Source organism: Lepus europaeus, chromosome 3 (genome assembly GCF_033115175.1).
Source record: "Lepus europaeus isolate LE1 chromosome 3, mLepTim1.pri, whole genome shotgun sequence".
Lineage (NCBI taxonomy): Eukaryota > Metazoa > Chordata > Mammalia > Lagomorpha > Leporidae > Lepus > Lepus europaeus.
In genome coordinates, this window is record NC_084829.1 from 58,925,952 (window position 1) to 60,079,384 (window position 1,153,433).

General features: G+C 36.9%; 2 protein-coding genes, 2 non-coding genes and 1 pseudogene across 5 annotated transcripts; 1 reads left to right on the forward strand and 4 right to left on the reverse strand.

Moving 5' to 3' along the window:
* Nucleotides 1–71,287: 71,287 nt before the first annotated feature.
* On the reverse strand, nt 71,288–700,488 carry KHDRBS2 (KH RNA binding domain containing, signal transduction associated 2). Its single transcript, XM_062187562.1, has 9 exons — nt 700,331–700,488; nt 590,516–590,643; nt 458,073–458,189; nt 374,351–374,497; nt 286,839–286,966; nt 281,003–281,201; nt 123,188–123,270; nt 94,871–94,929; nt 71,288–71,385 (listed from the first exon to the last, which is right to left on the reverse strand). The coding sequence occupies exons 1-9, from the start codon at nt 700,419–700,421 to the stop codon at nt 71,288–71,290; spliced, it is 1,050 nt and encodes a 349-aa protein (XP_062043546.1). The 5' UTR covers nt 700,422–700,488.
* A 151,410-nt stretch (nt 700,489–851,898) lies between these two features.
* On the forward strand, nt 851,899–852,043 carry LOC133757199 (U4 spliceosomal RNA). Its single transcript, XR_009865577.1, has one exon. It is a non-coding gene; the product is annotated as a U4 spliceosomal RNA (small nuclear RNA).
* Nucleotides 852,044–900,049: 48,006 nt separating this feature from the next.
* LOC133757188 (U2 spliceosomal RNA) lies at nt 900,050–900,205 on the reverse strand (annotated as a pseudogene).
* A 247-nt stretch (nt 900,206–900,452) lies between these two features.
* Nucleotides 900,453–918,273, reverse strand: LOC133756941 (glutathione S-transferase Yc-like). Of its 2 annotated transcripts, XM_062187563.1 has the most exons (7): nt 918,137–918,273; nt 911,303–911,408; nt 908,733–908,784; nt 906,845–906,977; nt 903,933–904,074; nt 901,539–901,670; nt 900,457–900,668 (listed from the first exon to the last, which is right to left on the reverse strand). In XM_062187563.1, the coding sequence occupies exons 2-7, from the start codon at nt 911,387–911,389 to the stop codon at nt 900,549–900,551; spliced, it is 666 nt and encodes a 221-aa protein (XP_062043547.1). In that variant the 5' UTR covers nt 911,390–911,408; nt 918,137–918,273; the 3' UTR covers nt 900,457–900,548. The 2 variants fall into 2 exon arrangements, with proteins under 2 accessions (XP_062043548.1, XP_062043547.1); XM_062187564.1 differs by lacking the exon at nt 918,137–918,273 and having other exon boundaries at nt 900,453–900,668; nt 911,303–911,401.
* A 130,840-nt stretch (nt 918,274–1,049,113) lies between these two features.
* On the reverse strand, nt 1,049,114–1,049,186 carry TRNAK-UUU (transfer RNA lysine (anticodon UUU)). The gene has a single exon. It is a non-coding gene; the product is annotated as a tRNA-Lys (tRNA).
* Nucleotides 1,049,187–1,153,433: the final 104,247 nt, after the last annotated feature.

The following is a 1,153,433-nucleotide window of genomic DNA, read 5'->3' on the forward strand; positions in this document are numbered from 1 at the left end:
TCTTTTTCAAGATCTCTATTTCTTTGATGAATTTCTCATTGACATCATTCATTGTTTCCAAATTTCATTAAACTTTGTCTGTATTTTCTCATATCTCACTGACTTTCCTTATGATCATTCTTTTGAGTTCTTTACCTGGCACCTCATTAATATTTTCTTTGACATCTTGCTACAGAATTATTGCATTCTTTTGGAGGTATTATGTTACCATCTTTTCACACTTTTTGTGTCACTGTGTTGAGGTTTTGTATATCTGGTCAATCAATTGTCATATCTCTTTTATAAGATGGCTTTTGTAATAACTTTCTACTGAAAACGTGTCTTAGGTCAGTCACTTGGTTGGATACATTAACTTTTGTTCCACATGGGTAACTTAGTCTAATATACATTTAGCTGCTTTTTTATTCAATGGATTTGGTGTGTTGTGTGTTTTGGTAGATTATACCCTGGTTATTGAAGCCTCATGGGAGATGGGTTATTCTTGTGGGCCAGGTGCATATGTGTACACAATAATGATGGTGTATACCATGTGATTCCCTAATAATGAGAATGGTGGCAACAGAAATACACAGTGGAATATTCTCAGCAGCCTTAGTGGGAAATGTAGTGAGCATTTTCTACTGCCGAGTTGAGGCAAGGGCTAAGGATGAGCTGGCCATGGTGCAGGGGTTATGTAGCATAGAACATAGGTTCTCAGGCCCAGCAATGGCTTGAGCCAGCACTGGACTGGGTGTACCTTCAACTGTTGTGTTCAGGTCGAATGTAATGTAAGTCCTCAAGTCCAATGGCAACTCACACTGACTATGGGTCAGCTGCTATAGAATAGTCTAAGACCTAGTGGTGGTTTCAGTAACCTGCAGCTATGACTATAAGCTATAGCTTGGAACTTGTGCTCTTGGTCCCAGCAAGAACTGGATTGAGTTTCGGGCTCCTTGCTTTGGTCTGTGCAGCTGTGGCTCTTGTGTTTGGAGAACGAGCCAGTGGATGTAAGTTTGTATCTGTCTCTGTATCTCTGCCTTTTCACACAAAAATAAATAAAAATTTATAAGAAGTAGAAATTCAGTATGTGAATGTACAATATACATGGTGGAATTCATCTAGCTAATGAGTCATATATAAACTTATTTGGTTCTAATGTTGAAAAAAATATAGTTCTATTCTGTGTATTAATGACAAATTTACCACATCAACCATATAGAAGAGAGCTAATGGAATCAGTGCAGGTAAAATGCATGCCTGTGTATAGTGGTAAATGTAAATTATGTACACAAATATACTCATACTTGGAATCTATCCTGTCATGGTCCTGTGCGGGGAAAAAAAAATGAAGAAAAAAAGCCCTAAAAATAGACTGATGATTTTCCATGTGATTCACTTTTCGAAATTTGCTAGAGAGAAACCATTTGACAATGCTATCTTTAAAAAAAAAAAAAGATTTATTTATTTATTTATTTGAAAGTCAGAGTTACACAGAGAGAGCAGAGGAAGAGAGAGAGGGAGAGAGAGAGGGAGAGAGAGAGAGATTTTCCATCCGATAGTTCACTCCCCAATTGGCTACAATGGCCAGAGCTGTGCCTATCTGAAGCTGGGAGCCAGGAGCTTTCTCTGAGTCTCCCACTTGGGTGCAGAGGCCCAAGGACTTGGGCCATCTTCAGCTGGTATCCCAGGCCATAGCAGAGAGCTGGGTTGAAAGAGGAGCAGCTGGGTCTCGAACCGGCGCCCATATGGGATGCCAGCGCTTCAGGCCAGTGTGTTAATGAGCTGCGCTACAGCGCCAGCCGGGACAATGCTTACCAACTATACAAACTCTCTTACCTGTCCTCCTTTTTAGACTAATGAGGATGCTTTTCCTGGACCCTCAAAATTGTGCATTATTTCCTATTTTTTTAGCACTGACTGACCATAAAAAGCTCAAATAACAAGATCTTGTTATCAGACTAAATTTGAAGAACATGAAGCTTAAGCTTTATGGAAGGTTTTTTTTTTTTTTTTTTGGAGAGGAGAGAAACATGGTTGGTTGAAATAAATAGCTTCTGAGTCATTTCCCAACTAGCTTAAGATTGCTGTCTGTGACACTGTAATTTACACTCTACATGACTTAGATTTCTCAAATGTAAAATGGGCAAAATCATGTCTACCTCCAGCAGAGTTGTGGAAGGGCAAATAAGACCATGCCTCTAAATCTTTACCCTAGCATTTGACGTAAGAGTTAATAAATAAGGGGCTGGCGCTGTGGCATAATGGGTAAGGCCGCCGCCTGCAGTGCCAGCATCCCGTATGGGCGCCGGTTCTGGTCCCGGCTGCTCCACTTCCAATCCAGCTCTCTGCTTTGGCCTGGGAAAGCAGTCGAGGATGGCCCAATTCCTTGGGCCTCGGCACCCACATGGGAGACCTGGAACAGGCTCCCAGCTCCTAGCTTCAGATCTGCGCAGCTCCTTCCATTGAGGCCAATTGGAAAGTGAACCAGCAGATGGAGGACTTCTCTCTTTGTTTCTCCCTCTCCTTCTCTCTGTGTAACTCTGACTTTCAAATAAATAAATAAATCTCTTAAAAAAAGAGTTAATAAATATACAATATTTTCTGTTACTTACTGAGCAACTGCTTTGTCATAGGCATTGTGCTAAGCAGTTTATCTATATAATTTTAAAAATTTTATTATACACAAGGCAACTAAGATAAGAAAGTTTAGAACCTTGCTCAAGTCATCAACCAGTAATAAAATATCCCAGCATTCAGACCCAGGAATAGCTGACGTCCAGGTAGTTAGTGCACTTGATTTAGAATACAGTGTCATGCTTATGAAATATTTTTTCCAAAGTTACATAGGTATATTTACAGGTAGATTTAGGGAACATCCCTGAATCCTTTAAAGTTGCCTTGGCTATAAGGATTGGTCAAACTGGATCACAATCTTTTTTAAGAAACATATTTAGTTTTCACTCTCAGGATAAATGATTTATATCTCTATTACCAGCATTGCAATCAAGCTCCAATGAGAGTTCCAATTACAAAGAAAAGGAGCCTTTTGCTGTGTTTCCTTAGTAATTTCTTAAAGGTCTGTTTTGACTCCTCTCAGTAGTCTCTTATCTCTGCATTTTTCTGTTTCTGTCATTGTTTCCTGAACACCTTGAAGACACTCCAAAATGAAGTAGAATGTAGGACAGTATCTGATATGTATCAAGCTCAATCAGTATTATTTGTTTGAATGAATTGATGAATGCATGGATATATTAAGACTCAATGGGGGTAGGGTGAAGGCATAGTAATAAGGTTGAAAGATAATTCTGCTGCAGGTTATGACCCAATCCTGTCCTGTAAATTCATTAATACTGCCTCCAAACCCACTAATTATGGACCCCTCAGATTTGGGTATTTTATGGGTTAATTGATTCACGATAGATTCTGGTAGTAAATACTCACTCGGGCACTCAGTTGTTGATTCACCTGCATTATAATGATCACAATGGATCCAGAATCTATCATTTTCAAATTCCTTGGTAAGAATAACAGTGTGTTCATAGATTTCTTAATGTAGCAACCTCAATTCATTGCAAAATAATGAAATTTTATCTTTACTTCCTCAAATTAAATTTGATAGTTTGATTTATAAAATAATAATAACTTAATTTTTTCAGTGTCTTCTTCATCAGTATTTCAGTGTAGGAAATAAATTATCTTGAATGCTATTCTGGTACTGAGTCCACTAGTATCTTTATTTTAGTTAGAGACATTAAATTGAGTTATATATTTTATTGTTTTCAAGGAATTCAATAGAGTTTACTTTATGTTTTAAAAATGTAAATGGGGATTATGCAACTGTCTTAAATTTCAGGTAGTGGGATATAGGTTTCATTCTTAGCCTTGTGACATAAAAGCTTGAGCAAGTTAATATTGAGGGCTCTCAATTTTCTTCAATATGAGAAAAACAATATAATTCTTATATTTAACATTAAGAGTTACTGAAGATAATGCTGTTAATATAAGGCTCACACTGAGTATTAAGTAAATATAATTTGGTAAACCCAGCAGAGATTACTTAACCTTATCTGTTCATTTTGCTTATATTATTAGTGATGTTACAGGATTTTTTTTCACAATTCAAAGATATGGAAAATCAGAACTAAAAGCAAATGAAGAAGCAAGCAGTAGTATTTATTACCAGAAAGAAAAGTCAAAGATATGGCCCAAATTTTCGCAGCTTTGTTTTTCTATCTTTACAAGCATTTGTAATGTCAGTTGGAGAAAGATCAAAGTTGAGCAATCCATGAAATTCTATGGAAAGGACATTAGGACTGTATCAGGTATATTATAAAGAATAACAGTCCTTTTTCCCTCAAAATGTCACTTTCTATTTCTGTCAAGAGACAGAATCCTGAGTTGGATGGATTGTAGTTCTATCTCAAAATGGCGTTTTTTTCCTGAAAGCAACTGAATATAGATAAATGCTTCTGTTCTCATGACTCTTGAACTAGCAGCAGAAGCATCAGTAAGTGTCAGTGGATAGGATAAGGGTTAAAATTCAAGTGTAAAAAATTTATAACCTAAAAATGCAGCCAAGCTTATTATTTATTTTAAACATTAAGACCTCCCCTATTTAAATGCCTGTGTGAGATTAGAGCATCTGATTTACTATATAAACGTAGTAATTCATCTTTAACTCCATGTTAATGAGGATGGGGCTGTGGAATAGATTTTTGGGGAGTGATTAGCTGGAAAAGTGAAAAGGTATATACCCACAGTAAGAATGTTATAACAAAATTTTTGTTATAAGATGGAGGACTATGTATAAAATGTTCTTGCTTTCTAAACCGTGTATATAAAAAATTATGTTTAAATGGGTAGTTGAACAAGTAATTAAACTTATTTGGTAGATTTATTAGAATAGATCAATGGCATTTGCTGTGACCAAATATGAAGGGTATGTTTATAAATATTGAATATGTAGCATGTCACCTACTGCCATATGTCCTTTTGCTTAATCCTAATAACCCCGTTGAGAAATATATTATTGGTAAGACTAAGACTTAAAGGAATCAAATGTTTTGCAAAGTGCACTAAGTCAAATAATGCAAGCCTGGAATAGACCCAGCTCCCTGAATTTTCCAAACATTCCTCACTGACTTCCCAATTTCAATAAAAACAAACAAACAAACAAACAAAAAACTAAGCAACAACTCTTTTTGTAAGCCTGTATCTGAACAAACTAACACCATCAATGTTAGGATGACAGTTTTAATTCTCAGAGATAACTTACGTTGAGCAGCTGGGTTCTTTTTCATGTATACAGAAAAATAGAATGAGGTCACAACTAAAACTACGTGCCAGTTGAAACCAATTTAAAAACAAGAAAAGTGAGGATGAAGATGAAGAAATTAACACAAAGCAGTTACCTGTACCAGAAATAATTGAACTTTTGTAATTTTAAAAGACACTTAAAAATGTCACTGATATAGTTAGATATATGCACCTATTGGCTTTTAACTTAAATTTAGAAGCATTAAACTTGTTCCATATCACATTCTTAAAAAAAAAAGATTTATTTATTTGTAACACAGAGTTATAGAGAAGAAGAGAGAGAGAGAGAGAAAGAAAGATTATCCATCTTGTCTATCACTCTTCAGATGACCACAACAGCCAGGGCTGAGCCAGCCAAAAGCCAGGAGCCAGGAGCTTCTTCCTGTTCTCCCACATGGGTGACAGGGTCCAAGCATTTGGGCCATCCTCCACAGCTTTCCCAGGTGCTTGAGAAGGGAGCTGGGTTGGAAGTAGAGTAGCTGGCAAACAAATTGGAGTCCACGTGGAATGCTGGCATGGAAAGCCGCAGCTTAACCCACTGCACTGCAATGCAAGTCCACCCATATCACATTTGAAGCTGCATTTTCTCTGGAACTTAAATAGTGATGCATGAAAACCCATTCATCTTAGCCTTCTCAATGATCAGTGTGCTTGACTACATATATTCCGGATATCTATTTTGAAGGATAACTTATTTCTGGATCTAGACTGTCAGTCTCTTTGTCCAGTTATCACATTATTTTGGTTATCTTCTTTTTAAAATATTACTTATTAAATGTAAAGTAATACCTTGTAATTATTTTGTTTCAGTAGTGCTTTATACCATTCCAGTATCTCATAAGCCAGATTTATTTTGACATGTTAGGCAGCTAGTGTATGGGAAAAGAATTAAATAATTACAATACAAATTAGAAACTATGTTAATTTGTTTTCTTCTGAAAGCTTATTAGCTGGAGAAGACTCTGATTTTTTAAAATCTATTTTGAGTATCTCGTGTCAGCAATATCATGTTCATACCACACCTCATTAAGTAAAGTAATTTAACAAAAAAGTGTCCAAATGAATGCTAATAATTTATAAATGCAAAAATAAAATTGAATTTGTAGGAAAAAAGTGTTTGCCTATGTCTGATACTAGATAATCATTAATTTCTACCTATTCCCCAGCAGTAATTAGAGAATTTCATCGTTTGTTTAACCTTTGGATTTTCAACAATACCATACAACATTAACAATTTTTAAATAAGCAATAAATCCCTATTTGCCCACCACAACATTTGTTCCAAGAAAACTAACACTGTGTTAAATTTGTCACTTATTTCCTTATTCTTTTCATTATCCTTATAAAATTTCATATATAATCATTATCCACTTGGCCAGAGTTTAATTGTTTTATTTTTCTTAATTTATTTTCATTTATTTGGAAGGCTTAGAGGGAGACAGAAAGAGCTTCTATTTGCTGCTAATTCCCCAAATGGCTGCCTGCCGTAGCCAGGACTGGGCCAGGCCAAAGCCCTGAGCCTGGAACTCAATCCAGGTCTCCCATGTGAGTGGTAGGGGCCCACTACTTGAGCCACTATCTTATGCCTCTCAGAGTGCACTTCAGTAGGAAACTGGAATTGGAAGTTGTAGAATCCAGTCTACAACTACAAATGGGACATTTATTTTACACTACATGCATTAACATGACTAATTTTCAGGGAGAAGGATGGTTTTAGAAGGAATTTTGAAAATTCTTTTCATATTCCACTTTTCTGTTAGACAATGATTTGTTTCTTTTTTATTGTTGGTTTCTTTTCCTACAGTGTACCATAATATAAACTTTATGAGGGCAGAGGTTTTTGTATGTTTTTTATGATATATTCCTCAGCAGCATATTGAATGAAACATTTTCTGTTTTGGAACTTGTTAATTTTTCTTTATAGTGCTGCAGAATATATGAGCTGCATTTTGTAAAGTTACAAATCAAAATAAATCTGAATCTTAATCAAAGTTAGTAATTTTGTTTTAAGACCTCTAGATTCTTTAATATGAGATTAATTATGCAGAGAGTGCTATGAGAGTCAAAAGTATAAGGGGGTAAAGCCACCTCCTGCGAAGCCAGCATCCCACATGAGCACTGGTTCGTGTCCAGGCTGTTCCACTTCTGGTCTAGCTCCCTGTTAATGGCCTCAGAAAAGCAGCAGAACATGACCCATGTGTGTAGACCCCTGCCACACACATGAGAGATCTGGAAGCTCTGGCTTCGGCCTGTCTTGCTGCTGGCTATTGTGATCACCTGAGGGGTGAACCAGTAAATGGAAGATCTGTGTCTCTCCCTCTGACTCTGTAACTAAAACTTTCAATTAAATAAGTAAAATCTTCATAAAAGAAAAAAGCATAAGGGAATCTTAATAAAGTTAATGTGAATTGTGAAAAATTTATTCATGGATTTCAATTATTTTTCACCAAAATAAACTTATCATTTAATTCCATTTTCCATGAAGTTTTTGAAGTACTGTCATATAATACTTATGGGTCACTTAGAAGAAAGTTTGCCACGTAATGATCATTGCATTGCCGTTAGCTGTATCTTCCAAAATTTTCATTTGTGGTTTTTATTTGCATGAACTATTTTCAATTTTTTAAAACTTTATACTTTTAAAATACACAGTATAGTTATGTGAATCAAAGGGTGAAACTATGGGGGCCAGCGCCCCGGTGCAATAGGTTAATCCTCTACTTGTGGTTCCAGCATCCCATAGGGGTGCCAGTTCTAGTCCCAGCTACTCCACTTCCTATTCAGCTCTCTGCTACGTCCCGGGAAAGCAGTAGAAGATGGCCCAAGTTCTTGGGCACTTGCACCCACATGGGAGACCTAGAAGAGGCTCCTGACTCCTGGCTCTGGATCGGCGCAGCTCCGGCCGTTGCGACCATTTGGGGGTGAAACAACGGAAGGAAGACCTTTCTCTCTGTCTCCCTCTCTCTGTAACTCTACCTCTCAAATAAATATTTTATTTTATTTATTTATTTTTTTGACAGGCAGAGTTAGACAGTGAGAGAGAGAGACAGAGAGAAAGGTCTTCTTTCAGTTGATTCACCCCTCAAATGGCCATTACGGCCAGTGCGCTGCGCAGATCCGAAGCCAGGAGCCAGGTGCTTCCTCCTGGTCTCCCATGCGGGTGCAGGGCCCAAGTACTTGAGCCATCCTCCACTGCCTTCCCAGGCCACAGCAGAGAGCTGGACTGGAAGAGGAGCAACCGGGACAGAATCCAGCGCCCCCACGGAGACTAGAACCCAGGGTGCTGGCACTGCAGGTGGAGGATTAGTCTAGTGAGCCGCGGCACCGGCCATAAGTAAATATTTTTAAAACGGGGTGAAACTGAAAATTTATATCCTGAGAAATTTAATTTCACTCCTGCCTCTTTGATTCATTTCTTCTTATATATGTTGGTAATTTAATCTCATTTAATCTACCATTGATACTTTAAGCACATAGACTCAGAAGACCCATTTCATTAATATTATTGATTAATTGTGATTTTCATATTTATAGTTCATGTATTGAAAACAGTATCTACTCTTTCCTGTGTTTCTCTACTGAGGAGCAGAGGGCACATGGTTAGTCATTGCAGCGTGTTACTGCAGAGGCCTCTTGGCCTTGGCTGGAAACAGCCTCTGCCCCCAGCTGCACGTACACACTCAGCACTCATGCAGAGACCACAGTCTCTCTAACCTATGCCCAGACAATATTTGAAACCAGAAAGGATATCAGAGTGGCGCTACTTCCTCCTGCTGGATCAGTTTCCTGGTTTTGAATCTCCCACAATGATAATCAACACTGCTCTGTGAAGCTCCTGCCACCCATTCCCCCTCCTTTCCTCATTCCTTTCACAGGCATGAGACCTACATTGCCATCTGAAGTCGCTCTTCCGTACTCCCTTATGTCTTTTCCATTCCTAATGCTTATCCCCATAAATCTACGCCAGTCTGACTCTCTTGGCATCTGCTTTTCATAGAACTTGAACTGACCCAGGTGTACGATGTGTTTTGAGAATGAAGTTATCCTATTGGAGGTGAATGCCTTTTTCAGTACCGTGACTCATGCATTTGTAGTATGTGGGAACAACAATACCTATAAGGTGGCTGTAGCCATTTATTCATTACTAATTTGCAATGAGTCCTGGAATGGGAAAGTTAGGCATGCAGAGTGGATAACAAATAGTTGTAGTGAGATGTGAATCAATAGTGCTTATTCGATGCCTTGGAAAGAACCCCTTATCTCCTTCAGTGAAAGAGCTGGCATTTTTAAGTACCAGGCTGAAGATCTGCTAGTTAATAGCTCTCAGCTAAGAGCTCCAGAGACACTGAGATGCTCAGCCAAGGAAAATGTGTTCTAATATGGCAAGACTCCTGATTGGGAAAATCTGGTTCACTGACACATCAGATGGGGATGGGGACATCTGGGTTTTTATACTGTTAAGACATAAAAGGGTATTTAATGATAGACATGTGACTGCACTTTTGAATATCCTTCCAAGACTACTTGCTGCAAGAATAATGCGTCGGTAGCCTTGAGTTGTTGTATTTTGGGTATCCTCCACAGTGGTCATATAAAATCCATGTTCTTCCTGGGATGCCCAGCCCATAGCAATACACCAGAGCTCCTAGAGTCAGGCAACTCCTGCCTGACACAGCAGTCTGCTGGTGACCCGTTTTTGCTTTGCCTATGCATCTCCTCTTACCCTTCTTCTTTCCCCCTCTCCTTTCAAAGATTTCATCTCTCCTTTCTTTATTTTATTTTATTTTTTATTTGACAGGTAGAGTCACAGACAGTAAGAGAAAGAGAGAGAGACAGAGAGAAAGGTCTTCCTTCCATTGGTTCACTCCCCCAATGGCTGCCACGGCCGGTGCTGCACAGATCCCAAGCCAGGAGCCAGGTGCTTCCTCCTGGTCTCCCATGTGGGTGCAGGGCCCAAGCACCTGGGCCATCCTCCACTGCCTTCCAGGGCCACAGTAGAGAGAGAGCTGGACTGGAAGAAGAGCAACCGGGACTAGAACCCGGAACCCACGTGGGATGCCGACACCGCAGGCAGAGGACCAACCAAGTGAGCCATGAGTCGGCCCCTCATCTCTCCTTTCAAAGATATGAGACTTGCATCAGAAACTGAAAGTTTTTCCTGCTCCTGTTCATGACATTTTCCTCTGCAAACATTTTCCCAGTAAATCCCTTGTATGTCTGATTTTGTCTTGGAATCAGCTTCTCATAGGATTCAAACTGACATATAAGAAATACCTCCAGAAGTACTCTTCATTGGGATTAAAAACAAGCACTGTGATATGTTATAGAGATTGTCTATGTCTCAAATCACTCTCAAATTTCCTAACCATGGAGCTGTGAGGGCATAATTTTCTATTATATAATTGTATTTTTTTTTAATTTGAAGTAATAGAAATATAATTCTATACTATTTGCCCAATACAGATAAACTGTTGTAGAAGCATGTAGAAATTCAAATATAGAATAACATATTTTATAATATATTTCCATTATTATAGATCTCATACTTTAAAGAAAAGCATATTTTTTTCTGGAGCCTCTCTGATCATTCAAAAGCTGAAAAGCAAATAATGTAGATGCAAAATATTTTGAATAATTTTCATCTATGCCACTATTGCAGAATAAGATAAAAATATTGTATTTTTAATTTGGAATAAATTATCTTCAAAGCAAATTATATGTAGGTATTGTTAAGTTTTAAAGGGTGAGTTGATTGGTCTTCTTAGCTGACAACTATGGTAGTCTGTGGCAATGAATTGAAATGAGAGCATGTCAAAACAGTAATTACAGACAAGTTCATACTGGTACGCAATGCAGAAAACACAGAGACCATTAATCAAGCTGACCCCATTACATTTGTATGTGTCTAACAAGAATAAGCTAAGTCACTGCTGTGGCAACTTTGAATTTACATAATTTTTAGATGATACTTTGCTTAGTGGTTGTTTCATCATCTTTAAATGATATGTATTTTAGACATCTGGTTAAGATAGAAGAGTTAAAAGTTGTTTCTATTCAAGCTAATGTCTATATGAGAGTTGATTTCTTTAGAAAAAGATGCTGTGTATATTTGTGTAGCTTGTCCCACGCCTATCCCCCCATCAAAAACTCTGTCTTCAACTGGAGCATTTGCTGAGTAGCTACAAACACTGAACTATACTGGACCTTTCGCTTTGTGACAGAAGCCACATCTCTAGTCACTTCTCTTTCTTCAGCCTATTTTAGAGTTTCAGTCATCTCCTTGGGTTTCCACCAGAAACACCTAGAGTTACCCCACATTTATCTGTTGCATAATAATCTGTCTGGTCTTTGTCTCTGGTTCTCGGGAGGTAATTTCTGAACCCTTAGATTGTCCATGCTATAGAAATCACTGTTACTTAGAGTAGTTCCAGTAGGTCACACCAGCGTTTATGACAACAAGATGATTGTTTATGCCAAGGAGATAAATAAGGACTGGGAGTGACCATGCCAGAAACCTTGATCAGGGAGGTGGGGCCTTAAGGAACATATCAGCTGACTATGGGTAGCAGAAAGGAGTGAGGGGTTGGAGATTCTTTTTTAAAAAAAGATTTTATTTATTTGAGAGAGAGAGAGAGAATGAATGAATGAATGAATATGCATGAACAAGAATCAATCAGTCCTCCATCTGCTGGTTCACTCCCCAGTGGCTGCAACAGTTGTCTCTGCCAGACCAAAACCAGCACTCAGGATTTCCATCCTGGTCGCTCATGTGGCTGGCAAGGGTGCAAGCACTTGGGCCATCTTCTGCCCAATTAGCAGAATGAGGATTGAAGAGGGTAGCCAGGATTTGATCCAGCACTCTGATATGGGATGCCATTGTCACAAGTGGCAGCTTGACCTGCTGCTCCACCACAATGGCCCCAGGGCCTGAAGATAGAGCTCGACTTTGTGACCCATATCATTGTAATGAAAACCTCAATGCAAACTCTCAACAACGATGGTCAATTCAGTTTTTTGGTTTGTAAGATACTTCAGTATGCTAAGAGAGTGATATGTCATAGGGACATGGAAGTTTCATATTTGGAAGAAATCCAGATCTTGCCCTGAGTATTTCTTTATAGTGTGGGTATCCTGGAAACCCCAGACTCTGTGGCTCTGAAGCAAGGGAAGTGTTGTGGGGTTGTACCCTTAACCTAAGTTTAACCTTGATGTTTGACCCCTAACTTGAGTTGTTGGCATAAAGTTTGCATTACACATCTTTTAAAACCTAAAGCACAATCCTCTTGTCTGCTGAGCTTTCTGCTTTTCTTACATTATCAGCCACCCAGTTCAGCTGCTGCTTCCTTCATAAACCTCTCATGTGCATGCCCTTCAATTCACGTCTGTTTTCACATATGGTAACTCTTTATGTTGGGATGTTTCAACACTATGTAAACTGTTCTATCTTCATTGAAATTTATTCTGTATGTTTCAGATTTATCTTTTTTACCCTCCCCTCTGTTTTAAATATCTTTTAATATCTTTTCCAGAGATGCCTGTTTTGTCCCCATATAAAATCTCTTAAGTAGCAGATGCTAATTTATTTCTTGAATAAATGTCGCCCTTTTCATACTTCATAGCTCCAAGAACCTCCCCATCCTCTACTGCTCTCCCAACATTGGCCCCTACTCATCTCTCTAACCTTGTTTTCTCTTGCTTCCATAAGTGAATCTTTTGCTAAAAACAAAATTGCTTATTCCTTTTTTAAAATGACAAACAATATGGATCAGTCTCCATTCCATGGAAAAAATGTGCATGTCTAAAATACGGTTTCTTTCTGCACTTGTGTAAACTTTATCTCTTCTGGGAGTCTTTTTGAACTTCCTCATTCCTCAGGAAATGCTTTCACCTCTGTGTTCTTATAGTATGTGTCTTATAGTATGTGTTATTGTTTGTTTTCTATGCATTTTTCCATTGACTCTATTTTTAAAGATTTATTTATTTTAAAGTCAGAGTTAGAGAGAGAGAGATTAGAGATGGAGAGAAAGAGATCTTCCACTCACTGGCTCACTCCCCAAATAGCTGCAATGGCCAAGGTTGGGCCAGGCCAAAGTCAGGAGCCAGGAACTTCTTCCAAGTCTCCCAAGTGAGTGCAGGGGCCCAAGGACTCGGGCCATCTTCCGCTGCTTTCCCAGGCCATTGGTGAGGAGTGGGGTCAGAAGCAGAGCAGCTGGGACTTGAACCCTGTGCACATATGGGATGCTGGCACCACAGACAGCAGTTTAACCCACAACTCCACAGTGCTGGTGCTCCTTTAACTCTCAAAGTACCTACAATTTTACTTATTTTATTGTTTTCAATCCTTCTGAAAACTATGCTATGAACTTTTGAAAATAGGCAAGTGTAATATAATTATTTGTGATCTCAACAGCTAATATATATAAAAGGTGTATAACCTTATGTTTTGTTATGGATGTCCTTTTATTTTGTCTAATCAGAACAACCAGTCAAGTTAGATCACTAAAAATTAAGACAAGGAAAATACCTTAGTTGTTAATTCTGAAGGTATTCTTATCAACCCAATGATTTAATTGTCTTTGAAATTTTGGGGATAGGATTGTTCATATTGTACTGCTTGATACCACAGTTTAGTTTTTTTTTTTTAAGATTTATTTATTTTATTTGAGAGGCAGAGTTACAGAAGAGGAGAGAGAGGAAGAGGCAGAGAGAAAGAGAGACTTTCCATCTGCTAATTCATTCCCCAAGTGGCCACAACAATTGGAGCCGGGCAAGTCTGAAGTCTGCAGTCAGGAGCTTACTCCATGACTCCCACATGGGTGCAGGGGCCCAAGCATTTAGGCCATGTGCTGCTCTCCCAGGCACATCAGCAGGGAGCTGTATTGGAAGTAGGGCAGCTAGGACATGAACCAGCACCTATATGATAGGCTGGCACTACAGGCGACAGCTTTATCCATTAAGTCACGGTGCCAGCCCCCTTGAAGCCACTATTACATAGAAACTGATAGTTACTTGCTGTTCTTAGGGCATGTATGGTTTTTTACATATTTTTTCTTATTCAAATTCTGGTTGCTTGGCTCTCCAAAGATCATGCAGGCTCACACCTCTCACTCCAGAACCAAATAAAAATGGACTGATAAGCATGATGAAGTGACTCTCACTCTTTCCAAACATTACCTGAGCAACATATAATTTTGGAAATTTTTACAATCCTTATGTTGGCCTATTTTCTGTATTATCTATATATCTATATATACATATATATTTGAAGACTAAGCATTGCATCTTAAGTTTCTCGTCTTGTGGCAAAGAAAAGAAAAACAAGAATCCTCTCTTACTAAACAAGAAAGAAACACAATTTAGCATTCATTTAATAGAGATGCCTTGGGCAGCAATGGCCTTTAAGTAAGAAAACAACCTTTTTTTGAAAGATCAAATCCTGGAAGTGAATGAAGGCACTTTATTAATTGTTTGGGGCAAATGGGTTCTGGGACACTATGTCTACATTTGTTTTAAAGAGGTTTGTGTGTTCCAGACCTAAATGATCAATAATAATACAGAAAAACTGGAATTATAATGTTGATTTTTTTTTTTGACAGGCAGAGTGGATAGTGAGAGAGAGAGAGACAGAGAAAAAGGTCTTCCTTTTTGCCGTTGGTTCACCCTCCAATCGCCGCTGCAGCCAGTGCATCATGCTGATCCAAAGCCAGGATCCAGGTGCCTCTCCTGGTCTCCCATGCGGGTGCAGGGCCCAAGGACTTGGGCCATCCTCCACTGCCCTCCCGGGCCACAGCAGAGAGCTGGACTGGAAGAGGAGCAACTGGGACAGAATCTGGCACCCCAACTGGGACTAGAACCCGGTGTGCCAGCACCGCAAGGTGGAGGATTAGCCTGTTAAGCCACGGCGCCAGCCTATAATGTTGAATTTTAAGGTGCAATAGCATCTGTTCTGTGAATAAAGATGAATGTGTCTGAAAATAAAGAGGAAGTGAATAGCGAAAATTTACTTCTCTCTAAAGCTTTATCTGATAAACTTCATATTTCCTTGTAAGAGTCCACATTACTTTTACTTACTGTCAATGGAAATACATTTCTACAGATCTTGCTTTGTCAAATATAATCTTGTAGTTCTATATTCTTACACCAGTGTTAGTGGTTTCATTCAAATAGAATTTTCAATGAATGCTGGTTTGTGAGTCAATACACAATTTTAAATTTCTGTCATAATTTTTTAATTAACTCATCAATTTAAGGGGATAGCAAAATTATATACTGATATTACAGTCTATAAAATAACATGGTAAATGGACAATTCAATGGTTTTTTTTCTTATTCTTGCCTCTTGAATTAGTACACATAATATTGAGTTGATAAGAAATCAGACTAGGAGAGAGAAATATAGATGTGTACATATCTTAAGCACTTGTTTATTTTTAGATTTTACAGATGTCTGATACAGTCTGGTAAGTGAAGGCCATTTGATGTTGAGAGCGAGCCAGTGAACACTTTTTATAGGTAGACAAAATATAGGTTCTGAAATACAGTTCTGAAAACTATCACTTTCTGGTGAATGCTCCACCTCTGACCACTGGAAATTCTACCTTCCATAGTGAACAGGATTATCTTTGGAGGAAAGTACCTGAAAACAAACCAGATGTGCATGGATTGAGAAAGGCCTCTTGGAAAATCTCTCATATAAAATAATTTTGTTATGGCAACAGTGTGGTTCATGCTTACAGAGCATAGTAGATTTTGAAATGAAGAGCCATAGAAGAGTTTCCAGTGGAACAGTGTTTCTGTCTTCTGGGTCCTCAGATATTGGGTCAGGGAAGAGATTGGCCAGGTAATAGTGCCAAAAAATGGTGAGCTGGAATACAGTTCATCCTTTCACCGGGGTGGGGGTGGGGGGTAGTTTGGACTCTAAATATGGAGGTTATAATCTGTCCCAGGATGACATGTTGGTGCGTATTTGTACCTGAGGTGAGGCCTAAACTCTGAGTTAGGTTTCCACTTACTCTTTGTATTTATCCTTTTTGGTTTTGTAGCCTTTTAGACTTCTTAGTGAGAGGTAAGATTGCTTTGGGAGCAAATCGTTTTAGTCTTGGTTTGGGATTCTCAACTTACATCTCTCATTTTCTTCGAAGAACATCTGACCGTCCATCCACCCAGAGGAGTTAAATTTGTTCTATATTTTGGAAATGGATAAAGAAAGAGTAAAGGGAAAGGCGCCATTTCATCTAGAAAGATGAGAAGCATTGTAAATTCTAGCCACAAAAACACTATACCTAATTCCAGATATGTCATTCATTCAACAATCATGTTACACAAATTTATTACATATTAATGTATGTATAATGTTAGATTCAGAAGTATAAAAGTGAACATGACATTTCTGCCATTGGAAAACTATTCTATTGAAGAACACAGACAAAAGAGCAAAAAGTGACAATACAGTGTTTAACATGTGTTTTACTGGAGATACGATGGGTACCAAGGGGAAAGGGTAAGAAAATATTTTCAAAGAAGCAGTTGATGAGGCAAGATTGAATATCAAATATATGTGTCTGTGTAAAGCGTTATGGGGATGTGACAAGTAAGTATATTAGTACTATTCAAAGATAAGTGAATGTTGGTTACTGAATGTCGAAATATGGAATTCTGATTTGATAGAAGGGAAAGATGATTTAAGTTTTTAACATAGGAGCAATGATACAGCAGAAATACTTCTAAAACTTATGTCAATTGCATAACTAGGTGAAGGGGGATGGAGGCAGGGAGGTAAGTTAGTAATTTGTTTTTAATAAAGTAAGCATGGAGCAGTGGAGACTTGAATCTATGAAGGTAGTTATGGGGAAAGCAAAACTTTCCAGAATATAATTCTAGATTCTGTGATTTCTCTGCTTCAAGTAGTTTTCCTCCAGGAATGGTTATTTGATTGAAATTAGAGTGGGAGAATGCTATAAATCAGTCAGCAAGAACACCCAACTGATAGTTCAGATACTTTATATGAACATCTCTTGATGTAAATATAAGTTTTGAAAGAGACATGGAAATAGATGTAAGCAGAGAAGAATGCAAAAGTTGGTTCCCAGATGAAGGTATCGATGTACACTTACATATCTATATATTCCTTTGTGTAACAGTGCTGTTAAAACAGTGTTGTTTTATCTACATTATAAAAATGTTCTAAAATAATATAGGAATGACTCGGATGGATTGGCACCAAATAATCTGAATTTGACTGAGAGAAATTTGAGTTAAAATAAATTTTAATATACCTAAATATTTTAAGTCCAAATGATCTTTATAAGAAAGTGATCCATGTCTCATGTTAAGAATTTAGCCAACTTAGAATAATTTATCATAATAAATGTCATGAGAACATGAGGAACAAAATTCTTAATGAATGTTTATATTCCAGGAACTATAGCTAGGCGCTTAACTAGAACAGAAATACTATTTGAATTAGCATATGCATGTATCATATTTTACTCTTTTAGTTGAGAAGTTTTATAGAATGTCACTAGTTCATCCTAACAAAAGTATGGCATAGACAATTTTGAAAAATAACTTAGAATTCAAAATTAAAGTTCATATAAAATTTAAAACTTTTAGGCAATTGGTTGTGAATGGTATTATTGCTTAGACATATGTTCTACTTTGCATGAAGACTTGTTAGTGCCTATGCATTAGAGGCAGTCCCTATGAAGATGGTAAAATTTGATCTTTTTATTGGTAGAAGCTACTTTCTGTCAGTGATTTGTACATTTTTTCCCAAGAATGGATCACCTCAAATTTATCACTGCCAAGTAATATTAACAAAGCAGATATTCTATAGATTATAGGTCACAATAATTATCTCCATACCTGAAGGGTAGTGTGCAATTGCACAAATATAAATGAAATCCAATGTTCTCCTTAAGCATCCTAATCTGTTTCCTTTTTTGAAGCCTTTGTGATTTGAAGTTTAAAAAAAGAAGAAAAAAAAAAACCTGAGTAATAGTTTACTTATAACAAAATAAATTACCCATTGATATCCAGTACACCAACCTAGTATTTGAGAAAAACAGAATTCTACAAAGACTTAATATATTCAGAATTTGACAAAGTGTGACCCATTTACTGGAGCAGAAAATGTACCACAGATTTTTCAGTGTTTCTTTTTTTTCTTCCCAAAGCAGATAAATCATATTTACCAGCAAAAGAAAAAAAGCCTCTTCTAGACTGATTTAGGGGAAAAACAGGAAAGAAATAGAGGAGGGAACACATAAGAATTTTGTCTCGGAGAGATAGTTCCCCCAAATAACATGTGTCACATTTAAAAAGATTTTATAGGAATGTCAAAATGTGGGAAACATTTGATGAATTTATATAAAAGAAAATAGTTGTTACTGTAGATCTCTTCAGGCCTTTTACATACTGTGGAATAGTTCATAGAAGTCGCATTCACGTTGCCATCTTTCATAGGAAACTTCTAAGGTTTTTGCTGGAGTTTTAAATATACTGGTAAGAGAATAAATAGCATTATAATACCAAATCCCTCTCTCTAGCTTAGGTAGTCTCCTAAGCAATTTATCTCTATAGTAGTACTTTTTATATTTTTCTCAATGTACAAGTTACCTTGAAAAATGGGAACTTTATTTTGCACGTTCTTACATGGGCAGTTCTTTGTATTATATTCAATGTATAATAGTTCTATCAATAAATATTTGTCAAATGCAAGAATTAGGAAGCAGATGCTACAGTCCATGAGCAATCTTTATATAAAAAGAATATTTGGGGGGCCAGCGCTGTGGCACAGTGGGTTAACGCCCTGGCCTGAAGCACCAGCATCCCTTATGGGTGCTGGTTCTAGTCCCGGCTGCTCCACTTCTCATCCAGCTCTCTGCTATGGCCTGGGAAAGTAGTAGAAGATGGCGCAAGTCCTTGGGCCTTTGCGTGGGTCTCTGCATGGGAGACCCGGAAGAAGCTACTGCCTCCTGGCTTTAGATCAGCGCAGCTCCAGCCATTGCGGTCAATTGGGGAGTGAACCAGCGGATGGAAGAGCCCTCCCCTTAGCCTCTGTCCTCTCTATATATAACTCTGATTTTCAAATAAATAAATAAATCTTTTTTTTAAACAAAAGAGTATTTGGAAATGTAAAGATTGAGATACCCTTGTTACTCAAGTGTTTAAAATAGACCAGTAACATTTACTGATTGAATTTTCAAAGTCCTTCCAAAAGGGACTTAGATAAAATAAAACTCATTTATATCTTTTAATAGTTTCATAAAATTCCAAAATAGAATGTCATTGTGACTAATATTGTAATTAATATTACTTTAAAAATTCTAAGTTGTGTACATTCATTGACAAACTAGGAAAATGATGAGTGATTTCACTTCTTAACCACATTTCCAGGTTTCACATTGATCCATGCATTAAGTCAAAGTCAGAGTTGGGGACTTATATGAAGGCTTTTTTTGTTTTTGCTTTTGTTAATGATCTAGGTATTTTGATTTTTATTTATTTTAATATAAACATAAAATTATATAGAAGGAGGAGCTTTCAAATGTAGTTCCTTTAGTTATTAACAATAATTTCCACTGGTCTGGTGGAACAGATAAGATGTGGCTATATTGACTTGTGTCTAAATGCTACACGTCACATCAAGGGAAAAACTTAGAAATAGTTTTTGGAACCCTTGAAAATCACTTTCAGTCTAAAGCCACATGGTAGAAATGATCAATAATAGTGGCAATTTGATTTTGTTCATTTCTTTTTTCTTTTTTTTTTTAAAGAAACCTTTATTTTACTATTTATTCGAAAGGCAGAGACAGAAACAAAGAAGTCTTCCATCTACTGGTTCATTCCCCAAATGGATGCAACGGCCAGGGCTAGGTCAGACCAAAGTCAAGAACCAGGAGCTTCTTCCATGTCTCCCATGTAGGTGCAGGGGCTGAGAAAGAGATCTTCCATCTGCAGGGGCCCAAGCACTTGAGCCATCCTCTGATGGCCATCCTCTGATGCTTTTCCAGACACATTAAAAGAGAGCAGCATAGGAAGTAGAGCAGCTGGGGCTTGAACCCATGCCCATATGGGATGCTGGTGCTGTAGGCGGGAGCTTAACTCCCTGTACCAGAATGCCTGTCCCCTCATTCATTTCTTTTAGTGAACATGTTCATGAGTCACTGAAAGCATTCATGCAGGACCAGGATGGATTTCAGTTCTTAGGTGACCTGCAGAAATAGTCTTTAATAAAACTAAGAGGGGATACACTGCTCTTTACTGCCTTTCTCCTGCCTTTCTGTTTAGACCCTGGCACTGTTTAACTCAGAAAGAATGTCATCTTGGTACAGACCAACAAGCAGTGGATTGGCAGGTATTGGCTTTATTTTCTCATGGTTATTGATGTAATTTATTTTAGGAAAGCACCCCCAATACCACCATGAATCAGTTTCAAATAAGTATAATCTGAAAAAAAAAAGTAATCATAAAAGCCTCAAGAAAAAAAATGGGCCCAGGGTGAATCATTTTATGAATATGCAATAAATTTGTTTTAAATTCTATAGTCACTGCCCTAGTTCAAGTAAATATTAATTTATATCTAATGAAGTGTCACTAATATTATGGATACTTAAAATTGCTTTTGATAAATGAACATCTAGATTATCGCACAGCTTCTTGTCTTTTTCAACTTTCTTCCAATTGTGATTTATTTTATATCTAACTACCAGAAAAAGAAGACCTCTTGATTCTTTTACCATTTGTAACTCCTTAATTATGAAACTAGGTTTTCTAATTTAAAATTAAATTAATTTAAAATTAAATTCCTGTGCCCAACATTAAGTTTTCTCTGTGTATTTCCCTAGGTTTTCATTTACTACTCACTAGGTGAGCTTTTATTGTTTCATTGAACCTGTATTTTTTAAAAAGAGCATTACAATTTTTTGTAATAAGTATAATCTAAGTATAATCTAAATAATACAAGTTTAAGAATTTCTAAAAGAAATATATTAACTCATTGGTAAAAATGGAATAAAAGATTAGAGTTTCAGAAAACACCCCCTTCTTAGATGTAAATTAGGTGACTTGAGCATGAATAGAAAAAGATGTAGGTGTTAAGGAGGAATGATGACCTGAATCTCTTTCTCTCTGATAGTTGCTTGTTTTTTCTCTAATTTTAATACCATTATCATGTTTGTATTAAGATATTTTTGTGTTCAAAGGGATAGTAAATCTCTTCAGATTTACTGAAAAGAACAGTGTGATTACTGACCAAGAGCAAATTTAGTTAAGTATACATTTTAGTTCTTGAAATGGGGTTGCAGGATTCTTGAATTATATAGTATATCACAATAAACTGAATGATATACCGCATGAACATTCCCTGTTGCAAATGGAGAGGTAGAAAGCTTAGGTAGAAACTCTTAAAATGTACAGGACAGATGGAGCAACTTTGAAAGGTCTGTCTGTGTGGCAAGAACCTTCATATGCGGACAAATGTTAGTTTTAGAGATCTTCATTCAGCAAATGAATACCGAGCACCTTTTTGTCTCAGGCCCTGGTATATACATTGAATATTTTTAAACAAGATTATTTAAAAGCTTATATTCATAAGTTCTGTGTCACTGGATAGTTATTTTTGGGAACAATACCATCTTTGGCTTCACCATTCAACAAAATAACTTAAAATTTTCTATTTCATGCAGTCCCAACAAAACTGGGCATATTTGCCAATCAGCTGTATCATGAACTGTCAGCTCCATTAATAATCAACACCTAGGGAGATCAAACAGAAGCAGATGTTTCCATCTTTCCTTTTCTTCTTTTCTTACCATGTGCTGAGAAATACATATCCCATAAGTATGTTCTCTAATTCCTGTGAAATTGTGTCCTTATCTGAATCCCATACCTAAAATGGACTTTCTCATATGGCCAAATCATGCCCAGAATCGACACATTAACATTGGCAAAATGATGCTTTACTCATTTCATTTGCATGTTCAAGTGGCATTTTTACTAAGAAAAGAAATGCCTCTTCTTAATTTTATAATCAAAATTTCTATAATTTGATTGCCCTTTAATCTATCAGATCTTTTAAAAATTTACCACCTCCTAAAGACAAATGTTCTATAACTCCTGAACAAAGTTCATACTTACTTGTTTTTCTATCTTGAGCTCAGCAACTTTCTCAATAGGTTCTCTTCTGAAATGCTTTCTTCTTCTCAACCTAATAACAGCCCTCATAACCTGTGTCGATTTTTCTTGTTTGCCACCATCGGAAGCTGTATTGAATAACAACAATCCATACAAGACGTTCCATTTGTGTAATACAGTGGTTCAAAATTCCAAGTCCCCAGGACACATTTGGCAATATCTGTGGACATCTCATTAGTAGAGGTCAAGGATGCTGCTAAATGTTCTATGATATATAGGGTGGGTTCCTATCATTCAAAATAATCTGACCAGAATGCCAAGAGTGCTGCTGTTGGGGAACCTGAACCCAATCCAGCCTTACACCTCTCTTTCAGTCTGGGCCATAATATTACTTCTCTGTGTAGATCTTCAATTATATGTACTAGAGTAAAAGCATCTGGAATACTAGGATCACATTTTATACACAGTTTTATTCAGTCAAATGCCTAGCACAGAGTTTGACATATTTGGGTACTCAGAAATATTTTTTAAAAAATCTATATGATATGGGATAGTTGGACCACCATTTATCTTTTTTTTTTTTTAAGATTTATCCATTTATTTGAAAGTCAGAGCTATACACAGAGAGGATAGGCACAAAGAGAGAGGTCTTCCATCCGATGGTTCACTCCCAAATGGCTGCAACGGCCGGAGCTGCGCCAATCTGAAGCCTGGAGCCAGGAGCCTCCTCCAGGTCTCCCACGCTGTACAGGGACCCAAGAACTTGGGCCATCCTCTACTGCCCTCCCAGGCCATAGCAGAGAGTTGGATTGGAAATGGTGCAGCAAGGTCTCAAACCGGTGCCATATGGGATGCTGGCGCTACAGGCCAGGGTGTTAACCCACTGCACCACAGCACTGGCCCCAGATCATCATTTATCAAAGCATAAACAAGCAACACAAAAATACTGACAAGCTGCATTAAATTGAATGTATACTTTCTTGATGACCTTGATAATTCAGCTGTCATGTGAGAATGTTTTAATAATGAAAATAAGCATTATTCTGGAAAGGAGAGAATTTATGGGACAATAAATACATATATTTAAAATTGTTAGAATTTGACATAATTAGGATGAATATTTTTAATAGAATCACCTTCTATGTTAAATTTGTTGAGTTGTATTTGCTGTTTTACTCTGTGATATGAAGAATCCTTGTTTTATGAAGGTCTCTCTTCTGTGCTATGTAGAAGAGGTTGGCTAAATTAGCTCTGTATTTTTGCATTCCTCTAAGTGGAGCATCTAGCTATTAGGCAAAACTAAGCATTAAATTATTCCACCAATTTGCTATAAATATTTGAAAATGATAGCTGTTGGAATGCATAAACATTTTAAGTTCCCTTACGAAATTAGATGTGTTTTGCTCACTAATATAATATCTATGATTATGTAACTTCTAATCTTCCATAAGTGGAAAAATTAATAAAGTTCATAGTTCCATGCTCTAGAGGACAATGTTCAAGACATTTAGCCTGATGTTCAAAATCCTCCCAAACATGCTCTCTATTTGTCACTTAGGCATATCTCCTTTACAAAGGTTTGCTACCACTGAATTATTTTTCTACAATCCCTAGAGTCCCTTATAATCCCTTATAACTCTTCTCACTTTCCCCACATCTTAATGTTTATGTCTTGCTTTTCCTCAACTTTTTGAATAACTGAATTAACTGTCCTTTTTACTTGTCTCCCAACCTAGTTGGATCTTAATTTATGGTCACTCTAACCTATCGATACATCCATCTCACCTGCCAACTCTTCAAAAACCACTGCATAATCTTTATATGCATTTGCCTACAATTAAAACTGTAGTATTTTTACCACATAATTAGCTTCTACTGCCATGTGGATACCATCATATGTGGATTTTTATTTTTCTTTTTCCTCTATTTTGTAACATCTTGGAGGTGGGAACCATCTTAGAATTTCAGTCAGTACCTAGTACAGTGTCGTCTACAAAGTAATTGTTCACTATACAGTGGTTGAACAAACATTGAATGAGTTATATTTTTGTTTTACAAGTAAAAGTAGTGTAACAATCTTGATATAAAATATTAAGTAATTTTTTCCAATAAACAAATGTCAAGAAAAAGTGAAAGAAAGAATACTACAGATAAAATAATCAAATAACAAAACCATAATATGTTTTAGACATAGTAACCAAAAATGTTGTGTGGAGTTTGGATCCTGGTTTGGACAAACTATAAAGGGACATCTTTGACAAAGTTGGAGAAATGTATACAAGGAATGTACAGTAGATTAAGGATCTATGGTATGACAAAGACATGCTTATTATGTTCAAATAGTTGTCAATTAGAGTTACATACTGAATTATTTTCAAAATAACATATTTGATACTAGATTTAAAATAGTCCAATAAAGAGTGAGAGTAATAATAAAACACTGGGAACATTTGACAAAATGTTGTTACTTATGTTTTTAAAGATTGATTTATTTACTTGAGAGGCAGAGTTACAGACAAAGAGAGGTGTTCCATCTGTTGGTTCACTCTCCAAATGGTCGAAATGGCCCAAGCTGGGCCGATCAGAAGCCAGGAGCCAGGAGCTTCTTCCAGGTCTCCACATGAGTGCAGGGACCCAAGCACTTGAGCCATCTTCTACTGTTTTCCCAGGCCATCAACAGAGAGCTGGAGCAGAAGTTGCTGGAGCCTCCAGTTGGTGGGCTGTCCAGCAGCCTGGACTCGAACTGGCATTCATAAGGGATGCCGGTGCCTCATGTGGATGCTTAATCTACTTATTAAATCTACTTATTAAATCTACTTAATCTACTTATTAAATCTACTTATTAAAGTAAAGTGAAGGGTATATGGTGTACATTATGCTATATCGTTCTCTCTCAGTGCAGATTTAAATATTTCCATAAAAGGTTAAAGTGTAGAAAATAAAGCGCTATAGGAGAGTACTCAAGAAGTCATTCTAACAGAGAATAAACTTTTAGATATTAACAATAAGGAGGATTCCAAGATGGCTAAATAGGGAAAAGACAAACTGCTTTAGATTCAGGGGAAAAACTAGAAGAAAAGTGTAGAAAGTGCATTTCCAGGGGACAGTTGGAGAGAAATTTTCAGTGGAAATTCTACAGAAGAAAGAGGGACATTGTGAACCAGTGTGGAAGGTGCAGACATGCAGCAACAAACATGGGCACCACACACGACCCTCATAGCTGAGAGCTAAAGGAGACTCCAGTTCTGGAGAGCAGGGTGACAGCAGACTGTGGCAGCCTGTGCCACTGGTGATCTTGCCAGAGGGGGAGCCTTGTGGACCATGCTGTCTTTGAGCCCAGCCTGGAGCTCTAATTGGGGGCAGGTTATGCACCTAATCCAGCAAATGAAAAGCATGTTTCTTTCTCATCATCTCTCCATCAGGGCGCCCAGCAACTGGAGGGGTGAAGGTGTCATTTTGACACCAGTAGTAGCTGCAGTAGCTCTTGTGCACACATGTGATCAGGAGATTTTACCAGAGGGAAAAATCAGCATCGCCACTGACTTTGAGTCTGGCTGTGAGGGTTGAGAGGGGACTATGCACCCATTTAGGACTGTGAGGCTCCCCCATCATCTGAACATATCACAGGTTATGTGGCTCAATCTGCCAAGGCAGAGCACCCACAGGCAGCTGGCTCTGGGAACATCTCTGCTTTCTCTGTGGATGGGATAGGCTAGTGGGGCACAGTGGCACCTCTGTACACCATGACAGTGGGAGCCTTGCATGTTGTGAAAGTGGGAACTCTGACTTCATGATAGGGTACAGGGTGTAGCAGGGTCTATGAGCAATCCCTATGTCTGACACCATGGGGTTAAAACTCCTTTATTGCCTAGGGTGGGTCATTGCAGAAGGTTCTGTTTTCAAACTGAGGGTTGCAAAGCCCTTTGTTTGGTTCATGTGCCAGCATGGGTGAGCATTGCACTCACTGAGGGCTAACCCCAGGCATTGATCACCTTGGAAGACAGGACTTGAGAGTATAATTGTGCTAACAGAGGTGATCATACCCTTCCCCTGCTGACACTAGGGATCCACCACACTCAACTGTGTGTCACCCTGGATACTCATGTCCCCCCTGCCCCCTAGCACTGACCAGAGCTCCCTGGTCACACCCAACACACCCTCTGGGTATTCAATGAAAGACCAGACACTTAACTAAGCCACAGGGACATAGTTCAAAGATAAAAATCTATCAGCAGAGAAAACCAAGTATTTACACAAATGCCTAAAAACAGAGAAATTCAAGGAAAAAGAATAGGGAAGACAATGTGACTCCCCCAAAAGAATACAACACTTCAATATTAGAATGTGAAGATGAAGAGATTGATGAAATGCCTGAAAAGGAATACAAAAGATTGATCAGAGGATTGCACAGCAGCAATGAGAAGCAAATTCAGAAGTTAAAGAAATCCATACATGACAAAGAGGAAATTTTTTCCCATGAGATTGAGATTCTAAAGAGAAATCAAACTGGGATGTTAGAAATAAAGAACTCAGGCTGGCGCTGTGGCTTAACAGGCTAATCCTCCGCCTTGCGGTGCCGGCATACCGGGTTCTAGTCCCGGTCGGGGCGCTGGATTCTATCCCGGTTGCCCCTCTTCCAGGCCAGCTCTCTGCTATGGCCCGGGGAAGGCAGTGGAGGATGGCCCAAGTCCTTGGGGCCCTGCACCTGCATGGGAGACCAGGAGAAGCACCTGGCTTCTAGCTTCAGATCAGCATGATGTGCCAGCCGCAGCGGCCATTGAAGGGTGAACCAACGGCAAAAAGGAAGACCTTTCTCTCTCTCTCTCTCTCTCTCTCTCTCTCTCACTATCCACTCTGCCTGTCAAAAAAATTAAAAAAAAAAAAACAAAAGAAATAAAGAATTCATTATGAAAAATAAAAAAATAAAGTGGAAAGCCTTAAAAGACAGACTAGGTGAGGAAGACAAAAAAATTCTGAGCTGAAGACAAATATTTGGAAGTAAGTCAGACCAAAAGAAATAATAAGAAATTAGAAAAATTAAAAACAATGCTTGAGATTTATGGAATACTATCAAAGGACCCAGCATACGGATCTTAGGAGTTCTTGAAGATGTGGAAAGAGAAAAGATTATAAGGTCTTTTAGTGAAATATTGTAGAACACTTTCCTGATTTGGAGACAGAAAGGGACATCCAATTACACAAGGCACATAGAATTCCTAGTAGACATGACCAGAAAAGATCTGCACCATAACACATTGTAGTCAAACTTTCAACAGTAAAACATACAGAAAAGATTCTAAAACATGTATGGGAGAAATGCCAGATTACTTTCAGAGGATCTCCAATTAGACTCATAGCTGATTTCTCAATTTCTCATCAGAAACTCCACAGACTAGAAGAGAATGGAGAGACAGTCCAAGTCTTAAGAGGAAAAAAAAGAGAAGTCGACTCAGAATACTTTACCCTGTAGAGCTTTCAATTATGAATGAAACTGAAATAAAGACCTTCTATAACAGAAAGAAATTGAAAGAATTTGTCACCACTCATCTAACCTTACAAAAGATGCTTAAAGATATACTACACATAGAAACACAGAGACATGCTCATCATTATAAAAGAATGTGAAGGCATAAAATCTCCCAGTAAAAGTATAAAAGAAATCCAAATCAGACATAGGAATATTTACAGAAAAATGGCAAGCCCAAGTTAATACTTATCAATAGTAACCTTTAACATACATGGCCTAAATTCTCTGATTAAAAGATACAGACTGGCTGAATGGATTAAAAAGCAAGACCCATCTATTTGCTGCCTATAGGAAACAAACTTCACCAACAAAGATAAGAAGACTGAATGTGAAAGGATGGAAAAGATGATAACAGAAAGCAAAAATGAGCAAGTGTAGCCATTCTGATATCAGACAAAATAGACTTTCACACAAAAATGGTTAAGACAAGTTCATTATGTAAAGAATAAAGGATCAATTCAACAGGAAGATGTGACTATAATAAATGTATATGCACCCAATGCCAAGTAATTTGCTATTTAAAACAAATGTTAATTTACCTAAAGAGAGAGAGCCTCCAATACAATAGTAATGAGGGACATCAATACCCCACTTTCATCAATACACAGATCAACCAGACAGAAATCAACAAAGAAACAACAGAGCTAATCTACACTATGGACCAAATGGCCCTAACTGATATCTATAGAACCTTTCATCTCACAATTGTAGAATATATATTATTTTCATCAGCATATGGAACTTTCTCTAGAATATGCTAGGCCATAAAGCAAGTCTCAGCAAATTCAAAAAAATTAAAATCATACCATGAGCATGCCACTTTTATGATCATAATGCAATGAATCTGAAAATGAACAACTCAAGAATCTCAAATGGATGCAACTGGGAACCATTACACTTAGTGAAATAACTAGTCCCAAAAAGATGAATACCATGTGTTTTCCCTGATATGTGTTAAAATAGAGTACCAAAAGTATAATGTATAGAACTGAAATTAATATTTTGAGATCCAAATGATTGACTACAGGCCTTGTCTCTACTGTTGAGAAACAGTGTTTTTTCCTTCATACTATTTGTTGAACTCTTTACATAGTATAGGTTTAATCTTATGAGAATAAAGTAAAAAAAAAGATCATTTTTTAAAAAAGAGGGAATAAGAGGAGGGAGGAGGTTGGGTGGGAGTGTGGCAGGAGGGAATGTAGGGTTGGAAGTTTCAGTGTGATCCTAAATCTCTATATAAAAAATACATGAAATTTGTTTACATTAAAAATTGTTATAAAATTATAAAAGAGACAGTTAATGATAAAGAAAATTTTATTTTATAGTCATGTTCAACACCTATAACCAACTCAACATGTGAAGATATTCCATTTGTTGCATAATGTCCTACTCTTGTATAACACAGAACAATATTGAGACCTTAGGTAGTCTGATTTTTACATTTTTCTTAGGACCCTATTTATTATTCTTACTTATCTGACTTGAAGGAGTATAGAGTCAACACAATAGTTACTCACCCAAAGTGATTTACTCTATCATCTTGAGATTGACCAATAATCTTAAAAAATGTGTTTTTCTTCTTCTCAAGCTGAACTCTATCTACTCATCCACATATTGCAGAAATGATTTGAAGAAAATATTCCTTTAATAGACAAGTCAGGGATCAGATGAGTGGAGATAGGAATTTGTCATGACTCAGTAGAAAACACTGGAGAAAGATGGCAGTCAATATCAGAAAACACAAGAAACGGCAAAGTGAGCTTTACATTAATTATTTTCAAGTCCTTCTCTCATATTCATTTATGTCTTCCTACTTTCGCAAACAAGACCTGTTTATGGCTCATTCAGTTGAGTTAAAGTGTTTAACTTTGGTTATCTCCATTTGCATGCTGAAGCTACTTTACAAAAGTACAAAAATTAAGTTATATTCTTTTTTTTTAATTTTTTTTTATTTTTTTTATTTTTGACAGGCAGAGTGGACAGTGAGAGAGAGAGACAGAGAGAAAGGTCTTCCTTTGCCGTTGGTTCACCCTCTAATGGCCGCCGCGGTAGCGCGCTGCGGCCGGCGCACAGCGCTGTTCCGATGGCAGGAGCCAGGTGCTTCTCCTGGTCTCCCATGGGGTGCAGAGCCCAAACACTTGGGCCATCCTCCACTGCACTCCCTGGCCACAGCAGAGAGCTGGCCTGGAAGAGGGGCAACCGGGACAGGATCGGTGCTCCGACCGGGACTAGAACCCGGTGTGCCGGCGCCGCAAGGCGGAGGATTAGCCTGTTGAGCCACGGCGCCGGCTTAAGTTATATTCTTGTTCTTGATATGGAAACACAAGGTCTGAAGATCATTAAATGGTAAGTTATCATTTAACCTTCTGTCTGCTGGTTCACTTCCCAAATGCTCACAATAGCTGAAGTTGGGGCAAGAAAAAGCCTGGAGCAAGGAATTCAATCTGAGTCTTTATGTGTGGCAGGGACTCAAGTATTTGAGTCCACACTTGCTGCCAACCAGGGTATGCATCAACAGGTTGCTGGAACTGTGACTGAAGGTGGAACTTGAACCTAGACACTCTGATATGGGATGCAGGCATCCCAAGAGGTATCTTAATCCCTATACCAGATGCCTGCCTATTATTCGTCTTTTGCTTCCAATCTTTTCTTTGTCCAAAACAAAGTATGAGGTGATTCCAGGTTAGGTTTCCTGAAATGTACCCATTATCACATCACTTTCACTGGATTACCATTGCCTATCCAGTGTTATTCACTAAGTATTTCAGCCCTCACAAATCTGTTCAGGCTCTGCATTCTAATTATGATTTTCTTTTCACAACAGAAACTGTAAACTAATTGCACTTCCCTGAAAATATTCTGGTTTTGGATATCTTTCCTTTGGTTTATAATATTCATGTCATTTAAACCATTCCTTCTAAACATTCCTCTTGAAACAGTCTCCAATTCTCCCTTCCAGAATCTCTTAACCTGGAGCATTTCTTTGCCCCTTTCAGAATTAGCCTCTATGTAGGGCTCTATAGTTGATGTGTGTCCTTATTGGATACTTTTCTTATGGGTATAATATGGTATTACTTTTATTTCTCCAATGAACCATAAACTGAGAGTATACCATATCTATTTCTTTTTTAAAAAGATTTATTTTTACTTATTTGAAAGAGTTACAGAGAGAGGTAGAGACAGAGAGAGAGGTCTTCCATTCACTGGTTCACTCCCCAGATGGCCGCAACGCCCAGAGCTAAGCAGTTTAGAAGCCAGGAGCTTCTTCCTGGTCTCCCACACGGGTCAGGGGTCCAAGGACTTGGGCCATCTTCTACTGCTTTCTCAGGCCATAGCAGAGAGCTGTATCGGAAGAGGAGCAGCTGGGACTAGAACCAGCACTCATATGGGATGCCGACACTTCAGACCAGGGCATTAACTCGCTGCGCCACAGCGCCGGCCCCAGTATACCATATCTATTTCAACGTTGTTTTCCCTGGTCTCTGCAATAGTAGTCTATACTTAAGATAGATTCAGTACATACTGGTTAGGTTGCTGGTGGAAGGAATTAATAAAAGTTCTGCACAAAGACAGAGATGAACAGTGCTTTCACAAGTTAAAATTTAGAATGTTTAAATTCTAGTTATGAAATAAATCAATACCATTTAATTGGGTTGTGCTACATATTGGGCTAAATGCATTCTTTGCACTGTCACAGTTAATCAATTCTATAATTTTATGGATGGAAAAACTGAAACTTAGACATGTTAAATAACTTTTCAATACATGGCCTTATATTCAAATCCACATTTGATTGAAGTCAAACTGTGTCTATTTTTAAATTATTTAATGTGTGTGGGAAGCCCTAAAGTATGTAGAATATACATCAAGTAACATCTCGTGCGTTTACAAAATATTAAAAGATATGACAATGCCTATCACCATCCTGTCAGTAATAGCAGCCTCATGCTTGTTTGTTTTATGTGATAAATTTTTTGGAGTTTATCTTTACCTTGGATAAGTAGAATATCGAGCATCACTTCCTTATTTGTTTATTTCCCTTATTATCTGCAGTCTTTAACCTGAGGATTTTACATATAAATTATTTGCTTGAATGCATTGAAAGATAGTACTTCTAAAAGTGAATGTAAAGATGGAATTACAAGTTTATTTTGGTACAAAAGGTTTTGACATTTATGTAAAGTATTTTTATAATATGGAATTTTTATGAAATTGTTGATTATCCATTAAATACAAGGATTTCAAATTTTTGCACAAAAAATTTATCTTCTAATGCCTTTCCCCATGAACTTTACACTAAATGTGCCAAGAATACCTTTAAAATAGAAATTATTAGAAGTTATATTTACTTCTCCAAAGTAGGCATATTTACACAAATCCATCATGTTCTACCACACATGTTCTAATCTACTTCTGTAATTGCTCTCAGAACCAACTACTAAGCCTCATATGAAAATCGATTTCAGGGAGGGATATTGTGGCATAGTGCATGAAATTGGAAATTGGGACTCCAGAATCCCATGTTGGACTGCTTGTTTGAGTCCTGGTGCCTCTGCTTCCCACTCAGCTCTCTGCTATGTGCCTGAGAAAGCAGAAGAGGATGGCTCAATTGCCTGAGCCTCTGCTACCCAAATGGGAAACCAGAATTTAGTTACTGCTCCTGACTTTGGCCTGGCCCAGATCTGACTTTTGCGATCATTTGGGGAGTGAACTAGCAGATAGAAGGTACTGTAAACATAGGTACTTTTTTGTACACTGAACATTAAACAAGGCCCTAGAGTACCATGTGCTTTAAAACATTTTGTGTCCAGAGTCCTTAGCTCACAGATCTAGAGGAGTATACAGATGGCTTCCAGGCCACATTGTACAGCAAGTGTCTGTCCCACAGAGGACAACTACTCTGTTTCTTCTGTAGTTATTTTTGTGAGTCTAAAAAGATACATGGACTACTTCTCACATCTAGAGGATATTTTATTATATGTAAGTATAAAAATTATATGCTGATGTTTAAAGTTTATGGAAAATACAGTTATAAGATAAACTTATTTTGGTGCAAAAATCTTAAAATCGATGCATTCAATGGGTCATTGAAAAGCCTTGGCAACTCATGACTAGAGCCTAGGGAGATTAATGACGCCATAATCAAGAGTGTCAAATTGTCAAGTCAACAACAGGAGTCACTGTGTACTTACATCCCATGTGGGATCTGTCCTTAATGTGTTATGCAATGTGAAGTAATGCTATAACTAGTACTGAAACAGTATTTTTACACTTTGTGTTTCTGTGTGGGTGCAAACTGATGAAATCCTTACTTAGTATATACTGAATCAATCTCCCATATATAAAGATAATTGAAAATAAAAAAAACTTGGTTTTAAATTGGAAATTGCATAGAAAATCAATCAATTTTAAAGAATATCATGTAGGATCTCTGTCCTTAATGTGCTGTACATTGTGATTTAATGCTATAACTAGTACTCAAATAGTATTTTTAACTTTGTGTTGCTATGTGGGGGCAAACTGTTGAAATCTTTACAAACTGATCTGTATATAAAGAGAATTGAAAATGAATCTTGAGGCCGGCGCTGTGGCTTAACAGGCTAATCCTCCACCTTGCGGCGCCGGCACACTGGGTTCTAGTCCTGGTCGGGGCACCGATCCTGTCCCGGTTGCCCCTCTTCCAGGCCAGCTCTCTGCTGTGGCCAGGGAGTGCAGTGGAGGATGGCCCAAGTTCTTGGGCCCTGCACCCCATGGGAGACCAGGATAAGCACCTGGCTCCTGCCATCGGAACAGCACGGTGCGCAGGCAGCAGCACGCCTACCGCGGCGGCCATTGGAGGGTGAACCAACGGCAAAAAGGAAGACCTTTCTCTCTGTCTCCCTCTACTGTCCACTCTGCCTGTCAAAAAAAAGAAAAAAAAATGAATCTTGATGTGAATGGAAGGGGAGAGAGAGCGGGGAAAGGGGAGGGCTACAGGTGGGAGGGAAGTTTGGGGGGGGGGGGGAGGATCCATTGTAATCCATAAGCTGTACTTTGGAAATTTATATTCATTAAGTAAAAGTTTAAAAAAAAGTTAATGAAAATGTATATTATCAAAACCATGCATGGATATCAAGTTTATGGCACCAAAATAAATACCTTTAATTCCCATTTTGTATGAGCTTTTTTTGTTTAGGGAGGGTTACAGAGAAGGAAAGAGACATCTTCCATTTGCTGGTTCAGTCCCCAAATGGCCACATGACCGTGGCTGAGCCAGGCCAAAGCCAGGAGCCAACAGCTTCTTCTGGGTCTTCCACGTGGGTGCATTGGCCCAGTGACTTGAGCCATCCTCTGCTGCTTTCCCAGGCACATTAGCAAGGAGCCAGATGGGAAGTGGAGCAGCTGGGACACAAACCCTAGCCCAGATGGGATGCTAACCTAACCCATTGTGTAGATGATAACCTAACCCATTGTGCAATATCACTGGTCCCAGCCCCTTCTATGAGGTTTTAAAAGTTCTCACAAATGGGCCTTATTATGGATATGCAAAAATAATACAATTAAGTAATTATGGAGTGATCATTCCATACATGTTTATTGATCATTATTAGGAAGATGATTATTGTCTCTTGAACTACAGAGTTTGAAGAATTTGACCTTTAGGGTAGGTGATTGGCCAAGCTTATAGCTAATACACACATGAGAGGCAGCAAATGATGGTCCCAGTCACCCATGTGGGAGACCGGGATTGAATTTTGGGCTCATGTCTATGGTTGGCCCTACCCAAGCAGCTGTGGGCATTTGGGGAGTGAAGTGGTGGATGGGATATCTCTCTTTTTCAAATTAATAAAAAAAAAACTTTTAGAAAAACAATATGGCCTTTTGTAATATGGATTTTAAATTATTTAGGAAATCTATAAAGTTCTTTGGCACCTACAGCATTACCTTCACTAACCAGGAATATTCAAGAACCAGTAAAGTTTACTAGATATTTGGGCTCTTCTTTGTCTAAGTTTTCAGCAAGAAAGGACAGATAGGATATGCATACATTTGGTATGCATTGAAATATATTTAATTTCTTCATAAATTTGCCCTTATGACTTTAAGGAATAAGATCCTTAAAGTCATTATGACATGTTTACTTACAGCAACAATAAGTTGGTATGTGGGGATTTCCATATACAAGTTTATAAATTTACTTTTTATATCTCAAAGGAGAGACCAACCTCACTCAGTATTTTCACAAACAGACATCAATGTCAATAAAACATGTTTGTGGAAGTTATTATGTAATTATCTATAATTGTAGATAATTACATAACATAAATGCAGAACTCTAACATTTGTTAACCATTCCTGTCTGCAATATAAATGAGTTCTTTTCAAGTATTAGTTGTGATACAAGATTTTAAAAAATCATTTCTAAGATGCACTTATTTAATTTTAAAATTTGACCTGAGGTGCTTCTCATAATCAATATAAAATTACTGATTATTCATCTTTTTTACTGAATGATTTTCATTAAATAGGTAATGTGTCTTACAACCAGTGTTGGTTCATAGTTAAGGAAACTAACTATGCTGCACCATCCGTTTCTAGAGAGCTTTTGCAGTTTTAAGTTTGTACTCAATTAACACCCATGATATTTTATTCATTTCATTTATTTAGTTTTGCAAGGAAGTATTTATGAACACTTATTCTATCTTAGTCATTACATTCCATAATATAGATGTCATAGACTTCTGTAATGTTAGTTTTTCTCTTTTTCTTTTTAATTGTCACTGTGTGAATTATGAACAAGTATCTTCAAAAAAACATATGGAAACAGTGGTCTAACTCCTAATGTGTTTGGAATAGCCGTGTCCCCCTAAGGAAAATCAAAAGCTAACAGTGCTGTTATCACAAAAAGGAGGTTGTAATTAAGAACAGAAAGTTGTCTCAGAGGCGACTTAAATTCAGGTCTTAGAATTGAATAAAAATACCATTTTTTCTTTGTTTTAAATTTATTCTAGACTAAAGAGGTATAATTAAATTATTATAATGATATGAGATACATTTAAGATTTATTTACTTATTTGAAAGTGTTACAGAGAGACAGAGGCAGAGAGAAAGAGAGAGTTCTTCCATCCACTGGTTCACTCTCAAATGACTGCAACAGCTGGAGCTTGGCCAAACCGAAGCCAGGAGCCAGGAACTTCCTTTGTGTCTCCTAGATAGGTGCAGGCCCAAGGACTCGGGCCATCTTCTGCTTTCCTGGGCCATAGCAGAGAGCCGGATTGGAAAGTGGAGCAGCTGGGACTCAAACCAGCAAGCATATGGGATTCTGGCACTGCAGAGGGCAGCCTTGACTGCTATGCAACAGTGCCGGTCCCATGAGATTAATTTTTTTTTTTTTTTTTTTGACAGGCAGAGTGGACAGTGAGAGAGAGAGACAGAGAGAAAGGTCTTCCTTTTTGCCGTTGGTTCACCCTCCAATGGCCGCCGCAGTAGGCGCGCTGCTGCCTGCGCACCACGCTGAACCGATGGCAGGAGCCAGGTGCTTCTCCTGGTCTCCCATGGGGTGCAGGGCCCAAGGACTTGGGCCATCCTCCACTGCACTCCCGGGCCACAGCAGAGAGCTGGCCTGGAAGAGGGGCAACCGGGAGAGGATCGGTGCCCTGACCGGGACTAGAACCTGGTGTGCCGGCGCCGCAAGGCGGAGGATTAGCCTAGTGAGCCGCGGCGCCGGCCCCATGAGATAAATTTTTAACAAGTCCTCAGTGTTATTCCATCTTGAGGTTTTATGAAACTAGCAGCATTTATAATTGACATATTTTCATATTCTCTTATCTGTATAGTTCCTGTGGTACAATGTATATGAGCCCAATATCCCAATGTTTTTATTTAGGGTAAGAGTACGGTCTAACTTCATTGAAAAGAAGGAATGCACAGTCATAACATCAAGAAAACAAAAATATCCTAACTTTCCCCAACCACCTGAGGTCTTCTATCACCATGTAAACGTAACTACAGTTTTCCATAGTAATCCTAATATGGTCATAATGTCCATTCATGTGTTTGTTTATTCAGTCATTTATAAAATATTTACTTAGCACTCTATCAGGTAATAATATATGGCAAAGCAAAAATATGGAAAAAATGACATAACCGGAGGAGACGGCAGACATTCTAACACAGTTTTTATATCGAAGCAGGAGACAGAGTATAATCCTATCCTAAAATAGCCAGTAGGTAGCCTATGTCACAAATAAATGCATGTGTAAAAATTTGATTTTTTTTCCTCTGGTGGGCTTTTTTTTTTTTTTTAAACAAGTCTCATCTTGCAGAGAAGAAAAATCAACCAAGAGTCCAATACACAGAGGCTATTTTTGATTCATTTATACAGCAACTTCTCATCAGTGTAACCAAATGCCTATTAAATATCTCTATTGAGGTGTCACATAAGTATCATGAAATTAACTTTACCAAGACAGAACTCCTGCTACTTCCTCATTTTTTTTCTTCTCAATAAATAAAATTATTACCCAAAAACATGGTCCCTCCCTTCCAATCCAATGTACTACAAAGTTCTCTTATTTTTTCTCCGAGGCCTCTCTCATATATGATGTCCCATACCTACTTTGTTAACGCTTAAGTTTACACTGCAAGTACCTTTAACTAGAAGTACTCCAATCAGGCTTGCATAATCTTAACTTCATCTATTCTGCTAGGTTATTTATTTTAGTCTTACTACTTCGCACACATTTTCTAAATAGCAACCTTGCTTATCTTTTGAACCATGTATTATTGTCTCATACTAGCTCTTTATTTAAATAATAGTTAAAGGATTAATTTATTTGAAAGGCAGAGTCTCTCCCTCCCTGCAAACACACAGAGGGAGGAAGTGGGGTGGGGGAGAGAGAGAAAGATCTTCCATCCACTGGTTCACTAACCAAATGTCTGCAACAGCCAGGGCTGGTCCAGGTCAAAACCAGGAGCCTGGAATTCCACCCTGGTCTCCCTCCCTCACTGGTGGCAAGAACCCCAGTACTTGGGTCATCTGCTGCTTTCCCAGGTCCATCAGCAGGAAGCTGGATGGGAAGGGAGTAGCTAGAACTCGAATTGCCATGCTGATATGAGATGTTGGCATCCCAAACAGTGGCTGAACCTTCTGTGCCACAAATCCAGCTCAGTAAATACCTTTCCACAGTGCCCTGTTCCACATGGAGAATATCCAGGTCAAAAACACTGAATGACGTGAGAAACACCTGTCCACCCAAGCTCTTCTCATGCCACTTTCCCCATCGTTCTCCAGTGTCCAGCTCCTGACTCAGCGACGTGTATGTGTCCTTTTCTATAGCGCAGCTCCTGCACTGCTGTTCTTTCGGCCTGGGAAGCACTTCTCTTTTTAGAAATCTGAACAGCTTGTTTCTTTGCTTTCTTCATGTGTTCAATGTCACTTCCTCAGAGAGGCCTTCTGTAATTGGCCTAATCTAGCCCTCAGCCTCTCCACCCCTCGCCCCCCATTATTCTGTCTCAAGCTTATTTAAGGCATAAGAATTATCTCAGTTTGTAATTGAAATGTAATGTGTTTACTGTTTCAAATCCTCTCAAAGGTCTAGGCTTCATGAAAACAGAGACTGTCTTGCTCTTGCTCGCTGTCCTTTGTTTGTTTGTTTTTGACAGGCAGAGTGGACAGTGAGAGAGAGAGACAGAGAGAAAGGTCTTCCTTTGCCGTTGGTTCACCCTCCAATGGCCGCCGTGGCTGGCGCACTGTGGCCGATGCACCGCGCTGATCCGAAGCCAGGAGCCAGGTGCTTCTCCTGGTCTCCCATGGGGTGCAGGGCCCAAGCACTTGAGCCATCCTCCACTGCCTTCCCGGGTCATAGCAGAGAGCTGGCCTGGAAGAGGAGCAACCAGGACAGAATCCGGCACCCCGACTGGGACTAGAATCCCGGGTGCCAGCGCCACAGGTGGAGGATAAGCCTAGTGAGCCACGGCGCCGGCCACTCGCTGTCGTTTTTCAATGTTTTGGTTTTTTTCACTGAGTCTCCAGTGTAATGCCTGTACTAGAATATAACTAAATATTTGTTACATATATATATATATATGTATACACACATTCTTAAAGAATAAACAAGTGAGGAAGGGTACAGTAAGGTGGAGGAAGTTGAGCAATATGTAAAATTTAATAATGCTTTTTTAATAATGCTTTTTTAAAACAGGTACTTTCTTTGAAATGCAGAATGACAGAGAGAGAATGAGACAGGGAGATTTTCCTTTGGATCCCTCCCCAAATGGCTGCAACTGCAATGGATGGGACAGGCTGAAGCCAGGAGCCAGGAACTCCATCTGGGTCTGCCACAGGGTTAGCAGGGGCTCAAGTACACTGGCCCCAACTACTGCTTTCCCATGTGCATTAGCAGGGAGCTGGATTTGAAGCAGAGCACCTGGGACTTGAATTGGCACTCTGGTATGGGATGTTGGCATTGCAGACAGCAACTTAATCCAATGCACTACAATGACATCTCCAATAATGCTTTTTCCTTTTTTTTTTTTTTTTTTTTTTTTTTTTTTAGAGAGAGATTTAATTGTTCATTTGAAAGGCAAGTTACAGAGATGGGTAAAGACATATCTTCCATCCCCTGGTTCACTCCCCAGATGGCCTCAATGGTGGGCCTGTGCCAAGCTAAAGCTGGGAGCCAGGAGATTCTTCCGGGTTTCCCACATAGGTGCACAAGCCCAATCACTTGGGCCATCCTACAGTGCTTTCCCAGGTACATTAGCAGGAGCTGGACCAGAAGTGGCACAGTGGGGACAAAAATAGGTGCACATGAGCGATGCTGGATGCTGGTATCACAGGTAGTGGCTTAACCTGCTGTGCCACGATGCTGCCCCCCCCCCCAGTGCTTTTTCTGATAAAGCAAAGGAATTTAAACTATGGAGAATATAAATATCTTTCAGATTAATAATTTTGAAAATCATTGTTAAATCAGTTGAGATTCCTGAGTGAAGCTAGGGGTTATTAAAAATTCCACAAATTTTTGACATGAAAGAAGCTGAATGAACGAGTAATCTTCACTATTAGGTGTTTGAAAGACATACATGGAAATGTTTTCTGTTGGGGCAAAATTAAAGAATACTTGTTTAACAAGAAGACATGGAGTGGGTATTCAGCATGATTAAAATGCTACTTAGGATGCCTACATCCCGTATTGGAGAATAAGAATATGGTGAACATTTAGTTCTGAAGGCAGAACTGTAAATTTCCTGTTAGAGATGCCACCTGCCTTTACCTGGCTAGCTCTCCTCCCAGGCCAGCCAAGTAATGAAAGTCAACAGAGTGCCTTCCCCTAGGAGGTTCACACCTCCCTTAGGATATACCCCAAGTGAAGAGATAGATAGGTCTGGGCCTCTTAACTTACAAGGCCTAAAGCCCACCAGATTATTATCAAGCCCCTTCTATCAGGTTCTATTTGCCTCTCAATCAGAAAACTTAATTGTAGCTTAGACAGCACCTTTCTTAGCTCCTCTAATAATGACTCTGTCCTTTGTTCTAGACCCTGTCTAGTGCACTTGGGCCTCTTTTCTTTGTAATCATAACTTCTACTCTACCACCAATAGCTCTACTCCCAACCTGTGTGTACTGATGGTCCTCTTCCTCACTTAATGCTGTATAATTGTTCAGACCTGGTTAATGCCTCTCTTAGGAGCATTGGTTACTATCCTCACCCTGTCTTTTATGACCTTGTCTAAATATGATCAGAGTCGGCAAACTTGGAGGGCTTCCATAGCCTTGGCAACTCATGACGACAGACTAGGGTGGTTACTGGCACCATAAACTAGAGTGTCAATTTGTTGGGTTAACAACAGGAGTCACTGTGCACTTGCTCCTCATGTGGGATCTCTGTCCATAATGTGCTGTACATTTTGATTTAATGCTATAACTAGTTCTCAAACAGTATGTTTCACTTTGTGTTTCTATGTGGGTGCAAATGTTGAAATCTTTATACTAAATTGATCTTCTGTATATAAAGAGAATTGCAAATGAATCTTGATGCAAATGGAAGAGGAGAGGGAGCGGGAGAGGGGAGGGTTGTGGGTGGGAGGGATTTTATGGGAGGGGGAAGCCATTGTAATCCATAAACTGTACACTGGAAATTTATATTCATTAAATAAAGTTAAAAAAAAAAAGAATATGGTGAACATTTAGTGGGCACTTCCTCTATGCTGGGCAGTGTTCTAAGTGCTTTACATATTTTGATTGATTTAGTCCTAATAAAGAAGCCCTCGGGTGGGTGTTGTGGTACATCCAGTTGAGCTGCCTCCTGGGATCCCTGCCTCTCATACTGGGGTGCCTGGGATGGAGTCCTACCTCTCCTTCCCATTTAGTTTCCTGTGAAAGAACATCCTGGAAGGCAGCAGATGATGGCTGAAGTCCTTGAGTCTCTGCCACCCACATGGGAGACCTTGATGGAGTTTTTAACCTGGCTCAGCCCTGGCTGTTGTGGGCATTGAGAGAGTTAACCAGCAGATTGGAGATGTCTCTCTCTCTCTCTCTCTCTCTCTCTCTCTCTGCATTTCTAATTCTGTTGCTCTGCTTTTTCAAATAACTAATTTTTTTAAAAAAGTCCTGTGGACTAGGTACTATTATAATCTCCATTTTACAAAGGAGACTATAGAAGCAAGTAAGATTTCATAACTTGCACACAGTCTCACAGCTAGAAAACAGTGGAACCAAGACTTGAACCAGACAGTCTGGATCACAGTCCTTGCAATTAACCACCACATCCACGACTAAATCCTGTATTTATGACCCACTTTTTCTTCTTAATCACCAGTATCTTTTATTCAGGTGAAAACTAGTGTGTATGTTATAGATATGTGCTGACAATAACAGGGCTGTGCCGTTAAAAAAAAAAAAAAGAAAGAATTAGGAATTTGCAGTAGTCAATGCAGGAATGTGTAGTCAGTTTAGGTTTTTTGCTGTAAATCCCTGGATTTTTAAAAATAAAATCTTTGTAGTTTTTATTGAGGAATAGTACCAACAGGGGACAATAGAGATTTTTTGGCCTTCCCCTTTCTTCTTTTCAGATAAAAACAGGAATCTGGGAGCTTTTATCTGGAAAGAGACAGATTACAACCCTGATAAACCTATGAAATTTTAGAATAGTGAAAAGAAAATTGATTCGTTTTCCACTCTGCTTCAAATTCTCACCTCTAAACATTTTTTTAAAAAAGATTTACTTATTTGAAAGGCAGAGTTACAGAGAGGGAGGGAGATAGAGAGAGAGAGATCTTGCATCCACTGGTACATTCCCTAAATGACCACAACGGCAGGGGCTAGGCTAGGCTGAAGCCAGGAGCCAGGAGCTTCATCTAGGTCTCCCATGTAGATGCAGGGGCCAAGGTACTTAGACTACCTTACACTGCGTTCTTAGGTGCATTTGGAGGAAGCCGAATTGGAAGTGGAGCAGCCAAAACTGGCACCCATATAAGATGCTAGCATAGCAGGCGGTGGCTTACCCTGCTACCCAAAATGTTAGCCCTCCCATACACTTTTGTTTGGTAATCAAAGAGTAGAAATACTTATTTGTTCTCATAGATTAATTCATTCACTTCTTATTTATTCAACCAATATTTATGAGTACCTACTATGTGCCAGGCTTTCAGAAAGGCTTGCATGTTTAGTGGTGAAGAAAATCTGTGGCGGTGAAGATAAAATGAAAACATAAAAAACACACATATATGCACTTATGCATATGGGTAATTTTGTAGATTTTTGTACATTCATTATACTACATATTTTATACATGGATGCTTTTATTTATTTCTAACTTATTCTGTGCATCCCTTATGTGTATAATTATGAATTATCATGAATACTATGATGAAAATGAACAGATTTTGTGATACAGAATGGATTAGCAATGATAGAAACTGTTAGTAGGGCAACAGTGAGTCCCTGGGGGTGGGGGAAGGCTTAAGGATATTCCTGGTTTTAAAGAAACATGACAGAGGGTCCTGGGGTCCCTGTGCTCCTCAAATAGCTCACAGAATCTCTGATCTGGAATAAAAAATCATCCCAGAGCTATGCCCTGTGTGAGTAATCACATGCGCATGGTTCCCTCTACACAGTGAGAACACCAGTATGTTCATTTGAAAAGGAACTAAAAATACCAGCACAGATATTGGTGAAATGTAGAAGACATTTAGTTCTCAAACCTATGCTGTGAACGTGCTGTGAGAAGATATAAAAGAAAAAGTACCTCTGACCGCAAAGCTCTGAATCTAATTGGGCAGAATAAACAGATGCATGAGAAATGACACCGGAGGCAATGGACCAAAATGTACAAAGAGAGCCATTATAAATGGAATACACAGAGCCCGGCTGAGCTCATCCTTTTGAAAGGAAATGAGTTAGAGACATGGCATTTACTTAATTGATGGTGGAGGCAGTGAGAATACATTTAGATGGACACTGAAAATAAGGGTTTAAATTTAGGAAGACAAACATAGAAGAGGATGCAGCTTTTAGAGAAGAATGGTAAAATGTAAACATTTGAGCAGCTTTGTACTAACCTTGTTAAAGTGCCTGTTTTCCTTAGGTTCACCTTAATGTTGCTCAACAAAGACAGAAATATTTTTATGGGAGTTTTGTGAAATAGCTAGCTGTATTTTTCTTAGCAAAATATTTCTAGTAATAAAGAACTTTAAAACCTCATATTCCATCATTCTAGTACTAATTTTTGTCCAACATGAGAGTTTCGGAATGTTTTGTTGTTCAGAAAGTTTCTCTATCTCTCCACATACATACACACACACACACACACACTCACACACTTATAAGCATTCCTAAATTCCAAGTAAATTACTAGGCACTAGGAATACAGAGATGAAATATAGCACTTTCATTAAGGAGTTTCGAGTCCAATGTGAATCAGAGAAATATAAATGTATCATTTCATATCACACACTGTGAGAGCGTGAATAAGCCCAGGCTGAGTGGGAGAATTGAGGAAGCACTCCTTGAAAGATGTAGTTTTTTTTTTTTTTCTGAGAATTTATAACACAATGAAAAAAATATAAGAAAAAGCATATCATTTCAGGAAGAGGGAGCCATACAATAGGATGGGATGTTTGAAAAAACTTATGGAAAACCATTAAAAAATATTATATTTTTAAACGTAGAAATGTATGTGTCAGTACGCAAAATCCAAAATAGGTTTAAAAAACCCATGGGATGTATAAATCTAGTGCCAAATTTTTTTAGAAGAATATTTATTTTATTTGAAAGGAAAAGTGGCAGAGAGAGAGAGGGATCTTCCGTCTGTTGGTTCACTCTCCAAATGACTGTGGCAGCATGGGCTGGGCTAAGCTGAAGCCAGGAGCCAGGAATTCCATCCTGGTCTCCCACATTGGTGACAGGGGCCCAAGGGCCCAAGTACTTGGGCCATTTTCTGGTGCCTTTCCCAGCATATTAGAGAGCTGAGCCAGAAGCAGATCAGCCAAGACCCAAACCAGCACTCTGAAATAGGATGCTAGTGTTGCAAGTGGTGGCTTAAGTTGTTGCATCACAATGACAGCCCCATACATTTGGATTCAGGATATAAATTGTGTGTGTATGTGTGTGTGTATGTATGTACTTCAAAATTTCATGGAAAATAGAATTAAAAGACAATTATTTTGGTGTAAAAATTTTTTGAAACCCTTGAATAGTCTTCATAATATACATTTTTCCTGAACTTTTTGAAGACTCCTTGCATTTTGAAGCTCATTTAAATTTTTAAGATAGATATGAAGTTGTTTTGTGGACGCAAATATCCTTCTTTGAAAGAAAACAAGAAGGAAGAGCTTTTTAGAATGGCTGTGTTTCATTCCTGTCACTTGCATATGGGAACTAGTTCTTGGAGATGTTTGTTACATAGGAAGTAGGGCTCTGATATTTGATAGACTGACTAGCTGTGAATGAACTCCCTGCAAAGTATTTGAGGAATGGGGCCTGAAGAATAGGTACCATGTGGGTTAATAGTAATGGGTAGTGGTTGAATGTCTTTAAAAATACTCATTGTTAGCAGAAATAAAAATACTTTCTCTCTTGGCCGGCGCCATGGCTCAACAGGCTAATCCTCCGCCTAGCGGTGCCGGCACACCAGGTTCTAGTCCCGGTCGGGGTGCCGGATTCTGTCCTGGTTGCCCCTCTTCCAGGCCAGCTCTCTGCTGTGGCCTGGAGTGCAGTGGAGGATGGCCCAAGTGGTTGGGTCCTGCACCCCATGGGAGACCAGGAGAAGCACCTGGCTCTTGCCTTCGGATCAGCGCGGTGCGCCTGCCGCAGCGCGCCAGCCACGGCGGCCATTGGAGGGTGAACCAACGGCAAAAGGAAGACCTTTCTCTCTGTCTCTCTCTCTCTCACTGTCCACTCTGCCTGTCAAAAGTAAAAAAAAAAACAAACAAACAAAAACAACAACAACAACAACAACAAAAAACCTTTCTCTCTGCTTCCATCTCAAGGCCACGGCACAGAGAACGCTCAAGGTAGAATCATCATTTCACTACAAGAAGAGCTGTGAAGAGAACAGCAGCTGCATGCTCTCGAAGGATTTTTAAGGTAATTACCATGAGTAGTGAAGAGCTAAGCTTCCAACAATGTTGCTTTGCCAAGAATTCATTATGAGGAGGAGGCCTGTGTCAGAGCTTGGCTCCAGAAGGGCCCAGTAAGGAAAACAGAATTCAGTTGAAGTATTTAAATGGAATAATTATAAAACAGACAATTGGTAAAGCAGCAAACAGTTGAGGAAAGAAAGGAAACCAACCAGAGAAAGGTGTGACAGCTCAGAAATCCATAACAGGAGCAGGCCATAACTCCAGGCTGAAAAGACACAGGACAAGGGGATGTGACTTCTAGATAGGAGCCTTGGTTACCTGGTAGGAGCTACACTGTGGCAGGAGTGAGTGGGTTGTGGTACAGGGAACACATAGCGGCTGCCAAAGAAGGTGCAGGAGGCAAAGACAGTGCTGAGAGAACGGCCCTGTCTTCTGCTTTCTTCTGTCTTCAATTACCTGCCAGTGTCTCCAGCCCTGAATCCCTAGGAGCAGAAGCCAGCTACTTGCCAGCTGGAACTGCTCTGGGGAGGAAGCCTCAGGGATCCGATTCCTCTCCTTTCACGGAGCTAGAGGAAGGGCAAGAAATGGTTCAAGGGCAAAGAGGCTCAGAACAAGGACAAAACTCAACTAGGAGAGGCTAAGTTCTAGAAATCACAGGACTCTCTCAGGAACCAAGGAAGTTTGCAACCTGAAGACTGGGTTCTTAGGTCTAAGAAAAATATCTTTAAGACACATGTCCCCATTTCTTTACTTTGGAGGGAAGGTCAATAGGTAATAGGGACATCTACACTTAAAACCAACAATATTAGTTTGAAATTTGGCTAGAAATGCTCACCAAAGAAGACAAACTGACTCTTTTTCTCTAAAAAAAACTACAATCTTAGTATCCTATTTTATAAACCTTAGTTACATGTAAGACTTTCTGTTTGTTGTGCCAGTGCATTTTACATATCAGAAAACACTTGAATTATCAAACAGAGGGTTATTTGCCTAAATTACCATGCTAGCCTGACACTGAGAGGTAGGGTTTGTTTTGATTCTGTGCATTTAGTGACCTGTGGTATTTTGATAAATGCTGTTGCCTAAAACTATTCACTAGGAAGTTTGGGCACCATCTGTGTTTGTTTCTGTGGGAGCAGTAACTGCCTAGAGAAAAATCCGATGCTCATTTCAAAGCTGCAGTATAAAGACAATTCAAGAGGATGCCTTTAACATAATTATTCCACCTTTCATTTACATAGTGTTTTATCCATTTCAAAGTGATTTGATGTGCTTCCACTTAACAAATCTTTAGAAAACCTGTGGAGGTTGAATATAGGCTTCTAAAAGATATAAAAGCTCAAAAAGGAAAATAACACTGAAATTAGGCAAAGTCTTTTAGAAGACTGTAAAAAGTCGTATAGTCTCATATCCTGTTGATATGAACAGGATATATTTAAGGTAACACCTTCAGCACTTCAGGCACTTTTTAAAGTGTATCACTTATATTAATTCCTTTAGTCATCAAAACAAAACTGTGGGGTAGTAGCATTGCATTCTCATTGTGAGGATGAGGGAGGAAGGCACAGTTAATTTCCATTAACTGATAGCTTATAACAGATTTCAGCCTTGACAGTCTAACAAAATACATTGTTTCTTAAGCACTGTATTCTTCAAATATTTACTCAGCAAGAGACAGCCCTAATTATTGTGGCATACATTTATATTGCGTCCCTTTCTCTAGAATGTGCATGTAACTCAGTGGTGTGCTGGTAAACTGGCTCACTGGCTCTCTGCAAAAGGAAAAAGCAAAAAGCTCTGCTTCTCACATTTCCCAAATTCCATGGTATACACAGACTCACTAAAGTTCTCACCTAGTTGAGATTCAGATGTCATGAGCTTGTGTGTGCCAGCCCCAGCAGTGACTACTGTGCTAGAGATGACAATGGCACCATTCGATGTGATGATCCACACTTAAATATCCGTAACAGGTTAATTCATTTTATTATCAGCTTTTTTGTGTATACCACTATGAATTAAACTATATCAGACATGTCCCTATTCAATCATTGCTTATCAAAAATTATTAAATTATTTATTTAGGTATGGTTTACCCTGATACTAATCAGGCTTGTCTGGAGTGAGGCAATCAGCTCCTTAAGAGGGAGGCTCAACAGCCCAGCCACTTATTAGTGGATGAGTAGATATATTCCTTAAACTAGGTACCAGACGTTCTCAAGACTTCAGTTCCCTCGGTTATTTTGCAGCCAATATGATTACTACCGTTTCCACTTAGCAATGTGGAAGTCTTGAGGCCTCATCTCGTTATGAATTCCATGCATCTATTACAAGATGCATGGATTCAAGAGTTCACTGACAGCTCCTTTAAGGTAGCATGTCGCATCAACTAACCACAAGCAATCAATGGAGGTGAGCAACCAGGACTTCTCCAGGTAGCACTTGAGCTTGCAAGCATCCCATTCTGATAGAACAGTTTCTGCTCCAGCTCCATCTTCTAGATCTTTCCTGCTGCTTCCTGATACCAGTTAAGTGCCTGTCTTGGTTATCAAAGCTTTCACACTCAAAATGTTTTACAAGTCCATAACTAGGCACTGTATGATGCCTTCCACTTCCTCCCTTATTATCCAAATCCTGCACACGTCTATGCATGGTACCAAAGCTTTAGAAATTTATATTCATTAAATAAAAGTTTAATAAAAAAAGATTTATTTATTTGAAAGGCAGAGTGAGAGAGAAAAGAAGAAAGAGAAAGAAATGTAGATCTTCCATCTGCTGGTTCACTCCCTGAATGGCCGCACTGGCTGGAATTGGGTCAGGTGCCATGAGATTCATCCAGGTCTTCGACATGGGTCCAGGGGCCCAAGCACTTGGGCTGTTCTCTGCTGCCTTCCCAGGTGCATGATCAGGGAGCTGGATCAGAAGTGGAGCAGCCAGTAATCGAACCAACACCCATATGGGATGCTGGTGTCACAGGCAGTGTCTTTACTTGCTATGCCACAATGTCACCCCCCATTAAAAAAAAAAAAACAAAACACCTTTATTTTATTTAGTTATCAAAGCTTTCGGTCATCAGCACACCATACCCTTTTCCAATCCATGTCATCTTTTCTTTTTATTCTTTCTTCTTTCTATTGTTTTCCCCTATGAAGCTCTAAAAGTAAATTCTATGAAACTCTAAAATAATGCCTTATTGTTCAATGGACACTTATTGTACACATCATAGTTATGAATCCCTCTGCTTAGGAGCTCAGAATCTGAATTTGAATGAAATGTGGATCCTCCCCTTTGGTAGTTTTTATTCCAAATTGCATTTATTAGGTGGGATTAAAGTCTTCTCAAAAGTACTATAAAACTATACTCAAGGATAAACCTCTGACATCTTTTTCTGCAGTAATAACAAAAGCTAAGGAAGCTGACTTGACTGGTCCTGGGGAAACATGATGCAGCATAAGATAAAGATTGTGATCCTTTTGACCAAGGCTTCCTTTATAGTTCTAATAACAACCCAAAGGAAAGCAATGACAAAACAGCTTGGTCTCACACAAAAAGGGAGAGGGTGGTCAGCAGAGAGAGTTTTGGGAAGTTTTGGGAAGCTTTGGGAAGCTCCGGAAGCCTTGCTCCTGGTCTGGCAGCGGTTTGGAGGCTTTGTTGCTCCCTGTGGAGGGACTGTTCTGAGAACAGGGATTGATCAGCTGTTAGGGAACTGCGGAAGAACTCCGCTGTTCAGATGCCTGCAGCTCATTTGTTCCCTCCCCCACTCCCTTCGCTTCCACCTGTCTTTCCTTTCCTTCAATTATTTTTTCCTTAGAAACAAAAAGTCTAAACTCTCACCCTGACACGCTAATGATTCTGAAAGTCTTTACCAGGCCATTGGTTCCAGATCAAGAAACAAATAAATGAACAAACAAACTTTCAAAGCTAAATACTTGATCTGTTGAACAGAGGGCATTGAAATCTGCATCCTGGCCGGCGCCGTGGCTCAACAGGCTAATCCTCCGCCTTGCGGCGCCGGCACACCGGGTTCTAGTCCCGGTCGGGGCACCGATCCTGTCCCGGTTGCCCCTCTTCCAGGCCAGCTCTCTGCTGTGGCCAGGGAGTGCAGTGGAGGATGGCCCAAGTGCTTGGGCTCTGCACCCCATGGGTGACCAGGAGAAGCACCTGGCTCCTGCCATCGGAACAGCGCGGTGCGCCGGCCGCAGCGCGCTACCGTGGCGGCCATTGGAGGGTGAACCAACGGCAAAAAGGAAGACCTTTCTCTCTGTCTCTCTCTCTCACTGTCCACTCTGCCTGTCAAAAAAAAAAAATAAAATAAATAAATAAATAAATAGAAATCTGCATCCCAAGCAAGGTGGACTAAAAAATCCAGATACCTTATGGATTCAGCAAATAATTATTGTGCATATTCTGGACACTAATCCCTGTAAGATCTCAGGATCTAAATTTGAATAAAAACATGGATCCTGCCCTTTGGTAATTTGAAGTCTAAATTGCATTTTTGGGTGGGGATTAAATTTCTTATTATGGGTACTAGTACAAAGTTATAATAATATACTAACTTTTAAGATTTTTAACCTGATTTTCATGTAGCCATATCAAAGGTATATTTAACATAGATATTTTAGAAAATAACACTTCCATGTATTCTTAGAAGTTTTATTATATATTCCATACAAATATAATTAGGAATCTGAAATGCAGAGAAAAACTCCAAAGATAAGATTTTATTTGAAATTACAAAGAAAAATATGTTTCACTTACCTTTGTCCATATCTGACATTGATTGAAATCTCATCTCTTCTAGGAAACCATTTTTAATTTTCTGGTTCAATTAACTTCTTTTTCAGTCTGCAAAATTGACATGTTAATACGTTCTATATGTATTTTAATCCACTGGTTGTCATCCATAGGGCACATGAGAGTCACCTGCAGAGTTTTAAAAATACAAATTTCTAGGATCCAACTGCAGAAATTTATTTTGTCAATGCAGATAGGGTCCTGGCATCTAAGTTTTTAAAAGACACTATACATGACATTGATATGAGTGCCCTGTTCAGAATCACTCTTTAAATCCTACTATATAAGTTGGTATTTTATAATATGGAATCCATATTTGTGCACTTATATTCTTGTATCATCAATGTAATTGTAATTATCTTTTGAGTATAGGCACAAATTTATAATTAACTTGTTCTCTGCAGCACACCAAACTTACTTTGCTCTAGTAAGAATTTCCACATATTTTGTTTGAAAAAAATGACAAGGAATTTCCTTTCAGTGACCCCTATATAATGGTATTATAACTGTTTTTGAATATTTATCATTTTTGAGAACTGGCAAACAGAGAGAGAGAGAGAGAGAGGAGAGAAAGAGAGAGAGAGAGAGAACCTCCCATCTGCTGGTTCATTTCCCAGATGCCTACAGCAGACAGCTTTGAGTAAGACCAAAGCTGTGAACTGGGAAATCCGGGTCTCCCACATGGGTGTAAAGAACCCAATAACCTGAGCCATCATCTGTTTCTCCCAGGGCATGCATTAGTACAAAGCTGGAATCAGGAATGGAGCTGGGACTTGAACACAAGCACTTCTGTATGGGATGCCAGTGTTTCAATTGGTATCTTAACTGCTATGCCAAATGGTGTTTTTATAGCCATATTCTTTATATAGTGGTGAAACAAATTTGAGTATCAGTGAGTATTATGGATTATCTATTTAATATTGATTTTCACAAAAATTTCTAAATTAGGATAATCTATAGTTTCAGAGAAGGATGCTCTCTGTAGCATAGTGGAGTTGAACTTACATTGGTCAAATCCAAATTCTCTTCTTGGCCTGTGATAAGGAGAAAACAAAAGGTTAGCAAGTATATAAAGTATATCCCCTTATTGAGCACTCAATATAAAACAAACAATATAAATAAGAGAGTTAGGGGAGTCTCTTTTACTCCACAAAATTTTCCTTTGCAGTCAGATTCTGTCTTATATTCTAATAATTAGTTACTCGCAGCAACATTTGGCATAGAATTTCAGAGTTGGATAGGGCTACTGAAATGATTCAATTCCATAATCTTCATTTTAAACTTGTGGACCAATTTAGGGCTAATGGCTAAAGCAATTCATATACATTCATGGTGTTCAAATATTCTGACTCATAAGTATTTTAAGGGTCAGTAACGTAACGCAAGAAAAGTCCCAATACAGTTCCATGCATAAATCAGTCATGCAATAAATTATAGATCTCATTAGTAGAATAATATTAACATCATGAATTGCAGCTTAGCTGATTTTTAGTTCAGAACAATTCTTTTTTCCTGTCTCTTAAAACATAGTTATAAATACACATAATTATATAGGTAAGAATAATAAAAAAAATGTTGGTAATATTGTAGTGTATTAAGTAAAAGGAAGCTAATTATATTGATCAGCAAATAAGAAAACAGTTTCCTACGTCATGGAGTATGCAGTTACAGAATCAGACCTTTGTCTGGATCATGTTTGCTCATTCTGAATAGGCCATGCCATTCCACCAGCGGAGACAATAAAATACCTACCTCAGTAGGTTATTATGAAGAATTGATTATATGTGAAATCATCTCAAAGTCTATGACAAATAGTAAACTTTCAATATGGGTTATTTTTATTATTATTTATAAACAGTTACCACTATCTGTTACCCAAGGACAAATGTGAGAGTGAAAAGTAGTGTTAGCAATAATTATATTGGCTCAACAGGTGTGAACTGGGATACACAGTCACTCTATCTATGATAAGCTTTGTGGTCAAAAGCAACCTCCGAAGAGTGTGTTATGTCCTGTAGGAGAATTTACATGGAACTCTTTGGCAAGAGGTTAAGTACAGATCAGATTTAAGAGGGGCACTCTGAGACAACACAGAAGGAGGCATGGTGTTTCTATAGATCTTATAACCTACTTCACATATATGCTAAGGTCTTTGTGAAGGTTGGATCCTGAGAAATGCACTTTCATTTAAAAATTATCTAAGTACTTTTAAAGCAAAAAAGGATTTTGAAACATATTTCACAATTTCCTGTCGCATGGGACACACATATGCCATGTTATATTCATTATTCTCTTTAAGTACAGGTTTTATAAAGAAGAAAATAGAAGCTTCCCTTTTGAATCATCTGTATCACTGACTATACATTAGCCATGCATTTGTATCTCCTTTTGTTTTAGAACAAATTAGAATTTCAAGAGAGCAAAAAAAAAAAAATCATGGTCCCTTTTTATTGTGTTCTGTTTCCATTAATTTTATTCTACAAACATTTAAAGCCCAAATATATCCTAGTTCTGTCAGAAAAAAAAAAAAAAAAAAAAAAACAAAAACAAAAAAAAAACCCTGAACATCTCAAATACAGAAAGGTGCTCTTTGGAAGGATGTCTACAATAACTCTTGAGACAAAGTCTCTATAAAGATCCATCATGTATGGTAGACAACATTTCTTCCTCACAGGAATTTTCTGTCTCTCACCCTACTATCAGAAATGATATGAACATTCATCATATTCTTGAAACAACATATATTTCCTTATTGTTTGGTTTTTGGCTTTGGTATTTGGTTTAGGAATTTATAACTTAAAATTCTAGTCATCCCAGACATACAAATCATGTGCACATTACTGCTATGCTAGAGCAATGTACAGTACAATCAAAAGAATTTCTCACTTGTTTACATTAATTTAATGTCCCACTTAGCTTCCATCTGAAACAAACAGCTGCTTCAATGATTAAACATTTCTGTTTGTGTCCATAATGAGGTGTCTGTACCTGTCTTGTCAACAGAATTCAAAATTGAAATCACAAATGCACAAAGGGACTTACCTCCATTGTTAGAAACATTGAGCCTCCAAACAACCACGTTCAAATTTATTCCAACTTGTTTTTCTATTGTACATCTTCACCTAGGTTCAGATGAGCAGAACAACTTTAAAGGGTTAGATCATCATACATATAGGCATCTAGTGGACATCCTTATTTGGGATATTGATTTGCCTCATGGCAAATTCAACAATAGAAGTTGTCAGATATTTTCTGAACAAAATAAGTTATCTATTCAACTTTTTGTAGGTAACTGCTTTTTCTATTTTGTTTCAGAAAAATAGTTTAAGCAGCATTCTAATTATGATTGGTATCTCCTGAGGAAGCTTTTTTATGAGATTGAATGAAATTATAAAGACAACCATTAGTCATTGCCATTAGCATAAGGCACATGACAACATTTATAAGCAGATAAGACATGGCAATAAAAATATGACTTCCTACGACTTGGGCAAGCTTCTGACTATAGCTGACTGCTGATTTGTAAAGTGAAACTGGTCTAAGTGTGGTAGTATAATATTTAATGACATGTGCATCATAAGGCCTAATTGTTTTTCACCACAGGGTACAAAGCTTTATGTCCTCTATCAACCAAACCAAACAGTCATACTGCTTAATGGCTGTTCAATTAATGTTTATGTGCTACTTTTATACTCTGAATTATTTGATGAATAAACTCTAAGTCATTTGAGAACTAAGTTTAATGGAACCTCAACTATTATTAAAAATTCCCATGATTCTCGTAGAATCTAATGCTATCAGCTAGGGAATACAGAGCATTCATCGCTATTCAGAAGATTTACTGTCTGTATGAATTAAAGGACAATCTAACATTTGCAATGAAATGACCTATGCAACTTGAGGCTTTCATTCTGAAATAGAAAATCAAAATAGGGTTGACTAGGTAAGAGCAACTCAGAGGTGAAGAAAAGTTTGTTTTATTATGCCAGAAAAGCTCAGTGTTTATATTTTAGTTCTTTTTAAATTTGTAACACCACACCTATTGATACTCCTATTTTTCTTCTATAAAACATAGCCTTTTAAAGCATAGTTGGCTGAAAATGTTAATTTAATACCCTTCCTTTTGGTAGAATTTTTATAAAATCACTGAAAACATATTCTAATCAAAAGATTGCCACCTTAAATTTGCAAAAAAATGATTTCTGACTTGTGAGATTATTTGAATTTAGCAGCTTTATATTCATCTGCTGTTTCCCACTCTATTCTAAGAGCCCTGAGTCTCCAACACTGGGGAAATTATTTAATTATATTCCTTAGGATCCTAAATTAGTTGGGCATCATTAGACAGTAGAGAAAGTAAAAGATATGAGGAAAACAGAACATGTTTTCTTTTGGAAATTAAGGATCCTTTCATACCATGCAAGTCATTTATAAATATACATATTTTAATAGAACTGTGGCCATCCTCTTCTTCCCTTTCTGGAATTTAACATATCAATATGAATTTCATAAAGAAGACAAATGAGATGTGAATTTAAGAATTTAAGAAACGTCGAATGTTCTTGACAATGTTCCACTAAGAATACAATTGCAAAATGACAAAGTTATCATCTACTTGGTTGGTTAAAGTTTATAATCGACTACTTTTGATTCTAACGTAATGAGTCTTTCATTTTTACGTCATTTTGCATATCTTAAAAACTTTTAAAACGTATGTAGTTGAATCGACGGGGATTTGATTAGTTTTGTAAAACAGTTTTATTGTTTGTAATAAATAAAGGTAGCTCAACATTTTAAGAGTACTTCAAGAAATATTTAACTAATAAATTGATTTTTTAAGATGCATTTATTTTATTTGAAAGTCAGAATTACAGAGAGGCAGTGGCAGAGAGAGAGAGAGAGAGATCTTCCATCTGCTGGTTCACTCCTCAGATGGCTGCAACAGCTGAAGCTGTGCCGATCCAAAGCCAGGAGCCAGGAACTTCTTCCGGGTCTCCATGTGGGTGTAGCGGCCCAAGGACTTGGGCCATCTTCTATGGCTTTCCCAGATTGTAGCAGAGAGCTGGACCAGAAGTGAAGTAGCCAGGACTCCAACTGGTGTCCATATGGGATGCTGGCACTACAGATGGTGGCTTTACCTGCTGTGCCACAGTGCCAGCCCCCTGATTTTTATTATAATTTTTAAATATGTCACTGTTTCATATTAAGAAAAGTTTATTTTAACCTCTCTGGATATGCTTTTTCTAATTCTACATTTGTTAGCTAATGATTCTAATTCACGGGGTAGGCATTGTGGCTGAGTGGGTTAAAGTACCATGTAGGATGCTGGCATTCCATATCAGCGTGCTGGTTTGAGTCCCAGCTGCTCTGCTTCTGATCCAGCTTGGCTGTTTGTTTCATCTGATTCAGCTCTGGCCATTGCAGCCATCTGAAGGGTGAACTAGCAGATGGAAGATCTGTGTCTCTGTCTGTCACTCTGCCTCCCAAATAATTAAAAACATCCTTAAAAAATTAATTAGAAATAGAATTACTACTACTGAGCCAGTAACAGGAGACATAAAAATTTGAATGTAATAAATAGAAATTCCACAGGTAAATTGAAAAGGAATTAAGTAGTAAATCTTTAAATTTACATTGAATTAAAATTCAATGTAGTATGTTGCCTGTTATTTTATATTCAATTTTTATATGCCAAAACTTAAGTAGGGGGCTGGCACTGTGGCATAGCGGGTAAAGCTAACACCTGCAGTGCCAGTATCCCATATGGGTACCTGTTTGAGTCCCGGCAGCTCCACTTCTGATCCAGCTCTCTGCTATGGCCTAGGAAAGCAATGGGAGACCTGGAAGAAGCTCTAGGCTCCTGTCTTTGGATTGGGGCCATCTGGGAAGTGAACCAATATATGAAAGACATCTCTCCCTCTCCCATCTCTGCCTCTGCCTCTCTGTGACTCTGATATTCAAATAAATAAATCTTTTAAAAAATTAAAGTATGACAGCGCTGAGGCACACAAGGTTAACGCCCTGGCCTGAAGCACCAGCATCCCATATGGGTGCCGGTTTGAGACCTGGCTGCTCCACTTCTGATCAAGCTCTCTGCTATGGCCTGGGAAAGCAGTAGAAGATGGCCCAAGTTCTTGGGCCCCTGCACCCACGTGGGAGACCTGGAAGAAGCTCCTGGCTCCTGGCTTCCGATTGGCGCAGCTCCATCCATTGGGGCCAACTGGGGAGTGAACCAGTGGATGGAAGACCTCTCTCTCTCTCTCTCTCTCTCTCTCTCTCTGCCTCTCCTCTCTCTGTGTAACTCTGGCAGAGTTAGTGAGAGAGAGAGAGAGAGAGAAACAGAGAGAAAGGTCTTCCCTCCATTAGTTCACCCCCCAAATGGCTGCTATAGCCGGCACCTGCACTGATTCAAATCCAGGAGCCAGGTGCCTCCTCCTGGTCTCCCATGCGGGTGCAGGGACCCAAGCAATTGGGCCATCCTCCACTGCCTTCCCGGGCCACAGCAGAGAGCTGGACTGGAAGAGGAGCAACTGGGACAGAATCTGGTGCCCCAACCGGGACTAGAACCCGGGGTGCCGGCGCTGCAGGTGGAGGATTAGCCTAGTGAGCTGCGGTGCTGGCCAAATAAAATAAATCTTTAAAAAAAATTAAAGTAGAAGAAAACACTTAGGAAATAGACTACTGGGAATAAACGTGGATGTTATTATGTTTATAGGAAACAAATTTCTTGTTAAATATAACCAGAATTGAGAAATATTTAATACTTTTTAACATTTTTCTATTAATGCAAATAGAAGGGTATATTTTTAAATAAAAGAGGAATTGCATCACTTATAAGTAATGTTTACATAGTTCACAAAATCAAAGTGGAAGAGACAGCTGACAATTTGTTGGCTGATTTTGTATGTGTTCTATTTTGGATAGATGATCAGTTTCCATCCTCTCTCCTCCTTTCTTTTTTTATTTTAAAATTTGCTGTGCTAAAGTAGAGAACAAAAAAAACCTCCAAATCTGACTAATAAATAAAATTTGAGGCTGGCTAAATATAAGATGTGGAAAGAAACAGAAAATTTATAGAAATAATGTTCCATCAAAATCTGAAGTAAAATAATATTCATATTCTTAAGTTCTGGTAAAATCAGAATATCTATACCTGGAATTAAAGATATTATAAATCAATATTCAATATAAAATGATTTATTTTGTTTTATTTTTAAATGTTTATTTATTTATTTGAAAGGTAGAGTTGAGAGAGAGAGAGAGAGAGAGAGAGAGAGAGAGAGATATCTTCAATCTGCTGGTTCACTCCCCAAATGGCTGTAAATACCAGACCTGAGCCAGGTCAAAGCCAGGGGCCAGGAGGTTCTTCTGGGGCTCCCACATGGGTTCAGGGTCCCAAGCAGTTGGGCCATCTCCATTGCTTTCCCAGCATATTAGGAGGGAGCTGGGTTGGAAGTGGAGCAGTGTGGTGGAATGAGAAGGTCATGCCAAGATGGCCACTGGCAAGTAAGCATCAGTTACTCAGGCATGGCTTCGAAACCCACTTGGCAATGGAGCCTGCCTGGCAATAGGCTGTGATTGGTTAGGGTAAAAATCGCCCCTTGACTGGATTGGCTGCCTCAACTATTTAAGCTGCTGTACCAACTGAAATAAATGAGTCTGTGGGCTACTTGCCTCTCGCCTGCTTTCACCTGACTCCTGGTATCTGTGTGGTGACTCCGCACCTCTTGTCCCCACCGCGCTCTTCCTCTCAGAACAAATCCACAGCAACAGAGCAGCCAGGACTCCAACTGGTACCCATATGGGATGCCTGCATTTCATGCATCATCTTAACCTGTTACACCATGACACTGGTCCCATTGCTTTAATTTTTAATCATAAAGATTATTCATAGATTATTTTTCACCCTAATAATTTGATTTTGAAATTTAATTCCATCATAATATATAGTCACTAACCAAGTAACAGATTGTGCCTGGTCCTCAAATTCTGTTTTGGTATTTGTAAACATAATTAAAATTACAAATATGTAAAATAAATATATAGTAGATAATAATGTGGGAAGTTGCATAATTTATTTTGATGTTATCTATATTACTATTAAGTTAAAATTTGGAAAGTGAAATTGATAGTAAGGGAGCTCCCATTTTCTGGCTCACTCCCTACCTGCTCAGAAAAAGTTGGGACTAGGCAGGGCCAAAGTCAGTAACTGGGAATACAGTGACTCCTCCCATTCAGGTGGAAGGAACCCAACTACTTGAGCTGTCATCTCTGCCTCCCAGGATCTAGAATCAGGAGCTGGAGCCCAGAATCGACTCAGATACTCTGATGTGGGAGAAGGCTTCTCAACCTCCAATCTAAATGCCTGCCCCAGAAGTAAACTAGTAATTAACAAATAATTGAGAACTAGATGGCACATTCCTACGTTGTAAGGCTGTAAAACTGAGTGCAACTGCAGTGCATTAGTATCATCATGAGGATTATTTTGAAAAAAACTTTTATTGCTGGACACTGCAGTCTTAAATAATATTAGATAAGTCTCATTATAATATATATGGGCGCTTTGGCCAGCACTGTGGCTCAATAGGCTAATCCTCCGCCTTGCGGCGCCAGCACACCGGGTTCTAGTCCTGGTCAGGGCGCCGGATTATGTCCCGGTTGCCCCTCTTCCAGGCCAGCTCTCTGCTGTGGCCCAGGAGTGCAGTGGAGGATGGCCCTATGGGAGAGCAGGAGAAGTACCTGGCTCCTGGCTTCAGATCAGCGCAGTGCGCCGGCCGCAGCGGCCATTGGATGGTGAACCAACGGCAAAGGAAGACCTTTCTTTCTGTCTCTCTTTCTCACTGTGCACTCTGGCTGTCAAATATATATATATATATATATATATAATATATATATATATATATATATATATGGGATCTTTAAAAATTCATGGAAAATACTTATAAAAAACATGCATAGATTTCAAAAGTGTTTTGCACCAAAGTAAGCTTATCTTCATTCCATTTTCATGAACTATTTGAAGTCTTCTCATATCTTCACATTTCTAAGAACAAATTCAGCCTCAGAAGAGAAGGAAACAATTTCAAATTAGATATTTTCCAGGCATCATTAAAAGTAATTTATCTTTTTAAGTAAATTTATACAGTAGAAACGCTGTGTATCATGTTAATCTTATTGTTGCTATGGACATTGTCATTCTTTATTTAGATTGTGTTTTTAGAACCTACATTAAAACTTAAGTGTCACCTCTTTGTAATACAAACGTGCTTTCTCTGACCTCAGCAGAAATCAGACAATAGAAACAGAAATCTATGAGGTCCTGAGCACACTAGACCTTGAAGTTTATAGCAGAATGGAGCTACCTAACCACAGGAGTAAAAATTCAGAAACTGGAAATTGAATAAATCTAATACTCTCAGACATGTTAGTTTTATATTGAAAAAAGTGTTATGGTGTTTTCCACACAGTGTAATACAGCAAGATAATTGTAAAACAGTAAAATATGTTTTAATTTACCATGAATTTCTTCAACAGTAGGTTTGTGACAAATAGGAATTTCTAGGTTTCTGCAATGTTCTTTAGTAATAACATTAGACAGAGAGAAATTGGACCAAATAGCAGAACCTTCCAGATGACTACACTCCTATGAAAGAAGCTCAAAGTCTCTAGACTGCTATGTGAAATTGTTTAGTAAATTAAGTTAAAATCAACCATTGATCTATTTAATTTAGACACAAATCTTCTGGGATGTTTTCTCAAAAGCAGAGTCTTGGTTTAAAATTAGGAAGTTGTTTTGAAGTTTTCTAACTTTTGCAGAACAAATCAAAAATCAGACTTTAAAACATTCAGGGCATTTGAGAGTTTCAATTATCCAATTAGCATAAAATTGCTTTTTTTAAAAAAGCTTTTTTAATATATACAGAACTTAAGTATTAAAAGGACTAATATATGTATTTTAAAAAATGACCAAAGTTATGCCAGCTTGTATTCAGTGATAGATTGTAGCATGGCAGATAAAAGCCACTGCCTTCAATGCTGGCATTCCATGTGGGTGCCGGTTTGTGTCCTGGCTGCTCCACTTCCGATTCAGCTTCCTGCTAATGCACCTAGGAAAGCAGTGGAAGGTGATCCAAAGTACTTGAGCCCCTGTACCCATGTGGGAAACCAGAAGAAGCTCCTGGCTCCTGGCTTCAGATCTGGCTATTATACCATTTGGGGAGTGAACCAGCGGGTGGAAGACCTCTCTCTCTCTGTCTCTCCCTCTCTCTGTAACTCTGTCTTTTAAATAAATTAAAGACATGAGAGCATTTCAGGCATGGAAAGCCAAGACACTCTGAAAAAAAAAAAATGACCTAAATGAAAGATCTCCGCGAGTGAGATCCCAGTGGAAAGAACAGGTCATCAAAGAAGGAGGTACCTTTCTCTGAAGGGAGGAGAGAACTTCCACTTTGACTACGACCTTGTCTAAATATGATCAGAGTTGGTGAACTCAAAAGGCTTCCATAGCCTTGGCAACTCATGACAAGAGCCTAGGGTGATTACTGATGCCATAAACAAGAGTGTCAATTTGTTGAGTCAACAACAGGAGTCACTGTGCACTTACTCCTCATGTAGGATCTCTGTCCTTAATGTGCTGTACATTGTGATTTAATGCTATGACTAGTACTCAAGCAGTATTTTTCACTTTGTGTTTCTGTGTGGGTGCAAACTGTTGAAATCTTTACTTAATATATGCTAAACTGATCTTCTGTATATAAAGATAATTGAAAATGAATCTTGATGTGGATGGGAGGGGAGAGGGAGCGGGAGAGGGGAGGGTTGCAGGTGGGAGGGAAGTTATGGAGGGGGGAGCCATTGTAGTCCATAAGCTGTACTTTGGAAATTTATATTCATTAAATAAAAGTTAAAAAAATTAATTAATTAATTAAAGAAATTTTTTAAATTTGAAAATAAATAAATATCCATGATTAAGGATCTGAGTAAATGTTTACATTTAGAAAGAAAAAAAACACATTTTTGTTTGGAATGTGCTTTATTAAAGCATGTTTAATAGTTACAGCACATGAAGAGTTTTCCTTTCATATACTTTTTTTAGAAGATTTATTTATTTTATAATTTGAGAGGCAGAGTTACAGAGAGGGAGATAGAGAGAGAGAGAGAGATCTTCCATCTGCTGGTTCTCTCTTTATGGGCTGCAGCAGCTCCATGGCCTGGAGGCAGGAGCTTTTTCCAGGTCTCCCACATGGGTGCAGGGGCTCCATCACTTGGACCATCTTCCACTGCTCTCCCAGGCTATCAGCAGGGAGCTGGATTGGAAATGGAGCTGCCAGGACTCAAACCAGTGCCCATATGGGATGCCAGTGCTGCAAGCAGAGGGTTAACCTACTATGCCACAGCACTGGCCCCTATGTTTCATTTGACCTTAATTGTTCATTTTTCACCACTGGATATTATCACTGACAGAAATGAGGAAGTTAATTGTCTTAAAGAGCATAATGGGTTTCAAAATTTTATGTATCAAAATAAACTTAATTATTTTAAAGCTCATTTATTTATTGGTTTAAAAGAGCAGAACAATGAGAGACAAAGAACACACACACACACACACACAAAGAATCTTCCATCTACTGGTTCACTTTCCAAATAGCCACGATGGTCATGGCTGGTCCAAGCCGAAGCCAGGAGTCAGGAACTCCATTTTCGTCTCCCATTTGTGTGGCAAGGACTCAAGTATTTGGACCATATTCAGCTGCTTTCCCAGGCATGTTAGCAGGGAGCTGGGACCTGAACGGAGTCTCTGATATGCTGGTGTTGTAAGTGTTGGCTTAATCTGCTGTGCCACATCTCTGGCCCCAGTAAACTTTTCCCAAGAGGTCTCCATTTTCTGCTGTTAGATCAATAGTCTGTCCTTTCCTAAAATCCTTGGTCATCATTAAGCCAAGGTGCTGCACTTGATGCTATTTTTCCTTAAGTGACAACCAGCAATGTATTTAGCTTAGCAGACTGTTTGGCATCCACTTACTATTGTTCCGCTTTGAATTGTGGATAAAACCACTCTCTTTGAGCCTATTTTATGTAATCACAGTGTCATTTTCGGGTCTAAAGCATGTCTTTGAGTGACAGATCGAAATGGTAGAATTAATGATGATAGATATGTAGAATCAGTGAAACATTTATAAATATCTAAATACCTTAGAGTTAAATACCAAGAGAATTATTTAATGGTCCTCTCCTATGTCTGAGGGATCAAATAAAAAAAAAAAGAAAGAAATCAACTTAAAACAAACTTTACTTACCACTAATCAATCTTTGATAGTCTGTTAGATATTTTCTGATAACCTGAATATAACAAATATACAATAAAGTCTCATAGAGAACTTTTAATGCTTCTAACAGTTTATTTTTAGCTTATAATATATAATATGCCATACTTATAGGAATTATAAGGTGAAAAAATGTCTCTCTCAAACAATGATATGATTATAAAGCAGTGTGATAAAAGTACAACAACGCATCTTTGGCATTCATATATTTAAGTGGTTTTTTTTTAAAGTTATCTCTTTTAAAAGCCCAAATTTGAATTAACATACCTGTAGGAGGCTAGTGCAAAATTTTGTTCTTTACTCAACACTGGACGCAGAAAATTTCCAAAGTGATTAAAAAAAAAAAAAAGAAAATTTTGCTAGTGTAAGTGTAGAGAAAATGCTGTAGTCTGAGATTAATTTGCTGAGATAGACACAGAAGTTGCATGTGTATTAGTAGTGCAATGCTCTGTATTTGCTGTGAAAGAAAACCATATTTTAAAGTTCTGAAGTTGCATTTTGTGATGTTACACTATAGAAATTTATAGAGTTTTTAAAATTCTCAGAACATTGTATCTTTTTAAGGATCAGTTGGTAGTCTACCTTTGGCTTTTCATGTTGTGACCTATTTCATCCCAGTACTTCTCTTGCACCACCAGTAGTCTTGCTATATTCCTTTTCTTTCCAAATACATTTCATTTCTTGTTTTCGTGTTCATCTTCTTTTAAGTGTCCTATTATTAAATATAATAAAGCATGAAATATACCATAGTGTGTAATATCTGAAAGCACAAAAATAAAGGATGGAAAACTCCATTTTATTTTTGCTGTCAAACAGATTGGTATAAATCAACATAATATAGAGTGTTCTCTTTATATAAATAAGTAATCATGACTGTTTTTCTAGAAACATAATTTTCCAGTTTATTTTCATTTTTTGATGTCTTATTTTATTATTTGGCTATCTAACCTCCATGAATAAATTTTATATTTAGAATCACAGAGCTTCTATATTGTTTATATAGTTGGACAAATAAATATAGTCAGGTATAACATATGCATAACAGGGTTATAGTGCAAGACTCAATATCTTTTTTTTTTGTATGTCAGCATATTTTTAAAGCCTTCTATTGTGAAATAATTCAAATGAAAAATTTGGGGGAATAAGAAATATTAACATACTCTGTACATTTGATACTTAGTATTATATACTATTTGCTTTTTAAAAAATTTGAATTGATTTACAAATTTCATGTATTTCAAATATACAGATTAAGAAACAGTTTAATTCCTACCCTCATCTCTCCCTCCTTCCTATGCTCCTAGCCTTCTTTCTCCTCTCTGTCCTATTCCCACTCTAAATTTACAAAGATCTATTTTCAGTTTACTTTATACTCATAAGATTAACCCTACACTAAGTAAAGTGTTCAACAAATAGTATGAAGAAAAAAAAACACAATATCTTGATCAATATCAATTTAAATCATGCATAGTGTTGTTAAGAAAGTAAAGTAATTATTAACCAAATCATTTAATACAATGATATATATTATGCACTCCATTATTATAAATACATTTTTCTTCACATTGCATTAAAAACAATTACACCAAATTATAGTCAGTCTCATTTTCATGGTTAGCCCTATTTCAATGTAAATAAATTATCAACAATAATTTACTTTATATTTTTGAAATGGCAGCAGGAAAGTTTAAAGAAACAGTTTAAAATTTCAATATTACTCCATTATAAAGATTATTTTTAAGCAATTTGTATTTATAATCTTCCCTGTTTAAAGGCATTTACAACTGCCTTCATTCCATTCACAGATTTTATGCACTGGTCTTAGTGAATTCCATAAATTTATTTATTTCTAATTTTAAGTGTTATATTTTGCAATGATTAGGGAATTTAGCCAAATTAGAGATGTTTGCTTACTTACTGCATCCCATTATACTCTTATTTTATAGATGAGAGATCATGATGTTGTGCTCAGTAGTTTAACAGTGTGTCATTTCTCTGTTTTCATTAAATGTTCATTAATATTTTTTGTTTTAGTGAACATGTATTGGTTTCATAATTAACCCAAAAACATTGCTCAATGTAGAGACTGGATTGAATATATTAGCCATTGCTTCCTTCTGCACAGCCATCAATTTCATTTCTCTCTCTCTCTCTCTCTCTCTCTCTCTCTCTCTCTCCTCACTTTCCCATGTCTTGTTGGGAAAATTAAACAAGACATTGGGAAGGGAGGAGCCCAGTGGTATCAGAAAATTTGAAAAATTTCCTGATATCAAAACAGGCAGACTATGAAATTTGAAGATAGGGAATGTGGCATGTGTGTGTGAGTGTGGACAGAGAATGAGACAGAGAAGGGAACAAGTCATCCTGAGTGGCAAAGGTGACGGGAAACCTGTGTGTAATGGTAAGACTTGCCTCCAGAGAGGATTCACAAAGAGAATGCAAGTGTCTCTAAAATTTATCTCACGGTAACGTATGAAACACTGTGGAAGAGAAACTAAAATTGTTGTTCTGTAACCAGCTGCTGATTTAAAATGGTTCATTCTGTATTTTGTTGTGCATAGAAAGATAAGCAGCTGTTCTTAAGGCATCCAGTGGTGTATGAGTAAGACAACTTCTCTGCTTTTTCTCTCAGTCTCTCTCATAATCAAATGGAAGAGACTGAAATGTAAAACAACATATCAAATAACTGCCCTTTTCTCCCTACTCTAAGTAATCTTTTGGGTATCAATTAATATATCCTACATAAAGAGATTAGGAAATTAATCTTCATGTTGGATATGGGAAACTGATGCCTGTTAGTCAAGAAAAACAGCGATATTTATTACTGACTCAGATACTTAGGGAGAAACTACAATGTCCAGATAAATGTTACACATTATACTGGCAACAGAAAATGCTTTTTTAAAAAAATGCTCAACATGGAATGGAACCTCCTCTATGTTCTTAACACAGGACTGCATGGTATATACAAAGATATAAACTTGAAATTGACCCTTATTCTTTTAAGCAGAGTTTTGACTTACGGATTGAAGAACACAAGCCTGAAATTGCTTTCATACTTACTTAATCATGTGTTTTTAAACGTCAAAACAGAAGTTAGATTATAAATGGATTCATTTGTTTTACAAAAGACTGTGGTCATGCTTTGTGAAAAATGTCAGATTCTTTCATCTATATTTTTCTATGATGGAAGCAGAACTTTTGAAAAAATGATAAGTTTGAGGAGAGATTAAAGTAGAGTTTCAAGTTAAATATTTATCATAATGTTTTAAGTCACTGTTCATCATAGTGCTAAAGAGTGGAAATTATGTAAGAGTATCTGAGATATTAGAATTTCTTTCCAAATCAAACTTGGGCAAATTTGGAAATCCACATAGACTTTTGGAAAATGGTTGGGGTATCAAACTTAGGTTTAAATATAGCCTTTCCTACATCTTACTAACATGACATTACTATTGTAAAATGAGGTTAATTATACCTTTCTTGCATATATTTTTTAAGGATTGCAGATACCTTGTATTAGTTTTTATGTGGAATTTCTGGTACATTTCCTGGAATGTATGCTTAAAAAACAGAAGGTTCCACTAGTATTTTTATTATTAACATTAATGCTATATCTTCATACCAAATGTATATCATGTAATCAGTTTTTTTTTCTTTATTTATTTGACGGGTGGAGTTATAGGCAGTGAGAAAGAGAGACTGAGAGAAAGGTCTTCCTTCCATTGGGTCACCCCCCAAAATGGCCGTTACGGCCAGCGCTGTGCCGATCCAAAGCCAGGAGCCAGGAGCCAGGAGCTTTTTCCTGGTCTCCCATGCGGGTGCAGGGCCCAAGCACCTGGGCCATCCTCCACTGCCCTCCCGGGCCACAGCAGAGAGCTGGACTGGAAGAGGAGCAATCGGCACTAGAACTGGTACCCATATGGGATGCCAGTGCCGCAGGTGGAGGATTAACCAAGTGAGCCACGGCGCTGGCCATATCATGTAATTAGTTTTATAAAGTAAAATATAATTGGATATTTTCCATCATTTACTGTATTTTTTTTATTGTTTTCCACGGTTAAAAAAATTTTTTTCCACAGAACCATCAAAGTGGCAAATTGGCTAATTTTCTGTTCCTGGCCCCTTAATTCTGAAACATGATACTGGATATGTATGCAACTCAGATTACAGATCACTGCTCTTTATTCTCATTAAAAACAAAGTCTACACATTTCTTACATGAATCAACACACATACATATGCAGAGAGAGAGAATGCTATAGAAAAGCTTTCATTTCTAAAGGACATACGTGATTTCCAAAATTCCATCAATCGTGAGTATACCACTAAGTGAAGAACTCAAAGAGCAATAATAATATTTTAATAATAAATTTCAAAAAATCATTTCCTTTGAAAGAATTGCTGAGAACTTGTCATATGTTACTGGGCCAACTTCATTTCAAAACTGCCAGTGCTTCAATTATTATTAAGCCTTTAATATACCAGAAGTTAACATCATTTAAATATTACAAATAAGACATAAAAGCACTATTTGGGTTATTAAACAGCATCAAATCAATTCTGTTTTAATCATATTTGAGATAGTGAAACTTTTTGAAGGACAAACATAGATAGGCATACTTTCTAACTTACTACTATTGTTATTACTACTTTAACTACTTTTTTTTTAGTGCCCGAGCTTACTACCTGTTTGTGTTTTATTGAGTTCATGGTCACAGTGTTATCTTAAAGAATGAATGAAGCATGCATACAGAATACTTCAAAATACACTTAAAATGGACTGTAATTTACAAAGCTTAATCTGCTATGAGAGTTTGTATAGCTAGCAAAAGGTGGATAGCATAAGGTGGACGTGCCATTGTCTGGGGAGCCATCAGTTTAAGTTTCCTGGTACTGACCAAAGGGGCCATCCCATGTGCACGTGCTTCACTTAGGAACACTTGGTTTCTATTGATAGCACACTAATTTAGAGAAATTCTCATTCTCTATTCATAGACAAACATACTATATACATTTCTGATTATGTTAGTCGTCAAATTATGCTGTAAATGACTGCGCTGTGTATGTATAATTATGTCTTTCTGTACATCAACTTGATTTCAGATTTAGATCCTCATTCTGTTAGGAAGATAAAAATGATTTTTTCCACTCTGTGTTTCCTGGACTGAATTTGAGTTCTGTGAGTTTCAGTGGAAAGGAGCAGCTGGTTTCCTTACCTTTTCATGTTGTATCTGCTGACCAGTCTGCAGCCTGCTCAGCTCGTCTTGTGGCTGTGCTACTGCACCCTCCACACCTTCCCGAAGAGGGTTTGTTTCTGTATGACTCTGCCACACCCGCTTCTCGCTTCCCAACGTGGAGAAACACGCAGCCACTTCTCCCTGAAGGCACCTGACTTGCATAGGTGTGGGGAACTCTGTTGAACTTGCTGCCTTCCAAGGGTCCCCTTGAGACAGTGTCCTCTTTGAGTTCCAAACTTGTGTAAGCCCCTTACAGAATAATTGGCATGGTGTATAGAACCCAAATTTAAAGGCCACACTAAAATCTTATACTGATATTTTAAATGACTGATCTGATACCTCTTCTCAATCTGGACAGTCTTTCTTTTGTAGATGTACAGAGCATCATACTTAGTTATAACCGGGGACTGTCTCGAACCTGCCTTTCCAGACTTCGCTTTTATTTTGTGTCTTCATGGAAATGGCCCACAAGGCTCACTGACCTATTGTTTTCCTCTCAAACTTCGCACTTTGCCAGCTCTGCAAATGCAGGCAGCAACTTCCTTTCCCCAGGACACACTCCCTTCCTCACTGGTGAATTAACTAATTCCATTTCAGTCCACTGTAATGGCTCTCTACTCCCTGTCAGAAGGAGCTCCAGACTCTTCCAGACCTCTTCCAGCACCTCTTCAGTGTCAGCATGTAGATATTTGTTGGAAAAAGGAAAAAAAGAGAAGTAGACCCAGAACATGAAAACTTGGGTTTAAAACCCTATTTCCAACACCGTTCCAGGTCATTTCAGTTCTCCATGGTTAGCCTATGGGCTCCATAACTGTCCTTTGCGTTGTTTTCAGTCTAAGATTCTCAGTTAAGGTTTCTGAACTCTTTACAGAGATCAAGTCTCAATTTGCAATAGTGCAATATACTCAGTAAGATTTTGTTTTTGCCACTATGGGATGGCAGATGACAAAAAAAGGTATTGATCAATCCAGTGAGATTATGAGGAAAAAGGGTAGTGTTTAGTTATTGATACGGAGCAGGCAATTCTACAGGATAGCCTGTCCCTTTTATTGTACCCAGTGATTATGATTTATTTCTCTTAAATCTGCAGAGTCAAAGTTTTCATACCCTTTGTACAATTGACTTTTCCTTTGACAGGATTCTGAATAAACTAACATGCTTGTCATGTAAATATCTTATTTTAAAGAAGGTAAAAATAACTCATTTCTTGACAATCAAAGCATTTGTGTATTTCAACAAGCAGCACTTGGTATTTTAGCTCACTACTATACCTTCATATTACATCATATTTTAATGTTGGTGGAGATTATCTAAGTATTTCAAAGACAAAACTTAAGATTACCTCCAGGTTTCTTAGCCAATCACATCTGCTATTCAATGTGTTCTTTGCTCATGGGTACCTAGAATGGGGATAAAGAATAGAAAAAGAAAGTTCAATATAACTCAAAAGCATTTTATGAAAGGCAAATATGTACAATATAAATTGATGACAGACACACACTTCATAAAACTATTAGCATGCAACTCCAGCTGCGAAAACTGAACAGCAATATGCCTAAGCTGGTTAGCAGCAAAAAAGTAAACCAATACATTGACAAAAAGCCACCATAAACAAAAAAACTGTATTTAAAATATTAACAGTTTTGGCATTCATTCCTACCATCAAGTTTTTCACTTTCTTTTTTTTTCCATCAAAATTTAGCTTACGTTTGATGTTAGCAAGAGTTGCATTACTATTATTGTTAATTTTAGTTCTGTTTATTACCTTGAGGGTTATATATTGTAAAATAATTTTGATGCCTCTAGTTAATGTTAATTAGTTGTTTTAAAAGCCTATAGACCTATTTGTTATGTTTTTGTAGGTTTACTTTTTTAACTATCAGGAACTTAATAACTGAGAATATTTAACATTACTGTTACATAGGCAAAATTACAGAGTTACTGTTAGTGTTACCTGTTTAACGTTTAGTCATCCTTTGAGTCCTGCGACATATTTCCTTAATAATCATCAGCCATCAAGTCTGATAGTCTCAAAAGAAATATCAGCCCTCTAAACTGCCTTCAAGGGCGGTGATATTTAGCACTGAAAATTACAAATAAAGTTTTTGAGGTTGAATAGCAACAACTAGCCAGTGACACTGATGATTTGTTTGTCAAAACAAATTGTTATAAACTACGCAAATGAAGTCCACGCACTCTTTTGAGTGAAAACAATAAAGTGAATCTACGCAATGCTTACATGTTGGATGGGATATTTAATGTGCGGGGAAACTCAAAGGTTGAAGAACTAGGCATTTAGACAGTGGTAAGTGGTAATCTTACCTCTTTATACTCCATTACTCTTTCTCAGGAGAGACAGGCTAATGCAAACAAGTCAATCAGAATTTGTGTTTAGCAAGATAAAGCTTAGAGGATAGTTTAAAATCCATTTATTATTCTAAATCCATTTTTTCCATTAACATGTTATACATTAGTGTTTACTAACCATGATTCATGTAACAGTTTAGTTTGTTAACTTTTAAATTATTTAACAACCATAAGTTATTAATACATTTTTAAGTATTACACAAATATCTTAAAACAGGCTTGGGTTCATTTTTGTAATTTTTAAATAGAAAACATTTTAGGCATCTCTTGAAGAAGAAATAAAGCAGGCATTTAAAGCTAGAAAACAAGTAATTACAAATTTAGTTTTTACAAAAGTTTTCAGCTTTATTGACAAATTATGGCAAACATATTTGACAAATTGTGGTTTCCTATTTAGAGAATCTTACACATGGAACTTTATGTGTGTTTTTTTTTTCTTTTTTAACAAATACAGGTTAAAACACTGAACAAATTCAGTTAGCTACATACATACAGTAGCTGCTTGATTTCAACCCCATTAAAACAGCATTTAAAATTAAATTTACAAACTTAATATCGAACATCTTCATCTAACTAACAGATATTAAAAGACAGGTTAAAACATCTTATCTACAACTTTATTATCAGCTAGTTCAAAAATCGTATTACAGTCTTTTAGCAACCCTAAATAAAGCTTCTGCTAATTGGTTGAGACTCAATGTCTGTTAACAGATTCATGCTCTTTCTTAAAAAATAAAATAAAAAAAGGAAAAAATTACATACAACAATGAAAAACAACCAAGAGAATATCTTCCTACTGACGAGTTTATAGACTATGCTTGCCAATATCTTTTTCAGTCCATTTTGTAAAATAATACTAGTGTCAATGTCACGCCAACAGTATAGAGGGAAGTACAAGAAATATATGAGGGCAATCATGAGCAGTTATTCCTAGAATAGAAAAAACAAACAAAAAAAAGACTATTACTTGTCTTGTTGCTGTTTGTGTGAAGACCACAGGCTATGAATTGTCTTTGAGGTGAGGTCACAGTTGAGGAGGACCTTCAATATCTACCGTAGGGGTGTTCCCTGTATCCCCCTCTGGCTGACCTTGGAGGTGGAGCCTTCAAGCTGGGGCGGGTGGTAGCCCATTCTTCTGGTGCTATGAATAAGAGAAAGCAACATTCACATAATTTCAAAGTTATCAAGAGCTGTCATTTCAGACACAATAGTCAACTGAGAAAAAGAATAAAAGATCTCAATGCTAAAAGCAAAACTTTTACTACATTTTCAAGTGGTAAGGTCATCAAAAAAGTGTGTAGGTATCTGTGTATCTCTCTCTCTGAATATAAAATGCAACCACTTGGAAATAAGTTTACAGGGTAATTTTACTTGTTGAATTCTTTATTTAATGGAGGATTCAGCTTGTGGTAGTTAAGTAAATTGAGAGTATATCTTTTCAAAAATTAAAAGAAAAATAAAGAAGAGTGAGGGCAGGGGCCTGTAAATTATCATAAAATTCTTAAAAATGTATATGGGAAATAAATGAAATCTGTTCCATTTACATAAATGGATAAAAAAAGAACATTTTAAAAAATGTTGAAGAGAAAGTTAATGTCTAAACTGCTGATTTATTGTATGTTAGATTTAAATGCTACAAAACAAAGAGGAATATCCATATAAAACATTTCTAATTTAATCCTTTTATATAGACTTCTAAAAGAAATTGAAATAACAAACAAAAGCTTTTTAGCTCTTGATTTATTTGAAAATCACTTGAAATTATAAACTAAAATGAAGACTAAATTGGTCCCTGAATAACTAATGTGTTTCATTGTCTCCAAAACAACTGATCAGAAAACTATTGGGTGGGAACCAAGGGTTGGTATTTTTCAAATGCTTCCCAGGGAGATTCTTAAGTGATCTTGAGATCCTTTGTGCTAAAATGTACTATGAAACTCTAGTGAGAGATAAGCAGGATGAGGGTCAGAGAAACTTTTAAGTAGCAAAATCAGTTAAAAAAAAATCCCCATATTAGTTTTTCCCAAAGATCAGAAAACAAAGTGATATGAAAATAGGATATAAAGAAATAGAATATAGAATATAAAGAAAGAATCCTCATATCTCTGTTAATCAGATTTCTACTAACCATACTATTTTGGAATCTAACCAAGAAACATGAAACAAATCACAAAACTTTTAAATACTATAAAGAATAGCTATTGCAAAGTCAATGTCCCCAGGAAAGGCATGTAGCCTTTCTTCAAATGGAATTAATACTGTGTTTATAGTGACATTTCACGTTGTTACAGTAACCAGATTGAACAGGTCTTTCAATCTGAATTCAGTTCTTAACAGAGAAGATTTCATGCCTGGGTCTATAATGGAAGGAGGTATGGACATAGGGAAGGAGATTACTAGGAAGAGGAGATATATTGCCATAGGTAGCTGACATAAAGTTGGAAGCAGTAAAAATATCAATTTGAAAATTCCTGTAGACTGAGGGCAGCTGACGAAGGGCATCTGGCTCTGGGTAGTTCAAATGATACTGAGAATTCATACTGAAAGATTACAAAAAAGAATGAGAAAAATTTAAATTGCACTTACTATAATATAAAGCAAAGCAAACAATCTACAAAGTAGAAAAATAAAAATGTTTTATCAATATTGGAAAAGATTGCACTTAAAGGGATAAATATAGGTTTCTGTGGATATCTTTCATCAAGATGTCATTATTAAAATGATACTTAATGATAAGTGAGAAATTGTATCTTTCGTTCCACATGCTTATATTTATTTCAGTATGTGACAAGATGTAGCATAGAATGAGAAACTAAATAAAGATTAGAAATGTTACCATTATTCAGGATACAGGTTTACCCAGGTAAAGGGTAGGCAATCTATGTCCTGTGAGCTTCATTTGGCCCTATGCTTGATTTTGTAAATGAAAGTTTTACTGGAAAACAGACATGCTCATTTATTCACATATTGTCTATGGCTGTTTTCTTTGCTACAAAGGAAGAATTAAGTAATTATGAAAGAACTCACTGTGCTTACAAAGCCTAAACTATTTATAGTCTGGGCTTTTTATAGAACATGTTTACAGACCCCTGCTGAGCTCCATGTTGCCTTTCTTTGGTGGGAGAAAGTGGATACTGATCTTCCTGGTGTGATCTCTTGAGGATGAGTTTACTCCCAACTGCCTGACTTTCTCTGCACAGAAATTTTGGGGAAGAATTCCACGTGTGTAGTTGAGTAGAATTAAATAGAGCTGTGTTGATGTACTAAAGGAATAGCAAACTTTAATGACAAGCTTGAAAGTGCCTTCTCAATCCTTTGTAAAATGCATCTTTATGTCCTATCTACAAGAATATGTCAGTGTTCTTGTACTCTGGAGGTAAATCTATCCCACTTTACTGTTTTTAACAAAAAGAAGGTACTACTGTTGGCTCTAGTTGTCCTAGAGTGTTAGAGATCCAAGATTGTAGCCATGAAATTTTGGAGCTGGGATATTACAGGTTTCAAGTTTTCCTATGTTCCTGGTAAGTGTGCCTTCATACAAATCCTGTGATTTCCATCCTTAGATTTTTTTTCTAGAGTTGTAAACTGGCATAATCTTGGGGACTTAACCCAATGACATAGCTTTACACAGCTTTATCTAAAGCTTTATGGCAGTGGATTAATCTACTAAAACCCTTCATTGCCTAACTGCTGGCCAACATTAGAATTGGTAACATCACTTCTTATTGTTATATCCCCAGTGTCTGAGAAAAAAAAAAAAAAAGTTACCTTGCAAGGACTGAATGCAGTGGAAGATTATATAAAAGACAGGATGAGTGAACAAATAAATGTGGACACTGAATCAAAAGAGCTTCTAGTAACAACCTAAGAACAGCAGTAAAATTGAACTGCATAGATTTAACATTGATTTTAAATCTTGATAACTACAAATCTTATGCATTTGTCATAGTGTTCCATTTTACTTGAAAAGGATAGTTAGCTAAATATAAAAGTATTTTACTGCTGAATTCCATGAAATCATCATTGTATTGCATAAAATATGCTCTTTTGTAATTCTGTGTGAATGAATACTATGCTTTTTCTCCTTGCTCAAGGCTAGAAAAATGGGAAATACTGTTATTTACCATAATCATTAACTATGAGGGTAAGCAGGTGAATTCATCCCAAAATGAATTCCTACCTGGACAATAATCTTACAGTTTTTAATAGTTTGTATAATTAGAAGTGGAAATCAAATATTAATTTCACTTGATTCAGTTGTCGGTTCCATTTCTTACATGTTCTTGATAACAATAGTGAAACAAGATAATAAAAAGGGTTATTTCTGAGTTTGTCAAATTTCTCTTCCCTGGGTTTTTCCTAATATCAGAATGGTTACTTGGAGAGACCCTGAATTATAATTGCAACATGATAATACAAGTCAGTTTCCCTGTTACTTTTTTTTTTTTTTTTTTTGGATTGGGTGTGGAGAGGCTAGGTCAGTGGCATTTATCCTAGTGTATGTTGAACTTTATATGGTCAGCCAGCTCCCTTGTCAACAATGTTTAGGCTTCTGCATTTCTTTACTATAACTTATTTGAGATAAGAAGTGATTCTCAGGAATTTGAAAGTATTCTAATCTGAGACTACCATGGAAAGTTAAACATGAAAAAGACCAAAATACAGAAAGGAATAACACATTATAACATCTCTCATGATGTGGTTTCTTTGAAATATGAAGTTATAAAGGTCCAGGAATGGAGTTAGGATGTATCTGTCCTTTTGGGATTCTATGAATTAACAGGCAAGGTGAATTTAAAATATTTTAGGGCTTCCTATAAATTAGACTTATGATCAGTTGTTTCCAGTCCCATGATGTGGTCCAGGATGTCATTTTTATAAAATCATTGTCGACAATGAAATATAGAAATGTCTTTGTCCTTTTAAAAAATGATGAAGGCAGTAAGATGCTCCCAGTATCAGCATCATCGTCATGTGAGATGCTCTAATAGACTATGAATGTGAATTCAGCAAGTAACAAATTATTCCTCAGAGAAAGTGCTAAGTAACTACCTGCCAAGTTGAAATTTCTAGAATGGTTATAGAATTGTGGATCTGGAAGATAGCATGGCAGGATGTGAGAAACAGAGCTTCAGTAACTTGATCAAATTGCCACTATTTCTTGGCTTCCAAATTTAGATTTGTAAGTACTATATGATATATGAAATATTATATAAATTTATATTATATGAATAATAAAACGTCATTAACTGTTTTTCTTTTAGTCGTTACTGAAGATCTCATATGTTCCATCCAGTCACTGTACTATGCCTTGCAAATGAGGACAGCTTAAGAAACCTAAGGAAATCAATCACAGGGGAAATCTAACATGAAAATTCACATATTATAACACAATAAAATTGATATTTTCTCAAACTATTGGAGAAAACATAGTGGTGGGAGCTAGTACCTGTCACCATTCAATTCAGCTTGGATTGAACTGTAACATTTAATCATTTTATTGAAGTAATTTTTCTGAACAGATACACTATCACAGTGAGAACAAAGATGTTTTTTACCCCATTTAGGAGAATTCATTTTCTTTAAAGACTTTCCTGTTGTAATTATTTTGTGCTGGTTGGCCTTATTTCTAAACTAGATTCCTTTTTTTTTTTTTTAAAAAAAAAATTTGTTTATTTGAAAGAGTTACACAGAAAGAGGCAGAGACACAGAGAGATGTTCCATTCCATTGTTTGCTCCCCAGATGGCCACAAAGGCCAGGATTGGGCGAAGCTGAAGCCACGAGCCAGGAGCTTCATCCAGGTCTCCCACATGGATGGCAGGAACCCAAACACTTGGGCCCTCTTCCCCCTCTTTTCCCAGGCCATTAGCAGGGAGCTAGATCAGAAGTGAAGCACATGGACACGAACCAACACCCACATGGGATGCTGGCATTGCAGGCGACCGCTTTCCTAGCTGTGTGTGCTACAACAGCAGCTCCTAAATTGGATTCTTAAGATCTCTGAGTAGAGAGACTTTCTGCAATGTAGATACAAAGTAAGAACACCATAAATATTTATAAGCTTCACATAAATAAATGTTGCTACTCATTTAAAAAAAGAACTTAAAAATCAATTATGAAACATAAAGCAGAACTATTTAGGAGAGTATTGTTCACAATTGGATATCATGTTGCATGTGTTTAAAATATATGATTTTTTAAAATTTACCTCTTTTTGTTATTAACTCACACTGATTTTTTTTTTTTTTGCTTAGTAAGTCATTTTACACAATGTCTAGAGTGCATCTCCATTACGTGCTAATAAGCATCACTGAGGAACATTTTACTTTGATAGAGGAGTATAAATTACTCAGGTAACCCTTCATGTGCATTAAATATTACTCTGGTGACTTCAAAAGCTTCTGCATCTCAAATACTGTGCTCTCAGCAGAATCCAACCTATTAAGTGGTGTGGTGCGCATTTCTCAATGTGCTCTCATTTCTTCGGTAGAACCAGATACTTTGGGGAGAATACAAAATGGAAAAAAAAAAAAAAAAAGGTCAGGATGATTTTTAAAGTTGCAGAAAAAAAAGGTCAGGATGATTTTTAAAGTTGCAGAAACATGTTTTCTGATTGTTTCTGATACTTTAAACACAAAGAGTATTGGAGAAAACATGAAGCATAAAAACAAAGGGTTAAATTCAGGAAAAAATCAGAATTATTTAAATATCTGGATTAATAAATTTAAATATTTATATCTCAGGAACTAGGGTTAAAATATCACCTTCAGAGTAAATTAATTTTGGAGATCAGTTCAGAAAAGATCTAGGATACCTTGGAGATTATTACTACAAGGCACATGTGATACTCATAGACTGCTGGCTCTAGATAGCTATTTATTTGTATTTCTGAAATCTGAAAAAAAAATCTACAAAAGCTTTTATACCAATAACAACAAAAGAGGGCAGCTAACACTATTCATTTTTGGTATGCTGTGATTTAATCTACAACCCCCCGCCACAACTAATGTAGGAAACCTAAGTTAATCTCCATCATTCCGAACTGCAGATGTCCTTGGTTTTTTGTTTTTAAAAGATTTTTATTTATTTGAAAGGCAGTTACAGAGAGGAAGAGAGACAGTGAGAGAGTCTTCCATCTGCTGGTTCACTCCCTAAATGCCCGCAAAGGCCTAGGCTGGGCCAGGCTGAAGCCAAGAGCCCCAAGTTTCATCGGGGTCTCCCACTTGGGTGCAGAGTCCAAGCACTTGGGCCATCCTATGCTGCCTTCCTAGGTTCAACATCTGGATCAGAAGTGGAGCAGCTGTGCATCGAACTGGCACCCATATGGGATGCTGACATCACAGGTGGAAGCTCAACCCCCTGTGCCACAATGCCTGCCCCATCTTTGGTTTTTTTAATCATGGAAGAACATTACATTGTGGTTGAATAAAATTCACCCTGACTCTGAGCCACTCAGCTTTTGGTCTCCGTTAACTTACCAATCTCTCCAAGAAATATTATTCTATTAAGAAGCATCTTTCAATTATATACTTATGGGTTGTTTTAAGACTACTTACTCCCAAAGAGTGTATGTTAGGTTGAATGTTTTACTGTTGTTGTAACACTACAACAGTAACATCCATCTTTTGATTTAATATTTAGATACCTCCTGTATTTTAAAAAAAGAAATTAATGATCCTCATATGATGGTAGGCATTGTACTACAGTGTTAATATCAAAGACTCAAAATTTACCTAGGGGAGGGTTAGTATCACTTTCTTCTAAAGATGAGGAGACAATAGGCCGGCACCGCGGCTCACTAGGCTAATCCTCCGCCTTGCGGTGCCGGCACACCGGGCTCTAGTCCCGGATGAGGCATCGATCCTGTCCCAGTTGCCCCTCTTCCAGGCCAGCTCTCTGCTGTGGCCCGGAAGGCAGTGGAGGATGGCCCAAGTCCTTGGGCCCTGCACCCTATGGGAGACCAGGAGAAGCGCCTGGCTCCTGCCATCGGATCAGCGTAGTGCGCCGGCCGCAGCGCGCCTACTGCGGCAGCCATTGGAGGGTGAACCAACAGCAAAAGGAAGACCTTTCTCTCTGTCTCTCTCTCTCACTGTCCACTCTGCCTGTCAAAAAAAAAAAAAAAAAAAAAGATGAGGAGACAATAGCCCAGAAAATTTAGTTCCTGGTAACATGAAAAATTTTAATCTATAACTGTCTCACCATCTTTTCATTCCTTTCATCTGAGAGAGTTCTTGACTTCCACTGTTTTTCATCTTCATTTTTTACCTAGAAATCACTATTTAGTTACTTTTTTTTCCTTTTGGGTTATATAATAATTAGTGATTCCAGCAGCAGTTAACTATCTAAATGAGACTGCAGGTTTAATTTTGTTGATAAGAATATGGGCTGCTTCAGCTGAACTTATTGAGGTACAAATCTGGCATTCACTCATTCAAAATGGAAGATGGGATTATCTGCTTAGCTTGAGAACTTTAGCACATTAATGGAATTTTGGAACTGAGTGGCTCAACAATTTCATCTGCATAATTTGCATTCCAACTATTTGTGGTTGCAGAGCTTACTATCTAGGATGCACAGGGTATCCGAATGGTAGGAAGAGAAATAGGATGGCAGCATCTGCTTTCCCAGATGAACACTGAGTTATGTGAGAAAGAAAAGCTGTTAACTTCCAGTTCACCATCAGTAATGCGCTCAGGAAATTCAGTCGGGTTGTAGGATGCATTTTCAGCTTTTATCACTCTTTCAAACTTTTTATTATTTTGTGTTAGGAAAAAGTAGCACTTGGGATAATCCACCTTGAAGGTAACAAAGAATTGGGTCTTTTTTTTTTTTTTTTTTTTTGATAGGCACAGTTGGACAGTGAGAGAGAGAAAAAGGTCTTCCTTCCGTTGGTTCACCCCCAAATGGCTGCTGTGGCCAGCGCACCACGCTGATCTGAAGCCTGGAGCCAGATGCTTCTCCTGGTCCCCCATGCAGGTGCAGGGCCCAAACACCTGGGCCATCCTCCACTACCTTTCCGGGCCACAGCAGAGAGCTGGACTGGAAGAGGAGCAACCCGGACAGAATCCCGTGCCCTAACGGGGACTAGAACCTGGGGTGCTGGTGCCGCAGGCGGAGGATTAGCCAAGTGAACCATGGCACTGGTCTAAGAATTGGGTCTTTGTAAGCACTTAATTCTCAACTCTAGGGTGTTATGATGCACATGGCAGACACACAGTAGGTAATTATTAAGTACATCCATTATATGTAAGTATTTTACATATTCATTTTATACAATGCCTCAGGATTCTCTCAGACAAATCCTTCCACCTTGAATAGCAGTCCCAGGAGTCTTCCAGCCTGGCCGGCTTTTGAATTCTGGTTCTGCCTCCTTCTTGGTGAAAGAATCCTTTGGTGAGTCTTATAATATAGTGATGACACATTTTCATTGTCATAAACAATTCTGAGCTTCCGACGTGAAGATGTGAATATTCAGCTGCCTGTGGGACATCTTCTTGGGTGGCAGAGTCAGTTTTTCCCAAAAATGAACTCATTTCCTGCTGCCCGTTAGCCTATACTGCTTAATCCTTCTCCCATGTTTCCTTTTTTCAGTGAGTCATATTATTACCTACCTTGTTACCCAGCAAAAACCCTTGGCATCTTAACGATCCCCTCTCTCCTTCACCCAGTCACTCTGAGCTATCCCCAGGTTTTGTTTCTTTTCCCTTAAAGTATATTTAATATATCCATTTCTCTCCATACCTATCAACTCTATTTCACAGGAGGTCACTGGCAATTCTGTGTGGTATACTCACCTATCTTGCTGTCTTTTGTTGTGGCTCCATTATATATATATATATATTTATTTAATTTTACTTATTTATATATGTATATTACACAAATCCACATATCCCCTTCTCTTTGTTCTCTTGATTTTGTTGCACACCCAGGATCGTATTCAAATTCCTTAGTAAGAAATTCCACACAAGACCCTTCATGGTCTGAGTTCTGAGTTCACGATAGGCAACTGGAGTGGATGACTTGGTTATTACCTGTAGTGCAAGTATTCTGTGGTATTCAGTGAATTTCTAGGCTCTAGAAGTACAAGGCTTGTTACTGGCAAATTTCAAATTTTAAAATCCTCTTCATGAAAGGACAGTCAATTTATGTTGGCATGGGAATGGACTCAGCCATTAGGAAAAAGAACCAAGAAAACAAACCAGTTTAAAGTGCAAAACACTCAGACTCCACATACCTATTACCTATTTTGGCAAATGAATTATCTGACTTTGCTTAATATGTTGAGAAAAAGCTTACATTTTAATTTAATGATAAGTTAACTTTTATAAAGTAGCTTATTGGGCATGTATTCTGACCTATCTTAAAGTGGTGATAATTGCTAGTAGGAACCCCAGAAACCAGAAATGGGCTGGATCTTTTGGGACTTTCAAAGACTATCGTTTCACTGTTAAGAGACGTGTCCTAATTACCAAAATTGACCTCAGAAGCAGCCACATCCACTTCAGTCTTTGAAGTAAGATTAAAGATTTCAGGAAAGTCCCTAAGTAGTTTTCTAAAATACATGTTTCCAATAGCCACTGAGACCAAGTAACAAATAAATAACAACTTACAACAATCAAACAATATAGTAAAGCTAATACATATTGAAAATATAAATGACCAAATACAGGAGGGCATCTGAAATATACATGAATAAATCATAATAAAGCAAGATATATAAACTTTTGTGGGTAAAATACTAAAATATAATTTGTGGCCCAACTAGTTGGTGCTTGGTATTTCTTTATTAATTTTAAGTGTTATCAACAGAATGTGGGTCTGTGCCCTGGTTAGATTTTGTCATCTGAGAATTAAATTCTTGGTAAGTATTTCTTTTCAATATGGTCATAGGAATCTCAACACTGTTTTCTTCCTCTTCTATATTTTTAAATGTACTTTTTGATATCCTCAAATATACTCAATAAATATATATATATATGTCTGATTTCCAAGTAGTAATCTGATTTTAGTTTTATCAGCTGTGTCTAAACTTAGGTGGTTGAATTACTGCTCTGTTTGTGAGTTCTAAGGATACTAAAAAGTTTGTGCGGAAGCGTCAGGCTGTACCAAGAACAGAACTCCAGGTAGTCTGGCTTGTAGCGGGTGATTTTTGGCAAAGTTCTCTGCTAATAGTTGAGGAACACTAGGATGAATCACTATAATTCAAACCCTTTTTGGTGGTGGTGTTATGAAACTGTCTTATCTGTTTCATTTCTGTCCTATATATATTATTTATTGTCATATTGAATAATAAGCTAATTCATTCTCAATCATTTCATTTATAATGACTATCCATGAATGGATAACAAATTGAATATATATATATATATATATATATATAAATGTATACATTTGAATTTGAATTTGTATCTTGATTCTGCTGTGTAGTATCTTTCAGCTGTGAAATAATACAGGCCAGTGTTCCTATTATTTTAAAGTAAGTATGTGTCTATCTTCTTGCTTTTAGTTAAGATCTCATATAAACAGAAAAAAGAATTCTGGAGAAAGTATTTCTTTTCCATTTCAGAAAAAATATGGGGAATGATAATTGGACACAACATAGACTACTGTGTGATTGAAAATACCTTATTATTCCTAGATAAAATCCAGAATCAATCAGAAGCCTCAAGAATTCAGCCATAGATTTTTTTTTTTTTTTTGACAGGCAGAGTGGACAGTGAGAGAGAGAGAGGTCTTCCTTTTGCCATTGGTTCACCCTCCAATGGCCGCCGCGGCCGGCACACCGCACTGATCCGAAGGCAGGAGCCAGGTGCTTATCCTGGTCTCCCATGGGGTGCAGGGCCCAAGCACTTGGGCCATCCTCCACTGCCTTCCCGGGCCACAGCAGAGAGCTGGCCTGGAAGAGGGGCAACTGGGACAGAATCCGGCGCCCCGACCGGGACTAGAACCCAGTGTGCTGGCGCCGCTTGGTGGAGGATTAGCCTGTTGAGCCACGACGCCGGCTTTCAGCCATAGATTTTTGAAATACACATAAGGACTTTATAGTAGGAAAAATAATAGAAGGAAAAATAAAACTAGATACAAGATAGTATGTTAGAATTCTCAAAGATTTCAATTCTTTCTCTACTTCAGTGATGATGGTAGACTTGGTGACAGAACTTTATAGGAAAGGTTTATAGTTGCTTGTCTTACTTCTCCTAGATCCCTCATTTCTATATCTCATAATAATAGAAATGGGCCCACGGTATGTTCTCAGAATAACACTGAGTTAGGGCAGTTAGAAAATACTGGTTGTAAACTCCAGAAAACGTTAGGTTTGCTGTGTGACTGCCTGTGCTTCTTGTGCTAAAGTGCCTTTGCTTGCCTCCCCATACAGACAAATCAATCTCATCAAGTATGCAGGAAATATTTTAGTTAGTCTTTGTCCCTGGTTACTGGGAGAGAACCTCGCAAACCCTAAAATCTCCTAAGTGATTGGAGTGTCTTTGTTATTTGTGGTGGGCCTCCAGGACAACTGACAATGTATGCTCCCGGGGTAATTCAGGATGGGAGCTGATGTTGTCAGAACAACAACCAGGAGATCAGAGGGTCTGGGCTTTGGCTCATGGGATATCAGTCCAACCTGAGGACGAAAGAATGATGGATATGCAGATGATTCAATCAAATCATGTCTCCATGGTAAAAGCAATAAAACCTCTGGACACTGAAGCCTTTGTGAACTTTCCCGCTTGTTCACACTGTGCATATTATTCATATTATTGCACATCAGTGTGCCAGGAGGATGATGTAGGGCAACAGATGCTGGGAGCTTTTGGTTTGGGAGCCTCCCAGACCTCACCTTGGCCCATGCTCTGTACCCTTTTGCCAGAATGAAACTGTAACTGCAAGTTGAACACTTTCCTTAGTTCTATGACTTTTTCTTGCAAATGAAATTGGGATTCCACCTATTTGTAGCCAGTTGGTTAAACTACTATGGGCCTGGAGACCCAAATTTGTGACTGTTACATACTGTGAAGGTGATTTTGTGGAGAGTGATCTCATATTTTTAGTTGCTCTCTCCAATCTTAGCAGCCTGAATCTTAGGTCTTTCTCAGTGTCTGGATCCTTCTCTACCAGGATTTCTATTTCGCAGTACTGACCCGGGACATCTGTACGTTGTCTACTGCTGCACTCCCTGAACATGAGGCGGCCTCTTCCAGGTTCTGCCTGGACAATCACAGGCCCCAGAGAGGCTCACCCAACCATCCTAGTTTTTTTTCTAAATTTTCAAATTATCCCTGGAATGTCTTCTTACCAGCTAAGCCAAAAGTTTAGCAAGGTACTTGTATAATTAAGTTGTTTGTTTGATACAAAAAGACACCAGTTATAAGTCATCAATAATTATAATTACATTTCAACAGGTATAGTTTTCCATCAATAAATATGTATGTTTCATTGAATTATTCCATACATTATGGCATGCTTGATAAATGATGTATGGCACATTTATTTCAGAATAATGTATCTTAGTTACTGTTTTTATTTAATCCATGCCATCTTTTAATAAATATAAAAATCTTAAACTGGAAATTTTATAAAAATCCCTAAGATGTCACATCCCCTGGATATTTATTTCCTCAGCTAGAATACATCCATGTAGACAAGAAACATTTATATTTTGACTTCTGTGCTTTCAAAACAATTCCTTTTTTTCTGTATTTTATAAATAAACATAAGTCAGATTCAATATGCCTTTTTTATATGTGAGCTATTCATGCCAAGATTTTGATAAGAAATCACTAAGCTCTCCTCTTTTCCTTAGTTAAAAATGATTATGCCATTAACTCTGCAGAAAATAATAAAAGGGCTTTCCTATGGCTTGTTTTATTGTCTCAACAAGAAAGTTGTTAGTTTCATGTACACTATAATTTTTTTGTGAATTATCTGGAGGGTAAATTTTAGAGAAAACCAATTTTGAGATTCAACTATTAAACACACAATTGTTCAAAAGTGAGTAAGTTATATTTTTCATTACTTGAACTTACAATTTTAAAAAGTGGATTTAAAATGGCAAGTTCTCTGCTATACTGCTGATTTGCTTATAAAATACCCATTGTTATAAAAGGAGTCTGTGCATAAATTGTGTGTTACCTTCAAGAGGCAAATGCTTGGCTTGGATTTGACTAATCATTTTCTCAGTACTTAGGAGGAGCAGAGGCTGGTGCCGCGGCTCAATAGGCTAATCCTCTGCCTGTGGCGCCGGCACACTGGGTTCTAGTCCCGGTCGGGGTGCTGGATTCTGTCCTGGTTGCCCCTCTTCCAGGCCAGCTCTCTGCTGTGGCCCAGGAGTGCAGTGGAGGATGCCCCAAGTGCTTGGGCCCTGCACCCCATGGGATACCAGGAGAAGCACCTGGCTCCTGGCTTTGGATCAGCCCAGTGTGCTGGCCACAGTGGCCATTGGAGGGTGAACCAATGGCAAAAGGAAGACCTTTCTCTCTGTCTCTCTCTCTCACTGTCTACTCTGCCTGTCAAAAAAAAAAAAAAAAGAGCAGCAGACACTGACAGGGAAAAGTGCATGCCTTGAGTAACTTGGGCTTATTATTGTGAGAGCTTTTATAAAGATAATTATCAAACGGTGGATGTTACATATTCAGATTAGAGGCTACTTTTCACTGTGCCTTCATGCATATGTCTACCTAAAAATTATTCTCAATATTAGCTTACAGCAGGACCACAAAGCTAACTCTTCAACCATCCTCAGGGCCAGGGTTCATTTCCAATGCCTGATGCAGCCAGCCTGAGGTGAAAAGAGGACACTAGTATTTTTTTTAAAGCTCACCATTAGTTGATTCTAACTGTGTACTCGAGGTTAGGTTAACAATTTCCAAACTATATAAAAACATGTTCCAGTTTTGCCTTAAAATGTTGAGTTCAAGAGTGTGTAACAAAATAAAATTGAAATTGTAAATACACCCACGATAAAATAAGCAAGACATGTAGCAACGTGGTGATGCACTATTTTTGATCGTTTCTTACCTTGGTAGCATGATCTATATTTAGTATCATGTTAACTGGATTAGATATCTTTTTTTTAAGATATTATTTATTTATTTGACAGGTAGAGTTATAGACAGTGAGAGGGAGAGACAGAGAGAGAGGTCTTCCTTCTGTTGGTTTACTCCCCAAATGGCCGTAACAGCCGGAGCTGTGCCCATCCGAAGCCAGAAGCCACGAGCTTCTTCCGGATCTCCCATGCAGGTACAGGGGCCCAAACACTTGGGTCATCTTTTACTGCTTTCTCAGGCCACAGCAGAGAGCTGGACTGGAAGAGGAGTCACCAGGACTAGAACCGGCGCCCATAAGGGAGGATTAACCTAATGCGCCATGGCGCCAGCCCCTAGATAGCCTTTTAATTGAAACCTCTGAAATAGTAGGAGAAAAAAAATTAGCTGATTTTTAAAATTAATTTTACAACTGAATTCTAAGATACTTTAAGAGGGCAATTTCAGTTAGGCCTTCTTACTTTCAATTCAAATAAAGCCAGAAAGAAAAGCAAAGAAGCTTTTGTTCATAACCTCTTGGCTTTGTTTATTTACATTTAAGGAGGGCAGAGTGACACATCAGACTCCATTTTGATTTTGAAAGCTTTCACACATGATCTTTTCAAGTAAACTGAGAATCTCAAATAATGGAAACAATGTTTAAAGTTCTTTATCATGGGGCTGGCATTTGGAGCTGCAGTTAAGCTGCCACTGGGGACTCCATGTCATTTCAGAGTGCCTGGTTGGAGTCCTCACTCTGCTCTCAATTCTAGCTCCCTACTAATGTGCACCATAAGAGGCAGTAGATGATGGTTCAAGTAATGGGATGCCTGCCACCCATGTTTGAGACCTGGATTGAGTACAGGATTTCTGGCTCCCCGCTTTGGTCCAGCCTAGCCCTCGATGTTCCAGGCACTTGTGAAGTAAACCAGCATATGGGATTCACTGCCTCTTTCCCTCTCTCTGCCTTTCAAATAAAATAAATAAAAACATTAAAAGAAAAATTTTATATTAAAAGTTAAATAACTCCAATGATTTTGTTAGTATCCTATTAAGCAATAAATTCAATATTAATAAGTCATAGGAAAAATAAACTGTTTGCATACATTATTTATAAGTGATAAATTCATTAGCAAATTTATTATTAATGAAATTCATTTCCACTTATAAAATCAGTTTTTTCAAGTTTATATTTGTATTTACTACTAAAGATAGATAGACTTTGTCCTTGAATAACAGGCTGGCATGAATACCAGTTGGCTTCATTTCTCTTTGTTATTTTTACAGATTAATCATCGCAGGGCATATTTTCACACTGGGATAATAATCATTCCAGCTCCTCAACACAAAATGAATGTGTTCATGTTCTGCAATTGACTTGAAGTGAGGCACTCAAATGCCCTAAAATGCGGTACAAAAATCTTTTTTTTTTTTTGTAAATGCTTTCATTCACTTCCAGACAGTGTATTAATATTATCCTCCTTGCTTCCACACAGCTGTCAGCTAAAATGCCACAAAAGAATGGACGCATAATTAGCTCTTCAGTTCATACATTAAATACATTCTAATAAACAGCTCTTTTCTCTGAGAATATTGCTGCCCGGTCTTAGCTGCCAATCTTGGATAGAATTTAGAGAATGTTTCTTATGCAAAGCCTTGCTTAGCCAAGCTAATGTATGCACTGTATTTTAAATACACTTTCACTGAATTGTGAGCTATTCAAACTTACCCAAAACAACTTTAGTGACTCTGAAATACAGAAGTTGACTTAGAATTCCTGTAAATAAAATATTTGTGACCTAAAAATGAATTTAAGTGATCAAATATGTAATATTTAAGTACTACCTTAACAAATCTATTTACTATCAATTATATAATGAATGAGTACAGCATATTTAATACTAAATACTGTTTTTAACAGATAAGATTATATGATGATCTTTACAAAATTTAATCATTAGATTTTAATATTTTATTGTTGTTAGAAAATAGTTTACTATGTAATATTAAATTGTTGGAAAATACTTGAATAATTTAATTGTAATGAACCACAAAAGGATAAATGATTTTCTTGAAGTCAACAGTTTGTTATTTCTACAATGAAATATGGGCCCCAAAGACACAACAATTTAAATGTGATGATACAGAAAATATGATACATTAATTTAAGTAAAGTGTCACGCTACCAGACTGGATTTTTATTTCTTCTTGGTTGCTTACATTCATTTCTGTAGGAAGCCTGAATGAGAGATCCTGTCTGAACCTTTCAAATGCAGAGCCATGTTACTTTGGAGAGTGTTTTTTCTCTCTGCCAATCTCTCCACTTGTTTTCCCACAGTTGTTTTTACCAGTTGAGCAGGAGAGGAAGGGGCTTGGGACAATTGATTATGAGTTTCTTCACATAACTGCAAGTCTAGAGTTTGCCAGGAAACTGAGAAATGTGCTATTAAATTTGGAAAAATACATTCTCTTGGGATTTAATGTCTATGCCAATGATACAACCAAAATGTGAGAGAGAGGTTACTAATTAGGAATGGAAACTAATGATAAGTGAAATTCAAGATTTATATTTTGGAAGAAAGTCATTGTCTTTAAAAAGACTGTCCATAGTTAATTAAATATAAGCTATAAATAGATACTAGTTAATATATGAGTTACAGAAAATTAATGAAAATCATTAACCCAAGTGGAACAGCCTCCTTCCTCAAATACATGGCATGACCCATGTACCATTGTTTTGTACAATCTGTACCATAGAAGAGGTCACAATGCATTGTTTTGATCTCTAGTCCTCAACCTCTGGCAGGTCATTGCCTGACCCCAACAAATTAAGCCATTAGATTCTGTCCTGAATAATTTTCCTCTGACAGAAAATCAGGAAGCACTTTCTAGATTAAAATGCATAGAAGGTTGATGTATCAATATGTTCAAACAAAGACAAAAAAAAAAAAAAACTTGAATATGGCTTTTGTGCTTCAATGTATGCCTCCTTAATAATGACAAAGAATGGCAGCAGATCCTGGAAGACAAAAGTTGATGGCCCTAAAGAATAGTCTATTTTTATGCATCTCTGTATGGCCAACTGAACTAAAATATTAGCAAAATAAGTGAGTTAAATGTATTAGGCAAAAATTTCTGGCTAGATGATATCTTCCTAATTCTGTCTAAACAGTTAAATCTCTTTTTACCTTTTCATTACTTTATTACAAAGAATTTACTGGTTACCTTCTCTATGCAGAGAATCACTTGTTGGTAAAATGTAATTTGACTCTAAATAGAATCTAGTGCTTATGAGCAGGTATGACTTCTAAAACAACTGGGAGTTGTTTGTTTCCCTATATTTTGCTGTATCAGATAATTATAAAAGCATAACGTAAGACATGCGGGGCTGCAGAGGTGAGGCATGCTTTCCTGACTACAGCCCTGAATCTCTGCTGGAAATTTGAGAAGCAATAGCTTTTATTCACATGCTTTCCTTCCTTTCCTTATGTAGCATTCACATTTCAAAATGTCAAAATATTAACAATTAAGAAATAAAAATGTCATCTTTCATGAATTCCCCTATCAGGTATCATCAATTTCATTCCTGCCATTGATTTTAGTGCATGTGATTCTGTAAAGTAAAGCTAATAGTGGGGTTTTCCTCATATTGATATACTAAGTGGAAAATTTAAGGATTTCACTTTAAAAATGAAATTTGACTTTGAATGGCTTATTTGAACATAATAATGTCTTGTCATTAAGAGATTCTTCACTGTAGTATCTCCAGATTTGAGAACAATGGGTATGGATGATAGCCATTAAATAAATATTGGTAAATGAATAATGTTCTATGACTTTGTATAGAACTATAACAATTTACAGTGCTTTTTAAAGATCAGGTACTAGGGAGGGAAAATGTCTTTCTTGTACACCATCTTACTCCTGGAGACTAGCAATGCCTATATACAAAATGTTACATGAATTAAGGAAAGGGGTGGACTGTCTCTTATTCTTCTATTATTCTCATTAACTAATTAGACAAGGAATGTGGGTGGATGCCTGTATAAGGAAGAATTAAGAATATGCTTGAAACAATAGAGGTACAATTACTGCTGTGCTGAATTCAGATCCTGCATTGATAGGCGTGGGTGCTCTGGGATGCTGGGCAGCCTCAGATCTCAGACTGACTGGCCTACTCGTGGGGCTTTGGTAGCCCTGGGTTTTAGATGCTGGTATTCTTATTAAACACCATCTTATGTCTTTGACCTCCTCCTTCCAAAGAGTGAAAAATCTGTATGGAACAAAATTAAAGCAGTACTTTCTATGTCACCAAATGAGTGAAACCTGTGCAAATGTGTCTATAATCTATTTTTCTATAAAACAATTTCTGAAAATATGCCTACTTTGTGTGAGAGAATAGCCTTATTTCCTACAGCAGCAAAAGATCAGGTCAGTTTGGTTGCCAAAGAAGCTGCAATGTGGAGGACAGTGAGTGCGCTCACTTTGGATTAATTTTATTTATTGTTTTCCCAGTAAAATAGCATAGATGACCTCCCTTCTATGACAATAATAGAATAAAAGCCGGGAGGATTTAGAGACCTTTCACTGAGATGAACACCTTTTTTTTTTTTTCTCAAAGTGAAACAAAGTAAAGCTTAAGGTACCAGATTTTATTCTTTTTTCCAGGGACTACTGAACTCTGCTCCCATCTCTGAACTAAAAAGAAAAACCAAAAAGATACATTTGAACTCATAGTCTTGCTAATTATCAAACAATGGCAATACTTAATGCTGTGAGTCTTAGTCCCTCATCTGTGAAATGCAGATGACAATATGAATATGTTTCCTATTAAGGGTATTTCAAAAAGTTAATGGAAAATGGGGCCGGCGCCGCGGCTCACTAGGCTAATCCTCCGCCTAGCGGCGCCGGCACACCAGGTTCTAGTCCTGGTCGGGGCACCGATCCTGTCCCGGTGGCCCCTCTTCCAGTCCAGCTCTCTGCTGTGACCAGGGAGTGCAGTGGAGGATGGCCCAAGTGCTTGGGCCCCTGCACCCACATGGGAGACCAGAAGAAGCACCTGGCTCCTGCCAACGGATCAGCGTGGTGTGCCGGCTGCAGCGCGCCGGCCGTGGCGGCCATTGGAGGGTGAACCAACAGCAAAGGAAGACCTTTCTCTCTCTCTCTCTCTCTCTCACTGTCCACTCTGCCTGTCCAAAAAAAAAAAAAAGTTAATGGAAAATGGGATTAAAAGGTAAGAGTATTTTGTTACAAAAAAAATTTTGAAACCCCTGCATAGTTTTTTTTTTCATAACTTCCATTTCTATGAAGTTTTTGAAGATACCTCCTGTAGACATACATATTATTTCTAATAATTGTTATTTCCATATCCCTAATCTTCATTTTAAATTGTTTCATACAGAGCCACAATAGGAACTCAATGTATAGTAGAGCCGTGAATAGCATCCCAGTTAAATTTTAACTGAAAAGTGATCCCTGTTAAATTTAAGAGTGGAAAAAGAGAGGAAGGAGATGTACAATTTGGGACATGCTCAATCGGACTTGACGCAAATGGTGGAGTTAGAAATGTGCCAGGGGATTCCAACACAATCCCATCAAGGTGGCATGTACCAATGCCATCTCACTAGTCCAAGTGATCAATTTCAGCTCACAATTGATGGCTCTGATAGGTCTAAGAGTCAAAGGGATCACACAAACAAGACAAGTGTCTGCTAATACTAACTGATAGAATCAAAAAGGGAGAGAAGGATCCAACATGGGAAGCGGGATACACAGCAGACTCATAGAATGGTAGATGTCCTAAACAACACTCTGGCCTCAGAATCAGCCCTTAAGGCATTTGGATCTGGCTGAAGAGCCCATGAGAGTATTGTAGGCATGGAAAGCCAAGATACCATGGGAAAAAAAAAAAAAAAAAAAGACCTAAATGAAAGATCTCTGTGAGTGAGATCCCAGTGGAAAGAATGGGGCCATCAAAGAAGGAGGTACCTTTCTCCGAAGGGAGGAGAGAACTTCCACTTTGACTATGACCCTGTCGGAATAAGATCAAAGTCAGTGAACTCTAAAGGCTTCCATAGCCCTGACAACTCATGAATAGAGCCTAGGGGAGATTACTGACACCATGAACAGGAGTGTCAAATTGTTAAGTCAGCAACAGGAGTCACTGTGTACTTACACCCCATGTGGGATCTGTCCTTAATGTGTTGTCTAATGTGAAGTGATGCTATAACTAGTACTGAAACAGTATTTTTATACTTTGTGTTTCTGTGTGGGTACAAACTGATGAGGTCTTTACTAATTATATACTGAATTGATCTTCTGTATATAAAGAGAATTGGAAATGAAAAAAAAAAAAACAACAACCTGGTGTTAAATTGGAAATGGCATAGAAAATTAATTAATTTTAAAAAAATATTATGTAGGATCTCTGTCTTTAATGTGCTGTACACTGTTATTTAATGCTATAACTAGTACTCCAACGGTAGTTTTTTCACTTTGTGTTGCTATATGGGGCAAACTGTTGAAATCTTTACCTAATATATACTAAACTGATCTTCTGTATATAAAGAGAATTGAAAATGAATCTTGATGTGAATGGAAGGGGAGAGGGAGCAGGAAAGGGGAGGGTGGCAGGCGGGAGGGAAGTTATGGGAGGGGGGAAGCCATTGTAACCCATAAGCTGTACTTTGGAAATTTATATTCATTAAATAAAAGTTTAATAAATGAAAAAAAAAAGAAAACAAAGAAATTTTATTTAAAGTTACACTTTCATATTGATTTCGCCTATGTTAAATTTCATCATAAAAATAAATATTCAAAGCAAGCCAAAGTAGAACAGGTATGAGAGTCCTTAACACCTGGGACTGCCTGCTCTTGAGAGAGGAAAACGCTCCCCTTCACACACTGTTGTACAGTACTGAGGCTTCTAGGCATACTTCCATTACTTCTAACTGAAATTCATTTTGTATACAGGTCACTGGCATTGTTAGTGCTGTTCTACTTTGTCATACCTGTTCTACTTTGGCTTGCTTTGAATGATTCTTTGTTAGCCTAGTAATGGCCAAGAATACTTGACTTGTGACTGCTCAATAATTAGTTACAAATATAGAATATCCTTGATTTTTGAGATAGAAACAACTTGTAAATGTATGTCTATAAAATTGTATATATTTTTACAGAAAATCTATTTCTTTGTAACATAAAGGGAGGGGGAGTATCGACTTTACATTTTTTTTTCATATTTTTTTGAATTGCATCTTCTCTAGTTAGAAAACTTTCTTAATGGCTTTTCTATCCTAAACTTTGTCCCAGTCAATTCTAGAGTGTATCCAGAACCAACTGATGGAATTGTATGAAACCTGGTTTAGTGGAACAAATCTGATTCATAACTATGCAGCTTTCTAATTTTCCTATCTGATTTTTGGTTTATATTCCTTAGATAGATTTTTCTTTGAAAACCTGGGCTTGAGAGGTTGAGAAATGGAAATAAGTCCTTTCACTTTGTTATAGGTAGGTTTTCAATAATTGAGTCAAAGTGGTTTAAAGTTGTGGGGTGGGGTGGGGCTGGTGACTTAAAAATTATGGGCTCTGATTGGGCACTTCTCATTTGCATTCCTTCCATTTGACCTAATTTAACTGGTGAAATTTAAACTGAGTTCATGAGCTCATCTTTAAGGCTTTTTACTAAAAGGTTTTCAGCTGTTCCAAATGGGACTTATTAGCAGTGTGTGTATAAAAAGATCACATCAGGTGGAGAAGAGACATTTGATCCCTTGTTTACTTAATAAATTGTAAAATGATGGCTTGGAAAAGCAGGCCAGAGTCTCACCATGGTGCTGTTATTAGGCTTGGTTGTTAAACAAGGGCTAAGCCTAGTATGTCAATAAAACAAACACTTGTTTCATTTCAAAAAAAAATAGATAAATATTTTAAAATTTCAATTCATTTTAAAGATATAAACAAGGAGTTATATGTAAGTAGTCAGATTATGATTGCCAGTGGTTGTGTTGATGGCTTATAGTTTCCCGTTACTTTTGTGCTCAGTGGTGTTAGTCAGTTTGTGACTTCTTTTCCAAGAAAGATACACTGACTCCTTTCCTTCTGACACCTGGGACCTGCCCTTCTCCATCCTCATGCAGCACCATGCCTTTGTCATTTGTGGCCCCAAACACACAGACAACATGTGACATCTCCTTTGTTGCTCTCCATCCAGAGGAAGAGAGTACCCTTGGTATAATTTTAATAAAAATTCAATAATGTGAACATTTAAATAACTGTAATTATTCAAGGTTTTCAATGAATGACTCTGCGTATGCATTTTAAAGAGCCAGAAACTGCCTGTCAAATATGATGTACTCTATTCATATGTCATGAGCACTTAATAAATTATTTCAGAATAGACTTATGATTAATTTGAAGTGGTATTTTAAAGAATGTATTTTTGAGATAAATCCATTTTTTAGACTGACATGGTTATTAACTATTAATTCTTATCAGCCAGGTATTATTTGGCACTTTTTTTTTTAATAAAGCAGGGAAGGGGTTAAACAGTGGGGATGCGGTTGCAGTTTTCTTTTTTTAAATTTTTTTTAATTTTTAATTTTTTTTTTGACAGGCAGAGTGGATAGAGAGAGAGACAGGTCTTCCTTTTTGCTGTTGGTTCACCCTCTAATGGCCAACGGAAAAGGAAGACCTTTCTCTCTGTCTCTCTCTCTCTCACTGTCCACTCTGCCTGTCAAAAATTAAAAAAAAAATAAAAAATAAAGATTTATACATGTTGGGACAAGCATTGTTGTACAGTGGTTAATCCACCACCTTCAACGCTGGCTTCCTGTATGAGTCCCTGTTGCTTCACTGCTCTCTGCTATTTCGCCTGGGAAGGCAGCAGAAGGTGTTCCAAGTGCTTGGGCCCCTGCCACTTATATGGGAGACCCAGATGGAGCTGCTGGCTCCTTGCTTTGGCCCATGCCTTTGAGGCTATTTGGGGAGTGAACCAGCAAATGGAAGACTTCTCTCCCTCTCCTCCCTCCCCTCTCTTTTCCTCTCCCTCTCCTTTTCCCCTCACTTCTCCCTTCTCCCTCTCTTCCTCCTCTCTTCCTTTCTCCATCCCTTTCTCCCTGTGTCTCATTTTCTGTCTCTCTGCATTTCAAATAAATACATAATTTTTTAAAAAAAGTTTACATGCTAGAAAAATAACTTGAAAGTTATTTTATAATAACAATTCTCCCCTTAAAAATTTTAAGCTATTTTAAATGTTTATCAATCTGATGATCTTTGTGACATCAGAAAAGATATGGTATCATTGCCATATCAACAAGTCAGGCAGGGGACATGGTGAAACTCGTAAGACACTAGTCAGAATGCTCACTGTTGTGATTGGAAATGATCTGTGATTGTGATTAATTGCTTTTGAAATTTTCATCAAAATTGATCTGTACAATTTTCTGGCACTGGCTCGGTGAGTCAAATCTCATCCTGGAATTACATAAATCAATTTAGTCTGGACTTCTGTAAAAACTGGGGGGAGAAAGATAGAAGTAATTTCTGAGTTGTCAGTGACTGATGGATGTTCTGATTTCAGAGTTTTAGTAAAGCAAAGGTCTTACCATAGCTGTCATAGGCATCCTCAGTTACTCCGTGACCGTAGTCATAGTATTCAGGCACACTGAAACAGATGCAGACAGCAATCAATGTTAGTGAGATTAGGAAGAATCAACCCAGACTCTCATATGGAATTTGAAAGCAAAATGTGAGCTAAAGGAACATCCCAGGAACTGCTAGAAATAAAACACAATCCTAAAGACGTATTCAGTAGGAAAAATACAAGTTATTGACAAGAAGTTCTGTGATTTTTTTTCCAGTCTTTTCAGTATTTTTTTACCTCTATCTTCCAATTTGATAAGTCAAATTTTCCCTAAAACACAAGTGTAATATTTCAAAATTTGTCCAAAGGAAAGTTACCAAAGGTCTGTTGCTACATATAATGACAAGCTGGTCGATTGTCCGTGGTTTTCAATGTTATTACCTTAAGAAAATCCATCTTCAATTTCTAATACTGAAACTATATTTATACTCCATTGTTGCTGCTGCAGCAAGTCTGTAAACTTACCAAATATATATGACATTTCTTTTCCCTCCATAATTCGCTAAGTGCCTCCACTTTTCAGTGTGTGTCAAAAGGTATTTTTCCTCCATGTGTTATTCAAAAGACAATTTATGTGTCTACTCTCACCTACTTTACAACTGTCTTCACTTTATCATTCAGAATCAGTTTACCCCTTTATGACATCATTCCTATTAATATCCAAACACCTTATCTATACCGCCAATCTTTAAAAAACTCTCCCTAACCTATATGTCTCCTTTAGCAACTATTCCTTTCTTGATAAAATCTTTACAGAAAAATTTCATGAAAAGCATTAAATCTACTCATTCTTTCAAATTTTTAAATTTTCACATTTTTTATTTTTTAACTTTTATTTAATGAATATAAATTTCCAATGTACAGCTTATGGATTACAATGGCTTCCCCCTCCCAACTTCCCTCCCACCCGCAACCCTCCCCTCTCCCACTCCCTCTCCCCTTCCATTCACAACATATAATTCTCTTTATATAGAGAAGATCAATTTAGTATATATTAAGTAAAGATTTCAACAGTTTGCACCCACATAGAAACACAAAGTGAAACATACTGTTTGAGTACTAGTTATAGCATTAAATCACAATGGACAGCACATTAAGGACAGAGATCCCACATGAGGAGCAAGTGCACAGTGACTCCTGTTGTTGACCCAACAAATTGACACTCTAGTTTATGGTGCCAGTAACCATCCTAGGCTCTCGTCATGAGTTGCCAAGCCTATGGAAGCCTACCAAGTTTGCCAACTCTGATCATATTTAGACAATGTTTTATTTTCATTTTTATTTGCAAGGTAGAGAGTTACAAAGATGGAGAAAGGTCCTTCATCCATGGGTTCACTTCCTAAATGCCCACAGAAGATGGGTCTGGGCCAGGCCAAAATCAGGAGCCAGGAACCCCACCCAGGTCTTCCACATGGGAAGCAAGGACCCAAATACTTGAACCAACACCTCTTGTGTCCCACGGGGTGGATTAACAGAAAGTTGGATTAGAAGTGGAGGAGCTGGGGCTTGAAACAGGTTCTCTAATATGGGATGTATATATTCCCAACTGTGAGTTAACTACTGCACCAAATTCCCATCCCTCTACTTTTATTTTTACTGACTCTCCCTCTGTGTGCTTTTGAAGACATACAATTCAGCTGTTGTTCCCCTGTACCACTGAAACAGCTTTTGTCAACATCTTGACATTTTCAGCTCCAATGATCAAAGCTTGGTCTTCATTTTACTTTAGTACCATTTGACGCAGTTGATCAAATCCTGCTCCTGCAAATACTTCGCTTGCTCTCAAGTCACCTCATTTCCTTATTTTTCTCCATTTTCCCAAATTTTCCTGACCACTTAACCCTAGAGACCACTGGGCCGCAGGTGTTAGATTTTTTCTCTTTTTCTACCCAGACTCATTTTTAGCCAATCTCCTCTGCTGTGATTTCTTTAATAACACTTGCACTCTGATGACTCTCAAATTATGACCCCACTCTTGACACTTCTCCTCTGTTCTGGATTTACATTTCCTACAATACATTTCCACTTGCATGTCCAACTTAACATTTCAAAATATAAAAATATCTATTTCCTACTCAGACTCATCCCTTTTGCATTTTTCTCATCTTTGTCCATGATAACACCTCAGCATTATACAAAAAATCTTGGAATCCTCTTTTTCTCACATCTAATGTTTAATCAAACAGTAAATTCTTGAACCTCTACTTGCAAAATACATCCAGAACATTAACATGTCTATACATCTCTGCAGAGAGAACTGTGGTAGAAGTAAAGTAATTACCATATCTCACATAAGTGAATTCCATATCCTTCTAACTGGTCTCTGCCCCGCTTGCTCTGTTTCTACTATCTACTTAGCAATCAAAGTTATTCTTATAGAAGTAACTTAGATCCTACGAGTCTTCTACTCAAAATCCATCAGTAGTTCCTCTTTTAGGGTACAAAATTCTTATCTTTCTCACACAAGTTGTCTGTCAAGTGTTTCTTAGACCTTATGCTCCACCATTTTCTCCTTTGCTCATTCTACTGGGCTTCTAGAGGTTCCCTCAATGTGACACACACATGATTGTGTCAAGATCTTTTCATTTGTTGTTCCTGCTACCTGGAACAAGTTTTCCTAAGTGTCCAGTTCTTTGAGAGCTCATCAAAATGACAGGAGATGTTCCCATGATAATCCTGTTTAATATTCACCCACCCTTTACTTTGTTTTGTTCAGCTTAGCATTTATCAATTGCCACTGTAATATTATATAAAGAAATACATTAGCACAATTTGCTTATTTTTTAAGCACAATTTGTTTTTTTAGTGGTTATTTCTCACTTCTGTAATATAAGCTCCTTGATATAGGAACTCAGTCTCTTATTCATTGACTTTCACTGTTGCAGGTTGATTTTCCAGAATACTGTTTGGCACACAAGAGTTTCTCAGTGCATATTCATGGAACAACAGAATGAATTGTTTATAGGAAGATTAGACACTATTTAAATGAGTAGCTTATTATACATAAGTCAGAATTTTTAAAAATGCTATGCAAAAACATATTTTAAATTAGTATTTGGATTATTTTAGTATTGGGATTATTTATGTATTTAAAATATTTTATTTATTGTTTTGTTTGAATGAGAGAGAGAGAGAGAGAGAGAGAGAGAGAGAGAGATTTCATCTACTAGTTCACTACCCAAATGCCCACAGTAGCCAGGGTAGGACTAGACTAAACCAGGATCCAGAAACTCCATCTTCATCTTTCAAATGGGTTGAAGAGGCCCAATTACTGGAGCCATGATCTGCTGTTTCCCAGGGTACACACTGGCAGGAAGCTAGATAAGAAGTGCAGGAACTAGAACTCAAATCAGGTACTCTGATATGGGATGTGGGCATCCTAAGGAGAAGCAACTTACCACTGAGCCAAATTCTTTTTTCATGAATTCATATATTTTAAATATTGCCTAAGCTCCTATATTTACAGTACAATCATTTTTCCCGAAATAAGCTCTTTGGCTTAAAATTAGGTATGAAACATTACTCTGCCTGGATCTCATTTTATAAATTATCTAAATTACTAATTATTTTTAAATATGTAAAAGTGTGGCAAGAAAATTACTTAGTATCAAATACCAAACAGGATAAGGGCTGCAGATGGGGGATTGATGCCAAATGGTTAGGCCACACAAAAAGACCAAAAGGCCTCACGTTATATAGTCTCTGAATGTGGTGTTGATTATTCATCAGAGCAATCAGGTAAGTCTCCTTATTTTAAGTACTTGGGATTTCACTGGTAGTGTGAAATAGAAATAACAAAGAAAACAAAATGATAAAAGAGGTGGAGAAAAGGTTGATCATCTTTATTTTTCTTGGCAGGGGGCAATTTATGATGCACTAGCTTCAGTTTTAAAGAATTTTGGGAAAAAGATTGCCTAGATCTGCTCATATGCTCAGGATATTTATATACAGACTATCTGTTCTTCTCCTCTTCCTACCAAACACTGGAGACTGTAGAGGCTAAAACCAGTGCCCAGTGTTTGGGTGTTTCTTTCTTTCTTACACACTTATATCCATTTGAATGACATAACCCAACTCAGAAACCGCATCCCAATTCAGAATATGCGTAACAAATTCTTGGTTCTTTGGGTGATCAAGAAGTGATGTGAAATGTGAAAATGACTTCCTATTTACAGAAATGGAGAGAAAAATGCTGGCTTCATCAGTAATTTCTGCCTTACTCAATAATTGTTATTTGAGTAGGCCTCTGAATATGTTTCACAAAGTATGCTATATAAAGACTAGTAGCACCCAAAACTATGCAATATCATTTCTGTATTTCTTACTGGATTTCAATTTTAGTTTATAAACATAAGGGAGAGAAAGAGAATAGTAGTGAAAGAGACCATGATAAAGAAGTTATAATTGTGGTCTAGCATAAGTGATACATAAACACTAAGAGGAAAATTTTAGAATAACTTTCTAAATCTAAAAATTGGAAAATGGAGCATACAAGGCAGTTGTCAAATAATAATGGAAAATGATGGCTAAGTATCATAATGGACTTCTCCAGAGCCCCTCCTTTTGCTTATTCAAATAACACTTCTTATTTATGCCACAAAAAAATCTTACTTGGACAAGTAAGTGAGTATGCAAGTAGTTCTGTACTTCCTAGCCAGTCACCATTTCAGCTCATGTGCCCTTGTGATTAAATTAGGAAACATGGGGTGTGTGCAGAAGTGAGGTGGCAACCTAGGTCGTTTTTAATTTAAAAACAATCTTGTCATTTTCACTTGCGCAACTTCATCTTCTTAATTGGTAGAATGCACTCAATGTGGTGACCAAGAATCTACTTTGCAAATGAGTTAGGAAGTGACAGAATGCAACATGGGAGGGACCTGTCACTTTAGATGACCACATGGAGCAGACTTACCCTACTACTTACCTCAGTGATTGTTAAGAGAAAATTTTGTATATTGCGTGGATCGTTGAGTTTTGATTCTGTTACAGTAGCTTAGTTGAACACAAATCAAGATGTAGAAGTATGGAACTCCCATTAAAATTCCAAACTAGGGGGTTTTAGCCAGTGGGGGTACTGAGGGTGCAAAGGAAAAAAATAGTGTAGTGTAGAAAGCTGATGTCCTTTGTTATGTCAGTGACCACTTGGAAGGCAAACTACAGCCCTGGTGTATCCTCTAGTATTTGGGAAAAATATTGGACAAAACCCACTTTAAAAATATTTACTTATTTAAAAGGCAGAGCAGAGAGAGAGAGATCTTGCATCTACTGGTTCCCTCCACAAATGTCTGCAACAGCCAGGGCTGGGCCAGACCAAAGCCAGGCACCAGGAGATTCTTCCAGGTCTCCTACATGGGTGCTGTGGCCTAAGCACTTGGGCCATTTTTGTTTTTTAAATTTTTATTTATTTATTTGAAAGTCAGAGTTACACAGAGAGACGAGAGGCAGAGCGAGAGGTCTTCCATCCCATGGTTCACTCCCCAATTAGCTACAATGGCTGGAGCTGAGCCAATCCGAAGCCAGGAGCCAGGAGCTTCTTCTGGGTCCCCAACATGGGTTCAGAGGCCCAAGGACTTGGGCCATCTTCCAGTGCTTTCACAGGCCATAGCAGAGAGCTGGATTGGAAGTGGAACAGCCAGGTCTCAAACCAGCACCCATATGGGTTGCCAGCACTTCAGGCCAGGGCATTAACCTGCTGCACCACAGCGCCACCCCCTTTGGGCCATCTTGCACAGCTTTCCCAGGTGCTTTAGCAGGGAGTTGGATAGGAGTGGAACAGCTGGGACTCAAACCATATTGAATGCTAGCACTTCAGGAGATGGCTTTATAAGCTATACCACAGTGCCAGACCCAAAGCCCACTTGTTAGTGATACTTGCTGATTTTAGAAAGGTTTACAAAAATAAAAGAATTCAAATTAGACCATTTTGCTAGTAGAAATAAGAATAGGACTTTACTAGCAAGTCTGTTTGCCTGGTTATGTGTTATATCATTTATTTATATTATATATCATTTAAATTGATAATCCCCCAAATTCATAAAATTGGGACTTAACAGTAGTAGAGAAGTGAGTTACTTCTGTAGTCCTATAACTAGAGATAATGAATGTTGCCTGAAGATTTCCTCCCATCATCCTGTTGGACTTTGCATCATTTACGATCCTTAGATCAATCCTCACACACTACCAGCCGGGAGCATGCTGCCAAAATTGTAAATGTCTCAATGAAGACATACTCCACCCAGTTCTGACATGTCTGTTGGTAAGTCCATTTATCCACTAGGATAAGGAAGAATTTTCCAGGAAATCTGGGATAAGTCCTAGATAGAACAAAGGTTGGCAGAGGCAATCAAAAAAACTCCTTATCTGCTCCTGATGGGTGTCTTAGAATCTCTGCTGGGAGGATTTTGTTTCCTCCTGCTTTCCTAATGGCAGTTCCTCCACTAGTCATTCTGTCCAGTTTGACCACTTTATATTTGAGTGTGTTGTATGATGAGGGAGTTGAGAGTGGGCAAGATGATTTGTTCATTATTTTACAGGAGGTCAGACTCCAAGAACTAGATGGATACCTAATATAGAGGTTTGTATATATCTTCAATTTTTGAAATAGTTGCAGTAGTATGAATTAAACTTGGAATTTTCTGGAAAGGAAACAAGTACTTTTGTTTGTATATTTGTTTTTCTAATGGAAATAAGACATTCATGCATATCATCATGACTGAAACGTGCTGTAGAAGACCACAAGTTGTTCCTCTCTGAAATCCACTTATCCCTTTCTTCTATAAAGAGACTAAAAATCCCAAGACTATATTTTCTTTTCTCCCTTACCTTTGAGTGGAGCCATGTGCAGAGTGATGTTATCAATTCATTATGACTTGCATAAAAGTAATTTCACTGGGCTTGACTTCCTTCCAGTTTTCAAGAAACTGGCTAGAAACAGCAATGAGTAGAGCTACATTGGGAACCCGAATCCCTGAAGAACACCATGGGATACAGCTAATGTACCTACCCTTGCATACTATATATAAGAGAAATAAATGTTTCCTTTGTTTGAGTTGCTGATTTGTGGGACTTAGAACAATGCCTTAGAGATTAACAGGTATTCAGTAAATATTTAATGAATGAATGAATAAATGATTGAATAAAAAGAAAAGGAGATCATTGTATTTAGCATGAATCTTAGAACATTTTAGTATAGATATCTTCTTAATAGAATATTTTGTATGCTTCAGATGGTATATCCATTAATATTGACAAGGGAACTGTGAAAAAATATCCACTTATTTTCTGATAAATATGGTATTCAGAGAAAAGTTTAACTAGTTGCTACTGTCTCATTTATTATGAACTAATTTTTACAAATATTTATTAATATCTAAGGTATTGAAGTAAAAAAAGCCAAAAGAGTGTGTAGAATATTACCAAAAATTGAATATTGTTTGAGCAACTGCAGCTTCCACGATGTATTCTGATTTCATATATTTGTCACTTCCTGGGAAAATTATAACTGCTATAACCACCAGAGTAATTAAGTTTCAAATCATGAATAATTATTATAATTTTAATTAACACATCCATAATTGTAACAGTGTGTATAGAAACCTTGCTGTCATCTATATTTTCTAAATTAAAAGATGGAATAACAGCAAATTGAAAATTAAATAACTAGGTTGTGTTTATACAGAATTCATTTGTCCACTTTCATTCATATTTCAACATGATTAAACAACATGATACATGAAACAAATGGAAAAAAATCTAACCCTTTTTGAATTACAAAATGAAAGCTTTAGAGCCAATACCATAGCCTACTATTTCTAGCCAATTTCATATTTGTTTTAATTTTAAATATTTTATTGTATATATTTAAAAGGTACATGATGACTTGAGATTTACATAGTGAATTGGTTACTACAGTCAAGTAAATTAACATATATGTATAAAATTATATAGTGATATAAAAATCACATGTGCTTTGTGTGAATATAAAGCTACCCAACTATTTTTGGCTTTTAAGGGGGTATTCCTAAATTTTGTTCTCTTTAGCATTTACAATGTAACCTTGTTATATTGTGTATTTACATTTTATTGACAGACATATTTGTCAAACAGATAAATTTTTAGCCCAGCCCCATCCTAAAATTACAAATTGGTCATTCCTTCATTCTTACATCTACTAATGTGCTGAGTGAGCCCTTTGGTTAAGTTTCATGGGCTCAGTGAAAGTGCTATTCACTAAGCAGTAAACCTGGTGTATAGATTAATGCATTCAACATACAGGCACATGCGGCAGTTCTTACCCCAAACCCAAATCTCTGTCAGTGTGCTTCAGGGTACTAACCAAACAATGTTGGGAAAGACAAATGGGATATGTTCCCAAACTGGCTCAAAACTCCATAGTTTCCTTCACATCTCATCACTCTTGTGATACTTGCTAGTTCTGATCATTTTCCCTGAGTCTTCCCTTAGAGAGGGAACATGTACCTTTTTTTATTTGCATGCATTTCATAAATACAACATTAGGAACATAGCAATTCTTCTCACTGTGTCTGCCTCTGACCCACCCTCCCACCTCCCTTCCTCTTCTCTCTTCTGTTCCCCCTTTTTTTTTTTTATTGAGATCTATTTTCATTTAACTTTATAGACAGAGGATAAACTGTGTTTTAGGTAAAGAGTTCAATGCTTTGTATGAGAAAGAAAAAAGAAAAAAAAAAAGAAACATGTAATGTTATGTCCAGCACTAAATGAAGGTGAAGTTTACTAACATGGGATCATTTTATTCCTATATTGGAAAATCTATAATATGAAATGCCTGTGTTGAATATCTTAGGAGAATTTGCAAATAAGCTGTTAAAATGATTTTCCCTTACCTATTGCTTCAAGAGCCAATCCTATATTCTCACATAAACTGGATGCATGCATCTCTCCTTTTTCACCTCTCTCAATATCTTCTTTCACTTTCATTATTCTTGGTAATACAACGTATTAGCATAATGACCACAAAATTAAAACCAAAGAACTATACATAGACATATTTAGCCTAGTTTGTAAAATATTAAAAATCAATAAAAGAGCTGAAAAAGCTGTCATGGAAATTAGAGTCTAGTAAAAAAAAAAAAAACAAAAAACAAAAAAAAAAACCAAACAGGTATTAAACAAGTACTAAGCAGTAATACATCTGTTATTTTTTGAAAATTAGTCACCAAATTAGTAGATGAGTATAAATCACCCAAGTTAGATGGAATAAAGGAGCCTTACAATCAGGGGCCAGCACCAGTCAAGGCTCAGAAGCAAGGAAAGGGGCCACATCAGCAACTCCTCCAGAGCAGCCAGAGGCTTAGCACAAAGCAGACAGGGGATCAGTAGGAATCTCAAGAAAAATGGGCAGGGGTAGTGCTGCAGGTAGGTTAAGCTGCCATTTGGACACCTGTGGACAGCACAGAGGGCCAGCAGTTGAGTCCTTCCTCCCTTTCTAATCCAGCTTCCTGCTAATGTACTCTGTGAGGCAGGAGATCATGTCTCAAGCACCTGGGTCCCTGTCACTCCACGTGGCTTTGGCCTGACCCAGCCCTGGTTGTGGCTGGCACAATCAGAGGATGGATGGAGCTACAGACACACACACATACGTATATATCTCACAAACTTTGTAATAAAGGAGCATGCATTGGGCAGTTCTTGAAATACCCTGTCTTATGTCTTAGACATGGTAAGGAGTTTGAGTTTTATCTTAAGAGCTACTGAAGACAATGGTAAATTTAGGAGGGGAACAGACTTGACTATGTTTGCTTTAAACAAATCACTCTGTATGTGGTGTCTTCCTTATCCACTGTTCTATTAGCTATACTGGGGACATCAGCAAACACCCAGTAGAAGCCCAACAAATATTTATTGGATAAATAAAAGAGAATTAATAAATGATTGGAAAATGAACATTTTTATAATTGCTCTCTACCTGTGTTTTTACACCATATTTCCTTTGTATCAATGAACTTGGATTTTTTTTGTTAAAATGAAATGTGTAATAAAATTTGCCTATTAAGATAAATCACTTGTGAACAAAGAACATAATTATTTCATATAATTAGATACTATATTCAGGATCGTCACTTTGTATTGCTAAGTGTAATTTTCATAACTTTGCAGAGATTAAAAAGCAGGAAAAATATAATAGATGGTAATTTTAGGCTAGCTGTAATCAGAAATTCAAAAAAATGAAATTTTTTTGGATATTGAGAACAATACACAAATCATGTGTGATGTTTCAGAGATGCATATATAAAGGATGGATTATAAAACAGCCATGTTTCCTTAATTTCTTTTTTTCTAATATTTAATAACAGCTTCAGTAAACAACAAACCCCATACCTTTTAAATGCTTTTTTAAAAATGTATTTAAATCTTTGTTATTGCTCAAATCTGCTTGCCTACTTCCTTACTACTTGTAACACATGATTTATAGAATTGAGAATTTTTAATAGGAAAGGACCTTAAAGAGGAAATCATATTATTTATTTTTTGGAATTCTCTCTCTCAGAAGAATAATACACACACACACACGTAACACTTCTCTTTTGGCATTTAGTACACAGTCAACACTGCTAGGAGCTTTATATGTCTTATTTAATTGTCCCAACAATTCTTGATTTTGTAGTATTAAGCCAGGTGCAAAAGAGGAAGTTTATTTTAGCTAGATTGAATGAATTGTCCTAACTGCCCAGCTCCTTGATGATGAAACCTGGAATGGCTGATGATACAATCCACCTAATCATCTATGAGTATCCAAAAATAATCTTGATTTTACTTGGGTACGACCGAACCAGAAAAAGGTGAGAAATAAATAAAGTCAATGGAACCTTGGGCTAAGTGTGATTTTAGGATGATGAACTTAAGTTCCCCTCTACATTTACCTGTTCTCCTCCTCCTCAGAAAAATTCCAGCAACAATCAGGAAAGGAGACCTGCTCAAAGCACACATATTTTCCAGCACCCTTTTATCTCCTCCTCAGTTACTTCCTCATCCAAGAAACTCAGATTCCAGATGACTCTAAAAATATCACTGTGATTGTTGCAACTTCATCTTTATTGAAATACTATTATTTACCTGTCTGTCTTACTGATTCGAATATGATCACAGTTATTTGAATATAATGATGATTATATTCCCAGGGAATAATCTAACACCTGTCAAATACTAGGGGCTCATGAAATATTAACCAAATGAATGAACTTAAGTCCAGGAACTGCTGAGCTATATATTAATTCCAACTCTAAACAGCTACCTTTGAACCTGCAAATGTAATCTGATAATTAATTCATTGGATTGATTACCACCCATCCCTTTTACGTATGCCCCCTTCCACTCCTTTTTCTGTTTGGAGGAAATCATGCTATTATATTTAAACAAGTTCCCAGTTTACTTTATCACTTTCCATGACTGTTCCATGACTTAGTTTCAATAATGACTAAATAGAAGAAATGTATAGGATAGCCTTAAGCTTTTGAGATGTTGGTTTCTTGAAAAGTAGATTTGGCTTATCACTAGATAGCTCTTAAGTGGCAGACAAAAAGATGCTAATCATCTACAGAGGAATTGGACCGTGGAATAATAAACCTTGAGGCTATGCTAGGTGGTATGAAGCTTGGCTTTGAAATTATGGAGATTTCAAGTTTATGATTATCCCTTACTAGTTCTCATGGGTCTGAGGATCAAAACATTTTCCTTTCTATGAATACCTTAAGAACTGTGACCACATAAAAATCACTAGGTCAGTCAATAAACATCTATTGAGTACCAGTACTATTCAGGGGATGCAAAGAGGAACAATATATTCACATATTGCTTAGCTATATTAGAATAAAATATATCAGTATTGCAAGGTAAGCATGAATAGATGAATACTATGAAATTTTCAACCTACTTTATCTTTATTTATCTAACACAATTTATTGAGAACTTATTATATACCAAACATAATTCTAAGTCCCAGAGGATACAGCACTGAACAAAATAGACAAAGATACTCTCATGGAATTCACAAATAAAATAAGAAACAAATGAAATTTGAAATAAAATATGGTATAAGTTAAATATTTAAAAATATGAAGGGAAAAGGCTAAAATTAGAAGGGAAAACATGTTTTGGGATTAGGATAAAATTACAGTTAAAGTGGTTGTGAAAGGCTTTACTAATGAGATTACATCAGGAAAAAAAAAAAAAAAAACTTGGGAGAGTTACAGGAAAAATTTTGGAAATTTAGTGGATGAACATTCCTGGGCAAGAGCAATAGAAAATACTAAGGGCCTTGAGGTAGCATTATGATTAGGATATTCAAGGAATTTTAAGATAGCCAGTGCATGAGGGCTCAGGGAGGAGAGGAGAGCTGTAGGAGAAGAGGTTGGGGATGGGGTCCGGTGGCAGATTCTTCTCCATGCCCACCCCTAAGTGCTTTCCTTCTCCAAGCTGGCTCCTTCTCTGTACATTCTTGACCTTTACCATCTAATCCATGCTTAAGGCTTCACTGACCAAAAACTGTATGTTTTACAAATACTTTTCCAGTATCAAAAGAGAAATTGTTAGAATCTTCACATTAAGATGAAACTATTCTGTTTCAAAGCCCAAGTTATAATAACCTAAAGATTTAAAAAGTGCACTTTCCTCCAAATTTTAACAGCTAATTATTTTAGTTAAATGTAAAATACCATTGTAATTTATGAAAGAAATGACTTATTTGAAAGCATCCAAATGTGCTTGAATTTTGATATGTACATTTTTTAAATGATCAGTGGCTTCTGAATTCATTTTCATGATTAATACTATAAGTAGACAGAAGCGAAGACTCATATATAATATTTGTTGGGCTGCTGATGGTTAATTTCAAGGGATTAGAACTGTAAAACTCTGAATCATTAAAACAGAGAAGTATGAAACACAAATATGAACACCCAGTCATAAAAGGAAAATAGCATAGACTACATATGTAATTGCTAATTATAGGTAAAGCCATATAATTTCAAATTCTTAAGCAGTCTCACCTTTTGCATTAAAATCCTGGGTACCAATATCAATGAAATGAATCAAATATTTAAATATGAAAATGTTTAAATTAGTCATTCTGTGTACATATTTTATGCTTTTTCTTTCTAATTCAATTATGTTTCTATTTAGAAATTAGCCTTCATTTTGAGGATCACCAGAGAAATAAACATACAAGTTAATTTTTCTGATTGGAAATTAGGGTTTACATATATGGCCATTTTTTTTTAAATTTATTTGACAGGTAGAGTTATAGACAGTGAGAGAGAGACAGAGAGAAAGGTCTTCCTTCCAGTGGTTCACTCCCTAGATGGCTGCTACGGCCGAAGCTGCACCGATCCGAAGCAGGAGCCAGGAGCTTGTTCCTGGTCTCCCATAGGGTGCAGGGGCCCAAGCACTTGGGCCATCCTCCACTGCCTTCCCAGGCCACAGCAGAGAGCTGGACTGGAAGAGGAGCAACCGGGACAGAATCCGGCGCCCCAACCGGGACTAGAACCCGGGGTGCCGGTGCCGCAGGAGGAGGATTAGCCAAGTCAGCCACGGCGCCGGCCCATGGCCATTTGTTCATTGAGAATTCACTATAACCATATTCACCTTCTTATTGAATAAAGGCTTGTTTTGAAAATAAGCCATAGCAAACACTTAAAAGCTCTCTATAACTTATATTTTACACATTTAGAAATATTTATAATATTAAAATATTTGCGACATAGACCTACTAATAGGCAGAGAGCTCTTATCTACTAGTTCACTCTTTAAGTGCAATCTTTAAGTTTACTCTTTCATTAGTTAAGAAATAATTAAAATAAATTTTAATAAATCGATCATTCAGTATGTTAAAAATATTAAATGAAATGTATTATCTTTTTGCACATATATATATATATATATATATTTCAAACAAAAACTATATACCCTTCTCCATGACTGCATATTAGTTGTTTCTATGGAGTTGTAGTAAGGACAAGATCAATGCTTTATGTACTGTATTTTGGAAATGCTTTTGACATTCCTTCAATGTTACAGAAATAATGTTAAACAGTGTTGTAATTTTATTACTGTGTTATTTATTTAGTAATTCTCTCCAGTGTTATGCTGAAAACATTGTGTTGTAGAGCAGTATTTTTCTATGTAAATAGAACATAAATTTGCATCTTCCAAAATTAATAGTAAAGTAGGTTTGTTACATATAGTGGCTGAAGAGTTATATTCATTAATAGACAGAAAACACAATTATCTCCTCAGTTATTTTTCTAGCCTGTTAGTTTTGAAAAATCAGAGATAAAAATCTGCTCAAAGGGTACTAACTTATTGTGACAAGAGGAAAGTTCACAGTATCAAGGGTGGAGAATAGTGAGGTCTTCATTCTATGACGATCGGGAGGAAGACAATATGCCTTCTAAAAATGATATACAAAGTATTTCTAACTTAAAATTGGTAGCTGTGATTTTCTGTTTGTATTACTGTTTTGTCTTGCACAAATCACTTAATTTCATGGAATTCTAGTGTCCTTACTTTTAATATGAGCAATAATGACATATACCTCAAATATTAAAGAGATAACCTATGACAGCCTCATAATAAGTACTTAGTACACATCAGTAACTCAGTAGCTATTGATAATTGAGATTATCCAATCAAAGAAGGCATAGACATAAATCTCCTCTTTTCAGGGTAGGCATTTTGCCTACTGGTTGAGACACAGGTTAAAATGCTTGCACTTCAAATCAGTGTACCTGGGTATGATTCCTAGCTCTGAGTCCCAATTCCAGGTTCATGCCAATGCAGACCCCGACAGCGACATGTGATGGTTCAGGTGATTGGTTTCTTCTACTCATGTGGGAGACATGAAATGAGTTGCCAGCTTCTGGCTTCTGCCTGGTCAAGTAATGGTTATTGGAGGCACTTGAAGTGTGAATCAGCAGATGAGAGCTCTATCTGCCTTGCAAATAATTTTTTTAAAAAGCATTCCTCTTTTTCACATTGAAAAAGGTTATAGGCCTCACAGAAATTTTACTTTCTTGAAATATTCTGAAACATGAAATAACCATACATGCCCTCTTAAGTTTCAGATGGTGGTATTTAATGTCCACAAGATGAAATATAGGCTGATTATGCATGAGGGAAGTGACATATTTGTTCTGCTCATAGATTAAGGATCATGATAGATGATCTATATAAGGCATCTAGTACAGAATTATGATCAGCTTTGCAATGATCTCCTTTAACAATGGATATTTTGAGGAGTTCATTCTCATGTTCCAAATGAGAGAAAAATATATATACATAAAATAATATATAAATATAAACAAATATATATATAGCTTTCCTTTCTGGATTTAACATTGTGCTTAGATTTCTGCAAATGATCTCTCCTTATAGACATTCTTTAATCATTTATTTTCAATTTAGCTTGTATTTTTTGCTTATTTTGATCCTTTATTATACATAAATGAGGGGTGAGCAATTTTACAACAAAAACATTAATCTTCTGTGCTATTGTGTACAATTATAATTAGAGCACAGCAATTATTTTCTATAAATAAGACATTCTAGTAACTGATTAATTAGGCTCAGTGGTACATGACATTAATAAATGAACTATTACATGCCTTTGGTTCAAACACATAGAAGCTATTGAACCCTAGTTTGAAATGGACATAACTTTAACTGTACACACATATTTCTTTGACTGACTCATAATTCGTATCAGTACAGTTTCAGTGCTGTAAACATCAGTATGATTTCTAATTATTTCAGTACTTTAATCTACTTGACTTGAGACTGAATTCATTGGTGCAAGCTGCACCATGGACATGTGTTAGTACTGATTCATACTCATTGATTCATTCAAGTCACAGATGGAATCTCAACTGTGCTGCATAATGTTTTAAAACCACTTGTAACTTATTAAAGTGTTATTTTCACACACCAGACTTTAGAAATTTAACTGAACATAACAGAGTGGAGAAAGGATATGTGAACTGATGATAATCATTCTATTCTAACAATACTTTTCTTTGTGTGATAAATAAAGACACATTCATCCAGAAACTCTCAATTGTTTTATGTTTAGGAGCATCATAAAATCTCCTCATTACTGAAGATTAGCAGTAATGTCAAATTATTGCAAACAGAAAGATAAATCAAAATTCTAACCTCTTGTTTTTGTGCACCACCACTGTGGCTTGCTTTGATCTGAATTATAATTATGTATCCTCACATGTCCCTTTTCTTCAATCTGTGGGTGATAATTACTGAGTGCAAAGCACAAGTCCCTTTCCTATATTCTAATCTCCTGTCTAACCTTTCCATCACTCCCCTCTTTAATACATTCAGCACCCAGAGATGATGCACCATCTCCCAAAGACATGATCCTATAATTATGGCCATGATGATCTTTGTTTAAATGGAACTTCTTCATCTAAGAAGGTATCTATTAACTTCTTAGAATTCATCTGAGTGTTCAGATTCTTTTTAAGGAATTACTAAACTCCCAGACAAGGTATTGCCACTTATCACTTGTCTTATTTAAGACTTCAGTCACATCTTTTAGAATGGCTCTCACTGTACCAGATCTCTTGTTTTCCTCCAGCACAGTGGTTGTCAATATTAGTGTGCATAATCATTGCAAGGATACTATACTAAAAATGCAGATCCCTGAGCCCAGTGTTTCAGATCGTAATTCAGCTCCCCCCACTAGAGGCCCAGAAATCTTTATTTTCTTTGTAATATTTCAGATGCAGAAGTTCAATCTATAAGTAAATCAAAATCTAGGCTGTGACTCATTTGTTTTTAAAATTATTGTTAATTTGTTTGAAAGGTAGATAGGAATAAAGAGGTGATGGTAGAGGTAGAAAGAGAAAGGGCAGAAAGAGGTCTTCCATCCATTAGTTCACTAACCCAAATGATCATAACAGCCAGGGCTGGACCAGGCTGAAGGCAGGATACCAGAACTAAATCCATATCTCCACACTGGTGACAGGGATCCAAGTACTTGAACCACCACCTGCTGCCTATCAGGATGTGTGTTATCAGAAAGCTGGATAGGAAGTGTAACAGCAGGACTTGAAGCAGGTGTTCTGCTATGGGATGTGGATATCCCATAGAGTGACTTAGCCACTGTACCGTATGCCCTCTCCTGTCTTATTTGGTTCCATATAAATAGATTCAGAATATTGAAATTCAATGAATTTTGTTTTAATAAATGAATAATTTTAAAATACTACATAATTTTATGTGAATAATTTGTAAGCTACCTGCCAGTGCAATCATGTAAATTCATGGCTCTGTTTCTAACTATTCTCATAAAATTTTAATTAGTGGTCAATGTCAATATAAAGTTTGCTACTGAATATTAATCCTTGGCATTTTGTTTTCCAAAAAAAAGTTCTTGAAAATTACTTGAATAAAGAAATAAACATAAGATATACTAGGAAGTATAACTTCTTTGCTTGTTTTAAGAGTTAGTACTCAAAATCAACAAGAAGCCTAAGCAACAGGGTGAAATGTCTCAGAGATAAACATATGTTACTGTCTTTAGGTTAAAAAAATAATTGCAAAGATGCAGGATGATTTTAGAACTGACTTGACAGTAGTTCACTTAGAAAGAACTTAGTTTTCCCATTGAAAACATTTTCAATAAAGCCCAATAATGTGGCATAGTCATTTAAAAAATTGACTGCTCAGAATATATTGAAAGGCTTAGAAGCAAGAAGTACAGGATGTAAAACTGCCATCTCTTTGTGCTAGTCAACTCCCTTCTGATATAAGATATACCTCAAGATCACTGTGCCAAACTGTAAGATGGACACTTGGACTACTGGAATGGTTTTAGAAGAGATCAGTGTAACTGCTGAAATGGGAACCATGATATAAAAAGAAAAGTGGAAGAAAACTAATTCCATGTGATCATTTACCTTGGATACCAGTTCGATGCTGGTACAATAGTTCTGAATAACAACCAACCACAAAGTCTCCATATCATCCAAGAATAAGTAGTTATTTAACTCATATAGTTTGGTTTGGCTGAAGGTTGGTTGATCGATGCTTGGCCAGCAAGGGGCTCTGTCCCAAACTGTGGATAAAGCTAATCTTGGATCTCCCTGGGATTTTGGCTCTACATGTGTATATTCTGGAGCCAAGGCAAAGGAATAAAACAGATACCAGAGGAAGCTCTACTCATGCTAAAGGCAAGAGGCTGGTGGGAAACATATAGACTTCCTATGGCCTAGGTTTAAAAGTGGCATAATTGTGCTAGTCAAAGCAAGATACAAGGTAGTGAAGAGTCAGGAAAACAAACTCTGCCACACATTTTTGAGAGATGGAAAATACCACAGCAGTGGGTGTGAATGGGAGGGATGAAGAACTGCAGCCGGGGATACTCAGACATTCTGGATTGGATACTCCTAGTGGATATTACCTTCTTTAAGAAAAACTGTTGGGAAGGGCATTTGGCATAGCAGTTAAGGTGCTTTGGGTGTCCACATCCCCTGTCAGAATCTCTGGGTTTGAGTCTCAGCTCTGCTACCAATTCCAGCCCCTGCTAATCTGCACCATGGGAGGCAGCAGGTAATGGCTCAAGAACTTAAGTCCCTGCCACCTAAGTGGGAAACCCAGATTGAGTTCTGAAGTTCTGGATTCAGTGTGGCCCATCCCTGGCTGTTGTGGGCATATGGGCAGTAACTACTGGGTGGGAGATCTCTGTCTGACTGTCTCTCAAATTAACTAATTAAGAAAATTAGTATATGGAAGAAACAAGCTAGCTTTATTTACATGTAGCTTCACAGACCAGATGAGACATCATTGCATGTAAACGGAGATTACAAGGTGGTAGCTATTGCATCCTTTTTAGAGCTTCCTAATAAGCTGAGGTATTTAAAAAATCAAATAAAATATTCAAGAAGTAGTATATTATTTACATAAAGGCCTCAATCTTTAGAATTGGAGGAAAATCAGTTCAAAATTTGGACATATTTACTTGTTAAATTAAAAGTCCTAGTCATTGTAAACATTCTGTATTTAAAATACCCAATAGAGACACCTGGGACATAGCAAATACTCTGTTTTGTGGCTATATTATTATTATTATTATTATTATTATTATTGTTATTATTATTAGAAATATAGTATAGCACTCTTTTCCTTGCTTTTTATATTTTTCTTTGGTATATTTCACATATCTTGTACCTATAACTTAATCATTCCTAAATATTATAAAATGCACATTCACAATTACTTATCCTTGAATTACAAATCCAAAAGCTTTGAAAGCAGAAGTTGTTTTCTTTTAAAGTGGGTATCTGAAATAATTAGGTAAAGCATTTCTAACCTGAAGTGGTAAAATTTATGGTTATTTATATCTTGTTTGGTATAGGTACTCATGTAGTGATGTTCATCAAAATGTTTGTGAAAAGTAGAATTGTAAGTTTATTTGGTTCAAAAAATTTGAAATCTATATATAGTTTTTCCCAACACACATAACATACATTTTCCTGAACTTTTTCAAGATACCCTATATACCCCATAAAATTTTTAAATCCTCTCATATTCCAATAAAATTATTTTTGGTTTTAATATCACTGATATTGTTAGAAAGATATAGTATTTACATTACATTGCCTTTTTGAAGTAGAACCTGTATTTTAATGTACCACATTTACTTATATTTCTCTCTAGCACTTATTAAATAGCAAGTCCTTAGTAAATACTACTTTAATGAAACAGCAAAAGAAGATGTTGAAGATATTAGAAAAGGAATTCTAAGTATGGAAAATGAATGATAAAACTCTATCTTTTTTGGCTCTATGTTACATTCACCCCAGATAATTTTTCTTTACTTTTCTGAGATCATACAAGATCTATGGTGAGTCTTGTTTTTGTTTCTCCAACTCTGTGTAAAGACCATCTTTTCTACCTTGATCAGTAGAATACCAGAAGAAATGTTAAAAGAAAAATGCTTCTCCTCTCTTATTCCAGGTGTGCAAATGCAAAGTAGCAAGACGTGGGATTAGCTTTTTAGTGTGATTTTTGTTTATTACATGCAAATTGAGAAACCAATGAAAACACAGAAAGATTGTTCAGGAAAGGAATGGAATATCAGCAAATGGAGAAGATAAGATTTCTTCCTGAGTTCAGATAACCAAATTAGCCTGGTGCAAAATAAAAGATGATCATAATTTTCTCTAAAGATGAGTATGGTTATATCAGTTTCTAGGTTGACGAAAGTCTTAAGTCCTATTCAAATACTAAATTCTTTTCTTTTTTTTTTATTTTTAAAGATTTTATTTATTTATTTGACAGGTAGAGTTACAGAGAGTGAGAGAGAGAGAGAGAGAGAGAGACAGAGAGAAAGGCCTTCCTCCCATTGATTCACTCCCCAAATGGCTGCCACGGCCGGCGCTGCACTGATCTGAAGCCAGGAGCCAAGAGCTTCCTCCTGGTCTCCCATGCGGGTGCAGGGACCAAGCACTTGGGTCATCCTCCACTGCATTCCGGGCCACAGCAGAGAGCTGGACTGGAATAGGGGGAACTGGGACTAGAACCAGCGCCCATATAGGGTGCTGATGCCGCAGGTGGAGGATTAACCAAGTGAGCCACAGCGTCAGCCCCTAAATTCTTTTCTTGTTTCTAAATGCTGTATCCAAGCTTTACAGTGTGTTTCCTGTGGCTAAATACCCTGCCACTCCCAAATACCTTATAATCTGATGTTCCTGAAAGACATTCGGCTTTTTAGTAATGAACTATATGTTCATATTTGTTTTTGTACATAATGATGCCTTTGCCTGGGTACATTTTACCCACCTCTCAGCTTGGCATCAGTTCTTGAAAGCCTTCTGATACTCTCCTAATCAGCCACTAGATGGCCTCCTGCATTCTTTCATAGCCTCTAGCACATCCTTCTAGGCATAGTACTAATTACATGCTAATATTTGAGTGTTTTGCGTCTTCCCTAATTGTAGATTTTCTCCTGAATTTTTGTACAAACTTGACAGGCCATATAGTATCTTTAAATATCCATACTGAATGACTTTGCTCTTCTGCCCTTGGGAGCATTTTCTGTATACTGACCTCTATCCCAATTATTTTGTATACAGAAAGATTTAGAAAATAATGGCCATGGCTTTCTACAGATATATTTTGTTTGGATGTTTGCCAACATCAAAAAATCAGGATATTTTACTGAAAACTGATGTTAATAGGTCGTATTGTACAAAACTATGGGTACAATATTTTCTCTCCCTAAACCATGCCCTCCCCAATTGACTAGTGAGGTCACTATGTCTTCTCTTGAGACTGGCTGGCTAGTGACTTGCCTGTAATTAACCAAATAAGATTAAGTTATAAAGGAAAATGAGATTTTGGTTTGTTCTTTGAAATGCTCATGTCTGATGATCTAAGCAACCATGCTGTGACGAGGCCTAAGTACCATGGATGATAGCACATGAGCATACCCAGTAACGGCCCTAGTTAAGGCATCAGATAAACTACTAGACAGAATATAAATGCACACTGATTCATAAGACTAGGGAAAATGATTTTACTAACTCATCTCATTAGAGTTTCCTTAAGGGAACATTTTAAAGTACAAATAACTGACTAGGCAGATAGCATAATTACAACCAATAGGTATAATCACATTTTTAAGATTAGCTATAATCATACACAATGAATAATTTGAGGAAACACATTGATTCCTTTCTAAAACTAATAGTGGTTTATCTAAATGCCTAAAATAAATCTATCAAATAAGAACTAAAAATGAACAAAAATGTGTTAAGAGTTGGACTTTCATTCTATTAAGATTAAATTCAAACAGTACCAAATCTATTGTTTATGCATACAGAAATCATTAGATGCCATGAAAACACAACTAACACTTAGACTAACTGTAGAAAATATCTCAAATCCAATAACATTTTGTAAATTCAATCTCTTTGTTGACTAACTGTTCAGACATAAGAGAATTGAATTACAAAATCAGATGAGTTACTTTATAGTGAGTGGGGCCACTTAAATGAGTAGAACAAGCTGTTAAAAACAATATTATAAATTTTATTAAGTTGTGGGCAACTTGAGTGTATCACACTAAAGTTTTCAGTAGAAGGGCTTCTGTAAACTCTTAGTATCAAGTATAAGGGCTCACATTTACCTTAGGCCTAAAATAAATGGTTAAACTATTTCATTTTTTTCTGCTTAAAATTATCCTTTGTGGGGCCTGCATTGTGTGGCACAATGGGTTAAGCACTGCCTCCAAACCTGGGATCCCACGTGGGTGCCAGTTCAAGTCCTGGCCACTTAGAAGGCAGTGGAGGATGGCCCAAGTACTTGGGGTGTTCCACCCACATGGGAGATTCAGGTGGAATCAGGCTCCTGGATTCTGCCTCCCTCAACCCCAGCCATTGCAGCCACTTAGGGAGTGAATCAGCAGATGGACTCTGTCTCTCTCCTTCTTTCTGTGTAACTGTGCCGTTCAACTAAATAATTTTTTAAGCATCCTTTGAGGTAGGTTCAATGTTTAAGTCTCCACTTGTGATTGTATCCCATATCAGAGTACTCGGTTCAAGTCCTGCTACTCTGGTTCCTGGTTTCAGCCTGGCCCAACACTGTCTGTTGTGGCCATCTGACGAGGAAGATATCTCTTTTTCTCCCTCTCTCTCCTCTCCCATTCTCTCCTGTCCCTCTCCCAACTCTGACTTTCAAATAAGACAATAAATTTGTAAAAAAAAAAAAAAAAAAAAAAGAGGCCAGCGCCATAGCTCAACACGCTAATCCTCTGCCTTGTGGCGCTGGCACAAAAGGTCGGGGCACCGGATTCTGTCCCGGTTGCCCCTCTTCCAGGCCAGCTCTCTGCTGTGGCCCGGAAGGCAGTGGAGGATGGCCCAAGTCCTTGGGCCCTGCACCCCATGGGAGACCAGGAAAAGCACCTGGCTCCTGCCTTCGGATCAGCGCGGTGTGCCAGCCGCAGCGGCCATTGGAGGGTGAACCAACGGCAAAAAGGAAGACCTTTCTCTCTGTCTCTCTCTCTCACTGTCCACTCTGCCTGTCAAAAATAAAAAAATAAAAATAAAAAATAAAAAAAAAGAAAAGCATGTACATAACTAACTGTACATTCTTAGTATACTGAATGCATATTTTCTCTGGCCTGCTCAAGTTTATAACAAGTCTGCTGAACTAATGAATTGGAATTCAAATTTAGATTTTCTGGAAGTATTTAGTCTTAATGTTAAGATTCTTGAATTAGCAGATATGAATTCAAATGCAACAGTTACTACTTGAATGAGTTTAGGAAAGTCACTTAATATTTTTAAAGATTGCATTTTCTCTATGTAAAATGGAAAGAGCAGTACTGGCCTCATGTATTTCTGAAAAGATTTAATGTGATAAAGTAAACACAAGCATTTAGTGTAGAAGTGAGCACAAAATATTCTTAGCTATTATGAATCATCAGTCCAAGTAACCTTTGAACAACAAAGTAGTGGTTCCCATCCTATGGTGTATGACTCTTGAAGACCTAAGAAACTTTGCAGTAGGGGAGTCTGAGAACCCATTTGTCCACCAAATATGTGTTTGTATCTTCACTGCATATTCTGAATTTTGTGTGTAAATACATGCTTTCTCATAAATACAAGTTCATTTAAAAGTATTGTTTCTGTAGCAATTTCATGTCAGTGTCATACCTTCAAGCGACTGTCACTAATATGTGCAACTACTTGCCAAGTGGGATTAACATTTTTGGATGCTGTGCTGGATATTTTGGTTTTCCATTTCATGCTACCTCCAGTCAGCTGTCTACCCAGGAGATAACTAATGGTGGCTCCATCTACAGGATTTGTTGGACTCTGTAGTGGGTCCAGCCAGTGGAAGAAGTGGTAGGACACTGAAAGGAGGGAACAAAGTGAGATTGAGGTATTAATGCTCTGGACTCCATTCCTGTGGGTTGGCATGCCTGCCATTCTGAAACAAAGTTCTCCGCTCCAGTCAGGTGGCCCCTCCTACAATTTTCTCTTTTTTGGTGGCAGAGCAGCTCATCACAGTGATACTAGCCCAGAGGACTTAATTGTCTCCGTGTATATTCTACCACGGAAAACAGTGCCTCTATTAAACTCTGCTCAAGTTATCCTAATTTAGGAGTTTCATTTTTCTCCTACTATGTAGGATCTGACAGTTACAAATATTCAAAAAAGGATTTCATTCAAGGTCACTTTGACAACTACTCCTTTATATTTCAGAGAGAGCTACATCTTTGCTTTCCTAGCCAATTGCTTCATTAATCCACAGAGGAGAATCTTTATTTTCCTAGGTCGGTCAACTTCTTCACCTGATTCGTCATCTTTCAAAGAAAGAAAGGGTTTCCATTTGGACATTTTGCCTATTACTCCAAACCATAGTTTAAAATGTACAGTGGAAAATTATATGAACTTTATTTTTAAAATACAAATTACTGTTAGAATCAAAGATCAAAACTGGTCTTCTAATGTTCATTTGCTGTATGATCATTTGTATCTAAGTAAATGAAACTGACTGTTTTTCTAGATCTGTGATTTGCTTTGGTATAGATTCTTAAAATTTGGGCATTTGGAAATGTTGGTAAAATGTTGTGAATTTACATGGTTTCAGATGTTTGATCCCTGAAGACATTACTGCCTTTGAGGAATACATAAAAATGGAGTATTAGAACATGAGCTGAATTTAAATGTTTGGTCCAATTAAAGGTGCTAATCACAGCATGTAATTTGTCTCAAGACAAAGACTTCAAGTGAGTGAGTTCCCCTGGAAACCACAACCTGACTCCTGCAATTTAAATCTCACATAATACACTCATCAATCTATTTCTTTACTTCTCCTCAATAAGCCAGAGCAATAGAAAAAGATGGTCAGAAACCTCTCATATCATTGTCATCTCTACCGGTAAGTAACATGTCATTCATGTCAATGCCTCCCAAGTAGTCTTTCTGATCCATTTGAAATTTCCAAAACCTTACAAGGCAATTGGGGATTAATTAAAGTTGTTATAACATCTGAACTCCAGGTGAATCTTTGTAGATTTGTACCTTGTGAACTTCCTCTAGAATCTCTATTGAGGATGATCTAATTATTCCATCTAGGTACCTGCCAATTTCTCCTTTATAATCTTCACAAACTCTGTGTTCACCTGTGCAAACCAGTAAATTAAAGATTTTCTCTAAAGACTTTAATCTTTTATCTCAGTTCTGCTAAGGCACACATTTTATTGTTTTATATTCAAGAATATAAATCTACATTTTTCCTGATTTTGACTGTGAACAACATTCATGTTTTTGCCAAAATACTATTTATATTGTTTGTAACACTGGAGGAGTTTTAAGCTCATGCATTTCTCTTTATACTACTTCTTTGGAAAACTAGGAGTTTTCCATCAATCTAAATCTTATTTTTCAAAGTCCACGGAGTCATTATTTGAAAAAAAATTCTAGATTGAGTCTTATTAAAAAATGACTTTGTCTCACTCCTAATTCATAACAACTGAGTGCTTGCAAATGATTCCTCAAATTACTGAGAAAATAAATATTTAACTAAATTATTATTTTACCTTCTAGTATAGTTGGGATAAGAAATAATCTAATTGGAGTATTTTATATATTAATATAACTCATGTTCTAGTGTTTACCCATTTCTATTACAAATTATCATTATACTGTACCAGTTATGCAAGAATGATTTTGCCCAAATAAAATTATATAATTTTTAACATATAATTTTTTTAGTACAACAACCTTATGATTTTATTTTTTTAACCCTTTTGGTTTAGAATTTAATTATCTGAGAAACACACAAATAATTAGTAAGTATGATACAGGTACATTTGAATTTTATATTCTCTTTGAGGAATGAGGCTGGATTTTCTATTCCAATAGTGTATAAAATGCATTAGGCCTAGCATTTATGGGTTCAACAATCATTCATTCAGCTCACTCCTTGTGAAAAATACAATGTCTGGTATTATGAGGGAGTTGAGGGTATATTAGACAAGGATTCTGAGCAACAGTAGGAGTATTAAGGGACATGTGGACAATCACAATGTAAGACAGAGGGAAAAAAAGTATTGCTAATGCAATTCAGAGCAGAAATAGATAATTTCCAAATAAAGGATTAGGAAAGTTTTTTTGGAACAGTTAGATTTTTGAGCTGGGCCTGGAAGGATGGGAAGACTTCAGCCACAGAAAATTGAATGGATATGAATGTAGAAAAGGAAGACAGCAGAAGTGCATAGAAAATGTTCTTTTACATGTAAATTACATGTCATTAAAATAAGATAAAATATTTCCACTAAAATATTCTATATTAACATTATATATATATATATATGTGTGTGTGTGTGTGTGTGTTCAATGATTTACTGTTAACTTTTCAAATATTCAAAAGTAAATTATACAAATCCTATATTTTTATTCTTGTCTCTTAGGGTAAGTTAAACCCATTTAAATCTCACTGAAAGAAAGTCACAAAGTCCTTTATTTACAGAAAATTATTCCACAATTTATGGAGCTAAATGTAGCTCTGCAGAATTACACCAGGGAATTATTTTAGTCTATTTTAGGTTTTTGTAGTATATGGTAATTACATTTTCTACCAAACGCTTTCTGAAATTAGTTATAGGAACTTTATTATCACTATTTTTATTGCACTAATACATAGTGATGAACAATTTGTTGTAAAATATTTACATGTTCTAAATATGTTGCCAACTTGCATAAAGTATTTGTGATATAATGCAAGGATTTCCCACATACTAAATAATTGAATTATATTCATTAGGTAATTAGGATAATTAAGATATAAGCTTTAATCTTATGATGGATTTTCTATTTAACCTACTACAAATTAACCAATTAATACTTAAGATAGTGGTTTCCATAGTGATATGTTAAGTCAGACTCTCTTGACATGTATCAGTACATACTCATTTTTCACCTACTTGCCTACAGTATTCTTTCTAAACAGATTTTCACCTGGCTCCTTTCATAACGCTGTCCCACAAGCCATGTAAAATCCAAACGTCTATGGTACATGAAGGTTTTATCTGTTCCGTAATGACCTTAACAGTGTTTGCTTCTTTATTCCCTCTCTTCCTCCAAATATTACTCAATAAATGTTAAGAGACATTACTTAATTCTTCAATGCTAATAACATTGATCAGTAAGTGATCAGTGCTATACTAATTATGAACAACCAATTCTATTGTTTTTTTTCATCTCCTGAAGAAGCAGAATCACTTAAATACCACATGGAACCCCTCTATTTTGCTAGGAAATCTGTAACTTTTTTTTAAAGAAAAAAACTTATGTGCCTGAATTTTCTAGGCATGTATATATTTTATACAAATTTTATTCATTAATGCCAAAAAATGGAAATAACCCAAATGTCTTTCAACTGGTGAATGAGGCACAATATGATATTCTGTACAGAGAAACATTGTACGTACAATAATGAAAAGTAGTGAAATACTGATACTCAAAAAATGTCATATGCATTGTGTTGAAAACATTTTAGATTCAAAATTCTATATATTGTATTGCTTCTACTTCTATGACACTCTACAATATCCAGAACTGTAGCATAAACTAAACACATGAGGTTTCCAGAACCTGCGGATGGTGTAGAAACGTTTGTGGGTGATGAAAATGCTTATATCTCAGTTTTGGTGGTAGATACACAGTAGTTTGCATTTGCCAAATTCACACAACTGCACCCAAAATGAGTAAATATGATTGCATAAAAATAACTTCTCACTAAATCTAATCTTAAAGAGATCTATTAAGAAAGGAAAGGAATCTCTGATTCTGTGAGGAGTTTTAAGAATTATCCTCTTTTAAAAGTATCAGTAATATTTCTGGATCTTTGTTTTATAAATGAAAATTATATCCTAGGGAAAAATGCTCTGAGTAAATACCTCGTTTTAATTTTTGTTCTAATTACAAGTTCACATTAAACATGCTTAAAATAACAGTTTTTACTTAAATGCAAGCTTGTTTAATGGGTTGATTGATTATAATAATCATCCAGTCTCAAAACAAACTGCTATTTCATACTTTGCAAGATTATTGCATTTTACCTCTCACACTATACTAAGCAACTTAACAACTCAGAAAGCTAATGGAGAAAAAAAATCTGGGAAATCTCATATAAACTTCTGATGATTCAGATTAAAAAAGCAGAATAGTGGATTTAGAGATAATCCTGAAAAGGATGCTTTAGATATGAAAGACCTTACCTTTGTGTTTGGGTCCCATAGCTGTTATCATAAGCCTCATAGGTCTGGTCATCATAATCACCCCCATAACCGTCATCGTACCCCTGAGTCAGAAAATGGCAAAAAAACCTATTAGTAATCAATTTGATTTACTTTGATCCTATTTTGGTTCATAAGATTATAGTTTAGTTATTATGTTTAGTTTGTGAGTGTTTATCACATTTTAATAGGATAATAATTCTCATATAGCCTTGAATAAAATAAGATTTCACGAATGTAATATTATTAATTAAACTCAGGGTATGATTGAAATAGCAATACCTATTCTAAGCTATATCTATAAGTGATCAAAATTAACAAATGATATTTAGTAGCTTCAAAATATTAAGGGAAAATAAGAATTATTTTGATAACCTAATATAATATACTTGTTACTATCTCACTGGGAACTTTATCCTTTTCCTAATAATCATAATTAAGATAGGAACTAAGGTATATAAGATCCTTAAATCGTGGACAACATTCATTGAAAAAAAAAAAAAAGAGGAAAAATGAAGAAAGGAGTGAAATAAAGGCTTTTTATTTGGTTTCAAATATAAATCTCATAAATAAAATAACATATTGTGGTGAGTTTGATTTCCTGAGTAAATTAAGCTTACAAATTGAATGCATATTTGTCATTGTAGAATGTGCAAGCAAGCTAGCAATTATTCACTTCAGTTATCAATCACTGTGTGAGTGATTTAGTTTTATTTCCCTTTGTGGTCATTGACTTTAAACCCTAGTCATCCATCTTGTAGGCTCTCTACTTCTGGAAAAACCTTTAGCTTCTTTGTCTCTGGATCTTTGCTGATGCGTCTCTTTCTGGGGAATGCACTTCCACCCCACTCTAACAATTCATAGCCTCATTTCAGTCAATAGACTTACAAATCACAGTTTTCAGAAGTTTAAACAGAAAATGTATAGATACAGAAGCTTTCACACTAATCTTAACTACAACTTTTGAGCCAATTTAATCTGCAAATATTTTTATGAACTTAAGTTTAAAAAAAGTCTATTCTTTTTCACCTATATTATCCTTTAATCAAAGTTGTGACTTACATATGAGGTTTTCTGACTCTAACTTCAATTTGTTTTATTTTTTTCACTCATGATTTCTATTTCATCATATTTTTGTTCTAAAGTGTATGGAATAGTTTCTCCATCTGACCTTAGAAACATTCTAATTTGATTACAGTATTTATAAAATAAATGAATTAAGATATTTTAAAATAAAACTAAAGAGTTAGTGTCCAAAAAAAATTATTCCTGTGTTCTTCTCCAACCTCTAGTTCTCGTTAAGTCTTTTTTTAAAATTAATTAATTAATTAATTTTTTTTGACAGGCAGAGAGAGTGAGAGAGAGAGACAGAGAGAGAAAGGTCTTCCTTTGCCGTTGGTTCACCCTCCAATGGTCGCTGCGGCCGGTGCGCTGAGGCTGGCGCACTGCGCTGATCCGAAGGCAGGAGCCAGGTGCTTCTCCTGGTCTCCCATGGGGTGCAGGGCCCAAGCACTTGGGCCATCCTCCACTGCACTCCCGGGCCATAGCAGAGAGCTGGCCTGGAAGAGGGGCAACTGGGACAGAATCTGGCGCCCTGACCAGGACTAGAACCCGGTGTGCCGGCGCCGCAAGCGGAGGATTAGCCTATTGAGCCACGGCGCTGGCCCTCGTTAAGTCTTTTCATCTAATAATTTCACATATATTTTTTGTTGTTATTATTGCTTGACTTATGAATTTTCATCATTTTCTTTACTATCCTTTCAAGTTGTTGAGATTTATTTCTACTATGGATTATTTTCCATATTTCACCATGAATCTATCTTCCTAATATAGTTTCATTAGCATATATACCAATATATCCATATTATGATTAATAATACATAATATATAATATTTATTTTTCACTAATGATCAAAATTAGTAGTTTTATGTTTACTCTAATATACATTTTCGTTCTCCCAAAGCTAGTAATTTCTCATTCATTTTATTATATTGGTTTATTATATTGGTTTTCTATGTTTAGATTTACTTGTCTTTACTTATTCCCAAATTATATTAAATTAGCAGTATTTCCAAATATCAGTTAATGCATCTCTTCCTTTTGTGCAGCAAGGAAACTATTTCCTGTAAAATATATCGTCATGCTGTGGTCCAGACTGATGGATTTCTAAACATGAAGGCAGGGGGGTTTTCCTAAGACCTCTTCCGCACTGTTCAATTTCCCTTAACCAAATTTTATCTTTTCCTTGCTCCCATATTCTCATTCAGTAACCTCATGAAGAGCTATATTGGAAAGAAATATTTTGATTCTCTCTCTCCCTCTTGTTTAGCTTTACCTCTTCCACTTCTCGTTTCAGCTTTATTCTTTTTAGTGTGATTTTTTTCTGGCACAGAGTAAAGTGAGAATAGACAAATGAAAAAATGATCTATACCTCACCTAGATTCACCAATTGTAGACATTTAATCCCTGAATGCTTTATCTCTTGTGTAAAAGGACATTCTTTTACATAAATACAATATAAATAATACTATTTCAAAATTCACAATAATCTCATGATATTGTAATATTTTTTCTGTAATTGCCCCAGGTATTTATGATTTTATAGGTATTTTTGTCTTTTATATCTATTTTTTAATTTCAGTCATGAGCCATGAATTGCATTTGGAGATTGTATCTTTTTAGTAACTGTAGATCTAGCATAGTTTTCCAGTCTTTGTTTCCCATAGTAATGATTTTTTTAATAGTTAAGACAAATTAACATTCTGAATTTGTCTGACTACTCTCATAATTAAATTCAGATTCAATACTTCTAAAGAATAATATATGTTTGTTGAATGTTTACATGGCTGGATACTTTTAAATTTTAGTTTCAATATGGTTGTTTGAGCCTCAGAGTTTAGGTTGACAATGATTTTGAATCAGAATTCCAAGAGCCTTGATCCAATGTTTTCGACCAATGAATCAAGGTTGAGAATTCCTGTTCCAAGATTTGGTTTGTTTGTTTCCTTTCTGGATTCTTTAGAACTTCAATCTCTGGTATTGTGAAATTTCACAATGCAGTGCCTTTTTGTGTGTTCAGAAATTTCTCTGGATCATCAACAAACTCAATCCATAGGCTTCTAATCAAGTCTACGAAATGCCTCTCCATTTTTCTTCACTTTCTAAATCTCTTAATAGTGAGATTATATTTTCTGGATAGGTATATTAATTCGATCTTTTTGTCCTATGTGATATGTCTTACTCTAAATGGGAGAATTCTATAAACTCATCTTCCAATATTTTACATTCAAGGAAATATTTTAACTTCAGCATTCTAGTTACAAACACATACACATACATGCATGTGCACATAGGAATTGGCGATGGAGAGGATGGTTCCGTGTTTTCAGGTATATTATAAGCATTCAATTCTCAGCTCAAGGCCTCTCCTACTCTCTGGTGGAACAAGGATTAACCTCACAGTTGGGATTTTCCAGAACTGCTACAGTTAGGGCAGTCCAGCCCTACACCTTGGGGAATCTACTCCTAACAGTAATGAGGGGAAGAAGGATATTTGCTGTTACAGATGCCTCAGAGGGTGCAAACCTCATTCCCAGCATCCAGGCTCTTGGTCCTCTGGCAAAATTGTAAAAATAAGCCTTCCTCCACCTTCAGTTCTTATTTAGAACTCATGAGCTCCAACTTCCTATGCAGGAGACAGGTGAGTTTTAATATGTACTATTTCATTTTTGTGCTAGTGTCCCCCAGCAAGGGGCTAGAAGAGCCAAAGGTGGGAATAGGCAAAGGTTTTCAGGGCTCAAAGTTCCTTAAATTCCCTGTGTCCCCCATTTTCCATCTGTTAAAATTCTACTTTTGCAGCCAGCTAAGAGGGTAAAGCCACTGTCTGCAGTCTTGGCATCCCATATGGGCACCGGTTCAAGTCCTGGCTACTCCATTTCCGATCCAGCTCTCTGCTATGGCCTGGAAAAAGCATAAGAAGATGGCCCAAGTCCTTGGGCCCCTACACGTGAGTGGGAGACCCGGAGGAAGCTCTTGGCTCCAGGCTTCAGATTAGCATAGCTCCAGCCATTGCAGTCATCTGGGGAGTGAGCTAGAAGATGTAAGACCTTTCTCTCTCTTTCTCTCTCTCTGCCTTTCAAGTAAATAAATAATTTTTTTAAAAAACTGTACTCGTTACACAACATAATTTTACATGATATTATCTTCCTTTCCTTACCAAGCAAATGGCCACCCTTAGTCCTCTACATTTAAATAGCTTTTTGTTTCTCACTGGTACTAGAATATCTAAATATGTACTCTGTTTAGTTAAAATAATTTTCTGTATAAGTTAAACTTTGAAAATCAAAGATATTCAGCATAGTTATCTGTAGGCAGCCTTTGGACAAATCAAGGCCAGTCTTGGCTCGTGGAGTTCTTGGGATAACAAAGTCACATACTCCCATCCTGAAGGAGGATACTAATCAAGAATGCCCTGTTAAAATTATCTGTGCCACCAGAGACCCTGATAAGTTGCTTATGTATGGTATCTTTTGTGCTTCTTTGTGCTGGTTATGTATAAATACCACTGAGACATTGGAATAAATGAGCTTTGATCAGCCTTGTTGTCTTGGCTCCATTCTCTGTGATCTGTTGTCCCTCTTTTCAGTCCCTCTCCCTCCCTTTGGTTCCATTTGACTAGTGTGGCTGGCCCCGCACAGTTATCACTTTTGTGATGCATTGTGGTGCTTATTATTGTGTATCCTATAGAATAATAATTTAATGCTTGTATTGAATTGGTAATGACACAGAGGAATGACTATTCTTATTCTCTACAGATGTGATCTGACTAAAACCAATCACCACTAAAAATATTTTAAATGAAAAGTATCTAGTAGTATTATTTCTGTTTCTAAAAAATAACTTTATCATTTGGTCTAGGAAGATTGTTACAATTTGCTTCTTCATTTATACTTATGTCTATTCTAATTGTCTTTAAAAGAATAACTTTTTTTCTATTAACCCACAATTTCATAAAGCATATATGCAATAGTTCCCTAAAATAATCATTACTCTAAAGAAGATAAATGTGGATATTCATACATAATATTTTTCTAATACCTGATATATTTTAAAAATCAACTTGATGTATTTAAAAAGATGTATATATGTAAATGTTTGAAAATTCATAGTAGTACATAACAATAAACAACCCTTAGCCCACTGTAACAAAACAAAAAGCATTGCAAAGTTTAGGATTCCAATATTTCATTCTAAGCATAAAAAACAAAGCCATCAGTTATCCATGAGTATAACTTAGTGCATACATCAGATAGTTTGCTTAATGCTGAGACTAATGGAGTTGTTGGATTTCTGAAGAAAGCATGAGTATTTGGGACGTAGGGCATGGAGAGATGATAGCACAATCCAAAACGATTGGACTGTGACTGTATTCTTCCAACATTCAAGTTCTTGATCCTAACACAATCTCCAGAAAACAAAGGGAAAACAGGAGACCACATGAAGAACTATTATAAAGAAGGACTAAACCTACTTAGACTAGGGTTCTGCAGATGCTTTGTGAATTATCAGCTTCTCTTTGACTCTCTAAACCTAGATGAAGTACTAATAGTAAAATCCCAGAGCAAAAAGGAAATATACTGAGAAGCAAAGACAGATAATGGCAACTGACCAGATCCAGCAGATGTATTTGAGAACTACCAGTTGGTCCTCATGTACTGATTCAAGTCGCAGAGTTGGCAGAGATTGTAGGACTTCATGAATAATCTCAAAACTTAAGAATTTGGGAAAAATAAAATTGTGCAGGGGATGTTTTGCATAATAGAGTTTTTAAGGCCAACAAAGTTATAGGAAATAGGAAACCAAAGTTCTAGGAAAAAAATCTTGTGTGATTTTCTTAAGTGAAAATATGGATTGTGCTAGTGAAATTACAAGAAAATTCAATAAAGTAGACATACTCCTTAAAAACCTAGACTATAGGCCAGCGCCGTGGCTCAACAGGCTAATCCTCCGCCTTGCGGCGCCGGCACACCGGGTTCTAGTCCCGGTCGGGGCACCGATCCTGTCCCGGTTGCCCCTCTTCCAGGCCAGCTCTCTGCTGTGGCCAGGGAGTGCAGTGGAGGATGACCCAAGTGTTTGGGCTCTGCACCCCATGGGAGACCAGGAGAAGCACCTGGCTCCTGCCATCGGAACAGCGCGGTGCACCGGCCGCAGCGCGCTACCGCGGCGGCCATTGGAGGGTGAACCAACGGCAAAAAGGAAGACCTTTCTCTCTGTCTCTCTCTCACTGTCCACTCTGCCTGTCAAAAAAAAAAAAAGATTAAAAAAAAAAACCTAGACTATAAAAACAAAAAATCCAAAACTCCAAAAGTGAAAGACAAAAATTTCTAATAACTTATTTTCCATTTTTGTTTCATTGTTTCTGCTATTTTCTTTGAAGACATTACAATGGTATCATGTCATTTCCCCTAAAAGAAATTAAATCTACTTTAGATGCTTAAAATAGTGATTTTTAAAATCAGAGTATATATAGGGCCAGCACTGTGGCATAGTAGACTAAGCCTCTGCCTATGGCACCAGCATCCCATATGGGTGCCAGTTTGTGTCCCAGATGCTCCTTTTTCCTATCTAGCTCTCTATAGCCTCAGAAAGCAGTGGAAGATGGCCCAAGTGCTTTGGCCCCTGTACCCATATGGGAGACTCATAAGAAATTCCTGGATCCTGGCTTCAAATGTGGCCATTTGGGGAGCAAACAAGAAGATGGAAGATCTTTCTGTCTCTTTCTATTTCCCTGTAGCTCAACCTCTCAAATAAATAATATATTTAAAAAATCAGAGTCTCAAAGTAGGATTTGATAACATATAAAGAATATAATATTTCTGATGTCCCAGTGATAGAAAAACCTCTTTAAACAATTAGCTAATACTTTCAACTTTATTTTCTCTACTTGTAGAGAGATGAATTGTTATGTCCAACAGAAAATAAAATGTTCAAGTTTGCACAATCAAAAGAATATCTCTTATTTCTAGAATTTCTTTGTTAAGTTATAAACTCTTTGGCTTTCTATTATTTGAGCCATATTAGAAAAGTCCTTATATGATCCTTATGCAACACAATCTTGCCTATTTTGGGGATCTTTGCTAAGTCCTACACAACATTAAGGTACAATCTGAAATGCAGGCCTAAGAAGAAGATCTGAAAAATAATAAAAAAGGATAATTCATTTGTTGTTCCCTATGAATTATGGATCACTTTATAACACAACTGTGTGTTGAGTAATGCAGCATGCAGGACAGTTATATGTTACCACGATACTGTAGAAAACCAGCCCTTTTCAAGTATACTGAGAAAAATCTATTTTTTTAATATGCCTACTAATTTTTCAATGTAAGAAAGTTATTTTGACTTGAACACTCATTCTTGAACTAGGATTCCTATTTGGATTGCAATTAAGTAATATTGGGTGTAAAATAGCTTAAAATAATAGTAATTCATCAGTCTTTATATATAAGACATACAAGAAAAATAAGATGTAAATCCTCTCTTGAGAAATTCTCACCCAGTGTTTTTCTGGCAAATGTTTAAGAATCACCTCTCCAAGGTAATTGAGTACCAAGCCCACTATGGTGAAACTTGCTGAACAGACTCCCAACAGCCCCTGCCTCCAGGGACTGAGCCAAGGCAACCATGGTATAGACAACAGTGATGAGGAAGTCACCCCCCAGTGGGGAGTGGGTACAGAATATGACAATCTGGGGCACATCACCTGATGGGCATGGAAAGAATGGAATGAAGAACATAGCATATGTTCTGTCAAGTTCACCCCTGAACCAAGAGGAATTTCACTCAGCAGTGTATCGAGAGGCACGTGGCAGGTCCCGCCCATGACACTGGAGAACTCTGCAGCTTTACAAACCCCAAGCCCAGTCTGGAGCTTCCTGGTTACCACACCATTGCATTACCTCAGAGCAAGAGCCCATTCAATATTTCATCTTCCCCTAAACAGGCTTGTGCTGTTTCGGAGTCATCCTGAGATGCTGTCTATGCAGGGTCCCATGAATCAGCCCGGCAGCCTGTAAAGGAGTCTGGAGCCCCTCCGCCCCCAATCTGGCCCTTGGAAGAAGCTGGAGGGTGTGTGGGTTGGCTTGCAGGTGTCCCCAGAAAACAGCTGGGTTACTACCCATACTCTTGCTGCTCTGGAAGCAAATGGGCATCCCCACCCACCTCTGATCCTAAGTAGTCAAGCTGCCACTCCCACGTTCCTGCTGCCCAAGAAGTAACTGCATGCCCTATCCATTCACTGAGAGCACCAGGAAGCCGGTTGGTAACTAGCCGTAAATAGCTCAATCCAAAGAAACCCAGAAAATCTAATGAGTGAACTTTCCTGAGTGGCTCATACTAAGAGGAAGCAACTGAGCAACTCTAACCACCCTCGTGTGGCCCAAAGAAGCAGCTTGTGTGCATTCCATTCTCCCAAACTTGACCCAGTGAGGCCCTAAGAAACAGATACTCCTCCTCCCACGCTTGGCCCTGGGAAGTAGCTGACAGCCTTCTCTGAGCAGGTCAGTCCCCATGCAATTATCCAAGCAATTCTCAGCCTATGTTGCACACCCAGCACTGCAGTGGGGCACAGTGGCTTAATTCTGGTTTCACAGGGGTGGCCCTGCCCTCATACAACATGCAGAAACTGACAAGTAGCTCAAACAACCTGCAGAAAGCATCCTGTACTTCATATCCACAATCAGGGGCGCTGTTCCCAGAGCTCTCAGTGAACTCACCATCCCTAGGAAAACTGCATCCAACTGGCATGCAATCTCATCATCCTTGCAGTAAATGCCAATGAAACACCCACAGAAATTGTCAAACATTGACTAAATCTGGAAGAAGATACATGGACACTACAGTAAAGCACCCACATAGAACCAAAGCCAATGAACCAGCACCCTAGAATATATTGCCAATAGAAAATTGTTTGCTTTGAAAGTTATCAAGTTATGGAGACAACTGACACACTAGATGCAGGAAACCAAGGCAGGAACAAGAAAAGAATGAAGACACAGAGTAATACTATGCCTTCAAAGGAACTCAGTGATTCTTCAGCAGCAGACCACAAAGAAATGGAAATCAATAAACTACCTGGCAAAGAATTCAAAATAATTATGTTAAGGAAACTTTGAGATAAAAGACAACACAGACCTACACTCCAATGAAATTAAGATAATTCATGTTATGAGTGAGAAATTCAGAAAAGAGTTAAGAGAATACAAAAAGGAAATGATCAGAAATTTTGGAACTAAAGGAAAAAAATGAAGTAGCCTCCACTGCTGAATTCAGTGTTTTTGAAATAACTCAGACCAAAAAAGAAAATGGAAAGAAAGGAAATAACAACATAGAGAATGTAGAAAATTTTTGAAACTTGAAGGAAACCATTAAATGATCAAACATTTGCATTATGGTGTTCCAGAAAAAGAACAGAATGGAAAAAGGCATAGACAAACTAATTAAATAAATGCCGAAAACTTTGAAAATCTTGGGAAAATGTGCACATCAAGTTCTAGGAAGTCCCCAAATCTCTTATTATATTCAGCCAAGAACCATCCTCTCTAAGGCATATTATAATCAAACTGTCAAAAATATAAGACAAAGAGAATTCTAAAAATCCTAGAGAAATGTGTCAAGCTATTTTAAGGGAATGTTTTTAGGGGATTCCCTTAATAGTAGATGTCTAAGCAGAAACCTTACAAGCCAGGAAAGAATGGGATGAAATTCAAAGCCCTGAATGAAAAAAAGAATGTTGGTTAATTTTTCACTATACTCAACAAACCTAGCCTTCAGAAATTAAGGAAAAATAAAGATTTTTACATGAGAATCAAAAACTGAAGCAAATCCAAAATTTAAAAAGGAAAGAAATGATACCAAAACAGAAATAAATGCAATAGAGATTTTAAAAAATCAGTGAAATGGAAGTTTGGTTTATTTTGAAGGTGAAAAAAAAATTACAAGCTTTGGGCTAAGCTAACCAAGAAAACATGACAGAAGATTTAAGTAATGAAGAGTTTCCCATAGACACTATAGAAATACAAATGATCATTAAGGATTATTCTGAACAATGATAACCAACAAATTGAAAATCCAGAAGTAATGAATAAGCCATTAAAGACATGTATCTTATTAACGTTATACCATGAGCACATAGGAAACCTGAACAGGGCAACAGCAAGTGATAATATTAAATCAGTAATAAAACATCTCCCAACAAAAAAAGTTTGTATGACTACACTGCTGAATTCAACTAACCTTAAAAAAAAAGTTAATACCAATTCTCCCCAAATTATTTCAAAGTATTAAAAGGAAAGCAACCTTCCCAAATTACAAGATAAGCATTATAATGATACTCAAACCAAACAAGGACACACACATACATAATAATGTAGAACCAGATCCCTAATGCCCATTGGGGTAAAAATTCCCAAAAACATTCTAGCAGATTGAATCCAACAGCACAAAAAAAATCATTATCCATTATGATTAAGTGTTGCTTATCCTAGGGATATGTACAGATATCAATAATTATAATAATCATCAACAGAATGATGGATAAAACCACATGATCATCTAAAGGCAGAAAAGACATTTGATAAAATTCAACATTCCATCATGATAACAGTCCTCAAAAATAATTATAGAAGTAATGTTCCTCAACCAAAAGGTCTAAATGACAAATCTGTAGCCTCTAACATAATGAATGGGAAAAGCTGAAATAATTTCCTCTATAATTGGAAACTAAACAAGGATGTCCAATTTGACTTTTTTTAATATAGGAGTGGAAGTCTTAGCACAGAAACTAGACAACAGAAATAGAAAAAGGGCATCCAAATAGGAAAGGAGGAAATTAAATTATCTCTATTTGCAGAAAACTCTACTAAAAATGTTAGAACTGATAAACAAATTCAGTAAGGCCACAGAATGTGAGATAAACATACAAACATCGGTATCATTTTTTCACCAAAAACAAAATTGCTGAGAAAGAAATGAAGAAATCAAGAAAAGCAATCCCATTTGCAAAAACTATAAAATAAAGGAAATAAATTATTCATGAATAACTAAACTAAGAAAATGATTAATACAATGAAAATTGCAAAGCACTACTAAAGGAATTTGGAGAGGACAAAAAAGGGGAAAACTTTACATTTTCATGAACAAAAACAATATCATTATAATGTCTACACTACCCTAAGTGATATAAGATTCAATACATTTTTTTTTTTTTTGACAGGCAGAGTGGATAGTAAGAGAGAGACAGAGAGAAAGGTCTTCCTTTTTGCCGTTGGTTCACCCTCCAATGGCCGCTGTGGCCGGTGCATCTCGCTGATCCGAAGCCAGGAGCCAGGTGCTTCTCCTGGTCTCCCATGTGGGTGCAGGGCCCAAGCACTTGGGCCATCCTCCACTGCCTTCCCGGGCCATAGCAGAGAGCTGGCCTGGAAGAGGGGCAACCGGGATAGAATCCGGCACCCCAACCGGGACTAGAACCCGATGTGCTGGTGCCGCAAGGTGGAGGAATAGCCTGTTAAGCCACAGCGCCGGCCTCAATACATTTTCTATCCAAATACCAGTGACGTCCTTCACAGAACTAGGAAAGAAAAAATTACAAAATTCACTGGGAACCACAGAACGTCAGTCAACAGTCAAAACAATTGTGGGCAAGAACAAAGCTGAAGGCATAAAAATACCTGACTTAAAAACATGCTACAAAGGTCCTTTAACCAAAACAACATGGAACTGGCATAAAAACAGACCCAAAGACCAATGGAACAAAACTGAGAACCTAGAAATGAAAACACATATTTATAGTCAACTGATTTTTGACAGAGGTAGCAAAAGCATGTATTGGCTAAAGCATCTTCAATATCTGGTGTTGGAAAAACTGGTATCCTTATGTGGATGAAAGAAACTAGACCACTGTCTCTCACCATATAAAAATGTCATCTCAAAATGAACTTAAGATTTAAATGTATGCCCCCAAACTATGGAACTACCAGAAGAAAATATAATAGTAACACTTGATGAATTGATCTAGGCAAAGATTTTTGGGATATGATTTCAAATTAGACAAAAAAAAAATTGCAGTGAGATTTTATCAAACTAAAAAGCTTTTATATAGCAAAGCAAATAATCAAGAGTAAACATAAAACCTACCTAATGGGGGAAAATATTAGCACACTCTTTATCAAACAAGGGATTAATTTCCAGAATATATTAGGAGCAAAAACAATTCAATAGCAAAAAAAAATTTGATAAAAATTGATCTTAATATACCTTTTTCAAGAGGATGTCAAATATATGAAAAAATGCTGAGTATTACTAAGAACCAGGGAAACAAATCAAAACCACAATGAAACATCACCACACTCCAGCTTGAACTACTGTTATTAAAAAGACCAAAAAAAAAAAAAGGGGGGGTTGGCAAGGATGTGGGGTTGGCAAGGATGTGGGGAAAGGGAGCCCTTGAGCACTGTTGATAGGGATGTAAATTAGTACAGTCATTACGGAAAATAGCCTGGATGATTTTTAGAAATAGAGATACATATGGCCCAATAATCCTTCAACTGGGTGTATATCCAAAGAAATTGAACCTGTACTCACATGTTCCTTGTAGTACTATTCACAATAGCCACAATATTGCCCATTTACAATTAATTAATTATTAACATTTAATTATTAATCTAAGTGTCCATCTACAGATAAATGGGTAAAGAAAATAGAATACAAAATGGATATTATTCAACCAAAAATAATGATTTTCTGTCATTGGTAAGATAGAACTAGAGCAAATATTTCAGGCACAGAAAGACAAATACTGGGAACGGCACTGTGGCACAGCAGGTAAAGCTGCTGCCTGCAGTGCCAGCATCCCATATGGATGCCTGTTCAAGTCCTGGCAGCTCCACTTCCAATCCAGCTCTCTGCTATGGCCTGGGAAAGCAGTGGAAGATGGCCTAAGCCCTTGGACCCCTGCACCCTGGCTTCAGAGAGGCCCAGCTCCAGCTGTTGTAGCATTATGGGGAGTGAACCAATATCTTCTTGAAGACTTCTCTCTCTTTCTCTCTCTGCCTCCGCCTCTCTGTAACTCTGCCTTTCAAATAAATCTTTAAAAAAAAGACAAATATTGAATGATCTCACTTGGGTATGGAAGCTAAAGTTGATCTCAAATAAGTAGAAAACAGAATAGTGCTTTCCAGAATCTGGAAGGGTGTGGGGAGGATGGGAGGAGATAATTAATGACTTCAAGGTACAGTTGAATGGCAGGAATAATTTATATTCTATAGTAGAGTAGGATAACTATGATTGACATCAATCAATTGAATATTTCAAAATAATTCACACATTGGAATCTGACTGTCCCCAGCACAAAATAATGATGTATATCTGCGGTGATAGATATGCCAATTACTCTGATCTGATTGCTATATAATTTCAATGTGACTTGTTTGTTTGTTTATTTATTTATTATATTTGAGAGGCAGAGAGATAGAGGCAGAAAAACAGTTGGAGAGATTTCCCATATGATAGTTCACTCCTAGAAGAGCCAAAGCCATGAAACAATACAATTCTCCCACATGGGTGATAGGGAGCCAACTACTTGAGCTGTCATTTGTTGCCACCCATGCTGTGCAATGGCAGGAAGCTGGAATCCGGACCAGAGCTGAGACTGAAACCCACACATTCCAATAATGGAATCCAACAGACGTCTTTCTTGTGCTAAATGCTTGCCCTGTGATTTGTCATTTTTTTCAAAGTCCGCTCTAGGTTTCTTTTAGAAGATATATTTATTTGGGCCTGCACTGTAGCTTAGTGGGTAAAGCTGCCACCTGTAGGGCCAGCAACTCATTTGGGTGCCATTGGAGTCTGGGCTGCTTCACTTCCAATCCAGCTTCCTGCTATGGCCTGGGAAAGCAGTAGGAGATGGCTCAAGTCCTTGGGTCCCTGTACCCTTGTGGGAGACCTAAAGAAAGCTCCTTGCTCCTGGCTATGGATCAGCTCAGTTCCAGCTATTGTGACCATTTGGGGAGTGAAAGAGTAGATGGAAGACTTCTCTCTATCTGCCTCTCTGTAACTCTACTTTTCAAATAAATAAATGAATTTTTTTTAAAAAAAGATTTTTTAAAAAATCAGATTTATTTCCTCACCCCAGTTAGAATGGCTCACATACAGAAATCTACCAACAACAGATGCTGGAGAGGATGTGAGGAAAAAGGGACACTAACCTACTGTTGGTGGGAATGCAAACTGGTCAAGCCTCTATGGAAGTCAGTCTGGAGATTCCTCAGTAACCTGAATATAACCCTACCATGCAACCCAGCCATCCCACTCCTTGGAATTTACCCAAAGGAAATTAAATTGGCAAACAAAAAAGCTGTCTGCACCTTAATGTTTATTGCAGCTCAATTCATAACAGCTAAGACCTGGAATCAACCCAAATGCCCATCAACAGTAGACTGGATTAAGAAATTATGGGACATGTACTCTATAGAATACTATACAGCAGTCAAGAACAATGAAACCCAGTCATTTGCAACAAAATGGAGGAACCTGGAAAACATCATGCTGAGTGAATTAAGCCAGTCCCAAAGAGACAAATATCATATGTTCTCCCTGATTGGTGACAACTAACCAACCACAAAAAAGGAAACCTGTTGAAGTGAAATGGACACTACGAGAAACAGTGACTTGATCAGCCCTTGTCCTGACTGTTGATGTATAATTTAATACTTTATCCCTTTTAGTATTTATTTTTGTTCTAGTTAATACTATTGGTTGAACTCTGTAATCAACACACATTTATTCTTAGGTGTTGAAATTTAACTGAAAAGTGATTCCTGTTAAATATAACAGTGGGAAAAAGAGAGGGAGGAGATGTACAATTTGGGACATGCACAATCAGACTTGCCCCAAATGGTGGAGTTAGAAATGTGCCAGGAGATTCCAATACAATCCCATCAAGGTGGCATGTACCAATGCCATCTCACTAGTCCAAGTGATCAATTTCAATTCACAATTGATCACACTGATAGGTCTAAGAGTCAAAGGGATCACACAAACAAGACTAGTGTCTGTGAATACTAACTGATAGAACCAAAAAGGGAGAGAATGATCCAACATGGGAAGTGGGATACACAGCAGACTCATAAAATGGCAGATGTCCTAAACAGCACTCTGGCCTCAGAATCAGCCCTTAAGGCATTCGGGTCTGGCTGAAGAGCCCATGAGAGTATTAAAGGCATGGAAAGCCAAGACACTTTGGAAAAAAAAAAAAAGAGGACCTAAATGAAAGATCTCTGCAAGTGAGATCCCAGTAGAAAGAACAGGTCATCAAAGAAGGAGGTACCTTTCTCTGAAGGGAAGAGAGAACTTCCATTTTGACTATGACCTTGTCTAAATAAGACCAGAGTTGGCGAACTCAAAAGGCTTCCATAGCCTTGGCAACTCATGACAAGAGCCTAAGGAGATTACTGACCCCATAAACAAGAGTGTCAAATTGTTAAGTCAACAACAGGAGTCACTGTATACTTACTCCTTAGGTGGGATCTCTGTCCTTAATGTGTTGTTCAATGTGAATTAATGCTATAACTAGTACTCAAACAGTATTTTACACTTTATGTTCTGTGTGGGTGCAAACTGCTGAAATCTTTACTTAATATATACTAAATTGATCTTCCATATATAAAGATAATTGAAAATGGATCTTGATGTGAATGGAATGGGAGAGGGAGCGGGAGATGGGAGGGGTGCGGGTGGAAGGGAAGTTATGTGGGGGAAAAAGCCATTGTAATCCATAAACTGTACTTTGGAAAACTATATTTACTAAATAAAAGTTAAAAAAAAATCAGATTTATTTGAAAGAGTTACAGATAGAAAGGAAGATACATAGAGAGAGAGGTCTCCCATCTACTGGTTCACTCTACAAGTGGCCACAATGGCCATGGTTGAGCCAGGCCAAAGCTGGACACCATAAGATTGATCTAGGTCTCCCACGTGGGTGGTAGGGGCTTGAGCACTCGAGCCATCTTTTGCTGCTTTTCCCAGGCCATTACCAGGGAGCTAGATTAGAAGTGCAGCAGCCAGGACACAAACTGGACCCATATAGAATGCTGGCATCACTGGAGGCAGCTTTTCCCATTACACCACAATGCCTACCCTTCTTCCCCCATAGGCTTTCTGAACTCTGTTGAATTTGTATTATCCCATTAAATCAGGGAACATATGACTATTTGGTTACACCCAATTTAACACTATTGATGAAGATGTGTGTTTCTCTTGTAAATGTCATTTGAAACTTAGAAAAGGTAATAATCATACAAAATACTTCAGACATTCCTCACTCATATGTTTGGGAAAATACATGTGTCTCCAAATATTATGTCACTGGCAGGTTGGCTAACGTTTTCCTCTTATATTTACTTACTCAAAAAGTTAACTTGGACCATAGGAAATTGCCATTTATATAGGTCAGAAATGGTCAAATGTTGGCAATTTGCTAAAGTTCAACCTAACTCTAATATTAGAAATGATTTTGTCAACTAAAGAAGTAAAATGTCTTGAGATGCTAGTAAGTTATTGAGGTGTCCAGAAAAAAAGCATTTGGAAATCTAAATGATATGAAATGTCATCCTGTCTCTGTTATATTGCCACATTTTCTTCAAGGACTAAAATTTAACAGTCCTTGGTGATAGATTTAGCACTGAGTCATTATCCTCATTTTGGGTTTTATTTTCTGTAAAAGGTCAGCGAGTACTAAACACACACATACACACACATACACACACACGGAAAAAATGGGGAACTTTTTAATATAAGCAAGAATGAAAGAAAATAAAATGAAGCAAGCAATAATAATTAAAAAACTGTAAGACATTCTAAATTAAGTAATTTAATTCTGAGGGTCAAGATAATACATGTGTCACCAAACACTAAAATGCTAGGCATGTAGTCAACTTCTAAAGGCTGCCCTTAAATATTATCGAATATAATTAACAGGTCAGGTAGGAACATGACATTTAACTCTCTTTATTAAGTGTGGTTAATACGTATAAACATGTTCCTGTCTTAATTATTTAAAACATAAAATGCCACAATTTCCACTTATTTTATATTCTATTATTATAAAGGCAGTTCATGGTAATAATTAAAATCTTAAAAGCATTTCATGAAATATTAAAACAGAAACCCAACACAACGTGCCAATATTTTGTTAGTATTTCCTTAGGATATAAACTATCAATGCTTATTATAAGTATCCTCTTGGCTATGGATTATTTATATTTTCATATTTCTTTACTTAAAAGTTTTATATGAATTTTTACCTATTTTTATCATATAGTCTATCCTTGAACAGAAGTGTCTTATAGAGATGAAGTTTTTGTAATATAGAAAGTTTTTTTTTTTTTTTTTTGACAGGCAGAGTGGATAGTGAGAGAGAGAGACAGAGAGAAAGGTCTTCTGTTTGGCTGTTGGTTCACCCTCCAATGGATGCTGCGGTCGGCGCATCGTGCTGATCCGAAGCCAGGAGCCAGGTGCTTCTCCTGGTCTCCCATACGGGTGCAGGGCCCAAGCACTTGGGCCATCCTCCACTGCCTTCCCGGGCCATAGCAGAGAGCTGGCCTGGAAGAGGAGCAACCGGGACAGAATCCGGCGCCCCGACTGGGACTAGAACCTGGTGTGCTGGTGCCGCAAGGCGGAGGATTAGCCTGTTAAGCCACGGTGCCAGCCAGAAAGATTTTAATAGTACTATTATTTCCCCCCTACTTATTATGGGTTATTAGCCACTGTGGTCAATAGATATCCCCAATGTGTAGATTTTGTTACTGGTGCATAGGCCTGGTCTTCCACTGCAGTGAGCCATTATGTGTTCAAAAGCATCCACAAGCATAAGGGTTTGCTCCATCAGTGGTGTGTCACCACACCGAAGAAACACTGCAGGATGCAATAATTAAGTTTTTGCATTTTTCTATGGAAATCAGTGAATAAGTCCCTAATAAGGGGAATTTATTGTATAATATCTTCATCTCTTTTGTAGACTCTAGCTACTAAACAATTACCTAACATATATCTATACGCAATCTGAAGGTTGGATTTTACATATTCCTGAAATGTAATTTCTTTGGAAATTGAAAGTTCCCAAGGAACTACAAGATCATCTGGTTGCATATGCAATTTAGTATTCTACACCAACAAATTAATCTCTAGGGATGCCACTTTTAACTTTTAAACTAATCCAATACAAGCAAACAATAAACCTCAAGATAGACATGCTGAGGTTATATTTATTTAAATATGAAATTAATAATGTTCTATTCAAGTGAACATTTGGATTCATATACAACATGCATACATTATTAGATCTCTGTGGGCCAGTGTATGAGGTTTCATACAGAGAATATTTATTAAAAACCGAAGTGGTGACCACTGCAATCATGCTGTCCTCTTGTGGAGCGGAGTTGACCAGGGCCAACCACAGATTCCCAAGAACACTCAGCTGTGCAAGCTCTGTCAGGCCCACAGTGGAACAAATGGTCTGCACTTTGCTTGCCAAGGGGCAGTGGTAAATGTAGCCTCAGTGAGCTGTGGGCTCCTTTAGGAATTTATACATCTCAGAAGTGTACCATGGAACTAAAGAAGGTGACAACCAACCAAGGGTCACCTGAAATTTGACTGTCCCACTAATGACCCCAGGACCAAGTTGGAGATGACGATTCAAACAGAAGTTTTCCTAAGAATGCTACAGGGATGTTTAATATAAAGGCTTGGACTGAGTACATTATGACTTCCTTACAATAGTAATTTTGGTGCTTTCTCCACTGCTCCTAGCTAGTACAGTCCTCTCCCAGAAATAGACCAAGAGGATTGAAGCCAGGGAGATGCAGCAAACAGAGAAACAAAAACTCCAGAGAATACCATAAATGCTAAGCAACTCAAAAAGAACCAAAGGAACAAATAGATTCTGCAACCAGAGAAGACTAATTTGGAAAATTAAGCAGTTTTGGAAGGACCCACTAAAGTTTCTCTGTACTTGACAGTATTTAGTAAATCAAATCTGAACATAAGGACGAATAATATCGGACTAAAACACTGTATTAATGTTGGCTTGGGTGTAGAAGTGTCTTGGTATCTATCGACAGTTACTATAAATTAGCATCTGTATACAGATCGATTATCCCTGATCTAAAAATCTGAGAAAAATTAAAAATCTGAAATTTCTGAGTGCAGATATGATGCCACAAGTGGAAAATTCCACACCTGAGCTCAGTGACAGAACACAGTTAAACCACAGGCACACTGTATGTATAAAATTACATTCTCTCTAGAAGTATACCATATGTGTAAAACATAAGTAAATTAAATGTTCAGTCTTGGATCCCATACCCAAGATATCTCATTAATGTATATGCAAACATTTCCAAAATCCAAAAGAATCTGAAACACTTCTGGTCCCAATCATTTCAGATGAGCACAATTTTTTTTTTCTTTTTTATAACTGACTTGGTTATTTGCCATTTTGTAGCTATGTACTGAAATGAAAACATCAGGTAGAAAGGAGTGATATTGGCCGGCGCCACGGCTCATTTGGCTAATCCTCCGCCTGCAGCACCGGCACCCTGGGTTCTAGTCCCTGCTGGGGCACCGGATTCTGTCCCGGATGCTCCTCTTCCAGTCCAGCTCTCTGCTGTGGCCCGGGAAGGCAGTGGAGGATGGCCCAAGTGCTTGGGCCCTGCACCCCATGGGAGACCAGGAGCAGCACCTGGCTCCTGGTTTCGGATCGGCGCAGCGATCGGCGCAGCGCATCAGCCGTGGCGGCCATTTGTGGGGTGAACCAACGGAAGGCAACGGAAGGAAGACCTTTCTCTCTCACTTCTAACTCTGCCTGTCATAAAAAAAGAAAAAGAAAAAGAAAGGAGTGACATTAAACTGTGAATTCTTCTCAAGTACTGGTTTAAAATGGACCAATGATATTAAGAATGAAAAAGTCAGGCTTGTTCTCTGAAGTGAAAAGTGTGCTTTGGCTTAAAAGAGATACAATAATTAATCATGTTTTTAGCATTATTACTTATTTCATGGATTAGAATCATTTCTGGCTTTCTGAAAGCAAAAGAGCACTTTCATTTTCTGCATTTTTCTGATTGTACACTTTGAGACAACTGGTAATTATTAACACACTCTGAATTTTATAAAGAATTTTCAATATCTTGACTATAAAACACCACCTACTAGATATAAAAAGTTTTGTACTTATGAGCACTGCCATTTTCTTAAGGAGGAATTGTTGAGACGCCTAACAGTGTGCTTTAAAGCTTGGAGTAACATGCCGAGTGCTATAGAAGCTGGAATCATTTATGAGGAGGTCTCCAGAAAGTTCACAGAAAATGTCTATTAATGAAAAAAACTATGCATGGAATTAAAATATTTTTCACCAAAATAAATTTATCTTTTAATTCTAACTTCTCCATGAACTTTTTGAAGTAACCTTGTATCTTGTACCAACTAAAGCCATGAGATAGTTGAAATGTCAATCAGGTAACTGGCTGGCTGCATAGATTCCCCATTTTAAATTTGATTCCTTAACTCCAATGATAATGATGTCTAGTACCTTTTTATCCGACAGGTTTGAGATGAAAATTAACACTTCATATTTCTTTTAGTGAACTCCTTAGGAGTTAACAGTTAAGTCATTCTTTTCATAAGTAGCAGAAAAGACTTCAAATTTTGAAAAATTTTGTTGAATAGTAATTGATATGAAGAGCATAAATTATTTCAAAATGAGAATGTGCTATAAATTACTAGCAGTATAGAACTAAAGGGTCTTTCAGTTACCTGGGATAGTAAACATTTTACTATGAAACATGGCTTTTATTAATGCCTGATCTGGTAACTATTCGCTGTCAGTATGTAGTAGCTTATTAATGTTTCCTGCACCTCTGATAACAAATTTTTAACTTATAAGAAGTTTCCCACTGTCTCTAATTTAAAAGCAAACTAGATATTGAAATAAATATATATTTTTTATAAAGAAGAAAAAAACTAAATCAGGTATTTGGTGCAGTGGTTGAAACAAACTAGCCATTTTTTGTTTCAGAAGACAAAATCTTGGGTCAGAGACAAGGGATTTACTTGTATTATTTGGCCATAACAGTAATAGCCAGAGCTGTGTATGCCCATATCCCGCAGGGGCTATGCAGGTGAGGTCAGTCTGATGCCTATACAATCAAGTGTGTTGCATCACAGGAAAGAAATAATGAATTTAGGGGACTTTTTCTTCTTGTTACATCAGGTTTACTATCCTATAGATTGTAGTAATAGTACCAGGAATAAAAAAATAAGGAATTTTTAACTTTTAAAAATTTTGTAGCTCACATTTCTTAAATTTTAATACAAAAACTTGAACACAATGCCATTTTGCAGGTGTTTTCTTGTAAATTAACAAGTAAAAATTATCATTGTTAATTACTAACGTTGTACAAATTTTGCTAAAGTTAACAGTAAAAAAAAAACACCTACTGACTTGTGGGTTAAGGAGAATTTATTCTCCCCATTTCCAAACGAAGATGAATGGGCACTGACATGTGGATAGAATAAATATGTTTTGTATGTTTGTGATGTGTGATTTAAATAAATAAGATTGGGTATTTAACTTAGCATATTTGTGAATTTAACAGTGAAAATTTAATACCTTCAAGTGAAAAAAAATCTTGAAATTAATAAAACAAAAGGTAAGCAGAAGCAAACCTATCCTTCATTGGGGATGACTCCTCATTCTTCAGTGCTGCTAGCTGCAAAAAATTACAGTCCTGAGAAATAGCAGAGGTACAGGGTAATCAGCGTCTCATGGTCCTGACATGCAAAGCCAGGAAGCGTAGGAACAATCAGGGGTCACGGCAAATTGTGTATCTCAATGAGAGATGAGAAAAAACGTGAAATCTATGAGCCTTTCAAAGTGATTTACAATATTAAGGAAAGAAGGCAGATTATTACATTTTTTCCTTGTTTATTTAATATCTGAAAGCTAAGTAAGCAAATGATAATATGTGCCTTTAATTTTCTCTCTACAGTAAAATTTAATGTTCTTTTTCCTGCTTGCATTTCTCTTGTCTCTTAGATTTCTATAATGTTTTACCCAAGGGAAGTGCCAGTCAGTAACCTTTTTAAAATAGTAACAATAAGCAGAATATTACCATTTTCCACCATTTCATTTCAAATCTTCTTCCCTATAATGGAAAGAATGGCTGAAAATTTACTTCCAAAGTTTTACAAGTTTCAAGCTATCTTTTTTGATAATTGACACTATTTAATATGATTTATGTGTCCAACTATGGGATTCTCAATCCTGAGCAGTTGCATAGGTTTTCTTTTAAAAAGGAAGTTACAGAGGCCAACATTGTGGCATAGTGGGTTCAGCCTCTACCTGTGATGCTGGTGTTGCCTGTTTTTGCTGGTTCAATCCCAGCTGCTCCACGTCTGATCCAGCTCCCTGCTGATGTGAATAGGAAAGGATCAGAGGATGGCCAGATGTTTAGGCCCCTGCACCCACATGGGAGACCCAGAACAAGCTCCTGGCTTCTGGCATCCACATGGCCCAGTCCCGGCCTTTGTGGCCTTTAGGGGAGTGAACCAGCAGATGGGAGATCTCTCTAGTTCTCCCTCTCTCTCTCTCTGACTATGACTTTCAAGTAAATAAAATTAAAAAAGGGAGCTATATAGTAAATACATATTATAAACATAAAGCTCCATAGTACATCATAAACTCTAGATTAATAAAAATAATATAACTTGGTGGACAGAAGAAAGCTTGATTATTTATAGAATGCTTCCAGCCTATAATTAAAACCATTTCTCCTGGAACATTTTAATTGTTTTTGACTCGTGTGCCATGGGAAGATTTTAACTTTTTATTATTTATAAGAGTTAGTTTTTCACTCTACCTCCATTTTTATAGATGCCTTTTAATACTTTAGAAATCATACAGTGATGTGTTCAATACAGTTAATGAACAGAACTATGACTAATGAAAGTGCACGTTTAGAGCAGTGTAGTGCTGGCTTGCTAATGTATCCATTTAAAATGTGTTAATGCTTTATGTACTTCACATTGGAGACTGTGGCAATAATTGTGCTTAAGAATGGATCCCAAAGCAAATGCTTTAAAGGCAGTCACATAAGTCTCTAAGGCCTTCTATCTCAATCAACAGAAAAAAGACAGATAAAATTGGTAATGCTGTCATGACTAAGAACAGCATCACATTTTAGAAGACAACTTATGTTTTTCACTCGTAAGTACCAAAAGGTTAAAGATGAATAGAAGGGCATTAGCATATATTAATATTTTTCTAATAATAGGAATCCAATAGGCTGGCCTTACAAGAGGAGGGATTTTTTTAAAAGACTTTCAAATCATCTAGATAGTACCCTTGAAGATGCTGCTTTGTAATTTACATAACTATTTTAGGCTGTACAAAAACCAAAGTCCAAATGTTGTTGGGGTTATTGTAGCTGACCCAGTTCAGATGATCTAATTCAATATGTTTATGGCATAGGATTAATATGAAAATATGCAATAAGTAAAACATAAAAAATCAACATCCCATAATGACTCTTGCCATATTTCTTTGTAATGTTATATTGGATGTTGATAAAAAGTATTTTATATCTTATAAAACTAGAGCATGATAGTATGATGTATCCATTTAATAGGTTTCAAATTCCCCTCAAAAATATTTCAGTTCTGATCCTTACTAATATTTTTCCAGTTAGAAAACAATTTAAGAACATAACAGTTAATTAGTAAATGAAACATTTTTGTATTTTGTTTCACACAACTATCATTTCTTAATAATCTATAGATAACAAATGAAATAACTAAACCGGTTACTTATTTTTAGAGTAGCTGTTTTTCTGTCACTTGATGCCAATTACAACTAAAATTCCTTATTACCCTGACAGGAAAGGATTTCTAAGCTTTTGTGGGTCCCTACGATTAGAAACATATTATGTGGCAATGTCCTTGTTCATCTCTAATCTTTTGTATTTATGAGTGAAAAGCATGCATTGTCTTCTAAAACTTTATCCTGTTCTTAGTTGTAAAAGTACTAACAACTTTATTTTCAAGGATTTTTTTTTCTACTTCAGTAATGTTGATTCTTGGAAGATGTAAATGTTCAAGTTAACAGTTTTTAAGCAGAAAGTATTTTGACACTTTGAATAGGGAGGAGCCTCACTTCTAAGTACAGTTTAGTTCTGAACCTAGTATTCTAGATAGATAGCTCTGGCCCTGCCTGGTACTGGTAATTCAAGGATAATGTGGACACCAGTGGGCCTGTTGGCAGAGACCCTCCATCATTATGAACCTGATTAGCTCTACTTAATATATATATATATATATATATATATATTCTATATATATTTAAAGATTTATTTTATTTATTTGAAAGAGAGTTACAGAGAGAGGTAGAGACAGAGAGAGAGAGGTCTTCCATCCGCTGGTTCACTCCCCAGATGGCTGCAACAGACGGAGCTGTGCCGATCCGAAGCCAGGAGCCAGGAGTTTCTTCCTGGTCTCCCACACAGGTGCAGGGGCCCAAGGACTTGGGCCATCTTCTACTGCTTTCCCAGGTCATAGCAGAGAGCTGGATCGGAAGAGGAGCAGGCAGGACTAGAATCCGCACCCATATGGGATGCCAGCACGTCAGGCCAGGGCATAAACCCGCCACATATGGCTACTGGCTACCATAATGGATGTGGAAGCACTAGTGAATGCATATAGAAATATTCAGCTGAACAGTATTTGTTTTAGTGTCTGTTTTCTCATTCAGTTCAAGCTAAACGATAGAAAGAAGAAAAGAAAAAAGGATTTAGAATTCATAAGCGATATCCCTTTGATAGCAAAAGGAATTTTTTTTTAATGTGCTAGCCATTCTGCCTTCATCCTTGTCTCTACCATTGCGGAAATTACCGTTGATTTTATCTTTTTGTGATTTTCAGTATTTTGGCTTCTCGATGAATGGAACTAACTGGGAGCTTGGATAGAATTTCCTATCTAACTCTTGGGATTATTCCAAATAAAATGAAAACAATAATGACACAACAATCTTTGATGGTTCTGATAAAATTTCAATATACAAGTATCTAAACAACAGCAAGAGCAATGAGTTTAGTCAAAGTAGAAAACACTTCTTGACCCTGAACTTATAATCATTTTAAAGATTCTGATCACAGTCCAAATTTTTGATGATTTAAAGACTACTATTTTAAAGTATAATCTTACACTGTCAGTACTGTTAAATTCCTTACGGTTTCTTTATAAAGAAGTGGAATGATATCTGGGTTTTATGTTTGAGGAGGCTTTTAACATTCAAGATGGATAATGAGGAGTTATTTTTAAGAATATATAAGAATATTGGCCGGCGCAGCGGCTCACTAGACTAATCCTCTGCCTGCGGTGCCAGAACTCTGGGTTCTAGTCCTGCTTGGGGCACCAGTTCTGTCCCGGTTGCTCCTCTTCCAGTCCAGCTCTCTGCTGTGGCCTGGGAAGGCAGCGGAGGATGGCCCAAGTGCTTGGGCCCTGCACCTGCATGGGAGACCAGGAAGAGGCACATGGCTCCTGGCTTCAGATCGGCGCAGAGTGCCGGCCATAGCGGCCATTAGGAAGACCTTTCTCTCTGTCTCTCTCTCTCTCTCACTGTCTACTCTGCCTGTCAAAAAATAAATAAATAAAAGAATACTATGTTGGCAAGCATAGAAGACACCAGAAACATTTTATATGTGAATTTTTACCCAGTTTTTAAAGGCAGTAACAACAAAGGAAGATGCCATAGGAGTATCTTAAATATAGAAAGAAGAAAATAGGGATTAAAAAGAGCACTTAAAAGACAGAAGGTTATTTTTAAATGGTATAATATGTTTAAATCTGGGACCAACAAACACAGGCTTCCTTTAATTCTAGTAACTAATTCCAATCAAACTGAATTAAGCCAGAGGATCAAAAATGACTAAGTAGTGTGTAGCCATACTGACTTCAGCTGCTCTGTGCTACAAAAAGAATAAAGACAAGACCACACGTCCAGGAGTCTGACTGACAGAAATTGTCAATGGAGAAGTGACAAAACAATGAAGACTACGGGATGGGAGGAGAGAAGACCGAGACAGTGCTGCATGGAGCAGCCAGCTGCCAGCTGGGAGCCCCCATCCTACAACAAGGTGCAAAGAGCCCCCATCCTACAACAAGGTGCAAAGAAATTGCTGTGCGCTCCACCACTTGCAGTTTTAGCTGAGAGGGAATTCTACACCACCCACTTTTACTTCAGGCTGGGGAGCTGACTGGGGGCTGAGCAACCGCCAGACTTGGAGAAGGGAAGCCACACTGCTGCCCTCCCCACCCCCATCCCTGCAGAACATTGGACTCAGAGAGTCAGGACAACTTGTGGAGCAAAGCACAGATTCATTGCATCTTGCAGCTGTAAGAGTTTTTGGGCATTAGCCTCAAGGCTACGCTCATGCATTCTGCATGAGCCAGGGGGAATTCTTATTTTCTAGGGGCCAGTGCCAGAAACAAACCATAACAAAACTCTGTTTCCACATTGGTAGATCTGAGTTATGGTCTCACTATACTCTGCAATAGTAGGACTGCAACAATTACTTCTAAATTTATCAACACCATTGGAATCTACTTTTTGGACCTCGGGGAGAATCTACCTGCATTCCACCTCTCTAGAATCACACCTGCCAGAGCAAAATCTCCTGTGTGCCTTGTAGTCACCCTGTAGACTACAGCAGGGCTGTTCAGTCCACCTCCCCCAGTCCCAGGTAAAAGCGACAGCATCAGTTGGACTTTCCTACCAGGACATCTGCATCAAGCAGTCCTAGAGCCACAGAAACTGGTACCACAAGCCCCAGCATCACTCAGGCTTGCCAGTGGGATAAGGGGACAGACACCTGTGTCTCCCTCAGCACCAAGAACAAGGCCCTGACTGTTACAAACCCCAGGGAGACTGACACTGAACTCTCTATGTACTGAAGAAACACACCCTAGGAAACCATAATCATCTCAAAGCCACATTTCTATCCCCTCAAACTGTAGCAGACTACACCACTGTGTCACTTATAGATACAACTGACACTGATTATGATAAAATAAATCACCTAGAGACTACACTCCCGGGCACAATTAGAACCAAAGCCAAAGCAAATGATACCCTGCATTCCATCTAAATCATAAACTCTTTTCCAACAATACCTATTCCTTAAAGAAGAAGGGACAATACACCAAATGTGCAGATGTCAATGCAGGGACACAGGAGACATGAAGAAGCAAGGTAAGTTGACAGCTCCAAAACAACACAATAATACTCAAGAATTAGATGCTGAACTGAAGGAAATCTATGAAATTACAGATAGAAAATTCAAAATACTGATTGTGAGAAAACTCAAGGTGATGTAAGAGAATATAAACAGAGCGAAGAAATGAGGACCAATGACTGACATGAATGAAAATATTATTAAGGAGATAGAAGTAACTAAGAAGAACCAAATTGAAATTTTGGAGATGAAATCTTCCATAAGTGAAATAAAAAATAAGATGGAGAGCTTTAACAGCAGAATAGAACAAGTGAAGGAAAAAATTTCTGATCTCAAGTCTAAGAATTTTGAAATAATCCAATCAGAGAAAAATAAAGAGAAGAGAACTGAAGAAAATCTATGTGAAATATAGAATACCATTAAATTACAAAGTATTTGTCTTACAGGTATTCCTGAAGGAGAAGAAAAGGAAAAAAGGTATTTGGAACCTGCTAAATGAAATAATAGTTGATAATTTCTCAAGTCTTGAAAGAGACATGGATATCCAAATACAAGAAGCTCAAAGGACTTCAAGCTGACTCAACCAAAAAAGATCTCCAAGGCATATTATAGTTAAATTGTCCAAAGTTAAGGATAAAAATTCTTAAAGACAGTAAAAGAGTGAAGTTACAAATAGAGGAAATCCAATTAGCTTAATATCAGACTTTCAGCAGAAACCCCACAGGCCAGAACAGAGTGGGATGATATAGTCAAGGTCTTAAAAGAAAAAAAAAAAAAAAACCAACAACAACAACAACAAACTTTCAACCGAGAATCTTATTTCTAGCAATTCTCTGCTTTAAAAATGATGAAGGAATAAGGCATTTTCCAGATAAGCAAAACCAGAATTCTCTAGCACCAGAGCAACCTTATAAGAAATTCTGAATGGGGTCTTGCAGTAGAAGTAAATGTCATGAAAACACATGACACAATAAATTCACTAGCAGGGCAGGTAAAATCAATATCCAATCAACAAAATGATAAATGCTAATTCTTTCTGTAAACACGAACCTTGAAAATAAATGAATTAAAATCTCCAGCCAAAAGACAAGTTCGCTGAATAGATAAAAAATCAAGACCCCACTATCTGTTGCCTACAAGAAACTCCCTACCCAAAAATACAAACAGACTGAAAGTAAAGGACTGGAAAAAGACACACTAGACAAATGGAATCCAAAAATCAGCAGGATTAGCTATTTTGATATCAGATAAAGCAATTTAAATGAGAAACTATAAGAAGAAATAAAAAATATATTTTGATGAAAAGTTTGATTCAGCAAGAAGACATATCATAAATATACATGCACCCAATTAAGCCCACCCAGATATACATAGCAAATACTATTAGACAGACTCTAATACAATAATAGTGGGTGACTTCAGCAACCCACTCTCATCAATGGACAGTTCATCTAGACAGAAAATCAATAAAGATATACTGGAGTTGAAACATACAGTCAAGCAAATAGACCCAACAGACATTTATTGGACATTTCACCCAACACTTACAGAATAAACCTTCTTCTCATCAGCACATAGAACATTTTCTAGGCTAGATCATATATTAGGCCACAAATCAAGTCTCAGTAAATTAAAAAGATTGAATTATACCATATATCTTCCCAGATAATCAAAGAATAAAACTAGAAATCAAGAACAAGAAGAACAACATAATGCTCATAAATATGTGGAAATTAAACAACATGCTACTGAATGATCAGTAGGTCCTTGCAGAAATTAAAAAGGAAGTAAAAACATTCTTGCAATAAATGAAAGTGAAAGTACAACACAGCAAAACCTATGGGATACACCAAAAGCAGTATTACAAAGGAACATTATAGCATTAAGTGCCTACATTAAAAAAGAGAAATGTGTTGAATTAAAGATACTATGCATCACAAAGACAGAACAACAAGAACAAACCAAACCCCCAATCAACAGGTAGTGAGAAATAATAAGGATCAGAGGAGAAATAAATGAAACTGAAACTAAAAAATACAAAATATCAACAAAACAATATGTTGGCTACTTGAGAAGATAACAAAATATTCCTCTAGCAAGACTAACAAAGATAAAAAGAAAAAAGAGCTCAAGTAAATAAAATTAGAGATGAAAAAAGAGACATTACAACTGTATCAAATAGATACCTACACCACAATGTTTATAACAGTACTGTTCACAAAGCCAAAATATGGAACAAGCCAAGGTGTCCATTATCAGATGAATAGATAAAGAAAATATGGTGTATATATATGCATATATATAATTGAATATTATTCAGCTATAAAGAAAATTCTACCACAAGCATCAGGATGTATGCAAATCATGTTGAGTGAAATAAGGCAGACACAGAAAGACAACATGTTCTCCCTTATATGAGGGAGCTAAAATTAAACAAAACAAAACAAACAAACAACAATAAAAAGAATGAAAGGAAAAAAGAAATGCCTGTGTGTATCAGTATTGCTGCAAATGCAATTTTGTGAAACTCTGTTTTACACCATTGCCAAACTAGTGATCAGTGATTAAAATTTAGTGTATATGGGTGAAATGGTCATTTTCCCACTCAATCATTGTTTATAGCTGTTGCCTATATTCTCACTAAACTGTGTCTATTTGCTTTTTACTTATTCAACTTCTTATGTGGGGAATTGTTAAATATTTTTATTGTGATATAAATTTGAAATGTTATCTCAAAAACTAAAGAAAGAGGGAGGGAGGAAGTGTGGGGAGGACTTTGAAAGCTGGAGGGAGAAAGGAAGGGCGTATCATTATATTCCTAAAAATTTGTGTATGAACTATATTGACTCTGTTAAAAGTTAATTAAAAAATTTTAATAAATAAAATTTTAAAAATGAAAAAAGAAGATGATGGTGATGAGGCTTGTACACAGATGGGTAAATGTAGGAACAAAAGTGACAAGCCAGGCTAGTGTATTGTGCTCAAGCTGTTTTTGCCTGGATGCCTGTTCCTTGGTTAAGACTCTTCTAGCCATGTAATTCATAGTAGGCTTTGTGTTGTAAAATTCTCCCATGAATACTTGCATTCTTGACTCTTACCTATACATACTGTCAGTTATGCCCATTCAGTCACTGGAGTCTAGTTCTTGTAGTCTAGTTCTTTTAAAGCAGCCAAGTGCCCCCAAATTTGCCTTCTGATTCTGTGCCTCTGATCTGCTTTAATCTTTTTTCCTTTCTTCCAGATGTTACTGTTCTTCAGAAGTCAAATTCCTATTTCTGATTTTATCTTGAGTATCCCACAAATAATGTTATAATATGTGTCTATCAAGAGCATGGGAAGCAATGATAAGTGATTATTCTATTGATATTATCATATGCCATCTAAAATATAAAAATATAGTTTTATATTTTATTATGTTAGGTAGTCTAGTAGAAGAATTTTGGATGACATTCTAGAACCGGTGCTAAAGACTTCACATATATGGTTCCATTTATCCTTAGGAACCTGCCACTTCTGTCATCTCACTTTTACCGCTTAGAAGAACCTTGTATGATTTCTTTAGTAAAATTATGACTACCTAAATGTCAGTGACTCAGCTACTGACATTCCTTGATATTTTCTGCACTTTTTGTTATTATATTTTTTCAAAAATTATACTCAATTTTTTCAACTGCTGCAACTACCAGTGGCTTCTATATGTTGGTTCCTACACAAGGGATAACAGTATTCATTTTTAATCAACTGAGTTCCAGGGGATGAGATGGCTAGCCAGTCTGGAAGCGGGTCCCTCAATGACAAACAGTAAGAACTAGGTAAGAAATAACCTTCTCATGGGGCCATATACAGAAATATCTGCCCTATTAAGGAGCCCAATCTTCATAATTTGACAGAGAAAAGATGCTCAAAAATTGTTTATGATACAGTTCATCCTTTACAGTCCTCACATTTTTGCTAAATAAACATAACTAAGAGTGAGTGGTATGATATTTCTTTTGGGAAAGCAGGAAGGAACTTCTATTTCAATTCTAGAGATGAACTAAATTGATACACTCTAACTGACAGAGGGAATCTGTTGGTGTATACTTAAGGAAGTGTGTTAGTTTGCTAGAGCTGCCGCAACAAAATACCACAGACTGGGTGGCTCAAACAGGAGAAACTGATTTGCTCAGGGTTCTGGAGGCTAGAAGTCCAAGGTAAAGGGATCAGCGGGTGTGGTTTCTTCGCAGACTTCTCTCCTTGGCTTGCATGTGGTTCTTGTGTATTCAAATCTCTTCTTCTACGGACATAATCATTTTGGATTACAGCCCTCTATGGTGACCTCATTTTACCTCTTCAAAGCTTGTATCCCCAAACTCGGGCACACTCTGAGGTACAGGTGTCAGAGCTTCGACATGGATTTGAGGAATATAACAATTCGGTCCACAATAGCAGGAAAGGGCTGGATGGTCCTGAGACATCACAGGCCTAGAAATGGGGATTAGACCAAGTCTGCTTCGATGGCTGAAGTCAGAGAATGCCAATCACCATTTGAGTGACACTAGGATTGTTCTGTAAGATAATCATTATCTTCTCCATTTTATTACAGGTAAGAAAAATAAGGTTCATAGAGTTTATTTCTTCAAGATCTTACAGATTCATGGGCAGCAGACCCAGGATCGGCTCTAGTGTTACGTGATTCTAAATCCTAGTCTGTTTCCATAGTCATGCTGCTAGCTTTTCTGTAATCTCAGACACCAAATATAACTATAGCTAAAATTTGAAGAGATGTCAAATCTTTATTGAAATGGAATTTTAAAAAATCCATTTTTTGCTACAAAATGTTGAAATCCATGCATATTTTCATAGTATGCATTTCCCTTTCAAAAATAATTTTACCAAAATAAGCTTATCTTTTAATTCCATTTTTCAAAGAAGCCTTGTATTAAAAGACATGATATTCACTTACATTGTTTTAAAACTTGTTCTATACTAGTTTTAAATATTTAATTTTTATTACATATTTTGGCAAAGTTGAAAATCTATTTCACTTGTCAAATGTGTCTTGAGGACCTGGAATGTGCCAGTCACTATTCTAGTGACTGTAATAGACAAATAGATGCAATCAAAATCTGCACTTAGGGAGGTAATATTCTAATTAGTTTAAGAGGGAGACAGAGAATAAGAAATTATTAAACTGAGCATATATTATTCTATATGGAAATAGATATAATAGGAAAATAAAATGGTGGGGATTAGTGTCTTCATTTTTGTTTTTTTTTAATTTTTGACAGGCAGAGTGGACAGTGAGAGAGAGAGACAGAGAGAAAGGTCTTCCTTTTGCCGTTGGTTCACCCTCCAATGGCCGCCACGGCCAAAGATACGCCGATCCGAAGCCAGGAGCCAGGAGCTTCCTTCTGGTCTCCCATGCGGGTGCAGGACCCAAGCACTTGGGCCATCCTCCACTGCACTCCCTGGCCACAGCAGAGAGCTGGCCTGGAAGAGGGGCAACCGGGACAGGATCGGTGCCCCGACCGGGACTAGAACCCGGTGTGCCGGCGCTGCAAGGCGGAGGATTAGCCTAGTGAGCCGCGGCACTGGCCAGTGTCTTCATTTTAATAAGGTAGTTAGGGCAGGCTTTCATGAGAAGCCGGCAGTAAAATCCACAGAAGCATAAGCTCTTTGTCAACATTCATTGGTCGTTTTGTTCATAACCATAACTGTTTTACTCATGATCAGGTATGTGGCAAAAAGCCAACTGGAATTACACTGGACTTGGTAATTTCTAGAATGAGAAGAAGAGAAACAGTAGGGAAAGAGTAAACAGACTGTTAATGTCACTCTTATTCTCTCCTCCCTCTCTTTGCCTCTCTCCTGCATTTCCCATTTCTCATCTCTCTTTGTCTTTTACGCACCACCACTTGGCTGGGAACATAATCGCCTCTGTACCTGTGCTACAGCCAAGTTATTTGCAGCTAACCAAAGGGAGAAAAAAAGCTTCTATCTCAGCTACAGCTTTCAAACTCTGAAAAGTAGACCAGCTTAGGTCACATGCTTTCCTTTGTAGCTACCATTATGGTCAGGGGCCAAAGGCTTATGATTCAACTGGTTTGCCAACTACCCTGCATCCCCTACCCTCTGCAAACATATGAGCAAAAGAGGGTGATCCAGTGAAAAGATAAAAGTGATTATTAGAAAAATGGACATAAATATTTTTCTTCAAGCAGAGAGAGGACTGTAAATCACAGCTGGATCCACAAGCTAATCAGTAGAAATATTATAGAGAATCTTTTCTCAAATGTATGTAGTGTTGGAATTTTTTTTTTTTTTTTTTTGACAGGCAGTGTTAGAGAGAGAGACCTAGAGAAAGGTCTTTCTTCCGTTGGTTCACTCCCCAAATGGCCACTACCGCTGGTGCACTGCGCTGATCCAAAGCCAGGAGCCAGGTGTTTCCTCCTGGTTTCCCATGTGGGTGCAGGGCCCAAGGAACATGGGTGTGGGAGAAGAGTCGGGATGTGGTAACCATGCATAAAAGGCTCCAACTCTGCTAACCCACATTCACAAATAGTTTGCGTTGTTAATGGTGAAGTAGCTTGGTAATGGGTATGGGGCACATGTCCATATCTCAGCCCCAAAAATCCCTAAATGTTACTTTACTGGAGAAGAAAAGGGGAATTTTACTTACAGAGGTAAGTAACTTAAGGATCATGAGCTGAAGGGATCCTCCTGCACTCTCTAGGCACACTAAATGCCATGTTAAGCATCTTTTAAGAAAAAGGCAGACACAGATTAGATAAGCACACACACAACGGAACAGGTGATGTGAAGACCGAGGCAGAAAGCCACAGCCAAGAAATGCTGACAGCCAAGAAATGCTGACAGCTATCAGAAGCTGGAAGAAGCAAGGAAGGATTCTCTCTGAAAGCCTCGACAGAGAACTCAGCCTGCAGACACTTCCAGAACTGTGAGAGAGAAAAATCTGTAATGCACTAAAGGTAAATAAAACAGATGTGGCGAGGTTAAAAGGCAGCAATTTATCTGGAATTCTCAGCGAGCTGAGAAGTTAAATGCTATCTGCATTAAAGCAAAACAACCTTAGCCCCACACCAGGGGTTGCTGGATGGAGGAAGGCACACAAAAAAATGGAGCAATGACTTTTCCCATTATTTATAAGTGAGGCAAGGGAATAATACAGCTTTGAGAACTCACGAATCTTCAGTCCTTTTGTGTACAGTAGGCTTGAGATTCAGTAAGTGAGCAGGTGAACATGTTATTACTTTCTGGAACTTCTGCTTCTCTCTAAATTGAGTCCAAGATCGAGAATCAGGGCTCACACACTTGGACCAAGAGTCACACTAGGGCAGCATTTCATGAACTCATAGAAGTGACTGCATTCAAGGGCATGGGTTGTGTCTTAGGCTTCTTTTCATCAACCTTCCCCTGATGCAGTACCTTACACAGGACTTTCCCAGTGATTTTTACAAATCTTTGTAATTGCTTAGTGGAAGAAAATGTAGTATTGAGTGTGGAGGCTTCTTACTATGGAATGCATGCAAACGAAGGAAGGATTATAACACAAAAAAAGAAACAATGAGAAGTGAAATCAGTAACAAATAAGCACAAATTTAGGGACATATTTCTTAAACTATAACTTTGAAAGCCAGTAAAAGTGATGCTCTGGCGAAATGAAAATAATAGTAATATTTTAAAACCAAGAGAGTTAATGGATGGGACACCATATCCATGGATAGTTTCCACTGGATAGTTTGATTATAATTTTGAGGTTGATAGCAAGTTGATAACAGAACTAAGCATAACATATTTTTGAACTGAAATTATACACTTACATATTTTACATTTAATCAATACAAATGTGAGTTATATTGAGGCATTCTCTAAACAGCTTGACAGGTATGGTTTTAAAGTTTCCTATTATGAGATATTTGAAGTTCAACAGTATATGAAAATAGAATGTCAATAGGTATTCGCTCTGCATGTTTTTTTTTCTTAATACCTTGCAACTTAGGTATCAAAATGAATTGTTTGTTTCATAAAATCTCTTGATATATTGCCTGATTATCATGCCAATATCTGATTTAATTGTTTCATACTACAGCCTGAGCATTGGCAAATTCCTAAAGTTCCCCAGATCACAGAAATGAACAGCCAAGTTGGGAACCACTGCCTCGGAGCTTTATTGGACCTGGATGATTAAGGTAAGTTCACAATGAGGCTAAAAGTTCCCCAAAACTGGTCTACATAAAAAAAAAGCAAAACACCAAAACAGAAGAATAAGAAAATTTAAACTGTTAAGAAAACCTAAGTAACCTGAGATCATCAACTTTACTATATTCATAAAATTCAATAGATTCTTTTTAGAACAATTGACTCTAATACTCAATGAACAACAACAACAACAATAAGATGTATTTGTTTTTAGTCTCCCACTTTTTACTTAAGCAACATCTCTGGTTAGTGTATTACACTTAGGGAGAATGTTGGTAAAAATGACATTAATATCATTAACATAGCAACGTGATTATTGACTAGTGTATTATAGTTGATTTTGGCAGGGAAAGTTTATTCAATGACCCATTGTATAAACCAGAAAAAAATTTTTACAAGTATAATAGATTTACTGATATATTACTTTAATTAAAGACTAATTTTCATTCATTCAATTTGTATGGAGCACTTACTATATGACAAGTACATTATGACTCTTACCTGTTTCAGAGCTGACATAAGACTAGCCCTGGACAGCATTATCATGAAAATAACTAGTGGGTAAAGGCTGACCAGGAAATAAATAGCTATGCATTTTACTGAAATGTAAGACTGTAAAAAATACAGCTTATTCTAGGGGAAACTGCACATTTTTCAAGTGTGCAATCTGACACAGGTATACATATACACCAGTATTCTGACACAAGTATTTGTTAATGAACCTATCATCACATTCAAGAACATGTCACCCCTCCAAACATCTCAGGCTGCTTTGTAATTCCTTTTTTCATTCCCCTCTACTCCTAGCACTCGTCCTCAGGTAATCACCCAGCTGTTCTGTTACTGCAGATTATTTTCCATTTTCTGGAATTTTATATAAATTGAGCAATATAGTATGAATTCATTTTTGGTTACCTCATTTCACTCTGCGTAATTATTTTGAGGTTCAATCATGATTTTTAGGTTTCATGAAATACAATTTTAAAGTTTATTTTATATTTTATTTATTTGAAAGGCAGAGTGACAGAGAGAGACACACAGAGAGAGAGAGAGAGAGAGAGAGAGATCTTCCATCTGCTGGTTCACTTCCCAGATGCCCAGAATAACCAAGGCTGGGCCAGACCAAAGCCACGAACCAGAAACTCATCTCAGGACTCCTACACAGGTGGCAGAGACCCAAGTACATAAACCATCATCTGCTGCCTCCCATGGTATAAATTATCAGAATTGGAATTGAATATTTCCATTATTTCCTCCAAAAGCATATACCAATTAACAGTCACTCTTTATTCTCCCCTCTCCCTATAATTCCTCACTTGGTTTAGACAAAAACTGTTCTGTCTAAATTTGTTTATTCAACACATTTTGTATTATTAGGACCGAACAATATGTATACTGAACTAACTGGCTTCTTTCATTTAGTATAATGTTTCTGGAGATCATGCATATTGTAGCATTTGTCAGTAGTTCACTCTTTCTAAATCCAAATAACATAATATTTCTTATATAAATATCTATAAAATTTTAGTCACTCATCAAGTCATGAGTGTTTGGGTTGCCACTTCTTAGTTATAAATAAAGTTGTCTTGGGTACTTGGGTATACTTTTTTATATGGGCATTTGTTTTCATGTCTCTTGGGTATATTCCAAGGAATGGAATTGTTAGTTATATAGTTAACTGTGTTTATTGTTTCACAGAAATGTCAAAATGTATTCCAAGTGGATAAAACATTTTATATACCAACCAGTAATGTATGAGGGTTTGATTATTTTTATATACTCCCCGAATACTATCTTTTGATTGGCCTCTCCCAAGGCCATGAACTGGAACACTTTTAGAGCTCATCTCTTTTACTTTCTGTCAGATATCACTGTTGTTCATTGATGGATGTTCAGTGTCATTAAACAATGTTTCACATATTTGTTGTGTTCGTCACAGCTCTAGATATAATAATAAATCTAGTTCATGTTTACATTTGGCCAGAAGTGATTGCTATTCGCACTTCCATTTTTTGATTATAGCTTTTGGTCCATATCTTCTACTACATAGTGAGTTTTTGACAGATGGGTTCTTTTTAGGTTTTCATCTTTATATCTAACCTCCTCTCCATGGGTTGATGGTGTTTTGTATATACTAATAACTCAATAAATGTTTCATGATGTTGAACCATTTTTAAAAAAGTGTAAGTTGGGATTTGGGATTTTTTTTCAATATTCTGATAGTTTCCATACTATAGAAACATGGAATGTTGGTTTAGCCCCTCATCTCATTTTATAATCTTATCGAATGTTTCCACAAAAGTGAACTTTTCCAAAATTAGTTATAGTCTAAAATAAAACAGTCCTCTTGATGACCATAAGACAATTAAGAATGTTACTTAATTGATACACACTTTAGCTTTCATTTATATAATGCATGTGACAATACTGGCTCTAACTAAATGATTCTTTTGTTGCTGAAGTGGAAACACAGTTTATGTGAAATATTGCTCTCTCAGTTGCCATCTACAATATAAATGAAAACAATGATTTTGCACATAGAAAGTATAATGTATGAAAGGACTCCAATCCTTTCAAAGAATTCAAATAAAAAAGCATAAAAGAATATTCTACATGTCTTTGCTTATAAAGAAAATATCTCATTTTAATCAGACATCAATTTGTGCACATAGGCTAGCAATTTTACCAACCCATGCCTTATCTACACTGTACACCAAACACACTTACACTCTCACATTGCTTTATTCATGATTTTTTCTCCTTTACCTTTTTTGTGACATTGTCTTTATATACTCCTTAAAAGCATAAAAGTTAAAATGCTATGCCCATTCTCTTGTATAGCATATTTCCAATAGCATATGTAAAACTGTTTTAATAGTAATGCAATCTCATAATCTAAAATATCACGAAAATATTAAAGTGAACATACTCTTAATTATTTTTGGTTTTGAGCTTCAGGAATTTTGTTTTGACTGTTGGGTTTCAGAGGTATCCCCATAATTAACCAGTTTTCACTTAAGATGCAGAAAATTGGGGAGATCCAAGGTGGCTGAATAGGGGATAGCCACACTAACTTCAGCTGGTCTGAGATATGAAAAGAACAAAGGGAAGACCACATTCCCAGGGATCTAGGACCTGATGGATAGAAATTTTCAGAAAAGAACTTTAAAAAAAGCAACAGCTCCATAGAACAGGAGGAGAGAGGACAGGGACACCACTGCAGCCAGCTGTGTGGCACATCAGCTGGCTGAAGTGAGCCCCATAATATCATGACAAGAGTGCAATACTTGGCAGTGAAAAGTCAGGCAATGCTCCTCTCCTCCACTCTTACCAGTATCATAATCAGCATCAGCAGGAGATACCATCTTCTTAAAGAGAAATGAGAGGAGACTGCAGCAGCCATTGTCACGGATGATATTGCCTGAGGGAGAACGTTGTGGAGCACACGAACTTTGAGTGTGGTCTGGTGAACTAGAAGGGGCCAGGATGCCCAACTAAATCCGTGAAGCAAGAGTGCATTACCTGTTTTTCTATCCCTACCTATTCCCAACAAGGACTCCCAGAGAATAGTAAGGAAGAAGTGCCAAATTTAAAAGCAGGTATAAGTTGCCATGGCTCACCTGCACATGACTGGGGTATTTAATCAAGGATAAATCTGTGGTCCCCACTGACTTTGAGTCTTGCCTGGAGGGTTTGCAGGGGATGGGGTACCCACTTAATCCTGTGAGGTGCTCTCCTTCCTTCTATATCACTGGCTCCTTCTGTATCACTCCACCAAGAAGACCACTGACAGGCAGTTGACTCTGGGAATGCCTCAGCTCTCTCTGTGGACACAGCAGCCTTCTGGGGCTCAGAGTGGATCCCCTGTTCTCAGTGACTGTGGGAGCCCTGTGTGCTATGATTGAGAATGCTGTGACTGCATGATACTGCCTGGAGAGTAACTGAGTCAAAGGGTTCTGTGTCCACACTGAAGATTTGTGCTCACAGATTCTTTGTGTGGTCCTTGTGAATACATGGGTAGGGTGTGCAGCCACTGTGGCTCAACCTGGGCATTGATCACCTTGGCAGAGAGGAAGTGAGGCAGTTATCACACAAGCCATCATGAGCATCCCTCCCTGATGCTGCAATTAGAGATCTACTTACCTAACTAGGGTGTCACCCTAGACTTTTTGTACCACACCCAAATACTGACCAGAGCTCCCTGGACCTACTCAGAACACACTCCTGAATAGCTATTAGAAGGAAAAAACACTTTACTGTTATAGAGGCATATATCAAAAATAAAAGCCATCAGAGCAGAAAATCAAGAAGTAGTTCCACAAATGCCTAAAAATAAATGTAGAAACACTAAAATATGAACAAGAAGGATGACATCACTCCCCCAAAGGAACACAACATTCCTGTGTTAAAATGTGAAGATGAAGAGATTGTAGAAATGCTTAAAAAGGAATTCAAAGAATGATCATAGGATTAATCAAAATCAATGAGAAGCAAATTCATGAGTTAAAGAAATCATAGGGGCCGGTGCCATGGCTCACTTGGTTAATTCTCTGCCTGTGGTGCCAGCATCCATATGGGCACCGGATTCTAGTCCCAGTTGCTCCTCTTCCAGTCCAGTTCTCTGCTGTGGCCTGGGAAGGCAGTGGAGGATGGCCCAGGTGCTTGCGCTCCTGCACCCACATGGGAGACCAGGAAGAAGCACCTGGCTGCTGGCTTTGGATTGGTGCAGCATGCTGGCCATGGCGGCCATTTGGGGGGTGAACCCAATGGAAGGAAGACCTTTCTCTCTCTCTCTCTCTCTCTCTCTCTCACTCACTGTCTAACTCTACCTGTAAAATAAAAAAAAAAAGAAATTATAAATGTCATGGATGAAAAATTTTCTCATGAGATATTGAAGAGAAATAAGTCTATTAGAAATGAAGAATTCAATATGGCAAATAAAAAAAAATAACAGTACAAAGCCTTAAGAAAGAATACCTGATTTAGAAGATACATTTTTAGAAGTATCTCAGACTGAATAAATGAAAAAGAAATTATAAAAATTTAAAATAATGTTTGATATTTAGGGTATACTATCAAATGACCCAAGATATAGGTCTTAGGGGTTTCAGAAAGTTTAGAAATAGAGAATAGATTAGAAGGCCTATTCAATTAAATAATAACAGAAAATGTCCTTGTCCTTAATTTGGACATGAAAGGAATATCCCAGTACAGGAAGCACATAGAACTCCTAATAGACAAGAACAGAAAAGATCATCACCATGACACACTGTAGTTGAACTTTCAAAAGTAAAACATAAACAAAAGATTCTAAAATGTGTGTGAGAGAAATACCAGATTACCTTCAGAGGATCTCAAATTAGACAATTAGACTGACAACTGATTTCTTATTAGAAACCCTACAGGCTAGGAAAGGATGGAGAGACCTAGTTCAAGACCTAAAAGAAAAAAAAAATGTCAATCCAGAATACTGTACTCTACAAAGCTGTCTTTTATGAATGAAGGTGAAAAAAAGATCTTCTATACCAAACAGAATTTGAAAGAATTTATCACCACTCATCTAGCCTTATAAATGATTCTTAATGATGTGCTACACACAGAAACACAGAAAAATAGTCATCATTATTAAAGAATGTGAAGGCAGAAAATCTCCTAGTAAAAGTATAAAGCAAATAAAAAGCAAACAATAGGAATTTTTATGGAAAAATGGTAGATCCAAGTCATTACTTATCAATAATGACCTTGAATGTAAATGGGCTAATTCTCCAATTAAAAGATACAGATTGGCTGAATGGATTAAAAAGCAATACCCATCTATTTGCTGCCTACAAGAACCACCCCTCCTCAACAGAGAATGAAAGTGAAAAGATGGAAAAAGGTGTCCCATGCTAACAGAAACTTAAAAAAAGAGCAGGAATAGCCATATCAGACAAAATAGACTTTAACAGAAAAACAGTTAAAATAGACAAAGATGTTATTATATAAACATTAAAGGACCAATTCTACAGGAAATGTAACTAAAAGAAATGTATATGCAACAATTAAAAGCAATGTTAATAGATCTAAATTAAAAGCAATGTTAATAGATCTAAATGGAAATGTAGATTCCAAAAATATAATAATGGGAGACTTCAACACCCCATTTTCATTAATGGAAAGATCAGCTAGACAAAAAAACAAAAACAAAAGAACTAATCTACATTATTTACCATATGGGCCTAATTGATATCTACATAATATTTCATCCCAAATCTGCAGAACACACATTCTTTTCATCAATGCATGCAATTTTATAAAGGATAGACCATATGCTAGACCACAAAGGAAGTCTCAACAAATCAAAGCAGTTGAAATCATACCAAGTATCTTTTCTGATCACAATATAATGAATCTGAAAGCTAACAACTTAAGAAAATCTAGAAAATTTGCAAACACATAGACTGAACAACATGCTGCTGAATGAACAGTAGGTCATATAAGAAGTCAAAAAGGAAATAAAATATTCCTGGAAATGAATGTAGATGATAACACAACATATCAAAACCCGCTGGATATAGAAAAGCAGTGTTAAGAGTGCAGTTTATTGCACTCAGTACATATATCAGGAAATTAGAAAGGTATAAAGTAAATTATATATCAATGCATGCCAAGGACCTAGAAAAACAGCAACCAATCGAACCTCAAATAGTAGGAAGAAAGAAATAATTAAAATTAGACTAGAAATAAACAAAATTGATACCAAATATCGATACAAAATATCAGTGAAATGAAGAGCTGGTTTGTTGAAAAACTAAACAAAATCGATACAGCCCTGGCCCAGCCAACCACAAAAGATAGAAGACCCAAACTGATCAAACCAGAGACGAAAAAGGAAATGTTACAATGGATATCACAGAAGTAAAAGGAATCATTATGAATTACTACAAACATCTATATGCTAACATTGGAAAACCTAAAAGAAATGGATATCTTTCTGGACACATAAAATCTACAAAAATTAAGTCATGAAGACATAGAAAACCTAAATAAACCAATAAAGAAGATAGAGATTGAATCAGTAATAAAGACCTTCCCAACAAAGAAAAGCCTGGGGCAAGACTGTCTCATTGCTGAATTTTAACACAATTTTAAAGAAGAATTAATTCTAATTCTTCTCAAACTATTTAAAACAATTGAAAGAAGGGGGATCTTCCCAAATTCCTTCTGTGAGGCAAGCATCACTTTAATTCCAAAACCATAAAAAGATACAACAAAGAAAGTGAGCTATAGATCAATATCCCTGAAAAACACAGATGCAAAAATCCTCAACAAAATGCCAGCTAATCAAATTCAAAAACACATCACAAAGATTCATTCACCCAGATCAATTGAGATTTATCTTTCGTATGCAGGGATGGTTCAACATTTATGATATATGTCATAATATGATATATCACATTGACAAACTGAAGAACAAAAAGCATATGATTATCTCAATAAATACAGAGAAAGCATTTGATAAAATACAATATCATTTCATAATAAAAGCCTTAATCAAATTGGGTACATAGGGAACATTCCTCAACACAATCAAGGCAATATATAACAGACCACATCATGTTGAATGAGGAAAAGCTGGAAAAATTTCCATCAAGATCCTGAACCAGACCAGGATGCCCATTTTCACCACTGCTATCCACAGTGAGGTTTCACCTCATCCTAGTTAGAATGGCTCTCATAAAAAAAAAAAAAAAGAAAGCAATAAATGGTGACTAGGATATGGGGGAAAACATACCTTCATACACTGTTGGCGAGAATGTAAACTAGTATAGTGATTGTGGAAGACATATGAAGATATCTTAGAATATTGAAAATAGATCTATTGTATGTCCCAGCCATCCCACTCCTAGGAATTTACCCAAACAAAATGAATCAGCATATTAAAGAATTATCTGTTGTCCCTTGTTTATTGCAGCTCAATTCACAAGAGTGAAATAAGCCAGTCTCCAAAATGACAAATCTCATGTTTTCCCTGATTTGTGGTGACAAATAGAGTACAAAAAAATCTAATTTATATGAGCAAAACTGTTATTTTGAGATATGACTATTGTTTAAACCCTTGTCTCTACTATTCAGGCACTGTGGATTTTTTGGTTTGTTTAATTTTACTTCTTATGATTTATTGAGTTCTTTACTTAATTGAGAGCTAATCTTATGATTATAAAATAAACTGAAACTATGTCACTGTAAAACTTAGAGTAAGAAAGGAAGAAGGAGAGAGATGGGCAGGATGGAGGGGAGTGTTGGAAGTATCACTAGATACTAAATATGTACATATAAAATATACGAAATTTGTTCACCTTATGTAAGTAAAAACTTATTTAAAAATTAAAATAAAAAAAAGATGCAGAAAAATCACTAAGCCACTTGTTCTCATATGTAACTTATTTCTTCACATTTGTGAAACACCAAACAAGTTTGGAAGATATGTAAACTAATTTTGTTTATTAATACAATTCAATCTGATGCTATGGTGAACAAGAAGACTCTCTGATTGACACCATAATCGTGGGATTTGAATAGTCATTAAAAATCAGGTGATAACCAGCAAGCTAAAGGAATCAGAATATGGGAAAATTATTGTGTCTTTCCACTTTAATTAATTTTCCTCTTCCCCAAGAATACGCTGTCTGTTAGGCTAAACTTTTGTAAAGGTTTGTTTGGGTAAGTGTTAAGCAGAAAACTTGATTTACTGGAGAAGAATTCAGTTCACTTGTACTTGTTTACTTACTCATAAATTAATCTTGAAAAAGTAAAATGCATTTAAATTAAATTTGATTCCTAATGTTGAAAAAGATGAGCTATTTTAAAGGAATGCTTTATTACTTTAATCGGGTGATTCAATCATACATAGTTCTAAACATCTTGAAGAGGTAGGTGAGAGAAATTCAATAAATTTGTAATTGTTTTTCTAAAATCACTTGTGCTATCCTTAGAGAAGTTTACATACAAGTAAGAGAACAAAACAAAAATGTTTCAAAATATTTTTCAAAGCAATAGATCCAGGAGAGCTCTAGAGAGGAATATTTCTAAAGGAAAAGCCATTACCAACAGGACAGAAACCATATATTTTATGAAAATATTATGATACTCCTGGTTTTCAGTTCCTTTGAAATGGAAATAGGGGCTGGTGTTGTGGCATAGCAGATAAAGTCACTGTTTGCAATAGTTCATTTATGCACTGCTCCACTTCTGGTCCAGCTCCCTGCTAATGACCTGGGAAAGGCAGAGGAAAATAGCACAAGTTTTCGGCCCCGGATACCCACGTGGGAAACTGATGAAGCTCCTGGGTGCATCCTGGCCCACCATATGCAGTGTGAGTCAGTGGATGGAAGACCTTTCACTCTCTCTCTTTCCTTCTCTTTCTCTCCCACTCTGTCTCTCCCTCTCTATATAACTTGACGTTTAAATAAGTAAGTAAATATTTTTTAAAAAAATAAATGGAAATAAAGAATTCATGGAACTTTATAGAAAATATTTTGGCAAAACATCTTCACATTAATTGTATAGTCTCAATATGTTAAAAGGATACCACTGATAGGCTTATTTATAAGGGGACACTTTGGGAAATGTTATGATGAAACACTTGAGTTTTGAAAATTTCCTCAACAACTGACAGGCAATAACTTGTGTCTTTTTATCCCGTGTCATTTAGTATTAATATTAAATATACTACTAAGTGTGAGATTTAGAAAAATACTCACCTTTGAAAGGTATTAAAAGTGAAATTTACAGCAGGTTAGTTTTCAGAATATTTCATGTGCAATAGGGAATAGCTCTTTCTATTGAGTTTTAGGTAACATTTTCTAGAGACACTGTTTTGAAGCTTTAAAATGCATGGTCAGTGAAGAGATGTAATACCTCTAGGATGCAAATCAGGTTGCATATTAGAGAAAGATGTCAATCACAGGTGCTGTCCTCCTTTGGAATTAATCAGGGTGGTTGGGTTTGAATTTAACTGACACTTCTGCCTATTATATATTTTAGAAAATATGTACATGTCTGCTTAGTTATTCTTACAAACACCTCTCTGATTTTGGTCCTGTGAGAAAGTATTTGTTTATATTTTCTATGATAATAATATGCTGGTGACAGCAGTTTATAAAACGGCTCTTCTTAGTGTAGGAGATTTTACACTAACCAATTTTAATATGTCCCTGAATATTTACAAAGTGGGATTGTAGATCATTGCATTAAGGTATTTTTTATATTATTTGCCTGGTAACTTAGACCATAATTATCAAATAAGGATCACCTACCATAAACACTTTAAATCTGTTTACAGAAATTGTATGACATATATACATATGTACCAGATTGAATTGTCATTACAGTGTGAGGTAGTAGAAGATTATGGAATTTAAATCACATTAACCCTTATTTGAATTCTGGCTTCAACATTTTTCTATTTTGTAAAATATTGATACTAATATATGCATTATACTTGGGGTGGTTAAGTTAATATGCATAATTAAATATGGCTGCCCTGTTAACATAAAATTAACATAAGATATGATTTTCCTTACGTTTGTTTTGTCCTATTAGACTTTTAAATTTTTATTTATTTATTTACATTCTATTTGAAAGGCAGAGAAGCATAGAGAAAAGATACACAGTGGCAGAAAGAGAGAGATCTTCCATCTGCAGTTTCATACTTCAAATGCCTACAATAGGAGGACCACGCTGAAGCCAAGAGCCTGGAACTCAGTCCAGATCTTCCACATGGGTGGGAGAGAACCAATACTTGAACCTTAACCAGCTTCCCCATAGGGTGCACATTAGCTAGAAGCTGGATTGGAAGTCAAGGAGCTGGGACTTGAATCAGGCACTCCGGCATAAGACATTAGCATTGCAAGTGGCAAATTAACTTTGTACCAAACACCTGCTCCCCCCACTAGATTTATAAAGCTGTTTCTGTAATATCTGTTAGTACTAACACAATAAAAGTCAGTTATATATAATAGCAAGTAATGGAAATACAATTAAAAAATATGACCTAGCAGGTAAAACATCAGATATGCTGCCTATATCCCACATCAGAATGCCTTGGTTTGATTCCCTGATCTGATTTCCACTCCGGCTTCCCCCTAGAAATCCTGGAGGGTGGCAAGTGGTTACTCAAGTAACTGTGTCCCTGACACCCATATGGGAGACCCGGATTGAGTTCCCACCTCCTGGCTCCAGTTCATAGCCCTGGCCATTGTGAGCCTTTGCAGAGTTAACTATTGGAGGTTGTGTGCTCTCTCTTGTGCGCTCTCTCTCTCTTTCTCTCTGTCTTCCCTTCTCATCTTCTCCCTCCCCGCCTTCTTCCCCTTTAATATATATATATATATATATATATATATATATATATATAGTATTTCCCTTGATCTTAGTGGAAATAAACAAGAATGAAAGTGATGGTGTTCTTCAATCAATGCAAATGAGTACTTTATAGATTCAATATAAAATGACTTAAATTGGAAAAAGGACTATTCTCACTGGTTATGTTTCATATAGTTCAGTGACTAGCTTAGCATAAATTACTAATCAAAATAGCCCATAAGAAAATAAATTGAACAATTTCTGAAGTTTCCTTGATTTCCTTGCTGAAATCCAGTATAATCTGTTCATAATCATTTCTCAGACTTAACTATGACAAAACTAGATGTCTTCTCATCCCCAGAGGTCAAGGTTTTGTGTATCCCAAACAAAACAGGGCTTACTTGGCCAGTAACAGAATGGTGTCACAGAGAAAAAAACACTCAAATCAAATGCCAAAACTCTGGAACAGCAATCAGTATATGAAGCCTTTCAAACAGGTGGAATTGAAGCTATCACAGAGAAATCAGAAAAATTTCCATCCACATCTTATTTACTTCTCTTTTTAAGCCCTTGCCTTTTTTCACTCCTACCTACTCAGACAAGCCAGCAGCAGGAATCAATTGTGGGGAGGAAGCTTTCACTTTTACCTCCTCACTTCCCATCTGCCTTTGGATCTATTGTATTTACTATTCCATGGGTAATTCCATGTTCTCTCCATGTTAATGTAACCAACCCCTAGGTGTACAAATCTCTTCATGATCTGTGACTTCCATCAGGGCCCCCAGAAACTGAGTAGAACAATCAAAGTAACCTTGCAGGAGTGAGGAATGTGAAAGGAAACTGGGCAATCCAAGACAACCAGAGTATTTGTTTTATTCACTAGTATTTTCTCTCACCTCTGGCACATGAAAAGGACTTAATAAATAACATTGAATAAATGATTAAGTGGATAAAATATGTTTATCCATTAATATTTGATCCCTAACACATTTGTATCTTTTATTCTGGGGAAGGAAGAGATATGAGGGCACTTCAAGAAGCTCATAGAAATTATATATATGGACAAACTATCCATTTATTTAAAATCTTATTTCAACCAAAATAAATTTAGATTTTAATTCTAGTTTTCCATGAACTTTTTGACATCACTTGAATGGGTCTCTGTGATTTTATTGTGAACAATATGTTACATGGTCTAAACAGAAACAGAAGAGGGTAAGTAATTTAAGAGGTCAAGAATTGCTAGAGATTTTGTACTGTCATGAATTTCTGATTAGATGAAAAATGATATCAATGGTAAATATGAGATCATCAATGTCCCCTTCAGAGTTGCAAATGGGGCATTACCAAATAAAAAATCAGGAGGTGCCTTTTGTTACACAATGAGAACACATAAAAGTCATACAGTATTGAAATTGTATCAGTAACAATTGAGTATCACAATATTTAAAAAGTATACAAGGACACTTACCACTTCAGACATATATAGGAAACTTAAGACATTTTCTAATTGTCCTTTCAAGATAAGTACAGACTGTGAATATCTATGCAGAATTGGATGGGTAGGGACTATCTTTTGCTTCATATCTCTGTGGCAATGTTAGGTTTACCTTGAAATATTTTTTAATTGAAAAACTATATACATACAATTCATTAAACTTTTAATTCTAGTGTTTGAGACTTCAATGAATATATGCAGTTTTTAAATATGGCTCTAAAATATAGATCAAAAGATAGTTACTAGAGGTAATTGTTTAAATTACAAAAATCATTTACCAGTTGTCAACATGGTATATTTATTGGTTTAAAATTTTTTATTAAATTTACAGGGAAGTTAAAAACAGTGTACCTTCTTTTAACTCAAAATGTATGGGTATCATTTCCCTCTGTAAAGAAAATTATACAGCCAACCCTTTCTGATCCATGCTTTTCTTTTATATGCGTGATGCTTTTTCTCTCTAATGAGGCTAACTATTCATATAAAGAAAAAAAGCTTTGCTATAATTTGAACACAATTTGGCTCCTCAACTCATGTAGATATTTAAACCCCAAAGTTATTGTTAACAGTATAAAAGAGGATGTAGACTTGATATAAATATGATATTTAAGACGTGAGCGCTAAGTAACCAGAGGCATGCCTCTAGCAGGTAGTTCTCAGGAGGATGTTGGTTATATGAGCCTAACCTGCCTGCCTGCCTCTCTCTTTCTCTCGCCTTAAAACTCACCATGTTATTATTTCTCCATACATACTCCATCAGTGCCATCCTCTGGCCTCATCAGACGCCTGAATCAATGAAGCCTGCTTGATCTTGGAATATGAACCCCAAAACTGTAAGCTAAAGCAAACCTCCTTTTATTCATTTGTAGCCTGTTATAGTGAAGACAAGCTGATGAATATACTTTGAAAACTTGTTTTCACAGTATGATATGTTGCATTTTACATGTATACTAAGAGAAAAACACCTAGAAACATTTATAATTTTAAAACTTCACTGGGTTTAACAAAATACGTAAGTGTCCAGTTTTATTTTAAGAACAGAGCCCAAATAAGAGATGAAAAAAGTATAATTTACCACACTGTGCCCTCAATCCCTTGATAAAAGGCAGCAATGTTAGAGGCTGTTGCCAATACAGAAAACAAATAATGAAAGTAGTTTGTTTCTACCTGCAAATAAACACAGAAGCAGAGAATGCCAAGAAACTCCAGGAGTAATAGCAACAAAACCATTATGTTACTCATTTGTGAAAGAGTGGAACTAAACAGTGTCACAACAATGGGAGCCTCTGAAGAGATCCCGTGAAGAGGGCAAACATAATTACCGAAGATGTCTGTGTTCTCTGCTGATAGGAACCTGAAAGAAAATGCCCTCTTTCATTTGGAAAAGAATATAACAATGCACATTTGATATTTTTCCAGGGTTCTAGCACTTCCATCTTAAGGATAAGAACTAAATAATATCATATTTCTATAGAAAGAAAGATTGTAATATTTTAGGTTTATATCAGCCATCATATTATTTAATAAAAAGCATTTAGCAGAGTTTGTTCCTGAATCTGTGTGCAACTAACAAATTATGCAGCTCCACAGTAAAGTCAGTCTTTCAAGAATTTAACTTCAAGAATTAACAGTCGTGGCACTAAAGGCATGTGGTCTTAGTACTACCTAGACCAGAACAGTGCAGAACATATGCTCCTTGTTGAATCAGTGTGTAAAACCTTACTATAACTCAATGAAATGAGTGTGTCTCCTCCAATTACAGCTGAAGAAACTTAAAAGATATGATAATTTACACAAGACCACATGACTGGTTTTTCTCACCACAAATCCAAATACCACAAGGCTGTCCCAATAGAGGACACAATAAATATGGACTACTAGAGGAGTATATGATGGATGAAATAGTTAAAAACATAAAAGATAAAAAGACAAATTCTAAAGATAGAGGTGGTATATGATAACATGAAGGATGGTTTTTAAAATCTCAGAAAGCACAAGTAATTCCTCTTTCTTGACACATTATGCCACCATGAAACAAATTTCTTTTTCTGCATATTCCTTGTTTTTTTCACGCCACCCCAAATGACATATGCCACAGCCTAATGTCAAGAGGCATTAAATTGTACTTTAATACCTTTGTTCATGTAGTTTAAAGGATAAGATGTCAAAAAGAATGGGTTGACTATTGCAAGAATTCAAATACTTCTGCCTTGGTTTCAGATTCTTGTCAATTTGATTTCTCTTAGTCTTGTAACCTTCTTTCCAGTGCTTTGCTGACAATCGACTGCTTATTTCCTGCTGAACTGCTGTTACTGTCAGAGCCATTTCCACACTGACATCTACTTTCCTTTTATTAAGCTTGTTCTCAAGTTGTATTCAAGTTTTTAACTATTTTGTAAAAGGCGAAAGATTTATACAATCTGATGAAGAGAAACCAGAGTATTAAGTTTTTAACTGTTTTGAAGGGACAGGGAGAGTTTATATACTTGAAAATTTAGGATCTTGGTTACATATTTAAATTAAATATGCTTTCATTCCATCCTGCCATCCATCAGGAAGAGCTGAGCAAATTCTTCTATTCATTAATGCTAATTTAAATACATAAGCAATGTAGTATATACCCAACTATTTTATTTTTGTAACAGCGAAAATATTTATACAAATTTCTTTGGACTACTTCCCAGCACCCCACTAATATCAGAGGTTCCCCTGCTCAGACGTCCCTTGCCATGGGTGCCTTAGGAAACATTCCTGTTGGAGTTTCTATATTGTGGTATAGTATAATACTGAAATCTGTATGCTTATCTTAATAAATAGGGCAATAATACAAAGAATAAAGTAGTATTGGAGGGGCTAGCATTTGGTGCTACAGTTAAGATACCATGTGAGATGCGATGCCTGCATCCCATATCGGAGTGCCTGGGTTTGAGTCCTGGCTCTGCTTCCGACCCAGCTTCCTGTTAATGTACACCCAGGGAGGAAGCACGTGATGCGTCAGGTACCTGGGTCTCTGCCACCCATATAGGAAACCCAGATTGTGTTTGAAGCTCTGGTTTCACCCTGGCCCATTTCTGGCTGTTGTGGGCATACTGAGAGTGAACCAATAGATGGAAGATCTCTCTCCATACCCTTTGTGCATGTGTACATGTGGTTGAGCTTATCTCTCTCTCTGCTTTACAAGTAAAATGAAAGTAAATAAATAAAAAAAATGTAAAAAAAAATAATATGAGAAAAGTTTGATTAGGAGGATAGATTTTTTGATGGGCATGTGATTTAAAAAATTAATTAGCAAAAAGTAGAGTGATCTATACGATATGGTGGCAAATACATTCTTTTGAATGAATTGAGAAAGAAATTAATGAGCAACTAAGAATCTGTAATCAGAAAGTGTACAAAATGTTTTATTTTGAAACCACTCAGAGAACAACCAAATTAAAATATATATAACATCACAAAATTTTCACATTATTATTAAATCTTATGTTAATACTAGCAATAGCCAACATTCAACAAGCATGATATTTTAGGCAGTGTATCTTTTTTACATTAATTATTGCCATTCTGATTATAATCTCAGGAGGTAAGTACTATTTTTCTTCATTTTACTTATGATAAAACTAAAGCACAAGGTCTAATTATCACACAACTAGTCTGTGACAATTAAACCCAAATCTGACTCTAAGCTGATTACTTACCACTCAAGGATGTTACTCAATGACAGAATACAGGCTAGCACCACATAAGAAGGTTTTGCTCAAATGATGAACTCTGTAAATGATTGTCACTCAAGAAATTATAAAGGAGCTGAAAAAACTTCTGTTGCCTCTTAAATTATAGAGTAACACATTACTCATGAGTTTATGGTGCGACTAGTCATGTAAAAATACAACATATGCAATTATGTGCAGTAATTAGTACTTAAAAATGACAAATGACTGCTACTGGTTTATATATTTACTATTCTATAATGTTTATCATTAGATTGCATTCAATATAGTTATCTTTCAAAGTTTATCATAAAACAGTATACCACAGCACTGGTCTCACATATCTCATGTTTACTGTCTCCATGTGAAGTGAGCATCTCATATGATCCAGGTTCATGTAAGTGCATTCTCTGATGTTTGCACAATGAGAGAATTGCCTAAAAAAGCATTTCACTGAATCCCCATCAATAATGCACACATGGCTGTTGCCTAAAATCAGAAGAAATTTGCTAAATTGTAGTAATTCATTAGGTTAAATTTCAGTACACCAATTTTCTATGCAACTTATAAACACAGGAAACATGTTAGAGGTATTTCTAACTAATCTCTTTTCACATTTTAATTGGTGAAATAGAGTACTGTATTTAACTGATGGTTTACAGCCATGGTCTGAATAATTACATTCAGTTATATTTAGAATTCTGGTTTTTTCCCATGGCAAAAATGGAAGAAATATATTTTCAGAATCAAAATGCAAAACACCTGTTGATTTTGAAAAATATCTCACACTATATTCTATTACATGTGACTAATATTTCTCTGAAATCACTGAATGTGAAATCATTTTCACCGCCAAAGCAAATCCAGTTATGACTCTAGTTTTTTTTCTTCTAACAAATAAAATTCATTTAAAACTAAGTATGAATCTTCTTTCTGAAACGTCTTTTACTTGCTTAGGAAAAAAGTAAGCCATTAAATAAGTATATACCATTTTCCTTTCACTGTTGCCCATGTGAGAAGCAACCTGCCTACAATCAGTGGCTGTCAGTGTGAGTTTCAGTAGGGCATGCCTGATTGAAAATAGTTTGTGTTCTCCTAATAACATTTTCATGGACACCAGGTAACTGACCCATTTAGCCAGTATACAGGCCTTTCCCTATACCTCATTTTCATTTATTTGAGAATATGATGCTCTTACATTTTGAGATGACTAGTGAAGTCCTTAAAGTAATAATTTTTTAAGCCTATAGCCAGTATTTTAGAACAGAACATCCCAAATATACATTCTAAATTTGAGGAAAATACATGCAATCATTTTACATGGTACAGTAACACAAGGACAGAAATTCAGAATTTAAATTTTATTCATATAGACTGCCTAATATTACATACCATAACATCCTTTTCTTCATATCTTTAGATACCAGGCTGATATTAAGAATTTTATGACATCTGTGAATGAACCTTTTTCTCACAGTAACTTTCAACTCCATGTTCACATGAAATGCTGTTCTAAGTTAGAGTATAAAGTAAAAAAAAAAAAAGGATAAAATGTAGATGTATATGAAATACAAACTGAATTTCCCCTTAAAATAACACAACTTTAAAACATTCAGTCTTAGGGGTACACATCAGGCCTCGCGGTTAAGATGTCAGTTGGGACCCAGACACTCTTTATCAGAGGGTCTAGGCTTAATTCCTCCTGCGCCTGTCTGCAGCTTTCTATTGATGCAGACCCTATAAGCTCAAGTAATTTGGTTCCTGCCACTCACATGGGCGATCTGGATTGAGTTCCTAGCTCTGGGAATCATTTTAGCCCAGCTTCAGCCACTGCAGGGACTTTGGGAGTGGACCTGAAGAAGGGAGCACTCTGTCTCTCTGCCTCTCAAATAAGGGAATAATAATGATGATGATAATGATGATAATAATAATAATACATTTTAGATGAAGGAATATAATCTTTAAAACTCAGGTTAACATTTTTCGATAAATTTGTTTTGAAAATAATATTAAGTGTAGACAAGACTCCTATGCCATCAATAAGATATAGCAAAACAAGCAAATATGTTAAAAACATAAAATGTGCAATGTAGCATTTTCTCGATTAAATATTTACAAGCTTTTTTATTTCTCCAACTTTTAAACCTGGCTTTCTGGCATATAGGTTAGGTCTCCACCTGCGATGCCAGCATCCCATATGGGCCCCGGTTCAAGACCCAGCTGTTCCACTTCCAGCTTCCTCCTGATGTTCCTTGGAAAGCAATAGAAGATGGCCCCGGTACTTGGGCCCCTACAACCACATGGGGTTCCTGACTTTGGCCTGGCCCGGCCCAGCCCCAGACATTGCTGCCATTTTGGGAGTGAACCATCAGACAGATGTCTCTGCCTCACCCTCTCTCGGTAACTCTTTCAAATAAATAAAAATAAATCTTTTTTTAAAAAACCTAGAGAACAGATATAGCTGATGAAATTCAATTATATGACTTTTTTTCCTATTTAGAATCTCACACTGAAACTTGCAAAAATGGAAGAGAAATGAATTATGTCCAGGGAAAACAAACAAGATACTGCTTCCTGTTTGCTTTTATCCCTGTAGGCCAAATTAAGAATTTTGAATAAGTACTGGAAAGGGAAATCTTTAGTTATAATTCCCAAGGAAGGGAAATTTGGAAGTGCTTCTTGAATGAATGGATTTTTGGTTTGTTTTTAGCTCTGTTTTGAGTTAGAGCTGACAATTCAGTCTTTGTCATGTACAAAGAAATCAGTCTGGCCACTACTGAAAGTGCTGATTTGTGATATCTGGGCTGATTGGTTTGGAGATGTTTGGGAAATTAGATGCCTGTCTTTGTGGTTTTTTTTTTTTTTCTTTTTCTAGGAAGTGACATTTTAGTATGAATAACGCATCAGTTATTTTAATGTTTGTTTTATTAGACTTCAGTTTTGTACCAAAGTTTGGGACATATGCCAGAATATATCATTTTATGGGTTTAAGATCAGTCAACTCCTTTCAATTTCTAGGTTTATGCTCCTATCACAACCAGGTAATGCTAACTCTAAGGAACCTACATATAGGGTTTTTGCACTTAAAATCGTTGTGTGTGTGTGTGTGTTTAGTTATAAGGGGATTAAATGAGGTCTTATTATTCTTTATATAAATTTATGTAAATCCGAGTCTCAAAAAGCTATTGCAGAAGAATTACAGTACTTTAAGCAGAAAGTTTGTAATGAATACCAAATTGGCATCCATTGGGTTGCAGATTATATTTATTGTGGGCTTAGTTTGATAACATATGCATGTGTCCCTAGAGGGTTTTAACAACTTAGCTTCATGTTCTGGGGTAAATTTTTCATTAAGAATATGAGAAATATGTACTATTCTAATCATTACAGTAACTGGATATTAAAATTTTGAAATGACTGATATCATTTAATTATTTGGTCAAGAAATGCATTTTTTCATTCAATAATTCTATGAAGAGCATCCCTTTTTAATTATTTTGTTATAAATTTTAGAAATTCAAAAACACTGTATTGTGAGAAATAAAATATGAGCAGGAGTGCTTTTTTTCAAAGGTGTTATTATTTTCATTGCAGATTTAAAAAAACATTTATTATTTTATCTGAAAGTGAAATACAGCCCAATGAACCATATGATAATGACAATATTGAAATGTTTATCTACAGAAGGCAATTTCACATGGTTCTTCTTAATAATAAAGTCTATTGACAGAATATTACATATTCATGTATATTCACACAGTACTGTTAGTTTAATTTTTTAAAATAATTATTTTATTTTGAAAGAGTTACAGAGAGAGGTAGAGCCAGAGAGAGAGGTCTTCCATTCCGCAGGTTTACTCCCAAATGACCACAACGGCCAGAACTGAGCTGATCTGAAGACAGGAGCCAGGAGCTTTTGCTAGGTCTCCTACACAGGTGCAGGAACTCAAGGACTTGGGCCATCTTCTACTGCTTTCCCAGGCCATAGCAGAGAGCTGCATCAGAAGCGGAGCAGCCAGGACTTGAACTGGCACTGTAGGCTGGAGCTTTAACCTGCTGTGCCACAGTGCTGACCTTTGTTTTAATTCTTATCAATATAATGATTTTATGCAAGTACAAATTTTATAAATTAAAAAATATGCATTAATAGAAACTCATAGAAAATGAATAAGATTACAAGACATGCTACCTGGAATTTAATATCTAGAGTAATGTGGATCTTATAATAAAATGGAATATCATTGTTTTGCCCATCACCCCAACAAAATTGCTAGTAACCATTATTAATGGTAACATGAATCTTAACATTTCTATTCCTGGTGGGAATATTATTTGCATAGCTGTTTCTAAAAATAACTGGACAACAGAGTGGCCATTACAATTATGAGTTTGCATTTTACTTTTATTATACATAAACTACAGAACTGTTAAATTATAAAGTAGAATATTTAATTATTATGAAGGGTTGTTAAGGATTACTTGATACTGTAAAGTATCACCCTTTTCATCATTTTAATTACCATAAATTTGTATATGTATGCAAATCTAGTAATATATTAAGATTCTATCCCACCAATATACTAAGATGAAAATGAAACTGAAAAGTGGACTCTTTTTTGCAAACTGAAATTTGTCACGGTGTGTTCATGCAGAATTTAGAAAGACTAAAACATTGCAAAAAAAAAAAAAACTGTGCACAGAATTTTTCCCACAGTAGTGAGATTTTCTCTTTTAAGTTTCATATTCCAACCAGAATAAAAAGCAAAAGTATTAGAATTAGATTCTTAGTTTTAAAAATTTATATTTAAAAACATTGAAAATGTATTACTATTTTAGAATAAAAAAGAAGTGTTATCCATTCCTCACCTCTACATCCTAAAAAAAGAACAAGTTGTATAAATTTTGTTATTATATATAGTAATAGTAATAGTAGGAATGATGTTACATCATCTAATATGGTGAAATTCTAGTTACTTTTTCCTATCTCAATTTTATTCAATTGCATTTATAAGGTAAATATAGTTACTCATTACTTAAATCTGTTTTTCTGCTGAGTACAGCCTTGGCTAAAATCAACTAAGGTACACACACACACACATACACACACCCCACTCAAATACACAAGCTTTTTCTTTCTCCCTTCCTCCTTTCCCCACCCGGCACTCACTTACCCTCTCACACATACATACAGATACACACAAAGTCTCTCCTTCCCTCCTTCGTGTCCTCACACACAGACACACACAGAGTTCCCAATCTGTCATGAAATAGACAGCAAGTGTTCTTTTAATCCAGTTTGAAAGGTATGACCAGTACTAGCCTTGCAATTGCATTCATTTGTTCCAGTAATCTGGTGATGGAAGAGGGAATGTAGGAAGAAAAATGGAGTGAAAAAATTGCTATAAAGTTAATTGAAATCTATCTGGAAAAATATTCCATACCTCCCAATCATATGCATTCATTTAAATGCATCTTATTAGGAGTCAACTGTAATCACCATAGCATTTTATTTGCTTATTTGCTTAATAAATAGTTTTGGTAAAATTAGTACATTGGAGATAATAAACTGAAAAGATTTGGAAAATATTTCTGAAGATCAAAATCAACATAATTCTGTCATGAGACTGTTGGAAAAACACAGATGAAACAGTCTGCTAAATCAAGCAAAACAAGATTTATCATTGACTCTGGAGAATCAGAACCTGGTAGGTATAGCATTATTTAACATGGATTGTTTGCCTACAACTAAGCCTGTAATGAGTTGTAGAGGTGGTTCTTACAACCGAGGTCATTAATAGGGGTAGGGCAGAATCCATGACATAGTATCTCTAGATTTGTAAGTACAAAAAGGCAGAACTTCTGAACTCTATTTTTGAAATTGAGCAGTTAATTCTGGTAAGTGACTTGTTTAATTGGTCCAGCCATAGTTTCCAAGAGATGGCAGAGTATTAGTTTAGATTATTTTACTCATTTTCAGTATTGCTTAGTAAATACACAAAGACATACACAGAGGAAAAACACATCTAAGGAATCTATGTTTTGTTACAGAAGTATTTATCACACGAATAGGAAATTATTTTATTTTGCCTTTATCAAAAAATCCAAATCTAAAAATCTAAAAATCTAAAAAATCTTTATCAAAAATCTAAAAATAACTCCCAAATTTTTGTTTTGATTTTCATTTATCATATTTTCTTTAAATATTGTGTACATATTTATGATTTTCAATATTTAGAATACAATTGCTATATACATATATAATATGTGAGTGTCTTAAGCAAGCTATTTTTCTTGTTCTTAAATATTTCTCAAATTGTGCTATTTTGGTACAGGGAATTATGGTCGAGTTAGCAATGCACAATGATGTGCTTTACGAAGTTCCTTATATTAGATATTTAGTTAGTTTTCAACATTTGGCTAAGATAAATAATTCTGTAATGAACATCTGCACACATAAATCTTTGACCACATCTCACACTATCTCCTTTGTACAGATTCTAGAAATAAAAATAATTTCCAAGGAGTGTCATCTCTATTTAATATAAAATTATGAGTGACATTATTTATGACTTTGCCATGATCGCATTTGCAAACTTCTTGTGATTTTTGAGGATATTCTATGACAAATACTATTCCAGACTATTCATAATTGACACATTTTAACTCTTGTGGTTTTTTTCATTACAGATGAAAAACAGAGTCATTTTTCTTTAGAATGTTGTTTTCCAGCTTTAACTATGCCACTCATTTAAAAATGTCACAGGTTTTACATCAAGTATTCCATCCTTCCTTTCAAGGAATTTTTCTTACGTTTTGATGTGATTTATTTATCTTTGTACATTGCTCTGCTGCACTATGAATCCAGAAAGCCCTCATATTCTTCAACAATGTCAAGCTCTTAACCTGTGTTCTGGTCCGATGCCAATTTGAGTAATTGCACATTTACTGCTTCCTTCCAATCAGATACATTTGGGAAATTTATCTTTTCTTTGGATAACTAAGTCATATTACTGGTACAGATGATTATTTTTTAATTCTGTGGATATTAACACTAAAACTTTGCCATGATTTTATGTCATCTTAGCTCAGTACAAGAGATCAGCAAAGTAATTCTGCTCCCTAAAACTGTATGGTCCTTAAATGTTATGTTGTGCATAAAGCTCACTATATCAAGTCACATATATAGCATAATCACCATAATGTATCAGTATAATATATCATAATTATTGATATTCTAATCTATCAGTTAAGAATGCCATAGTGAAATTACATGAATATCTTTGTTGGAAACAATCTTTTCCAAGAACATCCCGAATAAATGTTGTTAAACAATTTGAATAGGTTTCTACTCAGACATATGGGCAAAATAGTGATATCAAATATTATTACAAAATAAAGTCCTCTACTAGATATTGTTAGTAAAGACAACCATATTCATCCACTTTAATGGCTTGAAATATTGTTGTGTTTTTAAACTGATCTATATCGCCTATGGCTAAAAAAATCAGGGGACATAAATTACTGAAAATTCCTACTACTTAGAGCTGTTAGATAAAATAATTCACCTAATACTACTGCATTTTCCTGAGAATGGGAGAGTAGTTTTTGTTCAGTTGGAGCCCAAATGTTGTTCTATTTTATCATATAAAATATCAATTTGAGAATAATTTGTTAGTACATATTTAACATTCAACTGCGAGGTATTTATGCAGTATCTCACAATAATTCCCATCTGACTTTTATAAAAGGATTTTGTATGTTTTATGCAAATATAATATCCCTTTGTTCTCAATGATAGTTAACATATATAATTAAGCAAACTCTTATACAGTAAATTTAGATAGGCTAGCTTAGCTTATAATGAAAACTCTCGTTTGTTTTTCTTAGGTTAGTGTACTGATTCTAGAATAATTTTCAGTTACAAGTTTTAATGAAAAAAGTTTATAACAATGATGCCGTTCCTAGGAATTGAAATGTTCATAGATTACATGAAGAAAGCATTGTGTAAAGAGACAAAGGAGAACATTATGCAATGATTAATGGATCAATTCAACAGGAAAATGTGACTACAATAAATGTATACACACCCAATTCCAAAGCACCTGGCTATTTTTTTTTTTTTTTTTTGACAGGCAGAGTGGACAGTGAGAGAGAGAGAGACAAAGAGAAAGGTCTTCCTTTTCCGTTTGTTCACCCCCCAATGGCTGCTGCGGCTGGCGCACGGCACTGATCCAAAGCCAGGAGCCAGGTGCTTCTCCTGGTCTCCCATGCAGGTGCAGGGCCCAAGGACTTGGGCCACCCTCCACTGCACTCCCGGGCCACAGCAGAGAGCTGGACTGGAAGGGGGCAACCGGGACAGAATCTGGCGCCCCAACCGGGACTAGAACCCAGCGCCGCAGGCGGAAGATTAGCCTAGTGAGCCGGGGCGCCGGCCAGCTATTTACAACAAATATTAATGGATCTATAGGGAGATATAAGCTGTAATACAGTAATAATAGACACTTGAACACCCCAATTTTGTCAATGCCCAGATTCACTAGATAAAAAATTAATAAACAACAAAGCTAATCTATAATATGCACCAAAAGATTTCGATATCTACAGAACATTCCATATCAAGCTGCAGGAAACACATTCTTTTCATTAGTGCATGGATCTTTTTCTAGGATAGACCATATGATAGGACATAAAGCAAGTTTCAAAAAAATTTCAAAAAATTGAACTCATACCATGTATCTTTTCTAACAATAATGGAATGAAGCTGGAAATGAACAACTTAAGAAACTCTGGAACATATGCAAACATATAGAGACTGAACAGCATGCTCCTGAACGAACATTGGGTCACAGGAGAAATCAAAATGGAAATTAAAAAATCCTAGAAACAAATGAAGATGACAACACAACACATCAAAACTCAGGGGATATAGCAAAAGCAGTATTAGGAGGAAAGTTTATAGCAATTAATACCTACATCAAGAAATTAGTAAGGCATCAAATTGGTTTATTTCTGGACACATACAATCTATAAAAATTGAGTCATGTCTAAATATGATCAGAGTCGGCAAACTTGGAAGGCTTCCATAGCCTTGGCAACTCATGACGACAGCCTAGGATGGTTACTGGCGCCATAAACTAGAGTGTCAATTTGTTGGGTCAACAACAGGAGCCACTGTGCACTTGCTCCTCATGTGGGATCTCTGTCCTTAATGTGCTGTACATTGTGATTTAATGCTATAACTAGTACTCAAACAGTATGTTTCACTTTGTGTTTCTATGTGGGTGCAAACTGTTGAAATCTTTATACTAAATTGATCTTATGTATATAAAGAGAATTGAAAATGAATCTTAATGTGAATGGAAGGGGAGAGGGAGCGGGAGAGGGGAGGGTTGCGGGTGGGAGGGAAGTTATGGGGGGGGGAAGCCATTGTAATCCATAAGCTGTACACTGGAAATTTATATTCATTAAATAAAAGTTAAAAAAAAAATTGAGTCATGAAGACTTAGAATACCTAAACGAATCAGTTGCTGAATTCTACCCAACTTTTAAAGAACTAATTCCAATTCTTCTCAAACTAATCAAAACAATTGAAAGGGAGGGGGAATTCTTCCAAACTCCATCTATGAGGCCAGCAAAACATTAATTCCAAAACCAGAAAAAGATTCAAGAAAGAAAACCATATACCAATATCCCTGATGAAAATAGATGCAAAAATCAACAAAATGCTTGCTAATTGAATCCAACAAAATGTCAGAAAGATCATTCCCCCAGACCAATTGGGATTTATCTGTGCTATGCAGGCAGGGATGGTTCAACATACATAAATCAATAAATGTGATACATCACATTAACAAATTGAAGAATAAAAAACCTTATGATTATCTCAATAGGTACAGAGAAAGTTTTTGATAAAACACAACATCATTTCATGATAAAAACCTTAAACAAATTTGGTATAGAAGGAGCTTTTTCTTTTTTAAGATTGGTTTATTTATTTGAAAGGCAGAGTTACAAAGAGGCAGAAGCAGGGGCAGACAGAGAGAGAAAGGTCTTTCATCCACTGGGTCACTCCCCAGATGCATGTAATGCCCAGAGATGGGCTGATCAGAAGCCAGGAGCCTGGAGCCTGGAGCTTCTTCCAGGTCTCCCTCGAGGGTGCTGGGTCCCAAGGACTTCAGCCAAATTCCACTGCTTTCCAATGTGTATTGCCAGGGAGCTGGATAGGAAGTGGAGCAGCCAGGACTCAAACCAGCACCTACATGGGATGGGAGCACTGCAGGCGGCAGCTTTTCCCACCACACCACAGCACCAGCCCCAAATTGCAGCTTTTGAATATCAGATGTGGGCATCCCAAAAAGCTGTTTAACTCACTGTGCACAATGCCCACCACATATGCTTATTTTATTGTTAAGAAAACAAACATTTCCTTCAAGTGTTTATTGACCTACAGCTCATAAGTGGCAAAGGAAATTATCTGATGTTCTGCCTAAATTCTAAATTCATCCTTTTTGTCTTGAAAACACTGTTGATAAAACTCAGAACAGAGATATTAAAACACAGAAATCAATGGAATTAAAAATGGATGAGGGCTGGTGCAAAGTGTGTAGCAGGTAAAGCCATTGCTTGTAGTACCAGCATTTCATATGGGTGCCAACTGGTTCCCAGCTGTTCCATTTCTGATCCAGGTCCCTGGTAATGCACCTGGGAAAGCAGTAGAAGATGGCCCAAGTTCTTGGGCCCCAGCACCCATGCGGGAGACCTGGAAGAAGCTCCTGGCTCCTGGCTTTGGATTGGCTCAGCTCCAGCTATTACGGCCCTTTGTGGAGTGAACCAGTGGATGGAAGATCAACATCTCTCTCTTTCTCTCTAAAATTCTGAGTTTCTCATAATATAAAATAAATCTTTAAAAATAATTGAATAAAACAAGGAATGCACTGAAAATCTTAAAATGCTATGTATTTGAAAAAAGCATATTAGTATTCAAAAGCAAGTAATGAAGTACATTTGTTTCCAAGCTCTGAGGAGAGAGGAGTGTGCTAAAGCAAAAACATGCAGTCAACAGGATACTTTCATAAGTATCTGCTTTCATGCAACAAAGGGCTATGTTACATTAATTAGGAATCATAAAATTCCATGAAGTTATTATGAAATTAATTAAATTCTGGGGACACAAGTTTTATAAAGGTGTAGTATAATTATCTATGAATTATGTTGGCTTGGGAGTAACTGAATTGATTCAAGCATATAACATCTTGTAAAATCAATGACATTTTATATCCACAACAAAATTATGAATTGTATGGACAAAAATGTGAGCATACTCTATTATAGGGTGCTTTTCAAGATGTATTTATTAGAAATAAAGTAGAAATCCCTATAGAAGTTAAATACTAGCAAAATTTCCTCACTGAAAGCTCACCACAGTGTTGTTTTAGTTTTTCTTCTACATATTTTGAATTATTTGCCATTTAGTATCTCAAGATTTCTAATCCATTATATTTGAAAGATTCTTAAGTGAGTGCTGTTTAAAGCAGCAATTTTAAGGAAGTTAATTATAGCACTCAAAATACACCTTACTTAGATTTTTTGAAAAAAAAAAGAAAAGAAAAGAAAAGAAAAGAAAAGAAAAGAAAAGAAAAGAAAAGAAAAGAAAAGAAAAGAAAAGAAAAAGCGGCCAAGGCAAATAACAGTAACCTGAACAAGGAATAATTCTTTAACAGCAGTTCAACGTACAAACCTCTTTACCTACATTGTTCTACTTGGTGCTCAAAATAACTGCAAGTTAATGAAAGACTACTTTCTCATTTAATTCATTCTTATGATGAGTTAATTCACTGATTTTTAAAGTGTGCTACCCAATAGAAGATGGCACAAGTGCTTGGGTGTGGGGGATCTGGAAGAAGCTCCTGGCTCCTGGTTTCAGATCGGCACAGCTCTAGCCATTGAGGCCAACTGGGGAGTGAAGCAGCAGATGGAAGACCTCTCTCTGTCTCTGTCTCTTTCTCTCTCTCTTTTTCTCTTTCTCTTTGCCTCTCCTTCTCTCTCTGTGTAACTCTTTCAAGTAAAATAAATAAATCTTTTAAAAAATAATAAAGTGTGCTACCTGTGTTCTGGGATAAAGATAGCTTTCCATGATGTAATTTATTTTGTTAAATTATTATTATTCATTGCACAATAAGGTTTGGTAGTATTTCGCTTGGAGAATTTTTCATCTGTGTTTATGATAGATAGTATTCAGTAATTTACTCAGGGATTCCTACTCAGGTTCTGATACCCAACTTATGTAGCTTCAAAACAAATTCTTGAATGGTCTCCCTTTTCTGTATTCTAGAATAGTGTCTGTAAACACTGGCATTTGTTCCTTGAATGTTTCACAGAATGTACTGGTAAATTCCCTATGATTGACATTCTTTTTCAGTAGAAAAGATTGGAGATAATTTCTCTGTGTTTAAATGCTATAGGATCACTTACATTTTTCGTTCTTCTTTGGTCAGTTTTGTCTGTTTATATGTTTCTAGCATGTTGTTAATGTAATCCAAATTTCAATCAGTATGAAGTTGTTTATAATATATTAATTTTAAAGTTCATAGTTTGTGAGTTTTGTTAATTTGTGAGCCTTTTTCTTCTTGATTATTTAAATAAGAGGTTTGCCAAATTTTCTTTTTCTATTTGATTTTTTATTTATTTATTTATTTATTTTCTATTGATTTTTTCTATTTATTTATTTTCTATTATTTTATTTATTTATTTATTTCTATTGATTTTTTCTAAAAAATCAACTTCTGGCTCTTTTTTATTTTAACCTTCACTTTAAAATTTTATACTTTACATATTTCCATTTTTTTCCTTCTAATATTTTCTTCAGGTTTTTTTCACTTTTACTTTTATTGTTTCTAAAATCACTATTTTTAGGCCTATCTTCAATGCTTATACATGTTGTTTATTTCTAAGTATTGCTTTACCTAAATTTTCAAATTTTAATATATAGTATTTCATTATCTTTAAAATATAAATCTTTTCTAATATACATTGTAATTTCTTCCACAAAGCATTGGTTATATAAAACATATTTCTCATTGTTTTATACATAGAATACATTCAAATTAGAAAAGTTACCATATGTTTACAGTTCATTGAAGGGGGATAGATTTTCAGTGGAATCTTGTAATGATCAATTTTCCTGAATCATCTCATTCATTGGAAATTGATTATGCAGTTGTTAAGTGCAAAGTAAGAAATAATTAAAGTCATTACAACATACAAGTGTTCTGGAGCTTTTATCATTATGAAGTTACTCTTTGTCACTATTATTTATTCCCCTTACTGTTAACTCTGGACAGACATTAACATAATTCACCATGTTTTCTTTGTAGTTTTGTCTGATACATATTTCCCTTTACTTTATAACATTTGTTAATTAATTTAGGCCACTTATAATTATTGCAATTTATGATACATTTGGATTTAATTCTTACCATCCTATCTTAACTATTTTTTAAAGATTTTGTTTATTATTTGAGAGGTAGAGTTACAGAGGGAAGGAGGAACAGAGAGAAAGGTCTTCAATCCTCTGGCTCACTTCCCAAATGGCTGCAATGGCTATACTGATCTAATCCTGATCAGAAGCCAGGAGCATGGAGCTTACTCCTGATCTTCCAGGTGCAGGTCTTGCAGGTGTAGGAGCCAAAGGACTTGTGCCATCTTCTAAAGTTTTTCCATGCCATAGCAGAGAGCTGAGTCAGAAGAGGAGCAGAGGGGACAAGAACCAGAGCCCATATGGGATGGTGGCACTGCAGGTGGATGCTTATCCCAACCTACCTTAATTATTGGCTTGTTACTCATCGTTTCATACTTTTTTCTTATATCTGTCAATGTTTCTTTTCTGGTTTTAATTCTTTTCTTTCTACTAGTTTGGGAATTATACCTTCTGTTTCTATTTTGCAGATTGAATTTACTGAAGTCTAAAATTAATATTAGTGCATACTTACTGAAAAGTATAACATTATTCATTTTAATGGCACCTACTTTTCTCCAGATTTGTTACATGTGATACTGGCTTATATATAAAGTTATATTTATATTTGCATTCTACATTATTTTAGTCACATAAGGTGATTATTTTGTCTTAGTCAATATTTATTTAGCTTTTAAAGCATAGGTGAATCTTTTTTAAAAAAAATATTCGATTTCCTATTTCTTAAAATTCCTAATTTCCTTCTGGGAATTACTTTTTCTCTGTATCATTTCAAAATTATCTTTGATGAGGATCTATAGGATATATCAATTAGTTTTCCTTATTAAAGTTTCCTTATTGAGTTTAACATTTTCTATGGTTTGTGTTTGTACCTGTGTGTGTGTGTGTATGTGTGTGTGTTTAGTAAATAGTACTAGACTAACAGTACCTTCCTATCACCTTACTTGTATTATAGCTGTTGAAAAATCAGAATGGCAACTGAGAATTCAAAAATACAAAAAAATTAAAAGCCCTTGAAAATCAAAAAGTTAACTAGGAGTTGAAAAGCAAGAAAAAAATAATGTAGAATATGTTCATAAAGGAATATATCATGTTTCTGAAATCTATCAGAAACAGATTAGGAGTCCTTAAATTAACTGTCAATATAATGCAATTTCAATCAAAATTTTAAAAGGTGTATGGGGACTGTACATGTATGCACCATTCTGAAAATCAAGGAGGTATGAACAGCCAAATATGTTAAAAAAATGAAAGAAGTTAAGTACAACATGTGAGGTTTCTTCTACTCAATATCAAGATAGTACAAAGTCTGTGTGATTTATATAAGTTCCTTTGGGGATAAACATAAATGAAGAGAAAGCTTAGAAATAGATCTATGCATATATGGGGATTTGCTAATATAGCAGTGTAGACAATATAAATGAGTAATAAACCAATGCACTAGTTAGTAACTGGTTTGAAACAGTAAGCCGAATGCATAGAAAAGTAAAATTTGACACCTATCTCACAATATTTATAGATTTCAGACAAAGATATAAATCTAAAAAGAAATATAAATAGTTGGAGAAGTAAATACAAACCTCTATATGTATGTAATTGTGTAGTTTTCTAAAATAAGACATAATATGCTGAAATCATTAAGGAATAAAATGTTTATGGATCCATGTAGATGCAGCAAAAGTATAAGAATATATAAAGAACTAACCAACTTAGGTAAGCCAATTACATCTAAGGATGGAGATCAGGATAAAGATGTGTGGGAAGATGCTTCAAAAGAACTGTTATGTTTTATTTCTTCATCAAATAGCCTAAATTAAATTTTGCAAAATGTTATTATCAGATAATTATGGTTAGTAATTCCATGGAACTATGCTAAATTATTTTTGCTTATCTTTCAATAACTTTAAAAAGTTGATTTATAAATATAATTCTCCTTTGCAAATTGTACCAGATGCCACAAATCAAATCAAATAATTATTTTCAGTGGTTATCTATAGATAATATTTTTGTTCCCAGTATACTCACACTGATTTTTCCAGATACTACCTCATATAAAAGTTTGTGATTGTTAATGACCATAGGGTTATTTTGTTAACCATGAGAGTCTTAATGTCATATATTTTAATTAAAATGTTTCACATGGCGATATGCAATGATAATTTACCTACATGATGATAATTTTAGTACTGCTCTACAGTTTGATTCAGCATGGTATCAAGATAGGAACACGCATTTAGTGTTTCTTTGCTAAAAATGTAAATATATAAAATTCTAACATAAACTTACAAAACAAGAATAATAAAGGATTACAGACTAATTAGTGACAGTTAATATAAACAGAAAATTTTATGCTATTAGAATAAGCTCAATTTGTTGAGTCCTCATTTTATAATGGGCAATGTCAAGAATTCAGTATACATTATGTCATTTGATTATCACAACAACACTGGGAAGTAAAATTATCCATTTCACTGATAAGGAAATGGAAGCTTATTGATCCAACATCATGCCTCACAACATGGAATGGAGGCAGAATCCAGTAGATCTGTTCAACATGCCTCCAAAGCCTTGACCATTAAGAACTTCTTCATAATGATCAAATAATTTGTGTTCTCCGCAAATGAAAATGATGTAGTCAATGCTCAGTTAGCTAGCTGTATTTTAAGTCACTGAAATGTTGAAATATGGATAAGATTTTCTCCTAATTTGATTTATTTTTACTTTACATGAACATAAAGCAAATAAATAAACTTGTAAGGTATTATTCAACCCTTTTCCAACAGTATAAATAACAGAGCTGGCTTTATTTGAATATAATAATGCAAGGTTATGGTATTATTATATGTTTATGAACAACATGCAATAATTTCAATAGATGATCTGCAATGTTCAACATTTATAATTCAGTGTATTATTTATTAAATATATGCTGAATATCCAGTATCTATCAAGCATGATTCAAATGATAAATATTTACTACTAACCATATTCCTGTACTCATAAAGCTTACTTTTGATTCAGTTCTTCTTAAAGGTTACCTTCAAAACTATTAATGAATGGTTTTATATAAAGTAGTTAATTAGATAATTATGTAATTGAAAAAAAAATATAATACATAATGGTAAAAGAACCTACATAGGGGCCGGCACTGTGGTATAGGGGGTAAAGCTGCCACCTGCAATGCTGGCGTCCTAAATGGGTGCAAGTTCAAGTCCTGACAGCTCCACTTCTGATTGAGCTCTCTGCTATGGCCTGGGAAAGCAGTGGAGGATGGCCCAAGTGTTTGTGCTCCTGCACCCATGTGGGAGACCTGGAAGAAGCTCCTGGCTCCTGGCTTCGGATTGGTGCAGTTCCGGCCTTTGCTGCCATCTGGAGAGTGAACCAGAAGGTGGAAGACCTTTCTCTTTCTCTCTCTCTCTCTGTGCCTCTGCCTCTCTGTAACTCTGCCTTTCAGATAAAGTAAAATAAAATATTTTAAAGAAATAGAACCTACACAAATATGTAAGAAATCTGAAACAAAATAATTAACTCCTAGCATAGCTGCAGTTTCGTTTATCCATGAAATTTACTTTATATTTAAAAAAATATTGACTATTTCTAAAAAGGGTCACATAGTTGATTTTCTTAAACTTTCAAAGATGTAACTTAAACCCACATATTGTATTCTGCAGCAATGGTTTATAAGAACAGATGGTCACATTGGAAAACATTTCATGGGATATAAAGACTGCTCATTATTTAATGGGAACTTTTTATTATCCTATAAAATGCTGATAATGTACTTTAATTTCCAAGTTACCTGTATTTGATGTTTCCAGGTAAAATATGTTGAACAAATATCACCTCAATTTTCTTTTTTTCTTTCTTTTTTTTTTTTTTTTTTTTTTTTTTTGACAGGCAGAGTGGACAGTGAGAGAGAGAGACAGAGAGAAAGGTCTTCCTTTTGCCATTGGTTCACCCTCCAATGGCCGTCGCGGTTGGCGCGCTGCGGCTGACGCACCGTGCTGATCCGATGGCAGGAGCCAGGTGCTTCTCCTGGTCTCCCATGGGGTGCAGGGCCCAAGCACTTGGGCCATCCTCCACTACACTCCCTGGCCACAGCAGGGAGCTGGCCTGGAAAAGGGGCAACTGGGACAGAATCCGGTGCCCCGACCGGGACTAGAACCCTGTGTGCCGGCGCCACAAGATGGAGGATTAGTCTAGTGAGCAGGGGCACCAGCCTCACCTCAATTTTCTAAATGAGTCAGTGATGATACAGAATAGAATGGAGAAATCTGTTTTATAAGAGAAATCAGCTTCTACTTTAACATAGCATATTTATATGTATTCTTAAACTATTTCTTTGTAAATAAAGGAAAATGATGAATAACTAAAGAGATGCATAGCTGATCATGTAGTTTATCAAACACATGAAAAGCAGCAAAAATGGGGGTTCTGTTCTTGTTTAGTTGGAAGAAGTAAGGAAAAATTGGGTGTGGATAAAATGGTTTTGAATATGACATGACACATTATGCCAAACATAATGCTATATGGTTTATCATCCTTGCATAATGGCATTCTTATAACTCATTAGATACTTGAGATATATATTTTCTATAGCCCTAGCACTCTGAACACACCCAATCTTATCTGCTCTCAGAAGCAAAGCAAGGTTGGGCCTGGTTAGCACTTGGATAGAAGATATATCTTATTTTAGCTAATTATCATTATAGCTCATTAATATAGATATTCATATACCCAAAGACATTTAGAATCAGAATCTAACTGGCAAGATATGAAAAAAAAAAAAAGAAAATAAGTATGTCTGGCTCCTATAACTGATCTTCAAGACAATCATATTCATTGTATAAACATTAATTTCTTAAGCATTTAGCAGGTACTATCATATTAGTCCTCTTTTTCTTCTGTTCCTGTCCTTGAGGTAATTAGCCCTTTTCTGGGAAATGCCAGAGGCCAAGCTCCAATTTCACTGCTCGTGCCCAACATTCATTAACTAACACTAAGTAAGCATAAAACAAAGCAAACTGGGAATCTTTTGTAGTGTGTCAGTATTATTTAGATGATATAGATAGATGATGGGGAAGAGAGAGAGAAAATTGGATAGATGCATATATCGATCTATGCAAATATGCATACAGATACAGATTTTTTCGGATAAAATATGTGCCATTATTAAACGGGACTTCAGTCTTTTGATTCATGACCATGATTAATGAAAATGTTCGAGCACAATGGTCACTTTTGATAGATTTGCATCATACTTTTATCAGCCTGTGGGCATAGCTCATTTCTGAAAATGAATTCAAATATAAAAATGCAGAAGCAAAGAATCTTCTGTAATGTAAATTACTTCACCTTAATGATCTTAAGCTTGAAGGTGCTTAATTTGTGCTTTTACTGCCAAAGCAGCAAAGATCAAAGGCCATATTCTTTTTGCAAATATTGATGTATTTATTTTATTTGAAGGGCAAAATGACAGAGCAGGAAACAGAGAAATCCTTCCATCCAATATTTCACTTCCTACAGGGACACAAAGGTTGAGTCTCTCACTGGGTAGCAGGGACCCAGGTACTAGGCCCATCCTCCACTGCAATCCCAGACACATTAGTAAGGACTTAGAAGCAGAGCAGTCAGAATTCAAATCGTTGCACAAATACACAATGCCAGCTTTGGATCCTAGAGCTTAATCAGCTACACCACAGCACTGGTCCATGAGACCACATTCTTTACCAATGAAATCTGTTTAAAGCCATGTGACATCATCAGGGAACAGTGATTATAAATGTGATTGAGTTGATTGAAGAATACAATAGTTATTTGTAAGTGTAAAACATACAAGTTTTCCAGTACAAATGCATTTTATACTATCCCAGTAATATTTAAAAAGGTAATTATAATGTTTTAGTTATTCTACATGGCTAACTCAATCACCATAAAAACAAATAATTATATTTTCCTCATAACTAAACCCATGTCTCAGGTAATGAAGTATTTTAGCTTTGGGGTATTTAAAAGAGAAAATTGGAATCCCCTGGCACGTTTCTAACTCTACCATTTGGGGCAAGTCCGATTGAGCATGTCTCAAACTGTACATCTCCTCCCTCTCTTATTCCCACTCTTATATTTAACAGGGATCACTTTTCAGTTAATTTAAACACCTAAGAATAATTGTTGTTAATTAAAGAGTTCAACAAATAGTTTTAAGTAGAACAAGCAAACAAAAATACTAAAAGAGATAAAGTATTAAGTTGTTCCTCGAGGTCAGGACAATGGCTGAAAAGTCAGTTTCTCATAGTGTCCATTTCACTTCAATAGGTTGCCCCAAACAGTAGAGTTAGAAACGTGCCAGGGGATTCCAATTCAATCCCATCAAGGTGGCACGTACCAATGCCATCTCACTAGTCCAAGTGATCAGTTTCAGTTTACAATTGATCATGATAGGATTAAGAGTCAAAGGGATCACATAAACAAGATTAATGTCTGCTAATACTAACTAATAGAATTAAAAAGGAGTGAACAATCCAACATAGGGAGTGGGATACACAGCAGACTCATAGAATGGCAGATGTCCTAAACAGCACTCTGGCCTCAGAATCAGCTCTTAAGGCTTTTGGATATGGCTGAAGAGCCCATGAGAGCATTATAGGCATGGAAAGCCAAGACAATCCGGCAAAACAAACAAACAAACAAACACACACCTAACTGAAAGATCTCTGCGAGTGAGATCCCAGTAGAAAGAACGGGCCATCAAAGAAGGAGGTACCCTTCTCCGAAGGGAGGAGAGAACTTCCACTTTGACTATGACCTTGTCTAAACAAGACCAGAGTTGGCAAACTCAAAAGGCTTCCATAGCCTTGGCAACTCATGACAAGAGCCTATGGAGATTACTGACACCATAAACAAGAGTGTCAAATTGTTAAGTCAACAACAGGAGTCACTGTGCACTTACTCCCCATGTAGGATCTTTGTCCTTAATGTGTTGTCCAATGTGAATTAATGCAATAACTAGTACTCAAACAGTATTTTATACTTTGTGTTTCTGTGTGGGTGCAAACTGTTGAAAACTTTACTTAATATATACCAAATTGATCTTCTGTATATAAAGATAATTGAAAATGAATCTTGATGTGAATGGGATGGGAGAGGGAGTAGGAGATGGGAGGGTTGAGGGTGGGAGGGAAGTTATGGGGGGGAAAAAGCCACTGCAATCCAAAAGCTGTACTTTGGAAATTTATATTTATTAAATAAAAGGTTAAAAAAGAGAAAATTGGAACCGTATATTTATGTATTTTAGTGCTTTTTTTAAATTATAGGTTGTTTTAGCTTTAAAATTTAATAATTTCTTAACATTTTGCCACTTTCACTTCAAATGTAGATATTATATCCATACAAATATATACTATTTTTCTTGATTTTAGCAGTTTTATCCTAAATTCCATATATTTTATAGAATTATATGGGTATGCCTTCAATATATATAAACAAACATATGCTGAAACATATTTGTGGCCAAAAGGCCTAAATCTTAAGTAAATAATTATATTGTTACAATGCTACATGAAAATGAATGAAATGAAAATGAATGAAAAACTAGAAAAATTGATAAAAAGATGAATATCTAGCCTCAGTTTTTTTTGCAATATTTGATATCCATCAAACATGAAGTCTCTCACAGAACAATGGAGTGAATACAGTTCACAGGAATGTATCATATTTCGCATAAATAACTGAAGAAAGCAACTGGAAAGGTTGAAACACAAAGAAAAGCAATGGAAAGGCTAACTGCTTAGTTGATCAACTGACACTGTGCATATGTGTTGAGGTGTTGCACTGAGCCCTGTAAGATGCAGAAATAAAAGAATTTTTAAAAATGAAACACAATCCTTTAATTTTTAAAAAAACATAGAGTCATATATAAGTGAATACTAGACTGGAGTTGAAGCATCTTCTATGAGATCTGTTATTCTTTCACTATGCTGGGCAATATCTATTCACATATAACAGCACAGTATATTTTGAAAGCTTCAGGTTTTTTTTTTTTTTGCCCAATATGTCTGTATAAAAACATCATTACAATGGATTAAATATGTAGTCAGAAATATGAGGCAGAGATATAAACTGTATAAGGGCTTTCTTTCTTTCCTTCTTTTCATCACTTTGAGAAACTTGAGGGGTTTTTTCTGCTGATTCCTGTTTCTCTAACCCCAAAAATAGTCGAGTTATTTCTAGATTGCTAAGTCTTTTCCTCTTACATAGCTCATGATTTTGCCAATAATGTTTATCTTTCATAAAAATAACCAAGAAATATTACCATCATTATGACATATTAATGGAGCAAAGTAATGACTTAGATTTACTCATGTGAAACAAACAAAAAATCTGTAGCTCGTAATCTCAGATCTGCCTCTTTTGGCTGATTACTTCCAGCTAGCTGCCTTTTGGTTAGAATGTCTCAAATAAATCCTTTCATGTATAAAACCGAAACCTTCCATCATCCTGACCCTGATCTTCTAAATATTATTACATCATTCAGGAGTGGACTACAGAAATAGAAAAATGAAATTTAGAAGACAAAAAAATACCAAGGTGGCAGCCAAGAGGAGTTTGAGGGATAATCTTTAATGTATTTGTACTTCTACATCACCATCCTTACCCTTCCAATAATAATTCCACCTTGGTACAATAAGTGCTATGAAAACACTATTGCTTATTTTTACTTTGAAAATTTTATTGATGCTTACTATAAAAATTATGAAGCAGTAAGTTGTGCATTAATCAAAACATATGATATCTAAATTATGTATAATCTATGTATAATTATGCATCATACACACACACACAAGAGTATAAGATTTATTTTAAACCAAGCCTATAAGAAAGATTGCAAATGTATTCATGACATACTAACTTTGAATTCTGAATTGCAATAATATTTGGGCTTGCCCTAGTATTTGTGATGTTCACTAACCTTGGAGGTAAGAATCAGAGTTCTTGGTCTCTAATTTTGGTGCATAGTGTTTACAAAGGTAATGATTAAGAACTTAATTCATATTTTTATAATTCCAATTGCCTATTGTTACATATTCTATTGTTACAATAGAACTGGTCTAAAAAAAGTTATCTTCAAAGCAGTTCTTTTTTCATTAACATAAGGAGCTTTAGTGAAGGATTGCAAATACTTCTTCCTGCATTTTTGCTGTGGTTCTCCCAATTCTCTCCCCATTAGCTATAAAACAAAAACATTGCATAATAATACAAATATAAGCAGTACTAACTTTACTTCTTTTAGCATAAACTAATGTAGAGAAATATTACTGCATTATGTTGTCTTTTAGGATCTCTGACTCTGGACTTTTTAAAAAACTTAGCATCTAGATCCAGTTTTTGCCAATTATGAGCTCTGTCCAGGCTATGAGTAAGGAATATACCCTTCATATGTCCACACTGACATCTGCCCTGGGTGTCTCTATGTTGTAGCCTGGTAAGGAAGCTCAGTTTTCAAACTCGTTCACCTTTGTAGGAGTCCCTCTATTAATTTCCTAACTATAATACTCCACTCTTTAGGATTACGGGACCAGCTTCTATTTGTCCCTCATATTCGGACAGCTGTACCTGCTTCTAAACACCTGTAAGGTCCACTTTCTGATGTAGACTGCTTTTTTATAAGGATTTATTTATTTATTTATTTTATTTGAAAGCCAGCGTTAGAGAGAGCAAGGGAGAGGGAGGAAAGGAAAGACAGAAAGAAACCTTCCATCCTCTGGCACATCCCCCAGATGGCTACGATGGCTACAGTAGGGCCAGGCTGAATCCAGAAGCCAAGAACTTCATCTGGGTCTCCCAAGTAGGTGGCAGGGTCCCAAACACTTGGGCCATTTTACACTCCTTTGCTCAGGTCATTAGCAGGGAACTGAATCAAAGTAGAGCAGCCAGGACACAGACTGGTGCCCACATGGAAGGCCAGTATCTCAGGTGGTAGCCTTACCCACTACACAAGAACACCGCACCCCATGCAGACTATTTTTATAGATACCCAATTATTATCAGCATTTAGATGCTATGGTGCCATAGCCCTCTCATCTGCCTGTCAGGACATGCTAACTACATGCCTACATTAGTAATGAGTATTGATGACAGGAGTAATATCAAGTGTCAATCCAATTATTACCATAATCCTAATTCATATTACACTTCATCAACCATTTTCTCTAATTCTCGACAACGTGTGATATGGGCATTTGGTGCATCAGTTAAGTCACTGTTTGGGAAGCCTGCATCCCATGTGGGAGTGCCTGGTTTTGGTTCTGGCTCCTCCACTCTATATCTGGCTTCTTGCTAATGTGCACCACAGGAGGAAGCAAGTGATGGCTCGAGTCCCTCCAAATTATGTAGGTGACCCAGATTGAGTTCTTGGCTCCTAGCTTCTGCCTGGCCCAGCTTTGGCTGTTGTGGCCATTTGGGGAGTGAACTAGCAGATGGTCTGTCTTTCTGGTCACTCTCTTCCATTTAAATGAATAAATAATTTTAGATAATTTTTTTCAAATATTCATTTTTTTATGTAACAATAATTGCAGAGCACCATTGTTGTGCCAGGGCATTTCATAGGGGTATAGTTATATTAGAGAATAGAACATAGTGAAATAAGTTGATGTTAAAAGAGTATGAGAAATTTTCCTTAATTAGTCTTGGAGAGAGCGAAAAAGTGGTAGCTGAGCTTTATCGAGGGGATACTAGCACCAAAAGAGGACATTAATATTTGAGTAATATTTAAGACAATGCCCAACTAATTTTTAACTGTTTTCACATTTCTCCATTAAATTGGTAATTCACATTTTAGTTGATAATGTAAAAACACCAATCAACAGCACTTTGACTTTATTCCAATTGACTAGATTTCAGCCAAAATACATTAAAGGTGTCATTGCTTCTCCTCTTTTGGCGATTATGGAGATAATGGTCATAATGATGATAGCAAACACTGCCTGAGTGTTTATGTGGTCTAGGAAGTTTGCTACAATGGCTTTACAGCTTTATGCATTTCATCCTCTTTGACTGTCTTCCTAGTTCTTTTTTTTTTTTTTTTTTTGACTGGCAGAGTTAGACAGTGAGAGAGTGAGAGAGAGAGAGAGAGAGAGAAAGGTCTTCCTTTTCCATTGGTTCACCCCCCAAATGGCCACTAAGGCTAGCGTGCTGCGCCGATCCGAAGCCAGGAGCCAGGTGCTTCCTCCTGGTCTCCCATGCGGATGCAGGGCCAAGCACTTGGGCCATCGTCTACTACCTTCCCGGGCCATAGCAGAGAGCTGGACTGGAAGAGGAGCAACTGGGACAGAATCTGGTGCCCCAACCGGGACTAGAACCCGGGGTGCCAGCGCCACAGGCAGAGTATTAGCCTAGTGAGCCGCAGCGCCAGCTATCTTCATAGGTTTAATGCTATGACAGCCCCCAAGATTTCTGGTCACTTGTGTACTTATTACTTCTCCCAGTTAGTCGACCGAACTAATCTACTTACTTTCTTGAAGGGATTTTGCAGAGGTTATTACAGTCTCTCATATCAATTGACTTTAAGACTGCAGCATTATCCAAGTGTGCCTGAACTAATCAGAGAATGTCTTTACATTTGGGACCGTGAGTCAGAGACCCAAAGAATGAAGAGGTTTCAGGGTGTCATTGATGTATTTGAATATGGAAAGGGTGACATGGCAAGGAAACGGGTGGCCTGCAGGTTATGAGAATGATCTATGGATGACAGCCAGCAGGGAAACAGGAGCTTTGAATTGACTGCACTCAGAAAATGAATTCATCCATGGCTTCCTGAGCTTCACCGAGGATCCTGAGCTCCAGTTCACAGGCTGGCCAACACTTTAGTTTTAGTCTTGTGAGATCCTGAGCAGAAAAACAAGTTGAGTCTGCTAGACTTCTTACCTACATACATGTGTGATAATAACTGGATGTTGCAATGGTTTGAACAAGATCTGCTTCCTGAACTCATGTAGATATGTAATCCCCAAAATCTTAAATTGGTAGTTTTGTGAAGACAGAAGTCTCATCCATTCATGCTGTCCAGCAGGTGAGCCTAGTGGGAGGTCTTAGGTCACTGGTGATGTGTCCTCAGAAGGTAGTTCCCACGGAAGGGTTAGTTAGAAAAGCTAAGTTGCACCTGGCCACTCTCTGCTTCCTCATCATTCCTCTGGACAACAGGCATCCTTTCCATCTTGTGATCATGCTGCTGAACCAGGGGGGCCCATGACTTCAGACTGTGGACCCCTAAAATCATAAGCCAAAATAAACCCCTTTCTTTCAAGAGTCGCTAGTCTTAGGTATATAGTTATGACTAAAAAGCTAATACAGATAATATTTTGAGCTACTAAATTCGTAGTAATTTGCCCTGTAACAATAGGAATCTGGAGTGATTCTCTCAACCAATAAAATTGATAATGTTTCTTTAAAATAAGGGAAATGAAATCTATGGATTTTTACCTACTTTTCTCCTTTGTGCTGTTTATCAGAATGGTTTACAACGCAAAAGGGCAGTGTTATCAAAATTATGCTTTTCTATTACAGCACTTTACATTTAATTTTATAACCAAGAAAACTAACCTACTAAGTCTGTGCACAAAAAATAACAATATTTTCATCTAAAATCTATTCCCAAATATATAAAAGAAGCCTCATATATCTCTTGGTCCTTAAATATTCAAGATAATATTTAGAAAATGCTACAAATTCCATTTGAGTTCAAGTAAGGTTACACATTTCCTTTAGTATTTTCCCTATAATTTTACACAAGTTTTCTAGGTACAATTTATAACCTCAGACCTCAGAAGTGCCTTATTCTTGTCTACACATTGGCAAGTATTTCTTTTCAATTAAGATCTGAATGGGTCATGGAAGTAGAGCATAAAAAGGCTCCATCATGTCCCACTCTTTCCATCTTGGAATGGCACAAAGATAGGAGGAGGTGACAGGGTGAATTAAGAAAGTATCTGAGTGTGTGTGGGTGTTTACTTTTGGTAGTTCACAAACTCAAGTTGCATATATCTACAATGTACAGCATTTTTGAGAGGCTAACTCAATATTGACTTATTATCTTTCTTCATATTAAATCTTTTCTTCAGAAAGAAATACATTCCTGCAACATAGCCCCCTCTTTTGTTGAAACATATTGTACTTAATGAGTAAGAAACCATAGAGCAGTATAAATAATCCCACCAGAAGATTGCTCCTGAATAGCAATATTAAAATAATTGTAATGTTGGGAGAAATTTGTAGAAGGCTTAAAACTCCTGTACAATGACTCAAATAAAGCAATCGCAAATGTTCACTCAGTAGGCATCATGTCACCATTCAGTGGGTGCATTATTTAAGAAGGAATCTTCCCACTGGTGAACTGATTTACTTTATGATTTTAAAATGCATATGTAGAGTAAAATGTGGAAATGTGAACTCAACTACTATCAGTAATTTAAATCTATAAAATTTATTCTTTTAAAAAATTATGGGGGGAGTGGTACTGTGGCATAGTGGGTAAAGTCACAGCCTGAGACATCGGCATCTCATATGAGTGCCAGTTCTAGTCCTGACTATTCCACTTCCAATCCAGCTCTCTGATTATGTGCCTTGGAAAACAGCAGAAGATGGCCCAAGTACTTGGGCGCCTGCACTCATGTGAGAGATCCAGAAGAGGCTCCTGGCTTCAGATCAGCCAGCTCTGGCTATTGTGGCCTTTTGGGGAGTGAACTAGCAGATGGAAGACTTCTCTCTCTGCCTCTGGCTCTCTGCAACTTTTCCTTTCAAAAAAATAATAATAAAAAAAAATGGGGGTAAAATTCTTTTCCATAGGACAATTATATTAGGCATGCAGTTTCTATATATGTTCACTAGAAAGATATAGAACTTTGAATATTCAAATACATACCCTAAGTTAAAATATAAAATTTAGAATTCACATGTTAGGTTACAAACATAAAAGTATACCCTGGATTCTAGTTCTTCTACCATTAAGCATACCTTTTACTAGAAGTCAGTGTAATTACAATGAAATTGCCCTTAAGCATTGGGTTTCAGAAGAAGTATTGACCAAAAAACAAATGTGATTTCTCTTAATGATGTGATTCATTTTCTCCTAAATGTAAGTCTATCAAATGGCATCAGAGAAGTCATTCCAAGAGTCATATCTTCTGCGTATGTTCATGAAGGAGAAAACACTGGCAAAAGTAAATAAACAAGGGGCCAGCACTGTGGCGTAGTGGGTAAAGACACTGCCTGCAGTGCTGGCATCCCATATGGGCACCGGTTCGAGACTCGACTGTTCCACTTCTGATCCAGCACTCTGCTATGGCCTGGGAAAGCAATGGAGGATGGCCCAAGTCCTTGGACCCTGCACCCGCGTGGGAGACTGGGAAGAAGCTCCTGGCTCCTGGCTTGGATCAGCGCAGTTCCGGCTGTTGCAGCCAATTGGAGAGTGAACCAGCGGATGGAAGACCTCTGTCTCTCTCTCTCTCTCTCCCTCTCTCTCTTTCTTTGTCTCCTTCTCTCTGTGTAACTCTTTCAAATAAATAAATAAATCTTTAAAAAAAGGTAGATAAATAAGGAATGTATTCTTTATAAGACTTTGGGTATTAGATTTTAATAATAGTCTAAATTTCCATATTTCAATGACTATAACTATAACTAAAGGAACAATTGTACAATTTCAGGATTTGAAATCAGTAAATGAGTTCAGAGTTTATATAAATGTTAAAAATATTTATATTATCATTTCATACATTTTTAACTCTTTTAATTTAAATTAAAAAATTTTCACTAGCTCATACAAGAATTTTAGCAAAATACAAATTTATTGGGAATTAATGAAGGGAGCAAAAAAGAAAATTTAATAAAATGCAACTAAATTTGGCAGAAAATGTGTGTAAAGAAATTTGCTAAATGCAGCATCTATTTTGTCAGTGCCAGGATTTACATAAAATGATCTGTAATAAGGATTTCTTGAATAAAAGTTTCCTATCTAAGTTGTAGGCAGTGGACTCCACTGGGTGGAGGTAGTGAAACTATGAAGTGATAGTGTGACAAGTAAACCCTAGTAACCCTTTACTATATTTGCAGAAGTCAAAATGTACTAATATTTGAATAATGTTTTGTAGTCGCTTCATGTAGATAGTGGCACAGCAAGCATAATAAATCAATAGAACAAATTGTCAGACCAGTAATGTGGCTTCTGTTGTTCTGCTTCTCATTAAAGGCAATGGCAATTGAAGAAAAGCTATTACTGCAGCCAGAATTCTTAATGAGGTTTGCTACCAATTAGTTTACTGCCCAAGTATTTGCTCTGACATTTGGTTAGCTAGAAACTTGGGCAACTTTTCATGCAAAAGGAAATTACCACAAACAAGCTGAAATGCTTCACTATTCTAATGCCTGAGCCAGGTTCTGGAATAGGTGTTTGCAAAATAGCTTAAGAAGATATTGACCTTCAAACTCCAACTTTCCTCTGAGTTGGTGTCAAATCAATAACAATTTTAAAAAACTAAAGCCAGGGTTTTATTGATACTTGAACTAATGTGGTTTGCAAAATCTTTTTATTAAGCTTTCCAAACCAATGTCAGCTTAAGCTATTGTGGCAGGAAATGTCAGCTGCAAAAAATTATCTGACAAATGTGATGGAGCTTCTTTGACACATTCTAATCAAGACTCTACCTGACACCCTCTTCTTTTTAGTTACTTCAAGGCTATGAATAAATATTGCAGGAATTTAGTGCTGTATCTAGGATTTGGCTGCATAAATAATGGAGGGAATCCTCATGCATCAGTTACAGAATATTTTTAGTTCATCACTGTAAAGAAAGATTCATACTATGTAGAAAATTTTGTAAAGTATTAAAGGAGAATGACCTATAGTTTGTGACACAGTATTTTTCAAGAAAATTATTGTAAGCATTTTAACTGGAAAATACAGACTTAACATACTTAACAAGTAAAGGAATGTCAGACAATTTGAAGGGCTTCTTGACTGGGTTTCATTTACATTGCCTCTGGATGCCCTCCAACAAATATATTCCAGGCTTCATATAAGTTGTTCCCAGTTACCCACCATAAAAACATGTTGGTAATAACAGGTGCATTGAAGAACTTTGATAAATGCATTTTAAAATCATATGCGACTAGAATTTTTCTCTAAGAAGGATTTTTAACCATGCTGCTACTATGTTAAATAAATACTTTCATATATATCAAAGTTCATTAGTGAGCCTACTTCACTCCCCTAAATCCAAAGGCTCATTGTTTTGAGATGGAGTAATGCATCTCCCCAATTTCTTATCATTTGCCAGAACAGTAATGGAATTGAACTGAAATAATTACACATAATGCTTACTATAATGTTTACAACATTTAAATATCTGCATAAAATAGTTATTATGGTTTGAATTATTTCCCCTGAAAAGATATGTTTAAGTACTAATCCCTAAACTTTGTGAATGTTATCTTACTTGGAAAGTAGGGTCTACGTGTATGTTAGCAATTTAAGATGAGATCATTAGGATGGAAACTAATCTAATACAGCTGGAATCCTTATTTGAAGAGGTAAGACAGTCGTGTGAACACAGAGACCCATGTGTTGATATAGGGAGAGATTGAAGTGATGCAGCTCAAAGTCAAGGAATGCCAGGGATTGATGGCCAACGCCATCCAGCAAAAAAGGATTCTACCCCAGAGTCTCAGAGAAAGGAGGACCCTGCTGACATCTTTATTTCAGACTTCTAGTCTCTAGAAATGTGAGGAAATGCATTTCTGTTGTTCTAAGCATCCTCGGCTATAGTACTTTGTTACCACAGACCTAGGAAACTAATTCAGCAATGTTTTCTATTCTAAAGATTCAAGTTCCCAAAGAAAGGCTAGTTTATTCCTAAAAAAAAAAAAAAAAAAAAAAAAAAAATCCATTAAAATGTAGAATGCCATGATGTTCTGTAATTTATCTTTTTTATCTTTTTTTTATGTTTTTTTTTTTTTTTTGACAGGCAGAGTGAACAGTGAGAGAGAGAGACAGAGAGAAAGGTCTTCCTTAGCCGTTGGTTCACCCTCCAATGGCCGCCGCGGCTGGCGCTCTGCGGCCAGCGCACCGCGCTGATCTGATGGCAGGAGCCAGGTGCCTATCCTGGTCTCCCATGGGGTGCAGGGCCCAAGCACTTGAGCCATCCTCCACTGCACTCCCTGGCCACAGCAGAGAGCTGGCCTGGAAGAGGGGCAGCCGGGACAGAACCGGCGCCCCGACCGGGACTAGAACCCAGTGTGCCGGCGCCGCAAGGCGGAGGATTAGCCTAGTGAGCTGCGGCGCCGGTCGATGTTCTGTAATTTAAAACAAAATATTCACTTATGGTAACATTTAGGAGCCTCCTACATGAAATTTTTATGTTAATATTTTTGGGTGCAAGCATTTCTCTTAAATCTATGGGAATTGTCCCAATTTAAGCTATATATGCTATTATAAGATGTACAGTAATTGAAAGTTAGTAGACTTGAACATTGGCACTTCTATTTTAGACAATGTACCTGAAGATTTTTCTATCATAGTCTCCAGAAATGAGGACTGTGGTAGTGGCTGCTAAAACATTAAGCAGACACACAAATCTCTACCGATGGATAATGTGTAGTTTTCTGGAAATTTTCTCCAAACACAACCTGATTTCTCTTGTTTTAATACAAAGGATATAAATGTTGTCCCTTCAAGGATGATTATTGCAGCATGATGTTATCATTTGAGGATTATAACTAACAGCAATGAAAAGCAGTATTACCGATCACAGAGTTCAAGGTGGGAAAAGTACTTATTTTAGAAAATAAATTGAAAATCACTGTGATTTGCTTGCACACATGTAGGAGTCTGGAACTACACCAATATTCATTAGTTTTCATTTAATCCCCCATTTGTCACTTATAGTATCAAAATATCACATTAACTGCATTACTATACTATAGAAAATATCAATTATAGAAACAGTCGTACATTAAAAAATCAGTGACTGTGATATACTTTCTGTTCATAAGAAAAAAATAAAAATATCTCATCCAATAGAAAAATGAGAAAATTTAGATGAGAAAAATACAATTCTGTGTTTTTAAAGTGGTTTAATCACATTTGGTTGGAGAAAAATTTTTGTCACAAAACTGCTGTCCATTTTTACCATCTACTGAGGCTGTGGGTATTTATTAGTTATTAGCCACATTAGTATCAAGTCAAAGCTGCGGTTTTGTACACAGTGCCCTGGAATCTCACCCTCGTAACTTTTACATAGACTTACAAGTCACTGGTGCATAATAAGGATAGCCTCTACTTAATGAATCTAGATCTTTATTTTTAACACTCATTTGGAAAACCAATTAACTCTGATTCTATTGAACAAACTGAACAGGAAATAAATCAAGTGTTAAAACATTGGTGAAGGGCCAGACTTTCTGTGATCAGGGTGCTGACATGCTAAAGGCTGTCCATGTGGAGTTCTATATTTTGATTGACAACTTCCACAGACTAAAAGCATCACTATTAGTATTATTATTTTTAGTGCATTCTTACAAGCCTTCATCTCAAAACCAATACACTTAAATCACAGGGAATATCCCTAAAAATGGTTTACAATACAAAATTCACTATTTCATATTCAGCTTGCCAAGACACTATCTATTGGGATAAACAAGATGCAACTCTATTGTTCTTCACACAAGTTCCTGCTAAGATAGGACATTTTCTGTCCACATCAAAAAAATGCATAGAAAATTAATCAATTTTTTAAAAATATCATGTAGGATCTCTGTCCTTAATGTGCTATACATTGTGATTTAATGCTACAACTAGTACTCCAACAGTATTTTTCACTTTGTGTTACTATGTGGAGGCAAACTGTTGAAATCTTAATATATACTAAACTGATCTTCTGTATATAAAGAGAATTGAAAATGAATCAATGTGAATGGAAGGGGAGAGGGAATGGGAAAGGGGAGGGTTGCGGGTGGGAGGGAAGTTATGGGGGGGGAGCCATTGTAGTCCATAAGCTGTACTTTGGAAATTTATATTCATTAAATAAAAGTTAAAAAAAAAAAACAAAAACAACAAAAAAATCTTTAAGCTGTTTAAAATAAGAATACATGTTTGGCAGAGAAAACATCTTGAAGTAAAAGAAAGGGAGAACAGAATATAAGAATCAAGAGGAGGAGAGGATGAAAGAAGATATTAGACTTTAGAAGTTGCTGAAACTTGACATAATAGACTAAGATGTTAAGATGACGGCATGGTTAAAAAGAGATGTGGAGGCTCCAATCATAGTAAGAAATTGGGAATGCTAACTCAGCACTGTCTCTGAGAGGCCACAGAGCTAGCATCTAGTGGATATGGGATTCTGAGTTTTGTGTAAGTGTGTGGTTTTTTTTTGTTTGTTTGTTTGTTTTTTGTTTTTTGTTTTTTTGTTTTTTTGGATCAGAGCAAATTTAAGCAGGCTTACTAGATTCCAGATGCAATGAAAATCAACATTATATTGTTGTTCAATGATCAGTAGTTTACAATGAACAATATAAATGTAAAAAGGTCACTGGAAATGTGTGGGTCCTTTTATAAATTGCTAAATTGACATTTTATTGCCCTTATTAACTTCCTGAGAGTTTGAAAACCATTTCTCTAAAATCAGGTAAGTCTAAAAGGATAGTAAAATTTAGTTTCTAGATCCAAAAAGTGAACAAAATGAACACAGAAGATTTTGCTACTATCTTGTCCCTAACAATGATTATTCTTACTCTTAGCAATTTTTCCTAGTATGACATCCTAGTAGTCTGATTAATAGCTCAAAAAGATACACAACCTACCTATGTTAATATGAATTCTTTCACATAACTTCAAAACGTTTGAGAAAGTCTATAATATGCTCTGTAGTAAATTTAGGGTATAAATGAATTAACCACTTCCTCTACGTTTTTCTTTTCTTTGAATTTTTCCTGATATCTTTTCCTTTTAAAATATTTTTGTATCTGACATTTCTTTTAAATGTTTTATTTATTTGAAAATCAGAGTTACAGAGAAAGAAAGGCAGAGGCAGATAGAGATCTGCTGGTTCGCTCTCCAAACGTCCACAATGCTCAGTGTTGGGCCAGGCTGAAACCAGGAGCCAGCAGGTTCATCTGGGCCTCCCATGTTGGTGAGGAACCCAAGCACTTGGGCTATCTTCCCAGGTGCATTAGCAGGGAGATGGATTGGAAGTGGAGCAGCTGGACTCAAACTGGTACCTAAATGGGATGCCAGTGCTATAGGTGGCAGTCTACATGCTACACTATAGAACCGGCCCCTATCCAACACATTTTAATGCTTTTGACAGTAGGTAAACTTGATTCCCTCTGAAAACAGGCAGTATTCAATTTTTAAAATATAAGCTGATTGGCCAGCGCCATGGCTCACTTGTTTAATACTCTGCCTGCGGTGCCGGCATCCCATATGGGTGCTGGGTTCTAGTCCCGGTTGCTCCTCTTCCAGTCCAACACTCTGCCGTGGCCCGGGAAGGCAGTGGAGGATGGCCCAGGTGCTTGGGCCCCTGCACATGCATGGGAGACTAGGAGGAAGCACCTGGCTCCTGGCTTCGGATTGGCATAGCTCCGGCTGTGGCAGCCATTTGGGGGGTGAACCAACGGAGGGAATACCTTTCTCTCTGTCTCTCTCTCACTGTCTAACTCTCTCAAATAAAAAAAAATAAGATGATTTAATTCATATAAATGATGTTAAGAAAATGAATATTTGAAGGAGGGCAAAGGAAAAATTTAACTGAACAACGAGGTTTTATTTTCCAATTAAATGGATAACTTGAAACATTTTGTATCATCTTTTTTCTGAAATATTGCCTAATACGATATAATTTAAGGACAAAATGGAAATGTTGAAAATCACATTGTCCAAACTGTGATTTTCTTCCACCCTCTCTTTCCTTACTACTATATTTTCAAAATCCTGGAGTTGACTTGTGTCTTCTTTGTTCATATGTTTATGCTGGCTACAGATATATTTATAAATAATATAAACACTTTTTCAAGTTTTTTTTTAAATTGTTTTACTGATTAACAACTGATTCTTTTCTTTCCGTTCCTTCTGAGATTCAATGAGATCTACATATAGTCTTTTTTATCCAAATAGAACCTTGCAACAAATAAGATTTGGAAAAAGCAAAATTTTCATTTTCTTCAAACCAGGGTAAAGAAAATACATGACAGCCTTGTGGCATAGTGGGTTAAGCCATTGCCTGAGATGCTGGCATCCCATATGAGTGCTGGTTCCAGTCCCAGTTGCTCTACTTCTGATCCAGCTCTTACAAATACACCTGAGAAAGCAGCAGAAGATCGCCAGAGTTCTTGGATCCCCTGCCTCCCACTTAGGAGATCCAAATAGAGTTCCAGCCTGGCCCTGGCCCTACCATTTTAGCCATTTGGGGAGTGAACAAGCAACTCAAATTGAAGATCCCCCTCTTTCTCTCTCTTTTCCTTTCTCTTTGTAACTCTGCCTTTCAAATAAAAAAAATATTTTAAAAAAAGGAATACAGGGGTGTTGGCGCTGTGGCACAGCGGGTTATCAACCTGGCCTGAAGTGTTGGCACCCCATATGGGCGCCGGTTCGAGATCTGGCTGCTCTACTTCCAATCCAGCTCTCTGCTATGGCCTGGGAAAGCAGTGGAGGATGGCCCAAGTCCTTGGGCCCCTGCACCCACACGGGAGACCCAGAGGAAGCTCCTGGCTCCTGGCTTCGGATTGGTGCAGCTCCAGCTGTTGCAGCCAATTGGGGAGTGAACCAGCAAATGGAAGACCTCTCTTTCTCTCTGCCTCTCCTATCTCTCTGTAACTCTTTCAAATACATAAATAAATCTTTTAAAAAAGGAATACAGGTACATAAACAAATAAACAAAACAGCTTTTTGACATTGAGATCTGAAGGACTTGGCTGGGAAGATGATGGACGCTATCCCTGCACAGCTGACTTCCAACTGAAGCCAGCTGGTAAAGATGAAATGGCTATGTCAAGGTCTGCAAAGAGTAATCGGAGTAAAGCAACTACAGGTGCCAAAGTCCTAAAGCATGAAGAAATGGGAATGTTTCAACCAAAAGAGAGCACTAGCAAACACTCTCTGACGTATATAATATTTTATCAGTTGTTTTCAGACAAGGCCCAAGTATGTTCATTAAGTTTGCCCAAGCCAGAGAGTTTTAATCACAAGATGTAAGCCCTGAAAACCTATTTCCAGTTTCCTGCACTCAACACACCATATTGCTCCTTGGTGAGCCAGCAAAAGATTTAGTGCATATGTGCTGGGAATGGGAGAAACAGGTTTTGGATTTCTGTGAAGAAAGGAGGTTGTCGTTTTGGGTTTCATTTTTCAAATTGCTATGAGAATATATTTAACAGATGCTGATATTTGAGTTATATCTGATTTATATTTGGGATAACTGTTTCTTGCTACTGGAGGAGCACAGATTATTGGAAATTAAGAGTGAAAGCCATTAAAAAACTTTCATTGGGTTTTAAGCAAGAGATGATGTGACTCAAATCAGACCAGATGGTAGAGAGGACTCCACACGAGTTTTGTAAAGTTAAGCAACAGGATATGGGAAGGGAAAAATGAGGAAACATAAGAAGACTACATTTTTGGCTTAAGCACTGCATAATGCAGGTTCTGGATAAAAGATGAAGAATACTGTAGAGGGGATGGCTTTGACAGTGCATGAAGTTATAGAATAGAAATTCTGCTTTGGCTGTTTTAAACAAGGCATTAGATTAACTAATCTAGAGTTTAATTCTGGAAAATCAATTTAGGATTGATGACAGATAAACTAATTAAAGAGTCAAACTAACCCCTGCTTCCTGTCAAGAATACTTTTGCCCTTCGGTACTTCTGCATGTGCATTTGTAACTGCCTTAATGGAAATTTGTATATTACACACTTATATAATCTATTTGTGCAGAAGGGAGCTCATTTGCTGGCAGATTTCTTACAGCTCTGCTGTGCTAGTGGAACACATTTAGTGAAGCAATTTACTAGGGCTGTGATTTTTAAGAATAGGTTTTCCTGGAGATGAATTGAATGGCAGTAAACATCAGATATAACTAGACGCTAAGTGTTACCTGGATAGTCATATGTGCTGGCTGGAATCCTAATAATTACATTTTATTATTCTTTTAAGGATTTATTTATTTGAAAGGAACAGTTACAGAGAAAGAGATGAGAGAAAGAGAGAGAGGGAGGGAGGGAGGGGGGAGGGGGAGGGGAGGGGGGAGAGAGAGAGAGGTGTTCCATCTGCTAGTTCACTCCCCAAATGGTTGCAATGGACTGGGCTAGGCCAGGCTGAAGCCAGGTGCCACAGTCTTCTTTTGGGTCTCTCATGTGGGTGAAAGGGGATCAGATACTTGGGCCATCTTGGACTGCTTTCCCAGAAACGTTGTTAGGGAGCTGGACAGCAAGTGGAGCAGCTGGGACACAAACAGTGACCCATATGGAATGCTGCAGTCACAAGTGGTGGCTTAATGCGCTATGCCACAACACTGGTCCCAGATTTCCAATGATTTTTGTAGAATTTTACTTAAAATATCCAGTGACTATTTAAGCTGACTGATTTCAGGGTTTAAACCTGTTATTACTTATTTTACTCAGTTCCATAAGATTGAGCATTATTACAAACCTTTATGTTTCTTTATCAACTAAACAAGCTGAATCACATCTGTCTTGGAATATCTGGCTTCCAACTGTCCTCTGTTTTAGAGGTTTTCAATAGTTTATTGACCACCTCAGTCAGAATCACCTGGGTATTATTTTTAAATATATAAGAGGTACAGGCATGTGATAGTAGTTCACTGCTTAGGGTGCCTCGGTTTGAGTCCTAATTTTCCTTCTGATTCCAGCTTCCTGCTAATGTGCACACTGGGAAGCAGCAAGTGAAGGCTGAAGTAACTGGGTCCCTGCCACCCACACAGAAGAAGAACTGGATTGAGTTTTAGGCACCTGGCTTCAGCTGGGTTTAGCCCTGGCTCTTGTGGGCATTTGAGGAGTGAATCAGTAATTGTAACATCTGTATGTCTCTGTTAGTTCACAAAGTGTAGATTTAGGGCTTGGAAATCTCTATTTTTAACAACCTCAAAAGACAATTCTTATTTTTGATAGACTTTTAGAATGGCTTTATTTAATCTTTAGAATTTGTGTAAATGTATTATGCTATTAATAGATACAGGATATGAGTGAGTACTCACCATCTATTTGGAAACTTTTTATTACTAATGGGCAGGTACCAATGACCCATGATGCTGAGAGCATGTAAAAGATAAGATGACACTTCTAAGACCAACTCTCTGAAGTGAAGGTGAAGATTTTATTGGCAAGCTGACTCTTTCCATTTCCATCTGAATTTTTTTCCACTATCTGTGGGCAGGTTCTTGGAGTGATGGCAGCAGAAGCTCATTTTACTGCTATAATGAAAAGTGTTTTTTTCACCCAAATCTGGAAGCCTTAGAACAGTGAATTTCTTTTAGCTGGGTTTCAGGTGTCCTATAAATTATTTCAATTATTGGTGGATATCATATTGCTAAGACTTCTGTTTCTATAAGAGCATTCTCTTCATTGTTATATAACTTCAGAAACATACTCTGCTCAGCTGAGTCCAAGGAAGGGTTGAGAAAGAATTTGGCCTCATATAGTTTAGATTTTACAGATGCCTATAATAGTATAAGGGTGGAAACTGACTACTATCCTCACCACAGATAAAGTTTTCTTAATTTTTGTAGTCAGAAGACAAACTGGCCCATTGAGTCAAATTTTCCAAAGATTTTTCATGAATATCCTTAAACAGTTACATTATTCAAAATTCTTTCCCACTTTTTCATTTCTTAAATTGCTCATCAAACTTAAAATGATATCACCCATTTCAGTGACTTGAGCTACCATCTCAATGGACAAATCCCAGTTGTGTGTTTCCAAACCAACTTTTCTGTTGAATTTTAGGCTTGTATTTCTCTCTGCCAATTAGTCATCCTTACTTGGCTTTTCTACAGGCTCCTTCCAATCAGTCTATCCAAAACTGAGTTACGCTTCTTTCCCCAATTTTGTTCTTATTCAGTGAATGATATTATTTACAAATTTTCCAAGTCCGAAAGCAAGGCATCATTCTTGAACCCCTGTCATCCTCTTTCCACATCTAGTTGAACACTAAGTCTTGTCATTTATCCTCTAAATATCTATGATTCTTTTGATTTCTCTTCATCCCCAGTACAACTGTCCTTTTATCAGTGTTTTCTCTCATTTGGTCAATGCTTCAGGCTCATTGTGATTCCCTATCTCATTTTTCTCTTTTATCACATTAATTCTCCATAAAACTCAGGTATCTTTCTACAATATTTCAAATCACTTAATGGTTTTTAATTACCCTTAGTACAAAATCTGACTTCTTAAAATCATCAAAATGTCCATTCTCCCAAAAGCAATTTATAGGTTCAATGCAATACCAATCAAAATACCAAAGACATTCTTCTCAGATCTGGAAAAAATGATGCTGAAATTCATATGGAGACACAGGAGACCTCGAATAGCTAAAGCAATCTTGTACAACAAAAACAAAGCCGGAGGCATCACACTACCAGATATCAGGGCATACTACAGGGCAATTATAATCAAAACAGCATGGTACTGGTACAGAAACAGATGGATAGACAAGTGAAACAGAATAGAAACACCAGAAATCAATCCAAACATCTACAGCCAACTTATATTTGATCAAGGATCTAAAACCAAATCCTGGAACAAGTACAGTCTATCCAACAAATGGTGCTGGGAAAACTGGATTTGCACATGCAGAAGCATGAAGCAAGACCCCTACCTTACACCTTACACAAAAATCCACTCAACATGGATTAAAGATCTAAATATACGACCCTCTCCATCAAATTATTAGAGAACATCGGAGAAACTCTGCAAGATATTGGCACAGGCAAAGACTTCTTGGAAAAGACCCCATAGACACAGGTAGTCAAAGCCAAAGTTAACAATTGGGATTACATCAAATTGAGAAGTGTCTGTACTACAAAAGAAGCAGTCAGGAAAGTGAAGAGGCAACCAACAGAATGGGAAAAAATATTTTCAAACCATGCAACCAATAAAGGATTAGTAACCAGAATCTACAAAGAGATCAAGAAACTCCACAACAACAAAACAAACAACCCACTTAAGAGATGGACCAAGGACCTCAATAGACATTTTTCAAAAGAGGAAATCCAAATGGCCAACAGGCACATGAAAAAATGTTCAGGATCACTAGCAATCAAGGAAATGCAAATCTAAACCACAATGAGGTTTCACCTAACCCCGGTTAGAATGGCTCACATTCAGAAATCTACCAACAACAGATGCTGGTGAGGATGTGGGGAAAAAGGGACACTAACCCACTGTTGGTGGGAATGCAAACTGGTTAAGCCACTATGGAAGTCAGTTTGGAGATTCTTCAGAAACTTGAATATAACCCTATCATACAACCCAGCCATGCCATTCCTTGGAATTTACCAAAAGGAAATTAAATTGGCAAACAAAAAAGCTGTCTGCACCTTAATATTTATTGCAGCTCAATTCACAATAGCTAAGACATGGAATCAACCTAAATGCCCATCAAAAGAAGACTGGATAAAGAAATTATGGGATATGTACTCTATAAAATACTATACAGCAGTAAAAAAAAAAAAAATGAAACCCAGTCATTAACAACAAAATGGAGGAATCTGGAAAACATCATGCTGAGTGAAATAAGCCAGTCCCAAAGGCACAAATATCATATGTTCTCCCTGATCAGTGACAACTAACTGAGCACCTAAAACATCCTAAGAATTTCCTACTTATGTAGCCCCAGATGAACACTTCAGGATTATCTCTTTCTACCCTGTACTTCCTGATTGTCTGCTGAATCCCTTGAGTGTACCAGGCCAGAAACATGGTTAATCCCAATCAAAATACTAATTATGTTCTTCTCAGATCTAGAATAAATGATGTTAAAAATTATATGGAAACATAAGAAATTCTGAATAGCTAAAGCAATCTTATTCAACAAAAACAAAGCCAGAGTCATCACAATACCAGATTTTAAGACATACTACAGTGCAGTTATAATCAAAAGAGCTTGGTACTCAAAAAATAGACACATAGAACAATGGAAAACAAACTGATTTTCTGTATATAAAGAGAATTGAAAATGAATCTTGATATGAATGGAAGGGGAGGGCGAGAGGGAAAGGGGAGGGTTGCGGGTGGGAGGGAAGTTATGGGGGGGGGGAGCCATTGTAATCCATAAGCTGTACTTTGGAAATTTATATTCATTAAATAAAAGATAAAAAAAAAAGAAAATCCAGAAATCAGTCTACACATCTATAACCAAATCAGCTTTGACAAAGAAGCTAAAATCAATCCCTGGAGCAAGTGCAGTCTCTTCAACAAATGGTTTTGGGAAATCTCCACATAAAGAAATAAGAAATAATACCCCTACCTAATACTTTACTCAAAAATCCACTCAAAATGCATCACAGACCTAAATCTATGACCCAGTACCATCAAATTAATACAGATCATTGGAGACACTCTGCAAGACATTGGAATAGGCAGATTTCTAGGAAAACACCCCAGAAGCACAAGCAATCAAAGCCAAAATTGACAAATGATATTACATCTAGTTGAGAAGTTTCTTCACTGCTAAAGAAACCCTCAGCAAAGTGAAGAGACAACTTACAGAATGGAAGAAAATATTTGCAAACTATGTAACTGATAAAGGATTAATATCCAGAACCTATAAAGAGCTCAAGAAACTCAACAACAAGAAACAAACAATCCAGGTTAGAAATGGGCAAAGGACTTGAACAAGTATTTTTCAAAAAAGGAAATTCAAATGGCCATCAGACACATGAAAAAATGCTCAGGATCACTAGCCATCAGGGAAATGAAAACCAAAACCACAAGGAGGTTTCATCTCACCGCAGTTAGAATGGCTTTCATACAGAAATCAACAAACAACAAATGCTGTCAAGGATGAGGCGGGAAAATGTATTCTAATCCTCTGTTGGTGGGAATGTAATCTGGTACAATCATTGTGGAAGACAATATGGAGATAACTCAGAAAGCTTAAAACAGATCTACTATATTACCCAGAAATCCCATTCTTGGGAATTTTCCCAACCGAAATGAAACAATAATATGAAAAGAGTGATCTGTACCCCCATCTTTATTGCAACTGAATTCACAAAAGCTAAGATATTGAATCAACCCAGATGTCCATCAAATGATCACTGGATAAAGATATAATACAATAATTTCTATGGACTACTACTCAGTGGTTAAAAAAAATGAAATCCTGTCTTTTATAACAAAATGGATACAATTAGAAACAATATACTTAGTGAAGTAAGCTAGTTCCAAAAAGACAAATACAGTATGTTTTTCTTGATCTGTGGTAACTAGTAGAGTATCTAAAAGGTAATGATTGGAGTGAAATTGACATTTTGAGATTTGATAATTATATACAGCCCTTGTTTTGACTGTTGAGGACCAGTGTTTTTTTCCTTCATACTATTTGTTGAAATCTTTACTTAGTGTAGGGTTAATCTCATGAGTATAAAGTAAACTGAAAATAGATCTTTATTAAAATTAAGAGTGAGATAGAAGAGGGAGGAAGAAAAAGGGTTGGAGTGTGGGCAGGAGGGAAGGTAGAGTGAGAAATATCACTGTATACATGAAACTGTATACAAGGAATACATAAAATTTCTATACCTTAAACAAAAATTTTAAAAAGCCTTCTCCAGGGGCCAGCAATGTGGTGTAGTGGGTAAAGCCACTGCCTGTGGTGCCTGCCTTCCATATGGGCTCCTGTTCAACTCCTGGGTGCTCCACTTCTAATCCAGCTCTCTGCTATGAACTGGGAAAGCAGTAGAAGACGGCCCAAGTCCTTGGACCCCTTCATCTGTGTGGGGGACCTGGAAGAGACTCCTTGCTCCTGGCTTTGGACAGGTGCAGCTCTGGCCGTTGCAGTCAATTGGGGAGTGAATCATTGGATGGAAGACCTCTCTCTCTCTCTCTCTCTCTCTCTCTCTCCCCCCACCCCTCTTCTTCTCATTCTCTCTCTTTGCCTCTCCTTATCTCTCTGTGTAACTCTTTCAAATAAATATATATATTTTTTAAATAAAAGGCTTTTTCCAGGGCCGGGGCTGTGGTGCAGTGGGTTAAAACCCTGGCCTGCAGTGATGGCATCATATACGGGTGCTGGTTTGAGACCTGGCTGCTCCATTTCCAATCCTGCTTCCTGCTAATGTGCCTGGGAAAGCAGTGGAGGATGGCCCAAATCGTTGGACCACTGCACCCACATGGGAAACCTGGAGGAAGATCTTCACTCCTGACTTCTGATTGGCCAATAATCAGTTGATGACTGTTACAGCAATTTATGGATTGGACCAGTGGATAGAAGACCTCTCTCTGTGTCTCTACTTCTGTCTTTCAAATAAATAAAATAAATCTTTTTTTTTTAAAGCCTTCTCCCTCTAGTTTATCCTCATGTGACATGGTCTTCAGTCTTAACCAATAATAAATTTTCTTTTTCATCTAGTTACTCAGGTATCAATGCCTCATTTGCTGTATCAACTATTGCTTATATTACTTTCATCACGATCATTGAAACACCTACTATAATTATTCATTTTCCTAACCCTGTATTCCACCAGTTGGCAGTTCCATGAGGACAGACTCTATTCTTATTGAGTTTTCTTTGTTTCTTCAATATTGTATTCAGTGTCATGCAATGTTTATGTAAATTCAACCAGGAATTATATGACCTGATTGAAAGGTATCATTTTACCCTGAGATTAACTCTGTGGAGAAATCCTCCAGAAATAATAGTGGGAAAATATATTGAGGGATTATGTTTACAGAGGACTTCTTTAATGTGTCACATTTCTTAAATGTAAACATATTTTTAATGCATACTTAATATTTAAGAAACTGAGCAAAATTATGATACACTTGCAGTGTTGCGCATGTTGTCAATGACTAAAATAAAACCATTTTGGTGGTGTTGAAAAAAAAAAGAAAGGTATCTTTTGCTAAATTTACTGAGTTGTTATAGATTATAAGCCTCTGAGTAGTCTCAGCAATAAAGGGGCGATGGGGAGGTAAGATTGGTGAGATATGTACCACAGGTATCACTTAAGGTTTCCCATCAGTGTTATTGAGGAGCAATTATTATTTTACGTTGAAACCATTCACAAAAGACAAAAGTTGTATGTGATTTTTGATATTAAATGTATATATATTGAAATACAATTTGTTCTGATAAAGTATGTGGCTTCAGTCTTTTGCAATATATCATTGCTATTCTTCACAAAATTCTTATTTTAAAAAAATTTTCTTTAGGTACAGAACTTATCTGACAGTTAATAACAGTTCAATGTCCTGAGTGAACAAATTCCATCACAACTGTTTTACCATGGGTTATTTCTCTCAGAATGTGACACAAGCTATAAACAAATCAGTTTAGTTTATGATTCTATTCATCAATGGGGCAATTATTTCAAAATGTTTTCTTTTCCATTATTTCTTTTCCTGATTGTTGAGAGGTATCAATGAATTGTTGCTTATAAGATACCATTTGTCACCACAGTTTTTATGTGTTTAAGATTACTTTGTATTGAAAGTTGAAGTTATACAAAAATGTGTACCTACTACAAAATATGTGGAAAGTAGAAAATTAAAACTAAGAAATCAGGACCAATGAAACATGTTTATGAATTTCTTAATTAAGAAATAGTGCCTGAAACAACATGTTCTGAAGTATCAGATCTGTAACTCAAATTAAATCACGTAGGTATGTTGACTATCTGTTTTAATTTAGTGATATGAAAAAAATCTAGCTTTATATTGATTTTTTCAGAAGACATTTTTTCTTATTGTAATAATACAAGAACACATGACTTTAAAAGCTCAAAGAGCATTTTAAGAACATTAAACATTTATGTTTACCAATGGCAAAGTTCTAAATCTAGCAAAGCTTATGCTCTTACTTTTGTTCATCTTGTCATCAAGTTAACATCAAGTGAAGGCACAGGTGTCTGTCCTATAATATTAGAAAACCTGCATTGCATCTTAGAATTTATAATTTCTAATACCTTGGGAAAATTAAAGTACTTTGAAAATTATATGAAACATACACATCCAGGAAGGAAGTTCTTAGTTTTATTAACAAGAAATCATTTTTTTTTTTTAGAATATAGTACTTGCATGATGTGACCTAAATTTGTTAAACAGATTTACCACAAATGCCTGTTTATGACAATTGCCAGACATTTACTGGATGTGTAAGCTTCCTAAAAATCAAAGTTACCAGATACTTTTAAAATCAGAGTAGAGCATTAGTCATAGTCCTGTAATTCAAATGGCTGATTGTCACTTTGCCAAATACTTATCAGTATTAAAACTGATCAGATGTATTATGCTATGGACTTTGAAAATCTGTAATTTCACAGTTCTTGACTGGAAAATTTTGTGGAGACAATCTTTTTTTTACAATTTAATTTAATCATAACTTAAATAATTTTATTTTAATTGAAGTCAAGGGACAAATTATTTCATTAGACAAAAGCATGCATAAAAGTAAATAATTTAAATTCTGAAAATGGAATTTATTTATAGTAAAGATTTTTTTTATAAAATGCCATTGCATTCTGTAAAAATATTTGTCAAAGAATTCTTATCTGACAAATGTGCACATTTTCTTTCCTTTGACACAAAATGAATAATCAGGTTAAGCTAGTGTTTTATGTAGGGGGAAAATCTCTGAGATTTATCATTTCCATGCTGGATTTGCTCATATAAATAGCAGCCATAATTCTTAATCAAGTCATAGTTAATCCTTTAACTTACCTCTAAATCTCTATCTCACTCCAACATATGAGTATTTACTCTGAATTTCAGAGTAAAATTCCCTTGCGTTACTTATGTAGTGAGTTTGATTTTCAGTAGAATATGTACCTTCTCTAAAAGTCTTCAAAATATATTCATACAGTTAAGAAGTTTGTAAAAAGTCACAGGAGAAAAATCATTATCTCTGATCTGTCTACAAAGTGACAGATTAAAATTTAAATGTTCTTGAAATTATGGTCATACAACAAGTCCTTCACAAAACATGTGGCATAATGTACTGACTAGAAATGCCAGCATTGCACCCAGGTGCTTGGGTTCAGAAGGCAACTCCACCACTCACTGGCTTTGTGAAGTAGGGAAGGCTATGTTGCCTCTTTTAGTCTTAGTGTTCTTGAGTATTAAATGGGGTTAATGTGACTAGAACCCACTTCACATTATCACACGAGGATTAAATGTAATAAATGAAAATATCTGTAAAATTTTTATAGTAGTACCATCACACATTAAGCGCTAAAATTATTAAATAAATTATAAGAAACGGTGCTAAATTAGGATGTCACCTAATGATTTCACTTTTTTTCCAAAAATAAAAGACAGGGCATCTTTAACCTGACAATATAGAAGAAAGAATACTGCCAGTTAGCAAATAATCAAAGAAAGTGACTTTTGAAATGTCTATTTTTCCCTTCACTTATTTTCAGACTTTGACCCTGGTCTTCTTATAAAGAATTGTGGCATTTTAAAGAGTTTTTGATGTTTATTTTATGCTTGAATTCCCACAGTCAGTCTCTTACTTTATACACTCTGTTGTATATCCCAGGAGGTGGCCTCCACAAGTTGCATCATCCTGGCTCTCTTGACACTTGGCTTTCTCTTAGGTTAGGCCAAGAAGAGGCACTGATAAGACATTGGAGAAAAGGAAGAAAGACAGATTAGGATATCTAACTTCCATTGTACCCATGGTGTCTTCTGTTGGGCCAAGATTTGACAATGACTTCTCTCATTGTCCCAGAGTGGCTGCTTTCATAAGTACCTTAATGCTATTGCCTCTAGCTTATCTTTCAGAAAAGAATTCTAAAAGTTTCCTGCTTCTACACCATTCCTAGCCAAAATGGTCCCTTCATTGAGTCACCTCTGTGAATGCACCTTCTGGTTACTGATACCAACCCGACTCAGACCAGTCATACTCATTAATTAGTTATAAATCAGACCTTACAGGTCTCTAAAGAAACTCATTTTTAATTTTCAAAATAATAGGACAGTTCACTTTTGTATCTGCCCTTGAAATGCTTATTTGCATAAAACCACATGGTTCTCTGGGGACACATTTTCTACTTGCTTACAAACCCTTAATAGAAAACTTGGCAAGTTTTTTGAAAACAGAATACTTCCATAATTTTTCTGGTGTGAGATGTGGAACCCAAAACAATATTAAAAGTAAATGCTCATAACATGACGTAGAAAAATTAACTGCTAGATAGAAGGCACCAAGACCTGTGCACTTTTCTTTAATTACCCTAAATCTACCAGACCATAATTTCAGCCACTAAATAGCAGAGACAACATAAAATTAAACCAGTTGTTTACTTCATTAGAAAACATAGGACAGGCCAGTGCCACGGCTCACTAGGCTAATCCTCTGCCTGCAGCGCCTGCACCCTGAGTTCTAGTCCTGGTTGGGGCGCCGGATTCTGTCCCAGTTGCTCCTCTTCCAGTCCAGCTCTCTGCTGTGGCCTGGGAGTGCAGTGGAGGATGGCCCAAGTCCTTGGGCCCTGCACCCACATGGGAGACCAGGAGGAAGCACCTGGCTCCTGGCTTCAGATTGGTGCAGCACGCCAGCTATAGTGGCTATTTGGGGGGTGAACCAACGGAAGGAAGACCTTTCTGTCTCTGACTAACTCTGCCTGTCAAAAAAAAAAAAAAATGAAAACATAGGACAGTCAATTCAGTGATGAATGCAATCAACTACTGGAAGTATTTTATACTTGTCGGGGAAGAAATGGAACAAAGAAATATAAGTTACAGCTTTATATAAAACTGAATAAGCATCAATGGTTTACTCATTCTTCCAATAGCTCTGTGCCAGGCAGTGTGTTTAGCACTGTAGTGATTAAAATTGGAGTGGGTTTTTGCTGTCACAGTTAAGATGCAGTTTGGGATATCCACATTCTGTATCAGAATGCCTAGATTTGAATTCAAGCTCTACTTCTAACTGGGTGGCCTCAAGAACACAAATGTATTATCTCAAAGTTATTGGGTTGGAATTCTGGCGTCAGGGTTCCAGGCGTGATTTCATTCTGGTGAGCATTGCATTTGGGGCCAGGAATTGAACATATGAATTCGGGGTGGGAACTATGATTAGGTCAATATTAGGTACGAAGTGGAGGTACTGCGTATTCTAAGTGCTTCCTGTTCTGAGAGATAACTCAGTAGACATTACCTAGAGACATCATTGATCATGCTAAGACTGATACCTCTGATGTGGGAAGGGTAGGCCTGGGAGATGCTTTGATCTCCAGACCTCCCTGTTCTGTCCTCATCCCTTTGGATTTTTTGAGTCCTTGAAATTCTTAGTACAACTTCCTGCTGAGTTCAATCTCTGGCCAATGGATTTGATTTCAATCGTGTTAACTTCTAATGAGGCTGCAGTGCACAAAGAATCACACTCCTATCTAATTATATGTTTGAGAATTACAATAAAGAAAAAGCCATAGCTGTCTTAAGAAAATATAAAGCGAGTGAGATCAGACTGGAAAGAACGGGGCCATCAAAGAAGGAGGTACCTTTCTCTGAAGGGAGGAGAGAACTTCCACTTTGACTATGACCCTGTCGGAATAAGATCGAAGTCGGCAAACCCTAAAGGCTTCCATAGCCTTGGCAACTCATGACTAGAGCCTAGGGAGATTACTGACGCCATAAACAAGAGTGTCAAATTGTTAAGTCAACAACAGGAGTCACTGTGTACTTAGGTCTCATGTGGGATCTGTCCTTAATATGCTGTCCAATGTGAAGTGATGCTATTACTAGTACTGAAACAGTATTTTTACACTTTGTGTTTCTGTGTGGGTGCAAACTGATGAAATCTTTACTTAGTATATACTGAATTGCTCTCCCATATATAAAGATAATTGAAAATGAAAAAAAAAAACTTGGTTTTAAATTGGACATTGCATAGAAAATTAATCAATTTTTTAAAAATATCATGTAGGATCTCTGTCCTTAAAGTGTTGTACAATGTGCTTTAATGCTATAACTAGTACTCCAACAGTATTTTTCACTTTGTGTTGCTATGTGGGTGCAAACTGTTGAAATCTTTACTTAATATATACTAAACTGATCTTCTGTATATAAAGAGAATTGAAAATGAATCTTGATGTGAATGGAAGGGGAGAGGGAATGAGAAAGGGGAGGGTTGCGGGTGGGAGGGAAGTTATCGGGGGGGAAGCCATTGTAACCCCTAAGCTGTACTTTGGAAATTTATATTCATTAAATAAAAGTTTAAAAAAAAAGAAAATATAAAACGAGGACTAAACTTAGATTGAAGGTGACAGAAACTTTCTCTGAAAGGATTAGGATTATGGCCTGAACATTAGCTTCAGATTAGTAAAGAGGGTTATAGAATGGAGATGATTATTCTTGGTATGGTTGGTTTTTATCAAGTCCCCTTTTTTTAAAGATTTATTTATTTATTAAAAAAATCAGAGTTACACAGAGAGAGAAGGAGAGGCAGAGAGAGAGAGAAGTGTTCCATCCGATGGTTCACTCCCCAATTAGCCACAACAGCCCGAGCTGTGCCTATCCGAAGTCAGGAGCCAGGAGCTTCTTCCAAGTTTCCTACATGGGTGCAGGGGCCCAAGGACTTGGGTCATCTTATTCTGTTTTTCCAGGACATAGCAGAGAACTGGATCAGAAGTGGATTAGCCAGTACTCGATCCGGCGCCCACATGGGATGCTGGCACTGCAGGTGGCAGCTTTACCTGTTACGCCACAGTGCTGGCTCTTCAATTATCTTTCATTTTATTATTAACTTAGCATCTTATAATATATCAAGTGTTCACTGTAATTAGTGGTAAAACCAGTGGAAATTGTTTTTATTTTTTAAGCTTTGTTACATGGTTGTCTCCTCTGCATACACTGGCAGCTGGATTGTAACTATTTCCGCATTTCTGTAAGTCCCTTCATCCTGCTCTGCCCCAGCCCTTCCCTGTGATGTGCTTCTGTGTCAATAAGCATGTATCCTATTGCCTGAATATGAGATGGCAATGAAGACTTTTAATTATCTTTGCATACTTTTTCTATCTTTCATTTGCCCTTGAGTAATTTTCTTTTTCTTGGTATACATAGCACATAGGTGATGCTCTACATATGTTAGCCAAATAAATAAATGAGCCTTAGGTTGTAATAACTGAAAGTATGTCTTCACTAGCAAACAAAGGGTCAGGATTGCTAGTTTATCCTGGAAAAATTAAGAACAAGTAAAATGATTGTTAAAGATTGTAGTCTTCAACCTCACATGTGTCTATGGTGTGACCATGTACTCACATCAATTCATACTATCTCTAATATTACATGGATGGACCTGTATGTATGTAGCTGAGATGTGTGAGTGTGAGTGTATGTGCTTGCATGGAGACTGAAAATTTTAAGTAATTTTATTTATTTTTGACTTTAATTATAAAAACTAAGTCAAGAAAAAAATAAAAATAAGCTTAGAATTCAAAAGGATCTAAGAACACAAAATATAGAATTTCATTTGTTAAAACTATCTACAGGTCTATTAATCACTGAGGGAAGCATACATACATAGTTATTAGAGTTAAAGCTAAAAGTAAAGTAGTAAATGATTCCTATAAACTCATGTTCAAAATAATTTTCATAAAAGCCATTAGCAATATATTAATTTAAAACTAGATTCTTGCATGCAGTAACAGTGGACAGGGCAAAGCTTGGGATCCAAAATCTGGGACCTACAGAGGACTCATCCAGAGTGAGAGGACAAAAATACAAGGGCTGAATGAGCCCAGCTGGAAAGAAACCTGGTGATTAGAAATCAAGTCTAAAAAGCTGCTTTGATCTTTTTTCCCTCTCTCTATGTCCATTGACAAAATTACAAGGAAATTACCTAAAAATCCCACTCAAATACTTTAAATCTGTTCTGGAATAAGCTGGGAAAAAAAAAAAAACAGAACAGTTTGTGCTGAGAAGCCCAAAGGAAAAGAAATATGGAATAATTATAATGTGAAACCAAATTCCACACATCCTCTTTAATTAAATTTTTGAAATCGACAATAGAAGAAGATGAAAGGAACACTGATGTGAGGGGAGCCAATGCCCAGGAGAGAGGAGTGTGGCCTCACAATCAGCTCATCAGATGTCTTATTTGATTTTTAAAAATTTTAACTAACATGTAAAAATCACACATATTTATGGGGTATGATGTAATGTTTTGATATATGCATATATTGTATAATCTCCAACCCTGATAACCTATTTACATTTCTTTATGATGAAAACATTCTAAACCATTTCTTGTAGTTTTTTCAAGAAAATTATAGAGCCACTGTCATATTCTACAGTAACCATACTCTCAACAACAGAACTTCTTACTCCTAATCATATGTTAGTACTCATTAAATAACCTTTCCTCATTTCTCCCTTCATATTTCAAGTGGTTTATTTTTGCTGTGTTTTTACTTATATCAAGTCCAGAGTGAATTTTAGGAATGGTATATTAAGAGCTATAAATTCAGGGATACTACCCAACTCTTCTCCAAATTTATCCTTACATAACTCATTGTGAAAGAAAATTGGAATAATCAGTGAACAACAGTTAAAATTTTGGCACCCTATCTTCAATGTTCTCTAAAAAGATAGAGATGAATATTGAAATAGATATTTATTCTTTTTCTTAAAAGATTTATGTATTTATTTAAAAGGAAAAGTGAGTAAGTGAGAGAGAGAAAGGGAAAGAGAGAGAGAAAAGATGCACAGAGACAAAGCACGAGATCTTCCATTTGCTGGTTGACTCCCCAAATGTCTTCAACAGCTGTGGCTCAGCCAGGCAGAGGCCAGAAGTCTGGATTCCATCTGGGTTTCCACTTGGATGGTAGGGGCCCAAGCACTTGGTCTATCATCCACTGCTTTCCTCGGCACGCTGGTAGGAAGAGGGATCTGAAGCAGAACAGCCAGGAATAGAGCTGGCACTCTGATAGGGGAGTTAGACATAGCAAGCGGCAGCTTAATCCACAAGGACCACACCTCCAGTTATTATTCAACTCTGCATCCTTTACAGAGTTTAACTTTTGCAGCTTTTAATTCCTACTCCCCTCTCTTCTCAATCTATATATTTTGAGCCCAATGGTAAAGTGGAAATACTTATATTTACTGACAATAATATACTCTAAAACATGTTATTATTCATGATAATAAAGATTTAAAACTAGGGATACAAATATTTGGCTATTTGGTAACATTTTATTTTGTCAGATCTAAGATTATCATAAAATAGCTGCTTTTTCCCTTTAAAGGAAGAAGAATGTTTTGAAGTAAATTCTTAACTCTAAGATGGGCTTCTTTTTCAGAAATGTTAAAATGTAAAAAATACATATCTGAAAATTTTTGAAAAACGATATAGTTAGATCAAAGGCATTATTTTTCTTAACATACTTCAAAATGTACCGAACACAATGCTAGACCAGAGACTCATTGATTTTCTTCTTTTTCAAGTTAGTAAATTTCTGTTAGTAGCACTGAGGCTCCCTAAGTCTTACAAGTCATGTTCAGTAGTTTCTTTATCAAAGAAACTCATAGCTTCACAGGACATCTAGCAGTATCTTTCTATGTTTTAATTCTGGAAGACTGTCAAGTAGCTAGCTTGCTATTAATACCTTATTACATAATAGACTCCATAGTCACAAATGATAAAAAGTAATATATCTAGTTACCCCTAGTGAATTACCAATTGTATAATTCCTGAAATCCAAAAGGGAGGAAAGGTGTGTATATGTGTGTGTGTGTGCGATTTTTAAGAGGGTTTATGGGGCAGAAACTGTGGCCTGGTTGGTTAAGCCTCTGCCTGGGTTGCCAGCATCCCCTATGGACACCAGTTTGCATCCCGGATGCTCCATTTCTGATCCAGCTTTCTGCTAATGGCCTGGGAAAGCAGTGGAAGATGGGCTTGGGCCCCTATACTCACATGGGAGACCCAAATGAAGCTCCTGGCTCCTGGCTTCAGACTGGGGAGTGAACCAGCTGCTGGAAGACATCTCTTTGTCTTGCCCTCTGTCTATAACTCTCTCAAATAAATAAAATCTTAAAAAAATAAAAATAGAAGAGAGTTTATGACATAACTTTACTTATCATTAATAAAATATATGTTTCTACCAAGTACTATTATTATTTCTTTTTTTACAAGATTTATTTATTTATTTGAAAGGCAAAGTTACAGAGTGAGAGAGAGAGACAGAAAGAAACAGAGATCTTCCACCTGATCATTTACTCCCAAGATGAGCACAATGGCCAGGGCTGGGCCAGGCCAAAGCCAGAAGCCAGGAGCTCCTTCCAGGTCCATTTTCAATCATTTTTCCCAGGCCATTAGCATGTAGCTGGATAGGGAGTGGAGCAGCCAGGACATGAATTGGCACCCATAAAGGACATTGGTATTGCAGGCAGCACTATGCCAAATTGTTATTTCTATATTTCTTTCTTTCATACTATAACTTAGAGGGACTCTTGTAAAGTATCCTGAGATCCTAGTGAACATTTATAAATTATTTTGCTGAGAAAAATTATATTCCAAGCAAATGCCTAATACAATAATCGAATTCCAGTCATGCTTTGACTGCTGACTGTAGACTTATTTGGTGCCTGAAAGATCTCTGGGATCAGAATTTCAAAGCCTTTTGTGTCCAAATGGACCTATTCTATTGAGTAATGACTATTTGTTTTAAGCTGTTTGTTTAAGGCTTCTGTAGATTTAGTCTGCATGTTTGTTACTAAATATGGTAAATCAACTGAAGTTGACTTTCAAAAAAATGTTAATAAGATATAAATATCTTTTCCATCAGGCACATGCAATTTATGCTGATACTGATTTATAAGCACAAGTCATAAATTGATAATTCTTTTCTGTTATAACTTTTCTATAAAATAACATCTCCATTTTAATATTTCTATGAATTTATCAGGACAGATGCTTAAAATACAAAAAAGGGTAAGTTGTTTACATTATATATCTCAGTGTATCTGAAATTACTGTTTGTGGAGCTGTTATTGACATTAGTGTGAATGATGCCCATAGCACAGAGTCAGGACAATTTGTTAGCAATGCTTTCTGGCCTGAGTGACATTTTTCACATTACCTGCATGCTTTGTCCTGGAGTCTTTTCAAAGCCTCTGCTGTTGATTAAATTCCAGACCAGGCAATTGCTAACATCTCCAAAATGTGATATTTTTGAAATAGCTTTGAAAATGCTATTTCATTCACACATTCTGGAAAGGTTTCTTTTCCTATATAATGCCATATGTTCTGCTTCTATCGTATATTCCCAATTCAAAAACCTTCTGTCTTATGATGCATCACATCAATCAACAAGGTGTTTATTTGGAAGACAGTTGGTCGTGAGCTATAAAATTCCTTCCAGATACAAATTAAATGAAACCCCAGCATACAGTTCTCCATCATTCATCATTCGAAGTAGTTGGACAAGAAAGGCTTTAATGACTTGAAAAGCTCTTCCAGTGGTAAGTGCAATTCCAGCCATTTTGGTTTGAAAAATATCATGGTTATACTGAATTTATACCAAGTTCTCTCTAGTAAAGTACATTTTTGAAACTGTAAGAAATTCTGATTAAAGAATATAATATCCTCCCTGAACAACTCTTTCATTTCTTCAAGTTTATATATGTGTGTATATGTATACATACACAGACAAACATATGTGTGTGTGTACTCTCTCCCTCTCTCTGTTCTCCCCCACTCCACACACACTCCTCCCTTCTTCTTTCTATCCTTCATTTTAGCCTTTTTAAAATCATACTGTTACAAGTGTTCCAATACAACAACTAGAGTTAGGGTAAAGATAAGACATGGACATAAAAGAGAAATGGACAAAAGACTGATAAATCCTGATGACTTTACCTATATCTGTGGTTAGATTTTTTAAATGGGAAATTATTGTACTTTAATTTTCTGTGCAAACATAGCCTTTACTTTTATTTCTGTTAATCTCATGAGTATTGTTTTTACTTTTGAACTATACATTAAGAATTTTTTCTTCATATATTACTAAACATTAGCAGCTTCAAAAAAAGAGAAAGAAACGCTCATAATGTAGAATTGTCAAAAAAAAAAAAAAAGAATTATGCCAAATATATTCTCCTTGTTTTTGGAATCTAAAGTCACAAGGGCTTTTTCCTCACTATCTTCAATATTATTATTTAAAAACAAAAATATGAAAGATATAATGAAACTACAAAATGAAGTGAAGATGTAAATATAACCATTAGCATCATAAAATTAATTAACAGCATAAAGGATGACTTCATCCACCTTTAGTAATTGATTCTGGTTTAATTTTCCTTATCATAATTGAAGTAAAGAATACTCTCAAAAGCTCATTCCTTTTGGTTTAAGGGCATCTATTGTATTTGTATGTTTGTTCCACTAAAAGCAATTGCAAAAATATCACTACACCAACATACTTAGCAGACTTGAATCAAAGTAGAAACTTGTTTGTCTTCGCTTAGTTAATACTAGCATCCACCATTTAGTTCTTCCCATTACAAGAAGGGGTTCTCTAAAAATAACTTTCATTTTCTAAGATAGTGATATAAAGTTGATAGAATCTTAATGCAGAGGTGTTTTTAAAATAGGTAATTTAGGGGCTGGTGCTGTGGTGTAGTGGGTAAAGCTGCCACCTGCAATGCTGGCATCCCATATGGGCCGTATGGGTGCCGGTTCATGTCCTGGCTGCTCCACTTGCTATCCAAATCTCTACTATGTCCTGGGAAAGCAGTAGAAGATGACGCAAGTCCATGTGCCCTTGCACCCATATGGGATACCCAGAAGAAGCTCCTGGCTTCAGATTGGCACAGCTCTGGCTGTTGCGGCCGATTGAGGAGTGAACCAGCGGATGGAAGACCTCTCTCTCTCTCTCTGCCTCTTCTTCTTTCTCTGTGTAACTCTGACTTTCAAATAAGTAAATAAATCTTTATAAAAAGTAATTTAATAAAAAAGTACAATTACATTTTATTTTTACTTTTAATTTTGGATGAAGTTACCTATCACAGCTTAATTAAAACTTTAACAATGCAAAGCTTTAAAATATTAATACATAATACAATTTGTTTACTGAAAGTTTGCCTTATGTAAGTCACGTTTTTCCTTCCTTCCTTCTCATCTTTGTTCCTTCTGTTAAAAGAGAAAAACGTGACAAATCTAGTTTTGCAAATATTAATTGGCTTCATTTGTTATTCTTGAATTGGGCAGCAGTCTAAACCAAAAATGGTTCAGAATACCCCACTCCACTACATAAACAACTTATATTTATTGCTGGAAAAAAGAATATAAAGTACAGAAAACCAAGGTTAGGTAGAAACAGCATGAACATTATAGCTTCTATCTGTCTTGTTTGAACATGGTTTGAACAGCTGCCCACTTGTGATTGGCTGAGACTCAGCTACTTGTTTCTTGAGTAGGTTGGAGTCTGTTTATATATAAGAAGTTAGGCTATAGTTCAGTGTGTATGGAGAAACCTTTAGGCCAGAATTCAAATACATATAAAAGCAGATTTAGGCCACATATAAGGCTTCTTTCCTTTCCTTCTTCACCCTCCCTTGGCCCTCCTCAGTTGTTCTTTCTCTTTCTAGCAACTTTCTTTTCTTTCAAGTAATCCATGCCCATAATAAGCACAACAAAGTTATGCAGAGAGTATCTGGCACAGTCTTTAACTGGAATTTTTTCTGCCAGAATGACATCTTCATTTATAATAGATTTTACTTTCATTAGGTTTCTAAGTTTGCCAATTTGATTAGGGAAGTAAGAAAAGCTTGGAGTTCACATTGAATTGTAGATGTTTTAATTCTGTAGAGATGCAGCCAGATTCCACCGCTGACATTTTAACTAATGTAGATGATGATGACAACTTCAGAAGGTATCACTGCAGAAGGATCCTGAGAAACACTCTTCCCGTGCCTGTGTAGCAAGGCTACATCAAATGCTTCTTATTAATGTATTTTAGCTGCAAGGCAGGCAGATATAAAAACAGTCTGTGAGTGTCAAGGGGTCTTTTACTAATCAGTTTTGTTGTGTGATCCCTGGACACAGCTCATTAATCATTGTGTTTCAATTCCCTCTTCTGTAGCACAAAGAGGTTGGTTGCCATCAGCTACAGCTATCTCACAGTGTCATTGCCAAGATTTACTGAGATAAGAGGTATGAGGCAGCTTTGAACAGCACAGGGAACTGTAGAAAAGTAAGGACTTATTATTTCAGCATATTACGTACATGTTTCTCAAACCCTTGAGAGACTTGACTTACGCCCCTAAAATGAAATAATATTTCACTGACATCACTTCTACATTCCAAAAATATAGATATACCTATACTGCATCAGTCACTGCACATTATACACACACACACATATATATTCACATATATATAATTCTGCATAATATCACATCTAAGATAATTTGGGCAGTAGAAGGTAAGGTATTAAGAAAGTCAAGCATAGACTGTTATCTTATTAATGAATTTCCAAATCAGTTTTGCACATATGGTGACGGTGATGCATTTCCCCAGTCTTTGAGGCACATGTGGATAATTTATTATTTATTTTGTTAGTTTTAAATCTAGGGATATTTCTCAGGATGATGAGCATTTAAAGCTACTTAATAAACCACCTATGCTTTTCTCCTTAATGTTTTATGTGATAAATCTGAGGTTCAAATGATGTTAAGTACATCACCAGACTCAGAAGAACCACAGCTGGAATGATAATATTTTATAATTTCCAGTCTAGTTTTCCGTTCATTGTCTACCATGTGGGCTCAGAATTTTTTTTTTTTTTTTTTTTTTTTTGGACAGGCAGAGTGGATAGTGAGAGAGAGAGAGAGAGAGAGAGAGAGAGGTCTTCCTTTTTTTTGCCGTTGGTTCACCCTCCAATGGCCACTGCGGCCGGCGCATCTCGCTGATCCGAAGCCAGGAGCCAGGTGCTTCTCCTGGTCTTCCATGCAGGTGCAGGGCCCAAGGAATTGGGCCATCCTCCACTGCCTTCCCGGGCCATAGCAGAGAGCTGGCCTGGAAGAGGGGCAACCGGGATGGAATCCGGCGCCCCAACAGGGACTAGAACCCGGTGTGCCGGCGCCGCAAGGCGGAGGCTCAGAATTGTTTTATGCATCTGGCCGACAATATCAACTAGCATATTACTTTGACACAAGTGGCTATTCAAACTACTCTGGAACCTTATTTTATGTGTCCATCCTGTCAGCCAATGTAGGAACCTTAGTTCATATATTTCACACATTCACATGTATCCAGATTTCTCTTAGGCAAATTCCATACAAAGCAAGTTTCATAGTTTCTTGATATGACAGATACATGTGCCATTTGATGAATCTGAGAAGCTGACATAAAATCAAGATCAGGCAGGCTACCTTTTTTAACTTTATGAAGTTTTTCATGCTTTATTATTCATCCACACAGGTAAAATTAGTTGGGACACATTTTTAATGCCCCCAATAAATAAGAAAAATGTGCCTGTAGCATGAAATATTCTTTGAACACCTTGTGTTATTTGCAACAGATGAATCTAATTTATATTCAGACATCTGTAATAGAACTAACTAGAGAAATAAAATGGATGTCTATGACCTCTCTTCAATTATTTAGTAACAATGAAGTGTCAATTGGCTAAAACTAATAACAGTCTGTTATACTTACTGATGATAGAGATTCAAGATGGAATATATACACGCACTAATATACACACAAATAAATATGTATACAATAGATTAATAGTGCTAAAGGTTAAACCACTCAAAATCACCATATTACTTTAGGAGATGAAAGCATATATACTTCAATTAGCTGGTGGTGAAAAGAGACTTAAAATTCTATCATATTATGCAGATAGAATGATACATTTTCTTTAAACACATATATCAGAAAGTAAACTATCTGGTATATAAGAATTTATCTGTTCAGCAGTATTAGCATAATTCATTTTTCCATGACATAGACCCTCTACATAAGGAATCTAAGGGGCCATTAAAATATTTTAAATGCATATCAATGTATAATATTTAAGCTTAGATGTCAATGCACATTCTGAGATAGATGATCTTAGGCCAATATCACTGTAACTAAAAAAAGAAAACAAAAACAAGTACATAAAGTTACCCAATCAGAACATATTTCATTGTATCACACACTAAAGGTAAAACACTGCTACTTGAGTTTCATATAGCTATTCAAATTGTGCCTATGAGGCCAACACTGTGGCATAGTGCGTAGAGCTGCTGCCTACAGTACCAGCATCCCATGTGGGTGCCAGTTTGAGTCTCTGCTGCTCCACTTCCGACCCAGCTCTCTGCTATGGCCTGGAAAAGGAGTAGAATTTGGCCCAAGTTCTTGGGCCTCTGCACCCACGTGGGAAAGATGGGAGATGCTCCTGGATCCTGGCTTCAGATTGGCTCAGCTAAGGCCATTGCGGCCATCTGAGTAGTGAACCAGTGGATGGAAGTCCTCTCTCTATCTCTCTGCCTCTGCCTCTCTGTAGCTCTGCCTTTCAAATAAATATGTCTTTAAAAAAAAGTGTGCCTTACTGTTCCATATTTTAATACTTACTAAAATAACAGTGAATGTGTGAAATTCATTTTAAAAAAACATGATTCATCATGCTTTTTCCATCTGTTGTCACAAAACTCTGAATTTTGAGACCATCCCTTCCTTAGGTGACGACAGCTAGACATCAGTCAGCTGTTGTTTTGGTGAAGGGTCCCAGTAAAACACCCTATTAAAAGCAACCAATTTATGCCATGAAATAACAAAATCGCCAGCCTTACAGTAAGAGCATTCAAATATTCACTTTCAGAGTGAAAAATCCTACCTCGCCCCCTCTCTTCCAACAATATAATTATACAACAGTTAATAAAGTTGATGAGGAGTGACCACACCAGCAGTAGTACCTTACTCTAAGACTTCACACATCAACAGACCACTTCCAATTTTCACCAACACTAGATATCACATGGAAACTAAGTTAATGAGCAATTATAACTTATGTTTTTATCTGATTGGGACAATGAATGCATGTGAAAGACTTTATACATATATACACATATATCAGTATATATGAAAACCCATTCTGTTAAACTTCTATGAGAAACCATCATTCAGGAAACCTATATATTTGCCTGCCATCCACACCACAAATAGAGTCAAATAATCTGGACATTTATACCAGTGATATAAAGCAAATTTTTGCTGACTAAATAAAGACAATATTTATATTACTTAAAACTCCAAGTGAAAGCCAGGAGCTAGGAGCTTCTTCTGGGTCTCCCACATGGGTGCAGGGACCCAAGCATTTGGGCCATCCTCTGCTGCTTTCCCAGGCACATTATCAGGGAGCTGAACCTCAGGTGGAACAGTCAGTTTTGAACCAGCACCTACATGGAATGATGTCATTTCAGGCAGTGCCTTAACCCTCTATGTCCACAACACTGGCCCCAGAAGTCAAAGGTCTTTAACTTATATCATTTTTAACTTTTATTTAGTGTAAAATCCAGGGAAGATACAAAAGAGACACTAAAACTTAGAAAGAAGTTTTAATTATCTAAGCCTCAGTGATTGATTATGAATCAAAACATTCTTGAATCTATCTCTTTATAGCCATCCCCAACATCATCACCACTGCAAGTTATCGAATCATACTTGAACCAATAAAATGGATTTATAACTTGTCTCTATTTCTTTACTTCTAATTTATTTTCTATGCTACAAGTAGATATTCTATAAATTCAAATATGTTCCTGACTATTATTTGCTTGTTTAGAAATTTCAGAGCATCAACAGACCATTTTGTAAGGTAGAGAATTACTGAACATGAGCTGAAAATCCTTTCTCACCTCTCCAGGATCATTTCTCACCACTCTCCTCCAGGATTACGGTGTTCTAGCAACTCATTTCCTTTAAATAGAGCTAACACTTTGCTTTCCTTGAAGATATTGTAGGCACCTTTATTTTCTCTTTCTTTCTTTCTTTCTTTTTTTTTTTTTTTTGAAATGCTGTTTCCCTCATTGTAACTGGGCAATTTATTTTACTTCCATCAGATCTTAAACTTTAAAAAGTAGAGGTAACAACTCTTCTGAACCAAGTATTTCTGAGGCTCGTATCTAAAATTGCAGCCTATCTCATATAGTCTCATTGTAATACCCACTTACTTTCCATGGCAAATGTGCTGTAATTTGTTGTTGTGTATTTATTTCTGATTAACTGTGTACTTTCTCCATCACCCGACTCACCACATTCCAACATTGCTTCTTGTTTCTTTGCATTATGCCTAATGAGGAATGGCTAACAACAAGCCAATAAATAATGGATATTTATGAGAGAGAAGAAATTGCTGGAAAATGGATTAAGTACATGAATGGATAAGATCCATGGCTAGTATCCAAGCAGGCAAGAGTGCTTAATAGTCAAATGTAAAGGATCTATTAATGGCTAGGATTAAATCTAGCTTTGCTCCTTACTGTCTGTGTGACCTTGGGCAGTTAATAAATTTTCTTAGTATTTTTGGCTTTGTATTCCTGTTTTTACTGCACTAGCAAAATTGAAATGGTTTGTGGAATAAGAGGAAAGTTATCAAAAAGACAAAAAGTTACAAGAATGTAAGGAAAACTGATGTGTTCTTAAGTTATTACAATTCGGCAAAGATCAAGAATGCAGGTATTTTGATCACCTTAAAATGAATGAAGCAGAAATGCTGCCTAAACCAAGAAATAATATTGTTTAGATACTGAAATAGGGAAGTAAAGAAGGGTGATAAGGAAATCTAGAGGAGAAAACAAGTGTAGAAGTTCCTGACTGATGACTTCTGGTTTTGCAGTTTCTTTATCCATTGGAAGGAATATTTATCTTAGAATGAACATATCCAACTATTTTGCATATTAATGATTAAGGAAAATGTTTAAGTGAAATATATATTTTTGTTTTATTATTTTTGTTTTTTTAAATAATATTTTTCTATATTATAAAGTCAATAAAATCTTTTATGTGAATAAAAATGGTTCATATTCAAAGAATTTTTAAAAGAGTTTCACAACATCATTTATGATTCAAATGGGCAAAGGCATGAAAAATATACTAGGATTTATATAGAAAACTGATGTTAAAATGCTTATGTTGAAAATATGTTTTTATCTGTGCTAAAATAGAAGCAAGGGATCATTTAACATCATTAAAATTAACAGATTTTGACGTTACAAAGACAGAATATATAAATATTATATTACAACATCTCAGCTAATATATCCCAATATTGAACACATCACTTTGCACTTTTAAGTAATGACAATTTTCAGGGCCAGTGTTGTGGCATAGCAGGTAAAGCCACTGCAATGCCAGCATTCTAATATAGAGTCCCAACTGCTCCACTTATGATCCAGCTCCCTGCTTGAAAAAAGCTGCGGGGCCGGCGCCGCGGCTCAATAGGCTAACCCTCCACCTTGCGGTGCCGGCACACCGGGTTCTAGTCCCGGTTGGGGCACCGGATTCTGTCCCGGTTGCCCCTCTTACAGGCCAGCTCTCAGCTGTGGCCAGGGAGTGCAGTGGAGGATGGCCCAAGTGCTTGGGCCCTGCACCCCATGGGAGACCAGGAGAGGCACCTGGCTCCTGCCTTCAGATCAGCGCAGTGCGCCGGCTGTGGCCCGCCAGCTGCAGCAGCCATTGGAGGGTGAACCAATGGCAAAAAGGAAGACCTTTCTCTCTGTCTCTCTCTCTCACTATCCATTCTTTCAAGAAAAAAAAAAAAAAAAAAAGAAAGCTGCGGTAGATGGTCCAAGTATTTGGCCCCCTGCCACCACGTGGGAGACCCAGAAGAAGTTCCTGACTTCCACCTGGTCCAGCCTCAGACCATGCAGTCATCTAGAGAGTGAGCCAGCAGATGGAAGAACTCGCTCTGCCTCTCCCTCTTTTTTCTGTAAATCTTTCAAATAAATAATAAATCTTACAGAAAAGTAATACTAATTTCCTGTTGGTAATCAATATAACCCAAATAACTATTAAAGCTACTTTAGTTCTGTAAACAAGTGCTTTCTAAAAACAAAACCTTCCCACAAAATAAAAAGGGAACTATTTGAAGTATCAAATCCTCCACAATCAAGATATTAATAGATATTAAAGGCCGGCGCCGTGGCTTAACAGGCTAATCCTCCACCTTGCAGCGCTGGCACACCGGGTTCTAGTCCTGGTTGGGGCGCCGGATTCTGTCCCGGTTGCCCCTCTTCCAGGCCAGCTCTCTGCTGTGGCCCGGGAGTGCAGTGGAGGATGGCCCAAGTCCTTGGGCCCTGCACCCGCGTGGGAGACCAGGATAAGCACCTGGCTCCTGGCTTCAGATCAGCGAGATGCGTTGGCTGCAGCGGCCATTGGAGGGTGAACCAACGGCAAAAAGGAAGACCTTTCTGTCTCTCTCTCTCACTATCCACTCTGTCTCTCAAATATATATATATATATATATATATATATATATATATATATATATATTAAGGCAGGCTATATTAAGCTAGATTTCTGTATTCAAGTCAACTGTGGGTGCCCACTGAAACAGAGGGCACGGTCACCTCTTTCATTCAAAGTGGCATGTGTGAGGGCACATGCTGATGCTGGGCAGAGCTGCTGTGTTCTACTCCAGGCGCATTCCATGGTGAACCCTCAGTGTTGGCATCTGATGTGAGTTCATTAAGCACAGAGGTTTGAACCAAAAAGAAAAAAAAAATCAAATTCTTACAGTGTTTCTATACAGGAAGAGAGAAAACAGCTCTGTAACTCCATCTCAGCCCCTCATCATTCATTCCCCAATCACACAGAAAGCAATCCTCCTAAACCAAAACAGAGACATGCAACCCAATAGCAGCCTTGGTGACTGCTGGGAGCCATCTGTTTCATGCATGTCTACTGAATTCTGGAACTGAATTTGTCAGTTAATGTTTTTTTTTTTTTTTTCAAAATAAGTCTGAATTTGTAACCCTTTAGTGACCCTTAAAATAACCTAAAATTCTATAATCTTAGGGCATTTTACTTCTGCTAGTACTAATCCAACTAAAAGAAAGTCACCCGAACTTTTAAAGTAAACCAAGTATCTAACAGGCTTAACTGGAACCAATCAGCTTCAGTCTGAACATTGATTTTCAGCTCAGTCTCCCTCACTGCTATGTGAATACCCTGAAGGGGAAAAAAATGATACAATAATAGCACTAAGCATTGTTGTACGCGGCCTGTGAGATCCCAAACTCTTTGAAGGTAGACTTCATGTCTATCAATGTACCTCCTCGCTTGTATGTATAATTTCCATGGAGAAAATGTTCAGTGGATACTTCTTGATAACATTTGTAATGAAAAGGAATTTGATATTTAACTCTTCTTCATTTTGTTTAAAATAAATCTACAAAGTACATATAGTTAGGAAGTAAGCAACATTCAGAAAATTAATGAAACTTTATAAGTTTAATGTCACCGTCTGGTTTTATATCAACCCCATTAATTGATATTTATCACGTCCTTACCGATGGCATGCCCCCGGTCTGAGTTCTGTCGATTAAACCCTTGATATTCCCACGCACTTTGCTGAGACAGGATTGACTGCATCTTCCCAAATGAGCCCCACAATTGCGTCTTCTTGGGAATGGTATGACTCATTTACAACAGTTAGCATTGAAAAGCACGGTTGATGTGCTAGCATTTATTATAAAAATACTCATTTGAAGCAGTAATTGTTGTGCTACTAGGGCACAGCCCTTTATAACATCCCTTAAAGAGTTTTTTTTATGAAGATGGAACTTTAATTTTTTCAGTAGCTACCAAGTGCAATGCTTGAGTACCTTTCCTCATTTGTTTTTTATCATGTATCACTACCCAGAGGCAATCATTAGCTAATTTGCTGATTTATGGTTGCAGTTTATGAGCTTTAAACAATGCTAAACCATTTTTGTTCCTTCCTTAGTGCACTGACAGATGAAGAATGTCTGTCCTTTATATTCTTAGCTGTGTAAAGAAACAGCACCTCACCCTGTGTTCTTGGCTTCTATGACATCCGAAATTGCTGCCTTATTACTTTCCTGCTGAATCTTAACTGAAAGCAGTGTTTACTGAGCTACCCAATCTGAAAGCTGCTAAGGTTCTTTGTGCTGCCACCTATGACAAAACAAGGTCAGAACACCAGTTTAGCATGGGAATCTAATAGCTATTACTTAAGCAGTCGTCTGGTGACATACATACTGAAGAGCAAAATTGGCTACTGCTGTGCAGGCTGACAAGTCCTGGAATCATGGCTGTGTGAGGCGTGTTTTCACTATACAATGAGACATAAACATCAGATTCAAAACTTGTTTTGAATAATGGCAGTCTATTTTACCTATGCAAGTGTGATCTAAATTTTACGCTAAAGAGGCGGAGATGTCAAGTGCTTCCTGGGGCTAGCCCAGCAGCTAAGTGGAACTTGTGTTTAAAGCACTGAAAAAGCCACAGGGTGCAACAGTCTTACTGTGCTTCTCAATTTTCTGACAAAATACACATATAAGATAGTAACAAGTGTTGGCAAAGATGAAGAGTAACTAGAATCTTTGTACATTTCTGGTGAGGGTACAAAATGATACAGATGCTTTAGAAACAATCTGGCAGTTTCCTCAAATAGTTAAACACAGGTAAGGAGAACCCAACACTTCTACTCCTAGATATATCCCCAATAACTGAGACATATGTCCGCACAAAACTTGTATCCCAGTGTTCATAGGAGCATTTTTCATGGTAATGACAATGTAGAAACAAACCAAATGTCTACCAGTCTGTGAGTGCACAAACAAAAATGTGTTACATCTGTACCATGGAATAGTGTTCAATCACGAAAAGGAATGGAGTTCTGATACATGCTGTATGTGTGCAATGAGCTTGTAAAACCATTATGCTAACTAGAAGAAGGCAGGTGCACAAGCCACAGAGCCACAGTTTGTTTGTAAGACTCTACTTACATGAAATGTCCAGTCTAGGAAAATTCAGAGAGGCAAAATCTATATCAGCACTGACCAAAGACTGCAGGAAAGGAGAAATAACGAATAGGCTGCTAATGTGCACAGGGTTTCTTTCTGAGGTTCTGAAAATGTTCAGAATTAGATTGTCAGGATGGCTAATAGCTTTTGGATATACTAGCAACCACTGAATTTATACTTTAAAAGAGAGGATGGTATGATATGAGAATTATATATTAAAAATCCACATAATATTGATGTCTTCATGTGATATGAATCATTATATTAAACATTACTAAGCCATTGTTCTTTCATATGCGAATTGAAAGCTTATTTGGATTAATGTCTTTTAAGAAGCACTTCAAATATTTTAACCACAATTGTATAATTTTATCAAAAAATCCAAGATTTATTTTATGAAATACAATTTTAGTGTATCTAATTATCATTTGATTTATCACATTTGACATTTGACATTTGTCACCACTTTTTATTCAATGAACCTCTTATTCTCATTGTTTGGATTTATTTAATATGCTTAATATTGCCATCTTTTCTGCTTCAGAAAGTGAGAATTTGGCCATTGCTAAATTCACACCAGATTAAAACCTGTGCTCCTTTTTAATTTATCCTTATTGCCTCTGGGATATAGGGATGAAAGAAGAGGAAGATATGGTTTCTACTTTCTGAGTCTGTTTTTAGACGTTGACTGGAAATACAGTTCTAACTCAGGCAAAAATAAATATATTTAACAGATTCACATCACCATATTTCTCAAATCCTATTATTGTATTTCCCTGGGACTATAAAAATGAGCTTTTAACTGACATCACCTGACCTCTAGCCCCACCTTTCTAATTTACTCTATACTTTTAATCCTTAATAAAGAGCATTCTGTTATAGTGCTTCCCTTCTCAGGAAATACACTTCACTATGCATATTAGTACAATTTTCAGTAATTTTTCCTTTGACTGTTTCACCTATTTAAAAAAATCCATACATGACTTAAATTTCAGGCAATTTTTCCTCATTTCCCCCACGCATTCTTGCTATGATTCTTGTGATATCTCACTGCCCAGATGATTCCACATTTACTATCTCTATTGACATTGATATTCCTTCATATTCTTTCTTTTAAACTTACTTTAAAGGCAGAACAACACACAGAGAGGTATAGACACAGGGAGAAAGATATCTCCCATCTGCTTGCTCTCTGCAAATGGACACAGCAGCTGGGCTATCCCAGTCAAAGCTGGGAGCCTGGAACTCTATCCAAGTTTCCCAAATAGGGAGCAAGGGCCCAGGTACTTGGTCCATCTTCCACTGTTTGTCCAGGCACAATAGAAAAGAGCTGGATCGGTAGCAGAGCAGCAAGAACTCAAACAATTTTTTGATATTGGGTGCCAGTGTCACAGACAATAACTTAACCCACTGTGCTAAAATGCCTGCTCCTATTCTGTCCATTTCTTAGAGTTCATGTCAATCACAGGTAAGAGAAATCTTGTGGAAGTAAGAATTTTGTCTTTTTCCCTAGTTTAACTCTACTGACAAAATCAGTACTTAGTACAAAGAGGAAATTCAACCAATATAAATGAAGGAATAAATATTAACTCATAGTTAAATGAAGGAAGTAATGGCATCTATATATTCTTTGTGATACCCCAATTCTGTTCATATTCATATACTGCTGCACATTTTGGATATTTTAAGTATTTATTTTTATTGAATCTTATTTATTTATTGTTTCCTGAATTTTATAATATAGCACTTTACACTGGGTTTCTGTTCAGCCAACACTGGCCAAATTAGAGTAATCAACAGAACTCAATATGCTTATTTTGCCTACTGTGTCTGATTTTTTTCCTATAGGCTGATTTACATAAATATTATATGTTTAGGAAAACTTAACAAGATAAACTAGGTATTTTAATTACTTCATTTTCATTTAAGTGATATATTGTCATATATTTTTGGAATTTTGGATATTTATTGAATGTGTTTATAAAAATAAGTGTGATTTGATATATGAGCCCATAAAAAATTCATTCAGAAAACCTATGGTTTTTAAAGGCAAACCTATATATATATTGGATTATAGTACTACTTTGCCAATTGTCAGTGATTACAAAGGCTCTTACTATCCAATTCAGATTCCAACTGAGGGTTACAGTTCTTTACTTAACCCTTAAGATCAGAGTTGATGATGTCAATGGAATTTTAGACCATTTCTCACTAGCTGACAATGGGCAGAATGGTGGGTGATGATGGACATGGGGAGACCAAGTCTGAGAAAGCCTCTCTATCATAAATCTTTCAAAGAAACAGTAGTGTTTTACAGAAATTGCACATCTCTCATCTTACTGTTACTATTCTTATAACTAACAAATCCAGGCAAGGTAACAGAGCAAGTTCTAGACAGCCTTATCCATGGAGATTCTTTTTATATGCCAGTTCATAAGTGACTTTCATATAGAACACAACAGAAAACTTAAACTACAATTGTCATCTTCATGTACCTCTACCTGGTTTCAGTTACCATAGAATAAGCCCTGTGAATGTGTTCCATGACCATGTCACTCCCTTCTTGATTGGTTACTTAGTGCATTGTTGGCGTCTGTCTATTGGAAATGAGCTCAGAAAAGTCTGCCACGAGCTAAAATTTGCCATCCAACTCACAGAATGAAAAATATTTCTAATTGTTGAGTGATAAGAATTGGGGGAGATCCAAGGTGACTGAATAGGGTAAAGCCACACTAATTCAGCTGCTCTGGGCTATAAAAGAACAAAGGAAGGACTTCCTTTACAGGTGCTTGACTGGCTGAAATTTTCTGCCAAGAACTAAAAAAGCAATGAAGACTTCCCTAGGTTAAGAGGAGCAAAGACAGACTCAAAGTAGCCAGCTACTTGCTTGAGCCATTAACATAACACCGAAAGGTAGAAGAAACAGCTGCGTGTCCCACTGCTCACTGTTTTAGCTGAAAGGGAATTCCACAGTCACTCACTGAGTTCTACTTCAGCCTGGAGAGCTGAGTGTGGTCTGAGCAACTGCCAGGCTTGGAGCAGGAAAGCTGCCTGGTTTCCTGCCCCTCCCCAACTTTGGCAGCTAAAACTTGGGCAGTACTCCTTATTTTGCTCCTACCAGTATCAGCATCAGGACCAGGAGCAGACATCATCTTCTTAGAAATGAAAGGAGACAGTGGCAGCCCATGTCACTGCTGATGACCTAAGGGAGAACCTTGGGGACCACTGGGGCTTTGAGTCTTGCCTGGAGTGCTAGTGGGAGGCAGGGTGCCCACCGAAACCAGTGAAATGAGAGCACACGGCCTGCTTCCATCACCCCACCCCCAACAAGGGTTTGTGGACAATAGCAGTAAGGAAGAGTCATCTTAATTAGTGAGTACAGGCTGTTGCAGCTTGCATGAGGGTGACCAGGGGATTTTATCTGAGGTATAAACCTGCAGTCCCTGCTGATTTTGAATCTGGCCTGGAGGGTTGTCATGGGCCCCCATTTCAGCCTATGAGGCACTCCCCTCTCCTCTATATCACTGGTGTCTGTACTCAAACTGTCAAGGTGTAACACAGACAGGCTGCTGGCTCAAGGAACACTCAGCTCTCTCCATGGACCCCTGCTCCCTGTGACTTGGGAGCCCTGCGTGCTATGACTGGGAATTCTGAGACTGCACAACAGGGAGCGGAGTGCAGCTGGGTCTCTGGGCAATCAAGAGGTCTGGCTTCAGAGCCTCAGAGTTCCCTAAGTGCCTGGGTTGGAACACTGCAGAGGGTTCAGTGCGCACACTGAGGTTACACAGATCCTTTGTGTGGTTTTGTGAATATGTGAGTGGAACATGTACACTGTGGGCTCACCCTGGGCATTGATCACCTTGGCAGAGAGGTGGAGCAGTGATCCCACCAGCCGACATGATCATATCCTCTCTGATGCTGACAACAGAGATCTACCATGCCCAATGTGGGTGTCACCTTGGACCCCCAATACTGACTGCAGCTCCCCAGCCCCACCCAGCACATGCCTCTGAAAATCCACTGAAGGAGCAGACACTCCACTAAGCTATCTGAGGAGAAAACAAAGAAGTGGTTCCTCAAAAGCCTAAAAATAAACATAAAAACACAAGAAACATGAACAAGGAAGACAATATGACTCCCCAAAGGAACACAACAACATTTCAATATTACAATGCGAAGATGAACAGAGTGAAGAAATGCCTGAAAAGAATTATCACAAGATTATTCAGAAGCAAAGAGAGGGGCTGCCATTGTGGCACAGTGGGCTAAGTCTCCACCTGTGGCACTGGTATCCCAGAAGGATGTGTTGGAGTCCTGGCTGCTCCTCTTCTGATCCAGCTCTCTGCTATGGCCTGGCAAAGCAGAAGATGACTCAAGCACATGTGCCCCTACACCCATGTGGGAGACCTACAAGAAGCTCCTGGCTCCTGGCTTTGGATTGGCTCAGCTCTGGTCATTGTGGCCATTTGCAGAGTGAACCCACTGATGGAAAACCTTTCTCTCTGTCTCTCCCTCCTTCTGTCTATAACTTTACCTCTCAAATAAATAAAAATCTTTAAAAAAAAAAAAGGAATGAGAAGCAAACTGATGACTTACAGAAATCCATACTTGTCATGGATGAACAATTTTGCTGAAAGATAGAGATATTAAAGAAAAATCAGCCTGATATTTTAGAAAAGAAGAATATGTCAGATAAAAAATAAGTGGAAAGCCTTAATAGATTAGGTGATACAGAAGAAAGAACATCTGATCTAGAAGAGAAATCTTTGGAAATATCTCAGTCAGATAAAAAAATGAATGAGAAAAAACTGTAAATAGTGTTGGAGATGTACAGGATACTATTAAATAATCTAATATATATGTCTTAGGAGTTCCTGAAGGCCTGGAAAGAGAATGGATTGGAAGGCCTATTTAGTGAAACATTAGCAGAAAATTTCCTTAATTTGGAGAAAGAAAGAGTCATCTAAGTATAGGAAGCACATAGAATTCCTGATAGACATGCTCAGAAATTATCTGCACTCCAACACATTGTATTCAAATTTTCAACAGTAAAACATAAATAAAAGATTGTAAAATGTGCACAAGAGAAATGCAAGATAACCTTCACAGGACTCCTAATTACACTGATGGCTGATTTCTCATCAGAACCCCTATAGGCTAGGAGAGGAGAGACATACTCCAAATCTTAAGAGAAAAATAACTATCAACCCAGAAACCTGTATCTGAAAGCTCTCATTTAGGAATGAAAGTGAAATAAAGAACGTTCAAACAGAACTTGAAAGAAATTCTCACTACTCATCCAACCTTACAAATGTTTTTTAAGGATGTGCTACACACAGAAACACAGACATGGTCATCACTATGAGAGAACGTAAAGGCAGAAAATCTCCCAAGTAAAAGTACAAACAAAATCTAAAGTAAACACTAGGGATATTTATGGTAAAATGGCAAGGCCAATTCATTACTTGTCACTAAATAACCTTGAATTTATATGGCCTAAATTCTCCAATTAAAAAATACAGACTGACTGAATGGATTAAAAAAAACAACACACATCTATTTGCTGCCTACAAGAAACACACCTCACCAACAGAAATACACTAAGACTGAAAGTAAAAGGGAGGCAAAAGGTATTCCATGATAATGGAAAGCAAAAAAAGAAAAAAAAAAAGAATAAAAGAAAAAAGAAAAAGAAAAAGACCAGGAGTAGCCATCCTGATATCACATAAAATAGACTTTAAAACAAAAAACTGCTGAAAGAGACAAAGGACACTATGTAATCACAAAGGGATTCATTCAACAGGAAGATGTGACTGTAGTAAATGTATCGCACCCAATGCCTGGGTGCCTGGCTATGTAAAAGCAATATTAATGGATTTAAGGAAGACATAGACTCCAATACAGTAATCATGGGGGACTTTGACACCCCTGTTTCATCAACGGACAGATCTACTAGACAGAAAATCGTCAAAGAAACAACAGAGCTAATCTACACTGTGGCCCAAAAGATTATTTTCTTCAGTATATGGACTTTCTCTAGGATACACCACACGCTAGACCATAAGGCAAGTCTCAACATATTCAAAAAAACTGAAATTATACAACATATCATTTATTGACTGCAGTGGAATGAAGCTAGAAATTAACAACTCAAGAAACTCCAGAAAATATGCAAATACATGAAGACTGAACAGCATGCTGCTGAATGACATTGGGTCATAGAAGAAACCAAAAGGAAAATTGAATATTTCCTGGAAATGAATGAAAACAGCAACACAACGTAACAAAACCAATGGGATACAGCAAGAGAAGTGTTAAGAAGGAAGTTAATAACAATTAGTGCATACATAAAGAAATTAGAAAAGCATCATATAAATGATCTAACAATGCATCTCAAAAAATAGAAGAACAAGAACAAACCAAACACCAAATTAGAAGGAGGAAAGAAATAATTAAAATTAGACCAAAAACAAAATTGTGACTAAAAAGGAAACAAAATATCAGTGAACTGAAGAGCTGTCTTTTTGAAAAAAATAAGAAAAATAGATACATCACTGTACAAACTGACAAAAAAATGGGGAACACCCAAATTAACAATATCAGAGATAAAAATTTTTGGAGATGTTACAGTGGACAGCACAGAAATAAAAAGAATCATCACATATTACTACAAACAGCTTTATGCCAACAATTTGGAAAAATCTAGAAGACACAAATAGATTCCTATACAAATACAATCTTCCAAATTTGAGTCATGAAGACATAGAAAACCTAAAGAGACCAATAAGGAAGATGAAGAATTAATCAGTAATAAAAAACATCTCAAGAAGGAAAAGCCCTAGACCGATGGTTCACTGCTGAATTCTATCAAACTTTTAAAGAACTAATTCCAGTTCTTCTCAAATTATTAAAAACAATAGAAATGGAGGGAATACTCCAGAACACTTTTTGTGAGGCCAGAATCATCTTAAGTCCAAAACCAGAGAATGATACAATAAAGAAAGAGAACTATAGACGAATATCCCTGATAAACATGCATGCAAAAATCCTCCATAAAATACTAGCTAATCAAATCCAACAACACATCAGAAAGGTCATTCACCCAAACCAAGATGAACATATCCCTGATATGCATGGATGGCTCAACATGCACAAATTAAAAATTGTGATATATCACATTAACAAATTGAAGAATAAGACCATTTGATTATCTCAATAGATACAGAGAAAGCATATGAATAAATGCAACATCCTTTCATGATAACAACCTTAAGCAAACTGAGTACAGAAAGAACATTCCTTAACACAATCAAGGCAATATATAACACACCGACAGCCAGCATCATTTTGAATGGAGAAAAATTGAAAGCATGTCCACCAGACACTCTCACCATTGCTATTCAATATATTTCTGGAAGTTCTTACCAGAGCTATTAGGAAAGAAAAATAAATCAAAGGGAAACAAGTTGGAAAGGAGACAAATTATCCCTGTTTACAATGACATGATCCTATACAGAGGGAATCCAAAAGATTCCCTTAAGACACTTTTGGAACACATAAGAGATTTTGGTAAAGTTGTGGGGTGGAAAATCAACACACAACATTCAATAGCTATTGTATACACAGACACTAACATGGCTAAGGAAGAAACTGTTAAGATCATAATATTCATAATAGCTATAAAAAATTAAAAACCATGGAATAAATTTCAAAATTTTGAAACAACAAAACAAACCATCCAGTTAAGAAATGGTAAAAGGGCACGAATAGCCATTTTTCAAACAATAAAATACAAATGGCCAAGAGACACTTGGAAAAAATGCTCAGGATCACTAGCCATCAGGGAAACACAAATAAAAAACAAAATGTGTTTTCACCTTACCCCAGTTAGAATGGCTATCATACAGAAATCAAAATACAATAAATGCCTGTGAGGATGTGTGGAAAAAGGTACCTTAATCCACTGTTAGTAGGAATGTAAACTAGTGCAAACATTATGGGAAACAGTATGGAAATTCTTCAATAACCTGAAAATAGATCTACCATATGAAGCAGCCATCTCACTCTTGGGAATCTATCCAAAAACAATGAAATCAGCATATCAAAGATGAAACTATCCTTACGTTAATGCAGCTCAATTCACAATAGCTAAGATAGAGAATCAACCCAGATGTTCATCAACTGATGGCTGGATAAAGAAAGTGTGGTATATATATACTATGGAATATTACCAGCCATAAAAAATGAATGGAATCTGTCTTTATCAACAAAATGGATGTAACAGGAAACAACCAAGCTTGGTGAAGTAAGCCATTTCCAAAAAGACAAATACCATGTTTTCCCTGATTTGTGGTAACTAGTAGAGTACAAAAATACAATGTACATGAGTAAAACTGTAGCCCTTGTCTATACTGTGGAGGAACAGTGTCTTTTTTCTTACTATTTCTTGAATTCTTTATTAGTGGGGGTTAAGCTTATCATTATAATATAAACTGAAAGTATGTCATTATAAAAATTAAAAATCAAAATAAAAAAGGAAGGAGGAGAGTAGGTGGGTGTGTGGGCAGCAGAAAGAGCAGGGTGGGAAGTATCACCATGAACCTAAATCTGTATGTATAAAATACATAAAATTTGTTAACCTTATATAAGAAATTAAAGTTAAAAAACAGAAAATAAAAGAGTTGGTAGCTGTGAGAAAAGTTTTATTAGCTTTTTTCATTCCCATAAAAGTAGTATATCTTTACCATAAGAAAACAATACAATTTGCAAATAAAAACAAAAAATATTCCTAATTGTGCAACTGGAATTATTTTTTTTAAATTACTACTAATAAATCATTTGTAAACATAATTTCTCTATTCATTAAAATGTCCTATAATAACTACAGATTTATAATTTGATTCTTCTCAAAATTAGTAGACTCTCCTCATAGCTCTCAATAGTGATATAATGTAAGAACTTCAAAAGGCAAATACTTTAGAATTTCGTGGTTCTAAAAATAAAAGAGTCATTGGAAAAAAAATGTATGCTTATTGTGTATGGATGTGAAACAAATATAGGCCATTGTAACTTGTTGTAGAAACATATTAGAAATCGTGTTTATAATATCTTTTCATTAAATGTTTTTTGCAAAAAATTATTTATTTGAAAGGCAAAATATAAGAGAAGGAGAGGGATGGAGGGAGAGATACTCTATCATCTACCTGGTTCCCTTCCTAAATGGCTGCAATAGCCAAGTCTGGGCAAGGCTGAAGCCAGGAGCCTGGAGCCCCACATGGGTGCCAGGGACCTGAGTACTTGGGCCATTTTTCTCTGCCTTCCCAGGCATATGAGCAAGAAGCTGTATTGGAACCAGCACAACCTTGTCTCTAACCAGTGCTCCATTATAGGATGCTAGTGTTGCAAGCTGCAACTGACTGGCAACTCTTAGTAACTGCTAAAATCTGAGCTAAACATATGTAACCATATTACCTCCTACAGTTTAATTTGATAAGTAGTTTTTAGGTATCATTATGTGTCAGAATATATTCAGGGGCAAGGGCCACAAGATAAGGCCAAGAGGGCTGGCGCCGTGGCTTAACAGGCTAATCCTCCGCCTTGCGGCACCAGCACACGGGGTTCTAGTCCCGGTTGGGGCGCCGGATTCTATCCCGGTTGCCCCTCTTCCAGGCCAGCTCTCTGCTATGGCCAGGGAAGGCAGTGGAGGATGGCCCAAGTGCTTGGGCCCTACACCCCCATGGGAGACCAGGAGAAGCACCTGGCTCCTGGCTTCAGATCACCTCGATATGCCGGCCGTAGCGGCCATTGGAGGGTGAACCAATGGCAAAGGAAGACCTCTCTCTCTCTCTCTCTCTCTCTCACTATCCACTCTGCCTGTCCAAAAAAAAAAAAAAAAAGGTAAGGCCAAGAATGACTTGGGGAAATGGTTTCAGAAACCTGCTTTCTTAAACAAACCTCCTAATTCTGACACAGGCGGTCTGTGGCTTACAATTTATTAAACTGCACTAACGAAATTTACTACCCTGCCTCTGTTTCCTTTTACACACAAAATGCTAAGGTTTAACCTATCAATAGAAAATTATTTAACATGTATTCAATAATCAAGCAGGTCACAATGTTACAATACCAATATGTTTAAAACTCCCCATTTAGAAATGAAGAGATAAGAAAATGCACCAAAAGATATGTTTTGAGAGGGATGGATATACAGACACATACATACACATACATAATCACTTAATTCCATATTTTATATATGCTACCTATTCTTAAGACAATGTACCTTATAGCTCATGTCATTTCTATGAGACATTTTCATGGTCATCAAAACTTGAAATCCCCAAATTTGAAATACCGCCACCCCTCATTCACGTCTTTTTTATCATGCTTATCATAATAATTTGCACATCTTTTTATTTATTTTTTGCTATAAGTTATTTGAAGACAGAGTATTTACTCTGTTAAGTAGAAAAGCAGATGAAAACTAACATTTTGGGTGGTTAAATCAAGGTGTGTTTATGCCAATTGGAATTTAAACATTTGTTAGAAAAATTATCCAATTCTTTGAAAGAAGGCAAAAAAGAAACCAGCATGATCTTTCCATATTGCACAAGAGCAACAGCTACACATGAGTTTTCTAGAGATGAATTTTGCTGATTTCACTGTTGTCTCTTGATTAAAAAATCCCATACTTTGCTTGCTAACTTGTAGATTTTCCCTAGTAGAGATTCAAACAGTTCCTATGTAGTGGAAGAGATAACCAAAATGATTGATGACTTGTTATAAATTAACTAGTTAATATCTTATCCTCATTTTCCTTTGATAAATTACCTAAAAATAACTTAGGTTCATAAATACCCCTTAAGCTGATCACAGCATCAGTGATTGCTTTATTAATTAATAAGTAAATAGAATCTTTGACAATGGTTCCTGTAATATTTCCCTGAGAGTAATGATTTTACCTCTTTGAAAATTATATTTAATGGTAACATTTTCTTTCCATTAAAAACTATTTTTTCAAACATCACTTAGTATTGCTTATATATACTAAAATCCATGCTATTTTGAAACATCTGCTTTATTTTAAAAAATACTACATACAGACTTAAATCCTATAACAATGGATAATGTCTTTAAAGACCTTGAGATTAAGAAATATAATATCTTGCTTCAGATTATCAATAGTGGATTTATTTTAACTACTAAATTGTTAGGTCTAAGGGAATGTGTCTTTCCTTAATATTAACTTTGGATTTCAATGGCCTGGCAAATAATGTCCCTCAGAGAAAAGAGAATTTTTTTTTCCCTAAACTAAATCTTTCCCAAAGACACAGAAGAAGCTTCCAATGAGATTCATAGAATGCTATTAATATGAATCATAGACCATGATTAAGCCTCTTTCAAATTTTACAGGGGATAAAGATCTCTTAAGATCTCCCTTGTGTTTCAAGCTTTATTAGCACTAATCTTAACCTTATGGTAGGACCAGGGAATAGCATGCCCTATAGCTGTTGCTGTGGAGGAATCCTTTGGCACTGTATATGGGCTAGAGGTGTCAGGATACTGATAATCCTAAAGGAACTGGCTAGCATCTCCGTTGGCTTGATTTTTCCAAACATTGAAAAACAAAGGAATTTCTAGATAAGAAGAACTGGATTCATGAATGCTTTCAAAAAACCAAGCTCATCAGTGTACTAAATTAGGGTTTCCTACCCCTAGACTTCAACTTCATCCAAGCTTTGATGATTCTCCATCCTTGGGTAACCTGTCAGAGCCTCAATCTCCTACCAGGTAAAATAGAGATTTGAATCTGTATTTCAATGGGTCCACAGAGGATAAAATGGGAAAAGTCATTTAAATATCTAGTCCAAATCCTTTTAACAGTGAGTCAGACTTTGAACATATTTAAGCTATCATTTGTACAAGCTCATTTGGCACCTTACCATTTGACCATCCATAAGTCATTATCGTTAACCATTACAAAGTGCAGACACTAGAATTAAGAAAAAATAGTCATTTTTATTGATCACTGGGGAATTCATCTGTATTTATCATGATTAAATGATTTGCTATGCAAAAATTACTCCTAAAAATGAGTTTGTCACAACTTGAAGCCTCTGTTGCTATTTCCAGGTTTATCTAATAATTTGATGTTGATTTAGTATTTGAAGAGGCTATTTTAAATTATTTGTTTATAATTTATATCAATTATACTTCCAGAAAGGATTTTATGCACCTGTTCTCTAAAAAGTTCAAAGTTAATCATCAGGGTCATTTAAGACAAAATTTATTTAAAGCACACTGAAGGGTGACCTCATGAGAATACAGCAAAAATGTACTCGTGGGTTTACCAAAGAGAGACACCTCAGAACAAACCAAATCTGCTGACCTCTTAGCCTTGCATTTCCAGCCTCTAGAACTGCCCATAATGTATTTTAGTACGGAATTCCAGCCAAACTAATACAGATGCGTTAAACAAAGAGTTTGGAAAGTTTAACTAAGTTTTATTCCTTATATAGAACTAAATCAACAAATTGTGGTACACTATGTATTTGACAGATGGGCAAAGGCCATCAATATATAATTTACAGAAAAATTGAAATTAGTATATAAGAAAATGCTTGCCTTCTGCACTAATCAAAGAAATGTTAATCAGGGTAACATTGATTTTAACGCCAATTAAATAAAGTTTTTGAAAAAAATTATCCCTGATAATGCCCAGTATGATTAACATTAAATTCATTACTGGTGGTATCCGATTTGCTACAACCTTTTGGCAAGATAAGTAAAACAAACAAAAATTATAAAGATATTTAACGAGAACTTAAAACACACTTTGGGCCAGCAATTCTACTTTTCTTAAAAGATTCATGAACATATTCTTAAAAGTGTATGTTTATGTGTAGGAGTTATATTTACTTTTCCTTATTGAAGTGTTAGCTATATGATGAAAAATTAAAAACAACCTAGATATTTGATAGTGTATTATGGGTCACATTAACATTATCTCTGCAGATCAACCAAATTATTTAAGAAAGAACAACCTACTGAATTACCATGTTCCTCGTCCCTGATCCTCATACACATACACACTTAAATTTTTGGGATACAGAAATATTGCCATATGATCTTGCCTGAGGCCTCTATTTTTAGCCTATTCATATTTGATTTGTGACATATTTACTTTCCTCGACCTTGGATTCAGTCTTCCTCTATGAATTCAGCTTTAATCTCCTGTTTCATGGAACTAATGTTGATTCAGTGAGTTCTTGCTTACACTACAACTCAACAGCTTATCCCCAAATCTACTCACTGACCTTGTGCCAAACATGTCTATTTTTATTTATCAACTTCATACTTTATAGCCATCAAGTATAATTCCACATAATTTAACAATCTGTAGCCAGTAAAACATTGTAAGACTATGTCATACTGTAGAAAAATGATAATAAAGCACTTTACAAGCATAATTACAATTATGTTTATAGGAAAAAAAGACTAGAAGGACATGAATATTAGAAATGCACTACAATGCATTAAAGAAATGCATGAGGGTTTTTGTCTCCCTGCCTTCTTTCATCTGGCTGACATTGTAGAATACAAACAATGTAAAAATGTCTTCAAAAGCCAAAGTTAATGAAGAAGTATTTTACAACAGTAGAAATATATTTGCTGAATTTTGTCTTTATATCTAGTAGGATTAGGTTCATGGATAGGACACATAAAACCTCAAGTAAAGGTAAATTAAGGAAGATAAGATTTCACTGCTACTTCATGTAAAAAAACATGGATGGTTTAGGTCTCCAGAGCACTTCTAAATTCGAGTTTTTTTTTTTTTTCTTACTGGTCCTCCATCCTGCATGACTGACCTTAAGGTCCCTGGTAGTGGCATCTGCTTTTCAGGCAGTCCAGCTAACAACAAGGAACATATACAAAAAGTCACTGTGTACTGCCCTAAGAGAGTATTTATAAATCACAATATAACATTTTACATTGGCCAGATCTTTGTCACACATCTCCATCTATCTAGTTGCAAGGGAGTCCAGGAAATTCATTCTAAATTTTGACTTCCATGATGATAGATTTGTATTTATTCCTATGAAAAGTATATTGAAGAGTTATGGAAGAGAGGACACACAATTTCTAGTTACAGTCTTAAGAATTTCAAAATTTTTGAAATGTACTTTAAGAATTCAAGTTACGGAATTTTGTTCTCTCTGTGGCAATTTTGCTAAATTCCCTTATGCCTCCTATTTCTGTTAACATGTCCTTTGACTTGCTCAGTATTACTTTAAATTCCTTAATTATTACAGAATTTTATTCATTTTCTTCCTTCGATTTTCAATCCGTCTTTTATAACTTAAATTATTGTGCAGAACTAGATCACAGTCCTTTTTGCATATTCATTTATTGAATATAATTCAGCATATAAATATTTTCATACTTTCTCATAGTTTTCAAATTATTACATTGCCAATAATCTTGAGCATTAATTGGCATGACATCTTAATATTTTGACATTACAAAAAATTTTATAGTGAGCTTAATTTGAGCAAAAAATGAGCTTGATGAAACAAAAATAAGAACTTTTTTAAGCTCATTGTCTTCACACTGTTTGATCCTTGCAAGCTGCTTTAATCTAAACAGTATATTCTCTCTTATAAGAACTGTTAAGTCTTAGTGTTTTATTTAAATATTTATTTATTTGAAGGAGTGACAGAGAGAGACAGAGCAACATCTATCCACTGGTTCACTCCTCCGATGGCCACAACAGCTGGGGCTGGGCTAAGCTGAACCCGAAGTTAAGAGCCAGGAGCTTCTTCCAGGTCTCCAGTATGGGTAGAGGGGCTCAAGCATGTGGGGCATCTTCTGCTGCTTTTCCCGGGCCATCATCAGGGAGCTGGATAAGAACTGCAGTGGCCAGAACTCAAATTGGCACCCTTATGGGATGTTGGCGTCACAGGTAGAGGCTTCACCCACTGTGCCATATCCCAACCCCCTTTTTTTAAAGAAGCCATAGCTTTTTTTAAACAGTCAAATGCCAAAGTTGTTTAAAGAACTGGCTTCCTTTAAAAATGAACCCAGAGTAAAATGAACTAGAATATTTAAAGGAAAAACAAAATTCATCTTGATAAAAGAAAAAGGTAAAATATATTTACCACAATTTTGATTATTATTTTCTTAGAGAAATATGAATAACTGAGTAAGCCTCTGAGGCACATGGTGGGTTTTAGATTGAATGGTACACAACACATTTAAAGGCAATATGTTATCCAGGCTGAAAATTTGAAAGAGAAAGAAATTACAGAAGTAATAGCTTCTAATATTAATAAATACACATTATCATGTAGGACTGACAAATATCCTGACACCAGTAGCAATGAATTTCACCTCCAATAATATTTGAACTATTTAAGAATTAAACTTCATAATTATGAAAAGTTTATACAGTGACAGTCTAAATGTGTCCATGTTAAGGGGTAGATGGCTTCCTCTCCTCTTGTTGCCTGATTCCTCCAATGAATGTTATTAGGAGCCATATTATATCCCTGGGTAAAGGAAAAGCAATCCTTAAATAGTCCCACATTCTGAATATCAAAACATACTGAATCTGTTAAAATTTTAAGAAAATTTTGATTTTTTTTACAAATTTTGGGGGCAATTATCATGCAAAAATTAAGGGACTCTGGAAATCAGGTACACCCCACCTCTTCCAGTTACTAGCTGTTTTACCTTTAGTATTTTAAATATGTGTGTTATCTTCCTCATCTACAAAGTAATGATAATAACAGCATCTACTGTGAAGTATTTGTTTAGAACTGATTTTTTATGGGCCTGTATGCATGTAAAGCTGACATCTGTAGCATTGTAGAGCTACATCCTTTTGGTATACCTAATTTTGGCTAGAACAAAATCAATTCTTATAGGCACATAACCAAGTTCGGCATAAGGTGTGTGCCTAGTTTTCTTTGATTTTGTTTTGTTTTTCTTGTTCTTGTTTTCCTGAGGCCTGAGAAAAATACTCAGTAGACACAGATACAACCCACAGGTTCAAATGCACTCAGTGCCATTGAGGAACCAATTCCATAGATAAATGTCCCAGCCTCTCTTTCCCTTCAATAGACAATTCTGAGGTGCCTTCCACAAGGCTCTTTGCAGAATCCTCACTGAAATCAGTTGCTATTTCTCACAGTAACCAGCTCATTTTTTTTTTTTTTTATTTGACAGATAGTTAGTGAGAGAGAGAGAGACAGAAAGAGAGAAAGGTCTTCCTTCCGTTGGTTCACCCCCCAAATGGCCGTTACAGCTGGAGCTATGCTGATCTGAAGCCAGGAGCCAGGTGCTTCCTCCTGGTTTCCGATGCGGGGGCAGGTGCCCAAGTACTTGGGCCACCCTCCACTGCCTTTCCGGGCCACAGCAGAGAGCTGGACTGAAGAGGAGTAACCGGGACCAGAACCCAGCTCCCACATGGGATGCCGGCGCCATAGGCGGAGGATCAACTGAGGGAGCCGTGGCACAGGCCCCTTAACCAGCTCATTAACATTCTCTGTATTGACTTTTTTCTTTCCTTTACAGAGCCCTCTTCCATTCTTCTATTTGGATAACCTCTTTTAAAAACTACCTGTGCCTGCTCTCTTGGCCTCTCTTGGCTTCTCTCCTCCTCTTGTCTCTCTTCTCCCTCCTCTCTGTCTCTCTCTCTTACAGTCTCATTCTCTTTTTCCTTCACCGCCCCTTCACTACGGTCTGTAGGGTGTTCCCCAATAAACCCTTTCCCTTAAAAAAAAAAAAAAAAAAAACTACCTGTGCCTAAACCCCTGCTTCAGGCTGTCGTTTGTCAACACAAAAACTAACACAGCCAGTGCTCCAATGCTCAGTTTTTGTCACACTCATTAATTCTGTCCACCACCTTCTAGTTTTATTGCCTTTTCCTTTTTGTTATTATGTATAGTTTGTTTTTTTAAAACCAAGTTTTGTTTTTCTTCTCTTCAATGTTTGATGTTGAAACTTCCCTATGTGGTTTCATTCTCCACTTAGTATTTCAGTTTGTGCCTCCTCTTCCCTACCCCTTATTTTATATCCAGTATCAATAATGGATTCCCTGTTTTGTGTTCTCACATTTTAGTATCCAAACTACACTGCTACTGTGATGGAGAATAAATAACACTGACCTATCTGAAACCTGTTGGCTATTGTATTGCCCTAGTAATAACTGAAACAAAACCTGCTTTATTTTACTTCGTTGGAATAGTCTTTTATTTTCTTTTACTCAGAACAGATGGCTGACTCTGAAGAATTTCCCCAAATCTTTATAAACTGTTCAAATGTATCATGTTTTCATTTACCTGAAAATATAAGAAAGCTGTTGGATGTAATTTTTAAAGGCTCATATTACAGTTGATTTATTTTGAAAGCAAACTGGAAGTATTTCTTATTTTCAAATTAAACATTATTTTGAAGAGTTTATTTTGCTTCTTGGGCTTTGAAGGACGATAGATTGTAGAAGGTTGCTGAGTTAGTGTGTTGTTTTTTAAAGCCATTGTATTTTGTTCTCTCTTTTCCCTAGGTGTATAGATATATATTTTTTTCTGCTAAGATTCCAACAACAGTGACTTTTAAGACTTACACACACTTAAAGAGGTCGAAGCACATTCCTGGGATTGCTGGAGGTAGAATGCAGACTGTAATAATGCAGTAGTTCCCATTAATAACTTCTGTTTCTACACACTGTGCTGGTAGAACATCTTGGGGAAAAAAGTAGTTTCACTTTCCAGAATGTGAGAACAATAGTAAGAGGCAAGTCTCTGGCCTTTTTCAAATATTGTGCTGATGAGCACAGCACTAGTGTAAAGAAGGCATATAAAAGAACTATTCTTGCTTTGAGGCACACTTAATCTGGCAATCATATACTCATTCCAAGAATGCAATACTGCCAGGTAGCCTTTCATTAAGCAGGGAGCCTTCCTGGAGGTCCTTTTCTTTCTTTCTTTCTTTTTTTTTTTTCTTAAGACTCATGGAACTTGGGTGTTTCTGAGTTATGCGTTTCAGAAATACATAGGAACACTGTATATTGGATAAGTCTTGGATATAATTATGTACTGTATGATTAGAATATTTCAAAATATAAATTGTATTACAAAAAGCCGAAAGATGATTAAATATCTCTCAGATTTTCATGACTTCATTATAACATTCCCTTTCATATAAGTCATGCATTTAACTCTAAATATAGCTTAAAAATGTTCACAAGTGATCAGGTACATGATACTGAATAGGCATATATTTTGGAGAAATTAAAAACTCATGGCTGGCATTTATTTTTACTTCTTTACTGTGTCTTCTCAAAATAATCTTCTCTGGGTTCTAATGAAACCTATTATCCATCTTTCTATGAACAATGAAAAATGTATTTATGACATAATCAAAAAACAAATATTTAAATTATCATAACTTCTTAAGGTACAGATTATTGAAGCCAGAATGAACCCTGGGAACTTATATTCACAGAGCTTCTCCTTGTAGCTTTTGGAATTGATCAAATAGTAAGGCCTTATAAAGTGCAAAAAGGACAATACTGATGTGATTCTAAGGCATTTGAGACTACGTCTGCTGTCTGTGAGACTATGAAATTCTTGGTATCCAATAACCTCTTTTGTTAAAAACTTCAATAAGATGGTGATTATACACACAGTCAATAGTATACTTCTTTATATGTGGTTATATACTCTTGCTAAGTGTATTATTTAAAGTTTATATTATGACACAGCATATTAGAGCAGACAAGTCACAATGACATATCATAGCATGTTGTATTATATTTGCCATAACATCTGAAAATGCTATTGTTCAAGTGAAAGGGCTCACTGTGAAGAATGAAAGGCGCTGAAGATTGGCATCATGACATGGATTTCTATCAGCTGCGCAGTCAAACAACCAGACTTTGATTTGTTTATCTTTGACAAAAGCTAACGGATACTTCAGAAGCACATTTTCCATTCTAAATCCCATTTTAACAGTTTTTTTATCTTTAGAAATGTGTTGAATTTCTGTCAACCTCATTTTCATTTTTGCTTCATAGACTCTGAAGAGCAGCTTAAGACCCTTTAGTGGTTGTTCCATACCCATCTGGTGGCCTGAGCCGTGGGAGCTGTGGCCCAGTCTTCAGAGGTGGGCTGAGCACTCCTGTCTTCAGAGGGACCTGCTGAGTAGGCACAGAGGGCACGTGCACGCCTCCGGACCAGTCTGAAGCCTCAGGGTGAGTAGCAGTAAACTCAGGAGCTGGGGCAGTCCATTCACCCGAAAATTCCTCCTTGGTTACAGCTTTTTTATAGCAGCAGCCTGCATTCCTTATTCAATCTCTTTGGAATCTCTGTAGAAGTAGAGATTAGCCATGACCCCCTCCATGGGTGTCTAGGGAAGATGGTACCATGCATGTGCAGAACCTCAGGGCCAGCATCCACCACATCTGACCCACTGAGTGGCTCCCTTGTTGTTGCATGGGATAGCAACGTCCACACAGTGCAGAGAAGAGTGTGTTACACAGAGCAATGCTTGGCAAGTTCACGTAAGATGCCTCTGTGAGAGGCTGGTGTTTAGCCCTCAGATCAGTATCCAGCAGAAGACATGGCTGCGCCCAGAAGGCTGCCTGTATCTGCTCAGGGAAAGTTCCAGGAACAAAGTGCTCAATAATAGGGGTAGCTTCAGTGGAAGCAGGGAACCTCAACAGAACCCACTGGCCAATGTCCCTTGAGGATATCACACTGACGTCAACAGGGTTTTGAAGGGCTGCAATGGCATAAACTACCCATAGAAGCTCCCAGGTCTCCTTCAGATTTATGATGTAGGTGCCATCACTTTTCATTTTGTAGCTGCCTGTTACATTTGGAAGTCAGGTTGGTGCTGCGTAGGTAGGTTCCTGCTGCAAATAATCTGAGGATATCTTCCTCCTTCATTTGTAGACATCAAGGGCTCCCGTCATTGTGATAGATTCTAAGTTACACAGGGAATCAAGGGCAATACCATATGGATTCCTTCATTGGATAGCACATGACACAATAGTTATTTGTAACTAAGAGAGTTAATATTTTATTTCCAATAGTCTCTTCTGAGATTTTAAAAAGGAATGCAGGGAAAGTATTTGGCACAGTAGGCCAGATGCCTTGTGGGAGGCTCACGTTCAGTATCAGAGGGCCTGGTTTCAAGTCCTGGCTCTGCTTCCCAGTCCAGCTTTCTGCCAACGTGCACTTTGGGAGGCAACAGGTGATGACTGAAGTATTTGGGTCCCTGCCACACACATGTGGGACAGGAAGATTAGTTCTAGGCTGCCTGCATCAGCATGGCACAACCTCAGCCACTACAGAGTTTGGAGACTGGACAAGAAGACGGGAACTTGTTCTTATTCTCCCTATCTCTCCTTGCCTCCCACCTTTCCATCTCAAATAAAAATAAAATGGATATATCTTCCTGAAAGAGTCTTGTCTCTTATCTTTAAAACAGAAAAGAATATGCCTCCAATTCATAAGTGCTTGGCCTATATTCATATCAACTGACCCAAAGCCCTGCAGAAAATTTTGATTGAAAACTTTCCTGGCAGTGCTACCAGAAGCTAGGGAGATATGAGTATGTATCTTTGGTCTTTAAACATACACATCAATGTAGTTCCAATAACTTTAGCCTGCATTATGATAACCACATGAGAGATAAAGTCATCATGAATATGAATCTACTTAAACATAAAAATGTAGACTAACAGAAAGATTACAGGTGTTTGAAGTAGTGTGGTTCATGTACATTTACTATATCTATATATTTATATAAATAGAAAAAGGAAACTGAAAGAAGGCAGATGAGTGGATAGAATTGGACTGAATTGGAATAAAGAACTTTTAGAAGATATAATAAATCAGAACAAAAAATCCAAATATCAGATTAGAAGGAAACTGGAAAAAATCTGAGAAATTATACAGAACATTGAAAATAAGAAAAAATATGGGCTGATATTTTAAGGGACATAGAGGATACAATGAGAAAGTTAGGGTATTTTAATCAATGTTTGAGAATGAATAATAGACGGATTAAGAAGTAGTTTTGGAATTACAAAACTTTCTAGATTTGAGGGAAAATGCTCATCCACAAATTTAGTAAGTTTTAAAAAGCCAAAGCAGAATACATAATATTTAATACATAATATTAAATTCATGTGAAAATAGTAGAACATCTAAGATGAAGAAAAGGTCTTAAAAGCAGCCAGAGAGAAAAAAATACCATACAGCAGACATGGGACCGCTGGCTAACTTCTTAATAACAATGATGGACACAAGCTGAACATCATCAAGGCAGTGAGAGAAAATATTGGGGGATAAAGAGTTCAATATCCAGTAAAACTATAGTTCAGTAACTCAACAAAGTAAAAATATTTTAGACAAATGAAATCTGAGAGACTTACTATTAAAAGACTAACAAAATCAATTTCTAAAAAACACTCTGAAGGTAGAAGATGTTTGTGTACAAGAAGACATGATACAGTAAGAATATAACAAAAATAATGGGTAAATCTAGGTAACAGTGGCATATAAAATAATAAATTCAACACCTAAATTCAGGAATAAACCAAAAAATTACTGAATATTACTAATACCTCTGCAGGAATTATTAGTATTAAAACAATCTGGCATTCTTGTGTTGTTCAAGCAGAGTTTTAAACTACTGATGATTTCACATTTTGTTAAGTGTAAAGCAAGCAGGTCCAAATCTGCAGGCTGGAAGATTCCTGAAATTGTTAGAATTAGAAAGAAGTTCCAGGATACTGCTTGAAATGACGTTAATATACAAAATCATAATTAAATTGCTATACAACAAAATGAGCATTAGAATAATTGTTAATTTTTAAAAACTTTTCATGTATTAAAGCAACAAAAAATATGACACCTAGGTCTGAAAGATGTAAAAGACAGAGAAATACACACAACTTTAAAAAGCAGTTTAAAGAACTACATGGAGTGATACACCATGTATAAGAATAAGGAACTCAGTATTACAGTCATTTATCCTTTCACAGATAATATAAATTAACTACATATGAAGGAAAATAAAACAAAGGGAAGTGAAAGTAGTTTTAAGGAGGAAGAGAAACCAAGACACATCGCATGACCAGATATCAAGATTCAGTTTAAAATATATGAAAATTAAGTTGGTATGATACTAACTCACAGAAAGAACAACAAAGAGCAGATAGCCTCACATGTAAAACCGCTGGTTTTGCACCAGTATCAAGAAAGACAGTTTTTCAGTCCAATAGTCAGTTTCTGTCTATGATGTTTTTACTTTCCTTGTTACTAAAAGATATTTTCACTGGATATAGAATCCTCAGGACCCCACTATTTCCTCTCATGTATTAATGATATTCAACGTAATAGACGGCACTGATGTAGTTTGTTATCCATGTGGGTGGAAAAATAAAACCTAGGTCTTTGCACATGCCACGTATGAGATATTGTGATAAATTTAAATAAATGTGCTTGAAAGATCTCAACTCTGAACAACCAAGGAAATGGAGTGGGCATTGGCTTCCATGTGCATGGCACAGAGTCCCCTCCAGATAACCCATGCAAGGTTAGTTCAGGAGTCTGGTCACAACTGATTCCAAGGATTTAAAAAGCTACCGGGATGTATTAAATTCTGCATCGCATGCCAGGGCTTCTTCTTTCTTTCTTTTTTAAAAGATTTATTTATTTACTTGAAACTCAGAATTACACACTCCCTAGTCGGCTGCAATGACCAGAGCTGAGCCTATCTGAAGCCAGGAGCCAGGAGCTTCTTCCAGATCTTCCACATAGGTGCAGGGGCCCAAGAACTTGGGCCATCTTCTACTGCATTCCCAGGCCATATCATAGAGCTGGATAGGAAGTGGAGGAGCCAGGTCTCAAACCAGTGCCCAAATGGGATGGCAGCTTTAACCACTATGCACAGCATTGGCCCCCTAGATGTCTTTTTCAACTGACTAGACTGATTATTCATTTAATTGATTTTTAATTGGCCACTCATTTGCAGTACAATATCAAGAATAGACAATAGTACACCTTAGCCTGTCCTCAGTGGAGCTTCAAATCTAGCAGAACAGATGTGTAAGTATGTAACTAATGACATTAAAGACATACTGAGGGACCACTGGGTTAAGCCGCTGCCTGTGACCATAGCATCCCATATGGGCACTGGTTCAAGTCCCAGTTGCTCTGCTTCTGATCCATCTTCCTAATATATCTGGGAAAGCAGGAAAAGACGGCCCAAGTTCTTGAGCCCCTGAAACCACATGGGAGACCTGGAAAAATTTCATGGTTCCTGGCTTAGGTCTGGTCCAGCCCAGGCAATTGCGGCACTTTGGGGAATGAACCAGTGGATGGAAGATTTCTCTGTTTTTCTCCTCTCTCTATGTAACTCCAACTTTTAAATAAATAAATAAATAAATAAATAAGGTCTTATTAAAAAAAAGACCTACTAGATGAAGCATCTCTTTTTAAGGTGTTAGGGAATAGCAGAGTAATTTCTTTCCCTATTTATTTATTTTATTTATTTGAAAGGCAGAAAGGAAGAAAGAGAGAGAGAAAAAAATCTTCCATCTGTTAATTCATGCTCTAAATGCCCACAACAGCTGAAGCTGGGCTAAGCTGAAACCAGAAGGTAGGAGCTTACTCTGGGTCTCCTTCTTGGTTGGCAGGGTGAGCCATCACGTGCTACCTCCAAGGAACACTCTAGCAGGAAGTTAGAATCCTGAGCAGAGCCAGAACTGGAACCCAGGCACTCCGATCTGAGATGTGGGCTTCTTAACTGCTGTGCCAAATGTCCACCTGCAGTGTGAAATCTGATTTGGAGACCACAAAGTTTGAATAAATCCCATTACAGTGTAAATGTGTGCTGGAAGTAGAGGTGGGGTGGGGGGATAAGGAAGAAAGGAAAGAGAGAGAGAGAGAGAGAGAGAGAGAGAGAGAGAGATTGAGGTTGAAAAATATAAACAATTCCATAAAGAGTAAAGGCAGGGAGATATGAAAATATATATAATGTTTCTGGGAGCAGTGTACAGATCAGGCTGTAGCTAAGGTTTATAGAATCAGGATGCAGGGGAAATGGAACAGAAAATCAAGCTTGCCCATGAAAACCCTGTTCCAAAGTAAACAAAAAAGCTTTACAATATAAGCATGATTACTGGTGCACAGGGGCCCATCAATGCCATCCTTTCAATCTAGTTTTGCCTGAAGGTGACGCTCTTCAGAAAATGTACAAACTTTACTGCCAGGACCGATTCAGGCTTAACTCTGAGAAATCTGCTACAACTATATAACTGCCTGTCCTTCACAGCCTGGAGGAAGCCTTGAACAAGGAACTTTCCACATTTCAGCAAAGTAGTTCATCTATCCATATGTTGAATTTTATTGTGAATATAGAACATAGCATTGAAAATCAGCCTCCTAACAGGTTCCTATTAAATTGACAATTATATTTTCTATCTCCATACTATTTACTTCTACATTATTTTATTTCTGAAGTCCACCTAGATTTGACTATAACTCTTATGTTATATTTAATAATAACTTTAATTCATGCTTAAAATTATATTCTTTTATTTTTTAATCAATTTGCTATATGCTTTTGATTTTTTTCCTGCTGATCTTCTGTGAAGTTGGGTGTATTCAGACTCAGGTATATTCTCCTCAGATTAAAAAAAAAGAAGAAGAAGAAGAAACCTGTCAGTGAGGAAGACATTATTTATTTGTTTGTTTGTATATGTGGAGTATCCTGGGGCAGGAGTAGTTGACAAATAAATGACCAACTTGAAAGATTAGGTTTCGCAACGTGTTCCAATTTCTCACTTTACGGCCTCTGAACCATTACCTTGAAATTCGCTTGTTCCTTCTCTGCCTTACTGATTGCTGAAGTCTCTAAGTGGCCTTAATGTCAAATCTAAGGTGCTAAATTTTATAACAAGATCAATTTCCACAACATTTTTACTGCCAAATACATTTTTTAAAGGATGCATTAAATTTGAGTCTGTCTAAAGCCTGATGGCTAACAGGTTCTTTCAGAAGAAAACAAGTAGTGCACTTGTGTGAATATTTATCTGACAGTAGCTTACAATACTAGATTATTACAAATGGCAGGGACATAGCACTACCAGCGAGGTGACACAGGAGAATTTATCATCAGAAGTAGGTAGCTTTATAGAATATTGGTATTACTGTACCTACATTCTTCTAAAAAATATGAGGATGCAAGCTCATTTATCATTTAGCAAGACACTCACCTGCACTGTGCCTCCATCACCTAGCCTTCAGAAGCTCTGCTGGAAATGAGATTTTTTTTTTCTTTAATGGTATTCTGTTGTTGCAGTGAGTAATTTGGCAGTGTGCGGCAGCACATACATATCTTTAAATTAAAAGGGCAGGAGGGATTTGAAATGAAAATAATTCTATGCAAACTGTCACCTTTGAGAACTGATGGAAGAAATTTGACATGATTTAATATAATGTTTTGTCCCTCTTCTTTGACATGTAGCTCCTATGAGAAAAGGAAATAAGTAGCCTCAGGTAATTCAGTAAAGTTAAAATTCCAGGGCTACCTTTTGTCACCATTAGAGAAATATGTTCCTTGTACAATTGGTTCTGATCATCTGTTATGAGACCAAAATACTGTCGACACTATACATTAGACCAGAGATTACCAAACAATGGCCTATGGGCCTAAGCTGACCCTGCCACTTTGTTTTAGAAAGCTTTCTTAGAAAATAGTCACTCTCAATCATTCACATATTACGTTTGTGTTACGATGGCCAAGTAGTGATGGGAGACTGTGTTACCCTGAAAGGCAAACAGGCTTATAGCCTGGGTCCTTACAGGCAAAGACTGCCTGCCTCCACATGGACCGCCCACCTCTCCAGCTGTCCGGATGTCCTGGTTCTGGTCTAAGGAATAGAAAGAATGGTAGGAAACCGAAGAGGCTGAAAACATTTAGAAAATAGTTTGGGAAAGAGACAATTCCATAATTCCTAGAGTGTCTTTTAAATGTTTTCCTGAGAGGAAGCAGAAAACTCTGCAGAGGATGTATGAAAGAAGGGGATCTTTCTCAGGAGCCAGGAATCCGGGCTGTTCTTCCTCTCTGCCTTAGCCACTTTGCCTGTGGGCCCTGTGTTCTTCACTGATAGCCTGTGTTCATTGCTACCAGGGGTTAAGGCACACACGGATCCACACTGCTCCCTTGAGGAGCTGCAGAGGTTCTGCAAACCAAAAAGTGATTTGCAACAAATAACAAAATTGTAAACTATTTTACAAGAACACAAACCTTGTTCCTCACTATTATGCAACTGGAGCAAGGGCTAAAATTGCCTTTGACAGATGGATGCCTCTAAAAAAAGTAGTGTAAAAACCTCTGTGTTATAGTGACATTATGTTTTAAACACCTCTTTAGAAAGTGGTTCAAGAATTTGGTTGAAAAGAAATCTGTAGGCATTATATAATTACAACACATTATTTTCCTTGTCATAAAATATGAATATTATTTTTTCTTCTAAATTTTATTTCCAAAATCTCATTACAGAATGTGATTTTCACAATTATTTAAAGTATTTCCTAACTGAAGCCTTGATCATGTTATAGATGAATTGAGACAAAAGATTTATAGTAAAAATATGTCATAATCATATACAATAGAATTTTTATTTTTGGATTACCTAAAATGTCTTGCACAATAGCCAAAATTCTAGAGTTAGTTCCAGAATTCAGTCCGAATAATTTACTTTCTTCCATAAGATTTACCATGGTTCTCTCTCTTCTACTTGTCTTCTGTTTCTGTTTCTAATCTCTTGTGTCTCCCTATTCCAGTCTTGTGCAATTCCAGTCCTGCATAAGCTCTTTACTCTTCATAAGGTACTGATTTTTTAAAAAATATATTTATTTATTTTACTTGAAAGGTAGAGTTACAGGGGTGGGATGAGGGAGGTGGTGCAGAGAGAGAGATCTTTCATTTGTGGGTTCACTGCCCAAATGGCCACAATGCCCAGGGTTGGGCCAGACTGAAGCCAGAAGCCAGAATCTCCTATGTGGGTGCAGAGGCCCCAGTACTTGGGCTGTCTTCTACTGCTTTCTCGGGTACATTAGCAAGGAGCTGCATCAGAAGTGGAATAGCCAGCACTCAAACTGGGGCCCACATGGTTTGCTGGTGCCACATGCACAGCTTTACCCACTGCACTACACACCAGCCCAGATGTACTGATTTTCTAGATTTCTCAGAAATTTTTAATCTGTCCCCAAGAGCAATCAACTTAATAACCAAATTTTCTCCCAAGAACTTTTTTCCAAACAATTTTATTATTTAATTACTTTTGCCCCACCTAATCTTTCAAGCTCCCCCGTACACAAGACCTTGCTTTTTTGTTTGTTTGTTTGTTTGTTTGTTTGTTTTTTTAAGAAAGCTTTTATTGAACGAATACAAGTTTTAGGTTTCATAGGTATAGCTTTAGGAATATAGCGTTTCTTCTCCCCACAACCACTGCTCCCACTCCTTGTCCCACCTCCTACTCCCTCTCTCATCCCATTCTTCATTAAGATTAATTTTTAATTATCTTTATATAAAGAAGATCAACTCTATACTAAGTAAAGATTTCAAGAATTTGCACCCACACACACATACAAAGTATAAAGTACTGTTTGAAAGCAAGTTTTACAGTTAATTCTCATAGTATGATTCATTAAGGACAGAGGTCCTACATAGGGAGTAAGTGCACAGTGACTCCTGTTGTTGATTTAACAATTGACACTCTTATTTATGATGTCAGTGATCAACCTAGGCTCTTGGCATGAGCTGCCAAAGCTATGGAATAATTTTGAGCCCACAAACTCTGTCAGTATTTATACAGAGCCATAAGCAAAGAGGAAGTTCTCTCCTCCCTTCAGAGAAAAGTACATTCTTCTTTGATGGCCCCTTCTTTCTGCCAGTACCTCACTCACAAAGATCCTTCATGTAGATCATTTTTTTGCCACAGTGTCTTGGATTTCCATGCCTGAAATGCTCTCATGGGCTTTTCAGCCAGTTCTGAATGCCTTAAGGGCTGATTCTGAGGTCAGAGTGCTGCTTAAGGCATTTGTCATTCTGAGTCTGCTATGTGGACTGTTTCCCATGTTGCAACATTCTCCTTTTTTAATTTTATCTATTGTTATTACCAGACACTTGGTCTTATTTATGTGATACTTTGACACTTAACTATCTATATGATCATTTTTCACACTTAATATGATCACTTTAACACATTAGATGGTATTAGTACCATATTTGTTCATCGCACCCTAGGTAAAATTAAGAGGTAGTGCTTTCAAATATGGCTCTTTATTTATTTTCTTTTAGTGTCATGTGCAACCAAATGTTGCAGGAATGCATTCACTGACTTCCCCAGGACTGGAGTTTGCTTGGTTTGAAATCCCAACTGTGCTACTGGTTACCTGGATGATATTGGCTAAGCTACTCAACCTCTCTGTGTGTAAGTTTTTCTATCAAAGGCAGTGATCATATTTAACTCACACAGGTGCCAAGAAAATGACTTGAGCCTGTATGTGTAAAGCACATAGACAAGCACTTTAGCTTTCTGAGTGGAAACAAAATAATACAGGTAACGTTTAGTTTAGAGATTTCCAGTTTGTGCCATAACTGTTTCATTGTTACAGCTCAGAGACTGTAAGCACATTCTGGGAATCAAACTTATGAAACACTTATGGTCACTTACTGGTTGGGAAATGTTGGGGCTACTAATTAACCATAAACCTCAGTTTCCCCAGTTATAAAATGGGACTGATACATTGTAAACTTAAATGCTGAATGTACAGAAGTTTATAGAATGTGTGGGTCATAAGGAATAGTTAACTATACCAGTGCTTCTATCATTATTACCTTTGTAATTTTTGTTGCAACTGCTAATATTCTGGATTTCCAAAGAAGTAGAATATAAAGCTAACTACCCTAGTCTTTTTCTTTGACACTATAAAGTTGAAGATTAGTGAGTTGCCTTTTCTCCAAATTTCTACATGTTCTCAATATCAAGTAGATAGCACTAGACCTAATCAGTTCTTTGACTTTTTTGACTGAAAACAAAGAAAATAAAAACAACACAGGTTTAGTTTAAAGGCTGGTGCTATAATTATTTTATACCTAACTTAAGAGGTAGGTCAAGAAAATATCAGCACATATCTATTAACAAGGTCTGGAGTTCACGCTTCACAAATTATACTTTGTCCTATGCATGTGAGTTTTGTTTTATGTCCAAGTATATTATCTAGTGCCCTTTTAAAGCCATGGCCTTTGCCTTTACATCTTTATATCTAACAAGGTGTTAGCTTTGAAGACAGATCTGTCTGGCTCTGCTACCAGACAGGCTACAATTTTCTCTCTATCGGATTCTCAAACTCCTTAATAGAAGAACAAGGACTGTATCTCTCACCTTTTATTATTGTTGTGAGATCATACATGTCAAAGTCCTAATATATAATAGACATCCAGTAAAGATGGCCATGCTTTTATCCCTCATTGTCTCTGCCTCTGAAAATTAAAATAATATACAATGGGTATTCAATAATAATTTAAATCAAAGCAAATCAATTCACATAGCAATTTGTAATAAGAACCACAAAGTTGCCCCAACCTTATTTCCTACATAAATTTAGGATTTTTTTCTCCTGCATATTCATATAATTTATTTTTATTCCTGATACTATATTTCTTGATGTCACAAGTGTGAGCAGCTCAAACCATAACCACAAGAGGTTGTGGTACAGTGAACCCATTTGGTTTAGATAACTATCCAAAAGGATTAGTTAAAGAGTGCTCCTCATCTCTAAATTTAATTGACTTATCTATTTGGGAAAATCTGCTATGCTGTATATATATACATATATATGTATACATACATACATACATACATACACACACATATATATGTATATATATATATACACATATATATATGCTAAAATTTCACCAGTATGCATATATGCTAAAATTTCACCAGTATGCAAGTGGTGCAAGAGTTAATAAATAGTACGGCTCAGGTACCAACAAATCAGATCTGGGGTATGACCAAACAGATTGGTCAGCAACTGTCACTTTGTTCTATGCAAATCAGCTGAATACATCATCCCAGAACTCAACTTAGGTCTAAGAAATCTCAGGCAGAAGAGTTCAACCATGCCCTCACCATGTGCTTGCTCTGTCAGACTGATCTATGCTATGGTTTCATAGAATGAGAAGGTACAGTTTTCCATCTTCAACATGCAGGAAAATTTTAATTCAAATATTGAGAATATTAAAAGTTTTGGAAAGAATATTTGCAGCTTCCCTGGTAAAAGCTTTTGGCTCACATTATACAAAGTAATCACAGAGATCTGCGTCTGAGGGAAATGTATAGCAGCTCCACTTTCCCCTGAATCAGGAATCCATAATAAAAGAATCAACAAGTGAAAAAGGACTCGAATGTAACCATTCCTGCTCAGCTCTCTGCCAAGAAAGTGAGAACCTCTTTAGACAATTGGGATTTAATTCAGTTTTCTTTGCCAGAAAATTGCAATGGTGGTGTTGTTAAAGCAAGTTGAACAATGCTTTTAACCAGAAAAGAAGAAAAAAAAAAAAAACCACCAAAGTTTAGGATTCTTATGTATGGTTTCTTACCCTAAATATGGTAGTAATTTTTTCATTGAGGATACAATTGTCAAAATGATAATCAATTCAGAAGAAAAAATGATATAAAATGTATTCATTTGTACCCAGCACAACCTTTTAGGAACACACTTATAGAAATAAAGTAAGCCTCAACTCACTTTCATTTATAAACCTTGAGCTACATGTATGAACAAAAGAATAGAAGCTAAAATATACTAATAATGTTACAGAAAAAAAAAAAAAACCCAGAATTCCCTTAGGCAAGACAGAAGTCCTGTGTTTTGGGCGCCATTCTGCTCCCCTTGTCTATAGGAGATACCATAAAAGATCATGGAATTTTCTTCCCAACAGAGTCTAGAGGAAACTTTAAAATATTTTAAGATACAATTCTTTTAGAAGCTAACAACCATCTCAGAAAAGCACAGAGAGGAAACCTATTTTCTTCTTTGTATAACAGAAAACATTAGTCATCATGGTAATCATTAGGTGTAGGTTTGAATGCAATCCTGAGTGTGTAGCCAAGAAAAGAATTTGCATCTTTTCCAAAATATCTTAAACATCTAGACCATAAGGCTGGAAGAAGGATGGCTTGCTCAAACTTTAACTGCACAAGAAGAATGTGCACAACTTTTAAAAATGACACTTTGCATTTGTTGGGGGAAATAATTTAGTATTTAATAGTACTTAAATGCCTCTAACTTTCAATGAACATTTGAACCACAGTAGTATTCTGTCCACTCTATAGTTTCACAATGCATTTCATTAACCTTGCATGTTTCGGTTATTTTAAATATTAGCTACATTTCAAGAAACAAAACGCTGCAATGCATTCTGGTAAATTAGTCTCTAATAAGAGGAGCCTAGAGCATGAAGCACAAACAAGAATGCTTAATGGAATACAAATATCCAATCTAGAAACTCTAATAAAAACTCCCGTCTTTGGATGAAGGCTCTTGGCTATTGCACAGAAAACCACCAGTCGTGGCTCCCCTCAAAATGCATTATAGATCAGTCTCATAATCTTTCCTTCCACAAAAATGGCACAAGAATTGATTTCAATTATCATTTAATACTTATTTCCCTCTCCTGTCAAAAAATGTTCCATACACATGAAACTGAAGGTTGGTAGCCTGAACTCATTTGTGGAACTTTTAAGGACTATTGATTTCTCAGTGAATTTTCTAGTTCTCTCATTGTTACTGGTAGGCTGCCTCAGAGGCTGAATTAGATGACAGAATGGGCTGGAATGCCAATAGGCTTAGTTAAGACTGATGAAAAGAGAAACATCTCAAAAATTTGTCAAAATGCATTTTATGAATTGAGTTAACATGATTGATTATACTGGGTCAAAATTCCTCAGGTAGCATTGAACTGAATTTTAATTAAAAATCCTCTTGCTTTGTTGTACCCTGTTAAACTTCCTGAATGTCTTGGTATTAACCATTGGAGAAAAACATGAAGTAATTTAAAAATAAATCAAACTGCTTTGAAACTAGAAACTGTTTTGTGTACTTGTGATGTTTTTGTTTTGCTTATTTTCATAGGTTTCTAAAAGCTTCACCAACATATGACTTACAAGAGTATGTATTTAGAAAATATGTGTTATCAGTGTGTTTTCAGAGGGTGTGACGTTCTGACAGCGCTTCCAGCAACTGTGAGCCGTTCTCAGCACACGCAATTCTCTCTCACAGCCTTTTTGTTAAAAGGACAGCATTTCCACAGGAAGAACACATGTTTCAACAGCGTCAGAACAGACTTTTCGTCCTAGAAACGAAGATTGTGCCATCAATTTTTTCTGTAAACAAACTCTCCCTGCTTAGTGTCCAGGTACATTTTCTTATATTTGCTTCCATTATTTTTATCTACAGACCCCAGAGTTTGTGGGCCCTGAAAATTATACAAATTTGTACTAATCCTTTAAAGTAAACATCATAAAATTATGAATACAAAGAGCATGAAAGTGAATATGTTGAGTGATAAAAGTAACCACAACCAACCATATATTTTTAAAAGCTGAAATACTATAAACATCACAAAATCTAGAAAACAACATAGAATTTTTGTTTCATTAGTTAACATACCTCTATACTTTTGGCCTACTTTTTATAGGCATCATCTTTGATCAATTTCAATATTTTCTATATAGCAGAAAGAAAATCAGGGTCTTATATTTAGCATGCTAGACAGAAAAAAAAATGTTGTCATTGATAGCTTTGAAAAGTTTCTTTCCATTTCACACTTTATTGCTAGTTATTTATAGACTATTAGAATTTCCATAAAATTTGGAAAAAACACCATCAAGTCTTTTATATGGCTCTGCAAATGATAATGAAATTTTCCATAGAATGGATCCCGGTCTGACAATTCAAACTTTGTTTCTCTTCCAATAACCATATCGTCCATTCATCAGTGCTAGGATTCACAATCAAATACTAGTGAGACCTCTGTCCATGAATACTTGTATCACAACACCAAGTGAGACGGTGAAAGCATTTATGGAATCATTTTTACAACAAAATAATAGCAATACTTAAATCACAAAAATAGAAATATTCCACTAAGCATGAACTTAATAGAATTCCACCACAAACTACTTAGCAAAATCTCATAAATAACAACGTTGCACCTACCAGCACCTGATGCAGAGCAAGTGTGACAGGTGGGGACATAATCTCAAGTAATTGCAGGTAAAAAACCCTTTTTCCACCAAGAAGAGATGACCATGTGGGCACATGTATTAGGAACCTGCCTGAGCTTTGGAAGGGAGCTTCTTTAGGTTAAAATAAGTCTTTCCCTGCTCACCCGTCCCCCAGACAGTGCTGCCTCTTGTTCCTCTTCCCTAACCCACCTTTCCATATACAAACATACCTGAGCCTTCCCACACCCACTTGCCATCACACCCTTTTGTTTTCATCATTAACTTTATCTTTTGCATTGACTCCTTTAATCCTGTTCCTATTCTCACAGCTAAGGCCACATCTTAGTAACTCTCACTACTAGTTCCCTAAATCATCTCCTCTTGCTTTGTTCTCTCCTCCTATCCATCTTAAACAATTGAGAATTGTAAAAATTCTCCCAAACTTTCCTTTAACATCTGCTCAGAAACTGTAAGTTGGCTTTTTATTATAAGTGAAGTTACAACCATAACCTATGAGGTCATTTGTAATCCCATTTATTTTCTTCTACAATTTTCCCACTGTTTTTTTTTTTTTTTTAATGAATGTTGTGTTTCACCAAATTCTTCTAGATTCTTTAAATTTGCAGGCATATGATGCAGTGGTTAGGTTGTTCGCTTGGACTGTCATATCCCACCCTGAAGTAACTGGTTTGAGTCCCAGCTCTGCACTCCTGATTCAACTTCTTGCCTATGTGCACCCTAGGTAGTACTTCATGTCCTGTCACCCATATAGGAGACCCAGATAGAGTTCTGGGCTCCTGGCTTCCACCTGACCCAGCCCTGGCTATTGTGGGCATCTGGGGAGTGAACCAGCGAGTAAAGTATCTCTTTCTTTCTCTCTCTTTCACTCTATATGTCTGCCCTTCAAATTAAATCTTTTTTAAAAACAAATGTTTTTAAAATTTATTTTCATTTTATTTGAAAGGTGGAGTTATAAAGAGAGAGGGAGAGAGGGAAAGCAGGAGAAAGAGAGAGAGAGAGAGAGAGAGAGAGAGAGAGAGAGAGAGAGATATCTTCCATCTGCTGGTTCACTCCCCAAATGGCTGCAACAGCCAGTGCTGGGCCAGGCTGAAGCCAGGAGCCTGGAACTCCATCCTGTTCTCCATCCATGTTCTCCCCCATGGGTGACAGGAACCTAAGTACTTGGACCATCTTCTGCTGTTTTCCCAGGTATATTACCATGGAGGTAGATTGGAAGTGGAGCAGCCAGGACTTGAACTGCTACCCACATAAAATGCCAGCATTGCAGGCAGTAGCTTTACCTGCTATGCCACAATGCAGACTCCATGAAAATGAATTTTGCTTTTTAAAAAGTGATGTTCTTTAAAAGGTCTCCTGTCAGGTTTTGCCTCACCATTTCCTTTACATGCAGCATCTGCACTTTTCTCTTCATTTCTCAGAGTTACAGCTATTCTACTGGTCTGTGTGATTGTTTTCTTCACCATCTTAGAGGTTTTCTAAAACATCCATAGCCATCAGTGATAATTCCCTTTACTGGAGCATGTACAGTTTCTGTTTGGCACTCCATAAATGCTATATTCCATTACTGCTCATTTAATATTTAAATAAAATGTGTACAAGTGTATTTCAAAAAGTTTGTGGAAAATGGAATTAAAATATGTTTATTTTGGTGTAAAACATTTTTGAAATGCTTACACAGATTTTTCATAATATGCTTCTTCCCTGAGCTTTTTTTAGAAAACAAATGTGCATGATTTTTAAAAAAAAGTACACCAAAATAAACTTAAAATTCCATTTCCATGAACTTTTTGAAGTAGCCTTGTATAACATTATTCCAAAAATATAACTACATTCCTATCATCAAATCAACTCAATTCCTATCATCAAAACCTAGAGCTGCAAAGATAAGCTATATTAAGAAGCAGTCTCTGACTTTAGCATGTATGAAATCTTGTAAATAGCAGAAGGTAAGAGCATAATGACTTTTCTGATAGAAGAGTAACCTAAGAGCCCTAAATAGCAAACGTATAGTATATGTTAATTGGTGGTTTAACCTTGTCTCTCCCACTAGATGGCGTGCTTTTTATAGTAGATTCGGTGTCCTGTACCGCAATCTGTATGCCCCTGAAATCCCTGTAATTGGAACTGTTTGTGCAGGACTAGTGAGATGTACAGGACATTGCTGAGATGACTCAAACACAGATTGGTCTTGATAAGACTATGGAGTGCAAAGGATTGTAGGTGTGTGTGGGGTTCTTTACTGAAGGGAAACACAAAATAAAGTGCTGAGGCTGTGGAAGGAGAACACGAATGCAAGCTTCAATTCCAAGCTCAGTTTCCCCATCTACTAAAATAGTAAAATCAGTAACTAGTTGATGGTGCTATCATGCGATTAAGTGAATCATGTATTTGAAATTTTTGGTTGACTCTTCCACTGGTGGATTGATAAGCTTAATATTTGGATGCATGGGACTTTTTGTTGAAATTCACTTTCAATTCTACAAATCAACTTCAATCAGGATGATGGATCTGTAAAATGTAAATGTGTTTTTAGCAGACAGTCTGTAAAAAGAAGCTTTACAATATTTAAATTCTGAGTTAAAGTGCATAACAATTAAACTAAAATTCATTTTTTTAAGACTCAGCTAACACCAATGATGGCTTTAAAGAGAAATCTCAATTACAGTCAGGCCAGCTGCAAGGAGTGGATTTGATTACCTATATATATTCCATGTGGTCAGAATGTTAATGCTGAGCCTCAGCAGGGCAGAAAGAACTCTGAAGAGTGAACTGACTCTTAGTGTGATTTATAACAAAGGGAACCTTTTCTAAGAAATTTTACCTGAGAGTTAAGAACTTCTTTGAGATTTCCACCATCAACTCAGCAGGGCGCTATTATTTTGTTATTGGAACACTTAAACTTTTGTTTTTCTTACCCTTTACAGAGGAATCAATGTTCTAAAATTAGAACAAGGAGTAGCAGCTCTTGAGTGCTAATCTGGGCTTGGTACTATGTACTTCAATGACTGCTGACAGCAGCTTATCAGCCGTACAATAAAGACTGTATGCACTTGTTAAATACTTTTTAGGAAAAAAAAATAAGTAAAACATGCATGGCAGGCTTTAATAAAGTATAACAAAGTTTTTAAAAAATAATATCTATACACTTTTAACTATTATTAATGATATGTGATCATCAATACATTTTGAGATGTCTGCCAAGATCATAATTTCTCATGTTAGAAAACTGGTGCCCTCCTACAATTATCTTTCAGCTGGGTTGAAATCGGACAAGACCCCCTAAAATTCACACTAAAATGTGGCTCCTTAAAGTTCCACAGAAACGCTAGCCGGGGTGCCACATGTACTACCAGAATTTGGGGTGCCTTACGATTTCACCACGGGCTTATTACTAAATCCCCGATATTAATAAGCCCAAGAGGGTTCTTGCCTAATATTTAGAGAAGAATTCTAAATACCGGCACAGATAAACAAGTCAGCATGGTACGTTTTAAGCTTTTATTTAGTAAGAAAGGTGCATAGGAGAGTAAGAGCTTTATTTAGGAGAGAGAAGCGAATGGGGGTTCATATCGAGCACCAGGAACCAGCCACGTGGAAGAGCATCTAGGCCAGGAAGCCTGGAGCACATGGCCGGAAGGCCATGCGCCCTGGAGGCGTGGGGCTACAGCAAGCCCCTTCCTAGCAAGACACCAGGGAAAAAGAACATGCTGGGCACACTGTGCCCCAGGCTTTTAACCCACTCCAAAGGGGAGTGGTCAATTAACCTGATGGGCTGGTGGGCAGCCCCCGTATGGCCAGGTAGGGGAATGAGGCCACACAAGGGCATGGCAAAGGCATCAGGTAGGAGCATGAGGTCACACAGGGGCGTGGTCTTCCAGTTCACAAATCCGATCAACTCCAACCTGTATGCCTGCCTACTTCAGGGTTACCCAGTATCCAGGTTTATATTGTGGGAGCTTCATATCCTACTTGTGGTTGATGCTGATTGTGTGGTGGATCCAGACCTGATTGTTAATGACTTCCTCCTTATAGTCATAGGTGCCTGATTAGTCCTAGACACCTGCCAAGCCTGGCTGTACATGACTCTCCTACTGCAGATTTGGATCAAGACTGGGAGACACCCTGAGAGAGAGTTTCTGCTGGTGACTAGAGCTAGACATTGAAATGTGGCAGCCCTACTGTGGCCATATTTTATTATGCGTTGAGTCTCACTGATCATACAGATCAAAAACTCAAGTCTATAGATAGGAATGGAACAGGAACACATAATAGGAACAAACAGAGTCAAAGTAAGAGATGAGACTCCTTATAGCTTTCTGGTACCTTGGTCCAGACTTTTCTCAATGTTTCATAGCACTTCTATTACTATATTTATGAACTTATATTCATGTAACACTCCTGCCTCTGCCAGTTATTTTTCTTTCCTAAAATAAGCTCAAAGTGCTTCTCCTATTTGTACTCAATAATGCCCATCTGATTCACAAAATCTAGGTAAATGTCTATGACATTACACGTAACACATCTTACTGAACACCAATATTATTATGGGTACTTAGAAATGTTTCAGTGCTTATAAACATTTATATCTGATCTTCAGGACAGTCTAGCAGGGCTGAACTGACCATCCCCATTACATAGAAGAGAAATCCCAGCCTCAAAGTATCTATAAAGTCATACACCTGGTGACCCAGCTGGAATTCAAATCTTAGGAGAGGCTGTCTGTTTTGAAACACTATTCCTGTCCATTCAGAAATGCTACAGACTGTGCTGAATACCCTTCAGCAGAATCTCCAACTGAATTTTAACTTCTTGCTTTGAACTCCTCATTTCAATAAATGGTGACTCAATTTAACCCAGTTTTTAGATCAGAAATAGAAAGATCATCTTTTACCCTTGTCTCTTTCATACAACACATACCTGTCCATTCACCAAATCCAACACATCATTTTCACAGTGCACGCAGAATCTGACCTCTTTTTCCCCTCTCCAAGCCCTCATTTCTATCAGTGGCAGAATTTTGCCATGAGTTACTAGTTTCTCTGTTTCTACTGCTGTGCTCACCCCCACTCCTATATTCCATTCTCCATGATGCAGGCAGAATAAACCTTTTAAAATAGAAGACTTGCTCTTGATTTTTTTCCCACTGGTTAAGTTGGAATAAACGTGAAGAGTTACAATTTTGTTTTGTTGATATTGTCCTCTTTCATAGGGCCATATTTCTCATGTAAACTTTTTGATTAATAAAAATGTTCACTACAGAAACCTAAAAAATCTCTCTTTGACAAAAAAAAGTAGATCTGATAGTTCAAGCTTCTATTTGAAGGACAAAAACACCATAGTAGCAATGGACATAAAGATTGTGGTGCTAAAAGGTTATTCAGAGATAAAAAATGATCCCATTATCCCTGTTTTGGAAATGTAGATGTCTCAGACAAGAGTTGGCAGAACCAGAGCTACTCCCTCTGTTTTCTGACTCCTGGACTTGCTCACAATATTGTTATGTTTTCTGATTCTAAGATCTTAAATATCTAAGGTTTTAAATATCAATGCCTGATGCATAAAAGATACTTTAGATGAACCTCAACTATTGCAATGAAAGTAATTTTTGTGGTTGATTTTTCTTCACTTGCAGTTTTTAGGCAATATTTCATAACTTCCCCAAAAATTAACACACACAAAATATTACTATATTCTTCATGACACCTATGAACTGTTTTATTTTAGGACTGAAATCTGATTATTACACCATTCTTAAGGCATTTATATGATTTGAGTGCTCAGCTTGTGATGGTAACCCTCCTAGAAGAGTTATATTTAATGAGCAGTAATTCACAGAAGACATTTAGAGGAAAGAATGTTTGTAATGGTTGAATGAAACAAACTACTAGATTGGCGATAGGCATGCTGGAGTGGTTAAAGGAAAAATGAGTTTGTTTCTTAGGATGATCTGACTTGTATAGATTCAATTTTACATTTACAGTGGACTTTCTATGGCTACACAAATGAATAAGAAACTCATCTATTTACAAGTTTAGAAATCTAGGAAGAGAAATGGTTACAAGGACTGCCATACAGTGCCACAGGTGGAATACAGATGACCTGTACTGAAAGCCAAAGAGTGGATGTACAAAATGATCAAGATATACAGTGGATGGAGGGAGAAGGGTGCTTAGAGATATTGCGATGTTTCTGTTCATTCTAGGCTTTTTGGCCTTCTTTTTGCCCATCTTCTCTCTTTCACATGATGAAAGAAAGATATGTAAGTGAAAGCTCAGTCACATACATGTCCTGGCATTATCTCCAAAGTTTATAATATGATCACATTACATTTATCAACTATTGCTGAGTTTTATGCTAGCCTTTTTTATGTCTCAGGATTATTCTCTGAAAACATGACAGTTCATATCATATTTATAATTATTTTCTGATTAAACATTTTCAAGAACACCTCAAGATAACTTGAATCTTAAAACGCAAGCTATTTAATTGGCATTAACAACAATGATGGTACCTGTAACATGAAAACATTTTTCAAAATGCTCTCATTTAAATGTGCTTCTTATCCTCTGTTGCAAATGACATTGGTTTTCCATAATAAATATTACCTGCTATATTCATAATATGTGACTATTTTTGAGACTTATCTTATTCACTAATCAATTTGATTCTTCCTCACAACCAATTTTATCAGGTACTCACATATTCTTCGTAAGCCTCGTGGGATGGAGGAGGGGGTGCCCTGTATCCTGGCACTGTTGGGGTCCCCCGGGCTCGAGGGGTAGGGACACCTCTCGCTACTGGGGGCACTGGAAGAGCTCCACGAGTCACAGTGGTCCCGCGAGGGGTGAGAACACCTCGACCAGGTGGTGGGGGAGGAGGAATGGCACCCCCACGGCCCCTAGGAGAAACAGATTAGAACAGAAAAGAAACAAGTTATGACACAAGAGACTGTAACAGCTAAAGCTCCTACCTCACAGTTCCCATACAATGGAAGAAATTCAAATTTATCTCCCTCTGCATGTGGGTAGTAGAGATCATTTAGTTGTAAAGTGCTCTGACCTCCATATAAGCACACATTTTATAAAAACTGTGACTTAATTCTCATGAAAATTTTGTAAAATACTTTGATACTATCTACAATATAACTAAAAAACCAAACTAAAATAGAAATCCCACTCTGATTATATTTCATATTTTCCGAGAGGATTCAAACCGCAGAGCATGAACTCACTGGACCATCTATGAAATAGAGCAATTGTATGTCTGTTTCCCCCATACTGGAGGTCACTGAATGTGATGTGCAATGTTGTCATTTACAAAAAACAAAGTCTGTTTGCACGTTCATAAAATGTGGAGCTCTAACCATAATGAAAGCATTCAGAGTATTATATTAGTTTAAGTTTGAGGTCATTTGAAATCACAACTCATTGTCACTAGTTTTTCACCACGCCTGTAAATCCTGAGCTGGTGCAGTCCCCAACATAATGTATTTTCTTATGTTAACTATAGTGCTAGTGCAATACATTAGTGTTCTGCAATAAAAAGAATAGACTGAACACTCTGTACTGCAGTTCTTGACACAAAAGTAACCTGCACTAAAAGTGTAAGATCAAATGGTTGCAGCCAACTTTTATGGTATTTTGGGGCCTTTAGAAAGGTTGAGTGTTTATCTGCAATCTCTGGGCAAATGCACGATTATTTCACTTTTTATTATGTCTGAAAGGTTGGCCTCTAGAAAGCAATGCTTTCAGCAGGAACACTAAAGCTTTGAGAAAAAAAAATGATGATCATTGGGATGTCAACAATCACACTGTTTGGCTGTATCCACATTAGAGGGATGCAGGTTATGCTTTTTGCTATGAATAGAAGTCAGCTGATTCTTTCTTCTGTGCAGAAAGTGAGCTTTTAGGAGTGAAGAGGAAGAATGTTGGTAAAGCTTTTAAAATTTTTAAATAGATTATAGAGATGATGAATAGATAAACGATCAGAGAACTTGTGAACCATATATATATATATATATATATATATATATATATATATATATATAATACTCTTAGATTGTGGCAAGGTGAAACACAAAAGATTCAGAGCCCCAGTGCCTACTTCAAGTACAATGCACCTGGGACTACTATATTCTATGTTATCACGGTAATACAAAAACACATCTATAGAAAAAGGATGTAAAGATCATTTTATCTTCTCTGAACTTCCACACATCTGTCTCCTCATAACCAAAACAAACTTATGTCCAAGTTTTATATCTGCTGTACTAGTTTCCTGTTCAGTTTAGCGTTTTAACAGTCTCAAAAATGTTCGTGTGTGGATAATAAATCATACGGTCACCCTACTGTAAACCATGTTCACAATGCCTGGCTATCTCACAAAGTAATCACAGATTTTTTTCTCTAATGAGTAAACTGTAGATTTCTGAATCTGTAAATATTTCTCTTGCTCTAAAATTATATGATGCTCACATGATGTCTAGCTTCTCATTTCACTTCCTTCATCAGCTGACTCCCAGACACATCCCTCAGCAACCTGTTTCCCAGACGAAACTCTACCTCCCTTTTGCAAGGGCCTTTTCTGTGCACATTAACCCATTGCTCTGTCCTCCAATTCAACTCAAAACTCACATCACCTACTTCAGGATACTGCCCTTGGCTAAATCCACAGACAGTAGCCTTATATATATTTTTTTATTATTCAAAGAACATTTTCCACGTTTAATCCTTTACCTCTTACTCATTCTAACTGTAATAAATCTGGTTCTTATTTTCACCACTCTGATGAAAGTACACTGACAGAGATCACCAGTAGCCTACCAATAGCAAATCTCATTGGACTCTTTTACGGTCCCTATGGCCTGCTATAATTAAGAGAGTGGACTATTATCTGGAGAACATTTCTCTGGACTTTAACAACTCTGCTTTTCTCCTCTTTCCGTTTTCTTATTCCTCAGTCTCCCTTACTGGCTTTTGTTTTTGGGCCCTCCTTGGATTATGGGTGTTCCCAGTTTCCTCCATGGCTGTGTCTTGCAGTCCCTAACTTAAGTAATGACTATGATCTCTTTCCTTCCTAACAAAATGCTGTATCCTGGTTTATATCACTTACATCAGGAGTTCCCTAATTTGCCTCCCTACTAGATTATTTGAGGGTATTTAAAAATTCCAGGTCACACATCAAGTGAATTTAAATCATCATCTCAGGAGACAGGAACCACAATGAGCTCAGTGAATGAGCTACTTTGAGAACTGCTGCCTTATATGCATCACCTAATTTAAACATACTGACTAGCTTGACGTTTATGCAATTCTCAGCTATTTTAGTTTTTGAGAAATCAGGGCACAGAGAGTACAAGTCACCTCCCTTATATTACATTAGTAACTCATAAAGCTATAATTAATAATAGGAACAATTACAGCCTTCACTAAACTTGATACTTTACCTAGTCATAGTTGATGATACCATCAACTTCTTTCCAGACTAGCCCCAGAGAGTTATCCTTGTCTGGGCTACCCTTCTTTTCCAACATCCAATTTGCATTAATACCTATACATTTTAATCCATATTCTGGCTTTATATCTCCATTCTCCAAATTCTATATATTTCTGTCTTAGACAATGGATTTGTTTTCTCATTGACTCCCCTGCCATGAGTCAATCTCTCCCTCTCTATCTCATCTCTGTCTCCTTCCCTCCACGTGTTAGTCTCTCTACAGATCACTGTCTCTTCTCCATAAGCCACAGTTGCTTATTGAGCAGTCTTTCTTTGAAACGCACATGATTACTCCCCTATTTTACAAACTGAATTGGCTCTTGTATTAGTTGACACTGTAACTGTAAACAAAAGCTTTCAAAATCTGCTGCTAATATTTCATTTTAAACTATTGGCTCAGACTACAATATGTACTAATGATGTGTATTAGAGACATCATATGCTTTCATTCTTCAGCTTTGTAAAATAAATTATTGTTATAGCATGTAAATTCAATGATGGGTTCTCCAGTATGTACTACTACTGGAAACTAGCTATAGATATGTTTATTGAGGTATAAATTCCTTTAATTAAAATATATTTTAGCAAGCTATTCTGACTTTAAAAATATTCTAGGCACAGTCATTTTAATGTAAGCATAGTTGAAGAACTTCAAGTAATAATTTCAAAAATATATACAAACTAGTATCCATTAGTTCATATCTTACAAAGCTTTCTGATAAGTATGATTTTCTGTTTTGTGAAGTTATTTCCCTATTCATTTTTAATTGAAGTTACATTTGATTGTGTGTTTGAGATAAAAGATAACAAAGTTATGTTCTTTTCTATTTATTTTCATTAATTTTAATTCCATTAATGATATCAATACAGCTTGGGAAGTAAAGTCTAATTTTCAATGTTAATTTTCTTTTTAAGTATGCTCTGCCAGCTCTGTATGATATACAGGATATTAAAAAGCAAAATATTTCAAGTAATTTCTCTTCTAAGAAGATAATTTAAAAATCTAGGCCATAATGCAGTATTACTTATGCAATTATTAAACTGTTAAAACTTTAGAATAGGACCAGGTATTTGGAAGTTTAGAAGCCATGTCCCACATTTGAGTACCTTGGTTTGATATCCAGTTCCAGCTTCTTACTCCAGTTTTGCACAAATACAGACTGGGAGGCAGTGGTGATGGCTTGTGACTGGGTTTCTGCTACCCATATGGGAAAACTGGATTGAATTCCCAGCTTTCAGCTTCAGCCTGGCCTAGTCCCCCACCACTGCAGGAATGCAGATAGGAACCAGCAAGTAGGAGTTCTTACTTTGTCTATGGCTCTTAATTTTTTTTTAAATTTAGAATAAAACTTTATTGAAATTAAAGTCATATATGTCCAAATGCAATATACATGAGGAACATCAACAAACCAACATCTATTGATTTTATAATATCAAAAAGAGAAAAATGCATTAAAATAATCTCAGTTTCAGGGAATACTGAATAGTAGAAACATGTGCTCTCTTTAAGGCAAACATATTCTTAGGTTACACCATATAAAACTACTACTATGAGTATTTTTGGAACTATGAAAATAGAATTTCGTATCATTTTATCCATGTATATAAATCCATTCAAGATCACCTGCAGTGATGTCACTTTACAGCCTTTATCTGGGCATTTACAAATCTTAAATTTCAACGTGAAACTTTTTGAGGTATTTGTAGGACTTATTCAAAATTATTTATTTGAAAGGCAGAGACAGAAGAGATTTCTCATCTACTGGTTCACTCCCCAAATGCTCCCCAGTAGCTAGTTCTGGGCCTGGCCAAAGCCAGGAGCCAGGAGCTCAATCCAAGTCTCCTACAGGAGAGAGAACTGGAAAGGAACACAATTACTTAAGCCATCACTGCTGTCTCCCAGAGCCTGTATGAGCAGGATGCTGGAATTGGGGCCAAACTGGGAATCAAAATCCAGCACTCCAGGATGGGATATGGCCATTCCAGGAAGTATCTTCACTGTTGTATCAAATGGCTGCCCCATTTGCAACTTAAATGTTAAAAAGTAATATTTTGACAGTCACCATTGAAAACATTCTGAGTATGATTTTAGAAATAAATTGATTCTGCAAAATATCCTTGCATCTTTTAAGATAATTTTTATATTGTGAAGTAATGTTCTAGATCTGTGTTTCAGAGATTTAAAGGTCAACTACAATGCACTGAACACTGACTCACAGTGTGTGTGAAGGCTGTGAGGATTTTTTTACTTCATTTCTCTGCAAACCGATGCTATCTGCTGATAGCTGAACAAATTCATAATTCAAAATATAAATTCTAACAGAGAAAGATACCAATTTCGCTGCACTATGAAAAAAATCAAGTAAAAGTAAAATTTCTGTGACCACCACAAACTTGCAAAATCAGATCAATCTGAACTTTAAGTACCCTTTCACCAGATATGAAGAGGTGTGCTTCTGGCTTTCTGGGATTCTGGCATATATATTATCTATCTATGTCCAGCTCTCTCTTTCTCTCTCTTCCCCTACCCCCAAACCCACTTTCGACATGGCAAGACTATAGCAATTCAAGGACCATTTTAGTCACAGGCAAAATCTATTGTTTTGCTTTCATGCAATATCACCCATGTTCAAAGAAGCAAGTGGTTTTATTATCTGTCTGCTTTAATCCTGGGAATAGACCAAGAAAAGAGGAAGCCTCAGGAATTCTGCCTCATTTTCTAAATGTAGTTGTGAAGAGTTCAAATAGTGAATTCTGAAGTCAGAAGGTCAGCATGACCTTAGGTAACTTTTCTGTACCTTAATTTGTCACCTATAAATAGTAGATATCTCATAGCATGGAGGGTTGATGAGTGATTATACATGACCTTCTTACAGTGGTATGTATAAGCATTCATCATTTATATTTTTGTTGCAATTTGTGGTAGTTGTAACTGATGCTATTTATTACCTCTATACCTATAATCTTGCTATAAATCAAGATAGCAAAGGCCTGCCATCATCCTTTACTGCTAATTTATTTAAAATAAAAAGAAATATACCTTGAGGGAGTCGTGGGAGCTATTCTGATTCCTCTGCCTCTAATACCTCTGCCACGACCAGAGTCCTCGGAGCCATTTAAGTAAGATAATTCACGTAGTTGTTCCTGACGAATTTCATCATTGTAGTCCTAGAAGTAAAGAAAAAAAAATAAATAATAATTTAAAATGGGACCCAGAGTGAAAAAAAATAAGATAAAATATACATACTTTAAATTCCTATTTTTAAAGTTTATTTGATTAATGTAAAATGCAGAGAAGGTGAGAGAGAGAGAGAGAGAAAACTTCCGTCTGTTGTTTACTCTCCAGATGTCCACAATAGCCATGGCTGGGCCAGGCCAAAGCCAGGAGCCAGGAATACCATCTGGGTCTCCTATTTGGTTGGCAAGGACCAAGGCACTCGAGCCATCATCTGCCGTCTCCCAGGTTGCCCGTTAGCAGGAAGCAGGATAAGAAGCAGAGGTGTTGGCCGGCGCCGTGACTCAACAGGCTAATCCTCCGCCTTGTGGCGCTGGCACCCTGGGTTCTAGTCCTGGTTGGGGCACCGGATTCTATCCCTGTTGCCCCTCTTCCAGGCCAGCTCTCTGCTATGGCCTGGGAAGGCAGTGGAGGATGGCCCAAGTGTTTGGGCCCTGCACCCGCATGGGAGACCAGGAGAAGCACCTGGCTCCTGGCTTCAGATCAGCGCGATGCGCCGGCCACAGTGCGCCGGCCAAGGCGGCCATTGGAGGGTGAACCAATGGCAAAAAGGAAGACCTTTCTCTCTGTCTCTCTCTCTCTCACTACCCACTCTGGCTGTCAAAAGAAAAAAAAAAAACTCAATCACAGGCACTCCGATGTGGGATGTGGGCATCCCAAGCAGTGGCTTAACATACTGTGCCTCATTGCCTGCCCCTGCATTCCTACTTATCTATAGAGAAATTGAAGTTTTTTCTTTCATCAAGGATGTATTCAGTATTAGATTGGCTGAGATGTCACTTGATGCATTAGCTAGAAAAGGGAAGATAGTGAAATACAAGAATTAAGAATGTGCCAAGGTTATAATTGTTAACATGAAGACTACTGAAAAAAAAAAAAAACTTCACAGGGATGAATGTATGTAGATTATGAATGACTGCACGCTGTTCAAATAGCTCCAGATGTATCAACTAAAAAGAAGCAATCCTAAACTCTGGAATGTAACTTAAGCATGTATTAAAATCCTAAAGATATGCACCAATGTGGCTCAGCTTCAGAGAACTGGGGCGATGTGCAATCCAACCTCAAGTGTAACATGAAAACAAGTTTTATTTGTGCCATCCTTTTGGGCTTTTGAAAGTGAGAACCACAATAAAAGGCAAATTTCACAATACCATCGAGAGATTAAGTCAAAAGGAAAGAGACTGTCTCTATTTCTCAGTGTGGAAATGTATTAATCAATACAAGAGGACCAAAGAATGGATTTGAGTCATTAAAGGTGAAACTGTCTGATCTGATGCTGGGTGCATGGGTTAAGCTGCAGTCTGTGACTCTGGCACGCCATATATGAAATCCACTTTGAGTCTTGGTTGCTTTACTTTTGATCCAGCTTCCTGCTAATGCACCTGAGAAGGTATTGGAAGATGACCCAAATACTTGGCCTCCTGCCACCCACGAGGGAGATCTGGATGGAGTTCCTGGCTCCTGGCTTCGAGCTGGCCAAGGCCTGGCTGTTGCAGCTTTTTGAAGAGTGAAAGAGTAGACTGAATCTCTCTCTCTCCGTCTATTCTTGTCCCTCTGTCATTCTGCTTTTCAAACAAATAATAGGTAAATCTTTTGATAAAACATGAAACTAGCTTCAAAAAACAAGTGTCAGTATTATTTGTTCCTCAGAGAAGGATCTACTTTTCTCTGAAGGTAGGAGAGAAATTCCACTTTGTGTATGGCCCTGTGTAAACACTGGCAGAGATCAGGGACTCAGAAGGCTTCCATAGCCATGGCAGCTCATGTCAAGAGCCTCGGGTGATCACTGGTGTCACAAATAAGAGTGTTAATTGTTAAATTAACAACTAGAATCACTGTGCACTTACTCCCCATAGAGAACCTCTGTCCATAAGAAGTTGCACTAGGACAATTAACTGTAAAACTTGTTCTCAAAGAGTTCTTTGTACTTTGTGTGTGTGTGTGGGGGGGTGCAAATTGTTGAAATATTTACTTAGTATAGAGTTGGTCTTCTGTATATAAAGTTAATTAAAACGAATCTTAATGACGAATGGGATGGGAGAGGGAGGAGGAGGTGGGATAGGAGTGGGGATGGGAGAGTGGGTATGAAGGGGAAGAACCACTATATTCTGAAAGTTGTACTTATGAAATTTGTATTCATTAAATAAAAGGTTTCTTTAAAAAATGCCACACACACATACCCAACCACACCAACACATACTCCAAAACACACACTGTTAGGCACCAACACATACATACACATGCTAGCACATTACAAATGCCACACATTAATACACATATGTGTGCTAACACATGAATATATCACTACATATTCACCACATAGAATACACACTAACATATTGCACACTCCACACATCAGGCACACCAGCATCTCACACACACATACCTACACACCTGGTTGAACAGTACAAAATTGAATAGTTGACTATTTGTGACAAATGAAAAATCTTATTTAATTTTTTCCCTAAACATATATTTAGGTAAAATCAATTCAGTGGATGTCCTCATGATGAAGATGGGTCTAGGAGTTGAGGCTCAAAATATCTGTAGAGGATAGGCAACATGAATGATGTCTGAGGCCTGCCTATGGGTCTAAAGTCAAATGTATCATCTACACAGCATGAAGCCCACTTACTTGTGCACATGTGTGTTATAGTAATACAAAATCAAGGCTATTTGTAGTCACCTGCACACAGCCTGCAAGGATTCTAATACATAGCTTTACATTATGCTCCAGAAACTGCCTGGCTTACAACTGAAAGTGCCAGTTGCTGCACAGCATTTATTTTCTTATTGTTAACATGTTGTGTTCATGTTTATCCTCTTCAGCACAGGATTATAGTGATAATAGGCTCAGCACAGTTAGCTGACAGAAGAGCCTTACAGTAGAAAATTACAGTTTTTAACAAGTCATATATTATTCAATTTCTACCCCCTAATTTTCACATTCAAACACCAACTAAACTAAAGAAAAAAAGACCACATTTTTAATTTTATTAGGATCAGGGAAGGGGGTGAATTGCTACTCTTCAGTAAACTGACTAGCCACCACTAAAATGAAGCAAACATTAATCCCATAGTTTTCTAGTGCATTAGAACCAATTTTAAAGAACATTTTTGTGGCTTTTCTAGGAAGAGCCTTGGTCACTCAGGATCCTTATGAATTACAGAAGAGATCTATCATCATTTGTTGGCACCTAGAAGGTTGAGATCAAAATTAGCAAACTGCAGAAGAATTCAACATATGTCAAAGTATACCTTAGAGAATACATTTTCATGCCACAATTAGAAAGCATCAGAATGCGGATGTGGTCTCATTTACAGCATAATCATAAAGAACATAAAGGAAGAGACGGAGGAACAAGGTGAGGAAGAGGAGGAAGCAACATATTATAAATCATATAGCAAAACAGAATAATTCCCCATTTCTTCAGGGCTCCCTGTATCCACAACTTAGATAGTTCCCACCAACTAGCCTGACTCTGGAATTTGCCATGTGATTTCCCTTAGCTAACATGACAATAAAAATGAGACAATCAGAGACTAAAAGTGCTTACATATTGAAATTTGGCCATGCTTGTCATTGGAAACCCTTATGCCACCAGGTAAAGAAGCCCATGCTGCCTTTCTGGAGGTTGAAATATTGTATGCAGAGAGACTTTAATCATCCTTGCCCTCCCGTTCAAGCATCCAGAAACATGAGCAACACCTGTCCTCAGCCATCCAGTCCTAGTCAAGCTGATGGAGGTCAGAAAAACCACTAGCCAACCCCAAGAAGAAATCAATAACAAGTTAACACTTTAAGCTTTAAGTGTTGTGATGGCTTGTTTTGTGAAAAAGCCAGCAAATGCAGAGAGGACCGGCTGTCAGCACAGAACATGAAACACATACTTCCAGAGTCTCTTGCTAACACCGTCCAGAGGAACAGTTCATGGGCCTGGATGTGATCTTTGTGTTTCTTGGGCCAACTGTGTGCTTCATTGGAGATTAATGTATCCTAAAGTCATTGGCTGCTACCATTACAATTAGAATTGTCTACTCAAATCTCTTTGCACATAGTTTGTGCTCAGCAATCTCACTGCAGAGGAATGCAGCTCCTAGATAGAAATTTGCTAATATGGAGGAAACCTGATAATTTTATTAATATGAATGTTTGACAATGTAGGTTAAGCTAACTTTTAGTGTAGGCAAAAATAACTATTATTATTATATAATTGAATTTCTTATGAGCTTAGCTAGAGACATTGTTCCAGGAAATAAATCATCACTGAGGATTGTGTTAATCAAGACAATGCAGACCAATAACAAAGGTATCTCTGACCAATTTTTTGTAGCACTTCACCTAAAAAGAAAACATGAAAGGCTCATGAAGTTAGGCAAATGCAATTCTATATTTGATCACAGGTTTAAACAGTTTAGTTGGCAGAGAGAGTGGCCACAAGGAAAAGCCGGTATCTACATGTGTAGAGTGGACAGATAGGACATGAGCAACCACAAGTACTTCGAGTGCTCCAATAGGAAGCCATTTGAATTCTAGCTTTATTTATCCTATAGTGTGTGAAAATTTTCTTTTGCTATTCAAATCAGGCTTTAGAATTTATCATTTGAAATAAGATATTCACAATATTTTTATAAATTCTTTTGCCTAAGGTGAGACAAATTTATCCTATGAAACAATTTCCATGAAATTCGTGAGTACTCTTTTCCCCTTCCTTGACAAGGCCCTCCCACTGTGATGGCATATGGTATAAACAGCATACACAAGAGCTCAGAGCAGGCAGATGTTTGGATATTCCTAGAGAGGACTCATGCTCACCGTCCGGATATTTAATGTATATGCATAATTTCCCAGTTACGTACACACATGGGCATCTGTTGTGATGGCATTTTGCCAAAATACAAATTGGAAAAATTATTTCACTTGAATTTAAATGCCAGGTAATGACAGGTATAGATAGGCTACCTGGGAGTAGAGTGAGGGGCCATTTTCCTGTCAAATTCCCTCCTCTGAGGCTATTATGGGCACTAGTGGTATACAGTTAAAAATGTGATTACAACCACTGGTAACATGAGAAGATATACTGGGCTCTGTCAATGCCAAGGCCATTAAACAACATCGGAGGAAATGAAATGTGGTCTGTAACTCTTCTGGGCCATGACAAGGAGATCTAGGATTTTCTGAGCTCCTGTAGTTAGGTTATGATCCTATAATCAGAGTAATAAACAAGAAAGTGTGGGAGGTCTTAATTCATGCACCAGTATTAGACCTAAATCTGAGTTGGAATGGGTAAGAAACTATTTCAGAAACAACCAGTGCTGTGGTGGACATTACTTAGCAAAATACTCAGGCTATTAGCTAACATCTCTGAGCCAACACAGGGTGAGTTTTAATCATCCCAGGCTTGGGAAAAGAAAAGCTCATTAACAAAATGTAGTCAAAGAACAGTCAATTAAGATTTATTAAGAATCTGCTTGGTGCATGACTCTGCATAAGGTTTACATAAAGGCTTTATAAAACTTATTCATCAAAGGAGATTGAATATCACAAAGTCAAAACATTGTGGACTTTGCATCTTAAACTAATAGTGATGGTAATTTTTCTTCCTGAAGATTTTTTTTCTTTTTCCCATTATTAAAGTTGTACTCCTCACTATGGAAAAGTTATCACAAAATAAGATAATACTGATAAAGATTTTATGTAGATATTTTTGAGGATTATTGGAAAGGTTTATTTTCTATGCTAGTTTATTTTACTTTATTAAATAGTGACCATTGATATCTGAGGTCTAAGAGCCAAGAACTTTGAATGAACCACAAAGACGGAAGCACTTGGTGTTATGCTTTCATTTATTAGTCACTACTTCAATGTAGATTTACAGCCTTTATTCTAAGTAACAAACTTCATTTGTGTAAGTAAAGCCAAAATCACAATATTTTTTCTATCAGATTTTCTTGGCAAATTATCATACACATGAGAGAAAAGCTTTTGCTTTTTTTTTTTTTTACTTTACATCAAAATAGGCACTAAGTTAACATTTTGACAAATTATCTCCTGCAATTTACAAGTACATAGAATGAACTGTTGGTGAATAAAGAATGAACAGTTATTGGTTTACTTATTCAATGGATCCAAATTTTTCCTCACCAATAAGTCATCTTGATAAGGATAAACTGAGTGAAGAATGTGAAAATTTTCTGCCTGAAAAGGGTTAAAAGGCTATGGCTCAGGCAGGTGCTTTTTTATCAATATTCTTGCAACTTCCAGCCTTCCTCTGTACATGGAAATTTTATATCAGTACTCAAGATGCTGATGCATCTAACCAACCAGATATTTTTTAAATGCCAAAAATTATTTTGCCACAATAAACCATATTTTCTTGATTCAATGCATTTCTGAGCAACAAGTAAATGGTAGGTGCTGTGAACAATGTGGAGAAGTCCTATTCAGTGGTGCTGAAGTGCATGTAGTTGACTATTTTCCCATACTTGTTCATGAAATGTAACTGCCAGCAATCACTGAAGCAATGTTTGAATGCAATACCTAGGGAATTGTAAATATCTCCTCAATACTCGGAATCTGTGCATGCTGAAATTGTCTTTGAGCTTTTTATTGGCCTTATGCCCAATAGTAGACTAATGTTTTCAGTGTTTGCTATTTTTTGTGCCTTATTTATAAATGCTGATCTTACATTTCTGTCTTAGAAACAGAGACATTTCAGTATACTGCATGAGAAAACCTCTTCCTGAAGTTCTCATTTTTCCATGAATGAAAACATCATTGTTTTATCCAGAAAGGCAATAAACTACTTAGCCATGGTAACATTTTAAAGCTTTTTGGAGAATATAAAATATTTGGAGAATATGAAATATTTCTATACATGTCTTTTTAAAGTTATCTTTTTATTTTATTTTATTTGGCCTGTGACTTCTCATTCTCTCCAAATTTAATCTTAAAAATCTCTTTGGTCTGGTAGGTAAGCCACCAGTGAGAACACCCACATCCCAAACTATAATGCCTGAATTCTATACATGGCTTCTGCACCTGTTTCCAGCTTCGAGTTAATGTACATCCTGGAATGCAGTGGTAATGGCCGCTGCTACCCACTTTGAATTTCAAGCTCCCTGCTGGGCTGCCATCTCTCACTGCCATCATTGGCATTAGAGGAGTCATTCAGCAATGGGAGATCTCTTTCTATCTGTATTTCATTCTCTGTTTCTCAAATAAGTAAATAAATACATTTTAAAAAATTTTGCATTGGGGTTGGTGCTGTAGCATAGTGAGTAAAGCTGTGGCCTGCAGTGCCTGCATCCCATATGGGCACTAGTTCTAGTCCTGGCTGTTCCACTTCTGATCCAGCTCTGTGCTAATGTGCTAGTGAAAGCAGCAGCAGATGACCCAAGTCCTTGGGCCCACGCACCCAAGTGGGAGACCTGAAAGAAGCTCCTGGCTCCTGGTTCCCCATTGGCCCAGCTCTGGCTGTTTTTGGTCATTTGGTGAGTGAACCAGTGGATGGAAGACCTGTCTCTCTCTCTCTCTCTGCCTCTGCTTCTCTCTAACTCTGCCTTCCAAATAAACAAATCTTTAAAAAAAATTGCATTGTGTTATTTATGAACATTTAGACCTATTAGAATAGAGCAAATCCTCAAAACAATTACAATGGGGGGCCAGCACTGTGGCATAGTGGGTTAAAGCCCTGGCCTGAGGCTTGAACATCCCATATGGGCTCTGGTTCTAGTCCCGGCTGCTCCTCTTCGATCTAACTCTCTGCTATGGCCTGGGATAGCAGTAGAAGGTGGCCCAAGTCCTTGGACCCCTGTACCCACGTGGGAGACCCAGACGAAGCTCTTGGCTCCTGGCTTCGGATTTGCCCAGTTCCAGCCATTGTGGCCATCTGGGAAGTGAACCAACACATGGAAGACCTCTCTCTCTCTCTTTCTCTCTCCCTCTCCCTCTCTCCATAACTCTCTCAAATAAATAAAAAATAAATCTTAAAAAAAATTACAATGGAAAAGGTAAATCTAGCACAGAAAATGAGCAACGATCAGTGGGAGAAATAGTGAAAAATGCTAAGGGAAGAGTTGCAGTTGGTCAACACTCACAAAGGGAAGGGAGAGTTGAAATCCTTTAGTTCCACAATCAGTAGCTAAAGACACCAACTTGTTCAAAGTTGAGTATAAGGCTGTGAAAAAGTATTTCAAAAAGTGGAATGAATGTTTCAAAATAGAATGTGACAGTTCCCATGAACATCATGCAATAAATTACAGTAGCCAAATTTAAAGAATGTAGACTTAGCTTTAGAGGACCTGGGTATGTGTCCTTTATTCCTTCCTTTATTTCTACTGGTTCTAATTCAACAGGAACCATCTGCTAAATTGTTCAACTAAGCCACTCTTGCTCAACTTACCAAGATCCTTCAATGTATTTGCAAATTGTATTTGCCTATTTGTGAAGTGGATTCTCTCAGCTTCCAAATGAGTCTTGTGTCAGAGCCTCTCTCTAGGTAAGGAAGACCTGAATGTTTGCTGACACAACTGGGTTTCTTCTCTGAATGGGGAGATCCACTAATCCCAGAGCCCATCTACATAGCTCTCAAGAGCACCAGAGTCACCTTAATAAGAAGCCAATTTTCTGTGTTCTGCACAAGGGAAATCCCCAGTGGGTAGTCAGAATCAGTCCTACTCTGCATGTTGCAGGATGGACTGATGGTCAGAAGTACCAGACTTCTCAGCAACCACAGGAATGATGGTCCTTTTCTATGGTTCCTTCAGGCTTTGAATCTCATCTCTGTCTGTATGTAAAGAGGAACCATGAGGCCTGATGTCTTGGAATCATTCCCAATACCAGGCACTTTAAGCCCACTCAGCTTTCCTGCCCAGCAGTTTGTGTCTGTCAAGTACCCTCTTCATGGACGTGGTAGAAAACCGTGGTGTTGGGTATTAGCATTCAGGTCACAGCCTCTCCACAACCCCTTTCCCTATTCATTTTAAAAATGCACTCTGCAAATGCTGGGAGAAAGTAACAATTTAATTGGTCTATAGAAGCCATTTAATTGATCTATGCTGTAGGATCCCCCAATATGAATTCCATGTTCCATGATTAATACTGCATTTTGTTTTTATCCCAATAAGACAAATGGTAGGATCTTACAAGATGAAGATCAGCTAAGGAAAGTTTAGTTTTTCTTTATTTCCTATGAAGTGCAGCATCAAACAACATGGGAATACTATTAATTATGTTCCTTTCTTTTGACTAAAGGAGGGATCTTTATATTATTCTAAAGATCTAGAATATAGAGACCTGCCTTGTGGTACAGTGAGTAAAGCCACCATCTACAATGCCAGCATTTCCTAGAGTGCTGGTTCATGTGCTGGCTGCTCCACTTCCAATCCAGCTCCCTAATAATGGCCTGAGAAAAGCAGCAAAGAATGGCCCGAGTGCTTGAGCATTTGCTACCCATGTGGGAGATCTGAATAAAGCTCCTGGCTTCTGTCTGGATCAGCCCTGGCCAATACAACCATTTGCGGAGTGAACATGTGGATGGAAGATACCTCTCTCTCCCTTTCCCTCTCCCTCTCCTTCACTCTTCCTGTCTCTCCCTCTTTCTCTGTAAACTCTGCCTTTCAAATACATAAATAATTTTTTAAAAGATTTATTTATGTATTTGAAAGGCAGGGTTACAGAGAGGCAGAGAGAGAGAGAGAGAGAGAGAGAGAGAGAGAGGTCTTCCATCTGCTGGCTCACTCCCCAGATGACTGCAATGGCCAGAGCTGAGCTGGTCCAAAGCCAGCAACCAGCAGCTGCTTCTGGGTCTCCCACATGGGTGCAGGGGCCCAAGGACTTGTGCCATCTTCTACTGCTTTCCCAGGTCATAGCAGAGAGCTGGATCAGAAGTAGAACAGCCGGGACTCGAACTGGCGCCCACATGGGATGCCGGCACTGCAGGCAGTCACCTCACCCACTACGCCACAGCTCTGGCCCCAGAAATAAATCTTTAAAATGTAATGAAGTGGATGGAATATGAGAATAAGCTCATGCCACTTGGCTCTGAGGGCGGAAAATGGTTTCTGTTGAACCCGTGAATATAACTAGGCATGCATTCCAAAGAAGCATCTGGGATTCTTTAACTAGATTCCCCTGAAGAAATATATTATTATAAAATATATTAACATTGCATATAGTAGGAATCCTCAAAAAGTTCACAGAAGATGGGCATTATAGGTAAACTATGCACAGCTTTCAACATGTTTTACACCAAAATAAACATATCTTTTTCCATTTTCATGAACTCTTTGATGTGCACTCATATACGAACATACGCATAGATGACAAAGCGAATATGCTTGCTTGTTCATGTAGATGTTCCAGGTACTGTAGTACACAGGCAGCCTTCATTGAGTTTACATTCTAATGTGCAAAAAGAGTAAAGTAAACAGAGGAATATGAAAGCTCAGTTCAGATGGCGACACTGCTGTGAATAAAAGGAAAGGGCACCACGACCGAAGACCTGCGAAGCTGCTTCAAGGGCATGTCAGCCATGACCCACTAGAAGAGGTACTGTGTGAACTGGGACCCAAATCAAGATGAATCTGTCATTCAAGGCCCTGGATCAGTAGTCTTTCGCATAGAGGAAACGCAAAGGCAAGAGTCAGGAAGGAGCTGAACCTCTCTTAGAAACAAACACAATGCTGGTGCACAGCTATTAATAATTTAAGATGCAACAGAGAAAAATGGTATTAGGTGGAGATGGACAGGCAAGGGCTAAATAATGACGATTCTTCTTGGCTTTACTTTACATATAACACTAGGCCTAAGGAGTATGGACTGTGAAATGAACCATTTTTTTAAAAAAATTACTTACTTATTTCAAAGGCAGAGCCAGAGAAAGAGAGAGACAAAAGTTTATCTTCTGTCAACTGGTTCCCTTCCCAAATGGTTGCATTTAACTGGGGCTGGACTGGCTTAACTCAGTAGGCTGGAACTGTATCTGGGTCCCCCACATGGGTAGCAAGGGTCCAAGCACATGGGCTATCTTTTGCTGCTGTCCCAAGTGCACTGGTACAGAGCTGGTTCACTCTCCAGAGGAACCATGATTCCAATCATCATTCAAAATGGACACCAACATTGCAGGTGGTGGCTTAATCCGGTGTGCTGCAATGCTGGCCCCAAGTTTTATAACTTAAAGGTAATATCCTGGCTGCATGCACAAAATAAGCTAATACAGGTAAGTACAAGGATGGATACAAGGAGAGTGTTAAGACATCATTGAGGCAGAACAAGCACTAACTACTGCAGTTATATTTATAGCTGTCATGGAGGGCAGAGGAGAGGAACAGTCAGACAAGAGACAACAAAGCCTGGAAGGAGAGCAAAATTCAAGTTGTGCTCTTATCTAATATTGGATGTTCAAACGAGTCATTTCTGGCCACACTTTCATATTTGTCAATAGGAAGCTGGTAGTAATGATCCAAATAAATTTTTCTTAAGTTATTTCCAAAAGGCACTCTCATGAAGAAGGTTTCTCTGGGTGTCAAGAAGAAGGCAGGCAACTGATTCTTTACTTTCCACTTAGACTGGAATACAAACAACTAGGGTGCTGTGTGTGTATAGAAATGCGGTTGTAAGCCTAGGTATTTATACACTAATTTCCTCACAAAACTCTTATTCAAATAACAGCTGCTTTGCAAGCTATCATGTTTTATATTTTTCTTTACTGCAAAGTCAATGCAGGGAACAAAAAGAACATTTTAGAACCCAGATTTTAAAAATTACTATCCAAGAACTGTTTTGAGGAGAAAGAGAATCCTTCAGAAAGGATTTTATGTTTTAGTTTTCTGTACTAGCTTTGCTGCTGGTATAGAGTACGAATTGTGACTGGAGTCTTAGGACTCTGGTGGCAGTAAAGGGCTTTTGTGGTTATTAAACACCTCAACTTTACTCAGGCATTTAGCAAACCGCAAAAACCATTAATTGGCTGTCTTCTGCACTATCACGGATATTGCTTCCAAAACATCACTAAGTGTAGAGCAAATCTATGATCTCTTTCCTTTCTCACCATCCAGATAATTTATAGCTTAGAAATACATACCCATATTTTTATTTTCTAGTGAACAAAAACATTCTCCCAAAAGTTTTGACTTCCACAGGTCTCTGAAACACAACTAATTCTAAACCACGTTTTCCTGATGCTTACAAATCAGCCACGCTGAGGCTTAGATGTAGTTTGGAGGATTTTCAAATGGTCTTGTTCTAAAAACTAAACAGATATTTATAAAATATTGTTGGATTATAAATATTCATTATTTTTAAGTTACTGATTTTTATATAGGTAAAATTATACATGTAAAGGCAAAGAATGCAACTATCACAAAACTGTTCTTGTTGTTCCTCTATATTATTTGTCAAACTATGAGACTTCTAGAATTCCACTTACTGTTTCTAGATACTGCAACATCTGTATTATCCCTATTTAGAATATGGCTGTAGTGTACCTATATGTGCAAATCAGCGTTAAAAGACATCTCCAGTCCTATCTAAACATGGCAAAGGGATTTTTAATGTTCATCACGATCAATACGAATACTGATTTGACAGCTTAAAAACAGACTGAAAAATAATGTAGTATAAATTAAAACCTCATTCAAGATTTCAAGATAATGCAAAGACAAGCCACAGACTTGAGACGAAATATTTGTAAAGGACATATTTGACAAATGGTTGTTATCTCAAATACACAAAGAACCCTTAAAATGCAACAACAAGAAACAAAACAACCCATTTCATAAAGGAACAGAAGATCTACACAGACACTCCACCAAAGAAGATACACAGATGGTAAATAAGCATTTGAAAGATGCCTACCATCATATGCCATTAGGGAATTGTAAATTAAAACAACAATGGGATTCCACTACCTGTTAGAATTTAGAAAATACAGACACAGAGCACAAAAGGCTGGTGAAGTTGTCACTCAGTAGGAAACCACACTTATTACTGCTAGGAATTCACAGTAGTACAGTCACTTTGGAAGATAGTTTGACAACTTCTGATAGAACTAAAATACTCTTAGGATATGATGCAGCAATCATACTCATTGGTAATTACCAAAATGAGTTGAAAATGTATGTTCTGGCCGGTGCCATGGCTCACTTGGCTAATCCTCTGCCTGTGGCACTGGCACCCCGGGTTCTAGTCCCAGTTGGGGCGCTGGGTACTAGTCCTAGTTGCTCCTCTTCCAGTCCAGCTCTCAGCTGAGGGCAGAGGAGGATGGCCCAAGTGCTTGGGCCCTGCACCCACATGGGAGACCAGGAGGAAGCACCCGGCTCCTGGCTTTGCTGGCCGTAGTGGCCATTAGGTGAGTAAACCAACGGAAGGAAGACCTTTCTCTCTGTCTCTCTCTCATTGTCTATAGCTCTCTCTCTCTCTCTCTCTCTCACTGTCTAACTCTGCCTGTCAAAAAAAAAATGTGTGTTCTTACAATAACCTGTGCAGATATTTTTAGTAACTTGATAATTACAACTTGCAAACAACATAGATGTTCTTTAATAGGTCAACAGATAAACTGTAGTATATGAAAACAATTGAATGTTATTCAACACCACAAATGACATGAGATATCAAGGCATGAAATGACATAAAGGAAGCTTAAATGCATGTTACTAAGCTAAAAAATACAGCACAAAAAGGCAACCTATAGTATGATTCCAAATATATGAAATTCAGGTAAAGACAAATTCAGGGAGACAGTAATGAACAAGTTATTGCTAGGGTTACAAGGGTGGGGAACATTTTTTTTTCTGCCATGGGTTATTTTGATATTTATAACATCATTTGCTGCCAAAACAAAATTATTAACTTAAAAATCAGCATAATACAGGAGCCAGCATTGTGGTGAAGCAGGTTAAGCCAATACCTGTGACACTGGCATCCAAGATGGTCACCAGCCCAAGTCCCCAATGCTCCATTTTGATCCAGTTCCCTGCTTATGCTCCTGGAAAGCAGCAGAAGATGGCCCAGTGCGGGCCACCCATGTGGGAGACCCAGAAGCAGCTCCTGGCTCCTGGCCTCAGCCTGACCCAGCCCCAGCCCTAGCAGCTATTTTGGCAGTGAAACAGGACGGAAAACACTCTCCTTCTCTCTCTGTACCTCTGCCTTTCAAATACATAAAAATCAATCTTTTAAAAATATTAACCTAGGAATAAAAATAAAAATACTGTTTAGGTACTAGTCATAGCATCACTTCACATTAGACAACACATTAAGGACAGATCCCACATGGGGTGTAAGTACACAGTGACTCCTGTTGCTGACTTAACAATTTGACACTGTTGTTTATGGCGTCAGTAATCTCCCTAGGCTCTAGTCATGAGTTGCCAGGGCTATGGAAGCCTTTAGAGTTCGCTGACTTTGATCTTATTCCGATAGGGTCATAGTCAAAGTGGAAGTTCTCTCCTCCCTTCGGAGAAATGAAAAATAAACAAACTGGTGTTAAATTGGAAATGGCATAGAAAATTAATCAATTTTAAAAAAAATATTATGTAGGATCTCTGTCTTTAATGTGCTGTACACTGTTATTTAATGCTATAACTAGTACTCCAAAGGTAGTTTTTTCACTTTGTGTTGCTATATGGGGGCAAACTGTTGAAATCTTTACCTAATATATACTAAACTGATCTTCTGTATATAAAGAGAATTGAAAATGAATCTTGATGTGAATGGAAGGGGAGAGGAGCGGGAAAGGGGAGTGTTGCGGGCGGGAGGGAAGTTAGGGAGGGGGGAAGCCATTGTAACCCATAAGCTGTACTTTGGAAATTTATATTCATTAAATAAAAGTTTAATAAATGAAAAAAAATATTAACCTAGGGGTTGGTGCTGTGGTGTAGCAGGTAAAGCCACCACTTGCAGTGACAATATGCTCACCAGTTCAAGTCCCTGCTGCTAGACTTCCAATCCAGCTCTCTGTTATGTCTGGGAAAGCAGCACAAGATGGCCAAAGTCCTTTGTTCCTGCACCTGCGTGGGAAACCCAGAAGAAGCTCCTGGCTCCTGGCTTTGAATCAGCACAGCTCCAGCCATTGTAGCCATTTGGGGGAGTGATCCAATAGATGGAAGTCTTTCTCTCTCTCTCTCTGCCTCTGTCTCTCTATAACTCTGCCTTTCAAAGGAATAAATAAATCTTTTTTAAAAATAAAAATATTAGCCTGATACAGATTTATTGAATTTTGAGTTCCACCTGCTGTTGCCTTGGCAGGGCCAGACCGCATGACTGTGGGTTTTATACTACCCTCAGGCTGGAGGTTCCCCACCCCTGGGAGGATAATGGGATAAAGAGGGGAGAACAGAGAATTTTTAGGTTAGTAAAATGATTCTCTATAATAATAATACTACTGTTATACCTGTCGTAGATTTGATAAAACCCACAAAATGCACAACACCAAGAGTGAAACCTAATGTAAACTATGAACTTTGAATGGTAATATGTTACTGGGGCTCAGGATGTCAAATGGTATGTGGAGGCTATAGATGTGTGGGGGCAGGGGATATACAGGAAATCTCTTTGCCTTTCTCTCAATTTTTCTGTAAACCTGAAACTGTTCTAAAAATAAGGTTTCTTCAAAATCAACCAGGATATGATTTTAATAGCATGATATCATGAAATAAAGACCATTTCATCAAATTAAAAAAAAAGTATGTGATTCCCCAAACAAAAACATGATGCTAAAACCAGATACTTTTTGCTTATTTCAGAAATAGATGGATGCTTCTGAAGCCTCCTCCATATGTACTGCTACTCTCCAAGGAGACCTAAGTGCATGATGAATAGACCAAATCCATCTTTATAGCAACTTGGTGAATGATGAAGGGCTGTGGGAGTAGTGCCCTCATTTAGGGATTCAGCAATTCCATGATGAATGTGAGGTAACTCACAAACAGGAATTTTGTCGTTCAAGACATTGTAGATGCCTTATATTTCCCATCTCTATTCCAGCTAATGTATTCCTTCTTTGTTTTTTTTTTTTGTTTTGTTGTCTAGACATATTCAAAAATTAAGCATACTGGAATCAAAGGAGCACAGATGCCTAAATCAGAGCTCTAACTCTCTTACACTGCACTCAGATAAGTAGCTGTGCTGTGGGGTGAACAGTGGCCCACCAAAATCCATATGTTAAAGCTTTAACCCTCATGTGATAGTATCTGCAGATAGAAACTTTGGGAGAAAATTAGCTTTAGATGTGGTCAAGAGGATGGGACCCTCATGTTGGGACTATTGTTATAATAAAAGGCATCAGAACTAAGTCTATCTCTCTCCTCTCTTTCTCTGCTCCTCTCTTTCCTTCTACCCTTTTCTCCTTTTCCTCTTCTCTCTCCCCTCCTTCTCCCCTCTCTCTCCTTCTCTCCCTCCCTCTTCTCCCCCCCCTCCCTCTCTCCCTCTCTCTCTCCTCCTCTCTCCCTTCCCTTTCTTCTCTTTCTTACACTCATGTGCTTGCTCTGGTTCTTACTCTTGTTTTCACTTTTGCTTTCTTTCCACCATGTGAGAGCACAGTGGGAAGGCAACCACTGAGAAGAGCCCTCAGAAGAAGCTTACCAGACTGGCACCCTGATCTCAGCCTTCCAGCATCGAGAACTTAAGAGAAAAAATGCTGTGGCCCAGGAAGGCAGTGAAGGATGTCCCAAGTGCCTGGGCCCCTGCACCCGCATGGGAGACCAGAGGAAGCACCTGGCTTCTGCTTCAGATCAGCACAGTGCCAGCCGTAGTGGCCATTTGGTGGGGGTGAACCAATGGAAGGAAGACTTTTTTCTCTGTCTCTCTTTCTCACTGTCTAACTCTATCTGTCAAAATAAATTTAAAAAATGTATTTCTGTTTTGAAGCCATCAGTCTATAGTATTTTGTTGTGGCAACCAGAGCCAAGTATAAAGTTATATAAGTGCTGGTCTTGTGAATCAATGTGCTGTTTCTAAGAACAGAAAAATCAAAGAATATTACATTGCCCCTTTTTAAAAATGTTATTGCTGCTACTGATTTTGTATCATACATGTATCATTGGTTTGTGTATACAACACGTGTTTAGCTGCTTGAGTAATCAGTTGAGACTAAGGATGTGAATGATATAGATAAATCAGATTACTTTCTGTGTAGGCACTGAGAAAGGAACTCAGAGCTTTAGTTTGGCTTCTATATTGCTTTAGCAACAATCTTGGGGCCAGTGTTGTTGTTCAGTGGGTTAAGTTACCACCTGTGATGCTGACATCCCATGTGAATGCTAGTTTGAGTCCTGACTGCTCTACTTCTGATCCAGTTACTTGCTAATGTAACTGGGAAAGCATCAGAAGACATTCCCATTTGTCCCCTGCTACCCACATAGGACACCAGGGTGAAGCTCTTGGCTTGTGGCTTCAGCTTGGCCCAGTCCCAGCCAATGCTTCCATCTGGGGAGTGAACCAATGGATGAAAGATCTCTCTCTTTCCCTCTCTGTATCTCTGCTTTTCAAATAAATAATAATAATTTTAAAAGATTTTTAAAAAGAAAGAAAAGTCATCTGTGTTCTCAGTACTGGAGCTTTTCTTAGCTCTCAATGAAGTTAAATAGAACCTGCCCCCACTTCTGTAGATTTGAAGACAATCCAAATTATACAATGAGCATTTAGATAGCCACTTACTATTCTCAAAAATACATATATATGGATACACATAATGGAAAGAATTATAATTGGAAAGAAAAATGAAGCTTGAGGGCAAAGACCTGGGAAGAAGAAATATAGCACACAGCGAACTGAGGGTTATTTGAGATATGTGATTGAGGAAAACATTTTTAAAAATACAGAAGATGTTTTAAGGTATCAGGAAAAGGCTATCAAGAGCAACAGAAATGTGAATGAGGGCTTGAGAGAAATGGGGTTGAGTAGCTCCCATTATAACAAAATGGGCAATAAATGATGGCACAGTCATTTGTCGGCATGTTGCAAATCGACTGTACAGAGCTTGATGAGATCTAAATTCACAGTGTGATTAGATGAAACTGTAATGTCAAAACCATTTGTGTTAACCAGCTGGCTCTTAAGACCATTTTTTCTTTCAGCTCTGATGCACTGGCTGCATAACTTCTATTTGTAGCCACATGGCTGCAAGATGATCTTTCCTTTAGCATATCCCTTTTAAACGATTTTAATTTCTTCATTATGAATTATTTCTATGTTCACTGTGACATGAAATCTAAAAATAAAATTACTACCAAATCATTGCACCTTTAAAAACCACTGTCATACTTACATAATGACAGGTTGCTGTCTCTTTATGGGGAGCTTTTAGATCTGATATTTCATAGGTGGCACTCTAATCACTGGATGTTTCAGAGGCACATGACAGTGAACTATCATTCCAGTAACCATTTTCCCCTTCTTTTACAATTTTAAGAATAGCATGAGAAAAATCTATTTTTATGTATTCTTGAGTTGGAACAAAAATCAATTTCTGCTTAAAAAAATAAAAGGATACCTGGCCCTAGGAGTTTATCTAAACTACATAAACCACATTATCTGTGACCAGGAATGTACAGGTTGTTTAATTTATTGCTAAAAAAAAATTAAGTACTATGCCAATTTTCAGAATGGTTAAGTTTTAAAACTGTGACCTAAAATTTTTGTATTTGCCTCTGAAAAAGTAGTCAGGTAGCAATGATGAATAGGACTGTGTGCTGCTACTGCCTGGGTCTTAGGCATTGACACTTATCTATGTGGCTTAGAGGAACAAGCTAAACCATCCAATCTCTTAATTTCCATTTTGTAAAATGGGATTAATGAAATCAAGCAAAACAGCATGGCTGTTGGGAGGATTAAATAAATAAACTTGTGTAAATTTCTTAGGATGGTGTCTGGCACATACTGGTAAGCACGTGTTATTGTTTTCACTTTGGGTTTTATAGGATACCCTTTTATGATATACCATGTATTTAAAATGATAGGGCAAATCTGTTATGTGCACCTTGTTTTATTTCTTTGAAGATTTTTCACTAAAAAGGGAATATCAACGTTGTTAAATATATGCAGATACATTTTATGCAGTATTTTTGTAAAGTAGTAAAGAACCTTTGGACTACCATAAATTATGAAATTAGCTTTGGTTATTTATCCTTGAAGTGTTAAGGCCTAAGATAAGAATGTACTGCAGACAATGCTGATTTGATGAGTTCAAGAAGATGCACAGCCATGAAGCAGTTTAGGGATGTTTCTTTCACAGCACATTTAACGAACAGTCAAGTATAGAGCTATTCTTGACTGTTTAGCTGGAAAGGACCCAGTTCTAAAAAGGTCCAGTTAGAGCATATTTAGACTTCGTGATCATAATATCATGATGTGAAATGAAGGTCCAAGTAAGAACAACAAAACAAAAAAGTATTGATGTACAAGAAGGTTGCAGAGAATTAGATGGACAAAAGGCAGAGTGAAACACTTATGATGAAAGCAGACTCTTGCAAGCCATCCCATAAAAGAAAAGGTTAATAAAATGGCAACATTGGATCTGGTGCTGTGGTGTAGCAGGTAAAGCCACCGCCTGCAGTGCCAGTATCCCATATGGACACCAGGTCGAGCCCAGGCTGCTCCACTTCGGATCCAGCATTCTGCTATGGCCTGGGAAAGCAGCAGAAGGTGGCCCAAGTCCTTGGGCCCCAGCACCCGCATGGGAGACCAGGAAGAAGCTCCTGGCTCCTGGCTTCAGATCAGCATAGCTCCAACCACTGTGGTCATTTGGGGAGTGAATCAGCAGATGGAAGACCTCTCTCTCTGTCTTTGCCTCTCTTAACTTTGTGTAACTAACTTTCAAGTAAAACAAATAAATCTTTAACAAAAATAAATAAAATGGCAACATAAAAAAAGTTATTCAGGAGGGTAGTATTAATTTTTTTTTCAAATAAAAATACTGAAAGGCAAAGAATAAGTTAAAAACCAGAAATAATCAAGACAAAATTTTTAAATTCAGTTCATTTAGAAGAGTTGCATAAAGGAAAGTGGAAAATGCCAGAGTTCACTACTTCACATCAGGAGTCTCACTCTGAATTGCATAGTAATTTCCTTAAGCAATGAGCAGGTCAAGTCAGAGTCACAGAACATACCAAAGTAGTTGTAAACATGCTTGCCATTTCCAGTGCTTGCTTTCCAGAATAAATGCTAAGTTGTACCAATCAGCAAGTATTGTTGTACCATTCATCTACCATCTTCTCTTGCAATTTTTGATAAACTATGTTCTATTAAGTTCTTGAGTTTCATTACATATATATTAAAGCAATCTTCTTTATTGATTTTCTTTCAATATGTGGATGAATATTTTAGTAAATTATATTAGACTTTGGTTGGCAAAGGAATACCTGCACAATATAACAAGTAACGTGAGACAAAATTTTTTCACTTTCTTTGAAAGGCAGAGCGAGAGAGAGAGGTGGGGGAAAGAAAGAGACACAGTGGGGTCTTCTAATCTCTGGTTCATTTCTCAAATGCCTGCAATCAACTGTAGCTGGGCCAGGTAAAAGCCAGGAGCCCAGACTAAATTTGAGTCTTCCACATGGGTGGCAAGAACCCATCACCTGCTGCATTCAAGGGTGTGTGTTAGCAGTAAGCTGGATCAGAAACCTAGGAACCAGGACTCAGACTAGGACTTCAACCATAGGTATCCCAATCTGGGACATAATACTTACTCAAAATGCCTGAAATTTTTGTTTTTAGTTAGTTTGCTAGTTTGTTTAGTTAGTTTTTAGTTAGTTTGTATTTAAGAAAGGTAGTATCTGGAGCAGGTGTTTGGTCTAGTAGTTGGGCTGTCAGCCAATAGAGCTGCAGCCTCATTGGAGTTCCTGCATTCAGCTCCTGGCTTCGGCTCCTGACTCCAGCTTCCTGCTAAAGTGGACCCTAGACCCTAGGAGGCATCCCTGAGATGACTCAAGTAGCTGACTCCTGCCACCCATGTGGAAAAACTGGATTGAGTTCCTGCTCTCTCCCCTTCTACCCCAAACCCGCTCCCCTCCACCCCGCCAAGGCACATGGTGAGGTCTCTTTCTCAATATCTCTCTCAAATAAACAAATAAAAGTTTGAAAACATACAGTTAATAATCTGCCCTCTCCTAAAAAAATAAGAATACTAGAATACTAGAAGGGTGTTTATCTTTTTGTTTTCTACATTTTTCTTCTTTTTTTTTAACTTTTATTTAATGAATATAAATTTCCAGTGTACACCTTATGGATTACAATGGCTTCCCCCTCCCATAACTTCCCTCCCACCCGCAACCCTCCCCTCTCCCGCTCCCTCTCCCCTTCTATTTGCATCAAGATTCATTTTCAATTCTCTTTATATACAGAAGATCAATTGAGTATAAAGATTTCAACAGTTTGCACCCACATAGAAACACAAAGTGAAACATACTGTTTGAGTACTAGTTATAGCATTAAATCAAAATGTACAGCACATTAAGGACAGAGATCCCACATGAGGAGCAAGTGCACAGTGGCTAAGTATTTGAATATATTGTTCCCATTGCTTGGCAGGTTCTCTTTTTACTGCAAAATCTCTCACTGGGACTCCACCAGGCCAAAGAGACAGAACTTGTTAGTTCTGCTTGTTACTACTTACTTAGCTTTCCACTAATGTTCCCTAGTATACCTAAACCTCATTACCTTATTTAACATTTATTTATACATATTGAGAGTTTTCTACTGCTTTGGGAATATAACACTATGATTATTATTCTGTTTCATGTTATCCTAAGGTTAGATTTGCTAAAAAAAAAATGGTTGTGTAAAGTGATGTGTTATTTTCTTAAAATTTAATACACATTGCTAGATTTTCTAAAATAGTTGTATTATTCACACTATCAATAGGATATTAAAGTACTTATTTCCTTACAACTGTGCCAACAATGGTAAGTCACCATTTTTTAAAAAAAATCCTTCTGTATAGTTAAAACACTATATTTCATGGTGGATATCTTCTTATACTTACTAGCATTGTAGATTTTTCCTTCTGAGCTGCTTATTTGTTTTTCTTTTGAGTTATTTATAAGGTTTTAAAAAATTTCTTTGTAGAAACTTGTGCTACCAACCAGAATGGAGTACTTGGGCAAAAGTAACCACCCCCAAAGCCAACCCTCATATCTATACCTATATCTATATCTATATCTATATCTAGTACTGAAATATATATATTTCAATGCTTTTAAAACTATTATATATAATATATATATTCTCTGTATATATAATATAGTATTGAATTATATTATATATAATATATATTATATATAATTACTGCACAAACAGACAATTCTGGAGATGCATGAAAAGTGCCTTTTGAGTACTCAGCAAAATCCTCTTCAGTGCAGAGAAGAAACTCCTAAGAGCCAGTAAAAGAACCACGGAATAGTCCATTTTCTTCATTTGAAGGAGGGGGGTGGAGGTTGGCCAACAAGATTAGAAAACATCATAGTCCAAGTGGACACTGAGTAAGGAGATCAGAAGGTTCTTGTGTCATTAGTGGGATGAATTATATCTAGATCAAACATCCATCTGATCAAATCTAACAAAATCCTACAAACAAGGAGTTTATAATTAATTTAAGGACATTCCAAAATAAAACTCAAGAATATTTATAGGAATAAAAGTATTCAGTATTTAATAAGGTAAGATTTGCAATGATTGACAAGCAATCTAAAATAAGAAGTCCCTCAAAAAAAGAATAAAATATGATATATAATGAAAGGGAAAATGTGTAAATTGAAATGGATCCAGGACTGCAACACAAATTAAGATTACCCATCAAACATGACATTAAAACAGTTATTATAAGCTGTTTTCCTTTATCCCTTTTAGTATTTTTTTGTTCTAGTTAATACTATTGGTTGAACTCTATAATTAACACACAATTATTCTTAGGTGTTTAAATTTTAACTGAAAAGTGATCCCTGTTAAATATAAGAGTGGGAAGAAGAGAGGGAGGAGATGTACAATTTGGGACAAGCTCAAGCTGACTTGCTCCAAATGGTGGAGTTAGAAATGTGCCAGGGGATTGCAATTCAATCCCATCAAGGTGACATGTACCAATGCCATCTCACTAGTCCAGGTGATCAATTTCAGTTCACAATTGATCATACTGATAGGTCTAAGAGTCAAAGGGATCACACAAACAAGATTAGTGTCTTATAATACTAACTGATAGAATCAAAAAGGGAGAGAACGATCCAACATGGGAAGCAGGATACACAGCAGACTCATAGAATGGCAGATGTCCTAAATAGCACTCTGGCCTCAATCAGCGTTTAAGGCATTCAGATCTGGCTGAAGAGCCCATGAGAGTATTTTAGGCATGGACAGCCAAGACACTCTGCAAAACAAAACAAAACAAAAACCCTAAATAAAAGATCTCTGCAAGTGAGATCCCAATGGAAAGAACCAGCCATCAAAGGAGGTACCTTTCTCTGAAGGGAGGAGAGAACTTCCACTTTGACTACGACCTTGTCTAAATAAGATCAAAGTTGGCGTACTCTAAATGCTTCCAAAGTCTTGGCAACTCATGACAAGAGCCTAGGGAGATTACTGATGCCATAAACAAGAGTGTCAATTTGTTAAGTCAACAACAGGAGTCACTGTGCACTTACTCCTCATGTAGGATCTCTGTCCTTAATGTGTTGTTCAATGTGAATTAATGCTATAACTAGTACTGAAACAGTATTTTACACTTTATGTTCTGTGTGGGTGCAACTTCTGAAATCTTTACTTAATATATACTAAATTGATTTTCTGTATATAAAGATAATTGAAAATGAATCTTGATGTGAATGGAATGGGAGAGGGAGCGGGAGATGGGAGAGGTATGAATGGGAAGGAAGTTATGGGGGGGAAGCCACTGTAATCCATAAGCTGTACTTTGGAAATTTATATTTGCTAAATAAAAGTTAGAAAATAAATAAACTGTTTTCCTTGTAACGAAGTAGTTAAGCAGATGTGAGGATAAAAAAACCTAAAGTGAATTTCTAGTGACAAATCTATAATGTGTGAGATGAAAATCATAAAAATGGAATTATGACAGATTAGAAAATGTAAGGTAAATGACAAATTAGAAGGCCTATCAACAGAAATTATTCAGCTGAACACTAGTAATAAGTAAGTAGGAAAGAAGGACAAAAAATAATAGAACTCAATTTCTAACATCAGAATTGTGTGAGGTAATATCACTACTGATTCTGCAGCCTTAAAATTATAACTTTCATATGGCAACATTGTGACTGACTTTAAGCCAATAACTTTAATAATCTTGATGAAATGAAAATTGTCCAGAACATAAAAATGCTAAAATACATTTCAGAAATATTAGAAAATAAACAATTAAAATACTATTTGTAAATATTTTATTTAATTTTTACAAGTTTCATGTATTTTATAAGTATAGATTTAGGAACATAATGACACTTCCCCCCTACCCTCTCTCCTGCCCATGCTCCTACCCTTCCTTTCCTTCCCTCTCAGATTCCTACTCTTAATATTTACAATGATCAATTTTCAGTATATTTACTGAGCATATAGTTAACCGTCCTCTAAGTAAAAGAGTTCAACAAATAGTATGAAGAGAAAACAAACAAACAAACAAAAAATAAAAAACACTGTTCCTCAACAGAAGAGACGAGAATTATAAACAATCATTGATTCTCAAAATGTCTATTTCATTCCAATAGATTACATTTCAGGTACCCTATTAGTAACCTCAGATCAGAGAAAACATATGATAACTGCTTTTGAGACCGGCTTATTTTACTAAGTATAATGGTTTCTAGTCACGACCATTGTTGCAAAAGACATTATTTCTTTTCTTTTCCTTTCTTTCTTTCTTTCTTTCTTTCTTTCTTTCTTTCTTTCTTTCTTTCTTTCTTTCTTTCTTTCTTTCTCTCTCTCTCTCTCTCTCTCTCTCTCTCTCTCTCTCTCTCTCTCTCTCTCTTTCTTTCTTTCTTTCTTTCTTTCTTTCTTTCTTTCTTTCTTTCTTTCTTTCTTTCTTATAGCTGAGTAGTACTCCATAGTGTATATATCATAATTTCTTTACCCAGTCAACAGCTGATGGACATCTGGATTGATACCATATCTTAGTCATTATGAACTGGGCTACAATGAACATGGGGTCTACCTTTAGACTGACTGATCCTCTACACATCTCAGAAATGAACACTAGGAAAAATTAGAAATTACCCTCAATAATGCTTAAGATATGATGCACAGCACACACAGAACCACTAAGAAAAAAAAGACAGACACTGTTTTAAGGAATTTCTGAAAACTGCTGCCCACTCATTAACTAAAGACTATAACTATGCAAACTGAACAGAAACATCAGTGGGTACCTGTAACAAAGGACACAGATGAGGTCATAAAAGACAGAGTGAGAATAGTAACCAATGATCCTAAGAGTGGCATTAACCAGGTTTGAACAATTATACAGCATTAAGTGGGGAAGAGGACCATCAGTACACACAGGTTGGGAGTAGAGCCATTGGAGGTAGAGTAGAGGTTATGATTACAAAGGAATGAGGCCCAAGTACGCTAGACAGGGTCTAGAACAAAGGACAGAGTCTTTATTAGAGGAGCTAAGAAAGGTGCTGTCTAAGCTACAAGTAATTTTTCTGATTGAGAGGCAAATAGAATCTGATAGAAGGGGCTTGATAATAATCTGTTGGGCTTTAGGCCTTGTAAATTCAGAGGCCCAGACCTATCTATCTCTTCACATGGGGTATATCCTAAGGGAGGTGTGAACCTCCTAGGGGAAGGCACTCTGTTGACTTTCATTACTTGGCTGGCCTGGGAGGAGAGCTGGCCAGGTAAAGGCAGGTGGCAACTCTAACAAGAAATTTACAGTTCTGCCTTTAATGTTGCTGACCCTACTTGACCATCCCCTCAGCTGCAGTGGTCACTTTGGAAGTTGGGCTGAGTGAAGGGCTTTTCAGCTTAGAGCCAATAAGATCTGTGGCTCTGACCTGGGCATCCTTCGACTCCAGGGCAGGTCCTTTTCCAGTGATCCAACTCTTGGCAGAGCTGCCAGGGCTCTTCACAAGCTGACTTCTGCTGAAGCCCAGGCTTACCACATTGAAAGCCACTGCAGTGGACTGGCCTGTTGGGTCTCCTTGAGGGCAGATCACTGTACAGATCAGCCATTAATAGGCCTGCCACCCATTGCTTCTGATGCCTTGTCTAAATATGATCAGAGTCGGGGAACTTGGAAGGCTTCCATAGCCTTGGCAACTCATGACGACAGCCTAGGGTGGTTACTGGTGCCATAAACTAGAGTGTCAATTTGTTGGGTCAACAACAGGAGCCACTGTGCACTTGCTCCTCATGTGGGATCTTTGTCCTTAATGTGCTGTACATTGTGATTTGATGCTATAACTAGTACTCAAACAGTATGTTTCACTTTGTGTTTCTATGTGGGTGCAAACTGTTGAAACCTTTATACTAAATTGATCTTCTGTATATAAAGAGAATTGAAAATGAATCTTGATGTGAATGGAAGGGGAGAGGGAACGGGAGAGGGGAGGGTTGCGGGTGGGAGGGAAGTTATGGGAGGGGAAAGCCACTGTAATCCATAAGCTGTACACTGGAAATTTATATTCATTAAATAAAAGTTTAAAAAAATAAAAATAAAAATAAAAAAAAAAAAAACAAAGGACACAGATGTCACAGGATTTGGAAATGTCACCAAATAAACAGCAACAACATCAAACATAACAACATGGATTTCTTCTCCCACTCCCCAAATGACAGACTGTTTGCTGCCATAGAGTCACTATTGAGTAGAAATGGGAAAACACAGAAATAGATACTTATTTTAAACCTTATAGCAGAATTTTTAAATCAGTTACAAATAGGTTCGTGGGAGTTACATAGGCTGTGGGAGCAGATAATTATTGGAGTTTATTTTAGAGGAGCAGGGAGTGACACACTGACCTTTCCTAACTGTCCAATCTGGGGTATTCTCTGCATTTAAAGTATTTCTGGTATCAGAGGAAACAATAGTTACATTCTACTCTGTTTGCTTTAGTGAGAAAATTATGCTCTTCTTTAAAAACTCTCATGTATATTTAATATGTGCATCATGTTCATGTTACCCAGTAATTTAACCATGTGAACCGTATGCAGTGGACATAAATAACATTTCTAAAGGCAAATTCGGTTTTTTAATGTAAACTGGATATAAAATATGTCAATATGGTATTAGTATAAATTTCAATTGATTTTTTTCATTAATTTTTAAATGTTTGATTAACATAAAGTATTCATACATTTTTAAATGAATAGAGCAATATTTCCACACACATACAGTATAAAGCAATTAAACCTGGTAACTATCCTTTCCAGCAATTAAAAAAATGTTAAATCATTTATTTGAGAGGTGAGTGGCAGGGGGTAGGAAGAGGGAATAGAATGTGAGCTCTCATTCTCTAGTTTATTTCTCAAATGCCTGCTTCAGTAGGGAAGGCCTGGGGGTCTAAGCTGGGAACTCAATCCAAGTCTCCCACATGGATGGCATGAACTTACGTGAGCCATCACCACTGCTTCTCATGGTTCACATAAGCCGGAAGCTGGAATAAGGAGCTGCCTGGGAACTGAAGCCATGCACTTCTCTGTGGGACACAGGCATTCTAAACAGTGTCTAAACCACTACCCAAATACTCACCCTTCCTTATATTTTCTGTGTGCAAATCACGTCCTTGTGTTTGCCTCATTATATTAAATGTTAAGAACTTCCTCAGGACAAATGGAAGTGTCCTGTGCAAAACACCATGTTGTCATCAATTCACATTTTGATTGCCTATTCAAATTCAATATATATAATTCAGCAATTCCTTTTGGCTTCTACATTCACATGTATAGTTTTTTGTGTGTGTGTGTGTGTTTTTTTTTTTTTTTGAGTTATTGTAGTCCCTGGAACTCATTTAGTGTAAACTGCTAAGCAAAGCTGAATGGATTCAAGAAGAAATCACTGCTTCTTCCTCCTCATTTCCAACTTCAAGTCTCAGAGTAGAAAAACACTATGTTCATGAGAAAATTATAAAATCACTCTGTGGAAACAGGTTAGCGAAGAGGAAATATAAATCTGTTATTTGTATGTTGTCACTCTGTTGAGGCACGAGTATTTTAGGTCTTAAATAATTCCTTTTGTTATTCATAATGATCAAATATCTTCCACAATTACATTATTCATTTTGTTTAACCTGACTCTATTTACATATACTTTCCAGAATAGAGGGAGGTTGGGTAATGGGAACCAAAATATAATTAGAAATAACAAATAAACTCTAATGTTCTATACCAATCATATGACCTTGGTTTACAACAACCTTTCACATATTTTATAGATGTATTAAATGGCCACACTGTGTCCTATACATGTGTAAAATTTTATTTATCAGTAATCAATATTTAAAAAAAATAAGTAGATAAATGAAGATCCGAACGGTGCCAGAAGTACAATATTGATTTATAGGAAAGTTGAGCATTGTGCAATTTTGCTCCCATGTGGTTATCAACATTGTCAGGAAACAGAATGGAATAAGGTCTAAAGTAGGAAGCAATGAAATAAATAGTCACAGGGGATTAGACATTAGAACGCAGAAGTTTATCACTTTACAGAATCACACACCTGTGCTCCTGTGTGTAACAACTGTCATCGAATTAGAGCTTAATGAATGGTAATGTTTTATTGAAGGCAGTTGTAATAACTCTGCTTAGGCACTCAGTCTAAAGGAGGCGGCCAGCATCATTCTCTTATATTTAACACAAATTTTTGTCAGGTATTTATTTTCAAGATATTCTAGAATAATATTATTCTGTCCATCCTTGCAAATCAAACTTTTAGAGAGTGGATACAAATTCTGCTGGTGGCCTTTATGAATGTTTGGATGCTTTACACATATTTTGCATATTTTGCAATGCTTACTTGTGTTTAGCTTCAAAAGTGATAAAGCTAAGTTTTGAAAGTAATTTTAACATAACAGAAACGTACCTGCTAACAGATTGACTATGTGCTCTCAAAATTTATACTGGATGCTGATCCACTATGTGATGGTCTTTGAAGGTCAGGGTGACTTTGGAGGTTAATTAGGTTTAGATGAGGCCATGAGAATGGAGGCCACATGAAGGCTTCATTAGCCTTAAAAGAAACTGAGGAAAACTGACCCTGCCTCACTCAAGGTAAGGCCACGTGACTACATAACCGAGGAAAAGGAACTTCACAAGGACCCCTACCATGGGCAGCAGCTCATTGTGACTTCCAGCCTCCAGGACCATGAGAAATAAATGTTTCCTTTTTAAGTCATCCCATATACAGCATTTCACTATATACTCTATACCCAACTTAACTGAAGCAGTATTCAGTTGATGTTTTATTCTACCCGATTCAGGTGGTTGTGAAGTCTCTTTTATATCAACTATTATAAGAAAAAATAACTTTGAAACAAGATTCTAATTTTACTGATAATTGTACCATAAAAACAAAATCCTCAAACTGATTTCTCATAGCTGTCTTTAACATCTATGGTATAGGCCCAAACCAAAAGTGAACATTAGTTTTTCTACCTGAATGAATTTGGCTTAAGGTACATTTTATTACAGTAACTAAATTATATCACATATTCACCTCAATAGCAATATAATATAAACCTTCCCAAAGGCCATTTTCTACCATCTGTGTACTTATGCGTTATTAAACACCCCCTAGTCATTCACGTTCAACATTCTTAAGAGTAGGAAAGGAATCCAGAGATAAAAGGTAGATTTTTGAAAACGCAATGTATCACAACAGGAGATAAACCTGCTTACTCAAAATGGATGAATTTAGCAAGAATACCTGATGTTATAAAATTGCTGAACATTATAAAATATATAACAAAAACCACAGTACAAATAAAGATTCTATGACAAGTAAAATAAGGAGCTAAAAGAATAAAATTTTCCTATCAAAAATGTTTATTAACAAAGGAAAGTCAATGTAGATTTACTTTACAGAGATATATGGTATCATCAAAATAGTTGAATGAAGCCGCTGTTTGATTCACTTTTTGCTTGAGCTTAAATGTGTTATCCCTGGGTTTCTTCAGTCTCCTCATCCATTAAAGGTAACATCAATCTTTTTAACCTCCCCCTTTTCTATGGTCTGAATATTTCCCCCAAAGTTCATACGTTGAAACTTAATTTTCCAGGTGATAGAATTATGAGCTGAGGCCTTGAGGGGTGATTAGGTCAAGTGGACAGAGCTTTCAATGATGGGATTAGGGCCCTTATTAAAGGCTTTGAGGGAGTGGGTTCACCCCTTTGGCCATGTGGGGCAGCATTCATCACCCCCGGAGGATGCAACATTGAGGCACTGTTTTAGACTTCCCACTGATTTGTGTGTGTGTGTGTACAGCAGCACAGATGGACCAAGACACTCCTCCAAATCTAATATTCTATAATTTTCCATTTCTATTTGTAAAGCAGTCAAAACAAAGGTATTAAGAAAGGGCTAGTCAGATTGTGCATGTCCCAAATTGTACATCTCCTCCCTCTCTTATTCCCACTCTTATATTTAACAGGGATCACTTTTCAGTTAAAATTTAAACACCTAAGAATAATTGTGTGTTAATTACAGAGTTCAACCACTAGTACTAGAACAACAAGAACAACAACAACAACAAATACTAAAAAGGATAAAGTATTACATTGTACATCTAGAGCCAGGACAAGAGCTGATCAGGTCATAGTTTCTTATATTGTCCATTTCACTTCCACAGGTTTCCCCTTTGGTGCTCAGTTGTCGCCGATCAGGGAAAACAAATGAAATTTGTCTCTTTGGGACTGGCTTAATTCACTCAGCATGATGTTTTCCAGATTGCTCCATCTTGTTGCAAATGACTGGGTTTCATTGTTTCTTACTGCTGTATAGTACTCTATGGAGTATATGTCCCATGCACAATCTGACTTGCCGCAAATGATGGAGTTAGAAATGTACCAGGGGATTCCAATACAATCCCATCAAGGTGGCATGTACCAATGCCATCTCACTAGTCCAAGTGATTAAATTCAGTTCACAACCGATGGCTCTGATAGGTCTAAGAATCAAAGGGATCACACAAACAAGTGTCTGCTAATACTAACTGATAGAATCAAAAAGGGAGAGAAGGATCCAACATGGGAAATGGGATACACAGCAGACTCATAGAATGGCAGGCGTCCTAAACAACACTCTGGCCTCAGAATCAGCCCTTAAGGCATTCGGATCTGGCTGAAGAGCCCATGAGAGTATTGTAGGCATGGAAAGCCAAGACACCATGGAAAAGGAAAAAAAAAAAAAAAAGAAGACGACCTAAATGAAAGATCTCTGCGAGTGAGATCCCGGTGGAAAGAACGGGGCCATCAAAGAAGGAAGTACCTTTCTCTGAAGGGAGGAGAGAACTTCCACTTTGACTATGACCCTATCGGAATAAGATCAAAGTCAGCGAACTCTAAAGGCTTCCATAGCCCTGGCAACTCATGACTAGAGCCTAGGGAGATTACTGACGCCATGAACAGGAGTGTCAAATTGTTAAGTCAGCAACAGGAGTCACTGTGTACTTACATCCCATGTGGGATCTGTCCTTAATGTGTTATCTAATGTGAAGTGATACTATAACTAGTACTGAAACAGTATTTTTACACTTTGTGTTTCTGCGTGAGTACAAACTGATGTGATCTTTACTAATTATATACTGAATCGATCTTCTGTATATAAAGATAATTGGAAATGAAAAAAAAAAAACCTGGTGTTAAATTGGAAATGGCATAGAAAATTAATTATTTTTTTTAAAAAATATCATGTAGGATCTCTGTCTTTAATGTGCTGTACACTCTTATTTAATGCTATAACTAGTACTCCAACAGTATTTTTTTTTCACTATGTGTTGCTATATGGCGGCAAACTGTTGAAATCGTTACCTAATATATACTAAACTGATCTTCTGTATATAAAGAGAATTGAAAATGAATCATGATGTGATTGGAAGGGGAGAGGGAGCGGGAAATGGGAGGGTTGTGGGTGGGAGGGAAGTTTTGGGAGGGGGAAGCCATTGTAACCCATAAGCAGTACTTTGGAAATTTATAGTCATTAAATAAAAGTTTAATTAAAAAAAAAAAGAAAGGGCTAACTCCTCACAATGGGAAATTCTTTTTTTTTTATTTTTTAAAGATTATTTATTTTGAAAATCAGACTTACAGGGAGAGAGAAAAAATCTTCTATCTGCCCCCACAGAGAGCCACAATGGCCAGAGCTGAACCAAGGCCAAAACAGCATCAGAAGCCTCATCCTGATCTCCCATGTGAGTGGCAAAAGCCCAAGCACCTGGACTATCTTCCACTGCTTCTCCCAGGATATCAACAGGGAGCTGGATCAGCAGTGGAGCGGCTAGGACACAAATCAGTGCCCACATGGGATTTGAGCATCACAGGCAGTGGATTCATCTGATCTACCACAGCTGGCCTCACAGTTGGAAATTCTTAAAAGAAAAGCTCAATAGATTAATTTCTAATTATTGTGTGTAAATTATGGATTTTCTGAATGTATGGGCAGTTGATAATGTACTTCATACAAGCCTTAAGGAAAGACACATAGTGACTGAAAGTCTATGACTATGGAATATAAATATATATATATATATATACTTAAGTGTATATAAATAACTATATATATATATATATATATATAAAACAGCTGAGAGGTATCCAGCTGTGAAGGGGTGAATCAGTGGAGGTCAGCAACAATCAGAAGGGAGAGCAAACTCAGAGTTCTTCAGAACAAGTTACTCAGTGCACAACACTGTGCATTAGAGAAGGTCAGAATACGTAAAAATGCTTAACATTTTACTACCTAGAATATTACAGTCACACAGTTTATTATCTGAGGTTTACAATACTGTAATGGAAATTAAGCACATTATTCTGCAAATGGGAACAAATTCCCCTGAGTGAAATTGTTTTGCTCAATGCTGCTGAATTTCAGTATTATTTATATTCTGCACAATGGATTAAGATTGAATGAGCCTTGGGAGACAACTTAGTGCAACCTACTCATTTTAAAGGTAATGAAATTTGAGGACATTAAGGTAAAAAGCCATTTGCCTCAGGTCAAAGATGGAACAATAATGTATGGCTCCTCACCTCATCTTTATTTTTGGAAACAAAATTTAATTACAGAAAACCTCAGAGAATAGTGTTTTTTTTGTCATATTGATTTCAGTATAATTTATACAATAATATTGTTAACACAGAAATACTATTTTTGTGTCTTCCTTTTCCAGATGTAAGTTGGGTTCACAGCCTTTTAATTCAAGCTTATAAAAATTTAATTCATCTCTCATCAATCAAAAATTGTGCATGTACTCTCACTGATCTCTTGGCAAGTTGCTCTTTTCAGTGTTTATTCAACGTTTTTCTTCAACATATATCTATTTTGACAGATAATCATGGTATGTATGTACATTTTACCTTTTATTCTTTGGTTCCTCCCTCTATCTCATTATTTTTGTCTTCTATACAATTGATCACTGGTTATTATTGCTTTTCTTCCATTTCTTTTCTCCTGGAGCAACTTAGAAACTATATGTTCTAAGATATAGTTTAAGCAAGAAAACTGGCAGCAAAATAGTCTAACAAATACAACACTAGTATCTTTTTTTAAAATATTTATTTATTTATTTGAAAGTCAGAGTTACACAGAGAGAAGGAGAGGTCTTCCACCCACTGTTTCACTCCCCAATCGGATGCAACAGCCAGAGTTGCGCCAATACGAAGTCAGGAACTTCTTCCGGGTCTCCTACACAGGTACTGGGGCCCAAGTTTGGGCCGTCATCCACTGCTTTCCCAGGCCATAGCAGAGAGCTGGCTCAGAAGAGGAGCACTGGGTCTTGAATCAGCACCCATATGGAATGCCAGCACTTCAGGCCAAGGCGTTAACCCACTGTGCCACAGAGCCAGCCCCACAACGTTAGTATCTTTAGCCTGCTATAGTGACTAAAACCATCATATGAGTGTACTTTAGTTTTATTTTAAATTTTTGATTTAACTGTTGTAAAAACATTTGGGTTCACATTGTTTTAACGATCCACTTCCCCAACAGATTTTTATGTTTTTTTTTCTTTTTTTTAACTTTTATTTAATGAATATAAATTTCCAATGTACAGCTTATTGATTACAATGGCTTCCCCCACCCATAACTTCCCTCCCACCCGCAACCCTCCCCTCTCCCGCTCCCTCTCCCCTTCCATTCACATCAAGATTCATTTTCAATTCTCTTTATATACAGAAGATCAATTTAGTATACATTAAGTAAAGATTTCAACAGTTTGCACCCACATAGAAACACAAAGTGAAACATACTGTTTGAGTACTAGTTATAGCATTAAATCACAATGTACAGCACATTAAGGACAGAGATCCCACATGAGGAGCAAGTGCACAGTGGCACCTGTTGTTGACCCAACAAATTGACTCTCTAGTTTATGGTGCCAGTAACCACCCTAGGCTCGTGTCATTAGTTGCCAAGGCTATGGAAGCCTTCCAAGTTTGCCAACTCTGATAATATTTAGACAAGGTCATAAAGCACAGGGTGAGGATAGTAACCAATGATCCTAAGAGTGGCATTTACCAGGTCTGAACAATTGTACAGCATTAAGTGGGGAAGAGGACCATCAATACACACAGGTTGGGAGTAGAGCCATTGGTGGTAGAGTAGAGGTTAAGATTACAAAGGAATGAGGCCCAAGTGCGCTAGACAGGGTCTAGAACAAAGGACAGAGTCATTATTAGAGGAGCTAAGAAAGGTGCTATCTAAGCTACAATTAAATTTTCTGATTGAGAGGCAAATAGAACCTGACAGAAGGGGCTTGTTAATAATCTGGTGGGCTTTAGGCCTTGTAAGTTAAGAGGCCCAGACCTATCTATCTCTTCACATAGGGTATATCCTAAGGGAGGTGTGAACCTCCTAGGGGAAGGCACTCTGTTGACTTTCATTACTTGGCTGGCCTGGGAGGAGAGCTGGCCAGGTAAAGGCAGGTGGCATCTATAACAAGAAATTTATAGTTCTGCCTGCAGTGTTGCTGACCCTACTTGGCTGTCCCCTCAGCTGCAGTGGTCACTTTGGAAGTTGGGCTGAGTGAAGGGCTTTTCAGCTTAGGGCCAATAAGATCTGTGGCTCTGATCTGGGCATCCTTCGACTTCAGGGCAGGTCCATTTCCAGTGATCCAACTCTTGGCAGATCTGCCAGGGCTCTTCACAAGCTGACTTCTGCTGAAGCCCAGGCTTACCACATTGAAAGCCACTGCAGTGGACTGGCCTGTTGGGTCTCCTTGAGGGCAGATCACTGTACAGATCAGCCATTAATAGGCCTGCCACCCATTGCTTCTGATGCCTAGCTTTCTTTTCCTCCTGGTTTGTGTTAAAGCAGACCAGAGGATGCAAGTCAAGGGAGTGCCCGTTTCCCATCTCTAATCTTCGGTGGCCTAAACTAGAAGTCTGTAGTCACAGGCATGTTCTGTAGCAGTTTTTCTAAGGTAGACAATGCCCATGAGGAAAATTACTTTCAAAGATTTTTATGTTTATTTTTCAATTCAGTAATTATGTAGATTTAGCCATCATGCTTTCTCAATTTTGTACACATGCTTGTGTCTTGCATTCCATTGTTTAATTTTATAGTTATTTTCCTTTATTGCTTTTTCAAAGAAAAAATCTTGCTGTTTGGAGGTATGAAAAGTATCAAATATTATTATTGTTTCCTACTTTTGAATGATCAATTTGTCATGGCATGGAACTGAAAGTTGATTATTATTTTCTGTAAGTACTTTGAAACTCTTATTCCACTTGTCTTCTTTATGTAGTACTGCTAATCAGAGGTTCATCAATGGGAAACTTGTCAAACTTTTATTTCTTTGTGAATTTTTTTTCTTAAAATCGTTAAAATCATTTTTTGTGGGGTAGCGTGAGGTTAGCATTGTGATACACTAATTTAAGCAGTTGTTTTGATGTCTGCATACTCTGTCAGGGAGGTTTTATGAGTTGTGGCTACTCCGCTTCTTTTCAGCTTTCAGCTAATGTACTTCGGAGAAAGCAGATAATGGGACAAATACTTAAGGTCCCTGATACCCATGGGAAATACCTGGATGGAGCTCGTGGCTCTTTTTTGGCCTATCCTAGTTCTGGGTATTTTAGCCATTTAGGGGGAATGAATCAGTAGATAGAAAATGTTCATTTGTGTTATTTCTTTCTCAAATAAATAAATATTTTTTTAAAGTTTATTTAAAAAGTTTTTTTTTTCCTTTGGTGTTATAAAGTATGACAATCATGTCTAAATCATCCTTTTCAGGATTTTATATTTAGCACTCAATGTGTTTTCAGTTTTGAAAAAAAATGTATATAATACATTTTACATAACACATTTGCCCAATTTTCCTAAATCTCTCCTTGAACATGCATAGAAATTTCTCATTCTTTCCTTAGTAATTTCATCTTCATCTTGTGAGGTTAAATTCCTATCATTTCCTCAGGTCTATCTGTAGGCTCATTAATAGTTTCCTCAGTTATATCTGGTTCACTTTTTTACCCCTCCCATTGAGTTTATTATAATCAATTTATTTTATTCTCAACAATTTATATTTGTATCTTTGGCAAGGCCTTTTTATTGTGTTCTCTTGCCTTGTGAATCATATTTCTTTTATTTGACCATTTCAGCCACTCTTACTGTAAAGTTTAAGATTCTTCTAGTACTTATGGTTATTCAGTATGATGTTTCTTATTTCCATGAGTGTTTTATAATATTTAGTTCTTGACTTAGCTCTGGTATGATGAACTTTATGCTCCTTGAATATATTGTGTACTTTTAATAATTTACTCTTTAGGATTTTTCTAATATATGTGTACATTGGAAGAATTTACCTCATACATTATTTGTATTATAGACTTAGAAATATCAATTTTCCCATTTGTGTCCTCACTCTTAACCAGGGGTGGATAGACTGCAATTTTCCATTGGTATTTCCTTTATCCTGTAACTAGATTTAAAAAGGAAGCTCAATCTCAGTAACTTTTGGGTTCAAGAACTCTGTGATCTTTATTCCAATCTCTAAACAGAATTAAATTATATATTTCAAGGCTTTTTAGAAAGATTTATTTATTTGAAAGGCAGAGTGGCAGAGAAGGAGGGAGGGAGGGAGGGATCGATCTTCTATCTGCTGGTTTACTACACAAATGGTCACAACAGCCAGGTTTGGACCAGACCTAAGCCAGGAGCCAGGAACTCCATCCTGGTCTGCCACCTAGGTGGCAGAAGCCCACGTACTTAGGCCATCTTTGCTGCCTTCCAAGGCACATTAACAGGAAACTAGATCTGAAGCAGAGCAGCTGGGATTCTCTGATATGAGATACCAGCATAGTAGGTGGCTGCTACACTTGCCTTGTCACAAGGCCAGCCTGCATTCAAGGCTATATATGTAGGAATAGCTTTATATTCATGAACTTCATCAGTCCATATCCTAACTACTGCTGAAAATTTCCTCTTAACCTATTGCAACTCAAAATTTCATTTTCTCACTTTCGATTTTTATTAACTCTGATAACAACGTAGCATTTGCATGTGAATAGAGTCATGTGGGTTATTCCCCAGTCCTATGTCAGCTAATTTCACTATCTTGACCAGAAGCTTAAATTCTCAGCTATCAGTTTAAATCACCAATAATTTATTTGACACCTATGTATTTATAGCACTCTGATATAGGGTGTCAACATTAAAAGAGGCAGCTTAACCCACTGCACTACAATGCCAGCCCCCTCACCCACCCCAGAGTCATTTTCATAGTTACTCTGAGAGTGGAAGGCTGTGCTACTGGCACCTAGCAGCCAGCGGTGATGGAAGCCACAGGATAGTCGCACAATAAACAATTACACAGTCCAGAATGTCACCAGGAAATTCTGATTTACATTCATGTTATGGACTGTGTTCCCACAACTGCTTCTAAAGGAAACAGAAAGTAGGGTTGATCTGGTTATATTGTGTGGAAACATTCATATATTCAATGAATTTGAAACTTTAAAATCGTATAACTCAGAGTTCTATGAGAAGCACACATAATCTGCCATAACATACTATTTTCCCAACTATATTTGCCAAAATCTGCTGTACTTACTGTCATTTCAAATTCTAAATTACTTATTTTTATGCTTTTTACAAATTTTCTCTTCCCTGCCTACATCCCTCTACTTGCTCAAAAGTAAGCTCAGTCAGTTCAAGAAACTTCCCAAGTTTTATTCACTGATACCTCTCACCGACAGAGAGTAAAATTTTAACACTTTTTGTATGAAAAAAAATGAATGGTTGGCAAAAGTGCACAGATTTCTAGTGGTTTAATTAACATCACACAAGGTTAGAAATTAAGAAACTTAGAGGAATGGAGACTAGGCGGCTATGACCATAATTCATCTTCCTCCAACACGATTTCCTTCCTTTATACTTTTAAATGAAGCTAAACTTTAAATTCCAAGAACAGACTTCCAGAATCATTGTGATGGAATACCATAATGTTGATTATAAAAGTCCAGGCAGAAATCATAGCATATACTAGTTCGTTAGAGATGGGAAGGAAGACAAAAGTATTTAAAGCCTACAGAGCTATAAAATAATAGGCTTACTATCAATTAAGAAGTATTCTACCATAGATTGAACAGATGTAAATCTGAAAATCTGATTACTGAAATGTTCCACAATCCAAAGTTTTGAATGCCAACAATGGACAATTCCATAAATCATATCTTGTGACATGTGAGATTCAAATAACAGGCACATAAAATACGCTACACAAAATTATCTTCAGGCTCTATATATCAGGTATATCTAAACATAGATGAGTCTTTTGTCTCAACTGGGATCCCATTGCCAACATATCTCATTACGCTTAAACAGAAGTTTTGTTAAAATATAAAACAATTTGAAATCCAAAAACATTTCCTGCTTCAAGCTTTTCAACATAAGGGATATTCAACCTGTACTTTTCCATGAAGAAAAATTATCACAGAATATTTTATTCCTAAAATGTTCAACTCAGAATAAGATCTAACATTTTGCAACTTTCTCTTTATCCACATTTTGAATCATAAATGATGAAGTTGATGATGATGATGTTAACTCAATCAACAAGCACAGAAAATTACAAATTTACATTATTGCAAAGAAAAACATATACTCACATATTCAAATTTATAAACCTTTAGGGTAAATAATATTTACTTCATTTTTTTTCAAATATGAAGAGAACTATTACTTAAAATATTTTCAATAGACCAACAAAATGTCTAATATTAGATACATAAGAATTCTAGCACAAAGTTCTTTTATAATATTATAGTGATAAATAAATGTTCCAAAAAGTGACTGAATTGCCCATAGTTAAACATAACTACTTAAAACAATGTAAATAATGCAAATGCACTGTGGAAGTCCTGTCTTGTCAAAGTGTGCTCTCATATATCGTTTTATTATTTTAGAGAAATCTTCAATACATATATATTTCCTGAAATAAAATAGTATTGTCTTATTTCTAAGACCATGTGTTAAATTCTATATGAGCTTAATATGTCACAAAGAAATAATTTTGTCCTGATATATATTATACTAAAAATGTACTAAGCAAAGGCAGAGTGTTTTATCTATTCTCTAATTTTAGAAGCTTCTCCATTTTTATAAGCTTCATTGACACTTTATGAAAAGATACAGAAACATACTTGAAACACATCTATATCCTTGAATGAATGTAATAGCAAAGTGTACATAGATCATATGCAAATACATGGATACTGAACAAAATGTTTCTGACAGTGGTTCATAGAAAAAATCAAAAGAGAAAACAAGAAATTCTGGCAATGAATGAAGATGACAATATATCATATCAAAACTTATGGGATACAGCAAAAGCAGTGTTAAGAGGGAAGTTTATGCCAATCCATGCCTACGTGAGGAAATTGGAAAGCTACCAAATAAAAGAGCTATCACTGCATCTCAAGGACCTAGAAAAATAACAACAAACAAAATCCAAATTTAGTATAAGGAAAGAAATAATTAAAATTAAATGATAAACAAAATTAAAACCAAAGAAAATACAAAAGATCAGTGAAATGAAGAGCTGTTTTTTGAAAAAATAAACAAAATTGATACACCATTGTTTGAACTAATAAACTAAGAAAAAAAACCCAAATCAATAAAATCAGAGATGAAAAGGGAAATATAACAACAGATACCACAGAAATAATAAGAATCATCAGGAATTAGTATAAAGTGCTGTTTGTCAACAAAATGGAAAACCTAGAAGAAAAGGATAGATTTCTGGACACATACAATCCAACAAAATTGAGTCATGAAGATATAGAAAACCTAAACAGATATAAAAAAAAAAAGACAGAAACTGAATCAGTAATAAAGACTCTCCCAACACAGAAAAGCCCAGGACTGGATGAGTTTACAGCTGAATTCTACCAGACATTTAAAAAACTAATTCCAATTCTTCTCAAGCTATTCAAAACAATTGAAGGGGAAGGAATCCTCCCAAATTTCTTCAATGTAGCCTGCATCACCTCAATTTCTAAGCCATAAAATGATACAACAGTGAAAGAGAACTATAAACCAATAACCCTGATAAACAGAGATGCAAAGATCCTCAACAAAATGCTAGCTAATCAAATCCAACAACACATCAGAAAGATCATTCACCCTGAGTGATAGGATTTATCCCTGGTATACAGGGATGGTTCAACATTTGCAAATCAATCAATTTGATACATCACATTTACAAACTAAAAAAAAAAAAGAACCATTTGATTTTCTCAATAGATGCAGAGAAAACATTTGATAAAATACCATATCTTTTCATGATGAAAATCTTAAGCAAACTGGGTATAGAAGGAACTTTCCTCAACACAATCAAGGCAATTTATGACAAACCCAGTCATATGCACAGTCTGCATAATATTGAATGGGGAAAAACTGGAAACATTCCACCTAAGATCCAGAACCAGACAAGAATGCCCATTCTCACCCCTGCTATTCAATATAGTGCTGGAAGTTTTAGCCAAAGCCCAATTAGGCACAAAAAATAAATTAAAAGATACAAATTGGGAAGGGGGAACTCAAACTATCCATATTAGCAGATGATATGATTCTATATATTTAGAGAGGATCCAAGACACCATTGAGACACTATTGGAATTCATAAAAGAGTTTGGTAAAGTAGCAGGATATAAAATTCACACACAAAAATCAATTGCCTTTGTATACACAGACAATGTGATGACTGAGAAAGAACTTTTAAGATCAGTCCCATTTATAATAGCTACAAAAAGAGTTAAATACCTTGAAATGAATATAACCAAGGATGTCAAAGATCTCTATAATGAAAGTCACAAAACAATAAAGAAAGAAAAGAAATTAGAAAATGGAAAAATTTTCCATGTTCATGGATTGGAAGAATCAATATAATCAAAATGACCAGACTACCAAAACTAATGTACAGATTCAATGTGATCTCAATCAAAATACCAATGACATTCTTCACAGGTCTAGAAAAAATGATGCTAAAATTGATATGGAAACACAGGAAACCGCAAATAGCTAAAGCAATATTATACAATAAAAACAAAGCTGAAGGTACCAAAATACCAAATTTAAAGACATAATATATCATGGTTATAATAAAAATAGCCTAGTACTGGCACAAAAACAAATGTCTAGACCAAACGGACAGAATAGAAACTCTGGAAATCAATCCACATATCTACAATCAACTTACCTTTGACAAGGAACTAAAATCAAAATCCCTGGAGCAAGGACAGGATCTTTACAAATTATGCTAAGAAAACTGGATTTCCATGTGCAGAAGTATGAGACTAGACCCCTACTTTACACCTTGCCCAAAAATTAAAATGAGATTTTTTAAACTTTTATTTAGTAAATATGAATTTCCAAAGTACAGTTTATGGATTACAATGGCTTCCCCCCCCCATAACTTCCCTCCCACTCACACCCCTCCCATCTCCCGCTCCCTCTCCCATTCCATTCAACTCAAGATTCATTTTCAATTATCTTTATATACAGAAAATCAATTTAGTATATATTAAGTAAAGATTTCAGAAGTTTGCACCCACACAGAACATAAGTGTAAAATAATGTTTGAGTAGTAGATATCACATTAATTCACATTGGACAACACATTAAGGACAGAGATCCCACATGAGGTGTAAGTATACAGTGACTACTGTTGTTGACTTAACAATTTGACACTCTTGTTTATGGCATCAGTAATCTCCCTAGGCTCTAGTCATGAGTTGGCAAGACTTTGGAAGCATTTAGAGTATGCCAACTTTGATCTTATTTAGACAAGGTCATAGTCAAAGTGGAAGTTCTCTCCTCCCTTCAGAGAAAGGTACCTCCTTCTTTGATGGCCCCATTCTTTCTACTCTACTGGGATCTCATTTGCAGAGATTTTTTATTTAGGGTTTTTTTTTTTTTTTTTTTTTTTTTTTTTTTTTTTTGCCAGAATGTCTTGGGTTTCCATGCCTAAAATACACTCATGGGATCTTCAGCCAGATCCAAATGCCTTAAGGGCTGGATCTGAGGCCAGAGTGCTGTTTAGGACATCTGCCATTCTATGAGTCTGCTGTGTATCCCGCTTCCCATGTTGGATCCTTCTCTCCCTTTTTTATTCTCTCAGTATTAGCAGACACTAATCTTGTTTGTGTGATCCCTTAGACTCTTAGACCTATCAGTGTTATCAATTTTGAACTGAAGTTGATCACCTGGACTAGTGAGATGGCATTGGTACATGCCATTTGATGGGATGGAATTAGAATCCCCTGGCACATTTCTAACTCTACCATTTGGGGCAAGTCCAATTGAGCATGTCCCAAATTGTACATCTCCTCCCTCTCTTCTTCCCACTCTTATATTTAACAGGGATCACTTTTCAGTTAAATTTAAACACCTAAGAATAATTCCCACTGTTGGTGGGAATATAAACTGATGTAGCCACTGTGGAAGACAGTATGGAGATAACTCACAAATCTGAATATATACCTATTATATGCTCTGGCCATCACACTCCTAGGAATTTACCCAAATCAAAAGAAGTCAGCATGTGAAAGAGTTATCTGTACCACCATGTTCTTTGCAGCACAATTCACAATAGCTAAAATATTGAATCAACTCAGTTGTCCATCAATTATTGAGTTGATAAAGAAATAATGGTATATATACACTATGGAGTACTACTCATTTATTAAAAAAAAGAAATCCTGTCTTTTGCAACAAGGTGGATGCAACTGGAAACCATTATACTTAGTGAAATAAGCCTGTCACAAAAAGACAGATAACATATGTTTTCCCCAATCTGAGGTAACCTCTAGAGAACCTAAAATGTAATGTATTGGAGTGAACTGGAGATTTTGAGATTTCATGATTTTTTACAGTGCTTGTCTCTTCTGTTGAGGAGCAGTTTTCTTTTCTTCATACTATTTGTTTAACTCTTTTACTTGCTGTAGGGTTAACTTTACTATCATTAAGTAAATTGAAAATAGATCTTCTTAAAAATTAAGAGTGATAATCAGAGAGGAAGGAGAAAGAATCATTGGGTGGGAAGAAGGCTGGGTGTGAAATATTATATTCCTAAATCTGTAAACATGCAATACATGAAACTTGTATAACTTGAATAAAATTTAAAACATAAAAAAATGAATGTTAAGTTTTATTTATTTAAACACAATGACAATTCTTTGTAGCATGTTTTCCTATTTGATCTGGATATCATATTCATTGATTTAATAATTAAATATCTTTTCTTGATTTTAATTTTTTCCATATAAAACTAACACAAATAATAATCCCTAGATTTGTTAGATATAAATAAAAATAGTTGGGTTATCAATGATAAACCATGAAAAATGACATAAAATATAATTCCTAGAATAGGGGCAACAACGCAGGAAATCTATTTATGACTCATTAATGACAAACACTGATTCCTACACAAATGATTGCCCACTTACAAAAAAGCACAAACATTACACACAGAATGCCTTAGAACATAAAATATAAATCACATGTATATTTATGTATGTTTATGCATTCATATGCATTGAAAATCAGAGGAGAGATGATACAGGCTTCATCTCTGTTACACATGTGTGTTACTTTCTACACAGGTATGTGCACATAAATTGGGTAGGGGTAAGATGTCATTCAGTATTATGGTTGGTGGTGAAGTAAGCTTGCGATTATAGAGTGGATTGAAATTATGTCTTTGGGGAAAATAAAAATAAAGGATAGAAAGAAGAGGATTGAGGGAGGGAGTAGGGGAAGGAAAGAAATATGGTTATTTTCTAGAATTGTACCTATGAAATACAAGAAATCTGTTCCTTTAAAAAAAAAGATTTACTTATTTGTTTGAAAGGCAGAGTTACAGAGAGGCAGAGGAAATGAGGGATAGCTTCCATCTGCTAGTTCACTCCTCAAATAGCATCAACAGCCAGAGCTAGGCCTATTTGAAGTTAGGAGCCTGGAGCTTCTTCGGGGTTTCCCACACAGGTACAGGGGCCCAAGCACTTGAGACATCTTCCACTGCTTTCCTAGGCCATAGCAGAGAGCTAGATCAGAAGTGGGATAGCCAGGACTTGAACCAATGCCCATATGGGATGCTGGTTCTATAGGTAGCGGCTTTACCCACTAAGCCACAGAACCAGCCCTATATGTTCTCTATATTAATAAAAATTTTAAAGAAAACGCCATCCAGAAACCTACTCATAGATCACAGATGTTCTCTTCCACATTTTTAACAACTGGACATTATCAACATATTTATGTAGTACCTCTGTAATTCTCTCCTGACTTAGCTCCACACTGATGCCCACAAAATTAATCACTCAAGTTAGATTCCTTTGTCAATATCATAATGAAAGGGTATCACATATAAAAATGCACTCAAACCACCTCTTTGAAAATTACCTCTTCCCTCTCACCTTTCAAGGCTTAGGTTAAAAACAGTAAAGAGAAAAACATCTTCTTGAAACCTGACTGATTTAAGCCCAAGATCTTCCAGGCTGTTGTCCAACTTGACACTAGACCTGTGTGTTCTTTCTCAATTGATTTCAAATATTGCAGATGTACATACTAGAGTCAAGCCTATTCTAAGATACTTCTAACCTCATTCTTTTAAGTTAAAGACAAAAAGTACTGTGCCTGCCAAATATTAGCAAGAATAAAATATTCCATTGATGGGTCATGTGAAAATATTTTAATAAACAGGCTATTTGGAAAACTGAGGGGCAAAAAGTCAAGGCTTTTGATCATCTCTGGTGTGAGGTGATGAAGGAAGGAAAAAACCACTGGATTGCTGAAAGCATAGAGGAAGGACCCTCAAGCGAAGTTTAATACTAGGATGTTCTAGGTAGTGATAGAGACAGCTCCTCTGAAGCAAGGAGGATACCTGGATGAAATATACACATTTCTTGTCTCCTCCTCCCTCTCTCTCTCTCTATCCCTCTCTCTCTCTCTCTCTCTCTCTCTCTCTCTCTCTCTCTCTCTCCCCTTTCCAACCTCTGTACTCCTGATCTTGCTATCCAGTCACCAAAAACATGCATTCCACCTAAGCCAACAGGGTAGGAAGTGGGGGAGTGCAAGACTCATGGGTAAGCTTTCCTAATCTTATGATAAACAGGAAAAAAAAAAACAAAGGAAAATGGAAGAAAATGTCTGAGCAAATGGATAAAGCCCAACATATTTTAAAATTGTATTTTTCTTTTCACTCTAGAATCATATATTAAACCAGATTAAAGGGATAAAAAGTTAGAGATTTGAGAAAGCTTCTATCTAAATCTGTACGTCAGTTTTGTCTTTTACATTTTATCCGCTGACTTGAGACAACTGGCAATTGTCCATTTCCTTTCATTAACCACTATCTACTGCACGATACATGCACAATGGAAGCAGGTGCTTATTAGTGAGTTAATGTGAATTGCAGAAAGAAAATCTCAAGACAGCTCCCAAGTATAATTTGAAAAGATTGTAAAAGATGATCCAATTTAACTATTAAATACCACCCTCTGAGCCAAGGCATGGGCATTGACATTAATTTTGATAGACCCCGTTTCTGCATAGTTGTTCTTCCCAGCGCCCAGATGAAAAGCCCACTAAGTATTTGTTGAATTGGATTCTGTAGATGAGACAGAATGTTTAGTAATGAAGAGATGAGTTCTTTGATGAAGGAGCACCAAATGGGAGTGGAAAGGGTAAGGGAAAACGTACCATCTGGCTTTGCAGAAAAGCATCCCAGGCAGAGGAATTAAAAATTATGCCCTAGAACACTGTGGATCATGTCTCAATTAGTGGGTCACAATATCTGAGGCTTTTTCAAATATTTTAAAGAAATGAAAGGGGAGAAGAATTTTTAAATACAAGAGTATAGTGAATCACAACACGAAAGCACATCACAATATGGCTCTCAGGTAAAAATTTTGAAAACTACTGACACATGGCAGCTAGTCAAACACCATATTGAGTTCAATTGGACACAAAAACTAGAGGCACAGAGCTGGTATTGTGGTGTAGCAGGTTAAGCCACTGCTTGTGATGCCAGCATCCTATACCAGAGTGCTCTAGCTACTCTGCCTCTGATCCAGGTTTCTGCTAATGCACCTAAGAAGGTAGCCAATCATGGCCCAAGGGCTTGGGCCCTTCACACCATGTGGGAGGCCAGAAAGGAGTTCCCAGCTCCTTCCTTCCTTTGACCTGTCCTGACCTGGTTGTTGCAAACCTTTGGAGAATGAGTCAGTGGTTAAAAGATCTTTCTCCATCTCCTCCTCTCCCACTCTGCATTTTAAACAAATAAACAAATCTTTTAAAAAGAAGAAAAAGAAAAAAAGAAAAACAGAGGCATGACAAAAGAGGCAGAACACAAAATAAAACAAAACAGAGGACTGGCAAACCAAGAGAAAGTGGGGTTCAAGATGGCTGAAGAAAGAATATCACTATCTTTACAGTCTATGAGGGTAAAGCATTTGGCTAATTCACTTAACACAACATTTGATGCAACTGGAAACCCTGAAAAGCATTATGCTTAGTGAAATAAGCCAGTTCCAAAAAGACAAATACCATAGGTACTCCTTGATCTTTGGTAACTAACAGAGTACCTAAAAAGTAATCTATAGAAGTGAAATTGACACTTTTAGATGTGATGCTTTTGAACAGTGTTTTTTAATTTCCTTGTCATACTATTTGTTGAACTGTTAGTGTAGGGTTAAACTTATGAGTATCAAGTTAACTAAAAATAGACATTTGTAAAACATAAGAATGAGAATAGAAGAAAGAAGAGGAAGAAGTATAGGGGTACTATGATCCTAAATTTGCATATAGGAAATGCATGAAGTTTGCATAGTTTAAATAAAAGGTTTTTAGGCAAAAAGAAATGACAATATTTGAGAAACCTAAGCCTATGAAGGGGGATATTTTGGTTAAATTTTAAACTGCAAAGATTTTTTAGAAAGAAACTACTATTTTGGGTAGCTAGATTCCTGTAAGAAATGTAAATTTTATAACATTCAAGCAAATATCACAACATTTGTACAGACAAGTGATTATACATGTAGCTAATGCAATGACCATTGTATCTTTACTCCCATTTATTTCAGTATGTGTTCATTATTTATCTGTTTGATTTTTATAACTATGAAACCCCTAATGATTAAATTGATAAGGCTAATTGAATTATCTTTTTTAGATGAAGAAGTACTTAATCAACATTTTATGTATATACATATACACACACACGTTATACATAAACATACATTTGCCATTGATTGTCATTTCTTTAAGTTACAAAACTGTGTCCTGGTCATTCAAGAATGAAAGGAATGTGTCTGATATATGCAACTGTCTCCACATCTCTGTTACCTAAACTTTCTGCCACACAATTTCCTATTTTCATAGCAAAGAGATTATGATCCTTGTTATAAAGTGTTACGGTGATAAGAAGTTTATATCTTACATCTTTCAGGTTCTTACAAATCAGTGGCTCTGGTGGTAGTTTTGATGGTGGTGGTATGAATATTCATGGTATTATTACATCATAGTAATATATCTGTAGTTTTTGTGTTACATCTTACAGATTTTTAAGTGAAGACAAACAGAATGACCTTTCCCTATAAAGGGATACAGTCTCAAATATGAAAGTAGAAAATGTGACTTTCCATATGAAATTTGAAATGAGTCTGATATGAAGCCATATGGCGTATTTTACAATTACTCATACATATATTCTATACATATTTTATCACTTGAATGTCATTCATTCCTGTTTACTAATATATATTATCACTTAAGTTGTAATACTTTTTTAAAAAGTTATTTTATTTGGGAGATAAAGATACACACACACACTGAGAAAGAGAGAGAGAGAGGGGGAGAGGGAGAGAGAAAGAGAGAGCGAAACATTCCCATCTTCTAGTTCACTCCCCAAATACTTAACAATGGCTTGAGCTACATCTGAGAACTCATCCAGATCTCCCAGAAGGTTTGTAGAAACCCGATTATTTGAGCCATCATCTACTGACTTCAAGGATGTGCATTAGTAGGAAGTGAGATTCAACAGAGCTGGCACTCTGATATGAGAAGTAGCTATCCTAACTGGCAGCTTACTTGCTTGACCAAACAGCCATCCTTGACTTGTTCTATTTTTGTTTTGTTGTTCAAAAATCTCTCCTTCTTCTTGTGTATTGATAAAGTCTTTTTAAATGGCTTTATTCATATATTTACAGAAAAGATAGATCATTCTTAAGATCAAAATGTTAAAAGATAAATGTTCTCCCAACAATTTATTTATATTCCCAAGTATAATTTTTTGCAAGTTTAAATATATGTTCCCATAAGCAAAAACACCCATAAACTATCTCATCTTCCATTATCTTACCTCATATTTTAAACCTGAAATTGGCAATATTAGTTCATTTTTAAGTGAAATATTTTTCTTCTGTCAGCGTAGAGTTTACTGTCATAACATTCAAAAACCAAACTGTGGCATTCTATTACACCTGAAAGCTGATTGTTTTTACTTCTTTCAAAAAAGTCCAATAAAAGAATCAACAGGAAGGTGAGTGAATGAACGACTGAAAATTCCTGTATGTTGGGGAATGGCTGTCTTTGGCAAGCTTATTAGGTGACAGCTGATATACCGTTGGAGAAAAAAACTGTGTGAAAATGCTATTTTGTTGCATCTTAATTCTCTTTCCTTGGATACAGTACAGCATCAAGACTTGAATAGCTTGCTATTTAACAGTAAGTGCTGATGTTGAAAATTCAATATATTACTTTGGTGTAAATGATCGTATAGTAATCACTACTGATATCACCAATTTCCTTCTGAAAACAGATGCTAGGAAATGAATTTTCTGAATTAAGGTAGTAGAGTGTTGAAATGCTCACTAAAAGTTAACATTCCAGATGTTCCAAGACACTTTTAATTTCAGGCTTTTTTTCCATACAGCAAGAGATACCTTCTGTTTCCTCAATCAATGATGTTGATGTGATTTTGGGTTCTGTGTTAATATACTTTGCATTGAGTGCTATGAAAATGTATATTTGTATGTAATTCTCTTTTTGTGATGTATTTATTTCTGCTATAGTATTTTTTTTTCCTCCCTGGAATAAAATTATTTTTCTTGACAAGCCTTAGGATGTATAAGACAAAGTATTCCTAAGGATGTTAAGTGGTATTTCTTTAAAGCTGATTTTCTTTGAGGTGATGCCAAGTCTCAAATCAGAGAAGAGAAAGGATGTGAATTCCATTGCCACTTTGCATGACTAATACTTTGTTCATTCATACACAACAAGCTTTTATATGCCAGGAATTCAAATTGATTATAGTGATGTTTATAGGAATGAAAGTCTGACTAACTTCATTTTCAGGATTAGGAAATATTTACAGGGTACCATAAATTCTAGGTGATTGAGGTAACATGTATCACATAACAAGTACCATCTTGGCATACATAACTGCTAAGAAGTAAGTTGTCCACTTCTTTTGGGTGTTTCCCAGATGAGACTGAGGCATGATGTGGCATGGAGACTGCTTGCAAATTTCATGTTATCTGTGATATGTTCTATTACTCTTGTCTCTAAAAGCAGTAAACAGTGGGAATCACTCAAAAATGGGCAAAAATGAGTAAAAGAAGATCTTTGCTCTGTATCAGTGAACCTGAATTAGGAGCAGTTTTATCATAGCAAGACACATAGCATAGACAAGGTGTCTTTGCTGCTCTAAAAAGTCTGACTTGAAATTGACAAATGGTACCATATGCCAATGGAATAAATTGTCTTTGGTGAAAAGATCCTTCAGTGACTTTAAAGTAGCTCTCAAATATATTGGGAATGACAGAATGACTGGACAATTTAGTTATCAATCTCTCAATAATTTCTACTTGCTATGCAAAACATTACATTTTAAATTTTAAAAACTAAACTTTTTTTCCTGTACTGTATTGTCCTCAAGCTATTTTAATTTTGTTGCTAACTTTTTTATCCATAGAATTCCTTAAGAAGATGCTTGAACATTTACCTCCTTTGTGTTCAAGAATGTATACAACATTCTGCCATACTAATACATTTGGATTGCTCACTCATCCATTTCCCTTAAATGCATCAGCCTGACAGTAAAGAAACTTCAAGCCATTCAGAGCTAGGATTAGAAAAATCAGTAGACAGTATAAATTACTCAACACTTTCATAGGAAGCACCAATCTTAGGTTACTGGCCATAAAGTGGCCTTGACAGAGCTATTTACAGGCATGTTTAAAATGCACAATTGAACCTGAAGTGAATAAAAGGTGTTTACCACATCAGTGTCACCATGAAGAATCCCTCACTCCCTTCTTTAGATTTTTTTTGTTGTTGCATGCTGTTAGAGAAGTTCAAAAAGCACATTAAAGAGGCTTTGTAATTATAGTTTTTGCAGTTCAAATAACCTCACCAAAGTGAAATAGACATTATCTGCACAATCAAAGACAACCACTCCTTATACCAAGAGCTAAATTGTCAACCAAGATTCTGTAATGATGTCCAGACACATTGCATTGAAGAATAATGGATCCATTAGTGCCACTGTGCATATCTGATGATTAGCATTCCTAAGGTTCCCAACACACTTTCTATTTCATTTCATTCCATGTCCTTTACAACTAAGCGTAAGAACACATGTCAGAACACTGTTCCATTTCTCACTTCTGAGTGAAGATTTTAAAGCAATTATTTTAAAAGATGAATTAGGAGAGGTTTTGGTTAAAAAAGTCTATAGGAAAGGTCAATTTGGAGGTTCAAGATCAGAAGCATCACAATTAGGATGGCAGGGATTTGGACAATGACTTTGATGTCAGCGTATAACTGACTCATGCTGATGACTGGGATAACAAAACATTGTTGGTGTTCTAAGTAATCATTTTTCTATAATTTTGCCATGATAATCTTATATATATATATATATATATATATATATATATATACTTGTCTAGGATTTTAAAAGCATTTTCATATATATTAGGTAAATAGAGATTCACAATGACACAGCAGCAAAGGGTAGAGCGCATCTTATTGTGTTTCCTGCTGCTATAAAAACACCAGAGATCACATAATTTATTTATATAGTTATTTTAACTTTTATTTAATAAATATAAATTTCCAAAGTACAACTTTTGGATAATAGCGGCTTTTTCCCTCCTCATAACCTCCCTCCCACACACAACCATCCCATCTCCTGCTCCCTCTCCCAACCCATTCACATCAAGATTCATTTTCAATTATCTTTACATACAGAAGATAAATTTAGTATATACTAAGTAAAGATTTCTGCAGTTTGTACCCACACAGAAACACAAAGTGTAAAGTACTGTTTGAGTACTAGTTATACTGTTAATTCACATAGTACAACATATTAAGGATGGAGATCCTACATGGAAAGTAAGTGCACAGTGACTCCTGTTGTTGACTTAACAATTGACACTCTTGTTTATGGTGTCAGTAATCACCCTAGGCTCTTGTCATGAGTTGCCAAGGCTATGGAAGTCTCTTGAGTTTGCCAACTCTGCTCTTATTTAGACAAGGTCATAGTCAAAGTGGAAGTTCTCTCCTCCCTTCAGAGAAAGGTACCTCCTTCTTTGACGGCCCCGTTCTTTCCACTGGGATCTCCCTCACAGAGATCTTTCATTGACGTCATTTTTTTTTTGCCAGAGTGTCTTGGCTTTCCATGCCTGGAATACTCTCATGGGCTTTTTAGCTGGACCCAAATGCCTTAAAGGCTGATTCTGAGGCCAGAGTGCTGTTTAGGACATTTGCCGTTCTCTGAGTCTGCTGACCACATAATTTATTAAGAATAGAAATGCAGTGGGCCAGTATCATGGCACAGTGTATTAAACACTGCACCCTTCCAATGCACCTGGGAAAGCAGCAGCAGATGGCATAGGTTTTGGGGCCTTGTCATCTGAGTGGGAGATGCAGATGAAGTTCCGGGCTCCTGGCTTCAGCCTGGCCCATTCTTGGTAGCCATATGGGAAGTGAACCAACAGTTAGAAGATTTTCTCTCTTTCTCTGTTCTTCTGCCTTTCAAATACATAAAATAAATCTTTCTTTTTAAAAAAAAAAGAGTAGAAGCTTTTTTGTTCATCATTCTGGAGGCATGGAGATTCAAGTGCATAGTGCTGGCTTCTCCTCAGCATCTGGCGAAGACCTTCTTGTTGAATCACAGTTAGGCAGAGGCCACCAGAAGGTGAGACAGAGCGAGCCTCCCAGTTCGGTCTCTCTTCCTCTTCTTACAAAGCCAATGAGACCATTGCAGGGGCTCCTGTCTGGTGACCACATCTAATCCTAGCCACTTCCCAATGTCCCTGCCCCCAAACGTCACTAACATGTGAACCTGGGGATGAGATTCCCAACACATGAACTTCATGGGGACACATTTGAAACATAGCAGGAAAGTACTTTTATTTCCACTTTAACTAATGAAGACACTGTGGCTTAACTAATAGCATCTTGGACCCTATTTATGAGAGTACTGCAAAAAAACTCATGAAAAGTAGATATAAAAGATGCATTTATTTTGGTACAATAATTTTTAAAAATATATGAGAAATGCAAATTGTGAGAAAAGCTACATGGATTCTGAAAATATTTTACACCAAATTAAACTTAGCTTTTATTTTTCCACAAACTTTTTAAAGTGCCTTCATATTCTTACTTCACATAGTTCAGTGTAAATTTTCAAATAATCATGGGGATTTAAAACATCATTCTAAGTCCTCCGTGTATAAATTGATAAGCATGAGAGAAATAAATATAGAGTAGTAAGTATTATTCTAATTGCTTCCATCCCTGTCCCATACATGCACTAAAATACATGCCATTTATAACTATTTCAACAAATAGTAAATGGAAATTTCTGAAACACATTATGATTTTTTAAAAAGATCTACTTATCTACTTGAAAGTCAGAGTTAGAGAGAAGGACATACACACACACACACACAGAGAGAGAGAGAGAGAGAGAGAGAGATTTTCCATCTGCTGGTTCATACTCCAAATGATTGCAATGACCTGGGCTGGACAGACCGAAGCCAGGAGCCATGAACTTCAGCTGGTTCTCTCACATGGGTAGCAGGGTCTCAGGGACCTGGACAATACTCTCTGACCTCATAGGCACATTAGCAGGGAGCTGGAACAGAAGTGGAGCAGCTGGGACCCAGATTGGTGCCCAAAGCAGATGCTGGGCCACAGCTCAACCCACTGTGCCACAGCACTGGCCTGGACCCCAGTATAATTCTTAAAATTATCTGAGGATAACTTTTATGCTGCCAGCTCAGCTTTGACAGACAGTGCAGAGTTTTACTTATTATTGATCACATTTTGACATAGCTATTTCCTGTCTGGAGACAATGATGCCCTTCAGCCACAACCTGAAAAATCAGGCTAGTAAATTTAAGTACTTATCTCCACCACAACGTTGAAAATGAAGCTCTCTTTTTTGTTCATGAAATTCAATCTTCAGTAGGAAAACAAAAGGCATATGACTCACCCCTGCTCCAGAAATCAAAACAATTTGCTGATATTGTTGGAAAGATGTAGTGCCATGACCTCTCTGCCAACTTAGAGGATACAAGTGTAGTTAAAGGGAGAACAAATTTGGAGGTTGACTCAGAAAGACTGAGAGAAGGGCACAGGCCACATACAAATAAAACTCAAGCAAGATATCACTTAACTTTGCAGCTCGCATCAGAAAAAAGCAACTTATGAAGAACTATGACAAGTTTCTAGCCTAAAAAAAGGAAAAAAGGAAGGAAGAAAGGGAAGGAGAGAGGGGAGGAGGAGGGAGAGAGATAGGGAGAGAGGCAGGGAGGCAGGGGGAGGGAGAGGGAGAGAGGGAGGGAGGAAGGGAAGATAGGCAAGGCAAGGAAACAGATGGCAACAGAAACACCACAAGTGAATAAACAAGACGCCAAGACAACATTGCCACAAAATCAAGCTTTGTCATATAGTAACAAAAATATTTGGCAGAGAGAGGCTCCACAGGCATCTGAGAATATCACCAGGCATAACCCTGAAAAGCATGCTTCAGTGGTATGTCATCGTGTCTGGAGACACCTGCCAAATTCTGGCACTGTCTTGAGTGACTCAGCCCACTCGGGTAAGTGTGTCTGTGAATGTCTCTGTGTACCCATACTTGCACATATGTGGACAGATATGAGAGATTATAGAGAGAAGTATAGTATCGGTAATAATTACTGCTATCATTGACTGAGTACTTGATAGTGTTTGTAGCCTTTCTAAATGTTCAGAAATAGTCTAAGATTAAGTATTATAATGATGTTCTTATTAATTATAGATGATGAGGCTGAGTCACAGAATGGCTAGGTTTGCTCATAGTCATAGACAGTGGGCATGGACTTGAGTTAAGGCTGTATATGTCATGTTCTTCATAAACTTTTATTTTTTTTTTGACAGGCAGAGTGGACAGTGAGAGAAAGAGACAGAGAGAAAGGTCTTCCTTTACTGTTGGATCACCCTCCAATGGCCGCCTCAGCCAGTGCACCATGCTGATCCAAAGGCAGGAGACAGTGCCTCTCCTGGTCTCTCATGCGGGTGCAGGACCCAAGGACTTGGGCCATCCTCCACTGCACTCCTGGGCCATAGCAGAGAGCTGGCCTGGAAGAGGGGCAACCGGGATAGAATCCAGTGCCCCAACCAGGACTAGAACCCAGTGTGCCGGCGTCGCAGGCAGAGGATTAGCCTAGTGAGCCATGACGCCGGCCATAAACTCTTATTCTATGTTGAAAGCATAGTGCACCCATATATGCAGTTTTTCCAGTGCATGTAATTCTTACTCTCACAAACCAATGTTAATGACTTTGGCTGTGTATCATTAACTGGTATGTTTAGAAAACATTGTAGGATGTTAGCAGTGTTGTTACTTAGTAATCCCAAATGGTTTAATCAGAAAATTTTTGGTTGCTCTTAGAGCCACAATGAGTGTCCAGGGAACAGATCACAGAAGTCTCACAAGCTCTCCCAATCCTCTTCACCCATACACAGAGAAAAGACCACCAGTGATTAATTGTAAGTTAGTATTCTGTGACCAGTCTAATGGTAATCTTCTTAATTTTGCATTGCCTGGAACCACTTTGCCTCGAATATTCCACTTAAGCACCAGAAGCCTGGTTTACAACTTTGTTTCAACTTTAGAATTCTTACACAGAACTTAATCTTTTTTTTCTTTTTCTTTTTTTTTTTTATAGCTAGAGTTAGAGAGAGACAGAGAGACAGAAAGGTCTTCCTTCTGTTGGTTCACCCCCCAAATGGCTGCTACGGAGCTACGTCGATCCGAAGCCAGGAGCCACGTGCTTCCTCCTGGTCTCCCATGCGGGTGCAGGGCCCAAGCACTTGGTCCATCCTCCACTGCCTTCCTGGGCCACAGCAGAGAGCTGGACTGGAAGAGGAGCAACCGGGACTAGAACTCAATGCTGCATGGGATGCCGGCACCGCAGGCGGAGGATTAACGAAGTGAGTCACGGCGTCGGTCCCAGCACCTAATCTTTTTTCTTGTGTTTACTGTGGCCATTCTGTCCTCTGCTTTTACTCTCTGGCGTGTGAATTTTGACCCCATGATCTCTAATTCAAACTAGGCTCTTGACAATGTCTCTCTTTCGCTTGGCTTCTTGTGCTCCATCAAGGTGAACTGACACAAACCCAGCTGTTGGTCCATACAAATCTCTGCCTTGCAGTATCTATACTTAGGCTGCTGTGCACAGCCACAGAGGCAGACAATGCTGCAGAGCAACGCTCTCCAGGACCAAGTTGGCACCACAACCACAACTGCTACCACTACAACATGCCCTTTACACACTTTTGGAATTCTTTTCTGGTTACTATTGTGGTTTCCAGGTTTCTGACCCAGTTCTCCCACCTTCCCACTTAGCTGGTAATACTACCTTCTATTTCACAGGGAGTTATTACATGAGGCCACTAAGAATGGAAAATATTGGGGCCAGCTGTGGCATAGTAGGCTAAGCCTCCATCTGGGACACTGGCATCCCATATGGGTGCCAGTTCATGTCCTGGATGCCCCTCTTCTTATTCAGCTCTCTGCTAATGGCCTGGGAAAGCAGAGGAAGATGGCCTTAGTGCTTGGACCCCCACACCCAAGTGGGAGACCGAGAACAAGCTCTTGGCTCCTGGCTTTGGATCGTACCAGCTCAAGCCATTGAGGCCATTTAGGTAGTGAACTAGTAGATGGAAGACCTCTCTCTTTCTCTCTGTTTCCCTCTCTCTCTGTCTGTAAAGCCACCTCTCAAATAAATAAAATCTTAAAAAATTGGAAAATGTTGATTTACGTTAAAAATATGAGGGTATGTTCTTAGTTATCACATCACTTACCACCTGTTTTTATGGTTACAAATTGCCTGTTGAAAAGAATACTTAAAGCTATATTTAAAGTTATCAGTAGTTTCTTTAAATTTTAATCTTAGTCATCATGAAATTTCACTCAATGCAAATGGGAAACATTGGTTTGTGAAACTTCTTGAATTTAAATTTTATGGATACATCAAACACAAGTAAATCAAGTCTGGTAGCTCTTAATAAACTCAGAGAATAAATTAAATGGAAAAACACAAACATTTCAGCCAGATTTCTTTGGCATTAACAGGCAGTAAAATGATCCACCACACACTGCCAAACTGCAGAGTTTTGTAGACCAATTCTGAAATGTACTATGTAGTTTGTGGCAACCATCTGCTGAAATCTCTTTACTTCCTGTCATTCAGCTCACATGAAATTAAAATATCGATAGAAACAATTTCTGCAGGGAAATTGGAAAACTTAATAGGAAAGTCAATTAAGGGCTTCATGAAATTATACAGTCTGATTTCTTGATACTTCTACAATTCTTAATTATGTAACAGAATTAAGAATAAAATATAAAGTGCAGTAGAATGTAGGCTCTGCTAAGTGTAAGCAAAAAGATGAACACAGCTACAAGTTTGATAAAAATGCAGTGCAATGTTAGATCCACCACCAAAGTCACATCTACGTTCAATGGCAAACACATTAGTAGGAAAATTCTAATAAAGACTTTAGCTCTATAGTAAAATATTAAATGTTTGTAAATGCCACCGCCAGAAATTCTTGGCTTACTGCCTTTGTGTCCTTATATTCATTGCAGCCAGGTATATATTTTTCTTTTCAACTGTTTCAAGACTTGGTCCTGATTTTCTTTTGCAAAAAAACAGGTAAGTGAATAAGGATCCTTTGTCTCATAAAACACTATGGCAGTATCAGGATAGTTTATTAAGTATATGACTTAAAATTTATGTTTAATTTCTTTGCCCTCGATGATAAATATTTTTCTCCTTTTTCAGGCACCTGGCCCAGTTTCATAGCTTTTTGTGATGATCCCCAGGGCTCAGAAGGCACTCTCCCAAAACCACTTATTAATCCATTTTCTGCCTGAGCTAATCTCCTGTACTGGGCAATCTGTTCTCCCTTCTGGGTTTAATAGTACCTATTCTCTTTCCCTTAGTCTAGTAACCTTTCCTAGTCACAGGTGGTCCTTAGCTTTATAAGCCCTAGATACCTTCCACTTCCTCTGCTCCTGGACTCTCCAGATCAGTCTCTTTCATCTGACACTGAGACTGCTAGCTAAACTACTCAATTCCAGAAGAGATTTATGGTGGCTTCACCTAACAACTGTTCAACAGCCCAGAATAATCAGCAGCACCATCTAAATTCTACATCAGTGTCAACAAAAAGTTTGGAGCTTAGATCGAGTTTTAGTTCACTTTACAAGCCTAAATTTAGGTTGCTTTCTTGTAGTACTGTTAAATTTCCAGAATATTAAAATATTTATAGTTTTTGCATTACACAGATGGTATCTAGTCTCAATCAACATTTCTACTTATGTTAAATAGCAATCCCCAGAACTTTTAAGCGAATGACCCACATAGTCACATTAATATTATTAAGAATAATGGATCCTATTAATTTGATAATTTTCATTTCATGCAACAAATATTAGTTTATAGAGGAAGGCTATATTCATTTATACATTGAACATATAATGTTGGACTGAATTCTTAGAGATTATTTTTATAATGTTGAAAACAGCTTAACATCTTTTATACAAGCCAAGTTCACAGTCTAAACTTCCACTGGATATATGTCTTTGAACAGAAACATTAGGTAGATATTTGATTAAAAGTTAAAATATTTATGACTTATTTTTCTAAAAAAATAAAATAGAACCACTGTAAAAATTGTTATGTCCTAAGAGAATACAGTAGAAAAACAAGTTACGACCTTTGAAATTGCTTATGGTTCATAATTATAAAAATTTTAAAACTTAGATAATTACATTATATTTAAAAATAACAAACATCAATCTCTTCTTCTTGTTTTTGGAACAGTTGCAAATAAGAATATTAAAATGTTTTCCTACCTCATATTTGTGACACAACATAGGGGAAAATTACATCCAGTAAGGGCAGGAAAGTGTTTACGCTCAACTAGCCAATTATTGGCAGTTTCAATTTCATGTATCAAACAATTCTGGGGTTAATAAAGTGAGATAATCCAGAAGCAAAAGATACATTGAGCCTCAGAAAAATAAAAACATGAGTGGCCTGCAATGATGGATTTTACAAAATTAGCACAAAAGGTCCTATCTACAACATCTCAACATGAAGCCATCTCTCTCTCTCTCTCTCTCTCAAGTGAAAACTTATTTACAAATAAATCATGCTAGCATATTAACAAATTTGTTGTATGAAAATGCCCAATTTTCTCCTCTTACATAAATTTATTTTGATAGGAATTATGTACAATTGAGAACAAATTCTGACCCAAAGGTTTAATCTTAATAAATTAAATACAGGGAGAGATTTCAAGTCAGGATAAAATGAAATAAGTACACTCTATGGTATTACTCCCATAGAATGCATGAAGCAGCTTTGTAAGGTCTGTAAAAAGTTCATATCATCATGAAGGCTGGGGAGGAATACAGCAACTTCAACTTAGAATATCACTGAACTGGTATAAGCTCACCAATATTTTTCCTTCCTTTATTCTTTGTCCAGAACTTAAGTCAGTTTATTTTTTAATTTTTATAAAAATATTTTTACAAAGGGATAAAATTTCATGTATTTCATATGTACAAATTTAAAAGCATAATGATACTTTCCACCTTACACTTCCTCCCTTCATTACTGCCACCATCCCTCTTCCTTCCTTTCTTTTTTTAATTTTAACAATGGCATAATTTCTGTTTATTTTATAATTCTACACTTTACCCTCTACTAAATAAAGGATTCAACAAATAATAGGTAGAAAAACCACTGTTCTCAAGAGTAGAGAAAAGGGTTAAAACAATAAGCAAATCTCAAAATGTCAACTTTACTCATATACATTACTTTTTTGTATTTTGTATATTAGTTACCACAAATCAGAGAAAAATATATTTGCCTTTGGGACTGGCTTATTTCAATAAGAAATATGGTCTCCAGTTACACTCATTTTGTTGCAAAAGACAGAGATTCATTCTTTTTTATGGCTGAGTAGTATCCCATAGTGTATATATAGTAAAATTTCTTGATGACTAGATTAAACTATTGTGAGTTAAGCTGCTATAAACATGGGGGGTACAGGTAACTCTTCCATATAGTAATTACATTTACTTTAGCTAAATTCCCAGGAGTGGAATGCTGGGTCATATGGTAGATCCATTTTTATATTTCTGGGGAATTGCCATACTGTTTTCCATAATGGTTGTACTAGTTTACATTCCCACTGACAGTGTACTAGGGTACCTTTTCTGCAACATGCTTTCCAGCCTTTGTTATATTTTGATTTTTGGATAACAAACATTCTACCTGGAAGGAGACAAAAGCTCAATGTGGCTTTTATTTCCATTTCCCTGATGGCTAGTGGCCCTGACTATCTTTTCATGTGTCTTTTGGATGTTTGCATTTAATACTTTGAAAAAAGCCTGTTCATATCCTTAGTCCATTTCTTAACTGCACTGTTTGTTTTGTAACTGTTGGGTTTTATGCTCCTTATATATCCTGGATATTACTACTTTATCAGATGTACAGTTTGAAAATATTGTTTCATTCTGTTGGGTCTTCACTTTGTTGAATGCTTCCTTGGCCATGCAGAAGCTTCTTAGTTTGATGTACTCTCATTTGTCTGCTTCACCTTTATTGCCTGTGCTTCTGGGGTCTCATCCAAGAAGTCTTTGCCTAGGCCAATGCCTTGTAGTGTTTCCTCCATGTTTTTCTCTAGTAATTTGATGGTTTCAGATCTTATATTTAGATCCTTGATCCATTATAAGTTGATTTTTGCATAGGATGTAAGACAGGGTTCTTGTTTCATACTTCTGCATTCAGAGATACAATTTTCCCAGTATCATTCATTGAAGAGATCAAGTCAGTTTAAAACTTGGGAGTGGATAGGCACAGATAAGTAGAAAAATGAGAGAGATTTGCCTGATGGCTTTCCAAGAAGGTTAGCTTTACTTCACACCAAGACAACAGCATTCTACTGCTTGCTCTGATGATTATTTACTGAGTATTCACTATGAACTGGCATTTTTCATATCTCTTGATGATAGTATATGAATAAAACAGACAGAGTTCACTGGATGATTCATTCTAGTAGCACAATTCAGACAATAAATGACACACCCAATAAGAATATAATAATGTGGCTTAGAAGTGCCTAGTATTTCTAAAAGGAATAAGCAGTGGGAACAACAGTGAGGACATGCAATTTTAAGTGGGGTTGGTGGGAATGATTCACAGGAATTTTACAATAGAACCAAAATTTGAGAAAGAGAATGTCTCAGTTCTGAATTGGAGAGATTTCAGGTAGGTGAATGCCAGCATAAAGGCCCAGTGCAGGAAGAAAGAGTGATTTGTTCAAGGTAAAGTAAGGTTGGAGTGCTTGAAGCAGATGGGAAGGAAAAAGAGTCATAGGACATAAGAAGAAGGAACTTGTGGATGGGAAAATCATACAGGACCTTGGAGCCATTATAAATTCTTTAGTTTTTATTCAGTATAAAGTCAAAAGTCATTGTGGAGCTTTGAGCACAAGACTGATATGATCTGGGTTATAATTTAAAAGAGATAATTCTTGCTTTTGAAATAGACTGTGTGGAGGATACACAACAACTATAATAGCAAATTTTATAGGCTTATGTCATAAAAAAGACTAAGCAGGACAGTTTGATCACTTGTAAATATACATGTGTAGATAGTATGTCAGGTAAACAGGGACTCCTAGGTAGGGACCACAAGACCTTCCTCCAGGGGTGAAATCAATGACCCTGCTCTCTGCCTGGAACCACCCAACATGGTCCAATTGATAGTATAACTTCTTCTTAAAGTATGCTGATAAAGTGGGAGGTTAGAAGTCTAGTTTGTAGCCACATGCATAGAGAACCCAAAGGTGCCCATCTTCCTGATATTAACCACAAATTCCAATCATAAGCATGATTGTCAGATCACGAGTCAAGGTTCCCCACACTTTAGGGATAACAGTCCCAAACCAGGAAAAAAGGTTTCCATGTGGACTATTCTTTTCTTGAAATACAGTGAAATAAACTTTTGCTTTACTAGCCTTACTTTCTCTGAATTACAATTCATTACTCCATCAACAAAAAGGAACCAAGGCAAGAATGCCACTTGTAGTGAAACACAGAAAACCTATGGGGACTTGTTTTCTGTGGAAAATACCCTAGGAAATTATACTCCACAAATTCATTCACACTCAAAAGGAAATCCTATCTTACATACAATCTTCAATAAGCATCATGCCCCACAAATAAGCTTTGATAGAAATTTTGGACATCTGAGCATTTGAGTCTATATTCTTTAGCAGGATCTAAAGGACAGTTCTATCGTGTTGTCAATCAAAAGTATAACCATATGCTTTGAAAGTTTATAGTTAAGTTCAAAAAGCTGGACTTTGAGCTCACTGACACAGGGCTAGCTTTTGTTATCACTGATTTACAGAAGGCATAGTGATGATAACTGTAGTAAAATAGATGAGGGAGTCTTCCGAGCTGACTTGATAGATAGAAACAACATAGGTTCTATCAACCTTCTCCTCTCAATCAGCACATTACGAGGCACTACCTACAGGCACATTCAAAACAATTCTCAGGAATTTGTGGCTCTAGCACATGGATGAACTAGCATGTGCGGTCCTCAATTTTGTCTTCCGTTGCAGTGACCCATGGGCCATAAAACCTAAGGACTCAGAATTTTTTTTTTTTGAAAAATGTATTCATTTGAGTAGGAAAGAGACAAAGAGTAAGGGAGAATGACAGAGAGGCAGACCTCTCATCCACTGGTTCACTCTCCAAATGCCTGCAATAGCAGGGGTGGGAGCATACCAAAGATGGGTTCTGCTAACTCGAACTGGCTTTCAAATGTGTGTGGCAGGAATTCAATTACTTGAATTAACTGTTCCATCACTACTTCCTTCCAGGAACCACATTAGGAAGAAGCTGAGGTCAGGAGCTGCAGAGGAGTATGGAACCCCAGTACTTTGAAGTGGGGTACAGGTTTCTTAAGCATCTTAAGAGTCATGTTAAATGCTTATCCCAGGGCACAGATTTTTTTTTGTAGGAGGGGTTAACTTTTTTTAATGGTGTTTGCCTATGTTTGCATGTAAATTTTACCTTTCTGTTAATGAAAAGTAAATTTACTGCATTATAGGAAGCCCATTAAGTTTTCCATCGTTAAACATTTAAACTTTGAGGGACTTATTTTATAGTAAGAAGATGCTCAGATTCAATAAATTATTATAAACAAATTTAGAGAATGTATGTCAAGAATAATCACTTTTATTATTGATATTCATCTTTGCTTTCTCACAAAAATTAAATAGTAATGACCATTTTCTAGGCCAGGTAATTTTGAAGATTGTGCCAATAAAACATAATGCAATCTCCCACATATCATACATAGCAACTGTATCCCACCAGCTGTCAAGGTAGTATGTCAGTGCTAGAAGCCCACATTTTAGTTTATCAAGAAGAGCACACACGACTTAAATGTGATATCGTTTGTGACTGACTCTTATTTTAGAAGCAAGTTTAAAGACAAATAACCCTTTTTAGAAGACTTGTTAATTACCTAACACAATTTGGTCACTGCTTATTGATTAAGTAAAACATAGCAGGTCAGTAATTTTGATTGCAAAGAACACTGGTGTAGTTATGCCATACCAATGTGGTTACAGAAGGCTATCTTCTGGGCATGAGGTGAAGTCATAGTTCCAGGTAATTACAAATTATGGAATTTAGTTTTGTGGAATATGCTATGAAACATGAACAATATATTTTGTTAATTTAAGAGGATACCTGAGGGTACAGAGACTTCAGGATGAAATAAACACCTTTGTTTTAAACCCTCAGTTTCCATAAGCTAAAAGTTTGCTATAACATAACATTTTCTAAAATATATTGAGAAGGAATGAGATTTTCCAAACAAAGAAATACTTTGCCAAATAAGTATTTCAAATAGCATTTAAAAAGTTAATTTGTGTTACTTCACTACAGGACCTCTGAGAGTCTTTATAATAGTAACTTGTTCTATGAATATCTAAGATAGAAACATGAAAAGCAGTATTTTGAAATTATTTTATTTATTAGAGAGACAGAAATAGACAGAGACCTCACTTGCTAATTCACTCTCCAGATGCCTCCAATGACCAGGCCTAGGCCAGGTCAAAGCCAGGAGTTGGAAACTCAGCCCAGGAGTCCCACATGGATGGTAGAGACCAAACTACTTGAATAATCACTTGCTTCTTCCCAGAATGCACATCAGCTAGAAGCCAGAATAACGTGCAGAGCTGGGATTTGAACCTACTCCAATATGCGAGGAGTGTCCCTACTGGCATCTTGACTGCCAGGCCAAGGGCTGTCTCAATTTTTTTTTCTATACAGGCTAGTGTGTGGAATAAATGTTCCACAGAATATTTGGGGGAATTATGCTCTCAAACAATCGAAATTAAAGTTCCTTAACACAGTCTGATTGGGACACAAAGCCTGCCCAATACTACAGGGTTCTCCTTACCCTCACCTTTTGATGATAATGCCTGACAATGGTCCCTGGTAACTCTAAGTGACAGGTTTCTTCTTGATAACTGAAGGAGATAACGTCTGTGATCTATAAATCAGAATAATTTCTTAGCAAATTATTCCTATAATTCTTATAATGCTTAGAAAATTATTTTAGAAAGTAAGTCTGAGGAAAATATTATTCCTTCTTTTAACATATAACTATACAAACTTTTCTATAAAAATAAAAAGGAATTTTAAGACTCTTACCCTGTACCCTATGGAATGGTCAACTTTAATTCTATTTCCAGCTGCTTCATGTAGTATAGTGATACCTACAGATAGACTACTGACCCATAATTGCACTCCTTTCTCTCTGTAAACTGCAATACAAAACTATTGAATCTCTGTTTTTTATCTCATTACTACTTGGGTTAACTTACAGAAAAAATCAAGAGCATAGGTAAAAGATCTATCATGTATTTTTTTTTTTGCATAATTGAGGGACAATACTGCTCTTTAAGAACATAATGTAGGCTGGTGTTGTGGCTCAATAGGCTAATCCTCCGCCTGCGGCGCCGGCACACGGGGTTCTAGCCCAGGTCGGGGCGCCGGATTTTGTCCCGGTTGCCCCTCTTCCAGGCCAGCTCTCTGCTGTGGCCCAGGAGTGCAGTGGAGGATGGCCCAAGTGCTTGGGCCCTGCACCCGCATGGGAGACCAGGAGAAGCACCTGGATCCTGGCTTCGGATCAGCGCGGTGCGCCAGCCAAGGCGGCCATTGCGGGGTGAACCAATGGAAAAGGAAGACCTTTCTCTCTGTCTCTCTCTCCCACTGCCCACTCTGCCTGTCCCAAAAAAAAAAAAAAAAAAAAAAAAAAAAAAAAACGTAATGTATCACATATGCATATGTATATGTTGTAGAAAATATTCCTGCCTACAAAAAATCCACTTAAAGATTTTCCACCTGTTTACATTATAAGAAGCTACTTCCATCAATCAATATTTATTGAGACTGACAGGAGATGTATTAGAATTTGGCAGAATGGGGTTTGTAAACTATAATCTGGCTCAGATATGTGGCTTCAGGGAGCTGGGTTCCATGGAGGAGAGATAGACACATTTGCGAACAGCAAATCCACTATCAATTCACACTGCTCTCCAGCACATTAGATGTGCTTTGCGGATCAACTGCTTTTTATTCCTGAATATACATTGACTGTACATTGAAATTAACAGCCTGTTATTATTTGACTGATTGGATTTTTGGTTTTTTAAAAAGTAACTTAAAAACTAACTAAAAATCAAAATAAAAAGTAACTTGTAAGAATTTAATTAGCTAATGTGATTTACAGATATTGAGTTGTCTAAAAAATAAATTAAAGGATGATTGTCTTGGTATGGATCTTAAGTGATTCTGACATTTGAGTCATAGCATAAATAACAGATGAATGAGCCAGGCAGCAGAGGTAAAAATGAGCTTCAAAAAGAAACAACTTAAGCAGATTTCCACACAGGTGTTTAGGCAAAAAATTGAATCTGTCAACAGGATAAAAAATCTTTAGTTAAATATCTGCACATTTGTCCTACATATGGGCAAACATCTGGGAACCTAGAAATACATAGAGATATTTTGAGGTTTCACATTATATTGCATTACACATTCATCCATGAATCTCAGTGTACACTGTGGAGAATTTATTAATCTTGCACTTAGAAAAGAGTAAGCTAAATGTAGTTGATAACTGGCAAAGAGGAGTTAGGCATTGATTTCCTAGAATTGAATGGGAAAAGTAAAGGGGAAATGCTGAAATCAGTAGCACCGTTTCCTCTTCGCCCCTCTTGAAAGCGTAGGGTTCGCCATGCGCCAGTGGCCAGTTTCAGAGCACCTGCAACGTCTTCCTCTAAAATCTGCCACAGCTTCTGTGGGTCTGGAGGCCTGACGGTCTTGAGCCAAGAGGGCCATGATACCAGACTGCCACAGGGGCAACCACAGATAGGCAGGAGAGGAGGACAGGAGGCCGCTGAGGCTCCCCTCTCCCTCCTGATGTCTAGGTATTCACATCAGAGAGAAAATGTCAAGAAAGTTTGCGGAAATGTTTAGTTTCAGATCAAGATCGTCTCCCTAAGTTGCTTTCTGCTTAAAATCCTATGCTCAATGCAAGCAAACTGAGAGTAAAAAACAAGGGAAGGGGACCAGAACTGTGGCCTATTAGGCTAAGCCTCCACCTGTGGCACCAGCATCCCTTATGGGTGCCGGTTCGTGTCCTGGCTGCTCCTCTTCTGATCTAGCTCTCTGCTTATAGGCTAGGAAAGCAGTGGAAGATGGCCCAAGTGCTTCTCGTGGGAGACCCAGAAGAAGCTCCTAGTTCCTGGCTTCTGATTAGCTCAGCTCTGGCCATTTGCAGCCACTTGGAGAGTGAATCAGCGGACGGAAGACCTATCTTTCTGTCTGTAACCCTACCTCTCAAATAAATAAATAAAATTTTAAAGGAGAGAGAGGGAGAGACAGAGAGAGGGAGGGACAGAGAAAGGGAGAGAGGAAGAGAGGGAGACAGAGAGAGAGAATCAATATTTTCCAATTTGGATGTGGGGCTGTGGAAAATCTCTTATCCTTAAAATAGCCTGGTCACTGATACATGGTAGCATTTCTTCACTATAATATGTTAAACTTACTTTTCATTCCTAAAGAGTTGGAAACAAATAATATGCACAATTTATAGATAAGGATGTTACGAAGTGTGCTAAAGTTTTGCCATTTGAGGGGATAAATTAAAGAACTTTCTTGCAGAAGAGTAGAAAGCAATGGATAAGGTTTAGAGAATCATTTCAATTGGAAATGGCAGTTTGAGTGACTGCAACCAATGAATTTAAAATATAATAGACAACCAATGGTCGAGTTTTTTTCTCTCTTGTGTATATATTTTATAATGAGCTACATTTCCTGATTTTATTACTTAGGTGAGAAGTTTAGGGTCAGCCAGCAATAGATATTAAAGCCTCATATTTATTCAGAGTATACAAACTCATTTCTGCTCCATCAGACCAAGTGTTAGATGGATATTGGGGCAATCTCTGGATGAAATACCTTCTAACTGTACTATAATTTATATAGCATTTGTATCATGCATAAAATGAATTTTGCAAGTGAGAATTATATTGAAAGGTAATGAATTACAATTTGGTGGTAAAATTACCTCATCATAAAATAACATATTCATTCATTAAAGGAGATAACTGTAGGAAACCAACTTTTCTATTATAAGTTTCTTCAGGTAGGTTAAGGCAAAATAACCTGTGCTTTTCAATATAGATCATTTAATTTCTTAATATAGAATAAATTTAGCATTTTAATGCATTTTTGCATGAATTTTTATGCTTCTATCTCCCACACTGAGCCTTTGGTGGTTATAGTATAAAACTCCCTAATCTTGAATGCTTCGATGTGAAAAACCTGGATTTTTGTGTACAATAGTAACATGCACATACATTTTTCTGGCCATAGTATCCACAGGCTTCATATGACTTTCACACTGATCAGTGACTCACTGGATAGTAGAAAATATAACTTACAGAGCTGGTGTTGTGGTGCAGAGTTAAGTCATTGCCTACAACATCAGCATCTCATATCAGACAGCCAGGTTGGATCCCAGCTGTTCTGTTTCTGATCCAGTTTTCTAAGGTAGTTAGTAATGCAGCTGAAGGTGGCCCGTGTAGTTGGGCCCCTATAACCCATGTGGAGGACTCAGAGGGAGTTCTAGGCTCCTAGATTTAGCTTGGTTCATTTTCAGAAGTTGTGGCTATTTGGGGAGTGAACCAGTGGATAGAAGATCTCTTTCTCTGTCTCTTCCTGTTATGTCATTCTACCTTTCAAATGTATAAAAATAAGTCTAAAACAAAAAAGAAAATATGGGTTACACAATATCTTATGAAGCCAATATCCTTGTATTGTCACAAGATGTAACAACCCAATTCTTAACACTATCACCAGCCAAGTGACATTCATTAGTATCCTATACTTATTCTAACCCTGACTTCAGATTATTGAAAGGTTGATTTTGACAGATTTAAGATTCCATAAAACCATTAGAAAAGACTGAATATTGCTGTCTCAGGAATTTCAAGTTTTCTTGACTCTCTATGCCCTGTATTTAAAAAAAAAAAAATCTTCCTAAACAGTAGCACAGTCAGAAATGCTCATTCATTCACGTTTGCTTTTTTTTTTTTTTTTTTTTCCGGACAGGCAGAGTTAGACAGTGAGAGAGAGAGACAAAGAGAAAGGTCTTCCTTATGTTGGTTCACCCCCCAAATGGCTGCTACGTGTGCTGGGCTGATCCAAAGCCAGGAGCCAGGTGCTTCTTCCTGGTCTCCCATGCGGGCGCAGGGCCCAAGCACTTGGGCCATCCTCCACTGCACTCCCTGGCCACAGCAGAGAGCTGGCCTGGTGAAGAGGAGCAACCTGGACAGAATCCGGCGCCCCAGTCAGGACTAGAACCCGGTGTGCTGGCACCGCAGGTGGAGGATTAGCCTAGTGAGCCGTGGCGCTGGCCCATTCAAATGTTTATAATGTCTTCAGATTAAACTAGTTTAAACAACATTAAGGGCATATTTGGTAAATCCATTAAGCAATTTCTTATACAAATTTTGCCTTGCATACTGGGAAAGTATTTTGCACTTTAAAGTTATACATATGATTAATTGAGATAAATTTTGAATGAAAATAGAATTTGTGCTATTTTCCTTTAAAATTTAAAACTATCCTGTTTAATTAAGCAAAAGGTGGGAAAGTCTGACTTGGGAGTTGTGTAAAGACTACAAAATCATTTGATCTGGCCTCATCAAAGTACCTACAGGAAGGATTCAAATATTCAATAAATCATCAATAGCGGATTAATTTTTAAGTTGATAACTCTGTGTGGCCTGCAAATTATGTCATAAATATGCAAATGACCCTTGACAGTAAAAAATGTTCTCCACTCCTGAAAGTCATATGAATGCAGCTAGACACATCAAGTTCCAGCGGAGTGCCATGTTTGGATTACTCAACTTCAGTTGTATTTCTCCTTATGCTTATAAGAAAAATATCTAAATGAGTTCAAAAAGAAGAGGGGAAAGGGTTAAAACAAAGTGAAAAAAGGAATACTTTCTGATAACAGAGAATCCTGTAGTGTAGCTGTGAAATTTGAGGCAGAAAAGAATTAGATTTATTTGAAAGTGCTTTGAAATTCAAGCCAATTTTCTTTGAATCAGTAATCGCAGGTAGATAGGAGATGGAGACAAAGAGGTACAGTGGGAACTGGAACTGAAAAGAGAGATCTAAAGGGCCAGGAGGGAGAGGAGGAGGCAAGAGCTGTTAGAACAAACCTGGTTCAGGGAGTCACAGAGCCTGAGTGGAAGCTGTGAAGTGCAGGGACAGGAGAGTGAATCTGTGAAGCAGGGTGGGAAGAAGTGGAGAAGTGAACTGGCTCACAGACGGGCTGTGTCATCTCACTGTGGAAGAGACCTTTCAGCTTTCCTGCACAGTCTACAACCTGCAGTGCAGTTTTCTGTGAGGCCCTGTATTACTCTTAGTCCTGCTCTTAAGCTTTCCATGAGAGTCTGCTTCTCTCCCCTCTCCCCTCCCTTCTCCCTCTCCCTTTATCTCCTCACACAAATATAAGGATATATGAATAGTTTATACAAAACCGAATTAAAAGATATGCTTCTTTTGGTGCAAAATTTTTGACATATGTGCTTAACGTTTTCATAATATACAATTTAAGATCATAGAAATCAATTATGAAAAACTATGCATATATTTCAAAAATTTTTCCCCAAATAATCATCTTTCATTTCTACTTTCCAGAAACTTTTTCAAGTTTGTTCATATGTACACAAATACTCAAAATATTACTCTCTCCCACTCACCCTCTCCACAGTGAACAGAATGCTAGTTAAATCTATAACTATCTCCAGGTAAGAGGACCTTGAAACTCCAGAATGATAATTTCAGACAGGTAGTATTCTTTTTCATTCCTGATGATAATCAATGACATATACATTATTGTCTCAATCCATCTTTCCATTTTTCAGTCTAGTCTCTAAATGTACTTTAATACATTTTACTATTAAACATTATTGCTAACTGAGAATGACCCCACTGCAGTATAAGAAGGCAAAGCTTGCCTCTAGAGATGACATATTGAGTATTTTGAGATCTGGCAATTTAAAGTCTTAACATATTTGCATGATTCTAAGCTTTCCATAGTTCTGTCACACATTCCTTATCTATATTTAGAACAACTGCAAAGTGCCTTTGCCAAGGTGTATAGAATGCTTCTGTGACATGAAAATAAGAAAGGGAAAACAAAGAAGAGGCCCCCAAAGAGGGCAGAAATACGAAGAAATATTGAAATAATGAGTATCCAAGAATGTGCAGGGAAAACTACCTGCTTTGTCACTAAATATAATACTGGCAGATTCTTACTGAATGATAATAAGTACAGAATTTTCTAAGTAACAAGAAATAGGCATTATGTGATGCTCTAAAAATGGAAGTGCCGGATATTAGTTACATCACCACACCTGTTAATTACTTCTTTAATTTTCTTTCATCTAATATGGGGGACTTACAGCATCTGGGCCTTCAGATTGTGATGATTTCCTAAGAAGGAGGCATCTGTGCATGGATCTTTTGTTACCTGCTCTCAGGAACTTCAGGTAATCATAATGGACTTTTAGTATATTCCTTGGTAGAAGGATGTTTGGGGCTAGTTCTGTGGCAACTGGTCAATGCCTGGCCTACAGTGTTGGCATCCACCATGGGCGCTGAATTGAGTCCTGGCTGTTCCACTTCTGATCCAGCTCCCTGCTAATGTGCCTGGGAAAGCAGCAGAAGATGGCCCAGGTCCTTGGGCCCCTGCACCCATGTGGGAGGCCCAGAAGATGCTCCTGGCTCCTGGCTAAGGATCAGCTCAGCTCCAGCCATTGCGACAATTTGGGGAGTGAACCAGTGAATGGAAGACCTCTCTCTGTCTCCGCCTCTACCTCTCTCTGTAACTGTTTTGCAAATAAATAAAATAAATAATTAAAAAAGGAGATTTGGATTCAAAAAGTTGCTTTCAAACAATCTTCTTTGGAAATCATGGCTCTGAAAAATTCTTTAACGCATTGGCAAAGAATGATGTAATTTCAAGTATTATTTCTCATCCATTGATATTTATTTATTTAAATTATTAATTTCAGAGGTAGATAGAAAGATCTCATCTACCAGTTCATTCTCCAAATGCCTATGGTGATCTTCAGTACTAGGCCAAAGCTAGGTACCAAAAATTCAGTCTAGGTCTCCTACATGGGTGGTTAGGACCCCAATTACTCTAGCCTACATGGAAACCACCTGAATATGCATTAACAAGGAACTGGAGTCAGGAGCCAGAACCCAGGCATCAAACCCAGCTACTCTACAATTGTATAAAAAATGTTCACAGAAGCATAGGGATAACAACTTTTACATAGGAAATGTTTGAAGTGGATTGGACTTAATGCTATGATAACAGAACATTTACATAAAGAAGTCTGGTAACAAGATTATCTGTTCATAGAACCTAAGGAAGATAACATCTGTATCAAGATGATTTATTTTTTTCCATATTTTGGTTAAGACATGTAAATCATAGTAAGAAAGTCACCTTTCTTGTATCACAAAGTTGCTAGTAACAGTGCAAGTTGTTAATCCTAACATTTCAGCGCACTTCAAAATGAAGAATATTGTTGCCACATTGGGTCATTTATCCACTTAATAATGTGTCTGGGTTAAAAAGATGTCTGTACTTTGCTGAGGACTAATTTTAGCAGAAACTTTTTTATCTGTCTATCCATATATTTATTTATGTATATAAAAAGTACAGATTTCATATATTTCATATATACAATTTTAAGCACATAAAGAGACTTCCCGTATTCCCTCTCTCCTTTTTCTTTTAATTTTTGTGATAGCATGCTTTCAATTTATTTTATAATCATAGGTTTAATCCTCTACTAAATAAAGAATTCAACAAGTAGACACTAGGAAGGTCACTGTTTCTCAGCAGTATTGACAAGGGCTATAAATAATAATCAAATCTCAAGATGTCAATTTCACTCATATCCTTTAGAGTTTGTCTGTTCATGGGATTAAGAACAATCTTTATATGCCTTTTACTCGTATGAGGTTCTTTTTTCACTTTTAGAAGTCTGATGTTTATCCTAGCTTATAAATTATCTTTTCAGAGTTCCTCAAATAAAAAATAGTTTTGAAAAAAAAAAAAAAAGAAGCAAAGAGCAGAAGATGCGTAAAAGGTGCTAATAACAGACAATGTTTCCCATCCCTTCAGTGTGCACTGAGTAACAGACAAGACCCAGGAAGCTGGGTAAAATTATTATAATATCTCTGCACTCAAAATCTATTTTAGGGGCCAGCGCTGTTGTTCAGTGTGTTAAAGCCCTTGTCTGAAGTGCTGGCATCCCATATGGGCACTGGTACTAATCCTGGCTGTTCCTCTTCCGATCCAGCTCTCTGCTATGGCCTGGGAAAGCAGTGGAAGATGGCCCAAGTCCTTGGGCCACTGCACCCACGTGGGAGACCTGGAAGAATCTCCTGGCTCCTGGCATCAGCCTGGTCCAGCTCTGGCTGTTACAGCCACTTGGGGAGTGAACCAGCAGATGGAAGACCGCTCTCTCTATCTCTACCTCTCTTTATAACTCTATCTTTCAAATAAACAAAATAAATCTTTAAAAGAATTATTTTGAACTAAACAAAGACAAGTTCTAGCTGGAGAATGTGGAATCCTAGATGAGAGATGTAGTTGAACGAAATCACACAGGGGGCTGACTTTGTGGCGTAGCAGGTCAAGCCACTGCCTGCAGTGTCAGCATCACATATGAGTGCCAGTTCAAGTCCTGGCTGCTCCACTTCTGATCCATTTCTCTGCTATGGACTGGGAAAGTAGCAGAAGATGCCCCAGGTCCTTTGGCCCTTGTACCCACATGGAAGACCTGGAAGAAGCTCAAGGCTCCTGGCCTCAGATCTGCTCTTCTCCGGCCGTTGTGCCCATTTGGGGAATGAACCAGTGGATGGAAGACATTAGTCTCTCACTGCCTCTGCAACTCTGCCTTTCAAACAAATAAACAAATCTTTGAAAAAAGAAAGAAAGAAATCACACAGTCCCTTCAAATGCTATCATTCTTATATGAGAGAAACTAAGGTTTCCATATTACAGCAGATAAGTCTTAAAATTCTACACTCCAGAACAAAGAAAATGAAAAAACTGAACAAGCAAAGCTCATAAGGAATGGCAGGAGTAAACAGGTTTTCTGAAATCACAATTCACTCCCTCTGTAAACAGAGATATTCTAAGCGATCACTTGCCTTATACATATATGGTAGCATATAGGGCTGGTGATTGATTAATCAGAAATGGCATGATTACCCTCATCATACATCAATAATTCATCATTTCTATCTCACATTACTTGATTGGGTCCTCTGGAGCAAACTCTTCTGTGCATAAATAAAGTGAAAAGATGGTTAGTTAAAAATAACTATTTTCAGTCTCTTTCATACTCATTTTAAACAATTTTATCATGTTATATATTCACTTTTTTCAGAACTTAAATACCCATTAAAAGAAGCAACAACAAAAATCAGGTATTTCTGATTCACTTTCAGCCCACTACATGTTTTTACTTTTACTTTCTCTTACACGCCATAATATGTTCTTGATTATTAAATACTTTCATTAATTAAATTATAGATACATTTAATTCCTCCTCTCTTCTTTCTGACATTTCAAATGGAATACTGAAAGGAACAACAAACAAAATAGGAAGGAGATAACCTATAAGGTATGTTGCTGCATAACATCAGGATATGAATACAGACTTTTAAAATCACCATATAACCTCAGCATTCTTACAATGGTAACTATTACTCTCTAGTAATTATAGATATTTTATCACCAAATAGATTAGAAAAATGTTTTTAAAAGTGATATTTGTCATCTTTTATTGAAATCCAGTTTATATCATTATCAACAGCTTTGTCATTACATGAAGATGTTGAAAAAATAAATACAGATGCCTAAAGATATCAATGCTTAGACACTATATTCTTCTTTGCAGAAAACACTCTGCCACTGGAGAAAACCATAGTGTTTTAAAGTTGGGTATGCTTTGCCTTGCCATACTCCACAATCTTGCAATCCCAAAGGCTTGCTGAACTTCAGTCCCCTCATCTATGTAACAAAATTGCCCTGACTTGTAAGTATAACAAAAGATGATATTTACAAGACATCTACCAGAATGCCTAGAGGATCATAGATTCTAAATAAATGATATTGTCTTTTCCCTAAAAATATCTATGAAAAAAAAACAGAGAAGAAATAAGCTATTATTATTTCAATTTTTCTATGAGAAATGGTGACTTGATCAGCTCTTGCCCTGACTGTTGATGAACAACTTAATACTTTATCCCTTTTAGTATTTTTTTGTTTGTTCTACTTAATACTATTGGTTGAATTCTGTAATTCATACACAGTTATTCTTAAGTGTTGAAACTTAACTGAAAAGTGATCCCTGTTACATATGAGTGGGAATAAGAGAGGGAAGAGATGTACAATTTGGGACATGCTCAATCGGACTTGCCCCAAATGGTAGTGTTAGAAATGTGCCAGGGGATTCCAATTCCTAAACAGCACTCTGGCCTCAGAATCAGCCTTTAAAGCATTCAGATCCATCTGAAAAGCCCATGAAAGTATTTCAGGCATGGAAAGTAAAGACACTCTGGCAAAAAAAAAAAAAAATGACCTCAATGAAAGATCTCTGCGAGTGAGATCCCAGTAGAAAGAACAGGTCATCAAAGAAGGAGGTACCTTTCTCTGAAGAGAGGAGAGAACTTCCACTTTGACTATGACCTTGTCTAAATATAATCAGAGTTGGCGAACTCAAAAGCCTTCCATAGCCTTGGAAACTCATGACAAGAGCCTAGGGAGATTATTGACGCCATAAACAAGAGTGTCAATTGTTAAGTCAACAACAGGAGTCACTGTGTACTTACTCCTCATGTAGGATCTCTGTCCTTAATGTGCTGTACATTGTGATTTAATGCTATAACTAGCACTCAAACAGTATTTTTCACTTTGTGTTTCTGTGTGGGTGCAAACTATTGAAATCTTTACTTAATATATACCAAATTGATCTTCTGTAAATAAAGAGAATTGAAAATGAATTTTGATGTGAATGGAAGGGGGGAGGAGCGGGAGATGGGAGGGATGCAGGAGGGAGGGAAGTTATGGTGGGGGAAAAAGCCATTGTAATCCATAAGCTATACTTTGGAAATTTATACTCATTAAATAAAAGTTTTAAAAAAATATTAATGTAATCCTTATAATTGTTTATTAATGCTAATGAACAGTTTTATTGGCATATTTATCACTTAAGTGAATGACTGAATTTGAAAATAAATTTTTCATATTACTGTCATACAGAAGAGGTATTTATTAATATTTGTGGACATTAGCTTCACTATATCTCTACAAAACATGCACAAACAGTTGTATGCCTAGAATTTATATAGGTAGATGTTCGTATATTTTCTTTAAAATATTTAATTTCTTTGACAAAGTATTAATCTGCAGAACATAAAAGGAACTCAATGAATTCAGAAATACAAAAGCAAACCAATCTTTTATGAAATGGGCAGAGGATCTGAGCAGATAGTTCACAGAATAAATGAAAATGGCCAATAAATATGTGAAGACATGTTTATACTAACCTTCAGGGACATGAAGGTTAAAACCACAATGCAATATCCTCTCACTATAGTTAGAATGGCTATTATCAAAAAAGCAAAAAATAACAAATACTGGTGAGGAAATGGAGACCAGAGACTTGTACCCACATTGCTGATGTGAGTGCAAATTACAACAGCAAACATGAACAGTATAGAGGTTCTTCAGAAAATTAAAGTCAGTTCTACTCATTCTGCTATCTGTACTTGATGTTAGAAATATAAAATAAATTAAATTAGCATACCAACAAAATATAGCCACTCCTATGATCACTGCAGCACAATTCACATTAATCAAGATATGAAATGAACACAGGGATCTAACAATATGTAGATGGATGAATAAATAAACTGTGGTATATATCCACAACAGAATGACTGAGAAAGAAATGTTAAGATGAATTCTATTTGCAGTAACTACAAAAAAGTAAATAGCTTTAATACATTTAACCAAGGAGGTGAAAGATCTCTATGACAAAAATTACAAAACATTAAATCAAGTAATAGAAGACACAAAAAAATGGAAAAATATTCAATGTTCATGAATTAGAAGAATTAATATCAACAAAATGTCCATACAACCAAAAGCTATTTATAAATTCAAGGCAATTACTAACAAAATATCAAGGATATTCTTCTAGGACTTAGAACAACTGATGGTAAAATTAATATGGAAACACATGAAAACCCACAAATTTCTAAAGTAACCTTATACAACAAAAACAAAGGCAGAGATAACACAATACCAGATTTAAAGGCATACTACAGGGCAGTTATAATAAAAATAGTCTGGTACTGGAACAAAAACAGATGGATAGACCAACGCAACAGGATAGAAACTCCAGAAATCAATCCATGCATCTATAAACAACTAATTTTTGACAAAGGAGTGAAATTCAATTCCTGGAGAAAGGATAGCTGCTTTCACAAATGGTGTTGGGTAAATTTGATCTGCTCATTTAGAAGCATGAAACAAGACCCTTACACATAAATCAACTCAAAGTGGAACAAGGATCTAAATATATGACCTGAAACCATCAAATTACTAGAGGAGAACATTGCAGAAACTTTAAAAGACAATGACATAGTCAAAAGCTTCTTGGAAAAGACCTCAGAAGCACAGGTAATCAAAGTAAAAATTGACAAACGGTATTACATCAAGCTGAGAAGCTTCTGCATTGCAAAGGAAATACTCAGCAAAGTGAAGAGGCAACCTACAGAATGGGAGAAAATATTTGCTAACTACGCAACGGATAAAGGATTAATATCCAGAATCTATAAAGAGTGCAAGAAACTCAAAAATAACAAAGCAAGTAGTCCAGTTTAGAAATGGGCAAAGGACTTTAACAGTCATTTTATAAAAGAGGAAATTCAAATGGTCTAGAGACACAGAGAAAATGCTCATTATTACTAGCTGTCAGGGAAATAAATGCAAATTGAAACCACAATGAGATTTCACCTCACCCCAGTTAAAATAGCCCCCATATAGAAATCAACAAAAAATAAACACTGTCGAGGATGTGGGGAAAAAATTACCCTAATCCACTGTTGGAAAGCTGAAAATAGATCTACCTATTACCAAACCATTCCACTCCTGATATTTTACCCCTGAGAAATGAAGTCAGCATATGAAAGAATGATCTGTACCCCATTGTTTATAGCAGCTCAATTCACAATAAGTAAGATAAGGAATCAACCCAGGTGAAGAGTGGGTAAAGAAATTATGGTATATATACTTTTTGGAATATTACTCAGCCACAAATGAATGGAATCCCATCTTTTGCAAAGAAATAGATGCAACTGCAAACCATTATACTTAGTGAAATAAGCCAGTCCACAAAAGACAAATGTCATATTTTTTCCTTGATCTGTAGTAACTAATACAGTACTTAAAATGTAACATATAAGAATGAAATTGACATTTTGAGATCCAATAATTATTTACAGCATTTGTTCTGTTGAGGAACGATTTTTTTAAAGATATATATTATTTGTTGAACACTTTACTTAGTGCAGTGTTAATTTTATGAGTATATAGCAAACTGAAATTAGATAATTATAAAAATTAAGGAGGAAGAGGAACGGTGGAAGCATGGACACATGGGAGTATAGTGTGGGAAATATCACAATGTTCCCTAAATTTGTATATATTAAATACAGAAATTTGTTTGCCTCAAATAAAATAAAATATAAAAAGAAATTATAATTAAAATATGTGAGAAATTTTGGTGTTGTTTCTTGAAATTGTGTGTTTGTAAAATACTCAGATACTAATGAATGTAACTGTATGTATATATGAAGGTAATTCAAAAAGTTTGAGGAAAATAGAATCAAATGCTGTTTATTTCTGTGTCAAAATTTTAAAATCCTTGTATATTAGGTGGTCTTTAAAAAGTTCAGGGGTCAGCACCATGACTCACTAGGCTAATTCTCTGCCTGCAGCGCTGGCACCCCGGGTTCTAGTCCCAGTTGGGGTGCCGGATTCTGTCCCAGTTGCTCCTCTTCCAGGCCAGCTCTCTGCTGTGGCCCAGGAGTGCAGTGGAGGATGGCCCAAGTCCTTGGGCCCTGCGCTTGCATGGGAGACCAGGAGGAAGCACCTGGCTCCTGGATTAAGATCAGTGCAGCGCGCCAGCCCATTTGGGGGGTGAACCAATGGAAGGGAAACCTTTCTCTCTGTCTCTCTGTCTCACTGTCTAACTCTGCCTGTCAAAAAAAAAAAAAAAAAACTTCAGGAAAAAACATATAGTATGAAAAAATATATTTTTCTAAGCTCTCGATATATATCTAGTTTAAATACTGTCTAGAATAATGGAATATCTTTTCAACATTGTAGTTTGTTGAAAAGAATTTCAAAGTAGTAAAATTAAAGTAGTTAACGAGGAAGTTAAAATAAGCTTATATTCTATCTTGTTTTGCTATAAATTTAGCTATTTAAAAAGTAAAGAATTGCTAAAACAGAAGTTGAAGACACATTTCTGAAATACATAATTCTGCAAAAAATATTCAGTTTTAGGGGCTGGCGCTATGGCATAGTGGGTAAAGCCACTGCCTGCAGTGCCAGCATTCCATATGGGTGCTAGTTTGAGTCCAGCTGCTCCACTTCGATCCAGCTCTCTGCTATCGCTTGGAAAATCAGTAGAAGATGGCCCAAGTCCTTGGGCTCCTGCACCCGCATGGGAGACCTGGATGAAGTTCCTGGCTCCTGGCTTTTTATATGCACAGCTCCAGCCATTGTGGCCATTTGGGGAGAGAACCAGTGGATGGAAGACCTGTTTGTTTCTCTTTGCCTTCGCCTTTCTGTAACTCTGCCTTTCAAATAAATAAATCAATAAATCTTTAAAAAAATCAGTTTTAGAATATGCTATTAAAGAGAACAGGGTAAGTTTTTATTTTGCAGCTTTGAATTTTCAATGTGTTATAGAACTTATGACTATATATCTTCAAGAAGCTAATCAATTTCTCTCTCTCTCTCTGGCTACCTCCTTCTGTCCCTTCTTCTTCCTCTCCCTCTTATTAGATATCTTATCTTTGTTTCATGTTAGATTTCTTTTTGACATAAATTGATTTTTCTTGACCCTATAGATACCAATTTCTGTTTGGTCAGTGTTGCCTATACCATCATCCCATCAATATTTTTATGCAATCTGATCTGCATTTGCAAAATCTCTTAATTTTTTAATAATTTTTTGCTTTTTTAAAAAATAATATTGATTTATTTTGAAAGTCAGAGTCACAGAGACAGATATATATATAGATATAGATATATATTTATATATTATATATTTATTATTATATTATATATTATATATTTATATATAATATATATTTATATATATTTCTATATGTATATATATATATATATATAGAGAGAGAGAGAGAGAGAATCTTCCATCCACTGGTGAACTCTCCTTATGGCTGCAGTGGCCAGTGTTGGGACAGGGAAAATCCAAGAGCCAGAAGCTTCTTCCAGGTCTCTGATATGAGTGGTAGGGGCCCAAACAATTAGGCCATCTTCTGCTGCTTTTTCCAGGCCATTAGCATGGAGATGGGTAAGAAGTGAAGCAGATGGGACACAAACTGTTGCCCATATGGGGTGCTTTTGCTAAACCACAACACCAGCCTGAATTTTTATCTTTTACACTTTGAAAATTGTTTTCTCTTTCCTAGGTTTTACAAGGTAAGTGGCTGATGCAACACAAAGTCCCAGAATATGTCTGGTATGTATTTGGTGCTCATCTGTTGCATTAGTGTAAATTATTTTTCTTATTTATAATTCTTTACTTAGTTAAAAGGTCTACACTTTAATAGATTTTGATTTCTAATATACTTTTTCTTTTTTTTTAAGATTTTTAAAAAATTATTTATTTGAGTGGTAGAGTTACAGACAGTGAGAGGGAGAAACAGAGAGAAAGGTCTTCTGTCCACTGATTCACTCCCCAAATGGCCGCAATGGCTAGAGCTGTGCTGATCTGAAGCCAGGAGCCAGGAGCTTCTTCCAGGTCTCCCACGCGGGTGCAGGGGCCCAAGGACTTGGGCCATCTTCTACTGTTTTCCCAGGCCACAGCAGAGAGCTTGTTCAGAAGAGGAGCTGCTGGGAGTAGAACTGGGGCCCATTTGTGATGCCGGGGCCACAGGAGGAGAATTAACTTACTATGCCACAGTGCTGGCCCCAGATACTTTTCTTATTGCCTCTTTTGTATCATATTTGTCAGTAATTGTGAATCTTTTTGAGCTACTTCTGTCTATAAAGATAATTTCCAGGTATTTATTATAAACCTATCTACAGAATTAACATTTAGTAAATGCTTTTACAATAAAATAAAATTTGTATCTGATGCTTTAAGACTTCTCTTATACTAAAATTTGAAAAAAGACTTGAGTTCTTATGTTGGAGATCAAAGTTGTATCATTAGCAACCACAGGTCTTTGACCACACAGATCACATTTCTATGAATGCAGCTAACCTTAAGATTAAGGACTACATGGAATTGCAAAAGCCTTCATTTGATTATAATGTCAGTTGATAAGGAAGAAATAACTCATCAAGGCAAAATTAAGATGCTGTTAGAGGGGCCGGCACTGTGGCGCAGCAGGTTAACGCCCTGGCCTGAATTACTAGCATCCCATATGGGCGCTGTTTCTAGTCCTGGTTACTCCTCTTCTGATCCAGCTCTTTGCTATGACCTAGGAAAGCAGTAGAAGTTTGCCCAAGTTCTTGGGCCTCGGCACCCACGTGGGAGACCTACAAGAAGCTCCTGGCTCCTGGCTTCGGATTGGCGTAGTTCTGGCCTTTGCAGTCAATTGGGGAGTGAACCTTCAGATGGTAGACCTCTCTCTGCCTCTCCTCTCGCTGTGTAACTCTGACATTCAAATAAATAAATAACTCTTAAAAAAAAAGAGATGCTGTTAGAATAAGAAAATGATGCTGGTTACCTAAAAAGCAAAGCAAAGCAAAGCAAAACAAAACAAAACAAAAACCCTGATGTCAAGAGTGGCCTTGGAGATGTCAGAAATCTAACATCAAATGAAACTAGTGATAATTAGAGACATATCACTTCTTAAAATTGAAAGCAGATTATCACACCATAATTCTACATTCATAAATTGCCCACATCACAGTGCAGTGAGCCTTTGATTATCTGTATTGACTGGGAGTAAGAATACACTTACATTAGGGTTTGTGTAAAGTCACACTCAAATAGTTATACACTGGTTCTCTTTCAGGTTATGCCAATCAATTAGAAGTAACAAAGTAGTTCTGTATAATAACTAGTCATGCTTTTAATTCTAAATCATGAACCTATATTATTTATTATAACTTATCACACAAAAATACTCAATATTAGATAATTATAAATTTCTCCAGATAAAATCAGACAATGATCATAGTGATAAAGCAATATAGGAAACATTTTTATGGACAATGTGGCTTTGTGCCACTTCCATTAGCTACCACACTATTAAAATATGGTTAATTACAAGAAAGAAGAGGACATTAATAGGTTTTGAATATAGCAATAAGGGGAAACTCTTGAGGACACTTAACAATAAAGGGATGGTATAGAGGTTATGGATTCTGCTTCCCTACAGGCATTGCACTTCCCTTTTTTACCTCTTTTACAGATCATTCTCTAGCTTGTAGGATATCGTTGCTATACTTGTTGAACTAAAAATGTCATCAGCCAGCCAAATGCACTTTCCATTCTGCAGATTTTCAGTTCTGCTTTTTGTTAATGTTACTCAGGCTGGCTGATGAGTTTTTGCTTGATATATTATTTTTCTTACTTTCATAAAAGGCTGATTGAATTTTCACTTTTTTTCTCAAATTATAACATAAATTCAGGAACACATTTTTATATTTATAATCTTTTAAAACTCTAAAATTTTTCAGTGCATTAAAGCCTAGATTTTTTACATTTCCTAGACTAAAAATATCAACTTTCTTTTTCTATTTCCTCACATCTACCTACTTTCCTGTGATACTGCTATTAGTAATCAGAGTCATTTTCCAATTTCAGAGCTAGGATTATAGTCTTTGAAGAAGAGAGAGCAAGAATGTTGTCCATTTGCTTTTACCATAAAGAAGAAAAAATTACTTTAGTCAAATTCTTGGTAATTCCTACATGGGCTTAAAATATCTCACACTTGAAATGAAATTACATGCTTTTATTTCCCTACATCAATAATCAAACACATCACCAAGACACACATCCAATCTTATACTGTAAAGAAATAACCTGAAACGATCCATGTTTTGTTTTCCTGTATTACTGATTTTATGTTTTATATGTGAGACTAGTAAATGGTACACACACACCCCCACACACAAAATTTACAGTATGATACAGAGAAGTAAAATAGGTTTTCTTTAAACTATGCAAACAAATCTTTAGTGGTGATAATTAGACTTGAGTAAGACACAACAAATACTTTTTTTCAGTTCTGCTAATACACTATAATAATATATTATTACTACTATGTGTTGGTACAGTGTTGTGCAGTACAGTTTATCTGGGAAGATTCTGAGATTGTGACAATGCTCAGAGGAAAGGAGTTTTGGGATCTCTTAACTACATAAAGAGAAGGAAAAGAAGTCATCTAATGGGGCCAGCGCTGTGGTGTAGCAGGAAAAACCACACCTGCAACACCTGCAGGTCACTGTGCTTTGCAGAGGAACACGATGTCAGCAGAAAGTCAGGGTCCCTACTCTACATTAGCCCCTTTGTTGTTCTAGCATACCTCTCATTTTCTGTTATTCCTCACCACTTGTAAACGTTAATATCCAGATAGCTTAGTGTTTCTGTGGATTTAATATCAAATGTCAAAAAAATAAATCTGAGTCACCAACTGATTTCATATGATAAAATACTGCCAGTTAATGTTTGCCCCTTGTGGTTTCTGTGATGTTGGAGTAGACGGATACCATCCTTTGCTTGAGACTGAGGAAAGCACAGCAAATAGGGAATATTAGGGAACACTTTCCAAATGGCAGGACTTCGGTTGACAGCAAAATTTACTAATACAACCTGGAGGGAGATATCAGAATAGTCCTTGTGGCATTTATATTTTAGCAGGGAAATCAATAGTAGACAAATAAGTAAAATATCTGTAGTATAAATGAAGGGGATAAGATCTACAAAGACAGTTCATAAGTAAAGAGGGCTAAGACCTAAAGGGAAATGAATTAACTGACAAGGTGGTCAGTGCAATTGTGAAAACATGGAGTAGGCTTCTATGATAGAAAGTAATGGAGAGAGTTTCTTTAGATTGAGTAGTTGAGGAATAATTTCCTACAAAGGTAACATCTGAGCTGATACCTAAATGACAAGGAGACAAACAAGTCAGCATTTTGCAGAAGAATTTTCAAAGGCCTTTAGTGAGCAGTGAGCCTGGAGTGTTGGAAGAACGAAATTCAGCACATCTCAAGAACTGGAATTGAACAGTACAGAGATGAATGTACACATATAGGCAGGAACAGCCCGCACATGTCAAAATAAAATTTCTCCTCTTCATCTGGCTCTGTATGTATGGAGCATCTTATCCGTAGGTTACAGAAATGTACCCCAGGTGGCTATTTTAGCCCTTGACATGACTCCTGATTCCATTTAGTGGGCCACACCACCAGTCAGACCGTTGAACCAAAATGTATCATGTCAGGCATGATGGTAAATGATTGAATATAGTGTTGACTAAGAGTCACTGCCAGCCCTGCCCTGATGCATATATGTTTCACTGGAGAAGACTTAAATGAAATGATTATACATATCATGAATATTTACAAAGTGAGCAGTTGAGATATATTATTGATATTGATAAAAAAGGAAGATCAAGCTAGACTATAGCTTAGACTGAATATATTCGTAGCAATATTTTATCATGTATTGTACTTCACAAAGTCATTCTTAGATCTTTGTATCTACTATAATAAAATAGGTTAAAAGCATTCATTTATATAGTACTTTATAACTGTCTAAGTCCTTTCATATGCACTACTTCATTAAATATTCACAATGGCTGTGATAGAGGTCAGCCAATTATAATTATCCTCATTTTAAAGATGATTAAGCTGAAGCTCCAAGAACGTAAGTGATGTATCTGTAATCACGAAATGAGTCAGCAAAGCAAGCTGTCCTAGCCATGCTCAACCCTATGTGTATCACCAGGGGTCTTGTCTGAGCTAAATAAAGTAAAATCCTTGATCATTTAACACTAGACATTTAGCTTTGGGACAAAAGGAAAAGAGAATATAGCACTATAATTCTTAAGAAATAAGAGGTCTATTTAGGGAGGCTTTCAGTTGAGCACCAGATCATAAATCATAAAGAAATTCTATGTGTATATGAAATTAAGAAATATTCAGAAAGGCAGGGGATTATTGTATAACCTTGTTCTGACAGAAATTATTTTTAAACCGGACATGTGAATACATTGTGGCTACACCTTGATGCCTTTGCATTCTGGATTTTTTTTCTTTCCCCATTCTCAAAATCACTGCAAATCAATGAATCTTACCCACCATTTCCTCAGAGTTTATTGCTTAGTTTAGAAATCCACACCTGCATTTGGTAGATTAATCTTAGCTATTCCCTCTGATTCTGCTAAAAACTTCTGCTCAGAGCCTCCAGAAAACTTAACTCTGCATTCTTTTCTCGTTGTCTTTTTCCAAGCTCTAAACCTGATGCCAAGATTTGTATTTCAACAACCTCTTCATAGAAATGTTAAACTGTCAAATTTGGGAAAGCTTCATTCATTTAACCTTCCTCTATTTCTTAAGAGGTCAGTGGAGAACTCTACTTAATCAGAAACCGTGAATTTACTGCCTTTCTAAGTGAACACTCTCTTGGGGTCACCACTGTGGTGCAATAGGTTAAGCCTCCTCCTGTGGCGCCAGCATCCCATATGGGTACCAGTTCTAGTCCTGGCTGCTTCTCTTCAGATCAAGCTCTCTGCTGTGGCCTGGGAAAGCAGTAGAAGATAACCCAAGTTTTTGGGCCCCTGAACCCGAGTGGAAAACCTAGAAGAAGCTCTGGCTCCTGGCTTTGGATTGGTGCCACTCCAGCCATTGTGGCCATTTGGGGAGTGAACTAGCGGATGGCGGATGAAGACCCTTCTTTCTGTCTCTCCCTCTCACTGTCTGTAACTCTACCTCTCAAATAAATAAAATATTTTTAAAAAGAACACTCTGTTGCTCTCACAGAGTGCAGAACTGTTTGTGTTTTTCTAATTTTCACTTGAAATTCACAAATGCATGTCTGTGGTATAGCCAGTTAAGCTGCCATCTAGGGCTGCCACCATGACTCACTAGGCTAATCCTCCACCTGTGGCACCGGCACCCCAGGTTCTAGTCCTGGTTGGGGCACTGGTTCTGTCCCGATTGCTCCTCTTCCAAGTGCTTGGGCCCTGCACCCGCGTGGGAGACCAGGAGGAAGTGCCTGGCTTTGGATTGGCACAGCACACCAGCCGCAATGCATCAGCCGTAGTGGCCACTTGGAAGGTGAACCAACAGAAAAAGGAAGACCCTTCTCTCTGTCTATCTGTCTGTCTCTTCCTCTCTCTCTCGCGCTAACTCTGCCTGTGCAAAAAAAAAAAAAAAAAAAAAAAAAAAAAAGCTGCCATCTAAGCACCGGCATCCCATATACGCGCCAGTTTGAGTCCTGGCTGCTCCACTTCCCATCTATCTCCCTGCTGATGTGCTTGGGAAAGCAGCAGAAGATGGCCCAAGTGCTTGGGCCACTTGTGCCCATGTGGGAAACCCAGAAGAAGCTCATGGCCCCTTGCTTCAGATCCGCCCAGTTCCGGCCAGTGCAGCCATTTGGGGAGTGAATCAGCGGAAGGAAGACTTCTCTCTCTCTGCCTCTCCCATCTTTCATATAAATAGATAAATGCTTAAAAAATGCAATTGCCTGAATATAAATATTACATATCTAACCTCTCCCCTTTCACCAAACCTGCAAATGCTTTCTCTATTAACTATAATTGCCAATAGCACATGTCAATGATTAAGAAATAAGAACTAATACAACTTCAGTTATATATGTGTGTTTATATGCTTTTTTTGTTCTTAATGGCTATGAACTTGTACCTGGATTGCATGTAGTGTACTAACGAGAAATACAGTACTGCTGTGAGACCATCACTATGTGACCACAGGCAAGGTCTTCTGCTAAGTATTTCTTAAATCCTATTTTATTTTAGCTTTACATAAACACTGTGGATTGATAATTACTTTGCAATATGCTTCCTTCTAAAAAGTTTGGGAAGATCAAAGACACATTTTAAAAAGAAACTTACGACAAATATCTCTGTAAAAAATGAAAAACACTTACAGGCACCAGGAATTTTTTAATCTCTTCCAATGCGTGACTCATACGTGAGTAAGCTTCCCCAGGTGGTGCAAACACTTCAATTAATACATGAAGTTCATCACTCAAGTGGGCATATTTGGCTTCCCCACTCTTCCTTAGTTCTTCTTCCTGTGAAAGAGGTTATTTTTAGAAATACAAATATATTCCTTTTGCATTGATTTGGCATTTACTGGCAATATGACAAAAGGGCATAATCTTAGATAATTTTCCATAAGTAGAAAGAAACCCGTTGAGAAATAAAAATCTGCTACAAGCCATTTAAAGATTTCAAAATCGTTTTTGAGAGATTGAATGATTACAAAAAGAACCTAGTATAATTATCATCTACAACAGATTTTAATCAGCTAAATGAATAATTCTAAGACCCTAAAAATCAGTCACACAAATGCCATTAACTCTTTGTGTACATCAGTACATTCTGGGGAAAGAAAGGATTTATTATGTTATTTTTCTATCTGATATATAGTATTTTACAGATGAGAAGCAAATGATTATCACCACATTGTTTAAGAAATCAGAACTTTCTAGCTGCGTTTTACTGGTTCATGTTGCTTGTTCATGATGAAAAGAAAGCTAGGGTAGGTAAAACCAAAACTTGTCTCCCAGCCTATGTTTTTTTTTTTGTTGTTGTTGTTTTTTTTTTTTTTTTTTTTTTTTTTTTTTTTTTTTTTTTTTTTTTGACAGGCAGCACTGATCCAATGGCAGGAGCCAGGTGCTTATCCTGGTCTCCCATGGGGTGCAGGGCCCAAGCACTTGGGCCATCCTCCACTGCACTCCTGGGCCACAGCAGAGAGCTGGCCTGGAAGAGGGGCAACTGGGACAGAATCCAGTGCCCCGACCGGGACTAGAACCCAGTGTGCTGGCGCCGCAAGGCAGAGGATTAGCCTATTGAGCTGCAGCGCCGGCCCCCAGCCTATGTTTTCATCATTGCAGGTTATCATCAAACTTTATATTCTCAGCATTTCTATAATTTTCTGCTTTATTTTGTTCAACAAGGGTATGTTAAAGGGATGGCAGTGAAGCTTTATGCTGATTTCAATTCTTTTTGAGTTACACAGCTCCTGCTTCACCAACAATGTATTTCTATTGGATGAGATTTTTCATACTACTATGCCCAAGCCGTTATTGAAGCCTGATTAATTCAGTGCAGATGTAGAGCAACTCAGTACAATGGCACATATCTTTTGATCATGTGTGGGAAGTATTTTATACACATCAGTTGCAACCACAACAATATTACACATATTCATATATTTTGAACTTTGACTAAATCAGGTAATTTTTATAATTGTATTTGCATGCTTTAAAATTTCTAGAAAGCAACTTTGGGTTAAGAGGTTAACATAAATGATATTATGTTTACATTCTTGTTCCCAACAGTTGTTAATGAAACAACAGTTATTTCACTGTACTTCAAAGCATAAAAATAAACCAGTGATTTATGGCTCAATGTTGAGATTAAATGGAGAAGTGACATGAATAGATTTAAACTGAGTAAATGAAACCAAAATTTGCTAATGTGTATGTTTACCTGAAGTGTGCAGTGTTTTAAAATGTGAAGAAGACGTGAAAGACATAGGAAGATGTCCTGATTTCCTATCTAGACACCCTCTGTCCACTCAGAGCTCTCTAAGATTAGCCTGGGAATCCAATCTGCACTTCACTTTCCACCTTCAACAAGGACTTGACTTTAAAGGCTTTTCTTAGTGCCCAATTCTGAGGCTGGGGAGAAGCATCGGCATTTGACTGAACTAAAACACACTCAGGAGATATAGTAAGCATTTATTTTCTCTTTGGATCCTCTTGGGATGCAAGCTGCTTGTTAATTCTGAGGCCAGCTTAGTTTAGGAATAAGTGCTGGAGTAGTTAAGAGGTTTCTATTTACTGGCCTTTTCTCGTTACATCCTAAGCTGATTTCCAGCTATTTATTTAGGGCCACTTGCTAGCCAAATTTTACAAAGTATGTGTAACATGTAATATGTGGCCTTAAAGTAAGAAGTGGAAACACTTGAGCCTCCTTAGATATCGCCAACAGTTGAGTCAATAAATTGATATTCATGAATAAATACAACATGCCCTTAAATACATAGTTTCCTCTGTTTCTCCTTCAACATCCTTCCATATAAGCAAATCTGCTTTTTTTTTTTTTTTTTTTTTTTTTTGGACAGGCAGAGTTAGACAGTGAGAGAGAGAGAGAGAGAGAAAGAGAAAGGTCTTCCTTCCATTGGTTCACCTCCCAAATGGCCGCTATGGCCAGCACTACACCAATCAGAAGCCAGGAGCCAAGTGCTTCCTCCTGGTCTCCCATGCAGGTGCATGTGCCCAAGCACTTGGGCCATCCTCCACTGCCTTCCTGGGCCACAGCAGAGAGCTTGCCTGGAAGAGGAGCAACCAGGACAGAACCAGCACCCCAGCCGGGACAAGAACCCCGGGGTACCGGCGCCACAGGTGGAGGATTAGCCTAGTGAGCTGCGGCACCAGCCGCAATTCTGCTCTTATGGTGAGAACCTTAACTAAAAGAAAGCTGCTAACCTGAGAGTTTAAACAGGTCTTCACAAAAACAACCCAGCAAGACAGATTTAAATTTAACATCAGCATATTTTACAATCTAAGATAATAAAATCATACAATATGTTACATTAATGCACTTTACTTCAGAAATATTTTACCTAGGTTGAGGGTATCACAGAGAGGGAAGAGAGGATACAATAGATCAATGGTTGGGGAAGAATGCTCTCATCTCTACACTTGGAAATCTGAGAGCTGTAATGTAGAATGGTTTCTCTATGCTTAATGATCTTAAATATTCATGTGACTGTCACTTTTATATTCTTCAAAGAATACATTGGATTGCTTCTGAGTATTTAGTGAGTTCTCACTCTTAGCTGATAAGGCAAATAAAGTAACTAATCAGCTTCAAGACATATCAATAATTTATTTCTTGCTTAGATAAAGTCCAAACTTGTGTTCTTGATATTTGGATGCCACTTCTCCACACAGATCCAAGCATCTGGGGTCTTGCCATCTTTTGGTTTCTCAGTCTTCATGGTTTTAGCATCAATGACATCAAGAGAATAGCGAACATGGTGGACAACCTCAAAGGTCTCCATGAGATAGCTTATAAGTAGCTTACAACATTCCTCCCTATATTTGCCTGATCATGAGACCAGTGACTGCGGTCTAGATATGAACTTAGAAGATAGCATAGACTGGTATATGGCCACCCAATCTGCCATGTGAACATACACAATACTCTATAATATAACGGTGTTCAAAAATAGTGTGATTAAATGGAAATATGTGAGGCACACACATAATTTAAAACATTTTACTAGGTGCATTCAAAATGCAAAGATGGTCAGGCATTTGGTGCAGCAATTCTGAGGCCCAGTGAAACACTCTTCATCCTTTATCAGAGTGCCTGGTTCAAGTCCACCTCTGCTTCTGATTCAGCTTCCTGCTGATGCAAAGCCAATTTAAATACTTGGATCACTACCACTCATTTGGGAAACCTAGACTGAGTTCTGGTCTTCTAGGTTTGGGGAGAGGATCTCTGTCTGTCTCTGTCCTCTCTCGCTGTTTTTCAATTAAGTAAATTAAAAAAAATTAAAAATACAAATATGCACATACGTATAAACAAGAGAAATTAATTTTAGTAATAGATTTTTAAAAATAACATCAGAAATATTTACATTGTTAATATACAATTAAAATATTTTTCTCTTATACCATCTTTGAATAAGTGTCTATTTCATAAGGATAGCACAGCTCAATTTGGTCTACTCACAGTTCATTGGCATAATAGTCACATGTTGCTAGAGCCCACTGTACTGAACAGCTTTCTTTCTAGACTTTTAGAGGGTACAGATACAATATGATAAAAATATTGTCCTCTAGGTTCTTATATTAAGCTTGAGTGCTTTAAGTAATGAATTTGTTTATTAAAATAATAAGTAGCTAAATATTTTATCTATATCATGAGTAGGAAGCAGTAGGCAGGAAAAACATACCTTTTTTTATTTATTTGACAGATAGACAGTGAGAGAGAGAAAGAGAGAAAGGTCTTCCTTCTGTTGGTTCACCCCCCAAATGGCCGCTACGGCCGGAGCTATGCCAATCAGAAGCCAGGAGCCAGGTGCTTCCTCCTGGTCTCCCATGGGGTGCAGGGCCCAAGCACTTGGGCCATCCTTCACTGCACTCCCGGGCCACAGCAGAGAGCAGGACTAGAAGAGGAGCAACCGGAACTAGAACCTGGTGCCCATATGGGATGGTGACGCCGCAGGTGGAGGATTAACCTAGTGAGCCCCTGGAAAAACATACTTCAGATATTCAGATCAACTATTTTTTAGAGATGATTTAAGCATCAAACATACTTACCCTCTGATGTGGAAATTGAATAGACAATATTCAACTTCCTAGAGATCAGAGTTAGTCAGGATAGAAGACAAGACTCAATGGAATAGGAGATGTCATGAATAAAGATGTTGAGGAAGAAAAGTTAGTCCAGCAGAATCTATCATGAGCAGGGCAAGCATTTGTTGTAGAGGTTAAGGTGTCAGTTCGGATGCTTACAGCTCATATGAGAGTAGCTGAGTTACAGTCGGCTCTGTTTCCACTTCCAGTGTCCTGCTAATGTGCATCTTGGGAGGCAGCAGATGATGGCTCAAGTAGTTGGCTCACTGCTACCCAAGTGGCTGACCCTGATGGAGTTCCTAGCTCCTGGCTTCAGTCTGACCCTGCCTCGGTTGTTGTGGGCACTTAGGGTGTGAATGAACAGGTGGAAGTTTCTCTCTCTCTCTCTCTCTCAAATAATTTCAAATAAATGAAAAAATAAATTTTAAAAACTATTTAAAATATAATCGACTATGAGCTAGTTATTTTCAAAATTAGACTATTATGGGTTATTTTCAAAATTAGACTTTCACATGTTCAAGAGTGTATTGTGTGTTTGAGTTCACCTATTGGGGTAAATCTTGAAAGGGCAAAATTCCCCAGGATTTAGTTCTTTAACCGTGACATTAATAATCTAATACTTAGCCACAGGACTTTTTTTGGGTTTTAAGAAAATTGAAGAACATATTGTAACTAGAAAATTTTATACAAATGTGTTATTATCTTTATTTCCTATATTCTCAAATAGTACTGCTCAAATGTTACTTGGCCTTTTCAACAGACACCACAATAAATGTTATTCAAACAAGCAGAAGAGTTATTTTTCTCTTTAGTGAACATCCAGGCTATAGAAACTACCGTGGCAGGTGTATTTTCTCTGCATTCTTGCCTCAGGACCCAGTCTACTCCTCTTTTTCATTCAAGTGAATCCCTACAATGTTGCCTCCATGTTGTTGGAGGTTGCTGTCCAACATCACTTCTGAATTTTACTTTATGGGAAGGAGAAAGGAAAAGTGGGAGGCAAATGCATCTTTTCAAGGACATATTTCCGACATTGCATGCATCATTTCTTCTCACATCTCTTTAGTGAGGACACAGTGACAGGATGGCCTTGGAGGCAATGGAAGCTGTGAAAATGGCCTCAGACTGAGTGTCCAGGAGCCCATTTGAAATATGGGGCTTCATGTATCATAAGATAAAGAATGAAAATGGTTGACGATAGCTGTTTCTGCTTCATCAGGGCTAACTAAAATAATATGCTACTAAGGTAAAATGTAGGTAAAACATACCAATCTTTATCAGACATTTCATAGGAAAATGAATGACACTAAATAGGGTCTATTGCAGCACACTGCAATATTTAATTTTTAAAGAGATATTGGTATATTTAATTTTTTAAAGAGATACTTGTCTTAGGGATTAAAATATATATTTCATCTTCTATGAAATAATGTTCCTCATATGAAATTAACTGGTAATTAGGTAATTTAACTCTCAGTTCAAAAGTATCACATTTATTGAAAGAAACATGTAAAAGCTCAAAGTACAAATATATTTTTCCAAAAATTCGTAACTATTGGTTGCATCTCTGCTGTACTTTTCTTAGTCTCTTTTTGTAGTAATAATAATAGTAGTAATAGAGTAGGAGCCATAATTTTCTTCTTAGGTGACTAACATGCAAAGTACTACTAATGGATTACCTAATTTTGTCTTCACAACTACACTTTGTGCCATACGTTATTTACTATATTTTACAAAACAAGAACCTACAGCACAGAGAGAAAAATTTGTCCAGTTTCACAGACTCTAAATCTTAGAATTGGATTAGAATCCATATAAACTCATTGCAAAAGTCAAGCTCCTACAGCGGCTTGAGACATCGCCCATGCCAGCGAAGAGTGCCTCGTTGCCCCATGTCAGCACGAAGTAGCTCTAAAGACAGATCATCATCCCTCTGCCCCTCCTGGACTATTGGGTCTAATGTAATCCCATACAACTCCTGCTTTATGAAAAACAAAAGGGGGGGAATGTTAGGAAACTGGCACTGTCTTATCTATGGCACAATCTACACCCTGACACCATCCTAGGCTCTAGCCCCCACTGCCATTGCTGGAAAGTCAGGTGGCCACATGGCACAACCACCGGTGTCAAGCTCCACCCCCATCCTAATGGGATTCGCTGCTTCTGCTTCCCTGTCCACCCTCTGGCAAATTTTTAAAAGGAGCTGTTCCTGAACACATGGCTCTCTCTTGGCGCCTCTCATCTTCTCTCCTCTCTTGCTCCCCTTTCTCACTTGTCTTCTCTTCTCTCTCGTCTTCTCTTTCCTCTCTCTCTTCTCTCTTCTCTCTTCTCTCCTCCCTCCTCTCCTCTCATCTCTTGCTCTCTCTCTCTCGCTTGCTCTCTCTCACTCTCTTGCTCTCTCTCCTTCTCTCTGTCTCCTGCTCTCTCTCTCTCTTAGGCTCTCCTTCTCCCTTTTCTCCTTCCTCACCCCTTCCCTCCAGTCTTCTAGGTGTTCTCCAATAAACCCTTTCCCCTACTCTGGTGTTTGGTGTGTTTTGGGGCGACCTTACAATATTTCTCCTAGAGATGTCTATAAATTGTTCCAAATGTTGTTTTGTCTTGCTGCAATTGTATAAATAGATACATAAATGAGTAAATCTTTCTCCAGAATTTTCATCACTATGTGACAGAAATGCATGATTTTGATAAATATTTTCAGAACTTTTTTTTACCATAAAAAAAAAGTCAAGCTCCTAATCACATGGGTATATTAAGAGTACATTATGGGAAATTAAGGGTAAGTAAATCTGGAATTCTCCCAGAATATATCTAGCTTCTGAAAAACTGTGACCAGTGGTCTCCCACTAATTTCATGGTGTTCAGGACCATGAATCACTGTGATTTCCAGAGTATGGCAAAGAGATTGTCTTAAATACCTAGTAATAGGAGCCATTTTTTCCAGGATCCATGTAACTGGTTTATTGGATCAAATAAATATTTATTCCCCAGTAAGCTATTTAAACTAAAGTCCTGCATAGGCATTTGATCTAGTAGTTACGATGGCCACATGCCATACTGGACTGCCTGGATCTGACACCTGCCTCTGTCTCCTGACTCTAGCTGCCTGACATTACGAACCCAGAGAAGTAACTGGGTCCTTGCCACCCATGTAGCAGACATGCATTGTGTTTCTGGCTCCTGGCTTCAGTATTGGCAAAGCCCTAGACATTGTAGGCCTTTTGGGAGTAACCAGTAGAGGGAGGAGGTCTCTCTCAAATAAATAAATGAATGAATGGATAGATTAGATTCTGTGGTAGCAATACTGTTCAATCTTGTAGACTTCCCTCTGGTATCCTCATATTCTTCAGGTCCCACCAAGTAAACCATAGAAGTAAAAAGCCAGTGGCATTTGTTCCTTAACATATTTACACTGTATTTGTTACTGTTATTATGTATTTTGTTATTATATTTGTATACCTTCTCTTTTGACTTTTTAAGTGTTTCCATATTTCCAGACCAAAAGCATGTAGGTTTTATAATATTCTACTATATTAATACAGAGTTTCTGTAGACACATTAAATACTCCTTCATATGTCCTTTCACAATATTTTGTCCCTATATCAATTACAATATGATAATCCCATTTTGGGATCTTTCTACACCTAAGTCTCACCATGTTCTCATGTCACAAGTTATTATACATACACCCAGTTTATCTTAAAGGACACAGAGAAGAAACTCAGTAAATTCCTATCAAATAATTTTACGTCGAGTGAAAGTCATTCTGCATTTTACTCAATCATCAAAACATATCTTTACCCTCTTGTTTATGATGTTTCTGCAAATGCTCAACCATTTATCTACTAAGACCTTGGAATGGAATGAGCTATTTACTTATATTTTTTAACTCTGGGAGAGAATTAACAAATTATTATCATTCAATATGTATTCATTAAATAAAGAATAAATAATGTATATAACCATATTGTAGGTATTTATTGAGACACTAAAAATTGGTACAAAGATCATTTAAAGGGGAAAGCAATTGAGCTAAAGAATATGCAGAAATAAATCTTCTTTTAAAAGATTTATTTATTTGAAAGGCAAAGTTACAGAGAGAGGGGGAGAGAGAGAGTGGGAGGGAGGGAGATCTTCCATCTGCTGTTTAAATGACCACAATGGACATGCTTAGAAGCCAGGCCAAAACAAGTAGCCTGGAACTCCATCCACATATCCTATGTGGGTATCAGGGTCCCAAACACTTGAACAAGTTTCCCTGCTTTCCCAGGCATATAAGCAGGGAGCTGGATTGGAAGCAGAGCAGAAGGACAACAGGAACCCATATAGGATGTGGGCATTGCAGGCAATGGCTTAACCGAGAGGTCCCAAAGATGTCTCTACTGAACTTTCCTAAAATGACCAGAACAGAGCTTTACTAGAGTCACCAGCACACCCTCTCTCTCCCCTTAACATCTCCATTTCACATCACAGAACCCAGCCCCAGCTAATGAGGCGCGGACTTTGAGCACCAATACATGATATAAAAATTATGTAAACAAGCCTCATCAGAATTTTTCATCCATTGAAGCCACTCCTTTTGTTAAATTTAGTATTTGAACCCATTAACTCTGGTTATTCAGTGATTTGCTAAGCACTGCGTATTTCCCCAGTGCATGTAAGTTAGTCTTGGGGGGCTGTGTTGTTACATAGCTGGTTATATGGTATTCAGCACTGGCATCCCATATGGGAGCTGGTTCATGTCCTGGCTGCTCCACTTCCAATCAAGCTCTCTGCTAATATTCTGGGAAAAGCAGCTGAAGATAGCCCAAGTGTTTGGACCCCTGTACCCAAGGTGGGAGACTAGGAAGAAGCTCTTGGCTCCTGGCTTTGGCATGCTCCAGCCCCCATCATTGTGGCCATTTGGAAGGCCTCTCTGTAGATATCTCTCCCACTCTCTCTAACTTTGCTTTTCAAATAAATAAAATAAATCTTTAAAAAAATTCTGGCTTTTCTCCTATTGTCAGTTAATTTGTAGGTCCCAATCATTGGAGCTAAGACCAAAGAGGAAATATTTTCTTCCCAACAATATGTATGCACATTCAGCGATAACTACCAAATTAAAACTTGCACATATCAAGTATTTCTTCTGTGCTTATCAGTACAAAGACAGTGTGGGGATTTAAGTAAAAAACAATACAACTAGTATCCCAAAAAACTATTGTAGTGATCATAAGCAAGCTAAAAAGATCAATCTTTTTGACAATGGCTCCTCTTGCCTAATCCTTACAATGGCTTGTTAACTTACTGGATAGTGGGGCTGGCAATTACATGAGTTCTTACTAGGCTGTTCCTACTTCAGGAAAAGCAATAGTGTGTAAATAAAGTCCTTAGTTATTGAATACAGGGTTCACACTTAGCAAATTTAAAAAATCTAAATAACTGGAAATTTTATACTAACATATTAGCAATGAGCACCCTATTAAAGACCAAATAGAATTTTATATTATTATTCTCATTGTTATTGTCATTCTATATGTATAGGAACAGCCATTTCAACAATCCTATGAGCAAATATCAACCAGTGCTTTCTCATAGACACATAGATCTAGGACTAAGAATGAGCCTTGGACCAGGATTGAGAAGGTGTCTTAAAGGGATTAACTTTGCAAACTGAAGCCAATATTTTGCTCATGTGGCCCTCAGATCCTTCAAATGCAAAATAAATGGGATAAACAGAGAGAGACTTTTCAGGTCTTGCAATAAAAAACTACAGTGGTCACAGAAAAGTGTCTTTCTATTCAAGTGTGTCAACCAACTTGTTCTAGGTATACAATAAAAATTCTAGGTAAAGTTCAATAAAATAGAAGCATTAGATAACTTTAGACATGATGAAGTCTAAGTCTTCTTATAACTTTAAAATTTCAATTCATCATGTGATTTTTCTCCAGAGGCATCCTGCTACTTAAATATTATTCTCCAAATGGATTATCTTTGATGATATATGACTAGGAATATTACAAATGAATGATCACTTTTCATGTTAATTATTGAGCATTTACAATAGGGCAACTATTGCATATTTTAAACACATTATATCATTTAATATTCATAGTAAGATTTAAGTGGACTATGGAAGCAGCAGAGTATAGTAGAAAGAACAAAAGGATTTTGGAAACAGTGAAGTCTAAATATTAATTAACAGCTCCGATACTTATTATCTATGGAGTTTGAGGACAGTGTCCAAGCTTTGGTTTTTATCTACAAAATAAAACAACTCTAGATGTCCAGAAGAAATTCAACAATGTATAAACCATAGGCATCCAGGCAGGCATTTGGACTAGAAGTTAAGAGGCTGGATTGGAACTCCAGCACGCCATGTAAGAGTTCCTGGGTTTGAGTCCAGGCTCCACTTCCAGTTACAGCTTCTTGCTAACATGCACCCTGAGAGGCAACAGGTATGTCTCAAGTAGCTGGGTCCTGGTTGCCTACTTGGGAAACCTATACTGGGTTCACATCTCCCAACTTTGGCCCTTGGCAGAACTCTAGCCAACACAGGCATTTTGGGAGTTAACCAGGACATGGGAGCACTCTCACTGTTTCTCTCCCTCTCTCTCTAATATAAATAAATAAATTAAAATTACAAGCACAGTGCCAGGCATACTTTAAAGACTCAAAATTTTTTTTAAAGTTTTATCTCAGAGAAACTTAAGGTAACTTGTCACAGTAAGAGGTTTGAATTTTATATTCTTGACTCCAAAGCCATACTCTTACATTAATGGATGTTTATTATGAACATTAAATTCATTTGCAAGAATAGATTACAAAGTTTCTAATTAAATGTTTCTTTGATGTAAGCAAGAATGCCCCAGTTTGATGTTAATTATTAAGCTAAATTTAACAGGTACCTTTAAGGAATGTATATTTGAAAACTGTCCTAAAATCACAAGCTCAAGTGTTTTAGAAAGTCAGGGAAAAATTACCATCCCCATATGTCTTAGCATGCTCAGAAGGATAGAAAAAAAGACCTTAACCTGGGCGACTAAAACAACAGACATGTATTTCTCCCACTTCTTTAAGTCCAAAATCAAGATGCTGGCCAGTTCGCCTCCTGGTAAGGACTCTGCAGAGGCATACTTTCTTACTGAATCCTAACCGGAAAGGAGGAGGCTTTGGTTTCCTCTTTCTAAAAGGGAGCTAATAAGGGGCTTAACCTTCCTGATCCCTCTCAAAGGCTTGGCTTTCCAGTACCATCATGTGATAGATCTGGGCTTCCACATAGGAATGTGGGACAGTGGGGGCTGCAAACATTTATTCCATAGCACTATGCCATGTGTTCTTTACTGAATTTGTGATATTCAAATACACAATACAGTTATTATCTAGAGTGTGTTATAACATTGAAAGGCTACCTATCATGGCAGTTAACCATCCTGCTTCTATTTCCTCATGGCCAGGCTTAAAGATACTAGATCTTTCACTTAATAGCATACAAAATTAGACAAGTGATTTCACTATTTTGTACTTCTAATTATTTACCTGTAAGTGATGAAACTGATAACAACACAGAAAGCAATAAACAAATCTAACTGTTACTAAAGAGTATTATAGTAAATATCTCAGATCCAACAATAAATCAAATTCCATATGAGCCAAAGGACAGTTATTCCAAAATTCCAACTAATCTTTCATGAGTAGCTCTTACATTAAAGGAAACAATAAAAAGTTGGAAATGTATGATATATAGTATATGCAAGTTTTATACTTTGTATTTCACTTAGCAATTATTATTTCCATATTTTATGCTTGGTGTTATAATTTACTTGAGTGCTTTTTGAAGCCTTTTTGTTCTCAAGGCTCAGGGAACTTTCTTTAACATAAATCCTCTTCAGAAATAAAAATGTCTATTGTCTGCACAGCTTTCACTATTAAGAAATTCAAATAAATATACATTTATTATTTATGCCTTGGCCTGAATGGGATTTGTCTAAATCCCCAATTTAAAATCATGTTTGAAAAGGCATATGTGAAAAATCTTTTATGCTACTGCAAATTGCCCCAAACTTAAACCCAAACAAAATGTTTTTATACAAATAAATGACTTACATCTATGATATATAAGAAATGATTAGGTACTAAAGGTGCCTCATTTTCTTGCTGTTTTCACTTCCAAATTTCTATTTTCTTTGAAGGGAATGTGGAAAGAATTCTTCCAGTTTAGAACATCCATCATTCAGATGCTCACCCTTGAGAGAGAGACCTATCTACTCTTACACACCCATTCAAGCACTGACTGATTCACCAAGAGCACAGTACCAGAGGCATCAGTGGAACCATAGGTGACTTTTTTTTAAATGGCCCAAGATTTTGAACACAGAGAAAGAACAGTGTCAATAGAAGTTTACTTTTCTTCATTAGAGGTTGCTGGTTTCCTAAAAGCCATGCACCTTAGTTTAGGAAATCAAATCATATACCCTAGGTTACATCAAGGATACTCTACTTCCTTAAACAATAATATGGTGCTGTCCAAAACAGCAAAAAGAGTATCTCAATACAATAATATCACTACTCAAGGAAAAGAAGGTAATTAATCTTGACCAAATGATATTTGTAGGGTAATTTCTAGGTTTTCCTCCCAAACTAACTTATGAGAGACTTTCACTCTCACATTTTATTTAAAAAGCAGTTGCTTAATAATTAAGATACTCTCAAGTATTTATTTGGTGAAAACAGGATGATTTGGAAGCATAATTATCTAAATATGCTTCTCTAACCACTTCTCAATTGCAACTGGATGCAATTGGGCTTTGTTGGGGTTTAGAATCCAGAATATGGAGATGCTTAAGCACTTAGAGAAGACTGTTGGAACCCAATGAAACACGGAAACAGGGAAGTGGGTCCTGGGAAGAACGTGGAAATCTGAAACCCATGAACTATATAGGGGAAGGGTATTTAAGCGTTCTTATTCTCCCTGACCTCAGAAACTTTGAAGAAACCAAGAACCAGCCTGAGCACAGCTTGCCTTTGAAAATGGGAGAAATCAGAGAAACAAGGAACAGAGATCATCCATCATCAGGCCCACAGGAGTGATAATCTCTCAGCTTTCCACTATTTAAAGCATTCCATCACTATTATAATAGTTTCAACAGCTAGATCTAACCTAGCAAGTAAAAATAACAACCAATACTAGCAGCTGTAAGGACAGAAAGTCTGGACACTTGCCATTTGAACATATGCCAATTGGATTGCAGGACGAGAGATATGAAAACTTGAATTAAAACATTTTTGAAGCAGTTGAGGAGATAGAATGCAGGCAGACATTCGTTCCCATGTAAGGACAATGACAAATCAAAGCTAAGAGGCTAAATTAATAATAAAATAATTATATATATTATATATATATATAATAATTGTCCCTGTAGAAAAATTGGGAAGAGATTTGCTTCTCCTTTTTCTTATACATTTACTTTAGAAAACTTGTAATTATAAGGGCTTTCTCCTCCCTTTGAAATGTATATACATCCTTTTGAAGGCTAGATTGGCCTATTTTAACCTTGAGGACCCAGAACACAGCAACCATCTCTGAAATGTAAACATCAACATAAAAGGGATAGCAGCCCCATCTAGCAAATCCTGTTGAGGGCAGGAGCCCAACTTCCAACCTCCATGGATGTCTGGATCCAAGTTGCAAAACTATCTCCTGTCATTAACCCATGAGAAGTTTGTTTTTCTTCTAGATAAAGCCGATTATCTACTTCAGATGGTCATCCTCATTATTAGGTAAATTTGGTATGAACCATGAGTCACAAATGGTGCTGTCAAGTCCTCTTACCTCGGGACTCGCCAGTTGTTCTTAATCTGGAAACATAGATGTAATCATTGTATCTGGCTGTTCAAAAGGGTGATATTTCTCTGTCTTTGTGATCTCTCACGAGACTGCCTGTGATGTGAATCTGGTTTAATGACCATTCAGTAACAAATGTTTACTTTTCCACCATCTTTGTGGAGGGAATTTGGGGGTTGGAAGAAGACTGTATTTTTAATTACATTTTCCCGACACCCATTGAAACAAATGGTAACAGCTGCAGTTCATACTCAGCTCCTGTCTATCTCCATGCAACCAGCATTTATTTGTATTTTTGCTTGAGGGCTTGTTCTGGCCTGGGGGACTGCTCATCCCAAGCAAACCCCAAAGCTGAAAAACTAGAGAATTAACTCCCTTTGCAACTTGCAACTAGAGACTGGAATATGGGAGGGAGGACTTGCATAAATACAACTTGCTCAACTTTTGGATGAAGTAACATGTGTATTTTACTTTCTTAGAGTTCCCTAGTGGATACTCCAGTTCTAGTTAACTGCTTGAAAATGCAACATGTCTGAGTTTCACTCCTTTTCTCTTTGTAATTTGAAAAAAAATATTTATTTTATTTGTTTGTAAGGCAAAGATACAGAGATACTGACAGAGAATCTCTTGTCTGCTTGTTTGCCTACCCAAAATGGACTTGATAGTTAGGGCTGGCTAGAATAAAGCTAGGAGCTGGGAATTCAATCTTGGCCTCCCACAAGGTGGCTGAAACCAGCTCCTGGAGTCATCACCTCTTGCATCTCAGGGTGCACTTCAGCAGGAAGCTGGAATTAGAAGCAAGTCTGGGACTTGAACTCAGGTACTCTGATATGGGCTGAAAGCATCTCAAGACGCATCTCAGCAACGAGGCCTGCTCCACTTTCATTCATTTTCTCTTCTTTCCTTTTTTTTAATGTTACTTCCTTACTCCTCTACATGGGCTACCAGAAATCTTTTTCCAAACAATTTCACATAAGGAAATCTTGCCATAATGCCTCTTCTGAGGGAATTTACCAACACAATTTAGTAGATAATACGGACAGGATCACGGAAATCAGAATTTTTGTCCAGAAAGGTTAAATGCGAAGGAAAGTCCATCAATAAACGAAGATCAGGAAGAAAATATCAAAGATGTGGAGAAAAGACCCAGGAAAGCTATTATGTAAATAATACCTTTTCCTTCTCCTTAACATAAATTCTACACAGAGAAAGAATACAAAGAAGAATATAAATAAAGAATCTTCAGATTAAAAAGGCTCACTTAACTCCACTTTTTTAATTTCAAAGATTCACACAGTAAAGTTTGTGAACTTTTAAATGAAACAAAAAGAAATAAGCAAACAAATAAAAAAATCCAAAAAATTCCAATTTCCAATGGACTTTATACCTAAAAAAAATCGAATTTAGAAATAAGGAAAATAAATATCATGGACTGAACACTAGACCTCGTGCTGAGTGCTGTGCATACAAAATTGTATTTACTACTCTAGACAGGGTACCTAGCACTCAATAATCCTGCTTCCAGCTCTGAAGTCCTTATGAACCCTGAGTTCCCAGAGCCACGGATGCACATGTTATAATAAAATGATATGTCATTGATTTTAACTGTCCCACTGTAAGTTATGGCATTTATTATACTCTTCTAAGAAATGCAATATTTGAACTACTTGCAAATAAGTCCATTAAAACTGTTCACTAATAGGAACAGACAAAGCCTATTTCCAAGAAGGCACAACAGCTTAGAATTAATGAGTATTTCAAATGCTCTGAGTGTATGTCAACTAAAACAATAATAATAACAAAAGATGTTTATCAAGCACATCAGTAGAGGTGAAAACATTTTGAAATCACTTAAATAGCACACTGATTCTTGAAGTAGGTGAGTCTTCCATTTCCAGAAGAAGCATTCTAGGCAGAAAAGGCTGAATGAAGTTGGAGACAGCCATCTTCTGAATTGGAGTAAGAGCCAGGAAGAAAAGTGTGCTGAACAGAAACCTATGAACCAATTAAGAAGTGAGGCCAGCTACTGAGCTGGATAAAGGAATCGCAGTAAAGTAGTCTTTACCCTGAGAGATATTACCAGAATTGCTCCTGAGCCTTATGATGCCGAAAGGGCAAGTCGTCACTGCCAGCCAATAATGGAAAAGCAAACACCAGTGAATCCCAGTTGGCAGGGAGCAACAGCTCAGATGCTTGGCTCTGAAAGAAAATTTAGAGGTAGAATTTCATTCTAGGGGAGGGCATCTTGTATAACCAGACATGTTTGTGGAGGAGGCAAAAATACGAAACTGAAAAAGCTCTGACCCAGGGTGCTAAAGTAGAATGACTTAGCCAGAGAGGGAAAAAACAAGAGCAACATCAACAAAGGCTACAAAGGCTGCTGAAAAAGTTTTTGCAGAGTTGTATAGATGCTGCCCACTGGGAAGGCAATGGTAACAGAGATCAATTTGACCTTGACGGAGTGACGTGCAATACTTTGAATAAATGCATTATGCTGTTCATCAGGCAACCAGACCGAGAAGAAAACACCATCAGTAGTATCAAGTGGCTAACCACTGACTAGAATATACTCGAAATCAGCGAGAAAAGGCCTCTACTTGATAGCGTGGACATGAGGTCAATAAATACCACAAGAAGATGAATACATACTGTTGCCACTTTCAGATTTCGGAAAATCAAACTTGGTAATATCAGTTCCTGCTCAGAAACCTCTGCTGACATCGCATTTACCTAAAGTTCGATTTGAACATGAGATTCCAGACCTTTTTAATCTCACACTGGCTTAGCACATAGGTTTCATTTTCTACCATCCTCTTTACAGACACCATTTTTCAATCACAAGAAAATCCTCACCTTTCTTGAAATCACCATCCTCTTTCAAACCTCTGTGAACTTCTGTTCTTACAGCTCAAATATATTCAGCTAGACATCACAGACTCGGTAATACAGAAATGATTGCTCCATAAAGTCTTAAGTGCAACATCTTCTAAGTAATACTATGTAGTAAACATATGGATTCATATCACTAATATTGATAATATTTGCATCAGAATATGTGACTGAATGAATACTTGTAAACACTGAGTATTTTTTCTGGAAGCCTCTGGACTTATATTCTGTGTATGTGAAAAAGAGAGAGACCGAGTACAGTTAAGTGATACTTATTAAATCAAAACTCAATGACTAGTAAGATATATAATATCTCTATATATTTAATTATTTTAATTAAATAAATAGTTGAACTTTCTATTGGCTGGATAAGTGCTTTTTGGTGGGAGTTAGGGGCATAGAAATCTGATTTTTTAAATGTTATCTTTTACTGATACTGGGCTGTCTTTTTAGTGGGTTTTCTCTCGGTGCCACAAACATAAAAACTTCTTGGTGTGCTTCCCCATCCTTTTTGTGAAAATTTCTCCAAAGTATGCTTTAATAACACATCTAAGCATATTGTTTAAGTTCCTGCTTTTTAGGACATGACCCTACAGGAGCAGAGGGAAACCAAGGCAGATAACTATTTGTCATGCAATCTAGGCATGCACAAAATAAGGACAATCAAACTGGCACTATGTTTTAGCCACACTAAAACATAGGTACACCTCTCAGAAGAGGAATGTCCCACAAACATGGAAATCCAGAATTAAAAGTCTGCCTGACCATGCTGGCCCAATCCGGAATGTCTCCACTCAAAATCTTGCTGATCATATCTGCCAAACGGCTTTCTCCTACCCAATCTATAAAGCTCTTTCCCCATCCCCTCATCAGGGAGGCAATTTGAGACAGATTTGCTAGCCTCCTTTCTCCTGAACAATAACCATGCAGCTTTTTCTCAAAGGATCAGTCTCAAGGAGAATGGCGGGCATGGACTTTATAACACAGCCATTTCCCCTTTCTGTTCTTTGCTCTGTTTTAGAAAATCTTATGAAACAATGTCTAAGAGAAAAATTTATCTTATATTCTTGACAAAAAGATCAGGTTGTAAATATTTTTACATTTTAAAATAAATCAGTTACTTTGGAAGGACCACAGTTAAGTAATACAAAAACTACAAGTACTATACATTTTTGTCTGATGAGTTTATCTCTCCAAGATTTTCTTTTTAGTCATAAAATATTCTGTCAATACTGAAAAATACAAAATCCTACTCCAGGGGTGCCTGAGAGCCTCTAAGAGAGCACAGGAGAGGAAGGATGTACTTGAGCTTTCTGTAACTATGCTTCAAGTGCCACTGCTTCTTAGAAAACTGACCTTGAACATGAGACACTGGAGCCATTATAAAATTTCTCTTGAACACACAATGACCTTTTTGCAGAAAGTTTTCATAAACAGCTGGTGCTATGGCATAGTGGGTAAAGCTGCTGCCTGCAGTGCCGGCAGCCCATATGGGCACCAGTTCAAGTCTTGACTGCTCCCCTTCCAATCCAGCTCTCTTCTATGGTCTGGGAAAGCAGTAGAAGATGGTACAAGTCTATTTGCCCCTGCACCCTCATGAGAGACCCAGTGGAAGCTCCTGGCTTCTGGCTTTGGATTGGCACAGCTCCTGCTGTTTCTGCCATCTGGGGAGTGAACCAGCAGATGAAAGTCCAATTTCTTTCTTTCTCTCTCTCTTTCTGTCTCTTTCTCTTTGTAACTCTGCCTTTCAAACAAAATCAATAAATCTTTAAAAAATTACAGATCATTAAAAATGTACTAGTATACCATTCCTAACCATTGGTCTTACAAAGCTATAAAACAGTTTTACAAAACTATATTTGCAGAAATATTGATACACACACTTTTTTCTTTTTTTTTTTAATTTTAGCTCCAAATCCTAAGAGAGAACAAGCAGTAATTTTTAAAAGATATTTGCTTATTTGAAAGGCAGAGTTACAGAGAGAAAGGAAACACACAGAGATCTTTAATCCATGGCTTCACTCCCCTAATTGCTGCGAGGGTCAGAGATTGGCCAGGTCGAAGCTATACTCCTTCTGGGACTCCCACACGGGTTTCAGGGGCCCATGTACTTGGGCCATCTTCCACTGCTTTCTCAGGGTCATTATTAGGGAGCTGGATCCAAAGTGGAGTAGCTGGGACTCAAACTGGTGCTTATTCAGGATGCTGGCTTTGCACGTGGTAGTTATACACACTGTGACACTACACCAGCCCCATGAATCTTTTTGAATCCATTTCATATCACCACAAAATATTTATTACCAGCTGCCTAGATTTATATAAGTTTCATTTTTATGCAAATGTTCAAAAATACTTATTTGAAAAAGTTGTGGGAAGGGAGGTGGAGATAGAAAGAAAAAGAGATTTCTCACCCTCTGGTTCACTCCCCAGTTGCTGGTAATAAGCCAGCACTGGGCCAAGCTGCAGCCAGAAGCCAGGAATTCAATCTGGGTCTCTTACAGGGTTTGCAGGGACCCAATAACTTGAGTAATCATTTGTGGTCTCTTAGGGTGTGCATTAGCAGGAATTGGGAATTCGGAGTGGAGCTGGGACTCCAACCCAGGCATTCAGATGTGGGATGCAAGCATCTCAAGATGTATCTTAACCACTATTCCAAATGTTTGCCCCATTTCTTGGAGTTAGAATCAATCTTTTCCTTCAAGGCAGCAAGTATCCTTAGATGCTTCATAAACAGACAACAGAAGAAAATCATAATAGCTTACAGTAAGGGAGTCTGTGCTATAGCTCTAATAATTAGAGAGTGAATACTGAAATAGTGAGAATCTACAACATTTTAATCCAATCTTTTTTCGCATTTCCTCTCTTTACCACAGCCAGTCTTAACAGGTGCATGTCTACAGCACTGTCAGTGAGCAATGATGAAAATATTTGGAGATAAAGGTCAAGGCCAGGAAGGCAACAACCGTTCTCCATGACTTCAAGCCCATTAAACCATATATATGGTTTGTGTGTGTGTGTGTGCATGCTGCTATTGCTGATTAAAGCTCTGAGAAGAACAGCATATTTTGACTATCCACATTGTCAAAAGCTGTCCTAGGACTTTTCTCAGCTATGATCTTATTTAAAACTTATAATAGGTTAAAATTATTTGCATTTGGACTTTTAAGGAAAGGAAGGGTTCTTTGGATAATTCAAAGTTTTAGGAAATGGATTGACTCAGATTTGCAGTTCAATAATAAACAGTAAGGCTATAATTGATAATTACATTTCATCTCACATCACAAAAATGGAGAATAAAGTCAAGCCTGAGGCTGGTTTCTGATCTGCAGGGTATTTTGCAGTTTATCTCAGTGGCAGCTATTCAAAGAATGAGCTGGCAGGGATGCAATGGCTTTTCCTGCACAGGAGCTCTCCTCAGTGAGCCAAACGTGAGGTACCAGGCAGATCACAAGTTTCCTGATCTAAATGGTCACAGGAATTCCAGTAAAGCCATAATTCTCAAGGGATGATTTTGGTCAAGATGAGTAGTCCAAGGGCATAGCCTACTGTTTGGGATATTTAGGATCAGAATAGGCATCAGCCTAGAACTCACCTCTAAAAGAATGTCTTTCAGGGCCAGCGTGAATTGACAGCAGATTTATTTTACTTTTATACCAGAGGCCAACTTTAGTAAAAGAAAATCTGATCACTCTTTCGAGAATCCTGTATTATTCCCATTGGAAACAACTTAAAGCTGCTTAAAAATAAGTATCTGGAAAGGGTTACCTTAATGAATCTGTTCTAAATAGGTTCTAACTTGTATGTTGTTTACAAATGTAATCAATACTTAAAATGCATCATCATGTGAAGACTATGTTATGAGATTTGGGGAAGGATCCTGACCTGAGAAAGTCAGTTGTTTATATGGAGATTGAAGACATCCATACATAATGAATTTTGATACATGATACAAGTAGGAAGAAATATTACAGATGTTTATGCATGGACTAATATGCTCAGCAGTATTTACTGAGATCCTTTGCTGTGATAGAACTGTTCAAACCTGTGGACAACACAATAACTAATTTCTCACTGAATGGCATGAGAAAGAATGTCTTAAGAAAAAAAAAATCGGCATGTCTGAGGAACAGAAAGAAAGCCAGTGTGGCTTGAGTATAGAGAATGAAATGAAGTAGAGGCAATGATTTAGGAAATGGACATAGTTGACTCATATAGGGCTTTGGATGCTGTACTGTAGACCAGAAATAGGAAATATTTTTAGCGGATATGTCTTTTTCGAGGAGCAAAGGAGCTTTGATCCTGAATTCTGCAAAAGGAGCCAAATATAAGCATGTTTAAAAGTTGCAATTAATGTAGAAGAGTAGAATGTTAATAGTTGTTCTGTTTTCAGGTGACAAAATAACTAATACACTATTTCAAACCATTAGGAATAGGATACTCTAGACTAGAAGTAACTGTTGTTGCCTTCCTTTTTAACACCAGTTACACCTTTTTAACACCATTACTTTCCCAATATACAAAGTATTATCAGAGAGGTATAGAATAAGTTGGATTTGAAAAACAGCTGAGATTTGACATTAAGAAGCAATATCACTAGGCTATGTGAGGAGGAATATGTTAATCAGCACTGTGCTTCACAAACAAAACCATCCAGCAGTTTATGAAGTGCTGTGTGTGTCCAGTGTTGAGTTGCTACTGTTTTCTCCACTGATTTATCTGTAAATAGGGAGATACCTTAAATTCACTTCTTTCAAATATCATCCTGTAAGGGACTTTATCAGTTGTTTAACTTAAAAGAAAAAAAAAATACTGTTCATGGAAGGAACTACATTAAAGACTTCGATGAATGCATTCTGGTTTGCAATACTTGGAGCTCATCTAATAATCTTTATTTTTTAAAAAGGATGGGACTGCCATTGTGGCACAAGTTAAGTCACGGCTTGGAATGCCCTTATCCTATATCAGAGTGCCAGTTTAAGTCCAGCTATTCTGTATCTGTTCCAGCTTCCTGCTGAGTTTGATATCATATCATTTGTCTAGTTTTTGCCTTCTCTGCCTGTGCTGTCAAATTCTCACATAAGAAGTTATCATCTACACCAGCATACATGTATTCTGAAGCTAAAGTATTTTCTATGATTCGTTTTTAGGGTCAAACTGTTTTGCATCTGTCAACACTCTGAACTCTCTCATTGTGATTAATTCTTATTTCCAAAATGTGTGACATTTAAACTATGCACAGTGTTTTTAGTATCATTTTATCACAGCAGAGAGAAAATCATTATCATTCTGTTGGGTGAAAAGGTACTAAGATTGTATGTCTCACCCTTGGCTGCCCTTCAACTTGTAGTCAACGAGTCCTCTCAAACTGTCTTACATCTATTACTGAATGTTCACAGGTGACAGAATTGGCATTTTGAAATTAATTTTTAAAATTTTTAATTGAAAGAACTAGTCAAGTGCTGCTCATTGTTCAAGTTTATCTGCAGATGATTGTCCCAAATCTAAGTTATTTCTCTCAAGTTTGCTGAGGTTATTGACATTCCCATGTAAAAGCAGTGAAGAAATTAGCTTGTGAGTCAATTTAAAACTTTTTTTTCCAATTCAAAACCAATCTATTAAATTAGCGCTTTGAGAATTTAACCAGCTATGAATCCACCCAATTTTCAAATGAGTCTTTTCTGGTAAGATGGACGGAATCATGTATCACTGACTCAGAACTCTGCAGAATCCTCTCTCAGGGCTTTCTTCACTAACGCCAACCCAGGTGATGATGTGTTCTTTTGTGAAAATCCAAATGACAATCTTTTGCCATGCTTCAAGGCAAATGACACCCTTCCACAAATAATATGCAATTTTATAGGGAAGATAAATGACTGTGGCATATTCAGAAAGCAATAAGTGTTCCCAAAAAAGACTAAGAATATATATTTTAGCAAAGAATTTGGAGCCTAAAATCTACTGGAATTAATAAATTATGTTTTGCTAATGTTCATCAATGGAACTCAAAAGTTTGATGATACCATAATTATAATTCTAAAACTGAATTATAGGTATAAGTTAACATCAAATAGTAAATTATTGTGCACAGAGTGGCATTAGAAATGAAACATATTTTCTTTTCAATATATTTAGTTATATTTAATATCTGAATGAAGACTTACTGAAAATTTCAAAGGATTCTAATAGACATGAGTGAAATAAAAGCCATTAAGGCAGTTTAATTAAAGTAATTTTAAAGAGTGAAAAGCAAATGAATTAACTCACTGAATAAGTATTTCAATGAACCATCTTGTAATCATACTTCATTGACAAAAATTTTACTCATAATATATTAATTTACTATATCTTAGGCTACTAAAAATTCTCAAGAATTTCTGAAAGGCATTCAATTCTCTATAACAAAATGAGACTTTTTTTTTTTTCTTTTTGGTCAATAAGGAGCCACATTTTTATAGCAAGTAACAATCTTATGCTCTATCTTATGACCAAAACCAAATATATATTCCAAAACCACTGTTTTGGTCTTCCTTTCTGTCATATGTTTTGTGCATCTCATCTTTTGTCTTGTGCTTTCCAAATTTATGCTGAGAATTAAACAGGTCACCTTGGTTATAAATAAAAACACACAAAAAAAACCTGTCCATTTTAATTGATCTGTTAAGACTACAGGACAAAAAGGACACAGTTCTCTTCCTGGCCTTTCCTATTTCCAACTTTCACCTTAAACTCATTCCCAAGACTGTTCCTCTCAGTATAACTTTATATATAATAACAGTATCTAATAAGCTTTAGCATAGCCACATTGGAAAAATTTGTCTTTTTGCCAACATTTTCTCATTTATTTTATTTCTAAATTTCTTTCTTTTAAATTTTACAAGCTGACTATAACTCTTTCTTGAACTGAGGTAAGTACATGTCAACTTGAAAATATTCAGAAAGGAATAAAAATTGAATGAAATTTATAAATTGACTTGGAATGTGACTTGACCCATTTTCATTAGGATGAGTGTTGGGTCACTTGTTTCCCACTTATTTTTTTTTTTTCCTTAACATCAAGATCACCAGCTCCAGCTCTAATAAAAGCATTCTCAAGTGAGTTTACTTAAGTGCATGTAGAAATGCAAAATTTCCTTTCTGTATTGGAGGATAAGGAATTTTATAAAGTAAGTTCTAATTAAATTTTCAAAGTTACTGAAATTGCCTTATGTGTGAAACTTCTATAAATCAACATGTGGTTGAGTATTATTATCGTTAGCAACAATAGTGATATAATTTAAAGATCTTTTCAGTGTGCATCTTTCCTTTATACACTGTAAGCATGGGTTGCTTTTCTGAATTCAAAGAATGGCCCTTTTTAAAATGAAAGAAAACAAATAAGTAGACAGATAAGAAGATGTATCAGGCTGTAATTGGTTCCATGTAAATAACTAAAATGGGGTCTTGTGAAAACAATGTTTGGCTACTCTAGTTAGAAAGACCTTTTGGGCCGGTGCTGTGGCTCAACAGGCTAATCCTTCGCCTTGCGGCGCCGGCACACCAGGTAACAGAAGAAATAGCACTTTTGCTACATATGTAACTGGATCTAAGTGAATGTTTTTTTAGGAGACCAGGATAAGCACCTGGCTCCTGCCTTCAGATCAGCGTGGTGTGCAGGCTGCGGTGCGCTGGCTGCGGCGGCCATTGGAGGGTGAACCAACGGCAAAAGGAAGACCTTTCTCTCTGTCTCTCTCTCTTTCTCACTGTCTACTCTGCCTGTCAGAAAAAAAAAAAAAAAAAAAGAAATTACTAGTCCAAGATTATTGTGATAATACCAGAGCAAACTGAATTTAAAGTCAGTCAAAAACAATATACCATGAACTCATAGTAAGCTATATTTTCTTTTAAGAGTTTTTTTTTTTTTAAGTGTCTTCATCAAATTCACTATGCCAAGTGGGTAAAATTTTACCTATAGAAAAAACATATTTGAACTCCACTGCTAAGAAACTGAATTAAAATCAAAAGCTAGATTTTTTTTTGTTATGGTGGGAATCAAACATTAAACAAGTTATTTTACCATTAATAACAAACAAATAGAAACAGTATAAACAACAGTAAAACTATTGCTTAGTGTGAGTAGACAGCTGAAGCAAGTCTAAGTTTTAATAAAGCAAAATACAAATGAAGGGTAGAAAGAAAATCATACTTAGAATGAAAGCAGCTTTACATTATCATTAAAATAAATGATGTATGATCACTGGGTTCACAATTACTTTGTTTAATATGAACTAATAGTGTATAGCTTTTGTGTAAATTAATTCTTTAAAACTATTTTAATGAATAAATTATAATATGACCTAATGAATTTCAGGATACTTACATTTATAACAGATGTGTTTGCAAAATGAAATATGCAACTTTGAAAGTGCATTTTGATAGGCAGAAATACAAAAATGGAAAAATGTGACATCTTTTTAAGGTTTTTTAATTTTTAAAAGTTTATTTGAAAGGCATAGAGACATTAGATACTGGTCTACACCCCAAATGCCTGCAACAGCCAGGGCTGGATAAAGCAGAAGCCAGGAGCCAGCGACTCCATTCCCACTTCCACATGGGTAGCAGGGACACAAGAACTTGGGCCATTATCTGCTACCTTACACGTGTGCATTGGCAGGACAGTGGAATCAGAAGCAGAGCCAGGACTTGAATCCAAGCACTATAAGCGATGTGGGTGTCTCAAGCAGCATCCTAGCTGCTGTGCCACATGCCTGACCCAGTGTTTTCAAATGTGGCAGAACTCACAGATCTAATATTAAATTCTGATAAATCTAACACTGATACAAAGTCAAATTATAACTTTAAAGCAAATGATTACTCATACATACTAGTTGGTATAGCAATTTATCTGCTGACTTAATTTTTATAACAAAAGATGAAAATAAGAACATAAAGATTTAGACCTATAGCTTTAAAATGCAGGTCTCAAATAATTTACTTGTCAAATTGCAAGTGAAGACCTAACACAGGTAAGTCCTATAACTCTACTGTATTTCAACCGACATTTTCTTTAAAAAAGTGAAATAGAATGAATTATCACAGAATACACCACAAATTAAGGTTAAACACCATTTGATCCAAGCTTTGTTTCAATTACATACTATCGTATTGACTTGTCTGTAGTTGCTGAAGCACGTTACCACAAACTAGAGTGTCTTAAAACAATGCAAATATAATCATTTGGAAACTGCTGAGGTCAGAAGTCTAAGTCAGTGTTTTATCAGGGACATATTCCTGCTAGAGACTTCAGGGGAGGTTAATTTTCTTGCTTTTTGCAGCTTCTAGAGTCCACCTGTATATGTGCCTTGACCTGTGGATCCTCCATTCATAAAGCATATCACTCGGTCCACTGACTCCATCCTCCATCTCTTGATTACACTGATGGGAAGCAGGACATAACTCAATTATGGCATCTTATGTATTTTAAGCTAAAGGGAACTGAGAAAACCACAGAGCAGCCACAGTAAACAGAAGTGTCCTTACACCTATTTCCCCTGAAGCAGGCCCAAACACCCAAAGAGGACATTGTCCGACCCGGTTGCTCCCTTCCCCAGTGAGGAACCTCAGGTGGCAGATGTGCTGCCTCATAGACAAATGGAGGATGTGTCACACAGGGCCTCCAACAACAAACTGAGCAGACAGACCTTGTTAAATTCCCCCAGGTTATTATCATTAAGTTATACCTTTTAGTCTTTGAAAATTACTTCTGCTTGACTGTTCTTAAAAATCTCACAGATTGAGACTTTAACAAATGTATGTAAAAAAATTTTTCACATTGAAATTATACAGACATTTGATAAAATAAAACCTTGTTAGCTTGATATTTTAAGGAACTGAAACCTAGCAATCTTATTTGAGAGAGTTTATTTACAACTGCCTTCGGTAGATTCTGATGAGAGTGGAACAGGAGCCATATACCTGGATGGAATGTGCTGTGTCACACCAAAGAGGGGAGTTTTGCAAACGCATATGTCGCCTAGGTTTCAAATTCTGTATGGCCAGTTTGCTTTTATCAACTGAAATACCCATAGGAGATCCTGGTGACCTAAGCTAAGCTGCACTCAACAGTGTAAAGCTAATGAGGTTCTGTTACAGAGCTTTTTACTTTTGACCTGAAGGGAAATATGTTTAAGGCTTCTCAACACTAAAGAGAAAATTTGGGCTTGGACTAATGTTCAGTCTGGTGCCAAATTTCCAGTGGAATTCAAATTCGCATAATCTATTGAATTTTATTCATGGAGGGTATCCTAATAGTGATCCTTCACTGCTCTATTGAACTGTCTTAAAATTTCCTGTTCCAAACAGCTACGTTACTTGATTAAAACAATTAAAATTAAAAAAAATATATATACAGATTTCTGGGGGCCAGCATCGTGCTGGATTGGGTACAGCTGCTGCTTCTGAGATGCTGGCATCACTTATGCCCCACTTTCAATCCAGCTCCCTGCTAATGTGCCTGGGAAAGCAGTGGAAGATGGCACAATTCCTGTGCCCTCGCGCCCACATAGGAGACCCAGAAGTTCTTGGTTCCTGGCTTCAGACCAGCTTAGTTCAGGTCATTGCTACATTTTGGGGAGTGAACCAGTACGTGGAAGATCTTTCTCTGTGTAATTCTGCCTTTCAAGTAAATAAATAAATCTTAAATAAATATAGATGTCCATGTCTGGGTCTTTATTTCTGAAGCTCCCATGTCATGTAAAACTTATATTGATCATATTTTCTTGGGCTTTTTGCTTATCTGAACTTTGTTGTAAGAATCATAGCCATTAATCTAGCTATGGATAAGGAAAAGATTTGATTTTTTTTGTGCTACACCAATTTCACATCTACTTTTGCTGACTCTGATCCCACTACCTTCTTTTATAGGGGCACTTGTGGTTACACAGGACCCTCCAGGAAATCCAGATTACTTTCATGGCAAAAGTCTTAACATAATCACATCTGCCAATTCACTTTTACTGTGTCAGGCAGTGGCTCGATAGGTTCTGGGATTCGGTTCTGGACTTTTTTGGAGGACTCTTATTCAGCCTGCTGCGTTGGGCGTGTGTCTGCACACGCTCGTGTATGAGTCTGTGCTGCATTGATATAAGACATAAGACATAATTTTACTGTGAATTCTGTTTTTTTTTATTTTTTTTATTTTTTATTTTTTTTTATTTTTGACAGGCAGAGTGGACAGTGAGAGAGAGAGACAGAGAGAAAGGTCTTCCTTTGCCGTTGGTTCACCCTCCAATGGCTGCCGCGGCCGGCGCACCACGGCCTGCACACCACGCTGATCCGAAGGCAGGAGCCAGGTGCTTATCCTGGTCTCCTAAAAAAACATTCACTTAGATCCAGTTACATATGTAGCAAAAGTGCTATCTCTTCTGTTACAAAGCTATGGTAAACATCACTAAATTGATCTAAAATTGTTTTCTTTCTGCTAAACTCAAATGCAACCTCAGAGTCCTTTTCAAGAAGGATTCTAACGAAATACTATTTGATTAGATTTAGAATTTAAGTGGAAAACTTTTTATTACTACTCATGATTATAATGTTGAAAAAACAAAGAACAATGGGCTCCAGAATTAAACTGAAAAACTACTTATTACCAACATGGCATTACTCATTGGAATGATAGAATGGGGGAAGAATCAGTTCAAGCACCATGCACATTTGTAGATAGCATATTTGTAGATGTTTAAGTATTATTCTTAACAATTTCAAATGATTCTAATTAGTTAAGGATAGTTTTCTCTAGCAAAAGTAAAAATTAACTAGACTGTAATGAAAAATGGGTACTGTTAAGTCTGTCTAAAATTTTTCAAAGTCATGTTCAATTGACATAAAAGTACATAAAAAAGGACCAATTTATCAAGAGGAATATAGGTTGCAAAACTCAAAACACCTTTACAAGAGTGAGCACTTGTGCTTGAACAATGATGAACAGTGTGTGAGAAGCAGCTGTCCTCAGCTCTCAGAATATTCTTGAAACAGCTTATTGTTTTCTGCTCACCCTCCTTGAGAAAGACAATTTAAATGATTAGTGAAATGCAAAATTAGATGAGCAACTCAAGAGCTAGGTCCTTAAAGAACATGCAAATTAGGTTTCAGTGTAATTAGTGGAGTTAATGGGTCAGTAATCTCTTGCTTAAAGTTAAAGAAACAGCAAGAATCCCCAGTGTTTCATCTAACAGTCAGTAACACTATATTCTGGAACTGGAGGATCACCAAGGAAATCTATTTCTTAGATTAATGACATAAAATTGAAGACTTTATATTCATTAATTTCTTTCATGTCAGCATTCTTCTTATTGTGACACTATGAGAAAGCATTCAATATATTAAAATTGTAACTATTTTTCAAAATAACAGTGGTATAAAAGTGTTCACTTCTGCCCAGGGCAGAAAAACTTACAGAAAATCAAGACTTGCAACAAGAACTAAGTAAGCTTCAGCCATAGTAGCATGAACCATAGTCTTATTAAAATTAAATTTGTAACAGCTGGTAAATACATTCACAGATCTCGCTGGCATTCCTTTTTGAAAGTGTGGAATACAAGCAGAACACAAAACGCCACCAACATGGTCCTTGCAAACGTCAATGACATTCAGAGAGGAACTAAGTGACACTGGGGTGAATAAATCTGAGGGGAAAACACTGGGTTTTTGTTTCAGTGTTCTCTATGCTTAGGGCTGACCCATCAGTTTCATCTTTAGGTTGGAGAGAGGTAGATGATCTTGCGGAGCTTTTACTGAAAGAAAGCTATTTGAGATATCTAAAAGAAGAAAGTGAACTTGCAAAGCAGATCACAGGGAAAATTAAATTTTAGCACGTTCTGACACTGTACTCACTTCAGATGGAGCACAGGAGGTGTAATGTTCCCTGATCCTTGTAAGGCTTTCACTGAAGAGTTACCGCACTTCACTTGAGTAATCAGAAAGTGAACACTGTTGAAATCATTTATTTTTGCCATTTTAAGGTTCCTTTATAGGCATTAAGAAGCTCATTAACCACAGCAATATTTTTTAAAGTTCAATCAAAGGTATTTGATATTTTCCTTTTGAGTTTCCAAATTTTTTTTCTTATTAAAAATGCAAAATGTGAATACCTTCCTTGGGATATTACTATTTATAGAAATAGCAAATGAAACACAAACTAAGATTTTCTTCTCATCAATATACCTGTTAATCACCTGGCCTTGGGGAACAACTCTGACTAAAAATATGCTTTAAAATATAATTTTAAAAAGTAGTACAGATATTTGTCTTTTCTACTATTTCTGCATTTTTAATTGTTATATTAAAAATTATAAAATCATAATTTCCTCTTTTAAAAATTCCTTGAAACTATCAAATACTACATTATTTTCAATTATCTTTAAATTTAAATTATAATATATATTTAAGTAACAAAAACATTAAAATCATTTAAAATGTGAGGTGATTCAATAAGATTTTAAAAAAAGGTAATATAAATGGCATTATAAAAATCTCATCTAATGTAAGTTGTATTTCTATGATTATATAACAAATGTCATAACACAAAGTGAAAACATACTATAAGTAAATATTATTATAATTTAATTTCCTATTATAATTATTTAAATATCTATGTGGTTAGAAAATGAGGTTCTATAAGCTATTTTTAAGATTATAACTCATGCTAGATAATTCAATTAAAATTTTAAAATTCCTCCATTTTAATAAGACCATTCTGATAATGTAATATATTTCCTTCTTCCTACCATCTACTCATGTATAAAAATTTTGTAGTTAAAATCTAATGCACATAAAATTTTATCCCTTATTTTTGGTTCAATCACACATTTTTCCAACTGATTTTTTGCAATTTATTTTTCGTTGCATGAATACTGTCAAGTAAAACAATATTTTTTGTTACTTTTGATAATAGTATCTCCAAGTAGTTAGGTTCTCTAAATATTTGTGAAATTTTTAAAAGATTTTTTATTTATTTATTTGACAGGTAGAGTTATTGACAGTGAGAGAGAGAGACAGAGAGAAAGGCCTTCCTTCTGTTGGTTCACTCCCCAAATGGCCACCACAGTCGGCACTGCGCTGATCTGAAGCCAGGAGACCGGTGCCTCCTCCTGATCTCTCATGCAGATGCAGGGGCCCAATCACTTGGGCCATCTTCCACTGCCCTCCTGGGCCATAGCAGAGAGCTGGACTGGAAGAGGAGCAACCGGGACAAGAACCCAGTGCCCATATCGGATGCTGGCGCCGCAGGTGGAGGATTAACCAAGTGAGCCACGGCTCTGGCCCCATGTGAAATTTTTAAATCTACCAAATATACTAAAATGTAAATGCCACTGCAACAAAATATATTTAAAAATAAATGCTACATTTCAGAAGGAATAAAACTATCAAGGAAATTAAAATCATAGATCCTGTGATTATTTATTGGTCCTCTAGTCCTCTTTATCATATTAGCATTTTAAAATTGTCTTTGGAAACAAAATCTTGCTTACTTTTATAACAGAAGGCTAATACACAAAATTTAATCTAAATTCAACCCTGGGAAAAACAATTATTTTTCTAGACATTGTTAGTGAACAACATAACAGGCATTTTGGCAGATTTACTGAATGAAAATTTATATTTATTAATAGGGATCATAACAATATCCAAAGCAATAGTTCTCTTCCTCTTGTTCCCTATCATTGCATAACAAACAACATTAAAATTTGTCATGTCACTATGGCAACAGGGATAGTACAGAACATTAATATAATCCAGCAATAAAAAGCAACTCATTATTCAATAAATATGTATTGAATTAACCCTTGCTGAATCTCTTACATTTAAGACAATGTCAACTGTTGTATGTAGCATTTGTTATTAATAAAATATATACCTAATTGTTCTCAAAATACTATCCTTTTGTGTTTTTTGTCTTGTATCAACATTGTCAAAATAGAATCTTTATAAAATCTAGACAAAGTAAAAATACTTCCAACTCAGTTAATAAAATTCATACCCAAATATATTGTATACTGTAGAAAAATTTAAAAAATCTAATTAAAATGTAAATTTGCTAAAACTGAAATAACTTGAGAGTATAATATTCAGTCTAATGATTGAGTTATGATTGTTCTTTAAACAAAGGTGAAATACATTGATTTTTAAAGTTTACTTATGAGATTTGAAGCTCTGACTATAATTTCTGGATATTCTATGTTATTAATGCTCATTAACCAACAGAGTTGTCTGCAAATAATAGTAAATAGTTTTTCAATTCAATCATTTTCCTAATCAACAAAGTAGTATTTTCAAAATGGCTACTTAAAGGAAAAACATCAATTATATATGCAGAAATAATTGTCACGCGACTGCATTCTTATAATTAACCTTGTCATTTTTATTACTATTTCTACTATCAGTTTATGTTTATTTATTTGCAAACAGAGTACACACACATATACACAGAGAGATTGGTATGAGAAGAAAGAGTGAGAGAGATGTTCCATTCTCTGGTGTACCCCTCAATTGCCTACAATAGCCAAGACTAAGCCAGGCTGAAGCCCAGAGACTTGACCTCTTTCCAGTTCTCTCATGTGGGCGGCACGGACCCAAGAACTTGAGCTGTCATCTGCAGCTTCCCAGGGTTTCTACTAGCAGAAAGATGGACTGGAAATGGAGTTAGGACATGAATTCAGGGACTCACTCTAATACAGGATGGGATGTCCTGACCCATATCTTACTGATGCACTAAATGCCTGCCCCTCAATCATCATTTTGAAGCCACTACAATACACTCTGACTTAATAAAAAATCAAAATTTGCTTGTATTATAAGAAAACAAAACCAAATTGTTTCAATACACTTTAGCACTCTAAAGTATTAGGTATTTTGAAGAGCTAGCTCCTAAAACATGAATAGCCCCTATAGAATTATGACAAATATACTTTTCCCTTTTTTTAATAAAATTTATTTATTTGAAAGGCAGACTTACACACACACATACACACAGAGAGAGAGAGAGAGAGAGAGAGAGAGAGAGATCTGCTTGTTCACTCCCCAAATGGCTACAATAGCCAGAGCTGTGCCAGTCCGAAGCATGAATCCAGGAGTTTCCTCCAGCTCAAATTTGTGACTCCAGGGGCCCAACACTTGGCCATCCTCCTCTGCTTTATCATGGAGCTGGATGAGAAGTGCAGCAGGTAGGATTTGAACCAGCGCCCATATGGGATTTTCGGGTGCTGCAGGAGTGGCTTTACCCACTATGCTGCAATGCCATTCCCAACAATACATGTTTTAATACAATAGGGTTAATTAAAAGGGAAAGAAAATATTTAAGAACTAAAAATCAAATTCAATTAAGTATTAATAACATTTAAAAATGAGCTATTGCTAATGAGTTTGAAAAAAAATCAAATACATATAGAAAGCATTTAGATCCTGAAATTGAAATTGTCAATAAGAATATGAACTGTACTCATAAATTTCCAACTGTAAAATATGAAGATAAAAAAGAAACTATCAAATTGGAATGAAAAATAAAGACAAAGATTTTTAAACCACAAAATAGAACTTACAGAAAAGAAAAAAATAATTGGGGCCAGTACTGAGGCTCACTTTGTTAATCCTTTTCCTACAGTGACGGCATCCCATATGGGCACCGCGTTCTAGTCCCAGCTGCTCCTCTTCCAGTCCACCTCTCTGTTGTGGCCCGGGAAGGCAGTGGAGTTTGGCCCAAGTGCTTGGGCCCCTGCACCCACATGGAAGACCAGGAGGAAGCACCTGGCTCCTGGCTTCGGTTTGGCAAATTTCCAACCATAGCGGCCACTTGAGGGGTGAACCAACGGAAGGAAGACCTTTCTCTCTGTCTCTCTCTCACAATGTGTATAACTCTACCTGTCAAATAAATTTTTAAAAAAGTGAAAAAAAAATGATGAAATTAAAACTCAAAAGACAGAACCACCTACAGCAAATACACAGAGACACTAGATAATGAAGAAATTACTTTAAATGTAAAAGAGAGATACAAGGAGATGGAAAATTTAATGTAGGTTAAGAGAAATGATGTATTGAATAAGATTGTCTAGTATGTTCAGTTGCAGCCCTCAAATGTAAAAGTACAGAAAATGAGAAAGACAAAATATTCTAAAGGCTGAGAATCTAAGAAATGTTTCAGGAAGTTAGAATAAATTGCATATGGGATAAATAAAAGGAATTGACCATACTTACAGCTGCTATATTTGTAGAACAACATTTTTTCTCTTAAAATCTGGGAAGTAGCCAGAGAGGGATGACAGATTACCTATGCAGGAAGTACAGTTACAGGACACAGACTTCTTAAAGGTAATAATAGGACAGAGAAAATAAATGTAGTAATAAACTGGAAAGCTGATAATGAATAACTGCCAATCTAAAATTATATACACAACGGTTTATCTTGCAAGGAATGTAAGATTAAACACTCTCAGGTAAATACAAGCTAAGTATCAAATGATTTTATCAAAGAAACTGCTTTAAAAATTTATTTCAAGAAGGAAGAAATAATCTTAAAACAAAGGCTAGAACGTTAGGTAGGAATGCACAAAGAAACCTGAAAATTGTAATCAGAAAATGATTCTACAAAAATAACAACAAGAATAATAGTAACACCTAAAACAGTCTAGAACACAAAGAACTCATAATATTTAGAGTCAGCAGGCAGTGGTGTTATTAATTCCTTCAATTGCTTATGGTTGGAGTTAAATCACTGATCAGCTTCATCCTTTACTTTTGCATAGAAATGTTTTAAAGGTAACCAGTAAAGCATAATATAAAGTGGCTAATTTTAAGACACACACATGGAAAAGTTGAGTACTAAAAAAGACCATTCCACTTGAAGGAAGACAACACAGGAAAGAAGTGCAAAAAAGCAAACAAATCAATGTATCTAAGAATGACAGTCGGGCTTGGTCTGTGGCACAGCAGGTTAAAGCCCCTGCCTGCCCCCTGGCATCCCATAGGGGCACTGGATTGAGTCCCAGCTGCTGAACTTCCAATCCAGCTCCTTGCTAATGTAACTGGGAAGGCAGTGGAAGATGACCCAAAGTGCTTGGGCCCCTGCTCCCACATAGGATACCTGGAAGACACTGTTGACTCCTGGCTTCAGATCAGTCCAGTTCCATCCCTTGAGGATATTTGGGGAGTGAACCAGCAAATGGAAGATCTCTGTCTCTCTGTCTCTCTCTCTCTCTGTTTGTAGCTCTGCCTCTCAAATAAATAAATCTTTTTTTTTTTTAAATAATGATAGTAGAAACATCAAAATATGTCACTGAAAATAAACGATGTAAAATCCTAAATTACAAGTTAGGAGTTGTTGGATTTAATTCTTTTTTTAAACCCAATTTTGTACTATTTACCAAGAAACTCAACAAAAACATAGGATATAATAATGTTGAAAGTAAAAACAGGAGAAATGTTATTATGCACAGTGTTAATCAAAATTAAATTTATGTGTATATCAATATAAGATAGAATAGACATTCCCTCTTAGATAGGCTAGTTTCAAGCTGCAATTATAGCCACGGAAGCTGAGAAGTCTCATTAAACATGAACGCCACAGACAATTCTTTCTCTAGCCATTTGCAGATTTTCACATAATTACTCTCTTGCAGCATCTGCTTACATTTAGAAACTTTGTAGTTCTTTAGTTTTCCTGTTTAAAAATTTTGCCCAGACTTTATTACTGGTATCTGTGGGACAGAACTCAAGACCACATCCCTCTAAAATGATACAACTAGGCTGCTCTGAAGGAAATGATTAGAACTGACCTAACAGGATTTTACCATCTTTTCAGAATCACCATGCTGAACTCCAGGAGTACCTATAATATAGAATAAACCAGGTAAAATTTTGTTTTGTAATCCTTCCTATAATGCTGACAAAACATCATGAAAAATCAATGCCACTACTACAAACATGAATATTATGCTAAGAATCAACACTAGAAAGCAATAACACTGTGCATATGAAAATAAAAATCCAAAGTAAACAATTGTGCAGCTCAGTGACATTCAACCAATGACAAACATTTCATGATGAAAGGAATGAATTTTTAATAATAATTTTAAAATGCATGGACAATGTATTTCAATTCCCATTAAAACTGAATGTTCAGGTAACAATATTTTCAAATAACATTACATTTCTTGACTAACTTACTAAATCTTCCTATTCTTCGTATCAATATTAAAAGTAGATGAAGTAATTGATATTTTACTTTAACATTAAAAGCATTCAACTGTATAAAAAGGATAATGCTGGAGAAGAAAATTACTAATGTTTTTACCCTACTGATACAGAAGGATAATATTTAGAATTAATTATGTGCAAGTCAAGGGGTTCAGCCCAATTAATCTAATCATATGGGTAGTCCCTGCCTTTCAGGGAAAAATGGACACACATGTGACACAATCAGTTACTTACATATGATACAAAGGATTCATCAGTTCTAAGATCCACTTATATGCAGTGTACCACTAAGAAACAAAATGTTGCAATTCAGCTATGAAAAATTGTCTTTTTTCCTCTCACAATTTTTATTTTGTGTTGCCACAGATCGTTTTCAGATTTTTTAAGGCAGATTACAAATTTAAATCTCTCTCTCCTTTGTGCATATGTAAAAAATGAAAATTTTAGCAAAACGAATTTACTCAGGTATTTCTAAAATATTTTCATATACAGAAAACAAATTTTATTAGTCACTTTTTCTAAAAGTGTTAGTTAGCTATTACTAACAGTTGCCCAAAACTCAGTGGCAGAAAACAATAAGCATTTATTGCCTATGCATAGAAAGGTAGCTAGGGTTGATGTACATAGCTTTGCTGATATTCTCCGAGGACTGGCTGGGTTTTGGTCAACAGAGGGTGGTTTTTACCTTGAACCTCATTTCTACATGTTTCTCATGTAGGATGTTGATAGCAATGTCAAAGAGGAGATTCTTTTCAAACCCCTGCTTACATCATGGTTCCTAATTCTCCAATGGCCAAAATAGGGGATCAGTGCTAAGGTATGAGTCAAATCAACACATCTGTCATTGATGTGCATTGCAAAGTCACATTGCAAAGGGAGTGAATACAGAGAAGTGTGAAGAACTGGGATAGTCAATGCAGTTCACAGCACCATACAATATGATTTGTGTGCCATTACAAACACTTGATGTATCAGCATTCCTTTTTTTCCTGTTATTTATTTTCAAAAAATATTTAAGAAATATAAACTTCATGTGTTTCATATATACAAATATAGGAACATAGTGATTCTTTCCACCCAACCTCCCTCCCACCCATACTACCATCCTTCTTCCTCTTCCCTCTCCCATTCCCATTTATTTATTTATTTATTTTTATTTTCAGTTACCTTTATACTCTTAAGATTAATACTCCATTAAGTAGAGGAATTAAAAAATAGTATAATGAAAAATGTAAAAAACAAAACAACAAACAAACAAAAAGCACTGTTCCTCAACAGTCAAGATAAGGGCTGTTCAAAATCATCACATACTGAAGTGTCAATTCCACCCTCATAGATTACTTGTTGCTTACTCTATTAGTTACCACAGATCAGAGAGAACATATGGTATTTGTCTTTTTGGGATTGGCTTATTTCACTAAATATAATGGTTTCTAGTTGCATTCATTTTGCTGCAAATGACAGGATTTCATTTTTTACCATCATATAGTATTCCATAGTGTATATACCATAATTCATTTATCCAGTCTTCAGTTGATGGAAATCTGCGCTGATTCCATATCTTAGCTATTGGAAATGGAGCTACAATAAACATGGGGGGGGGGTACAGATAACTCTTTCATATGCTGATTTCATTTTTTCTTTTTCTTTTTTTTAAATATTTATTTTATTTATTTGAAAGAGTTACAGAGAGAGGCAGAGACAGAGAGAGAGGTCTTTCATCTGCTGGTTCACTCCCTAGATGGCTGCAATAGCCTGAGCTGTGCTGATCCAAAGCCAGGAGATTCTTCCGGGTCTCCCACGTGGGTGCAGGGGCCCAAGGACTTGGACCATCTTCTACTGCTATCCCAGGCCATAGCAGAGAGCAGGATTGGAAGAGGAGCAGCCAGGACTAGAACCTGTGCCCATTTGGGATGCCGGCTCTTCAGGCCAGGGTTTTAACCCTCTGAGCCACAGCGCCGGCCCCTGATTTCATTTCTTTTGGCTAAATTCCCAGGAGTGGAATGGCTGAATCATATGGTAGGTCCATATTCAACTTTCTGAGGTTATCTCCATACTGTCTTCCACAGTTTATGCAACAGTTTACATTCCCACCAACTGTAGAGTAGGGTACCTTTTTCCCCACATCCTTGCCAGCATTTGTTGTTTGTTCATTTTTCTATGTGAGCCATTATAATGGGGTGAGCTGAAACCTGGTTGTGATTTTGATTTCCATTCTCCTGATGGCTACGGATCCTGAACATTTTTTCATATATCTGTTGACCCTTTGAGTTTCCTCTCTTGAAAATATCTGTTCAGATCCTTTGCCCATTTCTTAACTGGATTGTTTTTTTTTGTTGTTGTTGTTGTTGTTGAGTTTCTTGAGCTCTTTATAGACTCTGAAAATTAATCTTTTATCAGTTGCACAGTGTTTTATTACAGCCTCCAGAGCTTTCTTTGACGCCTAAACAGTACCCATGAAGCCCATATTCAGGTCATGACAACTATATCATGATTTCTGGTTGACTTTTCAGTTTTAGTGTTATTTCAAATTCTAGACATGTAGAAATATAAAAATATGTAAACTAAAATTCATGATATTTGAAAATACAGGTTGACTTTGTAACTCAATATTACCTAAATAATAGCCCATATGGGAAACATTTTTTTTTCATAATACTAAGACAATATTTGTCTTCCTTGGAGAACTAATTGTATCTCCTTTTGAGTAACAAGACTTATACCAAACATATTACAGAGAACTTTATTTCATATTGTGTTCAGTAAGAGTGATATCATTAATACTCTGGGCGATAGAAACAGTTCATTTCTTACCATTATGGCTTTGATTTCCTATTTTTATTAGTTACATTTTAGATTGTTGTGATAATTAAACTTGATAACAGACTTTTCAAATAGGTATAGCAATTTCTGACACCTATTAAGTATCCAAACCATGTGAAGCTATGTTCACTATTACTATTTGTTTTAATTTATTATTTGCATTCCATTTATTAAAAACTTTCTGAAATATACTATGGAAAATTGAGCACACTGAATATAGTACAAAGTTATTAAAATTGTTTCTAAGAATAGTACAGATTTTAAGTGACCTAGAAACACTTGCAGGACCATTATTTACATAAATGAGAAAGACGGTAGTAAGTAGTATTCCCACAAAATAAGCAAATGAAAAGTGTCATCTGATAAATGTTTCCTGATCTGAACCCAGTAGCTGGCTTCTTAGATCTTTAAGGTCATACTTAGCAATTCTTTTCTTGAAATGTCCACATGATATCCTGAGGGCACCCAAACAAAGATAAACCTGAACAGCAGAGCACTACCTGACTTTTATTGTTAACATTATTCCCCAGAAACCAGCAGTTATCTTGATTATTTTCTCTGACTATATCACACCTGTCAGCAAATCCTGCAGATTCTGTTTTCAAAACACCCCCAAATACAAGTACTTTCTCTCTCCTAAAGTTTTAGATTCCTAGTTCAAGTACCACGATGTCTTCCTCACCCATTGGAGCAATTTTTAAACCAGTTAACCTGTTTCGACTCTTGTTAACCCACTCTCTATTTTCACTACACAGAGAAAGCTATATTTAAAAAAAAAAATCTAATACAGATTAATCTAAAGTTCCTCCTATTTCACACAATTATTCTAAAGTTCCTTCTATTTCACACACAGTAAAACACAAACTCTGGCTTAACAGGCTGATCCTCCACCTTGCGGCGCCCGCACACCGGGTTCTAGTCCCGGTTGGGGCGCTGGATCCTATCCCAGTTGCCCCCTTCCAGGCCAGCTCTCTGCTATGGCCCAGGAAGGCAGTGGAGGATGGCCCAAGTCCTTGGGCCCTGCCCCCGCATGGGAGACCAGGAGAAACACCTGGCTCCTGGCTTCGGATCAGCGAGATGCACCAGCCGCAGCGGCCATTGGAGGTTGAACCAACGGCAAAAGGAAGACCTTTCTCTCTGTCTCTCTCTCTCACTATCCACTCTGCATGTAAAAAAACAAAAACAAAAACAAAACAACAACAACGAAAAAAAAAAAAACAAAAAAAAACAAAAAAACTCTTCTTCTGGCTAAAGCATCCGTCTTGACCTAAATCCCTGTGAATGCCTTGTGACGTGTTCTCCTTACACAGTGCATTCAAGGAAGGCATATTTAAGTGTCTCAAACATAAGAGCAAATGTCTGTTTTGGTCTGCATGAGCTCTTCCCATTACCTAGAACTCTTTTGACCTTCATGTAGCTGGCTCTGTTTTACTTAGTTCATTGTCTCAGCTTAGCTGCTATTATCTCCAAAAGGTCTTTTTTTTTTTTTTTTTTTTTGACAGGCAGAGTGGACAGTGAGAGAGAGAGAGAGAGAGAGACAGAGAGAAAGGTCTTCCTTTGCCATCGGTTCACCCTCCAATGACCGCCGTGGCTGGCACGCTGTGGCCGGTGCACCATGCTGATCCGAAGCCAGGAGCCAGGTGCTTCTCCTGGTCTCCCATGGGGTGCAGGGCCCAAGCACTTGGGCCATCCTCCACTGCCTTCCCGGGCCACAGCAGAGAGCTGGCCTGGAAGAGGGGCAATCGGGACAGAATCCAGCGCCCCGACTGGGACTAGAACCCAGTGTGCCAGCGCCGCAAGGCGGAGGATTAGCCTGCTGAGCCACAGCACCGGCCCAAAAGGTCTTTCTTTTTTTTTTTATTTTATTTTATTTTATTTTTTTATTTTGGACAGGCAGAGTGGACAGTGAGAGAGAGAGAGAGACAGAGAGAAAGGTCTTCCTTTTGCCGTTGGTTCACCCTCCAATGGCCGCCGCGGTAGCGCGCTGCGGCCTGCGCACCGCGCTGTTCCGATGGCAGGAGCCAGGTGCTTCTCCTGGTCTCCCATGGGGTGCAGAGCCCAAACACTTGGGCCATCCTCCACTGCACTCCCTGGCCACAGCAGAGAGCTGGCCTGGAAGAGGGGCAACCGGGACAGGATCGGTGCCCCGACCGGGACTAGAACCCGGTGTGCTGGCGCCGCAAGGCGGAGGATTAGCCTGTTGAGCCACGGCGCCGGCCCAAAAGGTCTTTCTAACTAGAGTAGCCAAACATTGTTTTCACAAGACCCTATTTTAGTTATTTACATGGAACCAATTACAGCCTGATACATCTTATCTGTCTACTTATTTGTTTCCTTTCATTTCCATTGCATCACCAAGTAGAAATTCAATTCAATGAAAGCAAAGACGTTCGTTCTGTTCAAGTGATCTCTAATGTGACATTCTAGAACATTGGTGGGACACCATAAGTCTTTGATAAATACTGGTTGAGGAAATGAATGGACGGTGTTATGGAAGATCACTTGGTGACTGAGATGACACTAAGAGGGACAGTGTTTTTTTTTTGGTGAATGGCTCTCTTACCATATTAACTTCTTTATTGTAGAAAAGAGTCTGGTTGCAGAACTGGAAAAGACTAATTATTTTGGAATCTGAATGACAGTCTATGGAGCAAAATTAATTAACAAGATTTTTAAGGCCTTTGGGTGGAAGGTTATAAGCATTTTATTCATAGCTCTAGGAAATAGGATAGCCAACTAATTTTAAACTTGAATAGAATTTATATAAAGGTTATTCCTAATGTTGCATCTATTAGAAAATTAACTTTGGTAGTACGATCCAATTATTTCTAATATATTAGATTCTAAATGCATTAACCATAATTTATTGATATAATTTGACCAAACTGCAATGAAAACAAAGTTTTATTTTATATTCTCAACTTTTTAACCTCTTTACTATAATTTAAAATCTCAGATTTCAAATTTATCAAAATTTTAATCACTATTGTGACCCAAAATATTTTGTATGAAATCTGTTTTATCTATATTATTATTATTAAAATTAGGCAGTATAGGACAAAAATCCTAAAGCATACTACCTAGCCTCATAAACACATTCTAGCGTTTTATTGGTTGGTGGTTGTGATTAACTTTCTTAATCTTTTTAGGACACAGTTTTCATATCTACAAAATGGGATATTTCACATAGGATTGTGAGAATTAAAATTTATTAGTATAGTGCCTTGCACACAATATGCAAATAATAAGTGTGAGCTCCTATTATTGTTGACTTTATGAATATCTGTAACATTTCATAACTTATTAATGATACTTCAGAAGGAGTAAAAATTTAAGGTTACAAATGAAACATTCAGAGTAGTAATATGCAGAAAAAGATAACAGAGGTTTATAGATGTAATGATAACCAAAGAATAGTAAGGATGAACTAGGATTGGAATTTAGAATGTGGTCACGTGGCTGGCAGTATGGTGAAGCAGGTAAAGCTCCTGCCTGCAGTGCTGGCATCCCATATGGGCACCAGATTGAGTGCTAGCTTCCAATCCCACTCTCTGCTATGGCCTGGGAAAGCCATAGAAGATGACCCAAGTCCTTGGGCCCCTGCACCCACATGGAAAGACCCGAAGGAATCTCCTGGCTTAGGCGCAGCTCTGGCCATTGCAATCAACTGGGGAATGAACCAGAAGATGGAAGATCTCTCTCACTCTCTCTGCCTCTCCTTCTCTCTCTGTGTAACTCTGATTTTCAAATAAATAAATAAATCTTAAAAAAAATGTGGTCACAGTTTGTTAACATCTTAGGGAAATAATCAGATAAGAAAAGCTGATGGGAAAAATCTCCTTATCATAAAAAATTATTTTCATTTGAAGATTAATTATGAAGTCAAAGGATTTAAATAATTATTTGAATTAAAATTAATTACTTAAGTAATTTTTATTTCTTTTTATTTATTAACTTGAGAGGCAGAGAGAGAAAGGGAGGGAGAGGGCACTCTTATCAACTGGTTCACTTTCCGAATGCCTGAGGCAGTGAAGCTGGTCCAGGGTCAGGAGCTAGGAATGTAATCTAAGTCTCCACAATGGGTGGGCAGGAATCCAATTACTCCAGCCATCATCATTGCTTCCCAGAATCTGCTTTAGCTGGAAGCTGGAGTCAGAAGCTAGATCAAGTATTCCAACTCAGGTACTCAAAATGTAATACATCAGTGTCTTAACAACCAATTTAAATGACTGTTCCCACTGAACAGGATTATGTGAAGGAGATATAAAATCACAACGCAGACATTCATCAGTTTAAATAAGTTTTCTTAACATATCACATTAATCACTCCTCGGCCTTTTGGCTAAGATCAAGTGTAACATATCACATTTAGTATGTTTTGTAGAGGGTTTTAGTTTAAAATTTAATAAAAAAACATCACATATGGTAATTATTAATTATCAAAAGAACTAATTGAAACCATAATGGATTCAGATGTAAAATTTGGCTGCCTATTACTCAACATGTAATGCAAATATCTTTATTTTAAATTGTCAACACAAATATATCTGTACCTATATAAAATAGATGACAAAGATCAGAAATATTGTCAGAATTTCATGTGGCTTACTGACAAAAGGATTCACAGAAGTGGTCATTCAGTGGTTCTCCAAAAGGTTCAGAGACCCAGTGAGGAACGAGTAGCCAGGAACAATATCCAGCCACTCTACAGAACTGTTTTGGTGAAAATATCCAACAGTTAGCCTAAGCACACTCCCAGAGTGCTTCCAGAAGCTCTTCCAAGGCCAAACCCCAAAACCAGATCCATGAACACCACGCTTGTTAGAACATAAAGTGTGTACACACATGGTCACCCTTATGCAGAGTTCTACAGTGTCCAAGGGTTGACCCAGTTACCAGTGCTGCAAGGAAATACATACAGCAGGTTAGCTTTCCAGCCTCCTGAGAATAAGGGGCCTAGCACAGAAGAAGTCTGAGCTGAAATGTGTCGCCTGTCATATTTTCATAATCTTTGGTTTTGGAAAAATGCCTGCATACTAACAAGAAGCTTCTATCTCTAGTTTTGCTTACACATAGACCAATGGGATACCTGAGGTTCCCCCAGGTAAATCAGTTTTCTTACTTCCTAACAAAAATATTTGAGTTTCCAACAGGCACATGCCAATTCTAACAAGTTCTTCTTATTTGTTCAAACTTATCACCCAAGCAGCAGCTGGAAGTCATTGTCACCCAGTGCCTGATGATAGGTATCCTGTGTGCTGCCTCTGTTACCCACGGTGTCCAAATTTCTCAGGATTATGAGAACACCAGCAAAAAAGGCACACTTTTATTAAGCCTGATGTTCAGGCAGACACTATTCTTTGCATTTACACAAACTTCATCTCAGTTGTACCTTACGAAAAACTCAGTGACATTTGGTGATATCTGCTAACAATGCAGTGCCTAAAATTGGGCACCATCCACATAGTATCATCATGCTATTCATACCTTCATTTAATGAATACAAAGATTCAACACCAAAGATCATTGATTTAGAAAAATGCAGGGTGGTGCTGTGGCTCACTTGCCTAATCCTCCGCCTGCACCCCGGATTCTAGTCCTGGTTGCTCCTCTCTCTGCTGTGGCCCAGGAAGGCAGTGGATTTGGGGGGTGAACCAACGGAAGTAAGACCTTTCTCTCTGTCTCTCTCTTACTGTCTATAACTCTCTGTCTCTCTCTCTCTCTCACTGTATAACTCTGCCTAGCAAAAAATAAAAAAAAATTTAAAAAGGCAGAACAGGATTTCAAAACCAAAAGCAGTTGGAAGAGGTGCTAGCAATGACAACAACTATTTTTCACTTTCCAATTCTGCAACATGTTCATTTCCTAGGTTACAAAGCAGCTCTGCACATCAGGACTCTCACTATAGATTTCTTTAAAAAGATTTATTTATATATTTGAAAGGCAGCATTACAGAGAGAGAGGGAGAAACAGAGACAGAGACAGAGGGAGGGAGGGAGGAAGGGAGAGAAAGATAAAAGAGTCTGTCTGCTGGTACAGTCCCCAAATAGCCGCAACAGCTAGGGCTGGGCCAAGTTGGAGCAAGGATCCAGGAGCTTCTTCCAGGTTTCCCATGTGAGTGGCAAGGTCCAAACACTCGGGACAACTTCCTCTGCCTTCCCAGGAACATCAGCAGAGAGCTAGATTTGAAGTGGAGCAGCTGGGACAGGAACCAGCACCCATAAGGGATGCGAACAAGGCTAAAAGTTCTGAAGACTAATTGGGTTATTGTAGTCAAATATGAATGGCATTGATGATTAACAGTTCCAAGAAAATATATTAAAGCAATTAAAACATGAGATTAAGGGCCTACAATTTGACATAGCAGGTAAAGCCTTTGCCTGAAATGCTGGCATCCTGTATGTATGTATTCTATTTGCTGAACTTCTGATCTAGCTCCCTGTTAATGGTCTGGAAAAAGTAGTGGAATATGGCCCAAGTGTTCAAACCCTGCCATGCAACTGGTAGACCCAGATGAAGCACCTGGCTCCTGGCTTCAGTGTGGCCCAGTGGTAGCCACTGTGGCCTCTGGGGAGTTAAACCAGAGAATGGAAGAGTGTCTCTCTCTGTCTCTCTCTCTCTCTCTCTCCCTCTCTTCTTCTTCTTTAAAAAAATTAAAATTAAGAATAGGATTAGGGCTGGCACCATGGCGCACCAGGTTAATCCTCCACCTGTGGCACCGGCATCCCATGTGGGTGCCGGTTCTAGTCCCGGCTGCTCCGCTTCCAATCTAGCTCTCTGCTGTGTCCTGGGAAAGCAGTGGAAGATGGTCCAAGTCCTTGGACCCCTGCACCTGCGTGGGAGACCAGGAAGAAGTCTCTGGCTCCTGGCTTTGGATCAGCGCAGCTATGGCCGTTGTGGCCACTTGCGGAGTGAACCAATGAAAAGATCTTTCTCTCTGTCTCTCCCTTTCACTGTGTGTATGTATGCCTGTCAAATAAATAAATAAAATCTTTAAAAAAAAAGAATGGGATTAAATGCTATAAATAGTAATTCTGAATCTACTTTAACCAAATATTTATTACCTATTTCCCCTTTATTTCTTAGTGGTATATCTACTCACAGTGAGTTTCTGTACTTTTTTCCCAGTTTACAGTATATTAAATGTTTGATAATTTTTTATAATTAAAAATGATTTGTCATAAATAAAGAAAAGATGTTCTGCAAAATCTTTCTCATGTCCACCTCAGGGTTGAAAAAGATTTTATTTTTGGCTTTTTAAGCCCAATCATTTAATTGAGGTTTTAGCTTTATCAAGGGAGTTCTACAATTTGTCAAAGCTCAAGCTTTAAATTGTTCTGTGAATGACTAAATGAGAGTTTCCTAGAAGTCTCAACCTAACAAATTGCTCTGATTCCTCTTGTATAGAGAGAAGTGACAGAATAAAAAATATAAACTATAATTAAATTCATAGGGTAATGAAAGACCTAAAATTATAATTTAAGCCATATGAAGTTCAAATAATTTTACTAGCATAAAATTAGTGAATAGTATTTCATTCTTAAGTAACATACAACACTTGAGTTCCAAAATTCTTCCTTTCCAGAACTAAAAACCATAGATTTTACTTTTGTCTAAATACATGAAATATTTTCATTTGAAACCCAATTATTTTTGACAGCTGTTCTGAAATCTGTCATTTATTAAATTGTATAAATCACATTTCAATAAAACATGAGAATCTAGCTTCATTAACAGCATCCAAAGATGCATCTTCAAACTTATTCCTTCTTAGTTTCCAACTTTGGTTTTCCTATACTCTGTTTTTGGTCTTGGCAAAGCAATCCTAGAATGTATTCAAAAAAAGGTTAGAAACATTTGTGATGACAAATCATAATGATTAATTAGGTTCAGTGTTGGACATGTCAAATGCTAACAAAACAAGGGGCACATCTTAAAGTGATTCTTGTCTGATTTTTTTTTTCTTTTCTAACCTTTCAAACTTATATGATCCGATAATTATTATATTGTTAGTTCAATGATATTTTAAGCTATTATAATCATAAATTAATACACAGAGTTCATTCTTTATGGAAACATTCAGAATTAGAAATTTTCACTTGCGTAATTTTTTTACAGACAAATAACCAAAGAATGATGGTGTAAAAAAGATTGGCCAAAGGTCACATAGCAAGAAATAGCTGGAACCTGGCCTAAAACCTATGTCCTGCTCCACTTGGCTTTGCAACATGTAAGGAAAAAATGTGGGACAAATATACATAGCTTATATCTGCTGTAGTATTGTACACCCTGCAATATTTTACCTTAATTGGTACTATAAAATTTGCATTCCTCAAATGAAAATATCTCATCAAAAGTGGTCAAGTGCATGATCAACCATTCAGCCCAAGGTCCTGTGACCTTTGTAGTACAGTGACCATTTCCAATCACCAGACAACACTGTGGAAACATTTCCCCATTTACACACTCTATGTCCAGTTTTGTGACCTGGTACCCAGAATCACACAAAGAAGCCTACAGAGATAGTATAAACAGTAATCCCATCTAGGTATAAAATGTTTGAAAAGAAAGGGAAAGCCTTTGCATGTTCTGGATCAAAAGACAGTCAAAATTATTTCCACAGATCTAAAACTTGGATGGATATAATTTCAATTCTGCATTTCTCCAAGGGTAGTACAATCAGCAATTTCTCCTAAACCACAAGAGCTAAATTGTTGAGGATTGCCCCCATCTTGTCCTGATGATTTGTAATAATTTCACTGCAGTGTCAATAAAGATAGACAACACCGTTTATGGTTAGAGTCATGAGACTTTCTTCTGAATTCCCACAAGTTGGTTTATTCCTCAGCCAGGTTTAGACTTTCAAATATGTTTCTAAATCCATATTAATAATATCCAGGAAGAGAGAACACACGTTCGGTTAACTAAGGAATCATTCCCAAAAGAGTCTTTGTGTTTTCTTCATTTTTTTTTCTGTGAAGATATTTTGGTTTCTAGTGGCTCTTATACTTGGGAATTATAACTCTCAACCTTGGGATATATTTGATGGTAGAATGTGGCAGGATAGTCAAGTTAAAGTAATCTAAAACATTTTATCAACTGTAAACATTTTGGGATATAATTTGCATTCATGTGTTAATATAGAAAGTTTAGTTCCGGTCATATTAGCAGAAGCACAAGAGCATTCAGCATAAAATAGTAACTGATGACTTCAAAACATAAAGTCCTAAAAAAGTATTCAAAGGGAAATATATATATATATATATATATATATATATATATATATATATAGCGCATGTATATCAGGGAATTACCAAGACGAAGAAGCTGCACTCTAAGCGGCCCTGCAAGAGGAAATTGCCAAACCGCATCACCATAGCTAGGAGACCCCGGGAGGGTGGCGGTTGGGCGGGGTTGACCTTTAGAAACTGTAAATAAGTGGACCCTCAGACTCTGTAAGCAGCGGTTGCTCAGCCTCTCTCCCCGGTCCGTAGTGCCTTGTGCCCGTGGGGACTCTCCTGGTCTGTAGTGCCTTGTGCCCACAGGAGTTTGGCTGAGTAGTCTCTCTCTAGATGGCGTAATAAAGAGCTTTAAGGTGTGTACCTGAGTCTTATCAGTCACCTTTCTTGAACCAGCAGTTGGCTTCCTGGCCAGTTGATCAGGAAGCTGACAATGTACATATACTGTAAATACATATTTATATCAATGTTACATATTACACATAAATATATATGCACACATATGGTATGTATGTAAAATATACTTATATAAATGTATATAATATAGTATATGTAACTACAAATGTGTAATCAAATGTTACATTTATTGTATTTAAAGCCAGGCCACTGATGGGTAATGATGAGTCAGCAATATATAATGACCAAATGGACACTGAGAAATCCAAAGAGATGCCTGACTACAAACAGTGGTTATCAGTGTGTTTCCACTGGATGTCAGCCTTGCTATACCATTACTGCTTCTAAGGCAATGTCTCCAAATCCAACATTACATAAGCTAGCATAAAGCCTTTCTTTCTCTTACTCAAATTTTAACATTTGAAAGAATATACCCTAATAATAAATGTTCTACAAATCACAACAAAACTATCAAATGAAAACAACTGCTATGGTTTCAATATGGTATATCCCTAAAAGTTCAGGTGCTAGAAGCTTGGTCTTTTGTGTGGTGATATAAAATGTGGCAGCAATTTTATTAGGAGAGGCCTTTGAGGAGGTTGTTAGATCATTGGGAGTATTGTCCTATGAGGTTAAGACATTTTTCAAGAGAACAAGATTGGGTGAATGTTTTAAAAAACATTTGCTTGTTTATCTATTTGAAAGACTAATTGTCACAGGTGGCCAGGGAGAGATCTTCCATCTGAGGGTTCACTCCCTAAATGCCCACAAAGTCCATTTGTGTTTCCCACATGGGTGGCAGGGGTCAAAGCATTTGGTCCATCATCCACTGTCTTCTCAAGCCCATTAACTGGAAGGTGAATTGGAAGCAAAGTATCAAGGGCTTGAACTGGCACTCTGATGATGGATGCCAGTGAGTGTTTACCAAAAAAGCAAGATTGGTCCTTCCCTGCTCTCCAGTTTCCTGTCTATCAGTGTGCTCCCACCATGATGCCATGAAGCCAGAAGCCAAGGCAGTTCTTATCAGAGGCTAAGCAGATGACTCTGCCCAATCTTGGATTTCCAGATTCCGAAACTGTGAACCAAATAAACCTTTTTTCTTTATAAGTAATAAGCTTCAGGTATTTTTGTCATAGTAGTAGAAAATGGACTAATACAATAATCATATATTGGTGAGCTCAACTTTCTTTTTTTTTCCTTATTAAGTATATTTTCCTCTCATCTCTTTCCTACCACTAGTTTCCATTTTATAAGATAGGGCAAATGAACCTAACCAACATAGAAAAGGAAAACTCGACAACATAGATAATGTTCTCTCTCCCTAATCTGTAACAGGTTATGCCTAGAGTCTCATGACAATGATAATTTTCAGTAGCCTTGTAGAATTATTGCAGGGAACTAAGAACTGCTGCAGACAGGCATTGATTAGATGACAAAATGGAATAATCAGACTTGCCACCAAATACAATGCAATTCTGTCTGAAGAGCAGTAAGAAGAATATGTCACAAAATGGCAATGACAAATGCAAGCCTTAATGGTTAAAATGTGAATCCAAATGCAGCATTTTTCATCTCTCTGTCAGCAATCCTCAAATTTCAAACTAATGGGAATGTTATATGAGAAAAAAAGAGTGCTGCCTGTTTAATGTCTCTGCATTGCCTTTTCAAAAATTCTGAATTAGAAATTTTTCCTATGAAAAGACATGTCTTAGGAAAATGTTATATTCTGATAAAGTGATATCTGTGTCTGTGAGTGGCAAAAATTGAAAAATGGGATTATGGTTCTTTTTCTCATTTTACAAAAGAAAAATCTAAAGAAGTTAGTCTTGAAATCTGCTTTATATGCTGCACTATTCACAGCTAAACTGCTCTAAACTTAATTTAGAATAGTAATTTTGGTTAACAATTCAAATTGCATCCTCTTTCCCTCTAAAAAGTAAATAAGTGACAAAATAGCAAATACTCCCCATGTGTATGCATGTTCAGAACATTAATTCCGCTTGAATCATATAATTACAGAGGACAAAGTCATAGCTATTTATAATACATCAATTTGCTCCTTACAAATGTGATATAAAAGCTTCATTCCCACTGCAAGTTGTGGAAGAAGCATGATGTTATACCAGTGTTTATTAATACTAAAAATGAACCTATCTGAAATTCTAGTGCTAAGTGCCACAAGAAATATCAGAGTTAGAACTGAAAATAAATGTCATCATGAATTAGTACCTTCAATGACCAAAATATGATTTACATCAAAATGGATTATTTGTTGTTGTCTATTTAACATAAACTAGCCTATTAGGCTTTATTGTTTAAAGTTCAGAGGTGTCAGAGATAAAAATTATTTTCAGTTCTAGGAAAGAAGTTATATATAATTGACTGGTATCATTAGAAAAAATGCACACACAACCAAAAAAACTATAAATCTGCAGACTAACAAATTATATCATTAAGATTATCCTTGCTCAAAGCAATGGATTTTAATATATATTTTCAATCTGTATTATTGAATAGGTAAATTAGTGAATGATATAGAAGTATTTTAATTATTAAAAAGTATATTAATAAGCTGAGAGGCAGTCGGTATCACCCCTATTACAACACTGGTGACATAGCAAGGAATCAGGACTGTTTTGTGACTCAGTGCCAGGCTGACAGAGTCCAGAATTCCATATATTTTAATGGTCACTATACCCTTAGAAGTGTCTGGGAGTGCCTGAAGACATAGCTTCTGGACATAATTCAATGCCCAGCAGGGTTCCCTGGTCCTGGATAAGCAGTCTTATATCTTAGCCAACATCAAAAGTGGATGACAGGTGTGGGATCAAGCAGTAAACCCACCTCCTCAGCAATGGACAGACCATAGCAAGGTGATCTTTGGTCCTACACACAGGCTGTGCTGTTCTCACTGGTTTCATGGTTTCAGGTGTGATCTAGCATTCATGAAACAGGACAAGAAACACAAGCCTACCACATGTCCAGGAAGAGGCTTGTAGGGATGTAATACCCCTTTTCAGGCATTTCATTGGTTCATACTGAACAACATGTTGATGGAAGATTTGGAACAAATTGGAGTTTGGGGAGTATTGTAAGACTGAATCAGTAAGGACATATCAACAGTGGATGTGGGGTAAATCACAAGTAAGGGTGCTATCTAGTGCTGAAACAGCAGAAGAATCCACAGGATTGTAAAAAAAATAAAATAAAATAAGCAGACTGCTTAGAATTTCTAAAGGACAGCTATAATGCAATGCAGATTACTATAACTTACCCTTCTAGACACAGATGATGTTGTACACCAAGAAACATCAAGAATTTCCAGGGGCTGGTGCTGGTAAAGCTGCCACCTGCATTGCCGGCATCCCCTATGGGTGCCAGTTCGAGTCTCAGCTGCTCCACTTCCAATCCAGCTCTCTCAGCTATGGCCTGGGAAAGCAGTAGAAAACGGCACAAGTCCTTGGGCCTCTGGACCCCTGTGGGAGACTTGGAAGAAGCTCTTGGCTCCTGGCTCTGGATTGGTACAGCCCCGGCCATTGTGGCCAATTGGGGAGTAAAAAGCAGATGGAAGCCCTCTCTCTCTCTCTCTGTGCATAACTCTGCTTTTCAAATAAATAAATAATTTTTTTTAAAAAAAGAATTTCCAAAGGAATATGACCTCACCTAAAGAGAAAAATAAGTTGTCAGAATCCAGCCATTTAGAAACTAAAATTTCCAAATGTTCAGTTGAAGATTTCCAAATAGCTACTTAAAGGAAACTCAATGAAATTCAAGAAGACACAGAGATCCCATTCAATATTGTAGTGGAGAGAGCTGATAGGAAGACGGGAGTAACTAAACAAAAATAAGCTGAAATATTTCAACTGAAAAGTACACAAAGTAGAATCAAAAGCACAATAGAAGGCATAAATAGGAGAACAGATCAAACAAAAGAATCAGTGAGTTTCAAGAAAGGCTATCTGAATATACATATATACATAGTTGGAAGGGGAAAAGAACAAAAAATAAAGCTTATGAGAAATATAAGATATATGGAAAAAGAAAATATTTGAGTTATAGGGACTCAAGAAGGATTTGAGAATGACAAAGGGGTAGAAAGCATTTGCAAAGAGATAATAATAGAAAACATCCCAAACCTAGAGAAAGATATCCAAGGTCACCAGTTAGACTGAACCCAACAAGTTCTAGGTAAAGATATAGTAAAGTCAAGCTCTCCAGTGTTAATGATAACAGATAATTTTCAAAACTATAAGAGAAAGCAAATATCACATAAAGGAGTAAGAATTGGTTTCTCAGCAGAAAACTTACAGCTAAGGAAGGAGGGGGGCCAAGACATTGACAGTACTGAGGGAAAAAAAATTGTCATCCAAGAACACTAAATCCAGCAAAACCATCCTACAGACGTGATGGGGAGCTCAGACATTTTGAGACAAATAAAAGCTCAGAGAATTTATCACCAGTGGACCTGTGTTACAAGAAATACTAAAGTAAGTTCTTCAAAGTGAAACTTGAAGGCGATGCTAGCCAGTAAGGAAAACATGTCAGAAGGCACAAAATTCACTGGTAAGAATAACTATATAAACAAATTAAGAAAGCTCTAAAATTGTAAATGTGCTTCTAAACACATATATCTTGACTGTGAAGACTAAATAATTAAACACTAAACTAACATTACATGTTAAGATACAGGCAAAACTGAAATTGAGCAAATTAAACATCAAATATGTGGGAATGAGTGCAGCACAAAGGTAGCGTTCTTCATTAGGCTTTCTGATCTCTTTGATTTATGTCTGTTTCCATATCTTTATAATCAGCAGTATCATTTCAGAGCCAGTGTTATGGTACAGTGGGGTAAGTCACTGCCTACAACAATAGCATCCTGTATCAGAGCACCAGTTCCACACTAAGTTGCTCAGCTTCTGGACCAGCTCCTTGCTAATATCCCTGGGAAAGCAGTGGAAGATGACCCGAGTCCTTGGACACCTACCCATGTGTGAGATCCAGACGGAGTTCCTGGCTCTTGTCTGTGATGGCATTTAAGAAGTGGGCTACTGGATGGAAAGTCTCTCTTTCTCTCTTCTTTCCTTCTGTCACTTTGTCTTTTTTTTTTTTAAGATTTATTTTATTTATTTCAAAGACAGAGTTACAGAGAGAGGTAGAGACAGAGGTCTTCCATCTGCTTGCTCACTCCCCAGATGGCCACAATGGCCAGAGCTGCACCAATCCGAAGCCAGGAACCAGGAGTTTCCTCTAGGTCTCTCACATGTGTGCAGGGGCCCAAGCACTTGGGCCATCTTCTACTGCTACCCCAGGCCATAGCAGAGAGCTGGATTGGAAGTGGAGCAGCCAGAACTCGAACTGGCATCCATACAGAATGCCAGTGCTTCAGGCCAGGGCTTTAATCCACTGTGCAACAGCACTGGCCCCCACTTTGTCTTTCAAATAAATACATAAACAAAGATATTATAAAGTTATCATTTCAAAATAGCTTGTTATAGCAAACAGAATTTTTTTATAAGCCTCCTGGTAACCACAAAGCAAGAATCTATAACTAGGGCCATTATTGTGGTGCAGAAGACTAAGTCACAAATTGTGTCACTGACATCCCACACTGGAGTGCTGGTTCAAGTTCTGGCTACTCTGCTTCCAATGCATCTTCCTACTAGTGCACCTGGGAAAGCAACAGAATATGACCCTTGCCACCCATGCAAGAGATTGAGTTGGAGTTCCTGGCTCCTGACTTTGACCTGGTCCAGTCCCAGCTACTGCAGCCATTTGGGGAAGTAAACCAGCGGATGAAAGGTGTCTGTCTCCCTCTTGCTCATTTCCCCTCTTTCTGTCATTCTGCTTTTCAAACAAATAAATCAATTTTAAAAATCCTATAATAGAGTTACCAATAATAATAAGGAAGCAAAGTATAGCACTGGAAAAAAACATTCACAAATGAATATTGTGAGAAATGGAGAAAGGGAGGGAGGGAGAAAGAGAAAGGAACTACAGTAATTATACAAAACAAGTATCAAAATGATAGTAGGCATACCTTACTAATCATAATTACCTTAAATATCAACAGATTAAAATTTCAAATTAAAAGACAAAGAATGGCAGAATGGATTAAAAAACAGGACCGAACTATACATTGACTACAAGAAAATTGCTTCATTTTAAGAACACACCTACACTGAAAGTGAAAGGATGGAACAAGATCTTCCAGGAAAATAGAACTCCTCCCCTTAAAAATAAAAAAAGCAGGAATAGCCATATTTTTATTAGATAAAAAATATTTTAAATCAAAAACAGTAAAAGAGACTAGTAAAGTAATTATATAATGATAAAGGGCTCAGTCCAGCAGAAGCAAATATTATTTATAAATATATTTTAGCATTTAATATTGGAGTATCCAAATACATAAAGCAAGTATTAGTAGATGTAAAAGAAGAGATAAAACTCAAATACAATTCTGCTAGAGGACTTCAATATGCTATTTTCAGAAAGGGACAGATCATCTGTAGTAATAGAAAATTAACAATGAAACAGTAGAGTTAAATTTCACCTTTGATCAACTGAACCTAACAGGCATCAAAATAACATCCTATCCAGCAGTTGCACAATGTACATTCTTCACAACAGGACATGGAACATTCTTCAAGATAGATCATGTGGTAGGTTACCAAATGAGTCTCAACATATTTAGATAAACAGAAACCAGATAGAGTATCTTTTGTGATTGCATTGCAACAAAACCAGAAATCATTAGCAAGAAAAACATTGGAAAATTCCCAAATATATGGAAATTAAACAATTTACTCCTAAATACTCAAAGTTTCAAGGAATAAATAAGGAAATTAAAAAAAATTGAAATGAATGAAAATGGAAACACAACACACCAAAACCTATGTGACAGATCAGAAGAAGTACTAAGAGCAAAGTTTATAGTAATCTATCCTGCATCAAAAAACTAGAAAAATCTCAAACACAAAATTTATCACTGCAGCACCTCAAAGAACTAGAAAAAAATCAAATCCAAAATTGGTAGGAGGAATGAAACAATAAAACTCAGAGCACAGATAAATAACATGGAGACTAAACAAAATACAAAAAAATAAATCAATGAAATGGAGAGCTGGCTCTCTGAAAAGATAATCAAAGTTGATAATCCCTTAGCAAGACGAACCAAGAAAAAAAGCAAGAGCAAGAGAGAGAGAAAGAGAATTAAGGTACATAAAATTAGAGAAGGAAATGGAGCTATTACAACAGACACAACAGAAATACAAAGGATCATTAAAAATTACTGTGAGCAATTAGATTGCAACAAATTTGATACCCTCTAAGAAATGGACAACTTATTGGATATGCATGCCTTATCAAGATTTAAAGTTGGTATCTTTTAAGGAACTTATTTACTTCATGTATACCATAGAATTTACTGACATGAATTTGCTCATAACTTTTGTTTTCCATTTGATGTGCTGAAATCCATATTAACCTTACCGCTCTCATTCACGATACTGATAATTTTTTTTTCTCAGTCTGGCTAACATTATGTCAAATATGTTTATTTTCTCGAAGAAAAAAGTCTTTCCTTTATTATTTCATTTTATGTATTACTTTCGTTTACTTGGATCTTTATTATTTCCTTTATTTAATTTAGTTTGGTTTTATATATTCTTTTCTATGCTTGAAAACTTAAGGGTCAAAGCTAAGGTCATTAATTTGATATTTCTTATGTTTTAACAGGTTTATAAATTTTTAGTATTTTTTTACTAGGTAATGATGTCACATTGAAATTTTTTATCATCTGATGCATAAGATTATATACATATATTTATAAGATATCATGTGACCTCTTGTTACATGTGTAATGTTCAAACCAAGATAAATATATTTATCTCTCCATTTATGTATTTATAGTGAAAACATGAGAATATTTCTAGTTTTTTTTTCAGAAAAACATACAGCATTATTATCTATAGCCACTGTATTGTGCAACAGAATATGACAAATGCTCTTATGTAACTAACTTAGTGCTTACAAATCAACCTTTCCCAGTCTTCCCTCTTTCCACCCTCCCTATCCTCTGGCATCCAACATTCTACTGTCAACTTCTATGAGACAAACATTTTTAGATTTCATATATTAATGAGATCATGTAGTACCTGTCCTTCTCTGCATGACATATACCATGTGACTCAATGACTTAAGTTCTATCCATGTTTTCCTAATGACAGTAATTTACCCTTTTATGGCTGAATAGCATTCTATTGTATATATCACATATTCACATTCATTCAACAATTTAAGGACACTTTTAAAATATTTATTTATTTGAGAGTCAGAGTTTCAGAAAGAGAGGAAGATGTGAGATGCAGAGTTACAGAAAGGGAGGAAGATGGAGAGATAAGGAGAGATCTTCTCCCATCCACTGGTTTGCTTCCCAAATGGCCTCTACACTGTAGCTGAGCAGAGCCAAAGCCAGAAGCCAGGCATTTCTTCCAGGTCTCCCATGTTAGTGCAGGGGCCCAAGCACTTGAGCCATCTTCCACTGCTTTTGCTGGCGTACACATTAGTGGGGAGCTAGATAGGAAGTGGAGGAGCTAGGACCTGAACCAGTATCCACCTGGGATGTGGGAGCCACATGGTGACCTTAGCCACTACACTAAAGTGCTGGCCGCATATGGACACTTTTTAAGTGTAAGTCTTAGAGCTATAAATTTCCAGCTATCTATTCCGTTAGTAGCATCTGCAGCATTTTGATTTATGTTCATTTTCATTGTTTTCAAAATATTTTCTGAAGTCCTTTTTACTGTCTTCAACCCATTTATTATCTAGCGGCATGTTATTTAATAGCTGAACATGTAGAATATGTGAATATTTTTTCATTATTGATTTTAATTTGGTTCCACTATGATCACATAATAGCTTTTTTTTTTTTTTTTGACAGGCAGAGTAGACAGTGAGAGAGAGACAGAGAGAAAGGTCTTCCTTTGCTGTTTGTTCACCCCCCAGTGGCCACTGCGGCCTGTGCGCTGCGGCCAGCATACCACTCTGATCTGAAGCCAGGAGCCAGGTGCTTCTCCTGGTCTCCCATGCGGGTGCAGGGCCCAAGGACTTGGGCCATCCTCCACTGCACTCCCGGGCCACAGCAGAGAGCTGGACTGGAAGAGGAGCAACCGTGACAGAATCCGGTACCCGGACCGGGACTAGAACCCGGGGTGCTGGTGCCACAGGCGGAGGATTAGACTATTGAGCCACGGCACCAGCCAACATAATAGCTTCTTAATATTTATTTATTTATTTATTTATTTTTATTAAACTTTAATTTAATGAATATAAATTTCCATAGTACAGCTTATGGGTTAATATTTAAACCTTAAACTTATTGATACTTGTTTTATGGCCTGAAATATAGTGTATCTTGGTAAATATTCATTGTGAACTTGAGAAATGCATTCAAATTTTATTGTTATTTGAGGTCCTGAGGATTTTCTTTAAATGTCAATTAGGGCAATTAGGTTAATAATGTTGGACACTTCTATCTACTTACTGATTGCATCATCTCTTAATTGTTGAGAGAAGGTACTCTCAGTAATAATTTCAGATTTGTCCAGTTCTTGCCACAATTGTAGTTTTTGCTTTATGTATTCTGAAGGGGCATTATAGGTATAAAATTTAGAATTGTTATACCTTTTGATGAATTCACCCTTTTACCATAAAAAAAGTCACATTTATAATTAATAATATATTTTATTTGCAATCCAAGTTAGCTGATATTCATAGAGCCATATCAGCTGCATTTACCCCACTGCTAGCATATCTTTTACTTCATTTCCTCTTTGATTATTTGTGTATTATATTTAAGGTATGCTTCTTATAAGCATCATATATTGAATGTAGGGTGTTTATCTAATATCTCTGTCTTTCTATTTGATGTCAAGATCATTTATATTTAGTGTAAATATTCACATACTTAGACTTAAAGTGATCATCTAGTTTTCTTTTTGTCAAACTTGCTATTTCTTCCCTTTCACCTATTTTCTTCCTTTATTTACATCATGTGAATATTTGTTTTGTAATCTATTTTACCTCCTTGGTCAGTCAAGTTATTGGGCCTAAATTAATTTAGTTATTATTGTAGTTTCTTTAATATTTCTGTATACATCTTTCCCATATGAGATTCTACTCCTAAGTTATAGCACTCCATGACTTGCCAGTATGTCGCACAAATATATCCTACGTTTTTATAATGTTGTCTGTTAACTAGGCACATGCAATTTTCATGAAACTGTTTGTAAACTGTTTAAAGTTTTGATTCATTCCTCAGATGTTGTTACAAGGTTTGAAATACTCTGAAGCTGAGTGAGTATACACAATCAGAAGGAAAATTCCTAAAAACTAAAACACTTAAAACTGATGTAATGGAACATCAAGAACTATATTATACTGTACCTTGGCAGAAGTTTTTCTTCACAACTTCTGATCATTTGAATGAAACACTTTATAGAAGGGATATAGTCATCTATATCACTATGCACTTATTATATTTTAGTCATGTCTCAGTAATATATGTAAGCATGACCTTATTAGTCTATTGTCATTTCAAATAAAGATAGAGTTATTCACTCAGATATGATTGAAACTGCAGGCCATGAAAATTTGGATAATTCTAAATTGAGGATAAATTCACTTTTATTTAAATCAGATTTAATGGTTATCTACTATGCATACCAAAGTGGTCACACATATCTTTATATTCCATAAATCTCTTTTTACATTTAGAAGTACTTTTGAACAAATTGTCAGAAGCTGTGCCAAGGTGACTTAGAATTTATTTTATCTTGCTCCTGGAAGGTAATGAGGCACAAGGATCAGTGCCTATTTTAATATTCAATTTAGAACACTACTTATAGTCATAAAATAACCATTTGCTTTTTTCATCTGGCTATTAGTTATATCCTAAAGATGTAATTTGTACCTTATAATTTGCACACATATATGGAAATACAAAAAAATATTTTGATGGCACGTTATAATTTTGATTTATGAACAGAACTGTGAATTTTAAAGGATAATCTTTCATTGCAAATCCACTCTTTTAAAATAAGAAACTTTACATTATATGTTTCCCACTGATTTCTCAGACTAATTGCAATGAAATTCAATTTCTTTTTTTCAATATCAATACATAACCTAGGAATAAATATGCTTAATGTAAAAGCATTAAATGAAACAATAATCCTGGCCATCACTGCGGCTCAATAGGCAAATCCTCCGCCTGCGGCGCCGGCACACCGGGTTCTAGTCCCAGTTGGGGCACCGGATTCTGTCCCGGTTGCCCCTCTTCCAGGCCAGCTCTCTGCTGTGGCCAGGGAGTGTAGTGGAGGATGGCCCAAGTCCTTGGGCCCTGCACCCGCATGGGAGACCAGGATAAGCACCTGGCTCCTGCCTTCGGATCAGTGCGGTGTGCCGGCCGCAGCGGCCATTGGAGGGTGAACCAATGGCAAAGGAAGACCTTTCTCTCTGTCTCTATCTCTCACTCTCCACTCTGCCTGTCAAAAAAAAAAAAAAAAAGTGAAACAATAATCCTACAAAAATACACAACTTACTTCAATATTGCCAATACTTTAAAAGAATCTAACTTGAAAAATAATGATGTGCTTCATCAATGCATAAGCATTAAGAACTATGAAATCTACTTTGTGCTACTATCATAAATCAGCTGTGAAGATGTATTTTACTGCGAACTGAAGAGTTTCTGCTTTACCCTGTATACAGAAAACATTTAAGGTTTTAGCTATATTGCACAGCCATTTTTGACAGGATGACAAGTAGCTACTAATAGCAGACATTTACCTACCAACAAAAAGCATGGTCATAATTATAATGTCTCAGAAATCATGTCACTTTAACTGTATTAATATACTTTACTTGCATTTGCAAGGTTAAAATGTGGATATAAGCAAGCAAAATTCTAAAATAGACAAACACAGCATACCATATAATACCTTCATGGGTCATTTTAGAAAGATAAAAATGTCATATTAACAGTAGAGAAACAAAATTAAGATCTATGGAAATAAAACCAAACTTTTCAAATCTCAAAAGGAAAATGTCAAGAAAATCTTCCTTAGACGGTGTGCAGTCCCTGGAGGAAACCAGCTATATGGTGTTTGGAAGAATTCAGGATACACAGTATTCTTTAGAGAAGCACAGATTTTTTTTCCCATGTACTAGGTCAGGGATTAGGAAAGTTTTTGTCCAATTTTTAGGACAGTTAGGATTTCACCTTAGAAATCAATTGCCCATGGGGTTGAAAACAAAATTTCTCTTCATTAAGTGAAAATATTTAGTTAGCTGATTGCAGTGGAAGTTATAATATCCTAAAGCATCCTCAGCTTTGTCAAACTTTGCACGTCTATTGAGTAATCAACTGGTCTGTGTTAAAATGATTAATCTAAAGAATGTATTTATTTTTCTGTGTGTCAATTTGACAGTATTTGACCATAATAGGTCACATTACTATGCTAAGAAAGTCTTGGGAAATTATTTGTGTGCTATATCTGTAAGAGGCAGTTGACTTTATCAAGAAAATTAAGATAGAACTTCATATATACTTTCTTCATTTTCACTTTTGTTTTCATAGGGTATTTTTGACTATTGTTTATTTTACATTGATGAAAATTTTGATCTTCCACTTTTGTTATTACCTTACCATAAGCAATGTTCAAACTTCAAACTTCAGGATGCTCACTTAAAGAAATTTCTAAATTCTAAACTCATTAACATCATCTTCCCATACTATGTTTGCCACATAAAATTTTCTCTTATAAACTAATATTTGATTAATCATAGAAATCAAGTTATTTGTATTTTATTATTTTCCTGTTAGTTTGCTGTGTCATCTGAAAGCAAAAAGTATATGTTATAGTTCCCAGAAAATTATTAGTAGCTTCCAAATTGAAGTAATTAGAAGTCATCATTAAAATTAAGGTTAGAGAAAGACATTGGATAGCCTGGACAAAAGGACAAACTCATATTGTCTTGGAAAGATTAGAAGATGTTTAACTTCAAATTTGGAAAAGGAAAAATGTACTGCCTTAAAAGAAGAGCACTTTAAACTTCGTCATAGACCAAAGAAGTCTGAGTAAACTGAAATTATTTACTAGCCCATGTACTAGAAAGATCATAAAAGTAGATTTTATTAGAATATGTGTTATACTGTCAAATAACATTGATTTATCAAGCAACTCTGTCTACTTCAAAAAGTAATCTGAGTATGTGCTTATACTCATTATGGATTTATTAGAAAACAATAAGGCCTGCGAGGAAAAACTCATATAAGAGTTTCCAAAGACAAATAGATTTTTGTTAGTGTTGGGCTGTGGCACAGATGCTCTGTAGAGTCTTTGGTAATCATAAAGACATCTTTGATTTCCAATCTTCATTTTTCATACTGAATTAACATTATCTGCATTTTTGTTTCTTATTTAGTATAAAAATGCAATCCAAACCAATACTTGATTTGGAAAATTATATTCTACAAAATTATTAGTTTTGTGACTATACTTTTTATTAAAAATTAAAGGCAGAGTGAGAGATGAAAGGAGACAGATCTTCCATATGCTGATTCACTCCCCAGTGGGTCAAAAGAGCCAGGTCTGGGTCAGGCTGAAGTCAGAAGCCAGGAACCCCATGCACGTCTCCCACATGGGTGGCAGGGGCTAAGCATCAGCAAGGAGCAGGATCAAAAGACTAGTGTTTGGGACTCAAACAGGCAATATGATATGGAATGCCACAAACATCAGCTTGATCTGCTGAGTTACAACAAAAGCCTGTGTCATCCTGCATTTAAATCAATCTATAAAAATGAGTGTTAATTTGTGAATGTAATATGCAAAGAAACAAATCTTACTGTCAAGGCAAAATTAGAACAATAGAATAATTATCATTTAATAATATATCAATACTATATTTAGAACATTTACTTGGAAAATACGTATTTTGGGTTTTAGATTGCTTTCAAGGAGCTGGTGCAGAGGGTTAAGCCGCCACCTACAATGCTGGCATTCCATATGGACATTGGTTGGAGGCCCAGCTGCTTCACTTTTGATCCAACTCTATGCTAATTTGCCTGGGAAAGCAGCAAAAGAGGACCCAAGTGCTAGGGAGCCTTGGAAGAAGCTGCTTGCTCCTGATGGCTGCCTGGCCTAGTCCTGGCTGCTGTGGCCATTTGGGGAATGAATGAGGAGATGGACAATTTCTGTCTCTCTTCTCTCTCTGTAACTGCATTTCAGATAAATAAGTATATCTTTTTTAAAAAAAATATTTCCATTCTATTTTCAAGCATGTATAAACTGAAACACAAATTACAAAAATTCCTTTAAATGATTTTTATAAAATAATGAATTACTTCAATTTTTCCATATCTGAACCTACTTAAAATCATAACTATAAAATTAGACATATATATATTCAAGGGAAAATATATTACAATAACAATTTATCAAAATAAAATAATTTATAGAATTACTAATATTTCTAAAACTGAGATCATTAATCACTCCTGGAGATACTATAAACAAAAATTACTTTGTTTAGTTATCAACTGTGTTTATCATTTTCTTCAATGGTTTATCAAATAACTTAAATCCCTGGGATATAAAAAATTGCCGCTTTGAGTTTTTTAATCACTATTTAATTGTAATCTTGTAATTTAATTTCATGTAAATGACATCTCTATTGTGTCAATGCAAAATTTCCTGAAATAGGAACCCGTTAATGTATATTAAAAATATTTATTATGATCCTCATGACTACCAATTACACAGTAAATGGAAACCTGGGACACACAATGGGTACAAATAATTCATAATATCTGTCTCCATTTGTGTGCATATAAAACAGCAAAAATAATAGCCATTAAACTAAAGATTGAACTGAAATCTTATTTTTATAAAATAAAGTATTAAAATAACCCTTTTATACCTAAAAATCAGAAAAATCAAAGATTAATAGTTTTCCAATATTATCAAATTTATATTCTTAGTACAGCTGAAATATAAATTTTTAAATGTATTTAGAAGAGAGCAGACAGAAAGAGGTAGATGATAGATAGATAGATAGATAGATAGATAGATAGATAGATAGATGAATAGATGGGTGATAGAGTTCCCATCTGCTGACACACTTCCCAAATGTCTGCAATGGTGGGAGCTGGGATCAGGGCTGAAGTTGAGAGCAGCAAACTCAATCTAGGTCACCCACATGGTGTAAGGAACACGATTACTAGAGCCATATCTGCTGCCTACCAGGATGTGCAGTAGTAGGAAATCGGAGACATGTATCAAACCCTGGTACTCTGATATGGGACACAGATGTCTAAACCAGGGCTATATAACTGCCCTGAAATTTTATTTTGATAGGTGGTTATCTCAGTTTCCTTCCCAGAACAAAGAACTGACAATGGCATAAAATTCTTTTAAAAATACTATGCTAATGATGATTTATATCTTACTGTCTTATAACACAAGATTTCAATTATGCACATTTCTACTAGTCACTATATCTCAAATATAATGCTATAATTTATTTACTAGCTTCCTCATCTTAATTTTTAAGCTTTTTGGGCCGGCAGTGTGTGGTGTAGTAGGCTAAGCCTCTGCTGGGGGACTGGCCTCCATATTTATTATGATCCTCATGACTACCAATTACACAGTAAATGGAAACCTGGGACACACAATGGGCGCCAGTTTTAATCCTGGCTGCTCCTCTTCTGATCCAGCTCTCTGCTGTGAGAAAGCAAGGGAAGGTGGCCCAAGTCCTTGGGCCCCTGCACTTTCATGGCTCCTGGCTCCTGGCTTCAGATCTGCCCAGCTCCAGCCATTATGGCCACTGGGGGAGTGAACCAGTGGTGGAAGACTTTTCTGTCTCCTCCTCCTTCTGTCTGTAACTCTACCTCTCAAATAAAATAATCTTTCAAAAAAAATTTTAAGCTTCATTGAAGGACATTTTAAGGCTACTGTTGCCTTCCTACCTGTGAGATGAATATCTAATTATTTTTTAAATTTAGAGATTATCTTATTATCTACCTTTCTAGATAAAAATTGTTCTATATATCTACATTTTTAAATGTGTATCTCTAATTCGATATATATTTTTAAAAAAATAACTCAAGCACCATTATCACATATAATAATTAACAATAATCTTTTAAATTAATTTCAGCAGGTGGCATGCCTGGGGAAGTGATGGATGTTCCATGCCTTTTCATCATACTTTTCTTTAAGTATTTCCTCCATCTCTCCATTCCTAGGTTATATCCTTTTATAACAAATCAGTAATATCACAAGTAAACTTTTTTCCTGAGCTATATGAGCCGTTCTAGCAAATATCATACCTAAAGAGGGGGCTGTAGGAAACTCCAATTTGTAGCCAAGTCTGACAAAGTTCTAAGAAGTCTTGAGGAAAGTATGGATGCTGTTGGGATTCTCTGCTTCTGATTGGGCTCCAGAGTGGGAACCTGTCTTGTGTGATTTAGCCATAAACCTGAAACGTCTGTGCTCCTCCAGGCAATTAGTATTAGAACTGAGCAAATTGCAGGGCATCCAACTGGTATTGGATAATTGGATGGTACAGGGGGAAAAACTCACTTCCGGCGTCAAAGCAAAGTGTTTACAAACAGTATTAGAGTAGAAAAGAAACAGGAATTTTTTTTTCTTTAAAAATGCACTGTGGACTTTATTTTAAAAAAAAATGTACAAAACTAAAGATTTTGAAGAAGATTGAACTGAGCAGGAACCAATCTGCATAAGGCTTAAGGCTATTATAAATTCTTTTATCTAGTGCATTTTAGTGAAAATATTCATGAATCCAGTACTTTAGAATGTCTTCTGTATGCATGTGGACACGTTTGTTGATTGGTTAACACGACAATGAACTACTTGCTTCATATGGAGTCTTTATATATAGAAAGTGTGATATTCTTCTGGCTAGTATATGATGTGTTATGCAAAGCAAAACTCATATTTACTCTAAAGCTACTAGTTTTTATATGCTTACATTCTCCATATATCTTTTGTCAAATCTTCAGTCATGTATTGGTATTTTGTATTTGCTTTTACAACAGAATATATATTTACAGGCTTGTGTATACAATATCATAAACTAGTAATACTGATTAACAGCTTGAATTTTAAAGACATTAGCAAACTATCTACTTAAATAAATTAATGTTCAACTCAACTAATCAATTTGTTAGAATGTGAAAATTTAGTTAGCAACACATAGGATAATTCAACAAAATCGCTTGCCTTAATATATAAACAGTGTATCTTCAAGATAACTAAAATTTGGAAGTGATATCAGTTTTGCTTTTTTATATTGTGTCTTGTAGTCACTTTTGCCAACAAACAACTAGAATTTTGTTAAATTAGTTAGGCAAACAATAACAATGGTAATATTTTTATTTGGAAGAAGTGAATTTGGTAAATTGTATCCTTTCAACAATCAGTTGTAGAATCCTCAAAAAATTCAACTGTGGTCATGAATTATCTCATAATCTAAGTGCATAACAGTTTAATAACCACCCAAACATGACTTTATAGCATGTACTTTAATAATATTAGAATATCAAAACTCAGGTCCAGTATGATGGCATAGTTGGAAAAGCCACTGCCTGCAGTGCCAGAATCCCATGTGAGTGCCAGTATTTACCATGGCTGCTTCACTTCCTATCCCTACCCCTGCTAATATTAGGCCTGGGATAAACAGCAGAACATGAACGAAGCATTTGGGCCCTGAAAACCATGGGAATGACCAGGATGAAGCTCCTGGCTCCCAGCTTTGGCCTGGTCCAGCACCACCTGGGGAGTGAACTCATGGATGGAAGATCCCTCTCTTTCTCTCTTGGTCTCTCCATCTATCTCTGTAGCTCTGACTTTCAAAATAATAAATAAATAAATCTTTAAAGAAAATCAAAAGTCCATTACAAAATTACCAGGCATAATATATAGCAAAACTTATTTGTCAACACCCAGTCGCAACTGACATGATTTGATTGACTTTAGAGGGATTTTTTTTTTTGAAAATACAAATGTTTAATGTAAAAATGTTGTACAAAATTATAGAAAATAGTAAGAAAGGTAGCATAATTGACTCCTTTAATCCTAGTTTAACATGATACAAACCCGTACAATAACTACTAGTAAAATGCCCAGTACAACATGTCCTTCAGGAATATAAATCCCAACATGTTAGAAAATACATTCACAACCCTAATAGCCATGCACACAAAGGATGTACACTATGAGCTAGTTTCATTCTTTAAAGAACCTTAGACTCCCATGTACACAGTTGTAGTATGACTTGCATCTGCTGCACTCTAAAGCCCAATGCCATTTCCTGCAGCCACATTTCTAGTTCCAGAAGTTGGCACCGGTGTGTTCCTCTTTCAAAACATCCTGGATTTCAGACGTGGGCATCTTGGGCACCTTCTTGCTGCGTATCTTGCTCGTGAGGTTCTGTTGGAGAACTGAGTACCCGCAGAGCTGTGCTCAACACCTGCAAGAATATGAGCTCTTCATCACCTTGACGATCTCCAGGCTGCTGCTGGGACAGAGGAAAAGGCACCTTGTTCTCTGCGGTGTTGTGATTCTGCTACATTTGAAGCTGGACCTGGGAGGGCAGCTCCTGCCAGTAATCCGGAGGCTGCTGGGGCTGCTGAGGGTGAGTTCCCCAGCCATTCTGCTGCCATTCTTCACATAGTGGGTAACGAAAACAGCTCTTCTGCTCTGCAGCTGTTGCATCGCTCCCTGAGCACTGGGAACACTGGGTAGCAGGAAAGGCCAATCAGGCTGCATGTCCCTCATCTCAGACCTGGACCTCCCAAAATACTGTGTGTATGAAAAAGAATGAATAAATCTTGCTCCAGGAATGCCACGGGGAAAAGATCCACTGCCTATGTTCCCTTGATGCTCCAGAGCATAGCTTGGTGCCTCTTGAGCACCTCAAACCCCTGAATCCCAGGAGCTGTAGAGCGGGCTGGGAACCTCCCATGTGAGTGGAGCGGAGTAGACAGCTCCGCCCAGCACAGCCGCCTGGGCAGCTTTGGGAGACTGCTCCTGGGCATTCTGCAGGCTTACACCTGGGGGACCTTGGACAGGGAATGCATACGGCATCCTGGCTTCAAGCACTCTGGGTCTCTTCCTGATTTGTAGTTTGGCTCTTTTATTTTGGAACCATTTGTCGATTGTATAAAATGAACAATGGATTTGTTGGGCCAGTTCCTCCTTGGTTGTAAAGTCGGGATAAGGACTCTGTGCAAATGATTGATTCAGTATCTGCAGTTCATCAGGTGTAAATTTATGGCATGCTTTTCCTTGTCTTCTTCCATGTTGTGTTTCTATGTTGTCATGACCATCTCCATTGGTCTGGGAGCCCTCCTGAGACAGTGTTCCTGAGCAGTGAAGTGAGGGATGTTGGCACAGCGTTCATTTAATATAAACCTGAGATGGCTACCCTAGGCACGCCTTAGACCCAGCCGCTCTCCAGCCCCTGCCACACCCTACACACAGCTCCCTCTAGGCACCTAGAGGGAATTTTTATCATTATGTATTTTTAACATGAATGACATTTAATAAGGACAAAATTTCAAACAACTTTTAAGACATGCTCATTTATCTAACATCCTAAGAAACTTTTACAAAAAGCATCAAATATTTCCCACTGAATAAGCAGAATTTACAATTTATTGTAATATGTAAGAAATTTATGGATAAATAGCATGTGAGGGAATTTAGTAACGCTAAGGATTAATTTTCAATTCCAATTAAATAGGCCATGAAAAATAAACATTCTTCAAATTAATGATAGAAGCATGTCTATCCTCCATTACATAATACACTAACACAGAACAAAGGAGATAAAGAAATCTAAGCTGAAAAGACAAAATAAAAATGAGTACGGCATATTGGCTGACTTCATACTAAATGCACCTCTAGGATTTCCACAAGTAAACCAATTATATGAGACATGGAACTCATAGATTACAATGATATACCCCAAATCTATTAACTCTTACATTTACATTACACTTTTGTAGATTTAAGTGAATGTGCACATGTAGTTACCAGCTCTTTTAGTAAATAAACATGTGAGCTAGAGAAAAACCATTATCATCATCTGAAATCAGTCCTCTTTTCTGAGAGTGCCAACAAAAAGACATAGGTTGAAGTTAACAACAGGAGTTTAAACTTAAAGAAGAAAACAGAAAGCTGAATATGTTTACAATAGTCACAAGAAATGTACTACTATCCCAACAGTACTGAGAAACGGGAAATCTGACTTCACATGAGATGTGAAGGAGGACATGAAGGTTTCTAATATTAGAGCTTTAGTGCACCAATAACAAGACAGAGATCCTACAACATCTTTTCAGAATCTGATGTAATTCTTTGGTGAGTACCCCTTAGAAAAATATAATTTTCTAAAATACCAACTCTTGTGTATGTAATTCTTCAGTGAAGGTAAAATTTTCCTCTTGTTATAGAGATTGAAAATGCTACTGCTAATCACATGGAAATATTAGACACTTCATGAATCAATTTGGTAGAACTATTTAAATTGATGCAGATGGCTTCATTTATCTAACAAATCTAGCCTCTCTGATTAGGGAATCACAATCTCAGGGCTTACTTCTGAATTCTGGTATCTTCACTTAGGGCATTGCTACAAAAATGTTGTCCTAAACCTTAATTTCAAGATGGTTATTTGTAGAATGAGAAATGAATAACAAAAAACAGAGGCATTCTTAGACTTCTCAAGTACTGAAAATCAGAGTAAATAATCAATACAAGTATTCTATATTATCCTCATAAATACATTCAATAAATGCAAAAGATGACATAAATATGCACATGCTTTAACTTTTGAAGAGAAAATCCTAAACTCCCTATTGTGAAAACATGCTCACACAGACAAGCATGAACCTTCATAGTGGTCATCAAAAAATTTTCATCAAAAGGGGTCAGCACTGTGATATAGTGGGTAAAGCTGCCCCCTGCAATGCCGGCATCCCATATGGGCACCAGTTCAAGACCCGGCTGCTCCACTTCTGATCTAACTTTCTGCTTTAGCCTGGGAAAGCAGTTGATGATGGCCCAAGTGCTTGGGTCCCTGCATCCACGTGGGAGACCCAGAAGAAGCTTCCGGCTCCTGGCTTCAGATCGGCTCAGCTCTGGCCATTGTGGCCAATTGGGGAGTGAACCAGTGAATGGAAGACCTTTCTCTCTCTCTCTCTCTTGCTCTCTTCTTGCTTCTCTTCTCTCTGTGTAACTCTGACTTTCAAATAAATAAATAAATCTTTAAAAAATCATCATTAGGAAGAATGGATAAACAATATTGGTATATCCATATAATGGAAAACTTCTCACAGATCCATAAGAACAAACAACAGAGATGAACCTCAAAAGCATTATTTTTAGTGAAAGAATGCAGAAATAAATCTATAGGTTGTGTAAGCTCATTTATGAATTCAAGAAAAAGGCCAAATGACAGTAACAGAAAGCAGACAAATATTCTCCCAGGATCAAGCACGAAGGGAGGCCCAAAGGAAATTTTTGAGATGAAAAAATATCCTTTATCTTGATTTAGTGATGCAAACATTACAGTATAAATTTGAATGCTCATAAGTTGTAGATTTATGTGCATGTACATCTTATGTTAATAAGGGTGATGCAAATATGTAATGATGTGGCCCTGGTCACTATAACTAAAATCAACACCTAAAGGGATCCCTGTACAATAAAGTTGCATTTTTGATTTACCATTTAGATAGTAACTTATGGTAATATGAAAAAATAGGTATATTTTCAAATATACCTTGATCACATTTGTAACCTATAAAATAGTATAGAGATTAAGGTGTAAAAGAAGCTCTCTTTTAAGAAAAATTCAGACTCCAAGGGCATGAGACCTTGCTCAAGAGCCTATGCTGCTCGAATGCTTCTCTCATGGATGGAGTTGCAGAGTGGTTATGTAACTTTTCTGTATGTTTATCACAGAATGTAGACTGCTTCCAAACTCCAGTTTATAAGGCACCCCAAGCATGGCTGCTCAGTTCCCCTTTTCAATCCAACATGCACATCCTCTGTCATAAACAGGAGAGAGGATTTTCTGTAATATTTTCATAAATGAGTCATAGCTAAATCATTCAGTTATATAGAGCCACATAATGCCAAAGAACCATGTTCAATTCAACCTTCTACATCTTACTGGTAATTTTATGATATTTAAATCAATTTAGATCCATTTTCAACTTATTATCTTGGGTTGAAATATTTAAGAATCATCAATAGAGAACTTACTAAGGTCTGTTTCTTCCTAAGTTATGGTTCCTTGCTGCTAACATGCTGGTAAAGCCAGCTAATTTCATGAACGTGGATATCATGTTTACATATTTTTCATGACAAATAATTGAATATTTCCTAATAATTGTCAAATAGTCTTAGGCAAATCATTATTTGGCACTAATATATAATGGGTAGAAAAATAAATGAATTAAATTAAAATATTTATATTATTTTCCAACTTAAAGATTGTAAAAACCAATGATATTTTGTGTGTGATGATATGGAAGCACATAATTCATACCACAGAACATACCAACTAATACAACTCCACAGTCATCCCAGTAATATTCTGAAACAAGAGTTACTCAAGTTTACTCCTTATGTTACAAATTACTGTATTGCTAAAGCTAAAGAACTGCTAAGGAACCACAGTTTTTTAGCTTATTCATATTAAGAAACCTTTCTGAAGACAAATGCATCAATCACCCCAAATGTTTCCACATATTTTGTTTTTAGATTATTATTACATGAAATGTGGATAAATTTTTAAATAAAATTACAGAATTAAAATCATGAGAAGATTAACTTGGCCCAGCTAAGATGTGTTTGTTTCTTCCTATTTTCTGCATTGTTTATGATCTTGGATTAGTGGAGGTGGTTGTTGACTTAACCAAGTTTGATTTAAGTAAATATGATGTGGTAGTCCTCTTGAACATGTAAATATTCCCCAGACATTCAATAAAAAAAAACATGGTGTGCATCCTGGAGTGCATGAATCCACTACCTGGCTCCCGTTCTGATACTACAGTCCTTGGGAGGCAAAAGTATGGTTCCAGTATTTGGACCCTTGCTACCCACGTGGGATTCCTAGATTGAGCTCCTGGCTCCCAGTTACAGCTTTGCCTAAGGCTGGCTGTTGAAGGCATTTGAGAATTGAACCAGTACATCAGAGCTGTAGGTCTGTCTCTCAAAAACTAAGTACATATTTAAATAAAACAAAACAACTACAACAAAAGAGTTATCGGTACTTTAAACTGAAAAATGCTGATATTTAAACATTTAATTTTAAAATTATTTTCAGGTAGATATGCAAAAGGAAGAAAATTAAGACTGAGAAAATAGTCCATAAAAATGTCTATTGATAGAAATAAAATATTTCAAACATATGAAAGAAGAGAAAAAAAAGGATCCCAGTCTTGAAGTAGAGAAAGCAGCAAATGCAGGACATTGTAATCATCGAGATGTGAACATTAAAGTTTCTAAATTTTTTAAATCAAGGCCCACATTGTCTTTTGCTACTTTTCAATTTTTGTTATGCCAATGGCAAAGCGAGAACTGTAGATGTTAGTAATTATACACCCAGTCTAAAGAAAATTGCAGGAGAGAATACTTGCAATGCAGCTTACAGTCCACCCCCAACCTCTAATCTAAAAAAAGCAGATAAACTTAGCGTACTTTCCAGTTTAAAACAAAACACTAAATTTGTACAAAAATACACAAAAACTAAACTTCCCTGCCAGATAGCATTTTAAAAGTAAAATATTCATAATGGGTCTCAGTGATATCTTATAATAGATGTTAAGGAGGAAACCATAAATGTCTTTCCCTTATTGGCATTTCATATCCTTGCTCCTGCAACTAGCTCACGTGTCAAATCTTGACAGCTTAGGGACACTGTGCACAGAGAATGCATTGAGAATGGTGTTCCTGGAAGTGTATATAACTTGTCCTGTTGCAAAAAAGTCAAGTGGTGTAATCAATTGTGTTTATGGCAAAATATACAAATTTTCATTTGTATCCTGCTCATTTCACTTTCCTCATTTTTTTTTTTTTTTGTCCCACTCTTGGGAAACCCATATGCATAGAAAACAGAAATGAACTCAATAATACTGCTATCCATTAGATTGAGAAACTGGGAATTTCAACTCTGTGTAGCACCATTAACTACACTGAGAAAGCAGTTTTTTATGTTTTTAGTAACAAAGATTTAAAACGCATGGCAACTCTATTTTAAACTAAGGAACAATTCAGACATCTGTGGCTGATAAAACTGGAATACTACTTAACTTCTTAATGGCTTGTGAAATTTAAAAACTAATAAGGAGTAAAAAGAATACTAAGTCAAATAAACATCATAGCAACTAATGAAATTCAGAGTCTAAATTAGCACTGATGCACTAAAGTTAAATGCAGGATTTTTCTGTTTAGCATTCCCACTCTGGGATCATTATCCTTTTAACTGTACCTGCAAATTCCCCAAGCAGTGCTAGAACAAGTTGTCCAAGTTTCTCTTCAATGAACATGGCTCTTTTGGGGTCAAACTTCAACTCTTTTAAGCAAACATTTAATAGCATCTTTCTAAAAACACACAAAAATAACCACCAGCTTTTCATTAAACTTTTTCTGAAAGATTAGATTATCACTTTAACATTTTAAATAGCTGTTTCTACTTAGGTCACCATTTAAATTAGCCATATAATTTTATTTTATTTTATTTATTTATTTTATTTTATAATGTATTTTATTTTACAATGAGAAAAATAAAACTACTTGACTTTTTTTTTCTTTGTAATATCTAATTATTATGTAAGAATACTGACATGTTCACTGGGGTTATTGCTCAGTATCTGGATTTATGGAAAAAATCAAAGATATGGTTCAATATTAAGATGCAGCAAATGTTTATAGAAGATAAAATGTACAACCTAGAACTTATACATACTCTAGATTTGTTAACTCTACAACCAGGGGGATTTGGATATTACATAATAATAATATTACAAAATACAACACATACATATGTTATGTCTATTTATCTATATCTATACAAAAAGAGATCACTAAAGATAGAAGAGGAAACCTCAAAAAGTTCAAGGAAAATTAAATCAAAAGTTTAAGTATTTTTAGTAGAAAAAATTATTGAAGTCCACATAGTTTTTTCCCATAATACTTATTCTCTATTCTCTATTTTTGAAGTAAACTCATATGTATGTGCTACAAAAAATAATAACAACTAATAAATAAATATATCTCACTAAGCTGAACTGCCTTAGAATTTTATTTGGACATTCTTTTATAGTATGGTAAGTTAGTGCAAAAAATTTCAGTGGGTTTTATATGTGTATATTGTAAGTAACCCTGCTAGCCTATGTATTCTATAAATTGATCCTAAATTTACAACTCATCTTCTATAAGGCAAGTAAGAAATGATGAATGAAGTAACAGTTAATACTTTGAGTACAAAAATACCATATGGACATTGACAAACACACAATCTGTCTTGTTCAACAGGAGGAACTAAGAAAGAAAATCGTTCCAGTCTTGTGTTGCACTTGATTTACCCTCTGGGACCCATCTAGTATCTTTGATAAAATGCTGGAGCACTTGCTTTGTCAAGCTGTAATAAAATTAAGAAGTCTTACAGAGAAATTGGAACTACCTGCCCAATTAACCTTGAGTCTCATGACATTAAGCCAGACATTCTGAAGTAGAAAAACCTTAAACCAACTTTATGAGTAGCCTTATACTATTTAGACAGAAGCTTTCTGCCTTATCTCCCATTTAAAGATTCCTGGGAGTCTTTTCCAATCCTGGCCAATTTGAATTAAATCTTAGAATTAAATCTTTGATACATGCAAGCAGCCAATACACATACGTGTACACACATGCTCACACATGTTCACACACACACACATGCTCCATATAGTGATTGCCTTTAAACAAGCTACAGAAATGCAAAAAGGGAAGAAATCCAATGTTTGGAAACAATGTTGGGAATCTTTTAATATTGTAAATAAAGGAGTTGCCTATTGTTGCATAACTAACGGTGCCAAATCTCAACATAAAATAAGGACAGTTTTGTTATGATTATGATAAACATGGATCCTATGGGTCAGTGATTCAGACAGAGCACAGAATGTACAGGTTAAATCTGCCATTAAATCCAGGCCATTTGGGGTGGTAGATGAGAGGAGGACTTGTGCAGCTGGTGATCACTCAAAGGCTAACAGCTACGATCATCTAGAGTTCTTCCCTCATGTGTATGTACAGAGACGGCTCAAAGGCTTGATTCAGCCGGGACTACCCACTGGTACATGTACATGGCTTCTCCAGGTAGCTTTGTATTTCTTCACAGAAAGTGGCCTCGGGCTTCTCACAATCCTTGTGGGGCATCTTTGATCTCTGAGACAAAGTGTTCCTGCAAATGAAGAAGGTGCACAGCGTCTCCCAGTGTAGCCTCAGGAATCACAAATGTACACTTCCTCTGCCTTCGTTGGTTAGGAACAAGTCACTGAAACTATCCAGATCCCAGGGGAAAAGAATTAAATTCTACTCATTTGTCTCAGAAAGAAATGTTAAAGAAGTTGCACCCATTAAAACTGCTACTAAGTGAGGAATTTAAATACCCCAAAATATATCTGGCCCATTTCTATACTGTTATGTTGAATTTGGATTTTTATTATACTAATATTTCATGATTGCAGTGAAGCTCATGACAAAAAAGTATTGCCTGTCCTCAGGCATATAGAAAACTGCATGGTTATCATTCTGGTTTATAAAATGTGATGCATCCAGAAATTTCTTTGTTTTCATATTTTCTAATTCTTTAAAGGAAGTTTATAGATTAATATTTCTTATAATATGGTGTGAGAAACCTTGATTCTATAATTCTTGCCTTTCACTCTTTTCAGGAAATATGGTACAGTCAAAATAAGAAATTGCAAGTCACACTGGAAGAAAAGCTACAATACTAGCAGCATTAATTTTTTTTTTTCTGGGGCAGGAATTAGATAGAGCGGTTAAGTTGAAGAGTAGAATATAGTAGTAGAATATAGTAGATGCCTGCTTGTATTCCCTATCACAGTGCCTGGTCTCAAGTCCCAGCTCTACGCTTAGTTCCAGGTTCCTGCTAATGCACACCCTGGGAAGCAACAGGTAAGAGCTCAAGTATTTGGGTCCCTGTCACCTGGAGTGTGTTCCAGATTCCTGAATTTGGCCTAGCCTAGCCCGACCATTGTAGGTATTTGAGAATGATTAAGCAGATGGGAGAATCACATATTCATCCATTCTCTTGTTTCTCCGATAAACTAATAAACTTAAAAAAATAAAATCTATTCTGTTAATAAACCATGATTTATGGCTATGATATTAGGTCCATGAGAATTTTCAACAGCAAGTCTTAAAGTGAATGTTGTCTGGTTGTGGAAAAAAAAAAGACTACAGGAACTTATTGATTTATGACAATATATCTTTGATTCACAATGTATGAGACATGGCTCCCTCATATTCTGTCATTGGAGAATATGAGGAAATGAAATCTGAGTAGCTTTTTTTTTTTAACATTCTAATTAGCACACTACTGTTAATGGTAACTTCCCTGGCTGTAAAAAGCATGAAGATGCTAAATGAAAAAAAATATTACACATGTATGTTGATACATCCTATTCTTCAACTCAAATCTAAGTATTTTCAATATTTGATCACTTTGAATCCAAATATATCATAGATTGATATAATCTTTCAATTGAACATTGAAACACAGGCTTCATTGAGCCTCCACATATGTCTATCTGTAAAATAATGTTCCTTATCACACATACTACAATTCAGGAGGCACCTGTTAGTCCATTTCTCTAGCTGTTTAGAATTTGGAGAAACTGGCCGGCGCCGCGGCTCACTAGGCTAATCCTTCGCCTTGCGGCCCCGGCACACCGGGTTCTAATCCCGGTCGGGGCACCGATCCTGTCCCGGTTGCCCCTCTTCCAGGCCAGCTCTCTGCTGTGGCCAGGGAGTGCAGTGGAGGATGGCCCAAGTACTTGGGTCCTGCACCCCATGGGAGACCAGGAGAAGCACCTGGCTCCTGCCATCGGATCAGCGTGGTGCACCGGCCGCAGCGCGCCTACCGCGGCGGCCATTGGAGGGTGAACCAACGGCAAAAGGAAGACCTTTCTCTCTGTCTCTCTCTTATAAAGAATTTGGAGAAACAAAAGGAAGCAGTGATTTTTCTAAAAAAAAAGAAAATTCCACCTATCAATAATTTATGATACTTTCCCAATCCACAAGCTTATGTGATATTTAAGCAAATTATTCTTATTCCTCTATTTTTTCCAGAGTCAAAATGTGTTAGGCATTCTTTTTTGCAAAGGGAAGGTAAAAAAATATTATTGCTTTCCTTTACAGTTTACGAGAAGCAGAGTTAAAATCAGAGTGTTTAGGTTCTTGATTTTGAGGGATTACAAATTGCTTTGGTCTTCAGGATATTAAAGAGTTGAAACAGTAGTCAATGTAACCAACAACATCCTGACTGACAAGCAATGTGCACGACTTTGCCCCTTCAGGATTTGCGAGACTACCGGGCTGTTTGATGTTAGGCAGAGCCCAGAAGCCAGATGAGGGAATGATGGCTGATGCAGGGTTCACACACCCACATTGCCCACCAGGCAGCCACATCTCTTTGAAGATTTTTAGTTGATTTTGTTGATGATGAAAATCAATCTTGCCATGAAATCAGAAGGATTTACTCAAGTAGCCATCACCAAACATAGAAAATATATTCTAAAATAGAAACTGCACAAGTTATTAGCACATCAAAGACAGAAAAGTTTGCCTTGAGTTTTATCACACATTTTCAAATAAAAATCAACCAAACAGTACTTTATGTTATTTTTTCAGTTAATAATACATTTTTAGATATATATATATATATATATATACATATAGAATTGCACATATTTATGGTGTATCATGTTATGTTTAGTACTTTATATACATTAGCATTTTACATTTAACATATAATCCCCAGCATGCATAAGAACATATTCCATAATTTCAACCAAGCTCACTATCAGACATGCCAAAATACCTACCATTACAACGTAATTAATTTACAACATGGTCATTTGTAATTTTCACTTAAAATCAATAGATACATGTAATAAATATTTGGTTCCATGTGTTCATGTTTTCTCACTCCTGTCTGGGTGTATTCAGCCATTGTTGGATTTTTCTCTAACTTGTTTTGGGGAGATATTATCTTTGTTCCTGGCTGTTCAAAGATAAGCCCTTAGAACTACTGCTTCCTCTGTTCTCCCTCACCAATCTTCCCTATCAACACCACTAAAAATAGCAAAGCACTATCTGAAGCTCCAGTGAGTTACCCTGAAGATTGCTCAAAGCAACTGCTAGTGAAGCCAGCAGCTGCATGGTTATTTGGAACCAGCTGGGACATGGTATCTACCATATGGTATATGGAAAACTTAGACTTTAAAGAAATTTCAAAACTACCAGTTAATTTTCTGAGCTATTTTGAAATATTGCGAACATACAAACATTTTACTTTCTAGATTTCTCTTAGAATACTTTTTATCATTACAGATTGAAATTTAGCTTCTATTCAAGCATTCCTGGATGGTTTCAAGAAGAATTTGAATTCACATATTCTGGACTTGACCAATACAGGGAAGAAATCAACACTCTATGTTAGGATACCGCTATTGGTGTTATCTTGGACACTACTACATTGTATTTATTTATTTTTTGTTTCTGTTTTCTTTCTTTGCTCAAATAGTTATTGGCTAGGTATAATTACACTGAAAGGAATATTTCTTCATAATCACCAAAACCAAAATAACACAAATAAAAACATTAAACATGTTGACTCTTACACACACCACAAAAGCTGAAAAAGTCTTATTAGACATGAACAAAATTAAATGAGTTTGTCATTTTATCCACCTACTAATTCAAATGATCAAATACTTTTTCACTTTTATTAAAGAAATTGTTAAGCAGGTCGATATTTAATTAAATTACAAGTTTTGTCAAGGCTTGCATCATTTTGAATACCTTTGATGTAGCATAACAATGAATTTAACCTGGAGAACACGACAGGTATGGGATAAAGATTTTTTTGATTAGCTATTTTTTCCTTAGACAAATATTCAACTATCTCCTTTTCTCCTTTTATCATAAAGTTTACCTAAGGTCAATTTAAGACTACCTTGAAAAGCTCTCCAACAGCATGTTCAATGTGGAAAAACAATCTGTATTATTGATTTATCCAAAGGTAAAGCAAACAAGTTTATTAAATAATATTTTCTATAAAATCTTCTGACTATAGGACTGAAGAAGAGACTACCAAACCAGAATTTATCTGTAAGTGAACAGAGAGCATCTTGTAAAAATTTAGCCACTTTGTTAATTGAATAAAATGTGAAAATAGATGTGCAGTTGCTCGTTGATCTCCCTATCTACTTGTAAAAATTTAAATGAAAAAAACACAACTAACATTTGTACAACCAGGCCTAGTAGAGAATTTGTTGCAGAGGCTTCAGAATAATGTTTGCTCAAGAAGTCTTTGTCAACCAAAACAGAGACACATATATGTGTGTATGTGTATGTTCAAACGTGTTATATTTCAATATTATTAGATAGTAGACATCCACATGGACATGCTGAGTATGTTTGTAAATTTTTTTTTTTATAATTTTGACAGGCAGAGTTAGACAATGAGAGAGAGAAAGACAGAGAGAAAGGTCTTCCTTTTCCATTGGTTCACCCCCAAATGGCCGCCACGGCAGGTGTGCTGTGGCCAGCATGCTGCGCTGATCCGAAGCCAGGAGCCAGGCACTTCCACCCTGTCTCCCATGCAAGTGCAGGGTCTGCCATCCTCCACTGTCTTCCCGGGCCACAGCAGAAAGCTGGACTGGAAGAGGAGCAACCAGGACAGAATCCGGCACCCCAACCGGGAATAGAACCACAGGCAGAGGAGTAGCCTAGTGAGCCGTGGCGCCAACCATGTATGTAAATTTATAAACCTAGAATCTATAAGTTAAGGGAGAGATTTTAGGCTGACATCAATTTTAGCTTTAGAAGCGAAGGAATGGTATGAGCCTATGGCTTTGGGGATCTGAAACAGGAAGTGGATCTAGCCACAGGGAGTGAGAAAACTGCAAATGGAGAGAATCCCATGACTGCAAAGAACTTTTCAGTGAGTTTTAATACCAAGGTGAGCTATGAGATCCAGTAAAATCAAAATGGAATAACTTCTAATGCTCTGTAGCCGAGTAGGATAACACTTAATTAAATGGTTCAAAATAGCTAATAGAGAGGATTTTGAATGTTCTCAATATACAGAAATGATAAATGCCTGCCTGAAATGATGGATATACCAATTAAATACTGTATACATGTATTGAAAAATCACACTGAAACCCACAAACATGTACAATTACTTTATGTCAATTAAAAACAGAAATATATTTTTAAAAAGTATATTTTGGGGGCTGGCACTGTGGCGCAGTGGGTAAAGCCAGTGCCTTCAGTGCCAGCATCCTGTATGGGCGCCTGTTCGAGTCCCACCTGCTCCACTTCCAATCCAGCTCTCTGCTATGGCCTGGGAGAGCAGTGGAGAATGGCTCAAGTCCTTGGGCAACTGTACCCACAAGGGAGACCCAGAAGAAGCTCCTGATTCCTAACTTTGGATCGGCCCAGCTCTGGCCAGTGAGGTCATTTAAGGAGTGAACCAGCGGACGGAAGACCTCCTTCTCTCTCTCACTCTTTCTCTCTCTTTCTCTCTCTCTCTCTCTCTCTCTCTCTCTCTCTCTGCCTCTCTGTAACTCTGCCTTCCAATTAAATAAATAAATCTTAAAAAAATAAATAAAATAAAAAGTATATATCTACTTTAAAAAAAGGGATCACTGGGGCCAGCACTGTGGCATCCCATATGGGTGCCGGTTCTAGTCCCAGCCGCTCCTCTTCCGATCCAGCTCTCTGCTCTGGCCTGGGATAGCAGTGGTAGACGGCTCAAGTCCCTGGGCCCCTTTACCCACGTGGGAGACCTATAAGAAGCTTTTGGCTCCTGGCTTTGGATTGACGCAGCTCCAGCTGTTGCGGCCATCTGGGGAGTTAACCAGCAGATGGTAGACCTCTCTCTGTCTCTACCTCTCTCTGTAACTCTTTCAACAAAATGAAATAAATCTTAAAAAAAAAGGATCACTATCCACTTTTAAAAAGGGAATAAATATACTCTACTATAATTACTAAATAGCAACATGATTCTAATTGTCATAATAGTTAGAGATATTATCATAGATATGAGTACAGATTCTCCATCAATACCTTGTCACATGGTGGTCTCTCTCTTAGCTCTTTCTCTGTTTCACTTCTTCTCATTATCTGGTGTTCTCCTGGATCATGTATCAAAATATTGCTCCCACCACCTGTAACCTCTCCACTTTCCTTGTTTCTTTTCTAATCCATAAAAATTATCAATGCCTGAGAGCATCAAACTTATCCATTTATTATCTGCCAATGTCAAGGCAAAGAAAAAAAAAAAAACCCTAGCCATTTTTATTACTATAAATTAGAACTGCGAGTGACACATAGTATGTTCAATAAATACCTCTTCAATTAATTCATATATATCACATACTCTTTCATCAGAAGGTGAATTTTATTTATTTGTTAGAAAAAATAAAAACAGTTAAAACTGTCCTTTCTGTTCAGGTCAAGTTACTAGAAGCAAAATACAGCAAAGTAATCACTGATTCACTAAGCTTTTATCTTTATGAGTATTCAGTGTTTCCTAAGATGAATTTTTCCATATCCATGTTTGTGGTTTTATTTAGCTAAGAGTAAAGGTCTTCTCTAGATTTGAAAAAAAAAGTCTTACTTTGACAGATTTTATCATTATTAAATACTTTTATGTTATTTTGTAGAGAACAATGAAAACAGTCAAGGGATAGCCAAACATGATGGATCACCCAAAATGTAATAACAGGATTTTAAATAACAGGCAATATCAGTAAATTAAACCTAATGGAGCCTTAATACAAGCAAATTTGCTTGCTATTGGACTTTGAAATACTTATGCTAGCACCTAACATGCAAACAGAGAACAAGGAATCCAATTTGAAATTTTATGAATAGGAAAATGTCTAAATATATGAGAATAAAAAATATGCATCCATCTGTTTTAAAAGATACAGAGAGACTAGCAGAGGTTCTGGGTATACAAAGCTGACTAGGACATTTCTCCAGCTTGTGACGGCTTACAGTGTAATTGGATAATTCAGTAAAATATGCTAAGTGATAAAAAGTGAGTTAGCCTATTATAGGAATTCAGCAAGGGCCTGCTGGGAAGACAATGCCTGACCTCAATCTTACAATATGAGTATAAAAGCACACAATAAGAAAGTTATTGTGTAAGACTATGAGATGTTGGAGAACAAAAAAAATTTTGAAGAATATAAGAAATTACAGATTATTATATGGCAATTATACCTCAAATATAAAGAAAATCAAAATTGATTATAGCAGAGGGGAACAGATTATTGCATTATTAGATGTTCTTAAACACTTGTAATATTTCTTCTAAATTTGGTCAGAGAAACTTCAGGCAGGAGGACTTATAATAATACAATTATTTTAGAAATTACACACATAACAGACCAACCAAATAAATATCCAGAAGAAAGGACTAGTAAAATTATTCTTTTTTCAATTTATAGTACCAACTCTTGAGTCACTAAAAAGCATCCATACAGAGTATCTTGCTTAAAATCCAAATATAAACTTTTTTATGATAAAGATAAAATATTTCCTGCAGGATATACTGTTCAACACTGGTAACATTTCTCATTATAAATTCCTCACCTATCTGGCTGGTTAGCTCAGTTGGTTAGAGCGTGGTGCTAATAAATTCCTCACCTAAGATATCTCCTTAATAGTTTGAAGACAGAACTCTTTTGGTCAGAAACAAATGTTTAATCATTTCCTTTTCCATAATAAAATAATGTATCAAACTATAAAAATATAGGCTGACTAAGTTATACTACATATATACCCACCCTTTCCCAATGAATTTACAAAGATTCTTTTTGAATAAGTCTCTATAAATAGTTATTTCTCCTAAACATTGAACTCTAACACACAGAAAATCATCCATGTATAAAACAGAAAGCTGTGGTGCAGTTCAGATGTGAAAGAAATAATTTCAAATATCAAACTGATAAACACTTTAGTTTATTGTTCTTTAGGAGAGAGGTGAGCTGTTTAATATGGAAACATTTTGAGAAATAATCTGAATTTTAAGTTTTGCAGATGAGTATTTGAAATTGCTTTAGGTAAGAGGATAAAAACGAAATAGAGTAGAGAGATAACATGAAAGAATCATACAGTGGATATGATTAGGTGATATGATTGAAGATAGAAAAGGCATCCAGTCAGGGAGTCAAAAGGAAATCAACGCAGACATACAGAAACTTCCCACAGAGAAAGCAAAAAGGGAAAATGATTTGATGGAAACCTACAAAATGGACTTGTAGAGAATGAAAACATAGAATATACGCTGTCAACGAAGTGGGAGTAATAACTGATTTCTAAGCAGGTAGAGATAATATAATGTGCGACAGGAGGGTCCACAAAGTGAAAATCACAGCCAATGACAGAAACGCAGTGCAGGTGTGCTTGAAAAGCAATCACTGGTGTGATACTTTTCTTGCATTGTACGCAAAATATCAAATTCCAAGTTGGGTACCTTTGCTTTATCTCTCATTGATCCTTTACCCAGGATAGACATTTTAGCACCTGTTTCTTCCTGTAGCCTCTTCAAGGAGTTTCCTCTTGGTCCAAGCAATTTCCCCACAAAATTGAACTACAAAACAAAATCAATAGAACATCTGTTTTAGGGTAGAGTAAAAGGATGATTTATGCCAAGAATAATTGATGAGCTGTGGAGTTTTCAAACTTTACCTTTGAAGATTTATGCCATTCCCTCTCCCCAACCTGAAGCCATTTTAGATCTTTAACTAAGACCCATATTAAAAGGTGTATCTGTTCTTAATGGAATGCCAAGATTAGTACTATGTTAAGCGTATCATTTACTTAGATAAATAAACAGATCACTTACTATGAAAATAAAATTCTTAAGCCTTTTTTCTTCAAGTAGATGATTGAAATAAATTATTCTAATTTGTCTAGGGACCTTAAAAATCATAAAAGTTAATATTTTAAAGTGATTTTAAAAATAAAATGTAATATTCATGTGTTTTAAATATTGCCTATGTCCATATGATTTTATTACAAATTTCATGATTGGGAATAAAACAACTCAATCAATTATTGGGTTTACATTTTCTGTTAGAGTTGATCTCAGAATCAGCAAATTAGAGAAGTGAACACATAAAGGAAAGTTAAAAAAAATTAAAGAGGCCAGCTCTATAGCATAGCAGGATAAAATGCCATCTGCAACACTGGCATCCCATATGGGCTCTGGTTCAAGTCTAGGCTGCTCTATTTCTAATCCAACTCCCTGCTAATGCACCTGGGAAAGCAGTGAATGATGGTCCAAGTTCTTGGGCCCCTGCATCCAATGTGGAAGACCTGGAAGAAGCTCCTGACTCCTGCCTTTGCATTGGCCCAGCTCTAGGCAATGAGGCCATCTGGGTAGTGAACCAGCAAATGGAAGACACCTCTCTCCCTCTCCCTCTCCCTCCCCCTCTCCCTCTCCCTCTCCCTCTCCCTCTCCCTCTCCCTCTCTCTTTGCCTCTGCTTTTCTCTCTTTGCCTTTCAAGTAAATAAATAAATCTTTTAAAAAAGAATGAGATAGCTTTCTTAATTGCCCTCTCAGGAATATCAATACCAGTGTATAAAAATGTATAATAACTACAGGTTATTCCTAAACTTAAAATTACTCCACCTCTTTGTTTTCTATCTTTAATATGCATTGCACAAACCTTATTCTTTGAAAAATATGATTATAACAAAGGGCAAAATAAAAGATATATAGAAAGTCACACAAAATGTATAGTTTAATGCATTATTACAGTACAGAAACTGCTTTACCCCTCAGCTTAAAAAAATAAAACTTTAACACTAATAAGTGTGTATGTTTGTGTGTGTGTGCATGTGAAAACTGTGAAATCTTAGTATAGAGTTGGTCTTCTTTGTACAAAGTTAATTGAAAATGAATCTTAATGGAGAATGAGACTAGCAAGGGAAGGAAGAGGAGAAAGAAGGGTGGGAGTGTGGGGGGGGGGCTAATATGGTAGGAAGAATAACTATATTCCTCAAGTTGTACTTATATAAAATTTGCATTACTTAAAAAATAAATTAAAAAAATTGAACTTTGGGGCGGTGCTGTGGCTTAGTGGGTAAAGCAAGCATCCATATGGGCACCAGTTCAAGTCTTAGCTGCTCCACTTCTGATCCAGCTCTCTGCAATGGGTTGGGAAAGCAGTAGAAGATGACACAACTGCTTGGGTCCCTGCACACATGTGGGAGACCCAGAATAAGCTCCTGGCTCCCAGTTTCAGATCAACCCAGTTCTGGCTTTTGTGACCATCTGGGGAGTGAACCAGCGGATGACAGATCTCTATCTGTCTCTGACTCTCTCTGTCTCTCTATCTGCCTCTGAATCTCGGTAACTCTTCTTGCAAATAAATCTTTTTTAAAAAAACTTATTACAAACACCCCTTTCTATAAAAATGATCTAAAATTAATTGTGATGATGAATAAACAACACTGAACAAACTAATAAACCACTGGACCATATAATTAAAATGGATGTATTATATGATATGTGAATTATATCTCATTAACTGAAAAAATACAAAATTAAAATGTTTTTAGAATAGAGTATGCAATATTTAAGAGTAAATTAAAAGGTAAATGTTTTCCCCTAAGTGTAAAATAAAGTCAAAACTGTCATCTCTTACCATATTACTCAATATTGTACTGGAGAGTAGATTGTTGTATGTGTAGGTAAATGGATAAATAGAACAATAAAATATCCAAACTACATACAGAATATCATTTGGCTTTCTGGAAAAGTGCCAATGCAACAAAATTTGAAAAGTAAAGTCTTTTGAACAAATAGTGTTGAAACAATCTCATATCTATGTGTAGAAAAGTAGGAGAAAATAAAAGCAAACACATACTCATTGACACAACCCATACAGCACCTTTTCCATGGTGAAGAGGGGATGGCATGCAATGAATAAAGACAAAAACAAGTGATTATGGAATAGCAAGGGGCCAGAGGGATTCTTTCCATGTTAGGAGGGGAACATCTTTGCCTGTCCTGGTGGCTTCCAACCCCTTCAGATAACATTCATTCTTGCTGCCTCACGAGTGCCTATTTGCTCACATCAGCACTATTTCCCCTATGTGGAGTTATGCATCAGGCTCTCTCTCATGAGGAAGAGAGGAGCATCTTGTGAGACAAGCAGATCCTTGGCTGTTTGTCTCAGGCTGTATCTCATGAGGAGTAGAGAAACATCTTGTGCAATAAACAGACAGATGCCTCTTTATGCTGGAACAAGATGCCCAAGGCCTCTGTGGCGAGCCTTCCTATCACCTAAGGAACAAGATGGTTGTTCCCAGCATCCTTAGCCTTCCAAAGAATGCAAGCATGATGTTCTTGTCTCTTTCCTCAAGATATTGCCGAGATGATGCCCTGGTGGTCCCTGGCATACAAAGTTTTCTGTACTACCTCACATTGAGGCAAACCTTAATTTGAGATTACTTATGGGTATATGTATAAAAGATAAAATTATAAATATTCTAGAAGGAAAGCATTTAAAAACTTTATGAAATTGGGTGAGGAAAACATTACTTATTAGGAAGGAAAGAATACTTACACAGCCCTCAAAAACTCTGATGCAAAACTCTATTAAAAATTAAATAGACAAGCCTGGACTGCAAGAAAACACTCCCCTTACATTCATCTGAAAAATGAATACTATCTTGAATCTATAAAGAATTCCATTAAATCAATACTAAAATGCACACACCCACAGTGGATGCCTAAATTAGAGCGACAACAATGTCAATAGAATGTGAAATCACTACAGTAAACATTGTTGGAAATTCTATTATTTTAATATTTTTAAAGTTTTATATTATTTAGATTAAAGGCAGAGTTCCAGAGAGTAGGAGAGTGTGACAGAGACAGAAAGCGAAAGAGGTCATTTATCCGCAGGTTCACTCTCAAATAATTGTAAAGGCCAGGGCTGGGTCAGGAGGAAATTGGGAGCCTACACTCGCTCTGGTTCTCCCACATGGGTAGCAGGGGCTGAAGCACTCAGGCCATCATCCTCTGCCCCAGGAACACTAGAAGGAGGCTGGATCAGAAACAGAGCAGCTGGGACTCTAACCTGCACTCCAGTATGGGAAGCCAGTGCAGCTTAACACTTTGTGCCACGTTAGTCTCCTGATGGTTTTAAATGACAAAGCTACATTTGCAAGAAGACTGATATTTATTTATTAAGTTAAATATACAGCTCCACTATGATCTCAAATTTTTATCCAAGAGAAATAAAAATGTACTTTCACAAAACAACTTATGCAATAAAGCTCATGACATTTTGTTTATAGTCATCATTATCCTATTACATCCTATCATCCTATATTTAAGACACCCATAACAACTTAAATTGAGTAGTAAGTATACTACTTACAGTAATTTTGAAATGTATATATCTTTGAGATATTTTCACATTGGAAAACTTGGGTCTTAATGCGTTAAACAAGAAATAAACCAACACCCATTCTTGTAGAGTGGACAGAAGTTGATACATATAAGAACATGAATTAGTTATTGATTGACACATTGACATGGCTGTATGTTTTTGAACATTTCGGTGAAAGAAGCCATAAATAAAAGAATGCATTGTGAGCCTGCACCGCGGCTGACTAGGCTAATCCTCCGCCTTGCGGCGCCGGCACACCGGGTTCTAGTCCCGGTCGGGGCACCGATCCTGTCCCGGTTGCCCCTCTTCCAGGCCAGCTCTCTGCTGTGGCCAGGGAGTGCAGTGGAGGATGGCCCAAGTGCTTGGGCCCTGCACCCCATGGGAGACCAGGAGAAGCACCTGGCTCCTGCCATCGGATCAGCGTGGTGCGCAGGCCGCAGTGCGCCTACCGCGGCGGCCATTGGAGGGTGAACCAACGGCAAAAGGAAGACCTTTCTCTCTGTCTCTCTCTCACTGTCCACTCTGCCTGTCAAAAAATAATTTAAAAAAAGAATAAATAAATAAATAAAAGAATGCATTGTGTTAGATTCCACTATCACAACATTTGAATTATAAAACTAATATTCAAAAGAGTGGCTGCATTTTGAACAGAGAGGGCTGGATTGTCTGAAAAGTATCATAAGGATAACATTTGAGTTCATGGAATTGTTCTATAGTTTGTTTTCAGAATTCATCAAGCTATACACTAAAGATCAGTGAATTTCATTACATATAGAATTTCAGCCAAAATAGAGGAAAAGGAAAATACTGGTCTAAAAAGTCATATTGATATTTTTAAAATTATATCACAATGAAATGTATTATAAAGTGATTGTACAGAGTCTTATTAGATTTTTAGGAAATGTGTCACTACAATTTATGCAGAGTATTTCAGAAAAATAAATGGAGAAATATATCCCTCAACCACTCTATCAAACAAGTGTAGCTTTGATGCCAAAATAAATAGAAATATGAAATTTATAGACTGAGTCCACTGGGTGGGGGAACAAAAAACCAACTCAACAACATAATAACATAATGTTATATATATACACAATAGTCATTATATAGTGTTTAGACTAAGTAGTTTATTGTTTATAACTATTAATTATAATTTACAAACTAATGTAGAAATAGGCCAATATTTCATTTGAATAAAATGATTTGGTAAAATTCAAATTTATTCATTATAAAAACACTTACCTGAAAAATAAGAGAATATTCTCAATCAATAGAAGGTTTAAACTTAAAATGAGTAAGAATAGTAGATATAATAGTAAAACAATATCAGACACAAGGTATAAATTCACATTCTTAATATTCTGTTCAGTACCAAATATTAAAGCCATTGAATAAGATAAATTAAATGTTATAAATATCAGAAAGTAAGAAAAATTTTCCACCTACATAATTATATATATGTATATATGTGTTTGCAGGAAAATTACTATAATTAGTACAAGAGCTTAGCAAGCTGCTTTATTAAAAAGTCAATATAAAATCAATCATATGTTTGTATGCTGGAAACATATCATTAGAAAATACTTTTTTAAAAAGAAATTCCATTTATAACAGTAATATAAAGCAAATTTGTTAGGGAAAAATGATCTATGACTTTGTTGTCATGAATTCATTTCTGGGAGGAGGAGTGTAGTAGGGGCAAGAGGCATGGAGTCACCACACAGACCCCGGGAGTCGGGTGAAAGCAGGCCTGAGGCAAGCAGCCTGCAGACTCGTTTATTTCAGTTGCTACAGCAGCTTATATAGCCAAGGCAGCCAATCTGGTCAAGGGGCGGTCTATACCCTAACCAATCACACCCTGTTGCCAGGCAGTTTCTAAAGCCATCCAGTCACAGCCTGTTGCCAGGCAGACTCTGCTGTCATGTGGTTTCCTGAAACCACCCAATCACAGTCTGTTGCCAGGCAGTTTCTGTTGCCAGCGGTCATCTTGGCATGGCCTTCTCATTCCACAACAACTGTTCAAAATATATATTGCTAAACACACTATATATATACACACACACACACATAATGTTCATAATAGAAAGTCTCAATACCATATATATGTCTAGCTCTCTAAATTTCTTCTATAGATTCAAAGCAATCCCCAGTGAATTACACCATGGTTTAGGATAATTTAAGGGATAGTTCTAAAATTTTTCTGCAAAAGTGAAATTTCAAGATACCCAAAACTGTCAGAAGCAAAAGAGTAAGTTGATGGCTGCTCCCATCACAAAATAAGATTCATTAGAAAACTGTATTATGATAGTGTGCTACATGCAATCCTGAGACAGACAAATAGAGGAATAGGGACCAGTATCCAAAAGGAGACTCATGTGTATGTTAAAATGATATAGGATCTTCGCTGTAAATCACTGATAAGGTAGGCAGAATCGTTTTCCAAAAAAAAAGTCCATGCTCTAATAATCAGAATCTGTAATTCACTACCCTGTAAAAGTGATTACTCATCTTTGTTTAAACTGGTGATCTTGAGATAAGGGGTCTCTTGGATTATCTGGAAACGCCTGGCTTGCCTTACAAATGAGAGAGGCAGCAGAGTCAGAGAGGCAGACATGAAAACAGGAGCCCAGGTTGCAGTGACAGCTTTGAAGATGAAAGATGGCACTGAGCTAAAGGATCAGGTGGTTATGATTGGGTGGAAAAGCTAAGGGCCAAGTTCTCCCACAGAGCCTTGCAAAAGAGTAGAATCTGGCAAACACCATGATTCTAGCCTTTTAAGAACCATTTTGAATTTCTGGTTCTGATAATATAAAATAATAATTTGTTTTAAGGCACTATGTTTAAGCTTGCAGTAACAGTTGCAGAAGCAATAAAGAACAAATAAACTATCGAAAGAAAGCACTAACAAATATTTAGAATTATTGGTTGTTAATAGTAAGAAAATGAATTTACTTCCTATATCATATCAAAAACCACCACCCTGAATTTTAGTTAGTTTACAGGCTTAGGTATAAGTAGCAAAACTTTAGAAGTAGTGGAAAAAATTTGGAAAAATAGTATCTATTATGTTTTAAAACAAGACAAAAATATGCTAACTATAAAATAGTTTGGTTAAAATTAAGAGTATCTTTTCATCAAAATACATTACAAAGAAAGTGAAAATCTAAGAAACAAATTTACCATGCTACCAATAAAAATTTTACAAAAATAAATATAAAATGGTAAGGAAAATAAATAAATCCATGGAAGATAAAATAATGTATATGTCATTGAAGAAGGAACATTAATAGCAAAAAAAGTTGGAGAATTTCAACTTCGTTAGAACTTAACACACTGTGATGATAAAAATGAAGTCAGAGATGCAACATGCGTTAGAATAAGGAGCCATGGGTACCCATTCACCCTTAAGTTTTTATAAGTGGATACAACTCTTTTGGCACTGCCTCATAAATCTGTAAGGTTTTTAACATATGTCGTCAAAATTCTATTCCTAAGTATATCTTTTACAGAAATCTTGGAACATATGCAAGACTATGCAAAGTTTGCTTTGTAAGAGCAAAAGTAATTGGGGAAAAATGAGATTCAGTTCATGAGCAATGTGCCATCTACTGATTTTGAAGGTACATATGAATTAGAGGACATTAGTGTCATGAGTGTCAGACATGGTTACATTGCTGACCTCCATATGACTTCCCACACTATGGATTCAGGAGCCCCATATGAACTGGAAGAAAAAGTTATTGGTTGTGGCCAGATTCACAGGCTCTCCCAAAACTCTTGCTTTGCGTTCACCATGGGTTTTACAGAATTTCCTGGAGCTGTGGTTTCTCTCCAGTGATCTGAGGCTTTGGGCTCAGCTCCTAACTGACCATGAGTGGCAATTTTTCAGAAGTCTCTTCTTCTCTTTCAAAATATATATGAACCATGAATTACAGGCTATGGCAGATCTAAAGTGCTTTGTTTGCGTGTCAGAGCCCTGACTGGTACAAATGAATGAGCAAATCAGGACATATTTACATAACTATGACAGTACAATATTTTATAGCAGTATAACTATGTATTTCTTCTACAAATAAAATTTTGAGGGAAAATTCAATCTCTATATACATGCCACTGTTTTTACATTACTCAAAAACAAAAAAATGCTAAAGACTTTCTTATGAATACATGAAAATATAAGTATATCTATTCCTTAAAAAAACAGGTATAATAAACACAAAAATTAGGATTTAGTTATCCTTTGGGGATGGGGAATAGGGAATGTTGTCAGAGGAAAACATACAATTACATTCAAAACAACAGGTGATGTTTTAGACTTTGCTTTAACTTACAGGTTCACAGGTGTTCACTGTACTTTTTTTACATTTGACATGAAAGTTTTACATACTCTTTTAATATTACATAACTTTCACAAGAAATTAAATAGAACCATTTCAGTTGAGGAAAATCTATTGGAATTTCTCTTTAGTATGCTTATACAAAACTTTTTTTTCCCCTTTATTGATGGTTCTAAACCATCAAAGTCAAAAATACCAAAGCACTCAAAGTGAAGTTTCCACTGGGAATGCTGATGACTGTGAAAAGAGACAGCATTTCACAGGATCCTGACTCAGGACAAGTTACTGACAGAATAAATACAAGGTCTCCACTCAGAATTCTCTGTTGTTTGTCTTGATTTTTGTGACACATTTTCCAGTATTCCTATTTCAACACCATAGTTCTTATTTCTAACAAATGACAATTTAAAATCAAATTGTCTTAAAGCTGTAAAATAAACATCCTCTTTCTTTTACAATGTACCTGTTGAACAGAACACAGACATCTAACAGAATGAAGACATGATCAGCTTTTAATTTAAAATATCTCAAGGATTTAACAGAGGTAAAGTATCTCTTATAAATAATACCCATATACAATGAAGTTTTTAAAATATATTTGTGTATGTGTTTTCAATTTGTAAATATAGAATCTGCCAGTTTTTTTGGTCACAAATATTTATCTATTACAGTTTAGTTGTCTTATCCCTTTTGTAATATCTGGAGTACTGGGAGCAAACATGGAGGAACTGCTCAGAGGATTTCCTTTTAATGAAGGAGTAGATATCATTTCTATTTGGGATCTGATACATCAAAAGTAGCGATGAAGCTGGTTCCCTAATTTTTTTTCATCTTGCTTATTTTTGAAATTTAAGATGAACTCTGAAAGCAGCCAATGCAACATTTGTTCTGAAAATACTTTTTTCTCCTTCTCTCTCAGTGTATATTTAGTCTCTCTTCAAGCAATAATCACAGGTGATTATCAGTTCACTGACAGCTATTAGTTCTAACCTTTTCTTTAAAGCAATTATTCCGTAAAAACAAAGACAAAGACAAAAATCAAATATTACAGAACAGTATCTTCATGGTGTAGTAGTCATAATTTAGTAACGGGGTAATCTCTAATATTCTTTAATACTTAATGAGAGTGAATACAGCTGTGTTTCCAGTATGTTAAATGTTCTCAAATAATTGAAAGCATTTTATTCAGTTGTGTTTTTTAAAAATCGTGTGTTTGTTGAATTCATTTATGCTTTACTCATTGAACAGTTATTTTGCAATAATTTCTATGTTTAAGAAGTTTTTTGGGCAATTTAATTAGCTTTTTGAATTTTTCTAATATCAAATATTTAAATTGTGTTATAAGTAAAATTAACCAACACAACATGTTTCACTGGATTTTTTTTTAAAGATTTATTTATTAATTTAAAAGTCACAGTTACACAGAGAGAAGAAGGAGAGTCAGAGAGAGAGAGAGAGAGAGAGGTCTTCCATCCACTGGTTCACCCCCCAGTTGGCCACGATGGCCTGGGAAAGCAGAAGACGGCCCAAGGACTTGGGCCCGTGCACCAGTGTGGGAAACCCGGAAGAAACTCTGGATTCCTGTCTTCAAATAGGCCAAGCTCTGGCTTTGTGACCATTTGAAGAGTGAAACAGCAGATGGCTTCCACAGCCTTGGCAACTCATGACAAGAGCCTAGGGTGATTACTGATGCCAAAAACAAGAGTGTCCATTGTTAAATCAACAACAGGAGTCACTGTACACTTACTCCTCAAGTAGGATCTCTGTCCTTTCTGTGTTGTACAATGTGAATTAATGCTATAACTAGTACTCCAACAGTACTTTGCACTTTGTGTTTCTGTGTGGGGGCAATCTGTTGAAATCTTTACTTAGTATATACTAAACTGATCTTCTGTATATAAAGAGAATTGAAAATGAAAAAAAAAAGATTCATTTTCAATAGCAACATAGCAACACAAAGTGAAAAAATACTGTTGGAGTACTAGTTATAGCATTAAATAACAGTGTACAGCAAATTAAAGACAGAGATCCTACATGATATTTTTAAAAATTGATTAATTTTGTATGCAATTTCCAATTTAACGCCAGTTTTTTTTTCATTTTCAATTATCTTTATATACAGAAGATCGATTCAGTATATGCTAAGTAAAGATTTCATCAGTTCGCACCCACACAGACACACAAAGTGTAAAAATACTGTTTCAGTACTAGTTATAGCACCACTTCACATTGGACAACATATTCAGGACAGATCCCACATGAGACCTAAGTACACAGTGACTCCTGTTGCTGACTTAACAATTTGACACTCCTATTCATGGCGTCAGTAATCTCCCTCGGCTCTAGTCATGAGTTGCCAAGGCTATGGAAGCCTTTAGGGTTTGCCAACTTTGATCTTATTCCGATAGGGTCATAGTCAAAGTGGAAGTTCTCTCCTCCCTTCAGAGAAAAGTACCTCCTTCTTTGATGGCCCCATTCTTTCCACTGGGATCTCACTTGCAGAGATCTTTCATTTAGGTCATTTGTTTTTTGCCAGAATGTCTTGGCTTTCCATGCCTACAATACTCTCATGGGCTCTTCAGCCAGATCCGAATGCCTTAAGGGCTGATTCTGAGGCCAGAGTGTTGTTTAGGACATCTGCCATTCTATGAGTCTGCTGTGTATCCTGCTTCCCATGTTGGATAATTTTTTCCCTTTATGATTCTCTCAGTTAGTATTAGCAGACACTAGTTTTGTTTGTGTGATCCCTTTGACTCTTAGACCTATCAGTGTGATCAATTGTGAACTGAAATTGATCACTTGGACTAGTGAGATGGCGTTGGACATGCCACCTTGATGGGATTGTATTGGAATCCCCTGGCACGTGAAAATGAATCTTGATGTGAATGGGATGGGAGAGGCAGCGGGGGATAGGAGGGTTGCGGGTGGGAGGGAAGTTATGGGGGGGGGGGGAAGCCACTGTAATCCAAAAGCTGTACTTTGGAAATTTATATTTATTAAATAAAAGTTAAAAAAAGAAATATTAGTTAAGATTAATTCAAAGTTTAAAAAAAGTCAAATTGCTAATATTCAACGTAAATGTTTTTAGCTGCTATATAGTCAGTAATATGTATTTTCCAAGTCAGTCACAGATTCATACATTCTAAGGGCTTGCTGGTTACAAAATTATATATTGCCTCAATATTAGATGGTAGGCTTCCAAACCTTATACCAAGAGTTGAGTGTTCCATTTCCAGCAACAGGGCACACTAGATGGTATTAGACATGTCTCAAACACCTTAGCAATGCTAAGTTGTGGTGTAGTAGGTTAAAGCTGCCATTTGTAACACGGACATCCCATATTGGAACCCTCCTGTGAGTCCTGGCTGCTCTGCTTCTGATTCAGCTCCTTGACAATAAACCTCAGAAATCAGCAGAAGATGGCCCATGTACTTGGGGTCCTGCCAGCCACCTGGGAGACCTGGATAGAGATCTAGGCTCCCGGCTTCCACCTGGCCCAGTCCAGCTTGTTTCAGCCATTTGGGGAGTGAATCAGTGGATAAAAAAATTAAAAAAAAAAACAGTAGATGGAAGAACTCTGTCTCTTCCCCTCTTTCTAACTGTGCCATTAAAATAAATAAACAATGCTTTAAAAGAAAAAGAAATTTATAGAGGACTTTACCAAAGAAAACCATCTCCAACCTAAGATAATAGTAAATGATGAATGTTAAAGAAATTAGGTAAGGAAATCAGATGTTTCAGAATTAACTATTAAATATAAATACAGCACCATGAAATGGCTTTTATTCAATAAATATGTGAAATCCATACACTCACTCACTAACCACATTTGTTTAACATCTACATCTTGTGAAACTTCCATAAGATACAAACTGAACCAAACATAAACACTCTTTCAGAAATTCTACAACGCCACTGAAGGGAAAAGGAGCCTATGTATAAACTATTTTAATTTATGAAGAACATGGTAAGTTCCACAAAAGAAGTAGAGTTGAGGTGCTATGCGAATTCAAAGGAAGGAGAAATGATTTCCATATTTGAAAGTTGGGAAGTGCTATGTTTTTGCCAAGCACTGAACAGGAAAGCAGAACCTAAGCATGGAACAAGAAAGAGCCATAAATAAATTCCAAAAAGGGAGAAATGTTTGAGAAAGGTGCACTGAAGCAGGGGGAGAAATAGCTAAAGAGAGAGGAGCCCATTAGAAGCTGTTTGTTTGTTGTAATCTTGATAAATGATGTTGGGAGTGTAAAGTAGAGTGATGGCCACAGAATACAGAAGAGGGAGTGAGATCAGAGACTGGAGAGATATCCTCAATAAGATTTGCTATTGAATTGGGTGTCTATGAGAAGTGTAAGGTGTCATACTCAGTTTGAGTGTCTGCAAAATGGAGAAGTTCAGTAACCATGTGTGGATAGATATGAAAAGAAAAATTTAAGTTGAGACCATATGTCTAGTAATTTTATACATAGAGATACCGCCTAAAGTAATGCAGTTGCTAACAGAGCGAGAGAAGAAAGGTAAGATGAGAGATACTGAGGAACATTTGTTTATACGAGTAGAAGAGAAAAAAAAGAAGGCCAAAGAACTAATATTCAGAGGGATACGAAAGAATCAGATAAACAGGAGAAGGGAAACTTACGAATTAATCCAAAATATGTAACAATTGACAATGATGTTCTAAGTACAGTGCTTGGAGTCTTTAAAATTCTTTCCCTGAGAAATAGCATTTCAGCTGAGATGTGATGTGTGGGGAGTTGGACCAGGTGCAAGGAAGCAAGGTGTCAATGGAGACCATCCAGAAAGAATGTGTAACATCTGAGAAACCTCCAAGAACATGACAAGTTTGATAAATTAAGACATTCACTTTCAAGGGCTGAGAATTTGGGCTGGGCTGGTATATGGGAAAATATTCAAGTAAATCATAAGTTCTGTTGAGAATTTTTACTGTTAGGTAAAAGCAATATATTGGAGGAATTTGAACTGGACAGAGGGCTGGGGATGAGCTAGAAGTAGACAGTGACATGACCAACACTTTAAAAGTATCTTCTGACTGCCTATGAAGAATGAGTGGCGTGTACAAGAAATGAAGTCAGGCAACAGTAATGATAGCAGAGGCCTAGAGTTTGAGAAAAACTCAACACGTTCATTAAATTTGGCAATTAAGAAGAATCAGGATTCCAGGCTAAAAAAAACAGTGGAATATATTTAATCTAAGAATTTATACATTACAAAATAAAGCAGCTACAGCCATTACACACAGGAACTAAAATAATTGCAATAGAAAGGTCTGTCACAAGTAAACATAAAAAAGACATCACTCTTGCTTGCCACAAGACCCAAAAATCCCCTTTGACACTGCGTTGTTTAGAGCAAAATAGTTGTGTTTCAGTAAAGCATACACAATTAGAGGGTGAGTCCCTGCATACTAAGTATAAAAATGTGTGCCTTAAATGTGTTGATTGGATACATCTCTTGCTTAATCAATACATGCCTCAGAAGTTTCAGAATAGCACAGTTCATGTTAAAATCATATTAAATTGGCTAGCGCCATGGCTCACTTGGCTAATCTTTTGCCTGCAGCGCCGGCACTCCAGGTTCTAGGCCCGGTTGGGGCGCCGGGTATTAGTCCTGGTTGCTCCTCTTCCACTCCAGCTCTCTGCTGTGGCCCGAGAGGGCAGTGGAGGATGGCCCAGGTGTTTGGGTCCCTGCACCCGCATGGGAGACAGGGAGGAAGCACCCAGCTCCTGGTTTCTGATCAGCGCAGCGCTGGCCGCAGCGACCATTAGGGGAGTGAACCAACGGAAGGCAGACCTTTCTCTCTGTCTCTCTCTCACTGTCTATAACTCTCTCTGTGTTTCTCTATGTCACTGTCTAACTCTGCCTGGCAAAAAAATTTTAAAAAAATATCAAATTTTACAGAATAACCGATATTTTAAGGAAATGGCAAAGAGACTTGAGACCATGCTGGACAAAAAAGCTCCAGCATGAATTTTAACACAGTTCAGTGTGCTATAAATAATTCTCGGGGCTGGAGTTTGATGTAGCAGCTAAGACATCACTTAATATGCTTGAAGGGTATGAATCAGTTGAGGCGAGATCTCTCTTTGTCTGGATCTCTCTGTCTCTGTTTCTGTCTCCGTCTGCCTTTCAAGTAAATAAACTTTTTCAAAAGTTTAAAAATAAAAAAGAGAAATCGTTATGCTTTCGCACTTTTCTGGGTTATTCATTTTCCTTTCAAAGGAAGACAACTAAAAAGCCTTTGGTCATGTTTAATGGCCATATTTTCAGTGTTTTTGCCATTTGTGAACCATCCTTAAATGTCTTCTGAGGTACACCTTTGTCACATTTGTACAACACTTGGGGCCTCTTCTCCAGGCTAAAGTTATAATTATTTAAAAGGATTCCTACCAACATTTAAAAATAACTCCAATCTTAAGTATGGCCAAAGCTCAAACCCAAACCCCAATTTGTTTAATTTCTACAATTGTCTGAGTAACATTATTTCTAAAATACTATTCAAATGAGGTTTTCACAATTATTTGTAGAGGTCGCAATTGAATATATACTCAGTACAGTGAAATGCAGCATCATAATTCTGTTTTTCACCACATCATTTTAAATTTAGTAGTTAAAAAATATTTCCTCGATCTCTCCAACTGTTATGAAAATACCTTCATCTCAACTACATTCTTATAGTATAAAATTTTACATTTTTAAAAATAAACCATAATGAAGACAACACATTTTTCATTATTTGTATCAGATGGAATCTTGACTTCTGAAGTAATCTTTCATTTATGTCACATAAAATAAATCACATGTAGGTTATGATTACGTGTGCAAATGAAAGATGCTGATTCCTTGAAAGACTTTTAAATCTCTTACACCATGCCATGAAATAAATACAGTTGCTTATATTGGGTAAGGATAAATAAACCCATCAAAGAATGATACTGAACATACTCTAAGTGCCAGGCATTGTTAAAGGCAAAGAGGATGTAGAAAGAAGTGATATTCTATAGAAATTATATTCTAAATATACATTTATTTCCAATATTTACACATTTAAGTATTAACTTGTTTTCTGTGTCCTATATGTCCCTAAGCTTTACAACTGTTCAGGCTGCTTAACCATCAAGAATTGTGTTGCTTAGTGTTTTATTGTTTACTATATAGATTGTTTCAACCATTGCAAAAAGATTTGCTTAATTTCCTATGATTATATATTATTTCAATAGTGGGCTAACAGAAAGTTAAATTTTTAGGTTAAATTTTATTATTATGTGAGATACTGCCAATCTGTTCTATATTATCTAAAGGACTGAGGTCTATGTGTGGGTTACTCGGGTTGTGCTGCTGCTTTCCACCCATTCCAGATAGTATTCCTATCTGATTTCTGAATCCCCAACTGAAGCCAATATGGATCTCCTAGAGAAGGAGCAGGGAATCCAGATTTCAGCTGCTTCTTTATATCCAGCTAGTGGTATTAGAAAATATCAAAGGTACTTCATATTTGAAAGGAAGCTTCTTGTTCCAGAACTCAATGACTGCTCTGATAATACATGATTCCTTAAAGGAAGTAGACTCTGTACAAACTAAAAACTTTCTTAAGATTTCTGATGATACATTCTAAATTTTAATGTATTTTTATTTATTTGAAAGGCAGAAAGATATTGAGAAGATCTATCTATCTATCTATCTATCTATCTATCTATCTTATAGGGGGTATCTTATTTGCTGCTTCACTTCCCAAATGCCCAACAGTCAGATATAGTAGAGGACAGAGCCAGGAGCCAGGCACTCAATCCCAATCTCCCATGTGGGTAGTAGGATCCAAGTATATGAGCCATCATCTGCTGTCTTTCAGGGTTCACATTAGCATGAAGCTTCAATCAGTAGTGGAGCAAGGACTTGAACCCAGGAACTCTGATATGGGATGCGGGCATTCCAAGAGGCATATTTTGCACTATGTCAAATATCCACCCTTGATAAGTTTTAAATTTCCCTGGCCACTGACTACTCATTATATTACATATTTCCTTTAGAAAGTCTCAACCATTGGTTTGAATATATAAACATACTTAATAAGACATAATTTATATGCCATAAATTTCACCCACTACAATTCATTTTTAACTATATTCACAAGATTATCCAATTGTCAAAATCTAATTTTAAAATGCTTAAATAATCTTTGAGAGAAACTGTGTACTCATTAAGAGTTACTCCACAATCCACCCAGTTATAAACAACCATTAATTCAATTTCACTCTGTACATTTGCTTAGTCTGCACAATTTATATAAATGAGGTCATACATTCAGCAATCTTTAGTAATTTCTTTTTTTTTTTTTGACAGGCAGAGTGGACAGTGAGAGAGAGAGAGACAGAGAGAAAGGTCTACCTTTGCCGTTAGTTCACCCTCCAATGGCCGCCGCGGCCAGCGCGCTGCGGCCGGAGCACCGCACTGATCCGATGGCAGGAGCCAGGTGCTTATCCTGGTCTCCCATGGGGTGCAGGACCCAAGTACTTGGGCCATCCTCCACTGCACTCCCTGGCCACAGCAGAGAGCTGGCCTGGAAGAGGGGCAACCGGGACAGAATCTGGTGCCCTGACTGGGACTAGAACCCGGTGTGCCGGCGCCTCAAGGTGGAGGATTAGCCTAGAGAGCCGCAGCGCTGGCCAGTAATTTCTTTAACTTAATACTACATTTGATGTTATTTGATCTTTTGGTACTTTTTTTTTTAAATTTCTGAACAATATTTCATTGATGGATATACCTAATTTTGTTTACCCATTCAATAGTTTATGGACACTTTAATCATCTTCACATTTTGATTGACACTGCTAGGGACATTCACATACAAATGTTAGTGTGAGTGAATATTTTTATTCCTTTGGGGGATATTTAAGATCTTTCATAGTTTGTTTATTTCTCTGTCAAAGTTTTACATTGAAGTTAGTGGGTTATGTGGTAACTTTAAGATTAACATTTTCAGGAATAGCCATATTGTTTCCCAAACATAGTTGCACCATTTTATATTCTTACCCATAATGCATAAGGATTCTAATTTTTCCACATTCTTGACAATGTTTGCTATTGTTTGAATTTATAGCCATCCTAGTGGAATGGTATCTCCTTGTAGATATGATTTAAAACGTCCTGGTGGATAATGATGCTGAAGACATTTTCATGTATCTATCTAACTTTTATATATCATCCCTCAAGAAATATCTCCATATAATGAATAGTAAATACCAATTTTAAATTGATTCTCCTTATTTATTGGGTAAAGAGAGTTATTTAAGTAGTCTGATTACAAGATGCTCATTAGATACATGATTTGCAAATGTAGTCCTCTATTCTTTGGGTTGTGATTTTTCACTCCCTTGATGATTATTATTAGTAGAATATGATTTTACTGATATAGTCAGGATTTTTTTGTTTATTGTGTTCCTCATATGATATTTAAAACATCTTTGCCTGACAGTCTTTCTCCTGTGTTTTCGTAAAAATGTAGTTTCAACTCATCTAGTAAGTTTCGTAAAAGGTGTGAAATAGGGTTTCAACTTCATTGTATTACATGTGTATAGCTAGTTGTTCCAGTACCATTTACTGAATAAATGATTGTTTATCATGGAATGATTGAGGCATCCTTGTTAAAAATAAACTGATTCAAATTAAAAGCAATGGAGGGACCCAAGATGGTTGAATAGGGAAAAGACAAATGAGTTTTGACCATGGGAAGATACCAAAAGACAAAGGACGGACCATATTCTCAGGTGAAAGTTGGAGAGAAGTTTTCAATGTAAAGTCTACAGAAAGAAGAGAGACTCCATGGAACAATGAAGACTACACAAACCTAGGGCAGCTATCACAATACCACCAGCAACTCCCGTAGCCAGCAGGGACTACATCTTTTCAGACCAAGCTGAGAATCTGTAGTAACCCATGCCCCACTGATGATCTCTTCTGAGGGACAACTACTCAATTCCTACTGACATTGAGTCAGGCCTGAAAATAGCTGGTGAAGGGCAGGGTACCTACCTAACACATGAAGGGAGAGCACATTGATTTTCCCCTTCCCTAGCCAAAGCATCCAAAGACCAGCAGGGACAAAATTCCATCTTCCCAATATAAGGTGAGCAAAGGCTGCTGCAGCCTGTGCAGCAGCAGTGGATTTTGTCTGAGGGAGAAATCTGTGGTCCCCACTGACACTGAGTCTGGCCTGGAGAGTTGGCAGGGTCATTCCCAGAGTCCGTGAAGTCAATCACAGAGTCTGTGAAAGGAGGCCATATTGTTCTCCTTCCCTCACCTGATTGACCTCTGTCAGGCAGGCAGCTAGCTCTGGGAGGAGGATGGCTCTCTGCATGGACATAGAGGCTCAGGGGACTGGGAGAGGATCCCTGTTCCCTGTGACTGTGGAAGCTCTGTACTCTGTGACTGCAGAGAAGGTGTATAAACTGAACAGGGGTATGGAGTGTCTTTGAGCAATCATTGTGTCTGGCTCCAGAATCTCGAATCAGTCTGAATGCCTAGGAGGGTCATTGTGGAGTGCTTCATGCTCATGCTACAGACTACATAGATCCTTTGTATGGCTCATGTGTCATGGGTAGGCTGGACAGCCACTGTAGGCTCACCCTGGGTAGTTCACACTAGCAGATAGGAGGTGGGGTTGTGAACATTCCAGGCAGAGTGAATATACCCTTCCCCTGATGATGATAAAAGAGACCTATCACACCCAACTTGGAAGTCACTCTGGACTCTTGTTCTACCCTTGAGCTTAGGCCAGATCTCTCCAGCACCACACCCCTGACTACCTGCTGGAGGAGCAGGCATTACTCTAAGCCAATTTCAAAGAACAAAGACTTAATGTGTTTTCCCAGACTACCTGCTGGAGAAGCAGGCATTACTCTAAGCCCATTTCAAAGAACAAAGCCTTAATGTGTTTTCCCAGACACATTAAAAGAAAAGTACAAATGTAAGAAACACAAACAAGGACATGACATGACTCCCCAAAAGGAACAAAATAATACTTTAATATTAAACTGTGAAGACAAGGAGATGGATGAAATGCCTGAAAAGAAATTCACTAGAATGAGCATCAGATTACTAAAAAACACAGGGATGCAAGCTCCCAAGCAAGGGAGCTACCCATGGGGAATGGGGTGGGGAGAGGAAAGAAGGACTGCTCTTATTCCTGGTGCACAAAATGAATTTATATTACTTTAAGCACAATGCACTTATTAATGCTGTTTGAAGATTTGTTTGATGAAATGAGAAAAATGTTGATGGGGAAGTAATCAGTACACATGGATGAGAAATCTATGAACATAAAAGCCCATGAATGGATGGCTTTACTGCTGAATTCTACCAGACTTTAAAAGAACTAATATCAGTACTTCTTAATCTATTCAAAACAACTGAAAACAAGGGAATCTTCCCAAAATTTTTCTATGAGGCCAGCATCACCTTAATTCCAAAACCAGAATAAGATACAACACAAAGGAGTACTGTAGACTAAATAAACATATATGTAAAAATCATCAATAAGATACTATCTAACTGATTCAACAACATATCAAAAAGATCATCCAGCAGGAGCAAATGGGATCTATCCTGGGGATGCAAGGGATAGTTCCACATATACAAAACAATTAATGTGATTCAGCCCATTAACAAATTAAAGAATAAAGACTATATGATTATCTCAATAGATTCAGAGAAATCATTTGATAAAATACAACATCCTGGCCGGTGCTGTGGCTTAACAGGCTAATCCTCCGCCTTGCGGCGCTGGCACACCAGGTTCTAGTCCCGGTCAGGGCGCCGGATGATTCTATCCTGGTTGCCCCTCTTCCAGGCCAGCTCTCTGCTATGGCCCGGGAAGGCAGTGGAGGATGGCCCAAGTCCTTGGGCCCTGCACCCGCATGGGAGACCAGGAAAAGCACCTGGCTCCTGGCTTCAGATCAGTGCGATGCGCCAGCCGCTGCAGCCATTGGAGGGTGAACCAACGGCAAAAAGGAAGAACTTCCTCTCTGTCTCTCTCTCACTATCCACTCTGCCTGTCAAAAAAAAAAAAAATACAACATCCTTTCATGATAAAAAGCCTTGAGCAAATTGGGTACAGAAGAACTTACAACAATCCAGTCACGACAATATATGACATACACATAGCCAGCATCATATTTTTTTAAAGATTTATTTATTTATTTGAAAGTCAGAGATATACAGAGCGAGAAAAGGGAGAGAAAGAGGGAAAGGGAGAGGGAGAGAGAGAGGGAGAGGGAGAGGGAGAGGGAGAGAGAGAGAGAGAGAGAGAGAGAGAGGTCTTCCAGCTGATGGTTCATTCCCAAATTGGCCCCAACTGCTGGAGCTGTGCTGATCTGAAGCCAGAAGTCAGGAGCTTCTTCCAGGTCTCCCACATGGGTGCAGGGGCCCAAGGAATTGGGCCATCTTCTATTGCTTTCCCAGGCCATAGCAGAGAGCTGGATAGGAAGTGGAGCAGCTTCTGGCCAGGGTGTTAACCTACTGTGCCACAGTGCTGGCCCCAATCCCCAGCATCATATTGAGTGGAGAAAACCTGGAAGCATTTCCACTAATATCTAAAACCAGACAAGGATGCCCACTTTCACCATTGCTATTCAATATATTCCTGGCCATGAACTGGTGCTCATTTGGAATGCCGGCGATGCAGGCAGAGTGGCTTTACCCTCTACACCAAGCACTGGCCCCACATGGGGATAACTGAGGAAGTGAAAGCTCTGTAGAATGAAATTTATAAAGCATTGAAGAGAGAAGTTAGAAGACACCAAAAAAAAAAAAAAAAAGGAAAAATCTTTCATGTCATGGATTGGAAAAATTAATATCAAATGCTAATACCCAAAGCAATTTATATATTTCATGTGATTACAATCAAAATACCAAGGTCATTCTTCTCAATCTAAAAAATAACAAGCATAAAATGCATATGGAAACACAAGATAGCTTTGATAGCTAAGGCTATCAAAGATAGCCTTAAGATATCTAAGCCTTTAAGATAGCTAAGGCAATCAAACAATAAAAACAGAAGTATCACAATGTCAGATTGTAACACATATTACAATGTATATATAATTAAAACAGCATAGCACTAGCACAAAAATGGACATGTACACCAACAAAACAGATTAGAAGCCCCCAAAATTAATTCAAACATCTACAACCAACTAATATTTGACCAATGTGCTAAAATCACTTCCCTGAGAAAGGATAGTCTCTTCAATAAAATAGTGAGGGGAAAATTGGATCTCCTATGGAATGTATGAAACAAGACCCCTACCTTGCACCCTATACAAAAATCAACTCACAATGGATCAATGATGTAAACCTAAGATCTGAAACTATCAACTTACTAGAACAAACACAGGGAGGACACTGTAAAACCTTTACTATGTAAATATTTCTCGGATAAGATCCCGGAATCTCAGGCAATACTAAGAAGCTTCAGCACAGCAAAGGGAAGAGGCAACCAACAAAATGGGAGAAAATATTTTCAAACTATAAATCTGATAAAGGAATAACATCCAGAATACACAAGAAGCTCAAGAAACTCAAGAAAGACACACACCTGGATCCTGCCATCAGAACAGCGCGGTGCGCCGGCCGCAGCGCGCTACCGCGGCGGCCATTGGAGGGTGAACCAACGGCCAAAAGGAAGACCTTTCTCTCTCTCTCTCACTGTCCACTCTGCCTGTCAAAAATAAAAAAAATAAAAAGAAAAAAATAAAAAAAAAAAAAGAAAGACACACACAATCTGATTAAGAAATTGGAGACCATTATGTTTAGTGAAATAAACAAGTCCCAGGAAGACAAACATGTTCTCCTAATTTGTGGTGACTAATATATAGAGTACAAAAAAAAGTAATGTATATGAATGAAATTGATGTTTTGAGATTAGATTATTGTTTATACTCCTTGCCTATACTCCTGATAAACAGTAGCTATTCTAGTTAATACTTGCTAAATTGCTTAGAGGATGATTAAGCTTGTGATTGTAAACTGCAAGCATGTCACTGTAAAAATTATAAGAAAGTAAGGAGGAGTAAGGCTTTGAGGGGTGGTAGGGTGGGAAGTATAATTATATATGTATACAAGTCTATATATGTATATATATATATATAAAATTAATGATCTTTCTTCCATATATATGAATTTTAAATATTTAGAAGAATGGGCTAAGGATATAAATAGGCATTTGTCAAAAGTTGAAATTAAACTGGCAATATACATAGGAAAAAATACTTAGGATCACTAGCCATTAGGCAAATGCAAATGAAAACCACAATGAGTTTTCACCTCACCCCAGTTGGAATAACCAAAAACCAAAAAATAATAACTGCTGGTAAGGATGTAGAGAAAAAAAGGTACCCTAATACACTGCTGATGGGAATGTAGACTACTACAATCATTATGGATGATGGAGGTTTAAGCTTGTGATTATAAAGTAAAGTGAAATTATGTCACTGTGAAATTAAAAATAGAAATAGGAAGAATGGAGGAGAGTGGGAAGAAGAAAAGGAAGTATCTCTATGTTCTCAAAAACCATATATATGAAATGCCTGAAATCTGCATTTTATGTAAATAAATGAAGCAAAACATCAATTGATTCAAGATGCTGAAGCTTACTGCTAAATATCAATTTTATTTTATTGATCTTTTTTTCTTTATGTTAACATATATCTTGAATACTGCAGCATCATATATGTTTTAAAATTGACAGTATGAGTTATCCAAGTTTGTCTTCATTTTCAAGATTATTTTGGCTATCTTTATTTCAGAATAAATATTAATATCAGCTTGTCAATATCTAGGGGAAAGACACCCACAGTTTCAGGAGAAATTTCAATGAAGCTGTCAAATTAAAAAAATATTAGTAATGTACTACATGAACATGAGTTAAGTTTCTATGTGGCTTTCTGCATATTTAGATCTTTATTTTCTTCCAACAAGGTTTTTTATTTTATTTTACTTAGCTTCCAATATGCAAATCTTATACTTCTCTTGTTGAATTTATTCATAGGCATTTAATCCTTATTATTTACACTATTGTAAATGGGATTATTTTCTTAATTTCATTTTTAAAATATTCATTACTATTTTAGAGAAATGTAAATGTTTTGTGTCCTAATCTAGTGTTCTGCAAAACTGACTAGAAGTTTTTATTAGTCTAACAGTATTTTTAGTTATCCTTTAAATTTTCTATATACAGGATATCATCCAAAAATAGAAACTGGCCCATTTCTTCTATCCTAATCTGGATCCTTTTTTATTTCTTTTCTTGCCTAATTGCTTCAGATAGAATATTCATCTAATGCAAAAGAAAAGGCAAACATTGACTTCCTTGTCATATTCCTAGTCTTAGGGAGAAAGGAGTCAGTCTTTCACCACTGAATGTGCTATGTAATTGTGGATTTTACAGAGCTCTTTTTCTGGTTGGGAACATTTCTTTATAGCCCCAGTTTTTTGATTATTTATATTTTGTTTTATCATGAAAGGGTGTTGGATTTTTTCAGATTCTTTTCCTGCATCTATTGGGTTATACAGATGGTTTCTGTGTGTTTTTTAATTACTATGGGATATTGCATTAATCAGTCTATATAGATGTTGAACCAAATGTGCATTCCTGATATGTCCTTTGTAATGGTTCATAAACCTTTTATATGTGTTGGATCTGGAGTATAGAATTTTCTAAAAATTTGAATCTGTATTTTAATACATTTATTTATACTAAGAGAACGGATTCCATGTGTTCATATTTATAGTTTTAAGGACATAACCATATTTCTCACCCTTCTCTCCTTCCCACTCTATCTCTTCCGTCTTGCTTTTCTTTTAAATTTTTAGGATAACCTACTTTCAGAATATTAACCTGTAGTTTTCTTTTGCTGTCATTTAAATTTGGTATCAGAATAATATTGGCTTAGTAAAATGCATTGAAATGCAGTCTCTCCTCATATTTTGAAGAGTTCTTGAAAAGTTACTCTCCTTTTCTAAAAAAAATTTGGTAGAATTTCTCAACAAACATATCTGAATTTTGGGTATTATTTATGATTTTTTTGGCAATTTTATCTCTATTTTTCATATATTTTCCGGATTTCTATTAATTTTTGAAACAGTTGATAATATGTATCTTTCTAAGTAATTTTCTATGGGCTGGTGTTTTGGTGTGGGAGGTGGGGCTGCTGTCTGTGAAGCTGGAATCCCATCTATCAATATTAACTTTGAATGTAAATTAAATAAATTCGCCAAATATATAGGTTGATAACTAGATGGCAAAAACAAGACCCAATATGCTGTCTATAAGAAATTCACTTCACAAGTAAAGATACACACAGACTGCATATTAAGATCTGGAAAAAGATATAGAATGGAAATATAAACCAAGAACAAACTGGATTAGCCACATTCATAACAGATCATAAACGAAAAGCTAAAAAGATGCACAGTGCATTATATATTGATTAGAGGATCAATAAAACAAGACAAGGGAAGTGGTATGGTAGCACAGCTGGTAAAGTTGCTGTGTATGAAATCAGCATCACATACAGGTGGTGGTTCAGTTCACAGCTACTCTACTTCAGGTCCAGTTCTCTGAAAATGTATAAATACCATTTTGGATTCAGGCAGCATGTGCGGAAGGCTTTGTGTGTGTGCATAGCAACTGGCTGAGACTGGATTCCATCTTCTCAGCAGTACTGGCAGTAATGGCAGGGAGAGGGCAACATTTGGCCAGTGGCTCTTGTATATGTGGTGTGATCCAGAGACTAGCAGAGGGAAAAGGTGCAGTCCCCACTAATTTTAAGCCTCGCTGGGAGGATTGACACGCGAGGTACCCCCAGCCTCCCCATGTAGTATAGGCTCTGGGGCTCAAGCTGCCTGGGCAGAGATGGCTCATAATGCCTAAAAATAAAATGCAGAGATTCAAGAAAGAAGCATAAGGAAGACATTATGAACTCTCCCCAAAAGGAACACAACAACATTCATGGATTGGAAAATCAATATCATCAAAATGTCAATACTACCAAAAGCAATTTAAAGATTCAGTGGGATCCCAATCAAAATATCAATGATATTCTTCTCAGATCTATAAAACATGATGCTGAAATTCATATGGAAACACAGGAGACCCCCTCTAGCTAAAGCAATCTTATACTACAAAAACTCTGCTAGAGGCATCACAATACCAGAATTCAAGATATAGTACAGGGAATTATAATCAAACTAGTCTAGTACTGGCTAAGAAACAGATGGGTAGACAAATGGAATAGAATAGAAACTCCAGAAATCAATCCATTTATCTACAACCAACTTATCCTTGAGAAAGTAGCTAAAATCAATCCCTGGATTTGCCTACTATGCCAGAGTGCCGGCCCTTAATGATTTTTTTTAACCACTGTGTAGTGTTCCATGGTGTACACATACCATAATTTCTTTATTGAACCTTCAGTTGCTGGGAAAACTGGATTTCCACATGCAGAAATGTGAAGCAAGACTTCAACCTTACACCTTACATAAAAACCCACTTAAAATCAATCAAAGATCTAAATCTATGACTCGATACCATTAAATGATTAGAGAACATTGGGGAAACCCTGCAAGACATTGGCATAGGCAAAGAATTCTTAGAAAAGACCCCAGAAGCAAGGTAATCAAAGCCAAACTTGACAAATGGGATTAAACTAATTGACAAGCTTCTGTACTACAAAAGAAACATTGAGCACAGTGAACAAGGAATAGACAGAATGGGAGAAAATATTTGCAAGCTATGCAAATAATAAAGGATTAATATTCAGAATATATAAAGAGCTCAAGACACTCAACAACAACAAAACAAACAAATAGTTGAGAAATGGGAAAAGGATTGGAACATTCATTTTTCAAAGAATGAAATCCAAATGGCATATACACATAAGAAAAAAATACTCAGAATCACTAGCCACCAGTGAAATACAAATCAAAACCACAGTGAGTTTTCACCTCATCACAGTTAGAATGGCTTTTATACAGAAATCAACAAATAGCAAATGCTGGAGAGGATGTGGGTTGGTGGGGATGTAAACTGGTCCAACCACTGTGGAAGACAGTATGGAGATACCTCAAAAATCCGAATATAGACCTAGCATATGACCCAGCAATCTAACTCTGGGTAATTTACCCAAAGTAAATGAAATCAGCTTGGGAAAGACTTTTCTGTACCCTCAATGTTTACTGCAGTTCAATTCACAATAGCTAAGATATGGAATCAACCCAGATGTCTGTCAACTGAAGATTCGATAAAGAAATTATGGTATATGTACACCATGGAGCACTACACAGTGGTTAAAAAAAATCATGAAGGGCCAGCACTCTGGTGTAGTAGGCAAAGCTGCTGCTAGCAGTGCCAGTATCCCATATCCAGAAAAAAATGGGCATCAGTTCAAGACCCGGCTGCTCCTCTTTTGATCCAGTTCTCTGTTGTAGCTGGAAAAGCAGTAGAAGATAGCCCAAGTCCTTGGGCTACTGCACTCGGAAGAAGCTCCTGACTCTTTGGCTTCAGAATGGCCCAGCTCCAGCTGTTACAGCCATTTGGAGAGTGAACCAGTGGATGGAAGTCTGTCTGTTTGTCTCTCTGCCTCTGTCTCTCCATCTCTGTAACTTTGCCTTTCAAATAAAGGCAAAGTTAAAATACAACCATACATGAAATCCTGTCATTTGCAACAAAAAGGATAAAACTGGAAAATATTATACTTAGCAAAATAAATTAGTCCTAAAAAGACAAATACCATATGTTCTTCCTGATCTGTGATAACTATACAGTACCTCAAAGATAATAAATACATAGAAGTGAAATTGACACTTTTAGATGCAATGACTTTGAGTAGCCCTTGTCTCAAAGGTTGAAGAACAGATTTTTGTTTGTTTCCTATTATTTGTTGAACTCTTTACTTAGTGTAGGGTTAATCTTATGTATATGAAGTTAATGCAATGTATTGGAGAGAAATAGACATTTTGAGATTCAATGATTGTATGCAGCCCTTGTCTCTTGAGGAACAGTGGTTTTTTTTCATATTATTTGTTGAACTCTTTTACTTAGTGTAGAGTTACTAAGTGAACTGAAAATAGATCTTTGTAAAAGTTAAGAGTGGGAATGTGAGAGAGAAGAGGAAGGAAAGTTGGAGTGTGTGTGTGGGGGAGTAGGTTGGAAAGTATCACTATGTCCCTAAATCTGTACATATGAAATACATGCTTGCATAACTAAATAAAATTTTTATAAATTCAAGATGAACCAAGAAATGAAATGTAAGACCTAAGACAAGCAAATTGCTAGAAGAAAATTTAGGAGAAACAGTTCAGGACGTGGATGTAGGCACTGATTTGTTGAATAAGACCCCAAAAGTGCAGGCAACAAAAGCAAAGCTATATAAATGTGACTATAACAAGATTATAAACTTATGCATGGGAAGAAAACAATCAGTGGAGTACTGACGTCTGATAGAATGGGAGAAAATATTGGCAAGCTGCTTACCCGACAAAGGATTTATATCCAGAATGTATCTGGAACTCAATTGCAATTTTGTGTTGTGTTTTATCACACAGCCATCAGTCTCTAAATTGCCCTCAAAAATATTTCCTTTATTTTGTTAACACTCTTAGTCATACATTTCTATATTCTCTTTTGTAAACAATCTCTTTTTAAAGTGAGAATTGAAAATCATCTTTCCTCATGGACTGTTGGGTTTGTTCGTTTTTGCATTAAGCACAGTTCTGGTACTACTGCACCTAAACTGGGCACAGGACCATAACACTCTATTCTGTCAACTGACATTGGGATATGAGGATTCAAAAGGTTGTGAAGTTTCACTATGATGAACCCATTCAGAAGTAATCAGCAGAACATGTGCCAGACTTAAAGTCATTCCAGAAACCACGAACAGACTCATAAGCACAGGGCTATCTTTACAGTGACACAAGGCGTTTAAATACATCTCTAAGCAAAGGCTATTTAAATAACAAGCTAGGATCCAGTTAAGTCAAGCCTGGACTTGTGAACTATGGAAACTGTATATAAATTTGCGTTGTGTTAAGCCACCATATATGTGTCAATTTTTTATACAGCAACAGGAAACTAATATATTCTATATATAAATCTTTGCTTATCCCAAATTACTCACCCAATATTAGAATAATAGTTGTTAATATCTCATCAGTATGAGTGCTACAAAACTTTATTTTTTAATCATATGTTCTTCCCTGTGAAGCTCACATTTTGAGATACTTCAGCTCAGGATTAGGTTCCTGTAACGTAACCTACTAAAATTGTAGGCATCCGTTGATGCCAGTGATGTTCCCTCATAGATCTGAGGACAAGGAAAAGTGACAGAAACAGGTTATGCTGCTTGCTATACCAGGGGTAATAAAGTGCTTTCTCTGGGACTCAAGAGCCATGCATATTTCTGTCAGCCTCTATGAAACCATGGCAGACTAACCTAGTAAATAAGTGCAGCAATATGCAGGCCCTTCGCAATTCTTGAAACAGCTCTCTATACCTACATGCCCTTTTTATTTGGATTGTTTGTGGGATTTATTATTTACTGTACTGTAATACTAGATACTTGCTTTTTTTTTTTGAAAAATTTTCTCCAAAAATTTCCTTTTTTTTTGTATCAACAAATATTTTTTTTTAAAAATTGACATTAAAAAGTATACGTATTTATGAGGTCTGCTCTGCTATGATTTTTTTTAAACTTTTATTTAATGAATATAAATTTCCAAAGTACAGCTTAGGGATTACCATGGCTTCCCTCCCCCAAAACTTCTATCCCACCTGCAACCCTCCCCTTTCCCACTCCCTCTCCCCTTCCATTCACATCAAGATTCATTTTCAATTCTCTTTATATACAGAAGATCAGTTTAGTATATATTAAGTAAAGATTTCAACAGTTTGCACCCACATAGTAACACAAAGTGAATAATACTGTTGGAGTACTAGTTATAGCATTAAATCACAATGTACAGCACATTAAGGACAGAGATCTTACATATTTTTAAAAAATTGATTAATTCTCTCTGCAATTTCCAATTTAAAACCAAGGTTTTTTTTTTTTTTCATTTTCAATTATCTTTATATACCAAAGATCAGTTCAATATACACTAAGTAAAGATTTCATCAGTTTGCACCCACACAGAAACACAAGTGTAAAATACTGTTTCAGTACTAGTTATAGCATTACTTCACATTGGACAACCCATTAAGGACACATCCCACATGAGACATAAGTACACAGTGATTCCTGTTGTTGTTTTAACAATTTGACACTCTTGTTTATGGCGTCAGTAATCTCCCTAGGCTCTAGTCATGAGTTGCCAAGGCTATGGAAGCCTTTTGAGTTTGCCGACTTCAATGTTATTCAGACAGGGTCATAGTCAAAGTGGAAGTTCTCTCCTCCCTTCAGAGAAAGGTACCTCCTTCTTTGATGGCCCCGTTCTTTCCACTGGGATCTCACTCACAGAGATCTTTCATTTAGGTCTTCGTTTTTTTTTTTTTTGCCAGAGTGTCTTGGCTTTCCATGCCTACAATACTCTCATGGTCTCTTCAGCCAGATCTGAATGCCTTAAGGGCTGATTCTGAGGCCAGAGTGCTGTTTAGGACATCTGCCATTCTATGAGTCTGCTGTGTATCCCGCTTCCCATGTTGGATTGTTCTCTCCCTTTTTTATTCAATCAGTTATTATTCGCAGACCTAGTCTTGTTTGTGTTATCCCTTTGACTCTTAGACCTATCAGAGTGATCAATTGTGAACTGAAATTGAGCACTTGGACTAGTGAGATGGCATTGGTACATGCAATCTTGATGGGATTGTATTGGAATCCCCTGGCACGTTTCCAACTCCGCCATTAGGGGCGGAGCCAAGATGGTGGAATAGTGAGGGTGCGCACCAATAGTCCAGGAAAAGATAGTTTAATAAAAGTGGAGTTAGTGTAGCATCAGGAAAAATCCTTTTTTTTTAATACCCTCAATTCTTTCTTTCATTTTATTAGGTTAATTTCTGGTCACAAATTTCTTTTTTAGCTCCTACTTTATTTGAATAAATTATATTTTATTAAGACAGATTATTGGTATAATGTGATACCTTATTATTTTCATGTTAAAGTGATATTAATACAAAGGGAACAGGTGCAATGTAGTTCATAGATACATTTCTCTGAATATAATGATGTCTTCTCCCTCCCTCCTTGTCTGTCTGTCTCTCTCTCTTTTTAGTTTTTGGTATACAATATTTTTAGTTTACATTATAGTCAAGACTTATTGTTCCAATAAATAAAGAGTTCAAAAAGTAAAAAAGTATATTGAGCTAAATAATTTTCAAAGATTTTGTTTGTATTTTAAAATGTGTACTAATGACTAACAGTTGTATAACATATTATTTAGTATTATGTATTCAAATATATACTTTCCCATCCTCTGAAATGGTATTAGAAATAAGCTAAAGATTATTATTATATCCTCCTAATCACAATACCATAGCTTCATCATTAGTTATTTCTCTGAGACATATTCTACAGTATTTTCTCAGATTATCCAATTATTTATTTTCAAGTGTGTCAAGTTTGCTCTCTAACTTCATCACTAATTTTTGAATTTCATCTCTAGAATATTTTGAATTTCATATTAGGGAGAATACTTCTAATATTTTACAAAAATTATAATTTTTTTTCAGATGCCCACAATTTATTTTCATGAAATTTCTTAGGCAGAGCTCCTAATCAAGTGGGAAGAGGTTTGAACTCAAGAAAGCCTAGGAAGTCTCTTATTGTACTGTTATATATTCCTTTTCATAGGCATTCTTTTCCTGGAATGAACGTATATACTCAACATATAGATGAAAAGTAACTGACAAACTTTTTGTTAAAAATGTATTTCATCACTTACTAGAGTACTAAGAGAAGGCTAACTTAAAGACTAGGAGACACTTAACAATGAGTCTATATGATTTTTTTAATGCAAAAAAGGAATACTTTATCCCAAAAGAGGCTGAATAAAAATCCCTGCAAAATACACTGCTCCACACTCTCCTTTCAGTGCAGACTACATTGTAGAAACAAAATCTCTCTTAGAGAACTAGTTGTGAGAAATAGTGACTATCCCTAAAGATATTACACTCTTATTTTGTACTATTTAATAAGTCAATATTCCTAAGATTTAGCTTTGGGGGAAAAAAAAATGAGCCTTTCAAATTTTAACCTAGGTCAATGTAGTTGACTGGCATTAAGAACAGAAGGGCTCAAGCATTTATCTATGCTTCTTTTTCTTGTAGGTTGAAAAGTCCTTTCAGTCTGTTCCCAAACTGTAATAGTTTCAAGCCTCTGGGCAGATGTGAAGAAGCCTGGTGATGAAGCACATATTAGGTTCTTCCCTTTACCCATTAATTTTCACTACAAGTTATCTTTCTGTAATTGTATTAATATGTGTATCTATGCAGCATGGTTATTAAAAGCAACAGCAGAATGATGGAGAGAGAGTTCAAGAGAAAGTGGGCATTAGACCAGGATTTTCTGAACATCTTACAGAGTGGTATATTGTTTATATTTGAATGTGTGTGCTATGGTCTGAGTGTTTGTGTCCTCTCCAAATTAATAGGCTGGCATTCTTATCCCCGAGGTGATGGGATTAAGTGATAGGGCATCTGCGAGGTGTATAGATCATAAGTACTCTGCCTTCTTGAAGGAGATTAGTGCCTTTTTGAAAGATGTCTCGGAGAGTTTGTTCATATCTGCCATGCAAGGACACAGCAAAGAAAGTCATTTATGAAGCAGAGAATAAGCCCTTACTAGATACCTGAAAATGAGTCTGCTGGTGCTTTGACTTCCGATTTCCCTGCTATCACAACTGTGAGAAGTCAATTCTAGTTAATTATAAATGATTCAGTCTAAGGTCTCTTTCAGCCTTACTGGACTAAGATTTTGTAGGATGCGAATAATCTTAGATACAAATACTCTTGGTTATATCTTATATTAATTATAATTGCTTGAGATTCATATATCACGTGAAAATATAATGGATTTAGACTGCTTTTGATATAGTACTGACACTTTTTCCTTTATATTAGCTCCTGTCAAGGTTAAAATCTTTGTTTGGATTTCTTTGTACAGTTGGCATAAATTTTCTGATCCTGTTTTCATATATTGGTAGCTCTTCCTGGTCTCAGGCTTTATGCAATAAGTTCAATTTCACTACCTCTAGGTAATAGAGTTCCTATTTTAAGTATCCAGACCTAATAGAATACAAGGGAGCTTTAAAAAGCTTTTAGAAAAATTAAAGGGTAATGCAAAATTTCCATGAATTTTAAGCCCTCTGTGTTTCTAGTTTGACCTCTGTATTATCATGGTGGCAGCTGTCAGTAACATCTTTTGTTCTTTTTAAAATGGAGCCATGGGGCTACTATCTAAAAAATAACTAGAGAGAGAGGGAGAGACAGAAACATATCTTACATCTGCTGATTCACTCCTCAGATGTCAAAATGCCTGGACAACCAAGACTGGGCTATGTTGAATCTGGAAGCTGAGAACTGAGCCATCAACTCCTGCTTTGCAGAGTGTGCACTAGCAAGAAGCTGGGATTAGAACGTAAGGCAAGATTTGAATCAAATATGGGATACAGGTGTCTTATCTGGTGTTTTAACCACTAAGCCAAAGACCTGCTTTAGAGATATATTTTTGGTCAATTTACATGAATATTTTTGCTATTATTACACTTTCATTTTCATAGCTATTTGCAAATATTTTGTACATTTTTTGTGTGTACATGAGTGAGTCTTGTCTATCCATCTTAGTATTTCTTGATGAAACTAACTCTAATAAGTATCTATACCTGTTAATACTTTTGTTAGCCTTAAGGTAGGGCAAACTTGATGTGTATTTTTCATTGTTGTTGTTAAAAAGTTTTCTAGTGCTAAAAATGCATTAGAAAATGATATGGAACTACACAGCTGCCTATTATGTTCTCACTGTGTGCATAGCACACACAGTATTCTGGATGCTACAAAAGAAGAACATCTTCTCTTACCAGAAGTATAATTCCATATGATGATAAGATTAAGCCATAATTGTTACATACCACATTATAATAAGTGAAGCAAGAATTGTATGAAGATGCAGAGATGTCATTAGATGGTGAACTTAGGAAATAGGTAGATGTTCATGGAATATTCAAGGGCACTAACATACAGGAAATGGATATTTGTTTTAGGAGATCAGTACAACAAGTTGGTTGCAATGGGCTGTAGAAGGGGTTCTACCACAGGTGTTCAATAAGAAGCACTTTTGGCTGAAAAGTTAGTTTGGGGTCATAAATTTAAGTGACTTGAAGATCTGGTTAAAGGATCATGACATCAATTGGTAAACAATAGGGTATTTAAAAGCATATACCTGTGGTGTATAATATGCACTACTGCAGCTCCAGGACTTAACATGGTGACAGGTGCTTTTCTACTCACAGCCTTCCCCTTTTTCTCTTATACAGCTCTAACTCCCCTCTAGTCCAAAAAGTCAGAGGCTTTTTTACAGAGCTTCTGGGGAGTGAAACAATTACTTCAACTGTGCTGCAACAATATGATTCTAACTTGGTGTTCACCCGGGAGAAAATTAGCCCATATGACTTTTTTTTTGCCTGTTACAATAAATTACACTACTGTGCATAGTAGGTGAATAAAGGATTGGCTATTACCTTTAGTTTGACTCATTGTCCTGACAATCCTAACACTTCGCAGCTAGACACATAGTAGGTGCTATAGTAATTAAATGGAAGTGATAGATAAATAAACAAGAGACATAACATGTCACAAGGCAATTTACTGTTAGGGCTCTAATGGAATATAACAGAAATGCACAGTGTTGCAGGCACAGTGTCTGCCCTGATTAACAAACACAACATTTATCTTTCTAAGTGGCTTTGCAACATAAAGGGAAAAGGCATTTAGCCATATATCTGAAAATGCACATGTAGCATCATTACAATGCATTTTTGTGGTTTTCAGCAAAGTGACTTAATAAATGCTGCTGACTAAGAATATGTGCATGACACTTTGCTGGCAAAACACCTAGACTCTAGCAATTTTGCAATTCACCCTGAGCATGTAGCACTTTGATATATTTTATTAACGTAAACTGCCCAAGGTGAATTCCAAGGGATTGAGAATTTTAGAGAATTCTGACTGTGCTTTAGAGTTCTATGATTAATATCATAAAATAATATACAAGTAATGGTGAATGTTATAAAATAATGGTTTTATGTATGTGTATGTGTGGTTCCTTATATCAATGTTCTTCCAAAGTAATCAGAGGTACAAAGTTTTATTAGCGAATAAGAATGTATTTATAATACTAAATATGTAAAGTAGTCATGGATATGGAAACTATCAATTTTTAAAACTCAAAATTATTATGACTTCAACTCTAGGTAGCTGAATAATTTGATGACTGTTTTTCCCCCAAACAAAATGAAACTGCTGATTATTTGACTTCTAAAAGCAAGCATTTTAATTTTTAATTCAATCTGTGTTATAGGAATTGAGAAAAACTAATTCTTTGTAATTATTTATACCATAGAAGTTATGAGAGAAATTTAAAGAAAATTTACTAAATTTATAATTGTGTTCATGAAATGCAATAATTATTACATACTTAAGATGGAATATTCTGAAGAAAATCATACCACAGAAAGCACATTTAATGTACTTTAGTTTCAACTTTCATGGAGTTAAAAGGTTTTAAAGTGCTTTGATACAAAATGGCAAATGACAAACATTAGAGACAATCGATTTTTTTTGCAAAGGGATGATTATTTGACAAAACCTACTGGAATAATGAAGCATTGTTTATCTGAAAGAAATTTCTTTACATCATAAACTAAATCCTAATAATAGCTCACCATGATCCATCACTGTCTGCCCATTGTGAATAAGGTAGGGTTTCTTTGTGTAATGAGATGCATTCTATCACATTTTCATTTAGTATGCTATCATTTTGTCTTTCTTACTTTAAATGGAAAGTGTTTTCATTGAATTATTATTTATAGACTAATACAGTAACACTCTCATAAAAACTTGCCATTGAAACAGAATGGTTTTTGGGCTGGCGTGAAACAGTGGGATAAGCTGCCATTTACGACTCCTGCATCCCATATAAGCACTGATTCATTTCGATCCAGTTGCTTGGTAATGCACCTGGGAAAGCAGCAGAAGATAATATGACTGCATGGGCCTTTGCTACCCACATGGGAGATGCAGATGGTGTTCCAGGCTCCTGGCTTCAGCCTAGCCCAGCCCTGGCCATTAAGGCCATGTTGGCAGTGAACCAGAAGACAGAAAATTTCTCTCTCTCACTCTTACTCTCTCTCTCCCTCTCCCTATCTTACTCTGCTATTTAGACAAATAAACAAATCTTAAAATAAAAGAATGGCTTTATGTAAAACAATCAGCAGAACATTCTAAAACATATTTTAATGATATAAGCATAGTTTTAAACAGTATAAGACATTTGTGGAGATTCTTAAATGTACAGGATATAGTTGTTAAATTTCAAACAAGAAAAAAAGGAATTTAAGGAATTTCACAAAGGAAAATTGGAAGACTATTTCAGATTTTTTTTTTCCATCTACATCATTCTGTAAACCTTTAGAAACACAAAAGTAGTGTCCTGGAGAGAGTGATCTAATTCAACTTGAAAAATACTAATTGTATACCTCATGTTCATGCTAAGAATGATGACGATAAGAAAGGCCTCTTCCCAAGTTTGGACATAAATAAAAACCAACGCTCAGGAACATGTACTCATGTACCTGTTTATGAAACTCATAATTCTACAAAAGGAATTTTTACTAATAAAACTGTACAATGAAACATGAAAAATTAGTGCCAGCAGACTTACAAGCATGGAAATTCTACAAAGTTTCTAGGATAGGTGCACATTTTACAATGAGCTTTCTTATGACCAATCTAAAGGAAGAATGATGAGTGGTAAAATTCACATTATTCCTGTTGGAAAAATCTATATATGTCAATCAATAATAATTTTATTTATTTATTTATCTTAAAATTTTATTTAGTAAATATAATTTTCCAAAGTACAGTTTATGAATTACAATGGCTTTCCCCCCATAACTTCCCTCCCATCCGCACCCCTCCCATCTCCCACTCCCTCCCCCATTCCATTCACATCAAGATTCATTTTCAATTCTCTTTATATACAGAAGATCAATTTAGTATATATTAACTAAAGATTTCATCAGTTTGCACCCACACAGAACATAAAGTGTTAAATACTATTTGAGTACTAGTTATAGCATTAATTCACATTAGACAACACATTAAGGACAGAGATCCCACATGAGAAGTAAGTACACAGTGACTCCTGTTGTTGACTTAACAATTTGACACTCTTGTTTATGGCATCAATAATCTCCCTAGGCTCTTGTCATGAGTTGCCAAGGCTATGGAAGCCTTTTGAGTTGCCGACTCTGATCTTATTTAGACAAGGTCATAGTCAAAGTGGAAGTTCTCTCCTCCCTTCAGAGAAAGGTACCTCCTCCTTTGATGGCCCCATTCTTTCCACTGGGATCTCACTCACAGAGATCTTTCATTTAGGTCTTCTTCTTTTTTTTTTCTTTTCCATGGTATCTTGGCTTTCTATGCCTACAATACTCTCATGGGCTCTTCAGCCAGATCTGAATGCCTTGAGGGCTGATTCTGAGACCAGAGTGTTATTTAGTACATCTGCCATTCTATGAGTCTGCTGTGTCTCCCACTTCCCATGTTGGATCGTTCTCTCCCTTTTTGATTCTATCAGTTAGTATTCACAGACACTAGTCTTCTTTGTGTGATCCCTTTGACTCTTAGACCTATCAGTGTGATCAATTGTGAACTGAAATTGATCACTTGGACTAGTGAGATGGCATTGGTACATGCAATCTTGATGGGATTGTATTGGAATCCCCTGGCACATTTGTAATTCCACCATTTGGGGCAAGTCTGCTTGAGCATGTCCCAAATTGTACATCTCCTCCCTCTCTTATTCCCACTCTTATATTTAACAGGGATCACTTTTCAGTTAAATTTCAACACCTAAGTATAAATGTGTGTTAATTACAGAGTTCAACCAATAATATTAACTAGAACAAAAAAATATTAACAGGGATAAAGTATTAAATTGTACATCAACAGTCAGGGCAAGGGCTGATCAAGTCACTGTTTCTCATAGAATAATTTTAAATATACTTTTAAGTATATAGAAAGAACTGAAATAAATTTCTTATAGTTTTACAAACAAATCCTCAACTACTGACAATAATACAAGAGTACTCAAAAAGGACAGGGTAAATGTGGAATAACAGATAAGTTAATTTTGCTGCAAAGCATTTAAAATCCATCCAGAATTTTTTATAAAATGCCTTCTCCATGAATTTTCTGAAGACTGGATGCATAAGATTTCAAAAATTTTGCACCAAAATAAACTCAACTTTTCATTCCATTTTCCAAGAAAGCTTTGAAGGCTCCTTATATATTTATATTTTCATATTTCATATGGCAGTCTTCTTCAAAATAAATGAAGAATATAATGGAAAATATTTAGTAAATATTTGTGATGTGTAAAGATCATACTAAATGTTTATATTCATCATCCTCTAATTCTTCAGCAAAACCTATAAGAGAAGTACTACTTTTGCTTATATAGAAGTGTTCTTAGTTTCTGTTAATACTGAAACACTTCATACATACCTTCTTCATTAATCTCTCAACAATTACCACCTTTAAGCCTATCCTGTTTTCTATTGTGAACCTGACAATTATAGTTAAAAAAACAAATATGATGTTGATGCATTTTTAAAATTAAGATTTGCAAATAAGGTTTTTACCTAATAGATGACTATGTGAGATGTACAGAGAGGTATGCTGAGATACAATTCAGTAATTTCAAAGGTAATACAAAAAGGAGATATTAAATTATATTATATCTAGTTAGGGAAATAAAGAAAGGTGCTATAGATTGAATATTTCATCTCTCCTAAACATCATGTTGAAATTTAATCCTCAATGCAATAGTTTTAAATGACGCGGCCTTTTTGGGAATTGATTAAGTTATGAAAGTTCTACCCTTGTTTGTAGGATTAATGCCCTTATATAGTGTTCAGAGAATTGCTTATTGTTCCTCTCCTCTGCCAAGGAAACACACACACACACACACACACAAGGATAGAGAGATCAATAATCCATCTGCTGTTTCATTCCCCTATGCTCACAACAGCCCAGCACAGGCCAAGCTGAAACTCAATCGGAGTCTCACACTGAGTGGCAAGAACCCAGCTACTTTCCCGTCAGGATGTACATTATCAGGAAGCTGGGATTGGAGTAGAGCCGAGACTTGCCCCAGTCACTCTGATATGGGAAACAGTACCTTAACTGCATATGCCAAACACTCACACTTTTTTGGTATATTGAAGTCATAAATGGAGAGCAAATTTGAAATTTTTAGAAAACACATTCCATCAAAGAGAACTCTTCAACAATACTTTAGAGAAGATGATTATTTAAAACAATGTGCAACCAGAACTGAGGAAGAAAGAAGGACATCTTGGACACTGTTAAAGCAGAGGAAGACAGTCACCTTCCAAAACAGTAAAATGCATTGAATAGTAATACTTCTCAATAAGTTACTCAAGCTAGAAAATATTTTTGTATAAATATCTTCATTATTTATCATGGAAAAGTACACCACTAAATTGTCCCTTTATTTTTCACCCCCCTCCATTTCCAGCTACTTTTAGGGTTTTTTATTTCTCAGATTTTGGTGTTCATTTAGTTTAGTTTCAGATATTCATCTGAAAATTTATTTTAAATAAAATATTGAATGAACAATGGGTATTGATCACTTATCCTCAAAATAACAAATTCAGAAGAAACTGAGCTTCTTTCTTAAAAGGAAGTAATGAAATTCCATAACTGGGGCTGGATTATTGCCTGATTAATCTGACTTTTCAGACTAAGAAAAATAACTAACAAATCAATACATATTATTAAAATCCATCTTCAGACAAAAAAACAGTCAAAACAAAATCCCTTAATATATTGGGAGAGCAAATGCACTACGTGTGTGTGTGTGTGTGTGTGTGAGTATCCATCCATGTGTGCACACTAACTCAACTTTTCTATATATCACAAAAGAATTTCCAGGGGCATTGCCTATATTTATATATAAGAAGTATTTTTTTTTTGCTCTTGTCTCAATTGAGAAAAAGGGAATAAAAGAATAAGCATTAAAAATGTCAAGGGAACACAGCTACCCTCTTTATATATACTTGTCATCTGAGATAACTATTTCATATTCTTTCATTAGCACATGTGTCTTCCCATATTTGAGTGGTACCTAAATAGACACGTGATCCAATCCATGCCAATCGTGGTCCTTTGTTGTGATTTTAAAAATATCTGAGTTGGGCTAAAAAGACTATCATCTGGCACAAACACTGTCTGTCTATGAAACTCAGATCCAGGGGAAGCCATGTTCCTGCCATGTGTAGGAAGCAGGTGTGTCATGGGAGACAAAGAAGCTGAAAGTTACAGAAAACTGAGATTGGAGATGAAGAGCTGGTTTTCCTGCTCCTTGACTCCTGCTTATGAGTTGCTCCTGAAGGGTAGCTGATTTCCTCCATACCACACTATCTGAAAGTTCCAACCTTCCCTTAAGGATGTGAAATATCCACCCAGTCACTTTTATTTCCTCTCTTATCAAGCCAGTTCAAGTTGAATGTCAGTCACTTGGAATCAAAAGAATCCTGACAAATGGGAACTCCATAGTAATCTCTTTGCTACAGAGACTCTTGTATTTTATAGGTCACAGGCTGCCTACCACCAAAGTATTTAATTAGTAGTCTGTCAAGTTTACTATTGTCCCATTGAAAATAAATTGAAAAAAATATAATGGATATCACCAAGGAAGATATGGAAATATCAAAAGTAATCATGGCCCAGAAACCATGTTAAATAGAATGCATTTTCAATGTTCATATATTACGGAAGAATATCAGCCAAACATTTTGTTATTCCTTTCTTGAACTTTTCCAGTGAGTGCAAGATGTTTCTATAGCTAAATTATCCTACAACACGCAAGCCTCAAGAGATAATGAAAAACATGTAATGTATAGGCTTCCTGTTTACTTTTGGCATTTGGCTGAAAAACAAGGAAAGATGATTTGTGGAAAACAGGAGGAAATTCAGGAGTGAGTTTAATGTCTGTCCCAACCCACCTTCATTTTCTGGCATTTACTTTCTAAAGAACAAGAGGCTGTATGCTAAAGACAAAGATAATTTTGGAAACTCAACATTATCCTTGAGGCGGGGGAGCTCTGAGAAAATGCCAACAAAGTTGGTGATAGGCATTTTCCCCATTGTGGATGGAATAAAGAAGAGCTACCTCAGGGGATCAATGAAGAGTTGAAGCCATGGCGTACCTCTGTGTTTATCCAGGAGGGAGAACCCTATGGAATTAGTGATTTTTCACAAAACAATAGGTAACAAGGAAAAGCTGCAGATCTACTCAAGAGTCTGATTCTGGGAATATGGAAGAGGTTGATGAGTTCTGTTCAACATGTGGTTACAATGACAAGAATCAGAAGTTGCATTCACTTAAAGTTTTCTCAATCAATACAATCATTGTGCATTTACAATGAAGCTTAACAAAGATGAATGAAATTACTCATGCTGCAACATTAAAGATGAAAAATATGCTTTTTGAAAATAATCTTAATGTATTGTGTGGATTGATAATCATGGTTTCTCACATTTTCCAATTCTACTTCAGCTGAGAAAAGCATTTCCATTAAATAGCTCATTAAATTTATTTCACTCATTACTAAAATGATTTTCCTGACAAATTAAATTACAATTCATTTCTTTCCTTCAAGAAAAAAAAAAGTGATGTAGAAGTTCTTTTTTTTTTTTTTTGACAGGCAGAGTGGATAGTGAGAGAGAGAGAGACAGAGAGAAAGGTCTTCCTTTTTGCCGTTGCACCCTCCAATGGCCCCTGTGGTCGGCGCATTGCGCTGATCCAAAGCCAGAAGACAGGTGCTTCTCCTGGTCTCCCATGCGGGTGCAGGGCCCAAGGACTTGGGCCATCCTCCACTGCCTTCCCGGGCCACAGCAGAGAGCTGGCCTGGAAGAGGGGCAACCGGGATAGAATACAGCGCCCCAACCGGGACTAGAGCCTGGTGTGCCGGTGCTCACCCTCACTTGATTCTTTAGGCTTCTAAAGGGGTACACTTCTTCAAATTTGTACCAATTTAGGACCCATTATGTTTGAAATATTAAGAATATAAGGTATTTAGGAAGTAGTCATATCAGTTGTTTGAAACACAAAAGTTAGTGAGACATACCACATCAAAATGTTTGCCAGATCAAATTAAGTTCTGAATTAAGGCAATGAAGAATTAATATAGAAAAAGGATGCACCAGAAAGAATATGAAGACTATAAAAACACAGGAAGAAGGCTGAGCATTATCAAAATATCAGGGGAGAGCACTGCAAGCAGTGGAAAAGAAACTCCTTCAAAAGGAACTGAAAAGGACTAGGGAAGAATAGTGCTGGGGGAGCAAAATAGTTTCAACTGAAATGAAAAATCAGTGGGAATACATACTAAAGAAAATGCCTTCTTTTTTATTTAATGCACAATTATATTTACTAAATCTATAAAGAGTTTAATTAATTATCAGAAAAAAATTAATTAATAGAACAAAATTTTGTGTTTAACTTGTGAGGAATCAAGTCTGTGATGCCTAGCACTTTGGAAATTAGGGGTAATACCAGGGATTAAATTTTTGCTAAATGATAAGGAGTAAAGGACTTGTGGCAATCTGTTGAGAAATAAATAGAAAAATAATGGTTAGGGTTAGAGTTAGAGTTAGGGCTATCATGCTATTAGATATTGAAAATGCATGCAAGAGGAGAAATTAAAGGCAGGGATGGCAAAGGAAATTAATTTTTTTGGATGCAATTATGTTTAGAATGGGGAGAATATTTAGTATATAATGGATTTGATTTTCCTTTTTGAGTTTGTGCAAACTGTGATCTGCTAATTGCTGATAGGAGAAATTAGAGGGGTTATGAACACTTGGAACTTATTGTAGAGAGTTTGAAAGGCTGCTAAGTGTAAATAAATAAAAGAATTACCAATTCACATTAAAAACTCAATGTTTGAAAGAGTTTGAAAATTACATCTGTTAATTGTGTTCATTCATCAGTTTTCAATGATGTCAAATACAATTGTAGCAATTTAAATAAAAATATCTTTAACCATCTAGTTATAAGTGACTTGTAAGGAAAAGAAAAATGATATTATCGTCAGCCTTTTCAGAAGAAACACTTTATGCCAGAAGAAAATGTAGTAATATTAAAGAAAGAAAACATGAGGAATTTTTCATCCAGTGGAAGTTCAAGATTATAGGCCCTAAACTGTTATCAACATTTAAGAACTCTGGCAATATTTTGCTCAAGATGACAACATAATGTATCCTCTTCCCTTGCTCCCTTTCTTCCTTTCCTCCCATTCTCCCTCACCTTCTTTTCCTTCCTTCCTTCCTTCCTTCCTTCCTTCCTTCCCTCCCTCCCTCCTTCCTTCTTTCCTTCCTTCCTTCCCTCCCTTCCTCCCTCCTTCCTTCTTTCCTTCCTCTCTCTTTCTCTCCTCCCTCCCTTCCTCCTTCTATCCCTCTTCTGTTCATAGCAATCACAATGATGTATTAGATAAGACTACTGTGTATTTTATTTGGGAAAAAGCACATGAGTAAATATGGAATTATTCATTTTTTAAACAATTTTTTTAGAAAGAGAACAAGGCAGAGAAAAAGAGAAAAGAGAAACAGCTCTCATCTGCTGGTGCATTCTCCAAATGGTACAGGTTGGAGCCAAAGCAGGGAGTCCAGAACTCAACCCCGGTGTCTTACATAAGCAGAAGGGACAGTTACTTGGGCCATCACTGTTACCTCCCAGAACCTTCAGAAGCAGAAAGCTGAAATAGGAGCCAGATAGAGATCTCAGACCCAAACTGTCAGATATGGAGTGTGGGCATCTTAACTGCTGGGGCAAAGCCCATTTCAGGTTGTACTCACTTTCAAATGCTGTATCACAAATTGCTCAAAAATATTGTGGCTTAAAAATAATTCATATTTATTATCTCACACTTTCTATGAGGCATGGCTTGATTGGATTTGCTATTTAGGGTATCACAATCATGCAATTATTGGTTTTCTAAGGGAGGGCATTTGGCGTGGTAATTAAGGTGCTGCTTCAGACAGCTACATTCTTGGGACCTAGTCCCAGCTCTGTTTCAAATTCCAGCTATCTGCTAATGTGTACCTTGTGAGGCAGCAAGTGATGAACTGAGTAGTGGAGTCCCTGCCACCCATGTGGGAGACCCAAGTTGGTTTTGGGCTCCTAACCTCAGCCTGGCTTGGCTCTGACAGAAGGTGGCACTGGGCAGTGAATCGGTGTATAGAGGATCACTCTTTCAGTCTTTTCCTTTCTCTCTGTCACTCTGCCTTTGAAATAAGTAAGTAAGTATGTAAATAACTTCAGCAAAAAAGAAATATCACTATAAAAGTCATAAGAGGGGTTGGCATTGTGGAGCAGCAGGTTAAGGAGCCACCTGCAATGCCAGAAATCCATGTGAGCACCTGCTCAAGTCCCAGCTGTCCCACATGCAACTCTGCTCCCTGTTAATGCACCCAAAAAAGCTCTGGAAGAGGGCCCTACCACCCATGTAAGAAACAGAGATAGAGTTCCTGGCTCCTGGCTTTGGCCTGGCCCAGCCCTGACTATTGTCACCACTGGGGAGTGGAACCAGCAGATGGAAGAGGTCTCTCTCTCTCTCTCCCTCTCTCTCTCTCTGTGTGCAACTATGCCTTTCAAATACATAAATAAATAAATGTTTTATTTAAAAGTCAGACTATTGGTTAATTTTGTTGGAGGAAGCTAGTTTCATTGGAATGGACACATGGAAAGATTTTAGCAAAGTTCTTTTTTTTTTTTAAAGATGTATTTATTTATTCAAAAGGCAGAGTTACAGAGAGGCAGAGCCAGAGATAGACAGAGAGATCTTCCATCTTCTAGTTCACTGCCCAAATATCCACAATGGCTTAGAGCTGGGCCAGTCTGAAGCAAGAAGCCAGGAGCTTTTTCCAGGTCTCCCACGCAAGTACAAGGGCCCAAGCACTTGGGCCATCTTCTACTGCTTTCCCAGCCCATAACACAGAGCTGGATCAGAAGTGGAGCAGTGGCCGGCATGGCGGCTCACTTGGCTATCCTCCTCATGCGGCACCGGCACCCCGGGTTCTAGTGTGGTTGGGGTGCCAGATTCTGTCCCGGTTGCTCCTCTTCCAGTCCAGTTCTCTGCTGTGGCCCGGAAAGGCAGTGGAGGATGGCCCAAGTGCTTGGGCCCTGCACCTACATGGGAGACCAGGAGGAAGCACCTGGCTCCTGGCTTTGGATTGGTGCAGCGCACCAGCTGTAGTGGCCATTTGGGGGGTGAATCAATGGAAGGAAGACCTTTCTCTCTCTCTCTCTCTCTCTCTCTCTCTCACTGCCTAACTTTGCCTGTCCAAAAAAAAAAAAAAAAAAGTGGAGCAGCTGAGACTTGAACCTGTGCATATATGAGAATGCCTGCACTGCAGGTGGCAGCTTTACTCTCTATGCCAGTGCACCAGCCCCAAAGTTCTATTTGTTTTAAGCTGAGTGGAAGAGCAGAATTTATATACTATAATAATTGTTTAAATTTTACATTTATTTATTTATATATTATACATTTATTTTGTGTGGCTTTCTCTCTCTGTTTTATTTTGCCCTTTGTTATAATCACATTTTCAAATAATACAGTTTGTGTAATGCATGTTAAAAATAAAAAAGGAAGAGGTGGAGTAATTTTAAGTTTAGGAAGAGCCTGTAGTTTGTCCACAGATAAGAGTTCTGACGAGTGAATAGCAGAGGTCAAGGATTGAGAAGCTGTGAGTTAAACAGCGTATCCACTGGCTAAAAACGCGTCCTAGATTGATAGCAACAGGACAAAGCTTCTTTAGATAGAAAAAGCCGAAACAAATATGCAGTAGCTGCCTATCATTGCTATATTGTGGTGAAAAAGGTGAAGATGTGGCAGTAGAAAGAAGAAAATAATAAAAGAAAGAGTAATCACAAGTTAAAAAATACTATTGAACTTGAAAGGATATCAGCTAGAACTATTTAAGGAATAATTCCTGGATTATATTTACGAAAAGAGTCTTTTGAAAAAGTTAGTAATTCTTAGTGGGGTCACATATTTCTACTCAGTTGTTAGTTTTAAGGCCCAAAGAGTGACTGTTTCATTTCTCTATCTCTACAAAGCAGGAAAACCCACTATTCATAATCAACTAATAAAGGTTAGTTAACAAGTCTGTGCTTGAACCCGTAAGTTCATTAACTGGCAGATAATTCAATGGCAAAACAAATCCTTCTCTTGGATGTAAATTATCTAGCAGAGCAGTGCCATATCTAAGAGTAACCCTGAGTGGCCAGAGAAAAGTTGTTCCTTAATATTTAAGGAACATAACTAAGCATTAGTCATGCATTGTGCTCCAAAGAAAATAGAAAACAAAATGTGTTTGTACAAGAGGGAATAGAGTACCATTTTTATTATCCAGGAGCCTGATTTTAAAAGAAACAGAATTACTAAAATGAAATATACACTACAAATGTTACTCTGCATATAAATAGAAAATTTTCCTAGAGAGCTCAACATTATGTTACTGCTCTCAATTTTTGTTTCAAACTATCCAAAATGAGGGAAGAAACATAATTATATTATTTAGGTAAATTTTGGTACATCGTTTTAGCAAGTATCACAAGGAATATTGACCAGCAAGCATTTTGTGACCACTCAGCAGGGTTAGAATGGCAGGTCTTATGAAAAATCAAGTTACCGTAGCTATAATATCATCCCTGCAACAATAATCGCAAATGACAGTCGGTCACCTCATTCAGGGCAACCCAGCTGCCGCTCTACTATGAAGAAGAGTTGCAAAACCATCTGAGTGACTCTTTAGGTAACTGGGGAGCATAGCACCCCTTTAGAAGCACCCCTTTAGACCCAGCTTGATCCTACTGGACAGTACGTCTAAATTATCCTATCACAGTGGGGATAATATGCGTACAATTATATGATCTTAGGCTCGAAATGGACCATAATTGTCACCAAGTTCTTAGGCACAGCTGCTAATAATATAATACTCCATATTGCATAGTTATGTTTTATAATAAACATTCAGAATTCTAATTTCCAGTAGTTCTAGAATAAACTAATAATGTTTAGTTAATTACACTGCTGCCATTCATAAGGAATACTGATATTCTAGTAATTGGTTCAAAGCTATAATTCCCTTTGCATTTAACAGAAAGCTGTCTAAGCAATTTACTAAATAAGTCACTCTTTCCACATTAATGTAATTATCTTTTTATTTTGTTTTCAATAAAGTGTATTTTACTGCAATTGTTTAAAAGTCTACACCATAGTTCATGGTTGCAAATCAGCTAACAGCAATTACCAATTAATAATGGACATCAAGGAAAAGTACCAAAAGTTACCACAAACAGTACTAAAATTTACATATCATCTCACGATCTTCAGGAAGTAGAGCATGGAGGTAAAAATTGCAGATATTGGAACCAGATGGCTTGGCCTGGTCCTTGCACTGCTTCTGCAGCTCTTGGACAAATAAAAAATACTGTTGTTTCTTGATTTATAAAGCATGGTTGCTAATAACACCAGTTTGTTATGAAGCTTACAGGTGAAGCATTCAAAACCCTGTGTAAAGATGCCCAAGCATATTAATTGTGAAGTACAATCATCACCCAGGTTCTGGATTAGTGAAACTTTGGTAAATGAAAGAACCTCTTAGTGGGTCTCCAAGTTGGGCTTTCATATAGGGAGCGCACTGTAACAATAGTAAAACATGTCCTACTAGACACCTAGCCTACTGCTGCGTTCTCTAGGGACATCCACCTACACATTACCTGCAGGCATGCCGCATGTGTTCTCCAGGAATTTTTGTCTGCTGCTTTGTGTCTACTCTCTCAGCCATTTATAGTCTCTAGCAGTCAGACGTGAGACTCTTCTTCATTTCTTTCCATGTCAGACTTGGATTTTGCGGTTGGCACCCGCTACCCTACTGCATAACAAACCCCAATGACATTTACAGGGCTACAGAAACCACAAAGAGGTCTATAGAATCATATTCTTGAGAATGCTGTGATGAATATGACATGGATACAGACAATAACATTAAGGAAATAAACATTCACTTCGATGATCAGATTTAATTGTTTTCTCCCAATTCTCATTGACATCAGAAAGCATTGGTCCAATTGAGCCAAATGTGACAAGCAACTTTACCAGATTCCATAAATAGTTCCTATAAAGCTGGAATGGTAAGAACTAATGTATAAGCTATTTCATTTTATTTTCTCTCTGGTTTCTGCTTGTGAGCAAAAAGATAGCTCATGCTGATCAAAATGCTACCTGATTCAAACATAATATTTCATTATAATTCTGCTCTCCATCACGTATTTTCCTGAATCTTTTCCCTGGAATAGATATGAATTTATTAATGACCTTTATTTTCATCATTCTTCTCTGACTCTAATTTATAAGCAAAGTGCAAAAGGCATTGAACAATTAAAGGGCAAAGTAATCATTTAATTTCCAGTGCAGAAAAAGAAATTCTACCTTTAGGATCAATTAGCAACTAATCTGTAAGGCATATGAATCTTGAATAAGGACAAAATAAAGAACATCGATTGATCGTTTTCTAGCTTTAATTGAGGTATTAATTCGGGTAAAACCAGCAGAAGTCATCAGACAGATGAATTTTCAAAGGACTGACAGCAAGGTCTGGAGAGTTCTATACTCCTGGATTAGTTAATACTGGAAAATCAGTGAATGAATAATCCATTTTGTAGCATTTGTCTTGTCTTAGAACCTTTTTATATATTTGTATGCCACTTTGAAGTGAATATTTGGCAAATAAAGTCCTGTATGTTTCATTCAGTTATTAGGCAAAACTCATTCAAATCGCATAAAGCAACCATCAATTACAAACATATATATGTATATATATACATATATATATACACATATATATGCATATATATGTAATAAAATATATACATATATAATATATAACACACACACATATATAAATACTATATATATATATGTAATAAAATAAAACAAAAATAAGGACATCAAAAAACTTTCCTGACTTTTTTAGATAACGAGGGAGAGGAACAGACCTGACATATGATGGCATAAAGAGAAAGAATAAAATGCAAAACTTGAGTCTCGGATGGTTTCACCAAATTCAGGGGTAAAATACAAGGTTGTTACATGAATGGATAAGCTTCAGGCAATTCTCTATAAATACCATTTTTCCCAACTCAAGTTTTGGGAGGTATTAAAAATTAGTAAGTTTGAGGTTATATCATCTGAAAAGTACTTGGAATGGAGTGAGTCTATATGCGAATTAAGGGCAAACACAGAGTTTTACACAGGTCTCATAGCTGAAAACAAGATTTACCTTCCCTTTTTAAAAAGAAAAATGATGAATACTCTGACAAGGACCCAAATCTGCAGAGGGGACTAGCTAACCACCACATAGAAGCAGATGGAATAAGAAAATTATCCAGGCATCTTTCAAAGTTTCTAGGTCCATTTAAAGGTAGAGTGACCAACAACTTAAGTTCAAAGCTATAGATCTGTGGTTTCCTCCAAGGTAATTTGACTATCACCATGGTTGAAAAGGAGACACAATTAACTGGAATAGTTGTGTTAAGATGGATGACACTTTCTGTTAGAAAAGTGGACCAAAATGCCATTGTTTATTAATCTATAATGAATGTGAGAAGAAAGAGTGAGATGGGGTATTGTTCAGTACATCAAAAAGTAAGGTCATATCTTCAAGGTATTAAGATTCAATTCAAAACAAGAAATGCTAAAACACAGTTTTGTTTTGCCTCTTTGGAACATAATTTTATCAGCAGCACCCTCACTCCTTCCTGGCACCAAAACAAAACAATGCAAATGTACTCAGGTATGATGTATATGGAGAAACTAGAAAAGCTGAACCCTATATCAAGTTTACACATCATAGTCAAGCAACAGTTCCTTTTCTTCCTTTCATGGCTTAGGAAACATCATTTAATAATTACCAACAAGCTTATGCTTTTCTTAAAAGATCATGTCTTATGGTTCTCATGAATACTACACCAGTTAATAACAGAACAGGTATGGCCAACATCTGTTCCTCACGTAGGATATTATATTAAAAGTCCAGATTCACAAATTACTGAAAAAAAGTTCACATTTTTAAGCTAACATACAAATGAACACAATAAGTCCCTAACGCAGAAGGACAGTTTCAAGAGCTATCTTTTTAAAAGGGAATAAATAGGGGCCGGTACTGTGCTATAGAAGGTTAAGCCACCATATGCAGTACTGGCATTTCATACAGGTGCCAGTTCAAGTCCTCTTACAATCCAGCTCCTGGCTAATGTTCCTGGGAAAAGTAGTGGAAGATGGCCCAAATACTTGGGCCCCTGCACCCATGTGGGAGACCTGGAAGAAGCTCCTGGCTCCTGGCTTCAGCCTGGCCCAGCCCTGGCTGTTGTCGCCATTTGAGGAGTGAACCAGCATATGGAAGATTCTCTCTCTCTCTCTCTCTCTCCTTCATTCTCTGTATCTCTGCCTTTCAAATAAATAATGAAAAATAAGAATAAATTATAATTATATAATAAATTATAATCTTGACATTTTTATCTTTTTTTCACTCAACAGAATGCGATCTAAGACAATGACTTTAATTATCATATATAGGTTGATCCCAAATTTACATTTCCAACCAATACTTTTTTGAATTACACACACGACCTTCCATTGGCCAATGGCCATCTCCAACTTCCATCTTCAAGGGTCTAAAATTAATATATCTGAACTGGAACTAATAATTCACTGTCAACATTCCCTAATGCAGTCCTATACATACCATATAGTTGTAGAAATAATCTTTGAAATATCTCTTTTGCAGCCATATTCAATTCTGCTGATTTTGACTTTCTAATATATGCAATCTCTGTTAAATATTATTCATCTCCAGTATCACTATCTTAACTCCAGAATATCTATTACCCTGATCACTGGATTGTCCTTCTAACAAAATTTTTAAAAATTTATTTGTTTGAATGTTGGGAGGAGGGATATCTTTTGTTTGCTGGTTCACTCCCAAAATGCCTGCAACAGCTGGAACTAGGCCAAGCTGAAGCCAAAAACTCATTCCAGGTCTCTCATGTGAGTGGAAAGGAATTCTACTGGAGCCATCACATACTGTCTCCTAGGACGTATATTAAAAGGAAGCCAGACTGAAGGGCCCATGAGAGGATTTTAGGCATGGAAAGCCAAGACACTCTGGGAAAACAAAACAAAACAAAACAAAACAAAAAAAAAACCTAAATGAAAGATCTCTGTGAGTGAGTAGAAAGAATGGACCATCAAAGAAGGAGGTACCTTTCTCTGAAGGGAGGAGAGAACTTCCACTTTGACTATGACCCTGTCGGAATAAGATCAAAGTCGGCGAACTCTAAAGGCTTCCATAGCCTTGGCAACTCATGACAAGAGCCTAGGGAGATTACATAAACAAGAGTGTCAAATTGTTAAGTCAACAACGGGAGTCACTGTATACTTACTCCTCATGTAGGATCTATCCTTAATGTGTTGTCCAATGTGAAGTAATGCTATAACTAGTACTGAAACAGTATTTTAAAGTTTGTGTTTCTGTGTGGGTGCAAACTGATGCAATCTTTACTTAATATATACTAAATCGATCTTCTGCATATAAAGATAATTAAAAATGAATCTTGATGTGAAATGAATGGGAGAGGGAGTAGGAGATGGGAGGGGTGCGAGTGGGAGGGAAGTTATGGGGGGAAAGCCATTGTAATTCATAAACTGTACTTTGGAAATTTATATTTACTAAATAAAAAATTTAAAAAAAAAGAAGGAAGCCAGAATATGGAGCAGAGCCAGGACTCCAACCCAGATGTTGTTATATGGGATGTAGATATCTCATCCCATTTTTATCACTGCACCAAACACCTTCCTCAGATCAAATTTTAAAAATACAATTAAGGTAACTATTTGATCCTTTTCTTTACCACCTTTAAGAATGTAAAATAGCTGTAGCATGAATTTTTGTTGTTGTTATTGTTGCTGTTCACCCAGTCTCTGGTTCTGTGCCTGCAAAGAGGTATCTGTAAGACTAAGAAAAGGACGAAGGCTATTGTGTCACAGCTGAAAAATTTTACAGATGAACAAAATGGTGGCTATGAAAACTTAACACTCACATTAGTCCTCTAACAGTTCCACAGGCAGAAAATCTATCCCTAGTGCCTGAAAGAACATGAATGTTAAAATCATTTTGACAGCAGGCCGATAAATTTAGCTCATTCATAATGCGGCCTTGAGTTCAAAATGTCCATGTAATTGCTTTTTATTCATAATGTAGCAAAAATAAAACATAACAGGCATGAAAACCTAGGCATCCACAGTCAAAATACCTAAGTAAGATAACCCTGTCCTAAAATATTTCTTTTTACCTCTATGTAATGGGTAATCTGTCATAAAATGCTGACAATCACATTTTAGCAGCAACAACTTCAAAAGAGGAGAGAATGAGTTTGAAACAAGTTATGTAGGGTTCTCTAAGCAATTTCAGGGTCTTGAGATTTAAAAATGGATTTAGATGTTGTCCTGAGCAGATTTTAAGCAGAGGTAGGAAACACTTCACTTTAACATACCACTTTGATGGCTCTGCTGTGAATAGATGTAGGGTTACAATTAGAGAACCAAGGAGGCGTTAGAAGGTAATTACAACAATCTTGGTAGGAGATGACAGAGAATTACACTAGAGTGTCAGTCATGGAAAAATAGTAAGATTTTGGATATGTACCAAAGGCAACCTAACAGGATGCATGATGTATATGCAGTGTGAGAAATGGAAGAATCTAAGTTGTTTTAGTCTGAGCACATGGAAAAACCCAAAAGTAAAGGAAGAGAACAAGATCAGCAGTTCCATTTTTGACACAGCAACTGCAGGGATGTTATCACATATGAAAGTTCATTACTAAAGGCCCTTTACCATTCAATGGAAAGACTGCACGTCTTGTTTCTGCATCATCCTGTTATTTCATAAATCTTCAAAAAGCAAAACAAGAACACGATCCTATTAACATATCATGGTCTTCTCAGACACTGTAAAGGCCCAAATAAGCATTACAATTCCACCACAAAGTTTATTGGAAAAACTTTTTCCTCAAGGCTATAACATTCGGAATATAAGTTTATACACTAGTATCTAATGTTATTTCAGGTACTCAGCAACAATGTGTAATTAGGATAATTAAGTCCATTTTTTTTTGCCAATGTTTGTTTTTTCAATTATGTGTATACATTAATAGTAATGACTATATTCTGTTAGTAATTACTTAATAGATACTGAAAATGCAGAATCTTTTAGCCTTATGAATTAATAAACTTACCAAATGTGATTAAAATGAGGCATTCTCAGCTATGATATTTAAATATCACAAAAAGGGAGAGAACGATCGAACATGGAAAGTGGGATACACAGCAGACTCATAGAATGGCAGATGTCCTGAACAGCACTCTGGCCTCAGAATCAGCCCTTAAGGCATTCAGATCTGGCTGAAGAGCCCATGAGAGTATTGTAGGCATAGAAAGCCAAGACACCATGGAAAAGAAAAAAAAAAAAAGAAGAAGACCTAAATGAAAGATCTCTGTGAGTGAGATCCCAGTGGAAAGAACGGGGCCATCAAAGGAGGAGGTACCTTTCTCTGAAGGGAGGAGAGAACTTCCACTTTGACTATGACCCTATCAGAATAAGATCAAAGTCGGCGAACTCTAAAGGCTTCCATAGCCTTGGAAACTCATGACTAGAGCCTAGGGAGATTACTGATGCCATAAACAAGACTGTCAAATTGTTAAGTCAGCAACAGGAGTCACTGTGTACTTACATCTCATGTGGGATCTGTCCTTAATGTGTTGTCTAATGTGAAGTGATGCTATAACTATTACTGAAATAGTATTTTTGCACTTTGTGTTTCTTGTGGGTGCAAACTGATGAAATCTCTACTTAGCATATACTGAATCGATCTTCTGTATATAAAGATAATTGAAAATGAAAAAAAATAAAGAACCTGGTGTTAAATTGGAAATGGCATAGAAAATTAATTTTTAAAAAATAACATGTAGGATCTCTGTCTTTAATGTGCTGTACACTGTTATTTAATGCTATAACTAGTATTCCAACAGTATTTTTTCACTTTGTGTTGCTATATGGGGGCAAACTGTTGAAATCTTTACTTAATATATACTGAACTGATCTTCTGTATATAAAGAGAATTGAAAATGAATCTTGATGTGAATGGAAGGGAAGAGGGAGCGGGAAAGGGGAGGATTGTGGGTGGGAGGGAAGTTATGGGAGGGGGGAAGCCAATGTAATCCATAAGCTGTACTTTGGAAATTTATATTCATTAAATGAAAGTTTTTAATAAAAAAAATTGTGTCTAAAAAAAAAAGAAGTACTTGAATGGTTGACATATGTTTCTATTTAACTTTTGGAAATCATATCGTTAAATATTTTTAAAAATATATTAAATATATATTGTTTTGACTCTAAATTTTCCAAAACAATTACAATCAATGAACTAATAATCTAAGGATATGAGTTCATTGAGTAATAATTAGCACAAAGGTCTAAATAGCACAAGTGCAAAATTATGTCTGCCCATTTGAACCAATTTACAGAGCTAATACTTTAAACTTTTCTAATGTAATTTGTTGAGATTGTGCACAGGGATAGAATGATCAGTTTCTGTTTTTCTACAAGTAAAAATGAGACACCCATTGCCTATAGTTGAAAGATAATTTCTATTAAAGATTTATTTTTATTTATTTGAAAGAGTTACAGAGAGAGGTAGAGACAGAGAGAGAGGTATTCCATCCTCTGGTTCACTCCCCAGATGGCCACAACAGCCAGAGCTGTGCTGATCCAAAGCCAGGAGCCAGGAGCCTCTTCCAGGTCTTCCATGTGGGTGCAGAGGCCCAAGGACTTAGGCCATCTTCTAATGCTATCCCAGGCCATAGCAGAGAGCTGGATTGGAAGAGAGGCAGCTGGGACTAGAACCGGTGCCCATTTGGGATGCCGGTGCTTCAGGTCAGGGCATTAACCTGTGGCACCACAGTGCCAGCCCCAGAAATATAATTTTTAGATTTGTCATTGGAGCCAACTTAAACTAATAACACTGCAAAAACACTAAAATGTTACATAAGATACACCAAAAATTGTTAGGCAAATTAAAACTTGAAAATGATACTCATTTTTTGATGTCTCAAATGTAGGTGTTTTTACATATGGAAGAAAACAATGTTACAGCATAAGCCCAATGAAAACTCTGCTAAAGATAGGTGGTTTTTCAGGTTTCAGGCAAAATGAAAAAACTGGCTCTGGATTTACCCTCCTGCTTGAAGCAAATAAAGATAAATCAGAAAGATTATATGAAGGAAATAGTAATTTTCAAGATAAAGCTATTCAGGTGATAAAGAACAGATTATTGAGAGACAGAAAACAAATGAGATGAAGCCCAAGTCTACCTCAGTTTCCTGCTTGACTAGATTTCAAGGCAGTTAGGCAAATCGTGGATTCCCAGGAAGAATGCTGTGAGCTCCCAGAGTTTACAAAAAGAAACTAAGAGTCCAGGGAAACTGGGGCAGCTAGGATTCACCAGAGAAAATTGAAGAGAGAACAGCAGAGATCTGCAGAGGTTTCCCCTTAGATATTAGCACAATACCCCAGTTAGCAGATGCATGTGAGAAAATTATCTAGGCCAGGAAGGAACCTAATGGAAAGAAGTAAAGGGAATGACTAGCACTCAGAGGACTGCAAATAGTCATGAGTCGGTTTGGAAAAACAAAAAAGTTTATCAGAAATGGTAACCAAGATTGTGCTTTACTGGGGAGAATAACTAGACTTAGAGTTTTGTTCTGAAACTGACTAAATTGTCTTTAAGGCAAGACATGACAGAATCAAATTATATATAAATAGGTCAAATGCAATTAGAAGAAACGCCCACATCCCAAATCTGATTGCTCAGGATTGAGGTCCACCTCTGCTCCCAAACCAGCTTCCTGCTATTGCACCTGGAAGGCAGCAGATAAATGACTCAAGTACTTGCATCCCTCTGATCAGCATGGGAGACCAGGATGCTGTGCCTGGCTCTTGGCTTTAGTTTAGCTCAGTTCCAGCTATTGTGGGATTTCAGGGAAATGAATCAGAGGATAGATCTTTCTGTGTCCTCTTCTGCCACCCTCTGCCTTTCAATTAAAAAAATTTCTTTTTGACAGGCAGAGTTAGACAGTGAGAGAGAGAGAGAGAGAAAGGTCTTCCTTCCATTGGTTCACTCCCCAAATGGTCGCTATGGCCGGCGTGCTGCACCAATCCAAAGCCAGGAGCCAGGTGCTTCTTCCTGGTCTCCCATATGGGTGCAGGGCCCAAGCACTTGGGCCATCCTCCACTGCCTCCCGGGCCACAGCAGAGAGCTGGACTGGAAGAGGAGCAACCGGGACAGAATCCAGCACCCCCTCAGGCGGAGGATTAGCCTAGTGAGCTGCGGCGCCAGCCTAAATAAATTTTTTTTAAAAGAAGGTTTATAGCAACACAAAAATGTCCAGTGCCCAACAAGGTTAAATTTATTTGTGATCTAATCAAATATTCAAGTACAGAAAGAAAGTTTCATGTACTATGAAGAGAATTATTAAATAAAACTAACATAAATGACAGAACCAATATACCCAGAGAACAAATATAATATTGCATTCATATGTGAAAAATGTCACACATACAGGGGAAGATGTTGTGGCAAGATGTTGCCACATGCTATTCCAACATACATACTGGAGTGTTTGCGATTGAGTCCCACTCTCCACTTTTTTAAAAAATATATATTTATTTGAAAGGGAGAGTTGCGGGGGAGGTGTGGGAGAGACAGAGAGAGAAAGGTCTTCCATCTTCTGGTTCACTCCCCAAATGGCCTCAACAGCCAGGGCTAGTCCAGGCCAAAGCCAGGAGCTTTATCCAGGTCTCCCACATGGATGGCAGGGTCCCAAGTACTTGGATCACCTTTTGCTGCTTTTCCCAGGCCATTAGCATGGAACTGGATCAGAAGTAGAGCAGCCAGACTCAATCTGGTACCTATATGGTATGCCAGCAATGCAGGCCATGGTTTAACCCACTATGCCACAACACTAACACCCACCTCCACTTCTGACCCAACTTCCTGCTAATGTACTTAGGAAGCAGCAGATGATGGCCCAAGTACTTGGGTTCCTTCCGTCCACGTGAGAAGCCCAGATGGAGTTCCTGGCTCCTGGTTTTGGTCTGGCACAGCCTTAGGTGTTGCAGGCATTTGGGAAGTGAATCAGTGGATCCAAGATCTCTTGCCTGCCCTCTCTCGGTTCCTCTGCTTTTCAAATAAATCACTAAAAGACAAATGTTTAAAAACAATGAGAGACATAGAAGATATTTTTAAAAATCCAAATAACTTCTAAAGATTATTAGGTTAGAGGAGGTGGCTAGCAAAGAAGACTTTATTTTAGGGAGGATAGAATGGGGTGGGGGGTAAAGACAGAGTGGGGATTGAGCCTGCCTGGACAGAGGACAGGGGGTAGGAAACTAGGCTGCACTCCATCTGAGCAGCAGCAGGGTCCCTTCTTAAGCTGCGTGCTGTGGGAGGTGCATAGAGCCACCTGGCCCCTGACAAGGTTGGGGAGGGGGAGAGAGTGGAGAAAGGTTCTTACAGTGCAATGTCTTAGAGGTTTGGAATGTCCCCAGGTGCAGGGCTCTCAGGAGCAATAAACATTCCGCTAGCCTACACATTATCTACATGCACCCAGTTTCATCAGGCCTGGGGATTCAGGCCCACTATTCTCACAAATCCAGCATGTTAATACACGGAAGGAAGGAAGGAAGGAAGGAAGGAAGGAAGGAAGGAAGGAAGGAAGGAAAAAAAAACCTTTTGGTGTTACACAGACTGGGGGAAGGAGAAACAGGGAATGGTGTCTGGAACTGAGCCCCTTTTAACAGGATGTGGTAGACATGGGGTCTAAGTGATGAATTCTGGCCAAGCTCTAGTGCAGAAGAAAATTGACTGTTTTGGCCTCATGTCCCCTCTTAGGCCCAGTGTGCACAGGCTTTTTTTTTTTTTAATAGGCCAGAGGAAAGTCAGGCAAAATGTGAGAAATTTCAGAGCTCATGGATCAGGTAGAATGAAGCCAGAGGTTGGAGGGTCACTCGCGTAGAGCATCCTCTTAAGGAACCTCTTGTGACCGGACTCTTGTCCTGGAGAAGATGAAGAGTGGTCCCGACTTAGAGGGGCTCCCCTGCCTAAAGTGGGACAAGCCTCCCATGTTAGATCTCCCTGAGGTCTCCTCTTGTTCTCAGAACAAAATGGAAAGGGGAACAAGCCCAAAGTCTATCCTAGACCTCCGGGATCAGGAGACAATGGTCAATCTGCCCCAGCATGCCTTGGTGACAACAGGGACACCTGTCAGGTTCTCTTCCTTGGGAATCTCTCTCTCTCCATCCGGAGGGGTGCCCATCTGCTCTGATGGATGCCCTCCTCCATTAAACCTTGCTATCTGGCACTGCTACTCTCCCTACGAGGCTCTCTTTTAGCCAAAGCCTCTTTGAGACACTCATGTAGGAGAAATAACCTGCCAGAGACCAAGGCCAATTTACTCGCTCTCAAACTCTCTATCCAGGCCCTCCTGACCTTGACTTGCTTGAGATCAGAGCTTGTCTAGAGTCTGTTTACTACCCCTTCTCATTCATCTCAAATGTTGAAAGGTTGTGGGGTGGGGTGCTGGGGAAACACTGTATCTGTTCAGCAGCTAAAACCCAGCACCTGGTCTCAGCCATCCCTTTTAATAGATGCCATGTGTCTCATCTACTGAACTCCTAAATCACCATTTAGAAGACACTGACAAGAACAGGGTTCACTTTAAACTACTGTTTTTACTTTCTGCACCTCCCCAAACAAGCAGCTTAAGAAGGGACTGTGCCTGCTACTCACATGGAATGAAGCCTGGTTTCAAACTCTCCGGCCTCCATTCTGGAAGGCTAAACCCCCTGCCCTCTATTTCCCCACCAATTGTGCCCTCCCTAAAATAAAGTCTTCTCTACTTTAAGGAGCCACTTCCTTTCCTTCTTTGAACCATAAAATTCTAAAACCTAACAAAGATCAAAGCTAAAGCATCTGGGTTAAGTTTAGAGCATGATTAACAAGCAATGCAGAGCAAAACATCAATGAACTTAAAGACATAGCAATAGAAACGATCTTAAATGAAATACAAAAATAAAAGGACTTCAAAATAATTGAAAAATAGTATCAGTAAGGCATGGGACAATTTCTCTCTTTTTTAAAAAAATGTATTTAATAAATATAATTTTCCAAAGTACAGTTTATGGATTATATAAGACCCCTGCTAAAAGTAAATATTAAAATAATTCTAGCAAGGGTTAAAAAGTTTGGCTGCTGACAGTAGCCATTCCTTAAGATAACTGTGTCTCCACCTGCCTGCAGAATAACCTTGGGAAACTGCCTTGTGAAGCTGCTCTGTGTCTGTGTAACGGTCTCACGCGATAACACTTGCAGGAGTCCGGAAAAGAGTTACAATAAGGTTCTGTGACTGAAAGGGCTAATCAAGAGACAAGATGGGGGAACTAAGGTTAACACTAACCAAATTTTTACTTCTGTATAATGGCTAAGCTTGTGAAACATGTGTTATTTTTAGAGAACAAAGAAGAACAGAAAGTCTCCAACCCCTTATCTTGTGACATACTAAGGTTTTACTGTTCTACTGCCATCCTCGTCCTTGCTTGCTTCAGCTGATAAGAAGAAACTGCCCGTGACCCTCATCCCAAGCCCCTTACCTAGCAACCATTAACTTACCCAATAAAATGCTAGTAACCTGTAGCTTGCCCAATAGGATTGTAACACAATCAAGTATGCTAATGTTGTGGTTTTTAGCTTTAAATACTCTGTAAAGCTATTGTTCGGGGCCGCTCTCTCTCTCTGCACCCTACCAGAGGGTGCTGCTGAGACGGCCCATTTGCAAATGTAATAAACTTCCCTCTTGCCTTTTGCATCGATTGGAGTGGAGTCTGTGTTTCTGGGGTCCAGTTTGTGGGACGCCTGCTTAAGGGGTCTTACAGATTACAATGGGTTTTCCCCTCCACCCGCAAACCTCCCATCTCCCGCTCCCTCTCCCATTCCATTCACATCAAGATTCATTTTCAATTCTCTTTATATACAGAAGATCGATTTAGTATATATTAAGTAAAGATTGCATCAGTTTGCACCCACACAGAAACACAAACTTTAAAATACTGTTTCAGTAATAGTTATAGCATCACTTCACATTGGACAACACATTAAGGACAGATCCCACATGAGAAGTAAGTACACAGTGACTCCTGTTGTTGACTTAACAATTTGACACTCTTGTTTATGTAATCTCCCTAGGCTCTAGTCATGAGTTGCCAAGGCTATGGAAGCCTTTAGAGTTCGCTGACTTTGATCTTATTCCGACAGGGTCATAGTCAAAGTGGAAGTTCTCTCCTCCCTTCAGAGAAAGGTACCTCCTTCTTTGATGGTCCGTTCTTTCTACTCACTCACAGAGATCTTTCATTTAGGTTTGTTTTGTTTTGTTTTATCAGAGTGTCTTGGCTTTCCATGCCTAAAATACTCTCAGGAGCTCTTCAGCAAATTCCGAATGCCTTAAGGGCTGATTCTGAGGCCAGAGTGCTATTTAGGACATCTGACATTCTATGAGTCTGCTGTGTATCCCGCTTCCCATGTTGGATCGTTATCTCCCTTTTTTATTCTATCAGTTAGTATTCGCAGACCTAGTCTTGTTTGTGTGATCCCTTTGACTCTTAGACCTATCAGTGTGATCAATTGTGAACTGAAATTGATCACTTGGACTAGTGAGATGGCATTGGTACATGCAATCTTGATGGGATTGTATTGGAATCCCCTGGCACGTTTCTAATTCCACCATTTGGGGCAAGTCCAATTGAGTATGTCCCAAATTGTACATCTCCTCCCTATCTTATTCGCACTCTTATATTTACTAGGGATCACTTTTCAGTTAAATTTCAACACCTAAGAATAAATGTGTGTTAATTACAGAGTTCAACCAATAGTATTAACTAGAACAAAAAAAAATATTAAAAGGGATAAAGTACTAAATTGTTCCTTGACAGTCAGGGCAAGGGCTGATCAAGTCACTGTTTCTCATAGTGTCCATTTCACTTCAACAGGTTTCCTTTTTTGTGCTTGGTTAGTTGTCACCAATCAGGGAGAACATATGATATTTGTCCCTCTGTGACTGGCTTATTTCACTCAGCATAATGTTTTCCAGATTCCTCCATTTTGTTGCAAATGACCAGATTTCATTATTTTTGACTGCTGTATAGTAGTCTATAGAGTACATGTCCCACAATTATTTCTTTATCCAGTCTACTGTTGATGGACATTTGGGTTGGTTCCAGGTCTTAGTTATTGTGAATTGAGCTGCAATAAACATTAAGGTGCAGACTGCTTTTTTGTTTGCCAATTTAATTTCCTTTGGGTAAATTTCAAGGAGTGGGATGGCTGGGTTGTATGGTAGGATTATATTCAGGTTTCTGAGGAATCTGCAGACTGACTTACATAGTCATGTTTATTAGGGGTTCTATGAGCTTTCTGTACTAGGATGTCTCTGTCCTTCTCCAAACACGGGAAGTTCTCTGCTAGTATCTCACCAAAAAGGCCTTCTAATCCTTTCTCTCCATGCCTTCAGGAACTCCTAGAACCCAAATGTTGGGTTTTTTAATAGTATCCTGAAGATTCCCAACAATATTGTTTAGATTTCTAATTTACTCTTCTTTTCTTTTGTTTGACTGTATACTTTCCTGTGCTCTGTCTTCTAAGTCCGATATTCTCTCTTCTGCTTCACTGACTCTGTTTTTAAGGCTCTCTAATGTGTTTTTCACTTGATCTATTGAGTTCTTCATTTCATTTTGATTTATCTTCACTATCACACTTTCCTGTTCTACTAGTTTCTATGTTTCATTTTGGTTCCTCCTTAAGATTTCATTTTCACGAGAGATTTTCTATCCTGTCCAGTAGGATTTATGTAGCTCAAGCATTTGTTTTTGAAAACTTCTAAATGTTCTTATAAATTTTTTGAAATCTGTATCTTGCATTTCTTCCATTTCATCATCTTCATAATTTTGGCTTGGGGTGTCTTGTTCATTCGGAGACATCATAATGTCTTCCTTGTTCTTGTTTCCTTGGTTTCTGCATTTGTTGCTTCGCATTGTAGAGATATTCTTTGAATTCTCCTTCCCTTGCTGTGGTGTTTTTTCTTGTTATACTATGAGTGTATTAAGTGGACTGTCTGCTTTTGATGGAGCCTCAGAGGCTTGAGATGGGTGTGGCCAGAGAGCTCTGTTTGGTTCCTCAGGATTAAGGGTGTGCCAAAGGTGATACTCTCAGGTTAAGCGTGGTAAATCTTTCTTTTCTTTTTTTTTTTCTTTTTCTTTTTTTTTTTTGATTCAGAAGGGAAGTAATTCCGCACAGCTGAGCGTAATTGAAGGTAGTCAGCTTCCAATCTCTGGCTGCTGTGGGTATAACATTTGCCTGCTCTTTTCCAAGGACCACACAGGAAATCTGTGCTGCCCTCAGTGTGGGCTCAAATTCTCCTGCAAGTCTCACTGGGTTGCCAAGGTTACCGAATTGTAGCGTCTATGGAGAGTACTCACATGAACTCCGTGTGTTCTCTCACCCACCATCTCTTTTTTGACAGTCCACAAATATTCAAATAATTTAAGCATTCAAAGTGGATAGAAGAAAACATGACTCTACTATAGCTAAAGATATTCGAAATTCTTGAAAACTATAAACCCATAGGAAAGTCAGTATTTCCAACCACCAGAAACATGTAGAAAACTATACCAAACTGTAACATAATCAAATAGTTCAAACCAGTGATAAAGAGAAAATTTTAAAAAACATCAGAAAGGCAAACTAAGACTGTAAAAACACTGCTATCTACCCAGGGGAATGGTTAAAACTAAGAAGAGTGAACATTTTATGGTAGCAGCAATCCCAAATAACTCTGAGAATGGAAATATAAAATGTTATAAGTACTTTGGGAAATATGTAGGCAATTTTAAAGAGGTCTACACACACCTGTCATAAAATCCTGTCATTCACATCACAGTTCAAGAGAAAGAATGTCTATATTCAAAGAAGTATTTGTATGCTAATGTTCACAGGAGTTTTAATTTTAGTAGCAAATCTAGGAAAAACCCAAATGTTCATCAGCAAATGAATGAATAAAGAAACTGATTTGCCATTTAATGGATATCACTACATAATAAAATGATATCACCTACTTTACACAAAGAAGTTGGGTGATACTACAAGTCATTATGTTGAGTGAAAGAAGCCAGACTCTCCCAGATTCCCAACACCCTACCCCCCAAAAAAAAACCCCACATACTTCATGATTCTCTTTATATGAATTTCAAGGTTATGCAAATTATGTACAGCAATTGAAAACAGAGGAATAGTTGTGAGGAGAGGTAGAGACTGTTCAGCAGGGAAGGTTCAGGTGAAGAAAGTATAGGAGTGAGGGATCATAAGAGAATCTTTTGGGTAGAAAAAATAGGCAGTGATGGATTTTGTCATTATCTTGACAGTAGCAATGGCTTCACTGGTGTAAGAATTCACCAAGTTGTACATGTTATACACACACAATTTTATCTCAATAAAGTGGTTCAAAATAAATATAAAAAATAAGGTGGTGTTTTAATGGTCCACTGAACTAATACTCATGTGTTAAAATTCAGAACTTATTTCTAAGTATGGTGAATCTTTGTAGTTATGCCATAAAATATATAATTATTTTATTCTTCTGGAGTAACTAAGGAACTGCAGCAATTGCTTATAACTTGTGACAGTCAAGTTAAAAACTAGGTCATTTGTTGTAATTTAATTCTATTTTTCATAGTATATACTTTGTAGATGTTTAATGCTTCTTTAAGAAGTTAAATTATTCATGCACATCTGGATATCACAGGCTATTGATTTTATTCACATAATAGGAAAAATATTAATATATTATGCTTTCCTTAAGCATATAGTAATTTTCAAGTATGCTGCATATTTGGCTTGTTTAAAAAATCCTGAAAGTATACTTCCACTATAGGGCCTAGGTGAAGTAACTCTGCAAAGAATCCATTTAATCAATCAAATATTTTTAAATGTCTGTTGTATGTGTTGCCTCTCCCAAAGTCTACATTACATGGAATAATTTGGTGGTGATGTCTTGTAGGTATATTATAGAACCAGATATCATATTTAGTTAATTTAGTCACTTCAAATCTCATATTCATTTTTTTTGCTTGGTCTGATGATTTATTACAGTTGTTCTCAAACTTTAGCTTAGTCTGTTAATCTGAGAAGTTTTTTTGTAAACAGATTTCTGGGCCCAACTAGACAGAGTTTCTATTGAGGAGGGCAGAGTTATGTCCTGCTAGCTTTGTGTTTCTATTCAATCTTCACTTGAGGCTGGTATTTCTGGTCCAGGAACTACGCTTTGAGAAGCACTGCATTATTAGAAATCACTTTAACAGCTTTATGAGTTAAACAGGTAGTTTAAACCTAGCAAATTATGGCAATGTGCCTCCATTGAACAAAAGAACTCAATATTACTTATGAAATATATATATATTATAGATGTTAAATATCATCTCATATAATGTACCACAATTACAAGTGAGAAAGAGTGTAATACCAAGTCAGGGTTCCTAAGATTGGTATTTACTCACATAAATTTTCTTTCATAGGATTGGAAGAAATTTCTATAATCCCCAAATCTGACTTATTTCTCCAGTTAGTGGGAATATCACATTAAATCAGTTTGAATGGGCAAAATGATAACTGTATATGTGAGCCTGCTTGTGGCTTGAGTCATCTAAATCTCTACCCTAAGAGCATTCAAATATCACAGTGGAGCAATAGAGCTACAGGAAACCTTTGAGCACAAATCAGCCAACACTGATTTCAGGAGTTACACACCAGCAAATCTGTTCACTGAGTTCCCAAGAGGTGTAGAGTAAAATAGAAGTCTAGAACATGGAGAATTTAATAAAATCAATCACATGTCTTATATGATGATCTTTTCATAAATGAAAGCGGTTATATAATGAAATAGTGCTGGCAAAAGCTAACAGATGCCAAATTATTCTGTAAGTTTTGTGTGACTTCTGCTATTTTGCTGAAATAGAGTGCTCCATGGTTGCCAACAGGAATACTGTATACTAAAGAGTTCAGTGGATTCCATCCATGCCATTAGCAAAAAGGTACAATATAAATATCTTTAGAATAAAAGAGTAGCAGGAGCATCCACTTTATCTTCCCTCAGTGACCTTACTGAGAATTCGCATGTAAATGGGAAGTTTTAACAGAAAACACTCAAATGTGGGCCAAAATTGCAGTAACTTTCTCTAGCTTCATCAATCCACCCATTGGTTCACAGACACACACATTCACACACACATCCTATCTATATAACTAGGTACTTTTATTTTTTTTATTTTTGACAGGCAGAGTGGATAGTGAGAGAGAGAGAGACAGAGAGAAAGGTCATCCTTTTTGCTGTTGGTTCACCCTCCAATGGCCGCTGTGGACGGCGAAGCCAGGAGCCAGGTGCTTCTCCTGGTCTCCCATGCGGGTGCAGGGCCCAAGGACTTGGGCCATCCTCCACTGCCTTCCCGGGCCATAGCAGAGAGCTGGCTTGGAAGAGGGGCAACTGGGACAGAATCCGGCGCCTCGACCGGGACTAGAACCCGGTGTGCCGGCGCCTCTAGGCGAAAGATTAGCCTGTTGAGCCATGGCGCCGGTTATAACTAGGTACTTTTAAAGTAGCATTTAGTACTTAGATGTGGCACACAAGATATTTAGAGGGAATTTTATTGAGCCAATGAAGGTGCCCAGTGTATAGACTGCCTTCAGTATCACTTCAGGAGTTACACCAAGGGAACTGTGCCACTAAGAGTGGAACATTGCATACTGAGGCCCAGAATAATCCTCTCATTAGGAATGCACAACAAGCACACACTGCTTCACCACGTTCAGGTTCCAACTGAACATACATACTCTGTGGAATATTCTAACTTTTATATTAACCCAGGCAATCTTGATTAAAAATTTAAGAAACAAGAACAAAGTAAATTGTTCAGATTTGAATTGCTGCTGACAATTTTCAAGAATTTTTAATGCAATTAAAATATATCTATAATGAAACCCTGAGAAAACCAGAATTACAGAATATTAATTTGTGAAAATTACTTTGGAAACACAGCTAGGCTTAATATAAAAATATAGAAAAATAAAATATATTGCTTTGTTTTGCAGAGAATCACAGCAGGTAACTTTCTGAGGGAGATAACAAACTATATAATCTCTACGATTTCTCTAAAAATTCTTTCAAAAGCAATTGCATGGGGACTAGCACTGTGGCATAGAAGGCTAAGCTTCTACCTGTGGCACTGTCATCTAATTTGGGCGTTGGTTCCTGTCCTGGCTGCTGCTTTTCTTTCTTTTTTTTTTTTTTTTTTTTTTTTTTGACAGGCAGAGTGGACAGTAAGAGAGAGAGACAGAGAGAAAGGTCTTCCTTTTTGCCGTTGGTTCACCCTCCAATGGCTGCTGCGGCCAGCGCATCTCGCTGATCCGAAGCCGGGAGCCAGGTGCTTCTCCTGGTCTCCCATGCGGGTGCAGGGCCCAAGGACTTGGGCCATCCTCCACTGCCTTCCTGGGCCATAGCAGAGAGCTGGCCTGGAAGAGGGGCAACGGGATAGAATCCGGCGCCCCAACCGGGACTAGAACCCGGTGTGCCGGCGCCGCAAGGCAGAGGATTAGCCTGTTAAGCCACGGCGCCGGCATTGGCTGCTGCTTTTCATTCCAGCTCTCTGCTATGGCCTGGGGAAGCAGTGGAAGATGGCCCAAGTGCTTGGGCCCCTGCACCCACATAGGAGACCCAGAAGAAGCTCCTGGCTCTTGGCTTTGAATTGGCCCAGCTCCCACCATTGGGGCCATTTTGGGAATGAAGCAGTGGATGGAAAACCTTTCTCTCTCTCTCTGTAACTCTCTCTCTCAAATAAATGAATAGTTTTTTTTTAAGTCATATGAACTCTATGTTAATAAATGGGTAATAGTGTAGACATTTTACTCTCTGAACTCAAAAATGTGTGAAATATTTTACATATTTGCTATTATCAGTTGAAGAAAGTTACTTGACAGTTTATCTGGAAGATCAGAGATGCAACAAAATATATGCATGAACAGGGAATTTAGAAATCACAGACTCCAATATTATTACAATTTATACAATTAGTGATGATGTTCAGGAGCTGAAAATATGGCATGATTCCAACTCTGTGGATTTATTTTTTCTTTTTTTCAACTTTTATTTAATAAATATAAATTTCCAAAGAACAACTTTTGGGTTATAGCAACTTTTCTCCACATAAATTCCCTACCACCCGCAACCATCCTATCTCCCACTCCCTCTCCCATTCCCATTCTTCATCAAGATTCATTTTCAAATATCTTCATATTCAGAAGATCAACTTAGTATATACTAAGTAAAAATTTCAACAGACTGCACCCACACAGACACACAAAGTATAGAGTACTGTTTGCGTAGTAGTTTTACTGTTAATTCGCATAGTACAACACCTGAAGGACAGAGATCCTACATGGGGAGTAGGTGCACAGTGACTCCAATTGTTGATTTAACAATTGACATCATTGTTTATAACACCAGCAATCACCCAAGATCCTTGTCAGGAGCTGCCAAGGCTATGGAAGCCTTTTAAGTTCACCAACTCTGATTTTATTTAGACAAAGCCATAGTCAAAGTGGAAGTTCTCTCCTCCCTTCAGAGAAAGGTACATCCTTCTTTGATGGTCCGTTCTTTCTGCTGGGATCTCAATCACAGAGATCTTTTATATAGGTCATTTTTTTTTCCATGCCTGAAATATTCTCATAGGCTTTTTAGCCAGATGTAAAAGCCTTAAGGGCTGATTCTGAGGCCAGAGTGTTGCTTAGGACATCTGCCATTCTATGAGTCTGCTGTGTATCCCGATCCCATGTTGGATTGTTCTCTCCTATATAATTCTATCAGTTAGTATTAGCAGACACTAGTCTTGTTTATGTGATCCCTTTGACTCTTAGTCCTATCATTATGATAGAATGATGAACTGAAACTAATCACTTGGACTAGCAAGATAGCATTGGTACATGCCACCATACTGGGATTGAAATGGAATTCCCTGGCATGTTTCTTACTCTGCCATTAGGGGTAAGTCTGATTGAGCATGTGCTGAACTGTACATCTCCTCCCTCTCTTACTCCCTCTCTTATATTTAACAGGGATCACTTTTCAGTTAACTTTCAACACCAAATAATAACGGTGTGTTAATTAAAGAGTTCAACCAATGGTATTAAGTGGAACAAAAAATACTAAAAGGAATAAAATAGTAAGTTGTTCCTTGACAGTCAGGACAAGGGCTGATCAAGTCATTGTTTCTTACAGTGTCCATTTCACTTCAACAGGTTTCCTTTTAGGTGCTCAGTTACTTCTCTCTGATCAGGGAGAATATATGATATTTGTCCCTTTGGGACTGGCTTATTTCACTCAGCATTATGCTTTCAAGATTCCTCCATTTTGTTTCAAATGACCAGATTTCATTTACACTACTGTATATTATTCTTTAGAGTACATATCCTATAATCTCTTTATCCAGTCTTCTGTTGATGGGCATTTGGGTTGGTTCCAGGTCTTAGCTATTGTGAATTGAGGTGCAATAAACATTGAGGTGCAGACAGCTCTTTCATTTGCCAATCGAATTTCTTTTGGGTAAAGGAGTGGGATGGCTGGGTTGTATGGTAGGGTTATATTCAGGTTTCTGAGGAATCTCCAGACTGACTTCCATAGTGGCTTAACCAGTTTGCATTCCCACCAACAGTGGGTTAGTGTCCCTTTTTCCCCATATCCACACCAGCATCTGATGTTGGTAGATTTCTGTATGTGAGCTATTCTAACTGGGGTGAGGTGAAACCTCATTGTGGTTTTGATTTGCATTTCCCTGATTGCTAGTGATCCTGAACATTTTCTCATGTGCATGTTGGCCACTTGGATTTCCTCCTTTGAAAAATGTCCACTGAGGTTCTTGGCCCATCTCTCAAGTGGGTTGTTTGTTTTGTTGTTGTGGAGTTTCTTGATCTCTTTGTAGATTCTTGTTATTAATCCTCTATCTCTAGCATAGTTTGCAAATATTTTTTCCCATTCTATTGGTTGCCTCTTCACTTTTCTGTTTCTTTTGCAGTACAGAAATTTCTCAATTTGATGTAATCCCAATTGTTAATTTTGGCTTTGACTGCCTGTGCTTCTAGGGTCTTTTCCAAGAAGTCTTTGCCTGTGCCTCATCTTGTAGGGTTTCTCCGATGTTCTCTAATAATTTGATGGTGGTGGGTCATAGATTTAGATCTTTAATCCATGTTGAGTGGATTTTTGTGTAAGGTGTAAGGTAGGGGTCTTGCTTCATGCTTCTTCCTTTTGAACCCAGTTCTCCCTGCACCATTTATTGAATAGACTGTCTTTGCTCCAGGTATTGGTTTTAGATCCTTGATCAAATATAAGTTGGATGTAGATGTTTGGGTTGATTTCTGGTGTTTCTATTCTGCTCCACTGGTCTATCCATCTGCTTCTGTACCAACCAGCACCATGCTGTTTTGATTACAACTTTCCTGTAGTATGTCCTGAAATCTGATATTGTGATGCCTCCAGCTTTGTGGTTGTTGTACAAGATTGCTTTAGCTATTCGAGGTCTCCTGTGTCTCCATATGAATTTCAGCATTTTTTCCAGATCTTTGAAGAATGTCTTTGGTATTTTGATTGGTATTGCATTGAATCTATAAATTGCTTTTAGGAGAATGGACATTTTGATGATGTTGATTCTTCCAATCCATGAGCATGGAAGATTTTTCCATCTTTTGGTATCCTCTTCTATTTCTTTAAGATTTTGTAATTTTCATCATAGAGAATTTTGTGAATGGGATTGATCTTAGAAGTTCTTCCTCAGCTGTGGCATTGCCTGTGTATACAAAGGCTATTGATTTTTGTGCATTGATGTTATATCCTGCTCCTTTGCCAACTCTTCTATGAGTTCCAATAGTCTCTTAGTAGAGTTCTTTGGATCCCCTAAATAAAGAATCATATCATCTGCAAAGAGGGATAGTTTGACTTCTTCCTTCCCAATTTGTATCCCTTTAATTTCTTTTTCTTGCCTAATGCTCTGGCTAAGACTTCCAGAACTATATTGAATGGCAGTGGTGAGAGCAGGCATCCCTGTCTGGTACCAGATCTCAGTGGAAATGCTTCCAACTTTTCCCCATTCAATAGGATACTGGCTGTGGGTTTTTCATAAATTGCTTTGATTGTATTGAGGAATGTTCCTTCTATACCCAATTAGCTTAGAGTTTTCATCATGAAAGGGTGTTGAATTTTATCGAATGCTATCTCTGCATCTATTGAGATAAGCATATGGTTTTTCTTCTGCAGTCTGTTAATGTGGTGTCTCACATTGGTTGATTTGTGAACACTGAACTATCCCTGCATATGAGGGATAAATCCCACAAGGTCTGGGTGGATGATCTTTCTTATGTGTTGTTGCATTCTGTTGGCCAGAATTTTGAGGATTTTTGCGTCTATGTTCATCATTGGTCTGTCATTCTCTTTCTCTGCTACATCTTTTTCAAGTTTAGGAATTAAGGTGATACTGGCTTCATAGAATTTGGGAGGATTCTCTCTCTTTCAATTGTTCTGAATAGTTTGAGAAGAATTGGAGTTTTTTTTTTTTTTTTTAGATGTCTGGTAGAATTCAGCAGTGAATCCATCCGGTCCTGGGCTTTTCTTTGTTGAGAGGGCCTTTATTACTGGTCCAATTTCTGACTAGGTTATGGGTCTGTTTAGGTTTTCCATGTGGTTCAATTTAGGTAGGTTGCATGTGTTCAGGAATCTATCCATTTCTGATGGATTTCCCTGTTTGCTGGCATACAACTCTTTGTAATAATTTCTGATGACTTTTTATTTCTGTGGTGTCTGTTGTTACATTCATTTTTTCATCTCTGATTTTATTGATTTGCATATTTTCTCTCTTTTTTTTTTTAGTTAGTTTGGCCTTCTAATCCTTTCTAATCCTTCTAATCCTTTCTCTGTCTCCATGCCTTCAGGAACTCCTAGATTGTTGGATTTTTTAATAGTATCCTGTAGATTCCCAACCATATTTTTAGATTTCTAATTGCCTCTTCTTTTCTTTGGTTTGACTGTATATTTTCCTGTCCTCTGTCTTCTAAGTCTGACATTCTCTCTTCTATCTCACTGATTCTGTTTTTAATGCTCTCAAATGTGTTTTTCATTTGTTCTATTGAATTCTTCATTTCATTTTGATTTCTCTTTACTATCACAATTTCATGTTCTACTAGTTTCTTCATTTCATTTTGATTCCTCCTTAATATTTCATTTTCATGAGAGAGATTTTCTATCCTGTCCAGTAAGGATATCTGTGTTCAAGAATTTGTTTTTGAGAACTTCTAGATGTTCTTTTTATAAATTTTTTGAAGTTTGTATCTTGCATTTCTTCTATCTCATCATCTTCATAATCTTGTATTGGAGTGTCATGTTCTTTTGGGATCATGTTGTCTTTCTTGTTCTTGTTTCCTCAGTTTGTGCGTTTGTTGTTTGGCATTGTGGAGAAGATATTCTTTGGTTTCTTTTTTTTTTTTTTTTTTTTTCACGGTGGCAGCTTTTCTCATTATACCTTGACTCTAGATTAATGGACTGTCTGCTTTTGGTGAATCTCGGTGGGTGTGGCCAGAGAGCTCTGTTCATTTCTTCAAGGTTAAGGGTTTGCAATGGTGACATATCCAGGTTTGGCGTGGTAAATCTCTCTCTCTTTCTTTTTTTTTATTTAGAAAGCAAGTTATTCCACTCAGCTGAGCTCTTCTCCTCGATGGTTATCAGCGCCTGAGTACTAGCCCCAGTGGGTATAATATTCATCTGTTCTGTCCTAAGGACCACATAAAGGATCTGTGCAGTCTTCAGTCTCAGCTCAGATTCCCTTGTAGTGTCTCTCACTGTGTAGCCAAGGCCACCTGAGCTTGTGGCGTCTACCACCAAGACTAGTCACATCTCAGCCACACAGTGAGTTCTCCCACACATCCTCCTTTTTTTTTTTTTTCCACAGTCCCGGTTCATAAGCTCCATACATTCACTAGGTCTTAGTCTCCTATTATTTCTCCCCACCAGAGTCAGGTTTTTCTGCTTCACTGAGGCCAAAGAGGCCTAAATTGGCATCTGCTCTACTGTCCCGCATGCGTTTGTAAGGTGAGTGGAGAGAGAATCGTGCCTGTACTGGCCCTTTTATTTTTTGCTCTCTAGTTAGGCTGGTATATTTTCCCCCACTGGGCATCAAGTCTCGTTCCCTCTAGGCTCTTCCTGCCCCGTTTCTGCCAGTGTCTCGGGCTACTGCAGTTTCGTCTCACCTTTCTATCCAGCACTGGTGCCGAGACTCTCGGCAGCTGGGGTCCTGAGCCATGGTTGCCTGTGCCCACCACACAGATCCACTGTGTCCCTCTAATTCTAGAAGAGTTTCCTCTGCCATTTTTTCCCTAACTCTTCCCTGAAACTACACTATCTACACTTTTATTAAACTACTTTTTCCTGGACTATCAGTGAGCTCTCTCTCTGTTCTCCATCTTGGAACCTCTGCCCCAACTCTGTGGATTTAATTAGTGCCTAACAAAATGTTCCAGTGACCAAATCCAGTGTTACCTGCATGAAAAGTGGACTTACCATAAAAGAAAATACAGAAAATAAATTAGTAGGGTTCTTTCTTAAGATATTCAATGACAAAAAGGAGAAACAAAATATTTTAATGACCACAGTATAACAGTTTTATGATCTTGCACTGGTCTTTAATATTTTTAGGGCATTTGATTTTCTTTATTTGAAAAAATGGGATGGAAATCATATAAATCATGAGAATTATACAGAATAAAATATGTAAAGAATTTAAAAAGACTACTCTGGACAAATGTTATTCATCACCTAATTATTTTATGATCTATATGATGGAAAGTAGAAGACTCAACAATGACAATGATAGCTTACACTTAATATTCATTATTGACTAGGCATTTTTCCAGGCACTTTACATATATTAACTATATTAATTTATTAACAGTTTCATTATTTTCATTTTACAGTCAAGGAATCAGAGGCATTAGACTATGGCATGTTGATTCCAGGATCTGAATTCTCAAACATTAAATCTTGTTTATCTTAACTAAAGAAACAAAAACATTACAATAAATGCACACTGATTACAATGTATATAATATTAACTCTTTTTTTTTTTACTGACTCCATCTTTATTTGAAATTTTGTGGGTTTTTTTGTTTGTTTGTTTTTTCTTTTATTTAATGAATACAAATTTCCAAAGTACAGCTTATGGATTAAAATGGCTTCCCTGCCATAACTTCCCTCTCACCCGCAACCCTCCCCTTTCCCACTCACTCTCCCCTTCCATTCACATCAAGATTCATTTTCGATTCTCTTTATATACAGAAAATCAGTTTAGTATATATTAAGTAAAGATTTCAACAGTTTGCCCTCACATAGCAACACAAGGTGAAAAAATACTGTTGGAGTACTAGTTATAGCATTAAATCACAATGTACAGCACATTAAGGACAGAGATCACACATGATATTTTTTTTAAAAAATTAATTTTCTATGTAATTTCCAATTTAACACCAAGGTTTTTTTTTTTTTTTTCATTTTCAATTATCTTTATATACAGAAGATCGATTCAGTATATACTAAGTAAAGATTTCATCAGTTTGCACCCACATGTAAACACAAAGTGTAAAAATACTGTTTCAGTACTAGCTATAGCATCACTTCACATTGGACAACCCATTAAGGACAGATCCCACATGGGACGTAAGTACACAGTGACTCTTGATGTTGATTTAACAATTTAACACTCTTGTTTATGGCGTCAGTAATCTCCCTAGGCTCCAGTCATGGGTTGCCAAGGCTATGGGAGCCTTTAAGGTTCGCCAACTTCGATCTTATTCTGACAGGGTCATAGTCAAAGTGGAAGTTATCTCCTCCCTTCAGAGAAAGGTACCTCCTACCTTGATGGCCCTGTTCTTTCCACTGGAATTATACTCACTGAGATCCTTCATTTAGGTCTTCTTCTTCTTCTTTTTTTTTTTTTTCCCAGAGTGTCTTGGCTTTCCATGCCTAAAATACTCTCAAAGGCTCTTGAGCCAGATCTTAATGCCTTAAGGGCTGATTCTGAGGCCAGAGTGCTATTTAGGATATCTGACATTCTATGAGTCTGCTGTGTCTCCCCCTTCCCATGTTGGATCCTTCTCTCCTTTTTTGGTTTTATCAGTTAGTATTAGCAGACACTAGTCTTATTTGTGTGATCCCTTTGACTCTTAAATCTATCAGTGTGATCAATTGTGAACTGAAATTGATTACCTGGACTAGTGAGATGGCATTGGTACATGCCACCTTGATGGGATTGTATTGGAATCGCCTGGCACGATTCTAACTCCATCATTTGGGGCAAGTCCGCTTGAGCATGTCCCCAATTGTACATCTCCTACCTCTCTTTTTCTCATTCTTATATTTAACTGGGATCACTTTTCAGTTAAGATTTAAACACCTAAGAATAATTGTGTGTTAATTACAGAGTTCAAGCATTAGTACTAGAACAAAAAAAATACTAATATGGATAAAGTATTACATTGTACATCAACAGTCAGCACAAGATCTGATCAAGTCACTGTTTCTCATAGTGTCCATTTCACTTCCACAGGTTTCCCCTTTGGTGCTCAGTCAGTTGTCACCAATCAGGGAAAACAAATGATATTTGTCTCTTTGGGACTGGCTTAATTCACTCAGCATGATGTTTTCCAGATTGCTCCATCTTGTTGCAAATGACCGGGTTTCATTGTATATATGTTTCAATGTATATAATATTAACTCTTTAAAAACATAAAAATTTGAAAAGGAAACATAGCATTCAATGTTTTTTTAAAGATTATTTATTTGAAAGTCAGATTTACACAGAGAAAGAAGGAGAGAGAGAGAAAGAGAGAAGGAGAGAGAGAGAGAGAGAGAGAGAGAGAGGTCCTCCATCTGCTGGTTCACTCCCCAATTGGCTGCAATGGCTGGAGCTGTACAGATCTGAAGCCAGGAGCTTCTTCTGAGTTTCTCATGCAGGTGCATTGGCCCAAGGACTTGATCCATCTTCTACTGCTTTTCCAGGCTATAGCAGAGAGCTGGATTGGAAATGGAGCAGCTGGGACATGAACTGGTGCTCATATGAGATGCTAGCACTGCAGGCAGTGGCTTTATCTGCTACACCACAGCACCGGCCCCAACATTCAACGTTAAAAGGTAATTTCTGCAACCTATAAATTTTTTCATTGACATGAATATTTAATAGAAGAAATTCATATCTGAGTTATGAAACTCTTTCAGTTGTCAATCTATTTGCAATTATTCTATTTAGAAGAGATTCAATTGAGTGTTTAAATGATTTTGAATTTCCTTTGAAAATATTCACAAAGAAATGTAAATCTCCATTCAAAATTAATGTACTGGTTGCTGTCTCACTTCTTTCAAAAGTCAGTTTTACCCCAAAAGAGAATAGATTTGACTATAAAACATCATTAATTTTGATAATAAGAGTATTCAAAACATAACTCTTTAGAGAGTCAAAGAAGAAAATGTTTATATTCTTTTTTTTTGAAAATGTTTATATTCTGTTCAGCTCCTTACGCATCAACAGTTCAGCTCAGCCTATTAGTGTTGTCAACTTTAGAATGTGCTCTTCAAGTTGCTACCACTATCTCTATTTTACAGATAAAGATTTATTGCAGCTTAAAGAGGTCAACAAACTTCTCCTAGGTCACAAACCTAAATAGCAAAAATAGGATGAAAGCTATTAAGCACCTCAATGGACTTAGTTAACCTTACAATATGAAATGTAAGAGTGCAATGGTAAAATCAATTAATAAGAAAAAAAGTCTGTTTATGTGTGTATTGACTTCTGTTTTCAAAAACAATTCAGGACAGTATACAACTTTCAAAAGTTCAGAAAAATTAAGTATTTTTTTCTGTTCTGCTGTTAAAAAGATTTATTCATTTATTTGAAAGGCTGAGTGAGATGGAGGGAGGGAGGGAAATGAGAAAGAGACAGAGTTCTTCCATCTGCTGGATCACTTCCTATATGGTCACAACAGTTAGGGCTGTGCCAGACTGAAGTCAAGAGCCTGCAATCAAATCTGGGTTTCCCACGTTGGTGGCAGGGCCTGAAGTACATGAGCCATCATCTATTGTTCCCCAGGAGCATTAGATTGGAGCTGGATTGGAGGCAGAACAGCTGGGTCTCAAACCAGCATTCTGATATGGGATGCAGGGCATCCAAGCAGCAGCGTAACCAGCTGCATCAGTATGCTGCCCCAAATTACTTATTTCTAATCAACACAGATTTTATTTTATAGAGCTATTAAGCTATACTCTAATGATATACTTAACCTGTTCTTACTCTTCCTTGTCAAGATCTTTTAAAACACCAGTGTCCACTCAAGTGAATGAGATGCATTTTAAACAAGACCAGTTTCATCAACATTATTAAAGTCCTTTAGAATAAACTCTAATGACCTTTTTATAAAAGATTTTCTAATACATGCTGCATTTATCCTGAATCCTGAAACCTGCACACTCTTTTCTAAATAATATCCCTATGTCTTGGAAATACTGATGTCATAATTTTTTAATAGTGTATGCCACCTAAAGTTCATTTGCTGATAATTTTACCTAATTTTTCAGTGACCAACATGCCTTAGTAAGAAAATGTTTAAGGCTTATCCTTGACAGCATCTTTCAGTGAGATGCACTTTATGTGTTTCTTTTTGGCATGCCAATCCAGTGCTGCGAACTGACAACATCAGATAGATGGGAGCCTGTGCACATTTAAGAACATTGTTCCCTTCATTGTTGTTATGTTCAGTTTTGATGGTTGATCTGCATTTGTAAATTAGAATACAAGCAAATGGCATATGTTTCTTGTACAACAACTGCCCTTTGCAGCCTTGATAACATGCAGGGTGGATAAAACAGTATCATGCTGCTTCATTGATTTTCCCCACTTGTACCTGCCCTTTTCATTGTATATGTTTAAACTGCTTTGGCAAAGGTTACAAGTGACTTCAAAATTGCCAACCCTGATGGACATTTTTTCTCTTCTAATCTGACTTGACGGTTTTGTAAAGACTTGGAGACTCTAATTATCCATATTCCCAGGGATCTGAGCATGGCCTTCTGTTCCTCCCTTAGTGATCTGCTATACCTCCATGGCTTTCCAGGGCCACACAGCAAATGTCTATTGAAAACTTAGTTCTGAGCACCAGTCTCAAGCAACTTAGAAAATTTCTTAAAAATAGATGTTGCCTGAGCACTTTGCATTTTCTAAGAGATTAGAAGTCACACTTTTTAGAGATGGAAAGAGTTCTTATGTGACCTGCTTCTTGTAAATCACTTGTCACATATTCCTCTCAACAGAAATTTCTTTGAATCGTGTTCTGTGGGCTCACAGGAACACTTACAGCTTCTATGGCACAAATCTCTTTTTGTCTTATTTACATAGTTCCTTCCTCATGGAATGTCTTTATCATAAATCAATGAGAATTTGCTCAATTTAAGAATTAGCTCTAATTTTCATGAATTCTCCCCTTCATCACACTTTTGTGCATGCCTCTATAATCACCAAAATTGATTCTATCTGTAAGTTTGCATGCATATTCCTGCCTTCTAAATCTAGGAACTATTTAAGGATAGAGACTGGTCTTTAATTTTTTTTTTCTATCAGAGTGTATAGTTCAGTCTACCATATGGATATTCTGTAATAACAAAAAATGTCCATGGTGGTTAATTTTGGCATTGATTTATGAGTTAAAAACAGTGATATTCATATAAACTGTGATATCCACAAAAGAATGCAGTTTAGTTAAAAAGAATTTCATGTAAGTGTAATCTGTTACCTACGAGTACACTTGTATTAATAAGGTTTATTTTGACTCACTCCTCCTCTTTGATTCAAAAACACCATAATTGTAGCTCAAGAGTATCCATAATTACCTAGTCTGAGAAACAGTCATCAAATGTCCCTGAATATCTTAAGAAATCAAACACTATTTATATATCTGCATCATGCTTTTCAGTTTCCTAAGAAGATTACATCTTCTGGGACTGGCGCTGTGGCTCACTTGCTTAATCCTCTGCCTTGCGGTGCCGGCATCCCATATGGGCGCCGGGTTCTAGTCCCAGTTGCTCCTCTTCCAGTCCAGCTCTCTGCTGCGGCCCGGGAAGGCAGTGGAGGATGGCTCAAGTGTTTGGGCCCTGCACCTGCATGGGAGACCAGAAAGAAGCACCTTGCTTCTGGCTTTGAGTTGGCGCAGCGCCAGCCGTAACGGCCATTTGGGGGGTGAACCAACGGAAGGAAGACCTTTCTCTCTGTCTCTCTCTCTCACTGTCTATAACTCTACCTGTCAAATAAAAAAAAATTAAAAAATTACATCTTCTATGAAAGTCTTATCTTCCCCTACATCTCAGAATTTCCATTTCCTCACCTTTCTAAGTTGGAATCCCTGAAACTACAGTTTTAATGATTCCTCATTCAGAGAAACTTCCAAACTCCATCTTAGCTTTTGAACCACAAGTTCTTTAAATCTGTCCATTGATTTCCCAGGTTAATTAACCAAGAATCATACAGTATTAGTATTTATTATGCATTAATTTTAACATGCATTATTTACCTTGAGTTCTATTCATATTAATTTATCTGTCATATTAGGCTGCTTCTGACTGAATGGGTAAGCCATGAAATATGGATGTAGATTTCTTCTTTTTTTAATTTTAATTTTTAAATTTATTTTAATTTTCATTTTTTTTTAAATATCCTGCTACTTTGCCAAACTCTTCGATGAGTTCCAGTAGTCTCTTAGTAGAGTTCTTTCAGTCCCCTAAATAAAGAATCATATTATCTGCAAAGAGGGATAGTTTTTCTTCCTTCCCAATTTGTATCCCTTTAATTTCTTTTTCTTGCCTAATAGCTCTGGCTAACACTTCCAGAAATATATTGAATAGCAGTGGTGAGAGTGGGCCTCCCTGTCTGGTACCAGATCTCAGTGGAAATGCTTCCAACTTTTCCCCATTCAATAGGATGTTGGCCATGGGTTTTTCATAAATTGCTTTGATTGTATTGATATATGTTTTTTAATTTTTTGACAGGCAGAGTTAGACAGTGAGTGAGAGAGAGAGAGAGAGAGAGAGAGAGAGAGAGAGAAAAGTCTTCCTTTTTCCATTGGTTCACCCCTCAAGTGGCCGCTATGTCTGGCGTGTTGTGGCCGGCACGCTGCACCAATCTGAAGCCAGGAGCCAGGAGCTTCCTCCTGGTCTCCCATGCAGATGCAGGGCCCATGCACTTGGGCAATCCTCCACTGCTCTCCCGGGCCACAGCAGAGAGCTGGACTGGAAGAGGAGCAACCGGGACAGAACTGGCGCCCCAACCGGGACTAGAACCCGGTGTGCCAGCGCCGTAGGCAGAGGATCAGCCTAGTGAGCTGTGGTGCTGGCCCAGCTTCTTTCATAACAAGATAAATACATGGCAATTTAAGACCTATTGTATTATTCTAATAAACTGCTAAATATAAGGATTTAATATGGTGTGATTTAGACTAGGGGCAAGGTAAAGAATCTCTTTTACTTGAAAATATCACATTAATAATATAAGGTAATGAAATGATCAAAAGAAATGCATAAGACTATACATCTAAAAATACTGGAAGAATTTTTACGTTCACAATTTTATATATTATCAATGTGGCTCAATTTAAGTATTGGGCTCTCCTTAGAGACATTGGCTTTCAAAAGAAACAAAAAACAATTTTCAAAATAGTTGAAATAACTCTTTATCACTAAGCATTTAAGAGACAAATGACACATTAAACAATGGTTAATTTTTTCTTGATATTGGTCAAATAAAAGTTTCACTACTATATTAACAGGTTACAAATGGATACATGCAATCTGAAAAGAACTGAAGGTTTTAATTACACTATAGTTTCTTACATTTCATAACAATATACAAATAGGAACATTTACTAGTAAGAAGGTTATCTTTGTATTTCAAGCCTAACATATCCAATTTCCACATAACATTTCTTTTTTTAATTTTTTTATTTCATAAATGTGAATTTACAAAGTGCAACTTTTGTATTGTTGTGGCTTCCGCCCCCAACCTCCCTCCTTCCCGTGGCCCTCCCCTCTCCCTCTCCCATCCCACCCTTTATCGAGTTTCATTTTCAATTACCTTAATATACTGAAGATCAACTTAGTATATACTAAGCAAGGATTTCAACAGGCTGCATTCACACAACCACACAAGGTATAGGGTATTGTTCGACTAGCAGTGTTTTTACGTTTCATAGTAAAACACATTAAGGACAGAGATCCTACGTGGGGAGCATGTACCCAGTGACTCCCGTTGTTGATTTAACAATTGGCACTCTTATTTATGATGTGAGCAATCACCCGAGACTCTTGCTATGAGCTGTCTAGGCTATGGAAGTCCCTTGAGTTCACAGACTCTGAACTTGTTTAGTCAAGGCTGTGTCACAGTGGAGGTTCCTTCCTTCCTTCAGAGAAAGGCGCCTCTCTCCTTGATGGCCTGTTCCTTCTGCTGGGGTCTTGTTCACCAGGGTCTTTCATTTAGTTTGTTTTTTTGCCATCGTGTCATGGCTTTCCATGCCTGTGAGACTCTCATGGACCTTTTAGCCAGATCCGAATGTCCCAAGGGTTGATTCTGAGGCAGGAGTGCTGTTTTGGGCATTTGCCATTCTATGAGTCTGCTGTGTGTCCCGCTTCCCCCCGCAGGATCATTCTCTCCCTCTTAATTCTATCCTTCATTATTTGCTTACACTGGTCTTATTTGTGAAATCTCTTCGACACATACCCTATCTTTTTGATCGGTTGTGTATTTATACTTATCACTTTACCAAGTGCGCTGGCATTGATACCTGCCTCCTTGGTAAGATTGATTTGAAATCCCCTGGCACATTTCTAGTTCTACCATTGGAGGTAAGTCCGAGTAAGCACCACATAACATTTCAAAATGTCTTCAATACTCTTATCATGATTTCTTTAGTCTCTCATTTATTATTCAATCTATTGATTGATTGATTGAATTGGGCAGTTATTATGTGCTGACATTCTGCCAGGAACCATGAGTTATGCTGGGGATTACATGATGATTGTTCATCACTAACTCTTGGACAAATGTGTGTCATATATTTTCCCACCATTTATAGAATTAACAACTTTTTCTTTTATTTTCTTTATGCCAGCTTGCATAAATCTGACACAGAACCAGTGACTTCACTGCATTCAAATGGTTACAAATATATTCCCTCTTATTGTACCACAGTCTCTTGTATGGCAGGAATTTTTAAGTGTTTCTGTGGAGTTTGGTTAATAGCATGGATTTATGAGTCAGAAAAGGTTCAAATTCTAACTCTGTCTCTTACTCCCTAAAGGACTTTGGACAGATGGGTCTCAGCTCATTTCCCTACCTGTAAAATGGGTGATAGTATTAGTAGCTACTGTATGAGACTGCTAGGATACTTCCTGTGTTTGTGTGCTTCCATCTACTTCCATTGGCCATGTAGTTACTGAAAAGATCTCTGGATATTGGAAAAACTGTGCTATCACTCCAAATATTCATCATATGAGCCTTTTCTCTTTAAGGATGTATTTTCAAAGTGATAATTTTTAAGAATTGGAAACTATTTAAACCAAAAGATCCAAATTTCTCTTAATGTTGATTTTCACACTCCTTTCCTTAAATAATCTCTTGTGAAGAATATGGAAATAATACAGTCTCTTAAAATAATAACTACCTTTCAAATCTTTTAGATGAGTCAACAGTACCAAACGTGTATTTCATTCACTTTGACAGATTGGAAATTGATATATTTTAAAATACGTTTTTAATGTAGGTATTGGTATTTATAAACATGTCAGAATACCTTTTTTCCAGACCAAAACAATTAAGTGGAAAATTAAATACATCAAGTTATTAAAATCACATGTAAGCTCATTTATAGAATTACACTCAAAGAAAAAATTTGAAGCAGTTATTTTCTGCTTACTTACCTAACATGAAAAGAACTGCTTGACTTATATAATTCTTATACAACATTATAGAGTTTTAGGAAACAACTTATTCTTTTATACATAAGATAAACTTGTATATGACTAACATAGCATGATAGGATCATTTTGATTCCTGAAGTTAGATTCCAATCCCGACTGAAAAATGCATATTATATTCAATGTATAAATTTAAGGATTGTTAAAATTACTCTATTTTACTGCAGTTGGATAAAATAATAACTATACTCTATGCTTTGTAGATTAAAACAGTATGAAATAATGGCTTTAGAAAACTTGCATGTGGATGGCATTATGGTACAGCAGGTTAAGGTGCCACTTATGAAACTAGCATCCCAGAGAGTTGCCAGTTCAAGTCCCGGATGCTTCATTTCTGATCTAGCTCCCTGCTAATGTGTCTGGGAAAGCAGAAGACAGTAAAATACTTGGGCTTCCTTGCAGAATTCTACCAGACATTAAAGAAGAACTAATTCCAGTTCTTCAAAGCTTTTCAAAAAAATTTAAAAGGAGGTGATCCTCCCAAAATCTTTCGATGAGTCCAATATCAACATAATTCCTAAATCAGAAAAAGATACAACAGAGAAAAAGAACTATAGAGCAATATCCCTGGTGAAATCACATGCAAAAATCCCCAACGAAATGCTAGCCAATCGAATCCAACAACACATCAGAAATTTCAGTCACCTGAACTAAGATTTGTCATGTATAGAAGGATGGTTCAAAACCAATAAATGTGATACATCACATTAACAACTGAAGAACAAAAACATTATGATTATCAATAGATACATAGAAAACATTTGATAAGATACAACTTCCTTTCATGATGAAAAACTTAGGCAAATTGGATATAGAAAGAACTTTCCTCAACACAAGCAATGCAATTCATGACAAACACAAAGCATCTTATTGAATTGGGAAAAGCAGGAAGCACTCCCACTAGGATTCAGAACCAGACAAGGATGCCCACCCTCACCTTTACTATTCTACATAATCTGGCCAAGTTTTAGCCAGAGCCATTAGACAAGAAACAGAAATCAAAGGGATTCAAATTGGGAAGGAGGAAGTCAAATTATCCCCATTTGCAGATGACATGATTCTATTTATAATGGAACCAAAAGACTCCACAAAGAAACAATTGGAATCCATAGAGGAGTTTGGTAAAGTGGCAGGATATAAAATCAACACACAAAAATCAATAACCTTAGTGCACACAAACAATGCCATGGTTGAGGAAGAACTTATATGATCAATCCCATTCAAAATAGCTACAAAACATTTAAATACCTTGGAATAAATTTAACTAAGGATATTAAAAATCTCTATGATGAAAATTACAAAACATTAAAGAAAGAAATAGAAGAAGACACAAAAAATGGAAGAATCTTCCATGTTCTGGATTGGAAGAATCAATATCATATCATCAAAATGTCCATACTTCCAAAAGCAATTTACAGATCAATTTGATCCCAATCAACATACAAGGGACATTCTTCTCAGATCTAGAAAAAACAATACAAAAATTCATATGTAAACAAAAGATACCCTAAATAGCAAAATAAAACTTATACAACGAAAACAATGCTGAAGGCATCACAATACCAGACAAACTACAGGGTAGTTATAATCAAAAGAACTTAGTACTGGCAAAAAAAAAAAAAAAAAGGTATGTAGACCAATGGAACAGATTAGAAATTGCAGAAATCAATCCACACATCGAAATTATCTTAGCTTTGATAATGGAGCTAAAATCAATCCCTGGTGCAAGGTCAGTCTCTTTAACAAATGGTACTGGGAAAACTGTAACTCCAAATGAAGAAGTATGAAACTAGACCTTTACTTTATACCTCATACAAAAATACACTGAAAGTGGGTCAAAGACCTAAATCTATCATGTGGTACTATCAAATTGCTAGAGAATATTGGAGAAACTCTGCAAGACATTGGCATACACAAAGACTGCATGGATAAGACCTCAGAAGCACAGGCATTTAAAGCCAAAACTGACAAATGGGATTACATCAAGCTGAGAAGTTTCTGCTCTACAAAAGAAACACTAAACAAAGTGAACACTAAACAACCAACAGAATGGGAGAAAATATTTGCAAACTACACAACTGATAAAGAACTAATATCTGGAATTTCTAAGGAGCTCAAAAAATTCAACAACAAACAAACCAATTGAGAAATAGGAAAAGGACTTGAACAGGCATTTTTCAGGAGAGGAAATTCAAATGGCAAACAGACACATGAAAAAATGCCCAGGAGATATCAGGGAAATGCAAATCAAAACTACAATGAGGTTTCTCCTCTCCTCAGTTAGAATGGTTCCCATAGAGAAATCAACAAACAGCAAATGGTGGAGAAGATGTGGGAGAAAGGCACCCTAATCCATTGTTGGTCAGAATGTAAGCTGGTGCAGCCACTGTGGAAAACAGTATGGAGATACTTCAGAAATCTGAATACAGAGCTATTATATGATCCAGTCATCCCACTCTTGGGAATTTACCCTAAGGACAAGAAACCAGCATATTAAATAGTGAACTGTACCTTCATATTTAATGTAGCTCAATTCACCAGTGCTAAGATATGGAATTAACCCAGGTGTCAACTGAAAACTGGATAAAAAAGTTATTCTACATATATATTCCATGGAATATTGCACAGCAATAAAAAAAAAAACATGAAATCCTTTCATTTACAACAAAATGGATCCAACTGGACTTTATACTTAGTGAAATAAGCAAGTCCCCAAAAGACAAATACCATATGTTTTCTCTGATCTGTGGTAACTAATAGAGTACCAAGAATGTAATCTAAAAAAAGTGAAATTGACAGTTTGAGATTCAGTAATTTTGAACAGCCCTTGTCTCAACTGTTGAGTAAGGGTGTTTTTTTCTTCATACTATTAGTTGAACTCTTTACTTAGTGCAGAGTTAATCTTGTGACTAGAAATTTAACCGATAATAGATCTTTGCAAAAATTATGAACCGGAATAGGAGATGGAAGAGGAAGGAGTTTGGAAATGTGGGCAGGGGAGAGGGTGGAGTAGAAATAGTCACTATGTCCCTTAATCTGTATATAAGAAATACATAAAATTTACATATCTTAAATAAAATTTAAAATTACAGAAGTAATAGCATTAGTGGTGGTATAGAGACAGGAAACTGTCTTATACTTATAATGGGAATATGAATTGATATAGCTGTTTTGGAAACCAGTACAGAGCTTCTAAAGAAATTAAAATGAAATCACAATATGGCTCAGCAATCCCTCTCTTGGGAATGGGAAGGTGTTTCAAAACTTCTGTGCAAAATGGTATTAAAAGATAAGTTTATTTTGGTGCAAAATGATTTTTTGAAATGCTTTCATAGAGGAGTCTTCAAAATGTTATTGGAGAAAATAGAATATGTAAAAGCATGCATAAATTTCACCATCTTTTACACCAAAAAAAATAAAACTATAGTTCAAAAAAGACTTACTTGAATGGCATAGTTAAAGAGAGAGTAAGGTCTTTCATCTGCTTGTTCACTCTCCAGAATGTCCGTAACAGCAGGGCTGGGCCAGAAGCTCAGAACTCCATTTGAGAATCAAGTATTTGCATCAATATCTGCTGCCTTTGCAGGAACAGCAGTGGGAAGCTGGATCAGAAGCAGAGTAACTGGTTTTGGAACCAGTACTCTGATATGAGAATTAAGTGTCACCAAGTAGTGGTTTAACAACCACTCACCCTTAAACTTATCTTTTAACCCCATTTTCTGTGAAATTTTTGAATACTCTCATACACCCAAAGCTAATAAATCACCAATTCCAAAAGATACATGCACTTCCATGCTAACTGCATCATTATTTACAATAAACAAGTTTGTGTCTGTCAATGGGTGGATAAAGAAGTCATTACATACAAACAGAAGCACAAACACACAGATCTTAGAACATTACCCAACGTTCAGAGATAAACCTAACAGGTATTATGCTAAGTGAAGTAAGCCAAATAGGCAAAGAAAAATATTTCAAACCTCTCTTAAATGTAGAATTAACAATAAAAATAAAGGACTACATGTAAACAGAGTCCAAAGATAACAACCAGAGGTAGGTTGGGAAAAATGGGGAGATGTAGCAAGGAGCCCCAAGAAATTTTTTGGATGTTATTGAAATATTTAATATACTGATTATGGTGATGGTACTGAAAGTGAACATATAGGTTAATAAAATATGCATTTTGTTGTACATAAATTATACCTAAATAAATTGAAACCTCTTTATCTTAAAACAAAGCTACAAATATGCAATTATTTGAAATTAATATCCAGGGGAAATCATTTGGCCTAGCAGTTGAGATAACCATATCCCACATCACAACTCTTGGGCTCAAGTACTGGCTCTGCTCCCATTCCAGTTCCCTGTTAATGTGCACTTTGGAAGGCAGCAGGAATGGCTCAAATGACTGGGTTCTTGACATCCATTTAGGAGAACTGGATTGAATTCTAGCTCCTGGCTTCAGATTGGCCCAGCCCTGTTCAATGCAACTATTTGGGTAGTAAACAAGAAGAAGGGGTTCTCTCTGTCTGTCTCATCCTCTACTTTTGGCTCTGAAATAAATACATTAATAAATGTTACTTTAAAAAATGAATATTAGAGATCTAATATATGGCTGAGGACTATAGTTAATAATATTGCATCAATAGTTGAAATTTGCTAAGAAAGTAGGTCTTAGGTATTCTCACCACAAAACAGAAAAGTAAATAAAATGATTTAGTGATATGATGGATATGTCAATTTATTTTTCTGTAATAGTCAAATCAACATGTATATGTACATCAAAACATCACATTGTATATTTTAAATATAACCAATAATTTATAGATACATGTGTGTATACACATATACAATCACACACATAATAAAAGCTTACCAAATCAGATGACAGAATTTGATTCCTGCTCTGTAATTTGTCAACTTTTGGCCTAAGCAATCTTATATTCTAATAACAAAACTACATTAGAACAATAAAACTAAGACAGGTGAAGGAGCTTGTTAAAATCATAGCTTAATACAAGTTCATTTCACTAAATGATTTGGAATCAGGTGATATATTCCTTAAATAAATATATAGAAGTATTTCAATTTTAGCATAATTGGATTATCATAAATATATTCTTATTCAGATTCATATTTCTTTAAGATTAAGTTTGTATGACTGTTTCCTTAGGAATAATGCTTGTTGTTAGTTGACAGATTTGTTTTATTTGAAATTATGTTTTATAATGTTAATGCTTTGTGTTTTCTTCCCTATAACAAAAACATTTAAAAATTATAATGTAAGACTCTCAGTAATGCTAAAATATCAGTGAATGGTTAGCTTAGCCTTTCCATCACAGCGAACAGCCAGAATCATGTGAGATTCCTGGCATCTGCCTGGCGAAAGCTTGCCAGCCATTTAAAAGCACAGTCATTTAGACAAACAGTCATTTAGCCTGTTACCTGAGGCAAAGCTTGTAGCTCTTTGGTGTGTATATGTAAGAACTCACTAACAGAGGTAACACCTGCAAAATTTGCTCCCTATTTGAAATGGGCTCCCCCCACCATTACCTACTGTTCGGTCTGAAGCCTTGGATGCTAAACCTCGTTTGAGTTTTTTTTTCTTAAATCAACACAATTCTCAGATTCTGTGCCAGACTGTTTCCTCTTAGATTTCTAGCATTTAGAGTAGGCACTTCTGGGAATTCCTCATTTTACACATATAAGTTCAAATCAATTTTATTTATAGAATTGAAAACTCAAGGTCTTCAGAGCAAGGCAAATAACAACAATGAATGTAAATGCCAGGAATAAATAAAACAGCATGGCAAAATGGATAATAAATGATGTTTGGCCTTAGTGTCAGTGAATAATAGGGCGTGGTGCAGTCCTGGTCACTCTGGAGAGGGCATTTCAAACCTAAAGAATCCAACGTCCACCAGCCGATTGACAATCTTTGGCTAGAAAAACCCTGTGTTATCTTCTTTATCAATTACCTTATCCACAGGTTTTAACTATTGTCCACTAATTCCTTCCTTTAAACACTATAAGAACTATAAGAAATGAATATACGATCTTGGGCCTCCCATTTACAAACTCGATTTAAGAGTTAATAAATTATTTTAAATGTCCGAGTCCATATCTTGATATGCCCAAGGTTAAATGAATACAGTTTTTTCCAAATGGCTCATTGTTCCATGAGATTTAGCTGTCCTCTTGAAATCACATTTATAAAGTTCATAATGTGCTGTTTTTCCACATTGGCTGTTTTGTGCTTGTACTCACTTGGAAGTTCCTATTCCCTGCATCTGGCATTACAGCACAGCCACCACCTGCACTGCCAGCATCCCATGTGAGCACCAGTTTGTGTCCTGGTTGGTCCACTTCCAATCCAACTCCCTGATAATGGCCAGGGTAAAGTAGCAGAGGATGACTCAAGGTTTAGGCCCTTTCACCTTGTGGGAGACCTGGATGAAGCCCCTGGCTTTGGCCTAGCCCAGCCCTGGCGATTGTGATCATTTGGGGAGTGAATCAATGGGTGGAAGATCTCTCGCTGTCTCTCTTTCTCTCTCTGTAACTTTTTTTTTTAATATTTATTTATTTTGGAAGTCAAAGTTACAGATTGGCAGAGGCACAGAGAGAGAGGTCTTCCATCTGCTGTTTCACTCCCCAGATAGCCACAACAGCCAGAGCTGCGCCAATTTGAGGCTAGGAGCCAGGAGCTTCCTCTGGGTCTCCCATGTGGGTACAGAGGCCCAAGGACTTGGGCCATCTTCTACTGATTTCCCAGGCCATAGCAGAGAGCTAGATCAGAAGTGGGGCAGACAGGACTAGAACCAGCACCCATATGGGATGCTGGCACTGCAGGCGGTGGCTTTTCCTGCTACACCACAGCATCCAACCCCTGTAACTCTTTCAAAATAAATAAATATCTGTAGAAAACCACTATTCTCTCATTGCCCAAGTCCACAGTTGACAGATGTTCATGAATGACTTGCGGGCTGACTCTACTATGGGGTCAGGTAGAACACAATCACGACCGATCACTGTCTTCTAAATTAGACCTGGAATAGAAGCTATTGCTTGCAAATGATTCTCAATAACTTTATGTCCTCTTGATTGCAAATACTGCTTGCATAAAGGTTATCATATACTCCTTTTCAGCTATCTAGGTTATCTTGACATGCTTCAATTATTCTGTAATTGCTATTGGTTTTCAACAATTGTGCACTTGGAATGCATCACTCTTAGGACAAATCAGATAACTTGAAGATGCACTGCCATTTCTGCAGTAAAAATAATACTGACAAGAGTCATTTGGTATTTTAAAGAATCCATATTTCAGGAGAAAATTATACTATCAACTGTGATTTATGTGAAGTTCTTGCTATTTGTAAAGCAAGTGGGACTCCAAGTTTCTACTTATGAAAAATTTAACCAAACGACTCTTATAACTGTGACCAACTCCAAGACTGATAAAAGTGATTCTTAGTGCACTGTTTATATTGCATTTTTACTTAATCCTAAAATAGCAGTCCATTTTCACACAATAGAAATAACAGAATAACTGAAGCTTGTCAAGACAATCTAGGAGGTTGATTAAACCTAGAAATGGTTCCATGTGAAATTGACTGTGAACTGGAATTTATGAACCCATTATACTTTTCAGATATGACTTATATAGATTACTCCCTCAAGAAAAATGTAGTGCAAATAGAGACATGTCACCAAAAACTGTATGTGTCATCATTACCACAAAGTAAAAGGTTAAATATAATATACTTGCATCCTTCATGCTTTGTCTTAGCAAACTGCATGCCTGTTTTTGCCAGGAAGGATGTAAAATTGGTTATTCAAAATTATTCCAAAGCAGCATGGAAAACAGCCCCTTGCAAGTCATAAGTAATTGTTTTTAATGTACTTTTCTTTTTGCAAATGAAATACTCTTTCTTTTATCCTGAAATAAGTAGTGCTGAAAACAAATTGCTTGATTTTTTTTAAAAAACAGAAAACAACTTAAGAGCATATTTTTAAAATCTTTGTTAAGAATTTATCATTTCTCAAAAAACCACTCAAAATTTTCCACAAAAAAATTTCACTAGATTCCAGAGTAAAAGAGGGGAAATACAGTTTCTTTTACAGATATGACTTTGCTACTTTACATAAAAATTTTTGATTATTCAAATATAATATTCATCTGGACAAGACACACATATATCTTAAAACTGCCATTAATTGCCTCATTTCCTAAAAATTGGTTCAATCTATATAGTTGTCACTTCATAGCACCTTATTCAGTATGACACAATTAATAGTGGTTCTGTGATACCACACAGAACAGTGAGAAGGCCACTGACTTTTAAGCCATTAAAGTAACACAGGATAAGTCAAACCATTCATTAAGTGACCAAGAAGCATGAAGTCTGCTTTTGCAGTAGGTAATTAGCCCAGCCTCTCTACAGGTGGCTTATATTCTGCCACTGCACCCTGATGCCAGGTCCCCTTTCAGCTTTGTAGTATGATATGTTAAGTTCGCAATCAATTACCCTTCTACTAGTCAATCTTACCTTCAAATATGCCTTTAAAATACTTACAATGTCTGAATATAAATAAAAAATAACCCAAACTTTATGGCCTATCAATCTTAATTCACAATTACAAAGCCCCAAACTTTCCAGGAAATCTTTTCCCTCTATGTTACTTTCTTTCCATATTTTCTTTAAGGTCCTCAATTATGTAGCTTCCATTAAGTGTCCAAAATGTCTTAGAAGTATTTTTTAAACTATGCAACGTTTTCAAAACAAAAAAATGAAATAATTGGTACACTGACCCACTGCAAACACTCTGAGCTAACTATTCATATGGTAGAAATGACAAGACATGAGGCAGAAGAGATAGGCAGTGAACAAACCATCAGAAGCAATCTACACCATATGCTGCACCTCAAATTTTTTTTAAGTCATTCATTTTTATTTTATTTGAAAGGGACAGCAACAGAGAAAGATACACAGAGAGAAAGACAGAAAGAAAAAAAACATCCCATACTCTGGATCACTTTCCAAACGCTCACAACAGCCAGGGCTGGGCTAGGCCTAAGTCAGAAGACAGTGACTCCACTCAATTCTTCCACATGGGTGGCAGGGACTTAGTACCTGAGCCATCAGCTGCTACTGCTCTGGACATGCTTTAGCAGAAAGCCTGATCAGAAGCAGAGACAGAGGTGGGACTTTGTCTCAGGCACTCAGTACGGGATGAGGTTGTCCCTAGCTGGGCGTAGCATGCTAAGCCGCAATGCCTGCACCTGAGTCTTATATTCTGAAATCAGTATTCCATATTAGGTAACCAATTCTGAAATTCATATCAAGCATACATTTGTGGAGGGAGAGGCAGGGACAGTTGGGATTCATTTGTAGTAGATACAGAGAGAATGATTACAAACTTGGGGATTAGGAAAATGAATCCAGTTAAAGAGAGTGAGTGATGAGGGATTTGTAATCAAAAGTACATTAGTAGGTTTCAGAGAATTCATAATGTCTCTGAAATATACACACAACTCTCTGAGCTTGTGTGATATACACAGCTCTGCCCATTCATCACCCTTCTTGTACAATAAGACTGTAATTACCAATAGATTCTCAAAGAGAGATACAAAAACATCAAACAAGAATCACTGGTATAAATGAGTGCATGGAGTGAATTGAGAATGTAACACTGAGAAACACTGATAGTTAAGGCACAGATCCAGAAAAAAAAAAGGCAAAGAGAAAAAATAAATTGAAGGCGAAATTGGAGAATGTGCTGCTTTAGAATACATATGCCTTTAAAGGGGAGAATGAGCTTAACTGTACACATTCCAGCATGGAAACCGCACATGTAGACATTCTATCGATGCTTCCAGTTAGAGAGCCCCCGAGGACCTTCGAGAGAGCAGATTTGAAAGAACTGTGATTCACAGTCAGTGATGATTCCATCCCATCAGGGGGCATTTGGAAATATTTGGGGACTTTTCTGATTGTCACAACTAGAGGGGATTAATTCACAGGATTAAGGGATGCTAAACGTTTTCAGAAGTGTGGATCCATCTTGAACAATGAATAAACACATATGAAAGCCAGAATGGCGTGGACATTAATGGGAGTACAGGAGTGAACACAGAAGAGAATGCATCATATAAATTTGGAAATTGAAGAAAAGATGTTACTAATTATTTTATGATAGGGGAGGAGAGAGAGAGAGAGAAAGAGAGAAAAATTGATTGCTCTCCTGTTTGGTTGACTCTCAAATCCCTCCAATTGCCACAACCAGGGCCAGAAGCTGGGAAAAAGGAATTCAATGCATGCCCGTAAAGTGAATGGCAGCAATCAGTCACCTGGGCTATCAGCACTATCTTCAGGTTATGTGTTAGCAGAAAGCTGGAGTGAGGGGCCAGAGCCAGGCATGTAACTCAGCTTTCCAGAGCCTGAATGGCCAGGTCAAATACCCACCCTAAGAAATACTACTAGACAGCAGCTAGATGTACACATGCTTTGCAGAATGTGTAAAAATCTAGAAATATAATTTTATTATGATGAATATTCTTGTAGTAGAAAGTGATATCGATATGTAATATTAATAGAATAATGTTTTAGAGGTAATTGGTGGACAAAATGAGAATTTGGGAGAAAAACAGATGATGTGACCCTAGGTAGGAGAAAAAGAACTTTATCCTACGTGACAGAGGAAAGAAAGATCCTTAGAATTTACTGGGAAGTGTGGATGGTGAATCAGATCTTACATGATGGCCTGAATTTTCTCAACAAAGTAGAACTGAATGTCAGCAAAGCAGATTTTTAATTTTTCTTCTATGTACCATTGTGAATCATGTTTTCTCAAAATATCCTTTTCCTGTGCATAATGTATACAATGTTACATTTTTAGTTTTTTAAAGAATTGTATTATTGGCTCCATAAGAAGTATATTTTACAGTCTTGATATGTACATGAAATCCATCTACACTTTTTAAAAAAGATTTATTTATTTATTTTAAAGGCAGAGTTACAGAGAGAGGAGAGACAGAGCTGTTTTTCATCTGCTTGTTCACTCCCCAATGGCTGCAAGGATTGAGGCTGGGCCAGGAAAGGCCAGGAGCCAAGAGCTTCATCTGGGTCTACCACATGGGTGCAGGGGCCCAAGTCCTTGGGCCATCTTCTGCTGCTTTCCCAGGGCATTAGCAGGGAGCTACATCAGAAGTGGAACAGTTAGGACTTGAACTGATGCCTATACGAGATGCCAATGTGTCAAGCAGAGGCTTAACCCACTATACCACAATACTGGCCCCTACAAATTAAAAAAAAAACAAAACATGTTTTCCCTCTGCTCTCTCCTGTGCATTATTCATGTGTAGAGTATGTGAATTCACTTGGGTACTTTACATAGTCATGTGTGCTAATATCATTCTACCTTTAGATCCTAAGTAAGAAGGAAAGTTGATCTGCAAAGTACTTAAATTTATTGTCTCTAAGAATATTTTCTTGTGTGGTTTTCTTGTACTTAAACAGCTCTTCCTAATGTGACACTATATAGAGGAAAAAAATCCTTGAGTAATTGCTTCTTGTGCTGTAATTTTATCGATTTAATTTAGTTTCAGTTGAAAAACAGAGACACAAAGAAAGAGACAGAGAGATACATAGGAAGAGTTGTGCCATCTGCTGGTTTACATCCAAAAGCCTCCAACACCCACTTCTGGGCCAGACAAAAAGTCAGAAGCCTGGAAATCCACCTACGTCTCCTAGATGGGTGCCAAGTACCCAAGTACTTGAACCATTACCTGCTGTCTCCCAGGATGCACATTAGTTGGGAACTAGAGTTGAATCAGAGTAGCCAGGACTTGAAACAGGCACTCAAATATGGGTTGTGGGTATTCCAAGTGGCTACTTTACTGCAAGGCCAAATGCCCAGTCCTTGAGTAATTTTCAATAGTCCACACATCTTAATTTACTAAAAGTATAGGAAAAAATCCATGACAACCATTAGTCCTAGGGCTATTTACACATACACTTACTGTCTCTCCAATAGAATGTCAACACCTTTCTACTGATTACACGGAATTTGTGGAACTATAGAAAGAAGAGTACAGAAGAGGGCAAGCAAGCTAGATTGATCTAACAAGATATTGGAAGTAGCGAAAGGTAAACTGTAGCCAAGTTTATCAAAGACCCAGCTCTAGACAAAGAAGATCCAAAACTGGAATAGGATGAGAATGTCAACCTTATTCCCACTTAACTTTCTGTGTTAGGTCACCATTTTGTTTTCATGAGGATAAATGTCTTGTAAGGATATTGTATCACAGAAGTTGGCACTTATGATGCCTGCATTCCATATGAGAGTGCTGATTCGAGTCCTGGCTACTTTGCTTTCAATTCAGTTTCCTGGGAATGGATCCTGGGAGACAGGGGATGATGGCTCAAGTGCTTGCACCCTGCCAGCCTCATGAGAGATCCAAAGGAATTCCAATCTTGTTCTGGCTGATGTTGGCATCTGGGGAGTGAACCAGAATAGGGAATGTTATACACACACACACACACACATTCTCTCTCTCTCCCTCTCTCTCTCTCTCTCTCCCCAACCCTTATTCTGTATTTCCAGTAGATAAAAATGAGCATTATGAAAGAGAAAAGTATTGGGGCCAGCACTGTGGCATAGCAGGTAAAGCTGCTGCCTGCAGTGCTGGCATCCCATATGGATGCTGGTTCGAGTCCCAGCAGCTCCACTTCCAATCCAGCTCTCTGCTATGGCCTGGGAAAGCAGTACAAGATGGCCCAAGCTCTTGGGCCCCTGAACCTGCGTGGGAAGACCTGGAGGAAGCTCCTGGCTCCTGGCTCCTGGCTTCAGCCCAGCTCTGGCCGACACGGCCAACTGGGGAGTGAACAAGTAGATGGAAGACCTCTCTCTCTCTCTCTCTCTCTCTCTCTCCGCCTCTCCTTTTCTCTATGTGTAACACTGACTTTCAAGTAAAATAAATAAATCTTAAAAAAAAATAGAAAAGTATCTTACAGCCTGCAATAATGCTGATTAATATTCTGCAAAGGTATAACTGGGCAACCTTATATCTCTTTGAGTAAATTTACATGGATTTTAATGGAAAATTTTGGGCATTCATAAACAAGATTAGCTCTTCTAAGCAAGTAACCGTGCTTTGTTTTCCAAGTAAATACAGGTTTGTTTTCCATCTACAACTGTAACTAATTTAGTTATTCTTAAGTAAATATCAATATCAGTATTTTTAACTCTAAAACTACACAATAGGATAATCAGAAGAGATAACTGAGGAAATTTCACAATAAAGAAGAAGCAGAATTATTCTAAGTCAAGATTAGTTCATGAATTAGGAAAGGTAGATGAATGCTGAACCTTGTATCAACTACATGTTTACTTTGAAAGAAAATTATTTTGAAGTCATATAATTAAATATGTACATATTATGAGTCAGCAAGTGGTAAAATATGTTGGCAACCATATTTAATTAGACAATTATTTAATATAATGACATATACACAGATAAAATATGTGTGTGTGAATGTGTGGCTTATAATAATCTTATATGGCTGCATTTTAAATGATTAAATTTATTTATGCATCAATAATTAGTGATAATTAATTGATTTTGATTCAACTTCACCAACATCCAAATAACAAAGTTATCATTTTTATTCAAAAAACTGGATATTAAATTTGTACAAAACGATATTGGGTTTTAAAATTACTTTTGTTTCTATATCTCAAAAATCTTAAAATCAAAAGTAGAATTATTAAAGCTAATTATCAAATAATTGATTTATTCCAGTTTTAAAATTATGGAAAAAAAGATAAAAACTTTAGTAAAATTTATTCACACATTTGATATTTCAATCTTCTGATAGCAAAATCTATGTGACATCACTATGATATATATTCATTGTAACTAAGTTAATCTGTGTAATTCCCAACTCATCTATACATGTCCCACAAAAGCTCCTCCTATTTTGTATTTCATTTAACTCATAAATGAACAAGGCCTTTTGCTTTTATACTTTAGCAGATGTTATACTAAGGCCAAAGGAAATAATTTTAATGCATACAATTAGTAAAGAGTGATTAACATAAAGCTCATCAATTTAAATCATGCTGAATGCCTCTGAATTTCCTACCCATTGGTATCAAATACACCCTAGCGTTACCTGGAACTTTATGGAGCATATCTATTACATGGCCAGGTATCACCCTCAAGTGTGTGAAAACTTCTGCATTTGTTGTCTTGATAGTCTTTTGTTTCTGGTTCCAGGCACTCTTCTTCACAGGAAATGATTTTCAGCAACTATCTAATCACAACAGTTACTCTCTTCTGACTATTCTCAGAGTACATTTCTTTTTTGATTTTAGAATGTCAAGTTTAGAAAAGACTGCAATATTTAAGATAGTCCATAGTACAAAATAGGATTACTGACTCACCCTAATGAAGAGCATTCTGCTCTTAAATCTGCCTTAAATTATGAATTCATATTAATAGTGCTTGTGACATAAGCAATAGGAAGGATCACATGGTCTTATATGTATCCCTTTCGAAATCTACTTTTTAAGACAACACAAATTACATATCTTAATGCAGTTACGCAACACAACAGCCACTCACTGTAGCTTAAAGCGACAACCATGGTAACAATGCTAATCTCAGTGTCTCATGCAAGACAGCGATAATGTGGTGAATGTATCTCTGTAGCAAAACAATAAGCATGTCTTTTAACACTGACAACTACAGTCATGCACACTGTCTTAACCAGTTACCATCTACTTAATTTTACCTTTGTTCCATGATTTAGAGAACCATGCGAATTACTTGTACTTACATATATTTTCCTACTTTAGATATTAGCAAAATACAAGTATATATTTTTAAAATGAACTCCTTTGAAATTGCACACCGGAGTGGCCTTTTGGCTCAGTGGGCTAAACCACTGCCCAGGATGCCCACATCTCTAATCAGAGAGCCTCGGATTGAGCCCCACCTCCACTTCTGATCCAGCTTCCTGCCCTTGAAGGCAGTAGATGATGCACAAGTTCTTGGGTATCTGCGATCCAAATGAGAGACCTAGGTTGAATTCCTAGTTCCTGGCTAAGGCATAGCTCAGTTCTAGCTGTGGAGGCATTTGGGGAATAAAACAGCAGTTGGGATCTCTCTCTCTTTCTCTCTCTCTCTCTCTTCTCTGTCTTCCTCTTTCAAATAAATAAAAGCAAATAAACTTACAAAACTAAAATTACACTCAACATCACAAATAATCAGAGAAAGGCAAATCAAAGGCACAATGAGATATTACCTTAGATTGACTCGGGGTATATATTCAAGGGGAAATGAATTCTGTTAAAGAGATATCCGCTCTTCAATGTTTACTGCAGCACTATTCACAATAGCCAAAAAATGGACAAAGGTTAAGTGTCCATCCACTGATGAATAAATGAAATGTGATACATATGAACAATTGAATACTAACCCATAAGCAATTAAATTCTGTTTTTTGTAACATGGATGAAATAATAAGTGAAATTAACCAAACACAGAAAGTCAAATACCATATGATCTATTCTATATGTGATTCTAAAATATGGATGGCCTCACAGAACATTCAAAATATAATGGTGGTTAAAGAAATTGGGGAGGAAATGGAGAAAAGGAAATGGAGAAAGGTTGATTGATGGATGATAGGTTCTAGCTAAATAGGATTAAGAACTTCTGGGGCTCTATTGCTCAGTAGGGTGGCTATCAATATTACTAATTTACTATATGTATCCACAGAAAAGCCAAAGGATGGGATTTTGGATGTTTTCTCTATAAAGAAATGTTAGACACTGAAAGACCCTGATTGGACGTTATACAATGTTACATGTAACCAGGCATCACATGGCATACCATATATTTGTAAAATTTTTATGTTTATTGTAATTTTTAAGAATTCATTTCAGGATTGATAGCCAGTCAGCAAGTTAGGAGCTTGTAAACTCTAGTAACGCTGTTTAAAAATTCATAGGCAGATACCTGTACCAAGTTTTTGAAACTCCTCCTAAGATTCATGTTTCTCTTGTATAACACACATTGGCACTATAATTTTGTTAGCAATTTACTTTAATGTCTAGATATGTAATATCCATGGCCTCATGGTTCAGGATTAATGTGTAATAGCTACATATTTTTATAAATTTACTCAAATATGAGTATGTAGATTTTAATTTAATTCCACCAATCAATCATTTACCCTAATTTTTTGAATGATAGGCACTATCTTATTTAATTTTAGAGGATATACAAAATATTTTTTTGCCCAAATAACATTTAATCTGTTATCTCAGGAAAAAGCAGTTTTTACATAGTAAGTATAGGTATAAAGAATATCCCTGCAAGAAGGCACAGATATGTAGAAGCTCTGAGATGAGACTGTGCATGACCAGCGGTGCCATTGATGAAGAATAATAATGTTTGCGGGAGACAGCCACATGCCCACAGAGTTAGGAAGGGAGATCATGTAATAGACTTTGTTGATTAGAGATATTTTCTTAAATGCATTAGGAAGCCACCAAATTGTTTTAAGCGGAATTCATGATTGTGTTAGTGTTTTTAAAGGATCACCCAGACTGCTGGTAAAAACTGGATGAGAATGGGAGACTCAGCTGCAGAATCAGCTGCTGCATCAGTACCACTAAGAACATGGTATCAAGGCAGTTGGTCTGTGCAGTGGTTAAGGTGCAGCTTAAATCGGATGTTTTGAGATTCGATGACTGTTTACAGCCCATGTCTCTTCTGTTGAGCAACAGTGTTTCTTTTTCTTCATACTGTTTGTTGAACTATTTTATCAGTGTAGGGTTAAATTTACAATCATTAAGTAAACTGAAAGTAGATCTTTGTAAAAAGTAAGAATGGGAACAGGAGAGGGAGGAGGAGGAAGGTTGGAGTGTGGGTAGGAGGAAGGGCAGGATGGGAAGTATCCCTATGTTCCTAAATCTGTGTATACATGAAACTTGCATAACTTAAGTAAAAAAAAAAAAAAGATGCAGCTTGGGACACTCACATTTCACATCATGGTGCCTGCCTGGCTCTCTTCTCCATTCTGGCTTCCTGCTACTGTGCACCCTAGGCAGCACCAGGTGATAGCTCATGTAGTTGGGTGTCTGCCACACATGTGCAGTTCCCAAATTCATGAGTTCCAGGCTCCTGACTTTAGCATGGCCCTGTAGAGGCTGTTGCAAGCATTTGGGGAATGAATTTACAGATGGCAGTTCTCTCTGTCACAAGTAAATAATAAGAATATTTTAAAAAGAAGGTGGTATCTCAGAATAAGTGGAGAATAATGGATGAATTCAACTATATCAAGGAAATAGAGTCATTGTGAGTGTTAGGAGACAAGAAATTGTCAAGAACAAACTCCAAATATTTAGAGTAAGCAATCGGGGTATTGAAGAGCCATAATTGTAAACAGGAGTAAATAGAGATTAAGAAATTTGTGTAGTACCTGTTTTACAAACTTTTTTTTTTTTTTTTTGGAAGACAGAGTTACAGAGAGCTTGAGACAGAGAGAGATTGGCCCTCCATCCACTGGTTCACTCCCCAAATGGCCGCAATGTCCAGAGCTGAGCTGATCCTAAGCTGAAAGCCAGGAGCTTCCTCTAAGCCTCCCCTGTGGAGTGGGTGCAGGGGTCCAAGGATCTGGGCCATCCTCCACTGCCCTCCTAGGAATACCATCAGGGAATTGGTTTGGAAGTGGAGCAGCCATGACACGATCTGGCACCCACATGGGATGCTGGTGCTGCAGGCCAGGGCCTTAACCCACTCTGCCACAGAGCCGGCCCCTGTACATACTACTTTTGAAATGACAAAGCAATATCCAAAAATCAATCATAAGAAAACAATGTTATCTTTCCTGTGGCCATAATAGTCTATGTATGCTGGAGAGAAATAAACACAGGGGAGAGAGAGAGAATCTTCCATCTGTTGGTTTACTCCCCAAAAAGTCACAACAGCCAGAGCTTGGCCAGTTCAAAGCCAGGAGACCAGAGCATCTTCCAGCTCCCGAAAATGGGTGCAGGGACCTAAGCACTTCATCCATCTTCCGCTGCTTTTCCAGGTGCATTAGCAAGGAATTGGATTGGAAGTGGAACAGCTGGGTCTTAAAACAGTGCCCATATGGGATGCCGGTATGGGAGACAGAGACTTAACCTACTATGCTACAACAGTGGCCCCCAATTATTTTCTTTTCCCATTAAAAGGCTTCTATATGTATATATCAGAATGGCCTATCAAAAGGTTGTACCTACCAAATTGATTTCTACCATCTATACATAAACATACTATTTATACTTAATTTACAAAGTTTGGAATTTAACTTTTTTACTGTCATTAATATTTCTTAAAACTAAACATTAATTCCTATTTAATTTGTATTACTTTTTCTTAATGAAGGTAAACACTTTTTTCTTATGCTTGTCAGCTGCTCATTTTCTAGTTATTTGTATTGTCATGGAAGTAGTCATTAGAGCATTTAGCAATAGCGTAGGCCTCTTTCTAGGCAATAGGACTGGATACCTAGTACGAGTGAAAAGTTTTCATTGTGTTACCATACATGATTTCAGAGCTATGTATCACTGCAACATATTCTAACATACACTGATTTATGTCTTTCTGTTTTCCATTCTGGACTTTATTTGTCATTACTCTTTCACAAGAGTTCCCGAGATCCCGCTCCTATTTTGTTGATTAATTTTATTTTTATAGTGCTGAAAATTCTCAAATCATTCTTTGTTTTTGTGATGTAGCCTTAAAAATCCTTACTTCCAGAATTTTTTATCTAAAATTACAACATACCCAACTTTTATATTTAAAATTTCAGTATTATATTGGGGTAACACATGAGGAAAAGTAACTAATTTTACTGCAGTAATATCACATATTTAATAAAATATCTTAAATGATTTGGCATACCAAGTTCTTACATCACAAATTTGCAAGAAGAGTTAGTCTGTATTGATCATCTTTCAAGCTCCTTTTTTTTTAATTTAATAAAAATTTACTGAGCTGCCCTTGTATAAAAACAATTGGAAAAAGTGAAGGAAATATTGGGGATAATAATTATCACAGCAAAGTTTCTAAACTCATGGTCCAATGACTACAGTTGACCCTCATGTGAACAATTATTAAAAACACACACAATCAACACAACTATGAAAAACCATCTCCAAACTACATCTTTTTAGCTTTGAGGTATCACTTACCACTAGCAGGCATGGACTGCAAGGATTTTTACATGTACTTGAAAAAAATGCACTTAAATCTTCACAGAATTGTTTTATGGATTTTTTTAGATACAAAAATGGAAAGCAATGTACTTAAAAAACTATTTAGTGTTATTATAAGTTGTGATTCCTCACTTTCTGGTCTTACCCATAAGTGTAGAAAACCAGCACTCTAGGACATAATTATAGATTTGTAGCATTGTTACTGCCAAGTTAGGTGAATTCCCTCTCAATTAACTGCCTGACAACATCTTTTTTCATTTTCAAATGACTTTTAGGATAATTTTCTCCTTGCTAAAAATATTTTGCATAACCCTACATAAATTTATAAATTATATTCTAGAAATAGTAGAAGTTTTCAAACACTGCTTTTTTCTATACAGGAATATGATGTGCTCCTCCAGTAGCTCAAGTTTTTTTTTTTAAATTCCTCCATAAAGTATGCAGTTTGACATACATTTATAAGTATTTCTTATAAAATTCATTCTCAGATAAGATTTTGCAGCTTGCAGTGGAATCATTTATTCACACTATTTATTGCATTATTTCAGAAAAATCGATAGTTGATTCCATCAGGATTTCCAGGTAGACATTCACATGATATAAAAATGGTGATAATTTAATCATATGTTGTTTTTCTTATTTTAAAGTTGGCTAAAATTGTAAGATACATTGTTTCAAGTTTTGCTAAAAAAGAATATTTTATATACCCAAATTGAGTTTTAAGACATTATTGTTTAAAATATGCCCAGTGAAAATATCTAAATATATGAAATGATTTATATTAACTCATAAAACTATTACTGTACAATTAAACAATTAAAAATTTTTGAGCAATTTTGAAGTAAATGTTATCACTTCAGCTTAGCTTAACCCAAAGCTTCATCAAATAATTTAATAATTGTCAGTTTTACGTTGAAGTGCTAATGTATCAAGCCTAATACTCTTAGTTTACCATTAATATGGAATTTCTTGTTAAATGAGGGGACTTTTATCCTTTAATTTTTTGTTATCATGTATTTGGCAGATTTCTCCACTTCACTGAACAAATTTTGCAACTTCACATCATTTCTCTGGTTAAAAAAAAATAAGTAAAACAAAATAGGAATTATTGCTTATAATCTCTTGAATAGGAACCAGCTGTGAACATTTCCTGGCAGGCATGTTTAAGGCAGTACAGTTCTATGGTTAATTATTTATTCAGTTCATGGTTATTGGTCTAATTTAATTTCTCTTTACATCTTAAACATATCTTCCTAGATTGTTGTTTCCCAGAACAAATGGTTCTCAACCTCATAAATTATATTTCAAATTTGTTTGTAAAAACCTGCATAGAATTCTTTATAATTTTGCTTTCAGTTCTCAATAGTTATTTGTTGAAATAATAGTTACATGCATTCCTAAAGCTTTTTTTGGTCTCATGTTTTTGTTAGGTTAAATCTTCTCATAGTTCATTCACGAATTGATTTATTTTTCATTAATTATTTTTGTAAATTATCATTTTAAAATTCATGATCTGTAAGCTTACTTATTATATTTATTTGAATGCATATCAAATATATTTGTTCTCATTCTTATTCAATAAATATAACTTATTACTGAGTTTTATTGAGAAAAATTTGGTCTGTTCCAAATATCATTTTTGTGTGAAGTGTGTTTTCTGTAAAATGATTCTGCAGCCAACAATTCCTATTTTACTTTGCTCTTGGATCAGTGGTGACATTAAAGTATTTTCTTTTAAGTTTTCTTTCCAAGTGTTTGGGCATTGGAATTTTCCTTTAGTAACTAATTAACGGTTCAATCAGACTTTGACACAACAATGTGAATCACATCATATCTACTTCATAGAATTTATTAACTTTTTAATATAATTTAAAATGAAGCTTTATTTGTTTTCACTTTTGGTAAATGTTCTAGGTATGATAAAAAAAAAAAAAAAAGTCTGTAATTTGGGGCTGCCACCTGCAGTGCTGGCATCCCCAAAGGGTACCAGTTTGAGGCCCAGATGCTCCACTTCAATCCAGTTCTCTGTTATGGCCTGGGAAAGCAGTTGCAGATGGCCTGTGAATCCATGTGGGAGACCTGGAAGACACTCCTGGCTCTGACTTAGGATCGGCCCAGCTCTGACCATTGAGGCCATCTAGGGAGTGAACCAATGGTTGGAAGACCTCTCTTTTTCTGCCTCTGCCTCTGTAACTTCACCTTTCAAATAAATAGATAAATCTTAAAAAAAAAAAATCCCTGTACTTTATATTTGTACTGCAGTCACATTTTGCACACACACACATATATTTAGACTATATTTTATTTATTTATATAATGGGCTTAATACATTAAAATACTTAAATAATTATTTAATTTTTTCATATTCTAACAAAATTTAGATGATCAAATACTATCGAACACACATAATTGTCTCATTTATTACTCTGATTATCAGTTTCTATCATTTCTAGGATATCTACTGCATATTTATTATGGGAATATTATCTTAGGTATGTAATTTTATGATAATATATACTTACATTTTCATTTTGAGCCTTATATTTATAGCTCTTATATCATTGAATAATTTCATACTATAATTACAATTTTAATTTTATTTCTGACTTGTTAAGTTCCTATGTTCCCAGGTGTTGAAATTCAGTCTTTCCATACAGGTGTACGTCTTGCACTGAGGCAAATAACCATATTCTAAAATTCTATTTATTTAATGGGTGTATTTCAACTAGTCTTATTTAGAATTTTACTTACAACTTTTTCAAATGGTACATTGAAAGTGTGAATCCACTATTATTCTTCTAGTGGTAATTAAAATGAAAATGAATGTGAGCTTCTGTACCCATAATAAGAATGAAAAAAATACCTACAAATACCTCTCGTGCATTAATTTTATGACATAAATCACATTTTTCCTCTTTGCTCTTTAAACTCTCCTCCTCAAAACCAAGAATAAATTGCTATATCAATCCATATTTTAAATCCTGATTTGTCATTAAATGTAACATTTAAAATTTTTCTTTGATACATAATTTCAAAATTAAGATCAGATTTTTAGTCTTTGTTATATATTTTCCCAAGATTTATTGAGATATACTCATATATCATAATAAATTCCCATTTACATATGTAATTTAAAGATTTCTGTATACTTGTAGATATGTGCAACTACCAATACGTCTTTCCTCCTCTTTCTTTTATGTCATCATTTTACTTCATATTTGGACTTGGGTCTTCTCACGGGCAATTACTTTGCAAAGGACAGACATATGTTTGCTAGAGAAGTCATAGCCCACAGATTGGGTGCTTAAACCTATAGACAGTTATGTCTTCTGAATTCCAGAAGCTAGGAGTACAAAACCCAAGCTTCAGCATGGCAGGTTTCACCTGCAGCCTCCCTTCTTGTCTTGCAGATGATCACGTTCTTGGCAATCTCCCCCAACCATCTCCTGTATTTCTTTGCATGTCTAAACTTCCTCTTCTTCTAAGGATGCCAGTCAGTTTGGATTAGAACACACCTTTATGAACTTGTTTTAAGTTAATCACCTCTTTCATTACTGTGTCTCCATCTAAAGTCACCTCCTGAGGGACTGAGGGTTAATGTTTCAACACAGCAATTTTTAGAAAGACAGAATTCCACCCATATCTATAGATATTACCACATACGAATCAAAGAGTCTCAGCTACCATGCGTCATTGCTGGGGTGTTTGTTTCCCTCCCTCATTTCCCTTCCTGATTCATCCTTTCCTTCTTCACCCTCTGACATCTTGATCTGAAGTTTTCTTCCCATCACACTGCGTTTGCTAAGTGCAGCCCATTGTATATCGTTTCTTCCATTCTATTTAAAAGCTAACTTTCCTTTCAATTTCCATGTTTGTATGTCACTAAAAGACCCTCATGAAACTTGGCAATTGTGTTGATGAAGTAATGAAAGCACTGCCTGTTTAGGCTACATCTGTACCCTGTCTTTTCTCTCAGAGATTAATAGGGGTAATTTTCTCTTTGAAAAGTACCATGTAGCTTCTACCCAGTGGACAAAACTGCTTGGCCATTACCCTCAGAGAATCATTAATGGTTATGAATTAACACCTCTCTAAAACAAGGAAAAAATGTCTCTATAATTTTTAAACTTTCCTCGTGATCTCCCTGTTTTCATGATCTGCCCAAACTAGCATAATGTTCAAGCTATGTCTTATGACCAGTTTCCCAAATCACCCAAACAAATGAATACTTTACAATTCATTAGTTCCTGCCTCTTATCTATGCTATCTCTTATTTCCCTAAATTGTGCTGCTTTGTAAATGGATTTTAAAAGAAAAAAAATATTTTAAAAATTCCCTTACACATTTCAACTTGGAAGTATGGCTTTTACCTGAGTGTCTATAGACTTGATCTTTATCTCACTAATGTACATTTTTCTACTACAATGCTTTTCATCTTACTACCACAGTTTCTTATCCATAGAGTATTAAACTGATTCTCCTGGAAATTAAAATTAAAAATTGACACATGCATAAAACCTCCACTTATGTGCACACATGTGTAAGGTGACCAAACAAGTACCCCTTAAGTAATATTTCTTTCCTAAGTATTTCTACATTGATTGGCATAATTAAGCACAAGACTAATCACAGCACAGTGTCCACAGAGAAGTGAGATTCATCTCTTCTGCTGCTGTCCCAATTCAAGGGCTCAAAAGATGATAACTGTATAAAACTATGGCCACAATAACTTCAGAGATATCAAAAGACACACATGTGAAATATTTCAGTTTAACAATATGAACATAGGCTCTTTCTCCAGTAAAGGGGCCCCTGTGTTTGACCCAGTGAATGTAATCCTGCACACCCTGTAAGGGAAAAGTGCCAAAGTGAACTCAAAAGTTATAGTTACACTCATTTAGATTTATAGCCATTAAAATCCTTATTATATGGAGAAGTCATTTAGCTTAGTGTTTAAGACTGGTTAAGATGCCTGCAACCCATAATGGAGTGCCTGGGTTTCATGCCTGGCTCTGACTCCGGACTCTTATTTCCTGCTAATGCATACCCTGGGACCCAATGGATGATTGTTCAGGTAGTTGGGTTAATACCACCCACATGGCAGACCTGGACTGAGTCCTCCTCTTGACTTCAATCCCGGCTCAGCACCATCCATTGCCAAGCATCTGGGGGAGTTTCCAAGCACATAGAGCTCCCTGTCTGTTCCTCTCAAGTTCTTTATAAGGCTTAAATAGAAGATACAGAAAAGGACAGTCCCATGACAGTATGCACATTAATTGATCACTCAGATTAGTTTCTGTTCAGAAATCTCACTATGGATGTCTGTTAGTTGTTCTTCTATATGGAATAGCCTAATCCCAGGAGTTTAGAAATCTGCACTGTGTTGCTTCAGTTTCCCTGGGATGATCATTCTCAGCAATTCAAGAGCTTTGGAGATGGTCCAAACTGAAAGAATAGAAGGTCTCATTTGTTGGGCATTGCCTAAAATCTCCATTACAATATGGTGACTGTTAGATGGGGGGGGGGGTGTCTGCCCCTGCTGAGGTTAAGCTACATAAGATCAGACTACCAGCAGAGATAGGTCTGCTTTAGTTCCAGACACGTGGACAGTGCATGATCCCTATACCTTACTTAAGGTGCCCCTGTGCTGGCCCACCCGTGCCTGTGTGACCTTTTCTCTGATTGGATGCCCTACTGCGCATGTCCTTCGTAAGCTTTATAAGCCTGTACGCCTCGTCAATAAAGCGGTTCCTGCTTCGACAGAACTCACGGGTGCTTGTGGTGTGTTTACCACCCGTCGACCTTACCCTTCCCATCCGCCTTGTTGGGGAGTGTCTGTACTGGCCTGTGCTGGTCAGGGGCCAGCCTCGGACTTGAGACTCCGACACTCATTTTTTTTTTTTAACTTTCCCCAAAATGCTTTATGATCAGAAGAACTTTATTAAATCTGTCAAATAATAGCAATGTTAGTGAACTGGTATTCTCTTATTTTATAAACTGCATTATCAATATATCTTATAAAGAAGGAGAAAGAGAAGACAAACCAACTGTTATTAGTCACTGGGCATTGCTTAATTTTGCTTGGTTTCAATTTCCCAGGAGTTTCTTCTTTCAGTCCGGATAGGTTACAGCTCTCACTCCTCTTGGATAACCTCGGAGAAGCTGCTACTCAGACGTCCTTTAGAGTAACAATGTGTTATAAGATGGAGGTGGTATAATAATTAATTTAAGCAATTGTTCAGAATCCAAGGATGTCTAATACTTTTGAGATTGTTTCCTGGAAGACTGTTTAATGGCAGTGGATAGAGATGATAAATGGAATCATCCACCCTCTCACAGTGTCTAGTACGAAGGGCTGTGTAAATATGTGGTAATATTGGTAACAATATCTTTTCTCTTTACAACAAAGGTTCTTTGCTCACTTCCACACCTGATACTGGTGTCTGAGGAGGACAAACAGCAACTAAGTAATTCATTTCAGCCCTAAAATATCTGCATATGCATGAATGACACAAACCTCTTAGAAGTGTTACCCATTTTGGAACTAGGAACAAATTCATAAGGACATACGTGCTCCACAGGATGTAGAAAAAATACTAAGTGTTCTGAAGCTATCAAACTTGAAGGACAAATACTACTTGTGATAAATGGGCTAAGACTTATCATTATGTTAACATTTACAGAGCAGATTGACGATGAATAGGCTTCGGAAATTAAATAAAAAGTTGATGTAACTGGATTATCTTTGGTCATATTTTTAAAATGATTATAGTCAATAGATAATATAGCAAATGTCATGGTGTCCTCTTTCTAAACAAAGCTTATCCTCTAACCATAAACAAAACCTCTAGTTTTTATTATTTGTCATTAAAAAGAACAAGATCCATACAATGAACATAAATTACCTAATGTACTTTGACACTTCTGGACTGACATTTATGAGCTTGGAATTCTGCTCAACATTAAGAACAAGGTGATTAGGGGCAAGAGTTTTGGTGCAACAGGTTAAGCCACTGCTTTGGATACCTGCATCTCATGTCTTAGTTCCTGGGATCTCATTCCACTTCTGATTCTGATCCAATTTCCTGCTAATGCACAACCAGGGATGCAGCAGGTGCCATTCACATGGGAGCCGCAGATGGAGTTTTGGGCTTCTGGTTTTATCTCTCCCCAGCCCCCACTGTTTTGGGCATTTGGAGATGAAACTAAGCAGAAGGAAGCACTTGTTTTCACTTACTTGCTCACTCTCTGTCTTTCAAATAAACAAACACACAGAAATAAATTTAAAAGGAGAGTAAGATGATTAAAGGAGACTGTATCCTCAATAAACCAGTGCACCTTAGGGACAAGTACAAGGTATGAACAGAGAATTACAGTTTGATAATCATAGGTAAACACAGGTTTCACCATAACCACTAACAAAAGATCACTAAAAGGAAACACCAAAAACTCTCTGATTTCCAATCAAAGTTGTTTATAACATCATAGCCACAAGATAATGGCATCAAGATATTCACATATAACACTTTGGAAAATCCTATGTCTTCAACATTGCTCTTTTCCCACCCCCCTTTTCCTTTACATGTTAATTTCTTAATGTGCTTTAGGTTCTCTGAGGAGGGTTTCCTTATTCCTGAGTCTAGGACAGGAGCCATCTCATATGGAACAGGGCCACTGTACAGTTCACTACCCAGGACCTCTACCCACTGTACTGTAGTAATCTGCATTTGTCCATTTGCAAAGATAAAACTATCTTTGAAAGAAAGATGAGCACCTAACTAGCAATATTATTAGTACAGGAGCTTGTGATTCCACTGCTTATCACGATGCATGACACAAGTAATCCGCTAAAAATCACTCAATTAAATGTTTATGGAGAATAAATATGAGCTAGTTGATCTAAATACCTTATAAAAATTCAACAAGCATTACTTCTTTTATGGCTAAGTATAATAGGATGCAGTAGTATGTAAGAATATATTAATTCATAGTCCCAAAAATCACAAAATATACTTTAAAATCAGCCTTGGTTATTGGAATACCAGAAACATGGTTCTATTTCATCACCATTTCATGAGTGCAACCTAAGTTAAACAAAGTTGCCTTGCATCCTTATACATCTAACATGAACTAGCAGTGGTTGGTAAGCAAATAACCAAAAGCAACACAATTTGTGTGTGTGTTTGTGTGTGTGTGTGTGTAAGTTTAGTGTCTACATCTTAAACAGTTAATAGAACTGAATGTGATAAAAATGTAAAGCACTTAGCTCTATAACTGGCAGGATATATCTTGAATCCCAATTATTTACCTTCCTTCATTTAGTTGATGACAGAAACAGATCAGCATTGGGGAGCCTTAGAAAATCAGTCAATAGGGAACTATCCAATGCAGTTGTGTTGGGCTGGTAAAGTCATTTCACATTCCAGTTTCATCAGTAATGGCCCTGAAAATATTTTTGCTGCCATCATGTGGTCGGTGGCAGTTGATACATGGATCATGCTTGGGAGATTACTTAAAAAAAAAAAAAAATCTTTTAAAGGGATAGCATACCAGGAGGGTTTGCTTACCATGGTCCAGAAAATGTGCTTGATATGCATTATCTCATTTAATAAAGGAAAGAGGAAGGAAAGGAAAGGAAGAAGAAAGAAAAAGAAAAAAAGAGGAGAAAAGAAAAAAAAAGAGAAAAGAATGAAAGGCCAGCTTGGGTTGTGCTATTTGCATCCTCATTTTGTAGACAGCAAGTGATCACTGATGTAGGTAGAGTACCTTACCAATGTCCACACAGCTACTAAGTGGTAGTCTCATTTCTGAGCCTGAACACAAAACCAATGTGCTATCTTTTCATTATTAATGATGTTCTGAACTCCTAATTATTAATTAAAAATTTGATTCAAATGAATAAGTTTCAAATAAAAAATATGATTCCTCTCTTTTCACTTATTTGGATATTTCACATCAATGTATAGACTGTTTTTCTTTTCCACAAGTAGTTTGTTAGACCTTTATTATCTAGGGATAAATCATAGAATTGTTTATATTCCTGCAACCTAGTGAATATGTATAAAGCAATCATCAAACCCATGTGTTAACAATTTAAGCTTCTGGCTCTGAAAGCGACTGACTGATCTCCATCTTTTATTTACAACACTTTGAGTCAAAGGTGATGGCTTTCTATAATCCATGTTTGATCTTTGATCTAAATTTTTCAGGTCCATCTTACTCCCAGATTCTCTTTGTAGCTAACCTTTGTCTTTCTCCACTCCTGGAGTTTCAGCTGCATCTTTTGTTCCAAGGCATCATGAAAGAAACACATATGGACTCTGGACTCCGCAGCCTCAAATTCTGACTTAGCCACAACAATGGTTTTGTTGATGCAAAGCCAAGACATTTAGTGAATTCCCCAGGCTTCAGTTTCCTCAACTCTAAATTTGATATAAAAACATACTGTACCAGAACTTGCCTTGTTCTGCAGGCAAAAGATATTAGTCTCCCATCCTTTTTCTATCAAAAAAGACAAATTGGATTCACATACTGTTACATAAAACTTATCTGTTCCTACACTTCACAATAATTTTCCTACAATTGATCCTTTCTTCTTTGGGAATATTCTTAAAATGTTGTTCATCTGGAAATGTATTAAATAATAGGGTTGGTTCTATATTTAAGATTTCCTCTTCAGTGTCGATTAGGGCTTCCTTTGAAATTAATCTTCTGTAAGGAAGAAGAAAGTTCGAAGTTTACAGAAAAGAAATGCAATTTCGTCTTCCCCAGGCCTGTGTAATCTATGATAGACAATGACACACCTTCTGCAGACACAAATTAGCCAAAGAAATACTGAAGGAAATGCCATCAGAGGACTGAAATGCCTCACACACACAGTTGGCTGCATATGATTCATGCACAGCAAGCAAACAAAATAAAACGAAATAAAAAAACAGGGAGCATAATCCAGATCTAATATAAACAAATTAATATTTCTGGCCTGTTTCAGACTCTTTCTATTGAATGTTTAGATTCTAAGAACACAGCAGGGTATATATACTGTATCCTGGACCCACATGACAGCATCAGGGCTTTGGCCTATGTGACATGCACTTGTGATTATGTATGTAAATGAAGGGCTTGGAGGAGAAACCTGGATTTTGAAAACATTATTTCACAGTTTATCGCTTGCTCAATGGGATAAACATTAAATTGCTCATTTTAAGGTCATATCTCAAGGATTAGCTTTCCTCTCTTCTTCGACTTAAATTCATTAGCATAAACTATGAATGAACTGAACATTAGGGAATAACCTGCTTAGTATTTTAAATAGAACATGATGCACAAATTCTGAATCCATATCTGTGTCTACAGTACTAATGCTGAGTAAATGATGAAATTTCTTAATGTCTGTTTATCATAAAACAAAATATTAGTACATAAAAATATAAAAGTATAGTGACATTCTTAGAGCCCTTATGGTTTCTATCTGTAGTAGTATAGGGACACTTTCTTGTATTTTACAGATTTGTACTATGATAAAAAAGGTAACACATGACCTTTGACAAGAGGCTTAAGCATTCACATGATTTTTTTAAAAAACCAAATAGTAAAAACTATGCATTTTTAACAGAAATGATATAAAAATGAACTCCAATGTTGTTTTTGCTGATTTTCTTTAAAGGGAGAAGAGAACATAAGAAATGGTCATTGCCTTATGCTGGGACCTTTTACATCAAAGTGAGGTAAACAGTGGCAGGTGCCACTTTTTCTTTGTTCACATGTCCCTGAAGAACAAATTCATATTTTAAAATTATCTGGCAGGAAGTATATTCTGTTCTCCTGAACCAGGAATATAATCTAAGAGACACTATTGTGCTACCCATAAAATCTCCTTATCCAGACTTTGCCTAGAGCATCCACTGTATGTTATAAAGACAACTGTCTCAGATTTGTTAGGAGGCTGTATCAGCACCCTCCTACCTGTCCTGAAGCCACAGAGTAGGCCTTCCTTATGAAGTCTGTTGTATTATAGTCCTGGGTATTTGCTTTCTTCTTTTTCTTCCTTTTTTTTAATCACTGGGTTAATCATCTTGGTATAAAAATGACCCAGTACTTCCTGGACAAGGCAAAACTGGGGAAGCCAAGAAGGGCACTCGCTAATGGCTCAGAGTGAAAGTCTGGGTGAGAAACAATCAGAGAAGGCTTTGAAGATGTTGACACAAGTGAACGTTGGGTCAGGCAAGACAGGTGAGGCAGGCAAAGAGGTAGAACAAACATGTCTAGACAAAACATCATTGAGGTGTCACTGGCATTCTGTCTCGGTACTCTCTTTGTAACTCCCTCCTCTTCCCTAATATCTCCTGCCTTGTTTTGTCTGTTTCATTACTTCATAATCTGGGTTTGTATAGAAGAAAAAAGGGAATGAATGACTTCGAATTATTTTTCTAAAATGATTTCAGAGGACTTCTAATCAACTTCAAATTTTAATATTTTACCAAGGTAAACAATGTAAAATCCTGGTTTTCAGGGGCAGCATAAAGCTGGCATACCACATCAGAGCACACAGTGGAGTATTGGTTGCTTTGCTTCTGATAAAGCTCCCTGAAAAAGTGCTTGGAAAAAGCAGCAGAAGATGGAGCAAGTGCTTACAGGCCACCTCCATGGAATTTCTGGCCCCAGGCTTCAACCTGGCAAAGCCATGACTCTCGCAGCCATTCCGGAGTGAACAAGTGGATAGAAGATTATCTATCTGCCTATCTACCTATCTGTCTATCTAATCTAGCTATCTCCCTCCCTGACTCTTGTTCCCTCTCTGCACTCTGCTTTTCAAATAAATCTTAAATAAATAAATAAATGGAAGCATGATTCTAACAAAAATGGCCTCAATCTCTGTTTATTTTCTCTAGCCAGAAGATGATAAATTCTTAAAATTCTCCTGTTCTTCCTAACCATCATAATGTAGTAGGAAACATGAAGAATGAGATAAAGGACTCATATACAAAGGAGTATAAAAATAACATGATAAAGAAGGATAAAATCCTAAGAGTATCATAAGTGGTGTTGAGTAGAACATTAACTGAAAAGCCACCATATTAAAAGCACTAAACCACATGTATCTATTTTATTTAGACTTTGGTTAACCATGCATACAAAATCTTCAATTCTGAAGATAACTGATGCCATAAAAATACCAAATATATATTAGATGTATATACTATATATATATATATATATATATATATATATACACACACACACACACACACACACCAAAACCTGGAGTAATGAAAGGAACCTAGATGAAATCCACAGGGTTTACACCTCCAGCCTTGTGAGAAGTTCTCAAGACTAGGAGGTCTGGCCCTGCTCCTGACATTGCCTAGGATATAACAAAATAGGTATGCATCATTTCTATTCAGTTTCATTACTAAGCTGATATTGTTTTAACTCATGAATCCTACAGATATAATCTAAAACTATTTTCCACATATTAGTTTTTAAAATATATATTACAAGTTATTTTCATATTTGTCTTCCACAGTTTACAAAATTACACAAGTTCATGTAAGTCATTTGCATGAAGTATGAAAATGAGGTAAAAAAGGAGGGTGTTTCTGCACAATCTTTCAATTTTTATGAAGACTGAAGTGCTCTATCTCACTAGTGTGTGTTGGGGAAAAATACCATCATCATTTCCAAGTACATAATGGGTTCATTCTTCTTCTCATATGTGTGAAGTAGGATTGCAGCAATCTCTGTGTCTAGTTGGACAACTTATTGTTGGCAGCAGAATTTTGTGTGTTAATGTAATTCATTTCCTCATATGCTTCCAAGGGTATTATGAAAAACAATTCCATACGTACTCAAAAGAATTTTAGTAATGCCATCAATCCAATTCTAATGATAGCCCTGGTACAGAATCACTGTGTGTAAAAGAAATTTTAATAATTTCAAACTACCTGTGACTACAAATATAAAATTAATACACATGTGAAAATAATTTCTTATTTGACTAAAGTATGCACTTATTTGTGTATCTTGCTTTATGTATATTTCTCAGTCAAGAAGTTATTTTAAAAAGCCAATTTCAGAGGGAATAAAGCATTCCTTTACTTGAGTAGACTTGGACTGAAATAAACCATGGATGGAATGATACATGGTCCTATGTCAGTAATAAAATTATTTGCATGATGAGTAGCATGAAACTAAATGTAAAACAAAACAAAACAAAACAAAACAAAAAAACACAACTATTTCAAGACTTGACATTAGACCACAGCAGATAATCATAATAGCTGGAAGTGTTCATAAAGCTGAGATTTTTTTTTTTTTTGACAGGCAGAGTTAGACAGTGAGAGAGAGAGACAGAGAGAAAGTCTTCCTTCTGTTGGTTCACCCCTCAAATGGCTGCTATAGCTGGCGCGCTGCACCAATCCAAAACCAGGAGCCAGGTGCTTCCTCCTGGTCTCCCATGCGGGTGCAGGGCCCAAGCACCTGGGCCATTCTCCACTGCCTTCCTGGGCCACAGCAGAGAGCTGGACTGGAAGAGGAGCAACCGGGACAGAACCCCAACTGGGACTAGACCCTGGAGTGCCGGTGCCACAGGCGGAGGATTAGCCTAGTGAGCAGCGTGCCAGCCAAAGCTGAGATTTTAACTTTTATGTATTTTATTTAAAAGGGAGAGGGGAAGGGGGAGGGGGAGAGGGAGGTATTGGGTGCTCTAATTTGCTAATTCACTTGCCAAATACCTGCAACATTCAGGGCTGGACTGGAACAAACGGAAGCCATGAGCGGGGAACTCAATCCAGGTTTCCTAAGTGACTGGCAAGGTTCTCTGCTGCCTCCCAGGGTGTGCATTAGCAGGAACCTTGAATAGGGAGCACAGACTGGACTCATCCTCAGGCACTCCAATATGGGATGTTGGTATCCCAAGCAGCATCTTAACTACTGCACCATATGTCCACCCCAACAGAAGTTTTATTTGAAGAAAGTCGAGGTTTATATTGGCTACTGTAGAAATATTTTTCGTAATGAAACTTTACCTTAAAATGTAAATTCCATTTTCACCCAACTTTAGTACTGTATTTAAATTACAATCAGACACAGCATAGAAAGGGGCCGTTCAAAGCATTTTGTTAGATTCTATTTATAGTTACTGTCATAAAAGTGTTATTTGATTGCTCTGCCCATGAGAGATGCTCTTCTAAGAAATTAATTTTGTAGGCTTTTATGATAGAATGAATAGTTTACCATTAGATTAAATATAATACTGTACTGTAAAAAAAGAAAATAAAGTGTAGCCAACATGGCTATAATTAGTTAAGTTCATATATTCACACCCATCATGTTAATGCATTGAAGTTACCACTGGCACAAGTAACAATAAAGAATTTTATGAACTTTCACAATTTGTTCAATAGCTCTGGAAATCTTTAACAAACACCAGCACAGAAATTTTACTCATATTTAGACTGTGTTATTAAAAATTAACCTGATTCTGGGACAATGAGCAGCAGCATCAATTCTACCTCTGAGATGCGTCTTCTGAGGGAAACAGGAAATAAACAAAATATACTATCATTGTAGGTACTCATATTTTAATATAAAGTAGCATATAACTTTGGGTAAAAGATATAATACTTAGAATATAATAATGGTTTATGTAAACTTTTAACCATTTTGTTTAATATCATATGCAGAATATTCATTTTCCAAACTATGACATTTCACAAATCTCAATCTCAATTTACAAACATGTGAAAAATGAACTAGGGTAAAGAACAATGTTTTAAATTTATATTTAAATAAAAATTGTTGGATACATATTAACTGGTCACCAAAAACCTTTCATTACCACTATCATCATTATCTCCTTTCATTTTTCTATTTTTATTATTGTCTCAATCATCTTGCCATTTAAGAATGACATTATAGAACTCTCAGAGAAATAATTTCAAATATCTGTTTTACATTGTATACCTACGATCTGACACAGTGAAGGTGAGCTTCCAAAAAAGTGTCATTGCATTAAAAATTTAAAAACAGAAGAAATTAATAGTCATTGATTGGTTACACTTGTTGAAACTATTATCATGTACTGACACCATACCAAGCATGTACATATATTCTTAGGTATTCCTGATGAAATCTCATTGCACGTAATTATGCTCACATTGAAGCTCAAAAACACCAAGAATGATGGTGTTTATGGAACTTTCCACTGATAATAATTGGATGAGAGTGCAGCTGTGACTGACATTTTCGATCTACCTGGTTCAAAATTCTATTTATTTTCTGATTATAAGACATTGCTAATCCATAGTGTTATTAAACATCTCAAAACCTCTACATCTTATTGTATTATTTCCATAAAGAAAAAGGCATTTTTGGAAGGGAAAAGGTCATATCTGAAAATTATCAGGATATAGACATCCACGTGAATTGACTGATGTACTCACAAGACTCGAGAGTAAGATAAGCATTACCCTGATAGTGCACCTCTGTTCCTCTCTATATCCCAAATAACACCTTTTTTACCTTTTTCTTCCCTACTCATATTGAAGACCTCGATGGAGTTCCTGGTCCTGGTTTAAGCCTGGTACAGATTGGGCTCCTGTGGCCATTTGGGGTGAGAACCAAGGATAGAGGACTGATATATCTATTTTTCTCCCTTCTATCCCCCACCCCTGAAACTCTTTCAAATAAATAAATAATCTTTAAAAAAAGAAAGAAATTTGTTTAAGCAAAGTGACTGACATTAAAGTCAAATGAAATGTTACTGGTATGGCTTTTCTCTTAGACTTTGCGTTCTCTGACAAAATTGGTACAGCATTGAGGTTCTTATGAAGACAGCCATACATGGTCTCTTTCAGAGTAGCAATGATGGCATGGCTGCATCTGTGATGGATTCCCTGGAAATTTTGTAAATATGAAACCAGGTTGAACACCTGATCCTTCTTTGGGATCTATTCTATGATAACCATGTTTATCCCAGTGAGTGTGTCTTACAGAAGAGATGTAATTATTTTATATCCATTCAGCAAATGTTTATTTACCACCTACTATTTGCTAAACATTGTTCCATGTGATTTAAACACATGGTTGATTGAGAAAGACATTTACCATTCCAGCATGGAGACCCTAACATAACAAATAAGCACATTGCAAGTATGTTAAAAGATGATACATATCACATAAAGGAGAAAATGAGACAGGAGTAAAGAAATTATAGGTACTGGAGTAGGTGTAGATGAAGGCTCTCATGCTAAATACACTATCCAAACTATATCTTTGTGAGTGAGTGCTATTGGAACAAAAGGTTAAATGGTTAGCTTTGTAGATATGAGGAGGGGGGTATATTCTTGAGCGGGGAGGAACTAGTTCAAGCATTCTGCAAATTTAAGACAGCTAGAAAAGAAGAGTTGCTTTACAAAATTCACAAACAAGAAAACTTAGGGGTGAAGTCAGCATACTAATGGACAACCAGACCATGAAAGCCATTGCAGGCAACTACAAGTACTTGCCTTTACTCTGAGTAAAATGGAATATAGTTGGAGATTTTGAGGAGCTGAGGAATTATATGCTATGGATGCTGTTTTTAAGACTGACTATGGCTGCCCAGCTAAAAACAATGTGTAACAGAGCATGTGTAGAAGCAAAGAGATCAGTTAAGAGGCTATTACCATAATCCATTTAGGGAAAGTCAATGACTTAGGCCAGAGAAATAGTGGTAAAAGTTGCAAGTACTATTTTTTTCCAATTCATTAACATTTTAGTAAAATATACATAACAAAAATGTGTCATCTTAACCATTTGTAATTATGCAATTTGGTGGAATTAAATATATTCTTCATATTATGAAAAATCACTATTGTCCTTCCCCATAACCCTTCATCTTATAAAAATGAAGCTCTGAACCCATGAAATAGTCACTTTCCATTCTTCAATCTCCCAAGACTCTGGCAACTATTATCTACTCCACTTTCTATCTCTGTGATTTTTCCTACTTGGAGTATCTCATAACAGTGGAATCACACAGTATTTATTTTTTTATGAGTGGCTTACTACACTTAGCATAGAGCTCTCAGGGCTCATCATGCTGTAGACATAACATGATTCCCTTCCTTTCGATTTTAATCTAAAGTGAATCTCTTACAGACAGCATATAGGTGACTTGTGTGTTTTCACCTATTCACCCAATTTCTTTTGACTGGAGAATTCAAGACATTTACACTGAAAGCTATAATTGAAAAGGAAGGATTTTCTTCTGTTATTTTGCTACTTGGTTTCTATAGGTTTTATAATTTTACTCAACGTCATTCCCTGCATTATTGTCTGCTAGTTTATTTTTTGTGGTAAAATACTTCAACTCCATTCTAATTTCCTTTTGTATATTTATTACTGCTATTTTATGTTTGCTTACTATGGGCATTACATTTAACAACCTGAAATTATAATGGTCTAATTCAAATTTCTATCAGCATCACTTCAATAAGAGAGAAACTCTACTCCACATCTCCATCTACTTCTCTTTCAGTTGTTCATGTTACAAAATTACATATTTATACATTGTGCTCGCAAATAATGCAGTAGCAATTCTTTTCAGTGCATCAGGCTCTTTGAATATTCATAAAACAAATATATGGGGTTATAAAACAAAGTTTTAACAGTAGTAACTTTTGGACTTTTTTTCCCCAGAAACCTTTAATTTAAGGAATATAAACTTCACGCTTTTCATAAATACAACTTTAGAAATGTAGTGATTCTTCCCACCTTACCCATCCTATGCATTTGTCTCTTACATCTTGTGGGAAACAGAAAGTAAAGTTACAAACCATTCTTATAATATACTACATTTTTAACTGCTCATTTGTCTTTACTGATATTTCTATTACTTCATGTGCTTAAAGTTATTGTCTAGTGTCCTTTCATTTAATCTTGCAGAACTCCCTTGAGTATTTTTTTAAAGATTTATTTCTTTGCTTGAAAGGCAGAGTTACAGAGAGGCAGAGGCAGAGGCAGAGGCAGAGAGAGAGAGATAGAGAGAGAGAGAGAGTCTTTCATCCACTGGCTCACTCCTCAAATGGTTTCAATTAGCCAGAGCTGGGCCAATCTGAACCCAGGAGCTTCTCAAATGTCCTTGGCATGGGTGCAGGGGTCCAAGTACCTGCACCATCTTCTACTGCTTTCCTAGGCCATAGCAAAGGGCTGGATGGAAAAGAACAGATGGGACCCAAACCATTGCTATGCCACAGTGCAGGCCCCCTCCCTTGAGTAATTTTGCAGAGACTGTCAATGGTAATATACTCCCTTAGTTTTTGTTTATCTGCGAATGTCTTAATTTCTACATCACTTTTGAAGGAGTGTTTTACTGGATATAGGACTACTGAATGAGGCTTCTTTTATTACTTTGATTTTATCAACAAACTTATTTTATTCTCTATAGATTAATGAGAAATCTCCTGGTGATATTATTATGTTTCCCTTGTATTTGACAGGTTGCTTTTCTCTTACTGCTTTCAGAATTATTTTTCTTTTAATTATAATGTCAGTATAGAGTAAGTCTCTGAGTCCATCTTCCTTGGGGTTCATTGAGTTTCTAGGATATTTATGTTCATGCCTTTCACCAAATTTGGAAAGTTTTAAATTATTATTTATTCAAGTATTATCTCTGTACCTTGTTCTCTCTCTTCTCTGAAAATTCCACAATGTCTATATTTATTTTATTGATTGGGTTCTACAAGTCCCTTACGGTTTATTCACATTCCTTCCATCACTTTTGCTTTGTGTCCTTCAGATTTAAAAATTTCCATTTGGGGGCCAGCATTGTGGCACAGCAGGTTAAGCCTGTGTTAAGCCTGTGATGCCAACATCCCATAATGGAGCACAAGTTCAGGTCCTCCTGGCTTCTCCAATCCTGATCTAGCTTCCTGTTAATGTACTTGGGAATGGAGAGGAAGATGGCCCAAGTACTTGGACCCCTGCCACTGATGTGGGAGAACCATACAAAATTCCTGCCTCTTGTTTTTGGCCTTGCCCAGCCCAGCCATTGCTGGGGAGTGAACCAGTTTTGAAACATCTTTCTCTGTGCCTTTCTAATAAGTAAAATAAATCATAAAACAATTTCCCATCCTTAATTTCACTGATTCTTCCCTCTGGCAGCTTAAATCTGCTTTTGAATCTCTGGTAAATTTTTCTTTTCACTTATTCTACTTTTGAGCTGCAGAATTGCTTTTGGGTATCATTTAGGTTTCCTGTCTATTTACGGACAATTCTATTTCGTTCAAAGATCATCATAGTGACTTGCTCCATGCTTTAATTCACTGCAAAATGTGAAGAGTGTTATTTTAAAGTGTGTACTAGATCTGCCAACAGATCATTTTCAGGGACAGTTTCTGTTGATTTATTTGTTTCCCTTTGAATGGGTCATATTTTACTGTTTCTTTTTTTTTTTTTTTTGGTATACCTTTTGATATGCTTTTGTTTTTTGTTGAAAACTTGATATTTTAACGAAATAACCTTCCAACTTTGGAAATCAGTTTCTCTTACCAGAGTTTGTTGTTCTTTACTATTGATTTTGCTTTTTGTTATGTTTTTTTTCTCATTTATTTTTGCAGATTATTTCTGCTCAAAATGTCAGTGTGAAATGTAAACTGAATTTGTTCTTAGATATTTTCTAGGTCTGTGTATTTACCTAGGCATGTGTGGTCACTTTCTAACTTTCGTTGTTTATGTAGCTGCTTTTGAGAATCATAGCATTTATTATCTAGTTCCCAAAGGAGTAAAAAGGAAAATGAAAAAGACAATTTATATTTAATATTAGATACAGCTGTTTTGTAACATAGCAAACTTCCTTTTAGTCACTAGAGATATTCATAAACAGGCTATTGAGTATCACAGATACTGCATGAATTACTGGTGAATTTAGGGAAATAATTCAAATATCATTTATGAGACACTACAATGAATGGGTTGATTATTTCTGCTTCACTTATCACCAGAGTAGAAATACAGTTGTTGCTACATTTGTGACCTTCTGCAGTCTCAGAAGTTTGTATTCAGGATTACCTTTGTGTTTTATATAAAAGAATAGAATACATATAATGTCTAATGCAAAGAGACTTTGGTATAGACAGTCTTGTGTTCAAATGTCAACTCTATCACTGGTATGTTGTACGATTTCAGGAAAGTTCCTTAGAGATTTTTTGTTTCGTTTTGTTTTTTGTTTTTGTTTTTGTTTTTGTTTTTTTGACAGGCAGAGTGGACAGTAAAAGAGAGAGAGAGACACACACACAGAGAAAGGTCTTCCTTTACCATTGGTTCACCCTCCAATGGCTGCTGCAGCCAGCTCATCGCGCCGGTCCGAAGCCAGGAGCCAGGTACTTCCTCTCAGTCTCCCATGCAGGTGCAGGGCCCAAGGACTTGGGCCATCCTCCACTGCACTCCCGGGCCACAGCAGAGAGCTGGACTGTAAGAAGAGCAACCGGGACAGAATGCGGTGCCCCAACCGGGACTAGAACCCGGAGTGCCTGCGCTGCAGGTGGAGGATTAGCCTATTGAGCCGCAGTGCGGGCCCCTTAGAGGTTTTTTTCATCTTGGTCTCTACAACCCTCACAATAATTTTCAGGAAACAAAACAGTAGTTAACTATATTTTACTCAGTGTCTAATATACAAGTAAGTATATTCACAAAACTTTATTCTCTAAACATGAGTTTGCAAGTGTGATGTTTTGAAGTTTCTTATAAACTTGAATACTAAATAGTAGATTCTTCATTCTAACATTAAAATACTATATTTACTCAGAAATTGGAAATAGAAAGCATATCAATTTTATCATAAAGACAAATTAAACATTATGAAATGAATTTGTCCATGACTAATTCTAGTTTGATTGTTATTTTATTGGCAATAATCTTAGAACCAGTTGGAATTTACATTTGTGCACAAGATATTTAAGGAGCTTGTCTTCTTTTCCTTTTGCCCCTAAATGCCTTACTAGCATTCTCCATACTTAATAAATTTTTCTCCACCATGTTGCTAAATAACTAATTATTTTAATGATATATGTTCATACTTATTTCATGAAGAATGGAAGACTGATTTTTTCAAGTATCTTCATTGATTTAAAAGTTAATTAACTTAGTTTAAGTCTTTTTAACTATGAAAGCAATAATCCATCTCTGAAATAAACCACATATGGGTACAATTCATTAAGCTTATAATGTGCTATTGAAATATATCTGATAATATTCTGCAAGATTTTATTTTTAAAATATATAGTGTATAAAACATGTTTTGGATTTTTAAAATTGTATTATACATTTTCATGTATGTCATAGATACAGATTTAGGAACATAGTTATATCTCTCCCTATACTTTAAACTATTTTTAAGAACATAATTCAGTGTATTAAGGAAATTCACAATGTCAGGGATACATCACCACTATCCATTTTTAGAAATTTCTCATCTTCTCAACAGATACTCTGAACTCATTAAACAATGACCTTTCATTTTGCTCTCCCTAAACTAACTTGTAATCTCTGTTCTAATTCCTCTATCTATGAACTTTTCTATTATAAATAAGTATCTCATAGAAATAGAATCATACATCTGTCAATTTTTGTCTGGCTATTTAGCATGTGTTCAAATTTCATCCATGTTGAAGCATGTGCCAACAAATTTGTTGCTTATTATGGTTGAATAATATTCCACTACATGTATTATAAGTATGTATGGAATTGTATTTATCCATTCACATATTCTGAATAATATACTATATTATATATATATATACTATACTGAATATATACTATACTGAATAATGCTCCTAAGAACACTAGTATACAACCTTTGAGAATATTTTAAAGTTTTTGCATTGATATTCACAAGTGAGATCATTCTAGATTTATAGATTTGTTATTTCCTAGTGAAATTCATATGTTTAAATATTAATAAATTGTATAAATTTAAATATTACATAAATTTCATCCAGAATGACCTGACTATAAAATGAAAATAAAAATAACTAACAATTTTTCTACACAAATGTGAATTTCTCACAATATGCATGAAATCTAGTCCTAACTTAATAATAAAAATAATGAAATCCTCATATCTACCTGTATCTAGGGAAAATGATCAATTTTTATTTCCTTTATTATTTGTAAAGTTTATTGTTCTGATAATCTCAAGGAATATATATTTGATTTTGAATCAAATTCACTTGCTTCCACTTGTTCAAGAAGTCCTTCAAACTCAATAATAAAATGGGCATCTACTCAATTGGTACTGTAGTGACTCTTGATTTTAATAGTGATCTTTCTTCTCTGGTGTCTTAAAGATCTGCATGTATAAAAACACACACACACTGCAACAATAAAATATATAGCAGAAGGATCATCCGTGCTATAACAGTCTTAGAAAAGCTTACTGAGGGCTTACTGAGTTAAACAAGCAAATAAATAAACATACAAGCAAGTAAAGAATGCCAAGACTGTAGGGACAGGAAATGAAAAGTTGTTCGCTTTCACAGGTTCTTTACAGAAAGACATAAGTTCTGGTACATTTCAAATGGTATCTGCATTTAATGATCCTTTGAAACAGAATTCTGTTTTCCAGTGGAGGTTAAATTTTGAAAATAAGAAGTAATCATATCACATCAGGTAGAAAATATTAGCCTGGGGCAGAAGATAGAGAGATGGGAGGGAAATGGGACAGTGTGGCAGATCAGAAACAACTGGTTAAAACAGAAAAGTTCCTGAAACAAAGAAGAGGAGCAGGCATTTGGCTAGATTTTAAGAAACCTTTGTCCCATACCTGAGTGCCTGGGTTCAGTTCTCAGACCTAGCAGTTAATTTCAGCTTCCTACCAATGTGGACCCTGAGAAGTGGTGATCATGGCTCAGATAATTTTGTTCCTGTCACCCATGGGGAGAACAACATAGAGTTCCTGGCTTCTGGCTTTGGCCACAGTTGGAAGTCGGGTCACCATGGGCATTTGAGGAATAAACCAGCAGATGTTAATGTTCTCTTTGTGTATCTCTCTTTCAAAAAAGGGAAAACTATGAAGGAGAGATTGGTATTATTTCAGGAAGTACAAGTATATATTGTGTGAGGGTATGATAAGTCCAGAAGGATGTTGAGAGAAGAAGCCCATATAATTCAGAATTAGGAATGCATGGATCCATGTGACATAAAGGCAAAAACACTGAAATAATTATTACAAAATGGAAAAATAATATTTAAAGTCATGTGAAAGGTAGTTATTAAGAGAGAAGGTCATCAGAAAAGACAAACAATAGACATAATACCACAATAAACATCTAAATTTTTCTAGAATACCATGTTATTTCACGTGAAATACTGGAGAGAATGCAGAACACAGCAATTTATCTTTTTTTTTTTTTTCCACAGGAAATGTGAATCTGAATGTCCTATCCCTTTCTCAGTTGGAATTTAAAATCACAGGTGAGAAAGTCGGGAATTGATACGAACAAAACCAAACGGTAAAGCCCATCAAATCCTCTTCTTCCACTTCCTTCAGAAAAATAAAAAGGAATGCTGAGCAGCAAGTAGTATATGCCTTGTAAAGATAAACTTCAAGACACACAGTGAGTTCTGGAAAATCACATTGCCTAGAAAAAGTGAAGTGTTTGCAAGATTGTGAGAGGTGACACTCAACTTTGAAATGTGGTCATAGCTTCCACATACAGTGATTTTGGATTTCTATTAACTATTCTTAAACGATCTGACAATTACGTAGAAAGTTAGAACAGCAACTATCAAGTAGTTTCATTTGGCTATTTTATCTTTCGAAGTTACAAAAAAAGAAACCCCAGTTCTGCGGGGAAGCACTGCAGGTCGCAACCGTGGATGAGACTACCTCCAACCAGTCCTCTCCCTGGGACTCAGCAGAGTGAGAAATAGAGCAAGTGAGATGTTTTTGAACATACTTTGGAACTTTAATTTTCTGCATTAATCTACATAAGAAATTGATTTGAAAAGCAGCACAGGGGAACATGGCTGTGTTTGATCTTAAAAGGGGCCAAATTTGGGGCAGATCTACACTCTTGGCGTTATATTGCTTTGAAAAGTTGGCAGTAGCTCAAGCTGAGAAATAAAAAGTGGGCCTTGGGGCAAATTTAATTGAAGAAAAGGTCTGATGTATTTCAGAGGATTGTGAAAGCACATCAAAGAGATATTTTTAAAAGGCGTTGAAAGGCTGAATTGCTCAGGTGAACAAATAGGTAGAGTAGCAAGCAATAAGTTAGATGCCCTTTTATAAGTGTAAGCAGCACATCTCTGGTCCTCTAATGCAGTCTCAATTGAGCCAAACTCATGATAGACATTTACAAGTCTAGTTGTAACAAGTTAGCAAAGTTTTAGTCACTTGCATATATTTGTTTCTTAGGACTTATAAAGCACATGTTAGTGGTAGCATAAGAAAATATGAATTTTTTCTCATTTCACCAAGGATGAAACTGTCTTCATTAATATAAAATTTATATCAAAAGTTACGTTTTTATTCATTTTCCATATACGTCATAGATCTAAGTGTCAATGCTAAAGCATGTTATAATCTCACTAAAGACATTTCAAACAGTAACTCAATTCAATATATATAGTTCCAACACAACAAAAAAATCAAGATCAAAAGCAAAGACCAAGTTTATATGTTACAGTCAAAAACTATGGGCTAGGACAACTGCTTGCCTAATACGAACAATAAGATGATTCTGACTATAATATGCACGGAAGTTTGAGGTATTAATTTTTTTAAAAAGTGTGTATTGGACTATTAGATACAGTATATGTGGACTTAGGGGAAAACAGCTAATGTTAAGGATAATGCATGGATCTACAGGGCTTGCACATGAACTTCATAAAGAATACAATATTTATTGCCACCTTAAAAGTTTAACTGCTGAGAATATATAATAATTACTCTAATTCTCAAACATTTGCAAATAGATATACAATTATATTTCTCTAATACTTTTTAATTTTTTTTTAAATTGAGAGGGAGAAAAAGAGCAATAGAGAGGATGTTGGGGCAAAAAAAATGAGAGAGAACGATTATAGGCAAACATTCCCCCATCCACTGGCTCACTCCTAAAGGATGGCTAGGGTGGATCCAGGATGGAATGAGGAACCAGAATGCAACCCAAGTCTCTAACTTGGGAGGAAAAACCTCATTACTTGAGTCATCACCTCTGTCTCCCAGGGTCTGCATCGGCAGTAAACTGGCGTCAGGAACCACAGGTGGGAATACAACTCAAGCACTCTGATTTAAGAGGTGTGCATTGGGACCAGTGCCCTGGCTCAATTAGTTAATTCTCCGCCTGCGGCACCAGCATCCCATATGGGCACCGGATTCTAGTCCCGGTTGCTCCTCTTACAGTCCAGCTCTCTGCTGTGGCCCGGGAAGGCAGTGGAGGATGGCCCAAGTGCTTGGGCCCTGCACCCGCATGGGAGACCAGGAGGAAGCACCTGGCTCCTGGCTTCGGATCAGCATAGTTCTGGCTGAAGTAGTCATTTGGGGGGTGAACCAACGGAAGGGAGACTTCTCTCTCTCTCTCTCTCTCTCTCTCTCTCTCTCTCTCACTGTCTGTCAAATAAATTAAGAAAAAAAGGGGGTGTGCATCTTAATTACTAGGCTAAAGGAATTAATTATATTGTGTATATTCAAACCCATCATCACACAGCTACTTATTTTTTATTTGTGTGGCAAAATGCTAAATCCAGTCATTTAGCATGATACCTAAATATATCTCTATTACCCTTGCTATAAAATATTTAAAAATTGACCACTAAATAATTGAGTAAAATGACATCTTTTCTCGAGATTACATCATTAAACATAAAGCACTAGCACTATATAAATCATTCTTACAGTGCTTGAACAGCATTATTATAGTTTCTATAATTTAACATTTTAAAATTCTTTCAATTCCCTATAGTGTTCAACTAAGTCAGCAAATTAACTAGAAGTTAGAGACTAATTGAAACAAAATCTATCCAAAAAAGGTCATGCAGTAATGTCATGATAAGGTCATTTCCCCAAGAATTCCCAGAATTATTTATTGCCCTTTGTTTGAAAGGACTGTGTCATCATCACATTAATTATGGGTTCAGACAGCAGGCATCAAGGGGAGAGATGGTTCTGAGAGAACGCTGTAGAAAGTTGATCTTTCTTCATTGTACCCCCTTGAGGGATAAATCACTTTTTATTGTACAAGATTAAACTTTAAATCCATAAATATTATTGGGCTCTGCTAGCTCACAGTATCACAACATACCACACATTCTACAGCTCACAAAAGCACATCAAATACAGCTCAAGTCTGTAATCATAATGTCAACTCTTCCTCGCTGATTTAAAAAAATTATTTGAAAAGCAAGAGACAGAGATCAACCTTCCATCTGCTGTTTCATTCCCCAAATGGCTGCAATGGTTGGGGCTGGGCCACTTTGAAACCAGAAGCCAACAACTCCATCTGGGTCTCCCACGTTGGTGACAGGAGCCCAACTACCTGGCTCATCTGCTGCTGCCTTCCCAGGTGCATTAGCGGGGAGCTGGATTGGAAGTGGAGCACCCATGTCATGGACTGGAATTTGTATGGGATGCTGGCATTGCGGTAGTAGTTTAACCCACTGTACTATGAGCACGGACCCCTCACTGTTATCGTTAAGATAAATGGAAGTAAACAGTCAACACTGGAGCTCACGTTGTAATACAGCAGTTTAAGCTGCTGTCTGCTACGCTGGCATCCCATATTGCTGTGCCAGTTCAACTCCCAGCTGCTCTACTTTTCATCAAGCTCCTAGCTAATGCATCTGGGAAGACAGTGAACAATGACAGGTCCTTGGTTCCCTCTGTGGGCCTGACCAATCCCTGGCTTATGCAGCCATTTGGGGAGTGAACTAGTGGATGGTGGATGGGAAATCTTTGTCTCTCACTATCTCTCCCTGGTGCTGTTACTCTGCCTTTCAAATAAATAAATCTTAAAAAATAAAAATAAAAATAAAAAAAGAAACAGCAAGGGAGAATCACCCTTCTTTTGACAAAACACAGTTTGTTTTGAAAATCTTATAGAAGATAATAACATTGGGGTTGGCGCTGTGACATAACAGGTAATGCCACTGCCTGCAGTGCTGGCATCCCATAGGGGCACTGGTTCCAGTCCTGGCAGCTCCACTTCTGATCCAGCTCTCTGCTATGGCCTGAGAGAGCAGTGGAAGATGGCCCAAGTGCTTGGGCCTGGGCACTCATGTGGGAGACCTGGAAGAAGCTCCTGGCTCTTGGCTTCAGATCAGCCCCGCTCCGGCCTCTATGCTGTTTGGGAAGTGAACCAGTGGATGGAAGATGTCTCTCTCTCTGCCTCTGCCTCTAACTCTGCCTTTCAAATAAAAAAAATCTTAAAAAATAAAATAAAAACATAAAATAAAAAGATAAAAACATTAACCATTTTGTTATACTATAAAAATAAACTAACAAAACTAAAATTTTACAATTTATTTTGCTATTTCTCAGTATTTTTCTGTAAAAGGACTCTAGAGCTCTCTTTCATGAATAATTAGATGAAATGGACATTATTTATGGGATCTCTATCCAATAAAGGACTAATATCTAGACTAGCTCAGCATATTAAAAAAACTCAACAAGAAAAAACAAGAAAACAACCAATCCAGTTAAGAAATGGGCAAAGGACCTCATTAGACAATTCTCAAAAGAGGAAATATACATGGCCAGCAAACATGAAAAAGTGCTCAACATCACTAGCCACCAGTGAAATGCAAATCAAAACCACAATAAGATATTACCTCACCCCTGTCAGAATGGATAAAATCCAAAAGACAGAGAGTAACAGATGAGGTGAAGACATGGAGAAAGGGGAACGCTTATACACTGTTGATGAGAATGGAAATTACTTCGGCCACTGTAGAAAACAGTATGAAGATTTATTAGAAAACTAGAAACAGACTTGTCATATGATCCAGAAATCCCACTTCTAGGTATTCACACAAAAGACATGAATGCTTTGTTTCGATGAAATACCTATACCACCATGTCTACAGCAACAATATTCACCAGTCAAAATAAATCAGCCAGGGTATCCACATCAGATGAATGGATAAAGAAGACATGATGTGCCTGTGTGTGTGTGTGTGTAATGGAATATTTTGCAGCTATAAAAGAGAATGAAATTCTACCTACTGCAACAAAATGGAGGACATAATATTGGGTGAGATAAGCCAGATACAGAATGACAAATAATTCATGTGCTTCTTTCTATGTGGGAGCCAAAATTAAAAAAGTAAAAGAAGCAAAAAACAAAATAACAAAAAGAAAGAAGAAAGAAAGAAATGCCAGTTCATCAATATTGCAGCAAATATAGTTTTGTCAATCTTTGTTTTATACCTTTGTCATACCAATGGTTAAGAATGTTATGGTAGGGTGCCAGCATTGTGGTATACTGGGTTAAACCACCACCCACAGTGTCAGCATCCCATATGGGCACTGGTCCGAGTCCTATCTGCTTTACTTCCAATCCAGCTCCCTGATAATGTGTTTCAAAAATCAGTGGAGGATGTCTCAAGTATTTGGGCCCCAGCACCCACATGGGAGACCTAGAAGAAGCTCCTGGCTCCTGGCATTGTTCTGATCTCACCATCCTAGCCATTGTTGCCATTTGGGAAGCAAAATAATGGATGGAAGGTTTCTCTCTGTCTCTCTTCTCACTCTCTCTAATACTGAATTTCAAATAAACAATTAAATAAATATGTAAATAAATACATATTTTTTTAAAAGTATGTTAGCATCTTTTTAATGATATGGCGCTGGCCGTAGCAGCCATTTGGGGGGTGAACCAACGGAAGGAAGACCTTTTTCTCTGTCTCTCTCTCTCACTGTCTAACTCTGCCTGTCAAAAACAAACAAACAAAAAAAAGAATTGTATCTATGAAGTATATTGAATCTATTCAATTTTTTTTAATTGCAGCCAGCATTGGGGTGCAGCAGGTAAAGCTGCCACCTGCAACACCAGCCTCCTATACAGGTTCTAGAGCTGCTCCACTTCCATTCTTATGGCCTGGACAAAGCCGCAGATAATGGTCCAAGTGTTTGGGCCCCTGCCATACACATGGGAGACCCAGATGAAGCTCCCAGTTTTGGCCTGGCCCAACCTGGGCTGTTGTGGTTATCTTAGAAGTCAGTGGCTAGACTCTCTCTCTCCTCCTCTCTTTCTGTAACTCAACCTTTCAAATAAATAAATAAATAAATCTTTTTAAGAAACTAAAGGAAACTAAAAATAAATAAAATAAAATAAAATAAATAATAATATATATTCAATGGATTTGGCAGGCTACTAATCAACTAAATAAATGTTAATTTCCTCAAGAAAGAATGTTATTTGAGAGTACTCCATAAAACTATTAATCATTAGGAGATATCATTTCACATTCTTCCACATTTTATATGAAAAAATACAAATATTTGAGCATGGTCACTTAAATGAACAATGTAATGATTCACAAAAAAATACACTATCTAAAATGACATCAATTGCATTATAGATCTACATCTGTAACAAAGACATGAACTTTACCAAGTCATAGTCTTCCAGTTGCTTCATCTGTAAAATAAAGTTTTGCAAATTCTGATTTCCATGATTATCCCCAGATTAAGTACGGCATGATTCTAACAAAGTTAAGAGGTATAACTTACTAGAGATCCATTCTTTACTTCAATAAGAGTAGACAGCTTTGTTGTTTGAATATTGTTGATATAAATCGTGAAATTAAACTTCATACAAAAAATTCAGAAAGTGGAATAATCTTGTTTGAATACTCATCATTATGAATCAAATAAAGGCTCTTATAAAACTCAGAATAATACCATTCATACTGGAACTTGAAGAGCCATTAGGTTTTTAAATGCCTCCATACCTTGTAAACTTACTTTAATCAGAGACTATAGAGATACATTAAATTAGAAACAGACATTGAACGTATCTTTGGCTTTCTCATATCCAGAGGAGACAAAAGTTATATTCTCAGAAATAGCAAATAGTCAGATTCTTTTAAAATATTTGATTTAGAAAAAAACTTTCTACTCAGGATTGTAATTGGTTAATTTATCAACTTTCCTGAAAAGTATACATTTTAATTATAATGCCCAACATATTTCTATCGTGTTTCATAACTACAGAAAAATTTCAAGTACATTTGTATGAATTCCAATTTAATATTCCTAAGTACATGATTATAAAATAAATGTAGTAAATTTTACCTTAAAAATGTATACCTACCAAGTGTATCTTTCTAGCAATATAGGAAATCTAGCATAAGAAATGAAATAAAAAAAATTCTGTACCCCGAAAATCTTATCTTCAATGTTTAAATATTTGCTGGCTTATAACACTTTTATCCTTGTTTACATTAATTGTAAGCAAAATGCTCTATTACTTATATATTTTAAAGTCTATCATGTTAGAAGATAAACTGCAGCATGTACTTCTGCATATCTTTATTATTAAGATAATTAAATAGCCTTTGCTTCAGATTCATTCTTCAAAAAGTAAATTATTAGGTTAAACCTTTGAGTTTCCAGTATCCTTTTATTTATTCAAAAAAAGGGAAATGAAAATTTTAATTTAATTGATGAAATCATGATACTGAATGCCATATTTTATAATCAATGACTTACCATTTAAAAATAATTAAAGAGGTACATTATACCAATAGCAATCCCATAATTATTTTTGTAAGTGAAACTTACATGGAGAGGCTAGAGATCACAATCCAAGACTCTAATAAAAGACTATGTTGCTCTCCTGGATTTAACAATTTCCTGCTGATTGACTAATGCTATATATTTAATATTCTTAATTCCACTCCACTTTATAATAAGCATATACGTTAATAACATTAACTCAAACATAATCAATTTTGTAAGATTGTATGTTTGAACAAATTGGTGCCTCATATATGTGTTAAACAAATTAATAATATCTAATTATAATTCTTGTATTCAAAGAAATCTATAATGTACTTGTAGGATCAAAATCACCCCACCATGGTACATTGTATTTTCCTTTCTATATACCAGTAATTTGTGTATACAAAGACTTCTATAATGAAGCTTTAACATTAACTTTATAAAAGGCAATGAATAAATGATCTTATTTTTGCCATTTTCTATAATTTTAATATATATACCACAATACCTTTGGATACTGTTTGACAGGAATCAACACTCTTTCTGACAGCTTTATGTTTTTGTTGCTGATGACATCAAGATATTTCTTTTCTTCATCATCCTTTTTTCCATCAGATCCTTGAAATTTTTCAATTTCTGAAAAGCACACAAGAAAAAAGTAAAATGAGAACAGAATTCACCATAAATTAAACCACACTGATTACTCATATTACTTCTCAGCTATGGTTCTGCAGAATCTCGGTAAAATGCCTGAAGCACCATTCTTGTTAGCAGTTATGTGAATGCTGTTACTACTATATGTAAGGTGATCTCTGTCAATTCAAACTAAACAGCAATACTCAAAGCTGTGCCTGTGTCTTGTATGAAACAAATGACACATTTCGCTGTTAACATTTTCGAATAAAATATCAAAGAATCTGCCCTTTGAATACTTAAAATATCTAAAAAAGCATAATTTTCCTCAGAGCAACAACAAAATATATTTTAAGGTTATATGTTTTATTTTCACTCTAAATTATTCCAGATCATTTATATATGAATATATGAACACATATATTCATATGTATATATATTTTTTCTTCCTCAGGCAGAGCCCTGAATGATGAGAAAGCATAAGCCATGAGAAGATTAAGAAATACAAATGTGTAGTCTGAAGGGTACTTGGCTTGCTCTTTGAATTGTAGGAAGGAAGAAAACCTATGAGCTGCGGTTTCAACCTTCACTAAGAAGAAGCCTGACCAATGGTCACAGGACAGATCATGCAAGATTTTGTCAGACAATAGACATTATTTGTTTTATATGTTTTATTATTATATGTTTTATTTATAGAGATAACACGTTACAAAGTTTCATGGGAACCACTGATAGCAGAGAACAAAGAAGGAAACCAACACAGGTTTGTCTAACTGGCAAACAAAACTGGTACTGACAAGGTAATGAGCTTGTGAGAAGAACAGACAGATGCAAATAGTCAGTTCATCGAATCTACTACATAAAATACATTTTTAGAAAATAATTGGAAAATATTTTAGCATTTTTATTTGTTCACTGAATAATTATTATAACCATAGTTATTACATATACATATTTCTTCTTTTTTTCACCAATTTTATGTTGAAAACTAACTAAATGAAGATACAGATGTGACAATTTTTTAGTTTTTCTAGTGATGAACAGAAACATTCTGTTTCAGTTATCTTGTAGTAGAGAAAAGATGATGATAGTTATTAAGTAAGGACATTTTTAACATATTAACTTACATTGTATTTTGTAACAATTTTAAATGTAATTATATTTTAGAGGTAAATAATTATAAAGGTAAGAATACAATTGTATTAGTAAATTCATTTATTAATTGATTTATTAATTAAAATTAAATTTATTAGTTTAAAGGTAAGAATAATATTATTATATAATATTTTTGTTCTATATTGTCTCATTTTTTTAAAAATATTTTTTATTTGAAAGGCAGAGTTAAAGAAACCAGGCAAGGATGGTGGTGGGTAGGGTGAGGAATCTTTTATGGGCTGGTTCACTCCCCAAATGGTTACACAGCCTGGGGTTGGGCCAGACTGAAGCCAGGAATTTCTTCAAGGTCTCCAATTTGGGTGCAGGGACCCAAGCACTTGGGCCATCTTCTGCTGCTTTCGAGGTTCCTAAGTAAGAAGCTGGATTGGAAATGGAGCAACGAGGACTGGAACCTGCACCCACACAAGATACTTGCACTACAGGTGGCAACTGAACATGCTATGTCACTATGCTGCCCCTGTTGATTTTAAATATTTTATTAAATGAGCTACTGGGTGACATTTTGATACATGTATAAAATGTTTACTGATCAAATCAGGATAATTAACATTTCTCCCTCTTTGACATTAGTTTATAATTGGAGCCTGGGTTCACATAGGTTATAAAAATTTCCCTAAAACATTCCAGGTGGCAACTGTTTCATGTACTATATATTTGGTCTGTATGAAATTTAAAACCACCTTTTCCCATGCAATATTAAATTACTTATCCAGACAATACTGGAATGAAAGCTACCCTGGAGGTTATACAAAGTCATTGATAACCATTTTATCAGTAATATACCATAACTTACCTAAAAACAAGTATCTTAAACTGAACTGTTGAATAATAAGTGTGCATAATTTGTATCTAGTTGATGACATCAGATAATCACTTTCATATATCCAACTTTAAGAGTGCAATGATACTTCCCACGGTACCCACCCTCTCTTTTCCTCTCCCCTCCTCCTTATTTTTAGTTTTTATAATGACATATTTTAATTCTTAAAGTTTATATAAGGGAACAAATTTCAAGTATCCCATATATACAGTTTTAATTTAAAAATTCAGAAGATAAAGACATCACATGATACCCCGTAAATACATTTTAAAAATTTTTTTTCAAAATGTATAAAAGTACACTAGATGAATTCTATTTCATGTATCTCATATTTTCTCATATATGATCTGACATTTTCAGCTATATTAATATATTCAGTATTCTTTATGTGCATATTTTTAGTGTGTGTGACAAATATATCATTAAAAAATGAAGGGCAAGAAACAGAATGGAAGAAAATATTCCTAAGTCATACATCTGATAAAGAACCTGTATCAAGAGTATAAAAAGAATGTAAACTCAAAAATGAGACATCTAAAATAAATTTAAAAATCAGCCAAATATTTGAATGCATGTAGACTTAAACAAATGGCTAACAAACAGAAGATAAATTATATTTTATCAACAATTTAATTTCTAGATGTTTTCCAAAGAGAAACAAAGATATATGTCCATTACTAAGACTCATATGGCGGGGGCCAGCGCCATGGCGCAGTAGGTTAATCCTCCGCCTGCAGGTCCGGCATCCCTAGTGGATGCTGCTTCTAGGGTTCGAGTCCCGGCTGCTCCTCTTCCAATCTAGCTCTCTGCTGTGGCGTGGGAAAGCAGTAGAAAACAGCCCAAGTACTTGGGCCCCTGCAACTGCATAGGAGACCAGGAAGAAGCACCTGGCTCCTGGCTTCAGATCGCACAGCTCTGGCCATTGCAGCCATCTGAGAAGTGAAGCACCAGAAGGAAGACCTTCCTCTCTGACTCACTCTCACTGTAACTTTACCTCTCAAATAAATAAATAAAATCTTAAAGAAGATTTGCAAATGCTAATGAGAGTAAAATTTGAAAAACGTCCCATGTTCAAACAATTCAATCCATTTTTGCATGAATGAACAAAATGTTTTATATCCATGTAACAGAAAATCACTTAACCATCCTCTCAAAAAACTGAAACAATAAATAAACAAAATAGATTCACATTCTCCCATTACAGAGTATTAAGTCACATTAGTTGACTGCCCTTTTAAACCATACAATTCTTTATTCAGGCTTTTCAATCCTTTAAATACTTGTTATATCCAGAACTCAGACAACTGACAATAAATAATACTCTTCACATCATCTGATACTGATAATGAACTTCTAATCATTGCCCTTTGGGCTCACAGAACCACAAAATGGCTAAGATAATTAGAGTGGGACACAGTAGAGATGACTCCACTCTTATTGGTATGTATGGCTTTGCCCTTGTCACTCCATCCTAAAAAAGATGGAATATGTCTGATACCATGTGCTCACCAAAAACTACTAACTGAGGCCTTTGTAGATGTTTGCAAATTGATCAGTAGATGATTATTAACTTAATAATACTCCCATAAAAATGGAGCTAAATGAAATAGCATATCTGTTGTTCTGTTAATTTATACAATTTTTTTTTTTAAATTTTAGCTGTCCTTTTCTTTTGGATATTGCACTGAATTATCTTCTCTTCACTGACATCTTTACATAACTAATAATTCTATAATTGCATAATTGCATTTGTCAACTGCACAGTCCACAAAACGGTCGATGAAAAACTCGCCTCATTTTAAAGCCAGAGAAAACCAATTTAAAAGAACTTTCATATTGTAATATTTAATTTCATCCCACAGTTGCAGAACACACACTTTTCACATGTGCATGAGACATTCTATAGGGTAGACCTAATGCCAAAACAAGTCAACAAATTTAAAAATAAATTAATTGTACCATTTATCTTTTCTTAAAACAATGGAGTAGAGATGGAATTTAACAACAGAAAAAAAGTCTAGATAATGTGCAAACAGATGGAGACTGAAGAAAATGCTCCTTAATAAATAGTGTGCCATAGAAAAATCAGAAGAGAAATCAAATAGCTCATAAAAATCAATGAAGATGACAAAAAACATGTCAAAACTACTAGATTACTCCAAAATCAATGTTAAGAGGAAAGTTTTAGCAATCAATGGCTACATCATGAAATTAGAAAGTCAAATAAATGATTTAAAAATGCTTCAAGGACCCAGAAAAATAATAAAAATTAGAGAATAAACAAAATTTTAAAAAGTACAGGGCAAAGAAGAGTGTTTTTTTAAATAATTAAAAATGATAAACCATAGGCCCAACTAACAAAAATGAAACATAAAATCAGAGATGAAAAAGGAGATGTTTTCATTGATACCAGAGAAATGAAAGGAATCATCAGAAATTACTACAAACACCCATATGCCAAAAAACTGGAAAAATCTAGAAGAAATAGATTTCTGGACACATACAGCTTACCAAATTGAGGCAAGAAAACAAATATAATCCAAATAAACCAATAACCAAGACAAAGACTGAATGAGTAACAAAGATACTTTCAATAAAGAAAAGCCTAGAACTGGATGACTTTACTATTGAATTCTACTAATCTTTTAAAGATGAAGTAATCTGAACTCTTCTTAAACTATTCAAAACAACTAAAAGGGAGAAAATCCCCCAAAACTCCTTCTATGAGGACAGCATCACCTTAACTTCAAAACCAGAAAAAATATACAGCAATGGAAAAAAAAAAACAAAAAAACAAAAACAACTATAGGTCAATATTCCAATAAACACAGATGCAAAAGTCTTCAACAAAAAAACTAGCTAATTGAATCAATAAAAACTCAAAAAGATCAACCACCCAGAACAAGTGGGATTTATCCCTAGGATACAGGGATGGTTCATCATATGCAAATCAGTAAATCTGAAACATCATATTAACAAACAGAAGGATAAAAAACTGATAATCTTAATAGATGCAAAGAAAGCATCTGATAAAATATAACATTCCTTCATGATAAAAAAAAAAAACCTTAAACAAAGTGAGTATAGAAGGAACATAATCATAAGACAATCAATGTAACATGTGACAAACCCACAGCCAATATCATATTGAATGGGTATATGCTGGAAACATTTCTCTAAGATCCAGAACCAGACAAGGATGTCCTTTCTCACTACTACCATTCAATATACTTTGGTAAGTTTTGGCCAGAGCCACTAGACAAGAAAAAGAAATCAAAGGATACAAATCAGAAAAGAGGAAATCAAATTATCTCTATTTGAACATGGTGTGATCCTACACACAGAGGAACCACAAGACTCCACCAAGAGACTACTGCAATGCAAAAGAGAGTTTGGCAAAGTTGCAGAACATAAAATCAATATCCAAAAATCAGTAGCATGTCTATACACAAATAATGCCATGGCTGAGAAAGAACTTGTGAGATCAATCCCATTCAGAAAATTATAAAAAAATTCAAATATCTTGGTGGAAATTTTTTTTATTTGACAGGTAGAGTTATAGACAGTGAGGGAGAGAGACAGAGAGAAAGGTCTTCCTTCCCTTGGTTCACCCCCCAAATGGCCGCCAGAAGCAAGGTGCTTCTTCCTGGTCTCCTATAGGGGTGCAGGGGCCCAAGCACTTGGGCCATCCTCCACTGCCCTCCTGGGCCACAGCAGAGAGCTGGACTGGAAGAGGATCAATTGGGACTAGAACCTGGCACCCATATTGGATGCTGGCGTTGCAGTCGGAGGATTAGCCAAGTGAGCCATAGCGCCGGCTCCCTTGGTGTAAATTAAGTCAAGGACCTGAAAGATTTCTACAGTGAAAATTATAAAACATTAAAGAAAGAAAAGGCACAAAAAATGGAAACATCTTTTATGTTCATGGATTGGAATAATTAATATCATGAAAATATAGATACTACAAAAATCAATTTATAGATTGAATGCAAGCACTATCAAAACACCAAGGACATTCTTCTCAGATCAAGAAACAATAACCCTAATATTCATATGGAATCATAATAAATCCTAAGTAAAGTAATCTTAAACAACAAAAACAAAAACAGAGGTATCACAATATAAGATTTTAAGACATATTACAAGCAGTAGTAATCAAAAGTATTTGACAGCAGCGCAAAAAATAGACATGTGGTTAACAAATCAAAAAGCAAATTAAAAATTGACATATGATTTGAAGAGATTATTCCCCAAAGACACTCAGTGGATAAGATATATGAAAAGATGATTAATATCACTAATCATCAGTAAAATGCAAATCAAATTCCCAAATATCACTTTGCACATGTTAGGATGGCTATTATTTTTTAAAACAGAAAAAAAAATTGACAAGGATATAGAGAAAAGGGAACCCTTGCACATTATTGTTGCGAATGTAAACTGGTACAGCTGCAATGGAAAGCTGCATGGTAATTACTCAAAAAATTAGAAACAGAACCACACATGATCAAATTGCTATGGTCTCAAAAATCCACATGTTGAAACACTAGACTTCATGTGGATATTATTAAGATTTTGGGCCTTTGGGAGTAACAGTGGACATTTCACGAATGGAATAAATGTTCTCATAAAAGATGCCTGACTTGGTGAGAACACAGCTAAAAAGCATCATCCCTGAAACAAAGCAGACTCTCATAAGACACTGAATCTGCCAGCACCACAAACTGGAACTTTTTCTAGAACTGTCAGAAATAAATCTGTGGTTTATAGGTTATCTTGTTAATGGAATTTTGTTACATTAGTCCGAAGGGCCCACGATACCAGCTGGCCCTCTTCTGAGTACATATCCAATAAAATTCAAATCAGAATCTCAATGATACATTTGCACTTCCACATATGCTGCAGCACTATTTACAACAGCGGAGACATGGGAGCAGCCCAAATGTCCATTGGCAGATAAACAGATAAAGAAAATGTAGTGCACTCATACAATGGAATGTTACTCTTAAAGAAACGAAATATTGCTATTTGCTATATTATGGCTGAACTTGGAGGACGTTACACTAATGAAATTAACCAGACATAGATGATTCTACTTGCTTGTTCTTAGAGAGTGCATCCTCCAAAAATTCATATGCTGAAATCCTAAGCCTGAAGGATACAGTCTTAAGAAGCAGGGATTTGGGGAGGTGATTAAGTCATCACAGAAAAACCTCTCCAATTGGTATTAGTGAGCTGATGAATGAGGCCCCAAGGAACTGGTTTGTCCCTTTACATGTCCCTTGTAAAGACATGTTGAGAATGTGCTAATGAGCTAGGAAATAGGTTCTCACCAGAAAAAAAAAAAAATCTATGGGTTCCTTGATTTTGGAATTTGCAGTGACCAGAAATGTGAAAAATAAATTTCTGTTGTTATAAGCCAACCAATCTATAGTATTTTGTTTTACCAGCTTGGATGGACTAAAGAGACAGTTATCTGAAGAACAGAAAACAATCAAACTAATAAAAGTAGATGCTAGAATGACAGTTGGCAGGGTCTGGGAACAGTAGGGAATGGGTAATACTGGTCAAAGTGTACACATTTTCAATTATGCAAAATGAAGAAGTCTACCATATACTGCCTGTGTGAGAGAATTCAAAATGTTGGGGGAAAAGTCAGGGGAAATGGAATTAAAAAAATATTTATTTAGCTGCAAAAATTTTGAAACCCATGTATATAAGACGTCTTCAAAAAGTTTATGAAAAATTCATTTTATGAAAAGATTATGCATGGGTTTAATTCTATTTTCTGTGAACATTTTGAAGCAGTCTAATAACATTTTACTGTATACTTAAAATTTTGATAAAACAGATTTTATGTTGTGCTTCTATCAATTTTCCAATCAACATGGTAAAAGAAAACTTTTGGAGATGATTGATATGTTTATTATATATCACACATATAAAATATACATGGCAGAATTACCAATAATTAAACATAGGAGTCATGATTAGCTACTTGCATTGAAAGTTGGTTAACAGAGAGAGAGAGAGAGAGAGAGAGAGAGAGAGAGAGATTGGTTGTTTGGATTATTCTCCAGATCACATTTTTTCATTTCACACTAAAACATTGCTTATGTGTTTAATTTGATTTATTTTAGTCATTTTTTGGTTAGCATTTTTTACCCTGATTGCATACTCCTATCTTCTCTGGGTTCAATCATGGAATCATATAATTAAGCAGTACAGAACTATATACTAAATAATATTGCTTATCTTCTTAACAGAACCAATTGTGTGGAACTGTCTATGTCCAATATCCTTATGGAAGATGAAATATATGCTTTTCTAGGTACTTATCTTTTTAAAGTTCAAAGAAAGGATATACAAAATACATACAAAGTAGAAGTTCTAGCACAGAGAAATTGTAGAAAATGAATAATGAACAATGAACAATGAATAAAGACTGAAAATACTTTTAACACAACATAAAAGAACATTTATATGCAAACTATAATTTCAGAATATACTAAAATGAGTATGAAATTTGAATGGAAAACAAACTTTTATCATTACAATATAAATAATCTTTGAATATAACAACAGGGGGGCCAGTGCCATGGCTCACTTGGTTGGTCTTCCACCTGAGGCCTGTGGGTGCCAGGTTCTAGTCCCAGTTGCTCCTCTTCCAGTCCAGCTCTTTTCTGTGGCCCAGGAGGGCAGTGGAGGATGAACCAACTGCTTGGGTCCCTGCACCCACATGGGAGACCAGGAGGAAGCACCTGGCTCCTGGCTTAGGAACAGCGTAGCTCTGGCCATAGTGGCCATTTGGGGGATGAACCAACGGAAGGAAGACCTTTCTCTCTGTTTCTCTCTTTCACTGACTAACTCTATCTGTTAAATAAATAAATAAATAAATAAATAAAAGAGGGAGTGATGTCAGTATTTAGTGTTTTGGAATTTATTTTCATCTAAAGCTAAAAAGTAAGAGGCTGTTAAGTGCTGTAATAAATTTATGGACATCTTCAGAAGGGACCTTATAATACAAATGTTAAACTGCTTGGTGATTAGCCTTCCTTATTATGAAAGGAACAGAAACAAGTTATATTTACAGAATATAAGCAAGTAAACATTATGTCCTTATTCCACCACCAAGTTATACTATTTCATTTCTAGGTAAAAATGTTTTCTGATTTTTGTAGTTGAATATAGAACCAAAGCTATAATGATTATTGTTATTTGGATGGAAAAGTATAGCGAAAATTTTCTCCCTCTTTTGAAATCCCCCACATGAAATTTCTGAGATCACTACACTATTATTACAGTCAAATTCTATCATTTCATAATCCAAATCTAGAACAAAGAGGCAAATACATGAGGGTACTTCAAAAAGTTTATGGAAATGCATATTATTTTAAAAATGCATGGATTTCAAGCCTGTTTCCATAAAAATAAATTTATCGTTTAACTCAATTCCATAAATTTTTGAAATATTCTCATACTATCACTATTTGTCATGAAAAGAAAGCCTACCATTAGTAAAATAAACATAAATGATTTAGCACAAATTTTATTTCACTGATATTGTTGAAAGAAATTAATTTTTGAATTTCAGTCTCAAGAAGAAACATTACTGGTACTTTAGCATATACTTTAGCATATACTTTTCATTTTTGGCACCACAATTCTGTGGGGTCAGTAACAATTATCCTACTTTTCAGAAAACATAGTTCAAAATCTAATATAAATATATTATAAATACATGAAGGGAAATTCTAAAGATTTAAAAATTTGAGCAGTCCTCAATATAGCCTTATATTTAAACTTATATTTATTTATTTATTTTAGGGTTGGGGAAGAAATATGGAAGAGATATGAGGGGGAGGAGATAGAGGGAAAGAAAACAAGCTATAATACGCTTATTCAATCCAAAACAAATTTGCATAATTAAAACGGAAGATCACTATAGCCAATGTTACTGTATTCCACATGTGTACACCTTGTCGTTAGATACACTGATAATTATTGGTGGCACACCAATAACATGTTTCAATGTCTTTGTCCAGACCAGTATCCGTAAGCATATGTTAAGGATATCATACATATTCATTTAAGTAGCAACTAAAATGAAGAATGAGCAAAAGGAGGTTACAATGATGGTAAAACTAGGATCTGAGATAAATCTGCTGAAATGATCATCAAAAAAGAATACTGAGGAGCAGGAGTCTGGGCTACTGGTTACAGACACCCATGTTCCATACTGGACTGCATAGGTTCAATACCCATCTCTGGCTCTTAATTCCAGGTTCCTTCTGATGCAGACTTTGGGAAGCTGCAGTGATAACTCCAGTAATTGGGCTGCTACAACTCATGTGGGAGACCTGGATTGATTTCCCAGCTCTTGATTTTGGTGTTGGTGTAGCTCAGGCCATTACAGGTATGTGGGGAATGAACAACAGCATATCAAGTGTTTCTCCTCACCTCCTCCTTTCCCTCTCAAAAATATAAAAAGCATTGAAACCTTCTGGATAATTTTGTCATCTAACACTCAGCAGTAACATTTCACAAAAGATTTGAAGTCAAGATTCATTTCTTCACATGTGGTAAGTGATGGAAACAAATTCTCAAGTTTTAAGCTTAATAACTTTAAAGCTTCTTAAAAAAAGAATTTGTTGATATTAATCCTCATAGAATCATATACAGACTCCTTTCTTTGAATTTATTCAATGTTTTCATATCCTACAAAATTAAAAATAAAGTTTCATGCAATAAAGCAAAGCATAACACATATTTGTTTTACGAGTAATTATAATATCATATCAGAAAATATTACAGATTATACATATATATACTACCTAGAGGTTATAGTTTCAAAGTGCATCATTCTGAAAACAAAACTTCATACACTCAAGATACCTTTGTGGTGACTCATCCTGAGTTTCCTGACTTTGTAAGGATTTGTCTAAGTAATTTGTATGCTTTATATCATTCATATCTATCAAACGAGATATACACAATTAATATCTACACCACACAATAGGGAATTCTGCAGATTAATCCCCTGTGATTGTAGCATATGCAAAGTAATAAAGCAGGAGTTTGAATTACAAAGTTCAAGTTCTTATCCATCAATCATTCATCTTCCCATCTATTAATGCCATCTTTCAAACATTCACTTTTTCATTCAATATTTATTAGAGCCAATCACATGCCAGGCAATGTAACAGGAACTAGAAACATTAAGGTGAAACAGACAGACAAAAGTTCTGCCCTCTTGAATCCTGTAGTCTCATTAAGGTAGAAAATAAGTTAATAAGTAAATTATGATTAAAAAGGGATAGTTTTAAAAAATGTATTGAGGGGCTGGTGCCATGGCTCACTTGGTTAATCCTCTGCCTGCAGCGCGGGCATCCCATATGGGCTCCAGGTTCTAGTCCCGGTTGCTCCTCTTCCAATCCAGCACTCTGCTGTGGCCCTGGAGGGCAGTGGAGCATGGCTCAAGTGCTTGAGCCCCTGTACTCACATGAGAGGCCAGGAAGAAGCTCCTGGCTCCTGGCTTTGGATTGGTGCAGCACCGGCCATGGTGATTGGGGGAGTGAACCAACAGAAGGAAGACCTTTCTCTCTGTCTCTCTCTGTCTATAAGTCTACTTATCAAATAAATTTAAAAAAAATTATTGAGAGATTTATTGCACAAATTTAATGTTACATCTCAATGGCTTTTAACATATGAAGGCACCTATGAAACTTTTACCACAATTAAGGTAATAAATATATCCATAGCCACTAAAAACTTTCATGTAGAAGACAGCATTGTGGGATAGTGAGTTAAGCCAGCATCTTGCATCACATATGAGCACAAGTTCGAGTCCTGCCTGCTCCACTTCGGATCCAGCTCTCTGTAAATAGCCTGGGTAAAGCAGTCGAATATGGCTAAAGTGTTTGGGCCCTGACACCCACATTGGAGACTCAAATGAAGCTCCTGGTTCCTAGCTGAAGCCTGGTCCAGCCCTGACAATTGCAGCCATCTGGGAATAAACCAACAAGTGGAAGATCTCTCCTTTCGCCTCCACTTCTCTCTCTGTAACTCTATTAAAAATAAATAAATAAAGCTTTAAAAAACTAAATAAAAATTCGCCATGTGTCTTTGTGTGTGAAAGAGAAAGGAGAAAGAAAGGGGCAGTAAGTAGAAAGAGAGCAGTTTGTTTTTTGTAGTAAAAACACAATGAGATATATTCTCCCACCATATTTATTTATTTATTATTTGAGAAGCAGAAAGACAGAGACAGACTAACAGTCAGAGTGCACCTATTGGCTGGTTCACTCCTAAAATGCCTACAAAACACGGGGCTGAGTTGGGATGATCTTCCAGCATTGGTGGGAGGACCTGAATTACTTGAGCTATCACCTGCTGCATAACAGGGTCTCCATTGGTAAGATGCTTGATTCAGGAGCCAGAGTTAGGTATCAAATCCAAGCATTCCACTGTGTGACATCCATGTCTTGCTATGGTAAACACCTACTCCATTAGGGTATCTTAAAATGCATCATATATATTGTTAATTACAGTACTACACTGTGCAACAGAGCCACAGAACTTGCTCTTATTATATAACAAATTTTTATAGGCACTGGGCAACACGAATTAATTTCCCCCCTCCTGACAGCTCCTACACACCATAATTCTATTTTGTGCTTCTATAAGCATGCTTATTTTTGACACCACATGTAAGTGGAATCATATAGTATTTGTCCTTAGGTGAGCAGCTTACATCACCTAGCATAAGGTGTTCCAAGTCCGGCTACACTGCCACAAATGGGGATAAACGCTTTGAAGAAAAACAGAACAGGGCAATGGCATAGAAAACCATGAGAATGATGTGATTTTTAGGTATGGTTAAGAAAGTAGTCTTTGAGGAGGTAAAATTGGAACTCAGACCTAAAATAATCATGAGGATAAATGCATGAAGGACTGAGGGTATGTGGTTAGAAAGGATTTATCATATTTGATTAAAAAAGCCTGAAAGACATGGAGGCATGAATATGTGTCAACATGTCCAAGGGAAGTCAAATGTCACATCCTGAGGATTCTCCACCAGCACCATGCATAGGTTCTTGTGGTGAGCAACTGAAGCCTTTTGCCAATAGCAATGGGAGGGAGCCAACTAGGAAGTAGTTGCTCTGTTCCCAATAAACTTTACAATTGATTACAACTTCTTCTGAGACCCTGAGCCAGAAGCTGTCAGATAATAAATGTTTGTCATTTTAGGTTATTATTGCTTGAGATAATTTATGATGCAGCAAATAGGCAACTAACACACCATAACAGAAAGTTTTTATTTTCTTCTAATTGTGATGCTGAGGTTCTGAAGAGCGGTACTACTGTTTTCACCTGATTTGTATTTTTAGCAGATTACTCTGTCAGTCTTATGAAGGAGGCCAGCACAGAGGCAAGGAGACCAGTTCTGATGCAGCTTCATTAGGACAGATGAGGCACAGAAAAGCTAAGGAGTTGGAGATGGAGGTCTAAAAATGGTTGTATTATTTTTGAAGGTAGAGATTTGCTGTAGTTCGGAATAGAAGTCAAAGAAAAAGAGAGAAATCAAACATGACTCTCAGGTTTTGTCTTGAACAAGGAGGTGAAGAGTGGCAGTACTTACAGAAACAAAGTGAGTAGCAGAACAGCAGGCATCCAGGGAAAATTTTGAGTTGTACCTTTGTTATATTTGAGTAAGATCATGTGAAAATGAAATATAAAGAGTTAGATATATGATTCTGGAGTCCATCTGAAATGTTAAGAGGTTCAATACAAATTTTTGAGTCATCAGCATATGATTAATGTTTAAATTAATAGGACTGGGTTGGATAGTTAAGGGAAGATTTGCAAGGAATGAGCAGTGGTATTCTGCAATGGAGAACTCAGGAAGAAAAAGACTCAGCCAAAGAAATGAAGGAAGAAGTAAGCTAGCAGAAAGTACCGTAAGAAAGGTAGGAAATAATCAACACATTCTAATGAGAAGTTTAATCAAACACAGGATTTTGATTATTGGACTTGGGAAGGTGACAGATACTAGTTAACTTTATAAGAATTATTTCAGGCATATTTATCATAGAATATGTGTAGAGGATGAGGCTGGAGTATGAACAAGTTTTCTCTTATATCCTGGGATTTCTCTGGTTCATTGCCTTCCTGAATCCAGTTATAAATTCTTGAGACTTACCCACTCTGCAGCTCCTTCAGTCCTTTAACATTTGCACCACTCCTTCAATACTCGCAATTAAATCAATCTGAGGAGGTCACCTAGGTCAAGCACACTTCAGTTGATTTCATCTATTGTCACAATCCACATTCACCATCTTTCACCTTTTCCAAATTCATCCTCAAACTACCTTCCTGAATTTTACATCTTTTTAAATTATTTACTCTACATTTCCTCTCTGAAATTTCTAGAATATATGAAACTCAGTAGTCTTCAAAACAAATGCATCTTAACTCTAAAACCTTTCCATTCCTGTCTTTCCATCTATCACAATCTCCCTTGTCACTCTGAAACGACAAAAACATAAAAGCTGGCCTTTTTTTTGAGAGAGAGACAGAGACAGACAGTTCTCATCTACTTGTTTAGCAATGGCCATGGAGCCTAGAGCTAGGAACTCAACACAGGTCTTCTAAATGGGTGGCGGAAACTCCATTACTTATGTCATCACCACTGCCTACCAGAGCCCACATAGCAAGAAGCTGAACCAGGAACTAGAGCCAGGTATTGAACTGAGCCACTGGGATGTGGGATGCAGGCATTCTGTTCAGTGGCTGAACCATTAAGTCAAACATCCATTCCTGAATATTAGCCATTTAAATACTAATTATTTCCTAGTTATTAGAATTCCCCATGCAGGAGTTAGAGTTCTGTTGATTCTATCCCTAGAATTCTCTCAAATCCAGCTTTTACTCTACATGTTCTATCATTATTTTAATTCAGTTTGCCATTATTTTCAAAACACCAGGAGCATTTTAACTAGCTTTCCTTAAGACACCTATTTAATTGCTTTTTAAGAAGACATATTTGATAATTACATATTCCTGTCTTCAAATGCAATATAGTATTTGTGTTGTGTTTAATCCTAGGCTATACTAAGTATTCGAATCTTAGTGAATGAATATCACTACTTTGACATGTATCTGCATTTCATTTTCTGAAGGTTAAATTGTTAATTTTTCTTGTGTCACAAAAAAATTGATCAGCATTTCTGTCTTGTCTCTTGCCACATGATAGTTTTATTTGTTGCCATTCTGAAGCAGGTACAGTGCAAATGATCCTCACACACACACCCTGAGCAAACCATGTAGTTTTGCTGTTGTTGTTGTTTTCCTTTTTATTTGACAGGTAGAGTTACAGACAGTGAGAGAGAGAGAGAGAAAGAGAGAGAGAGAGTTCTTCCTTCCATTGATTCACTCCCCAGATGGCCGCCATGGCCAGTGCTGCGCCGATCTGAAGCCAGGAGCCAGGTGCTTCCTCCTGGTCTCCCATGTGGGTGCAGGGGCCCAAGCACTTGGGCCATCCTTCACTGCCCTCCTGGGCCACAGCAGAGAGCTGGACTGGAAGAAGAGCAACCAGGACTAGAACCTGGCGCCCATATGGGATGCCAGCACCACATGCAGAGGATTATCCAAGTGAGCCAGGCGCCAGCCCAAACGATGTAATTTTTTTTTGTTTTTGTTTTTGTTTTGACAGGCAGAGTGGACAGTGAGAGAGACAGACAGAGAGAAAGGTCTTCCTTTGCCGTTGGTTCACCCTCCAATGGCCACCACAGCCGGTGCGCTGCGGCCTGCACACCGCACTGATCTGAAGCCAGGAGCCAGGTGCTTCTCCTGGTCTCCCATGGGGTGCAGGGCCCAAGCACTTGGGCCATCCTCCACTGCCCTCTCAGGCCACAGCAGAGAGCTGGCCTGGAAGAGGGGCAACCGGGACAGAATCCAGCGCCCCAACTGGGACTAGAACCCAGTGTGCTGACACCACAGGCGGAGGATTAGCCTATTGAGCCGTGGTGCCGGCCACCATGTAGTTTTAAAGTCCTTAGGCTTTTGCTGGCTATCTTTCCACCCTCCTCTGACCAATAGAGTATTACTTTCCATAAGCAGGTCTAGCTTGAATACTCATTTTGCTTGATTCCTCACTTCCAAGTCCTTTTTAGTAATTTGTACACAAAATACAGCAAGCACTTTAATTACATTGCGACATGCTATTTACAAATGTTTTCATCTTTGGAATGTGATTTCCTTGAATCTGGGGGTCACATCACATTTGTTATTTTTCACTCTTACCAGTAATTACAATAGATGACTTGAAGTATGAACGCAAACTCAAGGCTACTTATCAGGCTTTCTCCTTGAATGAGTTTTTATGGAATGATGTCTCCTGGTTTTCAATACAAACTTGATAAAATATATGTGGCTTTTTTATTAGGATTTATTATTTCAAAGGCAGAGTGAGAGAGACTGAGACACAGATATAGAAAAGTAGACATTTTCAACCCACTGTGTAAGTTCACCCAAATGACTATAATAGCCAGATGTGGGCCAGAATGAATCCAGGAGCCAGAAACTCTATCCAGATCTCTCAAAATAGATAGCAGGGTCTGTGTTCTTGGGTCATCTTCTACTGTTTTTGCAGGCACATTAGCATGGAGTTGGATCACAAAGAGAAAAACCAGTATTGAAAAGGGTAGGATGGAGCCGGGGCCGTGGCTCAATAGGCTAATCCTCCGCCTGCGGTGCCAGCACACCAGGTTATAGTCCCGGTCGGGGTGCCAGATTCTGTCCCAGTTGCCCCTCTTCCAGGCCAGCTCTCTGCTGTGGCCAGGGAGTGCAGTGGAGGATGGCCCAAGTGCTTGGGCCCTGCACCCACATGGGAGACCGGGAGAAGCACCTGGCTCTTGGCTTTGGGTCAGCACGGTGCGCTGGCCACAGCGTGCCAGCTGCGGCGGCCATTGGAGGGTGAACCAATGGCAAAGGAAGACCTTTCTCTCTGTCTCTCTCTCTTAGTGTCCACTCTGCCTGTCAAAAGAAAAGGGGGGGGGGGTGGTAGGACGTTCCCCTTTGCTGCTTTTCTCTTCAAATGTCTGCAAAATGGGCCTGGCTGAAGTCAGGAGTCTAAAATTCCATCCACATATGGGTGGCAAAGACCAAGGACTCAACCACTTGAGCTATCATTAACTGCCTCCCTGGAGCATTACCAGGAAGCTGGGTGGAAAGTGGAGTAGCTGGGACTTGAATCAACATTCTGAAATGGGGATGACGGCACCATAAGTGGCAGCTCAATGTGTGTGCCACAATGCTGGCCCCATAGGTGACTCCTAATACAAAGATTTTTGGATTGTTGTATTTAGGGGAAGACTTACATTTGCTTTCACAAAACTCATTGCTACATTTAAAAATTCATATTTATTTCCACAAGTACAATAAAACACTTTCATAATCTGCTTTAATTTCATGTACATGTTTTAGAAAGCATAAAGAAAGAGTAGCATCTAAGAGATTATATACATTCAAAGCAACATTGTTTTTAAACAACCTTACTGTTCAGGGGTCATAGGTGATATCTTAAGCCAAAAAACTTAACAATAATTGTTACTTACATGTTGATATTTAATTGTAAATTTGGTGATTTTTAAGAAATTGAAAGCTTTGAGTTGGCATCCAATACATGATATTATGAATGTAAAATATTAGAAAATCAGAGCATTTAATCCAATAGATATGACTTTTAAAATGACTTCATAATGTTTATTGGGAACAACCTATACCTATTACTAAGTTATTTCTGACTTTCTGACATTGACATTCAACTGTCTTTGTTTCATGAGCCTGAGTAGACCATATGTCTTCTATGTGCAAAAAAAGAATGGGAGATTTTACTTTTGCAAAAGATACCTTAATATATACTATCTTAATAAAAGAAAATATATGTAAAATCAACAACTTAAGCTATGTTGGCTTGGTTCAGTTTAGAAGGCTTTTTTCTGAGCCTTCTTTTACTATGATAATTACATAAAACAACATTTATTCACCACTTAGACTAAATTTATAGAAAAGCTACAACCAGATGTGCTTGAATTTGTATTATTCAAGATATTCAGAAGCCTAATTACATTAGATATTCTTTGTGTTTAAAAATCAATTTTCCTGAATTGTATAAAGGTGAGCTATTACTCATTTGAGATAAAATTCCTAGTATGCCAATAGCACAGGTATTTAAATAGAACTGGATAAGACCTGCTTCATATTCATCATGCTCAGGGCTTAATTCCTTCACCAAATCCATTCATTTCCACAGCACACAATCTAGAGAGTGTCTGACAACCTGTAACACATCCTAGGTTGGTGGGGGAGAAGATGAATTAGTTGTAATGTGTCTTCAACAGTTATCTACAGAACGTTCATTCCAAGTGTTACATTGAATCTGTCCTTATTTTGTTGTTGCTCATATCATGCCTAATTCTTATCTGTATATTTCAAGAGGCCAAATTTAACTAAGGGAAATTGAGAAGCTCACTGAATATGTTTGCAGTATATATGAATAAATTAAATATGAATCATCAATATTTAGCCAAATATAATAAATGCAAATATTAGCCAAATATGACATTAGTATATAAAGAGATTAGTATATTATTTTTAATATATACATATATAGGTATGTAAGTATATGTTTAATATATGATATCTAGGGGAAAATACTTCACCAGAGATTGTTCCTTTGTCAAATTAAAATTTACTTGAAAACTTACAAAGTCACTTTGAAGTACATAGGCCATCATTTTGAAAATAGACTCTATACCTGGAGACATTAAATATAGAAAGAAACAAGTACAATCTTTGAAGTCAGACTAAGTCCAAACCCATCCTAAATGCTGATATTTTCCACACTGCATGCTTTTTGTACTCTTGCAAAATAAACTAATCAGAAATGTGAGGGTGTATTTCTGGACTTTCAAATCTATTCCGTTGATCTATATGTTTGTTCTTAAGTTAGTACCACAATGTCTTCCTAAAATTTTATCTATAAAATACATGAAACATATTCTCTTTATAGTAATAAAAATTTTAAAAAGAAAAAATATTATCACACTGTCTTAAACACTGTAACTTCACCGTAAATGATGAAATGAGGAAGTGTGAGTGCTCCAAATTTGTTCAGCTTCCTCACAATTGTCTTGGATATTTTATTTCTATTGGGTTTCCATATGTATTGCCATATTAGTGTGTCAGTTTATTTAAGAAAGCAGCTAGGATTATCATAGGGATTTCAATGAACATGGAGATAGGGAACATTTTCATCGTAACATTATTTAGTATTTCAAATTATCAACAATGAGATTAGTTTCCATTCATTTGTGTATTCTTTAAATGTCTTTCAGCAAGGTCTTATAATTTTCATGGTATATATCCTGCACTTATATTGTTAAAGTCATTCCTAGATATTTTCTTCTTTTTGGTACAATTGTAAATGAAACTATTTTCTTAATTTCCTTTTAAGATACTTTGAGTTGGGTATATACATATACAATGTTTTTATCTTCTATTATACAACTTTGCTAAACACAATTGTAAGTTGCACTGTTTTTGGATGGAGTTTTCCATATTTTCTACGACAATTACATTTTGCCATTTACCATCTCTTAACAATTCATCTTGGTTCTTATCACAAATTCTTTAAAAGAAAGTGTTATTATAATATTTTCCCAAATCAACAAATATTTTAATCAAATAAATTCATGGTATAATCATGGCCTGTTCACAAAATCTTAGTCATTCAATAAAATTTCTCTCAGAATAAATACATTTGCTGAAAAGTGTAGTTTAATTTTTTCTAGCAAAATTGAAATTGTGAAATAATGACAGAACTTGAGACTATTTTCTGAGGTAAGTAACAGATAAAAAAATCATTCATCATTGGGGACTCAATAAATCTTCAACGAATGTGTAAAAATGAATGACATATATAAAATATGTAAAGGGTACATTTATATCCAACTGAGAAAAATTACTGATTTCTCATCTCCAGTGAGTGTGAAAATGACAAAAATCCTGGCATTGATTTTTGGCTTAGGCTAGATAGTTAAGGACACTGAAATCCATCTCATATGAATAAATGGCCAAAAATTAACAGGAATAAATATTAGAACTAACTCTGACAACGTAAATTAATCTAACAATTGGAATCATTGCTTCCTAAGTTTCTCAAGCTGTTTGTATCTAAACAAATTAAAATAGAGGCAGAATAAGTATCTGTTATGGATTCTACAGTGATTTTTCATTTTAGTTCAGCAAGTGAACCCAATGACCTCAAAGTTCCCTTTAGTATCATTAATTTTACAAAAAAAGTCCAATTCTCTAATAAAAAGTCAATAGCGCTTTTAGAAAATGAAATTTGAAATCCCTGTCTAGACCAACTCTTAACATTTGCAGTCTGATTTCATATAGCAAATAGAAGTTCATATATATATATATATATATATATATATATATATAGTTCTAAACTAAGTTACCACATTGTTAAATTAAATAAATTCAATTTTTCTACATGACAAATAGACCTTCTTAATTAATATTGGCATTTGTAGTAATTACTTCCTACCTGCTATACTTTCAATTAGATGAACAGTCTGATGTAATTTAGATTTCTGAGTTCTTATGCTGGAACAGAATAATACGGGAAGAACAAGATGCCCTTTCCACTCTGTACAGGGCTGCAAAAGTCCATGCCCTCATGTGTATAATCCATCCCATACCACTCAACTCCCTATACATACTCAGGTCTTGGAATTCTTTAGGGCTGTGGTATTCATGATTCAGATGGCTGCAACAGCCAGAGCTATGCTGATACAAAGCCAGGAGCCAGGAGCTTCCTACAGGTCTCCCAGGTGGGTACAGTGGCCCAAGAACCTGAGCCATCTTCTACTGCTTTCCCAGCCATGGTAGAGAATTGGATTGGAAGTGGAGCAGCAGGGACTCAAATCAGCACCCATGTGAAATGTCAGCACTGCAGGTGGAGGACTAACTTACTGTACCACAGTGCCGGCCCCCACACTACCATACTTTAATCATACACATTGTGCTCAAATCTACTCCTTGGAACCATTCAGAGTTAGCTGTTCATACTTCCACAATGGAGGCTGTTCTCAAAATGATGGAATTCACTATCAGATTTTAAATGCCCTGAACTGGGCTTGGTGCCAGACGGGTGGTGATTTGGAGATTTCAGGTGCTTTTAAATGTTCTAGAGAAAGGTGAGGGTACCATGACTCAACATGGATACAACTTGGCCCTATGAATCTGCTTGCCCCTTGGGGTGGGCATAGCTGGCGGAGAACAACAAGAGCTTTCATAACCACAGAGCTCAGGGCAGCAAGTCCTCTAGTAGAAATCTAATAAAGAGTGTGCTACGTTGGACATTCTATGATCTCCTTTGTCTTCTGGCATCATCACACACAAAATAAAGATTACACTGACAAAAGAAGCTGTGCAATAATTAAAGCAACTACTTAAGTCTTTAAATGTTAGAGGTAAATTTCAGAATAAGAGCTTAGAATGAAGTATTAAATTAAAAGAAACGAAATTTGCCATTTACAGGTAATTTAAAAGTGCCTTGGAAATATATGCAAATTTATCACTCTTAATGTTGTCCCTAATTCCACCACAACATGACACAAATGTGATAAAGATATGTGCTATAATAAGGTAAAGATAGGTGCTATAATAAGATAAAACTCACAAACTCGGTTTTGAATAAAAATCAAGCCACATTTCTGAAACCACATACTTTACTGAGGAAAAATATGTAGCTACAATCAAATCAGCCTGAATTCTAACTGATATCATATACAATGCATCAGCCATCACTTATATAAACTGTTCCTTTAATATTAAACAAAGAATACTGCCTCTAAGGATAATAGGTCCTGATGGAGTTTACTCTTCTTGTAAGACATGCATTTGCCAATTCAAGTATTTATCGCACTAAGCATTAAAAATGAGCTTTCATGAGCCTGTGTTTCAGACTAATAAACATGAAAGTCCTCTAGTGTGTCTAGTAAGTCGAAGTCCATGAATATATAAATACCGATTTTAGAGTGGGGATGAGAATTCTAATGCCTGTATAAACAGAGGAAAGAAGCTTACATAAAAATAGAACAGAAAAGGTACAATTAAAATGTGGCAGACATTTGAAAGGCATTTTGATAGTTCTAAGAAAGGTCTGTGAATTTTTAAACATGGTTAGAACAACAGTGTGTAGTTCATATTAAATGTTCAAAACACTGAGATATCTCATAAATGAAGTTGAACCATATAAATAATACAAGGTAATATGCTACACACTAGAGAATACATGTTTCTGACAAAACTAAATAAATTTGAAAATTCAAAATTTCTCTTTTGCTTTGGCCAACTATTCTGTCTCATAATATTAAAATATATGTAATGATTATAAATTCATTTGAGCACAATAGCTTAAGCTAGTAGGGGAAGGAAAACATTTTAATGAACAATAACTAGTGTTCAGTAATGTAAATGTTTACATATTTTAAAATTCTGCTATTTATAAGATATGCAATTAATCTCTTCAATTTCAGAATATTTTTCTTATGGATATAAAATACTATCTTTACATAGTTGCAAAGGTTAAATATCTATATTAAATTATACAAATACACATACAATGAATGTTTGCTTTTTAAAGATATAGTTCCTATGTTAAAAATGTGAAAATAATCTTACTTAAAGAGAAACTAGAACTAGATATAGGGCTTCTACTTATTTCTACTGCACATTTCAAGCTAGTAGATACATCCTATATTTGTTTCAAATAGTAATTCCGGGCAAATTGCACCATTTCTCAAATTGTGTACTAAATGAATAGGAATTCTGTCATTAGTTCTTTAGAGACTGTGTTGAGACTCCCACACCAACCCTGACTAATAGTTGACTACCAACTCAATTCATTACCTGTTGGTAATCCAAAAACATAGAAACTGTGTAACATCCTTGATCTCTTTTATGTATTCATACTTAGATAGCTAAGACATTACAGAGTTTTTCTAGCTTCCTTTTAAAATATTTCCAGGACAAATCATATAAACACACATGTTTAAATGTGAGACAATAAATATGCTAAATAATACTGAAAGGGTGGGAAGTGTGGAGAAGAGATAGAAAGAGACAGAGAGGTGGTGAGTGTGTTTTCCCTACTGATTGGCTGTCTATCCAAGGTGACTGGGACACAGTGATGAATAAACAACACAACAAAACAAATTCTCAGGTCTTGGGGCATTAGTTTTTATGCAGTATTTTCCATATACCTATGGGATGTAAGGGAAAAGTAACACTGAAATAGTTCCTTAGAGTCTGCTGGGTCAGACAAATATTAATCCATCAATTACACGAATCAATATAAAGTCACAATTACAATAAGTGTCACTAAAAAAATGACATGATTTAAAAGAGTTGATAATGGAATGGATATAGTTTATCATTTCAGAGGAGGCTATGTCAAAGAAGAGATACTTCATCTGAGAAATGAAGGGTGGGAAAGCTGTGTGAACAAGGTACAGCAATCCATGCACAATCAGCTTATGGCAGAATGGACCACTAAAAGAACAAAAGGTTACATTTTAATGTTTTTCCTGGCTTCTATCAATTGAATGCAAGTTCTAAGGACATATGTTTTTGAAAATTGCTTTATCTCCAGCATGTGGAAAGAACTTGGAATAAAGCGATTGTCCATTAAATATTTGTTGAAGAATGAATTAAATATATCTAGAGTAGAGCGGCCAGGAAGAGCAAATAGGAGGGGAGAGCAGAGAAGCAGTCAGAAAAAAGCTTTGCATGTATTTTCAGGTCGTGTTAAGGAGCTTTGTCTTTGTTCACCTGGCAGGGGGAACGTATGCAAGGCTTCTAAGAAGAAATTAACATACACACATTTTCCCAGGCATAATGAAAACATGTGAGGGGAAGGGAGGGAGAAAAGATCAACAGGCAGGAAGTCCCTGGAGTGGTTCAGGTGACACAGCACTTAATAATGGTTTGAATTAGGCTGGCAATAGATAGAAGCAAATAATCCAAGATCTGCTTAGAAGATAAATTTTGAAACACCTCAAAATGGATCAAGGATGTGGGCAGTGAAGAGGGATGGATAACCAAAGATTCCTTTTTCTTTCACAGTTGGTGGCTGTATAACTCCCCCAGAATGGAAACATTATGGGAGCATGGGTGTGTGTGTGTGCAGCATTGGGGGAGGGGAAAGAGGAGGACCAGGAGATTTGTATGAGACATTTTGAGTCCTAGGCATTTGAAGCATCCACAACAGGCTATCCATTGCAGGTCTGGAGTTCAAAATATGTAGGCTATGACTGGATCGCAAAAGTTTTATATAAAAGGTTGTGTTAAGAAGAAACAGTGGGCTGGCACTGTGGCATAGTAGCCTAAGTCTCCGCCTGCATCCCATAAGGGTGCCCATTTCTGTCTGCTCCTCTTCTGATCCAGCTCTCTGCTTGTGGCCCGGAAAAGCAGTGGAAGACGACCCAAGTACTTGGGCCTCTGCACCCACGTGGGAGAACCAGAAGAAGCTCCTGTCTCCTGGCTTTGGATTGCCCCAGCTCCAGCCATTGTGGCCATTTGGGGAGCAAAAAAGCAGGTGGAGGACCTTTCTCTCTGTCTTTCCCTCTCTGTAACTGTACCTTTCAAATAAATAATGTGTTTAAGAACTGGCAGGATCATATTAGTTACTAGAAAACAGGAATAACCATTATTTATTAGGTACCCCCTGCATCCCAGATACAATTAAATATTAAGGAACTTAAAGAGGATAAGGTGATATCATTTTGACACATATTGTAGTAGTTCAATATTAAAACTAAGGCAGTAGCCATGAATTTAGTTAGCTAAGAATTGACTAATGAAATCTCTGGGAAGCAATATTATGTGTTGAGATGAAATGTGGATACTGTCAGGATGCTAGATGGTATTAATTGCAAGATGATTTTTTCATATTTCTTCATATCTTTCAAGAAAAAAATCATTGACTCTCTTGATTTCAGACTTTCCAGAGCTGTTGATAAAGGGATAGCCTAAAGAAACAGTGATATTGTTTGCATTCAGAACAACACACAGGTGTGTTTTTTAACCAATATAAAGAAAATAATATCTCCTTTTGGGGCAAGGCCAAGAAGCTTATTATCTATTATAAAAGATTCAAATTTCCTAAACTTAGGGTTCCTATTCTGTAACACCACCTACTACATGTGCAGGCATCAACTGTCACTTTCCACATCACTCAGTGGGAAATGGGACTCAAGGAATTGACACAAATTCTAATACCTGGCTATTGTAATCGCTAAGAATAATACAGACCTGCATTACACTTTTAAAAAAAATTTATTTGAAATATTTACATAGAGAGAGGGGGAGAGAGAGACAGGAGAAGATAGAGGCAGGAAGAGAGAAGGAAGAGAGAAGGAAGGAGAGAGGGGGGAAGGAGAGAGGGGTAGGAGAGAGGTAGAGGGAGAGAGAGGAAAACAGGGGGCAGAGAGAGGGAGGGGGGAGAGAAGAAGGAGAAAGAGATTGTCCATCTGCTGGTTCACCTCCCAAATGGCCAGCACAGCCAGAACTGGCCAAGACAAAGCCAGGAGGTTCATCCATGTCTCCAACATGGGTGGCAGGGGCCAAGTACTTCGGCCTCTTCCTCTGCTTTCCCAGGTTCATTAACCAAGGAACTACATTAGAAGAAGAGCAGATGGGATTCGAATCAATGCTTGCATATGATGCTGGTGTCACAGGCAGAGGTTTAACCTGCTATGCAACAACACTGGCTCCAAGAGCTTCATTTCTGTTTTAGAAGCTTTACATTTTTGGTCTGTGTCATTAAAAAAAAAAAAAAGGCAGGCTAACTTGTTATCATGCAAGTGGAATTAAATCTGACTCTTAAAATTATTCCGAGTATTAAGTCCAAGGACCTAGAAATACCAGAATGTAACCTTATCTTAACCACCATGTCTTACCTAATATATCTCTAAGGTCATATAATAAAATGATAAAAAGGCCCATTACTATTGAATGTGTTTGCATCTCAAGAAACAACAGGGCATGATGATGAACTAGGATGGAATCATTTTCCCTTTATATTATGGAAGATTTAACTTCAGGCCCAGCTGATTTTTCTTTTGCAGGAAATGGGAGGGATGGTGCCTAGGGATTAAAGAGAAAAACAAAGAAGAATCTAAAACTTAATTTTTAAAAAGGAGATAAGGATAGGCTTTTTTTTAAAGATTTTGTTTATTTGAGAGGTAGCGTTACAGACAGTGAGATGGAGAGACAGAGAGAGAGGTCTTCCCTCCATTGGTTCACTCCCCAATGGCTGCAACTGCTGGAGCTGTGCAAATCCAAAGCCAGGAGCCAGGTGCTTCTTCCTGGTCTCCCATGTGGGTACAAGAGCCCAAGGACTTGGGCTATCTTCTACTGCTTTCCTAGGCCACAGCAGAGAGCTGGATTGGAAGAGGAGCAGCCGGGGCTAGAACTGGTGCCCATATGGGATGGTGGCGCCACAGGCGGAGGATTAACCTACTGTGCCACAATGCCAGCCCTCAGGATAGGCTTTCTTAAAACATTACTCCTCCCATGAATTACATATAATCTGCATAGGATATAGGGAATAACAAAGTAGTATCTGGGATCATATCAGTGTGTCTATCAAGGGACTTGCATTTGGCACAGTAGGTTAAGGTGAGGCTGGCATCCTACATTGGTGCTGGTTCATGTCCTGGTTGCTCTATTTCTGATCCAGCTCCCTGCTAATGCACCTAGGAAAACAGCAGAAGATGGCCAAGTGCTTGGGCCCCTGCCACCCACATCAGAGATCCAAATGGAGTTCCAGGTGCCTGGCTTCAGCCTGGCCCAGATCCAGCCACTGCAGGCATTTGGGGTGTGAACCAGTGTATAGAAGATAGATTGATTTCTTTCTCCCTCTCTCTGTAACTGCCTTTCAAGTAAATCAGTCAATCATTTAAAAAGTTCTCTGATTTGTACTAGTTAATATAGAATTAAAAAATAAGAATGAAATAGACATCTTGTGATTTTTGTGATTTGACTGTCATTTTCAGCCCTTGTTTATATTCCTATGGAACTGTGGTCTTTGTACTTCTTATTGAATATTATGCCTAGTGATTAATTAAGCCTTTGATTATACAATGGATTGAAATTATGCATTTGCAAAAATTAAAGAAAAAAAGAAAGGAAGGAAGGGGATTGAGGGAGGGAAAGAAGGAGGGAGGGAAGTATGGTTATCTTGTTAGAATTGTACCCATGAAATGCATGAAATCAGTTCACTATTAATAAAAATTTCAAAATAAATGAAAGTACCATGGATTACATGAATAGACTGTGATGATACTAACATTGATAGGGAATGAAAGATAAAGAGTATGTCTGGGAGTATTGGGAGAATGACTTAACTATGGGCCCCTTGAGTTTGACACAGTTGTTGAACATTCAGCTAAGGGCATACAATACACCAGGAATAGCTGTTCCCAGATATCATGAAAGGGTAGAATAGCAAGGGATTTGAGAAGAAACATAAATGTGAGTATTTAAGGATTACAATAAAAATACAAAAAAGGTCACTAGCAGAACACTGGGAAAACATGATTTTTAGTTGAAGAAAAGAGACATCATAGTGAAGGAGATCGAGAAGTGATGATCAGAGAGATAAAGTGACATCTTGGAAGTCTGGAGAGAAGACAAACCTCAAAAGGGATTATAGTGATCAAGTAAGAAGGCAAAGATCATTAATGACTTTCAGATCAGATAGCAAAGACCGAGTGATGAGGATGGCAATTATACGGAACTGGATTTGACAGTGAAAGAAAACTAATGGAGAAGAGATGGAAGATAAACTGTAACATGCCTGATGGTAAACATAACAACAAATTACATATTAGAAATAATCTACTAATACAGTTAGTTTAAGATACTTATTAGACAGGATGGGCATTTGACATGGTGGTTAAGATACTGGTTGAGATGTCTGCAACCTATTGGGGAACCTGGGTTTCAGTATTGATTTCACCTCTGACCCCAACTTCCTGGTAACATGCAGTAATGGAGGAAGCAACTTATTATGGCTCACGTGGTTGGGTCTCTGATGGCCATGTGGAAGATTTCAATTGAGTTTCCAGCTTTTGGCTTCAGACCAGCTATTCCCACCTGTTTCAGGCTTTTCAGGTGTGAATCAGTGGATCCATTTAATTCTCTGTTCCTGTCTCTCTACCTCCCAAAATTATATAAATGTATAAAAGTTTTGAAAGATGCTGGATGGACACTGTATATTCTGGATACTGAGACCCAAATTATGAACAGCTTAATTAAAATCTCCATTTTAATTTTTAAATTATGCACATTTTGAAAATCATTAACTCAGCTTAAATAGAATTCATTAGAGCAGCTATAATTAGGTTCTATTTTTTCAATTTAAATCTTTATGTACAAATATGTCACAATACATCAAGTAAAAGCTCGCAAAGAATATCTATGTAACGTTTTTCCACAATATTCTCTCATGAGAAGAAACTTGGACAAACATATTGACTACATCACAAATTGATTGAAAATGGAAGGAATTATCAGATGCCCTGTTCTAATTACAAACCACTTGTGTTTAGAGAATTTTAAATGAGAATATTATGTTGAATCCTATTTCTTAGCAAATAGCCTCACACATTAATGTCTTTTTGATTATTTACCTCTGTTTTTCTGGCTCTCATTTTCACTTCAGTTTGTTCCAGTATGTGTCATTGATGTGTGTGGCAATTGTAACTCACACTTGGAGGGTATGAGGACAAAAGCTGGGGATAGAACTAAAAGAATATTCTAGTTTTTTTTTTTTCAAAGCTTGAGAATAAAGTTTGACATTACTGCAATTCCCATTAGTTTAACCTGAAATGTCAATCCTATGACTCATTCCCAAGAATAAAAATTTTCTTTTCAAATTTAGAAGTACATGTACACCTACATGCTTGAGAGCAGACATATACACAAATGCACACAGAGAAATGTATGAAAGAGGGTAAAGTATTGTGGCAGAACAGGTAAAGCCACCACCTACAATACAGGCATCCCATATCAGTGTCAATTTGAGACCCGGCAGCTTCACTCACAATCTAGCTCCCTACTAAAGCAAATGAGAAAGCAGCAGCAGAGATCCAAGTGCCTGGCCCTTGAACCCATGTGGGAGACCCAGAAGAAGCTCTTGACTCCTGGCTTCAGCCTGGCACAGCCCTGGCCACTGCAGCCATTTGGGAGTGAACGAGTGGATGGAAAAATCTCTCTCTCTCTCTCTCTCTCTCTCTCTCTCTCTCTCTCTCTCTGTAACTCTGCCTTTCAATCATCAGAAATGTATGAAAGGAACAGTAGACATTCATTTTGCAGGCTTTAGTAGCTTTCCTAGTTGTGCCACTTTCCATCTGTGCATTCCTTTTGGTTTTTTTCCAAACATTTGCAAAATCTAAGCCTCTAAGCCATAAGACAGAATCATGCTTATGTTAAGAAAATCAAAGGAGACAAAAACAAAAATATGGACTAGATGATATAATACATCTTTATACATGTACATTAGAAACATACACATGAATAACAATATTATTTTAAAGAATCTAATCTGCTACTAAGGGATATACTTCAATATATACTGCCAATGTCTATTTTATTCATAAACCCATAGACCACTGTGATTTACATGATTACTAGTACTACTGACTCTACCAATTGAAGCTCAGTAACTGTAACAGAAATGGGAGCCAGTATCTTTGTTATAAAACCTATTACTACGCTATGGCATAGTAGGCTGAGCTGCCGTCTATGGCACCGACATTCCATACAGGTTCCATACAGGCACCAGTTAATGTCCCAGCTGCTCCTCTTCCAATCCAGCTCTCTGCTATGGCCTGGGAAGGCAGTAGAAGAGGGTCCATGTGCTTGGGCCCCTGCACCTGCTTGTGAGACCCAAAAGAAGTTCCTGTCTCCTGGCTTTGGATTGGCCCAGCTCTGGCCTTTACTGCCATTTGGGGACTGAATCAGTGGATGGAAGATCTTTCTGTGTTTCTCCCTCTCTCTAACGCTACTTCTCAAATAAATAAAGTCTTAAAAAAAAAAAAAGAAAAACAAAACTATTACCTATTTAGTCCTGCAATGAGTTAATAAAGACTCTACCTAACAGCTAAAAGAGAAAGTGAAAATCCATGTAAAGTTTAAATTCAAAAGAAGCTTTGCAACAGAAAGTACATAATAAAAATCCAAGGAAATTTAAAAGGAATTCACAACGCTCTTTAATGTTATCTAAAGTTTATTACAAGAAAGCAACCTGTCTTTAGCATCTCCCATCACCATTGGCTGTCAAATACCAAAACATATGGCTCTCTTCATATTTTGAGGCACATTCCATGCATAGATTATTTTAAAGGTTATATATGATTTTTTTTAAATTAATTTTGATGGGCCCAGAGTTGTAGCATAGCAAGTTAAGCTGTTGCTTGCAATGCTGGCATCCCATACGGGCACCAGTTCCAGTCCTGGCTGCTCCACTTCCAACCCAGCTTTCTGCTAAGGTACCTGGGAAAAGCAGCAGCAAACAGCCCCTGAATACACATGGGAGACCCAGTAGGAGTCCAAGGCTCCTTACTTTGGTCTGGTCCAGCCCTGGCTATTGTGGCCATTTAGGAAGTGAACCTGCAGATGGAAGATCTCTCTCTGCCTCTCATTCTCTGTTACTCTGCCTTTCAGGTAAGCAAGTAAATAAGTAAATATTAAAAATAATTTTGTTGTATCACTGATATTTAAAACATGATGTTATAGGATATATTTAGATGTATACATAGCAAAATGATTACTATAGGGAAGAATATTAATGTATCTACCATCACACATAGTTAAGATTCTTTTTAGTGATGAGAAACTAAATATACTTATTTAACAGCAATCTCTAATAAGCAATTTTATTAATATAGTCCTCATATTATCATTAGATATATAGACCTATTTATCATTCTTTATATGTATTTGCTATTTTCTATCCTTTGACCTACATCTCACCATTTCTTGCCCCAGGCACTCCCCATATTAATCACCATTATTTTCCTATTTTGACATTTAAAAAAATATTTCAAATGAGAACATATTTTCATTTCTGCATCTGGTGTAACTCACTAGGTATAAATACCCTCCAAATTCATCCATGCTATGGCAAATAGACCTCTTTTAATAAAAAGACTAAATAATATTACACTGGACATATTTATTCCATTGTCTTTATTCATTCACCCATCTATGAAACTTGAGTTGTCTCCATGTCTTGGCTATTGCAAATAATTTCAATTAACATAAGAATGCACAGTATGTTAAGGTGATTTCCTTTCCCTTCTTTTGATTATACACCCAGAAGAGGGATCATTGTGTCATGTGGTAGCTATATTTTTTAATCTGTTCAGGCCCTCCATACTGCTTTCAACAGTGGCTGCAACAATCTGTATTCCCATAAACAATGTTCTGGGGCTGGTGCTGTGGTGTAGACTACTCCTCCTACAGTGCTGGCATCCCTTATGGGCACCGGTTCAAGTCCTGGCTGCTCCACTTCCAATCGAGCTCTCTGCTATGGCTTGGGAAAGCAGTAGATGACCCAACTGCTTGGGCCCCTGCACCCCCAGGTAGGAGGTCCGGAGGAAGCTCCTGGCTCCTGCCTTCAGATTGGTGCAGCTCGGGCCATTGTGGCCATCTGGGGAGTGAACCAGTGGATGCAAGACCTCTTGGTCTCTCTGCCTCTACCTCTCTGTAACTCTGCCTTTCAAATAAATAAATAAATCATTTAAAAATGTACTAATGTTCCCTTTACTCCATATCCTCATAAACATTTGTTATCTTTTGTCTTTTGATAGCAGTCATCCTAAGAAATATGAGGTGATGATTAGTGATGTTGATCATCTTTTCCTGTATCTGTTGGAAGAAATATATCTCTTTGAGGGAAATGTCTATTAAGTTCCTTTGACAATAGAGGAAAAGTTCCTTGACACTGGTCTTGCCAATGATTTTTTTGTACATCACACCAAAAGATCCAGCTACAAAAGAAAAATAAGTCATATAGACTACAATATGGCAAAAAATTTCTGTATAACTAAGGAAGCAATCAACAAGATGAAATAGCAGCCTATGGACTGCAAAATACATTTTAAACCAAATATATGATAAGGATTAAACATCCAAAGTTCATGAAGAACCCTTATAATTCACAGCAGGAAATAAAGTAACCTGATCAACAGAAACTGTATTTTTGATAAGATGGACTTGTGAATAATTCTTTAGAAAAAATCAAGGTAAGAGGAGCAAAAATGTACTTTTCAGCATTTCACATCTTCATTACTTGCTGTCTGGTATGTGAGTAATACATATTAAAGGGAAAGAGATTGAGGAATCAAAAAGTAAAAATACTGAGGCATATATTATTTTGTTAAAATGGACAAGACTAATTTTGTGAACTGTAGCCCAACCCTCTTATATAACCCATAGGTATATAGATGTTTGTGTTCATGTATAAGCAATTATCAAAGAATCTCAAAAATCCTACTATATCGTATAGAGAATATAAACAAATTATGTTGCTAAAATCTCTCTAGCTGAATAATATATTCCTGATAAACCTGACATGTTAGCTGCCATATGAAAATGAAAGGTGTATTGTTGCTATTTTTAAAACACCAGCAAGTAAATTATCTCGTTATTAAAAATGTCATATTTTCCATGTGTTTTCAATTAAGTCATTAATAGGAAAAACTTATAACAAACGTCAAATTGAATGGTTAAATTAACACTTTGATTTAATAACCAATAACATAATCACTGATTGCATTTCAATGATTTTAATGATGAAGCTAAGTTACTCTCTGAGAGTTATTAGTCAAAATAAAGATAAGGAGAAACTAAGGGTAGGTATAGATCACTATGCAAGTAAATATTTTTAGGTATATCCTAATGTACTTTGTTTATATCCATATAATAAATGCTAAAAATGCAAATTTCAAAATCAACCTAAATAATTTCTCTATTTCTCTATCTTTAAAAACATGTACAAACACCAACACAATTCCAAATGATTCTCTTCAATTTATATCCTATATTGAGATTTAATATCAGGAAGAAGTTGTATTATAAATTAAATGTCTGCTCTGAAAATATCAGTAACTAAAATGTATAACACATATACCTTACCAAGTAATATTGTGTGATATTACTCTTTTATATAAATAAAATGATCAAATTTATGGGTTAGAAATTTACAAAAATTAATATTAATATGTAGTAATATGCAGTAGTAGTTGAAGTTGAAACACAACTGGCATATATACTAATAATGTGTTAGTACATATTTAAATGTATAATTATCTGGAAAATAAACATGGTATGTATAATGTACACTACATTTTATTTATTTCCATTTATTTGAAACACAGAGATACAGAAAGAGAGAAAGATGTCCCATCCTCTGGTCCACGCCCTAAATGCCCACAACAGCCAGCATTAGGCCACGCAAAGCCAGGAGACTGGCACTCAAATCATCAGGTCTCCCACATGAGTGGCAGGGACCTGTGTATTTGAGCCATCCCTGCTACCATCCATAGTGTACATTAGCAGGGATCAGAAATCAAATCTCAGACTCCAAGTCAGGCACTCTGATAGGGGCTGCCAGCACCCCCCATGGAATGGTAATGACTGATCCAAATGCCCATGCAACATTTTCTCTGATAACATGATTTCTGGTCGATAAAAGATGAAATGTTTTAGTATACTAAAGTTGAAATTATCTGAATATCTATCTTGGCAGTTGAGTCAGATTACCATTACAGTAGGCTTAATAACTGACAGATATCCTAAACTTGAGATAATTATTATAGGTGACAGTATTTTTGTATACTAGTTCAAATAATGCATTAAACTCTCTCACCGCTTGCTGTTTTTTGTTCTAGACAAAAGTAAGTCAAATACAATATGAAACTTGATGCTGCTGAAGCTTAGAAATCTTGAAATTGCACTAAGCCCTAAAAAGGGCACATTTTTTCATCTTATATACAAAGGCACTTCAAAAAGTTCATGGGAAAACGAGTTAAAAGACATTTATTTTGGTGAAGAAAGTTTCGAAATCCATGCCAAAAAAGGTCTTCAAAAAGTTCACGTAAGATGTGTATAATGAAACTATGCATGCGAGGGAACGTGGGGCAAAACGCAAGGGTTTTGCTGGGTCATTCTGGCCTGTGTGCTGAGCCTGGAGTGGCTGCTCTCCCTCTGTCATCTCTGATCCCCAGCATGACTGTACCTTCTTTTGTCCCTCCAGTCAAGCCAGTGCTGCAGTTTTCAGAACATTTGAGTCCATCATGACAAAAGGGTAAAAATCCATATTTCACAGTTGTACAGAATAAAAGCTTTAGTTAAAATGTTTCAAAAAAAAAGAGGAAAAATTATGCATGGATTTTAAAATTATTTTGCAACAAATGAAACTTATTTTTTATTTCTTTTTTTTTTTTTTTGACAGGCAGAGTGGACAGTGAGAGAGAGAGAGACAGAAAGGTCTATCCTTTTCGGTTGGTTCACACCCCTCCCCACCCCCCCACAATGGCCGCTGCGGCCTGCCCGAGGCAGCTGGCACACTGCGCTGATCCGAAGCCAGGAGCAGGTGCTTCTCCTGGTCTCCCATGTGGGTGCAGGGTCCAAGGACCTGGGCCATCCTCCACTGCCTTCCCAGGCTACAGCAGAGAGCTAGACTGGAAGAGGAGCAACCAGGACAGAATCCGGCGCCCCGACCAGGACTAGAACCTGGGGTGCTGGCGCCACAGGCGGAGGATTAGCCTAGTGAGCCGCAGCGCCAGCCTTAGTTCATTTTTAAAAAACTTTTATTTAGTTGAAAGGCAGACTTAACAGAGCAAGAGAGAGGAAAGATGGGGCAGTGAGGGGAGAGAAACGGATCAGCTGGTGCTGAGGCTGGGCCAGGCTGAAGCCAGGATCCAGGAGTTTCTTCTGGCTCTCCCACATGGGTGCAAATACCCACACACCTGGGCTGTCTTCTGCTGCTTTCCCATTTGCAGGGAATTGGAATTGGATCGGAAGTGCAGCAGCCAGGACTGGAACTGTCACCCACATGGGATGCTGGTGCTGCAAGCAGTGGGTGGCTTTTACCTGACATGCTATAGCACTGGCCCAAATTTACAAGATTTTTTTTTAAAGATTTATTTATTTATTTGAAAGGCAGAGTTACCGAGGGAGGGGAAGAAAAGAGGTCAAATGTTTTAGTTACCCTCTGTAACTGTCATAAAGACAAATAAATAAATTTCCATCATTTTAAGCTACAGGAATGTGCAGACAGTGGTAGAGAGAAACAAGGTTACTTAATATGTAGTAGGAACTGTACAAGAAAAGCAGTTACCAAAAGATTTAAGTATATAAAATGATGAAATATCATAGTAAAATATAAAGATAGAAGAGACTGTAAGAAGTGGTATGTATTCAGAGATTACTCCAGAGAAAAGGACGTGTCTGGCTCAATACAGTAAACTAGCAAGTATGAAGACTCGCAGGATTCCAGAAATAATTAGGAAGCCAATTTATGTACATTAATGATAGAGTGCAGAAAATGTGATTGTAGGATAAGTATCTTATTTCAGTCTCACACTTAAGGAGGATGTTTTCTGGGATAGAAAATTCAAGGGTAGACGTAACTGGAGAAGAATATGCAAAAGTATTTCTAGGATTAGCCTAGTGAGCCAGGGCGCTGGCCCCCACTTAGATTCTTTAGCCAGTGAAGAAGGGGGAAACAGGAAGGTTAATGAAAAGATAAAAGTATTAGAAATCAAAGGAAAATACAGACTTCAAAGGAAGGAAGACTTTTCAGAGGGGCAGAATGCTAGATCTGACTTTGGCGTTTAGTAGAATTACTGGAAAAGATGCCAGATTGCAGTCATTAAAGGACAAAATCTTGTCATTTGCAACAACGTTGATGCAGCTTTTGGAGGTCATCATGTTAAGTTAATGAAGCTAAGCATAGAAAGATGTGATGCGTGGAGTCTCAAAAACGGTGATCTCATAGAAGTTAAAACTATAATGATGGATACGAGAGGCTAGAGAGAGCACGGAAAGGCAGGCATGAGAAAAGGTTGATCAGCAGGTACTAATTTATATGTACACAGAAGAAGTTTTTTGATTCAATAGCACATAGGGTGACTAAATATAATGCTAGTGCACTAATTCTCTATTAAACTTGCAGACAGGATTTTGAATGCTGTTTCCATAATTTTCCATAATTATGTTAAATACTTTAGAGAAAGATATATTTACTCTGATTGGATAGTACACAATGTATGCATGAATGGAAATATTACTTAGTACTCCATAAAAAATTTACACTGTTTTATGTGTTTTGTTTTTAGTTAGAAAAAGAATTCAGATATGAGATGCCTGGGGCATGGTATCTTTAGTAAAACAGAGACTGAAGTACCTTGAGTTATTTTTCTAACACATGTATGTATGTTCTCAAGTAGATTTTGTGGCAAGACAAATAAATTATGACGTATATGCTACTTTGGTACTTAAGGAAATCAGAACATGTACTTTCAGGAGCCAGCACTGTGGACCAGCAGGTTAAACCACTGCTAATGATGCCTGTAGGTCATATTACACAGCCAGTTTGAGTCCTGGTTCCTTCACTTTTGATCTTACTCCCTGGAAGTCAGCAGATGATGGCCCAACTGCTATGGTCACTCCTCCCCATGTGGCAGACCCAAATGGAGTTTCTGGTTCCTGGCTTTGGCCTTGCCCAGCACTGGCTGTTGCAGCCATTTGAGGAGTGAACAAGCACAGATCGAGATTCCGCACAGCCCCTCCTCTCTTCTGACTGTCCCTCTCCCTATCATTCTGACTTTCAAATACATACATATTTTTTAAAAAATAACATGCATAGTGCTTAGGACTAAATTTTGAAATATAACCTTTAACAAATAGCTTATAAAAGTAGACATTGTCTTCAATGAACTGCAATCTAACTCAAACCACAGAAAGTGTAAAGCATTCAAGATTCTCGTGAATTAAAATAGGGCATTTGAAGACAAAGACTTTATGATAGTTTAATATGAAACCAACTATTCCTGAGTTTTAACTCATTCTGAAAAATCATTAAAAGTTTTTATCATATAATTTGAAATTTTTAAAGAAATTTGAACATAATAAATATGTTAAAACATGAGTTCATCATACACCTGCTAGCTTCAACATTTTCACTCTTGCTTAGCCATAAGTTGTATGAATTGATTCTGAGTTGCAAAAAGTTCGATTTAAGACCCTTTTGGATTTTATATTTATAATTTCAATAAACTCATTAAAGTTGTCTTTCATATATTAGAATCACTGTACATAAAAACATTCACATTGCTCCATAAAATATTCAATGGCAATTTATGACCTTTAATGAAATTTTGAATATAATCAAGGATAAGGTTGAATGATACTTCTAAATAAAACTTGTGAAACATTCATTTGTTTGTGGACCATTAAATTATCTTGGCAGACACTAGCACTGTGGCGTAGCGGGTAAAACCACCACCTGCAGTGCTTGCATCCTACATGGGTACTGGTTTGAGTCCAAGCTGCTTGTTCTACTTCCAGTCCAGCTGCTAATGCATCTGGGAAAGCTGCAGTAGATGACCCAAGTCCTTGGGTCCCTGCACCCACGTGCGAGACTGGGAAGAAGCTCCTCACTCCTGGCTTTGGATTGGCCCAGCTCTGGCTTGCCTTTGCAGCAATTTGGGAAGTCAATCAGAAGGTGGAAGATTCTCTCTCTTTCTGTCTCCCACCCCCCATCCCTCCTCGCTTCTTCCCTCCCTCTTCCTCTTCCTCTGCCTTTCTGTAACTCTGCCTTTCAAATAAATAAATAAATAAATCATAAAAATACAATCTTGGCAGAATGCATCTATACTGTTTTAAACATGGAATATAAAAATTCTTATAAAGCACACAGAAATGTTTACTATGCCATAACAGAGATAGCTCACTTAAAGTTTAGAGAACTAAAAGATGTAACCAAATAAGATACCACCTGCATTCTAGACATATTTATTCCAAAGATCTCTGGGAAACTAAAGTCCCAAAGGAGTCATTATAATGATGCATTGAGATAGTGATGGTCTTGGGAAGCAAGGCAAAGAAAATCACACACTAAATAATGTTTGATGCACTTTTTTCAGTGAATTTGAACATATTTATTTTTCCTTCTTTTTCTTTTCTTATTCAGCAACTACAATTTTGCCACAATGGGAAAGAAACAATATTCAAAGTAAAACAGGATAGACATGAGAAAATTTAAAGTCTACACCCTTAAACTTTGGATGGCCGTAAGATGCCTGGAGTTTGCAATTAAAAAAAAAAAAATGTTGCAGACATCTCCGACTTAGGTCTCTGGTATTAATATTAAAATCAGGGGCCCAAAACCCATAACCGTGATATGGTATCAAGAGGTCAGCCATGAGATTACAGAAGTTGCATGGCCTGAATGGATTCCTGTCGTTTTAGAAAAAGATGATCTGATTAAAAAATAAAGTGCCAAAGAACAAAATTTAAGACTATGTTCTTGTTATCACTGACATCTCTACTACATTATTATTTATTCTGACTCTTGAACCAATTCAAAGAGAATAATACATGTACTTAAATAATGCAGAAAGAGAACTGTCTCTATGCCCTTTTCAAAAGCAAGCAGACTCTTTCTTATGAACCCAAAGCACACTGTTATTAAACCAGATTCTTTCTGATCACTCAACCCTTTATTCAAAAGACCAGAAAAAAGCAGAGATTAAGTTGATAAAGGAGCCTTTAGTGATTAGCGTATGATTTTTTTTTTTATTTCACAGTATATATATTCAGTGGCATGTCACTGATTCTTCTCAATTCTGACTTCGAGGTGAGTATGATTTATTTAACCATGGAGGATTAGCTAAATTCTAGGTGCTGGTAGGCTACACAGATGCCAACATTAATGATATTCACATTTTACAACTGAAGAGCTATTTTATAAACATATAATTGGGAATGCAATGCAGTAAAAGTGTAAGAGGCATCAGCAAGGTACTAAGGGTTCAGGGCAAGAAAAATAATTCAGTAGAGTGTTTGTTGATAGGATCATAAGAGAAACAACATTTAGGCTATATTTTCTATAAGAGTCAGCAACTGGTGTCTTGATTAAAACAGTTTATTATGGGCTGGCGCCGTGGCTCACTAGGTTAATCCTCCACCTGCAGTGCCGGCATCCCACATGGGTACCGGGTTCTAGTCCCAGTTGCTCCTCTTCCAGTTCAGCTCTCTGCTGTGGCCCAGGAAAGCTGCGGAGGATGGCCCAAGAGCTTGGGTGCCTGCACCTATGTGGGAGATCAGGAAGAAGCACCTGGCTCCTGGCTTCGGATTGGCGCCTGCTGTAGTGGCCATTTGGGGAGTGAACCAATGGAAGGAAGACCTTTCTCTCTGTCTCTCTCCCTTACTATCTGTCAAATTAAAAAAAAAAAAGGCTAATATAAAACAGTTAATTAACAATGTGCCCAACTGTTCTAAAATGTTAATGCAAAACTTTTTTAAAAAAACTCATGAGAATGGATTTTGAAAGCCAAAGAGCGTGCGCATTTGGCACAGCAGTTGATTCTGCTTGGGACGCCTGTACCCAATTTTGGAGTTCCCTGGTTCAAAGAATAGCTCTACTCCTAATTATGTTTACCTTATAATGCAGGTGATGGTATAAGTAACTGGGTCTCTGCCCCCTGATTGGAAACGTGAATTGAGTTCCTGGCTTCTGATATAGAAAATACGCAACCCCTTTCACAAGCTGTTGCAGGCATTTGGGAATGAATTGGTGAAGTCTCTTTCCCTGCCTCCCTTCCTCTGTCTTTCAACTAAAGGAAGGAATACAGAAAAAGCAAAAGGAAAAACTATATGGCATCATGCATCAAAACAGAGAATTTTTAAAGTTTAAGTGGGATTTTATAATTGATTATTGATTGGTTTTGGGGGAGAGATTCTGCTTTTAAAAATGTCAGACAAGATAATTTTGACCAATTTTGGGAAATGAGTTTAATAGTATCAGATCTCCTTAAAAGCAACAAAAAACTGAAGAGGAAGAGAGAATACTTAGTCAAGACCCAAAAGAAATCTGAAGACACAGGTCTAGCATTATAGGTTTGCTTTTGTCCTCAGAGCACCTGCCCAAACAGAACCAGGCAACAAAGGGCCTGCACAGCATGCTCACTGCCCGTCAAGATACAGGGAGGGACAAAAGATTGGATCCAAGGCTATGCAATGATACAAAAGATGATGCTTTAGCAAAAGTAAGCGGCCCTCAGTGGTAGGAGCCAATTTGATAGTTATCTGAGTAATTCAGAACCATCACAAAACCTTCAGGTGTGATTGAAGTGATTATTGATCACTGAATCTCTAGCCTCATAATCAACAAATAGATGGAAATAATATCCTCTTCGGAATCAGCTATTGTCACCTTAGGCAGATAATTATTTTCTCAAGTAATTTTCTTAACAATATTCAGAACAGAAAGAAAATTGGGTATGCAGATAAAAATAACATGATCTGAGCAGGAACAACACAAACAACAGGAAGTATGTAAAGATAGAAGTAAAAATTAACAGAAAAAAAAAACTGACAAATAAAACTCAGAGATAAAATTTCACACTAAAAATTTAGCTATTTATCCAGGAATCAAGAGTCATTTAAAGAAGTATGTTGAAAAAGAATCAAACATAATATCCAGAATAAAGTACTCAATAAATGAAATGAAAAACCAAATTAACGGACTTTACTGCAGATAAAACATAACTGATAATTAATGAATTTGAAAACATTTTAGAAGTAAGCATGAGAATCAGAAAGGGAAAATCGGAGTGTCAGTACATGAAACAGCAGAAAAGGATCAAATACTAATTTAATTGAAGTGTCAGAAGGTGAGAACAGAGAGAACAGAGGAAAAGTTAAAAAGAATGAAGAAATAACAGTTTAGCAGTTCTAAAACTTCATGTAGTCAATCTTACAGACAATCCTAATAAAGATAAATAATTCAGGCCAGCGCCGCGGCTCACTTGGCTAATCCTCCTCCTGCAGCGCCGGCACCCTGGGTTCTAGTCCTGGTTGGGGCGCCGGATTCTGTCCAAGTTGCTCCTCTTCTATTCCAACTCTCTGCTGTGGCTCGGGAGTGCAGTGAAGGATGGCCCAAGTGCTTGGGCCCTGCACCCGTATGGGAGACCAGGAGGAAGCACCCGGCTCCTGGCTTTGGATCGGTGCAACGCCGGCCATAGTGGCCATTTAGGGGGTGAACCAACAGAAGGAAGACCTTTCTCTCTCTGTCTCTCTCTCTCACTGTCTAACTCTCCCTGTCAAAAAAAACTGAAATAAAATTTAAATATTAAAAAAAGACAAATAATTCAAATCCACATGTCTGACTACCTCAGTATGATGTAGCAAAATAGACAAAGATAAAAATATTTTAAAATTAATTTAAATTAGAAAAAAAGACAAATATAAAAATAAAAAATAAAATCATACAATACTGCTACTCTCAGGAATTCAGTGATCACAGTTATTAAAATTAAAAGTATTGTTGGCTTATTTATTTTGATTTTTCTGAATAATTTAGGGCCCCAATAACTATAGAATCATCAACTCAGATTAATGTGTGATAACAATTGACTGAGTTGTGTGATAGTGAGTACAAAATTCTGTTCTAGGAAATTTAAAATATTTTATTAAAATCATATGAATAAGTTATATGTTGATTTGATTTTAATTATCAAGTTTGAGTTGTTTATGTGCTCATTTAAGCCTTTATGGTTTTTTTTGTTTTTGTTTTTGTTTTTGTTTTTGACAGGTAGAATTAGATAGTGAGAGAGAGAAACAGAGAGAAAGGTCTTCCTTCCGTTGGTTCACTCCCCAAATGGCTGCCATGGCCAGTGCTGCGCCGGCCTGAGGCCCGAAGCCAGGAGCCAGATGGCTCTTCCTGGTCTCCCATGAGGGTGCAGGGGCCCAAGCACTTGGGCCATCCTCCACTGCCCTCCCGGGCCACAGCAGAGAGCTGGACTGGAAGAGGAGCAACCAGGACAGAATCTGGCACCCATATGGGATACCAACACTGCAGGTGGAGGATTAACTAACTGAGCCACAGTGCCGGCCCCAAGCCTTTACATTTTTTAGATTTATTTATTTGAGAGGCAGAGCTATAGACAGTGAGAGCGAGAGACAGAGAGAAAGGTCTTCCATCTGTTGGTTCACTCCCCAAGTGGCCGCTATGGCAGGAACTGGGCCCATCTGAAGCCAAGAGCTTCTTCTAGGTCTCCCATGAGGGTGAAATGGCCCAAGGACATGGGACATCTTCCACTGCTCTCCCAGGCCATAGGCAGAGAGCAGGATGAGAAGTTGAACAGCCAGGGCTCAAAGCAGCACCATATATGGGATGTCAGTGCTGCAAGGAGAAGTTTAACCTACTACGCCACAGTGCCAGCCCTTCATGTAAACCTTTAAATACATAGGCTAGTTAATCATTGTATATCCTGTATATCCATTTAGGGAAGACCACCAAAATGAAGTCTTTAAACTAATATAATGTAGGAATCCTTTGATCTTATGAGTAACTGTCTCACAGTATAACTATTGCTGGAGTTCCAAATGTCAGCACAAATGTAACATTTCTCAGAAATTTCAAAAATGTCAAGATATTCAACAGTGAGAAAAATAAAATCAATAACAGTACTTTGAATCAAGATTAATAAAGTATGTATACCTGGGTGCAGTGAATAACTAATTGGCAAAACTTATAAAGTACAGTTTGCATTACTTTTTAATGTGCAAAGAACATTCTTAATATCTTTCATTTTCCTATTTCTTTTTCTTTCTAAATAATTCACTTGCTCTAGATGCACTCTCAGTGTTTATTAGAGATAAGGTGCAATAAATGATCTAAGTAGTTATGATGTACGACACAAGAAAGCAATCTGAATTGATTGCCTCCTGACAAATTCTTATGAAGCACTGTTAAGATATATCTTATAAACAAGAATTTATCATATTTCATAGAAATGAATTGATACAAAGTTTCCTAGATGAATATGTTTTGACATAATTTGTCTTTCTAATGTGTTCATTTGCTATATTCTATGAGGATAGCATTAAATCTAGTTTATACCACCATTTTCAGTCATGAAGAAGGAAGCTATTGGAACAAATGATTTTGTGAAGAGAGTATTTTGCATCTTAGTTACTGAAAATCAAACTGGTATGAAGAGTACAGATATCATAACACTGTAACATGAAGGATTTTGTGTATATTTGGTCTGTAAATTTCATGAGAAAAAGAACCCTCTCTGTCATATCAAGATTTCCATGCCCAGTGTCAAAATGGTGCTTGGTAAATAATAGTCAATAAATACCTATCAAATGAATAAATATCAGTAAATATGTCTAACTTCTTCTTTCCATGTAATTGAGAGTGATTTTCATCCTACTCTATTCATTGAAAAACAGTTTTTTTTTTATAATCAAGCAATAGCTTAATTATGGAACCAATCTAAATAAGGCAAGGCTCAACAACAAAAAGACGTTAGTCACTAACTAGTCACTTTTCCATTGAAACAAAACATGTATCTGAAACACACACACACACACAGACATACACACACCTGCAAAATACATACCTGAACATACAGATCTGAAAACCAGAGGCTGTACTACACTTAGTATTTTGTTTAAACACACCCCAACAAACAGCCAGGTAAACAGCTTCCTAACTTCTTTCGCTGGGTAACGGAGAACTTGATTCTCCCTGTTCCATCATCCAACCAAACAGAAGCACTTACAGGCATTGGTCCTCATCACATCTTACATGGAAAGAAAGAAATCTCTCTGCACCACAATCAAAAATAATGCTTCCTTTCAGCCTCACTGGATCATATTAGATTGCCCAGATCTGCTAGAAAGAGGTCACAGGTGAGTGATTTAGGCTAAATAGAATGTACCACTGAAGCTAGCAGAAGGGCAGCTTCCTCACAAGCACAGAGCCAGGTGAAGGAAGGAGGCTCAGGTACTAGGGCAGACTGTAGTTTCTGTTGGAAATAAGGAGGGCATATGGGTAAGTAGGCGACATAGGCATCCAACAGTCTCCTTCACCCTTGTACCATATTATTGTCTCAATGTTTCTAGACTCTTGATAGTGTCAGATTTAATAACTTCTTAAAATGTATCAGTATCACTTGCAGTTTACAGAAACTGAAGATTTAACTTTTGAGATCAACCAATAAAGTTTATTTTGGAGTTTTTAATGTGTAAAATAGAGATTTACAATAAGGTATCTTTAAGAATAACAGTATTTTTCTTTGAAAACTAGTCAACAAATGTGACAGGCCTAAAAAAAAAAACTAAGTTTCAGGTTGATAATTACACACACTAATCATGAAATCTAATTCTGTTGGGATCTTAATGGAATCCTCAAGATATAGCACCCCTTTTTTGTCATTGGTAATGATCAAAATGAAAAACTCCCTAAACTAGCACCTATGGTTTGGGGAAGAAAAGCTTCATTTATCTGACTTGAGTTGCATGAACTTGGGCAGGTCATCCAACGTCCCTCTCCCTGTGTGAAATGTAGGTTTATTGTTAATTACAGAACACCATTGTTGTAAAGGTTAAGTAACCCGCGTATGAGCAATAAATTTTAAAACATCAAACAATTTATTCAGTCACAAAATATTTAATAAGCACTTTTGATATGCCAAGTACTGTGGGTACAATGATGAAAAATAACAAGCATCACTGCATTAAATCGAATGACCCTCATCATATGAAAACTTTAAACTTAAAAAGTAAAAACAGGGTTTTAAAATACTATTTTAAAAATATTGCATTAAAGAGAAAAAATGCTAGTTTGCAAAGTTAACTAAGCAGCTGTGGAGTATTCTGGGCAAGTTTGAAAGGGAATAGGCATGAGGGTCATCAAAGGGCCTGGAGCCCTTTGATGCTGACTACCTCGTTCTCTGACTCAGGCAGTGAGAGGCGACCAGTTCACAGCAATGCTGAAAATAAAAATCATCCAACGGAGATTCTGATACCACCACACAATCATCATCCATTACTGTCTCTAATGACTAAGATAGATTTTACAAAGACTAACGCTGGGCAGCCAGGTCAGTGTAAAATCCCCTGATGTTCCCCTTTTACAAGAAAACCAAGCCAAAACAAAATGTTCAATTATAAAAGATGCTCATCTTTTGAATTTAGCTACTTTTTAAGTGATCTGGTTGGTAATTACCAATACCTTATAAAAGATCCCTAAAAGGTTATTCTTGAAATTAGATAACAAATAATTTTACAAACTAAAGATGTTTCCATTTCCTTGAGGCTTTTTTTCTCAGAATGTTCCAAAAACTAAACTAAGTCTTACATGATGTTCCAATTTTAGGTTCTCCGTTTGAAGATGATCAAATACTTGATACATTGGGTGGAAAATTATTCAAGAAAACGCTGTTCTTTTTCTGGTTTCCCATGTCACCCATCTTTGATCTCTGTCTTATATTTATGTCTCCATTATTTTCTGATAGTTTTCATGTTTAGATCTTAAAGTTCAGTTGACTAGTACAACCCTACAAATTCCCTTAGAGATACCCGTCCTTCCGCATGTGTTAACTTTATAAACATCCATTTACGAGCCTGTGCTCTGTATTTTAGCAACCTTGAAACTGGAAGTAACATTGGCTTCTCAGATTTTTCTGAGGATAATAATAATTAGTATTTGTTTTATCTTCCAGCCCCAGAATTATATTTATTTCCCATGGGATCAGATATTATGTGCACTTACGTATGTTTTTTTACTGAATATTCCCAATGACTATTCCAGGAAGGCAATGAAAGGCAGAATATCCCCCTGAGAACCTGATGGAATAATACATTTTCAGTGGTATTCATTTAAAAGATGAAAATAGAAAAACATTCTGAACCCATACAAAATTTAACAACCTAAATGATGAGAGCAGGAAAAGTATGTCCCTCTTTCATCACCACTTACCCTGGCAAAATAAACAATAGATCACAACTCCTACATGGAACAATCTAGAGATTTATAAATTGAGAAAACCATATTAATTACTTTAAAGTAATTCATGAGCCTATAGAAATGATAGAATGAACATTTTAATTTTACATCTACCATTAACACAGTCTCAGGTCAATCACATTATCTATGTGGGCTACCATTGTTTATGCCACAGAAGGAATATTAGTTCATCTTTAAGGTCTTTCTACTGTTGATTTCTGTTCATGGAGTTTACTTAATGGCAATAATCATCAAGATTATCCATTGTCTTGGCACAGACACAAAGTCAGTTTTAGAGAGGAAAAAATATTCAGGTTAATCAATAAACAAAATGTTGCCTGGTAGGGTATTAAAAAAAAAAAGAAATTTAAAAGAATATACCAAGAAATTCTCTATCTCTGATATTTTGAGTTTACAGTCTAATTTGAAAGTAAGATGGCTTTAGGTACAAATGTATGAGTAAAATACTAATGATTTATTATTAGAATAATACATTTTTTTTAAGAATAGGAAGTATTAAGACCTCTATGGAACAGTGTTGCAGTGGATTCATTCTGAGAGGAGGAGCACGGTAGGGGCAAGAGGCACGGAGTTACCACACAGACCCAGGGAGTCAGGTGAAAGCAGGCCTGAGGCAAGCAGCCTGCAGACCTGTTTATTTCAGTTGGTACAGCAGCTTATATAGCCAAGTCAGCCAATCCAGTCAAGGAGCAGTTTATGCCCTAACCAATCACAGCCTGTTGCCAGGCAGGCTCCTTTGCCAGGTGGGTTCCAAAGCCATGCCTGAGTAACTGACGCTCGCTTGCCAGTGGCCATGTTGGCATGGCCTTCTCATTCTACCACAGAACAGATTAAAGTATTTTAAATTATAAGGCAATACCTTTCAAATATATTACAAATATGAGTTTAAAATTGGTCTATTTATCATTCATTAGATTTTCTTTCACTGTCCTTTAGTTTCCTTGAGTTTCCTCATCAATAGTATAGGCAGGGGCTGGCGCCATGGCTCACTTGGTTAATCCTCTGCCTGCGGTGCTGGCATCCCATATGCGCACTGGTCCCGCTTGCTCCTCTTCCAGTCCAGCTCTCTGCTGTGGCCCAGGAAGGCAATGGAGGATGGCCCAAGTGCTTGGGCCCTGCACCCGCATGGGAGACCAGGAGGAAGCACCTGGCTCCTGGCTTCGGATCGGCGTAGCTCTGGCCGTAGTGGCCATTTGTTGGGTGAACCAACAGAAGGAAGACCTTTCTCTCTGTCTCTCTCTCTCACTGTCTAACTCTATCTGTCAAATAAATTAAAAAAAAAAATAGTACAGGCATAATAATAGTACTTTTTAAAAATGGTTACTTTTAAATTTAAAAATGTTGTATGGGTATTGTGGCCAAGCAGGTTAAGCCACCCTTTGGGACATCCACATTTCATTAAAAAAATGCCAGTTGGAGTCCTAGACCAACTGCTTCCAAATCAACTCCTTGCAAATATGGCTAGGAAGGCATTAGATTATGGTACAAGTACTTGAATCTCCCCTACCCATATGGCATACCCAGGTGGAGTTTGCAAATCCTAGCTTTGGTCTGGCCCAGCCCTGGCTGGTATGAGCATTTGTGGAGTAAAGCAGTAGATCAAAGATTTCCCTCTCTGTATCTCCCTCTCCCTCTGACATTTAAATAAAAAATAAATCTTTAATATTGTATTATTAATATAGTACATGCTAAGCACTTAAAAGTTGCCACAGGAAAGTTATCCAATAATTTGTTGCATATATTATTTCACTTACCATGATGGTAAACATATGCTTAATTTATAGTGACAATAGACTTCTGTAAATGTACATTCACATATCTTAATTAAGAATAATTCATTATTTATTTTTATTTTATGTGAAAGGCTGAGAGATAGAGAGAGAGAGAGAGAGATAAGCTCCATCTACTTTTGTTTCACTGCCCAAATACCTGCTACAATCAGGGCTGTGCAAGGCCAAAGCCAGGAACTAGAACTCCATACAGAGTTCCCAGAAGGGAGGTGGCAGGGATGCTAGTACTTGAGCCAGAACCATTTAAAATATCCCACTATCCAAAGAGAGATTGGGGTGCCCAAGTGGCCTGGTGATTAATACAGCAGTTAGCACACCCACGTTTCATCCCTGGATTTGAATCCAGCTCTACTCCTAAATCCTGCTTCCTGTGAACATGGACCCTGATAGTCATCAGGCAATGGCTCCAGTAATTGGGTTCCTGCCACCCACATGGGAGACCTGGGTTTAGCCTGGTCTAGCCCTGACTGTTGCAGGCTTTTACAGAGTGACATCTGCAGAAGCAGCTCACTGTGTCTCCCTCTCTCCCTTTCCCTCCCCAGCCCATACAGATTGTATAATATGATCAAGATCCATCTTTGAATGTCAATAACCATACTGTCAGGCCGGCGCCGTGGCTCAACAGGCTAATCCTCCGCCTTGCGGCGCCGGCACACCGGGTTCTAGTCCCGGTCGGGGCACCGATCCTGTCCCGGTTGCCCCTCTTCCAGGCCAGCTCTCTGCTGTGGCCAGGGAGTGCAGTGGAGGATGGCCCAAGTGCTTGGGCCCTGCACCCCATGGGAGACCAGGAGAAGCACCTGGCTCCTGCCATCGGAACAGCGCGGTGCGCCGGCCGCAGCGCGCTACCGCGGCGGCCATTGGAGGGTGAACCAACGGCAAAGGAAGACCTTTCTCTCTGTCTCTCTCTCACTGTCCACTCTGCCTGTCCAAAAAAAAAAATAAATAAAAAAAAAAAAAATAACCATACTGTCTTAGAGTGCTACACTGGGAGCCTATGGCTTGCATACGTTGGCTGACTTTCTCATAAAACAATGTAAACAGTATTAGTTTTGAGTGTTTTGTATTGATAGATTGTCATTACTCTAAATGTTCTCTACTTTTTATGTGGAAAGGACTCTGAAATCACAACAACACAATTTTTATATGTTAAAAAGACAAAGGCTCTGGGAAATATCCTTTTTTAATTTCCTACCTGCATCTTGTAAAGGAATTTGTAATGGCTACGCATTGGACTTAGTGCATCAAAGCTACAGATTTTGTTAAAGATAGAGAAGTTTGCTGGAAAAAATGGTCTATTTTTAAAACACATAATTTAGACAGATTGGGAAATAAAGCCTGCAAATAAAAGTGCTATCCATAAAAAATAAAAAATAAATAAAAAAGTGCTATCTTGCTCAAGATTCACTGCATAAATGGCTTAGGGGGTTTCAAAAAGGGTTCTGGTCTGGAAATGGTGTTTGCAAATGACATCAAACAGTAGAAATTATGATTAGAAAAAACAATATCTGATTCCTCTGGTAATCAGATATTCTGCTTAAGAATAAAATCATTAATCTAAAAAGTCATTAAAAAAGTTCCTAACATGCACAAGGCAATGAAAGGGAGTGAGAAAATATACCAGTTTTTCTCGCTAGAGGGAAAATTTGGAAATCAACATTCTTTCATCACTGCTTTGTCCCACACCAAGAATAATGTTGGTATAGCTCCTTTGTAAGAGAGCCAAGGCGATACTATTCAAAAATCATCGTGTCAGTTTCTTAGATATAAGTTTAATCTGGTAGACATTAATTTATATAGTCATTTGGTCTGTTATACACTCTAACAGTAGTTCATCAATGCCTATTTATGGAAAAATATACTTTTCTAAGTACAAGGATGTTAGTCAGTGCTGCTAGTTACTCATATTACAAGAGGCCTTGGGAGCAGACAGCTTGTGATTGCTGCAATTACAGTGTGATTACTGGGTATTATGGTAAATATATTTTTAACTTTTATAAGAAACTTCCAAACTACATCTAGGCACAATTTTGTAACCTAATCACTTGTTCATTTTGTTTCATTTTTAGCTGATGAGCTAAAACACATTCACATTATATTTAATAAAACTTTTTGCTTTATAAAATGAAATTTTCTTTTCTAGTTTTGGATGGAAAGAAACACTCTTATTTACAGGAGAATGTAGGTTACTAAACATAGGAAAAAAAACAATTATAAATCAACATATTCACCCCTCAAATTAATAATTCAGAAAATCATCAAAGTAGACTCCAAGATTATTGGGTGAAATATTTTAAGGAAAAGTATACATACAGCTTTAAACTATAGCCACAAGCCACGCAGAATATTTATTAAATGAAAAATTTTTAATTTGTTAAATTGATATATCTGCAAAACCTGAACCAAGTAGACAAACAGTAGAAACAATGACAGCAATTGAAATCATGTATCTTCAAAGGTGATATCATGAAATTCACAGCTCTTCTGTAATATTTTCAAAAAGAGTTGAACCTGAATCTAATCATGGTTAATCTAAAGAATGTAAAATACTATAAGATCATCAGACTAACCTGTTAAAAATTCATTCTTATAAAAAGAAGATGGCAGACTTCTAGAATAAAAGGGGCTAAAGAAAGGCGACAATGGTAAAATGTGAAAGTTGACTCAACTCTGATTTTTTTAGTTATTATTGAATCAATGTTGAATTTCTGGGATTTTATACTGGTACCATTATGTAGGAGCATATCCTTTTTATCAGGAGTATTTGCTGAAGTTCTGGGGCAGAGGTGAAGTGTCTCAGTGACTAATTTACTTTTAAATGTTTTACAAAAACACACACATTTAAGGCAGACATATTCTCCTGCAAAAAATAAAAGTGGCAAACTGTCAATTCATATGACAGGAATATGTTTTCTTAACTTTTTAAATAAACATTTTATTTCAGAACAGAATTAGAAAAATTGTGAAGGCGGCACAGATTCCATATATCATATACCAGTGGCTCATATTAACAATTTACATTTATTTCTATCACAATTAATGAAACACCATTGACATATCACTGTTAACTAAAATCTGTAATTTATTTAAACTTCCTTAATTTTGATTACAGTTCTTTCTCTGTTTAGAATCCTTTCAAGGATGTTACATTGTATTCAGTTGTCAATCTCTTTACCTGTCCCTTGACTGTGATAGATTTTGTCACATTTTCTCTGCATTTAACAACCTTGTCAATTTTAAGGAGTACTTTTTGCCTATTTTTAAAATGTCCCTCAGTTGGGAGTTGCCTGCTATTTTGCTCAGGGTTTGAAGGGATAATATGTTTGAGGGACAAAATGACAGAGTTAAAGATAACATTTTAGTCACATGATTAAAAGGATATGCACCATGAACATGCAGTGTCATGGCTGATACCGACTTTCATCACCTGACCTGAGGTAGCATCTATTGGATTTCTTTAGCATAAAGTTACTTTTTTCTCCTTTTCACATCTGTGCTCTTTGAAAGGAAGTTACAAATGCGAAGGCCAAAATTAAGGAGTAGAAAAAAATGCTTCATTTCCTCTCCCCTTAAGAATGAAGTAGCTACACAAATTATTTGGATTTACATATGACATTTGTTCATTGTTCCCAATTATGTACAGCAATATTTTTTATTAAACTTTTATTTAATGAATATAAATTTCCAAAGTACAGCTTATGGGTTACAATGGCTTCCCCCCTCCCATAACTTCCCTCCCGCCCGCAACCCTCCCCTTTCCCGCTCCCTTTCCCCTTCCATTCATGTAAAGATTCATTTTCAATTCTCTTTGTATACAGAAGATCAGTTTAGTATATATTAGGTAAAGATTTCAACATTTTGCCCATATAGCAACATAAATTGAAAAAAACTACCATTGGATTACTAATTATAGCATTAAATAGCAATATGTACAGCAATATTAACTCATGGATATTTAGTTTACAATTTAGGTTATCTTGAGGTATGGCTTCATTTTTTCCCCACACTGATTGAGAAATGTTATTGAGAGTTATCTGAGCAGGAACCTGTGACTGACATATCACTATCACAGAGTGTTCTATTTGGAGAAGTTCCTTACTTTCCACTAGTACTACAAGATGCTCAGGCTCATTTATATAGATCCTGCTTAGTCTCAATCAGCAATTTCTCCAGACTACAATTTCTTTTTGTGGAGCATTCTAGCTAAAATTATGATCTGGGCACTGGGGACATTTGTTGTTCTTGATGTGTCATTGCTTGTAGGCAACTGGAGATAACAAGGCAAGGAAATCTGAGCATATGGGTACTTATGAATTGCTGTACATACAATACACAAATATAAATCTCTATGTTTTAAATGTAGACATGTATATGTCTATGTACATGCACATAATGTTTTTGCAATGCTTAAGCAATATCTCCATAGGACCTAACTCTAAATAGACTACAAGGCTGACATCCAGTTCCTTTTGCAATTAACCTTAGGCTATACTTATTTCCAGAGACACTTGACCAATAAATTTTATCCTTACATGGATGTTGTCACCATTCTGTTGGTTTCAAATATTTCAGAATTCCAAAAGGTGGAAAGAATAAGATAAAACATATCTTATTTTTAAAAATGTATAAGACCATAAAACCATGAAAATATATTGTTAGGGTCTCTCCTTGTGTTTCTAAGAGGACATGTAAAAAAGAGACTTCACAGCCTAAATTTGACTACCTTCTAGTATCATTTGGTAACTTTGTTAGAAAGACCTGTGAAGAGGCTAGTGAGAAGAGACATAGGGATGCATAAAAAGATCTACAGCAAGAGTAGAAAAATTCAATAACTATATTTTTCTCCTTTTAAAGTGATGAAAGATACTAGCTCAGACATTTGAAGTATGAAACCTAGGATGAATTTTAGGAATACGCTAAAGGCACCAAACAGATCATTTGAAAATACAAGAAAAATATATAAATTAAATACTATGTAAGTCAATTCACTTTGGAAAATAAATTTACATCTACACTAGTCCACAATGTTTATGAGTTTTTTTTTCCAACAAAGCTCAGGTATCCTGAATAAGAGAGTTGAATGTGCAACAAAGCACTGTATATAAATTGAGAACCAGATGGCTTGATTCAGTTCCACCACCATTCCATTCCACCATTTAGAGAATAACCCAAAATACTGCTATGGGCCTAATCCTGTATTTATTTATTTTTAAATTTTCTTTAAGGTATACAAATTTCAATCATTTCAGATATACAGACTTAGGAGCATAATGATTCTTCCCACCATACCCTCTGTCCCTCCCATGGCCCCACACTTCCTCCTCCTCTCTCTCCTATTCTCTCTTAATTTTTACACAGATCTATTTTCAATTTACTTTATACTCATAAAATTAACCCTATAGTAAGTACAAATAGTATGAAAAAAACACTGTTCCCCAAGTGTAGAGACAAGACCTATAAACAAGTATCAAATCTCAAAATGTCAATTTCACTCCTATACATTTTAGATACTCTTAGTCACCACAGATCAGTGAGTACATATGGTAACTGTCTTTTGGGGAGTGACTAATTACATTAAATATAATGGGCTTCCAGTTATATCCACTTTGTTGCAAAAGATAGTATTTCATTTTTTTATCACTGTAGTATTCTATAGTGTATAATATGCCATAATTTCTTTATGCAGTCATCAGTTGATGGCCATCTGGGTTGATTTCATATCTGAGCTATTGCAAATTTAGCTGCAAAGAAAATGGGGGTACAGATAACTCTTTCATATGCTGATTTAATTCCCTTTATAAATTTCTAGGAGTGGGATGGCTGGGTTACATGGTATATCTATTTTCAGTTTTCTGAGGTATCTCCATACTGTTTTTCACAATGGCTGTACCAGTTTACATTCCCACCAACTGTACATCAGGGTACCTTTTCCCCCACATTTTCACCAGCATTTATTATTTGTTTATTTCTGTATAAGAGCCATTCTAAATGAGGTGAGGTGAAACCTCATTATGGTTTTGATTTGCATTTCCCCGATGGCTAGTGATTCTGAGCATTTTTTTCATGTGTCTGTTGGCCATTTGAATTTTTCTCTTTTGAAAAATGCCTTTTCAAGTCCTTTGCCCATTTTTAACTGCATTGTTTGTTTTGTTGTTGTTGAGTTTCTAGAACTCTTTATAGATTCTAGATATAAATCCTTCATCAGCTTCATAGTTTGCAAATATTTTCTTCCAGTCTGTTGGTTTCTGTTGGTTTCCTCTTTACTGAATCTTCCTTTTGCAGTGCAGAAGCTCCTCAGCTTGATGTAATCCCATTTGTCAATTTTGGCTGCTGGGATGTTCTCTAAGATACTTGTTAAAAAATAAAAAAAAACAATAACAATAAAACTTGGCTCATGTTATTAGTATTAAAAAAAAAAACAGCTGGCAATCATCTTCATGATTAAGCAGGATGCCAGATTTGTGAGATAAGGAAACAAAATGCAAAATGGGTATCTTATCCACCTGTCTATCTAGGTGGTCTGGCTCTGAAAACAATGCTATTGATCTTCTGTTCTCCAGGAGCAATGTTATTTTGTCATAAGAGCATCAAAAGCGTTCTCCCAAATGACAGTTTTTAGCATTGCAACATCACAGAGCTTAGACTATGCTAATTTGTAGATTTGACATCATATTTAACAATATTTTGTAGCCTTGATTAAATTATGTTTTCGCTTTCCTAAAAAAAGAAAAAATATATTTTTTAAAACTAAACTATTGAGATTTAGGCATAAACTGGTGATCCAAGAGAATGCCCATCATGGGCAGAAGGAATAAAATAATGTTTATATACTTAAGAACCCAGTGCAAATATTTAAGTCATTCTCCACTAACTGCATGAACTTAAACTTTCAAACACTGTAACCATAACTGTGTGAATCAGTCATATCAAAATATTGATGACATGTTATTTATTTAACTTAATTTCTAGGCTGGCACAATGGCATAGAGAGTAAAGCTGCCATCTGCAATGCCAGCATCCCATATGGGAACCAGTTCGAGTCCCAGCTGTTCTATTTCCGATCCAGCTCTCTGCCATTGCCTGAGAAGGTAGTGGAAGATGGCCCAAGTTCTTCTTGGGAGATCCAGAAGAAGCTCCAGGCTTCTGACTTCAGATTGGCCCATCTCTGGCTGTTGTGGACATTTTTGAAATAACCCAGCAGATGGGAGACCCCCACCCCCTTTATCTATCTATCTTTCTGCCTCTGTCTCTCTGTAACTCTCCCTTCCAAATAAATAAATGAATAAATCTTAAAAAAATAATTTCTTTCTTTCTCTCATTGACTATTAAATAAAAATATATTTTGGGCAAGGTTTCTTGTGACATTTTGAGACACATAATTTTTGTTGTGGTGGTGTTTCCGTCCATTGCAAGATATCCAGCAGGAACTCTGACATCTACCTACTGAATGCCAGTAGCACCCCTCTGTGTGACAAAACAGTTTCAGATATGGCCAGTGTCCCCTGGGGTGACTATCACCCTAGCTAAGAACCAATACTCCAGAGGAATGGCATTGACTGAATTTAAACAGGAAAGCCTTTGATAATACGGCAAAAAATAAAAAAGAGATATTAAAAATAGCTTTTTGCTAAGAGGTAACTAAATTTTATTCCAAACAGAGTCAACCCCAGTAACAATGAAGAACAAATAAAAGTATATTTCTTTATAAATTACATCCTCAGAAATAGAGAACTGGACAATGTCATGTCTTTCAGAACCAATGCATTTCTTGTTACTTTAAAGACATCTATCCTTATGGCATTGACACAATTTAAAATCCAATTCAAAACTGGTTCCACATGTTATGCCTGCAGGACATGCCTCTTAAATATACTTTGTCAGGTGCCACAACCATAACACTCACAGAATGATAAAAGGTATGGAAGAAACAGTGTGTATACTCAAGTCATTTTTTCAGAAGCACTCTCCCAGCTAGTGAACTTTGCATCAGTTTAGCCTGAGTTTTAAGTTAAAGGGAATTGATATAGTAGACTTAATATAGGTATTAGTGATATCTGAGTACAATGCATGTTGCTTTAGCAATACTATACCTATACAGTAGTGGGAATTTTTTTAATGTTAGTATTTTACACACAGCAAACACTGAATGTCTTTGTTTTTTTGCAATGGTCAGAGAATCCCTTGATAGAAACTGAATTGAATCAGCTACATGTGCCTGTAGGTCAATTTCAAATTTATAGTGCAAGTATTATTCCAAAATAGTGGAAACACTAAGACTCCATAGCATCAAAATAGATCAACTGCTGGTAAGGCTTGTAAACCAGTCTCAGATATTTGAAGTGTGGACATGTCCACTGGTAAGGATTTTTAAGACTTCACTTTGAAGTGTGAAGTAAAAGCATGGTATAAACAGATTAGGAAAAGAAAGCATATTACCCACTTGAAAAATAAAATTTACTCTGATTGGTAGAAAAAATTAAATAAACACCTCTCCCCCCTCTCAAGTTTCTGGAATTTCTGGAACTAGTGGGAAAATTACATGGTTCAAATTCAGACTCTAAGAGTTCCGACTCTGGCTGTGAGTCTTCATCTAAGAAGTGAGAAAGCCAACACGACATTTTTCAGAGCTGTTTCGAGGGTGCAGTAGAGGGTGTGCAAAGGCCAGGTTGAGAGCCTGACACAGCAGATGCTCTCCCAGGGTGCAGCATGAATCGTCAACAGATTACATATCCTACGCTCAGCATCCTAAGGATCTATGAGAATTTTCAATGCGTTTTTCATTGTTTTCAAGAGCATCTTATCTTACCCACTTTAATCAATTTGTGTGAAAATTTCATAAATCAAATTTCCAATAATTGAATCAGCTACTATTCCCAGAACCAAACAAAACCAAAATAAAACATTGCCTGCTCCTGTAATCTACAAGTTTAAGCATGATTGCTGAGGGGCAGGGGTCAGAACTGTGCTTTAGAGAGAAAAGCCACCACTTGCAATGCTGGCATCTCATATGGGTGCTGGTTTGAGTGCCGGATGCTCCACTTCTGATCCAGGTCCCTGCTAATGGTCTGAAAAAAGCAGTGGAGGATGGTCCAAGTGCTTGGGCCCCTGCACCCATGTTGGAGACACAGATGAAACTCTTGGCTTCAGCCTGGCCCTAGCCCAGACTTGACCATTGTGGCCATCTTGAGAGTGAACACCCAGATGGAAGATCTCTCTCTCCATGTCTCCCTCTCCCTCTAACTCTGACTTTCAAATAAATATCTTTAAAAGATTTCTGAATTTATTAATAATGCATTTAAAGTTTGTCAAAATTTACATATAAAATAACTTTGTTTTTGCTCTGTTTGCTTTATCAGTTTACTGTGTTGGCCTTTGCTAGCTATCACAAATATAAGTTGAAAGTGCTTGCCTATTTGTAAATAAATCCTTCCAATGTTTAGTAACTGCAATCTCTCAAAAGAAAGTAAAGGAAGTGAAGCCTTTAATGTTTCCCAGTGGTCCCAGTTCTGCCTTAAAAGACAAAGAAAGGGGCCTGCTCCGCGGCTCTCTAGGCTAACCCTCCACCTGTGGCGCTGGCACCCAGGGTTCTAGTCCCGGTTGGGGGGCCAGTTCTGTCCCGGTTGCCCCTCCCCCAGTCTAGCTCTCTGCTGTGGCCCAGGAGTGCAGTGGAAGATGGCCCAAGTGCTTCGGCCCTGCACATGCATGGGAGACCAGGAGGAAGCACCTGGCTCCTGGCTTCGGATAGGCGCAGCGGCCACTTGGGGGGGTGAACCAACGGAAAAAAGAAAACCTTTCTCTCTGTCTCTCTCTCACTGTCTAACTCTGCCTGTCAAAAATAAATAAATAAATAAATAAATAAACAGACAAAGGTTCAAAACAAAGTGAGAGAAGCTTACTTAATAAGCAGCAACATTATGAAGTAATAAAGAAAGCACATGGACATTATCAAATAGCAATTAATAGACTATTTTGAGAATAGAACAATGGGCTGGACTTCTGTGGAAGCACAGCTCATACATAAAGAAGAATGTTTTCTGTTTATTCAGCAACCTCACCTGTATAGGTAGGTAAATTTAGTCACCCCAGTTTCAATTCAGTGTCCCACCACTGGGTGATTATAAACACATTAAACAATAGATTTGGTATCTTTATCACAGATCTCTGAAAAACTTTTTTACCTCCACATCTGATGTCTTTAGCATGCATAAAATGTCTGCATTTGCTTCGCCAGTTGTCAGCACATGCATCTGCAGCAGTTTGTGACCGTTAATTGGAAGAATGGTCAGGGCAAGTCAGCCAAACACCTGGGCTGCACAGCCGCAGGGCTGTGGTCCCCAGGGACCAGCTGCAGCGGCATGCTCAACCAACAAGGGAAAGGTGACTTTCAGCTCAGGAGGAGACGGAAAGGCTAGCATTTGATGAGTTCTGCAGATTATACTCAAGATGCCCATATACTAGAAAACAGAAGACAAAGCCAACATCTTCATCCAGCTGGAAGGATTTTTGGAGACTATTAAATATCTGATGACAAGTTGGAAAGTGGAAATGACCTTCATCCTATGAATGCTAACAGGAAGATATGCTGTGTTCTCTGTTTTTTTTTCCTATTCTTACTTTTGAACACATTTTTATTTGCTTTTCTAGTATTTTAATTTCATAAATATTATCTCTGTTGCTCAGATATCTTAAAAAGGAAACTGTAATTGAAAGTTTAAACTATGGGGAGATTACAGAAACACAAAAAAATTCTTGGCTTCACTATTCCAAGACTATTTTGTTGACTATTGTTAGAGGACTAAGAGGTTTTGCTAAGTTCAGAACAGTGGCAGAAATGTTTTGAAAACTCAACATCAAATTATCATCTTTGATTTTATTTCTACCTACACTTCACAAACTTTCAGTTGAAAGCAAAATTCTGCCCTAAATAAATGCAATCATTAAATTAACTATTGGCAAATATCAGCCTGTTGTTCATTTCCATCTTTTAATGATTCAATCTGTATTATACATACAAAAATAGAAATGATGTACCAATGTCTACCTGCTGAAGAGAGCGTATAGAAATACTGCAATCATTACTTACATATACATATACACATACTACATGGACAGTATGCTCTAACTGAGAGTTTAGGATTCTTAATGTAATTAATAGATCACATATAACTCACTATAATAGTTAATATAATATATAAATCACAATAAGTTAAATATTTATACTGTTTGATCTGTAGAAGAGTCACATGAAGTAGAGCAAAATACATTAAGATAAATGGTTCTTAGGTTCTTATCTTAATGAATTATCTACCAAAGAGGAAAAAGAAAGGTGTAGACAACCGGAGGAGCAGGGCAGAGAGCCACAACCAAGCTGAGAAGCCCCATGGTATGGACAAGATCTTTTTGAATTACTCAGTAGGTTATGTGGGTTAGCTGTAATTACGTAAAATTCCACGTTAGAAAACAGTTTCTTGGCTAAAATAAACCCAAGATGCCTCTAAATAAAAATCTCCACCCTTTCCTGTCTATGCTAACATTTTGTCTTTTAAGTGTGGTTTCCTGGATTTTCTTATCAGCTAAAATGGAAGGGTGTATAACAGGAATTCTGTTCTTGTTCTAGGCAATCTACAGCACACAAACTTCAAATGCTCTGCTTTACAAAATAAAAGAAATCAGAAATATTTCAGTGCATAGGACATTTAATCAAAGTCAGCTTTCAGAAGAAAGATACAGAGCCATTTTCAAATGCTGAAAAAGTAGGAAAAGAAAAATGAACACTCTTATATTTTTAATGAAGCTTTCAGGGAAATTTATCAATATACATCTTAGTGATTTCTGATTTTTGAGATATTTTTTCCTAATTTGGCAAATCAAAATAATATCCTGTCATGGCATCTGCCAATTGATTTCAATTTTAATCACACATATCAAATAGAAAGCACATTTTCTTCTTTTTGTAAAAGAAAGAAACTTGGCAAGCAACTCATGAACAGTGATAATACTTAAGAATCACATGACAGAGAATTACTTTGTTTTTCTGAAGAATTTGTAGACCACTAAATCCTAGGCCAAAAGACCTGAATTAAAGAATTTTATCAGCACTTTGTTATTAAGATGAAGGCTATTTGATCAGTTTCCAAACATATTCATACAAAGTGTTCCTGGGAGAGAATAAAACGAGATTTCCTCTAAAAGCTTAGAGAAACAGCAACTCACTTGGTCTGAGTTGTTGAGGAAATCAGTGGTAATGTGCCTAATTTTCTGTACATTTTTAAAGTAACCCACTAGGGCCACAAGTCTACTATGAAGTTTATTTTACTTCTGTAGATATAATATACAGGTTACACCAAAGGAGTATACTCCTGCACTTGAATTTATGTACACATACATAAAATTTGGCTTTATAAGAGAAGGAAAATATTTTGACAAATTATACTAACAGAATAATGGTGCATCTTAAATAAAGAAACCAACTATCCTACTGTTGAAAATATATTACACATATTGAAGTTATTTGGAAAGCAGGCTTCTGAGATATGGCAGACTTGGATTATGGAGCCTATTGTTCCTATTGGCCTTAGTATCTCTGAATTCCATGTCCACAAGTTCTGTTGTTATGCCCAGTTCAGTTGTCCCCAAAGACCACCAAGGAGCCGATACTGCTGTAAAGCACACAAGAGTTTCATTGCAGGTCCGGGCCTGGACTCTCAATCATCACCAACGCAGCGGGTCTGAACTGAGAGCCCCGACCCTTCAGTCAACAGGGTTTTTATAGGGTTTTCAGAGACATTCTATACATCATGGTACCATTTAGCAAATCATCTCTTCCCATGGGAAATTCAAAAGACATCTCTTAGAATCGATTAGTGCATCCAGTGGTGGGAACGGACCTACTAAAGGTGGTTGGATGGCTTTGGGTTGATGCCTTTTGAATTGATTGGCCGAAGCATAGGGTCCGAGCTGCCGGGGTGTACGTGCCGAACTGCAGGGTCTCGGGTAGCTATCAATCACCTTATCTGCCCTGAGAAGACACCAGGAACTCTAGGTATTTTTCTGTTATTTGCTAATCAGCTGTTGCTAGGAGAGTTTATTGCAAGGGAGTTCATTTATTTACTTTTAGGAGCTTCTGGCTTAGGGTTCAGGGCCTGGTCAGGACCAAGTTACAAGATGGAGGCCTAATTTAAAATAGTTACACCTTGATCCAGGCTCAGGTCTCACACTGCATCCACAGTTTCAGCCAACTGCAGAACAAAAAATGTTTTTAATTTCATCTGCACTGAACATGTACAGACCTCTTATTCTTGTCACTGTCCCAAAACGAACCATATAGTATAATAATTGTTTGCACAGAATTTACATTGTCTTAGATATTTTAAGTAATCTAGACATAAGGTAAAGTTCAGAGGAGAATGTGCAGATAATATACCATTTTATAATTTGCAGATTTTGGAATCTACAGGGGTCTGCAAACAAATATGTGGGTACAGAAGGACAATGGTACCTCATTTCTAATCCCATCTCGGGATTATTTCCCAATAGGAATGCTAACCAGATAATTGGTTAATGATAAATTGACAAATGTTGGCCAATAACAGAGCTTTCAGGATCAATTTCTAGCTAGTCTGCAGACATGAGATAAATTTAATCAGAGATTAGTGCAAGTTACAATTCTGTCTAGCCTTGCTTTCATTACCTTTACATGTGAACGTGGGGGGGGCAGTCACTAGCAAAAGATCATGGGTGATTGAGTTACTTAGATAAAATTAGTAATATTACAAAAATTACTTTAAGGAAATATTGGGCACAATAAAATGTAGGGTCCAGTTTTAATTTTATAGAAGGCACCATATATTCAATTGATTTACCTGATTTTACTTTGAAGAAAAGCTCTAAGGATAAAAGATATATGATGGCATAATTACTAAGAAAACACAGGCACTGTCACTATTGCAAACAAGAAACAATCACAGTAGAACTGAAGTCTACAAAGATTGTGTTAAAAACACCAAGGGGACATTGATTCTTCAGGACCTAGAATGGAGACAGAAGACAGATGAGACTACCTTAAATTCTACCACTCTCAAATATTTGGGATAAAGAAGTCTTCATATTTTGACCATGTGCATTTAGCAAAATGCAGAAAAATGAGTCTCAATCATTTATAACTCAGTGCTGAAGAATCTTTTTAAAACATGCTTGAAGCATGTTCATTCAGCCATTTCTATAGAAATTGCATACAATAATTTATTAGCTAAACATATAAAATTTCTCAGTAAAGGCTTTCCACTATTGCTTAAATGGCATAATTATGTATGTATGTAAATCATTTCACATTTATTTACAGCCCCCATGGTGGGGGCAGAAAATCAGTATATCCTTAAGAAATTTCTTATTTTGTAGACTTCATCAGATTTCCATAGCATATTGTAAATAATATTTTAAATAATGATGACAAGGGGCCAGCCTTGGCAGTGCTGGCATCCCATATGGGCGCTGGTTCTAGACCTGGCTGCTCCACTTCCCATACAGCTCTCTGCTATGGCCTGGGAAATCAATAGAAGATGGCCCAATCCTTGGACCCCTATACCCCCAGTGGGAGTCCTGGAAGAAGCCCCTAGCTCCTGCCTTCGGATTGGCTCAGTTCTGGCCCTTGCAGCTATTTGGGGAGTGAACCAGTAGATGGAAGACTTCTTTCTCTCTCTCTGCCTCTCAATCACTGTAACTCTGCCTTTCAAATAAATAAATAAATCTTTATAAAAATGACAGAACTTCTGAAGCTGGAAGTTATTTTGAAATATAGGGTTTTTTTAAAAAAACTTTTATTTAATGAATATAAATTTCCAAAGTACAGCTTATGGATTACAATGGCTCCCCCCCAAACTTCCCTCCCACCCGCAACCCTCCCCTTTCCCGCTCCCTCTCCCCTTCCATTCACATCAAGATTCATTTTCAATTCTCTTTATATACAGAAGATCAGTTTAGTATATATTAAGTAAAGATTTCAACAGTTTGCCTCCACATAGTAACACAAAGTGAAAAATACTGTTGGAGTAGTAGTTATAGCATTAAATAACAGTGTACAGCACATTAAGGACAGAGATCCTACATGATATTTTTAAAAAATTGATTAATTTTGTATGCAATTTCCAATTTAACACCAAGTTGTTTTTTTTTTTCATTTTCAATTATCTTTATATACGGAAGATCGATTCAGTATATACTAAGTAAGGATTTCATCAGTTATAGTTTTTTAAAGAAGTGTACTAAACACTCAAAGCTATTTGTCATAAATCACACATATTAATGCACCAGTCTTATAATGATATTTTTATATACTTAAAATATTTTGAAAGACATGATATTGAGAAGATATCAATTTATCTATTTCTCTCTTCATTTAACTTAAATAATATTACTTAATGTAGGAAATATACAAAATGAAAGAAAATAAAAATGATGTTGACTTCTGACATTCACCTTCTATAATTTATGAAATGCAAGTGGTCACTTAACTATAATGTGAATATAAACTTCATGTGAATACTAACCCATTGCCTTTGTTCTCTTTCATCATAAAGGGCCTATTTCTATGCAGAATAATTCAGAAAAGTGGCTTTCATATATATGAAAAGAACGCACTCTTTCCCTCTCAACTAATGCTTAAGACAATGAAGTAGATTTCTATTTTTAAAAGCCTTATTTCTATTAACTAATATTTAATTAAAATTCACATTTAAAAATGCAGCTTTCTCAGTAGTTCAGAAGTTCCACCGAGGTGCCAATTTTCCCTCCGTGTTGTTTATTTTTATCTTCTTTACTGTAGTACCCTGTCCTTACACCGAGGGCTAGAATTAAGACAGAAAAAAAATACTTTAGAATAGTTTAAGGCTGTAATTGAAACAGTTACAAGAGTAATGGTCTGAAGTCCAGAAAAGCTTCAAAAGTCAACCCCAGGGAGCACAAAACTCACAGACTATCCTAGCAGATAAATAAAGTTTCCATTATAAAACAGGACAAATGACTTCCTCTAGATCACCTATTGTTAATGAAATACTGTAATTATAAATCATTGTTTAGACAAGTTTGGGCATGTACATAATTATCTGTCTTGATAATATTTATTGTAAATGATGACACAAAATGCAAACTTCAGCATACAAGGACTCTTGATGGATCTAAGTGTAATTACACAACTTTACAATGCTAACTTACTTTCTATCTGTTTGTTATTCTTAGATGATTTTTAGGGAGGAATTCTATCACCTAATTTATAATATATAATATATATAAGTATTTTTTATTTCAAATGTGAGAAAATAGAGCTGCTGTCAAAACAAAGAAAGGCAAGAAGGAATAGAGGCAGGCAACCTGCAGACAGGCAGGAAAAAAGCAAGGGATGGACAAAGGAGAGCTCTGGCTTTCAGGAAAAGCCGGAAGCTTGTGGCTGTATGTGGAGGTAACACTGGTACTGGAAAACTATCATGCTTTAATTACCACAGTAACAACTAAACCAGGCATGAATTATGAATGCATCTTAAAGCTGAGATGTAGTAGTTACATAGTCTGAAAAACATATTATCATAGATTCATCATTTGTAATAGAATATTAATTATATAATAAATATGAAGGATTTTTAAAGGGGGGTTTTATTGTTATGTCAGCAATCAAACAAAATGACAGACTATGGAAATGTCCCAGATCAGGGGGCTAACGAGACATAATTCGTCAATAAAACATTTGATCCCATGCTGGATCCTGCACTGGAAAAGGAAATGATAAAAAAGGCATTATTAAGTCAATAGCACAATGATATTAAAAGTGGTGGATCATCAGGATACTGCCTGCATCCCTGGAGGGTGCTGCTCCACTTCTGATCTAGCTCTCTAATGGCCTGGGAAAAACAGCAGAAGATGGCCCACGTACTTGGGCCCCCTCCACCCATGTTGGAAACAGGATGAAGCTCCTGGCTTCAGCATGGCTCCACCCTGGTCATTGTGAGCACTTGGAAGAATGAAGCTATGTATGGAAAACCTCCGTTTCTCTCTTTCTTTCTCTCTCCCTTTCAAATAGATAAATTTTTAAAAACTTTTTAAAAAGAGTGGTGAATCAAAGTATTACATCAATGTTAAGTTACTGAAGTTGACAACTGTAATTATGAAAGATAAAGTCCCTATTCTCAAATGAAACACATTGAGCTACTTAAGTATAAAAAGTGAAAGTATATGTAATTTATCAAATAAATGGTTCACAAAAAGTAAATGTTAAAATGTGAATCTTAGTAAAAGGCATATGGTGGTCTTCTTTGTACTAGTTTTATTCTTACAATTTCCCTGTAAATTTGCAATTATTTTAGAAAAAAAAAATTACAATTTAGTGAGGGAGCTAGCATTTTTAGCATCTTTGAGCATCTTTTGTGTATTTAACAAGCACACAAGGCATTTATTGTGTGCTGTATCAAAACCTATATAACTATTAGCTCTTTTTACAATGCACCTTTGAGATAGAGCCAATTTATAACAAGTGAGAAAATTAAGACACAGAGAGGTTAACAAGTGGCTCCATACCACCCAGCTTAGAGCCAGCAGAGGTGAGATTTAAAGCTAAGCAATTTGAGTCTAAAGTCCCTATCAGGAAAACTCTGTTTCATAACTTAATAGGACATTAGGTTGGTGTAAACGCAATGAGTGCTAAGGAATTTTAACAAAGATGACACTGAGGTAGTACAATTACCCCTGCAGATGACTTAGAGGATGCTTACTTAATAAAGACTCTAGGTACTAAAATTCTCACCTATGCCTAATGCTTCACATTTGATGTAATCACACATTACGGAAATCGTTTTCAAAATCAACTAAATATAGATGTTTGCTGCAGATTTTTACTTGCACCAGAGCTTTACTTACAATTCACAATGAACAAAGCAGTAGATGTAGTTTTAAATATAAAATGGTAATATTTATGCTTGTGAGAATATGAATACCATAGAACACTGAGAGTGATAAATAACTTAATATCCAATGTACAAACATTCACAGTATCTCCAAGTGGGACATTTGTGAACATGAATGAATAGCTTGCCTGTTGCTGAGAAGGAGGACACTCTCAGCACAGCACTACACATAATATTTATTGACTGAATTCATTAAGAGGTGAGGTGCAATAAATTTTTTTGAAATGTGTTCTTTCCCTCAGGTTTTGATATTTTTAATAGGCTTTGACAAACAATAAAGATAATACTCATTGCTTCATGATGGGACTCAATATTAACATCAGATTTACCTGAGAAGAACAATTCGCAGTCATCTCGGTGTAGCACAACTTTACAACTTGGAGGACTCTTTGCTGCTACCTTACCCCTGCACCACCCAGCATAGCATTGCTGCTCTTATCTGTTCATCCATTCAGATCAATTTTATCTCACCTCTTTGAATAAGACCTCTGCTGACTCTTTCAGACACGATGTATTCATTCACTTTGCAATAAACATCATCTTCTAGTATGCCTTCATGCTATTACCTTGAACAGTGAATTTTTTAAACCAGTTCCAACATTTCCAACCAGATTATATACTCCCTGAAATAAGAAACTATTCCATATTCTCTTTGCACTAGTCATCATGCCTAACAAGCTCTGGATGAATCAGTTCAGTATATATTTATGGATTTTATTTTTATTTATCTCAAAGTCTTACAAAGATAGTTAAAAATAACTTTAAATATTTAGATAGGGCTTTTCATTATTTAAAAGAATGGGGAAAGGGCAGTATGAAGGCCCTTCCTCTTTTCTTCCCATAGAACATTCTGTTTCTCGAAACTCAATTCAAATGAAAGCTCCCCCACAGAATTCTCCTATTCCTCTGCTTACCTGGGTCTATTGATAGCTTGAACCTGAATCACAGACTTGTGCTTAAAATATTAAGTGAAACCAACAAAACAAAACCAGCATATATAATATGAACATGGCTATTAAAAAACACATTATACTATAAAGAAACTGGATTGGCTTAGGCAAACATACTCATCTTGTCAGTAACAGCCTCAGAGTGAAACACTGGGTGGCTTTTCTTTTGTTTAAATTGAAGCATTGTTTTCTCCCCCACGAAATACTTTGTAAAGTGCATATATCACATTGTGCTATTTATAAAAGGGAGAATGGGCTTGATACCTGTTGTTTGTTTTATATATCCAGAACCTCATAACAGGATTTTTGAGGCCAGTGATTATCTTCCACTTTTACTCACACAAAACCATTTTTAGGATTGTGTTCGACACATGGTACTACTGCCAAATATTAAGATTGGCTTCATATTTTAACCAAGGGAGATTTTTTGGCTTTATGGTTGCTTATTTATATATGAATTATACATAACAGATGCAAAGTCACACAAAGGAAGGAGGGGCATTACTCTATTAGGAATGATTTCTATACATACAGTATTCTGTAATAATGTAATAATAGCAACAGACTATACCCCTAGAGTCCATATGTTCACCTGTCCTGAGGCTCAAATGCCATCTCACCTTTCCTTAAATTATCTTCATGGACTGGAATGTTGCATGTACAACCCACTATAATTAGCATTCTTCTGAAATACTCAAACCTTGCTATTTCTGGTATACTGTAGGGAATTTTTTTCTTCCACTCACATAGCCCTGAGGACCAGAAGCCAGAGTTGTACTTTTATTTGGAAAATTCTCCCATTATTCAGAAGCCATTCAGAATAGCACAGGCAAGAATTCTAACTTTTAAACAAAGACTGACTGACCCAGAACATCACTGTTGACAGAAATTCATTCACCTGGGAAGTAAAATTGCAATAGGAAGTAAAATGTGGTATTTTACTTCTTGAAGAAAGGTTGACAAAATAAAACAAATGCCAAAATGCTATTACATCATAACTTCTGTTTCACAGGTTTCAGGTGCTGCTCATGCATTTTATATATCCCACCACCATACAGAACAGCAGCCTCTAGATTCAAGTATTACTGAGTCCTGTCATGCTTTTAGCTGTAAAATGATGGACACATTTTTTAACCTTTCTAAACTGCATTCACTCATTCATTCAATAAATACCTGAATCCTTAATACACGTCAAGTACTTTTGTAGGCACAGTGAACCAGAGGACAAAGGATCCTGCTGTCCCAGGATGTACAATTTGATGAAAAGGAGACAATAAGGATATGCCGAAGTTAATATTTAAGTTAGTGGCAAATGTTTCTGATAAATTAAAAGATAATAATGGGCCATAAAGAGATGAGGGGCCTACTTGATGTACATTGGTCACGGAAGTCCACCTCTGGGTTGAGGCAAGAATGATGACATGGAGCCAGCCAGGTAGAGATCTGGAGGTGGTGCTTCCTCGGAAAAGCAAATGGGTTGGAACATACACCAGAGCACCGTCAACACTACTAGAACAAAAGGAGCAGTGGAATGAAATGGTATGAAATCACAAGACAGAAAAGTGGCCAGATGGGGGAGCTGTGCAGGCCATGATGTAGATACTGCATTTCATGCTCATGACAGTGCACAGTTAGAGCCTGAAAGCTGATAGTATGTTCCAGCTTCTGAAACTTCTGAAAGTAACAGAAGGAACTGACTATGGAGAGGTAACAATACTGCACAAAATAATTATTCAGTTAAATTGATAATTTATAGAAAGTGTTAATACAGTGTGTGGAACATCGTGTGTCCAGTGTAAATGTTAGTGATAACAATTTATTATTGTTTTTGTCTCATGAGTTTTGGAGGCAAGACCTTATCCTGAGAATCAAACTAAAAAAAATTATGCTCAATGTTACACAAATAAAATCTTTGCCAGTGGTACCAATTTATAACATAAAAGAAACAAATAGTTTCCAATTTACAAGTGGATGGTTTTCTAAAACTCCCCTCTACTTACATCAATGGAAATCCAGAGCACATTTTCTCATTAAAACACTGAATTTTGATTAGTTCACCATAATATTAGTCTTGGTTTGGGAATCAGAATTCCACATGGTATATAAAAGGAACATAATAACAGCCACTATTGGTTGATAGATGAGTTCCAGCATTATTCTAAACCTTGAATAATTTAAGCGTGTGGCAACATCATGAGGCAAATTCTATTGCTGTCTCCATATTACAATTCAAACACTAAGAAACACAAGTTAACAACCAACTTATGCAGCCAATAGCTACAGAGTAAGGAATCAAACCCAGGCAGTTCAAAACAAGTGTCCATTATTTTAAATCCTCTGAACAATTGTACAATATTGTGTTCCTTTCAACACACTAAATATCTGTTGTTTGTGAATGCATTCCAACTGACTTTAGTAATCTCAATCCTATCACATGATGTTCCTTCTCAGACTCCTGAGTATCCTACTAAACTATCCCATATAAAACTATCCCACACTTGTGTATGATATAAGTTGATAAAATGAAACTTTAATAACATTCTACAAATTTAAAAAGGAACTCAAAGCAATAATCCTCAACCCAGGGCTAAGGGAAGATTTATAATTTTAAGCACTAGCAGCCTCTGCCTTAGTATCAGACAACAGACTGGATAAACACAAGGAAACTTTTAGCCTGTTACTCTTTTGTCTAGTATTTTACTTGTCTCTTCTTTTGAATAATTTAAATTATTCTCAAAATATGGCAGCAAGGCAGCAGTGATAACCCAGCAGTGAGGGAAGGGACACAGAGTAATTTCTGGGAAAGCAGTGTGCACAGGGAGAGAAACAAGAGGGAGTATGTGCACAAGTCTCTTTGATTCCTATAAACTATGTGACTTTGAGCTAGTTACCTATATTTAATTCTCAGTTTCCCAGTATAGGGCTAAAAATGTATCTGTCCCATGAGGTGGTTGTGTAAGTGCATAATGGCAATGGAGAAGAGACAGAGAAGCAGCTACAGCTACCTCGTTAAGCCCTACCATATGTCATGTACCCTATTAGTGCTTCATATGGACCAGTCCTCAAAACTGGCATACACTTCAGGGCAAATATAATTTCCATTTCACACAAGAGGAAACTGACATCTTCAGAATAAGACATTTTCTAAGGTAAGAGAGAGCTTAATAATCACATTGGATTTCTACCACTGTTACTGTTGATCCCCCATTCTAATTTGAACCAGAAAGTCAAGAATTCCTCTAGATGTATAGTTAGCAATGATTACATAGTGTTATGATAATGCCACATTTATCATCACTATATACTGTGTTCTCAGATGGATTAAATGAACTGAAAAGAACTGGAACACTAACACAAGCCAATGCTTCATACACCAATTCCTTACTCCTTTATATAAATTGTGTATTATCCGATTGACTTTATTAAAACTATCAAACACGAGAACATTTGAAATAGTTGAGAAAACAGATTCTTCTTTATAGCAATGTAAAGCAATTAAGCCTCTCACAACAAATTTGAATGATTAATAATTCTTGTTTTCCCTTTAATAACTCATCTTTATTTTGAAAAGTCATTGTATGGGTCAGCATTCTGGCATAGCAGATAAAGCTGCCGCCTGCTGTGCTGGCATCCCATATGTGTGTCCATTCAAGTCCCAGTTGCTCTACCTCCAATCCCGCTCTCTGCTATGGCTTGGGAAAGATGGCCTAAATCCTTAGGACCCTGCATTCTTGTGGGAGACCCAGAAGAAGCTCCTGTCATGTGGGAGACCCAGAAGAAGCTCCTGGCTCATGGCTTTGGATAGGCACAGTGCTGGCCATTGCGGCCATTTGGTGAGTGAACAAATGGATAGAAGACCTCTCCCTCCCTCTATTCCTCCTCTACTCCCTTCCTCCCTCCCTCTCTCTGCCTCTGCCTCTCTGTAACTCTATTTTTCAAATAAATAAATAAATAAATCTTTAAAAAAAAAGAAATACAGACTCATTAAAAAAAAAAAGTCAATGTAAATACTAAATTTATTCCAGAATAACTTCAGGCAGTTTATGTTCTTCAACTCTTGGCTTATTGCCCCTTACTGAGAAAGAGAATGTCCATATTTTGATTGATTTGGAACTGAAGTGTTACCATTTGGAACTGAAGTGTTACTGACCTCTTTTCCTGACCTATTTCAAGAGGTGTTTTTTTTTGTTTTTTTGTTTTTTTGTTTTTTGTTTTTTTTTTTTTTTTTTTTGGACAGGCAAAGTGGACAGTGAGAGAGAGAGACAGAGAGAAAGGTCTTCCTTTGCCATTGGTTCACCCTCCAATGGCCGCTGCGGCCGGCGCACCGCGTTGATCCGAAGGCAGGAGCCAGGTGCTTATCCTGGTCTCCCATGGGGTGCAGGGCCCAAGGACTTGGGCCACAGCAGAGTGCTGGCCTGGAAGAGGGGCAACCGGGACAGAATCCGACACCCCGACTGGGACTAGAACCTGATGTGCCAGCACCACAGGCGGAGGATTAGCCTAGTAAGCCACGGTGCCGGCCTCAAAAGTTTCAAACCTCTTATTTAAACTTCTTCCTAATAAGGGCTTCTTTGTGAAACAAAGACATCATTGATCAAGTACCTTGATTTTTCCCCCAGAACCATAAACTCACTTTCAACTTACCATCTTTACCCAATTACTGGAAAATATTTTGCCCTATGTTCCCTGGGATGACCCCAAGGCAGGTTTAACTAGTTAGGAATATGCAGAATTAAGGGTGTTACTGGTTCCATTGTCAGGTGGTTCCAACTCTGCCCATGTTCCTATCTGTGAAACCTCTCAAATGTGACAACACTATGAACCCTGCCTAATGTTAGCACAGAAAAGGACTTCGGGTGATTAGTATATTCCTTCGTATCAGAGAGAAGATGCCGAAAAGAGAAACCAATCCTCTCCCAAGATCCCTATTACCAAGGCACAGCCTAGAAGAAAATGTATGTGAAGAATTTTAAAAGGATAGGCTTCTAAAGACAAAGAATCATTCCTAGTTGAGAAAACAATCATACAAAATTAGGGTTTCCTTTCAATAATATTTATCTGAGTCTAAACATAATATAGTAGATAGTGTGTAAATGACTAAAACTACAATGAAAATAATCATGAAAACTTTCAAATCCAGAGAAAGCTTATACTGACGCCATAAACAAGAATGTCTAATTGTTAAGTCAACAACAGAAGTCACTGTGTACTTACTTCTCATGTAGGATCTGTCCTTAATGTGTTGTCCAATGTGAAGTAATGCTATAACTAGTACTGAAACAGTATTTTACACTTCGTGTTTCTGTGTGGGTGCAAACTGATGAGATCTTTACTTAATATATACTAAATCGATCTTCTGTACATAAAGATAATTGAAAATGAATCTTGATGTGAATGGAATGGGAGAGGGAGCGGGAGATGGGAGGGGTGTGAGTGGGAGGGAAATTATGGGGAGGGGAGCCATTGTAATCCATAAACTGTACTTTGGAAATTTATATATTTACTAAATAAAAAATAAATTTAAAAAAGAATATAGAATATATATTTATGTAATTATTCTTTGATTATTGCATATATAATTTTACTCTGATTTTACTTATCACTTATTCTTTAAATATTGTTCATATATTTCATATTCTATATCCTATTTCATTAAAATATGAAAATATGAAAAATATGACAAGTGAATGTGCATCTTGTTTATAATTTTTCACTTATTGCTCCATTTCATAAATCCATCATTCCTTTAACAATTTCACCGTTCAATACTACATTATATACTACTACGATGAACAAACACCCATGCACACATCTTATAGTATTTTATTACTATTTTCCTTTGTTACCATCATCAAGAAAACAAAGTAAAATGGTTTAGATGATTTAAAGTAAAAATTAGAATGTAGAAAGCTTTCCCTTGTATTCTGAATACTAAGCAACTCAAAAACTGGATGAAAATTCTGAAAGAGCTAAGTAGCAGTGAGATTTTTTTCACTCCAAAATCCCTACAAACATCGATTGTGAAAATGCATGAGCATATTCTAAATGTTTTCATTTGAGCCTTTGGTATATTTATGTTAAAAATGATTCTACTAAAGTTCTATACTACTTTTTTTTTTTTTTACAATTTTAAGACAGAGATAATTCCCATGAGTTATTTCCTGGATTTAGGTTTATGTAGAATATAAAGTGTGTGAGAAATTAAGGTCCTCTGTCTTGTGCTGTGGATTGAGTGCAATGGTATTCCACATGGTGCAGAACCCCTTAAATCTCTGTATTCCTCTCTTCCCTCTGAAACTCTCAATATTTATTTTAGTTACCCTATTAAGAAATGGCAGGTGTATATCAATATGAGGATTTAAATATCTGAATAACTATAGAAATATAACACTCAGTGCAAACCTCAGAAATGAAGACTAGGTAATCTATTGTAGATTTCTAGGACTTAATCTTGTCAGTCATGTTAAAACAGATTCCAGTTTTGTAAACAATCATGAGAAATTAAGCTCAAGGGAAACTACATTAAAACAAATCTGTGAGCCAAACCATTTGCAATTATGGCACAGAATAATTTCTGTCACTGTCAGCAAAATCAAACAATTTTACATTAACCAACACCTCAAAATAATGAGTAGAAATAAAGTTGAATATCAAAATAGATACCTCAAGAATCTGAAACACAAGTTATAACAAATGAAAACACTGAAACTCACCAAATCTTAATTGGTATGTAACCCAATACTATAGGAATTCTAATAAAGACTTTGGCAGTTGAGACACTTATTTTTAGCAAATATTGCTTGATCATCTTTGTTTCCTAGACTCGAACACAGTGTTTGAAACATTGCACACCCAAAAAAATCTGCCAATTTTAATTATTAGGGTATGTTTAATACTCAAAAGTGTCTACAAGTATAGGCACATCACTTTCTAAATAAACCACTTTTCATACAAAATATGTTAGATATACAGAAATATATTCTTAGATTTTTCCCTAGAGATAAAGCATTCCCCCTAAAACTAAATATACATATACTTAGTGCCTTGTTCAGTTTTGGCTGTGTCACAATGATGTCCAGTCATGTCCACATTTAGAACTCAGAGGTAAGTAAGCAAAAGCATGGTACCAAAGTTTTACTATGAATAAAAAAATAAAAATTCCATGACCCAAACCTGATAGTCATACACCATACACTGTATTTCCCAAGACCATTTTAAAAAGCTCTCATTAGTAATTCAGAAGTTTACATTGGTGTTTCTTCAGCCACTTGCAGTAAGTGTACTTTGGTCTACCTATTTTTAAAAAGCAAATTCAGTGCAAAAAAACATTTCCATGAGAGAAGGAGGGAGGGGGAATCCTATTAACTTTCTTACGTAATTTTATAAATTATTTCTTATAATTGTATAATTCAGCAAAAAGATCTCTATGTTTTTAATACTTAAAATCCCAGAATCTTTTTCTAGCAGTTTTAGGATTCAGAAATTACTGTTTTCTGAAAACGTATTTTTAAAAACTAGAGTGGGGGTCTGGCATTGTGGTGTAATGGGCGAGGCCACTAACTGGGACACCTGCATATGGGTGCCAGTTCAAGTCCCAGCTGCTTCACTTCAGATCCAGCTCCCTGTTAATGCACCTGGGAAGGCAGTGAAAGATAACCCAAGTCCTTGTGTTCCTACATTCATGTGGGAGACCTGGAAGAAGCTCCTGGATTTGGCCTGGCACGGCTCTAGCCATTTTGACCATATATGCAATAGACCAGCAGATGAAACATCACTCTTTCTCTCTGTCTCCCCCTCACTCTCTGTGACTCTGACTTCCAAATAAATAAATAAATAAATCTTCAAAGATACAAGATGCGATGTAATTAAAAAAAAAAAGAGTTGATGCATATTGTCACAATCAAATATTACTGGTATATTATTGGTCTACCTCAATGAAAACAGTATACTGTCTTCTTCAGAATGATGGTCTGTTAATTTTAATTAGAATAATTAAAATCCACCTCTCACATCAATATATGCGTATTTTTCTCAACTGTATTTTATAACATGAAAAAAAGCTGGGAATCTCTTTACAAGTACACAAAACAAAATTAATGGTTCTTTTTACTTAGGAAATTTAGTTTATTTAAACACTAGTAGCTATCTAACAAGTTCTCTTAATTACTATCTTATACTCCACAATTTACAAAAATATTCATCAAGCTTTTAGTGAAACAACCTTTACTCACTAATTGAATACCCTTGACTATAGAGTTAACATTTTACAATTAATTCTTGCAAATAGATGTCTTGTTCACATTTTTGTGACAGTTGAAAGTGCTTCATTTCTGAAGTAGCATCTTACCTTTGAGATGAAAACCTTAGGGCATCACTGTACCTACTATGAGCAAACAAAAGTACTCAAGGAAGCTTTCACTCTTAAAAAGTAGTATTGGATATCTAGTTACACAAAGAATGTATCACAAATATCAGGAAGATGCTATTTCTTATTAAAGCCATCCTTTTACAACTAAAGTGGATATCCACCTGAAGAAGTGGAAAAATAAATAAATAATAAACATATATATTATTTATAGCTATGTAAAATTAGGTGTTAAAAATCAGGAAATATAAGAAATGATTGAGTCACATAAAAAAGACTAGCTGATAACTTCACTATGCTTCTTCTATGTCCCATATTTTAATGTTAGTTTAAAAATAATAATCAGATTTTCAGTGATCTAACTAAAGGCTTTACTTATAATGACATATCACATTAAATATTCTTATTAATCATTGTCTATATAAAAATTAAGACTTCAAGAAATAAACCTATAGTTTTTATTATTTGCACTCTAACACAGAAGTTGCAGTCTTATTTCAGCAGAAGTAAAATTCATTTGTTTTCATAGTGAATTTAGAATTAAACATTGTGAGTGGTTTTGTTTTGTTTTATTTTACGCTACTCAAGAGTATGTGTTGAGTATTCTCGTTTCCCTCACTGCAGTCTTTATTGCCTTCTATTCCTACAAGCTTCTATTTTTATAAGAACTCACATAACACTGTTGATAGTTTCAAATCATTTTAATCTTATTGTAAAAACTGATAGTTAATTAGCTTTTGCACTTACTGAGGTATTTATAGTAGATATTCATCATCACAGAGTTCCTGCTTCTCAGATTATTTATCTTGCCATTTCCTTTTTGACATACACATTTTGGATCATTACTTCTTTGAATATCCAGTTTACTGAGAGTTTTTCCTATCCCTTACTAGATTAACAGAATCAAAAATTTGAGAAAAAAAAAGATTAAGTGCATTCATGTTTACAGTCTCTTCTCAGTAGAGCCCAACTATACTTCATGAAAGCACTGACTTAGTGCTCCATTGCATGCTCCTATTGCAATCTACTGAGGTGCATCAGATGAACAATTCCAACTAATTAAAAAAAATTCTAAAACAAATAGATCCAGAGCAGGTAATAAGAAAATTGCACTTTGGATAATATCAGCTAGCATTTTAAAAACAACCTTAGGTTTACAAACTATCAGAGTACTACTAAGCCAAGAGTTTGAGTAAAAACTTAACAGAGAGGCAATAGGACCCCCAAAAGTGTTGGTGATGCAATATCTTCTACAATATTAATACAGAATATGAAATCATTTGACCTTGTCCATATATACAATAAATTATTAATTGATGGAAAAAGGATGAAACAGATCACAGGGAAGAAAATTTCTTGCATACCACACTTGCTGAAATAGCAGCTATGTTCTCTGAACTACAAGGCAAATTCTCCAATTCATTAACTTCCACCTTATGAGAAGAAATAACAGGATTAATGTCAAAGACATAGGATGTGTTTATGTTTGACACACAATATTAGTAGCTGAATTTAATGGACTCCTCGCATTTTAACACATAAAAAAGGATTCTAAAATATGGGGTATAGTTTCAAAAAGATAAGAAGTTAAATGAAGAAAGATTAAGAAAAAGAATGAGAGGGGCCGGCACTGTGGCATAGTGGGTAAATCCGCCAGCATCCCATATGGGCACCAATTGGAGTCCCAGCTGCTCCAGTTCCAATCCAGCTCTCTGCTATAGCCTGGGAAAGCAGTAGAAGATGGCCCATGTCCTTGGGCGCTTGTACCTGCATCGGAAACCTGGAAAAAGCTCCTGGCTCCAGATTGGCACAGTTCCAGCCATTGAGGCCAATCTGGGAGCAAACCAAGGGATAGAAGACCTCTCCCTCTCTCTCTCCCTCCCTCCCTCCCTCTCTGCCTCTCTTCCTCTCTTTGTAACTCTTTCAAATAAATAAATATTTATAAAAAAAGTAAATAGCTAAGTGTTTTATTTTCAATTACATTTAGTTTAACCAAACCCTAAAGTCTATAAAATCACAATAGTAAAATGAGCAACCTTGTGACTATTTCAGAAAAATTCTTATTTTCTTTCTCAATTAGAAATATCTTCTATTCACTGTTCACTGCAGGCTTTCAGTTTCCCACAGCAATTGGGAAGGCAAAGCATGGCAAAGGGCCTTTAGAAATCCAAATAAAAGACCACCACTCCCAAACTACCACCTGTTTCCCTTTTGAATACAAACATAATATTTGAAGTAATTCATTTAGCTCTTTCTAAAGGCACTTTGTGTAACCTTGCAAGTAGTGATTTGTAATGTGGCAGGCTGTTATCAGGCAGCTACAATATTTTGCCTCAACTCAATAAAGAGCAGCATTATTCTAAAGTTCAAATTCAGACAGAAACATTTCAGGGGAGGTAATTTCCAAACCTAGTTCTCGTTTATCCATTTGTTGTTCTAAGGGACAGGAGGAGGCTGGGTAGACAAACCAGTTTCCTCTTTACTTAGTGGAAACATTTCTAACTCACAAAAGGCTCTCCTATGTTTTATCTGTATCACACACACACAAGAAAGGATTAAAAGTATCTGTGCACCTAGCATCTTAACATCTTGCAGAGTCCACACTTCACTACCTAGTCCCTTCAGCTTCAGCGTACATCTGCTCACCTTCCAACAGCCAGAGCATGTACATTTCTTGCCTGAGGATTTTTCTAGCTATCACAGACTGCTTTTCTGTCCCCAGTGACAAGCATGAGATATCAGAGAATTAATGCCCGAAAGGAGTTTCCCTGAAACTATGATTATTGAAATTTGGTAAAACACCCTAGCTCCTTGAACCCTCACAAAATTTCCCAATGTGATTAAGCATAATGTAGTAACTTGTTTGATATCAATCTTTTGTTGGATTGGTTTTCCTTCAGGTCTAGCGTCCCCATTTCTTGAGATCACATGCAAAATAAATTACTTGCATTTCAAGTAATTTCCTTAAAATCATCTTTTGGAGAATATTTTAGGACATTCTAAGCCTCTTGCTAGGTAATTTAAGAAGTAACTTCAAACTCTTCTATGAGTTCCAATAGTCTCTTAGTAGAGTTCTTTGGGTCCCCTAAATAAAGAATCATATCATCTGCAAATAAAGGATAGTTTGAGTTTTTCCTTCCCAATTTGTATCCCTTTAATTTCTTTTTCTTGCCTAATAGCTCTGGCTAAGACTTCCAGAACTATATTGAATAGCAGTGGTGAGAGTGGGCATCCCTGTCTGGTACCAGATCTCAGCGGAAATGCTTCCAACTTTTCCCCATTCAATAGGATACTGGCCATGGGTTTTTTTTCATAAATTGCTTTGATTGTATTGAGGAATGTTCCTTGTATACCCAGTTTGCTTAGGGTTTTCATCATGAAAGGGTGTTGTATTTTATTAAAAGCTTTCTCTGCGACTAAGAGACTAATGGAACTCATAAAACAGTTTGGCAAAGTAGCAGGATATAAAATCAATGCACAAAAATCAACACCCTTTGCATACACAGGCAAAGCCACGGCTGAGGAAGAACTTCTAAGATCAATCCCATTCACAATAGCTACAAAAACAATCAAATACCTTGGAATAAACTTAACCAAGGACGTTAAAGATCTCTATGATGAAAACTACAAAACCTTAAAGAAAGAAATAGAAGAGGATACCAAAAAATGGAAAAATCTTCCATGCTCATGGATTGGAAGAATCAATATCATCAAAATGTCCATTCTCCCAAAAGCAATTTATAGATTCAATGCAATACCAATCAAAATACCAAAGACATTCCTCTCATATCTGGAAAAAATGATGCTGAAATTCATATGGAGACACAGGAGACCTCGAATAGCTAAAGCAATCTTGTACAACAAAAACAAAGCCAGAGGCATCACAATACCAGATTTCAGGACATACTACAGGGCAGTAATTATCAAAACAGCATGGTACTGGTACAGAAACAGATGGATAGACCAATGGAACAGAATAGAAACAGCAGAAACATCTACAGCCAACTTATATTTGATCAAAGATAAAACCAATCCGTGGAGTAAGGACAGTCTATTTAATAAATGGTGCTGGGAAAATTGGATTTCCACGTGCAGAATCATGAAGCAAGATCCCTACCTTTAACCTTACACAAAAATCCACTCAACATGGATTAAAGACTTAAATCTACGACCTGACACCATCAAATTATTAGAGAGCACTGGAGAAACCCTGCAAGATATAGGTACTGGCAAAGACTTCTTAGAAAATACCCCAGAAGCACAGGCAGTCAAAACCAAAATTAACTATTGGGATTGCATCAAATTGAGAAGTTTCTGTACTTCAAAAGAAACAGTCAGGAAAGTGAAGAGGCAACCGACAGAATGGGAAAAAATATTTGCAAACTATGCAACAGATAAAGGGTTGATAACCAGAATCTACAAATAAATCAACTTACAAGGCCTAAAGCCCAACAGATTATTATCAAGCCCCTTCTATCAGGTTCTATTTGCCTCTCAATCAGAAAACTTAATTGTAGCTTAGACAGCACCTTTCTTAGCTCCTCTAATAATGATTCTGTCCTTTGTTCTAGACCCTGTCTAGTGTACTTGGGCCTCATTCCTTTGTAATCATAACCTCTACTCTACCACCAATGGCTCTACTCCCAACCTGTGTGTACTGATGGTCCTCTTCCCCACTTAATGCTGTATAATTGTTCAAACCTGGTAAATGCCACTCTTAGGATCATTGGTTACTATCCTCAACCTGTCTTTTATGACCTTGTCTAAATATGATCAGAGTCGGGGAACTTTTAAGGCTTCCATAGCCTTGGCAACTCCTGACGACAGCTTAGGGTGGCTACTGGTGCCATAAACTAGAGTGTCAATTTGTTGGGTCAACAACAGGAGCCACTGTTCACTTGCTCCTCATGTGGGATCTCTGTCCTTAATGTGCTGTACATTTTGATTTAATGCTATAACTAGTACTCAAAAAGTATGTTTCACTTTGTGTTTCTATGTGGGTGCAAACTGTTGAAATCTTTATACTAAGTTGATCTCCTGTGTATAAAGAGAATTGAAAATGAATCTTGATGCAAATGGAAGGGGAGAGGGAGCGGGAGAGGGGAGGGTTGCGAGTGGGAGGGAAGTTATGGGAGGGGGAGGCCATTGTAATCCATAGGCTGTGCACTGGAAATTTATATTCATTAAATAAAAGTTTAAAAAAATAAAAATTAAAAAAAAGAAATCAAGAAACTCCACAACATCAAAACAAACAACCCACTTAAGAGATGGGCCAAGGACCTCAATAGACTTTTTTCAATAGAGGATATCCAAATGGCCAACAGACACATGAAAAAATGTTCAAGATCACTAGCAATCAGGGAAATGCAAATCAAAACCACAATGAGGTTCCACCTCACCCCAGTTAGAATGGCTCACATGCAGAAATCTACCAACAATAGATGCTGGCGAGCATGTGGGGAAAAAGGGACACTAACCCACTGTTGGTGGGAATGCAAACTGGTTAAGCCACTATGGAAGTCAGTCTGGAGATTCCTCAGAAACCTGAACATAACCCTACCATACAACCCAGCCATCCCACTCCTTGGAATTTACCCAAAGGAAATTAATTTGGCAAATAAAAAAGCCATCTGCACGTTACTGTTTATTGCAGCTCAATTCACAATAGCTAAGACCTGGAACCAACCCAAATGCCCATCAACAGTAGACTGGATAAAGAAATTATGGGATATGTACTCTATAGAATACTATACAGCAATCAAAAACAATGAAATCTGGTCATTTGCAACAAGATGGAGGAATCTGGAAAACATCATGCTGAGTGAATTAAGCCAGTCCCAAAGAGACAAATATCATATGTTTTCCCTGATCAGCGACAACTAACTGAGCACCAAAGGGGAAACCTGTTGAAGTGAAATGGGCACTATGAGAAACAGTGACTTGATCAGCTCTTGTCCTGACTGTTGATGTACAATGTAAATCTTTATGCATTTTAGTATTTTTTTTGTTCTAGTACTAGTGGTTGAACTCAGTAATTAACACACAATTATTCTTATGTGTTCAAATTTTAACTGAAAAGTGATCCCTGTTAAATATAAGAGTGGGAAAAAGAGAGGGAGGAGATGTACAATTTGGGGCATGCTCAATCGGACTTGCCCCAAATGGTGGAATTAGAAACATGCCAGGGGATTCCAATACAATCCCATCAAGGTGGCATGTACCAATGCCATCTCACTAGTCCAAATGATCATCTTCAGTTCACAATTGATCACACTGATAGGTCTAAGAGTCAAAGGGATCACACAAGCAAGACTAGTGTCTGCTAATACTAACTGATAGAACCCAAAAGGGAGAGAACGATCCAACATGGGAAGCGGGATACACAGCAGACTCATAGAATGTCAGATGTCCTAAACAGCACTCTGGCCTCAGAATCAGCCCTTAAGGCATTCACATATGACTGAAAAGCCCATGAGAGTACTTCAGGCATGGAAAGCCAAGACACTCTTGGAAAAAAAAAAAAAAAGACCTAAATGAAAGATCTCTGTGAGGGAGATCCCAGTGGAAAGAACGGGGCCATCAAAGAAGGAGGTACCTTTCTCTGAAGGGAGGAGAGAACTTCTACTTTGACTATGACCTTGTCTAAATAAGATCGAAGTCGGTGAACCCTAAAGGCTTCCATAGCCTCGGCAACTCATGACTAGAGCCTAGGGAGATTACTGACGCCACGAACAGGAGTGTCAAATTGTTAAATCAAAACAGGAGTCACTGTGTACTTACGTCTCATATGGGATCTGTCCTTAATGCGTTGTCCAATGTGAAGTAATGCTATAACTAGTACTGAAACAGTATTTTTACACTTTGTGTTTCTGTGTGGGTGCAAACTGATTAAATCTTTACTTAGTATATACTGATTCGATCTTTGGTATAAAAAGATAATTGAAAATGAAAAAAACAAAACTTGGTGTTAAATTGGAAATTGCATAGAAAATTAATCAATTCTTAAATATCATGTAGGATCTCTGTCCTTAATGTGCTGTACATTGTGATTTAATGCTATAACTAGTACTCCAACAGTATTTTTCACTTGGTGTTGCTATGTGAGGGCAAACTGTTGAAATCTTTACTTAATATATAATAAACTGATCTTCTGTATATAAAGAGAATTGAAAATTAATCTTGATATGAATGGAAGGGGAGAGGGAGCGGGAAAGGGGAGGGTTGCGGGTGGGAGGGAAGTTATGGGGGGGAAAGCCATTTTAATCCATAAGCTGTATTTTGGAAATTTATATTCATTAAATGAAAGTTTTTTTTTTTAAACAAAGAAATAACTTCAGACAAAATGAATAGAGGGCAAATCTAAGATTGGATTTTTACCCTAGCATACCAGCAAGAGCAAAGGTGTCAACACAACACAACTTGTCTTTCCCACTTAAATCACCTAGGATTAAGAGAGTCTGAAGAGGAAGCATTTTAAATAATGTTGTACCTTATATAAAGAGTGTTTGATTTATACCAATTATCAGTAGACCCACAAATATTCAAAGAAAAATGTCTACTTTTTAGAAATTAATGTTCCTATGACATTTTAGTTTCACTGCTGGCAATTAGAGGTGGTATGTTTCCAAGTTCAAGACAGCTTTCAGAAGAACTAAACTAAAACATTATAAAATTCTTCATCTAAGATAAGTTTTGTTTTCTCTAATCACTGGGTTGATTTATTTGCTTGTTTGCCCAGTTCAAACTGCCATAAGCCAATTGGAGCTATCTTGGAGATATTGTGGGGTGTCTCAAGAGGCCACAACTGAGTCCCTCAAAAACCTTTCTTGAAAGGTGACAGGAGACCAAATGAAATCCTCTTATCTATGCTTCCTTCTATACATTTGTTTTGTTTTGTCTGAAGATAAAATCTACAGTTCCACCTTTCACATTTCTTTTGTGTGTAGGAGACATAGATCCTCTCTACTCCCCTTAGTTGTTTTTTTTGTTTGTTTGTTTGTTTGTTTGTTTTTGCCAGGCAGATTCAGACAGTGAGAGGGAGAGAGAGAGAGAGAGAGTTATAAACAGTGAGAGAGACAGACAGACAGAAAGGTCTTCCTTCTGTTGGTTCACTCCCCAAATGGCCACTACGGCCGGCGGGCTGCACAGATCCGAAGCCAGGAGCTTCCTCCTGTTCTCCTATGCGGGTGCAGGGCCCAAGCATTTGGGCCATCTTCCACTGCCCTCTCAGGCCACAGCAGAGAGCTAGACTGGAAAAGGAGCAACTGGGACAGAATCCGGCTCCCAGACTGGGACTAGAACCTGGGGTGCCGGCGCCGCAGCCGCAGGATTAGTCTAGTGAGCCACGGCACCGGCCATCCCCTTAGTTCTTATCTAACCTTTTCTTATACATCTAGAATTAAGGAGAGAAACATATGAGAATTTCATTAAGTTTATAGGTATATGAGATTTTCACAAAAGAATGAAGCCTAAAGAAATGACAAAAGCATCATGTTTTAATACTTCATAAACAAAGAACAACAATTTTGTGAAAGAATAATAGGACAAATAAATTATGGACAAGCTTATGAATTTCTGAAGGCATTACTAAAGGGTCTTCAAGAACTTCTTGGAAAGTGAGTATTATGGAAATAACATGCTTGAATTTCATTACTTTTTCACCAAAGTAAAGTTATCTTTCAATTCTGCTTTTCTATGAACTTTTTAAAGTACTCTTATACATGGGGAGTAGGGGGATGGTGAAATTAGCTGAAGATAAATACCTCAGAGTTTATTTTGTTTAGGTTCACTGCAGTCCCTTCCAATTATCAATGTCAGGTGACCAAGACTATTTTTTTTTTTTTTAAATCTTGGTATGGGAAATGCATCCTTCCCAAAAGAATCTTTATGGCCCGCTATGTTTGAAAAGAACAGGCCAAATGGTCCTCTCTGAAGTTACATATCCTTACGGGATTTTAGCTTGAAACAATCAGTATACCAAGTTGGCATATTTTTTGAGATGGCACATGGTTATTAACTCCTTCTTTATTAGGAATCTGTCAAATGTGATATGTTTCATCAATTTTAATGCCAAATTCTCACCAGCAAGAATATAATTGTCCTGATCCATTTGTCTAAAACAAGATAAGTACTCAAAGGATTTGGAGAGCAAAAAGGTGTCCAAAAAACTCACAAAATTCCTTAATAATTCACTAAAATACCAATTATATAATGATATCAGTCATTACGGACTAGCAGGTAGATTGCATTGAAGAAAATTTTATCTTTTTTTTTTTAATTTATAACTGATAGTAGTCAAAATGAAATACTTAAGATAAAACTAAATGCACCAGAGAGCTTATCATGTCTTATTCTCCTATATATATATATATATATATATTTTTTTTAAAAGATTTTATTTTATTTATTTGAAAGAGTTACAGAGACAGGTAGAGACAGAGAGGTCTTCCATCCACTGATTCACACCCCAGATGGCCGCCAACCACCAGAGCTGCACTGATCCAAAGCCAGAAGCTTCTTCTGGGTTTCCCACGTGGGTGCATGGGCCCCAGGCCTTAGGCCATCTTCTACTGCTTTCCCAGGCCATAGCAGAGACCTGGATCGGAAGAGAGCAGCCAGGACAAGAACCGGCACCCATATGGGATGCCGGCGCTTGCTTTAACCTGCCGTGCTACAGCGCCAGACTCTCCTATATGGTTTTTAAACTATTGCATAAGCTTGACTCCTTTTACAATAAACACTTTCAACTGTATAAATTCTCTATTGACTACTACATAATAGATCACATATTTTATATTTGTGTTTAAATTTGAAAATTGTTTTCCATTATGTCAACATATGTTATTACCCTTATCTAAGAGTATGAGATTACAAAAATGTATAAAATACATCCTCATGAGTTATCTAATCAAAACTTTGATTTCCAAGAAAGTGTCAGTATATAGCATTTGAAGCAAACAAAATATTTGTCATTCTCTCATGACTTTCTACAGGAGGCTGTAAATACCCCCATGGGAACACACCTCTGTGTCACAATTCTGTACCATCTGATGGCCTATAAATCCAGTTTTCTTCTTGTCCTAAATGAATACAAAAATTTTCCACTGCAGTCCTATTTCTAAAGCCCATAACACAGATTCGCTTTATTTCAGGGTAGTAGCCTCCCTGCCCACACAGATACTTCTCTGAGAATTACGTTGTCAGATTCCAGCACTGATGCAGTCTGACACCTGGATCACTGCTAAGTCTTATTTCTGGTTATCAGTGAAGACACGATCAGTACCTATGTGTTTGCTAACTGATAGCTGTGTGGTACCTGTGCTGTAGGGGTAAGTGTAAAATCACCAGTCACTTATGCCCTTCGGCAATTTCAAAACCTTTGCCACTTTTCAGGTGATAGAAATGCTGGTGGTTAATATGTCACTGAAGTGCAACAGATAAAGATGGGATGGGCTATCACTGTGGTTGCAGATGTAGGTCTCTACTGTCCATCTTTTCTTCACCAAGGATGGAGATGTCAATTCTTTTCCTGTACAATGTATTTTTTCTTATATGTAGCTCTGTGAAGTTATATGGTCTTTTCTAACAGAAATGTTTAATATATATATATACATACCATTTCCTGCTATTATTTGATACCAAAACCTACTCTGTGACTCAGGACAGTGAAATGTTTAGGTTTTAATAGTTATAACCACTGATCATTATCAGCAAATACCTTATTTCTTTATTGACAGAATGCTATAGTTGTCATTCAGTGAACACCAAGGCCTCTCAGATGTCTAGCATTTTTTCAGTTATAATAAGTAGATTGTATTTATATTTATATGTCCTACAAGGATTGTGTTAATTCAGAGGAAAAGGCAACTTTTCATATAACTGTATATAAGTTTGAAGAACAGTATAAACACATGTCATGCTTAATAACTTGGTATTTCCTCTAGCATTGAAAGAGACATAAGCAGGGTTAATATTGGAGGGGATTCACATATGATTAAACAGTAATATATATATATTCTATATTTCCAGATCTACACATATACCCTCATTAGATTTACACTGTATCTTTTAACACTTTAAACACAACACTGAAAAACAGTCTTTTCAGCCAAGGATGTTGGTACAACTGGGTATCAAAGCTTTTGGAGGGAGGGATGACAAAGGATGTTTATTCAGGCTTGGTCTCTTGATACAGCCACATGTGTAAAAACATATACTTTAGTCAGGAAAATAACAAGCAGGTCGGTGTGGTCTCTCTTCTTCCCCTTTGGCACAGGCCCCCTTCCTAGTTTTTCTCCTTTACAACCTTCAGGTATGGGAGGCCAGGGTCACTTCTTGGCAGCGTCTGCCTGAGCAGCCAGGAAGGCAGCTGGCTCCCTCTGGAAAGCCGCCAGCTCTGCAGCACTGAGGTCCTTCACCGTGCAATCTTGACATCACATCCACAAATCTGTTACTAGATGGGACATAAACCGAAACTTAAAAGCTAAGACCATAACACTTAGAAGGAAACATTAAGAATTATCTTTGAGGGGCCGGTGCTGTGGTGCAGGCTGTTAATGCTCTGCCTGTGGTGCCAGCACCCCATATGGGCGCTGGTTCTAGTCCCGGTTACTCCTTTTCCAGTCCAGCTCTCTGCTATGGCCTGGGAAAGCAGTGGAGGATGGTCCAGGTCCTTGGGCCCCTGCACCTGCATGGGAGACCAGGAGGAAGCACCTGGCTCCTGATCAGTGCAGCGCCGGCCATTGCGGTCATCTGGGGAGTGAACCAACAGAAGGAAGACCTTTCTCTCTGTTTCTCCCTCTCATGGTCTGTAACTCTACCTCTCAAATAAATAAATAAAATTAAAAGAAAAAAATTATCTTTGAGACCCTGAGATATGCAAAGATTTCCTAGAGGTAACATAATGCATATAGAAGAAAAATGATAAATTAGACTTCAGCAAAGCTAACAACTTCTGCTTTTCCAAAAACACTTAAGAAAATTAAAGGTTAGGCCACATATTGTGGGAAATACTTTTGGTACTTTATATTTACTTAACAAAGGATGCAAATGCAGAGCATACAAATTACTCCTCCAATATAAAAGCCCAACAATCCAATTAAAAATTTTTCAACACTCTATGCAATCATTGAAAATAACAATATATACAAAATGGCCAAAAATGTATATAAAAATATACTTAACATTAACAACCATCAAGGAAATGCAAACTAAAACTAAAAGAACAGCTTCAAATCACTAGAATAGCTATTGTTAAAAGATTAAAAACTTCAAATGTTGGCAAAGAAATGCAACAGCCAGAATTTTCACACACCACCAGAGAATGATACAGTATAATCATTTTAGAAAACTTCAGCAATACAATATAATATTAGGTTAAGCTATGCTTTAAGATTTAGTAGTTCCAGTCTACATAAAGAAAACTATGTCCACATCTTGTATGTCCAAATCTTGTATATGAATATTCATAGCAGGTTATCAATAATAAACTAACATTGAAAACAGCTCAAATATCCATCCTTAAGATACTGGATAGACTGCGACACACAGTGGAATATTACTCTCAAATAAAAATAAACTACTGATGCACACAGCAACATGGACGTTGGTCAAAGATATACTGAACTCAAGAAGAAGGAAGAGGATGTACCATATTATCCCATTTATATAAAATTGACCAGTCAAATGATCTGTTAATGTACGCATCAGAGTAGCAGTTGCTAAAAGAAATGAAAGGGGGAGGTCTCTGAGCTGTTGGAAACATTTTGTATCTTTGGTTTGGTTTGGTTTTTAAAGATCCATAGCCTTGGCAACTCATGACTAGAGCCTAGGGAGATTACTGACGCCATAAACAAGAGTGTCAAATTGTTAAGTCAACATCAAGAGTCACTGTGTACTTACGTCCCATGTGGGATCTGTCCTTAATGGGTTGTCCAATGTGAAGTAGTGATATAACTAGTACTGAAACAGTATTTTTACACTTTGTGTTTCTGTGTGGGTGCAAACTGATGAAATCTTTACTTAGTATATACTGAATCGATCTTTGGTATGAAAAGATAATTGAAAATGAAAAAAAACAACTTGGTGTTAAATTGGAAATTACATAGAAAATTAATCAATTTTTAAAAAAAATATCATGCAGGATCTGTCATTAATGTGCTGTACACTGTTATTTAATGCTATAACTAGTACTCCAACAGTATTTTTTCACTTTGTGTTGCTATGTGAGGGCAAACTGCTGAAATCTTTATATATACTAAACTGATTTTCTGTATATAAAGAGATTTGAAAATGAATCTTGATGTGAATGGAAGGGAAGAGCGAGTGGGAAAGGGGAGGGTTGCGGGTGGGAGGGAAGTTATGGGGGGGAAGCCATTGTAATCCATAAGCTGTACTTTGGAAATTTGTATTTATTAAATAAAAAATAAAAAAAAGAAACAGAAACTTGTAAAATAACTTTCTGATTTACTGATGAGACTTATTCCCACAATAAAATGTAAAAAAAGGGAAAAAAAAAGATCTATTTATTTGAAAGGCAGAGTAACACACATACATGGGGGTGGGGTGGAGAGAGAGAGAAAGAAATAGAGAAAGAGATCTTCCAACTGTTTGTTCTCTCTGGAATGACTCCAACATCCAGGGCTGAGTCCCACCGAAGCCAGAAGCTGAAACTCCATCCAGGGCTTCAACATAGGAGGAAGAGGCCTATGGACTCAAGACATCCTCTGATGCTTTCCCAGGCACATTAGCAAGGAGCTGGATTGGAAGCAGAGCAGCCACGACATGAACCAGTGCAGAGATATAAGATACCAGTGTTGCAAGTGGTGGCTTAAACTACAGAGCCACAGTGCCAGCCCCAGTGTTTTGTACCTTGCCAAAGGGTACTGCCCACACAAGTTTATACAATTGTCAAAATATAAAAATTTATACCAAGGGGCCAGCTCTGTGGTGCAGAAGTTTAAGCCTCTGCATGCAGTGCTAGTGACTCAAATGGATGCAAGTTTGAGTCCCAACTGCTCTACTTCCAATCTAGCTCCCTGCTAATGACATAGGAATGTTGTGGGTAGATGGCCCAAGTGCTTGGGACCCTGCAACCAAGTTGGAGACCGGATTGAGTACATGGCTTCTGGCTTCAGTGTAGCCCAGGACTTCCCATTGCAACCAATTAGGGAATGAACCAGCAGATGGAAGATCTCTCTCGACCTCTTCCTTTCAAATAAATAAATATTTTTTAAAAAATTATACCAAAAAACTGCATTTTGCTGTTCATAAATTTTACCTCAGTTCTTTTTAAAGTAAGATGAGACAATGAATACAGAAAAAGAATTTTTATTACTTTCTGCCATTGGATAAATGTTGCAGATGCATTAGCATAGGATTACTCAGATAACTGATCTATGAGATACTTGGTAAGACACCAATTCATAGATAAGGAAACAGATGCTCAAAGATATGCAGAAATTTGCCTACAGGAACAAAGCAATCAAGAAGCAAATCTGGGATTCAAATACTAGCATTTCAGTTTCATCCAGCATATTCTTTCCACTGTAACAGTGGCTTTCAAAGACTTTTTTTTGAACCACATTCCACAGTAAGAAATGAGTGTTTCATGATTACCTGGCAAATCTACAAACAAATCCCATATGAACTACAACAGATGGGTTCATAATATTTTCTTATAAAAATATTTTTTGACTGGCAGATAAACAGAAAGTAAGGAAGAGTTCCCATATACTGGTTCATATCTCAAATACCTGCTATTGGGATGGGCAAAAACAGAGATTCTGAAACTCAATCTAAATCACCCACATGGGTGGCAGGAACCCAATTAAGTGACCCATCCCCATTGTCTCTGATGGTCCACATTAGCAGAGGTCTGGAGTCAGGAGTTGGAGGTGGGTATCAAACCAAGACACACCAATGTGGGAACATGGGTATCCTAATTGGTAGGCTAAATGCCTACCCCCATAAAGTTATGTTATACTGTATCTAATATACTTAAGGGCACTTAAAAATTTCTCAGAAAATATTAGAAGATGGCATACATCTCCATGAACTTTTTGAGGCACCCTTACATATCTATATCTATATGTCTACATGCTTAAAATGATACATAAGCCCATCCTTTCTCTTAAGTCTGACATAGTCAATATTTTCCACAGGACTAGAACAGACCAACGTTGAGGGGTATACTGAAAGGTAGTACAGACATTTTTCCACACCATAATATTGAGTAAGAAGCATTCATACTGTAAGAAGTGTTTGGACCTAAGGGCATAGCATACCTCATTCTCATCACAGGAAAGAGCTTGAACAACAAAAAGGAAGACAGTTATTTCTACTTTGGTTATAGAATCACAAATTGAAGTGACAGTGGGTCAGTAAGGTAACTTATGCCAATAAATCAATGGAACTGCCAAAGGAAAAATTAGGTGCAAATAGTAGACTTGAGAGAAAAATTCAGAATTTTAAGGATGGTCCTAGAAAGGAGTATGGATGAATTTTATGACATGAGATGTAGTTTTTAAAAAGATGTTCAAAGTTAAACTGAGAAAGGTAATAAGTTCAAAGCAGAGAAAAATGGAGAATGGGGTGAAAGTGTTAGGTAGGAAGTCAGTTATGAGCTTATGTGTGTGTGACAGGCCTAAAGAGAAGACATCTGTGCCCAGCATATGCATCTGCATCTCAAAGTCATCCTAACAATGTTTCAGGGGAAGCCCAGATTTCGCATCCTGCCTGCCCTGCCCCCTTCTACCTGATAACCTGCCAGGTGGAGGCCCTCACCCCTCCTGCTAAATCTTCCACAATCTCCCAGGTGCAGCTCAGTATCTGCATCTCAAACACCCTGCCCCTTCCCCAGGTCTGATAACATTTGCATCCATAAAGTCCTTTGTTTCAGACCTTCAAGAGAAGTTTTTCTATTTACATCCAAAAAGCCCTTTGTTCCAAGAGGAGCAGAGGTGGGGAAGCAAGACCCGTCTCCTTAAAACCCCCAGCCTCAACTGGACTGCGCGCTCAGCTCTCCATCTTTGCTGAGCCGCCCGCCTGGCCTGGCCGGGTGTACTCTCCACTCACCCATGCAGCCCCGCTCTCCCCCAGTCTGAGGGACTGGGCACTCTCTCTCAGGCCCTGTCTGGAGAGGTGCCCATCCGTCCTTACAGATGTTCCTTCTTAATAAACCTTGCTATTTTACCTGCCACTACTCTCTGTCTCACGCCTGAATTCTTTCTTGCGCGAAGACAAGAACCCTGCAATTTCTCCGGTAACATTTTTGGCGAGCCAGCCAGGAGTTTGAGAAGACATCGGAGGTCAGTATTCCTTCCCTCAAGCGGGACCGGATCTGTGGAAGTGACCGTTGAGTGTCCGGCACCCCACAGCTCTCCGAGAACGCGGAGTCCCCCCGGCCACGGCTTAGCTACGGCCGAAACTCCAGAGGGATTGTAAGGAACGGGAGGGCGATTAGGAAGGGCAGTTGCCTGAGAGCGTGGAGACCCCCTGAGCTCGCTTAGGCTTCCCGGCGGCCGGACCGCGACCCGAGGACCTGGTCTCTCTCTTGGAGGGACGCCTGGTCACGCTGCCTACTGCTACGCGAGCAGGGCTTAGCCTCAGTCGAGGCTAATATTGGCCCTCCAGGTAAACTCAGACAACTAGGTAGTGGGCACTCTTGAGCGATAGGAGATTTCGAACCCCACTCAGCCCCCAGACACCAGGGCCTTTTCCCTTTGCTCTCCTCCAGCTGAGATTCATAGGGGAAGGTGAGGGCAGCCGCTCACATCTTGTCCACCTAGGGATAAGCTGTTACCAGTTAACCCTTTCCAACCTGGTAGAAGGCTTTCCGTCTTTCAGCTTCGGGTAGCTTTGGTGCGTCTTGAAGTTTTTGTGAGCTATTACTGTTGCTAAGCTTTGATTGTCTGAGGACTGAATCTGGAAAGGAGCTAAAGTTAACTATCTGTTTTAATTGACTGAGTGTTTGCAGTAGTCCTGATTGATCTGGCTTTGGCTAAATTATAGGAGGTTCCCAGCACTCTTGGTGAAATGGTGCACCTACCCGACCCCACGGCCAGTCCTGCAAGGCCCCGGTGTGCGCAGTCTTCCCTGTAAATGGGGGACCACAGCCTTTCTCTGCACTCTATTCCAGTCCACGTGGCCTGCTGCACCCAGGCAGGCATAGCCAGATATCCCTATGGAAAGCGCCCCCCCCCAGGGCTGCCTTTTTTTCCTCTCCTGGAGGAATTTCCAATTCAATACTACTGCTGGCCTTACCTAAGGGAGCCAGAACCTTAAGCCATTAACCCTTTCCAACCTGATGGGTTTTTCTCTTTGCAGTTAATGGAAACCTAAGCAATGGTTCATATGCTGATGTCTAGTTCTTTTCTGTGCTGCTGTCCCTGACTTATCTGAGAGTGTTCGTTCACGCGCCTTGAAGGTTTCGCGTTTTTCTATTGCCATTATGAGTCTTGATTGGAAAAACTACAACGCGAAGTTGTCTATGTTGTTTATCTGTTTCCAGTGTTTAAGTGATTACCCAACTGATCAGAAATGTACTAATTGTTGGCTAAACCGCTTGACTCTGACAGCTTAAATTCTAAACCGAGTCTTCCAACTTTGGGCTTCCAGTCGGATCCCTGAAACTCTCAAAGGATGAGACTCTAAAATTTGTTAAAGTAACAGCTGCTTGAGTCAATTCAGATTATGTAAAATGTATTAAAATGTTGTAAATGGTGTCAGACCTATGCTGTATTCATGTTTTTGCTTTCCAGCTAGAGTGGTCTTATAAAAATAAGAGTAAATTCTGTGTATACAAGCCTTTATGTTGTTAACATTGGTTCAGAGAATTAAGTCAATGCCAAAGCCCTTCGGTTTGCTTGGTAGCTCACTTGCTCGGTTTTACATGTCTTTGATATGCTTTAAACGTGTTTCTCTTAACGATTAAGATCTTTTCAAAGTTGTGTCCATGTTTGCTGTCCAGGAGGAGTTATTCTTATGTTACTTAAAAGCATGGAAATGTAATTTTGACTTTTAATTCAGATAATGGTGTGGTATTCAGTAATAACTCAGTGTCTTAAGCCATCTAGGCATCAATGCTAAACAAAATGTGGGAAAATGTATTGTATAGTTTTCACATCTTAAATTCGATAAGAGAGACTGTTTGAGTTTGTTAGCATGTATTCTCATAGATTGTCCATACATGACAATTCAAGATTATGTAAAAGTAACTACAGGTATAAAGTTTCAGAAGGTGTGAGCAAGTCATGAAAAGTTTTAAAAGGTTTACAACTTTAAATTGTTCACAGAGTTTTCTTTAAGTTAAGTGCTAATGCCAAAATTACATTAACCTAGAGTTAAAGTCTGATCTTCTGTTACAACAATGAGGTTTTTAAAAATGTGCACTAATGTTAGTAAATATCTGGAAATGGTCTAAGTCGTAAATCTTGGAATCTGTTTTTGCAAAAACTGTAACGTCTATTTTAACAGTGTCTGCTGAATCAGTTACTCTGCCATTTCTAAAGTTAGGTCGTGTAAGCTCTTTTTGACTCTGTTAAATAGTTCTGAACTATGTGAACCCTTATGTTCAAGGTTTTTTATTTCTGGTTTATTCGACAAGAGATATAAAATTCATGTTCTGCCAAAGTAATCTATTGTGTACTCTACTGTCTCTGTTAAGTTCAGATTGATAAAAAGCATTGTTAAGTATTATGATCAGATCTGGTTTAAAAGTGTAAAAATCACCCTGACTAATAAATGGCTATCATTTCAGGATGTTACAGAATTCTATTTTGACCAGGTACTTTAAGTTCTCTTGGCACCTTTAACAGACTTTCTGAAAATCAAAGTTCTAAATTATCCGGACTTTTGACATCCCCAGAGGGCCCCTGGAGATGTCAAAAGAGATATCTCTCATCTTGCAGAGATAATAACCAATCGGCTGTTTAGATTAAAAGTGGTGCCAAGATGTGAAATGATGCTAAACTTCAGCTATAAATGTGTTTCTTTCTAGCTGCTCCAGTCTCTGGCTCAGAAGCCAGATCCTTTAAAGAGGGACTGACGAAGTCTCTGTCCAGCTAATGCTGAACAACCAGGCATTGCTAGTTCAAATGTATTACTAGTTCAAATGTGGATCAAACGGGAGGTCTAGCCAAAAGGGAGAAAGTGTTCCAGAAGAGACTTAGAGACGATGGGAGATGGTTATGCGGCAGGTGCTAGAGAACCAGGTTCCAGGAGCCCAAGAAAACTCTAGTGTCCACAGGCTACACGGTGAAAGCCCGGAAGCCCAAAAACTTATGGGTTACACGGTAAGACTAGTTAAATCCGGAAACCCAGGCCCATAGCCCACTGGCTACACGGTAAATAGTCCGGAAGCCAAAGGGTGGCAGAGACGTCTGCCACAATTTCTCCTCTAAGTCAGGCTACGCAGTAAGCACTGGTTAAACGCCAGTTAAATCTGAAAGCCCAGGAAGTCAGTCTAGAGACCCGACTCGTTGCCTCACTTCTCCTCTTTTCTCTTCCAGAAGGGAAGTTACTACAGTTCTGCAGGACTCTCCACTGTGATGTACGGTTTGATCCCCAGACCTTATGTAAGGAATGGTTGACCTTTTCTGTAACAATGCCTGGCCACAGTATGGAGGACCAAACAGCATAGCCAAAATAAGAGGTTAAACTATGAAATAATGTGACAGCTAGATCAATTTTTCAGTGTACGCGGTAAATGGGCAGAACTCCCCTTTTAAACCAAATTGAGGGATAAATAGAAAGTTGTACTGATGACCTCAAAGTATGCAAGCAGGTCACCACAGTTGATCTTACCTAAAAGGTCATAGTTCTCCTCATGGGCATGGTCTTAACTCGCAGAAAAATACTAAGTGTCAGAATTTGCCCATGACCATAGTTTTTTTTAGCTCACCCTGATATTAAAGAAATCAGGGTTGGGTTGAGCACCCCCTTGACTGACATAGAGGCTGCCTCCTTGGTCTACTTTATTAGAGACCAGGAGAACGAGGAGCAAGCTAGCAGCAGGAGCGATATGAGGATAGGCAACAGGCCAATCTATGGCTTTCTGCATGGTGATCTGCCGTCAAGGAGACCCAGCAAGGCCAGTGCACCCCAAACAGCACCTGTTGCTGATATAAGGAGCCAGGGCATTGGGCAAGCAGCTGTCGTGACAGAAACTGCCTTCTGTCAGCTCTGCCAAGAGCATGGCCACTGGACACGGAACTGCCCTGGGTGTCGAAGGACTCCTGGTTCAGAACCGCAGACCCTGTGCCCCCGAGCTAAAAAGCCTTTAGCTCTGCCCAGCCTCTGCCTAGCTTCTAGCTCCAGCCACTGCTATTGAGGGGATGGCCTAGGGTCAGTGAAACGCAAGTTGCCTATTTCTACCAGCCTCCTATTAAAGCTCTCCTCCTAGTCCAGCCAGGTAATGCAAGTCAACAGGGTGCCTCCCTTAAAGGAGATTCGCATCTCTTGCAATTCTCTCCCAGCACCCCCTGGATAGGTCTGGGCCTCACACACCCAGCCAGGCCTTAAACGTCTATCCAATAGTATTAAGCTTAGAGAAAGTCCTCCCTGCCAGTTCCTAAAAACAGGGCTTTCAGTAACAGCTAACTCAGATAGTCCTGCACCTATTTGGACAGGTCCTCACTGAGGACTTAAAGGGCCTATCTCTTGAGGGGGGTGCACAATAATCCATAATGTAGATGATTAAATGTAAACAATTTGTTAGTCTGTCTCCTTTCCCAGCCTGAGACTCTAGTCTTGTACATTGGCTTAACTTGCTAGCAAAACTAGCTACTAGGTATCTGGAGGAAAACAAAGCATTGCTAGTCCATTAAAGTGTTAACTATTTAACACTTATCCTCTCCCCTGGGGAGAGAAAACCAGCCCCAGAGAGGATATGGGCCATGCAGCAAATTCCTACTTCTGCAAACTTCAGGCAGTCCCAGCCTTTCTCTATCAGGTTACAGGTTCCTAGATACAGGGAAATAGCACAGTTCCTAAACCAGGCTCTTAACAGGCAGCCAAAGCAGAGCCCCCTCCTTTGGGGGAAAGAGCAAACCACAGCCTTTGCTCAGCTAAAGGATGCTATGGCTAAAGCCCCTCTGCTAGGACTGCCAAACCCAGAGAAACCCTCCCAGCTGTACATCACTGGGAGGCAGGGAGTCACCTTAGGAGGGTTAACTCAGGATCTGGGACCTGTTAAGCAACCAGTGGGCTACTTTTCTAAAACCTTAGACATGGTTGCACAAGGATGGCCTCAGTGCCTAAAGACAATGGCAGCAGCTGCCTTGCTGACAGAGGAGGTGTCTAGAATTACACTGGGGCAAGATATCGCCCTTTATACCTCACATCAAGTAAATTCTCTATTAGAGCAAAAGGGCTCTCACTGGCTCACAGAAAGTAGGATACTAAAATATCAGGTCCTCCTAAAAAACCCTCAGGTAAAAATAAGACATAAACCCAGTTACTTTAATGCCAGTTCCAGGGAAAAGTGGTCCCCTCCACTCCTGTACTTAGGCTATAGACTTGATCTATGCCAGCAGAAGGGACCTAAAAGACAGCCCCCTGACTAATGCAAATAAAGTTTGGTTCATAGATGAAAGCAGCTTTGTCGGACAGGACCTGCTTCTCAGAGTATGCAACAGTTACAGCATGGCACGTTATTGAAACGTGCTCTGCCCCCAGAAACTTTTGCTCAGCTAGCAGAACTAATTGCCTTAACCAGAGCTCTAGATCACACAAGGGATTTTTAAGGCATCTTCACTCTGCATGGAGACCTTAGTCTTCTGGTAAGGTAAGAAGAGCCAACCAGGCTCTATGAAAAACATCAAGTATAGAAATGTGTGCTTGGTAAAAAAGGTTTAGAGGGAAAGAGTGTTGTTGGTAAGAAGGGCTAAAAAGGAAAGAGCTTTTTAAATAAGGAAAGGACATGGTTTGTAAGAATGACTTTATCCTAATGGCTAGTTTACTCTAGACTGAAATAAAAATGGTAAAATGTTTAAAGTAAGTTGAAGAGGGTGTGTGAAAGTCACAAAAGGTTATAAAAAAAAGAAGTATTAAACATGCTAACTGCTGCTCCAGGGGGTATCTGTGCCATGCTCCAGGAAGAATGTTGTTTCTGGGTCAATCAGACTGGACAGGTACAAACCCAAATTTGTACTTTTCCTGGACAATTCCAAACAGCTCCAGGACCAGGCCAAGCAGGGCTGGGATTTCTGGCCTAACATCCGGTCATGGAAATCTTGGCTATTTCCTCTCCTTGGCCCAATAACTTCTGTAATCTTGCTGCTTCTCTTTGGACCGTGTGTTTTTAATGCCCTTGTTCGTTTTGTCTCTAGCAGACTAAGAGCTGTTAAACTCCAAATTGTCCTCAGACAAGGCTTCCAGCCCATCCCACTGGACGACCTGAGCAGCCCCCTGGACCGAGCAGCACAGTCTTTCTAAGGCTACTGTCACACACCATAAGACAGATAGCAAGAGGTGATACCCAAATCTCCCTCGACGCCCACATGCCAGCTTTGAAGAAGTTACAGAAGACGGAACTTCATCCATAATCCCAAAAAGAATTTTGGGTATTAACCTCTTGAGGGGGGAATGTTAGGTAGGAAGTCAGTTATGAGCTTATGTGTGTGTGACAGGCCTAAAGAGAAGACATCTGTGCCCAGCATATGCATCTGCATCTCAAAGTCATCCTAACAATGTTTCAGGGGAAGCCCAGATTTCGCATCCTGCCTGCCCTGCCCCCTTCTACCTGATAACCTGCCAGGTGGAGGCCCTCACCCCTCCTGCTAAATCTTCCACAATCTCCCAGGTGCAGCTCAGTATCTGCATCTCAAACACCCTGCCCCTTCCCCAGGTCTGATAACATTTGCATCCATAAAGTCCTTTGTTTCAGACCTTCAAGAGAAGTTTTTCTATTTACATCCAAAAAGCCCTTTGTTCCAAGAGGAGCAGAGGTGGGGAAGCAAGACCCGTCTCCTTAAAACCCCCAGCCTCAACTGGACTGCGCGCTCAGCTCTCCATCTTTGCTGAGCCGCCCGCCTGGCCTGGCCGGGTGTACTCTCCACTCACCCATGCAGCCCCGCTCTCCCCCAGTCTGAGGGACTGGGCACTCTCTCTCAGGCCCTGTCTGGAGAGGTGCCCATCCGTCCTTACAGATGTTCCTTCTTAATAAACCTTGCTATTTTACCTCCCACTACTCTCTGTCTCACGCCTGAATTCTTTCTTGCGCGAAGACAAGAACCCTGCAATTTCTCCGGTAACAAAAGTACCTGTCACAAATACTGTGTTGTAATTTCACATGAGAAAATGAAACTATGAAGTTGTCATTATTTTGTTACTCTAGATCTATTACTGTCCCCATTTTACACAGAAGAGAAAAATGTCAGAGAGGTTAAAGTAACTCAATCAAAATTATAGATTTTCAATTATATAATTATAGGATCACAATGAGTTAAAGAACTTCAGCTACAACCTCTATGCTTTTAACTGCAACATTCAAATGTATCTTTCATTCTACTGCCCTGTTCTGTAAGTTAAGTTACACAAAATTTCTATTTTATAGGTCCAAATGATGAAATATTATCAGTTCCATATGGTTCAACATATTAGCTACTCTTAGCTCTCCTCTCTTATGAAGCTGTAGTTCAGGGACAAGTTCCTCTGCCTCATCCTCTCAGAGGTTTATTGTCTATTCCCTCCTTCACCTGCAGGATTGTAGGATCTCCTTCAACAGCTCTCTCAATCTGTTTTGTGTTATCAAATCTATTAGAAATAATTTGGGAAATTCACTTATTTATTTGAAAGGCAGAATGACAGAGAGAGAGGAGAGAGAGACAGAGCCCTTCGATCCACTGGTTTGCTCCCCAAATGCCCAGGGTAGGCCAACAAAGCCAGGAACTAGTAACTCGATCTGCATCTCCCATATGGGTAGCAGGAAACCAAGTATCTGGGTCATGTCTCCTGGTTCCCTGTGTGTGCCTTAGCAAGAGGCTGATCCTAAGACTAGACACTCCAGCTAGATCCTCTGATAGAGTATGCAGGTACACCAAGTAGCAGCTTAATCCTTTCTGTCACAATTCCTGCCTTGAGATTTTTTTAATTCTTTTATTATTTATTTGCAACATTTTCACATGTTAACTACTTCCCTCATTTTTCAAATGCCCTACTTAAATGGATATATTCCTCCACCAGCCCTATGACTGAACTTACTTGATCCTTCCTATCATTTTTGTCAATTTTTGAGACTGCCTTCCTTCTGTCTTTCGCTCAAATGCTGATGTTTTATCCTATGCCACCTTCCTCTGTGCACCCTATGCTATCCCTGGGTGATCTCCCAAAGTCATTTATCACCTGGAGACTAATGAAACTTTGACCATTACTTCAGTCCAGAGAAAGCTCCAGACCCTTATCTCCACTTGCATTTTTACTTCAACATTTCAGAAACCCTTGCAGAACTAACCTCTTCTTAATTAAGAATGTAGAACTTGACATTACATTAAATCAATAAATGGGCAACCTAGATAGAATCCTTTACAATTCTTTTTCATCATCTCTACCTACTATAATCCTTTACAGGTTACTTAAAATTTTGATTACATAGATATACTTTACCCTTTCTGACTCTATTTTATGCTTTCATAATTTCCTTCCTGCTACTTTAGTCTTAAATCCATCTAACCCAGGTCCCCCCAAATGTAGCACATTATTCTTTAAATGAAACTCTGCTATAATTCTTGCCCTCTTTTAAAAGCTTTAAATGATTATTGCTTTTACCATGAAGTCAAAACTTTTAAACATAGTTTACAAAGTATGTATAGTAAACCTCTACCATTATCTTTAGATCTTGGCTCATTCCCTTTTACTGTATCTCCAAGCATACTTGATTTCTACCTGTTTGAATAAGCATTGTATTTCTTGTCAGGCACTGGAAATGTTTGCTATTTCCATGTATAATTCCCCATAGCTTAAAGCTCTGTCACTGAATCATGTGCATAGTCCCCCATCTGTTAGATCTCAACTAACTTGCCCCTTCCTGTTGAAACCTTCTGTGATTCTTGCAAACTTTATTACATGGTTTACTCTGGACTCCTAAAGCATCATCTATTTCTGTTACAATTGTAGTACATTGCATATTTCAGATAAATCACTTATTTAATTGCCTGGATGCTCTGCCTCCTTCTCAGTATACATGTTAAGCTTCAGATAGTAATGAAAAGCATAAATACTAAGAATGGAATAATATTTATCATTGTCCCTTTTCCCCATGTCTTTTATGCTTAACTCTATCTACCTACCTACCTACTTGAATCAGTGTTTATATTCAATAGAAGTACCTATGACTTTAGCCATCTGTCTTTTTCTTAAAATTTAACAAATCTCTTCTCTTGGATTTTCGTTTCTGTTTCTGTCATCGAGGTTCATCTCCTAACTTGCAGTTAGGGTCCATCATTATCTAACACACAATCTATGAAATTGCTAAAAATACCTACCCTCAAGAGAAAACACACTTATTCTGCTCTTCTATAAGAAGGCTAAAATCTAATCTGCAGTGTTTTAAAAGAAATGGACATTGATTGTTCTATTTCTGATAACAGTACAATAATACCAGCCAATTTCTTTCAAAGTTATTAAATCCTAAAGCCTCAGAACCTACAGATAACATTTAAATCAAGCAATATTGTCAAGTTATCTGTGTCTGACCAAATGTGAAATCTCTCACTTGGAAAGGTTAAACAAAAGCCATACTGCCTCAAGACACAAGAGAGGACCTGCAATTGTTTTTCATTTCTAGAAGAAAAAAACCACAACATTATATAGTTCCTCTTGGGTCAAAAGTGTGAAATATGTTTTTGGATTAAAAGCATCTGAAATGTTTCACGTGCTGCACATCACTAATGTCTCTCAAACAATAGTCAATAAAATTGACTATTTTATTGGGTCCTTAACCCAATACTGTACTTGAGTAAATTCTATATATAAATTATACTTATAAATATGACATTTTATGAAACTGTAATAATTCATCCAACGCTTACATTGAGGGACTTATTTCAGAAGTTCATGGCAATAGTAACATTGATCCTCTAGAATAATCTGAGATGTTAATATTTGATCTTCCTTCAAAGCCTGACTAAAGTTGGATTTCTTCAACAGAAGACAGTATGGTGTGATGGTTATGCATGTCCTATGTGTGAGAATGCCTGGTTGTCTATCCTATGGTTTATTTAATGTTTGAACTGAGATCAATTAATTGCTCTAACCCTTAATGTTTTCTCATTCCTAAAACTAATGCTAAAAATCTTTCATAAAATTTATGGGTGGAATAATTGTGTTAATGCATACAAAGTGTCTAGTACAGTGCCTAACAAAGAGTAAATCAAAATAAATGTTGATAGTGACGATAATGACGACGACCACAACCAGCCTCTGACTACCATGGCTAACAGAGATGAACTTTTCTGAATTCCAACCTAGCAGACCTTTCTGCGCAACTGATATATGTTACATTCCTTACAGAGTACAAACCTCCAAAGTAAACCTCTACTATCTCTTAACCTATCAATATAGAAATGTATTTCCATCTATCAATAAATCTATATCAGTATATGGAAGGTATGTGTTAGCAATACACATTCAGGGATGTATAGGACTATACGGTCAGATATATGAGAATCCTAGCCCAACAGAAGTCATTCCCCAAACTATACCTAAACTATAAGGGTATCTATAGAAAATAGTCTCTACTCTTGCCACTCAAGTGTTCTTGAATGTTTTTTCTCTCTCCTTTCGAAAAAATATTTTTTGGAACTTACGTTTATGAGACAGTTTCAATTGGTCATTACTTCTCAATATTTGAGAAACAAAACATGCAATTACTGCAGAATTATTATTCTGAGGAAATGAATCAACCACAACAACGGATATATGGTAACATTAATTTGGGATATCAGATATTACCCAGTACTTTCTCTTTAGAAACATTATTTCCTTTGAGCCAGTGCTGTGGTGCAGTGGGTAAAGCCGCCACCTGCAGTGCCAGCATTTCACATGGGCACTGGTTCGGGTCCTGGCTGCTCTGTTTCCAATCCAGCTGTGGCCTGGGAAAGCAGAAGATGGCCCAAGCACTTGGGCCCCTGCACCCACATGAGACCTGGAAAAAGCTCCTGGCTTCAGATTGGCACAGCTCCAGCTGTTGCGGCCAAATGGGGAGTGAACCAGTAGATGGAAGACTCTCTCTCTCTCTCTCTCTCTCTCTCTCTCTTTGCCACTCCTCTCTTTGTGTAACTATGACTTTCAAATAAATAAATCTTTCAAAAGACATTTCTTATGATAGCTGTATCTATATATATCTAGAGAGAGAGAGACAAAAAAAAGATCAAGTCTGGTGTTCAAACAAATAAGTACATAAGGAAAGATAATGACACTACACAGTTGAAAACTACCTCTAAACCTCACTTCCTTCACTTCTTCAGCTGCGGTGGGAACAAAGAGCTTCAGAGAAACAGGAAAATGGTCAATTTTGATCCATATCTCAAGTACTGTGGTACAAAGGCCTTAAAATGAAATTAATACAGAGAAAAACACTGTGTTCATTTATCACATGGTTTTCACTTAGTCATGCTTATTCATATACAGCTAATTAATCAAATATTAACTCATAAGTCCTAATACACATTCATAAGAAAAGTTTATAAAGAAACAACACACAAATCAATGAATACTGGGTATTAAATATAAACAAACAGAAGCAGACTTCTGTAGGGTAGGGTAAAGGAGGCAGACTGGCATCCTCAAGATCATAAGAACCAGAAATGACACGACAGGGGGCACCCTGGATTTTCTTTATGCATCATATATACCATACAGCATTCCAGAGAAGTAGGTATCCAGAAATGTTAACCGAAGATACATCCTGGATTAAAAATATTTTTTGAAAAGATTCTGACAAAGGATTAGAAAAAGGACAACCTAGCAAGACAGAAAACTACACTATAATTTGTATGTGATAACATTATATTCATGCATTGCTCCAATGTCATTTTCTTGGGTTAGATATTAAACTGTAGTAGCCCAAGATGTGAAAGGGTACAACAGGACCTTTATTCACTCTTTTTACAACTTCTGGCAAATGTGTAATGATTTCAAAACATGATAGAAAAAAAAACTACAGACATTCAACATGTTCCCTGTGGCTTAAATTAAGCAATGACAGAGTTCCTGAAATTTTACTTCTGGAGATACCTGCTAAACACATATTAGGAAAAAGAAATGAGAACAGAGTCATTTAATAAACCTTTATGAAAGCCTCTACTCATGAGAATGAAGGCAGGCACTGAGGATTCAGAGATGTCATAGTTCTGGCCCTCAAGCTTAGAGAGAAGACAAGATCAAACAGAATTGCATGTTGCAGTGTGGTAGATGTGGAAAGTTTGAAGAGAAAAAACAGAAATGCACTTCAATAACAAACAGGTCCAAGGCTTCCTTGGAGAATGAACAGCCAGATTCAGCTTTTTCCAGTGAGTAGGAATAGTAATCAGGGAGAGAAACTAGGGAAGGGCATCCCACAGCAGGTCACACAGCATGAGCAAGACTTTAGATATGGGAGGGAATAGAAGAAAGAGGTGCCCAAGAAGGATTCAGGCACCGAAGAGGTAGCAGAAAGTTCAATAGGAAGCAGTTTCTAAAGTCTGATGGAGAAAAACTTTTCAGATATTCACACCATATGCCAGCCACTGCTATAAGCGTTGCCAATAACACCTGGCTCTGCTCTTCAGGGGCTCACGGTGGAGACAGGCATAACCTGATAATCATAAAATGATGGTAGTTTCAACAATGAGCTAGAGTCGTTCATTGTGAGAAAGAAAAACGGTAACATATTCAGCTCTGTGTGAATAGGCAGGGACAAGGGAAGAGGTGTGGAGTATGAATAAGCAGTTTGCTATACCTGAGCTAAATTAAATAGAAAGGATAAAAATGAGTCCGAAGAGGTAGAAATGTTGTCCAGAATGTTAAAGTGTATGAACTAAACCCCCGAAGGCAGTGGGAATTTTTAAAACACATGATATAGTCAGACTAATCTTGAATGAATCACTCAGACACAACTGTGTGTTGAGGTGGGGTGGGGGATGGAGGTTAGCCAGAGAAGTAAAACCAGCTGTATACAGTGCTTAGAAACCAAAGCAGAAATAAAGGAATTAGAAAAAAAAAGACCAACAGTGGGAACAGTAGCCAAGAGACCCAGTAAGAGGTCAGAAAAAATTTTATCTGACTTAGCAATAAAGACAAGTTTTAGGACAGCAATGAAGACAGAAGCCAGAATGAAGGGTTTTGAAGAAGTTAAGACAGTAGCTAGTAAGATTAATATTAACAGAAGCCTGAAGAAAATGAGGAATGGAATGTATTTTTAATTGTTTTGGGAAGAAAACTATATATACATTTTCTATTTTTATGTTATTTAAATTAGATCCTGTTGATTGGCTCCCACAATGAAAAGGTAGACAGGAGGGAAGACAGTAAATGAACTTTATAGAATAAGTCCACAGAAGATGAAGAGCATAAAGGGTCAAGAACATTGATGGATAAATCAACCTTGAATAAAAAAATTTCATTTTCCAGGAATGAAAGAGCAAGGATGAGCATAGAAAAATGTAAGGTATAGGAGGCTGGGGGCCACCAGAAAAGATGAATTCATTTCTCTTAATAAAAGAAACTGCAAAATCACCTGCTCAGGGTGAAGGGCAATGTGGGCTTAAGGCCTCAGGAGTACAGGAATTATCCTTGAAAGAAAAAGAACCAGGGCTACTCAAGCTGAAGGTAAAGACTGACAAGTGACCATTGACTAATGAAACAATGTTAAAAAAAAAAAACCCTCAGTGGAATAATTGTAATATAATTTATTTCATAATTTGTTTTATGAGTTGAAATTTCAATCAGCAGTGATTCAAAGAACATGACAGTACTTATTTTCCTGATCTTCTAACAAAGGTAGCTTCAGATTGAGGTCAAATCCACATTAGCATTAAAATGTCAAGGAAACCCTTAAAAAGCATGATCTTACATTTCTATAAATTTTGTTTAAAACTGGGTATATTTTCACAATCAAATTTTTATTTAAAAGATCTCATTCTGGTAGTTATAAGTTTTTCAATTTTATACAGTAAGAAATGGGGTATCATACAGGGGAAACAAGGCATAGCTAATATTTCATAGTTGGTAGAAATGTCAATTCTCAAGTAAAATTTTCCAGTATATCATAAACTTGTTTTAACTGTGGAACAAAATAACCACAATATTTTCTTTATATTTGTTTTGTATTTAAGGCACATGAACAAGATTATTTTGAATATATTTCTTAAAAATCAAGGGGCTGGTGCTGTGGCATAATGGGTAAAGCCACCGCCTGCAGTGTTGGTATCCCATATGGATGCCAATTTGAGTCCTGGATGCTCTACTTCTGATCCAGCTCTCTGCTGTGGCCTGAGAGAGCAGTTGAAGATGCTCCAAGTCCTCGGGCCCCTGCACCTGTGTGGGAGACCCAGAGGAAGCTCCTGGCTCCTGGCTTCAGATTGGCACAGCTCCAGCCATTGCGGCCATCTGGGGAGTGAACCATCAGATGGAAGTCTCTCTCTCTCTCTCTGCCTCTCCTTCTGTGTATCTCTGACTTTCAAATAAATAAATTAATCTTTGAAAAAAATCAAAAGAAAAGTCCCATGGATACTATTTTTTATGAGGACCTGGTTTTAGACATCATACCAGTAACTTTCCTTAAGGACAAGAACATATTATTAGTATTTATGGAAAATCCAGTCATCATTGAAAATCCAAGTATAGATAAGTCACTACTAGTCAGAATTTTTGATGATCATGAGTGTTTTACACACGTTCTTAAAAGTTCATTGATATTTACTAACATGAAAGCCAACCTAAATGGCAGGCTAAGCTTTTCACCATAGTTTGAAAATAGCACTGAGCATATTTCAAAGCCACTCTAAATGCTAGAATATTCAGCAGTATTTTATCATATGATGAGTCAACTAAAACAATGATGAATCTGCCAATGGTTATGAAAAAAGCAGTCTACGAAGTCTTGCCCAAAACACCCTCAACTGGATAAGAATTTATTAATATTCTGACAAGTATTGAATCACTGTAATTAGATCTATAAATCTGAACAGATCTGTGTCTGCCAGCAGTCATGCTTGATGCAAACAAGGATATTTTCATGCACATACTCTTATGGCCCTAAGCCTTGATAATAGTTCAATAGACTTAAGAACATAAATCTGTCCCCAGTGCCCAAAATAAAGTGTATGCCTCAAATTACATTATAGTCCAATAAATATATTATTAATCATTAAATGAGGAAAGAATTTTAAAAGTTTCAAAAATGCATAGTCATTGATTTTTGTGTTCTGAATATACCGCATCACTCCATTGCATCTGCAGTAGTTTGAGACTCAATGACACACACACAGCATCTAGTTCCAATCTTTGAGAAACAAGGAAACTAGGCCCAGAGAAGGAAAACTTGCCACAATTCACATTAGGTAAAATTGGAATTAAAATCCTGGTATCTGGATTTACAGTTTAATGTACTGCCCCAGAGTAGCATAGATATAAATAACCTCATAAAATTTCATCTGGAAAGCAAATTCAGAGACTAAGTAGAACTTCAAAGATTGTGCTGAGCTTGCTGTTTTATCATATTCCAAAGCACTTCCCATGACAGATGGATACCTTACAACATTATAGTCATAGAAGCAAAACTCTATTATCTAATCAAACATAAACACTCTTCAAACCACGTTATTCAAAATATCTTCTAAGAAACAACTAAATGCATGAAATGCCTGGGTTACAGTTCTATCAATATATTTCTCAGAATCAGTCTTACGGAAATCAAACACAAACAAGTGAAATCAAACAAAACAAAAACAACCGACAAGCTAGGTTTTTCAACCCATGCCCTTCAATTCTCAATTTTAAATGAAGTGGTGTCTATTGAGCACCGATTTACATCTAACACCAATCAAAAGGGAAAATAAATTATTGGGAGAGCTCATTGGTTTATATGACTGCCCTAATATTTATTAGCTCCTGGAAAATCATTTTGAAGGATGGAATCATCTGGATCATCTTTATTACTCACTCAGTCTTGAGACTGTCTGCACCGTTCTGACTGAAATGTACTTCAGTGTGCACTTGCCTTCCAAATGAATATCTATGTCAAGTTTATTTATAGCTCCTGCCTTCAATCAGTACATTTCCAGGTATGAGAAATAAAAGCATCTCTACTACATGCTTCTACAGATACCAGAAACAAAACCTGGGAATACTGGCAAATGGCCTTTGGACAGATAATGAATGATCTTTAGTGTAAAATTTACCTTCAGATTCATTGACATTGCAAAAAAATACTTTACTCTCATATACGCGTATCAAGAGACCCATGTACAATTTTTGAAAACAGCTTACACTTCATTGCATCTTTTTACATAACTCTTTGGGTACTTCAAGCTTATTATCACCTCCTCCATTCCCTCTTCCTCATGATGATTTGTCGGAAATTTGAGCACCCTCTTTGTTTCTTACTTAGATGCTTGTCTCTCTATGAAGAGGCTTTCAGTCCTAATTCCTTACAAAAGAAGGACATGCTTCCCCCTGCTGGGAAAAAGTTAAATTACAAGGTACATCAGAACATATTCTTAAGTATCAAGAAATCAAGTTCCTGGGAAAGATAAACTGTTCAGGAACCAGGCAGGTGCATAGCCTTCTCTGACTGTTTCACCAGGTGCGGAAATACCTACTCACTCTGTTAAGAGTTTCTCGTATGAATTTCTTTAGTTGGCAGTTTTCAAGTACAATAACTCACATTAATGACTAATGAATTAATCATTGAGCCTGCTGTCCCAAACAGAACTCCAATTAGCAGGTCAGAGAAAATGATCAATTTGTAACTTTTTTTTCCACTGTAAAGACATTATCAGCTAAATAAAGACACATCTGGCAAACACTGATGTAAACTAGCAGAGAAGGCATCTTTGAATTTTTAATCACTTCGAAGAATATTAAGCAGTCATTGGTTTTTACTATTCCTACTATTTTAATGCAATTGTCTTTTTAAAAACAAAGTGAAGTTTAATTTAACTGACTTCACTTTTCTACTCTACTCGTTGTTTGTCCCCTTCAGTAACCAAGAAAGTAGTAGGCATAGTTTTATTTTTACTACAAAAAGAGCTTTTTCCTTGAAAACAGCTATCTCACATGTTCCATATTCTGATTATTAATATTTTTCTGATTGTTTAGCATGCAAATATTGGAATGCACTTTACACTTTATTATAAATTATAATCAACCAATACAATATTAAATTTAACGAATCGCTCATTGAGGGCCAAAATTTTTCCTTCCATGTACAACTAAGTCTTAAATAAAAAAAAAGTCCTTTTAATTCTGAGGGGTTGGAGTAGAAGAACTTTTCACATTTAGTTTCTCTGTAGGTAAGTCCATGACAACCCAAGTTACAAAACTGCATTGTAGCCAATTTGATGATGAAGTGATTCATTATTAATGAAGCATTCATCAAAAAAAAAATCTGCAGTTGTTTTAAAAAGGTATGTGTGGATTACTATAGCCACCATGGATGTCTTTAGTAGTTAGAAGTCATCTTTTCAATATAAATGGTGCCATTTGTTCAACAGTCTGTCATAGGAAGTTTGGGTAAGTGTGTATGTGTGTGCGCGCGTGCTTAAAACAATCTTTCCAAGCATTGCAAAGGCAACACATACACATTCTTCTGCCAATGGAATTTCCATTGCCATCACAGGTGCACAAAAGAAAATGCACACTTGGTAAAACAGTTGATCAATTGTGGCATGTTTCCAGGGACCCACATCTCACAGTCTGTCCAATGATCACACTTGAAATAAATTTATAAGCACTTCAGCTTCTGCTTACCACATTCACATACACGACCAGGCATAGTTATCTAGGTTAATTCTAAGACTTTCCATAGGAAAGACTTCTATTAAAAGGTATCAAAATTATTCCCCAAATACAGCGAGAGGAAAAAAAAAAAAAAAAAAAGCTGATCCATAGGTAAGACGCTTTCAAAAACACTACATCGATCACCATTTACTTTCAAACTGATTTCCTTTCCCTCTGCGAAGTGAAAACACCCCCGTGGACCGCCTGACGCCTCACGTTTTCTCTATCAATAGGATCCTAACAGGTCGCATCACCACTACCATTAGACCTCCGGGCTTTGGTCCTCCCCAAATTAAGCCTTGGCGGGGGAGTGCCGCGAGCCCAGCTCGGAGCGAGCATCTTCAGGGGCACAGTTTCTGCGAAGGCGGAGACAAGCATCCCTCCCCAACTTCACTCCCCTAATCAAGCCGCGGGCGAGATGCGCAAACAGCGGTCTGGGTCTGAGCGCATCCAGGAGGGCAAGTCCTACCTTCAGCCAAAAGGCGCGATGCGTGCACAAAGGATGGATCCAGGCTATCTTTCTCTGCCATCAGCTCAGGCAAATATTTCTCCTCTTCCATAGCGCGGACTTCGGACCGTCCCCGGGCAAAGCGCGAGGTTCCGCTTGCTCGGACGCAGGGTCGCCGAGCAGCGCCTGGCTCCCGCGCTACTCCGCCTCCGCAGCGGCCAGGAGACCTCTGCGCGTCCTCACTGGCCCATGCACCGAGCGCCAGCTACTCCAGCCGTCGGGCAGCGCGCCCCGCGCCCCCACCTGCCTGTCCCTTCTGTCGTCCCTCGCTCGCTCCGAGCCCCGGCTCACACCAGCGGCCTTAACTGGAGAGGCGGGTGCACGGTGCGGCCCACCTCCGCCAACCATTCATTGGTGGAGGTTCCAGGAGGGGCGGGACGCCCGCGCAGACTACGGACAATCATTGGATCATCGTACACGTCGGGACTGCTGACTGGCAGGAGGCAGCTGCAGAGGGGAGGGGAGCTCAGAAGGTGCAAACGCTTTCTTTCTGCAACCCAAGCCTTCCCTTGTTATTAGGCATGCCCAGTTCCGTGGAGCTTTCTGTGTGTCTGCCGAGGTGCGGAGGGTGGAGAGGGCGGGAAAAAAAAAAAAAAAAAAAAACACCAGATAAACAGAGAGGCTCAGGTCCGAGATGCAGGGGAGATGGTGATGAGAAGTGAGCCGCTGAGGGGTGGCAAAGCTTCAGGGAAAGTCTCAGGACGGTAGATGAGACTTCACCTGAGTCCCTAAGGCACAGGTGTCTCCGTCTGCTCGCGCAGCTCAGATGCACTTCAGCTGTGCGGGAATCAGCAGCGCTTCAGGTCTGGAAACATAATGAAGACCACATGGGATCGGCGCCTGCTCTTCCAATGACCTATATCTCAGGGACGTAGGAGGATGGATGTTCATTGATAAACAAATAAAGCGGCTCCGAGGAGGAGATGTTGTTGTACAGCAGCTCGCCTCCGGTGTACACTCATTGGGGTATTGAACTAGTTCTGGTTACCAATCTGTGCCTCCCTAACTGTGAAAGGGGGCCGGTGGTGGTGGGGTGCCGAATTAAAAAGCTGAAAAGCAAGATAATTAGTTGTGAAGGAATTGGGGAGACCTGTGAGAGGAGAGCAGAAAATCGGTGATTACAGTTGCTCTGATTCCCCCCTCTCTGCTTATTTCAGATAGAGAGACTGTCAGGTTCTGTTGCTGAGCTTATTTATATCCACTCGAACTGTATTTAAAAGAGTTAAACCCTCGCGGTATTACCAACAGTGGAGGCAGAGCCCTAAAAGTGTGATCCGTCAATTGAATGCTGAGAAACTATCTTTCCTACAGGCTTGCGTTCTCTTTTTCAGCTTCCAACTCCCCTCTCACCCACCATTTTTTAAAATTTTTTGATGTGGAAGAACAGGGATCACCTTCCATGCAAAAAATGTTGAAACTTTTCCAAATTATATTACTGTATTCAAATCTTTTTCTTATCTGTTTAGATGAAGTCGAAGAATTATCTTGTATTTGCAGAATGTTTATATAAAGTGACCTATATCCATTTTCTCAACTTGTCCTTAAGAAGTCTGAATATTATGGACCAAGACTGTTTTCATTAGGAAATTGAGATATAGACCCCACGTCCTACTGAGTTCATGTTATAATTGAGGTTAAAATTCAAGATGCAGATTGAAAAGTCTAGGAACTATACTTGAAGTAGGAGAAAGTTTGCTGAATGAAATACATACATACATTCCATGTTATCACATAAATGTTTTCTAATGAGGAAAAATAAACAAAATCAAGTACTCTGGAGATAGGGTTAATTGTTGACTGCAATAAAGGCCAAGAAGGAATCAGTCAAGGGGTTAAGAAGGAGAATACAAGGAAAAAAACATTTTTGGAGCCAGAATACATACGCAGCCTTGTTAAAGAATCGACATGTGAGCCAAAACCTAATGGAGAAAATGTGCAGAGAACATTCCAGGCACATTTCCTGTGACAGGAAAGAGGTTGGCCTATTCGTGGAATTGGCTGAAGTCAATGTGACGACAGCGATCTAGGAAAGAACAGGAAAAAGTAGGATGGGGCATGGATGCAACAAACTGATAGAGGAGATTAATATGGATTTCATTCTAATAGTAAAGTAGGTCGATAAACTGTCATTATCTTTGGATATGCCTCTGAAATGATCTCTTTCTGGCTCTTTTATTTCTTTCAAAGAAGAAGTCATAATTTGGAGTTGAGGATATGTACAGAGAGTGCTTGCTATTTCATTTGATTATGTGCAGGGTGTTTAGCAGTTGAAGGATAATGCATATTTTTTTAGAGATTTATTTATTTATTTGAAAGAGTTACACACAGAGAGAAGGAGAGACAGAGAGAGAGGGGTCTTCCATCCACTGGTTCACTCCCCAACTGGCTGCAGTGGCTGGAGCTGCACAGATCTGAAGCCAGGAGCCAGGAGCCTCCTCTGGGTCTCCCAGGCGGGTATAGGGGTCCAAGGACTTGGGCCATCTTCCACTGCTCTCCCAAACCATAGCAGAGAGCTGGATTGGAAGTGGAGCAGCTGGGACCTGAACCAGTGCCTATATGGAATCCCGCCACTGCAGGCGGCAGCTTTACCCTCTACGCCACAGCGACTGCTCCAGGATAATGTATCTTGTACCTAGTTTTCAATAGAGGCATGAAGGGAAAATCATGTAGTGTAGCTTTAGAAAGGTAGCCAGGACATGCCAAAGCAGTGCAGTGGGGAGGGGATGCTATTCACAGCTAATAAATTGCAAACATTGTAGAAAGATTATAAATCAGGAAAAATTATTGTACAGTAATTGCAATCACATCTTTCTTTGCAACATACTGAGTTTAAAAGCATATGGTACTGATGGGATCATGCACAAACCCAGTTTCATTAATCAAAAATATGCAGTAACTTACTTTGTACAGCAATAGCAATTACACTTTTATTCACAGTCCTCTTTTCCATGATTAAAGGTGCAGAAAGAAGATACCACAGAGAACTGTCCAAGTGCTGACTTTATTATACAATTATCCCCCTTGAAATCCAGGTTAGTACAAATATGGTTAGCTGTCTAATTTTATTTTTCCTATTTATTATCAAAACTAAATATTTACTTTTTGTAATTCCTCAGGTAAATCCTCAACAAATACTTAATGTACATTCAACAGAAACAATATATTTGTGTAACTCAAAAAAATTGAAAGGAAATGAATGTTAGTATAACATTTAGAACACATATACTCAGTTTATGACATACATTTAAAATAAAAGCTTACTTTGACTCTATGTCAGTATGTGTCCTCCATTTATTTCACATGTAAATAAACATTTTGTAGTTACTATAATTATTTAGTGAATACTCTCAGATCAACCTTATGAATACAAACATTTTATGAGGAGACTTGTTAATAAATGGAGAAACTTCTATAAATGAGTATTGAGCATAGAGTAGTATCATGTGTCTAAACATAAATAAATTATAACTGCTGGTAAGACCACCTCTTCCTCTAGTTGCATAAATGAAAAAAATCACCACTGAATTTATTTGCTAGCTTAAATAAAGATCTCATTTTAAACATGAGTTCTAATCTTATAAGGTTGTTTTTTGTTTTTTTTTGTTTTTTTAATGAGGCTCCACTTTCTACACTATTATTTCAAAATGGGATTTTACAGAAAATTTTCCTCCAACCAGATTTGAGTGAAAAGGATGTTTAGAGATGTGCTCTGTAATATGCTGTGTAGTTAATGTCTAAACTATGTATTCAATACTTTCACAAACTGTTGTTAGAGGGGCCAAATTAAAGAGCATTTAATTGGTCTTATCTTTGCACTCTAATTAAACATATCCAACCTGCATTATCAAAAGAAATACACACTATTTGTTTCTTTCAGAATTCTCATCAATGTTATAGATACCACACTAGCTTGGTTACTTACTGTAAAGATTCAGTAGAATACATTTACAGTGAGAACCATAGATTAACATAATTGTTGCAGCCCAATAATTTATGTAATGAAAATGGAGACTGATAGTATTAATATTTTATTTTCTTAAAAAAAAAGATTTATTAATTTACTTGAAAGGCGGCATTACAAAGGCAAAGAGATAGAAAGAGACAGGTCTTCCATCTGCTGGCTCACTTCCCAAATGTCCTCAACTGCAGGAGCTGAGTGGATCTGAAGCCAGGAGCTAGGTGCTTGTTTCAGGTCTCCCACGTGGGTACAGGGGCACAAGGACTTGCTTCTCAGGCCACAGCAGAGAGCCAAATTGGAATTGGAGTAGCCAGGACTTGAACCAGCACACCAATGGGATGTCAGCACTACAAGCAGCAGCTTTACCCACTGCATCACAGCTGCTACTGTTATTTTATAAATCTTTAATGTCTTGGTGCCTAGGACAGAGTGTAACAAATGACTAAACTGTTGATTGACTTACTCTCATTTCTTGAGGAATCTGATGGAGCTCTTCGATATTATTTAAATATTTAAACTTCTTTTAGTTTTATTAACTACATATGTTTAAATCAGTTCCAGTTCTTTTAAACTTCAAGACATACTTTAGGTTATAAGAGGGGAATGGGTAATGGCAACATGATTATGCTGACAAACAATAGTAGTAAGGAAAATCTATTCATGTGAAATGTGCTCTCTTCACTTATCACCACAGTACACAACAAATAGTCAACACTAAAAGCTGGAATATGCATGTATGTGTCTTTTCCTGATTAGAAAGCTATAAATTTGGCATGTGAGCTGATGGAAATATATAATTCAAGAATAGCAGAGAAGAATCTGAGAGAGAGTACTGACATCTATAGAGGGTCTGCTGTTGCATTTGGAGCACTGCTGTTGGAATCCTCACAACTGATAAGGGGAAAAGCAGGGCAAGAAAGAAAACTATCCTAATAGCTCAAATAAACCATTTCTGATGCTGAAATTGTGTTGGAAATTGACAGCATTCATATTGGCGTATGTCTATGGACAATCACAGCAATGACACACTTTGGTTGGCACTGATGTCAATTGAGGAGCAGAACTTAAGTATGGAAAGGGAGAATGAAGCAATCATTGCAAGGTAAAAATTATTGATGGTGTTCTTAAAATGAAATCCATGAACTAGTGAATTGTAGCTCAAGTATGAATTATATCTGGAGATCAATATTTTAAGGTAAAAATCATATCAGTAAAATATAATATTTTCACACCTAGCAAATGAAGATCTGATTTCTGTTGTTTGGTATAAAATAAAGAGATAAAAGCTAAGACATGATTTATTTAAAGCAATCTTCACATACTTTAAATTTTTTTAAAGATTTATTTATTTACTTGAAAGTCAGAAATACACAAAGAGAGAAGGAGAGGCAGAGAGAGAAAGAGAGAGAGAGAGCGAGATGGTTCACTCTCCAGATGGCCACAACAGCTGGAGCTGCACCGATCTGAAACTAGGAGTCAGGAGATTCTTCTGGGTCTCCCATGCAGGTGCAGGGGCCTAAGGACTTGGGCCATCTTCTACTGCTTTCCCAGGCCATAGCAGAGAGCTGGATTGCAACTGGAGCAGCCAGAACTTGAACCTGCGCCCATATGGGATGCTGGCACTGCAGGCAGTGGCTTTACCTGCTACGCCACAGCACGGGCCCCCACATACTTTAAATATTTTGCCACAGAGACAGAGATTTAAGCAATTATTTTATAAAACAAGTTATACATGGGTGGACATTGTGGTGCAACAGCTAAGATGCTTCTAGAAGTGCCTGCATTCCATATCCCAGCTCTTCCACTTCAGATCCAGCTTCCTGCTGCTGAAGCACACTCCAGGAGGCAGCAGATGCTGGATCAAGTACCTGCGTCCCTGTCACACATAGAAAAGACTCAAATAAAGTTCCAGAGCCCTCTTACTTGGGCTTGCCTCACCATTGGCTATGGTGGACATTTGAGTGGAGAACCAGTGGATGGAATATCTCTCTCTCTCTCTCTCTCTCTTACTCTCTCTCTCTCTCTTTCTCTCTCTCTCTCTCTCCCCGCCACTCTATCAAATAAAACCAAAAAGAAAGGACTAATACTGGGAAAAATGATTGGATTGCACTGGCCTGAATTTTAAATTAAATTAAAAAATATACTCCTAGAAAGCATTAAATAATATTGAAATAATGTTTTAAAAGGTTATTTTTAAAGATTTATTTTATTTATTTGAAAGAGTTACAGAGAGATGTAGAGACAAAGAGAGAGGTCTTCCATCTGCTGGTTCTAGGTCTCCATAAGGGTGCAGAGGCCCAAGGACTTGGGCCATCCTCCGCTGCCTTCCCAGGAACATCAGCTGGGAACTGGATCAGAAGTGGAGCAGCCACGACTCTAACGGTGCCCATATGGGATGCCAGCACCACGGCTGGGTCTTCGATTTGCTGTGCCACAAGGATCTGTCATAATTTACAAACCTGAATGGGATAGCACCCTCTCAGCATTATTTCAGGGGAGCAGATGCTGTGGCACAGCAAGTCAAAGGGGAGAAGGAACAAACAAGAATCAAGAACATAGATACTGAAAGAGGTGCTGAGTGCTAGTCTATTGTGACCACCAAATCAACATAGTTCATATTATGAAAATCATCTCAGTTTATAACAACTAAGGGCAAAGTAAAATCCCGGGTCGTATTTTGTTTTCACTATTTCCTTTCTAAATAAATTACATTGATGGGATAGCTGGGAAAATGAGAATAATATCTACTATTTTAGGGGCCAACATTGAGGCACAATGGGTTTGGTTGCTGCCTGGGATGTCAGCATTCCCTATGAGTATATTTTGAGTCCCAACTGCTCCACTGCTGCTCCCTTCTAATATGCCTGGGAAAAAAGAAGATGGCCCAAGTGTGTGAGCCCCTGACGCCCATATGGGAGAACAGGATAGAATTCCATGCTCCTGGTTTTCAGTGTGGCCCAGCCAGGGCCATTGTGGCCATCTGGTAAGTGAACCAGCAGAGGGACAATCTCTCTCTCTCTCCTCTGTCTCCTCTCTCTCTGTAACTTTACCTTTCAAATAAAATAGTAGACTTTTTTTTTAAAAGTCTATTATTTTAGTTTACTAACTTTGATGATTTTACTGATCATTAAGTTAATAGCTCTGCTTTGGGAGATATAAAATAAAGTGTTTGAGAAATAAAAGAATGCTATACCTTTTAATTATTTCAAAATGAGAAAAAGTACATATATACACATATATATGTATATACACATAGAGAATCAGAAGGAGAGAGAGAGAATAACAAACTGATATAGTAAATGTAGTAAAATATTAACATGTAGAAATGGGATAGAGTATATTGTCCTGTATTGTATTAGAAATTTTCCTGTAAGTTTGAAATTACTTTGGAATGAGCAAATTTTAAATATTATCCATATATTTACAAAAATAACCACAAAGTATATATACCCAGGTTTAAGTATTAAATTTTAAAAGCCAGCTATGGAGAGCAGAAAATTATGCTTCCATCATATAATTTCCGTTACAGGGTGGGTTTTTTTTCACAAATTGGGCAGCAAAATTGCTAAATTGAAAAGGTTTCTTTAGAACTCTCATTAAAAATAGTAAACACATACATATGAATTACATATCTATCAGTCTTTTTTCCAGGCAATGAATAACATCATAACTGTGTTGGCTCAATTATTCCTTCTAAAATCACAATGGTCTCAGCTTCAAAAATAATCACTTTTTTAAAAATATTAAGTAAACTATAATCAAAAATATGCCTTTTATTTTGGGTAAATGCTGGAAATAACTTTTATAATATTTTTAAAGGTTAATTTATTCATTGTCAATTATTTGAGAGACAGAGAGACACAAAGAGAGAAGAAACAAAAACAGAGTGACAGAGAGAGAGATCTTCCATTTGCTGGTTCACCCCAAAATGCCTGCAGTAACAGGGGTTTGACCAGACAAAGGCCCGGAGCCTACCATGCAATTCGTGCCTCCTGTGTGGATGGCAGAAACTAAAATATCTGAGCCATCACCTGCTACTTCCAAGGGTGTACATTAGCAAGAAACTGAAATTTGAAGAACTGAAACTCAAAACCAAGCACTCTAAAATGGGATGAAAGCATCCCAAGTGACATCTTAACTGCTGCCAAACGCTTGCCTCTGCAGTTCTGTTTCCAGGACAAACGTGAAAATCAGAAGAAATCTTTCGTTTATGTGCTTCTCTTATATGATCTGCGACATTGACTGTGTCACAGTATGCATGCATTTCTGGTATCATTCTGTGTCTTTCAAATGTTTTCATGGAGTTTATTGGGTACTATGGACAAGGAAATATTTCTTTCCATCATAATGTTCCTTTTTTTTTTCTTTTTTTATTTTTACAGGCAGAGTTAGATAGTGAGAGAGAGAGACAGAGACAGAGAGGTCTTCCTTCCGTTCACCCCCCAGATGGCCGCTACAGCCGGCGCACTGAGCCGATCTGAAGCCAGGAGCCAGGTGTTTCCTCCTGGTCTCCCATGTGGGTACAGGGCCCAAGCACTTGGGCCATCCTCCACTGCCTTCCTGGGCCACAGCAGAGAGCAGGACTGAAGAGGAGCAACCGGGACAGAATGGGCGCCCCATCCCAGACTAGAACCCGGAGTGCCGGCGCGGAGGATTACCCTAGTGAGCTGCGGCACCAGCCGCCCATCATAATGTTCTTTGCATGTTCTTGAATTAATTTACTTGGCTGATTTAGAATCTAAGGGAAGAAATAGAAGTAATAGGGCATAGGAATGAAAGCTATTGTCTTATTGTGACAGAAGTTTCCCACTGTGGTAAAAATTCAGAGCAGTAAATGCTGCCATAATATTGTGGCAGAAGCTTTGAGAAAAATAAGCCTTTCATGATTAAATGCACTTGAGAAAATAGGAATTGATAGGAACTTAATTAACATAGTAAAGGACGTTTATGGAAAATACAGCTAATGTCATACTCAAATGTGAAAGACTAAAAATTTTCTGAATACGATCAGGAACATGCCACATCTGCCTACTTTTATCATTATTATTATTATTCAATATGATAATGAAGTTCTAGCCAGAGCATTTCTAATAGAAAAAGAAATGTTTCATTCAAATTTGAAAGGACAGATGAATCAATATCTATTCATAGGTACAATCATCCTAATCCTATAACTAGTAAATTTCAAGTAATTCAGTAAATAAATAAATCCAATAAATATGCAGGCACAAGGGCAGCACACAAAATAATTTGCATTTCTATACACCAGCAATGAGCAATCTCTAAAGGGAAATGGTATTTAAGGAAAAATACCATTAGCAATAGCATCTAAAAGAATAAAAGCACCTAGGAATAAATTTAAGCAAGGAAATGGAAGACTTATACACTGAAAACTGATGAATATCACTGAAGTCAGTTTAAGAAGATGGGAACAGATGACAAGATATCCCATGTTCATGGATTGTAAGACTATATTGTACAGATGGCAATATTTCTGAAAGCAGTTTAAAGACTTAATTCCTGCCAATATCCTGATAATATTTGTTTTAGAAATATAAAAACTGAGCCTCAAAATTCCTTAAATTTGCAAGGGACCCAAAATAGCCCAAGAAATATTGGAAAAGAACATGATCAAAGACTCATAGTTCTTGATTAAAAATTGTATTACAAAGCTACAATCATCAAAATAGGATGCTACTAGCACAGCATAGAAATATAGACCAATGAAAAGGAATTGAGAGTCCATAAGTGAACCTGTGTATCATGGTCAGTTGATTTTTTTAAAGATTTAATTATTTTATTTGAAAGGCAGAGAGCCTGAGGCTGCAAGTGAGAGCGAGAGAGAAAGAGAGAGAGAGAGAGGTCTTCCAACCCCTAGCACACTTCCCAGATTGTAATGGCTGGAGCTGCGCCAGTCCAAAGCCAGGAGCCAGGAACTTCTTCCAAGTCTCCCATGTGGGTGCAGGGACCAAGGACTTGAGCTATATTCACTGCTTTCCCAAGCTATAGCAGAGAGCTGGATTGGAAGTAGAGCAGCTCGGACTCCAATCAGTGACCGTATGGATGCCAGCACTGCAGTTTGTGGCCTTACCCACTATGCCACAACACAGGCCCCTAGGTCAGTTGATTTTCAGCAATGGTGCCAGAACCATTTAATGGGGGAATTAACATTCTCTTCAATACATAGTGATGGAACAAATAGATACTCACATGTTAAATACTGAATATGGATCCCTGCTTAATCGTATATAAAAATTACCTTAAATGGATCAGTACCCTTAGTATAAGATCTAAATCCATACACATCTTAGAAGAAAATATCATTATAGCTTCATGACTGGCAATGGATGCTTGGAGGTTAGGCCAAAGGCACCTTCTTTCAACAATAGAAAGAAAATACACACACACACACACACTTTGATGTTTAATCCAAACCCTAACCTTTGTGCCTCAAAGGACATTATCAAGAAATGAAAATATGACCTACAGAATAGGAGATAATATTTGTAGATTCAATATTCAACAGAAGTTTTATATTCCATAGATGCTCAATATCATTAATCAATAGGAAAATTCTAAGCAAAATCACAAGGAGACATCACTTCATACCTATTAGGATGGCTATAGGGTTTTTTTTTTTTTTAGGGACATAATAGCAAGTTTTTACAGGGATGTGAAGAAATTAATATCCTTGTACATTGTTGATAGGAGGCTATGTAATGTGAGTTTAATTTTAATAAAATTTTAAACATGTATTGAATTAAAAAATACTTAAGAACAGAAAACAATGTGGAAAGACTTCAGTTGAGGCATACAGAACACACCTTTGTCTAGTTCAGTTACTGCAAGTGATTCAGGGCTATTTAGAACCTTATATTCAGTTGTTTTTCTGATTAAACTTTTGTCCTCTATCTTTCATTTGGATTATTTTCTTAAGTAAATAAGCAATAATCTAGAAATTTGTTTATTTGAAAGGTATTTGTACTTTTGCACAAAGACAAATACATACAGAGAGAATAAAAAGCTAACTTTTCATTCATGTTATTACACAACACTTGCCAATTATATGGAAAGGCTTGGAATATAATATAAAAGCAAACAGGATGACAAGGTAAACTGAATAAACTAACCAGAAAATCAATCATTTTAAAGGAACAAGATCAATCTCATACTCATTCTGAATAAGATAAAATTTATAGGAACTATCATCTTTACAGGAAAAATAAGCATAAACAATAAGGCATTCATTTTTTTTCAAATTTAATGTTAATTAGCTCCAAATTATGAATACTTATATATATACTATTTGTTAAACAATGGGTCCTTAGAAATCAAGCTCACCAAAAGTTACTTATTCAACAAATCATCAAAAAGTAATTTTTGAGTTTGCCATAAAAGATACTTCTTGATTTTTTTTTGTAAACTTGGTTTCTTGCTTTATTAATCAGGTCTTTAAATTCATTTACTCTGAATGCCAATCCATAAATACAGTTAGTCACAAAGTGTTGGATCTTTAATGGTGTCACCCACCATATACACATACAAATACATATGCCTCCACCACACACACACTTTAAATCCTTTTGACTTAATTTGAGTTTCCCTGTTGAGTTTTCAATTAGCTAATCTGTCCACTTTCTGACATGCTAAATCTAAACTATTATAGCCTAAATGTAGAGGTCAGTGACTAGGAGGATGGTTCTCACTCTTCTAAGAAGTAAATATGAACTGAAACACACAAGGAAATACTAGAGAAACCAATGAGCCCATATGAACAAGAATGCCTTCTCCCTGGATTGACTAGGTTTGATGGCTCATCTTTTCGTCTCTGAACATACATATTTTCTGAAAGCATATAATACACTTACATACATTTACCTTCAAAATAATAGCAACAACAGTCAGATATATAGTGCTAACTGTATGCCAAGCTTATATCAATACCTGCATTCATTTAATGTTGTTTAACAAGTTACCACAGAAGTCGGTGGCTTACACGAATAAACTTTCAAGATATTACACAATGTCTGAAGGTCAGGAATCTGGATTGACTTAGTGGGGTGCTTCTGACTTAGCATGTTTTTTGAGGTTGCAGTCAAGATTTTGACCAGTTCTCTTGTCATGTGAAGGCTTGCCTGAGATGTGAGACTTGTTTGTCATGTCATAGATCCTTCCTCAGTGCTGTTCTCAACATGACAGCTCACTTTCAGGGCCACACAATGGTGCAAATGTCAGAAGCCAGGCACTATTGGCAGCTGTCTTTGAGGCTGGCTGCCATGATGCATTCATTCTCTTTGGGGTAAGTATAATTTCCATTTTCTCCATTTTACGTTGAGAAAACTTGAGGCTTGAGAAAGTTAAGTTGGCCATAATCTCTAAGCTAATACATTACAGAATTTTTAAAGATTTATTTATTTATTTGCAAGTCAGAGTTACACAGAGAGAGGAGAGGCAGAAAGAGAGGTCTTCCATCTGGTGGTTCACCCAACTGGCTGCAATGGCCGGAGCTGCGCCAATCAGAAGCCAGGAGCCAGGAGACTCCTTCAGGTTTTTCACATGGGTGCAGGGGTGTAAAGACTTGGACCATCCTCCACTGCTTTCTCAGGCCATAGGAGAGAGCTGGATTGGAACTGGAGCAGTCGGGTCTCGAACCAGCGCCTACATGGGATGCATTAACCCGCTGCGTTGACAGTCCAGCCCCATACATTACAGAATTAATACCGACACACAGACACAAGAGTCTGTGCACCGAAGAACAAAATAATGCTAAAAATGCATAACTAAAATTGACTTCTGATAGCACACAAAGATTTCTCCCAGTACTTTGGGAAATACAATTAGCTTTCACATTACCTTTAGTCAATGCTGCTCTGAAGGCCATTTCTTTGAGGACACATATCTTTTAAATAAAGCTTGTTATTCTGGCCACAGGATGTGTTATTCAGTGTTAGTACCAAATATATTCAAAATGTAAAATAAAAATCAAGAAGCATGCCTTTGTGGCTTACAAGCTATTACTTTCATAGAACTTACCTATTTCAGGATATCATTAAATTACAGAAGCATGAATTTTCTTTTCTTTCCAGGGATTTTGATTCCAATTCAAGGATTATGCATTTTTTGTTAAATATACCTAAAAATTATAAAACACATTGAATCTTAAAGTAGTTACTTGTATTTTTCTTGAATGTTAATTAAAGCAATACTCAGGAGTTCTTTATTTAGATGCTATAGCTACCCAAATGGTTTAAGAAAAAGGTGAAGCATTGAACATAGTCTCACTTTGCTCCATGTAAGAACACTTGTCATGATCTGGATTATTATTTAAAATGCATTACAAACTCCATGAAAATAGTCATGAAATTATAGACTAACAAGTTTTCTAAGCTTTTTAAATGAGCACCTGTATTAGTTTTCTGTTGCTGCTCTAACAGATCACCACAAATTTATTACCTCAAACAATGAAAATCTGTTATCTTAGAATTGTGTAGGTCAGAAGTCTCTATAGGCCTCAACAATCAATCAGCACATTCTCTGGTCTGCTTTGGACTACTTTCTGTGGATCTTTTTCAGTTGCTGGAGCCTGTCTGCCTACTAGACTCTAGGATTCCTTTATTCATCTTCAAACTAACAATGACAGGTTTTCCCACATTGTCTCTCTCCAATCGCCTCTTCTTCCTTCCTCTCTACTTTCAAGGAACTGTGATTTCACTACATTCACTTGTATCATCCAGAATGATGTCCCTGTGATAAAATCAGAGAACTAGCAACCCAATTCCATCTTCAACTGCAGTAACCTGTACAGTGCCTCCCCACCATCAAAATGTACACTATCTATCTCCTAGAATTTGCAAAGGAGACTTTGCAGATGTAATTTAGTAAAGGGCTTTTGAATGTAGTACTATCCTAGATTACCCAGGTAGGGGCCCCTTGTCATCGCAGCAGTCCTTGTAATATGGAGTCAGGAAAGTGAGGAGAGACAGAGATGAGGGAGGGGGACAGAGAGACATACAGATGGGCTGTAAGGAGCGGAGAGAGAGAGAGAGAGAGGAAGAGAGGTGAGTCAAGGAGAAAATAAGAACAGAAAATATTACTCTACTAGCTTTGAAGGCGGAAAAAGGAGAGAGCAAGCATGAAATGTAGTGGTATCTAGAAATTAATCATGACAAGGAAACAGTCCCCAACAGCTGTCCGAAAGAATACAGCCACCAAACCATTTTAAACTTCTGAAATCCTAACTGTGCAATAATAAAACAGTGTTGTTTTGAACCACTAAATGTGTGGTAATCACTTAAAGTAGCCATAGGAAATTCATACACTACAACCTCAACATGTTTATAGGATCCTAGGTTTGTAACATTGATATATTTGGATAGAGAGGTAGACATTATTCTGCCTACCACAACCTCCATACTTTCAGGTAAATGAATTCCTGAGTATGTGTTTTTGTAATTGTATTAGTGAATGAGGACCATCGTCCACCCAGGTGAACGTAATTTTCATACATGATGATGAGTATTGGGTCAAAACAAATACTCCAGCTGGTAGAAGGTTAATGGCATTCAAAAGTGTTTTTAGACTTTTGTAAATTCTCTGAAAAGTTTTCTATAAAAACAAAATTATTTCTACAAAGCTGCTAAATGGAAATGTGACTGAGCTCAAAATATATAATATTCTCCCATGAATACTAATACATGCTTTCATTAAAAATAAACTATAGCTCAGCTAAAAGTATTGGCAGTACACTGTTTCATTAATGTTTATGAAGCTGTTTGGGCATACGAGTTTAAAAAGGTACTAAAATTTCAAATATGGGTTATAGAAAGTAAAATGAAGGGGAATTTACATTTTGTATAAAGCTAGCAAAAAGAAGACGTGAAACCAAATTGATGATGGAAACAAAAAGAAAGAAAGGAAATTCTAAATGTTACACCAACATCATATGACAGAAAAATTCTTTAAACAAAACCAACCAAAGTGCATACTGGAATGATTAAGTGCAGAGAATAATCTAATGCTGTTCAAGATGAACATTGGTTTCAGTTAGTTTTTCATAATCATTACTGAAGGTAAACGTGTTATTCAGGGAAAGGCAATGCAAAATATAAACGCTACTATTGATACTTGAATACAAAAAATTAAGAGAGACAATACATTTATGATTGACAATATTTTATCAGGTAGTCAGGGACACTTAATTCAATTGGATTAATTTCTGGAAGAAATAAATAATCTTGTATGCAGTAGAACATCTTTATACTAATTACTATAAAGGCAAGAACACTTTTAAAGTATTTTTACCTCCTTAAAAACAATTGTAGCAGCAAACAAGGCACTTCATAAGGCTCTCATGAATTCAACGCCTGTATTTTTGAGCCTGGGCTTGCAGAGAGGTCTATCAGCCTTTATACAGAAACATTATTCCAAAACTAATTCAAGACATTTTCTTAGACAATCTGAAAATGACTCAAAACGTTTGATTCATAATATTCCCTTTATTCTTGGAGATTTGAACCCAGTGGGTATAGATTTTATAACATCTCAAAACATATATATTAAGGTTAATGCTGATTTTTTAAAATGGAAGTTCAAATTATTCACTCAATGAATGTCTGTTAATTTGCATTGTATGCTTTTCTGAACTATGACTTTGAGGCAAGTAAAGTGGAAAATGTCCAACATTGGAAGGTGAAATTCAAACCATCAACCATTTCATAAAAGATACTGACATCTTTTATATTTTCTACTTTCCCTTCTTTTCCTCCTTTTATTTTTTCTTTCTGCTATTTGTATTTACTTTGTGTAATATTTTTCTGTGATTAAAAATAAAACACTTTCAAAAGCCTTTAAACTAATGGCTGAGGTAGACAAAAATCAAAGAACAAAAATAAATGCATGACACTGTTAATTAGTATTACAAAGGAAAACTGGATTCTCTAAGAGAGATGTTGATAATAGGTGGCAATTTTGATTGGTATATTTGGAAAGATTAATCCAAAGATTTTATATTACAGAAAAACCTAAAAGATAAGGTGTTACTAGGAGTGGAGATATTGGAGTTTGAATGACCTAGGCAGAGAATATAGCATGCACTAATACCATGAAGTGGGAGAAAGCTTAGTATATACTTCGATTTGGGGAGCGTAATGGGAGAATGTAGCAACATTACACAAAGAAGTAGACAACAACCAGATAAAAACAGAAGCTCTACTATTTAGCTGTCACATTGACCTAAAGTTCTTTCCCAGACTCCCTATCCAAAGTAGGTAGGTCATATGACTAATTGTTATCAATGTTATGAAAATAGAAATGTCATATGAGGAGACTTAAAAAGTTCATGAAAGTAGAATTAAAAGGTCAGGTTATTTTTGTGCAAAGCAAATTTTGAAATCCATGTATAATTTTTTTTTCATATTATATACTTGTAGGAATGTTTTGAAGTTAACTCATGTGTACTTTCAGGTGATCATTGTCTAAAACAAGAGAGGACACCCTACACCCTTTTCTTTCACATTACCGCTTGTAATGGCTGGAAATCTTGCACTCATCGTGGGACCACGATATGAATTTGAAAACCATGCACCCATGTGGGAGACCTGGAAGAATCTCTGGCTCCTGGCTTTGGATCGACTCAAGTCCAGCAGTTGCGGCCACTTGGGGAGTGAATGAGTGGATGGAAGACCTCTGTCTCTTCCTCTCTGCAATTTTGCCTTTCAAATAATTAAATACATCTTTAAAAAAGGAATGATATTGCTTTCTTAATTTCCCTCTTAGGAATATTAATGTTGGGGTATAAGAACATTATCTTTTTGTATGTTGATTTTGTATCTGACTTTACTGGATTGGTTTGTCAATTTCAACTCCCTTATAGTGGAATTTTTAGGTTTTTTTTTTTTTTGTATACAAAACATGTCATCTGCAAACATTAGTATTTTGATTTTATGTTGCTGATAAGCAGATTAAGTTACTGTGCAAACATGACATTTCTCTGGTTGTTATGTAAAATGCAAGAAAAAACTACAACAGACTAGCATATATTTAAAGACCATTACCTTCCTTTGAATCTAAGGAGAATAACAATTCTTTGAAGGCTCTGTATGGTCCTTGTGATTTACAGTGTTATCAAATTTGGACCCTAATTGTGGGACTTGTCATCATCATCTTCCAGATGTGTAAGTCACAGGATATACTTAACATCAACAAAGTTACATAGTTATTTAGAAAAAAAAAAAAAAAAGACGTGAAATCTAGATCTACCCAATTTCAAGGCCCGTATTCTTACCACTAAAATTGACTTCGTTATTGTAAATTTTTTTTCTTTTTTTTTAAACTTTTATTTAATGAATATAAATTTCCAGTGTACAGCTTATGGATTACAGTGGCTTCCCCCTCCCATAACTTCCCTCCCACCCGCAACCCTCCTCTCTCCTGCTCCCTCTCCCCTTCCATTTGCGTCAAGATTCATTTTCAATTCTCTTTATATACAGAAGATCAATTTAGTATAAAGATTTCAACAGTTTGCACTCACATAGACACACAAAGTGAAACACACTGTTTGAGTACTAGTTATACCATCAAATCAAAATGTACAGCACATTAAGGACAGAGATCCCACATGAGGAGCAAGTGCACAGTGGCTCCTGTTGTTGACCCAACAAATTGACACTCTAGTTTATGGCGCCAGTAACCACCCTAGGCTGTCGTCATGAGTTGCCAAGGCTATGGAAGCCTTCCAAGTTTGCCGACTCTGATCATATTTAGACAAGGTCATAAAAGACAGGGTGAGGATAGTAACCAATGATCCTAAGAGTGGCATTAACCAGGTTTGAACAATTATACAGCATTAAGTGGGGAAGAGGACCATCAGTACACACAGGTTGGGAGTAGAGCCATTGGTGGTAGAGTAGAGGTTATGATTACAAAGGAATGAGGCCCAAGTGCGCTAGACAGGGTCTAGAACAAAGGACAGAGTAATTATTAGAGGAGCTAAGAAAGGTGCTGTCTAAGCTACAATTAAGTTTTCTGATTGAGAGGCAAATAGAACCTGATAGAAGGGGCTTGATAATATTCTGGTGGGCTTTAGGCCTTGTAAGTTAAGAGGCCCAGACCTACCTATCTCTTCACATGGGGTACATCCTAAGGGAGGTGTGAACCTCCTAGGGGAAGGCACTCTGGTGACTTTCATTACTTGGCTGGCCTGGGAGGAGAGCTGGCCAGGTAAAGGCAGGGGGCATCTCTAACAAGAAATTTACAGTTCTGCCTGCAGTGTTGCTGACCCTACTTGACCACACCCTCAGCTGCAGTGGTCACTTTGGAAGTTGGGCTGAGTGAAGGGCTTTTCAGCTTAGAGCCAATAAGATCTGTGGCTCTGACCTGGGCATCCTTCGACTCCAGGGCAGGTCCATTTCCAGTGATCCAACTCTTGGCAGAGCCACCAGGGCTCTTCACAAGCTGACTTCTGCTGAAGCCCAGGCTTACCACATTGAAAGCCACTGCAGTGGACTGGCCTGTTGGGTCTCCTTGAGGGCAGATCACTGTACAGATCAGCCATTAATAGGCCTGCCACCCATTGCTTCTGATGCCTAGCTTTCTTTTCCTCCTGGAAAAGATTAAGACTTTTCATAGCAAACAGAAACTGAAAGAATTTGTTGCCACTCATCCTGCCCTGCAAAAGATGCTTAAAGATGTGTTACACACAGAAACACAGAAACATGGTCACCAATATGAAAGAAGGTAAAAGAAGGAAACCTCATAGCAAAAGATCACAGGAAGCTCAATTTCTCTTTGACATAGAATTAAAATCTGATGCTCTGTTAAAGCAATGTGTTAAAGTAATCTATTATGTTCTCTTGATGTCTGTTAAATTCTAATTGTTCAAAAAGAGCTGAATTTTTATTAAGAGCTATGGGTTATGTAAATATGTGCTTATTTTCAAAGATTTGAATAATCACCTTGTAACAAGATCAAATTTGGTCTATGAGTTTATAATTTTAAACATGGCGACTTAAAGTCTTTTGTCATCCACAGTTATATATGATTTGCTGCTCATAAAACTAAAGCGTTGTTGGTTCTGTGTGTAGCTGTCCTCCTATAGGTTCCTATGGACTTTTTCCAGCCACTTCCATTGTATTCAGTACTTTGGGATGGCTCTGTAAACAGATGAAGCCAATAATATATTAACAGTACCAACTGAGAGAAAGTAGGGCTAACTGAGGTTACTAAAAAAGCAATTCAAATCAATTGGCAATCTACAAAAAGAGTTAAAGATTTTAAAAGCTATTATTAAAAATGCTATATTGGTCTATTATGCTATGTTATATGTGTGTACATATTGTATGTCCACATGGGGAAATTTTATTAAGAGTTTTATTTTAAATGGCTTATAGATAAGATTGTCCATAAATTTAAGCTGCTAAAATCAATCAAAGATACATTTTAATTTGTGTGACCTGAATCTGTGTATCATATGTTTTAAACTTGTTGGTAGAAAGAAACTAAAAACATTTTATATGGTTGTGCTTAAGTTTACTGGTTAAACAAACTACACCATGTTAGATATTTAAGAGGTGTTTTCAAATACATGATTCTTAAAATTTATAGAAGGCATTGGACCTTCTGGTAAATGTTTTCTTAAGTTGTTATCTAATGGTTGAAAAGGTTTGCTAAGTATTCATGTGATATTGCTATTGTCAGCAAGCGATCTAGGACTTGCTCCCTCATTTCTCTATTCTAAGCCCAACTTGTTCTTTCATTTCTCTATTCTCTTCAAGGTAGGAAACTAATTCTATTATGAAGGAATCTGTAGGCTGCACAATTTAATCTTTAGACCTTATAAAAGAGATGGCTAACATTTTTCTGTAATAGCATAGCCAAAATAAGAACTTAAATAATAATCTCATAGCTAGATTCACTTTGCCATCAGCAAAGTATACAGTAAGTAGAAAAAAACCTCCCTTTCAGACCAAAGGGAAAGAAAGTTTTAAAGTGAGAATATAATTTTCCTCATGGGCATTGTCTACCTTAGAAAAACTACTACAGAACATGCCTGTGACTATAGACTTGTAGTTCAGGCCACCGAAGTTTAGAGATGGGACACAGGCACTCCCTTGACTTGCATCCTCTGGTCTGCGTTATTGTAAATTTTTAATATGAATAAAACCAAAGAAATCCCAAGATGCTATCTTGATACTAATTAGTCATAATGTCAAAAATTACTTTTGCAAATATTTCTACATATTTATCCATAAATATTTATGGATATACAGTGAAACTTTTCCAATAAAGGACAATATACAAAGAGTTCAACTAATAGAACTTTTTGTGAGAAATCTATATCTCTGGGTAGCCTCTGGCATTGATTAAATTGAAGTTTTAAAAAATTATAATTTAGTTCCATCTTCAGACAGTCTATTATCAAAGCATAATGCCTTTTAAATGAGTTGGGGAAAAAAAGCCCATAGGCAGTAAAAAGTAGTAAAATCAAGAATGATAGCCTAGTGCATGATATTTAAATGAGAAGTAAGGGGAGTAAATAAAAGGGCACTGCCAATTTTAGCCAGGAGAAATTACAGTGCATCCACTGGGAAAAGGTTGAAATATATTTTTGTGGAAAAATAATTTAGCAATATAGAATTCTTCCCCCTTGGTACTTTCCTTTTAAAATTTCTTGCTCTTCCTTAGTATATCTTTGCCTAATGTCCCAGAATCCAGTTATTTTGCTATCTACAGAATAACTCACTATGCAAATTGGTTGTCTTTAATATTATTTTTAATGAAAAGGGATTATATAAAAACACAACCTATATCATTGTTATAGTCATTGGAAAGTTGTGCTAGGTGATAGGTGGATACAAAAGAGAAATGAAGTTTCTCACCTAAAGGAGTTGACATCCCACTTAAAGTAGCACATACGTACACAAATAACTGCATTCAACTAAAAGCTATTATTTCATGATGCTATATTTCTTTTATTTCCTTTCTTTTAAAGATTTATTTATTTATTTAAATGCAGAGTTGAGAGAGAGAGAGAGAAAGAGAGAGAGAGAGAGAGAGAGAGAGAGATCTTTCATCCACTGGTTCACTCCCCAAATGGCTGCAAAGGCCAGAGCTGGGCCAATCCAAAGCCAGGAGCTGGGAACTTCCTCTGTGTCTCCTGCATGGGCACAGCAGCTCAAACATTTGGGCCATCTTCCACTGCTTTACCAGGCACATTAGTAGGGAGCTGGATTGGAAATGGAGCATCTGGGATTCAAACTGGTGCTCATATGAGTTCTCAGAGCTTCAGACAGAGGTTTTACCGGCTATGCCACGTGTCAGCCCCTGCTATATTTCTAAGTTAACAAGAACAAGCCGGGGCCAGTGCAGTGCTGTAGTAGGCTAAGCCTCTGCCTGTGGCGCCGGCATCCCATATGGGTGCTGGTTCATGTCATGGCCGCTCCAGGTTTCAGATGGGCCCAGCTCTGGCCATTGTGACCATTTAGAGTGAACTAGTGGATGGAAGAATTTTCTCTCTGTCTCTCCCTCTCTCTGTCTGTGATTCTGGCTCTCAAATAGATAAATAAAATCTTAAAAAGAAAAAGCTGCGCTGCTGATGAAATTGGTTAGCATATAGTTCATTACTAATAGTTATGCTGGTGAATATACAATAATTTCCTACATAAATAACATGCCTTTGTACGTGGTCTTAATTTTATAATGAATAGACTTATTTGGACATATTGTAAAATCAATGATTTTTAATTCTAAATTAAAAATTTCCAGGAGAGCCCCAAACCATGAGAGGAAACTAATTATTTACACTCCCTCTTATTCTGGCCTCTTCTTTTTCAATGATGTTCCTAATGTATTTTGACCTTCCATAATGTCATGTCCTACCTATACTATGCTCCAATTCAATAAATGATACACTTTCTGTGTTGTAAGATACCCTTTTCACCCATAGCTTTTTTTGGTGTGCCTATATCACTCAAAAGGTAAGTTCCTGGCTGGGTTTCCTCTGGTGTTTTTGGAATAAAAGAGGCTAGCCAATGCCTGGACTCGCTGGGTTTGCAATACTTCCTGCATAAACAAAAGATAGCATTCTTCCCCTCTTCTAAATCTAATCATTTCATTTTCCAGGGTTGACCCCAAATCTTCAAGTAGACACTGTATTATTATTGAATATTCATAGTTCATTACATTTGTATCTAATGATTCTATTATATTAAAAAAAATTAAGTGTGACTTAGGGAGCAGGCACTTAGCCTAGTCTTTTAGATCCTGTGGAATGTCTGGGTTCTATTCCTGGCCCAGGCACCTGGCTCCAGCTTCCCACCAATACAGATCCTTCGAGGCAGTGTTAATTGGTAGAGTATTTCTCCCATATGGGAGAAATAGATTGAGTTCCTGCTCATGGCTAGGCCATGCCTCAAAGATTGCAAGTATTTGGGGACTAAGCCAGCAGAGGAAGCTCTGTCTGTTTCTGTCATTCCCATTCAAATAAGTAATACAATTTTTAGAAAAATTTTGTTATTCTTGCAATATTTGATCTTTGGACAGAACTTTTCTCTTTTTCATGTTTTCTTTTAATCATTTCTATTATTAATTTTCCTTAGAAGAAGTATATGTTACTGGAACTTACTACTTTCATCAAAACAGAAATTACATTTCCTTGAATAAATAGAGTGTACTGCTATATTTCATAATATTTAATATACTGGGAAAAGAAACAGACTTCAAGAGACACCTGTTAAAATGGTATTTATGAACATAAGACATGTAAATATATTATCTTTTTAATATTTATAGATGTTTTAAAAAGTAAATTGTCTAAATTGTTTTCACAATTAGATGTATTTCTATTTCAGTGCTAAGGACAATATGCCTGGAAATTTAGAAATGCTTTTTAAAACTGTGTAAAAATCTTACTTTGCAACAGTTATTATAAAGTCAAACTTTTAATACAGTAAGACAACAATAATATTTCCTTATATGTTTTATAGAGAACAAGAGGTAATATTCTTGGGGGCTTGAATTTGAGATGAAAAGTTTGTGAAAAATGGAATTAGAAGATAAGTGTAGGTGTTATGGCACAGTGGGTCAGTCCTCTGTTAGTGAGGCTGACATCCACATAGAAGTACTGGTAGGAGTCTGCTGCTCCACTTGCAATTCAGCTTCCTACTAGTCTGCCTAGGATGGCAGCAGATAATGATCCAAGTACTTAGGCCTCTGCCACTCTTGTGGGAAACCCAGATGAAGTTCCTGGCTCTTGGCTTTGTCCTAGCCAAGCTCTGAGGGTTGGGGCCATCTGGGGAGCAAACCAGCAGACGGAAAATCTCTTGTTGTCTCTCCCTCTTTGCCTGTTGCTCTCTGTGTCATTGAAATGATAAAATAAGTCTTTTTAAAAAAATAAGTGAATTTTAATGCAAATGTGTTTTAGAATTCATGAATTTTTGAAGAACCTTCATGTATAAACTACTCATTTTTACTATACGAAAAGTGAAAACTGTCTTAAAACAGGAAATTCTAGTTTCATATTGAATATTCATTCAAACAATCAAGATCAAATTACAAGTCATATAAAAATCGGTTTAAAAAAGATTGCTTCTAAAATATTAGAAAGCAAATTCTACTTTTTTCAGTTATTGGACTATAGGGCCAGAGAAATTCTACTGGACTTTTTTTTACCAGACTTTGCACAAAAGAGGACAGAATCAGAATCAATAAGTTAAGGAAGAGAATTCAAATGATAGAAAAATAACCTCATAGGATCTTCTTTCTGAATATTGCATGGGTGAGTCGAACTGATCTTTCCTAAGGCAGTCACATTCAATTCTGCACTGTACATTTCAGAGTAAATGGTAAGACACTGACAACATTTTAAGAAACTACTATATGGAGCCAGCGCTGTGGTGTACCGGATAAAGCTACCACCTGTCATACCAACATCCCATATGGGTTCTGATTTGAGTCCCAGCTACTCCACTTCTGATCTAGCTCTCTGCTATGGCCTGGGAAAGCAGGAGAAGATGGCCCAAGTCCTTGGGCCCCTGCACCTGTGTGGGAGACCCAGAAGAAGCTCCTGGTTCCTAGATTTCGGATTGGCACAGCTCCAGCCATTGTGGCCAGTTGAAGAGTGAACCAGCAGATGGAAGACCCCTCTCTCTTTCTCTCTCTCTCTCTGCCTCTCCTCTCTCTGTGTAACTCTTTCAAATAAATAAATAAATAAATAAATAAATAAATCTTTTTTTAAAAAAGAAACTAATATAAGTTAACCAAAACATTATTTTAACTTCTCCAATTTCTCTTACAAATCAAATTGCAAAATTTGTAAGTTAAATATTAAGCAGTTGTTTTTCAGTATATTGAAACAGTTTCTTCTGATCAAGTGAGAATTTTGGGGGCTGTAGATATAGTTTTTAAGATTTTTTTTTTAAGATTCATTTAACTTATATGAAAGACCAGGTTACAGAGAGACAGAGAGAGAGAAAATAAAAATTTGTGTTTTTAGAGAGGCTTTGAAAACTGGCTCAGCTTATATTTTTAGAAATCTCATCAGGTTAATAAAACTTAGCATGCTTCATTTTCTTTTTCCATATTATAGGCTAAAGTTAGCTTCTCAGACAAGTGTTGTGAGATGTATATGGGTAATGGCTTGTTAAGTAGTTACGAAAGTGCTTGATAATTTGGAAGTATTCACTCTTACTAGTAGTGGTATTTATTTTGTAATTATGTGTATTAGAAACATGATTAATAATCCAAAATATTTATATATTATTGGAGAAAATAAAACAGATAAAATAATTTGAAAATAAATTACATAAAACACAGTTCTGGGGTAGCCTATCGGTGCAGTGGGATACAGAGAGAGAGAGAGAGAGGATTCTTCCATCTGCTACTTCATACCCCAGATGGCCACACTGATCAGGCCTGGACCAGGCTAAAGCCAGGAGCCAGGACCTTCCTCCAGGTCTCTCACTTAGGGCATCTTTTGTTGCTTTACCTACGCCATTAGCAAGGAGCTGGATCAGAAGTGAAGAAGCCAGAATATGAACCGGTTCCTATAAGGAATGCCAGTGCCTTAAGAAGTGGCTTTAACCCTGCTGTGTGACAATGTGGGCTCCTCTTGGTTTTCTTATTTTCTTATGGATTTATTTGAGATCTATAAATTCTGGATATGAGTTCTTGGTTAGATATATGCCCTGTTCATATCTTGTCCCTCATTGTTACTTGCCTTTTCACGTTTAATGATGACTTCAGGTGAACAGAAATTCTGAATATCAGTGTGGTGCATTCCATCATTTTCCTCTTTACTATCAGTTTTTTTGTGTCTTATTTAAGATATTTGAGATTTTTTTCATTGGTCTCAAGATGTTCTTTCATTTTTTTTTGAAAAAAATTTTTTTTAGTTTTGTATTTTAAAACTGCATCCTATCTGGAATTTATTTTTCTAAATATGCAGGATGGGATCAAATATATTTTTTTACAAAAGCATTTCTAACAATCAAGCACCATTTATTAAAAATGTCACTTTATTGATACTTTCAGCCTATAAACTCTGTTATCTCCTATTCTTCCATCCATGTAATTTTTGGGTCAATATCACATGTATACTGTATAATGATATAGTATGGCTTTATAGTAGTTTTGATAAATAAACACTTCAATGATATATTACTTAAGATAATCTTGGCTATGTGTGAACATTTTCTCTACTACATTTTAGAAGCAACTTGTTATTCCCATAGAAAAGTCTATTTGAATTTTGATAAGTTTTCCTTTGAATCTATAAATCAATTTGGAAAATTGAAAATATTGAATCTTTAAACTCATGACAATGGTCTACTTAATTATCTAATTAGTTTTGATTTTATCTCAAGGATGATATATACTTTATAGTATAAAGTTCTTGGCTAGCATCGTTATATTTTACTTGAGTTTTGATGACTTTAATATTAAGTATTTTTTACATTTAAGTTCTATTTGTTCTATATACAAATATAATTGATTATTAGCTCTTACTGTATTCATTAAATATTTTTATTATTTTAATTGAACATATTTATGCGGCAAATGTATTCAATATGTGCAGATCAAATTAGTTTCCATTTACATCTCCTTAAATATATTTTTAAAACCTTTGATTAACACCTAATAATTGCTCATATTTACAGAATACAACCTGATATTTCAATGAATATATACGTAGCCTACTGATAAAAATCATTGTAATTAACATTTCCCTCCACTTGTGATTACTTCATGTTTAGAATGTTTGAACTCCTCTCTTCCATTTGCTCATAAAATTAAATGTGATGAATTCACTTGATGATTTTAATAGCCCATCTTTGGATTATTTTTGATTCTATAAATGTAAGTATAGATGTACACACACGTATATATCATTAGTGTATTATGACGATTGTGTTACCTACTTTTTAGTTACTTAGTTTTTTAATTATCTTTCTTCTCTTTCATTGGATAGAATTTCTAGTACCTGATTGAATAGAAGCTTTCCAGCACAATGAGATTTTTAGCTTTCCTCTGTATACTCAGATTGGTAAACAGTAATTTGTTAGTTTTGATATCTTACTGTTCCTTACTTCTACACAGCAAATTGGCCACTACTTCTGTAGATTCTGTTTCCTAATATGTTACATATATGGAAACCGTGTTGTGGGGCAGCCGAAGCTGCTGCCTTCAATGGTGGCTTCCCATATGGGAGTGCCGGTTTGAGGGCTGGTTGCTCCATTTTGGATCCAGCTGTCTGCTAATGTGCACAGGAAGGCAGCAGAGGACGGACAAAGTCTTGGCCTGCTGCCACATGCCACCCATGTGGGAGACCTGGGTAGTTCTCTCGGCTCCTGGCTTTGACCTGGACCAGCGGCAGCTATTGCAGCCATTTGAGGAGTGAACCAGTGTTTAAAGATTCCTCTTCACTCCTCCACACTCCCCGCCTTGCCCCCACTGTTTGAATAAATAAATAAACCTTAAAATATTACGTATTCAGCATTTCCTCTCCAACTGTACTACAATCACTGGCTTCATGCCATCATCATCTTTCTATGTTCTTTGATAGAATCTCTTAAATACTTTCCTGACCTCCCAAATTTCTCGCTCCTTTTCAGTTCTCCCACAGTTTCCCACCTTCATATTCCCTAATTTTTCAAAATTCTCATCACAGACTTCAAGACAACTCAATTTCTGTCTTCTGCAGTTGGTCATCATCTTAAGAATATTAGCCATAAAATACAAGATATAAATCTCATGGTTGTACATAAATATCTTCTGACACTTCGTGGCCTACTAGTTTTTCAAATGTCATCAGTCTTTCGTTAGTTATTACTTCTTTACCTTTTCTACACAATGTTGCACTAGCTTACTATATGCACCAAGTGTTACCTCTTTCATACTCCTCAAACTAAGAATTAGTTCAGAAATTTTTTGTAATCTTCTCTCTTAAGAAGACTGCTTTTTATATAAAGCATTCTCAGAATCAGATTCAGATATGTATTAGTTTTTTCACACTTAAAGTATGTAGGATCAATATTTAATTCACTTTATTGCTGAGTGAACCATCAATTAAATTCAATTTCTAATCCAATATTTATAATGCACATTGAAAAGCTTTATATATTATACTTTAATTTTTTAAATTTGGTTGCAGAGAATGTATTTAAACCATTTTTTGTATCTCAAATAAGTACAAAAACATCAATTAAATGACAAATAACTTATCTAAATAAATCAACAACCATAGAGTCATTGCTGTGTTTAAATTGGTGAACAATATTAAAATGTTTCTTTTTTCTTCACAAGAATTAGATCCTTGTCATCTCTTCCACTATTTTCCTCTTCCTAGAAATCTCACCTTTACAGCAGTATTATGATCTTTTTACTACAGTTCCTCAGAAGTTTAACCATTCTGGGATTGGAGGATTATATCTGTTGTGCAGATTACATGAGTAAGGACAACAAAACAGTTAAGACATTGTTATAATACAGGAAGAAACCCACACATGTCATTCGTTATTATTATTAATTCAAATATCATCATTTATCCTGTCCCTTCTCCTAATTCCAATCAATTAACCTGATTCTCACTATTGCTCCCATCAATTTTTAACACATCAGGGACACTGCATTCTCTTAATTTTCTCACTTTTCTGGATTTTCCACTTCCTCCTTGGCACTGGCTCCTCCTCACCAGTGTTTGATTTTCTGGATACATCACTGAAAACATGCTTCTCCCGGGTCTAACTGACTTATGTTCTCATTCCCTTTAGGTCATTGTTTAAAACTCACCTCTGACTACCTGATGAAAATATGCCATACCGCTCTACATATGACATAATCTATGATTATCTCATGTTTTGCATCCTTATTTATCCCACTCTCCTCCCTCTCCAAGTAAATTTCATGATTTTAAGTCCTTATCTCAATGTTTCAGCTCACAACAGTATCCCTGTTCCTGATACTCAGAAGACAGCGAATACTGATTAGATTAAGTAATGTGGAAGGAAAACTCATAAAATAATCCTTTGAGGGACTAAATATCCTGGATACTGATATCTTTCTTACCCATGCTTCACAATGTAGCATCTCCAAAGAGTTATCTATACTTAATTATTTTCTTTCCCCACTCATTTCTCATATCTCAGCAAGTTGACCTCTATTTCCTCTATTTCACTTAAGTGGTTCTTGTCAATGAAGTTAAATATATGTTGCATCTATTGATGCAATTAAAATGTTGAGCATGCATTTTGCTATTTAATGTTGCTTGTGCATTCTGCTATTTGCTTCAAATAAGACAAGCCTATCCTTGCTAGGAAATTGAATTCTAAGTTATCAAATATTTTCTACATAAATTAGGTATCACACGAAATAATAATATACTTTAAAGATAGAAAAAAAAGTTGTTATTCAAAGAATTCTTTTTGATTCTCTTTGTAGGAAGACAATGGCAATGTGAAAACAATATAGTGGAAAGGTGCATGTGTGGGTAAGTTTTGTTGGCTTACAGGAGAAAAAGAAAACTCTCAATAATATTAAGCACTGTAGATTCAGGCAACCAGAAATACGCAGAGCCTGAGTTGGTGAGTTTTAGGGGGAAGTTGCCTGCTATGTTGTGAATTGTGTGCCCTCACCCTGAAATTCACATGTTGGAGGCCTATCTATCAGTTCTTCAGAATGTTACTGTATTTGGGCAGAGGACCTTTGAAACAGTGATGAAGCTAAAATGAGGCTGTGAGGGTACACCTTCATCTAATCTGACTGCTATCCCTACAAGATTAATTTTGAATATACAAATAGACACAAGCCTGAGTTCACCCAGACTCCATGTGAGGTAGTCTCCTATTAGAATTAGAATGAAATTCAAATTTCTGGCCATGGCTGTAAGATCATACATGAATATTCTCTCATAAATATGTCTGGCCCTTTTTCTCCTTGCCCCAAACTTATTAGCTTACCTTCTCTGCTTAATTAAATGTATTCTTTCCTTGGACATTTGCTTACTAGTTAAGGCCCTTTGCATGGAAGGCTGTGTTCCCTGTCTTTTTTCTTTTCCATCATACCTCACTCAAAGGTTAGACTTTTCTGAGTCATCTAATGTCAGTTAAGCCTGCTTCCCCAAAAGATAAAATTTCTCAAATTACTATTTTCCTTCATTTCTGTCTTTTTACCACAAGTAATAATAAATTTTGTCCTGCAATTGTATCCTTAGAGAACAGAGCACAAAAACTAGACAAAGTTATTTGTAATATTTCAATAGTCAAGAAAGCAAGAAAAAAGAAGTAAAAATGGAGAAGTAGGAGGAAAAGGCTGTAATGGAAATGGTTTAGTCCCAAACGAAAAGGTTTAAGAAAGCCTTCATCTGAAATGGCACCCTTGTCCTTTGCTTGCCTCATCTTTTTATTCTGCTTCTGCACTGGTTCATTTAGTGTTCACCACCTGCCAACTTCCTTATTTAATCATCATGCACAAGTCATTTTTAAAAGATTTACTTATTTGTACATTTAAGGCAGACAAACAGAGAGAGACAGAGAGAGAGTGAAAGCATGTGAGAGAGGGAACTTGCATCTGGTGGTTCACTCCCCTACTACTGCAACAGCCAGAGCTGGGGTAGGTGGAAGCCAAGAGTCAAGAACACCATCCTGGTCTCCCATGTGGGTGGCAGGAGCCCAGCCATTGAAGCCATTATCCATTACTTTGCCAGGCACAGCAGCTAGAAGGTGGACCGGATGTGGAGTAGCCAAGACTTGAACCAACATTCCTATAATGGATGAAGGAGAAACAATAAGCCTTAACCCTCTGTACCACATTCCTGAGCCTTATTTTGCACTAATTCTTTTAAAGGGCATTTTCTGGAGAAAGTGACCTAAGATAAATGCTAAATAGCTAATAGCTGAGTTGTGTTTATCATTAAAAATGACACATAAAAATAAAAATGAGCTACCAAGTTAATTCTTTGCTGATGTTCATATGTTAGTGAGTAAATACTATTAGAGTAAAATCTGGAGAACCAGTAATTTAAAAAAAATCAGACTTAGAGATAGATACAAGTCTGAAATATGCTAGAATTGAAGAAGTACTGTGGTTCTGAGCCAGCCAGTGTTGATAGTCAAGCCTGAAATCAGTTGGTGGTCAAGGATTAGTGTTGAAAATAAGTATTCTAATGAAGAATATAGGAGCACTATCGAAGTGTACTGACGCAGGCTAATACACTGAGTTACCTAATTGGTAGATTGAGGGACCTCCACTGCAAATTTCAGGACTGTCAAAATCTGCTTCCTGGTTTGAGGGGAAATAGAGGGAAACAAGCTTATAATTTTTGCTTTATAATTTTTATCTAATATATTTCAAATTATTCAGAAAAGTATAAAGAGTTGAATGAACACACACAGATTTCACACTTTTGAAAATTTTGTCATATCTTCTTCATATGCAGTATTACTTGTGTGTGTACACACAAATTATTTTCTTAAAAGCAGGGTAGATATGTTAATATCACATAAGTTGGCATTCATGACAAAGATCATAAAGTGAAGAAAGAAGGCTACAATATTATGTAAAGGATATAATTCCATGAAGACAATGTTTATAAATGTACCAAATAATGTGATCTACATGATTTTTTATATAAAACATATGCTAAATGAAAGATCTCTGCGAGTGAGATCCCAGTGGAAAGAACGGGGCCATCAAAGGAGGTACCTTTCTCTGAAGGGAGGAGAGAACTCCCACTTTCACTATGACCCTGTCGGAATAAGATCAAAGTTGGCAAACCCTGAATGCTTCCATCGCCTTGGCAACTCATGACTAGAGCCTAGGGAGATTACTGATGCCATGAACAGGAGTGTCAAATTGTTAAGTCAACAACAGGAGTCACTGTGTACTTTCGTCTCATGTGGGATCTGTCCTTAATGTGTCGTCCAATGTGAAGTAATGGTATAACTAGTACTGAAACAGTATTTTTACACTTTGTGTTTCTGTGTGGGTGCAAACTGATGAATTCCTAGTTAGTATATACTGAATCGATCTTCCGTATATAAAGATAATTGAAAATGAAAAAAAAACCTTGGTTTTAAATTGGAAATTGCATAGAAAATTAATCAATTTTTAAAAAATATCATGTAGTATCTCTGTCCTTAATGTGCTGTACATTGTGATTTAATGCTATAACTAGTACTCCACCAGTATTTTTCACTTTGTGTTACTATGTGGGGGAAAACTATTGAAATCTTTACTTAATATATACTGAACTGATCTGTATATAAAGAGAATTGAAAATGAATCTTGATGTGAACGGAAGGGGAGAGGGAGCGGGAAAGGTTGAGGGTTGTGGGTGGGAGGGAAGTTTGGGGGCGGGGGGAAGCCATTGTAATCCATAAGCTGTTCTTTGGAAATTTATATTCATTAAATAAAAGTTTTTTTTAAAAAAACTATATGCTTTATACAAACTATTATTTTCTCTGTCTCTGTCTCTCTATCACACACACACACACACACACTTAAGCTTCCACATATGAGAGAAAATATGACACTTGTCTTTCTGGTGCTGACTTATTTTCAGTTCGCACAATCATCTCCACTTTCATCCATTTTGTTGAAAATGTCATGGGTAATGCTCCACTGTATGTATGTATCACATTTTCTTTGTCTGTTCACCCATTGATGGGCACCAAGGTTAAAATAGGTTGATTCCATATCTTTACCATTGTGAATTGGGCTGCAATATACATGTGAGTTCTGTTATCTATTTCATATGCTGATCTTATTTCCTTGGGATATAGTCCCAGAAGTGGGAGAGATGGTCTGTATGGTAGATTCATTTTCTTTAAAAAAAAAAAAAAAAAACAAAACTTTTATTTAGTATATATAAATTTCCAAAATACAGTTTATGGGTTACAATGGATTTCCCCCCCATAACTTCCCTCCCACCCGCAACCCTCCCATCTCCCACTCCCTCTCCCATTCCATTCACATCAAGATTCATTTTCAATTATCTTTATATACGGAAGATCAATTTAGTATATATTAAGTAAAGATTTCATCAGTTTGCCTTCACACAGAACACAAAGTGCAAAATACTGTTTGAGCACTAGTCATAGCATTAATTCACATTGAACTACTCATTAAGGACAGAGATCCTCCATGAGGAGTAAGTGCACAGTGACTCCTGTTGTTGACTTAACAATTTGACACTCTTGTTTAAGGCATCAGTAATCTCCCTAGGCTCTAGTCATGAGTTGCCAAGGCTGTGGAAGCCCCCTGAGCTCGCCGACTTTGATCTTATTTCAAGAAGGCCATAGTCAAAGTGGAAGTCCTCTCCTCCCTTCAGAGAAAGATACCTCCTTTTTTGATGGCCTGTTCTTTCTACTGGGATCTCACTCACAGAGATCTTTCATTTTGGGTTTGTTTTTGTTTTTTGTTTTTGTTTTTGTTTTTGCCTGAGTGTCTTGGCTTTCCATGCCTAAAATACTCTCATGGGCTCTTGAGCCATATCCGAATGCCTTAAGGGCTGATTCCGAAGCCAGAGTGCTATTTAGGACATCTGTCATTCTATGAAGTCTGCTGTGAATCCCACTTAATATTATTGGTTGAACTCTGTAATTAACACACAATTATTCTTAGGTGTTTAAAGTTAACTGAAAAGTGATCCCTGTTAAATATAAGAGTGGGAATAAGAGGGAGGAGATGTAGAATTTGGGACACGCTCAAGCTGACTTGCCTCAAGTGGTGGAGTTAGAAATGTGCCAGGGGGTTCCAATACAATCCCATCAAGGTTGCATGTACCAATGCCATCTCACTAGTCCAAGTGATCAATTTCAGGTCAAAATAGATCATACTGATAGGTCTAAGAGTCAAAGGGATCACACAAACAAGACTAGTGTCTGCTAATACTAACTGGTAGATTTATTTTTAGTTCTTGGAGTAATCTGCACATTGTTTTCAAAACGGATGCATTAATTTGCATTTCCATCAACAGACTAAGAGGGTTTCCTTTTCTCCACATCCCCATCAGCTTTGTTATTTTTTGGGTTTTGGGAACTGCCATTCTATCTGGAGTGAGATGATACCTTATTTTTTTATTGGTTTGCATTTCCAATGCTTAGTTATATTGAGCATTATTTCATGTGTTTAGTGCGAGCTGTATTCCTTCTTCTAAAAAATTGTTTCTATAAGGGGAACACATTTATTACATTTCATATACAGATTTAGAAGCATAGTTTTACTTCCCACCTCCACTCCCTCCTGTCCTGGCTCCCTCTCTCCATCGTCCTTCCTTTCTTATTCTTTATTTTAATTTTCACAGTGACATACTTTCAGTTTATTTTGTAATCATAAGCTTAACCCTCCACTAAGTAAAGAATTCAACAAATAGTAAGAAATTAAAAACACTGCTCCTCAATGGTAGAGACAGGGACTATAAATAATAAGATGCCAAGTTATATTGAGCATTTTTTCATGTGTTTGCCATCATTGTTTCTTCTTTTTAGAAATGTCTATTCCAATCCTCTGCCCATTTCCTAACTGTATTGTTTTACTTTTGTTGAATTTCTTGAGCTTCTTATATATTCTGGACATTTATCAGTTACTTAGTTTGCAAATATTTTTCCCATTCTGTTGGTTCTCCCTTGAATCTGTTGATTATTTCCTTTGCCCTGCAGAACTGTCTTAGTTTGATATAATCTAATTTGCGTATTTTTGGTTTTAGTGCCTATTTTTTGGGTATCTTAGCCAAAATGATCATTGCCTATGCCAATATCATGAGATGTTTCCCATGTGTGTCCTACTGGTAATTTCATAGTTTCAAGTCATATATTTAGACCTTTGATTAATTTTCAGTTGCCTTTTACATAGAGTCTAAGGTAAAAATCTTATTTCAAAATTCTGCATTTTGAAATTTAGTTTTCCCAATACCGATTATTTGAGAGACTCTCTTTTCTGCAGGGAATGTTTTTATCCCCCTTTCCAAAGATATGTTTGTTTTAATGCATAGATTTACTTCTAGGATTTCCAATCTGTTCCACTGGCCTGCATCTATTTTTGTGCCAGTACCAGGCTATTTTGGTTACTATAGCCCTGTGGCATGCATGTCTTTAAATATGGTACTATGATGCCTTTGGCATTTCTTTTAAGATTTATTTATTTTATTTGAAAGTCAGAGTGAAACAGAGAGAAGGAGAGGCAGAGAGAGAGAGAGAGAGGGAGAAAGAGAGAGAGTCTTCCACTTGATGGTTCACTCCCTAGTTGGCTGCAATGGCCAGAGCTGCATCCGAAGCCAGGAGCCAGGAGTTTCTCCTGGGTATCCCATGTGGGTGCAGGGGCCAAGGCCTTGGGCCATCTTCTACTGCTTTCCCAGGCCATAGCAAAGAGCTGGATGGGAAGAGGAGCAGCTGGAAGTAGAAACCACCGCCCATATGGGATGGCAGCATTGCAGACGGCGGCTTTACCTGCTATGCCGCAGCACTGGCCCCTAGCATTTTTTTTTTTTTAATTCAAGATTGCTTTGGCTATTTGGGGTCCTTTGTGTTTCTGTATGATATTTGGGGCTGTTTTTCCTAATTCTGTGAAAAATGTCCTTGGTATGGTGATGGGTGTTGTATTGAATCTGTAAATAACTTTGGGTATGGAAAGTTTGATAATATTAACTCCATGAACAAGAGAGATATTTCCATTTTTCTGTGTCTTCCTCAATATCTTTCATTAATGTTTTTTAAATTTGCAGTGTAAAGGTCACATTATTGGTTAAATTTATCAAAAGCTGCTAAATTTTTTGTAGCTATTATGGATAGAATTTCTCTTATGAGTTCTTTCTCAGCCCATTGTTGGAATATAAAATGCTACTGATGTTTGTGTTTCAGTTTTGTATCCTGTAACTTTCCATCTCTCTGCCTTCAAATAAAACAATTAAAAAAGAGAATAAGGGATGAATAAATAAGGTTCATTTCAAATGTAGATATTTATTTGATAGTGAAGAGAATAGCATAATGTTACCTTCTGACTTCAGTTTATAAATATATATATATATATATATATATACACAAGGTTATTAATTAGGAAAAGAGATATAATCATGTCATACAGAAAAAACAATTGTATAAAATAAAGTGCAAACTAAAATCAGAAGATGAACAATCTAGAAGATGAATAAGGGATCCATATTCAAATTAAGATGTTCATCATTAGGATCATTTTTTATCCCAGAAAGATAATATTTAAATGTTATCTTCATAGTCTAAAATATTTGGCTTCATTAAAATCAGTTGCATTTAAATATTACATACAACTACAGAGAGGTAGAGAGGTAAAGAGAGAGAGAGAGAGAGAGAGAGAGAGAGTTTTCCACCCGATGGTTCACTCCCCAGATGGCTACAATGGCCGGAGCTGCGCTGATCTGAAGCCAGGAGCCAGGAGCTTCTTCCGGGTCTCCTACATGGGTTCAGGGGCCCAAGGACTTGGGCCATCTTCTATTGCTATCCCAGGCCATAGCAGAGAGCTGGAATGGAAGAGGAGCAACTGGGACTAGAACTGGCGTCCATATGGGATGCCGGCATTTCAGGCCAGGGCTTTAACTCACTGCTCCACAGCGTGGGCCCCTGTGCTAGATATTTAATTACTAGATTTGTGCATATATTGTGTTTAATAAAAATATACTTTATGTATAAAGCTTAATTAATATATGACATATCTAAAACGTATATGTCTTGTGTTTTTATCTTATTTTCTAAAACAAAGAACTATATGGTACCAAAATTTACTGTGTATATATATATGAGTATGTATGTATACACACGAATGCATACAAACATACATGGCCACATTATCTGTTAAATATCTGTATTCAGGAGTAGGCATTGTGGTACAGAAGATTAACCACTGTTCACAAATTCTACATCTCATATGAGTACTGGTTCAAGTCCTTAGCTGCTCTGCTTCATGTCCAGCTCCCTGACAACGTGCTGAGGGAGCAGCAGATGATGGCTCAAGTACTTAAGTTCATGTCACCCACACAGGAGATGTGGATGAACTTCCTGGCTCCACGCTTTGCATGATTCATCACAGATATTTGTGTCTATTTGCGAAATGAACCAGCAGGTGGGAGATTGATCTCTCTCTCTCTCTCCCCCTCCACCCTTCTCTTCCATTCTATGTTTTTAATTAAATAAATGCATATATCTATATTCAAACATCATCATCATTGGGAAGATGAAAATTAAAACAACAATTAAATGCTATCACACAACTATTAGGCACTATGATGACATCACCAAACAATGGGAAAGATCTGGTGGAACAGAAACTGATTCACTGTGGGAATAAGGAATACTACAGCCACTGTGAAAAACAGTATGGCAGATTTTATGAAAATTAAACATGCCCTTAATGGTATGATACAGGTATCAGTATCCTTGGTATTTATTCAAATGTATTGAAAATTATATCAACACAGAATCTTGCACATGCATTTTTATTTTAATGTTTTATTTAGTCCTATGCATCCAAATATCATTTTAAACATGTGATCATTATAAAATAAATTTTGATGTTTTATGTTATTTTGTTTTGTTGTAAGTGCTTGAAATCCATCACATAGTTTTACAATTACAGCGCATCTCAATTCATGCTAGCCGCATTTTACGTGTTCAAAATGGCCACAAGTGGGCACCTGTATGTTTATAGTAGTTTTATCTGTAATTGCCAAAACTTGAAAGAGAATCAAGATGTCGTTTAGTTAGAATGGATAAGTTGTAACACAACTATACAATGGGATAGTAGTCAGTGCTAAATGAAGTGAACTATGAAGCCATAAGAAAATACAGAGATGCTTTAAATGCTTTTCTAGGTGTAAGAAATAGATCTGAAAGGTTATATACTACATGATTCCAACTACAATTTTATGACATTATGGAAAAGGCAAAACTGTAGTGACAGCAGATACATTAGGGGCTGCCAGGGGATTGGGGAAAAGGAGGGAGGGATGAGGAGGTCGAGCATAGAGGACTTTGAGGAAAGCAAAACTGTTCTGCATGGTGCTGTAATGGTAGGTACATGTCACTACACTTTTGTCAAAACCTATAGAATATGCAATTTTAGTAGTACACCTAATGTAAACTCTGATCTTGGGGGATTACAGTGTATCAAGAGATCTATTGATTGTAACAAATGTACTACTCTGATGTAGATTATTGATAGTAGGAAAAGCTGTATATCTGGTAGGGGGTTGGGGCAGGCATACCTTGTGTGAGTGCCACTCAGTTTCTCTATGAATCTAAAACTATAAAACATTTTAAAACCAACAACTCAACTATATTCAATGTTAATCATATTATATAATTTTGATAATGTTGTACGAGAAATTATTTCTTAATTTCTTGGACATGGATTAAAGTAAGAAAATCATGCTCATTGGGCTCACTAGAATCCATGCTACTTCTCTTTAGCTGGTGTCTTCTTGTTGTAGAGCAATATTTTCATGTACTGTCGTTGGATTCTTGTCTTCTTTCCCATGGTCAACAATTTCTCTTTTTTCTCCAGTCCTAGAAGATGGCTTTATTGCCAGCTTATTTATATAATTGTACCATCCAGTGTGAGTTCCATATATTCCTGTTTTATCCATAAAAGCAACTCTGTCCTAACAGTTTTTATACTGACAAAATATCCTGCAAATTTCACCCACTATTTCCAATTTTCCTCTAGCCTACGTTTGACATTGTTCACAACCCTTTCCCTACAGGGATGCATCTCTGACTTACCCTTTGTATTTGGAGTACATATGACATTTACAAGTTCTTATTCCTTTAAACATTAACACCCCTCCCCCCATTATTTTGTCCTTGCTTCTTTTCCTCCACTGCCTCATTATTTCCTACACTGGACACCTTTCCTTGACATTTCTGACCACAATTCAGCTCAATGTAATATATACTTACTTAGACAATTAATTAATTGCATAAATTAATTAATTAATTAATTGCATAATTAATCAATGCATAAAATGGGTAAGATTAATACAACCAAGTTCTACTGTTAGGAAATTTACTCTGATAAATTGAATGCACCCCTATACTATTAAACTAATATGAGAATTTGAAGAGTTTTTAAGTGTTGTTCAGACCAAATACAATGAGAAACCAAGAAACATAAGGCCCAATGACAAATGCTTGGCCAGGAATATATTTAATCTTAAGACATTATCTTAAGTAATTTTTAAAGACTAAGTATGAAATCAATATGCTATCAATCTGGGTCGAACGAACTACAGGAAGTAAAACCATGGCATCGTAAGAATTATAAGATTTGTTTGCAATTATTGCACAGGAAAAATAGAAGGAACTAATGTGGGAGCTCTAGATTGTGGCTACACATGAAAGTAGAGAGGGAAGTTTTACCCAGTTGTGAATGCAATGAGCAAATCATTGAAAGTTTTATGCGGGGATGAAGTTTTACGTTGCTGCAACAGTTTCCCACCAGCAACATTTAGGATTATTTAGTGTTGAGAGTGATTTTCAATTGGAGGGCAGGTCTCTGACAGGGGGACACTAAAATTATTGTTCTTTAAACTCACAAATACCTTTGTAGAAGGCTGATGAGTGCGTGAATAAAACTTTGTGCTCTGAATATACTGTTGTTGGTTCACGACCTGCTCTTACTTATTAATTCGGTGACTATAATTAAATAATTCTTTGAGGACTATTGCCTCATTTGGAAAATAGTGACTAAAATTTTGCCTCATTTTCATATTTGTTATGAGGAATACATGAAATAGGATATGAAAGATCCTTGAGGCACAAAAGGCACAGTGTTAGCACTCAGCAAATACAGCTATTGCCATCATCCATAATATTAACTAAATCATGGGAGCAGAAGTGAAAAATGGAAAGCAGAATATGGAAGAAAAGGGTAAATGAGGATTTTCCAATGTATCAGGTAGATGTGGGTAGGAATCAAAAATATCTCAGAGGTTTAATTCTGGACAAGTCAGACTGCAAATGTCATTGATTATAATATGCAATCAACAACAGTTGTTGATTTTGGAACCAAATCAATGAACTTGTCTTTATCCATGCTGATTTCATGGTCCAAATAGTTCATCCAGGTAGAGAAACTTTTATGCAACTTGAAATGCCTTTTACAAATAAAGAACTTTAAAGCCCAGAATTTTATGAACAGATTAAACAACAGGAAAAGGAAATAGTCCTCTTACAAATTAAATGCTATTTCCAGGAATAAAGGCCTCTCCACACTTCAACCACCCCTAAGTCTTCTTCTGACATGATATTTCTCACATAGGTTTCATAAGTGGATCTTCTTGGTTTCCCTGTAATGGTGTCACCATTTTCATAAAAACTTTTGTTTATTCTCTCACAACTCATTTTTCTCTTAATGCTAAAAAAGACACCTGTCTCTGAGTGACTGTGTTTGCACAAAACAATTGAAGGAAATGTGAATGTCATTCTCTTTCTTACCTGATGTTGCTGTGTCAGAGAAACAGCTTTTGCAGGGTTTGCTTAATCTCACCCTGATGTTCAGACCAATTTCCAAAGAGTTATAATGGAAAATAATTCACATGGCAACCACTGTTGAAACTTCGTCTCATGATGAATATTTTTTTACGTGATGTTTAAGTCTATATTGTAAGTTTTAATCTATCAATTAAAAGAGCTCCCCTCAGCAGAGTGGAATTTTTCCAGTATTTTCTGTTAATAATTACTTATCTTTCTAGGAATGAGCTCCTAGGTTATTACAAAAAATTTTTTAAATGACAGAAAAGAAAGAAGAGAGAAGGAGAAAAGTATTATTGTATTCTTGGAATTGTATCTATGAAATTAATGAAAACTGTTCTGTATACATTAATAAACAAATAAATGTAACAATCAAAAATTAAATTTTAAAAATGACCACCTATACACTCTCTGGAAAGAGATGTATTTCCACATTTTAACTAGCCAGGTATAAGGAGTTTTATTTTTCTGTCTCCAAAGGTTATATATTTAGCATTTCAGGATGTCCAACATTGCATCCAATCTCCTCTAGTTATCCTGAAACTAAGGTCCTCTTTTAAGTTTGATGATAAAGAAAATGAATCTATGAACTCTACTTAAGACATTTTGTAATTGAGAAACAGAACATAGAGACCAGCTGGGAAAGTATCTTAGTCACTTAGGTTAGATGGAAAAGCCAAAAAAAAAAAAAAAAAAACCAGGAAAAAATGAAAAGGACACAAAAATTTGAAATATTTTGAGATCTTTTCTTTCAAAGATATTTACTATTGAAAATCAATTTCACCAAAAGTCAGAAATTTTACGACTCTTAATGATACCTATTTTTGAGATAGTAAACATTTGTAGTTAAGAACTTCTTTCAACAAATTTGTTGCTCTCTCTCTGTACCACTTCAGAGAGCAATGTGTGGTATGGGACTGTTGATGTACTGACCATCTTTGCTTTCTTCTTTCTGTTCCTCGAGATCGATTTCATTCTTTATATTCTTATCCCTAGAATGCAACATCCAATCAATGGGCAGCGTGAAATAAACCCTCATACTGGACACTGCTGATCTGCCTGAGACAGGGATCAGTCCAAAAATAATGACTCTTTCTCATAGATTCACAAAGAGCCTGCAGCTCCACCAAAGCTTCAGCCTGAAGATGGAAGCACAAAAGAGGAGACAGGACTCACCATTGCTGGTGTTTTGCCGAGTTCCCTTTCATAGAGTGAAAATTCGGTACCTCAGCGTAGGTTTTTCCTTGAACATTCTATTTACTTGTAATGAGATTTGAGAGGGAAGGAAAAAGAAGTAGAACAAAAGAAAATATTTCTAGATTCTGACTAAAGATTGCCCCAGGAATAACAGTGAATCACAGCATGTGACTGGATATGAACAGGAATTCAGAGCTGGAAATTGAAAAAAAATTAATTTGAGTCTTTTTATTTTAATTAGCCAGTTCTGTTAAAAGTGGGTAAAAGAAAAATAGTCTATTTGCATTTTGTGTAGCAAATGTCAAAACATCTGGTCAAATAAGTCTTTTCAGTAATTCCATATGCTTTACTTTAAATTCATTGTAAAATATTACTTTTATTTTGTTCCCTTGTGTTTGATTCAGTTTTCTATACAGAGTGGTGGTCCGATAAATGCAATGGACTGATTTACTTTGATACATACCACCTTGTAAGGTGATATAAACTACAGTACTATAATTTTCAGCAGTGAAAATATTTATTAAGTTCCATTATGAGCCAGATAAATAATGCAAGATTGTGAACAAGTAGTAGTGATAGACAACTATAAATATCTATATAATTGGAGTTGTGGTCTAATGTGCAACACATATTTGCATTTATTCTATAGAATGACCTGTAATGAGAAGTAAATTTTGCTATAAGGAATATAGGACAGGAAAGCTGAATCTGCATCCAAAAATCACTCACGGTTCTCAGTATTAAGAAACTTAGCACAGAGGTGTGTCCCTCCTAATGCACCTGGGAAAGCAGAAGAATATGGCCCAAGTACTTGGGCTTCTGCCACCCACCTGGAAGTCCAGGATGGGGTAGCAGGCTTCTGGCTTCATCTTGGTCAAGCACTGCAGTTGTGGCAATCCGGGGAGTGAACCAGCAGAAGGAAGATCTCTTTTTTCTCTCTGCCTCTCTTCTCTCTCTATCACTGTGCCTTTCAAATAAAATAAACCAGTCTTTTAAAAAAAATAAACTCAGCATCCTAAGTGAAAAGAATAAAGAAAATAAAAATGAGATCTTGATTTCCAGAGGATTTTATAATTTTCAAGGTAGTTGGTTTTGACATTATGATTTCAAGAGAAAGGAAAATATTTGCGCAGATATATAGGTTTATTACACCTATTAATGACTACATATTCACTGATATTATATCCTATTTTATTTTCTTCTAGAGTGCCACAATGCCTGTAATGTAAAATCATACATTTAGCCTTTTGGAGGCAGTAATTCATGATCTTTAATTCAATAGGCTAAATATTTATCCAAAGGTTGCAGTGTGCCACACACGTACTTATATTTTACAAATATATCAAGGACAAGGGTTCCATTTGTAGGTACCAACCATCTAACATGTGCATGGTCTTGTAAATATCTGAAAGTATTTTCATGCAGACAAATAAATATCTGGGTAACTCTATAACATTATGCTAAAATAAATTCAATTTATAATATCCAGTGATTCAGTAAAAATGGCAAATTCATATTCTGTTTTTTTACAATTAGATTTATGGTTAAAGAAAAAAGACATAGTGGTAAATTATTAAATTTTTCTTAAATTAATTTATATAGATATATTAGTAACAGATTTAGGGAATTACTATGGTATTCAAATATATTATCATGTATACATGACTATATCCTAATCAATAATGAAGCCTGAAGATGAGTAAAGAACTTTATACTTATATTTAACCAAAAATAGCAAGAAATTTAAAAACATATGCTATCTTGTGAAACTGTCTCTAAACTTCAGAATATCCCCAATAGTTTCATAATCTCAGTAAATGAATTATAGAGAGCCTATTTTCAATACTGGATTGTGTCATTAAGATTCTATTCTAGTGGTTTAAAGGTGACCATATCTATGACACTTCCAAGTGTTAAACAGGGAATTCCACTGCCTTGGTTATATATCTGGTATCTCTGAGAGTTGCAGCCTAGCTCTCTTCCTTACATCATTGCCATAATACAATCCTTTAAAAAAAAAAAAAACTTTAGTTATTTATTTGAAAGGTGAAGTTACACGGAGGCAGAAGCAGAGAGAGAGAGAGAGAGAGAGAGAGAGAGAGAGAGAGAGAGAGAGAATCGTCTGTCTGCTGGTTCACTCCCCAAATGGCTGCAAAGGCTGAAACTGGATCGATCTGAAGCCAGGAGCCAGGAGCTTCTTCCGGGTCTCCCACATGGATGCTTGGCCCAAGGGCTTGGGCCATCTTCTACTGCTTTCCTAGGGCATAGCAGAGAGCTGGACTGGAAGAGGAGCAGCCAGGTCTCAAACCCACACCCATATGGGATGCTGGCACTGTAGACATGGCTTTAACCACTATGCCCACAGTGCCAGCCCCCATAATACAATCTTAAGATATGAAAGGAGGAAAAACCAGTTGTAGTAAAGCCGTGCAACTTTTAGTAGCCCAGTGATGGATATAGCATCTATCTTCCTCCATTCCCAGTCTACCTGCTCAGGAAACAGTTGTGGCATGATGGACAGAAAAAATGCTGTATACTCATTAAATTCGTTCTTTATTTGCTGAGTAAACTTTGCCATATGAATTATTTTGACTCACAAAAATGTTAAAATAGTGTAATATCTACTTGGCTTATATTACAGGGTTGTTGTGAAGAGCTCAGCTATGTGACTGGTGTGGTAATTTATCAAACGCAATGCAGATGCATGTCATTATTATTCTTTTTCTCAATGAACCCTATCACATAACTTTGAAATTAATGTTGATTCAATATTGCATCATCTGTACTCTCTGTACATGTCTCAAACAAATTGCTGTAGACCTTTTACCAGTAAGCTAATACATTACACTTAGTCTCACTCCTAATATGATGCATACTATTTTTGAAAATAGGAGCCTGGTGATACAGCAAAATCTGACAACTTGTATGCTGAGTCATCTAAAATGTATGCTGGAATCTTCAAGGCTAGGGAAAAAGAGTTAAATATACTTTGGAAAAAGACTTCCGGGCATCCACAACAAATTACCTTTGACAAATGAGCTAAAATCAGTTCCCGGAGAAAAATCTTTTCAACAAATTAGAAAATTGGATCTCTGCATGTAGAAATATGAAACGAGACCCCTATCTTTGACAAAAATCAACTCACAAAGGATCAAGGATCTAATCCTAAAACCTGAAACCATCAACTTACTAGAGTAAAACCTAGGTAAAGCACTGCAAGACATTGGCTTAAGCAAAGACTTTTTGGATAAGATTCCAGAAGCGATAAAATTAATAAAAGCAAAAATAGACAAATGGGGTTCCATCAGAAGCTTCTGAACAGCAAAAAATGCTCAACAAAGTGAAGAGGCAACTGACAAAATGAGAGGAAATATTTGTAAACTATACATGTGATAAAAGTTTAATACATAGAATATTTAAGGCGCTCAAGAAACACAACGATGAAATAAATACCACAGTTATTAAATGAGCTAATGATATGAGCATGTATTTTTCAAAGAATGAAATACAAATTGCCAATAGACACATGAAAATTTGCTTAGGATCGTTAGCCATTAGGGAAAGGCAAATGAAAACCACGATGATGTTTCTCCTCTCCACAGTTAGTATGACTGTCATCCCCAAATTGAAAAATAACAGACACTGGCAGGTTGTGGAAAAAAAGGAACACTAATACATTGTTGGTGGGAATGTAAACTAGTACAAACATTATGGAAGAAAATATGGCAATTCTGCAGAAATCTGAAAATAGATTTACCATATGACCCAGCCACCCCACACCTGGGTTTTTACCCCCACTCTCAAAAAATGAAATGAACACATGAAAGAGTTATCTGTACTTCAGTGTTTATAGCAGTTCTATTTACAATAGTGAAGATATAGAATCAAACCAGGATCCCATCAAAATGATGACTGGATAAAGAAAATGTGGTATACATACCCAATGGAATACTACTCAGAAGCCATTGAAAAAGAATGAAATTCTGTCTTTTGCTACAAAATGCAATGGGAGACCATTATCCTTAGTGAAATAAGCCAGTAACAAAAGATAAATATTGTATGATTTGTAGTAATTAATATAGACTGTACAAAAATGTAATGCATACAAGTGAAATTGACATCTTGATATTTGATTATTGTTTATGGTTCTTATCTATATTCCTGAGAAACAGTGGTCTTTGTACTTATTGCTTTGTGAATTCTTTATTTAGTGGAGAATTAAGCTTAGGTTTTAAAGCAAACTGAAAGTATATAATCACAAAAATTTAAAGGAAAATAAGAAAGGAAGGGGGAGATGGGGTGGCAAGTATCATTATTTTCTTAAAACTGTATATATGAAATACATGAAATCTGTTCCTTTTATATAAATAAATAAAAATTAAAAATAAACAAAGTAGAGGAGAACATATGATATCGGAATGAACTGAACACAAGAATCTATCTTTTTGAAAATAAAATTGGCTTAAATATGATATATAAATAAACACACTCCCTTTCCCTCCCTAGAGTTTGCCACTGTGGAAGAGGCAAATCACATTTATGATTTGCCCTTGGGTACCTTCTGCTCTTTTGGTGCCACCATTATCAGCCCAAAAATATATGGCAGAAGAAAATGCCCTCCAGGTATGCATGTGTATCATCTCTATCTTTTGGAATAAGGAGCTATAGAAATAAGATAGATAGGGATTTTGTTTAAACCTAGTTAGCTGATACAGTAGTACTAAAGTTACTTGAACTTCAGTTTCTCCAAATGCTGTGTCTCACTGATGTTACCTTTCTCTTTGTTAACTTGTTCTTTTCTTTTTAGCCATCATGGAGTTGCTTTTCAAAAATGGATGTTCTTCCCATCATTTCAAATTGATCCAGGGAGCCAGTGTTCATTAGCTTGACTGTCTATTTGTTTCTCCATTGCCCTCTCCTACCCTTCTTCCCTCTAGCCAGCCATCCTTTCATGTTTAATAGCCCATTTCTATCTTTCTGAAGAAAAGCTGGTTGGCCACCCATGTATTGACACTCTCATTTTCCACATCATCAAGCGACACCAACAGAATGTGTCAAATTTCCCTAAGATCAGGGTTGACCATAGATATTTCAGTGTAAGCACTGTGGAGAAACTTCAGCCACTGCCTTAAATATGATATCAGAGCACAAGAGCATTGCGAGTGCCAACTTAACCTGCTGACCCATTACACATGTGCTCTCCTCTCTATGTATTCTCATATGAATGAAATCATGAAATATGCTGTCTTTATCTATTTAAATAAGTTAATTTATTATTTTGTGAGGGTGTGAAAGAGCATATGAGAGAGAGAGAGAGAGAGAGAGAGAGAGAGAGAGATCCTCTGTTATATTTTATTCCCCAAACACACACAATGGGTAGAACCGGGCAGGGCCAAAACCAGGAGCCAGCCATTCAATCCATTTCTCTCAAATGAGTGGCTGAGCCCAACTGAGCCAACACTAGTGCTTCCCAGGATCCGCATTAGCAGGAAGCTGGAATCTGAGGCGGACCTGGGTATTGAGCTCAGGGTGCTACAGTGCAGGGTTTGGGCATCTTACACAGTGTCTTAACCCAGTACATTATCTTCTATGGCTGACTTCTTTCTCAGAATGTTTCTCAAGTTTCATCCATACTACAGCATGTAACACCAGTTTTTATGACCAAATTATATTCCATTGTCAGGATATGCCTTGCTTTGATAACACATTTGTTATTATTAAATATTAAATATGTTTTTGCTTGTTTCTACCTTTTAGCTATTAGAAATAATGCTGATTTGCCACCACCGTGGCTCAACAGGCTAATCCTCCGCCTTGCGGCGCCAGCACACTGGGTTCTAGTCCCGGTCAGGGCGCCGGATTCTGTCCCGGTTGCCCCTCTTCCAGGCCAGCTCTCTGCTGTGGCCAGGGAGTGCAGTGGAGGATGGCCCAAGTGCTTGGGCCCTGCACCCCATGGGAGACCAGGAGAAGCACCTGGCTCCTGGCTTCGGATCAGCGCGGTGCGCCGGCTGCAGCGTGCTGGCCGTGGCGGCCATTGGAGGGTGAACCAACGGCAAAAAAGGAAGACTTTTCTCTCTGTCTCTCTCACTGTCCACTCTGCCTGTCAAAAATAAATAAATAAATAAATAAATAAAAATTTAAAAAAAGAAATAATGCTGCTTTAAATATTTATGTAGGTGTTTTTGTAAGGACATTCATTTCTGTTGAATATGAATATGGGAATGTAATTTCTAGGTCATGTGATAGCAGCATGTTTAATTGTTTTAACATCTATGAATCTAATCTGTTTTCTAAAGAATTTGTAACATTTTATGTTCTCACAAGAAGTATATTATGATTCCAGTCTCTCTACTTCCTCACCAATATTTATTATCTGATCTTCTAATTAGAGCAATCTTTTGTGGTCTGAATATTTGTGTTTCCCCCAGAGCCATATGTTGAAATCGTAGCTACCAAAGTGATAATGTTAGGAAGTGAACTCATCTCTGAATGATTAGATCATGGCAGCCCTGCTCTCCTGAATGGAATCAGTGCCCTTATAAAAGAGAACCCAGATAGATAGATTACCACTTTCAACCTGTGAGGACACAGAAAGAAGGCACTGGCCTTCTCAGGCACTAAATCTGCTTGTACCTTTGTCTTGAGCTTCCTAGCACCCAGCTCTGTGAGATAAATTTCTATTTTTATAACATTTAAATAATATTTTTGTTGCATCCGCAAGCAGAATATGTAAAGTGATAACTCATTGGGGTTTTGATTCATGTTTCCTTGATTACTGATGATGTTAAACATCTTTTGAAGTACTTGCTTGCGAGCCATGTTTTATCTTTGGTGACAAGCTTTATTCAGATCCTTTGCAAATATTAACTGGATTATTTGTATTTTTATTATTGAGTTCTTGCAAATTTTTATATATTCCAGACATAGTCTCTTAATATTATTTGCTGATATTTGATCCCATTTTACATTGTTGATTTTTCACTTTTTTGATGATGTCCTTTAATGCACAATAATTTTTAAACTTTTGGCTTTTTTTTCAATGACTGCCTTAGGGAAGACATGATCTTTTTTAAATTTTTATTTATTTGAAAGAGTTATAGAGAGGTAGAGGCTGAGAGAGAGAGAGAGAGAGAGGGATAAACAGATATCGCCCGTCCATTGATTCACTCCCTAGATGGCTGCAATGGATAGGGCTGAGCCATACCAAAGCCAGGAACCAGGAACTTCATTTAAATCTCCTACATGGGTAGCGGGGCCCAAATACTTGAGACATCTTTAGCTGCTTTTTCCAGGCCGTTAGAAGGGAACCGGATGAGAAGTGGAGCAGGGACTGGAACTGGCACCCATATGGGATGGCGTTGCTGCAGGTGACAGCAGTTACTTGCTACAACACAACACCAACCCCACTAGTTTTTTAATTTTGATGATTATGATTTATCTATTTATTTTTCCTTTGGAGCCATGATATCAGTAGGATTACTGTATATTTCAGCCAGTATTACTGTGTCTAGAACTGCAGTCATTTATCATTGTCTCCTGAAAAATCTTGATTGTGTTTATGGTGTTATTTAGGAATCTTTTTGCAAAATCCAAGATCACAAAAATATATCCTTATGTATTATTTTATTAATTTATTGTCTTATTATTTAAGTGTTACTTCCTGTGCTATGGAAAACTATTTTTAAAAAAGATTTCTTTTCTTATTTTATAAGCAGAGTCAGAGAGAGAGAAAGAGAGAGGGGAAGGGAGGGAGGGAGAGAGAGAGAAAAAAAAGAGCTCCCATCCTTTGGTTCATTCCTTAATGGCTGCAACAGCAAGTTGGTCAGATTGGAACTCTACCCATGCCTCTCATGTGAATGGCAAGGACCCAAATACTTGGGTCACCATCTGTTGTTTCTCCAGGTACATTAGCAGTGAGCTACATCAGTATTGGAACAGTCAACATTTGAACCAGCACCTGTACTGGATACCAGCGTTTCAGGGGGTAACTTAACCCCACTGTGCCACAACACAGACCTCTGCCTGGGATACTCAACTCGGCTTTTGGTATCATTAGCACTTTTATTCAAGTTTTCTCTCAAAATTTATATCTTCAGACAGGTTTCACTGACCATTCCTCTGTAATTTGGGCTCTATCATCTATCATAGTGCATAATTTTGTCATCAAAGCAGGTCCCATGATCAGAAATTGCATCATGCACCTATTTACTTTATACCTACTAGTATAATAACATTCATCATAGGTTCCTAGTACTAACACTTCTTAGATGCCCAATGCGTCACACAGGGATGAGTGTTAGCAAGGAAAAGTCCTAAATGGTACCCAATCAAAAATAAGAAGAAATTCCTGGTGGATCTAACAGTTAGTAGATAAGTCCACACCATGTATGTGATATGCTCATCTATTAATCACATAATTAAAACTTAAATTCTGCCTATATGTAGAGGGTAGGAAAAAGCATTAGAATTGATATCCAAAATACAATTTCAACTAAAAAGGGAAATATCTGAGTAGCAGATATTAAGATATAGCGGATTTTCTTTTTTGACTAGGAATTAAGATACAGCAGATTTTCTTTTTTATTCTAGGAATAATTTCCTAAGCAAAACTAAATGTTTATTTGAAAGCAAAGAGTTGGTATCTAGAAAATGAGACTGATATTTAAAGATTACCTGGAAGCTACTGAAACAGCGACAGAAAACCAACTATTTGACTATACAAAGGATTTATACAAATTAAATACATTGCAAATGTTTTCCAACCTGAAATTGATTCAACATTTAAATGCATATGCTCCTAAATTTCAATTAAAAATATAAGTGATCTTTCCATTCAAAAAGTTGAGAAATATTTTAGCTTTCAGGAATATGATAGTAAGCACTTTTCTTTGATCTTTTGCTACAAAATTATACTATAGCAGAAGGACTATCAATCTCTAGTTTTATCATCCTGGAAATTTTGAAATTATCTTTTATACATCTTGCTTCTATACCACTCTACCCATTATCAGTGTAGCTATTTTATTGTCCTTATATTTCCACTATGGCATTTTTTCAGAAAAATCTTCGTCTTTATTCCAACATTTATGAGCCTGAGCCTTGATGTTGGTTGGATTATTGCATATATCATTCAGTGTTTATGTATCTCGATGTTCTTCACTGCAGTTACGTCTCACTCTCCGCTGGAACATTTTTCAGAAACACTATTCATTTCTTATCCCATCATTGAGGACCTAGCATAGCCATTCCAAATATTTTAGTTTAAATTCCCCACCAGGAAGAAATTTCAAGCTCTTGGTGACCTACGTCCAAGTCTCTCAGCTAGTTAATGTTAATAATTTTACAACTCATTGGACTTACCAGGGCCATTTTTACTTTGCCCATTCATTTCTCTCAATCTGAAATACCCATATCCTTCCTTCTGTTAACTTTAAATCCCATATATTTTGTGGTTATTGTCTGTTTAGGCAGATTATTCTGGCCTCTACTCTTACCAGGTCTACCTAGTGGGGCCCCAGATATCTTATTCTAAAAGCTGAGTCTCCTTCCCAGTACCAATTCAATCATGAAAAGTTAAAAAAAAAAAAGTTCTTAAATAATGTTATTGGTTTTAAAGAACTAAAAAGAACAGAAGACATTTAAGTATGTTTTTATGTGGAAGAGTTGGAACTAAAGGGGAGTGAGGAATTAAGTTTATAGGCAAGAGAAGGATTTACCACAATGTGTAATAGAAGAAAAAGAAGCAGTAAAGAAATAGTGGGTGGTGGTGGTGCTAGTATTTGATAGGAAGACAAAAACACATTTTTTTTCACAGTAGTAAAAAAGAAATTCTGTATTTAAATTAAGGGAGACATTGAGGTTGTGAGGAAGAAAGTTATAAACTGTTGGCAAAGCTGTACTGTTTGAAATACCTAATGTCAGAACTATACAAAGGATCAAAGTAGAGGAGATGTTGTGTGCAAAGCTGAAATAAAAAATAATGCTAGTTCTGTTCCAGCCTCAGCAAGATCTCAGAAAATAGGATTGCCATACTAACTAAGGAGATAGACAAACTTTATTTTACTTTTATAACTGATTCTGCAGTCCTTGATGAATTAGATTACTATTCAAGCCTCAGTATCATCATCTGTTGGCTGGACTTCGGTAAGGACAGCATGAAGTAGCATGCATAAATCACTAAGCACAATGTTTTTTTTTTTTTTTTAAGATTTATTTATTTGAAAGTCAAAGTTACACAGAGAGAGAAGGAGAGGCAGAGAGACAGAGAGAGAGAAGGAGAGAGAGGAGAGAGAGGAAGAGAGGAAGAGAGCGAGAGCGAGAGCAAGAGTAAGAGAGAGAGAGAGAGGTCTTCCATCCGCTGGTTCACTTCCCAGTTGGCCACAATGGCCAGAGTTGCGCTGATCCGAAGCCAGGAGCCAGGAGCTTCTTCTGAGTCTCCCATATAAGTGCAGAGGTCCAAGCACTTGGGCCATCTTCTACTATATTACCAGGCCATAGCAGAGAGCTGGATAGGAAATGGATCAGCCAGCGCCCATATGGGATGCTGACACTGCACGCAGCAGCCTTACCCACTACGCCACAGCACTGGCCCCTAAGCACAATGTTTGACATATGGTAGGCATGCAATAGACTTGTATTGATTAGTCATTGATCCGAAATTCTGACAACTTTCAGGAATTTTGCAATTGTTTTTATTAAACTCAGAGAAATCCGGCAAATATAATTAAACATAAATGAAGGAAATTTTTCCCACTGGAAGAGATAGACAAAAGTACACATTTTAATTTACATTTTTGCGGCAATGTATGAATCTGACTCAAAGAAATTTTTCCTAATCACCATTACATGTTAATCATATATATGGTTACATTAATTTAAACTATTATTGGTAACAGAAAATATAATATTTATTTATGCATTTATTTGATAAGTGGAGGGAGAAAGACAGAAATATCTCATTATCTCCTGTTTCATTTCTCAAATCCCTGTAACAACTGGGACTGCTCTGGTCTGAAGCCAAGAGCCAGAAGCTCAACCTGGGTCTTTTATGTGAGTAACAGGGACCCACCAACTGGAGCCATCAACTGTTACCTCTCAGGGTATGCCTCAGCAGAAAGCTGGGATCAGAAATGGAAGCCAGGAAGTGAACTCAGGCACTGGGACATGGGACGCAAGCATGTCACTACACCAGACATCTGCCTCTGTCAGAAAAAAAAAAAAAAAGTATTTCCAGTCCAGACACATAAAAACAAATAGCATATTTTCTCTCATATGTAATATGAAATGTATGGATGCCACATTGTTTTATATGTATTTATAAATGTCCTCATTGAATTAGTCTCCTTACATAATAATAAATCTGTCTTTCCTCAATTAATAACCTATGTAATGAATCCCACATTGTGTGATAGTATATATCCACCCTTGCCTTCAAGGTAAATAGTATTGTATCTGTATACATACATAATATATAACTTATCAAATAAATATGACAAAATATTTAAAATTGTTAAAAATAAAAAACAAAAGAGTTAAGCATGTTTTTGAATGAAATTTTAAAATTATTGAATTAAATTCTCATCTGCAGGATATATTTGTTACCAATGGTTTATGTGCAAAATGTCAAGTGAAGAAGAATATGGTTTTGAAATTTTAACATTTTGAGATGTTTTGATTCAATATACCATGGTTTCAGCAAAATAAAATTAATTATTTCTGCTTCAGAGAGAGGAACAGTATAAGTTCATAAGTATGTTCTGGACATATTCCAAATGGAGAAAGCAGTGTGCTAAGGCTCAAAATTAGTTCTAACGTTACAAAAACCACAGTAGTAAGATGCATTAATTTGTTCAAAAGAAATGAAATAAAAAGATTTGTTCACAAAGGAATGCAGTTAAGTATTGGATGGGAGAGTCTAGAGTCCGGGAGCCTCAATTAGAAAGCCACATTCCACGGTAAAATGGATCTTCAAAGGTCTAGGAGAAAATTAGTCCACTATTTTAAACATTTGACAAATGGTGCTCTCCAGTCATTCAATATCTGTTCTAGTCCTAAGAGTCTGCTAAAGCCAACAAGGAAATAAATACAATTTTGGTATAATTTTTCTACTGATGTTGGAGTAGGCAATAGGAAGGTTTTATCATCCACGATCATATGTCCTAGGAGGATGTATGGACACCTCTTTTGCACATCCTCACCTCTGCTCTGTGGGCCACCTCTCCAACTACCAATTCCCAGCAGGCTGGGCTAGCTTCTTGCAGGTATAATTTAACGGCCCCTCCCCTGTTCCTGCGCAAGCCTTCTCAAGTTCTGTTCCAGCCTGATGCAGAAGTGGAGATTTTCACATAAATGGAATCTTGTTACGTGGTACCTACCTTAGACCAGTGGGAAATGGAAGTAGATTCTGAGAAGCATTCTTTAAGATTTTCTGAGGGGAAATGTCCATTTCAACACTGGCCACCTCGGTGGATACATGATTTGTTCTTACTTCTGCCTACTTACTCACCAGTCCCTCTCTGCGGCGTCTTAGGCTTCCCTTTCCAAATAGACTGCACACAGTTTCTGTGACAGGTTGTGCTTTGGAAGAACCGGGACTAGCATAAAACAAAACTTCCGCCTTGGGTGTGACATTTGTTCCTTTCTATTCTTTCTCTTTACCAGAAAATAACTGAGGTTAATCTATCCAGGTAATCATACACATCTACATCATCTACATTTTTGATTAATTTATCTGTAATTGTTTAAAAAGGCAAATAACAGGAAATAAGCTTGTTTTAAATTCACTTTAGAAAACAAAAACAAAGCACAGAATTAGCACCAGTGTCTTCCTTTGTGTCAACATAAACTTAATCCATAGCCCATGTGATGGCCAGTTTTATGTGTACCCAGTTACACATGAACACAAATCTAGAAATTGCTGTGGAGATATTTTGTCAATATGGTTAACATCTACAATCAGCTGACTTCAAGTAAATGTATTACCCTTTTCAATGTGAGTGGGCCTCATTCAATGAATTGAAAGGCTGGCTTTCAAAGCAAAAACTCAGGTTTCCCAGGGAAGAAGAAATTAAGCCTCAAAACTGCAACAATCAGTCTTGCTGACAAGCTTCAGACCCACCCCTCTGATCTATTTCATTTTTTCCAACCCCCAAGATTACAAAGTGAATTCCTCAAAATCTTTCTTTCAATATATATTTGTAAATAGACATAAAGGGACACGTGTATATGTGTGTGTATTTTTCACTTCTCTAGCAAAATTTGACTGCTATGCCATGGACTAGTCTAAAGTAATTCTCCAAATTTATCATATTGCATGCTACATTGGATAGAGAATTTTTTTGCCAGCAAAAAGACATTTACTATGAATACATATAGGAGGGGGGAAGAAAATACAAATCTTCATTACAGGAGAATGCTAAATTATACGTATAGTTAAACACAGTACTCTCTAGGATGGTAAGCTAAACTTACTTTAAAAAGTAGAATAGGGAAATGGCAAAAGTAGTAATGCTAGCAAACACTACTTTATCCAAGTGTTAAAACGTAGCATTAGTGATTTCTTATGGATGGCATCTACTGCAATGTGTTGTAATGTGAAAAGCTCTTATTCTCTGTGTTGTTCTTCCTCAAAAACCCACACACTAGACTAAACATAAGAAAAATATCAGGGGGCCAGTGCTGTGGCACAGTGGGTTAACGCCCTGGCCTGAAAAGTTGGCATCCCATATGGGCACCAGTTTAAGACCCGGCTGCTCCTCTTCTGATCCAGCTCACTGTTATGGCCTAGGAAGGCAGTGGAAGATGGCCCAAGTCCTTGAGCCCCTGTACTTGCATGGGACACCGGAAGAAGCTCTTGGCTCCTGGCTTCTGATCGGTGTAGCTCCGGCCGTTGTAGCCAGTTGGGGAGTGAATCATCTGATGGAAGACCTCTCTCTCTCTCTCTGCCTCTCCTCTCTCTGTGTAACTCTGACTTGCAAATAAATAAATAAATCTTAAAAAAAAAAAAAAAGAAAATTGTCAGGGGCAGATGCTGTGGCATAGCTTGTAAAGCTGTTGCCTGAAGCGCCGGCATCCCATATGGGCACTGGTTCAAGTCCCTGCTGTTCCACTTCCAATCCAGCTCCCTGCTAATGTGCCTGGGAGATCAGTGGAAGATGGCCCAAGTCTTTGGGACCCTGACACCCATGTGGGAGACATGAAGTAAGCTCTTGGCTCCTGGCTTGCAACTGGCTCAGCCATGGCCCTTGTGGCCATTTGGGGAGTGAACCAGTGGATGGAAGATTCTCTCTCTTCCTTTCTCTCTATGCTCTCTTAACTCTGCCTTACAAATAGTTAAATAAAAATGGTATTAAAAAAAAGAAAAGTATAAAATAAATGCAGATTGGGAACATTCTACAGGACACACAAATGATCCTTAGTATTGTCAAGAACCATGAAAAGCAAATAAACAAACAAAAAATCCTGAGAAAATGTGGCATGCCAAAAGGGAGTCAGGAGACATAACAATTGAATGCAGAGCAGGCATTGTGACACAAAGGATTAAGCCTCCATTTGCAATGCCGACATTCCATAGTGGCATTGGCTCCATTCCTGGCTGCTCCACTTCCAATCTATCTCCCTGGTAATGCAACTGGGAAAACAACAGAAGATGGCACAAGTCCTTAGGCCCCTGCACCCAGCTGAGAGTTCCAAAAGAAGATCCTGAGTCATGGTTTCGGCCAGGCCTGGCCTAGCCCTGGCCATTGCAGCCATCTGGGAAGTGAACCAGTGAATGGAAGATCTCTCTATCTCTGTCTCAGTCTCTCCCCGCTACTCCTATAACTAAGCCTTTCAACTAAGTAGTAAAATAAATCAAAAAAGAAAAAAAATTAAATCAGCTTTCCAAGTTCAACAACAAAATTTAAATAAAAGAAAAAGAAAAAAGCAAATCACAATTAAATGCAGTATGATACTGATATCAGAAATGACCCCTAAAATATATTAAAATGTGGCCCCTTAAAGAGGCCAGATCCAGGGTACCTGTAGGGTCCAGGTCTGAGGCCACTTTGTACCACAGGTCTGGCCATCCTATCCTCGCCTTGTGACCAGCACCAGGGCTGAAGAAAGTGACGCACCTTCCCCAGCGTTGTCCGTGAGTGCATCTCCACCAGAGCGGGCCCTGTTCCCATGACTGGGTGCGCAGGGAAAGCACCATCCCAGATGGGGCAGGGGAAGGATTCAGGCAGAGAGAGGGTCAGAAGCCACAGGAAGTCCGCTCCCACCATGCTGCCTAGTTTTAAAATCTTAAAAATTCCACGTGTTAGAAGTCTCTTCTTAAAAATTTACATGTTAAATGTCTCATCTGGGTCGCCATATGATATCAGAAATGACCCTAAAATATATATCAAAATGTGGCCCCTGAAAGTTCCCCAGAATTCCCATCTGGGGTATCACATATGTTACCAGAATCTGGGGTGCCATACAATATCACCATATGCTTATTAATAAACCCCCAATATTAATAAGCCTGTGAGGGTTCTTGCCTAATATTTAGAGAAGAATTCTAAATACTGGCATAAATAAACGAGGCAGCATTGTACATTTTAAGCTTTTTTTTTTGTGAGAAAGATGCATAGGAGAGTGAAAGCTTTATCTAAGAGAGGTAAATGTGGGTTCATATTGAGCACCAGGAACCAGCCACGTGGAGGAGCATCTAGGCCAGGAAGCCTAGGGCAGGTGGCCCAAAGGTCACGCACACTGGGGGTACAGGGCTACAGCCAGCCCCCTCCTGACTAGAGGCCAGGACAAAGAAGAGAAGGCCGGGACTCACAGTGTCCTAGGCTTTTAACCTACTTCCCAAGGGGAGTGGTTAATTAACCTGATTGGCTGGTGGGCATCCAGGTGTGGCCAGGTAGGGGCATGAGGTCACACAGGGGTGTGGCAAAGGTATCAGAGCGTGAGGTCACACAGGGCATGGCAAAAAGGTGGTCTTTCAGCTCACAAACCTAATGTATTTTAACCTGTATGCCTGCCTACTTCAATACCATGAATTGAGTCCTGAAAGAGGAAGAGGACATAAGTGAAAAAAAAATTGTGAAATATAAATAAAATCTAGAGTTTATACAGTAGTAATGTGTTAAGGTCATTTTCTTAGTTTTGACAAATGTAATATAATAATGTAAGAATTGAGATACTGGGTATGAGGCATATAGGAATTAGTTTTAGTACATTTTCAACTTTTCTGTAAGCCTAGTGTTCTTCCAGAATAGAAATATGTTTTTAAAATATACTTAGTTACCTTCACTGTTCATTAAGTCATGGTTTAGGAAGTTTTACTGAAGTAAATATATGGGAAAAAAGTCAGCAATCCAAATATTTGTACTTAATTAAAATGCTAGTCCTTTAATGATTGTTATGCACACAGAAAGAAAAAAAAGTTTCGTATAAAAGCTATATTTGGCATTATTTGAGTTGTAATTCAAAAGACATTAAAATTAAAATTACCATATAATACATAGCATGACTTTTATCTAATTTTGTTTCAGTTCACTCTGGAAAGTAAGTTTGAAAGTGGTCTTTTAGGTCGCATTATAAACTGCAATAATACAAAAAAAAAATACAAAAAAAAATCTATAAAAAGATCTCTGATGTTTTCCAGTGTTTGTTATAAATTTTGTTACAAAATATTGTCAATAAATCTTTCTTGATATCAAAAGCAAGCTATCTGAGGGGAATCCAAGATGGCTGAATAGCGGGAAACCACACTGATCTCAGCCACAGAAGGATACCAGAAAAAGAAAGGAATAACCACATTCCAGAGGACTGATGGAGAAACTTTCCTTGAAGAGTGGACAGAACAAAGCCTATGTAGGGCAGTGATGAGAGGACAGACACACTGACATCATTGTGTGCCATCAGCCACTCCTGCATCTAGGTAGCCAACAGCCAGCAGAGAAGTGCCATCCCACCAGGTAAGCTGGAAGGAGGTTGCCACAGCCCCTGCCACAGGCAGTTTTGACAGAAGGAGAATACATAGAAACATAAAAAATGGAATATGTTCAAGGATTAGAATTAACATCATCAAAAATTTCATACTACCCAAAGCAATTTATAGATTTATTGTGATCCCAATCAACATACAAAATACATTCTTACAGATCAAGGAAATAAAATTCCAAAATCCACATGAAAGCAAAAAAGATCCCAAATAGCCAAAGCAATCTTAAACAATAAACATGAAGCCCAAGGCAATACAATAACAGATTTCAAGACATACTACAGGGCTGTTATAATTAACAAAGCCTAGAATTCACATAGAAATTGACAGGTAGAAAAATGGAACAGAATAGAAATCCCAGAAATGAATACATGCATCTACAGCCAACTAATCTTATACAGACAAGCTAAAATAATTTTCTGGAGAACAGCAGTCTATTCAATAAATGGTGCTGAGAAATCTGAAGTTCTTATGCAGAAGTTTGAAACAAGATTCCTTACCTTACACCTTTATAAAAATCAACACACAATGAATTAAAGATCTAAACTTAAACCAGAAACCATCAGATTACTGGAGTAAAATATAGGGCACTGACTGTGAGACATTGGTCTGGGCAAAGACTTCTTAGCTAAGACCCCAGAAGCACAGGAAATAAATGCAGAATAGACAAATAAATAATTAACGAAATGAAGAGGCAGTGACTGGAATGGGAGAACATATTTGGAAACTATATTTCTGATAAAGGAGTAATGTCCAGACTATATAAGGAGCTCAAGAAGCTCAACAATAACAAAACAAATAATTCACTTAGGAAATGGGCAAAGGATATAAACAGGCATTTTTCAAAAGATGAAATACAAATGATTAGCAGACACAGGAAAAAATGCTCAGGATCACTAGCCAATAATGAAATGCAAATAAAAACAACAATGAGGTTTCACCTCACTCCAGTTAGAATGGCTGTCATTTAAAAATCAAAAAATAAGAAATGCTGGTAGGAATGTGTGAAAAAAAAAAAGTGCCCTAATATACTGTTTGAAGGTAAATTGGTACAACCACTATGGAAAACAGTATTGGAATTCCTCAGATAACTAAATATAGATCTACCAGACAACTCAATTATCCCACTTCTGGAAATATATCAAAAGGGAAAAAAATCAGCATATGAAAGAATTACCTGCATTCCCATGTTTATTGCGGGTCAATTCACAATAGCTAAGATATGCAGCAGACCCAGTTGTCCATGAACTGATGACTAGATAAAGAAAATGTGGCATATACACATGATTAGTATTAGCCATAAAAAATAATGAAAGTCTGACATTTGCAACAAAATGGATACAATGATTAGGCTAAGTGAAGTCAACGAGATCCCCCCAAATTTTTTCTCTTATTTGTGGTAAGAAAAATATAAAGAGTGTATAAAACTGGTGTTGATCATATCACTTGGTATATAGTTATAAATATTGCTTAACTGTATCACACCAAGTGAAAGAAAATGTATTCTTATTTCCCATTTTAAATAAATGGAGGGGAGAAGGGAATTGTGAGGACTCTTGTGATATTAGTAGTGTTTTATTCTTAATTTGGGTGTTGGATATTGTGTGATCAGATGACAAAAATTACATTTACCTGTACACATGGCATTTCTGTTGTGTTACTGTATTTTGATAAAATGTCTAAACAGAAAAAAAATTAAAAAATTAAAAAACAAAGCCATTTGAAATCAAGTAAGAATACATACATTTTAATAAAATTAAATCCTACACATTTGACTAATTGATACCTCAACATATACTGTTGGAAATATTTTTCTTTTTACTAATATCTTTATGAAATGGTAGATAAGAAATATTTGTTTATTAAGCTCAGATCATGTCACATTTGATTCACATCATTACTAAAATGGGTGCAAATATTATGGAAAAATTTGACAGACCTTTCTTGTTCTCTATTTAGTATCTTATATGCTGGTTTTATTCAGGACAATGTACCTAAGGAAAATGCTTGCATTTCTAGACTTCTTTGCAGCTGGGGGAAGTTATGTGACCCTATTACATCCAACAAGATGAAGCTGATGTCTATTAAGAAGGAGCTTCTAATAATTCATAGTTTGTATAGTAAGGAGGAAAGTCTAACTAGCACCTGTCTTTTGCTTTTGTCCTTTTTTCCTTTTCATTCTGTCTATCCTAGAGTTAGATCAGTATTTTTGTAACCAATGAGATGGAGATGAAGTACACAAGTTTAGGAAAACAAAGAGGAAGATTGCCTATAACAACATACTTTCTTCCTCAAGAAATTTCATCAGCTTTCTGCAACCTACTTGCATATAATTCTTTTAATTGATAAATGTAACCTATTATTTAGTTAAAACATTATGATACAATTTTAAATGCATGCAAATTTCATCATCATGGGTGTCATCTTATGTGCATAACTGACACAGAAATTGAAACAGTAATAAAGGCCCTCCCAACAAAGAAAAGCCCAGGGCCAGGTGGATTCACTGCTGAGTTCTACCAGACATTTAGAGAAGAACTAACTCCAATTCTTCTCGAACTATTCAGAGCAATCGAAAAAGAGGGAATCCTCCCAAATTCTTTCTATGAAGTGTCATAAATTTTTTCAAAATCATCATATATCTTAAAAGTGTTTATTTCTTGGTGTATGTTACTGCTTTTGATATTTATATTCCATAATTTAACTAATCTAGTGTTTATGTTTTAATTATTTATTTATCTGAAAGGCCTTGATCTATTTTGAGGTTATTTTTGGATAAGGTGTAAGGTAGGGGTCTTGTTTTTATTTCTACATTTAGCGGTCCAATTTTCCCCAGCACCATTTGTTGAAGAGATTGTCCTTTCTCCAGGGATTGATTTTAGCACGTTTGTCAAAGATTAGTTGGTTGTAGATACATAGATTGATTTCAGGAATTTCTATTCCGTTCCATTGGTCTATATATCTATTTTTCTGCCAGTACTAGGCTGTTTTGATTATAAATGGCCTGTGGTATGTATTGAAATCTGATATTGTGATGCTTCTGGCTTTGTTTTTGTTATATAAGATTGTTTAAGCTCTTTGGGGTCTCCTATGTTTCCATATGAATTTCAGCATCATTTTTTTTTCTATATCTGAGAAGAATGTTGTTGGCATTTTGATTAGGATTGCATTGAACCTGTAAATTGCTTTTGGTAATATGAACATTTTAATGATATTGATTTTTCAAATCCACGAATATGGAAGATTTTTCCATTTTTGTCTTTTTCTATTTCTTTCTTTAATTTTTTAAAAAAAATTTCATCATAGAGAACTTTCACCTCCTTGATTAAATGTATTCCGCGGTATTTAATTTTTTGCAACTATTGTGAATGGTACTGACCTTACAAGTTCTTTCTCAGTCATTGCATTGTCTGTGTATACAAAAGCTATTGATTTTCATGTTAATTTTTATATCTTGATACTTTACCAGACTTTTTTATGAGTTTCTTACACCTAAGGGTGGCCTTGGGGACTCCTGAATTTGCAATTTGTGTCAGAAGCGAGAATGTTCTTGTGGACTTGCCAGAGACTCAATCTCACTTTTTGCTCCACCCAATCTATGGCTTCTTCCCTCTAGGTTTCAGTACATAATCTTGAAAGATGCAAAGTCTCTAATGAATAAATTCTGAAAGGTCAAATTCCTAATGTCTAAAATCCAAATAGGTTGAAATCTTGAAAAGGAAATTTTGGTAAAAAAGTAAAATTTTTCAAACAACAATTTTTATACTTAATGGGGAGTTATTGCAGAAACATGAAAATATGACAGAGTACTTTATACAACAAAATAGGCAAAATAACATGCATATATTTGCAAGTATAAACCTTCAGGTATGCTGGTATGAATCATTAGTTTAATAGTTGTGAGCAGAGAGACAATATTCACAAGTAGGTCTCTGTGTTTGGTAATTTCATGCACCCATATTTACAACTGGGGTCCTCTACAATACCTTGACAGATACCCTAAATATTTTGATGAGTAAAATCAAAAATCATAATGGGTCACCACTGCATATTTAGTTTTCCCAGGAACTGAGATCTTGAGGAATTTTATCTTTCACAAAGGCATATGTATAAAAGCATACATTCTTTATTTATTTAGAAAATCTCAACGACTTTACACACATGCACAATCCTTGTGCACAAAACCAATGTTGTAATAGTGCACTTTCAAATTTGTACATAAAACAAAAGTCTATAAATGCCACTATACAATTTATACTTCCATACTGGAAAAGATGGGAAGGGGAATACATAGCATAGCAAATTGTAAAATACAAGCCTGACAATTTTAAATTGTGGAGAAAAAAACTTGAAAACAATTTGAGAAGAAAATTTGGTATTGAAAAAGTATATTACAGGGATAGGTTATGAACAAGTGCATGGAGGCATTCATAAGAGCTGGCTGACTTTCATGTTTGTTAACTATATTGTGAAGTATTGCATCATAATAAATTACTACATTTTTTTTTCTTTTAGGGAATTACTCTCCTTTGAGACTGTATGATGGGCGTATCCTAGATTGCATTGTGATGTTAATTAAATGATTTTTACTGTATGTCCTTCAATCATACTGTTACAATGGGTGCCTCTTACAATATATGAATATTGCCTCACTAAAATCACTTAAAAATAATAAATTATATGAGCTTCCATGGAAGATGTGCTAAGAATTGGCTCTTGCAAACGGAAAACTTTGTAAGAAGTGTTTTACTGCAATAATATGCAATCTTAAGTCTACTTGAGGGCCCTTCTGTATCAGAATGATATACTTGGGGCTGACGCTATGGCATAGTGAGCTAAGCCTCTACTTATGGTGCCAGCAATTCCATATGGGTGTCTATTCGAGTCCTGACTGCTTGTCTTCTGATCCAGCTCTCTGCTATGGCCTGGGAAAGCAATAGACGATGGATCAAGTACTTGGTTCCTTTCACCCACTTGGGAGATCTGGAAGAAGCTCCTGACTCTTGGCTTTGGATCAGCAAAGCTGTGGCCATTGCACACATTTGGAGAGTGAAACAGTGGATAGAAGACCTTTCTCTCTGTGTCTCCCTCTCTCTGTTTGTAACTCTACCTCTCAAATAAATAAATAAATATTTAAAAAATAATGATAAAATGAATTTGCTACAGATAAAGATGCATGCTGCCATCCTAGGTTGCAGCCAGGTTATTTCCATGTTAAAGAGTAATTTAAGTAACTTTTTTTGAGACTAACATGTGAAAACCCTTGGTCAGAAAAGATGGGTAATTTAGGTTAATGACTTAGTACATTGCATATCTGGGATATGGGTACGTGAGGAGTTTGATATTCTTTAGCTCAACTAGGATTTCATTTTAATAGGATGATACCATCATTTATGTAAATTTTTAAAAAATCATAACTTTGTTTATATTAACAGAAGGAAATGACATTCAGATTTTAAAACCAAACCAAAGTCTCTAATATAAACCTATGACATAAATAAAAATAAAGGTCTATGAAGCAAAGATTGAGAAAAGGAAGAAAGGAATAATGGATGGGACTGAATGGGATTTAATTATGACTCATCAAAAGAGATTTATTTGGATTATTGCCCTTGTTCTTCCTTTAAATGTCAGAAATACAATACAAATATTCTGAAGGTTAAAAAAAGTTAAGGATAATCAAAATGAGTGCTAGTTTGAGCTTTGGAGAGAACTATGACACTAGTTAGCTTAAAAAACAAATCTAAAATGACTTAATCAAGATCAAGTAGCCATAGCATTGCTGTTTTGTTAATACTAGATATACCATGTGATTCAAAAAGTAGAAAAAATGTATCCACTTTTTTGAGAGAAACTTGAAGATCAAAGGAAGGAGAATAGATTTTAAAATATAATAATCAGGATCTAATCTTTAGTGATTGAGTAAGCAATGTTAATTTAGAAAATGATTTTAAAAAGTCAGTTGGTGAGTTAAAAAGTTTTGGAGGGCAAAAATAATTATTTCTTAAATAAAATAGGAGACAAATGGGGTTATTTTTCATAGAAAATTCTACATCACTCTGGAGAAGACAAAAAATCCTAAACTACCACTTAGAACAGAGAAATTAACACTTCAAAAGTTCTTGCTTGAAATAGTAATTAGTTAAATTGTTACCTTGAAGTGATACAGGGACACATAAAAAATGATCAGAAAAGGCACCAAAAATTATCTGGATTCTTATACTTGGTAACAGTAAGAACTGGGACAAAGGAACCGGCGCCGTGGCTCACTTGGTTAATCCTCTGCTTGTGGTGCTGGCATCCCATGTGGTGCCAGCATCCCATATGTGCGCCGAGTTCTAGTCCCGGTTGCTCCTTTTCCTGTCCAGCTCTCCGCAGTGGCCCGGGAAGGCAGTGGAGGATGGCCCAAGTGCTTGGGCCCCTGCACCCATATAGGAGACCAGGAGGAAGCACAAGGCTCCTGGCTTTGGATTGGTGCAGCTCAGGCTGTAGCAGCCATTTTGGGTGTGAGCCAACGGAAGGAAGTCCTTTCTGTCTCTCTCTCTCACTGTCTATAACTCTACCTGTCAAATAAATAAAATATAAAAAATGAGCTGGGACAAGTAAGCTTATTTATTTTTATTTGCTCATTCTGCAAAAGGAAGCTGGCAATGCTATTGTCTTCAAGAAATTATGTGAGGATGAGGCTGCATGACAGTTGCAAATTACTGAGTGCACTGTCAAAATATAGACCTTTATCAAAAGTTCATCATTATTATCATACTTACTATGGCTGCTTCACAAGGTCAGATTTTTTGGGAGCCAGTATTGTGGTATAGTGGGTTAAGCTGCCACCTGTAATGTGCACATCTAATATGCATGCTGGTTTATGTTCTGGCTGCTCCACTTCCGATCAAGCTCCCTGCTAATGTGCCTGGGAAAGCAACGGAAGATGGCTCAAATACCTGGGGTCCTTGCCATCCACATGGAAGACCGATGTGAAGCTCCTGGGTTCAGCCTAGCCCAGCTTTGGCATTGCGGCCATCTGTGGAGTGAATCATTGGATGAAAGATATTCTCTCTTTCTCTCTCTTGCCTAGAGGTCGAGACATTTATTCATTGATAAGTTATTTTTATCCACAAAAATTTGAAATAGTATTTAATGGAAGATGTCTATACTGATAAAGGAAACAATGAACAATAATTGAAATAGAGTGGAGATACAAGCAAGTAATTAAACAGAATGCAAGGGAAGAATGAAATAAAACCATAGTATATTGCTTAGTTTTGGAGTCCAGAACATAAAATATTTCCTATGTGTTTGGAAAAGATCAGGAAAAATTTTCTGGAAGAGGTGACATTTTAATATGCCTTTGATAGAACACATTTATAACAGATATAACACATTTGTAAATGGCAAAAGGCCTGTCAGGTCAAGAGAATATCTGCAAAAGTCATACAATTACTATACAATGCATATTTGGGCATTATTTATCTGTAATGTACATGGGAGGAATGTTTATACAGTGTATGTAAAACAGAAACATTCTCCAACCAAGAGAAGTTGACTAGAATCACATATCGGAATACCTTGGAAGACAGGTAAGCAATGTAGGGCAAAGGGAAACCATCAAAAAAATCTTTGAGCAGGTATGGTAACAGCTCAGGTGACTTACAAGGGAAAGAAGTGGATGAAGAAAGAGCAGGTATTACTGTAACTGTCAAGATAAATATATAGGAGTAAGAATTAAGTAATTAACAACATAATTTAAAAGTAGGAGTTGCATGTTTTATATCGCATGACTCCTAAAAAGGTACCCTGCATAAAATCTGTGCTGAGTTTTCACTGATGGACAGTAGAATGCAATGTTAAGGAACTCCTCTTGTTCCAGTTTTTTATTCTCTTTCCATTTGATGATGACTTACTCCTGATGCTATGAATTCACATTTAATCTTTTCATATTTTCAGGGATAAGGATGTATCCCTAGAAAGTATGAATGCATTAACTCATGTACATTGTTGAAAAATGTGGGTTGCCGATATAAATTTGAATACAGAGTTTAGATTGCAGACTCAAAAAGCTTAAAGTATCAGAGAAACAATTTACCCCAGATGTTAGATCTTTTTGAAAGCCAAACAATCCAATGATATTTAAAATATTTTAAAAAATGAAGAATGTCAGCTCATTTCTGCTACTGATTAGAAATCTGGAAATCACACTAACAAATTATTGATCATAAATTTTCCCTGGATATATAATAACCCCATTGTCTTTTCTATTTGTATCCCATCAATTTTTCCCTGTTGTATCCATGATTATTAATTTAATCTGCACCATATGAAAAATGTCTTTATTTCAAACTCCATTTTTAAGACTGTGTTAATTTTCCTCTTAGATGTTTGAATTGAAAGATTATTTTCTGGAATTCAAAAAAATACCTGGAGCAGGTATCCAGACCTCACCTCATGATCTGGATGGCTTCCTTTAACTGTCTCCTTACTGCCAATATCTTCCATTTGTCTATTGTAGATAAGAGCAAATGGGATTTTAGTTTGGATATTGGTGAATAGGAACTGTCAGAAAGAATTTGAACAGCTGAGCACTCCTGAAATGAATTACTTCCTCTTTCTAGTCCTCATTATCTGTATTTCCCACCTCTACACATTGGCATCTATGACCCAGTTTGGAAGTAGGCGGTTTTTGCCTCCTGTGAAGTTTATAACCATGAGAATATCATCTGCAATTCTAGTACTTTTCTTAGCATAATCTCTTCAACCACGAACTCCTAAGAGCTTACTATTTAGGGAAGTGTATAGCTCTACCTTTTATTTATTCTCACCCTTCCATCTAGTCTCAAATTTTATTATATTTCATTCCTGATTTTTGTCAAGGTTGACTCCAAATCATTAAGCTTCTACTACCAGAAGCTCTTTAAGATCAAAGACAGATATGAAAAAGCCCAACAGTGAAGTAACAGTGGGGAACATGAAGTGTTACAATATTAACATAATATGAATGGAAATATTTAATTACATTTAAAATTGAAAGTGGGAAATCCCTTATCAAAAAAACCTGAACTTGCATATTAAGTTCCTGGAAGGTCCAGGATGGTTTTTAATTAGAGAAATGTATTATCAACCTTTCTTTTAGAAAATGATTTTTTTGCTCATTTACCTGAGTACTGGTTCAAGTTGTTGCTAATCTTCCATTCCAGCTTCTTGGGCAGCCTAGGAAGCAGCAGGTGATGGCTCAAACACAAAAATCCCAAAGTCCCTGCCACCTGTGTGGCAGATCCACATGGCATTCCAACTTCAGTCTGGCCCAGCCTCATCATTGTCACTCTGCTTTTCACTCAAATAAATAAACACTGTATGCACTAAAAAAGAACAAAACTCATTTTGAAAACAAAAGGGTTTTGAGAAACTGTAGAAGTAAAGGCAGACTCTAGTTCATCTGCCATCCCTTCTGCTATGTCCATATGAAAGCTGCTTCAAGAGTGAAAGAGGGGATTTGTATTCTGTATTAAAAACCGGAATATCATAAAAGTTACAAAAGAACTAAAGTAATATTATATTTAAAACTTGATACACTGACATACTAAAATACATAGAGCATATTTTATATTCAAACAAAAATTATGAAAATGAAGATGTCATGTTTTGCATATATACATGTTCTGAGTTTTTCTATGATATTTTTCAAGCAGATTCACAAATTGTAAGACCGAATGGTCTCCCAAATTGGACACACTTTAATGTTTTTTCAAAAAAGATTAACTTTGCATTGAGAAATAAAAAATACATGTAAAAGTACACATGTATATTTTATACACAGTGTTGATCTGTACAGGTTGAAAAACTAAAACTAATTCCAGAAACAGCTTAAGGTTTTTACAGTTATTGTCAAAAGTAAGGAATAATGCTATCAAATTCCTCATTAATTGATTTGCTTCTTTAATCAGATTGTAAGCAAAATAATTCTTAAAAATATAGTGGTCACTTGTCTTGCTACATTTCTTTTTCATTTTCCGTTGTATTTAAATACAAATAAAATGATTTAAGTCATTCCAGATCATGAGAAGACTACTAACACGTTTGCTAATTTGGACTCTTAAAATTACTTTAAATTTTCAATAAAATCAGCTTTCATTACTTTAAATTTTCAAGAAATATTGCAGTAAAGTCATTCTAGTCTATGTAAAATAAATAGCTGCTGGACAATATAGAGAATGTTAAATTATTCATCTAAGATTATAACTAAAGACTAAAGTGAAATATCTACTTAGAGTTGGTTTCTTGAGATTAACTGAAACTCACCATTCACATTTAAGTTACTTTAGATAAAAGATGGATGCTATATTATTATGGAACACACATTTTTCCATATGACCTTTTTGGGACATATTTAAAATAAATCATTTTTTTTCTGACACACACACATACACATACATTTGGAAGAAATAGTCTATTAATATTTCATAAAGAATAATAAGTGGTCCTGACAGATAAAGAGACCTGAATAAATTTACCAACAAAAATTATTTTTCATAAATATATGATTTATTGCTTGTGAATATATGGAAAATGCATAATAAATTCAATTATTTTAATTTTATTCATTTTGTGTTTTAAACATTTGAATTTGAAGAATTTTATATACGTAGATTTTGCATAATTGGTATCCTGTGTTATTAGAACATCTATATATTTAAACAATGCTCTTATTTTTGTCTCAATCCTAATTTACAATACTACAATGATTTTTCTTAACTTCCATGTCATTTTTACTACAAAAATTTTAGATAATCATGAAGTTCTATTGAAATATTTTGAATCTTACAATTTCTATTTTCATTCAAACTTGAACCAACTTAAATATAAATATAATTTTAAAATAGATATAAATTAAATATAAACCAATTTAAATGCAATTCAGCTAATTTTCTTATTGATTATTTTAAAGTCCTCCAAATGTACAGCTTTGCACTATAGAATATGAGATGTTTCTAGTTGTACTGTGTCCTAGCTTGCACCTATTTTCCCCGAAATCATAGTGACATTGCATTTTCCATGCTTCTTGAGTTCTGAAAGACTTTCTGTTCCTCTTTGCTTGCTCTCAAACTTTGTTGTTGCTCACAGCCTCCTTTCTACACCTCCTCTGACTGCTCTTTTGAGTTCAAAATTATACAAATCTGGATCTGGTTGAAAAAATCTTTAAAATATAATCAGTTTGCACTGTTTCGTCTGTCTCTCTTTATCATCCTAAACTTCTAGAAAGCATGCTCTGTAAATTCACACATCATGTATTTACATATTTCCTCCTTTAATCTTTAATGTTTATTTTGATCATGCAACTGAGTCTGAACTGCTTTCTTGCCAGTTTTAGTGATTTTGTCTCAGTTTTCACTTTCTCATGTTATCTGACCTATGTGACACTATGTGCTTACAGGCCTCCTATCATGTTTAGAGAAACTTGTCACTTGTCCTTTCTCCTTGTTATAAACTGATACTTGATATTCATATTCTTCAAAAATTAATCTTAATCTATATCTTTTATAAATTTTCTCCACTATGAAATAATTATCCTAGACTCAACACATTTTTTAAACCTGCAAACCTCTTTTTTATATTGTGTCAGTGCTTCAAAATCACTATTGTGTTAGGATGATGCCTTATCAAGTTTTAAACTAATATGTATTGAAGAAAGAATTTGATGAGGTATATATTAACAATGATGGCTTGTTTTCAATAGTGACAACTGTATAGTCATTATAAAGAAAAATAGAAATAAAGGAAACTTCCCTCTTCAGAATCATGTCCACATAGGTCAAATATTTTAATATAAAAATGAATCTAATATTTCTAAAAGAAATCTAGATAAATATGTGACTTTTGGAGTGGCTGTCAAAATCAGAAAAATGATAAGACCATGACAGATAAATCACTAATTGCTTTCATTTACAAAAGTTATTAAAACCAATATTACACAAATCAATAAAATAAAAAGTAGCATGATATATGAACATATATTAAAAGAATTATAAACACAAATACATCATGAAAAATGTTCAACTTCACTTACAACTAAGGAAATAGATACTGATTTCAATCAATCATATGGACTGTCTGGTGCTAAACATGGTATGTGTATAGAAAGCGGAGAATTTTTGTGGATGTGGGGAGGTATAAATCAGTACAAAACTTTGTTGGCAAATTAAGTATATCTATAAAAATTATGCATTTCACTGATATAGTAATTTCACCACCAGGAGTTTAACTGTAAATATAAGGTTAGATACAGATTGGATGAATGGATTCAAAAAACAAGATCCATCTATATGCTTCCTATAAGAAATCCACCTCACTGACAAAGATATACACAGACTGAATGTGAAAAGATGGAAAAAGGTATTCCAAGCAAATGGACAACAAAAGTGAGCAGGAGTAGCCATTCTAATATCAGATCAAAATGACAAATACTGTTAAAAGAGACAAAGAAGGGCATTATGTAATGACTAAGGGATCAAATCAACAGGAAGGTGTGACTAACAGTCAAAGCCAGAGCTCCTGGCTGTTTAAACAAATGTTAATGGGGCCCTGCGTTGTGACTTAGAGGGAGGGCCACTGCCTGAGATGCTGGCACCCATGTGGATGGTCACTCATGTCACAGCTATTCCATTTCTGAGTCAACTCTCTGCTAATGTGCTTGGGAAAGCAGTGGACGATGACCCCAGTGCTTGGGCCCCTGCCACCCATGTGGAAGACCCAGATAAAGCTCCTAACTCCTGGCTCCTCACTTTGGCTTGGCTCTACCTTTTCCATCTTGGCCAATTGAAGAGTGAACCCTCAGATGCAAAACCTCTCTCTCTGTCTCTTATTTTCTCTGTGTATCTAACTCTGACTTTCATAATAATAATTAATAAACATTAAAAAACCAAAATTTTAATGAATCTAAAAGGCGACATATGCTCCAATACAATAATAATGGGAAACTTCAGCATCCCACTTTCATCAATGGAAAGATGAGCTAGGAAAAAAATCAACAAAGAAACAACAGAGCTAAATCAGACTATGGGCCAAATGTGTATAGAACATTATACCTCACAACTACAGAAATCACATTTGTTTCATCGGTGTGTTAAACGTTCTCTAGGATAGACCATTTGCTAGGCCATAAAGAAGTATCAACAAATTAAAAATAAAAACTGAAACCATACCACATATCTTTTCTGGCAACAATGGAATGAAGCTGCAAATTAATAACCTAAAAACTCTAGAAAATATACAAATACCTGGATACTGAACAACATGCACTTGAATGAACAGTGGATCATAGAAGAAATCCAAAGAAACATAAAACAATTCACAGAAACAAGTGAAGATGACAACAGAACATATGAAAATTTATGGGATACCTCAAAAGAAGTGTTAAGAAGAAAGTTTATTTCAATTAATGATTGCATCAATAAATTGGAAAGCTATCTGGTAATTAATCTAACAATACATTTCAAGGACCTAGAAAAACAAGAACAAAACAAACCCCTAATTATTAGAGGAAATAAATAATAAAAATTAGAGAAGAAGTAAACAAAATTAAAATTTAAAAAGCACAAAAATAAATGAAATTAAGAGCTGGCTTTCTCTTTTTTTTCAATAATCACATGTAAAATAATCAAGATAAAACACAAAGCTACTTTTTTATTGTTACACTTTAATTTTTTATATTTTTGGCTTTTTATTTATATAAAGGGAACAGGCCGGCGCCGCGGCTCACTAGGCTAATCCTCCGCCTTGCGGCGCCGGCACACCAGGTTCTAGTCCCGGTCGGGGCACGGATCCTGTCCCGGTTGCCCCTCTTCCAGGCCAGCTCTCTGCTGTGGCCAGGGAGTGCAGTGGAGGATGGCCCAAGTCCTTGGGCCCTGCACCCCATGGGAGACCAGGATAAGCACCTGGCTCCTATCATCGGATCAGCGCGGTGCGCCAGCCGCAGCGCGCTACCGCGGCGGCCATTGGAGGGTGAACCAACGGCAAAAGGAAGACCTTTCTCTCTGTCTCTCTCTCTCACTGTCCACTCTGCCTGTCAAAAATAAAAAAAATAAATAAATAAAAAATAAAAAATAAAAATATATAAAGGGAACAAATTTTATGTATTTCACATATACAGTTTTTTTTGTTTGTTTGTTTGTTTTTTGTTTTTTTTGGCAGGCAGAGTTAGTGAGAGAGAGAGAGAGAGAGAGAGACAGAGAGAAAGGTCTTCCTTTTTCCATTAGTTCACCCCCAAGTGGCCGCTACAGCAGGTGTGTTGAGACTTGTAAACTGCGTCGATCTGAAGCCAGGAGCCTGGTGCTTCCTCCTGGTCTCCCATGAGGGTGCAGGGCCCAAGGATCTGGGCCATCCTCCACTGTCTTCCCAGGCCACAACAGAGAGCAGGACTGGAAGCGGAGCAACCGGGACAGAATCCGGTGCCCCGATTGGTACTAGAACCTGCCGTGCTGGTGCTGCAGGTGGAAGATTAGCCTAGTGAGCCATGGCACTGGCTTCACATATACAGTTTTTTTTTTTTTAATTAAACTTTTATTTAATGAATATAAATTTCCAAAGTATAGCTTATGGGTTACAATGGCTTCCCCCCTCCCATAACTTCCCTCCCGCCCGCAACCCTCCCCTTTCCCGCTCCCTCTCCCCTTCCATTCATGTAAAGATTCATTTTCAATTCTCTTTATATACAGAAGATCAGTTTAGTATAACAGTTTTAAGAGCATAATGATACCTCCTCCCCGTCTCTCCCTCCCACTAATATACAGAGGAAAAAAATTTAATGCATGTGAGTGAAATTGAAATTTGATTATTGTTTATTGATTATTGTTTTTAGACCTGGTCTATACTCTTGAGGAATAGTGGTTTTTCTAAATGATGCTACAATTTTTTAAACTTCCATCCCAGCTCCCACTCCCTCTCCCATCCCATTCACATCAAGATTCATTTTCAATTATCTTTATATACAGAAGATCAATTTAGTATATGCTAAGTAAAGATTTCAACAGTTTGAACCCACACAGAAACACAAAGTATAAAGTACTGTTTGAGTACTAGTTATAATGTTAATTCACATAATATAGCACATTAAAGGCAGAGATTCTACATGGGGAGTTAAGTTTACAGTGCCTTCTGTTGTTGTTTTAACAATTGACACTCTTATTTATGATGTCAGTAATCACCCGAGGCTCTTGTCATGAGTTGCCAAGGCTATGGAAGTCTCTTGAATTCACCAACTCTGATCTTATTTAGATAAAGCCATAGTCAAAATGGAAGTTCTCTCCTCCCTTCAGAGAAAGATACCTCCTTCTTTGATGGCCCGTTCTTTCCACTGGGACCTCATTCACAGAGATCTTACATTTAGGGTGTTTTTTTATTTATTTATTTATTTTTATTTTATTTATTTATTTTTTTTTTATTTTTGACAGGCAGAGTGGACAGTGAGAGAGAGAGACAGAGAGAAAGGTCTTCCTTTTGCCGTTGGTTCACCCTCCAATGGCTGCCGCGGTAGCGCGCTGCGGCCGGCGCACCGCGCTGATCCGATGGCAGGAGCCAGGTGCTTCTCCTGGTCTCCCATGGGGTGCAGGGCCCAAGGACCTGGGCCATCCTCCACTGCACTCCCTGGCCACAGCAGAGAGCTGGCCTGGAAGAGGGGCAACCGGGACAGGATCGGTGCCCCAACCGGGACTAGAACCTGGTGTGCTGGAGCCGCAAGGCGGAGGATTAGCCCGTTGAGCCATGACGCCGGCCTATTTTTATTTTTTAAAGTGTCTTGGCTTTCCATTCCTGAGAAATTCTCATGGACTTTTTATCCAGATCCAAATGCCTTAAAGGCTGATTCTGAGGCCAGAGTGCTATATAGGACATCTGCCATTCTATGAGTCTGCTGTGTATCCTGCTTCCCATGTTGGATTGTGCTGTCCTTTTTAATTCTATTAATTAGTCTTGGCAGACACTAGTCTTGTTTATGTGATCCCTTTGACTCTTAATCCTATCATTATGATCAATTGTGAACTGAAACTGATCACTTTGACTAGTGAGATGGCATTGGTACATGCCATCTTGATGGGATTGAAAAGGAATCCTATGGCACATTTCTAACTCTCCCATTAGGGGTAAATCCAATTGAACATGTGCCGAACTGTACATCTCCTCCTTCTCTTATTTCCACTCTTATATTTAACAGGGATCACTTTTCAGTTAAATTTAAAAGACTAAGAATAATTGTGTGTTAATTAAAGAGTTCAACCAATGGTATTAGAACAAAAAAATACTAAAAGGAATAAAATAGTAAGTTGTTCCTTGACAGTCAGGACAAGGGCTGATCAAGTCATTGTTTCTCATAGTGCCCATTTCACTTCAACATGTTTCCTTTTAGGTGCTCAGTTAGTTGTCACCAATCAGGGAGAACATATGATATTTGTCTCTTTGGGACTGGCTTAATTCACTCAGCATGATGTTTTCCAGATTTCATTTTTTTTTTAACTTCTATATAGTATTCTATAGAGGACATATCCCATAATTTCTTCATCCAGTCTTCAGTTGATGGGCATTTAGGTTGATTCCAGGTCTTAGCTATTGTGAATTGAGCTGCAATAAACATTAATGTGCAGATGGCTTTTTTATTTGCCAATTTAATTTCCTTTGGGTAAATTCCAAGGAGTGGGATGGCTGGGTTGTATGGTAGGGTTATATTCAGATTTCTGAGGAATCTCCAAACTGACTTGCTTAGTGGCTTTACCAGTTTTCATTCTCACCAACAGTGGGTTAGTGTCCCTTTTCCCCCACCTCCTCACCAGCATCTGTTGTTGGTAGATTTCTGTATGTGAGCCATTCTAACCGGGGTAAGGTGAAACCTCATTGTGGTTTTGATTTGCATTTCCCTGATTGCTAGTGATTGTGTACATTTTTTCATGTACCTGTTGGCCATTTGGATTTCCACTTTTTTTTTTTTTTGACAGGCAGAGTGGATAGTGAGAGAGAGAGAGACAGAGAGAAAGGTCTTCCTTTTTGCCGTTGGTTCATCCTCCAATGGCCACTGTGGCCAGCGCATCTCTCTGATCTGAAGCCAGGAGCCAGGTGCTTCTCCTGGTCTCCCATGTGGGTGCAGGGCCCAAGCACTTGGGCCATCCTCCACTGCCTTCCTGGGCCATAGCAGAGAGCTGGCCTGGAAGAGGGGCAACCAGGACAGAATCCGGCATCCCAACTGGAACCAGAACTCGGTGTGCCGGCGCCGCAAGGCAGAGGATTAGCCTGTTAAGCCACGGCACCAGCCTGGGTTTCCTCTTTTGAAAAATGTCTATTTAGGTCCTTGGCCCATCTCTTAAGTGGGCTGTTTGTTTTGTTGTTGTGGAGTTTCTTGATCTCTTTCTAGATTCTGGTTATTAAACCTTTATGAGTTGCAGACTTTGCAAATATTTTTTCCCATTCTGTTGGCTGCCTCTTCACTTTCCTGACTGTTTCTTTTGCAGTACAGAAAGTTCTCAATTTGATGTAATCCCAAATGTTAATTTTGGCTTTGACTGCCTGTGCCTCTGGGGTCTTTTCCAAGAAGTCTTTGCCTGTGCCTATATTTTGCAAGGTTTATCCCATATTCTCTAATAATTTGATGGTGTCAGGTCATAGATTTAGATATTTAATCCATTTTGAGTGAATTTTTGTATAAGGTGTAAGGTTTGGGTCTTGCTTCATGCTTCTGCCTGTGGAGATCCAGTTTTCCCAGCAGCACTTGTTGAATAGATTGTCCTTGCTCTAGGAATTGGTTTTAGATCCTTGATCAAATATAAGTTCGCTGTAGATGTTTGGATTGATTTCTGGTGTTTCTATTCTGTTCCATTGGTCTATTCATCTGTTTCAGTACCAGTACCATGCTGTTTTGATTATAACTGCCCTGTAGTATGTCTTGAAATCTGGTATTGTGATGTCTTCTGCTTTGTTTTTGAGTAAAAGATTGCTTTAGCTATTCGAGCTCTCCTGTCCCTCCATATGAATTTCAGCATCATTTTTTCCAGATCTGAGAAGAATGTCTTTGGTATTTTGATTGGTATCACATGCAATTCATAAATTGCTTTTGGGAGAATGGACATTTTGATGATGTTGATTCTTCCAATCTATGAGCATGGAATATTTTTCCATTTCTTTATATCTTCTTCAATTTCTTTCTTCAAGATTTTGTAATTCTCATCACAGAGATTTTTTTTTTTTTGACAGGTAGAGTGGACAGTGAGAGAGAGAGAGACATAGAGAAAGGTCTTCTTTTTGTTGTTGTTGTTGGTTCACCCCCCAGTGGCCGCTGTGGCCAGCACACTGTGCTGATCTGAAGCCAGGAGTCAGGTGCTTCTCCTGGTCTCCCATGCGGGTGCAGGGCCCAAGGACTTGGGCCATCATCCACTGCACTCCCGGGCCAAAGCAGAGAGCTGGCCTGGAAGAGGGGCAACTGGGACAGAATCTGGCGCCCCGACCAGATCTCAGTGGAAATGCTTCCAACTTTTCCCCATTCAATAGGCTGCTGGGCATGGGTTTTTCATAAATTGCTTTGATTGTATTGAGGAATGTTCCTTCCATACCCAATTTGCTAAGAGTTTTCATCATGAAAGGGTGTTGTATTTTATCAATTGCTTTCTCTGCATCTATTGAGATAGTCATATGATTTTTCTTCTGCAGTTTGTTAATGTGGTGTATCACATTGATTAATTTGCACATGTTGAACCGTCCCTGCATACCAGGGATGAATCCAACTTGGTCTGGGTAGATGATCTTTTTGATGTATTGTTGCATTTTATTGGCCAGAATTTTATTGAGGATTTTTGCATCTATGCTCATCAGGGATATTGGTCTGTAATTCTCTTTCAATGCTGCATCTTTTTAAAGTTCAGGGTTCAAGGTGATGTTAGCTTCATAGAAAGAATTTGGGAGGATTCCCTCTTTTTCGATTCTTCTGAATAGTTTGAGAATAATTAGAGTTAGTTCTTCTTCAAATGTCTGGTAGAATTCAGCAGTGAATCCATCTGGCCCTAGGCTTTTCTTTATTGGGAGAGCCTTTAATATTGATTCAATTTCTATCTCAGTTATGTTTAGGTTTTCTATGTGTTCATGGTTCAGTTTAGGTAGGTTGCATGTTTCCAGGAATCTACCCATTTCTGATAGATTTCCCTGTTTGCTGGCATACAACTTTTTGTAGTAATTTCTGATGACTCTTTTTATTTCTGTGGTGTCTGTTGTTACATTCCCTTTTTAATATCTGATTTTATTGATTTGAGTCTTTTCTCTCCTTTTTTTAGTTGGGCCAATGGTGTTTCAATTTTGTTTATCTTTTCCAAAAACCAGCTCTTCATTTGACTGATCCTTTGTAATTTTTTTATTCAATTCTGTTGATTTCTTCTCTAATTTTAATTATTTCTCTTCTCCTACTAGGTTTGGGTATGGTTTGCTGCAGTTTTTCTAGATCTTTAGAAAGCATTAAAAGCTCATTTATTTGTTGCCTTTCCAATTTCTTGATGTAGGCACCTATTGCTATAAACTTTCCTCTTAACACTGCTTTTGCTGTACCCCATAAGTTTTGGTATGCTGTGTTGTCATCCTCATTTACCTCCAGAAATTTTTTGATTTCTCTTTTGGTTTCTTCTATGACACACTGTTCATTCAGGAGTATGTTGTTCAGTATCCATGTGTTCGCATGTGCTCTAGGGATTCCTGAGTTGCTAATTTCCAGCATCATTCCACTGTGGTCTGAGAAGATGCATGGTATGGTTTCAATTCTTTTGATTTTGTTGAACCTGCTTTATGGCCTAGTGGTCAATCCTAGAATAGGTTCCATGTACTGCTGAAAGAATGTGTATTATTTTCAGTGTAGGATGAAAAGTTCTGTATATATCTGTCAGATCCATTTGGTCTATAGTGTCGATTAAATCTGCTGTTTTCTTGTTGATCTGTCTGGTTGATCTGTCTATTGCTGAAAGTGGAGTATTGAGGCCGGCGCCGTGGCTTAACAGGCTAATCCTCTACCTTGCGGCGCCGGCACACCGGGTTCTAGTCCCGGTCGGGGCGCCGGATCCTGTCCTGGTTGCTCCTCTTCCAGGCCAGCTCTCTGCTGTGGCCCGGGAGTGCAGTGGAGGATGGCCCAAGTCCTTGGGCCCTGCACCCGCATGGGAGACCAGGAGAAGCACCTGGCTCCTGGCTTCGGATCAGCGAGATGCGCTGGCTGCAGCGGCCATTGGAGGGTGAACCAACGGCAAAAAGGAAGACCTTTCTCTCTCACTATCCACTCTGCCTGTCAAAAAAAAAAAAAAAAGAAAGTGGAGTATTGAAGTCCCCCAATACTATTGTATTGGAGTTTAAGTCTCCCTTTAAGTTCCTTAACATATCTTTTAAATAAACCAGTGCCCTGTAATTATGTGCATATATGTTTATAATAGTTATACCTTCCTTATGAATTGATCTCTTAATCATTATATAGTGCCCCTCTTTGTCTCTCTTAACAGTTTTTATGTTAAAACTTATTTTGCCTGATATTAAGATGGCTATTCCAGCTCTTTTTTTGTTTCTTTGGCATGGAATATCTTTTTGAAACCTTTCAATTTCTGTCTATATGCACCATTGTGGAAAGATGTGTTTCTTATAAACAGCAAATAGATGGGTTTTGGTTTTTAATCCATTCAGCCAGTCTGTGTCTTTTAACTGGCGAGTTGAGGCCATTTACATTCAATGTGCCTATTGTTAAGTAGTGACTTTGCCCTGCCATTTTTCCAAAGACGTTTCTAATATACGCTTTGAACTTCCTGTACTGGGAGTTTTTCTTCCATTACCTTCTTTCGTATTGATGGCCGTGTTTCTGTGTTTCTGTGTGGGCTGGATGAGTGGCAACAAATTCTTTCAATTTCTGTTTGCTATGGAATGTCTTTATTTCACCTTCTTTCACAAATGAGAGCTTTTCAGGATATAATATTCTGGGATGGCAGTTTTTTCTCTTAGTACCTGGGCTATATCTCACCATTCCCTCCTAGCCTGTAGGGTTTCTGATGAGAAGTCTACTGTGAGTGTAATTGGAGATCCTCTGAGAATAATCTGACATTTCTCTCTTGCACATTTTAGAATCTTTTCTTTATGTTTCACTGTGCAGAGTTTGATTACAATCTGTCATGGTGAGGATCTTTTTAGTCAAGTTTATTGGGGGTTCTATGTGCTTCCTGTACTTGGATGTCTCTTTTTTTCTGCAAACCCTGGAAGTTTTCTGCTGGTGTCTCAGTAAAAAGGCCTTCTAATCCTTTCTCTCTCCATGCCTTCAGGAACTCCTAGAACCTGAATGTTGGATTTTTAAATAGTATCCTATAGATTCCCAACAATATCTTGCATTTCTTCTATCTCATCATCTTCATAATCTTGTATTGGAGTGTCATGTTCATTTGAGAGCCTCGTGATGTCCTCCTTGTTCTTGTTTCCTCAGTTTCTGCATTTGTTGTTTGGCATTGTGGAGATATTCTTTGGTTTGTTGTTATTGCTGTTGTTGATCTTCTTCTTCTTCTTTCACTGTGATGGCTTTTCTCATTACACTATGACTCTAGATTAAGTGGACTGTTTGCTTTTGATGAATCTCTAGAGGCTTGTGGTGGGTTGGCCAGAGAGCTCTGTTCAGTTCTTCAGGGTTAAGGATGTGCCAATGGTGACACACCCAGGTTTGGCATGGTAAATCTTCTCTCTCTCTCTCTCTCTCTCTCTCTCTCTCTTTATTCAGAAAGGAGTTAATTCTGCTCAGCTGAGCTTTTCTCCTCGATGGCGATCAGTGCTTTAGCGCTAGCCCCAGTGGGTATAATATTTGTCTGCTCTGTCCCAAGTACCACACGAAGGATCCGTGCAGTCTCGGTGTAAGCTCAGATTCCCCTGCAATGTCTCTCACCGGTTATCCAAAGCCACCTGAATTTGTGTCATCTCCCACAGAGACTACTCACATCTCAGCCACACTGTGAGTTCTCCCACACACTCTTAGTTTTTTTTTTTTTTTTTCACAGTCCCAGTTCATAAGCTCCACACATTCACTAGATCTTAGTCTCCTGTTATTTCTCCCTACCAGAGTCAGGTTTTTCTGCTTGTCTGAGGGTAGGTGCAGCCCTGAGCTGGTGCAGCTGTTATGTATGTCCAAAATGGCACCTGCTCTATTGCCTTGCTCACCTTTGTAAGGTGAGTGGAGAGAGAGAATCATGTCGTACCGCATACTGGTCCCCCACCTTTTTTTTTTTCTCTCCTTTAGTTAGGCTGGCATACTTTTCCCCACAGGGCTTCAAGCCTCATTACCTCTAGAGTCTTCCTGCCCCTTTTCTGCCAGTATCTTGGGCTACTGTGGTTTATCCTCACCTCCCTTTCCAGGGGTGGGTAGACTGGGCAGCTGGAGTCCCGTGCCCTCCATGTAGGTCCACTGTGTCCCTCTAATTCCAGAAGAGTTTCCTCTGAAGTTTTTTCCCTAACTCTTCCCTGAGACTACATTATCTCCACTATTATTAAACTATCTTTTCCTGGACTATCAGTAGCTCCCTCCATATTCTGCCATCTTGGAGCCCTCCAATGATGCTACATTTTAAAATAAATCTCAGATTATGTGAGCTGTTGAACTACTTGTGCATTTCCTCAATCTATGAATTCTCTCTGTGGGAGAAAATACACATTCTGAATTTTAGAAAATTTGCAAAATGTCAGTCTTTAAAATATGGACAGCAACAGAATGAGTGACATGAGCACTATCTTTAAATACCCCCAAAATATGTTTAACTGTTAGCCACTGCTTTCTCAGAGCCACACATCTGTTTCAAGTAGGGGCTGGCTTGATTCTATTGTTGTCCTTAGTTGTATGTGTGCAAACCTCAGCTTGTAGAATTTGTTTTCCCAAAACCCTTGACCTTTTAAGCTGTGAAATGAAGAATGTACACAATTCACTCTGATTTCAGAGCCCTCACTTATATCTGATGTTGTATCATATTATTCAATAGATCACTATTGAAGGAATTGAGATGCTACATTGAAAGAAATTGTAAGAGCAAGAAGGCTTTTTAGGAAAATTCAGAAGATGAGACTTGGATTCATTACATTTATGAATATGTGTGCTAGATAGTCATTAGGAAAAAAAAAACTCTCCATAGAAATAGATACCATGATATTGTGCCATTTGTAATATTACCATTTTACTTAAATTATCACAGTGTTCATTCTTTGAACACTAGAAAAGCTTAAATAATTTATTATGTGTTATGGAAAACTCTGGAATGATAGAGTGATCAATACAAACAATGATGAAATGAGGAATTAAGATGAGGGTATGAAAGGTATGAGTGAGAAAATAAACAGAGTTAAAGCAAACATAGATGACAGTGGAACATTCCAGAATTATAAAAGTTGTGGGAAAATTAAAAGAGCTTACACTTTAGCGGGGCCACATGAAAAGATATTTGATATCACTAATCACTAAGGAAAGTAAAAGCATAGTGAGATACAAAATCATACTCATGAAGATAACTATTATCAATCAAACAAGAAATAGCTAGAGAACATGGAGAAATTGGAGCCCTGTGCATTGTTGGTGAGGAGGTAAAACAGCCACTGGGGAAACAGTATGAAAGTTTTTCAGAATATTAAAAGTAGAATTACCACATATCCAGAAATTCTACTCCTGTATATATACTCAAATTAATTGAGGCTGAGTTCGGGTGAAATGTTCAAGATTCCACTTACAATGCTTGAATCCCATACCATGGGGTCTGAGCTTGAGTCCTGGCTATTTCTGATTCCATAACGCTTGTCAATGTGTATCAGGGAAGGCAGTAGGCATGGATTGAGTGGTGGGCTCCTGGCTTCATGATAGCCTAGTCCTGGCTTCTGTAGGCATCTGTGAAGTGAACAAACTGCTGGAAGATCTTTTGCTGTCTGTCTCTGACTCTTTTTCTCTGTTTTCCCGCATTTCTTTCTTTCTTTTTTTTTTTTTTAAGAGGAAAGATGGGAGTTGGGAGAAGGAGGGAAATATGATTGCTTTCTTTTTTTCTTTTTCTTTTTTCTTTTTTTTTCCCCCCACAGGCAGTGTTAGTGACAGAGAGATAGACAGAGAGAAAGGTCTTCCTTTTTCCGTTGGTTCACTCCCCAATGGCCACCGCGGCGGGCGCGCTGCAGCTGGCGCACTGCGCAGATCTGAAGCCAGGAGCCAGGTGCTTCTCCTGGTCTCCCATGCGGGTGCAGGGCCCAAGCACTTGGGCCATCCTCCACTGTACTCCCGGGCCACAGCAGAGAGCTGGCCTAGAAGAGGAGCAACCGGGACAGAATCTGGCGCCCCGACTGGGACTAGAACCCGGGGTGCCAGCAACCACTACAGGTGGAGGATTAGCCTATTGAGCCATGGCATCGGCCTGTTTCCTCACATTTCAACTAAAATAAAATTTAATAATAATATTAATAAACAGTGATAAATAATATTCTTGAAAAAGAATTCCGAGATGAAAAATAATGAACATAGGGTCTCAAAAGAAATTTTATACACATATTGATAGCAGTATTATGAATAAGAGCTAAAAGGTGAAACACACACACACACACACAAACAAATGAATCAGCTACATGTGCAATATTCATGCAATAGAATATTACTGCCTTAAAGTGGATGGAAATTCTAAATCAACTTTCAAGATGGATGGACACTGAATACCTTATGCAACATAACATAACCAAGTCACAAAAATTGTGTGATTCCACTTGCATGATGTGTCTAGAGCAGTCAAACTCACAGCAACAGAAAATAAGATAATGACTGCTGTGGATGAGGGGAGTGAAGAATTGAGAGTTGTTGTTTAAAGGGTATAAAGTTCCAGCTATATAGGCTGCAAAAAATTTTAGTGATGATGAAAGTACTTAATACAAATGCAATTTGTGCACTCACGAATGATTAAAATGTTAAATGTAATGTTATGTGTGTTTCATCACAAAAAATGGAAAAAAAATGTAGTCTGTTCTCAGCCAAAAAATTAAAAGTTGCCATCCACAAAATGTTTCTTACCATATCAAATACTGTCTTTATGAGTCAATTTTTTATTCATTTGAAAAATCAGCTAGAACAGTTTATGTATATAGACCTAGACGTAACTTGTTAATAAAAGTAAGATTATATGATTTTGTAAAAAATAATGAATATCCTGATAGTTTTTTTTTCATTTCTTTAAATTAGCCAAGCAAAATGACTATTTTGAGACTGAACAAACGTTATGTACTTAAAGGGATATATTATCTCCTCTACTTCTTTTATTACAAATTCTAAATGTATTTTTGGAATTTCTTTTATATTTCTCATAAATAGTAACTGCAGTCCTCTTCATGTGCTCTGGTGTATACTGTTCTGAGCTTCTCTGAAATGTAGTTGTGTGGGAGTATTATGACACACATGCATGTACTTCTGGAAAAAATGGCTATTATATGCAAAGACAGAAAACTGGAGAAACTCTAATTATCTTCCTTTTCCTTTCCAGGAACATTCTATCTGATGGCTCATCACTTCAGAAAGAAACAGGAATAAAAGTATATTCACAAAGGCACAAAAGGGCTATAAGGCATGCAAATTTCCATTCATGCTAATAGGTGATTCATACTTTAAAGACATATACTAAAAATTATTTTTATCCACTTTTAATGTCTCCTTTTAAAAATAAAATTCATAGTAAAACGTGAATAATCGCTCATACTTCAAATATTAAAAAAAACTATGTGAAATAGTGCTCTTTAGAATCAATTTCAATGTCATATTTCAAATTCTCAACAACATGCTCCTGGGCCACCTTTCTCACTTCTCCCAGTGTGTATTAAGCAGTATAGGTCAATTTCATTATTAGGATGACATACTGTTGTTATTAGATATATGATACATGACATAGTCAATAAAAACAAGGTTTTTTGATTGTTGTTGTCTCAATTCTGAGTATAATTGAAAGCAGATTGTCATCTGGCAATCATACACTTGTTTATTGAGAGCTTCCAAGAAACTGAACTATATTTTCTGGGCTAAAAGCTTTCATCCCTTTTAAAGAAGCATATGGTTTAATAGGAAAACTATGTTGGAATAGAAACAAAGTATTCCTTACCTACAACATTGCTTTGCACTCTAAGGACTTCCCCCTTTGAATTAGGTATGTATTTTTATGTCATCTATGGAAACGAGAGATAATAGAATGCAGAAAAACATAGTTAATTCTCCTGCATCTCAGTTTCAAAATCAGAACTCACAGGCAGGACTAAACAGACTCATGAGCAGGAACCATAGGTGTGCACAAATACTGCACATAGCAGCAAGATTTCCACCATTGAGGTCCTCTGAGGAAGAAAAAAAATGGAAGAAAGAGAATAGTTAAATGATTCCCTGTCACTGACCACAGGTCCTATCAGAGATAGGACCAAGAGACATGTAAATCTCTCTCAGATTTAGGGATTGGAGAGAGTAGAATCGATTCCTACTTACCCTATAAAGCCTGGGAAGCAGGAATAGTGTGCTGAAGGTCATAACAATTATCCCATGGGCTACTCCCTGGTTCAACATCATGAAATTTTGGCATCTTCACTGAGTTTTTTTTTTTTTTTTTGAAAGATTTATTTATTTATTTATTTGAAAGAGTTATACAGAGAGAGGAGACACACACACACAGAGAGAGAGAGAGAGAGAGAGAGAGAGAGGTCTTCCATCTGATGGTTCACTTCCCAATTGGCCGCAACGGCTGGAGCTGCACCGATCTGAAGCCAGGAGCTTCCTCCAGGTCTCCCACATGGGCGCAGGGGCCCAAGGACTTGGGCCATCTTCTACTGCTTTCCCAGGCCATAGCAGAGAGCTGGATTAGAAGTGGAGCAGCTGTGTCTTGAACAGGTGCCCATATGGGATGCTGACGCCTCAGGCCGGAGTGTTAATCCACTGCCCAACAGCGCTGGCCCTTTTGCTGAGTTCTTGAAGAAAGATCCAGTAGTATTCAAGAGAGAAATCTTCCATTAAAATAAGATAGCTGAAAGGGAAAAACACTGAACTTATTTAAAGCCAAGGATAGAGATAAGAAAGGATTTGTCGAAGGATATAAAAAGTAAGTAATGAAATTCATCAAGTAGTGGCAGACAATACCACCTTGAATTCTTTTACTCTCTCTCTCTTTAAGAATTAAACAAGGAGGTATTTGTTTGGCTTTGTAGGAAAGGTGCTGTTTTTATGCTAACAAGTCCGGCATGGTTCTCAATGATCTGGAGCATCACCGCCATGCCATGGCTAAAAACCCCCTGTGGACAGGATTCAATGGACTGCTTCCTTACTTGCTAGGCCCCATTGCTGGTTTGCTTGTTACACTATCTGTGGGTCCTTGTATTCTTAATAAGCTGATGTGGTTTGTTCGTGAACGCCTTTCAACCGTTCAGGCTCAGAGAGCTAAAAACCGCGGAATCTAGCCTGTAAATTTTAGGATTAAAATTTGTACAAAAACAAAAAGTGGGGATGAAGGACTTCTGAAAATTTACCTGCTAAAAAACTAGGAAGTTTCAAGAAAGGTCAGTTAGTTTCTGGGAAACTGCAACTTAGCAGATAACAGGGAATAGCAGTTTGGAAACCCCCCTTGTGCAATGGTTAAGATAAGTAAAACTGATGTGTACTGAGATAAGCAGGAATGCTGTATACTAAGATAAGTGAAATTACTGTAAACAAAAATCCCCTTCCCCTTTGTATTCACTTGCTTAAGATAACTTTGTGGTTTTTGCCTTTAAATACTGCCTGTAACCCTTGTCCAGGACCTCACTCTCTCAGGAGGGAGGGGTCCGTTTTGCGCAAAACGTAAATAAAGCCACCTCTTGCATTTGCAAAAAAAAAAAAAAAAAAAAGAATTACTAATCGGCCGGCACCGTGGCTAACCCTCCGCCTGCGGCGCCGGCACACCGGGTTCTAGTCCCGGTTGGGGCGCCAGATTCTATCCCGGTTGCCCCTCTTCCAGGCCAGCTCTCTGCTATGGCCCTGGAAGGCAGTGGAGGATGGCCCAAGTGCTTGGGCCCTGCACCCGCATGGGAGACCAGGAGAAGCACCTGGCTCCTGGCTTCGGATCAGCGCAATGCCCCAGACGCAGTAGCCATTGGAGGGTGAACCAACGGCAAAAAGGAAGACCTTTCTCTCTGTCTCTCTCTCTCTCTCTCACTATCCACTCTGCCTGTCAAAAAAAAAAAAAAAAAGAATTACTAATCTATTTGAAAAGCAGAGTTATAGAGAGAGTCAGAGAAAGAGGACTTGCTTCCACTGGTTCACTCCCCAAATGGCTGCAACAGCTGCAGCCGGGCTGATCTGAAGCAAGAAGCTGGGAAATTCTTCCAAGTCTCCCACATGAGTGCAGGGGCCCAAGGACTTGGGCCATCTTCCACTGCTTTTCCAGGCCATAGCAGAGAGCTGGATTGAAAATGGAACAGCTGGAACTCTAAATGGCGCCCATACGGGATGCCAGCACGGCAGACAGTGGCTTTGCCTGCTACGCCACAGCACAGGCCCGTTGATAGTATCTCTGTTTTCTCTCTCTTTTTTTTTTTTTAAGATTTTATTTATTTATTTGAGAGATGGAGTTACAAACAGTGAGAGGGAGAGACAGAGAGAAAGGTCTTCATTCCGTTGGTTCACTCCCCAAATGGCCACCACGACCGGAGCTACTCCGATCCGAAGCCAGGAGCCAGGTGCTTCCTCCTGGTCTCCCATACGGGTGCAGGGCCCAAGCACTTGGGCCATTCTCCACTGCCCTCCCAGGCCACAGCAGAGAGCTGGACCAGAAGAGGAGCAGACAGGACTAGAACTGGTACCCATATGGGATGCCGGTGCCTCAGGTGGAGGATTAACCTACTGCACCATGGCACCAGCCCCAATACTATCTCTTAAAAGTTCTGCAATGCTTTTGCTGCAATTTGAAGACAAAAGGAGGACAATGAATAATTTGCTCAAATTAGGTTTCTTCCCAATGATGAATGGGAGATCCTTAACTTGATAGTAAGTGGTGTTATAGAAAACTCAAGAAAGTTATACATATCTGAGGACTGAGGAGTCTACATGTTTCATATGCATACGCAAAGCAAAAGATAGTTACTTCAAAGAACTTAAAATTAAAACTTATGGGAATTTGCAACCACTATATAATGAGAATTTTGAATAATGCTGATATTTTATTTCAAATGTTCATGTGGTAACAAAACAAAACAAAAGGATCTATAAGAGTTTCCAATGTGCCAGAAACCATGCTAAATGCTGAAATTAAACCATGAGTGAAATGCAGATTTTGTTCTCAAAAAGTTCAAAATGTGGCAGAAACAGAGGACTGTGTTCCAGCAAAGTGGGTTAAGCCGCCACCTATGAGGCTGGCAGCCCACATGAGCACTGGTTAGTGTCCCAGGTGCTCCACTTTCAATGCAGCTCCCTGTTAATGCATCTGGGATAGCAGTGGAAGGTGGTTCAAGTATTTGGGCCCCTGTACCCATGTGGAAGACCCTGATAAAGCTCCTGGCTCCTACCTGGCCCAGATGTGGTCAATGTGGCCATTGGGAAATGGACCAGTGAGTCGAAGACCTCTCTCTGTCTCTCTGCTTCTTCTTATCTCTCTGTAACTGTGCCTGTCAGATAAATAAATAATTCTTTTTAAAAAATCAAGCAGAAACAAAGAGCAATATATTATTATTTCTTTTAAATACATATATTTTCTTTTTTAAAGATTTATTTATTTGCAAGTCAGAATTACACAGAGAGAGGAGAGGCAGAAAGAGAGAGAGAGAAAAAGAGAGAGAGAGAGAGAGAGAGAAAGAGAGAGGTTTTCCATCCGATGGTTCACTCCCCAATTGGCTGCAATGGCCAGAGCTGCGCTGATCTGACGCCAGGAGCCAGAGCTTCTTCTGGGTTTCCCACGTGGGTGCAGGGGCGCAAGGTCTTGGACCATCTTCCACTGCTTTCCCAGGCCATAGCAGAGAGCTAGATTAGAAGTGAAGCAGCCGGGTCTCAATCCGGTGCCCATATGGGATGCTGGCACTTCAAGCCAGGGCGTTAACTCGCTGCACCACAGTGCCAGCCCCAAATTAATAACTTTTCTAATTGGGTTGTCATGGAAAGAATGAAATTCCCACTGGCCATCTCTTGACAGAATCTGAGTAACCACTACCTGGAGAGCTTGTGGATGATGTTCTTTTGCACTGTAAAAGTTTGAGCTAATGACCACTAAGGTTCATCTTTCTATTTTAGATTTATTTATTATTTGAAAGGCACAGTTACAGGTTGGGGGCGGGGAGGGAAGGGGAAAAAAGAAAGAGAGAGAGACCCTCCACCCCCTAGATTACCCCCCAAATGACATATTGGGAACCTGGAACTCCGTCCGGATCTCCCATGTGGGCAGCAGACACCCGATAGTTTCCCAGGTGCATTAGTGGGGAGCTGGATCAGAAGCAACGTATGGGATGCTGGCATCACAGGTGGGTGCTTAACTTGATGAATCACTGAGGTTCATCTTAATGCTGATATTCCGTGTTCTGGTGGTGATGAAATTCTTAAAAATGAGGTCAAAATGCTAGAAAATCTATTGATTGCAGATTGGTATTTAAGTCCCATTTAAAAACAAATTCTTTGGATTACACCTATTGATTCTGAAGACTCATTCTCAATTTTGTGTCTCAAGTTTTTTCACATACATTAGGATGATACATTCTTCTATTGTTTTTATTATGTGAGCTTACAGAATAGGACTCATTCTTGTTTATATTATTTCAATGATTACATCAATCACAGGAACAAACAAATCTCTAGGACTTCTGCTTGTGTAATATAACTTTGCATAGTGCAAAGTTATAGTTTTGAGAGATTACACATGGCCTTTGTCTTTGTGTGAATGGTGAACAAAACTTAGAAAACCAACCATCATTCTCAGAGATTGCAACTCCTAACATTTCATAGCAAAATCTTAAGTAATGGTTCAAAATGTATGCTGATCTTGATGATATATGCAAAAAGGAGTAAAATCAATTTTAGCACTACAGGTGCAGGTCATGGTTTCAGATCATTAGCTGGTATTGTCAGCAGATGTGGCTTTCTGAATATTTTCTGCTCTGAGATTAGCATTTGTGAATTAACTAAGCAGTGTTAGGAGATGTTCACAAAAAGTCCAAAAGGAAACTTTAAGAGATTAAAAAAATATATAGAGATAACATTTGTTCAACAACAACAGCAAAAAGCCATGTGTGGTTTTCAGATACAAAATGCCCATTTTGGGGCATTTTACTCCTTATTTTAGCTTGACTATACAAGGTACACTTACAGCTTTCATCAATATTTCATTTGCTTATTGGTGGTAACTGAGATGAAGTTCTTGTTAAAAACAATATGATGTGATTCAATAAATACTGATAATATTTGTATTTTCAATATATTCTTCTAGGCATGTGAAAAAGAATGCTAGAGTGCCTTCCTTTAGAGTGTTTGTTGTTAAGAATGAAGTAGAATACAGACCCATTTCCACATGTATTCTCTATGTGTGTCTATGAATTTATAAGACAAAGCACAAGGATGAGAAATAAAGTGCAAACCTTACAAAAATTGGTAGGAAGGGAGTCAAATGGGATGGTCTGGATAAAACTCGGCAGTTTTATAGAGTACTTTTGGAAACTTTATACTTTTCATCTTTCTTTTTTTTAGAAGTAGTATATCTTACTGGCTACTGTTTTTTTTGATTATTTTCCCAGTTTTAGTACTTCCACACACAATCCAAATGTTTGAGAACCTTAAGGATGAATCCCATCGCTTCTTTTTTTTTTTTTTTGTTTTGCTTACAATATTTATTTGAAAGGCAGAGAGAGGGAAACACACACACACACACACAAAGAGAGAGACAGAGAGAGAGAGAGAGAGAGAATTTCCTTTTACTGGTTCCCCAAATGGCCACAGTAGCCGGGGATTGCCCAAGGTGGAGTCTGGAGCCAGAAACTCCCTCTTGGTCTCCCACATGGGTGGCTGGGAAGAATTGGGCCACCATACTCTGCCTTCTGAGGAACATTAGCAGCCTGGGAATGGTGCAGTCTGATACAGGGATGCTGGTGTAACAAGTGGCGGTTTAACTCACTGTGCCACAGTGCTGGACTCTCATTGCTTTTTTTCTTTACTTCCCATCCTTGGTTCTGATTGCCATCCGAATTCTAACTATTGAAGTTTGACCTAAATACTTTTCCTCTCCAGTTGCATGCATAGTGGTACATCCTACTATCTAATTGCCATCTTCTTGCGGTTATTAGCATCTCAAGCTTATCAAAAATAACGCTCGAAACCATACCTTTCCTTTCTTAGCAAATATCGTTTCACTTTTATTTTCCTATCACAGTGAATGGTACAAGCAGTCATTATCTCTTGGGTCAAAAATCTTAAGTGACCTTTTTGTGCCTCCAACCTTTCGATGTATTGACACTGATTCATAGAAATCAATTGTTTTAACTATGATAGTAAAAATCAATGTAATTGCTTGTTAAAATACCAAATAGCTATCGCCAAAATAGTCAAGTAATTAATTGACTATTATACAGAATCTGTCAAATTGTTTATTTGCCAAATTTTTAGCTTTTTTTAAAGAAAACTAATTAGCTCAAAGTTAAATTTAAAAAGTCAACTCCTCAGATTCTAATTACAAAAAATGCAAATTTACTCAAAGAACTGTATCTTAAATATATAATCATCAATACAATGTGGCACGTGGATAGCTTCAGGAGGTTTTTCAGTATTTTTCTATTATGTAATTAATTGGTTCACAGTAGTTTTAATACAAAAATATAGTACTTATTCCAAATGTTTTTAAGCGAATTTATTGGAGCTATTTATTCAAATGTCTATTTTAAGAACAACTTTCCCGTTGCTGCGGCTCACTAGGCTAATCCTCCACCTGTGGCGCCGGCACCTGGGTTCTAGTCCTGTTTGGGGTGCCGGATTCTGTCCCGGTTGCTCTTCTTCCAGTCCAGCTCTCTGCTGTGACCCGGGAAGGCAGTGGAGGATGGCCCAAGTGCTTGGACCCTGCACCCGCATGGGAGACCAGGATAAGCACCTGGCTCCTGGCTTTGGATTGGCACAGCGCACCGGCCGCAGCGGCCATTTGGGGGGTGAACCAACGGAAAAGGAAGACCTTTCTCTCTGTCTCTCTCCTTCTCACTGTCTAACTCTGCTGTAAAAAAAAAAAAAAAAAAAGAACCTTCACAGTTCAGACTTTAGGAAATACTCAAATATTAGTTTTTTTTAACTTACTGATGAATATATGACTGAATATATGACTGAAAACTTATTTGAAAGTAGAAACTTTTATTATAAAGTCTCAATAATTAATACATGCTCAAGATTTTCTCCCTGAAAATTCCAAAGACACTGTTTTTGGAAATTTATCTTAGTTGTAATATATTAAAATTTGAGTTGACAGAGTAAAATGTATCACAATAAATTAAAAATAAGCTGAATATAAAAATAGAAAAAATTAAACAACATCTCAGGAATAGTCAGTTTATTAAAACTGCTTTTAATCAAATATATCAAAATTGTGGAAATAAAATGTGTTTTCTTGTAAATTGGTAAATTTGGCAAGTTGGCCATTCAGCATATTGATTATTCCTCATATTTATGAATTCTTTAAACATAGTTAATTTTAAAATTGAAGTATGTTTTCTTTTGGGAGAATTGAACTAAAATCATTCAATCAGAATAGTTTCTTTGAATGTTGTACGTTTTTCTATGCTGTTTCCTTCTTCTCCTTTAGTTCTTGGGTATTATTCCAATGCTCTGTCTAGCTACAAGTCAGAAAAGTAATTTTGAAATGCTGTGGTGATCACGCCACTGCCCTTAGAGAGTCTGTTAGTGGAGTCCACATTCATCCTAAGCGCTGGTATTGGGATGCAGAGGGCTAAGGCGGCACTTGAGATGCTCTCGTCCCACATCAAAATGCTGAGTTGAGTCCTGGCTGCTCTGCTTCTTATACTGCGTTCTGGCAACGTACTAAGGAGAGCAGCAGAAGACGGCTGAAGTACTTAAGCTACTGCCACCCTCGTGAGAGAACCACACCTACCACAGGAAGTTCCTGGCTCCTGGCTTTGATCTGTTCAACAACCAACTATTGCAGTTATTTGGGGGTGAACCAGCATATAGAAGTTCTCTATGTCTCTGCCTCACCTCTTCTGTCCCTGGCACTATGCCTTTCAAATATCAATCAATCAATGGAAAATTTCAAATTTAAACAATGAAACCTGTAGCCCTTCCAGAATCCCGCAGTCTTTTGATGATCTCTGTACTATCTCCAATTTCATCTCATGCTGCAGTGTCTGTTTTCATTGTTTAGTCACCTAGCTTTCTGTCCTACTTCTGTTATTTCCCTTGTTCTTCACTTACCATTTCCTTTTAATCTAAAACAGTACCACCTTAGAAAAACATTGCCTTCCATTTATTCTCTTTCATAGTATGACTACTCTTTTCCTTCCTAATAATGATTCTTGCCAGGTTTCCTGTATTTACATGTTAGGTGATACATTTAATGTTTGTCTACCTTCTGTAAATTGTATGAGAAAAGGGAACTTGACTATTTCAACATGATACTATAGCTGGTCTCAATATATGGTAGATATTTTCTATATAGTTATTCATAATATAAAATAAGTTATTTGAGGCAAGAAAATAAATTAATCAATGAAATTAATGAAAATGGACTTTTAAAAAATGCCTCTATTTATCAATTCAAAAGTCAGAAAGACAGAGAGCTTCAATCCACTTCACTGCACAAATGCCTAAAATGTGGGTCATGAGCTCGAGCTGAAGCAGCTGAAGTAAGGAGCTGGGAACTCTGTCTAGATTTCCCACATAGGTGGCAGAGACGAGTTACCACCTGCTGCCTCACAGGGTACACAGTAGCAGAAAACTGGAATCAGGAGCCAGGATTCAAACCCAGGCATTTGATGTAGAATGTGTGTATAATAACTAGCATCTAACTGCCAAGCCAAAATGCCACCCCTGAAATTGACTTTTGGAAAAAAAAAAAAAAGATTCTAAAATCTATTGTATTATTTCAATATGTTTTATACCAACATAAAATTCTTAAATGGACTATTAAGTTTGCTAAGGTATACAAAATTAGTATCACTAACTACTATCCCTTTAAAAGACATCGTGTAAAATTAGGTTGATTTGATATATACTGATTAGGTCATGAGACCAGTGAATAAAGTGACTGCTTTAAAAATACCATGTTTTTATTTTAGTGTGCATTCAGCAAACTGTCTTGATATAATTATAATAAGATGGAGAAATAGACATTAGATTATAATATAGGTATGTGGATTAATGACTATTTGATCAATTCTCTCAAGAAATTAATTAATGAAAAATTGCCAGTTGGATAAAATCATCTAGGCTTTTGTCTACATAACCTTTTTAAAAATAAACAATGATCCTGGATATATAGAAAGCAATCAGGTCAATGTTATAAAGCAGCAAGGATTGCTAAAATGTGTGAGAATATGCTTGGATAATGAGCTAAAGCAAGGCAGATAAAGTTATTCAGAAAAAAACATAAAAGTTCGTATCTTTGTGTTCAATTTAGAAGCATGTTAAGTAAGAGAAAACAGTCATGCTGTTCTTTGAGGATGCCAGACAGTGTTTCACTAGAATTCAAGCTTAACCAGAAGCCACCCTCTTGTGGTTGTAAGAGAGAAAATAAAAATGAGAAATGAGGATCTATTAATGGAAACAAATGTTCAGACAAAGAGAGACAAAGGGTCTTGAATTTTATTCTAATCATGAGTCCAGCCACTACAAGCAGATTGTATCTGACTCTGGACTCCCCGTTTTGAGCATGAGATTAAGAAACAAATGTTTATACAGAAGGTACGAATATCTGAGAACTATTATTGAAGCTCAAGATATAGGAAGCTAAACCAGAAGAAGAAACAGCTATATCATATGAAACAAAGGTTTGGAGAGTTAGCCTCTAAGTTTTTTTGTAAGAAGCTAAATTTTATGATTTTTGTTGCAGCTAGAAATTAACTTTAAAATGTTAAGCAAAGTAATAAGAATATTAGTAGTGTTTTTCTGGTGAATGGGAGGCTTGTCACAATAAAACCTGTCATTTATGAAACATGTATGTGCAATGCACTCTGCAGGGTGCATGTATTGTCAGTTGTCGCTCACACAGAATACCTTGGAAAAATATACATTATTATGTTTGCCATGTAACTGGCAAATTCAGTATAACAATATTTTCCATAGTTCAGAAAAAGGAAGTAGTATATTGTTATTTAAGCTAAAATCTGTCGGATTCTACAGTACATTCTCTTCCCAACATAATAGGTTATTTTTTTCCCCAGCTTATTTACATTCATTTTACTTGGTTGTCATAATGACTGTGGGTTATAATTCTAAAGAGAAATATGCTTGTTAAAATAACAAAAATTCAAAAAAAGTAGAGAGTTACTTTTAGAATCTAAAGTAAAAGCAGAAAATAGCTTTCAAGTGGAGAGAGGAAAATATTTGACAAAAATGTATTTTCCCTAAAATATTTATATTCATCCATCTCAATTTCATTTGTGTTCTGTAGTGAATAATTAAATATTTCTGAAGTCTAGAGAAAAATATATATGATCTGTGATCTTGCAGAAAACAATTTCAACTTTAGACTATCTGCTATTCTCAGAAACCTCTGTCTGTAAGGCTTAGCAGCTATTAAATCAACAACACCTATTTTTATTACTTTACAGTTTGAATTCTTGATCAGTATCTCCCCCATTTGACTATCACAAAATTGTTTTCTGATTTTACATCTAAACAACTTTAAATCTGAATGATAAAGTGACATATTTGAAGTGCAAAGGAAGCAAGTGGTAGAATAAGACTACAGTCCAACTTCTGACCCCAAATTTAATTTTATTCATCATGTAGCCTCACAATTAGCAAAGGATGGGAGTATGCATGAAATATTACAAATTCTATACATAATAAAAGCAACATTCAATGTGAACAACATCAATGGTGAGATTTTGAATCTAAGAGGTAGATTTGCTAGTGTTCATCTAGTAGAACGTTCTAGTTGAACATCTAGTAGTTCATCTAGTAGAACATTCTTTTTAAAAATTATTGTCTTGTTATATCAAAAGCTTGTACTGTATTGTATTTGCATATTGATTAGAAACCAAATGAAGTAATAGAACATAATATTAAAATCAGGCATAGAATACACAGAAATACAACAGAAGAAATATAAATGACCAATAGCAATGTCTTCAAAGAATCTGCTAGGAGAAGTGCAATTCTTACAATTTTGGGAGCTATTGCACAATTGTTTAGAGAAGCTTACATGAGAGGTAGACGTTTGGTGTAGCAATTATGATGCCACTTGAATATCATTATGTGTTTGGAATTGTATCTACAAATCACATTGGATCTACTAAAAACTCATTAAAAATTAAAATATGAAAGTAAGTAATTACCTCAACCAGTAAAAATAGCTTTAAAAAAGTGCCAGCAAACTTTATCAGAATACCTAGGTTTGAGTCTAGGTTCTGCTTCTAAATCCAGTTTCCTGCTAATGTGCACCTGGGGATGCAGTAGGTGATAGCTCAAGTCATTAAGTCCTGATCATCTCTGTGGGCAATAGGGGAACTGTGGATGGAGCTCCCAGCTCCTGACATTGGGTTGGCCCGATCTCAGTTGTTGCAGGCACTCGAGGAGTGAACCAGAAAGTGGAAGATTCTCTCTCTTCTCTCTCCCACACACTGCCTTTCATTCATAGTTATATTGACCTTATACTTCACTCTCTCTTTTTTTTTTTTTTTGTCTTTTTCTTGTTCCATGTCTCAATTTCTCAATTTCTCAATCTTGTTCTACTTTAGACTCATCGTACAGAGAATGCAGTTTGGGAATTAACAGTTCAGGCTCAGGATGCTCCATTAGTCTGCACATTCTTCAAACCCTATGTGCCAAATTAAGAATCTCTATATCATATTCAAGCTCATTTTTTGTTTTACTAGCTTATTGTTTTACTTTTCTGGGGCGGGGGAGAAAACATGAGCCATATTCCTACTTGGAATAAATTCTGCACCATCCTTTTGTACAGATTGGTTTTGCTAGAGCTGAATTAAACTAATTCCTCACCAAAGTTGTGGTGTAAAATTTATTCCTTATGAAATTTATTTTTAAATGTTGAATGTTAGTATTGTTTTTCATGGCAGATATTCTAATAAATATTATTTTATACCTATAATTCTTCAGAAATTATAATCTCAAGGTTATAAATTGATGATACTTGATAATATTAATGCCAATCATTATTCAAATATTCTAAGGCATCTCTTTGCCTTGAAAAAGGCTTAGATAGAACCTCAAATTTATGATGCCAAGATAAAAATTATATATAATTTAAGTTCTGAACTAATAAATTTGTCAATTTTTTTCATAACTTTTTTCAAGATAATTAACTAGTTAGTTTATAGGTTGTCCCCAAGTTAGCTATGTAAAATATCTAACCTTATATTCATACCTTATTAGCCAATAGTTATATTATACTTTCTAGTCATGATTCAATTCAGTAACATAGGGATTGTTATTTTGTCTGTACACATCTAAAATGAGTCCTGTAAATTTATCTATAGGGCACTCCTCAAGAGAACTGAATATGAATAAGAAAGACATATTTGGGAGAAAAAAATGGCTTAACAGATCACATTTTTAAATTTTAAATGAATTGTGTCAATTATGTGTGCATACATTTGTATAGTATTTTTGTCTTACTATATTAATAATGCCATTGTTTAGCCTGAATTCATTTTCTTCTAAATCCTTGTTTTATTGATTTCACTATTCTCTTCTATAGACAACAGTATCATGTAAAAAACAACTTTGGATAGAAAAAAAATGACTAGTCAAAAAAAGCCCTTTGATTCAAAACTGTAAATCAACATGTCCTTCTTCTCTTTTGATTCTGTATTTTTATTTTGAAGGCTCTCACTTGATGATTTTTATTAATTATAATTCATTGCTGTTAATAATGGTTTTGATTCTAAAGTCTATTGGTATGAGTGAATATATCATAGAATCAGACCTTTATTGGATGTGGAAAAATAAAAAAAAATATTATTGACTTTTACTATTTTGGGAAAATATCATTAAACAGCATGTTTTCCAGGAAATAGAGAATGAAATAAAGAAAGCCAGCATGTTCCTAGGATGGCTAATTTACAAAATATGATACCAACTGAGCAAAATGCTACTAGCCAAGATAATAGCCCATTGAATGGTGGTAGTTTGAAATTTGACTGTGAGGCCTAGATATTCACAGATGCCACTCTGAATTTCAGTACTCACACCATGTCACAGTGAAAAAAAGGTAAGATCTTAGGTGAAACCAACAGCCGGGTCCCCACTGAAACTCAGCTTAGGTAAATAGTGTGTTGTAAATTCATGATGGAATGAAAAAGGATTCAGGGATCATGCCATTTGTTCATCTATGAGCAGAAGGGATACTACAAATTTAGGGTATGCCATGAACCAGACAAAGCCCCATAAATCCTGACCCAACCACATCTTTGGGATACATTCTATTCTGCTACAATCGACATACTCTGTACAAAAGCCTATTACAAAGGTTGCTGCTTTATGCCAAACTGAGGCTAACCAAAGTCACAGTAGAAAAATGAAATTCTATGAGGACATGCCTAAGCATAATTTCAAACAAAAGGCATAGCCAATGACTGCTGGGAAACCATAGCAACAGGCATATCAAGCTGGCATGTTAGTAATCTGAGATAGGATGATTCTTGCAAAGAGAGGACGCTGAGCTATAAGCAGGATCAAAACTGTAAAGATAAAACAAGCATACTTCCGCATTTACAGAAAAGAACGCAGCCTCATTAGTTACAGTGGTCTAATAGATGTCAGCAAAATAGTACCATCACTATCCCAGAATAGCAAAGGAGTATCCAGTCCCTTTAAACCCATATATTAAAATTATTTTATAATAAATTGTTGTTAATTCGGTAATATAATACCCTTGGAAGTCATTTGAAAAGCAAATATTACATTTATATCAAAACAACAAAAACAAAGCTCACAGAAATATAGCTCTAATATACACAAAGTTAAATACTGACGCATTTTACTCAGTAATCTTAATTTTAAAATTAATGGTATAAAATTGCTGTGAGTGACAGTTTTGTTAGATGTCTGAAGCATAGAGATTTAATATGTACTGCAAGTCACTTAAGGATGGTGATGTTTTGAGAAATGTGTTGTTAGGTAATTCCATCATTGTGCAAGTATCATAGGTTGATCCCTTGATGCATGAAATCAAGGGAATACAAGAGATGTATGGGGCTACTGACAGTAAAACACAGAATGCTGACTTAGAGTAAACTGCTTCACATTCAAGGACTATTTTATTTTAAAAAAAATTGAGACATAACAGTTTGTACATATATATGAAATACTGTGTGATGTTTCAATGTATATATCAGGATAAATAGGCTTATCTCAGCAAACATTTAAAATTTCTTTATGTTAAAAACACCCCAAATCATATTTTCTAGTTTTTTAAAATAGAGAAGCACACTTTAAATTAACATTATCTACAGCCATCCTGCTATGTAACAGAACACTAGTAGAAGTTATTTGTATAATGATGGTTACAAGATGCTGAGGGAGGAAGGATGGATAGACGCTGACAACTTTTTTAAGTAGAAGGAGCATACTCTAAAATAATAGCAAAAAGTATAGCATAATGAATACAGAAACTATTCGCATAGTCATTTTGTCATTATTAAGGACATACTTTATATGATTGTATATTTCTTTATATCAGCATCACTGTAAACATGGGAGTAATGCATTGTGCTACAGCATTAAAACTGCTATGGTATCACTAGGCTACAGCTACATTAGGATCTTATGGGTTCATTGTTGCATGTGCCTTCCATCCTTGACCAAAATATTATGTGGTGCATGACTGTATTTAAATAATCCTCTTTCTAAAAAATGGAATATATCATTTCCTCAACATAAATCCAAAGAACGTGAGGAATATATAAATATGTAGAAATGGAAGTACTGGGATTAATTTTATATTTCTACAAAATAAAATACTTTCTTCTTTCCCATGACTACTATAATGTATTTAATCTACAGCCTAATGTGAAAAGAATGACTGACCACTAATGAGATCTAAGATGTTCTCGATATTTCTTCCCATTATTACTGTCTTGAATATTTATAAAGCTGGACTATACATTTTCCTGCATGAATTAGCTGTAAATCTCAAGTCATATTTTAGCCAAGTAAATACATCTTCTAAGAAAGACCTTTAAAAAAAGGAAAAATGGGATTTTAAGACCGAATTTTAAGTACAACTCTCTAGGTAGCATTTTATTTGAGACAATTTGCTGTGCCATCAGTGAAGATTGAAAGTAACATTTGAGTCGAGCATTTTTTATGAACTAAGATTGAAAATAATTAAGTTCATAATTGTTTCCAAGGAGATAAAAGAAATTTCATAAAGTCTAAATATTGATTATAGTCACAATCAGATTAGCTTAAAATCAGTACTATAAAAAGATTCTTAATAACCAGTAATAGTAAATAATTATAAATGGAGATCTAAATTTGACAGTGGGTGATTATATTAATTTTCTTTACTTATACTGAATCCTACAAAACACAACAAATAAATAAAAAATAGATAATCCTCCTATAATGAAGTAGAAAAAAGATCATAACCCCAAGTGCATACATTAAAATTAAAAGCTGTCAAGTACTCTGAAATTCGAAACCAGAAAATGTCAAGAGTTTACTTATATCTTTTTAGACACATGAGTAGGTGGGGGAAGGTCTAAAAACTCTCAAAAATATAGATATGGGTAGTCACACAAGAAATGTGAGACTAGCTTCAATTTGATATATTCTAAAATCCATTGGTATGAGTAAATATATCATAGCTTCAGATTTTCTTGGATGCTTTAGGATATATATTATATATGTTATATATTACATCCTGTGATATTTATATTATAAATGCAGCAGAAATTAGACCTGAATAAAAGATTGTAATAATTATTAGTTTTTGCTATTTAAGTCAGCTTTGAGTGGATGAAAAGCAATTAGCATTATATAAAGATTATATGAATTAAGGAACTTCATTAATAGTCATAGCAATACACTTAATATAAACAACTGATGGAGACTGTCCCCTGGACTATACTGAACAAAAAGCATTTAGTACCCCCAGCAAGAATCCTGAATTAAAACCGTGTTGTCTCCAAAAGCCTCCCTCCACTATTATTCAGCAACTGACTGACTTGAGTCAAACATAAGTAAAAATAAGGAAAGAAACAATACATGTTTCATCTATCAATATGACCAAAAATTAAGAGAAGGGCAATTGTAAATATATAAAATTAAGGTAAAGAATACATTAAATCTGAGTAGGAAGAGGGATGATTTAAATAATAACTTCCCTCAATTAATTTGTAAAAACAAAATATATATCTAATAAGAATGGTTCCATAACAGCAATAGAACAAAATATTAAGAAAATATGCGATTGGCCGGGGCCGCGGCTCACTAGGCTAATCCTCCGCCTTGCGGCGCCGGCACACTGAGTTCTAGTCCCGGTTGGGGCGCCGGATTCTATCCCGGTTGCTCCTCTTCCAGGCCAGCTCTCTGCTATGGCCCGGGAAGGCAGTGGAGGATGGCCCAAGTCCTTGGGCCCTGCACCCACATGGGAGACCAGGAAAAGCACCTGGCTCCTGGCTTCGGATCAGCGCAATGCCCCAGACGCAGTGGCCATTGGAGGGTGAACCAACGGCAAAAAGGAAGACCTTTCTCTCTGTCTCTCTCTCTCACTATCCAGTCTGCCTGTCAAAAAAAAAAAAAAAAAAAAGAAAAAAAAAAGAAAAAGAAAATATGCGATTGGAGCTTGAGATAAAAGGTATTGAATCAAAGTTTAGGAAAGGCAAGAGCTGATGGTGGTTTAGACCAACATAGTAATGTTAGATGTGGTGAGAAGAAGTACTTAGATTTGACATAGATTTTGAAGGAGATGGTAGATCAAAAATGGAGGGAAAGGGGGTACCATGAGTCCTGTCGATCACTCATAGTGTCCTTTTCACTACACCTTCTGAAGTTATAATGCCATGGTGATTTATATATTTATCACTTCCTCAAGTAGCCCAACTCCTTGAAGCTAGCACTGTTTTCATTTTTAGGACTGAGAGTAGTCAATCAATCATGTGAATAGCATCCTACTTGACAGGTACAGGATTCCAGTCTGTATTGCCGTTCTTCAGTTTATTGACATTGGGTCCAGATATGGTCACATGACAAAATTTTACCCAAGTTTAACAAAGAAAACAATATCTCCTTATAAATTCAGAAGCTTATCTTCAAAAGTATGTAAATATTTTGATGTTATTTATGCAGTTTAATAAATGATTATATTTTAATATTTTATTAAACATTTTAAATTAAAAATCAATTGCTTATATATAACTAGTATATTGAATAAGAAAACACATGGGATTTATTTATAAAAGAAGCTTTATTTTATTTCCTGCTATCCTTTTACTTGGATGCTATGACTTTTGTAATCAATAGAGAAGCTTAGAGTTTTAAAAGACCCAACATGATTTCAGTCAAGTATTTGAAAATGTACAGTCTCAATAATCAGAACTCTGAATTCCACTTAATGATAAATCTGTTTCTGTTCTCCTTTTATTTCCTAGCTTATGGACACTTGTTGTAGGAAAGAGGGGTATAATTCTAATTATCTCTTTCTAGGACTGATAACTAGTTTCATAGCTACACAGCACATGCTGAAACTGTTGATGAACTCCATCCTATGCTTGACCATTTGTCTCAATAAGCCTCATTCTGTATAAGTTCTGCAGATGTATCCTGCATATAACAAACTGTAGTGTTTAATGAATGTAGAACAGCATAGAAATGAAATACTACTCTCCAGCAAGCATGTGTGCATTAAATTATATTTACTAACAGTGAAATGGGGGGAAATAATTGTTTTTAGCTTTTCCTGTTGTTTTCAATCTCATATTTTCTTTCTTATTCTGTCAGTTCAGCTTTGCGTAAAGAGAGAGATTGATACATATAGACAGGAAGGTTTATGTGAAATATAAGGCAATGGAGAAGACTCAAAGATATATCAGTAAATAAATAGTATGATTAGGTCACATGGAAAGAAACATTAACACACAAATGTAAACTTGCTGAATTGTTTGGGTAGATGTTGTAGCTGGTCACTCCAGTAAGCTTATAGTTGAGGCTTAAGTGTCTTTAAAAATTCACACAAAAGGTGTTAAGAACCTGTTCTACATTAGACAGGATAATATTTAAAATTAGATGAGTCATGAAAGGAATATTGCAAAAGTAATCACATGTAAGGAGTGTACCAAATATTAAGATCTGAGACAAAGCGACATAACAAAGAAAATGTGTTTGTTTCAGCATGTTATATTTGTTGTCCGAAGGGGACTCTCAGTTCAGTGTATCTAATATGCCATTATGTGTGGAAACATGAAGATTAGAATAATGTAAAGTACAGGCTGGCACTGTGGCTCAACAGGCTAATCATCTGCCTGCGACACTGGCACACCGGGTTCTAGTCCTGGTTGGGGCGCTGGATTCTGTCCTGGTCGCTCCTCTTCCAGTCCAGCTCTCTGCTGTGGCCCGGGAGTGCAGTGGAGGCTGGCCCAAGTGCTTGGGCCCTGCACCCGCATGGGAGACCAGGAGAAGCACCTGGCTCCTGGCTTTGGATCAGCGTGGCGTGCCGGCTGCAGTGCGCTGGCTGGAGCGGCCATTGGGGGGTGAACCAATGGAAAAGGAAGACCTTTCTCTCTGTCTCTCTCTCTCTCTAGCTGTCCACTCTGCCTGTAAAACAAAAACAAAAACAAAAACAAAAACAAAAAAAAACAAATAAACAAACAAACAAACAAAAAACCAGAATAATGTAAAGTACAAATAGAAATAACAGCCAACACTGCCAAGGAAGGTGTGTTAAGCCAGAGTAATGGATTAACGGTACTCACATATGCTGAGTCTGTAATCAACCTTAGGCTCTTCATCTTCTCATCTGCATAGGCTCTGGCAAGGCTACAAGGCTGTGAATACAGCCATCATGGTCACGTGTTTTTGAGAAATTTGTAAAACTAAGGCACTTAGTTTCCTTTCTAAAATCTTTATTGATTTATTTGAAAGTCAGAATTACAGAGTGAAGGAGAAGCAAAGATAGAGATTTTCCGTCTGCTGCTTCAATGGCCCAGATGATCTCAACTGCCAGAGCTGAGCAGGCTAACACCAGGAGCCAGGCTCTGACTTTTGTACGTATTAAGAAGATTGTAAAACATTGTTAACAAATTAAGAGGAAATCATTACTTAGCCAAGTAATGAAAGTCAACAGAGTGCCTTCCCCTAGGAGGTTCACACCTCCCTTAGGATATACCCCATGTGAAGAGATAGATAGGTCTGGGCCTCTGAATTTACAAGGCCTAAAGCCCACCAGATTATTATCAAGCCCCTTCTATCAGGTTCTATTTGCCTCTCAATCAGAAAACTTAATTGTAGCTTAGACAGCACCTTTCTTAGCTCCTCTAATAATGACTCTGTCCTTTGTTCTAGGCCCTGTCTAGTGCACTTGGGCCTCATTCCTTTGTAATCATAACCTCTACTCTACCACCAATGGCTCTACTCCCAACCTGTGTGTACTGATGGTCCTCTTCCCCACTTCATGCTGTATAATTGTTCAAACCTGGCAAATGCCACTCTTAGGATCATTGGTTACTATCCTCACTCTGTCTTTTATGACCTTGCCTAAATATGATCAGAGTCGGCAAACTTGGAAGGCTTCCATAGCCTTGGCAACTCATGACGACAGCCTAGGGTGGTTACTGGCGCCATAAACTAGAGTGTCAATTTGTTGGGTCAACAACAGGAGCCACTGTGCACTTGCTCCTCATGTGGGATCTCTGTCCTTAATGTGCTGTACATTGTGATTTAATGCTATAACTAGTACTCAAACAGTATGTTTCATTTTGTGTTTCTATGTGGGTGCAAACTGTTGAAATCTTTATACTAAATTGATCTTCTGTATATAAAGAGAATTGAAAATGAATCTTGATGCAAATGGAAGGGGAGAGGGAGCAGGAGAGGGGAGGGTTGCGGGTGGGATGGAAGTTATAGGGGGGGGGGAAGCCATTGTAATCCATAAGCTGTACACTGGAAATTTATATTCATTAAATAAAAGTTAAAAAAAAAGAAAAAAAATTAAGAGGAAATCAGAATGTGATAAAAAACAGTAGGTTCTCTTAAGTCACAGAAAATTATTCATTGTAACTCAAGAGCATTGGGAGCTCATGATCAAAGGGAAAAAATAGTGATGTTTGGGGAATCAAGATTCTAAGGATAGGAGAAGTGAGAAAGGTAAAGAAGAAGTTATGGAATTAGGACAATAAAGGCAGTAAGGAAGTCTGTATCTTGACAAGAAACAGCCAACATAGGGCCGGTGCTGTGGCACAGTGGGTTAATGCCCTGACCTGAAGGGCCAGCATCCCATAAAGGCGCCAGTTCTAGTCCCGGCTGCTCCACTTCCAATCCAGCTCTCTGCTATGGCCTGGGAAACAGTAGAAGATAGCCCAAGTGCTTGTGCCCCTGCACCCCTGTGGGAGACCCGGAAGAAGTTCCTGGCTTCAGATTGCACAGCTCTGGCCCTTGTGGCCGATGGGGGAATGATGGATGGAAGGCCTCTTTCTCTTTCTCTGCCTCTCCTCTCTCTGTGTAACTCTGACTTTCAAATAAATAAATAAATCGTTTTAAAAAAAGAGAAACAGACAATAAATCAAAGGCAATAAATCAAGAAGTGAGCTTATAGAGATTGTTTTCAGAGAATTTTAGAATTGGAAATATTGTAAGCAGAATAATTTAAACATCCATAAGCACAGGTGTAGGGAGACCTGAGATTTTCAATATGGAGTGAAAATTTCAATATCAATATAATGACAACATAAAAGTATACTGTGCACTTTATAGACCCTCATATTTCTCAAAGTAATGCACACATGCTCCAACACACATACTTACACATATACAAATTATATTCTGTATGTGAGGAGGCAAAAAATGTGGAACCATAATAATACAGAATTTTAGATTATTATTCTAACAGCAATTGTAATGACTGCTACACTAATCGTTTATCGCCATTAATAAAAGGACAATGATTTACAAAATAACTTCCTCCTAATGTAAATATAATATTTTCAGATTCTCTTACAAAAAAAGTACTAGCATATCAATGACTATGGCTAAATGGGATTGAACTCACATATTATTATTTCGGATTTTCATTTTTCAAAAGATGTATTTATTTATTTTAAAAGTCAGAATTACAGAGAGAAATGGAGAGACACACTGAGAGATATTCCATCCACTGGCTCACTCCCCAAATTTTGGCCACAATGGCCAGAGCTGGGCCAGTCCAAAACCAGGAACTAGGAGTTTCATCCGGGTAGTATCCAATATGGATGGCAGGGACCCAAACACTTGGACCATCTTCTTCTGATTTTCCCAGACCATTAGCAGGGAGCTGGATTGGAAATAGAGAACCTGGGATGTGAACCAGCTCCCATATAGGATGCTGGCATCGCAAGTGGCAGCTTTATCCACTATGCCACAACACTAAACTCTAGCCCACAGATTTTTGAAAAGACCTTGTTAATTTTCTTTTTGTTTTGTCCATACTGATTGTTGACTTTTATAGTTATAAATTCTTCAAAGAGATCTATCACGTTTCTCTTACCTATACACAGTTGCTTTGTGCTTTCAAGTAATGACTTCTCATCTGTTGCAATGACTCCCTTTCAATCTTTGCTACAATCATTTCAATACATTCTCAATGCGTGGTTAATAACTATGTTCTACCTTTTCCCATCAGTTGGAAAATATCAGAAAATTGAAGATGTCTCTAATTTTACTACACAGAATATTTTTCAGTCTATAACTTTGGTCATTTTTCTCATTAGTAGAGAACATTACAGTCAAAGATACATTCACTTCAATGCTTTCCAGTTTTCTCAAAAGATTACTTCAAAGTGTAATTGTTTTACACGAAAGAGTGAACACTCAGAAGTTACCATGGTATTGACTGTTGAAAATCAATATGAATATGCTCTTACTATCTAAATAAGAATACAGAGAAACAGCACATTATACCCCCACATGGGTACCTATTTCAGGATGAATCTGCACCATGGAAGATTAATTTCATGAGAGGAACAGCCTTCTCTGAATTAGTATATGAACCACCAAGCAAGATATTTTTATGGGAATATTTCTTCCATGAACTTTGGACATAAGTTACCAAAATGAAAATCATAATGACATCCATTTTCTTTCACAAGAAAAAGTAGAAAATGAATCTCTTATCATTTAGGGAACATTTTAACAAATGTCTTAAAATTTCTTTTGAAAATTTGTTGAATTCACTCTATTTTCTTTTTCAAATAAGTAGCAAATAAGAAACTGTAGTGAAAGCAAAATATCTTTCAGCTGAGAAATTTAATGGGATGGTCATTGTTTAATGAGTTTGTAAGAAAGAAATTCACCATTCACTTTCTAATACGGCTGTAATTTGAATTCAGTGAAATGACTATTGGTAAAAGGTCCTCATCTAATTAAACACAAACAAATGTATCTTAATTCATGTCCCTAATAGAAGTAACCCCTTTATATCACAGCCAAGTTCAATGCTTCCAAAGGATTTAAAGAACTGAGAAAGGTGCTTAATCAAAAACAACTACTTATTCCAATTAACTTTCTGTTAAACATAAATGATGCTTCATTTCCAATGTTCTATGCTATAAATGGTGACAATTACTTTATTCATTCACTTGTTGATCAGCCAATAAATATTGAATAACCACTACAAGGTGTAGAACTGTTCAAAAGTTTTCAATTAGAAAAAGAATGTTCTAGTAATAAAGGGACATAAACTTTAGAAGAAAACAAAAGACATATGCAGAATTAACTACTTAAATGTTTAGTGTTGAGGCTGTCATTGTGACATAATAAGTAAAGCAGCTGCCTGCAGTGCCTGCATCCCTTATGGGGTTCCGGTTGTTCTGTTGATACAGCTCCCTGCTAATACTCCTGGAAAGGCAGCTGCAGATGGCTCTAGTGCTTGGACCCCTGCCACCCATGTGGGAGATCAGGATGGAGTTTTTGGTTCCTGGCTTCAGCCTGGTCCAGTTCTGGCCATTGCACCATCTGGAGAATGAACCAGCAGATGGAAGTTCTTTCCCTGGCCCTCTCTTTCTCCCTCTTTCTCTCTCTCTCTCTCTCTAACTCTGCCTTTCAAATAAATAATTAAATAATCAATAAAGCATAGTGTTAAACTGATGATTATTTTTAAGCATTTAAAATATTATCTTAATTTTGTCTTTCTTCTATAATCATTATTTTAAAAACTCCTTATTACACCTTTAATTTTAAAATGTTACTTGATCTCTTATTTGACAATATCATGTAAGTCACTGCTCTAAGTAATGGATATGTAATAACTGTAAATTCTCACAATATATTTATGAGGCAGATGCTATTTTATTTGTGGTTAAATGACAGGGAACCTAGAAAACTTGGAGACTCAGAGATCTGACCAAGGCACATACCTAGTATGGGCAGAGCCAGAAAGAAAAACTAGACTATCTGGTTTCAGAGATTACATTACCAGTATTAGCACAATACTATATTATTATATATGTCACAAAATATGCTCTGAACAAGAGAATTCGTATAGATTATTCCTCTAGAGTAGGATTTGACAAGTTTCTCCTGTTAAGAATTGGTATTAAATATTTTAGGTTTTATAGATAATATAATCTGATTCAATTACTCAACATTACGGTAGTAATGCAAAGTAGACATAAACACTGTGCATATGAATGGGTATGATTTTGTTCCAATAAAACCTTATTTAAAAAAAATAGACAGCAGGTTGGATTTTGTCCAACAGTTGCAATTTGCTCACAAAGCATCAAATATTAGAAAATAGTTGATTATGCAATATTTATTTCAAAGTTTAATTGCTGCTGAAACATTTTCTTAAATGAAGGTGATTTATTTAAAAGTAGCAATATGTTAATTGAGCTAAGTATCCCAAAATAAATATACATAAATTTCTTTTTTAAAAAAAGGTGTTCTAACCTCCCATTTCTTCAATTTTCTCATTGTCTTCCTTCTCAGAAACTTTTAAGGTCTTACTTTTATTCTACCTGCTATATATTAAAGACAATAAAGTTTCAAGAATCTAGTAATATTTCCAACCTGTGAAATGAGTTCAATAATATGATTATCCCACCAGCTGAATCCCACGAGACTCACAGGGTCCCAGAAACTTCTCTTTCAGCTCAATATTTTCTAGGAATTGAATTTTCCCCAAATTTCCATTCTTTTGAAGCATAATGAAATATAATGCAATGTACTTATATGAAGTGCAAATGTTGATGAGCTTGGTCATGTTGTACACCAACATAAGTAGTATCACAGTAAATATATAGAATATTTTCATCACTGTACAGTTATTCTGTTTTCTCAATCACTATGCCTATCCTCAGCACCAGACAACTATGGATTTGCTTTCCTTCACTATATATTAGATATTTCCTTGCTATAGTTTCACATACAATGTGACCACTTTTAGTCATTCTGAGTAATTCCAAAGTTTATTAAGTTTGTTGCATATATCAGTATTCATTGTTCTTAAGTAATGTTCCATTGTACAATACACCACATTTTGTTGATGGATGTAGGATTGCTTCCAATTCAGTGCATTTATGGAGAAAAGTAGTATCTTTCAGAAAATTTATATGAACAGTTTCATTCTGAAAACTTACATGAGTGTATATTTTATTTGCCTTGATTAAAACTTGGAATTATATAAAATGTGTGGTTTGAATGTTAAATAAATGCCCAAACTGTTTTTAATGTAGAAAATATTCCTATTAGCTTTATATGAGAGTTCCAACTGGTCTCCTCCTTGTCAATACTTGAGGCATGCCGTCAGTCATTTTTGTTTTAATCATTTCAGTGATTGTGTAGTGTTATCTCACTGTGCCTTTAATTAATTTACATAACCAGAATGGCTAATGAGCATCTTATTATGCATTTAATTGCCATCCAAATACTGAATGCTTTAGAATGCTGAACATACTAATGCTTTTTGATAACTTTGTCTATTTTTCAATTAGATTTTAAAATTTTATTATTGAGTTTTTAAGGGTCTTTATTGAGTCTGGACCATTTGTTTAAATGTTCATTGAGTAGATTCGAGTTTCTGACTCACATTATTTTACTTCTATGTGTAACAATTCCTTTAGCACTTCATGTAATCCAAGCATACTGTAGTATAATCTCTCAGTGTTTCGCTTTTTGAAACAGTATTTTTCTTTCTGAAAGACTTTGAAAGACAATTCTGGTTGTAACTTATTTTTTCTTTCTGTACTTTAAAATACGCCACTAGATTGTTTTCCTGCTTGTATAGTGTCTGGCACAGTGCTGTGTTTCTTAGATTCGTTTATTTGAAATTATGAATATATTTGTACCCCATTTTTATGCCTTCAAAAATTTGTCTTTACTTTTGACTTTTAGCTATTTGCATCTTTGAATATAATGTGTTTAGATGTGTGTGTGTTCATTCTGTGTATATATATATATATATATATATATATATATATATACATAAAAGTTTTGGCCATCATCACTCAGGTATTTCTTTTTCTCTGCTTTCTATCTTCCTGCTGGCAATTGAAACTATATATGTTATAGACTACTTGATCAGATCTTTCAGCTTTTGTATAATCTGTTCTATTTCTCTTTTTTTTCAGTTTTGATGATTTATATCAATCTTCCTGCAATTTCCCCTTTACCATCCATATGTGTGTCATGTGTACTGATGAGATTATTGATGGCATTTATCATCTATGTTACTATGCTTTTCTAGTATTTTATACATTTTTTTTCTTTTGGCTTCCTATTTTCTCTTGACATTGTCTATTTTTTTTTTCTTGAATTACTATACCTTTTCTACCAGAACCTTTAGCACATTTATCTTAGTTATTTTAGATTTCTTGTCTGATAGTTCCCACATCTGGGTTATCTCTGAATCCAGTTTTGCTCATTGCTTAGTATTTTAACCACTTTTTTCATTGCTTAGTATTTTTACAATGGCTTGTCTATTTTTTGGATTTTTATATCTTATATTTCTTACTGAGTTTTAAACATTCTATATATAACAATAATTAAGCAGGTAGATTATTTTATGACCTGGAAACAGCCATACCTCTTCTGCTTGGCACTAAGTGTGAGCAGTAATGTCAATCTAGTCATTTGTTGAGGTAAGTTTGGATTTTGTAGCTGCAGCTACCCTCAGTGCACTTCCAGCTTTTAACATTCTACCATATAGTCAACGTGAGGACTTGGTTGTCAGGGAATTTTGCTCCTACTCCACCCTCATTGTTTCATGACATCTCTCCACGCTTTTGCCTACCTAATGGTGTAAACAAATGAGGTACTATGTTGTCCTCATGCAGTGTCAGTTCTAAGCAACCCCATTGTCTCTCTTGTAGGTAGTGAGGCTTTTGAAATAATATCAACTACTCTCCAGCTATAGAAAATTTCCAATGGTCTTGGGTAAGACTATTTACTATCTACTATTTATCTTTCCCTGCCAACCAGAAAGTAAAAGAAATAGAATTCTACCATAATCCAGGGAATCACCTGTGTGGTTTGCAATTCTCTAGAGATCAAAAGGTGAATGCCATCTTTCCTTCCACATGATACTGGTGATAATGAGAAGTTAGGATGAACAAAGGGAGCAAGATATATATAACTAAAACTTTAATTTCATAATGTTTGGGAATATAAAAACTAAACTCTAATAATGTAAATATGATTCTTGGTAGCTTCTGACAGGGAGAATTAGGTGGAGAGTGTCTTAATATAGGTGAAAGGTAACTTTATTATGCATTAATAATTTCCTTTTATATTAACCTTGATGGTAATTAAAAAGTATGCATTTAAAAAACTAATAATACTGTACTTTTCCTTTGTATTTTATTATATGTAAATTATGCTTCATTAAATTTCAGCTATAACCAGATGAAAGAGAGATGAAATTGAATTCTAAGATTAATAACCTTTTAAATATTGTAAGGTCAATTGGGAACTTTGCTTCTATAATTATAAGTAATATTTTTAATTTTTAAATTACAAAATTGTTACCTCTATCTCCCACATGAGATCGTCTACTTCAAATATGGGTCTAGTGAAACAATTGACTAGCTCATGAGTAAAAATATGATGCAAAATATGAAATAAACATCATGACATTTTACTGTAATCCACAATCACCTGAGAGGCTTGCAACTCCATATGGTGGGGAAAAAAGAGAATGTATTACAAAAGCGATAATGGCGCTTCCTATCTTCATCATAGAAATCTCTACACTAAACCTCTACACTCACCTCTACACTAAACCTCTACACTAAAACAGGGATGGAGAACCATTTTTTGACATGGGCTATTTGGATATTTATAACATCATTCATGGGACATACAAAATTATGAACTTAAAAATTAGCCTGTTATAGAGATACTGAATTTTGAGTCCATTCTGCTATTGCCTTGGTAAGGCCAGTCCAAATAATTTTGGGAGTTTTACATGGCCCATGTAGGTTCCTCAGCTGTGCAACAGAAATTCTGGGGTTGACATTGGGGGCATATTAGGTAAGCCATTGATTGTGATGCTGACATCATCCCAAGTTGTAATGTCAATTGGAGTATGGGGTTCATTGGTTCTGATCCAAATTTTTGCTAATGTACTTGGAAAGGCAGGAGAAGATAGTTGAAGTACTTTGTTACCTGCCACCCACATGGGAGACCAAGATGGAGTTCCTGACTCCTGGTGTTGGCTTGACCCAGATCTGGCAGTTGTCACCATTTGGGGAGTAACCAATGAATCAGAGATCTCACTTTCTCCTGCTCACTGCTCCTCCCCTACCCCACCACTCTGCCTTTCAGGTTAAAAAATAAATAAACCTCTTCCAAAAGATACAGAAAATTTGGGGCTGGTGCTATGACACAGCAGGTTGAAGACCTGGCCTGCTGCACCAGCATCCCATATGGGCGCTTGTTCAAGTCCTAACTGCTTCACTTTCCAATCCAGCTCCCTGTTAGTGTGCCTGGGAAAGCAGCAAAGCATTGCCCAAGTTCCTGGGCCCTTGCACCCATGTTGGAAACCTGGAAGAAGCTCCTGGCTCCTGGCTTTGGATCAGCTCAGCTCCTGCTATTGTGACCATTTGTGAGTTGAATCAGCTGATGGAAGACCTCTGTATCTCTCTCTCCTTTTCTCTCTGTAACTCTGTCTTTCAAATACATAAAATAAATCTTTAAAAAAAAGACACATAAAGTTTATTCTTTAGTAAATGTCTGCAATAAAATGCATTGTTACCATTACCCTCTTGAAATTAACTCACAGGGCAATCCTATTCATACAGTATTTCTAAAACTTCTGTCAAACAATGGATCAATTTTGTTAGAGTATAACTTCAAATCTTTATTTAATTGTTGCTTTGCTTCTTTGCATACACCTATTTCCACAATGTTGGGAATCCTTTAACAGAACTGTTTTCTCCCAAATTTTACTACAAAGGACTTACCTTCTAGTTATCAAAATAAAACATAACAGCAATAAAATAGAAACCATTATCAAATAAATGTGATTATGACACTGGTTAGCCAGTATCTTGCACTAAAGAAAAGCATACTCAATGTATGGTGTATTTAGTTCATAATATGGTCCTTAGTCCTGGATCCTTCATCTTGCCTTTCTATGTTCTCTTAGATGATTCATGTGAAGCACCGGACCTTGTACATCATTTTTAGTTCAGATAGGTAATGGCTTTCCCTTGCACTCTCAAACATATAAGACCACGCCCAAATAGCTGTTATTGAATAGAACACACATTTAATAATGCAAAAGCAGCACTATCACAAAGTATTTCTTATTCAACCCTGTGTAGTAATTCATACAGCTTTGTGCACAGAGGTGCTGCCTAATGATGAAGATGACTAACACTATCACTTGTTGGTTTGGGCTTCAAAGAATGACTCATACTAAGCTGCCTCATGGATGGCCAGATAATTTGGTTCAATGTGAGTGTTCTCATCACCAGTTGCTACAAACACTAGACATGGATCCCTAATGTTATGATTTCCTACTTATTTAGTCAAAACACTTCCTTCTGCCATTTTCTCTTGTTTCTGCCTGCTGGGTTTGTGACTGACTAAAGTGAAGCAATGTCAAGTAGATATGAGGATTTGTTAATGTTAGACACTGATTATGTCTCCGGACATCATTAAGGCAGGATTTCCCTAGCATTTAGTATTTACCGTAGTACCTAGAATCACTGGAAATTATTTTCAGGAGCACCATATGTCTTACTGTCAAAGTAAAGTTTTATACCAAAATTAGAAGATACTCTTTAAAATGACTAAGTAGTTACCAATTTCATCCACTTTTCCTTGTATTTTATCCACTTAAAAACTTTGACTTAACAATCTGTCTGCTAATATGGTCATATAGTGAGAGAGAGAGGAAATAAGAGAATGTGACTCTTGCAACCAAAAATTGGTAGTCTCTCTTTGGTCAAATATCAGATAGTCAAAGTCCATTTAAACATCGAAGTCATTCTTATTTTTTTATATTAGGCAATAGTACTTTAAACAAGAATCACCTCTGTATTGAGTATCTTTGTTCTTTTTTTTGTTCTTCACTAATCAGTGTAGCGGGGAGAGCAACATCAAGATAGTAAATCAACTGATAATGTCTTTTTCTGATCTGTCAGCCTAGGCTGTTAGGAACTCTTAAAAACCTAGTTTTGGCATTCTATAACTTGAATTACTCATTAAATCAAAAGAAACAAAAACCTTATGGCTGTAAGGCAACCTATATTTTCTCTAGATTTAAAAAAATGTATGTTTATTCATTTGAAAGGCAGAGTCATGGACAGAGAGGGAAAGACAGACAGAGAGATTTTACATCTGCTCGTTCACTCCCAAAACAGGCCAAAATAGCTAGGGCTGGGCCAAGCAGAGCCAGGAGTCTAGAACTTCATTTGTATCTTTCACCTGGGTGGCAGGGGTTCAGGTACTTGCGTTATTTTCTGCTACTTTCCCAGGTGAATTATCAGGAAGCTAGATTAGGAGTGGGGTAGCCAGGACTTGAGGCTGCGTTCATATGCTGGTGTTGCAAGTGGTGACTACATGCTGTTCCATAATACCAACTTTTTGATGTTTTTTCTTGAAACATAATAATCATATTCTTCAGGCCACAAGTAGTAAGAGAGACAAGCACTCATCTGAAGCTGACTTTACATTGTGTTTCAGTCTTGGTTCCTGCTTTATAGAATGAATTATAAAAGTGTGTCTAGCATCAACTTCATTGCCCTTATTTTTTCTGGTAAGTTGTTAATATATTTCCTTTTATCAGGAAATCAACATGTGATTTTCAATGTTCTCAAACATCTTGGTTCAAAAGTCAACTTATTATATATATTCCAAAATTCAAGGCCTATATTTGAGTTTCATTGAGATGTTGAGATCTTGAAATGTAATCCCTTGTCTCTATGAGGATATGGGAGTGTTTTAAAAAGTTCACAGACCAATTAGATTGAAAGATTTTAGGAAGTGAGTGTTCAGCCTAGAGATTAAGATTCCCACATACTGCTTCTGAAGAATGAAAATGTATCTGAGTAAGACACACTGCCACCACCTCCCCACAGAGAAACCTATTGAAAGAGATGTTCACACTCTGAATCAACTTCAAAAGAGCCAGAGAAGTCACGTGAGGCACAGTGCTTTGTTTTGGTATAATAATAGGAAGTGTTGCATTGAAGAAAGCAAGAAGGAAATAGCTGCCATGTCACCTCTTCCCCAGCTCCAAGGATTGTGACAAGAAAAGAGATGCCTTCTCATTTCAAGAGATAGAGAGAACTGGATCTTCCTGTCAGGCCCACTGGGAAAAAATACAGACAGATTAAGCCCTGTCACCCATGCCCCAAGGAGCGAACCTATAGACTGAGTATTTGGATCATCCACAGGCAGGCAGCCCCTGTCATCCCTCATCCAGCCTGGCAGCAAATGAAACTCTAGCTTCATGGAGAGGCTTGGCATTTGATGAGCAAACCATCAGATGGTAGATTCTCTCTCTCTCTCTTAGTAAATAAAAATAAATAAATATTAAGAAAAGAGGAATGAACAAAGGTTAGTTGAACATTAGGGTGTCATGAATAGAGCAAATTGCCAAGGTTTTGCAATTCAAGAAAGACAAGAATGAAAAAAGGGTAGAATGTTTACTCACTGAGATAATGACAGAGAACTTCCCAAATAGAGAGAAAGTTATCTAGGTAAAAGAAAAATCAAAGGTCACCACTCAAAATCAACCCAACTAAGTTTACCATTAAGACATAATCAAAATCTCCAAGTTTAAAAACAAAGTAAGGATTTTCAAAACTGCAGGAGAAAAGAAACAAATAGTACATAAAGGAATCTATATTGAAGGCTTGTAAACAGAAAACTTACTCGACAGGATGGGAGGGTGATGTAAAAAATACTGAAATATGTAATATTTTTATATATTTACTTATATATAAATAGACATGTATATATAAAATATATAAAATATTTATTATCACTCAGCTCAACTGAGATAATTTATAATCACTCTGTTCATCCTGTAAGAAATACCAAGAGAGTTCTTCAAATTGAAAGAAAATTTTGCTGAAGAAAACTAAAGAAATTGGAAAGAAAATCAGAAGTCAGAAAAGTCACTGGCAATAGTTACTGCATAAATTCTGAATGCTCTAATATTGTGTGATATGTAAACCATTAATATTTTTAGTGTGTAGGCTAAGGATAATTGTAATTATTACTCTCTAAAGGCAATGTAGGTGCAGATAAAATGGAAAACCAAAATTTCAAAATTGGTGAGTAATGAAGCAAAAATGAAGAGTTCTTTATTAGTATTACTTATTGTTTTGCTTTTCTTGCTTTATATCTTGTAAGTGTATTCAATGTTATGATCATTTCAAGATAGTTTATTGTAAACAAAAGAAAAATTTTGTAAGCATATGGTAACTATGAAGCAAAGCCATATGAAGAATTTATACAAAAATAAAAAGTAAGGAATCAAAATACATCACTAGGAAAATCATTAACCACAACTGAAGATTGTAAAGAGGGAGAAAGAACAAAAGGAACTAAAATAAAATATAAAACAATGTCAAAATAGCAATAGTAGGACCTTAACTATCAATAATTGTATTAAATGCCAGTAGACTGAGTTTTTCATTTCAAAGACAGAGTGACTGAATATGTCAAAAAAGAGGAAGCAACCATGCAGTGCTTATAAGAAATTTGCTTTACCTTTGGAATACAGAAAATGAAGATAAAAGGATGAAACATCATATTCCATAAAATTTAACCAAAACCAAAGAAAGTTTATCTATATTTTTTTAAAATAGGTTTTAAGTTAAAAGTAGTAAAAAAGGATAAGAAGGCCATTGTAAAATTATAATATTTTCAATTCATTAAGAGAAAATAACACACACACATCTATATATATGTTTCCCATATTAGAGCACTCAAATAAATAAATCAAATATTATTACACAAAGGGAGAGATAGACTTCAATATAATAATGCTGGGTGATTTTAACACCCCTGTTTCAGAAATGCACAGATTACCTGAACAGAAATCAGTAAAGAAAGCAGCCAATTGGACCTTACACATATCTACAAAACATTCATCCAACAGCTGGAGGATACCCAATTTTCTCAAGAGCACATGGAAAATTGTGCAGGATAGATCATATGGTAAGTCAACAAGTTAAAAATTTAGAAATCATACTGAGTATCTTTTCTGATCACAAAATAATAAAACTATAAATTAATAACCAAAAAGACTGTGGAAACAACATGAATACATGGAAGTTAAACCACTTATTTCCTAACAATTAATGATCAAAGAAGATATAAGGGAGAAAAATTTCAAAATTTCCTTGAAATGAATTAAAATAGAAACACAAGATATCAAATATCTGGATAATGCAAACACAAAGCTAGCAGTATAATTTAAAGCAACAATTACCTGCAGGAAAAAAAAAAGGAAATATATCAAATAAACAACTTTTTACTTCACCTAAAGCACCAAAATAAATCAAATCCAAAACTGCTAGACTAGAAATAATGAAACATAGCAAAATGAAACAGAGACTTAAAAAATGCTACAAAAATCAATGAATCAAATAGTTGTTTTTGTAAAGATATACAACATTGATAAAACCTTAAGCAGATTTTTTTAAAAAAGAGAGGGATTTCCATTCACAGAATCAGAGAAGAAAATGGAATCACCACAGAAATACAAAGGATTGTTAAAGATTACTATAATGAACTACAAGGAAAACAAATTTGATAACCTAGAATCAATGGACACGTTTTTGGACTCACACATGTTCCTAAGCAATAATGAGTTGCAAGACTGAATGAGTGACAGAAATTCTTACATTTAAGAAAAGCCCAAGAGCATATGGCGTCATTGCTGAATTCTACCCAACATTTTTTTTAAATATTTACTTATTTATTTATTTGAAAGGCAGAGAGAGGGGGAGAGAGAGGTCATCTATCTGCTGGTTCACTCCCCAAGTGGCTAATCTGAAGCCAGGAGTCAGGAGCTCCTTCTGTGTCTCACATGAGGGTGCAGGAAGCCAAGGACTAGGGCCATCTTCCACTGCTTTCCTATGCCATGCTAGAGAGCTGGATCCGAAGTGGAAAATCCAGGATTTGAGCCAGCACCCATATGGGATGCTGGCAAGGAAGGTGGTGGTTTTACCTGTTATGCCACAGGGCTGGCACCCCACACCAAACATTTTAAAAATAAGTACTTTCAACCCTTCTTGAATTACTTCAGACTAATAGAAGGCGAGGGAATTCTTCTAGATTCCTTCTATGAGGTCGGCAATCTCTTGATACAAAATCAGACAAGAACACAACGAAAAGAACAGTCTACCAATAATATTGAATATAGATGCAGAAATTCTCAACAAAATACTGATAAATTGAATCTAACAGCACATTGTTCACCATGGTCAAATGGGATTCACCCCAAGAATGCAAGGATGGTTCAACACATGTAAACCAATAAATGTGTTATGCCAGTCAGCATAATGAAGGACAAAAACATGTCATTGTCTCAATAGATGTAGAAAAGGCATTTGATAAAATTCAGTATCCTGAAGCGGCAAGATGGCGGAATAGGAAGGGAGCACATTTATAGTTCGGCAAGACACAGGTTAATAAAAGTGGAGATACTGCAGGGTCAAGGAAGAGTAGGGGAAGAATCAGCAGAGGAAATTCTTCCAGAACTAGTGATTCACAGTGGACCTGCGTGGAGAGCGTGGAAGCCCAAGTTCGGGACACCAGCGGCAGACTCAACACACCAGCGCTGGAACGCAAGGTGAGCCGAACCACAATAGCCCGAGACACTAGCAGGAAAGCGGAAAGAGACTAGAGGGAATAAGGCTTGAAAATCCTTAGGGGAAAGTTCACCAGGCTAACTAGAAGAGAGAGAGGAAAAAAAAAATGACCAATACAGACACGAGTTTCTCTCTCTCCGCTCACCCCTCAAATGCGAGCAAGACAAAGAGCAGGTGCCATTTTGGACATACGTCATAAGCAGGGCGACCTCAGGTCTGCACCAGCCCTGAGCCTAGCAGAATAACCTGACTCTGGGGGGAGGGGTGAAATAACAGGACATTAGGATCTAACTTGGCAACCCAGTGGGAGACTGCAGGAGAATTGGAGCCCACACTGAGGGCAGCAGAGATTCCCTGTGTGGTCCTTGGGAAAGAGCTTCCAATCTCTGGCTCCTGTGGGTATATCATTCGCCTGCTAACTACCTCCAATTACGTTCAGTACTTCCCTTTTGAATCAAAGAAAGAAAGAAAGAAAGAAAGAAAGAAAGAACGAAAGAAAAAAAGAAAGAAAGATATTTACCATGCCTAACCTGGGAGTGTCATCTTTGACACACCCTCAACCCTGAGGAACCAAACACAGCTCTCAGTCCACACTCATCTCAAGCCTCTAAGGCTCCACCGAAAGCAGACACTCCACTTAATATAGAGCCATATTATAACAAGAAAAAACACCACAGTGAAGAAACCAAATATCTCCAACATGCCATACAACAAACGCAAAAACCGAGGTAACAAGAACAAGGAAGACACTATGAGGCCCCAAATGAAAAAGACACCCCAATTCAAGATTATGAAGATGATGAGACAGAAGAAATGCAAGAAGCGGATCTCAAAAAATTGATAAGAACATTAAGAAGTTCTCAAAAACAAATTCTTGAACTACAGAAATCCTTAATGGACAAGATAGAAAATATCTCTCGTGAAAATGAAATATTAAGGAGGAATCAAAATGAAATGAAACAACTAGTAGAACATGAAACTGTGATAGTAACAAAAAACCACAATGAAATGAAGAATTCAATAGATCAAATGACAAACACATTAGAGAGCCTTAAAAACAGAATGGGCGAAGCAGAAGAGAAAATATCAGACTTAGAAGACAGAGAACAGGAAAGGAAACAGGCAAACCAAAGAAAAGAAGAAGAAATTAGAAATCTAAAAAATATTGTCAGGAATCTACAGGATACTATTAAAAAACCTAACATTCGGGTTCTAGGAGTTCCTGAAGGCATGGAGAGGGAGAAAGGATTAGAAGGCATTTTCAGTGAGATACTAGCAGAAAATTTCCCAGGTTTGGAGAAGGACAGAGGCATCTTAGTACAGGAAGCTTATAGAACCCCTAATAAACATGACCAAAAGAGATCCTCACCACGACATGTTGTAATCAAACTCACCACAGTGAAACATAAAGAAAAGATTCTAAAAGGTGCAAGAGAGAAACGTCAGATTACTCTTAGAGGATCTCCAATTAGACTCACAGCAGACTTCTCATCAGAAACCCTACATGCTAGGAGGGAATGGTGAGATATAGCCCAGGTACTAAGAGAGAAAAACTGCCAGCCCAGAATATTATATCCTGCAAAGCTCTCATTTGTGAATGAAGGTGAAATTAAGACTTTTCATAGCAAACAGAAATTGAAAGAATTTGTTGCAACTTGTTCAGCCCTGCAAAAGATGCTTAAAGATGTGTTACACACAGAAACACAGAAACATGGTCACCAATATGAAAGAAGGTAAAGGAAGGAAACCTCACAGCAAAAGATCACAGGAAGCTCAATTTCTCTTTGACATAGAATTAAACTCTGATGCTCTGTTAAAGCAATGTGTTAAAGTAATCTAGTATGTTCTCTTGATGTCTGTTAAATTCTAATTGCTCAAAAACAGCTGCATTTTTATTTAGAGCTATGGGTTATTTAAATATGTGCTTATTTTCAAAGATTTGAAAAATCACCTTGTAACAATGATCAAATTTGGTCTATGTTATGTCATGATTTTAAGGAATCTTATTTCAACCAGATATTTTGGATTTTGAGCCTTCTTGGCATTCTTGACAGGCATTCAAAAAATCAAAGTTTCAAACAATCTGGTCTCTAAAATTTCCAGTAAATCCTGGACTTTGGTTTTTGCAGTTTGGGTCCAACTGAAAAAAATTGAACGACCTATGTCTCTCATCTTATAGAGACACCAACTAATCAGGCTATTTGGATTATATTAGAAGGACTGTCAAGATGTGATGTGGTACCAAACTTTAAGTTTCCATAATGGAAAATGCTATTAATACAAATGTTTGAGAATTCAAAAGTCTAATGATTTTGTGTTACTAGACATGATAGTTATCTTAATGAGAAAGCCCCAGAGGCCTAAAGGGTTAAATACTTGTAAAATCCTACAGGTGCTTTCAAAAATACTGTGAAGTAAGCAAGTGCCTCTTGTTGGTTGATGAGTTTATAATTTTAAACATGGCGACTTAAAGTCTTTTGTCATCCATAGTTATATATGATTTGCTGCTCATAAAACTAAAGTGTTTTTGGTTCTGTGTTTAGCTGTCCTCCTATAGGTTCCTATGGACTTTTTCCAGCCACCTTTATTGTATTCAGTACTTTGGGATGGCTCTGTAAACAGATGAAGCCAATAATGTATTAACAGTACCAACTGAGAGAAAGTATGGTTGACTGAGGTTACTAAAAACAAAAAGCAATTCAAATCAATTGGCAATCGACAAAAAGAGTTAAAGATTTTAAAAGCTATTATTAAAATTGCTATATTGGTCTATTATGCTATGTTATATGTATGTACATATTGTATGTCCACATGGGGAAATTTTATTAAGAGTTTTATTTTAAATGGCTTATAGATAAGATTGTCCATAAATTTAAGCTGCTAAAAAAATCAAAGATACATTTTAATTTGTGTGACCTGAACCTGTGTATCATATGTTTTAAACTTGTTGGTAGAAAGAAACTAAAACCATTTTATATGGTTGTGCTTAAGTTTACTGGTTAAACAAACTACACCATGTTAGATATTTAAGAGGTGTTTTCAAATACATGATTCTTAAAATTTATAGAAGGCATTGGACCTTCTGGTAAATGTTTTCTTAAGTTGTTATCTAATGGTTGAAACTGTTTGCTAAGTATTCATGTGATATTGCTATTGTCAGCAAGCGATCTAGGACTTGCTCCCTCATTTCTCTATTCGAAGCCCAACTTGTTCTTTCATTTCTCTATTCTCTTCAAGGTAGGAAACTAATTCTATTATGAAGGAATCTGTAGGATGCACAATTTAATATTTAGACCTTATAAAAGAGATGGCTAACATTTTTCTTTAATAGCATAGCCAAAATAAGAACTTGAATAATAATCTCATAGCTAGATTCACTTCGCCATCAGCGAAGTATACAGTAAGTAGAAAAAACTTCCCTTTCAGACCAAAGGGAAAGAAAGTTTTAAAGTGAGAATATAATTTTCCTCATGGGCATTGTCTACCTTAGAAAAACTACTACAGAACATGCCTGTGAATATAGATTTGTAGTTCAGGCACTGAAGATTAGAGATGGGACTTGGGCACTCTGTTGACTTGCATCCTCTGGTCTGCTTTAACACAAACCAGGAGGAAAAGAAAGCTAGGCAACAGAAACAATGGGTGGCAGGCCTATTAATGGCTGATCTGTACAGTGATCTGCCCTCAAGGAGACCCAACAGGCCAGTCCACTGCAGTGGCTTTCAATGTGGTAAGCCTGGGCTTCAGCAGAAGTCAGCTTGTGAAGAGCCCTGGCAGCTCTGCCAAGAGTTGGATCACTGGAAATGGACCTGCCCTGGAGTCGAAGGATGCCCAGGTCAGAGCCACAGATCTTATTGGCTCTAAGCTGAAAAGCCCTTCACTCAGCCCAACTTCCAAAGTGACTACCGCAGCTGAGGGGAGGGCCAAGTAGGGTTAGCAACATTGCAGGCAGAACTGTAAACTTCTTGTTAGAGATGCCCCCTGCCTTTACCTGGCCAGCTCTCCTCCCAGGCCAGCCAAGTAATGAAAGTCAACAGAGTGCCTTCCCCTAGGAGGTTCACACCTCCCTTAGGATATACCCCATGTGAAGAGATAGATAGGTCTGGGCCTCTTAACTCACAAGGCCTAAAGCTCAACAGATTATTATCAAGCCCCTTCTATCAGGTTCTATTTGCCTCTCAATCAGAAAACTTAATTGTAGCTTAGACAGCACCTTTCTTAGCTCCTCTAATAATGACTCTGTCCTTTGTTCTAGACCCTGTCTAGTGCACTTGGGCCTCATTCCTTTGTAATCATAACCTCTACTCTACCACCAATGGCTCTACTCCCAACCTGTGTGTACTGATGGTCCTCTTCCCCACTTAATGCTGTATAATTGTTCAAACCTGGTTAAGGCCACTCTTAGGATCATTGGTTACTATCCTCACTCTGTCTTTTATGACCTTGTCTAAATATGAGCAGAGTCGGCAAACTTGGAAGGCTTCCATAGCCTTGGCAACTCCTGACGACAGCCTAGGGTGGTTACTGGTGCCATAAACTAGAGTGTCAATTTGTTGGGTCAACAACAGGAGCCACTGTGCACTTGCTCCTCATGTGGGATCTCTGTCCTTAATGTACTGTACATTTTGATTTAATGCTATAACTAGTACTCAAACAGTATGTTTCATTTTGTGTTTCTATGTGGGTGCAAACTGTTGAAATCTTTATACTAAATTGATCTTCTGTATATAAAGAGAATTGAAAATGCATCTTGATGTGAATGGAAGGGGAGAGGGAGCAGGAGAGGGGAGGGTTGCGGGAGGGAGGGAAGTTATGGGGGGGGAAGCCATTGTAATCCATAAGCTGTACACTGGAAATTTATATTCATTAAATAAAAGTTAAAAAAAAAAGAAAATGAAAAAAAATCATTATCCTTTCAGAATAAAAATCCCCACCCAAAGAAATTAATCATAAAAAAAAAACCTCAACATAATAGAAGCCATTCATAAGGAGTAAGCAGGTAACATCACACTGAATGGAGGAGAAGTGGGAGGTTTTCTCACTAAGACGTGGAACAGGACAAGGATGCCCACTTTCACCTTTTTTGTTCAACATAGTACTGGTAATTCACCTTAACAATTAGGCAGGAGAAAAATCTCAGGACATTCAAATCAAAAAGGAGGAAGGAAAATTGTCACTTTTTTTTCCAATGACATCATTTTTTATATAGGAAAAACTCAAAGTCTCCACTAAAATGCTGCTAGAACAAATAAACAAATTCAAATGGATTAAATATCTAAATGTGACATCTGATATTTTGAAAATACTAGAAGTTAACACAGGAGAAACATTTCAGGAAATTAGAATGGGCAAGAATTTTCTGGATCAGACCTTAAAGACTCAAGAAAATGGGGCAAAAATAAACTAATGGGATTTGTAAACAGCAAGGGAAACTCCCAACAGAGTGGAGAGATTATCTAATGAATGGGAAAAAATATTTGCAAACTATTCATCTGAATATATAAAATAGAATATATATATATATTTATATATAAAATAGAATATATAAAAAAGCTAATGCAGTTCAATAATAAAATATAATAATAGTCCAGTGAACTATTAGCTATTGAATCTAAATAGTCACTTCCCAAAGAAAGACATAGACAAAAGATAACAAGGATGTGAGGAAAGGGGAAGTCTTCCACACTATTGGTGGGAATCTAAATTAGTACATCCATTGTGGAGCAAAACCTGGAGGTAGCATAGTAATCCCACTGCTTTGTACATTGGAAATGCAATCCATCTTTTGAAGTGGTGTCTGCACTTCCATGTTTATTAAGAACTATTCACAGTAGTTAAGAAGTGGAAATATCCTAAGTTCCATCAACCAATGAATAGATTAAAAAAATTGGTATAGATACACAATGGAATACTATTCAGCCATAACATATTAAATCTTGTTATTTGCAACAACATGCATGGAATGGGAGTTTGTTACATTAAGTGAAATAAGTTAAACACAGATCACACTCACTTTTTGATCAGAAAAATAGGTGATTCCACACAAGCTAAAATATAATGTTTGTTACCAGAGGCTGGGGAGGGAAGGGAAGAGGTGGGAGAAACATTGATTAATAAATATGAGGTTATTGGAAGATAGGAGTAGGGAGTTCTGTGGCTCTATTGCCCATCAGTGTGACTATAGATAATGTTAATGTATCATGTATTTCTCTACAATAACCCTAGAATATATAATTTTATTGTTTTCATTGTGAAGACATGTTAAATGCTTGAAATAAATATATTTATTCTTGTTGGACATTACACAATATATACATGTAATAAAATATCACATTATCCTATAAATATATACACATAAATTCAGTTTATGACTCCAGCTCTTAAGTCCAAATTCCCACCAATGCAGAGCCTGGAAGATGCAGTGATGGCTGAAATAGTAGTATTCCTATCACTCAAATGGTATATCTGAATCCAGTTCCTAGCTCCTGACCTCAGCCCTGGCCCAGTTAAGGCAGCTGTGGGCATTTGAAGAGTGGATGGGAGATTATTTATGTTTGGTCTTTCTCTGCATCTATCTATTTCTGTCTCTCAAAAACAAGTTCTCCTGCAAGTTTTTTTGTAATATGGCTTTTTATGAATCTTTTGAAGATGCTTCATATGCATGGATTTAAAAATAATTGCACAAATCAAACATCTTTTGATTCTATTTTCATGAACTTTTTGAAGAACTGTCATATTGGAAAAGACATTTATACTGAAGTGGACCTAGTTTCAAGTTCAGTTCCTATCAGCTAATGGCCATGTGTTCTGACATAAGGTGAACATTTGTGAGTCTCAATCCTTGTTTGTAGTATGGGAAAATCATTTACCTCACAAGGCTATTTGAGGGATCAAAATATGTAGGACAGCTTGTGGTAATTAGTCATATATTAGGTAATCATAAGGTCATCTGTAATAGAATTCCATTTATAAATAATCCTTTGCAATGAATAATGATATGGAATATGTTATCTAATGATTGATTATATATCTTCCTTTCCATGTAAAAAACAAACTATGGAAATGCCTTTTTTCTTTAGTGTACTGTGGCAGTCAGATGTCGAACACTCCCAGAATTCACAGTGTTGACAAAGATCTCACGTAGTCATCTCCGACTTTGCCTCTCTCAGCAGTGAGCCATCAGTTTGGGCAATAGAACTGATAGTAATTTAAGATGGTGTCACATCCCTGGTGCCATTTTTTGGGAAATTATAGGATGTTATGTTCCATATGTGTCAAATTTGGCATTAAGGGATTGTAGAAATACTACCAGAAAACCAATTTTCTGCTCTGTGACAATGAGAAACCAGCCACGCTCCTTAGAGGAATAGGTGTGGTGATGACATTCTGTCAACCTGAGGAGTTAGGAAAGTGCTACAAAACCAAAATTGATAATTTTTTTCTTTACTTTGATTTAAACTCTGAAGGCTTTTCTTTTACTTAACTGCTGGTGAGATTGATTTAAGAATCACATTAGATGGAATAAACTTTTAAATTTACCACACTTAAGTATTTCTAATTGGATAGTTACAACACTGAACTATTCACATGGAGAGCAATCATTTTAAGAGCCTTCACAGGAAGCAATTGTAAGATGCCTATCTTTTGTGTAATTATATAATCCATTCTTTGTCTTTCTCAAGAGAGTTTTGTATGGGATAATAACTTCAGAAAATGATATTAATATATCTGATGCTAGAGCTATTATCAGTCTTAATTTGTACCTTTCATGTTACTTTGGGTATTTTATTTGTGCTGAAATGTCAGCTATGCAACAGATGATGGCCCAAAAGGAACATTAGCTATCCATCTCTTTGGATACAATATTCCCACATCATACCTCACAATATTAAATGCTCTAAGACTCAGATTTGCATGTATTTTATGCTTAAAGTTGATTGCAAAAGATCAAAAATCTCATAATGTATCTGTACTTATATAAATCTACACAATAAATTTGCTCTTATAAAAGTGACTGAGGACTAACTCAAATAATGCAGTGATCTAAATGGAGATGCAGAAACTTTAAATTTTCCAGAATCATAAGAGTACCTGGTTCTTCATAGAAGATTCTTATGCTCCCTGGTATTAGATGTAAAACTGAGTTTTTTCTTTTTGGTGAACTTTATTATCAAGAGTTACAATAGGTAGACCAAGAGTGAGAAAATGTGACCCTTATAAATATGTGGTTTTATAGCAATAACTATCTCATCTCTTTTCCTTCTGATTTCTACAAAAGAAAGTAGGATATTTCTGTTTTTTTAAGATTTATTTATTTATTGGAAAGTAAAAATTATAGAGAGAGAGGAAGGAAAGAGAGAGAGAGAGAGAGAGAGAGAGAGAGAGAGAGAGAGAGAGAGAATCTTCCATCTGTTGGCTCACTCCCCAAGTGGCTGCAATGGCCAGGGCTGAGCCATGCTGAAATCAGGATCTAGGAGCTTCCTACAGGTCTTCCATGTGGGTGCAGGGTCTGAAGCATTTGGGCTATCCTCCATTGCTCTCCCAGGTGAATTAGCAGGGAGCTGCATGGGAAGTGGAGCAGCTGGGTATGGGACCTGTGCCCAATTGGTATGCCAGCGCTGCAGACGGTGGCTTAACCTGCTACTTAACTAGCACCAGCTCCTCCGATATTTCTGAGTCAGCAAAACAGCTAAGGGAAGTAAGAAATGGAACAGAGGCAAAACTTAGAGTCTAGGTTTCGCCCAGTTAATGTAGCAAAGGAAAATGTCTTCTCAAAGATCCAATGGACATTCTGGACAGTTTTAGGGGCTTAACCTTTTTTGCCAATGCCTCAAATTGGCAATCTGCTGAGCACAGCTCTCTGCACACTTGGCTATGAGTTATGTCTTGTGGCAAGGCTTAGAGTGAGGCAGAGAAGAAAGAAGTTGCTGTTCCCATGCTTCTTCAGAGCCATGGCTTCATGTACAGGAAGGATCCAGTCCTTTGAGAAACCAGCAAATTTATCACCATCAGAGAGACGGCATTAGGTCATGTGAAGTGCAACAACAAAAACCTAGTCAATATTAGGCAGATAAAACAAACAATGGCAATTACCCCACTACAGCTTCCTCACTATTTTGATATATGGAGTATGCAATTATGTACGTTGACCTGCCCGATAGAGCTAAATACAGAGAAAAATGTCTTTGTTGTCAGTTGGAGCTCTCAGACTAACATCTTTGGGAATGGGTACCAAAAATATGTTGAATCTAATGTGAAATTAAAATATTTAAATGAACAAGTCCAAGTCATAATTATTGAAATAAGACTTTTAATACTAACATAGCTAATATGTGTTGGATTGGAGCTAAGATATTAATGGGTATGTCAAACACAGGAAAGACATAATTATAAAAATGTAATATAGCAATTTCTAGAAAAATTAAACATTATTATCATTATTGATGTTTATAAGTTAAGCTAAAAGTTGGTATTTAATATTTCAGTTTGGAATGAAAGATTTTACAAAAGTAATTATTGTGTCTTTGTTGATGAACCTAAATTTTCTGCAAAATAACAATTTTACTATATTTAATCTTAGCACAAAACAGAGTACAGTTTATTTTAAAACTTCATATTAATATATTGTGAGAAAATATAAAATTATTGTTTTAATCCTTATAGTTGAGAATAGTTTACAATGCACAGTATTAGAATATTTTTGCTTTATTTTGAAAATAAAATGAGCCTTTTTCTCTGGCTGACACTTAAGGTGATAGCTGCTAATTCTGATTCCTTTTCAAATGAAACTGAGCTAAAGTTGGAGTGAGTTCTGCAGTCAACACTAAACTTTGATACTTTGCCAATACATGGTACAGGTCTTAGTATTATTTCAGAGAATGGTGTTGGGCAGCAAGATTTCTTTTTTTCCTTAGAGTTGTTCTATTCACTTGAAAAGTAGAGTATCAGAGAGAGGCAGTGGGGAGGTCATCCACTGGTTCACTCCCCAGATGACTGCAATGGCCAGGCCTATGCCAGGCCAAAGCCAGGGCCATGAAACTCCACTCAGGTTTCCCACAAGTGTGGCAGATGCCCAAGTACTTGGACCATTCTCCTGTGACTTCCCAGGTGAATTAGCAAGGAGCTGGTTCAAAAGCAGAGCAGCTGTGACTGGAGCTAGCACTCTGATATGGGATGCCAGCATTTGAGGAGGCAGTTTAATCTATCGTGCCACAATATTACCCCTTTGGGCTTGTTTGAGATATATTTATTCACTTGAGATTTCATCTGTGGCGCATCTCTCATGCTAATGTGAAAACTACGTAAATTCTACTTTTTAGCTTCCTCTGCATGACTTTTTGTATTAGAATCTGAGTGTTTATGTAGGGAAAGTATTGGAGTCTTCCTGATTTTATCCCATTCTACCTGCCTCCTTCTTACCTGTGAACTCATTTGACTTTTATGTGTGCCTACAAAGATTCTGTCTGCAATAGTACTCTCAATTTACCTGTACCAACCCAATTTTCCAACCCAGAAATGAAATTTTTGCCCCTGTTGCTCATCTAATCAAGATTTGTTTCTTTTTGAAATCAGATTTTTCAATGATTTCTTCTGTTTGCTGTTCTTTATTAGCTAGTAAAATAGTATATTTTGCATTTACACATATTTTCATTATTGTAGAAAAATTGTCCTTCAAATTCTTCTACAACATGACTAATAGAAATCTGCACATTTGTAGGGTGAGCTACTGTTAGCTACTTCAGATTTTAATTCTCTTGCAAAAGTAATGTCTAATAAATATAGAGTTAATATTTCTCCTCTGTTCATTCCAAATGTTAAACCACTTAAATTTCTGTATTTTGTATTGCATATTGTTGTAAAATGACACAAAGAAAAACAAAATAAACAAAATGACATTGAAACATCTATACTTGTAATGGTAACACCAGCAGTTTTTTCACCACAAAATATGCCATTGGCTATTAGCTTATGACAGAAAATTTTCATCATGTAATGAAAAGATCCTTTAGTAACCAATACTGAGTCCTTTATCAGAGGTATTTATTAGATTTATTTCACCATTTGAGAGTCTTATATGGTTTCTCTTTTGGGACCTATTGATGTAACAAATTATATGAATAGATTTCCTAAGATATTAACATTGTCTGCCTCATAAGGTAAACACATTTTAAATAGTACTGTAAAATTACACTGCTCTAGCTTTGGAATAGGTTTTGATGATACTTTGTGATATCTCCATGCTAGTTTTAAATAGTTTTACATAGCAAAAATAACAATTATCATCTGTAAAACCCCATGTGTTCATGATAGATGACTTATTTGGTGAAAGCAAACGAGGTTAATGATTCATTATTTACACAATACTTGTCAAAAGCTACTACTAATGAATCAGAGTTGAAATGAAACTGAAACTTATTGTCATTAATCTCTGATTTTGGTGTTTAATGTTCTTATTGGTTTAACGTCAATATTCCCTTATTTTATATTTTACAAGAATCATAACATCTGAGTTTTATATTCCCTGAAAGTTTCAAATAATTTCTTGAAAATCTCTTCCATAGGGATATCTTAGGAAGCAATTATTTAATAATGTTTTCACTCTTTTCTATAACTGTTGATCTTTCCAAGATTTTATTAATTCCTAACTTCTAGTTCTTAGTGGGCTTTACATCCTACACAGTTGAAGTTCTACTTTTCTACTTCAGATATGAAGACAATGAATGAGAAGTACTAATTTTCTAATGTCGTGAAAGCTGAGTTCATAATGCTGTTAAATTTTTATGTATTTATGTTTTCCTATTCTGGCTACATTTTGTGTTTTATATCTATTCCAATGATACTCTGTACTTTTAAAATTACTTTTATTATCTCTCACATATTATTGCAGCATGAACCTTGGAAGTTGAAATTGAGAGCAGCTTTGAAACCAAGGGCTTTGCTATGACATATGGGCATCCCTAGTGACGTCTTAACTGCTAGGCTAAATACTCACTCTTGAAGTTTTTCTTTTTTCTTTTTTACTAATATATGTTCCTGTATATGTCAAATAAGATTAAGGGGAATGAGTTAGTCAACTACAGCACTTGAGAGATCAGACTATTAAAGACCATCCTCATTTGCTATCTTTGGCAGATCCAAGCTACTCACAGTTTTGATAATTTGCTAGGGAAACTTACCAAATTCATTCAATACTGTTATGGTTACAATTTATTACAGGGGAAGGATATAGATAAAATTGTTCAAAAGATGAAATGCATAGAGCAGAGTCCAGGAGGTTTCCAAACATGGAACTTCCAGAACTTCCACATGTTCTCTAGGAAAAAAAAAAAAAAAAAAGATGAAAATACATGGCCACTTCCAAACAGGGTAGCTTACGGTGTCCAGATTTTATTGAGGTTCCATTAAATAAGCCTGGTTGGGGATGATCCCAGTAGTTAGCCTGACTGCTGACAGGCTGCGGGATGCCCAGGCATATTTCTCCCCACCCCCACCTTCTGCCAATCAGGTAAACTGCTCTCAGGGTGTGGCCCAGGACCACCTGGAAAGCTACCTTCAAGCTGATTGGAGAGGCATATTGGCACCAGTGTCAGTTCTGTCCTATAGTTAATGTTGCCCTGAGTTAGTTACGCTCCTTCTCCCTGCCCTTTAAAAGTGTACATGGCTGTGAATAAAGTTGGACATATTCGCCGAAACTTTTCTCCAGTGTTTTTTGTGGGAAGGACACTGTTGCCCTGTTCTCCCCTATAGTATGGTTTTGCAGGACAAGCCGCACCTTGTTGACTGCTGAAGTGGCTGATCTCAGTCTCCAGCCTGTCAAATTTAGAGCATTGAGGGGATACCAAATGACACAAAAGTTAGACCTTATATCATACATTTTTGAAAAATATTTATTTGAAAGGCAGAGTTACACAGAGGCAGAGGCAGAGAGAGAGAGGTCTTTTTTTTTTTAATAAAGATTTTATTTATTTATTTGAGAGGTAGAGTTACAGATAGTGAGGGTTACAGACAAAGAGAAAGGTCTTTATTCCACTGGCCGCAATGGCGCCGATCCAAAGCCAGGAGCCAGGTGCTTCTTCCCGGTCTCCCATGTGGGTGCAAGGGCCCAAGCACTTGAGCCATCTTCTACTGCTTACCCAGGCCACAGCAGAGAGTTGGATTGGAAGAGGGGCAGCTGAGACTAGAACTGGCGGCCATATGGGATGCAGGCACTGCAGGCAGAGGATTAACTCACTGCACCATGGTGCCAGCCCCAAGAGAGAGGTCTTTCATATGTTGGCCCACTCCCCAAATAGCTACAACAGCTGGAGCTGGGCCAGGAGCATGGACTTCCTCTTGGTCTCCCATGGGAGTACAGGGGCTCAAGGACCTCAGCCATCTTCCACTACTTTCCCAGACACATCAGCAGGGAGCTGTTTCAGAAGTAGAGCAGCCAGGATTCGAACCAATGCCCATATAGGATACCAGCACTGCAGGCAGTGCCTTTACCCACTATGCCACAGTGCCAGCCCCACACATTGTTTTTTAAAAGTTGTACTATGTGAATTAACTACTACCCAAACAGTACTCTATACTTTGTGTGTCTTTGTGGGTGCAGTCTGTTGAAATATTTACTTAGTATATACTAAGTTGATCCTTTTTATATAAAGATAATTGAAAATGAATCTTAATGAAGAATGGGATGGGAGAGGGAGTGGGAGATGGGATGGTTGCAGGTGGAAGGGAGGTTATTGGGGAGAAAAGCCGCTATAATTCAAAAGTTGTACTTTGAAAATTTATATTTATTAAATAAAAGTTTAAAAAAATACCAAATATGAGTGGAAAAAAAGATGTATGTATTTATTGAAAGGGAGAGTTACACAGAGAGAGCTAGGGACAGAGAAAGAGATCTTGCATCTACTGGTTGACTCCTCTAAAGTCCAACAAAGGCTGGAGCTGGGCCATACTGATGTCCTTGTCTCCCATGTGGGTAACAGGAATGCAAGTACTCAAATCATTATCTGCTATAGCAAGATGCTGGATCAGAAATGGAGTAGATGAGACTTGAACTGGGGTACAGGCTGGGGATGTCCTGGGAAGTGTCCTAACCTTTTGAACTATATTGCGTTTCCCTTCTCATTTCCTAATTTTGGCTATAATCTCTTATCTAAATCCCACTGATACTGCCTGGCCCCCAGGCAAATACAGTCTTATAATTGATGAAACTCCCAAGACTCAGAGCTATTACCTATCAGCAGCCACAGATAGAAGCCAGATTTCTTTGGGATAAGGTTAAATTCTTTAATAAAGGTATTTTGGCCTTATCATTTCAGTGGAAATTTCCAACAAACTCCACTAAACTGAAATCTCAAAGAAAACAAACTGCACTCTCTCTGTCTAACCCTAACCCTGCGTTCTCTTCTTTCTCATCTCTTTCTGCTCTGAAGGCTATGGGCCAGCCTTTCATACCCTGAACCTTAGACAACAGAAAATGAATTTTGTGCTTAATGCTCATAGTTTTAAAAGTTCAGAACACTCTAGAAGGAGTAAAATATCTAATTCATTTTAATCTATTCTAAGATCCTTATAGTTGGAGTTGTCAGGTATATCAATTAAAAATATGAGCTTTCCATTTAAATTTGAAATTCAAATAAACAACAAAGAATCTATTATGATAAATAAGTCTCAAATATTACATACATAAACATCCTAAAGATACTAATTATCTGAAAATCTAGCCTACTTGAGCATCTTACATTTTATTTATAAATCATATTTCAAGCAATTCTTTCCATTTAATGATAGTATAAACTAATGAATGACATGATCATTTGGACTTGTGAAAACATTTCTACACTGAAAAAAATTCTGGACACTACTGTTTTGAAGAGTAGTATCATTATTTACAATTGTGAAAAGAATAATCTATAAAATGACTTAGTCCCTCAAAGATGCAGATCAACTATTCAAAAGGGTTGATTTGAACATTGATTCATGGTTTCATACTATGATCTCTCAGTGCCTACATAATAGGAAAATTTCAACATGAGTTGAGTTCAAGAGTTAATACTTTACATATAAAAAATATTCTTACTTTTCCTATATTCTAAAAGTACCCAATAAATGATATGTGATTCCTCTGATGACTTGGTGTTTCAGTGTCAAACAGTAGTCATAGCTGTGTCTCTGAGCTAAACTCTAGCATTTCTGAGTTTGATTTAAAATAATGCATAATTAATCAACATATTTGAAAATATTATGCTGTGTTTTGACAACCAAGCAGTGAAAACTTACTGTGTTCAATTTCTGCTTTATTGGAAGCAACAGACAGAAGCCAAAAATAATTGTTACATGCCCTCTGATAGTATTAGTGTGCTAGCATCATAAAGAAATGAATGTAAACAGGAACAATGTTCTATCCCAATTCATGAATTATAAATTTACACATTGATTTTCTTGTGCTTCTCCATTGACTTGAACTGTGGAAACATGCCATTAATTAAATAGGTCCTCTATCATAGATGATAATGAGAAATAAACCTGAAAACACTGAAACAACAAGAACAAAACATAGCAGAACATTCACCTTAACAAGAACTACTGGGGGGAGGGGAATCTACTTAGTCCCCATCTTCCTAAATGATCCAGTTATTGGAACTCTGCAATTATACTAATTCATATTGTATGGCATACTTCAAGAGACTTTTTGAAAGCAGGAAAAATCTTGGTAAACCATACATTTATCTATTTTTGCCTTTGCAGAAATCAGAGCTAAGAGATGATTAGAAATTATCTTTATAAGCATTTATTATAAGAAATGTGACTTTTCAGTGTTTTTTTATACTCATTTAATTTACTCACTTGTTCATATATTTATATTTCAAAGATATAATGACTTTTTTGTACTATATCACACAGAATTCCACGTTCTGACTACTCAGAAATGAATAGGTATCAGTAAGTACTTCTTGAGGAATGTATACGCTTGTGGAGAAAAATATGTTAGAAAATAAATTATTGCAATAGAATGTAAAAATTGATAAAAATAGACACATTCAGAAGAAACAGAAGACAATAACTTTTATGACTATGCATAAATGAAAAGAATGTTCATAAGAAAATGTTTCCACAAGGTCATTGTAAGATAAGTGCAACCTACCCTACAATCTTGCTGAAATAATTTTTCTAATTATCCACTGTGGAAAGGATAATTGGTGGGCACGGTACAGCATGGAATTGGATCAATTGAGGAAAAGGAAAAAGTGTGTGTGTGTGCGTGTGCGTGTGCATGTGTGGGTGTGGGTGTGTGTGTAAGGGAGAGAGAGAGAGAGAGAGGGAGAGAGAGACAAAGAGAGATAAAGAGAGAGAGAGAGAGGCAGAGATATTCCAAGTACCATCTCATGTCTCAAAACATATTATACAAAAAGCAACCTTAGAAGCTGGCTAAAATATTGCCATGAGCTGAAATAACCAAAGCATTATTTTGCATTTCTCAATTGCTGAATCCTGATATAAAAATATTTTTAATTCATTCTTCTTAAATTCTCCTTTATGGCTTATGTCTAGTAATAGTTTTTTGTTTATTGATTTAAAACTTCAAATCAAAGTAAAAGCAAAAACTTTTCCCCCTAAAGTCATCCAAAAAAACTATTCCAAGAATTAATTTTTATACTTTCAAATTCCCCTCAAATTAATTAAAAAATATAATACTCAAAATATGAAAGCAATGACTTTTTAAAAATCTCTTTTGTGTTTTTGTGTTACTTTGTAGTACTACTTAGCCACCTTTATTTTAGCTCATTAATATATTTCAAGTCTGGGCTTTTCAATCTAATACTGCAAGAGGAAGAAGTGCTTATTCCTATAGAAATGTGTTTATTCCTTTCTTAATTTATATCTTTGTCTTTTATTATCTGAGGAGGGACAAATAATATGCAAGGTAGGGAAACTTATGGAAGATATGGAGTACTATGGAGGATACTGTATTTATTTTCAATGTTTAAATATAAAAAATGTAATTCATGGTAAAGATTCATATGGACTTCAGTCTTGGATAGTTTTGTGATAGATATGTTTTAATAGGAAAAATTGAGTCAGTGCAACGGGAATGAGACATAAGATAATTTGATGTGCTGTCTGCTTTGGTAATATATATGAGCAAAATTGACATTTTGAGATTTGATTATTCTTTTTTTTAAGATAATTTATTTCTTTGAAAGTCAGAGTTACACAGAGAGGGGAGAGGCAGAGAGAGACAGAGAGATAGAGAGAGAGAGAGAGAGAGAGAGAGAGAGAGGTCTTCCATCCGTTGGTTCACTCCCCAGTTGGCCGCAACGGCTGGAGCTGTGCAGATCCAAAGCCAGGAGCCAGGAGCCAGGAGCTTCCTCTGGGTCTCCCACGTGGGTACAGGGGCCCAAGGACTTGTGTCATCCTCCACTGCCTTCCCAGACCATAGCAGAGAGCTGGATCAGAAGAGGAGCAGCCAGGATTAGAACCGGTGCCCATATGGGATCCCGGCGCTTTAGGCCAGGGCTTTAACCCACTGCACCACAGTGCTGGCCCCTTGATTATTCTTTATAGATCTTGTCTATATTCTTGAATGTTTTTTCTACTTACTACGTGTTGAATTCTTTATTTGGTGGTAGATTAAGCTTGTGATTATAAAATAAACTGCAAGTATATGTCATTGTAAAAATTAAAAGAAAAAATAAAAAAGAAGGAAGAAGGATGGTGGGTATATGGTGAGGGAGGGTAGGGTAGGAAGTATCATTATGCTCTTAATCTGTATATATGAGATATATGAAATTTGTTCACCTTATGTAAATAAAACCATTTTAAAAAAGAATTATGCTGATCTCTTTTAATTCATTTTCGTAACATTTTAAAGAATGTTCACATTACAAACTAAGATTAATCTTACCTTCTTTTTTCAGGTAATGGCTATTTTTGTACAATTTATTTTATGTAAGATATTCTAAAAGAAATGTATGTTTCTAATATCTATTCTTCAAAATTTAAATATTATATTTGTATAACTAGCAATCAAATATGAAAATTCAATTTTATTTCTTAATTTAGAATTAATCCCAGTTACTCATTTTAGTAGTTTGCCAGAGTTCTAACATCACAATAATATCTGAAAATGAGGCTGCAGCTTTTCAATGACTATCATGGTTTGTAAGTTACTCAACGAAGACTAATAATGTCTTCTTAGAAAGTTTGTAAAGTGAAAGGAATTTTAGACATACTATTTAACTGATTGTTTATTTTACCTATGCATGGGAGTAAATGTGGAATTATGTGTTTATTTTTTGAAAATGAAAGTAATTATTATTATTCTAAATTTTATTTTAATCTATTTGAAAGGTAGAAAGAGAGAGGGAAAGAGAGTGAGAGTGAGAGTGAGAGTGAGAGCAAGATTGAATAAGATCAAAGTCAGTGAACTCAAAAGGCTTCCATAGCCTTGGCAACTCATGACTAGAGCCTAGGGAGATTACTGACGCCATAAACAAGAGTGTCAAATTGTTAAATCAACAACAGGAGTCACTGTGTACTTACTTCTCATGTGGGATCTGTCCTTAATGTGTTGTCTAATGTGAAGTTATGCTATAACTAGTATTGAAACAGTATTTTTACACTTTGTGTGTCTGTGTGGGTACAAACTGATGAAATCTTTACTTAATATATACTATATCGACCTTCTGTATGTAAAGATAATTGAAAATGAATCGATGTGAATGGAATGGAGAGGGAGCGGGAGATGAGGGGATGCGAGTGGGAGGGAAATTATGGGGGGGGGGAAGCCATTGCAATCCATAAACTGTACTTTGGAAATTTATATTTGCTAAATTAAAAAAAAAAAAAGAAAAGAAAAAAAGAGAGTGAGAGCAAGAGAGAGAGAAAGAAAAAGAGAGAGAGAATCTTCCAGTTTCTGGTTCACTTCCCAAATGCCTACTAATACTAAGGCCAGGAGCAGAGAATTTCACATGGGTCTCCCATGTGGGCAGCAGTGTCTTAAGTATTTGAGCCATCATCTGCTGTCTCCCAAAATGCATTAGCAAGAATGGCAGAAAGCTGGATCGGCAGTAAAATAGGACTTATATTGGCACTCTGATGTAGGATGTTGGCATCTCTAGTGGTCATGTGCTATGCCACAGTACCTGTGCTCCAAAAGATTGTCATACAAAGGATTTGTTATTAAATGAGAACATTCGGGATTCATACTTGTCCCTGCTTTATGCTTTGATTAAATAATTATTATTATAATAAATAGACTTTGAGCCCTTGTATCGGGTGCTCTGCTATGCATTTTAAAATTTATACATTTTTTCTTTTTCTTTTTTTTTTTTTTTGACAGGCAGAGTGGACAGTGAGAGAGAGAGAGACAGAGAGAAAGGTCTTCCTTTTTCCGTTGGTTCACCCTCCAATGGCCACTGCGGCTGGCGCGCTGTGGCCGGCGCACCATGCTGATCCGAAGGCAGGAGCCAGGTGCTTCTCCTGGTCTCCCATGGGGTGCAGGGCCCAAGCACTTGGGCCATCCTCCACTGTACTCCCTGGCCACAGCAGAGAGCTGAACTAGAAGAGGAGCAACCGGGACAGAATCTGGCGCCCCGACTGGGACTAGAACTCGGTGTGCTGGTGCCGCAGGTGGAGGATTAGCCTAGTGAGCCGCAGTGCCGGCCAAATTTATACATTTATTATCACAAAGGAAGCAGTAATATAATTTTCCCTGTGCTACATATGATGAAACTTAGATTCGAACAATTTAGGGAACAGTGCTGTGGTGTGTGTGGGGGGGACACCATCCCATATGGTCACAGGATTGAGTCCCTGCTATTCCACTTCCATCCTGATGCCTGATATTGTGCCTGGGAAGGTAGCAAAAGGTGGCCTAAATGCTTGGGACCCTGCACCCACATGGGCCACCCAGAAGAAGCTCCTAGCTCCTGGCTTTGGAATGGCCCAGCTCCAGTCATTGGGGTCATTTGGGGAGTGAACCAGTGAAATGAAGATCTCTCTCTCTCTCTCTCTCTGTCTCTCTCTAACTCTGCCTTTCAAATAAATCAATACATTTTAATAAAAAAATATTTAAATAATGTATCCAAAGTCATGTGAATAATAGATGGCACAATTGAAATCACTGTCTGATTATGCCTTTAGAGCCTATTCTCTGGATTATACTGCAATGTTGCCTTTATGTTTGATGCTCAACTGCAAATTTTCAATGCCTTATGCCCAGAGAAGGAAGGGAGTAACTCTGTATAGTCATCTTGAGGAAAAGTGATAAATACTACTGAATGTTTTTGAAAATTTCTGTCTCATCCTGTTTTTCTCTGTGTCTTTTGTCTGTTTCATTGTGCCTACATCTTTGCCTGTTTCAGTATTTTTCTCCTTCCTTTCCTCCCTGCTAGTAAGAAGAGCTTAACCAGTAGGAACTCATGTTCATATTCTTCACATGGAGAACTGGATGTTTTGGAAAAAAATCAACTGATAAAATTATACCTGAGGCCAGCGCTGAGGCACACTAGGTTAGACCTCCGCTCCACTGCTGGCGTCCCACATGGGCACTGGGTTCGGGTCCTGGTTGCTCCTCTTCCAGTCTGGCTCTCTGCTGTGGCCCGGGGCCCAGGTGCTTGGACCCCTGCACCTGCATGGGAGACCGGGGTGGGGATGGGGCACCTGGCTCCTGGCTTCGGATGGGCGCACCGCCAGCCATGGTGGCCATTTGTGGGGTGAGCCGGCAGAGGGAGGACCTTTCTCTCTCTCTCTCTCTCTCTCTCTCAATGTCTGTAACTCTACCTGTCAAATAAAAAAAAATATACCTGAACATAGAGCTGCTTCTCAAATAAAGACTATTTGTAAAGTTCTGCTTATTTCTTCCTTATTTGCAAATATTCAAAATCCATTTTTAATCAGAACAAGTCAGAATGTATGATTTTGATTTGCCAGTACACATAATTATGTGTCTTACATGGACAAATTAGGAGACATTTGAGATAAATAATAGAATACATGATAATCCAAAATACTTGATATTAAATTACACTTCTCTGAGGCCAGATTTGGGGTGCAATGGGTCAAGCTGCTCACTGTCTATGACCCTGGCATCCAATATGAGCAAGAGTTCCAGCGCTGGCTGTGTTTCTTCTTATCCAACTCTGTGCTAATGCACGTGGAAAAGCAGCAGATGATGGCCTAAATGCTTGGGCCCCTGCCCCTCATGTGTGAGACTCAGATGGAGTTCCAGGCTCGTGAACTCAGCTTGCCCTAGACCCAATCATAGTGGCCATTTAGGGAGTGAACCAGTGGATGGAAGATCTCTCTCTCTCTCTCTCTTTCTCTCCCTATCTCTTTCTCTCATTCTCTCATTTTCTGTTTCTTCTACTCTCTCTATAACTCTACCTTCTAAATATATAAATAAATCTTTGAAAAATGTATTTATTTAAATCAAAATTGAGTTTCAGGGTGCTGTTTAGGACATCTGCCATTCTAAGAGTCTGCTGTGTATCCCGCTTCCCATGTTGGATTGTTCTCTCCCTTTTTAATTCTATCAGTTAGTATTAGCAGACACTAGTCTTGTTTATGTGATCTCTTTGACTCTTAGACCTATCAGTATGATCAATTGTGAACTGAAATTGATCACTTGGACTAATGAGATGGCATTGCTGGCCTCAGAATCAGCCCTTAAGGCATTCAGATCTGGCTGAAGAGCCCATGAGAGTATTATAGGCATGGAAAGCCAAGACACTATGGAAAAAAAAAAAAAAAAACCTAAATCAAAGATCTCTGCGAGTGAGATCCCAATAGAAAGAATGGGCCATCAAAGAAGGAGTTACCTTTCTCTGAAGGGAGGAGAGGACTTCCACTTTTACTATGATCTTGTCTAAATAAGATTGAAGTCAGCGAACTCAAAAGGCTTCCATAGCCTTGGCAACTCATGACAAGAGCCTAGGGAGATTACTGACACCATAAACTAGAGTGTCAATTTGTTAAGTCAACAACAGGAGTCACTGTGCACTTACTCCTCATGTAGGATCTCTGTCCTTAGTGTGCTGTACATTGTGATTTAATGCTATAACTAGTACTCAACCAGTATTTTTCACTTTGTGTTTCAGTGTGGGTGCAAACTGTTGAAATCTTTACTTAATATATACTAAATTGATCTTCTGTATATAAAGATAATTGAAAATGAATCTTGATGCCAATGGAATGGGAGAGGGAGCGGGAGATGGGAGGACTGAGGGTGGGAGGGAAGTTATGGGGTTGAAAAGCCATTGTAATCCATAAACTGTACTTTGGAAATTTATATTTACTGAATAAAAGTTTAAAAAAAGTGAGTTTCATCCTGAAAAAGAAGAAACTTAACCAGTGATCAAATTAAATCAAAACTGTATAAATGCCTATTAATTTCTCATCTTGCTTATCTGTTTGTAAACTACTTTGTAAAAATATCCTAAATTTCCAGAAGTTCAGCTTTGTATTTTTGTGTAAAATGAAAAGTAAGAAAACTTTAAGCAATATGCATTTTTAGGAAGTTTAGAACTCATCTCCTAGAAATAGAATTAGTATACATATATATATATATATATATATATATATTCTCCAAGGACATTCTTTTCAACTGAATATTTATTATTTTGGGTCATGAAAGTACCACCCTGTGAGAATAAATAAAATTATAGTAATTTATGTTCATTGCTTTTATTTCCTCACTTACCAAATTTTTATGTGTATATAGATTTATGGTGAAATTTGAGCCTATTTTTCATGTCTGAATACAAAGTTTGTAATAGTTCATACATATTAGACAAAAAACCACTTATAAGTAAAGAAGACAAGTAGAATTCATGAATGAAATTAATAACAAGCAAAAGAACACTAAATGTTCAGCTATGATTAGTAATAACGGTTATCCATTCATGCTCATCACAAACTGATGTGTCATATTAAACTTTCTGAGTTTTGGTTCCATCTCATTTATGGAAAATTCCAAACCTATCTGAAATCTCCACATTCCATAAATTGTCACTGCTTTCATTATCTTTTCTTTATCAGTATTTATGATTATGTAAAGGATCATAAAACTCAGTCCCAAGGACTTCTTCACTAACATGCAGGATGTGTGTTTCTTGACATCCTGCTTATCCAGTCTGAATATCTCAGACTTCCTCAGCTGGGCAAGCAACTTATCTCTGTACAATGACCTCCTACTTTCAATTGTACATGGTCTTCTCCTTCATACTTTATGTCACATTTCTGCCTAGAAGAGGCCCTCTGATCTTTAAGTTACAAAGTGCATCTTATTAAATATCTCCTTAATGCTAGAAAGTGAATTGTATACTTTGATTAGTGTGATAAAAGGAAACCATGAAATTCAAAGTTCTAGAAAGTGATATTATATCTGCGATTAATTTCAGCTTAAGCTAATAATATAGTATTAATATCTGTTCTTCATTGAAGAATAAAAATATTGAAGAGATTTTGTCTTGAAATTTTATCAAGTGTATATACTAATTAAATGATTCTCTTTGGCTTTAATCTCCCAATACTGTGATTGGTCCAGATCAGAAACAGAGTTAAATAGCAGACTTTTTCAGGATAACTAGAAATATAATAGAAATTTTGAGAGTGCAGAAATCACGATTCTCCAGAAAGAACCATTTGGACACAGAGTAATGATAGATAAATAGATAGATAGGTAGATAGATTAATTGATGATAGGTGAGAGGGGAATTATTAGGGAATGGGCTCGTGGGCTTATAGAGACTAAAAATTCTCATTATAGACTACATGGAAACTGAGGAAGCAGAGAAGCCAGTTGCCAGTTGCAGGACCAGGTACGATTTGCAAGGCTTGAAAAACAAGTAGGCAGTGGTGTATGATATAAACACTCAGTCCAAGGCTGAAAGATTTCATAGAAATCCAGTAGTGCAAGTTTCAGGGTCCAAAGACCAAATACTGTGGGGTTTTAATATCCATGGGCAGGGAGTGCAGTGGAGGATGGCCCAAATCCTTGAGCCCTGGACCCGAATGGGAGACCAGGAGGAAGTACCTGGCTCCTGGCTTCAGATCAACGCAGTGCGCTGGTCACAGCATGCCAGCCGCAGCGGCCATTGGAGGGTGAACCAACGGTAAAGGAAGACCTTTCTCTCTGCCTCTCTCTCTCTCACTGTCCACTCTGTCTGTCAATATATATATATTTTTTGGATATATATGTATATGTATATATATATTTGGATATATATGTACATATATATATATATATATACATATATATCCATGGGCAAAGTGCTTCCTACCTTGGGAGGTAGGGAAAAGAGAGATAGAGATAGAGATAGATAGACAGGGAGAGAGAGAGAGAGAGAGAGAGAGAGAGAGGAATTCTCCCTTATTCTCTCCTTTTGTTCCATCTGGGCTCCAGCCAATTAGATAGTGCCTATTCATTTTGAAGCCTGATCTTTAATTCCATTGATTCACACCCCAATCTCTGAAAACACCCTCATAGATTACTCAGAAAGTGTTTCACCAGCTGCTTAGTCCTCTATGCATTCAAACTGACACATAAAATTAGCCATCATGTGAGGGAGGGAGAAACAAACTCAGAGAGTTTGAGAAATTAAGAGGCTTACATTCTTAGTTCAAGTTTCTATTTGTTTCATTAAACTGAAACCAAATATTAACCCACTTTTACAAAGCAACTTCTTGATGAATGTAGTATTCTGGGAACAGATTTATCTGATTTCAGACAATAAAGGGTTTTTAGACATCAGCAATTTGGGGGAATAGGAAGATCCATCTTTTGTTCTCCCTCAAATATGATTTAAAAATGATCTATGACAGAAAAAGGCCTTGGAGAGCTCTGTAAAATAATAAAGAAGGTGTGGACAAAGCAGAGTTGGTTCTTTCAAAGATAAATAAAATCAATGGAACTTTAGAATAACAACAAAAGGCGCAAATAAACAGAAGACTCAAATGAACCAAATCATAAAGGCAAAGAAGATATTACAAGGGATCCATCAGAGGAAAATGGATCACAAGGAGCCTTTGGAAATAATTATATGCCAAAAAATTAGATTACATGGATGAAATAGATAATATTTATCCTAGATAATAGATAATAATATATCCTAGGAATATATTACCTTCCAAAACTGAATCAATAAAAATAGAAAGCCTGAGCAGACCAATAACAAAAAAGGAAACTGAATTAGCAATGAAAAAGAAGTCTCAATAAATAAAAGCCCAGGGGCTGGTATTGAGGTGCAGTGGGCTAAGTGGCCACCTATGATGCCAACATCCCATACAGGTGATGGTTTTAGTGCCAGCTGCTCCACTTCCTGACCTGCTTTCTGCTATTTATCTGGGAAAGCAACAGAAGACGGCCCATGTGCTTGGACCCCTGTGTGGTGAAATGAGAAGGCCATGCCAAGATGGCCACTGGCAACAGAAACTGCTTGGCAACAGGCCGTGATTGGATGGCGTTGGAAACTGCCTGGCAACAGGGTGTGATTGGTTAGGGCATAGACCACCCCTTGACTGGATTGGCTGCCTTGGCTATATAAGCTGCTGTACCAACTGAAATAAATGAGTCTGCAAGTTGCTCGCTTCTGGCCTGCTTTCACTCGACTCCTGGGGTCTGTGTGGTGACTCCAAACCTCTTGTCCCCACCACACTCCACAGCAACACCTGACACGCCAGCGTGACTGAGAAAGAGACAGCGTGTCTGACTCATCAAGGTCCCTACTGGATTTAGGCAAGTAGGCCCCTTGATGTTTTGTGTGCTGTTCCGTTAAGTGAAGGTGAGCACAAAACCCCCTCGTAAGCCCCTTTCCTTGTCCTTGTCCTTGGTCTAAGTGACCCCAGGTTAGTCACACACCACCCAGAAGCATAATACCGCTTCTTGGCTCCTCCTTTTACTTTTGGTCGCCCAGTGAATTCACATAAGGGACTCATCATCCCAGAATTCGGAACCAAGTCATCTTTCCTCACTCGAGAGAGGTGATGCTCCGGAGACACCGTGTGGGCATACGGCATTGACCTAATGAATCAAGGAAGTCCCCCACTAAGCACAGGACATACTTACGATCTGTTACACCACTGTCTGTTCGTCTAATGTAGGGAACCCCCTGCATAGTGCCATCAGCTGCTGAGGTGCTAGGAATTTGTTTTGTTATATCAATAGTGATGTGCGTGTCTTTCCTTTGACTAGAGTTGGCATGACGTGCTGCTCTTAAACACTCAAACATGGGAAAGCTACCCCCCTCTCAGAAGCCCACACAGATTACCAAACATAATGAATCTGTGAGTGATAAGAGCCTGTCACTCCAGGCCTTTGCCTCACAGGCAACACTAATGACTTAGGAAGAGAGAGTTCCAACAGTGAAAATGACATGACAGCAGACAACACAGCAATGACTAGTCAGCCACCCCCTAAATACCAGTGGAATGAATTTAGATGTCCTTGAGGCAATAACCCATGCAAGGTCATCCCATCTGCACCCAGTGAGGATCCCTACATTTGTGGCAGTCCCCAGGCACCCTAGGTTCTCAAGGCAGCCTCTAGACCTCATCCCACCCACATGTTTGCCGTTAATGTAGGAGTGGATACAGAATTCAGGCCCTGGATTCCAATGCCTGTAAAAAGGCTTATGCTAATGAAACATCAAGGATATGCTTGTGTCTTTCCAGAGAATGTGGGAAAGCCCACTTGGGTACCAGCCAGAAACATCAAGCCTGCAACTGACAGTCAACCAGAACCATCTGAACAAGACTGAGAGTCTGCCTTGTCAGCTGATGCACCTGCCCTATCATCCTACCCTGAGGAACTGCGCATAGCCCCCACTTAGCTCTGGTCAGCCACTCAAATGGCCCACAGCCTGCGTGTTGTCATGCCATTCCTGATTACCATTGTTCCTCATTCCTACCCCCCATCTGAGCAAGCACTCTTGTGGTCTCCCGCTTTGAGTGCTGGTTAGTCAATGATGGGTAAGATCCTCTGTGGGACAACCTAAGACAGGCACAGCTGCATACAGAGACCACATGGAAACGGCATCAACAATGGTATGGCCAAGAATCATGCCTCCCTTTGCTCAAAAATAAGTGAAAAGGGGGAAATGTGGTGGAATGAGAAGGCCATGCCAAGATGGCCAGTGGCAACAGAAATGGCCTGGCAACAAACTGTGATTGGATGGCTTTGGAAACCACAGAAAAATAGAGCCTGACTGACAACAGGCTGTGATTGGATGTTTTCGGAAACCACATGACAACGGAGCCTGACTGGCAACAGGCTGTAATTGGATGGTTTTGGAAACTGCCTGGCAATAGAGCCTTACTGGCAACAGGCCGTGATTGGATGGCGTTGGAAACTGCCTGGCAACGGGGTGTGATTGGTTAGGGCATAGACCACCCCTTGACTGGATTGGCTGCCTTGGCTATATAAGCTGCTGTACCAACTGAAATAAACGAGTCTGCAGTTTGCTCGCCTCTGGCCTTCTTTCACCTGACTCCTGGGGTCTGTGTGGTGACTCTGCAACTCTTGCCCCCACCATACTCCTCCTCTCAGAATGAATCCAAAAAAACAGCAACACCCTTGTACCCATGTGGGTGTCTTACATGAAGCTCTTGGCTTCTGGCATTGACCTGGCCCAGCCCAAGCCATTGAAGACTTTGGAGAATAAAGCAGTAGATGGAAAAATCTCTCTCTCTTTCTCTCTCTCTCTCCCTCTCTCCCTCTCTCTCTCTCTCCTTCTCTCTGTAATTCTGCCTTTAAATAAATAAATATTTAACAATCTTTAAAAAATAAAAGTCCAGGACTAGAAACAACACTATCAAACATTAATAGAAGAGTTAAAACTAATCTTCATTAAATTCTTACAAAAAACTAGAAGGAACACTTCCAAATGCATTTTCTGAGATCAACATCACCTAGATATCAAATTCGAACAAAGCTCCCTTATAAGAAATCTGGAGAAGTCAAATTTTCTGTAATAGTTGAGACACCAATTCGGATTCCTGTATCCCATATCTGAATATCTGGGTTTGAGTCTGGGCTTCACCCTCAATTCTGACTGCCTGTCAATGCACATGATGAGAGACAGCAGGTGATGATTCATGTAGGAGGCCTAGACTGAGTTCATAGCTCCCGGCCTGAATTTAGCCCTGCCATGGTTGATACAGACATTTGAGAAAGTAAACCACTGGATGGGAGATCTCTCTGTCATTCTCTGTCTCTCTGTCTCTTTCTCTGTCTTCTTTATTCTGGCTACTCAATTAAATAATAAGTAAATAAATAAACACATAGGTAGCAAAACTGGTACCAGTTACAGAAAAACAGCTTTTATGTACAGGGTCAACATTTGAGACAATTACATTTGTATAATAAAAGAAAGGCATTTTAAGTATAATATCCCTCATGAACATAGATGCAAATATTTTCCATGGGATACTAGCAAAACAAATTCAACAATATATTCAATGAATTGTGAACCAAGACCAAGTTGGATTTACCTATGTGATGCAGGGACATTTCAAAGTATATAAATCAATATGAAAGGCCATATTAACAGATAAAAAAATAAAATCCATATGTGAGGTTTTTTTTATCTAAAACAGTTATAAGGCAATTTTTTTTAAAAAAAGTTTTGTATATATTATTTGAAAGGCAGAATCACACACACACACAAGCACAGACACACACACACAGAGTAGAATATTTATCTGCTGGTTTATTCCCTAGATGCTTGCAACAGCTGGTGCTGGATCAGACTGAAATGAGGAAAGAGAAACTCCATCTGGGTTTCCCATGTGGGTGGCAGGTACCCAAGTAATTGAACCATCACTTGAACTATTAGGTAATGGGATTAGAAATGGAGGTAAGTATATGCAAAAAAATAAAAAAGAAAAAGAAAGAAGAAAAGAGAAGAGAAGAAATGCAGGTAAACACACGTGGGACAGGGTATCCCACGTGGTGGCTTAGCCACTGTGCTACAATGCCCTGCCCACTCTGCAGTTTTGTTTGAAAGAGTATTATAAATCTTGATCAGATCAGTTAGACAGTTAGATAAAAAAAAGTTTGAAAACATATCACATTCAGGAATGAAGAAATAAGGTTATCTCTATTTGCAGATGACATGACTATATATAGGTATATATAGAAATTCTAAGTGCTTTGAATTGATCATTAGACATTGTCTACATGCATCAAAATATCACTATGTACTCCATGCATAAGTAAAAGAGAGCATCAAGAATTAACATATAATGGATGAAAAATCTAAATAAATGTCCATAAGCCACCAGAAAGAAACAGGAGAAAGCTCATTGACAGTGGTCAGTGTAATAATTTTTTGAATTTGACACCAAAAGCTAAAAAAACAAAAACAATAAGAGATTAGTAAGATTGCATCAAACTAAATAACTTCAGCACAACAGATGAAACAATGAAAAATCAACCTATGGGATGGAATAAAATATTTACAAACCATATTTCTGGTAAGGTTTTAGTATCCAGTATGCATAATGAATTCACACAACTCAATAACAACAACAACAACAACACAAACTTTTAACAATCTAGAAAAGACCCGAGTAGGCTGATGTCAGATGACAAACCATACATGAAATGGTATTCAACTTCAATATTCATCAAAGAAATGCAAATCAAAACCACAATCAGGTATCACCTCAGATCTCTTAGAAAATCTGTGGGCAAAACGACAAAAGATATTATGTGTTGGTAAAGCTGTGGAGAAAAGGGAATATAAATTATTATAGCCATTGTATAGAAGAGTATGGGGGTCTTTCAAAAAGTGGAATTACTATATGATGCAGTAATATATATATATACATATATATATATATATATCCAACAGAAATATAATCAGTGTTTTGAAGAGATATCTGCATTCCCATGTTTATGGAAGTATTATTCACAATATCTTAGGTAGACAAGGATAAAATCTTTTAAAGATAATGAAAAAAATATTTCAGCAGAATGAAGAAAAAGTGATATATGTATATTTACACGTATAGTTACTTTTTGGTATCCATTGTACATTGTTCCATGATCCACAATGGATTTGAAAATCTGCATAAACTCAAATCAATTAAATAGTAAGGTTTATTGTCTGCAAATAACCTGCACATTTCTTCCCTGTACTTTAAATTATCTGTAATTATGTATAATATGTAACACAATACATGTGCCATGTAAATAGCTGTTACACTTTGTTGAACAGATACTAATGACAAAGAAAAAATGTTTACATTCAGGCTACACATAATTATATTATTTATTTATTTATTTGACAGATAGAGTTAGACAGTGAGGGAGAGAGACAAAGGTCTTCCTTCCGTTGGTTCACCCCCGCAATGACCGCCACTGCCAGAACTGTGCCGATCAGAAGCCAGGAGCCAGGTGCTTCCTCCTGGTCTCCCATGGGGGTGCAGGTGCCCAAGCACTTGGCCCATCATCCACTGCCTTCCCAGGCCACAGCAGAGAGTTGGACTGGAAGAGGAGCAACTGGGACTAGAACCCAGTACCCATACAGGATGCAGGCACTGCAAGCGGAGGATTAACCAAGTGAGCCAGGGCGCCAGCCCAACATACAATTATATTTTAATATTTCTATCCATGGTTGATTGAATTCATGGATATAGAATCCGTGGAAATGGAGTGCTGACTGTATATATAAATTATTTACATTAACATCTGTATTCTCATATTATCTAAAATATATTTATAAATTAAGAGTCTCCAGAAAGCTCACAGAAAATGCATATTATGAAAATTCCATGTATGTACTTCAAAACTTTTTGCACCAATATAAACTTACCTTTTGATTCCTTTTTTTCATAATATTCCCACAAATACAGGGATATAGAAATTAATGATATCATTAGCATCAAATAAAATAAAATACTGCCACTGGTAACAACATGGATGAACCTAAAGGACTTTATGTTTAGTGAAATAATTCAGACTCAGAAAAACAAGTATTGAATAACATTATTTAACTATGGATCCCGAAATAATCGGATTTGTAGAAGAGGAGCAGCTCTTGATTCAGCTCTTGATTGACAAGAGATGAAGGGAAGAAAAAAACAGGGAAATGTTGATCAAAAGATACAAAGTTTCAGATATGCAAGATGAATAATTTCTGGAGACCAAATATACAGAATAGTTATCAGAGCTGAGAATACTGTGTTGTATACTTGAAATTTGCCAAGAAGTTAAATCTTAAGTTCTCTTAAGAAAAAAAAATGATAAGATGATGGAAATGTTGATTAGGTGATAAATATATTAATTAGTTTGGAATATGTATATATATATTTCACAATGCATATTTATATTAAAACATCAAGTTGTATACCTTAAATATACATAATTGCTGCTTCTTAATTACTCCTTATTAAGGCTGAGAAAAAGTAGGTATATTACAGATCTTTGATCCTGCCATTTTTACACTATTCTCATAGTACCCTAGAAATAAACTTCCTTTAAATGTAGTGTTTAACCATGAAACAGATCATAGAAAAAAGTAGTGTCTTTTGTCTTAGTTTTTCTGTGCTTCTTTCTTTTTCCTTTGGAGATTTTCCTGTTTTTCTCTCTGTGGATATCTTCAAGATGAAGAAATACATTTGTTACCTTTAGTTCCCATGCTTCCATTCTTCCCTTCCTTTGCTCTTGCCATTACCCTTTCCCCCTCCCCCAATCCGTTTATTTTCTCAAAAACATGGATTGTGTCAATTTTTCAGATATTTTATTTGGGTTTTCAAGGCCCTAACCCACTATAAATTTTACTATTTGATAAACTAGTCATATCCTTTAATTTTTTGATCAACACTGTTACCTTTGCTTTTGAATGATTTTCCCTTTTTCTGCCCTGACATACTGTTATTTCTGAAAACTGCACTTTATTAATTTCTGCTACGAAGAACTATCTGTAGCTCATCCCTTCAGATTTAGACAATCTTCTTATAGTAGGTAACTGTTTATAACTGTGCAAAAGAGATATGTTGCATGCTTTTCATTGTTTAATTCATGAAGACACCTCAAAATGTGGCAATTATAGCAATAGACTTAAATTTGAAAATGGTGCTACTTGTGTTATTCTCTTTAAAACCAGCATGTAGTCAAAATTTTTACTAAGAAAAATGTTTCCCAGGTATTTATTAAAGTGCATAAAACCTCACACTGTAATAATCAAATATCTGTGAATATGAGAGAATGTGTAATAAGATGTGGGGTTGAGGTGATGGCATTCTCATACAGCTAGAGCTGACATTCTCCAAGGGTAAATGATATATGTGAATTTTTTCACCTTAAGAGATAAGGGCAGAGAAACAGGAGAAATGGAAAGTATAGCCATATCACTGATTCATATCCATATACATATGAAGCAATTTAATATTAGTGGCACATTTTGAAGATAAAAGCCAACTTAGGTGAGCTATACCTGATGATCTGGAATAGATCTACTTCTGATGGTTTTAAATAGATGAAGGTAGGTATATTCTGCAAAGTTGGACCCTGAGATTAATGATGACATTAGAGAACAATAGCTGGGAATACAATGAAGGACTTTACACATAAATTGTCGGAATTGTAGTGCAAAAAGAGAAAAAGGAAGCATATTAGATACAGCATACTTTTTTAGAAACAAAAGAGGCCTCATGAACAAAAATAAATGTCTAAGTTTTGAGTGATGTTTCTTGAATACAATCATATAATTTTGCTAAAAAGCATATCATAATAATAGAGGCAATACTATTTATTACAAATAATAATTATAAGTTAGTGCAGTGGCAATATCGTAGCTAACAAGGTTTATCTGAGGAGTGATTATTGCTAACTGAAAACAAATAATAATTATGTTTTTAGGTATTTTCTGATAAATAATTCAGACATTTTATGTATATCTTTCTAACATTCAGATAATACTACAGAATATTATTTTTCTCTCTTAAAAATGTTTCATTGAATTAAAAAAATATTTCAGGTTACAAAACTCACCAGTGTCAAAAAACGAAAGCACAGCATTAGTCTAAATATCATTATTTCAATATATCTTCATATTGCAACTGCTTTTTCTCTTCAAATAAAAGCAATGAGCTATGACATATTGAGCACCTTCCATGTGTCAGGTTCTTTGCATCTGTATTGTCCTTGATTTAAAACACAACTCTGAAGTTACATTACTTTCATTTTACAAATGGATTTAAATAATTTTATCATAACCAGAAAGTTAAGAAGGGACAGAACTGGCAATCAAACTTGTTTTTCTTTTACGATTTATTTTATTTATTTGAAAGAGTTGCAGAGAGAGGTAGAGACAGAGCGCGAGAGAGAAAGAGGTCCCCCATCCACTGGTTCACTCCCTAAATGGTCTCAATGGCCAGGAGCTTCTTCCATGTCTCCCACATAAGTTCAGGGCCCCAAGCACTTGGGCCATCTTCTGCTGTTTTCTGAGGCCATAGCAGTGAGCTGCATAGGAAGTAAAGCAGCTGGGACTCGAACCTGTGCCCATATGGGATGCTAGAGCTACAGGCCAGGGCTTTAACTCCCTGAGCCACTGTGCCGGCCTCTAACTTGTTTTGCTTGATTCCAAAAGCATGTTCTTCTCTAACATGTTTACATAATAATTAAATTATCCGCTTTATATCTTGAAATGGTATAAAATTCACATCCATAAATAAAATTATCCAAGCTACATAAAAACGCATCTGAATTTCAGAAACGTATGTTAATAAACCATAATATGTTCATTTCAATATTTCTACTTTTTGCTTAGTAATTATTGTTGCATGTATCTGTTATAAATATCTTTGAAAATTAGTAGCATTTATGGTTTTCACCAATCTTCCTTTTACTCAGAAATTCACAGTCATTATTTCCATTATTTTCTCATACAATTTAATTGTTTATTGATATATTTAAATCATACTTTCCTTATTTCTTGGATGAAATTTCAAAATGTTATTTATTGAGTCTCAAGAGTGCTGTATGAATGTCCAATATGATTAATATGTTATATCTTGCAGAAAGGTGGACAATATACTTTAACATATGAAAAACTGTAAATCATATGGAAATAGCCAGTAGTTCATCTATGACATGTTTAAATTTGTTTGAGAATTTTCCTAAATGAAGTACAAAATAAAATAATTGTGGGAAAAAAAACAAAACACAGAAAAATCTGGATATTACCAAATAGTCTGAAATATATACAATGTATGTCCCAACAAGAAAACACGATGAGGATAGAAGTATTCTGAAAGATAATATTTTAGGATTTACTTTATCTGAGGAAAGGTGAACATATTTTCACTTGATTTACAGCCATGGCCCATTTTCCTGATGAACTACTATCTTTGTACCTTTTATTTTTTCAGCTCTTTATTTAGTGGAACATGAAGCCTTTCACTGTAATGTAAACTAAAATGTTATCTCAAAAATATTAAATAAAATGTTAAGCTTAATAAGAAAGCTAATTGTCAAGAATTCCTAAAATTATTGAAAAGCTGCAAACCAAAATCGCAAGGAACACAGGAAATAGTACATATTCCCTCAAAAAATTCAATCAAGGAACAACATCATTAATCCGATGAACAGTAAAGGTAAAGAGGAAATCTTGAAGTTATCCAATGGGAAAAAGAAGCATTATAAAGAAGAATAAATTTAATAATGATGGTAGACCTCTCAACAGAAACTATTAAAAACAATAGAAAACAGAGCACATCTTGAACATATTGGGGGTGTGGTGGTTACTCATTAACGCAGAAATAAATATAGAGCAAAAAGAAAAAAAATCTTCCAAAATGAATATGAAATAAAGCTTTCTTAGGAAAATAAAGGCTCTTGTTATTGCCATAGAACCTGAATTCGGAGGAATGTTAAATTATTGCTTCACGGAAAAAAACATATCATTAGATGGAAATTTTAATCAAGAGTTGGAATTTGACACAAGAGATTATAAAGATGATTAAAATAAATAAATATTGAACTGCCCAAAGTTTTGACTTTTCAAATACTTTAAAATACAAGTAAATATCTAAATGAAAATAACAATTTATTTGGAGGAGTGCAACATATATAGATAAAATATTTGACAACAAAGGAACAGAAGGAAGGAAATATATGCATGCATATACTGTTCTAAGGGCCTTACATTATACATAAGTGATAAATTCTTTTCTAGTAATTATGTTGTGATAAATAGTAGATATGTGCTCTGAACTCTAGATCAACCACTAAAAATTGCAAAATTTACAACTAACGAAGCAATTTTGAGGAAAAATAAAAGAATCATAAAAAAAGAGACAAATGAAAACTAGTAGGAAAAACATTGATAATTACATGAATTAGGAATGCTTCTGGGGCTCCAGATTCTGTCCCGGTTGCCCCTCTTCCAGGCCAGCTCTCTGCTGTGGCCAGGGAGTGCAGTGGAGGATGGCCCAGATTCTTGGGCTCTGCACCCCATGGGAGACCAGGAGAAGCACCTGGCTCCTGCCTTCGGATCAGCGCGGTGCGCCGGGCCGCAGGGCGCCAGCAGCGGCGGCCATTGGAGGGTGAACCAATGGCAAAGGAAGACCTTTCTCTCTGTCTCTCTGTCCACTCCACCTGTCCAAAAAAAAAAAAAAAAAAAAAAAGGAATGCTTCAACCTTATTGAAATACAGAGATTGTCAGATTTAATAAGTAAGGTGCAAGTGTTTTATGCCTGTATGAATTCCACTTTAAAATGAAAAGCAGCCTTCCTTTCAATGTTTATGAAACCTTTATTGTCTAGTCACAGTTAAGAAGAGTCAGGTGTTACTTCTTTCATGTGCCCACAGTTTTCTTTAAAATAGGAAAAGAAGGGGTTCTGCAAAATGGAAAACTTTAGTTTATGACTGATTTTGAGGAGTGGTTTTCCTTTTCTTGGGAAAATCAATTTTGTTCTGATGTTAATTTTTCAAATCTCTTCTGTGTATCAGATAACACCACCATTCACAAGTTAAGATTCTTGGTATTTGGATGTCTGTTAGGTACTACTAAGAAAATAGAGATGAGTTTTGTTCTAAAGCTATTGATGTGTTGTTATAGAATAGCATGTTGTAGATGCAATCAGCTGTGTTGTTACCTTACAGCTAGGCATTGGTAAATACTGAAACTTAAGTGACGATGGTGTCCTGTAAACACTCTGCTGTACAGATTGGACATAACTGATATAGTTTGTTCTTTCTCTATAAAAGTGATAGGAGACTTGAAGCTTACTAAGTTGTTTTTTTGCTGTTTCTAATTTGCTGTTTATAATGTTTATGAAACTAACATGCTGTGTAAACTGTGTCCTTGTTACTGCACATCTTATGCAGTGCTGCTTTGCTAAATAAAATTCAAAGAGAAAAAAAGTCAGAAATTATTCTTTGTACAGAAAATTGACTCTAAATATTTCTTAATCCCTACAGGAAAAGTATTCTGTTGTAAAATAAACCAGAATGTTTTCTGTTTGGATACATTAGATATAAAGATGTTCTAGTTAAGCAGAAAGATACGTACATTAACAGAAAAGATTTACAAGAGTTTTCTCCTTATCTTCTTTTATAAATATGTGACTAGGGGCCGGCACTGTGGTGTAGTGGGTAAAGACACTCCCTGCAGTGCTGGTATCCCATATGGGTGCAGGTTCAAGTCTTGGCTGCTCCACCTCCAATCCAGCTCTCTGCCGTGGCCTAGGAAAGCAGTAGAAAATGGCCCAAGTCCTTGGGCCCCTGCACCCGCATGGGAGACTCAGAAGAAACTCTGGCTCCTGGCTTCAGATCAGCACAGCTCTGACCATTGCAGCCATCTGTGGAGTGAACTAGAGATCGAACACTCTCTGTCTCTTCTTCTCTCTCTCTCTTCCTCTGCCTCTTTGTAACTCTACTTTTCAAATAAATAAATAACTCTTAAATAAAAGAAGGTGACTAGACAAATCTCTTACAGTTATGCCAACAACACCAAAAAATTTAAAGAGATTTATCTCTGGAAGAGAAAAAAAAAAGTCCCCAAAGAGAGAAATTTCTCCAAGAAAAAGCTCCATTTACTCCCTAACTGAGGAACCCTAGTATTTATCAGTCTGGAGCATTCCATGCAGTTATACATATCCTAACCATAGAAATACTGGTAAAATTGTCATGCCTTCCTCTAACCCAAAGCAGAGAGTAACAATTCTGCAGACAGTTCAGAAAATCCTTCAATACAGAATTAATCAGAACAAAAATTAGACTAAAGGGTAGAAAATATGAATCCAGTGCACAGAAGGAAATTTCAAAGACATATTATGAATGACACATTTTTATAGAAAACATTTTTAAATGAGAGCTATAAAATACTATAAAGTGTAAAATGTGCTATAAAAATTCTTCAAAATATAGTTCTATAACAAAACTAAACTACAAAATTAAAGAATAAGGATGCACATTGTAAAAGTGTTTCAATATTTAAAGTTAAATATGCAATAAAAGTTGAAGACAAATTCCAGAAGTTTCCTCAAGAGAGAAATAGCAAAAATATAAAAATGAAAAGAAGCAAAGTTAGGGATCAGTAAGACAGTTTCAATATCAAAATAGATTAAAAACAAAGACAAATTTTAAAAAGTTATGAAGAGGTAGCTATTCAAAGATAAATCAGAAAAAAAAAATTTCAGAACTAAAAGAGGACATAAAATATAGAGAAATGATGAGAAACAACCCATGTCTAAGGCATATAATCATGAAATTTTACAATATCAATTGAAAAGGTAAACCTAAAATCTTCCAAAAACAAAACGGTTGGGATCATATGAGTAGAAATGACATCAAGAATGTATCTAGAGGCCGGCACTGTGGATCACTAGGCTGATCCTCCGCCTGAGGAGCCAGCACTCCAGGTTCTAGTGCCGGTTGCTCCTCTTCCAGTCCAGCTCTCTGCTGTGGCCCAGGAGTGCAGTGGAGGATGGCCCAAGTGCTTGGGCCCTGCACCCACATGGGAGACCAGGAGGAAGCACCTGGCTCCTGGCTTCGGATTGACGCAGTGCGACGGCCGTAGCAGCCATTTGGGGGGTGAACCAACGGAAAAAGGAAGACCTTTCTCTCTGTCTCTCTCTCTATCTCTCTCACTGTCTAACTCTGCCTGTCAAAAAATGAAAAATTAAAAAAAAAAGAATGTATCTAAGGGGTTCCAAGATGGCAGAATAGTGACAGGACAGTTTGACTTACGTGGGGAAAATTTCATGTGTTAATAGGCGAGAAAGTACACTCACAGCAGGAGGAACTAGCAGGAAATCCAGCAGGAGCAATAGAAATGGTCCAGAACTGTACTAAGGGAGCAAATGAGCAACAGAAAATAAGGGAAGCTTGGATCAATGGAAGAAGACGCCCACCCAGGAAATCTAGGTGAGAGAGGAATCCATGGGCCCACAGTGCTGCTGATACAGCTGTAGGGAGAGCTTGGTGAATTGCTTTTAAATTCCACATGAACCCCTAAGACAGCAGAGGCTGGAAGAAAGAAAGAAAAAAAGAACAAAAAAGAAAAAAAGCCTGAGCATCCCTCTCCCTTGCCCCTCCCTGCTACAGCAGAGACCTGCCAATCTACCTCCAGTGCCAGTGCCCAACAGTAAATATCAGGGGGCACATGCCACCCAATCAATGAGGGTCATAACAATTCAGAAGTATTCTTTCCTTCTTTGGGCAAGTTGCATCGTGCCAGTTGCTAGGCAATGGGAGGGGAGAGCTGCCGCTATGGAGAAGAAGCACTGCCTGTCAGACTCTGCTATCCACACAGCACCATTGAGAAGAGAGTGGGGCTGCAGTGGGTGGGGTACTCTATGCCCTTGCTTACCACAGACCTAACCAGAGGGGAAAAAATAAAACAGGCAGCCCACCACCAACACTGAAGAAGGACCACACACAGACAGCAGCCCCGGGAACACCTGAGTTTCCTTATAGACAGGACTGGCTTGAGGGGTGGAGTGGCTCCACTGATAATCCAAAATGCAGAGAGCCCCAGGAGCTGAGTCTGAGAATACAGTGACTGCAGAAGATGAGGCAGAGTGTGGCCAGCCTCTCTGCACACTCCAAGCTCCACAGTTACCTATAAGAGCTCATAACAGAGAGAACTGTGCTCACAGGAAAGACTCCAAGGATCAAATGTGCAGTTCATTGAGCAGTACAGATGAGCGCTGAGCACACTGGGGACTAACACCGGGGTGCCCATCAGCTCAGAGGAGGGCTACCATGCCCAAAGGGGGTCTTAACCTGGATACTTGCTCCACCCTAAAATACTAAACCAGCACACACCTCTAAGTTTTCACTGAAAGTGATGTCTAAGCTACAGAGCACAGATCAAAGAAAAAAGCCACTGGTTCCTCCCCCTACAAAAAAAATTCCACAAATGCAGAAGAATAAAGGAAAACATTCAGGAAATAAGAATAAAAAAAGTCACTATGAACCCCCAAAAAGAACACTACAACATTTCTATATTAGAAACTGGGAGACAAAGAGATTGAAGAAATGATGCCAGAAACGAATTAAAAATCAATCATCGGATTACTCAGAAGCAATCAGAAGCAAATTCATGAACTAAAAAAAAACTATACCTGTTATGAATGAGTTTTTCCCATGAAATTGAGATCCTTAAGAGTAATTAAAATAAAATGCCGGAAATGAAGAATCCAATAAGACCAAATGAAAAATGCAGCAGAATGGCTTAAGAAGAGTTGGTGAGGCAGAAGAGAGAATATCCAAGCTAGAAGACACATTGCTGGAAATTTTACTTTCAGACCAAAAAATAAGAAGATACAATTATAAAACTAAAAATCAGTGTTGGATACTGACAACATACTATCGAATGATCCCACATACAGATCTTAGGAGTCCCTGAAGGTATGGAAGGAGAGAAAAGATGAGAAGGCCTTTTCACTGAAATAATAACAGAAATCTTGCCTAATTTGGAGAAAGAAAGGGACATCCGATTAGAGGCAGCACGTGGAAATACTAATATACATGAGCAGAAAAGATCTTCACCATGACACATTGTAGCAAAACTCTCCAGATTAAACATAAAGAAATGACTCTAAATTGTGCATGAGAGAAATGCCAAATTACTTTCTGAAGAACTTCACTTAGACTCACAGTGGAATTCTCTTCAGACACCCTACAGGCTAGGGGAGGATGGCAAGATACATTCCAAGCATTAAGAGCAAAAAAATATGTCAACCCAGAATACTATACCCTGGAAAGCTCCCGTTTATAAATGAAGGTAAATAAGGACCTTCCATAACAAGCAGAAATTGAAAGAGTTTGTCATTACCCGTCCTGCTTTAAAAACGATGCTTAAGGATATGCTACATGCAGAATACACAGAAACAGGGTCATCACTACAAAAGAAGGTGAAGGCAGAAAAACTCCCAATAAAGTACAAAGGAAATGCAAAGTAAAAAATAGGAATATTAAAGGGAAAAATGGCAGGGCAAAGTAGTTACTTACCAATAGTTACCCTGAATGTAAATGGATTCAGTTCTCCAGTTAAAAGACACAAACTGGGGGCTGGCACTGTGGCTCACTTGGTTAATCCTCCGCCTGCGGCGCTGGCATCCTATATGGGTGCTGAGTTCTAGTCCCAATTGCTCCTCTTCCAGTCCAGCTCTCTGCTGTGGCCTGGGAGGGCAGTGCAGGATGGCCCAAGTGCTTGGGCTCCTGCACCCATATGGGAGACCAGGGAGAAGCACCTGGCTCCTGGCTTCGAATCGGAACAGTGCCGGCAGTGGCAGCCATTTGGGAGGTGAACCAATGGAAGGGAGACCTTTCTCTCTGTCAAATAAATAAATAAATAAATAAAATTTAAAAGACACAAACAGGTTGAATGAATTAAAAAAGAAAGCCCAACTATTTACTGCATACAAGAAACACATCTCACTAACAATGATACCCACAGACTGAAAGTGAAAGGAGGGAAAAAGATAATCCATGCTAACAGAAACCAAAAGAGAGCTAATGTAGTCATCATAATATCACACAAAATATACTTTAACACAAAAACTGTCAAGAGGAAAAGAATTGCACTATGTAATGAATAAGAGATCAATTCGGCAGGAGGACATGACTATTATAACCGTATATGTACACAATTACAGGGCACCTGGCTATTTAAAAGACATTGGATTTAAAGGGAGACATAGACTCAAGTAAAATAGTAATAGGGATTTCAATACCTCATTTCCAACAATGGACAGATAAACCAGACAGAAAATCAGAAAGGAAACAAGAGTTAATCTACAGTATAGACCAAATGTACCTAACAGATATCTATAGAGCTTTCCATCCTATAGCTGCAGAATACATATTCTTCTCACCAGTGTATGGAACTTACTCTAAGATTGAGTACATGCTAGGCCATAAAATAAGTCTCAGCAAATTCAAAAAAATTGAAATCATATACCATGAATTTTCTCAGAACACAATGGAATGAAATTGGTAATCAACAATTCAGGTATTTCCAGAATATACTCAAACACATAGAGACTGAACAACATGCTCCTGAATTAAGAGAGGGTCATTGAAGAAATCAAAAGAGAAATCAAAAAATTTCTGGAGGGGCCAGCGCCGTGGCTCACTTGGTTAATCCCCGCCTGCAGTGTCAGCATCCCATATGGGCGCCGGTTCTAGTCCCGGTTGCTCCTCTTCCAGTCCAGCTCTCTGCTGTGGCTCCGGGAAGGCAGCGGAGGATGGCTCAGGTGCTTGGGCCCCTGCACCCACATGGGAGACCAGGAAGAAGTACTTGACTCCTGGCTTCAGATCAGCACAGCGCCGACAGTAGTGGCCATTTAGGGGGTGAACCAATGGAAGGAAGACCCTTCTCTCCATCTCTCTCTCTCACTATCTATAACTCTACCTGTCAAATAAATTAAAAAAAAATTTCTGGAAGCAAATGAAGATGACAACACAACTTATCAAACTTATGGATATAGAAAAAGCAGTGGTAAGAGGAAAGTTTATAGCTTGCAGAGCCTACATCAAGAAATTGAAAAGACACCAAATAAACAAGCTGTCAATGTATCTCAAAGGCAAAAGAAAACAATTGCAAACCAAACCCAACACTAATAGGAGAAAATAAACAATTAAATTAGAGAAGAAATAAACAAAAGCAAAATCAATAAAACAATACAAAAGATCAGCAAAACAAAAAGCTGGTTTTTGAAAAAACCAATAAAATTGACATGTTATTGGCTCAACTAACCAAAAAAAGAGAAAAAAGTCCCAAATCAGTAAAATTAGAGATGAAAAAGAAAATGCACCAACAGACACCAGAGAAATAAAAAGAATCATCAGAAATTACTACAAAGAGCTGTATGCCAACAAACTGGGAAACTTAGCAGAAATGGATAGACTCCTGGACACATACAACCTATCTGAATTGAGCCATGAAGACACAGAAAACCTAAACAGACCCATAACCAAGATGGAAATTGAATCCATAACAAAGGCCTCCCAACAAAGAAGATCCCAGGACTGGATGGCTTCACCACTGAATTCTACCAGACATTAAATGAAGAACTAAATCCAATTCTTCTCAAGTTATTCAAAACAATTGAAAGAAAGGCAATCTCCCAAATTCTTTCTACAAAGTCAGTTTCACTTTAATTCCTAAACCTGAAAAAGATGCAATAGAGAAAGAGAATTATAGACCAATTTCCCTGATGAACATAGATGAAAAAATCCTCAACAAATTCTAGCCAATCGAATCCAACACACATCAGAAAGATCATCCACCAAGACCAACTGAGATTTATCCCTTCTATACAGGGATGGTTCAATATTCACAAATCAATAAATGTGATACATCACATTAACAAACTACTAAACAAAAACCATATGATTATCTCAATTGATGCAGAGGAAGCATTTGATAAAATACAACACCCTTTCAGGGTAAAAACTCTAAGCAAATTGGGTATAAAAGGAACATTACTCAACACAATCAAGGCAATTTATGACAAACCCACAGCCAGCATCATAATGAATGGGGAAAAGTTGGGAGCATTCCCACTGAGATCTGGTACCATACAGGGATGCTCACTTTCACCTTTGCTTTTAAATATAGCCCTGGAAGTTTTAGCCAGAGCCATTAGGCAATAAAAAGATATCAAAGTGATACAAATTGGAAAGGAGGAAGGCACACTATGCCTATTTGCAGATGACATGATTCTATATATAGGGGATCCAAAAGACTCCACTAAGAGACTATTGGAACTCAAAGAAGAGTAGCAGAATATAAAATTCACACAAAAATCAATAGCCTTATCTACACAAATAATGCCATGACTGGGAAAGAGCTTCTAAGATCAATCACGTTCACAATAGCTACCAAAAAAATCAAGTATCTTGGAATAAATTTAACCAAGGATGTCAAAGATCTCTATTATGAGAATTATAAAACATAAAAGAAGAAATAGAAGAAGATACAAAAATTGGAAAAATTTTCCATGTTCATGGATTGGAATAATCAATATCATCAAAATGTCCATACTACTGAAAGCAATTTATAGATTCATTGATACCAATCAAATTACCAAAGACATTAGTCTCAGATATAGAAAAAAATGATATTGAAATTTGTATGGGAACAAGAGCTATCCTGAATACATAAAGCAGTCTTATACAATGAAAACAAAGCTGTAGGCATCATAATACCAGATTTGAAGAGACACTACAGGACAGTTATAATCACAACAACTTAGTACTGGCACAAAAACAGATGGATAGAGCAATGGAACAGAATAGAAACACCAGAATTCAATCTAAGCATCTACAACCAAATTTTTTTTTTTTGACAAAGGAGCTAAAATCAGTCCCTGAAGCAATGACAGTCTCTTAAAAAATTGATGCTGGAAAACTGGATTGTTGCATGCAGAAGAATGAAGCAAGACCCCTACCTTACACCTTTCTCTAAAATCCACCCAAAACGAACTAAAGATCTAAACCTATGACCCAATACTATCAAATTATACAAATCATAGTAATTATTGAACTCTTTACCTAATATAGATTTAACCACATTTGTATAAAGTTAATTGGAAATAGATCTTAGTTAAAAATAAGAGTGAGAATATAAAAGGAAAGAGGAAGGGGTATGGGAGTCTGGGTGGGAGGGCAGTCACGGAGAGAAGAATCACCATGATGCTGAAGTTGTAATTGTGAAATGTATGAAATTTGTAACTGTAAAGCAGTATAGTTCTGCATACATTCCTATGGACTTATTTCTAAGTGTACAGTAAAAACCTGCCATGAGACTCCAAATCTCCTTAAGCTGGTGGTAAAAATAGCATTCTAAGTGTTATAGAGATCATATGGATAGGATTAAGCATTAAAATGATCTTATAGGTACGATTAAGTGTTAAAGTGATCATATAAATAGGACTCTCCAACATAGGAAGCAGTCCATACAGCAGACTATAGAATGACAATCTGTTTAAGTAGCACTCTGACCACAGAATCAACTCAGGACATTCTGGTCTGGCTGAAAAGCTCATGAGAGCATTTCAGGTATGGAAAGCCAAGACGCTGCTGCAAAAAATGTTCTACATGAAGGACCTCTGTGAGTGAGACACCAGTGGAAAGTAAGGGCCACCAAAGAAGGATGTACTTTCCTCTGAAGGGAGGAGAGAGCTTCCACTTTGCCTATTGCCTTGTGGAAATATTGAAAGAGTTTGTGGATCCAAAAGGCTTCTATAGCCTAGGCAGCTCTTGTCAAGAGACCCGGGTGATCACTGATGTCATATGTAAGAGTGTTAATAGTTGCATAAACAACAGGACTTGCTGTACCCTAATGTCCCATGCAGGAGGTGTATTATGAGACTTAATAGTAAAACTTGTTCTCAAAGAATTATTTTGTTTTAGTGAATTCAGTGGATGATATTCTTATGTCTCATAAATTATAATTATGTAAAAATACTGGCAAAAGATGCACCATTCTTATCATTTTCGGATTATTCTTTAAAGATAATAAAGTTTCTAAAAAAAAGTTAAATTACCTTCGAGATGCAATGACTTTGAACATCCTTGTCTGGACTATTGAGGAACAGTTTTTGTTCTTGTTTATTTTTTTTAAATTCTTTTTGTATTTTTTTTTCTTTCTCTCTTTCTTCTTCTTCCTCATGCAAAGTGTTGAACTCTTTACCTAGCATAGAGTTCATCTTCTGTGTATAAATATAAATGAAAATAGATCTTAGTAAAACTAATATTGGAACAGGTGAAGGGAGAGGAAGAGGTATAGGAGTCTGGGTGGAAGGGCAGGTATGGTGAGAAGAATTACTATATTCTTGAAGTTGTATTTGTGAAATGATTTAAATAAATAAGAAAAATTAAGGAAAGAATGTATCCAAATTGTCAGCAAATATTGTATCTGAGAGTTTGAGAGATAAATGCCTTGAAACTTCTGGAAGAAAATAATGTGCAGCCTAGAAATCTATAGCCTTTCAGATCATCATTTAGATATTCCTGTAAAATTAAGATATTTTCACATTTCAAGATTCAGAAAATATGACTTCTCTTTACTATTTACTATGTAAATGAAAAACAAAATATGACTTCCATTTATTATTTACTATGTAAATGAAAACCACAAACAAAGTTAGAAAGGGGGCAAAAACTATGATTTTTGTATCAGTTATATGGTAAAAGTAAAATAAATAAATACTATTTAAGCCAAAACATAATGTTGTATTGATAGTAAACTAGGAAAGGGGTTGTAGAGTACAGCTATATTTCCTGTAATTAGTGAGTTAAAAAGTAATAGGTTCTGTCTAAAATAGAAAAATAAGAAATATTATTATACATACTATTATTTTTCTCTTTAACTTTTTATTATCGAATAATTTTAAATTTATAAAACAAATTGTAAAAGTTGTACAGTATTTAGGCAAATATTCAGTAGTATTTTGTTTCAAAAATATTTCTTTAAAATTGATAAGGATGGAAAACAATTAAGAACAAAAGAATGAGGGAATTAGTGCTTTAAACATTTGTTTGAGCTTGCCAGCTTTTACACTCTGGTTAGTGTGAGCCACCAATAAACCATTTTTCATAATGTAGGAGTTTTAAATGGTCAATAAAGAAGACTGTGTTTATAAAACCCTGGCTGGAATAAAGTGAGTTATGTGAGGCAGTTACTCGGGCCCAGAATATAGAATGGTAACAAAAACCTCGGTAATAAAAATAGCCTTCAATACTTGAAAACCAAGTAGAGATTGACTAATTATTTTTAGCAAATAATGACAAGAGAGTTTAATGCTCTTATTGTTTTGTTTTTGAACAGAAAGGAAAACAGGCACAGAAATATTAACAAGATTAAAGAAGATTGCAAGAAAAGTCAGCATACGGAATTATACCAAGATCTTCCTCAGGGAATGTCACCTCAAACAGAGAAATAATAAAATAACTTCTTAGAAAGAACAGAAATTTTGTCTCATCCATCCACCTTCCACCCATCCATCTATGTCTAAATGCCCTTGTGGTCATATGTGCAACTGTTGTGTCTATACAGATCCCAGGGTGTAAATGTATCAATTCTGTAATTTCCAATTTCTCGTAACTTTAATTTCTCTGCAGATATTCTTATTTGTATTCATTATTTCCATATTGTTATTTAATTATTGAACATATTAATAGCTGCTTTGATGATTCTGTGGGCTAAAACCAAAATCAAACTCCAATTGAAATGAATTTCTATGTTTTTTATTTTATTTTATTTGACAGGTAGAGTTATAGAGAGTAATAGAGAGAGAGAGAGACAGAGAGAAAGGTCTTCCTTCCGTTGGAACCCCCAGTGGCCAGGTGCTTCCTTCTGGTCTGCCATGTGGGTGCAGGGCCCAAGGATTTGGGCCATCCTCCACTGCACTCCCGGGCCACAGCAGAAAGCTGGACTGGAAGAGGAGCAACTGGGACAGAATCCGGCGCCCCAACCGAGACTAGAACCTGGGGTGCCGGCACTGCAGGTGGAGGATCAGCCTAGCGAGCTGTGGCGCCAGCCTCTATGTTTTTTTTATATCCTGGAATTTTGCTAACATTCCCTACGTATATTATTACTGACTTTTGATCAACTAAAAACTATATTTTATAGATAAGACATAACAATATCTTCCAAGGAATTTATTTTCTTAGAATTAAAAGATAAATTTATTTGTAATATTTCTTTTTTTTCTTTTTTATTTGTGACAGGTAAAGCTATAGACACTGAGAGAGAGAGACAGAGAGAAAGGTCCTCCTTCTGTTGGTTCACTTCCCAAATGTCCACTACGGCCGGCACTGCACCAATCCGAAGCCAGGAGCCAGGTGCTTCCTCCTGGTCTCCCATGCGGGTGCAGGGGCCCAAGCACTTGGGCCATCTTCCACTGCCTTCCCAGGCCACAGCAGAGAGCCAGACTGAAAGAGGAGCAACCGGGACTAGAACCCGGTGCCCATATGGGATGCCGGCGCCACAGGCAGAGGATTAACCAAGTGAGTCAAGGAGCAGGCCCCTTCATTAAAATTTTAAGACATAAAATTATATGTCTTATGGTGTACCATGTTTGTTTTGATACAATTTTATATTGTTTAATGCTCACATTGAATATGTCTGTCTCTTCAAACATTTTGTTATGGTGAAAACATCCACAATATTATCTTCTAGCTTTTTAAATATGGAAATATACATTAGCATGTTCTATAGTCATGTTACTATGCAATCAACATCAGAACTGATCTAGCTCTAACTTAGTATGTGTTTTATCAAACCGTACCCATCCCATTCCTCTTTATTTATTTATTTATTTATTTGACAGGTAGAGTTACAGACAGTGAGATAGAGAGAGACAGAGAGAAAGGTCTTCCTTCCGTTGATTCAGTCCCCAAATGGCTGTAAGGGCTGTAGCTGCGTTGATCCGAAGCCAGGAGCCAGGTGCTTCCTCCTGGTCTCCCATGCGGGTGCAGGGGCCCAAGCACTTGGACCATCCTCCACTGCACTCCCAGGCCACAGCAGAGAGCTGGACTGGAAGAGGAGCAACCGGGACTAGAACTTGGAGCCCATATGGGATGCCGGGGCTGCAGGCAGAGGATTAACCTACTGCACCATGGCACTGGTCCCCCATTCCTCTTGTAAATAACTATGATTTCATTATTTTTGTGGCTAAAGAGTACACTAGCATGTATTTGTACTACATTTTCTCCATTCATCTGCGAATGGACACTTTGATTGTTCCATTTCTTGGCTATTGTGAATAGTGTTGCATGAAGTTTGTTTGATTTTTTTTTTATTTCATAAATGTGAATTTACAAAGTGCAACTTTTGTATTGTTGTGGCTTCCCCCCAAGCTCCCTCCCTCCCGTGGCCCTCCCCTCTCCCTCTCTCTCTCCCATCCCGCCCTTTATCGAGTTTCAGTTTCAAATACCTTCATATACTGAAGATCAACTTAGTATATACAAGTTCAGAGTCGGAGTTTGTTTGATTTTACCAAGGTGAACCTCACATGGGGATTTGAGTCGAGACTGAAGCAGGAGGCATCTTTCTCCATGCTGCACTTCTTAGAGCTGGAGAGATTTTGGAAACTACTTCCTTCCTGCTTTCCTCAATATGATGTTTATTATCATTGTATTACAACTATCATTGAAGTCTCTCACCTGGCTTCCATAACTATAACGAAGGAGACTTGGTACATGAATAACTGCCTTAATCGGCTCTGTGGGGAGGTAGGTAGTCACTAGAATGTCTTACTCAGCTTCTGTCTTATTGCATCCCCTCCAAAGGAATTTTCACTTACTTGCCTGGACTTAAACTGTAGAAATGTGTGTATATATGTTGTGTATTTTGTGTGTGTATAATGCATATTCCGCCTCTCTCTCCTCCCCCTTTATCTACATCTACTTATACCCCTAGAGTTCTTCTGTGTGTAGTTTAGTTTCTTTGTCTGACAATGATTTGGACAGAGGCTAACAGGCTGTGATCAGATAAACAGGCTTGCAAAACTTCCACTTTTGCCACCTGAGATACATAACATTTGCACAATCATTGTGGAATGCATTATTAAAGATGCTCCAAAAATTTTGAAAGTTCCGAAGTCTCACTTGGATGTAGCTTTCAGATTTCTTCCAGGTATTGGTAATTGAGTAACTAACCAGGATTTAGTAAAGTGTTATGTCAGCCCTTCTATCAATTCATGACTGCTTTGTTAAAATTCTACCTGCTAGGTCATTTGCCTAGGCTGAGAAAAACTTTGTACTGGAAAATTTGTCTTTTCTCCTCTTCCCATGGATGTGTTTTCTGTATACCGTACCCCTTAATCAGAGCCAAATCAGCCACCCAGTGCTATAACACTGCTGGTTTCCACAGATAACCTCAAACCCCCACAGATACCACAAGTCTTGCTATGGCTGACTTTTGGCACCTTTACTTAGTGGAGAATTGGAGAAAACAAGGCCGGGAATTCACAAGCATTTTTGTCTGAGGTTGTTTAAGTTTTGTGGGGTAGACTCCTTTTTGTTGCTATTGTGTTTTATTTTGTGCTCTGAATTGGTTGTATTTGAAAATCTTGTCCACCGTTATATTTTTCTTCCACATAAAGAAATTTATCCATTTGCCTCAGAACCCTGTTCCTATCAGTATTATCCTGATTACATTTACATGAAGTGCTACAAGACATATAATGTGAAAAATAAAATTAAAATACTGGTAGACAAATTGGGAAGGGGTTTGGATTGGGAAGACAATCTAGAGAACTTCCTGAAGAGGTGAAAATTCTTTATTGTAACCCAAGTCTCCAAGTAGTTTCCAAAATGGAATTGCTAAGATTTTCAAACTGTATGGCTAAGGTTTATACCTCATAATGTGTGTAGAAAAGAATTTGGCAATTACCCAAGGAGCATTCTGACCTTTTGCCCTGGAAAGTTCCTCCAAACTCCTGAAAATTTCCCAAAGGTGAGAATATTTTGTGATTTTACTGAGCCCCATTACCTAGCTGAGAGTCTGTGATAAGTGACTCCTGGTGAGCCCCTCATCATTAGCCCAATCACTAGCCAAGGGACAGAGGCTAAAGACTGAGTTCAGAGGCCAGTGTTTTGGAATAACTGCTAATGTCATCTATGACACCGGCATACCATATGGGTGCCAGTTCGAGTCCTGGCTCCTCCACTTCCAAACCAATCCCTTGCCAATATGCTTTGGAAAGTGGTGGAACATGGCCCAAACATTTGCCCCCCTGCACCCATGTGGGAAATCCAGAAGAAACCTGGCCCAGCCCTGGCTGTTGCAGCCATTTGGGGAGTGAACCTGCTTATAGAAGATTCTCTCTCTCTCTCTCTCTCTCTCTCTCTCTCCTCTTTATCTGCAACACTGCCTTTTAAAAAAATTTTTAAAAAATCTTTAAAAAAATAAAAGACTGAGTTAAATCATATGGACAATCAGTCAGTCAATCAATCAGTCTTCCCTGCATAATGAAACCTTAATAAACTCTTTGGATACTGAACCTTATGTGAGTTTCCTACACGGACAGTGTTTCATTTGTATTGTCACATTGATTGCAGAGTATGATATGTTCTGAGAATAACGGAAGTTTTGTACTGAGTATTCTTTCAGACTCTTCCCTTGGCTGGTTTTAATGAATGCTTTCCTTATAACTACCTTTATGTTTGGCTACAATTGTTCAGTGTGTTCTGTGACTCCTTTTAGCATATTATGGTATGTGAAAGTAGTTTGGGGAAATACCTATAGTTGCATAACATTTCTAAATTTCACCTAAAAAGTAATAAAAATATAATAATCACATGGAAAAGTGGGGTGTGGATGGAGATACAGATAGTACAAGATTGACAGAATATTATTGTTGAAGTTACATAGTGGAAATGGGGATGGATGCTATACAAGGGGTCTTCAAAAATTCAAGGAAAATGCATGTTGTGAAAAGTCTATGCCTGGTTTCTAAAATGATTTTCTGCTAAACTAAACTTATCTTTTAATTACACTTTTCATGAAACATTTGATGTAGTATTGTGACAGTGTGTGGCTATGTATATATTTTTAATTTTACATAATAAAACATTTTAAAAAGGCCTTGTTCTTTGTAATTTTTTAAGATCCAAATGAATATACAATATAATTTCACGATAATTTACTTACCTTTTCTATTACTAAAGCATTCAGCATTTTGATTAGTAATTACAGGAAAGGAAACACAATTAAATTAGTTCAGTAATCTTCAGTTAGTTGTTCTAGTATTTCTTTATTTTTTTGCATCATATGTGTTTAATGCTACATTTCCTGATCAATGTCATTGATTTTTAAGTGTTTTTCTGAGTATCTGAGTAAGTACCTTCTATTTAAACCACTTTGGGATGGCCAGTTCATCATGAAGGACCACAAAGGGTAAGCAGTCTCTCTGCACTGTAAAATATAGAGATATGGATAAAATTCGCTCAACAGAAAATTCTTCTGGACATATATTCTATCTCAATCTCCATCAGGAGAGGTGGATGTACAGGGAACAGCATTTGTCAAGTGAATGATAATGAGTGCACAGTGCCTGTAAGCTCTTCTTCATTCAGTAGGTCAATAAAGTTTATCATGAACATTACATTTAGGGAACAAATCCCAGAGAGTTGTACATGAGGACCACTTGGGGGACGTTTTCAAAACCGGCATTGTAGATCTCTCTGCATAGACAATTTGCCTAAGTAAATCTGGAGTGGAAGGCAGATATCAGGCTTTGTGCCTTTTAAGTCGTTCCAGGTGCTTTTGATGCAAACTGTAACTCACCTGACTTACAAGTGTTTGCCACACTTGCTGACTGAAAACTATCCATGTTCTCCTTGTAAAAATTACAATAGTTGAGTTGTTGATTCAGGAACATATGCTTTAAAATAACATAACTTTGAATATGTTTATTATCTATAATTATTAATTGACAATGTGACTAAAATGCCTTTTGCTCTTACCACAATTTTCCTTTCATTAATTGTTCTTCATAAATTCTCACAAATAGATTATATTTTGAATCAAAACATCCTTCTCCTCTGTCACACACAGAATAGTTTTTTACCTCGATTCTAAAAAACTGGCACTTTCAATTCCACCTTTCTAATCTTTCCTTCTGTCAGCTGTCAAATTTCACTATCCATGGGCTTTACCAACCTAATCATGTCTCTAGTCTGAAAAGAACAGGAGCAGTAATCTCTGGGATTGAAACTGGATCTTGCCATGTTTCTCGATAGCTATTCAACTCATACTTCACGGAAAGTTTATCTCTTTGTACCCAAGTCAGAAAATATTCTGATTTTTTTTTCACTCTGACATTTTCTCAAGCAGAGAAAAATATTCTATTTAGTATTAGAGGCAACACAGTAAAAAATATTTTGGACAGCAAATTCCAATATCCATATTCTAGTTATGGCAATGTCATTGACTTTTTTTTTTCCGATGAGCCTTGTGGTTATCACATGAGTGATGAGGGAATAATTAAATGCTGTCACCATTCGCCCTAAAATTCAGTGTACAAATCTGAAGATTTGATCATGCTAGGTTCAGAATCATTGTTGTTGTTGTTGATTTATATTTTGTATTAGGGAAATTTTGTCCTGAATCATTCCAAGGCAAGATTTTGGTCAACCTGATCAAGAATGGTTCTACATATAACTATAGTAGGGTAAAGCAAACAGGTTTCCCTATTGCATTAACTCTTTTAAAATAAAAATAATTTAGGCAAATAAAGATTCTAAAGGCATTCTCTCAATAACTATGTAAAAAGAACCAAAGTTAATTATTTTCATTATATGTTCAAATGGAACAAGATGAAGAAAACACTATTAAACAGGACTTCTCTTAGGAAGGATGTTAGATTTTTTTATTAAACAATTATTTGTGGGCCAGCGCTGTGGCGCAGCAGGTTAACGCCCTGGCCTGAAGAGCCAGGATCCCATATGGGCACCGGTTCTAGTTCCCGCTGCCCCTCTTTTGATCCAGCTTTCTATTACGGCCTGGGATAGCAGTGGAAGATGGCTCAAGTCCTTGGGCCCTGCACCCATGTGGGAGACCTGGAGGAAGTTCCTGGTTCCTGGCTTCGGATCAGCGCAGCTCCTGCCATCGCAGCCAATTGGGGAGTGAACCATTGGATGGAAGGCCTCTCTCTGCCTCTCCTCTCTCTGTGTAACTCTGACTTTCAAATAAATAAATAAATCTTTTTAAAAAAACCAATTATTTGCAAGACCCTTTGAGTAGAATTGATTCCTGGGCTTAAGTGTGAGAATAAATATGTTTCAGGAAAATATAAGGCAAAAAAATTTGGGGTGGGGTAGTGAGGGAAGGATTGTGAAGTCAGCAATATGGCAAATGATTGCTTTGCTATGTTTAGTTTTTTTATTATTATTATTTCAAAGCCTTTTTTTAAAAAAACCTAATGAAAGAGTAAATTTACTAAGAAGATATTTCTATGGAACCATGAAAGGGGTTCATTTCCCAAACAGAATAACATTAATATCAAGAGAATAACATGTAGATGCTGAGACAGATAGTGAGAGAGTAAAATTGAAAAAAAAAAAAAACTGTAAAGCCATAAAATATGTGAGCAGAACTTCATACTCTGTTGGGCCATGAAGTTGGGATTTGGGCGCAGTTTAATCAGATCTCTAAGAAATAAAATTAGTGATATGTGGGTTATGCAATGTACCAATTTCGAGAGTCGCTATTCCCAGATTTAATATTGTGCCCCTTCAGAATTCAATTTATGAGGAGAGAACATCCATTAAAAAGGCAGAATCTGGAGTCAAAAAATTTGCTCCAATTAGAAATTTGTGCAGGTGTCTGTGTATCAGTCTCTTTGAAGCCCCTCTGACCTGTGAGCTTTTCAGATTCTGTTAGTCTACTATATTCTAGCCTTATTCTTTTCTGCCATATTCCCATCCAATACCAGAGCTTTGAGGAAACAAAATCCCAAGGAAACAAGTGGGGTTGTAGTTGAGAGGGGATGGAGTGGTGACTATACAGTGTTTTCTGTGACACATTACATCTTTATAATCAAAGGAATTCTGGGGATGGAGGAGAATAAATGTGTATAGCTTTTTTAATGAAGGAGTGTAACATGCAGAATTAGAGAAAACAGAGTAATGAAACTCACAGTCCATTAACAAATGGACAATCTTCTCTTATTTGGATTCACCCTTTTTTTTAACCTATTCCAGATAAAGAGTTGGGAATTAAAGAATGCTTCAATTTTTAAATCATGAGAGAGTGCAGTGAGGTTAATTTAAAACATGTCTGGAATGATATTAAAATTAACATTAAGCTATGCATACAACTACCACTTAGGGATGTCCAAGTGATTAGACTCTGCTCCTTATAATATTAGTAATATGGTGAGAATATCAGTAAGTTGAGAATAACCTGAAAGAAGAAATGAAATGAAAAATTTATATGAGGTTTGGGAAAAATGTGCAATTAACTATAAATGATATAACACATATGTAGCTGGGGTCTAAAAAAACATGAAATGGGCAGAAAAACTTTAAACTTATCAATCAAGACAGATCTATTTTATTGCTCAATAACTCATCTGCAGGCAATGTAGATATGCTAAATGTATCTAGGTTCACGTTGTCTGTCTTGCTGTACTTGGGAATGTGGGTATAGAGAGCATGAAAATTGTGTCTTCACAATGGAAAAAAACCGCTCTAAAAATGTGTATGCCTAAAGGGTCATTTATGTAGCTCAGGATTCTGTGGATTGGCAATTTGAAATGGGCTCCACTGGACAGTTCTTGTCTCAGCTGCAGTCATGTATACTTGCATTTCTGTGACAAGTGCCAGTCTGTTATGTTCATGAACATAAAAATATTTTAAGAATATGAGGAGCATCATCTATCAGTCTGTCAAGATGTTATCCATATCTGCTCCTCTTCCTCCCTTTTGAATTTTCTTCCTCCAGAGATGTTTTATTTTGTAGGTGTTGATGTGTTTATTTTTTTTTTATTTTAATGCTGTCTTAATCAAGTTGGATGTCTATAATCAAAATATGAGCTGACTACATAGGTGGCTTAGACAACAAGCAATTACTTGTTATAATTCTGACAGCTGGGAGGTCCAAGGTCCAAGAGCTGCTGACTGGGTCTCCTCGAGAGCACTGTTCTTGGTTTACTAGAGGAATACCTTGTTATAGCCTCACATGGTGAACACACAGAGGAAACAGACTCTCTCATGTCCCTTCTTATATAGGCACTGATTCCATTATAAGGCTTCAGCTCATGACCTACTGAACCTCAGTGACCTCATCTCCAAATATCTATCACCGTTGAGATTAGGATTGCAACATACAAATTTTGGAACAACAAAATCATTGCATCCATAGCACTTGGATTTATTTGTTTATTTATTTATTAGGAAAGAGAATGCATGTGTTTAGTGTGCCATATTTAAGAGGTGCCTGAGAAAATTTTAATGGGATTTTGTAATATCTAGGATATCTTTTGATAATTCTCCCATTTAATAATAATATGGAATAATATAGCTTTAAAGAGATGCCTAGCTTCAGATGCTGGATTTTTGTCACATTTTTAAAAACTGGAACTAATGAAAATCAATCTTTGCAAAAGATGAGACTAATTACTTATTGAGAACAGGATAGGGCATAATAAAGATTATGTTATCTAATTTCATTTAATAGATGAGGAAGTCAGATAATGATAAAGTAGTAGCACTTCTACTGGTGACTAATTAGTAATAAATATAATATTAGGATACTATTTCTCTTTTTTATAAACCACAATGTCTCAAAAAATGAATTAACTTTACAAATGATGAGGATACTACATCAGAAAGTGTGAATCAATTATGTGAACAGAATTTTATTGGTAACAACTTAAAATTTTCAGAAATGTCAGGAAATTCCGTATTTAAAGATAATTTATCTGAAAGGCAGATTTACATCTGCTAGTCTACACCCCAAATGGCCACAGTGATCGTGGCTGTGCCAGGCTGAAGCCAGGAACCTGGAATTACATTCAAGTCAGCATGCAGTTGAAAGGGCCCAAGGACTTGGGGCATCCTTGGCTGCTTTACCAGGTGCATAAGCAGGGAGCTGGATCAGAAGTGGAGCCTCCATGACATAAACACAATGCTGGAGTTACATGTGGCAGCTCAACCTGCTACACCATAATGCTCACCCCAGGGAATTTTTAATATGTTATCTCTACTCCAGTAATTAATCATATCCTGCTTATTACATATATAATTAAGTGCATATGTTACACACACACCCATATATATATATATATATAATATGTATATATTGCATATATATTTATTTATCCTAAAGATAAAGCATATGAATCTTTTTTTTTTTTTGACAGGCAGAGTGGATAGTGAGAGAGAGAGACAGAGAGAAAGGTCTTCCTTTTTGCCGTTGGTTCACCCTCCAATGGCCGCTGCGGCCGGCGCATCTCGCTGATCTGAAGCCAGGAGCCAGGTACTTCTCTTGGTCTCCCATGTGGGTGCAGGGCCCAAGGACTTGGGCCATCCTCCACTGCCTTCCTGGGCCATAGCAGAGAGCTGGCCTGGAAGAGGGGCAACCAGGATAGAATCCGGTGTCCCAACCGGGACTAGAACCCGGTGTGCTGGCGCCACAAGGCGGAGGATTAGGCTGTTAAGCCACGGCGCCGGCCTCTCATTTTAATTCCTCCCAAAAGTCACATGATGGCCTGGAAATTTCAATGAATAGGTGTTACTTTCAAAAAGAGACAAATAACTTTGATTGGGATGTTTGCTATAGGACAAGCTGGGGTGAGTCACACCAAAGTGATCATTGACAGGTGGAAGCTTGCATCAAGAGTAACAGTGTTACTGCTAGAAGACGTAGGGAGTGTATATGCATGTAAGTGCAAAAACAAGGCTAAAATATGGTATAGACAGTTTTGCTTGTATTGAAGTTAAGGTTTGTGTCTGAATGTTTGCATAAGCTCAGTGGTATTGTTGATAATTGTCATGTACATTAACTTTGAAATCATTGACATTCACTGATGCTTGTTGCAATGCAGCAGAAAATCTCAGTTACTGTGCATATGTAGGTAAAACTCTTCATTCAGCACACATATAATACACAAGAATATATATAAATATTTAATATTTGCAAAGTTATAAAGTTCATCACTGGCAGTCAAAACTCCTTTTGCAGTACAGTTTCTAAGAAAGGAAGATTACCCATTTAACTCTGTGGATTAAGTATTTTCATTCGTTTCATAAATTTAGCTGCTTAATGTCTGCTAGACTGCTGAGCAAAAGAATTATTGGGAGAAACTCCTGTGGTGGAGAAGAAAAAGAGCAGTTAAATAAGTGCATTTGTCTAACCTCATATTGTTTTAAGTGGAGAAATTCGGTTTACTATGATTTTTCTTAATAAATTCAAAATCAGGTATTATAGAGAAATAGAGATACTTTGGATTTAAGAAGCATATTAACTCTTCTGTAACTCTTTAAATTAAAATAATCAAATATAACTTACCATGGATGTTCTCACTGAGAATTCATTACATACTTGCATAGTATTCAGGAAGGTGATGAACACAATAAAGTTTAGTACTTTTTCATCCAAATCAGTAATATTTCATATTTTAGATATTAAATGTAAACTGTATCACATAATCAAAATTATTAAATCTGTTTAAATTTATGAATCCATCCAACTCAGTGATTCTCCACATAAAAATTATTTCATGAAGGACAAGCATTTGGTCTATGTCCCATATCATTGTTCCTGAGTTCAATTTGCAGCTGTAGCTCTTGATTCATGCTTCCTACCAAATATAGATCCTGGGAGGCTTAGGTCATGGCCCAAGTGGTTGGGGTCACCCAAGTGAGAGACCTGCATTAATTTCTTGGCTCCCAGATCTGGTAGGGCAAATGTGTCTGAGCAAGAACTAGTGGGTAAAGCACTCTCTTTCTCCTTTTTATTTTCTCTCTCTCTCTTTGTCTCTCTAATAAAAAGGATTATTTATGATTTTCCCAATTACTACAGAACATTGATTTTGGACATGTGTGTGTGTTTGAATGTGTTCTGATAGACATGTAAATTTTAACCAATCCAGGCCAGTCCTATGGCATAATTAATCCTCTGCCTGTGGTGCCGACATCAAATATGAGTGCATGTTCATGTCCTGGCTGCTCCTCTTCTGATCCAGCTCTCTGCTAATGGCCTAGGAAAGCATTGGAAGATGCAACAAGTGCTTGGGCCCCTGTGCCCCTGAGCTCTTGGCTCCTGGCTTCAGATCAGCCCAGCTCTGGCCATAACAGCCATTTGTGGTGTGAGTCAGAAGATTGAAGACCTCTCTCTGCCTCTGTCTGTATCTCCATCTATCAAATAAATATATAAAATCTTAAAAAAAAATTAACCTCTCAAATGTGAAATCTATACATCACAGTTATAGAGAATGTTCAAAGAGTCTAATTCTGTAAAATCTGGGGTTGAATTATTGAAAGGTTAAGGAAATGACTGGGAAGGTCTACTTTAATGATAGATGAAAATTGCTAACATTATGTGCAATTTTCATTACCAATCTTTGGTTTCTTTTTTTCTTTTATACAGAAGATCAAAAAACATTTTCGATATGAGTATAAGGCCAGATAGTAAATATTTTGACTTTAAAAGCCATCCCTGTAAAAATTCAACTGTGTGTTGAACACAAAAGCAGAAGATGATGAAGCCTAGTGTATATATGCAGCTGTGTTCCAGTAAAACTTTATTTATGGACACTGAAATTTTAATGTTGAGTAATTTTCACATACAATATTCTTCTTACGACTTTTCAACCTTTGAAAAAATGGAAAAATTATTCTTAGCTCTTCAGCAATGCACAAATAGGCAAAGGATTGGAATGGGCCTTCCGAAATTATGTGTCTAACCATGCTTAACACTTTCAATCACAGGCTAGGGTAAAGTCACTGGAAATGTGCAGTATTTGTTCATCCATTAAAGATATATGTATCAATCATATGCAAAGCATGTACTGGATATAACAACTGACATTGAATACAAAATAGTTTCTAAGCTTAAAAGGCTTACAGACTATTAGAAGTTTTGTGTGTCTGTTGTACACTAGTAATTACAATCCAAGGCCTCTTGGGATAGCTGCCAAACTTTACAGGTAAATAAATATTACAGGAGTTCCCAACAGGGAACTACTACTGATATCTTGGCAAATATTTTCATGATGTAGACTGTCTTTGTGCCAAAACTCATTACAATAAGCAGACAGTAAAGAGGTAAAGAGATGAAGTAAATTCTAGCTGAACAAAAGGCAAAAATACCAGCTACTTTCTTACAGGGTAGTAATTTATGGCAATTCTCTAATTCTAAAAGAAATACCATTCTTTTCAAGATGAAATTGACCCTATGTTAATTGTATGCCTATTGTATCCTCTCACTAGGTTCAGGTGTAAGGTTATTAAAATAATAAATTATTTATGTTTTTTGAGTGCTTTGCTTTCTAGTGGAAATTTATAAAATGGAAACCAATTTTCTATCACTGCACAAGTAGTAGAGTAAAGTGCCTACAAAATGATAAGAGAATGCTGCCAATATCAATCCCGATTATTTCCGATAGGGAAGAGAAGAGGTAGGGAAGACTTGATAGTTGATTCAATATTCTTGTATAAAATTGATGAAGAGACTTTTTTTAAAAATGTATTTATTTGAAAGGCAGAGTAGGAGAGAGAGAGAGAGAGAGAGATTCTGCCATATGCTGGTTCACTTTCCAAATGCCTGGAGCACCCAGGGCTGGGCTAGGCCAAGACTAGAAGACAGGAAATCAATTCGGTGTCAGAGACCCAACCGTTTGAGCTGTCATCTGCTGCCCTCTAGGGTGCACATTAGCACAAAGGTGGAGTCAGGTGTGGAGATGAGACTTAAATGTAAGAAATCCAAAATGTGATGTAGGCATCCCAAGAGAAAGTGGTATGTGCCAGCTCACATAGATATAAAGCAACAAGTTATATCTTCCAGAGTACACAAAAAGGAAGAGAGCAGTAGGAAGTGTTGGTAGAAATTAGATGAATAAAAAGTTGTGCCTTTCACAACTAATTAGGCAATATTACTCTTTCAGAGCATACATTGAAAGTAAATTATTGAAAATAAAATGTATACCATTCATTTTGTTATTTTCTGCCAAAGCCTTCCCAAATCTCTCAAGCATAGAAAGCCTACTGCTAGTGCTGGAGATTCAAACAATTCTTCAGTTCACATATAAAATGATCAACGTTTTCTAATTACACATCATGTAAGCACAGGACACAAAATATTATGAAAAAAATCCTCTATCTCAAACAGATCAATAGACCAGTTCATTCCAGATTCGAAAAAATTGTATCCTCTTCCAGGTTTTGAGAAATGTATTTCCTCTATTCACCATAATTTTACCTAAGAATTACATTTTTAAAACAATTATGAATATGACCGTTTCATATCAAAATACTATTGATGACAGACATAAACTGAGCAGAAAAATATTATGTTCATCAACAGATGATTTACATCATTAGTTATACTAACAAGAATAAAAGTGAAAAAAGTCAAAGTAAGATATCAATGCATATGAAGTTAAAAGGGGAATGCTGAATTCTAGGTGAATGAACCCAGTTAAATAACTGTGGTGGTCAGAGCAAAGAAGAACCTGCTGAAAATGCTTTTCCAGTGCTGAAGGGAGACAGATTCTCTGTTAAAATCTGAATCATGCAGTTTGATTTAGTATTGATGTGCTTTAGAATTTTTATTATAAGGTAAATGTTCAATTCAATTATCTTAAAAATACATTCTTTTTCCTATAAGCATATACCTTTAGAATTTAATATATTTCTTCCTAAAATTTAACCTTAATATAACATCATTAATATCAGCTATCAGGTAATTAATAAGGTAATTAATATCAGATGTTTAACCTGAAAGTGAAATCACTGATTAAAAAAAAAAAAATGAACAAAGTCTCAGGCTGTGCAATCTGCTGAAGGTCATCAAACAAACCAGGGGAAGAAGCAAAAATCAAACCAAGTATATTGCTTACTTCAAATTTACTTCATTGCATTGCTGTTGAATACTTTATGTAAAACCCTGTGTTCAATGTGGCATGAGATAAAACAATGCAAAAGAAGAGCTAATGATAATATATGAATTTCCCTCTCTCTGAACATTTCTCCTTTCACTGTGCCCTTGCTACTATAGGGGAAAAATAGACTGGTATCCCCTTCCTACACATCGTAAAGGGACATGCTCAAAAACCATAGATAAATTAAGAAAGGAAAAATCAAACAATTATTTAATCAATTTTTCTATGTACAGGGTCTTTAGAATGAAAACCAAAGACTCAGGTTGCACTATCTATTCTTATCCTTAAGCTCAATGAAGCATGGTCAGCTATGTAGAAACATAATTAGAGAAATGACACAATGCTAATAGACTAAGCAGGGGAACCCACAAAAGCCTGTCTGCTTATATTCATCTTGCCTCTATATGTAGCAGTACTTTGTTCCCTGATATAGGGCAGGATCCCTTCTGGGCCGTGTTTTATGACCTACTATGAGGCAAGACAGATCATTCTCTCAGTATGTAGATCATTAAATATTTGTCTCCAATGTAGAAAAGCAATGTGAATAAACTGTAAAATTTTAGTCATTGCTATAACTTGAATATGATTGTTCCCCAAACTCATGCAAATATTTAGACCGCAAAGTCTTAAGCTGATTACATCAAGATAGTCTAAACATAAATCAGTTATGGTGTCTGGGATGTGAACCTAGTGTGAGGTTCTTAGGATATCAAGGGCATGCCCATGGAAGATAATTTGCTTACAAAAGCCATATTTGGGTCCATTTTCTCTCTCTCTCACTCTCTCTCTGCATTCTGGCTCACTACCTGATCTTTTCTCCCCACATGTTCCACCATTAACATCTGCCATCCTCATAATATATCAACCAATGAGGCCACTCAATCTTGGATTTGATCCTCTAAAACAGTTAATTGGCACCATGGCTCACTTGGCAAACCCTCTGCCGGCACCCCGGGTTCTAGTCCCACTTGGGGCGCCGGATTCTGTCACGGTTGCTCCTCTTCCAGTCCAGCTCTCTGCTGTGGCCTGGGAAGGCAGTGGAGAATGGCCCAAGTGCTTGGGCGCTGCACCCGCATGGAAGACCAGGAGGAAGCACCTGGCTCCTGGCTTTGGATCAGCGCAGCATGCCAGCCGTAGCAGTCATTTGAGGGTTGAACCGATGGAAAAGGAAAACCTTTCTCTCTGTCTAATTCTGCCTGTCCAAAAAAAAAAAAAAAAAAAAAAAAGTTAACTAAATAAGCCTTTCTTTTTTGTAAGATTAGTTGCCTCAGACATTTCTTTGTATTCAGTAAAGCTGACTAATGCAAGCTCAGTGCTTGCTCTACAGAAAGGGAGCTCTGATTTGTATAACACACTTTGAAGAGTAGGAATTTTGGTTTTTGAGCCAGTCCTTGGGCTAAGAAAGAGGAGTAGGAGAGAGAGGAACAAGCAAAAGCAGTGGAGATACTCTGCTTCTGAGGCTGTTTTTGACACTTCCCCTCCAGGAGAGCATTTTCTGAGCCCCAACATCAATCTTTGCTGATCTTCACCTTGTCAAGTTTACTCTACCTCTGTTCCGTGCACTTGCTCTTGCTTCTATTTAAATCATTCCATCCTCAGGTGGATGTCTTGTCCCCTCGGAACACTTGGAGCTCAACAATCCTCTGTGTGCTCCACAGAGAGTATATTTGCCTCCTTTCACATCACACATCATAGCAATTATATTATGTATTTAAATGTAGTGATGATTAATTATTTCCATGAAAGGGTTTTTGTCTTGTTCACTATTTTATTCTCAGGGCCCAAAACAATTCTGAATTTAGATAGGTATTCAGTGAATATCCCTAGATGTCAATTGTCCAAGAGAAATTAATTTTAATTCAAAATAATTATAAAACAGAAATCATATACAACAATATTAAAATTGCATTTGTAAACAAAACCTGTTAGCTTTCAAATAAGGAAGCAATCTTTTGCAACTTCGGGTTATTAGAGGACTTTAATAATCAAACTAGAAGTACATCCAAGAAAGGAGTAATGTTTTTTAAAAAAATCTTCATGATAAATAAGCTAGATAGGATATCTTAAAAGAAAAACATAATCAAAATAGATCATCATCATGATTTATGTTATTCTTGAATAAATATTAATAAATTTTATGTAAAAGACATAGTGCATAAAAATATGAGTATACTTCAAAATGTTTGGGGAAAATGAAATTTAAAAGTAAGTTTATATGTGTGCAGAAATTTTTGAAATCGCATGCATATGAAGGGGTATTCAAAAACTTCGTTGAAAATGTGTATTGTGAAAAATTGTGCATGGATGTCAAAAAGTTTTGCTCCCAAGTAAACTTTTAATTCCATTTTCCGGGAAATTTTTGAAGCATCCTTTTACTCAAAAAGTTTTGCTCCAAAGTAAATTTTAATTCCATTTCCCAGGAAATTTTTGAAGTATCCTTTTACTCAAATTTATCTATTTAAACTAAGTTAAGAAACTTCTGATGGCAGGATAGGAGAATGAAGAGTTAGTTTTATTAACTGAGGATCAACTTAATTTCAGTTTTTTCTGAATATCTCCTGCATCTAGCCCAGTAACAGATTATAAGCACATAAAACCATGATGATGTAGATGCTTCTTGATATCACTTTATTGATTGGGACACACAAGTCCCATGATACATCAGTCTTATCTTTTCATGGCTAATAGAATCTTCACACAGAGTTGATGAGGTTTCATACCTGTTACAAAATTTGTACAAGTCTTTTAAGAAAAGCATATCTTGTGTGTGGACTCATCCTGCCTCCTTATCTCCCATTCCTCTAATTTAGCTGTGACTTTTACAGGACAGAGAAAAAGTTCTATATTAGGACCTGTTGAGGGGAACTGTTTATCATATCTTGAAACTGGTCACAGACAACTCTAGTCGCCTGGTCTTCTGGGTGACCTTGGTGCCAGAGCCTTCTTTTCTCCCAACTAATCAATGCAATTATTTACATCTCTTTCATTATCACACTTGCTTTCTAGTCCAGACCAGTTTCCCAGCAAGGCCAAGAAAATGCTCCACATTACAGGAGGGACCCCTTTGCTCTCTCTAACTTTTTCTCATCCCCAATCTATGTGATTCCTTTCATTGTCATCAGTGCAGGGGGTGGGGCTATGCACCAATGGAGTGTCTTCACTGCTGGACTATCACATGCTTCAAAAACAGAGAGACTTATCCTACAACCATTTGAGAGATACACATGTCATTGTGCCTGTGCAGCTGCAGCTGGCTGAAGAGAAAGGCTATAAAGGGTTAAATAGCACTTTTGTCCTGCACAACCCAGTAGGCTGGACAAGCAGGCTGGTTTCTTCAAAGGGATATTACCAAAGTCACAGGCAAAGTGATAAATCATAAAGAGTGGTCCAGATTCTCAGAAAGATGAGAAATTTGAGCCCAGTAGGCTCATAGGGAAATAAGGCTAAGGTATATGGGGTAAGATATTTAAATTTGGCCCCCAAAATATAATCCTGAAGAGTAATCATCTGTACTTTCAGATATGGGCATATGCTGGCTGGGTGCATCTTCAGTAAGGTCTAGAGGAAAGGGAGACAGAAGGGAAGGTCAAAGTTAGGCCCAGGTGAGGGAAACTACTACTGGCTTAAGCCTCCTCAATCATGAGATCCAGGTTGTCCATGCACTCTGATAAAAAAATAAACAATTCATGTTTTAAATCTCCTGTTTTGAGGACTGTGTTAAGATTTCACACTCTCTCACTCTGACCCCTGCAGGACAGGAATCCTCACCTTGCTCTGCATACCTGTGTTGTAATGCTACCCAACTATTATTCACTTAGCCTGATGAACTGTTGTATTATTGCAGTGCTTGTGTTCAGGTAACCCTTATTTGGCTTAAGAATAGTCCCATATATGCTAGTGGTGATATTAGCATATCAAACATACCAAAGGGAAGCCAGTGTTTCTCTTAAATGAAAAAGTGAAAGTACAATAAGATGTTTTTAGAGAGACTGACCATAGTAACACAAGTTTTATTTCATTATAATTGCTCAATTAATCCCTTACTGTGCATAATCTGTAAGTAAACTTTATCTTAAGAAAAAGACTTGAATACATCCATGTATAGTTCATTTTGACTTTACTCTTGAGAGATGTAAATTCCTAGCGCATGCTCAGATCCTGGCATGAAGTAGACACTCAGCTATGTTTGAATTAATAGATCAAATAAGAACTACAGCAGTTTTCTGGCTGCATAGCCTTTTATAATCTCTTTACCCTATAAGAACTAAAAATGAGCTGTTTAAGGCTGAAAGCATTTCAAGAAGTATTTATATACAATTAAAGTATCCAAGAAAGCAAATCCTAGAGCTTCAAAAATCTTTATTATTTTTAGATTAGGTTCCACTGAAGACTCTTATAAAGCATTTTAGGAACATAGAAAATGGTGCAAACTGGTCTTGTTCTAGTTTATCTCTGCTTTAAATTGGAAAAACAATATTCAGACATAGATGTGAAAACTTAAATTCTTATAAAATGAATCTACAGGTATGAGGGCCAAATCTTGACACTAATTCATCCAGTGTAACATTTTTCTGAAACCATCCTTCCTGGCAACTTGTCATGAGACTCTATCAGATGGATATATTTCTTCTTTTATTGAATCATTCCTTGATATCTCTATTAAGTGATATTATTCATTTTGTTCAAAAATACAATGCTTTCTTAATTGTCCCATCTGCTGTGGGCTGAGATGTTCATACTAACTTCTGCTTATGTCTCCACTTACATTTTTGCCAACTATGAAATAGGATTTTCTTAAAGGCAAATGCATTTCTTCATTCTAATTCCTGAATACACTGGTTTCCTACTCTACAGATAGTTCTTCAGCAAGGAGTTGTCTGACTGTGCTGCTTTTTTGATTGAGTGAAGGCTTGTTCAATCTTAGTGCAGCTGATCATACTGCCCTAGATAATGCAGAATACTATGCAGAATCAAAATTCTTCCTATAGTATTTATTGACTGTGTTCATGGAAATGTCTTCTTTTATGAATATTTGAATTATTGTAAAATACTTGTAAAAATACAAATAGCAAGTAAGCTATATCAAACAAGATATTGTATAAGAATGGTTGCTTATGAAAAGTATTTGATTATTTTATTCTTTCATTTCCAAACAGAAAAAAGGCTATACTTTCTCTCAATCTGCAACAATAAGAGCTGGAAAGCTTACTTTTGCTCAAAGGTGACTATATATAGTCTAATAAAGACACTAATCTGCTAACCATCCAATTAGAGCCTTAAATGGAAGCTATGTAGAACTTTAATGAAAATTTTACTTCTAGTTCCAGTCAAAGATCAACATGAATTAGTACAACTTTGTCTATTATGTACATATAAACAATTATACAAGCTCAGAAGCATTTACTTTCTCATTATCTAGTGTATGATATTGTTGTCACTGTGCATTGCAGCTAAAATGACAAGGTTAAAAACCATAATTGCCAAAGAGCTACACATACTTTTTTTTATTTAAACAGTATATAACCGTTAAATAACACAATACCTAGCATCAATTGGATGCTACAATAAAATATATTGAAGGAGTAAAAAAATGAATGAATAAATAAAAGAACAAGATGAATAATGAAGATTTTTCTGTCTATGACTAAATATTGAAACACACCTTTAAAACCATCAGAGGCTGGCGCCATGGCTTAATAGGCTAATCCTCCACCTGCGGCGCTGGAACCCCGGGTTCTAGTCCCAGTCAGGGTGCCGGATTCTGTCCAGGTTGCTCCTCTTCCAGGCCAGCTCTCTGCTGTGGCCAGGGAGTACAGTGGAGGATGGCCCAAATCCTTGGGCCCTGCACCCCATGGGAGACCAGGAGAAGCACCTGACTCCTGGCTTCAGATCAGCACGGTGCACTGGCCAAAGAGCGCAGGCGGCCATTGGGGGGTGAACCAACGGAAAAAGGAAGACCTTTCTCTTGGTCTCTCTCTCTCTCACTGTCCACTCTGCCTGTCAAAAAAAAAAAATCAGATAGACAGTTTGTCTTTGACAAAAATACATCAGTAAATCATAGACACTTCATTCTAATCATTGTATGCCCAGTTCAGAGTACTCTATTCAATATTAAGCCTATCGCTCAATAAAATATACTAATTGTACAATTATAATGTGACATTATAACACGTGCTATATAAATGATGCTGTTAATTTTGATTAATGTATTAAAGACAGAATATGTCAACTTTAGCATTGTTTAATATGTGATATTAAAATGAAGCTAGAACAAAATAAATAAAGTCATTTCACTTTTATCAATAAATTCATAAATTAATTTGGGGGAGATTCTATATTTAAATTTATTGTGATCTTGGATAAGTCGAACTGTATCTCTACTATGCCCCAAAAATGAAGAAGGCAAAATACAGAGCACAAAAAAGCATGTGACATCCAAACCAATGGACATGAGTGTTGAAAGTGTTGTCTAGGTAAATATCATAGAACAGGAGAAGTTTTAATCTTCCCAGGAGAGATTGAGAGAAGTCATTCCAAGCAGAGGAAGGAAAATTTACTAAGCCAAATCAAACAATGAATAAACAAGTAAATAAAATCAGAATGTGAGATGCATCACATCCATAAGATAGATGAAAGGGAGTTGAATGATCAACTCGACTCATGATAGGTCTGATTAGTGGCACTGAAACATTTGGATTGTGAACATGGTTGAAAAAAAGACATAGAGAATTTAAAACAAAAATCACCTAACAAATCTCTAGGTTAGAGATATCACTCCAGTAGCAATGTATAAGCTAAGTTGGGGGAAGGAGGAAAAAGTGATCAGAAATAAGGTAAAAGGAAATCATTTAGAAGGTTAAAATGATGAACTGAAATAGTAGAGAGAAGATAGGGCTGATGAGAAGGACTGCAGTATAATTAAGAGCCATTATTTGCAGATGAATTGCTTGAGTTGAAAAGGAAAGGCAATGCCTTTATCATGGACTAAACAAAATGAAAGAATAGCATAGCAAGCATGTTAACGTTGTTATTGATCTTGAACTTGAAGGAGGTCATGTAATGAATTCAACTTGGCCCATTCATTTAAAGCAAGAGGAAAGAAGCCAGAAAGCCTACTGAAAAATATAATAATGCATACTGTGAAAGAAGCCTAAGGTGAAAGATACAAAAAGGTTTTTAATGTATAGAGAATTCATTTGAAGTTGAAGTCTAGATTTTCAATGGCACTAATCTGCAAGGCAATGCGATTTTTACCAGCAAGTACACAATTTTTTATGTACTGTATATATTGAAAGCAGACATCAAAATAATCAAGGTAGTTTTTTTTGTTTGTTTGTTTGTTTGTTTTGGTGAGTACAACAATACCGAAGTGTCAGGTAGGTAGGGTTTTGAGGTGTGAAAACATGTTTTTAAAGAAATCCAGGCAGTAAGGGTAGGAACTGAAGAAAGTGGATAAACTAGAGGAAAAGAAAATAGACTCTAGAAGTCTAGGTTATATCACAGATCACATGATGGTGTGGGATAGCTGAAATACGAGGAACAGTATCTACAGCAAAAAATATTTGAGTTTCCTCTTTCAGAAATGGAGAAGTATGATGTCTAAAGGAATACAGAAAAAGCAGCACACTATTAATTTTCAATGAGTGGCTAAAGGATTGTAAGTATTCAAACAGGAAAAAATAAATTTATATGAGATGAGGAAACCTGAGATGGAACTGAGATCAAATTTATCTGCACAAAAGATACCTTCTTTTCTTCTTACTTTTCCATGGAATGGAAGGAAAGAGTGGTGACATACAACAGCACAATGCAGGACCAGAACATAACTGATATAGAAATTGAATCAATAATAAAGGCTCTCCCAACAAAGAAAAGCCCAGGGCCAGATGGATTCACTGCTGAATTCTACCATTTAAGAAGAACTAACTCCAATTCTTCTCAAACTATTCAGAACAATCGAAAAAGAGAGAATCCTCCCAAATTCTTTCTATGAAGCCAGCATCACCTTAATTCCTAAGCCGGAAAAAAATGCAGCATTGAAAGAGAATTACAGACCAATATCCCTGATGAACATAGATGCAAAAATACTCAATAAAATTCTGGCCAATAGAATGCAACAACACATCAGAAAGATCATCCACCCAGACCAAGTGGGATTTATCCCTGGTATGCAAGGATGGTTCAACGTCTGCAAAACAATCAATGTGATACACCACATTAACAGACTGCAGAAGAAAAACCATATGATTCTCTCAATAGACACAGAAAAGCATTTGATAAAATACAACACCCTTTCATGATGAAAACTCTAAGCAAACTGGGTATGGAAGGAACATTCCTCAATACAACCAAAGCAATATATGAAAAACCCACGGCCAATATCCTATTAAATGGGGAAAAGTTGGAAGCATTTCCACTGAGATGTGGTACCAGACAGGGATGCCCACTCTCACCACTGCTATTCAATATAGTGTTGGAAGTTTTAGCCAGAGCTATTAGGCAAGAAAAAGAAATTAAAGGGATAGAAATTGGGAAGAAAGAACTCAAACTAGGACAGATGATATGATTCTTTAGTTAGGGGATCCAAAGAACTCTACAAAGAGACTATTAGAATTCATAGAAGAGTTTGGCAAAGTAGCAGGATATAAAATCAATGCACAAAAATCAACAGCCTTTGTATACACAGGCAATGCCATGGCTGAGGAAGAACTCCTAAAATCAATCCCATTCACAATAGCCACAAAAACAATCAAATACCTTGGAAAAAACTTAACCAAGGACATTAAAGATCTCTACGATGAAAACTACAAAACCTTAAAGAAAGAAATAGAAGAGGATACCAAAAAATGGAGAAATCTTCCATGCTCATGGATTGGAAGAATTTATATCATCAAAATGTCTATTCTCCCAAAAGCAATTTATAGATTCAATGCAATACCAATCAAAATACCGAAGACATTCTTCTCAGATCTGGAAAAAAATGATATTGAAATTCATATGGAGACACAGGAGACCTCAAATAGCTAAAGCAATCTTGTACAACAAAAACAAAGCCGGAGGCATCACAATACCAGATTTCAGGACATACTACAGGGCAGTTGTTATCAAAACAGCATGGTACTGGTACAGAAATAGATGGATAGACCAATGGAGCAGAATAGAAACACCAGAAATCAATCCAAACATCTACAGCCAACTTATATTTGATCAAGGATCCAAAACCAATCCCTGGAGCAAGGACAGTCTATTCAATAAATGGTGCTGGGAAAACTGGATTTCCACGTGCAGAAGTATGAAGCAAGACCCTTACCTTTCACCTTACACAAAAATTCACTAAACATGAATTAAAGACTTAAATCTACGACCCAACATCATCAAATTATTAGAGATCACTGGAGAAACCCTGCAAGATATAGATACCGGAAAAGACTTCTTGGAAAAGACCCTGGAAGCACAGGCAGTCAAAACCAAAATTAACATTTGGGATTGCATCAAATTGAGAAGTTTCTGTACTTCAAAAGAAACAGTCAGGAAAGAGAAGAGGTAACTGACAGAATGAGAAAAAATATTTGCAAACTATGCAACAAATAAAGTATTAATAACCAGAATCTACAAAGAGATCAAGAAACTCCACAACATCAAAACAAACAACCCACTTAAGAGATGGGCCAAAGACCTCAAAAGACATTTTTCAAAAAGGAAATCCAAAGGGCCAACAGACACATGAAAAAATGTTCAAGATCACTAGCAATTAGGGAAATGCAAATCAAAACCACAATGAGGTTTCACCTCACCCCAGTGAGAATGGCTCACATTCAGAAATCTAGCAACAACAGATGCTGCAAGGATGTGGGGAAAAAGGGACACTAACCCACTGTTGGTGGGAATGCAAACTGGTTAAGCCACTATGGAAGTCAGTCTGGAGATTCCTCAGAAACCTGAATATAACCCTACCATACAACCCAGCCATACCACTCCTTGGAATTTACTCAAAGGAAATTAAATTGGCAAACAAAAAAGCCATCTGCACATTAATGTTTATTGCAGCTCAATTCACAATAGCTAAGACTTGGAACCAACCCAAATGCCCATCAACAGTAGACTCGTAAAGAAATTATGGGACACGTACTCTATAGAATACTATACAGCAGTCAAAAACAATGAAATCTGGTCATTTGCAACAAAATGGAGGAATCTGGAAAACGTTATGCTGAGTGAATTAAGCCAGTCCCAAAGGGACAAAATATGTTCGCCCTGATCGGTGACAACTAACCAAGCACCAAAAAGGAAACCTGTTGATGTGAAATGGACACTATGAGAAACAGTGACTTGATCAGCTCTTGTCCTGACTGTTGATGTACAATGTAATACTTTATCCCTTTTAGTATTTTTTTCTAGTTAATACTATTGGTTAAACTCTGTAATTAACACACAATTATTCTTCGGTGTTTAAATTTTAACTGAAAAGTGTTCCCTGTTAAATATAAGAGTGGGAATAAGAGAGGGAGGAGATGTACAATTTGGGACATGCTCAATCAGACTTGCCCCAAATGGTGGAGTTAGAAATGTGCCAGGGGATTCCAATACAATCCCATCAAGGTGGCATGTACCAATGCCATCTCACTAGTCCAAGTGATCCATTTCAGTTCACAATTGATCATAGTGATAGATCTAAGAATCAAAGGGATCACACAAACAAGACAAGTGTCTGCTAATACTAACTGATAGAATCAAAAAGGGAGAGAACGATCCAACATGGGAAGCAGGATACACAGCAGACTCATAGATGGCAGATGTCTTATACAGCACTCTGGCCTCAGAATCAGCCATTAAGGCATTTGGATATGGCTGAAGAGCCCATGAGAGTATGTTAGACATGGAAAGCCAAGACACTCTGGGGAAAAAAAGAGGACCTAAATGAAAGATCTCTGCGAGTGAGATCCCAGTAGAAAGAACAGGCCATCAAAGAAGGAGGTACCTTTCTCTGAAGGGAGGAGAGAACTTCCACTTTGACTATGACCTTGTCTGAATAAAGTTGAAGTCGGTGAACTCAAAAGGCTTCCATAGCCTTGGCAACTCATGACAAGAGCCTAGGGAGATTTCTGACGCCATAAACAAGAGTGTCAAATTGTTAAGTCAACAACAGGAATCACTATGCACTTACTCCTCATGTAGGATCTCTGTCCTTAATGTGTTGTACAATGTGCATTAATGCTATAACTAGTACTCAAACAGTATTTTACACTTTATGTTCTGTTGGGTGCAAACTGATGAAATCTTAATATATACTAAATTGATCTTCTGTATATAAAGATAATTGAAAATGAATCTTGATGTGAATGGAATGGGAAAGGGAGCGGGAGATGGGAGGGTTGCGGGTGGGAGGGAAGTTATGGGGGAGAAAAGCCATTGTAATCCATAAACTGTACTTTGGAAATTTGTATTTACTAAATAAAAGTTAAAAAAAAAGAAAAAAAAAGAACTGTATCTAATATTGATTAATGTCAGTCAATGCCACACAGTCTCACAAACAAGTCTTTACTTTATCCAACAAAACTCACCTGAATTGTGTTGGCATTGTTGTAAAGGGTATTAAGCCACTACTTGGGATGCCTGCATCCTGTATGGAGTGCTGGTTCACGTCCTGGCTACTCTACTTCTGATCCAGCTTCCAGCTAATATATACCAGGAGGCAGCAGCAGATGATTCAAGTACTTAGGCCCCTCCCAGTCACCCACATGTGAAATATGCATGGAGTTCCAGGATGCTACCTGGGCCAGCTTCAGCTGTCACGGGCATCTGGGAGTGAACCAACAGGTAAAAAGATATCTCTCTCTCTCTCTCTCCATGTGTATTTGTCTGTGCCTTCATTTCAAATAACAAAGTTTAAAGATCCTCTTTTAGTGTTCAGCACAATAATCTAACTTTCAAAAAGTTAAAGTATCCTAGAAACTTACTCACATAAATAATCCATCATACAATGGAGATGTGGATACTGTGCTTTCCTGTCAGGGAAATGGAGGTGGCATGGACCAGCAAATGAAAAGGCGAGTGAAGCTCAAAGTAGTGTGTGGGTGTGTAATTGTAAGTGTCAAGAGTTCAGAGTTAAGATTCTGATCCTCACACTAAACTCCCTTAGCTGTTGATTGCAGATCAAGTTACAAAGGAAAATGGAATTTGATCTTACATAACATGTATACTCCTCTGGATAAGTAACTTTCTCTCCTTTCCAAATATAAGATTACAAAAACCTGGCAAAGAGTGGGGCAAAGGTCACCACAAAGCCCTGCTGGGTTGACATTGAATGAGAAAAAAGGAGGCACCATGATTTTCTGTGAGACTGCACCCGCGTTCCTCCTTCACAGTCAGCAGTCAGGGACGGAGGCTCCTCTCCAAGCAACTCTAAAAATGACTCCTGATGTCCTCCTTAAAGAGGAGTCCTGAGGGCCAGAGAGAAATCAGCTGCCCAAGCACACTCCATGTGATGCTGGGTCAGGGGGAACTCTTCCTTCTGATTTCAGGTCTAGGAGTTCTCCATTCCATGTGGAACCTTACCCATTCTCTGGGCTTCCCTCTGCACACCTGATTTATGCTTTCCCATTCCCTCATTTAATACTGGAAGGGGAGGGGAAACAGGAACATCTAATTCAAGAGTTCATTTTTATTAGGAACTCTTTAGAAGCTTAACTGAAGGGGAAACCATAACAAAAGAGTTTCTTGCTTTACTTTTACTATCCAAAAAACTGAAAAGTGAGGACTAGTAGAACTGTATTTATCTCAATTTGAAAATGAGCATATTTTGAAAGATATATAGTATTTGATAATTATATTAGTAATATAGAAATTATATTGTCAGGATGGTTCCAATTGTATCATTTCTTAGCAGAGAGAAGGCAGACATACAGATAAGTCATAACTTCTTTCTTTATGATGTACATAAACGTGGTAGTAAGGAAAGCCTCTAACCTTCTTAATATGGACAGCCCTCCCCCCATGAAGAATTAACCAATCAGAAAAATATGGTAGTACCAAGCTTGAGACACCCTGCCCTAGCCATTCTCTAGGTTTGCTTTGAGTTGGTTGAACCTCGGAGAGAGAATGAGGCTTGCCATCTAACTAATCAGTGGCTAGGGCTGAATTAGAATCTATTTCTCCAATGTTCACAGTAATTTGTTCCTACTAGAATTCATTTTAACTTTGAGTCATCCCAGCCTTGGTTGTATTATGGTATCACAATTCACAATCATTTGTTGAGTACTGCTATAGAGAAAGCAATTTTAGAATGAATTTCAATTATTCTTGCTCAAGTCATATTCTTGGTTGTCTAAAAAACTGCCATCTCTTTCTCTCCACATGATGTTCAAGATCTCATACTGTCCCTACCTCATGCTCTACTTTTATGCATTTTTCATTTTTAGATTTCTTTAAAGATGTATTCAACACAAAAGACAAACTAATTCTTGAAATATAGCTAACCAAAGCAAGCAGGTACAAAGTGAGTATCAGATGAATTTTTTTGTACTAAGGACATAGTTTTAAAGTATTTTTCTAGGTATCTAGAGAGTAAAATGTTAGGAAATGTAGGAATATCAAAAAGATCACTACTTACCTTATGAAGGATGTTTCTTTCTTGACCCAAAAAATCAATACCAGGTCCTGATGTGCTGATGGGCTATTTATTCATTTCAAAAACTCATATCCCCTGAAATCAATAGATCCACTTAGATTAAAGCCACTCCCATAGAATTCAGGGGCCACAGAATTCCTCAATTAACTAAAAGAAAGTGCTAAGTCTTGCTCTATCAGGATAAAAGTGATTAGTATGTTTCCTTTAAAGGCTGGCAATAAAAACTTAAATAAAAAATTTTAGATTTAACTGCTTTTGCCAGTTAGAGTACAATGGCTTTTGAAGAAACTTTGCCCATTCTCATGAGATGGATACAGGACTAAGATGAAAACTCGCCACCGTGAGCTTAGCTGGAAATGGATAGTGAGTATAGAGAAGATGGTCACATGATGGAAATACTGGTCTGTCAAATAAAATCATGGACAGTTTGTTACAGGTGAATTATTTATTTATTTATTTATTTTAACTTTTATTTAGTAAATACAAATTTCCAAAGTACAGTTTATGGATTACAATGGCTTCCCCCCCACCATAACTTCCCTCCCACTCACACCCCTCCCATCTCCCGCTCCCTCTCCCATTCCCTTCACATCAAGATTCATTTTCAATTATCTTCATATACAGAAGATTAATTTAGTATATATTAAGTAAAGATTTCATCAGTTTGCATACAGGTGAATTTTAACCAAATAATAAGTAATTTTAGTATAACTATGTTCCTAACATGCATGGTAAATGGTTATGCTGAAATTATTGATTGGTTATTTCAAATTCACATTTACCTTCTATTTTTTTCTGTTAAATCTAGTAATAATACTCACATGATTTGTCCTCCTGACTTACTTACATTAGCCTGGCTAAGCTATGACATTTGCATGTGCTGTTTGTTCTGATTCAACTTCTTTATCTACATCTTCTATTCTCTCAATTACGTCTCCTATCATTGTTTGCCTTTTTGTAATTCATATCCATTTCCTCCATAGACTTTGAACTCCTAGTGATATGTAATCAGGCAGTTAGAGTTTAGATGACCTGGAATCCTTATGCCCCTGCAAATGTAAACCTATTACTTTTATCTGTTGGATTGACACACACCCACCTTCCCAGGATGCACCTGTCACACCTGGAACCAGGGAAATTGCCAAGACTCCACTTCATTTAGTATATCCAATTGGGCTACCACCCCCAACCTCATTAAAGAGCTGGAGCACACCAAAGAGAACTCAATTCACCACAGACCATGCTGTGAAGTATCGGTCTCATTTTCTCTCTTTCACAAGCCATGCTCTGGCAAATGATGGGTATTTCTCTTTGTGAGGCAGTCCACACTTTCTTGTGGATATATATTCCCTTACTGGCAAATAAACCCTGTTCTTTTGCACACATTGCTAGTCTCCACTTAGCATTTTTATCTCAGTGGGAGAGAAGAACCTGGGTTGGCAATTGATATGTTTGTTGCCCACATCATAATTGGTGAGCCAGCAGCCAGGAGTGTCAAATAATTGGGGGACTGGTATTTTGGTGTAGTGGATTAAGCCTCCACCTGCCATGCTGGCATCCCATATGGGCACCAGTTCCCTGCTCATTTGCTTGGGAAAGCAGAGGAAGATAGCCCAAGTGTTTGGGCCCATGAATCCACAAGGGAGAGCTGGAAGAAGCTCCAGGCTCCTGACTTCAACTTGGCACAGCCTTAGCCATTGTAGCCATTTGAGGAATGAACAAGAGGGTAGAAGATCTCTCTCTCTCTCTCTTTCCCTCTCTCTCTCCCTCCCTTTCAAACAAATAAGAAAAGAATCTTTTTTAAAAAGAAAAAGTTGGAATAAGAATAACCCCCAAAACAGTAGTGGGTGAATGAAGCCCAACTGCCTACTTGGTGACAGTTCTCTCTGGTTTTAGAGAAACTGCTTGGTCCTCTTAAGGTATCTTTTTCTGTTCTTGGAGTCTTGGACAGGCTTTTGAAATGCAAATATGGCTACTCTTACTCCTTGTCTTGGTAATTGTTGGAGATCAGCTGGAGTCTGGAAATATTAAGGTTGAAGATAAGCCATAGGAATGGTATATGGGAACATGTGAAAGGGAAATGCAAGCCCTTGGCCACCTACTTTTGTGTCTGCTGTGACACTAGTCAGCTCTTAGCATTGAGCCATTAATATGAGACTACATGTGGCTGACTCAGCTTTGGTATCCATATTGTCCTCAGCTCAGTGTGTGGGTTCTTTTTCTTCATTATTTTATTTTGTTTAAGGAATACAGCTTCATGCATTTAACATATACAGATTTGGGAACATGATGATTCTTATGCCCCACATCACTCCCACCCATATTCCTACCTTTATTCCTCCTCCTCTTCCTTTCCTATAGGAAATTTTTTAAAGATTGATTTATTTATTTGAAAGTAAAAGTTACACAGAGAGAGGAGAGGCAGAGAGAGAGAGAGAGAGAGAGAGAGAGAGAGAGAAGTCTTCATCTGCTGGTTCACTCCCCAATTGGCTGCAACAGCTGGAGCTGCACTGATCTGAAGCCAGGAGCCAGGAGCTTCTCCTGGGTCTCCCACATGGGTGCAGGGGCCCAAGGACTTGGGCCATCTTCTACTGCTTTTCCAGGCCATAGCAGAGAGCTGGATTGGAAGTGGAGCATCCAGGTCTTGAACTGGCACCCATATGGGATGCCGGCACTTCAGACCAGGGCATTAACCTGCTGCACCATAGCACTGGCCCCCTCAGTTCATTTTTATACTCTTAAATTAACCCTACAATAAGTAGAGTTCACCAATTAGTATGAAGAAAATAGCAAAACAAAACAGACAAAAAAAATTGTTTCTTGACAGTCAAAGCAAGGGCTGTTCAAAATCAACACATCTCAAAGTGACAGTTTTGCATCTATAGATTACATTTTAGGTATTCTATTTGCTACCATAGCTCAGAGACTATATGGTATTGGTTTTTCTGTGACTAACTTATTTCACTAAGTATAATGGTTTCCAGTTGCATCCATTTTGTTGCAAATGACAGGATTTCATTTTTTACTGCTGTATAATATTCCATAGTGGCTTAACAGGCTAATCCTCCACCTTGCGGTGCCGGCACACTGGGTTCTAGTCCTGGTTGGGGCGCCGGATTCTATCCCGGTTGCCCCTCTTCCAGGCCAGCTCTCTGCTGTGGCCCGGGAGTGCAGTGGAGGATGGCCCAGGTCCTTGGGCCCTGCACCTGCATGGGAGACCAGGAGACCTGGCTCCTGGCTTCGGATCAGCAAGATGCACCAGCCACAGCGGCCATTGGAGAGTGAACCAACGGCAAAAAGGAAGACCTTTCTCTCTGTCTCTCTCTCTCTCACTATCCACTCTGCCTATCAAAAAATATATATTCCATAGTCTATATATACTGTAATTCCTTTATCCAGTCCTCAGTTGATGGGCATCTGGGTTGATTCCATATTTTAGCTATTGTAAATTTAGCTGAGATGAACATGCAGGTACAGATCACTCTTTTATATGCTGTTTTCATTTCCTTTGGGTAAATTCCCAGGAGGTGGATGACTGTATTATATGGTAGGTCTATATTCAGCTTTCTCCAAGTTGTCTTCCCCAGTGACTGTACCAGTTTACATTCTCACCAACTGTGGATTGAGGTAACCATCTCCCCATATCCTCACCAGCATTTTTTGTTTGTTGATTTCTGCTTGAGGGCCATTCTAACCGGGTGAAGTGAAACATCATTGTTGTTTTGATTTGCATTTCCCTGATGGCTAGTAATCTTGAGCATTTCTTCATGTATCTATTGGTCATTTGAAATTCCTCTCTTGAAAAATGTCTGTTCAGTTCCTTTGTCCATTTCTTGACTTGATTGTTTGTTGTGTGGTTGTTTAGTTTATTGAGCTCTTTATAGTTTCTGGAAATTAATCCTTTGTCAGTTTCATAGTTGGCAAATATTTTCTCCTATTCTGTAGGTTGCCTCTTCACTTTGCTGAGTGTTTCTTTTGCAGTGCAGAAGCTTCTCAGTTTGATGTTCTTAAATTTGGTTTTGATTGTGCTTCTGGGGCCTTTTCCAAGAAGTCTTTCCCAAGTCAATGTCTTGTAGGGTTTTCCCTATACTTTCTGGTAATTTGATGGTATCACATTGTGGATTTAGGTCTCTGATGCATTTTGAATGGATTTTTATGTGAGGTATAAGGTAGGGGTCATGTTTCATCCTTCTGCATGTGAAGATCCAGTTTTCCTAGCACCATTTGTTGAAGAGATTGTTTTGGCTCCAGGGGTTGATTTTTGCTACTTTGTCAAAGATAAGTTGCTTGTAGATGTGTGGATTAATTTCTGGAGATTCCATTCTGTTCCATTGGTCTACACATCTGTTTTTGTCCCAGTACCAGGCTGTCTTGATTATAATTGCCCTGTAGTATGTCTTGATGTCTGATATTGTAATACCTTCAGCTTTGTTTTTGTTGTTTAAGATTGCTTTAGCTATTTGGGTTCCCTTCTGTTTCCATATGGATTTTAGCATCATGTTTTCTATATCTGAGAAGAACATTGTTGGCATTTTGATTGGGATTACATTGAATCTATAAATTTCTTTTGGTAGTATGGACATTTTGAAGATGTTGATTCTTCCAATCCATGAACAAGGAAGATTTTTCCACTTTAGATGTCCTATTTCTTTCTTTAATGCTTTGTAATTTTCATCATAGAGATCTTTGACATCCTTGGTTAAGTTTATTCCAAGATAGTTAATTTTTTGTAACTATTGTGAATGGGATTAATCTTAGAAAGTCTTCCTCGGCTATGGCATTGTGTATACAATGGCTATTGATTTTTGTGGGTTGATTTTATATCCAGCTACTTCACCAAACTCTTTTATGAGTTCCAGTCATCTCTTTGTGGAGTCTTTTGGGTTCCCTATATATAGAATCATGTCATCAGAAAATTGAGATAGTTTAAATTCTTCCTTCCCTATTTGTATCCCTTTGATTTTTCTTGCCTGATGGCTCTAACTAAAACTTCCAGGATTATATTAAATATCATTGGTGAGAATCAGCATCCTTGTCTGGTTCCAGATCTCAGTGGGAATGCTTCCACCTTTTTCCCATTCAATAGGATGCTGCCCATGGGTTTGTCATGAATTGCCTTGATTGAGTTGAGGAATGTTCCTTCTAGACCCAATTTGCTTAGAGTTTTCATCATGAAAGGATGTTGTATTTTATTAAATGCTTTCTCTGCATCTATTAAGATAATCATATGGATTTTGTTCAGCAGTTTGTTAAGGTGATATATCACATTGATAGATTTGTGAATGTTGAAACATCCCTGCATACCAGGGATAAACCCCACTTGGTCTGGGTGGATGATCTTTCTGATGTGTTGTTGGATTCTCTTGGATATAATTTTATTGAGGATTTTTGTATCTATGTTCATCAAGGCATCCTGTGTGCCTGTCTGCTCCCTCACCCCCTTTTCCACTGTGAGGAATTTCACTCTAGAGGAGGAGAATTCCATGGACCAAAACCCATATTTTCTAGGGAAGACACAATGTGAGGTCCAGTTTGTTGGTGAAATGAGAAATAGCTCCTATTCCTGCACTCCACTCTGAGTACAGGCCAGGGGAAAATGGGTTTACATCCACATTCATTATATGTAGTTCTTCTATAGCATTTATATCTTGGAAGCCCAGGTTTGAGTGACACTGAGAGAACTGAGACTAATAATCATGTCTGTGCCCCACATTAATTAAGGCATACATGAGGAAAAGCCATGTGCACAAGGACTGTGAGTGACAGCAAGATCATCTGAGGCCAGAGTTTAGTTCTGTTTGGTTTTTTGCTTCCTAGAACACTCTAGAGTCCATGGTTGACACAATAGCTTTTTGAAATTTAATAAGAAAAACATTTTAAATAGTGATTTATTTGAAAATCAGAGTTACACAGAGAGAGAGGAGACAAAGACAGAGAGGGACAGTGACACAGATCTCTGTCTATTGGTTCACCTCTCTTCCCCCAGATGGCTGTAACAGTCAGGGCTGGGCCAGGCCAAAGCCAGGAGCCAAGAGGTTCATCCAGGTCTCCCAGGTGGGTATCAAGGTTCCAAGCATTTGGGCCATCATCTGGTGCTTTCCTCAGGCCATTAGCAGAGAGCTGAATGGGCAGTCAGCAGCCAGGACATGAACCAGCACCCACATGGGACTCTGAAATCACATTCAACTTTACCCACTATGTCACAACACCGGCCCCAAGAAAAACATTTTTATTATAAAAAATAAAATCGCACTTCAAGAAGAAAAGAGGTTTCATTGTGCCAATTCTCAGAATAATAAGTATTATCCTGAACTTATGTGAGACTTTCAAAAGTGAATTTCTACACTTGATCTTAGCCAAAAGGCTGAGAAGTAATCAAAAGTGAATTTCTATACTTGAATCTTTCAAAGATCGTATGACAGTTGTTGTCACACAATACTTGGAAATGGTAAAATAAACACTTGACATTTTTCTTCTTTAATATTTAATATCAAGAAAGAGGCCACAAGGACCTTGGAAATCTGATTTCATACTAGATCCCAATGAAAAGGAATGCATTTTAATCAGTGCTGCTCAGAGGTATTTATTTTTTTACCCATATCATTTTAATCAGTTTATTGGCTTCACAATAGCCAGGACCACTATATAGGGATACACTTCATTGGAGCAAAACTTTAGAAGACTGGTTCACATGGGTTTATCTTCTGCATCAGCTTTATTTATGCAAAAGTCTTCTTTATTTCGTCTACACTTTTCTCATCTGTGTAAGGCTTCCTCGGGCTTCCAGGCTGCAGAAACTTCTTCACGGTGGGGAGGCTGCTGATTCTGGTTTTTAGGGCCTGCAATGCACAAATCACAGCCTCAGAGAGGAACCAAACACCACCCCATCATTAGCACAGCCCAGGAAGCCTGACCGCTCCTAAACAAAGACCAACTGAGCCCCCTCTGTCAGTACCAGTATAGAAGCTGGGAAACAGATCTCAGTGCGAATAAAGATAAAAGGAAGAAAATATAGCTCTATAGCCTAGTCCCCAAATCATTACTAACAATTTATATTCCAGTTGTCCCTAATTCCTCCTTACACATTAACTCTGTATCTTCATATCTCTTTTAGAATATAATGAATGTCAATGTGTGATATATCAACATATGGATGCCTCCAACATGACAAATAAAAATTCAGGGAAAACTGATCTGGAATTGGGGATATAAAATATTAAAGGCTAACCAGGAGCCAGTCACAACCAATTTTCACACTGACAGAGAGAGGAAATTGTAGGACAGGAGAACGGGGAGCAAGTCTTGCAGAGAGGAACACAAGGACTGCCAACTGGAGGCAGAGAAAGAGAAATCACGTGGAAAGAGACCTGCTCTACAGACTTGGTGTAGAGAGACAAGGACACACCTGGATGAAGGGAGTCACAGAGAAATCAGAGACAGAGAGCACCAGGGAGGAGGGGCCAGGGGAGTGATGCTCTGGGCCCTAGGTCTCTGTCTTAAAAGGCTAATATTCCACAGTAGCATCCAGTGACTAGTTCCTTCTTAACAAGATTTCTTCTCGCATCAGGAGTAAGGTCTTGAAGTTCATTTTGGAGACCAGGAGGGAAAACTAATAAAAAGACTAGGGCTCACAACAACTCCAGCATAAATATTACATTCTAAAATAGGAAATGTGAGTTCTCCCCTCCAAGAGCTGGGAGGTAGGTCACCTTCAGCAGAGGGAAGCTGGCAGTTGCACTGGGGTCGAGCTCTTCCACGTTGTAGAGAAGTTCAACCAGGAGAATGTCAGCCTTGCTCAGCTTGTTGCCAACAAGGTAGTCTTGTCCGTGGCTCTTCAACACCTGGTGAATTCAAGGAATCACATGATGATCATTGGCACAGTCAGGCTGGGGCCCCTCTCCTCTCTCAACTTCTCCAGTCAGTGGAGGGTGTAGAGATGCCAAACTTTCTCCAATGCCCTTGTCTCTTGAGGGAGATTGAGAAGTTGGCTCTAAACACAATCAGGTGAAAGCCTGGAGTCTTCTTTCACTTTGGTTCCCACATCCTTGCTGCATCCACATGGCCCACGTTGACTTGCACCTTCCCTATGTGCCAAGGGCTTAGCTCCTGCTGCCTCTTGTTCCCATCTGCCCCATGCCCTGAAGAGGGTGGCTTTGGCATCTCAGGACACACCTCTCCATTCTGCTCCCTCTCCAGTCCTCCTTGGTAGTGGCTCCCCCTTCACCACAGTTGTCTTCCCACATGAGGAAACTACTTCAAATTCTACAAGTCCTTCTTCTCCTACTCTATGTCCCTGGAATCTGAAGTATACCTGGGCAAATGTGAATTCATCACTTCAGTTCAACATTGACTCAGACTCTTAAATTGCACTGCTATTTATCTTCAGCTGATTTGTCTACAGGTGAACTGCACTTATGTCTGCCACTACTTTGAAATGCACGAAGAATACTGTGTTTCAATTGATAGAAAGTGGTAAGTTTAGGGCACATGGAAAATCAAACATAATAGGTGAATTTTGCCATCTAATTAGTGGTCATCTATGTGGTCATTAAACAGTTCTTTCAAATTTCCATGATGTATCAAACATTTCATAATAAAATTCTGTGTCAACATGTGATGTTTATGAAACTATCCAAGGAATATTTAAATCATAAAGAATAATAAGGAAAAATAGCCAAGGCATTACTACTGACAGATAATGTTTGGCAAAGAAAGACTCTAATAGACTTTGCATACATAGAGAAGTATGAAGAGTTATTTGGTGCAAAAACAGAGCAATATCAAATGCTGCATTATAAAATACTTTGTTCACTTATGATCCTGAGTGTCTTTGATTTCACAGTGTAAAGTACTAAACTGTGACAATTGGAGAGCTTGTTATGGCGTGATTATGCCCTAAAATTTCAGTTTCACTAGGGAAGACAGTGTATGATTCCTTTTAAGTACTTTATCCCTTTGTATGTGAATTAACTTCTGTTCAATGAACGACAAAAAGAAAGATACCATGTTTCATAAGATGGGAATGAAGGACTACCTTTATTTATAAATCTCTTATAAATATGTATTGTTCATCCTTTTAATTCAACAAGATTTCTGGGAGTTGTGATCCTGATGTATTCTTTTACTTTCACAGAGAGACCTTAACTAAAATAGATACTATATATCTGCATACAGATGAACTGATTAAATGACATAACTTAATTTCTTTATTTTCCCCACAACATTCCTAAAACTCTGAGAACCATTTTCAGGTTATTAAGTTATTCTTTTCTTAACATTGTTTCATCCATCTCCATCTGTCTCTCCCTCAGCCATCATTCATATCTTGCACTCCTGAAACACTACCATGTTCTGACAGGCAGCTGCTCTCCAGTCTCCCCACATATGGTGCTAGGATGTTTTTGATGTTGCTCTTAAATCAAGAGGTTCAGTTTCTACATGGTCTACTCCAACCACTAGTATGACTTAAAGCCTCTTACAGATCAAGTTCTAGAAAGGCCCTTGAAATTCTGTCTGATTGAAAAGTCTAGATTGTATCCTAGTAAATTAAAATTTGATGACAAAGTTTAACTGAGGTAATTGGTTTTCAAATATATTTTTATAAAATTCCTTGAGCAACTGTGTGTGTTAATACTATGGAAATCCCTTTGGTAGTAAAGGGCAATGCCACAGGAAAGCCAGTACACTGTTTCTCTGTTGTTTTTTTATGATTTACTGAATGTTTGTGTCTCAACAAAAACATATATTGAGATTCTAACCCCCAAAGTGATGCTGTTGGAAGGTGATTAGGTTTTAAAGGGAGAAGCCCTTGGGGATGGCATTATATCCTTATGAAAGGGACTTCAGAGAGCTCCCTTGACCTCTCTACCATGTTAGTGCATAGCCAGCAGTCGGCTTTCTATGAACCAAGAGCATGTCCTCATCAGATGCTGAATCTGCCAGTGGCTTGCCTTGCATATCTCATCGCCAGAGCTGGAGAAGTGAACATCTGTGGTGGAAGCCACTCAGTCTCTGGAATTTCCACTATACGTGGAGGCATATTCTCAGGACTAACACAGCTCTAAACTCTTAGTGCCCTTAAGTGTGAAGCAGTTTCCACTTACCTTTTCAAAGGCAGGAAAATAACGATTTTTTGCTTTTTCTTTGATCTGAGTAAGGCTCGCTTCTTGTTCCCCAGATGGAAGAAATGGATAATAAAGAACCAATTCATTCAAATCTGCCACACCTTCTGTGTACATATCAATCCTGGAGATAAAAACCACCGAACTGTCAAATGCTTCCCATGTTAGAATTTGAAGTTAAAAATTTAGGTGGTGCCAAAGTAAATAATCTTCTGTGGGAACCTTTCATATGCCAGTCATTAGGCTAATGGTTTTCATTTATATATCTGCATTTACTTCTGACACCATTAAGGAGCATATAAACCTTTCAATTTTGTTATGCCCATGACCAAACACAGTTCCAAAGTGCCAGTGACCTGTTCAGAGTCATAGTTATGAGAGAAAGTGGTTGATCCTTGTATGTGACCACTGATGCTATAAAAAGTGTTTGAATATCTGCTGTGCTTTGCCCAGTGCACAAAGGTAGCATGGCTGAAGACTCATTTGACAGCATCTCGGGAAACTGCACCAGCCCACCCACCTAATACATGTCCCTCCTTCTCCCATGTGTTACTCATCCCAGTCTAATATTTGCCCAATATTAGAAGTTCTCCCAATTATTTATTTATTGATTCATTCTTTTTTTTTTTTTTTTGGACAGGCAGAGTGGACAGTGAGAGAGAGAGACAGAAAGAAAGGTTTTCCTTTGCCGTTGGTTCACCCTCCAATGGCCGCCGCGGCTGGCGCGCTGCGGCCGGCGCACCGCACTGATCCAAAGGCAGGAGCCAGGGGCTTCTCCTGGTCTCCTATGGGGTGCAGAGCCCAAGGACTTGGGCCATCCTCCACTGCACTCCCTGGCCACAGCAGAGAGCTGGCCTGGAAGAGGGGCAACCGGGACAGAATCCGGCGCCCCAACTGGGACTAGAACCCGGTGTGCTGGCGCCGCAGGTGGAGGATTAGCCTATTGAGCCGCGGCGCTGGCCTCTTTCATTCATTCTTAATGAGAGAGAATCTTCCATCCACTGGCTCGCTACACAAATCTGGCAATGTCCTGGGTTCCATCAAACCAAATCGAGGATCCTAGAATTCAACTCAAGTCTGTCACATGTTTGGCAGGGTCCCAGCTACTTGAAACATCACCTGCTGCCTTTCCTAGGATGCTTTGGTGGGAAGCTAGAATCAGAAGCAGAGTAGGAACTTGAATCCAGCACTCTGATATGGAATGTGGGCAATCCTAGCAGCACATTAATGCTGTACCAAATGACCACCTACCCCCACACAATTTTTTTCCTCCTAAAACATGATCCACAGCCTCTGTACATGCTGTATCCACCTCTAATCATGTTTACATGTCCCAGGACCCGCATAAACTATCCCTCACTTGATGCAATTCATTATACAGCTACAATCAGTGAATCTGACAGGAGACTTTTCTTCTTGTGGTTGAAAGAGCTATTTTAGTGAGCTAAAATAGGTCTTTATTTATTTTTAGAAAGATTAAATAACTTTTCACTATACCAATACTTATAACTAAACCAATACTATTTTCTTATACCTATGAATACAAAGAATATATAAGCATTATTTGTTTAAACATAGTAGAACACTACAAGATGTTAACTTGAGACAACATGTGCTACTAATTTTGCCATTGGATCTTTAATAACTGGACTAGTAAATGAAATGTTACAATCATAAAGGGGATAAAATAATAGGTTTATGAAATTATATTCACCTAGTGATCTCTCTTAATAGTATACTATTCAGTGGCTTTATCAGCAGGTGTCAACATCCTCTAATTTCAGAACATTTTTATCATCCCCTCAAAAAATCCCATGTGTCTTGGAAACTGCTCCCAATTCCCCTCCCTCTGGCCCAGGAACCTACTAATTCATGCTCTGTCTTTATGAATCTGAATGTGTGGGCATTTCATACAACAGAAGTCATATGCAATTCACATGAAGCTTTCTTCTGTCTAGTTTCTTTTATGCAGCAAAAAGTTTTAGAGATTCATCTGTTTTGTCACATGCATAAGACCATTATCCTCTCTGGAGGACAGACTCTATCCCATGGTATGGACAGAGCACCCTTTGCTTCTCCTGTACCCATTCATCTATTGATGGACATTTGATTTATGTCCACCACATGCATATTAACAGTAATGCTACCAAGAACATTTCTGTCCCAGTATTAGATAGGAGGTATTTCCTATCTCTTGAGTACAAACCTAGTATTAGACTTCCTGTGTCACTGGTGACATTATGTTTAACTTTTTGAGGAACTGCTAATCATTCTACATTAGAATTTATTTGCAATCAAGCTGTGCCATCCCAGCAAAGAAGAGATTCCTCCAGCATTGGAAGTGCTGACTCAAAAACTGCCTACCTCAGTCCTATATGAAATACTTCATGTACCTCTATGTCTTGGGCACCAGCCTCTATTAACTGTTTTCTACCAATTTATCCAGAGAATAAAATGGCATCATGAGTTCATAAAGATCATTCTGGTAATTTCTGGAAAATGAAAATAAGCTCCTTTGGATTCTTCCCTTCCCAGGCCTACACTCTAGATGCTCAGACAACTGGTCCCTTCTCACAAACTCTCCACCTCTGTAACTCTGTGCATCTGGAATCGTCTTTCCTCCATCCTCTTTACTTCATGGTCCAGCAGTGTCTGGAAACCTCTGCCTCTGGGCTCTGTCCATGAACTGCGTTCCCTTCTATGATCACAGTCACCTGAATGCATCCCATAAACACCCCCTCATGCTCCCAGAACCCTGCTACAGTGGACCTCAGTGCATGCCCACAGCTCCACTGCTGCTGGTCTGATTTCCTTGCCACGGTCCTGCTCACTCAATCTGGCCCCGCATTTTCCCTGTGTCATCTGCTGATTTGAGAACAGAAAATGTACCGTACAGTGCTCTCTCCTTTACATCTTTTCCATAGAGGTTGTGCTTGTCTGCAATGTAGTTGAGAATGGCTCTGGTCTGCACCAGCTTCATCCCATCAATCTCAACCATGGGCACTTGCTGGTATATAAAACTCGGATCTTGTGAGATAAGAAAAGAAAAAATAAAATAAAATATCTGTAAGTCCCAGTCTTTCAGGAAGAAAATAATAATTCATAACTGAAAAACCTAAGGATTACCTTGTTCCCTTTCAAGTAAAATAACCTTTTGTCCTTATTTTCCTAAAGTTCTTTTTTTAATCATCAATACTCCTTTTAGCCTTTTCTGTTATTTCATTGATACTTTTATTTACCATCTAGATACATTGTTGGTCTCTGTCTTTTTGATGTTTATTTGATCTTCATGGAGGTGTTAGGTGGGGTTTCAAGAAACTGCAAATGGGAGCCATTCAGAACATGATCATCACAGGAAATTCTCAAAGTTTCATGGTCTTCATGGCATCAAGGTCAGCTCTGAGAGAGTTTTCTATGTGGAATCCCTGTGTGTTCTTTTAATAACACCACTGGACTGTGTGCAAGGTGGGCCTGTGTTCTTGACCCCCCAAGGCAGCTGGTCCTTCCTCTTCCTCTCCCTCTTCATACTCTGACATGAACTTCTAACTAATTCAGCCCTACTTTTTTTTTTAAATTAAACTTTTATTTAATGAATATAAATTTCCAAAGTACAGCTTATGGGTTACAATGGCTTCCCCCTCCCAAAACTTCCCTCCCACCCGCAACCCTCCCCTTTCCCGCTCCCTCTCCCCTTCCAATCACATCATGATTCATTTTCAATTCTCTTTATATACAGAAGATCAGTTTAGTATATATTAGGTAATGATTTCAACAGTTTGCCCCCATATAGCAACACATAGGGAAAAAAAAAATACTGTTGGAGTACTAGTTATAGCATTAAATAAGAGTGTACAGCACATTAAAGACAGAGATCCTACATAATATTTTTTTAAAAAAATTAATTAATTTTCTATGCAATTTCCAATTTAACACCAGGGTTTTTTTTTTTTTTTCATTTCCAATTATCTTTATATACAGAAGATCGATTCAGTATATAATTAGTAAAGATCTCATCAGTTTGTACCCACGCAGAAACACAAAGTGTAAAAATACTGTTTCAGTACTAGTTATAGCATCACTGCACATTAGACAACACATTAAGGACAGATCCCACATGGGATGTAAGTACACAGTGACTTCTGTTGCTGACTTAACAATTTGACACTCCTGTTCATGGCGTCAGTAATCTCCCTAGGCTCTAGTCATGAGTTGCCAGGGCTATGGAAGCCTTTAGAGTTTGCTGACTTTGATCTTATTCCGCTAGGGTCATAGTCAAAGTGGAAGTTCTCTCCTCCCTTCAGAGAAAGGTACTTCCTTCTTTGATTCAGCCCTACTTTTTAATTTGTCTAATATATTTCATGGACATTACTTTATCACATGCATAACTGAAAGAAACTCAAGACACAGTAGGACTTATTTCTCCTCTTTTCATCCAATGTGTGTCTTGTATGTCCTTGAATATGGGTGGCAGTGTGGGATCCCAAGTTATTCCCACCTCATTTGTGATGCAGAAAGCAGGAGAAAGCAAGGAGGGGAGAGTCCTAGGGCATGGAGGACATCACTTCTTTAATACTAAGGGAAATCTAGCTCTTTTTCTCCTTAGAGAATTTCCACACTGTCTCAGGGCTCCACCCTTCACACTATAACCAGAACCTGTCTCTTTGTCTCTCCCTCTGTCTCTCCTCCATCCCCAAATATGACATTATGGATACATAGATCTTGCATGACTTTTAATCTTTGTCAAGATATCCTCATCATATGCATTTAGATGATTGTCCTTACCATTTTTCATCCTTTGCATGTCTTCTCGAGTTTTTATGAATTTCTCTTCAAACTGGAAGCAGAAACAGTAAACAGGTTCTTGTTAACTCATTCTAGAGCATTTCAGTCTTTTAAAGTTGAATGGCCTTTGTCTGACACATACTATGGAGGTCATAATCTACTCATGGACATTGGGATTTTTTAGATTGGATCCTTCATGGATCCAATAGCCATAGCCCATTGCTGTACCCTTCACCTCCACTCTGACCCCACTGCTGTCCAAGGTTAGGCCTAGATTTGGGAGGTGATGTCACTAGAAGGAAGGGAATGTATGTGCTTTTAGTTATGGGTTTCAGCAATTCAGGAGAGCCTTTTTTTCATGTGATATCAGAATGCAACACGGGTGCCCCCAGTGTGGATAAATCACCTAAGTCAAGTAGTTAGTGGTAGTGGTGTTTACAGTGGTTTAAAGGAGTTGTTCATGGGAGAAAAGTCAGCATTTCTGGTTTTCTAAATTCCTGAGTGGAAAACAGAATTAGTTGTGAATCTACATGTTCACACAGGTTCATGACACAGACTTCGGGTGGTGTGTTCAAAAAATGTACAGTGCTCAGTTCAGGATGAATATAAGTGGTGGGGCCAGGTCAACGCCGACAGGAAACAAAGGAGAGGAGTATGAGGCTGCCTGGGAGGCTGATGGTGATGGGTGGGATGGCAGAGTTCAGCTTCAGGCATAGAGAATCCACAAGATCTTAGCAAGAGGTCCAGTCAGTGCCTGCCCTATCACCACCTTCCATCAAGTGGGGGTTGACATCTCAGAGCAAATAGAGCCAGGAAAGCTACCTTCTCTGTTCAAGCTCTGTCCCCCAGCAGGCTCATGGCCACCACTGCTGCTATCCCACTGGCTCAGCCATGTCAGGAAGCTTCAGTGTACCCCACAAGCCCTCCCTGGCAGAGAACAGCCAGCCGGGCAATATGCTGAGAATTTGGGGTGTCGTCCCTGACGAGGCTGGTAGGTTTCACGTCAACCTGCTGTGCAGACGGTGCCCTACACTTTAACCCACGGCTAGCTGCATCTGAGGTGGTCTTCCACAGCCTGGGCAGGGCGCCCGGGGCAAGGAGGAGTTTGGCTGGGCGTGCCCTTCCCTCAGAGGCAGCACTTCCCTGGGTACGGCTACAAGGCAGAACCACCACTTCCACCCACCACCACGTGCGGCTGTCTCGTGTGCGCCTGCTGGAGGCGGCAGAGGATATGCGACTGCACTGAGAAATTCGTCTCTCTTATGTACACACAGAGGGATGAGTACTGAAAAACTGCAAAGAGGAAAGAGATGAAGAACCTCCAACAAAATTCACAGTGGAGGATTTAGTAGAAGAGAGTGACATTCTCAAGAAGACTCAGGCAGGTCCTGCAGAAGGGACCCAGAAGAAGGCACTCTAACCACTGAGACAACAGCTCCATGAGTGTTATTGCTCTTGGAGATCTTCCAGCGGGAGGAGATGTGGAGGTGGAAGGCAGTGATATTGATGATGCTGACCCCCGCTGGCTTGGGCAAATATGTGTGTTTGTCTCTTTCATTTAAAAAAATGTTTTAAAAGTAAAAAAAAATACAAGTAAACAAGAAATTTTAAAATTAAAAAAAGTTTATAGAAAAAGCATATGAATAAAATCCTTGGATACCTCTTCAATGTGTTTATGTTTTAAATGAAGTGTTGTAACAAAGGAGTGGTAGCCATTTTAAAAATTGAGTTTTTAAAGTAAAAAAGTTAAAGCCACTGTTAATTTATTATTGAAAAGAAAGAAGTGCGTTATGAATTGAGTGTAGCCCAGGATCAAGTGTTGATAAATCTACAGCAGTGCACAGCAATGTCCCAGGCCTTCATTTTCACTCACCACTCACTCACTCACTCATTCACTCCAAGCAATTTCTCATGCAGGAATTTCCACTCATGAAAACTGCCCTGGACAGGTGTATCTTTTTTTTTCTTTTATACCATATTTTTTTACTGTATCTTTTCTATGTTTAGAAATATTTACATTCAAAAATACCACCATGTTCCAATTGCCTACGTGATCAATATACAAGCTTATCAAGCATCCTGTATACATTTGTAGCATATGCGCAAAAGGCTATACTGTATAAGGCTATAAGTAGCTATACCGTCTAAGTTAGTGTGAAAACACACTATGGTTTTCCAATGAAGAAATCTCCAATGATACATTTCTCAGAATGTACCCTGGTTGCTAAGAGACATATGGCTGTATTTTCTCCTTAAATATTCCAAGCTGTAATAACTACTTAACATTATCACACTTGAGATACTAATAATTCGTCAGTGCCATCATATATTTTATCAGTGTTATACCTATTATAATTTTTTTACATTTTTAAACATTAAGAGCAGTGCTTAAAATTCATTTTATTAATTATGTTATTTATTTAGAATAGCAATGATTTATTGTATTAAATCTGCACATCTTTCTTTAAAACTAGCCACATTTATTTAAGATACTACTTTTATAGATCATTCAAAGTATCTGATGCAATCAATTGTAGATTCAACAGAAGATAACCTAATGCAGAACCTACCTCTACCCCAGCTGCAGCCAAGAGCCATCGAATGGACTCCATCCTGCCCCGTACATCGAAGTAGTGAAGCTTGGGTTTCCCCGCCATGACAGTAGTCTCCTAGTTTCTATAACATAAGTAAATGAATGAATGATTGAAACCATGGAACAAAAAATGTATTTTATGATGTATGGTTAAATAGTGATAACAATACTAAAGAAGTATATTCCTTTTGATTTTTAAAATTTTATTGATTTATTAAGGATTGGTGTATTTTATTTGAAAGGCAGAGTTACAGAGAGAGGGAAAGACAGAGAGAAAGAGATCTTCCAACAGCTGGTTCATTTCCCACATAGCCATAATGCCCAGGGCTGGGCCCAGCAGAAGACAGGAGGTTTCCCAGGTGCATTATCAGGGAGCTAAATCATTAGTGCAGGAGCCAGGACTTGAAATAGTGCTCATATGTGATGCCAGCATTGCAGACAGTAGCCTAACATTCTACCACACAATGCTGGCTCCATAAAATTTTATTTATGTGCAAAGCAGACACACAGACACACACACACAGAGAGAGAGAAAGAGAGAGAGAGAGAGAGAGAGAGAGAGAGAGAGAGAGAGATCTTTCATTTGCTAGTCCGCTCTCCAAATGCCTGCAGCAATCAAGACTGAGTCAGGCCAAAACCAGAAACTGGGAATTAAATCCCATTCTCTCATTGGGGTGGCAAAAACCCAACTAGTTACACCATCACTTGCTGTCACTCAAGTTGAGCATCATCAGGAAGATGGAATCCAGTGTTGAGTTGGTACTTGGACACAGGCTCTTTGACAGGGCTTGTGGGCATCCCAGTGATGTCTTAACTACTATGCTAAACACCTGTCCCAGTATCTGCCTTTATGGCAGGAGTGGAAAAGCTCCTGGAAGGTCTTCCTTTGCTAAAATTGTTGCCCATCAATAGCCGTCCTCACACGGACCACACCAGCCTCAAGTCCTCACTGGCTACAATGTGACTGCTCTTGGCAGGCTAATACATGAAAATCTGTGGTGGTAGTGCTGAATAGGAATTCACAGGAGGATAAAGAACTAGAGAACTGATATTTTTTGCAAATCTCTGAATAACACTGCTCCAATTCTAGTCCCTTCTGATGTATTTTGTAATTAGTCCTCATAACAGCCTCCTGATCTCTAATATCCAGTTAATGAAACAGAATGTCAGACAGATCCTATGTAATGTGTATCATCAGACTCCATCAGTGATGGACATGAGAATCCACACAAGGATTAAAAAGAAAGCAGGTCTGGAATCCACACAAGTGAAGACGCTGGAACCCTGGAGATCTTGAACCAGAGTCTGTCACTGATAGGGAAGATCAGGACGGAGCAAAGTCCCTCTTCAGCTCTTGGATTGTCAGGTTGCATTTGATCAAACGCGGTAATCAGGCACCAGACTGACTTACCTATATCTCAAAAATCCAAAATCTTTACACTAACAAAGAATACTGTTTTGTTTTCTTCTTTTGTAATTCTACATATGATCTCTACTGTGGACATCTTATTTTATAATTTAGAAAAAGAGATGCTACTGAATTAACTTAACAGCATAAAGAATGAAGCTAACATTTATTTGATCAATGTATGTCACACACTGCACAGTTTCACAAATATGTCTTCATTTTATCCAACAAAAATCATCTAAAGTGAGGTGGGCCTTGTGGTGCAGGGGGTTATACCACTGCTTCAGAAAGCTGCATCCCATACTGGGGAACTGGTTCAAGTCCCAGATACTCAATTTACCATCCAGCTTCCATATAAGGCAACCTGGAGGGCAGCAGATGATGCCTCAAGTGCTTAGTCCTCTGCAATTCCCTTGGGAGATCTGAATGGAGTTCTGAGATGCCACCTTGCCCTGCCCCAGTCCCCGCTATTTGTGGGCCTTTGGGGAGTGAATTAGCAGATACAATTTTTTCCTTCTTTCTCTCCCCTCCTCTTCTCTTTCAAATACACATTTTTAAGAGTCACCTGTAGTGAATTCTGTTACAATTCTCATTTTATGGATGTGAATGCTAATGTTTCTAGAGTAACTTGTTAACAGTAAGTTTTGGCCCAGGGATTCAAGCTCTTTTCTATTTAAAAACCAAAGATTTGGCCGGTGCTGTGGCATAGCGGGTAAAGCGGCTACCTGCGGTGCTGGCATCCCATATGGGCACCAGTTCGAGATCCGGCTGCTCCACTTCTGATCCAGCTCTCTGCTATAGCCTGGGAAAGCAGTAGAAGATGGCCCAAGTCCTTGGGCCCCTGCACCCACGTGGGAGACCCGGAAGAAGCTCCTGGCTCCTGGCTTTGGATCAGCGCAGCTCTGGCCATTGCGGCCATCTGGGGAGTGAACCAGCAGATGGAAGGATCCCCAACCCCCCCACCCCCCGCCTCTCCTCTCTCTGTGTAACTGTGACTTCCAAGTAAAATAAATAAATCTTTAAAGAAAAAACAAAGATTAAGATGAATTTTCTCTGTTAGTGTTTCCCAAAGTATGCATGACAATATTTCAGTTCATTGGAAAACCATTCATTTTTTTAATAAAAAGAAAATAGCAAGGTTGGCACTGTGGTTTGGGGGATAGGCAGAGCTGCCACATGCAATACATTTCTTATGGGCACCAGTTCGTGACCTGGCTGCTCTGCTTCCAATCCAGCTCTCTACTATGGCCTGGGAAAGCAGTAGAAGGTGACCCAAGTAGTTGGGCCCCTGCACCTGCTTAGGAGACCTGGAAGAAACTCCTCACTCCTGGCTTCAGATTGCTGCTATTTCGGGAGTGAACATGCGGATGGAAGGTCTCTCTCTCTTTCTCTCTCTGTCTCTGCCTCTGCCTCTCTGTAACTCTGCCTTTCAAATAAATAAATAAATCTTTAAAAAAGAATTTTTTTAAAAAAAGAAAGAACATAGCTGAGTTTATTATATAACAAAGGCTAAGTCACATTTCATGGATATTTAGTTTCAGGTAGATGAGTGCTGCATATATGGATGCACCTGTGCATGTTCATTTTTCGTTGTGAGTAGTAAAAGACATACTGATTGGGTCACTCAAGGAACTTTGATGCAGTTTGATGCCTCTGCGCTAGCCTAGGCTGCTTGAAGAATGGAATATAGCAGAAAAATCAGAGACCACCGCGAGTCCATCAATGCACATAAACAATTCCATCATCAGTGTGAATAAAAACACTCAGGATGCATTAAATACAGGAGTGGCATGGATCAGCAGAATGAGAGGGTGAGTAAGGCTCATGACAGTTAAACTAAGTGTTTAATTGTGAGGATCCAGATTTCAGAATTTAGTAATTCTGATCCTCACACTAAACTTGAGCTATTGACTGAGTATCACATTACAGATAGAAATGGAATTTTATCTTACATAATATTTATAACACTCTTTCTAATAAGTAACTTTTTAGCTCTCCCAAATATGAGATTTCCAAATACCTGGCAAGGAGTTAGGGCAAAGATCAGTACAAAGTTTGCTGAGTCGACAGAGAATGAACAGAAGCTTCGATGTTTTGCCACAGGTCACCCACCTGTGTTTCTTCTTCACAGTCAATGTCTGGGGAGGGAGTATCCCTTCAACAGCTCCTAATGTCCTCCTTGTAGAGGAGCCCTGAAGGGGTGTGTGTGTGTGTGTGTGTGTGTGTGTGGAGAGAGAGAGAGAGAGAGAGAGAGAGAGCGAGCTGCCCATGCCACACTCTGTGTGATGCTGGGTCAATGGGAACTCTTCCTTCTGATTTCAGGTCTGGGGCTTTTCTGCTACACCATGGAAACTCACCCATTCTCTCTGATGACCTGTTTTATATTCAGAGTCCATTAGTCAACTTAGAGTTGGAAAGGGAGAGAAAGATAGGAACATATAATTCATGAGTTTCAGTCTGTCAAAGAACTCTTTAAAAACTTCATTAAAAAATAAAATTCATGAAAGTGTGACTTGCCGGCCGGCGCTGCGGCTCACTAGGCTAATCCTCCACCTTGCAGCGCCGGTACACCGGGTTCTAGTCCCGGTCGGGGTGCCGGATTCTATCCCGGTTGCCCCTCTTCCAGGCCAGCTCTCTGCTGTGGCCAGGGAGTGCAGTGGAGGATGGCCCAAGTGCTTGGGCTCTGCACCCCATGGGAGATCAGGATAAGCCCCTGGCTCCTGCCATTGGATCAGCGCGGTGCGCCGGCCGCAGCGCGCCAGCCGCGGCGGCCATTGGAGGGTGAACCAACGGCAAAGGAAGACCTTTCTCTCTGTCTCTCTCTCTCACTATCCACTCTGCCTGTCAAAAAAAAAAAAAGTGTGACTTGCTTTACCTTGACAAACTAAAAAACTACAAATTGAGAACTAGTTTAACTATATCTCAATTTGAAATGGGCTTATTTTGAAAGGCATGTAATCTATGAGAATTTTAGTGGTACTTTAAAGAAGTTATGTCACCAACATAATGCCAATTGTACTGTTTCTCAGTAGTGAGTATAGACTTATGGACAAATCACAACTCCTTCGTGTAGGATGTATGTAAACTTGATAGATTTTTTTAACATGAGACTCATTCACTCTTTTGAAAATAGAAATAGTTATAGCTCCTTTCTTTACTTGGAGTGGCAGAGAGACAGAATGAGAGAGACAGACAGACAGACAGACAGAAAGAAGATTCCTACCCACTGGTTTCCTCTCAAAATGCTTACAAGGCCACAACTAGATCAGGCTGAATCCAGGACAGAGGAGCTCAAACCAGGTCTCCCTTACAACTGTTATGCACTCAGTTACTTGAAGCATCCATCATTTGCTGCCTCACAATATCTACCTTAGCAGGAAACTGAATTGGGAGCCACAACAAGATTCAAATCCAGTCCCTCTGTTAGAAGGCATGAACATCTTAACAAGCATCTTACCTGCTTGGCCAAATGGTTGCCCCTGTGTCTAATGTTACTGAGGAAGTTTAATGAGATAATGCACACAAAATTCACAATAGAATCCCAGCTAATGAGTCTTCCTTTTTATTTTTTTACATATTTTATTTAAGTTATAAAAGTCTCATATATTTTCTTTATAACACTATAGGAACAAGTGGCACTCCCCCTTCCTCCCTTTCACTTACAATCCAACTCTTCCTCCCCCTCCCTCTTGGATTCCTTCTTGCCCCAGGTCCTGAAAGATCAATGAATCTCTGAATATTTTGGGTAGCATATGTGTCCTCCATTATCTGTGTGTTTGTCTTTCCATCTATCTGTTTATCTATCTTTTTAATCTCTCTTTCATTTCATCCACCCACCCATTCAACCATTTGTCTACCCATACATACATACATACACTTTCCATTATTCTTTATTTGTCTTCCTTTTTCTTCCTTCTATTCTCTCTCTCTCTCTTCCTCTCTTCCTTCCTTCATTTCTAAAGAGGCTAATCTGGCCTCTTTCCTAAAGGTGTTTACTTTGGTTTGCAGACCTTGACATAGCATAGTGTTCCCTACATTGACTTCACTCCATGGTTTCCTAGAAATTCTAACCCAGAAATCGTGATTATTTAACAAAGTAAGTCAAAGCAAGGTGAGAAGACTGCCGGAGTAGTAGAAACCAGGATCCGGCTGCCCCTTGTTCTCAGGTGATTCCGACATGCCAGGCTCACATCTCAACCAATAGCTTCAGTGGATTTTGTGCCTACTTAGTGTTTCCCTTCCTTCCCTTAAAATTAGGATCTCAACTCATCTTCAGCCAAACGTTGTTCCCTAAAGTGTCTTACAATCACTTTTCTCCAATTTCATTTCAAAGTCTTCCTCCCATGAATGCTCTATTATTGTTCCTGTGAATTGTCAGACTCTTGTTGCTCTGACACCTGAATTTTTGGATAATTTCACTGATATCCACTGTATTTTCTTTACATGAACTTGTTTTGTTTCTGATATTATAGGTTAGTTCAGGGCATGGTTGACTCCAACATCTAATCCTATTGTGCACTCCAGAAAGGTGTTTGTATAATTTTTAAAAGTAGTTATGTGCTCTAATGTTTTTCTTCTCTTCTCCTCAGCTATTCTGAGTCTGGGCAATAGAGTCCTATAAACTGGTGATTCTCAACAAGGGGTGATTTTGCTCCCTGATGCCAGAGAACATGTGGCAATGCCTTGAGACATTATTTGTTGTCATAACATGGGTAGGCATGGGTGTAGCACTACAGAATCAAATGGAGAAATGCAGAAGAAGCATGTAAATATGCTACAAAGGACAGGCCATACCTCTACTCAAAGAATGAACCTCTCAGAAAATGGTAGTCATGCTAGACTATAAATATCCCACCTTAGCCAATCTCTAGGTTATCCATGACTTGTTTGAATCTCAGAGAGAGAGAATGAAACTTGTCATCTAACTAATTGTGGCTAAGGCTGAATTAGAATGCAGTTCTACATTCAGAGTAATTCATTCCTACTAGAATTAATTTTAACTTTGAGTCTTCTGAGCCTAGATGGTATTCCAGTATTATGATTCACTATAGCAATAGACCACTGCTGTAGAGGAAGGAATTTTAGCATGAACTCCCACATTCTTCTTACTCAAGTCATATTCTCTGTTGTCCAAAATGTTCCCATTTCTTTTTCTCCTGATGATGTTAAAGTTCTCATACTACATTAGTCTCATGCTCTCATTTTCTACATTTTCATTTTTGCAAGTTTGTATAAAGATGCATTCAATAGAAGAAAAAACAATGCTTGAAATATCTTCTAACTACAGCAAGAGGTACAAAGTGAATAAGAAATTACCTTTTCTTGGGCTAAAGACATATTTTAAAGTATTTTTCTAGGTTCCTAGAAAGGAAAGTTAGGAAAATTTAGTAGATAAGTACTAACCTTATAAAAGGCTGTCACCTTCTTGGTACAAAAACGTAGTAGCAGTTTCTGGTGTGTTAACAAGCTATTTATTCACTTCAATAAATCCTTCCCACTGAAAATGGTAGAGTTCAGTTGGGGAGAAGCCACTCCCACATGTTCAGGGGCCATAGAGTTGCTCCCTGGGCTAAGGGAAATAATGAGTCATGCTCTTATAGGGATAAAGCTAGTTAATATGTTTTTTTTCAAGGTTGGAAATAAAAGACTGTACAAATCCAGATAAGTTTCATCCCTTTTGCCAGGAAGAGTGGAGCAGCTTTTTGAAGAAACTGAATAAAGGACTAAGATAAAAATCACCACCATGAGCTGGGCTGGGAGGTGAACAAAGGTCTGAAAGGGGGCACTGAGCTTTCTTCTTTCAGTCTAATCCTTAGAGCTTGAGCACAAACTGAAAACAGTTACTCTATGAATAAAATAATGTAAAAAATTTTGATAGAAAAATTCTAGCAAATACAAAAGTGGGGAAAATAGTATAGCAACCTCCAAGCTATTCATTAATCTACATCAGCAATTGCCAACAAATGTTTTCATTATGCCTAAGATATGGCTCAGTTATAGTGACCCACTAAAACATAGGTCATGTCCAAATCCCCTGAGAGTGCACGTGTGTATGTGTGTGTGTGTATGTGTGAGAGATAGAGAGAGGGAGGGAGAGAGAGAGAGAGAAGGAGAGAGAGAGAGAGAAAATGTGAACTTGTTTGAGGGAAAGAGTCTTTTCAGATATAATTTTTAGGGAAACTAAGAAAAGATAATCCTGGACTATCAGCAAAAACACTAAGGCAAAGGACAGTTGTCCCTGTAACAGACAAAAGAGAAGAACCGAAGGCAAGAGTGATGAGGTGGAAGACAAAGACAGGGATTAGAGTGAAGTGGCCACAACCTCAGAACCTATGGAATACAGAGATCACCAGAAGCTTGGGAGAAGCTGTGAAGCATCCTCCCCTAGAGATTCCTGTGGAGTGAGGGCTTTCTAATGCCATGGCCTCCATCTTCTGGCCTTCACAAATCACTGTTCTATTGTTCCAACCCTAATGTGGAGCAATCTGTGACAGGAGCCACAGAAACCTCTCAACCATTCCCAGCAACTCACCCCATGACCATGAGATTATTTTGAAGCCATACCAGATTTGTCTGCAAATAATAGCTTTTATCTCTAAATAGTATGTACTCATTTTCTTTTTCTAAATATTTTTAAGCTTTTTATTTAGTAAGAGAAATGAATAGGGGTGTGAGGGCTTTATTTAATGAGAAAGAAAAGTCTAGAGAGACTAAGCTGGGGTCCATACCGAGCAGAGAGCAGGCCAGGAGCTATGTGCAGCAAGTGTTTGGTTATGAGCAGCCACAAGCAGCTTAGCACCAGTAACAAAGCAAAGGTGGAGAGCGAGTGGGCAGCCCAAAGGCCACGTGTCCTGAAGGCATGGGACAAGGAAGCACTCATTTTCTAAGCAGCATCATATTATTACCCTACCACAACAATATTGTATAATTCCTTAATGCCAGCAAGCGCCCACCTTCCTAATTTCCTTAATTATATTGTACAGATTGTTTTACAGTTGGATTATTAGCACTGGCAACCAGAAACGTCCAAACCTAGCATTTGAGGTGTGCAAATAAATACATATTGTAGAATAGTGGAGTGACTACAATCAGGCAGAGTGTGTGAGTGGTGTGAGTAATTGTCAATGCCCGTACACTGGTCCCTAGATCCTTAAGGTTTGCATGGATTTGTGTTTGTGTCATAATCCATTTGTGATGAAGCACTGAGGACACATTGATCATGACACACTCACAGGACAGACAGTGCAGGAGACACAGTGGTGTTATTAGAGATTTCCTGGTCCTCTGTAGAGGGCACAGGGGGACCACCAAGCTCCTTGGGAAGTAATCAGGTAAGGAGTTAGGTGTGACCAGGTGGAAAGGACTGGCCAGGCAGGAGGAGCAATGTGCCAAGTCTCACAGATAAGTGGCCTGCGGTGATGTGTGTTTTGCTGTTAGGTATCTCTAGAAAATAAATAAATCTATATTTAATTATGATCGATATGAATGTGTTTGATAGCGTTAACTCCATTTTGAGCTCTGTGCATGTCTGATCCCTTGCCCTTTCTCCCGCTGCCAGGAATCTCACTCTAGAGAAGAACTCCATCTGCCAAAGCCCAGATTTCCAGGAGGAGACGAGCATGAGCATCCCAGTTTGTTGGTGAGGCAAGAAATCATTCCCCAACCATGCACCCTGGCCCAGACATAGTCCCAGAGGACAATGGGTTTACATCTGTATTCATTATATGTAATTCTGATGGAGAATGTAGATATGGGATGCCCAGGATTGAGTATCAAGGAGAGAAATGAAAGTAAGACTCATATGTGTGTACCACAGAGCAGCACTAAGCAACATAGTGAGGAGGAGCCTGGTGCATGCATGCTGGGAGGGACAGCAGGATCACCTGAGAGCAAAGGTTGGGTCCGTTGGCTTTCCTACCTCCCAGAGCACTGAGCCCATGGTTGACCTGATAGCTTTGATATTGAATAATAAAATACACTTTCTATTATTATATCAGAAAGATTTCATTATGTCATTCCTCAGAGTGGAAACTATATCCTGGGGATACCTGAAACTTTCAGAGATGGATTTTTTTTAGAAAACTTTTATTTAATAAATATAAATTTCAGAACTACAACTTTCAGCTTATAGTGGCTTTTCCCCCATAACCACCCTCCCACCTGCAAACCATCCCTTCTCCTACTCCCTCTCCCATCCCATTCTTCATTAAGATTCATTTTTACAGAGGTAGATTCCTTTTTTTTTTTTTTTTTTTTTTGACAGGCAGAGTGGATAGTGAGAGAGAGACAGAGAGAAAGGTCTTCCTTTGCCGTTGGTTCACCCTCCAATGGCCGCCGCGCCTGGTGCATCGCGTTGATCCGAAGCCAGGAGCCAGGTGCTTCTCCTAGTCTCCCATGGGGTGCAGGGCTCAACGACTTGGGCCACCCTCCACTGCCTTCCCGGGCCATAGCAGAGAGCTGGCCTGGAAGAGGGGCAACCGGGATAGATCCGGCGCCCCAACCTGGACTAGAACCTGGTGTGCCGGTGCCGCAAGGCAGAGGATTAGCCTGTTGAGCCATGGCGCCGGCCACAGAGGTAGATTTCTATACTTGATTCTTTCACAGACCATATGCCAGATATTGTCAGACAACAGTGGAAAAGTTAAAACAAATAGTTTGCATTGTTTTTCCCCTGAAATATTAATTCCAACAAAGAGACAGAATAGAAGAACATTGAAAATCTTATTTCATATCTGATCCCAATGAAAAGGAATAAATTTTAGTTAAGTGTGCTCAGATGTGTTTATTTTGTTATCCGTGTGATTTGAAACCATTTATTAGTTTTACAATAGCCAAGATCAACATATAGGGGATGTACTTCATTGGTGCAAAACTTCGAAAGACTGGTTTCGAGGACTTATCTTCTGCACCTGCTTTATTTACGTGAAAATCTTCTTCATTTCTTCAAATGTTTTTCATCTACAGGCGGCTTCCTCTGGCTGCCAGGCTGCAGGAATTTTTCATGGTGGGGAGGCTGCTGATTCTAATTTTCAGGACTTGTAGTGCATAAATCACAGCCTTAGAGAGGAGCAAATGTCCACCCCATTATTAGCACAGCCCAGGAGGTCCGATCCCTCCTAGACAAAGACCAACCGAACCCCTCCATCAGCACCAGGTGGAGGGTGGGATACGGATGGCAAGAAGAATGAAGATAAAAGAAAGAAAATATTCCCCAACACATCATTAAGACTTTGCATTTCAGTTGTTCCTAAATTCCTCCTTACACAATAACTCTGTACTTTCATAGCTCTTTTATAATATAGTGAAGATCAGTGTGTCAGATATCAACACATAAAAAACCCCAACATGACAAATGGAAAAGTTTGACCAACTCACATTCTAAATATGACCTTTCAAGTGGGAAATGTGAGCCCTGCCCTCCAAGGGTTGTGAGATATATCACCTTCAGCAGAGGGAAGCTGGTGATTGTGGTGGGGTTTCTCCCACGTGGTGCCAAAGTTCAACCAGATGGATATCATCCTTGCTCCATGTGTTATCAACAAGGTAGTCTTGTCCATGGCTGTTTAACCTCTGGTAAATTTCAGCTGAATTTTCTCTCTGAATTTCAAACTCGGTCATAAAATGTTAAGATTATTCTAGCTTTAAATAATATTTCTTTATTTGAACACTGGAGTGACAGAGAGAGAGAAAGAGAGAGATCTTCCATCCTCTGATTCACTCCCCAGATGTCTGCAACAGCCAGGGGTGATCCACGATGAAGCCAGGAACCTTGAACTCCAGCCAGATCTCCCACATGGGTCTCAACAGCCCAATTACTTAGGCCAGCTTCCACTGCTTTCCAGGGACATTAGCAGGATCAGAAGCAGAGAAGCCAATACTTGAACCCACTTCACCACAACACTGGTTATTCTTAAAAACCTTTGTTGTTGCTGAGTTTGGAATGGAAATATACTTACACTTGTCTTTCCAAACAGGTTCATTTCTTAAACAGTATTGTGAGCTGAATTTTAACACTAAAATGTTCAAATGTCCACATTTTTAAACATGGAACTCAGGGCAATTGTTATATATGGCACGAAAAATGCCACTGGGACACCCATATCCCATGTTGGAGTGCCTGAGTATGAGTCCTGGATCTGCTGTCAATTGTAGCTTCCTATTAATGTGCACCTGAGGGAGCAGCAGGTGATGGCTGAAGTACTAATGCCTCTGCCTCCTACATGGGAGACTCTGATTGAGTTCTGGGATGCTGGCTTCAGCCTGGTTCTGCCCAGCCAAGTTTGGAGCCCTGAAAGTCAGAGAGAACTCGCAAGTGCCCACACCACATGCTGTGTGATGCTGGGTCAGTGGGAGCTCCTCCTTCTGATTCCAGGTCCAGGGCTTTTCTGCTCCACCCTGGAACCTCACCCACCCTCTGGGCTTCTCTCTCAAGAACTGTTTATGTTTCAGTATTTTTTCACTTTGTGTTGCTATATGGGGGCAAACTGTTGAAATCTTTACTTAATATATACTAAACTGATCTTCTGTATATAAAGAGAATTGAAAATGAATCTTGATGTGAATGGAGAGGCCTACTTCCGGGGAAGGAAGTCCTTGTCAAGGTCCCTGCGGGTGCCTAAAGGTCAACCAATGAGGATCAGACCCACCTCAACCTTTAACCCCCATGCCCTGAATCTATAAAAGGAGCTCTCCCAACCTCTGGCGTGCGACTTCCCCAGCCCCCGCTCTGTTGCTCTGCTGGGACCGGGGAACCAGCCCGGGTGCGGAGCCCCAATAAGAGCCTGTGAATTAATTGATTCGTCTGCCTGGGAAGATTTGTCACACGCCAGACACCTTACAGATGGTGCCAAACCCGGGACTTCCCCAACCCCCTCTCTGTTGCTCTGTTGGGACCGGGGACCCTCGCCCGGGAGTGGAACCCCAAGAAAAGCCTGTGAAGTTAAAAAAAAAAAGAAAGAAACAGTCAGGAAAGTGAACAGGCAACCGACAGAATAGGAAAAAAAGTATTTGCAAACTAAGCAACAGATAAAGGGTTGATAACCAGTCAAAACAATGAAATCTGGTCATTTGCAACAAGATGGAGGAATCTGGAAAACATTATTCTGAGTGAATTAAGCCAGTCCCAAAGGGACAAATATCATATGTTCTCCCTGATTGGTGACAACTGAGCACCAAAGGGGAAACCTGTTGAAGTGAAATGCACACTATGAGAAACAGTGACTTGATCAGACCTTGTCCTGACTGTTGATGTACAATGGAATACTTCATCCATTTTAGTATTTTTTTTGTTCTAGTACTACTGGTTGAACTCTGTAATTAACACACAATTATTCTTAGGTGTTTAAATTTTAACTGAAAAGTGATCCCTGTTAAATATGAGTGGGAATAAGAGAGGGAGGAGATGCACAATTTGGGACATGTTCAATCAGACTTGCCCCAAATGGTGGAGTTAGGATCGTGCCAGGGGATTCCAATACAATTCCATCAAGGTGGCATGTACCAATGCCATCTCACTAGTCCAAGTGATCAATTTCAGTTCACAATTGATCACACTGATAGGTCTAAGAGTCAAACGGATCACACAAACAAAGCTAGTGTCTGCTAATACTAACTGATAGAATCAAAAAGGGAGAGAACGATGCATCATGGGAAGCGGGGTACACAGCAGACTCATAGAGTGTCAGATGTCCTAAACAGCACTCTGGCCTCAGAATCAGCCCTTAAGACAATCGGATCTGGCTCAAGAGCCCATGAGAGTATTTTAGGCATGGAAAGCCAAGACACTCTGTCAAAAAAAAAAAAAAAAAAAAAAAAAAAAAAGAATACCTAATGAAAGATCTCTGCAAGTGAGATCCCAGTGGAAAGAAAAGGGCCATCAAAGAAGGAGGTACCTTTCTCTGAAGGGAGGAGAGAACTTTCACTTTGACTATGACCCTGTCGGAATAACATCGAAGTCGGCGAACCCTAAAGGCAAAAAAGAAAAGGAGGACCTAAATGAAAGATCTCTATGAGTGAGACCCCAGTAGAAAGAATGGGGCCATCAAAGAAGGAGGTACCTTTCTCTGAAGGGAGGAGAAAACTTCCACTTTGACTATGACCCTGTCTGAATAAGATCGGAGTCAGCGAGCTCAAAAGGCTTCCATAGCCTTGGCAACTCATAACTGGAGCCTAGGGAGATTACTGACGCCATAAACAACAGTGTCAAATTGTTAAGTCAACAACAGGAGTCACTGTGTACTTTCATCTCATGTGGGATCTGTCCTTAATGTGTTGTCCAATGTGAACTAATGCTACAACTAGTACTGAAACAGCATTTTACACTTTGTGTTTCTGTGTGGGTGCAAACTGATGAAATCCTTACTTAGTATATACTGAATCAATCTTCTGTATATAAGGATAATTGAAAAAGAAAAAAAAATTGGTTTTAAATTGGAAATTCCATAGAAAATTAATCAATTTTTAAAAAATATCATGTAGGATCTCTGTCCTTAATGTGCTGTACATTGTGATTTAATGCTATAACTAGTACTCCAACAGTATTTTTCACTTTATGTTACTATGTGGAGGCAAACTGTTGAAATCTTTACTTAATATATACTAAACTGATCTTCTATATATAAAGAGAATTGAAAATGAATCTTGATGTGAATGGAAGGGGAGAGGGAGCAGAAAAGGGGAGGGTTGCGGGTGGGAGGGAATTTATGGGGGGAAGCCATTGTAATCCATAAGCTGTACTTTGGAAATTTATATTCATTAAATAATTTTTTTTAAATGTCAATGGAAACTTCATATTATGGGCTGGTGCTGTGGTAGAGTATGTTAAGTCTCCATCTGTGGTGCCAGCATCCCATATGTGTGCCATAAACAAGAGTGTCAAATTGTTAAGTCAACAACAGGAGTCACTGTGTACTTACATCTCATGTGGGATCTTTCCTTAATGTGTCGTCCAATGTGAACTAATGCTACGACTAGTACTGAAACAGTATTTTACACTTTATGTTTCTGTGTGGATGCAAACTGATGAAATCTTTACTTACTATATACTAAATTGATCTTCTGTATATAAAGAAAATTTAAAATGAATCTTGATGTGAATGGATTGGGAGAGGGAGCGGGAGAGGGGAGGGGTGCGAGTGGGAGGGAAATTATGGGTGGGAAAGCCATTGTAATCCATAAACTGTACTTTGGGAATTTATATTTATTAAATAAAAAAGGAAAAAAAATAAAATCATATAGTCAAAAAAACTAATTATTATTCTATTATCTTGGATATGACCACACAAATAATGGAAACAATGAAATTATAATTCCATCTTAATAAATATTACCAAGCTCTTATTATCTGTAAAAAATTTAGATGCTTCTTTTGTTCCCAAACAGTATATACACTAATTGAAGAATTTAGTCACATTGATTTTTAGCTAAGATACAAGATAGAAAACTACATATAATACGAGAAGGGTACAAGTAATTTTTTGAGCACCAACTTCATTAATTTTTTTCTGAAAGGGGTTAGGGCATACTATGTAAAGGAGAAAAGTGAGTTTTACCTAGCATGATTTGAAAATATGTTTCCTATTTTGCCTTTTCTGAAAAATTTATTATTAGGTAAATTCCAGCAGATAGCCCTGGCTTACCTTGGCTAGTGAAGGAGAACATTGAATATCTGTTGTCAAATGGCCCCTAAATTAACTAAGGCACTTAGGGGAAGATATAAGAGCTTAATGAAAGAATCTCTCTAATCTATCTGAATAGTTTATTTAATTTCAGGCATTTAAAATGCATAAAATTATATTCACATGTGGTAAAATACAACTGTGAACACCAAGGGAGACTCCAAATATCTACGCTAGTTAATCATTCGTTTCTGTGCTCAGAGAACACCTGCACATAATCTGAGCATTCTTCCCTCAAGGATAATGCAGAATTAATGCATTCTTCTTGACCTGAGACTGTCTTCCCCCAAATCCCACGGCTTTTTACGGATGTTGGCAACAGGGTGGGGGGAGTTGATCACAAAAGGGCTAAAGTAAAAGATATTGAGGAATACAGTCAGTAAGCAGCAATGTGTGTTTTGTGAACATGAAGTTCATATAATTTAAAATACTCGGGTAAACTGCATAAGATTAAACTGAATATTTACTCAGGATGAGAAAATATTTCACACTTTTATTCCTAAATTACAAATTTATTGCCTATCTTCATAATACTTTAATTTTCTACATTTTGTTGACTACAGAGTTGGATCACTTGTTAATAAGGAACCATAAATTGGCCGGCACCGCGGCTCAATAGGCTAATCCTCCGCCTAGCGGCGCCGGCACACCGGGCTCTAGTCCCGGTCGGGGCACCGGATTCTGTCCCGGTTGCCCCTCTTCCAGGCCAGCTCTCTGCTGTGGCCAGGGAGTGCAGTGGAGGATGGCCCAACTACTTGGGTCCTGCACCCCATGGGAGACCAGGATAGCACCTGGCTCCTGCCATCGGATCCGCGCGGTGCGCCGGCCGCAGCGCCCCAGCCGCAGCGGCCATTGGACCAAGGCAAAAGGAAGACCTTTCTCTCTGTCTCCTCTCTCACTGTCCACTCTGCCTGTCAAAAAATTAAAAAAAAATTAAAAAATAAAAAATAAAAAAATAAAAAATAAAAATAAGGAACCATAAATTGAGAGAACAAGAAGCATGTTTCTAATATAATTGGACAAAAATTGTTTCTTATTAATACATTAGAAAATGACTTTCAGTTTTATAGCTCATTTTTGATAATAAAAGTAAATATTTAAAATTTTTATAAAATCACCTTAACATATGAGCTATAATATTTGGAAGACCTCTGCAGATCACCTAGGAAAGTAAAGTGTTCATTTTAAACCCTGTTTCTCCTCCACTACCTATTTACATGTGCTTAGCCCCAGAGGGTGTGTTCATGTTACTCTCTCTGGCTCTTGGGAGTCCTTGTGTCAGCACATTGTGGTTACAGAACACCTTAACTATTCTCCAAGGAAAACAACCAGCAACAGTTTCATTAAATATAAGAGCTGTCATAAATTGCAAAATTGTACCCTGTTCAACTATAACAATATATCTGAACTCAACTTCTCTATCCTTGGACCCTAAAACTAAGTGCAGCCAGGCAAACATCTCCCAAAAAGACTGGAGACAACTATTTTAACAACTAACTTACTTTTTAAATAAATATATATATATATCTAATTATTAAATATATTTAAATGCAATTACTATTTAAATACAATAACTGGCTATCTACCAAGAAGGGATCCTTGGAAGTCAGGACCCATAAAGCGTGAACTTTATTAACTGCAAGGCAATTATATCTATAAATACAGGTCCCAAACTGAAATGTGTTATCTATGGCTAGCGTTTTTTAGGGTTGATCTTTTCTTATAGCAACACCTATCCATAACTGCTTACTTCCATCAGATGAGAACCTGTCTTTTTAATTCTCATCCATCATTTAGAGCAGCCCTTATTTCACTTTTTAAGAACTGAGGATGTTTTCCTCTTTCTTTTTATAAGACTCATTTTATTTATTTGAAATGTACAGTTAGGGGGAGAATGTGTATGTGTGTGTGTGTATGAGAGAGAGAGAGAGAGAGAGAGAGAGAGAGAGAGAGAGAATGAATCTTCTATCTGCTAGTTCACTTTCCAAATGGCACAATGACCAGGGCTGTGCCAGATCAAAGCCAGGAGCCAAGAGTTTCATCTGGGTCTCCCACATAGGTGCAGGGGACCAAGTACTAGGACCATCCTCTGCTGCTTTCCCAGGCCCATCACAATGAGCTGGATGGGAATTGAAGCAGTGACTCGATTTGGTGCCCATATGGGATGTGGGCATTGGAGACAGAGGCTTTATCCTCTATGCCACCATGCAGACACCAATACTAAGAATATTAACTCTGAAATTGAAAATTAGTACACTTTGGTCATTTACTGCCAAGACCTGATTAGCTAATTGGAAAATTGATTTTTTAAAAATGTTTATTCATTTTTAATTATTTGAAAGGGAGATCTTGAGCAGGGGGGCGGGGAATGAGAGAGGGAATAAGGGTCAGAGAAAGGGGGGTTAAGAAAGAGAGAAAGTGCACGAGAGAGATAGAGAGCAAGAGAGAGTTCACTACTCCAAATGCCCACAGAAATCAGGACTGGGTCAGGTCAATGCAAGGAGCCAGAAACTACATCTGAGTTTCTATGTGGGTGGCAGGGATTCAAAATATTGAGCCATTATCAGCTGCTTCCCAAGTACTGCAGCAGCATACTGGATAGAAATATAGGTAGAACCCAATGCCAGGAACCCCAATTGGAATGCAAATGTCCCCAGAGTTAGCTTAATCTACTGTACCACATCTACAGTGAAAATTTGATTCTTATTGGAACAACTATATTATCATAGTGGGAGATGAAAATATATTCCTAACATCAAAAATCAAAAAATTTTTTAGCCTAGCTCTCACAGAGTAAAGTTATATATCTTTCACTATGAGCATCAAATCAAATCATATTCAATATCATTCTAATTTCTCCAATTTTCCAGACACTGTTTAGAAGATTCTCTAACAGACTGTGGAATGTTCTCTTTAACCTTCTGGATACATATATATTAAGGTGGTCAGGAGGAAAAAATAAATAAACTAAAATAGCAAGTTATAATTAGTAGAGATATCTAGTCCTAAAATGAAGAAAGATTCAATCACATTCACAAGGAAGATTTCTTTTTTAAAACCATCCAAACTAAATTATGATCCAAGAAGAAGCTATAATTTCTATAAAAACTAAATCACAAGTGTACATTTAATTCCAAATTTATGGGAATTATATCATAGTTTATAATGGTTCACTACCTTCCCAAACACTTTCAATCAGACATTAAAATACTTAATGAATTATTTAAAATTTTGAAAAATCCTTGAGATGATGACATTTTACCACCTTGTTTAAAGTGTCCCCCATTATTCTTTTTAAGTTTATTTTTAAAATCAAATTCCATTTTATTTGAACAACAGTGATGGAGAAAGGCAGAAAGATAGGTGGGGAGATTTTTTTCATCTTCTGGTTCACTCCTCAAGTGCCTGTAACAACTAGCACTGGGCCAGACCAAGGCAAAAAGCCCAGAACTCGACCTTTGTATGACACATGAGTGCCGAGACAAACATACTTGGGATATCCACCAGGTATGCACTAGCAGGAAGCCACATTGGAAGCAGAGTAGCCAAGACTAGAACCAGATATGTTGATGTAGGATACAGATGTCTGAAGCAATAACTTAATTGCTGGGCCAAACACTAGTCTCCCATCACCATTTCTTAAAAGGACAGATTCCAATCCTTATAAGTACATTAAATTCTCCTTTTTTTAATGGAGGCACAAATTACAATCAATTAGGACTTTAGGAAGGGAGGAAATGTCAAGTATATAGTAGGGTATTAAAGTGAATATTTCAAAAAATTTATTTTTTATACAGCATCAGTTGGGCTGAGTATTCCAACTAACGTTTTATGTGAAGATTGTCAGATTTTAAGTTTTTTTTCCTACTTGTTTCTCAGAGGGAAACAATAAAAAAGATAATGTTCATTAATCTTTGATTTAATTCAAAGAAAGCATCTGAGGTCCAAACTATATTTTCAGAATATTTTGCACTCTGCTACTGATAGCATGGCATGAGTCCAATTTCATATCATTTACCCATCCAGCATCAAAATATATCTAATAGTACCTATTACCATACTCCTTTCAAATGTTTTCAAAGTTTCTCAAGTTTCCAATTAACTAGATGAATTTCCTCCTTCTTCAGTAAACAAAAATTTGTTTCTTTCCATAAGATGATTTATGTGATTTTATTTTATCAGGTGAAAAATAGTTTAAAACATTTAGTTCTGCTGGATTATATTTTTCAAATAGGATCCTTTCATTAACTTTACCAAAATTACAATACTGCATTGTTATAGAAAAGCTTTTTCTAAAATATAAATTATCTCAAGACACACTTCAATTTGTCTTCTGCTAGGGGCACATTTTTGTAGCTAGTGCATTGTTAGATACTATAATTAAAATAGGTAATTCACAAAGGACAACTCATGTAAAGGAAAGAGTGCTGGTGGGGATAGCAAAGGCCAGACATTAAAAGGAGAGCAATAAATCTTATTGAGCCACAGTGGTTAAAAGTATAAATGATAGCAATGCAATCTAATTGAAAATCTCAATTCAAATACATAATTGCAAATATATCTGAAGGAGTCAGATGTGGTGGTGGACACATAGTCTCAGGCTATCCTAATTTTATGAAGTAGATTTTCATGTAATCAGGTTTGTGATGGGACTAGGTAGTCTCTATTTGCTTCTTCAAATCAATTCTTGCTCTCCCTTATATTGCTCTGTGTATAAGATGCCTTTATAAACTACATCTCTCAGACTTTCTCCCTTTGTGTCTTATGTGTATTTCCTAATAGGAAGCACCAAAAGAAGATGTAAATGTGAAAGGAGAGATGGTTTACCGTTTGTTTGCTCTCTCCTGCTCCTTCTTTGCAATCTGATTTGTGCTGGCTGCTGGGAACAATAAGTGGAGTGCTTAAGAATCAGGAAATGTAAGGAACTAATTATTGGAGTAGAATCTACAAATACAGCCCATTAGGTGGCTCCATTTCCAAGGCATTTAACTTCTTAGAGTTTACATGAATATAATGTAATTTATTGCCCTTTGATGTCTCATGTGATAATTATTTCCGAATATTTCTATTTCCTGAGAACTTTTTTTTTTTTATTTTTGACAGATTTAGACAGTAAGAGAGAGAGAGAGACAGAGAGAAAGGCCTGCCTTTTCCATTGGTTCATCTGCTAAATGGCTGCTACGATCAGCACACTGCGGCCGGCGTGCTGCGCCAATCCGAAGCCAGGAGCCAGGTGCTTCCTTCTGGTCTCCCATGCGGGTGCAGGGCCCAAAGATCTGGGCCATCCTCCACTGCACTCCCAGGCCACAGCAGAGAGCTGGAATGGAAGAGGAGCAACCAGTACAGAATTCGGCGCCCCAACCGGGACTAGAAGGAGTATTAGCCTAGTGAGCCGCGGCTCCGGCCCCTGAGAACTTTTCTAAAATTCTTCATTTCTTAAATACCATCTGCTTTCATTGAATGAACTACAGTGAGTACTCTCGAATGTGTCATCTATTTCCTGTCAGAACTCTGACTGATACATGTCAATCTGTCTGGATTAAAGAAAAGTCTAATACACCCAAGAGCAATTAAACAGGGACTGCATTCTTTAACAATGGTGTAAGGGATACAGAAGACTTGCTCCCTAAGAAAAAGTCACTTAAATGGAGAAAATTATTGAAAAAGTAAGCATTTCAAACTCTAGAAATTGTCTCAAGTACATCCAGCAAATTGAGAATCATTCATTCAGGAAAATCTTCTAAATGTCACAACACTGTGCGAGTTTGTGACATTTGAGCTACAATCCACTCTGCTGGTAGGGCAGCAGTCCAACAATACTGCATTGATCAACCAAATGTTTGTTGTAAAAATGCTCCTACTGGGAATGGTAGTAATGCAAGAGGACTAGATGCTTCTACCTCCTTTGAGGGCCTACTTGTAGAGCAGGTGTGTCACTGTGGGAATTGTGTGACACTGGCCTGTTCACACCCTATGCAGTGATGCAGAAGTTCTGTCAGAGGGAGAAACAGTCCACAGGACAAAGAGCTCTGAAGCATGACCAAGGGATCTGATTTTATTTAGCAAAGAATGTAAGGAATTACACACTTAAAAGTTGTCAGAAACAATGAGGCTTTTGGTAGAGAGCACCTAAGAGGGCACTCATGGATCCAAAGCAAACAAAATGGCAGTACCGTTAGAAATTTGACCTAGACATGGAAAGCCAAGACACTCTGTCAAAAAAAAAAAAAAAAAAAAAAGACCTAAATGAAAGATCTCAGTGAATGAGATCCCAGTGGAAAGAACAGGGCCATCAAAGAAGGAGGTACCTTTCTCTGAAGGGAGGAGAGAACTTCCACTTTGACTATGACCCTGTCTGAATAACATCGAAGTCGGCGAACCCTAAAGGCTTCCATAGCCTTGGCAACTCATGACTAGAGCCTAGGGAGATTACTGACGCCATAAACAACAGTGTCAAATTGTTAAGTCAACAACAGGAGTCACTGTGTACTTACTTCTCATGTGGGATCTGTCCTGAATGTGTTGTCCAATGTGAAGTAATGTTATAACTAGTACTGAAACAGTATTTTACACTTTGTGTTTCTGTGTGGGTGCAAACTGGTGAAATCTTTACTAATTATATACTGAATCGATCTTCTGTATATAAAGATAATTGAAAATGAAAAAAAAAAAAACCCCTGGTGTTAAATTGGACATTGCATAGAAAATTAATTAATTTTTAAAAAATATATCATGTAGGCTCTCTGTCTTTAATGTGCTGTACACTGTTATTTAACGCTATAACTAGTACTCCAACAGTATTTTTTCACTTTGTGTTGCTATGTGGGGGCAAACTGTTGAAATCTTTACTTAATATATACTAAGCTGATCTTCTGTATATAAAGAGAATTGAAAATGAATCTTGATGTGAATGCAAAGGGAGAGGGAACAGGAAAGGGGAGGGTTGCGGGTGGGAGGGAAGTTATGGGAGGGAGCCATTGTAATCCATAAGCTGTACTTTGGAAATTTATATTCATTAAATAAGTTAAAAAAAAACAAATTTGACCTAGAAAACAAGGGAAATGATATTTTTAAAAGAATAAAGTAGTTATTGATAAATTCAATAAAAGAAGTACAACAGTTGTTGTACGAGATAAAGCAGGTAGCTAGATTAGGGCCAGAAGCTGGAAAACACACTTACCCCACTCCACATAATGCTATCCAGCCACCTGTTAATCAAATGACCCCTTCACAGAATGTGCCTCCCCTGACCTAGGGGTGGTACAATGTAACTATGTCCCTTTCCAAGCTCAAAATAAACCTGACAAAGGGAGGGTCTCTCTCTCTCTCTCTCTCTCTCTCTCTCTCTCTCTCTCTCTTTATCTCTCTCTCCATCTCTCTCTCTCTTCTTCTCTCTCTCTTTCTTTCTCCACAAAGACTCAGAGCAAGCAGGGTACTGAAATCTCACTCCCCTTTCCATTCGTGGCCACTATCCTTGAACAATCTCCAAGTGTGTGTATATGTGTGTATATGTGTGTGTGTGTGCTTTCCTTGCCTTTCAACTAAACTTCATCACTTTGTACATTGTTTTGTGTCTGTAATTAGAATCCAAGAGCCTGGAGTATGAATTTAGACCCATATAGTTCACAACATATTGGCGAGCCAGCCAGGAGAAAATCCATTCCAGAAGCAACAGTAAGGTTTCTGTCTCACCAACATGTAGTTTTTAAATCCTGAAAATCTCTTTCTCTCTTAATCTCTCTTTTCTTTGTGTTCAATGCCTGGTAAGGTCAGCTAAAATGCAAATGTTGATGTCTCTAATGTTTCTAATACACATTAGCAAGGGAAATGCACTAGCAGATAAGGCAGCAAAAAGAGCTGCTGAAGAGGAAGTGCTGGAAATGGCTCTTATACTTCAGTTTATAGCAATAACTAAAAACCTGACTACACTGCGTCTGAGATTTAATGGGCCCAACAACAAGGTTATACTAAAAATCCAAGTGGGTGGTAAACTTTAGATTATGTGTTTATTCTCCCAATGGCCTCTCAATGAAAAATTATTAAGGAAATGCACAGTTCTATCCACCTGGGAAGAGAAGTTTTAATGCAAATAGTCTCTTATGTATTTGTAGGGAAAGGACTGCATGCCATCATAAGGGCAATAATCCTCTCTTGCCCCCTTTGTTTACAAAATAACCTTGATGGTAATGATAGGTCCCCATCTTTGCTGACTCCTATGCAAAGGAAAGGAGCATACCTAGGTGGAGATTGGCAGATTGATTTTACTAGCCTGACTCCAGCAAATATTTACACATATCTTCTAGTTTTTATTCATACTTTCACAGGATGGATAGAAGCATTTCCAGCTTGAACAGAAAAGCACAAGAGGTATCCAAAGCTTTACTAAAGGGCAGAGTGCTATGCTTTTGAATTTCAGTGTCACTCCAAAGTGACAATGGATCTTCATTTGTATCTAAAATAACTCAACTACTGCTATAGAGATTTCTTAGCATTTCCATGCCCTTAGAGAACCCAAGGTCATTAGGTAAAGTATAAAAGGCTAATCATAGTCTTGAGAAAGTTCTAGCTAAGCTTTGCCAAAGGACCTCAGAAACATGTCTTTAACTATTGCCTGTTGCCCTACTCAGGATGAGAATAGCACCTAAGATTTCCCTAAAGCTTAGTTCATATGAGATGCTATATGGGAAGTCCTTCCTCACCTCTGACATCCTCTTTGCTTCAGAGACTCAAGATCAGATAAAGTATATTATTAATTTAGGCCAGTCTCTGATGGAGTATGGTAATTAAATTCTCCCAGTGCCAGATCCCAAAACTCATGTCCAATCTGTCTCCCCAGGAGACTTAGTTTTAGTAGAGATGTGGAAGGAAGGATCCCCCTCAGACCAGTGGAGCCTAAATGGAAGGGATCCTACCACGTACTGCTGAGCACACCTACCTTAGTGAAATTACAGGACATCTAAAGCTGAGAACATTTGTCAAAGATTAAACTTTTACCTCTTGAATGCTTGCAGGGGCAATGAAAGATATGTCTGCTTATTCCTGTGAACCAATCAAAGACCTCACACCTCTTCAAAAAGCAAAAAGATAAGTAAGGACTTTCTATTGTCATATCAAGACTGCTGCACTTTGGGGCAGACATGTTTTAACCTACCTCTTCTGATCATCTCTGGAAGCTGCTATTGGTAGGACAACCCCTTAGTGGGTTCTTCCATTATAATAATAGGAGATTCTTGTATGCCACATGAAGCTAATTTTAAAACCTGACCATTACTTTAGGTAAACTGTCTTTACATTTAAAACTTTTACAGTAAGTACTCAAGTCTTTGGACATTCTGTTTAAAGTAGTTATGGGCAACTGGCAGGCCTTAGAATATATACTGATAGAAGAAGGAGGAGCATGTGCAGTGATTAAAGGAATGTGTCAATGCTAATAGTATGTTCACCGCAAGATACATTAAAAATCTCTACACTCAGGCTAAATAGTTTTGCAATCTGCACAGGGTCAGCCTTAAACACTCACTATTTGGGAAAGAATAACATATTCTTCCCTACATAAAGGGCACTCTACTTGAATTTGTTTTCTTCTAATTTTGCTCATGCTGATTGATAAAGCTGTCTTTTCAGAATCCAGCAATGTCTCAAAGTAATTATGACCATGCAGGGGACACAGCCATTAGTGGTGGCTGAAAGTTTTCTGGCTCATGAGCCAGATTCATTAGATGAAATTGGAAGAGATTTCTGAACCCAGGATAGGCAGGGTCTATGCCCCCAATCAGCATGAAGTAGATAACAGAAGATATGATGAATCTGCATCCTTCAGCACTCCCTAAAGATTAAGTGTTGGGAATCTCTGACGAGGGGAATGATAGAGGATAAATCAGGTAGCTAGATTAGGGCCATTCGCTGGAAGCCACACATCCCTTGCCCCATGTAATCCTACCTTTCCACCTGTCAATAAAATGACCCCTTCCCTAGGATGTATCCACCCTGATCTGGGGATGGTACATTGTAACCACTCGCTTTTCCACATTCTTAATAAACCTGGTAAGGGGAGGAGGCCTTCTCTCCCTTTCTCTTTCTCTTTCTCTGTCTTCACATGGACAAAGAGCAAGCAGGGTACTGAAATCTCTCTCTTTTATATTTCTGGTCCACTATCCCCCCAAAATTCCCAAGTGTGTGTGTGTGTTCTTTTAAATGAACTTCATCACTTTACATGTTGTATTGTGCTTGTACTTAGAATACTTATCTTAGAGTCAAGAGCCTGCAATAGAATTTTAGACTCACCTAGCCCACAGCAAATGCACATTGAAAATTATAAATATTATTGAGAAAATGACAGAAGATTTGACAATGTGGAAAGAGATTGTAATTTCATTCATCAAAAATTGTAAAAACAACAATATTCTCTAAATTAACCTACAAATTCAACACCAAAGCTATAAAAACTTTAGTGTTTATTCTTAGGTATTGTATAACTATTTACAAATTTTATATGGCAATGCAAGGGATCCAGAATAGACAAAACAACTTTGATAAAAAAAAAAAAAAAAAAAAACCTTGTACTACAAATGCTTCCTTATTTCAAGACTTAACTACAAAGCTACAATCATCAATAGAATGTTGTCCAGGCACAGGGAGGGCCTGTAAATCAATGGAATTGCATTGAGAGTCCATAAATATCTCAATAGTTTATACTCAATTGGATTTTGAGAAGGGCATTAAGACAATTCAATGGAGAAAAGAATTTTACTGTACTAAAATTAGGCCTGGACTAATTGACCCTGGACTGTCAATATACCAGAAATGAGGCTTAAAGCAGGGCAAAGGCATGTTTAGTAGAGTGGCCAACAAGTATGTTTTTCTCCAATTTGCAAGCTAGTAGGAAGAATTTTAAAGGAGAAAGTATAGATGTGGATGGGAGTTTAGCAAAGAAATAATAGGTGTAGACAATTGATTATTAGGTAGATTTTTCAGAAAGTCTTTTGATGATCTTCTGGGCATCTGTTGGGTGGAGGTTCTCTGATATGGAATTTAGCTGCATGTGGCTGGCAGTTACAAATTTTTTTTCTTTAGTTGGGGTATAAGATCTTCCATATTAATTATTTCCTTTCAGTTGGCTCCTGAAATTCTTTTGCAAACATTAGTATTCACAAGACTAGTCACAGGTAAGTCACAAGAGTGGTGGTCATTTGTTGTTACTTAAATTGTGAAAAGGGAAGGGTAGATACAACTGTTTATATAACAAGAGCATTCTTTTCCACAAACCTTACTGAGATACGATATATAAACGTGTAAAGAAAAGAATGAAGTAGAAGCCTCACCTCACACTATGCACAAAAGTAACTTAAAGTGCATCATATACCTAAATATAAGTGCCTGAACTTTAAAACCTTTAGAACAGCCATAACATATACCAAATAGTAGACACTGTCCAGAATTCCTTAAAATATGCCCTGAGACTTAATGATAAAAATATCAATAATTTCAATAAAATTAACAAAATATTTGAATAGACATTTTTCCAAAGAATACACAAATGGCAAGTAAGCACATGGAAACTTGGTCATATTTTAATGACTAGGGAAATGCAAATCAAAACTATAGAGAGATACTATTCCATACCTATTCAGATAGTTAAAATAAAAATAAAATGTCGGACAATAACACATCTTGGTGAGTGTATGGGGAAGCCAGAACTCTCATTCATTGCTAGTGAGAATGCAAAATTGCTCATCTACTTTGGAAAACATTTTGATAGTTTCTCAAACTTTTAAACTTTCCTCTACCATATTACATAAGACTTCAGCTCCTAAAAATTTATTCAAAAAAAAATCTCCAAACAAAAATATGCAGATGATTGTTTGTAGCAGTATTATTCATACTACCCAAAATGTGGAAAAAGCACAAATGATCACCAATTCCTAAATATATAAATGATATTATTTAAAGGAATATTATCTGGCAATAAAAATGAATAAACTTCTAATACAGAATGAATCAAGCCTGAAACTTTATTTTCAAAAGTTCCCAAAGACCATATATGTATGTGCAATTCTACTTACATGAAATGTATTGTAGTCAATGTGATATATTGAGCCACTTATATTTTAATGTATTAAGCAATATTTATAGAACATAGATTAGTAATTGTCTAGCACTGTCTAGAAAGGAATGGAGAGTGACTGCTAATGGGTATATTTTTATATTTGGAGATAACATGTTGTAAATTTAGATTGTAATGATTACACAACTCTGAATATCAAAACAATCATCAAACTGTGTAACTTAAAGAGATTAATTGTATGGCATTTTAATTATCTTGCAATAAAGATTTTAAAAAAGAAAACAAAAATAAAGCAAATTCCTGCCCCTGAAGATAAAACTCTTATAAGATCTCTTGAGACTGTCAGAATCCTAGTAGTGTGAATATTTTCTTCTATAAGAAAACTACAGTGTTAATTATTAAAAAGACATAAAATCAATTGTAGATTATGGTTAAGTATGGATATATGAGAAGAATTGATCGTTTTTTGGTACTTTATAAACACAAGACTACTGCAGTGGAAACCAATTTTAGTAGACTCACTTTGGTAGCACTCCTTAAACTATGTCTCTCAGTACACATGTTATTGTGAAGCCCCATTCTCTTGAATCTGTATTGGTAATAGGACCTGAGTTAATGAATACTCTATGTATGAAGCTGGGATAAGGGGGTTTAGTAACGCATTGTTACTGAGCTTACAGCTTAATATAGACTGGAAGATTCTATTTTTTCAGTTCTTGCAAATCAATTGTCATGATGGAATGTGAGCAAGGAACCAGGAATCTCCACTAAGCTCCCAGGAAACAGCCAACTTCAAACAAAGAATGTTAAAAAAAAAAAAAAAATCAGTCAGCTACTTGAATGAGATACCTTAGACATGCCTGCCCAATAGAATTCCCAGATGACTACAACCTTAACTCACCTCTTGTGAAGCAGAGCTACCTAGTTTTAGCCCATTCAATTCATGGCATTCTGAATAACAATAAAAGGTTTGTTGCTTTAATTCACTAAGTTTTAGGGTATTATACCATACTCTCAGATATGTTTGTTAGTGGAGGCAAAATCCTCAAAACAGATCCCCTTTTCAAATATTCTGGTCAAATATAATTCAGAGAAGCATGGAGTTAGAACAGTAGAAAGCTGCTAGTTATCTGTTAGGAACATACGGTGCGTGACTTTGGATTCTAAATGAAATATTCATGTAATATCGAAAGGAACTGAAACCTCCATTTCCTTTTGGTAAGAAAAAGTGTCAGAATTACCTTTATCCCTTCATCATTTAGTTAACAAATGTTTATGAAATTCTTATCTTTTCCTGGGAAATGTGCTAAGAAAAGAACACAAGCGTGAATCAAAGAACAAATTCACTGGCTATACAGAAACACTGGTTGAGAGGGTGGTGATAATTCCAGTAAGTTACATGGTTTCCTGGACTGGGAAAAAATACTATAGAAGAGGGAGACAAGTATATAGGTCCAAGAGATAAATAATGTAAGAACAATGTTAAAATTTGTGGTCAACTAATTATATATGACATGAGAGATAGACTAAAGAAATCAAAGTTAGTTCTTGGGTTTCTAACCCTGCAAAGTAGTAGAATTGGGATCAAGTTGATTCATTCTGTATTGTTGACTTTAAAGTTTCTTTGGGATAGCTAAAAAGATATTTATGATGTAATTAGAAGTATAAGCCTAAATCACATAAAAATACAAAGGCTGGAATTATAGTTTTCAATTATCATAACAGGAAGGAACACAAATCTTTAGGAAAGGCTAAGATTGCCCAGAGAATATTTCAAGTAAATAGAAAAGAGGATTTGGCAGAGAAACAAGAAGATTTAAAGACCTGACAGACCAAGAAGAGAACACCAATAGGGTGAGGAGTAGAGAGAATTAACAGTAGAACCAAATGCATATGCCACCAAAGACTATCAGATGATTTTGAAAGAGTATATAAGAAAAGGACTATGCTATTTCAGTTGTATTTACAAATGAGACAATTATTTGTGCATAAAAAATTCAATGGGATAGAATGATTTCAATGTCCTTAGTCAGTGAATGGACGATGAATAATGGATGATTAGGAATACAGTGAGTATAGAAAATACTTTCAAGAGGCCGGCGCCGCGGCTCACTAGGCTAATCCTCTGCCTTGCGGCGCTGGCACGCCGGGTTCTAGTCCCGGTCAGGGCACCGGATTCTGTCCCAGTTGCCCCTCTTCCAGGCCAGCTCTCTGCTGTGGCCAGGGAGTGCAGTGGAGGATGGCCCAAGTACTTGGGTCCTGCACCCCATGGGAGACCAGGAGAAGCACCTGGCTCCTGGCTTCGGATCAGCGCGGTGCACCGACAGCAGCGCGCCTATCGCGGCGGCCATTGGAGGGTGAACCAACGGCAAAAAGGAAGACCTTTCTCTCTGTCTCTCTCACTGTCCACTCTGCCTGTCAAAAACTAAAAAAAAAAAAAGAAAAAAAAAAAAAAGAAAATACTTTCAGGAAATTTAGCTGGGAAGGGAAAGCAAGATTTAGGAGACCAGTGTCATTAGTTAAAAGACTAGTGGTTGGAAAAGGTGAGTGTTTTCTGTTCAGTTTGCAGGCAGTGAGACTGTGCATTTTCTGTGGAGATTTTTAAAACTGATAAAATTGGCTACAGTTTGCCTTTTTTTATTATCACCATGAATGAGTAAATCAATGGTAAAATACTCCTCAGGGTCAGAGCTCAATACTCATCTTCACCATTTCCTAATAGGAGAAAAAAACTGTGAGCAGAAAAAGGAGGACAGATTCAGAGAATGATTTATGATTTGTTTTGCTTGATTCACACGAAGGGAAATATTTGGTCATATTTAGACATTGATGTAACCAAGGCAGTTATAACATGTCACTCAGACTAAACTATCCAGGACTTGTAGGCCCTGCTTCTAGGCTCCTGACCTCCATTTCACTTGGATCCTTAAGAAATTCAGATATCCTAACCACAGAATTCTCTCTCTTCCCTTTTCTCAGAGGACTTTAGAGAACTTATAATTGCAAATGCTTCTTTCATCTTTTCAGATTAAAAAAAAAAAAGTCTCTTGCTAATTTTATGACTCAGACTCTTTCTCAGGGCAATCATCCAAGAAGTCACGGTCTCCATCCTCCCGACTCTATGGGCAGGTAGGGATCTTTCACTCCAAGTTGTAAAATTATGTTCTGTTATGAAGACCTCATAAAGTTTACTTTTTTTCTGAAGGAAAATTAGCCAACACAGATCACCTAAGCTCCTCCCAACCCCAGCCACTTGAAACTCCTGTGCTCTTTCTTTTAGTGGATTTAACTCTATCTTCTAGTCTCCACACTCTTTTATAACAACCTTCAGTAAACTTTCTTTTATGTGTTTAACTTTGTCAGTGCAATTATCTTGCTTTATCAATCAGGAAGGAATCAGTAGAGATTGTGGATTCAGGAGAACGAAGATATTATCAACAGGATGGAATTTCTAAAAAAAAGAATAAAAGATAAAATGAGAGATTTGCTTTAGCCAAAAGGACAGCCATCCCATAATTTGTAAATGTACTGAATATTCTTTTTTTTTTTTTTTTTTTTTTTTTGACAGGCAGAGTGGACAGTGAGAGAGAGACAGAGAGAAAGGTCTTCCTTTTGCCGTTGGTTCTCCCTCCAATGGCCACCGCGGTAGCGCGCTGCGGCCTGCGCACCGCGCTGATCCGATGGCAGGAGCCAGGTGCTTCTCCTGGTCTCCCATGGGGTGCAGAGCCCAAACACTTGGGCCATCCTCCACTGCACTCCCTGGCCACAGCAGAGAGCTGGCCTGGAAGAGGGGCAACCGGGACAGGATCGGTGCCCCGACCGGGACTAGAACCCAGTGTGCCGGCGCCGCAAGGCGGAGGATTAGCCTGTTGAGCCACGGCGCCGGCCTGTACTGAATATTCTTACAAATGACAGAAGAGTGAAGTAAATTGGCATTCACTTCAATAAATAATGATACACTATTCTTTGAGAAGACTGACTATTTTGTCATCTCTTTGTTAGATGTCTAAGTAGAACAACAGTACAATAGCATGTATGGGCATTTGTTAAGTTTCCACTCATAAATTTTAATAACATTCTAAATTTCTTCAAAGTTTCTTGAAGTTAGATTTATTTCAGATAAAAGACTAATTGATTGTTTCTATCATTATTATCCATTCTTACCTCAATTATTTTTGCATTGCAGATGCATGGTTAGTGTTTATGTCACAGTGTTTATCTCACTAAACTACACCTCTGCTTTTAATTGAAATATCATGAAATAGAGTGCTAATACTAATACATTTCACACCTGCAAAAATCATTACTTGAATTTATATTTAATATTATATTCTTAATTCCTTAATATAAGAAGTTTGTCCCTTTAGACAACATCCGTATTCCATAAAATGAGGGAATTTCTATTGTTGAAACTTACCAGAATTGAAATTTTTTTGCTTTTCTGTGGAATAAAATTTCTGCATTCAGGCATGTTCACTTATCTAGGGAAAGATCAAAATGTGATTGAAAGACCCTTATAGTGGTTCTTTTCCCAATACTTTTTTAAGTGTGAACATAATTTATTTCTTAATTTTACTGAGCTTCTATTTTTTCATAATTAATTCACACATGTTGAAAAGTTGAAATATATTTATATATATATTGTGTTGAAATTCATAAACTGAAATATGATCAAAGAGTATTTTATCAGCAATTATTATACTTTGCTTGCAAACTATTTTATGCACTGTTGTTAAGAAATACCTTAACCATGATATGTAGTTTTAAAAACATACAACATGCTTATTTCTAAACACTGTTGATACCATATATTTAGTTTGGAAGGGTACTGTAAAACACTCAACATCAACTTCTCCTAATTTTTCAAAATATTTATTTATTTAGTTGAAAGTCAGAGTTACAGAGAGGCAGAGACAGAGATGGGGGCAGGAGAAGAATCTTCCATCTGCGGGTTCACTCCCCAGTGGTCGCAATGGCTGGAGCTTGGTCAATCCGAAGGCAGGAGCCAAGAGTTTCTTCCAGGTCTCTCATGTGGGTGCAGGGGCCTGAGGATTTGGACAATCTTCCACTGCTTTCCCAGGCACATTAGCAGGAAGCTTGATCATAAGTGGAGAAGCCAGGATTTCAATTGGCACCCATATGAGATTCTGGCACTGCAGGCAGTGGCTTTATCTGCCATAACACAGCACCAGCCTCCTCCTAATGTTTTTCTGAAAGTGCAGTGGAAGAAGGGTTTTGAGAGTTGCTGGTTTCTAGCATCTGTTGATATTTCTAGAATCTTATGTGTGCCCTTCTGAGTTGAGACAAAAGTAAGTGGTTGGCATTTTACTTCTAAGACCAAGGTTCACATTGCTTGTAAAGTGGAAGTGCTGCCTGAAAGCAATTAGTCCATATAGAAACAATAATGGGTTCGTGTGATCTAATATTTATACTCTGTTTTTACATCAAAAGCACATCCTTATCTAATGAATTGAATTAACCAGCTATTTCTTTGAATTAGGAATATATCGTTCTACAAGGGGAACATGACTGATAATTTACCTTCTGTTAGGACTGAAATCATCTTATTTTCAAATTATTCTGAGTAAGATTCTATATTTTTCCACAGCAAAACATAAAACAGTATTAATTAAAAATAAGAATTGATAGATAGGAGCCTTTAAGAAAGCCAATTGTTTGTTCTCCAGGCCTACAATGGTGCTGAGAGAATCTTGTTTGGTAAAGCCTGAGGAAAAGGACTTGTGGAAGGACAATGTCCAAGGAGCCAATTTGTCCTTCTGGAGGAAGGAAGGAAGACAACCATAAACAATAATGATGCTTTGGAGATCTGGGTGGATTAGATCACATATTTTAAAACTAGAGCTTTCATCTATATAGAGCTTGCATCTATATATTAAAGTCTCCAAATGAGGATCAGTGGTTACATCTTTCCTCCTCTTAGTGTTAGAATTTGCCTAGAAATTGTGTGTTTGGTGATTTGTGTGCTAAAAGTATTAGAACTCTAAAATAAGGTTTGATACATTAACTGTGTCAGGGTAAATTCAGCTACATATCTCTATTGTGCCGTTTATAGACCATAAATGGCTAAAAGCTCTATAGAGAGATTATTCTTCCTTGTAAACTGTCATAAGTGTGGGCATGCACATATTTAAACAATGGTATTGCCCGAAAATTCTCTCCATATACATAGGTACTTCAAAACATTCATGGAAAAATCTAATTATATAAGTTTAATTTTGTGTCAAACTTTCAAAATCTACTCACAGTTGTCAATAATACACTTTTGAAGATTTCTGATTTGCAAGGATTTCAAGTTTTTGTAATGAACTTAACTTGCTTTTTAATTCTATTTTTCTATTAAATCTATTTTAAAAGCCTAATGGCTTTGGCTAAAGCCAAAACTATCTTGTATAGCAGTAGTGAGAGTGGACATCCTTGTCTGGTTATGGATCTTAGGGGGAATGCTTCCAGCTTTTCCCCATTCAATAGGAAGCTAGCATGGTTTAGTCATAGATTGCCTTGATTGTGTTGAGTAATGTTCCTTCTATACTTAATTTTCTTTAAGTTTTCATCTTGAAAAGGTGTTGTATCTTACAAAATGCTTTCTCTGCATATCTTAAATAATCATACATTTTTTTCTTTAGCTTGTTAATATGATGCATCACATTTAATGATTTGCAAATGTTGAACCATCCCTGCATACCAGGGATAAATTCCACTTGGGCCAGGTGGTTTAATCTTTCCAATGTGCTGTTGGTCTCAATTAATTAATATCTTGTTGTTGATTTTTGTGCTTAAACTGATTTGAAAGACAAAGTGACAGAAAAATTGAGAGAGAGAGAACGATATCTTCCATCAACTGTTTCTCTTCAGCCAAGTTGAATACAGAAGTTAGGGAATACATCTGGGTCTCCAATATTGGTGAGAGAGACCCGAGTACTTGGACCATCACCTGCTTCCTCCCAGGGTAACAGTAGTAAGAAGCCAGATTGGAAGCAGAGGTGAGACTCAATCCCAGGCATTACAATATGGGATGCTATTATCCCATGGCTCAGCTTTACCTGCCGCACCACAACATGTGTCCCAGGAAATTTGATTCATGCAATTATTACCAGCAAAAACTTGGGTGCAATGAGTCTTTTTGTTCTTTTGAGTGTAGGTGAATTACATGGTCAAATATTTTTATAGGTATTGAAAGACTAACCTGAGATTATTGATTTATAATCCAAAGCAAATGAAGTATCATTTGTCAAGTCTTTTGCAACACTGACTATCAAAGAATTGTTCCACATCCTAAACGGTGAAAACAATAAAAGTGTGTTGAATTAACCTGAATTTTCCCATGTTTGGATATTTTTATAAGCCATTATTTCTCTCTTAAATTCTGTGTTTCAGTTTTTAAGAACATTATATCTGAGTTTCTTTTGTATCTATTTATTATTTTTTATTTTTTAAAGATTTGTGTTATTTATTTGAAAGGCAGAGTTAGAGAGAGAGAGAGAGAGAGAGAGAGAGAGAGAGAGAAAGAGATAAAGAGATCTTCCATCTGCTTGTTCATTCCCCAAATGGCTACAACAGCCAGGGCTGGGCCAGGCCAAAGCAGGAGCCATGAACTCCATCTGGGCCTCTCATGTAGATGGCAGGGACTCATGCACTTGGACAAACTTCTGCTGCTTTCCCAGGCCATTACCAAGGAGGTGGACCAAAAGTGGAGCAACCAGGACACAAACTAGTGCCCATAAGGCAGCAGCTTTACCTGCTAGGCCATAAAGACTACCTGTGTCTATTTTTAAGAATAAGATTTAGTTTTCAGTCTTCAGTTAGATGATTTACCTAAATCGTTGGAGGAGCTCATGATATGCAATGTTGATGATGAATAAACAATAGAAGTTCAATATCTGTTTGCTGTTAGATGTTAATAATAATCACAAGCTCTAAAAAAAAATCACAAATTTTCTTTTATATCCTTGAATTTAGCCAAGTTTCTAGAAATATAATAGATTTACTTAACAGCCAGTAGATGATCTCTACAAAGCAATAAACATCATAAAAATGGGATGGAGTTCGGAGCAGTGGTGAAAACAATGTTTGGGACACCCACATCCCATAGTCTAGTGCCAGGGTTCAAGTTATGGCTCCACTTCTGAATCTGTCTACTAATGCACTCTCTTGTAGACAGAAGGTGATGGCTCAAGTACTTGGGCCCCTACTACCCACATGGGAAACCTGGATTGAGTTCTGGGATCCCAGATTTGACCTCATCCAGCCCTGGCAGCTGAAGGCATTTGGGAAGTACACCAGTGGGTAAACGATCTCTCTGTCTGTGACTCTTCACCTCTCTGCCTTTTAATAAAATGAAAATAAGTACAATTGTTTTAAAAATAAAAAGTTCCCTAAAATATAGGAGAATCTTTGTGTTTGTTCATATTTTTATGCTTATCTTTTTTTCCCCTCTGAGGACAATATGGATACATTTCTCCTGATTCTCAGAGGGATTCCAAGCCTCAAGCTTTTCACTGCTGAAGACCAAACATGAAAATACTCTCACAAAATTATTCCCCGAGACTCATCTATCCTCTCACAATTTGCTCTGACAAATTCCACACCAGATGAAACTGTAAAAGAAATAGAAATTACAGGAAACACAACTCATGAATATAAGTGCAAAGTTCTTTTAAAATATTAATATACAGAACCCCTTCATGTCTAAGAGAAATAGTATACGAAAAGTTTTGTTTAATGGAACCATTCAGCAATTTAGTAGTAAGAAATTAGGCAACATGATACCCACAAGAATAGGCTAGGATATTCAAATATATAAATAGAATATACTACAACTTTTTGAAAATGCTTATAAATAAAATAACAAAAGACTGCTATCTCCACTTTTTCTCAACCCAGAGGTCTTAATGAAGGAACATAAAATTTAAAAATGTCAAAGAAAAAAAGATACACGACTATCATTATTTGCAGATATTTGGCCATTTACATTAAAATTCAAATCAATTTTTAATAAAGTATTAGAAATAAGTAAGTAAGTAACAGTTAGGTAAGTCTTCAGGAACTAACAAATTAATAAATAGAGCAACTGGCACTATGGTGCAGTGGGGCATTATGTTGCCAGTTGCTCCTCTTCCAGTCCAGCTCTCCTCTATGGCCTGCGAAAGAAGTGGAAGATGGCCCGCGAAAGAAGTGGAAGATGGCCCAAGTCCTTGGGCCCCTGCACCTACATGGGAGACCAGGATGAGGCTCTTAGCTCCTGGCTTTGGATCTGCACAGCTCTGGCTGTTGCGGCCAGTTGGGGAGTGAATCAGTGGATGGAAGACCTCTTTTCTCTCTGCCTCTCCTTCTCTGTGTAACTCTTTCAAATAAATAAATAAATCTTAAAAAAAAAAAAGGAAACAAACAAACAAAAGGAATGAAGTAACCATCACTCCAACTAGGCACTGAAAAAAAAAAAAAAAGAAAGTGAATTGAGCTAGACACTGAATTATAGTTGATGACTAAGGCAGAATTATACCCAGATACTTATAATATAAGTCAGTGATAAGAAGTGACTGGCAACAGAATAGACTATGAGAGATGGGACAACATAGGAAGTCACTCTCAAAACCTCAAATTACAATGATGATAATAGTAGAATGCGGGTCAAATTTGTAAAGTTTGTATTTACTTATTTATTTAAACGAGAGTCAGGAGGGCATGGGTGGAAGGAGAGAATCTCCCATCCTCTGGTTCATTTTCCAAACGCCCACAACAACAGCCTAGGACTAGGCCAGGCTGAAAGAAAGTAGCCAGCAACTCAATCTAGTCTTCCAAGTGGGTGGCTGGTATACAAAAACTTGAGCAATCGCCACTGCCTCCCAGGGCAGGCATTGGCAAGGAACTGGAATCAGGAGTGGAGCCAGACACTCTGATCTGAGATGTGGGTATCCCAAGTGTCATATCTTAATTGCTGGGCCAAATGCCTCTCTGAGTATATGGGTCAATTTTAAATTTTTATGCTTGGTGAACATTTTACAAAAAAAAAAATACTTGAAAGTTTGGAAGGATGCAGGTTTATTACATTCCAATCTTGTTGAAAGAATACCTATATAATAGCTATATAAAATTTGGAGAGAAGTAGTTTACCCTTTTGAAGAAAATCAGTAAATTAGTCATGGTAACATTTGCTAGTCAAAATCAAAAGTTTTTTTTTTTTAAAGACATATCTATATCTTATAGTCTTAGATTATCAAAGGGAAAATATCTAATAAAATTACTACTTGCATCTTAAACAATACTGCCCTATTAATGGGTAAGTTATTCTAAAAATTCATAATTAAACCCCTTAAAGCTTTCTTAGTCTATGGAAAAACTGTTGTGCAGAGCCTTCCACTGCTTGGGGCACACCACACAAATGTTTGCAAACAAAAAGTAATGTATATTTAAACTTCATGCTGATATGAATTTTGAGACTGGCACTCAGAGTCACTCCTCCTAAATAATGGTCAGTCCCTCTTTATCTGTTTTCAAATGTTTATTTTCATCTACTTGAAAGAGAGAGATCTTCCATTGACTGGTTCACTCCCCAAATGCCCACCAGAGGAGGGCTGAGCCAAGCCTACATAACAAGCCTGGAATTCTATCAGGTCTTCCACTTGGATGACAGGGCCACACACATTTGAGCCATCAGCAGCAGCCTCCCAGGATGCAATAACAGGAAGCTGGATCAAAGCAGCCAGGAATCAAACAGACCTTCTGACATGGGATATGGGTATTGTAAGCAGTGACCTAAGTCATCGTGTCACAACACTTGCATAGTGCTTCTTTCTTAATACATCAACTTTCTGACAGTCAGATCTATTTTCCTGAATCTGTATATATGAAATACATGAAATTTGTATACCTTAAATAATTTTTTAAAAAATAAAATTAAAAAGATATAATATTTGTACTAAACTATTTTAAGAGATAATTGGTTTATTAATTTAACTGTCATATGATGAAATATCAGGCATGTTTTAGGATTAAGTAAAAGCATTTAGCTTATTTTAAAGTTGTTAATTAGGAATGCATTACTACAGCTGGTTTTAGAGTGGACAATACCTGACTAATTTTACTATGATTCTGGGTAAATTAGACTGTTTTCTATTCCTGATTATCTAAATAGTCAACATAGACAAAGCTTGCCCTCCTGTTCAGCTCATAAAACATCATCATGAGGCCGGCGCAGCGGCTCAATAGGCTAATCCTCTGCCTGCAGCGCCAGCACACCAGGTTCTCTAGTCCCGGTCGGGGTGCCGGATTCTGTCCCGGTTGCCCCTCTTCCAGGCCAGCTCTCTGCTGTGGCCCAGGAAGGCAGTGGAGAATGGCCCAAGTGCTTGGGCCCTGCACCCGCATGGGAGACCAGGAGAAGCACCTGGCTCCTGGCTTCGGATCAGCATGGTGCGCCGGCCGCAGCGCGCCGGCCGTGGCGGCCATTGGAGGGTGAACCAACGGCAAAAGGAAGACCTTTCTCTCTGTCTCTCTCTCACTGTCCACTCTGCCTGTCAAAAAAAAAAAAAAAATTATCGTGGATCTCAGAGCCTGAATTCTTTCCATGTTCTGCCAATTTTGTGATATCCCCCTGTCTTCCATACCTTCGTAAGATGAAGGCTAGCTGTATACATTAAGACAGAACCAGAATGCAATGGTAATCTGAACTATTTAAAAACACCTTCTTAGGAAGTAGAAGAAATAGGATGTTGAAAATTCTCCTGTACATGAAAAGTAAGAAAGGTCCCTATCTTGAGGCTTCCAGCATGCTTGTTGAAAATAAATCACCTGGAATAGCATAATCCACAATCTGCATAGTGCAATGCGTAGAAGTCATGGCTCATTGCAAATTCTTCTTCCATATCATTTTTAAATTGTGATTCTGGTGACCTCATTACCTTTTTGACGACTGATATTTATCCTGTGCAGTCCAGTGCTATGAAATCTGGTTGGCTTAACCTTATCCCATCAGCAGTAAATTGGACCGAATGTGTGGGAAATGATGCTACACTTTAGGGGCCTCAGAGGTAAAGAGTCTGCTTTATAAAGTATAGTAAAAATAATGTGAGATGAAATAAGCCTTTTCAAGGCACAATTTAAGAAATGCCATCCTTTAAAATCACCACCAGGGACTTGCCTTCCTGGAAATGGCCTGTCTGGAACAGAGCGGTGCAGCCTCTAAACACTGTCTATTTGCACTAAGTAATTGCTGATAATTGCCCCCGTGCAATCTGCCAGATTCTCAAGAAGAGAATAAGTGGTCTACAATCATGCAGTGAAAATGAGCAAGGCAGGATTTTTTATCTTCCTGGAATGAATCTCTCCAAGTGAGATCTCTCTAAATCCTGGAAATCGCCAAGGTGAAGAATGAAGTATTATTTGCAGTGATTCCAAACTCTTTATGTTTAGGATAACATTACTTCAGAGAGGACTGAGTGTCACTAAGAACTTGGTGACATGGTTACAAACAAACATAAGGGCACATTTTTACCTGTTTCAGTCCTGATTCCTTGTTTGCTTTAATGTTGAGGCTGAGAAAAATGCTTGGAAAAGAGACTTTTGTGTGTGCCTGAAGGGGACAGCAAAGAAGCAATTAAAAACAGAGAAAATACCAGATTCAGCAGGAAATGAAACACAGTCATCATCTCTTAGGTGTCACTTCATTTCAGAGACACAACTTACCTTGGCTTAAAAAGGAAAAAAAGGATGGCTTATTCAAATATTGTCAGTTTAGGTAGACATCTGAAGAATTGGCTAGGCATCATACTCAAATGACAGCCTAGAGTCAGTGTGCTTTACATACTAGCTAGTGTCCTCTCTTAGCAGTAATAGGCAATTCTAGATTGCTTCAGGAAGACTGATAAAGATATAAATTACAGAGACCTGATTTAGTCTTATGGCCTTAGCAAAGTTCTAACACTTAAATATATGAATGCTAGAGCCAATTAATACTGGTTAATTTGCATTTTCAAGAGTCTACCAATAGTATTCTTTCTTCTCTCTCAGCAAATGTTAGATGATTCTTTCAAAGCTCATGAAATCATTTAAATAGTGAACTGGATTGAAATTTGTGTCTTCATTTCAAAATGTTTCCCAAGTTTTCCTGAGCCCCATTGAATTCTGTCCTGTGTACCTTACTGGTTTCCTGCTGTAGCAAACAGAAGAAGGACACTTCAGAATCAAATTATACACTTTGTAACAGAAAATGACTTAAAGTGTGGTTCTATACATATACAAAATTCAAGCCTCCATTTAAAAACAGCATAAAATAAGCTCAGAATATATTTGCAAATTGGAAATAAAATATATATCTGAATATATATTTATAACAGCAGATAGGCGTAAAAGTTACACTGTTGGAAAGAAGAAAAATAATTCTTTACTTGAAAGCAAAATTAATTTCTCTTCATTTTGATGTTACTGGGTCTTTCAAATAAATGACACTTAAAGCTAGTAATACTCAAAGAATGCATAGGTCATTAGAAATTATATTTTACTAGTTGGATATACAAGTACAACATATATCACTCACAATTTATATATACATATTATATATATATATACACACACAAATATGTCATTTATATAGAATTAGAAAAAGAAAAGAAAACATTATGGCAACTGCTGTCAAGCACAATATCAGATATTTCAAATCAACTCTTTGTTAATATTTAACTTTTCCTCATTAAGTCCATGAGTGTTAAGGTTTATATTTTTTTCTTTCCTAAGCTTCCAAAGAATTTACTATTTTACAAAGTAAACAGTAGCTTTTACCACATGGCATAAACCCTTCCTATCAATACCACAGAAATATCAGTATTTTTAAATTAATATTAATCATTCATTTATTTATTTGAAATGTTGGGTTGACAGAGAAAGAGGGAGATGCATACAGAGTGAACGGGAGAAAGATGTATCCATGGATTCACTCCTCAAATTCCTACAACTGCCAGACGTGGGCCAATCCAGAGCCAGGAGCCAGGAACTCAATCTGGGCCTCCCACATGGGTGGCAGGAATCTTTTGTTGCTTTCCCAGGTGGACTAGCAGGAAGTTGAACAGAAGCAGAGCAGTAGGGACTTGACTGGCACTCCAAAATGGGATGCCAACATTGTCATAAGTGATGGCTTAACTCCCTGCATCAAAATGTCATTAGGATACAAATTGGATACAAATTGGAAAGGAGGAAGTCAAACAATCCCTCTTTGAAGATGACATGATTCTATATATAGGGTTCCCAAAAGACTCCACCAAGACACTAGTGGAACATATAAAAGAGTTTGGTAAAGTGAAAAGATATAAAATCAACATGGAAAAAATCAATAGCATTTGTAGACACAGACAATGTCATGGCTGAGAAAGAACTTTTAAGATCAGCCCCATGTACAATAGCTCCAAAGGAATTAAATACCTTGGAATAAATTTCATCAAGGATGTCTAAGTTCTCCATAATGAAAATTACAAAACACTAAATAAAAAAATAGATGAAGACATTAAAAATGGAAAAATCTTCCATAGTCATGAATTGGAAGAATCAGCATCATCAAAATATCCTTACTACCAAAAGCAATTTACAGATTCAATGTGATCCCAATAAAAATACCAATTACATTCTTCTCAGATGGGAAAAAATGATGCTTAAATTCATACGGAAAAACAAGAGATCCCAAATAGCTAACTCAATCTTATACAATGAAGCCAAAGCTAGTGGCATCACAATACCAAATTTCAAGATACACTACAGGGCAGTTATAATCAAAACAGCCTGGTACTGGCATAATAATAAACATGTAGGTCAATGGAACAAACAGAAACTCCGGAAATCAATCCACACATCTACAACCAACTTATCTTTGATAAAGGAGCTAAAATCAATCCCTGGAGCAAGGACAGTCTCTTCAACAAATGGTGTGGAAACTGAACCACTGTATGCAGATGTATGAAACTAGATCCCCACCTTACACCTTAAAAATTTAAATTAGAGGAAGATATTATTTCTGAAATTGTAAAGGTCTTCATTTTCTATAATATACTTAGAAAAATATCCATTAATTTAAAAAATCACTTTTCTGTATCAGAAAAACTTGAGCTTTCTGTTCCATCCATTGCTTTGCATATCTGTTTGTATGTATTTATGAGTTGTCATGAGTTTGTGCACATAAAGTGTAACACTCAAGCAAAGCAAAAAAAGAGGGTCAACATCCGACAAAGTGCTAAGATGCCAATTGTGGTGACTGTTACCCCATTTTAGAATGACTGAATTTTAGTCCTAGCTCCACTCCTAATTCCAGTTTTCTGCTAATATATACTCCAGGAGGCAGGAGGTGATTGCTCGGATGGCTGGGTCTCTGCTACCCACATAGGGGAACTGTATTTATTTCCCAGGTCCCAGCTGCAGCATGGTCTAGCCCTGGATTTTTCAAACATTTGGAGAGACCAAGCAGATGGAAGCCATCTGTTCTGTCTCTTCCTCATAACACACTGTGTTTTGTAATATTCTGAAGCAAAACAGTACTCATTATGATTTCTACTTCTATTAAAAATAAGCCAAACTCTCAGGAGCACAGTGGTCTAAACTAAATTAAAAGCTTTACAGCATTGACACACTAAAATTGTAATAGTCTAATATGACTCAATAGAAGTGTTCTTTCTACATTACAAACTAATTAGCAAATGAAGTTAATTTTACAAAATCTATTTTAAGACTTAATAAGTCCATGTCCTTATTTTCAACATTACTCTGGAAGTAAAGTCATGAAAAGATCAGTCTCTCTCTAAGATTATTATGGATGTGAATAATTAGCTTTGCCATCATGCATTATATACATGTTAGACGTTCCTTTAGTTGAAAATTTCAGCATTACTGTAAATTCTATAATTCAATTTGGTCTAGTGTTTTAATAACTATCTCAGAGTTAACTATTATAGAGGTGAATCAAATCTATAAATTAACTTTCAGTTTAAAAGAAGAAACAAGTGCAGCATGAAAATAATTTTTTGGCTTTTTCTTTATTTGAGAGAGAGAGAGAGGAGAGAGAGAGAGAGAGAGAGAGAGAGAGAGAGACTCAATCTATTGGTTAACTCATCAAATGCCCAGGGAGGAATTCAATACAACTCTTTCATGTATGTAGCAGGTACCCAACTACTTGAGTCACCACCACTGCTTTCCAGGGTGTACATTAGCAGCAAGCTGAAGGCAGGAGCCAGATTTGGATATTGAACCAAAGTATTCCAAAACTGGACAGGGCCTTGCTAGCTCAGCATCTTGACTGCTAAGCCAACTGTCCATCCTGTATTACAATTTCTTATCCTTTCATCCATAGATGGACAAATAGAGTTTTATTTTATTTTTTATCTTGCCTTTTAGAGTTTCTTATTTTTGTATAAATCAAGACATATAGAAAAATTCCAAGAATAAAAAAATTCTAAACAACCTGTACTCCAATAGACTTGTCTTATTGGATATTCTCTTTCTCATCTTTAGGCACTGTAATGTTACATAGATTTTGATTATGCATTGTTGCCTCAAATGTCAACAAAGCTTTATTTACTTTGTAAAATGTTGTTTTTCTTTCGATGTTTCAGGTAGGATAACTTCAATCGATTTACTTTAACTTTTGATCCCATTGACAAGCTGCTGTTAACATCCAGGAGTGTATTTTTAAAAACTTTACACATTTGAGCCCCAGCCTGCTGCACTGGCATTCCATGGGGGCACCAGTTTGAGTACTGACTGCTCCATTTCTGATCCAGCTTCCTGCTAGTGCTCCTGGAAAAGCAGTGGAGGATGACTCAGGTCCTTGGGCCCCTGAATCCATGTGGGAGACCCAGAGGAAGCTCCTGACTCCTGGCTTTGAAGAAGTTCAGCTCCGGCCATTGTAACCACCTGGGGAATGAGTCAGTGGATGGAAGACCTCTCTCCCTCTCTCTCTCTGTCTCTACTTCTCTCTGTAACTCTTTCAAATAAATAATTTTTTTAAAAAAAATTGTACACTTTATCTTTTAATTTTAGAATTTCTATCATTTCTTTTTAAATAGTTCATATTTACTTGTTAAGATTTCCTAACCCATTTATTATTCATGATGAAATTTACCATAAGTCCAAACATTTTTATAATAGTAACTTTGAAGGTCTTTTTTTTCTGATTTCAAATTTGGTTACTACTAATTACTTTTTCTCTTATTTAAGGATCATATTTTCTCTCACATATTTATTGCAGTTTTTGCATTTGGTATGGAGAGTGTTCTAGGCATTGTGAACACTGCATTGTAGGGTCTCTGAGTTCTTTTAGCTTCCTTTGAAAAATGTTGCATTTTGTTGATGTCAGATAGTTATATTGGCTGGACTTATACTGTGTACTGCCTTCTCTACAGTAAAGAAACAGTAAAAAATCTCTGCTCTGTTCTTTTTTTTTAAAAGTTTTTATTTATTCACTTGAAAGGTAGAGTTACAGACAGTGAGAGGGAGAGACAGAGAGAAAGGTCTTCCTCCTGTTGTTTCACTCCCCAAATGACCACAACAGCCAGAGATGTGCCGATTGGAAGCCAGGAGCCAAGCCAGGTACCCTTTCCTGGTCTCCCATGGGGGTGCAAGAGCCCAAGCACCTGGGCCATCCTCTACTGCTTTCTCAGTCCACAGCAGAGAGCTGGACTGGAAGAGAAGCAGCCAGGACTAAAATCAGCATCTGTATGGGATGCTAGCTCTGCAGGCAGAGGATTAACCCACTGCGCCACAGGTCTGGACCCTATGCAATTCTTTTAATCTTCCACCCATTGCTATCTGTAGAGAACTTTGATAGTCTTCTTGCATGCCTATTTCATGGGAAATCCAAGGGTGCAGATTAAATTTATACACAGATTTTTGCACTCTTCGGCTATTCTTTCTGTTGATATTCCTTCTCCAAAAGCCTCCCTGGTGTTTCAATTTCTCTGCTACCCTGAACTCTGATCTCAGACTTCTCAATATAGCTGTACTCTGACTTGCAGTGCAAGTCCAAGCTACTCTATAATACATAGATATCCAGTTCTGTCTGCTTTAGGTTGTTTTCTGATACTGTCAGGATTTATGTTTTTATTTTTTCTAGGGTTTTCATTACTATTTAAGACATTTTCGTATAAACTTTTGATATTTAAAGTATTATAAAAAGTAAACTGAACCCGTCATGAATTAATGCATTTGTTTTAGATTGCTTTTGTGCATGCACTGCAGTTTGAAACAGAAACTGAATGATGATTTTGTAAATATTTTCAAAAGGTTTTACCTAAACATTTAAATTGCAATTATGCCTAAATCCTTTAGCTTCCATATATCAGAAATAGGAGTTCAACATAGGAATCATTTAATTATTGATATTCAGTTTGAAATCACTAACAAGATCCACTAGAAGTGAGCACTATTATGAATAATTGAAAATCAGGAGTTGAGTACTTTCCAAAATGTGGAAATTTGTTAGACACTAACCAAAATGAATTAATTTAGAAATCCAGAATAACAAACATGCTAAATCATCTATTAAAAAGCAAACAGGTATTTATTTTAGACACATCTTCAATTCATCGTAATGGAATTATACCAAGAGAATGAAATCTCACAGAAATTCCAAACAAAAAGTTATCACTGACTAATAAATAAAGAAGTAATATGGGGTTTTTGTTATTATACTATAATATATCATTTGACATTAGAATATTTGACCAAAAGAAAGTTATCTCTCAGGATAAAGCTTTGATTCTTCTACATTAAGTGTAAAGAAGTCTGTAACATAAGCTATCTCTTTTAATACTCATAATATTGATTTCAAAATGAAAGTAATGAGGTGGTTCATTGTCAACTAGTTCCTAGGCTAATTCTTGTCAAAATTTTCAGAATGAATTGTGACTTATTTGAAAAAAAAAAAGTGGTTTTACTGAACTTTTAGACCCAGTTTCTTTATATCAGCAAATATGATGTCTGTTTAAAAACAATATCTAGATTTCTCCATATGCTTATCACAGAAAGATTTCTTATGTAGTCATAACCATAGCCAAAAACTCAATAATAAAGTACCAGAAAAGCATAACATCTGTGTCGTATAAACTATCTCATCAAATAAAATTTTTCTTAATTGGGAAAGATTACTAGCCCCAAACTTTATTATTATATTAGAGGGAAGGGATCAATGGAATGATAACTTATGAATTTCATCATCATTTATCTCATACATTTTCTGCCTCTTTTGTGTCTTTTCTAAACAGACACACACACATACACACACACACCACAGTATCATATATGATATATGGATTTAATTCTAGTATTATAAAATAAATCAAAAGGCCAAGTGATTAATATCACATGAAAATATCAGTAACATTTAAATGAACTTTAAAAAATGAGGGGTTTTGATAGTCAGTAAGGAAAGGACATTCATTCTATCAGAAGGAACAACATGAAAAATGATGTGAGGTTATCAATGAACTGTGAGAATTTGAAGCCATGAATCTTTGCTTAAATACAGGCTATATGTTGCTGATAAGGCAGGAATTAAAGTTAGGAATACATCTGGAATGGCATTGTACAGAATACTACATTTTAGGTGGTTAGAAATTTTTCCAGAGCTGATGGGAAACCATCTCAGTCTAGATTTGGTAAATTTTTCCAATATGAATAAAAATTTGTCCTTGTTTTTTGAACTGTAAATGTGATATACACTTTTGTTTAACAAGTAGAATAAAATCATAAAATATAAAAATCAATGTTATATGTACTCCAAATAAAGAGAGACACTTTGATGTGTGCTTCCCAAGCTTGTTTGTACTTACAGAGTATCTATGTACCATAAAACAGCTTTACAAACCCTTTTAGAACATGTTAAATATGCAGTAGGTTTTACAGGCACGTGGTAAAAAATTCAAGAGAAAGGTAAGACTTGCTACTATTTTCTCATTTCTTCAAGTTCACCATCCAAAAATCACAAATGGTATACATGATTTCAGAATCAACTATGCATATACAATATTATATCTATATCTTTCTATTTATGCAAAATTAGATCCCCTTTTAAAACATATTTTAGCATATATAAATACACACATAAAAAAGTTCAACACTACACATCTTGTTTTTTCATTTAACAATTTATTTTGCATATTAAAAGTTACATTCCAGGGGCTGGTGCTATGGCTCAGTGTGTTAAAGCCCTGGCTTGCAGCACCGGTATCCCATATTGGCACCAATTTGAGTCCCGGCTGCTCCAATTCTGACCTTGCTTCCTGCTAATGCACCTGGGAAAGCAGCAGAGAATAGCCCTACTCCTTGGGCCCCTGCATCCATGTGGGAGACCCAGTAGGAGCTCCTGGCTTCAGATTGGTTCTGCTTTCTTTATTGCTTATCTTTACTTGTGATCATTTTAAAAAATTCTACTCTTTTAAAATTATTGTGGTGACTTACGAACTGCATTACTTAGTGGTATGAATTTATTCCTGTAACATTGACTCCTAATTTCCCTCTGCAAGTGATGCTGAAATTATTATACATCTACTTCCACCTCTGCTATCTCCACTGCTCCACACTCTTACTGATTGCACAATTCTTGTTTCTTCTATAGGATACCTGCTTACATTTAAACACACATATTTCTCTTACTTGCTTTTCAAGATACAAACAATACATCTTTCCCCAGCACACTTTCCCTTAAATGAAAAATGCTTCCAACCCATACATGTTCTTCTGCTCTGCCATAGCCTTGCAAAGGTGGTGGTTTCCCTCCACCATCTCTGCTTCATATTCAGTGTTATATGTGACATGAACTAGAGAGAAATTTTGGCAGCAGTTCTCATCACTCAAGCACAACTGTTTGCAAGTAAGGGATCACTTGACTTTGACCCTCAGAGTGGAGTCTATCTTCAAGAAGACAGTATCTTATTATCTCTGACCAAAATGAGCAGCATGCATTTGTTTTTAGAAATTCATTCTCAGCTGGCACCGCGGCTCAATAGGCTAATCCTCTGCCTGCGGCTCTGGCACACCGGGTTCTAGTCCCTGCTGGGGTGCCGGATTCTGTCCCGGTTGCTTCTCTTCCAGTCCAGCTCTCTGCTGTGACCCGGGAGTGTAGTGGAGAATGGCCCAAGTGCTTGGGCCCTGCACCCCATGGGAGACTAGGAGAAGCACCTGGCTCCTGGCTTCAGATCAGTGCGGTGCACCGGCTGCAGCGGCCATTGGGGGTGAACCAACGGAAAAGGAAGACCTTTCTCTCTGTCTCTCTCTCACTCTCCACTCTGCCTGTACAAAAAAGAAAAAGAAATTCATTCTCACAATTGGTTTATTTTTACTACAATGGAAGTGCATTGATATGTGTGTGTAGTGTGTATGTGTGTGTATAAATATATTTTCTTGTCATTAAGATAGGATTTCATCTCTCTCTTTCCTCCTGTCATCCATTAGAGACAGACAGGCAAATAAGAAAGAAGTGTACTTATTCCATCTTAAAGGAAGAAATCTGCTTAAGGGTTTAAGGCTGAGAGTTTTCATAAAAATTAACTTATTTTAGGGGCTGGTGCTCTGGCATAGCAGGTTGAAGCCCTGGCCTGCAGTGCTGTCATACCATATGGCCGCTGGTTAGAGTTCTGGCTGATTTATGTCAGATCCAGCTCCCTACTAATGCACCTGGGAAAGCAGCAGAGGATGGCCCAATCCTTGGGCCCCTGCTCCCACATGGGAGACCCCAAAGTATCTCCAGGTCCCTGATTTCAGATCAGTTCAGCTCTGGCCACTGTGGCCATTTGGGTAATGAACCAGCAGATGAAAGCCCTTTCTCTGTTTCTACCTCTCTCTGTGGTTATGACTTTCAAATAAATAAAATAAAATAAATTAACATATTTTAGAAAGATAACCATAGACTATTAAACTGCTACCACAGGTATTGATTCAAATATGGTCTTTTTAAAAAATTATAAATATTTCAGGTATCACTAAGGTTATCTGAATATCTTTCTGTTTGGGAACATTTAATTCATATATTCATAACAATTTAATTCATTTGTTTTATATAAGAAATTACTTAAGAAGTCCAAGCATGGTGTGAGAGCATAAAAGCTTGAGAAATCACTATCATTTTTTGTTATTATATGAAATTCTACTTTTAGACCTCAATATACTAGCTAATGACTAAGATGAATAATTTTTAATCTAAAACACCACTGCCACTAATAAAATTGTAACTAATAGTCATTTCCTCACACCTTAATATTGTTAAAAATGTTGAGAAGCATTTTCCAGACAGAACTGAGTTAAAGTAAGAAAATTGGCTTCTAGGGAGTAGGAGATACTGAGATGCAGAGTGAAATATATACCTTGTAAGCCTGAATTGAAAGAAATCATCAACTCTGTTCAAATAGAGTAGTTTGGAACAACTACAGGAAAAAAAATCTTCATTTAATATATGATATTGTGATATTAAAATTGTGTCTTAAGATGTTTGGACGTTTTGAGGGAAATAGTATGTATTTAAAGAAAGTGAATTTCAGATGAAGGAAATGAGATGCTCTAAGTTGCAGAGAAGTTGGAAATATGAAGTGATTAACCTGAGTATGCTTATAAATGTAAAAATGAGTAGGTAGAAAGGTACACAGTTAGATGGATTTATTAGTCAGAAATCTTGCATAACAGTGCAGTGACTGAAATTCAATCTTAGTGATGTTGATCTCAAAGAACGTATCATCTACTGGATTAAGCTCCAAAAAGATTAAAAGATGGCCTTTGGGTCACCAGGAGGATCCCTGCCAGACAGAACTATTTCTTTTCTGTTTTGCGCTCCCAACTGTTCACATGGGGATGACATGGAATGTCTCTCAGGTCTTTCTATTTTTTATTTGTTGAACACGATGGTTAGTAGTGCACTAAGCCTGTAATTATAAATATGTTATTCTATAAAGGAAAAAAAAAGCAAGAAAAGAAGGAGAGTAGATTGGGGGAAGGAAGTATGATTGCCTTCTAGGAATTGTATAGAATCATATCTTCTACAGAAGTATGTAATCTATGAAATTCATGAAATCTGTTCTCTTTATATTATTAAAAATTTTAAAGGTAAAGAAGAACCACTACATTTATATATTATAGATTTTCTTTTTAATAAAATGACCATATTCTTATCAGCTGTCAATTCCTAGGCAAGTATGGCTTGGATCACAGACCTAAATTTACTCAATTCATCCAAGAGTATGAGGCAGTATGCTGTACATAATATGGTTCTGACAACTTCCCCTGAGATTAGATTGCAAGAGCTAGTTACCAAAGGAAGAGGAGAAGGTTATTCTGCTACAGATGGAAACAATTGGTACCCACTTCATTTCACCCCAGGGTAAACAACAGCAACACACACACACACACACACAGAGAGAGAGAGAGAGAGAGAGAGAGAGAGAAAGAGAGAGAGTGAGAGAGAGGGAGAGAGAGAGAGGGAGGGAGACACATGTCTTCTCCGTGTACTCCTTTCTGTATTTCATTCTCTTCTTTTTCCTTCATTTCTCTGTTATGCAGAGATAATGGACAGAGACAACAATAATTGTAAGCAATTTTAAATAAATAAATCTTTAAAAATGTTTAATGTTTTTTCCTGAGGTGTACTTTAGTTGTTTCTTTTTAAAGATGATTTATTTATTTATTTGAAAGGCAGAGTTACAGAGAAAGGGAAAGAGAGACAAGTAAAAATGCAAACATTCTAGACATTTCTGACAAATAAATTAAGCTGACAACAGTAACTTTATTATAGTATTTCTCTTTGAAATAGGTTTTAGTGAAACTTATTCATACAACTATTGAGCTGAACTGTATATAGAAGATATATATTAAATATAAATACTCACTATATACTGAACTGTATATAGAAGATCCAAGATTAATTAAGCAATCTTTTTAAATATTTTGAGATCAAGCATACATTATAGTAGGAAAATAACTTCAGAATCTAACGGGTCTTTAGGGTAAAAAAAGAATAACACTCGCTGAATACCTATATTGCTCTAAATACGCATTCTGTGAAGTGATAATGTTGTACTGAAATTGGTGAGGAGAGATTTATTACAGAAAAAAGAAGTTGACTATCTTCAGATAGTCAATTGTTAGCTTTTTATCACCATAGTGAAATGCTTAGGCAAACTATTTATGAAAGAGGGAGGTTTATTTCAACTTGTGGTTTTGGACTCAAAATCCAAGATCAAGAAGAATCCATTGGTTTAGCTGGTGAGGCAAGATATTTTAATGTCAAACTGTGTGTGATGGAAGGGTCACATGGCAAGCCAGGAAACAGAGGGAGAGAGAAAGAGAGATAGGGAGAGAGCAAGCTGGGCCTGACTCAAGCTTTTATAATGAACCTCTCAAGAAGACAAACTTTGAAGGGAACATAGTGCCATTTACAACTTTGGAACATAGCCATCTGCATGAAATTGGGAAGCAGATATTATCCATACAATAGCACCACCATGATGTAAATGCACTGTGCTGATTTGGCTCTATTACTTCTCAGTTAATAAATATTTTATTGAGTGTCTTTAACTGACATTTTAATTACTGTGGTCTAAATGTTTATGTTGCTCACCAAATTCATATACTGAAATCTTTACTCCTAATTTGTAATATGAAAAGGTGGGCCTTTAAGAAGTGAGTAGGTCAAAAGAGTGGAGCTCTCATAAATAAGATTAATAAATAAAAACTTGAGTGACCCTGTGTGGTGGAATGAGAAGGCCATGCCAAGATGGTCGCTGGCAAGTGAGCGTGTTACACAGGAATGGCTTTGAAACCCACCTGGCAATGGAGTCTGCCTGGCAACAGGCTGTGCTTGTATGGCTTTGAAACCCACATGGCAAATGGAGCCTGCCTGGCAACAGGCTGTGATTGGATGGATTTGGAAACTGCCTGGCAACAGGCTGTGATTGGTTGGAGCATAGACCGCCCCTTGACCGGATTGGCTGGTCTTGGCTATATAAGCTGTTGTACTAACTGAAATAAACGATTCTGCGGGCTGCTTGCCTCAAGCCCGCTTTCACCTGATTCCTGGGGTCTGTGTGGTGACTCCGCACCTCTTGCCCCCACCATGCTCCTCCTCTCAGAAACTAATCCACTGCGACATTGCTGAGAAATCAACTGCAACAACCCTGCACCTTTATTAGGTGAAAGCAAAGAGAAGGCACCATTTATGAACAAGTTAATAGGTCTTCACCAGACATAGAATATGCTGGTGACTTGACCTTGGGATTTCTAGCCTCTAAAAATGTGAGATATAAGCTTCTGTTCTTTATAAGTAACCTGCTTTATGGTATTTTATTATAGCATCCCAAATGGAGATGACAGCAATATACTTTTAAGATAAATTTAAAATACATTTAAAAATTTTAAGTGTATATAGAGATCAGATTTTATGTATTTCATACATATAATTTTAAGCACATAATGACACTGCCAATTACTGTATTTAAAAAGATTAACAGTGTTAAGAAAATTATTAATTCATTAAAATTATTGATTAAGATGGACATCAACTGGCTGTGTTTGGTTCATGTCTTCTTACTCTTTTCACCTTAATACATAATAGAATGTGAAACTTAAATCATTGAAAAAAATATGTAACTTCCTTGAAGGAATTACCTGCACTACAACATGGATGCCAAAATTATCAGCAAACACATAAAGAACCACAAAACAACTACTTCAAGTTTTTAAAAAGTAAGTGAGGATGCTTTTTAAACAGAACTGCCTACTAGCTCTTAGGAGCATCTGTTATGAATTGCCTTCAGTATTATGAAGTGACACTGAAAACACTGAGTGATAAGAAGTCATAATGAAACTGATAACGAAGGGCCTGTTCCTAGAATTTGGAATGGGTTTTCACTGGTTATAAGTCCAGAGTTAATGGATTGAGAAAATTACCAGAAGCTACATGTTCTTTACTTCATGTCAAAAAATATGCTAACTCTCTGAATAAAGATATACATTCTCTATTCACTGACCCCTGGTCCAAGCACAGGAAACATTACATTGACTTCTCTGGTTTGTGATGATGCTTTTTGAAGAAATTAAAGTGAGTAACTCCATCAACTTTCTATACTTTGCACCACCCTGGGAAATAATTGGCAGGATAATAATTGACAGTTGGGAGTATAGTAGAGTAAGTAAATCAGTGCTTCCTGAGCTTGAGGTCAGTGCTCAAAATGCAACTGTGAAAAAAAAAAAATGAAAGAATGAATGAATGAGGCTGGTGTTGTGTCATTTGGGCACTGGTTTGAGATCCATCTGCTCTACTTCCAATCCAGCACCTTGTTAATGCATCTGAAAAAAAGCAGAAGATGACCCAAATGCTTGCCCCCTCCACCCATGTGGAAGACCTGGATAAAGCTCCTGGATCCTGGCTTTGGCCTGGCCCAGCCCCAGCCACTGCAGCCATTTGGGGAATGAGCTAGTAGATGGGAGATCTCTCTCTGTCTCTCAACTCTGTCTTTCAGATAAATAAATAAATCTTTAAAGACAACAAGAAAGAAAGAAAGAGAGAGAGAGAGAGAGAGAGAGAGAGAGAAAGGAGGGAAGGAAGGAGGGAAGGAAGGAAAAAAAGAAAGAAGGGGAGAGAGAGAAAAGAAGGAAAAAAGAAAGAAAAGAAAGAAACAGTATGTATCTATGAGGGTTGCATTCATTTTAAAATATCACCCAAGTGAACATTCTACAAAAGCACTAGCTGGGAATTATTTTTCCTGTGGAAAGTATACACAGAATCTGTTGGCAGACACCAGTTTGTGGCTGTCATCCTACTGCTGTTGATGGTGAAACTCACCATAAGATGCTTTTGAACCCCTGTATGTTGCATTTACATTCAAGGGGAATAGAAAAAAGGCAGGATGCGTGGCATCTAATGCTTTTATTAGTAAAGAAAAGCTTTCCTAGGAATTCTCACAACAGACTTTTTAGGAGAATCCACTGGTATAGGCTTGCATAAGATTTTGTAAAGCACCCAATTAAATTTTAATTTTAGATAAACTATGAATAATGTTTTTTTTTTTCCTTTTAGTGTGTCCAGAGAAATATTTGTGACTTAAAATTATCTAACATCCAAATTTAATTGGACAACATATATACCATCTGGCAACCCTGGCTGAGTCATATAGCTACAGTACAAGTAAGTCATGATGTTTTTAAGTCAATTACAATCAATTATTTGGGCCTGAACACATTGCCTGTCTGTAAAGCAAAACAAAATCAGCTAACCAAATATGCAAGCAAACAAAATCCCAAAGCCATTTAGATTGAAAAAGACAGGGCAGAAAGAGAAGGAAAAATTAATGGGCATTGAGGCTGCTGGATAGTTTTGTTTTGTTGTGTTTGTTTTTTAAGAAATTTATTGGTTGGTGCCATAGCTCACTAGGCTAATCCTCGGCCTGCGGCGCCAACACCCCTGTTCTAGTCCCGGTTGGGGTGCTGGATTTTGTCACGGTTGCTCCTCTTCCAGTCCAGCTCTCTGCTGTGGCCCAGGAAGGCAGTGGAGGATGGCCCAAGTGCTTGGGCCCTGCACCTGCATGGGAGACCAGGAGAAAGCACCTGGCTCCTGGCTTCGGATCAGCGCAATGTGCCGGCTGTAGTGGCCACTTGGGGGGTGAACCAACGGAAAAAGGAAGACCTTTCTCTCTCTCTCTCTCTCTCTCTCTCTCTCTCTCATTGTCTAATTCTGCCTGTCCAAAAAAAAAAAAAAAAAAAAAAAAGAAATTTATTAATATATTAGATTCTTCGTGTCACAGCAAACGCCTGTACTGCAACATAATTCTCATCAATTCCTATGTCAATGTGATATTAATGCAAAGAGAACAGATTCAGTGTAGTTCACATATACAATTCTAAGACTATAATGATACGTCATTTCCTTCTTCCTCCCTCCCTCTCTCACTATGGCTTTCCCTCCCCCTCACCATCTATCACTTTCTTTCATTCTTTCTTCCCCTTTCTTTCTTCTTCCATTCTTTTTTTAGTTTTTATTTATTTATTAACTTATTTATTTATTCATTTGACAGATCGAGTTAGACAGTGAGAGAGAGACAGAAAGGTCTTCCTTCCGTTGGCTCACCCTGCAAATGGCCACTATGGCCAGCGCAGCACTGATCCAAAGCCAGGAGCCAGGTGCTCCCTCCTGGTCTCCCATGCGGGTGCAGGGCCCAAGGACCTGGGCCATCCTCCACTGCTCTCCTGGGCCACAGCAGAGAGCTGGACTGGAAGAGGAGCAGCTGGGAGTAGAATCCAGCGCCCATATGGGATGCCAGCACCACAGGTGGAGGATTAACCAAGTGAGCCACAGCGCTGGCCCCTTTTTTCAGTTTTTGTGGTAAAATATTTTTACTTTCCTTATAGTCAAAGGCTTACTGCACCATTGCTGAGTTTTTTGAGATGCTAATATATTCTGGTTACTAATACTTTATTGGATAGGAAACTTGGAAACATTTTTTCCCATTAAGTTTGATGTCTCTTCCCTCTATTGATTGCCTGCAGAAGCTTCTGAGTTTGATAATACCATTTGTGTAGTTTTTTTTGCTTTTGTTGCTTATGCTTTAGGGTCTTATTCAAGAAATCATCATCTACCCCAATGTCTTGAAGAGTTTCCTGTACATTTTCTTCAAGCAATTTCATAGTCTAAGGTCTTAAATTTAGGTCTTTGATTCATCTTGAGTTGATTTTTGTATATCGGGAGATTCGTGATCTAATTTCATTTTTCTACATATATACATCCAGTTTTGCCAGCAATATTTATCAAGGATATTATATTTTCTCCAATATATGGTCTAGACTTTTTGTCAAAACTCAATTGACTGTGTGTATATGGATTAATTTCTAATCTCTCTATTCTGTTCCACTGATTTTTATGTTGGTTTTTAAGCTAATACCATATTGTTTTAACTGTGGCAGCTTTGTATTATGCTTTAAAGTTGTGTATTGTGATGACTCTAGCTTGATCTTTAAAAAAAAATCAAGATTTTTTGCGCTATCTTGAGTCTTTATTGGCTCTATTTAAATTTTAGGATTCTTCTCTCTAGTTCTGTAAATTATATCATTTTTATTTTGATAGGGATTGTATTGAACCTATAGATTGCTTTAGATAGCATGGACATTTTAATCATATTTATTCTTCCAATCCATGAGTAGCTAGTGTACTTTATTTCATTGTTATTCTGGGAATTGGAAGGAAGTAAGAATCAATTCCTTCAATTCATCACCAAAATACAGATTGAAAAGAACCAAAGTGAACGATGATTTAAGCAAAAGTAAAGAAATCCAACAATCTTGTTAATCATGTATCAAAAACACAAAATTTTTGAAAAATAAAATTACAAAGTTAGATAAATATGTAAGTGACCATAGAATATGGGGAAATCTTTTTCAAAATAAAATAAATAGAAGAGGCCACAAAATGCCAGAGCAACTGGTTTAACAGAAAAAATAAATGATGAATAACAGATTAAAAAGTAATAATAAAAATAGACAAACTGAAAAGCTATTTTTCAACAAATAAAACATGTAAATGTGAATAGTCTTATTTTTAAAATAATTTATTTTACTATTTAGTAACTACTGATACAACTAATATTCCAGGAAATATAAGCAAAAATGTGAATAATATGAAAGAAGGAATCATAAAATAAATGTGCCTGATTGAGAATATATTTTTCAATAGTTGGTAATACACAAAACAAAAATCAAGCAAAGAAAATGCCATTTTTTAACTATCATGTTTTCAATCCACTGTAACAAAAGCATTTTCTTAGGTGGAATGACTTATGCTAATAACAAGCTCAAAGGTATTACAATACCTTTGGAAAGTAATTGAAAATGTTTCTGAAACAGTTAAATTATGTGCCTTTTTAAAAAGTAATTTTGAATCTGGGAATCACTCCTATGCAATGATCATTTTATAGATAAACAATTTCTCAATAATCCAATTTCCAAAAAAAATAACAAATTACTTAAGATAGGAAAAAAATCCATTTCCACAATACTTATGGAGTTCTGAAAGACAAAATTATAGGTAAAGAGAAAATATTAATGGCTGCAGTAGATTAGAAGTAACAAGTGGGTCTAGGATAAAGGAATTTTGGAGAGTGTTAAAACTGCTTTGCTAATGTTGTTCAACAAAATCTATGAATGTATCAAAATCTACAAAATAGTACACAAAAGCAAGAAAAATTTAAGAAGATAAAGAAGAGGACAAGATAGGAAGAAATAATATTTTACTTATATATAGATGTTAATAAAAATGGTCTCTGACATAGATTATATTTATGTAGGAAAAATTAAGAAAAAATGCAAAACTCAAAAAATCACCTACTTCTTCATATTCTTGCCCTAATATGATATACAAAAGAACTAGTAATAGATTAATTCTTTTATACTCATTATTCAATATGTGTGTATGTAAATCTATAGAGAAAATATACATTTGAATCAAATTGTATTTAGTGTGTACTTTATCATATATAAGCATGCCTTTATATTATACTTATATATTAAGAATTTATAAATATCAAAGCTTGTGAATGTGTAATTTATGTATGAATTTTTGTGTATTTTATCAACTATCAATATTTTGTATATTTGTCAATTAGATGTTTTACAAAAGAATAATCACTATGAATACATATATCTAGATGTACATATAGAACGTCTTAAATCAGAAAGAGATATAAATATTTTCTTTTTTTAAATTTTTTTTTAATTTATTTTTGACAGGCAGAGTGGACAGTGAGAGAGAGAGACAGAGAGAAAGGTCTTCCTTTTTGCCGTTGGTTCACCCTCCAATGGCCGCCGCGGTAGGCGCGCTGCTGTTGGGGCACCGCGCTGATCCGATGGCAGGAGCCAGGTGCTTCTCCTGGTCTCCCATGGGGTGCAGGGCCCAAGCACTTGGGCCATCCTCCACTGCACTCCCGGGCCATAGCAGAGGGCTGGCCTGGAAGAGGAGCAACCGGGACAGAATCCAGTGCCCCGACCGGGACTAGAACCCGGTGTACCTGCACCTCTAGGCGGAGAATTAGCCTGTTGAGCCACGCGCCGGCTTTGTACAGCATGATATACTGCCCTTCATTTTCTTTTACTATGAATTACAAATGTAGTGACTGCAAAGTGGCCATTTTCACACTCAATGGATTTAGAAAGAACAATGAAATAACCATTATAATTAGTCTTTGAACCTTATCAAAATCAACATATGAAAGTTCTAACACTTATATATGATTCATTTTTATATAATTAAAATTCTGTAGATTTGCAGATTTCTCATGATGAAACAAGTATAATGACATATAAGAACCACCATGCTACTTGAAGAGACACTCTAGCATTTATAGTGCATGTCAAAATAAGAGCGATTAATCAGTGGATTATATGTACTCAAAATTCAATAGCTGACCAAGTTTTTAAAAATCAGTTTGGAAATAAAAGATAATTTCATTCCCATGTACATATACAAATTTATAACAGGCAGTAACTTTGAAGTCAATGATTAGTTTTTGTTCTTCCAGGTGTAGCACAAGACCAGAGTACCATCCTTTCCTATTCAGGTGGAAACCAGGTGTAGCATAGATAAATATTTCATGTTCGAATACCCAGTTTAATTTCTGTGGCTTCACCAAAATGAGTTCATTTGCCTTTCTGTGTCAGAGATGAAACACCAAAGCCACAGTGTTGAGGACAGAAAATGTACTACTACATGGTGGCCACAAAAGGAGTCAGGGGCAATGTTTAAATCTGTAAGAATGTATGGGTTAGGAAAGAAAAGTTAGGATGTAGACAGTGCAGTTTCTGATTAGGAAGTGCTCAGTAGGACCTTCTATGGGTCAGCACGGGGAAGAGTCCAGTTAGCAAATGTTTTAGTCTCTGAAGCCCTCCCTTTCTAATGTGGTCCAGCTCTTCTGTTTCCATGCATTATCTAATTTTAGGTTACACTAGGAGAGTGTTAAACTGAAACTGTGGTTCCAGGTGTTCTCTTAGGTTATAGTCCTTTTTGGCCCATGTACAACATAGCTTATCCATTTCGATCTTGTTGAAATTGATTTAGATGAGTTTGGTGGTGAAGCCTATAAAAACAATTTAACAATAGTGATTTAGTAATCTGAATTTCATGGTCAGAACCCACATTTAAAAAAGAGAGGGGTGAGATTTTGGGTGAAGGGATGAGGAAATAGCAGGGGATTTTTAGTGTCCCAGTGTCAAGTAGAAACCTGATTAAATGCACAACCACCTGGTTTCGTTTTCAATGTATTCTGCAAGTCTACAGCCCAAAACCTGGTTACCAAGTCCAAAAAAGCAGGATTTGGAAAGAGTTGAAGCCACAGTAACACTCTTGCTGAAAGTAAGACATCAACCAATGAAGAAGCCACCTGGGGCAGCATGGTGTCTACTAGTGCCACAAGGTCTACTGCTACAGATGCTTGGCTGCCTTGTCATAATCTGTCAATCCAGCAGGGAAGAGGAAAATGAGCTCAAACAAATTCAAATGGTTTAATGCTTGCACAGACAGCAACAGTAAGATCAGTGTGGTGTCATTTTCCTGCATCCCAAGTCCCACATGAAGACTCCAAGTGGGAGAGGCCACACACAAGCCAGTATTTCTTCTGGGTCACTCTCGCACTGAGGAGTCAACTCCAACCTATAACCAAGCAGTATAAAGCATGCCCTGCAACTGAAAAGGGTGGTAAAGAGAGTCAGCAGAGAGAGATCCTTCTCAGAGCGATCTATGGTAGCTTTGTAGAAGGAACCATTATCCTGAGTGTAAGGATAGAGCATTTTGTTGCTGAATTTCCTGTTTGTGAGAGGTAATAAAATGGGTAAGCAGTTAGACTTACCTCTTCTGAGGGAGGACTGATGCAGGTAAGGCCTTAAGGCAGGAATCCCAAGATAGGAAGGTATAGCATGTCCTTGTGACAACGCATCAGCAGCTGGGCTCTCTTGTAGGAATATGTAGCTCTAGTCATTTGAATCTGTGTCCTGTGACAGTGAAGAATTAGGAACATGGAAAAAGAAGGGTGAACAGAGAAGCCAAGTTGTATTCAATCAAAGGAAAGCATTCTATTTTGTTTTTGTTTTTATTTTCTCTATCTTGCTTTTGAGTAGTGGTTTTTTTTTTTTTTTGTTGTTGTTGTTGTTGTTTTTTGTTTTTTTTTGTTCCAGGCATATCTTTCTGGATGTCAGGCTCGAATGTCTATTTCTTATGCCCTTTGTGTCCCTGAGTATCTGCCTCAGGCCTCAAATAACTGTCTCTTGTCTCTATCAGTCCTCCTCAGAAGAGGTAAGTTTAACTACTGTTCAGGAACAGGGGACAATGGCAGCTGTAGCTGCTTCTTACCAGCAAGGGGTGGTAAAGAGAGTCAGCAGAGAGAGCTCCTTCTCAGAGTGATCTATGGTAGCTTTGTAGAAGGAACCATTATCCTGAGTGTAAGGTTAGAGCATTATGTTGCTGAATTTCCTGTTTGTGAGAGGTAAGAAAATGGGTAAGCCTGTTGGTTACCATATGGGCAAACAGCAAAAGTATAAAGATGTTGACAAGCTACCCTAACAGGCAAAACATTCAGGAAAGCCTTGAAGTGATACAGAGGCCAGGAGATGTTGTTCATGTTCTTTTCCAGATTATGTAACCAGGTGGCCTGTTTATAGATCTCTCTGATGTTGGTCTCGATCTGTCCTCAGTTAGTGGTAAAGATGAAATATGTTTTATTAATTACAGTGCAAACCCCTCCCTGCTCTGGTAGTAGGTATACAAAGGCAAGCTGATTGTCTCAGTGGCCATTTTCGATCAGTGGCTGATGCTAGTTAGTATTCCTTAAAATGACAATATCTCTTAGTGTTAATGTCCCAACCCTGCAGTCTCTTCTTACCCAAAAATCATGTAGGTGAGCAGTAGCAGACACCTCCCAGGGATGTTTGGTCCTACTGTCTCCTATGGACGTACATTTTAACTTTTTATATTGGGGGCTGAGGGCTGCTTTTTTATTTATTTTTTTTTAATTTTTATTTTTTGACAGGCAGAGTGGACAGTGAGAGAGAGAGACAAAGAGAAAGGTCTTCCTTTACCGTTGGTTCACCCTCCAATAGCTGCTGCGGCCGGCGCACCTCGCTGATCCGAAGCCAGGAGCCAGGTGCTTCTCCTGGTCTCCCATGGGGTGCAGGGCCCAAGCACTTGGGCCATCCTCCACTGCACTCACTGGCCACAGCAGAGAGCTGGCCTGGAAGAGGGGCAACCGGGACAGAATCCGGCACCCCAACCGGGACTAGAACCCGGGGTACTGGTGCCGCAGGTGGAGGATTAACCTATTGAGTAGCAGCACCGGCCCTGAGGTCTGCTGTTTAAAGCATGGGAAGCAACTGGTGGTTTGGGCAGGAAAAAAGCATCTGTTTGCCTTTTTGTTTCATTCTTTAGCTGGCTGCAGCTGCAGAAACATGTGCCAAGCCTTGGCGGATGGGTCAACTCTGAAAGTGCATCCTATTAACAGTGATTGACCCCAGCATGTAAAACATCAGCTCTTTATATAAGCACAAATAAAAGTGGCATCATTCTATGACCGCAGATTTAAATCTCTTGGTAAAAAAAAAAAAAAAAAAAAAGGATAATTTATTTTAACTCAACGTTCTAAACAAAGTTATGTCAGAATTACTTAGAATTAAAGTGATCATTGAAACATTTTAAGATAGGCAAGTAATGCTTGCTCATTAAGAGTCATCTAGTGGCCTTTATTGTCCCAAGCCTCCCGGCATCCTTTCTACCTTCCTGCCCATGCTAAACTATCTGTGGATGAAGCTAACTGCACGCTTGCTGCACGTGGCTCCCAGACTGCTCTCTGGCTGGTATGGACCCAACTTACGTTTCTAGACTTCTTTCTCTCTTAAATAAAGCCCTCACTTTCCTGTGTATTTCTCTCACTGGGTAAACGGTAAAAACTGTACCATGTTGCCCATTTCATTTATAAGTAGCTGATATTTAGAATTTATATCTAAATATATGGCAAGAACCCTTGAAAATATTAATCTTAAAATAATTAATAAAATTTTGATTAAAGGGCCCCAATTTCATTTATTGACCACAGAAAGACCACCAGTGAAGGAACCATTTATTAATATTAGTTTAATCAGTTTAAAAACCAGCAACGTGGTAAGAAATGGCTACTTTCGGCTTCTAACGTTGCTTATGTTTCTATACCACATCCCTCTCCTCTCAGCATTTGCAGCTTCCCTCAGAATTAGGGAGCAGGCAGTGGTGCTGTGAAGCCCACCATGGCTGGGCAGGCTTGGCCACACCTGGGGAGCGGGCGTGGTTTCTCTGGCACAGGGCACAGGGCCCAGGTGCTACCAGGCCAGCCGCTGCCACCTATGGCACCCACCTCACTCACCACTCCTGCTGCCGCCACACCTGTGTTCAGCCCCTGCCACCACCACGGTGCGGGGGAGGGGAGTTAGTTCTTGGGAGAGGGGAGAAGGTCAATGTGGGAGAGGGGCAGAGGTCGATGTAGAGGGCAGGGGAGTGAGAGTAGCTGATGCCACTCCCACCACTGCCTGTGGCCCGCGCTCAGCCACCTCCCGCCGCTGCCACTGGCCTGCCCAGGGGCGCACACTCGCCTCGTGGTCCCATTGGCCCTGCAGCTGCTGCAGACTCAGTGCGCTCCTGGAGGAGGGGCGGGGCTGACATGGAGGGGGTGGGATGAGGTGGAAGGGAGGAGCTGCGCCAGCAAGACCCAGGAGCCGGGGCACTGCTGCCATTGCTTCCACCTCCCACTGCTGCTGCTGTCCCCGCAGCACCCTGTCATCCCCGCCGCCTCTGCACGCATGCTCAGCCCCTTCCAGAGCCACCGAGGAACAGCCCACACTTGTTCCCAGCAATGCCACGGTCACAGCAGCAGGGTAGCAGCCCTTGGTGGCCCACTGCCTTTGTGCACACACTGGGCCCCTCCGCCAGCAGCCCCCATGTCCCCTGTGGCACGCACACCACGTGGGGCCAACTTCCTGCTGTGGCTCTGTCACACTCTGCCCAGCGCTGCACAGAAGTCAGGGTCCCCACCAGCGGGTGCTGGGCAGAGTGCTTTGGACGGGTGGGCCCTGCTGCCCTTTTTGGCTCTGGCACCAGGCCAGTGCTCAGTTCCAGTAGCCGCCACAGTTGCAGCAGCTGCCCCATGTGGGACTGCCTGCCTGCAGCTCTGACCAGCCCTGTCCTGCCCCCACCTGCCTGAGCAGCTGCTGCCCACAGCTCTGGTCAAAGCTTTCATTCAAAATAACAATCAGTTCCACCCCTTTAGCAAATGCTGAGTTTTTGCTATAGAGCTTAGGTGGCTTTCTGGTTTCTCTTAGCACTTGTGGGTTTTGGGAAATGCCAAGACTGTTTTTTTTTTTCTTTCTTCCTTTTATTGTTTATCTCTTTGAAAATGTGATGTTTTAGTGGTAATAAAATTTGAGCAAAATGGTGGCAGAAAGATTTTCAAGAAGAGATTGTGAAAGTCCATCAAGAAGCCGGAGCTGTGGCGTAGCAGGTAAAGATGCCACCTGTAGTTCTGGCATCCCATGTGGGCGCTGGTTCAACCCAGGCTATGGCCTGGGAAAGCAGTGGAAGATGGCTCAAGTCCTTGGGCCCCTGCACCCATGTGGGAAACCTGGCAGAGGCTTCTACTCCTGGCTTTGGGGTGGGGCAGTTCTGGCCATTGTGGTCATCTAGAGAGTGAACCAGCAGATGGAAGACTCTCTCTCTCTCTCTCTCTCTGTACCTCTGCTTCTCTGTGACTCTGCCTTTCAAATAAATTTTTTAAAAGTTCATTGAGATGTAAGTTTACAAATTATTCATAATGTGTTTTAAAATTGAGAGAATTTTTTATTTTGTGGACAGATTTACATAATGCCGACAATTCTGGTTTGCTTGTTGTCTTTGATTTTCAAATCAGGCATGTTTCCAATTGGTAGCTTCTGGTTAGGGAGCTGGTTTAGTTGCCTAGTAGCCTGATAGCACCAGGAAGGGAAGCATTAAACATAGTGGAGGCTCCACTTCCTGCTGGGGGTGTATGGAACTTCCATTCCAAGATGGCGGTTTCCATGAAAAACATGGGGTTGCCAAGATGGCAACCACCATGATGGGCATGAGCTCACCAAGATGGTTGCCCCCTTGGTACTTTCTTTCATTACTGCCCTTATCAGAAGATGGGCAACAGACACCAACCCAAGATGGTGGACGCCAGGTCTGACACAAGCCTGATGAACAGTGACTTTTTATTATTTTTTTTAAGTTGTAGTTTGTTATTTTGGCTTTAATGCTTGTTTTTGTTTTAGCTTTTTGTTTTGGCTTCATGCTGTTCAGCTTTAAAGCTGGATTTTTATTTAGCTTTTATTTTGGCTGCACACTAATTACAGTTTTAATGCTGGATTTTTATTATTTAATTTTTTCATTTTAAATTGTTGTTTTGGCTTTATGCTGACTCTCTTAGCCTCCTGAGGTTCAGTGTCTCAGGCATGGGGGAGCTTCTGAGATTTCCTCTTGGACCAGGCAGTGCTTTTTGGCCTCCTTAGACTTGATACCCCAGGAGTGACATGGCAGTCTGAAATAGGCAGTTCTCAGACTAAGCAGTGTTTAAAAAATAATAATATAAAAGAAGGAAAGCAAATTTACAAAAAAACCCCAGTGGGCTTGGTAAAATAATGGGCCCCATTTGTTATAAAAATGGAGACTCTAAGGTGTCAAAATTATAGCCAATATAATACATCTGAGTCACATGCTTCAGGATAATTAAACTCACAAAAAGCTGTGTCTATTTTTACCTTCTCAGTTTCTACAAAGAAACTGTAAAGTTGCATATTTTTACATACATTCCTATAGGATTTTCTTCTAAGGGTACAGTTTAAAAACTTGCCATGGGATCTCAAATTTCCTTGAGCTGGATAGTAAAAATAGCACTTTAAGCCAGTGCTACGGCTCACTAGGCTAATGCTCTGCCTGCGGCGCGCCAGCACCCCAGGTTCTAGTCCTGGTTGGGGCGCCAGTTCTGTCCCCTTTGCTCCTCTTCCAGTCCAGCTCTCTGCTGTGGCCCGGGAAGGCAGTGGAGGATGGCCCAGGTCCTTGGTCCCCGCACTCACATGGGAGACCAGGAGGAAGCACCTGGCTCCTGGCTTCGGATCAGTGCAGCACGCCAACCGCAGCGCACCAGCCAAAGTGGCCACAGTGGCCACTTATGGGGTGAACCAATGGTAAAAGGAAGATCTTTCTCCCTGTCTCTCTCTCTCTCTCACTAACTCTGCTTGTAAAAAAAAAAAATAGCACTTTAAGTGTTAAATAAATCATATCGATATGATTAAGTATTTAGTAATAATAATAGATAGGATTAAAGAGGAGTAAATTCTCCAACATGAGAAACAGTCCATACAGAAGACTCATAGAATGGCAAATGCTTCAAGAAGCACTCTGCCCTCAGAATCAGCCCTAAAGTGATTCTGGTCTGGCTGAAAAGTTCACACGAGCATTTCAGGCATGGAGAGCCAGATCATCAGTACAAAAAGTATTCCTACATGAAGGATCTCTACGGGTGAGACCTCAGTGGAAAGAAGTGGCCCTCGAAGGATGTACTTCTCTCTTTGGGATGAAAAGGCTCCATTTTGCTTATTGCTTTGTCTAAGTACTGACAGAGTTTGTGGTTTTAAAAGGATTCTATAACCTAGGCTGCACATATCAAGAGCCTTGGATGATTAGTGATGTCATATATATGAATGTTAATTGTTAAATTAACAACAGGAGTCATTGTGCACAAACTTCCCATGCAGTACCCCTGTCTTCAAAGAGTTACAGTATTACAATTAATGATAAAATATGTTCTCAAAGATTTACTTATTTTAGGTTGCTAAGTAAAATATATTGTCTCAAAAGTTTTAGTTATGTCTAAATGCTTGTAAGGGGTTTGTTATTCTTAGGTGTTTCTTTAAATTTAATTAAGTGTCTCAAACATGGACTCTTGGATACATGTCTCCCTGTGATATTCCTATCTGGTATGCTTTAAGGTCAAATGGAAAGTACAGAATGGTTAAAGACCTCAAGGCTGCTAATAAGACCGTTGTTTCAATGCATTGTATTGTGTGTTAAGCCTTTACCTGAAGGATAATTTCTTCTGCATCGCATTAAACCCAGAATCTGGGAAAATGAGGATATAGAATTTACACAACAAAAGCTCAGGCTTCTAAATGAGAGATAGATTTCTTGGGATATATTCTAACCCCAAGAAAGCATGCTCTTTCAGTCTAGAGAAAGGAAGCTATTGTATGTATAGGATCACCACAGACTAAAAAGCAGTTAAGGACATTTCTGGGAATGGCAGGATTCTGTGGAATATGGATTCTAGGACTTGGATTCCAAGCCTTTGTATGAAGCTTTAAAAGGCTCTGACACACTGTGCTGGACAGGGGAACTACAAAAGGTGTTCCAAAGATTTCAAGAGTTTTTTTCAGAAGCTCCAACATTAGGAATCCCTGAGTAAGACATTTACATTGTTAATAGAAAGATCCCCGTCAGACCACGTACAGCTTAAATGGAAGGAACCTTACCAGGTGCTTCTGAACACAACTATCTCAGTAAAATTAGGAACAAACTTCTACCTCTTAGTCTTTGCAAGTGAACTCAATGACACTTTTTTTCTTAACCTTTCTCATAAAGAGTTCTGCTTTTATCTTTCTCCACAACTTTTTCCAATAGCTTTTAATATACATAAATCTTCCACAGCACACTTTTCCCTCATTTCACGAATTTTTCTTTCCTCATTTCTTGAATTTTCTTTCTTAACCTTTTTCATAAAGAATTCTCATGCTGCACCAGCACTGTGGTAAAATGGGTTAAGCTGCTGCCTTTTAAACCAAAATCCATATTAGTGACAGTTAAAGTTCCAGCCATTCCACTTCCATCCCATTTCCCTGCTACTGCACTTGGGAAGGCAGTGGAAGATGATCCACGTGCTTAGACCCTTGCCACCCCACATAGGAGACCCAGATACAGCTTTAAGCTTCTGAATTTGTCTTGGTCCAGCCCTGGCCATTTTAGCCTTTTGGGGAATGAACTTACAGACAGAAGATATTCTCTCTCTCTCTCTCTCTCTTTCTCCTTCTTTCTCTGTATTTCTAACTTTGCTTTCAAACAATAAATCTTTTAAAAATTATTAATATAAAGAGAACAGATTTCATGTATTTCATAGGTACAAATCCAAGAATATAACTTACTTCCCTCCCTCCCTTTCTTCCCCTCTTCTACTAGCCCACGTGCTTCCTTCCTTTTTTCTAAGTTTTACAACAATATAATTTCTTTTTTTTATTAAACTTTTATTTAATGAATATAAATTTCCAAAGTATAGCTTACGGGTTACAATGGCTTTCCCCTCCCAAAACTTCCCTCCCACCCACAACTTACTTTATATTCATAGGATTAATGAATTACTAACCATAGTGATCAACAACTCAAAAGTACCAAGACTGCCTCCACAGGAATATAGGCAAGGGCTAAAAGCTATAATCAAATCACAAGGTGTCAGTTTCTTTTTTTTTTTTTTTGTATTCTGCATTAACTACCATATATCAGAGAAAACATGTGATATTTGTCTTTTTGAGACTGCCTTCTTTCACTAAGTATATTGGTCTCCAGTTGCATTAATTTTGTTACAAAATATAAGATTTTCTTCTTTTTTATATAGATTGATTTATTTATGTTACAGGTAAAGTTACAGATACAGAGAAGGAGAGACAGAATAGTCTTACATCCACTGGTTCACTCCTCAAGTGGCTGAAAAAGCTGGAGCAGGGCCAATCAGAATCCAGGAGCCAGAAGATTCTTCAGGGTCTCCCACGTGGGTGCAGGGGCTCAGGCTCTTAGGCTATCTTGTACTGCTTTCTCAGTTGACAGCAGAGAGCTGGATTGGAAGTAGAGCAGCCAGGATGCAAACCAGCACCCATATGGGATTTTGGCACTGTAGGCGACGACTTTACCAGCTACCTCACAGCACCCATGTTGGATTTCATTCTTTTTATGGTTGAGTGGTATTTCATTGTATTCTCATGCTTATGGTTTTCTCCACAACTATTTATCCCACAGTATACAGCTTACATAAACCTTACACAATGTACTTTTCACCTAATTTTTATTTTTCTTAATCTTTCTCATGAATATATTCTAATACTTATAGTTTCTCCACAGTTTTTTGTAAACTTTCTATCTTTTTAAATTCATACCTTGAAAAATTTCTCTAACAGTTCTGAATTAAAAGAAGAGTGCTTTTTATAACATTTTACCTGTGGTTACTGAAGAGCAGTTTTTGTTTTTGATATCCCAGTTAAAGCTTTGGAGTCTGCTAAGAAAATCAACTGACTTCCCTTTGACAGCTAGGAACACCTGGGACTCCTGAGTGCAGATGGTCTGGGTGGTAGGAACTGGAGAAGAAGCCCCAGGCTCCTTTAGCCCTGTTGGGTCATTCAAGGATCGGGGCTGACCCCAGAGACCTTGGTCTGCAAGGCTGTCAGCTTTCCAAGGATCACCACTACAAATGTGACAGATCCTGGGGTTTTCTATGGTAGTAGGGATGTGGGCACTCCTTGAAGTGTCCAGTCTGACCACAGTCATGGCCTTTTTGAGTTCCCCAGGGGTCTTCAGGACAGTGTGGCCATTAGGCTGATATCAGGGCTGTGACCTCTTTATTAATCACTTCTCTTTCAATGTTGAGTTTCCTCCTGGTCCCGGTGGTGATGACCTTCTGATTTTCTAATGTGCTCTCAGGTTCAACAACCTGTTTTTAGATTTTTTTTTAATATATGAAGCTGACTGAGGAATAGACTTATCCTTTAAGTTTCCTTGTCCCTTCACAGTCAAGAAATGGGGAGGTATATTTGACCAAAGCCTCTCTCAGTCCTTTTAGACAGGCTGATGGATTCTCCTAATGGCTTGGTCTATTGTGGATAGCTTGGAATAATTCAATGACTTGGTCTTGGTCTCCTCAGTTCCTTCAAGACATAAGTAATGCTTTTGTTTTCATTCATTGATAGGATCCCTTAGTTTTCACTTAGGGTAAGGTTTTTCCTGAGTGATAGCCTGCTTTCCTGTAGGATATAGTGGCCCTGGGTCTTCCTGATTAGGTGAGGATGTAAAGGCAGTGTAAAGTTCATCCTTAAAAATTACTGTAGTTTGGAAAGTAATCTGGTTTTAAGCCCCTGTTGAAGTGTGATTTAGGATTGACATTATTAACATTACATCTTTCCAGGAGAGATCATAAATTTGAGTTAAAGTCTGGAAAGCCTCTATGTACTTATTAGAGTCATCTGAAAATCTTTCCAAGACTCCCTTTATCCATCTAACATCCTTCAGGGAAAAGAGGATCTGAGTATGTGGGGGACCATAAGAAGTTGGTGGTCTTGTGTCCACCTTGCTAACAATTAGTCCTTTATTGTAGGCATGAGAGAACAGGAGTAATAAATGCATGGATGGTGAAAACTGAAGCAGGCCCCATGACAGATGGATAAAGAGAGCAGCTGGGGTCTTGAGGGTAACTGCTGTCATAAGCACCAGTTCTACTTTATACAATTGGCAAAGGTCTGGATTATCTTGCAGGGAAAAGTATGCCTGGACATAAGATATCTCAGAACAGCTCCCTGCGTGTGACACAAGAGGTCTAGTTGGAAGATGGTGTTATAGTTAATACTTCCTCTGGTGCCCAAGTCTCTCCATTCTCTAGCATATATTCTGACCACAGCATGATGTAGAAAAAGACCAGACATTTTTCTCTTTAAAGTTTGAAAGTCAAAAGGATCCCAGAGGAGTGCATATTGAAGATGGATTATTGCTAATCTGGAATGAGAGGATGGAAACAAAAGTAATCTTTAGTTTTTGCCTCTCTCAACTTGTGGCTTCCCTCAAGTTCTTTTACTGTGGGAACACAATATCATGGAACTCACAGCAGGCGGCAGATGCAGAACAGGAGTAGACACTCTTACCTGCACCTTGACCCCCTCCCATCTCTCCCTGAGACCCTGACTCTGAACCTCTCTCTGATAAATCTGCTGTCTAATCATCTCTTCAATGTCTGTATTGGAAACAGTCTTGACAATCTGAAGCAGATCTCTGGGGACTACAGCCTGCAGAGAGAGGACTGAGGACATGACCCAAGATACTGTGGGAGAGTACTGTGAGTTGACAAAAGAATCATGATAACACAAGGTGCTGAAGGTATTGGAAGGAACTAAGGAATGAGTGATAAAGAGGACTAACTACAGTCTGACCTCCTAAAGGCAGTATAAAGAAAATGACTAGGAAAGCCTTCTCAGTGGCTGGGGTGTCTAAGTGGAAAAGGTAGGAACTAATAGATACTGGTTGGTACCCAGCCAGGACACACAGACAGCAGGGTGATATCCTGTATGTTAGAATTCTCTAAAGAGAGCAGCATGATGATTCAGAGATAATTTTGACAATAAAAGTTTGCAGAAGAAGCCAGAGGAGGATGGTCAGAGAGAATGGTCTGAGGTCATACTAAGGAAAAATTAGAAAGTACAAAGATTAGATGATGGGTCACTGTCTGATACTCTGATGGGTGGTTGGAGTCCAGGTCCAGTCAAGGAACCTTTGCTTGACACCAAAGAGTTGCTTCAGCGAGAAACCCTCAGCTGCTCTGAGACTGCATCCCAGTCTCTTGTGTTGGACAGATTACCATGGAAAGAACAGAATGCAGATTTCCATCAAACACCCTGATAGGCAGTTGAAGGCTGAGGTCTAGACAAGGAGCCTTTGGGCAATGCCAGAATGTTGCCCCAACCAGAGATCTCCAGTTTCTCTAAGATTTTAACTACTCCCATATGTCAGAAAGATCTCCATGAAAGTAAATTGAGGCAATACAAAAATCAATATTCCCAATGCCAGGAAGGCAAAAGGGGATTGATCAAGCTCCTGCTACTTTAAGCATCCTAAACTCAGCCATGCTAACCACCTCTAACTGGCTGACTGAGATATGATGTTTTTAACTGATAGAGGACTATGGTGGAGAGCTAGGATCTCTGGAAAAATAGAAGCAGAAACAGTCTCTCTTTACTCACCCTTCCAATAAGTCTGGACAAGCAGGAAGAAATGTAGGAATCTGTAGTTCTGGCCATTTGGGTTGGTGTGCCATTACCATGAAGATTGAGAAGAATGAACAAAGAAGGGTGGGTAGAGATGCAAAGTTTTATTGAAGCAAAGGAAAGCTTCCACAGAGGGAGGGGTTCTTGAACAGAAATAATATTGAAGGAAAGTTTTCTAGGAGTTTATATCCTCCAGATTATGAGGAAGTTTGCACAGGATTTGGGAACCTTTCCGTTAGTTAACAATGACCTCATTATTGAGGAGTCAGTACTTGGAGATGAACAGGTGAACCAGTAACTGCATCCCATCGTTTTCGGTTTCTGTATATGACTTTTGAGTAGTGAGGTCATTTTTTTTCTGGGCATAACCTTCTGCATGTCAGGCATGTTTCTTATCTATAGTGTCCTTTGTGTCCCTGATTATCTGCCTCAGACCCTAGCTAACTGTCTTTTTTCTCTTTCAGCTCCAGAGAAATCATGATGCGATCTGCAAAAGGTTGGGTTAAATTACAGTCAAATCATGTCTGTATATCTTATGTGGATATGAGTGAAGCTGCCAGGACACTAGGGAAGAGCTGTTTCCCTACATAGACTGACTTGTGGGATGATAAGTACAAAAACTACAATTAGGGGCCAGCACTGTGATGCAACGGGTTAACATCCTGGCCTGAAGCACCGGCATCCCATATGGGCACCAGTTCGAGTTCCGGCTGCTCCACTTCCAATCCAGCTCTCTGGTATGGCCTGGGAAAGCAGTAGAAGACGGCCCAAGTCCTTGGGCTCCTGTACCTGCATGGGAGACCTGGAAGAAGCTCCTGGCTTTGGATCGGCGCAACTCTGGCAGTCGCACCCAATTGGGGAGTGAACCATCAGATGGAAGACCTCTCTCTGCCTCTCCTTCTCTCTTTGTGTAACTCTGACTTTCAAATAAATAAATAAATCTTTAAAAAAAGCAATTAGCAGGAACCTATAATATCCTTGTTTGCAATTTCTTAAGCCAAAGATATTAAGATGTCCTATGTCACTTTGTAAGTGTAACACCGGTGTGCCTTTGCTTAATAATATATGATACAAAAATATTGTGAACATGATGTTGGTTTTCAAGCAAATTAATTTATGCTTTACATTGCTGTGTAATAACCAAGACATAAGTGAGTTCTAAATAAATTATAGACTAATCTGTTTTTATCACTCACCTTCTATTTACAATCACATTATCCTATACACATCTCAAATGCAGCCCACTATCTCAGACTATGTAAGAATCCTTGATGTCGGACCTCTGCTTGAGTACTTATGGAACATGACTTCATTGCTGGCTCCATTATATCATTCAAGAATTCTAATGATAAGAAATGTTTGCCTTGTAGGTTGGGACAAATCCTGCAACTTTAACCTTACCTCTCCTTGCAAAGTTTATTTTCTGTTTTATACCTTCTGGCAAGCATTAGATTAATAGGCTCTCCCTTCAACATGGTCTTTTCAACAAATGAGAACACAATTATGTTACTTTATGGTTACCAGTCCCGAGAAATTGAGGGGAACAGAGAAAAGAATGTTCCAGTGTTGATAGCTTTTTCCAACTCAGAAACAGAATTCATTACTCTGAATTTCAAGAGTCAAGTCCTGGGAAACATCTGAGTATGTAAATGGATAGAAAAAGCAGGAACACATTATAAATCTATTATATTGCAGCTATAAGAGGAAGCCATCACAATAACATTTTAGTGCTAAACATTTGACAGGGGACATGACATATTCTCCATCTATACCGAATCCTGACCTTTCTTTTTTACTCTTCCTAAAATTCTCTACTTGTATTGACATCATGGTTATTTAAATCCATTTATTTGCTCAATATCTTTATTGAGTAATGCTGAGCACTATTATAAATTTCTGCTTTCATTGAGTGTGTTTTATTTAGGAAATATACAATCAACTAGTAAGTCAACTTCAAATGGTCACAACTGTAAAATGAAGAAAGTTAAACAGGTGATATGACAATTAGGGGAGAATTTCTATAGGGACTTTCTAGGTCTGGATCAACATGCTCTCACCATCAGCTCCTACATTCCTTCATGGGGAAAAACACCCAAAATGAGAGCATAAAAACAGAATTTTATGTGCTGTAATTTTCTACTTAGGGTTATATTTTAACTCATCTAAGACTATGTTTAGAAAAAATGGTGGGGCTATTGCATTTAAGAAAATTTACAGAGTAGACTATCAAGTCAAAACACAAATTTATTTGAATTTATATATTTTAATGTGCTTTAATGTTGCTTATATTTTGTAGTCTTGCAAAATTAAGATAACTTTTCCCCTTTCTTTAGCCTGGTAATTTTTATTGACTCTTCAAACTCCAGTTCGAATCTCAATTAGAAAGCAAAACATTTCCTGATCTTCCAATTCTGTTTGGACCCAAACTTCTTGTAGGATCCATTCCTGACCTTGTTCATCTCTGGAGAACCTGTGTACCCAGATAACCTTGCACTCTGTGAGGTGGGTGGTGTCTGGTCATATTCAAAGTGTGAATGAAAATGGAATCAATGACTTGACTGGGAAGTATGTGAGATAATGTTCCTTGTTGTTACTCTAAATGGAATAATAAGCTTTTAATATTGGAGACAATTGAATGTGTGCAAAACAATTTTTCTTCCCAGTTACAAATTTAAGTTACAAGTAAAAAGTTACATGAACTTCCACACATTAAAAAAAAAAGTCCAGAAATTGGTGTTTCGTCACAGAGGGTTAAACTACCTCTTGAAATGCTATCATCCCATATTGGAAGGCTGGTTGGAGTTCCTGCTATTCTGTTTCCTATCCAGCTCCTTGCTAATGTGCCCAGGAAAGCAGTAGATAATGGCTCAAGTGCTTGAGTCCCTGACACCCATTATAGAATATCCGGGTAGTGGGATTGGTGCTGTGATGCAGTTGGTCAAGTGGCTGTCTGCAGTGCCGGCATCCCACCTGGACACTGGTTTAAGTCCTGACTGCTCCACTTCTGATCCAACGCCCTGATGATGTGCCTGGGAAAACAACAGAGAATGGCCCAAGTCCGTGGGCCCCTGCACCGAAGTGGGAGACCACGATTAAGCTCCTGGTTTCCGCCTGGCCCAGACCTGGTCATCGTGGCCATTTAGAAAATGAACCAGCAGATAGACCATCTCTATTCTCTCTCTGTCTCTCCCTCTCTCACTGTAACTCTGACTTCTGACTTCCAAGTAAATAAATAAATATTTGGGGGAAAAAAAGAAGAAAGAAAACCTGGATAGTTTTTCTGGCTTCAGGCTTCCATCTAGCCTAGCCCTGGCAGCTGTGGCCATTTGAGGAGTAAACCAGCTAATGAACTTCCCTCTGTGTGTGTGTGTGTGTGTCCTTGTCCCTGTCATGCTCTGCCTTTCAAACACATAAATAAATCTAAAAAACTATATGCTTACATTATGTTCTAAAAATAGCTGTGCTGTTATAAAAATCCAGAACATTTTCTTTCAGATGATGGAAACTGTGAATCCAACAATACTTCCCATTTTGATATGACTTCTAGGGATACCAAACTCAAATTTATGTCCCAATTATAGCAATCACTCTGGAATTTTGTCTGCTTATCTGTGTTCTCTTTTCCCCTAGGTGTATTCTTCCAATTCTGATTTATACTTTTCCTAGTCCTGACATTTTGCTCATGTTTTACAATTTTGTTGGTTGTGTTTTTATAAGCCATTCTAATTCCTTTGCAGATTAACTCAGGATATAAATAAGCCACTTGCTTAAAACTGCTCTGACTGCATTACTTGTAAGCAATATGAATTCTCAGAAAAAAGTGGTTTCTTTTCTCTCAGTTTTTAAGCTTCTTTTTCTTCTGAATGTTTCTGCAAGAAATATTAGGACTTAAAAATATAGATCAGTTTATTTATGAAATATAGCTTAAGTTTCAGACACTACTAAATTTCATTCTCTTCTTTCTAATCCTCTCTCAAAAAAGTAAGACTATTTTAAATATTAGCAAGGATAGTTCTCCCAAGTGCTCAGTGCTCTCATTTTATTTCACTATAAGTTATATTTTCACATTTCTGTCTTTTATGACTGAACATAATTATGGACTTAGCCAGAATCTGTGTGTAAAGATTCTATGTATACATTCTCATAATTGCAGGATCTGGTTAGACTCTAATTAAATAATTTAAAACAAAAAAAACATAAAGTACACCACTATGTAGAAGATATTGATGTTTGTCTACATAAATTTTAATCATGTATGTGGAAAAATATTAAAAAATTGAAATGGATAAGTAAATCTAGGAAAATTAATCATTTCAATGTTGTTGAATAAAGGAGAATTTCTTTGTGGCATAAACATTTCTTGCAAATTATTAAGGAAAAGATGAACAGTTCACAAGAGAAATTGTTAAAGTGGATGAACATGTGGGTTACAGAAGCATAAATAAAAATATGAACAGCAATATAACTTTATCATAGTAGTTGAAATAAATGTAAATACAAGGAACCATGAGATGTAGTTTTTATTTATGAGATAGGTAGAGATTAAGTGGTTTGATAAAAATGACTTTTCTCCATGATATTGAAAAATACTCTCTGTCAAACATGCTATATAGTGGGTATATTTGAGGAAATTTTAAAAAAATTATGGAAAATGGAATTAAGAAATTAGTTTGTTGTGGTGCAAAAAATAAAATATTTGCAGATTTTCCATAATATGCATTTCTTTTTTAAAAAAATTTATTTATTTATTTGAGAGTCAGATTGACACAAAGAATGAGAGACAGAGAATCTTCCATTTGGGGAGTGAACCAGAGCTGAGCTGATCCAAAGACAGGAGCCAGGAACTTCTTCCAGGTCTCCCATATGGATGTAGGGACCCAAGCACTTGGGCCATCTTGCACTGTTTTCCCAGGCTATTGGCAGGGAATTGGATTGGAAATGGAGCAGCTGATACTTGAACTGGCACACATATGGGATGCTGGCACCACAGATGGAGATTTAACATACTTTACCACAGTGCCAGCCCATAATATGCAGTTTCTATTGACATTTTTAAAAAAATGTTATTTAATGAATATAAATTTCCAAAGTACAGCTTATGGATTGCAATGGCTTCCCCCCCCCATAACTTCCCTACCACCCACAACCCTCCCCTTTCCTGCTCCTTCTCCCCTTCCATTCACATCAAGATTCATTTTCAATTCTCTTCATATACAGAAGCTCAGTTTAGTATATATTAAGTAAAGATTTCAACAGTTTGCCTCCACATAGTAACACAAAATGAAAAATACTGTTGGAGTACTAGTTATAGCATTAAATCACAATGTACAGCACATTAAGGACAGAGATCCTACATGATATTTTTTAAAAATTGATTAATTTCTATGCAATTTCCAATTTAAAACCAAGTTTTTTTTTCTTTTTCAAATATCCTTATATACAGAAGATCGATTCAGTATATACTAAGTAAGGATTTCATCAGTTTGCACCCACACAGAAACACAAAGTGTAAAATACTGTTTCAGTACTAGTTATAGCATTACTTCACGTTGGATAACACATTCAGGACAGATCCCACATGAGATAAAAGTACACAGTGACTCCTGTTGTTGATTTTACAATTTGACACTCTTGTTTATGGCGTCAGTAATCTCCCTAGGCTCTAGTCATGAGTTGCCAAGGCTATGGAAGCCTCTTGTGTTCGCTGACTTTGATCTTATTTAGACAAGTTCATAGTCAAAGTGGAAGTTCTCTCCTCCCTTCAGAGAAAGATACCTCCTTCTTTGATGGCCCCATTCTTTCCACTGGGATCTCACTCGCAGAGATCTTTCATTTAGGTTTTTTTTTTTTTTTTTTTGACAGAGTGTCTTGGCTTTCCATGCCTAAAATACTCTCATGGGCTCTTCAGCCAGATCCAAATGCCTTAAGGGCTGATTCTGAGGCCAGAGACCTATTTAAGACATCTGCTATTCTATTGGTCTGTTGTGTCTGCTGCTTCCCATGATGGATGGTTCTCTCCCTTTTTGGTTCTATCAGTTAGTATTAGAAGACACTATTCTTGTTTATGTGATCCCTTTGACTCTTAGACCTATCGGTGTGATCAATTGTGAACTGAAATTGATCACTTGGACTAGTGAGATGGCATTGGTACATGCCACCTTGATGGGATTGTATTGGAATCTCCTGGCACATTTCTAACGCCACAATTTGGGGCAAGTCCGATTGAGCATGTCCCAAATTGTACATCTCCTCCCTCTCGTATTCCCACTCATATTTAACAGGGATCACTTTTCAGTTAAAATTTAAACACCTAAGAATAATTGTGTGTTAATTACAGAGTTCAACCACTAGTACTAGAACAAAAAAAAAATACTAAAAGGGATAAAGTATTACATTGTACATCAACGGTCATGACAAGACCTGATCAAGTCACTGTTTCTCATAGTGTCCATTTCACTTCAACAGGTTTTCCCCTTGGTGCTCAGGTAGTTGTCGCCAATCAGGGATAACATATGATAATTGTCCCTTTGGGACTGGCTTAATTCACTCAGCATGTTAATTCACTCAAAATGTTTTCCTGATTCCTCCATCTTGCTGCAAATGATCGGATTTCATTGTTTTTGACTGCTGTATAGTATTCTATAGAGTACATGTCCCATAATTTCTTTATCCAGTCTACTGTTGATGGGCATTTGGGTTGTTTCCAGGTCTTAGCTATTGTGAATTGAGCTGCAATAAACATTAATGTGCAGACAGTTTTTTGTTTGCCAGTTCAATTTCCTTTGGGTAAATTCCAAGGAGTGGTATGGCTGGGTTGTATGGTAGGGTTATATTCAGGTTTCTGAGGAATCTCCAAACTGACTTCCATAGTGGCTTAACCAGTTTGCATTCCCACCAAAAGTGGGTTAGTGTCCCTTTCTCCCCACATCCTCTCCAGCATCTGTTGTTGGTAGATTTCTGAATGTGAGCCATTCTAACCGGGATGAGGTGAAACCTCATTGTGGTTTTGATTTGCATTTCCCTGATTGCTAGTGATCTTGAATATTTTTTCATGTGTCTGTTGGCCATTTGGATTTCCTCTTTGGAAAAATCTCTATTGAGTTCCTTGGCCCAGCTCTTAAGTGGGTTGTTTGTTTTGATGTTGTGGAGTTTCTTGATTTCTTTGTAGATTCTAGTTATCAACCCTTTATCTGTTGCATAGTTTGCAAATATTTTTTCCCATTCTGTTGGTTGCCTATTCACTTTCCTGACTGCTTTTTTGAAGTATAGAAACTTCTCAATTGGATGCAATCCCAAATGTTAATTTTGGCTTTGACTGCCTGTGCTTCTGGAGTCTTTTCCAAGAAGTCTGCCAGAACCTATATCTTGCACGGTTTCTCCAATGCTCTCTAATAATTTGATGGTGTTGGGTCGTAGATTTAAGTCTTTAATCCATGTTGAGTGAATTTTTGTGTAAGGTGAAAGGTAGGGGTCTTGCTTCATGCTTCTGCATGTGCAAATCCAGTTTTCGCAGCACCATTTATTCAATAGACTGTCCTTACTCCAGGGATTGGTTTTGGATCTTTGATCAAATATAAGTTGGCTGTAGATGTTTGGATTGATTTCTGGTGTTTCTATTCTTTTTCATTGGTCTATCCACCTGTTTCTGTACCAGTACCCTACTGTTTTGATAACAACTGCCCTGTAGTATGTCCTGAAATCTGGAATTGTGATGCTTCTGGCTTTGTTTTTGTTGTACAAGATTGCTTTAGCTATTCGAGGTCTCCTGTGTCTCCATATGAATTTCAGCATCATTTTTTCCAGATCTGAGAAGAATGTCTTTGGTATCTTGATTGGTATTGCATTGAATCTATAAATCGCTTTTGGGAGAATGCACATTTTGATGATATTGATTCTTCCAATCCATGAACATGGAAGATTTCTCCATTTTTTGGAATCCTCTTCTATTTCTTTCTTTACGGTTTTGTAATTTTCATTGTAGAGATCTTTAACGTCCTTGGTTAAGTTTATTCCAAGGTATTTGATTGTTTTTGTAGCTATTGTGAATGGGATTGATCTTAGAAGTTCTTCCTCAGCCATGGCATTGCCTGTGTATACAAAGGCTGTTGATTTTTGTGCATTGATTTTATATCCTGCTGCTTTGCCAAACTCTTCTATGAGTTCCAATAGTCTCTTAGTAGAGTTCTTTGGGTCTCGTAAATAAAGAATCATATCATCTGCAAAGAGGGATAGTTTGAGTTCTTCCTTCCCAATTTGTATCCCTTTAATTTCTTTTTCTTGCCTAATAGCTCTGGCTAAAGCTTCCAGAACTATATTGAATAGCAGTGGTGAGAGTGGGCATCCCTGTCTGGTACCAGATCTCAGCGGAAATGCTTCCAACTTTTCCCCATTCAGTAGGATGCTGGCCGTGGGTTTTTCATAAATTGCTTTGATTGTATTGAGGAATGTTCCTTCCATACCCAGTTTGCTTAGAGTTTTCATCATGAAAGGGTGTTGTATTTTATCAAATGCTTTCTCTGCGTCTATTGAGAGAATCATATGGTTTTTCTTCTACAGTCTGTTAATGTGGTGTATCACATTGATTGTTTTGCAAACATTGAACCATCCTTGCATACCAGGGATAAATCCCACTTGGTCTGGGTGGATGATCTTTCTGATGTGTTGTTGCATTCTATTGGCCAGAATTTTATTGAGTATTTTTGCATCTGTGTTCATCAGGGATATTGGTCTGTAATTCTCTTTCAATGCTGCATCTTTTTCTGGCTTAGGAATTAAGGTGATGCTGGCTTCATAGAAAGAATTTGGGAGGATTCTCTCTTTTTCGATTGTTCTGAATACTTTGAGAAGAATTGGAGTTAGTTCTTCTTTAAATGTCTCATAGAATTCAGCAGTGAATCCATCTGGTCCTGGGCTTTTCTTTGTTGGGAGGGCCTTTATTACTGTTTCAATTTCTTTCTTTTTTCTTTCTTTTTTTTTTTACAGGCAGAGTGGATAGTGAGAGATAGAGACAGAGAGAAAGGTCTTCCTTTTTGCCGTTGGTTCATCCTCCGATGGCCGCTGCGGCCAGCGCATATCGCTGATCCGAAGCCAGGAGCCAGGTGCTTCTCCTGGTCTCCCATGCGGGTGCAGGGCCCAAACACTTGGGCCATCCTCCACTGACTTCCCGGGCCATAGCAGAGAGCTGGCCTGGAAGAGGGGCAACCAGGAGAGAATCCGGCACCCCAACCGGGACTAGAACCTGGTGTGCCAGCACCACAAGGCAGAGGATTAGCCTGGTAAGCCACGGCGCCAGCCCTGTTTCAATTTCTGTGTCAGTTATGGGTCTGTTTAGGTTTCATATGTCTTCCTGGCTCAATTTAGTTATGTTGTATGTGTCCAGGAATGTATCCATTTCTGATAGATTTCCCTGTTTGCTGGCATAGAAGTCCTTGTAGTAATTTCTGATGATTCTTTTTATTTCTGTGGTGTCTGTTGTTACATTTACTCTTTCCTCTCTGATTTTATTGATTTGGGTCTTTCCTCTTCTTTTTTTAGTTAGTTGGGGCAGTGGGGTATCAATTTTGTTTATTTTTTCAAAAAAAACAGCTTCTCGTTTGGCTGATTTTTTGTAATTTTTTTTTTGTATTCAATCCTGTTGATTTCTTCTCTGATTTTAATTATTTCTCTTCTCCTACTAGATTTGGGTCTGGTTTTCTGCAGATTTTCTAGATCCTTGAGATGACTTGAAAGCTCATCTATTTGGTGCCTTTCCAATTTCTTGATGTAGGCACCTATTGATATAAACTTTCCTCTTAATACTGCTTTTGCTGTATCCCATAGGTTTTGATATATGTGCTATTATCCTCATTTACTTCCAGAAAATTTTTGATTTCTCTTTTAATTTCTTCTATGACCCATTGTTCATTCAGGAGCATGTTGTTCAGTTACCATGTGTTTGCATATGCTCTAGGGATTCCTGAGTTGCTAATTTCCAACTTCATTCCTTTATGGTCTGAGAAACTGCATGGTATAATTCTAATTCTTTTGAATTTGCTGAGAATTGCTTTATGGCCTAGTATGTGGTCAATCCTAGAGAAGGTTCCAAGTACTGCTGAGAAGAATGTAAATGCTTTCTGTGTAGGATGAAAAGTTCGGTATATATCTCTTAGATCCATTTGGGCTATAGTGTCGTTTAAATCTACTGTCTCCTTGTTGATCTTCTGTCCTGTTGATCTGTCTATCTCTGAGAGTGGAGTGTTGAAGTCCCCCAGTACTATTGTATTGGGGTCTAAGTCTCCCTTTAAGTCCCTTAACAAATCTTTTAAATAAACCGGTGCCCTGTAATTAGGTGCATATACATTGCTAATCGTTATATCTTCATGTTGAATGGATCCCTTAATCATTATATAGTGCCCCTCTTTGTCTCTCTTCACAGTTTTTGTGTTAGTTTATTATGCCTGATATTAATATGGCTACACCTGCTTTTTTTTTCCTAACAGTTTTTGTGGTAAAATTTATGTTGTCCAATATTAAGATGGCTATGCTCCCTCTTTTTTCATTTCTGTTGGCATGGTATATCTTTTTCCAGCCTTTAACTTTCAGTCTGTATGCATCTTTGTTGGAAAGATGTGTTTCTTGTAAGCAGCAAATAGATGGGTTTTGTTCTTTAACCCAATCAGTCAATCGGTGTCTTTTAACTGGACAGTTGAGATCATTAACATTCAATGTGACTATTGAGAAGTAGTAACTTTGCCCTGTCATTTGCCAAAGATATTTTCTAATATATGGTTTCAGATTCCTGTGATCTTTTGCTGTGAGGTTTCCTTCTTTTACCTTCTTTCATATTGGTGACCGTGTTTCTGTGTTTCTGTATGTAACACACCTTTAAGCATCTTTTGCAGGGCTGGATGAGTGGCAACAAATTCTTTCAATTTCTGTTTGCTCTGAAAGGACTTTATTTCACCTTTATTCACAAATGAGAGCTTTGCAGGATATAATATTCTGGGCTGGCAGTTTTTCTCTCTTAGTACCTGGGCTATATCTCGCCATTCCCTTCTAGCTTGTAGGGTTTCTGATGAGAAGTCAGCTGTGAGTCTAATTGGAGATCCTCTGAGAGTAATCTGACGTTTCTCTCTTGCATATTTTAAGATCTTTTCTTTATGTTTCACTGTGGTGAGTATAATTACGATGTATCATGGTGAGGATCTCCTTTTGTCATGTTTAGTAAGGGTTCTATGAACTTCCTGTACTAGGATGTCTCTGTCCTTCTCCAAATCTGGGAAATTTTCTGCTAGTATCTCACTAAAAAGGCCTTCTAATCCTTTCTCCCTCTCCTTGCCTTCAGGAACTCCTAGAACCCGAATGTTGGGTTTTTTAATGGTATGCTATAGAATCCTGACAATATTTTTTATATTTCTAATTTCCTCATCTTTTCTTTGATTTGACTCTTTCCTTACTGTTCTCTGTCTTCTAAGTCCGATATTCTCTCTTCTGATTCACCCATTCTGTTTTTAGGCTCTCTAATGTGTTTGCTATTTGATCTATTGAGTTCTTCATTTCATTATGATTTCTCATCACTATCACAGTTTCATGTTCTACTAGTTGTTTCATTTCATTTTGATTCCTCCTTAAGATTTCATTTTCGAGAGAGAGATTTTCTATCTTGTCCATCAAGGATTTCTGTAGTTCAAGAATTTGTTTTTGAGAACTTCTTAATGTTCTTATCAATTTTTTGAGATCCGCTTCTTGCATTTCTTCTATCTCATCATCTTCATAATCTTGAATTGGGGTGTCTTTTTCATTTGCGGGCATCATAGTGTCTTCCTTGCTCTTGTTATCTCGGTTTCTGCATTTGTTTGGCATGTTGGAGATATTCTTTGGTTCCTTTGCTATGGTGCTTTTTCTTGTAATACTATGACTCTACATTAAGTGGACTGTTTGCTTTTGATGGATCCTTAGTGGCTGTGATGGGTGTGGCCAGAGAGTTCTGTTTGGTTCTTCAGGGTTAAGGGTGTGCCAAAGGTGACTCACCCAGATTGTTCTCTTGCTCGCTCACTCTCTCTCTTTTTTTTTTTTTTTTTTTTTTTTTGACTCAGTTGGGAAGTAATTCTGCACAGCTGAGTGGAATTGAGGGTAGTTGATGTATGAAATCTGGCCTCTGTGAAATGTATGAAATCTACCCCTGGGACCACACAAAGAGTTTATGATCCCTCAGTGTGGTCTCAGATTCTCCACAGTCTCTCACCGGGTTGCCGAGGTTACCAAGTTTGTGTACTCTGTGAGTTCTCTCACCCGCCCCTCAGATTTTCACAGTCTCAGTTCGTTAGCTCCACACACTTTAACTAGATCCTAACCTCCTGTTATTTTTCCCCACCAGAGTCAGGTTTTTCTGCTTGGCTAATGGCCGGTGCCACTTTGCATAAGTAAAATGGTGCCTGCTCTTTGTCTTGCTCGGCTTTGTAAGGTGAGAGGAGAGAGGCTAGTGTCTGTGCCAGTTCCCCTTAGTTATTCGTTTTTTTCTCTCCTCCAGTCAGCCTGATGAACTTTCCCAAGTGGGGCCTTAGGCCTCATTCTGCCTTTGCCCACCAATGTCTCAGGTTACTGAGGTTTTTGTCTCACCTCCCCTTCCAGCGCTGGCACGCAGACTCTGTGGTTCAGCTCCCGCAGCTCGGCTTCGACACGGTGAGTGATGTTGCTCTCCCCATAGGTCCTCTGTGTCACATCCACTAGATCCAGAAGAGTTTCCTCTGCAGTTTTTTCCTGAGTCTTTTCCTGAGGCTACACTAACTCTACTTTTATTAAACTATCTTTTCCTGGACTATTGGTGTGCATCCTCACTATTCTGCCATTTTGGCTCCGCCCCTCTATTGACATTTTAAAGACCTGTTGTATTTAGTAAATTTCAGAAAGCTTCGTGTATCAATTTTCACTTGTATGTATTATTTAATCCAATCAGCTGACTTCTGTTTTAAATATTTATTCATTTTCATCTACTTCAAATTGAGAGTGAGAAAGAGAGAGAGAGAGAGAGAGAGAGAGATTTAATTCATTTTCTGGCTCACTCCCAAATGCCTGCGATCTCTGAGGCTGGGTTAGCCTGAAGCCAGGAGACAGGAACACCATCCTGGTCTCCCACATGGGTGGCAGAAATCTAAGTCCTTGGGTCACCATATTCTGCCTTCACAACTGCATCAGCAAAAAACTTGGTCAAAAGCAGAGTAGCAGGGACTCAAACTGAAACTCTGATAAGGGATGCTGGGATCCCAAATGGTGCTTAATCCACTGAGTCAAACTATCTGTCCTTTTCTGTTACTTTTAAAATGATTTTGTTGAAAACAAAGGCAGAACTACAAATAAATCTAGGCCTGCACAACAAACTCCTAACTCAACTTGTTTTTTCAAGTAAGTAGTAATCAACTCTAAAATAACCTAAAATATATAGTATATTAAATTTATAAGCCAGTAAATAGTTATGTATTGTCAAATTTTATTTACCAACATAGTACATAATTGCGTGTGTCATTATTTTATGACTGGTGGCACAGTAGGTTTGCTTATATCAGCAATGCTATGATGGCTATGATGTCATAAGAATTTCTCAACACCATTATAACCCTAATCACTATGGTATATGCGGTCCATTGTTGATGAACATGTCCTTATACAGGGCATGACTCTATTTATAAATGCATTCAGATTCTAATGCATACTTTGAAAAAAGAATAACTAAGAAAAATGATGGAGAACATGGGTGACCTATACTAGAGTGGTCAAAGACGGTCTCTGAGGAAATGAGGTGTGGCTAGAGGAAGAAGGAAGGCACAAAACATGAAAATGAAAGTAATAGTGTCATAGTGCATTTACACAAAGCTGCCATTGGAAAATAATCTGAGACTCTTATCGAATGTGCAATTTTATTCTTTCTGGTTAGGCAATTGTTAACTGTTAACCTGATCTGCCAAAATACTAAGTATTATATCAACTCTTTCCTTACATTAAAATGTGCATGTATGTGCACATATGCATGTTTATCTATGACAAACTCTGAACAATATAAAAGAAAACATCCATAGTGTTTTTTTCCCAGAGTAGGACTCAGATATTAGGGTGCTGTTAAATTTAGCCTTATATTCACGTTTCTGAGACATATTCATCATAATCGTGTGTTATTTTTTAATGGTATTTCCAATATTAATATATAAAATATATATAAGACATGGATAACAGGTATAAGAAGAAACATTCTTTAACCAGATCCTTCCCAATATGATTTTAGGTTCAGGTATTTCTTAATCTTGATTTTATTACTTAATAAAATTACTATTAGCCTCTTTGTTCTGTGAACATTGATAACATAATTGTAAAATCAAACCAGTAAATTTCACCATTTAATTTGCTAAAATAATATTACATTTTGCCCCCATTATCAAATCTTTATTGTTAATAACTCATCCCTTCATTGAAATATATTAGTATGAGTGTGGTAAATTGACTTGATTTAATGAATAAGGCTTCAACAAGGGTAAGCTTTGCTATTTTTCTTTTTTCTTTTTTTTTTTTTGGTTGATGCTTTTGAAAAAATGTATATAAAGGAAACAGATATCATGTATTTTATATTTACAGATTTTTCCTTTACCTACTAATTGCTTGTTTCTTTTTCAGAAAAGGTTATCAGAGAACCATTGTTCAGGAACTAACCTATGGAAGACTTTGTTAGTATGAATATAGTGCCCTTGTAAAGCATTTCTACATTTTCTTTTCCAATTTGGATTTCACTTTCTAGCTGTACCTCTTCCTGACCCATCTTGTTTTCTGGAACAGTACATTATCTTGACTGCGTTATTGTCCTTGCTCTATTAGTATAATATATATTGATTTTGTTGTTTGTCAGGTTCCTGTATAATATCGTGAATGCAAGAGGAAAATTGGTATATCTGTTAAAGCAAAGGTTTTTTTTTCTTAAATCAAAGCTTCATTGAGTTTAAAAAAAAGAGGTATGATCCCACAATGAAAGGTCTTACTACAATTTTTTCTGCGCATCTTTTTTATCTTTTTATAAAATTCTGTTATACATACATAAAAAATTTTAGAAAATGCTGCAAAATGTTGACTTATATAAACTCTATCTTTGACTAACGAATAAACCATAAATATGTTTTTATTATTATGTATTATACTACAAAAGCTTTTAGTACTTATACAAATATAATGATATGAATCAATATTCTTCTAATCTCTTCTGATAGAGTTTGGGATTGTTTCTAAATCATTTTGTTCAAAATGTCTAATAGATAAATCTAGATGAGAAAGAAAAAGCATATGTGTGGCAAAATCTAAGGTTGGTCTTTCATTAATTTTTTATTTAATGTTTGGTGAACCACCTACCTCTTGCCCACCCAAGCTGCCCAGTCCCAGCAGCTCTCAGCCAAGGTGTGAAGAAACTGATATCTACTTTACTTCTACTCCTTCATTCAGGATCACAGAAACCCAGATACCTATTTTCTAGAACATAATTAGGGCAGAAGTTGTCAAATTATAGTTTTTTTAATCATACACAGAACAATGTTTTATGCTACTGGCCTATAGTTAGAGCAAAATCTTGGGGGAAATACCTCTTATGCTTGGTATTTCTTGGATTGCAGGACCAGGAAGTGCTGCTCCTTTTATATTGGATCACCAATACTAATTAATACTAATTAATAAAAAACTAATAAAATACTAATTAATAAAAAAACTAATTAATAAAACTTCATGGCTAAAAGTGTGCAAATAATTTTGTTCAAAGGGGTGTAGATCAAATTTGAAAGCTTTACTAATTGTATTTTGGTGTAGCATGCTGAAGTGCCTGGACACTAATAGGAACCTTGGCCATTTTTCTGAAATAAGAATACTTTTCAGCTTTCTTTTCACAGAGCCAAATGTAGCATTCTTGATACCGTTTTCTGATACTTTTCTATAATTAACTGCACCTTCACATTGTGCCCTTTGGTAGAGCCATTAAGGTAACCTTGAATATGTATTTGTTCCTAGTCATTAGGTAAAATCTAAAATCAAGGAAACTTGCAAATGCCTTCTCCCTACAAATCCAATTTATGCAAGTGCCAACCTCTGATTTAGAATGGTGTCTTGAGTGTCTCTTCATGCAGAAATTTTCAATTGGTGGGGACATATATAGCATCAAATAATATAGTGATGTATTCTTATTGCATCAGAGGTGATGAACACATTTGAAAAGTGGCAAAAGCATAGTGCCAACTGGAGTGTTAAGGGGGAGAGAAAGAGAGGAGCCAGCTCTAATCAGGTCAAAGTGACCTTATGCAAGGTCATGATGTAGGCATAAAATATCTTCATATTCTTGACACTCGTACATTCGATACTTTATATTCATGTTCACAGCAACCAAAACTGATTCTTGGAATACTGAAAAAGTTTTTTTATTAGTAGGACTAACGATCAAAGGTTGGGTCTACACCAAGTTTTCAGGGTTGGAGGTTATGGAGAGAATATACATCCTTTTGAGTGTTCATGTTATGGTTAAAACACAAATTCCCTCTAATAAGAAGCTGTGCTTTATGTTGCACAGATAAAGAATCACAGTGCTGTTTTTCTCTGTCAATTGGGAAGCATGATTTTCGGTGAATTAAGCACTTCTTTATCTTCTTTCTCATCCATTGAATCTACCAATACTTATTAAATGGAAATATACAAAGCAAATATTTTGGCATTATCCTCATTTTTTCAAGACAAGAACACATAGTAAAAGATTTTTCAAGTAGGGCGTACAGTTATAAATTTTGAAAAAGTACAGACATGATTATTATTTTCCACTTACTGTGCTAGTCTCAAAATACATCTTTATTTATGTGTTTATGTAAACTTCACAGTGTCATTTTAGAGAAGACATTCCAACCCAAACTCAGTGATTAATAAACTCCTTTTAAAACTTAGCGATTCTTAAATTCCTTTGGAATAACGTATAATTTATAGTGTTCAGCATTTCAAAAGTCAGAAAAATGTTGTATTCCACATTTCTACCCCAAACTCTTTTAGCATTAATCAGTTTCTAGTTTCAACATTTGGTCAACACAAGATGCTGCTTTTTTTAGAGGCCAAGGAATTCATTTTACATGTTGTGACATGTAGTCCCAACAGCAATTTCACTTCCTACACTTTTAATTACTCACAATTGATGGTGGTCCCAGACTATCAAATGGAACATTCCAGAAATGACTCAGAAGTTACAAAACGTTCACTATTCTGTGTAGTGTGATGAAATCCTGCATTGTCCCACTTTAACTCACCTGGGAACTAAATAATCCCCTGTCCAGAGCATCTACACTATAAATGCTACCTGCTTACTAGTCAAGTGCTAGCCATCTTGTAATTTAGACCAATTATCACACTAGAGAAGTGCTTGTGTTCATATAACCCTTAGCTTAATGCTACAGGCCTACAAAAGTCACTACATTTCACCTTATCATTTGGGCATTGTATCATCTCACATCACCCCAAGAAGAATAAGGACAATAACAATAAGATATTTTGGTAGTGATCGCATGCACATAACTTTTATTAAAGTCCATTGTTGTAATTTTTCTATTTTGTTATAATTAATCTTTTATTGTGTCTTTATCATAAATATATATGTATAGGGAAAAACATGGTGTATGCAGCCTCTGATTTATAATGAGTAAACCTAACAGTATTTTTAATTTACCATGGATTGATTAGGACATAAGACATTGTAAATTGAGGAGCTTATGGACTTGCCAATGGTTTTTGTCTTTGTGATGGATGTATTGCAGTACTCAAGCCCTTTTAAACTTGTGATAATTTTGATTTGCAGTGAGGTCATCAGGACGTAATCCTACTGAAAGTTGTGGAGCATCTATAAAGGATTTGCTACTACCTATGTTTTCAGGCCAGCACGTAAATTCTTATATCTCACCAAATACAAAGTCAAATAAAAATGAACCAAAGACCTAAATACAAGATCAGAAACTATGAAACTGTCAAAAGAAAATATGAGGGAAATGCTTCAAGACATGAGTATGAACAAAAATATCTTGGATAAGAACCCCAAAACACAAGTAACAAAAAATAGGCAAGTAAGGTTATATCAAACTTAATAATTTATGCACATATTGATTTGAATGACTTTTGGTTATACATAAAAAGGTAGCTCTAATCTCAATACTAGTAAAACACACAGTTAAATTGTGGCATCCCCATTATAACTCTAGGTTTGGATTTATTCTTGTTTTATGCATTCCTTCTTTTCCTGGATTATTATATCCCTAGACTTTGTTGAATTCATGTGGGTAAGTACTAGCTGAAATATTATTTTCCAGAGTAAATTACTGAGTAGTGTGAGACTCAATGTATTCTGAATATGAGGGCTGTGTCTCAACGAACCAACAATTTAGAAGTAATTTGTCTCAGTTCTGAGGAAAACCCCTCAGCGAGAGCTCAGAAATTTGTGGGAAGAGATTTTTTAAATCTTGGCTGCTTTCATTTGTACTGCAGGTTAGCAGTATCTTTGACAGAGGGGTGGCAGGGGCAGCAGGAGAGTTGGTGGTGGGCGGTGGGTGGGGATGGCAGAATCTCTGCTGACTAGAGCAGTATTTTATTAGGATCTTTGTTATTGTTTCTTTGAGGACCATATTATACTATCATAAAGAGGCCTACAATTTTATTTTTATCATCCACAGATAACAAAACAGCTAAAGTTTTAAGAAATACTTAACCCCAGAAAACCACAATCTTGGTATTAGAAGAAGGAAACTTGAATTCTCAACAGAGCTTTGCCACTAACACGTTTATTACTTTAACAAAGCATTGATTTATCTTAACTTCCATATGTTTTTCTGTAAAATGAAGAGAAGAAATTTGTGGTGTCCCTACCTTAACTTCTTTTTTTTATAAGGAAGCTACATTAAGTGTAAATGAAGAAATACTGATGTAGACTAATCAATGTAAAAAAATATTTCTTTATATGATGTAAGAAAGGATGAGTAAGAGATGGTTGTCTTTTTATAAAATTATTTATTTATTTATTTATTTATTTTTTGACAGGTAGAGTGGACAGTGAGAGAGAGAGAGACAGAGAGAAAGGTCTTCCTTTGCCATTGGTTCACCCTCCAAAGGCCGCTGCGGCCGGCGCGCTGTGGCCAGTGCACCGCACTGATTCAAAGGCAGGAGCCAGGTGCTTCTCCTGGTCTCCCATGGGGTGCAGGGCCCAAGCACTTGTGCCATCCACCACTGCACTCCCTGGCCACAGCAGAGAGCTGGCCTGGAAGAAAGGCAACCGGGACAGAATCCAGTGCTCTGACCAGGACTAGAACCTAGTGTGCCGGCGCCGCAGGCAGAGGATTAGCCTATTGAGCCGAGGCGCCGGCCGAGATGGTTGTCTTTTAGAGTTAGCCATTACCTCAATTGCCCTCAGATAGGGTTGGGTTTCTTCATGTTAGCTGGCATAGAACCATGGTTACTGGCAGGAACTATGCAGTGGGAGAAGAGTTTTTACATTACAAAAGCAGCTTCCACAGCACTAGGTATAAACATTAAAATTCCCTAATAAAAGTTAGAAAGGACATGCTCAATCTGACTTGCCCCAAATGGTGGAGTTAGAAACGTGCCAGGGGATTCAAATTCAATCCCATCAAGGTGGCATGTACCAATGCCATCTCACTAGTCCAAGTGATCAATTTCAGTTCACAATAGATCATAATGATAGGATTAAGAGTCAAAGAGATCACACAAGCAAAGACTAGTGTCTGCGAATACTAACTGATAGAATCAAAAAGGGAGAGAACCATCCATCATGGGAAGCAGGATACACAGCAGACTCATTGAATGGCAGATGTCCTAAGCAGCACTTTGGCCTCAGAATCAGCCCTTAAGGCATTCGGACCTGGCTGAAGAGCCCATGAGAGTTTCGCAGGCATGTAAAGCCAAGACACTCTGGAAAAAAAAAAAAAAAAAAAAAAAACCCTAAATGAAAGATCTCTGCGAGTGAGATCCCAGTGGAAAGAACAGGTCATCAAAGAAGGAGGTACCTTTCTCTGAAGGGAGGAGAGAACTTTCACTTTGACTATGACCTTGTCTAAATAAGATTGAAGTCAGCAAACTCAAGAGGCTTCCATAGCCTTGGCAACTCATGGCTAGAGCCTAGGGAGATTACTGATGCCATAAACAAGAGTGTCAATTTGTTAAGTCAACAACAGGAGTCACTGTGCACTTACTCCTCATGTGGGATCTGTCCTGAATGTGTTGTCCAATGTGAAGTAATGCTATAACTAGTACTGAAACAGTGTTTTTTCACTTTGTGTTTCTGTGTGGGTGCAAACTGATGAAATCTTTACTTAGTATATACTAAATTGATCTTCTGTAAATAAAGAGAATTGAAAATGAATGTTGATGTGAATGGAAGGGGAGATGGAGCGGGAGACGGCAGGGTTGCAGGTGGGAGGGAAGTTATGGGGGGAAGCCTTTGTAATCCATAAACTGTAGTTTGGAAATTTATATTTATTAAATAAAAGTTAAAAAAGTTAGAATGGATCAAATAATTAGTCACTGTTTTTTGAAAAAGTTCATGTTATGCTACTCAGGCTTCACATTAAAGTCACTCAGGGAGCTCAGAATTACAGTGATTCTCTGGCCAAGCCTTGGAGTAAGAAGATCAGAACCTCTGAACAAGGCACAGGAAGAAGTAGGTGATGGCCATGTGCTTCCCTCACAAAGACTTAGAATCATTCATCTGGAATAAGATAGGAAAGCTCACTTTCGTTTCAATTACTTATTCAATGCAGTTGTTAATGGAAAAAGATAATAGGGCTATCTGAGTCAAGAAACATTTCTAGATCACAACTCTATGCAGTGTGAAGAGAAGCTGTGGTCAGTTGGTGGTGCATATTACAAACAGAGAGCAGAATTAAGGCACACTGCCACATATCTGACATCCTTGCATTAGAAGGGTTTTGTTTTTGTTTCTATTATTCATGTATTTCCCCCCAGTGTACTAAAATTCTTCAAAGCAAAACAAAATGTCTGATCACAGAAGGCTTTTTGGAACAACCATGAATTCTTTGGAACCAGCTTTCTTTTCCCTTTTATAAATAATTGGTCTTCACCTTTAAGTAGTAAAGTCCAGGTTGCTCATGTTTTATCCCTGGAAACCTCCCAGGAAGAGCCAGATAGTTGAGAATGCATGAAAAAAAAAACACACATAAACTCACAGTGAGCAATAAAAAACTTCAGTTTTATGGTGGTTTTGTTGACATAAGAGCATTGATTCTTATGAAACATTTTAAAAATAAGAGTTACGCTCATGGTGAAAGGCCAAAAATCAATGACCACAATACTTTCTGTAAAAAATTGCATTCACTATTGTCTTTGCACCTGCAGCATGTGTGTTCTTTGTCTAAAGTTAAACTAAAACAGAAAGTGACTTGAACTTGCTTCTATTCTTGTTTCGATTTTCACTTATACTTTACACTTACACGAAATTATTTTTCAGAAACTTAAAAATGGCCTAGCCCATTACTCCATAGCTTTATTAATGAGCCCTTCAAGTCTATACAACTGACTTTTGGCTATAATATATATTATGTAAACAATCAATTTAACACTTCAATTCTAGATGGTAGAAAGCCCCAGATTAAAAACTTCCTACTGCAATGCATAACAAAAAAAGTTAAAAATATTTTAAGCCTAAAATTCACTAGATCAAACAAGTAAGAAATTTAACTTTATTCCATAAGCTTCAAAATTTGACAGCAATGAAAAGAACATGTAAATCCTTCAGTAACACTATTCCTAATACACTACCCCTAATCCAACTTCAGAAGCTACATTCCAAGTAAACAAACCAGTCATAATTCATTTTTAATTTTTTATTTTATTTGCAAAGTCAGGGTTACAAAGAGAGAGGAAGAGACAGAGAGATTTCTTGAATATGCTAGTTCACTCCCTAGATAGCCTCAACAGCCTGGGCTGCACCAGGACAAAGTCAAGAGGCAGGAGCTCCTTCCAAATCTCCCATGTAGATGTCAGAGGCCCAAATACCTAGGCTATAGGCTATCCTCTACAGTTCTTTGCAGGACACCAGCAGGGAGCTGGATTAGAAGTGGAGCAGCTGGGACTTGAACCAGCAGGTGAGATGCTGGCATAGCAGATGGCAGTATTATTTGCTGGGGCCACATTATTATGGGCCACAACTCTGGCCCCTAAAAAGTCACAAATCTCACTTCACTGATTAAATTTGTAAGTAAATAGGCTTTGGGGCATCATTTTTCCCCCTCTCTTGACTTAGGAATGAGGACTACAAAGTTGAAGGGGTACACGATGATGGAATGAAAACATAAATAGCCACCGAAGTCTGGTTAAATGGTAGAAATGAAAAATGGTGCCTGACTTTCTTTACAGAAATAGAACCCCTAAGGCCCCATGGTAAATTAGGGGAGCCATAAGTATTCATGTATCTCCTTGTGGTAATGGCCAGCATCCCTTGCCAGATTGAAGCATGTGGTATATAGAACAGTTAAAAGAGTATTAGAGGCCAGTGCCGCGGCTCGATAGGCTAATCCTCCACCTAGTGGCGCTGGAACACCGGGTTCTAGTCCCAGTCGGGGTGCCGGATTGTGTCCTGGTTGCCCCTCTTCCAGGCCAGCTCTCTGCTATGGCCCAGGAGTGCAGTGGAGGATGGCCCAAGTGCTTGGGCCCTGCACCCCATGGGAGACCAGGATAAACATCTGGCTCTTGCCTTCGGATCAGTGTGGTGCGCCGGCCGCAGCGCACCAGCCACGGCAGCCTTTGGAGGGTGAAGCAATGGCAAAGGAAGACCTTTCTCTCTGTCTCTCTCTCACTGTCCACTCTGCCTGTAAAAAAAAAAAAAAGAGTTAAGAGTATTAGAAAGAAGTGTGAAAGTGTAATTACAGTGGAACTCAACTTGGTCTGGACAAAACCTCTTAAATTAGACATGATTAAGGTGTAAAGAAGAGGCATGTTGGGGGCCAGCACTGTGGCACAGTGGGTTAACACCCCAGCCTAAAACACCGGCATCCCATTTGGGCACCAGTTCTAGTCCCAGCTTCTCCACTTCTGATCCACCTCTCTGCTATGGCCTGGGAAAGCAGTGGAAGATGGCCCGAGTCCTTGGGACCCCTGCACCCATGTGGGAGACCCTGAAGAAGTTCCTGGCTCCTGGCTTCAGATCCGCACAGCTCAGGCCATTGCAGCCATCTGGGGAGTGAACCAGCGGATGGAAGACCTCTCTCTATCTCTACCTCTCTCTGTAACTTGTCTTTCAAATAAATAAAATTTTTTTTTTTTTAAAAAGAAGTGTCATGGTGGCTACTGCAAGAACCTACTGCTGTAAGAAGGAATTAAATCAGAACAAAAGAACATACATCAAAGTGAAATATGATGTGGTGCTCTAGGGGAACAAACTCACACGCTAAAATTACTCCTAAAAGATTTGTTTTTGAAGACAATAAAACAAAATTATGATTTTAAAGCAAACCTTACAAAATTCAGTTGCACTTGAATGTTCCTTTAAGAAAGTTTAACATGTTACTTTAAGACAACTTAAAACTGTTACTGAATATATTATTTTAAAGAGAGGTTAACAACCTTTTAAAGAGCTCAATGACTCATGAGAAAACCAAATAACAAGGTAACACCATGATTGATGCTGTCCAGGAATAATTAAGCCAATTGGCAAACTCATATAACCAATGGAAGCTCATTAAATATCTATAAGTACTATAACCTATAAAATTTTAAACCCTATCATACAACCCAGCCATACCACTCCTTGGAATTTACCCAAAGGAAATTAAATTGGCAAACAAAAAAGCTCTCTGCACATTAATGTTTATTGCAGCTCAATTCACAATAGCTAAGACCTGGAACCAACCCAAATGCCCATCAACAGTAGACTGGATAAAGAAATTATGGGACATGTACTCTATAGAATACTATACAGCAGTCAAAAACAATGAAATCCGGTCATTTGCAACAAGATGGAGAAATCTGGAAAACATTATGCTGAGTGAATTAAGCCAGTCCCAAAGGGACAAATATCATATGTTCTCCCTGATTGGCGACAACTACCTGAGCACCAAAGGGGAAACCTGTTGAAGTGAAATGGACACTATGAGAAACAGTGACCTGATCAGCTCTTGTCCTGACTGTTGATGTACAATGTAATACTTTATCCCTTTTAGTATTTTTTTTTGTTCTAGTACTAGTGGTTGAACTCTGTAATTAACACACAATTATTCTTAGGTGTTTAAATTTTAACTGAAAAGTGATCCCTGTTAAATATAAGAGATGTAATAAGAGAGGGAAGAGATGTACAATTTAGGACATGCTCAATCTGACTTGCCCCAAATGGTGGAGTTAGAAACGTGCCAGGGGATTCAAATTCAATCCCATCAAGGTGGCATGTACCAATGCCATCTCACTAGTCCAAGTGATCAATTTCAGTTCACAATTCATCACACTGATAGGTCTAAGAGTCAAAGGAATCACACAAACAAGACAATTGTCTGCTAATACTAACTGATAGAATCAAAAAGGGAGAGAACCATCCATCATGGGAAGCAGGATACACAGCAGACTCATAGAATGGCAGATGTCCTAAAGAGCACTCAGGCCTCCGAATCAGCCCTTAAGACATTCGGACCTGGCTGAAGAGCCCATGAGAGTATAGCAGGCATGGAAAGCCAAGACACCTTGGGGAAAAAAAAACCTAAATGAAAGATCTCTGCGAGTGAGATCCCAGTGGAAAGAACGGGGCCATCAAAGAAGGAGGTACCTTTCTCTGAAGGGAGGAGAGAACTTCCACTTTGACTATGACCCTGTCTGAATAACATCGAAGTCGGCAAACTCAAAAGGCTTCCATAGCCTTGGCAACTCATGACTAGAGCCTAGGGAGATTACTGATGCCATAAACAAGAGTGTCAAATTGTTAAGTCAACAACAGGAGTCACTGTGTACTTACATCCTATGTGGGATCTGTCCTGAATGTGTTGTCCAATGTGAAGTAATGTTATAACTAGTACTGAAACAGTATTTTACACTTTGTGTTTCTGTGTGGGTGCAAACTGATGAAATCTTTACTTAATATATACTAAATTGATCTTCTGTAAATAAAGATAATTGAAAATAAATCTTGATGTGAATGGAATGGGAGAGGGAGCGGGAGATGGGAGGGGTGCGAGTGGGAGGGAAGTTATGGAGGAGGGGAAAGCCATTGTAATCCATAAACTGTACTTTGGAAATTTATATTTACTAAATAAATAAAAATTTTAAATCAACCATGAGTATATATTCATATACATGAATTAATAACAAAATAAATGACAATTCATTAATGACTAAAACATGTTTAAATGACTAAATAACAGCTCTTACAGAAAAATCTCGATGTATAAATATAGAAAACATGAAAATAGTGCAGTAATATTTGGAAATTAGCACAATAATATTTTTTAAAAAAGAACGATTAATAAAAGCTAAAATTTGTAGTTTCATACAATCTCAACATCTCTCTACAAGATACTTATTAACAAAGAAAAAATTACAGTGAAGAAATCTAAATCATAAAGCCTCTTCCAGCTGTTTGTTGTATCCAACCCCTAAATTTACCCTTTGGTGCCAAGCTGGGTTCTGCAAATACTTCTCCTTGGCCAGTTTGAGTGACGTTAGCCTGCTCTTCCATTTCTTGTACTGATATGCATCCTTTGGCAGGTACCTGATAAGGATGTGATTCTGTGGTGTATTCTCCAGAAGCATGCAGAGATCAGCAACCTCTGTACACCCTCGGGTTGTTTCTCAAGTGCCATTTTCTGGCATTCCTCCATCAATAGAATATCCCCCCCAAACTCTCAGGTGGCTTTGCAGTAACTTTCCTGTGTGTGGCACTTCCTATGCACAGCCTCCTTTGGAAATCAAAAGGTGCATTTCCAGAGAGTCCTACTAGTGTAGAACTCAGCAAGCTTCTTTAGCATTCAGGAATTAATGAAAACACCTTGTCCAAAGAGATCTGAATCTTAGCTGTGGAGAGGACTTCCCTCAAGTTTTTCCTCCCCTTAAGTGCAGTATACTATCCCTGTGAGTATAGAAGTTTACGCTTATTCATGGAGGATACAGTCCAAGATCCTCAGTGGATGTCTGAGTACTAAACCCTAGTGAGATTGTTTCCCCCATCTATCTATATCTTTGATAAAGTTTAATTTATAAGTGAGGTACAATAGAGGTTAATAATAAGTAAAAATAGAACAGTTATTACATTATGCTGTAATAAAAGATATGTGAATGTGGTTTTTTTCTCAATATATTGTACCATAGTCACCCTTATTGTGATGGTAAGAGATGATACAATCTCTTAATGATGGGACAAAGTGAGGTGAGCAATATAAGCATGGTGATGTAGGATTTAGGCTCTTATGATACATTAGAAACAGAATCCACTTTTTCAGATTACAGTGGATCATTAAGCCCAGACAGTATTATCAGTCAATGAGTGGATACACTGGAGAAAGGGGTGATTTTCACTCCGGAAAGTACAGAGTGGTGCACCAGAGGATTTGGTCACAGTAATCAGAATGGTGTGCAATTTAAAACTGAAGAGTTGTTTATTTTTTGAAATTTTGCGCTCTATATTTTTAAGTCATAGTTGGCCACAAGTAACTGAACATAGTAAAAGCAAACTGTGGATAAGTGAAGACTATTTGTTGTTCCTTATAGCTCTACATTCTTTATCATCTTCTTTATAAATTAGTAGCAATCTCCAATTACTCTAAATTGATTTATGGTAAATATTCTTTATATTAAACTTTCCTCTGATAAGATTAGTAGGTATTCTCTGTCTCCTAATTATAACCTGACTGATATACCACCCTAAAAATGTAGTCAAAGTTACTGTCACTAGCAGTAAGATGTATTGACATCAATGAATCCTGATTTGTAGCCTCCCCCTTCTCAGGGCATGATACTATTTTTCAATATTCCTGCCAAAAAATTAAAAAAGGACTTAATCATAAATAAACATCAGGTAGGCCAAGTCAAGAGATGCTAAAAGATGACTATTCAATATTATTCAAAAATGTAAAAGTAAATAAAGACAAATATTTCAAAAAAAGTAATTAGGTTTCTAAGAATGAATATTGCACTTATAAAGAATGCCCAAATACCTCTCCTGGCTTACATAACCTTATAATATTCTATTCTATCTCCTAACTTTGACAGTAAATCACTCTCCTTCAGTATATTCCAAGTACTTCAATTTATCTTGGTTTATACACTTTATGTATTCCATCTCTGTATATCCCTTTACCCTTATATGTTTACTTGTTTCATACTCAACTTCACAATCAGTCTAAATCTGTCACAATGAATGCTCCTTAAGAGCCACCCTGGTAGAAATCAAACTCTAGGAAAGCTAAATCTTGTCTCTCTTGTTTCTTGCATCATCTCTGGCTAGTACACTGCCTGGAACTCTGTAAATACTAAATAAATAGTTTCTGATATTGATTGGCATTTTTGGCCTCAAGTAGCAAATTCAAGGGTTCATTTTTTGCAAGCTTATTATGCCATGGCATTTGAGTCTGTAGATCATATGAACTTTAAATTTCACTCTTCCTAAGCTTTCGTGCCACCGTCTCTTGGATTGTTTTCTTATCTCTCTTATACCTTTCCCTTCTTTATGTCTTTGACTTCCTCTGCCCTCCACTTAAATGCTTTCTGCAGAATAATATTGGTGGACTAGAACCACAGGTGGTAAGGAAAAATTGGCAATATAATACATGGCTAACATGTGAAATATTAAAGTGTGACATTTTATTTTTTTAACTTTTATTTAATAAATATAAATTTCCAAAGTACAGTTTATGGATTACAATGGCTTTCCCCTCCTCCATAACTTCCCTCCCACTCGCACCCCTCCCATCTCCCGCTCCCTCTCCCATTCCATTCACATCAACATTCATTTTCAATTCTCTTTATATACAGAAGATCAATTTAGTATATATTAAGTAAAGATTTCATCAGTTTGCACCCACACAGAAACACAAAGTGTAAAATACTGTTTCAGTACTAGTTATAACATTACTTCACATTGGACAACACATTCAGGACAGATCCCACATGAGAAGTAGTACACAGTGACTCCTGTTGTTGACTTAACAAATTGACACTCTTGTTTATGGCGTCAGTAATCTCCCTAGGCTCTAGTCATGAGTTGCCAAGGCTATGGAAGCCTTTTGAGTTTGCCAACTTCGATGTTATTCAGACAGGGTCATAGTCAAAGTGGAAGTTCTCTCCTTCCTTCAGAGAAAGGTACCTCCTTCTTTGATGGCCCCGTTCTTTCCACTGGGATCTCACTCGCAGAGATCTTTCATTTAGGTCTTTTTTTTTTTTCCCAAGGTGTCTTGGCTTTCCATGCCTACAATACCCTCATGGGCTCTTCAGCCAGATCTGAATGCCTTAAGGGCTGATTCGGAGGCCAGAGTGCTATTTAGGACATCTGCCATTCTATGAGTCTGCTGTGTTAACATGTGAAATATTAAAGTGTGACATTTTCAACATTATTAAAATATTTTTGCCTTTTCCATGTGCTATAGGAATTTTCAGCATCCTTCTACAAATGTTAACTTTGGTGGAATTTGTTGAGTTTTTTTTTTTTTTGTGATCTAGATCTGCAAAAGGAATATATCAGTTAACTATGAATTGCATATATAAGAGCAATGTTCATGGAGTCTGTTACTTTTCCAACTCCTGGCTCACTTACATATTTTATATAAATTATAAATTATATATTTTATATAAATATAGTTTATAAATTATATGGTTTAGGAATTTCTAATATTAGAATCCTCCTGTAACCATTTTTACAGCATTCAAATATGTCTTGTCATCTTCTTGTTCAGCTAGTCACAGTGGAGCTGTGGTCTGTGGTCCAGGACTAAAAAACTTATCTTAGAGGATTGTCTTTGAAATTCTTCTTTCTCTCCTTTAGACAATTCAGAGTTAGGTCAAGTTTCAAATATTCCCCATTCTCTCATGGCTGGAAAACTTATACTAAGAATTTCCTCAGCCTTAAATGATTATTTAGAGCTGTTTCTTCAGTGTTCTAACTTGCATGCCACATTTGGAGTTAAAGATGTGAATTCTAAAATTAATAGACCCACATTGATCCCTAATCTCTGACTTACTACTTCTATGACCTTGGGGAAAATATTTAACCCCTCTCAGCATCAGGTTCTTTATCTGAAGGAAAAAATGAAAGTATAAATGAAAGCAGTTGCTGTTATTGACATAATCAAATCTTAATAAAAGCTGAAGATAGCATTCTCTTTTTGTATTTCTTATTCTAACTAAATAATATGAGTACCTACTAAATTGCCCAAGTGAGAAATCTGATTGTCACCATGAATACCTTCCCTGTCACACTTCTCCACATCTAATTAATTGTCAAGATCTATTAATTTTACCCTTGTGACAGAGGCTTCTGGCGGCTTGGAAATTGATTATTCTTTCTGAGTAGCTAAATATGCTCTATTTCCAAGAACCACTTGTAGTTAGATGCAGTCCTAAGACTGACTTTAACCAGGACAGTGTAGGTGGAAGTACTATGTGCCACAATCAGGATTGGATCACAAAAATTTTTAGGATTAACTCAGCATACTGTCCTCACTGTCTGATTGATTTGGACTCCTAGGATAACTTTGGACATATGTGCTGAAGCTGGCAGAGCTGCCTGCCACTGGCCAGATAGAGGAGGTCACTGTCCAAAATCTACCTGTTCAGCCTCGGTTACTTTAGAAGTCCCTTGGACTTCTGGATTTTTTCAATTGAACAAAAAATTACTTAATTGTGTTTCAATTGTCAAGTAGTTGACAAATTACTACAGGGTTTAGATTAATTTTAAAATCCTTTTGAATCCCCATAACCTATAGAATACTGTTTATAGTCCATAAAGCATTATTATTAAGTTTCTACTTCCTTCAAAGTCAGGTCTCATCATCTGGTCTGTGCACACAATACCATATATCAATATCTGATATCAATATCAAATTACTGATACAATGTGACATATATCATTTTACCTTGTAGATTTTCTGCTGCACTAAAATGTCCCTGATTCCTTTATCCACATAAAAGATTTCCATTAACAAAGGCTCAATTCACATATCTCCTTCTCTATTATTCTTTATTTAATCTTCACCCTCAACTTCTAGCAAGGTATGTTTTGATCTTTTCTTTTGTAGATTTCTTTAGCATTGCTCTTGGCAAATTCTTTCATAACTAGTTTTTAAAGCCTGTTTTCATCATAAATACCAGGTGGTGTTTTCATTTTAGATTACATTTTCCATGTTTTAACCTGTTCATTTTTTATTACCCAACATGGACTAAAATTTTTGAAAATATTTTTGAATTAATACATTGATCCTCTGTTGCTGTATAACAAACCATTCGAAAGCTTAAAACAACTGTTTTATTTTGTTTACAGTTTCAAAGGACAGATGTTTGTGCAAAGGTTGGTGCATTTCACCCCTGAATCTTGATGCACCAGATGGAGCAACAAGGTTCCTGTTGGACTTGCTTCCAAGATGGTGGCTTAATTCACTTTTCTGTGGATTCCTGGCCCTTGCTTCTTTCCCTGTCTCTCTGTTTCTCTATGTAGTATCTCATCCTCCAGATCATCTTCATATGGATTGTTGTGTTTCTCACATGTGATAGTTTTAGGGACCTTGCTCTTATTCATAGCAGCTGGTTTCAAGAGGAAGTACCCGAAAGCAAGTATTCCAAAAAGTCAAGATAGAGTCTTCAAGGTCAGATTCTCAAGTCATCACTTTTCTGTATCCTCTTTTATAAACGAGTCATAAGGCACACTAAGTTTCAAGGAAAAAGGATCTCTAGGTTCCTGCAAAGGCATGCCCTGAGATGCTATAGTTATTAACCACCTAGAGGAAGGTTGCTTCTACAAAAAATGAGATATGTTTTTGAAGAGTGTCAGGGAAAATAAAGGACCTCATTGTCTTTGTTTAATCTGGAGCTAAAATATCTCTTACTATAAGAAATTATGTGTAGAAAACTATTTCAGGAATTTCAAATATTTCTTTCCATGTGAGAGCAGCTTGGGGATAAGGTTACTAATTTAGGAATATTGTTCATCAATAATGTCAACACCTGAAAATGTGGTGAAATGAAGCAGAAAAAAAAATCTCCGAAGCAAGCCAGGTATGGGTAGCCATGAGTAAGGTTAAAAATAAATATCTGTCAAAGTTCAGTTGTAGGAAATAGCAACTATTTCAACTATTTTAAGGAAAAAGAATTTGAAATAGGGAGTTATTACAGAAACTAAGCCAAAGATTCATGCATAAACCTCCAAAACATGGTGTTTATCTGGTCTACCACAAGGAAAACTACCTCTGTACTTCATGTGACAATGAAGGTTTTAGGAGGCTGTTCACATGGTCAGACAAAGGTACCCAACACATCAGCAGGGATCAGGAGGCTGTCCACAGTGTACCTATGGATCAAGAATCCCAGGGCTAGTGACTAGCATAGTCCAGGGAACATTCCATGCCTCCATAACCAGTTTTGTAGCAACAGCAGCAGTAGCAGCCTCACTTCCATCCTCCAATTACCTTCTGAAAGTATTTAATTGGCAGACTGTAATGTGTATCTCTTACTCTGGCTAGGAGGGGTTAACACTGGGTGGGAGAAGGGCATTGTCCTATCCCCAAGAATGTACTGGGCCACCTTCTTTCATCTTACAAGAAGCCAGCTCTCTGCACAGGGCTAGGCAGCTACAGAAAGAGTAGCCCAATGGTATGAATGCAAATGCAAGAGAATAGCAATGAGCAAATTCTCCAGTAGCATTGAAATACATACATCTAGGATGATTTTCTTCAACTGTGCTAGTGTAGGCCTTTTCTTTTCAATTGTTACCATGGGGACATAAAATTTGACTGTTGTAGATTACTGAGGCCAAAATTGGCCTGGCTTGAGTACAGTTGCCACAATTATTAAAAATAAATCTAGGAAAACCTGGAACCCAAACTTCCACATATCCCCCAAGAAATGTTGAAATAATTTATTCCTATCTAAAGGCATGAGGAAAACACATCTATAAAATGCAAGCTCCAATATATTTTAATCCTTATGTGAAATATTAAGAATGTATGCATCTTTATGCAAATGGCTTAAACTCTCTTATTGTTTTACATAAGGAACATCTAAATCAAGCCTGTATTGCTACTAAATGGTTTGATTTTGCTAGTGGGAAATTCTGGACTGCCTTGTAAATGTAGCATTTGGAGTAAATGAACACAGATGATAAAGCTGTCTGGAGATTGTTCTCATTGGCACTAGTCAAATGAGTCATACCTATGCACACAAGTATCATCCTACAGATTGTCATGCTTTGTGAGCAGCAGAACAAACAATTTGATAAGGAGATCTTTTGAAATAAGAATGCCCTACTACTGTAGCAATGCTAGAATTTTTTTTTCTAGTAGAAAACTAATACCTAAAATTTCTCTAATTATACTTAACAACATCACTATATTTAGCAAAAACATTACATTGAAAGAATGCTACTACTAAGTCATGACTTGGCACTGCCATTTTTTCCCTAAGTATTCCTACTATGTACTTTGGATTTCTTTTTTACTTTTACTGGGAGATTTTCTGCCTTCACATCATCATGATGGCTAACTTTCTGTAGTAACTGTGAATGTAAATGTCCTACACTTTAACAAAAACACTGTTAAAAGAGATGAAGAGGAGCACTGTGTAATGATTTGGGGACCATTTCAATAGGAAGATGTGACTATATAAACGTGCATGCACCCACTGCCAGGGTGCCTGGCTATTTAAAATAAATGTTAATGGATCTAAAGGAAGACATGGACTCCAATACAATAGTAACAGGGAACTTCAACACCCCATTTTCATCAGTGAACAGATCAACTAGACAGAAAATCAACAAAGAAACAACATAGCTAATTGACACTATCAACCAAATAGATCTAACTGATATCTATAGAACTTTACATCCCACAGTTGCGGAATACACACATTCTTCTCATCAGTGTATGAAACTTTATGCTAGGGCGTAAAGCAAGTCTCAGCAAATTCATAAAAATCAAAATCATACCCAGCATCTTCTCTGACCACAATGGAGTGAGATGGAAATCAAGAACTCAGGAATCTCCAGATTATATGGAAACATGTGGAGACTGAACAATATGCTCCTGAATGAACAGTGGGTCATTTAAAAAATCAAAATGGAAATAAAAAATTTTTGGAAATAAATCAAGACCACAAAACACCATATCAAACTTATACAGGAAAAACAGGGAAGTTCATAATAATTTGGTGCCTATATGGAGAAATTAGAAAGGTACTGGAAAAATGAACTATCAATACATCTCAGGGACCTAGAAAAACAACAAACATAACACAAAATTAGTAGGAGAAAAGAAATAATTAAAATTAGAGAAGATGTAAACAAAATTGAAACCAAAATAACAATGCAAAAGATAAGTGAAGTGAGGAGCAATTTTTAAAAAAAAATAAAATCAGTATACCATTGGTCCAAGTAACCAAAAAACAAAGGGGAATACCCTGATTTAAAAAATCAGAGATGAAAAAGGAAATGTAACAACAGAAATAAAAGAATCATCAGGAATTACTACAAAGAGCTATATGCCAATGAATTGGGGAACCTAGAAGAAATGGATAGATTTCTGGACACACAAAATCTACTGAAATTGAGCAATGAAGACACAGAAAACCTGAACAGAAAAATAACCAAGATGGAAATCAAATCAATAACAAAGACTCTCCAACAAAGAAAAGCCCAGATATGGATGCTTTCATTACTGAATTCTACCAGACATTTAAAGAAGAACTAATTCTGATTCTTCTCTAGCTATTCAAAACAATTGAAAGGGAGGAAATTCTTCCCAAATCCCCTATGAAGTCTGTATCACTTTAGCTTCTAAACCAGAAAAAGATATAACAGAGAAAAAGAACTATAGACTAATTTTCCTGATGAACATAGATACAAAAATCCTCAAAAAATATTAGCTAAATGATTCCAACAACACATAAGAAAGATCATTCACCCTGACCAAGTGGGATTTATCCCTGTATGGAGGGATGTGTCAACATGCACAAATCAATAAATGTGATACATCACATTAACCAACTGAAGAACAAAAACCATAGGTTATTTCAACATATGTAGAAAAAGCATTTGATAAAATATGACATCTTTTCATGATGAAAACCTTAAATCAAGGCAATTTACACAAGCCCACAGCCAGCATCTTGTTGAATGGGGGAAGTTGGAAGCACTAAGATCCAGAACCAGACAAGGATGCCCACTTTCATCATTGCTATTCAATATTGCTCTGGAAGTTTTAGCCAGAGCCATTAGGCAAGAAAAAGAAATTAAAGGAATACAAATCAGAAAGGAAGAAATCAAACTATCCCTTCTTGCAGATGATACTATTCTGTAAATAGGGGATCCTAAAGAATCCAGTAAGAGGCTACTGGAACTCATAAAGTGTTTGTTAAAGTGGCAGGATATAAAATTAACACACAAAAATCAATACCCTTTGTACATACAATCAGTGTCATGGCTGAGAAAGAACTTTTAATATCAATATCATTCACAATACCTAAGAAAAGAATTAAATGACTTGGAATAAATTTAACCAAGGATAGCCAAGATCTCCATGATGAAAATTACAAAACTAAAAAAAAAAAAAAAGAAATAGAAGAAGACATTAAAAAATGTTCATGTATTGGAAGAACCAATATTATCAAAATGTCCATACTACCTAAAGCAATTTGTAGATTCAGTGGCATCCCAATCAAAATACCAATGGCATTCTTCTCAAATCTACAAAAAGCAATGTTAAAATTCATATAGAAGCATAAGATACTCCAAATAGCTAATCAATCTTAAACAACAACACAAGTCCAGAGGCATCATAATACCTGTTTTCAAGACATACTACAGGGCAATGATAATCAAAACAGCCTGGTACTGGCACAAAAATACATGTGTAAGCCAATGGAACAGAATAAAAATTGCACAAATCAATCCATGCACCTACAACCAACTTTTCCTTGACAAAGGAGCTAAAGTCAATCCTTGGAACCAGGAATCTCTTCAACAAATGGTGCTGGGGAAACTGGACCTCTGCATGCAGAAGTATGAAGCAAGACCCCTACCTAACACCTTACACAAAAATCAACTCAAAATGAATCAAGACCTGAGTGTATGACCTCATACCACCAAAACTAGAAAACACTGGGGAACTCTGCAAGACATTAGCATAGGAAAAGACTTCATGAAGACCCCAGGAGCACAGAGAACCAAAGCCAATATTGACACATGGGATTGCGTCAAGCTGAGAAGCTTCTGCACTACCAACACTCAGCGAAGTGAAGGGGCAACCAAGAGGATGGGAGAAAATATTTGCAAACTGTGCAACTGATAAATGGTTAATATCCAGAGTCTATAAAGAGCTCAAGAAATTCATAAAGAACGAAACAAACAATCCATTTAAGAAATGGGGAAATTACTTAAACAGTCATTGTTCAGGAGAAGAAGTTCACTGACAAACAGACACGTTACATATTGCTAAGGGATCACCAACTGTCAGGGAAATACAAATTAAAAACACAGAGATTTCACCTCAACACAGTTAGAATGGCTCTCATATAGAAATAAATAAACAACAAATGCTGACAAGGATGTTGGGGGAAAAGGTACCCTAATCAACCTAATGGTAGAAATGCAAACAGGTCCAGCCACCATGGAACACACTATAGAGATACCTCAGGTATTTGAATATAGACCTACCATATGATCCAGCCATCCCACTCCTGGGAATTTACCCAAACCATAAGAAATCAGCATATGACAGAGTCATCTGTGCCCCATGTTCATTGCAACTCAGTTCACAATAACTAAGATATGGAATCAACCCAGATGTCCATGAACTGAAGACCTGATAAAAAATTATGGTACATATACACTATGGAGTACTACTCAACAGTAAAAAAACAAACAAACAAACAAAAAAACAAAAAACACCACTTTTTTTTTTTTTTTAATATTTGACAGGCAGAGTGGACAGTGAAAGAGAGAGACAGAGAGAAAGGTCTTCCTTTGGCCGTTGGTTCACCCTCCAATGGCCGCCGCAGCTGGCGCGGTGTGGCCGGCGCACCGCGCTGATCTGATGGCAGGAGCCAGGTGCTTCTCCTGGTCTCCCATGGGGTGCAGGGCCCAAGCACTTGGGCCATCCTCCACTGCACTCCGGGCCACAGCAGAGAGCTGGCCTGGAAGAGGGGCAACTGGGATAGAATCCGGTGCCCCGACTGGGACTAGAACCCGGTGTGCCGGCGCCGCAAGGCGGAGGATTAGCCTAGTGAGCCACGGCGCCGGCCTAAAAACGCTGTCTTTTGTAACATAATGGATTCAACTAGAAACCATTATATTTAGTGAAATAATCCAGCTCCCAAAACACAGATATAATTTGTTTTCCCTGATCAGAGGTGACTAATATAGTGTCTAAAATGTAATGTATTTGAGTGAAATGGACATTGTGAGATTGGATGATTTTTTATAGCTTTTGTTTTTCCATTGAGGAACAGTTTTGTTTTTTTTTTTTTCTTCATAGTATTTGTTGAATTCTTTTACTTAGTGTAGGGTAAACCCTGTGATGATTAAGTAAACTGAAAATAGATATCTGTAAAAATTAAGAGTGTGAATGTGAGGGAGGAGCAAGAGGATTGGTACGTGGTCAGGAGTGAGGAAGTATCACTATGTTCCTAAATCTGTACATATGAAATATATGAACATTGTATAATTTAAATGGCATTTAATAAATAAATACATAAAGAAATAAATGAAAGAGTTTTGATGTGAGAAATTAAATTTACACTAATATAGCAAGACTTTTACCTAACATTCTTACTTGAGAAAATAGTATAAACAAGTTATACTGTTTTTCCCCTCTGAAAAGTGTAGGTGAATGGAGTGTAATTTATTTATTATATGTATTTTATTTATTTTTGCAGATAATCAGTCAAATGTTTGTGTAGTTGTAATTAATTTAATGTGCTCTTTGCTTAGTTTTTAAACATTTTCCTATTAAGAGTGCATATTTTAAACATGTAGTTTTTATATATGAGTTAAACCTAGTGAAATTTGGACCAATTATGGAAAGTGGTTCTGCGGAAATTTATATTGATTTAGAAAATATGCCTTTGTAAAATGAAAAATGAAGGCAACTTTTAGCAAGAATTAATTTACATAGCTCTGATTGTTAAATTATGTATTTTTAATAGAAAATACTTCTCTGGCACCTCAGCACTTTGAATGCTACCATATGATTTTAACAATATGCTTTATATTTAATACTTAGATGTGTGAATAACATTTTGTCAAATTTGTTAATGTGACCTATTTAACATACATCTTAATAACTGAGGACATGCACCCAATGTGATTTCTACCTAATGTAATGAATAGGGTTCAAATGATGGATCATCATTTAACTGATTAAAAATCTAACTACATTTCTGAAGAGAAACAAATGGGAGACAACATGAGATACGTGTATAGATAAGTGATAAAATTATTCCACAAAGAAGTGAAACTGTTTTTTATTAACTGGAGATTACTTAAAATTGTATATGAGTAAATATTAATGAGTTACCTACTAGGGAAGATATCATTTTTGGTTCCACAACTAATACCAAAATATATAAACAGTGATTCTCAATTTATAAAAGGTAACCAAAAAGAACTGCCAGAATTAAAAGTGAGACTAGAAATGTAGGCTCTTTTTGGCCGGCGCCGCGGCTTACTAAGCTAATCCTCCGCCTTGCGGCGCCAGTACACCGGGTTCTAGTCCCAGTTGGGGTGCCAGATTCTGTCCTGGTTGCCCCTCTTCCAGGCCAGCTCTCTGCTGTGGCCCGGAGTGCAGTGGAGGATGGCCCAAGTGCTTGGGCCCTGCACCGGCATGGGAGACCAGAAGAAGCACCTGGATCCTGATTTCAGATCAGCGCGGTGCGCCAGCCGCAGCGGCCATTGAGGGGTGAACCAACGGCAAAGGAAGACCTTTCTCTCTGTCTCTCTCTCTCACTAACTCTGCCTGTCAAAAAAAAAAAAAAAAAAAAAAAAGAAAGAAAGAAAGAAAAGAAATGTAGGCTCTTTTTAAAATCTGCTACAGTGTTTTGTTTCAGTAAAGTCCTGTCTCATGAATTATGTGTGGTGCATGAGAAATACCTAGGGAGAGGGGCCTGCACTGTGGCGCAGCGAGTTAACGCCTTGGCCAAAAGGCACTAGCATCCCTTGTGGGTGCTGGTTCTAGTCCTGGCTGCTCTTCTTCTGATCCAGTTCTCTGCTGTGGCCTGGGACAGCAGTGGAGGATGGCCCAGGTTCTTGGGCCACTGCATTTGTTTGGGAGACTGGGAAGAAGCTCCTGGCTCCTGGCTTTGGATCAGCACAGCTCCAGCCATTGCGGCCATCTAGGGAGTGAACCAGCAGATGGAAGACCTCTCACTCTCTCTACCTCTCCTCTCTCTGTGTAACTCTGACTTTCAAATAAACTAATAAATCTTAAAAAAAAGAAATACCTAGGGAGAATACTAAAATTATTACCAAAACAAACACTTCCTATCTTGACATTAACATCCTGTTAAAAGTACATGCTTGAAAAGCAAAAAAAAAAAGGTTACAAAAACTGAGGTATAACAGAAGGAAGCAAAAAAACTGAGTGTTGTGACAAATTTAATGGTTTTTTTTGTTTGTTTTTTGATTTTTTTTACAGGCAGAGTGGATAGTGAGAGAGAGAGACAGAGAGAAAGGTCTTCCTTTTTGCCGTTGGTTCACCCTCCAATGGCCGCTGCGGCCAGCACATCCTGCTGATCCGAAGCCAGGAGCCTAGGCGCTTCTCCTGGTCTCCCATGCGGGTGCCGGGCCCAAGGACTTGGGCCATCCTCCACTGCCCTCCTGGGCCACAGCAGAGAGCTGGCCTGGAAGAGGGGCAACTGGGATAGAATCCGGCGCCCCAAGTGGGACTAGAACCCGGTGTGCCGGCGCCGCAAGGCAGAAGATTAGCCTGTTAAGCCATGGCGCCAGCCACAAATTTAATGTTAATGACAAAATTATTAAACTTGATTATAAGTGACTAATAATTATACACATGAGATATACTTCTTTTTTGAAATTTAGGCATTTGACTAAAGTTCAAATTATAAATTTACATAGAGTAAAATTTACTTTTTTCAACTTAAAATTTCATTATTTTAGGGGTAACATTTTTAATTTATATTACAGTCAAATGCTTAGTGCTCCACTAAATAAAGAGTTCAACAAATAAAAAGTAAAAGTACCATAATTCAGCAAGAATAGATGCAAGACCAATAAACAATAATCAGTTGAAAAGATGTTCAATTTCACTCATACATGGTAAATTTTAAAATAATGATAGAACATTAAAGCTATAATCACACATATAATATGTTTGACAAAAATTCAAAACAAAATTTGACAAAAAATTATATTTGCAGCAAAACTGATACAGACAATTTTTTTCTTTTTGTTTTCTGATTTATTTTGAATTTTAGCTACCACTCATAAGGGAGAATATGTGGTATTTGTCTTCTTCTGTCCAGCTTATTTCACTCAATATGATGTCTTCCAGTTGCAATCATTTTTATGCAAATGATAGTATTTCATTCCTTTTTATAGCTGAAATAATATTCTATTGTGTGTGTATGTGTGTGGGGGTGGGTGTGTTTGTGTGTACAATGTTTTCTTTATCCATTCAGGTGATAAATAGGTACCATATTTTGCCTATTGGGAATAATGCTGCTATAAATATGGTGGTACAGGCGACTCTTTGATACAATGTGTTTATGTCTTTTGGGTGTGTACCCAGTAGTGGGATTGCTGGGATTTATGGCAACTTTATTTCTGCTTTTAAAGAAACCTCCATATTGTTTTCCATAGTGGTTGCACTAATTTGTGTTCCCATCAATAGTGTATGAGAGTTCTACCTTCTACACATCCTTGCCAGCATTTGTTGTTCTTTGTCTTTTGGATAATAGCCCATCTGGCAGGATTGAGGTGGTATCTCGTGGTTTTGATTTGCTGTTATCTCATGGTTAGTGATGCTGAAAAATCTTTTTTCATATTTTGAAACAAATGCCCACACCATATAGTGGAGAAAAAATAATCTATTCAATAAATGGCACTGGCAAAAGTAGACAAACATACGTAGAAGAGTGAGATTTCATCCCTACCTCTCACCATATACAAAAATTGAACAAGAATGTATGAAAAGCCTAAAATTAAGACCTTAGACTATGAAGTTTCCAGGAGAAAATACAGGGAAACACTTTAGGATACTGGTATAGGGGATGACTTCTTGGATATGACCCCTCCAAAGCAAGGCGACAAAAGCAAAACTAGACAAATAGGATTATATCAAACTTAGCAGTTTCTGCGTGTCAAAAGAAATAATCAAAAGAGTGAAGGGACATCCAACAGAATGGGAAAATATTTTCAATCTACTTGATTAACAGAGGCTTAATAGCTACAATATATCAGCAATTCAAAAAAACTGAACAAAAAAAAAAATAACCAATCCAGTGAAGAAATGGGCAAGGGACCACAATAGACAGCTCTCAAAAGAAGAAATACAACTGGCCAACAAATATATAAAATAAAACTTAGTTTAATTATTCTTTACTTCATTTTCCTTCTTACCTCTTAAAATAATTTTAATTATCAAGGACAACAAGTGCAATCAATGCATCCAAGATTGTACAATCCATCAAGTAAATTATGTGGATTGTTTTTTCCTTGAGTACTCAATTTAATATAGTTACTTTCCCTGGTTAATTTGATATCATAGACTACTATCATCAATTACTTGGAATATACATACTGTTTATGAGTTTGAGCAAATTCATTCCTGATTTGTTAGTTAAAGGAATATGGTGAGAGAACACAGCAAAGACACATTGCTCAAGAGCTATCTACAAGTGCTCACAAAAGTGATATATTGGACAGAAAATGAACCTGGAAAAATGCTCATTCTGCATTTTCAGAGAACATTTAAACTACTGCTACCCATTTGAGATATTTCCCAAAATACTGTGGCAACTGACTTCTACTCAGGCTCTGCCAAAGCCAAGTCTGGTGTCAGCATGAAAAGCATGAAGGGAAGAGTGATTTTTGTTCAGCTGTTGGGGTTCTCCAGCAGCAGAAGTAGCTGTAATGGGAAAGTTTGGGTTTGGGGGTCAATTTCAAGCAGCTGAGTTCCATTCACAGCTCTGGTAGAAGAGTCAGAGCAGTATCAGCAGCTCAGTGTCTCATGGGCTCTGGGCTGGCTGAGGCAATGCCAACTGTGTAAATATCAGAGTCTTAGGCTTCTGCCATGAAAAGTGTGGGCTCACTAACAGCTTTTTATGTAGGCTGCACATGACAACATATCTCTTAAGGAACTGTGAAATTAAGAAGGGGAGAAAAGGGCCGGCATTGTGGCATAGCAGATGTAGCCACTGCCTGCCAAGCCGGCATCCCATAAAGGCAGTGCTTAATGTTCTGGCTGCTCTACATCTGATCCAGATCCCTATTATTCTTTTCACTTTTATTTTGTAAATATAAATTTCCAAAGTACAGTTTATGGATTACAGTGGCTTTTCCCCCCCATAACATCCCTCCCACCCACAACCTACCATTTTCTGCTCCTTCTCCCATTCCATTCACATCAAGATTCATTTTCAATTATCTTTACATACAGAAGATCAATTTAGTATATATTAAGTAAAGATTTCATCAGTTTTCACCCATACAGAAACACAAAGTGTAAAATACTGTTTCAGTACTAGTTACAGCATTACTTCACATTGGACAACACATTAAGGACAGAGATCCTACATGAGGAGTAAGTACACAGTGACTCCTGTTGTTGACTTAACAATTTGACACTCTTGTTTATGGCGTCAGTAATCTCCCTAGGCTCTAGTCATGAGTTGCCAAGGCTATGGAAGCCTTTTGAGTTCGCCGACTCTGCTCATATTTAGACAAGGTCATAGTCAAAGTGGAAGTTCTCTCCTCCCTTCAGAGAAAGGTACCTACTTCTTTGATGGCCCCATTCTTTCCACTGGGATCTCACTCGCAGAGATCTTTCATTTAGGTTTGTTTGTTTGTTTGTTTGTTTGTTTTTTGCCAAGGTGTCTTGGCTTTCCATGCCTAAAATACTCTCATGGGCTCTTCAGCCAGATCTGAATGCCTTAAGGGCTGATTCTGAGGCCAAAGTGCTGTTTAGGACATCTGCCATTCTATGAGTCTGCTGTGTATCCCGCTTCCCATGATGGATCGTTCTCTCCATTTTTAATTCTATCAGTTAGTATTAGCAGACACTAGTCTTGTTTATGTGATCCCTTTGACTCTTAGACCTATCAGTGTGATGAATTGTGAACTGAAATTGATCACTTGGACTAGTGAGATGGCATTGGTACATGCCACCTTGATGGGATTGTATTGGAATCCCCTGGCACATTTCTAACTCCACCATTTCGAGCAAGTCAGCTTGAGCATGTCCCAAATTGTACATCTCCTCCCTCTCTTATTCCCACTCTTATACCTAACAGATATCTCTTCTCAGTTAAGTTTAAACACCTAAGAATAATTATGTGTTAATTACAGAGTTCAACCAATAGTATTAACTAGAACAAAAAAATACTAAAAGGGATAAATTATTAAATTGTACATCAACAGTCAGGACAAGGGCTGAACAAGTCACTGTTTCTCATAATGTCCCTTTCACTTCACCAGGTTTCCTTTTTGGTGCTAGGTTAGTTGTCACCGATCAGGGAGAATATATGATATTTGTCCCTTTCAGCTCCCTATTATGAATGGCCTGGAAAAAGCAGCAGAAGATGGTCCAAGTGTTTGGGACCCTGTCAGTCATATAGGAAACCTGTATGAAGCTCCTAGATTCTGACTTTGTGGCCATCTTGAGAGAGACTTTAGTGTATGAAGATGTCTCCCTTGTCTTTCCCTCTCTCTGTAATTCTGACTTTAAATAAATAAATAAATAATTTTTTAAATGAAGGATAGAGAAAAATACTAAGATTAGTTAATTTCATTTTATAATTTTGCAATGCTTGTTAAAACCATTTTGCTAGGTTTTCTATGTTAAAACATTAAAAAAGAAATCTTACACAAATTGTGTAGTAATAGGGAGTTAGATTAACAGGTCTTATAATTGTTTGAATCAGATTTTTTTTTTCAAAAAGCACTCTCAGGCCTTAAGAATGTTTTAGGAGGCATAGGCCAGTTGTATTTTGCAAGTAAAGCCATATTGAAAGAATAGAATCACCTGATGGATCATTTTTTAAAGTTAAGAAAGCTTACACATGATCAGTTCAATATCATTTATTTAAAAGTAAAAAAATAATTCTGATGCTGATTTTTTAAAATTCAGAAGGCTGGTTGGTGGCAACTCTGAGAGAAGTCCTTAGATTTCTTTCTCTGTAATTGGGCATATTGCCGATCAGGATGAGATGATTCGAATCTGCACAGATTTTCTTTATGTTTTTCTGCTGGCACATTGACCTTGAAATCTGGATAAAGCTACAGATCAATAGAAATAGTGACTTTTGGGAATCCATGTTTGTGGCATTTTGTGATACATACATTCCAAATGCATTCTTGGGAATTATAAACATTTATTCATTGTCTTTATTTTATGAATAATATTTAGTGATTTCATAATATGTGAAGCTTCATGCATTACAGATGTTCTGACTGATCTTTCTTCAGCTTTGAGACCCTATTCTATGTTGAATTTCATTAAATTGTTATTTCCTAGGTTAAAATAGCCAAATATCAGTGATTTCATGACTAAATCTAATAAAAATGAGTCAATTTTCCAATTAGATTTTTCACACTTGAGAAAAATCCAAGAGATTTAGAATTCAACATATATCACTAACAACTGGATACTATTATTTTCTCTTTTTTTTAAAAAAAGATTTATTTATTTATTTGAAAGTCAGAGTTACACAGAGAGAGGAGAGGCAGAGATAGGTCTTCCATCTGATGGTTCACTCCCCAACTGGCTGCAATGGCCGGAGCTGCGCTGATCCGAAGTCAGGAGCCAATAGCTTCTTCTGGGTCTCTCATGTGGGTGTAGGGCCCAAGCACTTGGGCCATCTTCCACTGCTTCTCCAGTCCATAGCAGACAGCTGGATCGGAAGAAATTCAGCCGGGTCTCAAACTGGTGCCCATATGGGGTGCAGGCGCTTCAGGCCAGGGCGTTAACCCACTGCACCACAGAGCCAGCCCCTGGTACTACTATTTTCTAGGTAGAACTTATTCTCTGATCTCTAAAGATAACTTGATTTTGTGTGATGCTTATCCTCTTAGTTCAAAACCAGGGGACAATCAGCTCACTAAATGGATAAGGCTTCTTTATATTGGATCACTATAATAGAAAACTCATTAAAAATGTGAGTGGAAAAACCTCTCCAATCAGATTGCCATTGGGTAATATACTCTCTAAAATTCATAGGAAACATGAATGGCTAGACCACGGTATAAGTAAGGGCTTAGGCCTGGCCAACAATAACTCTGGGGTAGTCCTTGAGGAAGAGGGCAATTTCCCACAGCTAACATCTCAGAGTCAAAATAATTAGCAAAGTCAACAAGTTATATTTTTCCTTGGGTATCAAATAAGTAGGTTAATGAAGTAGAATCGCAAAGATAAAAGCCCCATTTCTACTGAACTCAAGTTTCTTACCTTTTTTTTTTGTTCCTCTGAATCAATTCTTCATCATAGATGATGTTAGACTATGTAAGTCTTGGAAAAGTCACAATGCTTGAAGTGCAGACTGATCAAAAACACTAAAAAAGGTTACTTGTCTAGTCAAATGTATCAGTGGAGATCAAGATACAGATAAATGTGTTCATTACAGTTCAGTCTAAATGGTGAACATGAATCTATCTGGGAGATAAATCTGTATTTGGACAGTCCATTAAAAAAGGGATTAACAATTTTAAATGCATCATTGAGTATTTTATTACCCTTACCTATTGGCTTGAAAACTCAATAAGCAGGAAAGAAAAATACCCAAATTACTACACATTTATATTTTGCAATGTGTGTGTATTGATTTAGTTTTAAACCCATTAATAATTTTTTTAAATGTCAGGATCAGCAATATAAAATTAGAATTATATGTCTGTAAGTACAACTATAGTATATCTTTAATAATTAAACATGTTTTATGGAATGTAATTCCATGTTCTTTCTTAACTCATCTTTTACTGTGATTTTAAGACCATTTTAATTAGAAATTGATATTTTAAGTTTCACAGAAAGGAATATCACTAAAATTGATAATAATGCTAGTAATAATATAGTAACTGAATATTATGAAATCTAGATATAAAGACAAAAGTTGATTTTATAAAAGTGATCTAGGTTTTTATATTGTTTATATTAATCTTTTTACTTAAGGTTTAGGCAGTCTTTTCGGAGTTACTTTAACTCTTCAAAGCATAAGAAAGAGAATAAAATAAATTGATCACTAAGATGTTATAACTGGGATGTCAAAAAGAGTATAGTTATTAAATCCAGAGATTGCTGCAGCAGAACACAGCCTACCTCCAAGGCAAGAGCAAAAATGAGAGAAGCTCATTGAGAACACAGAAGCCAGTTCCCCTCAGCAAACCTAGGGTGCTAGCAGGGACTTCCCAGAAATTGCTGGGACCACAGACAAAAGAGCTATCTCACACAAATGAAACCATAGAAAATGACAGTGACTGTTGAATAATCAATCAGTTAATGGAAAAGGTGAGCGATAGTAATTCACTGACTTCTCTATCTCCCTCAAAAATCTCTCTAACTGGCCCGCGCTGCGTCTCACTAGGCTAATCCTCCGCCTTGCGGTGCCGGCATACTGGGTTCTAGTCCCGGTCGGGGCACCGATCCTGTCCTGGTTGCCCCTCTTCCAGGCCAGCTCTCTGTTGTGGCCAGAGAGTGCAGTGGAGGATGGCCCAAGTCCTTGGGCCCTGCACCCCATGGGAGACCAGGAGAGGCACCTGGCTCCTGCTATCGGATCAGCGCGGTGCGCCGGCTGCAGCGTGCCGGCCGTGGCGGCCATTGGAGGGTGAACCAACGGCAAAAGGAAGACCTTTCTCTCTGTCTCTCTCTCACTGTCCACTCTGCCTGTAAAAAAATAAATAAATAAATAAAAAAATAAAAAATAAAAACAAAACAAAACAAAACTCTCTAACTTCCCCGGACTGAGTTGGTAACCATTTGAAAAGAGACTTTGGAAAATGATGTTGGTGGCGTTACAAATGTGCATCTAGATCCCCTTATGGAGGGAGAGCAAGATTGAAGGCCTCAGCTGTTTCCCTTCAGGATATATCGATGTCTACACCACTTTTCTTGAGGGTTATACTCAGCTAATTCGCACGGCAGAAGTACTAAGGCTCATTCCTGCAAAGTGCGGGTATTTTTTAACAAATGACTGCAGCTTGAGGACCTCCTTATTAGCCTGGGTAAAACTTTCTTAGTTCTACATCATGTTTGACATTCTTCCTCCTCAATCCTTCTTCCTTTCCATTCTTTTTAGAAAGGTAAACCAGATATTACCATATGAAGATACCCCTCAGCCACTTTTTCTTCCTTTATTTTTTTTATCACAGACACTCCATCAATAAATCTCTTTCATGAGTCTTTGGTAGCTTATTAAGAAGCTTTTATCTCTTGTAGTGGAATAGCTGATGCAACTAAGGTCTACCAACATTCTGATAATTAGTCATAGAATCTAATGATATTGCGAAGTTAATCCAAGACAGATGTCTTATGCAACGGTCAGGGTCCTAATGAGAAAATCTGAGTGTAAGTCATGGAATACAGATATTTCCACAGATGCTTCTCAGCATATTGATGTTGCAGATCTTGATCCCCTGAGTTTTTAGTTAGCTTGCTCTTTCTCACTAAGAGCTTGCTTTCTTCTATGCTGGATTACTATAGAGGTCAGTTCCTTGAAAGACAACAAATGTCTTCATTTGGGAGTAGCTCATATGCGTTCCCCTGGCTGACAGGTTTATAATTAACCTAATCTTGGGGAGTAGTTGTCCTAATAAGAGTCCTACTAAAGAGTATACCAAGGGAATTATAAGAACTACCAAAGAACCTGACAGGAACCGGAAGAAGATTTGAGGATGTTTGACCAGGGGGACTGAAACATAAGACTGGAAAAATGAGGGTCATTAACAACTTTAGGGAGCTTTCCCAGGATACAAGAAAGTACCACACAGGATGAGATAAATTTGTTAAAAAGTTGCCCTTAGAATCCTGGAGAAACTCAGACTTAATATTGAAGTAGAAATGTCTGACTTTCTCTGGAAGATAGGAGAAAAAGAAATAAAAGTTCTGGGGAAATGGTCATGCTTGGAATGAACAAATTATATAAGGCCAGAAACTCAGTAGCATATTATATTGAATATGTGGGTTGACAGTGTATACTTTTCCTCAATGTATTGGGGATATGCTAGTGAGAACAGCATAGGTATCTTAGTTCAGTGGTGAGTCCTCTCTGCAGGCCAAGGGTGATGCCAGGAGACATGATTGTAACCGCGGACTCATTAATATTTAGGGAAATGATGCAGCCCCTCTCTTCCCATCCCCAGTAATAGAGGTCAAATTGTGACAATTAACCTAACTACTAGAAATAAGACAGCTGAGACAACTGTTAGCACCACGAGGTCAGAAAAACAACCAAGGAACCACACCAGACAGGAGTTGTGCAGATTGCTGTGAAAGCATGGCATGTCCCAGGGTGAAGGAGCAGGCATAATGTAAGGCTGCTGCAAAGAATTTATAGCCAGAAGAAGGTGAGATGAAGAGGTAAGAGGCTTAGGAACGTCTCCTCCAAAATATTCATGATACTTTCTTCTTTTTACTTCCCACAACTGAGACAATTTCCAGATCCAGATCATATTTTTTTTTAATTACTGGCTGTCATTAATAGCTATGTTTGCCATACTTGACCATTACAGTAACTTTCACAGTAGTCCCTGGACCATGAGTTAAGATTTATCTATTATAGTAGTGTCTCTGGAACTACCCTTAATCTTGCCAGGAGAGAACTCAAAAACAGTGCTGTATCCAATCTCCCTAAATCTGAGGTCTGCACGTCTGGAAATCCTGATGCTCCAACTACTATACCATACTTTTGCAAGGAGATTGGCAAATATTCCATCGAATTAAATTTTTTGATGTCCAGGGATTAGCAGATAAGAAAAGAAGTGGTGACTGACCCTGATCAGCAGAGGATTTGGAGCTGCTGTTACATGATGGGATCAGGATGGGATATGAATAGACCCCAGGTTGTTGATGCACTGGAGAGCTTTCAGATCCACCCATTACAATGCAACTGTGAGCCAATTAATACAGAAATCCTATTCTGTAAAATTCATTGTTGCTAAGGTCTCAGACTATCGGAATAATAGCTGGAGTCATTTCACCTGGGAATCTATTAAGGTCTATTAAAGTGATAGCAGAATTTGAGAGGAATTTAGAACAGGTAGTGGAGGACTGAGCAGATAAGTTACACGTATCTTTGAGATCAACCCCAGTGAAGAGGGCAGTAGTCATCTTTTACCTTTTCTAAATTTCTCCTCAGAAAGAAAAGCTCACTGGAAACTTAGCGGAGTTGTTTATGGAGAATTATTTGAGGAGTAGATGTGTGTAATTCTAAAGTTGGACTGTGGTAGCTATGAAAATCCTTCATCTGTTCACCTGATGCTGGAGTATATTGTCTGACAGGCCCAGCTGCTGCCCTCTGGAAGTGACCCTCCTCTTCCTGTCCCAATTGGCCCATATTTCATATTGCTCCACTCATTTGATGAAAAGGATACAACAGCAGCCCCACTAATGCAAATTTGGAATTCCTTGAATGGACGATTTTGGCTCACGCACTTCACATCATGCTAATCTAAGCTGTCGGGCATCATGAGTCTCTTCCTAGTCCATTTCCCTTTCTTCCCTCTGATTTCCAGAAGTCAGGTACACAGTTCAGCTGAAACCTTGCTCCCCACCTTCTTAGATTCCTCCCCTTTTCTCCTTCACAGGTGTTTCTCCCACAAGTCTCTTGAATGTCTAATCTTTTCTTGACAGTTATTTCTCAAAATACTCAAACTACTATATTTTGTTCCACAATGATAATTACAGATGAAGAATAGCATGGAATGGATCAAATATGCAAACACAAGTGGTTCTAAAAAATTGAGAAACCTTTAGGACATTTTTTGAAACAAACATTATTTGTATTAAATATTTGTAAATGCATGAAGTGCATTTGCTCAATTTTTGAGAAAAATATGTTAGAAATCTCTAACATAAGTATAGATGAACTCTAAAATGTAAAATTAAATCCTTGATTTGAACATTATAATCAATTACATGATTTTCCAAACTATAAATTTTCCTCCCATTCATACTTTAAATTCTTTCATCAATAAGAAATTCCTTAAGATTCTGGTGTTCTATTGTCACTGCATCTCTGTTAAATTATCTGTTGATAATTTGGATTTTTATGTGCCATGCCCTAAATTGCTTAAAAATATTTATAAGAATGAAAAGAAAACTGTAAACTAGTGACCTGAACATAACATTCCATATTTGAAAGTAAATGGATAGGAGTGACACACATGTCTATTAAGAGTAGAATTGATAAATAAATGGTCACACAGTAAAACAAATGAAAATGAATAAATGATGGCTATACGTAACAAGATGAAGGAATCACATGCATAATATTTAGTGAAATAAAACACATACAAAAGAATACATAATAATCCATTTATGTAAATCCAAACAAGCCAAAGTCAAACATCAGGACATAAGTGAATATAGTAGCTATGGATTTTCTGGGAGAAGGAAGAGTGCAGTGATTAGGGAGTGGCACAAGAAGTTCTTGGAATATTGCTTTTATTAAATGGAAAAATCTGGGTGCATATTTTATTTATTTTTTCTGAATATGTGAAAAATTAGTATTCTCAATTTATTTCATTATAGCTCTCCTTTTGAAACATTTATTTGAAAGTCAGAGTAACAGAGAGAGAGAGAGAGACAGAGACAGAGACAGAGACAAAGACAGAGAGAGAGAAAGATCTTTTAACTGTGGACTTACTCCCCAGAAGGTCATAATGGCCAGGGCTGGGCCAGGACAAAGTCAGAAGCCACTAGCTTCATCTACTATTCACACTTGGGTGTAGATGCCCAAACATTTGGACCAACTTCTGCTGTTTTTCTCAGATCTTTAGTAGGGAGCTGTATTGGAAGTGGAGCAAAGCAGTGAGTGCTCATATGGGGTGTCCATATGGGGTACCAGCGTTGCAAGTGGCAGCTTTAACTGCTATGTATGCCATAATGCTGCCCACTGGAACTCTTTTTATAAGTTTGTGATGAGCACATAACATTTTAATATTAACACTCAATTATTCTTAGGTGTTTAAATTTAGCTGAAAATTGATCCCTGTTAAAAATAAGAGTGGGAATAAGAAAGGGAGGAGATGTAAGTTCAGTACACGCTCACTTGGACTTACCCCTAATGGTAGAGCTAAAAACCTGCCATGGGATTCCAAATCCCATTAAGTTGGCATGTACCAATGCCATCTTACTAGTTAAAGTGATCAGTCTAAGTTCTTAATTGATCATAAAGATAGGATTAAGTGTCAAAGGGATCCATAAACAAGACCAGAATCTGCTAATAATAACTGATACAATTAAAAAGGAGAGAACGATCCAACATGGGAAGCAGGATACACAGCAGACTCATAGAAGGGCAGATGTCCTAAACAGCACTCTGGCCTCAGAGTCAGCCCTTAAGGCATTTAAAACCCATGAGAGTTTCTCAGGCATGGAAAGCCAAGACACTCTGGAAAAAAAAATGACCTAAATGAAGATGTCTGTGAGTGAGATCACAGCGGAAAGAACATGCCATCAAAGAAGGAGGTGTCTTTCTCTGAAGGGAGGAGAGAACTTCCACTTTGATTATGGTCTTGTCTAAATATGGTCAAAAGGCTTCCATAGCCTTGGCAGCTCATGACAAGAGCCTCAGGTGATTACTGACATCATAAATAAGAGTGTCAATTGTTAAATCAACAATAGGAGTCACTATGCACTTACTCCTCATGTAGAATCCCTGTCCTTAATTTGTTGTACTATGCAAATTAACGGTAAAACTAGTCTTCAAACAGTACTTTATACTTTGTGTGTCTGTGTGTGTGCAAATTGTTGAAATCTTTACTTAAAATATACTAAATTGATCTTCTGTGTATAAAGATAATTAAAAATGAATCTTAATGAAGAATTGGATGGGAGAGGGAGTAAGAGATGGGAGGGTTTGTGGGTGGGAGGGGAAAAACCACTATAATCCAAAAGTTGTATTTTCAAAATTTATATTTATTAAGTAAAAGTTTTAAAAAAGTTAAAAAAAAACAAAAAAAAATCCAGTGTGATATGTGAACACATGTATACAATATGTACTGATGAAAACAGAGTAATTAGCATTTCCATACACTTACCATTCCTCTCTGTTCAGCAGCTTCACCTTCATTTTTCTAGTTGTTAATAAAATACATAACTTTTTACTCTGTCCCTCTTCTGTGGTATGGAACAATAGAAGGCATTCCTCCTGTCTGACTGTGGTTTTGTGTCCATCATCAAAGCTCTTCTATACCCATCTGATGCTGGTGTGTTCTTTTTTCTTTAAAAAAAAAGGTTTATTTTATTTATTTGAAAGTCAGAGTTACAGTGAGAGAGACACACAGAGAGAGGTCTTGCAACCGTGGGCTGGCTCACTCCCTGAATGGCCACATTGGCTGGGGTTGGCCAGACTGAGGAGAGGAGTCAGGAGTTTCTTTTGAGTCTCCTGTGTGAGTGTAGGGGCCAAAGCACTTGGGGAATTCTTTGCCACCTTCCCAAGACATTTAGCAAGGAGCTAGATTGGAAGTGGAGCAGCCAGGACTGGAACTGGAGCCCATATGCGGGTGGTGGCTTTACACACGATGCCATAGCACTGGCCCCTGGGGTATTCTTGATACTCTGTTCTTCACCTTAGTTGTAGCTATGTGGAAATGCTCCCTTTGTGAAAATATGGGCTATTCTTTTATGATTTGTGTACTTTTCTGTATGTGTGGTATATTTCAATAAAATGAAATTAATGAAATTAAAAAAATGAATTGACAAAAAGTTTGTTCACCATGCAGACCTGTTCAGTGTCCTAGTAAAAAAGAATACATGTGTTCCTAGAAATTAATCAATTTCTTACATAAAATGGAAATCTTTTTAGAAAGTTTTAAAGGCATCTCATTGCTGGTGATGCGAAGCAGAGTTTCATTATCTTTTTCAAGTCCTGAATTACCTGGTGCCCCTGTCAATCTAGCATCTTGTTCCATTTTGCTTGGTTGTTGTTTGCTTTGAATTAAAGATTTATTTTTCAAAGAAGTTATGTATTTATTTTATTTGACAGGTAGTGAAACAGACAGAGCTCTCCACATACGTTTATTCACTCCCCAAATTCCCACAACAGCTGGGGCTGGGCCAGGCTTAAGTGAGAAACCTGGAACTCAAACTGTTTCCAACATGGGTGGCAGGGTCTCAAGTACTTGAGCCATCACCTTCTGTATGCCTTAGTTCAGAACAGTAAGTTGAGATCATAAGTAGAGCTGAGACTCCAACTTAGGCATTCTGATTGGAAATAAGGATATGTCTAGTAGCCTGTTAATTTGTATACCAAACACTCCCCCTATCCTCTGACACCCACCGTATTACTTTGTACTTGGGATAAATGGGACAGATTTCAAAAGAAGAAAGAAGAAGGAGGGGGAGAAGGAGGAGGAAGAGGAAGGCAGAATGACAGACAAAAGAAGAGACCACAGACCAAGAAATCTTTCTTCTACTGTTTCTCTCCACAAATCCTCCTAATATGGAGAGTTGGGCTGGGATGAATCCAGGAGCCAGGAGCCGGGAGCCAAGGAATTCTATTTGGGTTTCCCATATGGGTTGCAGGAACCCAATTATTTGGCCCATCATCTGCTGGTTCCCATGCATATTAGCAGGGAGCTACAATAGAAAGCAGAAGTGGGATTCCATCTGAAGCATCTCAAGTGAGACCGTAACCCACCATTCCACAAAGGCTACCCTGGGAATTCTTGCCTGTCCTTCCTGCTTGTCAATATATCTCAAAACACAGGTTCTTGGCAGATGTTTTTCTATCTGTCTGACATGTTCTTCCTTCCCCTCTTCACTCTGTTAGTTCTCAATTAGTTTCTTGACTTCTGTAAGAAAAGAGAGACCTTCATTTTCTAAGCAGTGTAAATTTCCATGAAGCTCTTATATTTTAGAGGACTCTTCCAGCTAAGGTCTTTCATACGTTTTCATGGATATTTATTTAAATTGTGTCCTGTTTTGTATACTGTGGTGTCTGTGAAGGCAGTTAACATGTCTTTTTCTGTTTGTTTATGTTACTCTTTTATAAGCAGTTGCAAAAATAGCACATCTCCCTCCCATATAACATTGTCACAAATGAGAAATTAATGCTGATAAAATATTATTAACCTAAATTTAATGCATGGATTTTTATTAGCATCATACATTATTATCTTCTAGTATAGTACCTAATGCATGTAATTTGCACTACATAAATAGTTTTAAATGAACTCGATTGGATAAATATATGGAGAACTCATGGGGTTTGTGTTGTGGTGCAGTGAGTTAAGCAGCTGCCTGTGATGTTGACATCCTATATAGGAGTTCTGGTTCAAATCCCATTTGCTCTGTTTCTCATCCAGCTCCCTGCTAATATGCATGGGATGGCAGCAGATGATGGCCCAAGTACTTAGGACCTTAGCACCAATGTAGGAGACCTAGAAGGAGTACCAGGCTTCTGGCTTTAATTTGTTTCAGCTTTGGTTGCTGAGTCCATTTGGGGAGTGAATTAGTGGATGGAAGTTCTGTCTGTCTCTCTGTTACTCTGACTTTCAAAAAAATGAAATAACACTCTTAAAAATATAGAGAAATCTTGCTGTAAACTATATGCCTACATCAATGAGTAGATAAGTTTGTTCAATTTAATGTTCTCCACTTCCAACTTCCCTGAGTTTTAAGATAATGTTATTGTCCTCTCTGTTGGAGTTGAAGCTTTGAATTTCTAGAAACTCTTCTATTAGAGAAAGGAATCATCATTTGTTATATTCTATGTAATAAAGCAGATTGAAGCTGGAATTAGTTCCAGTAAAATAAATATTTGAGAGAATCACCAGATATTATGTATATAAAATCTTGTAAAGCAACTTAATTCTACACTTTCTTGGGAGACCCAGTGGACCTGGGAACTACAAGACATTGTTATGAGAATATGAAGACTTTCATTTCTCATTTTGACCGTCTAGTATTTTCTTATTTTCTTTTCCATATTTCTTATAACAAAATCCAATGATACCAGGCCAGATCTGTCTCCCAAGCAAACTCATAACTCCAGATTTAAATGTTTGAGATGTGCTGGAGTGATATCCTGTGTTCTTATTGACAGGAAGACTCTGGACACAGTTGCTCAAAGGACGCACAAAGTAGGCCTAAAGTTGTTTCTTTTCTTTTTCTAAATATGTATGTATTTATTTGAAAGGCAGGGTTACAGAGAGGCAGAGGCAGAGAGAGAGAGAGAGAGAGAGAGAGAGAGAGAGAGAGAGAAAGAGAGAGGTCTTCCATCCACTGGTTCACAACCTAGATGACTTCAACGGTGGAGCTGCACCTAATCAAAGCCAGGAGCCAGTCACTTCCTCCGGGTCTTCCCATGTGGGTGCAGGGGCCCAAGCACTTGGGCCATCTTCTACTGCTTTCCCAGGCCGTAGCAGAGAGCTGCATCAGAAGTGGAGCAGCTGGGACTTGAACTGGCTCCCATATGGGATGCCAGCACTGCAGGCAGCAGCTTTACCTGCTATACCACAGTGCCGGCCCCTTAATGTTATTTCATAGTGATATTTACACACTACCACCACCATCATAAATCCCCTGAACCTCTGTGTACCGAGTCCTGCTCCCAAATACACATCTTCTTATTGGATTACTCTAAAGGACCAAAGGACTATACACCTTCTTATTTCCTGTTCTGTTTTTCTTTACCCAGTACTAACTTAGAAGTACCACTCTTTTGGCTTTGTAACATTTTCCAAACCTTGACTTTTCCAGTTTTTCAGGGAATGTATTTTAATCCTAAATTCTCACCCACATCTGTAGGCTAGGAGTAAGGTGAAGTTCTATTGTTGACAATTTAAAGAATACCCTTGTACTATTGCTCCCTCATATTATTGAATTGTCTTATCTTGAAAAATTCTGTAATTAAGATGGAAATTGCTCTTCCTGTCTTAAAATGATGTCCAGTTTCTGAGGTTTTCCCGAAGGTAGGCTTGGAAGGGAGTCTGACTTCCTTCCCTGTCTCCCTGCCATCATGACATGCAAGTCTAGATTCAGATTCTGCCAGAAACTCAGCATGGTTTCTCAGTGCCACTCTATATTATAATCATGAGTGATGAAAATAAGGCATTTGAAAAATATGCTTAGTTATATTTCGTTAATAAGATATCAATTTTTCTCAAATTCTAAATGTGTATCCAAATTCAATAGGCAATAGTGAGAAAATATATTGAATGCTAAATTCTATCTAATTATCTTTTTATCTCTTAGCATGAATATGTTTATCATTGGCCCCTTTTTAATGATTTATTTTTTATTTATTTGAAAGGTATAGTTACAGAGAGAGGGACACACACACACAGAGAGAGAGAGAGAGAGAGACAGACAGAGAGAGAGAGAGACAGAGAGAATCTTCCTTCCACAAGTTCACTCTTCAAATGTCTTCAATGACCAGGACTGTGAGAAGCTATAGCCAGGAGCCCGGAGCTTCTTTCAGGACTCCCACATGGCTATAGGGGCTCAAGCACTTAAACCATATTTAAATGCTTTCCCTGGCCATTAGCAAGGAGCTGCATTAGAAGTGCAGCAGCCAGGGAGGGCACTGTGGTGTAGCAGGTAAAGCAGCTGCCTGCAGTGCTGGCATCCTATATGGGCGCTGGTTCGAGACCTGGCTGCACTACTTCTGATCCAGCTTTCTGCTATGGCCTGGGAAAGTCATAGAAGATGGCCAAGTCTTTGGGCCCTTGAGCACCCATGGGAAGACCTGGAGAGAGCTCCTGGCTTCAGATTGGCACAGCTCTGGCTGTTGCAGCCATTTGGGGAGTAAACCAATGGATGGAAGACCTCTCTCTCTCTTTCTCTCTCTCTCTCTCTCTCTCTGTCTCTTCTTCTCTCTCTCTGGGTAACTCTGACATTCAAATAAATGAATATATCTTTAAAAAAAATGAAGTGGAGCAGCTGGCTCTTGAACTGGTGCCCATTTGGAATGCCAGCATTGCAGGCAGCAGCTTAACCCAGTTTGCCATAGCACCGGCCCTCTTCACTGACTTTTTAAAAGTGTCTGAAGTATTTATCAGGAAAAGGCATTCCAGGTTACTTACTAGAAAACAATATTTTAAAATTTAAAATCTTCAGGCAAATGAAAAATCTATAATTATGCATTTAAAAAGAAGGCAGCGTTTCACAGCCATTAAAACTCCTCTTTCCTGAAGGAATTAAGTGGCTTTGCTGTTTTCCTGGCTATACAGCACAATGCAGAGTTGAAATCTGAAGAGGAATTGGACATTCACAAAAAGCTTTGCACATGTTCAGTCAGACTGTGGTCGAAATGGCTGATCCACAGTCCCACATGGCTTGAACTGAACTGACATACACTCAATTATTAAACAGGTAGAACATTCTGTGCCAAAGAGATAGCAAAACATTGAAGTTGAAGCAAAATCAGTTCTACCTGAAATTATGTTAGGAGATCTGAAGAACTCCTACATATTATATTTTCTGAGGAATAAACACTATATTTGCATTCAACACTTTTTCCATCTTTATGTTATACACACTGTGTTATTTTAATGGTGGAAAATTATATGGCATCCTGAGTATGCCATTTTCTAGAGGTAACATTGATTACAGTGAATTGTGATCTGATTGACTATTTGTATTTGTAAATTAGAGAAAATGTACCATAATATGTAACATAGTTAGGATATATTTCATTAGAAAATGTGATGCATGTGGAAATTTTATTTCCTCACAACATTCAAATTATATTGGAAAAATATTTTACTTTCAATTACAGAACTAATTGAATAAGAAAAGTATAAATAAGGCTTAGGTATTCTATGGCTTAATTTCAGTTTGGGAAACTGTGTATAGTTTTCCATTTACTGGTCATTCTTATATCATTATTTAAATTAAAACATTGTAACACTAGTTTAGTGAGTATCATCTAAATCCAGGTGTCAAAATAAGTATAATGCAATGACATTTTACTGTTTCTTGTGGAAGAGAAAAATCTTTTTTAGTCAATGTGACATAGAGAAAACTGATGGAAACTTTATGAAAATAACTATTTTGAGCATAGACTATGTTTTCATTCTTTTATACATATACATAGGAGCTGTTTGATTTTTCTGATATAGACTGGCCCCTGATTTATGTCTTTTTGTCTTCCTGTTAAAAATGATATTTGAAGAATAGATATAGAGTAGGGTAAGGCACTAAAACAAAGTTGGCAGCAGGTGCTAGGTGATGCGGTTAAGGAAGGGGACAGAATTGCCTGATTGTTAGTTTTCCTAAAAGTTTCCCAGGACTGAGAGAAACAAGGTTAGGTCCGGTTGGCAATTTAGTGTAGAATGCATAAGGCAGTTTGTAGTATGTAATCTAGTTATATAAAAAAGATATAAGTGGCTTTTACATCCATACCACATAGTGCAAGGGAAATGAAGTTTCTATTATCAAAATCAAAAGTATTCAAATCTTGCTCATTGCAAATGGCACTATGTTGAGAGAGCTAATGACAGATTTTATCTTATAATAAGAATTGAGGTGTCTGTAATTTGCAAACTGTGAGAGGAAAAGGTCTCCTTTTTTATTAGAAAATCTTATTGAATAAGTTTCAATTGTGTGTAAGAGAAAATAGAAAGTATTGTTCTCATTTCATCACCACAGGATATTTTATCAAGTCATAATCTAGAAGAACAAGTTAATAGTCAGTTAATAACATTTTCCCATGAACTAATTTAGAATCTTATTTAAAATGAGTAGAAGTAGGGACTGATTATGGAGTTCAAGAATATAGAATGAAAAAATATTCAAACAGAAAAAAATTGAGACACATTCAACACATACAGAAATGTGCGTGCAAGCATGCACGTTACTCTGAGTTGAAAAGATAGCCTGAGAGAGTTGTTACATAGAATACAATATTTTTGATAAAATAAATTAATATCTAAATGCAATTTTTATGTTATGTTGGAAGTCTTATGGAGTTAACAATCTCCTGGAATATATAAAGTGAATTCTTGATTCAGTTTTGTAAATTGCTATCAGCTAAGTTATTTCTGAATACATAAACCTTATTTCATAGGTTAGCAAAGGGAATGTCAGTTCTTTTATTTATTTATTTATTTATTTTGGACTCATTAAGTTGAAAGTACATGGACTCCAGAGTCAGATACATTTATATTTAAATCTTAGTACTACTGTGACCTACTTATGTGATTTAAGAGAGAATTATTCTTTCACTGTGTCTGTCTTGCCTTACCTAAAAAATAGAAGTGATATTACTTATCTCAAGAAAAGTCATAAGAAGTGAAATCATGCTTGCAAAGTTGCGTTATTTAGATCTTCATAACCTCTTGTTAATTAAACCCAGAAACTGCTATTTTTAAATGAAAATTATTTTTATTCATTCAAAAAGCAGACAGTGTGTGTGTGTACATTCAATCGCGCACGAATGAGAGAAAGAGAGGGAGGAGAGAGAGAGACAGAGCGATCTCATCTCTAGTTTATACATCAATGCCTGCAACAGCAGAGAGTCAAGCTTAAGGCAGGAGGTCTGGTCATGTATCCCACATCATGGCAGGGACCTAAGTACTAACCATCTTCTGCTGTCTCCAAAAGTGCACTCTGAAAGGAAGCTGGGATATCCAAAATGGGAGTGGGTATTCCAATGGCTACTCCAAATACCTTCCCCTCTTTGCGCTTTTAAGAGCATATTCAAGGAGACTTCAAAAAGCTTGTAGAAGTTAACGATGTTCATATTGATGGAAAAACATTTGAAATCTCTGCATAGTTTTTATCATACTAAGCGTTTCCAATGAAATTTTCAAGATCCTCTCTTCAAAGGGCTCAAAGATACATAAAAGTATCCCAATGTTTAATATGAAGTATGTTTTAAGGTGAAAAAATTCTTTTTAAAACTCAGACAAGCTGAGGAAATAGCACTAAACTTTGTAATGGTTAACTCTCTTGACTAAATTTTATTTTCAAACACCTTTCTCTAGTGGTTTACGGACATTTGCTGTGTTTTCCTAAGGCTCCTGGTCAATAAGGGACCTCTAGCTATGTCTGAGGCAGCCATTGGTACAGCAGGTTGAGAGGTGGGTTTTGAATATTCTGACTATTTCTTTTTTTTTTAAATTTTATTTAAGGTATACACGTTTCATATATTTCCTATATACAGATACGGGGAGTATGCTGATTCTTAGGCAATTTGGAGATATTAAAGTCAACATATCAAGATCTGGAGTTACATATGCACATTCACATCACAAAAAAGTAATTGGTGCTGATGAGCTACATTTGAAAATTGTTGCTTTATGGTGATATTTACAACTGTGATTACTGATAAGTTGCCTAGGAGAAGAGCATAGAATGAGAAAAGATAGATCCATCATTGTCAATTCCACCATTTAAGGCACATAAAGGAGAAAACATGTAGTGAATCTTCTCTGAGAAAGAGTAACCAGAAAAGTGGAAGAATTCAGGAGAAGGGGTTAGAGGAGCTCCCACTACTGTATAAGGACATCTGAAACTAAAGTATATCTGGGGCACACTTTTATACGTTTGTGTAAACATATCTCCTTCACAGTTCTTGATGAGATTCCTTGGCTCTGCAATCTATTAGTCAAATTTCTTCCTCAGAGGTATTTCACTGATTGGAACAACCACATTCAAACTATTAAGGTGTATTTTCTTCATTGATTTCAACTGATTTTAGATGCTAATCACATTTACAAAACACATTCACAGCAACATCTATACAAGAGTATTTGAGTGAATCAATGGATACTATAAAAGCTGACACATGAAACTGACAATTACGCTTGGCCTCTCACTGTTTCCTCAAAGTTATATATTTGCTTAGTTAAATCCATTTCTCCTGCTTACTAAAGAAAGGAACTAACTTCTTTTTTTGTAGAATATGGAGCTAAATGCCTAATATATGAAATGCACTTTAGTTGTCTTATAGTGGATACATGCAAAACTTCATTGAGTTGTCAACATGAGGTTTACACAACTTATATATGTTAAATATCAATAAAGCATTTTAAAACACACCTATGAATTCTGGGAATGGTGTTATTTTGGATTAGTTTTCAATGTACATTATGACATTGAAAATTTTAATGAAAGTACTTTGGTTAGATATACTGAAAAATAAACATTCTCACAGGTTACAAAAGTAACTAATTTCCACCCATAGATTTGCAAAATTCACATCAGTAAATAGCTGCAAAACACTGGCAATAAAGAACTTCAGTCCATGCCAGTGCCCTATAAACTCAATTCAAAAGGCAAAAACAACTTTATGTCATGCGGAACACTGCTTTGTGACAAAAGTATCACATAGTAATTTGTTACACAATGATATCATATAGAATAGCACAATAATAGTTTGTAGAATTTGCAATCACAAATTCCTCTTTATAATTCCTATCACGTTTTATAGTTCAGAGGCAATGTAGCCAAGTGCTTACAAGGGCAAGACTATAGGATGATTCCTTTAAGATGCCATGGTGTGGACACTAACTGGATATTAAATTCTGTAATGTTGCTTCTTCTGATCAGAAATTGTGAAAAACAAAGTAAGAACAGAAAAATAATCCAAGCTATGCAATTACAATTCTATAGTTGCACCAACATTCTGTCATAACCTTTACTGTCAGGCCATTGGCAATGAAATGGATTTACAAGCTTCTTTCTCAGGGTTTATTTTGTTTTCCAAAAATTTCGATCTTGAACATCAGCAAAAAAGTTCACCTTGAGGGTTTGTTATTATTCTACAATTGTACATAAAGGATATTATAAGCATTTGGCCTTTGGTTCCCAGCCATATAACACACCTTGCCTTATGACTCCAGGACAGTATTGCAAGTCCCAAGGAGACAGATGCCATATCAGGTGATTAAGTGGAAACCAGGTAATATCTGCCTGTGTACTTTTTAATAGATCACTTGACAGAATGGGGAAATATTGTTATAATGGGCAAAAATGCTATGTTAGCTATGAAACTTTCAGGATAAGGTGATGTCATCCATACAACTGTGCTTCTCAGAGTCTCCTATAAAGAAACTCATTAAATTTTGAGGATGACAAATGTAGAAGTAAATTATGAACATAATTGTACACCATGCTGTGATAAGGGTCAAGCATTTGTAAAAATAAGCAATAAAAAAGAAATATTCTGGGTTAAGTGGTTCAGAGAAATCAAATTGTAAAGCCATAAGCTTCTTTCAGTATATAAAAAGAGCCAGAACCTACTGCACTATTAGTGGCATAAAGAAAATATGTCTGAGCTCAGGTGCTATGAGGTGTTCTGCCAAATTTATGACAGATCTTTATACAGCAAGTATGAAACTATATTTATAAAATTATCTTCTCCAAGATTTTGTGTAACAGATGAATCAAGACAGTGTTTAATAGATCTTTAGGGGGAAAAAAAGCACTGCAATGAATGATTTCTTACCAATATTTCAGACTTGTGGTAATCATTGTCATTATCTTCAACATGCTTGGAGATCCTTATAGTGATTATTTAAGGGCCACTCATAGAACTATAAGAAAATATAAGAAAATGTCTTAACTATCGATTTTTGTTTTTCTTAGAGTTTAACTTTTTATTTTTGAAAGAGAGAGAGAGGAGAGAGAAACTTCCAGCTGCTTATCTGCCAAACCAAGGAGAGTCAGGAACTGAATCTGTGTCCCCCAAATAGGTGGCAGGGACCCAAGAACTTAAGGGATCATTTGTGCCCATCCAGTGTGTGCTTTAATAAAAAGTTTGATCAGAAGTGGAGGTGGGTCTTAATGCCAAGTGCAGGAATCCCACTCAGCAGATTAACCTGGTACCACAATGCCACCCTACTCTTAACACCCAATTTTTTGAATCGATGTTTGAAATTTCTTCTGCATTTAATTTATGTGGCATTTAACATATATGAGAAAATATGAATAACAGAAAAGTTGTTATAAAAATAGCAATAAATTATTATCTGATAATTACAGTAAAATTCAGATTTATTATTTGTCCATACTTATCTTCGTATTTGTGAAACTTATAAGAGCAGTGAAGCCATTTATTTGCAAGATGTGTTTCACAGTACAAATACATCTAGTGTTTCCCACACTCTCCAAGGTGAGAACTGTATTTTCATTTTCATTGTTAAATGTAGTGTGTGCATGACAATGTGTGTATGAAATAGTATAGCTTCTGAGAAATCCAACACTCCAAATCAAACTTCGAGGTTGAGGTTGTTCACCAACAGGAGTCAAACCTGAGACTATCTCCACAGAATGGAATAAAAGCCAGGCAATACTAGTGTAGTAGCACACATGGATGCACAGGAAGGTAAGAATTGCTGAAGCTGCATTCTTATTTAAGGACTTTCTAATCCACGTAGCCTCACCTTTTGAATGTTAAATTGTCAGTCAGAAGCAACTTATCTGTCAAGTTATCAATAGAAGTTGTCTGGCACATGGTACAGTATTTTGGCTGAAAGCATAGAAGACCTATTTTCTCATTTGAACTCAGCCATTGTGTAATCTGGGCAAGGTCTTGTGTGTCAGGTACAAATTGAATACATATACACACTGTAAAACAAAGGATTTTTGAAGATAACATAACTCTATATCTAATATCATATAACAAAATTTTTGCTTCTAATGATGTCTAGCATTGTGTCAGTTATGTGGAAGTTAAAGAATCATACTACTAAACAACAACAAAAATACTGATATTGCCTTCAAGAAAGTTAAGGCATACTTGGATTAATTATAGAGTGTTAAACAAATACCTTAACTTGATTCTTACAATAAACAGAATTAATTGCTAACAGGACACATACAGAAAAATGTAAGGAAGAGAGGAAGAGTCAGAGACCTTCTAGAATGGGAAATACAAAAGATTATTCAGCATCAAATCCTGTCAAGTACGTGGGGCCACTAGAATTCTTGCACTTCATTAGAAGACAAAAAGCAAATGTAGTGGCCAGTGCCGTGGCTCATTAGGCTAAACCTCCGCCTGCGGCACTGGCACCTCGGGTTCTAGTCCTGGTTGGGGCGCCAGGTTCTGTCCCGGTTGCTCTTCTTCCAGTCCAGCTCTCTGCTGTGGCCCGGGAAGGCAGTGGAGGATGGCCCAAGTGCTTGGGCCCTGCACCCACATAGGAGACCAGGAGGAAGCACCTGGCTCCTGGCTTCGGATCGGCGTGGCCATTTGGGGGGTGAACCAATGGAAAGAAGACCTTTCTCTCTGTCTCTCCCTCTCACTGTCTAACTCTGACTGTCAAAAAAAAGAGTATTAAAAAAGCAAATGTAGTAATTTTGAATAACTGGATTTTCTTTAAATCACGTCTCAGCAATTAACCTGCCTAGAATTTCAGTTTATTAGAGTAAATTGTGTTTACTCAGAATAATTGAAACATATAACCACAAAGGAGGTTATAAGAATATTCATAGTTTTCTTATTCATAAAAAACAAAACAAGACACAAACCAAATTTGCATTAGTAAATGATGGAATAAAGAATACATACACTTCTAGAAATGAATACTATTCAGTAACAAAAATAGGTCAATTTGGAAAACATTAAGGCTGGCACCATGGCTCAACAGGCTAATCCTCTGCCTAGCGGCGACAGCACACTGGGTTCTAGTCCCGGTCGGGGTACCAGATTCTGTCCTGGTTGCCCCTCTTCCAGGCCAGCTCTCTGCTATGGCCTGGGAGTGCAGTGGAGGATGGCCCAAGTGCTTGGGCCCTGCACCCCATGGGAGACCAGGAGAAGCATCTGGCTCCTGCCTTCGGATCAGCGCAGTGCACCGGCCGCAGCGTGCCGGCCGCGGTGGCCATTGGAGGGTGAACCGACGGCAAAAGAAGACCTTTCTCTCTGTCTCTCTCTCTCTCTCACTGTCTACTCTGCCTGAAAAAAAAAAAAAACACTAAGCAACATGATTGATCTTTGAAGCATTGTATTATTAAAAGTGTGCTTAGTAAAAGTACACATTAAATGCTTACATTTAGATGATTTCCATGATGAGGTAAAACTAATCTCTCTTGACATATTTTGAAGTCACTTCTTGTAGGATTGAGGAAATTGCCCATTGGGACACAGATAACTTTATGAGGAAGGGTAGTATTTTCTTTTTTGTTTTATTTAAGTAAATTATCACAGCTTTCTTCAATTAGAACATATGACATGTAACTATTTATAAAGTATATATGTAAGTTATATCTCAATATAAATATGCCTACTTTAAAATTGTTTTATTATTCATATTATGTAAATTATATCTCAATATAAATAAAAATAATTGGAATAGCTATTCTAGGAATTTAGAACAAGTTATTCATTGACAATTATCTGTTAGAAAAGGAGAGATTGATAAATAATAATGTTGAATAAAGAATTCCTCATAAAATGTGTCAAATTTATACATCTGAGATTTCTGAGCAAGACTTTGATATGAGATTAGAAAAAAAGAGAGTATGGGGGTTGGTATTTGTCACAATCATTAATATGCTGATGGCACACTCACAATTTCAAGTAGAGGAGGTCAATTACTGGCTCCACTCTTGATTCCAGATGACTGCTGATGCACACTGTAAGAGGCAGCAGATAATGACTTAAGTTATTGGGTCGCTGCCACTCACATCTGAGACCTTGATTGAGTCCTGAGATCTTGGGGAGTGAACCTGCAGATGTGAGTTCTTTTTTCTCTTTTCTCTGAGTATCTGTTTCTATCTCTATGCTTCTCAAATTAAATAATTATATGTGAAAGATTTTCAAGTATGTTAAAACATTTGTTAGAAAAAAAGAAGTATGTCCAACTTTGAGAGATTAAGCATATCAGAGTATGAGTATGTGAATTTTATAACCACACACAGGGTACCCTTGCCTGGAGAGAGTTTTTCCCACATGAACATAAATGAATATTACTATAAATCTTACCTCGTTCATAGGTAGACAGGATATGAATAATATAATCTTAGATATAGTATTCATATATGTATATATATATATATATACATAAACTTTTAGATACCTAAGTGGGGTAATAATGTTCAACCTAAATATATTTCAAGAACCCAAGTTTTCTCTCATATCCAGAACTGTGTAGAAAAATATATTTCCTTTATGAATACTCAATTTTTAATGAAACTTCATCACTGTTATCATCACAATGTACTTTAAAACAAATAAATTTAGGAATAATTTCTACTTACTACTTAAACAGGAAGCAAAACATTAGCAGCAAACTTAAAGTCTCAATCGTAATCAATCATCAATGCAAACATTTTTGTTTTTTGAGTTGTATAGAACCTGTTCCAAATTGAGTTCACACAACTACAGAAATTGACACCAATAAGGCATGCATCTACAACCAACTAATCCTCAATAAATGAGCTACAATCACTTCTGTGTAAAAAAGGGTAGTTTCTTAAACAAATACTGTTGGGAAAATCGGATCTCTGTATGCAGAATATAAAACAAGATCCCTATGTTACATCCTATGCAAACATCAACTCACAGTGGCTCAGGGATATAAATCTAAAACCTTAAACCATCAAACTACTAGAGGAAAACATAGTGATAATGCCTGAGAACATTCATACAAGCAAAGACTTCTTGGATAAGATCCCATAAATACAGTCAATAAAAGCAAAAATAAGCAAATGGTAGTACAATAGGCAAAGAAGCTTCTGCACAGCAAGGGAAATACTCAACAAAATAAAGAGATAACTGAAAGAATAGGAGAAAATGTTAGCAAATTATACATCAGATAATGAATTAATATCCAGGATCTAAAAGAAGCTCAAAAAACTCAAGAACATCAAAACAAACACTCCAGTTAATTGGTTAAGAACACAAGCAGGTATTTTTTAAAGGATGAAATATAAGTGGCCAACAGAAACATGAAAAAGTGATCAGGAAAACATCAGCAGGGAAATGCAAATAAAATCACACTGAGAGTTGGTATCCTTTTTTAAATTATGAAAATACTGGATGCACCCAAACAGGGACTTGAACCCTGGGCCCTCAAGTTAAAAATCTGATGCTCTACTGGCTGAGCTATTCAGGTTCATTTAAGTGTTACAGTGATCATATGGATAAGATCAAGTGTTAAAGTGATCATATAAAATGATTAAGTGTTTCATAATAATATATAGAATTAAAAAGGAGTGAATGCCCAGACATAGGAAGCATTCCATACAGCAGACTCCTAGAATGACAATCACTTTAAGTAGCACTCTGACCTCAGAATCAGCCCTGAAGTTACTCTGGTCTGGCTGAAAAGCCCATGAGAGCATTTCAGGCATGGAAAGCCAAGACACTGTGGCAAAAATTGTCCTACATGAATGAACTCTGTGTGTGAGAACTCCATGTGCAAAGAAGTGGTCATCAAAGAAGGAGGTACATTTCTCTAATGTGAAGAGAGAACTTCACGTTCTCAAAACTAAATTTCGCTTATGGCCTTGTGTAAATACTGAAGCAGTTTACGAATGCAAAAGGCTTCCACAGCCTCAGCAACTCATGTCAAGGGCCTTGAGTAATCACTGATGTCATATTGAAGAATATTTTTTTAAACTTTTATTTAATGAATATAAATTTCCAAAGTGTAGCTTGTGGGTTACAATGGCTTCCCCCCTCCCATAACTTCCCTCCCGCCCGCAACCCTCCCCCCTCCCGCTCCCTTTCCCCTTCCATTCATGTAAAGATTCATTTTCAATTCTCTTTGTATACAGAAGATCAATTTAGTATATATTAGGTAAAGATTTCAACATTTTGCCCATATAGCAACATCAAGTGAAAAAACTACCATTGGATTACTAATTATAGCATTAAATAGCAATGTACAGCACATTAAAGACAGAGATCCTACATAATTTTTTTTCAAATTAATTAATTTTCTATGCCATATCCATTTTAACACCAGGTTGTTTTTTTTTTTTTCATTTCCAATTCTCTTTATATACAGAAGATCACTTCAGTATATAATTAGCAAAGACCTCATCAGTCTGCGCCCACACAGAAACGCAAAGTATAAAAATACTGTTTCAGTACCCGTCATAGCATCACTTGGCTTTAGACGACACATTAGGGACAGATCCCGCATGGGGTGTAAGTACACAGTGACTCATGTTGCTGACTTAACAATTTGACACTCCTGTTCATGGCGTCAGTAATCTCCCTAGACTCTAGTCATGAGTTGCCAGGGCTATGGAAGCCTTTAGAGTTCGCTGACTTTGGTCTTATTCCGATAGGGTCATAGTCAAAGTGGAGGTTCTCTCCTCCCTGCGGAGAAGGGTATCTCCTTCTTTGATGGCCCCGTTCTTTCCACTGGGATCTCACTCACAGAGATCATTCATTTAGGTCTTTTTTTTTTTTCCATGATATCTTGGCTTTCCATGCCTGCTATACTCTCATGGGCTCTTCAGCCAGATCTGAATGCCTTGAGGGCTGATTCTGAGGCCGGAGTGTTGTTTAGGACATCTGCCATCCTATGAGTCTGCTGTGTATCCCACTTCCCATGTTGGATCTTTCTCTCCCTTTTTGATTCTATCAGTTAGTATTAGCAGATACTTGTCTTGTTTGTGTGATCTCTTTGACTCTTAGACCTATCAGAGCTATCAATTGTGAGCTGAAATTGATCACTTGGACTAGTGAGATGGCATTGGTACATGCCATCTTGATGGGATTGTGTTGGAATCCCCTGCACATTTCTAACTCCACCATTTGCGGCCAGTCCGATTGAGCATGTTCCAAATTGTTCATCTCCTCCCTCTCTTTTTCCACTCTTAGATTTAACAGGGATCACTTTTCAGTTAAAATTTAAACACCTGAGAATAATTGTGTGTTAATTACTGAGTTCAACCAATAGTACTAGAACAACAACAACAACAACAAATACTAAAAAGGATAAAGTATTACATTGTACATCTAAGGTCAGGACAGGAGCTGATCAGTTCATTGTTGCTTATAGTGTCCATTTCACTTAACAGGTTTCCTCTTTGGCGCTCAGTTGTCATCGATCAGGGAAAACAAATGATATTTTTCTCTTTGGGACTGGCTTAATTCACTCAGCATGATGTTTTCCAGATTGCTCCATCTTGTTGCAAATGACTGGGTTTCATTGTTTCTTACTGCTGTATAGTATTCTATGGAGTACATGTCCCATAATTTCTTTATCCAGTCTACTGTTGATGGGCATTTGGGTTGGTTCCAGGTCTTAGCTATTGTGAATTGAGCTGCAATAAACATTAATGTGCAGATGGCTTTTTTATTTGTCAAATTAAATTCCTTTGGGTAAATTCCAAGGAGTGGGATGGCTGGGTTGTATGGTAGGGTTATGTTCAGGTTTCTGAGGAATCTCCAGACAGACTTCCATAGTGGCTTAACCAGTTTGCATTCCCACCAACAGTGGGTTAGTGTCCCTTTTTCCCCACATCCTCTCCAGCATCTGTTGTTGGTAGATTTCTGAATGTGAGCTATTCTCACCGGGGTGAGGTGGAACCTCATTGTGGTTTTGATTTGCATTTCCCTGATTGCTAGTGATCTTGAACATTTTTTCATGTGTCTGTTGGCCATTTGGGTTTCCTCTTTCGAAAAATGTCTATTGAGGTCCTTGGCCCATTTCTTAAGTGGGTTGTTTGTTTTGTTGTTGTGGATTTTCTTGATTTCTTTGTAGATTCTGGTTATCAATCCTTTATCTGTAGTATAGTTTGCGAATATTTTTTCCCATTCTGTTGGTTGCCTCTTCACTTTCCTGACTGTTTCTTTTGAAGTACAGAAACTTCTCAATTTGATGCAATCCCAAATGTTAATTTTGGTTTTGACTGCCTGTGCTGTTGGAGTATTTTCCAGGAAGTCTTTGCCTGTGCCTATATCTTGCAGGGTTTCTCCAATGCTCTCTTATAATTTGATGGTTTCGGGTCGTAGATTTAAGTCTTTAATCCATGTTGAGTGAATTTTTGTGTAAGGTGATAGGTATGGGTCTTGCTTCAAGCTTCTGCATGTGGAAATCCAATTTTCCCAGCACCATTTATTGAATAGACTGTCCTTATTCCAGGGATTAGATTTGGATCTTTGGTCAAATATAAGTTGGCTGTAGGTGTTTGGATTGATTTCTGGTGTTTCTATTCTGTTCCATTGGTCTATCCATCTGTTTCTGTACCAGTACCATGCTGTTTTGATAACAACTGCCCTGTAGTATGTCCTAAAATCAGGTATTGTGATTCCTCCGGCTTTGTTTTTGTTGTACAGGATTGCTTTAGCTATTTGAGGTCTTCTGTGTCTCCATATGAATTTCAGCATCATTTTTTCTAGATCTGAGAAGAAGGTCTTCGGGATCTTGATGGGTATTGCATTGAATGTATAAATTGCTTTTGGGAGGATAGACATTTTGATGATATTGATTCTTCCAATCCATGAGCATGGAAGATTTCTCCATTTTTTGGTATCCTCTTCTATTTCTTTCTGTAAGGTTTTGTAGTTTTCATCGTAGAGATCTTTAACGTCTTTGGTTAAGTTTATTCCAAGGTATTTGATTATTTTTGTAGCTATTGTGAATGGGATTGATTTTAGAAGTTCTTCCTCAGCCGTGGCATTGCCTGTGTATACAAAGGCTGTTGATTTTTGTGCATTGATTTTATATCCTGCTACTTTGCCAAACTCTTCGATGAGTTCCAGCAGTCTCTTAGTAGAGTTCTTTGGGTCCCCTAAATAAAGAATCATATCACCTGCAAAGAGGGATAGTTTGAGTTCGTCCTTCCCGATTTGTATCCCTTTAATTTCTTTTTCTTGCCTAATAGCTCTGGCCAAAACTTCCAGAACTATATTGAATAGCAGTGGTGAGAGAGGGCATCCCTGTCTGGTACCAGATTTCAGTGGAAATGCTTCCAACTTTTCCCCATTCAATAGGATGTTGGCCGTGGGTTTTTCATATATTGCTTTGATTGTATTAAGGAATGTTCCTTCCATACCAAGTTTGCTTAGAGTTTTCATCATGAAAGGGTGTTGTATTTTATCAAATGCTTTCTCTGCCTCTATTGAGAGAATCATATGGTTTTTCTTCTGCAGTCTGTTAATGTAGTGTATTACGTTGATTGTTTTGCGAATGTTGAACCATCCCTGCATACCGGGGATGAATCCCACTTGGTCTGGGTGGATGATCTTTCTGATGTGTTGTTGCATTCTATTGGCCAGAATTTTATTGAGGATTTTTGCATCTATGTTCATCAGGGATATTGGTCTGTAATTCTCTTTCAATGTTGCGTCTCTTTCTGGCTTAGGAATTAAGGTGATGGTGGCTTCATAGAAAGAATTTGGGAGGATTCCCTCTTTTTCGATTGCTCTGAATAGTTTGAGAAGAATTGGAGTTAGTTCTTCTCTAAATGTCTGGTAGAACTCAGCAGTGAATCCATCTGGCCCTGGGCTTTTCTTTGTTGGGAGGGCCTTTATTACTGTTTCAATTTCTGTGTCAGTTATTGGTCTGTTTAGGTTTTCTATGTCTTCCTGGCTCAATTTAGGGAGGTTGTATGTGTCCAAGAATCTGTCCATTTCTGATAGATTTCCCTGTTTGCTGGCATACAAGTCCTTGTAGTAATTTCTGATGATTCTTTTTATTTCTGTGGCGTCTGTTGTTACGTTTCCCTTTTCATCTCTGATCCTATTGATTTGGGTCTTTTCTCTTCTTTTTTTAGTTAGTTGGGCCAATGGGGTGTCAATTTTGTTTATTTGTTCAAAAAACCAGCTCCTCGTTTGGCTGATTTTTTGTAATGTTTTTTTGGATTCATACACAGAGTTTATGCAGCCCTCAATGTGTTCTCCAGTTTCACTAAAGATACTGAGTTTGGCTGAGCTTTACATATGTAAAATCGCGGTGCTCTTTGTTTTGCTTGGTGAGTGAAGGGAGAGGCCTCTGTTCCCCCTCCCCCCAATGTCTCGGACTTCTCAGGTCTTTGTCTTTCTTACCCTCCTCCGTTCCCGCGCTGGCGAGATTCTGTGGCTCTGCCTCCTCTCCCGCCGCTGCCGCTTGGCTCGTCTTGGTTGGTTTTCCACGCGGTGGGTTCCCTGTAAGTCCTCTGTGTCTCCTCCTCAAGATCCGGAAGCGATTCCTCTGCAGTTTTTTTCTTGAGTCTTTTCCTGAGGCTACAGTAATTCCGCTTTTATGAAAGTTTATTTTCCCAAACTAAGGCACACGTCCTCACTATCCGCCATCTTCGAAGAATATTAATAGTTAAATTAACAACAGGAGTCACTGTGAACCAACTTTCCATGGAGGACCTCTGTCCTCAAAGAGTTGTATTATGAGAATTAATAGTAAAACTTGTATTGAAAAATTTACTTCATTTTAGTGTATTAATTAGAGGATAATAATAATAAGTTATAATTATGTCTCTAAGTGCTCAAAAAAGATGTATCATTCTTGGATTTTTCTTTAAAGTTGAGTTTCTCAAAAAAATGCTTATTAAAAAAAGTAGTGAAATTAACTTCAAAATGCAATGACATTGAATAGCCCCTGTCTCAACTGTTGAGGAATGTTTTTCATACAATTTGTTGCACTCTTTACTTAGTATAAAGTTAACCTCTGTGTATAAAGTTAATTGAAAATAGGTCTTAGTAAAAAAAATAAGACTGAAAATAAGAGAAGGAGGAGGAAGAGGGGTGGGAGTATGGGTGGGAAGGAAGAATGCCTATGTTCTTAAATTTGTATTTATGAAATGAATCAAAGTTTATTCCTTAAATAAAAGATTTCTTTTGGAAAAAATAGCACACTGAGATTTCATCTCATCCCAGTTAGAATGGCTATCATCCAAATATCAAAAATAAAAATAGCAAATGCTGATGAGGAATGAGAATAAAGGTACCCTAATACACTGTTTGTGGGGATGGAAACTAGCACTACCATTTTTGTGGAAGATGAGTTGAGGATTCCTAAGAAATCTTAAAATAAATATACCATATGACCCAACCATTTCACTCCTGGGAATTTACCCAAAGAAAATGAAAATCAGCATATGAAAGAGTTATCTGTACCCACATGTTCATAGTAACTCAACTAACACTAGCCAAGATGTGGAATCAACCCAGATGTCTTATTCTGATGACCAGAAAAAGAAATTTTAGTATATACAAAACAATGGAATACTACTCTGCCTTAAAAAATAATGAAATCTCATCTTTCACAATAAAATGGATACAACTAGAGACCATTATGCTCAGTGAAATAACCCATCCCATAAAGGGAAATATTGTATGTTTCCCCTGATTTGTGGTAGCTAATATAGAGATGTCAAAAATGTAAGGTATATGAATGAAATTGAAATTTTGAGATTTAATTTTTGTTTATAGCCCTTGTCTGTAATTCTGAGGAATGTGGTTTTTCTATTTACTACTTGATGAATTCCTTATTTATTGGAGGATTAAGGTTGTGATTATAAAGTAACTTGAAAGAATGTCATTACAAATGTTAAAGAAAAAGAAAATAAGGATGAGGGAGGTGGGAACAAGGAAGAAGGAAGGAAGGGTAGGATGGGAAGTATCATCCTCTTAAAACTTTATATATGAAATGTAAAAAAATCATTGAATAAATTAAAGGGAAAAAAGAAAGGGAAGAAGGAGTGTGGATTCACAGAGGGAAGCAGAGAGGCAAGTGTGATTATCTTCACTGAATTGTACATATGAAATACATGAAATCTGGTCTCTTTATACTAGTAAAAATTTTAAAAAGAAAAATATAAACCTTATTTGATTAAAATATTTAATTATTAATAGATTTCATGAAAACAAGGAAATGAAACAATCCTTTAAATACCAATGTGGTTGTGAGACATTTATTGTTCTGTTTTCTCAAGCAATAATTATAGCCTTCTAATTTGTAGTCTATTGACTCATTAACCAAAAACACAGGTTAAACTGAAATGTATTATAATAAACATGTTTTTAAAAATAACATATGAATTATTTTAGGGAGCTATCAGCATTCATTCAAATGACAATGGTTTTATATGTCATGCTCAGTGACATATGATTGTGCTATAATGAGTACCTAATACTTTTGCTTTTAGTTGTATTTCTGCCAGCATCCTCTTATTTCATCTTCTTGTTTTCCTTCCATTTCTACCTCCAGGGACCTAATTCAGTCAAATCTCCCTATACTAATATGTTGAAATAACGTTTCATTTTTCTATTTTGAATACAAATTGAACAAACTAAAAGTTATACAAATAATTAAACATATCAGTATTTGCTTTTTCTGTTAATAATATGTGTAAATTAATCAAACATTCTAGACATAATGTATTGTTGAATCTCTAAAATTGTATTTCCTTTTATGTGCACCAGATATTGAAGTATAGAGATACCAAGATATTAGGTATGATTAATTGCATTTTATTTACTTATTTTATCCTTTTTTCTTATCTTTTCAAAATATTTAGTATTGCTTTCTTTCTAGTTTGCTGTAACATAAACATTGCTTGCTCTTGCCAACTTCTTTTTTATTCAAATTTTTTCAAGATTTATTTATTTGAAGAGTAGAACAACAGAGAGATTAGAGGAAGAGACATACATACACACAGAGACATATATTCAATCTGTAGGTTTTCTTCCTACATAGTGGCAATGGCCAGGCTAAAACCAGGGGTCCTGAACTCCATCCTGGTCTCTCATGTGGGTGGCAGGGGCCCAAGTATGCTTATTGTACATAAAATGTTTTCTTGTGTTTGCTCTCAACTCTTCAGGGAGCTGTGTTTTGGTTTTCTATGCTTAAGAATTCTTAATTGCTGCTGTCACTGTTGATTTGTTGGTTTGTTTTCTTTTAGAATCAAGATGGGTACTCTCATGTAATCTGTTTTCTTTTTTTCATATAAAATCTTATTTTTAAATCCTTCCCTGCAATTCTTTCCTGGGTTCTTTACTTTGCATAATTGTACCTACAGTGGAACCAGCATCCAAAAGTCATCAGGATAAACCCTCCTACTCATACATCACATGATCTTCTGATTCTACTAGTTAACAAAAAATGTCCAAGACCATCCACAACAGACCCAAATGAACTGTATAATACTGAATCCTGTGCATAGAGAATGTTTTCAACATCTAAAATTCCTGAGTTTAAAAGGCTTCCCCTCCGAGGCTCACTGGGTTCTGGCATGGTGGCCATGGGGATGTGTGAGTGGCAGCCGCACAAACCTGCTATCATTGAGCAAATGATGTTTCTTGAAAATACACACATTGTTTTTTTTTTTTTTTTAAAGAGAGGGAAATACTGTTCATGTTTCTTAGAAAACCTGATCTAAATTAAACCTCTTACATTCATTCTAAGACCATCACAAAACATCCCAAACACCAGGGTTATGGGAAAGGTTTATTGTCAGGTGAGAAAAGCCTGACAGACAGTGGAGGGGAGAGGGTGAAAGAACAAGAGATATCAGGAGAGAGCATGTGTGTGAGAAACAGGTCCTTTTATACTTTAAAGGGGGCAGGGAAATAGGAGCAGTGAATCCCATTAGGGTGGGGGTGGAGCAGATATCTGTGATTGGACCATCTGGTTACCTCACTTCTAGTAATGGCAGCTAGGGCTAGAGCCTAGAATGGTGTCCAGGATGTAGATTGCACCACAGATAGGGCCTGTGCCATTTTACTAACATTCATAAAATATGAATCACCCCTCATAACACAGCCTCTGGTATAATTTCACACCTCTGTCAATGAATAACCATTGTCTCCCAGCTTTACTTCTCTGTTCTTCTTTCATACCTCCTTTGTAATACTGAGGGAAGAATTTGCATAGCACTTTTTGGCTTTCCAATTAGATTCTACTTTGTGGAGGGGTGCTAGAGGAGAACGGAGAACTCTCACTGAGAGAGTGAGAAGGCAACGACTTACACATTACCAGTAGTTTCCTGTTCCTGTCACTATCACCTGAACATTCTTCATCAAGTGGCCTCAACTAGTTCTTCATTTTTCCCAGTAAGTACAAATCCGTCCTTATTATGGTCTGTTGAAAGACCTCTGCCACCAGTCAGCCAGCATTTCCTTCTCAACTGTGTGGGTACCTGCCTCCCGCCTTTCACATTTAAATAATTTGTACCTTTTCTCCTATTTTCCCTTACTCCTAAGGTTTCTCGCGACTTTCTCCCCTGCTGTCTTCATGATACTTTATCGTTCTCCTCTTTGAATTTTTTCATCTCCCAGAAATACTTCCTATTAAAGAATTTTCATGTTTGTACATCAAAGGATTATTCTTCAGTGGTAAAACAAATGATTGGTTTTATGTATGTTGACTAGATTCTAACTAATTTCACAAGTCTTCTAATCACACTTGTTTAAATTTTACACTACTTTGAAGACAAAGAAATGCGAAGATCGAATACTTTGTTAGAATCATGACTCCTTCAAGGAAACACAGGAAAAACCACACTTAAACTACTAATATTTTATATCTCTTGACTGCAGTGTTTCAATGTTCACAATTGTGAATGAAAGTCACATATCTGCAAAATCAGTGTAAGGAAATTCCTCAGTAAGGTGGAAGTGAATACTTCATTGCTCTCTACTCCACATTCATTTGTTTCCTTCTGCTTTGTAGTGAAGTAGAAAGAACAACTTTGCCATACACTAGCATGATAACTTTGACTTTGCAGCCTCCAAGACTGTAAGCCAATAAAATTCTGCTCTTCATAAATTGCCAGTCTCAGGTATTCTATTAAAGCAGCACAAAACAGACTAAGACACCTCCCTCAGTTTGCACATAATTTGGCCAAAACTGGTGCAGAAAATTTGCTTTAGGAAGGACTCAGAATTACTGGCTTTTTCTACGTTGTATTGGCATGTAAGACTTATACTGCAAAGCCATTTCGTAGTCCCAAATGATTTATGTAGTTTAATGGTCATATTAACAAAACAACCAGCAGAGAGCAGGAGAGGGTAGGATAAGGTCCATCTCCTCATTTAGAAGCACTTTTTGAAAACTGTATTTGCCACTTATTTTAATAAATGGTCTATTGTCAAGAACTTGTTCAGAGGGCTTCACATTACTGTAGAGGAGGTTGTATAATGTTGTCTTGATTCTGGGCATCCATATGTCAGATAAATATTGGAGAGTAGAGATCAGTGAGAGCCAGGAGACATATGTGATTGTTTCAATGCATGTTTCGAAAGTATACTTTTCAGATTTTCATAAGACTCACTGTTATTTATGTTAGGTGAGGGTCAGGGTATAGAAATTGTATTTCTTGGCTCACTGGATTACAAATTATTAATTAATTCAATAAACTGAGTGTTCATTATGAATCAAAAACTATAACATATATTTCAGATACACCCATGTTTTACAGTCTAGTCCATTGGCTTCAGGTAGTATGCATCCTAGTGAGGAAATAGGATTAAATGTACTCTGTCGAAAATTGAACAGCACATAAATCCCCAGCCCCAGAAAATATTTCTTTACTAGGGCTGTTATTTCTCTAATTTAAAGGCCAAAACAACATTTTTCAACATTTGTTTATGTTATTGGGGTTTATTCCAACACTTTAAAATCAAATATTTAAACATAGATTCATGGAAAACTCATTGCCAGATTTTTTTTACATGCTAGTAACAACACAGTTTTATGAGTACTGGTTATCGATACATACTTTATCTTCTACATCCTCAGATTAACCCATTTTACAGGTAAGAAATAAAGCTCCAAGTGGTTAAATACACTAGTTTGCAGCATATTAGATAACTAGTGGGTATTGGTCTCCATTTGTTCTCAAGTTTTGTGTAATGTCTCTTCTGTAAATGATTAAAAAATAGGTTATGGGACAAATTGTTAGGTAACTAAAATTTATGGTAAAAATGGAAATAATGTTTCTGCATTGCAATCCTGTGGGCAATAAAGAGTAAAATATATGATATGTGAGAGATGATTCCAAAGTATCTTTCTAGGATTTACTTTATCATAGCAGGAAGACCTTGGGTAGGATGGCAACTCTTTAAAAGACCTGTGCTTTGGATGAGAAAGATAAAGACCGGCCATAGTCTGGCTCCACTAAAGCTTCTATATAAAGTATGTCAAGATATGAAAGTAGCAGTAAAATCATAAGACAATGCTTCAACTTCAACATCCAGGAGAGTCCTTCTATTCCTCTGATAATCACAAGGATGCATTATATATATTTCAAAGGTTTTGGAGTACCCATATTCTCTTAATGTTAATATCGCATTTTGGGAAAATTAAAGAATGTCCAGAGATCTACTAGGTTTACATAATTATTTTAGAGTGACACTATCTTTAAGAATTAAAAACCTTAGTTCAGAAGAGTGGTCTGATTTTTTTTCCAAAAAATTATGTTAATGTAGTTAATATTCAGTTCAATTCAAGTCAAAATTGATATTTTCCTTCTAGTTAGCACACTAACCCTTGGTGTGTTTATTTTAATTGCTTAACAAGGATAAAAAGAAGAAATCGTAATAAGCAAATCCTTAATTTTCTTCTTTTTAAAGATTTATTTATTTATTTGGAAGGCAGAATTAGAGACAGAGGGAGAGAGAGATAGAGGGAGCGCAAGCTAGCTTTGCTATATGCTCTCCAAATGGCCACAACAGAAGGAGCTGGGCCGGTCCAAAGCCAGGACCCAGGAACTTCTTCTGGATCTCCCACCTGGGTAGCAGGGTCCTAAGGACTTGGGCAATTCTACTGCTGCTTTCCCGGGCACATTAACAGGGAGCTGAGTGGGAAGCAAAAGAGCCTGGACTTGAGCTGGTGTGGACATGGGAATCCAGCTCCTTAGGTGGTGGCTTTACCAGCTAAGCCACAGTGTTAGCGCCTTGAATTAAATTAAGAATATGATTTAATTCAATCAAACCAATAATGACAGAGCAACAACTATCTATAAACTATTTTGTGGACACTTCAAAGGGCTTGCACCTTAGTAACACAGATGTGAAAGTCATCTATATAACCAAGACAAAGGAAAGTCTTTAAAGAGGTAGAAGCGGAACGTGGAGGAAGAGAGATGATACCGGATTTCAAGTTAGCAAGACAGGATTTTAAAAAATACTAAATGACATTTAACATGTACATGGTGGGTTTAGCTACATTTGATCAGACAAATTGTTGGTAGAATTACAGTACTCAAAATGCACAGATGAATGTAAGCAATCAAGAGGGGAGCTTGGGGATTTTTGATCCCTCAAGTTCAGTTCATTCGGAGAAGGTTTTGTTATTATATTCCATTAGAGCCTTCAGGCACTTTTTATTGAGTAATATGAATATGTTTATGCAAATAAATCATCACTCCCATCCTGATACAAGTGAAGTTACTTTTGCATTATGAATGGAACATAAAGGAAAATATAGTGGTAGTCAAATATCCTTTGATAACATCATTACAGTCTTAGAATTATGTCTGTGAACTACTTTGAATCTGTTCTTTTATATTAATATGGCATGAACAAGAGAATTGATGAAAAAATTAGTTTAATGAGAAAAATAACATTATTTTTGTTACTGAAGTATCTAAGGATATGACTGCCTTCAGAAGCTCAAGCAATTTTATTGAATTCTTAACTTCTCTATTTCTCAGTAGGATGCTACTGATTATGACAACCTTCGGCCTGTCATTTGCTGATGAAGAGACACCTTCTCTAACAACTAGGAAAGAGCTTTCACAGAGGCCTCTGAGTTGCCAGTTTGCCTCAGAGACACGTCTTTGATGAGGTGATTCTAATTCGTTAGAGATGGGTCAACATGCCTTTGTGTATGGCTAAATTGATTACTTAATTTCATAATTATGATTTAATATTTTCCCATTTGATTCCAGCAATTATTTGAACATAGCCATCTCTTACTATTACACCTGTTTCACTGAGGAAAAACCTGAAGGTTTAAAAATATGACAGGTATGGGAATTTGAGATTCCCAAACTCCAGTAGTGAGTAGAATTGATTGTCTTAATAATCTATATATTAAAATGTAAAATGCTAGGAAACAAGTGGAATAGACTAGAAAGGTTACAAAAAAAGGATATTCTAGAGTCATGAAGCAGAGGCACAAAGCAAACTACTTTAGAATGCAGAAAGCTGGGAAACGTTGTTTTCTTCAATAATCTTTTATTTGTATAAGGGGAACAAATTTCACATATTTCATATGTATAGTTTTTAATTTTTTTAATTTAAGGTAAATAAATTTCATATAAATTTTCATATATGCAAATGTAGGAACATGGTGATTTTTTCCACCCTACCCTCCTTACCCCCTTTGCTCCCACATTTCCTCCTCCTTCCTCTTTTATCTCATTTCTTAATATTTTTTTAACTTTTATTTAATGAATATAAATTTAAAGTACAGCTTATGGATTACATAACTTCCCTCCCACCCGCAACCCTCTGCTCTCCCGCACCCTCTCCCCTTCCATTCACATCAAGATTCATTTTCAATTATCTTTATATACAGAAGATCAATTTAGTATATATTAGGTAAAGATTTCAACAGTTTGCACTCACATAGAAAAACAAAGTGAAACATACTTTGAGTACTAGTTATAGCATTAAATCACAATGTACAGCACATTAAGGACAGAGATCCTACATGAGGAGCAAGTGCACAGTGACTCCTGTTGTTGACCCAACAAATTGACACTCTAGTTTATGGAGCCAGTAACCACCCTAGGCTGTCGTCATAAGTTGCCAAGGCTATGGAAGCCTTCCATGTTCGCCGACTCTGATCATATTTAAACAAGGTCATAAAAGACAGGGTGAGGATAGTAACCAATGATCCTAAGAGTGGCGTTAACCAGGTCTGAACAATTATACGGCATTAAGTGGGGAAGAGGACTATCAGTACACACAGGTTGGGAGTAGAGCCATTGGAGGTAGAGTAGAGGTTATGATTACGAAAGAATGAGGCCCAAGTGCGCTAGACAGGGTCTAGAACAAAGGACAGAGTCATTATTAGAGGAGCTAAGAAAGGTGCTGTCTAAGCTACAATTAAGTTTTCTGATTGAGAGGCAAATAGAACCTGACAGAAGGGGCTTGATAATAATCTGTTGGGCTTTAGGCCTTGTAAGTTAAGAGGCCCAGACCTATCTATCTCTTCACATGGGGTACATCCTAAGGGAGGTGTGTACTTGAAAGGCAGAGTTACAGAGAGGCAGAGAGAGAGAAGTATACCATTTGTGGGTTCACTTCCCAAGTGGCTACAACAACTGGTGCTGGGTTATCTGAAGCCAGAAACCAGCAGCTTCTTCTGAGTCTCCCATGTGGGTACAGGAGCCCAAGGACTTGGGCCAACTTCCTTTGCCTTCCTAGGCCATAGCAGAGAGCTAGATAGGAAGTGGAGCAGCCAAGACTCGAACCGGCGCCTTTATGGGATGCCAGCATAGCAGGCAGTGGCTTTATCCACTTCGCCACAATGTTGGCCCCCTCTATTAATTTTTTAAATGATCTACTTGCAGTTTACTTTTTTTTTAAGATTTATTTGAAAGACAGAGTTACAGAGAGAGGTCTTCCAATTCCTTGTTCACTCCCCAGATGGCCGCAATGGCCGGAGCTGTGCCTATCCGAAGTCAGGAGCCAGGAGCTTCTTCTGGGTCTTTCACGTGGGTGCAGGGGCCCAAGGATGTGGGCCATCTTCTACTGCTATCCCAGGCCATAGCAGAAGCTGGATCAGAAGAGGAGCAGACAGGATTAGAACTGGTGCCCATATGGGATGCCGGCGCTTCAGGCCAGGGCTATATCCCATGGTGCCAAAGCAACAGCCCCGCAGTTTACTTTATACTCATAAGATTAATGTGTTTTTTTGGAGACCTGTATTACTTCATTAAATATAATGATTTCCAGTTGCATTCATTTTGCTGCAAAAGACAGGATTTCATTCTTTCTTAATGATAGAACAATATTCCTCTCTCTGTGTGTGTTTATGTGTATGTGTGTGTATGTGTGAGTGTATATATATATATCCAGAAATCAGATGATGGACATCTGGTTTGATTGCATATCTTAGTTATTGTGAATTAAGCTGTAATAAGCCTAGGGGTACAGATAATTCTTTTATATGATGATTTCATTTCATTTTGGTAAATTCTCAGGAATGGAATTGCTGAATCATAAGCTAGATCTGTTTTCAGAGTTCTGAGGTATCTCCCTCCTCTCTTCCACAAGGGCTGTACTAGTTTACATTCTCATCAACAGTGAATTAGTGTACCTTTTGCTCCACATCTTCACCAGCATTTTTGTTGATTTCTGTATGAGACCCATTTTTTTTTTTTTTGACAGGCAGAGTGGACAGTGAGAGAGGAACAGAGAGAAAGGTCTTCCTTTGCCGTTGGTTCACCCTCCAGTGGCCGCCGCGGCTGGCGCGCTGCAGCCGGCGCACCGCGCTGATCTGATGACAGGAGCCAGGTGTTTATCCTGGTCTCCCATGGGGTGCAGGGTGTGGTGAAACTTCATTGTGGTTTAGGTTAGCATTTCCCTGATGGCTAGTGATCCTGTGCATTTTTTCATGTGTCTGTTGGCCACTTGAATTTTCTCTTTTGAAAAATGCAGTTCAAGTCCTTTGTCCATTTGTTAAATGGACTGCCCTTTTTGTTGTTGCTGAGTGCCTTGAGCTCTTATAGATCATGAATATTAATCCTTTTTCAACTTCATAGTTTGCAAATATTTTCTTCCATTCTGTTGGCTGCCTCTTCACTTTGCAGAGGATTTTCTTTGCAGTTTTAAAAACATCATGATATGTCACACCTTAACATTCCCCTCTGCTTGCTCTTATCTTTCCTCTACCTTTCTTTTTTTAAATATTACAATGACATATTTTCAATTTGTTGTATAATTACAAGCTAAACCCTCCACTATAAGGAATTCTATACAGTAAGTAGAAAAGCAAGTGCTTCTCAAGAGCATAGATCAGGGTTACAAACAATAATCAAATTTCAAAATGTCAGTTTTGATTATCTGCATTACAGATTTTGTGCTCTATATATTAGCTACCACAGATCAGGAAATCATATGATATTTGTCTTTTGGGGACTGGTTTGTTTCACTAAACAAGATGATCTGCAACTGCATCCATTTTGTTGCAAAAGGCAGAATTTCATTTATTTTATTGATGAGTAATATTCCATTGTATATATGTATACAATTTATTTTTCCATATGGGCGTCTGGGTTGATTCCATATCTTATCTATTGTGAGTTGGACTTCTATAAACATGACATTTCAGGTATTTCTCTGACATGCTTATATCATTTTCTTTGGGTAAATTCCCAGGAGTGCAATTGCTGATCATAGGGTAAATCTATTTTCGATATCTGAGCAGTCTCCATATTGTCTTCCATAATGTTTGTACTATGACCATCAGTGGTTTACATGACCATCAATAGTGTAATAAGGTATCTTTCTCTCCCACAGCCTTGCCAACATTTGTTATGTTTTGACTTTTGGATGATAACCATTCTAACTGGGGTGAAGTAAAACCTCCATTGTGGTTCTTATTTGCATTTCCCTGAAGGCTAGTGTTCCAGAGAATTTTTTCATGTGTCTATTGGCCATTTGATTTCTGTCCTTTCTTAATTACCCATTCATGTCCTCTGCCCATTTCTTAATTAGATTTTTCTTTGTAATTGTTGAGTTCCTTGGGCTCTTTACAGATCTTGGCTATTAATCCCTTATCAGTTGGAAAATTTGTAAATATCTCCTTGGTTTCTGTCAGTTGTCTTCTCTACTATAAAAGTTTGGTAGACTTCAGCCAGGAAGCCACCTGGTCTAATGATCTTTTTTTAAAAATTCCTTTTCAGGTGGCTCATCAATCCTTCACCTTCACCTTCTATTATTGAACTGTTGCTGTGTTCTTTTTGAGGAGTCACATTGTCTTCCTTGTTCATGTTTCTTATATTTCTATTTTTATTTTTAGGCATCTGTGGAAACACCTATTGGTTTTCTCCTCTGAGGACTTTTTGAAATATGCCTGTATGACTTAGTGAAGTCTCTGCTCCTTTATTTTATACCCAGAGGTGTGTGCCAGGTGGGGTCAAGGAGCTCTGGTGAGTGTCTAGGGTGGGACAATAGTCCAGAGTGATACCAAAGTTGGGCGTGGTAGATCTCTCTATTAGGTTCCTTTGTTGGCGATAGGGAAGAAAGCAATGTGTTCCCCTTTCATGGGGTTAGGTAGACAACTGCCCCCCACTAGAACTTACTAGAATCAAAATCAGTGGAGACCAAGTTCTCTCTTGTGCAAATCACCAGTAACACACGCTTCCATAGATTCCTGTCACCTTGCTCTAAGAAGATGTCATCCCCTTCAATCACCAGCTGCTGGTAAATTCTTAACAATGGTTGAAGAATAAAATTGTAACAAACAATATGATTTTTAAGCATTTATGTGAGGGGAAAAAAGTAACAATGCAACAAGGGTGTTTTGGCATCTTGGAAATTGCTTTTATTGTAGCTTAAAAATGGTAGCAAGGAAAGCAATGAGACTAAAAGCAAAAGAATAATAATAAAAATTAGGTATAAGGAAAGTTTTATTTTACTTTTAAGATAGTGCAGATCAATTTTGATAATAAATGAGCCATAAAAATGAATGTCAAACATATTTTGGAAATGAAAAGTGTGTTGAAAATCATTTAGATAAAAGCGTCCTCAGAAAAGTATATATTATTTCAAACAAATTTTGAATGACTATGTTCAACTTGACATAAAAAAAATTTGCTAAATTTGTCAAAAACTCATCTTATTGACTTGATATTTGACTTCCCCCATTCTGTGACAAACCAATTACAAAAGTCAGATTCAAAATTTCCTATGCTCTAAGGTCTAAATAGTCTCCATCTATTATCTTTTTCTGATTGCAACAGAACGAATAGCTGCTAGAGGTTATCAAGGGTAAAAATTCTTTACCTTTCCTAAATTGCCAGAAGCTTGGAGATTTTAGTGACTTTGGTCAATAAGCTGTCTTCTCTTGAATTGCCCAGCAGTATTTCTGGTATCAGTCTGAGGAATTCTTTTAAGATTTCTAGGTTACAACATTCTAACAAGACCTTTTCCTCTTTTTTTAAGTCTCTGACAGGTGTTGAGGGTTCTTAATTAGTTGAAGTCCCTAGAAAGGATTAAAGCACAATGAAGCAAGTTGATGGGTGTATTTAGCTGTCTTTTTTGGTTATTCTGATTCTCCTTTGGTCTCGTACTGTAAGTATATTTTATTTCCTATTGAATTTTATAAATGTGTTTTCTTTGTATATCCAATGAGGTAATGCTTTATAGAAAATACTATATTCCAGTATAATTCTGAGAGGCAGTAGTAGACACAAATATTAACCTCCAAGGAAAGAGGAATCTAACTTTGAATACCATTTTTGCATTTTCAACCTTGTGTAATTTTTGTATCACTTTTCAAATGAACTGATCACAAGTAACAACTAATCTTGGCCAAGTGAATAATTAATGAGTGAGTGGAAAATACACCTGTATGCCAGGAATACTTTTCCAAACTTGGGAAAGTATTTTAATTCGTTAAAACAGACATTGATATAGAATTCAATTACTGATTTCATACTTGTCTAAAGCCCAGAACACTTTTCCCCTCAACAAATCTCATGCTGACCACCAGGAGATATTTAGTAGATGCTTTGTCCTGCTTGAAAGAAGAGAGAGCCCATAGTGCTGCCTGTCTGTTATACTTTGAAAAGTTCCAAACTGGTCAGAAGGCATTGAATGTGGTTTTAATCCCTGAAATTTCTGAAATGTACTAACAATGTTGACTTTGACACTTAGATTTCAGTGAGTGGAGGGAGAAAAAACATGATTTGATGATATATAGTTTATATATTACTTTATTATGTTAAGTAGCACCTGATATTCCTGGAGATACTAAATTTAAGGGATATTCATTTAGAAAAATATTCACCACCCTCTTTTAAGAAGTACAAAGGGATAGCAAAAACTGTGTATGGTTTACAAAATAGTCTCGCACCAAAATAAACATCTTTCAATTCAATTTTTCCGTGAATGCTTGAAGTCCTCTTGTACTCAAATAAAACAAACATTTTGGCTGGCCTAAGGCAAAGGTTACTCTTTGTAAGAACAGAGAGACTAAAGCAACAACATCAAAGTTTGGGAAAGACACATCTTCAGATGAGATGAAAATTTAGCTTTGATAGTAGTCTATGTTTTTCCTGGAGGGGTTCTCTTTGACCCTGATGTGAGTAACCCTGTGGATAACCCTTATTCTTAAAAAGGGAAATAGCATGGCAACCAGAGTAACTAATTGGGCAGTTTTGGAAAGTAAAAGGTACTGATTTAGCACTTTAAAAAGAACATATTTGTATTTTGATGAAAACAGCTGCCTCTAAGCCATTAGCAGGCACATTTAGAGATGACTGTCAGATGGTCAGAGAGTTTTCCCAAAGTATCTAAATTTTAACACTTATATTATTTTGTGCCTCATTCCTAGGGGCTTTAACTCAATGACAATAAAATAATTTTTAGGATGCACCTTTTATGTATTCAATGCATCATTTCCCACTCATTGGTTCACCCAGTACAGAACATTTAAAAATGTCCAGTAATTTTTTGAGTAAATGTGTAAATGAATGAATAATAACTAGAATGCATATGATGTGTATTAGAGCTATAGAAACTGTGAAGAAGAATGAATGAGACAGGAAATGACAAACAAACCAGTAGAGGTCAAAAGTTAATGTACTCACCTACTTTCCCATTTTCAAAGTAGTGACCTCATTTATTTCAAGCTGTCCCTTGGAACAGGAATTTTTCCATGTCAACTTATTACAATGGACTTGGAAGTTCATGGCATATAATTAACTTTCATTTTCACTGAGTCACAAATTTGAAGTCACAAATTTGACATGATGAGAGGATATAGAGGAAGATCAGGAATTTTTAAAAAAATATTTATGTATTTATTTCAAAGTTGGAGTTACAAGAGAGAGAAGAAGTGTGAGAGAGACAGGCAGAGGAAGAGAGATCTTCTGTCTGCTGGCACACTCCACAAATGGCCACAATGGCCAGAACTGGGTCAATCCGAAGCCAGGAGCCAGGAGCTTCATCTGTGTCTCCCACAAAAGTGTGGGGGCCCAAGTACTTGGGCCATCCACAGTTGGTTTCCCAGACACATCAGCAGGGAGCTGGATTGGAAGTCATGCACTCAGGATTCAAACAGGTGCCCTTTTGGGACTGTGGTGCAGCAGAAGGCAGCCTTACCTGCTGCTCCACAGTACTGGCCCAAGGAACTTTTTTAAAACTTTCATAAATTAGATTGGGCAACTCCTACATTCTTCACTACAAAGAAGGATTGTTTTTCTTTTCTTCTTGGTATAAACAGTATAGTTTTCATATTTTTATGTACATTTTATAAAAGTAAATACAAATAAGATACAACTTTGAAAAACATGACCGAGACAGGTGTTGCAGCATAGTGACTTAAGCTGCCACTTGCAAAGCCTGAGCCCATATCAGAGTGTTAGTTGGATGCTCTATTTATCATTCAGCTCCTGCTAATGTGCTTAGGAAGGCAATAGATGAGGCCCATTTGCTTGGTTGCTTGCCATTCATGCAGGAGACCCAGATGAATTTTCTGGTGTCTGATTTTGTTCTGGCCCAGTCATAGCTGTTACAAGAATTTGGGGAGTGGAATAGATGATCTGTCTTCACCCACTCTACCTACCCTGTAACTCTACCATTCAAGTAAAAAATATATTAAAAAAAAAAAAAGATGACTCAATGGGGCCAGTATTGTGGCATAGTGTGTTAAACTATTGCCATCCTATATGGTTACTAGTTCATGTCCCAAGCGCTCTGCTTCCCATCCAGCTCTCTGTTAATGACCTGGGAAAGCAGTGGATGATGGCCCAATTCCTTGGAACTCTGCACCTATGTGCGAGACACAGAAGAAGCTCCTGGCTCCTGACTTCAGGCTGGCCTAGCCTAGGCATTGAGGCCATCTGCGGGGTGAACCAGTGGATGGAAAATTTTTCTCTCTGTCTCTCTTCTATTTTTCTGTAACTCTGACTTTCAAATAAATAAATACATCTTTTAAAAAAATTTGGCTTCTCAAACAATTAATAAATATCCATCGCAAATGTCAATGGCCTACAGAACAATGCCACAATTCTTCAAGATATACTGAAATAACATTTAAATAATTTTCACTGGAAGAGTTCTATGTGTATAACATTAAGGGGCATATCTTCACAACTGAGGTCCAGATTAACCTGCTACTTCTTGCTTTGCTTTGTTTCAAAATGTGGGCTCTGGTTTTTTGTTTTTTTTTTTTTTTTTTTTTTTTTTTTTTTTTTTTTACCTCTGCTGTGTTTCTTACTAACTTTCTATAGCTATTTAGAAAATGTTCTTGTTGGAAAAATATTCAATAGGGAAAGAAAAGTTTTGAGGACAGAAAAATGCATGTAACAATGTGCCCTACAGCCTACAGTATAATTGCTTTAAAAACTAGGAAATGGAAACCAGTTAAAATGTTATACGACTATACATCTTACAGGGATTAAAAGTTATCATTTTTCAGACTTGTGCAGAGCAATTTGCTGCAGCATAGTCTTTGGCACATGGTGATATATTTGCCTTACAGAGATCACACTGAGGTAGTATAATACCCATTCCTGTTTCAGATTTTCCCTAAAGGCATATACAATCACTACGATAATCATGATAAATTGTGAAGAACTCTATTGAACAGCAAACAAAGCTTCCCAATTTTGCAACAGTTTAAAGGAAGTTGTCTACGGTGGGCTTTTTGTTTTGTTTAGTTTTTTAATTTTAACTTATATTTTCCAAAGAAAATACTAGTACTAGAGATTAGCTTTGCAAATGCTGGTGACAAAAATTTTGGCCTACACCTTTAAAAGCTTTTGCCAATGGATAGGCATTTGGTGCAGTAAGTAAATTTTCATGTGGGATGCCTGCATCTCATATTGGAATGCTTGCTTTGAGTATTGGTTCCACTGCTTCTGATCCAGCTTCCTTTCGTCATGCATCCAAGGAGGCAGAAGATAATAACTCAAGAATTTGGGTCCCTGCCTCCCAAGTAGGAGACCCAGAAGCAATTCCAGACTCTTGGCTTTGGGCTAGCACATATTTGGTCATTGCAGGCATTTAGGGGAATGAATTAGTGGATAGAAGTTCTCTTTTTTTCCATATATCTCTCTATCTCTCTGCCTTTCTGATAATGTTAAAATTAATAAATGAAATTAGGTGCTGGCATTGTGGGGCTACAAGTTAAGCCACTGCTTGTGATGCCAGCATCTCATGTTGGAATAATGATTGGCATCCTGGCTGCTCTTTTTCTGATACAGCTCCCTGCTAATGTGCCTGAGAAAGCAGCAAAGTGTGGCTCAAGTACTTTGGTCCTTACCACCCATATGAGAGACCAGCATGGATTTCCTGGCTTCCAGCTTTGGCCTGCCACAGCCCAGGCATTGTTTGAGCATATGGAATCTTTCTCCCCATCTCTCCCTCTCTTTCTGTCACTCTGCCTTACAATTAAATAAAATTAAAATATTACAAAAATTCAATACTTCCATTCTTTTTTTGTTGTAAATGATGGTTTAGGTAAGACATAATATAGTTTATTTTCCTGTTTTAGTAGAAAGTCTTCTTAGAAAGATATAAGGCATTTGGCTTGCCCAGTTTGTTTCAGACTGCCAAGAATGTTCAGTGACTTGTATATGTCATATAAGACACTAACTCTGCAAGAATTAAATGTGTATAATCTGTTCCTAGCTGTCATGGAATTTCAGTATTACAGGATCTTGCTGAGAGATAAATATATTCACATAATTCTATTAACTGTCCAATGGAGATTCTCACAAATCAATGCAGAACTCATCAATTCATTTCTAGTCTTTATTTCTATTAATCTCCTATAATTCTGCAGTAGAAGAATTGTCAATGCCTGTTACACCAAGGACAATAAGGGTCAAAGTGAGAAAAAAGTGTCATTATGACCCATGTATGCATTCAAGTGAGGATAACATGCATTTTGACAATCCAGTTTTGTTAGATTAAACATTCATTTAAAAAACTCAAAAGAATCATAATCTATAGTAGCGAGGCATGTCAAGAGAGAACACTGTGATGCCACAGAGAAAATTCTCTTTCCATACAGACAAAGAGGATACAGGATGGTTAATATCCTAAAAACCACAGTAGAAGGGCATTTGTGAGATTATTGAGGTCACAAGTGACAACAGGTGTTTTCTGTAACATGACCTTGACAAAACTTCCTGACAAGCAGGTTGGTGTGGGCATTAGCCAATGTATACAAAGATGCAAGGAGCATCAGTGAGAAAAGTTCTCAGAGATGTTCTTTTCTTTCTCTTATTTCCCCCATCCCCTCCCTTTTCGACATTTCTGCCCTATTTTGCAGTTCCAATTTTTACTTTTAGGATGTAAATCTAGAATTACTTCTCACAATAATTGTAAATTCATTCCATCAAAAACTGAATTTATTATCTCCCCTTTATTTTTACAGCATGAATCCTTTCCTATTGAGTTAAATTCCAAACCATAATATCTCCTCTGTTTTTGACAAATAATGTATTGCAAAATCAATGTCAACACCCCACCCGTTCTTTCTGCTAATGTCTTTTTTTTTCAATTTCTGTCAGGAATAAACAGTACATATTCTGGACAGACCATGGTTTGCAGATAAACGGGCCTGCCTTTGAATTTCATACTATCAGTCTTATGATCTGTGAAATAATTGCACCTCTCCAGGCTACAATTTTATCTTTCACAAGTACAAAATGCAGCCTAGCATTAGGAAAAAAAAAAAAAAAAAGCAGGATTTTCCTGGATAGATGAGTCATTAGTCATTATCCGGGTTAATTTATTTATTCTTCAAAAAATTCATTGAGTGTCCACTGTAAGCTGGACATTATATTAGGTATTGAAATTGTTCCACCTGGGAACATATTTCTCATTAACAAGGATGGGGAACATTGGAAAATGCTTAGTTTGGAACAGGTGTAATTTGGGGCTGTTATTTACCTATTTAAATGCATTTCGAAGAAGAAAGATATTTGCTTATAGGTGGTATTTGAATATGGTAAATTTTTATGGAGGTAGAAGTCAGTGAAGGATCAAAAAAATAATAGTCTTATCAGAGGGAATAGAAAATCACAAAAGTAATAAGAATAAGGAGAAAAGTGAGCATAATGAACTGTCCTTGTTTCCAACGGTAAATATTTGAGTATGTTTAAAAGCCAATAATAAGAATGCAGGTGACAGAGGTAGAATATATAAAGCTGGAAAGGAACACTCAATAAGGTAAGATAACGGCATGAGAAATACTTTGATTTAAAGAACATTCAATAGTAAGAACTTTTACCTCTTATAGCAGGAGGTCAGTGCATATATATATATATATATATATATATAGGTGCAAGATTAAATTGTTAAGTTCCTGGGCTAGTGTATTCTTCTTTTTAAAAAAATTTAGTTTATTATTCTTTATTTAAAATATTTCAAAAAATACAGAAACTGATAAAGAAGAGCTCACTGATAACACATAGATTTAAAATACTCCAAAATTTGTCCATTTTGACTTAATAGGTAAATATTAAATATATACATACATATATTTTTCTTGAAAAGGGGGTGGATATATTAATATTGCATAATGTGGGATACATGACAGGGATGACAAATTAAGGAAAGAAAGTTCTGTCATTATATATGAATATAAGGCAGTGAAGATAGCACTTAAAAAGTCTATATACCAAAAAATATGGCAGCCACTATTTTTATACTATATATAAAATATATATATTATATATGTAAAATATATATATATATATACATATAAAATTCAACATGTGATAGAAGAAGTGTGATATTTGTCTTTCTGAGGATGGTTTATTTCACATGGCATGATAATCTTTGATTCCATCCATTTTGTTGCAAATGCCAAAATTTCATTTATGTTTATCATTGAGTAATATTTCATTGTGTGAGTGCATGTGTGTGCGTGACATTTTCTTCATCTAGTCATCAGTTAATGGACAACTAGGTTGATATTATACCTGTGATATTGTGAATAAGACTGCAACTAACGTTGTACCTCAGACATCTCTTTAATTTCATGATTTCAATTCCTTTGAGTACATTCCCAAGAGTAGAATAGATAGGTCACATGTTACAACTACTTTCAATTTTTTGAGGACTCATTGTATTTTTTCCCATAATGGTTGTACTAGTTTCTATTCCTACAGTGTATTTGGGTTTCTTTTTCTCTATATCTTCACCAGCATTTCTTTTTTCTTTATAATTTTTGGGTAATAACCACTGATATGGTGTGAGATAATAAGTCATTGTGGTTTTTATATTTATTTTAGGTGCCCAGCATTCTCTCATACATTTGTTGGCCATTTTTTTTTCTTTTTGTACAGAAAGTTTATTTAGATTCATTGCCAATTTAAAACTGGATTGTGTGTTCTGTAGTTGTTGAATTTCTTGACCTTCTTGTATATTATAGATATTAGACCTTTATCACATTCAGAGTTTGCAAAAATCTTCTTCTATTCTGTCAGTTATCTCTTTACTGTGTTGATTGTTTCCTTTGCTGTGCAGAATTTCTTAGTTTAATAAAACCCCATTTGTTTGGATTTTCTTTTATTGCCTCTGCTTTAAGGGGCTTATCCAAAAAATTGTTGCTTTTTGCCAATGTATTGCATGGTTTTCCCTATGTTTTCCTCTAGTATTTTTACATTTAAATGTTTCATCTATTTTGAGTTGATTTTTGTATAGGGTATACAGTAGGTATCTTGTTTTAAACTTCTGTATGTAAAAATCTAGTTTCCCCAACAGAATTTATTGAAGACACTAAGTTCAACCAGAGAATGTGTTTTTGGAATCTTTGCCAAAATTTACTTGGATGTAGATGTGTGGTTTTATTTCTGGAGTTTCTATTGTGTTCCAATGGCCTTTGTGTTTATTTTTTATGCCAAGATCATGTTGTTTTAGTTAAAATATCACTGTAGTAAGTCTTGAAACTTGGTATTCAGATCCATCTAGCATTTTTTTTTTTTATTGTTCAAGATTACTTTTGGAGCCAGCACTGTGGCTCACTTTGTTAATCCTCTGCTTCAATGCTGTTATCCCATATGGGCGCCAGATTCTGTCCCGGTTGCTCCTTTTCCAGTCCAGCTCTTTGCTGTGACCCAGGCAGGCAGTGGAGGATGGCCCAAGTGTTTGGGCCCCTGCACCCACATGGGAGACCAGGAGGAAGCACCTGGCTCTTGGCTTCGGTTTGGCATAGTTCCGGCTGTTGCGGCAATTTGGGAGGTTGAACCAATGGAAGGAAGACCTTTCTCTCTGTCTCTCTCTCATTGTCTAACTCTATCTGTCAAATAAATAAATAAGTAAAGATTACTTTGACTATTCAGGATCTTTTGTTTTTTTCTATATGAATTTTAACTGTGAAAAATGTCATCGGTATTTTTAATTTTTTATTTATATAAGGTGAACAACTTCATGTATTTTATGTATATAGATGTAAAATCCTAATGATACTTCCCACCTTACCCTCACTCCTCCCCATATTCCCACCATCTTTCCTCCTTCCTTTTATTTTCTTTTAATTTTTACAATGACATACATTCAGTTTATTTTATAATCACAAGCTTAACCTCCCACTAAATAAAGAATTCATCAAGTAGTAAGTAAAAAAAATACTGTTCCTTAAGAGTATAGACAAGGACTATAAACAATAATCAAATCTCCAAATGTCAATTTCCTTCATAAACATCATTTTTGTACTATGAGGACTGCATTGAATCTGCAAATCACTTGGGTAGGATGAGCAGTTTAATGATATTAATTATTTTAATCAATGAACAAGAGAGATCTGTCCTTTTTAGATCTTCCCTTTACTTTAGTAATATTCTATAAGTTTCACTGTAGACGTCTTACACAACCATAGCTAAAAATATTCCAAGGTATTTAATCTTTTATAGATAATATGAATGGGATTACTCTTGTAAGGTCTTCTTCTGCAGGATCATTGTTGTGTTATGAAAATGCTACTAAGGCCTGAGCCACGGCTCACTAGGCTAATCCTTTGCCTGCGGCGCCAGCACTTCGGGTTCTAGTCCCAGTTGGGGTGCTGGGTCTGTCCCAGTTGCTCCTCTTCCAGTCCAGCTCTCTGCTGTGGCCCGGGAAGGCAGTGGAGGATGGCCCATGTGCTTGGTCCCTGCACCTGCATGGGAGACCAGGAGGAAGCACCTGGCTCTTAGCTTCAGATTGGCACAGTGCCGGCCATAGCAGCCATTTAGGGGATGAACCAATGGAAGGAGGACCTTTCTCTCTCTCTCTCTCTCTCTCTCTCTCTCTCTCTCTCTCTCTCTCTCACTGTCTAACTGCCTGTCCAAAAAAAAAATGCTACTGAATTTTGTGTATTGATTTTACAATTAAGGTAATCCTGGTCACTCAGAATGAGTTTGCAAGGGTGTCCAACATTTCAATTGTTTGGCAAGTTTGAGAAGAATAGGTGTTAGTTTTTCCTCAAAAAAAAAAAAACAAATAAACAAACAAAAAAACAAAAAAACTAACAACCAAAACAACATATGGAATTCAGCAGTAAAAATATCTTGTCTTGGGCTTTTCTTTGTTGTGAAAATGTTTATTACTGATCAATCTCAGTAATTCAATGTTTATAGCGATTCAATTGGTTATTCTTCTATTCTGGTTTTCCATGTCTTAGTGGTTCAATTTTGAAAAATTCTTACTAATATAAAAAATCAGATTTTCATGCATTCAAAAGGTATAGTTCCTAGAAGGCAATCATTTTCCTCACTCCTTTGCTCCCCCCCCCCAAACTCCTATTTTCATTCACTTCATCCATTTTTTCAAAGACATAATTTTATCCCGTTTGTATTCACAGACTTAATTCACCACAAATCATGATATTCAGCAAATAAAAAGTAGGAAGACCATAGTTCCACAGGAGCATAAATAATAGCTAAAAATGACAATCATATACCAAAATGATATTAAATTATTTATCAGTTGAATAGATGTACATATTTTCTCCCAGTTTATCAGTTGCCTCTTTACTTTGTTGAGTGTTTCCTTTGCAGTGCAAAAGCTTCATAGCTTGACGTAATCCCATTTGTCTATTTTTGTCTTATTATCTATGCTTCTGGAGTCTTTTCCAAAAAGTCTTTGCCTATGCCAATATCTTGCAGAGGCTCCTCATTGTTTTCCTCTATGTAATCTGTTATTGGGGATGTAGTCCCTTTATATCCAAAGTTGTTATTTAAAACAACTTGGTCCTGCCACTTTTTAACATCTATTTCATTCTTCCACATATCCTTTTCTCTTTTTCTAGTAGGCTTCATTTGTTAATAGTTCTTCATGATGAATGTTACTTTTCTTTGTTTCTGAATTTGTTACATCACTAAGGGTTGTCAGGTAGTAATAAATTTGCTTCTCTTGGAAAGTATTTCACCTTCATTTATGAATGAGAACTCTACTGATTAAAGTATTCTGGGTTGGCAGATTTTTCCCCTTCAGTACCTGCATTATATGTCTCCATTTTCTCCTAGCCTATAAGGTTTCTCTTGCAAAATGTGTTGTCAGTCTAATGGGAGTTCCTTAAAAGTGACCTGATATTATTTTCTTTGAAATGTTGAAATTCTCTCTTGGAAAGAGGAAAGGTCTAAGATTTAATAAGATGTAGAAATTTTATGTTTATGCACAAACATGCCAGTTATGAGTGATTTATAGAAAATAATAGAGAATTGCCATTTTGATTCACTCTGAAATAATTATTCATTAATGTAAAATTGAATTTATCTTATTTGACTTTCTTTAAAAATGCTTAGTTGCTAAAGTACAGGCACAGAAAAATCTCATAGTTATCTAGTAATGAGCATTTATCATAATATTAGATAAAAGCCCTGCAGAAAAAGTGGGATTTTGATCTTGATGGGGGAGATAGTCAGACAGTGTGTGCTGAGCAGGCTCAGATAATGGCAGTTGTAGGTGAGTGGCAGTGCCACAAAATTTTCTTGATTCCTACATGACTAGAATTAAGATATCAAAGTGGTTTATTAAAAATCTGATACTGCCTCTCTCCCTTTTCACATTGTCCTTTCTCCAACTATGATACATTGTATTGTAGCTTTTGTGCTATTTCTATAAATTCAAGAAAGTCATATGTAAAATAGATAGATCTCAGTGTCTAGTATTTGAATGAATGGATGAATATAAACCCAGTGCACCTAAACTCCAATGCTTTGGGCTTTCTGTACCTACATTTTTTTTAGTGATTGATACTACAAAACATAACCGTGATGGAAACACAAGTGGATTTAAATAGGCAACAAAAACTTTCCACATTATGATTTATCGAGGGGAAACATGCATGTGTGCCTCATCTATTTCATTAAGCTGTAAATAGAAATGTCATTGGGGTTTTTCACCCATCTGTATCTAGTACAAATCAATCAAACTGCTCAAGTATTTGGTGCTTGTATTTTCTATGTTTCACTCACTATCATTATATTCAGATAGTTTAAATCCACTGGTGATTTTTCCTTCCTTATAATTTAGCTAGACTTCCACTTTGATCACCATCAATTAAAAGTATAACCAGAAGATCTCTATCAACTTTCATGTAAGGATCAGCCCCAGCTTTCCTTTGGGAGTAACCTATTCCCTGGCATTTCCATCAACTGTGGCATTTCTTTTGCAATGAGTCTCTGGTGTGATTCTGCTGCATGTGTTTCTTTATGTTGTCTCAGTAACTAACACAAAAGAAACACATCTTCAGTGCAATTTCTAGTTGCCATTAATTCCATCTTTTTCTTCTATTATTAGATGTTTTCAATGAAAGGAAATAAATTTCCTTTGATCTATCTCCTTTTTTTTTAGAATTCCAAAGGATTGGAGCATTTGAAGGCAAATAAAATTGAAATGTAGAAATACAACAACCAAAGTTTTATATTTGTGGTATATGGAGAGGTGTCCATAATTATTCATGGGGCATGGATGTAAGCACTTGGCAGGATAATAAATTTAATTAACAATTGTCTGTGATCCTAGGAACTTAGATTGCTCATTTGAAATGAGGATTTAGGATTTCAGACATATAAATGCCAAAGACAATGCAGAATTTAATCCTTTTCACACAGAGAGTGCAGGACAAGTAAATAATTTTGAGAAACAATGTTCAGAAAACAGTGCTGTTGAAACTTTGCAACATGTTGGTTTGCTTATGAAAAGAAGGAGACCAGAGAGTTCCAAGGTAGGAATCTAGGCTAGGAAGATAGAAGCTAGCTCTCATTAATGCGGAAATCTCTATTATTATGATTTCTTGACACTTTGGTTTTCAAGTGTCCTGGAGGGTCTATAACTACTCATCTAGAATTTAAAATGATATTTAAATATGTGCTGCACATATAAATAGAAGGACAGCACATGAGATAATGTGGAGCTAGAAATCTCTTAGTAAAACTACGAAGGAAATAAATAAGAATATTTATGGGAAAATTACATGGCCATGTCATTAGTTATCAGTAATAATTTTTAATTTAAGTGGACTACATTCTCCAATTAAAAGTTACAGATTGTGTGAATAAGTTAAAAAATAAACCCAAGTATTCTCTGCCTGCAGGAAACACATCTCACCACCAAAGATAAGCAGAGACTGAAAATAAAAGGATGGAAAAAGATACTCATGCTAGCAGAAAGCAAAAATGAGTATCTGTTGCCATCCTGATACCAGACAAAATAGACTTTAATACAAAAAATGTCAACATAGAAAAGGAAAGGCATTGAATAATGAATCAACTAAAGAATCAATTGAACTGGAAGATGTGACTATACCAAATATATATGCACCCAACGCCAGGACTCCTGACTATTTAAAACGATGTTAATAGATCTAAAAGGAGACATAGCCTCTGGCAACAGAATAGGAGAAAATATTTGCAAACTATGTAAATGATAAAGGACTAATATCCAGGATCTATAAAGTCCTCCAGAAACTTAATAACCACAAAATAAGCAATCCAGTTAAGAAATGGACAGAGGGCATGAGAAGGCAATTTTCAAAGGATCAAGCACAAATGGCTAACAGACACTAGAAAAAATGCTCAGGATCACTAGAAATCAGGTAAATCCAAAGAAAAATCACAATGAGATTTCACCTCATCCCAGTTAGAATGGCTGTCATCTAAAAATAAAAAATAAATGATGTTGAAGATGTGGGGGAAACGGTATGCTGATACACTGTTGGTGGGAATGTAAACAACTAAAACAATTTTGGAAGACAGTATGGATAATCCTTAGATATCTAAGAATAGATATACCATATGACCCAAACTTCCCACTCCTGAATATTTACCTAAATCAAATCAAATCAAATCAAATCAGCCTTTGAAAGAGTTATCTGTATCCCCATGTTTATAGAAGCTCAATTCACAATAGCTAAGAAATGGAATCAACCCAGATGTCCATCATCTGATGGCTGGAAGAAGAAAATGTTTATATATATATATATATATACATATTTTTATATATAAATTATATATAAATATATTAAATATATATTATATATATATATGCGCTATGGAATACTACTCAGCCATATAAAAGAATGAAATCATGTCCTTTGCAACAAAATGGAAGAGTAGTATGGCTGTCTTCTTGGAACGGTACCTACAGAATGCATAAATTCTCTTCTTTTTATATTAATAATTAAAACAAGATAAAACCTTGCTTTTAAAAGTTATGGAACAGTGACAAATTTTCCACTTGTTTTTTTAACTTTTTTAAAATTTTTTTGACAGGTAGAGTTATAGACAGTAAAAGAGAGAGATGGAGAAAAAATTTTCCACTTTTTAAACTTTTTTAAAAAGATTTATTTATTTGTTAACTTTAAAGGCAATTACAGAGAGAAAGAAAGAGAGCTTCAATCCATTGCTAAATTCCCAAATGGACACAATGGTCAGTGCTGGTCCAAGCCCAAACTGAGAGATCAGAGCTCTGTCCAGGACTTTTATGTGGGCAAAAAGGCCCACATACTTGGGCCATCCTCTTGCCATCCCAGTCATACTAGCAGGGAGCTGGATAAGAAGTGAAGCAGCTGGACTTGAACCTGTACTCATATGGAATGCCAGTGATGTAGGTGGTGGCTTAAACTGCTGTGCCACACTATGGCCCCAAGATCACTTTTAAGATCACCAATCAGCTTGTGTTGTCATTTATATTGTGATACACTGAAATAAAAAAAAAAAGTCTGAATTTACATTATTTAAAATATAAATCAATACAAAATTTTACTTTCTTATTCTAATTAGTTTTTTAAAGATTTATTTATTTTATTTGAAAGTTGGAGTTACACAGAGAGAGAGGAGAGGCAGAGACGGAGAGAGACAGGTCTTCCGTTCGTTGGTTCACTCCTCAATTGGCCACAATGGCCAGAACTGAGTCGATCCAAAGCCAGGAGCCAGGAGCTTCTTCTGGGTCTCCCATATGGGTGCAGGTGCCCAAGTGATATTGGGAATGACCCCCTAAATTTTATACAAAAATGTGGCCCTTTAAAGTTCCCCAGAAGCACCATCTGGGGTGCCACATATGCTACCGGAATTTGGATGCCATATGATATCACCATATGCTTATTAATAAATCCCCTATATTAATAAGCCTGAGAAGGTCCTTACCTAGTATTTAGAGAAGAATTCTAAATACCTGCATTAATAAACAAGGCAGCATGGTACATTTTAGGTTTTTATTTAGTGTGAAAGGTGCACAGGAAAGTGAGAGCTTTATCTACGAGAGGTAAATGTGGGTTCATACCGAGCACCAGGAACCAGCCACATGGAGGAGCATCTAGGCCAGGAAGCCTAGGGCAGGTGGCCCAAAGGCCTTGCCCCTGGAGGCTCAGGGCTACAGCAAGCTCTGTCCTGGCAAAAGGCCAGGGAAGAGGAGAAGGGCGGACACAGCTTGTCCCAGGTTTTTAACCCACTTCCAAAGGGCAGTGGTTAATTAAGCTGATTGGCTGGTGGACACCCAGGTGTGGCCAGGTAGGGGCATGAGGTCACACAGGGGCGTGGTGAAGGTATCAGGTAGGGCGTGAGGTCACACAGAGGCATGGTGAAGGCGTGGTCTTCCAGCTCACAAACTTAATTGATTTTAACCTGTATGCCTGCCTACTTCACAAGGACTTGGTCCATCTTGTACTGCTTTCCCAGGCCGCAGCAGAGAGCTAGATTGGAAGTGGAGCAGTCGGGACTCGAACTGGTGCCCATACGGGATGCCGCACTGCAGGCGGCAGCTTTACTTGTTATGCCACTGTGTCAGCCCCCTACTTCTAATTAGTTTTAAAGATTCTTTTCTCCCTCCTCTTCTCCATGATTCTCATTGCAACACAGAACAGGTTATATACACAAGTTCAATCACATGAACTATATAATAATAAAAATGTAAATACCAAATTTATTTTTAAAATCTAATCAGTGGACAATAATATAGATTGCTATGTTTTCTGAGATTTTAAAAATAAAATCTGTGAGAATCAATGTTTCACAGAGGTGTCTACCAGAACTTGGTAAATAGAAGCATTCTCAAATAATAGTCAATACTCCAGAAATGGGGTGAAAAATGATGTTTTGGAAATACAATTTCATTAAAATATTTATCTAAAATACATTTTATGGAAGATAGCTTAAATTTTTTAAAGATGTACTCATTGAAAGGTAGAGTTACAGAGAGGCAGAGGTAGAAAGAGAGATCTGCTATCCGCTGGTTCACTCCTCAGAGGACGGCAACAGCTGGAGCTTAGCCTACCTGAAGCCGGGAGCCAGGAGCTTCTTCCAGGTTCACACAGGGTGAAGGGCTCCATGACTTGGGCCATCTTCCATTGCTTTCCCAGGCCATAGCAGAGAGCTAGATTAGAAATGGAGCAGCCAGGACTCAAACCAGTGCCCATATGGGATGCTAGCACTGCAGGTAGAGGCTTTCCCTGCAACACCACAGCGCTGGCCCAGGTAGCATGCATATTATGTGGTTAACATTTACTCATTACATGCACAGGTTCAATAAATTTCTCTATATATTTAATTCACATACTTTAAGTAATTTAATGTGTGTATGTATGTAAATATTTTATTGTCATCCATTAAAAATATAACATTTTCATTTCCAGGCTCCTCAGAGCAACTGGATATATGATTTCAGATGACTAAACTTTATTCCAAGGCTTGCACAAATGAAAAATAGAGTTTAAGACAGAATCTTGCTGTTAGTAATTGTATATTCTAATTGAATTAATAGTAAAGCTTGTGATCCCTATTCCCCTAATTGCAGCCTCCACATAATTATTTAGCCTATCTGACAACACTGCAAATATAAACATTTTCTGGACTACTATAGTATCCATAAGTAAAGGGGAGCATAGTCTCTAAGTGAAAGAAATTATCAAATCTCTTCCAACAATTAAGTATGCAGGAATTTCTCCTTCACTGAGTTCCTATGGAATCTCAAAAAGCTATAGTGTTGGTATTCCCAACATTATAGCCATTCTGCTGTTACTCCAAGCGTGGTCGATTTGAGTCTTATGATGTTATTGGCATAGTGTCATAAAAATTCCTCCATATTACATGTGTATTATTCTTTGTCACTTCCTGTTATCATGATGGAATGTTTTGCATTCTATGCTTTACATCATATTTTTCTATAGATTTCAGGTAAAGAAATTGGATTATCTTCCACCATATCATCAACAGACAGTCCAAAAGTCTGTGTATAAGAGACTTCAAGGGCCATCGCTATGGGTCAGATCTCCGCCTGCGGCATCAGCATCTCATATGGGCCACGGTATGTGTCCTGGCCGCTCCTCTTCCAATGCAGCTCTTTGTTTATGTCCTGGGAAAGCAGTACAAGATGGCATTAAGTGCTTGGGCTCCTGCCCCAGCGTGAGAGACCTGGAGAAAGCTCCTGGCTCCTGGCTTCAGATTGGTTCAGCCATAGCCATTACTGCCATTTGGAGAGTGAACCACCAGATGGAAGACCTTTCTCTCTGTCTCTTTCTCTGTCTGTAAATCTATATCTCAAATAAATGAATAAAACTCTAAGAAGAGAGGCTTCAAAAATTGACATAAATTCTAAGCCCATTGGCTGCTTAAAGAAACTTGTATTTGGTGGTGGAATTGAAATACTCATATGCTCTTTAAGGTCCCAGATAGAATCAGTGTGACTGTGGCATTATCTAATAATAGTAGTAGTAGTTAGAAGGTTAAATTATTTTACTCACAGTATATCTTCACCTTTGAGGGATGAAGTAACACCACTATACACTTTCCTATCTAAGTTATTCAAGTTTCCTATTCATCAATTTAAGGTGATGGTAGTGGCCTATCACTGGTGATTTTTGAAAGAATTGTGATTGGTCATTGATGATACTGCACATTTTTTATTTATGTAATGATTTATAAACTTAATAACTAGAAGCAAAGTGTGTATTATATAATTACTTACATTTAATGTACTGTGATAACTGAAATTTGAATTGCATAATTGGATAACTGGAGTCATTTAACTAGTGTTAACTGAAATGTGCACATTTAACTATACAAAGTAGAGACCATCTGTGTTGTAAATGTAACCTACTCTTTCTAAAATTAAAAAGCTTCACTAACTTTTGAGGCTTATTTTCCTAATAATTTCTTTGAAGCAGATATAATTTTTTTTTGACAGAGTGGACAGTGAGAGAGAGAGACAGAGAGAAAGGTCTTCCTTTGGCGTTGGTTCACCCTCCAATGGCCGCCACGGCCAGCGCGCTGCAGCCGGCGCACCGTGCTAATCCAAAGGCAGGAGCCCATGGGGTGCAGGGCCCAAGGACTTGGGCCATCCTCTACTGCACTCCCTGGCCACAGCAGAGAGCTGGCCTGGAAGAGGGGCAACTGGGACAGAATCTGGCTCCCCGACCGGGACTAGAACCCAGTGTGCCGGCTCCGCAAGGTGGAGGATTAGCCTAGTGAGCTGCAGCGCCAGCTGAAGCAGATATAATTTAATTTTTCTTCCATCTGAAATCCTTGGAATGACAGTTTGCTAGGCAATGAACAAATGCTGAGCTTCTGAAGGACAATAACCATATGTCTCACATCGATTTTCATAAGAACTTAATTGTGCTTGTGTGGTGAATAAATGATTAATGAAATGAATGCATACAATATTTCTTTCCTATATATAATTTATCCAATAAACTTCTTTCATTTATAAAAATAAGACATTTAATTTCATTTTACAGGAAATCATTGACATAAAGCTTGTGCATGTTATAAAAATTGCACAATTTGATGAATAATAATAAACATAGTAAAAATAACTTTGCCTTTGAATTTTTCAAGGAAAAAAATAAGACATATCCATGTCATTTTTATTCCCTGGATTGGGGGCTACACGACTATTCTTCCTGATTTCTTTCTTTGTTTCTGAGGGGTTTGTCCAGGAAATGAATGCCCTTTAGATCTAAAAAAGGATACTTGTATCTATGACCCAATAATTTCTTCCTCGAGCTCATTTAAGTTTTTATGTATTTCCTCTCTTAATTGTATAGGTGAGAAATGATCTTGATGCACTTTTTGTAAAACTATAATGGTTTTGGACTACTAATTGAAATGTGTTTCTTGCTTCTCTAAAAATAAGGAACCCATTTTGGAATTTTATTGTCCTTTTGTTTTTCACCTTGAGAATTATAGGTGATCAGATATAACCAACAGATTCAGATAAAAGTAAAGAGTCATAATCCAGGAAGCAAAAATATTATATTGGATATATATTTTTTTCTAAGCAGAATGCACATTTTACCAGATTTATATAAAAAGAAATGTGTGTGGAGATGGTATTTCACATAGAACAAGGTGCAATGTGATTGCTTCCACAGCTGTGAGGTAAAATTTTTCTGAAGTGGTTGTGGATAATTATCAGACATATTTTTGAAAGTGAGCATTATCATCTAAATGTCGGTAAATGTTTTATTCATCATAACTTCTTTGTTATTAAGACATAAATGTGTCCAAAATAGCTTTTCAAGTCAAAATTCTAACATTGTTCAGATAACAGATATTAATTCTTATTTAGATTAAGAGATAAAAACTTTAGGCACCCTATATTTATCTACCCCTCCTTTTTAAAAATATATCAACTTTTCTTGTTGGACAACCAAATTAGTAAGAATCAGTTCAATGGTACCTTTTGATTTTCTGTCTGGTTTTCTTCAAGTTAGTACAATATATCAACAAAAACCAAAACAAACACAAATTTTTGTGCTTCCTATAGGGAATTAATATATTAAAGAAAATTAGAAAACATCCATTGATTTTGAGTCCAACCTAGAGAATTGGTGGGGTATAGCACACCCAATTATTTCCATGATGGGAGAGCACATTGTTCTCCTCCCTTCACCCAACTTATCTCTGTCAGGCAGGTGGCTGCCTCTAGGAATGGAGCAGCTCTCTCTGTGGATGGAGAGGGCCACTGGGCAGATAGTGGATTCTCCATACTCTGTGACTGTGGGAATCCTGTGAGATAGACTGGGAAGAGAGGTCATGGGTGTGGATAGGTCATTGGGTGATCACAGAATCCAACTCCACAAGACCCAGAGCTCACTGAGTGCTGGAGCATGCCACTGCAGAGGGCTCTGTGCTCACATAATGGAGCACACGGATCCTTTGTGTTGATTCACCTTGGTAGAGATATCACCCTGGGCCGTGCCTGACCCTAGAGTTTTTGCCAGAGATCTCTAACTCTGCTCTACTCACACCTCTGGATATCTGCTGTTCTCAGTTAAGCCATAGAGACACATTTCAAAGAACAAAGCCTTCATTTTTCAGATGTGTGAAAACAAATGTAGAAATCAAAAAAAAAAAAAAAAAAAGAACAAGGAAGACAATATGACTCCCCCAAAGAAAAACAAAAATATTCCAATATTAGGCTGTGAAGATAAGGAGACAGACAAAATGAATGAAAAGGAATTCAAAGGAATGATAAGATTACTCAAAAATGCAGAGAAACAAATGCATTAGTCAAATAAATCCTTACATGAAATGAATGAGGAATTTTGGAAATTCTGATGGTAAATAGAGATATAAAAATCAAATAGAAAATATCAGGGAAATGATTTCAGTATGTCAAATAAAAATATGGTGGAAATGCATTAACAAAAGACTTGATCATGCAGAAGAAAGAATATCTGAATTAGAAGACAAATCTTTGGCAATATCTTAGTGGAGGGGGGAAGGAGTGGAGAGAAAGAGAGAGAGAATGAAAAAAAAAAAAAAAAAGCAGGGCTGATGCTATAGTGTAGAGGACTAAGCCCCTGCCTGTGGCACCAGTATCCCATATGGATACTGATTCATATCCCAGCAGCTCCTCTTTTGATCCAGCTCTCTGCTATGGCCTTGGAAAGCAATAGAAGGCTGGCACTGCGGCTCGATAGGCTAATCCTCCGCCTAGCGGCACCAGCACATCAGGTTCTAGTCCCAATCGGGGCACCGGATTCTGTCCTGGTTGCCCTTCTTCCAGGCCAGCTCTCTGCTATGGCCCGGGAGTGCAGCGGGGGATTGTCCAAGTGCTTGGGCCCTGCACCCGCATGGGAGACCAGGATAAGCACCTGGCTCCTGCCTTTGGATCAGCGTGATGCGCAGGCTGCAATGCGCTGGCCGCGGCGTGAACCAACGGCAAAGGAAGACCTTTCTCTCTCTGTCTCTCTCTCACTGTCCACTCTGCCTGTTATTAAAAATAATAATAATAAAAACAATAGACGATGGTCCAAATGCTTGGTCCCCTGTACCCACATAGGAGACCTGGAGAAGCTCCTGATCCTGGCTTCAGATCCGCCGAGTTTGGCCATTGTGACCATTTGGGAAGTGAACCAGCAGATAGTTCTCTCTGTCCATCTCTCTGTCTTTAACTCTGCTTTTTGAATATATAAATAAATCGTTAAAAAAAAAAGAAAAACCAAAAGCAGTGTTTGAGATATCTGGGATACCAACCAACAACCAAATAAATGTGTTTCAGGAGTTCCTAAAGGTATGGAAAAACAGAATGGCTTAGAAGACATATTCAGTGAAACAGTAGCAGCAAATATTCCTAATTTGCAGAAAGATGTGGATATACAAGTGTGGGAAGCACATATAACCCCTAATAGACATGATCAGAAAAGATCTTCACCAAAATGCATTACAGTCAAACTTCCAAAAATACAAAATAAAGAAAAAATATTCTAAAATGTGTAAGAAAGGTATACCAGATTACCGCTAAAAGAACTGCAATTAGATTGACAGCAGCTTTCTCACTCAGGCTAGGAGAGAATGGAGGGACATAGTCAAAGTACTAAAAGAAATAAAAATTTTAAAAAATCTGTCATCCCTAAATACTATATCCAGAGAAGCTCTCCTTCATAAATGAAGGTAAAATAAAGGCCTTTCAGAACAAACAGAAATTGAAAGAATTTGTCACTACCCAGCGATCCTTACAAATGATACTTAAAGAGTTGCTACATACAGAAACAAAGAAATAGAATCAGTATCAGAAAAGAATGTGAAGGCAGAAACTTTCCTAGTAAAAGTACAAAGATGATCCAAAACAAACAATATAAATATTTACATGAAAATGGCAAGACAATCTCATTACTTATTAATAATAAGCTCGAGTGTAAATGGCCTAAATTCTCCAAGTAAAAGATATAGACTGGCTGGACAGATTAAAAAATAAGACCTATCTATATGATGCTTACAAGAAATACACACCACCAACAAAGACACACAGAGACTGAAAGTAAAAGATGGAAGTAGTTAATAAAAAGACATTCTTTTTAAATCTAGAAAAATGAGCCTCACCTTCGTATGGAAACATGACACCTTGAATAGCTAAAGCAATCTTAAATAATAAAAACAAAGTTGGAAGCATCATAGTATCAGATTTCAAGACCTTTTACAGGGAAGTTAAAATCAAAACAGCCTGGTACTGACACAAAATTAGAAATGTGACCAACGGAACAGATTGGAAACTTAGAAATTAACCCATGAATCTATAATCAACTAATTTTGACAAATAAGCTTAATTTACTCCCAGAAGAAATGATGATCTGTTAAATAAATGTTATTTTATTTATGGGAAAATTGGATCTCTACATGCAGAAGTATGAAACAAAACCACCATACACCCTGTACAAAAAAAAAAAAAAAGAGCCCACAGTGAATCAAGGCTCTAAACCTAATACTTGACACCATCAAATTTCTATAAAAAAAACATAAGGGAAACATAACAAACATTGCAAAGCCTTTTTGGATGACACCAGAAGGTCAGGCAACTAATGGCAAAAAAAGACAAATGAGATTCAACAAGCTACAAAGTTTCTGTAGTTGACAGAATGGGAGAAAATATTTGCAAAGTATGACACTGATACAGAATTAATATCCGAGATCTATAAAGAGATCCAGAAACTAACAACAACAAAACAAACAATCCAGTTAAGAAACAGTCAAAGTATATGAACAGCCCTTTTCAAAGGCTTAAATACACTATCAAGGAGTTGGCCAATGGACTAATGAAAAAATGTTTAGGATCACTAGCCATCAGGGAAATGCACATAAAAACCACAGTGAGATTTTACCTCACCCCAGGTAAAATGGCTTTCATCTAAAAATAATAAAATAACAAATAATGTTGAGGATGTGGAGAAAAAGGTACCTTAAAGTAGTGCTGATATCAATGTAAAGTACTGAAACCATTTCAGAAGACAGTGTGAAGATTCCCCAGAAATCTGAAAATAGATTTACTTTATGACCCAGCCATCCCACTCTTGGGAATTTACCCAAAGGAGATGAAATCAGCATATGAAAGAGTCATCTGTACCCCTGTGTTACAGCAGCTCAATTCACAATAGCTAAGATGTGTTGTTAACCCAGATATCAAATGATGACTGAATTCAGAAAATCTGGTATATATACATGATGGAATACTACTCATCTGAAAAAACAATGAACAATGTCTTTCACAACAAATTGGATGCAGTTTGAAACCAACATGCTTAGTGAAATAAGCCAGTCCCAAAAAGACAAATATCAGATGTTTTCTCTGACTTGTGGATACTAATATCTAGAGCAAAAAGAAAATAATGTACATGAGTGAAATTGACATCTTGAGGTTTGATTATTATTTATAACTCCTATCTGTACACCTGAAGAATGTGATCTTTCTCCTTACTACTTGGTGAAAAATTATTTTGTGGAGGATTAAGGTTGTGGTCATCAATAAATTAAAAGTATGCTATTACAAAAATTAAAAAGAAAAATAAGAAATAAAAAGAACAAGGATGGAGGATGGGAAAGAGAGAGGGAGACAGGGAGGGAATGGAGTATTATTATGTTCTTAAAATCTTATATATGAAATGCATGAAATCTATTCCCTTTATACAAATAACTTTTGAAAATTTAACACAGAAAAAAAAGGAAATTATATCTGGTAAAACAAGATGGCCATGACTCCAATATCCAGGGTGGATATTCCATTTACTTGCCACTGGTACATTTTTGAGAGTCTAAGAAGTGCTATCATAGTTACATAGGTAATACAACCATAGCTTGAGTTGTCCTTGCAACTCTTCCTTTCAGGAAAATTCTAATGGGTTTTAGACAGGAATTGTGCCTTCATTCATCTTTATGCATACAACTGAGTTCTTGACTCCTAGTATCTTTCAAGTATTCAGTGCATTTTAAAAAATGAAATAGAAAATGGGAGTAAACCAGGGCAGAGTTATGAAAAAGGTAGAGGAGAGGGAAGGAGAGGAGAAATGGAAAGATTAATAGAAGAATTTATGTATGACCAATATAAAGTACACATTCAAGACAGAGGTATTATAAAAAGAAGGAAATGAAATTTTAAACTTTCTAAAAATTTCTAGGTAACATTTTTTTCTATTAAGAAAATAGTTATTATAAATATACATGAGACAGGAGGCAGAGAACATGAAAACTGTAACTATTGGAACATATAATCTACTGGTACAACAAACCTGTGGTCAATGTGTCATTAGCTTCCATCCTAATTATTTCCTCATTCTTTATGACTAAATTATGGGTTTTCAAAATCATATGCATCATCAGGTGGTAATGTCCATTGTGGGATAATAATGCTTTTCCTAAGGTCTAATGTGGACTGAAATTAACTGCTTTTTTATGATTCCCTGCTAACATAGCAACTCATGCAATTACTTTTATATGGGGCAGATAGAAGTACAGAGACAAAGTTCCATGTCTTAAAATTCTAAATTTAATGTTGAATATAAACTGCTATACAATAGCTCTTCTGAACTCAAGCATCTTGTCTATGGTGTTATTTTGTCTCTATAGTCATAGATATATTTAGTAATTGCAACTATGTAGGTTTTATTCTAATAATATTTCATTTGCAGCTACAGTGACACCCAAGTTTCACCACATGTTTCTAAAATTACAGGCATGAAATTGCATCATACTCCCATATAAAATAGTTCTTCCGTTAATTGAGGCTTGTTAAGTGTCATTTCCATAGCTTGCAAATACCATAACTGTCACTGCATATCCAGCAGTCTTTCTCCATTTTCAACAACAAACCATTAATTGAGAACTGGAGTAAGACCTCATTATCATTCACACTAAGCTATTCTCACAAAATGTCTTGGAAGTAATTTGATAGTCCACCCTGAAGCATTATCAAGGAATTTGTTCAAAACTATATTCATCAAAATAAATGAACAGAGTACCTTTTAGGATATGGTCTCTTTCAATTTGAATTCTGCTTACTGGCTAGTTCACTCACAAAATCCAGAAATTAGCAGACTGTGGTCATTTATGTCAATTTGTCTTGCATTCTGTAACTTTAATATACTTACAAGACTAGAATTTATTTTTGTGGATTTTTAAAAACTTATCTGTCTTCTGTATTCTGGCTCACTCTTCAAGTGCTTGCAACAGCCAGGGCTGGGTTCTGAGCCAGAAGCTCAGAACTCCATCTAAGTCTTTCAAATGGGTGGCAGGAGCCCAGGCACTTGAATCATCATCCACTACCTCCCAGCATGCTTTAGCAAGAAGCTGGCTCAGAAGAGGAGTAGCTGGACTTAAAATAGCACTCCAATCTGAGATGTGGGTTTCTCAATCTGTGGCTTAATCTGCTGTGTACAATTCCTGCTCCTAAAGTTGTTGAATATCGTTGTCATTAAATAATACTAAATAAAATAACAATGAAGTGTTATCAGTCACCTAAACAAAATCTTTAAAATAGTCAGGTGTGCTGAGAATGAGAAAAACCAGTCTGCCAGAATGCAATTAGACACTAATTTTGTTTAAAGAAATAATTGGGAAAATAAAAGAAATAAACACTTTCTCATTAATCAAATAAGTTTGTGTACATATATTGTGCATGTACATATGTAATATGAAAGTATATTTGTGTTTTTTTTGTATGTTTTCATGTGTGGAATGGCACATGATAATATTGTACTATTTTGGAAATCAAATTTACATGAAATTCTATTATTTAACATTGCAATTTATGTATCTGAAGAGAGTGAGAGGAGAGAGAAGGAGAGAGAGAGGGACAGAGAGGGAAAGATCTTATAGGCTGGATCAACTCCCAAATATCCACAATGGCCTGGGTTGAACTAGGCAAACAAACGCCAGGAGTTGGGAACTCAATTCAGGTACCCCATGAGAGTGCAGAAATTCGATTATGTGAGCTGTATCCACAGCCTCACAGGGTCTGCATAAGCAGGAAGCTGGACTCAGTAGTCAGAGGTGACTATCAAACCCAGACATTCCTATAAGGAAAGGGACATGGGTGTCTGACTGGGCATCTTAATCACTAGGCCCAACACCTACCCCCTGGAATCCTATTTTCTGAATGCGAGAAAAGGACTTACAAATTTCTGTCTTATTTTAATATCTTTTTGCCTCAATGACAACATAAATGTATTATTTATGATTAAAATGAAATGGTTCTAAAGGTAAGGAAAATGTTTACATTTTCATCTTTCCACAAAATGAGATTTTATTCCTTTGATGACATTTGTTCTTAAAAAGTAAAAACAATTTAATTTGTGTTGTTCTAGTTCAAAGTTAAAGCAGCAAAGAGTGGGAAATTTTTTAAAAAAAATCACTAACATTACCTCATGTGGTGGAATGAGGTAAAAAGGTCATATCAAGATGGCCACTGAGGTGAAAAATTCATGCCAAGATGGCCACTGACAACAGAAACTGCGTGGCAACAGGCCGTTATTGGATGGCTTCGGAAACCACATGACAACAGAGCCTGACTGGCAACAGGCTGTGATTGGTTGGGGCATAGACGCCCCTTGACCGGATTGTCTGGTCTTGGCTATATAAGCTGTTGTACTAACTAAAATAAATGAGTCTGCGCACTGCTAGTCTCATGCCTGCTTTCACCCGACTTCCGGGGTCTGTGTGGTGACTTCACGCCTCTTGCCCCCACCACGCTCCTCCTCTCAGAAACGAATCCACTGCAACATTGTTGAGAAATTAGCTACAACAACTCATGTTTAGAATGAGCTAATATTTATAACATCTCTGTATTAGCACATGAAATACATAAAAATGACATGTGCACACAAGAGCATTTTGTCAAAATTCAAAATTGTGTCATATCCTAGACACAGAAGGAGAAAAGATACTAACAATACTCCCTAACAGTTCAGGAAGCGAATGCTTTCAAGGATGTCCTCACAGCATAAAGTGAATAATGGACAAATCATATCCTAATGACCCCAAATAGTAAATGTAAAAGCACCACCTGATGCTCAGGCTTATTATCAGACCTAATTGCACCCTATACTTATTTTCCCCAGTTCTTTATTTTCCTAGGACCCATGCACATTGATTATGCCACATAGTTATGAGCTTACTGATTTGTTGTCCTTTAATTGGTCTCCAGTGTTTCACTGATGACCGTTTCTCTTCCCAATATTATGAAACAAATTTCTCAATACCCCATAGTATAATTGACACCTAGGAAATGTTTCTTTAATGAAATCATATTGAAGCACAAGCATTTCATCATAGACTGTTAAAGCACTTAATTATATAGGAGAAATTTGGCAAGGAAGGTGAGATTCTGATTGTCCATTGGATGATAATGAAAGAAAATTACGTGATGGCTGTATAGGTATTGATGAACTGAGGAGTCCAAATTTAATAAATTAAGTGAGAAATAAGAGATGATCGCATAAAATAATTTTGAATGTTCTATATTTTTAGTAATAGGAGGGAAGATAACGCTAAGCACTCCTGTGGTTCATTTTTGAACACTAAATACACATTTTCATGATCTATAATAAAGTACAAAAAATAATACGAACTTTTTTTGGATTGAATGTTTCTATGTTATTCCTAAATTGTTTGCATTTTTTTCTAATGATATTTGTTCATCTCAAAAAACAGTGGGAATCCATTCTCTAAATCACTTAACATCTTAGTCACTACGATAGTAGATACATTAATAAATCCCATACTGTGGCATTGAACAGGAATAAAAGTATTGAAATTAAGTCCCAAATGAAATTGTATGTATTTATAAAATCCTTGTAAAAATGCATTGGAAAATGTTTCTCCATGGGTATTGTATGTGACTTTCAAGTAGCTGAAAAATTATATTATTCCTAAACCCAGTTTATTAAATCTTGCTAAAGGCATTTGTCCACATTGAGGGCTGGTTCAAGATTAAAATTTTAATAGATATTCTATGCATCAGCAAAATGCATTATGAAACATTTCCAGGACTTCAGTAAATTCATTGACAAATCATATTTTATACAAATAATTAACCCCATTATTTTCGTTATTGGACCATTGAAACGCCATCATATTTCTTTCTACATGTAATAAATAAAAAACTTCTTTTGAACTTGTTTAAGTTGTAACACCTTTATTTCTTTCTCTGAGAATGCTCTCTGATTCTTTGAAATATAAGAGACCTTGGAGTAATAATGTGGAAGTCAGGCTTGTTTACTTTCTGAGAACAAAGACTCATCTTAGTGCCCCACATCTTATTCACAAATATTTATATAACATTTATTAAATGTCAGGCTCTAGTACAGACACATAATAAACATTAAGTCAATTTATTCTTCTTAATAATCAAGTGATATAGATATTATTATAATCCCTAATGTGCAGATGGGAACACTGGGACAGACAATAGTAGTTTAAAGCAATGTAGATTTCATATTCTTAACCAGCATAAAGTATTTCTGGTCTGTCAACTCTGACAACAGGCTTAATTGAATTGAACTGAATACAATTCTTCAAAGGAGTTAGTGTAGTACATATATAACTCAATGGTAAATCCCAAATTTATAGTTTTGCTGAATATGCTATATGTGAATAGATTTTTCATTTAACTCCCTAATTCAGGACTAAAGTTCAATACAATTTTCCAAAATTGTAATTCCAAAAAGGTAACACACTTTTGGAGTATGTCTGTGTAAGTGTATTTATGCATACACATGAGGATACTTTATTATTTATTTATTTTTGACAGGCAGAGTGGACAGTTTTTGCCGTTGGTTCACCCTCCAATGGCCGCCGCAGTAGGCGCGCTGCGGCCAGCACACCGCGCTGCTGTGATGGCAGGAGCCAGGTGCTTCTCCTGGTCTCCCATGGGGTGCAGGGCCCAAGCACTTGGACAATCCTCCACTGCACTCCCTGGCCACAGCAGAGAGCTGGCCTGGAAGAAGGGCAACCGGGACAGGATCGGTGCCCCAACTGGGACTAGAACCCAGTGTGCCGGTGCCGCAAGGCGGAGGATTAGCCTATTGAGCCGCGGCGCCGGCCAACATGAGCATACTTTAAAAAGTAGAAAATGGAACTAAGAAGTAAATTTATTTAGGTGTGACAATTTAGAAATCCATGTTTATAAAGGTATCTTTAAAACATTCATGGGGAACTGTGTATTATGAAAAACTTTACATGAATTTCAGAAATTGTTTGCGGTTCATGTTTATGTGCAATAAATTTATCTCTTTTGTTAATGTATTTGAAAGATAGAGGGACAAAGAGAAGTCCCATCCACTGGTTCTTACCAAAATTCCCACATTGATTGGGATTGGAGAATTGCATACAAAGTTGGGATCCAGAAACAAACCAGGTCTTCCAAAAGGGTTATCAAGAACCCAATTACTCGACCTATCACTGGCTGCCTCCCTGGTCTGCGTTAGCATGGAGCTGTACTCAAGAACCAAACCTAGGCACTGAAATATGGGACTTAACTACTGAGCCTAATACCCATCTCTTAAATTTATCTTTTAATTCAATTCTTTGGCAGACTTTTTGGAGTGCCCTCATAAATACACATATTTAATTAAAATTCAATAACCCACTATTTCCAAAGTATTATTTTTCATCAGTAAAAATTCTAGTTATCTGACAAGTGATTCCTTACAAGTTTCCTAATGACACATGGCATTATTTGATTAATACTTTCGTTATCCTTATGTACCCCCCACTTCCTTCTAAACAAAAAATTCAATCATAATTTTTAACATATAAGAAATTTGTCATCTCTGCAATGTAGTCAACAAAATAATAATTGCTTCCAATATTTTAGAACTTCTAGAGTGAACTAGTATACCCATTTCACTTAAAAATATGTAATCATTGTTAATCATAATGGAAGACTTATGTTTTATTTGATGATTTTGCACCAAAATCTAGCTACCTGATAACAGAAAATTTCCCTTTCCTTTGTATGCAATGATAAACCTGTTTCCTTTTGCTCACCTGTTTATTTTTATGCTACAAAATTACCTTACTTAGTAGTATAGTCTGCAGCATTGAATTTGCTTTAGATTTGAGAGTCAATCTGCAAATAATTTAATAGGTAAGCTATACTTATTTATATTATTTATATAATCAACATATATGTGAATATTACTTTCAGTTATTTAAATTTTTGAACAAAATGTTTGATGTTTATAAGAGCATCCTTTCAATATTTAATAAAATTTATATTTTATTTTAGAGGACAGATTTATACTGCTATAATTTCTCTCTCATTTTCAGGCACTATTGATTTCCCTCTCTAAGCAAAAAGAAATTTATTTTCTCTTTCTCTGTACTACCCAAATTCATTCAGTGACATTAGGTTACTTAATGTTTGTCTTTTATATACTTTAGATTCCAATATGTTTGATTTGTCAGAATTAAATGAAATATTTTATTTCTCATCTGTAGCTAGGAATTAGTAGCTTAGATTTTTTTTTCTGTTGTTTATTGTCTTTCTTTAAAAATAAGTGTGGATTATGTTTTCTTCATTATAATATCTCTATTAATAGAAACATTCATTTATCTTTTGTTGTTTTAATCTTATATTTAAATATGAATAATATTTCCAATGTTGAATATATATTTTTGACCCATTAGATAGCATTAATGTTCATCAACAGCTTAACCAATAGGTTTCCCAATTATCATCATTTTTGAATGAAATTCATCCTCTAGCACGGGGTGTTCGGTACAACTTTTTGCAAGGATAGAAATGTGCTTTATAGTTTGTTAAGCAGTACTGTATGTGTATGTTGAGGCTATGAAAAGTGGCCAGGATAATGAGGAATTAAATTTTTAATTTAACTTTATTTTAATTAACCAGAATTTAAATTTACATAGCTATACATAGCTAGTGGTACTCTATTGTATGGCACAGTTCTAACATAGTATACAGGAGAAGCTCATTGGAATGACTGTCTTAATTACTACACATTCGATATTGTTTATCTTTAATATGTTATTTAATATAAAGTACATAAATATATGTAAATAATTTAAATAATATTATTATATAGCAATAACAAATATAATCATACAAAATAAAACAATAAATACACTATATTTAAAAAACTGACTGATTGTAAAATGCCTGCTTTCCACTTGGTTTTAGTATGAACATTGCCATCCCAGTAAGATGGTAGAGTTCGTAATGGATGGTCTTCACACTATCTATGCCTAGTTCATTTTTCTGATTGTTCATAAATCAACATTCATCAATTGAGACCCCACCATCAATTTAACAAAACAGTAGTCCAAAATGTGACTGCTGGGCTGTAAGGGATATCTTGAATGAAACAGATCCTCACCTCCCCTACCACTTACTGGGTGGCTCTTGAGCTACCATACTTGTTCTTGCCAATATTTATGCCTGATTAAATACTTTATTGTTTTGTGTGTCTATGCAAATGTGATTGCTCTCTTAATAATTTTTGGATAGTTTGTTGTCAGTGTAGAGACAAGATAATAATTGTTACATTCAGTTTATCTCCTCAAAAAATCCATTTTTCACTTTGTTGATTCCTATGGAATTTTTTTTTTTAGTTTCAATTTCATTTATTTCTCCTCCAAGTAGTATAATTTGTTTCTTCCTGCTAACTTGAGGTTTTGTATATTCCTGTTTTTCTTGAGATACATAATTAGATTGCTTGTTTAAGAACTGTCTTTTTAAAAAATGTAAGTACTTATCACTGTAAACATCCCTCTTAATACAGCTTTTGCTGTATCTTATGAGCTTTGATCATTGGGTTTTCATTTTCATTTGTATAAAGAACGTTTTGAAGTAAATTTTTAATGAACGAAATAATCCATTAGTCATTCAGCAGCATGTTGTTTAATTCCCAAGCATTTAAGAATTTTCTATTCTGTTTGTTGTTGATTTCTAGTTTTATTCATTTGTGGCCTCGGGAGATACATGGTATGATTTCAATCTTTTAAAATTACTACGACTTGCCTAGTGATCTAATATATGGTCTATTCTATTCTATAAAATGCCCCATGTGCTGCTGAGAATAATGTATATTCTGTAGCTGTTGGATGAAATATTCTATCAATGTCTGTTAGAACCATTGACTCAATAGTATGATTCAACTCTGATATATCCTTGTTGATTTTCTGTCTGGATGATCTGTTCATTGACAACAGTGGAGTGTTGAAATTCCCTACTATTATTGTATTCCATTTTATCTCTCCTTTATATCTAAGAAGATTTGTGGTATATAACTGTGTGGTCTTGTGTTAGATGCACATATATTTGTGATTTTTATATTTTCTTGTTGAATTGGTCTTTTCATCAATATATTATATCTTTCTTTTTCTCTTTTTACAGTTTTTGATTTGAAGTCTGTTCTATCTGACATGAATATAGCTACTCCTGCTTGTTTTTGATTTTTATTTGCCTGGAATATCATTTTCCAGCCCTTCACTTTCAGTCTATACATATGTTTACTTGTGAAATAATTTTATAGGCAGTATATAGTTTAGTCTTTTTATCAATTTAGTCAAAATATATCTTTTGACTGGGTTTTGAATCTAATTTCTCAATATTTTGCATATATTAATCAAAATTATGGAATGGTACTTTTTATTTTTTATAATGTTCTTGTCAAGCACTGATATCAGAGTAATGCTGGCCTTTTAAAATGAGTTTGGGAGTATCCCTTTATATTTAACTTTTTGGTAGAGTTTGAGAAAAATTAATGCTAATTATTTAATTTTTTGAGAAAACCCACTGACACAATGTGGTCTTCGAGTTTCCTTAGCTGTGAGGTTTTAGATTACTCACTAAATCTTCAGTTTATTATTTTTTTCAGGTTTCTTATTTCTTCCTGATATGTTATTGATAGGCTATGTATTTAGAGGAATTTATCCATATATTCTAGGTTGTTCAATTAAAACAATTGAACGAAATTAAGAGACATGAATAATTAGGATAATGTATTTTTTGTGTGTTCACAGGATGGAAGGCAGCATTTTAAAATGTCTATATCATCCAAAGTTATTTACAGAATCACTGCTGTCCCTATCAAAGTTGGTTTTTGCAGATGCAGAAAAAACAATATTAAAATTTCTATAGAAACAAAAAACATGCAGGAAATCTTGAAAAAGAAGAACAAAACTGGATGCATCACATTTTCTTATTTTAAAATGTGTGACAAAGCTACTGCAATCAAAACAATATTATAATGGTATTAGCACATTTGTATAGATAATTGGAGCAAAATAGAGGCTGGAAATTCATTGAAATATTTATGGTCAATAGATCTTCCCAGGCATGCCAAAAGCTTACAACAAAAATGTTTAGTAACTTCTAGTCAACTTCCAGCAATGGGAGAAGAAACGGAATGATTTTGTAATATATTCTGTTCTTAACAAGGTATGTCCTAAGAGGGGGAAAATGTATTTATTTAGAGTAGAACCTTTTAGTGTTTTATAGAATCCTGAAAACCCTAAAAGAAGGAAAATATTCAGCTCTAGCTAGTTATAACCTTCCACATGAGTGGTGAGATATACCAAACTCTAGGATACTTTAGGCATTTTACCTCACCTAGGAGTGAAAACAAAAGAAATGAGAGGCCATCACCGTGGCTCAATAGGCTAATCCTCCACCTGCGGCGCCGGCACACAGGGTTCTAGTCCCTGGTTGGGGTGCTGGATTCTGTCCTGGTTGCCCCTCTTCCAGTCCAGCTCTCTGCTATGGCCCGGGAGTGCAGTGGAGGATGATCAAAGTGCTTAGGCCCTGCATCCCGTGGGAGACTAGAAGCACCTGGCTCCTGCCTTTGGAACAGCGCAGTGCGCCGGCCGCGGCAGCCATTGGAGGGTGAACCAATGGCAAAAGGAAGACCTTTCTCTCTGTCTCTCTCTCTCACTGTCCACTCTGCAAGTCAAAAAAAATAAAATAAAATAAAAAAGAAATGAGAAACACTTGTAAAATTAATGTTCAGAGGCTTACAAAAAGACTGAGACCTAATTGTAAATTTGTAGAATGCGCTTTTCCTCTCCTATACTTCACCACCATAAATACAGCCAACTAATCTTTCAGAAAGTAGCAAGGACAATACAATAATAAAAAGACAATGTTTCAACAATAGGTGCTGGAACAACTTCACATGAATATGCAAAAAATATACCTAGACAGAGACCTTATATCTTTCACAGTAATAAACTGTACAATAAAAATTCAAGTAAATAGCACAGAAAAATCTAAATGGCCTTGCATTTTAGATACAGCATAGGAACAATCCAATAAAGAAGAAGTTGACAAGCAAACTTAATTAATATCATAATTAATATGAACATTTTCTTTTCCGTGTAAATCACTGTCAAGAGAAAGGAAAATCGGCAAACTGAGGGAAGATAATTTCATAAAATACATTTTATAAAAGACTATTGACTACAATACACAAAGAATATTTCAAGCTCAACCATAAGCAAACAATTTCACTAAAACTTGAGGAAAATAAATTAATAGATGCCAACCAAAAACAGCAAAATAAGCATATGAAAACATGTGTCACATCCTATGTTATTAAGGAAATGCAAAGTAACATGTCAAGAAGAAATCTGTACATATCTTTTAGTATGGCCAAACTCAATAACATTAACAATGCCAATGCTTGCAAGGTTGTAGAGCAACAGGATCTCATTCTTTGCCAGCAGCAATACAAAACAGGCCACTTCAGAAGCCAACTTGACAATTTCTCACATGACAAAAGTACTCTTACCTTATGTTATAGCAATCATAGTCCTTGGCATTTACCCAGAGGAGCGGCAAACCCATGCACACATGAAAGCTTGCACAAAGATGTTTATAGCGGTTTTGTTCATGGTTGTCAAAATTTGGAGGCAATCAAGATGTTCATTAGTAAATGAATGGATATGTAAGCTGTGATTCATTTGGCAAAAGGATATACTGTGTTAAAAAGAAGTGAGTCACTAGTTCATGAAATGTCATGTAACTTAAATATATATTACTAAGTCAAAGAAACCCCTAAGAAATGACTACATAGTGTATGTTTCCAACTATGTAACTATCTGGAAAAAATGAAACTACATAGGTAATTTTTTAAAAGGCAGTTGTTATCAGTGTGTGGGAGAATAGAAGGATGAATATACAGATCACAGAGCATTTTCAGGCAGTGGAATTGTACCATAATGGTAGAAACATATCATGTCATTATAGATTTGTACAAACTCATCAAAAGTAAAACACCAAGAGTTGCAAATACTATAATCCATGGACTTGGATTGATAATGATGTCCCTATGTATATTCGTCAATTGCAGCAAATATATTACTGTGGTTGAGGATGTTGCTAATGAGGGAGTATCTAGGTGTGTCTGAACTTGCGTCTATGGAAATCTCTGTGCATTCCTCTGGCTGTGATCCAAATCCTGCTGTAAAAAAATTATAAATCTTTATTTAAAAGTTCTCATGAATTTCTATTCTTTGTGAATCTGATTACATAACATTCTTGACATCACAAAATTATAGAAATGAAGAATCGCAAGTGATTGCTAGGAGTTAAGGTAGGAGTAGGGGTGACAAGGAAGCAAACATGTTATAAAAAGGAAACATAAGTGACCCTTATGATGATGGAATTCTTTTGTACTCTGACTCTATCAATGTCAATATCCTGAATAAAATATTGTATTAGAATTTTGCAATGCTAACAATAGGGGGAACTGGAGAAAACGTACACAAGATCTGTTTCTTATAATTATGTGAATTTACAACTACCTCAAAATTACCAGCTCAATTTAATTAAAAAAAAAAAAAAGATTTAAACAGCCTCCTAAAAGAGGAGATCCTGCAATTTGTGACTATATTAATGAATCTAGGGGGCACTGTACTAAGGCAAGTAAATACAAACACAGCATGATTCCACTTACACGTGGTGTCAACAACTATTTACAATAGTTACAGAAGCAGGGAATTCAGTAGTTCTTTTCAGTATGGATTATATAGTATATAATATAAAAGAGGTATATAAATATAATACAATATGTAAGAATGTATCTTATATAGTATATAATATACAAGAATATATTACATAATATATGTAATAATATGAAATATACTATATAAGAATATATGATAGATAAGAATATATGACTTTATGCCCAGCGATATGTAATATAATTATAAGAATATATTGAATCTTTGAAAAGTCAACAACAACAAAAAAAAATCCAGTTAAACAGTGAGAAAATTATCTGCATACATCTTTCTCACAAATGAATATAAATGGCTTATGAATATTTGAAAAAATGCTCAATATTACCAGCTATCAGAGAAATGAAAATCAAAATTGTAATGAAGTATCACTAACTCAAGTTAGAGTAGCTATTATCTATCTACTTTTTTATCTAGGTATATAAATATAACAAATATTGGCAAGGATTGGAGAACCCTTACACAATTTTACAGCCAAAATGGAGAACAGTATGGAGATTTCCCCAAAACACTTTAAAAAAGAGGCTACTTTAGATTATAAAGATTGGCATGCTGCCTACTGTGCTAGGGAAAATTTGTTCTCAAAGATTTATTTCATTTTAGTGTATTTAGTGGAGGATATTCTTATGTCTCACAAGTTTTAGTTATGCCTAAGTGTCCAACTCCTTTGCTTGTTTTCTTAGGTGCTTCCTTAATTAATGATAAAACTCTTTCTCAAGGATTGCTTTCTTTTAATGAATTAAATGGAGGATATTCTTATGTTTCATAAGTTATAGTAATGTCTAAGTGCAGGCAAAAGATATATAAATTCCTAGGTGCTCCTTTAAAGTTAATTATGCTTCTTAAAAAAAAAAAGAATTGAAATTAACTTTGGGATGCAATGACTTTGAATAGCCCTTTTCTCCACTGTTGAGGAACATTTTTGTGTGTGTGTACAAATTATTGAACTCTTTACTTAGTATAGAGTTGGTCTTCTGTTTATAAAGTTAAATGAAAATGAATCTTAGTGAAGAAAGGGACTGGGAATGGGAGAGGGGTGGGAGGGCTGGTATGGTCGGAAGAATTACTATACTCCTAAAAATGTAGTTATGAAATTCATGAAGCTTGTATTCCTAAATAAAAGATTTCTTTAGGAAAAAAGAGGCTACTTTATTATCCACCTCTTGGATACCAACCAAATGAAATGAATTCAGCATAGGAAAAAGATACCTGTGCTCCCATGTTCACAGCAGTACTTTCCAACATAGCCAAAATATGGAATCAACCCAGGTATCCACTGATAGATGAATGGATGAAGAATATATGGCTTATGTGAACAATGGATTATTCACTCATGAAAAAGAAAGAAATGCTGACATTTGAAGCAAAATGAATGGACCCGGAGATCATTATGTTGTGAAATAAAGCAGACACAGAAAGACAAATATGACATATTCTCTCTCTAAGAAACTTTTAAAAATAATCTATCTGTGCTTAAAATACTGCTTGCTAGGAATCTATAAGGGTGAGAAGAACATTTGAGGGAAGTTGGATAATATATATGAAAACATAGTCAGAAGAGGTAACCAATTCTAGTACCAATAGTGTAGTGAGATGACTGTAATTCACAATAATATATACTATGTAAAGTTGGAAGACAAGAGCTAGTGAGCTCCAAAAATGAAGAAATCAGAAGGAAATGAAAAAGTCACTTGCTGGGTTTTACTATTTATAATGTATCTAAGTGTTGAAATACTATACTGTCCCATAAAAAGGTTTAATTATTGCATTTTAATAAGATACTTTAAATAAAACTAGAGATAAATAAATAAAAGCTATCAATAAGAAGAATCAAAAGCAGTTTTGAATTACATGCAGAAAATGGACAATAATATGAATTGCCTATGTTGTCCCAGAGCTGTAATGCCCTTTGTTTTTTCCTGTTATATGTTCTTGAAAAATGATAACCATGTTAACATTTCTTAGACCATAACATTTTGCCCCTTATTACTAACACTATGCAAAGTGGTGCTAATGAGAAGTACGTGACAAGCACCCTAAAGTTAGAAATATGCATATAAGAGTTGGAAATTATACTTAAGAAAATGAAGGACTTGCTACTTCTGTAGCAAGTGTTTTGAGACACAGTTTTCTGGGGAATGATGATGAACGTTACCTCCTGTACCATATGCCACTAAGAATGAAGCACAAATCCTATCGGGTGTATTTGGAATAGTGGATACCTATTCTGCAGCTGGGAATACTGTTCTTTTTGCAGCCTATCAGAAGATTCAGAATATATTCAATCTTTAGTGAACCCAGAGACGGTAACTCTCTGTGGCAAGTCAAGTACTCAGGGAAAGTTTCCTTATCCCTTTAGCTTTATGATTAAGGAAGGCTATGGATGTTAGAGTTCTGTGAATAATAATACGGACTTATGGAAAGCTTATTTGTAATTTCTGTGCAGACCTCTGTGGTTCTACAGATGCTCCACAATGACTGTTTGAAAAAGAGTCCCTGGCTATGTCTAAGCATCTGGGATAAAAAGGCCTTGGGAAGAGATGTATCAACAAACCTGCAGGACTGCCTGTACAACTACTAGGTTTTTGTGTCTCTCAAGAGGAAGCTCTCCAAATAGGTAGACACTATTCCCTGTACTGTGAATTTCAGCCAGAGACTCCATACTCATACTTTGAGCAGACTTGCCATGATACTGGAGATGGATGCTAGGCATGAGATCAAACAGCTTGGGATGCTCATTAAAGCTAATCTATTTGATGAAAATCCTAAATGACTATCAGAGGGAGTGACATGAAAATCTCTGTTGACACTGTTTCTCAAGGAGATCATTCATAATGTTTGTGAGAGGGTTTTTATAATGCATTTCTGTTTGGGAAGGGTGGTAATTACTCACTACTGTATGCATAACTGTTGCAAATATGGGTTTCACACCCCCAATTACAATCCTTCCACTAGTCCATTTACAAAATGTCTGGTGTATGATCATGGAATTCTGTAAAATATTCTCAGAAACACAGGCCCATTTGGGGGGAAATACAATGAAAATGAGAGCAAAAGATCAGATGACTAATTGTCGTACCATTTGCTCTATCACACAGAAGTGTACATGTGAATCCTAATAATATGATGGAGCAACAAATTATGCAATAGGTGTGCTGAGTGAAAAACATTTTTTTTGTTTTTCTGAACAGATAAATTATATAGGTTCCAGGAACATAGGATTAGGACCGTCATAAATTCACTTGTAGGAGTTCATCCAGACCATGGGCCTTCCAAATGAGAGGTCTTGGTCTTGAGGGATGTTAAATTTCTGTGAGAGAAAACAGAAAATATGACCAAGCTATACTTGGTTACTTTGAGTTACGTGTGGCTGTGACCCAAAACAAAGGAATGATTGTATGGTAGGGAAGGAAATAATGGACCCATATATTTATGGGGACTGTCATTGTTTTCACACATTGGAGGTTAGGAGAGGGTATGTAAGGAATTCATGGGATTTACTTGACATTTTTGTACATAGTAATAAAGGAATTTGGCAATCAACTCAGTCAGGTAAGGCCTCGGCAACTACAGGCTCAAAGTAGTTGAAATTTTATCTGAGTATAAGGGAAATTTGATATAAGAAATGGAGAAGTGGAATTTTCAACGTGATTTATACCTCTGAGATCTGCTAAAGAAATGCAAATTGAAATTATTTCATTTATAATAATGTATTAAGTCTTTGTTGAGACTTTAGCTAGCTACCTCCATAAAAATATTAGAATTGCATGAAAAATTCTGAGTTCTGAGAAGGGTCAACTTTACTAATATTTGTAATACTCAATTTAAATTCCATTAGCTAAACTAATTATTTTTCCACATCTTTGAAAATAAGTTTCTTGTGAATTTTTACCAGAGTCGTACTTACAATCTTACTTCACCAAAGGCAGAACTCATACACGTGCAACCCAGAAGTTAGAGGAAATTACTGCCCCAAGGAGGAAACCTTCAGTTAATAAGGAAGAAGAGATGATTATTGAATACTTTGTCCTTTCTTCCTCCAAAAATAGTAAACTTTTTCAACTGTGCTCAAGAGATTGAGCAACTATGTACGTTTGCAATGGAATCAATTCAATGACTTCTTGGTTTGACTCTCAGGACATTCTGCTTTGTTCTCCTATCTTATTCTTGCTCTTTGAACAATAAGTCCAAGTGAAACCCTTACATGTAATCAACTGTTTTAGGCTTTGATTTCTAGGGAACCTGGGCCCAAGCGTATCTGAACATGAAAGTTAATTATATCAGTATTCTTAATGGTACGTATGACCCTTGTCTATACTCTTGAGGAACAATGGTTTTTCTACTTACTACCTGTTGAATCCATCAATTAATGGAGGGTTAACCTTGTGATTATAAAATAAGCTGAAATTCTTACATTGTAAAAATCAAAAGAAAATAAGAAAAAAAGAGGTAAGATGGGAATGAGAGAGAGGGAGGGAGGGTGGGTTTGGAAGTATCATTATGCTCTTATAACTGTTTATATGAGATACATGAAGTTTGTTCCTTTTATATAAACTAAAAAAAGTAAAAGGAAAATAAATTAGAAACAATTTTCTATATAAATCAGAGAAAAACAGATTATTATGATTGAATTTCCATTTTGAAACTCAGCCAAACTTGATTGTATAAAACCTCTTGGGAGATGAAATGAGGGTGGTCATTACCATTTTGATATTTATCTTTAAAATCACTTATTTGTTATAAAAATAAAGAGGTAGGGTAATAATTGAAAATTTTCAAATATGAAACAGGTGAATTGTGCCATGCTACTGACAGAATTTAGAGAAGAGAAAGAGCAATTTGACAAGAATTGTTATGTATGTTCAGTTTGAAGAATTTTGTTGCGATTTTATGTGGGCCATATGAACCAATATGATTTTGTTTATGCAGCCATAGTTATCTGTGTAGGTTTAGCCCAAAAGGTAGTATGAAGTTATGCACATACAGCAGAACATGAGCTAAAATACAGATTTTTGCACTCATTCACAGGTTTGAGCAACCACACTTTCATCTCTACTTTGGCTAGCTCCCCTTAATTACTACTTTGATAATCTACATATAACAGAAATAGAAAGAGGTTCCACTGCCTTCTATAATGGCTTCAAAGCATATAAGTTTCCTCTCTATATGAAGAACTATGATGATGAGGGATATTTCATCATTTTTTACTGTTTGCATATCATTTATAGATTTTAGTTTAGTATGGAAGTCTTTGAGGCTAAGTTCTGCCAAGATGACTAAATTTCATTTTTTTTTTTTTGACAGGCAGAGTTAGACAGTGAGAGAGAGAGAGAGAGAGAAATACATTTCATAATGTAGTTAATCATTTCTCATTCAAAACTTTGCTGTTGTAAAGATACCTTTTGTGTTTAGGCTGATGGAAGTTTATTTCATTCTCATGATATGTGATTTACATTAATTAAACTAATATTTTGAAATTTACAATGGCGGTTGTATAAATACTTATTGGGGCTGGTATCATGGTTTAGTGAGTTAAGTTACTGCTTGCAACACAGACATCCCATATTGATGTTGGTTCCTGTCTTGTGTGCTCCACTTCCAGTCCAGATCCTTGCTATTGGCCCTAGAAAAGCAGCAGATGATGCCCAAGTACTTGGGATACCTGGATGAAGCTCCTGACTCTTGGCTTTGACCAGGCTCAGCCCTGGCTCTTGTGGCCACCATGGGAGTGAACCAATGGATGGATAATCAATCTCTCTCTCAGTAATTCTGACTTTTTTTTTTTAATAAAGAAAAGACACTTATTTTGGCTCAAGGTCCTGGAGGCTCTAAGACTAGGTAACTCCATTGGTTCAGCTTCCAGTAATGGCATTCTTGATGGCAGAATGCCATGGTAGCACAGAACATCACACAGTAAGAGACAGAAAGCCTGCATTCCTATCTATATCAATGGTGTTTCTTACAAAGTCACTGGGTTGTAATCGTGGGTGCTTCACTCTAACCACCCAATCCAACTCAATCACCTCTCAAAAGCCCCACTTCCAAACACCTTAGTTTTTATTCAGTTTATACCCTCTTAATACCATTAGCATAAAACTTTAGGGACAGGCTGGCACTGTGGTATAGTAGGTTCAGCCTCTGTCTCCGGCACCAGCATCCCACATGAGTGCTGATTCCAGTCCTGGCCACTCCACCTCCAATCCAGCTCCCAGACAATGGCCCGGGTAGCAGTGTAACTTGGTTCAAGTACTTGATCCCCTGTCACCTGTCATTGGAGACCCGGAAGAAGCTCTTCGCTCCCGACATCAGATTGGCCCAGTGCTGGCTGTTGAGGCCATCTGGGGAGTGAAACAGTGGATGAAAGACCTCTCTGTCTTCCCCTCTCCCTGTCTATAACTCTGTTTCTCAAATAAATAAATAAATCTGTAAAAAAAATACCTTTAGGAACCAAACTCCTGGTTTTGAGGAATAGAGATCTGTGCTTACCATATAGAAGAATAATTCTATCACGAAACTTTCCAACCCACAAAGTATCTGTGAGTGTGCTTACTTTGCATTGTCTTTCTCCATATTCCCAACTGAGTGTGTCCTACACAAAGGACCTGTTTTTTTTTGTTTTGTTTTGTTTTGTTTTTTTGTTTTTGTTTTTTTTTATTCACCGGTTTCTGCAACACCTGGAATCATGATTAGAATGCAGGAGATGGTTAATACAGCATTTACAAAGTAAGTGATGCAAAAGGAGATGTTTATGTTAAAAATTCGAATAAAAATAATTTCTCACATTATTGAAGTCACGCAACCCTTTCATTAGTTACACAATCACATATAAAAGTTTTAAACATGATCCAGTTTAAGTTATTTTATGGGTCTGTTCATTGATCCTTTTAGAGAATACAATATCACTACTTATCTTTCAAATGAGTAGAAAACTTATAATTACTTGGGTATCAGAGTAGAAGCAGTAAGTTTAATTTCTTTGCCTCTTTTATTTTTTACTTTTTTCTATACAAATCTCTCCCAATGTGTCCCAAGGACAGAGTCATTATTAGAGGAGCTAAGAAAGGTGCTGTCTAAGCTACAATTAAGTTTTTTGATTGAGAGGCAAATAGAACCTGAAAGAAGGGGTTTGATAATAATCTGTTGGGCTTTAGGCCTTGTAAGTTAAGAAGCCCACATGGGGTACATCCTAAGGGAGGTGTGAACCTCCTAGGGGAAGGCACCCTGTTGACTTTCATTACTTGGCTGGCCTGGGAGGAGAGCTGGCCAGGTAAAGGCAGGGGGCATCTCTAACAAGAAATTTACAGTTCTGCCTGCAATGTTGCTGACCCTACTTGACCATACCCTCAGCTGCAGTGGTCACTTTGGAAGCTGGGCTGAGTGAAGGGCTTTTCAGTTTAGAGCCAATAAGATCTGTGGCTCTGACCTGGGCATCCTTCAACTCCAGGGCAGGTCCATTTCCAGTGATCCACGTCTTGGCAGAGATGCCAGGGCTCTTCACAAGCTGACTTCTGCTGAAGCCCAGGCTTACCACATTGAAAGCCACTGCAGTGGACTGGCCTGTTGGGTCTCCTTGAGGGCAGATCACTGTACAGATCAGCCATTAATAGGCCTGCCACCCATTGCTTCTGATGCCTAGCTTTCTTTTCCTCCTGGTTTGTGTTAAAGCAGACCAGAGGATGCCCAAGTCCCATCTCTAATCTTCGGTGGCCTGAACTACAAGTCTCTAGTCACAGGCATGTTCTGTAGTCGTTTTTCTAAGGTAGACAATGCCCATGAGGAAAATTATATTCTCACTTCTTCTTTCCCTTTGGTCTGAAAGGGAGGTTTTTTCTACTTACTGTATACTTCGCTGATGGCGAAGTAAATCTAGCTATGAGATTATTATTTAAGCTCTAATTTTGGCTATGCTATTACAGAAAAATGTTAGCCATCTCTTTTATAAGGTCTAAAGATTAAATTGTGCATCCTACAGATTCCTTCATAATAGAATTAGTTTCCTACCTTGAAGAGAATAGAGAAATGAAAGAACAAGTTGGGCTTAGAATAGAGAAATGAGGGAGCAAGTCCTAGATCACTTGCTGACAATAGCAATATTACATGAATACTTAGCAAACAGTTTCAACCATTAGATAACAACTTAAGAAAACATTTACCAGAAGGTCCAATGCCTTCTATAAATTTTAAGAATCATGTATTTGAAAAAACCTCTTAAATATCTAACATGGTGTACTTTGTTTAACCAGTAAACTTAAGCACAACCATATAAAATGTTTTTAGTTTCTTTATACCAACAAGTATAAAATATATGATGCAGAGATTCAGGTGACATGAATTAAAATGTATCTTTGATTGATTTTAGCAGCTTAAATTTATGGACAATCTTATCTATAAGCCATTTAAAATAAAACTCTTAATAAAATTTTCCCATGTGGACATACAATATGTACACACATATAACATAACATAATAGACCAATGTAGCAATTTTAATACTAGCTTTTAAAATCTTTAACTCTTTTTGTAGATTGCCAATTGATTTGAATTGCTTTTTGTTTTTAGTAACCTCAGTTAACTATACTTTCTCTCAGTTGGTACTGTTAATACATTATTGGCTTCATCTGTTTACAGAGCCATCCCAAAGTACTGAATACAATAAAGGTGGCTGGAAAAAGTCCATAGGAACCTATAGGAGGACAGCTAAACACAGAACCAACAACACTTTAGTTTTATGAGCAGCACATCATACATAACTGTGGATGACAAAAGACTTTAAGTCGCCATGTTTAAAATTATAAACTCATCAACCAACAAGAGGCACTTGCTTACTTCACAGTATTTTTGAAAGCACCTGTAGGATTTTACAAATATTTAACCCTTTAGGTCTCTGAGGCTTTCTCATTAAGAGAATTATCATGTCTAGTAACACAAGATCCTTAGACTTTTTAATTCTCAAACATTTGTATTAATAGCATTTTCCATTATAGAAACTTAAAATGTAGTACCACGTCACAGTCCTTCTAATATAATCCAAATAGCCTGATTAGTTGGTGTCTCTATAAGATGAGAGTCATAGGTCCTTCGATTTTTTCAGTTGGGCCCAAACTGGAAAAACCAAAGTCTAAGATTCACTGGAAATTTTAGAGTCCAGATTGTTTGAAACTTTGATTTTTTGAATGCCTGTCAAGAATGCCAAGAAGGCTCAAAATCCAAAATATCTGGTTGAAATAAGATTCCTTAAAATCATGACATAACATAGACCAAATCTGATCATTGTTACAGATGATTATTCAAATCTTCAAAAATAAGCACATATTTAAATAACCCATCGCTCTTAATAAAAATTCAGCTGTTTTTGAACAATTAGAATTTAACAGACATCAAGAGAACATAATAGATTACTTTAACACATTGCTTTAACAGAGAATCAGAGTTTAATTCTATGTCAAAGAGAAATTGATTTTCCTGTGATTTTTTGCTGTGACGTTTCCTTCCTTTACCTTCTTTCATATTGATGACCATGTTTCTGTGTTTCTGTGTGTAACACATCTTTAAGCATCTTTTGCAGGGCAGGACGAGTGGCAACAAATTCTTTCAATTTCTGTTTGCTATGAAAAGTCTTATTTCACCTTCATTCACAAATGAGAGCTTTGCAGGATATAATATTCTGGGCTGGCAGTTTTTCTCTCTTAGTACCTGGGCTATGTCTCGCCATTCCCTTCTAGCTTGTAGGGTTTCTGATGAGAAGTCTGCTGTGAGTCTAACTGGAGATCCTCTGAGAGGAATCTGACGTTTCTCTCTTGCACATTTTAGAATCGTTTCTTTATGTTTCACTGTGGTGAGTTTAATTACAATGTGTCGTGGTGAGGATCTCTTTTGGTCATGTTTACTAGGGGTTCTATGAGCTTCCTGTACTAGGATGTCTCTGTCCTTCTCCAGTGCCGGGAAGTTCTCTGCAAGTATCTCACTAAAAAGGCCTTCTAATCCTTTCTCTCTCTCCATGCCTTCAGGAACTCCTAGAACCTGAATGTTGGGTTTTTTAATAGTATCCTGTAGATTCCCAACAATATTTTTTAGATTTCTAATTTCCTCTTCTTTTCTTTGGTTTGACTGTATACTTTCCTGTGCTCTGTATTCTAAGTCCGATATTCTCTCTTCTGCTTCACCCATTCTGTATTTACGGCTCCCTAATGTGTTTGTCATTTGATCTATTGAATTCTTCATTTCATTATGATTTCTCATCAGTATCACAGTTTCTTGTTCTACTAGTTGTTTCATTTCATTTTGATTCCTCCTTAATATTTCATTTTCACAAGAGAGATTTTCTATCTTGTCCATTAAGGATTTCTGTAGTTCAAGAATTTGTTTTTGAGAACTTCTTAAAGTTCTTAGCAATTTTTTGAGATCCGCTTCTTGCATTTCTTCTATCTCATCATCTTCATAATCTTGAATTGGGGTGTCTTTTTCATTTGGGGGCGTCATAGTGTCTTCCTTGTTCTTGTTACCTTGGTTTCTATGTTTGTTGTTTGGCATATTGGAATTATTCTTTAGTTTCTTCACTGTGGTGTTTTTTCTTGTTAAACTATGACTCTAGATTAAGTGGACTGTCTGCTTTCAGTGGAGCCTTAGAGGCTTAAGATGTTTGTGGCCTGAGAGCTCTGTTTGGTTCCTCAGGGTTGAGGGTGTGCCAAAGGTGACACTCCCAGGTTAGGCGTGGTAAATCGCTCTCTCTCTTTCAATTCTTTTCTTTTTTTTTTTTATTCAAAAGGGAAGTAATTCTGCACAGCTGAACAGAGTTGGAAGTAGTTAGCAGGCGAATGATATACCCACAGGAGCCAGAGATCAGAAGCTCTTTCCCAAGGACCACATAGGGAATCTGTGCTGCCCTCAGTGTGGGCTCCAATTCTCCTGCAGTCTCCCACTGGGTTGCCAAATTAGATCCTAATCTCCTGTTATTTCACCCTCCCAGAGTCAGGCTTTTCTGCTAGGCTCAGGGCAAGTGCAGACCTGAGGTTGCCCTGCTTATGACGTATGTCCAAAATGGCGCCTGCTCTTTGTCTTGCTCACCTTTGAGAAGTGAGCAGAGAGAGAGAAACTCGTGTCCGTATCGGTCATTTTTTTTTTCTCTCTCTCCTCTTGTTAGCCTGGTGAACGTTTCCCCACGGAGTTTCAAGCTTCATTCCCTCTAGTCTCCTCTTTCCACTTGCCCACCGGTGTCTCTGGCTATTGAGGTTTGTCTCACCTCGCGTTCCAGCGCTGGTGCGTTGAGTCTGCTGCTGGTGTCCCAAACTTGGGCTCGCACGCTCTCCACGCAGGTCCACTGTGAATCACTAGTTCCGGAAGAGTTTCCTCTGCTGTTTCTTCCCCTACTCTTCCTTGAACCTGCAGTATCTCCACTTTTATTAAACTGTCTCTCCCCGGACTGTCAGTATGCTCCCTTCCTATTCCGCCATCTTGCCACCTGGATCCTTTGCTTCTTTTAGATCTCTTGACCACAGAAGATATCTTTCTCTCATATTGGAAAAATACTTTGTAATTTCCCAAGAATTTAAGAATACTTTTATTTTCTAAATATTTAGTTCTTTAGCTCAGAAATCTTCAGTAAATCAATTTCAATTCTAAGAATCATGTATGAAACAGAAATGAGACATTTAAAATATAGCATGTCGCTACATAGCACTATTTTTCACACACAGCACTAGTACTAGCATTACTTTAAGACTATAATTTAAGGAAACAGTTTTTTTAACATTACACTACATTAAGATTATAATTTAAGGAAAATAGACATGATTTTCAATTCTGTTTTCAAGTCTCTTAAAAGCTACATATATATTAAATACTTAGCTTTTTGAAAGTATATGCTATTATTACATGTCATAGCATACCAGTTTAGGTGGAATCACTGGCTGCTGTTGCCCCTTCTACTGAGACAATGTTAACATATTAAAATTGTTAATCAACAACTCTGGTTCTTAAAAAGCACTCTTTCATTTTAGCAGAATGATATATTGGAAACAATCTTTTCTATCTTGAAATACTAAATACCAAAGTGATTACTGGATGATGCAGTGTTTCCATTACTTTTTGTCTTTCAGAGTTTTTATATCATTAATTTTTTATTGCCAACAGACTATTGCAATACTGTAAAGTGCAACCTCTTTCCCAATGAATCTCATAAATCTCGTGGCCACTGTGGTTAGAAAGTGAAAGCCTTTTATAATTGCAGATATTTCTGGTCCAAAGATAAGTACTTTCATGAGAATTGTTTTCATTGTGATTATATAAAAGGAGACACTTCAGGAGCAATTGTACGGCACAGCATGATGGGTTTGAGGTAAATGATCTGCAGACTTTGATTCAGAGGGAGGCTAAGTTATTAGCTTGCTGCATGAATTTGGAAATAAAAACATCTTCTGATAAAGATTCACATTTATAAAGTTAGAATTCTGCTAGTAACATTATTCTAGCTTGTGATTGCTGGATCTTTTAATCTCAAACTGTAAGATGAAATAAATTTTTATTCTAGAAACTTCCCTCAGATACTTTAGTGAAAATAATGAAAAGTAGTCTAATGCAATTATGATATGTTACTTTTTGAAATATAGTGTTGGATTTGCTAATACCTTGAATTTTTGCATCTATGTTCATCAGGGATGTTGGACTGAAGTTTCTTTCTTTGTTGTGTGTTTTGTTTTATTGTTCGAGCAAGGTTGACTTCATAAAAAGACTTTGATGGTGTTCCATCCTTTTCAATATTTTTAAATAGTTTAAAAAGTATTGGAGCTAGTACCATTTAAATGTTTTTCTAGAATTTAGGCTTAAAGTTGACCCATCCTGGAATTTTCTTTGATGTGAAACTTTTAAATACTACTTCAATTTCAGCATTTTTTTGTTTAGATTGTCAGTATATTCTTGATTGAATCTCGATAATGGTTTGTTAAGATCCTCTGTGTCTGTTGGTATCAGTTCTCATTTCTGTTTTTTTAAATTTATTTCCTTTTTTGTTAGTGTGGTTATCATTTTGTATATTTTGTTTATCTTTCTAAAACACAACTTTGCATTAGGTTGATCATCTGTATATTTTTAAGCATAAATTCCATTTATTTCTGCTCTGATCCTTCTTAGTTTCTTCTTCGGCTGATTTTGCATTTGGCTTATTGTTGCATTTCCAAATCATAGAGATGCATTGATCTATTTTTACACTTTTCTTTTTGCTAATATATGCACTTTTTGTTAAACATCTCCTTTCTGCTTTTTATTTTATTTTTTATGTTAATATAATTCAATGTAGTTGATAGATCCAATTCTGAAAATACCATGATATTCTTGTCCTCTTTCTGTTTTATTTTTCTGTTAATACTGCTGTTGCTGTATCCCATAGATTCTGATATGTTGTGTTTATATTTTCATATTTCAAGGAAATTTTTTTATTTTCTTTCTAATTTCTTCAATGATTTATCATACATTCTGGTGCATGTTGTTCAATGTTCATGTATTTATAAATTTTCTATTGTTGTCCTTGCTGTAGATTTTCAGTTTTATTCTTTTGGTATCTGAGAAACTGTATTTGAATTTTTAAAAATGTACTGATATTTATGGCCGGCTCCGTGGCTCACTTGGCTAATCCTCTGCCTGCGGCGCCAGCATCCCAGGTTCTAGTCCTGGTTGAGGCACAGGGTACTAGTCCCGGTTGCTCCTCTTCCAGTCCAGCTCTCTGCTGTGGCCCAGGAGGGCGGCAGAGGATGGCCCAAGTGCTTGGGTCTCTGCACCCGCATGAGAGACCGGGAGGAAGCACCCAGCTCCTGGCTTAGGATCGGCACAGTGCCGGCCATAGCGGCCATTAGGGGAGTGAACCAATGGAAGGAAGACCTTTCTCTCTGTCGCTCTCACTGTCTATAACTCTCTCTCTGTCTCTCTCTCTCACTGTCTAACTCTGCCTGTCCAAAAAAAAAGTGCTGGTATTTAAAAGTTAGTAAGCTTTCATTTGTGGAAGACCCTACCTGAATTCCACAGGCTCACACCTGCCAGTGTACAGTCCCCAGTATAACTTGTATTCACCTGTGGGATTTGGGCAAAGAACCTTTTTCATCACTCCCCAAAAGCCTTTTGATACTAGAAGCCTCAGCATTAACCATAGCCACTTAGAAAGACAGAGTTAGTTATCATCCATGTCTCACGGTTTTAGAGCTACAAGTATTGATGATTCAAGCATCAACATCACTCAAGATTTCCTGGAGCTACAAAAATGCAAACAATGCCAGATATGAATGAGAATTTCAACAAAGAAATAAAACCATTTAAAAGAATCAATTAGAAATTTTAAAGGTGAACTCCTCAATAGAATAAGATGAAATGCTTTGGAATAAAATTAATCAATGATGTCAAAGATTTCTACAATGAAAATAATAGAAGACAAGCAAAAAAAAATCTTCCACATTCAGGGTTTGGAACACACAATTAATGTCGTCAAAATGGCCATACTCTCCAAACCAATTTATGTAATCAGTGTGATCCCAATCAAAATACCAAAGTCATTCTTCTCAAATCTAGAAAAAAATGGCCCTAAAATTCATGTGGAAACACAAGATACTCCAAATAGCCAAGGAATCTTAAACAATAAAAACAAAGCTGGAGGCATCACAATGAAATATTTCAAGACATACTACAGGGAAATTATAATCAAAACAGCCTGAACATTTGGACCAATGGTACAGAATAGAAATCCCAGAAATTAATCCCTGTTTCTACAATGAATTGATCTTTGACAAATGATATAATTTCATCCCCTAGAGAAAGAATAGCCTCTTCAAAAATTGGTGCTGGGAAAATTCAAGCACCACATGCAGAAGTATGGAACAAGAACCCTGCTTTATACCCTAGGCAGAAATCAACTCATAGTGGATTAAAGATCTACATATATGCCTTGATAGCATCAAATTACTAGAGGAAAACATTAGGGAAACACTACAAAACATTGGCATATGCAAAGATTTATTGGATGAGACCCTAGAAACATAGTCAATAATTGCAAAAAAGACAAATGGGATGCATCAAGTAAAGGCACACTCAACAAAGTGAAGAAGCAGCAAACAGAATGTAAGAAAATATTTGCAAACTTTGTACCTGGTAATGAAATAATATTCAGAATACATAAGGAGCTGAAGAAACTCAACAGCAAAAATAACAAAAAAAAAATCCAATTAAAAATGGGCAAAAAGCATGTATAGGCATTTTAAAAGTATGAAATACAAGTAGCCAACAGACACATGAGAAACTGCTCAGGATCACTAGCCATCAGGAAAATGCAAATAAAAATTATAATGAGGTATCAATTCACCTCAGTTAGAATAGCAATAATCCAAAAATCAAAAAATATCAAATGCTGGTGAGGATGCAGAGAAAAAGTTACTTTAATACACTGTGGGTGGGGATGCAAACTGGTACTACATTATGGACGACAGTATGGGGATTCCTTAGAAAACTAGAAATAGATGTATCATGTGATCCAGCCATGCCATTTCCGGTTATAAACCTAAAGAAAATGAAATCAGCATACTAAAGAGTTACCTGCACCAGCCCAATTCATAATAGTTAAGATATGGAATCAATCCAAATGCCCATTCACTGGTGAATGGTTAAATAAAATGTGGTATATATACATGATGAATTATACTTAGCCATAAAAAAGATTGAAATATTAACTTTTGCAACAAAGTGTTGCAGCTGGAGATTCTAATCTTAGTGAAATAAGCCAGACCCAGAGAAACCCATATGTTTTCTCTGATCTGTGGTATCCAATACAAAGTATATAAAACCTTAATGTATAAGTAATAAAATGAAGTGATTTCAGTTCACAAAAATAAATAATATGAAAACTATAACTGAGAACTTCAAGAACAAAATGTAGTGAGTACATGAAAGAATTTCTGGTACTGACATCATGACATTTGAAATCATCCAAACACAAAAATAATGAGAAAAGGATTTAGAAGAATGAAGAATGATCGATGATACCATTCATAATGGAAGTTTTTATATCATAGTGATAGCTGAAAGACCAGAGAAGGAAAAAAAATGTGTTGATAGTCCATTGAATTAATAACACTGCAAACTTCATAAATGTTAAAAGAGATGGTCAGCGTCATGGCTCACTAGGCTAATCCTCCGCCTAGCAGCGCCGGCACACCAGGTTCTAGTCCCGGACAGGGGGCCGGATTCTGTCCCAGTTGCTCCTCTTCCAGGCCAGCTCTCTGCTGTGGCCCGGGAAGGCAGTGGAGGATGGCCCAAGTCCTTGGTCCCTGCATCCCATGGGAGACCAGGAGAAGCACCTGGCTCCTGCCACTGGATCAGCGCAGTGCACTGGCCGCAGTGCGCTGGCCGCGGCAGCCATTGGAGGGTGAACCAAAGGCAAAAGGAAGACCTTTCTCTCTGTCTCTCTCACTGTCCACTCTGCATGTCAGAAAAAAAAAAAAGAGAGATATGCACATCCAGATACAGGACAATCAGAGGACTCCAACCAGACCCAACCAAGAAAGACCTTTTCAAAAATAAATAGGACAGAGTCTTACTGATAATAAAATAAAATGTTGTTACATAAAAAGAATACTGATTAGATTAACAGCAGACTTCTGTTCAGAAACCATACAGATCAGGAGAGGATGACATGAGACATTCAATGTCTTGAATGAAAAAACTCCCATCCAAGAATATTATATCCAGCAAAGCTATCCTCTATTTTTTATGTTTTCTTTTATTTATTTGAAAGTCAGAATTACAGAGGAGAGGCAGAGAGAGAGAGAGAGAGATCAATCTTCCATCTGCTGGTTTATTCCCCAAATGGCTGCAATGGCTAGGGCTAGGCCATTCTGAAGCCAGGAGCCAGGAGCATCCAGGTCTCCCACATGGGTTCAAAGACCCAGGCATTTGGGCCATCATCTGCTGCTTTCCCAGGTGCATTAGCCGGAAACCACCCAGGACTTGAACCAGTATCCATATGGGATGACAATGCTCTCAGCAGCAACTTAAAGCACTGTACTACAGGGCCAGATACAAAGCTATTCATTATAAGTGCAAAAAATTTAACTATTACTCCAACAAACAAAATCTCAGAGAATATATCCCCATTAGACTAGCCCTACAAGAAATCCTGAAAGTAGTACTATAGTAGAAGTAACCATCATGAAAGCACATGAATGTAGAAATTCACTAACAGAGCAGATACACACCAGAAAGATATTAGAACTGAACCTTATCATGGCAGAAAGCTACCAAAACAAAATAATTAAAGAGTCAGAAAGAAACAAAGAACATACAAAACAATGGAGGCCTCCTTGATTAACCTCTTCTCCCTTCCCTGAATTCATTTACTATGTGAATCCTATTAATTTGATTTCTAAAGTATACCTTATATATGCTTCTCTCTATGTCTACTGCCAACTCTCTATTCTATCTCATTGTGAAACACTGTAGTCAACCATAACCTTTTATTTACACATCTCCGTATTTTCCCCACTAATCCATTCATCAAAGAACAAACAGAAAATTCTTAAAAAATAGGTTTAAATAAATCATCCCCTGCTTAAAAACTTCATTTGATATTAGATTTAAAGCCAGATGCTTTACCATGATTCATAAAGTTCTACACACTTAGTTTGCACATCCATTTAGTATTATTTCCCAGTGCTCTCTCATTCTCCATCTTCCATACCACTGGCTTTCTTTCTCGCCATTGAACATGCTAAGCTTGTTTCTAGCTCAGCATCTTTGTACTTAAGTGTCTCTTCCACTTGGATTTTTTTTTTAATTCAGCCTTTTTTTTAAAGGATTTATATATATTTGTTTGAGAGGTATAGTTACAGGCAGAGACAGGGAAAGACAGAAAGAAAGGTCTTCCATCTGCTGGTTCAATCCCCAAATGGCTGCAATGGCTGGAGATGGACCAATCTGAAGCCAGGAACCAGAAGCTTCTTCTGGGACTCCCACTCAGGTGTAGGGGACCAAGCACTTGGGCCATTCTCCATTCTACTGCTTTTCCAGGCCACCAGCAGATAGCTGGATCAGAAGAAGGAGCAGCCTGGAGAGTAACTAGCAACCATATGGGATGCTGGTGTCTCGAGTGGAAGGTTAACCTACTGTGCCACAACTTAGTGCCCCTATTCAGGCTTTTTTAGCTCCAATTTCACCTAACTTCCCATAGAAACTATCTTTGCCTCACCTACTTGTGATATACACAACCTCACTTTATAGTCATTCCTGAGAGAAAAGACCATGCCTGCTTATTGCTTAGGATTATATATGGTATGTAGTTCTTACAAAATAAATATTGGCTGATTGACTCCTTAAAGATGTTAAATTAAAGCTCTCAGAAAATGTTACGAGTATATTGGCACTGAAGTGTAAGCAATTCTCAAAATTAAGAAAGTTTATTAAAACATTTAGTTTTAAGAGGAATTTGAGGAACTCTTTTTATTTGAGTCACCAAATGTTAGCAAAATTTGAGAGGTAGGTTATAAAACCTCTAGGCGGGGCCAGCGCTGTGGCTCAGCGGGTTAACACCCTGGCCTGAAACGCCAGCATCCTATATGGGTGCTTGTTCAAGACCCGGCTGCTCCACTTCTGATCCAGCTCTCTGCTATGGGCTGGGAAAGCAGTAAGAGATGGCCCAAGACCTTGGGCCCCTGCACCTCTGTGGGAGACCCGGAAGAAGCTCCTGGCTGATGGCTTCAGATCGGCGCAGTTCCGACCATTGCAGCCAATTGGGAAGTGAACCATCAGATGGAAGATCTCTCTCTCTCTCTCTGACTCTCCTCTCTCTCTGTGTAACTGACTTTCAAATAAATAAATAAATCTTAAAAAAAAAAAATCTGGGCACCTTAATTAGTATTCACAAGTCATTCATACTAAGCTTTTTAGCAAAGTATCCAAAAATTTGTTCTTGTATTTTTCTAATATTCCTAGTCATTTTGCTTGTTTCACTTTTTGAAGATGTATTTAATTTTTAATATTCAATTCACTCTTAATTAACTAAATTAGAGTAAAATAATGTCAAAGAAAAGTCTAGAACATCAATCTGAAAAATAATTTAGAAATATTTGCATTCCCATACTTTGTAAATGCACTTTAAATAAATACAGTCAACCATGGAAGTTACAGTTAACCATGACTTATATAATTATAATTCCATTTATGAATTCTCAAGTCACAAATCCACGGGTCATATCCTATAGATTTTAATATGAAACTCTTTTCAGTTATGGAACTCCCACTTGAAAACTGAGAAGGTAGGTTGTGAATTCATAATAAAAAATGCATTGGTCTATGAAGCCCATATTATATTAATAAAAGAAATATGTATCAGGCTAGATAAAGTTACATATTTTGGTTTTGTGGAGGAGTATACCATCATCAAATTTTAGAATTAGAAATGAATTCTATGATTTTCTCCTGACTACAGTAATACTTTTAAATATAATGATGCTACTCAAATAAATTAAGTCTAAGGCAGAAAAAATATTTTGGTGTTGGAAAATCTCGGAAGTGGGATGTTACCACAGGAACTGGAAAATCCGTTTTGCTATTTTTCATATTTTGCTAATTTAATTTACAAAGAATTTTTTAAGCTAGACTTTGGATATTCCCTTGGTAGAATCTGCAAAGTGACATGAGATGAAGCATTATCTGATCCCAATATCCTTGTTTCACATGTGATAATATTGAGCATGAAACAAATTAAATGACAAAGCGAAAGAATTGAGATTTGGAATCAGGCTACCTAGCCTAAATGTCAGCCTTGGCTTTTAGAAGTGACCTGATCTCTGCAAAAAACTTACCTCCCTAAACTTGTTTCTTCATCTGTAAATAGAAGATATCTACTTTACAAATCATTGTGTAAATAAATGAGATAGTCCATATAAAATTGTATAAAAAGTATGGCATATATGCTTAGTATGTATGAGGGAAAGAACCCAGAATATAACCCAGGTAACAATTTGCAACAGTGCCTTTCTACTTAGCTAATTATTAAATGCATGTTATTTTTGGCAATATTATATTTATCCTGCCCTACTTTCTCTTAATTCTCTACCTATAAAAATAGTGGAACTATATTTTGCCAAAGAAGAAGTTAACATTCAAATTATTAAACTAATACCACAACAAATACCAAGTAATGAAAAGAATTTATGCTAAATATAAGTAGCTTCAATTTTCTGTTATTTATATTTATTTTTTATTTTATACATTGTTACTACTGAATTATTATTACCAAGAAAATACACATTTTTAAAAAAAATTTATTTGACAGAGTTAGAAAGTGAGAGAGAGAGACAGAGAGAAAGGTCTTCCTTCCATTGGCTCATCCCCGAAAATGGCCGCTACAGCCGGAGCTACGCTGATCCGAAGCCAGTAGCCAGGTGCTTCTTCCTGGTCTCCCATGTGGGTGCAGGGGCCCAAGCACTTGGGCCATCCTCTACTGCCTTCCTGAGCCACAGCAGAGAGCTGGATTGGAAGAGGAGCAAACGGGACTAGAACCCGACACCCATATGGGATGCCAGTGCCGCAGGCGGAGGATTAACCAAGTGAGCTGTGGCGCCAGCCCTGAAAATACACATTTTATTAACACACAATTACATGTTTTGTGGGATACAGTCCATTATTTCAACATATATAGCATGTTTTGATCAAATTTCAACAATTACCATTATTGTTTTGAAGTGATAAAGTGTTCATTATCCTTTCCAAATCTACCACAAACAACCTTCATGAATAAAAGTATGTTTCAAATTTGCTGGTTCTGTTTAATAAATTGGTTGAATAAATAATATCAGTAGACTATTATATAAATACTAACATTCATAATGGCAAGCATTGAAATAATTTATTTTTGTTGGATGACAGTGTGACATGTTCAAGATTTAGATTTATAATCCAGTAGATATTAAAAATAAAAATATTTTAAAAAGTAAAGCACCATAGCCCATACAATTGTCACAAGTAATAGAGTAGTATGAAATGTTCAGCTAATGGCTCAGATAAGTCAGGCAAAAAGTAGTCAATATATCATCATTTCCTCTGAAGTAAAACTTGCTGATTTTTACTCTGTCAAAACCAAGCCTCCTTTTATTTCGTTTATCACTTCACATACATAGATTTATTGTTCTGAGCTAATCCTATCATTTCACACTCATACTTAGATTTAATATGATTGCATCATTAACTACATCATTGATGAATAAACACTAATGTGGCACACTTCAAGAACAGATCTTGGGTTAGGCACTGGACTGAAGTCCAAACAATTGTTAAGACATGATCACTGGCTGCCAGTATCTTAGAATCAGTGTTAGGGAATATCACAGATATAATTATTCAAAGGAAGTAAAATGTTCTGCTTCCTTCAAAATCATTTGCGGTGCAGCTTAGGTTTCTCTATCTTCAAAATATTAAAGTAAAAACTGCTTCCTCCATCAGAATAAAAAGCAAACATTTTCTGCTATACATCATGAAATAAATGCAAGAGATAACTCTTTATGAGATTTCTACATTAATTCATATCTGGACTCATTTTAAACTATTTTAACTATTTAGTTACCAATATGTACACTGGTGTTCACAGTACGCTCAAAGCATGAACTAGAATTTATTTAACTGTAATAACAATAATTTTTTTTTTAATTTTTGACAGGCAGAGTGGACAGTGAGAGAGAGAGAGAGAGACAGAGAGAAAGGTCTTCCTTTGCCGTTGGTTCACCCTCTAATGGCCGCCGCGGTAGCGCGCTGCGGCCGGCGCACCGCGCTGTTCCGATGGCAGGAGCCAGGTGCTTCTCCTGGTCTCCCATGGGGTGCAGAGCCCAAACACTTGGGCCATCCTCCACTGCACTCCCTGGCCACAGCAGAGAGCTGGCCTGGAAGAGGGGCAACCGGGACAGGATCGGTGCCCTGACCGGGACTAGAACCTGGTGTGCCGGCGCCGCAAGGCGGAGGATTAGCCTACTGAGCCGCGGCGCCGGCCTTGAATTCTTTCTTTACTCGAGGGTTAAGCTTATGATTTTAAAATAAACTGAAATTTTGTCATTGTAAAAATTAAGAGAAAAAAGAAAGAAAGGAGGGAGGGTGGGACCATGGGCAGGAGGGAGGATAGGATGGAAAGTATCACTATGCTCTTAAATCAGTATATATGAAATACATGAAATTTGTTCACCTTATATAAATAAATTAAAAAAAAAATTCACACAAGAGGAAGCTGAGGCACAGACAGGCAACGTGCTTTGCTCAGAGCCAGTCATATAGCATGTTTGTGGTAGAGATGAGACAGGAATGAAGGCATCATCTTAGCCTATTCAGTATCCTTCTGCTGACAGAGATGCCGGAGCCTTGTCTTAAATAACCAAACCTTGCATAGTGCTTTATGTGTAGCGGGCACTCTTTAAGCAAGTTGCAAATGTTTTCACACATAATCTTCATTAAGCCTTCTGAAGAAGTTGTGTCATTCTCAAAGAGCATACAGTAATCTAAACAAAACGAAGCACACAGAGAGCACTAAGCAACGACAGTCAGTTCATTATCAGACCCACATTTTCTTACAGAAAATAATAATTATCTAATTATATGTGAATTACAAATATAAACCATATCATGACTAAAAAAGAATGACTTCACTGCTTAATTAAACCATTGTAATATCTTTTTAACCAAGAGGAAAAGCAAATTACTTTCTCCAATAAGCTTATAGCATTTATTCAAGTGATTTTCTTCTCATTTTGTGGCATTAGGTCAAGGCCATATTGTACTGGATTTAAAAAACTCATTATGAAGTACGTGATACAAATAGTATTAAGAAAACTGTATCACAAGGACCAAAGAGAATGTCTTCCTAAACTTTATATACATACTTTACTGTTGTGGGGAACAGCCAATTATTCCTCTCAGTATGAATTCTATACTATATCCTGGACAGTACCATTTTATTGCTTATGATAAAAAACAAAGCAACCAAATGAAGTATATCTTTGTTGTAAAAGCAACTACTGTGTTCTAATTGAATGCTGATTATTGAATATTAAAAGAAATATCCATCAGGGGACATCACTGGGGTGTAATGAATAAAGCTGCTATCTGCAGTGTTGGCATCTCATATGGGCACCAATTCAAGTCCAGGAAGCTACACTTGAGATCCAGCTGCCTGCTAATGCACCCAGGGAAACAATGGAAGATGATCTGAGTGTTTGGTTCCCCTCACCCACTTGGGATACCCGAATGAAGCTCCTGGCTCCTGGCTTTGACCTGGCCCCATCCCTGGATGTTGCAACCATTTGGGGAGTGACCTAGTGCATTCTCTCTCTCTCTGTCTCTCTCTCTCTCAATCTCTCTCTCTCTCTCAGCTTCTGCCTCTCCTTCTTTGTAACTCTGGCGCTCAAATGAATACATAAATTTTTAAAAACATACTCATCAATAAAATGAGAATTTTATGGCTATTTTTATTTATTTTGAGTTTTTTTTTTCAATTTATTTTAAAGGCAGACAGACAGAAATTTTTTTCTTTTATTTTTTTCACCTATAAATCTTTTGTTTAAGGTATACAAACTTAATGCATTTCATATATATATAAATTTAGGAGCACAGTGATGTTTCCCACCTAACCCTTCATATCCATCTTCCTCCTGTCTCTCCCATTCCTATTCTTATTTATTTATTTTTTGACAGGCAGAGTTAGACAGTGAGAGAGAGAGACAGAGAGAAAAGTCTTCCTTCTGTTGGTTCACCCCCGAAATGGCCACTACAGCCGACCCGCTGTGCCAATGTGAAGCCAGGAGCCAGGTGCTTCCTCCTGGTCTCCCATGCAGGTACAGGGCCCAAGGACCTGGACTATCCTCCACTGCCTTCCCTGGCCACAGCAGAGAGCTGAACTGGAAGAGGAGCAACCGGGACAGAATCCCGTGCCCCAACCGGGACTAGAACCTGGTGTGCCGGCGCCGCAGGTGGAGGATTAGCCAAGTGAGCCATGGAGCCAGCCATCCCATTCTTATTTTTTACAAAGATCTATTTTCAGTTAACTTTGTACTCATAAAATTAGTCCTACACTAACTAAAGAGTTCAGCAAATAGTATTAAGAAAAAAAAAAAAAACACTTTCTCAAGAGTCAAGATAAGGGCTGCTCAAAATCATCAAAACTCAAAGTGTCAATTTCACTTCTATAGATTATATTTTAGGTACTCTATTATTTACTACACATCAGAGAACATATGGTACTTGTCTTTTTGGGACTAGTTTATTTCAATAAGTATAATGGTTTCCTGCTGCATCCATCTTGTTGCAAAAGACAGGATTTCATTTTTTACTGCTGTGTAGTATCCCATAGTATTTACAAACCATAATTTGTTTATCTAGTCTTCAGTTGATGGAAATCTGGTTTGATTCCATATTTTAGCTGTTGTGAATTGAGCTTCAATAAACATGGAGCTACAGATCACTTTTACATATGCTGCTTTCATTCCATGTGGGTAAATTACCAGGAGTGAGATGGCTGGGGCATACTGTGGTCCTATTTTGAAATTTCTAAGGTATCTCCATACTGTCTTTCACAGTGGCTGCACCAGTTTACATTCCCACCAAAAACAGAATATTGTACCTTTTTCCACACATGCTTGCTGTTTGTTGATTTCTGTATGACAGCAACTCTAACTGGAGTGAGGTAAAAACCCTGTGGTTTGGATGTGCATTTTCATGATGTCTGGTGATCCTGAAGATTTTTTTTTCAAGTGTCTGTTGGCCATTTTTTTTCCTCTTCTGAAAACTGCCTGTTCAAGTCCTTTGTTTATTTCTTAACTGCATTTGTTGTTGTTGTTGTTGAATTTCTTGAGCTCTTTATATACTCTGGACATTAACATTTTACCAATTGCATAGCTTGCAAATATTTTCTCCCACTTGCCTCTTCATTTTACTGAGTGTTTCTTTTGCAGTACAGTAGCTTCTTAGCTTCATGTGATCCCATTTGTCAACTTTAGCTTTGATTGCCTACACCTCTGAGATCTTTTCCAAGAACCCTTTGCCTATGCCACTGTCTTTCAGGGTTTCCCCAATGGTCTCTAGTAATTTGATTATATCAGTTAGTAGATTTAGATCCTTAATCCATTTTGAGTGTATTTCTGTGTAATGTGTAAGGTAGGGATCTTGCTTCGTATTTCTAGATGCAGAGATTCAGTTTTCAGAGCACAATTATAGAAGACACTGTTCTGTTCTTGATCCAAGGATTCATTATATCTCCTTTGTCAAAGATAGATTGAGTGTGGATACATGGATTGATTTCTGGAGTATCTATTTTGTATCATTGTTTTTGTGCCAGTACCAGGCTGTTTTGATTATAACTGTCCTGTGATATACCTTGAAATTTGATGTTAAGATGTATTGTGATATCTCTGGCTTCATTTTTGTTCTATAATATTACTTTAGTTACTCTGGGTCTCTTGGTTTCCATTTGAATTTTAGCATCATTTTTTCTAGATTTGAGAAAAATGTCATTGGTAGTTTGAGTAGAATTTGATTGAATCTATAAATTGCTTTCAGTTGTAAACACATTTGATGATACTGATTCTTCCAAAGCATGAAAGTGGAAGATTTTTTCATTTTTTATGTCTTCTTACTTTAATCTTTTGAAATTTTCATCACAGAGATTTTTTGACACCCTTGGTTAAATTTATTCCAACACATTTAATTTTTATAGCTATTGTGAATGCGATTGATCTTAGAAGTTCTTTCTCAGCCATGGCATTGTCTTTGTATATGAAGGCCATTGATTTTTGTGTGTCAATTTTATATCCTGCCATTTACCAAATGCTTTTATAAGTTCCAATAGCCTCTCAGTAGAGTCTTTTGGATCTGCTATATACTGAGTCATGTCATCTGCAGATTGGGATAGTTTGACTTCCTCCTTCCCAATTTGTACCCCTTTTATTTTCATTTCTTGTCTAAAGGCTCTGGATGAAACATCTAAGACTATATTAACTAATAATATGAGAGTGTCATCCTTGTTTGGTTCCAGATTTAGTGAAAAAGTTTCCAAATTTTCACCCTTTAATAAGATGCTGCTTATGGGTTTGTCATAAATTGCCTTGATTGTATTGAGGAATGTTCCTTCTATATTCAATTTGCTTAAGATTTTCAAAAAGAAAGTATATTGTTTTTTATCAAATGCTTTCTTTACATCAAATGAGATAATCTTATGGTTTTTATTCATCAATTTGTTAACATGATATATCACATTTATTGATTTGCAAATGTTGAAACATACCTGCATACCAAGGATAAATTCCATTTTGTCCAGGTGGATGACCTATCTGATGTGCTGTTGGATTCGATTGACAACTATTTTGTTGAGGATTTTTGCATCTATGTTCAGCAGCTGTGAAATTGTTTGAACCTGGGTTTCCTCTGTTGGGAAGGTCTTATTTTTTTTTTTTAGATTTATTTTAGTTATTTAAAAATCAGATTTATGGGGCCGTAGCCATGGCTCAATGGCTCACTTGGCTAATCTTCCGCCTTTAGCACTGGCACGCTAAAATTTTGATATGTTGTATTGTCATCTTCATTTGTTTCCAGAAGTTTTTTGATTTCTCTTTTGATTTCTTCTATGACTCACTGTTCATTCTGCAGCATGTTATTCAGTCTCCATGTGTTTGCATATGTTCTAAAGATTCTTGAGCTATTGATTTTCAACTTCATTCACAGAAGTTGTGAGGTATGTTTTTGATTTTTTTAATTTGATGACTTGTTTTATGGTCCATGATGTGGTCAATCTTATAGAAAGTTAAATGCACTAGTGAGAAGAATGTTTATTGTGCAATTGTGGAATGAAAAGTTCTGAGGTATGTTAGGTCCATTCAGTCTGTAGTTTCAATTACCTCTGCTGTTGTTTTTTTTGTTGTTGTTGTTTTTGTTGATTTTCTGTGTGGTTGATTTGTCTATTCCTGAAAGTTGGGTGTTGATTCCCCTTTACTACTGTATTGGAGTCTACATCTTCCTTTAGATCCATTAACATTTCTTTCAAATAGCTAGGCACCCTGTAATTGGGTTCATATGTATTTATTATAGTCAAAACTTCCTGTTGAATTGATCCCTTAGTCATTACGTAGTGCCCTTCTTTGTCTCTTTTAACTGTTCTTGTATTAAACTCTATTTTGTCTGAAACTACAATGGCTACCAAGTTCTTTTTTGGTTTCTGTTAGCACGGAATATCTTTTTCCATCCTTTTACTTTCCGACTGCAGTTTTCTTTGTTGGTAAAGTATGTTTCTTGTAAGCAGCAAATAGATTGGTTTTAATCTTTAATCCATTCAGCTACTCTGTATCTTTTAATTAGAGAGGTCATTTATGTTGAAGATTACTATCGATAAGTAAGGACTTGACCCTGCTCTTTTCCCATAAATATGCCTATTGTTTACTTTGGATTTCCTTAATACTTTGACTACAAGGTTTTCTTCCTTCAAGTGTTTTATATTGATGACTATGTTTCTGTGTTGCTGTGTGTAGCAAAGCCGTAAGCATATTTTGTAAGCCTGCAAAAGTGACAAATTCTTTCAATTTCTGTATGTTATGGAAGGTCTTCATTTCATCTTTATTCAGGAATGAGAGTTAATCAGGGTACAGTATTCTGGGTGGACAGTATTTTTCTCTTAAGACTGAGACACTATATCTCAATATTATCTCCTAGCCCATAGGGTTTCTGATGAGAGATCAGTTGTGAGTCTAATTGGAGATCCTCTGAAAGTAATCTGGCATTTCTCTTATGCACATTTTAGAATCTTTTCTTTATGTCTTACTGTTGAAAGTTTGACTCTACTCTGTCATATGAAGATCTTTTCTGGTCATGTCAGTTAGGAATTCTATGTGCTTCCTGTACTGGGATGTTTCTTTTTTCTCCCAATGGGAAAGTTTTCTGTAATTATTTCACTAAATAAGACTTCTAATTCATTCTCTCTTTCTATAGCTTAGGAACTCCTCAAATCCATATGTTGAGTCAATTGATAATATCTCATAAATCTCCAGTAATGTTTTTAATTGTTCTAATTTCTTCTCTCTCTCTCTCTCTTTTTTTTTTTGTTCTGACTGTAAAATTTCCAAAGATTTGTCTTCTAGCTCAGATATTCTTTCTTCTGCCTCATCAAGTCTATTGTTAAGACTTTCCACAATATTTTTTATTTGATGTATTGAATTCTTCATTTCTAATACTTTATTTTGATTTCTCTTTAAAGTATCAACTTCATGGGAAAATTTTCTCTTATATCATATATGGATTTCTTTAATTCAAGGATTTACTTTTTATTGCTTCTAAATAATCCTATTATTAATCCTTTGAATTCTATTTTAGACATTTTCTCAATCTCGTCATCTTCACATTTAATGTTGAAGTGTCATTGTGTTCCTTGATGGGGGGGGGCGGTGGTCTTACTGTCTTCTTTGTTCTTGTTTCTTGAGTTTCTGCATTCATTTTTAGGCATTTGTGTAGACACTTGTTGATTTTTTTCCTCTAATGGCTTTTATCTTTGGACTATCCCTCCCTAGGTTAGTGGAGTGTCTGCTCTTTCATTGAATACCCAAAGATGTGTGCTTGGTGTTCCCAGGGAGCTCTGATCAGTGCTGCAGGGTGTGTCTGGTATTGAGGGTGACACCCAAGTTGGCCATAGTATATATCCTCTTTTTTATAAAAAGAGAGGGTTTTATTAGCTATGTTGGCATAGTCACATCCTCACCTCTTCTCTTCCAAGGTGATCAATGTTGAGGTGTTAATCCACACTAGGTGTGATACTCATCCTTGCTGTAAGAACCACACAAGGGATCTGTGCAGTCCTCAATGTGAGTATGGATTCTGTTGCAATGATCCATCCCAGACAACCAGGGAGCTCTGAGCATGTGGGGCTGTTTACAGTGATTGCCCAGAGACCCAGCTACACCCTGTACCATCTCGTGCAGTTACAGTGTTCCTACAGTCTCAGTATACAAGGCTTCCACACTCAAAAAGTGCCAAAGATCCTCTCTGCCCCACTAGTCTGTCTCATCCACAGAGAGGCAAAGATGTTCCCAGACCCAGCTGACTGTGGGTGCTATGTCTAGGCAGTTTTAACCTCATAGCCTATGATATGCTAGGAGCTTGTTGGGGGACACTTCACAATTCTGTGTGAACACCCAGTCCCCTGTCAATCCTCCCAGTCAGGCTCATACATCTCCAACCGAGTGATTGCTGGGCCATGGACCCAAGCTGTCATAGCTGTGATGTATGTCCAAAATGGTGCTCGCCTTCTCTCAGCTGGTTACTGGGTGCTGTGTTGGGGAAACAGAAACATGCCCTTTTTTTCCTCTCTCTTGGCAGGTACCTTGCCCACCACAGGGCTCCAGGCTGCACACATGGCTGCCTCTCCACGCAGCTATATCACCAGTGGCTTGGGCTATTGCAGTCTTGTCTCACTTCACTATCCAAAGCACTCAGGTTCTGGACTGCTGAGGTCCTATGTTGTGTCTGTTCCCATGCTGCACATTCATAACCTCCACTTAGATACACAGCATCCCTCTTCCTTCTGAGGAATTTCCACTGCAGTTTTCTCCCTAACTCTTCTCTGAGATTGCATTCTCTCCACTATTTTTTTTTAACTTTCTTCCCCTAGCCTAGATCAGTAAGCTCCCTCCGTATTCCACCTTCTTGGAATCCCCTCCCAATGTTCTTGATCAGAATTTGATGAACCCCTATCAGAGCAGAGTCTAAGCCTCCATCCAGAAATTTTCTATGTACTTGTTCACTCTCCAAATCCACACAACAACTGAGGTCAATACCACAAGCCTGGAGCTAAATCTGGGTCACACATGGGAGGTAGAGACCCAAGTACTTGATCATTACAAGCTGCCTAAAGTGAACAATAGCAGGGAAGTAGAATCAGAAGCAGAGTAAGAATTAAATCCAGGGACTCCAACATGGAAGGTGGATGCTGTAAGTAGCCAAAGAAGAAATTTTTAGAGGTGGAATCAAAGATCAAGTGGAAATTTGAAAAAGAAAAATAAATGATGAAAGTTTTAAATGCGAGACAAACCACAGTACTTAATAATGAAAAATAAATAAATTATTTTTATTAAAAGGAGCTTTTTCTACTCAGTTTTGGAATTTATGGACACAGAATTGAATCATAATTTGCTTATATAACTTCAGTTAGATGTTTGTGCTTTCTACCTTATTAAAAATATTGATATACCACTTTTAGTGTACTGTTTTTCTTGCCAGAAATGGTCTTTTCTCATTTTTGTATAAATCTCACAGAAAGTTTATAATGAAGGTTTCCAAGTACACTTAAAAATTAGATAATATGTGTACAGTAGAATATTAAATGTAAAAAATCACAAGTTCATTCTAATGATTGCTGTGTACTTTTTAGCTTCTTATTTTTTCCCATTTTTCTGATGTTTTTCCTCCTACAGATCCATTATTGTAGATATAAAACTCATTCACTTTAGAAATTTTGGGGGTTGGCGCTATGGCATAGTAGGTAAAATTGCTGCCTATGGCACAGGCATCACATTAGGGTGCCAGTTAAAGTCCTGGCTGCTTCACTTCAAGACATATAAGACATGAAGGGATTCATAAAAAAAATGAATAATACAAATTAATATATGATTATAAAGTGTATTTTTTATGTTAGTAACAAATTGGAAATTAAATTAACATACTGAAAGCTCAAAGACATTGTTAAGGAAGAGTAAAAGTATAAAAATTTGGAGTGAAAAAGTTCTATATTGTTAAGATGCCAATTTTCCAACTCAAAATTCAGGCAGGATTTTTAATGACACTTGACAAGCTGATTGCAAATTTATTATGAAAATATGTAAGAGTAATCAAACTCCTCCAAACAAGAAAATACAATTTTAGAAGACTAACTTTAGCATACCTACTACAAAACTGTTTATAATTGCAAGGTAGTAGTTGCAAGAAAATAAACAATTAGATCAATGTAATAGAGTACAAGGGCAGTTGATTTCTTATAAAGCACAGATGTTAAGACATTTCAGTGGAGAGAGAATAGTCCTTCCAACAAACAATGCTGAAACTTTAGTTTATTTATGTGTGAAAATATCCATACTGTTCACCATGTATTTAAAAATGCTTAAGTTGAATCATACACTTAAATGTAAATTCTGAGATTACAACATTTATAAAATAAAACATGTAGAAAACAACATTTCTGAATAATTAGATTTCTTAGCATAACCCATGAACTCAATTTTTAAAAATAAATCAATAACAGTAATGTTATTTAAAATAATTAAAAATATAGACTCGATGCAAAAGATATGTACACATTATAAATCTGAAAGAGGACTGTGTCTTGTATGTAATATAATAGGAAATTGAACTAATTTTATAGAATGGGCCATAACTCTGACAGCCACTTCAGAAAAGATAAATGGATGGCCAAGAGGTCCATGAAAAAAATTGCTTAACATCATTAACCTCTAAGGAAGTGTAAATTAAAATCATGGTTTGATACCATTACACACCCACTGGAATTTCTATAATTGGATACACCACCCAGGATGTGGAAATGTTGGAACATTTATGCACTTCTGGTTATAATGAAAATGCAAAACAATAAATCAAAAAAACGTTTGCAGTTTGTAAATGCAAAAATATAAATTGCAAAAATATGACAATTTCTTAAAAATATGACATTCATGCTTCATATAGTTTGGTCATTTTACTCCTAGAAATTTATGCAAAAGATGAGAATCTATGTAAACCAAAATTCACAATATCCCCCAAATTAAAACAAATGAACAATCATCAGTAGGTGAATCCATGAACCAATTATAGGAGATCCAGTGGAATATTCCTCAGCAATAAAATGACTGAACTATGGATAAGTGCTTCAGCATGAAAAACTACAAGTAATTGTGCTAAGTGAAAGAAGCTAAACAAAACAGCATGTTTTGTATTTTTAAATTTCAACAAAAATGCAGTAAATTAATAGGTCACAAAACAGTATGGATGCAAATAGGTGTGCGTGAATAAAGATTTGGAAGGGAATGAGTTCAAAGATGCTTGGGAAAACTTATATGGGTGATTAATATGTTCACTTTATTGATCACAGATGCATGTCAAAACATCAAATTACACATCTGGGGATCCACGTGTTGGCTTATTGTATGTCAATTACAACTCAATAAGACTGTTATGATCCAGCCATCCAACTCCTAGCAATTTACCCAAATGAAATGAAATCAATTCAGTAGACAATAGCTAAGTTATGGAATCAACACAGATGTCCATGAACTGATGAATGGATAAAGAAAATGTGATGTTTATGCACTATGGAATACTACTAAGCCTGTCAAGAATGCCAAAATCCAAAATATCTGGTTGAAATAAGATTCCTTAAAATCATGACATAACATAGACCAAATTTGATCATTGTTACAAGGTGATTATTCAAATCTTTGAAAATAAGCACATATTTAAATAACCCATAGCTCTTAATAAAAATTCAGCTGTTTTTGAACAATTAGAATTTAACAGACATCAAGAGAACATAATAGATTACTATAACACATAGCTGTAACAGAGCATCAGAGTTTAATTCTATGTCAAAGAGAAATTGAGCTTCCTGTGATCTTTTGCTGTGAGGTTTCCTTCCTTTACCTTCTTTCATATTGATGACCATGTTTCTGTGTTTCTGTGTGTAACACATCTTTAAGCATCTTTTGCAGGGCAGGACGAGTGGCGACAAATTCTTTCAGTTTCTGTCTGCTATGAAAAGTCTTAATTTCACCTTCATTCACAAATGAGAGCTTTGCAGGATATAATATTCTGGGCTGACAGTTTTTCTCTCTTAGTACCTGGGCTATGTCTCGCCATTCCCTTCTAGCTTGTAGGGTTTCTGATGAGAAGTCTGCTGTGAGTCTAATTGGAGATCCTCTGAGAGTAATCTGACATTTCTCTCTTGCACATTTTAGAATCTTTTCTTTATGTTTCACTGTGGTGGAATACTACTAAGCCATAGCAAATAATGAAATCCTAACTTTTGCAACAAAAATGGATGCAACTGGAAATGATTATGCTTAGTGAAATAAACCAGTTCCCAAAAGACAAATATCATAGGTTTTCTCAGCTATGTGGCAGTTAATAAATATGTATGGAAATGAAACAGATACCTTGTGATATGCTTGTTGTTTTTACCCTTTTGTTTATGTTCTTGTGGAACTGTTGGTTTTCCTACTTTATACTCATTGAATATTATGGTTAGTGGTGAATTAAGCCTGTGATTATAGAGTGTTTCAAAATATGTCTTTGCAAATTAAAAAAAAAATAGGAAGGAAAGAGAGAGAGAAAGGGAAGGAGAGATAGAGGGAGGGAAGTGTGGTTATCTTCTTAGAACTATACCTATGAAACACATGAAATCTGTTATCTTTATATTAATAAATAATTTAAAATTTAAAAATGAAACAAAAACAGACATAAATGTAGAGTGAAGTAAAATTTCAGAAGGCAAAGAGAATTTGAAATGTAGTTGACAAATATACTTCAACTGGGACCAGTATCCAGAGCTTGCTATTTTATTCATGTCCTTACTAATTTTTTCATTATTAAAATTACCATTTCCCTAGGTGGAGCATGATGGTTGCTGAGCAAGATACTCTGTGGGTCAGACATCAATTTAAATAACTGTTTGTGCATTGCATTACCTTCACAAGAGATCCAGAAGCCAGGTGTGTTTTTAGTATAAAAATGAGAGAATCTGCACTAAGAAAGTACAAAGGATGGGCCGAGCTGTAGTACAGCTGGTTGAAGCCATGACCTGCAGCACCAGCATCCTATATCAGTACCAGTTTGAGCCCCAGCTGCTCCACTTTCTTTTTTTTTTTTTTTTTTTTTTTTTTTTGACAGGCAGAGTGGACAGTGAGAGAGAGACAAAGAGAAAGGTCTTCCTTTTGCCGTTGGTTCACCCTCCAATGGCCGCCGCGGTAGCGCGCTGCGGCCGGCGCACCGCGCTGTTCCGATGGCAGGAGCCAGGTGCTTCTCCTGGTCTCCCATGGGGTGCAGGGCCCAAGCACTTGGGCCATCCTCCACTGCACTCCCTGGCCACAGCAGAGAGCTGGCCTGGAAGAGGGGCAACCGGGACAGGATCGGTGCCCCGACCGGGACTAGAACCCGGTGTGCCGGCGCCGCAAGGCGGAGGATTAGCCTGTTGAGCCACGGCGCCGGCCAACAAGGCTCCACTTTCAATTGAGCTCCCTGCTAATGCACATGGGAAAGCAGTAGAAAATGGCCCTGCACTTCACGGAGGAGAACCAGAAGAATCTCCTGGCTCTTGGCTTTGTCCTGTCCTAGTTTGGGTCATTGTGGCCATTTGGAAAATGAACCAACAGAGGAAGATCTCCTTTTCTCTCTCTCCTCTGTCTCTCTAACTCTGCCTTTCAAATAAATAAATAAATCTTTTAAAAAAAGAAGAAGAAAAGCACAAAGGAAAGAGTTGCCTATGTCATCCTATCCATCACTTCCAAGTAGGACATCTTGGAGAGAGATGCCTCAGCTCCCATTTGGGAGAGGGTAAAATAATTAAAGTCAGTCCTTAGTCTTAAATCACAGTGCCAGGCCTAATAGGATAAAAACAGAGCCAAACAATGCCCAGCAGCCCTTGGTCCCAGGGCCTTATCTGCATACTGAGTTTCTAGAACTCCATAGACAGGAAAGCTAGTGACCACCTCCTTTATGACTCCTCCAACCTCTGGAAGAATGTGAAGTAAGATTCCAGATGCTAGACAGTAGGGCAAGAAAGGGAACATGGGATCTCGCCTTGAAGCTCAGAGCCAGGCAAGCCGCAGTGAGACCCAACAATAAATAAACCACTAACACCTTTACCCCTTAGTACAGTGTTCACAGAGGAGATTTTAGATTTTCCTGGCATTAGGCAGAGATCTGTTCCTTGGTGGGACTGTGTCCATTTGGTGTATACCACTGCCCGTCTCACATGGGCCTGGAGTCCACTCTCTTGATTATGCAGAGCCTTGTAATTGTGTGACTCAGTTTAGTGCCAGTTTGGATGGACTCACTGCCTAACCACCAATCTTGAGCAGATCGTAAGGAATCACAGGACTATGTTTTAGGACTGATTACCAGGCTGTTAAAACCAAATATTGGGCAAACATAATGATCTTTTTCCTAGGCCAGTGTTTATAGATAGAACCTCTATTTTCCCACTGCATCAGGCAGGATAGACTTGTTTCTTTGTGTATCTCTGCCAGCTTTGTGTGGGACTGATATGTAACCCCAAGATTGTATACGGTCTGTTGACTACAAGACCCAGGTGTGATCCAGCGACCTCCATTCTAGGAGCAAAGAAGCTGCCTTTATCATCTATACTACATGAGTCAGACAGTAACCAAACACAGAACATTGTCGTGGGACTCAGTGTTAGGATGATAAATATCAACATTGAGTAGAGCCTAAAATTCCCTGTCCCCAGTCCAATATCTGTGAATGGAGCCTCTGAGCTTGGTTTATTGCCAACCCTCCCATGGTCAAAATTTATTTAGCATGCACCCTACTCAAAATTACCTGTGGCTGACAAAAATGGCCTCAAACTGTGAGTCTACCTAAGCAGCATTCTTTAGCAGTTGGCCATGGTCTTACTTCTGTGCTATACAGGCCTTGGCAGGCTGGGAACTCTGGGAATGATGTGCATTTCAATGTTAAGTGGTAGACCATAGGACCTATACTAGCCTCAGGAAAAACATGGTTGAGATGGATTACCTCTTTTTATACATGTCCACAGAACATTCTGAATAACATAGTAACTGCATATTTAAGATAAATATGAGCTTGATTGTCAACAGCAGATCTGTTGCAAACCTCAACTTAGGGTACACATAGTGCTGTCATAGCAGAAATCTCTGGAGACTCACAGAAAATAAACAGATTGCTTAGAATTTCTGAAAGGAGATCAACCCACTAGCCCAGATTACTATCATTAATCCTTCAACGTGGAGATTGTGTAGTATGCCAACAAGCATCAAGAACTTTCAGGAAGCCAGGTTTCCACATAGTGAACCAAATAAAGTAACAGAAACCAACTGCCTAGAATCTAACATTTTCAAATGGCTAAATGAATAATTCAAAATAGTTGGTTTAAGGAAACTTAATGAACTTCTAAAGAATTGAGGAAAATTAACACTAAAAGAGAGACTTGACAGAGAGATGGAAATATTTAAAAACAGTTGAAAACTTCAACTAAAATTATACTAAGCAAAATAGAAAACACAATAGAATGTATTAACAGCAGAATAGATAGAACGGAAGAAAGAATCAGTGAGCTCAATGTCAGGCTACATGAAAATATACAATTGTAGGATAGAAAAGAAAAGCAATAGAAAGAAATGAAGAAAAAACATAGAAACTTTGGGATAACAGGGAAAGAACAAATAGCCAAATTTCTGGAGTTCAAGAGTAACTGGAGAATACCTATAGGGTAGAATCCATATATTTGAAGAGATAACAATCAAATATTTCCCAAAACCTAGAGAAATAAAGAACTATTCAGATATAGGAAGTTCATTAGATATTAGAATTAATCCAAACAAATTTACCCCAAGACATATATGTAAATAAAGATTCTCAAAGCTTAGTGGAGGATAGCCCAAGTGCCTGGGCCCTGCACCCCATGGGAGACCAGGAGAAGCACCTGGCTCCTGCCATCGGAACAGCGTGGTGCGCCGGCCGCAGCGCGCCTACCGCAGTGGCCATTGGAGGGTGAACCAACGGCAAAAGGAAGACCTTTCTCTCTGTCTCCCTCTACTGTTCACTCTGCCTGTCAAAAAAAAAAAGAAAAGAAAAGATACAAATAACACATCAAGTGCTCCCAGTTCATCTGACTGTAGACTGCTCAGCAGAAACTTTATAGATGGGGAGGAACTGAGATGAGACTTTCACAGTACCAAAGGGAAAAAAAAAAAAAAAAAAAAAAAACTTTCAGCAAAGCATACCATACCCAGCAAAGCCATCTTTTAGATATAAGGGGGAGTTGAAAACAGTCATAAAAACAAACATTGAGAGAATTTATTACACCAGACTTATGATAAATGTTTAAGGCAATTCTTCAAACAGAAAGAAATAAATGCTAATAAGTAAAAAGAAAATATCAGAAAATAAAAAAAATGATCTGTTAAGAGTAATTATACCGAATGAATTTAGAATGCTCCAATATTTAAATGGTTGTGTATAACTCAACCACATCTCTAGTTTAAAGACCACATAGCAAAACAAGTGAAAATAACAGCAACTACTTTAATATCTTAAGAGGAAGGTAGTACAGATTGTGATTAAAATGGTACATCAAAAAGTCAAACTGAGGGAAAGAAGGAAGTCAAAGTAGAGAGGTTTTTTTATTAATATTTCTTATTCTTTTCTTTTTTGTTTCTTTTCATCATTATATGTAGCACCAGATAGCTATATTTTTAAATAACTCATTATATCCTAAAATGCTTTTGGTAAAACCAAATATAAGTACAAACTATCTCTAATAGACTTATCAAAAAATAATAAGCAAGCAGTCAAAACATAGTATTGGAGACAACCACAAAAGTAAATTGTAAGGTTGGCATTGTGGCCTAGTGGGTTAAGTTTCCACTTGTAGTGCTGGCATTCCCATATGGGTCGTTGGATCAAGTTTCCACTGTTCCACTTCCCATATAGCTGTTGCTATGGCCTAGGAAAGCAGAGGAGGGTGGCCCAAGTGTTTGGGCCCCTGCACCCACAGGGGATATCTGGAAGAAGGTCATGGCTCCTAGCTTCGAATCAGCTCCACTCTGGCCTTGGCAGTCATCTGGACAGTGAACAAGTAGATATAAAACCTTTCTGTCTCTTCCTCTCTCTATCTGTAACTCTACCTCTCAAATAAAAATAGATAAAATCTTTTTTTTAAAAAAAAGTAAATTTTAAGGGAAGGAGAAAAAGAAGAAACTACAATAAAACGTGAGAACAAGTATCCAAATAGCAGTAGTAAAACCTTGCCTATAAATATTCATCTTAAATATAAATGAAATAAATTCTCCAATTAGCACACGTAGAGAGACAAACAAATAACAAGACACAACCATATATATCCTGCTTACAAGACACTGATCTACACTGATCTCTCTGTTAAGGAAATACCTAGAATGAAAGGGATAAAAGAGAATAAAAATATTCCATGGAATTCAAACCTCAAAACAAGAAGGAGGGGCCTAACTCTATAAGTTGAAATAGATTTTAGATCAAAAGAAGAAAAAGTGACAAGGAAGGTAATTTTATAATGATAAACAGATCAATTAAGCAAGAGAAAGTAACATATATATATATGTGTGTGTGTGTGTGTGTGTGTGACCAATATCAGAGCACTCAAAAGTATAAAACAAATATCAATAGGCCTGAAGGGAGAGAATGACTCTCATACAATAATAATAGAAAATTTTGGGGGGGACATGCTCAATAATAGAGAATTTAACATCCTACTTCTTGAAATGGACAGATCATCCAGACAAAAAGTCAACAAAAAGCAACAAAGATAAAATTCAATCTAAGATCAATTGGACTTAACAGATGTCTAGAGAATATTTCATCCAACAGCTATGGAATAAACATTCTTCTCAGCAGCACATTAAACATTTTTCAGAACTGATCATATGGTTTGTCACAAAATAATTTTGAAAAAAGTCTCTAAAAAAGCCAAAATCATAAATCATATTTAATACCTTTTCTGATCATAATGCAAAAATGCAAAACAAAACAAAATAAGAAATCAGTTATAAGGAAAACTCTGTTAACTGCATAAATACACAAAAGTTAACAGCTTAGCCTTGAACCACCAATGGCTCAAAGAATAAATAAAGAACATTGAGAAAGCACAATATACCAAAAACCCATGGGTTACAGAAAAAAAAGTACAGAAAATAAGTTTACAATAATCAATATCTACATCAATAAAGCAAAAATATCTCAAATAAGCAACTTAACATTGTACCTCAAATACTTAGGAAAACAATACATGAATACATATATATATGTATATATGTATATATATATATATGTCAATGAAGCAAAGGGTTGATCCTTTGAAAAGAAATAAAACTGATTAACAGTTAAATCCTCAGCTAGATTAAGAGAAAATTCGCACATATAATATCAGAGATGAAAAGTGAGACATTACAACTTATAATTTACACTGCAGAAATACAAAGGATTGTAAAAGATTACCATAGGTAATTATACAGCAACAAATTTGGTAACTCAGAAGCATTGGATAAATACAAGCTACATAGAGTTTAAAGTAGGAATACAATATCTAAACAGACCAATTACAAGTAGCAAGATTGAATCTGTAATTAAAAAAAAAAAAAAACTTCCCATCAAAAAAAAAGCCCAGGACATTTTAAAATTACGTCACAAAAATAGAAGAAGAAGGAATTCTTCCAAACTTATTTTATGAGTATAGCAGTCTCTTGATATGAAAATCAAAGACACAGCAAAAATAAACTACATGAAAATATCCTTGATGAACATTATCCTTGATGAACATAGATCAAAAAAGATGATAAGTGGGATTCAGCCTATGGATTCAAGGATAGTCATAGATGGACAAAAATCATATGATTATCATAACAGATGCAGAAAATTCAAATGATAAAATTTAATATCCTTTCATGATAAGAAACAATGAGCAAATTATATATAGAATGTATTTCAATATAATAAAGTTCACATGTAATAATCATACAGTTAAGATAATACTAAATGGAGGAAATCTGAAAGCCCTCTAAGATCTATCTTGATAAGGATGCCACACTTACTATTTTTATCCATCATACTACTACCAGAAATCTGCCAGAATAATTGAGAGAAAGATATAAAGGCTACAAAATTGGCAAGGTAAAGTCAAATTTTCACTTCTGTAGATGACATTATCTTACATAATGAAGACTCCAAAGTCTTCACCAAAAAATATCGTATCTAATAAAACAAATTTGGCAAGCAATCTATGTTAGCAATGATAAGAAAATCTGAAAAGATAGTTGTCAAAAAATACAAAGGCCACCGTGTCCATGAAAAAGTGTTCAATCACTAATAATCTGGTAATGCAAATCAAAACCAAAATGGAAAAAAAAAAAAAAAAACAACTCACCCTACTTAAAACGGCTATTATCAAAAAAGCAAAATTTTACAAGGGATGGTAAAAATGTAGGGAAAAGGGAACCCATTCCCACTGATGTGAAAATGTAAATTAGTATAAACATAATAGAAAATAATATTGAGTTTCTCCAAAACACTGGAAACCAGCACTATGCCTAACCTTAAACATATGATCCAGCATTCCCACTACAAGATATATATTCACGGAAGATGAAATCTGTCAAGAGGATGTCTGCACTCCCATGTTTATTGCAACACTATTCAGAGTAGCCAAGAAATGGAAACAACCTGTTTCTGTCCATTGATGCAGGGGTGAAAAATGTGGTACAAACACACAAGGATGTACTTCTCAGCCATGAAAAGTATGAAACGTTTAATTTGCAGCAATATGGATGGAGCTGGAAGTCAGGATGCTAAGTGAAATAATCCAAGCAGAGAAATGCAAGCAGCATGTGATCTCACTCTTATGTGGAAACTAAAAAATGATTTACCTCATAAAAGTTAAAAATAGAAATAGTGATTACCACACGCTGGGAGAGTAGTGGGGAGGGAGGGACAGGAAAGGTCGGTTAATGTTTACTAAGTACAGAGTTTGAGTAAGAAGTTCAGGTATGGGACCAGTGCTGTGGAATAGGCCTCCACATTGGGCGCCCACATCCCATATGGGCGTTGGTTTGTGTCCCAGCTGCTCCTCTTCCTAGCCAGCTTTCTGTTAGAGGGCTGGGAAATCAGTGGAAGATGGCCCAAATACTTGGGCCCCTGCACCCACGTGGGAGACCCAGAAGAAGCTCCCAGTTCCTGCCTTTGATTGGCCCAGCTCTGGCCGTTAGGGACATTTTGGGGGCTCAACCAGCAGATTGAAGACCTTTCTCTTTGTCTCTCTGTAGTTCTACCTTTCAAATAAATAAATAAAATCTTTATTAAAAAAGGAAGTTCAGGCATTTTGTTTCACTATTGAATCTCTAAGATAATGTAACATACTATATATTTCTTTTAAAAAAAATCAAAAAAATAGAAGGATGGATGTTGAGTGTTTTTACCATAATGATGTGTTTATACTGATCAAATATTACACAAATATGGATGTATAAAAACATCACATAGTAGTCTATAAGTATGTAAATTATATGTGTCATGTAGTAATTCTTTTTAAATCCCATCTCTAATGAAAGATACCCACTACTTTGAAATGCCATGATTTCACAGTCAGAAATGCCATTCTCGTAGTTAGTCAGTTTCTTTTTATATTGACTTCTACATATTAATGTGATTCTGTCTTCCTGGGCATCAGAACTAGTTTCCTTTTCTATAGATATATCTGAAAATAGTTGAAAGAGGCTATAATATATCCCTGAAGCCATGTTTTCTATGATAAAAGCAAACCGAGTTCACTCTCTCATTTTTGAGATATACTATTCTACCCTATTCCTCTCATTCAGCATTCTCTTGAGTTTATTAGTGTCACTCTCAAAGTATGGATCCCAAAAAGGGCACTGATAATCTGGATAATACAATCAACACAGTGCTCAGGAAGACTGTAATCTTTGTTCTAAATCACATGGAAACCTAAGATTGGATTATGTTTTTTAGCGACAATGTCAAACTGCCAGTTTCTGTTGAATTTGATGCTAAATAAAACTTCATGCTTTTCTTTTTCAGTAGAACTGCTATAAATCCTGTTTTCCACCTTTTTATTTACATAAAACCAACTGTTTGAATCTAAATGTAGGAATTTCTATTTGCTCCTGTGAAATTACATCGTGTTTTATGCTTCTGGTTTCTGCCTATTGAGCTCATTTTTAATTCGATCTTTCCATCTCCTATATTTATAGCTCTCCTTAGCTTTGGGTAATTCACAAATCTCATACATAACATTTTGTTTCATGTGCACTTCTTTAGTCTTATGTTCCCCTCTGGCTACCAATTTACCTTTCACCCGCACTTCACAATTACAGTAGGCCTATGTTATTTACTGCCCAATGTACATTTCTTTAGGAATTACTTCTTCTCTTCTGTAGAAATGGTAATTTTAGGAAACCACTCCTCCTTCACAACAGAAAATATGATTTATACTGAATAATTTTAATCTTCTGTTTCCAAGACTACAGTGATTTGTTCAGGAATTGGACATTACCCAATTATACAGTTGAATACTATGTGGTAATTCTACACTAAATCAAATGTAAAATACCCACTGAGGGGTCAAAATACTAGCAGAATATGATGGTCTAATTAAGAGAAAAGATGGGGGACAGTATTGTGGCACTGTAAATTAAGGCCACTGCTTGGGATGCTGCATCACATGTTAGACTGCCAGTTCTAGTCCCAGCTATTCTGCTTTGGATCCAGCTCCCTGCTAATGTGTTTGAAAGGCAGCAAATGATGACCCCGTCCTTGGGTCCCTGCTACCCATGTGGGAAATGAGGATGCAGCTCTTGGCTCCTGGCTTCAGCCTGGCCCTGTCCTGGCTATTGTGACCATTTGAGGAGGGAGCCAGCAGAGAGAAAATCTATCTGTTTCTAGTCTCTCTCTCTCTCTCTCTCTCTCTCTCTCTCTCACTCTCTCTCTCTCTGTGTGTGTGTGTGTGTTTGTGTATGTGTGTGATTCAGGCTTTCAAATAAATAATAAAATAAATAAATCTTTAAAAAGAGAGAGAGGAAAGTTGGAAGTCCTCTGGAATTATGATAGAACCAAACTCACTATCATAGGCTGTGGAAGGAGCAAGAGTTGTGTCAACTTGTATTAATATTTGGATTCATTCATAATTAAACCTTTAATCATACCTTAACATCCTTGTAATGGCATGTAGCTAATTTTGTTTAAATATGATGACTTTTAGTTAGATATTAGATAACTTTACTTTTTGCTTTCCTTAATGATTAATAAGTATAATATGCTTTAACTGTGGAAACATTATAAAGTATGGCAACATAAAATTTGTCTCTATAAAGATAAATGCAATATTTCAAATATAAGCTCTACATGCTTAATTTATTTCTAAAAACATTAATTTATTTGTTTGAAAAGCTGAGTGACACAGACAGAGAGACATGAGGAGACAGGTATCCTACTAATTTTTCCATTAAGAGTGTTCAGGCTAGAAAAGGAATGGATAAAAGCCTTTCGTGCATATGTTCTGTGGAGTCTGGTGAGTCCTTTCAAATACCAAACTGGATAAATCTTCACCCAACCCTACAAAAACGATTTTTGTTTTTGTAGCTGCATTCCTTGCTGATAAATTATGAATAACCAGGTTGTTTGAAGAGAGGCTTGATTTGTAGTTTTGCCAACGTGTATGGTGCAAATAAATTATCCCATCAGGATGAAGTTATGTATCATGAAGTCACTGAGTGGGAGTTGGAAATAAAAGCAATAAATACTACATTAGTGAGTATACAACTTTGTAGTAACATTATTCCTGAATGACATAGTAAGCCTGAAATTTTTGACATAATGCCTGCCATATATTAAAGTATTCAAAAACATTGGTTTATATACTTATTCATAAAAAGTGTTTTTATTTTTTAGTCAAAGAGTCTTTGAATTCAATAAAGAAGATAATGTAATTTGAATGAAAATGCAGATCAATCCTTTTCTCTATGGCAATGGATGAGGAGAGATCTAATATTAAGAGATGAAAACATGCCCCAAATACCTAAATTGTACAATAATGCTGTACATATATCCTTGCTACTCACATTGGAAAATTTGGAGTGCGTGAACTGCTTTCCTCATTTTATATATGGGAAAATTGTAGTTCAGAAAAATTAAGTGACTTGCACAACACAATCCTGTTCATGTCATATTTAGGACTCAAACTTAGTTTTGTCTGATGCAAAGCTTTCTTTCTATTGCATTGTAGTGTCTCTATTTATATCTAAGCCAACTATTGTGAAAACAAACTTTACCTTCTAACTAGACACATCTATAAAATGATGTAGTATTTAATGTTTCCAATCTGTGCCACATTTATGCAGTGACCCATCTGGAAATTTCAAATTAAATCACACATAGATAGAAAGAAAGATAGATAGATAGATAGATAGATAGATAGATGATAAATATAAATGAGAAAGAGAGGGAGAAAGAAAGTGATTGTCAAATTCTAGCTTCTCGTCCTTGTTTGGATTAGGGAAATGTTTTACCAACCTGGCTATATCAACATATTATTATGCAAATAATTTTCAAATCATCTGCTAAAACATAAGAAAGAAAATATACTCAGAAATAAGTGACAGTATCATCTGTTTCATGAATAAATACAATTTAAAATGGTCCAATACTAGTTCAAGTTTGTTCACTAAAGACTAGCATGCTGAACTGAATTTAACTAGATAATTAATTCAGTCTATTATTACAAGTCTAACTTTCCTTTTAATGACATTTTAGGTTTTCAAATTGTCAGTGAATGCAGAACTTGAAATACCATATTATTTCAAAATGTTAAATGTTCTAGTTATGAAGGGAAATATTATAGTGGGAAACAACATGACACTGTGGGCTAAGATGATGGAACAGATCTTGAATATGACATTAACTCAATATATTAGGCACATTATTTAATTTATGTAACTTAATTTTCTCTTTATTTAAATTGTGAGAACAATGTTTCTAAGATAAGATCATACTGATGAGTGCACTTTAGGGGTTATTAAGGTATTGTGAAATTAAAAAAAAAAAATCATATGTGGGAGGTGCCAGTATTGTGGCACAGTGAACTAAGCTGCTGCATGCACTGCTGGTGTTGACTATCTAAAAGATGGTTCAAGTCCTGGTTGCTCTGTTTCTGATCCTGCTCCTTGCCAATGTACCTGGGAAGGCAACAGAGAATGGACCAATACTTGGACCCTTGCCACCCATGTGAGATATGCAGATAGTGTTCCAGGCTCCTGGTTTCAACATGATCCAGCCCTGGGGCTTCTGTGGACAAGTGGAGAGTGAACTAATAAATGGAAGATGGATCTCTCTTTATCTATCTCTCTGCCTTTCAAAGATATAAATGAACATTTTTTTTTTGGAAAATCATACAATTATTACCTAAATATAATTGAACTGATGCCTAGCTTGGATGCTATTGAAACTATCCCAAGATTTACTAGAATCCTTTGTATCTAGCATTAGGTTCTAATTTACAATATAGGTAATCTGAAGATAGGAGAATTGGTAACTTAGGCTTAGTGAAATAAGCCAGACTCCAAAAGACAAGTACATGCTTTCTCTGATATGCGGTAACTAAAATAATAGACTATTGAAAATGTAATGTATATGAGTGAAGTTGACAATTTGAGGTTTGATTATTGTTTATAGCTCTTGTCTATACACTCGAGGAACAAGAGTGGTTTTTGTATTTTGTATACTTCTTAAATCATTTATTTAGTAGGAGGGTAACCTTATGCTTGTCATGTAAACTGAAAGTGTATCATTGTAAAAATTAAAAGAAAAACAAGAAAGGAATGAGGAGAAGGGACAGTGGGTAGTGTGGGAAGTATCATTGTGCTCTTAAATCTGATATCTTAAATACGTGAAATTTGCCCCCCTTATATGAATAGAAATAATTAATAATTAAAGACATTTAAAAATATTAAACATCCAATTTTAAACAAATAAAGCCTTTTAGTGGAATGAACTTTTAAGAGAATGAAGAATAATGTATAAAATACATTATGACTTACTTTCAAATACTTACAGGGGTTACTGATATTTTAATTATGAATTCTACACTATAATAGTAATAATTTGCAACATTTTTCAATGCTCTATTCATTTTAAAAACTCCTACATTTGTTTATTTTAGTTCTAGAACAAACTTATGCACTGTATAGAGTATTCTAGTGCCCACTTCATAAATTAAGAAATTGAGGCACAGAAAGTTTAAGTAGTTTACATGGGGTTATGTGATAAAAAGTAATATTCTATCTTTATTTAGCAGTTAGGCCCTTGATTTTATGCATATTGAGTGCTTCACACTCATTAATATAGTTAATTCTCAGCACAATACTAAGTAGTAGATACTTTTGCTATTTCCATTTTTCAGATGTGGCCTGGAAGATTATATAACTTTCTTGAATTTACATACTGGTAAACACAGAAAAACTTAGTTCAGAGGCTTCACTGTTCTACAATACTGCAAATAGTACCCCATCTTTCCATATTGCTTGAAAGTGATAGTGTCAGAATAACAACCTTTACAGGCAACTCATATCCAGATTTCATAGCCCATACAACACTTTGAATGTTTGCCAAGAACAAAGCTCTCAGCAGAGATGTGCCTCTGTGTGTTCCATTAAATCAGAATGACTGATCTGCCACAAAAATTTTATTTGGTTTCAGAATGTCAAGACTTTTGCATCTTAAATCTTGTTCAAATAATTCAGTTCCTGCTACCTGACTTTACACTTTGAAGATTAGGGATTTCCTACAAACATTTCCCTTTGCTGTCTTTTTTATCATCAATAATCATTTATTTGATCATATTATATATGATGCCTTGTATGTGTAAGATGGGAAAACAATCTTTCAGCCAGTTCTCTCTACAACATGGCGAAGTACAGGATGGTAGAGAGACGGGCAGATGGAACCTAGCTCCTTAGTTGACTCTGTGTTAGAGATGAGAATAATTAATATTTGTGGTTCTAACACAGTGGCAGTAGACACAGAGAAGTTGTGGACAGAAAACACTGGTGCTGAGAGTTATTTATCTACCTGGACCGCAGGTGAAGTTGTTCATAAATTCTTCACTGTTTTATAGATAGCAGGCCTGGAGTTCAGTGAGGTTAAGTGATTTTGCCAGATTGGGCTAAATGACAATAAATCTAGTAGTGAATTGTTTTAAACTCCCCTTAATCTCCAAAGATACTAATTTTGTGTCATTTTTGGTATGCCAATTTAGATTTAGTAGTTTGCTAGAAAAGACGTTGTTATCTTTTATCTATGTCCAGGTAAATGCAGACTGTAATTTTTGAGCATATATTATAGAATGTAACTACTGTAAGTTGTATTTCTGTTGGAGAAGGTTATGATAATATATTTTTTAAAGATTATTTATTTGAATGTCAGGTTACACATAGAGAGAAGGAGAGGCAGAGAGAGGGAGGTCTTCCATCTGCTGGTTCCACTCCCATATTGCCACAGTGGCCAGAGCTATGCCGATCTGAAGCCAGGAGCCAGGAGCTTCCTCTGGGTCTTCCCATGCAGGTTCAGGAGCCCAAGGACTTGAGCCATCCTCTATTGCTTTCCCAGGCCATAGCAGATTGCTGGATAGGAGGTGGAGCAGCCAGGACTTGAACCGGTGGCCATACGGGATGCTGGCACTGCAGGTGGCAGTTTTACCTGCAGTGCAGGCCTTGATAATATTTTTAAAATGTTGCCTCTGCCAGTAATTGTCAGCATGCAATTCCAATCACTATTGAGGCTATCAATGAATTTCAATAGGAAAAAAAAAACTGTTGGGGAGACTTTTACTTATTCATTTTTATAGCTTGATATTTTCAAAATTTATTTGATAAACTGCTTCAATTGGTAGAAAGGGTAACCAAGGGAAGCTAAAGGAAACTCAACTTGAGGAAAGGTAGTGTAGTCTAAACTGGCTTCCTAGACCATAGAAGCATTTTAAATGTTACAGAGCGAAGGGCCTGGCTCAATGTCAGCTGGACAAATGTTGCTCTCTCCCTGCTGAGAAGATTGCATCCTGTCCAGGCAGTTGCTGTGTGCATACACAAAGTCTTCTGCAGCTCCCACCCAAACCCAAAATGGCACCTGCCCTTTCTCAGCCAGGCAGCAGGCACTGTTGTGTAGGAAGTGCACTCTCACAGGAAAGAAAAGTCTACTGGAAATCCTAAGAGAGGAAAAGGAATGTGGTCGACCAGTATGGAGGGCACAGACAGCAGCCCAGACATGAAAAGTGCACAACTGCAGCAGTCGAGAGCCAGATCAGGCAGCAGCTTGAAGACAAAGGTGAGAACAGACTGCAGAAACCTGTGGTGATACTGCCAGAGGGAAGGTGTGGTGTGAGTCTGCACTAGAGTCCTGGGGGCTAGTGATTGCTAGCAGTTGCCTGTGGACCCAGTGGAAGTATAAGGGTAGAAGCATGGGTGGGCAGGAGGGTGGGGGGGAAGTGTCACTATGTTCCTAACTCTGTATACATGAAACACATGAAACTTATAATACTTAAACAAAATTTCAAAATTATATAAAAACTGTTTATGAAAATAAGCAGTATATTGATTAATTTTCTGTAGAACAGCCCATCAAAAGACCTGGTGACTTAAGATGGCAATAATTTGTAATTGATAATAGATATATATTTGAATTATATATATATATATTATATATATGAATTATATATTATATTATATATATATATGAATTATATATATATTATATATATATATGAATTATATATATATATAATTGATATATATTTGCTGATCTGGGCCAGGCATTGATGTCTTGAGTTGCTCATGTTTCTCTGAGAGGTCATCCTAAACCCTCACTTGCAATGGAGTAGATGATGGGGTTGACACATTTTCTTCATTCACTTGGCTATCAAGTTTATGTTCAAAAGGTAGCAACAGGCTTTTAAGTAAATGAGAAGAAAAGGGCCTGTGTTTGGAACTGGCATAGAATAATTTCTATCATATTTTATTTATCAAAGCAAAAGGGAAGACCAGTCATGATTCAAGGGATGTAAAAATAATATTGATGGCAAATACCCTAAACAGCACTCTGGCCTCAGAATAAGCCCTTAAGGCATTCAGATATGGCTAAAAAGCCCATGAGAGTTTCGCAGGCATGGAAAGCCAAGAAACTGTGGCAGAAAAAAATACCTAAATGAAAGATCTCTGTGAGTGAGATCCCAGCAGAAAGAACAGGCCATCAAAGAAGATAGTACCTTTCTCTGAAGGGAGGAGAGAACTTACATTTTGAATATTACCTTGTTTAAATAAGATCAGAGTTGGTGAACTCAAGAGGCTTCCATAGCCTTGGCGGCTCATGACAAGAGCCTCGGGTGATTACTGATGTCATAAATAAGAGTGTCAATTGTTAAATCAACAACAGGAATCACTGTGTACCTGCTCCCCATGTAGGACCTCTGTCCTTAATGTGTTGTACTATGCGAATTAATGGTAAAACTAACACTCAAACAGTACTCTATACTTTGTGTGTCTGTGTGGGTGCAGTCTGTACAAATCTTTACATAGTATAAACTAAGTTGATCTTCTGTACATAAAGACAATTGAAAATGAATCTTGGCCGGTGCCGCAGCTCACTAGGCTAATCCTCTGCCTGCGGCGCTGGTACCCCAGGTTCTAGTCCTGGATGGGGCGCCGGTTCTAGTCCTGGTTGCTCCTCTTCCAGTCCAGCTCTCTGCTGTGACCCAGGAAGGCAGTGGAGGATGGCCCAAGTGCTTGGGTCCTGCACCCGCATGGGAGACCAGGAGGAAGTACCTGGTTCCTGGCTTCGGATCAGCGCAGTGCGCTGGCCGTAGCGGCCACTTTGGAGCTGAACCAATGGAAGGAAGACCTTTCTCTCTGTCTCTCTTTCTCACTGTCTAACTCTGCCTGTCAAAAAAAAAAAAAAAAAGAAAAGAAAATGAATCTTGATGAAGAATGGGATGGGAGAGGGAGTGGAGATGGGATGGTTGCAGGTGGGAGGGAGGTTATGGTGGGAAAAGTCACTATAATTCAAAGGTTGTACTTTGGAAATTTATATTTATTAAATAAAAGTTGGAAAAAATTATATCTTGATGGAAGGAGCTATGATATCACACAGCAAATGGTGGTAGACATAGGAAAGAATTCAAAACACGTTCATTTTTTAAAAACTATCTTGTCATATTGGATGTGCTTTAGAAAGAATAGCTGAGCAGATTAGTTTTGATTACAAAGGAATAACCTTGGGAGTTAAAATATGTAAGACACACTAAAACCCCTGACAAATGACTTTGCAAAGAAAGTTCTCACCAATAACCCCTATGAAGCCCTAACCTGGAAGTAAGAATAAACCTTTTGATTAAAATATTTTCTTAGTTCTTTGGATAATTCAAGTCCATGATAGGCCTCATGAGAGAGATATAGGTCTCTTGATACTTTCTGATAAATAGATTTTGGAGTAATTATTTGAAAAAATAATTATGCTCGAGTATATTCATACTTTAGAGTTGTTACAGCTTTTTTTATATCAGAGGCACCTTTTTTAACATTTTGCCTGTGATTTTACCTTGAAACTATATCTTAGTCCTATTCTACTTTCATCATATGCTTACCCTATCAAGCAGCTTATCATACTTTTATTCCAGTTTTAATGGCTTGTGATTTTATTATTTTAACATAAATTTATAGATACTAT

Coding starts and splice junctions, on each gene's coding strand:
- LOC133756941 (XM_062187564.1), bottom strand. CDS start 911,389: ATGGCGGGGAAACCCAAGCTTCACTACTTCGATGTACGGGGCAGGATG. Junction 908,785..911,302: donor TGGCTGCAGCTGGGGTAGAG/GTAGGTTCTGCA, acceptor TTCTGCTTCCAG/TTTGAAGAGAAATTCATAAA. Junction 904,075..906,844: donor GATGTAAAGGAGAGAGCACT/GTACGGTACATT, acceptor TTTTATCTCCAG/GATTGATATGTACACAGAAG.
- KHDRBS2 (XM_062187562.1), bottom strand. CDS start 700,421: ATGGAAGAGGAGAAATATTTGCCTGAGCTGATGGCAGAGAAAGATAGC. Junction 590,644..700,330: donor ATCGCGCCTTTTGGCTGAAG/GTAGGACTTGCC, acceptor TGTGCTTTTCAG/AAATTGAAAAATTTCAAGGA. Junction 94,930..123,187: donor TATGGGACCCAAACACAAAG/GTAAGGTCTTTC, acceptor CATCTGTTTCAG/TGTGCCTGAATACTATGACT.